Source organism: Dermacentor albipictus, chromosome 1 (assembly GCF_038994185.2).
Source record: "Dermacentor albipictus isolate Rhodes 1998 colony chromosome 1, USDA_Dalb.pri_finalv2, whole genome shotgun sequence".
Taxonomy (NCBI): domain Eukaryota; kingdom Metazoa; phylum Arthropoda; class Arachnida; order Ixodida; family Ixodidae; genus Dermacentor; species Dermacentor albipictus.
The window spans coordinates 417514595-418620060 of record NC_091821.1 but is presented as its reverse complement, the minus strand read 5'-3'; the positions used below and the strand labels follow the sequence as shown (position 1 = coordinate 418620060).

The 1105466-nt window shown below is 46.2% G+C and overlaps 17 protein-coding genes, 5 long non-coding RNA genes and 2 other non-coding genes across 29 annotated transcripts; 9 read left to right on the top strand and 15 right to left on the bottom strand.

Moving 5' to 3' along the window:
* Nucleotides 1-13908: 13908 nt before the first annotated feature.
* On the bottom strand, nt 13909-80953 carry LOC135900412 (activating signal cointegrator 1 complex subunit 2). Its single transcript, XM_065429907.2, has 19 exons — nt 80883-80953; nt 77236-77316; nt 76214-76416; nt 75082-75153; nt 60505-60619; nt 59198-59395; nt 52693-52925; nt 50082-50162; nt 49494-49601; nt 47973-48053; nt 45516-45590; nt 44086-44179; nt 42141-42347; nt 37300-37409; nt 23923-24021; nt 23556-23747; nt 17676-17760; nt 15832-15961; nt 13909-15381 (listed from the first exon to the last, which is right to left on the bottom strand). The coding sequence occupies exons 1-19, from the start codon at nt 80910-80912 to the stop codon at nt 15248-15250; spliced, it is 2328 nt and encodes a 775-aa protein (XP_065285979.1). The 5' UTR covers nt 80913-80953; the 3' UTR covers nt 13909-15247.
* A 9951-nt stretch (nt 80954-90904) lies between these two features.
* LOC135900445 (uncharacterized) lies at nt 90905-94782 on the top strand. 2 transcript variants are annotated; one of them, XR_010563865.2, is made up of 4 exons: nt 90905-90997; nt 91119-91299; nt 92971-93045; nt 93114-94782. It is a non-coding gene; the product is annotated as an uncharacterized lncRNA (long non-coding RNA). The 2 variants fall into 2 exon arrangements; XR_010563864.2 differs by having other exon boundaries at nt 91119-91363.
* Nucleotides 94783-101157: 6375 nt separating this feature from the next.
* Nucleotides 101158-104005, top strand: LOC135900413 (tudor domain-containing protein 15-like). The gene has a single exon (XM_065429909.2). It carries the CDS (start codon nt 101356-101358, stop codon nt 103822-103824), a length of 2469 nt encoding a protein of 822 aa, XP_065285981.2. The 5' UTR covers nt 101158-101355; the 3' UTR covers nt 103825-104005.
* A 92192-nt stretch (nt 104006-196197) lies between these two features.
* On the bottom strand, nt 196198-408701 carry Actbeta (inhibin subunit beta). The gene is made up of 3 exons (XM_070532237.1): nt 408305-408701; nt 201579-201961; nt 196198-200031 (listed from the first exon to the last, which is right to left on the bottom strand). The coding sequence occupies exons 1-3, from the start codon at nt 408693-408695 to the stop codon at nt 199600-199602; spliced, it is 1206 nt and encodes a 401-aa protein (XP_070388338.1). The 5' UTR covers nt 408696-408701; the 3' UTR covers nt 196198-199599.
* On the top strand, nt 285892-674223 carry mys (position-specific antigen beta subunit myospheroid). 5 transcript variants are annotated; one of them, XM_065429914.1, is made up of 21 exons: nt 631458-631623; nt 633124-633258; nt 637512-637606; nt 637840-637944; nt 638045-638129; nt 638733-638961; nt 639856-640027; nt 640760-640843; nt 641842-642102; nt 642296-642375; nt 643755-643806; nt 644611-644766; nt 648803-648945; nt 651317-651389; nt 654154-654235; nt 655425-655534; nt 658673-658771; nt 664999-665128; nt 666438-666554; nt 670027-670193; nt 671810-674223. In XM_065429914.1, exons 2-21 carry the CDS (start codon nt 633159-633161, stop codon nt 671876-671878), a joined length of 2409 nt encoding a protein of 802 aa, XP_065285986.1. In that variant the 5' UTR covers nt 631458-631623; nt 633124-633158; the 3' UTR covers nt 671879-674223. The 5 variants fall into 5 exon arrangements, with proteins under 5 accessions (XP_070388337.1, XP_065285986.1, XP_065285985.1 ...); XM_065429913.2 differs by lacking the exon at nt 631458-631623 and adding an exon at nt 631911-632179; XM_065429912.2 differs by lacking the exon at nt 631458-631623 and adding an exon at nt 632368-632549.
* On the bottom strand, nt 340175-340247 carry TRNAS-AGA (transfer RNA serine (anticodon AGA)). The gene has a single exon. It is a non-coding gene; the product is annotated as a tRNA-Ser (tRNA).
* Nucleotides 491504-498618, bottom strand: LOC139058709 (uncharacterized). Its single transcript, XR_011513701.1, has 3 exons — nt 498200-498618; nt 496999-497091; nt 491504-491697 (listed from the first exon to the last, which is right to left on the bottom strand). It is a non-coding gene; the product is annotated as an uncharacterized lncRNA (long non-coding RNA).
* Nucleotides 518951-544180, bottom strand: LOC135900415 (transmembrane protein 19). Its single transcript, XM_065429911.2, has 6 exons — nt 543884-544180; nt 543628-543738; nt 543403-543540; nt 542654-542908; nt 536512-536727; nt 518951-529810 (listed from the first exon to the last, which is right to left on the bottom strand). The coding sequence occupies exons 1-6, from the start codon at nt 543969-543971 to the stop codon at nt 529644-529646; spliced, it is 975 nt and encodes a 324-aa protein (XP_065285983.1). The 5' UTR covers nt 543972-544180; the 3' UTR covers nt 518951-529643.
* pea (ATP-dependent RNA helicase pea) lies at nt 544255-604458 on the top strand. The gene is made up of 25 exons (XM_065429910.1): nt 544255-544576; nt 544713-544798; nt 551740-551901; nt 551982-552055; nt 554394-554459; nt 556062-556284; nt 559443-559541; nt 559727-559837; nt 565477-565668; nt 568368-568452; nt 568544-568644; nt 572019-572166; nt 574103-574284; nt 581527-581721; nt 583663-583848; nt 584142-584228; nt 585731-585854; nt 587578-587759; nt 588637-588777; nt 590778-590990; nt 594801-594881; nt 594980-595108; nt 601016-601212; nt 601591-601770; nt 603109-604458. The coding sequence occupies exons 1-25, from the start codon at nt 544483-544485 to the stop codon at nt 603329-603331; spliced, it is 3561 nt and encodes a 1186-aa protein (XP_065285982.1). The 5' UTR covers nt 544255-544482; the 3' UTR covers nt 603332-604458.
* Nucleotides 613069-631290, bottom strand: LOC135900417 (uncharacterized). The gene is made up of 7 exons (XM_065429916.1): nt 630915-631290; nt 630254-630763; nt 626659-627000; nt 625393-625593; nt 621844-622167; nt 618289-618616; nt 613069-617751 (listed from the first exon to the last, which is right to left on the bottom strand). Exons 1-7 carry the CDS (start codon nt 630966-630968, stop codon nt 617564-617566), a joined length of 1947 nt encoding a protein of 648 aa, XP_065285988.1. The 5' UTR covers nt 630969-631290; the 3' UTR covers nt 613069-617563.
* Nucleotides 616678-616750, top strand: TRNAS-CGA (transfer RNA serine (anticodon CGA)). The gene has a single exon. It is a non-coding gene; the product is annotated as a tRNA-Ser (tRNA).
* LOC135900419 (uncharacterized) lies at nt 674030-676946 on the bottom strand. Its single transcript, XR_010563861.1, has 2 exons — nt 676761-676946; nt 674030-674886 (listed from the first exon to the last, which is right to left on the bottom strand). It is a non-coding gene; the product is annotated as an uncharacterized lncRNA (long non-coding RNA).
* A 16858-nt stretch (nt 676947-693804) lies between these two features.
* Nucleotides 693805-704595, bottom strand: LOC135900420 (uncharacterized). The gene is made up of 9 exons (XM_065429917.1): nt 704436-704595; nt 703523-704338; nt 702918-703030; nt 702251-702494; nt 699687-699842; nt 699531-699600; nt 699168-699214; nt 699021-699102; nt 693805-694263 (listed from the first exon to the last, which is right to left on the bottom strand). The coding sequence occupies exons 1-9, from the start codon at nt 704488-704490 to the stop codon at nt 694026-694028; spliced, it is 1821 nt and encodes a 606-aa protein (XP_065285989.1). The 5' UTR covers nt 704491-704595; the 3' UTR covers nt 693805-694025.
* LOC135900423 (uncharacterized) lies at nt 694681-698997 on the bottom strand. Its single transcript, XR_010563862.2, has 3 exons — nt 698369-698997; nt 695975-696044; nt 694681-694876 (listed from the first exon to the last, which is right to left on the bottom strand). It is a non-coding gene; the product is annotated as an uncharacterized lncRNA (long non-coding RNA).
* Nucleotides 704596-709877: 5282 nt separating the features above from the next.
* LOC135900448 (uncharacterized) lies at nt 709878-711528 on the bottom strand. Its single transcript, XM_065429947.2, has 2 exons — nt 711088-711528; nt 709878-710632 (listed from the first exon to the last, which is right to left on the bottom strand). Exons 1-2 carry the CDS (start codon nt 711412-711414, stop codon nt 710018-710020), a joined length of 942 nt encoding a protein of 313 aa, XP_065286019.1. The 5' UTR covers nt 711415-711528; the 3' UTR covers nt 709878-710017.
* Nucleotides 711529-717043: 5515 nt separating this feature from the next.
* LOC135900449 (uncharacterized) lies at nt 717044-720269 on the bottom strand. The gene is made up of 3 exons (XM_065429948.2): nt 719534-720269; nt 718921-719127; nt 717044-717446 (listed from the first exon to the last, which is right to left on the bottom strand). Exons 1-3 carry the CDS (start codon nt 720152-720154, stop codon nt 717141-717143), a joined length of 1134 nt encoding a protein of 377 aa, XP_065286020.1. The 5' UTR covers nt 720155-720269; the 3' UTR covers nt 717044-717140.
* A 4479-nt stretch (nt 720270-724748) lies between these two features.
* LOC135900421 (uncharacterized) lies at nt 724749-732920 on the top strand. The gene is made up of 2 exons (XM_065429918.1): nt 724749-725274; nt 731941-732920. The coding sequence occupies exons 1-2, from the start codon at nt 724761-724763 to the stop codon at nt 732396-732398; spliced, it is 972 nt and encodes a 323-aa protein (XP_065285990.1). The 5' UTR covers nt 724749-724760; the 3' UTR covers nt 732399-732920.
* A 2075-nt stretch (nt 732921-734995) lies between these two features.
* On the bottom strand, nt 734996-737909 carry LOC135900450 (uncharacterized). Its single transcript, XM_065429949.1, has 3 exons — nt 737753-737909; nt 736475-737138; nt 734996-735586 (listed from the first exon to the last, which is right to left on the bottom strand). The coding sequence occupies exons 2-3, from the start codon at nt 736919-736921 to the stop codon at nt 735416-735418; spliced, it is 618 nt and encodes a 205-aa protein (XP_065286021.1). The 5' UTR covers nt 736922-737138; nt 737753-737909; the 3' UTR covers nt 734996-735415.
* A 1011-nt stretch (nt 737910-738920) lies between these two features.
* LOC135900422 (uncharacterized) lies at nt 738921-776480 on the top strand. The gene is made up of 5 exons (XM_065429922.2): nt 738921-739022; nt 745894-746334; nt 770145-770262; nt 772022-772165; nt 773163-776480. Exons 2-5 carry the CDS (start codon nt 746269-746271, stop codon nt 773507-773509), a joined length of 675 nt encoding a protein of 224 aa, XP_065285994.1. The 5' UTR covers nt 738921-739022; nt 745894-746268; the 3' UTR covers nt 773510-776480.
* A 5431-nt stretch (nt 776481-781911) lies between these two features.
* Nucleotides 781912-782622, bottom strand: LOC139054252 (cysteine-rich venom protein-like). The gene has a single exon (XM_070530976.1). The coding sequence runs from the start codon at nt 782620-782622 to the stop codon at nt 781912-781914; it is 711 nt and encodes a 236-aa protein (XP_070387077.1).
* A 25765-nt stretch (nt 782623-808387) lies between these two features.
* Nucleotides 808388-814722, top strand: LOC135900451 (small ribosomal subunit protein mS26-like). The gene is made up of 4 exons (XM_065429950.1): nt 808388-808781; nt 809184-809321; nt 810846-810969; nt 814461-814722. Exons 1-4 carry the CDS (start codon nt 808513-808515, stop codon nt 814650-814652), a joined length of 723 nt encoding a protein of 240 aa, XP_065286022.1. The 5' UTR covers nt 808388-808512; the 3' UTR covers nt 814653-814722.
* A 9882-nt stretch (nt 814723-824604) lies between these two features.
* On the bottom strand, nt 824605-866193 carry Cog3 (conserved oligomeric Golgi complex subunit 3). The gene is made up of 20 exons (XM_065429923.2): nt 865988-866193; nt 865322-865453; nt 865179-865240; nt 864270-864435; nt 864110-864184; nt 863907-863999; nt 862848-863095; nt 861296-861514; nt 859557-859662; nt 859409-859442; nt 858731-858891; nt 855619-855880; nt 853171-853256; nt 844261-844350; nt 841264-841384; nt 838795-838877; nt 836615-836749; nt 832293-832499; nt 827946-828044; nt 824605-824973 (listed from the first exon to the last, which is right to left on the bottom strand). Exons 1-20 carry the CDS (start codon nt 866171-866173, stop codon nt 824938-824940), a joined length of 2601 nt encoding a protein of 866 aa, XP_065285995.1. The 5' UTR covers nt 866174-866193; the 3' UTR covers nt 824605-824937.
* A 48274-nt stretch (nt 866194-914467) lies between these two features.
* LOC135900366 (lysosomal cholesterol signaling protein-like) lies at nt 914468-1102390 on the top strand. The gene is made up of 17 exons (XM_070532233.1): nt 914468-914639; nt 964705-964831; nt 969168-969478; nt 981230-981450; nt 1006601-1006702; nt 1026461-1026585; nt 1027905-1028073; nt 1031857-1032018; nt 1044629-1044712; nt 1071445-1071650; nt 1074305-1074413; nt 1088350-1088534; nt 1091143-1091332; nt 1095150-1095245; nt 1100535-1100605; nt 1101182-1101325; nt 1102125-1102390. Exons 2-17 carry the CDS (start codon nt 964707-964709, stop codon nt 1102321-1102323), a joined length of 2499 nt encoding a protein of 832 aa, XP_070388334.1. The 5' UTR covers nt 914468-914639; nt 964705-964706; the 3' UTR covers nt 1102324-1102390.
* LOC135900425 (uncharacterized) lies at nt 936370-1078692 on the bottom strand. Its single transcript, XR_011511458.1, has 4 exons — nt 1078544-1078692; nt 1078344-1078455; nt 1077567-1077750; nt 936370-936932 (listed from the first exon to the last, which is right to left on the bottom strand). It is a non-coding gene; the product is annotated as an uncharacterized lncRNA (long non-coding RNA).
* Nucleotides 1102391-1105466: the final 3076 nt, after the last annotated feature.

The following is a 1105466-nucleotide window of genomic DNA, read 5'->3' as shown; positions in this document are numbered from 1 at the left end:
CTTCTTATGATAAGATTTGAGACAATGTCATTTACAGAAAAGCAAATATTTCTTTGCTCGCAGCTCAATTATGTACAATTATGCCAGCAAAACGTCCAGTACTCAGCAAGAGAAGCTTGGAACGGGACCTTCCAGACGCGCTTCCGTGTTTTGGCCCGCAGTTTGGCTTTATTGTCCCATAACCTACATGTCGATCACACGACTAGGATGGTGCAACACGTTTGTGCAATTATCGGCACCAAAAGCGGAAAGTTTTAATTCTTTACGGGGGGGGGGGGGGGCTATTAGCTTCCCGAACCTCATATATATATATATATATATATATATATATATATATATATATATATATATATATATATATATATATATATATATATATATATATATATTATACAGGGCGTCCCACGTAACTTGAATCAAACATTAATAATATAAAAATGCCACGTAGCTGGACAGAACCAAGGTAATGTTGTTTGCCGTCGCTTTAAGGTACTCTTATTATTTCTTCATTTCGACTAATTAGAAAATTAGTCTTGATTAATGAATCAACTGCTCAAATATCATAATTAGATGAAAAGTGTCAATGAGAAAATTGTAGAGCAACGTGAAAAACTCCCGACACAGCTTTCTGTTGCTCGATACGTGCTACATAAGTGTTTTTCCGAGCGTGAAAGATGACCGCGAATGCACGCTTTACAATTTTCTCATTGGTGCTTTTCATCTAATTATAATATTTGAGAGGTTGATTAAGACTAATGATCTAATAAGGCGTAATTAAAAAAATAATCTGAGTATCTCCAAGCGACGGCCAACATTGCCTTGGTTCTATCAAACTACGTGGTATATGTATATTTTTTAATGTTTGGCTCAAATTACATGCAACACCCTTTAGTGACCGTTGCACTTGAAAAAAAAAAAACTGCGTGGCGTAGAAGAATAGTTCACTAAAGTGACGGCATTATATGAGTATATACAAGACCCCATAGTAGGAGAGTTCAATTTCACAGCCTGAGTCCTCTCGTACTGTCAAGAACCTGGCGCCTCTCGAATCTTCCTTCGTGAAATTGTTCTATGTTTTGCTATCACTAATACCGCTTCGGCTTTCCTGAGAAACTGCAGCATCTTTCTTTCTCTCTCTCTCTCTCTTTGTGAGTCCTAGTATAACCGCTGCTGCGCATGAATGCTGTTGATTCTGATTTCGAGTGAATCCGGCTTGGCCTCATTTCGGTGACTGAGTGAACTATACAGGGTATCCCAAATATCATGCCCCAATACTTAAAAAAAAATAGCAATCGCGTTACTCGAAGAAAACCTAGTGCATATTGTTTCCAATACAGTGGAGTAGCCGCCAGTAAATTTTCGTTACTGAGATTTTTGATTAGGTAATTGCGATTAATTATAAACTCGAGAAGTACTTTCCTTATTATGAAAGTGTCAATGAGGCATTTGTAGGCACTGCCAAATGACATCTAAATGCGGTGTTTTCAGCGACGTACTAATTGCGTACAATTTTTTCCGACTGGCAAAGAAACCTCACGAAATATGAAAAATACCACGTGACTGCGCTCCCACACGCATTATAATGTAGCGCCCTCAAATAGCTGACTGAAAGCAACTGCTTTGTCTATTGCAAACCGGAAGGGACAGCGCATCGCCTTAATAATGGTACCGAAGGAGCAGCAACCGCCAACAGCAGGTTTCGCAGTTTCGCAGCTATTCGGTCCTCTCACCTCTACGTTGCACTTATTATCCGTCTCTGGAGGCAGGCTTATCACATTGATAACAAAATACTTTTGATAATGCGTCCGAAGCGCCGCTGTGACCACGTACGAAACGCGAAAAGCAATGGAATGGGCACATAATGCTTCAAAATCCTGGCTCTGCTCGAACCACGTCGAAAGAGTGCGCGCGCAGCTATTTTTCACGCATGAAACTCGCTTCGCACAAAAGCCAAATTAAAGTGACGGCATTAGTTTTCATGAGACTGCATACGTGCTGCAAAAACAGGTTCATGGCAAAAAAATGGCTGTGGCTTAACTAAGGTTAAGCGCAGGATGCGAAGTATACTAGCCTTTATTTTAGTTGTTGAACCATTGTTTAGCCTGGTGAACTGCTGTTGCTTGGCTATATTTGGTTCGGCTAGACGAAGAAACAACTCATGTGTTACTCTGCTTCGCCTTCAAGAGTGGAACGCGACAGCGTTCCCGTCGACCCGCCAAGGGGTGTAAGACAATGGGCTACGGCGCAGCGACGACGCGCCCCGCATTGGACGCGGTGAGCGTCGAGCAACGCAGCGTTCGGCGCGGCAACGAAATGTGCGCCTGAGCAAGCGACGCACGCCTGAGCCTTAGAAACAGCTCGTTTCTAAGGCAACACCGCATTCACTAGAGGCGCTTTTGTACCGCTTTGAAGCATCGTACTCGTGGCTCAGTGGTAGCGTCTCCATCTCACACTCCGGAGACCCTGGTTCGATTCCCACCCAGCCCATCTTGCAAGAGTTGAGCCAAAGCCACCTAGAAACAAGCGCAGCTGCTTATGTACCGCCGCGACGCCGCGAGCGACGGCGCGAGTTAGAGCCCCGTTTCTCCTCTGTCGTGACGTCACGGTGTCACGTGGTATGGCATGGGGTCAAAGGTCATTGAAGGCGACACCGCCGCGCCTGAGGAGATGGGTTGAGCTCTAGTAATATGCTTCGCATAAAAATAAAATCGAAATAAACAGACCGGGAGGCGACTCACGTGCAGAGAAAAGCAAAACCGATGCGTTGAAGAAAGTAAATGTACCGCTTCGAAATGAGCCGAATTGGCAATCGGGAAGTCTGCACAGTTAAGAACGGCCCGCTGACGTGCAAGTTTTGCCAACCAGTTGTGACCGCGGGCGGCAACTTATCCTGGAGCGTCGCCGCAAACCTCTAGCCACGGCGTGACTAAGTCGACTGTGTGTCGAGAACAATGCGCGCGTCCTCAACCCTCCGTCGCTGGAGCCGAGTTCGACGACGCAGGCTTTGTGCCTGCACTCGCCACCGCCGCCCTGGTCTGCCGCGAGCGGGGAAGTGTGCCGCGAGCGCTGTGTGTGTGTGTAAGTCGTCCCGCGGAGAGGCGGCTTGTTTACGATGACTGGGCGAACGTTTCCGTCACCTTGGAATCGAGGGGGGGACTGAGTGTTTATAAACCGCTGTTGTGCGGATGCTCGGGACACTCTCTCAAGCAGTCATGTTAGACTGATGTACTTTTCTCTCGCAGTCATGCTAGACTGATGAACTGCATGCAGACTGTTAATAAACCCATATTCCTCGTTCTCGATGAGAAGCAGTCCTTCCCTTCATCAACGTCCTCAGCGTGAATAAATTGGACCTTGACCTTGACAACGGGTTACGAGCGATGGGATTGAGCCCCCAATCCTAACACACACACACACACACACACACACACACACACAAAAGAAAAAAAAGAAAAATAATTAAGCAGAATCTTTTCTGGGGTTTATCTGAATGACGCGTAAGCATTTCGTAGTACTGACGTGGTGTTTCGTGGTAGGATGCTTGGTGTGTTTCGTATAATTGCGGGAACGACCGAAAAAGAACCGTGAAACGGAGAAGCACGGTTGCAACACCGAATTTTAAAGTGAGACCTGCACGAGGCGACGTGGAAGAGGCGAGTAGAAGCAATGTTCACCGTTGTAATACATAGATAGCCTGCAGCGATGTGGACGTGGGATGAAATGACCAGGGAGATGTAGCAAATGAAGGAAACGTACGCAACATTTATGAGATACACTGAACCATTATGAACCGCGAGCAACCATGCTCCGGCGGTGGCTGTCTGGCACGGCGGCGCGGCCCTTATCTTGAAAGAGATCTGCGAAAGCAGCAGAGGGCGGAATGTGCTGAGAGCTCGTGGAGCGCTGTGTTCTGGCCGCTTCGCTCGCGTTGAAGTGAGAGGCAGCACGCAGGCGAATTCGCTCGCTGCTGCAGGCGCTGTGTTGAAAGCGGTCGTCTTACGAGACCGACGGAGCGACGGTTTTTCCGTTCGATAAGGACAGAAATGCTCAAGCATTTAAAACCACCAGGTTTCAGTGTGCCCTGGTTATCTATGAATTCGTAAGCACCGTTGAGCGCCAGCTGCTACCTAGCGGACGTGTTCGAATAGGTCTCCTTCTGCAGCTATGCAGTACCGAGTCCGCTGTGTCACAGCTTCTGTGGCTTTCTTAATGACCGACGCTGAAATTCTACGGCAGACAACCATTATCCTTACCATGATCTCATCTGACGTCCGTCTCGATCACGTGAACACAATCTTTCACATAACCCCAAAGAAAGAAATCCAGTGGAGAGAGGTCAGGTGACCTAGCCGGCCAATTCGCAGGCCCGTGGCTCCCAACCTACTGCAGATGAAAAGTCGCATCCAGCCAGTTCCGTGCTCGGCTGCTGCTGTATGCTGGCGTCCCGTCTTGCTGATACTACATAAGTGGAAGATGTGACAGCGGGACTTCGCTGAGAAACTCGTTCACCACTCCTTCAAGGATTTTGTCCACGTAACGCTGTCCAGTCAGTGTGCGATGGATGAAGATGGAACCGATTATAGCACCGGCGTAAATTCCGAGCCCCACATTGAACGACCACTGGTACTGGTGCCGACTGTGCTTTACCAATTTTGGATTGGAATCACTCCACTAGTGTGCATTATGCAAATTTACCTGGCCGTTTCTGCAAAAATTGGCTTCATCTGCGCACATGATGTTGCTCAAAAAGTCCGGTGAGTCGTCGACTTTTGTGAGGACCTAATTCGAGAAATCTAGGCGATTCTACAGGTCCCTATCTTCCAAGCATTTGTGCAGGTTAAGATGGGACGGGTGCAAGGCCGAGTGATTTAAAATCCTTCAAACTGATGACTTGGAAACTGATACCTGGGCAGCCCCGTCCCGCACGCTAGCATGAGGGTTTGATGCCATAAATGCTAGAACATCCACGCGTAGGCTATAGGACTCTCAAGATCGAGTCTTCCACCGCTTCCTCTGGAAGCTGCCCGTTTGTCTCAGGTTTTCATTTCTGATGATGGTCGACGCGTTTGGTCTACCGCCTCACTTCCGTGAACGATATATAATTGCGGTCTTGCTTTTGTTGCCATTTGCAGGTCCCAAGGCAAGGATCATGTTTCCCTTCTCATTAGAGAAAGACATGGCGACTGGGACGAAACGAAACGCACCTTTAAACCTTTGCACTGACGTTGTCAATTCACTTTTGTGGCGATGGGTATTGTGGAAAAAAAAAGACATCCGTGCACTTTAATTACGCTAAGACAACAGCTATCACATTTGTTTCCAACTAATACCAAACGCGATGCGTTATTTTAGCCGGGGCGCGGCAGATTTATTTCCTTTATTTCCTGCTGGCTAACTCAGAGGGAGCTTGTTTGAGGGCGCTGCTTTATGATGCGGGTTAGAGCAACTGTATATGCTACCTTTGGTAGCATATACGGTAACTCTATACAGTAACAGCAATAGAAGTCGTTGGTAACTCCGTTAGACAGGAAGCCAGTAAGCTATCGCAGGAGACGAAAGATCTGATCAAGAAACGCCAATGTATGAAAGCCTCTAACCCTACAGCTAGAATAGAACTGGCGGAACTTTCGAAGTTAATCAACAAGCGTAAGACAGCTGACATAAGGAGGTATAATATGGATAGAATTGAACATGCTCTCAGGAACGGAGGAAGCCTGAAAGCAGTGAAGAAGAAACTAGGAATAGGCAAGAATCAGATGTATGCGTTAAGAGAAAAAGCCGGCAATATCATTACTAATATGGATGAGATCGTTCACGTGGCTGAGGAGTTCTATAGAGATTTATGCAGTACCAGTGGCACCCACGACAATAATGGAAAAGAGAATAGTCTAGAGGAATTTGAAATCCCACAAGTAACGCCGGAAGAAGTAAATAAAGCCTTGGGAGCTATGCAAAGGGGGAAGGCAGCTGGCGAGGATCAGGTAACAGCAGATTTGTTGAAGGATGGTGGGCACATTGTTCTAGAAAAACTGGCCACCCTGTATACGCAATGCCTCATAACATCGAGTGTACCGGAACCTTGGAAGAACGCTAACATAATCCTAATCCATAAGAAAGGGGACGCCAAAGACTTGAAAAATCATAGACCGATCAGCTTACTGTCCGTTGCCTAAAAGTATTTATTTACTAAGGTAATTGCAAATAGAATCAGGAACACCTTAGACTTCCGTCAACCAAAGGACCAGGCAGGATTCCGTAAAGGCTACTCAACAGTAGACCATATTCACACTATCAATCAGGTGATAGATAAATGTGCGGAATATAACCAACCCTTAGATATAGCTTTCATTGATTACGAGAACGCGTTTGATTCAGTCGAAACCTCAGCAGTCATGGAAGCATTACGGAATCATGGTGTAGACGAGCCGTATGTAAATATACTGAAATATATCTATAGCGGCTCCACAGCCACCGCAGCCCTCCACAAAGAAAGCAACAAAATCCCAATAAAGAAAGGCGTCAGACAGGGAGATACGATCTCTCCAATGCTATTCACAGCATGTTTACAGGAGGTATTCAGAGACCTGGAGTGGGAAGAAGTGGGGATAAGAGTTAATGGAGAATACCTTAGTAACTTGCGATTCACTAATGATATCGCCTTGCTTAGTAACCCCCCCCCTTTGGAAAACTTTGGAGGGAACCCGGGTCCCGCAGCCCCCCCCCTCCCCCCCCCCACCGTAGTCGGCGCCTATGATAGGCAAATTGAATCGTCAACGTGCCGTCAAAATTGGCAGGATACCCTTTGGTGGCGCCATTGGAAGCTTTCGCAGGCACGATTGCCATATATATATTGCCGATAGCACTGTGTATGCTTATAAGCAATATCGGATGTAATTAAAGTATTTTTGTCTTGGATGCGACATTGTTGTAACGAGATTTCACTGGTGCCATCCTTTCATGCAGCAAAAGCTAACGATCACTAAGATGGAACGAAAAACAAAGGGCAACAATATTGTATAAAGGAGATCATTTCATGTAAGAATGAATAGAGAATAATGTCATACTTTACTAGTAGGCTTCCATTAATTCAACTCTGTTTAAGTCGATCCCAACAGAAAGTTCTGGCTGCTCCCGCACATTTCTACGGGACCGAACTTTCGTCATTTTGATCTTGGAAGTGGCTTTTACCAGATAATCCGAACTTGACTGGTCATCATGCACACGCCCAACTCCAATGGCGAGTCCACTACTGGAAGCCTTGGCGGCTCTTAGGGTACAGTTATAGTGAACTAGAATACTACCAGTATTCTAGTTTACAGGTACAGTGAATTCATTGAACATATATCATCTCCCGTGGAAAAAAAAAACGGACATTTTTGGCTTGTCCCAAGAAGATCTCGAGCGAAAAAAATGGCATCTCAAAATGGATTATAACAGCACTTGCCCGACCCTAACGCACTTTTTTTTTAATGAAAATTCGTCTGAAAATTGCTTGGGCACCATAAACTGACATAAATCTCAAAACTGTGTTAACAGTCTACTGTCAGAGCCAGTCTAGCCGTTGTTCTTTATTCTATGGTCTAGCCAGCGCATTGCCATAAGATACCGACTATGGATGGCCAAAGAACAAGTTTTTCTCGCATAGCATGACAACGACGGCGCGCCGCTTTTAGTCTTATTACAACAGCAGATTCATACGATAAGTTATACTAGGTTATCACTTTTAAGTTTTACAGAATTTTTAAAAATCGCCTGTTGCAGATAACATAATAAAAATTCAATTAAAATATGGGGTTTTATGTACCATAATCCCAATTTGACTGAGGCGTGCGTGCCATAGAGGGGGACTCCTGAAATTCGAATCACCTGAGGTTCTTTAATGTGCACCTCAATCTAAGTACGCTGGTGTTTTCGCATTTCGCCCTCATCGAAATGCGGCCGTCGTGGCCGGGATTCAATCCCACGACTTTGTGCTTAGCAGCCCAACACCATAGCGACTAAGCAACCGAGGCGGGTTAACATTATTCTAGTCCTTGAGCTGGATCATTCGGAGAGGCAGGCATTACATGCTCGAGAAACAGAAACACATACTCAATGAATTAACAAAAGCTCACTAATTATTTCCTGAATTGATTACCTCATGGCACATATTGCAATTTACGAATTGTAGCCAGTAAACTTGCAAGGCTTAGGGTGAATTCCAGGGTGAACTTACCTGCTTAGGGTGAATTTCCAGAATGACGCCAGTTTGGAGACGTGCGACCTCAAAGTCGCTGTAAAAATACAGTTGCTCAACTTACTTTTTAAAGAAAATGCTCTTATATGCATTGAAGCTCACAAGTAACTGGAACACCCATGTATTTTGTCCCACACTTCGGTAAATAATGTCTCGAAGCTTGCGTCATTCTGCAAATTCATTTAGTAGATAAGTCTTACAAGCTCTTTGGCTTGTAAATTGCAATATGTGCCATAGAATAAATTATCATGAAGTTAATTAGTGAGTGTGTTAATTATTTGATTATGTGCTTCGATTTCTCATGCTAGTAATGTCTGCCTCTGAATAATTCAGCTGAAGGACAAGAATTATGTTACCTGCAACAGGCAATTTTTAAAAAAATTCAATAAAACTTAAATATGATCACCCTGCATAACATGCAAAGCTAGCGGCTACTCATTTCCCGTATTCTTGGCATTCCAGAGAATTGTATTCTGCACAGAACGAGCTAGCAAGGCGGTTATTGTAAGCTTGGGCCACCATCCGGTTTCCAACTTTTGTGAAGTCGTTTGATAAATGCAGAATATCAAACATGCCATGAACCGTACAAAGGACAATGTGTTGCGGTTATTCGTAGACAGCGATAGAGAGCTGTTCAATAGTAATGACGATGGACATTAAGTAAGCATAATTCAATTCTGTAAAGGTATGTGTGAAGTTTGCTGGTTTCATCTTTTCCTTATTGCCATAATTGGATGCATGCTATCTTTTATTTGCTAAAATAGTGAGTGTATGTTCGATTTCAACTTTGTTTAGGAGCTCTAATGTCATTTCTGTGTTAGTTCTCCACTTTGAACACACAAAAAGTGGGCACCTGTTCAAGAGATGTGTCAGAATCTGGGCAAATGCTGTTTAATGAGCAGTGTGTTTTTATGTTTTTTCTGCCTCTTGTTTCATTCGACAGGCCAAATGATTTGACCAATTTTGTCGGTCCTTTAAGGGTCGAATTAACTTAAGATGACCATTATACTTTCTTAATGCACCCACAAACCAATGGCTCTCGTAAGTTTGCACACATAGCCATTGGAAAAAAAAAAGCTTGTACACTTGCACTGAGAGCAAATTGTTTCATTGTAAAACATGTCTTCTTCCATACACATTTTGTCAGGTGTGACACTATATCACAGAATCCCATGCATATTATGCATAAAACTACTTGTGCACAAAAAACAAGTTGCCCGAGCGCGGGCCTCAGAGTATTGGCCAACATTTCTTGCTAAAATAATAGCCATGACAAGCACTACGCTTATGCTTGAAAGTGCACATCTGAAATGTCTTTGTAGTTATTTCTTTTCAAAGACTAAGTGCTGACTCCAACCTTATACCATTCCCCTGCAGTCACACAAACCCATTAAACAGTATTCTTCTGCTTGCTACCAAGATGCATATGCCATGTCACACACATTCGAGAAGTAAATAAGGAACACAATTTTTTTCATATTGAGAACAGGACAGAAAGATGTCACGAGTTGCTATTTGACAACACAAACTGTTACTGAAAAAAATTTTATGCTTTTATATAATTTATTTATCACAAGAGAACAGGTACTTAACCAACACTCACAAACTGAATTCGTGTACTGCTGCCGACCTATTTTTCAGATGCGATATGGGCTGTGAAAACTTAAATAATGAAGCGAGGAAAAAAAAGATTGTAAAATTGTTTTTATAACCTTTTATCTGCTGTTGCATTTCGGAGTGATAATACTTATAGAGACTGCACTTTTGCTCAGAATTAAACCTGTAGCAAAGCATAATGTATAATTGTGTGTTATCACAACACAGACAATTTAGGCCCTGCTGCGCAAATTTTACTGCCTACACACAAGCTATCAACGTTTTGTCTTTCCAGCAATGCACAAACTGTGGCAAGCATTTGCAGTAGTTGTCAAAGCCTACTGCTCAGAGACCCCAAATGCAACTTCCATTGCTTAGCGAGACCTGCCAGTACAGTTTGCACACATTAACTTTAGCCTAATCACTGATAATGACAACTGGTATTAATGTATTAATGGCAAATTTTCCAAGAACATTTGCCACCTGCTGGCATGCCAGCCAGTGACAACTTTCTTCACATCACAACCACGCTGACCAGGTAGCTAGGCGATGCCCTGGCTGTTTCATTGGCGAGTTTCCGACTGATGATAACGCTTTGGTGCGGAAAATATGTTGATCTCTTCTCAGAGGCTGAACAGCACACGAAAGGCAAGAAATCCTCTCACCACTAAAAGCAGCCTGAATAATGGCAGGTTTGTTAACAATCATCATACCTACAATATTGTACATGCAGTCCGCACCTGAAAAATCCAACAACACCACACAGGTGTTTGAAATTTTAGCCGATGTTATATACGAGTTGCAGCCATGGGTTGCCGTGCCACAGGAAAGTAACAATGATTGCGCAGGTCGAAAAATTGGTTGGCAGCTGTATTTAATAAAACAAAAAAACAAGATGCAGTATCAAATTATGTCATTACAGTGCTCCTGTGTGTGCTACATATAAACAAATGGTTACATTCACTGTCGGCCATTAAAATATTGCGAGGCATGTGAATGCATGGCTGCGCTATGCACTCTACCAGTGCAGCTGCTGTGGCTGCACATCGAATCAAATCTGTACAAGCGCAGTGAGTCCTTGTGGCAGCCTTCTAAGCCTGCATCTTGCGAGGTGGAGGGAATTTTGCTTTCAGTAGCATACTGTAATATTTCGAGAGCCCAGCTGAAATTTAGAGTGTATTGCATGAAAAAAGGGAGCGGGCTAACTTTCGATGTACAGTCCAGAAAAGTTGGGGAAAGAAAAAAAAGAGAAACATCGTAGCCAAAGGTGGTGAGGGTTTGTCTATATGGCCTTGGTCAGTTTTCTGCAAAGCTTATAATAGAACAGGCGCTATCACTGTCGAGCAAAATATGGATGTCCTCGTCACGCACGTGCTACGGCATGGTGAGCAGAGAAGCGGAAGGGGGAACTGCTGATGCCAGTCACCTGGGGAGCTCACTGTCTTTGGACCTATCAGGGGTGGTAGATAATTAGCGTGCTTGTTTTGGGTAAAACCCCATAATTACTAATTTTCTCAACTGAACAAATTTAAGAAAATTGGGTTAAACCAGAGTTTTCCACGTTTGCTCTTTAGTAAATATTAAATGCAGCTGTTACAAAACAAATGCATGCTGCCCACCTTTTATGAGCAAGTGGTCAAGATATATTATTAATAAATTAATGTGGCATATATAAACAGTTAATCAGTACCAGCCAGCACTGAGTGAACAAGAGCTCGTTGCTTTTTTTTTTGGTAGCAGCATTTACAAAAATACGACAACAGGACATTGTACTCCCTGCACGTTGCATACATGTGAATTGTAGTTATGTACTAGGAAGCGAATTAACAAAGAATTGATGTTGTTCTGGCATAGTGAACAGAAGCTGGGAGGTAGTGACATTCTCATCAGTTTCATCAGTGTTGGCATACTAATTTGGTGTCCCCTTTGATAAGAGTAGAGCCTACTATGTATCTCGATTTATAGGTACCCAAGTTACTGATAGCTAGCAACATTATTGTTAAACAATGTGATTAGCCTCGCGAGCATGTGCAGGGCTGTGTTTTTTGCATGAAATTTGGAAGCCTAATAGTTTGTGTTAAATTTTCGGACACAGGATATTTAGTATTCAGCTTTTCTTGTAATTAAATTCGATATTCAATTTGAAATCTACTATTTGGTATTTGCATGTACCTAGAGACAACTGCTTCTTTTTAAATGGGCCCTGAACTACTACTTATTGAAGTGGAGAAAGGCATTTGAAGTGAAGATGGGCTATTTCAGAAATACTTTGCAAGAAGTACTTCAATGCGTCCAGCAGAAGCGGAGTTTTTGGCAATCAAGCACAGCCTCCGCTGTGCTCCCGTTCCTTCTTGAATGCCTTGCACTGTGAAGGCTACAGCGCAGTGAAACCTGGCCACACTGCTCTGCCTTCTAAATATCGCCATGGCGCGCAGTTCAAATTTCATTTTGGATGTTAATGTACAAGCCACGACTTCCGCCTGTGGTGCCCACAATGCTCCGCCTTCTAAACGTCAAGGTGGCGCGCAGTTCAAATTTCATTTTGGATGCTAACGTAGATGCCACGACTTCTTTCTTTGGTGCCTACAACATGCTAAACATAAGCCAAATGCAGCTGTCCTCAGCGAGTCGCAGTGCACTTGGTCAGTGGACTCATGGCGGCACCCCACGGCAACCGTGGTATCTACGCGATGTAGCCAACCGCAGCCTATTGTCGGCTATCGGCCGATAGCAGCCGTCTTAGGGAATGATGAAATAGTGTGTCTAGAAGAGAATGAAGACAGCGCCTTCTGTAGAAAGAGAGCGTTTGAGAGAAAGGCGACTTTGCGATCCTCCTGCAAGCTCCACGCACCGCATACGACAGAAAAACTTGGCTAAGATGTTCACAGCAGTGTATGCTATCCGCTGACTATGTTACTTGACCAAGCCCGAAGGGTGATTCAGAGCCCCTTTAATGAATTGAATGAATGAATTTTATTGCTATTATTTTGCTAATATTTTGTAAAGCTTACCAGAGGAATCTCGAACTTTGGGCCACCAGACTGGAAAACACCCGATTTATTCCAGGTTTTCATCTTTAAAAGTAATATATGACTTTTAACACGCTGAATTTAAATAAATATAAAGCCAGAGAACAAAGGACGCTATGGATATTACCAAGCGCTTGAACGATTGGGCCACAACTTCCTCAGACACGGACGCCCAGGACTTCGACACAACATTCACGACGTTCTGCCGTGACGAAAACAGGGATGGTGTTTCTGTCGGGGATGGGGCTTCTCTCGGGATATAACAGTACTGCCTTTGCAGCAAGCCGACTTGAGTCTGTGTGCTGCACACGAACAGACGGCGGTTTCACCACCTCAGGCTCAGTGCACTGCTTCGACTCCAGTAAGCCTTTCCATTGGCATGCCCAGACATTGTTGCAGACAACGCAAGAACGTAAATCTAGGCGTCACCGTGCCTGTGCAGATCTGCTTCGATACATGGCTTGCGCAGTTGCACTGGTGCTCTACAGAGCGCCAGTGTGTTTGTGGGGAAATTGTATTTAACCTATCCTTCCACATGTGGTACTACTACTACTGAGGCAAACTCTTAGCCTGCTTTTGTCTTACAGTGGGACAAAAATTTGAAATTTTATATGTATAAATTTTATATGTATTTGAATTTTATATAAGAAAAAGAGGTAATAGAAAATTTTTATGAAACTCTAAGTGGGGCTGTCTGAAAATAAAACACTAAACATGGGCTTCTCTGCTGCAACTGCGACAACTGCCTTCTAACTGCGCAGGTAAGCTGCAAAAAAACTAAATTTTTTTCTTGGGACCCCTCATGGTGAAAGAACTTTCTCTCCCCTCAAAGAAAGCCTCTCACAGGAATAAAATTAATTTAATGCAGGAAAGAGAACTAACAGATGCAAATAAGATGCTGTTAAGTGGATTTTAACTGATTCGCTAGAAGGCAGCAGTGCAAATGAATTGAACAAAAAAAGGAAAGAAAGAAAAGGAAGAACCAGAAATCTGAGCACTTTGCTTACAATGGGAAACAGGCTGATTATTAAAGGTACTACTTCTAACTTAGCAGTCGCAGCACAAACATTTATTTTGCATATGAACAAGGCTTCACATATAGACGAGTTGCCTTCAACAATGGCTAAAATGCGACTTCTGCTGCTGATGTAGCATGATGCAGTAGTAAAGCTGTTTAGCTAATCAACAAAAAAGGCATCTCTGCTTACAAAACAGTTGCTTCTGTACACAAAATAAGACAGTTAATAAAACACAGAAACGCCCGACCGCATCAAAGGGACACACAGTAAGAAATGCTCCCAGAGTGACAAATATTCGCTCCATAAGGCACATCCAGCAGTCATCACTTGACAAGCACCCACGAAAAGTACATACATGTTGGCTCTTACAGTTTCAAGGCATTCACTGCCATTTGAACTAATCAAGAGTACATGCATCATGGTCAGGTCAAACTATTTGCACATAAATTAGAATGCCTGCACCAGGCAAATAAAGAATCACAAAAAATAAAACAATCTGCATTTTACAGTGTAGTCAACTGTTCCTATGTCTGTACAACTTTGCTGATCGTGAAGAGCCCCAAATGTTGGCACCAACACTCGAATGCGTGGCTTTGAGTGCCACAGAAGGTTGTGTTGATAAAGGAGCCTTATATACCTTTCTTCCATCTGAATCAGTGGCTTGCTTGCAATCACATTTCGTGCAGAAATCGAACTTGAAGGTGGGCTTTGTTTATTACCATGCATGAACACATTTTTGTTTCAGCAAGAAAAGATCAGAAGTACAGATTGTCTATGATGATGCCAGACAAAATAAACAATGCATATTTAAAGAAAAAGGGGGGGGGGGAGGGGGCTCGGTGGAGCCATCTGTCACCTGGAGAGCGAAACTGCTTTGTTTCCTGTCACTTAAGTGGTACACACTGCGCCTCCTTAGTACAGACCATGCCACCTTTCCTCGCGCTGCAAAAACGACTTTTCGCATCCAGCATCACTGCACACGATGTATCCTTTATATTTTTTTCTAGATGAATGTGGAAAGTAGTACATCCGAGTGCGGCATTTTATAAAGCCCACCACAGAGTCCAGCTTCTGTGCAAAATTTCTGTGCAAGCAAACAAGCCAGTGGTGTTTAGTTGGAAGAGCCACTTATATTGGCTGCCTTTACCAACTCAACAAACGGGCACTAGCAGTGCCACCTTGTTATAACCACCAACATCATCTGCTGGGCCGTGCACGTATGCTGTGTCTGGCAGTTGTGTGCGTGCACAAACATCACCAACATGACTCTGGAAGTGGTCGCGATGTGGCGCTGCAGGTATCGGTGCCACACGCTTGCGCATTGTTGCCAGTGGCTGTGAGGTCTGCGTACAGCTCGCCGGTGGGTGCTAGGAGTACATGCCCCGGCTGCGCTTGTAGTCAGCTTGAGACCTCTGGTTGTGCGTAAAGGATGACTTGTGCCTCTCCTTGAACTGTCTGTCCTGGACCACATCTCGGGACTGGCCCTGGCCCTTTGGTCCACCTGTCGTACAAGATGTGCATGAAAATGATGAGAGCAACCATCGTCCAAGATGTCCCGTGTCTATCACACCACTGTGCTTCGCAGAACTTTAGGTTTTATTTAGATTTTTTTTATATCTTCTAGAAGTAATGCACATTTTTAATGATGGTCAGGGTGCAAGCTAAACTACTGACAGACAGAATTTGCCGGATCTTGAATTAGATATAAACCAAAACTCCAGTAACAATGACAAACATCTAGAAAAAAAAAAGGAAAAATAATTGCACTTTTACACGTACCACAAATAGCTGCATAAGACTATGTTCAAATCTCAGCATTAACAGTTATCAAATTTTTGGCACAGGTAATACGTGTGGAAACATGGTATACTCGTGGAAAACATGACTAGAAGTAACAGCAGGAAGAATATTGCTGCTGCGGCAAGAGCAAAGCACACGAACACAAACACACCTTTTACATCCCTTCTGCGAGGCGCATGACCTGAGCGCTCCATCTTCTCTTGATACCGCCTCTCCCTCTGAGCCCGAATTTCCGCTGGGTTCGCAACAAACTGGTCACGTGGTGCAGCCTCCTCTTTCTCCTGAATTAAAATTGAAGAAGACGTTTGGAAATGACATTAAGATGAACTTGATGAGCAATTCCAGTGAGATTTCACCGTCCACACTATAGATTCCCCTGAAACAAGTAAAAGGGCTCGTATACTTTAGGCCTGATTTAAAGTGAAACATCTCTTCTAACCACTGATCTGATGACATCACTGAAGTGAACCAGTCGCTGACAGGTAAGCACAAACCAGCACTGATGACTATGCACGCTAGTGCGAGCTAGCTCACTTGAGAGTCAAGACTGAAAAATGCAGCAGACCCAATTGGTATCTACATACAGTGAAGCTTTGTGTGAGCGCATAAAGAGTCGAAACTTGCGTTTGTGTTTATTGAATGTCCGCACAAAGTGACGTGGAAGGCTTTATTCAGGCATTGTGGAGAGGCTAATGCAATGCAGCCACCGCTGCCGCCGATCCACAAAGGCGAGCTTTCCGTTTCCTCTCTTCCCCTCACACGGCTAAGCGCAACTGCTGCCGTGGATGTGGGCACCATCTGGTGGTGGTGCGAGAAACCCAGTGGTGTACATACCCCACTGTGACTGGTTAGCCCATGTGGCAAGAGAACAGCCAGGCCGTAGCACCCACAATCATGAAACTCGGCGAGGTTTGCAAAGAGTAGCTTTGCATATAAAAGATGTGTTTTCTAACCTATTATATTGCTTCTGGGAGCACTCCCTGAAGAGCACTGTGCTGGCAGCCGTGACTGTCAAGCCTCTGCAGCATATTCTGGTTCTGGCCTTCCATAATGTAGTCAAAAATAGCTGGATGAGAAAGAGCCTTGGTAGCCCTGGCCTTGTCACTTGTAAAATAAACTTGGCAAAATTCACTCGAAAGATGCGTCACTTATCACAGTATTGCAGAACTAACCACCAGCGAGCAATCTTGCAGTCAGAATTATTTGTAGTGGAAACCAATAGTGCCCAAATTAACAGGTTGTTCCCTGCATAGAAACCTATGCATTCGGTATGGACAGTGGCAGTTGGCCCAAATTATCGGAGAATTTGAGTGAACGAGGTGTGCTTTATTGAACTTTCACCTTCCATATTGAGTGCTAAAGCTGCTGCACAGTGCAGCTGAGTTCAGAAAGAGATACTGTAACTATGATTTCAGCATTAAAAAAATGTCTATATGAAGTGGCACAAGTGCTAAGCAGTTTAACGAGGGCCACAGTATGTGTTTGCATAGGTGAAAGGTTAGGCTTGACAACAGCACAGTGTATCACATGTTATTAGCTTCGTGTTGTATCCCGGCTGTGGCCCGCTGAAGTGCACAAAGTACTCTAGGAAAATTTGGCATGCACTTGAGTAGTGGAGCGCACCATGCACAATCGTGACTATCACATGCCATAATTTGTTAGGCGTAATACTAGTTTTTACTCAATTACCCAAATACCTAACTAGCCCATAAAAAAAAATTTTTAAGGCAGACATTTCCTCATTGTATCTAATTGCAACAATAAACACACTACTATGCATAGTTCATTTTTTGCATCTGCTAATGCAGAAGTTGTTTTCTGGAGTGCCTGAATGTTATAACATATATTGTTACACAAGGTGTCTTCGTAATTCGATTGTGGCAAACTCTTAAATTCAAGACTACTTTCCTCAATGCCCCTTTTACTGTACCCTTCATATTTGAATGTCATGCATGATAAATGGAATTGACAATACTGTCTTCTGACAACACTTACGCTGTCTGGCTCTTTGTCTTCATATCGATTTTCTTTGTGCCTTCTGCCTGATTTTTGCTCCAATACTCTCGGAGTAGTGAACGCCCTTTGAAATAAAAGAAAAGGAGAGAGAGAAACAAAGATTACACACTGCAAACAGACTGTATGCCTAAATCCTTTATTACAAAGCTGAATCAACTTCAATGCTGCATACTCAGGGATTTTAATTTGTAAGACCCGCTAGCACCAATTAATGCCTGTGTTGTCATCTTGTTCAATATAACGATCGACTAGTCAGGTAAGTCATTTTTGAAATGACTTATTAACTCTGGTAATCTACATAGCAGAAGTCTACACAAGAGAACCAGCTGTGCTGATAGTCTCGAGATGTAAATTTTTCAGTGAGAACTGTGTCTGGACAATCTACATGGTACAACAGTGATGGCATTGCGTGAACTTGCCGCAGCAGGCATGTGATTCTATGGGGCCACTTGAATTTGCGACGTGCAGTAGCAGTGGCCTCTTTCACCTTCTTCAGCCGTACAGTGGGAGAGATGTAGAGGTCATTGTGATCTAGACATTCGTGTTACTACATGTTGGCGGCATCTTGCATTACACAACCGATTCTTCAGACCTGCTTGATTTTTTAGGACGATACCCATGCGTGAAGTCATAAATACAGTGGCGGCGAAGAAAAACGGCGCCATTCAGGCTGTCAAAATATACACAGAAGGGAAGTGGGGGCTCACTGTGCGCCGAGTACTGTCAGCGCCGAAGCACCGGCATTCTCAAAGGCAGGATCCACCAGTGGAGTGAAGGGGCAAGCATTAAATGGTTTGCATCTTTAACCATAACAAAACTTAAAGCAGATATTGTCTCACTGAGACACAACCCTCAGTGTATAGAAATAAACAAAAAACAAAAATCGTTTATTTTTTGGAAAGCCCAATTATTCACACATTCTTGTGGCCCCTTCGAGGTACAAAAATTTGCCAGTGGCACAGTCACAAATTTTGTTCGGGCGGCTCACGTAGCAGCTTGGCATCCTCCTCACAGAATTTGTTGAGGGATCAAATACACGAATAATAACTGCATTGCCACTGCCAAAAATTCTGCGAACTAATTCTTGCACACGATGCACTGTCAAGACAAGTAACATATGTATTGTATCATAAAAGAATGTATTCATATGTCCCAAAAATTGTGCCACAAATAACTAATGTCAATGCTTCCATGTTTCTTGTCTATTTAATAAGTAAAGAAAATATCACAGAAACATTAGAACTATATCAGTTCGAATCCAACAAAGCAGTGCATGCTGCTGATGTGAAAAATGTAAAGGCCATGAAGTGAACATGAGGACAAACATTTTAATGAAACTCATTGAAGAATCTTCTTTGCATATTTTTACACATGCAATGGCTAGGGAAAAACCTCAATGATGCTGTCCTTAGTTTGTGCAGGAGCAGCTGACACCGGTAGTGTATTGCAAGTAATTCTACGGGAATTATAGTCGCAACGGAGAGAACATATACAAAGCAGGACTTCTGCAAAATATACATTAGAAATGTGACGATAGAATGGAATATACAAATGCGAAGATACAGCTTGATAAAGGCAAAGAAGTGCCACTGGAAACCGAGTTCACTGCATGTACAGTGAAACCTTGTTAAACTGTAGTTGGCCGGAGCTCGGAAAAAGTATGTACTAAACGGTAGTAGTGCTTAACCGAAATAGCATGAGATCATCCATTCACTGTCATAAATGGAACTCAGAGAGAGTGCAATGAAATGGGGAAAAAAGAAACACTAAGTATTTATTCACTTCGCGCGACAGAAGTGTTATTTTCGTTTGATGCCGCGGCGGCCTAGCAGCAACGACAGCGGCCTCAAACTTACTGAAGCTGTGAGCCAGCTTTTCAGCCAGCCCACACTTCTCGGCAAACACTCGCATGGCAGATTCCTTGTTGGCGTTGCATGTTCTCCATGCACATGGGTGGTAGCGCTGCAGGAGTCGCGGGGCGCCTTTTCCATTGCGAGATGCTGTTCTCGTCACAACGATTTGATTCACGAGGCTGACGTAACACACAGCTTCTGCCACTGTCGGGCCTGAATCGCCTGTGCTGTCGGTTTCCGCGTCGTCCTCATCACTGTCGCTAGTCGACACTTCGGCAACAACAGAGGCAACAATGGCGAAAAGTCGAACCTCGTAGCTGACATGTCCTCGCGGTCGCAGCAGCGCTGCCGAGCAACTTCTTTGCATTCCAAATGTCACACACCGTAGTCAATAGCAGATCCCTGTCGCGTGCCAGCACTGACTTCTTCGTGCCACGTTGGCTAGCACGAACTATGTCTAATTTTTCTTCTATGCCGAGCAACCGGTGTCTTTTTTATCCGAACTACAGCAAGACACGAGTCCTTGTTTGCACGATGCTACAACGCTCTCTGACACAGCGCCGAAATGATGTTGATATTGATGTGGCTTCACGCACAAACGCACAGGGCACGTGGAGGCTGTTGTTCTGATCACTGAGGCTTGTTGTCCTGTCGGGCCGCCCAATGGAGACTACACACCGCCGTGTTCGTGCGATGAAATGTGTTAACCGATACGTATGCAATAAGCTGGTACGGTTTATGCGGCTACAAAACACATTATGTTCAATGGCCGCTGATTCGGAGATTTGAATTTACTACATTTAAAATGAAACTACTGTTTAAGCGGGTACAATGAAGTTTTACTGTATACATAGAACCTCGGAACAAGATATTTAGGTATACAGATGTCTTCAATAAATCTACATATCTAAGCAAAATTCAATGTATATAATGCATCAAACAAGGCAAATAAACATGTTGCGTAATCACAGGTTCACAGATCACAGAATGCTAAGGGCCTTGCCTCCTTCCACTCCTCCTTATGCATCGTGCACGATGGAAGGCAGTGCGCTTTCTCCCCGCTTTTCTCCCTTGTGCACACAAGACTGAGCTACCATTGTCAGCCCCTCCTCGTTCCTACGCTTTCACTTATACATACCGCATGTGGTGCGTGCTGTGTCTATGCTATCGCCCTTGGACCTTATACAGAACATGATGGCGATGGCAGGAATGCGCCTGGAGTGTCCATTTAATTGCTATCGCAATAACAAGAGTATGCGGCAACTTAAGAGTCCAATGGCCCATTACTTTCCGCAAAAGAAGAAGTAACAAAATCGAACTTTCACGATGCAACAATTTGCTGCGCTGCAACAATGTCATTCTTTTCTTTTTTTGTGTGTGTGGCGGGGACACCGAAATGAAAAATAAAAGAAATGCAAAGGAAAGCACGTTGGCCACAATCGAATGCCTACTTTGAGCACCTAATGTGGCTACTGAAGGAATAACGAAGCAAACGTGAGACGCTTGGTACACACACAACCATACACATATTGCTCAGTATCCTACACTGGCAAACAAGTCTTTCTGGCAAAGTTGCAATAATGTCGAAGTGAAGGCAATGCCTGCAAACGCGTTGCAATCCGTCGAGTCAACACCGTGTTGGCGGCAAGCAACCACTATTCCTTTTTCGCGTCTGCTAGCCAGAAAGCGTCCAAAACTCTGCCAGACCAAAATCTACTCGGCCAGAGAAAAACGAACACACACTGAAGTGTGCCGCGTGGTGGTCAGGGCAACACGAGAAAAACGCATGGGCTATGGCTGGCTCTGGCAGCCTGCGGGCGACGAGGACAAGAAAATTGAAGAGGCTCAATGTGTCCTCGCAAATAAAAGTCAAAGTAGAAAAAATATGCAGATCCCACGCACGGTGACAATCGATGTAAGCGAAGCTTTCCGTGCTGGACGCTTTGAGACGATAATTAGCGGGGATGTTGACGGCTAAAGCTTAATTTCTTCAACGTTTAGGCTAACACGAGAGTGGTGAGTTGATGTTAAACGTTACCTTGCATGCACCACTGCTGTTTGTCTGCGTAGTACACAGAACACACAGGGAGAGGTGTTTGCTTGAGGCGTTGTTGTGCGCCATATTTTATAACCTCTGAGAGGGTTGAGCATTGTCATTTCCTCACATGGCACATTGCATTCTGACAGAAGTATTAAACTGGAATAGGATTATGGGGCTGGACGTGCCAAAACCACACTCAGATTATGAGGCAAGCCGTAGTGGCGGACTCCGGATTAATTTTGACACCGTTATGTTCTTTAACGTGATCCAAAATCTAAGTGCACATGCGTTTTCTATTTCGCTTCCGTCGAAATGCGGCTGCCGCGATTGGGATCAAATCCGCGACCTCTAGCAATACTATAGTCGTAAAGCTAGAACGGCGGGTACAGAAGTGTCGATTCGACATGCGACCGCTTCTGTAGTGTCGCCTGGATCCTGCGGTGCGCTTTAATTAATGCAGCTCTGCTTCTGCACACCCTGCGTAAGTTGCCCGCTTGACATATGTGCATGGCGTTTATTTTTCAGAAATAGCAGACACATACTGTACCGTACCTTGAACTTAAGCTTGTCCAGTTTCCCCGCAACTGCTGTCATATAGTAGTGGGGTTTCCTTGCCTTCTCACATCATCTCCCCCCTCTCTTATATGGGAACTGCCTCTTCCCTCTATCCTTCTTCTCCACAGTTCATTCTGGGTCCGCTCTGGCCTCCCAGGTTAGTAGAAAGGGAAGCGCTGCAGTCTATGCAATGACACGGTGGAGTGAAAGCGAGTTTCTTTTGACGCCTTTCCTCTCTTACTTATGCTTGTCATCTGTATAGGCGCTCTGAACCACCCCCCGAGGCAATGCGTGTGATAGCAGCCCACAGCAGCAGCAGCAGTGGGAAAGTCGAAGGAAGAGGCAAAGAAAGCTTTGCTTTAAAAAATAAAAAGATAACGTAGTTATCTTTGCTGGCTTCAGTGTCTTTACATGGATGCTTTGGCACAGGTGAAAAAAATGTGGATATTCTTTCCTGTGACATAACAGCACAAATGAACAACCACAAAGCTTTGTCTCATCGGACCTCGCTGCGTGCTTGGTCAACTTGTTTGATAGAGTGCAGATTTGGTTTGTCTCATTGTACGGTCCGATGTACGACTTTAGAAAAGTCAATGCATTTTTGGCGTCAAATGTTTTAAGAACATTAAACCTACATATTTCCGGAATTGAAAATCTATAGCACGACTTTGGAAATGTCAACGCACCTTTCGCATCAAAAGTTTATGAGAACTTCATACCCACAAAGTTTCGGAATTGAAATCCATGCGCTTCGTAGATTTCGCGACCTAGGCGTGATGCTACCACGAGCCCGCTTGCCACCAAAATGCCCTTGAAACTTTGTGCTCAATGCCTGGGCACTGTCACGAAATCCAGCCCTAGTTCGGAATGTTCGTGCTGAAATGTTTTTTCGAGCGTGAACAAAATCCAGAATGATGTCTGGCGCTGGAGGTTGTTTTGGTCAGCGATGCATGACAGCGCGAAAAAGTTTTACGGGAGTGGGGGCTTAAGCCCCCCCCCACAGGCTACGCCCCTGGTAGCTGCCCAATAAAGGAAGTGCGCTTTTGTTTTGGTTGTGATACCAACACGCACCCACCTGCTCTGTACTGTCCTACTCTGTACTCTGCTCTGTCCTGCTCTGTACTGTACTGGCAGCTGGTTGAACATTTGAATACATGCCTTACAGTCTGTATATAGTATCTTGTATTGTATCCGTAGGACACTGTAGTGTATGTGCATATTTCTTTTGTATTTGGCTGTTTTGTATGAACGTATATGTAACATCCCTCCCTGTTATGACCCTCAACTGAGGGTTGACAGTATTTCTAAATAAAATAAAATAAATAAAATAAAATAGAACATGCCTATGCCCTCACTCAATGGCATACTCAATCAAGCCCTCAAAAAAGCATAATGAGAGGGACATGTCACCTGCGTGAGGACAGCTCGCCTTCGGGTGCTGGCTCCTCGAGACCCACGTCGTTGCTGTCGTAGGTGTCATCATATTCATCTTCGTAGACACCTTCGCCATCCACTACATCTTGAACTATGCTGTACTTCTCGTACACCTCCTTTAACACCTTGTCGTGGCCTTTATCATCTAATGACTTAGGTGTCTTGCTCCTGTACCAGAGAAAAATGCCACATCAAAATAAAGCGTGGCTCCTTCACGATCCACCTACTATGTTATAGTCACACAATAACACTGTGAGAATATGATGGGAAAACAGGCAACGAAGTGAATTTTGCATTGTTTACTCAAAACATGCAAGATGCCTTTGAGGAAAGCAATACTCACTTCTTCCCGATGTGAACTTTTGACATGTCCACGTCATTTCTTCTCAAGATGTCAAACTCATCATTGTCATAAATACTTCTAGGCTCAAGTTCCAGTGGCCTAGATGAAATGAAAGTAAAGAAGCATCAATCAGTTATACTTCTCAGTCAAAGCCATGACCATAACCAGCACATAATGACAACTTGTTGACGACCACTGTGACAGAGCTATGGTTATATAAATTAAACAATTTCCACATAAACCTCCCAATTATTTGACACATCGATACCTGATGCCATATGAAAGCAGCTCTTATTTACACACACCATAAAACCTCACCAAATGCACTGAAAGTTCACTTCAGCTAAATTTGTAACATATTGTTATGGGGAGAAAACATATGTATTTACAATATATACAGTTACAATGTTGTAGCTAAGTAGGGAGGGTAACACTATCTACCAATCGTCGAGGCACTTCAACCTCCTCTTTTTCTCTCAACGTCCTTTTGTCTACAGCAGCACAAACTCGTACGTGACATTAACCCCTGGCGGCAGAAGCATCGTTTTGATGCTTCCTAGGGTGTCGAATCAGTGTGCGAGTTACAGGGTTTCAGTCACGAAACATGCACGATATCAGATATTGGTGGGGTAGAAGGCGTCGAAGTCACAGATGATATCTCATATGTGAGGCTGGTGACTAGGCGAAGAACTCGGTATGGCCCAACGTATCGCAGCAGTAGTTTTTCGCAAAGGCCGATGCGACAGGAGGGTAACCAAAGCAGGACAAATGACCCAGGGCTGAAATGAATGTCTCGATGACGACTGTCGTATCAGTGCTTTTGGTTAGTCTGATATTCCAGTAGACGGCCACGGGCAATGCGACGTGCTGTGGCCGTGCGAAGAATGGCGTCATGAGCATAGAACGTGGTAGTGATGGCATCGGAAGGGAGCAGCGAGTCAAGAGGCAGGTGTGGATCACGGTCATATAGTAGATAGATCGGAGAATAACCAGTAATATCATGATGTGACGAATTGTATGCAAACGCCACGAAGGGTAAGGTGCAGTCCCAATCCCGGTGATCATCAGACACGTACATGGAGAGCACATCCATGAGTGTACGGTTGAGACGTTTGGTAAGTCCGTTTGTCTGTGGGTGATAAGCCGTCGTGAACTTGTGGGACGTGGAGCAAGAGCAAAGTAGTTCGTCAACAACCTTAGAAAGAAAACAGTGGCCTCTATCAGTGAGTAGCTGACATGGGACACCATGATGTAGGATCACTTCCTGAAGGAGAAAATCAGCCGCATCAGTAGTGCAACTCGTAGGGAGGGCCCACATTATGGCATAAGGCATGGTATAGTCCGTCGCAACGGCCACCCACTTGTTGCCTGAGGATGAAGTTGGAAATAGGCCAAGGAGGTTCAGGCCGACGCGGTAAAATGGCTCACTGGGGATATCTATAGGCTGAAGGTGCCGAACAGGAGACAATGGAGGCTTCTTGTGGCATTGGCAGAGTTTGCAGGCAGTGACGTAACTTCGAACAGAGCGATATAGCTCAGGCCAGAAAAATCGCCTGCGCACACGGTAGTGCATACAGGAGACACCCAAATGACCAGCAGTGGGCACATCATGTAACTGCGAGAGAATTGTTGAGCACAGATGCTGGGGAACGACGAGAAGCAGTTCAGCACCATGTGGATTCATATTGCATCGGTATAAGGTCCTGTCCTGGAGAACAAATATACAGAGGGAAACGACTTGCTGCTCCGAGGTAAGGCGTTCGATGATGGATTGCGAATATGGGTCATGACGCTGCTCGTTGGCGATGCGTGAGAAGTCGGAGATCGACAAAACGCAGGTATCTGTACCGGTTTTGGTGCCATCGGGAGGGTCGACAGGATAGCGGGAGAGGCAGTCAGCGTCCTTATGTAGCTGCCCAGATTTGTAGGACACCGAAAAGGTGTACTCTTGCAGGCGTAAAGCCCAGCGGCCAAGAAGGCCAGTCGGGTCTCTGAGTGAGGATAGCCAACATAAGGCACGATGATAAGGCATCTGTCACGACGGTGAAATGCCGACTGAACAGGTAAGGGTGGAACTTAGCAATGGACCAAACAAGGGCCAAGCATTCATGTTCTATTGTGGAGTAGTTGCACTCTGGTGCTGAAAGAAGACGGCTAGCATACGCATTCACGCAATTGTTGTGCCACTGTCGTTGGGACAAGATAGTGCCAATGCCATGGCCACTGGCATCAGTGCGAACTTCTGTGTAGGCATGAAGATCAAAATGACCCAACACGGGTGGATTGATAAGGCGACTGATAAGCGTTGAAAATGCCGCAGCCTGGTCAGGTCCCCAATGAAAAGTGGTGTCCTTTTTGAGGAGGTCCGTGCAAGGACGAGGGATTTCAGCAAAGTTCTGGATAAATCCCTGAAAATAGGAACACAGGCCTAGGAAACCTCAGACATTAGTAGAAGAATGCGGAAGTCGAAACTCACCAACGGCACAAACTTTATCAGGATCAGGCTAAACGCCAGCAGCGTCAAAATGACCAAGTACTCGTATTTGGCGGTGGCCAAAATGGCATTTTGCAGAATTGAGTAGTAGGCCAGCTCATCGAAAAACAGCAAAGAGCTGAGAGTTGGTGGAGGTGGCTCTCAAACGTTGGTGAAAAAACCAATGACATCATCAAGGTAGCAAAGTCATCTGGTCCATTTGAATCCGTGCAGAAGAGAGTCAGTCATGCGCTCGAAGGTAGCAGGGGCATTGCACAGTCGGAAAGGCATCACTTTAAATTGGTAGAGACCATCTGGGGTGATGAAGGTGGTCTTTTCGCGATCTCTTTCATCCCCTGCGATTTGCTCGTAGCCAGAGCGCAAATAAATCGACGAAAAATAACTGGCACCATGTAAGCAGTCCAGCACCTCATCAATACGCGGAAGCGGATAGACATCCTTTTTTGGTAATCTTATTGAGGTGATAGTAATGGATACAAAATCTCCAGGTACTGTCCTTTTTGACCAAAATGACAGGTGACGCCCACGGACTGCAGGAAGGCTCGATAATATCTTTGGAGAGCATTTTGTCCACCTCTGTTTGGATCACCTGGCGTTCAGTTGCGGACACACGGTAGGGCCACCGGTGTATAGGAGGAGCTTCACCAGTGTGGATTGGATGGGTGATGACATGAGTTCGATGTAGTGGGCAATTGCCAAAATCAAAGATGTCTTCGCAGGACATCAGAATGCGGCAAAGGGTGTCGGCGTAAGCAGGTCGTAAATCAGTAGCTATCATTGGCGTAAACTTGTCGTTGTGTGAAGTAGGAGGGAGAGAAGCTGCAGCAGTGTTGAATTGTGGTTCGGCTGTAAGAGCAGCTATCTTACAGTCTTCCAAAGGGGACAGCACAGCGAGAGATACACCCTGAGGAAGCACTTGCAGACACGAACAAAAGTTTAGAAGAGGAAGTCACGCTTGATTGTTGACAAGAGTTACAATTGAGCTAGGTAAGAGAGAGAAATAAACTTTATTTTGAGACCAGGCTTCTTGAGCCCAAAGGTGGGTGGCCTCCTCAGTCCAGGTAGCCATGGCTCGCTGCCGCCGCCCGAGCCCTGTTCACCAACCGCAGCTGGCTGTCAAGGTCTTGCGTCACCAGCAGAGCCTCCCACTGGTCTTTCGATTCTTCCTCCATATCCGCTTCTTCCTGGTTGTTATCGCTTGGTGGCGATGATGACGGTGGTACTTCGCGGTTATTTCTGCACTCCAGCACCATATGGCGCAAGGTGTTCGGCGTGTCCGGCGGGCAGAACTTGCAGTCTCGCCCGTAGATGCCCGGGTACATGGCGTGCAGCAGTGTTCCGTGTGGGTACGTTCCAGCCTGTAGTCTTCTCCAGGTTACCGCTTGGTCCCTACTCATCGTCTTATGCGCGGGCGGGTAGCGACGCCTCTGCTTCCTGTAGTGCGCCAAGATATCCGAGTACTTATTATTTGAGCTAGGTAAAGAAAAAAAAGAAAAAGAAATTGCATTTTATGTGCCATAACCACTTTCTGATTATGAGGCACATGTAGTGGAGGACTTCGGAAATTTCGTGCACCTAAATCTAAGTACATGGGTGTTTTCGCATTTCACCCCCATCGAAATGCAGCCGAATCCCGTGACCTCGTGCTCAGCAGCCCAACACCATAGCCACTGAGCAACCATGGCAGGTAATCGAGTTTGGTAGTGCTATTTGACGGGCCAGGAGGACGTCGCAAAGTGGGGACACCATGTAAGGACCATCTCGAAGTGGTGGAGAAGGAGACATGAGGACATAAGTCGCAGCATCAGGTTGCAGTCGAACAAATTCAGTAGACCGAAGTCGGGTCGGCAAAGTAATGGGGCAATTCAAGGAAAAGGGTGCCAGTTGCACAGTCAATAAGTGCTGAATGGGCAGTCAGAAAGTTGATTCCAAGAATCACTTCATGGGGACACTCGGCCATTAAGGTGAACAGGACTAGCACTGGACGACCGGCAGTGGTAGCACGGGCGGTGCACATTCCCATCACGGCTGTTGTACTGCTACTAGCTACTCGGACGGCAGGCAACTCGGCAGGTGTCAGGACTTTATGGAGACGGCTACGAAGATCTGATTGCATAACCGACACCTGAGCGCCAGTATCGATGAGGGTTTGAACGAGCACATTAGCAACAAAAATTTCAACGAGGCTCGGTTGAGCAGCAGGGGTCAGCAGAGGTTTTGCAGTCCTGAGTCGTCAATGCAGCCTCACCTCCGACGGCTGCATTGCTTAGTTTCTGAAGAGGTGGCCCGTGTAGGATGGGGACGAGGCGCTAGTGGTGTGTCCCCGAGAGGGAAGGCTGGCATGATATGGTTCAGAGAGGGGCGACAAAGGCCAAAGGTCTTGGTCGTGGCGATCAGCATATCGTTGAGGCGAGGAGTACCTGTGGCTACTATGGCACTGGCGGGAAATGTGACCGACCCAGGAGCAAGCAAAGCAAATTGGCCTGTCATCCGGTGTTTGCCACTCAGAGGGGTTCCGATATCGATTCGGGAACGACTGTCAAGGTGCAGCAGAGGCAATGACACGAGCCGTAGGGCTGGGATGTGGACGGACAGCAGACTGGTTGTCCATGTTTGCAATTTCTTGCCGGACAACACCTCGAATGAGCGAAATGGTCATGTCATGCATATAGGGGCAGTGAGAACTTCGAGCCATAGCCTCAAGTTCATGACGGATGACCAGTGTCAAGCTTGGCGCTGTAGAAGGATGTGATGTCGGAGGGTTGTTGCAGGAGGAAGTGGCAGCCGTTTTCCGAAGTCGGTCGAAGCGTTGTATGATGCGTTTGCTCTTCCTTTGCTCAAAATTCCAGCATTCCTTAATGATGGACTCAAGCGTTGAGCAGTTCCTGCAAAGCAGGAGGTTGAACGCATTGTCCGTCATGCCCTTCAATATGCGTCCAACCTTATCGGCCTCCAGCATGTCTGCGTCCGCTTTACAGCAGAGAGCCAGAACTTCTTGAATATATGCGATGTACAATTCGGTTGATGTCTGGGCACGAGACGCTAACTCTTGCTTGGCCTCTATTTGACGTCCCACAGGTCTTCCGAAAAGATTGCGTAGCTTTTCCTTACAGGAGTCCCAGCTTCTAATGTCGGCTTCGTGCGTCTCGAACCATACCTTCGCAGTTCCTCCCAAGTAAAAGATCACGTTGGCCAGCAAAAGTGTGGCATCCCACTTGTGCTTACCGACGTGTTCATACGACGTCAGCCAGTCTTCGACGTCGACCTTGCCAGTGCCAATGAAGATTCCTGGGTGGCATAGATGGGTTAGCACTACTTCCGTTGGTGTCTGTGATGCAGAGGCAGCGTCAGTAGCCATATTAGCGGAACCGATGTGACGCCCGTTGCGAAGATCCAGGGCCGGCTTGTGACGAGAGTACCTCACATGTCCACCAAAATGTTACGGAGAGGAAATATATGTATTTACAATACATACAGTTACAATGTTATAGCTCAGTAGTGAGGGTAACAACATCTACCGATAATCGAGGCACTTCAACCTCCTCTTGTCCTCCCAACGTCCTTTTGTCTACAGTGGCACAAACTCGTACGCGACAATATGTGCAGTACACGTCACATAAGAAATTGCGGCAGAACATTAGAGCTGGTCATGTAGTTGTTCAATTTGGAGCATTTAAATATCCCTTTAGCTTGTATCTCTTCAGCAGACAATTCAAGCACATGTTCATATGTTCAGTGCAGTGCAAATATGAAATGAATCCCTGAGAGCTACTCACACATGTGAAAAAGCTGCATTTTACCGCTAAAGAAGCAATGAGCTAAAGCTTCAGCACACTGATCATGTAACTGAAAGCATCAACGAAATGCCTTCACAACTTAACCTTTTGAGGGTCAGAAAGGTAACTAATAGGGCACCCCGAACAAGACCGAAATGGTTGAGGGTGTATATTTACAAAGCCATCTGTATGTTTGATAAACACGCCAATTTTTCAACTATTGTTGCCCAAGCAAATGCTGCCACCCTGTGTCAATGCAAGCAATGTTTTTTTCTTTTCGCTCAATAGACTCTCGGATATAATTCACAGGTTTGTTTATGCCGACACGTCGAGGACTGCTCGCGTATCTGCATGTGCATGGGCACACAATGGTTAGTTTTGGTTTTGTCTCGCCGGCCGTTTCTGTTTGTTGCGCTCGCAAAAACTGATGCCTACCTGGTTTCTCATTTCTGAAAGGTTCACCACTAGATGCTTGGTCGATTATTTCTCACAGTACATCTGTTCACAAGCAGCCACTGGTATCACAAATGATGAGGCCATATACGAACGATGCTGCAATGCCTGCGTTTCTTTTCTTGAGACTCAAGAAAACCGATTGCCCTCTGTTGGGTTTGCGACAAAGGATTAGTGCAAGTTTCTGAGTTGTTTGGTTTTTCTGACAAGCGCACTACCATTGAGTTTTATGGCGCTCTTTGGCCATACCTGGCCCTTGCGCCATAAAACACCACACATCATCATTGAGTTTTATTGCATGCGCTTATATAAACAGCTTGATTATGCTATGAACGTGAGTGCCGGTTTCTCTTCAGCAACCGAGTCGAGCAGAGATTCCTTCGATGCGGACTACTCACACATGTGAAAAAGCTGCATTTTACCGCTAAAGAAGAAATCAGCTAAAGCTTCAGCACTGATCATGTAACTGAAAGCATTAACGAAATGCCTTCACAACTTCACAACTAATAGGGCACCCCGAACAAAACAGAAATGGTTGAGGTTGTATATTTACGAAGCCATCTGTATGTTTGATAAACACGCCAATTTTTCAACTCTCTGTTGCCCAATGCCCAAGTGCCAAATCGGAATATATCTATTTTAGTGTATCTAGTTTTTTATTCTTATTGTATTTATTTATGCAGGCCCATCTGTATTTATGAACAAACAACATGTTTAGCTACAGAAAATAATTTTTTGTCACATTATAGTCATACCGAAAAAAAAAATTCGGTAATATCTTTTTCGAAATAGGTCCCTTTGAAGGTCTTGCTGCTATAGATGTATCCTTCAAGAATGAGCGCTCTGTGAAAAGGAAGGTATGTTGATAATACAGCAGAACTTAATGTAATAGGTGGACACTCCTTGTCTACTTTTCTTAATGTAATTTTCAAGTCTACATTTTTTATTTTTGCAATGTTCTTGCAATGGCATTATCTCCAGATTATACAATTCCTCTAAAGTTAAAGTAAAGGTAATCTTGATGAAACTAGTGCTATCTTTGCAAATAATTGCTTACACAGGTAGTTTATTTGCTTTGACAGACAAAGTTCTTGTGAACAAGTAGACCCAGCATATATTTTTTTTTTATTTCATGATTTATGGTATTATTTTTATATTAAAAACTTGAGTGATCAATTCAAAGATAACTTTATTTTGTTTGATTCTTCAAGAATGGTTCTGTTCCAGCTATTCATAGTTCAATTTGACACTCCAAATGATAATTTCGCATTAAAGGCAGGAATCTCCTGCATCCCATCCAGATTAGGATGCGATGCAGGAACTGAGTTTGAAGCTTTCTGCCTATACGCGAGCTTTCACCATTCCGTCCAATAAGCGCAAAAACAAACTTTGCAAAAGTGTTCGGGGGCAGTTGCTGGCATGTTGCCCATGGAACCAATCTTGGCTTTCAGCGACTAGTCTAACGCATGATTACATACCCAAACACCAAGGTGGTTTACTGGTTCGAACATACTGGAGGCCACCTTGTTACAATGACCTGCTTGCTGCCCACCACCACAACGGCTCGCACCTAATTTTTGTGATGACCGTACGATGCAGCCAAGCCTAACCAAAGGCAATTTCTCAGCATCCAGCGGCGAAAGTTGCTGTTAAGCGCAGAGTTACCGAAATCTAACTAGCGGTCGTATATAATTTTTAAAGCTGTGAAATCACCTCACCAGCCAGAGTGGGGGATAGGTGACAAATTGAATAGCGAAAAAATTGTTCATGGCCACCGTATCAACGAAATTGTGCGCGTTACGTTAAAAAAATCAAGCAAGACACTATACAGCATCTGAACCTTTGGTCACTGTTTCAAATTGGTCACACAGGAGTGGAGCGCAGGGTCTGGCTCGACACAAGCATGGCCACTCGCTGCTGCTTGAAAAGTGATGCTATTCCGTTGCCTAAGCAACGTACCCGCGGTGGGATGGAAGGTATTGAAAATAAACGAAAGCTCACAGAAGAAACAGACATAATTGTAGAGGCTCGATTAGGTGCACCGTGGAGCTAACGCAGCCGCTGGTTCTAGTTTCGACTAGTTCCATTTCCGAAAGCACGAGAAACCCCTTCGGTGCATGGTGGGCCCACATTTCTCACATTTTGCTGAAATATAGCAGGACGTAGGAAGGTTCACCTCTCGGCACAGTACGGCGCAATTGGTGCAACGGAAACAACAACGTATATATACTTTTCATTTATTTAACTCAAAACTACTAAGTATGTATTAACCCTTTCAGGGTCAATGACGTAAATATACAGTGCTGCGAACGTCCAAAATGGCCAATGTCATATATTTATGGTGCCACCCGTACGTTTAAAAAGCGCGCCAATTTCCTACTTTTTTCTTTCCTGTCATGTGCTGCCATTCACAATGTGGGAATACAGGGAACTTTTTTTTTCTCATACCTTCCTCTCTTGGTTTTCGTTGCATGGTTTGTTTTAGAGCTAGTTTGTTCCGGTGCACCTCAATACTACCGCTTGCGCATTGGCACGCGGGTGGGCGGGCGGTGGGGTTTGGGTTTTGTTTCGCGAGCGGTTTCGGCTTCTTGCACTCGCAAAACTTATGGTTATCTCGTTACTAATCGCTGAAAGGGCACCTGCCTGTTTCTAGCTCGTTTAGTGCTCACAGGGGTGCGCATAGGAAGGATGCCGCAGTGCATGTGTTTTCTTTTCTTTTTTTCTTGGAAACTCGCGAAATCTAATTGCCTTTGGTTGGCGATAAGATGAAGATTAGCAGAAGTTTGTCACATGTATCGCTTTTTTGACGGGCACACAACCACACAGTTTCTTTGACTATGCTCACTTGCATAGTTCGATTAAGCTATGGATGTAAATATTAGTGTAAGAGCAGGAACATTTGAGACTTGTGAAATATTCTCATGTGCACATTTTCTAAGCCTTGAACTATGTGTATAACAATGCATCAAATTTTAATTCTTATAAGTTTATTTCCTTTTTCTTTATTTCCTTTTCATGAATAAACAGTACATATATACCAACACAAAATATTTTTTTCTCACTTTACGGTCACTAGAAAAATTACTGTAAATTTTTTTTGAAATATGTCCGTCAGAAGAATTGGAATCTGCAATAAAAAAATATCGACCCTGGGCAGTTGCATACGGCAAAGAAAAGCAACCCTGAAAGCGTTAATGAGAATGCTTTTGCAATCATGAAATCGGCCAACAAGGTTGGCGGGTCCAGCTGCTTTCGATGGCATTACAAGATGGCATTGCAGAAGTGAGAGCAAGGGATTTCTCGCTTATTGCAATGCGTTGGTGGTAGGGTTATCAACCGTTCCAAATTTAGCATAATAGTCCTGACTTTTGACGTAATAGTTCTGCGGAAACCCACAAGATGATGAGAAGTAAATAATAAAGCGAAAATCAGACATCCACCCGTTCGTAGGAATTGCTACAAAGGAAACCTTCATATGTTTCCTTTGTAGCAATTGCTACAAACGAGTGGATGTCTGAATTTCCCTTTATTAGTCCAGAGTGTTGAGTAAATGTCCAGTGCCCATGGCCTAATGTTTGGATTTTTGCTTTGTTTGCAACTGGATTACAATAAATAAAACAGATTTTCACTTTATAATGCCTGGCAGCTCATTCGCACATTCTTTCTTTTTTGTGCGTCCTGTTGCACTGTCATATTTAAACATGCAGTCAATGACAGATTATTCGGACACCGATAATTCGGACAGGCTTATATTATTTGGACAGTCTCGCGGGACTGCCACCAGCGTGACAGACTTAATGTATAAGGCTGACTAAAATTGCGGACACCTTACAGCGCGTCTTGTGAAAACTTGCACTACAACTGCACGACCGGCACTAATATGGCCACTGAATCGAGCAGAAACAGCGATGTTTTCGTTATGAGACCTTGTCGGCCAAGTCGCCAGCACTCTGTTGAACCTAAGCTAGTGAAGCCTAGTCAATCTAGCAGTCGCCGATGAGAATTTGGCTGCATGCATTGACTGTACTTTTGTCTATCCGAGTGACAGCATGACAATGGTCGAGATACAAGCCGCAGTCTTGTAGCAACACTTTCAGCTCGATTCCATGCCACTAATTTACTGTTCATGGCCAAGTGATCTCGTTGATAATGTGGGTGTGTGTCGCTATGACCAGCGACAAAGCGCGAGAAACCTGAAAAGAAATAGGATAAAAGGCATTGCTAGGAAATGATGGCCCCAGAACGTTAGGCTAAGGGCAAGCATACGTGGGGCAAGATGCAGCAACCTTGGGCCATATTCACGAACAATCACTTTCAAAGGAGACTTCTATTTTTGCAATATTTTGCGTGTCAACCATTGGCAGGTAGCTGCATTTATGCACAGCCTTAAGATAATGTGCCAAGAATGATGTCGCTTGCAGATGCCAACGCGTGTTGCACTACTCACACGAAAGTCAACGTGCTTGGCACTGTGCTAAGAATGTCTTCATTCCTAGATGCTGATGCATATTAAGCTACAGTCACGTAAAATTTAAAGCTGAAAATATGGCAGACCTTTCTTAGGCCTATTTTTGGGTGAATCTGGTATTTTGGATTCTTGATTATTTGGACGTTTAGGCCTTCCTGGCTGAATTAAATTGCTGGTCGAGTTAAATTGCTGGTCGGTGACTGTAAAGGCGGTTTCATTTTTGTGATGGCCCTAGTTCTGTTGCAGTCCCTAACCTTTCACAGTGCCTCTATCCGTACTGGTAGTTGTGTTAGTCTGGCAGCCAAATTACACCTTGCTGTAAACAGTGACTAAAAATATTTGGCTAGAAAAAATTTGTTCAACTTTGCTACACTTTCAGACTGGCATCACCATGCACTGATGGGTTCCGTTACTGCCAGCCCTCGTTCTGCTGCCTTGTCCTACACCCCCCCCCCCCCCGTCCCAACTTTGTCCACTCGACAGTTGGTAACCCTACATGGTGGTGATAGCTGTGAATGACGACGTTCGACAACCTGCGAGAAAATTAGCCGATACCAGAATAGAAAACCAAGTGCATGGCGGCATTTTCATGCGACACAGGCGGACAAGCACTGTGGGGAAGCTGCTGTTGCGGGTACCAGTGCTCGCAACTGCGTGTGCCTCGCACCTTTTCTTGTTTACATAGTATCCAGCGACCGGAAAACATATCATTATTGCATTTTAGTGATATAATGGACACTGGTGCCGAAAGACCATGTTTTCTGGATACATATTAACTGGTAAAGAAGAAGCATAACTGTATTAGGTAATTTTTCGCATTCTCAATTGTGAACGATGGCACCGGAAAATCATACAAAATGAGATCGTATCAATGAGGTTATACTGCATATAATGCAATCACAGGCACAGCTTCAGTTAAAAATTGTGATTGCATCCAATGCTTTCAAAACAAACCACTTACAGTAAAAGCTCATTAATTCATAACTCGTTAATTCGAAATTTTGGATAATTCGAAGTAGCTACCATGGGCCGTTTCAAATGTATTGAAAGCAATATGTAACACATCCTGCTAATTCACACTGAAATCCAAACCGTCATCAATAATTTGAACTCCGCGCCATCGTGGATGGGGAGAGTGCTAGTGCGGGGGAGCATGTTAGTGTGGCCACGCGGGCTGCGCCTGGCCAGGCATGGTCAATGCCTCTTCTGCTAGTCGCTTCTCTCCCGTGAGGTTTCGTACAAAGCTCAAGGGCAATAAAATCGTCGCCGTGCGCCGTATGCTGCATATGCGAGTGACAGCGCAACAGGGTGAGCCGGCACACGCGGCTCAATCTCGTGTGCGTGAGGCGAGTGAGGAAGGCGGGCCGGATGCACACCCTCTTCTGTCGCATGCAAGGCACGTGGGTGAGGTCTAAGGGAGGGAGGGGGGGAGGGAGGGAGGATGTTTTTCTCCAGCGGCTGCTGCTTATGGCGCAGCCATGCGGGCGCCGTATCTTGAAAGCGATTTGCGACGTGGCCAAAGTGCGCGCCTGCGTGGGCCTCATCTTCAAAGCAATCTGAAATGTTCGCATAGTACGCATAGTGCCGGTAGCTATGTATGCGATGAGCTTTCTACATTTTGTTTGCGTTGAAGCGATAGCTGTACGAAGGTCAATTGGCTTGCTGCTACTGACACGATTCCTCACTTTAGCGTTTTTCAGCGAGTTTCTGTGGTCATTGAGCAAGATGTGTTCATGCTTACCTATGCATGCGTGACATCGTACTTGTTAAGTTAGTAAGCGATTGTTTACAAGTTTATACAGCCAAAAAAAAACTACTATCCTTATTTCGCATAGCTATCTACTAATTTGCTATTGTAATCAATGCTTCGCTTTTCAGGCGAAACTGTGACACATTTTTTTCTCCGCGCCACTCGGCGTGCCGAATGCACCGACGATAATTCGGAGCACTGGCAAATGCTTAGAACTATGGACGTTGCTGTTCATGCCAACGTGACGCAGCGTGCGCACATGCTCACGCTACTTCGGGCTATGTACACACCTTATCTGAGCAATTTTTTTCTCAGACTTTCATTTGTTCGAATTTTGTATAATTTGAATTTTTGTAGCATCCCCGCGGAATTCGAATTAACAAGCTTTTACTGTATACAGCCAGCAATCAAGATTACCAAAAGCAGTATGACTTACGCAGGTGCAGATGTGGAAGCAGTAGGTAGACTAAGACTAGGTGGCAGGTTATTGTCCAGCAGTGCCATCACCACTTCATCATGGTTGTTGCTGTAGTACTTCAGGCATTCCTTCAAAGTGCAGGGAAAACAAGAGTGAATGGACATTATATTGAAGTTAAAGTGCTGACTCCAGAATGCACAGATCATTTAATTAATTATTTATAAGACTGATAGCACCCACAGGTTCAAATATCTGGGATGTTAATGTGCGCATTATTGTCTGCGACAGAATCAAACAGGATAGCTCAGTACACAAATGATTACACAAGCGAAGTACACAGGAGTTTTTGCACGCAGTCGCCAAAGCCGGCATTCAACCCGCAACCTCAAGCTCTGCAGCCCAATGCCATAGCCGCTAATCTACCACAGCGGGATAAAGGCTTGGGCAACATTCAAGACAACTAGGTCAGCGCACGGTTTCATCTCCTGGTCGCCTGGCAGCTGATAACCTCGAATAAGCGAGCTGGATAGGTGATAGAGGTGTTGCTGAACAAGTTAACCCTTTATTGACGAGTGTTGCTTACAGGCAACATACAAAAAAAGAAAAATTCTTTCTTGGCGAGTTTCAGTACTGAGTACAACGTTTTTGGTTAAACGTCTTCTGCCAACACCAACTTACAGGCATCAAGCGTCATTTGTCAGTTTGGAGCAGAAATACGGGACGAAGAAGAAGTCTGGCATGTGACTCGCTTTCTTCTGAAAGCACTCTTACAGGAGACAGACCAATGTCAGATCTCCGGCTGCAGTGGTGTCGCACACGTGATGTAAACCAAATGAAATGCGCACCTATGGTTCACATATGATGAGAGCTGCCTATACAAATTCCAAATGAAGCCTTACATGGCTTGCAGTGAATACCACTTCCCAGTTTCCTGCCTGCGGTTTTCCCCCTATTGCTGAAAAAAATTCCTGCAAAATATATATACAGTAATCTCTATTCCCCCAATAACGAAATCACTTTACTCGAAATATTCTATTCAGAATTTCTTCTGGACTCGACCCGAATGTATGCATTTTAAGCCACATTACTCGAAGCGCACGAAGAGCTTGACCCGCTTAGAGCAAAGTGACAAGCGAAGGCATTGCTGCCGCTTGGCGGCAGTGACCCTCTTGCGCATGCAGTCTCAAATTAATACCGCTGACGACTTAAGTCTCATGCGGGCACAGAACAGGCCACAAAAGTACTGAAACCAGGACCGATGATCGCCTAGTAATGGGTACCAAACGAGTGCCGAGCGCTCCCAGCTGTTTACTGCAGTGCAAACGGAAGCTGCCAAACTCCATGGTGTAGCGTGCCTGAATCGTTAATCTCGGTCTCAATCACATCACTGGTGTCACCCGTGATAAAATCCACATGAAAATAAAGTTTTCCCGATGCTTTGCGATGCCAGAAAACCAGTATCTTGGATGCCGAGAAGTGACCAAAAGACTGCGGGCAGACTTGCCTCGTAGCATTCCATGGGGTGTGCTCGATGAGCAGTTTTACCGCTCAAAGAGCAGTTCAGGTACTGAAACGTGCCGAAAAGCACAAAAGAAGTGTCCCTCTGATTATAAGTGCCATGTTCGACATGAAGAGCTACATTAACTGGGAAGACGACTTTGGGGAAGCTGGTCTAGAAATTTGCTCACTGCTTGCCATAATCGGTTGCATCGTAATAAAACACCGCCCTTAGCTTCGTTGCACTTTGGGCAGTGCAAATCGACCGATAACTTGCCAAAAACATGAAAAATACGAGCGTCGCCAGCGGCGAATGAGGCTGTCAACATGGCAGGCCAACGTAAGTTGGTGTTTCCCCAGCGATTTTTTCGAGCTGGTCAAGCTCGATTCGCTCCACCTGACTTTAGACAAACGGTCTAAATGCGTGGTAGCGTCACTGAATTTTGTTCCTAGACATTTGTCAATGGCGCAGACGTGACAGTGCGCGAACACCAACACTCAAACCGTAGAATTAGCACAGTGTCGTCGACAACGGTCCGTCAAAAAACTCCTGTTTTGCAAACTTCATGGCTTCACACCTCGGGAAAAAATTGCTGTGACCATGCAAAGCCCCTACTGCAAAATTGTTCAGTGTTCAAGATTGTGCTGCATACCCCAAATGAGGGACTAATCGTTTTTTGAGCACAACAAACACAGCCTCAGCCATGGCATTTTCAGTGCTTTCCAGTAGACTTCCGTGACCTCCGCATCCCCCCTATAATAGCAGCCACTGCCTTCCTGTGCTCATTCACTATCCAGTCTGCAAGCCATTTGGACGCCAGTCACTCCTCTCACTTGCCTTCATGACAAATCCTTGCCTCTTCACTACCAGTTTCGACGTCACTGCTCCTCCACAGCTGCCCTTTTGGCCTTCCCTCCCAAGCACAATCTTCCACCAACGGGTGCCCTTCCACGGTTCCTGTTTCTTGGTCTCCATAACTCCGATTGCCTTCCTTCTCCTACACGTGAAGCCAAGCCCACCATTGCAAGAACGCACTGACGAGGAAAGTGAGATGCCCTGACAACATCTTGAAGCTTTTGCCTTCTGCGTCACACACCGCATTCAGTCACTTTGGCACCGACGGCGCGTGCGTTTGGATCCGTGCTGCGGGCCATATGATTGTGTGTTATTTGGAGTGCTTTGTTAGGCGTGACTCGCATGTGCTTTTGTGGTCTACAGTGATAAATGGCTCCATCAGTCTCTGGGCGAAACTGTCTTGACATTGGAGCAGAAATTTCTGCTGATAAAAGAAGTGGAAGAAGGCAGCCGGCAGAAAACTGACATTGCGAAGGAATTCGGCATACCACCATCTACTTTATCAATTGTATTGAAAAACAAGGAATCTGTGCTGGATGGCTGTGAAAAGAGCTTTTTGGCGAAGAGAAAGAGGAATCGCGATTCGAAATACCCTGAGGTGGGAGGTGCACTTCTACAGTGGCTGAAGAATGCCAGGAATGCAAATTTCCCCGTACATGTACCAGCACTTACTGTAAAAGCTGAAGCCCTCACCCTCCAAATGGGCCATAAGGACTTCAAGTGCAGCAGCGGCTGGCTTGAGCAGTGCAAGAAACGACTTGGTGTGACCTCAAAGTAGATCGTTGGCGAAAGCGCAGCCATGAACCGTGACACTGTAGACGTATGGTGCCAACATCGGCTCCAAGCTCTACTTAGTATGAAGACAAAGACACCTAAAACCTAGATGAGGCTGCATTTTTCTACAAGATGCTACCAAATTGCACATTCACTACTGGCGGATCCTGATCCGGAGGAAAACATAGCAAGGAGCGTGTCACGGTGCTGTTTAAAGCCAATGCAACAGGCAAGGACAAGTTTCACTTGTTGATACCGGGGAAGGCAGAAAAGCTGCGGTGCTTCTGAAATGCAACTATTCCCAAGGAATGCATCTACAGAAGTAACAAGCGAGCATGGATGACTGCTTCTATTTTTGAAGACTATACACACCTTCTGGATAGACGATTCGACACAAAGAATTGGCAAGTGCTTTTCATAATTGACAATTGTCCGCACGACAGGAAGATCGACAAACTCAAGGCAATTGCTGTGGAATTTTTGCCTGCAAACACAACCGCGGTACTGCAACTAATGGATCAGAGCATCGCTGAGACCACCTGGAAGCTGTATCGCAAAGCTCTTTTGCAGCGCATAGTCACAGCGTATGACGCCAGTAAGAGGCAGAACATTGACTAGCTTGGTGCGATCCATTTGCTGAACTTTTCACAGAGAGAACGCAATTGCACCTTTGAAAGTCGCCAACTGCTTTGAGCACGCCAGCTTTTACCGCACTGTTGTCAGTTACCCTGACAATGACCAGCCTGACGATGACCGGACTTGCTGCAATCTGTACGAGGCTGTTGATAAAATTGCTGGCCAAGAGGTTTAAAACGACTTCGAGGCATTCACATTAGCGCAAGCTTTTGGGCCAGTTGGTGCATGATGAACTTGAAAAAGGGAGTACCAGCGAAACACAAAGGATGCGCACGCAAGGAAGAGGTGTTAGACACGGACGGACGCTGGACATTCGCATTGGCTGATGCTGCTGCTCCCGTCGTCACCCCCACGAAGGATTCGGAAAAAATTGACACTGTTGGTGGCCCCAACGAGGATGAAGAGATGGCAGATGACAAGCCACATAAAGGGCCAACTATGGTGCAAATGCGGGAGTACCTACGCCTGCTGCAAAATAAAGTTGAATACCAGGGTGGCGACCCCCACCTTGTGCAATGCTTGACAAATTAGAGCAAGGGTTGCTTGCGCTCTGTAAAAACTTGAAACAGCCAAAGCTCACTGCCTTTTTTACACCTGAATAAAGTGTCGTTTCAGTGAATACGTTGTATTTTGACTTCCTTGCAGTTGTGGCACAATTAAAGCTCGACTGCTTTAGCTTTTCTCGAGTGGTCGCCTATAATGAATTACCCGCTGATAATGAATTTTTTTTTTGCTGTCCTGCTGACTTCGTCAAAATGAAGGATTACCGTATTTTTTGTTGATTATGCTTATTCTCAATGAGTTTTGCACATTTAGATAGAAAATAAGCAGTTTTTTTCTCTGTATTTATATGTCGCGTCCTTAAAGATTTAAGCTCTTAGACAGATAAAATGGCTATGTTATTGTCTATTGCAATTGGAAGCTGGATTCTCCGATGTCTTACACACCCAGCATATGAATATAGCAGGAAAAATTCACATTGTTTGGACTAACTTCTGGTGTATTCATTCGTAACAGAACAGAATAGTTGAGACAAACATGCTGTCAGAGGCAAGAGAAAAAAAAAGCAACAAGAAATATGTGGTGTCTCTCAAACCTTTAGGAATGCCGGTGAGAGATCTGGGAAGAGTTCTGTCAGGTTTAGCATTTCCGATGATAGTACTGCTGGTGGTTCCCCACCACAAGCCCCTAGCTCTTCTTCTGCTGGACCAGCCTTGCTGGGCTCAGCAGCTGCTGCCATGGCCCCATTAGTGGTTTGGAATGCAGGAACTTTGGCTGTTTGCCTTGGGTTGGTCGCCGCATCCTGCTCGTGGCACAATGGAAAAGAAAACAATGCCCAAATGTTGGTAGAATGCGAGACAATTCAACCAAAATGAAGATGTAACGTGTCTGTGCACTGAATGCACAACAAGCAGTAGGCAAGGAGCTCAAGTCAGTTCCAAGCCTAGGGCTGGTAAGTCATCCATATAACAGAGCTGATGTGAGTAGCAAATGAGGTACAAAATGAAGGCTAGAGAAGGATGCCACTGACCCTTCAAGTGGTCAGTTGAACTGATGTCAAAGGGCAAAAGGACGACAAGACAAAGACACAGATGGGTGTTCAGCTGTCTATTTGATAGTCAGTTCATAGTTAAGCTGTGTCCTTGTGATCTTTTTTTATCACTTTTCTGCAGTTCAGCTGTTAAACTCACTTTAGCTGTGTACCAAGGAGCTCAACTGACTCCAATCAAGCCAATAAATGTACTGGCAGAAAACACAGAATAATGAGAATGAAAGCATGACATAAAACACCTACTAATAACAGGTAGCTAGGTGGGATGCAAGGACCTAATGACTATTTTATGCAGATGCTAGCAGGACAAATCAGTTGCAGAAGAGCGACTGCTTTTCCCCGCTCTTGCCACCTTCCATTTGCCAAGCAGCTCAAATGCCTTTGCTAATGAGTCTAATCCTTGCAAGAAATGCCTTGCAACCAAATCCATGCAACCTAACACATGTAGTGATCAAGAGTAGTTGAACAAGTGGCGTGTCAGATTGGATCCATGCCTTGTTGATCCCTTCAACTTAGCAGGGTGACCATAGAGCGTGAATCGCGATCACTTTCTGTCTCCACCTTCCCGTGAACCTCTGTCCAGTTCAAAACACATGCAATGAATTTCTATTTCCGCTAGCTTTAGGGAATGAGTAAAAGGCACTTTTCTTCCAAGTGAATCACTTTTCATGCGCCACATAGTAGAAACAGGGTGTGTCTTGGTGGCTACCATTTCCATGTTCGTTCAAGAGGCCACTGCCAGAACATAATCTGGCCTTACACTGTTACCACCACTAAAACACATAAAAACAAAAGAAAGAATGGCAGCGCTGTGTGTACATGCCATTGTTTCTTTTGTGTCTCATTGTTGTGCACAGTGCATGTAGAATATATGAAATGGGCCTGCTAAAGACAAAAGCTATGGCATGGATTACGTCTGCAAAGCTTTCTTATCACTACAGAGCAAAACAAAGCAGCTCCCCACCAAACAGAACAGCAGGTCGTCACATTATGATGTTGATTATGGCGGGACGTACTTAGTGCATTTATTGCCTTAGGTGTCAAGCTCAGTCCTAAAGTGTGTGCCACGTTCAGCAAGCTTCCTTCAAAGAAAACCGAAAAACAAAGTGTACTATACAATTACTCTGCAGATACAAATGTGTTTCCTCCAAAAGCGATACCCACTGCACATGTTTGTTGCTTGCAGCTAGCACAGCTAGTGCTGAACTACTATAGCGCCAAACAGACGACACAAGAAGAAGAGACACGGACGAGCGCTCGTCCGTGTCTCTTCTTCTTGTGTCGTCTGTTTGGCGCTATAGTACTTCAGTAATGCACCAACTAGCCCAACAAAAAGTTCAGCTAGTGCTGTTTGCAACACCCAGCCCAAACCCAGTGAGGGAGACATCTAGAACAAGGAACAACTAGAGAGCAAATGGGGTGCTGTCGGACATGCTGAAAGCACAAAACAATGTAAGCCGCTCCCACCACGCAATTGAGACAACCATACCTGGGCATTCAAAAGGTTGCTGGGCGGAGCACTGCCCAGCTCAGTGTAGATGGCGCTGATGCTCTGAAGGACGTAGAGGGTTCGCGTGTTGTCTCTGAGCAGCAAATAGCAGTCAAGGAATGACCCTCACATGCGAGTCAGTTGCACAATGTGCCTCTGTTGTTATGCCAGAATGAAACGAAAACACAAGAAAACAAACCAGAAGATTCATTTCCCTCTCTGCATTCGCCAGTGCGCGTAACACAGCCCAATTCATGCACAGACACTTAGTTCTACACCCGCTACACATTTTGGTGTGTGGTTACGGCAAAACCTAACATATCAATTTCAAATCAAAATTAAATCAAAGGGTCTCTAAAGCAAAGCAGTAAATAAGTTCAGAGTGATGTCTTTTAAAACTCTATACACAAAGTGAAAGCAAAAGCTGCATTGACATGAACACTGACATCAACTTATTTTTGTCGCACCAGTGTCTAATCCTGAAATACCACCCCTCCGTATTTTTTCCTTGAAATGTGGCTAAACATTTTTTCAGAACTTTGCAGCATAAGGGATGTGGGGTCTGAGGTGGGATATCTCACACCGTACTCTTGGGACAAAGGAACGACAACACAGTAGTGCAAACAATCACAAGGGCATTTATTGCACCTTTCATACATCAATGCCTGCTAGCCGAGTTGCTATCCACAAAACATGCCGATGGGCGCGCGACAAATCTAGAAGTCCGACTCACCGCGTCCTCGCGAGCGAATATGTTCGCCCCATGCTGGATCCCAATGCCTGGTCGTTCGCGTGTATAGTCACACGAATCGTGGCGTGTTCGAAGGCGGCCACGCGAGGCGGTCTCGCAGAAGCCTGGGTCGCCGCGCACTCGCGGGAGACGTCCCCGCGGCGCGCCGACCCGCCGGGAAAGAGGGGCGCTGCACGCGCGGCACGTCCGTGATGCTCGCTGTCTCCAACCCAAGAGAGCAAGCGCCTTCCTTTCGGCGCCCAAGTAACCTCGCGGCGTTAGCCGCGCAACACTCGCGCCATCTCTCGGACTGCGCCTGTACCATTCCGACCGCCGCATGTGCGGCGAAGCCGCACTACAGGAGACGCGCTATGCGGGAAAAACATCAGGGGAGGCGCGAGGGTCGCGCATCCCCACAGGGAGCATAAACATAGTAGCACACACTGTTTGACTAAGGCCTTGCATAATACAGGTAGCTGGTGAGAGTGCTAACGGAGGTGTTGAAAAAAAATTTTTTGCAAACAGCACACTTTACACACTAGTGATTGTGCAGAGGTGAAACAAATAGTTTTCCAGTGATAAAAAAAAAAACCTGCTGAATATTTTTCGTTTCTATTGCTACACTGAAACAACAAATTCATTCGATCACTAGACTATCGCGGAGGCAAGAACACAAAACTGCAAGTCTGTAAAAGGATACACATAGAAGTTGTACTGCTCAAACATTCCAATATCTTCTTCGACTGGGTATCGCTGCTGGTAGGAAACTATAAAACTGTAAGGAAGCAAGCAGAATAATGTAAACAACAGTAAAGAGCTTTGTGTAATAAAACTGTTAAAAAACTTCTAGTTAATTTCCTGTTGTTGCCTAACCTACTGATTTTGAAAATTTGCATGGGCAACACCCTGCTTATCGGTGTCGTAACCATCGGGTTGTGCTAATTCCAACTAGTTTTGAGCGCTCGACCAGCCTCGAACCACACAAAGCTTAAGGTCAGAACACACGCAGGTTTGCTAGTGCACGCTCACTTCTGGCCGCTCCTGATTAGACGCCTTGGCAGACCATTGATAGTGGTAGCGCTTCAAAATGCGTGATTTGGATGTGGCTACTATCCATCGGTCAAGCTAGCGAAGGATAAAGCCAGTCTGCACCACGCAGCATTGTCAGAGTGGAGTATACGAGCGCGAGCGCGAGCAGGAGCTCAAGTAATGTCATGCACAAAGCAAACGCTGCATATATGCACTACAGTTGTATGTAGCTGGGGTCTGCTGTGTAGCGTAGGTACCACGGCTGCCGCAGGGTGCCGCGACGAGTCCACTGGCTGAGCGCACTGCGGCTCGCTGAGAACAACTGCACTTGTGTTACATTTGGCACATCATAGGCAGCAAAATCGGATGTAACGGCATCTAAGTTAACATCCAAAATCAAGTTTGAACTGTGTGCCATGGTGACATTCAGTAGGCAGAGCATGGTGGGCCCGCCTCGCCCCACCGTAGCCTTCGCAATGCAAGGCATTGAAGGAGGAGAGGAAGCACTGTGATGGGAATGTTTGACTGCTGATAACTCCACTTCTGCTGAATGCATTGAAGTACTTTGGAGCAACGTATTTCTGAAATAGCCTATTTTAACTTCAAATGCATTTCTCCACTTTGATAAGAAGTGGTTCAGGGCCCCTTTAAACAATATGGAGAAAAAAAAAAGAACACACACACGTCGTTGCTATATTTGGCAGTATTTTGCCCAAATATAGCATGCCTCGAACAAGCATGCACCCAATTTCTATGAGTTCAAAGTAGAAAACTAATCTAGAAACAATATTAGAGCTTCTGAACAAAGTAGAAATCTAATGCGCACGCAATTCTTTGACAAGAAAAATCTAGCATGCCTCCGATACTGGCAATCAAAAAAGGATGGTACCAGCGAAATAAGTATACCTCCACAGAATCTAAATTTGTTTACATCTCATGTCCATTGTCATCATTCTTAGACAGCCGTTTATTGCTGTCTGTGAACTACAACATATCACTTTCCATATGGTCTGCATTAATTATTGACTCTGCAACACTTGCAAATGAGATAGTGGCCCGCCCTTACACTGACCACTTGGCTAGTTCATCCTCTGAAGCATACAATACTCAGGAACACTGAAAACAGTAAACTTGACTTTGCTGCAGCTGGCTTAGCATGCAAAACAATTTATCTTTTGTAATCAAAGAGTGAAGGTGGAATATTGGCCTTGCCATCCTAAACAAGAACCTGCTCTGTCACCATATCGTGATGGCAAGGGCGATGAATAGGGTTGACAACTGTCCCGAATTTTGATGGACAGTACTGACTCTTGAGTAAATGTTCTCACTTGACCCAGGTGCGATGCCCAAATGTGCCAATTTTTGCTTTTTCTCTACTGAATAACAATAAATAAATTGGGGCCCATATGCACAAAAAAGTTCTTGCGCCAGAACTATTCTTAAGAACAGATGCTAGCCAATAGTAATGCTAAACATATCATTAGCGAAAGCACACAACCAATGACAAACAGCACTTGCGAATGAAAAGCTTTGTGCATTTGATTGCAAATTACTTTTTTATAATGCCTGGCATCTCGGTTGCATAGTCCTCTCTTTTGTCTTCTATTGCACTGTAATAAGCATAAAGGTAGTTTTGTTTTTTGTCATGGTTCTAGTTATGTTGTAGACCCTAACCAATCACAGTACCTCAACTATAATGGTAACAAAGGCTAACATAGCCTTTAACCAGGCTACTACTGCACGTTTCTTGACGTAAATTGTGACATGACAGGACTAAAAAAATTTGTGCCACACTGTTGCATTTATGGACCGATGGCTCCTGGCAGTGACAGAGTCAGTCAGTAATCACCAGCAAATTAACCAAAAAATTCAGTCAAATTAAAGTCAAATTAATGAAAATCCACTGCATTTACAATACCCTTCAGAAATTTGAGCCTTCTCTTTTCCTCGTTTTAAAGCTAAAGCTAAAGTTTCCAGCTAGCTTCTAAGAAAGCTTATAGGGCTGATCACATGCTCTGAAGATGATAAAATGGCAAATAAGTACAGTGTGGGTTTGGGTTAGTCGGTAGCTTATAAGCAATAGCAAAAAAATAAAGAAAACTTTGTGGCAGCTATAGCGAGCACTCACTGTTTCTCCGTCAAGCAGTCACAGATGACTTCAAAGAAAGACTCGATGTAGGGAATCTCTTTTCCAGACTGCTTCTCTTGTCTATAAAGCAAAAGAAAATGTGCAAGAACAAACATCACAACAAGTAATAGACTGAGCCTTGTGACCAAGGTATTCTCACTGCAGCTAACACAAAAAATATTTTCTAAGGCTGCTACAGTGGCATTTGTTTAATTGCCTATGCCTGACCAATGAAGAAAGTTTGTGGTCAAGCTGGAGGCATCACATCCACAGGGTCCAATCACCTTAACCACAACCAAGTTGTCTTCTCTTCCACTTTACTCTGTTTCACATTGAGTGATCTTCACTGAGTGACTTGGCTATTTTTGCTACTCCCCGACCTACGCACGGAACATTTCATTAATAGCAGCTGCCAACTAAGCTGTGCAATGTGAGCAGCAGCAAAATTTTTACTGCTACAGTCACTGCATGTGAAACAGCCTCTCAGTTCACTTTCCCCAAAAGCGATGATAAACAGATTTGGCCTACCTCTATGAACAAGCTAACTGTCCAACTGGGTAGGTCACACCTGGCTGCGCCAGCCAGCATAGTGCTTCACAGTGAAAATGCGAAGTGGAGGCACTAGTGTTTTGCATGCCACGCGCAAGCAGCACATAAGTATAAGCACAGCCAAGCATGACACTTCCGAGATTGCAATCTCAGAGGGTGTGCCAGCACAGTTAGCTTTGCCAGTTACACACCACAGCAAAGGAGAGGTGTGATAAGACAAGACAGAAGTGCTGTTTGTGCTTGGCCACCATGTGCATGATTATGCGTGGTGGTGAGAAAGGCCAGCGTTGCTTTACACCATATTTGACGCAGGAATTTAACTGCTCAGCCTAATGAGTGCCGTACCTGGCAGAAAGCAATATGTGTGGTGCACAACAGTCAATATTTTTCACTGTTGAAGACAAATCTAGATTGTTATATCCATTGCCTGGAAAATTTTACTTTGTTACAATGAGGTTTTAAATACATTGATCTCTACGGCATTTCAAGAGGAATTGCATTTAGTTCGACATATCCCGTTTTGTTCCCGTTTTAGGGAGAAGGAGTTATAAAAGGCAGCATACTTCGTTATATAGAGAATTTCGCTATATTGAGGTTTAACTGTACTTCCAATTTAAAACAGAGGTGTCAGACTCGTATTCAGAACGTTTAATATTTACACACCCATAACAAAGCTCCAACTATTTTCAATGCAACATTTTTTGTGTGGTGCCGCCCAAGTGTGCGTGTCTTGCCCTAATGCTACAAGGCTCTTATTGTCAGAGAAACATATAAATGAGGTACTTGTAGTTAGGTGACAAACATGCAGAATACATCTTAAACATGACTATATGGCCAGCATTATAGAACATAAAGTCAATGCACCAACAGAGCCCACGTCATGTCAAAAATATATAAAATACATGGGAGGTATGTTGAAAACTGCCTGTGTAAAGACACGCAAAAGTGCCTGCACGGTACATCCCGACTTACCCAATCTCAATGAGTGGCTGCAGGCAGGATTGCTGAAGCAAGGAGCGGAAGACTTTCAGCACACACAACTTGGCATATGACAGCCGCTTCTTGATCATTGAGAACACCCTGCACGCACACGCACACAGACAAAACAGTGAATTGTCGCTCAAAGACAAACTATTCAATTTTATTTTATTTTTGCATAAGGATAACTGCGCTGAAGAAGAATTCATTGGTAGAACAGCCTACGATAAGGCACAAGAATTTTTGCAGCACGGCGTGTTGTCAGCCCAACTGCAAATGGCGGTGCAGTTGGCCTCATCAGGACAAAAAGTGACCATGGTACGCACTAACCAGGAGGCATAAGTTCATATACTATGGCTTAAATGGCCAGCCAATACATTAGGCTTTATGAAGACTTGGTCAGGAATTTTCTCTAATGTTTCAACCGATAATGTGTTTGAAGTGAGGACATATTCATGAGGTTTGACTGTAAAAGCACAAACACACATGCGAGAAAGTTCCAGCTGGGCACTTTCACTACCACCAGAGCTCAAAGTTTAGTTGCAAACATAATGCTGATAAAGTATCAAAAGAACTGCTTACGGTTCAAAAGACTTCAACCCGTTCCGACGTACAAGCTCCTCTTTCAGTACAGGAAAGGTGGCATCAAAAAACCTTGCTAACCTGCAAACAAAGTGAACCAGCTCAGTTACACAATGCAGTGGTAATGCATGCTAATCCAAATTCTAAGGCAAGTTAAAAGACAACAATTCAAACAAGGAAAACACCTTTCTCTATTCAGTATTTGCAGCAATATACTAAGCAAGGAACTCTGCCAAATCAATCAGCTAGCATCCATCCTCAAAATTTCCACACTGCTCTGCAACCACAGTTAATGCAATGAAACCACTGGCATGCTCTTAAAGGGGCCCTGCAACACCTTTGCTTCAAGACTGAGAATGCACTGGAGTTGGTGCAATGGCCTTCAATGAATACATCGCAACAAATTTTTGCAAAGGACCTAATGGTAATGGAGATATAGAGAGTGCAATGTTTACTTTCCTCATCCATTCTCAATACAATGTTTCTGTCCAGCTGGGGCAACATCGACAGCAACGCCCTGTCTACCGCTCTTATCTTTCCATGGTGAACTTAAGCTAACTTTTCAAGATTGGCATCTGATAAAGGTGCCAGAGAGCAACAAAGGAGTGGTGACATGTGCCATTTTCCCGCTCGCTGGAAAATTGGAGGAGTGTGCATTCGTGTTCTTGTTTGATTTGATTTGATTTGTGCTCAAAAATAACTCATGGTGATGAACAATAGTGTGTACGGGTTGTCGTGCCAGCATCATAGTATAGGAAGCCTCGAAAGAAGCAGGAGAGAGCAAGGAATCTGCTGTGCGAGATTGTGGGCTCCCTGCTGCATGCAGCAGAACAAGATTTGGTTCTGGAAAATCTGTTCTGCAGAAACTCATACGCATTGCCTTTGTAGCTTCGTGCTAAGGCAAGTGGATGACCGACTTTCTTAATATATTGAACTCGGATATTCACGGCACCATTGTCTGCAGACCACCAATGTTTCTTTACCATGTTAAAAAGTGTTTCAGTGCCTTTTTAAAATGCATGCTGGCTTCATGCTGCCTCCTTTGTGAATGAAGCCACTTTCCAGAGGCACGGAACAAAGTGGAAGACTGCTGCTTGTCTCAGATGTTTATAGAATACAGTCACAACAGCTACTAAAACCCTGATAAAAGGGCATTCTCAGTTAGTAAAACTGCTATCCCATAACTAAGAAGTGTCACATGAAGTCTCTGAAGCTCCACCCACTTACAACGTCCCAGTCATCGAGCCAGTGTGGTTATAACAAACAGAATTACGTGTGATACTGTGACAAGACAGCCAGCTGGCATGTAGATTGAGGCACACAAGAAGTATTTCTAGCGCACACGTACGAAGTTTGCAAGAGAGAATGTTAGGCGCAGCAAGTGCTACCTGCGCTCTTCAGGAATGTCAAATTTCATGATTGTTCACACCTTGAACTCTGCATGAGTGCTTGATGTTTCAACATCAAGTGGTGTTCATCAGGTGTTCAACACCAAGGCGAAGCAGGGGATACACACCTTTATGTGTGAACTGTGTAGGCCAAATAAAATCTCGAGGCTCTGTGTCAAGTCAGAAAGATAATTTCTTCTCTGTCTCAAAAAGCTAATGTAAGTGCCTGTATCACTATAAATCTAAATGCAAAACAGAAGAAACTACAATGGCACATTAAAGAACCCCAGGTGGTCGAAATTTTCTTACTACAGCGTGCCTCATAATCATATAGTCATTTTGGCACGTACATTCCCAGAATTTAATTTTCTTTTAAACTAGAAACCACCTACAGATTGTTATTCATAAGTACAAAGTGGTAGCATGATGTAACCAGCATTAGTAGTGTGTTGGATTAGAGGGGCCCTGAACCACTTTTTATCGAAGTGGAGAAAGGTATATGAAGTCAAAATAACATATTTCAGAAATACTTTGCCGCAAGAAAGTACTTCAACGTGTTCAGCAGAAGCAGAGTTATTGGCACTCAAACATGGCCTCCGCTGTGCTCCTGTTCCTTCTGCAATGCCTCATACTGCGAAGGCTATGGCGCAGTGGGGCATACCCAAAGCGATCCGCCTTCTAAATGTCACCGCAGCACGCAGTTCAAATTTCATTTTGGAATTTCATTTTGGAAAGGCGCGCACAGAAAACGTCGCCATCCTGTCGGCGCTTCACACAACAAATTGTGCAGAAATCCTTTTATAAATAAAGAAAGGGTGCAAAAAAGTGCTGCCCTTTTCTGAGCACAGCGCAAAGTGCACTTAGAAAAAAGTTTTCGAAACCTAAGCAACCAACCCAAATAACTGGCAAACACAAGGACACATGCTGCCTGACATCTGACCATAACGAATATTTTTCATATTTTGGGCAAGGTCCAACACATGACCGCTAAGGTTTGAAGGTATCTGTCAACACTTTGTCGTCTTGTGCTGTTGGCGTCCCGTGCTGTCAACGTCCGATGCTATGTTGCCCATGCAAGCATCTGCATTCACAGGCCGGACAGCCTTAGTCATGCAGCACAGGACTACTAGGAAAAAGTATCTCTGCTCAATGTTGTGCAGATATGGCAAATTTTTGGCTTTACTGCATTTAAGTTTTATGGTGAGAGTACAACTGCTCCTCACCTTGGCCCCACATTTTCGAGGGTGAAGATCTTGGCGGCTGTCGGGTAGACGTTGAGAAATGTTGCCAAGGCAGCAGCAATGTCCACTGTATATGTGATACGTTCAAGCAGCTTCCAGAAAGGCATAAGGCACAGCTCTGAAAACTCTGCCTTGCCCTCGTCCAGGCGCCGTGGCATGGCCTCAAAGTCACTGTCATCCTGGGACTGAATGGACTGCTCTGCCCTCTCAAAAGCCTGCAATGTTTGCATGATAAGTACACGAAATGCGGCAGCAGATGCCTTTCATTATCCAAACTGATATTAATGCTGTAATAATGCATGCTTGTTTAATTAAATACATAGATATAATAGACTGACTCCACCATAATGAATGTGAAAGAACCATGGAAAACTATTTGTCTAACAAGGGGCTGCATTCTTAGGAGATCACTTTTGAGGCAGGGGTCAGATGGAGGGTAGCAAAACAGGGTTGTTAACAAAGTGGAGCAAGGGGGGTGGGGGGGGGGGGCAGGTTCTTCTCGATGGATTCACCAGTGCTCTGGCATTAGGGACTTTTAGCGGTGCTACGGAAAGTACGGTACACGGTACGGTAAGTACGTAATACCGTACCGGTCGAGGACTGCGCATGCGCGAACTTTACCGTACGGAATGACTTTCCGTACGGCATACTAGACGGTAAGGAGTCGGTAAGGCTCGGCTAGCACCGTGTGTCGCTAGCCGAGCTGCACCAAGCCAAAACAGTGAGAAGCTGATGTCGGCCACAAAGTCCACGTCTCGCGTGTTTTTTTTTTACCATGATAATACCAAGGCAAGAGGTTACTTTTAAACAACCTTCTGCGGAGCGACGAAGTGACAACAAGTAAACAGTGGCATAAAAAAAACCAGGTAGGTGGCGCCATCTAGTGATGTAGAGTTTACTTAGAGGGGACGCAAAGTTTTTATTGCAGTAACTAACTATATTCTACTTATCTGCTGGTGCAAATTGTCAGCAGCGGTGCAATTTACAAGAAAAAAACCCTTTTTTATGTATTGATTAGATAAGAACACTTATGTAACAAAAGGTTTCACGTGTTGCAGGACGAAGTCTCACAAGATGTCGCTACCGGCCCTGTGACTGACGTCTAAGTTTGCCGTAGCCGGGCCGTTCTGTAAATAAAGACAAGCTAAAGCGTTCTAGTATTCGTCGAATTGAATATTTCGCGCTCAGCGCATAATTATTGTATTCTGCAAAGCCCCAATGTTAGCCGCTATCATCATTATCACATTGCCGTATGCATCGAGCGGCACACGCAGCTAAAACGTATTCGCTTATCGCGGTAAGTTAGTACGGAACGGTAATACCGTACCGTATACCGCACTTACCGTACCGTGATACGGCACTGCTAAAAGTCTCTATTATCGCCTTCATTATATGTACGTAAAGTGAAGCTGACCCCAAATGTGGTCAATAAAGAATGCAGCTCCTGATGTGTACGATGATACAAGTACATTGGATTTATGGTGAAATACTACACATAGGTCTCCGAATCACTAAACTTGCCAGACAGTTTGACTAAGCAGAGTTGGTTTTAAGAAGGGGTTTAGCTGAATCATTCAGCTTTTAAAGACATTAAATAAATTTCTCTTAACCCAGATTGCTTATAATTGGGTACAGTAAAACCTCATTAATTTGGATTTTATGGGACCAAAATAAATGTCCGAACGTCGAATGACCGAGAGTATCAGAAATACAATAAACAAATGCTTACCATGTCAACATTTTTTTATTTACTGAATGAATCAGCAAATACCATTTCTGTTTTGTACAAAAGCAGCGTGAAAGTTGCAATTCTTGCCATTTTTTGACTGATAAGTGCTCACAGCGGCAAAGGCCTTCTGACTTCCTTTGCAGCATGCATTTTTATCCGAGACACACTTTCCAATCATGTGCACATCCCGATTACTTTTTCGTCAGTGAGCTGGTCGCCAACAGATCATTGATCTATGACAATGTAAGGCCCTCCATACACATTTTCGACGACCAGGTTAAATACCGCCAACCTACCCTCCTCCTCCACACTCCTCCCTCGCTCACCGCCTCAGCTTGTGGTGTCAAGTGGAATTTATGTAGTCCCAACCTCTGGTTTTAAGCGGTACCAATGTCATTGCTGTGTAGACGTGCGTGCGCGCAACAAGCGAGAATCCAGGAACCACAAATCCCGGAAGCGGAAACTGCAGAAGCGGAGCTGGTTCGAGTGACGAATCAGGAATTAGTGGCGCACATCAAAAGTTGGCACTCCTCATCCTCAATAGTTTCTGCCGTGTTTGTGACTGAGTAAAAATGAAACTAGCGTTTGCTGCAACTGCTGCAGACAAAACTGCAATCGCTATCGACGTGATCATGGATGGCAACCATGCATTTCAGAAGGCACGCGGCCAGCGCATGCACCAAGTAAATGTGAAACTACTGCTTGCCGCAGCTGCTTCCGAGGAAACTGTAGTTGCCATTTGCGGCGAGATTGAACTGCATGTGACAGCCCCATCATTTAGACAAGCACACGGCGGCGTTCTGCTGTGAGCTACTTGACCCAATATTCTGGCAACGAAACGCATCAACTTCACTAAGCTGATCTTATATTGCTCTCCAGTACCACATTTTTGCACAAAATGCACAGAGCATTTCTATTTACTTGAAAGAAGTGCAAACTGTCATTCAACGGGGGGGACTTGCACTCAGCCACTCAGCCTCTGTTTCAGCGCTTTCTTGGGGCTTCTTGCATAAATTTCACTTGCATTCCTTCTACTCTTAATATTTTTGCACAAGTTGATAATTACTGCATTCTCTGCAAATCTTGCACTGGTTTAAAATGACTGCTTTCCTGTATACAGACAAATAAGCAAGGTAATGCGCACTACATAACCAACTGCATGCATACATCTTTTTTTCTTCTTTTTTATGTGCTGTGAAATCAAAACAGCTAATGAGTTCAACTAAGCAAGCTGGGCCACTATGAGTGTCAGTACTTTAGTAGGATCACCAGGCTGCTTCAGACGAGAATACCTTTTTTTTGGCAACTCCAGAATCGGTTACTTGTGCTTGGCTACATTGCCCAAGTAAACAAAGATGTATATGACATCCAGGTTCACGTCAGCTCTTTTGCTTGGTGCTGCCCCAACGTCTCTATTTGTGGCGTTGTGGCAAGGTGTTTCATAGAAGTTGAAAGGGTGCTTGCTGCCGATCACCTTACTTAGATTGGTCTCAAGAATTTCAGTGACAAAATTATGGAAATGGTTGCACTGTGCGTGCAAACATCTGGCCTACCTAGCGAGCCACATCAGATTTCTTTTAAAGACAAAAAGCCTTGTAAGCGAGCCAGAGGTTAAAAAAAAGGAAGTGTTTGTACTTAGAAAATGTGTCCAAAAGGTGCAAGCACTTGTTTGCGGCGTTGATACACTGCTACTGGTATGATACTTGACTGTTTTTAACCTTCTCGGGCAACTCTGCAATGCGACTCGTGTTGCAGTATATCGCGTATAGCACCTCTTAATATATAGGTAGTAACGTCTGTTGTGCTTTCAGAAGCTACATACGGGTATTCTGCACTGACAGGACGAGGCTAAAAACTGTAATGTTACCTGGTCAGTGTGTCTTGGGATAAAAAACAAATGAGAGTTCCGGCTCATGCTCTATGTACTCAGTGTTCGAGGTATGGCCTGAGCGTGGGAATACAGCAGACACGTGCCCCTCATAGAAATTCTCAAACTCAGCGAAATGTGAGAAGTGAATAACAAGCAATCAGACCAAGTTAAGTTTGTTCCAACAGGCTTCCAAAATTTAGCAAGGGTTTTCTTTTGACAAAGTCAGTTGTATTAGTCTAAATACATGACCTGGAAATGAATTGAACCCATTTTAATGGAATTTAGCTGTTTGCAGTGTTGGAAAGCAAACTGGCGGCACTGTGCATAGATCAAATGCTCCAAAGCTGTAACGAGCGCTGCTTGTGATTGCTTTTAAATTTCTGGCAAGCAAATAAACTGACAACTTACTGCGTTGAATGAGAAAACAGCATCTTCTCTTTGCAACGCTAAACTAAAGCATGCTATGGAAACAATATGTCACCTCGCAGGATAACATGCGACATAATCAACTTCAGACATTACAAGGTATTGTTCCAGCTACTGTGTCTGCAGACAAAAGTACATTAGCGATAATGTTCCTGCTACTTAAAGCCTAAGTAAAATTAATGCGGAGGCAGAAAACTATAAACGAACAAAACCAAATGAAGCTTAAGCATGCATCGCTATTAATTTTTTTAAGTGACTGACTAAACAAAGTACACAATGCAATTTGAAACGCCAGCAAGGTATTTAAAATAAATCAAAAGACAGCAATACCCCACTTGCCGGGAAGAAAGAAGTTGTCCAGATTGAGGTGTTTCGAACAAACTAGTATAGTATCAGTCATCTTTTTCCAACACGGAAGTTTCTTATCTAAGTCACTCTCTGATGCGCGTCGTCTGTTTCTTAGTGGGAATGATGAAATCATACATTGCTGTCTTTCTATCGCAATGACACGCACACACAACACACAACACACACACAACACAACAAAACAGTTTCAATATCCGTCCGTTTTTCATTTTAAGTCTTGTGTGTGGCGGCATCACAACGATTTCAGAACCACGAGGTATTCACCGCATGCTGTGATATGACACACTCTTTCACTTCAAGCATGAACCTGGATTGTCCGTTTCTCGGCACCGCCGCTAGGTGGCAAGCATTTACTTGGAATCGTGAATAGCCATTGCACGGTTAGTACATGCTTGCCACAACCACTGCTGATGAAACCGTGGTTGCTATCGATGCAATTATGGACAACGACCAAGCAGTTCTGCAGGCATGTGGCCAGCATGAGCACCGAGCCAAACAAAACTACTTTTTGAAGCAACTGCTGTGGACGAAAGTGCAATTGCTATTGACACAATCTCGTATAGTGAGCACGCATTTCGCAAGACGCGTGGCTGGTGCCTGCACCAAGTCAATATGAAACTATTGTTGGCTGCAACCGATGTGGATGAAACCTTGGTCGCTATAGACACAATCATGGATGCTGATTACACAGTTATGAAGGCGTGCAGCCAAAGTGCTGTTAAGTATGGCGGTAAACGCAAGTATAAAGGCTATAAAGGCACAAACAGGCACGAAGTGCTCTGGCATTCCTATTGTTAACATATTATTTCTGCTGATGAGTACAGTGAAGTGGACTTCGCTACTTCATTGCAGTTCAACGCTAGCATTGTTTTAGCTCTTCTGCATCACACATTTGCAACCCTCCACACTTGCGAAGCGCCAAGAGTTGTCCCAATCAACCGATGTGGGGCCAAATACAGTAAACTCTCAGTTGTACGAACGTCGGTTTCGCAAATACAGTAAACTCTCAGTTGCACAAACGTTGGTTTAACGAATATTTCAGAATAACAAACTTCTAGAAAATCCCCGGCAGTTTTCCTATGCATACAATGCAAAAATCCTTCAGTTAGACGAATTTATGAATAGCAAATATTTCAGTTAAACAAAGTACTCTGCTTTGCAGTGCTGGCATAGCCGACGCCCGCTGCCTCCAAATCACCCCTCCAGTGGCGGCTATGTACAGAGTGACAGTGAGCTGGTTACCTGTGCTGAACTATCAGAACTGGAAATTGTTTCAAGTGTTTGTCCCGAACAAGAAGAGTGGGACGAGGAAGATGCAATGGCAGAGGCAAATTCAAATCTTGTAATTCAAGCCGAGGCTGTAGGACGCCTTGGAAAGTTGCAAGGCTTCGCGTGTCAGCTGAAAGCTGTGCCAGAGGAAGTGCACAAAAACATAGGCTCTCTGGACAGCTTTTGTTACTTCTTGCGCTTGAAGAGCAGCAGTGCAAATGAAAATTATATATTTTTTTCATAATGAGATAGGCAGCAATGTAACTGTTTTGCACTTCGTATATATTTATGTACACAAATACATAAACTGTACACTTTTGACTTGATGTCTGCTGTGCCCTATGCTGTTCCATAGTCTAGTGAATATTCAGTTTAGTGAACTTTCAGTTAAGTGATGTATTCCCTTGGGTCTGTTGAAGTTCACTCAACTAAGAGCACTGTGCATCCAAACTTTGATTGCATTGCATAATGCTTATGCCTGCCAGGACCAAAGGAGAAGTCTAAATTATCCAATTTTCAGGATTAATGAAGGTCAAGTTGACAAGGTTTTACTGTACTACCAGGTGCTTCAGTGAAGACTCTAGGTAATGTGTGTGAATAGGCTTTTCGAGATAAAAGTATGGTTTCTTCAGAGCCGTGCTGTAAGTGTTGGTGGACGTCGGAGTATCGATAGGTCAGACTTGGTAATTAATCTGCAGTCACCTAATTAGCTTTCTCTTCCCAGCCAGCAACCACAAAGTACAACACCCTCACCCTTGACTAACATGTCCAGCTTTGCCACCACCCTGTATTGTCCCTTCGCTTGCTCATTCTGCTGCAGCACTCACCATGAGCATGGTGTCCTCGATGTCCTTCAGGTCTGAGCTGTACTTTGGCTGGCAGTTCATGATGTGTTCCACCATGCGGCAAACCAAGTCGTGGTTTGCTCTCTCAAACATTACACAGATGTCGAAGATCTTAGGAATGTCAAAGATGAAGTTTTCGTAGATTAGCTCTGCAAACTTTTCCTTGTCAATGAAGTTGACCTGCAAGTGCAAAAAATTGTTTATGTACTGGGCCAAGGAGTCTTGGTTTTTTTGAAGTTAATCATTCCAACTATCTGACACTGTAACTCGTTCCCTGAAAGATTTTTTTCTTTGAGGCACACAGTTCTGATTACTGTGTTCTAGAACTTGTCCGTGGGCCATGCGCCGTGCGCCTCAGTTTCACCAACAACTTTTTTTCCAACTGCACTAATTTTTCACAAAATTAAGTGCTTATCACAATCACTTTCATTTGCATTTTAACAAGCATGCGTGTATTTTTTGTGGTTGGTGCTTAATAACTGCCAACACTATGGCAAATGTACAGTACTTTTGTACAGTGGGACCACATTATTTACATAATTCATGAGCATGAATGCCTGCATGCCTTTTCTCCGCATGTCATACCAGCCTTGAAATCGAATCTATTTTGTTTATTAAAAGCTAATTTAGGAAAATACAATTCCTGAATTTTTATTAGTGCTCTTACTCCTTTTTTTCTTTGTTTAAAGTGGAAAATGTGAAACTAAGTTAGATGTTAGATTTGGTATTTTACTACATTTCTCTTTCCAAACACTGCCCACTTTCAATTACTTTGATAATGTGCGCTTTTCTTACATATTAAGCAGACCTTCGCCTCAACCACAAGTAAAGGAATTTTCACTGCACCAAAGCAGCCCAAATACATGAAAATACTTCGAAATCTGTAATGTCGCACTGCTGTCGGGGCACTGGGATTTCAGCGGGAAATTCAAAAAGTGGACGTTTGTCCTTCTGTTTCTTTTTAGTAATCAAACCTTTACCACAGAATTAATGGAAATGGTGTTCTGAAAAAGTATTATAGCACTCCCCTCCAGCAGGCTGAGGAGACCTTCAGATTAGCCACCAAAAGAGGATGAAGAAAATAATGATGCACAGTTCCTGGTGTGTGCAGGAGCATGACATGGCTGGCGGATTGGTTCCGGAGAATGAACGAGTAGACGGCTTGTCCTGGTGTGCCTTTCCTGATATTCTTTTATTATTCTAAACTAACTTACTGTTTCCTTTTTGTGTCCTCTTAAAGCAAACAAGTTTGAAGCATTAAGTTTTCTGCATCAGCTAGCAGTGCTCACCTTGGACTCTTTATTCGTGGAAAGACGAAGGTAGGCTCGGAACACCAACTTATGCACTCGTTCGTCGGCCTCCTGCATCTGCTTGGTGATGGTGTACCGGTGCAGCCCTGTGTACCTGGGTTACAAAAAAAAAAAGAGGTTAAACTTAGTGATTGCAGCAAACTAAGTGTTAAAATAACGCTCTTTCACTGCGGTCTCATTTATGCTTACTGCATGTTGCCCTATTGTGGAGTAAACTTTGCAACATGCAAGCATTGTGGGTTGAGACGCTGTTACAGACACACCCCATCTTTTACTTTCTTTCAATTCATATGCCAATAAATGTCCTTCTACCAATAATACTGCCTGTTATGTTGTTTTGATGTCTAGTTGCTGCAGCATACATTGCAGTCACAGTCTTCACAATAGCTGGTGACCAACACTTAGTCAAAACAATCTCCACTGCACACCTTCATCTCACTTCTAAAGTTTGAGAGCATTATACAACCTTCTTGAAATATGCATTATGCACACATGCATGCATGTGTGCGCACAAGTTTTTACCTGGAGGAATCAAATATGGCCTCACAGGCATGTGGGGACAGAACTTGATGTTTCACGTGGTTTGAAGAATAAAAATTTTAAGTAGCACAGCTACAACAAGCTAATTTGTTTACTCTAGTTGTAACCTCTCATGCATGGCTCTTATGTGCTTCAAACTGTGCACATACTATATACATATGAATGAGTGCTGCTAACATGGCAAACAAATTCACAGTCACAAATTCTGATGGACTGTTGATAAATGTTTAGAACCCGCATAATTTTATTTGAAGGCACTGCAGATTCCAGTCAAGTAAAAGAAAGTCAAGGTTGTAGAATGATCCATCGTACATTTTCTAGTGAGTCCTTGTAATTAGGATAATTAAATCTTGGTTTTGTGTGCCAGTAGTTATGTTGCGTTTTTTTGTAGAGTGATTTGAGTTACCAGGGTGGGTATTCTGTAAGAGTCCACCTAGTGGACTGTCCATTTCGGCCACTGCTGAATGGCTCGGGCCGCTCGTCTCCTCCTCGCTCGTACAGCAGCATCCAATGACCAGCGGCCGAAATGCACAGTCCACTAGGTGGACTCTTACAGAATACCCCTCGAGCTAAGAGCACACGCACAAACGAATTTTCAGCTGCAGGCACTACGAGGAATGAAAAGCTATTCCTTTTCTATTGCTGGTGGTACGCAGCATGTCAGATAGCCCGTCAAACATGGTAATGCCTTCAGTAAAGTAGCCATAAGCAACAAAACGCTACAGGTTACAGGACAAGGAAGTCATATTGCTGGAGCAGAGGGTTCAATCGACTCAAGGCTCAATGTCCATGATCTCTTTCCTTGCCATCACTGAACAGAACTACTACACTCCATTTGATACTTAGCAAGCAACACTGCAAAAAGCTATACAAGTAATGCAGTCATAGAAGTTTCATTCCATGTATTTTGCAATGCCGCTGTTTTTGGTCCATGACAATTTCTACTGAACTGCTGCATTCACTTGTATAAAGAATGCGTGCCAACCTCCTCCACCTAATGGTCACTAAAATATTGTCATTTTTTTCCCCCGCATAATGATCACACTTGCAACTCGGCACCCCAAGTAGTAGCCTGGCTTCGATTTTGACAATGACGGCCGACCACGGATGCCGGACGTTTTCTAGCGCGACCTATAGATTTAGCAGTTCCTCTCAGCAATGTGGAAGCTACAGGTGTCCTCGACCAATTGGGAGAGCAAACGCACCTGAAGGGTGCCTTTCATGCCTTGTCTGCTAGCAGCGACTACTGCGGCACAAGCAGCGGCGGCATCCACAAATACTGTGGGAATTTATAAGCTATTCTTTGTCATCTGTACACGATCATCATCATATAGGGTTCATATGGGGTTCTTCATCATCGCTTGTGGGGCTGGCTCTCGAGTGTGCTCCGTGCTGTGGGCGTGGTCGGTTCACCTAACCTTTTGACGCGGAATAAAAGCCGTGATTACTGCTGCGTCACAAGTGGTGGAGTGGGCTCTTCGGTCCCCCGTCCTCTGACTCCCCGCTCAACCTCCTGGAGCTTCGATCGGGTCGCCGATTGTGCCAGCTGTCCGCCAACATGTCGCAGGACGAGCCAACAGGCACTTCTACTTCCACCATCTCGGCCTCGACTACCCCAGCCTCTCCGTATTGGGTTGTCAGTGGGCACCAGCGTGATCCCCATCTGTTTGCTGGACTTCGCGGTGAAGACGTCGAGGATTGGCTGGACGACTATGACCGAGTGAGTTTGGCTAACCGTTGGGACGATGCGTCCAAGCTACGTCACGTCGCCTTTTATCTGACAGGTGTAGCGAAGACTTGGTTTTTCAACCATGAGGTTGATTTCACGAACTGGGGCGCTTTCAAACAGCAGCTCCGCCAAATCTTCGGCACACCGGTTGTTCATTCTGCCCTCGCAAAAAAGACGCTCGACACTCGCAAGCAACAACCCGGTGAATCTTATACGTCGTACATCGAGGATGTGCTTACTCTTTGTCGACGCGTGAACACGGCCATGACCGAATCAGACAGGGTTCGCCACATCCTCAAAGGCATCGGAGCTATTGCTTTCAATGCTTTAGCCATCCAGAACCCCGCTACCGTCGCTGATATCGTCGCTACTTGCCAGCGCCTTGACGAACTCGAATCAGTACGGTTGCAGCCGGACACCACTGCAAACACTAGCGCCGACGACCCTACGTTACGAGCAATGATACGCGCAATAATTCGAGAAGAGCTCCAGTATCTTGGCTTAGCAGCAGGACCTATGCCTTCTCATGCCTCCGATACAAATCTGCGAGATGTCATCAAGGAGGAATTGGCATCCATGGCTGGTGCAGCGTACACGGACCCTCTAACACCTAGGGCCCCATCGACGTACGCACAAGTAGCCGCAGCTACTCCAGTCATCGTCCCACCGATGCCTCCAAAACCAACACCGGCTCACATCGCTTCCATGACTACCAGCGCACCTACCCAAACCAGCTATCTGCAGTGGCGTCCTCCTCGTCCCATCTGCTACTACTGCGGCTATCGTGGCCACATAGCGCGTTTGTGCCGCAAGCGCCAGCAAGACGAGCGTCGCGGATATGACGTATACGAACGGGATGACTTTTCGCCCGGAGCTACTTTCCGACGTCTAGGGAGCTTCCATGACCAACGCCGTCCTTATGGTCCACCGCGCGGACGCTCTCCATCGCCTACTGTAGCATCCGAGACGGCTTACCGTCCTGCGAGACGCCGCTCGCCGTCACCCCTTCGCCGCTCTACGTCCCCACTGAGACCTGCTTCTCAATTCGCCGAGCGTTGTCCGGAAAACTAAATTATGCAGCTTTTGGAGGAAAAGCTGCATCGAACGACAGGACAGAAATTCCTCCATCGCGTCCGTACAATGTGATATTGGTTGTAGTAGAAGGTGTACAAGTAGAAGCTTTAATAGACACTGGTCATTCAGTCATTCACCGTGATTTGTGTTCGCGACTTCGGAAAGTTACGACTCCCTATGATGGACCTACACTACTCGCTGCTCAAGGGGCCCCCATTCGACCTATCGCCATGTGCACAGCTCGTATTTCCATCGATGGACTTCTACACCACGTACAATTTACAGTGCTCAGTTCATGTGCCCAGCAGCTCATATTGGGATGGGATTTTCTTTCTACGGCCTCCGCCTCCATCTGCTGTGGACAACGCATTCTCCACATGACCGACACGACCTATTCACTTCATGCAGATGACACACCCCTTCACTTCCTTGCTGAAGACGATACCGCGTTACCTCCTCGCCATCAAAGCATCGTTACTATCACGTCTGATGTGATTGACTGCGGCGACGTGCTCGTCTTACCATCTGCACGCTGTCTTGCAAGAGGGATAGCCATTGCATCAGGGCTCGTTAGGTTTGATCATGGCTCTGCACTTCTCTACGCTACCAACACGACATCCGAAAAGATTCTCATCCCTAAAGGCACTACATTGGCTTGCACCACTGCATCAGAGTCTATATCTGTTATTTCCTTTAAACCAGCTTCCTCTGCAGGTCCTTGTACCGGACGGGCCACATCTCCTTCAGCTCTTGCAGCTGCCATCAGTTCCGACCTGACACCTTCGCAGTCAGAACAATTGCTTGCTTTGCTCCAAAAACATGAAGCTTCCTTTGACGCGCATTCATCTTCGTTGGGAAAGACTTCGATTACGACGCATCGGATAGAGACAGATGGTACATCCATCGTGCGCCGTAGACCATACCGCGTATCGCTAGCCGAGAGGAAAGTCATTGACGAGAACGTCACCGACATGCTCCAACGAAACATAATACGCCCCTCTGCTAGCCCTTGGTCTTCCCCCGTTGTTTTGGTTCGCAAAAAAGACGGCTCTGTTCGATTTGGTGTCGACTACCGAGCCCTTAACAAGATCACACGCAAGGATGTATACCCTATGCCGCGAATAGACGATGCCTTGGATTCCCTGCAGGGTGCCGAGTACTTCTCCAGCATCGATCTGCGTTCCGGCTACTGGCAGATACCTATGCATGAGGACGATAAGGATAAAACAGCGTTTTCAACACCAGATGGGCTCTGCGAGTTTAATGTCATGCCATTCGGCCTTTGCAATGCGCCCGCAACGTTCGAGCGCATGATTGACACCGTTCTTCGTGGCCTAAAGTGGAAGACTTGCCTGTGCTATCTCGACGATATTGTTGCTTTCTCGTCAACCTTCTCAGCACCTGCAACGTCTGGATGAAGTTCTCACGTGCCTTGCCGACGCTGGACTTCAGCTAAACACCAAGAAATGCCATTTTGGGAGCAAGACGATCAAAGTTCTAGGTCACATTGTGAGCAAAGATGGCATTCGTCCTGATCCTGACAAGGTTTCCGCAGTTCAGCACTTCCCTCGTCCCGAAAAGACCAAAGATTTGCATAGTTTCTTAGGCCTCGCTTCTTATTTTCGGCGATTCATATGGGGCTTTGCCTCAATAGCGTCACCTCTGCACAAATTACTGGGTTTTAATGTTCCCTTTGTGTGGTCTCCCGAATGTGAATCTGCGTTCACCCATCTGAAGCAAGCTCTCACATCTGAACCAGTACTACGCCATTTTGATGAAGCTGCTCCTACCCTCCTGCATACGGATGCTAGTGGTCACGGAATTGGTGGCATTCTCCTACAGCGAGACGACACTTTAGGTGAGAGGGTCATCGCATACGCAAGTCGCGTTCTGACAAACGCCGAAAAGAATTACACCATCACGGAGCAGGAATGTCTAGCTATCATTTGGTCTGTGCAGAAGTTTCGACCTTATCTTCACGGCTGCCACTTTACGATCGTTACAGACCATCATGCATTATGCTGGCTTTCGACGCTGAAGAACTTGTCTGGACGACTTGGTCGGTGGATTCTTCGTTTGCAAGAATACGACTTTACCATTACCTACCAGTGCGGGAAAAAACACCAAGATGCAGACGCGCTTTCTCGCTGTCTGCTTCCTACGACACCGTGCAATGGAGCTCCAACTACCATCCGTGACAAGCTTTCGCTCGATCCCTCCTCAGATGCTTTCTTGTTAGCCACTGTCGACGAGATGCCTCCACACGACAACAAATCCTTCCAATTTCATCAACTTGCCGACTCTTACTGTCGGCGCATCATCGACCACCTTCAAGGAGCTTCGCGCCCGCCTAACGCCCGCCTTCGTCGGCAGCTGACGCAATTTAAGATTGACAACCGCGTCCTATACCGTCATGTCTATCACCCTGACGGTCAACGCTGGGTTCCTGTTCTGTCACGCTCTCTACGTGCTCATGTCCTGCGGTCTTCTCACGACGACATGACTGCTGGTCACCTTGGTTTCCAGAAAACCTATGACCGCATCAAAGGGCGCTTCTACTGGCCTGGATGGTCCGCCAGTGTAGCGAGGTATGTCGCTTCCTGCGCTCTATGTCAGCGTCGAAAGCTCCCTACATCAGCTCCAAGCGGACAACTGCAACCGGTTCCTTGTCCGTCGCAACCATTTGAGGTCGTTGGAGTTGACCTATATGGCCCACTTCCTGTGACTCTCACCGGTAAACGATGGATTGTGACAGCCGTTGATCACTTGACACGCTACGCCGAAACAACTTGTGTGAGTTCTGCCTCAGCCTCTGAAGTTGCTGCATTTGTACTTCAATCCTTAATACTGCGTCATGGTGCTCCTCGCGTCCTCCTGAGCGACCGTGGAAAAGCATTCCTCTCGCAACTACTAGACGAAGTACTCAGAGCCTCCGGAACCACCCACAAGACTACCTGCAGTTACGATCCGCAAAGCAACGGCCTCACAGAGCGATTTCATTGCACGCTGTCAGACATGTTAGCCATGTACATTGACCCGGATCACAGAAACTGGGACGCAATTTTACCATTCGTGACCTTTGCATATAATACCGCCGTTCAACGCACGACCGGTTACTCGCCATTCTACCTTGTCTATGGTCGATCGCCCTCTTCCTGTCTTGACGTCTCTTTCTTCGCGCCAACTGTCCATCAATGTCCTTCCTCCTGCGAAGAATATGTGTCCCGCATTCTGCGTTGTCGCCAGCTCGCCCGCATCAACACCGAAGCACGGCAACAGGACCGCAAGCAGCATTACGACGCCTCTCATCGCGTCGTGTGCTTCCGCCCTGGCGAGGAAGTGCTACTCCGGACACCAGTTCGTACTCCTGGCTTGCGTGAAAAGTTTCAGCTTCGGTTCATCGGCCCTACAAAGTCTTGGAGCAGACTTCTCCAGTGAACTATCGCGTGGAACCAGTTATTGTTCCAAATGACCGCCGCTGCCGCGCCGCTGAGATTGTCCATGTTTCCCGTATGAAACCTTTCACGAGACGTTCACCGCCCCTTTGAATTGCGGCCAGGATGGCCGCTCTCGCGCGAGGGGACATTAGTGTGGGAATTTATAAGCTATTCTTTGTCATCTGTACACGATCATCATCATATAGGGTTCATATGGGGTTCTTCATCATCGCTTGTGGGGCTGGCTCTCGAGTGTGCTCCGTGCTGTGGGCGTGGTCGGTTCGCCTAACCTTTTGACGCGGAATAAAAGCCGTGATTACTGCTGCGTCACAATACTCTGCAATTGAGCAGCGAGATCAGTTGTTGCAATAGCAGCAGTGAATTTCACTCCAACACCAATAATGTATTCAAGATACAGAAGAGGAGGAGGGTTGTGGAGATGGAAGATTCAAAAGACGCTCGGCTAGCATGTAGTATTGCCCTCATAGCACGAGATAGAATCGCCATCTTTCGATCCCTGTTGCAACATTCACTTGCACAGAATGCGCTTGCTGATTTGCAAGTGCAGCCATTTTCTTATAGTTACAGAGTAAATGCTTGCCCCTTTACTGCATTCTTTCCACACTGTTCCAAGCAAGTTCAATGCCAGCTGTTTCGTTCCTTTTGCATAAAAGAGCAACCCAGAACGATACTGCACAGGGTGAGTCTGTGGACAATTTTCGCGAAGGATGGAGCACGACCCAGGAGGGAGCCCTTCGCGGTAGTGTGACTGAGCTGAATACACATATGAATGTAGCCAGTGTCAAAGCAACTGTTTGTATTTTTTAAATGCAAATTAATGTGTCTATGGCAATGTTGCATTCATTTTTTTTTCATTTCACATTTTCACTTGAACAACTGGATAACTATATTTTCAGTATCATGAAGCTTTATTAGATATCGAATTGTACAAAGCAATGCAAAATCACACAAAGAGCTGCAGCTGCAACCTGCAGAGGCATTTCCAAGTAAATACCTTCCAATGAGACCACTTGTTAAGGCTTTAGCCAAGCAAGGGGTTCTGAACTATGGCCCTAAATTTTGCTGTGCAGGAATCTGCACTAGCACGCAGGCCTCGTAGCTTTGGCGCTGCTGTGAGGAACTACTGAAACAGAGTATAGTGCTGTGTGCAGAAAGCTGGTATTCCTCCGTTTTCTCCGTATTCCTCCATTTGCACGGAATGATCAGACTGCCGGTGTGTGTTACAATGGAGCTTGAAGCTACATCAGCAGCTTCAAAGTGAAATCTGTTAAGTATAGTTTGGAGAATGGCAACTGCACCCTGGGAAGGTACTTTACTGTCAATCAAGTATCAGGTGTGTTGATAGTTCTTGCACAGCGCCATTTTTTGCACATATCTTCAAAAAATACCCCCCCCCACTCTCTCTCTCTCCCTTTCTCAGATAATTTTTTTTCTCTGGTTTCTTTATAATATGCTATTTCTTTTTGTACAGTAAGCGAGATTTACGGTGTTTCGTTTCTAAAAAAAAAAATGCTGACGCTGTATACCGCAGCAATTCTGGATCTTGCCAAAACTGGCGTCGCCGCTTCTGTGATCCGGAAAGGCTTCATATGCAGAGGTAAATACTGTATTACTACTAAAGCAACATTGTCAAGATGGGTGGTGGCATTCCAGCCACTGAACCGATTTTCTCGTTGGTAGCTGAGCGATCCATCCAAGCCATCCCTGGCTTTTCTGGCGAAGGTTCGAGGCTCAATGTAGGGCTGCCATGGGGCACTGAAAGAAGGGGGCGGGTTGTTGCCCTCGGAAGCCATCTCTAGTGGCAGACCGGCAATTCGGTGACTTCAGCAACGCTCCACGGATTGCGCCTCTGCAGTCAGTTCGTCTCCATTCTTCGGGGCAATTGTTTTACCTGGCACCTCCACCAGAACTGTTATGGTGGGGTGCGTTTATTTAAAGATTAATTGATGAAAAGGGGAAATGGGTTGCTGCATTGACAGTGAGCTGCTCCAAAGACATGCACACTTTGTTGTCCTCTTCTTCCATCCTTGCTGTCACTCTAGCATAACAATACCATCAATCGCTTCCTTGTACTCGGGCATGCTGCCCTTAGCCTGATAAGCATGATTAGCCCATAAGCGTGATGGCATGCCTGATCGCTAATTGTCCATAGATACAAACATATGGAGCATGAGCATCTCGCAACAGGATGCTGCTGAACCTCCCATTGGCTAGGCCTACAGCGCTGCCTAGTCGGTAGTCGGCAACCGAAGGCTTGGTGCCAAGTCAACAAAAGCCTTCAGAGTGGCTTTTTATGGACAGCACTTGAAAAGCAGAGGAACTACGTTGGCAATGATGAGGGCACGGGTGGCATGTGCCCCTCTTGAATGACAGAAACTCTGTTTGCTGTCGCGATGTTTTCAAGATTGCACATGCGGATCGGTAAAAAAATCAAACACGGCACCGAATTGTGTACAGAATTTCAGTCGCCATTCTACATTGGTTCTGTAAAGTTGGCTGAGGTGCCAAGGGGAAGTCTGAATAATTGAGCAGGTCAGAAAAAAGATTAGGCTTCAGAAAAATTTGTTGACGACTTGCTTTTCTTTAGTGTTTCCTTACCCTTTTTTTTTTCTGCATTAATTTGCCTGCTTTATGTGAAGTGTGCAAGTCCTCAGACTTTAACCTTTTAAAGTCTGTAAATTTAAACGAATGCAAGCTGACGCAAGCACTTGAGACACACGCAAGCATTCCAGACACATACTTCACTTGTCAGATACATGCGATTGTATGGTCAAAATGCGTTGCAGGTGTACAGCCTTTAAAAAATGTTATTTCCATTAGACAGTTGAACCCTGTTATAAGAGGCACGGATATAATGGACACTATTCGCTCACATGGTTGGCCGCCCTATCTCCCCATTAACTGGACCTCTTTCGTAAGAGACACCGGATATAGAAGAGAATCAGTTGTAAAGAACAAGCCTGTGAATTTTGGTGAATAACCTCCCTTGTAACAGACATTCTAACCTTACATGCGGTGCTGTCAGCTACTGACTGCAGTTACATGCGTTACGGAAGCAAAGGGACGCGACAGACATGCACATAATGGATCAATCAGCAAAAAAGCAACAATTAAAGGCCACTACAATGGGAATGCTTCACAGAGAAGCACTTCAAGCTTACTGCTAAGGGCACGAGCGCGATCAAGCATGCACGCACTTGAATGGGCTAAGAATCAGCAGAAAGTGAGACAACATCTGAGTCAAAACCAAAACAAGCCGGTCGTGGTTATGGATGACAACAGTCCTAGCTACAACTCTCTAAGGCTATGCTTTTAGAAATAATCTATTTTACCCATAATTCTCACCATTTATACATCCCTGTATATTTTTTTATTTAGTTTTGTTATAATGTCTTAGTTTTGCTTAGGCTTTGCCGTGCAAGCCTGCAGATGACCCGACCAATCGTGTCCACTGTGTAGTCAAATCGCCATTGACATCACCCTACTGTTCCAATTTTCTTTCTCCGTGAGCTGCTGTCTATTCACTGTCGTTGCCAGGCTGTCTCACCACCCCAGTATGGCGGACAGCTCCGTCAAGCGCCGTACTTTCCCGAGTGTCACCAAAAAGTTCATTGCAGACATAAAGTGTGGAATGAAGCAAGCAGACGCCACCAGAAAATGTGGGTTGTCTAGAAAGACAATCAGCGGGATTTGGACGCAACGAGAGAAGCTGTTAAAAGAAGCGCCAATGGGAGCAAGCAGATTGAAAGTACGTAAGTCATCCCATTCTGCCTTTAAATGAGTGCTTCTTCCGTGGATACAGGATGTGCGGAGCAAGAACATACCGCTCAGTAGACCCTTGGTTCAAGCCAAAGCCAGGCAGCTTGCGTTTGGCCTTGGCATTGAGTTTGAGGCCAGTCAAGGATAGTTCAATAGCTTCAAGCGTAGGCATGGAATCAGCTACAAAGCTATTTGCGGCAAAAGCAAAGCTGCCGTCAAAAATGCCGTATGGCTGTGGAAAGACGAGATATTGCCAACATTGCCCAGAGGAAGAAAGGCTTGCAATGTCTCCAACCTGGATGAGTGCGCAATATTTTTCAAAATGCTCCCTGGAAAAACGTTTGCTATTGTTAACCAAGAAGCAGTGAAGGCAAAAAGTCCAAAGATCGTATTACAGCTATGTTCTGTACTAATATGGACGAAACTGAAAAAGAAAAAGTTCTGGTTATTGGCAAGTCCAAAAACCCATGCTGCCTAAAGAACACCTCTATGAATGTAGAGTACACTGCAAACAAGGCCGCATGGATGACAGCTGAGATTTTTAACAACTGGCTGATCAGTTCTGATCAGAAGATGGCACTAAAAAACGGAAAAATTATGTTTCTAGACAGCTATTCGGTACACACGAAAACCCCGCCATTGAAAGCTGTTGAACCGAGCTATTTCCCACCTGGCTGCCAGCCTTTGCTACAGTCTCTGGATCAAGGGGTCATAAAAGCTGTTAAAGCAAAGTACAAAGGACAGCTTATTGAACGGCTACTGTTTGATGTGCTGCATAAGCGGGAAACAACAATCAACCTGAGGACAGCAGTTGAAATGCTAACTGGCTCCTGGAACAATATTACGAAGAGCACTGTGAGAGGGTGCTTCCATAAAGCGGGTTTTAATCTGCAGCAGGTAAACACAGATGAGGACACTGAAGATGAAGGCTTCGATTATGTGGATGAGGAGCTAGAATCTTGGCCAATCATTCAGAGGAACTTCAATGAGTCAGGCACATCTCAGGGCTTTGTTGAAGTGGATGACAATCCTGCTGTTACAAAAGATCTCTGTGATGAGAACATAATCAGGACGTTGCAGGAAAATGAGAAAAGTGATGACAGTGCCACAGATGTGCCTGACAATGAAAGTGATTGTGGAGCACCAATGAGTTCTGGGAAGGCCATGACAGTACTTGGCCGAGTTCGTCACCACATACAGCTTTGCACCATTGACCATGAAGGAACTCTTGATCTTGTGACCAAGCTGGAAAAAGCTGTGCTGAAGAACACTGTCAATGCAGCCATGAAGCAAACCAAGCTTGAGAACTATTTCACCAGTAACGTAATGCAACGACAAATGTGACATAATAAACCTCTTTCAACAGGTCTTTTGTGCTTGTTTTAATCGTATGGCGGCAATGTCGAAATAAGGGCTGGTTAGAAAATGAGAACTTGGTATTCTGCTTATAAGAGACCTCTCATATCAGAGATCTAAACTGCTCCCTGGTATGTGTCTCTTATAAAGGAGTTCAACTGCACAGTAAAGCCTCATTAATACGTACTAGCTTAATAAGTAATTTCTGTTTAAACATAGTTCTGATGAATCCCCCGCCCAGCTGCCATTGAACCCAACGCATTATTGGATGACCACTTAAGCACTAGCCGCTTAACGCACACCAAACGGTTGGCACCTAGTATTTTCTTGATTTTTTGGCACATATAAGTGTGGAATCAGCAAAATGTCATGTGCACAGACCATACATTGCAAAATTGCAATGTATGGACCTTTCATGGACTGCAGTCGCCACCTATAGTGACGCTAAAGCTTGGTAGGCATGATGTATATCCTGCTCCCATAATTTCTAGTGTTTCCATGTTGCTATCATGGGTGACAACATGGATTATTGGCCTTCCATAGGCAACACGCCTAGTACGTTGACCGTCATGAGAGCATTCGCTGAGTTTGAGGATGCTATTGTCCCTACAAGGCCACCATGGCGGTAAGTGAAAATCGCAGTTTTGCTGCCTGCTCGCAAATAAAACTTGTCTGCTTGTGTGTATGAGTGAGAACACACTTTTTTGGCCGGTAAGTCTTTAATCGCTCATCTGCCATTGTCAGTTAATTAGTACATCGCTTAGTGCATATCTGATCCACGTTCCCCGCCAACTATGTATTAACGAGGTTTCATTGTAGTGTAGTACTGTTTAGTTTTGTGCAGTGCAGATCCGGCAACTTATGTTATACGCAAGCTACACTGTACACCTGCCCTGACTTGTGCATACAAACCTACAAGTCACAACAGACTGCATGTAGGTGAGCTGAGTAAAGAAAGCAGGCTGTTTTGTTTAGCCTAGTGCATTTTTTTACCAAGCATCACTCAAATGAGACTGAAATGTTTAATTCCAAACAGGTAGCTCCCCCTTTCTTTTTCTGGTCCAGATAGGGTTTAGTAGCAGACACATTTCAGAAATATTGGTTCAATTTGAGTTTTGAGGAAAATTTTGGTCCACGTATAATTTGTTCTCTGGGTTCAGTTCAACACCATCTCTTTAAACAGTCGCTGGCCGATAATTTGGACTTTATGGGGACCAAAATAACGCCAAAAATATTTGGGAACTTGAAATACATACTGGATTCACACAAAAATAAGTGACTTTATTCCACAAGTGGCCAAAAAAAGTGTGGCATATGTTTTGATCATTACATTCAGAGATACCGTCAATTTCGCATGACTATAGCCCAAGATGCATTGCCGTCTAAGAGCGACGGCATTCTCAGCACAATGCCAAGCACGCCATTTTTCACGTGACTAGTGCAAGACGTGTCAGCACTTACGAGCAACATCATCCTTGGCCCATTGTCAAGCACGCTACCTTATCACTGTGCAGAACACTGTTGCCCATCCAGTACTAGTCATGCGAAATATCGTTAAAATGAAACTCTTTCAGTGCCGCAACATTGGTGTATATAGGTGTATATATAGGTGTGTATATAGGTGTATATATAGGCCCCTGCACATCAGTCTGTGTGCAATATTAACTGGGGCCAGGGCAACATTCTAATGTAATCACTTTTAGAGGTACATGAATAGTTGCATGACATGTCACACGACTCAGGCCAGATGTACTGGCATCTTTGGCTAACAGTGTTCAAGGCCACGTACCAAGCACATTATCTTCACAGAATGCCAGAAACGCTTGCACTCGTTTGGTGCCGAGTAAAGTAATATGTGTGTGTCACTGAGTGTGCGGCCAAGCAAGGGAACAATTCTCAGTTCTCGCAGGCACCGGCACACCATGCCCCTCTTTCTTGGAGGCCACGTGTGTACTCAGCAGTGCTACTAAATGGCGCAGCGTGTCAAAAAAATTTAAAAAGAGAAAAAAGAAAGAAAAAAAGGGCGCAAGAAGAGCCCAGTTACTACATGATGCATTCCTCAGCATTCACCAAGTACTTGCGTAACATGCATTTTAGAGGCCATGCGCAGGTTTCGTGGCAGCGGCGCTAGATGGCGCCAAATGTTATTAAGGAAGTATGAAAGAAAAGTCCTGCTGCAGTACATGACTCGTACATAACTCTGTTCTATGATGGCAATACGTTGTGTCGCTATAGTGATTCAATGCAAATGCATTAACGTCAACAGGCTCCATGAGATGAGTACTGTCTCAATTTTTTTATTACTTGATACTTCTTTTACCTAGTGAATTTGAAAAAAACTTTATACGAAAATTCACTTGTTCAAGCTTCTAGTGGTTTGAGTTGTTGGTTAGCTTAATGTTGCATTGACATCTGCTAGCCTCATAGTAGCTCAGATGGTAGAGCGGTTGCTACAGAAAAGTATAGGCATATCAAGCTTTGATTCCTAGACCAGTACAAGGTTACCTTTAACTGCAAAGTTTGCTTTTCAAGGACCCAAAACCGGGTTCCTTTGCTTCTACTGCAGTTAGGTGGACAGAAACTTTCACTCACAACAAAGCAGACCTAGCTTTACGAGACAACAAATATGAAAAGACCTACCTTGGCGCCAGCCGCAGGTACGACTCAAGCAGCTGATGAAAACCGTCATCATACATGGCATGAGACCAGAACCTGCAGGCATAGCACATTATGTATGGGTGCTGCAGAATACATAGCATGACAGCCAGTGCACAAATTCAATACATGCTAACCGTTACTCTGCTGCGAGGACTGAAAGTACAGTGAAAGATACTTGCTGCTAGAAAAAAAAATGTATATATTAAAACAAATAACAACATGGACAAAACACCACTTGTGCCATCACTTACACTCCTTAATGGTCATTTGCCTTTATAGTGGCAAGTATGTTCTTTGGTAAACATCATCTAGGCCAAGAACAAATTCTTTTCAAGCTTAGTGAGATTTTACCACTTCAAACTGAACTTGACGGTGCCAGAATGTGGACAGGATGAGCACTGAATTTAAACTGAGATTTTTTACAGTTGAAATAAAAATGTATACAATATAAAAAAATACAAGATAAAGGCACAAAATGTGTGTATGCTCCAGCACTGGTATCAGAACGATTAAAAAAAAAAAAGCTATTTGTCAAGCGAGGTCACTTTGTCATGCCTGAAAACCTGTGAACTGTAATAGTTATAAAAATCCTGTGGACTTGATCCTGGAAGAGGGGAGGAGAGTGGGATGGCATGCATTTTTCATAAACACTGTACTGAGCACACACCTTTTGAGGGATACACAGTGATTTTACTAGCAGTGACTTTAGACGAAGCACAAAAGTAGCAGAAAACTTATAATAGCACAAACTGACAATTAAAATATTGCATTCAGATCACAGTGACTTCACTGTCGTCAATTTCATCTGTTTTGATAACTTGTCTGAATAAACTTGCTTGAAGCAGGTAAACCTCTGGTGTCCTTAAATAATCAGACTTCTAGGTGGTATGGTCAGAGACAGATGGACGGCAAAGCTTTTTCGTGAGGACAATATATTTTCATAAAAATTGACAAAACATTTGGAAAATTGTAAAACAAGCCTGAACTCGTGTGAAAATTTCAGTTGAGCTGGCAAGCACACTTTACTGATGCGGAAAGATGACTAACGTTTTTTGACAAATATGGCACTAGCATTTCCCCCCCTTGTTCTTGCAGTTCCATGCTGTGCACTCACCGATTATGAGGTATCCGCAGCATCTTCGTCAAGTCTTCTTCAATGTACGCCATGCGTTCCAACCACTCCTCGATTGCTGCACTGTGCTTTTCAGCCAGGTCTTGGACTTCGTTGGCACAGATGGACATCAGCTCGTCAAAGCTGAAGATTACTCGTGGAGGTCTGTACTTGAGCCAGTAGACTGGTTCCACAAAACCTTTACTCTGTGGGCAATGCAGCATGTGAAATAAATTACAATTATCAAGAGGCAGCACAAGGGCTGGTAAATGTTACTGCTTCCATGCAAATTAAGTGCACTAGCTTAACAGGCAAATAATATGTGCACGGCGGGGCTTGATGAAGACACTGCTAGTCTCATTAAACATCTTGCTAGCCTCAGTCTAAACGGTTTTCCCAACTTTTACTGTTGTGGCAATACCGCAACCTGAGCTGTTAAAAAGTAATGGCATGCTTGTACAAGTGTCCCTTTGAAGGCTAGCCCTAGTTAAAGGAATTTACATGCCCCATACCTTTCCTAGCCAATAAACAAATACAGTCAATCCTCTATATAATGAAAACAGACAGAACAAAGTAAATCTAAAATGTTTCTTACCGATATTAGCATGCAACAAATGTATACTTATAACAAATATAACAAAGGTATTTTCACAATGGATGAAAATTTGTTATAATGCAGTTCGAATGTACTGTCATATCTGATTGTGCATAAGACCATCTAAGACTGTATAATCGCATGGCATTATTGCATCTCACTGCAAAGATTTTTGCCTAGCTTCTGCGAGCCCATAACACGTGTGCCCAATGAGCCCATGGGATCAAACATAAAAGCACATACGATTTCATGGGACAATATGGTATTTCTACAACTAAAGATGCTGAGGTTATGGTGCACACTCTTTTCTGCACATTTACAGCTACTAAATCCACACAGCCCAGCCAGTTTTCCTTTTATGCAGTTCACAGTGCATGACCAAGTTCAAGTGCCACAGGGTAGAAACGTGTGAAACAGAAGAAAGACGTACCAAAGCTGGAACTTGAATTTGCTGACCTTGCTTATCTACAACTTGCATCACCCTGTCATGCAGAGGTAGCACTGTGGAGACCTAAAATAAAATGATTATTACAAAAGATATAACCTGTACAAGACTTGGTGTTAGTTTTACATAAAAAGCTAGCCTCACAAAAGCAGCTTAACCCCAAATCTCCGAACACCATTTCACATCAACGACAATTATAATGACTTGTTCAACTTTATATCTGGGTACAAATACCACTATGCAAAAACAATGAGATGTGAATTTAGTAAACAATTTGTACAGGAAGTAATTTAAATTAGTCACTGGTTTCGTAGACTATCCAAAAACTGAAGACTCATTCTGGGGTATTAAAAAAGATATGCTAGCTACGGGTTTGTGTCAAGTTTCCGATGCCTAAATTAGAATTTTGAGGTATCAAAATTAGCATATCAAAAATTATATGTTGGGCACTATGAGGTCAAACAATGTCAGTTATGCAGCATATTACAGCCAGAGAGAGAACCCTCACTTCCCAAAAAGCTAAAAATAAAAATAAAGCACCAATTTTTATTTTGTGATTGCGTGCACGCATCAGATTAGGAAAAAATACTTCACGTCACCTGAACGTCCTCTAGTCCTTCACTGACACGTTGGTGTTATTCTTAAAACTTACTAAGGTATTCACAGAGCAAAATTTTATAATATCAAAGTGACTGGTGTCATTCACGCACTTTCAATGCCTACATGGTTTGGACATTACACTTTTGAAGGCCCATGTGTGCTGATAATGGAACAATGCTACATTACATTGCATAAATGTACCACACGCACACTAAATCACAATAATAATTAATGTGAAGCAACAACTGTGATTTATATTACTACAAGATAAGTCGCTAATGGTTCTGTGGTGAGCAGCTTGAATACTGAAGCCACATAGGCACAATTCAATGGTGTAAGATATTGTTACGGGGATAACATGTAGTTAGAAATTATCGCTATGTATAAGGTTACAGCAGCTACAATTAGCAGCGACAGATGCAAGGCTCTCGTGTGCCTCTGGCTACTTCACCACTGCTGTCTTCGTCCAACTTACAATAGCAGCCCATTCACTGTCTTGTGGCACTACCTCCTCTCCACCCACCCCCACCCACCCTGGGCAAGCGCATCTACCCAGTGCTCGTTATGACGGACCAGAAGGGGCCCATCATGTATGGCTTAAGTCCAGAGAACAGAGAATCTTTCAACTTAATTTAGAGGAGCAACTGTCAACATGCCTCAAATGTACAAAGATCAAATTATTCCTAATATAAGTTAAAACACAAAGCTCTATGAACTTTTGCAAACACATGGAGAAAGCTCACTTTAATAAAGATAAGCTCTACACAAGGAGTCTAAGCTCTGAATAAGGACAAGGTACTCATTAGAAATAGGGGCACTGAATGATATCTTTAATTTAAATAACATTACAAATTCTATTGTAGTGACATTGCATGAAAATTGCAAGCCTTAATTATAGTTCACCATATGCTTGGAAACCAAGAAAAAGAACCTAGCTTTTATTGTTGCAGCAGCGTACGTAAGCAAATAAGAATTTCATGTAATCTGTAACTCCACTATTTTGACCACTTTAAACACTGGCAAGTGCATTGGGATCAATGCAGCCATCATCTAGGAGAATTGATAACAGGCCAACACCCTGCTCCGTGATTCGGCTTCCTTACCTCTAAAATCATTGTAAAAGCTGTGGCATTGTTCAAATCAGTCATTCATGCATCATGTACAGTGCTCGGCGAGGAAAACGCGAGTTGACCGCATTGCAGCTGGCGCAGCGCTTTTTGAGTTACCATTGAGCGCTGGGTGATCGCCGAAGGGCTGAGTGCATGCCACAATGCACCACAAACATTCTCGCCTTCATGTGATACAAAAATGTATTGGCTCAGTGTCCTTAGTGTCCAGCGGTGGCACAAGAAAGCCAGGTGATTCAAGTATCACGTTTCAATCGCTGAGCACTGCACAATCGACAATATGTTTTTGTTGCAGGGTTGTAAACGTGGCACTACGATTATTAGACATAATAAAAACCAGCCTGGTAACACTAGTCAATTTATTCTACGTAACATAAAAAATTATGCAGATCCCACGCACTGTGAGAATCTATGTAAGCAAAGCTTTCTGTGCTCGTTGCTTTGCCTGACGATAATTAGCAATGATGTTGATGGCGAAATCTTACTTTCTTCAATGTTTAGTCGAAAACGAGAGTGGCGAGTTGATGTTAAACGTTACCTTGCATGCACCATTGCTGTTTGTCTGCACAGTACAAAGAACACACAGGTAGAGGTGTTTGCTTGAGGCGGTGTTGTACGCCATATTTCATAACCTCTGAGAGGGTTGAGTATTGTCATTTCCTCACATGGCACATCGCATTGTGGCAGAAGTATTAAACAGGAATAGGATTATGGGGCTGTACATGCCAAAACCACACTCAGATTGTGAGGCAAGCCGTAGTGCCGGACTCCGGATTAATTTTGACACCGTGATGTTCGTTAACGTGTCCCAAAATCGAAGTGCACGTGCGTTTTCTATTTCGCCCCCGTCGAAATGCGGCTGCCGCGATTGGGATCAAATCCGCGACCTATAGCAATACTATAGCCGTAAAGCTAAAACGGCGGGCACATAAGTGTCGATTTGACATGCGACCACTTCTGTAGTGTCGCCTGGATCCTGCGGTGCGCTTTAACGCAGCTCTGCTTCTGCACGCCCTGCGTAAGTTGTCCGCTTGACATATGTGCATGGTGTTTATTTTTCAGAAATAGCAGACACGTACTGTACCGTACCTTGAACTTAGGTTTATGCAGTTTCACCACAAGTGCAAGCGCTGTCGTGTTATAGCATTTCCTTGCCTCCCCCAAATTACGTTTTTTTTTTTTTTTTTTTTGTATCCTAGCTCCCCAACTAGTTGGTTTTTCGCGCTTGTCCTCGTCCTTTCCGTGTCCCTCTGTCCTGCTTCGCGCTGCACCGCATCTCAATCTGTTTTGTTTACACAAAAACTTTTTTGTTTGTTTAAGCGAATGCCTAACTTGATGCTGGAAATATTCACCGTTTGAGCCAAACGGAGGGAAGGTAGGGTCATTCACTGACTAGATGTTTCGATACACCGTCTCTCGACAAAACAACGTCGACAGTTTGACAGTACCACGTTAACATATTCCACGGCGTGCTAATATGCTGCTATAATATGTTGAGCCAACTTTCCATTAGCGGGACCGCAAAAAAACCTGCGCACAACTGGCAGAACCGAAACAATGCCAGATGTGTCGCGTTAACGAAGCAGTGGAGGCTGGTTATGAATAGAATAAGAATTCAGTCCATGTCAGATTCAAACTTCAAACCAACCAAGTGCATACAGCTAATTCTTGCCGACAAATGACTGCGATATGAGCTTGTAGGAAACCGGAATGTAACATTACATGTGACAGTTCAGTGACTGAACTGAACGAACGCCGGTGATTAGCGTTACGCAGACAAAAAGTAACGAGGGTTAAATACATTGAGGCAAAGAAGCATATCGGATATAGAAGATACAGATGGTAACACGTCACGTAAATCAGTAAATCGCTTAAACAAGCGTAGAAACTTGATTCATAACGTACCTGCGCGTCTTTTTTGCTGTCGGCCGCCATATTTGCTTCTGCTTTCTTAATGATGATAGTAGCGCAAAGAACGACCTAAAATTTTAGTAAAGCATTAATCAAAGTCGGCAACAAATTTAAGCAATTATATAAATTCGCACTATAGTGAAACCAACGAGTAAAAAAGAAGAGCAGAGGATAACAAGTAAAGAAAATTTTATTAATTTATAGTTAACTCAATTTTTATAATTCGGGATGGCAAATAGCAATTTATGATCTCATTTACGAGCTTAATTAAATATTTTCTTACTTTGCGAGTACAAACGACATCAATTGTGCAAATCATTATTTGCCGGTTATGTAATTAGACAAACTTCATGTGTCAATTCGCAACACTGGGAAGACAAAAAAAAGAAAGAGAAAGTGCGAGGGAAAATTGAATGGTTTAGAATGTCACGCTGCATAAGTTGGCTATTGTCCAATTAGTTTAAGCGTCTCTATACTCGTCTTATCGTTGAACGCAATGTACGAGCCGGTTGTTCCCGAGCACGCAAGCATTCCGCTCAACGTGCCTCTTTCCGTCAGTATGGTCAACTTCGAAAGCCCGACCAGATTCTGGTTGCGGCTTGCCTGCAGCAAGGCTCCGTTCATAAAGCACTTCGTGCGGGGCTGCGAGAGGCACCTGTACAGCGCTGAGATAGGGCAGTACTGCGTCGCCGACACAAGGCATACGGTCGTCGACCTTGCCCGCGCCTTCGTTACCGACGTGTTCCGCAATACGGCGGGGGTGCACGTCTCGGCCGAAGTGCAGTGCGTCGACTACGGCCTGACGCTCGTCCTGGGTCTCGACAGGCTCTTCCCGCTCTTTGTCGAAGACGCAAGGACACCATGTGTCGCCATCCTGTGCCGCCTTCACCGTGTAGCGACGTGCACTCGACAACCGCCGCAATGGCGCCTGCCAGCAAACACCGAGCTGGAGGCCGTCTTCGTCGGGGTCTCGGACGCAGGTGTGTACCAGACGAGGCTGTTTGCTCTACGCGAAGATAGCGACGGCACGCTGGCGAAAGTTGACGTGGCCGCCGACTTCATTTGTGCGGCCAAGGCAACGGAGATAGAATACCTCCGAGCGAAATCGAATTTTGATACACTAGTGGTCCAGGCGTAGGATTTATATAATTTGCAGTCTGTGGCCCCTAGATGTATATACGTATACTTCCACGAAAGGGCGCACGAGGGACGGATCTACGCTGTCCTCCAGGTAGTCATCAAAACATGCAGAGGCGTTGGGAGGGGCCGGGCCAGAACCACCTAGAGTATAGGTGGTTCTGCTATGGTAGAGTGGGGTGACCTCAGAGGATAAGTGCGGGCGAGTGCGGATGCCTTCTCCTAGTCTACGTGGTTCTGGCCGGGCCCACTGCATGCATGCTCAATAATGTTATTCGGCATGTTCTGAAAAGAAAAGGGGAAGGGGGTGGGCTCCCTCTTGGATCCGCCAGTGCGTCGGAAAATGTCAAATACCGTGCTTGACCTTTTTCTCAATTTTCTAAGTTGTAATATGTAATTATTTCGTTCTATAATCCCACATATTGTATTGTACATATGTTGTGATGTGGTTTCCTAGTTCCTATAAGTGGTTATTTATTTATTCAGTTTTATTCCCACCATCCACGCCACGTATGTACGTTAATGTATTTTCGTGGTGTAATACTCTACACCAGTGTAAGGCGACTGGCTTTGTTATAATACACAATAAAAAAGTTTTTTTTTTAGTTGTGACAAAATGCGGTAGTCAATCACTATGATAGTGGCTAATGGTAGGCACATATTAAACAGAATCGAACTGGTCTAAATATTTCGAAAACATTTAACATTTCATTTATGAACGTGACAAATCCTAGAAGCCACTGAAAACGTTGTTGGAAACGTATACTTCAGCATGCTGGCTGACCTCTCGGCCTCACTTCAAATCCTCTGTTGCATTATGTAAGACAAGATGGGTTAAGTGCCTTTGCATATTCAGAAAGATATGCGAACACTGATTATTACGTGGCCAATGTTATGTGCAATATGGATGTTATAAGAGCGAGACATTAGCCAATTTGTGGAATAAGCGTGGGCATCCTGTGTCATTCTGAATATGGAAATGGCAACAACCACATAGTGTATTATGTGTTATTTGAATGGCTGTCTACATTGCAGTACACTCTGAAATGAAACATCTTGTTAATACTTCGTGTTGGAATAAGTGTAGACATCCTGTGTAATTCTGAAGATGCAAATGACAGCAATTGTATATTATATCACCTGTTACATGACTGGTTGTGTGCAGGTAGTCCACTCTGAAATGGAACACTGTGTTAGTAGTCCACCGTTTATTGCAGCCAAACTACGGCACATCAAGGCTTGCACACTGCATGCATAGATGCATGGTTGCCTTATGCTTTATATCAAACCATTTCTTTGTTGCTGTTACATCCATATTACTGTGATTTTATTGATTGTTTATTGTTTTGTTATATTTTTGTTCATTGTTTATTTTTCTTAGTACACTTCAATAAATTTTACTGCAGAGCAACAACGTCTATTTGTGTGTATTCCAGTTCCTGCAGTCCTAGTCAAATACGTGCATGTGTGATATTTTACATACTTTACGAGAAGAAAGGGAGTTAACCGAGGGGCCCGAATAAAAATCTGGCCCCTCGGGCCTCCAAGGTTAGCTCTAGTAGTAACACATAAATACTCAAGAAGGTGGATGGGGAAACGGCGCCGCGCTAGCTCAATTGGTCAGAGCATCGCACGCGTAGTGTGAAGACGTGGGATAATTCCCCACCTGCGGCAAGTTGTTTTTTCATCCGCTTCAATTGCCATTAATTTATCATTTCTTTAATTCAATTAGTAAGTACAAGTAACTTCCCCTATATTGTCCTTGGTGTCTTTATTGGCTTCTCATGATATAGTTTTAGATACTTTAGAATGACATGTAGAGAGGAATATATTAAGTTACGCTTTAATATGTTGACAGGCTAACAAGTGAGTTGCAAACATGAGCAGAGGCTTAGCTTGGCAGAAGGAACACAAAAACCAAACGTGCCTGGTGACACCATCTGAAATTTCCCACACCAGCTCTTCACGACGTCACAAATTTTGGCAGCATCTGCCTGTGTCAAGTTAGACATTTATTTCTGAAAGAAACAATTATTTGCAGTTTAAAATAAACTCAGACTGGCAGTAGTACAGGCAAGGTGGCTAATTATACTGTAATAAATATTCCTGTTGTAACATTATGCATCCTCATTTGACATTTTGATATTCAATACTTGATATTTGTATTTGTATATATCATCATCATCAGCCTGTTTGATGTCCACTGCAGGACGAAGGCCTCTCCTTGTGATATCCAATTACCCCTGTCCTGCGCCAACCGATTCCAAATACCGCCCATGAATTTCCTAATTTCTTCGCTCCACCTAGTCTTCTGTCGTCCTCGATTGCTTTTCCCTTCTCTTGGTACCTATTCTGTAATCCTAATGGTCCAACGGTTATCTAACTGGCGCATTACATGACCTGCCCAGCTCGGGCTATATATACTGCTTTGCGTGGTCTATGCATATATTTATACAAAAATAATTAATAAAGTAAAAAATAAGTTGTCACAACATGTGGCAAGCACCGTACGTGGTGATAACCCTTGGCCCATGCCCCAAGTTTAAGCTGTCAGATCACAACCACACATGTTACTGAAAGGAAAATTTTGGGATCGCCACCTCATCTTTGGAGATTCTGTACGGAGATTCAAGGCTCCAGAAAATTGGTTTCCTGCTTGCCGCCCATTAGGTGTCACTCCATGCTCAATCTCATACATTAGGACTCATTCCCACCGGCGACTAAGTTGATCGCTTTGGGGCTTTGGTCGAAAAGCGCCTGCTTTAAGCTGGCCTCATAGCTGTTGAACCAATCAGCGGCGCAGGAGCAGCTAGGATGTCCGTATGCTGTGATGGACGCCATATGATGCCTATATTATGCGGCAGTGCGAGCAGATGCGAACGGCATCAATTGCGAGACATAGGGGACCGTAATTTCGGGGTGGCGACCACGGCCTACTTAATCCAGACTTGCACAGATAAGCAGCTTCTATGGGAGCTGCCTCTGCCAACTCCCGCTCAGCTGTTGTTCAGTTTTTATGACCTGTTCGTTTGCTAGTCTGTGGGCAGCTGGAGTGGTGTTGGAATGAGAATGTTTGCCTGTTCTGCTGTAGGGAACTGCTCTCGTATTTGATCACTTTTGCAAACACACTGGCTGTGGTGACATAAGGTCACTTGGCTCCCCAAGCTGACTGGCCGAAGCAAGAAATATTGGCGCATGCAGTTTGCTGCTCTCTGAAATAGTGATCTAACCACTCGTTTTGCCTGGATGCAGCAACAAATCGGACAGTTTCCACACATGAAGTCGCAGTGTTTACAGAGCTTTTAAAGATCACAATTTCCTTTTGGAATTTGAAAGTCTGCTGCTCGGTCCGCATTTTAGAACTAGAAACCACTGTAACTAAGACTCAAGGATGAAACAAATGACCACTCATTCTAACCCTTTAAAGGTGCCCTTGACTTTAAGGAGAAAACTTGGCATACACCTTTACTGTGATCATATCTTTTGCACCACTGCTATGTAACCCCCGTGCCAGGTGGGAAAGCTGCCATGGCAGTCTAATATGAAACTTGAGTTCTGTCACCTGTATTATAGATCACTTATATGGCACAAGGCAGTGCAGCATTTTAAAGCCCTGAGGCTGCAAGCTTTCAACTCTCCCCAGGCATGAAATGATACTGGCAAAACACTGCTCATGCACCATTCCTTGAGGCAGCCACACACTATATTTCTCACACACATCCGGCGCAGGAATTACTAGTGAAACTGGTCAAAATGTGAAAATTTATTCCAAATCCCTTGCCTTCCTCAGGCTTCTGTTACGGCACACATCTGTAAAACATAATAGGATCTCTGACAATAGCTTATCTGTAGTCAACTAAAGAAACACAGCAAGTAGCCAAGAATGAAGGTACCTACTGTATGCAAATTTTCAGTGTGTATATGTATGTCGTCAGCACAATTAGTTTTCCTCGTTCGAAGTAAATATATCAGATTATCAAATATATCTCATCATTATTCCATTGCATCATATCCATCGGGGCCGCGACGCGGCGGAGGGACATGGCCTCTCTGTCCAGACGTGGGAGCGGCCCGCTGCACGCTAATTGCGCACACCGAAGGCCCTCAAGAAAGTTATCCATCCATCCATCCATCTCTTATCCTATGAATATTTCAAATAAATTTTTCCCTTCTATGGAGGTAAGGAAAGAAAAAAAATTGGCCAACGATTACGCTGCTTGGTAATGCGATCTTTGAGCGCAGCTGCTGCCTTATTTCAACAACAGGCAGCCACACACAGAACATGCAGTGCCGAACGGAGGCGGTTCTGCGTTTCGGAACGGGCAGCACACCCCACGATCCGCCGCTATCGAGCCGGCGCTCCAACGACAAAACATATTACAGTGGGTCACCGCCGCGGAGATGGGGGGAGGTTAGCACTTATTATTTAATGTTTCTCTTGAGGTGGGATGAGGAAATGGGTGGAAAACAGGAGTATCGAGTATGTGTTACACACTCATTCACTCGCAGACAGGCCTCAATGTGGCCGCACAAGGCTGGGTTGGGAAGTAGAAGTAAGGGGACGAAACTCTATAACTGTCTTTCGAGTCGCCGCAACGGCAATGCGCCAGGTAAGGGGAGATACAGGACAAGAGTGGAGGCAGGAGAAGGACAACCAGAGACGACAAATGCTACTGAGGAATGCGCCCCGCAAACGGGGAAGCGAGAGACACGGCTGAGAGCCGTACAGCCACGCGACGCGGAGAGTCGTGGATCACGCGCGAGGCGGCAAGGAGCACCCGCCGCCAGCATAGCGGCAGTGCCGCGACAGCTGGAGAAGGGACGGTGAGGGCGGAGTAGGCGGTAGCGGCGAGAGTCACCGCATTGGCGCACAGGAATGGGGTAGTGTGTTGTCTGTACAGCAAAACAATGGGAGAACCCAGGATGCTTCCGGGATGACGCCACCAGTAAAGTGCTGCGATCGACCGGCGTGACTAGCGCGCGAAATTTAAAAACGTTTTGCAAAACTTTCTGCATTCCTAACTAAAACGCTTTCAAAACAATTGAAATTAATATAATTCACTAAAAATAAACACTAGAAACTGTTAGGATACATCAATACCGACGTCTAAGCTTGCACGTTTCCAACCACAGATCATGCAGTGTTCCTGATCGTCTGTTCAGCGTTTCGGTTGCAGAAGACAAACAAACACTCGTCTACTCATTCCGTTCGGTAAGCTCGCATGTTTTTAGTATTTCGAAACATACGACGACAAGAAGCCCGGAAGGAGCACTTGCACTGTGCCTGGTAGGTTGCACGAGATTCCTTTCATGTTGCATCTGCCAGAAAGGCGGTCACACTGGAAGCATAGCGTGGGAAGGGCAAAGACTAGACAGGACAAGCGCTTGTCCTGTCTAGTCTGTCGATCGTCCTTCCCGCGCTATGCTTCCAGTGTAACTATGTATTACCAACCAGCCCAAGCCTATACTCTTCCGAAGAAAGGTGTTCGTCAGGTTTCACTGAAGAAAACAAACACGCACCGACGCGCGCGCGCACTAAGATATCTACAAATACAGCGCTTCCCGTGCACATAAAGAATGTGCGAACGCGGCAGGAAAAACCACAGCAAACAATCAGCGAGCTCCGTTTCGTACGTACTACATGCATGAGCTCTGCGACAATCATAACGGCGAATCTCGGAGGCCCTGTGCTGCACCATTATTTTTCCTCTTGCCAGCAATGACTCGAAGCTGCAGCGACAGGTGGCGCTGCAGTAGACCGGCGTGCTCCAGCAACCCCGGCCGTCATCGCAAAAAGAGGCACGTTTTCGCCGCCGGACGACAGACTGCCTTATTTCAGTACACCATAACGGCGCTGCGTGGAGAAAGGGGACGAGAGGATAGGCGAGAACACGTGATCCAGCTTTGGAGGACAAGGGGACTCGCGCCGCGCGCGAGAGATGGCAGCAGGAGCGCGCGCAGCTAGAGCAGCGCGATGATGATGATCTTGGTTACGGCGAGGCCGACGGCGACGCGAAACGCGGGAACGGGCGCCAAAGAGCCAAGCTCTAAATGTTGCCGTCTACCAGCAGTACTCCTTTTCCTTTCTTGCACTGCTCCTCCTACTTTATCTCATGATTAAAATTCAGAACATTCGTTTGCAAATTTTGTTTTCTTTTATGCGAAGCATATTACGAGGGCTCAACCCAGCTCCTCAGGCGCGGCGGTGACCATGAAATCACGTGACACCGTGACGTCACGACAGAGGAGAAGTGGCTTTGGCTCAACTCTTGCAAGACGGGCTGGGTGGGAATCGAACCAGGGTCTCCGGAGTGTGGGACGGAGACGCTACCACTGAGCCACGAGTACAACGCTTCAAAGCGGTACAAAAGCGCCTCTAGTGAATGCGGTGTTGCCTTAGAAACGCGCTGTTTCTAAGGCGTGCGTCTCTTGCTCAGGCGCACATTTCGTTGCCGCGCCGAACGCTGCTTTGCTCGACGCTCACCGCGTCCAATGCGGGGCGCGTAGTCGCTGCCCTGTAGCCCATTGTCTTACACCCCTTGGCGGGTCGACGGGAACGCTGTCGCGTTCCACTCTTGAAGGCGAAGAAGTAATGCATGAGTTGTTTCTTCGTCTAGCCGAACCAAATATAGCCAAGCAACAGCAGTTCACCAGGCTAAACAGTGGTTCAACAACTAAAATAAAGGCTAGTATGCTTCGCATCCTGGGCTTAACCTTACCTAAGCCACAGCCATTTTTTATTTTCATGAATTGATGGATTCACAAACAATATAAGCGTTTTATGACAGCCAAAAAGCGGCACCTGCACTGGAACAGGTAGCAGAAGCAGATACGAGTATATAACAGCGAACAGGTTCTGACTAGCGCCACTCTGCTCGTACGCTCTGTCTCTGCATCAAAACGGCAAGTTTGGCCAGTTGGTTGGGATTCATAGTAAGGTTCGTTACAACGCACTACAAGACAAGGACACAAGAAGGTATAAAACGACGACACGGCTCTGTCTCTAGCGGCAAATGGGATGAACTTGAATAGGCACGACATTATTCTGTGACGACATGGCATCTGAGATTGAGCACGCTAGCAGGCTTTGTCTCAGGTCCTCTACCCATGACACATATCACGATTTAATCGCACACATGTATTGATTAGGTGGACAAACGCAAGCAGGGCATACCTAATCCTGCGAGTTATGTTTGTTCTTTTGCTGATACCGGTGTCGCACGGCCACTTTTGATCGTGATCATGCCTGTTCCGGATCGAAATTATCGACCGCGAGTGGCTCCCTCGCGCAGCTTGCGCAATGAAACCAGTCGCGACCAAGAAATTTGAAATGGGCTTGATCGCGATTGAAAGTGCGACGTGTGACACCCGTATAACAAAGACAAAGCCGGCACTAGATATGTACACAAGCATAAAGTATTTCTGTAATCTTTCATCATAATTTTGAATGCTTTCGCCTGTGACGAGCTGATGCATGTCGATACGCGCAAAACTGGTGATCCTGTCAGTAAGCAAGGCTTCAAGATTAAAACCTTCGTCACAGTTCGTTACTGAGCACGACGAAGCGTTACCTTCTCTGGGGCGGAATGTTTTAACACTTCGAAAGGCAAACGGCTCGCTCGGCCTCACGTGCGTGATTGGTCAAAATTTTGCATGCGCCAGAGGCCGTCAGAGACAGCGGAGCGGTACCGCAAATTATGAATGCGTGACGCATCTGTCTTTTCAAAGCGAACCCGTCGTTGGCTAAGAGCGGAACCGGCGAAGAGGTAGTCTGCTTGGGCTCCGTTGATGTGGCTTGGCGCATGCATTTTGCTGCTCTCTAAAACAGTACGTGTTACAACCACGCGTTTTGCCTGGACGCAACAAGAAAGCGGTTTCCACACATGAAGTGTACTGGAAGACCATTGTCTAGTACACTCTACGAAGTATTCATCGGGATGGGCTCATGCTGCCGACCCTGTCCTCGAAGTTGCTCTCGCAATTAATGTGTTCGCCGGTAGAAGGGCTGGGTCAGCTTTCCAGTGACCTCCGCTGTCAAAGCCAACGCCAAGGATATATTTGCATGGTGAGATCTAATTTCCCGTGCTATCGCCAGCGTGACTAGCTCGCAGATCGCCATTCAACAGTCGGGGTGCTCAACCTAGGCTGCTCCAGCTCTTCCCTCATTCGACTGATAAAACTGCAGACAGGACGGGAAGGAATGTATTGTGGAGACCTGATATTTGGCTGCCCGTTTTGCCCGTTCAGAAATGCCGCACTTTCGTCCTCAGTTTCACGGTACAGGGCGCACAGTCAGCACCACGCTCTTCGACCTTACTTCGCGCAGGCAATGCACTAGGGCCCGTATATCGTTATCTTCGATTTCATATACCATTGCTTCTATCACGCGACGCACCGTGGTGCATATCGCAACGATAGCGGCAGCGCGGCGGCGAGCGAGGCATGCCCGAGCCGATGACGAAGGGCTAAAAAAGAAGGAAAATTGATATACTCCGCCAGAAAGTTGTTGCGCTCGCTACTTAGGAAGTGCTGGCCACCGTTGCTGGCAGTCATAGAGTTAGTAGAACAACTCTAGAGGAAAAGCTGGGCCGGAAAAGTGGGAACCTCTAGGGCGCCGCCCTGTTGCTACTGGTCAATGTGGCCAGCGCAATTACTATTGAAAGAGCTGAAAACAAGTACAGGTCACCTCATGCTTTGTCATCTAAAACGCATATTTGATGGCTTTATGAAGGTGGTGCGTTAATACTAAGTTTACAGAAAGCGATCGCTAAGTCCGTGACTTGTGTAAATCACGATGTACGCATTCATGCAATAAAGGATGACGCGAATTTCGGTTTCGAATCTGTTTTTTGGATGCGTAGTAGTTTCGTACAGTTTAGGTTTGACATGCGATCGCGCGTCGACATCGGATGGCACACTCGTGCCTTATGTGCCACCGAAGCCCCGAAGTGCTCTGGCATATACCTCCACATGTAAGTAAACGAATGTATCTCCTTGTTGAGAATATCACGCGAGTAGGGAGCTCTTGTGGTGCATCACAATCGTTTGAGAAGCGTCACTTTTCTACATGCGGAGCGGTGATTTTATTTGCAGGTTTCCCTTCAGTAGGAAATTGCTGCAGGCGGACCAGCGCACTGGAATTGTACTGGCGAAGCCACAAGCAACTCAAAGAATCTGTTTAATTGTTGCACTTTGAACAGTCATGCTTCTACAAAGGCCACAGCAGAAAAACAGCCTGATGCCGAGTATTTCTGTGCCACGAAGTAATCAAGAGGCGAGTGCCTACGAAATCGAGCTCTTTCATCGAGACTTAGAACGACAGAAAGCTGAGCTAGTTGGTAAGGATTCATTATGCAAAACAGATGTGAGGCGTGCAGACAGGACACAAGAGTAGAGAAGTGGGCGGCGCTCGTGTTGTTTACTAAATACTCTACTCTTGTGTCCTGTCTGCACGCCTCACCTCCGTTTTGCATAACAAGTGCATCAACCCACATATTAATAGCGTAGGCATTTTGTTAACTGTGCAATATTTTCAACACTTCCTTGCATGCCATTTCATGTGGATTATCTTTTCTGGTCACAAATTTGTGCAGCGAATCTATTTGCATGATCGACTCCGGGCCTGTGGGACCGTTCACTTGCACTTGATGCTGAGTCTTTTACATGTATCCATAAACTGCAGATGTGCACATCAGATCCCTGCGAGCATTTTCAAAATTCACTTATTATAGACAACAGGCACATATACAATACTGACATAATCTCAAATACCACTAAGCAGTTGGGACACATTTTTGTTGATCATACTCGCAGGTAAAATAAGTAGATCATGTGGACAGCTCCAGCTCATTTTCCATAAATCAATGTGTACAAGGGGTATGCAAAAATAATTTTTTTCTCGCACACCGATTATTTTGCTGTATAAGCAAGAGAACCCACCACGTTAGTGTAACGTATCTTGTACATCACGCTAATATGTGCTTTAATTTACCAAGTGAGATGAGTTACTTTTATGGCTCATTCAGTCATATCACACTGCAAGCTGCATTCATCAATCTTCAATTGGATTTTGCAAATGTTTAATGAAACATGTTTCCCAAATTTTATGCAGACATGCAATGGCAAGCCCTTCCGTGTGTTCCAAAGGTAAAATTTGAGCTCTGAATTAAAGAAGACATTTCAAGTCAGAAACAAGCAAAAATAGTGAATGCAGAGTATCAGAAGCCCAAGGTACAGAAATTATGAGAAGTGTCGAATGATTTTAAGGAAAGAGTCGTATTTGAAAATGCAAGACTGTTCAGTGGAGGTCAAGCAAGTCAATATAGGTAGAATACTCTGCAAAATTATGCGAGAGAGGGGATGTCAAACTATGGGTCAGGAAATGCGTTGTTTTTCTGCAAAACAAAAGCTGATTGCCATTACATAAGTCACTTTAGCGTCATGAGGCTGCTGCTTGATAAATTCAGAAATAGACCAAAAAACAAGACACGCAAAAATAAAAAACAAATTTAATGATGCTCTCTCCACACTGGGATAAATACAAACAAACACATCACATCTAATGTGGACATATCAGACGCCTTTAACACAAAAGGAAAAATTCAGTTTCGAGCTATGGCACTTGCCGCATAGATGTGGGTGGCCTTGCACTAATAGTGATAGTTACCACTGCATTTAGAAATTGAAAGCATTCATGCAGACAAGGATGATTCTTTATATTTTTGGCTACCACTTCAAATGCCTCCACTAAGTGTTACAATGCTGCACGCAGCCATACTAAGGATCTCGCAGCAACACCTGCAGGTAAAAGCAAAAAGCAGTCAAAGTGCTGGTGTGTACTGGACACTATGTTTGAAAACATTTAGGCAAGAGGAGTGCAAGAAGCAGACATAACTGCATTTATTTCCATAATTCCCCATTTGAATGGCCTTTTCTTTATGCTTAGACAATGCCTACGCCTAGCCACAGCAGCTCCCTCATACAGACTCCGCAAGCCAAGAGGCCGTGGAGGCAAAGGCAGGTAAGAGGCAAGAAGCAATAGCACTGGTTTCGACATTCATCTAATTTCTTTCTTTTTCTTTCGTTTAGGCAGCCAGCACACCCCGAACAGCCACCTTGACTGTGGGTGTGTCACCCTAGTCACCAAGGAAACATTTGAGGGAAAGCAACAGGCAATGTGAACAGCCACTTCTCCATCTAAACAATACTCTTTCTCTCGGATGACTCCTACGCCTCGCCACGCCAGCACACTTGTGCACAAAGATGCCGCGGAGGCACGTGCAGGTCAGAGGCAAGAAGCAGTGACACTGGTGTCGACATTCACCCAATTTTTTTTACTTACACTGAGGCAGCCAGCACACCTCGAACAGCCACCTTGACTGCAGGTGTGTCAGTAGATTCCTGTCGTACATATGCTCATAATAAACTTGAAGGCAAATGGGACAATGATGCATTGTTTTTTTGAACATTTATTGTACACATACAATATATGTTATACTTTGCAGCGCTACAGAGCATATTTTGAAGCTTCCCCCTATATTTTGCACATTTACTTACGTATGTGTTGTGTGGCCCTCAATGCAGTTCATGTTGTAGCAGCTGCTTTGTCTGTGTATTGCACATTGGCTAAAGCTCATGATATCCACATACTTCTCTCACATATGCACAATAAAGTTCTATGTAGTCCTCAGTGTCACAACAAAAAATGAAAGTAAGCAATCCGATTGTGGAATTGTGTTTATTACAGTGATTCCTATGACAGTTACTGACAAGTTGACAACTTGAACTGGTCAATCCGTCCATAGCCTCCTCTATTTTTCAAAAATAAAGGAGGCTATGATCCGTCATGGCAAGGAATTGTATGTATACATAAAAAAAAGGGGGATATGTGTGTGTTTGTAGTGGGGGTATAGGATTAGGGCGGTACGAAAAAAATGTACCAACTCCGTCTAGACCCATTCTGTTAAGGTACCGAAACAAAGCGTATTATGCATAAAGTTCATACAACCAACTCTGATACTACTACACACGCCAGGCGACGCGAGCTACATGCCATGACGCATTCGCGACTGCACCGGATGCCCTCCATATTATTCTCGTTAATCGTGTTCACTGCACCGAGGCAAAAGAAAGATCATGGGCGCAGGTGCCTTTAAAGTACCTCGACCTTGCGAGGCACTGCTGCGCGTGCCAGGGGAGCTGTCCGTGCGAACACTCCCTGGCACACACCTGACTCGGCGGCCCCAACCTACGTACCGTTCTGCTTCGAGCTTTGATCCCCCCACTTCTCCCTTGGGTGCCCTCGAGTTCCTGCGCCGCCTGCTTTATTATAATCTCAGGTGCTCTCCTGAGACTTCCGTTTGTCGGTTACATGCGCCTTACAGCTGGATCAGTACTTATAATAATAAAAAAAAACGCGATCTATCGTCGCGACGATAGATCGCGAAAGCGGATTTTGAAGCATACCGCGTCCGTGCGAACAGAATTACGGAACGCCAACGAGGAATCTGACCACAGCTTCAAGGTAACCTCATAGAGAATGGTAACCTCGTCGAGTGACACTCCTGCAACAGGCGTGACCGCTGAAAACCGCATACGGCCGGAAACTTCAACAGGATCATCCCTCGGTTGCATAACTGCCACCTGTACGGCCAACATGGATCGCACCCACACCGTCCCGCAACATAGATTAAAGAACCAACTTATAAAGCCCAAACACACGGCTGCACGCACACATCAAAAGAAACTACAAGCGAGACGTCATTCCTCCGTGCGAGACGCCATGCTGCTACGCTGCTACGGTTGCCGGATTAAAACTGACTACTGTCGCCAAGTCTAGCAAGCGTCTCAGGGGCTGGCAACCGCGGCGCGTAGCAACATGGCTGCGCTCTTGAGGTTCCCGATTTTAATGCATGGGCCCTATGGGTAGCTTGTCCTCTAGAGTCAGTATAGTAACTCTATGCTGGCAGTAGTTGTTCTACGAACTCCATATAATCTAACTCTATGCTGGGTCGCGTGCGTTTCTCGAGAAACGCGCGCCGCGGTGAATCTCGGAGGCCATGGCGCATCACTACTACTTTCTGCAGCTGCAGGTAGACAGCGAGACAAGTTTATGCTAATGATGTTTCGGCAGCAGTTTGCTCTTCCACGACGAAGACATATTTACATTTTTGTCTGAAAAACCAGGTAATTAAATATGCCGAGTGTTACACTGAACGACGTAGATTCCAAAGTGAGAGCTCTCAGAGAAAATTGAGCAAGAGCAGTGCAGGAGTAAGCGCAAGATCATCATTCAAAACAAAATATCCACTCACCACTTCCCAAGCCAATAGCCAAGCCAAGTCTTTCTGCGTTGCTTTTAATCGGCGTCTCGACGTGCAGCGTGCAGTCCAAGCCAGGCCCCGTACACTCTCAAGTTCAACTAATGGCCACAGAGGGCGAAAAAATCGACCGCGCGCCGCTGCTAACAAAGCCGACCTAGTAGGATCACCTCGGGATTCGTTCGTTAGTTCCAACATTTCCCGGTAGAGGCGTCGTAATAAGCGCAATTTTATCTTACAAACTTTCTCTTACAATTACCGAAGCATTTTCTTTTACATAAAAACAGGGCAAAATTATCATTGCTAATTAGATATTGTACTCTTTGTTAGTAAGTTTATTGTTTCTTCGCCATTATGAACGCAAATAGCGTTCAGCATCATCGATCTTTCACGTGACCTCTGGCCTGGATTTAAAATTTTTACCGGTATTTCCGAGTGCACGGCGGCACGGATTCATTCGTTCGTACACTCAAGACTGGTTGCTTCTTTGTTTCTAAAACTAGTTTCTTGCGCTTCTATGTAACTTGGGGTGAAGTTACGTGTTTGCAAGCGGACATGTAAGCCCGGCAGTTGGGTTTCGGTCGTGAGCCATTCGGAACAGGTCTGCATCGAAACGGGAGCTGGATTTTGCTGCGGCTGACAACGGCAATAACGGTGAGTCGTTTAACACCGCTGCTTCAATCGTTATATAATATCTGTCTCATTACCTTCCAGGCGGGCACAAGTTAACGAACTAGATCTTGCATTACATATGGGCAGTGAGGATCTCAGTTGCTGTTTCCTAAATAAACCTTTACTTGCGAGGCTGTCGTTTGGTTTACACACACAACCAGGAAAGAAAGAGCGATATCGGAACGCGCGTCTCATTTTTCATGTTATTGTAGCCGTGGTTGTAGGTGACTGAGTAGCCTTATCAATATACAGATTAAACTTTTTTTCGAGTCGGCCGGCAACGTCTGTCGTCCACAAAACCGAATAATCCTTTGGTAAAATGAAGTGAAAGTACAGAATTTAATGTATTAAACAGTTGCAAGCATGATACCCATATTTCGTACTTGTTGGTTCCAAATGTTCTTGCTGTTCAGATTGGTTTACCGTAGGGCATTTATTTTTGCAGTAGTGAAGCGGTGCGTCACGTTCGTGGAGAAAAATAATGCATCAGTTCTAATAGCTTCATGACTTTCATGCATTTGCTTGAGTAACTAGCAGTGTGATCACTTCTAGAGCATAAATGAACCCACAAATGTTCTCATTTGTGATCTTAATAGTACTTGCGCTGTTGACATGCATTGTAGTTAGGCAGACATCAATTTTATGGGCAATAGCAATATTTATTTAACATGCTGCTTAAGCACCCTAGAATAGACAGTGTACATTTGCATGTGTTCTGTAGTCGCAAATCATTACAACATATATGTCACACCTTTTTGCATTTCATATTGCAAAACTTTGCTTTTTCAATTTCTGATTCAGTCAAAATTTCTGTTCCAGACATGCAGTAATGAGGACGGCACCAGTATAAAGCAACACACTCCACGCACTAAACAGAAGCTGCTGCCTGCTACGACAAGGTCATTGTGTGGACATTGGCTACTACTACAAGGTAAACAACATATGGTTCAGAAATAAATATGTTTGATCTATGCTGTATTGGCTTGCCGTTTGCAGCAGATATGAATGTTTGTTCATATATATGGTTCAGTATAATTGGTTCGAACATATAAAACCCACATAAATTTGGCTAATCTGTGCTATATCTCACGTGTCACCGTTTTGCCCCAACAGAGTCTATGCCAAGCACATCTTGGTCATCACAGGAGCTCCTATCTGCACCAACAGGAAGGGGCTGGAGCCGAATTTGCAAGGCTTTTACACCAAGAACAAAGAAGCACATGCACAAGAATATGGATGAGATATCAAGTCTGCAAAGGACTGTGTTAAGACTGCAAAGAGCTTCAGCCACCATTCCACCAGCACGGACATTTGGCTGAGTCATCCAAGTAACTCAAAAAGGACTTTCTAGAAATTCTTCGTCTTCAGATGCACCTGCAACATCTGACCAAGCACGGACGACGCTGGCCAAAAGATTGAGTTTCATCAGTTCGTCCTTAATCAGCTTCCAAGCCATGTTAATTCCGTTTGTGCGAAGTGTAATTTTTCTTCTATAAATGCAAGCTTTCTCATTGCCCATTTTTGTTAGAGGTTATTCATCCTCATCCAAATATAAAGGTCAACCTTTATATTTGGATATTTCGCTGATACTTAATACCAGTCACTGTCTAGCAGCCTAACATATCTGTAGCAGTATCTTCTAGTGTATGTTGTCATGCGCAATTACTCTCCTGAAATAGCTGATGCAGCATCGGCATGCGTCTTGCATTAACCTATGCACATGTGCTATGCACCATTTTACTTTTCTTGGTGTTTTTAGCCTTCAATGCTTGCAGAGCAGAGTGGCTTCTCTCTTGAATGCAAGCTTTCTCATTTTCCATATTCCTAGTCTCGTTGATGATTGCTCCTCTTCCTTGATAGCCTGGGTCTTTGTGCAAGCTACAGTGAAGTGATTGATTGCAGAATCTGGTTTTGCTGCCACACTTGGTTGTGGTAACTGTGTTACAGATGTGGGGGCCTGGTCAGTTGCATTGGTAAGCAGTCCCTCGAGGTAAGCATTTGCTCCTGCAGTCCGCAAAGCGACATAGACTCCCAGTATACACACACCGTAACTGGTGCGCCCCGTTCGTTCTGGCCTGCTGCAGCCATGGGCAAATTGTGCTTGTGGCCTACCTCGGCCATGATTTGCTCAAAACGGAGACCAGCATATGTGCTTACATGGTTCGAAGTGTATGAAGTTGATAGCCGTATGGGTGGAAAGGCCCGCAAGAATGGCTGCCGAAGGTGATGCCCACAAAAGCGACTTGTCCACATTGCGACAAAGTGGGACACAAAGTGTGAGCCACACATAGCGGCCCCCGAAAGAAAATAAATGTGCAGGTTGGAAAGGAGTTAACGCTAAAATGCCGGGTAGTCCATGTTGCTGTGTTGGTTGCGGCAGCAGATGCCTGCGTCACCTGATTGCTTCGCAATGGAAGTTGCTCATCTTCAACGGCAACTGTTGGTTCAAACAGGTGCAAGGCTCTGTCCAATCTGTTTGTACCGCAGGTTGTCGCTCGTTACCAGACCACCACATGTGACAAAGGCAAGCATTATGCCTGTAAGATGGTACGTAGCCAATGTATAATGTATTGTCAACCTCAAGCGGTGACTGATTGCCGTTTAATTTTGCTGTTATGTCACTTGGTTACGGTCGCAGTTTTATGTTTTTCGAATATTGCTGCCTGGTCGGTTGCACTGGGAAGCAGCCTCTCGAAGTAAGAATTTGATCCTGCAGTCTGCACAGCGACATAGACTCCCAATTTACGCACACCGTGATTCGTGCTCCCCGTTCACCCTTTCCTGCTGCAGCCATGGGCAAATTGTGCCTCTGGCCTTTCTCGGCCGCGATTAGGCATGAACGGAGACCAGCATAAGTGCTTACATGGTCGGACGTGTATGAAGTTGGGTGGAAAGGCCCGCAAAAGTGGCCGATGAAGGTGATGCCCACGAAAGCGACTTGTCCATATTGAGACAATGTGGGACACCAAGTGTGAGCCACACATTAGCGGCCTCCAAAAGAAAAGAAACATGCAGGCTGGAAAGGAGTCAATGCTAAAATGATGGGTAGTCCATGTCGCTGTGTAGGCTGCGGCAGCAGATGCCTGCGTCACCCGACTGCTTTGCACTGCAAGTTGCTCATCTTTAACAGCGACTGTCGCCGCAAACAGGTGGGACACTCTGTCCAATCTGTTTCTGCTGCTGGTTGTTGCTCGTTAGTAGACCACCACGTGCGACGAAGTCGGGCACTACGCCTGTAGGTAGGCAGCTCAATGTACCCTAAGAGACCCGTGTATGTGAATGCTCACTGTTGCCATATGGTTCGTCGCCAATGTATGATGTATTGTCTGAACCTCATGCGGTGACTGATTGCTGTTTAATTTTGCTGTTATGTCACTTGATTATGGTCGCAGTGTTATGTTTTTCGAATATTGCGGCCTGGTCGGTTGAACTGGGAAGCAGCCTCTCGAAGTAAGAATTTGATCCTGCAGTCTGCACAGCGACATAGACTCCCAATTTACGCATACCGTGATTCGTGCTCCCCATTCACCCTTTCCTGCTGCAGCCATGGGCAAATTGTGCCTCTGGCCTTTCTCGGCCGCGATGAGGCATGAACAGAGACCAGCATAAGTGCTTACATGGTCGGACCTGTATGAAGTTGGGTGGAAAGGCCCGCAAAAGTGGCTGATGAAGGTGATGCCCACGAAAGCGACTTGTCCATATTGAGACAATGTGGGACACCAAGTGTGAGCCACACATTAGCGGCCTCCAAAAGAAAGAAACATGCAGGCTGGAAAGGTGTCAATGCTAAAATGATGGGTAGTCCATGTCACTGTGTAGGCTGCGGCAGCAGATGCCTGCGTCACCCGACTGCTTTGCACTGCAAATTGCTCATCTTTAACAGCGACTGTCGCCGCAAACAGGTGGGACACTCTGTCCAATCTGTTTCTGCTGCTGGTTGTTGCTCGTTAGTAGACCACCACGTGCGACGAAGTCGGGCACTACGCCTGTAGGTAGGCAGCTCAATGTACCCTAAGAGACCCGTGTATGTGAATGCTCACTGTTGCCATATAGTTCGTCGCCAATGTATAACATATTGTCTGAACCTCATGCGGTGACTGATTGCTGTTTAATTTTGCTGTTATGTCACTTGGTTATGGTCGCAGTGTTATGTTTTTAGAATATTGCGGCCTGGTCGGTTGCACTGGGAAGCAGTCTCTCGAAGTAAGCATTCGCTCCTGCAGCCTGCACAGCGACATAGACTCCCAATTTTCATGCACCGTGATTCGTGCTCCCCGTTCGCGCTTTCTTGCTGCAGCAATGGGCATATTGTGCCTCTGGCCTTTCTCGGCCGCGATTAGGCATGAACGGAGACCAGCATACGTGCTTACATAGTCCGATGCGTATGAAGTTGATAGCTACATGGGTGGAAAGGCCCGCAAAAGTAGCTGATGGAGGCGATGCCCACGAAAGCGACTTGTCCATAGCGAGACAATGTGAGACACCAAGTGTGAGCCACACATTAGCGGCCCCCGAAAGAAAAGAAACGTGCAGGTTGGAAAGGAGTGAACGGCTAAAATCTGGGGTAGCCCATGTCGCTGTGTAGGCTGCGGCAGCAGATGCCTGCGTCTCCCGATTGCTTCGCAATGCAATTTGGGCATTTTTAACGGCGACTGTCGCTGCAAATAAGTGGCACACTCTGTCCAATATGTTTCCGCTGCTGGTTCTTGCTCGTTAACCTGACCACCACGTGCGACGACGACGGTGAGCCGTTTACGAGCTCGCGTCAATGATTCCAGCGTATCTCGACATGCAAATTTTATTTCTGCTATTGCACGAGGATGTACACTGCTTGTCTTCTGCCAATAAAGTCGCGCGTTCTGTTCACTCACTTGTGGCTTGTTTGTATGGGCGTCAGTAGAGGCTCTTGGCAATTAGAACGCACCAGCTAAGCGGCAGCGAAGGCATTGAGGCATGCCGCATAGCCTGCAGGGCAAGCACGGCACGTACCAGCGTACGCGACCGGCAAAAAACGGCCATATTGAATTTTGCGCTAAAAAAAAAAAGTTTGCACTTCCGCTTCCGGATTGAGCAACGTCATCTGGCGTCCCCGAAAGTTAGTTCCATGCGCTGCCGCTGCTTATTTTCGAACCACTGCCAAAGGTACAGTTCCCCTTCTCTAAAGTTGTTCTTTATTCTATGTCCAAGCGTCCAGGCCACGTTTTCCCAGCCGGTGTCTGCGGTTCGGCGTTCTCAGAGAACTGAAGGATTCCATACGCCATCAAGGATATGTGCTTTGTGCAGCTTCTCGTTTCCGATGCCCTGAATGATGATGACATTGTGGTATTGTTCCGCTTTAAATGACTGCCTGTGCGCGCTGCAAAATACAGCATAGCGCGTCCGTTGAACTCCGGATGGATCCCGAAGTAAGTAACGCGGCGGTAGCGTCAGTGAAGTGTCCTGTAATACCGCAGCCATCGGACCCGCCGTTTCGAGCACGCGTTCCAGTTGACTTGACGCACTACGAGCGGCCAAGCAAACTTTTTCTGCGTTACGGCCTGTCCGACTCGAGCGAATCCGTCGACCAGGGTTACTGCTACATCGAGCTAAACAGGCACCATGTGTGCGAAGCGTTCGTCGGCATGTGCTGCATGGTGTGCCCCGAAAACTGCAACAGGCAGGCACTGCGAGCGCTGGTGACGGACGTTCGCAGAGATTTCGACGGCCGTCAGATACTGGTCCATGTCCTGTACGTCGACAAAGGCCGTACCGACGTTGTCGGACTCGAGCGTGTTTACCCCATCAGCGAGAACGAAGCGCTTGACCCTTGCCAAGCGGTGGCCTGCTGCATACGCAGGATAAGGCCAACATTGGTAAGCTCGTGCTACGACTTGCACGGGCTTATCGACGACGTGCTCTACTACTATGAAGCCATTTTCTACGGCCGCTCTGACAGAGGTATTTATGAGATAGACCTATTTATCAACTGTCCCGAAACCCCCACTGGGCCGAAGCGGCTGAATGTTGCTGAACTACTTGTCTTTAACGGTTACGCCGAATTCCTGGATTGTCTCGGCGATTCCCCTCTTGGGGCTGTACAACTGGCATCCGATGCGAGCTGTCATTTGCAGCCTGACGGCGAGGGCGCAAGCGAACATTCACAGCCCGAGAGTAGAATCATCCGCGCCGACGTACCTGACCGATCTCCTTCTACTCTTTCGGCCTGTACCGATTCACTGAGCGACACTTCTTCTCACTGCTCAGAATTGCCAGCACCAGTTGTACCAAACGAAAACACCGTTGACATTAAGGTTACATTTATCTTGACACCAGACCACTGGTATGGACGACCAACCTCCACTGCGAAAGAACTGTCAGAAATGCACCGCATCATTGAATCGTGTGGCCAAGTCTTGTGCGCAAAACGGGACATCAAGAAGGGGTCATACTACATCTATCGTGATTTGCCGCATGAAACTGGAACTAGAGTCCGTGTTGAGGAACTGCTGAGGGCTGGAAAATGCCGGATATTTCTGATTGACTATGGCAACAGAAAGGCTGTGAAATCTTCCTGCTTGTTCAGAATGGACCCAAGACTTTGTTCCGTTGGTCCACTTGCATTAAGGTTCCAGCTAGTTGACATTCAGCCATGGGCAGAATGGACAGAAGCGGCTGTCATCCGGTTTGAAGAACTGACATGCAGTGACAGTTCACTTACAGCAGTCATTGTGGAAACAAGAACTTCCGATGATGAATTTAATGACAAAATTTACTTGGCAAAGCTGCTCAGTGAGACCTATGGAGACGTGGCCGAGTGTATGAGCAGGGAAGGTTATGCAAGGATGCCGACTGTGAAACACAAAAAGCAGACCGTTGCTCCGAATGCAAATCTTGAACTTTCTTCTTTCAATCCCATGCAGGATGACTACAACAACCCTCTCAACAGTTACAATGTGAACACTGATGATCCGGGAGTGGCTGCTTCAAACTTTGTTGCCAAAACAGAGCGCGTCTGCAAGTTCTTTAGCTCACAAGGCTATTGCAGACAAGGTGCACTGTGTGTTTTCAAGCACATTGCTGCAGAAGCCAACTCAGCAATCTTGCATGTAAAAGAGCCTGTCAATGAGTGCATTAGACATCTGACACCACCCGAACCAGGAAGTCGGCTGTTGGGCCAGATGTCAGCGTTTGGCAGCCCAAAACATTTCTCTTTAGTTTTTCCTTATGGAAGAAAGCCTGTTGATAGGCTTTTCTCAGAGAGTACGAATTTCAGCTCAGAGGAGACATTGGAAACCCTTATGAAAGACCTCCAAGTCTTTTGCCGTCGTAGCCGCTTCCTGGAAAACAGGCTTTTTGTGAAGTCTGTCGGCGAGTTTGTTGCTGCTAGGTCCAGTGAGGACAGTCTGTGGTACCGAGCACAGGTTGCCTCCCTTGGCGAGGGTGAGCGGCTCAAGGTGTCATATGTAGACTTCGGGTTTTCTGAGCGGTTGTCGTTGAATGAGGTCAGAGCGTTGGACCCACGCTTTACGCACCTGCCCATTCAGTCACAACAGGCTTCCCTTGTAGACAGTGAATTGTGCTCCCTGAGCGACGAGACTGACTGGGATGCAGAAATGTTCAGAAGCTTCCTGCAATGTGTCGCTGATAAAATTCTTCTTGTTGAAACTGTGTGCTACACGGAAGGTGTTTTGCATGTCAAGCTCTATTTCTACAGGGATAATGCGGTTTACAATGTGACTGATTACATAAAGGATCTGCAAGTGCACCCAAGCCAAGAAAAATATTATGCACGCTCTGTCTTTACAAGAAGTAATGCTCATTATACTTAACTATGCATTGTTTTGTGAGCTCTGAAGTTCACTGGACTTGTGTGCACATACTTTTCTGCATATTTATTTTGAACATTCGTGCGATTTTGTCATGGTATGTCAGTGATAATAGTGTCGACATGCAATTCTTTGGAAGTTGATTGCAGTGTGTATGGGGAAAATAAATATTTTTCTTGGGGGATTTGTGACACTTCTCTTTCCAGGACAAAATGTGCAACAAGGGGAGACAAAGGAAACTATGTTGTGTTAGCTGGCAGCTAAATTAAGATTTGCCAAGTAATCATAAATGTGACTCAACCATTTCCAATTGGATGCTAATACGTAATGGGGAACTCGTAACAAATAAACTTTGAAAACTAATGATGCGCCCTTATTTAAAGCCTGCATGCACACAATAACTGGGGTTATGGAAAGCTCTGTTAAGCTATTTTAAACTTCCTTACAAGAACTGTACAAGAAATCAGATGCTTTGTTACACTTGTAGAAGGTGCTATTATAAATTGGGAGCAATGTTACATGTATCTGAAGGTTGTCCCTGATACTTTGCTTGTTTGAGCAGCTCTGAAGAAATGCAAAACATAACACTAGGAGCACTGATTTGATTATTTTGTGATGTAAAAAGGGAGTGCATGTGTGGTTAAATGTTACTGTTCTAATGCTTCACTTTCAATAATGAATACCTGCTTTTAGTTATATTTGCATTGCTGACCAGGCTTTTACAGATCTCAATGGGAAGGAGAGTTGTGTATCAACTGTGGAAATTCCTGTACAGTACCCTTCCACACATTCCTGCCATTGTCTATGGATACCAATGCTTTGCCAACTAGCTTGGCAAACGGGCAGAATTTCCTTAGCCATCCTATGCTTGCCGAAGCCACAAAGAAAATCGGATGGTGAGGACTATTGAGGCCACCAATTAAGGTCACTGAGCAGAAGTATGGCAGCTGTGCACTATAGTAGCACCAAGATGTTCTTGTTAACCAACCTGAAAGATGTCTACAGGGCACATGAAAAGAGAAATGACAGGAGAATGCGGAGCTGAAGTGGTGAGTGTTTGGTTCTTCCATTGTATGGTCACTTGCATTTGTTAGATGCTGAAAGTCAATGAAGGTCAATGGTCAAATATTTTGCGACTGTTAAGTGCAACAAATATGGCATGTGATGACATAGTGACAAAAACTGTTCCTTCTACCTATGCTGTTTTTTTCTATTCTAGAGTCCTTTGTTTAACTAGTGCGGATTAAAGGAGTTAATCCGTTGCGCTGTAGAAATGTGCAACAGCCTTGAGACGAAAGTGCACAGCGTGCTTCAAGGGGGCTGTGAACCACTTTTTATCAAAATTGAGAAACTTATTTGAAGTTAAGACTATTTCAGAAATATTTTGCCGCAATAAGCACTTCAATGCGTTTGGCAGAAGCGGAGTCATTGATAACCAAAGATCGCCTATGATCCCCTTTGTGGTGCTCCCGCGTTACAAGTACTTTGCTTGTATTCACGGGTTTCTTTCACACTGAAAGCTTGTCCCTGTCGCCTTTTTAGTGTCCCGTGTCCACTCTTGCGCTAGTCACTTCAGCATGAAATACCCATTAGCCCGGTCTCTCACCGTTTCTTTCACACTCTGAAAAACACTTTTATTAGCGCGTATTGACCAACAGAAAGCTGCATCGGGAGTTTTTCAAGTTGCTATACAATTTTCTCGTTGACACTTTTCGTCTAATTATTATATTTGAGAAGTTATTCAATAAGACTAATTATGTAATTAGGCGGAATGCAAAAAATCATCTGAGTATCTGCAAGCGACGGCAAACAACATTACCATGGTTTGGCCCAGCTACTTGGCATCTGGACATTTTTAAATCTTGGTGCATCATAGTTGAGGCACCCTACAAATGCTAGCGTCCAAGAAGAAGGCACTGCTATAGCCGTGGTGGAGGAAACTGTTCGGATGATACACAGTGAATTAATTTCAAACGTTGATACGACCACAGCGGAACTACAAGAGGTAGCAGCGATACATCTCCCTGAAATGCTAATCACTACACCCATCATATTTACTGATTTAATGTCGGCATGTGGGAAACTCGTACATGACGACTTACCTAGGCATATTACAGAACTGTTACAAGAATGTCTCCATCGACAGGTAGAGATTGTGTGGATTCCTGGTCCTGAGGGTATGTTGGGGAATAAACGAGGTAATCAGCTTGCCTGCGATATGATACTCCAGGCTCCCAACATACTCCCACAAAATAATCGTCTCGCCAGTGCCTTCATCACAATTACACCCATTTAGGGACGAGCGCAAGGTATATGCTATGCTATCCTATACCCTAACCTACACCAAGACATTACTATAGGCAACAGGACAGACTCATCCGACAAGCTCAGACGAACACCCTGCTCAATCCAACACGGAAGCTCCTCCTCCAAGGCCTATACTTATTCAAGATCTCCCTCGATGTAGCCAGTGTGTTGTCTATCTTCCCACCACATCGCAGATGCTATGGCAATGCCATCCGAAACTTACCCCCTTACCCAAACTCCTACCTACCTAGCGTCTCTCCTACCTATCGCTTCTGCCGAGTGGCTGACAGCGGCAGGCACCCTTCACAACCAACGATTCCTCGCGGACTTTATTGGCTTAGCGCTGAAGCCCGCCGCAAGTGACACCCTAGACTGAAGGCATCGATGCATTTTTCTTTTTTTAATCGCAGAATTAAGTGTTTTCTCTCTGTCTCTCTCTCAAATGCGTCGCTTCCAACTCTGCATCCGATTTGTGACTCTTATGCAATAAAGCCGCTGCGGCGTTGCATCTGAATGAGCCCCTGGCTAGCAAAATTGTCAGTGGCGATGGCTCAACCCTACCGGCATCGTCTTCATCATAAAACAGTTTCAGCCTCGGAATTGCCCATAGCGTTAGGCTCTCGTGAAGCCTGAATGGATCCGACATAGAAATGGTCCCACGAGAAGAAAAGCATGCCCACACGTCAGCCTCTGGCTTGGACGGCACCTCAGATCGCCGTACCGGCTTACAGCGATCGAAGAAACGTCGGCCTTATTTCGGAGGGTCAAAGTGGGCCTTGTGATGTGTTTAGTGCATGTACTCAGGACATCTTGTTTACCGCCGACTTGAGCAACACGACCACGTGAATTTGGCGACGCTTTTGATATTGCTGACACCCTGAATATTATTAAACTAAACTAACAGGAGCTCCACAATCATATAAATCAATCAGAAATTATAACTGTGGCCCGCACTGAAAATTTCGTAATTTGATGTTACCAAAAAAATGTTTCGACCATTGGATATGCTCTTGCTTTCAAACGCGCGTTCTACCTATACATTGTTTTTTTTTTCTCTCTTCCGTGACATCACGTTCTGATGGGATCAGTGTCATTATTTTTAATTGAACTCTCTTGCAATGTCATCATGTTCTTTCCGATGGGAGAGGGAAGATATTGTTGACTGTGTGTTGTCTTCATTTATGTTACACCTCTTTGCGCGTGTGCAGACCAGCGAAAGTCATTAAGTCTAATGATTTTCTTCGTGACCCGGACGTATATTCCCTTGACGGTCGTCACGTGGTGCTTGTTGAGGATTTTAATTGTTTTAAGACACACAAGCTTATGTGCAAGGCATGGGCTGGGGTCGATCTGACTGGAATGCACGGGAGTTGCGTCATCTAGAACAGCTTTTTCGTTGCTGGATGCATATCGACTCTTATACATGGATGTTCGTTTTTCTGGGCGAGGTGATGCCTAGCAAGTTGGATCGTGCCTAATGTGCCATGCATTTAAGCTCCGTATGTCTCGCATTATGATGTTATAGCTTTACTTTCATCTCCTGTTTATATTTCCGATAATGGACCAGTTATGCTTGAAGTTTGCTTTCCTCCTTTCTCATAAGTAAATCCTTGGCGCCTCGACATCCGCATTCTACATGAAGCGCGCTCATGCTCTAGTTTGTCTAAAGTCTTGCGCGCATCTCTTTCTGGATCTGACCCAGAGTCCGACGCACTCAAGGTACAGTGGTGCCTGCACATTGGTTAGTTGAAGGACGTGCGCTCAGACGTCGCATGTCACAAGAAATAGCGGATAGTGCCACGAGGCTCCGCGTTGCCCTTCGGGTCACTTGACTGACTCTGCTGATTCGGGCATGGCATCGTGAGCTATGGAGACGTTTCCAACGCCTCATGGTCTTTGACAACTGCTGCTTGGTGATGCAGTAGTAATCCGCATGCGTACCCTGAAGTTCTGCGCTTTGCAAGAAACTCGCTTCTTAGACAGCCAGATCCATTGCATTCTGCGGCCACAAGAGCGCTTCCTGTTATGTCGCCACCCGCGTGTGATTCCTTGCTCTGTGTAATATGTTTTAAAAGCATGGCCCGTACGATTATTCAAACGGATCATGATGTACTCAAGGGTACATACTGTGGGGTTCTCCCCCTTGCTCTTGGGACAAAGGAACGACAACACAGTAGTGGAAACAATCAAAAGGGCATTTATTGCACCTTTCATAGATCAATGCCTGCCAGCCGAGTTGCTATCCACAAAACATGTCGATGGGCGCGTGAAAAATCTAGGGACCGGATAACGAGCGAATATGTTCGCCCCATGCTGGACCCCAACGCCTGGTCGTTCGCGCATACGGTCACGCGGACGGTGGCGCGTTCGAACGAGGCCTTGCGAGACGGTCTCGCAGAAGCATGGATCGGCGCAAGCGCGGGACGTCCGCGCCGCATTCCGAACCCGAGCCAAAGAGGAAGAGCCTTCCCCTTTCCGCGGCCAAGTAACCTCGCTGTTAGTGGCGTTAGCAGAGCCACACTCGCGCCATCTCTCGCGATGCGCTTCAGCCACACCGACTGCCGCGGGCATCAAGCCACGCGGCAAAGCCGGATTAGAGGAGACGGGAGCTATGCGGGAAAACAACATTTCAGGGGACGCGTGAGAGTCGCGCATCCCCACATCCGCCCCAACATTATATCGCTACATATTCCGGCGAAGCATGTCACACGGTCTAACATCAACGCGTGCTTCGCAAACAAGGTAGTACATGCAACAGTGGCCGCGCCGAGGAAATGTCCACACGCTGTCCATAACATGCGAGCCGACATTGTCCTTAGGTATACCGCTGGCGTCCGCTGGTAACAGCAGCAGCTTTGCAGACTCGACGGCACGATTCCAGGCCAGGACTCCGGAAACGGCGACGCAGCAGGTACGAGCAAGCGTCGCCCGCGCCGACGCGCCCTGCTGGCGAGAGCCGCGGTAGCTGTCGGTGACCGCCGCCGAGGGTTGCGAGTTGGATACAGGCGGCCGCCGAAGTCGCTGCGCCGAACTGGCTACAGCATCATCATTGCCTAAAATGGCTCGATCGTAGTCAGAGGCAGCAGCGCAGTCGATGTGCAGGTGACAGCAAACCATGGGTGATTCCTCTCACGTTGCGTACACTCAACACACTCGGCAAACACTAAAGTAGTGCAAGGGGGAGGAATTCTGCATGGGCATCGCCCACGTGGTACGATGTTCAACTAGGCCGGCAAAAGATCGGGCGGCGCTACTCAGATGCTAAGTTCACGTGAACGAAACTCGCTTCCTTGAGTCGAACGAGTAATTTCAATTCGTGCGAGGCTAACTAGAATGAGGGAAGCAAAGTGCAACACGTCAACGCCACGGTCCACCAGGTTGCGTCTCTCCACGTGGGACCGGCAGCTTCGTAAAGCCTTAGGCCTAAAGCGTTGCTACCCTGACAACAACCTGCATCAAAAAAAAAAAAAACCCAACAACACCCAAAATATTCGCAAAACAGGCAGCCGCGAGGAGACGTCAGCTCTGTTAGGTGGTCCTACCCTACTCGGTGCACACAGCATCCGAGTTGACGGCGCCCACCGTCCCAGACTAGAGTTACTGTATATGCTACCACAGGTAGCAGAGTTGCGCGTAGGTCCGCCATCTTGCCTGGGAAGCAACCAAATGTATGCGGCGAAGCCGCACTCCGTTTTTGCAGGCGACTTGCCTACCATATTGTCGATCGACCATGGGCGCTTTTGCATCGCTTGTGGACTGCTTTTCCGCCTAATCGCAAACAAAGTGCATCGAAACAGCTGACTGAATAAGATCGTCAAGAAAAGGCGCCGAGATCGGTCCCCACCGAAGCTTATGCCAAGCGTATCCGCTGAGTCCATCTGCACGCTCTCGGAGCGTTTAGGCTCAGGAATCAAGAAGTCCAACAAGGATAAATCACCATATTTCAGCTTTCGCATCAGTGTCCTTAAATAAATACAAGTAGCATGAGCGCACAAACAGCACAAGTAGCGATGAGCGCCGATGTGACGCGTCATGAACACAGGTATATATGTGCTGTCGCCGAAGGATCACAGTCCTAGCCTGCGCTTCTCTGACGAAGATATATGAATAGACAGACGTGTCGACTGAAAGGCATCACTGAACTAAGAAAACGTTGCATATCCTTCGCATGAATAACAACAAACGGCTATCCAAATCGGTAGTAACAGCCCATACAGCGTCCCGGGTCGGTGGTTCATTTAGGACTTTTTTCAAAGTTAAAATGCAAATCGGAAGTGAAAACCGGTGTTCTGGCACTTCCGAGCAAGCTACTGAATATGGACAGCAAAATTTTCTTTGTGGTACAGGCGTGAGCTTTCGTTGCTGGGCGATAGCGCATCTACTATGACTGAGCGAGGCTTCTCTCTGTGAAACTAAAGCTGCTTCTTGGTCCTTGACGTAGAAAATTATGCGCTGATGTCCGGCTTCTGGCGTAGCGTAGTATGTATGATGTATTTCGCACATGCACGATGGATGTTATCTTTTTACTTGGACTGCACGCAGTATGGCGTAGTCTGTTGGCATATAGACATTGCGATGTTAAAGGCCGAACTGTGTATGAATATTTTGTGGAAATGGTTGTGAAGGTACGTGACGTGTACAAGATGAATGACTGTGATGAAGCTGTGGTGTCAATGCTTGATACTTTGACACATAAAACGAGTGTGATCTATGATCACAAATACTTTTGAGGCTTGTAGTCAAGCTGGAAACAAAGAAAAAAAAAATCTGGCGTGGCGTAGTGGTAAAGTACCGGTCTTAGGATTTGCAGGTCCGGCGTTCAAATCCTGGTCGGAGCTTTTTTTTTTATTGCACCAAAATGCTCTCTGTTTCTTTCTATTCTCAATATATATATATATATATATATATATATATATATATATATACGGTGTCCAGGCACCGCGTATTTAACGCGCTAGAGCGGTTTTTCGCACCAGTACCCCGTGCCTCCCGGTACGCCGCGCCTGCCCAGCACCCCAGCATCCAGCGCGCGGCACTGGGCCCATAATCCGGCGCTGCACTGGATACTGGGTTTTGCAATAGGCATACCTGCTAATGTGCCAAAGCTCTCAACGTGCAGGCAGTCTTAAATATTACTGGTGAATAAATGACCAACCATTAGTATTTAGACTCTGGTACCCCATTAAATTTGCTGTAGAAACGTACCCACCTACTAGCAGGCACTGGATATCAGCCACACCTTCAAGTGCTACTTCATTATGTGCCTTTTCACTGCAGGGATTCGAAAAGTAACCTTCTGTGGGAGTGTAGTGAAAGTTTTTCTCTCACTGGATTGACATAGCTACAAATATGGGTAATAATGCAAAACACAGTAAAGGCCCTTACCGTATGGTAAATAACGACATTAATTCCTCTTGCATCCTGCTTCACATAAGCAGTAGTAGATGAAATATCTTTACTTAGTTGTGTAACCTCTTTTATGTTCAGAAACAGCAACCAAAGCAGTGCATTATCCTGAAAATGTGAGCTGGCTTTTTTATGACAGTTCTGTGAAAGCAGTGTGGTGCATGGGTTTGAATGGGATCGAATAAAAAGCTTTTCCGCTTTCAGAGCGATTCGTGCAGACCGGAGCAGAGCACCCGGTCATTATATCATTCCGATGGCACTGCGTGGACACTGCGATGAACCAACTGTGAGATGCGCTGCGCACGTTGTGTTGTTGTTCCGCAGCTAGCGCGTACGCGAACAGCGAACGCCAAGATCGGCCGGATTCGCTTTGAATTTGACTGGCGATAACTTGTTTCAATCCAGTTCGCTGCAGCGGCGGCGTCGGGAAGTACAAAATTGGCCCGGGCATCTGCTTCTCCGCAATGCATGGTTGCTTGACTACCACGTGATCACGCTCTGCCAATAAGTGCGCTAGCGGCGTGATAAAACAGACGCGCAACTCTGCTACCTGCGGTAGCATATACAGTAACTCTATCCCAGACGGTGTCGGAGCGCCGCCCGGTGCCAGGCCGCAATACCAGACAGCCCGTAGCGGCACCCGTGGCGCGCGGCCATCCGGCTACCAGAGCCGCGACTTCATCAGAGTAAGAGAGAAAGAAGAAGCTATTTACATAAGAAATTCGGACCACTCACGAGGCTTCCGTACTCACTCGCTTCAGGCTTCATTTCATTTTATTGCTACTCTTGCCATACAAATTATCAAAACACTGACTGAACCCATAGCCAGAGGCTAGTGTGGGGTTCAGAAACAAAAATACACAATGGCAATGACACAGCACTTGTGTAAAATGAAAAGCCAAGTACAGCATACAATGAGGAGAAAATAAAATAATGTGCATTTTACAGCAGAATGAATAAAGATCTGGTATGAACAACACGGTACAACAAACACGAACCGAAAACGACTGTCACATAGATCAAATAAGGCCCATAAAGTATGTTCTTAATGTTTTATTTGTTTCGTGGGACTGTTTTATTTCTGGGGGTAAAGCATTCCAAACCTTAGCTCCTGAAAACTGCACCAATCTTTCACTGTAGATGTTATTATTCGGTGGCAGATTAAAGTTACAATGTGTGAGGTTTCTCGTGAGTCGAGAAGGAGAGTGAGACAGGGAGGCATTGAAAGGTCGGTTATATTTTACTACGTTGTTTACACACACCGCTATCTTTAAAGACCGCAAAAGGTCAAAAGGAAGGATATTTAATAACTGCAAAATTGGTTTACTTGGTTCAGTATACTTGCTGTGTGTTATAATTCGGATAGCCCGTTTTTGTAATCGCCGGATTGGATCAAGGTAAGTGTTGTATGTCAAACCCCATTATTCTACACAGTATGTTAAATGACTGTTTATAAGGAAAAAATGAAGGGTACGCGGTGTATGTGTGTTAAAACAATCGCAGGCCTGTAATAAGGCATAACAGCCAGAAGCCAACTTCGAACAGACGGCGCTGATCTGATTTTTCCAGTGAAGATGTTCATCTAGAATGACACCAAGATACTTAAATGAGTGTGTTCGTTCGAGTGAGTGGTCGTTAATGAAAATGTTATTTTGGAAGCTGTCAATGACTTTTGCTCGTGAGCTGAATACTATATATTTGGTTTTGCTTGAATTAATCGTTAGCTTGTTGGTGAAAAAACAGCTTGTAATTTTTTTTCAATTCAGCGTTTGTCTTTGCTTCTAGATCCTCATGGTTGTCAGCTGTTACTATGATCGCAGTGTCATCTGCATACATTAAAATATCAGAGCAACTTAGAACCTTCGGCAAATCATTCAAGTATAACGAAAATAACATGGGCCCTAAAACGTATCCTTGAGGAACCCCGGTCTGTAAATATTGAAGTGATGATATGATGTTATTGATAACTACAGCTTGTTGACGGTTTTCGATGTATCTGGAAAGTAAGCTGTAGACTTCACCGCGAAATCCATAGTGGTTTAATTTGTTGAGCGTAATAGCGTGATCCATGGTATCAAACGCTTTCTTTAAATCAACAAATACAACGGTGGCCAGATTGTTTTCACTTAATCCTGTTTTAATTAATTGAGTCAGGCTTAGGACTGCAGATGCCGTTGAATTATGTTTTCGAAATCCATGTTGCTGTTGACAGAGCAAGGTATATTTTTCTAAGAATTTGCAAATATTATTGGATAGAATCTTTTCGTAAATATTATTAATAACACTTAGGACAGAAATTGGTCTGTAGCTTGACGGGTTGGATCGGTCTCCATCTTTGTATACCAGGACAACTTTGGCAATCTTTAGTGCAGAGGGGTACTTTGCACATTTTAATGAATGATTAAAAAGTTTGCATAAGATTGTCAATGCTCCGCGGGCGCGAAGCCTCGTTCTCCCAGGATGCAGACCACGTGGCTCTCGTACCGACGAATGTCATTAAAAAACACTTGCGAAAAGGCTTGGCATGTTTTTTAAAAAGTTCAAACACACTACGGCCTCCGCCGCCTCGCTCAAGAAAGCACGCCGCCGACGCTAGCGATCAAAATCCGCGTTAGCCCTACGCTTCGGTTCAAACAAAGGTCTCGAACGAAGCAGAACTTAAAACTGTCGTCCGATGCCCCAAGAGGTCCACATTGGCCAGTCAGATGTGGGGTTCTCACCCGTGGTCTTGGGACAAAGGAACGACAACGCAGTAGGGCAAACAATCACAAGGGCATATATTGCACCTTTCGTAGACTAATGCCTGCTAGCCAAGTTGCTAACCACAAACATGCCGATGGGCGCGCGACAAATCGCGGAAGTCCGACTCACCGCGACCGGATAACGAGCGATTATGTTCGCCCCATGCTGGACACCAACGCCTGGTCGTTCGCGCGTACGGTCACGCGAGCGGTGGCGCGTTCGAATGAGGCCTCGCGAGACGGTCTCGCCGAAGCATGGATCGGCGCAAGCGCGGAACGCCCGCGCCGCTCGCCGAACCCGCCTTTCCTTCTCCTTTCCGCGCCCAAGTAACACCGCTGTTAGATGGCGTTAGCAGAGCCACACTCGCGCCATCTCTCGCGATGCGCTTCAACCACACCGACTGCCGCGGGCATCAAGCCGGGCGAAGCCGGATTACAGTAGAAGGGAGCTATGCAGGAAAACAACATATCAGGGGACGCGTGAGAGTCACGCATCCCCACAATACGTACAATGCTTAGTGGGTTGCCCCAGGTTGTACCTGAGCTGGCAAACCGTCTTTGTGCACGGGATCAGCTGAAAAGGGGAAGGCGATATTATCTTATGGGCGACATTATATTCTAAAGGTGGCTTGGCCACACTTCATAGAACGGTTGCCCATTGAGTTTTATTTATCCTTCTGGTGAGATATTTGGGGGAGGAGGGTGGGCGTGCTATTATCATGTCTGTTATTTGCCGCTGCTTTGAGGATGTTGTTTTTGTGACGGCCGCATTGTGCTAATACCCAATTACGATACATTATCAGTTCGTGCAGAGGAATGGAGGCCAATCACGCTTCTCAATGTTGACTACAACGCATTTAGACTTGTTGCCACTCGATGCTTAGGAAGCCTGACGTTTTCCTTAAATCCATCAAAAGGCGTGCTCGGTACCTGGCAGAGAGATACATAGTCTCTCGTTCGTTACGCTTGACATAAGGACGTACACGCTGACCAGACCAGTACGTGTTTTCTTGATTTCACTAGATCAAGAAAAGGCATTCGATCGTCTTGAACATAGCTACATACCGTATTTTCGCGATTCTAAGCACCCCCTCTACTTTCGCGAAACAATTTGGAAAAAAAAGTTTGCATGCGAATCTAAGCACCCCCCTATTGGTTAGGAAGAGCGCGTATCCAAGACCGCCAAGCGCGCTTGCTCGCTCTGTCAACGAGCCGGAGCCGTCGGAGTCCCGAGGTGGAACGGCGTCCGCGGCGCGATCTTGCCGCACAGCCGGACTGCAGAGACGCGCGGACTCGTGAGTGGCAGTGATAGTGACTAAGCATCCGACTCAAGCGGTGGGCTCACTGTCTGCACCATTTTTTCTTTTGGATGTTTCCAAAATAAAATGTTATTTCTCGCACCCGTCTCGTCGTGATGTCGAAGCGAAAAGGGGGACGGGGGGGTCATTCCAGATTTTTCGAATCTAAGCACCCCCTCTCACTTTGGGCATTGCGATCATGAAAAAAGGGGGTGCTTAGAATCGAGTAAATACGGTACTTAGCGTTCTGACATCGTTTGGCTTTTCGAAAATTTTTGTTGTGATTCTTAGGAATGCTTATTCAAATATTCGTAGCACAATGTTTCTTGATGGGAGTGAAAGTGCACAGCTTCCAGTTACTTGTGGTGCTCGTCAAAGGTATCCCCAGTACTCTTCGTGCTCAGCCTTGAGCCATTTCAGCGCTCAGCACGGGCAGACCATTATGTGCGTTGCCTCCCACTGCCTGGTAGCAGTGTTGTGAAGCCGAAAGCCTTCGCCGGTGACATCGAAATGTACCTCGGGAACGAAGACAGCTGATCGCGCGTCCTTCGAATTTTCAATGACTAAGGAAATCTTTCAGGCGCTGCGCTGCATTTTTCGAAATGTCGTTATTTGTTCATTACTTCTCCAAAACGCCGAAGACGCGTTGTTCCGTTTTCACAAGAGTGATTCTATTGGTATTTTAGGATTTGATTTTGATTGCACGTATATATATATATATATATATATATATATATATATATATATATATATACCCTAAAGGCCCACTATGGTTATTACATAGGAGGGGAGGAGGGGAACCACAATTTATATGCAAAAAAAAAGCGTAAGTGAACATACATGTGAGTCGAGTATTCTATATGAATTCCTACATGCCATGTGCAACCTATATACTTCTCATCTGGCCACATCAAACAAGAATAATTCTTACGTCATGCAAGTTACGCCCGCTGACATCAGAACAGTAACTTTTTAGAAATATAAAAAGAAATATGAAAGAAATATCAACGTTCCGTGTTTCTAATTTGCGAACGTTTCATTAAGCGTTTTTTAAATATAATATGGTCAGTTATCCCCGCTATATTACTCGGAAGATGATTCCATTTCTAAATGGCTAAGTGCAGGCATGAAACCTGCAATAGGTTGGTACATGCAATTGGTTGTTCGACCTTAAATTCGTGATTAATTCGTCGGAATTTCCTTTTGGCGGTTTATATGTGTGCGTGAGAGAAGATATTTGGGTGGTGAAAAAGCTGATGGAAGAAAGTTAACTGAGATATGTTTCTTTTAGTCTGCACTGGGATGAATCTTAGGTCATGTTTTATTTTGGTGGTGCTTGAACGTTGGGAACTGTTGCCTATCATAAATCGCGCTCCCTTAGTCTGCAAAGATTCTAATTTGTTAATGAGATGCGTCTGGTGTGGATTCCATATAAATTAGGCGTAGTTAGGCGTAGGCGTAATTAGGCGTAAACTGGGCGATCTCCATATACTCTCACTTATAGTTTAAGTATATCGTGCAGACGTTAGCTCGTCTGTAAATCCATTTTTCATCTGTATGTGTCGGATACTATGTATTTTAGTCTTTTTGGAAGATTTAGAACTGCATGCCAGATGGTGTACTAGCCAGATGATGCTTTAGGCTCAAATAGAACTCAGTTGAGAGTATTAGAGGTGTGCGCGAATAGCGATTTTTGAGACTGAACCGAATGCCAATCGAATAGTGGCAGAAGCCAGTTGAATTTGATCGAATATCGAATAGTTTTTTTTTCGAATAATGAACACTAGTTATACCACAGTTGATATAAAACGATGTTCATATTCTCGTATTCTTAAAGTTAGCAAGTTCCTATCATTACGTAGTGCGCTACGAAGCGTTGTTTATAAAAAACACAAATGGTGCATTGGGAGCAAATGAGTAGTTTCTTCGCGTGCACATATTCAGAGAGAGAGCTCGAATTATCGCTGTACAGCCTGTAATGTATAGCTACCTAAGCGAGGTATAATAGCGTACTTCGCTACGCAATTTCTAACGTTTTTTTTAATCTAGCGTAATCCCTCGTGGGTGAAAACTTACCACACTTTTGCTCTAAATATATGTTTAACCGGGTGCAGTTCACGTTTCGAAATATTGGCAAAGTATTCGAAAAACATTCGCGTTTACGAATAGTGGCTGTTCAATCCGAAGGTCGAATCGAATAGGACACTATCAGGTTCGTTATTCGCAAGTTTCGAATATTCGCACTCCCCTAGATAGAAGCACCCAGTCTGCGTTGTTGTGGTCTTTATCTTACAAACGATAAGTTCGCATATGCCGAACAAAATAACCATAAGTGCTGCTGGCATCAACGCAGGTAAATGTTTGCTGTTGCTGCTAACTACGAAGTTTCTTTTAACATTACTGGTAAAGCAGTAAAGCCATACGGCGTTCGCTGAAAGACTGTTACATAGAGGTATCTGCTGTGCCACTAGTTTTTGGTCTGCGTTTCATCACTCAACTTTCTTTAACAGTCTTATATATTGGTGTTATTCATTTTTGAAGAAGCTATATTTTAGACTATCTGTTTTTGCCACTGATGACAGATTGCTATCTTTTATGTACTAGCCCTGACAAAGTACATTGAAAAGTGTATCGAAAAGCTTTCTCTTTTTATTAATAAAGCTTTCAGGTGTTGGTGTGAAAATGTGGAAGCATTTTTTTTTACTTGGTTGTAGTTTACCACGCCGCATTACAATATGTTTCTGCTATTATTATTATTTTGAGGGGCTGTGTTCATTTGTACATTATCGGCAATAAGTATTATACCACGGTATAATACTTATTATACGGGGGGGGGGGGGGAGGGCTCACTTTGCAGATCGGCCTCCTCATTATAGAATTTGTCGAGAGGTCAAACAGATTACTAATAATTGCATTGCTATTGGCAAAGATGCTGCAAACGAATCCTTGAACGCTACGCATTGTGAAGACAAGTAAAATATGTATTTTTTAAATGAAAGAATACACTAGTATGTCTCAAAAACTGTGCCCGAAATAACTGATATCAATGCTTCCATGTTTTTTGTCTATTAAGTAAAGAAGGTATCACACGAACTTTAGGACTACATCAGTTTGAAACCAGCAAAGCAGTGCATGCCGCTGATAATGAACAAGTTGAGGACAAATATATTAATGAAACTTTGTCAACTTCCCTGCATTTCTCTCATTTGCATCTCTCTCTCTCTCTTTGTCATTCAAGAACCTTGCTTACATTTTTGTACGTATGGAACGACCAGAGAAAAATCTCAATGACGTTGTCTTTTGTTACAATGTACTGCGCAGGAGCAGCTGTCACCTATCGTGTATTGTAATTGCACCAAAATTATAGTCGCAACAGAGAGCACACATAAAAAGCAGGAGTTCTGCAAAATATGCGAGCCAAATAAAAGTGAGCCAATGCGAATATATGACAAATGGGGTACTTTACTTAAAAGTACTATCCATGAGCATTTAGAAATTTGTCCCACTGACTAACGAGTCGCGTCATTCCCATCTGATAAAACTCCTTAGGTTGCCGCTTCAAAAAGTCTGTAACTCACTCTTTAACGTCACCGTCCGACGCGAATCTGGTTCCCTTGAGCTGTTTTTTCAAATGCTCCGAAATGTGGAAGTCGCAAGGCGACAAATATGGGCTGTATGGCGGATGTTGCAGCGTTTGCCACTCGAACTTTGCCCGTTTTGTGTCAACCACATCAGCGACGTGGGGACGGGCATTGTCGTGGAGCAAGATGACTCAATTCGTCAATTTTCCACGTCGTTTGTTTTTGATTTACGATACGCAGCCTATCAGGTGTTTCACAATATCGGAAACGATCGGTAGTCTCACCAGGTTTAGCAAATTCGATCAATGATGGCCCCTGGCGATTGAAAAAAAAAGTCAACAACACCTTTCCGGCAGAAATGACGGCCTTTCCTTTCCTTGTAGTGGTAAATTCAAATGTTTCCACTGTAACCTTTGCCGTCGTGTTTCAGGCTCGTAATAGCGGCAGCATGATTCGTCCCCGGTCACAATTGCAGACAAAAAGTCGTCACCCTCATTGTGATACCGGATTGGATGAGTCAAGGCAGCACCGAACCTCTCCGTCTTCTGGCGGTGGTTCAAAACCTTGGGCATCCATTGCGCACAGGAGCCGATAACTGAAATGTTCATGAATTGTGGTGTGACCCGAACCATGACTGATGTTCACACGCCCTGCTAATTCACCGATGCTTCTCCTCCGTTCTTGTATAATCAGCTCATCAACCTTTGCAATTGTGTTGGGGGTGATTTCGCGGTGCCTTTGGCCCGGTCTTAGATCGTCTTTGCAACTTTCACGTCCTTCTTTGAACCCTTTTCTCCAACGCTTCACAGTGACCAATGAAATGCAATGGTAAACGTAAAAGGCAGACATACGGCGACTAATTTCTTTTTGGGAAACATCTTCATCTGTAGAAAACATCACGACACCATGCTGTTCAACTTTCGGAGTGTCCATTAATGCCAGGCAACCATGTTCAATCCAGTGTACGAGAGCATTAAACAACCTTTATCCTCACACCTGCGTGTCATTTTTGTAAATGAGAGATGCCTCTGTGCTACGCGCATGCTTCGCACATAATGAACCTAACCATTATTGCGCGGGGTGGGTTGGCTCACTTTCATTTGACTCGCCCTCGTACATTTGAAATGCGAAGATACAACAGAATGTACAAATGCCAAGATACAGCTTGATAAAGGGCAGAAAACTGTCACTGGAAACAAAGTTCACTTGCCTGCTAGCTAGAAATCGTAGTAAACTCTGCCAGGCTAAAATCCACTGGGCGAGAGAAAAACTAACGCGCATTAGTGCGCCGCGCGGTGGTCGGGGCAACACGAGAAAAGCGCTTGCGCTCTGGGATGGTTCCGGCAGCCCACGGGTAGCGAGAAAAAAAATTGAAGAGGCTGAATGTGTCCTCGCGAATAAAAGTCAATGTAGAATAATAAATAAAAACGTAGTTACCTTTCCTGGCTTTAGTGTCTTGACATAGATGCTTTGGCGCAGGTGAAAAAAAAAATATTGATATTCTTTTCTGTGACATGACGGCACAAATGAACCACGACCACAACGCTTCGTTTCATCGGACCTCGATGCGTGCTTTGTGAACATGTCCGATAGTGTGTTGATTTGACTTGTCTCGTACTATGGTCCGATGTACGACATTAGAGAAGTCAATGCACCTTTGGCGTTAAATGTTTATAACTAAATTACACCCACAAAGTTCCGGAATTGAAAATGTAAAGCACGACTTTGGAAATGTCAACGCACCTTTCGTATGAAAAGTCTGAGAACGTTACACCCATAAAGTTTCAGAATTGAAATCCATGCGCTCTGTAGATTCCGCGGCCTCCACGAGATGTCGCGATGAGCCAGCTCGCCATCAAAACGCCCTTGAAACTGTGCTCGGATGGGGCATCCGAGCACAGTTTATCCAGGGGCTCCTTGCGTTACGATATGCCACTCCCGGTGCATCGGCGTTGCCGCATAATCTAGCCCGATTTCGCAATGTTCGCGCTGAAATGTCTTTTGGAGCATGAAAATAACATTCTAGTCAAAATCCAGCATGATTTCCGGCACCGGGGGTTGTGTTCGTCGGCGGCGCATGACAGCGCAAAAAAAAAAAAAAAATTAAGCCCCTCCCTCTGGCTGCTTCCCTGAATCTTGAATATTTGTTTGGGCATCTCTTGTTACGGTGCAAGAGCTTCCTTTTGCACGTGCTGTGGCAATGGGAAGGAGAGTGACTGCCGATCGGGGCAGCGAAATGAAAAAGAAATTATGGGATTTTACGCGTGAAAACCACGATCTGATTATGAGGCACGCCGTACTGGGGCACTCCGGAATAAGTTGGACCACTTGGGATTCTTAACGTGCACCTAAGACATGTACAGTCAGTCAAGTACACGAGTGCTTTCGCATTTCGCCCTAATCGAAATGCGGCCGCCATGACCGGGATTTGATCCATCGACCCCGCGCTCAGCAGCCCAACATGCAGCGAAATTGCGATGATATGTGACAGTGACAGGCAAATGCAGATAGCGATAGGGCTGGGCTCTTGTGGGCTCTTTCTCGTGAGGAACTTAGCATTTATCTGCAACGGCGGCCGCGCCATCATGGATCATTTTCATGATCTGTTCAGCTCTGGTTCGTACGTTAACCAGCCGTGAAACCGAATGATTACTTCAAAACCACAACTTGTAGATCAAACTAACCTCGAGTGGGAAAGGCCCAGTACTCTCGTTTGTTAACTGCAGCGCCAACTGTCGTAATTCAGGAAGGCAGGGATGTTAACCAGTCAATAGTCTGGTTGGCTACCCTACACTGGGGGATGGGAGAAGGGGAAGAGAAAGAAGGGAGAGAGAAGGTGTAGATACGTGTACGGACAGCACTTCAGTTAAAGTCGCTCGAGCAAACCAGAGGTTCTGAGAAAACACAAAAGTGCCTTCACTGCCTTCTGAACCGATGATCGGTCGGGACGGTGCTCTAATATGGTCTGTTCACTCAGAGGACGAGCACCTAGTTAGATGTCCTAACGTCTTACTGCGCGTGGCTACTGCGTCAAAGGTGTGCATTTTGCTGGACGCATTCCACGATCCTGCCCGCAGAATGCTGGTACCGATGTAGTTTCCTGCTTATCGTTAGCCTACCGGGGACATATCTTGAACTTCATCGGGTTGACAATTCGCTCGAGCAAAGTCGCGAAGCTGCTTGCGCACGAACTGCATTCGAGGTGAAAATTCTTCATCTGTACAAACATTTAAGGATCTCAAATATTTTAGCTTGTGGGAATTAGCTAGAATACTGCATTTTGTCTCGTAATTTAGAAACTGCGCTAATAATGAGCGGTGGTGCCCTTGCTTGCGAGACGCAAAGCGATGTGCACGTTCAGTATCCGTTACGTCGAGGCCACGGTGATCTTTGCAAAAGTTTGCAATAACGGCTCCGAAATCCTCGTAGTGCCCTTTCTCTGCTTCGGGCAAGCCTTTGAACATCAAATTTTTTATACGCATGCGATTGTTTATATCATCACCGAGTGCAACTATGTTAGACTAAGAGCTCCGCCTATCAGACAAGGATGAAAGATCACTTTTGATGTCACCGACACATTTTTTGACTTCGGATAACGCTGGATAACGCAAGCAAAGGCGAAACCGTCGCACGTGTAAGCTACGTCGATTCAGCATCTGTGGCGAGCAACCAAAAGCACTGTCAAACGCTGCCGGACTACTTAGCGCGGTGACACATGTGCAGCAGCCACGCGCCCATAGCGTTCCCTTCATAGCCACAGAACGTTGCCATAGAGTATATAAACATGCATTTCATCTTACTGATGATTTCCTTTTGAAATTTCACAGCCGCAACTTCGGAATCCTTTAGGGGATCAAGGACCTTGTCTAATTTGTCAGGGCCGGGATTGACTTCAGTGCCAGCGCAGCAGATAGGAGATGAGCCACACAAAACACAAGAACAACCCTCTCGGGCACCCCTTAGCAAAGAAATCAGCAGCTGCATGCATGAAAACGAAGCTTTTCACTATTAGTACGAAGCAGTCGTTGGCTGTGACTACCTATGCGCGCTCGATATGCGACAACTGGATATACTGTACACATTTAATCATAGGCACTGGTTTTGGTATGGGCGGCATGCCCTGAGGTACCTGCATTCACCTGTAGAAGGCAGAAGAGCGATGCTTAGCGTTTTTCATAAACGCCGTAAATCCCGACGACGCACAGTGCACGGGGCCTTCTGCAGCTGATCGCCGTCACTCGGTCCCGAATCAGGAATCACGGGATCCAGAAGTCGACGCAAGCGCCGTCTGTATAAGCGAGCACAGTAGACAGCTGCGTCGGCGCACCGTGGTTTACGATGCGCTGATAACAGCCGCGGTACGAAGCTCGTGCCACGAGGTTCCATCAGGTTCAGCAGCGACGTCTACAGTAACGCTATAAAAGGCAGAAGAGCGATATTTAGCGCCTTTCACAAGAACTGAAAATCCTTTGACTCTGCGTTGTTTTCAAGCCTTGAGAGGATGCAAGGTGGAATATTCAGAAACCTCAATGATTTACCCCTATTAGAAAAGAAGGTATTTAGCACAGTCTGTATTTTGCTGCCGTGTGTGGTACGTCTGTCAGGTTGTATAGCTAACATTACGGTTTACTAGGTCACTGCAATTCCTTCCTTCTTGGTTCCTTCGTCTGGTCGGGTAGTACAGAGCTGGCGCTTGGGCAACCACGCTCTCGTAGTGGGCTCGCGTTTTCATCCGTGTTCGTTCGCTGCCGACTGCTTGCTCCGCGATTTCTGCTCCACACGGTAATCAGTACCCAGCGCTTGAACTCGCCTGCTATTTACAATTGGCACAAAGGTTCGCTACCCGTTACCGGGCGAACACTTAATTTGCGGCCGGCAACTATTAAAAGCGCCTGTATTTTACTCTACGACAGTGACATTTCATTGCTACGTTAAAAAATGCCTGCCCTGTTCTAGACGTCCTCGAAAACCGCGTTGTGAACACACTGGCAGCCTTACCACTTCCTCTGGTTCCTCCAGCGCGCCGCGCACGTACCAAAAAGTTGACAGACATTTTAGCACGCTCTAAAGAGGATGAAGGCGAAAGCCTGCGAGCTCACGAGACATTCAATAAATTACTTTGACATTCTCATTCGAATGCGTCGTTACTACGTACCTATTACTTGTTTTCTCTTTACCTTTATTTTTTCTCTCTTTCGGTCGCTTAGGTATCGCCACTCGTTCTGCGTAGTTAATGGTACGTTATTATGGTCGTGGAAAGCCTATGAAGACCATTAACACACGCATACACAGATTCACTGAATGATTTTTGTATTTTATCACTTTAGGGGACGAGGGTAGCGGCACGGGCTTGTATATGGCGTGCCTTCTAGTTTTTTGCAGCGCAGGCAGAATGAGGGGGACATGGAAAGGCAATTTATACAAACACAGCGCTAACTTTCAACTACAGATTTATTTCCAGTTTTCGCGTGCGTACTTACACTCCTCAAAATGTCATAAGACACGTGTACATTTATCGGCTAAGAAGAAAACCAGGAAAACCACATGCGGACACTTTCATGGCGACACTGATTATTTAGAAGGGTATCCGTTCAACGCCAACAGAGATAATCGAGCTCTTTTATTGATAAAGAAATACTGGAGAATGCGCTTGAATTTCGGTACCATGGAAAAATTAAATTATGGGTTTTTACGTGCCAAAACCACTTTCTGATTATGAGGCACGCCGTAGTGGAGGACTCCGGAAATTTCGACCACATCGGGTTCTTTAACGTGCACCTAAATCTAAGCACACGGGTGTTTTCGCATTTCGCCCCCACCGAAATGCGGCCGCCGTCGCCAGGATTCGATCCCACGACCTGTATGCTCAGCAGCCCAACACCATAGCCACTGAGCAACCACGGCGGGTTCGGCACCATGAAGCCAGACGATCATTTTTTTTCGATCCATGAGCAGCCATCCAAGGCTCTCGCCTTAACATGTGTCGCTGGGTGCGGTAACGGCATAATTTCTGCCTGGCCATCTACGCCACTTGTGGCGTCTTGCATGGGTGACAAGTGCTCCCAACGCGAGACAGACTATAGAGCGGTGAGGCACGGTCCCATGTGTTCGCTTCGTCCCCAGTCGCCCCCTTCAAGATTCCAAGAACACATATGCTGCAGCAATGCGCCGTTGCTAAGGTATATTGGAGGGCCGTGAATGCTGGTTTCCGTGGCTTGGGAGTTAACCGCTTTATCACATCTGGTCGCATGTTCACATGACCGCTACGCGCGACTTTTAGTCGCTATGGGGGCCTTTTGTCTTTGGCGTAACTGGTGCGAGGCAGTTTCTGCGAGACATCGTCGCCACGATCTGTTTACACTTCCAGAGAAGAAGTACTCTGAGCTACTGTCGGTTTCTGTCAGAGTAGTTGTTCTTCCTCGGGAAAGGGGAGTCATGCCGCTTCCTGTCGGTGGCTAACGGATATGGCTTGGTTTTCGACCAGCCTGGTTGTCGTAGCCAGACCATGAAAAATATTAACTGAATGAACATAGTACGTACGTGCCCATGACTTCATTGTGTGCGTGCTTTCGTATACATGATAATTTTTGTGTATACAGATCATAGTACCTCTATGTAATTATGTATAGTGCCTCTGCCACATCATCATTGTACATAACCTTCATGTGCTGCATACATTCAACACCATTGTGTACAATGTGACAATTCGTATATATGCAACAGTGTGTTTCTTTTGGTCTAAATGGTAATACGTTCGTGAGGTCATGTGGACTCGGACATTTCTGTGAAAACGTGCCGTATATACAATGCTCAATGCATTATGCACGCTAGCATTCAAGTGTTATCGTGCTGTCATTGTTACTCAAGATGTTCGAATCAAATTTGGGAACACTAGCTTTACTAAATGAATTAACAAGCATGGTGTTAGCGCGCACAGGCAAACACGAACGCGTCACATTCGATGAAAGCGGACACTCGCTGTCATAATGCTGGTATGAGCAGGCGCGGCAGCAGCAGCAGCGAGCGAAGTGACCTTCGTGCGGTCGATCGCTTTAACGCAAGAGCGGCGAAAACACCGAGCGCACATACGCGCGCAAAGGTATGCGCCGTGTGCAGACCCCTTTCGAGATACGGCGCGCGCGACCGTGCAAAGTATGCACTTGTTGGCGGAGTCGAATCACGCCCCCCGTCTCCCTCCTGCGCTGTCTTCCCCTTGCCTCCATATCTGTACGTACTCCTTTACAGTGAAAGCTAAAGGCGATAATCTAAAATTAAATTATGGGGTTTTACGTGCCAAAACCACTTTCTGATTATGAGGCACGCCGTAGTGGAGGGCTAAGGAAATTTCGACCACCTGCGGTTCTTTAACGTGCGCCTAAATCTAAGCACATGGGTGCTTTCGCATTTCGCCCCCATCGAAATGCAGCCGAATCCCGTGACCTCATGCTCAGCAGCCTAACACCAATGCCACAGACAACCGCGGCGGGTGGCGATAATCTAGCTTGCTAGAAATAATAAAGCTGATTCACTGCCACATCAATGATTCACTGAAAGCCAATCAAATTAAGTACCACCGTACAATTATCTTGCAAAATTCATTAATGATATTCGGTTGCATTTCTACAGACTGTTTATTGAACACAACGAAATGTCAGCAGAAATACGACAGATTTTCAACAAAAGCTTCTGTAAGTGAAATTGCGCTTCGCATTAGACACGCGGCCGAAGCTTTGGAATTGAGAACACGAGCGTCGCCTTTGGCGGCGTGTACATTAAAAAACAAAGCCGCGAAGGATCGCGTTGTAAATGCCATACAACATAAATGAATAGGACGTAAATCTAGCGTCGACAGGAAGTGCACGGTAGACTTGTGCTAACCCCAGCGTGGTTTGACGATTTTCGCGGGTTAAATAAAGAAATGCGAGGACACCTGCGCACTTATGAGTTGTGAATGCGAAAGAATTAATGTCCAATTGAACGCTGCTGAGCGGTCCTTCGAATTTTACGCTGCGAGTAATGCACCATAGCGGTACATGCTGCCCGAGCCAGCAAGCAGCAGCAGCCTGCGGTGCCAACACCGTATGCCAGCGCGGGGAAGCCCTCACCCATCACGCAACACTTGGGACGCTAGGGCAGCAGGTGTTCCCTTTTCATGCTGAAGTGACTAGCGCAAGAGTGGACACGGGACTGTAACAAGGCGACAAGGACAAGCGCTAACTTCCAACTGGTGTTTATTACAAAAAGGTATGTCTATATATGCTCTCGCGCACTTGATCATAATCAGTTCCAATCGTGCAAGTCGACGTGGTCATCACAAATAAACAAGAAAGCACCAAGGCCGCGCCATGATCTAAGGCGGCCTCCCACAGGCAGACCCCAAGTATGCGAATTCTTTAACGGTCAACGCTAGGGATGGTTTGCTAACGCAGTTGCCTTCTGCGATAGCCGCTGCCTCAATGATGAGTCAAGCGTTTTCTTGCGCGTGGCTTGCTATTATTTCTGTTTTTTCAAAGATTGGATGACATTTTCATGGGGAGCAATCAATTCCTACGACACCCACTCTCCCTTTTTGTAATTTCTGATTGTGTTCCTGTATAGTCTCGCGTATAGGCCCCTTCCCGTCTGTCCCGCGTTCCCTTTCTCCCGTTCTGCTCCGTCTAGGCGCGCTCGCGACGTGAAAACGTCATGTCAACAAAACTGCCTCAAGGGTCGTCCGTGTTTGAAATACACACCATGGCTTGACCGCGGTTTGGTAAGGGCTGGCCAAATTTAATGCAGACAACTCCCAACGACAACGAACGATATACACGGAGCATGCAGGTCGTGTAGGGTTCATTGAACGGACCATTCCGCAGATTGAGTTATTTCCAGTCTCGTAGTTTTTCGTCCCCCTGCGCCCCCCTTTCGTTTTTGTTTACCCGTCTCGGTATCTTCTTTGCGTCTCTGCACGTAATGCATGTAACGCGCATCACTTTATACGAGCAACCAGCTACGCCGCTCAAAGTACATGAATGGACGCACAAATTTCTTTCCGTTGTGCGTATAGATTCAATTTCGCGAGAGACAAAGCGCTGAATGCGTCGGCCTAACGTGAACAAAGTAAGAGTAAAAAGCGAGGAAAAGCGCAAAAGAGGATTCGCTTCTCCTGGTTAAGAAGCGCCGCTGCGCACTGTTCATAACTATTCCAACTATATAGTTCTTAACCGGCGGGCACTTTATGTAGTACCCGCCGGTTAAGAGCTATATCGTTGGAATAGTTATGAACAGCGCGCTCGGCCCTCCAAACAGCTCTCCTCCTTCCCCGAATTTTCCTTCAGATTCCCCCCCCCCCCCCCCTTTCTAACGCTTCTCAGAAATCCTCGCCTTCTTTCTCCCTTGCTTAAGCTGTTCCATTTTGTAAGAAGGCCTTCGCCCGAAACACCCGCAACTGCCGTCCGGACAGACTACAGACCAGACGGCCCTGGCTGTAGGCAGACTAGCCGTGCTGACCGCGTCAGTCATCGCCCTGCTTCCCAGCTCCCCTCTCTTCCTTCCCCCTGCTTTTACATCGGTGCATCCCTTGCTTTCGCTACTTGCGAAATGGACAGACGCCGGCGTCTGCCACTGTTTTCGTGCAGATCGACAGTTAGCCGGGGCGCGTGTCAGTCGGTTTCCTCTCGCAAAACTGACGCAACTGAACCACTCGCACTTGGCCGCCATACGCGCGACCCGGCGAAGCGAGCTTCTGGAAGTCGTCTATCAAGCGTGCAAGCACATCCAGGAGTGGCCGGCGGCTTATAGGCGAGACCTCAAACACGAGCACGCATTTGTACCGCGCCAGCGCCGCGCATTAGCAAAAGCTGGCGACTAAAGAGAAGTTCACGGTAGCATTGGCCCCACAGCCGCCGCCGCCGATTTGCGACACATCGTCTGACCTTGCAGACGACGCGCCGACGGTTTCGGACAGGCCGTCTGTTGTTCAAGTCTCGTCGGGATCAGCGTCGGTGCCGAACGTGACCTTCTCTGTGCTTTTTTTCTTTTTTTTATTCCCGTAGCTCAAGTCGTCGATGCGCCAGACTGCGCTGCGTTGTTATGTGGCACTAAACTTGCGTGGCCGTTTATGAAGTTGTTTAAGTTGACCGACTCACAGTTGGGATTCATTGTGACAGTTTTATCGCCGGTTGGCTGCAGTGTACGGTCGTCGTTGTGCGAGAAAAAGGGAGAGAGACAGTGAACACTCATATTTATAGCTCCGTGAAACAAGGCTGTCATTTGAAACTTCTTTTCCGATACTTTGAAGTGACGGCCGGGTGAATTCGGAGAAAATGTAGAAGGAAAACATCGGGAGACCCGAGCGATGTCTTGGATCTCAACGCTTGGAAGTCTTGATTGCGTATGGTCAGAAGGGGGGCCCGCTTGCATCGGTCACGTAGTATGTGTACACACAGGCCGACGACGATGATGATGATTATGATTATTATTATTATTAACCTCTGCCATGGTTCGCACACACCAAGGCCAAGAATCGGGCGGCAGGAGGTAGCTAAAGGAAATTCTTATTTGAAGACGAGAAACGCAAAGTGAAAGAGATAAAAAAAAAGGAGATGATGCAATAACTAGACTACTATGCGATCGAGCAGTCAGACTAACTAGCGATGAATGTTAAAGGATGCTACAATCGAGGAGAAATTAATGGTACTAAAGAATTTAGCTAAACCAATTTAGGTGAAATGAATGCAGATTTGATATATCTAGAATAAATATACAATAATTAGCAGGGCGATCGTTTTGTTTCAGTTAAATAATCATATACTGCGTAACAAACGTCTCGGTGACCATAGCCCAGGGTCGAGGCCCCAATTGATAATAATACTGGTATACTTGACCCTAATCCAGTTTTGCGAGTAATTTCTTTCCCTGGTGGGAATATCGTCTATATGATGAAAAGTAGTGGTCTATCAATTCAATTTGTTACAATTGTGGCAGAGAGGGGACATCGTCACACCAGCTCTATGTAAATAAACATTCAATTGCGGGATGCGACAGCGTAGTCCGGTGTATTTAACTTCCAAATGCCGAGAAGGACACCACTGTTTATTCCAGCAACAACCGAATTGCTGAAAGTCTGGAGATGGTATCAGCGATAATTTACATAAATCATTTTGCAAACAAAATTTTCTGTTTCTAGATGCAGTGATGTAAGCCGTATCCAGTAAAACAGGAATCAAAGGTCCACTTATAGACGTTCTGGCTAATACATCTGCCATTTCATTTAAGTATAAACCGCGGTGGCCAGGAACCCACAGCAAATTAATTGTTTGTGAAGTTGTAGGGACTAAATTTTCAAACATACTTAAGATAGCTGTATTCGTTGCCGTGGAAAGCGACATACATACAGATATAGGATCTGTAACTATACGACAGTTGACGATTGATTAGCGGGAAGTTTGCGCAGTGCTAGAACAATAGCCAATAATTATTCTATGTAAAAAGGCGCGTAATCTGGAAGGCGCATAGAAAAGGACCAACAGAGAGAAGGAGAGAAAATGCCTACGCCAGCCTTCTCTTCAGAGCGTGAAACATCAGTGGCTATTATATTGCTTGTTTCCAGGCGAGAAACGTAATCTAGTAATTGGTAATTTAAATATTGGTAGGGCATTAGTCGAGCGGATTTGAGGGGAAAATATCGTCAAAGTCTATCTGGAGACTTATCTTGGATTGACCTCTTGGCTGAAGATGTTGAATTTGCATATTCAGTGGTTTTAGCTGTGCTTGTACAAATACAATCTGAGGTGTGCGTAGTCGCGGCCAATGATTATTAAAAAAATGAACTTGGTTCATTAACAAAACCGTACAGTGATTTTCTTTGAGGAGAATCGTAAATATTAAGGTATGTTTGGACTGTGAGGATCCTGAATCTACTTATTAAACATGGCATTTGCGCTTCCATATACAGAACGGTATTTGCAACAAACTTAAGGAGTCCAACGCTTAATCGCAGAGTTTCCCTTTCTAATAAATCAGAGGCTGCATTTTATAAGCTGGGCTGCCGAAAAACAAGACATACCCAAATTCCATGATGGGTCGGACATACATTTTATATATCATAATCAATGTATGTATTCGCAACTCATATTGTAGGTTATTAATCTTACGCAACCATCCTACGGCACAAGTTGCCTTAGACGCGACTTTTTCAATGTGGCTGTCCCAGTTTAGTCTCCCACCAGACGTGATTCCCAGGTATTTAAGATAATTTACCGGGGGATTGAACTCTTGACGATACATGAGTGAAATGTGAACGGGAGCATCTAAAGGAAAGAGAAGAAGCGCACTTTTAGTGACGTTCAGAGAGATATGTATGTTCACTATCGAAATGTCAAGAGTACATAAGTAACTTTGTAGCGATTGATAAAGTAAACAGAGATCATCATTTGATGAAGAAAAAAAGAAAAGCGATGTCATCGGCATAAACGTATACCTGAATGTCCTGGAGCAAAGAGATGGAGGTTAAAATATATTAAATAAAACAGGAGATAACACTGACCCTTGTGGAACCCGCGTTTCTGCTTATACCTAGACGATGAACATCCGCTATGAAAACAGTAGAATTCTCTTTTCCTTAACAATTTTGAAACCCATGCCGTAATATATTTCAGAAGCTTGCAATTCTCTAGTTGCTTTATCAGTATGCCACGTTCTCTGCCTTTCTCTTCTTTGCATCTCACTCTCTCTCTCTCATGCTCCACAGAATCATAAGCTTTAGCTAGATCTAGGGTCACTAATGCTGAATTATCTTCCGCGAGGAGCAAGTAGTATGCGACTCTCTAGTCTACGTGCGCACACCATATCGACCACCCGGATCTAAAGCCAATTTTACTGGGGCTAAGTATTTCGTTTTCCGAAATGTAGGTTGTCCTTCAGCCATTAAACATTCTTTCTATTAGTTTAACCAAATTACATGTGAGGGAAATTGGCCTAACATTATCTAAATTATATCCACCTCCCTGTTTTTAAGTATCGAAATTACTTTACTAATTTTCCATTCTGAAGGTATCCAGGTATTTTTTAGAGAGTAATTTACCATATTCAAAATTTCTTGCAGGGATAATTCATGCAGAATTTTTATCACGGCTATGGTAACTCCACCTGGACCTGGCGCTGAAGAAGGCAGAGAGTGAACGATATCCGCAAGTTCTTGTAATGTGACTTCCCTAAATTCCTCCAGTGGTAATGGTTTCAATAGGTACGGTGGAACTATCAAAGTGAATCTGTTTTCTAGTCCCTTCCCAATATTTTCCAATAATTGCGACAATTCACGTGGCGACCCGCCGTGGTCCATGGGGGCGAAATGCGAAAACAACCGTGGTACTCAGATTTAGGTGCACGTCAAAGAACCCCAGGTGGTCGAAATTTCCGGATTCCTCCACTACGGCGTGCCTCATAATCATAAAGTGGTTTTGGCACGTAAAAAGTTTAATTTTTAATTCACGTGGTGAAAGGACAAAAGAGGTCATATTTGCTGGAATCGGAATCATCTTTCGAGAGCGTAAAAATCTAAATGAGGGCTTTTTCTGTTTTTAGGATTAGACATATAAGTAAATTTATTCATATTACATTCATCTTTGGCTTTAGTTATTGTGCGCGCTTGAAAGATGCAGCAATGAATTGATAATCACTCCAATTGTTTGGACCTTGATTACAAAGAAGTTTTTTCCAGGCAGCTTTTCGTTTTCGGTGAGCGCGCGTGCATTCTAAATTACACCACGGACTGAAAGATTCACCTGTGTTAAATTAAAAGCTGTATTCCTCAAGCAACGTTTTAAAGCTGCACAGACGCTCATATCCCTAATATTTTCTTGCATGTCCGTATGGGAAAGCATCGTAGACTTCAAGTCCTTTTGAAATTTGCCATAGTTTACAAATGTGATATTTTTTTTAATCTCAAAGAAATCACAGGAAAATTAATCTCAAAGATAATAGTAAGGTGACTGCTGTTTGTAGCGCAGTCTACAGTATTCCATGAGGGTATAGTTAGAGACAAGCTGCAAAAAGTGAGATCTATGGCCGATTGAGACTGGCCGCGAACAAACGTAGCAACTTTTCAATTTAAACAGGATATATTACTGTTATCAAGAGTCGAGTACCACAGGCGTTTTTAACCTAAGTCAGTTTTAAAACCGCAAGGCACATGGTGAGAATTAAAGTCACCAGTGAGTAGGCTTTTCTGCAGGAAGTTAATGCGCTGTCTAGAGATCGGGTATCTTGTACTCCTGCTAGGAAATATAAATTAACTAAGATAAAAGAGGAACAGCCTGGGAGTATTATGCCTAATGCTAAAATTTCGCATTCAGTAGACATACAATGATATGAAATTATGGCCTTGGGACTAAATTTAGTTGAAATCAAGAATGCAACGCTACCACCTCTGACAGGTCGATCCAAACGAAATAATTGGTAATTTTTAAGGAAAAACCCTTTGACCATTACGAAGCCATGTTTCTTGTAAGACAATCACATCTGGGGAAAACTGAGAAGAAATATGTGATAAATCTGTAGTAGCGGAAACAATCGAACGGCAATTCCATTGTAATATATTTACAGAGCCTATGTTGAAGATAAAACGGCAGCGGAAACTGCCTTATCCAAAGTACTCTCTTTCAAACAGTCCTTCTTGGTGAGGTTCTCTTTTACATATTCTTTAGCTTTTGTCTTAGGGGAAATCATATGGGGAGGAGATCTGATGCGTTTCGAACTTTTACGTTCCATGTCTACATCCTGGAAATCTTCAGAATCATCCGTTAGTGTCTTTTGTTCCGTCTGCTCTACATGATTAGAAAGGTCTTGCACAAGGAGAGTCAGCTAACGGATTGGGTGACGATGTTTGCTTTTGAGCTAGATTTAGAACGTTACATACTTGGGATGCATGAACCTAGGTAGAGGCAGCACTAATGAGCTGTGCCACCTGACTAGACAGCATTTGTGCTAAGGACTCAAAAATAGTTGCCGCCCCGCAGGGGCGTCTGCGTAAGCAGGCGTTTGGTGTGTTGCGACACCACGTACCCGAGCACACGAGGGTTGGACCCTCCCGCGTGTAGCCGTGCGCGGCTTAGCCGTGTCCGGGGAAAAGGGGATCCTGGGGGTTGAGCCAATGCCGGGTGTTTGTACCTTTACGGCCCCTCGGCGGCGGCAACACACCCCTTCGGCCTCGGCTTCACGTAGACGGCACCCCCGGACTGACCCACCCGTGGGAAATCGGCAGTCGCCTTTTCCTGTCCTCCTCTCCAATCTTCGTCTTTCTCTCTCACCTTTTTCATCTTTCCTGTCTTCTCATCACTTCTCCTCACTTCCTAGTTTCCCGGCGGCAAGGGTTAACCTTGTGTAGCTAGCCAGCCTTGGTTATGCTGTATTTGGTTATAGCAGCGATGTACGGCTGGCGTTGGCAGGGTTTCTCTAGCAGGAACTTCTGTCACGTCCCCCTGTTGGGCTCCATGGTGGGTGGTCGGCATCGCGGCCGAAAACCCAACATTACTTATGGAACATGCTTTTCCTAAACTACCTGATCGCCCTCAGAAACGAGGGCGCACCGAAGAAGTTTTTCAGTTTTTCGGACGCCAAGTCCACAATTTTCCCCGTTTTCATGTGATCCACGCAGAAAAACCAGCTAAGCAAGTGCGAACAATCTCCCCGTTCCTTGTATCTAAGTCTCTTACCGAAGTTTTTGGCCCAGGATATAAGGTGTCAAGGATGGCTAGCGGTGACCTCCTCTTGGAGCTCCGCGACCTAAAACAATTTGAGAAACTGCCTAAACTTGTATCATTTGGGGAGACGCAAGTAGTAGTAACCCCGCACCGCACGATGAATACCTCCCGTGGCGTTGTCTTTAATGATGATTTGCTAGAGCTCACTGAGGCTGAACTGTTGGAGGGCTTCAGTGAACAAAATGTCATAAACGTCAAAAGAATCAAGATGAGGCGAGACGGTAAAGAAATTGCGACCAAACACATAATACTCACCTTCAATTCAAGTGTCCTGCCCGAGTCAATCGAGGCCGGGTATATCAAGCTTCGTGTAAGACCGTACGTGCCAAATCCCTTGAGATGTTTCAAATGCCAGCGTTTCGGCCACAGCTCGCAGAGCTGCCGAGGCCGCCAGACATGTGCGAAATGTAGTGCCCTTGAACACGCCGCTGAAGCATGTAATAACTCTCTCCACTGTGTGAACTGTGACGGGGATCACGCCGCGTACTCGCGGTCGTGCCCCTCCTGGAAGAAGGAAAAAGAAATAGTAACTATAAAAGTAAAAGAGAATATATCATTCAAGGAGGCACGCAGGCGGGTTGCATACCTGCCAAAGAAAAGCTTTGCCGAAGTGGCGCGTCAGGGGGCAGCGTCACAACGGCTTCCGGCGACTGTCCGACCCACACGCAGTGAGTCGGCAGTTACGCCATCTGCCCCCACGGTGGTTGCAGCTAGCGCTGCTCCGCCAACCGAGGAAAAGGGGCCATCGACCCCGAAGGTGGGCGCAGCCGAGGCTGCCTCAACCTCCCAGGTCCCTTCCAGTGCTGGCAATGGCCAGCGCAGCCAAATCCCCCAGGGAACCTCATCGACCTCCGGGCTGGTGGGCGCAGGGGTCTTGCCCTCCAAGGCGGGACCTTCCCTGGTAACTTCTCTCTCGCAAGAGCATGTGTCCGGCGCCTCACAAGAGGCAATGGACACTACAACTATCCTCAAGGCGCCCCAGGCGCCTAAGGAGCGGCGAGGTTCCCTCGAACGCTTCAAAAAGAGCAAAACCCCGGTTACAGGGCCTCGAAAGGGCTCTGTAATCTAAGACATCCCTTCCGTTTCCGTAAACACAGCACCAATTAAATTTAAAATATGGATACACAAATCATTCAATGGAATGTCAGAGGTCTACTTAGGAATCTTGATGATGTTCAAGAACTTATCCATAAACACAATCCAAAAGTGCTGTGTTTACAGGAGACACACTTAAAATCCACACACACAAACTTTCTCCGAAAGCACGTTACGTTTCGCAAAGACCGCGAGGATGCTGTCGCAGCATCTGGCGGTGTAGCTATTATTGCTGACAAAAGTGTAGCGTGTCAGCATCTAAAGCTACAAACGGCCCTTGAGGCCGTGGCCGTTCGAGCCGTACTTTTAAATAAACTCATTACAATCTGTTCTCTGTATATACCACCACATCATCACCTTCACAGACGCGACTTAGAGTCATTAATAGATGAGCTCCCGGACCCCTATTTTATTCTTGGTGATTTTAATGCACACAGTACTTTGTGGGGCGATTCACGCTGTGATGCGCGAGGTCGCGTCATTGAACAGGTGCTTTTTTCCTCTGGAACATGTCTCTTGAACACGAAGGAGCCCACATATTTTAACCGGTCCAACAAGTCATACTCTGCCATAGATCTTAGCATTTTATCGCCGACGCTTTTACCCTATTTTAAATGGAATGTGCTTAACAACCCGTATGGGAGTGACCACTTCCCAATAATCCTAACAACCCCGAAAGAAGATCAACTTCCCCCGCAGGTTCCTCGGTGGAAGGTTGACTCAGCCGATTGGGAACAATACCGAACTATTACACATATGACTTGGACTGAGATGTCCGGTATAACCATAGATGACGCTGTTAGATATTTTACAGCTTTTATACTTGATGCCGCATGCAAATGTATCACTCAAGTGAGCGGCATGAGTTCCAAACGGCGTGTTCCCTGGTGGAACGATGCATGCAGGCAAGCACGGAGGAACCAGAACAAAGCGTGGGCGATATTTCGCGATTCTCCAACTGCTGAAAACCTGGAAAATTTTAAACATGTCAAATCCCAGGCAAGGAGAACGCGCCGACAAGCAAGACGAGAGAGTTGGACGAAGTTCATATCAAGCATCAACTCGTACACAGATGAGACAAAAGTCTGGAATAGAGTGAAGAAAGTTAATGGGCAACAAACGTATTCCTTACCTCTAGTAAATAGCCACGGAGAAAGCCTTGAAGACCAAGCCAACTTTCTCGGGGCACATTTTGAATACATATCGAGCTCTTCACACTACTCAGAAACCTTCCTAAAATACAAAACACAAATAGAACAGCAAACATTAGAAAGAAAATCTGCTAAAAGTGCTGCGTACAACGATCCATTCCGTATAGCAGAACTGCAGGCAGCACTAAACTGTTGTAATACATCCGCCCCAGGTTCAGACCGCGTAATATATGAGATGTTAAAACAACTACCATCCGAAACACAGAAAACCCTCCTTTACCTATACAACGTTATTTGGTCTTCCGGCGAGATCCCCTCTGTTTGGAAGGAGGCTATTGTTATTCCAATCCTAAAACACGGAAAGGATCCTTCCTCTGTATCGAGTTACAGGCCTATAGCATTAACAAGTTGCCTATGTAAAGTATTCGAAAAAATGATTAACTGTCGCCTACTACACTTCCTAGAATCAAACAAATTGCTGGACCCATACCAGTGCGGGTTTCGGGAGGGTCGATCCACCACTGACCATCTCATACGTATCGAGGCACGTATCCGTGAAGCTTTTGTCCATAAGCAGTTTTTCTTATCAGTATTCTTAGATATGGAGAAAGCCTATGATACAACGTGGCGGTTTGGGATTTTGAGAGACCTCTCACAGTTAGGTATACACGGAAATATGTTCAATGTTATCGAAAGTTATCTGTCGAATCGGACATTCCGCGTTCGAGTGGGCACTGTTCTGTCACAGAAATTTGTACAGGAAACTGGAGTGCCGCAGGGCGGGGTGCTCAGCTGCACACTCTTTATAGTAAAAATGAATTCTCTTCGTCTACACATACCACATAACATCTTCTATTCGACGTATGTTGACGATGTGCAGATAGGTTTTCAATCAAGTTCTCTTGCAGTCTGTGAGCGACAGATCCAGCCTTGTCTTAACAGGGTCTCCAAATGGGCTGATGTGAACGGGTTCAGACTGAACCCACAAAAAAGCACCTGTGTCACTTTCTCTAGAAAAAGAGGCCTGCACCCTGATCCTGAAATTGTGTTGCATGGTGAGCGTCTGCCCGTAAACAGGGAACATAAATTCTTAGGCATAATTTTAGACGCGAAACTAACCTTTGTACAGCACATAAAATATCTTAAAGACAAGTGCATGAAAACAATGAATATCTTAAAGGTGCTCTCACGCACAACCTGGGGCAGTGATAGAAAGTGCCTCTTGTACTTGTACAAAAGCCTCATACGCACACGACTAGACTATGGAGCCATAGTTTACCAGTCGGCTACTCCAACTGCTCTAAAGATGCTTGACCCCGTCCACCACTTAGGAATTCGCCTGTCCACAGGCGCCTTTAGAACAAGCCCAGTAGAAAGCCTGTACGTTGAATCGGATGAGTGGTCACTGCATCTGCAGAGAACATATTCGTCTTTCATGTATTTTCTTAGAGTGAACGGAAACAGTCAGCATCCCGCGTATCACACCGTAAACGATTTGTCCAGTTGCCAACTTTTCCGCAACCGGCCCAGAGTGGCACAGCCTTTCTCCATGCGTGTTAGAGACATGGCTGAAGAAACAAGGGTTCCACTGCTTCAATACCACCTTATGTCCCCTGCTATACGGCCCCCGCCGTGGCAGTGGCAACCAATAGATTGTGATACATCTTTCGTAGCTGTCACAAAGCATGCGCCTGTCGCGCATATACGAATGTACTTCCTCGAATTACAGCACAAATACTCCTCTCCTGAATTCTTTACAGACGCATCGAAGTGTAAATTTGGCGTATCTTACGCAGCGGTCGGTCCATCCTTTTCAGATGCCGGTGTTCTGCACCCTAACACAAGTATTTTCACAGCAGAGGCCTACGCGATATTGGCTGCCGTTAAACACATTAATGAATTTCATATCCCAAAGGCAGTTATATACACAGACTCTTTGAGTGTTGTAAATGCTTTGAAAACTGTCCGCAAATATAAAAACCCTGTAATTCTATCTCTTTACTCAGCATTATGCACAACCTATCAGTCCAAACAGCATATCGTCGTATGCTGGGTGCCGGGGCACCGAGAGATACAGGGAAACGTGTTGGCTGACGAGCTAGCCACATCCGTCAACGCGAACGCTTCCAACACTTCCACGACTGAGAGAGAGAAAGAAGTTTAATGACACGAAATGCCGAGAGGTCGGCCTGAGGTATATTCCTCTAGCCAGCTACTCGGCATTGGGGGAAGGGGAAGTGGGAAAGAAAGAGGGAAGAAAGAGGTGCATGATGGGTGACGATGACGATAGAAGGAATATGTAGAAAATATGGCAAGCAATTGGGCATGCTCAAAGTCTGCAGTCCAGGCCTGTAATTTTTAAAAAGTTCAGTAATGCCTTGATGGCCTTAAAACTCGACTGAGCGTCTGGCCAAGAGCCTAAAATAATATCCTCCGACAACGGTGCACTGTCGAGACGCGTAAGGTCCTTGACCAACCTATCAGGCTCTTCCACGAACTTAGGGCAGTCACAAAGCACATGACCTATAGTTTCAGTCACATTGCACACCTCACAGTGTGGAGACTCGGTGCGTCGCATGAGGTGCACGTATCCGCGCGTAAACGCTACCCCCAGCCTTAGTCTGTGCAGAAGACTGGCATCGCTTCGTTGAATTTTCGGTGGTAGCCTAAAATTCATGGTGGGGTCCAATCTCTGGAGTCGTCTGTGGCGATTATCTGGATTGTCCCAGTGCTTTGCTGTCAATTTGCGGATGACACTGGAGAGGAGACAGTTGGCGTCCGCTCTTGAAAAGGGAATTGAAAGCAGGGACTCTCGTTCTTCGAGTGCTTTCTTCGCTTCGGCGTCGGCCAGTTCGTTGCCCTGTATACCACAGTGACTAGGGATCCACTGAAATGTGATGTGGTGGCCGTTTTCTTGCGCTAAAGTGTAGAGCTCGGCAGTTTGAAGAGCCAACACTCTATAAGCGCTTTCTTTCAACGCCACTCTAAGTAGTTGAAGAGCCGATTTTGCGTCACTGAAAACTGTCCATATTTGAGGAGGCTGTCGCACAATATATTTAACGGCCTCTCTTATTGCCACTAATTCCGTAGATGTTGAAGTCGTCTTGTTATGCAGACGAAACCGTCGAATGACTTGATGCGCAGGCACGACGAAAGCCGCACCAGACGCATACGACGAGACCGAGCCGTCTGTATACACGCTCACCGCGGAGTCATATTCTTTCGACATATATTCAAGTGAGAAATGTCTGAGGCCGACGGTAGGTATTCGCGATTTTTTAGAGATTCCGGGAATAGATAGACGTACCGGTATTTTGGACATTACCCATGGGGGCATATGTGGAAGGTCAGCCGGTGCAAAGTATGCTGGTATGGCAGATGCTTGGCATTTAACGGCTCTTGAAAAAGTGGAGTCCGGCCGTGTATCGGGTAGTTTCGATAAGGGATGACGTCCGTGACGGCAAAGCAGTCGCAGGAATACTCGAAGAGGTTCGCATCGTAGATAGACAGGTAAAGGGGTGACGCGAGCCTCCTCAATTGTTCCGTAGGTTGAGGTGCAACGTGGAACACCGAGACATGTTTTCAGCATCTGCGCCTGGGCACTTTCCAGCGTACGCAAACATGACGGGCTCATACTTGATAAAACTGGCAGGCTATACCGAATGTATCCGACGTAGAGAGCCTGGTACAGCCGGAGTAGCGAATGCTCAGATGGACCCCATTTCATACCGGCCAGAAAGCGAAAAACTTGAGCAAGCCCAGTTAATTTTTTCTTCAACATTGCCACATGTTTCGACCATGAAACACCGCGGTCAATGACAACGCCGAGGTATTTGTGGTGGGTGACATATGGGATGGCATTTCCATTGATCATAATTGGATACGAACACATAAGCTTCCGTGTGAACGCTATCGCAGCGCACTTGTCTGGGGCCAGTTGCAGTCCTTGGCACTGCAGGTACTGAGACGTTAAAGAAACAGCTCGCTGCAATCTGGCACGAATTTGTGGTCGCGTGACTGCGGATGCCCATATGCATATGTCGTCTGCGTAGGTACTGATGCGTACTGTATCAGGAATTATTTCCGCAAGGCCAATAAGGGCAACATTGAAAAGGGTCGGGCTGAGAACTCCTCCTTGAGGCACTCCACAGACCACAGCGTGTCTTGTCGTTTCGCCAGCATTCGTGGACATGAAGACTGTACGACCATCTAGGTAATTTGCAATCCACATGTAGAGACGGCCGCCGATGCCTAGATTACTGAGGGCGTCAAGAATGGCTTCGTGCAGTACATTGTCATAAGCTCCTTTTATGTCTAAGAAAACTGCTCCTACAAGTCGGTGGCGCTTTTTTTCCTGTTCGATCGTGGACACGAGATCAATGACCCCATCTATTGCAGACCGGCCACGTCTAAATCCGGTCATCATTTCAGGATAAAGCTCATTCTTTTCCATGAACCATTCTAGTCTAGTGAGTACCATCCGTTCCATCACCTTACCGACACAGCTAGCTAAAGCTACTGGCCGGTAAGATGACATTTCGTAAGGCGATTTTCCTGGCTTTAGGAGGGCCACCAAACGGCTGGTTTTCCACTGCTTCGGGACTGTACTGGTTGACCACGTGGCGTTATAGTATGACAGCACGACTTTCCGACCTTCCATCCCAAGGTGGCACAGAGCAGTATACGAAATACCGTCAGGTCCAGGGGCAGAAGATCGTCTAGACGCAGCTAGTGCAGCTTCCAATTCCGGCATCGTGAAAGGAAGGTCAAGACGGTCATCTTTAGGAGGTAGCACGGGTCGATCCAATGTTGGACATGCTGTAACATCAGTACGGGTGACTCTCTTACAGAAGTCTTCGGCAACCTGCACTTCCGTCAGACATTGGTGAAGTGCTAGAGCACGGAAAGGATGTTTTTGCTGAGGAGGGGCACGAAGGCTTCGTACTACCTGCCAGATCCTAGAAAGTGGCTTTCGAGGATCCAGAGACGAACAGAAGGTCCTCCACCGTTGTTTTCCCATTTTTGAAGCTGACGCCGTATTTTTCGTTGAGCTCGTCGACATAAGACAAGGTCTAATGACGATTGAGTTCGCCTAACCTTCCTTTCCGCTCTACGACGGATCGCTCGGAGTCGTTCATATTCAATATCAATCGCCGTTCTGGATGTAGGTGCACAGATGAGCTTAGTTGTCTTCTGCATTGATGATACAATAATGTCTTCTATATCAGATGGTGAAGTGATGTCTCCGCAGTACTCTTCGACAGATGTAGAGAATGTGGACCAATCAGTGCAGCGTACAGCAGGTGGAGTTGATTGCACAAACCACTTCATCTGTACATATGTTGGTATATGATCGCTCCCATGCGTTTCTATGTCCAAGCACCAGTTGACTAAGGGCAGGAGGCTCCGAGATACAATAGTGAGGTCTAAGCAACTTCCGTAGGTAGTGCCGCGGATGTAAGTTGGAGATCCATCGTTGATGACAGCCAGACCTTCACTGTCTATGAAGTCCATCAAGTTCCTACCCCGACAGTTCATTGCGGCACTTCCCCAGTAAGGATGATGAGCATTGAAGTCTCCAATAACAACATGAGGGCCTGGGGAGCTTTGTAATACAGTGGATAGATAAGATAGTTCAAGTCCTTGTCTAGGAGGTATGTAGGCGCCGATGATCGAAAACACATGTAGTTTATGTTTTAGTGTCACACACACATATTCATTGCTGTCATGTAGAGTGATCGCGTTCCGCACAAACGTCATGTCGCTGCGTATACACATTAACACTTTGCTCTTGGGTCCATCTTCACGTGACCAGAGCTTAACGTATCCGGAAAGGCGAAATTCCGACGTGAGATTTGGCTCGCATATCACGATCACTGGGAAGCGGTATTTGAATACTCGTTGCCTAAAGTCAGACATGCGGCCGCATAGACCTCGAGCATTCCATTGCATTATAACAGAATGATGCATCTTCTGTTCCAATGTCCAGTGTTTTATCGTGAGAGCCATGATTAATACCCTTATTTTAGAGCCGCTAATAGCGGCTCCATAGCATCTAACGCCTTCACGACCGACAGTGCAGTTGGCGTTGCCAATCCGGAGAGTAATATACGCATAGTGTTTACTAGCTGTTTAAGCATGTCTATCACCTTTTCATTTCCAAGCCTTTCAGTACTCTCCCGGCACTTGGGGAGCGCCGAAGGAGTATCTCCTCCGGAAGCCCTCAGTGGTAGCGAAGGCCACTCAATAGCCGAAGAGGTTGGACGCACGTTGGATGACGCCTCATTCCTTGACGGGCGCGGAGATACTGGGGGAGGCGCATCTTGTGTGTGCCGGCCTTGCTCTCTCTGTGGCACGGTTTGCATCCAAGTACTCAAAGGAAGTGCCTCTTTACCCCGAGGCTTGCTCTGGGAGCGGCGACGCCTTTGCCGCAACCGGCGCCTTTTCTTGCGGACGGAATCGGCAGCCTCCTTGTGCGTGGAGTTCTCTCTCACCATTTTTCTCAGAATTTGCCTCTCCTCTACCATTTTGGGGCAGTCCTTGGATGTCGCTTCATGGTCTCCGGAGCAATTTGCACATTTCATGGCGTCAGTCTCACAGGAGTCTACCTGATGAGCACCACCACATCTTCGGCACGACGTAGGATTCTTACACACAGCACTCACGTGGCCCAGTTTGAAACACTTGTGACACTGTAACGGTCGTGGTACATATGGACGCACTGAGTGCCTCACATAACCTACTTTGACCGATGCTGGCAAAGAGTCTGACTCGAACACCAACTTGATGCACCGGGAGCGGCCGAATCGGTGGATGTCGAGGATTCGCACTGTCGACGATAATAGAGATCGCAGGTCGTCATCCTTTATGTCAATGTCCACATCCGATATCACACCAGTGCAGGTATCTTTGCCGTACGCTAGGAATGAGCGAACTGGGATGTTGCCAACCACTTGAATGCCTTTCAAAGCCTCCAATACTGCCTGAGAATTCACGTCCACCGTCAGAATGTTCTTCCGAGCATTAATGCGGATCTCTCTCACATGTCCTGAGGCTATTCGATCGAAGTATTTGGTCAGTGATTGTCTATTCAACGAATTCATATTCGTACCTTCCGTAGTTGGGGTGTAGCCCACGGAGAAGACCCGTTCGTCACATCTGCTGTTATGAGTAGAATCACTGCCTGCTGACGTCCGGCGAAGCTTGCGCTTCAAGTGGCGCGATTGGACTAGCGTGTAATCACTGTCCGAGTCCATGTCTGCCGCTGTTGAGCTGTCAGATGAATCGGGAAGCCTACAGTCGGTGATGTCGCGGTTTCCCACGGACAGGGCTACCGCCGCGGGACTCGCCTTGCCATGAGGGCGCGGAGGTCCTCCGTCCTCCATTCTGGAGGACGACGTCTTCGGGGAAGCTCCTGATATGTAGAAGGCGCACAACTTTGAAGAACCACAGAACAAGATCGACCGTTCCGCACTTCCACGACTGTCCCTGTAATGGACCTCAAGCCCTCAATAAGAAAAAAGCTAAGGGCTTTCTGGCAGTGCTTGTGGGACAAACAAACAGAAAATAAACATGTTATCAAGCCGTATCTTGGCAACTGGCCGCCGGTATCAAAGAACCGCCACACAGAAGTAACACTTTGCAGACTCAGGATAGGACACACATACAGCACACACGCATACCTCTTGTCCGGTGGCGATCCACCCATGTGCGATAAATGTGGTGAGCCACTTACCGTGATTCACATCCTGCTGCAATGCAGTGAATTAGACGCTAATAGGAAAAAGCATTTTCCATTACCACACCGTCAACAAATTCCCCTTCATCCTCTTATGATCATAGGTATGGAACCGCTCTTTAAATATCAATCCGTGTTCGCACTTTTAAAAGATGCACATAGTTTTCATGTCATATCACCAGGAAATACGTAGCACGGCCTCTTAACTGAGGTTTCTGCTGCGATAACTGCACTAAAACAAAGCACCTGCCTCCCAGCCTTTGGGCTCAAAGGCCTCCCGGAGGCTTAGGTGATATTTCCACATTCTTGCATTTTAGCTCCACGATCACTTATCACGCGTACTAGATCCATAGACAACTATATGTATCACTATCATAATTTTATATTATATATTTTTACGCTTTTATGATACGGAATGATTTTAGGCCACTTTACAGCCATGTCACATCCCACCATCGTAACTCACCAATCAGCGTTTAACACATCATTATCAGTCATGGCGCTCTTTGGCCACACCTGGCCCTTGCGCCACTAAACAATACACATCCATCCATCCAAAAATAGTTGCCGCAAGACGTTCCACAGCCTTTTCTGTAGCTTTCTCTACTGCGTCTGCTATGACTTAGGATGCAGAAACATCTACGCCAGCAGTGTGACGAGCTGCTGCGCCTGCATAGCCCTGGGCTCTTTCTTGAATCTCAGTCACTACTTCCCAACGTGAGCATCGCCTACGTTTCACCGCTTCGAGTATTATTAATTATCGTTCTTTCGCAGAACACTTCGAAATGTCTCCAGCCTGAGCTTCATTACACAGAAAATATTTCTCTTCCTGAAATTTACAGTCCGTGCTGTCATGGTTTTCTCCGCACAGTCGGCACCGAGCATCTGGCCTGCAGCCTTTGATGCTGTGCCCGTAACGTCAACATTTCAAGCACTCTAGGGGTCGTAGAGAAAGTGTCTCTACCCTATATATCAGGGGCCATGCCTTGATTTCACATGGACGGACTGTTCCCGTGAATATAACAATCACTTATTCCGTAAATGACTTCTTGTTCTCAATAATTCGGCTACATCGGTATACAGAAACAGCACCCGCGGATGAAAACAAGTCTAATACTTCTGAGGGGTCCAGCAGGCTCACGTCTACCTCGCGAACTAAGCCTTTCGAGCAAGCAAGGTGCGCTGGAACAAACGGGCTAACAGAATTCGATGCAAACTCGGAGCAGTTGAGGAGGTCTTGAACGCACTACTGACAGGAAGCACTACTACGCCGCAGTGACAGGAATCTTATCTCGTTGCCGACATCTTCTTCCAACACAGGCTAAAATCCAAATTTATCATGCACTGTTTGCTTCATATATTAACTACTGTGGTCTTGTATGGGCTACAACGACAAAGGGAAACGTTGCAAAGATAGGTGCACTGCAAAAGAGGATCGTGCGACATATTGCAAACCTTGATCACCAGTCTCCCACGCGAAGTGCTTTTATAAACTACAATATAATCAGGGCGGAATATATGTATCCGTATCGCTTGCTCCGCTCCTTTTACTTTTCCACTGTAGCTTCCAAAGATTTTCTAATAAATCTAGCATCGCTAAGAAAAAGACATATTACATTATCCACACGTAATGATGACGTTTGGTTCCGACCGAAATTTCGAAATAATTATAAATTTCAGTCATTACAGCATAATCTTCCATTTATTCTAAATGAGCATAAATGTGTGATCAGTTACGGCGTAAAAGGACTGAGAATGTATTTTGTATCTAAAGAATGAATGGCTATGTATGTTTGCATTTTGTTTTGCAAGTACTGTTTCACATGAACATGTATGTATTCTATTTTCTTTATACTCTGGTGTTTTAAACTTCTTTTTGTTTGTATTGTCATATGTTCACAACTATAAAGTTATTACACACATTTTGAAATCATATGCTGTAGATTTGTTATTTAATTATCCTTATGCTACTGTATAATACATTGTTCTTCGCATTTCTTGATGTCATGGACACTACCTGTTGCTGTACATCAATACTGCCTTGTAGAGGGGGTCATGGACCTAGTCAAGCTGTCGAGACAGCTTTTAGCTCTTGACCCTTTCCAGGACCTATTATTTCTGGAAAAATAAAAATTGAATTGAATTGAATTGAATATCTGCACAGAATACCACCGCGACCAAATTTACAGACCTCGGTGATCCGCTGGAATGAGGAAGTGGCCTTCCGAAGCGCCACCTGAATGGTTTTTGGGTTCCTCATCTGTATGGATCCCCCATTAGCAGGCACTAGGGCCGCAGGGACATTATTGATGCCACTGCGTAAAAATGTATCTATCGGCCACTCTGGGGCAGGGATAGAACCTAGCCCTTGACTGGGAGAAAAAAGAGACATCAGGTTAGTCTGACTGCCCTAAACTCGCGACACACTATATGGAAAAGTAAAAAAAAAAAAGAAACGATATACAAGTCAAAAGGACAATGAAAATGCGAAACGAACAGTATACTACTGCCGTCCGATACTTGATCACACCGCCGACGGGATTCTCTTCAGCTGTTCTGGGGTCGAACGGAAAGGCAGGAGAATCAATGAGCGACCAGCACGGAACGCACCCCTGAAAACCACGAGCGCAGCGTGGAACTAGTGCATTCATGCTTCCTCTCCTTCTCACTACTTTTCAATATGTTTTTTAATCCTAAAGATTTTTATTCGAGTCATCCCTGTTTGTGTCATTTACCTTGTCGCTTTCATGGGCCCATACCGAAAGTAACGCAGTATAAAAAAAAAAGGCAGCCACAAAAGAAAAGCGTTTTGTATGGTCTTCGTTAATGACTTCTGCCCAGATCAAATTAACATCGACGACCCGTCGATCGTCTTTCTGTCTGACAGGGGCAACGAGTCCTGGAAGAACGGCGTTGTTTCTGCGAAATGGAAATGCAGCTTGCACGGCGCTCATTCCCAAGCCTGGCAAGGCCCCGAACATCGATAACCTCCGGCCGATTTCTCTAACGGCCTGCGTCGGCAAGGTCATGGAGCGCGTCGTCCTCCGTAGGCTCAACGGTAACTGGAAGACAACGAGGTTTACACGTACAAGATGATTGGCCTCCACGCCGTAGTTTGGACGAACGATGCCATGAAACTAATCAAGCATCAGATCGTGCACAGCCGTTCCAGAGACGTCAAGGCTCTCTGCTCGGTCTGGACCTCGAACCTCGAGAAGGCTTCGGGCAACGTGCTCCACACCTTCATCGTCACGACCATTCCGGACCTGGGGTTCCGTTCCAAATTCCGCAGCTACGTTAGCCCTTTTCTAACGGACAGAAAGGCCAAGCTTCGCATTGCAGACTTCCGCTCCGAAGATGTGCCCCTCGGGGGGCGGGGCGCCGTCATCTCCCCCACACTGTTTAACATCTGTATGATTGGGCTTTCTGAGAAGTTGGCAGACGTCGAGGACGCCAAGTACACCATCTACGCCGGCGACATCACCATCTGGTGCTCCGGCGGTTACGAGGACAGAGTCTAAGAAGCCATGCAGGGTAGGCGATCGACGTGATCGAAGAGTGCCTTCGCCCCAGCGGAATCCGATGCTCCCCCCGCCAAGTCGCAGCTTCTACTTTACAAAAAAGAGAAGGGAGGCGGACCCAAAGATTGGAAGCCAGTCTCCGAAAGCAGCATCAGTCTTCGCCAGTTGCGACGGAGGGGGAGATACCCAGGGTCGACGTCATTCGGGTCCTGGGCATATTTGTCGAATCCAACGGCGGGAACGGAACGACTCTCCACAAGATCATCGCAAAGACGGGCAATGCTTTCCGCCTCGTTCGCAGAATCGCAAACCGACGCCGAGGCATAAAGGAAAACAATATCATCAGGCTGATCAATGCATTCGTACTATGCCACTTTACGTGCACAATTTCTATGCACAACTGGTGCAGAGCGGAGCGAGAAGCGGAACGAGACAAGCTAAACGCTCTTATACGCAGAGTAGTCAAAAGGGCTCCTGGGCTACCCATCAGGATCCATACCGAGGATCTCCTCAAGTTGGGGGTTCATGACACCGCCGAGGAGATCACCGAAGCCCAAGAACGCGCGCAACTCGCTCTTCTGACCATTTAAACGCATCTTCGAAGCGCTGGGTTACCACGCTGCAGGATTCTCGATCATCAGTGCCCTGATCCCATTCGAGACAAGTTTGAAGTGACCCCAGTGCCTCGAAACGTCCATCCCGTCTGCAACGAGGGCAGACGCAAGGCCAGAGCAGCAGCGATCCTCGAGGTCTAAGTACCTCGAGCGGCGAGTCGCGCGGCAATTTTGCGTGCATTTTCGGGCTTCTTTCACGCTCGGAAAAACACTTTTATGTAGCACGTTTTGAGTATTGAACTGCATCGGGAGTTTTTCACGTCGCTCTACAATTTTTTTCATTTACACTTTTCATCGAATTATTATTTTTGAGAAGTTGAACAATTAATTAAGACTATTTATCTGATTAGGCGGAATGAAAAATATGATCTGAGTATCTCCAAGCGACGGCCAGCAACATTACCTTTGTTCTGTCCAGCTACGTTGCATTTGCATATTTTTAAATTCTGGCTAAAGTTAGCTGGGACACCCTGGTACAATTAATTCGTAACAGCCACTTCCTACTTAACCAAGCATGCTTCGCATTACGTACGGATGTCAACTGGACTTGAGTGTGCTTCATTCTTTTCTTCGTGAATGATCGCTGTCGCATCTTGTGTGTCTCAGGTCCACGCCTTGTCGGCCGCACTATAGAGCGTGGTGCTCATTTACATCGGTGCGTCATCGGCTACACCGAGTACTAAAGAAACTGCAAAATGGTCGCTAACATTTAAACGAATCTGCACTTGGTGTGTCGCCGTTATTGCGTGCCTTCACGTATGCAGGCGTTTGGCCTAAGTTGTCTCGCTAGATATTTCGGGGGAGTAAAAAAAAAAGCCCTCCGTCGACGTTCTTCTTTTTCTTTCTTGCTAAGAATGATGCAGCATTTATTCCGTTCCCTTCGGTTTACCTCGCTCTAGTAAGTGCCCGCAACACGACGCTTGCGTCATTGTGTCGCAACAGGTGGGTACGACGCCCTTCATTTGTCAAGTGCTTTTTCGTCTCTGCACTTGACTCGAGCGCAAACTGCTTCGCCCTCTACATTATAAGCGTGCACGAGAGCGCTCACGTGCGTGACCGAAGGCAATCCCGATCGTCAACAGAGAGATTCGTAACCGTTTTGTTGCCGCAAGTTGGCGTCAATGAAGGCCCGGGTCGCGACCTGCGCGGCGCACGTTATTGAACGACCAGCGCCTCACTTGGCTTCGCTAAACCAATTGACACAGGCACACACACACGCATGCACACACACACACAATGACCCCCGTAGGTTTCGGCAACGTCCGCGTTCTGTGCGGTCAACATGCGTGGCAATAACCTCGTTCGGACGCTGCCACACCACCGAAAGTCGCGATAAACGCTTGCTCAAGCGCTTGTCGCGGTGTTTGCACCGCAGTATTAAGTGCCACCCCGTGACGACACCGTGGCGGTATATTCTCGCAGATACGAACGCGTTTATAGAGACGTATACGAAAACTCTCGTTCCTGGAAGTGGGGAAAGACCCCATAGAATGTTTAGGGAATGTTGCGTCTTGACTGGAACTCCGAGCAGGAAACCGAGGGCGTTTAGCATCGTTGGCTTAATACAGTGCGATCTGCAAGCACAGAATACTCAACGGAGCAAAAAAAGAGGAAAAAAAAGAAAGGGAGAGGTGTTAAAGGGATACTAAAAGAAATGATAAGTCGATTGAAATTGAAAGACTAGGCTTCTGTAATATCGAATTCGTTATTCGCATCGAGAACGGAGCTTCTATAAGCGAGAAATGACGAAAATAGAAAATTGAAGTGGCACCGCACCTGTTGTAGAATGTGCTACCTCTTCTGTGATGTCACCACTGGCTTATTTACAGTTAAGTATCACCATGAAAGGAGGTCACGGGGAGATCACGTCAACTCGTCCATTAGGCGCGGCCGATTCAAATTAAGGAGCAGCAGCGGGACGTACGGTGGCAATTTTCTATGCGACAAAGTGACACATTGTCACATAGAAAGCGACGTTGCACTTCTAGACAGACAATCTATCCATATGGGTCGACCTAATATTTTTTTTAGTGTTACTTTAAAGAGAAACTAGCGACAAAAAGAGAGAGAAACAAGACCAAAGTCGAGCTGCTTCAGTAAGTTACGCCTGCACAATGCTAAATCCGTGCACGTAATCATAATGTGAAAGGAGCGCGGTAAGCCGCAGAAAACTCAATTGCGGAAGACGGATGGCGACACCACATTGGAGCTTCTGCACAAGTTTTCTTATTTTGTTGTAGCGCAAGCTGAGCAAGGACAACAGAGCTACAACAATATAAGCTATGCCATACCAACAATCCCATAGCTGTCCGCATCGACTTCTGCACTAGGTTGCCCTAGCGTAGTTAATTTTCGCGCTGTGTAATCGGGCCTGGTTGTGGTCGGGCCTGGTTGAATGGCTGGCCTCTCCCGCATGCCTGACCTGGCTAATTAAGCACTTTTGTCCTGCCAGGTCGGAGCGGGCGAGCTGTGCCTCCCACTGCTCCATTGTCGTACTGGTATTTGGCCTATGATGGTGCTTAGTGCACTCCCAGGCTATATGTATTAGGGTAGGTATGAAACCGCACCAAGGACAGTTGGCCCTATAACGAGTGGGATACATGGCGTTTAGCAATTTTAAATGGGGGAATACCCCGGTCTGTCTTTTACGCCAATCGGCGGCCTCTTCCTCGCTAAGTTGTCGGTGAGGCGGCGGGCATTTTCTGCGGTCTCCGCGCTGATGAACAAGGATGTCTTTGGCAATTAAATTGATTGAATTTTGTGAGGAACTTTCGAACCGGCCCACGGCCAGATGACAGCCCGCTGACGGCTGGCCCGCAGGCAGGCTGTTTTCCCCCCGCAAAGCCTCCACAGCGTCTCCGTGGGAGAGCGGTGCTTCTCCGTAAAACCTCCCGCCATTGCGCACTCTCCTTGGAGCTGGCTTCATGGTAGCTACAAGGTAACGCCGCATCGTCTGAGGCCGCGCCAGAAAATCAGGTTCATCATGCTAGAGTGCGCTCGCCACGGAGTCTTGACGGCAAAAGCAAATTTATAATCCTAAAATAGCTATTTCGCTCGTTTTGGGAATGTTATGCCGGAAGAAAAAATATAAGAAAGGGAGCAATGCGTGGTGTATTGCTTCGGCGCCGCCCCAGCGGCAAGGAAGCTAAGTTTAGGGAGAATGGGGAATGTAAACACTGCGATGACTCCTTTATCAGAGTAGGTCCTCCTCAAGGTAAAAGATTTCTTCGGGAATGTATTAATTGAAGGTGAGTCTCACTCAATACGGCGTGTTCTCAGATTTCAAGAAAAGGCGTTGCAGGGGCCCCTTTAATATAAACTGGAGCATTGGCATCACCCGTTTGTCAACTGTTCTATATGGTGCACTATTCCCATCCAGTAACTTTACACCTCCCTCCTGAGACAAGTTCAAGTATAAGTTAGGGCGAAGTTCACTATGGGTTTACAACAAACGAACGAACGAACAAACAAACAAACAAACAAACAAACAAACAAACAAACAAACAAACAAACAAACAAACAAACAAACAAACAAACAAACAAACAAACAAACAAACGGACAGCTATATAAAAATTTGGGTATATATCTTCCATGCAGGGGTCAAATGTCACTGGAGATATACTTCTCTCAGTGTCTGACGGCCTTCTTAATCGGTATGTCAGTTAATGACCAGAGAGCACTTGTACGTCGTGCATGTAAGTATTGAATGTTCTTCCATATTTTGTATTGTTATACGATAGTGGAGATTACTATAAAAAGAAAAAAAAACTGTAAAGACAGAAGAGAGAGAGAAAAAATTATCCTCCTACCTATAGCTGGGGTTTTTCGCTAATACACGTTGGGCGGGTGACGTATTGGTATGTAAAAGCAGAAATACTTTGCGAGCGACCGTGTGCTTTCGCAATAAACAAAGGCAATTTAGCGCAAAAGTACCGCTTACGGCCGCCTTAAGCGGATTCGCATAATGGGCGAACAGTGGCGCTGATGGTGCTCCCGTGGGCTTTTACGGAGGCGGACTATCTCTCGACCTATCCCGTGAAATTGATTGAGAAAGAAAGAAAGAAAGAAAGAAAAAAGAAAGAAATGAACGAGAAGGGCGGGGGTGGCGATGCCCCAGAATAGCCAAGAAGACCTTTGGAATAGCAAGTGACTCAGTCGGATTGCGCTAGGCTATATATAGGCACGACAATAATCCAACGCATTTAAAACAGCGAAAGCAAATGTCATCTTAAGTTTTCTGAGAAAATTGGCGGTGTTTGAGGTCGTAAAATTACTGCTGCGAAATTTTGCTGCTCACTGAAGCGCTAAAACACGTGGCATACTTGGCGATCAGTGTGCGCCTACACACGAGAAGAAAGGTTGCGGGACTATGGGTTTCTGCGAAATAAAAAAAAAGAGAAATAAAAGAATTCCGCTCACGATTGCTGAGTAGTATGGTACCGGCTGCTCGCTGTTGCAGAACAGCGATCAGCCTATATACGAGTCCAGACGCTTCACTGCTTTTTTACCACCGAAACGGTTTTTGCCTGTATGTCTCCCCGCAGACTTCGGTCGTCATAGTGGTACCGAAAGTACGCTATCGTTCGACATGGCGGTGCTCAGCGTGCTCGCTTCAGGCCGGACGGGTACCAGTTTCTAACCCCTTTTGCCCCCCTTCACGGGAAGTGAATAGTAATGTACAGTCGACCAAAAAAGTTTACGGACCACAGGATCTTAGAAAATCCTAAATATACGAGCAGCCTTTAAAATCAGCCAGTAAAACCATGCACCACAATGTTGTTCGCACCTACCACTAAAGACTGGAAATGGGAATAACAAGCTGCGTTTTCAGGGTGAGGAGATATTCAGCTTTTCGTCAGATCTCTTGGTCCGTAAACTTTTTGGGTCGACTGTACACTTTCGCTACGCTTTGTCTCACGTTGGCAGCAAATTTGAGGCGTTAACTTGGTGTTCTTTTTGGTTCTGTTTCTCTTTTACATAGGCAAGTATGGTTACACACAGGTAGTTCGCCAGAATCACATAACTCTAATTTTGCTCACCACGGAAGCGCTTCTTGTCGAGGACTTCTGCAGACTGCCGTTTCACGGAAACTACGTCATCACCCGACATGACTCGACGCAGGACAGCACGCATCAGCGTTGCCAGGTCTTCGGGAGAAAATTAGTCGAATAAGTCATAAAAGTAGCCAAGAAAGTCGCCACATTTGGCAAAAGCTTCATTTGGTATAGCCAAAAAGTTGCCGCGGTGCTACAAATCAACCAATGTCGATTTCTGACGATCGAAGAAAGAAGAAAAAGCAAAAAAAGAAGACCTGTAGTTTTCTGCTGCACTGATGGCAAGCGAGGATGAAAGAACAAAACAAACCTTGCCACATATCATTGCATCATAATTTACCATAATGCCTAGCTGGCGTTCTTTGACAAATTACGACGCACGCTTGCATGTTTTCTCATAGCCGAAGTGGTGTCGCCAGTTTCAGTGCAATAAACTCGCTGCGCGCCATCCTTGCACCACCTTAACATGCCTCCAAACGTTCCCATGCGAACTGTGCGACGTCACATACGTTCTACTCTTCCTGACCATGCAGCCACGAGCGTCTTTAAATAACTTGCATTGACGCTGGCACCTGTGATGTCACAGCCTCCAAGAGGCCCTCTCGGTTGTTGCAGTCGCTTCTGGCGCCAGAAGCATGGTCATCGAGATTCGCTATCGATGTAGCCGCTGCTGGGTGTGAGATTAGGACACCACCTATCGCTTCGGTCCAAAATTATTGCCTTTAATATTAATTAATCTCTGTTACTCAGAGAGAGCTGTTTCAATTATCCGCCCTTGACAGTTCCTGACAGCCCGAGGTGGTGAGTTTACCCAATGAGCCTTGCGTACGACGGGTCTCGGACATTCCTGGACTTTCCGGGACAAGTCGAAAAGGCCCATCAGACACACAGTGGATATGATATGTTTTCGGTTTGTGGATCTGGGTTTTGGGGCTGTTGCTTCAAGAGAGCGGTCAGAGGGAGTGTGATTTGGACGCTTTCTATACTACCCACCCTCCCTATTAGCCCCGAGAATTAGGAGTGGCGCCCTCTCGCGAGTGACGTCACGGCCAGGACGCCGCTCGCTCCGTCTCGCTCGGCTGCCGCGCGCGCTCGTTCCCTTCGTGTATGCTTGCGGTATGGGTGGCTCGAGCCGTACGTATTGAAGAATACGTCGGCTTCTTTCAGCTGCCATACCTTATAACCACAGTTTCTTCTTCAAAAGCGTGTGAGTCGAGAAACTTTGCGGCTTGGATATCGCAAGCTAAGTAGCGTTAAAGGGGTCTGCTAGGTTTTGCAATGCATATATGCGCCGTGTCTATCGGTAAATGTTGACTAAAAAAGAATATCTGCAAATTCAACGCGCGAAGTTGTGTATGATGCTTCGCTAAACATTTAACATTCCTTTAGTATTTAGCTATGAGAGGCATTGCATTTTACGTGGAAGAAAAATTTGGTAATTTGCGTCAACATGTTATCTGATTTTAGAAAGACACTGCCCAGCGAAGCTCTCATCATGATTCCTATTACTGTGGTGTGTTGTTCTATTCAAATATGGCCATTCATTAATGCGTAAAAAAATAGTTAGGCGCGCATTTCTTATGAAAAAGTTTGCTGCTACTTTCATCCCCCTCTGAAACAGGCCTCCAAAAAACGAATTGCTCATGGCTGCTAACACGACGGCGCGTCATGCAGAGTATTTACATAGTTAATTTACAAACAGCATAGTAGCAATCACCTGAGAGAAAAGTTTCGTTGTTAAGATCGAGAGCCACTCAATTGAAAGTGATGAAATGTTTCATAGTGGCCCTCAGTAGTCTTTATCGACAATATGGCACACCCCTGATCACGTAACGGTAGCAATCGACTGTCCGTATGGCGAGGCACGCTATGTTCGCGAAACCCATCAGTTCACTACAACTTCGAATTAAAACCATAAAGCATGTTTTTTTACAGCGCCAACTGGAATGGCTAAAGTATTCTCGAGCTACTACACCGCAGCTTAGATTTCCTGTATACAAAAGGAAAATTCAAGCACATTCTGTCTCACCATGTCTCAATCCAGCGTTATTCAATTATACAAACGGATAACTATTCGCTTCGTCGGTACATAAAAGAGAACCTTGCAGGCAAATTAAGTTTGCTCCAATCCAATCGCAAACATTCATAAAGAAAGCTCCACAAGCCTTGCATATACTTTCACTTGATTTCTGACCCTCCACCGGGGGAATTTCGATATCTTCAATATGTCCCATACTACTAATCATTGACGCTTCGACTTCTTTCTGGCTGCAGCTATGCGGTCCAGCAGGCATACTTCACTAAAAAAATTGGGCCGAGCAGCCTGTGTCAGTTCGCCAAACAGATTCGTCATGTATATTCCTCAAGCAGCAAGCACCAGTAAATTTCTCAAGTGAGTTTGATTTAGTTTATTAATTTCCATTTACACACACACATGTACAGAGGAGTGGTAAGTGGAGGTGGATGAGGGAAAAAAGTCGCACAGACGAGGCTTGAGGTAACCTCACCCTCTTAGGTACAATATGGCTGCATGGGGTAACACATCAAGCGCCATATAAATTACATTTATATAGTGGCCATAAAACATGGCAGTTATACAATATATGAAAGAACAGTGAAATATTTCCACAATAACAATGCAAAACACACTGCGGCATTGAAATAAATAAATGATATACACTTGGTAATATAGACAAAAAAAGAGGAACATAACTTACATTATTAATCATTAACAAACGCGCCCTAAAGAGGTGAGTTGAACGTGTAACACGGAAAAGGAAATATATATTGTAAATAGCTGTAAGCCTTCATTAACTTTACTTCAAATTTCCGCCGCTTAAAAAAAATGAACACGTGAAGAACCGCCTAATGTTGACAGGCAGTTAAAGAAGCAAATGAGGCGTGTAGAATCTAAGCTCCAGTATTAGTTAAGTCCCCGTGCTACTGCCGAGCGTTTCTGTGAGGAAATGCAAAAATTCGATATTATACCATGAACTGCTCGTCGTGAGCAAACCTATTTTAGCGGAATAAAATCAACGTAACTGCTGTAGAAGTCATATATAGCCAGCTTTGTGACATACTTGTTGCACCGCGGCAGGTATGGTATCATAACTGGATTCCTGTAGGCTATGCTTTTGCGATTGTCTATCCGCGCATGAAAAACCCGCAATGGGCTGGTCTGCGTCGCTTCGGCTGGCACTGTAGCGTTGCCTTCGAGAGCTGCATTGTTGTCTAAGAAATTAGCTCTTTGAATAAATGTTCGCAAAGGAAGACGTCGTAAAAATATATTTGAGACGACCACCATAAGTATACAAGCAGAGAGAACGAGGGCGAACAAACGAAAACACCGCAGAAAGCGCCCGGACAACGCCCGAACTGTAGCAGACGACAGGCGCGATTCCGTGCCCTGACGTCACGCGAGCGGCGCTCGCAGCGCCCCTCGTGTTCGTTCTCGGGGCTAATACTGATTACCACCGCCAAAAGTAGCCAGGAAGTAGTCAAGTTGCCAATCAGTACTTTCTATCGCCAGAAGCCTGTAAAAGAGATCGGGAGAGACATTTAAGACTGCTTACGTATGGGCATGCGAAAGCATTATACAATTTGTAGACCTCGGAGCATCATGAAGGCGCTCCTTTTACACACTCAAGGCGTCGCGTCTCCTCATCCCCATTGGCTGCGCCCTCACGTGTACAATGACGCACACTCTAGGCCACACTTTAGTCAGCCAGATGGCTGCGATGTGACGTGTGCAATGACGCAAGCACTAGACGTACCTTTAGCTAGCCAGAGCCGTGGAGCCGTACTGGCGTCGAGTAAATGTGCTCGTCTCGAACTCCGGAGGGCCGGGCTCGATTCCCGCCTAGACCGATATTCACCGAACTTTCTTTTCAGAGCCGTTATAATGTACTTTGTCTACAGGAACCTCCTTGAGAAATTTGTCGTAAATCCGAGCATTTTTGACGTGTTTTTACGCTTTGCGCCGTCGGCCATTTTCGCTCAGTGGGGCATATAATGCAGGGTGTCTACCAACCGGGAAAACCGGGAATTCTCAGGGATTTTGAGTAGTCTGGAAAAAGTCAGGGAAAACTCAGGGAATTTGGGCCTCTATCAGGGAAAATTAGCGGCAATTTTATTGGAAGGGTCGAAAGTCGCGGTAATGCTGGCTCGAGCAACAGACAGGAATCGCACTGAATCGTCTTTGACGCCCTGTCTTCGGCTGGATGAGTTGCCTGTGTGCAGTCAACGACCGATTTTCCGGATTCCTGATAATTTGGACGGCTTCGCGGCACCGCCACGTACCCCATAGAGTCAACGTATCAGAGCGTGTGAAATTTCGGACGCAAGAACCCTTCGCCGTCCGATTTTCCGGACGTTTTGCCGTGACCGCAGGTTCGAAACGGCAATAATCAAAGGCACCACCGCTGCCGTTTTGATTACTTCGCCACCTCGAAGCGGCACTCTCGCACGCAGATCCGCTGGCAGCCGTTGCCACCACTGCGGCAACGCTAGGCCTAGCTGCTTCGACGTTCGCTATGAAGCTTCTTACCGTTGGGTGCCGAGTTTTTTATTGAAAGAATTAGCTGCTGTCAGCAATGGCACGGACTCCGCTTTTGTGGTCCTCGCGATTGGCTTAGAAACTTAGAAAACACGGTGCGTTGCATAATGCCGGGTCCCGAAAATCAGCTTCGCCTTTGTACAGAAATGTTACATGGTGAAGCATACGCAAAAGTATTGCAGTGAAGCATAACAAGCGTGGTAAGGGGCTATTGCCACGGAAAACAGTATGTATTCCTTATTTATACACGCGTGCACATGGTATTTCCTGTCACAGTACGAGCGCCGATATGCCTAATATGTGTACCGACAGTTCTTCAAAGTGCTTTCGAACGTACCTGTGGCGGTTTGAGCACCTAAGGGCAGTAAATGACACGCATTTATTTTTTTCCAACTGGCCGATTTTTCGAACGTTTTCGCGACCCCTAGGGAGTTCTAAAAATCGGCCGTGGACTGTGAAACTGACCAAGATGCTTCATATGATCACTGGGGCGAACGAGTGGCAGAAGGAGGACAAGAACAGAAATGATGTACGCATTGAGGAATAAACAGGAAAGGATGCATGCTGCCGCCGTTTTGAAGGAGCTTGAGCTCAAATTACTATTTACTAAGGTAATCGCAAATAGAATCAGGAATACCTTAGACTTCTGTCAACCAAAGGACCAGGCAGGATTCCGTAAAGGCTACTCAACAATAGACCATATTCACATTATCAACCAGGTGATAGAGAAATGTGCGGAATATAACCAACCCTTATATATAGCCTTCATTGATTACGAAAAAGCATTTGATTCAGTCGAAACCTCAGCAGTCATGAAGGCGCTACGGAATCAGGGTGTAGATGAGCCATATGTAAAGATACTGGAAGGTATCTATAGCGGTTCCACAGCCACCGTAATCCTCCACAAAGAAAGCAACAAAATCCCAATAAAGAAAGGCGTCAGACAGGGAGATACGATCTCTCCAATGCTATTCACAGCATGTTTACAGGAGGTATTCAGAGACCTGGAGTGGGAAGAATTGGGAATAAAAGTTGATGGAGAATACCTTAGCAACTTGCGATTCGCTGATAATATCGCCTTGCTTAGTAACTCAGGAGACCAATTGCAATGCATGCTCACTGACCTGGAGAGGCAAAGCAGAAGGGTGGGTCTGAAAATTAATCTACAGAAAACTAAAGTAATGTTTAACAGTCTCGGAAGAGAACAGCAGTTTGCGATAGGTAGCGAGGCACTGGAAGTGGTAAGGGAATACATCTACTTAGGGCAGGTAGTGACGGCGGATCCGGATCATGAGACTGAAATAACCAGAAGAATAAGAATGGGCTGGGGTGCATTTGGCAGGCATTCTCAAATCATGAACAGCAGGTTGCCACTATCCCTCAAGAGGAAAGTGTATAACAGCTGTGTCTTACCAGTACTCACCTACGGGGCAGAAACCTGGAGGCTTACGAAAAGGGTTGTGCTGAAATTGAGGACGACGCAACGAGCTATGGAAAGAAGTATTATAGGTGTAACATTAAGGGATAAGAAAAGATCAGATTGGGTGAGGGAACAAACACGGGTAAATGACATCTTAGTTGAAATCAAGAAAAAGAAATGGGCATGGGCCGGACATGTAATGAGGAGGGAAGATAACCGATGGTCATTAAGGGTTACGGACTGGATTCCAAGGGAAGGGAAGCGTAGTAGGGGGCAGCAGAAAGTTAGGTGGGCGGATGACATTGAGACGTTTGCAGGGACAACATGGCCACAAGTACATGACCGGGGTAGTTGGAGAAGTATTGGAGAGGCCTTTGCCCTGCAGTGGGCGTAACTAGGCTGATGATGATGATGAGCTCAAAAAACAGAGCTTTGGCTGATGCCGAGATGCAGGTGTCCCGCATCCAAACCAAAATAAACTTTTTAAAGCAGTGAAACACAACACTCAGGCGTCATGCGCGGGCTGAGAGTATGTCAGGACAGTTGAGGTTGACTTACGAGCGGTTGAGAGAGAATCTCAATTGTGACAGAGTTCGGGCCTCATACCACTGAGCTTGCTATCAGTTGATAGAAATAGCTCATATTCTAATATATTTGCTTCTATGTGCGTCTCCTTTTTATTCGTATTTGTGAATGTCCGACTTGTTCGCAATTTTTTTCGAGGACACTTATTTGCTGTGAATTTTACTAACCCCTGCCTTCTATTATCTTTTTGAATAACATAAACACTACTCCTTAGTATTCAAATTGGATTAAGTCGCTTTTTAATTTTTTTCATGTGCTTACTCGAGAGTGACATCATCAGACGATATGGTTTCAGCCCGTCTTGACGTAAAACATAGTTCTGCATCCCTCAGGGAAATGGACAAAGGCACTCAGGGAAAACCTGGAAAACTCAGGGAAATTGGAAATGTCAACTTCGTAGACACCCTGTAATGGTTTCGCATTAAATGTGGCCAATTTGGCGAGAATTCGCAAAACCTGGCAACCCTGTTACTACTGCGCATATAACGAGTCGACGTATACGTTGGCCCATCTGTTACTACGTACGCCTACAGATGTGATGGTTAACGGCTGCTCTCTATGGCGTTACGCAACTAAACAACAAACGCTATCTAAACAGCCTCACTGCGACAGATATACGCCGCGAAGAGCACCTTATTCATTTGATAAAGCGAATTGAATTATCTGACTCTTTCGCCCGTAATCGGCACTCGGACTTTCTTCGCTAAGGGCCCTTGCTCTCACGCAACCGACTTGCTGGGCACATTCTTCGCCGTACGCCAACTAGCTTTCAGAGGCGCGCTGTTGAGCGATAACTGTGTGGCGTCTGAAGGATATTTAGATGCTGCGATCAGTGAAGGCGCTGTGTCGCGCCTTTCTCCACCACCTGTTGCGCGGCGCGCTTTTTGTTGAGTCCACCGCATGTCTCTTGTCGAGCGGTGCCGAAATGCAGTCTTCTTTCATGGGCAGTACGCGCTTTAAGACGATATATACACACTTCCAAACCTATTTCTGATTACTTTCACTGTTCATACATATGGAACTCGGCTGCCGCAGGTTCTGCGCTAACCTAGTTTGGTTCAGAAATCAAACAGTGCTGTTTCCTTTTGATTGAGATGGCAATTATGTACACGCACCAAGCGAATTCTTTCCGCCGTCTTCTCCGTCTTCGGCATCGCTGTGAGGTTCCCTATATATTTGTATGTGAATGCTGTATGCCATGCCATGCTAAATGACATGCGGTATATGCTGAGCACATTGCCACGCCATTCTATCGCTAAAGTCGCTCATATCAGGTCTCACATTCCTAACAAAATTATTCGTCAGTATTTTGAAAATGGCAGCCCACAAACAAATTACATGAAACAAAATACAGACACTACATGCTTGTTATCTGAGGTCTTCTCAGACGTAAACATTAAAGCTGCGAAACAATAACGATGCTCAAGCCTGAAAATGCTTTAATTTTATTGACGCGGCTGTTCACTACCTCCGTGATCGGCGCAGGATAGAGGTTTTAAACATACCCGGTGCGGAAAAGTGGTGGCAAAGTCCCGAAGAAATACGTTCTCTTTAACTAATAAGCATAGATGGAATTGTCCGATGGCAGGATTCAAACAGTTCAACAGCCCGTTTTTACTTAGTCAGCTTACGATTACTTCAATTCATACGGTCACTACAGCTACGAGTATTACACTTCGTGTAATATTCTAACATGTTGCTATCGCTTTCATTGGTTCTCCCTTATGACGAAACTGTGATATATTTTGTTACTTTCCGAACGGCTGTGCATCTTATCAGAATTGTAGCACGATGTGATTGATGATATGATTATACGTGTTCGATAAAGCGATCTATAAATTATTATTTATTATTATAGTGCTGCATGTAAGACTACCAGGTACGCAGCTTCCTGTACCTGGTACATTTTCTCCACATCTTGATGCCGTAGTACTCGGCCGAAAGGACCTGCGGAGGTGAGAACGCGTGGACTTTAGGAATTTACCGCTGCATTTCGCGCCTGGAGATGTATCGGGATGCCGCGAAAAAGTGAAGCCGCATGGTCCGCAAGGTGTATTATCAGTAAACTCGCTATTCAACAGGACGAGGTGGTGTCATGGTAGTGTTTTGAACCTTACCATGCCTGTACCGTATCTTTACCAGCTACAGGGGCAGGTTTAGCCTGGCGATCAAGGCCACGAATTGCTTCATCCGAGCGCCTCTTTCACTGCCACTGAAGCACGCCACCAGATATTCAACCGACCAGTGTCATCAAGGAACACAAGGAGGAGGCGTGAAACTTCATCTCGAATTGTGATCAAACCTCCTGAATATACCATGTATTGTTAACAAGCATGTGAGAGGTGTCTCTCCCGAAGGTCCTCAAGAAGGGTTTTTCTTTCAGTTCTGTAGAATCAGCGTCAAAAAAAAAAAAAAATTATTTGATCTCGCCTAGCTCCCGGCACGACGAAAAGTGTTACGCTGGCGTACATGCAGGCGCAGTATTCTTAATTTATGCAATACTTAGGCTTCAACTCGGCGTAAGTGCTTTTATCATGAGTGGCTCAACTGGTGGAACCCTAATTGCGGTAATAACGCAGGTAATAACGACGCTGATGATCTGGCGTACAAGCACCCCCACATCACCCCAAAAGTCAAATGCTAAAAAAATGATATTGTCAAAGGTAGACGCCTTTACACATGTTGCACAGGTATCCTTGCACCGATGACGATCACGCAAGGTAATTCACGCGGATGTCGACAGATAAATAATCCAGTGTTAGTATCTAATAATGCTATCGCATTGCAGTCACTTAGGTGAAGGATGATGACCTGTGAGTTTACACAGCAAGCGGAGTTAAAAGAAGAAAAAAAAACAATGCAATGTGACTCTTGAACGAAAGCTTTAAGCTTCTTTTATTACTGCAAATGACGGCCTTGCGTGTGGTAACAAAATATACGGATTCACTTCACCTCACAGCAGCCTTTCACACATTGTGCAATATAACGTTGTGGAGAATACGGATAGACATTTGTTGCCAATATTTTTCAATGCCACAATCAATCAATCAATCAATCAATCAATCAATCAATCAATCAATCAATCAATCAATCAATCAATCAATCAATCAATCAATCAATCAATCAATCAATCAATCAATCAATCAATCAATCAATCCATAAAACAGTCAGTTTCCAGGCTGTTTTAGTGATTGATTGATTTATTGTGACATTGGAAAAATTTCTACTCAGCATTCTGCACATCCCCTTCTCTCCCTAATAGAGAGCCGTCCGGGTTCACAGATACACGCCTTGTCTCAAGAGCATAAATCACGACTCCCGCGATCACTTTTTTGGCACTCAGACCTCGGCTACCCACCATGGCTTCTGCAAGCGCCGAAAATAGAAACGTCCATCGAAGGGCTCAAAAATAAGAGTGAGGTTTCCACATTAGCAGCAAAATAATTAGCGTTACATCACCTATTTGACATGTACCAGCAATCTTTTCACGTCTACACGGACAGTTCTCTAATCAAAGAAAGTGCGACTGCAGCTTATGTCATACCATCCTTAGAGGTAGAGTACGCTTGTCGACTAGGACACACGTCGTCACCAACAATAGCGGAATTAGTGGCAATTCTCCAAGCCACTCATATTATCAAAAGATATGAAACACCCACAAAGTGGGTAATTTGTATGGACTCCTTATCGGCTTTAGCATGTCTTGAAAATATTAATGACAGCCAACCACACGCACGAATAACTTACGCAGTACTGAACAGTTTAACTCAGGCTAATGAAAGCAAACACGAAGTGATATTACAGTGGGTCCCGGTCCATGCTGGTATAGCAGGCAATGAACCAGCGGACTCATTGGTAAAATCGGCCCATAACGATGCAGAACTTCAACTCATTCCTTTATCACCAATGGACACAAAACGAACACTGAGAGTACTAAAGAAAGACTTGTGTATGTCAAAATGGTTTAATGAAAATACTAAGGAATCAATCCTTTACGAAGTAGACCCTGAACCCAAATACCAGCTGGATGTACAACTTTATAAAAGTACCGAGACACTAATTCATTGACTGCGCCTTCGGACAGCATGCACCAAACTTTTCCTACACCGCATCAAACGGGCTCCTTCCCCGGCTTGCTCCTGTGGCCACGACGATGAGGATGTTCGCCATCTACTCCTCGAATGCCTCATATACGAGATACAAAGACAGCAGCTAGAACAAGTGCTACACTCCATCGATCCTCACCGGCCTTTCTCACTCGCAAAATTGCTGGGCCCATGACCATGGAAAATAGCACAGCGAAAAGCATTGAACGCACTTGAACATTGTTTGTTCAAGCGCGTTTCAAGTGCTCAAGTTTCAAGTGTTCAAGTGCGTTTGTTCAAGTGCGTTCAAGTGCGTTAAAGTGCATTTGTTCGGTGAGAAGCTGCCGAGCACACTTTAATCTCACCGAACAAACGTTCGTTCAGCGCTTGTCTGTGTTATTTGTTCCCTTGTGTCCTCGTCTTTTTCGCGCTGTTTCACCTCAGTTCTAAGTAGGAACCTTAGGACGTCGACTACGTATTTGCGGTTGTTTTCACAGCAGAGGGAAGCGAAAAGAGAAAAAAAAAATAGTTCCGCATGGCCTCTCGAAGGAAACCTACAAGTGTCACCAACACAGCTGTCAAGTGACCGCGGACGAAGACGACGTGGATGACATCACAACGATGGCACAATGGCTGAAGCATTGCGGACCCGCGATCGAGTGTGTGGTCGACTTCTTCCAAGAAAACACTATGATGTGATGACAAACTCGACGATGACGCACGAGACAGACGCAATGAAATCTAAACCAGAAGCTACCGCTGCGAAAAAAACAACCAGTGGTGCGCTAAACCAGCGGAACGTCAAGAAGCACTCACTCAACTAAAGTGGCCCATCTTATCAAGAAGACCAAGGCAGGGCGTGTTCTCGGAAGGAAGCGTTATATATATGTATACGTATGCCAGAGTGAATCAGGTGTTGGAACAGTGCTTACGCTTTCTTCTTCCGCGCCTCCGCACTCGTGAAACTGTCATCGAACAACACAGCGCGTCTTAACGTGCTCCGGCGTACACGGGGCCACTCGGTACGTAAATGTCGAACGCATCACGCAACAACACGGTCTGCCATCCGTGCTCAACGAGCAGATTCTTCGGCTTTCTTGCACTGCCGCAATCGGCCCGGATCGTGGGTGCACTGATAGCGCGCTTTATGTAGAAGCACCGAGTAGTCTTGGTGGCCGAGGCCATTTCCCCACTTTTCCGTTTAATATACTGAACTTTCTATCTTCAGAAATCGTCTTTGTTTTTGTATCTCTCTCTTTATTTATTTAATTTCATATCCTCATGGCTCGTTCTTTCTCGAACGGCCTCACTTAAGAAGGCTGCTTAAGTAACACTTTAGGAAAGGAGAGCTAGCTCAGTGTAGGCGTCGCTGCAAACGAATATCTGTGTTTATGGGCCAAGGTCTCTTATGTCGTAGCATTTTATTTGCGCTTCTTATTGCGCTCACGGGTAGATGAAGTGTTGCTGATAATAGTGCGGTATGTCCGGTGTAGGTTACAATTATTTACTTTTGCCTTGGTATTGATGCTGTCAAGACAATTGTTTATCATTGTTTTAAAAAATGCAGAAAAAGAAAACAGACAAAGAATAAGCAAGCAAGCTAACAAACAAACGAGCGTTTGCTTCTGTCGCATCCGTCAGAATTCACGAGTAAATTTGCTTTCCCTCATTTGGCAACCAAGCTAGTGATTTTAATGAAGTTTGTTGCGCTTCCAGAATAAGCACTTGTGAGTTAGGCTCGCGAAACAGCTTTTAGGTATCACTACCAAACCCTAAGGCGTCAAAAAAAAAAAAAGAAACGCGACATTTAAAAATACACGATCACCACTTCTGACTTCATAGCGAAAGTATATCCATCGAATGTTCAGGAAGCAAAGAAATTTGTTAGGGCGTTTCAAGCAAAATTAGACGCTGTGTCTAAGATGACAGTGCTTGAAACGCAGTCAAGTGCGTTGGTAAATTCACGACGTGACCTTTCGCAAACAGTACAATTTGTAAGGAAATTGCTGTCTTCTCGGCACTTATGACACGGAGGAAAGGTCGAGTTCGAGCGACTGCTGCGCCCAGTTTATTCCGCGATGCTTGCTGTGGGCGACTGTCACAGCTGTACCTGCGAAGGAGCACATGGTCTATTCGGACCCGCCGTGGTTGCTCAGTGGCTACGGTGCTGGGCTGCTGAGCACGAGGTCGCGGGATCGAGTCCCGGACACGGCGACCGAATTTCGATGGGGGCGAAATGCGAAAACACCCGTGTGCTTAGATTTAGGTGCACGTTATAGAACCCCAGGTGGTCGAAATTTCCGGAGTCCTCCACTACGGTGTGCCTCATAATCAGAAAGTGGTTTCGGCATGTAAAACCCCTTAATGTTTATGCTCTATTCGGCCGAAGCCAAGGAATAGGTGATATCCTTGGTGATATCTACAGCGTGTTTTTTATAAAATGGAGCTCCATGTCGGCTAAATGACTATCATGTTCCTCTGCTGAACACTAGGTTCGCCTGTTTAATGCCTTGCCAGAGCCGCGTCTCATTCTCGTGGGGAAACGAACCCGCGACCGTCTTGGTGGTCATATTTATATCAAAGGTAAAGCATCCTTTAGAAGGCAGAAGTTCATTCATGAGCAATACGCCACAGTGTTCCCCGCCGTGCATTCAAATAACCTGGCTGAAGAAAGAAAGAAAGAAAGAAAGAAAGAAAGAAAGAAAGAAAGAAAGAAAGAAAGAAAGAAAGAAAGAAAGAAAGAAAGGAAAACAAGTAAACAATTTCTTCTTGTGAGATTCCTGCGTTGTACGAGAGTACAAGCAAAGTCGGTGCACGCACGTAGAACCAGAATGTAACAAGAATGTGACAACGACAAGAACACGCCAACTGAGCGAGCACCGTCGAAAGCATAGGCGCACGTACTGTGCTCTGCGTGCGAGTGTGCACTTTTGTTTTTCATAGTATAACACACGTGTCCTTGACGCGTCCTGTCAATGATCGTCAACGCGTCCTTGACCACGTGACAATAGAATCGCTGAATACCAACTCAGCCACGAGATTCATACCTTTAGGGTTTCTGATCGCGTTTTCCGCACGCGCTATGTAGCTAGCTTAACTTGTTTTTCGAATTGTGTTTTGCGTTATGTGCAGAGGCACGTGCGTGCACAGCGCTCATAATCGCGCGTGACTTACCATTGTTCTCAAACATTTACGTAATGGGGGGGGGGGGGGAGGGGGGAGGGTGAATCTGAGAAAAACGAAAAGCATAGTGTTTGCGCAGCCCGAACACGCAGTGACGCAGTCCGGTAGTTTATTAATCCGGGCTGTCTGTGTAATATGCGAACAACATAGCGTTGAACGGCTTTACTGGTTCGAGGCACTAAACGTATAGAATAGCAACTTTTTTCGCGGAACCCAGACCCTGTATACAATTACAGCGCAAGCTATTTGTGGGAATTCGCGCGCTTTTGAAGCGATGCTTTCTGTTTTAAAAAAAGATTCGTTGATTAATCTGTCAATTAGTCGCGTCAGGGCGCATGTTCCAATTTTCGACATCGAAGCCGATCAGTAGCGAAGCGTTGTCTGAATAGCGAAAATTGAAAGAATATCGCGATTTTCCCGACATCCGTCTCCAAAACCTGCTAATGAACTTCATTGGCTTTGCAGGTAAGATAATCTTGGACTGCTTTGCGCACGCTTTTAGGAAAGTATCATATCGCAAACCGGAGAGAGAGCGTAAACTTTTATTTGAAATCAGCAAGATTTGAGTCCGGCGTCTTTTAGTGGGTCTGGGCACCCGCCGCGGACGCGGTTCCGAGACCTTGTCTCGAAGCGGCTTCCTCGGCTCGCTGGACGGCCCAGAGTTGTGCTGTCAGGTCAGAGCTGAGCAGTGCGGTCATACAGCGTGACTGGAGGCTGGCGGTGGAAGAGACGGAGGGGTCGGCACTGCCCGACCGGAACACAAACCGGAACACTCATGTGTTTTGCAGCACACCTTTGGGCCGGATATTTTGAAAGTGGCGCTTTAGTCTTGGGATTTGTTCCGAACGGACTTCACATCCCTATTGATCGGCTTCAATTTCGCAATTGCGACATGTGCTCTTAAGTGAATAATTGAAAGTCGATTAATGAATATCTGCAATCACCCACTTGGGCATTGCGGTCTACCATGGTGATGGTACGCATGAACTTTTAATTCCGTCAAATCCGTGACAGGGGAAAGGGTTAGAGGGTTCCGACTAGCTAGCCCCGCAATTTTCGCTGCGGCGTTATACTGTTTAGCACAACTTGCATATGTTTAATTATATGGATGTGCAAAACTATATAAAAGGTTTACGCCATTGTATGTTAGCGATGTGCTTGATTCGCGTGCGAGAATAGGTGACTATTTCTCAGTGGTTTCTGCCGTCTCCGCTACTCCCCACTCCCCCTCCCGAAAATGATACCTGGGTACGGCCGCGCTTTCCGTTACGCAGTCATCATCAAGTTGCCATCGCCAGGTATACCCTCCTCATCTTTACCTTTGTCATTTGGTGAAGGAGAACAAAGCTTCGTCCACCGCAGCAATGCAGATCGAACCGAAACCCTTGCGGCAACGTACAGCTCCGAGCCGGACGCGCTAAGCAATGCGCTGTCACGAAGCTGCGTGGAAATTTTGTACGGGATATTCGGTGACGCGCAGACTCTGAGGGGACCTGCCACGGTAGGTCAGTGGTTATGGCTTCGCCCTATTGAGCACGAGCTCGCGGGTTCGATTCCGACAGCGGCGGCTGCACCCCGATGGGGGCGGGATGCAAAGCCGCACGTGTATCGTGCGTCGGGTGCAAGTGAATGAGCGCCAGGTGATAAAAAGTAATCCGGAGTTCCCCGCTGTACAGCACCCTTCGTAATAAGATCGTGACACGAAAAGCCTCAGGATTTCGATCATTAACTACTTCACGAAAACTTCGATTCACATAGGTTCGGACGTGTGCGTTGGATCTGCATTTTCTTTTTTTTTTTTGACTCGGGGAGTGGGGGGTGTTGGTGCACGGAGGCCAAAGCAGGAAATGTTGCGTACTGCTGTAGACGACGCTATGTGCACAATAAAGATGTTTCGCTTTAGATTTCGGTAATTATTTTGCAAACTCATCCGATTCTTGACCAATCCCTCATAGCGGACGTAAGGAGCGCCACTAATAAGCAACCAATCAACCGACCGACCTACCGATCTCGGTGACTGGTCGGCGAGTTTCAGGCGTTATTTCCCACGGCATCCAAGGTCTTCATCTCGGCTGGGTGAATCGGCCAAGCTAGGTCAGGGTATGTGCGCGTTTTGCTTGAGCGCGCTGAAAGCACTCACTCACAGGCCATATATGATATATTAGGAAAACCATGACCAAGCGTCGCATCAAGGCATGCCGTCGTGACCTGCACGTGTCAGTGCTTTGTCACGTTGTGCTGTCTGTGTCGACCGACCGTGCATCCTGTGCGGCTGCCGCAAGAGGTGGTGCGCCGATTTGGTAGGTATCGACGGGTTGACATGGAATTTGGCAGTCGGCACATCGTTAGCCGATTGCTGTCTTTCGCGTAAGCGTGCGCAACGCCGGCTGCCTGCCGACCACTCGCGCCGCTGTAGTGCGAACGCTGACGTCACGAAAACGCAGCCTTGGCAGACGATAGCAACAGGCTACCATAGCGTTCAAGCCACCGCGACGAGAAACGGTTGCTCGCACGCCGTGACAGCACCTTTCCAGTTCGTTTTCATGTATGACCTTGCCACTACACGAAATGCGCTTCGGTCACGATTTCAGCCCATAGACGTTGCGCAGCCTATATAAGATACACTTTATCGGCTGTGTGAGGCCAAGAATGCGGCAAAAATACGCTGCAAATGTGCCTGAACTTGAGCTTGCTGATATTGCAGCTCTGTGCCGGAAAAAATATTGCGAAAAACCGCTCTTTCATCACCCGTTTCTTTTTTTTTCTAGTTTTTGTTTTTTCATCATATAGGCGGGAATACGTTTTATGTAAAGACTGCAGCTTAACTCTGCAGAGAAAAGCGCGTGTGGCGAAGATATTTATATGCGCTTGGGGATTAGCTGCATCATTTCGCGTAGTGCCTCTTTGCGTTTCCGTAAAACTTGCTCGTGGAATTTCGAATATTCCTTGATTTCTCAAGTTCGTGACTGATTTGAAGCGAATCTACACGTGTGTGCGTCTGGACACGGAGAGTGGCCGCTCATCTGCGCTCTCTTCGATTCGGAACACTTCTAGATCCCCGCTGTCCCCGTCGCCAATACTTAGGCGTAAAGACAATAGCAGACTTCGACGGCTGCAAACCCAACTCTCTGTTATCTTCACTGCTCTTCGATTATGTTCGAAGCGTCTCCGACAAGCCAGGGCACTCCATTGCAAGGAATAGTTCCTTTTAGAAAACTGTATCTGGGTAAACTTACCCGGGCAACGCACGCGGAAGGTGACGGACAAAGAGAGTGACATAGCTCGTCCTGTAGTCTTTTGCTGGCGCCTGTCAATCGTTCACCATGATTTACCGGTAACTCGCCCAAACCCACGATTCGCCGTATCCGGGCTCTAGGGCATGTGAAGCCAGCTAGGGAGAAATTGGTGTCTCGTGCAACCCTTTCAATCGGCTTGCATTCGCGATTAGACATGACTGACTCTACAAACACTCGGCGTTAAAAAAACTTAGATCATGGAGTTTTACGCGCCAAAACCACGATCTGATTATGAGGCACGCCGTAGTGAGGAATTCCGGAAATTTGGTCAAGCTGGGAGTTTTTTTAACGCGCACACAAATCTAAGTACGCGGGTGTTTTCGCCCCCATCGAAATGCGGCCGCCGTGGCCGCGGGATTCGACCCCGCAACCTCGTGCTTACCAGCCCAACACCACAGCCACTAAGCAACCACGGCGAGTACACCCAACGTCCTGAGCCCTCTGATGACACTGATACAGCAAACCCAGGACGTGTTGGTTGAGGACTACTCATCGAGATCGGCGAATTTGCGTGTTTGTCTCCCAGTCTCGTAAGACGTGACATCGTAGTCCCGCGTATCACATGCTGCTGAAGGCCGCAAAGGTGGTTCTGCTATTCACGGAAGGCAACCGAACCGTCGCCATCACTGCGCTTTCGTCAATACTGATGATGATGACCTTAAAGTCTTTGGCACATATCCACGCACTGGGACTAGGCAGACCTGACATACGTGCTAAGCGAATAAACTTAGAAATCCATAATTGTGCTGGATAAGTTGAAGCGAGTAAAATCCAAGACGACTCCGCAAACACTCATTCTAATAGAACAATTACGTCGGTGACTCCAGCGCCGCATCGACACTCGTCTTTCTCTTCTTCTCCTAACCTTTGGACCTCCTTTCCCCTTCCTCTAGTGCAGGGTAGCCAACCAGGCTAAGTCCTGGTTAACTTACCTGCCTTTAATTCTGGCCTTTAATTTAATTTAACCTGCCTTTTCTCTCTGGCAAAAGTCAGGCGTAACAAGCTTTAAAACCTGCCTCTGCAAACGTTCGGCAGTCAATAAACTCGACAGTTGTATCAGCAAATGCTTTCATTTGTCAGATGTAGTCCAGCATACATTGCAAAGTTATTTTTCTGGCGAACACCAGGCAAGCGTAAAAGTTGCTTATTAACGCTGAAATAAAAATAAAAATATAATATGCTAATAATCTCGTAATTAACCAACAGTGGGCAGATGAAAGGTGGCTCAGGCTGAAGCCAACGTTTCGACGAGTGAACTTGCCTTGGCCAGGTACATAACGTAGGCTCCCCGGCTGAGGCCTCTTTTGTCACCACCTCTATCGAGAACTTTATTTATGTTCGTCTGAAGCCTTTTGGACCTGCATGCATATAATCGAATTACTTACTTTTAGAAGCGTGTTGAAATTGACGACTTGAAGCCGGTCTGCGCTCAAAGCTTGTCCGTTTGGTGGTAATCATCGAGTTGCTTATAGTTACTCAGACGTAAAAAAAAAAGAACGTAGAAAAATAGAAGACGTGTTGTCATGCTGTCGTGTGCGTGGGAACGCCGGTAAATGGCGGCTTCGGACTTGAACCTTCGTCGGAGTGCCGACCTGCTCGCCTTGAAGGGAACACCGTGTCGTCCGTTACGAAATAATAGAAGTTGTACCAAAACAGGTAATAAAATGTTTTCTTTCCTGTATTGTTATGTAATGGAACCTTTTTCATTAAAGCACAAGAACTTGTGTTTTGCTGCGCAATAATGTCAAGCGTGAACCTTATATGGTGGGCCGATGAAGTTGGAATAAAGTGAGACGTTCTTCGCTCGTCCGTCAGCTTTAACTGTACGTTTTTTCCCCCGCTTACTTTCTGTACTATGTACTCGAGAGTAAACTTTGTTTAACGAGGCAGTGTTGGTTGAACCAATACTTTTAAAAGAAAATTTCGTTTATTTGTGCATCGATGAGCAATTTTTTTGGCCGAGCCATGTTCGACACAAGCCTCCGATACCCATATATCCCGGCATTCCCATTAAGGCTCAGCGCCAGCATAGACAAATCGCATAGATGGTGGCGCCAGATTTTCCTCTAGGTGATGGCGTCTGAAGCTCTGCGGTGGGAGTCCTCAGGGTATACCACCAGTTTCGACATACCCGTCCGCAAACAAGCAGCAAAACGCATTGGCGTTCCGCGCATCATTTTTCCAGAAACCATTTCATGATGCACTGCTAAAGTCGAAATTATGAGATACACCAATGAATTTCGTGGCTGATTTTGGGGAACTAATATTTTTAAACTGGTCGTAGCCTCGGCACACTTACTATGTAGGAATGTTTAGAGCTCTGAAAGGCTTTCCTTTCGAAGTTCTGACACGTGCCCTAAATTATTTAAGTGGTAAAGTTAGTGCAGCTAATGAACAAGTTATTATATGTGTTATGTTTACTGTCATTCCACACTTCCATGTTAAGTGCACTGTCGCATCGAGAGTTTCTTAGTAATTCTATGTTCCTATACTAGCTGTTATGTACAAGGTAGCATGTTATGCACATATTATACGTCATATACGCACACTATGCGTGTGTATGTCATATCTGCGTATATGTCACATGTACAAGGATGCAGGAGTGTGTAGTACCATATGAATAAAGAAACAGAAAAAAAACGCACTAACTCTTCATGAGATAACGAACAGCTACCACCACGTTCATCAGCCAGCATCTCCTTTTTATAATGTTAACAAAAAGAAGTTATTCGCGGATCCTTTACCACAGTCGCTGATGTTCGCCGGTGTGATGGAAAGGGTCACAGAAACAAAGAACAAAATTTCTCTATCGCTTCTGAACTGTTCTTAATACTTACTAAACATCCGATTTTGTTTCATTTCAGTTTCCTTCACCGATAGTGCGTGCAGTCTCTGCGGGGGTGGGAATGGGTGAGTGGAGTACCGGCCATCTTCTTCCTCTGTTCAACAAACCATGAACAGATAGTCGCTGCAAATTTAGTTTAGAGAGAAGTAAAGAAAGAAAAGCAGGCATTCTGGGTTTTTTCGGTGTATTTTTTTCACGTTTTTATTTCGCCGTTCGCACAAAACAGCATATGGCACTGAAACATATCTTAAATAACCTCCTTCGCACAATGGTCTCAAAACAGCGTTCGTCATCCTCTCAAATGTCAGTATGTATAGCACCAACTCTCTTTCACTCCGTCCCCACTCACATGTCCGCAACTGTCCTAGCTTAATTATTTTATGCTTACGTTGTGCCCCTTTGTACTTCCACGGTCATTCTGATCCTCAGGTCGACTGAAGTGACAACCTATTATATGCACCTGGCCTGCGCAGTCATCTAAACAACTTCGAGAACGTGTTCTTCATTTACCGCTGCCTCCCTAGCGTCTAGACTCCACGTCTAGTTGACGTGTTAGTCGAGCGCATCCCAAAAATGATATATTTGCTTCGCGCAACCAAAGAGAGAAAAAGGAAGCCGCCGCCGCTTGCACATTCGACATCTGGCAAAGATTTGCATAAATAAATACCTTCGAGAGAGAAAGGGACTGGTGTCTCCGTGTGCGCGGGTGTCAGCAGTGGCGGCACGTTGCGGCAGAGCACGGCCCCGCCACCAGGTGACGCCACTATGGCCAACTTGCCCGGTAAAGCGATAAATTTCCCTTTCCGATGGCCGAATTCGGGCACGACTGTCTTCCTTTCTCTTTCCTTTTTTTTGCAATGTAGGTGTTTTGGTGCCAAAATTGATCGCCACCAAAAGTGAGGTGAACCTAAACCAGTTTCTAAAAAGTTGTTTAGATAAACACGCAGGTCGCTGCATTTTCATCGAAAGGCGATGAGCGCGGCAGTAGAAATAAAGGAGCTTTCAGCAAACAGTGGCAGTATACACCCGGCTCCCGGGACGGACCCGCGAGTTTCCGGAAACGATAAATGTTACTTAATTTCGTTGGGCGCTATATTTGAAACATTCCCTAATGTTCGCGAAAAAAAAAATATGTCAGTGATGTCACAGACACAAGTCGTGACATCACTTTTTGAGCCTGTACGCTTCCCCACCTTTCACCGTTATTTTTTCTTCTTTTTTTTTGCTTTTTGGAGAGAGGAGGGGTGGGAGGTCAGCACGAAAGCTTTGTTGCTCGATTCCAGGCAACCGTAATTTGACCACAGATAATGCGATTCTGTGTAATGATTCAACGGCCCAACTCCCCTTGAGGGAAAACGAAGGCTGCTAAGTTTATTTTTGGTCCGGAACGTCTTAAAATCTTAGCGAACACTCACGTGTAGTACACATCGGCAGTGTCTAGTTGTATTTATTTGTTAATAATACTGTTCTTTCTTTCTGGCAGTCGTCTGTGGCATCCATGTTCAGCGCAGGAGTGAATGTATTCACGCTTCTGCGCAGTTCATTCGTTTTGCTGGGGCGTTTAAATGGCAAGAGAAAATGTTAATGTCGTCTACGCTGACTTTACGGTGGCTGCAGCCTATGAACACACAATTTACGCGGCTAGTTTGCTTTCACAAAGACATACGAAGCGAGACAAAATTTTGTGACCCAATTTTGTAATCGCAGTTCAGAACAAGACGCCTTGTGCACTTTTACCACGGCAGGCAACTTTGGACGTGTTCAGGTTTCGTCTTCAGTGCGTGTTTTGCAAAGCCAATTAGGAATAATCACGCTGTTGAAAAAAATAATGAAATCTAAGATATGGAAAATAGGTAAACGGCACTACCGAGCACAGAAGCGAGGAGATGTAAACAGTGAGCTACTACCGAACCTGCTGCTTTCGCGCCTCTGCAAGTATTTGGAGGAGCTTTGCTTGTTGCCTGGACAGATCATCACATTTTGGTTTTGCCGTTGGCTTCAGTGCATCTTCAGTGTCTTCTGTACCTGTAACGTGCTTTATGCGCACTATACGCTTTTCGGGCACTCATTGAAGGAATGCTACTTTGCTTGACGCATGAAGCCACAGTCGCTTGCTAGGTGAGAAGGGCGTTGCTCTCAGCTAAAGACAGAGCGTGCCCTCCCCTCAGTATTCATAATGACTTCGCCTGGTTTTCATGACCGTGAGCATGGGAAAGACCTTGCACGCAGTGCTTGCGCCGCTTGAAAATTGTGATAAAGCTCCGCTTTCGGCTCCGAAGAGCCGACCAGACAGAAAAACGAGACACTCTCAGATCACCCCCCGTCTCCTTTCGCCGGACTATACTATAAACTTTCTTTTTCGTTTTATACTTTCGTAATTATGTTTCTGTCCTTAAACACTGCTGCCGAATTCTTCTTTCGCCAGACCGATATCACGAAACACATGCGGATTCACACACGCGCACGCGCGAGCACACGCAGGCACACACACACACACACGTACACATTGCCACGCACGCACACCGACGATCGTTATTGAGGTCCGTTGAATCACAGCTATGCCACGCGGTAAACTTGACTTATTGTCTTTTGAGATTCGATTCAGCTTCTTTATTTTTGTTTCTTCATATCTCTTCTCTTGTTTGTCGTGTCATGCTCGTCTTTTTTTTTTTTTCGTCGCTGCGTAGCCTTTCACCTGGGTTGGTGGCACAAACACGAAGACGTCACTTCTCCTTCACGGCGCGGTGCTGTCGGAAATAGCACGCCGTGCGTGTTCTTAGCTCGCCGAGAAGCGAGCGAGAGAGTGGAAAGGAGAGTCCTTCTCGTTTCATCACAGCTATGTCGATTTCTCGGGGGGTGGGGGGGGGGAGGGGTCAGGAGGTCACCGATCATCACAGTTATAGGGCCGGCACAGCAGTCGGCGGCGACGGCCGCCGCACTGCACGCAACCCCGGTCGTCTGTCACCGACACAGATCGTCGCCCGGGGCACACAGCACTGTACCACGCGTCCACACGCGCACACTCGCCAAGTACCGTCTCGACCGTTTAGGTGAGTCCCAGCGCACAACACCACTCCCGGAGCACGCTGGTAGCTGCGCAGAAGTCGGGACAACCGCCGAGTGTCTCGAGTCGTCATCGCACGGCGGCTATGCGCAACAAACGAGCGAGAACACAGCGCGCGGGCCCTTCGTCCAACACGGAGAGCAGCAGACGACCCTGGGGCGAGCCTTCTGCACGCATCCTCGGCTTCGTGAAACCCCTTCCTACGTGTCACGACTCCGGCACCTCCCCCCGCCGCAGACGGGTTGTTCTCACTCGGCTCAATCGCACGCACGCACGCGCGCACACACACGCACACACACGTATACGCACACATAACGCGAGAGAGCATCTCGGAGAGCGCTAAGGGCAAACCGGAGCCAGCGCGAGACGATAAGACACGTGTACACACAACGAGGAGACAGAAAAAGGACGAGGTGACGCGGCGTGGTCAGCCTCGCTCGCGTAAGATGCGGGCTGGAACGAACGCGCGAAGCACGAACATGCTACGCCAGAGAGGAGCATTGCTATTATTACTATTGTTATTTTAGAAACACGCGACACATTTATCGGAGCACTGCACACACGTGATGTTGGGACGCGCGCTCGGCGCAGAAGGAGGCGAAAAGGCGGACGCGTGCAGAAGAAGGGTTAGCGTGTCAGCTGTAGAAGATCTGTGCGAGATGGTTCGTGCGAGTACGACCAAGCCTTGGAGATAGAAAGGGTCAGTGACGACACGCTTGGTGCGGCGCACTGCTTGCGAGCAGCGGGATGAACAAGAATGTCGCACGAAGCCACGCCGAGTACCCGTCGTCACCATGTGCTAACCATTCCATACTGCTCCTTTTCGCGGCATGCCTTCAATCGGCACACTCTCGCCACTGTACTGAGAGACTAACGCAATCCCGCGGGTACCAACATCAATCCTGCCTTTGTTACTGTACTACGAGAGTTGCGGTCGCCCCCCCCTTTTTTTTTAATTTGTGCCGATGAGCTATAAAATGGTTCCGTGTTTGGGAATTGGGCGGTTATCGCGGCTCGTGTGACTCAGACGAACGCGATCAGGCAAATCTTGGCAGCCTCCACGCCGGCGACGAAGCCCTTGAACATAAATATCCCGGAAACAGTGGCGTGAGCTTCCAATACTCTCAAAGCGAACAGGTAGGCGAAGCACGAGAATGCGCTGACTATCCGTTGTTCGTACGTACTTAGGCTCGTCGTTACATGCTCGTATTGAAGAAATCATGAAAGTAGATGCTGAGGCGAGAAGCACTCGTGTCTTAATTAAGTTGTGAAAATGAACTGGCTGAGTGTCAATTTAAAGTTTGCACTGGCGTTTACAAGCAATAATGTTCCGCCTAGCACTGCGTAAGCTAGCCCTGTAGCGTTTTAAACAGAATGCTTGGGTAAAAAAATGGTCCTTCAGGCATATTTACCTTGCATTTTAACATGTGTAATTACGAAATGAACACGAAAAAAAAAGGCGCCCTACTTCAACACCTTAATTTCAGCAGTCCACTACGTGAATGCCAGATGTAGTTCGTATGATCAGACAGGCGATGTTAAATTTATGCCTCTGTTAGTATTTAGAGTGAGCGAAACCAACCCATATATATATATATATATATATATATATATATATATATATATATATATATATATATATATATATATATATATATATATATATATATAAACATATACATACAACCCACACACACACATATATATATATATATATATATATATATATATATATATATATATATATATATATATATAGAGAGAGAGAGAGAGAGAGAGAGAGAGAGAGTTTCAGACGCTGCGAAAAAAAAAACGAAAAGTGGAATGTTCCTGTCGTCGACAGCCAGCGCATATAAAAGATTTCAAGCCCATGCTCAGCAGAGTAAACAGAGGAAAAAGCGTCACTTCTGTCATCGTCATATAATAATATCACAGCAGCAAGGGAGGCATCAAAGTTTACACGCAAGCTAGTTGTGCCGCAAACGCCTAGCATAAATTGTTCCCGATCCTCTAGAGCAAAGACGTACAAGTAGTCTTAAAAAGAAGGAAAGAAAGAAAGAAAGAAAGAAAGAAAGAAAGAAAGAAAGAAAGAAAGAAAGAAAGAAAGAAAGAAAGAAAGAAAGAAAGAAAGAAAGAAAGAAAGAAAGCGAATATTTACCATCAGGCGACACTGTTCAATGCTATGCAGACCGATAATGTAGTCACGGAAAGAGCTGAGCGTATACCCGATGGCGAGCCGTGGTATGGCTTCTTCAAGTGATATTATTATTATTATTATTATTATTATTATTATTATTATTATTATTATTATTATTATTATTATTATTATCCTTTGTTTCACTTCATAACGCTATGAATCGTCGAGCTGGTTAGACAAAAACCAATATCGCGGCTGCATGCAAACAGTGCCCAAACCTAGGCCACAACAAGGAGCTTCGGGAAAGTTCCGCTGGCTTGGATCTCTCGCACAGGAGGAGAACGGGTCTTGTTTGGCGACGGCGCGGCCGTATCGGTTTCACGTGTACGCGGAGCGCAGCCTTTCACGTCTATCAGCAACACGCTCGCACACAGCCGGTCACAAAAGAAGCAGCGAAGGTTGTGGCGATAAACCGGGTGGGGAGACGTAAAAGGGGGGAACATTTCGCTTGAAAGCTGGGTCAACCAATCCTAAGAATACGCAACTGCGCACGGCTCCACGGTGCACTTCCGCGTCCGTTAGTATTTGTCAACGTGGTCTTGCGCTTGTCCTTTGAATCGTGTATATTTCTTGTCTCTCTCTCTTTTCTTTGCGGCTTCCTAGCGGATATTTTTTTTTCGTGTTTCTTCATTCATCGTCGTCTGCCTGAATTTCTAATGCAACGCGCATTAACGCGAATGCTCGCGCGCTTTCTCGAGGATATCGAGATTTGCGAAATTCGCAGCGCACCACGACAGCGTGAGACACAAGTGAGGACGACAACCCGAAAGTACTTAAAACGACAGAGAACACGACAGGTTGGCAGAAGTTAACAACGGAGTCAAAGTTGAAGGATTGTAGAGATAAGCGGGACGAGAAGAAGATGGGCGATCGCAGTTACACTATAGAAAAGTATGCTAGAGTCTAGCCCGCGTGCGACTTCTCAGTTGACATAGTCGGCATTTGGGTTGTCTTACTCAATCTCTTCTTTTTCCGTGTCCGCGTTTTTACAGGCCTGCCTTCGCTATACCATGAACACAGAAGCGTGCGTTGTTTTATCCGTTGTCGTCACGCGTGCTCCCTTGTTTTTCGCGTTTGGGCGCAGCAAGTTTTTTTTTTATGCCACACCAACGGCCCAAATGTTTACAACTTCTGGAGAGGTCTACTTGAGTGATGAGTGTCGGGCACCCCGACTGCGATATATTCAGGCATATTGCTGCAAATAATTGGAGTAATACCGACGCCAGACCTTCGCATTTGGATAAAATATTATTACTAAATCGCACAAAGCCTCTACTGAACCTAGGGTACGGTAGAAATCTCGCTGCTAGCCATGAAGCACACGCTGCGAAATCGTGGGGCAGACTCTCAATGTAGTTTCACTCGACGGCAGTGCGGGACTACGGGAAGACATGCGGACGAGCATGTGTAGACTACCTTTGGTACGCTACCCGTGCGTACAAAACGTGAGTTTGACACAAAACACTGAGAAGGCAAAAAAAAAAAATAAAAGAGAGAGAGAGAGAGAGAGAGAGAGAGAGAGAGAGAGAGAGAGAGAGAGAGAGAGAGAGAGAACGTGGCGCGTTTGGTACGTGGACTCGATCTTTCGTGGCTTTTGAGGTGAGTGTTTTAAGCACTGCGTCCCGTGCGGCAGTAAGACTATTCCACGGTATAGACCTTAGGTCTTTATATTACGTATTCCGAAACAGTTGGGCTGTGCCAAACGAGGTTTGTGGTAAGCGCACGCGGACGCAATTATTACGTCAGTCAACAACACACGAAAAAAGAAGAGTGCTAACCGATCGTATTTTCCGAGCGACGACTTATAGTATGCAAAAAGAGTAGCGGCGTTTTCAATAAAAAGAAGAAGAATGAAAGACCACATTCTCACAATGTTTCCAATGTACAGGTGGAGATAATATTAAATGAATTTTAATAAATATTAATTAAAGGGATAGTCGACTTGCATTGAGGGTGGTTAACTTTCCTCACTTCAGCCTCAGAATAACGAAATTGTGACGGCAAAAGTTACATACTGTGACAACTATTTAGCAAAAATCGGCAAGTTAAACTCGAACCAACAATGTTCGGTAGCAAATGTTTATCGAAATTGTCTTTCTTATCGGTATACCCGCTAGTCATTGCGGAAATCCAGGTCGTCTTAAGACCACTAAGAATTAAAAGGCATAGTTGATGAGAAAGAAACAGAGAGGAGAATACTTTTAAATGAAGTCGAATAGCGACTTAGTGCAGTGAAAGTGCTGCATCTTGAAAGGCATATATATATATATATATATATATATATATATATATATATATATATATATATATATATATATATATATATATATATATATATTTCAGCTGTATTGGTGAATTACGCTTTTAGGGGACACGCACAAAAGAAGAAAGGAAAACGAAAAACTCTTATCGCGAAAAGAGGCCCGATTAGGTCAGTAAAGACTCAACAAACGACAGACAGGTGACGACGCTAACCTTGAACTTCTGGCGCCGACTAACAGTGACGTCATGAATTTTGACGACGTCTTCTCGGGCTTAGTTACGTCTTCTTTAATAAAGGTCGACTCTAATTTATAAATAGCTTGCACCTGACGTCACGGACGCAGCTTATGACCTTGATGGTTCTCCAATATGGAACCTAGGATTACGTCAGTGTAAGGCTTCTATTGTTAAAGAGCCACAGATTGGCAGATTTCGAGAACTTCAACTGAGCCATAACGGCACAAACCTCAGAAAAAACAACAACTTTGAAATCCGTGACGTCACACTGATGTCCGGGTGCTGAGGCCTTAGCGCGAAACCCAAAAGACGCAACTTCGACATTTATTTTCTCTTCTAGTAGTCATTTTCTGCTCCGCACGATTAGTCACAATAAAGTTTTGAAAGAATGCTTTTTTTAGGTATAAATTGATTTAGTGTATCTGCCTAGTTGCCATTTAAAATGATTTTTGTAAACATGAATCTAACAGTGAGCGATTACAGTTTTTCAAAGCTGGTGGCCACGTCGAAACGACGTCACGTACTGTCGCGCTATTGGGGCATGTCTGAGCCTTGAGGTCACGTGGCAGTGTGCGCGGCATTCCGTGCCACCCCACGCAAGAGGTCGCGGCAAATTTTGCGAACTCGTTCTACGACGATACTTTGCTTTCTTCTCCGCGTCTGACACTCCGAAGGAGCCGAACTACGTTTTAAAAAAAGACGCTGTTTTTAACTAAGCTAATGCCTGGCGCCCGATTCCGCGTCGCCATTATTGTTTACGGGCACGATGTAAACACGAAGAAAGAGCTGACAAATTTTTGACGTGTGTACTTTCTTTTTCTTTTAAGAAAGAAGACAAGGACACGACGACAGTGAACGGGAAGGAGGAAAAACAAAAACAAAGATAAAAAGGTAAGAGGCAGGGGAGCGCGCAAGGAGCAATTCTGGTCAAGGATAAAGCATCGCCAAAGAAAAAAAAAAACGCCCTCGGGAAAGCCTACTTGTATTGACCGGCCGGGAAACACAGCGACGTTCCAGGTTTTTTTGTTTTCTCTCCCCCTCGAATGTCCCACTCCCCGCACGCCCCGATCGAATGTGACCCGAATGCGGCGCGATGTCAGGGGCGCTCGAAACCCCTCCTTGTGCGAAACAGTTGCCGCCCATTAGCTGGCCGTTTGAGCCATGTGCGGTAACAGCGACATAAACCGTTGCCCTAGAGAAAAAAAAAACAACTAAGCGCACATGCGAGGTGTTTTACTCGTTATTCGCTTTCTTCAAGCATTACGGGACACACACGCACTCTCTCTCGGCGGTTGCGCTTAAAATTACGCCGTCTCGTGTTTCGTTTGTATGACCATGGCGCCAGAGAAGCCCGCAATTTTGGCGCAATGAGGACAATTAGCATTCTGCGTGAATGCAACAAAGCGAGGCTTCGTTTTTCTACGTCTGGGCGTCGACAGTGCGTGGGCCCCGGATGCGAGTAATCGCGGTGGTTATGAACGTCCGCGTTGACCCCCCGTCACTTCGTTTAAGCTTGTCAACACCGTAGTGCGACCTTGCTTTCGATGCCCCCCTTTCCGTGGATTTACGCTGTGTTGCGGAAGCTGCCTTGGAGTCGTGATTCAGAAACTTTGTTTCAAACCAGCGCAAAAAATAAATAAAATAAAATAAAAGAAACGTACAGGCCATTATGACATAAAAATTATAATATCTCTTTGTTTCTTTTTAATTACCAACAAATAGATAAATTGCTGCATAAATTACGCAAATAATTATTATAATGTGGGAAAGCTTGTACGATTACTTTCGATCAGCATGAAAGTGGCTGAAATTCAAGTTACCTTGAGTTCAATGGCTAAGTAAGAGCACGCAAATGGTCACCTGCGTGAGACGCCTGCTTCAACAATTGACCGCATTCGTTACCTCAGTTAACTCTTCGCTAATCGGAGACGTTCACGTCCACATTTTCGGAACCACTCTCTTAGCTGCATGATGTGGCGCTTGTGTCGGTTGCATATGCGTCATGTGGTTGCATATGGCGGAAACGACGTAACCCATCGTCTGCGCGTGTCTTTTTTTTCCCCCGCCGACTACAGCCATGCACTCACTACTGAAACAAATAAGTTCAGTTACATAACGTGTTATGTTGACTAACATTTGTATGCGTTATTGTAAAAAAATAAATAAGCCAGAATTTCGGACACTGTTGCTGGCTATGTCGGCCTACGGCCTGCCGGGCATTAGCTAGAGTTGGCGAGCTGAACATTAGTGCCTGTGCACGTTCACAAGCACTTGAAGCCAAGGGGTGCGACGTAACATCGCTAAAAAAGATAAAGCTGTGTTGTTTATGAGAACTAAATACTAGTAAAAAAACGAATATATGGTGAGTTTATGATGCTCATATAATAGTCGCTTACCAAAACACAGCAAAAGGTTTCGTTTTAAGAAAATAAATAAGGAAACGCACTGATCTTCCAGAATTTTCAAGAATATACAATGGGAAAGGCGTGATAATATTGGATCATAAAAACAAGAAAGAAACCTAGCGCACCCCTGTATATAAGGAGGTCCTTGTGCCTTCGTAGCAGCCGATGATCTTTCTATGCCGGGTTTCGTGTACTTTCATCACGGCGGGCACATCAGCTAACAGCTCCGCGAGAAGTGCCACGGGTGCCCAGTCAGCGTTTAATGTGTCGCCTTCGCGACAGAACGAGAATGGCCGGCCGCCTGAGCATCTCAGGCGCAGATGTCAGTGATAGCATTGGCCACAAGATGGCGCCAACAACGATGGAAAGAGCACATAAAACGACGAAAAATAAAATCAGAAGTGAAATCCTGTGCGATAATTCGCAAGACTCCGCACTACTGTCCGAAGGCAGATCCGGATGTCCGAGGACGCGGGGTTTTAGAAAATTTGCCACTGACGACTGTACGTTCGTGGCGTTTGGAAATAGCGCAGCAGCCAGAAGTAATCTTTAGTTAGTATATCGCGGTATTTGTACAGAGATTAATGAGGACGCAGTTACATTGCCTCGGGCTTAGCGGACAATATTAAAAATGTTAATGAACCTGTGGTGAAGAATAGTAAAACGTGGCTGGCGTACATGTGGCGCGCAAGCACGGAACATTAAGAGTAGATTTTAGAGTAACAGATTTGTACCGGGTCGGATCGTTTGTCAATACGAAGCATCGGTCTTAAGGACCGATGATAACAGCAGGAGAATGGTAAACATAAAGAACTTGATGTCATCCGCCACCGCGCTGTTTCAAAGGGGACGCTCGTAGTATCCATCCATCTGTTCATCCTATTTGCGTCTCCGCTGCGCCGATATCTGGATTCTATTGATAGGGCTTAACGTTTCTAAACAACACACCGGCGATTAGGAGCGCTGCGGTGGGGGCTCTGGATTATTTGACCACCTGGAGCTGTTTTAACGAGTAGCCGAAACACATCCTACACGAGCACTTTTCTTTCAGCCTCCATTTAAGTTTGGCCGCAGTTGTAGGGAGTCGAACCCGCGATCTCTGGCTCAACTGAACGTTGTGGCTACTGTGCCCCAGCTGTGGTTACCGGCATTTCGAAAATGGCAGTGCGCATATGCTGAGGAAGGAAAACCGTATTCTGCCTTTTCTGCAAAGATACTGCACCGCAACAAGACTCATGTTGTGGTGAAGCGACATTCGAAGGCAAAAGAAAGGCGAGGTTAGCAAAGGCGAACAGAAAGAAACCCTTTCTTTCAACGCATACATTATACCGTAGGGTTCCAAATATTACGTCTTCATCTGCACTGACTACTTGTTTCCATGCGCGTTCGTCACTTAAATACACAGTGCTGGTTTAAAAGCCCGCTTAACCATTCGCAAAACCTATTTGCAAAAGCGCATTCGCGTCATAGCTCGTGTTTCGTCACCGCATTGGAAACTTGAAAATGCAATTTGCAGAGAGAATATGTGGTGGTATTCATAACTGCACAGGGATGGTGCTAACAGACACCCCAATCTTCTTTTTGAGTTGCCAAAAAATAATTATAATAAGGCTGGACTAGGAGAATGGACGTGAAGAAGGAAGAGCAGGAGGTTTACTCTCTATATATTTTTTTGTTCCTTGCGATTATTTTTGAGAAATGTTGATGTCATTTGGTCACACCGTTGTTCTTACGAGTTCGCTAAAGCTTTGTTCCGAACGTACGCGCTCGTACATTTACTTCAGTCAACGACCAATCTGAGCTGCGAACGCGACTGTCCCACCCACTCGAATACAAGACAAAAATGAATATAAATAAATAAATAATGATATATGTAATATTATATTATAAAAACAAGAAAGCAACTTAGCTCCCCCCTATATATAAGCTGGTCCTTGTGGCTCTAAGCATTAGGTCACGTAGCGATGCTTTCCGACTGCGTGGAAGCCTGTAGAGCCTCTCGTGTTTTCGGAATGTCATAGCAGACCAGTGCCGGTGTGTTCCTCGCTGCCGCAGGTTCGCATTCGAGCTTTTGTTGGGGGCGTAGACAGTACGTATTGAGTACTGAGTACCGATGCGCGCGCAGTAATGAGTAACAGTAATGAGCGCAGTAATGAGTAACCGATGCGCGCGGAGCCCAGACACTGCACCGACGCACGTTCACATTTAATTTTCTCGCACGGATAGGCTACTGTGCTGTGATGAAAGTTCGAGCATTAAATGTGCCATACATGGGCTCCTACCTCGCGAATAAAGTTTGGCTAAGCAGGAACGCTAGATTGCGGTCTAAGCAATTGTTTCTTAGGAATAGTTACAAGACCAACTCGTTTAGCTCGTTTGTCGAGATTCAGCTCTTCTGTCGTCGAGATTCGCCACGCACTAGATGGACTCGGAAGAACTATACTTCCAGTGAAAGCGACCGCAGTTTGATGCACGTATGCGAGCCCTGAAAAACGCACACACACGACTGCCGCCTCACCCTGCCATGTTGTAGAACACTCTCTGGCGCCTATCTGTTTGACTGTATTAACTGGCAATGCAGCGTCCGTCGAGAAAGGTGCAGATGCATTTGCAGTCTGAACGTGAGCGTCTTTAACGAGTAGAAAGTAGTAGCGCCGCAGGTAGAAAAAAAGAAAAAAAGAAAAAGGAGCTGCTCGCGTGATTATTACTTTGCTCTTCTGTCCACGTCAGTCGTGTAAATTACGTCAAAGCCAGAACTAAGAAGAAAGCTGCTCCAACATTTCCGCGAGGTCGTTGGAATGCGTGAAATTAGACGGACGGCGAATCATGGCCACAACATCAGCTATTTTCGCTCCGCGTAGCAGTTTACGTTGACTTGCGCCGTGAGCCACGATTTCGCGACTCGAGACAGTGAGATGGCTGCACTTGAAGCGCCGATTAAAAAAAAAAATTGTCTATAGAGCGCTGAAGACGTGCTTTCGTTCTTCACGCATGGTTGGACCGGCAAAGGGAAACTAGCTTCTCGCGAGTGATCAACTCTTGGAGCCATTTTCATATCTGATTGTGCGCCTGTCTGCCGGTCCTATATGAATTGTATTTGTTTAAAATTAAATGATGGGGTTTTACGCGCCAAAACCAGTTTCTGATTATGAGGCATGCCGTAGTGGGGGACTCCGAAAATTTCGACCGCCTGGGGTTCTTTAACGTGCACCTAAATCTAAGTACACGGGTGTTTTCGCATTTCGCCCCCATCGAAATGCGGCCGCCGTGGCCGGGATTCGATCCCGCGACCTCGTGCGCAGTAGCCCATTGTTTTTTTTTATCTGTCAGTATTTGTAATTTGTTTCTTTTTCAGCAGCGAACCAAATTTGTTTTTTTCTTGAGTTGTTCCGGTGCCCCTGAGTTTTCACCGTTTACAAACACAGGCTCAAGGAGACTGTTGGTTTCGCCCCTTGGGGGAAAAGTGCGTCAGATTTAGCGGGATAGAAAGAGAAATGCAACCTGCAGTAGAGAGAGACATGTAAATGAGAGAAAGGCAGGGAGGTTAACCAGAGTTAAAACCTCCGGTTTGCTGCCCTGCACAAGGGGAAGGCAAAGGGGAAGTAAAGACGGAAAGAAGAGCAGTAGTCAGCTGGTGCAGGATGCTAAACGTATATTTTTTACTCATGCGCTTTCACGTAAAACGAGCAAGGAAGAGTATGCGTTTGTTAAGTTCGAGATAGGAAAGCCGTCACTTTATGTCTGGAGACATTAACAAAGAAAAAAAAGCATGAAACCTCCAAACTCAAGTTTGGAGGTTTCAAACTCAAAACCCAGGCTGTTCGTTCCCGGCAACGGTGACTACAAATGCATTTTATAGTTTTGGGAATTTTGACCCACCACTGCTGCGAGCACGTGAGAAGGCGCTTTATACCGTACAAAACCTTACGTTTGAATTCTTTGCACTTGCCGTTTGTACCTCCACCCCTTTTTCCCGCCGCTACATAACGCTCTCGCATAAGCGCTGAACAAATAAATAAATTAATAGACGGTGCCTTAAAGGCAAGAAAAGAGATAAAGAAACAATGACAGAAGTTACCGTCGCTCCGCTGCGTCTTCTATTATTCCATCTGCCTTCCTCTAGTGATCGTCCTCTGCCCCTCCCCCTCCCTCTTCTTTTTAAACCCTTCTTACGCCCAGGAGAGCTTGTTCTGGGCGCATCGTCCTGTCCCTACAGCGCACACGCTCCGTTACCCACATCCATTAATCTCTGCACACCTTGGCGCTCTCTCGACGCAATACGACAGCTCCTCGCACGGGCGCCGGCAGAAAGCTGTCGCGGCCTCTCCTCGCCCCCCCGTAGCGGCTGTCCCCAAGTGCTGACAACCCTTTCGCTGCTGGAACGCGAGAAAGCCGCATCCGCGCGGGCGACTGCGGGGCCAACCGAGCGGCCAGGCGCGACCGTCTCGCGATCGGGGCGAACTCGGCAGCGTCGCGGGGACGTTTGTCACGGCGCCGGCGCCGCGACAACGATTCGACGGGCCGCCCGCCTCTGGAGAGAGAAAGCGGAGGCACCGAGAACGGAGGCAAGGTGGAGAGAGGGGTGGGAGAGGAGCGTTCCCGCCGTTTTTTCTTTGTTTTTGTTTTGTTTTCTCTCGGCGGCCGCATCACAGCGCGGCACGGAAACGGCCCGCGAGGAACGCGTATGCGCGCGCGTCCGTCGCGACGACCAGACCAGTGCCGCCGGACAAGCGTCTCGGCTCTGCTTGTTAGTATTTCGTGTTGCTCTCTCTCTCTCTATTTTTTTTCTTTCCGACTGCGCTGCTTTTCTGGGTGTCGACCGAGTGCACAAACGGCGGCGGCTTCTCCTTTGTACGTTTCTGTTTGACTGGAAAGGCCACGCGCCGGGGCGCATCAAATCGCGCGGGAAAATTAAGTGAAATAATTTAGGGACGTCGAGATGTGCGCTGGGTGGAGACGGCCTCGGGAAATGAAGACGCGCCAGCGATTACGAGAGTCTTGTGCACTGACTGCTCGCGCACGTAGTGCGAAGTCCCATGTCGATTGCACGAGGCGGAGGAGGTGACGAGAGAGAGAGAGAGAGAAAAGGACGTCACAAAAGACGTCACAGCAATAACCAAAAGCGGGCGGTGCGAGTTGCGTCATACTAGAGGTCGTGAGATATGCGAGGCGAGTCAACCTCCTTGCACTTGTAACGGCTACGGAGCAAAATGTCGTTCTCTTTCGTTTTTCTCTTTACATTTTTTTTCTTACTGCTATTTACTGGCGCCGGAGTGCGATCACTGGTCGGTCATAGCCACGTCGAGCGAGTCAAAAGAAGCACAAATCGAACTCTCCGAGAGCGCCATTGACTCGACGATTTGACAAAGGACGCTCTCGCTAAAGTTAGCGTACGTCGCTTCAAACCCTCAACAGCGCGCCTCTCTTTGCTCTATTGACGAGGTGTTATCTTTTTCGTCGTTTCCCAGCCCTTTATTTTTTGTCCGTGATCGACCGTATCCCGGAAGGACATACGAGTGCGCTTGGCGATTGATCTGAATCTCTTTACCGTTTTTTTTTTGCCAAGCTCTTTTTCTTTACGTACCCTTCATTCTTATTATATTTATTCTCACAGCGCATTTGTTATCGCGTTTGTTTAGAACCACTATTGCTCTTGTTGCCGAACGTGTAGGGCAGAGAGGGGCGGGTGGCTGATAGTAAGAGCAAATCATGTGATGAGGGAGGGTAGGAGCGAGAGGAGATGGAGTAGAGAAAAGCCTGGGTTGTGAGAGCAGCGTGGGGAAGGGGGATGGGGGGGGGCGAGTTGAGACGGAGGGTACCGCAGTGCAAGGGAGCAGCGTAAGCAGAAGGCGCATGGATCGGCCCGAAAGTGCTGGTTCTATCGGCCGTGCACCGGAAACAATCCTTCTTCCTTTGTGCATGTCGCCCGTGCCCGGCCAGTGTCCGCCGCAGCGCGTCAGAGGTTTCGAGACTATGGCCGGTGCTTGCCCGCGAGCTGGCGAGAGGGCAAGCGCGCGAAGTTCGCCGCCTGCTCGAGGCGTCGTTGGCCCGCGGAAGCGAATCGAGGATCTCTTAACTCCTCGATCGGAGAATCACCGGCGGAGACGACCGACGCGACGTCTTTGAGATTTTTTGTTTCTGCTAGCCCTTGCAACGTGGCAATTTGAAGGCCCGAGCGGCAAAGATGGCTCTTATACAGTGATGAGTAGACGAGGGGATGGAAAAGCAAGAAAAAAAAACCTACAAAGTTGTCTCCCCGCACCGACTCCACATTGTCGAAGCCGATGCACATAAGCGTACTATGATTTGTCCCTACAGCGCAGGAGGACATCTCCTCTACAGTGATGAGTAGACGAGGGGATGAAAAAGCAACAAAAAAAGAACAAACTTACAACGTTGTCTCCCCGCAGCGACTCGACATTGTCGAAGCCGATGCGCATAAGCGTACTGTAATTTGCTCCTACAGCGCAGGAGGGCAGCCTTTGAAAACGCCGCCTAATGCCGCCGTATTTTGTACCCCGGGCTTTGCGTCGTTTGTGCTCCTGTCTTTCTCTCTCGTTATCCTCTCCCAGTTTCCAGGGTAAAGCTCCAAGTCTTTCTACTTATCTTTTCACACTTCTGCATCTCTCTATCTGAAGATTACTATAGCAGCATTTTACGCTTACCCGCAGTGCCGAAAAACGCTTCAGTCTAATTTGTTCTCCCTCCTTCGATTTTGTTCTCCATTCCGTCTTGCGGAAATCGCGCAGCATTTTGCGATTATTAAGAGCCAGCCGCGGGAAGAATTTGCGAAGCCGCGCGAACGCACACGAACTGTGCATGGCCGGCCACAGGACGTTTGCGGGGCAATCGAGATGGCCAGAAGGCCAGGTAGTCGCGAACGGTTGATTCATGGGCGCAGCGTTGTGAGCACTACCCTGAACTAATCAATACGAAATTGTACCTGTACACGGATTGCCTCAAACTGGCAGAACGCCTCCGTGGAGTAAAGTGTTGGAATTTATGCCGGAAGTATGGGGCAATACACTGCTTGCTTCGCTACGAGGAACAAGAAGCGGTCCGCGTCGCATGCACGCGTGATTTTGCGTGCATGTGTGCGTGGTTTGTAAGCACGCATGGGCGCGAGAAGCGAGCGCAGAAGTGCTAGACGCACGTCCTGACGTCATCTCGTCTGCAACCAGCGCCGGTGGTGCGCAATGAACCCGCTAGAACAGCACTCGGTCACCGAACCCAGGGTCTGCGCAAAAGTAGCTGCGGCGCTCCACGTCTCGCTACTCTGTGGCTGCTGCCCCGAGGAATCACTCGTGAAGTACCTCCGGTGCAAAACAAAACCAAAAAAAGTGCGGGCGAGGGATTTAAGTCGCGTTTCGCGGGTTGCACAGTCTACCAGAAAGTGTCGCGCGTCACCAGATCGCGGAACGCGCACTCCGCATTGTAACGGAGAGTTCTCGGGCCGTGTTAGCGAGCCAACTTCCGGGTGTTCGCATGCCGTCTGCTAGCTGACGTCTGCTCCGCAGCTTCCGAAACGCTTTCTCCTTTTTATTTGCGCAGGCTGTGTAGCGTGCGCTAACTTGCGCCTCAGCGAAACGACAAGCTCAAAGCGAGTATCGTCGGCGCCTTCGGAAAAAGCGCGTCGAGCTTCAGCAAGAGCACACAAACTGGCTACCACGTAAACTCAGCGGAGAATTGCTTGAATACCGCTTGACTAAAGAAAGGAGATTAAAGACGGCGCACTCGAAACGATAATAGTCGTCCGCATTTTCTTTCGGCGCATGCAAAGGCCACTCCAACTCGGCGTGTGATAGTTGTCGACGACCGTGGTGCAACTCAAGCGTATCTCGCTCGCGACGCGCTCGAGGGAGGTCCTTTTTTTCTTTCTTTCTTGCTTATAAATTTTTTTTTGCCGTCGGCCAGAGTACATTATTCATATCTTGTTCACTCAGTGGCGCGCTCACAGACGCAAGAATGCCCTGGAAGAAAAATGGTTTCTTCACTCGGATCACCACGCGACGGCGGCGGCAGCGACGAGTAACGATGACAAAATAAAACAACCTGGTAGATGCGGGAAGGCTATAAAAAAAAAAAAATGAGGACATCAGCTTGCGCATAGCGCGAGAAGGAGAGAGAGAGAGAGAGAGAGAGAGAGAGAGAAAGAAAACACACAACTGATTCAAATCAAATCGCGAGAAGCGAAGTATACGCGCGTGTAAGCGTTAACAGCTTCCCTACATAGCTCTCACCCCTCGCTGCTCAGACCCAGCCGTTTCGTATTTTCGGTTTTAATTTAGGAGCGTGAGGGAAGTGCGGCAGCGTCAGTCTGCGCCTTGCACACACAATGCAAATCGCCGCGTATAGTGTAAACCGACGTCTTTCACTCGTGAGACGACGAACGCGCGCAATCCACTTTGTCTCCTCGGGCTACAGCGTCTCGGACTGGCAGTGCGCCGAAAGATGCAGGGGAAAAAAAAAACGGGACAGAAAGGATGAAACAAGCAACAAACACAACAACGAAAATTGAAAGAAGGCCAGGATTGGAAGTCTAGAAAAGATATGTATTGTGGAGAGAGATAAATGAGGGTAATCTCGCGGTCATGCGGCGAGACGCGCGAAGGAAAAAAAGCACAGACCGAAATTCGCATAGTCGGGATGCAGGCGCGAAGTCGGCTTGTCCCTGTGTCTCGAGGATGCGTGATTGGATGACAACTCTCGCAGCTATGGGGGCCTGGAGGTTTCTGTTCTCTGCACTGTTCTCGTCCTCTTACGCGTGGCCTCCAATACCGCGACCGGCGGGCACCGAAAAGCTCGGACTGTCCGTCAAAACAAACTCTCTTCTCTTCGCTCCTCATAAGACGCGCGCTTCGAACGAGAAAAAAAAAAAGCTGTAGGAAGAGAAGAAGAAAGCAGGCGACCCAGCAGGACGAGGTCCTCGACCACAACGGTCACTCGCCCCGTCGACGAGACGAGACCGCGAGGTACGTATATTTCAAAAGGGGTGGGCACGCATGCTTTGTTATGACCATAGCTTTTTTTTTTTTAGGTCGCTGTCTCGCGTCTACTGTCTCACTCTCTCGCCCTCTGCCTCTCCCCGGCTCGCTCTTTTCGTTTCCTTTTACGGTTTTAATGAGCGTGATAGTGCGAATAATCGGTGCAAACGATTGTAGGATGTACGTTTTAGTGCCCTGGGCGAGGCGTCATCGACGCTAACACAGGAGATAAATATGTCATTTATCTGCTTGTGCGTCCTCGAAAGAAAGAAAAGGAGGTGGGTGGTACTCGACTTTGTTGGGAGCCTTTCACTTTCACAAAAACAGCTACATCTTGAGCATAGCCATGCAGAGCTTGTCGTTCGGTAGAAATATGTTCAGAATTACGGCCGGTTCCTATGAAAGAATGAAAGGCAATTATCTATGGAACGCGCTCCTCGTAATTTCCACTTCTGTCATCGACAACCTTATAAGTGATGCTTCAACATCGTCATTTCGAAAAAAAAAAGAAAGTCAAAAGTTTGTCGATGTGCCAACGGAATGATAGAAGCATCAGATGTCGTGTCTGGTATCTGACTACGACTGCGTCAACTCTTCAACGTGCGACGAGCACAACTTGGTGGTCATTTACATAGGAACGGACCTCACGCAGTTTCCCCGTGCGAAGAGAGATGATCCTGATGGCATAAAGGTAATGAATGAAACTGTAACGAGGCTGGCTTCAGAGGCAGCAATTGAAGTGGGAGGCAAGGCACCAAGGCAATAAGTAGGCAAGCTCTCCCAAGTAACAAAGGACCTAATAAAAAAAAAACGACAAAAAATGAAAGTGTCCAACTCAAAAGATAAGATAGAATTCGCGGAACTGTCAAAACTGGTCCACAAAGCGAAAATAAGTGATATTAGAATTTATAACGTGAGAAAGACTGAAGAAGCCGTAAAAATGGACGCAGACTAACATCAGTGAGAAGGAAACTTGGCGTAGGACAAACCAAGGTGTATGCACTGAAAAAGAAGCAGGGTAATATCATCAGCAATCTCGAAGGTATAATAACAGCAGAGGAAGAATTCTACACTGAGCTGTACAGTACCCAGAGGATTCAGGAGTACTCTATTCGAAACAATACTGACCATTAATGAACACTATGCAGAAACTCCTCCTATAACTAGAGAGGTCAGAAGGGCCTTGCAAGGCATGAAACGGGAAAAAGCGGCAAGAGAGGATGGAATAACAGTCGATTTAATAACGCTAGGAAAAGTGGCGGCTCTCTATACGAAGTGTCTATCGACTGCAACGGTCCCAGAAAACTGGAAGAATGCAAAAATTATACTAATCCACAAAAAGCGCGACGTTAAAGAACGGAAACATTATAGGCCCATTAGCTTACGCCCAGTATTATATAAAATATTTACCAAAATAATCTCCAATAGAATAAGGGTAACATTGGACTTGAGTAAACCAAGGGAACAGGCTGGCTTCAGGAAAGGATACCCTACAATGGATCACATCCATGTCATTTATCACGTTATCGAGAAATCCGCAGAATGCAATAAGCCTCTCTATATGGCTTTCATAGATTACAAAAAAAAGCATTTGATTCAGTAGAGATACCAGCAGTCATAGAGGCATTGCGTAATCAAGGAGTACAGATCGCTTACTTAAATACGCTGAAATACACCACAGCCGCCTTAATTCTACACTAGAAAAGTAGGAAGATACCTATAAAGAAAGAGGTCAGACAAGGAGACACAATCCCTCCAATGCTATTCACTGCGTGCTTGGAAGAAGTATTCAAGCTATTAAACTGGGAAGGTTTACGAGTAAGGATCGACGGCGAATGCCTCAGCAACCTTCGGTTTGCCGATGATATTGTTCTATTCAGCAACACTGCGGACGAGTTACAACAAATGATTGAGGACCTTAACAGGGAGAGTGTAAGAGTGGGGTTGGTGATTAATATGCAGAAGACAAAGATCATGATAAATAACCGGGCAAGGGAACACGAGTTCAAGATCGCAAGTCAGCCTCTACAGTCGGTGAAGGAGTACGGTTAACTAGGTCAATAATTCACAGGGAACCCTGATTATGAGAAGGAAATTCATAGAAGAATAAAAATGGGTTGGATCGCATACGGCAGACATCGTGAGCTCCTGACTGGGAGCTTACCGTTATCATTCAATAGGAAAGTATACAATCAGTGCATTTTAGCGGTGCTGACATATGGCGCAGACTTGGAGACTGACAAAAAGCTTGAGAACAAGTTAAGGACCGCACAAAGAGGGATGGAACGAAGAATGCTAGGCATAACTTCAAGAGAAAGAGAGCGGTTTGGATCAGAGAGCAAACGGGTATAGACGATATTTTAATAGACAGTAAGAGAAAAAATGGCGCTGCGCAGGTCATGTAATGCGCAGATTACATAACCGTTGAACCATTAGGGTGACAGAATTTGTACCAAGAGAAGGGAAGCGCAGTAGAGGACGGCAGAAGACTAGGTAGTGCGATTAAATTGGGAAATTTGCGGGTGCTGGTTGGAATCAGTTGGCGCAGGACAGGGGCAATCGGAGATGGCAGGGAGAGGCCTTCGTCCTGCAGTGGCCATAAAATAGGTCGATGATGATGATGAGAAAAACGACACGCGAATCGGTCCGGTTTACGAAGCCTACAGATCTCGGTGGCAAGCTGCGACATCGACGTGCACTACTGGACGAAGCGGCGTTCTCACTCTTGTCTCTTCCTTCTTTCCATCCTTCGACCGCCCTTTCCCTGTGCAACCAGACGCGCGTCTCTTTGACAGCCGCTCATTTTGTATCTCTCCTCTCTCTCTCAGTATCACGTGTGTGGTGCGTCGCGTTCTTAAGTGCGGATAGTGGACTGGTGAAACTATGGCGAGTCATGAAACAGTGGCGCTATGCATGGCGTAAAGCTAAAAAGAAAGAAAAAGAAAGAAAAAGAAAGGAAGCTTCGCAACATCAGGTACGCATGTTTCCGAGGGCGACTAAAAAGCTCAACATTATATGTAAGTTGCGAAGAGGTGGTGTTCTTATGAATGACAGTAGTAAAGTACGACAGCACCTTGGTGGATATAGATGAATAAAAGAAAAAAAAAGAAAAAGGAAAATGAGCTTATTTCGAGCGCAAGTAATAAGGTGCTGTGAGATGAAACGTAAATAACGATGAAAGACATAACCTAGCTTGCGGGACGACTTGGACATCCTGCACAACCGTTTACAGCATATCTAAAAAAAATCATTTATTTACAGTTCATTACCAGAATCCTTATTCCTATCAGCGCCTAAGACAAATTGTCGCTAGCATTAAAACATCCGCAGCGTCAGAATTCTTGGCGAATTGAAAGGCGTAGACGAAAAGGCTATCTTTTTTTTTTTTGTTCTCGTGCGAACGCTCTTTGTCGTGGTATGGTTGAACAAGAGGCGTTCAACGATAGCTATCAGCAAGAATCACTCACCGCTTTAAAACGTGCCCCCTGACGACAGCGTCTCCTACGAATAGCGCGCGTTACAAAAGAAGAATCTCAAGTGCGCGAGCTCTGGTAAGCTTTTCCAAGGATCACTAGGTCTGTGCACATGTTCTCAGCAGCGCCATCGCGTGCTTTAATTGCGCACGAAGTGCCACCGCTGACCCTTCTGTACGCTGCTGCTAAAGGTGAATTTAAGCCACGCATTGTCAGCCTGGAAAGCGTAATTTTATCGAGATCACTTCTTTCCTGAGAATTAAGCCCCTGTTTGGCTGATCAACAGCCGACTGTTGTTTGCTTTTCGCTATTAATCTCCACTTCATCATATAATTGTTGTGTCCTCCATGCTGCGAGGTTCTTGAGACATACCAAAAATAGCTCTTAGTTTCTTTTTTTTTGTGTGTGTGTGTGCGGATTTTTTTTTTTCTGGTTGGTGTCCGACTTCTTTCTGGCTGCAATGTCCGCGAGCACTGCTTCAGTATTTAATCGCGCCTGGCGGGCAACAAAATGACACCTTGAATTCGCGCGATAATTAAATGGGCTACCACCTTCTTCTCTCGTAGTAGTGTCCCTCGCTCCGTCACTCAGCTCATTAACTACGATATGGCACTTGTTTTTTCACCCTCAACATAAATTTCAGGCACACGACATTAAAGAACGGAAACGAGCTGTGCACCGCAGCGAGCAGCCCACGAGACCTTCCCTTACACACCGTTACTTTGAACACTTAATCGACAAACTTTCACCGGTATAAATTAATCGCTCAACGACAACCTCCGTTGCATGTTCCGCATCCGGAGAGAGAAACCCTGCTCCACGCAGTGCGCTGTCAGCGAGAGCCCAAACGCGGATGCAACGAACGGACCGAACTCTGCGAGGGAGGAAAGGCTCTGCTAGTGAAAGGCACGTCGCACACTGGCATCTGTGCTGAAGAGGCTGCAGCACGGCCACTTTTAACGATACGCGTAGGTACCACGGGCTATTTGATCTCTCGAGGTGTGACGTACGTCGCTGGATTGGACCGACAGCTCTCACGGGCAAAGTGAGTGGATTTGCATGCGTTGCAGCGTCGGTCATCGGGTTCGCGCTTCGATCGCGCCGAGCCTGGAAGTTGGAGGCATTGCGACTCCAGGTTGGGCATTTGGGGTTGTTGGTATGGCGCATCGTAAAGGTATTCTACAGTCTCTAGCGAGGACACAGATACGAGACATAAATGCGTGCACACGGCGCTTGTTTTCGTAACCGTGATTTTGCTTGCCCACACCGGCAACACTCGCCAATTCAAACGTTATTCCGAGGTCAAAATAAAGAAGAAGAAGGAGAAGAAGAAGAAAAAGAAGAAGGAGAAGGAGAAGAAGAAGAAGAAGGAGAAGAAAGCGCGCACGCAATCAGATGCTATGGTTATCATGCAGCCTTGTGACGCTCCTTTCACTGACAAAGTCATCCCCTCGCAGATCGGCAGCGGTGGTGAAACGCCGCTTATACTGCTGGCGCATGATAGAAACAGGCTATGTATAGGGCGAGTAGACATATAATAATAGTAGCGCGCACAAGTTGAGGGAGCAGTATCGACATGGGTGCCTACATAGCGTGTACGTCCTCCTCCGCGGTGCATTGTGATCGACTCGTCGTCGACCCGCGGGGACAACGTGTTCGAGCAGCGGTCGGCAATGAATGAACTTGCGCGTATAACAACGCGGCGCAGCAACCTCGGTATACATGTAGGACGACGAGATTCCTTCACCATTGCTACTGCAAGTTGTTGGGCGCACGCGGGACCAAACCAACACGCGTTGTTAACGATGGAAATGAGAGAGGCAATCTCAGCTGCCTCGGCTAGAAGGGACCGTTAGTAGGTGCGGCTTCGCAGAGTGCTGTAACATCATTTCGCATTATGTTATGGAGAAAGTGACTGTGTACCGGATATCGCACTTCGCCGAGTTCTAAACAAAAGCAGGCGGACAATCCCGGCGGAAAAATAATGCAAAATAAGTTATCATATATCCTGCAGGGCGCAAACACTGGGAATGAGGCCTGGTGCCCGAAAGATAGCTTAGGGAGGAATAGTAATGCGCTAGCGGTGCGTCACGAAAACCGATTAGCTACTGGAATAACTGACCCTTACAGGTCTGACGCGCCGTTTACGTCGACTCAAATAACCTCCGAAAACAGCAGAAACCCGTTTTGATATTGGTCCTTCGTGTTCCAACATTTGCGAGCAATTGGTCAAAAAAGAAGACTAAGAGCAAGAGAGAGAGAGAGAGAGGAAAAAAGAACAACAACAACAACGCGAACATACGTAACAGTCCTCTAAAACATGTTTTGGGCAACCCGCGCAAATACGCACGCGGGGTCACGTAATGCGGCGGCCCGTCTGGACCTCGTCGCGAGCACAACCTTTGGGGGACCAGGAGGGAGGGCCCCGAACACACACAGCGGGCCGCACGGCGACGAGCCTGCGCGCCCTCACAACACTCACTCACAATACGGACAACAACCACCACCGCGACGGCGCGGCGAACTGTCTCGCCGCCGAGTCGTCGGCGCCCAGCGGGAGACGGCGGCATCGTCCGCCCGGACGCGACGGTAGCCACTCCACGTCGAGAGCACAGGTATGCATGAGCACCGCACCGAGGACAACGTATTTGCGTGTTCCGGCGGCGCACTTGAAGTGGGTGGGAGGAGAGCGCAACCTGGCGGCGGAGACGACTGACTAGAAGAACGCACCGTAGCGAGCGCACCTCTCCGCCTTCTCCTGCAGAGGAAGGAGGGCGAGGAGGAGGCGACATCCGCAGCGTATCACAGAATCCGGGACACAGGGGTTCGGGGGGGGGGAGGGGGGAGCGAGCCGTCCACACCGAGGTTGACGGGGGGAAGGGGGTCGTCGCGGTGGGAGGAGACGTGAAAGAATTTCTTGGAGTCCTACGCAGGCGAGCGCTACGTGCAGCCGCAGTCGTCGACGATCATCTTGGGCAGGTCCGACTTGATGATGTTGTGGTCTCGGTCGAAGTAGATGAGCGACATGGGCGACAGCTTGGTGGGCGCGCAGCAGGGCGACACGGAGGCGTACGGGTTGCGCAGCCGGTACTCCTCGAGCACGTGTGCGTGGAAGTAGCGGAACATGTCGGGCGTCCGGGGCCTGCCCGCGCACTCGCCCATGCAGTAGTTGGCGAAGTAGCCCTTGGGGGCGATGATCCAATCGTCCCAGCCGAGGTCCTCGAAGCTCACGTACAGCGACTGCTTGCAGCACTGCGTCACCCCTTCGCCGCACGTGATGGTGAACCGCCGGCCGCGCCGCCGCGACACCAGTGCCTCGGTGGCCACGGCCAGGAAGGGGCGCCGCCGCTGCCGCCGCTCGAACTGCGCCACCTGCGAGAGGCGGCGCCGTTTCAGGAGTCCGTGCGCGTGGCGCGGCACCACAGCCGCCACTTCAGTTCGTATTCATCATCATTCATCATCATCATCATCATCCGGTTTCTATATCCACTGCAGGACGAAAGCCACACGGTCTCTCTACAAGGTCTCCCAGCGATATCCAATTACCCTTGCCTCAATTGCGCCAGCTGATCCCAGTTAGCACCTGAAAACTTCGCAATTTCATCATCCCACTTAATTTCATCCCGTCCTCGACTGCGCTTCCCTTTCCGTGGCATCCATTCTGTAACTCTAATGGTGCACCGGTCTCCTACCCTACGCATTACATGGCCTGCCCAGCTCCATTCTTTTTGCTCGTAATATCGAACTAGAATATCGGCTATCCCAGTTTGCTCGCTGATCCACATCGCTCTCTTTTTGTCCCATAACGTTACGCCTAACATTTTCCGTTCCACCACTCTTTGCGCTGTCCATAACTTGCTCTCGAGCTTCTTTGTTAACCTCCGAGTTTCTGCCCCATATATTAGCACCGGTAGAATACATTGATTGTACACCATTGTTGTCAACGATTGTGGTAATCTCCGAGCCAGGATTTGATAATGCCTGCTGAATGCACTACAACCCATTTTTATTCTTCTGCAAATTTTCTTGTCATGATCAGAGTCCCCTCTAAGTAATTGACCTGTATAAACGTACACCTGCATAGACTCTATAGAGGCTGACTGGCATCCATGAATTCTTTTTCCCTTGCCCAGCTATTGATAGCTTATCTATTCGCTTAAACCACTACATTGGCGCCACCTGAAATTTCCAGATGAGCGACTCTGTGACCTAGCTCACAAATCTGGCCCAAGATAAGCTCTTGTTGCGCGTTCCTATACGGATTGCGTCATTGAGGCAGCCACATGGTTGAAGAACTTGGTAGCGCCGCAGCATAATCCGCTCCTTCGTCAGTTGTTAGCTATAAAGTTTGTTCCGGTATAGCGTCTGTGACATCCAAAACCTAGTTACGTGCGACTGAACAGGGGCCGTATTCTTGCTGGAAGTGCCAGCGGACAGGATGTGCCATCGTGCTGGACTGCACCTCGCTCTACGGTGACAGTATTCACGATATCGGTCGATGGAGATCGTTCCTTCGTGTCCTCACCGCCACTTTTGTAGGTTGCCTGTCTAGGGTGTCCCCACTCCCCGCCTGAATTGATGTAACCCACTGTTGACCCCCAATCTCTACACCACGTGAAGAGCAACACTACCCCTCGACCGACGCAGTCAAAACGCGTCCGAAACTCTGGCGATCGCTGAACTATTATTTCGCAATTAAGCACTTTCGGCACACACACCCTAAATAAGTAACACGGAGAGGCGTCTCTCAAGAAACCAGTCATCGCAGTAATAGCGCGACGGAACTTTATGAAAGCGTTGCGACGGCTTCGGTCGGGGTGTGGCTCAGCGTGCATTTCACTCGGTTGGAGTCCCCGGGGAAAATCGCCAAGGCCCGTTCGCTGACGGCGACGCCAGCGTCGACACCTTCGTCCGCTCACCTGTATGCCAGCTGGTCCGCAGCCCACGCAGTCGACGAGCAGCGTGAGCTTCTTGCGCGCGTCGTGTCCGTGGTGGCCCGCCGCGGGGGCGAACCAGTGCTGGACGGCCGCGCGCAGGTCCACGCGCCTCCAGCCGTGCGAGGAGGCGCTGGCGTCCACCTCGACCGCGGCCAGCAGGTCCATGCCTCCGCTGAGCGGGGCGCTGCTGCTGTTGGACTCGGCCACCCGGAACACGTACAGGGTGGCCGTCCGGTTGCCGGCCGAGGAGGAGCCGCGGCTGCGCACGTAGAGCCACAGCGAGGCCGACACCACGCGAAGCCGGTGCGTGGGCCGGTCGGGGTTCTGGTGGAAGTCCAGCAGCACGTGGCCGTTCACCGTCAGCCCTGCGTCGCACCAGAAGCTCGCTCTCGCAAGGTCGCTCTACGACAAGAACGGGCAACTTGACAATCCACACACCCGCCGTGGTTGCTCAGTGGCCATGGTGTTAGGCTGCTGAGCACGAAGTCGCGGGATCGAATCCCGGCCACGGCGGCCGCATTTCGATGGGGGCGAAATGCGAAAACACCCATGTACTTAGATTTAGGTGCACGTTAAACAACCCCAGGTGGTCGAAATTTCCGGAGTCCTCCACTACGGCGTGCCTCATATTCAGAAAGTGGTTTTGGCACGTAAAACTCCATAATTTAATTTTTTTGGCAATCCACACTCAGGCGACTATGTATAAAGCGCACGAGACGGACGAAGGAAGAACGGACGCAAGCGATGACTTCGAACCACAGGTTTACTTTCAGGGTCGCCGATTCACATGCACTACATACGTGAACGCATGGCCAACAATCGCAAAACACGTGGGGCACAAAGGAACAACACATGATCCCGTATTTAAACGCCATATTATATCTGTGAAATTGTTCTTCGTTATAATTTTTTAATTATTTTTTTCTTGTCTCATTTTTGACAAGTGTCACTTGTAGCCACCAGCTAACCGTCTCATATCTGTGTGTGCGCTACTTGTGTTGCCAAATGCTTTCTTGTTTGAACTGCTCACCATCGACTGCGAGTGATTTATACCTTTTGTCTGCCTCGCACTAGTTTGTACCGACCTTCCTGTTACTCTGCACTTCTCGTAAGTTTCGAATATTATTTGCTGTTTTGCCTGATTAGGCTTCGACCACCCCCCTCTCCCCTTTCTTATGTAACGCCCGGAAAGGGTCTTTAGTGTAAATAAAAAGAATTCAAGAGAAACAAAGGAACAGTCACAAACCAATGCAGCGTAAAATAAAAAAGGAAGTTTTGAAGCTATCTGCAGACGTTGGAAGCGTTCTGTATTTTTTTTTTTTTAGATCTACACAACAGGACTGGAAAAGATCGCTTTCAGGAGGAATATCAATGTGAGGAACATGAATGAGGAATGAGAGGACGTAACGTACTTTCGTGTATGCAAAGAGCTTCCCAGACGACGCGTATCCCTCCGAAACATTTTTTTAAAATGTAGAAGTGTTTGCCAGCGTCTCAACATAGCCGCGCTCGCTGCAAGACGTGATTCACAAACGACGACGACGCGTACACCATTTAGGACCAATCACGTGAACACGCTGGTGTCCTGGCTTGAGCCGTTCCATGCCACTTGTTTCAGACACGGTACTGCACCACTTATTCGCAAAGAAAGAGGTCCCCCAGTTACGCTCACTGACCGAGAATCTATAGATGCGTGCTGCTTCAACGAGACTGTCGCAGCTCACTGAAGAGTCCGCGTCGCTTTCCACAGGTGACCAGTCGAGTTCATGACATGCAGATACGTTCTGTTATTTAGTAATAGCTAGGTACGGTAAATAGGCGCTGTCTTGGTTATCCTATCTGCTGCACCGGACAGGACTTATCTGTCTTCATATTCTGTGCACGGCTTCTTAGCAGAACGGGGAATTGGCTTCGTTGATATTGACTGGACCCGCTGTACACTGTACCGGCGACAGGCGTGACACAAGGCGATGTGTTACCTTCGTCTCGTGCCACGTGTATCACGCTACACTACATCACGTTCAGTCGATACCAGTTATATCGAGTTGCGCTTTGGTTGTCTAGCTGTTACTTTCGTTTCGCGTCGCGTCCATCGCGCCGCGCATTGAGTCATGCCCATTCTAGTGTCCGCCCGCGCACAGCTTAAGCGCAGAGTCCAACTTCCTGCCGATGAAGTACGGTTCGGTCGCCGAACGCCACGCGTAGTTACTTCGAAGCCCGCCTCCTCCCGCTGCGTTCCCCTTCCTCCAGGCCGCACCATCGAGAGCCTTAAACTCCCAAGTCGCGTCCCTCAGTAACCGACTGCAACTTTCCTTTCCACCTGCAGGCAGACAGGTGCAGCCTTCGGCCTCAACAATGACCGTGGCTCGGCCGAGCCCTCGTCGGCCAACGTTGCTCTGCCCGGGGCCAACACCCTTTCCCTCTTCTCCCGCGGCGCGCCGCTTTGCATTCACAGACGAGCGACGGGCATCCCAGCGTCTCGTTATATGCGGCCTCAAAACAGCGCCAAGAGCGCGGGCCCGTCTCTTGTAGAAGTAAAAAAAAAAGGTCCGAATAAATACGAGAGAGACTCTTGCAGCCCGCCAGCCAGTGCATTCAATCTCCTAATGGACTAAACATTTTCGCGGAGAAAGTAGCAAGAAGAAGAAGAAGAAGAAGCGCAACAACAACGAGAGGACCGAGCGAGAAACGGCGACCGATATGCCGACGCGCGGTGTCCATTTGTCTGACTCGCGAGTCCCCGTTTTTTTCTCCGCTTGCTCCCGTTTTCGGCCGCGTTCTGTCGGCTTTGCCGCCGTCTCAGACCCAGCGAAGCGAGCGGCTCGTCTATTTTTGCCTCTTCTCATGTTCTTTGCCCCTTTCGTTCTTTTCTTCCCTTCGTTACTTTCTTTGCTCTTGGGCCTGTACTGACGCAACGCTACTCCTTCCCCCGCTTCCTTCCTTTTTTTTTTAGTACATATATACTCTACGCCGGCGATATTGAAAACATATCCCTCGGATTCATTCCTCCTTCCCTTTCAACGCACCGATATTCCATGAGCGCCGAAAAAAATCCGGCCTTTCCTACATCGCGAATACTACTCCCCGTACGACAGGTTGCGTCCTGCTTTCAAGTCGCCGTATCTCTCGCTCGAAATACGGTCGCGGCCAAGTATAGGCCTCCGAAGGAGCTCCTTTTTGAAACGCATTGTGCTCCAGCGATCTCAAGGTCTCGCTGACAAACGTGTTTCCGTTCGGCAAAGTGACTTTCTCAGAGAGTAGGGCTCCCGCTTTACCCGCCTACCCATTTTCCCGTAGTCTTCTTCTATCTGTGCGTTCATTCTCTTTCTTTATTTTTTAGTTGACTTATGTATCGCAGGAGTTGCGAAATGTGTAGGCTCATCAAGCTGCTTCCCGCGTGTACAAGTTACCGGTTAACGTTGCAGTCTCAATTCTGTAATCGCCATCACTGACGAAGATCAGACTTTCCCAGAACGCCAACGGTATAGCAGCAGAATAGCAGAAGCTAAGGCTGCGGCTGGGCACCAGGCGAGGGCGATGTAACCAACACCGACCTAGACCACCGCGCGTCGATGGAGTTCTACGCCTGCAAAGATGTAGACGGCTAGTTTTGACGAAGGCTAATAAAAAGAAGAGAGAAAGAGGTAGGGATAGATAGATAGATAGATAGATAGATAGATAGATAGATAGATAGATAGATAGATAGATAGATAGATAGATAGATAGATAGATAGATAGATAGATAGATAGATAGATAGATAGATAGATAGATAGATAGATAGATAGATAGATAGATAGATAGATAGATAGATAGATAGATAGATAGATAGATAGATAGATAGATAGATAGATAGATAGATAGATAGATAGATAGATAGATGAAAGGCAGACATATTAATAGAACTAGTACCTCTCCGGTTGGCTACTCTGCATTGAGGCACTGGAGGAGGGAAATAGCAGAGAAATACCAGAAGAGGAGATTTGAAAGTACGCGCAAATTCGCTGAAGTCCCGATACATATAAACACACCAATGCTTAACTCCGGCTGAAGTCGGCTGCGACCAAGGCGCATGAATTCTATTTTTCGTAAAGGTGCCCTCACACTACGCCTACCCGACACCGATTTCCGTCTGCCGACAGTCGGCAGACCGAAATCAATGTGGGGTAGGCCTAGTGTAAGTGAGCCTCAAGAAGACGATTGTCGTGTTTGCCGAGCGTGGCGCAGAGCGCCTGTCCTTCGCGCACCAAACCAAGAACATTTAGAAAGAATACGCGTAATCGTCCCCTTCGCGCCCACAAACTTCATGTTCGGGACTTCTGGCAATTCCGGTCATAATAAAAGAACGTCACACGAAGAAACAAGCGATCGAGACTTGGACTTGGAATGGGACTCGCCATTCTTTTTTTTTTTTTTGCTGTTTGGTGTTCTATTGCACATGTGTGCCTGTCAGGGCTTGTTCTTCGTGCACGTGGCGTTGCCCGTGAGAGATGCCTTTCCCGCAGATACCTCGATATCTGGCGGGTGGACGCGCGTGGGTTGCATGAGTCAGCAATGACGACGAAAGCGTTTTTCGAATAGGTCAGTGTTATTCGACCTGTACCGCTCAGTCACCCACAAGAAATAGATGCCCCCTTGACCTGGTTCCCCACCACCCACGCTCCTCCGCAAATGCATGGGCGCTGACTAAAGGGGGGGGGGGAGTTCCCGGGCCCCAGGGACTTTCTCCCCTCCCCCAACTTTCCCGAGCTCCGATGTGTCCTAAGAGTAAAATAAAATGAAACATATTACACAGGCAAATAAAGAAATGAATTCGCAATGAAGGCTTGGCCATTCCGGACCTGCAGGGGCACCGGGCCATATCGAAATAGCCGTGATCAAAGTTTGAGGGTGAAATCAAAAGCGTTCTTTCATCTATCAGCCGAGAGTTAGATAGCTTGCCTGCGCTAAAGGATACAGTTGAAAGCATGGAACAGGCCTTACAGTACACATATGGCACGAAAGTTTGATGAGTTTGAAAATACCACTAACCGACAAGACGGTGAAATCAGAGGCGTCAAGAAGGAAGGTTGTGAACTGGGCGCGGAAGGATGACGCTAACGACGAGACGCGTTCACAAGACTGTGTTGGTCTCATATTATCGCAAAAACGCGTAGAAGACATGGCAGAGCACGGGAAGCGTGGGTCGCACCAGAACTGTGCGGTTGAAATGAAAACAAAAGAGTAACTGCGCAGAAAATTTCTTAATACACGTTCTTCCGATGACTGGGTTGTCTTTACGCAGTATCGCAATAAGTTGATCGAAAAACTACTGTGACCGAGAACAGAGTATCGTTTTTCTTTTTTCTTGTCTAGATGTGCCGCACAGTCGCCACGACCTATTGTTGTCCTGGCTTGACAAGTTATTACATCGCGATAATTTTCACTCAGCTACTAAACGTGCTGGTTGCGGGCAAGGAGCTATCGGGGATTGAATTGGCTGAAGCATTGAACGACTATTATACCTGTAAACCAGCGACTAGTGGCTTTCATGACGCAATTGATTATGTTCTCGATCACGCTGATAGCTTTATATTTCTAGGAACAACTGCATCACAATAAGTTGAATGTGTTATCCAAAATTTGAAAATGAACCTTAGCAGGGACAGTTAGGGACGCCAGATAACACCTTTTAAATATCCAGCTAAAATTATGGCTCCAGTTCTCGCAGATATTTTTAACACTTCTATAACGAATTGAATTTTTCATAGGAAAAGAAACTAGCACGAATATCCGTTGTTTACAAAAAGGAAGGTTGAAATGACATGTGAAATTGTAGAGCAGCGTCCATTCCACCAACCTTTTCAAAGATTTCTGGACAAAAAAAAAAAAATTTCGCACAGTTGCTTTTCCAAATTTATTGATAGGCACAAATACTTACTGCTGACAAGTATTGGTTTACTAAAAATAAATCAGCGGAGTAAACGTTGCTGGAGCAAAAAGAATATATTCTTCAGCAGTTTGAAAATAAGTTCTTTGTAATAGGTACTTTCGCTGCCTTTCCACACGCCTTCGATCTGGTCGACTGTGATATCTTGCGTCAGAAAATTCAATTATATGGCATTCGAGGTCAGGTTTTAGATTTATTAAAACCTTAGCTAACTAACGGAAAAGAAATTGTTCAAATAGCTAACTCAATTTACAGAGTTGAACCAGTTTCTTGTGGGGTGCTTCAATGTAGCGTTTTGGGGCCTCTATTATTTACCTTATAACTTCGCAATATATACACCTACATTAATTCCAAAGCAAAATTAGTTATCTGTGCAGATGATACCATAATATCTTTTTCTGGAACAGATGTCGAGGACTTAGTAACGCTGTGTGATGAAACTATGTGGTTACTAAAAGGCTGATCGGACTCGAACTGCACGCAAATTAAATAAAGGAAAGCTAAAATAGCAATATCCAGAAAAAAAAAAACTAATTAGTCCCTGCACACCAAGAAATCGCTCTCACCTCTCCTAATACTGAAATTGCTCACAGCTTTATATTCTCTTGGAGTATATTTTCGTCTAATATGACCAATGAGGCCAATACGGCCAATGAGCACTCGAAGGTAAATGCATGTCGTTAAGTTACAGCCGTTGTAAATATTGCTTCAGCAAGTGCTTGAAAGTGTGTGTTGTCCTATACTCGCTGTTTTCCAGTATGTTAGGATAATTGTGCGTGACTCCAAGTTGACATTTATCGGAAATGGGGGCCATTTTAGGAGGGGAAAAAAATGGAATGCTTTAACGTTTCTGGCTCAGTTGCGATCGTTGCAATCTATTACTGAATACACGTTTTCTTTCTTGTTTTACGCGTTCCTACGGGCCACGATAGGTTTGCCAGATGGCCTCGGCGAACTAAACGAGGAACTTGATTTACATATGGTGAAAATCATGGGGGAGGGAGGGGGATGTGTGTAGTCAAAGTTCAGAATGTACATTACGTACATTACGCATGGAAGCGGACTGGAAAGTTATGAGGGAGTTTTACGAACGGCGCCGGATTATAAGCGCTGAATTCTAGTAGAACTGTCTCTGTCATTGAGACGAAATTACAGCCAACGCTGATTTAAATGTGTGTGCGTTATTTACAGGTTCAAAAATTAAGTTTGTTAATTGCTCGAATGCGTTATAGGGCTGTTAGCCGCTAAGTTTCCGAATGTCCAGAGAGAACCATACGACACACCGCGTTTGCACGTGATAAAAATTGGGGCCGTGTGCAGCGTGGATCGAAACGTTAACGTTTCCGGATCAATAAGGCGATTTGCAAGTAATTACTGAATCGTCGTTTTCTCCATATTTTCACGCGTTACCTCACACGCCTGCGGTGTCCTTGATGAACGAAATGAGTCACTTTGTTCATATTACATCGGCATAAGGGGAAAATTATGGGTGATGTGCAGGAAAAAGTTGTGTGTCGTTTAGTTACAGTGTAGAATTTAGCCCGCCTGCCTGGGAAATCTATAAGCTCTGGAAATCAAATTCGGCGGTTGGGGAACATTATGGCTGATGTGCGTGCGAAGTTAGAAGTGCGTGGGTCTTGGTACAACTCTGGCTAAAAGTATTTTAAGCAAGCGTAAGAACAGCCGTGTGGGTTGGCTGCGGCAACATAACGAAACAGCTACAAAGACGAACGCAAAAAGAAGGAACAAGAGGTAAGCGAGTGCTGGAAAGCGTTATGTATGTGGGCAACAAAGAAAACGTGAGATTCGCATGCGGGCAACGCTTTGAAGTGTGCGGCTTATTTACGATTACCTGAAGATCGTAATGCAACTTCTCGAAAGAAACAGCTTGGGTGGTGATCAGGCAGTGATCCCGTAAAGTGGAACGGGTCTGCTGTCTTTTTCTGACTTGTGGAAAAACCTGCGGACTTCCACGATTCTCACGGTGGAGTCGCTTTCAGCGACGTGCGAAGCGGACGTGAATGGTACGTGCCTCGACGTCATTGCTTCTATTTCGAGTAGGCAACGCTAACGGCTCTCGAGGTAACTGCTTAAATATTTATATTTAAGCAGTTACTGTAGCCAACAAACAAAGACACCAAGGACAACATAATGGAAACTACTTGCACCTAATAATTGAATTGAGGAAACGAGAAGTTAATGATAATTAAAGTGGATGAGAAAACTACCTGCGGCTGTTGGGGAACAATCCCGCGCCTTCGCAATACGCGTGCGCTGCTCCACCAATTGAGCTACCATATATATATATATATATATATATATATATATATATATATATATATATATATATATATATACGTACATACATACAAAACTTTAGGGCAAAAACCCGCAATCGAGACTCGCTCGTCAGGGGAGACGTATGGCGATCGCGAGGGAAAAAAAAAAAAGGTGGCCTCGCGCTAGCCGTCGTCTCACACTAGAGGTTCATACGAGAGAGCGTTTTTAGGGACCGTCATGACCGGCGCGTCTTCGCCGTAAGGGCGATCGAACGCTGCTTCTTAAGCACCCCGCAGGCAAAAACGTAGTACGTGCGCTGCCGGCGACTTCGAAATGACGCGCTCGGCGAGACCTCGGTTCACACAGGGGCGGTAATCGCTCGCGAGCAGCCATGCGTCAACGACGTGAGCACGAGCACGCGGTCTCTACACTCTCATGAACCCGTCCCTCCCTGCGTTTTCTGTTGAAAAAAAAAAGAAAAGAAAAGAAAATTTTCTCTTTATTTTCGTCCAGCGCCGAGCGACTCGCTGTATTACTAAACTTTGTCCGCGCAATCTCGTCGCATCAAAAGCAAACATGAAAAGCATTTTTTCTTGTATTTCTTTTTTGTTGTTGTTGTTTGAAAGCCGGAAATGAAGACGCTACGAGGCGCGCCGTCGAGGGATATATCACAGTGCAACGCCACCGTCCTAGAACGTATATGCGCAAAATATGCGAGAAAAACTTCTTGTATGACGGATGCTGCATCTGGGAGACGAGGGCTTCCTTTTCCACTTCATGTTTTCTTCTGGTATCTTCTTCTTCTCCCGCTTTCCGAAGAGCACAATACTGGAAGTCTCGGCGCCGCTTCTTTATTTATTTTCTTTCTTTCAAAAAGAAAAAAAGAAAGAAGGGGTGGGAAGACAGAGCCGCAGAGGGAGGGGGGGGGGCGTATTCTTTGCCCAAATCTGAAGATGTGGGATGGTCGCGTATTGAAATGGCAAGGTTTAATAGCGGCGACAACGCAGCAAGTAGAATAGAAGAAAACGAGAGAACGTTGGCGGCTTAGATGCGCAAGATGCCCGCATCAGTTGTTGCCCGTGCGGTTGGGGTACATCCGCCTATTTGCGCCTTCCGGTCTGGCTCACGCATCACGGCTTACGTTTCTTTCTTTTCTGTCGTCAATTTTATTTTAGCGCAACCGTCATAATACTTTCTTATATGTAAACGTGGAACCAAAGTGAACAGAGACACTAATGATGTTCCGCAATGCAGACAGAAAAAAAGAAAGAAAACTCCCTTCGCACGCGCCTGCAAGACCCTGAATAGATTCCGCAGACTCCCTCCAGACGGAATAATTTTACTTCTCTTCTTGCTACGTCTGGACCAAAGTTTACTAGCAAGGATCGTTTGTATGGGTTCTCCCCAGGCAAGCCGGTTTTGGGGATAATGAGCCAAGGGAAGCAACGACCAAATGGGAAGGAAAAGGCACGAAGGGAAGGGTGGTCAACGTCTGCTCCCCTCGTCTCCCGTGGCGCGTCACGTGATCGAGGGGAAGTACCCAATCACGAAGTTTTAGGAAAACTAAGGAAGAAAATGCTCATTCAGCCTACACTCCGGCAAGTTAGTTCTTCAGAAACTCCATTCGCATTTCTTTTGAGGGAAAGTTGTTTTTTTTTAGCAGATGTTACGAAGGGCAAGCTTCCCATCTTGAAATTCGCGCCAGAACAGCGGCACCATTGACGCAGGGGCTAGCTGGAAGTGGGTCAATGGGAAGCCGCGGAAGAATGGGGGGGGGAGAGGAGGATAGAGGTAATGGTAGTTAAGTGTAGAAAGACGTCACAAAATGTTGTACTTCTTGTGAGATCAGCTAGAAAGTGCTTACGGGGAAGAAGAACATGCACAAGACCGAAAACGGCCGCGGAAACCGCCGCTGTTACGGCGTCAGCATGGCGTTAGCGCGACGCCACTTACTTCGCGGCGTTCTTGCCTGTTCTGGCCCTTTTAGGTACACGAGTGTTATCACCTCAATGATGTTGTCGGCATGGTGTGAAACGAAAACATCCCGCACAAAATTTCCCTATAGTCGCCAGGGCGACTTCGGTCATTAGTGCGAGAGCATTTGAATCATCATCATCATCATTTATTGGACCCTTAAGGACCCTTTACAGGGTATTACATAAGGGGGGGGGGGGGGAGTCATAGATATACATAAGTCAAAGATGTTACATAAAGAATGAATTGAAATAGCGCAGGTTAAGAAATGCAGAATGCATAATCACTAGTCTGATGACTCGTTATTATTATCATCATCACATACAACACAGCCTCATGAACACGTCATTGTAATCAGGCTCATCATCATTGTGATCACTGTCATCATTACCATGGCACATAAGACTATCATCACGGGCATTATAGCGGAAAGTCACCGCAGTTGTTCTGACGTATGCAGCAGGTGCACGTCATAATGATGGTGATGATGACGATAATGCTGCTGCAGATGGTGACCGCTAATGGCGTCCTTTTTGAAGCGGCGGGGTCCCGTCCTCATTTCTTCCCTAATTTTTTTCCAGCGATAATACTCCTATCGTCGCTTCCTAATCATCACTTATAGCAAGTTAACGCACCCAGCAGCTTTGAACCCCAGCGCTTAGATGGACATTCCCTAGGGCTGTTTTACAGCGTTGTGGCGCCACCTAGGGAGTCTCCTGTCATCGTACAGAGGTCACAAACCCATATTCAATAGAGTACGTGAGGGTAGGAAAATCGATGCTCTCGCATTAAAATGCGAGAGCATTAAAATTAAAGACCTCCGAGAGCAAAAACTAAAGACCTCCGTCTACGGACACCCGAACTATTAAGTGACACGAGGTAAGCTATCACCGTTCCCTGTTCCCTATCCTGCGTTCGTCCGAAGGATACTGTGCGCGCCGAAGCATACTTCGGCGCGCACAATTCAACCGGAACTGCCTCTGGTTAACCTCCCTGCCTTTCTATGCATCCTTTTTTCTCTCTCTCTCTGAAAAAAAAAAAAAACGTGTTATCAGCTGCTGTTTTGTCGTATGTGTACCAGTGTGCAGCAGTGGCTGCTTTCAAAAGTCGGGTGCGGGAAAAATGTTCTGCTCTGCCCCTCCTCCCTTCTCCACCGGTCGATACAGCTATGCAAGCTACACATCCACCGCGCTATAGCACGGTGATCTTCGCGTGGAGGTTTAGCATTAGCACGTAATGTGCGTGTCTGACTGCGGTTAATCGCGAACGTGTGGCTGTCGACGCACTGGGCAGGGATTCTGGGAAGGAACTCGCAAGATATGGCATTCTTTGTGTTCTTCAGAAGAACTGAAGCAATAATTCAAAAAAGTCACGATGTAGATTAGAATCCATCCTCCGTGAAAGATCAAGGTAGTGTATAACCAACACCAGAAACAATAATAAATAACAATATAAATCGCAAAACGAAATGATATCGCCAGTTGTGGTAGCGTCCTAAAATGCCCGGCTCGCCCCCTCCCCCCCATCCCGCAATAAATAAATGAATACATAAATAAATAAACAAATGAAACAAAACAGAAAATAAAAGAAAGAAAGAAAGAAAGAAAGAAAGAAAGAAAGAAAGAAAGAAAGAAAGAAAGAAAGAAAGGAAAGAAAGAAAGAAAGGAACGCAGACGGGCTGAAAAATGGCGAATTCAAACAGTGAAGATGCTTTACAGGATTAAGCGCCAAGCGAGGTACATCACCCAATCGACTCTACTACGTACACCCGGCCGTGCTTGGCTTCCCGGTTCGCTGAAGCCCAAAAGCGGAAGCTCATACATCCCTATTTACACCATCGTCTCATGGCTGAAATTGAATCAAAGGCGCAGACCGCTTTCACACTACGCCGTTGAACTCTACGCTCCCCAACCGCGCTACGCCGTCTTTGCTTTCTTTCCTTTTTCGTCCGTCTGGCCGGCATTCCTACCCCCCCCCCCCCCCCCTCCCTTTGCCAGCACTGGTTCTGGGAGTCGCTAATAAGCGGAAGGACCTTGAAGGGGACCGCCAGTCGACCGCCAGAGTCACGAATTCTCCTTCGCCGCCGACGCCATTTGTCCCGCTGCCACGCACCCGAGTCTGGCAAGGCAGCAGGGCTCCCGCTCGACGCTGCTCCTCTCTTCTGCTGCCGACGTCCGGCAAAGCCAGCCGTCGAGACAAGCGGGCCAGATCGAACGACACTCGCGCGGCAGCGTTTAGTCGTAAAAGTGCGCTGGCCTGACCGTCGCGTTGTGACAGTGCGCGGAGAGGGAGGGCATGCCCCCCTACCCCCCCCCCCCCCCTACACGGCGCGTTGCACCGCGCTTTCTCCCCACTCGCTCTCTCTCATCCGCCAGACATCTCTGCGCTGCAAGAAATATGCGCGCCAGCGCGCGATGTCTTCACTGCCGGCGGGAGAGAGAAGTGTGGTGGAGGCCCCCTCCCCACCCCCAACAAAAAGGAGAGAATGAACAAACGTAGCGCAAAGAAAAGAAGGAAGGAAAGAAGAAAGCTTGTCCGCCGTCCGCGGACCAGACGAGACGCGGGCGTGCGCTGCTGCAGGCATTAAGTAAATGCACCGCTTCCCCCCCCTCCCCCCCCCCCCCCGACGCGCGCGTCCATGAGATCTTCGTACAAGGCCTGGGGCGGCTGGCCAGCCAGCCAGCCCCCGACGCTCCGATCGTTTTATAGAAGGGGGGGGGGGAGGGGGAGGGGGCGAGTCGTCATCATTGGGAAAGAATTTTATTTTACGGTGTCACCCTCTAGCTTCCGGCGCGACGCGAGACGAAGAGAAGTCGAAAGGAAGGGGGGGTTCCTCTGTTCGGTTTCGGTGCCGTCTCATCTTCCGTTGCGCGCCCTTCGTTCTTCTCCAACGTGCGCACAACAATTGACCAAGTTGTCCCCCCTCAAGTCCTTCAGACACGGAGGAGTAGTACATGTCCCGTCGCGGGTTGACAGCTTATGACTGCGCCGCCTCCCAGCTCAGCTCCTTGCGATGGCGTCACACGGCCCCACTCTGCGACATGCTATACGTGAGTTAGTGGAAATGAACGCGAGAAACGGGACAATGCTGTCCCGCTTCCAATGTTTTCTTCTTCTGTGAGCCGCGCCTAGTGGGCACGTTCCTCTAATTTTATCGCTTTTTTATTATTTTCAACGGTTGCATTGTTGCGAAACACGGTTTTTTTCGTGACGCATCTATACGAACCCCCCAAAAAAGAAAGGCGAATTGCTGCAAAAGCGATACGATGAGCTGGAGGCATTCTCGGTTCAAAACGATCGTAACTCGTTCTTCCACGACTGCCGCGAGGTTTTATTTGGCAATGGCCAAAGGCCGCATGTGTGCTATATTGGACGCCTTAAAAATTGTGGAGCTCATTATTTTTGCGCACTCCATCGCGCTAGTGTTTCTGTTCTCCTGTGTTCACGAAAGAGAACGAATAATTTGCGTTAACTTTGTTTGTATCCGAGCAAATATAGTTAGATGCAGTGCTGTCTCCTCAAGTAAAGGGCGGAATCGTTTCGAAGTACCTCGTCTAGCGACCAGAGGAAATGAAGGACTCTATCTCAGTAATAATATGCATATATTATGTAACCTAACAAAGCCTGTTGTTGGGCTAGTCGGTACTTAGGTGGCTGTGTACTATATAGCGAACGTCATAGCGGTTTCAGCTAGCTGTTGTATACAAGACTACGCTGAAAGAAAAAAGCGAGGATTTCGAAATGTTCGCGTTGCTTCGGGCAAGAAACTCTCACGTTGGGTCACCTATAGCCCGATAACCAGTTCATCTTGTAATGCACTCAGCATTGGTGACAAACCAGTAAAGAACAGAAGGATGCGCTCCAAGCAAGAATTTTCCTTGATGTGGAACTGCGTTTGTGTTAACAGAATTGGCCCCTGTAGGGTAAAATGAAAGTTTTGTCGCGATTAGTGCGAGTTCATTGAGTCTTGTTCGCTTGTTTACTATCCTTAATTAACATTTGTGAGCAGCGTCACTACTTACGTAAGTGCAAGCAGACAGACCACCATTGCTCGAGCCAGCTATTCTTAATTTCTGAGAAAAATAAAGATTAATCTGCTCACCTGACGGGACATGGCTATAGCATACACTGGTATACATTTCTGCTTGGTTCTGTCACGTGGTGCCTGGTGTCGTGCCGCTTCTCGTGTGTTCTGTGCGTCTCTATGTGACGTGATTATTTGTAGCTTTATGATAGTTTACAACCGCATCACAGCATTTCAACTCTAAGACACTCCCTGAAACTACAACACGGGAGCAAAAAATGCTCCCATAAGGGAGTAAACTATTCAACAACTTTTTTTTTTGTTTCTGGCGCTTTTCTCAGCGCACTGCTGCGTATTCGGCTGCGACAGTGTATGCTTCGAAAGCCGGCAAGCACCCGAGCATCGAAGAGGAGCGCAGTATAGTCTAAACCAGAACGCTTAGGTGACAGATCGCTCTCGAAAGAAGGGATCTTGCAACATTGGCCGAAATACTCTGGCATGCAAAGCGCCACAAAAGCCTCATGAAACACCGTTTGAACGCGACTGGACTGTGTGGCTGCCTGCTCCTGTCAGTGGAAAATTCCTCTGCGACTGTGTTCACGATGACTTACTGTATTTTCTTTCTTTTCTTGTCTGGTTTTTTTCCTCCTTACGAAAGTGTAAGATAGTAAACTGGGCACGTACTTGGTTAACCTTCCTGCTTTTCCTTCTTCGTCTCTCTCTCTCTTGAAAGCCGTAAGGGTCCTTTCACAGCTTAAAGCATCAATGTTCCAAGGACTTAGGCCACGGGAACACTTCGCCCAACGATGGTCTGAAACCACCGGCATTCCGTGCCATTTGTCCTTGTCCAGCCATGTTGCACACTGTACATAACGGCCGACTTTTCGCCTTGAACGACATCTTCACTGCCAACGCTATGTTGAAATACTGCGTATATTCATGTACGCTACCCGCTGCCCACATTGGCGCCGTAAAGTCGCCTTCTCCGACAGACTCTGTGCAGAGTCTGCTATTGCCTGCACGCACTCAAGCGGAGATTGTGAAACTTCTTTACTTTCTTTTTGCAATACTGATTCCCTAACAGCGCATAAACCGCAGTTGAAATATGAAGAGCCGCTACCGATGATGAATGTAAGCTTGCCCCTTAAGCACCGTTAGTCGGTAATATATGTTTTATACATATCTTGCGTCATACAAGCTCTTGGTTGTTCTCAAATTTGCACCGGCCCCTTTACAATCTCCCTTTAGGTTTTCCTTTTCTTTTATTGATAAAAAAATTCATTCTGATAATCTGTCACTGCCTTTTCGACGCAGTTATATTGCAAAAGTAGGCATACGTTACGTTTTCCAGTCCTCTTTTGTAGCCTAAATACTATTGGTCGCAAGCAAGAAAAGTTTCTTAATGTTCACCGAGACATGCCTGCGCATGTAGCGGAAAGACATAGAGAACGATTTATGCTTAACACTGTACATACGTCATCACGAGATGTTGCGCGCAATCGCAGCACACATCTTTTTTGGGGGGGCGAGTGTCTGCCTCTATTTAACTTTTTGCTTCACAGAACAGGAAGGCAATGGAGACAATGGGAACAATGAAACGAGTAACAAATATAGCGTGTCTGCTTTATTTATGTGCAGTAAAGGTCTCGCTTTTTAAGATGTGCGACGCGTGTGGTTTTGATAAAACTCATTCATCTAGAGTTCATGCATGATGCGTCTGCTAGCAACGCGAACATTTGAAAGCCGCGTGGACGATCTTGATTTGCATGTATGTATAACGTGTGTTATACAGGCAAAATTATTTTAACAGCTTAACTCTTAAGTACGGCAATCTTTTCTTTTTATTTTCGCGTTTTGTACGCAACTAGCAAAGTGCAGTGGCAGCTCTGAGAAGAGATACACAGAAAACAAAAAGAAATGGCTACGAAACGCAGTTGGACCAGTTACGTTCACCTAAAAGCGCAGCAGATGGGGGATAGGCACGTACAAGGAAGTTCCAGAGCGCGCGCATTTATCTAATCTATGTCTGGATTGCGCTACAAGCACACTGCGCATGCGCCGATGAATCGCGTAGTATAGGTGATGTCTCGCGAGCCAAGGCATTGAACCCGACTCTTAATGGTATCTGAGCCCCGCGTCTCCCGTCATTTCCTCTCACCGTGCGACTACTTCAATGTGGCCACGACTTCTCACAAAACCGGTTAAGAAAAGAAGAAAAAGAAGCATTAGATTCATGACTTGAGTATCAAAGTACCGGTGGGCGACGCAATCGTCAGAACCAACTCGCCTAGCGTACATCCTGCAGCATTGTTGTTTAAAGCTCGACGCCACCTTGTTTTTTTCCCTTTTCGAACCTGTCGGGTGATGTAACACTTCGTCGGGCTGCGTCCGCGTTGTGATGCAACGGTAAAGATTAAGCTTAAAAGCTCGCGCAAAATCGGGCAGGCTTCCGCGATGTTATTTTGGCTCGAAACCCATTTGACGCGACAGCAGCAGTCCCTCGCAAGTGTATAAATGCTGATTCTTGGCGCGTAGTGGCACATGTCCACCCCAGGGTGTCGGCCGAGCATCGGGTAGCTCAACATAACATAGCAAATATAAAGTAAGTAAGACGAAAGGTGTGAACTGGTACGTGATAATCCAAAGAAACAGGCTGAAACGTAGTCGAAAATGAAGGAATAGATAAAATTGCAAAATAAAAATAAAAAGCACAACTAAACTGGGCAGAATAAAGAAAGATAAATAATAAGGTCATTGTTTAACAAACAAATCGCACTGAACCCAAAGAAACAGTCTTGGATGGCAAAGAAAACCTTCCGGCCGCTGTGCCAAGGAACCCAAGGATAGCATAATTAATAGGAATCAAATCTAATCCATGAAGATGTGGTGTTTCTAAGGTCAATTTTTTGTAAGATAAGAAATCGTTAACGAAAAATAATATTTCTTTCTAAGATCTAATTTTCTTAGCAAAAAGAAGAAATTGATGAGGGTACCAGAGTAGCGCTGCGTAAATAAATACTTAAATGTGGTATGCGACAACGTATTAATGGCAGCTACACATGGACATGCACATTTCGCTTAGAGTCTTCGAAAAAAAAAAAGATTGTTTTCGCTGTTATTGCTCGAATTTCGCAGAAAGGTCGCATTTTATAATCTACGTCATTCAATGTAACAATTGGTTGAGTTAATTGCGCGGTTTTAAGAAACAAATACAAAGTTGCTTTCGCTTATGGTGACGCAAGCTTCTGGCGAGACGACGCTGGCATACATTTCAGAAAGTAGATGATCAAAACGAGAGCAAGGTAAAAGCGGGAGCCAACATTTCGACAAGTGGACTTGTCTTTCTCAAGGCGACATATGCTTTCCTCGGAACGCTGTATATAGGTAGAGTTCTAAAGGGAAGAGTGGGTAAGGTGGGTGGGGCGACAACGACCGAAGGTGTGCTAGCGGCGAGGGTGTAGCATTCAGGATAAAGGAGTACTATGCACAAGGCAGGTGACACGGCCATGTGCACAATATCCCTCTATTACCTGCTTCGCTGGTGGTCGTGGGCCATCGTGTCTTTGAAAGAGATAATAAAATGAGTGGCAGAAAACGGGGCTCTTTTGCCCCGTTTTCTGCTTTTGCCTACAAAAGCAGCTTTGATGCAGCCAGAGGGCTCACATTTAAGCGCTTTGGTATGTATTTAAAAGTAGCGGCCTAACGGAGGAGCTGATATTCCCGGTGGGATATCGGCCCAAGAACTCGCTAAACTTAGCGATTTGATTGTTGCTAAGCTACCAACAGCGGGGCTAGGCAGTAAGGCTAGACTGAAGAGCGGCTACAGCATAATCGGCGCCGGGAGGGCAGAGGTGAGTAACAAGACGCCGTGGGCGGCAAACGCGAAATGAAGCCGTGGCTGGCGGACCCGTAGCGGCACGCGGCAACAAAATTCTTTCGAAAAAAGCCACATTTGGCGAAGGATCGATCGAAAGAACGAGCCAGCACCACATCCCATAAAGCGAGGGTTAAGCGGCTGCTAAGTTGGCGCTTGTCGAAACCGCGCGACAGGTCAACCTACATCGATTGAAAGTGAGTCAACGAAGCCGAGAGGAGCAACCCTCGAGCACTTTTCTATCGGATGTCCTTTTTTTTACCAACGCTGCGTGTACTGATGCAATGGAAGCACTTATGCCTATTTCTTTAATTTTTTAATATTTCTTCTTTAAAAGCGAAGCCTTCTTTGTCTACTTTTCCGGGTTTGGCGCGGTTGCCTGGCTGATGGGTCGGTCGCTATACCGCCGGATATATTTGCAAACATAAATACAAAGGTTATGTGAAAGTACCCGCGAAGAGGCTTATCTAAGCGTTGCATGCTGACCAAGTATGGCCATCTTTGTCCTGCCAAGCTAAAGAAAAACCTACATAAAAATTGGTCACGTAAGGCCGGCCCACAGGTATCTCTAAAGAACACCGATCTGTATAGTGTAATGGTGAATTATGTTTAACGTATTCTTTGATTTGCATTATTTCACTTTGTGAACCGCTCAGTATTCGGCATTGGGTTTGCGCCTGTTCTGGGCGAGTCATCCGGATTGGGAATGTGCTCCGACGATTCCTGCACGAAACTTCTCAAACAAGACAAGAGCAAACCAAATCGGTCTTTTTTATAGCCTCAAATGGCCATCACCAATCATCAAAGCTTCCCTTTACATAGATTCCAACATGTGTGTCCAATCTGCATGTTTCTTTTCTTTCTTTTTTTCTTTCTAGGAATTGTGGTTCTTATATTCAAATTGTGCATATAATTATATACGCGAGGTCTCTGCCGAGAACATTACAATCCTTCAGCTCAGACCTTGTCGGTAGGACATTAACGCTTTTGTGCCTGCTGTCTGTTGTTCTTGAAGTTGTTGCGCCGAACAACAGAAAAGTTGTATCTACCGAAAAATAACGTGAAGTTAAGCTATCCTATATACTGATATTGCTTAAACTACAAAAGACGGACGTAAACATGAGCAGAATATGATCTAGGACAAGCGCCGGAAAGCAGGGAACAAGGCAATAAGTGTTGTACTGTACAGAGAGAGAGAGAGAGAGAGAGAGAGACCTTTAATGAAAGGCAGATAGCCGGCGTACAGATATCGCTGACATGGTACTCTGCGTGGGGAAGGGAATTAGGGAAAGAGAGAAGGAGAGAGGCACAAAAAAATGAAAAAGGTAAAAAGAAAAAGAGTGGGCACTGAGTTTTCTGACTAATGGGCAACGGCGTGCTGCTGTCCACAACTTGTCCTGTGTCCAGTATTCTGCTTGTGCTTACATCCGTCTTGCGCTGTAAGCAACACGAATGTTGGACAACTCTCTCAGCCAGGAACCTGTGTACTCTTGCAGGCAGAGACCAATAATGCAGAAGCGTCTATTTTGTTGATGGGCTTAACGCTTGAATGTAACGCTTAGGTTATGAAGGGGGACGCGTGCAGGTGTGGCGCGCTGTGTTGGTCGCACGAAGAAAAAAAAAAAGAAGCCAGGGAAGCATAAATAGCTTGTTCAAGAGGCACGATAAAGAAGCCAGCGACGAAACTATACCTATATGAAAGAGCTAATAAATTGAAGACAGAAAATATTTACGATATTTCAAAGAGCAATGCGCTACTGATAAGCCAGATCAGGATGTCTGAGAACACGATTTTGCAGGAGAAAATTTGCCTATGACGAGTGTACATGCGTAGCGCGTGAAAATAACGCATAAGCCGTAGAGCGTGATTTTGTCAGCTTGTCGCTGTTGTCCGTACAGAAGTATAAGTGGTGACGTGTAGCAGCCCTGTCAGCAATTTTTGGGCATTTAGAATTATACGTCGAGGAAAAATTGATGAATCTGCCGCGGAGAATAAAATGAGATAGAGCTTTTTTTTTGTGTGGACGTTGGTGCCCTTTAGTGGCAGGGCAAGCTCTTCGCAGGGCAGAAAAAACTAAAAGCCCGAAACACAATGAATAACAGTAAATAACACTGAAGGCTGTATAGTGAACAACTGCGAAGTTTGGTGGTATTGGTGGCATAAAACCAAAAAGTGAGAGAGAGAGAGAGAGAGAGAGAGAGAGAGAGAGAGAGAGAGAGAGAGAGAGAGAGAGCAGGCCGTAACGTTAACGACGGACGTCGAGCGTTTCCTAACACCGCGATCGTATGGTGTTGTAATATCGAGAGATTGCGTGGGTGAAAGCCGGCGTGACCGCCGCGAGCGTGGGGAGTGGCGTGACGTTCTTCCTGTTCGTCACTTCCTTTCTTTCTTTTTTCTTTTTGAAACTCGCGTCAAAATATTTTTTTATACTGTTCCTTTTATACCAGGGCGTCGGGGTAAGTGCCGAGACTGGGTGGCAGACGCTAATGCAAAAGTGTTCCGCGTAGCAACAGACACGGCTTCCGCCTTTTACTTCCCGAAGCTGCTTGACCTTGGCGGAAGCGGGCCACCCTCTACGTGGCCCCCAACATTTCCTCGTATATGGAAACACTCGAGGACAGAAAAAGAAAGATAGAAAAAAAAGATACGTATGGACTGCTCGGCTGATAGGTTGCGCAATAGCGGGAAGGGCGCGTCGACGATTGCGTTTTCTTGGGACTCTGCGGCAGCGTGGGTCGACAGCCGTACGAGCAATCAGAAGGAAGAGCAGCCGAAGTGACACACAGTGCTACGCGCAAATTGTGCCGCAAACGAAGTTATGCATGAAGTGGGCGCGGGACGTTACTAATAACCATACCCCCCCACCCCACCGACACACTGTTCGGGTGTTCGCTTGCTCAGTACAAGTCCGCCGCCCAACGCAAATCCCCGCTGCGTAGGCGATGCGTTTGCGTCAGAGGCGAAACCAGCTGCCCAATCTTATCAGAGCGTATTCGGTGCGGTTTTGCTGCAACTCTCTTCCGCATAGCCACGTTCATTTCGCCGTGTCCAACAGCGTGGTTTGTTGGTTTGCTTTGCGTTCGGTGCGCGCGGAGCTCTTTACCCGCGTCTGCGCATAGCTAATGTCGGGATGCGCAGCTGCGAGCAAATATTTCACTGCTTTTCCAGAAACGTGGGACCCCGAGTGAACAACCTCTTCGCCAAGCACATGGTGAGGACGCTGTGCTTCGTCCTCGAATTTATTATTCGTTTGCAGTGCACAGAAATACTTTAAAGTGTGAACACTCGTACACAGCGCAGCGCAACTCCAGTATGTAGTCGTTATCATAAATTACGTAACCCTGAAACGCCCTATAAATATTACTGCCATGAGAGGGAGCAAAAAGCATTATTGAACAATAGTGTAGTCATAGGGGTATCAAAAACAAAATACAGGGGGAAAAATGTCAGAACAGGAAAAAATGAATGAAAACGTATTGCAGAGTAAAATTCTAGTACACTAGTTAACATTTAAAATTGTTATTAACCAATTTATATATATCTGCGAGGTTGCGCTCCAGAGCAGCGTTATTAGTATGTTTTAATCGCCTGTGGCAGCAGGTAGAAATGACTGATTAAAATAACTCGTTTCACAACCGAGACGCTCTATACTGAGGAAAATATAAAAAGCCATCGGGATGTCTGCCTCGGACGCGTGTGAGGTTTCGAACGTATAACTCGGATAATTAAGAATTAAAAAGGAAGAGTGCCTCAGAAATTTCCTTCAAGCATTTGTGGCGAGTTTGTCGCTTAGAATTGCGTGGTCGCAGATGTGGTAAGTGCGCCTGTCGCGAATACCGTTAGTGCATACGCTGCTTGTCGATGACTCGTTGACGTGTTGAAAAAAGAAAAGAAAAAAAACGAGAGGAGGAGATAGATAGATAGATAGATAGATAGATAGATAGATAGATAGATAGATAGATAGATAGATAGATAGATAGATAGATAGATAGATAGATAGATAGATAGATAGATAGATAGATAGATAGATAGATAGATAGATAGATAGATAGATAGATAGATAGATAGATAGATAGATACGATTCCGCAATGTTTCGTATGGATGCCCAATATGCACCTCCGAAATATTGTTAATCCACGTTTTCGGGAGCGTTAACCTTTTGCTGTAAGATTGCGAAATATACGCGCCACATGGCCGCATGACCTGCGTCATGCCTGACACTACCGGGTGCCCGGGAAGCCATCGCTGCTAATCTGTACTCGAAAATAGCGTAAAGGGACGCAAATAAACATCCGTTCAGCTCCGCACCTAGGTCGTTCTTCTACGAGCAGTGGCAAACGCCTCGCGCTTAGACAGTTAATTTCACCTTACGAACGTAGCAAGAGCCCTGGAAGAGTTTAATCCTCGAGAAATCCTGCCAAACGAACAGTGGAACCCGAAAGTCGACTGCAAGTAGAAGGTCACGTTTAGCAGAGAGGTCTCAACAAAGGCGATAGCGAAAAAACTCGCCTAAAGCACCCCACGAACAGCTGACATTTAAATTTCAGCTTCATTTATTCATCTTCTTAGGCCACGCTACCGAAATACCACCCGCTAGGTACGTTTCAGGGTGTTAAGAATGGCGAGCTACAAGACAAAATTGCCACCCAATTACGACACAGGGGCAAGACGCGCATTCCGCACTCCCCGTCGCTACAGCTAGGAGGCGTTCGAAGAAGCGGCCTTTGCGCTGTTAAGAATGGCGAGCTGCAAAACAAGATTGCCACACAGTTACGACAGGGCGACACGACGCGCATCTCCCCCTCACCGTCGCTGCAGCTAGGAGGCGTTCGAAGAAGCGGCCTTTGTGCTGAAAACTGCCTCCTTCCTCCAGCCCCATCGACATTGTGACGGAACTAGTTCGGTGTGTGAACAATGATTCCGGAGTTCCCCAACGCGGAGCTGATTTGACACGCATGGACAAGCTGCCGTGGGGAAGGCGTATTTTGGGGCTTCTCACGCTTCGGCATGACGCAAAACAACGAGCGACCCTCGATCGGCACCGATAGTTCCCGGAACGGCACCCCTCCAACGCCGTCGTTTGGGCTTCAGAATGTGTGTGTCTTTGTGTCGGTAAACTGATCTGCAGAGCAGCGGCGAGTTGGTGATGAGTAAACGAACAGTCGCCGCCTCGTATGGCCGGCGGATCGAGTGTATAAAAACTGTGGTTGTGCGAATGCTGAGGACACTTCTCTTGAGCAGTCATGTTAGACTGAGTCACTTCTCTCATGCAGTCATGTTGGACTGATACTCTTTTTCTCAAGCAGTCATGTTAGACTGAGTTAATTTCTGTAAATAAACCCATTTTCCTCGTTCTCGATGAGAAATAGTTCTTCACTTCATCAACGATCTCAGCGTAAATAAGTTGGACGACGGCATGGGCCAGCTACCTTCGAATTCATGCCGTACTCCAATCTTGGCAAAGGACCACGGACGATGGGATTGAGCCCCAATCCTGACAAGGGGATATCCTTGCAATTCAGGTGAGCGTTCTGTCATGCGGTGTACATAAATAGACAACGCCTTGTCAGTCTTCAAATGGTGGTGCCGTTGAAGTCGTTTGGACGTTGGTAACGTTGCTACAACGACGGCCTTATTCGCCCACAGCCGTCGACATATAGGCACCCGTGCTCGTCTACGCTGCCAAATTCGCCTGTGTCACCGTTAATGTCTCCATGAACATCGACACTAGTGAAACCGCAGTAGCAAGCGGCGTACTTCCGGTCCACACCCGAGCAAACGAGCACCTTACTTTGGAGAGGAGCTGTTGACTTCGACAACCGTCCAGGTACGATTTCCGCATCCATTTAGACCTAACTTACCTAATGTCAGTTAGAGAACAGCCAGCAACGCATTCTGAGTTGGAGTTGGAGCATTGTACGCGCCAAATTTTTCGGCCCGGGCCAGCCGTTTAAAGCCCGCGCCCGTGACTCTAAGCCCAAGCCCAGCCCGATTCCGTGGCTTCGTGACCAGGCTCGTCCGGGCCCGCCGGAAAAACTCTGCGCGAATGCCTAAAAAAATGTTAATTAAGTGATGTCTCCCAAAGACATTACATTGGAATTGCAGTAACAAAAAAGCATTGCTAAAAACTTATACATACATACATATATATATATATATATATATATATATATATATATATATATATATATATATATATATATATATATATATATATCCTTTCTAACCCTGCACGCGTGGGTCACGAATGCGCGTCGATGCCGTGACAGCACGACGACGACGACGGCGACGGCGGCGCGAACCCGTCTCGAGAGTGCGGATTGCTATCGCAATAAAGATGGCTCTATTAAATATAATTTACAGCAAGAAAAAAGATTAAGAGAGAGAGAGAGATAGCAAGGCAGGCCAACCAGACGAGCGCTCGGTTTGCTACCCTACGCTGGGGGTAAGGGAAAGGGGAATCGAAAGAGGAAAAGAGGGAGAGAGTGAGTACCGAGGTGAAAAGCAGCGGAAAGTCCAAACGCGAGTTTTCTAACTCAGGCGCGAAAATCATTTCCCGAAATTGACAATTGGCGCGAAATTCGGGGCGCGCCAAGAACATTGCGAATGGAATAGAATGGAATGGAATGGAATGAAAATGGAATATTGCGAATGCGGTTGAGGCGGAAGCCATACAGAGCTGGGATAGTTCGCGCACTTTCAGCGCTTAAGGGGAAACCGGAGAACCGGAAGTAAGAAAAGACAACTGGACAGGGACCAGCACGGGGGCCGGCGTCCTGCCCGTAATCGCTAGGAATGCGTGAAATACCGTATATATGCCGGTACTGCAGTGACCATATAAAGCAATTGTGATTGTGGTGTAATAAATAAAGGACGGCGAAATGATGCAACTAAAACGAAATCATCGCATCTAGAGCGATAAAATCGTGCAATCACGAAAGCGTAACAAAAAGATGTATAATGTTTTCTTTTTCTTTCGTGAGAAACAAAGTTTGTTTTCGTAGAAACAAAAATAACTGAAAGAAAGATGGATGAGAACACTTTTTATTTTGTTTGATAAGGTGATCAGGAGAATAGAATACGAAATTCTATTTGAAACACAGTTTCACATCAAGGAAAATGAGAAAGACTTGTTCATATTTATTTCGGGCCATGGACAGTGCATTCATAAATTTAAAAAAATAATAAAATGTTATATGAGTTAAGTGTTCGCTACTATAGTAATTACTAATTATTAATTGGCTTGGTGAACTATCCGCAACTATAGAGTTGCTCAAACATATTACAAAAGATATATGCTCTATAAATAGGTTACTATGCGTTAACACTCCCGTGTTTAAATCAGAATGTTGAGGTGTGAAAATTATCGTAACATAATTTTGACATTGCATGGCTGACATCTACGCAAATGGGACTTTTCTCCGGCCAGTTTCGGTTTCTTATTTTCTGTGCATCGACGTGTTTTTTTTTGTGTAGGCTTAGGACGTACGTGTGTCCGTGGCCTATGCCTTGACGTAGCCTATGCCTTAACGTTATCAAACAGATGAATAACAAGGTCGTTCCTCACTCGAATAAATTACTAACTATAGCTGCCGATGGCCGATATCCTAATGGTCACTGTCGTTATTTTACCGCAAAGTTGACCTTTAAGGACGCGACACGTACACAAATAACACGTTTCCCACATCCCGCGACGGGCAAGATGTCTTTAGGGTGCACAGATTTTTTTTATACGCATTTATCGATGGAAGACGAGTCAAACAAGAGACAATTGCGAGTGGTACGCATGCTACAAGGATCGGCCTCTGAAGCTTTCACGCGCAAGCATAGCGATCGTAAAACGAAAACTAGGTCAGCGGAAACGCAGCTGAATCAGCTGCAGGGAACAGGAGAGGAATAGCTGCTTTCTTAGTAAACTTAAACACGTTCTACGGAAGGAGGGTGAAAAAAAAAAGAAACTGCGGAAAAGACAGCCGAGTCGGTGCCGTTCTCACGATGAATATTAAGGTGCTGCTCTTGGCCCACGTATAGACTTCGTCTGCAAGCTGTTGAAACGCCGTCTGTCCTTTCGAATACAAAATGTTACAGCTCTTCGTCGGAGGCAGAGTCTTACAGCTGTGTGACGAGGAAACAACCGTTGTTTCATCGCATTCGTTCAGGTTTGCTTCCAAAATGCCATTGAGAAGCGTAAACCTACTATTCGGCGTGTGGCGTGTTTATTGCTTACACGCAACAATTAGTTCTACACAATCATGTAAACCGAGCCTGAGAAGGAAGCTTTAGCTCGGGGCCAACTGTGATTTCCCTGTTCCTGTACACGTAAAACGAAGAGATGCTTTTTGTGAAACAACCACTAGACCGATTTTTAATGATGTTTGTTGCACTCGAGATGGGGAGAATATTAATTTATGACTTGGAATAGCATTTTTGCAAGTTTCGCAATAGCAAGTTTTGAACATACTGAAGCACGAAGTTTATAAATCCGTAACATTCCACAAGAAATAGATAACGCTGTACTGTAAACTGCGTAAGAACTGCACTGCAAAAGCGGACAAATTTGATGTAGGAAATTATAACTTACGCAAAATTGTTACTACGTTTACGGAGGTTTTGAAAAAATCCTACTCACAAAATAGTGATAACTTTCTGAGCAGTGTGTAATACACCGATTTTCCCCGATTTAGATGCACTATTAGACACAATTTGCAGAATTGTGATATCGCGTGTTATTGTGGAGTTACAGCGTTGGAAAACTGATGAGCCTTGTATTTTGAAATTTTCGAAAAGTTTTCTAAACCACACGATGATCTAAATTAAAAGTCTGCTGGCTGAAGTCAGACGACGTTAATATATGTATATATATATATATATATATATATATAAACGATCCTCATTGAGATCGGTGCATTGGTTGCCGAAAGACAACGATTTCTCCATTCTCGTGTGCTTACATAGGAGCTCCAGGGCCAAAGCTTCCTTCCCACATTGGTATCTCAGGAAACGAAAAAGCTGATGCGCTTGCATACGCAGCGATCTATCATCCTCCCAAAATCAAGGCCCCAAAGAATAATCAAGTGCAAAAATCTGACATTCGAAATCACTTTGCGTCGCTTTGGGTTCCACCGCATATGCCCTGCGTAATGGTACGTCCACACTAGCGACAAAAACGCGCGCGACACAACGCGCGCGGCGAGCGGTGCTGTCGCGCGCGGCAAGATTCACGAAAAGCGGCAGCAACGCGCGGCAAACGCGCGAATGGGTGCGAGACCCATTTTTCGCGGCAGACGCGAAACGTCCACCAATCAGAAGCGAGCCGCTTTACGAGCCGCGCTGTTGTGGCGCCACCTGTCGCATAAGCAAAGAATCATAATCTATGGGCTCTGAGACTGAACAGTGACACGCGCGCCGTAAAATCTCAGAGGCCATTTCCAGTCAAGGGGGCTGTTTTCGTTAAGCCTTACCACACCGCCACTGAGGCGTCGACGAAGAATTCGCCTCGCAATGGAGGCGTTTTTGGAAACCGTTCGCGGATATGCGTACCTCTATGATAAATCGAGCGTCGGACAAGGAGCTGCGCGCCAACCGCTGGCACATTATGGACAGCAGTTTGGCATGACAGGTGAGTAATTGGTGAAGGTGGGGAAGCAGAGTGTGCGCCTGGCCCTCAGTGTCCCTGTACCGCACTCAAAACTTTCTCGTCCGCTGTCTGGCACGTCGGCGTCGCACGAGTAAAGAACAAACAAGTATTATAGTGTTCACAGTCACCAGTAGCTCCTCGTCCGTATCCGACATGCCTGAGCGTGGCCGGCAGTGGCGCAAAAAAACACAGACACTTCCGATGGAAGACGAAATGGGCAGAACGGAGAGCGCGTTGTCGCGAGAAGTATCGAATGGAACGAGACAACGCGGGACTCCACGGGCCGCTGCCGCGTCATAGAATAAAGAACAACTTTAGAGAAGGGGAACTGTACCTTTGGCAGTGGTTCGAAAATAAGCAGCGGCAGCGCATGGAACTAACTTTCGGGGACGCCAGATGACGTTGCTCAATCCGGAAGCGGAAGTGCAAACTTTTTTTTTTTAGCGCAAAATTCAATATGGCCGTTTTTTGCCGGTCGCGTACGCTGGTACGTGCCGTGCTTGCCCTGCAGGCTATGCGGCATGCCTCAATGCCTTCGCTGCCGCTTAGCTGGTGCGTTCTAATTGCCAAGAGCCTCTACTGACGCCCATACAAACAAGCCACAAGTGAGTGAACAGAACGCGCGACTTTATTGGCAGAAGACAAGCAGTGTACATCCTCGTGCAATAGCAGAAATAAAATTTGCATGTCGAGATACGCTGGAATCATTGACGCGAGCTCGTAAACGGCTCACCGTCGTCGTCGCACGTGGTGGTCAGGTTAACGAGCAAGAACCAGCAGCGGAAACATATTGGACAGAGTGTGCCACTTATTTGCAGCGACAGTCGCCGTTAAAAATGCCCAAATTGCATTGCGAAGCAATCGGGAGACGCAGGCATCTGCTGCCGCAGCCTACACAGCGACATGGGCTACCCCAGATTTTAGCCGTTCACTCCTTTCCAACCTGCACGTTTCTTTTCTTTCGGGGGCCGCTAATGTGTGGCTCACACTTGGTGTCTCACATTGTCTCGCTATGGACAAGTCGCTTTCGTGGGCATCGCCTCCATCAGCTACTTTTGCGGGCCTTTCCACCCATGTAGCTATCAACTTCATACGCATCGGACTATGTAAGCACGTATGCTGGTCTCCGTTCATGCCTAATCGCGGCCGAGAAAGGCCAGAGGCACAATATGCCCATTGCTGCAGCAAGAAAGCGCGAACGGGGAGCACGAATCACGGTGCATGAAAATTGGGAGTCTATGTCGCTGTGCAGGCTGCAGGAGCGAATGCTTACTTCGAGAGACTGCTTCCCAGTGCAACCGACCAGGCCGCAATATTCTAAAAACATAACACTGCGACCATAACCAAGTGACATAACAGCAAAATTAAACAGCAATCAGTCACCGCATGAGGTTCAGACAATATGTTATACATTGGCGACGAACTATATGGCAACAGTGAGCATTCACATACACGGGTCTCTTAGGGTACATTGAGCTGCCTACCTACAGGCGTAGTGCCCGACTTCGTCGCACGTGGTGGTCTACTAACGAGCAACAACCAGCAGCAGAAACAGATTGGACAGAGTGTCCCACCTGTTTGCGGCGACAGTCGCTGTTAAAGATGAGCAATTTGCAGTGCAAAGCAGTCGGGTGACGCAGGCATCTGCTGCCGCAGCCTACACAGTGACATGGACTACCCATCATTTTAGCATTGACACCTTTCCAGCCTGCATGTTTCTTTCTTTTGGAGGCCGCTAATGTGTGGCTCACACTTGGTGTCCCACATTGTCTCAATATGGACAAGTCGCTTTCGTGGGCATCACCTTCATCAGCCACTTTTGCGGGCCTTTCCACCCAACTTCATACAGGTCCGACCATGTAAGCACTTATGCTGGTCTCTGTTCATGCCTCATCGCGGCCGAGAAAGGCCAGAGGCACAATTTGCCCATGGCTGCAGCAGGAAAGGGTGAATGGGGAGCACGAATCACGGTATGCGTAAATTGGGAGTCTATGTCGCTGTGCAGACTGCAGGATCAAATTCTTACTTCGAGAGGCTGCTTCCCAGTTCAACCGACCAGGCCGCAATATTCGAAAAACATAACACTGCGACCATAATCAAGTGACATAACAGCAAAATTAAACAGCAATCAGTCACCGCATGAGGTTCAGACAATACATCATACATTGGCGACGAACCATATGGCAACAGTGAGCATTCACATACACGGGTCTCTTAGGGTACATTGAGCTGCCTACCTACAGGCGTAGTGCCCGACTTCGTCGCACGTGGTGGTCTACTAACGAGCAACAACCAGCAGCAGAAACAGATTGGACAGAGTGTCCCACCTGTTTGCGGCGACAGTCGCTGTTAAAGATGAGCAACTTGCAGTGCAAAGCAGTCGGGTGACGCAGGCATCTGCTGCCGCAGCCTACACAGCGACATGGACTACCCATCATTTTAGCATTGACTCCTTTCCAGCCTGCATGTTTCTTTTCTTTTGGAGGCCGCTAATGTGTGGCTCACACTTGGTGTCCCACATTGTCTCAATATGGACAAGTCGCTTTCGTGGGCATCACCTTCATCGGCCACTTTTGCGGGCCTTTCCACCCAACTTCATACACGTCCGACCATGTAAGCACTTATGCTGGTCTCCGTTCATGCCTAATCGCGGCCGAGAAAGGCCAGAGGCACAATTTGCCCATGGCTGCAGCAGGAAAGGGTGAACGGGGAGCACGAATCACGGTGTGCGTAAATTGGGAGTCTATGTCGCTGTGCAGACTGCAGGATCAAATTCTTACTTCGAGAGGCTGCTTCCCAGTGCAACCGACCAGGCAGCAATATTCGAAAAACATAAAACTGCGACCGTAACCAAGTGACATAACAGCAAAATTAAACGGCAATCAGTCACCGCTTGAGGTTGACAATACATTATACATTGGCTACGTACCATCTTACAGGCATAATGCTTGCCTTTGTCACATGTGGTGGTCTGGTAACGAGCGACAACCTGCGGTACAAACAGATTGGACAGAGCCTTGCACCTGTTTGAACCAACAGTTGCCGTTGAAGATGAGCAACTTCCATTGCGAAGCAATCAGGTGACGCAGGCATCTGCTGCCGCAACCAACACAGCAACATGGACTACCCGGCATTTTAGCGTTAACTCCTTTCCAACCTGCACATTTATTTTCTTTCGGGGGCCGCTATGTGTGGCTCACACTTTGTGTCCCACTTTGTCGCAATGTGGACAAGTCGCTTTTGTGGGCATCACCTTCGGCAGCCATTCTTGCGGGCCTTTCCACCCATACGGCTATCAACTTCATACACTTCGAACCATGTAAGCACATATGCTGGTCTCCGTTTTGAGCAAATCATGGCCGAGGTAGGCCACAAGCACAATTTGCCCATGGCTGCAGCAGGCCAGAACGAACGGGGCGCACCAGTTACGGTGTGTGTATACTGGGAGTCTATGTCGCTTTGCGGACTGCAGGAGCAAATGCTTACCTCGAGGGACTGCTTACCAATGCAACTGACCAGGCCCCCACATCTGTAACACAGTTACCACAACCAAGTGTGGCAGCAAAACCAGATTCTGCAATCAATCACTTCACTGTAGCTTGCACAAAGACCCAGGCTATCAAGGAAGAGGAGCAATCATCAACGAGACTAGGAATATGGAAAATGAGAAAGCTTGCATTCAAGAGAGAAGCCACTCTGCTCTGCAAGCATTGAAGGCTAAAAACACCAAGAAAAGTAAAATGGTGCATAGCACATGTGCATAGGTTAATGCAAGACGCATGCCGATGCTGCATCAGCTATTTCAGGAGAGTAATTGCGCATGACAACATACACTAGAAGATACTGCTACAGATATGTTAGGCTGCTAGACAGTGACTGGTATTAAGTATCAGCGAAATATCCAAATATAAAGGTTGACCTTTATATTTGGATGAGGATGAATAACCTCTAACAAAAATGGGCAATGAGAAAGCTTGCATTTATAGAAGAAAAATTACACTTCGCACAAACGGAATTAACATGGCTTGGAAGCTGATTAAGGACGAACTGATGAAACTCAATCTTTTGGCCAGCGTCGTCCGTGCTTGGTCAGATGTTGCAGGTGCATCTGAAGACGAAGAATTTCTAGAAAGTCCTTTTTGAGTTACTTGGATGACTCAGCCAAATGTCCGTGCTGGTGGAATGGTGGCTGAAGCTCTTTGCAGTCTTAACACAGTCCTTTGCAGACTTGATATCTCATCCATATTCTTGTGCATGTGCTTCTTTGTTCTTGGTGTAAAAGCCTTGCAAATTCGGCTCCAGCCCCTTCCTGTTGGTGCAGATAGGAGCTCCTGTGATGACCAAGATGTGCTTGGCATAGACTCTGTTGGGGCAAAACGGTGACACGTGAGATATAGCACAGATTAGCCAAATTTATGTGGGTTTTATATGTTCGAACCAATTATACTGAACCATATATATGAACAAACATTCATATCTGCTGCAAACGGCAAGCCAATACAGCATAGATCAAACATATTTATTTCTGAACCATATGTTGTTTACCTTGTAGTAGTAGCCAATGTCCACACAATGACCTTGTCGTAGCAGGCAGCAGCTTCTGTTTAGTGCGTGGAGTGTGTTGCTTTATACTGGTGCCGTCCTCATTACTGCATGTCTGGAACAGAAATTTTGACTGAATCAGAAATTGAAAAAGCAAAGTTTTGCAATATGAAATGCAAAAAGGTGTGACATATATGTTGTAATGATTTGCGACTACAGAACACATGCAAATGTACACTGTCTATTCTAGGGTGCTTAAGCAGCATGTTAAATAAATATTGCTATTGCCCATAAAATTGATGTCTGCCTAACTACAATGCATGTCAACAGCGCAAGTACTATTAAGATCACAAATGAGAACATTTGTGGGTTCATTTATGCTCTAGAAGTGATCACACTGCTAGTTACTCAAGCAAATGCATGAAAGTCATGAAGCTATTAGAACTGATGCATTATTTTTCTCCACGAACGTGACGCACCGCTTCACTACTGCAAAAATAAATGCCCTACGGTAAACCAATCTGAACAGCAAGAACATTTGGAACCAACAAGTACGAAATATGGGTATCATGCTTGCAACTGTTTAATACATTAAATTCTGTACTTTCACTTCATTTTACCAAAGGATTATTCGGTTTTGTGGACGACAGACGTTGCCGGCCGACTCGAAAAAAAGTTTAATCTGTATATTGATAAGGCTACTCAGTCACCTACAACCACGGCTACAATAACATGAAAAATGAGACGCGCGTTCCGATATCGCTCTTTCTTTCCTGGTTGTGTGTGTAAACCAAACGACAGCCTCGCAAGTAAAGGTTTATTTAGGAAACAGCAACTGAGATCCTCACTGCCCATATGTAATGCAAGATCTAGTTCGTTAACTTGTGCCCGCCTGGAAGGTAATGAGACAGATATTATATAACGATTGAAGCAGCGGTGTTAAACGACTCACCGTTATTGCCGTTGTCAGCCGCAGCAAAATCCAGCTCCCGTTTCGATGCAGACCTGTTCCGAATGGCTCACGACCGAAACCCAACTGCCGGGCTTACATGTCCGCTTGCAAACACGTAACTTCACCCCAAGTTACATAGAAGCGCAAGAAACTAGTTTTAGAAACAAAGAAGCAACCAGTCTTGAGTGTACGAACGAATGAATCCGTGCCGCCGTGCACTCGGAAATACCGGTAAAAATTTTAAATCCAGGCCAGAGGTCACGTGAAAGATCGATGATGCTGAACGCTATTTGCGTTCATAATGGCGAAGAAACAATAAACTTACTAACAAAGAGTACAATATCTAATTAGCAATGATAATTTTGCCCTGTTTTTATGTAAAAGAAAATGCTTCGGTAATTGTAAGAGAAAGTTTGTAAGATAAAATTGCGCTTATTACGACGCCTCTACCGGGAAATGTTGGAACTAACGAACGAATCCCGAGGTGATCCTACTAGGTCGGCTTTGTTAGCAGCGGCGCGCGGTCGATTTTTTCGCCCTCTGTGGCCATTAGTTGAACTTGAGAGTGTACGGGGCCTGGCCGCGTGCCGCAAAACGCGACTGTGGACTTGCCCGCACGCGTCTGCCGCGCGGGCGCTTGCCGCGTGCGGCGTGTCGCGCGCGTTTTTGTCGCTAGTGTGGGCGTACCATAACCAAGCGATTGCACCGAGAGGAAGCCACACTTCTATATCGAATAAGGACAGGATCTGCTAATACACCGGCCTGGTTATTTAAAACGGGGCGGATCAATTCTCCGAACTGTTCGGCATGCAACGAGACAGGAGACATTGAGCACTTTTTGTGGTCCTGCCAGCAATTCCAAGATGAAAGAGACACTCTCCTGAAGAATCTGCAAAGCAAGAACCTTCCGCATGCGCGCCTGCAACACCTTATATTTCCCGCGGGATCAGTTCTAGCCCGAAAAGAAACTTCACGTCTCCTCATCGAGTTCTTAAGAGAGACTGGTTTGATGGACACATGGTGAAACCCTTCAGCGGTATTGTGCGAGACGCTCGGGCGGAGCAATTGCCGGCCTTGTTCGCCAGGCTAAACCCGCCTGTTGCTACAATTCACCACCACCACCACCACCATCTCAAGTGTACTGAATGCGCTGACATTGCATATTTCGTGTCTTTATATGCCTAGCTCGTGGAGACAGTCTTCTTTCTAAATCTTTACACATGCATCGAGCCTTTTGTAGTCTTATTTTTACGCTTCACTTTAACGATCACAAGCCCGTTTGCTATGGTCTAGAAACGAGAATGACACTATTGAAGATAATAAAATTGCTTTGTACGGGTATGCTCTTACATACTCGGGAGCATGTCGTTTATAGCATACAAGCCTAGCGAACCCTGACCATTGCATCGATGAAGCTGCTATACGATAACTATTAAGCCACCTGAACTGGATATGCTTATCCTTGTTTTCGTTCCTTTCCGATACACCGTGTAAAACATATAGCAAGCAGTTAGGTCTACTCAAAGCCTGCCGTCCAGACCCGTACTTTTGTAAAAACTCTACCAAGGCCTGGATGGTCTGAAAACTAGATTTACCAGAATCAGGCACACAGGTTTATAGGACAAAGCGTGACTAACGACTGTCCTGTAGACCTGCAGGTCTGTTTCTGCGATTCGTGTTTCACCTTTCAAGACAGCGCATTTCTTAACGTTGACACAAACCATCCAAACCCATGTATTGCTCCACGAGTGACACAACTGAGCGCCGTGCGTCCTTTTTTTTTTTTCTGCGATCGTCTCTTGTGTTAATGCGCTGCCATTGACCGAATATGCAAGACTAACGAGTCCGAATTCCCACTTCTGTGAAGTATATTCCCACGATGGGAGACGAACGCAGCGTCTGCCGACCGACGCGCAGCGCCACGACAAAGTCATGTACCCTAAAGATGGCAAGAGTGAAAGACGGAGAGAAAGAAGAAAGAAGAGTAGAACGGGACAACACGCAAGAAGGAGAAAGAAGGAAGAGGGGGTTTAAAAACGGAAGGCGCACAGCAGTCGATGCAAAGCGACGGCAGCGGTGCCTAAAGAAACCTCGGTTCCCGGAAGGATCGACACACAAAAGAATGATAAACAAAGAAGAAAGAGGGCCGCATCACCAAGTTTGCAGTCGGGCATACATTGATGGAAGAGATTTCTGGGCCAGCCACGCTAACCCTTCCCTTAGCCCGCCCGAGAGGAACTGCGCGGAGACGGAGTGACGAGGGAAGGCGGGCGAGGGGCCGCGACGGGCCACGTGGGAAAGCATCGTTGTGTACGGCTGGTCTCGCGTTCTGGCGCATCGGCGACGGCCGACTTCCGCCAGTCGGCCGCTCCGCGCCGCGAGCCGGACGGCTTCTTAGCGTTGTAGCGAAGCACTGCAGAAAAGCCGAACTGTTCGAGCGCCAGCAAGAAGCGAAACCGAGGCGACGGATCAGGGGCTGTCACACCGATTTCTCCCTGTCGACCGTCCGATGCTCGGCACACACAGCGCGCCCATGTTGTGGGTGTAGATGTAGAAGTCTAATGGTCGCAGTGGCTGATACCCACTCTGTAAGGGGCTGGCCAAGGATGGGCTAGCCCAGAATGACAAACGAGAAAGCAATAAGATGCAAAAGAAATCAATCACCACTTTAGAATAGGCAAATGAGAATCAAACGAAACGCTAGTTGCGTAGTATATACTGGTGAAAAAGGAAGGAACGACTCACGACATAAACAAACTGTCCATTCGGTCTTCTTGTTTTTCGTCTTCGAGTTGTTGTGGCCGCGTGGCTTCACTACCGAGCCGAAAACAAAAGCACAAATAAAATAATATTAAGAGAGAGACAAGAAATATTTACGCTCTAAGAGGACTTGATGCGGGGCGTACGTTACGACGACATGATTTCTCTTTGAGGCCTCGTTGTCCTTTTTGTTTCGCTTGTATTGAGGTTGTCCCGTGTCATGCAGCCATATACGCATGTGATTATTTCTTGCAATGCCTCCTTTACTAGATGCCTGCCGCGTGACCCGAGAAGCTGGTTCCTGCCCCTCTCCTCTTTACTCTTCCCCACGCGGGTTAACCCGGGTCGGCTGCGAGCGCTAGCTGCGGTGGCCGCTGAAAACCTAAATCATGTAGCCTAGCCTCCGAGATTTTAGCGGCGTCTGTTGCAATCCCGGAGGCAGGACCCACAATCTCTCGTCAAGCGATTGGTCGAGCGCGCGCCATCCTAGTAATCGTCATTTCCTCCGCAACAGGATGTGGGTCGGCTGCGAGCACCGTCTCTCTGCGACTACCCTGAACTACGGGAACCTCCGCTCCAATGGGAAGACTAGCGACGCGGCAGGCATCTAGTAAAGGAGGCATTGATTTGTTGTTACAATACACGAGAATGCATTACCTTCGAGAGAAAAAAAAGAAAGGGACAGCTGAGGGTAGCGTTCGTTTCTTGTATTTTGCTCTGTAATGTCACTATCGCGGTTTACACAGATTCAGAAGTGAAGTCATAAGGACTTCTTGCTACGGTGAGGTTCGGTGCAACGCCATGTCATGGCGATGATGTACGACAGCGCAGAGAAGAATGCGTTTGTCGAACTTCCGGCACGCGTAAGCTATCAACAGCTACATAATGAAAGAAAAGGAACACTGAAAAGTGCCCGTGATAAGGGCGTGAAAAGAGCTAGACGTGGGGAGTGAACTATTCTTAACGCGAAATGGTCATGTTAGCCCGAGGCTTGCAGTTTATTTGGCTCGCTGCTCCAAATGATTGCAAGGCATACGGAAACATTTGAAATAAACTTGCGCTCTCAACTAGCTGTAGCACTGTCACTCTCAATGTCTAGCGTAGAGGATGCCGTTCACGATACATGTGTTGGATGGAATTACAATAAGGAAATAGCTTGTGACATCATCATCATAACGCAATTTTTTCGCTTCTTCTTCTTCTCAGACACGCATTATTATTATTATTATTATTATTATTATTATTATTATTATTATTATTATTATTATTATTATTATTATTATTATTATTATTAATCTATTTATTTGTACATACTGCAGCCCGATCGGGCAGGTGTGGGTGTGAAAGGCAGAGCAATGACACATAATAAATAATACGGGCAATACGAACAATACAAACCAATACGAACCAAAACCATTCAATGGCTGCTAAGAACAAGTTTAAAGGAAGAGAACTAGAAGGGATCAGGCAAAGAATTCCAGTATTCGATTACCCAGAGAAATAAACCATATTTAAAAGGGTCCGTACGGGCAAAATAAGGTGCGATGTTTAGGGGATGGTGACTTCTAGTATTAGACGGTTTTGCAGGAGTTAGGTAATTATCCGAAGATATACGGCAAGAGGAGTTAATAGTGCAGTGCAAAAACTTCAGTGATTCCGTGCGTCGGCGATCTGAGAGCGGTTGTAAGCCTAGGGATGAAAGCGCTGCATAAGGTGAAATTTCCCTATAGTACCTACGGCATATGAAGCGGAGCGCTTTCTTCTGGATGGCCTCAATCTGATTGATGTCGCACTGTCTGTGCGGATTCCAGCCGGGAGAAACATATACTAGTACAGGCCGGATTAGCGATTTATACATCAGTAGTTTAGTATCCCTTGGGGCTGGGGTCAATGTGCGGCGCAGATAGCCTAACGTTTTCAATGCATTTGAGGTTATCATATACATTTGCTTCGACCAAGATATACTGGGTGTGCAAACGAGACCAAGGTATTTATATTCACTAACGCTCTGAATTCGAGCATTATGAACTTTGTAAGTAAAAGCAGAAGGCGTCGTTTTATTAGTGAAAGTCATAACATCTGTTTTACCGATGTTAATTGTCATTTACCAGGTAGCGCACCAAGAGCTAAAAATAGAAAACGATTTTTGAAGCTGTAAATGGTCATGAAAGCAGGAAATCTTATTATATAATACACAGTCATCAGCATACAAACGTATATTTGAGGTTATTTGAGGAGGCCAATCATTTATAAAGCTCAAGAAAAGCAACGGACCAAGCACGAAACCTTGTGGCACTCCTGAGGGCACCTCTGTCACCCTGGAATTAGCTCTGTTAAAGGACACAAATTGAGATTGGTTGCAAAGAAAACTAGAAATCCAGCTGAGAAGGCGGGAATTATTAAGGATGGCGTCAAGTTTCTGCATCAGTTTCGTATGAATCACTGTATCAAATGCCTTTGAAAAGTCAACGAAGATTGCGTCAATTTGGTTGCCCGTGTCGAGGTTAATACAAATGTCATGAGTAAATTCACTTAGCTGTGTTAACATGCTAAACCCGCGTCTGAAGCCGTGCTGGACATTAGTTAGTAATTTCTGTGACTCAAGGTATTCCATAATGTGCTCTAACATTTTACACGAATCAGAGGTTATAGAAATTGGTCTGTAATTAGATAAAATGTGTTTTTCACCGGTCTTGAATAAAGGAAGAACTTTAGCCATTTTCCAGGATGGGGTATACTGTAGAGGATGCCAGAGACTTGCGAAATATGACAGTGAGGTAGCGACAGGTCCATAATGAGTACCATACCAAAAACAAGTTGGGAATGCCATATGGCCCAGCAGACTTCTTAATATCGATTTCCAATATTAAGTTCAACACACCTTCTTCGGTAATGTTAATGTCATTGACGGATACGTCTCTACGAGCAATGGTGTCTGGTTGGATGATGTTGTTGTCACGAGTGAAAACGGACTGGAAATTCTTTAAAACTGACAGAGCGCACCAAGTTTTATTGGACTGGAAATACTCATTAAATGCGTTTGATGTATGAAATGGATCATTGGTAGAATCATTGTTAATCACCATAGAAGTAGCCGTCGTATCACGTGACAAAACAGACGACAAAAATTTACATGGGTTGGTTTTTCGTAGGCCCTGTAGCTGCACAACCAAGAAGAAATCCTTAGCTCAGGTAATTTTCAGTCTAGGCTCCTCTTTTGCTTTAATGAAACTCATCATGGCTGCCTGATTATTTTAGCGCCTCTTACACCTTAGTCTATTTACACGACGTGTCAGATGTAATATATCTCGCGTCATCCAGGGAATTTTCACATTTTTCTTCTTTATTTTGAAAGGAATCAAACACTGAATACTTTTTTAACCAAGCATACAAGATAAGTTACCAATGCGTTAACATCACAAGTAGAACTTGGTGCTACAAAGTCTTCAAAGCAACCATACAGAGTGTCTATTACTGAAACACCATCAGCGCGATTAAAATCAGGAAATGTAGAGAAAACAAAATTCTGCTTATTCACCGAGAAAATTAAAGAGACAAGAATGGTCTGATGATCAGAAATTCCTTCAATGACATCACTTCTGTAACACTTTGCAACAATGTTAGAACTAACGAAAACCAAATCGAGCAGAGCATCGCATCGTGTAGGTTTATTAGTAATCTGGACAAGGTCGAATAAAAGAGAGACAATACCCAGACACGAGCTGCAAGCTCTGCAAGCACGAACACGCAGACATGGCACACATCTTATGGCAGTGCACAAAGATAAGATCAGTAAATGTAGAGGACAAGATAGAACCGGACCTTCTCGAGCAGCGATGGCTAAGCGCTCTGACTAGCTCGGAACTGCACGACCAACTATGGGATATCCAGCGGGCCCGCGCAGTGGTGGGAAGGCTATGCGTCCCCGCACATAATGCCCGGGTGGCCTGAGCCCGGGCTGGCAACCTCGCAGGTTCTTTTCTCATTAAATTTTTTCCCGACCGTCCGAGAAAAGGCTACTAGTTCTATATTTATGGAAGTCTCTTTCACAAGTGTTAGAGTAGGCCAATGAACTCCGGGGGCATTAAAATCGATCATGCAAATGAGGTTACCCGTATTTAGCTGCTGCTCTTTAATATAGCGACTAAGAGTTAGAACGTGGTCTACAGAGAAACCTGGTGGACGGTAAACGACGCCTATCCCGACATCTGCTTTGTATAGATAAAGATTACACCAGACTGATTCTATGACACCTGGTGGTGACAATCGTGGATACTTGAGATCCAAGCGAAAAAGCAACGCAACGCCGCCACCTTTAAAGTGACGCCGATCTGCGCGAACCGCACCGTAGCCAGGAGGAGTGAACTCAGAGTCTAGTATATCATCATGCAGTCAAGTCTCTGTGATACCAACCACATGAGGCGAGTGTGCAGAAGACAAAAAGTCTTCGGACTTGTTAGTTATGCTCTTGGCATTGAGGTTTAAAATTGAAAGGTTACAATTGGAATTACGAGGCAGTCAGTCAGAAGAAGTGGAACGTAGTGATTCAGAAGGTTTAGCTGCAGCCGATGAATCGGGCGGTGTTAACCAAGATGAGCTGTTAACGAAGGATTTCAGGTCTCTGTTTAGGGCATTGGACACACCAACCCAACTGTAGCGCACTTTGTCGATAAAAACGTAATCATAGCGTAGCTTGACAACAGAGCCCTGCCTTCGAATAGGTGCTGAGGCGTCCCAAATTTCTTTCCGGACTGCATGAACGCTGGCTGAAAATTATTATTATTATTATTATTATTATTATTATTATTATTATTATTATTATTATTATTATTATTATTATTATTATTAGTAGTAGTAGTAGTAGTAGTAGTAGTAGTAGTAGTAGTAGTAGTAGTAGTGGTAGTAGTAGTAGTAGTAGTAGTAGTAGCAGCAGCAACAGCAGCAGAAGTAGTACGAATGTTTATGAAAATAATGCAAATGTAAAACAAAACTTAGAGAAATATAAGCAGGCTAGCAGCTGTTCTTCCTGAAAGGGACAACAAATACAAAGACAAAAATCAAGAAGACATAAACACCTACATAAAAGAAGTTATGAAAAAAAAAAAGAAACAGACTGCAGAGCACAATACATAGCAAGTTTTCAACAAACCCTTTTATGAGGTCATTCGAACGCCAGAGCAACTCCTTTTATAAAAGCTTATGGCGGCGGGCAGAGGCACCTAATACACCTGCTGCACGCAACTGCGGAACCCACTCGGAGGTGCCTCTTTGTAGTCGACAGCGGGAACCTCCGAGCGCTCTGTCTTCTGTGCAATGAAGCTTGGCCGACGGCTGGTCAAGAAAGAAGTGGGCAGGGAGGTCGGCGAGAGAAAGCACGAAGGAAGGAAGGAAAGAGTAAAGACTGAAAGGGAGAGAAAGAATAGCGGAAGGGATGCGCGTCCCAGTGCGCCACTGGAGCGGAAAGCAGACGGCCTCGATCGGTTTCGTTGTGCTTGTGTGATGTGCCTGTCGCCTGGGCTGACGGGGGCTCGATCGTCGCGAAAGAGGCCGTCAGCGTGACTGCGACGCGCTCTGTGTAACGGCCTGAAGATGAGGCGCCGGTATAACACGAGACACTCACGTCGTTTACCAACAAAGGTCCCGCGCCGAAGAGTTCCGCGCGCTTGTCCGCAGGAATTGTGGCCGAGAAAAACATTCTCCTGAGACGACCTGCCCGAAGAAGGCCGTACCGCTAAGCCGTCTGTCGTCAGTTTAGTGATGCAAATCTGGTGGCGTTTTAGGTGAAATCTGAAGCAATGTGCAGCTTTGATGAAAGGTGACAATATTCGCTTCAAAACGAAGAGAAACAGGTGCGATACAGGTTCGCAGTAAAGTGGAACCGGAAGTCTTCTGCGAACGCGCATTGTTTGTTGTTAAGTAAATGTTCAAATGTGTATTAATTAATAGCGTTTTACTTTAAAATGATATTTCTTTTGTTGCTTTCTGATTTGATTAGAGTGCAACGTGAGAATAACATAGAGTATGATAGGTGGTCTACGCTCATGTGGTCCCTGCAGCGTGCAGCGGATCGCAGAACATCTCGCGCAGTAGTCAGAAGCCTGGTCAGGTGCCATTATGACCTTTTGTCCCGTACCCTTTGGTGGATACCAGAAGACCAAGAACTGTCTTAATAATAGAAAAATAATAGCGATATGATTCGTGGAAAACAACGAATGCGTACGCACTGCGTCGATAAACAAAAATTGAATGTAAACGCAAACACGCGAGGGAAAGACAAGTTACAAAGAGGCAGGGATCTGGGGATTAATGTTACGTGCGGTCGGCTACCATACGGCGGTTACAGGGAAAGGAGACACTTAACGTTGAGGGAGGAGAAGAAAGGACGACGCACGACTCTCGCTCACACACGCGCAAGTGAGCGTTCGTCATACACCTTGAAGGACGTTGCGCAGTTCCGCGCTGTTGTGAATGTGGTCAAATGCGAGGCTCGAAGATTCGCGCACCTTTGGTGCCGTGGGCCGAGTCGCGAGTGGCGTTATTTTTGCCGATTTCACGAAGTGGCTGAGAATTCCGTCGTAATATGTTCTCGCCGAAGAGAAAACCACAGTTATAGTTCGCAGATTTGGCACACCTGACGCATGCGTACACAGTATCGAGGGGGTAGTTTGTACGCGAGCTTGGTTATAAGATCAGTAGGCTATACAGCACGAGTGTACGAATGCACGGAGTGAATTCCATGGAGTTAAGTGCATGGAGCTGGTTCGGTTATGGCATTATAGCATGAATAGCTCGAAATACAGGACAATACGCACTGAAGGCATTTCTTTAAGTTCCTTTTGATCTCTTAGCCAAACGCGTTTCACGTATCTCTGTCATTTCTCGCATTAATAGTGATAAAACGCATGAAAAAAAATGTTACTCGCTATGTATTTTAGCCTGTTCGAAGGAACTGTAGTATATAGCTCAGTGCATTTGTCATGCGCCTTGCTCTGCCTCGTATCTTGTGCCGTTTGTATAAAACGTGAGATTGCAAATAGAGACAATATTTTAAGCGCATTTACTCTGCGACCGAGGCATATTGTCAAGAGGTACAGCAGAAATTCATTAAGGCGTAAATTATAGAGGAACTTCCTTTATGCATACTAAGTGCAAGTTTATCAGCTGCTGGTGCGAGAAGCCGATAGGTAGGGGTATACAAATTTTCGTTTTACTAAACATTGCTTCAATGCTATCGCTGGAACAAAATATAGACAAATGTTTCTGCTCTAAAGTACTGACAACATAGGGTGAAACTCTTAATTTGACGCCCTAATTGATCGCTTAAATTTGTAACCAAGGTCCCTGTCTGAACAGACGATCTAGTCGCAATCGCCGCGAACCATTTCGCGGTTACAGCAACCGAAGTTGCGATATTCATGGAGACATTTCTGAAGTCCTCAATTCTTCAGGATTTAACGACGCCTGAACATGTAAGGATCCAGATGACACGGCTCGGTAAGCAGAGCCGACGACGTTTACGTACTGTGCATGCGACGTTCTTGACTGAGAATTAAAAGTTGTTATTTGTGTCACCGCGGAAGCTTCACTTCAGGTTATCTACCACTATAGCTGGAAAGAAGAGCCAAGCCACTTTGAGTTCCATGGTTATTAGAGAATGTCTGCGCTCTCTGCGTCCGATAGCAGGGCAACACGACACATCTCGCAACAGTATTTCGAATTGGCTAGTCTCCTCTTCCTGCATCTGGGCTTGGTCAGATTTCCCCCGCTGCTAAACAAAGCTCTCTCGACACTAACGCAATGCCGTGCTCAAAAAAAAAAAAAGAAAAGGAGCGAGAGAAACCACACCGCAAAACACTTATTTAATAATGTCCCAGGGTATACGTAAAGGTGATCACAACGTTTGTCGTACTCCAACAAAATTGAGCAAGCGTATTACATACACGCGGGATCTTCATTCTCCGCATTCTTGATGCGTAGAGCTATTACGTCGCGGCTTCCGCTTTGTTGCGTCGCACAGCCTCAATGATTTGTGCGCTGACCGACACTTCCGAAGTCGCGCTGTGCTTTGGCTCATGATGAAAGTGCTGTGTGTCCCCCCCCCCCCCCCCCTCCCCTTCTCGTCTCCCGGCAGTGGAACGGTGTCTGTTTGTCACCAATCGTGATGCAAGACACCGCGCTGCCGTCTGTTAGCCGTCGTGTATCCCCATTCTTCGAACCCTTTGCGCGCGATATTTCGAAAGAAATCATTCTTGACCAACTTGGTGCTAAGTTACTGAGCGAGGGTGTTGTTGACAAGGGTTAGTTGTTGCGTATCGGAGTCGAAACAGCGCGAAAGCACAGCACAGGGAAAGTGCATGGTGTTCGTGGTTTGTCTTCCTTCCTTTCTCCGTGCGCTTGCGCAATTTAGTTCCCGCTTGATGCTGAGGTTTGCTGTACGCTATTCTACCTGACTCAGGAGGAAATACAACAAATGATTGAGGACCTTAACCGAGAAAGTGTAAGAGCGGAGTTGAAGATTAATATGAAGAAGACGAAGAAAGATAACGTTCAGTAGCACAACAAGGGAACAAGAATTCAGGATCGCCAGTCATCCTCTGAAGTCTGTACAGGGGTTTGTTTATCTAGGTCAATTACTCACAGGGAACCCTAATCACGAGATGGAAATTTACAGAAGTCGGAGTGCATACGGCAGGTATTCCCAAATCCTGACTGGGAGCTTACCACTGTCGTTGAAAAGAAAAGTGCACAATCATTCCATTCTACCGGTGCATACGGGGCAACAACTTGGAGGTTAACAAAAAAGCTCGAGAACAAGTTAAGGGCTACGCAAATAGCGATGGAACAAAAAAGATATTAAGCGTAACGTTAAGAGAGAGAAAGAGAGCGGTGTGGATGAGAGATCAAACGTGGATGGCCGATATTCTGGTTGACTTTAATAGAAAAAAAAAAGATGCAGCTGGGCAGTCCATGTGGTGCATAGGGTAGGTAACTCGCGGACCATTATAGTTACAGAATGGGTGCCAAGGAAAGGGAAGCGCAGTCGACGAGGGCAGACGACTATGTGGGGTGATCAAACTAGGAAATCTTGCAGGCGCAAGTTAGAATCAGCTAGCGCAAGACAGGGGTAATCGGAGGTCGCAGGGAGAGGCCTCCGTCCTGCAGTGGACGTAAAAATAGGCTGACGATGACGCTTGTTATTCTACTTGACGCAACGTAAGCAACGCGAACCCGTGAAAGAGCCGAGACGATGCTTGTGTGGTTCTCTGTTTAGAGTTGCATACTTGATTGCGTCGAGTGGAATAGTGTATAGGCAGACGTTTTCGTGTGAAGCATGTTTCATATGTGATATGTTTCAGTGGATGTGGTGCATTGTGCCGCCAGAACTCGAGGTAGCGGGCTCGATACCCGGCCTCGGCAACCGCATTCCTATGCAGGCGGTGTGCGCAAGAATGCTCAGGTGGTGCGCACGAAACAACCCTATAGGTGGGTGAATTTGATCCGGAGCCTCCTGATAACACTGTACGCCGTCTCTCGCAGCCCGCGAGTTCTTTGGGGCGCTGGAACTCGTAATTCAATTAAACTTCTCGATCACGTGATCGCAGGCTGCGTTTTTCGCCGGCCGTTGGCTTGCTACTGTCAGAGGCGCCGGCTTTCCGAACTCGGACCAGTGCATCGAGGGGGAGGGGGGAAAGGTCACGGCAGCCATTAATGCCGCCCTGCCCCAGATTGAGCGGTGCGGTGCGCGCCCAAGCGCTTAGTGGCGCCAGCCTCTCTTCCCCGTTGTCCCCGCTCTTCCCGATCGGGAGTTTCGGGTCGTTTCTGCGCCCCTTCTTCGATCTCTCTGGCCCTCGCTTTCGGCGGCACGTGGTGTGAAGTGACAGGCGACCTGCGTCTGCAGACAATTTTGCGCTGTCTTGCCAGCAGTGTGGTGCCTTATGTTGTCTCGTTTTCTTTGCAGCTTGTTCTCTCGTACGCGGAGGTAATCAGCTATTTGCGGTGCACCGCGGATCGTAGGAGGGCAACACTGGACATCACAGAAGCCTTGAGAGGCGAGGGTGGTATGTGACAGGACGTCTCGTCGAAGCAACTACGACGGCTTTTGAACGTGCTGAGCGGGGAGAGGCCCCGAGTTGCCCATATCGCATTGCGCCAGAAGCCATGCAGGTGTGCAGTGAAGGAGAGGTGAAGTGAACGGTGTGAGGGGGCTATAGTAAAGGACTAGTGGCGTAAAGACAGGAAAATAGAATGAAAAAAAAAAACTTTACTTTGGAGGAGTTAAATACCGTGAGATCTAATTGCTTGTTAATACGAACCGCAGACTTGCTTCCTATACTGCGCAGAGAATAGATGCCGTAGAAATGTAAGAACGAGCTTTATGATATCAGCCTCCACCATGGGATGCTCGTAAAATTCATTCATCCGATCCATATACGTGGTGCTACACTCACATATGACACACGTGTAGCCTACAATTTTCTGTCCCGCGTCGTTGCCCCGAGGCAAAGACAGGACGCACGACACTTCGGAGAAGAAAAAGTGCGCTGCGATTACGAGTACTGTACTTCTGTGGCACAGAACGACGTAGTGCTTCTTTAATGCTGTGTATAGCACTGACGTTAACGTCTCGCCTCGAACGCCGCAGTCGCACAACGTTACGGCCAAATACGTGGCACAGAATCAGCGCTTCCTCGTGGGTCGCCGGAAAAGTGCATTCGCGCGGCGTGCACGTTGCAAGCACGCCTGCAATGCTCGGGATTTATTTCAAGCTGCCCGTGCGGTGACGTCATCGACAGCGCCAGCGCGCACTCGTCTTTCGCGTTCGGGGAGCGGCGCCGTCGTTAAAGGCATTTTTTTATTAGCGCCAACACATTGTGCCGAATACTTTTGAGGCTACTCACACTTCGGAGAGGTCGAAGGCCTCGTAACATGAGACCGAGGAGCGCACGTATCCCTGTATGGGGCAGGACGCGAGGCTCGGTTCACGCGACGTTTAACCGTTCTTGCATGCTGGGCGTATACGTATCGTACGCGTGTAGCTTGTGTGACGTCAACGCCTGGAGCTGGTTAGCGCGGCAATGTCCTTCCTACGGCTGCAGGTGGGACCTCTCTTACCTGCGCGTAGTCTGGGCTACGTGCGTGTCTCATTGGCTGCAGTGAGAAGTTAAACAACAACAATCATAAGTGATTGTGCTAGGGCTTCTCCAAGCCTGGTCCAAGAGAGACGGAAGAAAGGAAGTGCGGGGAGGTTAACTAAACTTTGTCCGAACCCTACACGCGGGGAGGGGAAATTGAAAGAGAGAGAGAGAATAAAAGATCTCGGATCAAACACGCGTACACAACCGACAAGGCGCGGTGTGTCGCCTTCAGATGCAGTAGAAAAACTCAGGCCACTTTCTAGGCTAACGAACGGCGAAGCCAGTATCGAAATTCAGTGTCATAATACATGATGTAAATGACATTTTTATCATGCGAAAAACAGGAAGCACTTCTATTCTGACGCTTTGGCTTGAAGAATAAACACTCTAAGTGAATATAAGACCGCTTCTGTCACCTCATTCCTCGGTTTAAAAATTTTCACAGTGAAAAAAAAAAGTGTTACGGTTGCATTAAACATTTACTGTGGCGTCTAGCCGGACTGCACAATTGTGTGCGATATCAATCACAACAATCGTGAGTGAAGGGAAACGGCAATCAAACGTTGTGGAAAAGCCAGCGACGAAAGTTGCCAATATTTACGACATTATCAAATAAATCAGATCAAGTCAAATTTAAGGGTAAAGAAAACAGACTGGTCGGTGGTAATAAGCATTTATCGAGTACAAATGCTGCAGGCGAAACATTTTTCTAACGATGATTTTATTCCGTTTCTGTTTCAACTCGAGACGACATTTATTTTTAACGAATGGTAGTCGTCACACTGTTGCTATAGAGTCATGCCTAGACTCAAAGTAGAGCACACGCATTTTAAGCAACTGTTCAAGGCATTCAACAGTTCGGGAGAGCATCTTAAGAACAGAGCGAATATTACTCTTGACACGGAAGAAGTTCTGCATCCACAACTTCTGATGTAGCGTATTTCAGCAAAATAAAGCTGCAGGTGATGCGGTGCAGCTCGCCAATGTGAGTTTTTTTAAGTCCTTGAGCGCGCAAATACGTATAACTGACTCACGCGGTATTTTGGAGTTTTTGACCAACCCTTTTCAGTGTAAAATAGAATAACATTGGCCAAGGACCTAAAAAAAAAAACAAATCAGAGATCTGGTTTATTCGAGTATAATAATGAATCGTACTAAGTGCCGGCCTGGTGGTGGGTAATTTTCAGCCAACGGATATTCAAACCGCTTTGGCAATCCTGGATTTTTGTTGCTCACTTTTTTTTTCGGGAACCCTAGATTACCGTCCGAAAACGTCATTTATTTTTCTTTTGGCCTGGTTAGAAATTGTTACAATGTCAACTGCCTAAGAAACACTTGTGATCGCTGCCGCCTTTACACATTAGCCGACTTACGGATCAACTTATGGGGCTCGACGTTCCGGAACTGCAAAATTACGTTATCAGGCACGCCGTATAGTTGCAAGGGCCTGCGCCCAAAGCGCAGTAGGTGAGCCTTCATCGGAACGCGGGAGCTGCAGTCGGGATTCGAACCTGCAACCTCGTGCTCGGCAGTAGAATAACATTGCCACTAAGCTACGTTAGAAATGGTCATACATGTACATGCACTCCGTGACATGCACAATAACGAAAAAAAGAAAGGAACTCTCAACGCTTGCAGTTTATCTCGCAATATTTGTTTCTTTTTTTTTTGCTTCTTTTTTTGCGTTTCGTAGATCTAATGGGGTGGTGCACTCAATGACTTAAGTTCAAACAAATGCGCATACGGAAAAGAGCTAGTATTGGCTCAGGTCTGATCTAAACCTCCGGATTAAAAGCAAAAACGAATCATCGGACTCGCATTACGTTGTTCTCAATGCGCTCGACAATTGGGACCCGCACGTTCTCGCCTCCCAAAAAAACCAACCACAGCGTCGCTCCTCAATTGCGACGCTGACCCACAAACGAGCGCCCTTACAGTGACGTTAAGTAATCGAAAGGACGTGGCCACTGTTGAAGTGCGAAGAAAGAAAGAAAGAAAGAAAGAAAGAAAGAAAGAAAGAAAGAAAGAAAGAAAGAAAGAAAGAAAGAAAGAAAGAAAGAAAGAAAGACCGCAACATATAGTGCGGCGTGCAAAAAAAGCTCGATATGGCGCGGAGACAATCTCGCTCTGCCGTTTCACCATTACACAGTGTGCGGTGCTGAAAGAGTTCGTTTGTGCGCAGAAATAGGACGTTGAAAAAAAGATGAAGAGAGAAAAAAAGAGAAAGAGAACAAGAGAAGGAAAACAGAAGTGGACAGAAGCGACCAAAGAAGCGAACGAATGTCGAAACAACTGCGCGTGAGAACGAGGTGCTTCTGAGACGACGACGACGACTGGGACGACCTTGGTCTCGCAAAGGGAAGCCGCCGTTGGAACATTGCGTCACCGCGTGAACCACCGGGAGCGGCTGCGGACGCGAAAGTGCTCGTACACGAGCGCGTTTTAGTAGTATACGGGGCAAAGTACAGACGGTATACGCGGAAAGCGCGCCTCTCACAAAGCGTGAGATGCGCGGAAATCGCAACCAACCACACACACACGTGCGCAATGCCTCTCTTCCTGTAGCAACTATTGCGCCTTCATCAACTAAACACTCGTATTTATAAAAAAAAGTTCGAGCTTCTCGCTTCAAGGCGAGATCAGCGTCGATGTTACCTGAAAACCTGCAGGAGCAGTGAACTGCAGACAGCAGACGGTCAACAACAGGGGCAGACGTGGGTAAACAACGCTCTGTCTGCAGAGGCACATGCTAACGTGAAGGTGACGCAAGCGTAATTACTCGACCTTTCCCTCAACTGTCAACTTCCTTAAATAAAAAAAAGAAAAGAAAAAGCTTGTTGTACACGTCTCTGAACTAGATTTACCGCACCTAGCATATCCTAAGCACAGCGGTCCTCTTCCGTCTGTTTTCTGCTTGTGATGTCGTGGCCTCACACACTTCAGCGGCGTTTTAGAAGTTTCTGCGCCTTGTTTAATCGCTTTTTCCTTTACTTCTTCTCGAGAAGAGACTCTTCTTGCGAAGAAAACCGAAAGACTTCTGGCAAACGGAGATTATCGGTAGCAGTTCTCCTCTCTGACTGCCATAGATCAGCTTACGTACCATAACAGATTTAATTTATGAGCCCTATCACGGGTTCGTACGTACTAATGTTCGGGCACAAATTTTGCGGGCATGAATATCAGCGACAATCACATAAATAGTCTTCCAACATGCATGATTTTCTCATCTATCTTACAAAACCACTATTACTCGCGGTGTATAGGGATTGCTCGGCGGTTGAGGTTGCTGTGAGAAGAAAGAGAAGGAGTTGTCACACTTGCCCTCTACTGAGCTGTCTGGCCGATTGTTTGCAGTGGCAGTTATGTCGTGGTGTGGAAAGGAGAGGCGAAGGCCAGAGGACGAGAGAGGGTGACAGATGGCTGCCCCTGAAGCCCTAACTTTCGAAAAGACAATGGCGTAACGTGCGGAACACCGGACCTATTTTGCTGTTCTTTTACCGCTGCAGTGGCATTACAGTTCCAAAAGACAGAGATAGCAGACGATCTTAAGAAATCTAACGCAGGAGCTTCTTTCTTGCCCCTCTTGCTCATGATTTTCCAAAAATAACGGAAACAAGAAGCAAGAAAAAAAAACAGTAGAGGAAGACGGATGACAATGGGGGAACCCTGCATACAGGAAGCCCACGCGTAAAGGATGTGCTGTGGTGGCGCAATTCGCGTGAACCCTGCTGTGGGCTACCTCCTACCGGAAACAAAAGTCTGCCATCAGATAGCTCCATCGAATACCTCCGTCTGCAATGCTTCCTTTTTAGCTTCTTGTTCTTCGTTCGTCACATCAGCACCCATTTTCACCCTCGATAACCTTACATTATATCTCTTCAATTTCTTTCTCTCGGTTTTTCTTTTTCCAGAACTTCCAGGTTAATTGAACTGAAGACTTCAGCTAACTGCGTGTCGTACAGACCGCCTCGAATCGACTCGTGTCCACCTTGCTACTCACGGTGTTAGCGGCGATAGCGGTAGTGCTTTAAGATACAAGCAGTACCTGCTCTGCTTGCCAAGCTTCCACAAAGTTAGGAGGCTAACCTCCCTGTCTTTCCCGACCTTTATTACCCGACCTTTCACGTCACGGTTTCTCCTCTCTCACCTTAAGCTGCGCTGCCAGAGATACCGAATTCGACGACAAGCGTCACCCATATCTCCATTGATAGGTTGTGTTGTCCTGAAATCGCCGCGAAGTCGATCCCGCATGCTCGCCTGTGTGACCAGGCTTCACAGAATTGGCACGATGCAAATTGAGCGGAAGCCGCAGTCCATACGGAAAGAAATTCCGCAGCGGCGAATCTATTGATCGCGTGTCTTCCGCACTGAGGCCCAACTTCCAGCGTAGTGACGATCGCTTCATTTCACTTCGCGGTACCACTCGGTCGTGAAGCGATGTTATACGGAGAGGCCGCGTCGTAGTACCAGATTCCTGGAGGCCAGTAAATCGCTTGCGATAACTCGCTCTATGTATAACACGACGACAAGCCTGTCAGCGTGGGAGCTTCCCGAAATGGCAGGAGACGGTAAGCTTTCACCGCCTCGAAAACTCGACGAGGCAGTTGCTTTGCGCGCCGACGACCCATCTTTCATGGCAAACTCGCAGAAGCATGAATGAAAATAAGACATGCGGGAGGGGAAGGGAGTGCCACGCTTATAGAAAGGCACTCGGAAATCGAGGGGAGCTCGGTGTTTCCCGCGCGCGGATCTCTCGTAACACCAAGATGTGGAGCGATGTTAAGTCGTTCCATGTGCAGGCGGGTCGGTACGCGTGGAACTCGACTGGCCGCACTTGACTATGTCAAAAGTGGCTAGTGGTCCACCATTGCTGATCGCACGTTACACGCAATTTCGCGAAAAGGCACACCGATCATAACTAAAAAGAAAAAAAAAATGTGCCAGCCAAAGTCGACGCGAGAAAAGACAAGGTCGGCGTACGTGGCACATTTATTTAGATGTTCAGAAGTTGGGGGCATCAAAGATAATAAAATTCTGCGTGATTGCGTATTGTTGCAGCATTTGCATTCTTTTTATTCGTTCCGTTGTCAGCCCTTACATTTTTCTCTTGGACTCTCTTTTTCTTTTATTCATGCAAACTTCTTCTATTCCGTTTTGTTTCTTTTTTTTACGCGAATTTAATTCGGCGTTGTCTGTTAAGTCACCGATCCCGGAGAAAGTGCAATCGTGTAATGTTGTTAACATCCGACTACATTAGTGCTACTTACGCCCGCGCCGTTAATTTTACCCATTCTGCGACTAATTTTCATTTCTTGTCTCGGTGAGACACCTACATGACTGTAAATACCTTGTATTCGAGGTCTTTTAAAAGCTGTAGGGATTAATTATGGGGTATAACGTGCCAAAACCACTTTCTGATTATGAGGCACGCCGTAGTGGAGGACTCCGGAAATTTTGACCAGCTGGGGTTCTTTAACGTGCGCATGAATCTAAGCACACGGGTGTTTTCGCATTTCGCCCCCATCGAAATGCGGCCACCGTGGCCGGGATTCGATCCCGTGACCTCGTGCTCAGCAGCCCAATACCATAGCCACTGAGCAACCACGGCGGGTAGCTCTAGGGATTGTCGACTGAATTTGTTTGACGACAAAGCGCGCGACAGCTGAAACAGTGCGCCCTTTACGATACATTATAAACACTGCAAAGACAAAAGGGCTTGCACTTGTCTTCTGAAAGGGACACCGCGCCCACTTTATTAAAAAGGTGGGGGGAAAATGAAAACGCGAAAGGACAGAGATTAAGAAAAAAAAATCCGCCTCCATTCCGACCTGTGAAAGTGCATGTACAGCGGAGCTGTTGCCGACGTTACACAAGCAGCACCACCACAAGCGACGTATACATCACGCGCGCAACCACGTATGCGGAAGTGCTGCAGCATGCATGCTTATTCCTATAGGTCCTCCGCCAAGTGCAATTGCCTTATTAAAGTAATGCAATTTTTCAAAGTAAATTGCGTCAGAGAAATCGTAAAGTACGACTCACACACAAGCTGCAGAGACGATAGCTTTGAATTGCAATTCGAATATGCGAGAAAACGTGCTTCTGTCACACGGAAGCTCAAAGACAAAGCCCTTTCCCAGCTGCCGTTTGAGGTCTGTCTGAGTGGCCGCGGCCCTTATAGGTGTAAGTACAGTTCTTGAACAGTGTTTGCTATTGTGTCGATTACGGTCGCAGCACGCTCTGTGCAGCAGATGTAACGGGCCAGAGCACCCACTCATCAAGGACAGATATGACGTGTGCACACATACGTCACGCGCGCACGCACGTGTGCGGAAGTGCAACGTATATCCTCATTCTCCTATAGGCGCTCCACGAAGTGCAAGCACGTTATTAAACTAGTTGAATTTCTCAAAGTAAACTGCGTCAGAAAAGTCGTACGGTATACGACTCACGCACAAGCTGCAGACATGGTAGCTTCGGACTGTAATTCGAGTGTACGAGAATAACGGCATCGTCGCGTGCCGATATCACGTGACGACGTAATCTGATGACGTCACCACATCAAACGTGACGTCACGCGACGACGTTTTGGTTAAGTGATGACGTAACCTGACGGTGTCATGTGACGCCTCTTGGAGAGCAGCTCACTGTGAGCTTCCCGCTTCTTCGGGACTCTCTCCAGGATCAGGTCGCCATTTTGTGTGAGCAGCGGGCACGCGGACACAAACGAACCCGGCCAGCTAGCGGCTAACAGCTTCGCTCTAAGTGGGGGGGGGGGGGGGAGGGGGGGAGTTACGAGTAGGAAGAGGCACCGCAACTTGTGATATCACACGCAGCGTGTGAGCACTGCGAACGTGAGTCTAGTGCCGCAGTTCGTGAAAATATTTACAGTACAGCTTCGTGAAGCCTCGCGTAGAAAGCTGCTGCACGTACTGTCGGAAATAATAAGAAATAATCGAACCCAGTTCGATAAAGATCGAGTGGACGGAACCTGTTCAGCAGCACAGAGAGATAGCTGCACAAGTGTAACATTTCCCACAGACGAAGCCCTCGAGGTGCGCTACGCTGTCCTCAGATTTTATTGCGCTATCTTAAACGACTTTCGCAAAGACATTTTCGTCCTTACCCTGCGGGACGTCCTTCATGGGACGTTCTCCACTACGTCTATTGCACACCAATAACAGCTTCGTCGTGAAACTGCGCCCAGCGAGGGCCGCAGAAAGCTTATAGAGCTCGAAGTGGGGAACCTCATCGCGGCCTAAATCAGGACAACACGGCCGATGCTATTCTCTACAAAGGCTTTCAAAACAGAGAGAGAGAGAGAGAGAGAGAGATTATATAGGGGGAGGGGCGCTCGCGTGTCATCTGAAAAGCAACGGTATAAGACTCAGCTGTTGAAAACACGTCGTCTCGCAACTTCTAGGCTTTACGTCTTCGGGAACCAATAAACCTAACGTTCTTCCGATGACAGCTCGTGCAAGTACAGAAACGTGCTCAGTCCAGGTCGTCAACACCAGTGGCAGTTACTATACGTCTCGTACGTGGTGCCTCGACTGATCAGGTCGAGATCGGCTCTTTGAGAAAACCCAGTGACGAGACAGGCGTAGCGGAGGAGCTCTGTATCCTTCCTTCTGCGCATCGCACAGCTATCGCCACGGCCTGCACAGAAAGCCATATATACGGACGCCACCCGCTGCTACAGCGTGACTTCCGTATCACGCGTCATTATGGAGGGCACGCGTCAGCGAACTCCTAGGATGCCTCTGCGAGAGCATCGTAGAGTTAAGGATGCTTACGTGTCGGACGATCGTCTCGACGCTCACTTGTAAAAGGTTCACGGGTCGGAAGCGCCTTTCTTGCTGCTCATATAGCACAAGGCGCTTGCGAAAGAAGTTGGCCGCGCTCGAAATAAAATCAATGGGGAAGAGGAGGAGAGCAAGTATCCCGCGATATGTCGCCACTATTACACCAGACACTGCACGCCTTCCTCGGTGCACTGCTCCAAGCAGCGTTATCGGAAGTTCGCCCCTACAGAACTCCTCTATAATATTTCGAAAGGCAAACCAGCGCTGATGCATTGCAGGGAGTCAATGGCACTAGCGGTACACTCGTCTCGTCTCCGTTTGTACGTCAACCGCATTATACGGAACCCCGCTTTCATTAAACCGAGCATACTTCTCCTAGTACCGGGGACGTGAAGAAGCGCGGGAAGGGGAGTACGGCGGGTGAGGCGGATAAAAAAAAGAAGATTCCGCGCGGGGAACGGCAAACAGCATTCGTCGGGAAGACGGACGGAATTTATCGGCGGGCGGCTCAATTTGCCAACGAGAGACCGGATCGAGCGACTGCACGCAATACTCGGCGCGCGAAGTAATAATTACGCAGCGCCGCAGAAGAAAGAAGCCCAGGCCGGCCGAGGGCTGGACGCAGTAAGGTATATAATGGGAGAAGGAACTCCACCAGGGGTGTGGTGTTGCGTTTGGGGGCGTCTGCGCGTGCGTGCGTGTGTGTGTGTGTCTGGAAGTGAGACGGCTCGTCCCTTCCGAATGTCGTCCTCAGAATTTGCCCGCGTCTTCTCTCTCTCTCTTCCCTCGCCTTGAAGCCAGCACTCTTTCCTCGTCTCGTCGTCGAGATGCGTTCATCTCTCTCTCTGTTTCTCTACTGCTCTTTTATGTATTACCCACAGCTTCGAGATTTGTATTAACGACGGCTCGCCCTCCATCGTTTCCCATCGCCCGCCGCTCTGCTCGCTCCGACTGCTCTTCTCAGACCCCCTCCCTCCCCCCCCTTCGATCTTCTGTAAATGTCCCAATTGCTACGCGGAGGCCGTCGCGCCTGCTCTTTCGAAACTTGGCGCGAAACATAAATCTCTGCCGCGGGCCCGCAGCGGCCTTAGGAGGGCCTTCGGACGCTTGTCATCTGAGGCGCACTCGTCTACGGAGCATGAAAAGGAGCTCTCGCACGTACGCGAGAACTCTAGCACTGTCAAATCTGCGTGACAAAACGTGCCGCCTCACCCCCTTTCCTCTCCCAAACCTCTACCTCCCTCCCCGGCCAGCTTGGCTGCCCGTGACCGTGTTTGGGTGACTTTGAAAGGAACGGGGCGGTGCGCTAGAGGGTCAGTCTCGCCCCGTCTGTGTGCGTATCCGTGTACATGCTGTCTGTGCGCGCGCGTTCGGAGGCCTCTCCGTGAAGACACAGTTTCGTTGTGAGCTGTAGGGCGGGTGCGCGAGCGCGCGCGTAGACGCATAAATCTCGGTTACCCAAGAATGGAGACGCGTCTCCTCTGCTGACCGTGCCAATTTCTATTGCGTTACGCGTGCTAGCAGTTTGGGGTTCCAAGGCGAGCCATTTCTCCTCCGAGACGTTTTTCGGAACCATGCATAATCAGCTTCGGAAGCGTGCCGCGTCTACTGGGATTCCAGCAGAGAATACTTCTTCCCCCTCTGTCTTCCTTACACCTCTCTCTCCCCCCCCACTCTCTCTCTCTATCTCGTAGACGAAGAACTCATAGTTCAAGAAACAGGCCTACAGCTCTGCCCCCGCTCCTTTCCTCCGTAAAAAAGAAAGCAAGAAAAGCAAATGCAGACAGCGTGTCACATGCCTCAAAGAAGGGAAGAAGGCAAGCCTCCCTACACAATTTAACATGCTCAGAAAGTGAGTCACAGACTTGCAGGCACAGTAAAAATTCCGGTGCCTTCCCTTTGTCGGCCAGTGGTCCACTTCTTGACCCACTCTTGTGTACAAGATTTTTTTTTTTTCAGAAGGATGGTGGCGTATTTCCTTTTTCTTCATGCGCAATCGCCGAAGAAAGTGTCCTAGACGTTCTTTATCATTATTATTATTTTGTTTTTCACGCCTCAGCAGACGGGCTGTAGACAGAGTGAGGCCCGTCCCCCTCCTCAATTTTTCTCGTTTTCGTTGTCTTGCATGACCAACGACGTTTGCTGCAGCGGCGCCACATTAAATGAAGCGTACTGTTGCCGGATCCTCGTAGCACTGCTTCGACGCCGGTTAACTTCCCATACAGAAGCTACACTCAAAGCGCCATATTGGAAGACGCCCATAGCAAGCTGCCGCAGCGCCTACCCCCCCCCCCCCCCCTATTTTCTTTTGAACTTTCCTCCAACGTCGATTTTCGCGCTTTTGCTTCGACCTACAGTGGTGGACATACTTCCACTACGGTGATTATCTCTCGAAGTCTTCGTGAATAAGACCAGTTAAATGTCGACCCTTTCACAAAGCACAGCCCCCCCCCCCTCCCTTTCGAGATGACGATGCATAGATGCTCTGTTTAATTATAACAGAAACTGGATGGACTGGCTATACCCTAGACCAACCTGAATAACTTTTCTGTAGCTTTGCGTTATGTGGTACCCTACGAGAACAAGAACGATGAAGAAGAAGAGAAGACCATTATATTGCTTACTACAAGGATGTTTATTCAGTTTATATATATATATATATATATATATATATATATATATATATATATATATATATATATATATATATATATATATATACATATATATCCTGATTGAGGATGACCAATCCAGAGCAGGATCGAAAATGTCACTTCCTGATTTTTTTCCACACATATATATATATATATATATATATATATATATATATATATATAGGCGGTCGTTGCAACAGATGCCTCACAGTGTGGAAAAAAATCAGGAAGTGGCATTTTCGATCCTGCTCTAGATTGGTCATCCTCAATCAGGATTCCGGACTACTTATCCTTATCTCTGGCTGGATTTGTAGCTGCGGTGTTAGCCTTACGTAAACTAAATTCATCAATATCGCCGGTAGTCATAATAACGGATTCTTTATATACATCGCTCACAACAAATAGTGGTACTAACCTTTTACGTAGACTTCATTTTCTAGTGCTTGCCCACATAAACTTAATTACATTACTTTGGGTGTGAGGTCATAATGGATTATACGTGAAGGAAATGGCTGACAGTCTTACGAAAGCGGCCCTCAATGGTCCTGTACTATTATTACTTCCTACATCAGCATACCTAACTACTGCTAGATTCAGAAGATATGCGATCACTCAAGACTTTATGAACCCAGCGATAGCGCATTTTTCAGATTATCGACACCTCCTATTCCCTTCGCACAAAAAATTCCTTTCGCACCAGAAAAGCTGCAGCAATTTTTACCCGATTACGCTGTCAAATACCGGTATTAAACTTTTATCGTCACAGGGCTGGTCTGGCACCCTCCCCACTAAGGAAAAACATTATAGAACCAACGTTCAGGCAACTTGGTATAAATTTTTCCATTCTAAATATTCTTTCTCTAGGAGCATGCTCTCTTGGCAGGATGTTTGCTCAGCCGTGGAGAAATGCATAGTTGTTTCAAGGCGATTCTCTTAAACTCTTCAAACATTATTTTTATCCATTTCCACTTAACATTTTTACCAATTTTTTGTATTAACAGAACCTTCCTAATGCCATCCAAATCTTGGCCGATTCCCTGCAGTGGCTAAGCGCCCTCGTAGAAGGATACCTTGTCCTATCCTATCCTCCACAGACCTGTGCGGCTTTGCAGAATCGTAACTCAATAACAAGCGAACCTCTTTGTGCAACTAGCCCGCTCATCCATCCTCGCCGCCACCCCCGTCTGCCATCAACTACCGTCCCCCGCAAGTTTCCCTAACTATAAATTTCTATATTTTTTCGTAGTGCACATAACTAACTTACAAAATCTTACCTTCGGAACATGCGATGTCCACGGTGCTCGATAGTCAAGCGCAGGCGTATATAATTCGGTGTTTTGACCTTTGTTCTGCCGTTAAGCAGGCTGTTAACTGTTGACAGACAATTTCGGCAGGCGGTGGCAGTATATACAACGCTCATAAAGATTCAGTGCATGGTGCTACATAAACCTACGGTTACAGTCAAATATCGTTCATAGCGCACGTTTGTTTAACCATACATATAGGCGAACTAAAGCAACAAATATTCAGGTATGCAGAGTCGTCTATATCAGATGCCCATACCATAAGCAATGTATCCGTACGTTTTTTTTTATTTTAAAGGCTGAAATCTTCAGTTCTCTTACTCAAGTATGCATTTCTCTTTCTTCGCTAAGTTAGGTGTAGGATGTCTATAGTGCATGTGAAAGTGCGGTATAGACTCTCTCTCTCTCTCTCAATTACCCTCCCCACGTGTAGGGTAGCAAACTGGACTGTCTGTTTAACCTCCCTGCCTTTCCTTCTTCCCTCTCTCTCTCTGTCATCGCCCAAAGCAACGGCGGTTCGACGTAGTACACACTGAACTCTCCGGAGTTCCGCATAGCGATAGCCGTGACTGTTATTTGTCATCGCGGGCCAGACGCTTTTAATTCGCGCTAACAAGCTGCGCTCATTAACATTAGGCGATCCGTGCTTCACGCCGCTGGGTGGCGCCTGGCACGCACGGCCTCCCGAAACGGTCAGACGAACGGCCTCCGCGAACGGCCGACCACGTGTAACAATTACCACGTGACGCCGCTGGGAGGAAACGTAGAAACGCCGCTCCCCGCTCGGCGACTAATAAATCAGCAGTGGCGCGCCTGTTTTTTTTTGGCGACGACCGCGCGCGCGTTTCGGGCAGTCACGTGGACGGAACGAGGAGCGCAATATCTGCGCGAGAGGCCAGACCGCAGGTGCCTCCAGGGGGCGATTTCGCAACGACCTTGTCTTTCGGCGCTTCGAACGCGCTTCATTGGTAATGTATTCGCTGTGCATGCGCCGAGGATCCTCTCGTGCTCGTCGCCGAAGCTAAAGCGTACGTCATTTGACATCGGTCAGCTCCCTGCAGGTGGGAGGCCAGCTGGTAGGCACCGAGCGCCTCGGAACTGCTCGGGTCTCGAGCGATACGGCGACGCCTCACTTTCCTTCCTTCAACGTTGCGCGCTGCAGCCGCTTTCGAGCGCTCCATAAAGCTCTCGCCGTCGTCCACCCTGTACATTCGGCCTGTCGAAGTCGAGCGCGACCGATGTCCGGGATAACGTTTAACGGATAACGATGTCCGGGATAACGAGCGGCTTCTCTCGCCGGCGTGCGCGGGGTCGGCCGCGGCGGCACACGTATACACCCGTGAGCAAAAGTATGCGGACCAGAGATTGCGCGATAAAGCCAATTATTTCCGCAGCCTGTGAATGCAAATTGAAACTGAGGACTGCAGTCCAAACTTAGCATTAGGAACTTTCCACTCTACTCGTCAATTTCAGTTTACGCATGCTAATGGCAAAGAAATATAGTTTTTTTTTCGGATACCCTGTGGTTGTTCGTATACTTTTGCTCACGCGTGTAAGTGTCCGGGCTTTGCATGGAGTGGTGCACAAAAAGCAAACGGGCATCTTGTATCTCGCGCCATGCGTGTTGGCAATAGAGGCAACGCTATATGCTATAGCAGAGCTAACGTGTTTCCCCTTCGGGCTTTCGATTGTTCTGACGAGCGGCTGAGCGTTCGGCTCGGGCCGGCTTTTTTTTTGCACCTATCTGGATCACCGGGAATTATCCACATGACCGCGACCGTGTAGTAAGGACTAGTGCACTGTATCATGTTAAACACCTGCGCATATATATATATATATATATATCCGGCGCCAATCCGGCGTGATCAAGTCATGGCTGGAAAAATATGGCCGACGGCGCAAGGAGTAGACATAAATTTTAAAAGAACGTTCGTGTTGACGCAAATTTCTCAGGGAGGTTCTTGTAAACAAAGTAAATTAACGGCTTTCAAACGAAAATTTGGCGCATTTGGGTCTGGGTGGGAAACGAAACCGGGCCTCCGGGATGCGAGTTGAGCACGCTTTCCCGACGCCGCGGCTAGTCCTCGGTTCTGGCTGAATAAAGGTGCGCCTAGTGCGTGCGTCATTGCACACGTGACCTCGCAGCCATCTGGCGGCGACGTTAGAGTAAGGTCACTTAAGATGGAGTAAAGTGAATGAAGGTGAATTAAAGTGAATTAAGGTTGGTTAGATCAGGTTAAGGTTGGTACAAATTAGAGCAAGGTGAACTAAGGTGGATTAAAATGGATTAAGGTTTGTGCAAATTAGGTCAAGGTGGATTAAGGTGGAGTTGTGAAGGACACGTGACTATGTATGAGGTCACGTATTGTGAATGTAACCAAGAAATCAGAGAAGTCAGAAAGCTTTCGCATTCAAGTCGCGTAAGGGTACTTAAGCGACGGTCAATTTTAGTATTGTTTTTAACCTGGAGCTATTCGTAGGTTTTAGAACTCTAGTCATTTAAGTGTGCCTTTTTGCACGCGCTCTTTCGGCCCCATACACGCCGGCATACGATGTCAAAACCGCAGCCGTGAGTAGCAGGCTAGAGGATATTTCCCGCCATATAACTTTGGAATGATTTACCAGTTTACATTAAGACTGTCGGATTCATGACTAGTTTGGAACGACTGTTAAAGTTACATATCTCGTTATTTGATATAATTTGTACTCTGGTCCTTCTGCCATGTTTCGCTTTTGGTAACGCTTTTTCTATTCTAACTTAGCCTTTCCTGCTGAAAAAGATAATTCTGTAAATTCACTACTCTGTTTAACAGCTATTCCCCCTGCCATGCTTCACTCTGGGACATCTCTCTGTATACTGGCTACTACACGCTGTACTGTATTTGAAATCAGTAAGCTGAATGCCTTGATCTTCACTGCAGAACTTGCAGTGACCTGGTTATAGCTTTCAGACGTGCTCGCACCAAGCACGTGCAACCGGACATAGCTCCGCTACACTGACGTCACGCCGGCCGCCCCGAAGCCAGACAAACAGGCGGCGGCGGCGGCGGCCGGCATTGCCCGTTAACATCAAAACGAGCGGCACTTGATCAGCGGTCGTCCCCGCCCCGCCCGACCGGTCGCGTCCATGCGGCGGCTTGTCTCGTCTTCGAGCGGCTCTCCTAATTCCCGCCGACAGCGTGGAACGACGACGACGACGCGTACGTGCCAGTGCACCCTCTGCGAACGCTCTCCCAGCGGCGCTTGCTTTTATTTCTACGGGTGCAGCGCGAACGCACGCCACGACGACGGCTCCCCGCGGGCAACGGAAATTAATCTCGAAGGCCATGCTCCCAGCGACTGTAGAAAAAACATGCTGAAATACATCATTTACGCCATGTTGTGATTGTGAACATTACCCCATTGCAACGACTGTTAAAAAAAAAAGGAAACTCGAAGCTTGGCCCCACACGGCGTTGCGCATGTGGGGGGTATGGGGGGGGGGGGGAGGGCTAGCTGCACGCGCTAATCACTCAGCCATCGCCCAACACTCCAGCTCGATAGTTTGTGCAGGTTTTCTCACAGCTTGCACATCGTAGCGAGGGCAGGTACACAATAGGTACACAATAGGTACACAATAGTACTCTCTCTCACAGCTTGTGTGCCACGCAGACTGCCAAGAGATGAGAGGACACCGCACGCCTATAGTTAGGAATTCACAGCTGGGGCTACGCTGCCCGGACAAGACGACATCGCGTGCATCGCGGAGACGTTGAGGCAGAAGTAAGCTGGGCCACTTGGTTGTTGGGTAGCTTGACAAATTTGCAGCTACGCGGAAACAGAAACGCATAACGGCCAGAAGACAGGTCAGTCGTAACAACATCGACTGGTTTTGCTTATACGTGGGCAGTACCCGTCAACAACAGCACCAGGGGAGGGGGGGGGGGGATAACCAAAGAAAATTCGAAAGCAGAAACATTGGCGGCGGTCCGCAGACAAGCCAGCGGGCCTGACGCATTGGCCCGGCTTGTTTTATAACTTTCGGCAGACGAAATGATGGGTCGGGCCGACGACCCTGTGATACCTTTTGCTCGCCTCGAGTGGGGTCAACGGCCTGGTCCGTCGAAAAGCACAGACTGTTGTGGTTTCGCACGCTTATGCAAGACGAGTCGACGTATATGGGACGCCATCCTATTGCACACCCCACCCCATGTGTGTAAAAAAAAGAAAAAAAAAGAAGAAGGAAAGGTTCAAGAAACGAAGAAAGAACGACCGCTCGCTAAGAAAAAAAAAACCTATACGGTCAAACTTACGAAGCTTTTTCGTTAGTAAAACCTATTCATCGGTGTCATGCAGTCTTCGCAAATAAAACGGCCTCTATCACGATTGCCTGGGCCCTCGCCTGTCACGAGCCGCACCAGCATGCACACTATTTAATGGGTTGTCAGTGAATACTGGGCCCGTATTCGTAAAACAGTCCCGCGACTTTGTGTTTAGCAGCGAAGGCGCCATCCGTCGCTGACTCAGCAGCGCTAGTTTCGTCCCGGAGAAAATGAAAGCTGTGCCGTTCATGACGGAAGCATTTTCAGAACTCTTCGGATGAATGGAAAAGGCCAATATACAAGACGTTCAGAAACGACCGCCCATCATGATTATAAACGAACTTAACACTATAATAATCAGCGCAGCCTTTGAAAAAAGAAAACACTGCTATTGGAAAGACGCTTCTCCCCAACGGAACTTCGTTTCTGCATGAACATGCGACCTGCGTCAACTGAGTTCACCCTTTATACCTGCAGCGTTCCCAGTTTTGCTGCTCCACCTTATTCTGGGCAGTTGCTAAAATGACATAGAGAACACCATTACCAAGCCTGGGTTATATGTATCAATTACCACTGCCGCAGGCAATACTGCGTTTTGCATTCGGACGCTATATTTACGTACCTGCCTCAGAATAGAGCAGGGGTTTCCAAGCTTTTTGGCCAGAGGGCCGGATTCGTTGAGACCAGCGGTGGTGTCGCGGGCGGGACAATAAAAAATTGAATAAAAAATTTTTGAATATAAATCAGTGAAGATTACTAATATAATTACTAATTAGTAAAGCAACGGTACTGGGCGCAGACTGAACATTGTAATCCTGTTAATCGATTGATGAATTCAATTAATTAACTCACGGACGTTGATTAGTGGTTTTGCCGTTGCGCTGCTAAGTGGTGTAATTACCCCTGTCCTGCGCCAACCGATTCCAACTGGCGCCAGCGAATTTCCTAATTTCATCGCTCCACCTAGTCTTCTGTCTTCCTCGATTGCGTTTTCCTTCTCTTGGTACCCATTCTGTAACACTAATGGCCGAACGGTTACCTAACCAGCACATTACATGACCTGCCCAGCTCCACTTTTTTCTCTTGATGTCAATTAGAGTACCGTCTATACCCGTTTGCTCTCTGATCCAAACCGCTCTCTTTCTGTATCCTAATGTTATGCCTAGCAATCTTTGTTCCATCGCTCTTTGCACGGCCCTTGCTCTCAAACTTCTTTGTCAATCTCCAAGTCCCTGCCCCATATGTCAGCGCTGGCAAAATGCACTGATTGCACACCTTACTTTTCAATGCTAATGGTAAGCTTCCAGTCAGGAGCTGGCAGTGTCTGCCGTATGCGATCCAACCCATTTTTATTATTCTGTGAATTTCCTTCTCATGATCAGGGTTCCCTGTGATTAACTGACCTAGGTAAACGTACTCCTTCACAGTCTCTAGAGGCCGACTGGCGATCCAGATCTCTTGTTCTTTTGCCCGGCTATTTATCATTATCTTTATCTTCTGCATATTAATATTCAACCCCACTCTTACACTCTCTCTGTTAAGGTCTCCAATTATTTGTTGTAACTCGTCTGCATTGTTGTTGAACAGAACAATGTCATCGGCAAACTGACGGTTGCTGAGGTATTCGTCGTCGATCTTTACTCCTAAGCCTTCCCAGTTTAATAGCTTGAATTCTTCCAAGCACGCAGTGAATAGCTTCAGAGAAATTGTGTCTCCCTGTCTGACCCCTTTCTTTATAGCTATCTCCCTGCTTTTCTTGTCTAGAGTTAAGGTAGCTGTAGAACCTCTGTAGACATTCTTACGCGAAGGACGAGTCACTAAGACGAGAAACTATTTACAGGTTATATTTACAACAGGTTGCAGCGCTGACCGGTTAGATTCACAGCGCGAGCCCAGTTCGTTTTTCCTCCTCTTTTCTGGAGTGATGGCGCCCACGCGCCTCGTTCAAACAAACAAATACCACACGCATGTAGCAATATCTTCCAAGCATTTTACGTAAGCGTTCTGTACTCCTTGATTACGTAGTGCCTCTATGACTGCTGGTATCTCTACTGAATCAAATGCCTTTTCGTAATCTACGTAAGCCATATAGAGAGGCTTATTGTACTCTGCGGATTTCTCGGTAACCTGATAAATGACATGGATGTGATCCACTGTAAGGTATCCCTTCCTGAAACCAGCCTGTTCCCTTGGTTGACAAAATCCAGTGTTGCCCTTATTCTATTGGAGGTTATTTTGGTAAATATTTTATATAATACTGGGAGCAAGCTAATGGTCCTACAATTTTTCAATTCTTTAACGTCTCCTTTTTTGTGGATTAGTATAATATCTGCATTCTTCCAGTTTTCTGGGACCCTTGCAGTCGATAGACACTTCGTATAAAGAGCCGCCAGTTTTCCAAGCATTATGTCTCCTCCATCTTTGATTAAATCGACTGTTATTCCATCTTCTCCTCCCGCTCTTCATCGTTTCATGTTTTGCAGAGTCCTTCTGACTTCATCGGTAGCTATAGGAGGAGTTTCTGTATCCTATTCATTACTGTTTCTAAGTGAGGTATCCTGACTCCTCTGGGCACATGTATACAGGTCAGCTTAGATTTTTTCCGCTGCTTTTACTATATCTTCGAGATTGCTGATGATATTATCCTGCTTATCTTTTAGTGCATACATCTTGGTTTGTCCTATGCCAGGTTTCTTTCTCACTGATTTCAGGCTGCATTCATTTTTTACGGCTTCTTCAGTCTTTCTCATGTTATAGTTTTGATTATTACATATTTTCGCCTCGTTGATCAATTTTGACAATTCAGCGAATTCTATCATATCTCTTGAGTTGGACACTTTCATTTTTTTTCGTTTCTTTATTACGTCCTTTGTTACTTGGGAGAGCTTGCCTACTGGTTGCCGTGGTGCCTTGCCTCCCACTTCAATTGCTGCCTCTGAAAGCAACCTAGTTACGGTTTCATTCATTAGCTGTATGTCATCATCTCTTTGATCTAAGGCTGCATATTTGTTGGTAAGTACCAGCCTGAATTTGTCTGTTTTTACGCTTATTGGCTCAACGTTGACCTGTTTCTTCTTGACCAATTTTGCTTTTTTCTCTCTTCAAATTCAGGTGAATCCTAGCCTTACTAACCTATGATCACTGCACTTTACCCTACTTATCACTTCTACATCCTGTACTATGCTGGGATAAGCAGAAAGTGTGGAATCAATTTCGTTTCTTGTATCACCATTAATGTTTTTACAGGTCCACTTTCTGTTGCTACGCTTCTTGGAAAAGGTGTTCATTATTCGAAGCTTATTCCTTTCTCGAATTCTACCAGCCTCTCTCCTCTAGCGTTGCTAGAGTCGACGCCGTAGTTGCCAATTGCTCGTTCCCCAGCCTGCTTTTCACCCCTGTTGTATTGAAGTTGCCCATTACTATAGTACACTGAGTTTGCACTTTTCTCATCGCTAATTCAACATCCTCATAAAACTGATCTACTTCCACATCATCGTGACTGGATGTCAGAGCGTGTGCTTGTACTACCTATAATAGATACCTCTTATTAAGCTTGATTACTAATACAGCAACCCTCTAAATAATGCTGTAGAATTCGTCAATGTTGCCAGCTATGTCCTTATGGATTAGGAATCCTACCCCGTATTGCTTCTTATCTAGAAGACCTCTATAGCAGAGGACATGTCCGTTATTCAGCAATGTATAAGCCTCACGAGTTCTTATTATCTCACTAAGGCCGATAATATCCCAAACAATGTCTGATAATTCCTCAAAGAGTCCTGCTAAGCTAGCCTCACTCGAGAGGGTTTGGGTGGTAAACGTTGCAAGGGTCAGTTTCCATTGGCGGCCTGTCCGGGTTCAGAGATTCTTAGCACCCCCTGCTGCGTTACAGGCATGACCGCCACCTTAGTCAGTTGCTCTGCAGCTGCTGGGGACTGAGGGCCATTGGATAATTGAATGAACCATGTGGCAAAGGGTGGCCGAATAAATACTGCACCAGTGAGGCCAATTCCTGTTCTGGTGAGGGAGTGTCTTGTTGAAGCTTAGTGGGTCTTCCTAATTTGGTAGTACCTGGATTAGTATAGCCCCACTCGCTCTAGTCATTTTTGCCGGTGACAGGCTTCACTCCAAGCATGCAGATGTTGTGAACTAGAGGGGGGGAGGGGCAACCCAAGGTAACTTTCTATGCAAATGAGGGGGGCACTTTAATAGTACAAATATGAATAACTCCCACCATTCGTCACAAAGACGCGTAAACCGGCAAAAGAGACATGAAATAAGGCATATCTCACAGGTACGCTTGTGAGATACACCTCTCTTTTACTTGGCAAACAAGAAACGACATCAAATGGACTCACGCAGGAAAGAAGCGCAGAACAAGTAAACAAGCGAAAGTGTAAAATAAAGATTTCTACAGAAGAACACAACTAAAAAAAAACAGCATTTAACAACCAAGGCAAACGGACCGTGCTAGGTTGTGTTGCTCCGCCAGTTAATCACAGAAGCAAACAAAGTCATCGTCATTCGGCCTGTTCAACATGGCGTCGTGCTTGATAACTCCAGATCGTCCGCTGTTCTTGAAGAGTCTTTCCATCGGCGGAAGCAGTGAGATGTGCAACAGACGTGGACAAAGTGTATGGAGCCTGAGTATATTTCACTCTTCTGCGGTACAGTCTGCGGTAGAGTTCACAGTCTGCGGTAGAGGTCTGCGGTAAAGTCTGCGGTACAGTTCATTTCCCTGCTGAGCCCGTTTTACTCACGAAACTTCACTGCCATCTGAAGTGAAACTTGACAATAAGTAGTTACATCGAAGCAAGCATTTTATTTCAGTTCAATAAAGAATTAGGCTTTCGTCATTCCACTGTAATAGGCGAGGGAACACGTGTAAAATTAAGCGCTAATAATTTTACTTTTTTGGTTACCGCCTTATTTGGGTATCAGGAAAAGTTTTAAGTATGGATTATTTGCAACCTCGTGGAGGAACAGTGGCTGGTCGTAATGAGGGCGTGGGCGAGGCTTCACTGCAGACTTAAGGTGTATCCGACTATAGTAGCGTTTTTTTGTATTAGCTCTGGAAGAATTATAGCGAAATATATATTTGCGGAACAATCACAGTCCTTTTGGATTCCTCGTTTACTGCTCTACCAAGTGTGAAAACCGACTCGTATTGTTATTTGGGAAGTTGCGCAACGCTGTGTGGCCGCCAGTTCCATACAACCACGTAGAGCGCAGGACACTGCGATTCTAGACGTACTGCGCCCACCGCGAAAGGTTAGAAAAACACCCACATAAGCACAGCAGAGAAGTGGCTACGTGAGGCGGTTCAACCGATAACTGTAGAAGCGTCATTCAAAACACGTAATTGTTCTCCACTTCCGGCGGCGTTTCCTCTACTTCCTTCTTAAATAAAAATATGTTGATCCATAAATATTTTCATAAACAACGGTTAAATTTGTTAAATTTGTTATTAAATTCGCTTTTCCTTGCAGTTTGGTTGTTGCCTTGGATCTCTCCCTTAGTAGATCGCTTAATTTCTCAACTCCTTGCGATTTTTGTTTCCCGTTGCCAATTTTGCACGGAAAGTGCTATACAATTAGGGAAAAACCAGACGAGGTAACGGGGGACAGTCATCTTGCTTATGGGTTTAAGGGTTATTGCAGGGTTTCATGAAGGACGCTGTTTCACATCATTTGATTTCCCACCTTATCTAACTCATATCACGTGCTATTGGTGCCGGGCATCTGCCAGCGTCGCGGTGAGCCGTCATTCAAGGAAACAATGAAGCAAAATGGAAAGTTAAGCGCAATTGGCGTTTTCTCCGGCCGCAACTCGTTCCACGAGAGTACAGACCAGCTGACTAACAGCCGCATCCCTTTCCTGGTCACAGGATCAGCCTAAACAAAGAAGGTTGAACTAACAAAAGCAACAGCTATGCGCGTGACAGTTAAATAGATGGTGACAAATGAACGCATCTCGAGTAAATCGCGCGGGCGCCGAATCTATGAGAAAACTGGCCTTCACATCCCAAGAGATGCCGATAACTACCGCCATGCAAAAGGAGTGAAAAAGGCAGCATAATGGTGACCGATGTATAGCTGCCAAGTCTCAACATTCATCTGGCGGCGCTTTAGGAATGTGTGAGTGGTGGCGTAGGTGGGGAGGGGGGGGGGGTTATGCCACTTGATTTCGGGGGGGGGGGGGGGGGCCTCATGGTTACGCGCCTGGTCCCAGAACTGGTTGTCGGATCGCATTATCCTTGCGTCTGTAAAAATCACGGCATGGTTCCACTACTCGGCACCGAGTTAACACCATACAGACAATGAGCAAAACGAACCAGGTAAAAGCGGGAGTCAACGTTTCGACAAGTGGTCTTGTCTTCTTCAAGGCCATACAGACAGTCACTCAGGTCCTGAAGACTTCGGAAACTGTGGGAACTCTCTAATTGCTTTCTGCACCATACACGCATGTAGACACGGTCTTAAGGTGTTAGCCTCCGAAAACGTCCCAGACGGTTCAACCGTAAATTCTTTGAGGCGTTTCAAAGTCCATCTGAGTCCGGGCACAGCAGACGCCCAACATTTTGCCCCTCCTTCTGCCTGACCCCTTGTTCTTGCTTTGCAGCAATTATAATGGCTATCGCTAGGGTCATTACGCTTGCTCCAGACTAAAGCTAATTGCCTACACGCACCTGGAAGAAGCGCGAGTGGTTATAGCTCACCGCATGGCTACGCGCTAACTATTCTCCCCATAAAGGCGTCGGCCACTTACTGTACGTTGGTTAGCTACCGGAACTGATAGTAACTTCAGGTGCAAGAAAGAGAAAAGGCAGACAGAACGCAGCGTCTGGGCCCTTCCAGCTGATGTAGTGGTTCGGTGACCCTTTCTGTTTTTGTTGACGCCGTTGTCGACATCTATGCGAGCCAGACGGGAGCACCCAGTAAACCGGTCTTCTTCGCAGTAACCAGGAATTAACTAATAAATAACAGCATCGGACGCATCTTGTCAAACGGCGATGTTAAGACCCAGGCGTAGCTGGACGCCGTAGGTCTACCTGTAGCAGCACTAAGGTAGCAAAAGTGGTAAAGGCCGGCCCAATTGCTAGTTAGGTTGCGTGTGGCACAAGCCGGCTGGCGCTTCCTTCCACAGTACCGAGGAAGTCCGCGGGTTGGCGCTGTTTCTGTCTGTAGGAAGCATTAAACTGTCCGAGCGTTTCCACCCTACAGTAATTTATCCCCACCAACCACTTTTCTTTTTCTTCTTTAGAAAAGTATAAGAAATGTATATATAGCTTAACATCAGCGATTATAGCTGCCCCGATGACAAGGACGTCCTAAAAGGAGGTACGGTAACGCTGCGACTGCGACGGAATGGATACGATAATAACGGTTCATACGACGCAGACTCGGGATGTATACATTGTGGGCTGGGCATGTCGCAACGAGAATCTTATTTATCAGCGTCTTCTGCCCAGGAAACATCAGGACTGTGATAAAGATCATGCTTGTAACTGCAACACGCGCCACAAAAAACAGGCTTTGCCTTCGACAGCTATCGCTCCAAAACGAACTTACTCGAGGTTCCCATTTAACCGAGTTCCAAAAAAAAAATTAATACAGAGATAAACCGGATACAAGAAATGCCCTACGGAATTGCGGATCCTCTGGATCCGCTAGATGATTCTTCGCGCCAGACGCAAAGCGATCGCAGCCACTCGCATGCAGTCGAAGGAACGTCGCAGTCTCCATGTAACCAGGCAACCTGAATAAGAGCTCGCAAATCTTCGCAAGCAGTTCAATCCAGAACGCTGCGTATAACCGCTAAGCCTAAACGGCCAGCAGCGTTTGACAGGTGCGAAACAGGCAAATCTGCGGGAAGCCAATAAGATTTATAAGCTGTCTAGTTTAGCTGAAATGGCATTCTGGGAACCGGCCAAATATATTACGCAAGGTCGGTAAAGCATCACAGTGTGCAGGTCATTGGCGCGGCCTCTTGAGGAACAAATATGGCTCAAGGGCTCACGGGTCCAGGCCTATTGTGCTGGTAGGTCGCTATACGAGTGAGCCCAATTAGTCCGGTGGCGCCATCTCGAGATTCTCTATACTAAGCACCTAAAGCGCCTATTGCATCCTCACTCTCTTTCTTTGTCTCTAGAAATGGGGACGAATATAGGCAAGAGGAAGCGATCTTTGTCGCCTACATTAGGCCTACGACGCAACTGGACTATAGCTGTAGCAATTAGCCTGATGACTGCGGTGGCGCAGAATTTTGTACAGAAACACGAATGCATTTATTTCGCGAAAAAAAGGCACGAAGTTTCTTTCGCTAAGGATTTCTGAATAAAACTTCTACATTGTTGAACCTCAGGTGTGACTTAGCGGGTCATGCTTTTTTCCTTCTGAGCGTGAAGTTTCTGCGGTAAAGCAACTTTCGTATCCATGGATGCAAAATGAAAATGCATCCTGGTATTTGGGCTTGGGCACGCGCTAAAGCTTCGTAGGTTGTCAAAATTATGTCGGGACCCACCACTGGAGTGCGCGTCTCCAAAAGCACCGATTTTCGCCTGTTGATCTTCACAAATTGAGACTATACGGTACAGAGTCGTATAAGGTGACGTGAATATCATCGTCAATATGCCTGGGGCATCTTATTTTATGCAGCTCCACTAGCTGTTAAAAAACAGATGAAAATAAGCGATGTGATTTTACTTGATCACAAAACGGCCCCGTCGCACGACAATAGTTGCGGATAGACACAGCCAAGTTGGTATGTTTTGTTTTCTTTTCAGGAAAATAGCAGTTTTCTGATGCCGTTTTCCGCAACGCGGCTCGTCATAGCGGCAAATTTTAGACATCACTGGGGATCACTTGCTGAAGAGTGTGGGTGCAGCTTTTATAGGGCAGTTGTCGTTGCAAGAGTTTTATATATATATACAGTAATTGCTACCGCTAATACCTCCCTCCCTCTCCCATTTTATTGTGTTCTCTGCCTGCAAGTTACGTGTTCATTCTGTACAATAATCTACGTTCTTTCGTGGAAGCTAGAGACTCCGTTCTTTCAGGGATGTTTCTTTTTTCTTCGCTTCAGTGTTCCGTCCGCACGTGGTGCAGGACGTTATAGCTGCAGGTGGGCCCGAACTTGCAAAGGCATGCCGGGCGATATCTTCCCTTCAATTTCCTTGAATGTGTGACTCAATAGCGTTCCAGTTGCGTTATCAACTATAAAGCTTTGTTATCAGTCATTGCTTGAAGGTGTCAACGTAGACGTGTCACCAGGAGGAAAAAAAAAAAAGAAGAATGCGTGCCTTATACAGCGCTTATAACGCACAGTAATAAAGAAGAATAGTAAAATGCAAAGGATACACCACTGGTATCGACGGAAGCAGACGAAGAAGAGAAAGTGCTTCGCCTGCGATATTACGCAACAGGAAACGAATTTCCTCATCGTCGCAGTGAAAGCGCGCCGAACGCCGAACTGGCGTCGACGCACCCGGCAACCAGCCTCGGTGTCGAAACGGCGATCCGCCGTGCGCGTGTAAGCTCTCTTATCATCTGACGGTGCTGCAACGGTACACGACTGCGGAAAGGAACTCAACAAGCGAGACACGTGGTTTCTCGCTCACGAGAGAGAGAGAGAGAGAGAGAGATGGGCGGGGGAGGGGGGCTTTCCCGTCGCAAGCTAGTAACTCCAGTCTCACCCTGCAGCTTCAACGCGTCTGCGTGCCACCAGACAACATGCGACCAAGGTCGAACCCTTGCCTCCTCTTCGACCGATCCCCCTCCCCCATCTCCTTTTCTTCCCTACCAGGTGAGTCGTCCAATCCTCGCTTCTAACGTGGCGAGCGTCGCTAGGGGGCTTTTTTCCGAGTGCGTCGGACGGCCGTTTCCGCAACATTGTATCTAACTGCACGTTTTATCCGCGCTGTCCCCATCCGCGCGCTTACTTTCCGTTCACGCAACAGTTTCGCATTCGTGACACGTACGCATCGCTGCTTGCCGGTCCGCGCAGTCGCCGAGCTCCAACGCAACGCCAACGGCAACCTAGTGGACTGTCCTGCTTCGAACGACTTGTTGCCAGGGGAGCGGACACGGGACGCGGGTGGCCCGTGCGCTCAAGTTCACGCAGGCAGGATCGGAGGCGGAGGAACGTCTGTGCAAGAAAGTCGACGTCGCGTCTGGAATGGTATTACACCGGTGCGAAAGGGGAGGCATGAGCGGGGACTGACGAGCATTTCTGTGAGTACGTCATGTTGAAAGAGGCGTCCGTGAAAATCGAAGGCGCTGCAAGGAAAACGTACATGCCGCACGCGTAATCTTTTTTTTTTATTGTCAAAACTTTCGAAGCCACTACAAACGTGGCATATGGCGGGACATTCAACCGCGCAACTGGCGCTCTTGAAAAAGTCGCCTTGCTTTGAAGCGTCGGCAGTGCCAAGGTTTGGTCGAGAGCCCTAACACATCCTCCACCGGAAGCTCACGTCGCTCGGATATCCCCTTTGAGACTTTTGATTAAAAGTTGTATACGTTCACCCAAAAGAAAGTTCCCTTTCGTGTTAACCGTCGGCGAATAGCGATTACACGTATGTGCAGATTACCAAACGTCATAGATACAAGAACTTCTGTGTCTTAAATAGTTCCCTGCTCTCTTATGAAATCTGTAATGGATTTTCCATTACAATGGTCAGAAACCTTCCGTGTGGGGGCGCGCGCGTGTTTGTGCGTGTGCGTTTTGCATCCACGTGCTCGTCTTACTTATTATTAACGTTGAGGGCACCGTCTTTATTAGAATCCGGCTACGGGCGTCGTTTCAAGGAAAAGATTTTCGAACCATCCATACCCTGGTCCTCCACGTGGCGTAAGGAAGCTACTGACTAATTGAATTTCTCAAGCTCAAATACGTAGAAAAATCGCAAAGTACGACTTACACACAACCTACAGATATGATAGCTCTCGGATTGTAATTTGACTATACGAGAACATATAATTCTGTCACGCGACAGCTCAAAGAAACCATTTTTCCAGCGTTTCTACCATACATAGACCGGACACAGCGTCTGCCATTTGCTCGCACCGGCGCACGAGTATCTCGGGGGTCACGGAACGGCGCGCCCGGTTCCTTGCAATTCCTCCAGATGGTGCTCGCCTCCCCCGCATTGCGACCCACGCAAGAGGGTCTGTTTCTACAAGAAAGCCCGCCTCCGTGCATAGCGTTCGCGGCCAGCGTTTCCCGGTAAACAAGGTTACATACGCTCCAGTTGCCGGGAAGTGTGAGAAGCAGTCAGGTATTTGTGAATGCTATCGCGTTCCACTTTTAAAGGCGTAACTTAAGCGTCCTCCATCTTCTTTCCACTAGAATATCAACTGCGAGCGTATTTTGCGCTTATTTCGCATCGCCGTCTCCCGGTCTCTCGGCGTTTCGCCTATCATTTTCCGTTCCCTCTCTCGTAGCGCGGTCTATAGCTTCCGATTGTCGCGCACCATATTCGTCATCGCTTTGGTGCAGCAAAGATGGGGCTATATTGAGTAATTTTTGTCCCTCATAGTGCCTTAGCTGACACAGAAAGCTTTCAAGCTCTCCACCTGATCACTGAGCTGATTACATCTGTCTATGTGGAAAGTGCACGGGGACGCAGCTGTAGCGGCAGCGCAGTTGGTACAACATCGACACGCGTATTTAAATGCGGAAGATGGGGGTGTGCCTCCCACCGGTGACAAGTTGTCTTTTCGACCCCTTTCATTTCTCATTTCCTTATTATTTCTACACCTCAATCAAAATAACGTTTCATTTTCTCTATGCTTTCTACGACTTCATTCTGTGTTTGCTCCGTATGATTGCAACCAAAATATTAAACAAATTGAGATCCTCAGTTCCAGTGGTACTTTCTTCGGCTCACCGAGAACGGGTGGCTTTAGTCAAAGAAGTTCACGCTTAGCCACTTCGCTTCATGCACAGAACTAATGCTACATTCTCTCCTATAATAACATGCGCAGTTTTGACCGGAGGCCATCATAAATATTTTGCGCAATGTGTGTGTCCGCATTGCCGTGGGCGTCTATAAAGATAGGCACTGCCAATCGAACTCGATACATTGCACATTTTCGTCTTCTGGGTTGTGCTTCTGACTGTAAAGTGAAACGGAGCAGCTACTGACTGTGTCCGGATTCGCGACTGACATCTTCCACATTGTTCAAAATGGTCAGTTTCATCGGAAAACATCGGCGTTTATTATTCTGTTTCTGCGCGCTTTGCCTTCAAGCACATATATCCGTGCGGCCGAGGCATCTTGCACTTTGCACCCGTCCTGGTTGCTTAGAGGTTACGGTGTTGCGCTGATAAGCACTAGGTCGCGGGATCGAATCGTGACCGTGGCGGGGATTTCCATGGGGCCGAAATGCAAAAACGTCTGTGTCCCGTGCATAAGGTGCACGTTAAAGATCCCCATGTGGGCAAAATAAACCCGTAGTTCCCCAGTACGGCGTGCCGCATAATCAGATCGAGGTTTTGGCACGTACAAAAAGAAAAGAAAAAAGAACTTCACAATTTCCGCTTCGCTTTACGCAATGCTCACAACAAAATGCTGGCAGCAAATTCATGGTGACATTGCGTAGATGAAAAAAAAAAAACGTATTTTTCTGTATAACGTCCCAGCCCTCTAGGGATACACATAAAAACGAAAAAAAATAAAAGAAATGGGAGGGGGTTGGGCTCGAACAGTTCATCACAGTCCATTCGCGGCGTTGGGAACGGCACATACAATTGTTGCGACACCACGAGAAGATAGGAAGCAACTCTTTCCTTTTCCTCTGCTGTAACATTGCAGCAACCTCTACCCCAGCCCCCCAAGCACTCGACTCGGTATGCCTCAATGCAATGCCCCGCAATTGAAGAGCGGTGACGTCACTACCGCGAACGGTACGTGCCCGGAATCCCGTTCGGGAGCCACTGGCGGCGTGACTTTCCGTCCCGTGGCATCCGGCTCTTTGTTTACTTGTTTACCATGATTTTATTTGCTTGCCCGCCCTTATCTTCGCGGACGGCGCGCTTTGAGCGGCTGGCAGTCGAAGCGCCCGGGAAGCTGGCGCAGCGGCGATGAGCGCGTCGCCCGCGCGCGTATTACGAAGTCCGCACCGGTGCTCGGCGAGCCGCGGGCGCGAAACCGAGTTCACGGCCAGTGCTCTCGGTGTGGTTGGACGTGAGCGGAGTCCGTCAGCAGGGCTGTCAGTCTACCCAAGGGGGCTACGATGTACCTCTCTGCGTTGCTCGGATGGGAGGATAAGAACGCGCAGGAGTTCAGTACCCCTTAGCGCTCGGTGTTCTTTTCGCATCAGCGCGGGACCATCCTTGCACGTCCTGCGCGCGGGAATAGGCGCGTCCGCTGCGTCAGACAGGACAGACCCCTACCGCGGTCGCTGGCCTTCGTCGAGGGCGCCTCTCCGGGAACCGGGAAACGCTGTCGGTGTGTTGGTAAGGGTAGGGAGAAACACTCGTCGAGTTTAATGTCCCGAAATTGAAAGAACAGAGGACGGAGGCGGTCTAAAAGGAGAAACGCTTGGCGATAGACGAGGACTGAGCCCTGGTAGGTACCCCGCACGGTGTCAGGATTGGGGGCTCAATCCCTTCGTCCGTGGTCCTTTGCCAAGATTGGTGTACGGCATGAATTCGAAGGTAGCTGGCCCATGCCGTCGTCCAACTTATTTACGCTGAGATCGTTGATGAAGTGAAGAACTGCTTCTCATCGAGAACGAGGAAAAAGGGGTTTATTTACAGAAATTAACTCAGTCTAACATGACTGTTTGAGAAAAAGAGTAACAGTCCAACATGACTGCATGAGAGAAGTGACTCAGTCTAACATGACTGCTCAAGAGAAGTGTGTCCAACATTCGCACAACCACAGTTTTTATACACTCGATCCACCGGTCCTACGACGCGGCGGCTGTTCGTTTACACATCACCAACTCGCAGCTGCTCTGAAGACCAGTTTACAGACACAAAGGCACACACATTCCGAAGCCCAAGCGACGGCGTTGAAGGTGGTGCCGTTCCGGAAAATCGACGCCGCTCGAGGGTCGCTCGTTGTTTTGCAACATGCAGAACCGTGAGAGCGCAAAAATAAGACGTTCCCGCGGTAACTTCTTCAGGCGTGTCAGATCAGCTCCGCGTTGAGGAACTCTGGAATCATTGTCCCCACACCAAACTCGTCCCGTCACAATGTCGAAGGGGCTGGAGGAAGGCGGCGGATTCCAGCGCAAAGGTCGCTTCTTTGAACGCCTCGCAGCTGCAGCGGCGGAGAGCGGGAGGTGCGCGTCTTGCACCCCTTGTCGTAATCGGGTGGCAAGGTGGCAATTTTGTTGCGCAACTCGCCGTTCTTTACAGCGCCTCCATGGCCCGAAAAGTCTCGACTGTCTAGCGCTGACAACCGCTAGGCAGGAAGAGAACGGCTGCTGGTCAGGGGGGGATTGATGTCTTGGCTCGCAGCGACCACTTGTGCATTGATGTCACCGCCCCAAAACATCCAACAAGGACAGGCAACTGCAAAATGAACCCCACAACACGGCTCTGCGCCGAGATGACGTGCATTGGCTCTCACTTTAGACTCGCTAGGCTTCAAAAAAAACAACAACAACATAAGTGCAGAAACAAAAAAAAATGCTGCATTTCACTATGCCAATTTCTGAAGCAAATTCCTGCTGACAAATTCAGCAATCATGGAGGGAATCCTGCTAAATGAGAGGGGATCTTCTTCGCTTAATAAAATTAACACTAGTAACCCTAAAATTTAGGCGGGACCCCCAAACGCAGAATTCAAATTAGCCTGCTCAAACCATCCGCATTGCTATGCAACTTTCCCTTCTTATATCTAACGGAGAAGTTGTACTCTTGGAGAGTGAGGCTCCATCGGAGCAAGCGGCCGTTTTTGTGTGACATTTGATTGAGCCACGTCAGAGGACAGTGGTCGGTCTCGAAGATGAACTTCGCTCCGTACAAATAACACGACAACTTCTGGGCGGCCCAAACCAAACAAGCGCATTCCTTCTCTGAAGCGCTGTAGGCTTCCTCTCTTACATTTAGTTTACGGCTGGCGTAGAGGATAGGATGCTCCTCGTTATCGTCGCCGACTTGACTAAGTACCACGCCCATACCTCTGTCGCTTGCGTCGCATTGAACTATGAATTCCTTAGTGTAGTCTGGCGCGCGAAGCACAGGGCGAGAAACCAATAGCGTTTTCAAACTTTGGAAAGCGTTCTCTTTGTCCTTATCCCAGTGTACGTTACTCGGAGCTCCCTTTCGGAGGGCGTCTGTTAATGGACTTGCCAATTGCGAGTAATTCGGAATGTACCGTTGATAGTACCCCACAAGTCCCAAAAATGAACGAACGTCCGTTTTCGTGCGCGGCTGAGAAAAATCTCCAATCGTAGCTATTTTCAGCTCAGCCGGCCGTCTCATGCCCTGACCAACAACATGGCCCAGATAAGTAACCTGCGAACATCCAAACCTACACTTTTCCGCTTTCATCGTTAAGCCGGCTTCCCTCAACCGTGAGAACACCTGTTTGAGGTGCGATACGTGTTGTTCCCAGCTGTCCGAAAAAATGGCTACATCATCAAGATAAGGTAAGGCGAACTCCTGCAAGTCTTTTAGGACAATATCCATTAACTTAGAGAAGCTAAACGGCGCGTTCTTCAGCCCGAAGCTGAGTGCGAGAGGGCGAAAAGTGCCTACAGGCGAGATGAATGCGGCATAGCGGCTGGCACTTTCTGAAAGGGGAACTTGCCAGTACCCCCGCACGAGATCTATAGTTGAAATGTATTTAGCAGCGCTAACTCTTTCAATTCGTTCCTCAATGTTGGGTATCGGGTACAGCTGATCCCTAGTGATCGCATTTAACTTCCTGTAGTCAACACATGGACGAGGGTCCTTGTTAGGGGTTTCTACGAGTATTAGCGGTGACGTGTAGTCACTCTCAGCGGGCTCAATAACTCCCAACTCTAGCATGCGCTGTATCTCTGCCTCCATAATCTCTCTCTGTCTTGGAGACACCCTGTAAGGTTTTGATCTTACTGGTTCGGTAGAGGTCAGCTCAATTTCATGCGTTATCAGTTCGGTTCTACCCGGCCGATCGCTGAATCTGTCGAGATATTCCCCTAACACCCCTTTTAGCTCATCTAGCTGCTCGGGACTTAGAGCATGAGAGCTTACCGAGTGTTCCACTACTTCTTCTAGGCCGATTTCAGAGTTGGAGGTTGCCCTATACTCCTTAAACTTGGTACCAATGCCATCCGGCTCTTTGACAGTATAGTTAACGACTCCGCTCCGCTCTACATACGGCTTCATCAAATTACAGTGATATATCCTCACTTCCTTCCTGCGACCGGGCATTCTCAAAGCATAGTTAGTTTCTGAAAGTTTGTGCAACACTTTAACGGGCCCGTCCCAGTGAACTTCAAGCTTGTTCTTTCTTGAAGGTTTGAGGATCATTACCTGGTCTCCGGCGTTAAACGTACGAAGCCTCGCATTCCTGTCGTAATAGAATTTGGCGTTCTTTTGAGCTAGTGCCATGTTCTTTCCGACTAGTTCTTGGGTTGCGCTTAGCCGTTCCAGTAAATTTAGCACGTATTCAACCACGGTTGGACTCTCCCCTCTTTCCTCCCACATCTCTCTTAACATTCTCAGTGGAGACCGGAGTGTCCTCCCATACACTAGTTCTGCTGGTGAGAACCCTGTTGCCTCATGTGGAACCGTTCGCAAAGCAAACAAAGTTGCCGGCAGACAGTTCTCCCAGTCCTCCTTGTGCTCGTAACAGAGCGCACGCAAAACTCGCTTAAGCACCGAATGCCACCTCTCTACACTGTTTGACTGAGGGTGATAGACAGAACTGTGTATTAACTTTACCCCGCACTTTTGCAAGAATGTGGAAGTCAGTGCGCTCGTGAATACTGACCCTTGATCTGCCTGAATTTCGGCTGGAAACCCAACTCGTGCAAACACTGTCAAAAGCGCGTCTACTACTTCGGTGGAGCTGAGCTCTTTCAAAGGGATTGCTTCTGGAAACTTGGTGGCCGGACACAGCATGGTAAACAAGTACCTGTAGCCTGATTTTGTTTTTGAAAGAGGCCCTACCGTGTCTATTACAAGTCGTCTGAAAGGCTCTGTTATTAAGGGCACTACCTTCAGTGGGGCTTTCCAAGTCTCTCCTGGTTTACCAGAACGCTGGCAGGCGTCGCATGATCTTACAAAGTTTTCTACATCTTTGAAACAGCCAGGCCAGTAGTATTCCATAAGCAATCTTTCCTTTGATTTGTTTATGCCTAGGTGGCCGGACCACCCATTTCCATGACAAAGACTCAAAAGGTCCTCCCTATACTTAGTAGGTATGACTAACTGATCTAAAATCTTACCCTTTCGATCTCTGTAATGCCGATACAACAATCCTCCTCTCTCATGTATCGTTACGTTGCGCCTAGCAATGCCTTCTTTAGCTGTGTCACGTAATTTAGCTAAGCTCTCATCATTCTTTTGCTCAGCTGCCAGTGACTCTCTATCCACGCGTAAGAGTTGATCGAAGTTCTTTGAGGCCGGTGATAATAACGACCCTGTCTCGCTTGTGAGCGCGTCTGCTTGACCTTCCTGCAGGCTAGAACTCTGACACTCTAGTGCTACGCTCTCATTGAGCTGGTCAGCTGGCAGGCTCTCCTCAACTGTTCTTTTGTCCCTCGGGCCTAGCTCGGATTCGGGTACTGAAGTTATTCCCTTTTTTGCTTCCGCTGGAGGAGCTTGAGCATTTTCAGCCGAAAGCGCCGCGATCTTACGAGCTTGGCCTCGGGTCAATGCCTGTACTATGCCCTCTCCCAGTTTGAGCCCTCTGTCACGCAGTAACTGATTCGAGCGATTCGAAAAGATGTAGGGATACTGCAGTGACAAAAATTTGGAAACTGCAGCCTCAGTCTCTAGCTCCCCGAATGGTCCACTGATTTTGACTTTGGCCATGGGCAGACACACGCTGTGTTCTTCTACAACCTGTTTTATCCATGCTACTTCTCCGGTGAAGTCATCTACCATCACGTAGGACGGATGGACAATGTCCAGCGTGGCGGCACTGTCTCTTAGCACTCGGCATGGTTTTCCATTAACTTGCAGGTCGTGGAGATATGGACTTAAAAGTTCCATATTCTCATCTTTTTCCTCCACGTAGGAAAAAACTACGCTAGACTTCTCGCAGTTTACAGCTATATGTCCCAATTTGTGGCATTTGTAACAGCGAATTGGTCTAACAGATTCGAATTTTCTTTTCTGTTCTTTTTGTGCGGTTTCTCCGTTAAGTTTCTCCTCGCTCTTTTCTGCGGGCTTTTCCGCCATGTCTACAGGCTCGGATCGTCTAGTTTGCGCACCCTTTTTGAACGGAAATGGTTTCCGCGGTCCATTTCGACCGTCCCAGTTTCCCTCCTCGGCGTTCAATTTTCTACGGGTTGCGTACTCTTCGGCTAATTCAGCCGCCCTTTCCACAGTGTTTACATTACCTCTGTCTTGCACCCACAGTTTCACAGCTTGGGGGATGGTTTTGTAAAACTGCTCTAGACACATGCATTCAATGATCATGTCTCTGCTGTCGTACGCTTCCGCGCTTTTAAGCCACTCGACTAGGTTGGCCTTTAAGCTATACGCAAACTCCGGATAGCCCTCGCTATCTTTCTTGCCTGTGCTCCTAAACCTTTGCCGAAAAGCTTCGGCTGAAAGGCGGTATTTCTTCAGGAGACTAGCCTTAACTTTCGCATAATCATATGCATCCTGCACACTTAGTCTGGCGATTACTTCCGCCGCCTCACACGGCAACATAGACAGCAACCGCTGTGGCCATGTACTCGGGCCGAAGTTCATCTTCTCGCAAGTCCTTTCAAAATTGCATAGGAACAAGCCTATGTCGGTCCCGACCTCAAATGGCTTTAATAGCCTGTCGATGCGGTATGATTCTGCCTCACTTGATCGACCCAGAGCGCCTTCACTTCCTTGAGGCAACTCCAAACGTTTGCTTTCAAGTTCAAGTTGCATTTTCCTTAACTGAAACTCGCGGTTTTCTCTGTCCCGTTCTTCTCTTTCTTTTTCCCGTTTCTCTCTCTTTTTGAGAAGTTCCAATCCCATTTCAATATCTTGCTCACTGGCCTGATTGGAAATTAGCTCCAATAATTCCGATTTGAGCATTTCCTTGCGTACATCTAGGCCCAGTTCCTCACCAACAATCAACAACTCGTCTCTCAGCAGTGTCCTTAACTCCATGACTGCTGCTTTACTGCCTTGATTCTGCTCTCTAAATCTAGCTAGGAAAACACAACCTAGCTAACACACAACAATCTAGCTTCCCTACTGTTCTAAACAGAACAACCACAAAATGAAGCCTAGAGAGTCAAAGCAAAAACCAAGCACTCACCGCAGATACAGCACCATGTCGCAAAGTCCATCTCACCGCTGTCAGCCAGTTGTCAGGATTGGGGGCTCAATCCCTTCGTCCGTGGTCCTTTGCCAAGATTGGTGTACGGCATGAATTCGAAGGTAGCTGGCCCATGCCGTCGTCCAACTTATTTACGCTGAGATCGTTGATGAAGTGAAGAACTGCTTCTCATCGAGAACGAGGAAAAAGGGGTTTATTTACAGAAATTAACTCAGTCTAACATGACTGTTTGAGAAAAAGAGTAACAGTCCAACATGACTGCATGAGAGAAGTGACTCAGTCTAACATGACTGCTCAAGAGAAGTGTGTCCAACATTCGCACAACCACAGTTTTTATACACTCGATCCACCGGTCCTACGACGCGGCGGCTGTTCGTTTACACATCACCAACTCGCAGCTGCTCTGAAGACCAGTTTACAGACACAAAGGCACACACATTCCGAAGCCCAAGCGACGGCGTTGAAGGTGGTGCCGTTCCGGAAAATCGACGCCGCTCGAGGGTCGCTCGTTGTTTTGCAACATGCAGAACCGTGAGAGCGCAAAAATAAGACGTTCCCGCGGTAACTTCTTCAGGCGTGTCAGATCAGCTCCGCGTTGAGGAACTCTGGAATCATTGTCCCCACACCAAACTCGTCCCGTCACAATGTCGAAGGGGCTGGAGGAAGGCGGCGGATTCCAGCGCAAAGGTCGCTTCTTTGAACGCCTCGCAGCTGCAGCGGCGGAGAGCGGGAGGTGCGCGTCTTGCACCCCTTGTCGTAATCGGGTGGCAAGGTGGCAATTTTGTTGCGCAACTCGCCGTTCTTTACAACGGGAGAAGGGAAACTCAGAGATAGTGATTTCTTCCGCCATGAAAAGTCATCGCGTTGACTGGCTGTTTATCGTTTTTCTCCTTGCGAAAAGCACACCGAACGGCTTCCGCAATGCGGGTGGGGCGTATGATGCATCGGTCATGACTGAGGCTAAGTGAGAGTGACATTAGACGAGATGCCTCTGCAGTGTGAAACCCGACAGATCGTTTGTACTTCCCGAATAGGCTTAAACTTCAACGTAATGCTCAAAGCAGCGAACTTAAGGCAACAACTTGTCTGTATATGAGCCTAATTTTCGAAGTTATACAGCATGCTACTGTGAGACACAATAGAAATTGTTTCTTCGATTCCAACAGGCACACTGCACAGCAGCCTTTCGCATGCGCAGACCGGAACTCACGGAGAAAGCAGCCGCACGTACAACTCTCTATTTGCACACACATTCTATTTGAACCAGAGTGAAGGTCGTAGTCGAAAGGGGCTGTATTTTTTCTCAAGGTGTGCACAGAGGCTCGCTGCCCGTGTTGCCGCAACTCGATCAGAGGCATACAATTTCAGAAGCGACCTATTATATTCCGTTCATCACCAGTTCACTGTCACCTTTAACTGCGCTGGGAGGTGGGGTCCCACTTACAGGGAAAACATGATCTTGCCAAGGTGGCTATGTCTGAATAATGGCGCCACGTATGAGAACACGAAACGGAAAGGGAGCTACGGTGAATAGAAAAAGAATGAGAGGTAAACAACATGATTAACTCAAGTAGCCGGACTCGTATTGCAATTAAGGAAATGGCGCGAATAAAACACGCGCCCAGGAAGGACATCACATCGTGTGCTTACTCAGTCCGCGTTTTATTTGCGTTATTCCCTCGAAACTTGTATTGTCATGTGCCAAAGGGTCCAAGTCTCTCCCATTCTCAACCCTCGTACGTTCCCGATTACGTAACGCTCACAGCGCGAAACATGGGCGTCTCTGTGCAGTCGACTTTGCCTTAACGAGACACGCACAATCCCCGCTTTCAACGCGTCTCTATACACCGTTCAGCGAACGCTGACCAGCAGGGCGAAAGCTCAAAGTGCTCCACGCTGATAAACGGCCACCACAACAAAAATGCCCGGGGACAGCGGGTTTTTTCCGCTGTCCTCCGAGGTACGAGGCCACACGCTTTGCAAAAGGTCGCCGCCTGGTGTTCCCGCAGGAGGTGAGCAGCTCCCGCCCAATACATCGGCTCATTACGCGCTTTCGTGTGAGCCGATGCGCCTCGCCGCGCCCTTCATGTCGGCCGCGAGCGCGGGCCGCGTCACTTGCAGGGGACGCATTTGCCGCCCGTTGGTGACGCTAGCGGCACTCAGCCGCATAGTGCGCGGACGCAGACGGTCGACGTAGACGTCGTCTCACGGCTGGCATTCGTACGCGCCACGTCATTGCGCGCGCCGCGAGCGGGCACAAAACGATGCGTCCAAAACCCCTTGGCCCGACCACGAGTCTCGTCTGATGCCGTAAAATGAAAACGCAAGATATCTGCATCCCAAACTTCTCCTGCGAGCGGGCCAGATCGGCCGGGAGGGGCGTAGCCGTGTCCCGCAGGGCCGACTCGATCGTCCCTCTCTGGCCTCCCCACATCCCTTCCGTGTACTAACCCTTTTGCCGGCGGATCCTCCCTATTTCCCCAGCATTTCGGTTTTTTTATTCCCCCTTCCATAACTGTTCTCTTATCTCTTGTTCTTTCCCGCGCTGGTCTCGTTTCGTTCGACTTTGGCAGTCCGAGTGAGTAGCGGCAGCAGAGGTTGGATGCCGGTCCGCGTTGTGCTCCCGTTTCGGCGCGACGGGATGGGTTGGGTAGCAGTGCCGAGTGCATATACAACGGCTCTGACCGCTCCCTCTTTTCCAGCCCACGGTGCTGCTTCCTCCTAGCCCCGCCGCCGCTCTCCCGGCCTGCCACCACTTGGAAGGAGGCCAAGCCCTCCCCGAGAGACGCTGCCCGGACGGCGAAGTAGTTTTATTTACGAGACGGCGTCTGTGTCCCGCTCGCCCCGAGCGGGGGCTTCCTCCTTCCCATTCTCCCCAGTCTCGGGTCCCGGTTTCCCGGCGCTTCCCCGATGCGCCCCTATCGGGATATTTCTGTTTTTCGCCGCTCCCCGACCGGTCCCCGTGCCGACTTTCCCCGACTCGCCGTCTCTTTCGTCCGCTCCGTGTTTTCCCGTCGGGCGCAGTGGCGTCGTCGCTCAACTTGCGCCACTACACAGCGTGGCGCGCTAGCGGGGCCGTGTGCATTACAGGTGCACTGCGCGGGACAGTGCGCCCAACCGCATTCGGGACATCTCTCTTAAGCGGCAACTGTTACGGGATCACCCGGCTAATTGCTTTTAAGTCCGCCGGTGACCATCGCAGTGATGCAGGAGTACTTTGCGACAAGTCGATAAATAAATAAAGGGAAAAACTGAACATTATACGCAGCGAGGAATCAAACTCCCGGCTAAGGTTTTATTATTCAGCCACTCTTTCTTTTCTTTCGCGCTACTTATGCGGGGCACGAATTACTCTTGCGGGCAACAGACAGACAACCGAGCCTTCTCGTTCACTCGCACGGCGATCCGGACCCATACAACGAGCCCCGTGAAATTGCTGTTCGTCCTCGAGAACCCTGCAGTCATAGCACCGACGCTACAGCAGAGACGAATGCTGCGCCTGGGCAGTGTGGTCGCGCCGCCAGCTGCTGTGATTGGCTGGCGCGCTGTGGCTGGCGCGCTGTGACGCCACGTTCTGAAAGCTTGTCCGTAAACGAGCACCTATAGCTGAATGAATTCCAACGGAGCCATTGTTAAGAAGCGGAAAGCACGCTAGCTGAGAGAACCAAGAAACTTCACCTCCATCGGGAAGCGCCACTTCCACAAACGAAAACTGGAGTCGGTTGGTTAGTTGGTTTTGCTCTAAGCATGGGCACATACGCACTAGGCAGGAATTACCAAGAATCAGATTGAATTTGAATCATCACCGAATGAACATTTTCTTATTACCATTCCGGAAAAGAAATTGTCGCACGTTTATTTTAACTCATGCGACATGAAACAGTGCAAGACTTACTGCGCATAATATTGTGCCAGATATCGCGTCACTGATTTTCGTAAATTATGGCCGAAACTTCACCTTTTTTCTTCTCTTGCAATGGAGGAACTGTTTTTGATGCATAGCCTTTGCCAGCAAAGTCCGCTGGATGTCCTCTCACACTATAGCATGGCTGGGATGCATTTCAGCGGGCACCCGTGGCTGCGAGGCAATGATTAAGATCCCCCGATAGGTTCCAATGGTCGGCCCACAAACGAAACAAAGCAGTCCGACTTTCTAGTACGCAGGCAGCTTCGGTCTCTGCCAGTTAGAGTGAACGGCTGAGTTCTTATTATTTTTTGTTGCGGCGTGGATGGGAGGCTGGACTGTAGGCTTGATTAACGCGCCCTTTCCTTTTCGCCGTTTTAGTTCTTCCGTGTAGCTCTATACAAGAACAAAGGAGGTGTCTTCTTATAGGCGCTCTTCTCGTCATCTCTAGTGAGATGACGAGAAGAGAGTTGTTCGATGTACATACGCGATTTTGGAAATGCTGTCCAGCTGTGCTTCGCCAGCGCTCGGCTACACCTGTTCTTCACACTCGGATGCCTCTTTTCATCATTAATTTGTGTTCCTTTTCTGTGCACTTCCTAAACCCTCTGCTTTCAGGCAGGTGGGCGCTGCGCCTCTTGATTAGGCGGTTTCCAGCCAGTGTCTGACTCTTGTTATGGTTGAATAATAATAATAATAATAATAATAATAATAATAATAATAATAATAATAATAATAATAATAATAATAATAATAATAATAATAATAATAATAATAATAATAATAATAATATATTGTTTATTTATTTATTTATTTATTTATTTATTTATTTATTTATTTATTTAAATACTTCAGGGCCGAGGGCATTACAGAACGGAGTGGAATGCATGAAAAGCAAATATATAACACAGAAATGCGGCAATACAGAAAACAAAAAACAGAAACAACAGCTATGTTACAGCAAAATGCAGATTACTGAAAATAAACAAGATCTCCAATAGCAGATTTAAACAAGCCAGTGTCGGTAATTGCGGAAATCGAGGTGGGTAGCCTTGTTCCGATCATTACTTGTCTTAGGAATTAATGAGCAAAAATGTCAGTTAGATCGAGAAAACGGGACGCCTGCTTTATGGAGGTGATGTCTACGGGATGAAATCTACCCTGGCTCAGATAGAAGGACTTCTTTAAGATGGCGGTGAAGTTAAATTTTGGGAATGAGTGATAACCGAGACACAGTCCTTCGTAAAGAAAGAAGAGGAAGGTTCAATGTAGCTCTCGTGGTGGACACACTAGATAGACGAGAGCAGTTGTGAAGCATGAATCTCGCGCTGCGATTTTGCACCGATTCCAAAGTTTGAATGAGACACTCAAGACCGGGATCTCACATCGAGCACGCATATTCCAGTTTTGGGCGTACGAGCGATTCATAGAGTAACAGTTTCAATGAGTTTTTAAAGCTTTAATTAAAAGCGAGTCAACGTTACAGCTATGATTAAAATAAGTAAGTTTATTTGGTGTGTTCACGTAATGCGGAGAAGAAATCGCCGGTGGTCTATACCGTGGTTCCATAGGTGCCATGGAAAGTAAAACGCAGTCTAGAGAGGCACATAGTTACGGGTAGGGGTTAAAACATGAGCAAATTTCGGGGAATGGGGGGTAAGTTCGGTCGACAGCGGTGATTGGCGATCCGTGGAAGAGAGAATTTGTTTTGCGTTAGACCTAGGCTTACGAGCTCTGAAGAAGTTTCAGTCTGCACGAGCCTGTCCCGCTTATTCGAGTCCGCCCGCGTGCCCCCTCTGAATGCACGTTAGCCTTAAGCCACGTAGGCCTTGGTACCGAGTGAACCAGCATCTATATGTGGGTCTGCTTGAGCCATTGTGAATCTCCCTAATATGCAGAGACGGTGCCGCACAGTGGCAGGACAGACGCTGATAAGTATTTCAGATTTAAAAAAAAGCAAGCGTACAGTACATTGCGCGTACAGTACGTTGTCGGAACAGTATACGTGCCAGGCTGTTGGAACATGCACTGTACAAGATATTATAGCACTGTTCCGGCTATTAAATGCAAACTGGTCGTCTGGTATGTTGCGTGGCGCGATTATATTCGCATGCTTGTCCGTGCTGTGACCTTTTTTTTCCCCACCCCTTGTTATGTTGAAAGAAACTACGGTAAGCAGACAAATTTCGACGCTCCATGTGTCACCACAGGCGAAAGGGAGCGCACACTAGCCAAGGCTAGAGAAACTACACGCGCGTGACTTTCTGCACTAAGAAGGCATAAGTAATTCTCACCCCATCGCTACTCGCCACAATAACAGGGCTGCTCATCCGCGTCGACTAACAACTACATTAAAAAAAAAACATTTTTTAAACGGTGACCGCGCTTCTGTGCGCAGTGTCTTTTAGCCGTCTCTGGTTCAAGTCAGACGTGTCGCCGCCGATTCAAGAATTTATATTGATGCAGGACCTTACTAGAATATAGCGACGGCAAAACAGTGCGCCGCTCCACGACATCAGTGCAAAAGATGTTTCATAAAAAATTTTCTCGCTTTCCACGCACTGACGCAGCACCACCAATCTTAGGCAGTTACACGTCATTTGCAGCGAAGCACTGCATCCTCCCGCGCCTTGCTTCTTCCCACGTGAAAAGCAGCCGGCAGTAATCTCGTCCAGTCAATGTCCGCGCTTTTGCCTAATTACCACGTGCGTTTATTTCACGCTTTGATCTCGCGCTATGGCAGTAGCGCTTTGTTATCGCCTTTCTGTTTGTTTTTTCACGCAATCACGCGACGCGAGGTAACGCCTGTGGACTGAGCGCTCTCGCTCTTTCTCAAATAGCTGGACCCAGTCATATCGGTTCACCTGCATGCTCCGAGACGATTAAAATGTAGGGTTTTACGTGCCAAAACCGCTTTCTGATTATGAGGCACGCCGTTGTGGAGGACTCCGGAAATTTAGACCACCTGGGGGTCTTTAGCGTGCACCTAAATCCGAGACGATTGTAGCACTTTCTAGAAAACGCTTGGTATGCAACGCTGCGCCGAAAAGAGAGAGCGAAAAAAACATGATGCATAGAAAGGCAGGGAGTTTAACAATACGTAGTTCTGGTTGGCTACCCTGCATGGGGGGGGAAGGGTTAAGGGGGACAAAAAGAGAAAGAGTGGAAGGGGGAGATAGAGAAGAAGAGAGACGAGCACGAACAAACCGCGTACACAATATAGCGGTAGGGGGCGCCGTTCTTAAAGTCTATCGTGAAGCCCCGCAGCCCGCTGGAACCTTAATAACGCGAGTAAGGCCTTCAGCGCGGATGTTCTTTGGGAGCACTAACCTAAAGCTTTGAGCTCTGTCCCCTGCACCGAGCAAGTTTACCGACGGAGAGTCGGGTGGCATTCAATCGACGGACATCGACTGCGGTTGCTCTCGTCGCCGCTGCCGAATCATTGTACACTTTGCTTTTGGGAACAACTTCGCCAAACAAACTGCTACGGTTTATCGCCGAGCTTGGCCTCGCCTGACAACCGTCACCACTACGAGACATCTTCTGGAACTCTTTTTTGGAACTTCCTGCTTCCTCCGCACCAATGGAAACAAGAAGCGCTTCATAATCATGCAATATGTTTCCAGAAATTCCACAATCAGTAAATATTTCGGCGGTCAACTGCTCCTGTAACTGGAACACGACGTCTTTCCAGAGATTGGACAGGTTGTCTTTGAATACAATGTGCGCGAGTGGTAATGTAGAAAAAAGAAAGAGAAAATAATTATGAGACAGTCGGCCCTGTATCTAGAGCCACATTCATTTGAGGACTGGCCCAAGTCCTGGAGACAACCTGTACATTCTTGCGCCACGAGGAGCTCGGTGAATTGGCATATCACAATTTATTGACATGTCATGTTGTAATTATTCGTACCATTCCTGACACAGTGGCCGACGGCGTCAATATCTGATATCGAAGATGTTTGACGGCGTTTGTACCTCAGCAAGGCAACAATCTCCACAAGTTCATCTTATTTTTATATTTTTTTTTACCGCAAACTTACGCCTTCGCATAACAAGCGCCCTAAGATAAATCACGGCTAAAACTTCTCCCCTCAATGTCACAGTCGTCGTCATAAAAGAAGTCTGAAGAGAAATGCAAGGTTACTATCAAATTGGTCACTGTGTTCGTATGTAGAGGCTTGGTTGACTACAGAAGTACGCAAAAACGAAATACGTGTTGCGAAAGCAATTTCAACTTCCTGCAGCACTTTACTGTTAGGCAGTCAATTTTGACGGAGTCTGATCTTGACATGTTTGTAGATTTTTCTTTCAGTAAAGTAAATGCACATTGCATTAGAAAGATAACAAGAGCTCGACATAAAAGCTACGACAGCTTCGACAGAACCTTCGACATCGCATAAATATTGTCGATGACGCTGCTTGGATGGCAAATTAAAAACAAAATGTAGCGTTTGGCTTTCCTTTTCATGTGAAACAAGTGGGCTTTTTGGCAGAACAAACTAAATCGAATGCTAAAACAATGCTGCACCAGTATGTGCTGTTTTGATTCCCTACAGTTCTCTTGAAGCTATCTTATCCGTACAGCAAAGTTAGGGCCGAGTGCTAGTACTCGCTCGTACAAGATTCACAGATCGCCTCCACTTTCATCTGCTCTGATCATCTAAAAGTGCAGTTTTCGATTAGAGCAAGGAGGAGGAAAGAGAAAAGAAGAAGGCAGGGAGGTTAACCAGAATAACGTCCGGTTGGCTACCCTACACCGGGGGAATGGGAAAGGGGAAAGCAAAGATCACAGGGAGAGAGAGGAGGGAAGGAAAGAAGGAAATTACGATTAGAGCAAAGTTTTCGGTTTTTCCTTGCGGAAACACGTGCCAGCTACTTGGTTGTGGCGCAGCTTTATTTGAACTGTGATACCACACGAATTATTTCAACAGCACGAATTCCAGTGGTCGCTGTCTGTTAACTGCTGTTAAAGAAGACAGCAGGAAGACGTTTTCTAAAAAAAAGAATCAGCCTCCTGTTTCAGACCTATCACGTAATGCGAGAGTGTGTGCCCGTAGTTACTTTTCGTAATACATTGATTCAATATGCGTACAGTTGCTTTGTTAAATAAATTAACGCGTCATTGCAGACTAGCCGTGAACATAGGGCTCTTCATGAGCCCTATGAAAGCTAGAAGCGAGGGCATTCTTTCCTTTCTACACATGTCCTCTCGAATAGGCAACGCAGTGGTGTGAATTAACTGGCTTTGTCGCACTTATTTTCATGCAGCTACATATTCTGGCAGGGGCGCAGAGGAAGTGACGGTGTCATTAATTTTGTCCAGAAAAAAAAAATGAAGAAAAGGGACATTCGCGACGAGTCGTTAACGACCGTCTCAGTCGGAATGAGACGCATGGGAAAACGAGAGGCTTCCTCAGCTGTTGTTTTTTGGCAAAGCAACCTTTAATACAAATGATGGAAAAAGAAGAGATAGAGAGGAGAGAGAGAGAGAGAGAAAAAGGAAGGCAGCGTCATAAACTCGTTGTCTTTTTTTTTTCTTCCCTTTTTGCTTGGTTTTACTCCACTTAACACGGACACATATACACTTCGAGATATTTCCCTTCTGCTCGTGCTTGCTGTTTACAGATTCATATGCGTTCTGAGCTTAATGCATACGACCCTGTAAAGCTCACGACGCTGTTTACGTTCCGGGCTGTCATGGCGCCCAAGCTTCAGGCGCGTACCGAAGCATCGTAATCAAGCGTCGCACTATGCGTTAGGCGCGTTACTGGTTGCCTTGATGCTTGGTTAGCGCGAGAACCGAGTTTATTGTTATGGTCACAATGGGGTAGGAAGAGATTACGGAAAGTTTACGGCTCGACAACGCGACTAGTTATGGTTTCGCTTCGCGCGTGAAGCACGCGGAAGAATCACTGTAACTGCGCTGGTGTTTTGCAGTGCTTCCAAAAGCTCTTGCCTCGAACGACGGTTATGCCATTTTAAGAAAACACATTAGTTTGTGGTTGTTCGCTCACTGCAAATTTTCAGTTTTTCTTTCCTCATTATTATTATCTTCTTTTTTTTTGAGCGGACTACTGGATAAGTGATAATTCATACTTGTTTGCAATCATACACCAGGTTGTATCACCGTAAATCTGCCAGAATAATGCGCCCTTTTCGTTGCTTCTTCTTCCTTTTTTAAAAAATTTTCTCCGGTAACAGCAGCGCAGCCAAAGTGCACCGTCCTTGGAGAAGAGAATTCCTCTGAAACCAAGCACGGACGCCCTCATATGCGTAATTCCGTCCAATATGAAACATTCGATCAATTTTCCGTTTGACGATTGCGGTAAACGACAGCCTTATTTCATGCACAGCTCACTGTAGGCTGAGCTTAAGAACCTTACTTTCAAGTTTTTAGGCAAGAAAAAAAGCGTCAAGGAATGATAAAGTGCTAGATATACTACCGAAGACCCTGGCGTATTCGCGCACACACGCACACGCACACGTGCGCGCGCGTGTGCTAGCACACACGCGACAAGTGCTAGCACACATCACTGGTGAGTCCACCCAAAAAGGAACCTGCCGCGATGGAATAGTGGCTATGGCTTCCTTCTGTTGACTCACACGCGCGCGCGCACGTGTCAAGGTCATTGATTCGATTCTTGATCTCGGCGGTGGAATTTCAGCGGCGGTGGCATAACACAACAAGTCTCCTCTACTGAGCCTTGCGTGCGTGTTAAAAAAAGACCAGATTGTCCAAACTAGACAGTAACGCTCGACTACGGTGTCTTTCATAGCCCCTGTATTTCATTGGGACGTGCTAAACCAATTGATTGATTGATTGATTGATTGATTGAGAGAGAGAGACGGAATAGTGCCACGGGCCATTAAAAAAATTCCCGAAACAATGCGTGCGCCAAAGAAAGTCCCAAGAACTAGCACTGGCCAATCGTGATGCTGATCTAGGTGCAACGTGCGTTTATCATGAGAACCTTACATGTTGTGAGAAACGTGTGACGTTAGCAGTGCTCTCCCCAGGACCAAGGCAAAGAACCGATCAGATCGTTCGTCTCCTCGCTCTAAGTACCATAGCGCATGCATACATTTCTTCGTCGATTAAGAAGGTCCTTTACTATGTTAACACTTATCAGCGCGGGCAGTCGACCAATCATGAAGAGGTCTTACGAACGAAGACCTTCTGCAGTCGGACACTGCATAGCCTCCTTGGGAGGTAGCTTTTTCACAATGTTACCGTCGGTGAGGCGAAGCCACAGCTTTTGTGAAGCCCAATGTGCAGGAGCAGAGCATGTTTTGCAAAAGAAGGAAACGAAAGAAAGGAAGAAACTAAAGCAAGAGAGGAAGTGGATAAGTTAACTACGAGTAAATTAACTATACATTGTTACACGCAGAACAAAAAAGTGACCTGGCCAATTCATTCTCTACACCAGCATGATTGCGCAAAAAATAAAAAGAGAAAATGAAGAAAGAGAGAACACTTTGTTCTCCTTTTTTAAAATATACATATCCTTTTCTCGGGGCTGCATTTCACCCACTAACAACTTAAGGTTACCCGCCGTGGTTGCTCAGTGGCTATGGTGTTGGGCTGCTGAGCACGAGGTCGCGGGGTCGAATCCCGGCCACGGCGGCCGCATTTCGATGGGGGCGAAATGCGAAAACACCCGTGTACTTAGATTTAGGTGCACGTTAAAGAACCCCAGGTGGTCGAAATTTCCGGAGTCCTCCACTACGGCGTGCCTCATAATCAGGAAGGGGTTTTGGCACGTAAAACCCCATAATTAATTAACAACTTAAGGTTATCGCTCAGTGCAAGTCGCGCCTGCATGGTTCGGAACTTACTCGAAGGTTATCGTTGATTTTATCTGTTGTGTCTGTTGTTACCGCATCATGTGTAATCTAATTCTATGCGCGATGCGAATTGTTCAGCATTTTCTAGAAGGCACACGGGCACCAGCAATTACGCTGGAGCCTTCGACGAAATCATGTATAAAAGCCGATGCGCTTGACCCGCACATCAAATTTTCGGCGATCGACTTCGCTCGCCGCTATCGTTGGGCTATAGTGTTACTTGTTTTGATGGGCACAAGTTCGTCCGATAAGGAAGTGTAACTCAGTTTTGACACTGCGTCGTTCTCCACTGTCACTACAGTGATCAGTACTCTACCCTAACGCTTCTTCCTTCGAAGATGGGAGGTGGCGGGTTCAAACACCTTATAGTGTATATCGTGAACCGACTAACGGTGAAACGGTGATTACGGGCAGCTTTATTTGGCGTCTCATCGTGGAGAACACAATTAGCCGCATAGCGAACTAGCCATGGATGTGGTTGATAATTATGGAGGCTGTTCGACGCGGCGTCACTTTAATTCCGGATGCTGAGTTCTACTTTAGTCTTTAGATTTGTCCTGTTGCAGTGTCCTGTTGCTCTTCTTTCCACTTTCCTTTTTCCTCCCCTCCTTCCTATCTTCTATTTCTGTGTTGCTGTCACCTCCCTTCAGAAGATTAGGCAGGCGTTGTGCCCCTTCCGGTGGCAGTTGCCAGCTTGCCCCTCGCTTTCCCTTTCCTAATACCTGTGTATATGTGTATATGTGTTCAAAACAAATAATAATAATGTCACTACAACGTGACATCTCGCGGAGGTGCTGGGTATCGATCCCAGATAGGTTTCGGTGGTGTCGTGATGCACCTTCCGTTGGGGCGTTCCTTCACCGACCAAAATCGCACCGACCTCTGAGGGCTCATGCGCTTCGCGTCGCCCCACACAGAGATAACCAGTTTAGAACGAAAGAAAGCTGAGCTAGTTGGTAAGGATTCATTATGCAAAAAAGAGGTGAGGCGTGCAGGCAGGACACAAGAGTAGAGAAGTGGACAATACGAGTTCGTGTTGTCCACTTCTCTACCCTTGCTTCCTGTCTGCACGCCTCACCTCTTTTTTTTTTGCATAGAGATAACCAGTCAATGAGTTCATAAGGATGGTAAGGAGTGATGAGGGGTTATATGGGTCTCATCATGGTTGATAATGGTTCGACGTAGATGGATAAGGTACAAAAAAGCGATAAAGGTTTATAATGGCCGGAACAATTCTGATAAGGTTGATAAGGAGCGATAAGAGTTGATAAGGGTCGGATCATGTCCGATAAGGTTGACGAGGGTAGATAAGAGTTCATAAAGTTAGGATCAATTGCGCTAAGTTTGATACCAACCGATAGGGGTTGATAGACGCGAATCGAGTCCGACAAGGTTGATACCAACTGATCAGGATTGATAAGTGTAGGATGTAGTCCGATAACGTTGATAACGACCGATGAGGGTTGATAAGGGCTCACAAGAATCGGATCGATTGGCTTAAGTTTGATACCGAGCGATAAATGTTGATAAGCCGCGGATCAAGTCCGATAAGGTTGATAACAACCGATAAATATTGATAACGGTAAGATCTAGTCCGATAGCGTTGATAACGACCCATGAGGGCTGTTAGGGGTTTATACTGGTAAGATCAAGTTTCATAACGTTAATCATGACACCGGGCTGCGTGGAGATGAGCAAGTGGCACAATGCTTATGAACTTACAATTGCCAGAGGAGCTCCTGCGTGATTTTTTTGTGTCTTTTTCTTCCGTAAGTACACTGAGAAAGCAAGTTTCTTGAAAAAAATGGTGGGGGAGAATAAAGGAAGTAATCGAGACCGGATTGAAGAAGTATCGGTTTTCTTTTTTTTTTTTGAGACATAAACTAACGGTAAGTTGAGACGCGCAACACGTGGAGTGAACACTTTATTATGTGGAAATCGCCGACTTCGGCTGGAAACGAGGCACCATTAACGGTTGGCACAAGCCGGTTTCAAAACTTTCGCAACTATTTGTTTACGCGCTTCAGTGAAGCATTTCCGTGACCATACCAAATATGATGTTGAATTGCCAAATCCTACAACTCCTAATGTCTTGGCTCACTGAACCAGATTCTTTTGCGTCACCCTGCATTTGCGTGTTTCTTTAAAACTAACAAAACAACGCAAAAAATAAGAAAAATGCCGGTGGCGAGACCCATTTTAAGATATTTGGTACCATTTCGAGAAACGCTGCCTGGAAAGAAAAAGAAAGAGAAAAATATTCACTGAGGATTACGTTACTCCCTAATCGGAAATTTGAGCGCAGCTCTATACGTGTTTTCATTTCGCAATACATTCAGACATCGCACCGATCACCGCACCGAATGATGGAGTCTCAACGCGCGGCGCTATGTATAGACCTGCCACAACGTTGCCGCCTCTCGGCAACTGCAGCTTACGCAACCGTAGTAATTACCGGGAAACGCTTGTGGCGAACGCTGCGCGCGAAGGCGAGATTTCTGGTTCTTTTTTTTTCTTTCCCCCGGACGGCCGGCGCCGGCGCTGTCGCTGATACGCAAACGTGATCATTGTCCGGCGGTGCTTCAAGCTGCCTTCCTCCGCTTCCCTCCCCGCGCTCTCTTCGCTATCGCAGTCCTGTGCTTTTCTCCTCACCCTTTTATTATCCTCCTCCACTTTCCTTCTCATGCTTTCGCGATAGCGATAGCTTGAGAAGCTTTCGCGATAGCTTTCGAGGAGCGCGATTCTCATGCTCCTCGCGCTCTCTTCGCTACCGCCTTCTTTCATTCCCCGCTGGGCTCTGCGTTCACTCGGTTACGCCGACGCTCTACGCAGAAACGAGCGCCTAGGAGCGGCGCTGTAAATGGGTCTGGGAGTTCGAGACCGCCCTTGTCTTTCCTTAATATTCGGGTGGCTCAGGGCCACCTGCATCGACTCTGAAAATAATTTTTTGAGCTATACAAGGAACAGCCCGAAACGGCGTTCGATGGCCTGGTTTTGATACCGTCCGGCGTTTTGGCTACATGTTGCTGCCGTTGCACACGCAGTGCAAAACAGGATGCACCGAGTGAAATCAGTTGATTGCGCACGACACCCTTACAAAAAATTGTGTATGACATTCAACTGCATCTTATTAGATAGTTTACTGAGAGTCACAAAACTCGAGAAAAACGCAACAGAATTTCTATAGCGACTTTTACAAGGGCAGCAAAGCCAGGCGACGACGAAGAGTGGGCGTGCGACTTGCATGGGAAAATGCGCGCTGACAAACCGATGATAACTGACGTCCCTTATAGATGGAACAATCGGCAGCGCTTGCTCTGGTGACGTCACGCACACAATTCTGCTGACGTCATGTTGTGCGAGATGATAGACCACAACGAATTCAGAGATGAGGCCACGGTTTTTTTCGTTCTTTCTCTTTTATTGTATTTCTGGCTTCCCCACTGCGCGTAGTCCTGCCATGTTCGCGAAAATTGAACGTCACGACATTCTGTATACACGTCGCGCGCGCGTGTATACTTCAAAACGTGTTTACGCCGCCAAAGGAGGATTACGGTCCCATAAGATACGTTGTGGTTGGTAACATAGAGCGCAAAAAAAAAGAACGAAGCAGTGCATAAGAGCCGTGGTTAGCACTGTGTATACTGTCGGTTAAGTTTCGTAGTTGATATAGTGCCGACACACGCCGACTAGGAAAGGGGCGAGAGTGATTCACACTTTACGACTCTGGAAACTACAGGCGTCCCGCGTGCTGCGCTAAACTGCACCACTAGCTCATGCGTTGGTTCAATAAAGCACTGCTACGCATGAAAGTATTGCATTTCTGAACGCGACAGTCCAGTGGCTGTCAACATCGTTTACAACGTCAAGTACCCTGTTAAAGTGTGTTGGAAAAAAAAAGAGGATATAAAACAGCACGCGACCAGGGACGGAAATCGGGGTGTGGAGCATGTATAGAGAGGAGACTGTGGGGCTGAAAGCGAGCGATTTGCAGTAATGCCACGTTCGTCGCAAACAGCAGCGAACGTGTACTATCATCTAGTGTACGAGCGTTGAGACAGGGTTCTGCAAAACGCAACGCGACTCGATTTTTAACGTCTCAATCGCTGCATGGCGTCTGTTGAGTTCGTTGGCCCTATGCATTTGCCGAATGAGTCGTCAAATATAGCCTCGTGTACGGGTCTTGACTGCTGGACGAGCAGCAGGAGGTACTGCTGCTCTCAGGGTGCCAGAGTTCTCGTTGTGGAAGTTAGATTTCGTATGACCATGGCTAATCATGCCGCTGAAAGGCGGCAGTAACACATTACCCGGTAGCATCGCGTTATGCGGGTCACTGGGATAACCGCTCTATTGTTTACCACGCGTGTCACAGCCTTACGACTCTGGTCAAACATGTTCCTTTAGTTGAATATGCGAAGCGCGTAAAATGTTTTCTTCCAACTTCTTCGCACTGCTTGAAGAAGTCCGTACAGTTCTATTGAGAGTCTTAGTTTTTCTGTAGATGGTTGCGCTTCATTTAACGGTCTCTCTCTGTGTGTGTGCGTGCGTACGTGCGTGCGTGCGATCATCAACATGTTGTTTGGACATGTTGGAAATAATAAAATGCCAGCAAACAATAAAGTAGGAGGAGTTACTTAGCCGATATTGAATCCGCGACCTGCCGTTCTTACAGGCTAACGCTTCAAGCCACACCACCGTGATGGCATCGGCAAGGTGCCGGCTCGAAGAGGGTGCAGAGGTTGCGAAGCGGCCGTCCCTGTATGCACTCCCGTTGCCCAAGCTGGATGCCCACGAAGGCGGTCTCACCAGAGCCAAGTCAATAATAAGAACACTGATGTGGTTGATGACTCCCCCGAAGCGGACCCTGAGCTTCAAGGGACGCCGTGACGAAGCGCTCTCATACTATTTTGACCGCCGGCAATTTGTTAAGAAAACACGAACAATTTGAGCACCTGGAAACATTTTGCACTTAGCCCATATTGAAGTTGAAGCTCCTATCGGGACCGGCGAGCTCGCGCGAAGCGGCACAAACGGCACAACCTATATATGAGCGACCGTGCATGGTCGGTGTCGAAAGCGTGGAACCGAATTATCCGCCGAGACGAGAATAAAGGTTACTGAGGGATTCCGGTGAGTTTTGTGCGTATGGCGAGTCTCTTCTAAGCTTGCGGAAAAATACGTCACGGATTACAGTATACCACCATTTCGCTTGTCGCAGTTGAAGCGGTGGATAAGCCGATAAGTGTATAAGGCGTCCCGACCTTAGGCCGGAAAACTTCCGGGCCTCACGCATTCCAATCGGGAGAGTTCCGTAAAATTTCATTGGACCTTGCGAAATCGCTGAAATCTGGAGTCTTAATTTATTCTGCTTCGTCTTGTTCTCATCATCGCCGCCGTCATAATCGTCGCGGATTACTTCAGAAGCTAAAATCCCATCCCTGAAAGCGGGGTATTAGACTTAACTCTGGTCAAACAACTGTTCACACATACAAATGAACAAACAAACAAATATATAAGACCACACAAAGCTGGAAACTACGGTATAGCATGGTTCCAGGTATTGAACTCATCGATAACTCGCGCGGTTGTAAACTTCGCGTGCCGCACGCCTGTTTCCTCGGTGATGGAGAAGGGGCAACGTACTCTCACGTAGCCGGCAGCAAGCCTTTACAGGTGGTTAACATTACCAGCGAGAAAAAAGAAAAGAACAATACGTTCGAAACCACGTGACGGTCGATAACGAACGCTGTCCGCAGCGTATAAGCACGCCTGCGCGGCGCGCAGCTGCATGAAATACCGACATAAATCAATAACAACTGCAACCGCGCAACAAACCGCCGAGTGCGATACAGGCGGTGCTTCGTACTCGGTTTACCGTGCAGATTGTCAAGACAGAGAGCAAGAAAAAAAATAAACGATGAAGGTAAGAGCACCTGGTGGAACAGCTTTTCCTCTTGCTTCTTTTCTTTTTTCTGGGCGGGGGTTTGAACCCGGTAGAGCAAGCCCGATCCCGTGCGGCTCAATCTCCGGCGATTGAGGGATGCTAATGATTAACCGCGTCTGACGTGATTAATCCGCGCAAACGCTCGCTAGTGTGCGCGCGGTAAACACGATACCGCGGGCGATCAACAGCGATGCGGCTGCAAGGGAGCCCGTTAAACGAACCGGAATAACCTCTCTCTGATGTTCACTGACTCCCGAGAATGCTGCAGCGTGTGTGCGCCGTGGAACTTCCAACGCTACGCCACAACAGGTGCGCGCGCGGTTTAAACTTTCCACGCCAAACAAGGCACCGTAGCTCACTTTATTTATTCAATTTTCTCTTTGTTTTCATTCGTCGCTCCCCTTCTTAACTACTCACCGTTCACCAACGTTTGCTATAGCGGTTGAAAGGCGCTGACTATGTTTTAGTAGTGTTAAGTAAAGCACTGAAAAAATAAAAGAAAGGCATTTCGAGCTCAGCGTGCGTAATGCTCGTTCAAAAACTTTTCTACCGGAAGCAATAGGCGTGTCGTCCGCGAGCGCATCTCCCGTGATGAAGCGCGTCCCTTAACCAGAGAAAACTGCCTGCTCGGCATTGCTGCGCGAACCTAGTGCGGCGTAGTTACGCCGCGTTTCCTTACCGGGAAAACTGATTTTGACGTTGTGTACATCACGTTTCAAACCAAATTGTAATCTCGGCAGCCTCGCGTGCCGTTACGGGCCTGCAGTTTCAGGAAGCACTCGCGCGTGCGCTCAAGGGTATGGTGCTATACTATGGCGAAACCACCACAGCGTAGACGTATGACGGGTAATAACCTCTCCTAACGATCAAGGAATGAACTGGGAAAGTGTGCGCTTTCCGGCGGAAATAAGCAACGTCATGCTGATATATATATATATAAGGAAATTACGGCAGAACGAAACGTGAAACATTGCATCGCTTCGTTAGGCGTCTGCCAAGCGCAACATTATAACTGGTACCAATATTATTAGGCGTCACATGAAAGTAGCCGGGATGAAGACCTAGTCTATGGTATTCCCTTACTTTTGTGTCAATAATGACTGCCATGTGTTACAAATTTGCCCAAGCTGCGTGGCCTTTCTGTGTACGAAGATAAGTGAGTGTGGGCTTCGGAAGGAGCCGGTCAAATAATTACTGCAGGCATCGGCTTCCGCCGAAAATGAGGTGGGGGTGGGGTTGGAGTGATCGGGAAAGGGGGAGCAGGCTAAAATCCCAGGCGCCGCCCCATCCCCTCTCTGGAATTCTTGGGCCGTGATGCCGAACAGCATTGAACGATTTTCAAGCTTCGAATCGTGAAAGCAGCGCCATATTTTGTACAATAGAGCGTCCAAACGTCGCAAAACTTTTGTGTGGTAAATGTATGTATGTATGTATGTATGTATGTATGTATGTATGTATGTATGTATGTATGTATGTATGTATGTATGTATGTATGTATGTATGTATGTATGTATGTATGTATGTATGTATGTATGTATGTATGTATGTATGTATGTATGTATGTATGTATGTATGTATGTATGTATGTATGTATGTATGTATGTATGTATGTATGTATGTATGTATGTATGTATGTATGTTGGTACATTGTTCTCCTGAGAGAAAGAAGACAGATCTTCTCAATTCCTGGAGTAGATCGCAAATGTGATATGCCCGTAGTTGCGATAAAGCAATTAGCTTTATCATATCTTTGCACTAAGTACGTATATCGCATTCACGTGTATACCGATGGCTCATGCTGGAAATAAAGCTCTACATCTGCGTTTTATATACCTGCATACCAAGAGAAAAGAGCTTATAAGCTTTGCCACATTAAAACGTCGACAACTGCAGAACGTTACCCAACACTTTCTGCTCTACGTTACATAGATTGAAAACTTCTTGTCCAATAGAACACAATTTATCTCTCTTAACTATTTTGACTCTTCGCCTTTTCCTGTCAGTTACGGGGTTCCCCAAGGTTCTGTTCTCGGACCCTTGCTTTTTATCGTTTATGTTAATGATTTGCCTAACTGTGTAGCGTCCTTCATATGGTTATTTGCAGACGATCGTGTCATTTACAATGTAATATCATCAAATTCTGACACTCTAAAATTACAATCTGATCTAGACAAGGTTTCTAACTGGTGCGACACTTGGAAAATGCGACTTAACAGCCAAAAGTGCAAACTAATGAGTATTTCGCACAATACTGCTTCGTCTAACCTCCCCACTTATCACTTGATGAACTCTATACTCGAGAAAGTCACTTCCGATAAATACTTAGGCGTCCACATAACATCTAATTTTTCCTGGAAAACACACATAAACTACATCACTAACAATGCTAACCACACGCTTAGTTACCTCTGTCGCAATTTCTCCATGGCCCCCGCTAACTTAAAGCTACTACTGTACAAAACACTAATACGTCCTATGCTTGAATATGCCTCTTCTGTGTGGGACCCTGGCTTAGATCACTTTACAAATGCAATATAATCTATACAAAATCGTAGCGCGCGTTTCATTCTTACTAACTATTCTCGGACATCAAGCGTAACATCTATGAAGGCTACTTGAACCTCCGTCTTCTCTCAGCCCGTAGGAAGTTAGCACGCTTATCACTGCTGCAAAAAATTTATTACTACAATCCGAAATTAAAAAGTGAGCTTTTCTCCGAACCTGCATACATATCGTCTCGTACTGACCATCACCATAAATTGAGCGCTCCACATTGTCACACGAGCCTATTATTTTATTCATTCATTCCTAATACTACCAACGAACGGAATAATCTGCCGGCCTCAATTGTTAACATAACCGATACATCTGCTTTTACAACTACTATTGAAGAATACTTTTGTTAATCTGCATTTTTTTATTATTATAACCTGTCATCTGTACATGCTCTGTACTTCCCTCCACTCCATTCTGTAACGCTTTAGGGCCTTGAAGGTACAATAAATAAATAAAACATATGTCAGCAGTCAGAACCCCTTCGTTGGGTAATTCTGAGTGGCTCACAATCCTAATTGCTGTGCTTAAAAGAAATCAGCTTAAGAAAAGCAAACAGCACATTGACATAAGAAATACAGAAGACATACGCCATAGCGAAAGATCTGCGACACGACATAACTTTCCAGTGGATTCCAAGTCACTGTGAAATCTTGGGAAACGTAACAGCTGATCACATGGCACGTGCAGCACATCAAGAGAATGAATCATCACTACTTCCTCTAGCGGCGAGTGATGCGCGATATCTATTGAACAAGCTATGCGGTAGATTGTCCAAGGAAACTAGGTTCATAAACGATGTGCAGAACTCTCAATTATACAATATAGATCCTGGAATAGAATTCAATATTCCATTTAAAATTAGTCGATCTGTTGAAACAACAGTTCATAGGCTTCGAATAGGCACTGCCTATACTAAAGGCTTCCTGTACAGGGTAAGAAAAACTGTCTTCACATGCTCATGTGAAGAAGCTGAAGAAGATACAGAACACCTTCTTCTACACTCTAAAAATCACGATTCTCCCCGCAAGAATCTATTGAAAAAGCTACACGGCTTGGATAGACGGCCACTATCCTTATGAAAGATTTTAGGTCCATGGCCAACAAAAAACCTTCAAACCATCGTTGCGCGCACTTTAGTACAATTTTTGGAGGAATGAAAAATATCACAAAAATACTAAGTCATACAGTAGCTCGCATTGTTATTATTGACATGCACCTTTAATTACATGATCATTATGTTTATACGCGTTCATGTAGCATTTGTATTTGTCGCATTTATAGTGCGGTATTCAAATGCCCAACGTCTTCTGTGTGAATATGCTGGTTTCGTGAACATTTATGCTGTGTGAACTCATGTGTTGCCTGTGAACATATCGGTTTTGTGAGTGTTTGTGCTACGTGGACTCTTCTGTTGCGCGGACATTTACTTATATTGCAGTACTGAGACTTAGTACGTGAATGTTCGTTCATTTGTTTATTTGTCCAGTTTGGCGATTGTTGACAGGTTTCCAACGACAACTATCACGCAAGAAAAGAGGAGTAGGCGGCGCCACACGTAGGCACCTACCTCTCCTTGAGTACACTTAAGTAAAAACAAAATAAAGAAGACAGATCAGGACAGTCAGGCAGATTAGCCAGTGGAAATTTGGTTCGCTGCACTGCACCGGGAGACTATGGTGCAACAACTGAAAGATGAAAACAGAAAGAAATTAAAGAGAAAGAAACCCCGCAGTACTCACACCCCAAGCCGGCAGGCAGCCGTTGCTGTCCACTGCACTTGTGCTATCTTGAATAGGTGTTGAAGTTTGTTGAGTGTTGCGGTCTGTTTTGTGTATGCTGTCCACCGATGTCATTCAATGTGCATATCATCTTATTTTTCATCCTGCTCATATGAAAGTGTGTATGTTTGTATGTGTGGTTAGTGCGCTTCTGCTACTGTGCACAAGGTCACAGGTCTGATTCCCGCCGGCGGCTGCCACATTCTCATGAGAGCGAAGTGTAAAGTCGCTCATGCGGCTAAGCCTAGCCACGAGTACAGCCTTGGAAGGTAAAACCCCATGAATGTCATGAACCACAAGTCGTATATTTAGTCGTCACTACAATGAACAGAAGAACAGCCGCGTACAGAAAGAAAAGAGGAATGACAAAACAAATTTGTCATAAGTAAAATGAAACACATTAGACAAAGACGGAAAGTTAATAGATAGAAAAACAAGAAATTGAAAGAAAATGGAAAATAAAAACGTGCACCGGCGAAAAAAAAAAATCCATAGTAATATACGAGCTAACCGGTTACAAACAACCGATCTCGGAAACAACTTACTGATAAGTAAGCAGTCATTAAGAAAAAGCGGGAAGAAAGAAAGAAAGAAATCACGGCTTGGGACAAAACCGACGTTGATGCTTGTGTACGGACGGTTAGAGGAGGCCAGACGACGCGGCGCGACGATAGTTTTCGTCTGCCCTTTTTTTTTCTTTTCTTTGCGTGTGTCTACCTGCTTTTCATATTCCTTTTCCCCCCTTTTCCTTTGCCTTCACTCATATTTTCTTCATTCTTTTTGGTACTTCTTTTTTCCGGCGATCTTTTTCAAGAGTGACCTGATGGGTCGGCCACTATCGGTTATTTATTGACCCTATGGAATGTTCGTGCCGCCGTAAAACTGCTAGAGCAAGCTTGCGCGTTGTCAGTACGCATCGCAACGGAGTCACTCTTCTTTTGCCTTCACTATCTATTGGATTTCACAGCGTGTTTAGAGGACATGTCGTATACCACGCAACCCCTGCCTCCCTGCCTTCCTTCCCCCACTCCCAGATTTTTTTTTTCTTCTTGCCGTCGGTCGTAATGTTCGGGAGCAGTGTTGTCTGAAGCTGCCAGACAACGAAATCGCCATCACGCGCGGACATTTATAGAGGCGTGCGGACGTGATACACTCATGTTTCGGTACTTGTCGTCGGGGTCGGTGTCGAGCTGTTTGTTGTACAACGTCCAGCGCGATGTAGCTGTCGTCAGGTGACGTCGTGGCCTTCCAATGTTATTAAGTGCCCGCATTAAAATGATACATTGGCTACTGTATAGGAGGCGCCCGCTGCTCGAATCCACAACTTGCAACGAAAGCGAACGTCAAACCAATTACAGCCGGTGGGAGAAGCGTAAAGTAGCGGGGAGTCCAAATCATGAGGTTTGACGAATCGGGAGTACCATGTCCGATTATAACAAAAAAAAACGAAAAAGAACCCAGTTCCTCTGTGGGTCTCGTAGCGCTAAAGCAGCAGCTCTTTTACGCATCTTAGTGCGAGAGTAACGGGGTAGAGTAGAGCAGATTAATTCTCGTTGTGGTACAATGTGCTATACCCGACCGGCAAAGACCGCAAGAGCGAACAGGCATGCCCTCCGCCAATGACCTCGAGGAAACCGAGCCAGTCCCCAGAGAATACTCGGCTATCCTAAACCACTATAAGGGCAGCAGGAAGTGGTACCCCTCGCCGCATAGCTCTCTCACTAGAGAGGACTCCGTAGCTTGGAGGCTGCTACAGAAGGGTGAATATCCGAACTTAAACACCCTCAGCAAAATACAACCCACACAGTACACTGACAAATGCCCATGGTGCCAGGAAACACCCACGCTCTACCATATAACGTGGGCCTGCCAGAAAACAAATGCGGCGCCAATAATACCAAACCCGAGTGCGGAGCAATGGGAAGGAATGCTCTCTAGCGACCGTCAGGAAGTCCAACTAGGGCTCATCCGACGGGCCCAGCTGGCATCGGCATCCAGCGGAGCCCTGGACTAGGGGCAGACGGCCATTGCCAAGAAGATGGAAGACACCATCTGACTCCGGGAAATTCATAAAACTTTCTAGAGCTCAATAAACGTTTTCCCTCCCCTCCCTCCCTCCTCCACGCAGTCAAGCACACGCGCAATGAGTGAGGCAGAAACAAGGAATTATAGTAAACTAAATAAAGACGTTGGTGTGCCAGGAGGCGCTACGACTGGCTACCCTTCCGGCTAGTGTAGGGGTAAGACAGGACTGCGTGAAAACAAAAAAAAAAATGGAGGAGGTTAGCGATAGTTTGTCTGGTTAGCTACCCTGCACGCGTAGAGGCAAAGTGAAAGAGGCAGAGAAAAGTCAAAGTTTGAGACCAGTCACGCACCCTAGACAAGGCGCAGTATGCCTACAAGTGGGCACTCGAGTCATTTTGCCTGCAGCTGTACTGGAGGAGAGCACGCGGAGCTCGCTAGATTGACGAGCGGTGGTGCCAGGCTCGCAGGCAAAGGTAGAGAAAAAAAAAGGAGAAGAGCCGGGAATAGATTAATACAACCAGAAACGTTGCAGTTATAGGTAGCGGGGCAAGGTAGATTGAGAAGCTTTGAAAAAGACAAAAGATTAAGGAGGTGTATACAAGAATGAAAAGCATGTAAAGCGTAGCTGATTAATTCAAGCAGGCTAGGTAACTGTATGCCACCACCCCGTTTCAGTGGGGATGACAATAAATAAATTAATCATCATCATCAAGATTACTTATGCAGTATGCATCGCCGGATATTGCGTCACTATATGTGCGTACGAACGAGTGACAGCGCAGCACAACAGCCCGGATGAGTCGTTACAGTCATTGACACCAAAACGCTTCCAAGAATAGACTCGGTATTCATGGGCCAAATAGGCCCTTCGGTGACATGAACTCGACGAGAGCGGGTCGAGCAGAAGTCGGGTTGACTCAGATCGACCCGATCGAGTTTAGACTGTCGATTCAAAATTTGGGTTGACTGATTCAGCCGGACTGACTTATGAGGGCGTCTAGACAGGGGTGAGGCTGACTCCAATCGATCCGGCCGAGTTTAGACTGTCGATTCAGAATTGGCGCTGAGATCGACCCAACAAAGTTTATATGCACTTTGCCAAACGGATCGAGCGAGCTACCCCTTACAATCGGGCTGACCGAACCTGCCCCGATGTCCTATCGGCGGTAGCACTTACATTAGCCAGACGACCGGATTTCGACTTGGCAAGCCGACTCGCCACGACTTTGCCGAGTTAACGTCGTCCCACGAAAGAGGCTAGAAGCAGGTTAGAAACAGGTTAGAAGCTGGTTAGAAACAGGTTAGAAACAGGTTAGAAGCGGACATACTCGATACGGAAAAGTGGTAGTTGCTCGCCAAGGACGACAGTGTCTTTATTTTCAATGCCTAACATTTACAGGAGACATGTTGATGGCGTGGCGGAACGCACGTGATTGCTGTGTTCCAACCAGACTAGGCCGCGGATACTTGACGTCACGATTCACGTGTATTTGGTAATATATTACGCTGCCCTTCCACCAATAAAAGTTGAAATTTCGACTTTTCGCCCTATTAAACACGTGATCTGCGAATAAATCCCTCTATTTTTTTTTTACGCCTGCTACGTTCTTTGTGGAGAGAAGCAGACTGTACAGGGCAGAGAGAGAGAGAGACAAAGAGGAGGAAAGACAGGGAGGTTAGCCAGTGTAAGTACCGGCTGGCTACCCTGTGCTGGGGAAAGGGGTAAAGGGAATAAAAGGAGAAAGAAGAAGAAGAGGAGAAAAAAAAATTAAGGAAATTCACGCTGTACCGCGATACTACGCTATACAACACTGTACAGGGCAGATAAGACATCGACATGGATAAGCAGCGTGGGTATTAGGGGGCCGTGCCTGCGTTTATTGGATGTATACGCGTAGGACGTGTGTCGCATTCCATAGAAGGGCTCTGAAGTTCAGATGGGTGTGCGCAAGCACAGATGTAAGTATATTGCTACATTTAGGTTAGCATAACTTTTTTTCTCTCTCTTTAATTGTCTATCAGTAGGAAGGACAGGAAGCAATAGTCGTAAAACGACGGGGATACGACTGCAGAGGTCTTGAACAACGTCCATTTCTAAAACACCAAAAGGGAGAGGAAGGATGAAAATGGGAATTCATTGCGAGATGTTTTCAATTTAACGGGTGCGTTCTGTCTAATCCCGTAGCTAATGTCTCGCCATGAGACCTCGATTGAGGTTTCGGTGTCCGAAGAGTGTATGACGAGAGGTCAGTGTATAATGCGCTTGGAACCTCGTTCTGCTGGCGAACAGGCCGTTGTAGAGACACCGGCAAGAGCGGGAGACTGGGTCATCTCCCGGTGACGCGAATCCGAGCACAGGTTCCGAATGCATCGCCGCCGTACGTGAACGATACGCCCAGTATTCCCGTGGAGATGCGGGAACGCTACTTTCTCGTTTCGCGTTCGCGTCGTGCTGAACTTTGCCACTCGTCGTCGCCGGTGACTCTAATGTATGCTTAAGTGTAGAACGCGGAAAGTTCAATGACTTTTCTGACACAGAGCTTTGTGGACTGCGTCTGCTCTGCGACCGTCCGCAAGCACCGACTGGCAACCGCTCCCATATCGAGACATTTCTTGGGCAAGAAAACCCGCGTTAGCAGGCAGGTCAGCTGACTTGTAAAGCGAAGCTTTCAAGCGCGGTTAGTGCGCTCATTGTTGCCATTTTCCTCACGTCGCCTACTATTTCAAAAATATTCCAAAGAGACGAAGAAGTGACCTGACAATTCTGAGTCTCCTTATCAATCACCCTTTCATCTCAATTTCTTTTTTTCGCCCAGTACGCCCAAGTTATCATTACATATCCGGTGCCACGTACATATACTTCTTATCCATCTACTGAATGAAGGTGTCATCACCCTTATTTAGCATATAGTGTCTCGCACACCACCTATGCATGTAGCCGGCCAAGAAACGGCACTTACGAGACAGCGCGGGAGAGATTGCCCCGTTCAACGAGAGCAGCCGTCCGCATCACATGGACCAGTCGAAGCCTGTATACTACAAGCAGTTCAAATGAGCCGGCGGGACTACTCTCAGTCAGACATTTCCTTATCTATCGATCAAATCTCTTGGCTGGGAACGCCCAACTGAGCGATAAACGGATTATCTCACTTGCATTTCACCCGACGGCATATATGTCGTCTAAAACAGTACAGCCACTCTATTCCACGCGAAACGGCGTGCCAGACTTTGTCGACACTTGAGACTGCCAAAAAGCTCGTGCGATGCGGAAGGCGACTGCCCACGCTTACGCTAGACAGCACCATCAAGGGCCCTAGCTATTCCGTCTATAGACGGAATAGCTCGTGGGTGGTTAGTACACTAACCACCCACGAGACGATCGCGTCAGCTGACAGATCACTGAGGCAACGCCGGCCTCGGGCTAAATGCGCCAGGACAATCGATACGGGTCTCGCTGCTTAAGCCATCCATCTCTCTCTCTCTCTCTCTCTCGGGCGTTTTGTCGCACCTCGCGCATCTCGGCCCGCGTTTGCAGCTGCGGATGGTGCGAAACGCGATTTGATTGATTCCGGCCGGGGGGCCAGACAGGCCTGGTGGCGCTATACTGCAGAAATGCTGATGTTGGTTAGAACGATCGACTGGGCCGAGCGCGTTAGGTGTAGTTTGAATAAGTGTATCCACTGGTAGATCGCCGGTTGTCACTTTGTCTCCAAAGTGCGGGGCGTCGTTCTTTGTGGAAGTGTCCCGAACGTCGAACCGGGCATTTCTTTCTCCCCGCCCACGCTCCATCACGGCCCGCGGCCACCACTTCGCGTTTCCGGCACCAAGCTCCGCCGTAGCCTAGGTTACGAAATGCTGACGCCATTTGGAAAGAAAGGCGTCGCGGCCGTTGCGCGTCCTCTTGTAAAACGGAGGGCGTTTCCCGGAGACTGTTCGAGAAACCCGAAGGACGAAAATCTATGAGCCGTCGTTTCGTATTGTGCAAAAGCAACGGCGAAGTGCTGGGTCGTATTCTTTCCTTTTTCTTATTTTTCGGTTTCCTTTGCGCTACAGCATGTACGGTACACATGCGACCAATACATTCGGCGCATAGAGCGTTGCGCGCTCTGCCACGCATGCGCTGTTCGCGGCGCTTATTTACTTTTCTCCTCTCCCTCTCTTTTCAAGCAGCATGCGTCCCTGTTTGATACGTAGCAGCTGCGCGACATTCGGAGGTATACGTTCACGGTATATCGCTTCTCGGTCTATCGGCCTATCGGCTACGATCAAAGTCTAGATCCAGTCATGGTATGGAGGACAGACATGCGATTAAGCGTAAGCAGCCATAATTGTAGCGATTACTTCTGAAAATTGGCTATGTAAACGTAAGTAGAGTACGTAGCAGTTTGCATTTGCTCTGTAGGACTGGAGTTGGCGCTGTGACGTTAGTTAGGAGTTACGAAGGGGTACAGGACGAGCATGGTCGCATAATAGTGCGCAAACTTTGTCGCGTCTTTAGGCGAGGTAAATTGTCAGACGACAATTTCCGCCAAATATCGCACGCACCTACCCGCAAAACCGGAAACGAGGCCAGTTGCACGGCACCCCGTGCCGTTACAGGCATTTAAATTAATTTAACTTGCACGTAAAAATAAAGAGTCCACGGATGTCTATTGATAACATCTACACAGTGCGTATAGAAATTAGCAGCAAGGTTGTGTGAAATATTCCAGAATTATTCGAGAAATGTTCGCACTTACGAATAGCGACTGTTCGATTCGTTATTCGCAAGTGCCGAATATTCGCACTTACGAATAGCCACAATTCGATTCGTTATTCGCAAGTGCCGAATATTCGCACTTACGAATAGCGACTATTCGATTCGTTATTCGAAAGTGCCGAATATTCGCATTTACGAATAGCGACTATCCGATTCGTTATACGCAAGTGCCGAATAGTCGCACTTACGAATAGCGACTATTCGATTCGTTATTCGAAAGTGCCGAATATTCGCATTTACGAATAGCGACTATCCGATTCGTTATACGCAAGTGCCGAATATTCGCACTTACGAATAGCGACTATTCGATTCGTTATTCGAAAGTGCCGAATATTCGCATTTACGAATAGCGACTATCCGATTCGTTATACGCAAGTGCCGAATATTCGCACTTACGAATAGCGACTATTCGATTCGTTATTCGAAAGTGCCGAATATTCGCATTTACGAATAGCGACTATCCGATTCGTTATACGCAAGTGCCGAATAGTCGCACTTACGAATAGCGACTATTCGATTCGTTATTCGAAAGTGCCGAATATTCGCATTTACGAATAGCGACTATTCGATTCGTTATACGCAAGTGCCGAATAGTCGCACTTACGAATAGCGACTATTCGATTCGTTATTCGAAAGTGCCGAGTATCTGCACTTACGAATAGCGACTATTCGATTCGTTATTCGAATGTGCCGAATATTCGCGCACCCCCATTTAGCCAGCTTCGGGTGGCGCTACCCTTGGCACCGTGCTTTGGCTGCACGCGGGGGCCAACCGGTACTTCGAACGCCACTTCCTTAAGAACCAGTGCCACGCGGTGATACCAATGGTATCGTACCACAATGCGGTTCTTTTACCGTCGTGTTAGACGACACTACCTTCACGATCGGCCTACGTGAACGGTTTGACACGAAGAAATCGCTGCTAGTTCCCAACGAAAGTTAGAACGATGCCAAAAAATTGGCAGTTTCGCCGGAAGGATGAGCACGGGAAGCGATAGCAAGGTACTGCGCTGCGCAGAAGGCGTCTGAGATTGCGGAAGCGTCGTGACTAAGGACCGATTTACGCTCAAACCACCCATCGCCGCAAGCCGCACCGCACACGTGCGGTCGTGCGAAAGATTGCACGTATCAAACACATGTGCATAAATTTCAGTTTACACTGTGTAAGGTATACGCTGTGTACACATTGCAAGCGGTAATTTGCGCACAAGTGCTCGATACGTGTAATTTTTCGCGCAACCGTAAGCGTGCGGTGTGGCTTGCGGCGATGGGCGGCTCGAGCGTAAACAGGCCCTAAGAGCACCGTCAGCGGCGTTGCAGGCGCCGAGCCTCGGAGTAGGCTTAAGACTTCGCCTTCAGGAGTGGAACGTGGTAACATTCAACGATCCCCGACTACTTCTCACGCTTCCCGGCAACTGCAGCTTATGTAGCCGTAATGCTTACCGGGGAACGCTGGCGGGGAACGCCATGCCCGAAGGTGAGCTTTATAACAGAAACGCGGCCTCTTGCGTGGGCCGATCCCGGAGGCTGTGCACAGCGGTGCCAAAAATACTTAAATCATTTTCAGGTTTCTGCTATTATTTCGCACTTATAATATTTAAGTCTGAGAAGATTTAACGTAAACGGCACACGCTGTGGGTGCTTTGTTTCGTGACAATTGCTTGTGGGCTGTCGTTCTCAAAACTCCGAGGAATATAACTTTGTCGAGAATGTAAGACAAGGCACGAGCAACTTTAATGATAGAATGGTGTGGAAATATAACCCGCATATACACCGCATGTCATATAGCAAGGCGTATAGGGCAATATATATATATATATATATATATATATATATATATATATATATATATATATATTCGCCTATGGCAAGGAAACCACTGTTTGAATTTTCTTCTCGCCATTCCAAACCTGTTAAGCAGGGGATAGCATACTCAGCTCTTAGGTCTGTCATTGCTAAGTCCTGTCCTCACAGTATACAACAAAGTTTTTCTCAACAGATAGATAGGCTCGAGAAGGCTGGTTATCCTGTTCATTTGTTACCACTGTTAGATATGGAGCTGGTTCCTGCGAATACTTCGAGTTCCCCAGACCACATCGGATTGCAGCACAGCTAATTGAGGAATGCAGAAGCAGGAAAGCGCATTCCAGAGACGACACGTGCAAACAAGTTTGCGACCCCCAGGTCGTGTCCCGCCGGGATTAGAAGGGGCCCTGGGACAATGGAGCTAAATCGTCCCCCTTCGCCTTTGAAGAAGGCATTCGCCACCGCTGCGGATCCGAGTCACGGGATTAGCAGGTGGGCATCCGACAATGAAGCAGGTGCACGAGCGCCCCCCCGCTCCTTCTCCAGCCTACAAGTGGTTTGCCAGTCTGCGTGGCAAGACCGCAGAGAGCCCCGACAGGTGTGCCCCACGACACGGGCGCCTACCATTGGCTGCAAGTGGCGTCATCGGAGTGGACTCTCCCATTGGTCAAAGATGACGTGACTTGCAGTGCTCGGAGGGTTTATAAGAAGCCTTCCAGAGAGACCTGGAGATGCTGGGACATGCCCTGATTCCCTGATTCACCTCTCTCGAACTTCTTGCCGCGGGCCGCAGCGTCCGAGTTGCTGCGGGCCCGTAATGACTGTACGAATGTTACTTGTCGCTCACCTCCCTGTAAATAGAATGTAGAATAAATCCTCCCAAGTTTGTGGGTTCTTCATCCGCGAAGTCCGTCCTCCAACCCCTACATCTGGTGGCAGCGGTGGGATCGCCTCCGAATGCATCAACTGGTGGCAGCGCTACGAATCAACCTTGGTCGAGAGAGATCGTAAGGAACCGGGAAGAGCGAAGAAGAGAGAGCCTTCGTCGAAAGAGGTCCGAAGAGACTGGGAGTATCGAAGAAGGAGCGAGCCTTCGACCCAGGGAGTCCGGAGGAGCCGGGAACAGCGGACAAATGAACCGGATGGCGGGGTGCTGCAACCGTAAGTGAGCGCGTGGTTTTTTTCCTTATGATTCGCCAGACTCAAAGGTTGTGTGTTCAATTTTGATAGTTCTGGGAATCGGGAGTTTGTTGCATTGTGTGTTAGCACAAATTAATTAAGGAAAACAGTTTTAACCACCTGTCGGGGCAGCTGCCATGGATCTTAGAAGGTTGACGAGGTTAGACTTGTTGTTGGTGTGCGACGATTTGGGAGTTGAGGCGGACGAACGGATGAAAACGCCAGCTATCATAAAGGCGATTAATGATAGTGGCAATGATGGCAAAAGCATTGAGCTTGCTTGGGAGGTGATACAGGAGCCACGGGAGCGTGTGCGTCGTGTACGTTTGCGGGAGCGTCGTGAGCTTAGGAGTGAGCGTCAGCGTGAAGAACGCGAGAATGAACGGAAGCATGAGCTTCAAGAACTTACTCTTAGGTGTGAGCGTCACGGACGTGAGAATGAACGCGAACGCGAGCGTGAGGAAAAGTATGAGAGAGAGAAGGCAGCACTGATCAAAGAGATACAGCATTGTGATCAGTTATTGGCACAGAGACAACGGCTGTCTGAGAATTCTGTAGGAAGTACAGAGCGAAAGAATGAGGAAGTGTCTAGCGGACTTTCGCCAGAAGCCGACGAGAAGAGTAGTGCCTGTGAGATTGACTGCCGATTAATAAGTGTAGGGAAAAGGCTAGCTGCTAACGATGCCTTAGTGGCAACAGAGGCCGTTAAAGGCCGCAAGGAGAGCGACGAGGTGCTGTGCCAACAGATGACTGTGGAGACAGCTAGGCCAGCTGCGAACAAATTGGCACAGTTACCGCGTGTGTGCGTCGCTGGTAAGGTTAGCGAGGTTGCTAGCGAAGGAAAGGGTACTGTTGACGCGACAGAAGCGAGCACCCATGTAGAGCCAGATGTGCGTGCAGAAATTAAGTGCGAGCTGGACGATGCAGTTGAGAATAGTTCTCGGGGTGGCGAGCTCCGTAGCTCACGAGAGAACAACTGCATTGTTCAGGGATCGGTGCGGCTCTCCGCCAGTCTAGATAGCCTAGAGAGGGATGATTCAGTCGTTAATCATTCGGACTGTGCGCTTGAGACAGCGATCGATACCGACGGGCTGTGTGCCGATTCACAGCGTGCGCTGGGCAATGTAGTAGAGGGCAGTTCGCAAGAGTGCGAGTTGTCTTACTCGAGTAAAGCCTGCTGCATTGTGCCAGAGTTGGTTGAGCTGTCCGCCAGTCGAGGCAAAGTGAGAGTAGATTTAAATGTAAATCACTCAGACTGTGCGGGTAAGAGGCCGATCCGGGCCGACGAAATGTGTACCGGCCAGCACGAGGCACGAGGCGACATGAAAACGAGTGCAAAGAGAAAGCGCCGTAAAAAGAAGCGCGGTAAAGACCGAGAGACGGTAATTAATGTAGCGCCGCCAAAGATGGCGAGAAACCCAAATGGGCAGGGCGCGAGGAGAAGAAAGGTGCGGTCGTCACTGACGATGTTGACGCATCCTAAACGTTCGAGCCACAGGTCAAAGGGGGACCGCGAAGAATGTCCTGCACGGACGCGGACAAAGGGCACGGGGCAGTTAATCTCCTCGTCGTTCCGTAGTTCTTTTCAAAGCTCAGCGTGCAGTTCGAAGAAACGCAAGGTGGCAGGACGAGACCAGGTGGGGAGAAGCGACGCGGTCAATCGGGTTTGTGTTGAAAGCAGGGCGCGAGGACGCAAATTGGCAGGAGACCGTAACGTCTTGGGGGAGCTGATAGTTAGTCAGCCCTTTTGTTGTCTCTCGGCAGCCAGAGTAGCTTTGAAACTTCGCCCACCGCGGGTCAGGCTGAAAGTATGAGTCAGTCGTAAGCGTTCGGAAAAGGAGGCCAGGAGAGCTTCCGTAGAAATGAAGCGAGTTGTTTTGTTTTTTATTTTTGAGCATCGGAAAGTTTTCGCGATTTGAGACTAGGTTTTCTTTCAATATGTAAAGATATGAGCTTTGTTCGTGTTTTCATTTGAGAAGCTCGAGATTTGAAAGATGCGTTTTAAGTAAACGTGTAGTCTCGCGAGATGCTCATTAATAAGTGGATAGGCTTTTTTTTGTGTGTTTGAGTAACCTGAGGGTCAAGGTTCTTGTTGCGAGGCCTATCGTAACGCGCGTGTGTGTTATTTAACCTTCTTTCTTTTTAAGCGTTTTTGAATTTTGTAAGGTTAAGCGCGTAGATTTGAGTGAGTGCATGATTTGCACGGAGAAGCGTTCTTAGTTCCATTAGCGCGTGTCCTGTGTGGACGGAAGGAAGCAGACTTTATGACTGGGTTGCTAGTGTGTGTGTGAGGGCAGCCGTGTATTCTGACTTCTTTAGTGAACGTGCGTGGAAAGAGTTAGTAGAAGACGCATCATTTTAAGAGTTCTGCGGAGTGTGTAAGTCCCGCGAGTTTAATTGTTCGTTTATGTCACGTGTCCTGTAGGACCTTCAGGGAAAGAAACGTGAGTAAGCGTGAATGAAAAGTTTGCCTACAACGCAAGTACGCGTTTTGTTTAGTGACCACAAGGCTAGTGGGCTTGTGATTACGTACTTGTGAGGTTGACCAGATTGTTCAGTGGCACCATTACGTGTGATAAGTACGCCACTGCGATAGATTGGAAACATGCTGTTCGTGTAGTTAGGCCACTTATGTTATGTTCGGCTGTTTTCATTTGTTGTTTGCATCGTCAACGACCCTTTTGTTTTGCAACAACAATAGTAGTCTGGTCTTGTGGGCAATCGAGGAGAAATGGATAGCTGTTTGGAGGGGTGGTTGGAACTGTTTTGTCAAAATTGGGGAAATAAAAGATCAGGGTTCATTTTGACTCAGTAATAGCCTGGCGAGTCAGGGGTGAAGAGCCTGCGCTTACACGTGGGGCAGCGCTGTGTTGTTTTGTTTGTTTGACGTCTGTTCTCCAGGGCCAAGGATCCCGAAGTTCGTCAAACGTGGCTCAACCCCAGTACCCTGCAGCTTCTATCAGCGTTCCTCATGGCCAGCGAATTGAGTTCACCGGCCATTCAGAACTACCGGGGCGAGGACGAGCTGTTAGATATGGAGCTGGTTCCTGCGAATACTTCGAGTTCCCCAGACCACATCGGATTGCAGCACAGCTAATTGAGGAATGCAGAAGCAGGAAAGCGCATTCCAGAGACGACACGTGCAAACAAGTTTGCGACCCCCAGGTCGTGTCCCGCCGGGATTAGAAGGGGCCCTGGGACAATGGAGCTAAATCGTCCCCCTTCGCCTTTGAAGAAGGCATTCGCCACCGCTGCGGATCCGAGTCACGGGATTAGCAGGTGGGCATCCGACAATGAAGCAGGTGCACGAGCGCCCCCCCGCTCCTTCTCCAGCCTACAAGTGGTTTGCCAGTCTGCGTGGCAAGACCGCAGAGAGCCCCGACAGGTGTGCCCCACGACACGGGCGCCTACCATTGGCTGCAAGTGGCGTCATCGGAGTGGACTCTCCCATTGGTCAAAGATGACGTGACTTGCAGTGCTCGGAGGGTTTATAAGAAGCCTTCCAGAGAGACCTGGAGATGCTGGGACATGCCCTGATTCCCTGATTCACCTCTCTCGAACTTCTTGCCGCGGGCCGCAGCGTCCGAGTTGCTGCGGGCCCGTAATGACTGTACGAATGTTACTTGTCGCTCACCTCCCTGTAAATAGAATGTAGAATAAATCCTCCCAAGTTTGTGGGTTCTTCATCCGCGAAGTCCGTCCTCCAACCCCTACACCACTAACCTGCGAAAAGCTTTTGAAATGGGTGATAAGTGATGCTAAGAAACAAGAAAAACAAAAAGTAAGAAAGGTTCGCTGTGGTGCTCTATTTACATAGGTTGTCACACGGTCTACGGCACGTGGCCACTAGATATGACGTCAATACAGTTTTCTCGCCCCCCCCCCCTCCCTCATTATAAATGTGCCCCATGATAAATAGGAAACTTGAACAGGGTGGTAAAAGAAGAAAAAATATTGCGGCGTTGGGCATGTGTCCCCTTTAGTGCCTTGTAACACTGTTATAATTTATCAGATTCTACTCTGTATAGTGGGGGAACATTTACATTGGACAGAGCGACAGGTGTATCAATATCAGACTAAAATAACACAAACAATCACTTAACAACCCTAATGCTTCACATCTAGCGTTGCATTGTTTCAATTGCGGTTGTAAACCTTTGTTTGAAGACACAAAAATCCTTTCAAGACACAAATGCAAAACCATGCGGGAAATAATTGAGGCATTTCACATTAAAAGATTAGGAGAGACTTGCGGTAACCACGCATCATTGTCTCTGTTAGAATGCGATTTCAGTATCTTCACAGCACGTGTGTTAATCTGAAGTAGTGTCCTTTGTTGTTTGGTGTTTGACTTCCCTACCTCTTGATATGTTTAACTGATGTCTTTAGACCTCGTCATGTTCATATGCTGCGGTATTTGCCATCACTTATATATATATATATATATATATATATATATATATATATATATATATATATATATATATATATATATATATATATATATATATATATATATATATATTGATAGTTTGAATACGGATTTAGTTGAGAGTTAGCGCTCGTCCTGTCTGCTCCTAGTCTCTGTCTGTGTCACTTCGCGCTACAACCCAAGAATATGTTTCCCATTCTAAAGAGCAAAAAAAAATGTTTCACCAACATTATTTATCAGACTTGTGGATCGTACTGTAACCTCTTCTGCCCTTTTCCAGATAATCGGGGCTCCTATGTCGGTTGTAGGTGCCGCTGACGTAGTGCTTCTTTGCCATCTAAGCCATGAACCCAAACATTTTCCTCATTTTCACTACAGGCCAAATAGTCGTCCCTTACATTATGAAATATTTTCTCTATAAATGAATAGATTGCGTGTCCGTTATTATTTACTACTTAGACATAATACTGTCTCGGGAACGACATACAACAGGAACGGACGCGGGAATAAGAAAAATATAAATAATAAATCATGTAGTTATAATCCTCAGAGGAATTATCTCTTGCGGGAACACACAGAGACAAGGTAAGCAGAAACGCAGGATATAAACTAACATGGTAATCGGTTTAACGACTTCTGGTGCGAGAGTCTTGAACAACAAATATATAAGCGAGCCATCTTGTTGGCTCTACAGTTCAACATTTTCAACGGTAAAGAGGGTGCTTAATGAATCGACATGCGGCATAAACGAGACAATGTTTAATAAGTGAGTACGACCTGTTGAGCCTGCGGGAGGACCTGTCAATGAAAGTGGTGCTTCTACAGAAGAGGATGAATGAATAGCTCTGTACAGCATGACGTGAAGTTCCGATGAAGCGCCCCAGAACTAGCGGCTGTACGGATATATATTATCAGCCTGTGATCGTGGCGATAAGCGGCGATAACGTCGGCTGAAGATAAGTTTTCTTGATTTCTTCTGAATGGACTCACAATGTCGTACCGTCACGGTATAATTCCAGTTAACTGTCTGAATATTTCTTGCCAGGGAAGCTGCCTCGAGTAAATAGGAAATGAGCCACCTACGTGCGACTGTACTTTAGCGTGTCACTTCGGTTCTCGTATTTCACTCGTAAGTCACTACGCTTTCACAAATCGGTTTTCAATCTAACCTATCAACTTCCATTTGGCCGTTCGACTACGTATCCATCAACTCTTCTATCCATCAGCCCCACGACGAGAACCAATATCTTAAGGTCGGAAGGCGGCATGTGAATTGCCGCAGTTCCCGAAGTTCTTGTAGTCTCTGTTCCTTCTCCTTTATTTTTTTTCCTTTTCATTCACTAAGGCCCGTCCTTCAGTACAGGGCAGCAAACCGGACACGCATCTGATTGACCTTCCCGCTTTTTCTGTGTCTCTCCTTTCTCCCTGTCCAGCTATGTTCCTGTCAGCTATGTTCGTATTACTACTGCACTTATCGCACTGGGCTTTCCGAAAACGCCTCTGTGACAAACGGGCCCCCCCATTTGCCCTACCGTCCTACGCGAGTCTCGGGTCTGTAACCCCGTTAGCTCCTACATCATAATCCAGCGCTTGAAAGAGGAGACACGCCCGCATGGCGATTCGAATCTACAACGGCAAAGATAGAGAGAGAGAGAGAGAGAGAGTGAGAGAGCGCGCTATAGTGCACAAAGCGTTATCCGGCGGCTGTTGACACGGCCTTGCCTTGCGAGTGCGACCGCACGGCCCCGCACTCGGACCGCGGGACGGTTTCCGTACTGGGACGGCCCGAACGCAGCGGTGGGGCGAGCGAGCAAGGGGGGGGGGGGGGGGTGCGTGCTCGCGCTCTCGCTCGAGGATCGATAACGTTCGGGATGCGCGGGCTGACGGCGGCGCGCTTGCGTAACGGCGGCGCGAGCGGCGTCGCTCGCTCGGCCGCGCGCGCCTGCGGGGGGTTCGATCATTTTGAGGAAAGCGCGCATCCCACGCGCTGACAGCGGCGGCGCGCAAGATCGCGGAGGGCTCCGAAGGGGACGCAGAGCAAAGGGGCAAGCGCCGCGGCTGTTGCGATTGACGGAGATGCAGGCCCGGTTCGGTTGATCATGTTGAAAACGAAACGAGAGAGAGAGAGAGAGAGGATTTATAAAGGAAAGGCAGGGAGGTTAACCAAGCTGAGCCCGGTAGGCTACCCTGCACTGAGGAAGGGGGAAAGGGGATAGAAAGAGGAGAAGGAAGCCACAGCTTGCACTGTTCCACACATGAGAATTAAATTATGGGGTTTTACGTGCCAAAACCACTTTCTGATCATGAGGCACGCTGTAGTGGAGGACTCCGGAAATTTGGACCACCTGAGGTTCTTTAACGTGCACCTAGGTCTAAGTACACGGGTGTTTTCGCATTTCGCCCCCATCGAAATGCGGCCGCCGCGGCCGGGATTCGATCCCGCGACCTCGTGCTCAGCAGCCTAACACCATAGCCACTGAGCAACCGCGGCGGGTCCACACATGAGAATTAACCGCCGAGTCACTCACAGGGGATGAACAAAACGAGTAAACATAAGCTGCGTCCTTACGAAGTGATTACGTTTAAATTGTGAGGGTTTAACGCAGCGACACCGCACAGTGGGCCCACGAGGGGCGCCGTAGCGTGGGGCTTCGGTTGGATTGCGGCCACCTGGCGTTTTTTTTAAGCTTAGCACACGAGCGTTGCTACGAGCGTTGCTTTTCTTTTCTTTTTTTTGCATGTCGCCCGCGTCGAGACGCGGCTGGTGCGGACCGTAACCGAACCCGCCACCCCGCGCTCGAAAGCTGAACGCCATGGCCACCGAGTAATGGGGGGGGGGGGGTGAAATATACGCGTCCCTCCTTCATTCGTCTCGAAAAAGTGATGCAGAAGAATAGCGTCCCCAGCGCCTGCACGCCTTCTCGTTGCATGACGCAGCGAGATGCTTTTTTCATGGGCGCAATACTCACGAGAAATGAGGGTCTCAGTACGGTCCGTTCACCTTGTGACCATTTTCCGCACATTCTATTCCGATAATCGTATTGCGACAAACACAGATAAACTCGAACTTGACAACCAAAGAAACTAGTACCTGCAAGGAATCAGTATACCACCGACAGTACCAGTGAGGAAACCGCTGTCTGAAACGGAGTTGTATTGGAGATGTGGGCTCACGAACCCTTCCCCTTTTCTCTTCCCTTTTGCTCTTCCCCTTTTCATTCAACATTTTCCCACTTCTCCCGAAGAAGTTAAAGATGTCGGATCACAAGTTTGGAATTAAAGAAAGAAGAGGAAAAGAATATATATTTTTAAATTTTTAATGCTCATTTAGTCGTTGCTGAAAACTAGGGCAGTTAGCTTGGTTGTACTAGCACTATTAAGCGTAATTACAGCGCTACGGATGCCCAAAAGCCAACACAAAATTTAGCAGCGCCCGTTTCGTGCATTTCATGTTTGTGTTCCATCTTCTTTAGCGGTGTAACCGTGTTTTATCATCTCACTTGCTCCATCAACAGCTGATTCCACGAATAGAAGGCTTTCGCAAAACCAAACAAAAAAATAAAGAAAACGACAATATAGCCAGAATCACACGCAGCTCCTCTTTGACCCCGTATTCACTAATCTTACACGTGAAATAATTACGTGCTGGGACATAATTTGGCGGTATTTAGTATTTATCGCTGTGAATTCCAATTTTCACATTAGGTATAAGGTGTAATGGTTTAAATTGTATTTTTCTTCGTTTCCTGTTGTTTTCTTTCTTTTCTTTTTTTGCGAAGAGATCACAGATATCACGTGTGATAGGCCTCGCTTCACATGGATTCTAATGTATACGTTACATCTGCGTGTTTTCTCAGCTCTTCTCACTCTATCTCTTTTCTTTTTCAGCTGCTGCAAAAGTGAAACAACTAAAGTTGCGGAATAGTACTTCTGAGGCGCCCGAGCGGCTTGCATACTATATATGCGATGGGGTAAGATGAATAAAAGATTGGCCGCCGCGCGGTTTTTCTTTATATTTTTCTTTCTTTTGAAGCTACTCAATATTTTTATATATGAAAAAGAAAGAAGATAGGTATTGCTAAGTGCGTTCATAGAGCGCAGTCGTCCCGACGAAGAAGGAGACGAACTCATCCCTTGGCCAATCCCCCATAGTACAGTTATGAGCAATTCACTACTCGAGAGATACAAAAAATTTCTGCGAGTCATTAGGCAAATTGGTCAGTGTTTCATTCGTGCACCAACATCATGCACAGATGCCCGGTTCCACGCAGCTGAAGGATATTTTACTGATTGATTGGCACGAAAGTAAAATCGCCTTGATGAAGACAAATCGAATATGGACATCTTTCTCTGCAGGGAAGACTTAAAGGAGCTAAGGGCCAAGCATGCGTTGTAGCTGCTGAATGGCCTCTGAAAGGCAAGGCGCAATTTGTCGTGTCCTTCGATAGGACGCACAGCCTAGCTGTCCACGATGGTCAGATTCGTAGAAGAATAGCGGACATAGGCGCCAACTGGGGGAGGGGGGGGGGGTGCCCCCCGGAAATGCTGCAAATGACAACAAGAGGAGCACCGCAGTTATACATCAGTCATGGAAGTGTGGCGGTAGACCAAACGCGCCGACTATCATCAGAAATGAGGAAAACCTGAGACGAACCGGCAGCTTCAAGAAGCAGTAGCGCAGGACTGCAGCTTCAAGAAGCAGTAGCGCAGGACTCCACCTTTGAGTCCTGGCCTACGCACGGATGTTCTGGCATTTATGGCCTCAACCCCTCATGCTAGCGTGTGGTACCTGACCGCCCAGGTACTAATCTCCAAGTCATCAGTTTGCAGGTTTTTAAACGACGGCCTTTCACCCGTACCACTTTAACCAGCACCAATGCTTGGAAGATAGGGGCCTGTAGAATCGTCTAGATTTCTCGAATTGGGTCCTCACAAAAGCCGATGAGTCACCTGACTTTTTGAGCGACATCATGTGCACAAATGGAGCCATTTTTTGTAGAAATGGCCTGGTAAACTTGCGCAATGCACGCTATAGGAACGACTACAATGCACACTGGGTAAAGCGCAATCGGCAGCAGGACCAGTGGTCGTTCAATGTGGGGTGCCGAATTTACGCCGGTGCTATAATCAGTCCCATCTTCTTCGGTCACACACTGACTGGACAGAGTTACATGGATGAAATCCGGTGGATGCGTTTCCCACCGAAGTCCCGCTGTCACGTCTTCCACTTGTGTGGTATCATCAAGATGGAGCACCAGCACACAGCAGTAGCCGAGCACAAAACTGGCTGGATGCGACTTTTCATGCGCAATAAACTGGAAGGCACGGGCCTGTAAATTGGCCGACTATGTCACCTAACCTCTTTCCAATCGATTTCTTTATTTGGGGTTATGTGAAAGATTGTGCTTACATGAGCTAGACGGGCGTCAGATTAGCTCAAGACAAGAATAATGGATGTCTGCCGTAGAATTCGAGCATCGGTACGTCATCAAATAAGCCACTGAAGATGTGATAAAGCGGACGCAGTACTGCATAGCTGCAGAAGGAGACCTATTCGAACACGTCCTTTAGGCAGAAGCGGGTGTCCAACGGTGCTTCCGAATTCATAGATAATAAGGGCACGCTGAAATGTGATGGTTTTTTTTTTGGGGGGGGGGGGGAGGGGGATTACCAATTCGGCTCATTTAGAAGTGGGTATGTATATACCCACTTGAACGCATCGGTTTTGCCTTTTCTCAACATGTGGGTCGCTTCCCGGTCTGTTTATATCGCTTTTATTTGATGACATGAACTTGTTCTTGCAGCACACGTACAGACTTTCAGGAAAAATAAAACGGTCAATTTTATTTGGGTTTGGTCCGAAGGAAGTTTCTGGCGCGAAATATGCTGCGCGCGCACTTTGTCGACGCGGTGCGAGCAAAGCCGGGATTTTGAAACATGCTATGTGTATTATATTGCTTTTTGCATTTCGAGCGTGATCAGAGCAGCGCTTCGGCCGCGTTATCAAGGGGCTTTTGTTATCAATGTGACCAGTCGGCCTATATATATATATACATATATATATATATATATATATATATATATATATATATATATATATATATATATATATATATATATATATATATATATATATCGGATTCAGAAGGCTGCTCGGCCCCCAGCGACCCCCCCCCCCCGCCCCTTCCCGGACAAATGAAAACGTTCCGCCTATGGCAGCAGTAGTAGTAACAGAGTAGCTAGGGTCAGAAAACAACAAACACCCCCGCTCTGTGAAAGCTGGAAATGAAGCGAGAAACGCCGCGGCTAGTGCATATAGATCTGCGACAATATAGCTAAGACTACAGAGAGGTTTAAGGGAGGAGACTCGACAATAAAAAATGTTCGCTATATAAGCCCTCCTTCCTTCAGCAAAGGCAGCTCCAACGCGTTTTACGCCAGTCATGTCTGTCTAATAAGAAATATTGCTTCTCGCGGCCATAAACCGCACCATCTTTCCCTCCGTTGTGCGTGTGAGTCACCGTTCTCCCCATTGATTGGCTTCGTGCCGCGAATGTGCTCATATAACGACGGAGTAGTGTTCGGGCACTCCGACATCACATGCACCAGGTTAACGGCGAAGCAGCGTCCTTGTTGAGGTGGGGGAAGGGGGAGGAGGGCTTTCCACACACGGTACCGGTGCTTCTTGCACGCTAGCCGAGTCTACAGGCATTCTTTTTCATACTTATATCAAGTGTCATGACGTTATCAAACCGAATAGGTTCATTTGGCTCTTTCTACCGTTTCCGAGGTGGTCAATAGTTGGTGGCCGGACTTTCAACGGCCGATACAAAGGCACCGAAGCAAAGCGCGCATGTACTCGCGATGCTAAGTTGCGGAGGGCGCGCAACGTTGATGAGGTAAAAAAAAAGAAGAAAAAAGAAACTCTGCGTAGAACGAGGGGCAATAGGCGAAGGCAAGAACACGTGCGGCAACCCACAACTGAGCGTTTAGTCACAAACAGAAGGTACAACAGAAACATGCAGACTGTGCACATGTGCCCACCACAACATCAGTCCCTAATCTCTCTACTTTTCAAGATAGATGAACATTGCGAAGACATAGCTCAGACTCGCTGAATGTCCTCTCGGTGGCCAACAGCTTAAATTCACTTTCACGGACAATTATACGACGGCTCGGCTGAGATACAAGTTACGCGCTCGTTGGATGTAGAAGGCCTTAACAATTACCCTCTGCCACCGCTGCCCACTGGTAGCCGTTACGCCACGTTGCTAGCTTCTCCGAAAACTTTGGGGCACGCTTGGATTTTCTTACAATGAAAGGCGAGGTTGGAGCCGGAGAAAGATTTCAAACTGTAACTGTGCTCGCGCAGCCTATGCTGTTTATGCAAGCTACTTGTTCACTACGATTGTCAACTTTATGTTCACTGCTTGGGACCATGGCACCACATTCTTTTTCACAACGAAGCTGTACATGGCTAGCGCATTTCCGTCGCCAGTCGTGTACGAACAACCCGCGAACTAGCTCATTGGCGCCCGCATCGTCGTCGTCTCAACGCGCAGCTGGCTCCGTTGACGCTCATCATTCCAGCGCAGAATGGAATGGCCACGACTGCTTCGTACGCACGAAGAACAGCGACGTATAGGACTTTATGAACGGCCACTTCGAATGGCTGCTCGATCCGGCTGATGACGGTCAGACTCCAGTCCTCGTCGTTGGCGACGTCAGCGTGGACACGTCGCGGCAAGATGACAGTTGGCTGCCCTCATTTATACTCGAGCCGTTCGGGCTATACAGCGCCGCACCGATTGTGAGGTGCCAGTGACCACGAGGAACTCGTGTTTAGACTTTACTTCGCCAAGAACCTGTCCATCGTCGTCACCGAACCCTTGGGCGTCTACCATAGCGACCACAAAGCTACAGTACCCTGCGTGAAACAATAATAAACAGCCCCAAAATATTTACGTAAATCTGTGTTGTAGATTACATTATCTATGCAGCTTCGCTAGTCACCCACCTTCGCAGAATGGACTGGCTGCCGAATGTGTTTTTTGTTGCATGTGCCTTTCTCTGTTAGCCTACTCGGCTTTTTTTCTTCGGGCGTATAGAAACCCACTAGGTTTCCATCTGGATGACTTCCATGCTAATTGCTTGTTTAGAGTGCTCTAAATCCCTAACGTGGGTCTTTGGCTTACACTACCGGGGAAAAGGAAAATCGAACGGGCCAGTTAACACTCGTAGGTAAACCTCACTGCATCCAATTTAATTTCATATTCACGTAGTCACTATACGTTCTTGTCAAGAGGAAATGTCTAAATGTAGCACCGTATATAACACGTAATTAGAAGGAACCATGTTTAATGACCGTGCCTATTCGTGTAAGGCAAGTAAGCACATGTAGAAACAATCATCTCGCGTATTATCCCTACGCCATGTGTTGAGCTTACCTAACGCTTGAGGGAAGACACGGTTGTTCTCGATCGCTTTTTGGGAAATACTTTCCGTGAAGAGGCTGAGCGATCTTCGTAGTGAATTCGCATCGAAATTCACATCGTCAGGACGCCACACTTCCTGCTTACACCATAAAGCCTTTCTGCGTGGTTGCTGCCTTTCGCGAAGGGAACACAATATACATAGCTCAACGTTTACACACTTGTCCTTCCACTGCAGACATGTAGCCTCAGAGCTTGATCATACCCCGAACTTAATACGGCCGATGAACGGCGACAATGTTAACACAGACTTCCGTTTAGACCCAGCTTGATTGCAGAACCTAAACAGAGGGGAAATGAAGAACAAAAAGAAAATGACCGTAATGTATGACTATGTACGAAAATATCGCGTATATGATATTATCGCTTTTTTTTCATCTTTCTTTCCGCCACTGCGCTTGCTTCTTCCTCGGCCTTCACTCCCGAGGGAGTTATGTTACTGCTCTCCTCTCGGGCGCTCAATTCCCTAACTGCTTCGATAATCTTTTCTTCTTCTGTTAAACGTCCGAAACGCGTTTCCGATCACACCGACAACAATACTAAAGCTCGCGCTGTGCCCGCGCCTATGCCCAAAACCCGAAAGGGTGAAGGAGAGTGCGGATGGAACGGGTTGAGGAGAAAAGGAGCACGGTAACGGGAAACGAGATGGAAAGGCCGTGTATGTTTGTTCTCTTCCTTACTTCTGTCACCGGCTCCATCTCCCTTCGCCCAGCGCTCCTTCTTCCCGAGTCTCCTCCCGCTGCTCCTGTGCTCCGGAACAGACTTCTTCCCGGGTCGAGAAAGGGGGCTTGCATGGCCAGTCGCGTCGAGATGGAGGTGCCGCTTCACTATGCACGCGGCCTGTACGAGCGACTCGCAAGCTTTGGTGCAAAGGAAGGGGAGAAAAAAAGGGGGGAAACCAAGGCAGAAGCGAAATGGCCGACGTCTAGACAGATCAACCCCGGAAAGAGACGGATAAGAAAACGAAAAGAGAGGGCTGGGGTGAGAATCGGGAGAAGGGGAGTACAAGAGAGAGAAGTAAAAAGGGAAGCGCCCCAAACCCGGTTTTCTCACCCCTTTCTGACCAATATTTCTTTTTTACTTTCCCTCCTCTTTCGCGCTGCCGTCCGCCGCCGACGCCACGGCACCCTCTAGCGTCGACGCCGGCGGCGGCGGCGAAGCCTGCGCGCCCCTACGCGAGAGCTCTCCTTACCTCCTTTCTCTTCTCCCTCCTTCCTCCCTCTCTCTCTCTCCTTCCAGTACTGGGCCGTTTCGCGGGGTCACGGGAAGGGTGTGCGAAATCTCGCTTCCCTCTCCAGCGCACGCGTTTCGTCGCCGTCGCAAAGTTATGCCCGGGCCTTATTCATGGCCGCGACCGGGGTCCTATACCACGGCGACGGCCCGACGAGGCCTGCGAAACACGCCGCTTCGACGCCGCCGCCGCCGCCGCGCATCATCCCCATATCTCGTCACTTTTCTAGGCGTGAGTTTCGGAGGGCCGTCGTCCCGCGTGCGACCCTCGTTCTCTTCCTTTAGCCTACCACTTCCTACTTTGCCGAGAATTCGTGGCCGCATTAATGCTTCTTTCCACGTCGGTATGGGGTAGACGATGATATAGATCTTTGAACTTAGTGGCGCTTGCCAATGATTAAGGGGTGTCAGTCGTCCCCCTTCTTCGGTTCCTCCCCTCTATTTTTCTTTTTCAGCTTACAAGAGCAGCGTGGTCGCAGTCGTTCTTTCGTCGGGGTGGTGACAGTTGTGCGTGTGCCCCGACGTTTTTTGCACGCGCCTTGGCAGGAATGAGCCATGCCGCCCCCCAAAGAACTCCCGGCATCCTATATGTATAATCAGAGAGAGCCAATAAAAACATCGGTTTATTATACCGGAGAAAACGTGTGTTTTAATGTTAGCTCGACGTAGGAGACGGCCATTTATATTGACACGTGTATTTATATTTATCGGGCGACCAGGTTTCACCGCCTAACAAATCTTATCGCGCAGCGCGGGACGCGCTTGCATGTATCCGAAGTTTCTGGAAAGTTATCGATGCTTCTATCCGCGTGTCTGTTGTCGCCGAACCTTGTGTTATCAGATTTCATCGCGTGACATGAATGGTGTAGAACTTTGTGGAAGACACGCGGGTCCCCTTAGGTAATCTGGAACATTCGACGACTGATCTATAAAAGCCGACGCGCTTGACCCGCTGATCAGTTTTTCCGACAATCGCCGACCGTGTTCGCCGCTATCGTTGTGCTATAAGTGTAGCCTGTTTTTGTGGGCACAGGTTCGCCCAATAAAAGTTAGTTTTCTCGTTCACAGTATTGCTACTGTGTTATTGCTTCTTTCTTCACCGTCACTACCACGTGACATCTGGTGGAGGTGCTTTTCGTCCATGTACAGGACGCCCCCGACAAGCCGTGATCCCAGCCCAGACCGCGAACAGAACACCAACGTAATCCCGGACCACCGAGCAAGCCGCCGTCTTCAACAGCTGCCCCCGGAGCACGGACTTCTACCTGAGAAGACCAAGAAGATTGTGGCCAAGGCAACCGCAATGGCAGCCCCAGCGTCCCCCATCGTCCTGCAGCAGCCCAGGGAACCACCGACGTTCCGCGGTTCCACATTTGAGGACCCGGAAACCTGGCTGGAAACGTATGAGAGGGTCGCTACGTTTAACAACTGGGCAAGCGACGACAAGCTACGACATGTCTATTTCGCATTGGAGGACGCCGCCAAGACGTGGTTCGAGAATCGAGAAGCCACCTTGACGACGTGGGACCTCTTCCGAAGCGGCTTCCTGAAAACATTTCAAAGCGTCGTGCGAAAAGAACGAGCCCAAGCTCTACTGGAGACAAGAGCGCAGCTGCCGAATGAGACGATCGCGATTTTCACTGAGGAAATGAGCCGTCTGTTCCGCCACGCCGACCCAGAAATGTCCGAGGAGAAGAAAGTACGTCTACTGATGCGTGGCGTAAAGGAGGAACTTTTCGCCGGTATGGTAAGAAGTCCACCGAAGACCGTCGACGAGTTTCTTCGTGAGGCGACGAGCATCGAGAAGACACTGGAATTGCGGAACCGGCAATTTGACCGACGCACCAAGCCAACAAGCTACTCCGGAATTCAATCACTGGCCACGGACGATTTATGCGAGACCATCAGGGCCATCGTGCGCGAAGAACTGCGCAAGGTCTTGCCATCGTCGCAGCCTCAAGTGGCCTCGATCGCCAACGTCGTGAAAGAAGAGGTGCACCGATCGCTAGGAGTTCCTGAGGTGCAACCACAATTACCGCAGCCCCAGCCAGAAGCGATGACTTACGCCGCCATCGCACGCCGTCAAGCTCCCCCTCCGCGACAACGCCAGGTCCCTGTAACGCCGCAATTCCGTCGTCCACCGCCGCCGCCACCAGCACGCCCACCCGTCGCCCAGCGCACCTACGCGAGGAAGACGGACATTTGGCGCGCCCCCGACCACCGCCCGCTCTGCTACCACTGCGGCGAAGCCGGGCACGTGTACCGCCGATGCCCATACCGCGACCTGGGATTGCGAGGCTTCGCCGTGAACGCACAGCGCCCGAGGGAAGGTGAACGCCCTCGTGACATCGCCGATTACCTCGCCGCTACTCAGTGGAGCCCTCGACGACCGTCCCGTTCGCCGTCACCAGGCCGCTATCTGTCGCCGCAGCGCCGTTCATACACTGGCCCAGCCCGGGGCCGCTCTGCGAGCCCATACCCGGAAAACTAAAAGCAGCAACCGATGGAGGTGCGGTTGCTGTTCGTCGAACTGACGAAGATCCTCCGCCGCCGACGAAGACGACGAAGAGACCATCTCGACGACATAATGACACGCCGCCGTCCCGACGAAGTCTGGAAGCCAAGACTACACCGACGAAAGACGACTTGACGAAGCGACGTTCCAGCTTCAGTTCAACACGACGCAGCCGTGATCCGACGCCACGACCTAACTGCAACGCCAGACAAAGAACCACCGACCTTGACGTGCTTCTCGACGGCCACGCAGTCACTGCCTTAGTCGACACAGGGGCCGATTACTCCGTAATGAGTGGACGCATCGCCGCCCAGTTGAAGAAGGTTAAGACTGCATGGGAGGGCCCCCAAATTCGGACCGCTGGAGGGCACCTCATTACGCCGACTGGAATCTGCACGGCAAGAATTACCATTCATGACCGGACTTACCCTGCCACCTTCGTTATCCTGCAACAGTGTTCACGAGACGTCATTCTCGGCATGGACTTCCTGAACCAACACGGCGCCATCATCGACCTGAAGTCGCAGTCAATAACGCTGTCGGAAGATCAAGCGATACCATCGGAGCGCCCTTGTAGCCACCACGCCTTGAGTGTGCTCGAAGATCAAGTGAGCATCCCGCCTCGCTCCAGCATCGTTATTTCGGTCGGCACCGAAACACCCGCTGACGTAGAAGGCGTCATCGAAGGCGACCAACGTCTACTACTCGACCGTGAAATTTGCGTCGCAAGAGGGATCGCTCGACTGCACGGAGGAAACACGAGAGTGTTGCTGACAAACTTCAGCCAGGAGTTCAAGCACATCAACAAGGGCACGACGATCGCATTCATCGAGGAAATACAGGAAACCAGCGATGCCTTCGTCCTCTCGGATTCTGTTGCATCTACCCCGACGACCGTAGTTCCCGAGCCAGACTTCAACATAAATCCAAGTCTCCCCGTGATTAAGCAGCAACAGCTCAGAAGTCTGCTTCGACGATACAAAGACTGCTTTTCGACGTCATCAAGGATTCGACAAACACCAGTCGCAAAGCATCGCATAATCACCGAAGAGAGCGCTCGACCACTACGCCAGAGCCCTCACCGAGTTTCGACGCGAGAACGCGAAGCTATAAGACAACAAGTCGACGAAATGCTGCGCGACGACATCATCCAGCCGTCGAAAAGCCCGTGGGCGTCTCCAGTTGTTTTAGTGAAGAAAAAGGACGGAACCCTACGTTTCTGCGTCGATTATCGTCGACTGAACAAAATCACGAAGAAAGACGTATACCCCCTCCCACGGATAGACGACGCATTAGATCGGCTCTGCAATGCTAAATACTTCTCATCGATGGACCTCAAGTCTGGCTACTGGCAAATAGAAGTCGACGAAAGGGATCGCGAAAAGACCGCCTTCATCACGCCAGACGGCCTCTATGAATTCAAGGTTATGCCGTTTGGACTGTGCTCGGCGCCTGCAACGTTCCAGCGCGTGATGGACACGGTTTTAGCAGGATTGAAGTGGCAGACCTGTCTTGTTTACTTGGATGACGTCGTCGTCTTCGCCGGAAATTTCGACGATCACCTTAAGCGGCTTGCGACAGTATTAGAGGCCATCAAGTCATCAGGGCTCACCCTGAAGCCGGAAAAGTGTCACTTCGCTTACGATGAGCTTCTATTCCTAGGCCATGTCATCAGCAAATCTGGAGTACGCCCCGACCCGCAGAAGACAGCTGCCATCGCAAAGTTCCCGCAGCCAATCGACAAGAAGGCAGTGCGCAGATTCCTTGGCATGTGTGCCTACTATAGGCGCTTTGTCAAGGACTTTTCACGCATCGCTGAGCCGCTGACGCAGCTAACTAAATGCGACGTCGAGTTCAAGTGGGAAACGCCGCAGGCCGAGGCATTTCAAGAACTCAAACGACGCATGCAGTCGCCGCCCGTACTTGCGCACTTCGACGAACACGCCGATACCGAAATCCACACTGACGCCAGTAGCCTAGGCCTCGGCGCCGTCCTGGTCCAGAGAAAAGATGGACATGAACACGTGATAGCTTACGCTAGCCGGTCGTTGTCAAAAGCGGAAGGCAATTATTCTACAACCGAAAAGGAATGCCTCGCCATCGTTTGGGCTACAGCGAAATTTCGCCCTTACCTATATGGCAGGCCATTCAAAGTCGTCAGCGACCATCACGCCTTGTGTTGGCTAGCGAATTTAAAGGATCCCTCAGGACGGCTGGCACGGTGGAGCCTCAGACTACAAGAATACGACATCACCGTAACATACAAGTCCGGACGAAAACACTCAGACGCCGATTGCCTATCCCGCGCCCCCATTGACCCGCCGCCGCAAGATGACGAGGATGACGACGCCTTCCTTGGAATAATAAGCGCGGAAGACTTCGCCGAACAACAACGAGCGGACCCGGAACTTAAAGGCCTCGTCGATTATTTGGAAGGGCACACCGACGTTGTCCCCAGGGCATTTAAGCGCGGATTATCTTCCTTCACGCTTCAAGACAGTCTACTCGTGAAGAAGAACTTCTCGCCAGTCCGCGCCAATTACCTTCTTGTTGTCCCGTCAGGACTTCGTCCAGAAGTATTGCATGCCCTACATGACGATCCGACCGCTGGACACCTCGGATTTTCCCGGACACTATCAAGGATACAAGAAAAGTATTATTGGCCGCGCCTGACCGCCGACGTCGCCCGTTATGTCAGAACATGCCGAGACTGTCAGCGACGCAAGACACCGCCGACAAGGCCAGCCGGATTACTACAGCCAATCGAGCCTCCTTGCCGACCATTCCAGCAGATCGGGATGGACTTGCTGGGACCCTTTCCGACGTCAATAACCGGAAATAAGTGGATCGTCGTGGCGACGGACTACCTCACCCGCTTCGCTGAAACAAAAGCACTGCCGAAAGGTAGCGCAGCCGAAGTGGCGAAATTCTTTATCGAAAACATCCTGCTGCGACATGGCGCCCCAGAAGTCCTCATCACCGACCGAGGAACGGCCTTTACAGCGGAGCTCACCCAAGCCATTCTGAAATACAGTCAGACAAGGCACAGGAGGACAACGGCTTACCACCCGCAGACGAATGGTCTTACGGAGCGGCTGAATAAGACCCTCGCCGACATGCTAGCGATGTACGTCGACGTCGAACACAAGACCTGGGATGCCGTCCTGCCGTACGTAACATTCGCTTATAACACGGCGGTGCAAGAAACAACACAGATCACGCCGTTCAAGTTGGTTTACGGCAGGAACCCGACGACGACGCTCGACGCCATGCTGCCGCACGTAACGGACGAAGAGAATCTTGACGTCGCTACCTATCTCCAGCGCGCCGAAGAAGCCCGACAGCTCGCCCGCCTGCGAATCAAGAACCAGCAGAGGACCGACAGCCGACACTACAATCTCCGACGACGCTTCGTCGAGTACCAGCCCGGCGACCGTGTTTGGGTATGGACCCCTATACGCCGACGAGGACTGAGCGAGAAGCTTTTGCGTCGCTATTTTGGACCGTACAAGATCATCCGACGTATTGGTGCACTGGACTACGAGGTCGTGCCAGACGGCATTTCGCTGTCACAGCGGCGCCGCTCACGACCTGAAATTGTCCACGTTGTGCGGCTCAAGCCGTACCACCAGCGTTGACGAACTTTGGGACTTCGCGTAACTGACCTTTGGACTTTATTTCTTTTCGTTGTTTTGTTACTTATGTTTAATAAGTGTCCCTTTGTGTTTCGCTCTCTTTGTAGCATCGGGACGATGCTTTTTAAGAGGGGGGTATTGACACGTGTATTTATATTTATCGGGCGACCAGGTTTCACCGCCTAACAAATCTTATCGCGCAGCGCGGGACGCGCTTGCATGTATCCGAAGTTTCTGGAAAGTTATCGATGCTTCTATCCGCGTGTCTGTTGTCGCCGAACCTTGTGTTATCAGATTTCATCGCGTGACATGAATGGTGTAGAACTTTGTGGAAGACACGCGGGTCCCATTAGGTAATCTGGAACATTCGACGACTGATCTATAAAAGCCGACGCGCTTGACCCGCTGATCAGTTTTTCCGACGATCGCCGACCGTGTTCGCCGCTATCGTTGTGCTATAAGTGTAGCCTGTTTTTGTGGGCACAGGTTCGCCCAATAAAAGTTAGTTTTCTCGTTCACAGTATTGCTACTGTGTTATTGCTTCTTTCTTCACCGTCACTACCACGTGACAATATGTTTTCAAATGAAAGAAACGCTTATCGTGCTTCAAGTATAGATAATTTTATAATTTTAATTTTCCAAGTAATACGCGGCAACATTGATTTGTATATATAATTACCTGCAGACGAAAATTGTTGAAAATCTGCGGGGTTCTGTTTTGCCGCACAATTGCGGTTCGCCAGTCTGTCTTTCTTTCCCGCTCAGTTTCTGTGGTGAAAACCGGTAGCCTGCCATTGTTCTGTTTGCAAACACTACAATGGTCTCACGATTCCTCTTCTCGAATGATCCTCTAAAAACGCCCAGTGCGTTGTGCCGCTAAAGGTGCATTTGCGGACGCCAATTGTCTGCGGAGCTCAGAGCAGAAGCACCGCTATACAGTGCATTTATTTCAAAAGGAACATTACGCGAACGAGCTGGACGGAGTCCTATACTCGCAAAGAGGCACCACGTTGGCCGCTGGGTGCGGTGTTCCCATCGAATATGGCGACATCTAGAGACATCTTTGCGATACTGTGAAGTGCCCGTCTCACCTTCTAAACTTACACTTAAATCAGTTTTTGCGATTGTTAACCAAGGCATGTGGTTGAGGCAGACGTGAACGAGGCTAGCGTAGTTTAGAACGCTTAGTACCTACCAGCGCCTTACAATCAATAGAATGAAAAGAAGCTGAGACCTCACAAGTACGGTAAGACTCCGGTAATGGACCGGACGGGAAGTTAGCGTTGTCCGCTCTTAACCAAGTCAAAAAAGAAAGGAAGAGATAGAGAAGAAGAAATAAATAACCTGTGCTTAAAGGGAAAGAGAAAGATCAGAGTGGCTTTATTATAATTTTTTTCTTTATAATAATTGCTCGCCTGTTCAGCGCCATTGTTCTGTTTACGTTCAGTACGAAGATTAAGCTGTCCTCACACTCAACATTAATCTTGAGCGTGCCCACCTTTTTTTAAAAAAAAATAGGGAACGACAAATAAAAACTAAAAACGGAGGGAGTGGGAGCGCAGTGCTACCAGGAGACTTCCTCGATGTCGCTTCACTTTTCGAGCGTTTAACTCGCACGCAAGAAGCAGAATTTCAAAGAGAGATAAATAGGTACGGACATCTGCATAATACGGAAGCGCGGCGGGCCGCCTCAAGACGGCGGCGGTTTCTCAACTCACGAGGCGCCATTAGCTCGAACTACTACTTCCGAGAGCTTCATTGACCGAGAGCACAAGGGAGGCCGGCCAACAACAGCTCTGTAGCGTCGGTTGCGCAAGCCTCGCCCAGCTTCCTTCGCCCGCGTCAGTTTTCGTTTCCTAGGCGAAGCAGCGCGCCTTTACTGTTGCGCGCTCGCTTTCACGAGTCTGTCTGTGAGGCGCGCATGAAAGATTAATGGTCGCTAATGCGCGCTTCCGGCCGCCGACCTAATCCGGTGGGATAAACAAACACGTCCACGTCCGGCACGCGCGCACGGTGAGCGGCTGGCGGAGAGGAGCGAGCGATAGCCTCGATAGCTTTGTGTCGCGTGACAAATTGGCTGATGGATGATGTCCGTGAAGCGTTCAAGGCCTCAATTACAAGTGGGATCTTTCTCAAGAGTCTGGAAGAGAGTCTAGAAGCAAAAAAAAAAAAGCGAGCAGAGAAGCGACGCGGAGCGCTTAGTATAATTGTGCCGTTTCTCTCTGTTTTTCTAGGCGACACGGGGGGGGGGGGGGGGGACCTCGATTCGCGAAAAGCGACCTTATGTATACGAGTGGCGTAAATATTTTGGCGCAGGCTGTCAGGGAGGCGCAGAACGCGTGTGAACGTGCACCCTGCAGGAATGCGGAACAAAATCGAGCAGGACGGATCGTAGACTGCACGTATACCGAACGCCGCGTTTCGTTTACAACGCGGAAAGGCAGCATCGCGTCGACAGGTTCGCTTTGTGAGCCGCGGTGCCGTATAGGGCATTTCAGTTCCGGTCGTCGGGGCTATAGACGATTTCGCGAACTGTGATGGGCAGCCCCACGTGTTCGCGGTGCTAAGTGCCTCTCTCCCTTAAATTTCTTTCATTTTATCGCCTTAATCCCTTTTTCCCATCTGCGTAGGGTATGGTACCAGACAACGCACCTCGTCACAATCACAAACGCAGCACGAGGTGATATCCATCCTGAAAGACAGAAGAAGAAGAAGTATTTTAATGATTGGAAAATGTAGAGAGGTCGGCCGGATATTGGAGCATCTGGCCTGCTACTCTACGTAAGGGAAGGGGAAGAGTGGAAGAAAAAGGGTCACAATGGGGGATGATAATGGGAGGAACGAAGTGAAGGACACATTACACAACTGGTATCACAGGCGTGAGTCCAGGCCCGTGTCACCTAGGAAACGTGAAAATGCACGCATTGTCTCTGTCGTCTGCCAACTCTGTGGCCATGCGCCTAGCAAGAGTTCCTCCGACAGTGGTCCATTTTGTAAATGTCTCAATGTATTTGCCATTGTCAGTCTTTCGCGCGCATACTCAGGGCACACCACGAGCACATGTTTTATAGTCTCTACAGTACCATACACTGAACAGTCCGGGCAGTCTGTCCGTCCACTGAAAGACAGACATCGCGTGTGACTTTCAGCAGTCTGGACAAAAGAGCGTTCAGAGAAGCAAATGATACTGGGACCATGGGGTCCACCGTCGTCAGCGCAGCGGTACGCCGGAGCACAGCTGTACTTTTTGTAGACGTCTAAGCTCTGCGACGGCCTTTAACTCGTGTGCGGTGAACGCTGTTGTGTGTGCGCGGGCACCACTTGCTCTTCATTTCCTTTTTCTCCCCATTTTTCTGTGCACTTCTCCCTATCTTTCTGCGTGGCAGCAAGCCAGGTGCAGCGTGGTTAACCTCCCTCACTTTCATTTTCTTCCTCTCTCTCTCTTGGAATCGCTTTTGCTTGAGCTCTCCAACTTCCCGTATATCGCTCGCTGACCTCGTCCTCAGTTTCGGTAAGTGAGTTCCAGCTTCTGAATGCTCTGACCAATTAATACAACGATTTTACAGCAAAAGCATTTAAAGAAAGAAAGAAAAAGAAAGGAAGGCGTGTCAGCAAAAAAACGAAATTCATGGCGCTAAGCGGACGAAGTGCGACGTATACGCGCCCATAAATATATATATATATATATATATATATATATATATATATATATATATATATATATATATATATATATGTCATATCATAAGAAGCCAAAAAATACTGCACTGACACCAAGGACCACATAGTGGAAATTACTTCTGCTTAATAAATGAATTAGAGAAACGATAGATTAATGGAAATTAAAGTGGATGAAAAAAACAACTTGCCGCAGATGGGGAACGATCCCACAACCCTCGCATTTCTCGTGCGATGCTCTACCAATTGAGCTACCGCGGCGCCGTTTCCCCGTCCATTTTCTTGGGCATTCATTTTTTTCCTAGTAGAAACCTGGGAGTGTCAGCCAGCGCCACAACTCACAGACCTTGGCGCCGCCAAGGTCTGTGAGTGGTGGCTCTAGAACCGCGTGAAATGGCCAAAGAAGACCTTGTCTTCAAAAGAATCCTAACCAAAGGCGTCTTAATAAATATTGTGACTGGGTCAGTTGTGGCATAGATGTTATAGAAGATGATAGCGGGTAGCTTATAGAAAACACAATCACAAGTAAAAAAAAACAACAACTAGGGAACGCGCATTGACGAATCGCTCCTCCAAACTGTACTGGCCGGACATAAAAAAGGCGCCTCACAAGCAGCGCGTACGTGTCAAGAAGGTGTCACCAAGACGATTCTTGCAAAAAAAAAAAAGAAGGAACCTTCTAATCTCTCGTGCGCCCCGTCAATAATTTCTCTCTCGATGGTTTCGTGCTATTTTCTTCCAACGTCTAAGCAACGGCTTTTTTCTAATTCACTTGCAAATTTTGTGCCGTTTCTTCAGAAGCAGCCAAGCGAAATTTTGAAGACTGATGGCTTTCGTTTCCAGAACTCAAAGCTCTCGTGCGCCATGATGACTTCAATTTTGGCGCTTTTCTATGCAGCGTGTTCTTTTCAAGGCACAAGCATTTCTTTGCTGTTTCTCGTCAAATTTTGACGATGGTGTACCGAAGAGTACAGCGCACAGTACGTGCTCAATGTACGATGTTCAAAAATTGAAAAGCGAGCAGCAACGAATGCCTTTTACACATTGTTACACGGAAGTGCGACGTGTAATTATTCGATAGCCGGTTTCTAAGCGGGGAGTACTCCAAAGCGTACGTTTTGGAGTCTGAATTAGGTCACTGTTGCAAATGCAGGTGAAACTGTTAATGAAATAAAACATTGGAGTATAGCTTCCGAATTGTTCACGTTTGAATTTATGAGCACTGTACGCAAAGTAGTATACGGAGGATTAGCTTCATAATCATCACTATCATCATCATTATTTTGTCATTAAAGCTAGTGCCATCCTGTGGTCGATGGTTTCAGCTCGTCAGCTATTATCGTGTCTCCTCTTCCTTCGTGGAGAAGGAGAGATAGACCTTTATATTGCTCCAGGTCCGGGGTGTAGATATCGATGGATTCACCCAGATTACGAATCTTACTTAATTGCGAACATTACCCGAAGTCTCCGCCACGTTCATTGTAACCTTTCAGGGGGAGTGTTGGAGGGACTTCTGATTAACAAGGCAGAAAGCATGTCCTGTAGTGTATGCTGAATATCGGAGCAAACCCAAAGCCGATGTTCTGCGTTAGGATATGCCTGATGATAGAACAGCGGGCACTTCCGGGAAGGTTTTTAATGCGATCAGCATTCTTTGAGAACTTCGCCCACTTTGCGATACGCATGTCCATCTGTATGTCCCTACGAGTTTAACCTTAGAACTGAGGTGAAACAGCGCGAAAAAGACGAGGACACAAGGAAACAAAAGCTGTTTTTTTTTTGTTTCCTTGTGCCCTCGTCTTTTTCGCGCTGTTTCACCTCAGTTCTATGTAGGAACCAACTAGCCCTCATCAAGATCTTACTAGAGTTTAAGCTCTTTCACGCCAGCTTGGATCGGCAGTCCATGCTCTGACGGGAGGGGGGCATCGGGCTGCCGTGCTGAGGGAATCCTATACGCACCTGCAAGCCCCGTTATCTCCTTCTTCGGCCTAATCACTCAGATTACGATCCGCAGGACGCCGGCAGGCTCGTCGTCGTCGCGTGGCGACGAGGCGATCGCGAGCGCCGCTCGCACAGCGGCCCGCCAGATGACATCTACGCGGCTAATGTCGATTCACTTCGGTCACGCCGCCACAGGGGCGAGCGACAAGGGGCGCATTGCGATGCACGTCGGGAGCCTGCGTCGGACCATCGCTCGCGCCGGCGACCACAGCACGCTACCTTGGGCGTATGGGAAGGGCTCTGCCGCAAGAGAAGGAGGAAAAGAGAGCCGCGCAGAAGATGCGCGAGCGTACGAGCCTCTGTTGTGACGCCGAGGACGCGGCCACGTCGAGAAGGGCAGGAAATCACTCTTCCCGCGCTCACGTCAACGCGCGGGCGAACCGGCGCTGACCGCCCGTGAACCTACATCATTAGCGGCACGCGCGTGGCCGCTACGCGTCGCGCAGCGAGAAAAAAACAAGGGGAGCCGCCGCACAGTCGGCGAGATCCAGAAAACAAGAGCCGCACCCCCTCCTCACGACAAGCGAGAGGCGCCGAAGCCGCGGGGAAGGACGGAAGCGTGCAGCCCCGACCCGAAACCGCAAGACCGGACGGCGGCAGCTGAGCGTCGGGACGCGGTGATTTATAGGCGGACCCCCAGCCCGGGGCGGCGATTATCGATCAGCAAGGTAGTCATTTGTGCCCTCGCCACAAAGCTCAATTAGCGCTACGTGTCCGCCGATAATGGTATCACGGATGGACTGCCGGCGCTCCTGATGGCCGCGTCACGATGACCGGGATTCGCCGGGCGTCCTCCAGCGACGACCACGACGTGGATATAGTAGTATTGTCTGCGCCGGGGCCTCGCCCCCCCCTTCTCCCGCCGTACGCGGGCCCCTCCTACTCTCAATCCCGCGCTACGCCCAGTGACATCCTGGGAGCTGGCCGCACTAATCTGAGAGCCCTCTCGCGCTCTGTTTCGCTTCCTCTCTGCTGAACGCTGCTTCGCTCCACTGTTTGCGCGCGCGCGCGCACACACACACACACACACACACACACACACACACACACACACACACACACACACACACATATATATATATATATATATATATATATATATATATATATATATATATATATATATATATATATATATATATATATATATATATATATATATATATATATATATATATATATGCACACTCGTGGGGTTTCGCATCCCGAAGCGCCACCGGTATACCGTACGTGCTCTCGGCAGGGACGAGGGCGACTTATGCGGCAGCACGCGGTATTAATTTGGATCCCGCCAGTTCAGCGCATACGTGCTTGCATCCTTGCGAACCGCTTTCGACTCGCTCGACAAAACGAGCTTCGCGCGGGACTGGAGGCGAACCGTTCCGGGCCTGTCGCGACCGGTCGTTAGGGAAGCCTCACTGGACGCGAGGTCTTGTCCGCGTCGTCGTTTCTGCTGCTGCCCTGAATGGAAATCGTGATTTTGGGGGGGATGACTGTACACACTATGCTGCTCAGCTGATTGCTTCGCGGGAGTGAGCTCCTAGGAACAATACGAAGCGACAAGGGGTACTGCTAACAACGACGTCCTTGGGGAGTGGAACCAACGGCTGCAGCTTCGGCCCCGAAACCGCGGAGCACGACGGAGCGCGCACAGATTTGGAAAGTGACATATAGTCGGTGACAACCTAAGAATGACAAAGGAGCTCCACCCACAAAAACGCAGTACACCTGTTCTTCACCTCTGAAAGAGAGTCGAACCAGCTCGAGTCCGCCCGCAGCTCAACGAATGACTTTGATCGGCTAATATAAGCACTAGGCTAATGAGAAAACTTCGGGCTAGCTGCTTCAAGCTAAAATATTACGTTTGGCTTAGCAGTGACACGAGGATGACCTATAAAATGTAGCTAGACTTTCATGTTTCGTACTGAAACCAATGACACAATGACTAATCTGTACGGGGAAAACTGTTTCTTAAAACCCACGAAACCGCTTGGCGTCAGCCAAATAAGTGAATCTAATTGTCTGGCATGTCTATGCAAGTTTTGCTTTAGTTGGATAGTGGACATACGACCTTGTAATAATTAAGCCGTCCCGGCTCAGCTCAGCGAAACGAACCTGCGGTGTGCATAGTCTAGTTATTCGGCTCTGAAAAAAAAATTATGTTTGCGTTATTAGAATAAGCGTGTTATAGGCATTTTGACGATGCTCGGAGACTATTTAATAATTTCTTATTCTGAAAGCATCAAGTTTACATATTAACGAACCTTCCTATTCTGATATTGGCGATAAAATGCTTCTTGTACTGTAACTGACGCGTCGCCGAGTAGGCGTCGTTCCCTCCTACCTCGCCATGCTGACGATCGCTTACGAAACTGCTGTGCTGGCGAAACACCAGCGCGCAAGCGAACGTTCGGAGAGGGAGATGCTTACGGCTATGTCGCCCCCTGTGAGCCATGAGCCAACGAGCTGGGCGGAGCTGCTCGCTACGGAGACGCGCTGTGTGAGAGTGACGGCAGAGTGCAAAAGCAGTACGGCAGCCGAGTCCGAGCCGGGCTGACTGGAACTCGAACGAACCGTGTGGAGCGTTTGGAGCGCGGAGAAAGATCGAGAACTGCCGAAGTCGCGCCCAGAGGAGCCGGCATCAGACAGAACGGGTCCGAACCGCTTCTTTTTGAAAAGAACCGCAGCTCATGTTTACTGATCCATATGGCTCACTCGATCTTTAAAAGGAGCGGGTCTAAAGATCCGGCTCAGACGCAGCGCAAGGCACGAGCCAATCACACCCTTTCCGTCCTCCTCCGGAGGGAGGGCACGCGTGTGATTGGCTCGCGCCTTGCTTCTTCTGAAGTCATCCTTCTCAGTGCATATGAAACCCCGCTTTAAAGGGCTAATATAATGAACCAACAGTGGCTGAATGGGTCAGCGTGGTGGTCTTGCAACCCGGAGGTCGGTCGTTCGAATCCGCAGCCTCACAAGCAATTTTTATTTTCGTGCGGCTAGACCTCTTTCGTACGGCGACACCGACGCCGATACGAGTGAGGCAATACAAGCTTCGCTTGAAAACGCTAATTAACCAAACTTTCTTAATTAGTTTCTCGAGAGTGAGCTAAGCAACGGCAAAGCACGTTCGCCGTAGAGCTCGTATGCGAAGACGACAGTAGTCCCACGGTCATAGCCCCCCTTACAGTGAATCTGCATACCTATACCCCCCCAGGCATTTGCAGTGTCCGTGGGCAAAAAATAAGGGCCGATCCCGGAGGTAGTGCAATGCCGGGCCGACCCGCGGCAGCTTTCAAGCACTCCGCCTATAATAATAATAATAATAATAATAATAATAATAATAATAATAATAATAATAATAATAATAATAATAATAATAATAATAATAATAATAATAATAGTAATAATAATAATAATAATAATAAAGGAAATACACCAATCAAGATATATGGCTTCAAGTCAATGGGTAATCACAAAGCTATCGTCACTGCCATTACCAAATGATGAAAATAAATACGTGCACCCTTTTCTAAGCTTGCATGATGTGCTACAGCTTCGCTGGTCATCCACCTTCACAGATTGGAACCACTGCTCAATTCCTTAAATGCAATAAAAATCTGTATTATCTAAAAAAAAAACACGGTATAGAGCACGAGCACGAAGTAATAGGTTTGCTCAATGTTGGCTGCTACTCCAGCCACGCTACATATGTGGCAGCACCAGCGCATGGCATTTTTTTTAATGGCAGCTTGCCGTGACAGCTGATCACAGCTGTGCGTGTAAACGGAGCTCCTCGTCTTTTGCTGTTGCGATCGAATGTTTGTGCGAAAGAGTTCAGTAAAAAAAAAAAAAACAACGCTGGAGTGGTGAGACCGCGCAACACCACCGCGGTCTTACACAACCACGAGCAGTTTTCAAAGATATTCCACATATTAAATTGATTGGGCAATCATAAAAAAAAGAACTGTTGTTTCACTCAAATTCGACGTATTGAGTGATGGAAAGCTTTAGCATTGCGCTTGAACTTCTCAGACGGTATTCGGTACTACACACCGGTGTGACATGTGGACACGACGCAGCACGCGAGGCAACTGCTGCTATGCAAGAGGAACATCGCCCAGGCCGATTGCCAGGCGTCTCACAATGCCGTCGAGGTGAGGAGAGTCAATCGCCGTTGCAGGCCTCGACGGTGCACAAGACGAGGTCGACGGCCAACCGTCGGCGCGCAGTCAGCGCCCATGCGAAGTAATGTTAACTCGACTTTGACGGTCCGCTCAGCTCCCACGCTCGTGCATAAACACATGTCAGCTCAGCGGAGACGCTGTAGTGTTCTCACTGCACGCACACCGGTCACGGCAGCGGCGGACATTACTAGAATGCTGCTGTTTTGGCTCCGCCGACGAGCTGGTAGAGCGCAGCGTTGACCGTGCGTGCACTCTGATTCGTCGTTTTTGCACCTAACGCGCTGCGCCGTCGATAGTGGGACAACACGACGGACGGCGGGAACGCCCCTCGAGCGTCTGTATAAATTGCTAAATCAACCTAAGTTAAGTTATGGGCTTTTACGTGCCAAAACCACTTTCTGATTATGAGGCACGCCGTAATGGGGGACTCCGGAAATTTCGACCACCTGGGGTTCTTTAACGTGCACCTAAATCTAAGTACACGGGTGTTTTCGCATTTCGCTCCCATGGTAATGCGGCCGCCATGGCCGGGATTCGATTCCGCGACCTCGTGCTCAGCAGCCAAACACCATAGCCACTGAGCAACCACGGCGGGTAAATTGCTAAATCAACTCACTTTTCGCTCCGCGCATAGAGTGAGCCAACGAACATTCTGCGTCGTGCCGCTGCTTCCACTTTCTGGGCCGTGAAGTTCGTCGCGAAAGTTCTCTGCGTATGAAAACTTTCGTAAATGTGCCGCCGAAGCGCAAGTTCCCGCGGTTAAAAATGTAAACATCTCCGCCCGTCGGCTCCGCTTCCTCTATACCTGCAGCTTAACGAGAAAATCATCCTTGCATATATACAGAGAATGGTATTTATTTCTCGCTTCGCTCGCATGTTCTTTTTATATGCACTACTGGTTGTACTTATATACTTGTTAGCGGTTAAGAAAAAAAGAACGCGCGCAATTTGCAAGTCAATTTCCTAAAATCTGGTTAGTCGCATATCGTCTGGTTAATTTAGATGCAATGCAAACGCGCTGTCTTACTTACGAGGCTATGCTGTTGAATCGTGAGCGCAGCATTTCATACATTATAAATGGAGCACGGAAGACATGCTTCAGTGCGCGCCGTTCTCAGCAAACATTGGCTGCTATAGAGGAAAATATTGGTGTTTTAAAGATCACATAGGCTGGAACTACGGCATAGCGCTGTTGCCGAAAAAAATTACGCTCTGACTTCACCAGAAAAAAAAAAGAAGAAAAGAAAATTAAGCGCTTTGCTTGAAAGGGCGAAGCAAGGATTGATATTTGTAGAGAAATTTTGGATAAGCAAGTCAGCGTTCGATCTTGGTTTTGGTTTGTTGTTGCGACATCAAAACACTGCTCATACACACGAAGGCATGCAGTTTCCCACAAGAGTTAAGAAGGAGTAATTCTGGATCAGCGATCGTTCAGAATGTCATGGGAACAGTGGGTATGTTCTACATGAATTTGTCTAATCTTCCTAATTTAGGCTTGAAACGATATAATGTATTTAGTTATTACGCTTTATTTTTCTCAATTTCATAGCGGTCATAGTCTTCCTAACACAGCAAAGCGATTAGTATCTGCCCACATGCGTAATGATCGTGAGTCGTTGCCGTTATAGCGTGATACAGTCCGTCGAAAACGATAAACTTAGGAAGTGCATAAGGCTGTTTGAAGCCAGAATGACGAAGCCTGGGCAAGTCCGTCAATTACGTACCCACCATTCTCGTGTTGGCTGAACAACAATATTTGACACTCCCGCGGACACCAGCGCCAGAGTTCGCCCTAGTGATCTTTGTAGGAGACTCTGCGCACAAAAGGGGATTGGTTTTTCAACGACTATAGTCATCTGTTTATTCTTCGTTGTCTGGAAACGTTGTCTTCGTTGTCTATTCTTCGTTTTCTAGATTCCCAGTAAACTCTTTGTTTCTTCAATGAAAAAATAAAAGGGGGGGGGGGGGGGGAATGACCACATCTCATGAGGCTTTGCCGCGAATTTCGTTACACGAAACAAAGGCCTAGGATTATTCGCTGTGCGAATCAGCTCAATGGCGTGAGGCAGTTGGCGATAAGGACATTCTCACTGTCTGTTTTTCCGTTTGCGCGGATTCATATACCACTGAATTTATCAATGCGTACTTTCTCCCCAAACATTTCACCCGCGTCTTAACAAACCGTTGATACACCACCTTATACTGCTTATGCGCTCAGACCATCGACATCCGCCGCTTGCTTCGCTAGCATTTGTCTGAGAGCCTGTGCGTACGTCGTGCCTGTTATCAGATGCAGGCGAACATATAGCCTCGAATGCGCTGCCGGAAATTACTCCGCCGAAGCGTGCTGTTTATTTAGGATTCCACTGCTGTATCAACTGATGATAGAGCATCAGCATTCAAGAGATCGACCAACGAAACAGAGGCAGAGATGGCCGGTCAAAAGTACGCGTTCTGAGTGTGCGCACCGTCAAGGGGTTATGGAATGACGTCGTCGAGGCTGCCATGTTGATGTATGTGACGCCACCTCGAAAACTTCTGTAGGGAGATGACGTCACGGCGGCCACCAAAGTGTACCGTCGCCCCTGCATTTATTCGGGAAGGCGAAGGCGAGAATGGAGCGGTGCTGTGGCGATCAGGCTGGTCCAGAATTAAAACGCGCTCTCCTGCACGTGCGCGGTGCTGGTGACGATGGCACGTGATGAAGACGCGCGTGGAGAACATGGCGCTACAACTTCCTATATAACGCAGCGACACCTAGTGCGAACATTTTTTTAACGGAAATGAAGAGGGAAGGGGAAGCGGTAGACAATGCGTGTCAGCAAAAGCGACAACGCCAACTCTACCAACTCTTTCCATTAGTTCGGACTAACAGACCGCATGGTCGCGAAAAAAATCTGGTTCTCCTCTCTACCGGCGGTCCGAGATTTCTTCGATTCATCACGTGACAGATCGAAACGGACTCTTGTTTAGAATCTGAACAGTATCTCCGAAAGAAGCGTTGGTTAGGTGAACGACGAGCGCCCGAGAACTATGCATATGGTGACCAACCACGTGAATAAATAGGTGCTTATAACCCTATGCAAGATCCCTAACGCTGAAGAATGTGATTAAGATGCCAAATTCCTCCACGTCGTTCGGGAAGACGCAGTGCGCGCTGACCACCTTGCATGCAGAGCTGCTTTCGCGCTGTCAAGCCTGAGTCGGCATGCCGTTTTGTGGCATGGTACTTGACAGTGCAGCGGGGCTATTTCTGGGGCGCTTAAAAGACTGACCTTTCGCAATCTGTCTGCTTTTCCGCTGCTAAATGATTAGCATAAATTTTCCGACTCCTTATCCGATGTGGCTCATATTTTGACAAGTTTTGACAACAAGCGCAGAATTATGTCAAACTTAAGCGAGAACGAAGATTCAAGGTGAAATTCGAGAATATATGCCAATCACACATTCGTGAATGAAGCCACAGCAAACGCTAGGCGCAGCCGATATGAGCACAGCACACTACAAGCACGATGCGAGCACAGCACATGGCAAACGCCACCAGGATCCGACCAACTCAGAGTCCGTGGTCGATAGTCGTTTCTCATCGATGTGCTCCTCATTAGGGGAGACATGAGCACCCAAGGGACTCTTCTCGCCAAGGCCACTTTCCTTCACCGGCTGCGGATGGCGATTGCTCGCACCCATGCGTGGTTACGCACACGGACGTACCCCCCCCCCCCTCTCTCAAAAACGAAAAAAAAAAGAAGAGACGCGAGCTCGTTCAGTGATTGGGAAAATTCCTAGATCGTGCGTACGAACTTTGTGGTTGCTACTGTACCTGAGCTTTTTAGTACCGTAAAGCTTTCCGTAAGGCTTCGCAGGTATTTTTCACGCTGCCGGAGTCTTACAACTATAAACACAACTGATTATGCAAGAGAGGTCGTACACCCGCGAATTTCTCGGCGTAGAACACTGTCGAAATCACGACACGCTGCGAAACATGTGCACGTAGCTCGCACTTGGCACACAGCGGAAGCACGCGGGAAGCCAACAATCAGTGCGTAGGTGAACAGGGATATGAGCGGACAGTGTAGATGCGGAGCGAGGTCATTTCTGCAAGGTCTTTTTTTCCCTATAACGATGCTAACCCTTCTTCTTTTCCTTCCTTTCAAGCTCTACTTTACCCTAGCTCAGGACCTTCTTACATCGGCGCAGGTGCGCATCCTTTCATCTCCTGTCAATACCTGCAGCTGCACGAAGCTTTAAAGACGCACTAAATCGTAATCAAGATTTAAGCAAAGACGCGCAGAACATTCACAAATTACAGTTGCACTGTAGTCAGCTGTGGTCGTTGCAATAGTACATTTCGCTCATTCGATACTGTTACCAGCTTCGAATACTGGTTCACAAGAATGGCCCCTCAATTCGGCGTTGTAGATGTTGCTCATGCGAAGATGCTCCTCTCAGTGTTTCCCATTGTTCGTGTCACGACCAGTATCCCTAGCTCCCTCTAGTAGGAGCCGGGGGATAGCGCACATGCGATTGGTACGCTAACGCAATTCAGCCTGTTCTTCGATGCAACGGACCAAGAAGGGTCTTTGCGCGCAACAAGACTGCCTTCGGACACCAATGTCAAATCAAACTGTGGAGCCACGCATGGGCCGGGATACCGTATTTCGCCAAAAAAACGCGCGCTTCCGTGTCGAGACAATGGCGCGCGCACTGCTGCATTTGCGAGGAATAAACTGATCGAGATTGATCGCCACCGACTCGAGGACCGAAGGACGGCGTACTTGAAACGGCCGTGCACCTCGAAGCATTTGTCATCTGCGCAGTACCTCCCGCTTAAGAGGCGACCACTTCGCGACGCTACAAGAAAGACGGCGGAGATGTATATCGAATTGACCCAGTTACTCACGTGGCTCCATTTTATTATTATCATTATTCTGGCGCACCGTGCGACGTAAGCATTTTATTCAGACGGCCGGGGACGCGCTAATTTAAATTTAAGAGCCACTTAACTTTCATGGCACTACTTTTAAGAAAGTGTCAGTTGACCTTTCTTTCGTTTACCGGATTCGAATTCGCGGACTGTCGGCAAGGTCGTAGCAGCATGCAGCAGAAATAAAAATAAAAGGAAGTACCCGTTGCAGTATCAGCCGTCTTACTAAAACAACTATTGGTTAACGTCTATCTATAGCCATGCAAAGATCCAGCAAAGCAATGGCTGCAAAAGGAAGTGAGTACTCAGAAGAAGCTTTTGTATGCTTTAGCGATGGCTGCATGGCCTCGACTAGCGAGAGAGTCTACCTATTTACATTTGGCAGGAGATAGGGTTCTTAGCTCTCTTCAGTGTATTGATGTCGCTAGCTCCTTTGACCCTGAGAAGATTGCCTTGGGAACCGCCTGTGAGTGCTACCGCAAATTCGGAACGCGTAAAAAAAAAGAAGAATCTGAACTCGTCCACTGACTTTCGATAATAGTTTTAAATTCCAAATCATTTCGCGTATCTCATTTTATAGCAGAGCCTGAATGAGTGAGTGAGTGAGTGAGTGAGTGAGTGAGTGAGTGAGTGAGTGAGTGAGTGAGTGAGTGAGTGAGTGAGTGAGTGAGTGAGTGAGTGAGTGAGTGAGTGAGTGAGTGAGTGAGTGAGTGAGTGAGTGAGTGAGTGAGTGAGTGAGTGAGTGAGTGAGTGAGTGAGTGAGTGAGTGAGTGAGTGAGTGCGAAGCAGCGTTAGCCCCCGTCTACTTGACGCCAGTATTCTCTTGTTCTTCTAGGTCATTAATTCGTAACTGGTCAATGAAAAGAATGGTACTGTTATAGTATGTCATAGCTTCGTCCAGGGACTTTAGCGTAACGAACTCTGCCACTATAAAAGGCAAGCAAAGAAAATCGGGTGCAGAATATCAGCTTCTAGTATATAGGATTCATAGAGAGCAGACGAGCGCTCAATGATGCTGAGCACTGAGAACAGAGGGACAACGAAGATTGCGCGAAGACAAACCATTAGCGCAGAATTGGCTCGCTGAAGCTTTATCAGTACTAGCAATTTGTAACAACTGTACAAGATAGCCCGGTTAGATTCATTCGCTCATTGTAACTACAATCGTAAAGCGAGTGTAACGCTCGTGAAATCCTCCCTTGACCTCCCGTTGCTCATAAACCACCGCAAGATACCATCCATTAATCTGTTCAACAAGATATACTGCCACAACCAATCACTTCGCTCTATTTCTGTAGTCTCACCGTCCATATCACGTTGCCACGGCAATGCTGATAAATATTTTTCTTCCTCACTGCAGCCATATCGAATGATTTCCTCCTAAAGCGTACTATCCGTTGAACCAGCACCCACAGATAGTATTGTAACAGGCATCGTGCCACTTTAAGCACGCTATAGTTAATCTCATGTATCTGAAGAACTTAACATGAGAAATTTGTCTGCAATTCCATTTGCCTTTTCTTACCTAACGTTATTTAGACCTTCTTGTAGCATTTCCCTTATATTATTGTTTTGTTTACTTTCTCATGTCTTACACTCTGGTTTTTAAAAGAAAATGTGCACCAAATTTATGTACTCTTAAGTTGTGCGGCTAACATGCGCCCCCTCCCTCTATAATGCGGAGATGATCTATCTATCTGTCTATCTATCTATCTGTCTATCTATCTATCTATCTATCTATCTATCTATCTATCTATCTATCTATCTATCTATCTATCTATCTATCTATCTATCTATCTGTCTGTCTGTCTGTCTGTCTGTCTGTCTGTCTGTCTGTCTGTCTGTCTGTCTGTCTGTCTGTCTGTCTGTCTGTCTGTCTGTCTGTCTGTCTGTCTGTCTGTCTGTCTGTCTGTCTGTCTGTCTGTCTGTCTGTCTGTCTGTCTGTCTGTCTGTCTGTCTGTCTGTCTGTCTGTCTGTCTGTCTGTCTGTCTGTCTGTCTGTCTGTCTGTCTGTCTGTCTGTCTGTCTGTCTGTCTGTCTGTCTGTCTGTCTGTCTGTCTGTCTGTCTGTCTGTCTGTCTGTCTGTCTGTCTGTCTGTCTGTCTGTCTGTCTGTCTGTCTGTCTGTCTGTCTGTCTGTCTGTCTGTCTGTCTGTCTGTCTGTCTGTCTGTCTGTCTGTCTGTCTGTCTGTCTGTCTGTCTGTCTGTCTGTCTGTCTGTCTGTCTGTCTGTCTGTCTGTCTGTCTGTCTGTCTGTCTGTCTGTCTGTCTGTCTGTCTGTCTGTCTGTCTGTCTGTCTGTCTGTCTGTCTGTCTGTCTGTCTGTCTGTCTGTCTGTCTGTCTGTCTGTCTGTCTGTCTGTCTGTCTGTCTGTCTGTCTGTCTGTCTGTCTGTCTGTCTGTCTGTCTGTCTGTCTGTCTGTCTGTCTGTCTGTCTGTCTGTCTGTCTGTCTGTCTGTCTGTCTGTCTGTCTGTCTGTCTGTCTGTCTGTCTGTCTGTCTGTCTGTCTGTCTGTCTGTCTGTCTGTCTGTCTGTCTGTCTGTCTGTCTGTCTGTCTGTCTGTCTGTCTGTCTGTCTGTCTGTCTGTCTGTCTGTCTGTCTGTCTGTCTGTCTGTCTGTCTGTCTGTCTGTCTGTCTGTCTGTCTGTCTGTCTGTCTGTCTGTCTGTCTGTCTGTCTGTCTGTCTGTCTGTCTGTCTGTCTGTCTGTCTGTCTGTCTGTCTGTCTGTCTGTCTGTCTGTCTGTCTGTCTGTCTGTCTGTCTGTCTGTCTGTCTGTCTGTCTGTCTGTCTGTCTGTCTGTCTGTCTGTCTGTCTGTCTGTCTGTCTGTCTGTCTGTCTGTCTGTCTGTCTGTCTGTCTGTCTGTCTGTCTGTCTGTCTGTCTGTCTGTCTGTCTGTCTGTCTGTCTGTCTGTCTGTCTGTCTGTCTGTCTGTCTGTCTGTCTGTCTGTCTGTCTGTCTGTCTGTCTGTCTGTCTGTCTGTCTGTCTGTCTGTCTGTCTGTCTGTCTGTCTGTCTGTCTGTCTGTCTGTCTGTCTGTCTGTCTGTCTGTCTGTCTGTCTGTCTGTCTGTCTGTCTGTCTGTCTGTCTGTCTGTCTGTCTGTCTGTCTGTCTGTCTGTCTGTCTGTCTGTCTGTCTGTCTGTCTGTCTGTCTGTCTGTCTGTCTGTCTGTCTGTCTGTCTGTCTGTCTGTCTGTCTGTCTGTCTGTCTGTCTGTCTGTCTGTCTGTCTGTCTGTCTGTCTGTCTGTCTGTCTGTCTGTCTGTCTGTCTGTCTGTCTGTCTGTCTGTCTGTCTGTCTGTCTGTCTGTCTGTCTGTCTGTCTGTCTGTCTGTCTGTCTGTCTGTCTGTCTGTCTGTCTGTCTGTCTGTCTGTCTGTCTGTCTGTCTGTCTGTCTGTCTGTCTGTCTGTCTGTCTGTCTGTCTGTCTGTCTGTCTGTCTGTCTGTCTGTCTGTCTGTCTGTCTGTCTGTCTGTCTGTCTGTCTGTCTGTCTGTCTGTCTGTCTGTCTGTCTGTCTGTCTGTCTGTCTGTCTGTCTGTCTGTCTGTCTGTCTGTCTGTCTGTCTGTCTGTCTGTCTGTCTGTCTGTCTGTCTGTCTGTCTGTCTGTCTGTCTGTCTGTCTGTCTGTCTGTCTGTCTGTCTGTCTGTCTGTCTGTCTGTCTGTCTGTCTGTCTGTCTGTCTGTCTGTCTGTCTGTCTGTCTGTCTGTCTGTCTGTCTGTCTGTCTGTCTGTCTGTCTGTCTGTCTGTCTGTCTGTCTGTCTATCTATCTATCTATCTATCTATCTATCTATGTACGCGGGAGTGGCGGCACGCGCGAGACGTGACCTCTCGTGACGTCTCTGTCACACACACTATCTGCGTATGCGGTGAAAACGCGTGATCCATTCGCATTTTCGCTCGCGAGCGGAGTGGGCACACGAAAGACGCGCTGCCGGGCGGCTCATCTGCCTCCAAGCCGGTCCGCTTTTACGTTACACTTGATTCCAGCGGGGCCGCTTGCCTCCAGGCGTCGCCAGCTTTCCGCGTCGGAACCCTACGTGCCGACATGCCAATAGAGAATCTCGCAATAACGTTACACACAAAGAAAGAAACTGCGGCGGCAGTGGCGGCGGCCTCGGTGCGTCTGAAAGGTAACCATCTGAAACGGTCTCGGCTACTGACACGATTGACGGCTCAAAGACGGTTCCCCCACTCGCCCTTCTCTTCGTGTAGCTAATAAGACGCGGTGGGCGGTGCGCCGGGTGGTCCAAACCAGCCGACTGGGCTCCCACCCCCACCTCCACCCCTCTTTCTCGGCGTTGGCGGCGGCACTGTTTAAAACCTTGCTGCCTCTGCAGAGAGAAATGAACAGGCTGCTGAGCGCACAAGGAGCCCCGACTTCCGGTTGCCTTTCGAGACAAGTCAAACGTCTCAACCGCCACCGCCACGCAGTGGACAGGGCCGCCGCGGAGTGATTTGTAGCTCTCGGCACGTGAGTTCATTTACATCTGGGGTGGCGCGCCGGCATCCAGATGCGAGGGTGCCCCGCGTGTGCGTAGTACACAAGCGAGGATTCGTGCGGCTGAGCACATGCGCTGCCATGGGATGCCTCGATGTTACGAGTGGCTTCGGGGCGCCCTGTCTAAATTCAGGCTTCGACGTCGCCAGCTGTGGCTGCGTTGAGACGCAACTAAGGGAAAGTCTCCGTTAGCAGGGAGAGAGCGTCGTCGTACGCAGCTCGACTGGTTGTGCATCACACGCGTAACGTGAGGGATGTGGATACGACTCCCACCGGCGCCGATTTGTCTTTTGTGAACATTCATTTCCCATTTCCTTATCATTTCCTCATTTCCACTAAAATAAGACAACGGCTTTCCCTTATACTTTGCTCGTCTTCGTTCTTGGCTCCATATGATTGTCACTAATAAAAAGTCAGGACCCTCGGTTCCGCTTACGCTTCTTGTTCCTTTACCCCACGTGGCATCGAAGCTCTCTGGCAACGACTGAGCATTCGCTTTTGGACATCTTTAACGTGTGCACAAGGCGTGGAAGAAAATATTGGCCGGTGAGGCCTATGTCGAAACTGTTCTCGGAGCTTTCTCTCCCAGCAGATATACTTCAGGGAAATGGTGCCTCAAATATTAACTGAACCTACGTATACTCGACGGAACACGTCACTAAATAGTACCAATGCAAAGCAGCAGGGTAATTGCGAGCGCCCCAGAAACAAGACCTCGCGCGTGAGAAGTGGTAGTGCTCATCTGAGAAAGCGCCAGCGCTGCAAGCGTGATGAGGGAAAGCGCGCCTCACAGGCCGTCTTCGGTGCCGCACAACGTTCGATGCCAACGGATCGACGTCAACCTTGGCACGCACACACCATTACTTGTATGTTGGGGCTGCGCGAGTACATTTGAGCTCTTACATAATGACAGTAACTTGAAATATCCGGTTTGACAGAAACAGTTTCGAATGCGCAAACGCAAGACCAACGTTACCGTACTTCTTCCCACTTAAAAGCCAGTGATTGGAGACGGTTGGGGCGTCGCGTCGCGTAACAACAATTTGCTTATAAAAGCGAGAGAGGACCAGGTTTGCCCCACCTTCCCCTGGTGAAAGCAAGCACTCCGAGAAGCTATGTGACGTCGCACCACATTCGGGATCAGTCCGGTTCATTCATTGCCCTACCTTCGGGATTCGTGCAGGTCGTAACGGTAGAGGTTGTCGCATATTTTTTTTCACCGGAAAAATAAGTCGCTCGCCATATTGTCGCCGGTCCCGAAACCTCGCCAGATTCGCAAACAAAAGCTTCCCTTTTAAAAAGGCTTTCTTGCTATTTCAGCGCTGCAAACACATTCGAGCTGCGATAGCCGCTAACACGAAAAGCTCAAGTAAGCGACGAAAGACATCAAACTATATATCACGGTTAATTAACAAGTTGCCGCAGTGCTACTAGTTAACGAGAAAACTCAGCCTCACCAAGGACATCGCGTTATAGGATACGTTAGGACGGCATCACGTTGGTCAGCTTCGCCGGACGTTAAGACGGTCTCACCAGCGTTGAAATGGCGTCCAGTGTTTACCCGCGTGCATGATAATGAAGACGGCTGGTCTGTTCCCAGCGCTTGCAGCAAATTCTCAGCAGCGTCGCCAGACCTTCCTTTCTTCTTTCGTAATTTCTTTCCTGTTTTTTTTTTCTTTTCTTGATTCTCTTATTGTCGGGAAGAGTAAGAGGAGTCCAGAACACACAGACGTGCGTAGTCACACAGAGTGCGAAAAGTGTAGTTTCGCAAGATGTGGAAACAAATGCAAGTTTGATATTGGCCGGTCTTTTCTTTCTTATTGGATAAGGTTGATCGAAGGCTGACGAAGGCAGCGGGATTCCTCGGTGGGGAAGTTACAATACAGCTAGAATATAGTTACAGCATGGTTGAACCGCGGCAGCGCCGAATCCTGGAAGCACTTAGCGAGCGTTTTTCTCTTCCGCCGCGAGATTTATTCTTCCGTGTTTGCTCAACAAAGGATAGTTTGTAAAACTACTCCAAAACGCTTTGTTCGGTGCTTCCTCGGCGATGTGCTTTTCTTCTGACTAACAATAGTACATGAATCAAACGTGCAAGGTCCTTTTCCCTTTTCTCTTTAGTGTTACTTTCTTTGAGGAATTGCGTTCTATTGCTTCTCTCCATTTTCCTAGCTTTAGTCGACTATTATGCAAAAATATATATATATATATTCTTTAGAATCACGAGTGCGAATGCAGCTGTAATTCCCGTCGACCGCTTTTATATCAAGGCTTCCAACTTGAAACAAGAACTGTGGCGCCACAGTAAGCAGCCTTCTTTTAGGGTGGCAGAATCTCACCTAAGTCTCGCAGAATAATGAAGAATAGTAAGTTAGGATATGCCTCTTTGCCTCGGCTTCTCCAACCTATTTCTACCTCGTCGTAATAGCCACAGCTATACGGCTGCATAGACAAGCTAGTTTCTTTGAACTAACGTTCTTTTTTATTGTTATTATGATTTCTAACTTAAAGGACGTTGTTAGTGAAAGACGAAGGAAGGAACATAAGACGTGCATGCGGCCATGGCAAAGGTGCCCGTAATCTGCCTAAAGGACCTAGTTTAAAGAATGACTCGCCGCTGCTAGATTTTGGAGACATGCCCATCGTTTCGACTACAGACACTGGGGCCACATTTTTTAATGCCATTATCATTCTCCTAGTCCCAAGTCTCATTATCAGTCCTAGTCCCAAGTTAGATGAAGACTTCAGTGAGGCGGAAATCAGAACGGCACTCCAAGGACTCAACAGCAAGTCAGCCCCAGGACCGGACAGGGTTAACAACAAAACGCTCAAAAACCTGGACAACAAATCTGTTACCAAACTCACGGGCTATATGAACAAGTGCTGGAGAGAAGGCCGCATCCCGGAGCAGTGGAAGAGGTCCAAGGCTATCCTCATACCCAAGCACGGAAAGCCGTTGAGTTTGGAGAACCTACGCCCAATCTCTCTCACGTCGTGCGTGGGTAAGGTCTTGGAACACGCCTTCCTGAACCGTATCAACAGCCATCTAGAAGAGACGGAAGCCTACCCCCACACCATGATAGGCTTCCGATCCCGCCTGTCCACGCAGGACGTCATGTTACAACTAAAGAACCAGATCCTTGACGACAAGACAAGAAACACCAGAGCCATCCTAGGACTAGACCTGGAGAAAGCATTCGACAACGTCGCTCACGAGTCAATCCTTAAACAAGTGTCTAATCTGAACCTGGGGGAAAGGTCCTACAACTACGTGAGGGACTTTCTGAACGATCGCAACGCCACCCTTACGGTTGGCGACCTCGAGTCCGAAGAACGTGCCCAGAGAAGTGCAGGTACCCCCCACGGCTCAGGTATATCTCCGCTCCTTTTCAACTTAGTCATGCTGGGTCTCCCCAGCAAACTACGCGAAATCGAAGGAATCCACCACGCTATATATGCAGACGATATAACGATATGGGCAGACCGCGGCAGTGATGGGCAAATTGAACACGCACTACAAACGGCCATTAACAAAGTGAAAGAGTACCTCCAAGGAACGGGCCTCAAATGCTCCCCGAGCAAGTCCGAACTACTCCTTTACCGGCCCACGCGCAGAGGCATGCCACCAAAGAGCTACACAGGACCCCGGGAGTACGAGGAAATCCACCTGTACACCCAAGACGAAAACGCAATCCCCAAAGTGAACAAGATCAAAATCCTCGGAATGATCATTGAGGCCAACGGAGCTAACGGTGAAACCGTGAGGAAGATCGAAGGCAAAGTCATCAGCGCCACGAGACTCATAAAGAGAATAACCAATAGACACGCGGGCATGAAGGAAGACAACGTCATTCGACTGATCCACTCATTCGTTGTCAGCCACATCGCCTATGTAGCCGCCTACCACAACTGGTACGTCGCGGAAAAGAACAAGATTAACACGCTCATAAGGAAAACGTACAAGATAGCCCTGGGCCTACCGGAATCGACGAGCACCGAGCTCCTGACTCAGCTGGGCATATATAACACCATAGAAGAAATAGCCGAAGCACAACGCATCTCGCAGCTCGAACGCCTGTCGACCACCACGACGGGAAGACACATTATGAACACGCTCGGCATAACGTACCACAACCAGCACGGCCAGAAAATGCAAATCCCCAACAAAATCAGAGAGACCATTACGGTGGCAACCATCCCAAGAAACGTGCACCCCGATTACAACCGAGGTAGACGAAAGGCAAGAGCCGAGGCTCTGCTCCGTTCATTCGGCAGGGACAGAAACGCGCGCTTTGTCGACGCAGCCGAATATGCGAACGGCCAAACATACGCCGCCGTAGTCATAGACGCAGAATCAAAAATCAGAACCACATGTAGTGTATACACCAAACACTCAGAAATAGCGGAGGAAGTAGCGATTGCGCTAGCCCTCACAGAACAGGAATGCGAAGTCGTACTAAGTGACTCGCAAACGGCAGTAAAGAATTATGCCAAAGGTCGAATTTCCAAGGAAGCCATGTCCATTCTGGCCAAAGCGGGCAGATCCAAAACCGCGAGCTCGAGGATCATATGGTTCCCCGCGCACGTCACCACGGAAGGCGACGCGCTCCCGAACCTAAACGAGACGGCGCACCGGACGGCGCGAGACATGACCCGCCGCGCCGAACAGGGAAACGCCTCTCGCACGATAGCGAACGCTTCTCGAGCAGAACGGGACAGGCTCACAAGATACAACGACATCACCAGTGCATATTTGAACGCCAGAAGGATATACCCCCCGCCGAGTCCCAAATTGAACACGAGGCAGGCCGTCGCCTGGCGACAACTCCAGAGAAACACGTTCCCTAATCCATTCCGTCTCAAACGCATCTTCTCAGATAAGCATCAGGACGACACGTGTAAATTGTGCCAGGAAGGACCAGCAACACTCAAACACATGCTGTGGGAGTGCAATGTAGTTATAGGAGGGATGGCAGTTACTCCGGAGACCCTGTCGTCGAGGTGGGCCGCCGCTCTGCGCAGCTCAGACCTCGGAATCCAGACGTGGGCAGTCCAGCAAGCCCGTGAGGCGGCGTTGAGGCAGGGCCTTGACGTTCCTCCATGGGAGACCTGAGCCCGGGTCGCGTTAAACCTTGCCGGACGTACAAGAAAGTTGTATCCATCCATCCATTATCATTCTCTGTCTGTCTGTCTGTCTGTCTGCCTGTCTGTCTGTCTGTCTGTCTGTCTGTCTGTCTGTCTGTCTGTCTGTCTGTCTGTCTGTCTGTCTGTCTGTCTGTCTGTCTGTCTGTCTGTCTGTCACCCCTTTCATGCCAACTTGGGTCACATGGTTAGTCCATGGTCTAATGGGACTGCTGTACTGCTGTACCGAGTAAACCGGGTTAGAAACCAATCGCCAGGCCAACTTGGGTACCTGGGTGTCTGGCACTGGGCATGTGCTGCTTCTTTGGTGACAAAAAAAAAACGTTTTAAAATGTCTTCAGCGCTGGGCGGAAGTGAATCCGCGTCATACACATTCACACACGCGCCACGCGCGGACTTCGCGGTGGCGTCGCTAGATGGCGCAGCGTGTCGAGAGAGATGCGCGAGACAGGAGCCCGTCTGCCGCACACACCTCGTGCATGGCGCGTTTCTGCGGTGGCCAGCCCGGTGTGTTGCTGCGTGTTGCTTCACTGCTCATCGCATTAACGTCAACAATCATCGTGATATCGGTGGTGCCGGAATTTTTAGTTTTCTTAGTAGAGTGCGTGCGTGTGTATCCGCTTAATTACTGTTATGCTTGCCTACTTATGGTGCTTATACTCAGTAAACAGGTCGCGTTAATAAATAATAATAATAATAATAATAATGCTTTAATAATAATAATAATGCTTTATTTGTCGTAAAAGCACCAGACACAAAACGGGCCAGCCCAAGCCAATGAGGCTTGTCGGGTTGTACCCGGCAGTCAGTTTCAGGGACGCAATAAACTACAGGAGTGAGAAAAAAAAGAAAAGAGAAAAGGAAAAAGAAAGAAAGAACGAAAAAAGGAATGAAGTACACAGGGACGCGGCGAATAAACGTTCATCGTGGAATATGACTGCTACTAATTGTAACCGTTATTTTATTTATTTTAAATTTTTTTTCCAGAGCCGACAGAGTCAAGAAAATGTTGTCACGCGTGAGTGCTTCCACGACGAAAGTGGTGGCGATGCCAACAGCGCGTTGAGTTCAAACTCTCACTCTCTGTGTGCATGTGCGCGCTGCCAGAACAAACAAGTAGCGATGTGACGCAATAAAGCTCGCGGCGACCGTAAAGATATAAACGTGGGGCTTCACCTGAAGACTCCCGTCCAGTCGTGGGAGCTGGCGATTTTCTTGTCGGTAGCAGTGAACCGCCAAGCAGCAGCTCAGCTGCGGGCTCTACGGGACACAAAGTTAAGTGTGTTTTTGGTACTCTCGCATCACGAAAAATGCTGACGTCCATTACATATTTTTCTTTTCTTGGCTCCGATGGGATGAGTTTTCCCAATACCTCTAGGCTGACGAAGCGAAAGCCGCCCGTTTGTTGCTGGCCGTCGTAAAAAGACATCCTTCTCATCAAATCATTCCTGAACGAAGGAAACTCTCAGTCATAATGCGGACGCATGTTTCGGTAGCACGCTTTCAAGCATGTACGAGAACTTCGGAGGCCTCCTTTTTATTATAAATTATTTGTTTCGTTTTGTTTCGTTTCCGCGCACTTTAGCTTTCGTGCCTTTACGTTGGCATAAAGACACTTATATCGTGAATGTGCTGCGCCTATAATAAAATTATTGAAGATGGCAGTATCGGTGCGTAGTCATTCGAGTGGCAATCATAGAAAAACACGATGATAAAAAAAATAAAGAATAAAACACGGAGTGGGAGTCCAATTCAATATTGATTTTCTTTGTAGGAAAATTTAAAAAGGCTGACTCGTTGTTACATTAATGCAGGCGCTTAATGCAATTTGTCAGGTGGCTTCTTCTACGGCTGGTCTCATTCGCTCTGCTTAACGCAATGGTGAAGCGATGACCGCTTCATCATCACAACGTACGGCCACGCTAAGCGCCGCCTCTAAAAAGCGGCAGGAATGATGGAGCCCCGTGCCGTCTTTGAAAGTCAGGGCACGTGTGATTAGCGTTTATTCGGTCGTGTTATTTCGATTGCCTTTTTTTTTAACTGAACACTCAAGTGCACATTTTTTCATATCTCTGGTCCTGCCCACATTGTAAATCGACTCAAACGCATTGACATGAGTACGCGCGCCATTGCATGTGGGCGTGTGTTTGTTGTTGTTGCTGTCGTTGTTGTCGTCGTCGTTGTTGTTGTTGTTGTTGAGAGGGAAGTGTGCCCAAGGTTAGCAGCAAAATAAATCTCGCTACCAAGGTAAAAAAAAATTATGTTTCTGGAAGTGGAACGTGCTAAGAAACGTGAGACTGAGGAAATTATAGAAAGGCCGAAGAAAAAAACTGGCTGTGGCTTAGCTAAGGTTAAGCCCAGGATGCGAAGCATACTAGCCTTTATTTTAACGCGACAGCGTTAAGGAGCTCGTGTCGCAGAAAAGCCGGTGTCGTCGGCGTCGGCTCAGGCGTGCGGCGCTTGCTCAGGCGCACATTTCGTTGTCGCGCCGAACGCTGCGTTGCTCGACGCTCACCGCGTCCGATGCGGGGCGCGTAGTCGCTGCGCCGTAGCAAAGCCACCTAGAAACAGTCTCTGTAGCACGCCGCAACCTTCGCTTTTCATTCCAACGAGCAGCTCTGTGTCCAGGAGGCATCTCACCTCGTGAGTGTCTAGCAGAGGCAAGCGCAGCTGCTTATATACCGCCGCGACGCCGCGAGCGACGGCGCGAGTTGGAGCCCCGTTTCTCCTCTGTCGTGACGTCACGGTGTCACGTGGTATTGAAGGCGACACCGCCGCGCCTGAGGAGCTGGGTTGAGCTCTAGTAATATGCTTCGCATAAAATTTTGCGGGGGAGCCTTCCGGTGGCAACCGAACCGTCGTGTACGGAGACGCGTACTTCTTCGTGAGCGTCACCGCTCGCGCCGAATTAGAGGATGTCCGAAAAAAAAAAGAAGATGGAGGCCCAGGCGACAAGCGAAGGGTGATTTATAAGTAGGTCCTTCTTTTGGGCTACAAACAGCCGGCAGAAGTGGGCAAACTAGTCAAAGGATTCTGCGACATCGCATGAACCAGCACGGAGGCTCCACAATGGCCATACGCAGCCGCATAACGACAGACTTAAATTCGAAATCCAGCTCCGTAATATCATCGCTGACGCTTTGCAATTGTGGAAACTCAGGCAGCGCATTTGTTACCATCACTTTGGATATCGTAATTTAGAAAAAGAAAAGACACGATTGAAAGGGATCGGCGCATACAGAAATATTATTTGGACTTTCTAGCGATTACATGTGAGGCGGACTATATGGAGTTGTATAATGAAGGAGACGATTAGGAAAACTTGTAACTTGAAATTTCTGCGGGACTTCCAGCTTAGTTGGTAAACCACCGCACACCGAATGCGAGAGATACGGGTTTGTCTCCCACCGCTCGAAAATTGTCTTTTCATCTACTGTCATTTCCTGTGGCCTTATTGCACTTCTTCATTTTGCTCAAAAATGAAGATTAATGCCCTCTAATGCTTCCTCTGGCTTCGTTGCCTGTTCCTTTCATATGGTCGTAAATAAAAAATAAAAAAATCGAGCACCTAGGTTGTTTCCCTTATAATTTTTATCGCCTCAGGAACAGTTGAAAGATTCGCGTACAGCAGAGGCAGGCGTCATCGCATCCCTTCCATAAAGCTCGCGGTGGTGATTTGGCTGGCCTCGAGTTCTTCGCTATACCGTTCAACCCAGAGGTGTCTGGTTTCGGATGTCCCTTCTTTGTGTGTGTGTTCTTTGTTGTTGTTGTCGCTGCTGTTGCTGTTGTTGTTTTGTCACCACCATTAAATGTGCACTGCTATGCTGTACATACGCTTTCTTCCTTTTTTCACCTCCTCTTAACACTCTCGTCGTATCCCTCTGTGGCCTCTGCTGTGTTGTGTGTCCCCCCCCCCCCCCCCACCCTTTCTTTCTCTGAAGATAGGCTATGCAATGCCTGTCGACGTCGTAGGTCAGTTCAGGGACGAAACGGGTCGATATAACACGGTGTGATCGGCGACGACCATGAATGCGAGGAGTCCTGCGTTAGCCGCCTTTCGCGACCTGTGGAGACCATTAAGACGCCACTGCGCGTTCGTTCGCGCATAGCGCACATTTTTTTTTCTTGCGCGGTGAAATTTCGGGCCTCAACTGTGGCTTTTCGAGCATCCTGTGCAGCGTTCCACGTATCCGCCCGTGAAATATTATGCTCTCGTCTAAGCGGCGAGTAGGTGTTATGCCCCGCACTGCATTAAAAAAAAAAATTCGATTCCTCGTCACATTGCACCCCAGCTGCGGCGACTTCAGCTAGGACTGCGCAAAGTCGGTTCTTGAATAATGGGACGAGACAGTAAAATGAGCGCTCCAGTTCCCGGAAGAAGAACCCCGCTATATTGTTGAGGTTGACTGAGAATAAAGAAAAGCTTCACAGAAATCACGAATTATTAGAAGACTAACGTTTGGTGGGAAGCTGCAACGTGTAACTAAAGAAAAAAAGAAAGAAAGAAAAAAAAAGATGTTCGCGAAAACATTTAGTCACACAGAGTTTTAAGAAAGCAACAGCAAATTTGAGGAAGAGCAAGCAGATTGAAACGCGTGACCCTTACCGCTAGAAATAGTCACAGCACGCGGGACTACAGTCATTGCATGTCTTATTAAGTCTAGATTACGCCGGCTTTCCATTCTCGGAAGACGATGCGCTGTCGCGTGCGCGGGCAGATTTTGGACTTCAAGAGGAAAGTCTCGTCTAGAAAAGAAAGAAAGAATAAAAAAAAAGACGGAGTTTGGGGGGGGGGGGCGTATGCCAATGCCATAGATGTTCGTCGTGCACGGTTTCGCTCCACTTAGTTAACTCGGCTTCCTTGCACTGACACGTGGGGTGGACGCGAAAACCAGTTTACATGCGTACAGACAGCCTCTGCAGCGTTAATTATCAGCTCCACGTTTGATCTTGACGTTAGCCAGTCCAAGCACGATGCTTAGTAATACTAGTTCAAGTTGTGGCATCGGTACCAACGTCGGCATTGGCACGTGTCCTCGCAGCGTGAGAGCTAGTCGTCCTTCAGGTTGATCAATGGTGAATACGCTTATTACGACATCACGTGAGGGGTTACTTGCCACTAGGGGAAATAAGAAGAAAAAATAAAATAAGGCTGGCGAGCCGCGATTGCCGAACGACGCTCCCCGCATTATATGGCTGCTCGCGTATGAGGCGGGAATCGCGTTGGCTAATCCCGCACAATCTCGTAATCTATGAGCAGCTTATAGGCATACTTTGTAGGGCGGCCAGATCTGTCGCGTCTGCTTGCTTAAACTGCCGTGCCTTCAACGAATGCGTGCACGGAGAGTTTTCTTTTAATATTTTTTTATTCTAGGTGTGGCGTGCGAGGAAGCGTTACAATAACCGAGATCTCGGGAACCGCAGATGCCAAGTGTATTCACGCGCGCTAGACAAGAAGGGAAAGAAAGGCACGATTGAGACAGCGCAGAGGCACGGGGTTTTACGTGCACCTCCTCGTGGCAGCACCTGCTGAAGGCGCAGGGACGTGTGTTTGTCTCCGGGCCTTCCTTTATACGCGGCATCGTTGGCTGCCACTTCTACAACGGATGACTGTCCTGTGTACGACCGTTTCCTGCCACCTGCAATGTGCGTTCAAATAAAGTTCGGAATGCGGCGGGCTTCTTCAAATGCAATGCGTAGTGCTTCTAAATTTCAAGTATTAAGCCTATCAAGTATGATGTCCTCCTGGTTACATACAACGGAAGTAGACGGAACGAAAGTGCTTGGGTGCAAATTCTGAATGACTCGCGGTAATTAAGACGCCCCAAATCAACACTGTGGATGTGTAGTCGAAGTACCTGAATCCATTGTGACCCCCCTACGATGCTTTCGCTTGAATTAACTCGGCACCCGCGTTCACAAGCCTCCTTGCGTCCCGTCGCCACCGATATACGATGCAATACTGTGCAACATGGGACGAACCATCATTTAGGCATTAAGAAAGTTAGTTTGCGTTATTTTATAATAAAACAAATGAAATACACACAATTAAGAAGCAAGTTCTAAAACAACAACAAAAGACAACCAATAATACTGGTAATAATAATTGTTGTTTAACTTCCGATGGCGATGGTGACAGCAACGCCGTCTCAGGCTCTATTAGCGTGGAATTAATGGTACGGGTGAATGGAAAAGTCACGGGGCAGGCAGCCGGTCCTCCTGATGGCCGCTTTTCGCAACACCGAGTGTGCTACCCCTTGTCTGTCAGTTCGCAGTTGACTTCTGGAGGCAACACCACTGCTATTGGTTTTGCAAGTGCTATAGTGTCATCCAATCCTAGTGCTGTTGGATGCACCGCAGCAGAGTTGGTGGCGCTCCTCATCGACGCCCTGCAAGCGAGGCCCTGGACTGAAGAACCCGACAACGTACGCACCTCCCCTGCCAATAAAGTGCTATCCCTCTCTCTTTTTTTTCTCGAAGTGCTTAAAGAATTATGGGAGTTTACAATCGAGTTCACGCATTAAACATGCCCGCAATCCGCGTGCCCGGCATTTTCTGCGTACCTGAGGACCGCGTGAGTTGTGCAGAAGCGGCGTAGTAATTCAACCTTGAAACGCAAGTGATGCGTATCGATGCTTCTATTTTTAGGTTCCTGGCTTGAGCAGCTAATAAAATGTTGGCACCAGTTCTCGAACGATCACTTTCGGTGGTACTATCGCCTTCGCGCGACGTAGGTGCTCGACCAGCCAGTCAGCTCATCCGATTTTTGCTCGACCAGCCAATCAGCGTGCGGCCGAGGCGATGGTATCGCCGAAAGTGATCGTTCGAGAATACGTACCCTGATGAGTGATTGCGAAAACGAAACGCACGTTTTGCGATGAAGCGTTCTCGAGGCCAGGGAGCTTTCTTCCCACCACACGTTTTTTTTTCTTTCTTCCATGTTTTTTTTTTATGCAGTGCATGTTTAACTCCAAGATGAAACGTGACAACTGCTGCAGAATATAAGTTCGCAATTCGCTCGGCGTTACGCAAATAAAAATTTTCCGTGGCATTTCGCTTTCGCTACTTCGTTATGGGCAGAAAGGAACAGAAATGATTGAAGGGAAATCGTTTAAATTAAATTAAATTTGCTTCCCTTAAATTATTGAAATAATTTAAGGGAAGCAAAGGCACATTAAAAATCAAGTAGGCTTGCAGCGATTTATTATAGTTTTTCGCCCCATGCAAACGAAAATTAGAGTTTAACAGGCCCGAAGCCACCGAAGGTCGCTTTAATTTATAACAAAAAACGAGCAGCAGCGTCTGTGGGAAATGCCACGGGTCGGTTAACGGGCACTCATGACGAACACAATCGTGACGTCATCGTAGGTATCAGCGAGGTGCGTGCTTCGAATAGTGCACTCACGTGGCTCCTGTGTTGACGTCATTTTGGCCTCCGGTTTTTTCGCCGTTACACACTAAGCGCGCGAGGGTCGCGGAGCTTCGAAGAAAATTTGCATCGCTGCACCCCCCCCCCCCTTCCTGTCTTTCAAATTAGCATAAATCTTCCTATTATAAAACCTCGTCAGTGGCCCTTTAAATAGCATATACTTGTCAGCGCGCATTAAAATAGCGACTGATATAAGTGCACAAGAGGAAAAGCGATAAAGCATCCCAATGGGCAACTCGTCCAGGCTGCTTAGTGGTTTTGGCGTTGCGCTGCTAAGCACGAGGTGGTCGCGGGATCGAATTCCGGCCGCGGCCACTGCATTTCAATGGGGGCGAAATGCTAGCGCACCGGTGCATTGGATGCACGTTAAAGATCCCCGCGTGGTCAAAGTTAATTGTGCCTCGTAATCGTTGTTCTGGCACGCAAAAGTGAGAATTTAGTTTTGTTTAATTCCAATGGCCCGTTCGGAAATCAGTTGGCTTACGCAACAGACCGTTCTGGTCTGTAAGCGCGCGCGTGCGCTGATATAGGCATCTGATATAGATTTGGGTTAAGTGCATTCCTGTGTTTTTGCCTCCTCTCGGGTGCTGTTAAGTGCTACAAGCCGAAGGATTGAAGAAAAAAAAACGGTTGTTGAGAGTGTGAAGGAAATACTCTCCCCTGCACCCCGTGGCAAAGGGGACACCTTAGGCTAGACGAGATTTCATTTAGCTGAAGGAATCAGGTGCAGAGGTTGGAACTACGTGCTTTGTGCTATACTAGAATATACTTGTCAGACACGGGACTGCGACTATGGGGTTTGTGGCGTTCATGCTCTCCGTGTGTCATTTCCCTGTGTCGTGTGATGTGTTGTTATGTGCCTCCTTCTTCTTTTCTCTTTTCTCTTCTTTTTCTTTCCTTTTAATTATTTTAGGAGACAATCGCCGATGTGCTTCTCTTTCTCTCTCTGTGCATGTGTGGTTCTTGTATAGTTATGTTTCCATAAATAATAATCAATCGATGATTTCTTTAATCTGCCCAGAAATAACCCTAAGGCTTAAGTATTATTATTATTATTATTATTATTATTATTATTATTATTAGTAGTAGTAGTAGTAGTAGTAGTAGTAGTAGTAGTATTTCTGTCACTTCAATAAGGCGTTATAGGTGATACTTGAAAAGAATATATATATATATATATATATAAATATATATATATATATATATATATATATATATATATATATATATATATATATATATATATATATATGTGTGTGTGTGTGTGTGTGTGTGTGTGTGTGTGTGTGTGTGTGTGTGTGTGTGTAAGAAAGTAACGACCGGACACACAGTCGCAAGAAACACAGACTCCGCGGTCGTACAGCAAGCCGTGAACTTTTCAACAACAAAAAAAAATCGTGCTCAAACATCGCGTGCCGTAGCGAACGAGCCTAACTACTTCCGCGTAGGGACGAGCGTTCAAACCGCGCCTTTCTCAGCACTCATCGATTGGCACGGTGACTATCACCGTGCCACGCTAACCGCAGTGTCATACCGTGGTTTCCCGGACCCTCAGGCATCGTCAGCGAGTCAATCGATAATAATGATCAAAGTTAGCGGCAGGCCGGCCGACACTATTGTTGGCTGCAATGCACGGCCGCTCACACGCGAACGGGGCGCCAGAAACATTGCACGATCTTATCGCACACCGTGCTGAACAGCTGCGTGGACACGTGTTCCGAAGCAGCTTCCAAGAAGGTAGCGTGGCGTCCAGAACCTTCCCGTATGTACAGGCCGTTTTTTCTTCTTCTTCTTTCTTTTTCAGATTTAACGGAACCCTTAAAGTTTACCTTCGGTAGATGGCACTAATCTATACTCCTTGTGGTCGTTGGCGGAGATTATTATTTGCACGAGAACTTGAAATGCATATTCGACTAATTAACGAAGTTTCCCCAATAGCATTTCAACTAATTACTTTACTGCAGGTATTGAATTCTATATATATATATATATATATATATATATATATATATATATATATATATATATATATATATATATATATATATATATATATATATATATATATATATATAGTAATATAATGAGAAGCCAACAAACAATTATAAACAACAAACAATTCTCATTATATTACTAATAAATATCGGGTCCCTCGGTTAACCCCCTTTCTTCTCGTTTATTACATAACGAGGGTCTCGAATCCGGATACATTGATGCCTTCAGGTAGCATATGTGGTTTTATTGACCAGTTGCCTTCACCCGAAAAGATCACGTTCTCGTGACGCCTGCGGCAAAAAAGACGTTCCACGTCCGCCGCCAAGGTCTGTGAGTGGGGGCGCTGGCTAACACTCCCAGGGTTCTACTAGTACACATAAATACCCAAGAAAGTGGATGGGGAAACGCCGCCGCGGTAGCTCAATTGGTAGAGCATCGCACGCGACATGCGAAGGTTGTGGGTTCGGTTCCCACCTGCGGCAAGTTGTTTTTTCATCCACTTTAATTTCCATTAATTTATCATTACTTTATTTCATTTATTAAGCACATGCAATTTCCCCTATGTTGTACTTGGTGTCAGTGTTTGTTGGCTTCTCATTATATTACTAATAAATATCGGGTCCCTCGGTTAAACCCCTTTCTTCTCGTTTATATATATATATATATATATATAAAGTTTTTTTAATAAGTTTAACTGAAACAACAAACTTCCAGTTTACCGCTACTTTGGCGACGCTTATAGACTATAGACTTATAGACTATAGCGCTTGCTTCAATATGCCTCTCAAGTGGGTGTGCCTTGAGAACTAACGGGCTTCAATTCGTAAACTACAATACCTATTTTGTCAATCACGCGTTTAGACTTCTAGTGCAAGTAATATCCAGCTCTTTGAGCAACCAAAGGCAAGGATTACAATTATAGCACTATCTGCCACAGGAGGCTTTCCTTAGAAATTTTGGTAACAAAGAAAAAAAAAATATTACCAGGACACCTGGCATTGCTTCTGAATCATACGTGCTTTTTACAATGTAATATAAGAAAAAATATATAAAAACCGCTAACTTCAACAGAGGAGAGCCCTTGTAAGATAGACGCAGTTACATCTCTTCTTTGTTCTTTTTCAAAATTCAACTCGATCGCGTTTCATCAGCCAGTGTGTTTCGTGGCTGACGAAAGGTGCTTGGGGATCGATTTGCACCCGCGGTGTTGGCGTAGTGCCCATGGCGTTGAGCTGCTGAGCACGAGGTCGTGGGTTCGGTTCATGGCCGCGGTCGCCGCATATGGATGGCGGCGACATAATAAATCATTAATTACTAACGGATTAATTAACATATCGCGTGTACCGAGCGTTGCCCGCCACTGTACGGCGTGCCTCATAATTATATGGTAATTCTGAATCGTAACATCCTCGAATTTTTTTTTTTTTTTACCGATTGTAGGGCGAGGTGGGCAGCCCTCGTGTTCGTGCTGATACAACGCTCCCCTCTCCGTCCTCATTTCTTTCTTTCCATCTCTCGACCTTCCTTTCCCCTGAGTAGGGTAGCAAACCGGTCGCGCGCCTGGTTGAAATACCTGTTTCCTTTTTCTTTCACTCGACCGTCCTCCTTATCTCACAGCAATCGTGGCAAGAAGCAAAAAAAAAAAATGTCACCGATGGAAGTTTTGCGTGGCAGTTTTACACAGTTCGAGGTCCCGTCATTGGAAGGGAGAAGAATCACTGTGTGCGACTTCAGCGTCGGCAGTTGTCGGCATTCCATCGTATAGACCATTCGGCATAGTATAATGAGGCGGTGCTTTAAATGCTCGCGATCGGACGGAAAGAGATTAGCAAAACAAGAAAACCACAGCGCATCTCTGGATAAAAAAAGTGACGGCGGTGCGCGCTTCTTTCGCGGCCGCTTAAGTCGTATTTCGTTGTGGCGGCTCACAGCGAGCTAAAAGCGGTTCCTTGTCGTCGTCTCGTAACACAGAAGTTGAGGGTCACACGGTTTGTGACCTGAGCAGCTGTCGCAGTGAGGCACACATGGCCCTATAGCGGCGATGTTGCTATATAACTGTTTCTTGCTGTGTTCCATTCTTTTTCTCCAATTTTTTAATGAAAAATTATAGACTCTTAGCGGCTAGTTTCCGTTATGGCGATCCGAGCTTTTATGATCGAAGGTTCCATCGGCGACTGTATAATTTCGCGCTCGTAGCAGTGGAGCATCGGGACATGTTTACTAGCAAATGCCTGTAGTAGCGACAAACAAATTCTCCGACTATTGCAGGTTATGCCACGTTGAAGTTTGGCCAGACCGAGATGTGGTCCCAGCTTCAGAGGGCGCGAAAACCGCGAAGTGTCTTAACTCTCCGAATTCCGCAAAAGCCACTTACCGAGCCTTCCTGGGGATAGACATCGCTGATAATGCTACGAACTACGCCGGCGCACCACGGTTCATGAAACTGGCGGTGCTGAGACTGTGTCGCTGATATTGCTGACGAAGTTACGGAACGAGGTCGAAGAGCCGAGCACAATCAGACCACGACCCGTCGTACCTGGCAGTGGTTCAGCAATCCCCTCCTGTGATGAACGGCAGCTAAAGTACTTACTCCCCTGGCTTAAGAGAGGACCTTGTCCTTCCTGGCCAACGTGAGCGAGAAGTCTATGCGACGCCGCAAAGCAGGTTGCATTAATGATGTACTTTACACAACGCACTCTCACCACTGAGTCGGCATACACTAGTAAATTTGTTCGCTGCGGAGTATTGTCTTGTAAAATACTAGTAAAAATATATTGTGCTGATAACGCGTGATAGTTAGACCAGTACTGATTTTCTGCTCACTTGTACTGCACTTGTGCTTTATGACTTTTATTTAGTCTGTCGTATCGTGCTCAACACTTCTTGTGTCCGTCCTGCAAAAGTCCCGCATGGGATTGGCAGGACGGTCTCGGTCAGCGTCGCAGGACTCTTTGCTCCGACAAAGGGCGTGTGTCAAGACTACCTAGTACTTTTTAAAGTTCTCTTCTGGGTGCACTGAAGCGGTGACACTCACAGACAAGGCGGGTGACCGTTTCCCCGCACCCACGGTTATCGCACGTAGGGCTGTTGGTCCTTCAGATCCGAAATGAGTAAGCATTCGTGAAGGCTATGCCAAGCCACAAGCGGCAAAGAAGCGTCTCCTCAGCTCTAGATAGTCCTGACAGAAGACGCGGCCGTAGATTTGGATCCAAGTTGTGGAGATGAGCGTTGGCAAATTCCGTCGAGTTCCACTGTGAAAGTGTCAGCTCACATGCGAGCGATCGAAGCCCTGTAGCGGCGTCTGTTCTGGAAAACGGTACAGCTACACAGGCTTGAATTACTTCGTATGTTGTATGCTGTGATGTGGCTTGGGTGCGTTGCGCGCCTGAGCGTGTGCATTGTGGACGTGCACTGAGCGTGTGATTTCATCTCTCATCATTCCCATCTAAAGTAGCATGCTCGCTGTTTCGCCAGGGATTCATTAAGGAACCCCTTTCTCCCTCTCTGTGTAAGTAAGACCAAATGAGGTTGAGTCTATCTTTTTTTTTAGGCATGGGCGGAAGGAGTCATCACGTATAGTAATAATACAAATACAAGACCGGTTTCAAGGTCCTTGCTGGGTCGCTAAATATCCGTCAGCCTTTCAGTTCTTGTAGCTGGGCTAATTTTAACCGGATACAACAATGATCGCCGTGGTAGTAGTACCCAGGTAACCAATGGCAACTTGCTGTTACGCAGAAAACCAATCAATACAGTTATCGAAAAGTGAATCGTGTACAAATTATTTATGCTACCATCAAAAGAGCAGTAATACGTTATGGTTATGTCCGACTAAACTGGAGCCCATCGATAAACGAACACGGGTGGACAAAGAAGGCTTCCCAAGAGGTAACACTGCCGAAGACTGGGAAACAAAATCAAAATGGGGACACGTTGTCTTCCCCTACACAAAAGTACTCGAAAACGTACACAGGACGGGACCCTTTTGGGACTCACACGGCTGCTTCTTCGGCAGTAGTCGTTTGCCTGCCATTTTTCGACTCTCTGGTAGGCGCTTTTTGCAAGCACTGAATAGCGTTTTTTTTTTAACTAAGCATTAGTGCACAGCGTACAGAGATGACTTACAACGCCATTGAGTGATTTTTCGGACATTCTAAAATTCCGCATTTTGTGAAATTCTATTTGTAGGCGTTGTGAGCCAATCAGGTAGTCCGCCGCAGCCACTCTGGGGCTATCAAAGCTGACAAGGTGAACAATTCGACAGTACGGAGGAATCGGAGGCAGTTATCTAGAGTACCACCCCTGGTCCCTAAGGGTGGTACGTAATAGCCACCTTCAGGGACACTGTGGAGTGTCCGCGTGACAAAAGGAATGGCACGCACCTATGATCAGCGTTATTTTCACGTCGCATGGTTCACCGAGCGCGGTAACAGGATGACTTTCCCTCCGGCACGGTATTGCGCTGCACGTTACACCATGCAAAAATAAAATTATTCCAGAACTGAGTGTAGTCAATCTCTCGATTGATCACCCCCGATCGACGCGGACCCGCCTCAACAAATTTCAGTGTATATCCATCTTAGCAAGATTGTCTAGCGACCCAAAGGTCCCAGTTACATATAGCGTCACCGCATTGCTGTCACAGTATATGCATCGATGGTCGTCGCTGGGGAAAATATGCTGCGTTTTATATCAGCCTCACTATTGGTGATTCCAAATACGAGCTCAATTTTGCCACGCAGCATTCGCTGCACCGCCACGCTATATATATCACAAACTTCCTGCTCCTCAGATGCGTGCGGTAGACGCTTTCGAACAAAACTGCTCTTTCGATTGGCATTGTGAAAAATCTCATACAGGCTGTCCATAAACCTCAGCAAGGATAAACACAGCATGACTGATTGTTCCCGTTGGGCACATAAGCACCTGAACTGGGTCTGTCACACGATGATCCGGCGCCAGCACACAACAAACACGGTCTGAGGGGCATAATCTTGTGCAACGACACAACAATGACGAAAAATAATAAGGTAAAATAGACTGGTATCAGGGATGCAGCAGCAGTGGGGTACGTGAGACATCTTGCGCATGCTGCAGAGGGTGTATGTATGGTCCCTAGGGGGTGCAGAAATTGGGCATAACCAAATACGCAGGTTACCATTATTCACGCATTAGAATGATTACATGCTTAACTTACATGCTTAACTTACATGCTTAACTTTTAACACTGTGTACGACGATGAGGCGCCCTGGCAGACTGTGTGACAGCGCCCACACAGACAGCTCTTTATTGTTTGTTTATTTGTTTGTTGTTTGTTATCCATCACAGGTTCCAAGTGGCCAACCGAGATACCCTCTGGTTAACTCACCCGCCTTTCTTCTGCCTTTCTCTCTCTCTCTCTTTCTCTCTCGCTATTGGTGGTCTTACGGTCTAATTTTGCGATCGTGATCGCTCCCTATTCGTAGTGGGCCCGTTCCCGCATGTCTTGCAGAGGGCGTTTGGGTCATAGCGTCACATCGATAGCATTCGAGAAACTTCCGATACATGCGGGCGTGTCCTACGCTGTGCGATAACATTTGTTAGGCCATGAAAAGCGGTTACCCGGAAAAGATAAAGAACTACATGTGTCAATACGATCGAGTGATGGGTTCCGTTCTGTAGAAAAACGACGCCAAAATAAGGGGCGTGTGTAGTACGGTCGCAGATATAAGCAATAATCGCATAACTTGTTTTCGTTACATGCGGTTGTAGCAAGTGACCCCGTAGGCCGAAGTGAAAAACGTTTCACACCACACACACACACACGCACGCACGCGCGCGCACACACACACACACACACACACACACACACACACACACACACACGCACGCACGCACGCACGCACACACACACACACACACACGCGCGCACACGCGCGCGCGCCCAAAAAACAAAAAGAAACGAAAAAAAAGAGGAAGAAGGGAAACGTACACGCATTTCTTTTCGTTCTGGTTACGCTATAATGTTTAGCAAGCGCAAGCTAGCCAAACAACGTGTTCCCCTGAAGCACGGTCTTTATATCCTCTAAATCGCTCCGCCGTACCCAACGCATTGCATCGGCGATAACACCCGCGCTGTGCGTTTCCGTTTCACTCACGCCGGCAACGCTCCCACCAAGTCGCGCACCGTGTGTACCACCCTTCCGCGAATCATAAACCGCAGCGGCCGGTCGCGGCGTTGACACAGTATCGGCGAGCGAACTGCGTCAACGGCGGTGCCGGCGTGCCGGCACTTATTGCGAGCCTCCCTCGCCGCGTTTTGCGCCCGGCGGGCACACGGGCAGGAGCGAATGTCGCGCGACTGAACGGCGACTTCTCACGGTTCGGAGAAGCGCCCACCTCGATGGCGCCACGGCGCAGCAGCCACCGATTGTAGCTGGCCGGGACGAGCACGGTATATACGCGACAAGTTGTAACGTGACAACGCTTCCCGCATAGAGATTCTATGGGCGGCGTAATCCGATTAGGCATTCGCCGCTCGTATACGCGCTGGGCAGCGCGACGCCTGGATCACGCGCGTCGCCGTCGGGAGCCCGCGCGACCGCGACCGTATACGCCAGCCGCACGAGCTCGCTTGTTGTGGCCGCCGCGGACGTTGCGTCTCCCGTGCTTTATTCGCGACGCAACGTCGATCCTTCTCGTCCTTCCAGCTTCGTGTATCGTGCCGAAATCGATTGATTATTGGGGCTATGCACCCCGACAGCTGCGTTTGTGCCAGGCGAAATGCCGTAGTGCGAGACCACGTGTTTAAAACGGGCACTCGGATTTCAGCCCGCCGGAACATTTTTTTTTAATGCGAAAGCATTATATGCCCCATTGCGCGAAATTCCGTCGGCGTCGGCGTGACCGATATATGGTACCAAAAATGGCCGACGGCGCAATAGAAAAGTAACAACACGTTAAAGAAATGTTAAATCAACCACAAGTTTCTCAGGGACACCCATGTAAGCAATGTAAATTAATGGCTTCGAGAATAAAATTTCGTACATTCGGGTCTGGATGGGAATCGAACCCGGGCCTTCAGGGTGCAAGACGAGCACGCTTCCCCGATGCATGGCAGCTCTTCATTAATTTTCTTTAATTTTTTTCTTTTCTACATGGGAGAAAAACCTTCAGCAAAATAAGAAAGACAAAACGCTACAGAAATTTAAGCTGACTGAGAACACATTCAAAAGTCAGGCAAGCACGTGCAAGCGCCCAATAAAGGCATCCAGTCCAGCGCTGTTTCTTGTGCAGCGTGCACACTATACGAACATAAGCAACAGATTCCCGAAAAAACAACCGAGTGCTTCGCGGTGGTTCAGCGTGCCTGTCGCCAATTCTACAGCGCCAAAGGCTATATGTAGCCCAGTAAGATGAATATGTTGTATTGTGGGTCACAAGGATCTTTAAAAGGTAGGAAACGAATTGTGTATGGTGGGATATCTAAATCTTTTTTGTATGTTCTTGGAAGAACGTCCTAGAAGAACACGGTGTCCCTAAAATCTACACAACAGTGACCAATTGTTTCAGGATCTGGACACAAACGGCAGTTTGCCGACCACGGCACGAAAGAGCCCCTTTTTTCCAACTCGGTTTTGACAGGAACAGTTGTTGAATGTAACTTAAAGATAAACGTTTTCATCCCTGGAGGAATGATCATTCGGCGGACACGCATCGAGGTAATAACATTCCATATAAGGCGTACGATACTGGGGAACAGGAAACAATGTGCCTATGAGTGCAGCAGAAATTTCTTTGCTGGAGGCACTGAAAATACAATCAATACTAGAGCGAGCCTTTAGAAAGTGGATGCCTTCAACAACCTTCTTCAAGAAGCCCCAAGGAGCCGTCGGCGCATCGCTGACAGATGACGACACAAATTTCTGGAAGGTAACTGACTAATTGAAGTTCTAACGTCTTTCTTAGAAATGGACTGTTTGCATCACGAAAGAATAATAACTGAGAGACGAGTTGCCTTACAAAAAAGGTGAACTAGGCCACTTTCAAGAAGGAAAATAAAGATTATCACGCTGCATGGCCTCAACACGTGATTTCCATACATAGGTAGCGAACATTCTAATAAAGCATGTTCCATCGTTTCCATAACTTTACCGCAACCATCGAATCTTTCTTATTCGTTGGTTTACCTGGATTTATAACTACGTGTTCTAAGGAATCCTGACCTCGCTTCGAAGGGTAATGAAGATCCGCTTGAGTTATCATAAATTGCTTCTTTCCTGATATCGTTTTTTTTCCCTCTTAGCTAGTTATACTCATAGCAGGTTTCTTTTCCATTGCCGCTACCAAAGAAATTGTCTCTGCCTCTCCGACTTTGCGTTTGACGTTCTTTTTTGCCATGTTGCTTACCATACCAGTCGCGTACTTGCTCGTAAGCTTCCTAGTTATTTTCCTCTATTGTAAATCTATGTTCCTTCTGTACAAACGCCTGAACGCTCTCGCAACCCATTTACTTTCTATCATATTCCTCAGTCGTTCTTCGATATCAATTTCACTCTGAGCTTTCCTCACTTGAAGACGTCCACTACGATAGCATGTACCCTGGCGTGAACAGCTGTCAACAATCGCGAGAAGCGAGCGAGGATCTAAAAAAAAAAAAATCTCGGTCGAGGCATCGCCTTATATACTCGCCGCTAAGCAAACAACTGTCGAACGCTGCCAAACTCGTCATTCGTTAAAAGCGCGATTCTCTTGCCTCTGCGTCTCGCGACCATCTAATTACCAGCTGCCCTCCTCTTCCGCTCAATTTGACGTACCGATGCACGTCACAGAACTCTCCCTGTTTGCCATGCCGTCTGACCGAGCGACAGCAGTTGCCTAACCCTTACAGAAAAGCGGTCATCCCAAAGCGCCCGGCTAGAACTTTAACATCCCTGCCCTCTCTCTTTCTTTCGTCCTCCTCCTCCTCCTCCTCACAGCAGCAGCTCGTCTCAGTGAGAGCGGTAAAGCCTAACACGTGTGAGCGCCAGTCGGGTGTCCCAGCCACATAAGTGTAAAGCATGCGCGGGCGAAGAGTGCGGAGAGCGCATTATACAGTGGCGGGGCATACGCGCTGCATGCGGAACGATCTGTCAGCGTGTTACGCAAAGAGGAAGTATGTAAAGCAAGAACAAACAAGAAGATTAGCACCACCGCTTCCAGAAGCTTCAATAGGGGAGGGACCGACTCGAACCCGTAATGAAGTGCGAGCAACTGAGCGTAGCGGAGAGAAAGAAAGCTTCTCTAAACCGAGGTAACGTATGGAGCCGCCATAAATTTCGCGTTTAAGTGGATTACGGTTGCCAACACAGAGCGTTTCACATGTCGAGGAATGAGGGCTGTTAGGATCCTCCTGGAGATGATATACAGCAAATCGAGAAGGAAAGAGGGGGGTGTAAAAAAAAAAGAAAGGAAGACACTAGGACGGAACGCGAGAGCCTGACGCCGCATGCCGCGGCTTCATCAACATGCATCCGCAGATGCGTGCGGGCAATTGAATTTTGAGAGCGCCCGATCGCACCTGCGGTCCGCCAATTTATACTTGTCTAGTCAACAGGCCTTTGCTACGACTCGACGCTCTCCCCCCTTCTTTTTTTTTGTACATTTTAGGTGATTTGGGGACGCAAAAGAAGGACGAGGTGAGGGACGGGGGCGAGAAGATGTGGATCGGAACTGGACAAGGTCCAAGGCTATTACGGTTCCCTGCACTCGCGACGAAAAAGCGGCCCGTTCCGTGCTCGAGGTCTTGTCGCAACCGCTCGATTCATTCGCGGCGCATCTCTCTCTTTTTTTTTCCAACACCCTCCGGGTATGTGTGCGTGCTCGCGAGAGACGGGGTCTGCCCTGCGGTGAACGCCGAGGGCGTCCGCGCCGATCTCCTTGGCATCGTGCCTGCTAATGCGGTCTTTAGGGGTCGTCACTGATAGCGTCGCTGTCTCAGCGATCGGCGGAACTCTCTCTCGCCGCAGTCGGAAAGGACAGGCCCGATTTGTGGTATACGTACAAGCTCCTTGCCTGTCCACCGTGAGGCCGATTGCGCGCCCCTGACATGCCCATCAAGTAGACGTGAGACTTCAGGGAGGAAAGAGAAGCCAGGTCGGTATAATTAAAAAAAAAAGACATACATCGGGGGAGCGAACAGGTTAGCGGGTCAACCGGGACGGGCGCTCACGGACATGAATGGCAACACGCACGGCCCGTGTGACGTATCCGAGATGGCGCGGCAAGTGACGGCGCCTCGCTTCGTGAGCGTGCCCACGCATCTGTATCGCGCTTGGTGCGCGGCACACAGCCACGTGGACCACGACGAGCATGCGCTTCGTGTACAGGTTGCGAAACAAGCGTTTTCGCAACCTGTACACCCGAGATGGAGCAGTTGAAGGAGTTCACAAGCGCGTCCTGAAATGACGCATTACGTTACACTCCACAATGGGGGCTATAGCAGGACGGCGGCGACGAGACTCTTTCAGGCGATACGACGCGATGGAAAGTAGCGCGCCGTTTCCCAACGGAACTGTGCGTGACATCAGGTCTCTCGTTTTTTTTTTTTTTTCGTAATTTTTTTTCTTTCCCTGAGAGTGGCTGGGGATGTGTGTTCGCCTCCGATAGTCAGGCATGTCAAAGTCGGCACGCGTTAACTAACTCCAGGAAACCCGCCGTGGTGGCGTAGCGCATACGGCGTTGCGCTGCTTAGCACGAGGTCGCGGGATCAAATCCCGGTCGCAGAAGCCGCATTGAGATGGGTGGGCGAAATGCGAAAGCGCCAGTGTCCCGTGCATTGGGGGCACGCTAAAGATCACGTGGTGGTCAAAATTAATCCGGAGCTCCTCCCACCAGGGCGCGCCTCATAATCCAATCGTGATTTTGGCACGTAAAAGCCCAGGAATTCAACGTCAGGAAATGATGGTTGCGCATCGTTTTGACCGAGGAGGTTGAGACTGTACGCGACACCATCGTCACCAGCTTGAACACTTGCATTGCCTTTGGTTTGTTGATACACGTGACTAATCCTCGGGAGGAACGTGGCAAGAATGGACAGGCTAGTTGGTACGATATAAAAGAAAACAACAACAGGACAGTACTTCCAAAAAAGATCACCACGATGAACCTTCCGGGGATCACTCGGAGCTACATTAAGCCAGCTGAAGAAAACAGAGAACGCGTGTTAGCTCTATTCGAAGAAAAAGAGCTAAAAAAAAACAACGACGTCACATTTTCTTTATTTTATTTTTCTCCACACAGCTCTTCTTTCTTTTTTTTTTCTCGTTATTAGCCGCGAACTATCGACGTGCACGATGATGTTACACGCTTGAACATTTCCGGCAAGCAGAGCACATTTCGACTGAAATGAGTTCGCATTTCAGTAACACGGACACTGAAAGGTGTAACTTAAATGTGTTAATATTCCAGTAACACATTTCGACTGAACGTTGCAATTTGGATTCTTTTCATTGAAAGAGCGAAAACGCTCCTTCGCGTCGTAGTCATAGGTCCAAACTCCTAACATCCTAACTTGACGTACTTTTTCTTAAACCTACATTTTTTTTTTTAGGTCCTAACATCCTAACTTGACGTACTTTTTCTTACACCGACATTTTTCAGTTTTTAGCTTTTAGCTAGAAAAGCTTTTGGCTCCAGTTGTCGGCGACCTTCAAGTGACCTTGAGCCAAAAGCCAGAGCCGTTAACCGGGCGCTCAAACGAGGATGCCCAGGCAAGTTGACAAGAAAATTTATTCACCCGTAGACACGCTTACAACTATGGTATGAACATAAAGTACAATATAAGGTACAGCACATGTAATACATCATACTTGATGTAGACAAAACAGATTAGCAAATGAAATAATAAACGGTGTCTGCTTGACAGTGACAAGTTTGCGAGAACAAAACGAAATCATTCGGGCAACCAGTTAAAACTTTAAAAATGCAATCTCTGCCCCCCAACCCTTTGTACAGGACCGCGTACACACGCTAGTTATTGCCCAAACAAGTTGCAAAAAATAAGATTGCTTCCGAGTTCTTCCTAATGTTTGTTCGCAATATCACTCAAGCTATAACTCCTAGTACGCTGAACTTTTTGTTTTCGTGTCCGATGGCGACGTTCAGAAGGCAGACACAGGGCAACGTGCACTTCATTGTCATCTTTTGGCACTGAGGGCTGAAAGCCAGGGGCCCGCAAGTTCCGCGGCGCGGGTTTTTGCGTCGCCTCGAGATATGGTGCCATGCTGAATGGCGGCTCCTGCGCTGCTGAGCACGAGGTCGCGGGATCAAATCCCGGCCGCGGCGGCCGCATTTCGTTGGGGGTGAAATGCAAAAAAACGCTCGTGTCATGTGCATTGGGGGCACGTTCAAGATCTCCTGATGGTCAAAATTAATCCTGAGTCCCCCATCACGGCGTGACTCGTAATCCAATCGTGCTTTTGGCTCGTCAAAACTCCGGAATTCAATTCATTCTTCTTCTAGCTAGGCAGTGCGCTCTGTCTCCCTAGCGTCGCTCGCTGTCCGTCGTGTGGACTCCAGCCAGTTTTCTTCTTCTATAGCTGGACAGCGTTCATATGGACCAACGCACAGTATGTCATGGTGGTGAGGTGTGGTGCGGTGTCACGTGGTGCGGTGTGCCGTTGCGAACATGCACTACACCCATCTTAAGATTGTGGCTGGTATCACCACGAACCAATCTGTTTTGCTGGTTGGCATTTCACGCTTACATCGATTCTCTATTACGGGAGATCCAGAAGTTCTGTAGTAATTTATATAGTATCTCTTAATGGACCAGGGAACAAAGTTCAAATGACGTCAGGCTGTGGTACTAGGTAGTTGTGAATACCGCGATCTGGTTCACGATAATAGCCCTTGCAGGAGTCTCAACTGAACAGCGCTTCCTGTATGTAGTAAGTATACAGTAGATATGGTGTTAATACGTAGCGCATGGTCGCACGGGTGCGTAAACTATGCAGAAAGGATTCTAGCTTCACCAACATGCCGTAGACGCAGGAAACAACAAGAACCAAAAAATAAAACTAATGAGGCAATGTGGCGGTACGGAAAAAAAGTACTTTTTTAAACACTGACAGCTATTTATGTTCTATCTTAAGTGGGCTTAATATCGTCCCATAGCGTCACCTCACTAATATGCGCTAAAGTACTTAGTCCGAGCATACGTTTGCTCGTTATAGTAAACAAATTATACAGGGTGGCCGTTTTTAAGCTTTATCGAATTTTTAAAAATAGCTTGTTGCAGATAACATAATTCTAGTCCTTGAGCTGGATTATTCAGAGAGGCGGACATTACTTGCACCAGAAGTCAAAATACACATTCAACTAATTACCAAATACGCACAAATGATTATTAATTAGTTAGCTTACGGGACATATTGCAATTTACGTATTGTAGCCGATGAGCTTGCAAGGAGTATCCACTTGGAATAAATTTCCAGAATGACGCCAGTTTGGATATACGCGGCATTAAACTTGCCGTAAGAAAATGAACTTTGGTTCCAATTACTTTTTTAACAAAACGTTCTTTCAAGCACTGAAGCACGAAAGTAACTGGAACTCCCATGCATCTCGTTCCACATTTTGAGAAACAATACCTCGCAACTGGTTTTATCCTGGAAATTCATTTTCAAGTGAATACGTCTTGCAAACTCGTCGCCTACAATAATAAATTGTAATATGTGTGGTAAAATAATTAATTAGGAGGTTAATTAGTGACTTTTTCTTAATTAGATGAATGTGTGTGCCGAATTCTCGTGCTGGCAATGTCCGCCTCTTCGAATAATCCAGCTTAAGGACAAGAATTATGTTATCTGCCACAGGCGATTTCTTTTTCAATTTTTCATAAAACTTAAAAAATGATCACCCTGTATCAAGAAGACGATCGGCCAATGAAAAACTGCTTTAACGAACACAAGGCTGCATGCATTCAGCTGTCGAACTCAAATATTCACCTCTACTATCTGATTCATCCAATGTGGAGGTAAGGCACATACACAGTGACAGATACAGAGTTTCTTCACGTGTCTCTACGACCTGTTTCGAAAAACTCACAGCTGCCATACCGAGTGTCCCGCTCCATTGTGCACAAGTACCGGAGAAGAATTGACGGAAACCTAGTTGGTCACGATGTCATTAGGTTGTGAGAACGCCGAGCCACTCTGCACAACCACTCCGACCCCTGTAATAATATTAAATGAAACTGAGAGAACAGCCTGCTCCCGCTAAAGCGCATTGCTGCGTGTATCCAACTGAGTATATATGAATAAGGGTTGGTAAACCAAGCCGAAGTGCGAAATCTCGTGAAATAAAAAAAAGCAGGGGGGGAGGTGATTAAGTACATGCATGGTAAGCTCGGCCTTCCTGTGGTTTGACCAGCGGAGGCAGTATACCAGCTATGACCGCTGGATACATGACACCAGATTCCACAAAACGCTGCTTCAATTCATACACAACACAGGCCTCACAGCACACATATAATGCACATATACGCACCAAGAATTATGCCTTAAGGACAAGTCTTTATCGCAATAAAAAAAGAAAGTATACATAGGCCCCTGCGTAGAGCGTTTATTGCGACTATGCAACGAATCATGTCGCGATTATGCCCCGAAATCTCTCCGCTGAACGTTTGATTCCGCGATTGCGTATTCTTCCCGTCTCGTCTGTTAGGCGCTGTCTGCGAATTAGGGTTACCGTGAGGTGCGGCGACGCGTTCGTCGTCTATACCTAAACCAAAGCGAACATCGCCACAGAAGCGGGCATCTGGACCGAGGTCTCTCGCCGCTTGCCATGGCTCAGTGTGGGCGCATAGGCACACGCGACAGCCCATACATGCATACGCGTGACCGGCGCCGCCGCCGGGTATATGAGGCGCGCTTCCCCGCCACTCCGGGGACGAGACAGCGGGCCGGTCGCTCCTCCGTGTTGTTCCTCGGGGGCCGTGGGCTCTCTCGCGCCCCGGGCGCACGCACATAATACAGACCCGTCGTCGGACGGCAGCCGCTGCATCGAGGGAGAAACTAAGTTCTCGGGGGAGAGCGAGGGAGAGCGGCGCGTCTCCTCCCGCCGGGAATCGATAGGGCCCGGGCCCGCGAGCATTCCGCTTGCCTCTCTCCCAACCGGTCGCTCTCCTTCTTGTCCCTCCTTCCTTCCCTCTCTCTCTCTCACAGGTCCAGGAAGAGACAGGCGAGACGGTTGGAGATGAAGGGATGCTGGGGACGCTCGATAGAGGACGCGAGGGTTGGGGAGCAAGGGGAGAAGAGGGAGGGGGAGGGGGGCAGTTTCCAGACCCGGGCCGGGGCCGGCCCGCCGGCGAGCCGGGAAAAAGTTTTGCCCCCCGCCGTCGCCGCCCGCCGCCGTCGTGGCATCGCAGTGCACTGGCGGCAGGGGGGCACTGGGACATCCGAGTCCCGCACTGCACCCGCCGCATGGGACGCGGCCCGAGGTCCCGAGGAATGTACGGGAGTGACCTATGTGCCGGCGTTGCGCGTCGTTCTCCCCTCCTCCCCTCACTTATTTCCTTCTTCTTCTTTTCCACCTTTTCTATTTCATTCTTTGTTCCTTTCTTTCATTTCTATACATGTCGTCTGTGCGGCCGCTGCGCTTCGGAATTTCTCTTATTTCTCCTCCGAGCGCGCCCCGATAAGTGATTCAATTAAGAGGAAGCTTTAGCTCGGGTGCTCCTATCTAAATACATGTAAAAGGAGAATTCGTTTTTCTCGGCAACCACTGCACCGAAGTTGACGAGGTTTGTTGCATTTAAAAGAAGAACTTAAAATCTAGTGACTGTTGGTTTCTAATTTTTGAGTTAGGTCGTCAATGTTTTATTAAAAATTGGCAAAAATCGCAAATTTTGAAAAAACGAAACTATCAAGTTTACAACTCTGTAAGTCAACAACAAAGAAAGGTAATACAATTCTGTGAAATGCGTCTAATAGTACATCTAAAGCGGACAAAATTGATATGTTACACATGAATATAAAAAAAATTTAGTGATATGGAAATACAGCTTTTGCAGAACCCTTGTACCCAACGTAACAAATTCACGTAAGATGTAAAATGACATATCAAATTTGTCCGCTTTGAATTATCTCATGGATGTCGTTTACAGAACCGCGATATCTGTTCTTGATGCAGAGCTATGAATTTGTAAACTTCGTGCTTCTATTTTTTTCACACGGTCGAATATTTCAAAACCGTTTTAACAAAATTCAGGCCCTAAATTGAAATTCCGCTTCCAACAGTCACTAGAACTTAGCTTTCTCTCTCAAATTCAACAAATTTCATCAAAATCTGTCAAGTGGTTATCTCATAAAAGCGTTTTTGCGTTTTACATGTATTTGAATAGGCCGCGCCGGAGTTGGGCCCGAGCTAAAGCTTCCTCTTAAGGCCCGCGCTTGCTTGTTTGTGTGTGTGCGTGCGTTGTACACGTTGTGGGGAAGCGAGAGTGAGTCTCGTGGTTTCCAGTCGGATCGCGTAGCGGTCACGCTGGCCTTGCTGCCCGTTAGTCGGGCAAGTCAAGTGTGTAAGTAATAATAATAATAATAATAATAATAATAAGACGTCTATGAGCATAAATAATGGTGGGGAACTGGAAACTGAGGAGAGAAGAACGAGTACGGGTGAACCGCACGATCGTCGGGCGGAAGAGACCACGGAAGTAGGGCTTGCGTGCCATAGCAGCAAAACCGACGTTTCTCCAGAAGCCGGCACAACACGAAGGCGAGGGCGTGCGACCAAGTTTACAGGCGGTGCAACTGTTTTAAGAGCGTGCAGGAACGATTCCTATAGCGACGGACCGAGGCAATTCAAGAGGTCGCCGCGCTTTTGCAAAAGTGAACGCGTCGGGCCATGTTCGCTGCCCACACTTGGCGCCAGCCGCAAGCCATATCTATAACGCGCGGAGCTAGCAATCTCGAGCAGTTCGCAATTCACGAATACGCGAACAGCTGCGCCGTCCAACCGATGAAGATAAATTCGCACACCGTGTTCCCCAAACTGGTGTGTTTCATGGAGGTGTACATCACGGCCAGCCCTCTATATGACCGATATGGCTTTATGTGTATATTGCGGCTATAATCAACATGGGTATAGAAAAGTTTAAATTTATTCACCCAATCGCCCTACTAAGGCATGCGATTTGCGGATACACATTATTCAGATCTGGTGTTTTATTTCTCAAAGATAATAGTCTAAAATTGACCCCATCATCATCATTCTATTTAAGTCTAACCCAGGAATAGCCTTTCTGCTAGCCATCTCCAGTTTCTCGACCGAATCTGTAGAATTTTATCCAGATAATATCATCAAGCGATTCTCCTGAAATGATGCTTGCTGGGCCAGTCGGTTCTTACTAAACCTTGAGGAAACCAGCGAAAAAAAAAATAAGACGAAACACGACGGAAAGCAGAGACACCACAACGCCAGCATTGTCCTGTCTCTTCTTTCCATCGTCTTTTGCCTCCATTTGTTTAGCTGGTTTTTCTCAAACTCCTGAAATGAACTTTGCATGCCTGATAGGTCTCCTTGTTTTGTGTTACCTCTTCTGTTTGTTTAAATACTGATTTGCTTCAATAGACCGGTATGGACAAGAGATAAAAAAGAAAGGGAACACGGGTGCGCACTCCATGTACATTTAACAGTCTCGGCGATTTACCGTAAGTGATGCAACCGTTATAGCTGGCGCTTATCGCCGAAGAACCTCGTAAAACCAAATAATACTCTTGAAATACAGAGAAAGCTCGGCAAGCGGAGATTTCTTTACCTGCTTTGGTACCGTGATCTTCTTGTCAATCGCGCCCGTTACGTGCAAAACTTGGCAACTATGTATACAAATACTCGGCATCGTCATTCGCACATTTTACATCTGTATTCGCATACGCAGATCACTACAGTTAGTCCCCAGAACAATACCAAATATTAAATAATTTACCGCCTGACATACACATATCACAACATGTACTGAGAATATATATATACCATTTGCAGTTCACGTGACTGCTGACTAAATGCGCGTTTTTTTATTGCCTGTATTAGTTACACGTTCCACTCTCACAATTTTTTCCTTGAGTGTCATTATGTATACCCTGGCACCCTGACGAAGACAAGCCCACTTGTCGGAGCGTCGGCTCCAGCGACATCCTTGTTCGACCACTGTTGCTGAAATCGTGTGTTGTAGTATTGCCACGCTGTATGTAGTTGCAGGTGAAGCAGCAGGCAGTAGCAGAGCTGCGCGTCACAAGTCCAACGCTTTACCGGGCGAACTAGTGTCCAGCAAACAGCAAGCGACGCTCGAAGCACAACGACAGAGCGGCGAGCACCGTCACCGGCGGTTGTCGGAGTCTGATGGTATACGGGTATACAGCGCGTTCGGCTGTTTATACACGCACGACTCATCGTACATTCCGGTGTAACCACTGGCTCTCGCGAGTACGATCTAGAGTGTGCGCCACTATTCGCCTGTCGCGTGCAGTGTGATCCCAGAAATGAATTGCCCCCCCCCCCTCCCCCCCCCCCCCCCGACAACATTCAATAAAATTCCGATACGTGAAGGCGCATCTCGAGCCGAGCGATAAGCTTGCGTAACAGTTGTTGGTCGCTGATAAACGCTCGTGGGGAAAACGCCGAACAAGTACGCGCGCCAGTATCGTGCAAGCACATCGCATCGGGTTTTGTTTATGCGCTAATTCTGTTCTTTGTTTTTTTTTCTTTTTGTACATTGTTTCCCACTAACTACTTGGGCCGCGAAATAGGTAAATAAATGCCTAAATAAATCTATAAAAATTAAATAAACAGGTATACTACGGAACAGGCGTGTCGTCGTATCCACATTACCGAGCACCATGTGTGTACATTTGGTCAGAATTTGCAAAGTAACTTCTTGGGCGTGAATAAAATCAGCGCGGGTTTTCCGAGTGTGTGGAACACGCACGCAATAGAAAAGAAAAAAAAAGAAGATAAGGGAAAAAGGAGTGAACCATACAGAGTGGTGTCCTGAAAAAAAAAAAGAGAAAAAAAGACCAGTGATGCACGCTCGGTTTGCCGGCTATCCCTGAGCGACGGCAGTGAAAACGCTGTGCGACAAGGCGTGAAAAAACGAACGTTAGTTCATCCGTTAGAAGTTGCTGGGCGGCCCGGTTGAGAGTGCGAAGAGGCGCTTGGTCGCTTTCAATTCTAGCTCTGGTGCTAGAATAGGGCCGTCCGCCTGCACGCTATATTCTATGGTCCCTGCAGGTAATTCGCTCCGTTCGACATGAAGTTGCAGGCAAGTTTTTAATGCGAAAGCATTATGTGCCCCATTACGCGAACACGCGGCGTCGTGCGGCGTCAATGAGCTATGGTACCAAAAAAAAAAAAAAGGCCGAAGGCGTAAAGAAAAAAAAAATGCACTGCCGCTGCACTTGTGAGAGAGTCATATCAATGGCTGGATCTTTGGCACACCTCGATAACCGATCGCTTTCTGGGTGTCTTCTTTTGAGTTCATGGCCAAAACACCTTGAGTGCCCATCCATGAAGGGCATGGTGGCATTTTCTAAATGAAAGTGAACTGGATATGCGACTATTGTAGGTGTTCCTATTTTCCCTCTTTTCTTTTATTCACGCAAATTTACTTTTTCTCTTTATTATAATCATCTCCACTTTGGCAGCGCGTTTTTTCATCTTTTCATAGCCGCTCTTCTCTCGCCACCCCCTTATCTTGCAATGCTGAGTAGCTTGCTAGAACGTAATAGTTGAGACCGAGCTCCGAGCTTTTTTTTTTTTATAGCTACTTCAGTAACAGATTACGAAGGACTACCGATAAATGTACCAAATTTGTTTCAACGCGCGCTGCGGTCGGACTACGCTGAAGTCAAGAGAGCGTAGTATGATGCTTCTTTACAAAGCTTCTAATCAGTACGTATACGTACAGAGTAAATAAATATCGATTTAGTGCACAATCACTCATGTCCAGCTTTTTCAATAACAAGAGCTAACCGACAGGTTCAAAGCACACGAACAAGTTAGTGACTGGCTGCAAGCATTACGAGAAAGTTAAAAAAGAAAGCTATTCATTTTCCATGCCAACCAACAAGGTATAGTGCCTTCAATAAAGCGATCGTGCGTGGCAGTAATCACCGCCGTGAAGTGAAACGAAGCCACATTGAGTATAAGGGGGGTACAATTTACCCCACAGAAAAGTCAAAAGAAGAGTCTGGCAAGGAGGCTGCCACTGGACAGAAGTGGCAAAAAAAAAAGCATTCGTGTGCGCAAGTGTGCACCGTGACTGAACGGGTTACAATCAATCAGTCAATCAATCAATCAAAGAATCAATCAATCATTAAATCTATCTGGGATCTGCAATATAGAGGCGGTGCCCGCCGAAGAGAACTGATAGGCTGCCCTTCGTCCGGCAATGAGGCCGGGACAGCAGCGCTCGAAGGCCGACAAGAGTTGGCGTTTTGGATTGGATATGAAATGCACGCGCTCGTGCTTCGCTGGCTCAAGGACGGTCGATCACGCAAATGTGTTACGCACGCGAGCTGGTATAACACGTCGCGGGTTGCTCCAGAGCCGCATCTGTGACCCGCGAGGTCGTCAAGGAAACGACGGCCGCTTTGAAATCATCCTCTCTCTCTCTCATTCTACTACCCCTGAATTCGGCAACATTCTAGTTTAAAGGGAAACGAAAATTCACACTAGCCCGAGTCGCGATATGGTTTTGCATTCTAAATAGGCCGCATACTGAAACACGCACGCCCGTGATGACACGTGACAGTATATATATATATATATATATATATATATATATATATATATATATATATATATATATATATATATATATATATATATATATATATATATATATATATATATATATATATATATATATATATATATATATATAGTGGCGTTCCTTATACAAGAAAGGGAAGTGATTGGAATCACGTTGCTGGAAGGCAGCAACGTGATTGAGAGTGAGGCCATGAATGAGAGTGAGGCCGGGCCGTCTTTGAGCGTTGCGTGGGAGCGGGAGGCTTTGAGCCGTCGTCGCCAAGCGGCGTCTGACCACCCCGCGGATTTAGCCCGGCAAGCTGCTTCACTGGGGAGGGTCCCGAATGCAGCAGGAGTCGCACTGTCGAGGTCAATGCAGCGACCGCGTTCGCGCCCTGTCGCTTTGAGCTTCGACGCTGCCCATGTTTTGCGGCGTCTCTTTGCATGCCTAGCACTTGCGCTTTCTCTGTGGCACAGCAGGCGTCGCACCGCCGAGCGATGCGTGTCTACCCAAGCCTAATCACAGTCACGTCTAGCCATCGACCTAGGCACAGCCGTCATACCTGGCTTGACGGTGGCTGTATACCTAAGTATAACAATTACAGCTAAATGAAAGGTTAACCAAGTTAAACCAAGACTTAACCAGGCTAAACCAAGCTTTCGCTTTGCACATTCAGGGTTAGCTGAGCTAAGCCGCAGCCAATTTTTTCTATCCTCTCTCCCTGTTCATTGCTCCCCTTCCCCATATGTCGGACTTTGCGGAATGTCATAAACCGGGTGTTTCAGCGAACACTTTCATTTTTTTTTAATTGCCTGTGGCAGATAGCACAATTCTAGCCCACATGCTGGTCTGCTCGAAGAGGCAGACATTACTTGCGCAAAAAACTGAAACGCATAATTGATTAGGTAAGAAATATACACTAATTGAGTTTTTAACTAATTATATTATGGTACATATTGCAATTTACAAATCCTAGCCGGGCAGTTCTCGAGGCGTATCCATTTGGAACGAATTCACAGGTTGACCCCAGTTTCACGATATTATTTCCAGAACATTGCGGAGAGAGAGGGAGAGAAATAAAAGAGATGAGAAAGGCAGGGAGGTTAACCGGAAGATAGATATCCAGTTTGCTACCCTGCACTACAGTATGGGTAAGGGGAGACAGAAAGATCTTTAAAAAATGCAGGCACATGAAAAGAGTGGGAGAGGGAAAAGAAAAAAGAATGAAACACACACAAAGGAGCGCAGGAGCGTCACAGTCGTTCAAGGAGGTCGCTTGACCGGAGAAATTTCAGTATCGCGTTCACCGCCTTCTGGTATGAATGTCGCATCAGCCGGCACTTTGCGAAGAAAAGCATTGGCGTTCCAGTTACCTTTGTCCTTCGATGCATAAAACGCCATTTTGTTAAGACAGTAGTTTGTAGACAGTAGTAGTAGCCTTGTAGCTTCAGCCCCTACTATTTGTAAATTACAATATGTGCCGTAAGGACATTAGTTAAAATCGTAATTAGCGAATTATTGTTAATTAGTCAATTAAGCATTTAAGTTTTTTGGGCAAGTAATGTACGCTTATTAGAGTAGACCAGCTTATGGGCTAGAATTGTGGTAACTGCCACAGGCATTATTTAGAAATTTCTGAAAGTGTTCGCTGAAACACCCTGTATATTACCACCTCCCTCCCGCTTTCCTCCTCATCTCAGATTTTTAAATTGCAAAGTTGACTGGCACGTGTTTGGCTGCGAACTGTGAAATAGACGGAATGTTTCACTTCGCCGGTCATCATCCTTGACTCATTTAACAATTCGGGGTTGTGAAGAAGCCGGTGATATATGGTGCTTGTTGGCAACATTTCTTACTCGTGTTATTCATAAAGGGCAGGTGAGTTAACACGTAGGACACAAACAGGAACTGAAGAAAACGAAGTTGTAATGTGAAAACCATATGGGTTTTCTTTGTAGCTCCTATAGTTAGCTCATGTTGTAGAGCGTTTGACCCGGAAAGACGTTGATCCCGGGTTCGATTCCGCCTGGACAACACAGATTTTCTCTTCAAATGCGAAGCTTGTTCTCTGAGAAACCCGTACGGGTTTCTTTTGTATGGCTTCGTGTTGTTTCTATACATTATGTGCACTCAACTTTTTTTTTGTCCTGAGCATAAGGACAAGTTGGTTGATTGCAAGGCATTTGTGATTTATCGTATTGCGCTCTCTCCTGTGGGAGGCAATACGTCGGCCAAACCAGTAGGTGCTTAAATGAGTGGTTGAGAGAGCACAATAATAATAAACAAAAGAAACCTGCCACCTGATGAGTTTTTCACCCCCCGTACCCAAGCATGTCCTTGCCGACCTTCGTTTGATAAAACCGTCATTGTTGGTCGATATGAAGAAGAGATCACCCGATTAGTTGTTGAGGCAGAGCATATCGGCCCACTTGGAGGTCTGTACATTAGCAGACCGTCCATAGCGTTGTCTCCTAGGGAGCTAGATTTCCTGTGTCGACACATTATTTCGGCAGGTTATTGCGGGTCAGAGATGGGGTTCGGATAGAGTGACTTTCATCGCGCATGTTTCTTCGTGCTTCCACGTGATTTGTGTCTGGTGTGGCGCACGTGGTAAATAAGCGGTCCGGTTTTGAGAACAAACATTGTTGTTGCTAGTAGCGCTGTGTACTGTCTCTTTTTATATGTTTCTTCTTGTGTCCGTGTCACGTTTCGCGCTGCATCAAAGGTGTTCCATTTAAATATTCCGGAGGAGACTAGAAAGGAGTGGGGAATATGTGCGAGCAAATGGCGCCACGATATTTATAAGTGAGACGACGGCGAAAAACTCGGGCTTTTCTCGTACCGCGAACTAAACCTACCAAAGCTAAATCCTTCCGATAAGGCCACCGATTTCCGAAAGGCACGTGAAAAGTGAATCCGAGACCCGCCGCTGTTTCGAAGAAGGGCAGGGCATCGGACGTAACGTCAGTGGGAGCCTGAGAAATCGTGTCCGTCTGGCGCTCGAGACCGAATCACTCGCCGAGTTAAGCGAGGCATCCGAGTAACAAGTGCTCCACCGTTTCTAGACTACACCAACATATACGGGCGGGCGTTGTATCATCTTTGTAACGACTCGTCTCGCAGCCGGTGCGGGCGATCTCTGTTCTAACCGCACGCCTATCCTTTCGCCTCAACTCCGACCGATCAAATCCGCGTGAGGTGGGGCGGCCGCACCCTGCGGCTGTAAGCCCCGCATTGCTTCTTCAACCTTCTTGTTATTTTTTTCCCGTCCTCCTTTCCTTCTCTCCCTTATCTTTCTCTCCCCTTTCCCTGTGCAGTGCTGTTGAGGTGTCCTACTCTGAGAGACAGTTACGGCACTGCACTTCTCTCTTCCTCTCCTTCAAAAATCACTACGCACGCACATGGCCGCGCCCTGCGTCGCCGACCGTTCGCCGCCTTTGGCGCAGCGGGAGGCCGTTGGCTTAAGTCGCCTTCTTGCACGCCTATACGTCGCGTCCCGACGAACGGAAGGCAGGGAGGCTCGCGCACCGCCACCGGGTTCGGCATTCCAGTACCGCACCTATAGACTGAGTATAGTACCGCGTTCACCCGATCCCAAGGCTCATCCCGCTGCTGCAGTCGAGAGGAAGGAGCGGACGCAGCGTTAGATCAGCGTTTGTGATGAGTAGCGGTCCTGCGCAGTCGTGCATTGGTTGAGGTACTTGCGATCTGAAAATGCGGACGCAGCTCGAACTGAACTGCGCGTTTGGTCCTACCGTCTGCTTTGTATACGTGAAGGACCCTCGAGCCGGTAGATGAGAACTACAAACAGAACTGTGAAGTGACAAGTGCATAATTAGTTTAGTGGCATGGACGCACGCAAGGTGAACTCTCCGTTCTGGCGCTGTTATGCTTATTAGTTTCATCGTCTTCGTTCCCCCTTTCAGTTGTTTATTTATTTTATTGGCATGTATTTCTGTATATTTTGCTGTACAATCCAGCGAAACAGAGTAGCCGAGGCACTCTCTATCTCAATTTCTCCATAGCACCTAATAACGGAAGACAAGATCCTTATAAACCGGCCTACGCGATCATCACTGCGAGCCGCTATGAAGGCACTGCTGCTTTGTTTAAAAGACACCGGACTTTGTGACAAATTGTGACTGCACACTTTGTGACGTAGGGTGGCACGGTGCCACTGTGTAACACTATGAACGCGTTCGCAGACTGCGTGACAGTGCCCAGTACCTCTTCTAAATTCTTTTTTTTTTTACAATAAAAGTTCATTGTCTGTCTGTCTCTCTCACACCTATCGCATCCCTTTTCCCTCTGCCGGCACACGGCAGCCAACCGGGGATAATCTCTGGTTAACCTCCCTGTCTTTCCTTCGCCCTCTCTCTCTCTCTCTCCACAGCGAACCAGGTATACATAATAGAACAGAACGGGAAACCATTTTCCGCTCACGACATCGTACCAAGTGCAGTTGACCGTGGCTACCACGTTGCCATTTACGGAGAGTCAATTCGTCGGTCTTTCCGAGCTGCCCACGTGGCTTCTTGAGAGCTGAGAACTTGGTCAACGAAGAGCGAAATTAAAAGCGAAAAAAGATAAGGAGAATACATCTCTTCTCTATTATATTTTATTCCCCTTACCCCCTTTCCCTAGCACAAAATAGCCAGCCGGTCTGAGAACTTGCTAACCTCCCTGTCTTTCCATCTACTCCTCCTCCTCCTCTTCCTCCTCCTAGTCAATGAAAGTTTGTCTGTTGCATGAAGAAAGGTAGACCATCTTGGTATATGCATTTATATAAATATTGTGCGATCAATCCACTCATCGCACATGACACGCTTCGTCGCACGTGGTAACGTCGCCATTTTTGCTGCTTCGTACAGCATTGCGGCCCCTTATCCCCCCGATGTAAAGCAGGCACAGCACGATTCGGCTCAAACGTCAATTCATATACAGCCCACTGCGGCCGCGTCCCACCGCTCGCAGCGGCCCGCGCTCATGCGAGTGCAATAAAGGTTCTTAAAGAACGTCGCAATCGATCCCGCGCGGGTCAGCCATAGTACTGGCGAGTCCTTCGATTGGCCGAAATTGTCATCCGCTATTCTTTATCCTTGAACGGGACGAGAGGAAGGCAGAGACGCAACAAACACTTTAGCTGTTGTCTATATCTGTTACACGTCTCTTAAACGCCTGTTAAATCTGCAAGTAAGAGCTCAACTAGCTAGGCAACACGTTCTATTGCAATGAGAACAGCTGGTGGGTGTAGACGTTTGTCATCCCTGATGTACACCGTCCAGGAGGTGCTAAGCAGAACAACGACCTTGCGGCCATTTGGGATTTCCAATGCACGGCAGCTGAATCGGTCAACGGGGCCTGTGAGCGGCAGCAAAGTTGTCGCATCCAGACGGAGTGCTCCGTGTGCTATAGGTGCCAAAGCACAACAATGTCGCATAATTTTAGTTTTCTCTTCACTCACAATGTCCGCGCGCCGTTCCTGTATACCTCGTTCTCGTTCGACACAACAAATGTACCCCTTACAACGAAGCAAATGCGGTAAGGCTCGTCAGTGGAGTCTGCCTAATTACCGCGTTGATAAAGACATCATGTTTAGCGCAGGCGCGCGCCCTTGGTCTCCATTGCGAAAGTCACAGAGAAAACATGAAGTAAAGCTGTCGTTATGTTTCTCCTTCTTTTCTTTTAAAATGTCGATAAGTCGCATATAAAAAGCAGCCATGCTATTAATACTCTGCGAGTATGTGCGCATAAATTTCCGCAAAGCACTTGACCCGATAACTATGCTGGCGCGGCGACACTGCTGGCCTTGCAAGAGCGGCCGAAAGTCGCTCAGCGTCTTTTCGCTGGCAACTTCGCCGCGCCATACGCGTGGCCTCGCTATAGTTCCGTGCAACGTCTGCCGCGACCGAACCCGGACGCGCGGCAGGCCCAAGATAGACAAGTACCGACGAGCTTCGCACGCCACCTCACATTCAGGCTTTATGCGGACATCGTTTGCATTCATCGTGTTCTTTTTCTCTCTCCCCCTCTCGTCTCAAGGACGCTCACTCTATGCAGATGCACCAGTCATAGCCTTCGCACTGCCACAGCGGCACATCTGACGCCGTCTCGTCGCTGGACCGGTGCGGAGTCACGCCCTGCGTGACGAGCAGACGGGCCCTACTGACACACTCGCGGCTTCGGCCGCGCTGCACGTAATTGGGCGAGACGAGAGCTGGCGGCGGGAATCGTTCGTCTTCACGGCGCAGGCAATAAAGCGTGCACTATACTACGCGCGCCGTCGCGTTTCCTTCCGCCGGGTCAGTGTCCCGCGCGCCGTAAGCGCGGCGGCGGCTGCTTCTGCTGCTCACGATCAGACAGAAATAATGCACGCTATGCGTTGCCAGCATGAGAGCTGACATCGGCATTTTTGTTACGTTGCAAGAAGGCGGAATGGGGAGAGCAGGTAGCACACCGGCAAAAGAAGCATCCAACACCAAAATCAAAGGCAGAATGAGTAGATAGATAGATAGATAGATAGATAGATAGATAGATAGACAGATAGATAGATAGATAGATAGATAGATAGATAGATAGATAGATAGATAGATAGATAGATAGATAGATAGATAGATAGATAGATAGATAGATAGATAGATAGATAGATAGATAGATAGATAGATAGATAGATAGATAGATAGATAGATAGATAGATAGATAGATAGAAGAAAGAAAGAAAGAAAGAAAGAAAGAAAGGTAGTAGCGTTTTACGTGAACAAGAAAAATGAACTGAGAACGCCATAGAGCGTACATAAAGCTTTGTACAACTAACACACATTTGTTAACAGTGAGCTGCATTAAGAATAGCGCAAGATAAGCTCGAGACGAAGTCTATATTCGTGTAGCGTTCGGCAACTTACCCCGTAACGCATCAAAGAAACCACGATCAATACGCGCTAAATACGCTGACAAGCTCCACTATATACGTTTTTTTTTTCTTTTTTTTTCTCTCTCTCTCTTATCGCAGGAGCGGCACTTTTCCTATGTGCCACGCGACGAATAAGCGACCGGCTTTTTTGAAAGCCGTGCCAAGGTTAAGGAACCGCATTCTGTTGAATTTCTCTTTCGCCGCTACGTATATCGAGCTAATAAAATGAACCAAATTGAAAGACACGCCCACGCCGTGAGCGAGAATGACCCCCAATGTTGTGGCCATGCATTTCGACACGCCCTCACCCCCCCCCCCTCCCTCCCCCTGCTCCCCCTCGATGAACCTTGCCTTCCGTTTCGAGTGCGATGCAGTTCTCGCAGCGATGTCTCGCTATTGCGAAAGAGGGAAATGTATCGGTAAGCGGTGCACCGTAACTTTTCTACCTTCATGCATAGCGTAACAGGCAATTTTATCAGGCCAGTTGGTATGAATCCATGTAGTGGCAGGCAGCGCCGAGTTGGCGGGAAAACGGCAACAAGTAAACACGAAACGCAAGTGCTTACTTCTACAGAGTTTAATGCAAAAAGGGCTTACATGTATTTAATCAAGTTAAAAGAAAGAAAGAAATAAAGAAATTTTATAGCGCCATGTGTCATGCCCTAAGACCCATTAAGCAATACTATGCAGCGCTCCGTCTAAAGTTCGTGCCCGTGATTAGAAACATGGTCATGCGATGTAATTATTGATAGTATAATGGAACATGAAAATGGTATTCATTTAATGCTCGTCGGCAAAACCTTCCGTTTTAAGGTTACTGTTTACTTATTGTTATTACCGTTTCTTTCTTTTCTCATTTGTTTTTCAGGAAGTGATTTGGTTAGACTTGTTGCGTCCGTACCTTATTCGTAAGTACAGCGAATACATATGCACTCGGTTAGTATAGACGGGTTCTTGTGTACCGCAGTGAAAAGAAAACAAAAATTCTGTTAGTGAGCCTGGGCTTGTATGTTCGATCGATAATATTCGAGCATACTTTCGATCTTGCGCGACGTAAGTGCGACGCGTCATTGGAGCGACGGGCGTTCCGCAAGCTGGCTTAGCCAATCAAAACGAGAGACACGTGACAAAAAGTGACGGCGATCCATCCCGACAGAGCAGTGTCTTTTCTATCCCAATATCATATTTGAAGCACAAAATCTATGCACGGGAGAGATAAAAATAAAACGAAGTAAATTATGTCGCATCGGCTATACTTTATTTAATCGGCACACGTTAACGAATTCTCCGGTTCCGAACTCATATATATATATATATATATATATATATATATATATATATATATATATATATATATATAGCATGTAGTTTTGCTTGCTACGCGCTTCCGAACCGAAATACGAGCACAGGTGTCGCCATTTTCGCAGTCTGCGTGGTTACGCTGCCAAACCCAGCGAAAATTGGGAACACCAACGCTGATTAGCAAACGTCAAGGCAGCACGATGGCTTCAGTGGTTATCACGTCCAGTTCCCAACTACTTAGCGTTTTTGTAGAGCGTATGCAGTTTGTTTCGTTCACTCTAACGTGGTTGCGAACGCTCTTTTCTTCTTATTATTTATTTTTTATTGTTATTTATATTGCTCTCCTGCATATATTCTTTTTTTGGAGCTGCGTCAAAATACTTCCAAACTTCCCATATATACTGTTTCAGGTTAATAAGCAAGCTTACAAACAAAAAACGGCTCACTGCCGCGTTCGATCCCCAGTGACGGCGGTGAGGAAAGTGATGCTGTTTTTTTTTATGCGAAGCATATTACGAGAGCTCAACCCAGCTCCTCAGGCGCGGCGGTTTTGCCTTCAATACCACGTGACACCGTGACGTCACGACAGCGGAGAAACGGCGCTCCAACTCGCGCCGTCGCTCGCGGCGTCGCCCCCCGCATCGGACGCGGTGAGCGTCGAGCAACGCAGCGTTCGGCGCGACAACGAAATGTGCGCCTGAGCAAGCGCCGCACGCCTGAGCCGACGCCGACGACACCGGCTTTTCTGCGACACGAGCTACTTAACGCTGTCGCGTTAAAATAAAGGCTTGTATGCTTCGCATCCTGGGCTTAACCTTAGCTAAGCCACAGCCATTTTTTTTCGCCTTATTCGCAAATTATCTCACATAAACCCCACATCAGCAACAACAACATGGCGACGAGAAAACTGAAAATGAGGAAGTTGCCCGATGAAGGCGTAACGGAAAGGACAGAACGACTTGGCAAACCTATACTCCGTTCCATACAATAGCAGCCGACGCTGTGGAAGCTACGCAAGAAGTTCGGTCAAGAAAAAGCTATCACGCCGCCGTCAATGCTTCGCTGCGCACCAACAGCGTTCGCCCGCGCGAGCACGCACGTGAGGCTCCTGGCCGCTGGTTGCAAATAAAAAACCCCACCCGCAAAGAACAAAAAAAGCAATAAAATGACATAAAACAACGCGTCAGCAGCCGTATGCCACACTGTGTTCGTTTTAAAGGTTAAAACTTGTTTCGTTCAATACCGAGCCTATATAAAGAACAGCTGTGCGCAACTGCAGTCAGAAAACGTTAAACTATTAAAATTAAATTATGGGGTTTTACGTGCCAAAACCACTTTCCGAATATGAGGCACGTCGTACTGGAGGACTCCGGAAATTTCGACCACCTAGGGTTCTTTAACGTGCACCTAAATCTAAGTACACGGGCGTTTTCGCATTTCGCTCCCATCGAAATGCGGCCGCCGTGGCAGGGATTCGATCCCGCGACCTCGTGCTCAGCAGCCCAACACCACAGCCACTGAGCAACCGCGGCGGGTAAACGTCGAACTATATCCAATAGCGAACGAATCCAGTGTAAGAAGTCTCTCTAGCCTCCACGGCGTTGACTGCTACGTATGGAACGAAATACAGTTTCGATCTTCCAGCGGCTGTCGCAGCAAGAAGAATGAAAGCGCGCACTACGCCGAGCGATTAATCGGCCTTCGTTAAAAGGGGTACACGAACAACGACGACTCGTGAAAACGAGAGGAGGGACTCGGCGCGCAAACCCCGCCACAACGGCGTCAAACGCAGCGCGCGAAAAAAAAAAAGCGCGGGAGAAACGGCGTCACGCTCTGCCCTTGAGCTTGGTCGTTCTCCGCTTTCCTCGCCGAGTGGCCGAACGGGACACGGCGCGTGCCGACGAGCCGCTCCAGCACGCGATCGCGCATATATAGCGTGGGCACGCCCCAGGCACCCGGGAGGGAGTGCGCGTGCTTGCAACTCAACGCCTTTTGTGATACCGTAGAAGGGACGGACGAAACAGCGCGCTTCGAATCGCCCTGACGTCCACTATTTCTTTTGTTTCCTTTTACCTGGCTTCTTTCTTTTTTTTTTTCTTACCCCTCTTTCCGTTTTATTTTCCTTCATTTCCATTTGCCTTTCTTTCTTTCTTTTTTTGCTATCTTTTTCTTTTCTCTTTTTTCTCTCTCCGCGTAACGCTATATAGCTGCGAGAGGCTCGTATGCTCGGCCCGCACGGACGTCGCCTGATGCGCGCTTCTTTCTCCCTCGTGCGGATAAGTCGCGGTTACAGTCGCTTGCAGGCCGGCAGCGTAAAAGCGCGGCAAGTGCCGCCAGAGTGTGTTCACACAAACACACACGCACACACACACAAAAAAAAAACGCGGGTGAACTATTTCTACTTCCTGCAAGGCGGGGAAGGGACACGAGGCTTGTTTTTCATGGTTTAAGCTTACCGTAATCTGCGAAAGAAAACAAGGTCGACCCCCTACCACACCCACCTCCGCTCCCCCCCCCCCCCTTCTCTCATAATACACCTCACTAACTTCTATTCCTAGAGGTAACTTTGCTCTTTCTTTCTTCCTTTCTTTCTTTCTTTCTTTCTTTCTTTCTTTCTTTCGTTCTTTCTTTCTTTCTTTTTTTCTTTCGTACTTTCCATCGCTTTCTTCCTCCCTCCCTTTCTCTCTTCCCTCCTTTATTTCTTCTGAGCATGTCGACGACTGGTGAATTCTTGAATCAATTTTTTTTTTTTCTATTCCCGTCCCGCTTCGCGTTGGTCGGCGACGGTGCGACCACATTGCCCGACAAAGCCGAAATCACTGACTTTACAACAAGCGGCGAACGAGGAGCTCGCAGGGAACGACACTTTCGCGACGTCTCCTTTTGCTACGGTGCGCGCAACCGCGTCAGTGAATGGGGTCATACGAGATGCCGGGAACACCGCCGGCCGATTGGCGGCATGTAGACGGGCGTCTATATTGCGTGTTTGGGGACTGACTCACGATACACTTGCCTCGGCGTCGTACTGTCACACAGCACTCAAAGAACCCCCCTGGGACTTCCGTTATCTTTCATCCTTTCCTTTTCTTTCGTTTTCTGCATTTCTTTTTTTTTTCCTCCTCGACCGCAAGGTTGAGCTGCTCAAGTTTACAGCCTTTTGCCTTCAGCCCTCACCAGGAAGGAGTCGCAAGCTTTATTGGTGGTTTGCTCACTCGGTTGTTGTTCTTTTTGGTTTTATTTATTATGCTAAGATTGCAGGAAAAAAAAGGGAGATAGGGCTTTTTACAGGCGCTTACTTAAGTACGCTAGCCACGCCAGCACTTTGTTTTCTTTTTCTTGCTTGCTTGTTACTTTGTTGCAGTGTCTGTACCTCTCTATTTTTCTTAAAGGGCCCCTGAAACGGTTCGGACAAATTTTGTAGACGCGTAGGGTACAGCTTAAGTAGAACATTCGCACCACAATTTAAGTGAAGCGTTACGTATTAATGGAGCTACAAGCGATTAGAAGTTACCCTCCTCCCCAGCCATGGTTTTCCTCCTCAACTCGTTCGCCGAGCGAGCGGGGCTAAGCTCCGCCTTCACTGGTCTTGCGTCACGATGCGACGTCACATCGTCCACTTCCGGTTGTTGGAGCACGCCTCTTCCCGCGCGAGACCTCTCCGCTGGCCGCTTGGCTGTCCACCCCAAGCGAGAGCCATCGAAGCAGCGTGCGTTGCGAGCATTCTGTCGTAGCGCCGAAGGTGGCCGGTATTCCGGTAACCATAGGCAAGCTGGTCATTTCGGCAAATGGCTGGAGGCATAAACTCAAGCTGATGAAGGAACTTCAGAGTAGACGTGCGTGAGCAGCCTGATCGGTCTGCACGGTCCAGACACTTGTTGGCGCAGCGCTTAACCAGTCAAACGAAACGCTAATATTGCTCTAACGAAGTGTAAAACATTTCAAACATTTATACAAACAACGTGTTGATAATTACACTCCTGCGAAAAATACACACCAGCAGCAAAAAAGAATACGCTTCGTTGCTGCTACTGTGTATGGTTGAGCTCTATGCCACCAGGTGGCTGCACCGTGCAGACCATTCACCTTTGCCCTTCTGCTCATCTCGGCTCATCCCGTTACGGCACAGTCAAGTTGCCAGACCCTGTCCCCTTGCGCTTACGTTTGCCCTAATACGGGACTCGCGAAACGCTAGTGCGTTAGTAATCTTCCGGTGTAAAGTGACGGCCACAAACGTGCAAATCCTGGCGCCGATCGGATAGCGGCAGTCCGATGCACAGCAGCCAGTTCGCTCGTACGCTGCCCTGCAGAGGGACACGATGTCGCAGCTTGACATATTGCCAGTCGCTACGTTTGCAGTCCACAAGGCAACAAAGTCGAATCATAGTGCTCGCGAAAAGACTGAGACCAACTCTGACCGCGGAGCTCTCGTCAAAATGGAGTACGTTGTAACACAAGCACACGACACTTGCTGTGTGCCGGAAGTGCTTAAGTGTACTGAAAAATTGTTCTTGTGCATTCTCTTTCTGCTACTTTCTCTTTATAAAAACAAATTAACTAACATACCAACTATTACGAAAATCATTTGTTTACCATAAAGTTGGAAAAATTATCGATCACGCGCCCTGGTCAGCCAATCGGATAGCTCGCCCCACTGACGTCATATGGGTAGGGGCGGCTTAAAATTCCGCCGAGCAGTGCGCTGCGATCGGCAGTGATGTGCATTTTTAAAACCTTATAATAAATTACACGCTTTACGCAGAGCACTTAGATGTGTCAATTAATGATCAGAAGGACGTACTCTAACGACTCAGTACGTTTGTAGAAAATCGTCAAAAGCGTTTCAGGGTCCCTTTAACATCGAGCAGAACATTGTCTGTTAAGGACAATTTCGCTAGTGTGTATTCCAGAGTACTGGTGTAACAGTTCCGTTCAGTATATGACAGCTTACGTACACACTGTCGACAACAAGCGTTCGGCGAATGACCTAAATTTCTACGAAGACAACGACCATTCTGCTAGACGCTACCAAGTAATCGCCAATCGCTACGAAAAGGTGCCGACAGTTTTCTTTGGCTTTCGTCATCGCACACTTCCCTCTATCGACTTTGTATGTGAATATTCGAGAAGGGGCAAATTTAGAATTTACAAAGTAATTATAGCATTCTTCTCAAGAACAGCTTAAGGCACGGCTACATTGCTGTTCTTTTTGTTTTTTCAACTGTTATTTGTACTTTCCTCAACAAAACCACATTGAGACATTTCATGCGAAAAAGACTGTAGTTCACAAATAACGCCTTCCAGCACTATGCTGTTCATTGCTTTTAGAGTGAGCAGTACATGGTGTCTGCAGTGAATCGGCCACAGTTGATTATCGCTTCTGCAATAAAAAATAAACAGATGGGTTGTATGTATGTATGTATGTATGTATGTATGTATGTATGTATGTATGTATGTATGTATGTATGTATGTATGTATGTATGTATGTATGTATGTATGTATGTATGTATGTATGTATGTATGTATGTATGTATGTATGTATGTATGTATGTATGTATGTATGTATGTATGTATGTATGTATGTATGTATGTATGCACGTACGTCAATTTGATATGCATCATCTAGAAAGTGGGACAAGCGCAGACATATAAACTTCAATGACCTAAACGCTGCAACTTCTGTTCTCACATTTCCGCCAAGCCGTCGAATGAAGCCGCATCTGAGATCTCCGTTGACGTACCTCCTTGCTATGTTTAAGCTGTTAAGCCGTTATCTAAGGCAATCCCGTGTTCTCTCCCCTTGACACGGGGTGCGTCGAAGCATCGGCTCCAGCTGCGCGCGTAGAGCGATAAGAAGCACTTTCCAATTTTTTATACAAACGCTAAGCGTAATTTACACAATTAAATAAAGATTAATAGCCATATTCTGACAGATTACCCGTAATTTTACCCGCGCTTTGAAATATATCCGGCACGTCACATGCCGTCCTGGACCGGCCGCTACGGCGTCCGACAGCTAAGTGCAAAGATGGTGTGCCGTTCCGGCGGCCGCATTCCGATGGTGCCGAAATGCCTCACGCCCGTGCACATTCAGGTTCACATTGAACGGCCCCCTGGTGAAGAAAATCGATCCTTCCTGAGCCCTTTACAATGCAATGCCTCACAAGGCTTTCCTTTAGCGAAAGGGGGGAACGAGGAGGGGAGGTAGGTTTTGAACGCCCATTAATTAGATACGCCTTCCGTCGAACGTCATAATTTGCGGTCAAACGAGCGCAAACATTACCCTCGCATGCTCCGGTGTAGGCGTGACGTAGCCGAACGGTCAGTAAGCCACAGGGTCCTCTATAATGATCCGCTGGTGGCGGTCCGCAAGACGGCTGAAAGGAGTTGCCCACGCTCCCTGAACGTGTCCATTAATCAAGGAGGGGAAGTTATTTGGGCCTACTACTCGCTTTTGACTGCATAATGAGGGCAAACTGAGCACCAACCTTGACACGGGATGCTTCGAAGGATCGGCTCCGGTTGCTCGCATAGAGCGATAATGAGCACTTTCCAATTTTTTATACAAATGCTAAGCGTAATTTACGCAATTAAAAAAAAAGTTAATAGCCATATTTTGATAGATTAACTGTAATTTTGTCCATTCGCATTCTTTTCTCTGGAATGGCACTGATACCGTTTGTTGTGCATGTGTGTTTTATGTAATTTTGTTACTTTTCTTTTTCGCGTAACTGTGAAATTTTAGCCGTTGAAGATTGGGTATAAAAAACGTCTGAATATATTTCACAAGTGTAAAGGCAATGATAAAAAGAATACAGAATGTAAGACAGGACAAGCAAGGAATGCAGATGGAATACCAATTCGTTTTCTTTTTTCGTTTTCTTTGTTTGGTATCTATGTTTTGTAGCTATAAATTCCCTCTCCCCTCGTATACATACAAATAAACACATATATTGGTCCAAACGTTCCACTTTACCCAAAAAGCTGCGAACGTTCGAACTAAAGCCCGAACCATTTAAAAAATATATGCCCAGCAGTAGGCAAAAAAAAGAAAAGAATGTAATCATACCTATCATACTCCGTCACCTCAATTTGCGGTATTAATCCATTTCAACCTCATGCATTTACTACGGAATAATTTTATACTTAAGAAAATCGTAATTGTGGGGGTGGTGACGTTGCTACGGGTGGGGGTAATCCTGATGGAAATCCAAGTGCAATGTATTTACTTCTGGATCAAAGGCTTACTTCTGGATCACGTCCAAGGAAAACTTGCGGGCATGCATTGGCTCAGTTTTGTAAGCTCACAAGTGTCGCGAGACATTTCACAGTGGTATTCGGGACAAGAAGATAGAACCAAAAACAATGCCTGCCGAAATTCTACGAAGGCTTGCAAGTATTGCTCCTACCTTAGCGTGGCAAATATCATTGACGTCATCAAGGAGTTGCTAATCGTAATGCATTAAGTGACGACGGAAGTACGTCACCGATTAACTGGCCTTCCAGCACTGAGATACAAGATTTCAAGCCTAGCTGCCACTTTCTTTTTTCTTTCTCATATGATTGGTGGCGAAAGAATACTTCCACAGCATGTACTAAACTAAACTGGTCGCTCCCAATTACACGCAGGTGGCTAACTGCAATGCCAGTCTTTTATTTCAGTATATTTTCATAATGATCATTGCCACTACAATACGAAAGGCAGTAACTGTCGCCATTCCATGTGAATTACATCTCTTTGATTTATTTTCGTTTAAATAATTATAATAACACGGTCACTGTTATCGAATTTGGTAAATTACGCCGAGATTCACGAACGCTCTAGAAGCTGCGTTCACTGCAATTTGGTGCCGCCGAACTGATTATCTCGCTCATGCAGCCGCGTACGCTTAACATTTTACGCAACATATCGGGCCCGCAAGTTATCGCGATTTCTCGAGCCAACGCAATCCGTCTAAGACGTCGGCGAGAGTTACCGTCCGAGCTTGAAGCAAACGTCCGAAACGGGGATCGCTAAACGGGACACACGTAGCCTGAGCAGCCACAACGCCGAGAGCGGCGCCAACTCGGTTTAACGGCACTCACCCTGCAGCCATTTGAACAAGCCCGTATACCCAGAAATTTGCGGAAGTGCCTAAACTGCGCAAGATAAAAAAAAAAGTTGCGTGATAAGAGAAGAAAAGGAAATGCGTTATATCCGAAGGATTGCATGGAGAAGAAGAAAACGTCGCTGGAACTTTTTTTGAGCTTACTCCTTTGCTATTGATCCTACATCGTACATTTGCCGTTTCGCTGGGAAACGTGCGCGATATTATACCGAACTCGCTTTCCCACGCCCGTATTTTCATGGAACTAATAATTTCTTTCATTCTTTCCATGTGCTGTATTCGATTTGAATAACCTAAATGGATCTCGTGATGCAGTGCACGAAGAGATCGTGACAATTTCTGTTGCGTGTTTTCTTTTTTTTTCATGCTACCAGCTTTGTTTGTTTGTTTATGATGCACATATTTTTGTTATCTGCCCAGCTTGAAACAGTCTGGTGGGCGGCGTGCAAAGAAAATAAATAAATAAATAAATAAATTCGCGCTTTAGATTTCGAAGCGAGGGCACGCTGCTCTTTATCGGTGTTGTGTCTTGCTAAGCTTCGAGACATTTGACAGATGGCCGAGTGTAAGCACGCCGAAAAAGCAATGTTCTGAAGGGAGCAAATTAAAATATATTTGGAATGAATTGCGCCGCGTTGCGCGAGAGTGGCGTCCAGTTGCTTCCGCAACACGCCGAAGGTGATTTCCAGCGCGGCAAACGCACGGCCCGCGAAAATTGCGGGAGGAGCACGTGTTCAACCACCGGCGAGCCGTCGGCGCGGCGCGCCAAATAAAACGAGAACGCAGTTACGCAGACTGCGCAAGTCCTTCCCCTCGCCTACTCGCTATCATACACAGGGCCACTCTTCAGTAGCGAGGCAGATGCGGTCCGCACACCTTTCGCATACGAGCGACAGGGACAATTCGAGAAGTGGCGGGAGAAGAGCGAGCCGAAAGGAGAACGCCTGGTAAGAAAGTTCTTTCTCCTTCTTCTCCTTTTTTTTTCTTTCCGGAAGGAAACGGCGTCCCGGAAGAGGAACAAACGATGCGGAGACGGTGGACGCGGGAGGGTGACAGCGAAAAACGCTCACCGGGTTCGGCGAAGGCGATGATCTCGGCCGTGCGTCCGTAGTAGTCGTCCTCCTGCCTCGGGTCCGGCGCCCCTTGGTCCTCGAGCGCGCGCGGTTCGGGCAGCAGGTGCACCCTGCGCAGTGCCTCCAGGGCCAGTTCGCGGGCCAGCGGCGGCGCGGACTCCCGGTGCTGGGGCGGCCGCTCGCGCAGGCTCAGCTTGGAGAGGATCTGGTGGCGCACGGCGTCCAGCTTCAGCTGCCGCTGGTCGTCCCCGTCCAGCGCGGCGGAGGAGGGCGGGGGCGCGCCGCCGGCGCCGCGGTCGTGGACGCCGACGCCCGCGGTGCAGCGTCCTCCGCAGCCGGCGAGCAGTAGCGCGGCGGCGAGGGCCGCCTGGAGAGCGCCACCGGCCATGCTCGAGCTCCGATGACGACTGGACCGACCGCCGGGTCCTGTGCCGAGGGCAGCACTTGTTGAAAGCACGACGCCGCCGCGCGCCGCCGCTGCCGCCACCCGTCGCTCCTGCGGCGAGTGAAGGAGGGGGGGCGAGGGCGGCGTTGCTCTTCTCTGCTGCTGCTGCTGCTCCCCGTCCCGTCAGACGGCCGGTGTCCGTGCGCTCTGCTCGTGGCTCTCTCTTTCGGACGGCGTCAGGCTCTCTCTCGGTCGACGCCGGTAGCTCTGCGCTGGCTAGCCGCAGCAGGGTGTTGTAGCGTATCCTGCTCGCTGGGATGTCGCACTTACCAAATCGCGCGGGAGCTGAAGCTTCGCTTTCTCTCTTTTCGAGGGCCGAAAATTCTTTCTGCAGTGAATCGGAGAATCTGTAGAGAAATCCTGCCTTATGCGAATGTCCGTTATTGGTTGTGCAGAAATTAAAGCACCGAATAACTAAGGTTTGGGAGTTTGTATAAGAAAGTTCTGTTGACTACCCTGTCACGTCTATGCTGAAACACATCGCGAGACTGGTAGAGAGAGAGAGAGGGAGAGATACGCAAGAGGAAAAGTCATCAAGCTCACCAGTGAAGCTTGTTTACTATCCAACGCGTGGAAATGGAATAGTTATAAACAACATATAAGGAAAAAAAGGAAAACGAGGTGCTACGTCTGAATGCGGTGACAGGCTGCCACATAGAGCCTCGAGTCCTTAAACGGTCCGGTGCTTTCACAGGCTGCTGTGTAGACATATGTAGAGGACAGGAGCCTGAACCTCTACACTCAGACAGCGGACACCTCTCGGGTTTATAGAAAACAGATAACCGTCTGTTCTAATGAGGGGGCCCGACACAGATGAAAAGTTTGATAACATCATGGTCGTCCACATAGCAAGGCTCAACATGACAATGCGCATTGCGCAGAGCATTTGTGAACGCAACTGCGGGCAAGTGATAGCAAAGTAGCGTTGCTTCCCTTCGTATATGCAGGCAAGGTCCGAGGGAAAGGTGTCGCGAATTAGTTTAGTCAGTTATCCCCCACGAATCAGTTTGCGCAAACCACATTTGCAGTGTCTGTTCGTGAGAATGAAAGTGAGATATGCATCGGGCGCCATCAGAAACATAACAGGCGAGTGTGGCTGCATAGTCCTAACTGGGGGATGCAGGGACCTGGTATGTACTGAAGAAAGTACGCAGGTACCATCGACGATGATTGCCAATGTTGGCGAATTGCCGAACACTTCTAGAAACCTATTTGCTTTAATAAAGGAATAATGCACTTGACGTACATATTTGCTGCAGTGAGGGTATTTCGGCATAGCTTTTGTTGTTTCATCGTGTAATTCTATAGAAAACAGAGCATTTAACCAGCACATCTATAGCGTGAGTACACGTAACTTTATACATTGACACGTGGACTTGTTTATATTATTCGGGTGAGCGTTTTTCACCGTCTAACAAATGTTATCCCTCAGCGCGGGACGCGCCTGCATTGTAAAGGTTGGGGTCGGGCATGGAATAGATGGTAGCTGGCCCGTGGCGTCGTCCAACTCATCCACACTGAGGACGTTGATGAAAGCAGGTACTTGTTTATTTATAGTATCTAGATGAGAACGTTACAGTTCATCAGTATAGCATGACTGAGAGAGAATGCACCCTGAACAGCCGACGACGGCTGCTTAAATGCACTCTGTCCTCTCTAGATCCCTAGGTGAGGGAAAAGGGCCGTTCAACTTTCGACCGATGGGAGCGACCAAAGTCATCGTCGCCGACCCGCCTTTGAGGAGGAGGGTTTACACATTCACTTTCTCACAGGTTTCACTGACCACACCGAGGTGAGAGGGTTCTCGCAGACACGGCTCCTGCCCCGAGCAGGCGCCTCTTTATCCCAGAGTTGATTCCGCAGACAGTGGCCACCGCATCTGTCCATTGACTTCTAATACCCGTGAGACGGCACCGCAAAACATCTTCCAGGAGCTCCCCTGCTCCAAACAGACCGTGACGGTGACGGCGAACACACTAACAATACTTGCTCCGCCGACCGCCCCTAGACACGGTGGCGCCGACTGGCTGGGGACTGTTGTATTGTCGTCCTTAGAAAGCGAGTCGCCGCAGTAGACATGGTGGCGCCGCTCAGTTGGGGAGAGTCGCTTCCCAAAAGATCGCCAGCCTCCGCAGGTCAAACGTAACAGCATGTATCAGAAGTTTCTGTAATGTTGTCGGTGATTATATCCGGTGTCTGTCGTGACCGAACCTTGTGTATTCTGATTGCATGTATGCGGGACGCGAATGGTGTAGAACTTTCTGGAAGACGTGTGGGCACCAGAGATTACTCTGGAACGTTCGATGACTCGTGTATAAAAACCGACGCGTTTGACCGGCAGATCAGATTTTCGATGGTGGCCGACCGTGTTCACCACTACTTCAGTTTGGTTAACCTGTGTAGGTTAACCTGGTTAACCTACTCAGTCTGCTTAACCTACCTGCCTTTCCTTCTTCGCTTCTCTCTCTCTCTCCCTTTCTCCCGCCGCAGGAGCCTGCCTCAGAAGCCGCCACGGCAAGAGAGGATGGTTGTAGAAGAGGAGGGCGGTCCTTCCCGAAGCACTCCACCTCAGCATGTCAACCTTCAGTCGCCCCAATGCTCTCGGGCGACAGCACGTGCGTTTGAAATATTGCTATAACAGTTGCCGTTCTGCGGCGAACGTGCCCCGCAACTCGGTCGCGTGAGCGCATGCGCCCTTAGCATCGGTGCCTTTGTATCAGAGCAATGAAAATCCAAGCACTGCAACGAGTACGGGCAAAAGGGCCGATGAAAGTAATTCGCTTTTGCAGATACTGTCCACGATCTCCGAGGTTCACAGAAGGTCTGAAGACATGTTGCTCGGTTCTCTGTACACTACGATGCCCTCCCTGCCCCGACATCTGGGTCACGTAGAATATTTTGCCACATTCTTTCTGTGTACAAAATTTATTTGCCTACAAACATCCAGAGTAGAGTAGCCAACCAGACGCATTTCTGGTTAACATTCCTGCCTTCTCTCTTTATTTCCTCCTCCTCCTCCCCCCTCAAGAAGCACGTTGCAAGATCACCTTGCCCATTCAGAAGACTACATGCATTGGATGCGCATGTTGTTCCCGTTCCCAGCAACAAGTAAAACAGAAAAAAAAAACGTGGCGAACTGTCTTCTTATACAGCGAATTTGTTTCTTCACGAGAGCTTTCACTGTTGGTTGCTCCGAAAGCGCTTCATCGGCAACAGCATCTGCTCTTTCGTTACTAGTGGCAAGCTGTGACGGTCCTTCCTCAGGCATACAGTGTGTCTTCAGCGCACTGGCTGCCTTGAACGCGCTTCATTGAATAGAGTGCTCCTCCATTACCAGTGATAATTTCAGACAGTCTTTTCTTATGTATACAGTGGGTGCAGCGGTATGTACATTGCTAGATGCCTACGAATCACTTCCCGAAGTACAAGACGGTAGCGTCAACTGTGTGTGCCGTGAAGAAAATATAGGTTAGCCGCGGCCTCATGCTTCTGCACTCGTGGCAAATATTTCTGTATTGCCATCAGTCATTCGAAGCTTGTTCACGAAATCCTGGCAAGCAAACGTTGGTGAATATTCAGCAGCCACGGGCCAGCTGGAACCAAGTGGCTGAATATGTGGCGCTATAAAGTTCATCTATTCCAAACTTTCCTATTCTAATTCTGCAATCAGCCCTCCGCGATTGGTCAAAAACTTTTTTGAACCACCCCCACTTCACCTCTTTGTCACGCGACGTCACGAAAACGGCGATAGCTCCCCATTAGATATGACGTGTACACACTGATTATGCATGATTTGATCGAACGAAAGAAAAATAGTTATTTCTGATTCGATGCCTTTTCGCCATTAGCCCTCGGCTATTGGTCAAAAGCTTTCGGGCTGCACCCACTGTCACCTGCCTGTCACATGACGTCACAAAACCACAAAAACTCACCGCGTCAAAGTGACGCGTCAGCGTTAAAAATGCATTAATATGCCGAACAAAACTGAATTGTCTTCTGAATAGCCGCAGGCTACCCCGTTCCGAAAGAACTAAATGATGGCTGCCACTGATCGCTCAGGCACTGGTTACTCGCACCTGCCGGAGAGCATGGGTTTATTTGCATATAATAAAACATTTTGCGTGGCCGTGTAACGCTTTCGAGCACTTTCGGCATGTTTACGACCTCGTTCTGCCAACTCTTCTTTGCTGAGGATCCGTTTTAGCGTCATTATTAAGTTTCCGTTGCATGCCGCCGCAATTTTCGATTAGCCACTGCAAGCTAAGTAAGGGAAAGTGGGCCAATCGAAGACGCCAGCACCACCCTCTTCATCCGGTCATCGATTTTCAGTGCGGTGGCTCGGCCCCATCGAATCCCTCTCCCCTTGAGCGTGCTCCTCGCCTCTTGTCAGCCAATTAGATAAGACAAGCTGCTCAGTGTAGGCAATGTTATTCATTTTTCAAGCAGACAAAAGTGACCTCCTATGAACGAGGAGTGCATTTGATTGGTCTGTTCAGCCAACTGTGCGGGTGGCCGCCGGAGGCTTGCGTCGGCGGTTACACAAATTTGACATCAGGAGATTAGAATAAAAATATATTGGCATAGTTTCATGTTATAGACCCCGTGGTTAACTTTCGATGTTGCGCGTTTCTTTTTCTCGAATTCTTACCGCAATTCAAACAGCAACACTAGCGTGGAACCCAGTGCGCCCTTTGTATTGGTTGCGCGCTGTGTAGCAAGACGAAATACGAACGTCTTGAAAGGTGCACACTTATTGTTTTTTTTTTAAATTTCAATGAACGCTTCTGCTGCTAGTGTTCTATACAATAACATGTATGATTATAACTGCTGCTCTGGCACGCTTCTTCGACATCTTTATCGTCCGACGCTGAGGAAAGTGCTAACGGGGTCAGCAAAAAGAAAGCGATCATACAAGTCAAATACTCGGTACTTAGCAAAGCTGGCAGCTACTTCGCACAACCAGCTATAAACTAGAATAAGGTAACACGCTGTATGATATCCCCGTTGGAAATCATTGCTAGAATATGGCTTTAGAATAAGCATAGGGACAAAATAGGACATCCAACATTGTGGAGGACCGAAAGGGTTTCCGAGAAGGATTCCGACACACTCAGCAGTTCCAAGATGCTGTAGTGAAGGCACCGAAGTATACAGATGGTGGAGAAAAACAGGAGATGAGAATCAGTTAGGAACGACGGCATTCGAACTTCTCGATCTCGCCAGCTGCATCGCCGAAATGAGGTTCCTCCTTTTTTTCACGAATAAATGAAGTGGCTAAATATGTGCCGCCTACCGCGGATGGTCAACACGTAGCGGACGCGACAGCGATGACAGAAATCGGGAGAACGAAGTGGACCGTCCACGCGGTGAGATGAACTGACTCGTCAAGAACGCAATCATATTTGCAGTTTGAAGGGAAAGGAAGCTATATAAGTGGGGGGGACACATTCCATTACGGCGTTCCTCAAAGCATCATCTTCATTAGCGATTATCATCACGCGCCGTGACCGCCCATTTCCGTCTCGCCCGGTTCGTATCGCGGGTCGAAAGACCAAGCAATGAATGCGTCGATGCGGCCAGGCGCCTCAGCCACCGCTTCGCACCGCCTCTGACAGTAATGTAGTGACGGCGTCGTACCGTGCCGGTAGCCACACGTCCTGCATCCGCTGTACAGTACAGCTACGGGACGCGCGAACACCCTTCAGGTAATTGCCCAGTTAATAAACCCTTTGTGCATGCTAGAGCACCCAGCTGCATGCCACTATCGCTTGCTCCCCCCAGGGCGTCTTCCTCACGGCGCTGCTGAGTGCGTACGATCGTTTACTTCTTCCTGGCGAAGAAACAAAATGGGCGAATTCAGGTTGCGGACAGCAAAAGGCCACCCGCTCGAAAAAAATGGCCTAGCCATTATCTGAACTCAGTCAATAGAAAATCGTTCAACGTGAACCCCCCCCCCCCCCCTCTCCAAGAAAAAAACAACATAGGTGAAATGGCGTAGGTTTGACATTGTGGCTATAACGCGGAATACTGTCTTCCTTCTCTCTTTCTCTGTTTTCCTTTTCTTTCTTTTTTGGCTACTGGCCAAAAACGGGGGTCGTAAGTGGTGGGCGGGGCGCGCAGGAGTGAGGCTGGTTCAGTGAAACTTCTCGAAGTGCTTCCCGTCGCCGTAGAGCTGCTGTGTGTGTGTGTGTGCGTGTGCGTGTGCGTGCGCGTGTGCGTGTGCGTGCGCGTGCGCGTGCGCGTGCGCGTGCGCGTGCGCGTGCGTGTGTGTGTGTGTGTGTGTGTGTGTGTGTGTGTGTGTGTGTGTGTGTGTGTGTGTGTGTGTGTGTGTTTGCATTTTGCGGCTTCCAGCAGAGCGACCCTGGGGACTGGTGATAGGTTTTGACTTACCGTTAAGACGTTTGTCAAGTTCGACCCTGCTAACACGGAAAAAGGTGGTCCAGTCGGAGTGCCGGGAGAAAACCTGACCCCGTTTTCGCTGGAATTGCTTCGCAATCGACGTCCGCCTCAGTATTTCCAGGTTTTCCCCCTCATTAATTGTCGTCTTGTTCATCGCTTCGACATTGTCTCTCTTGTGCATTTGTATACGACGGACTTTCGCTAGAGTTCTCCTCTTAACGAGTCTCTCCTTGTCGTTGCGATGAAGGTGCCATACGAATGGCGTTTATACGACTCTCTGTGTAAGTATTTCGCTCCAAGGTGGCTAACTGTCACTGCATTTGCACTAAATCTTCAATCCAAATAACTAGCTTTATTTATTTATTTATTTATTTATTTATTTATTTATTTATTTATTTATTTATTTATTTATTTATTTATTTGAAATTGGGGCTACGAGTGCCTAACGTACATAATCCAGTTACTCGGTTACTAACTTAGGCCTAAGACGGAAATACTGCCAGGAAGTACGCAAACAACCTGAAAATGTTTCTTAAATTGCTGCCGGACTGATGAGATAATGTCCCGCGTAGCTAACTGGGCTCAGTCTGTTTAATGTTGGGGCATTTTGTAAGTTACCATCGTTCTTGGCTACATGGCGTCCTTTACCGCCATCCTTCTTCGAGACGCAAAATATGCTTCATTCTTGAAATTATGTAAAGCCAGTCACTACGTTTGATGGTAAGCTCTCCTTCGTCGCAGCACTACCCGCAACAAAAATATCGCGCCCTAAATACCTTCACTCTGTGCTTCAGGGTTTTGGGAGAAGCCAACCAGCGGGCTGTCGTCTTCGATGCAGGAAAGTAAACTTACACTGAGGCCGAGAAGAAGCAATTGATTATCTTTCTCTCTATCCCTCCCCTCATTCCTATCTCACGAGAACGTGTTACTATCTGACACCTGCCGTTTCAAGGATTATCCGCGTCTGCCACCATGATTAGCACGCCCACCTTAGTCGCACCATACTATGTAGATTACATTCACCTACAGATAACGCGGAACCTACCCTTAGTATGCGCACACTCTGCTTCCCAATGGCTAAGAGGAGCGCTCCAAAAAGTATGGTGACCACCTCTGGTGCAGCACGTCAAGGATATTGGAGGCAAATACTTACGGAGTCGCCATCTGTCGGTAGAGGTTTGGCTCTCGGCACTCAATAAAAGCACCACGTGGGTGGCCTCCTGGACGTTTCCGTAAGTACTCTCGAAACGAGAGAATTTTTTTATTGTCAAAATAATCTTGGGCTAACAGAAACCACAGAATGGTTTACACACACTATCTCTTTACCGAATACATACATTGGACGCCCACTGCGCGAGGTCGCCGCGATGGAGTCCCCACGAACCGGTTTCTCACGTGAAAGGTAGGCAATTGCAGAGAGCAAACTATGTGAAATATGTTCTTATAGTGGGCTCTCTGTATAACCAAATGGAGCATAACAGAATGAAGCCTCAGTGCAGTAATCGCACGGATTCGCAATGACCGAGTGCGCGTCTGCATGCATGTCCGCGCACAATGTTTCGCTTTCGCTGCGAGCGTGTTTTCGCACCGAGCCGTCAGCTTTAATCCGTAGCAAAACTTTTTGTTGGGCTAGTTGGTGCATTACTGAAGTACTATAGCGCCAAACAGACGACACGGGAAGAAGAGACACAGACGAGCGCTTCGTCTGTGTCTCTTCTTCCCGTGTCGTCTGTTTGGCGCTATAGTACTTCGTTAATCCGTAGCATATGAGCATTTGATAGCGCAAAAGCAGAAATCGTTGCGTGGACGCTATCACAATTGTTCAAAGATAATTTCGTTATAACTGGGAACTTCGACGCCTACGGTGACTTGTGATATGTGCCATCGCGACGATTCAGCATTTTTTCTTCTTCTAAATTCTTGGACGCTGCAATATCATTATTTCTCAAGTTGCATCGCACTGTATGTTTATCAGTCTTCTTAACGAGCATTTTCTCGCTGCTTAGTTCTTTTTTAATCCAGTACATTGTTCGGGGCTAAATGAAACATGAGCATATTCCATGCCCTTTTTAATGTGGTTCTACCGTTTGCTTTCCATTCCACTGAAATTGCCAGTATCTATCATCAACACGTTCATATACCAAAGCTTCGTAGCATTAGCCGGGCAACGCGCGGGCGAGCGTCTTAGTGTGCGCCTTAATTCTGCTACTTAGCGAACATCGCAGCCCCAACGCCGTATCAGAAATGCTCCTCGGGAAAGTGCTTGCTGTACACACGAGTTGTAGCCGATGGCTGCTTACCGGTTCTAATTTTCGCGATCCAAGCTTCACGCAGCCTCTTGTCCTGCGGGCACGTGTGAAGGCTGACACCGGGCTCCGTTGCGTACGTCCGGCACTGCGGCACCGAGCAGCAGCTTACCATATTATACGCCTTCGAAGGCAGCCAATGGCTGTTATAGTGCTTTCAAGTGTTGTCAAGCAGACACCCGTAGCGGGAAAACTTCCCCACTTAATCAGAACCGCAGCTCATGTGGGCCTTTAAACTTTCGTTTTCAACTTGCTCCGCCGCTTCCAAAGCAGCCGACGCGGACGCTGTGTCCACGTAATCCCTCATACCACGTCACGCTGACGGCGGCACCAGCTTTTAGAGTGGTGGAGCTCGCCCCCAATACTGGACCAATGTCCTGAGTCTGCCAAAGTGACCTACTTTCACTGGAACTAAAAAAATTTAGTTCTCTCCCCCTCCCCCCCCCCCCGCCTTGTCCTGACTTCAAGGGCTAGGTTAAGTACACATGCCCAAACACCCAATTGCACTAAAGGACAGCCGCGCCGTAACTCAATTGACAGAGCATGGCATGGGCCGTGCGGAGGTCGAAAGGTCGGCTACCACTGGTTGAAAGTTGTTTTTCTTGCTGTAGCGAGTAAAACTGGATGAGATGGTTGACGTACTGACAAGTTCAGCGCTTGTCCTGTGGGTTTCTTTTCGCCGTGTCGGCGTCCCGTTTGCGCTGTCGTTGTAATGAACATCAACTCGCAGTGTTTGACACCCTACTGCAATTCATTTCCTGTTAAGCGGGATTTTTTGTTTGTCAAAACCTCGATCTCTCCAGTCCTGCTGTGTTGTATATTTCATTGCATAAGCCGTGCTCACACTGCGTCCTGGTACGCCAAGGTTTCTGCCGGCTCCCCTGACGTTCAAGTTCTCTGTGGCTTTCTGCAGCCCTCTCGAAGCCACGATCGACGCCTTTGGAGGCTACTTCGTTCAGAGTGGTGGCGGAAGGCGAGCTTCTTCGGTGACTGCCTGCTCTTCCGCTGCCCATCCTTCCTCCACCAGCCGCGGTGGCATAGCGGCTATAATCTTGCGCTGCAGCTAAGCACGAGGTCGCGGGATCAAATCCCGGCCGCGGCGGACGCATTTCGATGGGGGCGAAATGCAAAAACGTCCATGGTCCCGTGCACTGGCGGCACGTTAAAGACACCTGGTGGTCGAAATTAATCCGAAGTCCCCCACTAGGGCGTGCCTCATAATCAAATCGTGGTTTTGCCACGTAAAACCCCAGAATTCAATTCAAGTATCCTGCCCCAACCCGGGTGTGTGCGGCAGCGTTTACGCAATGTGGTGCAGGACGATCTATCAGCTTGCGGAATTCCCGTGAAACTGTGTCGGCCCGACTTCATGACCCAAAAAGAAGATTGCTGCTCGAAAGAACGAAGTAAGGATCCTTGGCGACCACAGCCTACCGGACAAGCAACGCCGTGTTCTCGAACTGGGTCCCAAATTCTGTGTCGAGGCACTCCAGATTTCTGTGCTTGATAAGCTCGCCTTGTCCTGCAGCATCTCTCACCGAGTACCCCCCCCCCCCCCCTGAATAAAGCAGCAGTAATACTATATATACATGGGCTAGCGCACCGACTTACGTATATTGCCACTCATCACGGTGGATTAACGGTTTTGGTCTTGGGCTGTTAAGGACGAGGTCGCGGGATCAAATCGCGGCCGTGGCGGCCGCATTTCGATGGGGACGAAATGCAAAAACACCCGGGTCCCGTGCAATGGGGCCCGTTAAACGTTTTGGCGTGTAAAACCCAAGAATTCAATAAAAGATTGTCAATGGTTTCGATGTGAATGGTTGTTTCTTCAGCTTGGGACAAAGTCAGGAGGGCTTCCGCCACTGTAGGAGAAAAGAGGGCAGGTCAGTCTGTGAAAAGCCTGTGCTCTGAAAATGTGCTCTGAAAAGTAAATATGTGCGCAACAGAGATTAGTAAGAGTCGATCGGAAATTTGGTGAAAGAAAAGTAGGGAGACGACAAACAACGGAGGTGTGAAATAACAAAGTTCCCAATAGGGGTTCAGAAAGTTTGGTGCTGGGAATTCGTGTTCTTTTTTTGGATAGGTAGAAAATTTGGCAAAATAATAAAAAAAAGCTTGGTGGCGCAACGCCCCCCTCCCCCTTTCTTATGGGGACACTCATAGCATCCATACATCCATCCATCCATCCATCCATCCGCGGCAGCGACGGTGACATTGCATTAGGCTCTCTGCAATGCCTGAATAAATCCTTCAGTGCCACTTTGTGCGGACATTCAATAAACACAATCTTGTGTTTCGACTATTTATGCACTCACACGAAGCTTCGCTCTATATAGATTCCAAATCGTGGGATCTGCTGCATTTTTGTAGGGCGCAGGCACCCGTTCCTGTGGCGAGTGTTGGCGTCGGCGAAACCGAGCTAACGAGCACAGCGACAGATGAAAAAAACAAACGCGGAGGGCAGTGGCAGATGAAAGACGCGAGGAGCAAAGCAGAAGAAGAGGGTATGGCGAAAGGGGGAGAAGGAAAGCGTAGGGCGGCGACGATGTCTACGAGATGGCGCCAGAGTATCGCGCGTTGTCGGGGAGGTCTGTCGGCGGCAGCGGCGGCTGTGAAACGAAACTCACGCGTCACCCACGTACTGGATCTCGCGATCTCCAGATTAGCGAAGCAGTTCTGTCACACTTAGGTGCGTTTGCAACGTGCAGCACGAGACAGACTGCCTGCGCCAGACGATATATCGCGAAACGAAAACATATATAGAGCTGTGCTAATATACATATATATATATATATATATATATATATATATATATATATATATATATATATATATATATATATATATATATTTTATTTATTTATTTATTTATTTATTTAGTACATACTGCAGACCCTTTTCAGGGTCCAAGCAGGACAGGCATATATTCTTAAAACTCAAAAGATACAGAACACAATGAAAAGAAATATACATAAAAATAAGGAGACAAATATTGCAAACTATTAAGATGTCATAACATGGTTCCAATCGGATATTGTCCGCGGAAAAAAGGAATATTTAAAACAGTCAGTTTTCGCAAAATACGGTGTCAATGAGTGAATGTGATGATGTCGGGTATAACGTGTGGTTAGAGGGGATATGTACTGTGAAGGATCCAAAGCAAACTTATGGTTAAGTAAAGAATAAAGAAATTCAAGGCGATATTTTCCTCTTCGCGTTTCAAGTGTTTCAATATTGTTAGCCGCCATGAGGTCAGTGGGGGAGTCGGTGATTTTAAATTTGGAATAGATAAACCTAACAGCTTTTCTTTGAACCCTTTCTAATTTATCTATGTTAAGTTTAGTGAATGGGTCCCAAACAACCGAAGCATACTCGAGCTTTGGCCTGATGTAAGTGTTATACGTTAGAAGTTTTATGTGAGAAGGTGAATTTCTTAGTTTATGCCTCAGAAAACACAGCTTTTTAAATGCAGAGGAGCATATGTTATCTATATGTGAGTTCCAGGAAGGACGGCTTGTGATTGTTACACCTAGATATTTGTAGCTATTAACCTGCTTTAGTGTTGATGATCCGAGTGTATACACGTGGTTAATTGGGTTCTTTTTATGTGTTATTTGCATCGAAACTGTTTTTTCAGTGTTAAGAACCATGGAAAACTCGCTGCACCAATCAAGAACATTTCGAAGACACTGGTCAAGTTCGTTTTGATCGTTAGTACACGTAATTTGACGGAAAACGACACAATCATCAGCAAACAAGCGAATATGAGTTCCTGGAGTAACCACATTAACAATATCATTTATGTAAATCTGAAAAAGCAAAGGCCCCAAGACGCTTCCTTGGGGCACCCCAGAGGTGACTGGGAGACAACTGGAGCTGCACCCATCGACTGAAACAAATTGCACTCTATTCGTGAGGTAATCTTGAATCCACGATATTAAAATGTCTGGAAGATTAATGTTTTTTAGTTTTTGAATCAGTTTTTCGTGGTGAACTTTATCAAATGCTTTGCTGAAATCCATAAATATGGTGTCTATTTGACCATTCATATCCAGTGTTTTAGCAAAGGTGTGTACTATTGTAACTAATTGTGTTATTGTAGAATAGCCCTTTCTAAACCCATGCTGAAAGTCGCTTAATATGGAGTGTTCTTCAAGAAATTTGTTAATATGTTTAGCAATAATATGTTCGAGCATTTTACAGCATGCGGAAGTTAAAGAAATAGGACGGTAATTTTGTAGTAATGTGCAGTCACCTTTTTTAAAGATGGGAACAACTCGAGCAGTCTTCCATTCAACCGGAAGTTTTGATGACAGCAGAGATTTTTTAAACAACACAAAAAGAAACTTCGCAATTATTTCGGCATACCGTCGCAAAAATACATTGGGTAAATTATCAGGACCAGAAGAAGTTTTAGGTTTCAGTTCTAAAAGCAAAGCAAATACACCAGGGAGGCTAACAAAGTCAACCTCCGATACAGGAAAATTTGATGCGCTTTGTACAGTTTGTACACCTTTTTCAGAGAATACGCTGTGAAAAAAATAATTAAAATGGCGTGCAATGTCAATCGGATCAGTCAAAGTATCTCCCTCCGCTGTTATTTTTGAGATATGTTTCTTGCTGTCACTCAGGAAGTTCCAAAATTTACTTGGGTCATTTTTAACAAAACTGGGTAATGTTGTGTTAAAGTAGAAGTCTTTTGACTCACGAACCGCACGTTCAAGATTATTTTTAAGCGTTTCAATCTGACTTAACTGGTGGTTTTTTTTCTTAGATCTTTTTAGTTTTCGCTTCAGTTGAATAATCTTCCGCGTCATCCAAGGTGTGCGTTTGTGAACTTTTTTGCGTTTATTCGGAACAAAGGCATTTAGACAATATTGACACATTTCGACGAATCGCTCCCACAGCTTGCAGACATCGTCATTATCATCGAAGCTCGATAAACAAGTTTCCATATGATCAATCACTGCGGCATCATCAGCCCTAGAATAATCCTTGAAACAACGTACGTGACTGGCTTTTTTGTTGTGGTAAGGGGACTTAACTAAATCTATCGATACGCTTACGAGGTGATGGTCTGAAATGCCTGTTTCGACCGATACAGTATGCATAGAATATTGACGGCTAGCAAAAACTAAGTCTAGTATAGAGGAAGATGAACCTTGTACACGAGTAGGTTGATTTACAATTTGAGCTAAATCATGAGTAAGCATGACATCAAACAGAACGTCTGCATTGCTCCCAGACTTAGCACCGCCTTGTAAGCGGTACCAGCACACATCTGGCAGATTGAAGTCACCTATTAACAGTATTTTCTTATTTTGGAAATGAGACAGGTGATGTTGTAGTTTAATAAGATAGTCGGGTGCGGCATCTGGTGGCCTATAGCAACCATACAGGATGAAAGAATGACCCCAGCAAGAAATTTTTATGCAAAGGCATTCAAGGTCAGGAACATCATATACAAGGTCGCATTCTACAGAGTCTTTTAAGAGAATGGCTACGCCACCACCCCTTGAGGTCCTGTCCTTGCGAACAACTTTATAATGAGGAGGAAATACCAGGTCATCTGCTAAGTCCTCATGTAACCAAGTTTCCGTCAGGACTGATATGTGTGGGTCGAACTCCAGCAGTTTAAGTTCAAGCGAGTCTTTCTTGTTTGCAACGCTGCGTGCGTTAATGTTAACTATTCTCAAGCTTTTTATACTAGATTGGCCCGTGTTACTATGGCAAGACAAGCTATCTGTCTTAGTGAAGAAAGAAGCTGGGGTAAATGAACCACTCACTTTATCGGTGAGCGGTTTCGCAACTGCGTACAACTTCGCGTCACGGGCCGACTTGCGCCGATCCCGTCGTTTTTTTGAACCCTCACTTTATCATTTTTTTCGCAGTCCCAAACGTAAGGAATATTATTGATATATAACTTATCAAACACCAAGGAAACCCTTTCTTTTTTATCTCGGTTCGGCTTCGCGCTATCCCATAGTTTCTTTCTTAGTTCACGAACGTTCTTTGAAAAGTCTTCGCCAATTGAATAATCTTTTCCCTTTAGTTTCTTTCCGTTCTTGAGTATCACAGTTTTATGCCTACTGTCTAAAAGCTTTAGGATTACAGGACGTGTTTTGTCAATTGCCGGTTTACCTAACCTATGTATCCGCTCAATAGGGATAGGGTCGAGTCCTAAAATATCATGAAAAATATCTTTGTTTACGGTTTCTTCAAGCGATTCATTTGTTTCCTCTTCAGTTTCTGGGATGCCATATATGATCAGATTTGACCTCCTACTATAATTTTCAAGATGCTCAAGCCTTGCTTCAAGCCTTTCAATCGTTGTACTCATACAACTAACCTGTTCTTGGCAGGACGTTACTCGGCTCTCAAGCCTGGACAGGGCATCTAATTTGTTCTCTATGTTCAGTAATCTGTTCTCTTTCATATCTTTTATGTCGACTGCAATATCATTAAGTTGTTGTAAAATTCGGGTCATGTCAGGGCCTGGGTTCGATTCAATGTCTCCGGCTAACAATAATAATTTCCTCAGACACAATGTGAAAACCTGTAGCAAGCAACAAAGCCGAGGGCACGGCAGCACCAACAGGAATAGGTCATTAGAACGAAAACATTTTCCATACTTTTTGCTCACCTGCACAAGGAAGACAAACGGATTAGTGCTCCGCATTCTGTCGATGCTGCCATGCCCAGTGGTTGCAAAACGAGCATGAATCCCATTTATAGCTTGAGTGCACTGTGATGCCCCCTGCAGTCCAGGTTCCTGGCAATCAGAACGTGTTGCCGAAGAATGATGATACGGATGCCAAGATTCCAATGCTGGTGGGCGTATTTCTTGATCGATGTCTTGATGCGTTGAAAGATGGACATGCGCAGAGAGGTTCAGCACGCTGATGTCCGGACAGCCAACGTTGAAACACCCAAGAAGGCCACACAGCTGCACAAGGAAGACAAACGGATTAGTGCTCCGCATTCTGTCGATGCTGCCATGCCCATGCCCAGTATATATATATATATATATATATATATATATATATATATATATATATATATATATATATATATATATATATATATATATATATATATATATATATATATATATATATATATATCAGAAAAAAAGCAGTTCTGGGTCCGGGTAAATATTCACAGTGAAGTAGACGCGCGTATGAAGCGGTTTATTGACGTTTCGGCCGGGGTCCGGCCTTCATCAGAATCATGATCATGAATCATGAAGGCCGGACCCCGGCCGAAACGTCAATAAACCGCTTCATACGCGCGTCTACTTCACTGTGTGTATATATATATATATATATAGTGTTTGTTGGCTTCTCATTATATGACTATATATATATATATATATATATATATATATATATATATATATATATATATATATATATATATATATATATATATATATATATATATATATATATATATATATATATATATATCCTTTGCTCCACTGTCTGTTAGTGGAGTAACATTATTGTTATTAAACAAAAAAAGCTCCTAAATATTGCACATAAAAAAATTCCATTGCTTCACTTGACTTTTCTAGTCTAGGCTTAGCTTCCTCCTGCTCTCTTCTTTGCGCACATTTCAGCAGGTCTCTCAGATACTTCGTGGAAAGGAACACTACAACTTTTGCTGCGTTTCATAGGCGAGCTCGATGCCATGTGTACCGCTTATACAGTATGCTTGGGCCCGCCAATGTTTATGTCATTCCTGTAGCGTTCACGTTAATTCTCCGCAACATATCGCGCTCCCGCTTGCGCCAGACTGGGAGCTATTGCATCGTTTGAAGACGGGTAACACGACTGGCAGGTCTTCATGAATGGGGACCAAAGCACCACTCCCAAGCTCCCTAACATAAAAATGGATAGAAAGAAACTCTTTCAGTTCCTTCGCAATTCGCACTGTATTCACTGCGATTAATGCCGCATCAATGGCTTCGACTTAACCGCGTTTAGTTGCTGGGAGGGACCGGAAGCAATTGGCTAGGAAGGGGCAGATTCTGGTGTCGTTAGTGCTAGGAACACGCCGCCTAATTCTTTGTTTTTTCTGTTTTTCGTTCGTCTGAGCGCACCGACGGCGTTTCCTCTTCTCCTTTATAAGGAGTCGCTGAACGAGGCCTTCTGTGATAATTTACAGCTTTGGCTGCTACATAGACACCCCGAAGAAACATTTATGGTGTCGCAGTCTTCCGTGGGCCTATCGACGCAGACATTTCGCGATGTTTTCTATGGATATGATTGCACGAGTACGGAAGGTCGTTCCCAGGTAGTTTTCATTCCTTTAATTGCATTACTAAGACTAACGTAATTCTTGAAAAGGAAATGTTTTGTTCACGCCACAGCACTGTGCTCTTATTGCATTCTCCAAAGAGATATTTCTGACAAGATCGAATTACATCTAAGCTGCAGCGTTTACCGGTTTCTCTCGAAATGAAGAAGAGTTACTGCGTCGCCTGTGAGTAGACGTTTCTTTTACGAATGCCTGCTCATTACTAATTGGAATTGTTGGAAATGTCAACTATAACACACGTGCAGGGGCGTAGCCGGGGGGGAGGGGGGGGGGCTTATGGGGCTCAGCCACCCCTCCCCCTGAAAATTTTTTTTGGGCTGTCATGCACCTCCGACAAAAACAACCCCCGGCGCAGAAAATCGTTCTAGATTTCGTCTAGAATGTCTTTTTCACGCTCGAAATGACATTTCAGCGCGAACACTGCGAACTCGCGCTGGATTTCGCTCCCAACGCCCATGCACCACGAGTCGCATAACGCAAGGAGCTCCATCCAAGCAGAAAGCTGGAAGTGAGTTTTAATGGTCAGCAGGCTGGTCGCGGCATCTCGCGAAGGCCACAGCATCTACAGAGAGCAAGGATTTCAATTCTGAAACTTTATGGGTATAAAATTCTCATAAACTTTTGATGCGAAAGGTGCATTGACATTTCCAAAGTCGTGCTTTAGATTCTCGATTCCGGTACTTTGTGGGTGTAATGTGGTTATAAACATTGGGCGCCAAAAGTGCACTGACTTTTCTAAAGTCGCGCCACGGACCATACGAGACAAGCCAAATGAACACACAATCACACAAGTTGACAAAGCGCCCAGCGAGGTCCGATGAGGCGAAGTGTTATGTTGGTTCATTTGTACCATCATGTCACAGAAAAGAATATCAACAGTTTTTTAACCTGCGCCGAAGCATCTATGTCAAGACACTAAAGCCAGCAAAGGTAACTACGTTTAATTTATTTTTTCTACTTTGACTTTTACTCGCGACAACACATTGAGCCTCTTCAATTTTCTTGTTCTTGCTACCCGTGGGCTGCCAGTGGGCTGCTACCACTCGGGGCAACACGAGGAAAAAATCCACTCTGGCCGAGTGGATTTTTTCCTGGCAGCGTTTTAGTCGCTTTCCGGCTAGCAGACGAGAGAAATAAACAATGGTCGCTCGCCGCCACCACTGTGGGGACTATAGACAGATTGCAACGCATTCGCTTGAGAGCAACCTCTCCGGAAAGTCTTGTCTCGCCGGCGTAGGATACCGAGCAGTATGCGTGTGGTTCTCTGTGGACCAAGCGTCTCACGTTTTCTTCGATATTCCTTCGGTAGCCCCATTAGGTGCCCAAAGTAGGCATTCGATTGGGGGCAACGTGCCTTTTCTTCGGGTTTTATCATTTCGGTGTCCCCACCCAACAAAAGAAAAAAAAAGGCATTCTTGCGGGCCAGCGAGTTGTCGCACGGTGAAAGTTCAATTTTGTCACTTCTTCTTCTTTTGCAGAAAGTAATGGGCCACGGGTTTCTTCATTTGCCGGATACTCTTATTATATTACTGCGATATCAATTATACGGACACTCCAGGCGTATACCTGCCGTCGGCGTCACCGCCATTAAAGTCCGAACAAAGTCCAAAGGCGATAATATGACGGCGCGCCGCATGCTGTATGTGCGTGTGAAAGCGTAAGGGGGGTGTGGCATGGCTGAGCCGACGATGGTGGTACAGTCTTGTGTGCGCAAAGGAGAAAAGCGGCGAAGACGTGCGCCGCCTTCCCTGGCATGCGAAAAGTCAGGGGGAGTGGAGGAAGGAGGGGCAGGCCTTATGATTCTGTGATCTGTGAATCTGTGATTACGCATCATGTTTATTTGCCTTGTTTGACGCACTGTATACAGTGACTTTTTCTTAGCTACGTAGATTTATAGGAGACATACGTATATTTATATATCTTGTTGCGAGGGTTTTTGCATACGTGCAGTGAACTTTGTTTCCAGTGACACTTTTTTGCCATTTATCAAGCTGTATCTTCGCATTTGTATATTTTATTGTATTTTCGCATTTCTAACGTACGCGGGCGAGTCAAATGAAAGTGAGCCAACCCATCCCGCGCAATAATGGTTCAGTTCATTATCTGCGAAGCATGCACGTAGCACACAGGCATCTATAATTTCCAAAAGTGACAAGCAGGTGTGAGGATAAAGGTTCTTTAATGCTCTCATACACTGGGTTGTACATGGTTACCTGACATAATGGACACTGCAAAAGTTGAACAGCGCGGTGTCGCGATGTTTTTTGACAGCTGAAGGTGTTTCCGAAAAAGAAATTGGTCGCCGTATGGCTGTAGTGTATACGTTGAACATTGAATTTCATTGACCACTGTGGAGCATTGGAGCAAACTGTTCAAAGAAGGACGAGGAAGAGGCAAATATGATCCAAGACCGGCCCAAATCCGCCATGCAATCAACCCCAACACAATTGCAAAGGTTGATGAGCTGATTAGACAAAAACGCACGATAAGCATCGATGAACTGGCAGAGTGTGAACATCAGCTACGGTTCGGTTCACGCCATAATTCATGAGCACCTCGGTTATCGGCTCTTGTGTGCGCAATCGATGCCAAAGATTTTGAACCACCGCCAGAAGACTGAGATGTTCGGCGCTTCTTTGACTCATTTGATCCGGTATCGCAAAGGGGGGGACAATTTCTTGTCTGCAATTGCGACCGGGGACGAATCATGCTGCCGCTACTACGAGCCTGAAACACAACGGCAAAGCTTGCAGTAGAAATATTCGAATTCAAAACCCCAAAGAAAACAAAGGCCGTCATTTCCGCCGGAAACGTATTGTTGACTTGTTTTTTCAATCGCCTGGGGCAATTGCTGATCAAATTCGGCAAACCTGGAGAGACTATCAATTGTTTCGAATATTGTAAAACGCCGGATCGTCTGCATGTCCCTATCAAGAACAAATGACGTGGAAAGTTGACGAATGGAGTAATCTTGATCCACGACAATCCCGGTTTTCACGTCGTTGATGCGGTTAATACAAAACCGGCGAAGTCCAAGCGGGAACCGCTGCAACATCGGCCATACAGCCCAGACCCATCGCGTTGCGACTTCTACATTTTGGGGCAATTAAATAAACAGCTCAAGGAAACCGGATTCGTGTCGGATGATGTCGTGAAAGAGTCTCCTACAGACATTTTGAAGCAGCAACCTATGGAATTTTATGAAACGGGAATCACGCGACTAGTTAGTCAGTGGGACAAATGTCTAAATGGTCATGGAGACCACTTTTGAATAAACTACGCCGTTTCGCATATATTCGCATCGGCTCACATTCATTTCACTCGCCCTCGTATATGTTGCAGAACTCCTGCTTTTTATACGTGCTCTCTATTGCGTGTATAATTTCGGTGCAATTACTCATAATACACGACCGGTGATAGCTGCTCCCGGCAATACATTGGAACGAAGGAAAGCGTCATTGAGCTTTTTCCTGACCGTTGCATTTGTACAATAATGTAAACAAGATTCTTGAATGACAAAGTTTCATTTAAATATTTGTCCTCAACTTGTTCATTTCATGGCCTTTACATTTTTCATATCAGCGACATGCACTGCTTTGCTGGTATCGAACTGATATGGTTCTAAAGTTCGTGTGATATTTTCTTTAGTTATTAAATCGATAAAAAATACATGGAAGCATTGATATGCATGAGTTATCTCGGGTACAGTCTTTGGGACATGCGGGTGTATTCTTTCGCGAAGACATACATATTTTACTTGCCTTCACAGTGTGTAGCGTTCAAGATGCAGCTATTGTTCATGTATTCGATCCCTCGACAAATTCATAACGAGGAGGCCGAGCTACAACGTGAGACCCCCACCATGAACAAAATTTCTGGCTACGCCACTGCACACGTGACATAGAAAGAAAAAGCTTAAAACACCTCCTTTCTGATTGCACATCATACGGAAATGAGGAGCTTGCCCTTCGGACAGTTTTGGTGCAATTAGATGACAGACGTCTTACAGAAACTATGGTTATGGGACTGAGCCCTCATACGCCCGCGATGTGCAAAGCCAAAAAATTGCCGCTGCCTCTCTAGAAATGCATAGTCTGTGTGACCACTCATGGCGAAATGAGCGATGAACACTTCATTGCATGTGTGTGAATGCGCACCGCGAACATTTCTCAGCTTTTTCCTCTTTCAATACCCTTTACCCTTCGCTGGAGCAGGGTAGCCAACGGGGCTCAGCATAAACTAATTGCCTTTCCTTTCCCTATACACTGCTCTCTCTCTCTCTCTTTCCTGACGAAAAAAGAAATCGCAGCGAAAGCTCGCGCAGTAACTACGTTCATGCGAGATAGCATGTAGGCCACTGGCTACCAGATGGTGTAGTTCTAGTGTAGCTCAAATAAGACAGATACATTTGAAAGTAGCACGAACAGACAGACAAGGCTCAGTTCCGTGCCTGTGCGTTTAGGTGCCTTCCTTGTGCACCCTCACATTTTTAAAGAAGAAAAGAACGGCGACTTCAGACAGGACGTAACACGAAGGAGTGGACAGGAGGAGCGGTACGTTAGCGCTCGTCCTGTCTGAGGTCGCGGTTCTTTTCCTCTTTAAACATGTCGGACCAACTGGCCCGAAGTTCTCCCCTCTTGAACCCTCAGCTTTATTTGCGCTACACTATCCAAGACGGCATAGCAACGAGCGCGCACCACAAGCCTCGCCGTATTGCAGTTTGTTGTCCGCGGCTCAACTCATGCGGTCAAGAGGGGCGAAGGACTCGAAGCATCGAACACGTGATCTGACTTGCAGCTGGGCTTCGATGACCCGACTCTTCACCTCTTCTTCCTCTTCTTCCTCTCGGTCTCTACCTGGCACAGGTACCATGGGCATAAATTGAAACGCGAATAGACAACAGGTCAGAACTAGTGATCATCATCATCAGCAGCAGCATCAGCATCATCATGGTTACGCCCACCGCAGGGCAAAGGCCTCTCCCATACTTCTCCAACTACCCCAGTTACGTACTAATTGTGGCCATGTTGTCCCTGCAAACTTCTTAATCTCATCCGCCCATGTAACTTTCTGCGGCCCTCTGCTACGCTTCCCTTCCCTTAGAATCCAGTCCGTAACCCTTAATGACCATCGGTTATCTTCCCTCCTCATTACATGTCCTGCCCATGCCCATTTCTTTTTCTTGATTTCAACTAAGATGTCATTAACTCGCGTTTGTTCCTTCACCCAATCTGCCCTTTTCTTATCCCTTAACGTTACACCCATCATTCTTCTTTCCATAGCTCGTTGCATCGTCCTCAGTTTAAGTAGAACCCTTTTCCTAAGCCTCCACGTTTCTGCCTCGTAGGTGAGTACTGGTAAGACACATCTGTTAAACACTTTTCTTTTCGGGAATAATGGCAACCTGCTGTTCATGATCTGAGAATGCTCATTACATGTCCTGCCCATGTCCATTTATTTTTCTTGATTTCAACTAAGATGCCATTAACTCGCGTTTGTTCCCTCACCCAATCTGCTCTTTTCTTATCCCTTAACGTTACACCTATCATTCTTCTTTGCATAGCTCGTTGCGTCGTCCTCAATTTAAGCAGAACCCTTTTCGTAAGCCTCCAGGTTTCTGCCCCGTACGTGAGTGCTGGTAAGACACAGCTGTTATAAACTTTTCTCTTGAGGGATAATGGCAACCTGCTGTTCATCATCTGAGAATGCCTGCCAAACGCACCCCAGCCCATTCTTATTCTTCTGATTATTTCAGTCTCATGATCCGGAACTAGTGTTATGCGTAATTATATGGCACCATCGCTCTGTAGCCAGTTTCTGAGAACGAATAGTCGCAAATGTATAGAGAGAAAGAGAGAGAGAGGGATAGAAAAGAGAGGGAAGCCAGGGAGGTCAACCAGATGAGCGTCCGGTTCGCTACCCTACACTGGAAGTGAGGGAAAGGGGGAATAGAAAGAAGAAAAGGGGAAGGAAGTGACGATTGTGTGCAGTGAAGCACCGTGACACCAAAGTGGAGTTCCATAGGTGGTGATCTGCGCTGATCACATCTGGGACGACCAAAGGGCCAGTGGTCGTTGCGCGAATAGGAGGCTGCGGGTGAGCTATGGGGCTTACTCGAGAGTTGCAAGCACTGGACTAAAAGCATCCAGTACTTGCACTGCACTTCGCGCTGACGGAGTATGCGACTTGCTGAAAAGTACACGAAGGGTATTCATGAGGGACCGAAGCATCACAGTCACTTGCTTGTCTTCTTCGGACAATTTATCGGGAGTCGGCGCTGTGGACTCTACCGCAGTGCGCTGTATCCTTTGATGAGACTGTGGCTCCGGCTGTGGCACTGGCTGTGGCATTGGCTGTGGCATCGGTTGTGGCTTCGGCTGTGGCATCGGCAGTGGCTGCTGTCGTGGCTTCGGCTCTGGCTCCAGCTCTGGCTCCGGCTTTGGCTTCGACTGTGGCTTTAGCTGTGCCATCGGCTGTGGCCCCGGCGGTTGTTTCGGCTGTAGCTTCAGTTGAGGCTGGGGCTGCCGCTTTGGTAGCGCGGGCCTAGCTTCAGTATTGGTATTGTGTGGCACGACCTTAGAATCGAGTCAAAAATGTAAGTTTTTGCAGTTTGATTAAGCTCTCTTCTACAAAGACAGGCGAACTTGGCAACGCAACAACACGTTTTAGTCAATTTAGACGCGCGCGTTTGAATTTACGTTGATAGGTACGCAACGTTGTAACCTCCGACCGGCTTTAGACCTTTTTCTCACAATGCTTTAGACAAGTTCATCCATATCTCGAATTGGGACTAGAAACATAACGTGCGATTTGCATTCGATAGCTCAGGCGTCGCAGATTTCTTTTTTCAAAAACAATAAAATACTTCGATATTTATAGCGAAGTTTTCTTTCGCTGTTCGTCTCACTTCGCGTGAACGGCTTTCTGTCCGTGTAAACTGGGTTGATCACAGAGACAGCGCATTGGGACAATCGTGTAATTTGGTGGCCGATACTGATACGAGTGCTCGATCGTTGCAATGGCCTTAATGACGTTTGTAACGCGGGCCAATGCTGGAGCCATTGCATTATCGCAGCACCCACACGCCTCACAGCATTAACCAATAGAACTAGCCATTAGGTCCTCCCAGCAGCCATATCTGTGCTGGCCTACCAAAAAGCTATCGCGACAGTCATCTTCAGATGTTTTCTGCTCTGTAGATGGTGCTACATTGACTACTGAGCTACAACCTTGTAACTGTATATATTGTAAATACATATATTTTCTGCCCGTAACATCTTGGTGGAGGTGCGGGGTACTCTCGCCACAAGCCGGCCGTGGATCTTCGCAGCGGCCGTCACATTGTTTCCGCTGTTATGGATACTGACGCCGCTTCCGCCGCTGACGCCGCCTCCGCCACTCAGACACCAGCGGAAGTAGTGCTAGCCCAGCTACGTCACCCGGGAATCTTCATCGGCACTGGCAAGGTCGACGTCGAAGACTGGCCGACGTCGTATGAACGCATCGGTAAGCCTAACAAGTGGGATTCCGCATTTTTGCTGGCCAACGTGATCTTTTACATGGGAGGTATCACGAAGGTATGGTTCGAGACGCATGAAGCCGACATTGGAAGCTGGGACTCCTGCAAGGAAAAGCTACGCGATCTTTTCGGAGGACCTGTGGGACGTGAAATGGAGGCCAAGCAACAGCGTCTCGATCGCAGACATCAACCGAATCGTACGTCGCGTATATGCAAGACGTTCTGGCTCTCGATCTGCCGTAAAGCGGACGTGGGCATGCTGGAAACAGATAAGGTTGGACACATATTGAAGGGAATTCTGACGATGCGTTCAACCTCCTGCTTTGCAGGAACTGCTCAACGGTTGAGTTCATCATTAAAGAATGCCGGAATTTTTAGCAAGCGAAGAGCAAACGCATCGTACAAAGCTTCAACCGACTTCCGAATACGGCTGCCACTTCCTCCTGCAATGACCCTCCGGCGTCACATAACGACCCTCCGGCCTCACATCCGCCTGCAACGTCAAGCTTGACACAGGTCATCCGTCGTGAACTTGAAGCTATGGCTACAAATTCTCACTGCCCCCATACGCATGCCAACATGACCATCGGGCTCATTCAAGCCGTTGTCCGCTAAGAAATCGCAAACATGGACATCCAGTCGGCCGTCCGCCCACGTCCCAGCCCTACCGATCCTGTCCTTGCCTCTGCTTCACCTCGACAGTCGTTCCAAAATCAATATCGGAACCCCTCTGAGGGGCGAACACCGGATGACAGGCCAATTTGCTTTGCTTGCTACCGGGTCGGTCACATTTCGCGCCACTCCCGTAGTAGCCACATGTACTCCTCGCCTCGACCATATGCTGATCGCCGCTTCGACCGAGACCCTCGGCCTCCCTCGCATCTCTCTGAACCATACCATGCCGGCCTTCCCTCTCGGGGAAACACCAAGTGTCTGGACGATCGGTAGATGGTGTTACCCTGACTACTGAGCTACAACCTTGTAACTGCATACATTGTAAATACATATATTTCCTCCCCGTAACAATATTATACTGCAACTATATGATACTATGGCACACCTTCCTTATCCTCCTCCAATTTTCCGCATCTAATTTTTTCTTCGAACCATAGACGCTGCTTCACTAGAAAGAGATAGAGAGAGAGAGAGAAAGATAATGAAAGGGGAAAAATTCCTCCCCTTCCTCTTGCACTTAGGAAGGAGAGGAAAAGATTAAGAGAAAGCTAAAACAATATAAAGTATCGCTTAAGATACTACGCATTGCCGAGTCCCCCACTGAACATTTATACATTCACATGTCTGGTCTGACCCTATCACTTTTATGCATTTTCTTCAATTAGAGTTTCTCTTTGCAAAAGATTTCATATCAGCGTGTCGCCGTTTTGCTGTTCAAAGTAGAATGTTTTTGAAAGATTCCTTCTCAAAGCTTTGTTTGAACCACTACGCCCTAAAGTAGAGGTCAGTGGCTTGAACTTGACTCTTCCGGTAGTCCCTTTCTTTGGTGCGGCCTGTAGCGGTGCCACCTGCAATATATCGTGCCTCGGACAGGAATCAGTAAGCAGGCACGAGCAATAGAACGTGCTCTCGCTCGGAGCCAGGCTGATCACCCTGACTTCCGCTTTCAATGCGTAAGCATTTCTATGCCTATCGAACGAAGAAACCCGTTCGACCATCACGTAATACGATCGGTTTCAAGATAGGCCCTGCAGCAGCGAGCGAATTCACATTCGTACTGCCTCTCCCTTCAACGCGAAATAAGAGGCGAGAACACAGCGCACACGAAGCTATCAGCACTCAGCGCATTGTGTCCGCATCAAAGATCACTTTCAAGCATAGGGCCCGCGCGGCCGCGCTATTAGCAGCCGCTGCCGTAGTATGGTTGATATAGGTTCGACGCGGATGCAAAAGGCACCAAAGAGCGAGAATGGCTTATATTGATCAGAACGCCATCAGCTCACCTGGAGCCGCCACCTGCAGTAGTTTGCTTGCGTCATCAATTCACCTTGCGCCGCCGTCCGCAGCAGTTTGTGCTGTTGCAGCGCTGTCGTTTAGACTGCTCCGATCGAGTTTCATAACATCGATAATGAAACTGGGCTGCGTGGAGATGAGAAAGTGACACAATGCTTACGCATACTTTGACAACTCTCAGAGGAACTTCCGCGTGAATTTTTTTCCTTTTTTAGTTTTCTCTCTCTCTCTTCTCTTTAATCTTTCACCGTCTGCTTCTTCGACAATCTCCCGTAGTGGGTAAGCACTAGTAGATAAGGAACAAGCAAGTAAGCAAGATGTTCATACTAGAAGTTACTTATTTAATTTCATTTTATTTTCTTCAGAAAAAATGCTAACAGTTATTTCACAGTCCAATTCATGGCCGATCCTCCAGAGTGAAACTTTCCCATCACCTTTCTAGCCCCCATCGACGCCCTAAGACCGTGGTTACACCGCAGGCCCAAGGACGGCTCCTGTGCGGCACGCCATCGTGTCTGCCTGGAACTTCAACTCATCTGCCACTCGACCACCGACCGACACCCCACCCGATCCGTCCACGCCGTCCGGTGAGCCAGTCACAGAGTCGGCACACGAACCCCGTTTCCTGTCGACTCCACTAGCGGCGTCCGTGCCAGCCGTCAACACTGCCGCAGTCCCGGCTATGTTGCCTCCCGTTCCAGTCGGTGACACTGAGCGACCATATAGTGCTGCGACCACCAGCACCGCTCAGCATGGCGAGCCCTTACGCCACTCACCATCCACCGCGGCGCCGGATCGTATTCGCCTCGTGACAGGGCGACCCAAGTTCCCCTGCAAGGCAGGCTTCGTGATGCGGCCGGCGCGCTTCCGTCTGTGCCTCAGACGCCGTCCAGCGCAGCGGCCAGCGCTGCTTCGTCAACGACGTCCTCGCCAGCGACTTCGACGCACTACTCATATCACGCCCTTAGCGGTCGGAGCTCACAGTACCGTTTCGTCCACAAGGTGCATTGGACGAAGTACACAGCATAGCTCGTTGTCCGCCCACCACTCACGTCGTTGTTACACGGCGCCACGCTCCGTACATAGCAGCATTGGACTCTTCGCGTCGCTCCAAGCTGTCTATATGAGATAGGCTGCAACAACCTCTATGTGCCTGTTAGGTCGCGGTGCTAACTGGTGTGCCTGGCTTTATCCCCACCAGTACCTCCTGAACCACGCTCGCTCCTGTCCAAACTGCCCATGCGTGACGCTTATCGATACGCGGCATTTTCGCAGCACCGACCACCTGAACTTTTGTGACGTATATATATATGCACACGTGGGGTTTCGCATCCCGAAGCGCCACCGGTATACCGTACGTGCTCTCGGCAGGGACGAGGGCGACTTATGCGGCAGCACGCGGTATTAATTTGGATCCCGTCAGTCAGCGCATACGTGCGCGCATCCTTGCGAACCGTTCTCGACTCGCTCGACAATACGAGCTTCGCGCGGAATTGGAGGCGAACATTTCCGGGCCTGTCGCGACCGGTCGTTAGGGAAGCTTCACTGGACACGAGGTCTTGTCCGCGTCGTTGCTGATGCTGCCCTGAATGGAAATCGTGATTTTGGGGGGAGGACTTAACACACTATGCTGCTCAGGAAACTGAACTTGACAATGTTCTACACGCGAACCCTCTCGAATGAGGCCAACTTAACAGGGCTCCGAGGAACTATCCGGCATTGCCTGGGATATTATGGGCCTTAGTGAAATTAGAAGAACTGGCGAGGCTTATACAGTGCTGACTAGTGGCCACGTCTTCTGTTACAGAAGTCTTCCGGATAAGAGACAATACGGGGTAGGATTTCTCATCCATAAGGACATAGCGGGCAACATTGATGAATACCACAGCATTAACGAGAGGGTAGCAGTAGTCGTAATGAAGATGAATAGGAGGTACAGAATAAAGTTAGCACAAGCGCTCGCTCCAACCTCCAGTCACGATTCTGAAAAAATAAAAGATGTATGAAGATGTTGAATTAGTCAAGAGAAAGGTGCAAACTCAGTAGGCTGTAATCATGGCCGACTTCAATGCAAATGTAGGGGGGAAACGCAGGCATGGGAACAAGCAATTGGCCACTACGGAATCGATTCTAGGAACGCTAGAGGAGAGATGTTGGTACAATTTGGGGCGAGAAATAGGCTTCGAATAATGAATACCTTCCTCAGGAAGCGCAGTAACAGGAAGTGGACTTGTAAATGCCCTAATGGAGAAACAAGAAGTGCCGATGCCAGCATCGCGCAGGATGCGGAAGTGTTAGGTAGGGTAAAGTGCAGTGACCGTAGGTTAGTGAGGTCTAGGATTTCTCTCAATTTGTAGAGAGAAAGAGTAAAATTAGTCAACAAGAAACAGGCTAACCTAGACGCAGTAATATTAAAAGCAGACGAAACAAGGCTGGTGTTCGCCAACAAATATGCAGCTTTAGAACAGGAAGATGAAGATGACGTAAAGGTAATGACTGAAACACTGAAAAAAAAAATGCCATGATTATACTATTCCACAAAAATGGGGGGTTAAAGAATTGAAAATTTCTAGGCCCATTAGCTCATTTCCAATATTATATAACATATTCACCAAGATAACTTCCAATAGAATCAGCGCAACAACTGACTTCAATTAGCCAAGAGAACAGGCCAGCTTCAGGCAGAGATATCGTACAATGGATCATATCCATTTCATCAATAAGGTAATCGAAAAATCCGCGGAGTACGATGTGCCTCTCTGTATTACTTTCATGGACTATAACAAGGCATTTCATTGGGTTGAGATACCAGCAGTCACAGAGGCATTGCGTAATCAAGAAGTACAAGAGGCACATGCGAATATATTGGGAAATAGCTACAAAGATTCCACAGCTTCGTTGGTTCTCCACAAGAAAAGCAGAAAGTTATCTATCAAGAAAGTGGTCAGGCAAGGAGACAAAATCTCCCCAATGCTATTCGCTGCATGCTTAGAAGAAGTATTCAAGCTGTTAGACAGGGAAGGCTTAGAAGTGAGAATAAGCGGCGATTATTTGAGCAACCTTCGGTTTGCAGATGACATTGTCCTATTCCGTAACACTGAGGACGAATTAAAGCAAATGATTGAGGAATTTAACCGAGTAAGCGTAAGTGTGGAGTTGAAGATTAATATGCAGAAGACAAAGATGGTGATGAATAACCGGGCAAGGTAATAAGAGTTCAGGATTGCCAATTAGCCTATGGAATCTGAAGGAATATGTTTACCTGGATCAGTTACTCACGGGGGACTCTGATCATGAGAAGGAAATTTACAGAATAAAAATGGGTTGCAGCACACATGGCACACATTATCAGATCATGACTTGAAGCTTACCATTATCATTAAAACGAAAAGTGTACAATCAGTGCATTCTACCGGTGCTAACATGAGGGGCAGAAACTGGGAGACTGACAAAGAAACACAAGAACTAGTTAAGGACCGCACAAAAAGCAATGGAACGAAGAATGTTAGGCGTAACGTTAAAAAAGCAGGAATAGAGCGGTGTAAAGAGAAAATGGGGATTGCCGATATTCCAGTTGCGACATTAAGAGAAAAAAATGAAGCTGGGCAGGCCATGCAATGCCTAGTCTAGGTAAGCGCTGAACCATTAGAATTACCGAATGGGTGCCAAGGGAAGGGAAGCACAATCGAGGAGGTGTTAGGATCGGCCTGCAAAGGTACTGTTCTGCAAAGCTATTTCAGCCCGCTGCATGTGCTTCGATCGACCCGCGGTGGTGGCGCCCTTCAGAAAACCGGCGAGGACGAGAGCGCTAACCAACCATGAACTTCCTTGGGAGAACTGGAGATTACGGCAGCGTTAATCCACCATGCGCCTCGTTCGGAGAATCGGCAACGGCAGCAGGGCTGGCCACGTTTGGCACCCCGTGTATTGTTGGTTGATTTGCCAGGTCTTAATGGTCTCTCTGCAGCAAGAAGAGTTTCCCTTACAAAAGGGTGCTTTGCGGTACGTTTTCCTTGGGCCCCAGGATTCGTCGCAGTCTGCTGACACTCGTGGCGACTACAGGAGAAAGGCAGCTCTGGAATTTAGAGCCGCCTCCTTTGGTCAAGATGTAAGCCCCGAGTTCTGCGAAGCCCATCTGGCCTCGGGGGGGGGGGGGGGGGGAGGGGGGGCAGTGAAAGCTGTGCGTACATGTGTTGTGTAAGCCCTCCCGCTCAAAGGCGGCTCGGCTTCGAGGACTGGTCGAACAGTTCCCTTACCTAGGGATCTAAGGAGCACGGAGTGTTTATAAGCAGCTGTTTGTCGGCTGTTAGGGTGTGCTCGTCAGTGTGCTCGGGAGCTGTGTGCTCGTGCTCGAGAAGTAATGTGTTTGGAGCTTCGTGCTCGCTTGCTGTATGCTTCGTCTTGCGTGCTGTATTTGGGAGCCACGCTAGACTGTCGTATGTATCCCTTGCTCTAATGTAAATATCTGTAAATAAATCCTGCTTGCCTGGTCTTCTCCCCCCAAGTTTTTCCCTACGACCTACAACCCTTGCGACTGGTGGCAGCGGCGAGATCGTCTTACAACCGCGACAGAGGGCAGAAAACTAGATGGGGGGTGAAATGAGAAAATTCGCAGGCGCAAGTTGGAATTGGCTAGCGTAAGACAGGAGTATTTCGAGATCGCAGGGAGAGACATTTGTCCTGCAGTGGACATAAAAATGGGATGATGATGATGATGATGATGATGATGATGATGATGATGATTTATATAGAGCCTCTAATGCGCACTGTAAATACGTATGTAAATAGCCTCGACGCAAACTTTGCTCACCTGTGTGCCGCAAAAACGCGGTCCTAACTTCTAAATAACTATTCCCGCGTGATTTCCCATCGCGCAACGCGCTGGGGGAAGGGTGGGGGCGGGCGCCACCTGCAATTTGCTGTGCCTCGGACAAGAACGACGAAGCAGGCACGAGCAATAGAAAGTGCTCTCGTTTTGAACCGGGATTAATTTGGAATAATCCACCCGTTTCTATGCCAATCCCCCATCGTGGGTAGGAGCCACACCTGTGACAGGCTACACGAACTGAACCGGTCTGGCCGTCGCAGCCGCCACTCTGCTCTCCCAAATAAATGTAGTGGCGACGGCACGCCTCATAGGCTGCCTTCGCGTCGTCTTCCTGCCCTACAGATCTGGTTTGCAGCCACCGGAACCTTTGTGGCGCCCTCTGCAACATTCTGTGCGGTGCAAAAATTGCATGCTAAAGTTTTCTTCTCTGTCATTTTCGGAACTTCAATATTTTTGTTCTCATTAGTCTATTATTCTCATTTAATTATTATTGACTTCGTATGTGGGAAAGTTGACACAAATTTTCACAATGCTCAGCTACTAATTCGTTTTGCAGCTTATTTTCTTCCATATTTTTACTTTCTTCGACCCTCGTAGGCCCGATTGATTGCTGAACCTCCAGAGTGGGTTGCGCCATTTCACTGAAGAAGAACAACCAACGAACAAAACATTCAGCTTTAATTTTAACCACGAAAGAGGTATTTTATATTTTCAGATTTTTCCAATATTGTGACTCGTTATTACCATTTTGTGAACTCGCAATAATCCTATTACGTAACTTTCCCAGCAAATGCAGCGATTTTAAGAAATAGGTGGCCATTCGCCGCGCAAAACAACCCCGACCATCACAATGCCTCCGGTGTATATTTTTCGTTTGTATGTGTGCTTCTTGGGAGGTGTTGTTCCTGACTGATTCATCTGACGGACCGGAGAACTACACATTTTGCCACGTACCCTATAATCCGAGCCGCCACACAGGAACCATTTTCCCACTCACATGGGCACTGTAAATGTCAAGACGTACTAGGCAGTGCACAGTAGCGTTCAATTAAAGACACACCTTGAGCATTGCTTATGTAAGCATTGGTTCGCTTATATGACTGGGTTGGCTGGTGTGCGCCGAATTTCGAAAGAAAATGAAACCGCGCCAATTAATCCCACTTTCTCTTCTAATTCTAGGTCATGTGAAGCCCTGAAGGAGTTCAGTGCAGTGGCGCTGCTTATAGAACAGTAATGGAGTCTTTGTGTTTCCTTACTTATTTGTGTAAGGAAACATTGTCACCTGTTCGACTAACAAAATGCTACGTAAGGACTGCAACTTCTGCTTTCTTGAACGGCAAAATCTTCGTAGTTCATAAAAATTTATCCTGGTCCAAGAATCGAACTCGAAACCATCGCCTTTCCCTGGCAATCGCTCTACCATCTAAACGCATCAGAATTATACAGAATGGCAGCGCGTCGCCGTATTAGTCAATAACTGAGAGCACTAAAAGAAAGAGAGAAAGAAAGGAGAGGAAAGGCAGGGAGGTCAACCAGACGAGCATCCAGTTTGCTACCCTACACTTGGGGTAACGGAAATGAGTACCAAATATCCTATACAGTGATTTAAACAAGTTCTGTGGGCGGCTGTAATTTAATTATACCGGTCGCTCGTTAGTGCGTTCGCTCATGTGCTCGCTCACTCGCTTGCTCCTCCTTCGTTCGTTCGTCTTCTCATTACTTAACATATTTATTTTCAATATTGCTGCTCTCAAACGAGAGCATAGCAGGAGGAGAAAGAAAAAGGCATAGCATGGTTAGCTTTGGTTAATCTTGATTGCAAGTCCAGGTTAGTCTGTTTGTCTAGCTATGTTGCGGCATTTAGCAAGTCGTTCGGCGCGCTGTTCGTCTGTTTCCTGTGCGATTCGTTTCCTCTTCATCTCGTTCCGATGTCGATTCCAGGCCTCCACCTGCTTATCAGAATTGTCACCGTCCATACTGCCGCCTCAATTGTGGTTGCGGCGCACGCGAGCTCTCCTTTTGAATCCTCCGACATGTTATCAGGCATGCGACGCAGCTGGCGAAGCGAGCGGATGTGAGCGCAACGACGAGGAACGCGCTGTGACGTCATACCAAACGGCGGCGGCGGAACACCTGTGGCTCGGTGCTACTAGTGGCGCATGCGCAGTAGTGACTAGGGAGTGAGAGAGAGAGAGAGAAATATTCGCGACGAGGCGCGCGTTGTAACGTCATGTGCCTCCTCGGAGCACCGCCACGGCGACATCGCAAGTTCGCGGCCAGTAAAGCTTTAGCTTTAAAGGTCAATACAAAAATAGTAAAGTGCTACAAAAAGGCAAATATCCAATTAATACAAGTGTTCGTTCCTGTGCTCACTCGTTTGTTCGCTCACTCGCTCGCTCGTTTGTTCGTTTCGTCGACAGTGCGTTCATTAGTTTGCTCAGTAATTGGTTCGGTTGCTCATTAGTTCGTTCATTTCCTTGTCACTGCGTTCGTTCGTTTGCTCGCTCACACGTTCGCTCATTATTGCGTTCGCTTTTTTCTCCCTCGTGTGCTCGTTTACTCGCTGGATAATTAGTTTGTTTGCTTACTCGTCCGTTCGCTCACTCAATAGCTTGCTTACTCGCTCGCTCGTTTCTTTGCCCTTTAGTGCGTGCGTGCGTGCGTGCGTGCGTTCGTTCGTTCGTTCGTTCGTTCGTTCGTTCGTTCGTTCGTTCGTTCGTTCGTTCGTTCGTTCGTTCGTTCGTTCGTTCGTTCGTTCGTTCGTTCGTTCGTTTGTTTGTTTGTTTGTTTCCTAACTAATCACTCATTCGCTTGCTGGTTAGTGCGCTTGTTCGTCTGCTCTTTCCTTCGTTCATGTGCTCACTCACTCACTCGCTCATTGGTGCGTTTGTTCACTTGGCCGTTCGTTGGCTCGCTCGTTAGCATGCGTGTTTGTTTTCTCGCTCCTCGTTCATTTGTTTTCTAGCTCATCACTCGTTCACTCAGTCATTAGTGCGTTTCATTCGTTCGCTTGTTCACTCTTTGGTTCATGCGCTCAAAAAAGCGTCGATATAAGGAAAGTCTAAGAGGTCTAATACAAGATGTGAAAGCGCGTCAGAGTAACAACAGAGCATGAAACCAAATGAGTGACCATGCACCAGCAGCGCCACTTGGTACGTTGGTGTTCTTCTGAACAATGGTTACAAAGACGCCATGCAGCTTCGCTCAAAGCATTCTTTTATAAACGCCGAAGCATTCGAAAGACTAAAAGGAACGTAAAATTAAATTTCTTGAAAAGGAAGCAGGAGTAGCAAATGGGCTTCGAAACGAAGTTACAAAGTGGGCGAACATGCGATGTCTCTTAAACAATATTTTCTAGCAACACCTCTTTGTAGATAAGCTTAATGTGGTCCCGGTTTAGCTCCCAATATGGACAACTGCCGGCCCGCATTTCAATATCCGAGAACTTCATTTGCGGAGTTCATTATGCTTCCGGCATTTTGACGAAAAGAAATACAATTCCGCGCTGCTGCATCACCCGAGGAGTCATTCTGAAAATGGAAGAATCAATACAAATTAAGAGGACCTAACTGTTCAGGCTGTTCAAAATAAAACTATCATGCTAACTACTCTGCTATTTGCAGAGTAGTTAGCCCAGGGACATATATCTGGTTTAGCTCTCACGTCGAAACCAAACTGCATGAAGCCGCCATGTAAATGATGACAATAGAGAGCTGATGCACAATAGAAATGACGCTTGACGTTACATCCACATTATTTTCGAATAGAAGACATTATTGCCGTGCGTGGATAACAGGCCCTAGCAACAGCGTCGAACGTCTGCATAGCTGCTGCTTCAATGTCAGCCCTGTTCCGTGAGAGGAGTTTCTTCGTGAAGCAAGTTTCTAACTCTGACAGTTTGCGAATGACAGCACGTACAGTAAAACAACGCCTTCACGAGTCAGACAATCATTAAAAAAAAGAAAGAACGAAATCCTTGTATATGAGAGGAGAAGCCAAACAATAGGCCGGCTGGATTGGAAACGTTTTTTTTTTGTCTACTATACATATCAATCTCGCTCGATGAAATCCGAAATCCGTTGGCCTAGTCTGCACGTAAGTAAACTGTATCAAACGCTGTAATAGTTCACTAAGGAAGAGCAAGACGACAAAGCCTGTTAGCAACAGAACTAACTTAGTCATATTTCTTGATAGAGGTCCTACCCGCAGTTGCTGAGAATACCTCTACTATTTGCACGTTTTGCGGAAATGAGATTACTGAATGTTAGAAGCGAGAACGACAGCAACAGTTCCCTCGCCTTCGATTCAACTACGTAATTCCGTCAGAGTCTATAGCTTTAGAGAAACGGGTAGAAGGAAGATTCGTGCGCGTGGGCCTATTTGATACAATGTATCCGGACGGAACAAGGGCAACAGAAACGTTCCATAATATCTGCCGACAAAGGTTCGACGACAATTCAGCGCGCGGAAAGCAAAGAATGAAGATTCGATACGCTTTGTCTGAAGTCGGATCTCAAAGTAACGCGAGAAAAGAAACTGGGGACGGGCAGTCCTTTAACACACGAAAAACACAGCACACAGGAAGGCAGAGAGGAAAAGCATTGCACAACCTATAGTTAGCATAGATATATACGCGACGACGAAGAATATGCATATAGGCCGGCTTGAAAGCCCTCAGGCGGCGCTTACAGCAACTACGTCATTGTGTGGCGTGTCTTAAAGCCTGTTTCATGCAAGTCACCAGTCACGGCACCAAGGCATCAACTGGCTGCCTGTAATATTATAAGACAGACACGGCAGTGCTGCTTACGTACGCGTAAGCGTCTGTATCTCACGATCGTCGACACAACGCAAAGCTCAGCGCTACTAGACGTAAAGTCCTCGAAAGAAGCCTGATCGGGACCACAGTAAGGAGGTCCACGTTGTTTTGTGTCTTGAAATGTAATATTCGACTTGATAATGGTGCACACGATTGGAACGGACACTGCTTTAATCCGCCATCGTTGTGCTTACAGGGTTGCCAACTGCGTATATAGAATCCGTTAGATAGTACCAGTATGTAACAGCATTCCCGCTGCATAATTGTCAACTATCTTGGGATACTTGGACAGATATGGCTGCTATAAAGCACTACATTTACCACCCCCGTTTCCCCGAAAAACACATTAACACAAGGAGAGTTCATCGTTCCAACAACAAAATCTGGAAGCAGACTTGTTGGTCTGCGGTCTTTTAAAGGGTACCACCGGTTAGTTCAGATTTGCACAAACGAACTGGGGCCACTTGTAGGCATAGCTCTAGGCGTGAAGAGGGGGGGGGGGGGGGAGGGTTCGACTGTCTGGACAAGGTGATGGCTACGGCACGACACCCAGTTCACACTGTTCTGGAGGAATCCTTTGGATATTTGACGCGTCTTTCAAAAACTGGAGTCACGCACCATCTCTCTTTCTTTTTTTTGAGGTAAATGTTAGGAGAGGTTGGCGCCTTTATGGTGGCACCGGCTACTCCTTGTCACTTGGCAAACGAAACAAACTTACGTAAAAAGGGAGAATAGTGACAAAGTATAACACTCAGTAGAACACCAGATCAATAAAAAATATACAGTCCAACAGTACATGAGTCGCAAAGTTTTGTGTATTAGTTCAGTACCCGTACGCATATATAAAGACAGATGTTTTGAACAGCCAAACACACAACACATGTAATACACTGAAAGTACAGGACATAATTATACATATTGCGTAAAAGTTGTGATCACCACATAAACCAATTATGAACCACGAACAACGTTTATGTAACTCATTTAGCGTATTCGTATCAACCGATACTCAATATTTTCCCAAAATGTTGGTGTCCTTTAAAGACTTTTTCAGAGCAAGAAGTGCTCTTTTTTGAAGGCCAGCAGTTGGCCATGGGCCAAGTATCTTTTTTAGAGTGAATGGTCTTCTGTCTAATATAAACAAATTAGCTTGCAGTGTGATTCTTTGTGTATCGTATTTCGTGCACTCGAGAAGAAGATGATGCACATCTTCGTCTGGATGGCCGCAAGAACAATGAGGACTAGAGACACATTTTATCCTGTACAAGAAGTGTTTCGTAAATGCAGCACCAAAACGCAGCCGGTGTACGAATGTTTCAAATTTTCTTTTGTCTCTTACAGTTTCCGGCATTGATAAGTTTATACATGGTTCTATAGAGTATAACTCCGAGTTTTTAGTTTGCTGGTCAAATCAGGTAGTTTTGCTGAGGCGACAAAAAATCTGTCTCAGGATCAGACGGACTTCACTACGCAATACGGGAAGATTGGTTGTCTCTGCGTTATTGTGCGCTCGATTCGCATCTGCGTCCGCTGCAGTATTACCGGGAGTATTGCAGTGCCCACGTATCCACTGAAATGCAATTGCGTGGTTCATTGCGCTTGCTTTTGTAAGTTCTTTGAGAGCCTCATACAATAGCGAAGTGTTCAAAGAATTTTTCTTATTGCTCTGTAGTAATGTGAGAGGGGCTTGCGAATCGCTGAAGATAACCCATTATTGCGAAGGTTTTTCTGATGTTATGAAACGCAAAGCACACAGGATTGCAAATAGTTCTGCCATGGGGGAAGATGTCTCCCGGGATAATTTAAATGTTTGCTCTAGCGCTAAATGTGGAATGACGAATGCTGAAGTCGAGGAATTTTTATGAGACGAACCATCTGTATAAACGTGGATGTACTGGGGATATAATGAGTAAATTCGGAAGAGTGCCAGCTGCTGTGTGGCTACTATGAACATGTCGCTCTTAGATATAATCCCGTCAAACGATAATTCTATTTTAGGGCATGCTAACATCCAGGGAGGGTAACTAACATCCACTTTGCATAATTCAAATCTTGGTAATAATGCTTTATGTTCTCGAACAACATCGTGAATTTTGCTTTTGTTCCTTTCGGTGAGCTCGAGGTTTCATGGATGCTTCTCGTGTTGGGTTAAGATCCGCTAAATATGCCGGCGTGTTTCAACCGTTCGTATGACTGGAAATGGTGGGTGACGAGCTTCAGCAATTACTAAAGAACTCGAGGTAGCCTGCGGAACCCCAAGGCACACTCGTAGCCCCCTTGCTAGTAAACATTGAAGACGTTCCTCAGAAGTTTGCGATAAACCATGGTGAATAGGTGCCGAGTAAGCAATTTTTTGTTTTGTGAGTGCGTTATCAACTTGTAGTAGCGAAGAGACTGATTCCTACCCCCCCTCCCCGGGCCCAAGTTGTGCCTGCGAGTCACCCAAGTATGTTTATTACTGCATTGGTCTACTTTTCAATTGCGCGAATGTGTGAAGCCCATGTTAGCTGGTGGTCAAGAATAACTCCAAGAAATTTGTGCTCTTTCACAAACATGAAAGTTTGCCCGTTAAGCCTAAGGTGGAAATTAATCAACTGTCGTCTAGTGAAAGGAAGTACGGCTGTCTTTGCGTATGAAAGACTCATGCCTCTTTCTTTTAAAAAGGTGTCGATACTATCAAGACCCTGTTGCAGCGTTGTTTGAATGTCGTGAATATGAGATCCAGAGGCCCATATGCAGATGTCATCTGCGTAAAGAGAATGCTGTAGGCCTGGCGGGAGTTTTTGTGGCAAGGCTGCAATGACACAGTTGAATAAAAACGGACTGAGAACACTGCCCTGCGGAACGCCCTGCGTGATACTATGATAATTACTTGCTCTTTCAATACTTTCCTTCAATATCTTTGTTAGGCTTGGTGGCTTTTATTTGTGATTCGTGTATACCTATGACAATGTAGGGTATTGGATCGTAGTGTAGTGAACTTGGGGCGTTGCTAGTTGTTGGGGTAATACCCGGTTAGTTCGGATCCCACGTCTGACACCATTGTTTTGTCTTGAAATGTAACGAGCGACAGGATAATGATGGACTCAAATAAAACAGACACTTCTTTAATCCGCCAGTACTGTGCTTAAGGGGTTGCCATCTGCGTATATAGAGTCGGTTAATATAGCGGGCATGTAACATCATTTACGCTACTTAGTTGCCAACTGACCTTGGCTACTTGGCCAGATTTGACAATAGAGACATTGCACCCTTGTGTGTTTCCATTCTTCAGAAAAAATTATGCAGATCTCACTCCCACAGCTGTTCTTGTTCAGCGACCATTTTCAAGTATAAAGCACAAACCGAAGTTAGACACCCCACTCAGCATAGACGTCGTGGCCGGGATTCGATCCCGTGACCTCGTGCTTAGCAGCCCAACACCATAGCCACTAAGCAAGCACGGCAGATTTTTCGCGATATCTAAAGCTAGTTTGTTCGTAAGAATACGCAATGTCGGGATCAAGAGTCCAGCGATCACGGTAATATACTTACGCCATTACGTTGACAGTCAGCCATTTCATTACTGCCATGTTAATTACGCACACTCAAGGCCAGTTACGACCAATACATCAACTTCATTGCACTTACGCACACTGAAGACCAGTTGCACTCATTACAATACCTTCATTGTATTTAAGCAGGCTTAAAACCAGTTACGACCATTACTTTCCATCTTTCGTTTCCCCTTACCGATCCCGAGCAGGGTAGCAAACCAGAATCTCTTCCGATTAACGTCCCTGTCTTTGCCACCCCATTATTCTCTCTCTCTCTCTCTCTCTCTCTCTCTCTCTATATATATATATATATATATATATATATATATATATATATATATATATATATATATATATATATGTGTGTGTGTGTGTGTGTGTGTGTGTGTGTGTGTGTGTGTGTGTGTGTGTGTGTGTGTGTGTGTGTGTGTGTGTGTGTGTGTGTGTGTGTGTGTGTGTGTGTTACATTTCTTGTACTTATGCACACTGACGACCAATTACGACAAATTCTTTCCGCCTTTCTTTGCCTTTTACCCATCCCCCAATGCAGGGTAGGAAACCAAAAGCTTTTCGTGTTAACCTCCCTTCCCTCTCCCACCCCATTTCTTTTTCTCTCCTGCTTTGCTTTAACCTGATTGTTCTTACGTACACTGGAGGCAAGTGATGACCACTACATCAACTTGTACTTACGCAAGTTAATGGGGTGAAGACCACACTGAAGACCAGTTACGATAATTATTTCACGTCTTTAAGTTCAAATCAAATCAAATTTATTTATACGTACAACTGATGCTGAGGACCATGGAGAAAAAGCCAGCAAGGCTTGACGTTCCCCTTACCCATCCCCAGTTAACCTTCCTGTCTTTCCCACCCTATTTCTCTCTCTCTCTCTACATAACCTTAATTGTATTTACGCATATTGCACACCGGTTACGACCATTACATTAGCTTTATTGTACTTACGCATACTATAAGCCAGTTTCCGTCATTACATTATTACCTTCGCTGTACTTACACACACTTATAAACAGTTACAATTACTTTCTGTCTGTAATTTCCTCTTACCCAGTGAAGGGTAGTAAACCAGAATCTCGTCCTGTTAACGTACCTGCTTTTCCCACCCCATTTCTATTTCTCTCTCTCTCTCTCTCCCTACATAAACTTCATTATACTTACGGGTATAGAAGGCCAGTTACGACCATTATCTTCCTTGTACTTACGCACACTGAAGGCCAGTTACGACTATTAAAATACCCTCCTTGTACTTGCGCACACTGAAGACCAGTTCTCATCATTACATGAACTTCATGGTATTCACGTGCACTGAAGACCAGCTACGACTATTAAAATACCCTCATTGTACTTACGCACCCTGAAGGCCAGTTACAATCACTACATTAACTTTATTGTAGTGACGCGCACTGAAGACCAGCTTAGCCATTAAAATACCCTCATTGTACTTACACACCCGAAGACCAGTTACAAGCACAACATTAACTTTGTTGTATTCACGCACACTGAAGATCAGTTACGACCATTACATTACCGTAACTGTACTTACGCGCACTGAAGACTAGTTACGACCATATAACGTCAACTTCATTGTACTTACGTGCACTGGAGACCAATTACGACCATTGCACTAGTCTAATTGTACTTACGCACACTGAAAACCAGTGACGACCCTTACGATACGTTCATTGTACTTTGGCACGCTAAATATCACTTACGACCATATGACACCCGCGGTGGTGGCGTAGTGGCTTCGGTGTTGCGCTGCTAAGCCCGAAGTCACGAATCAAATCCAGGCTGCGGCGGCCGTGTTTCGATGGGTGCGAAATGCAAAAACACTCGTGTACCGTGCATTGGGAGCACGGTAAATAACCCCAGGTGGTCAAAATTAACCCGGTCTCCCGCTACGGCGTGCCACATAATGAGATCATGGTTTCACAGAATAAAATCCAAGCATATCATTTAATTGTTTAACTACCATATAACATTAAGTTCATTGTACTTACGCACACTGAGGGACCAGTTACGACCATTACATCAAATTCATTGTATTTACGCGTTCTGAAGACCAGGTACGACCATTAGAATACCCTCATTGCACTTACGTGGACAGAACACCAGTTACGACCATATAGCAGTAACTTCATTGTACTTAAGTGCACTGGCAACCAGATACGACCATTACATTAACCTAATTGTGCTTACGCACACTGAAGACCAGTTACGACCATTTAAGATTACATTCATAGTACTTACGCGCACTGAAGACGAGTTACAACCATTGCATTAACCTAATTGTACTTACACACACTGAAGAATAGATACGATCATTGCATTACTTTTGTTGTACTTACGCATACTGAAGACCAGTTACGTTCATATAACATTACCTTAGTTGTACTTAAGCGCGCTGAAGACCAGATACGACCATTACATTAACCTAATTGTACTTACGCACACTGAAGACCAGTTACGACCATTTAAAATTACATTCATAGTACTTACGCGCACTAAAGACCAGTTACAACCATTACAATAACTTCATTGTATTTACGCGCACTGAAGATCAGTTACGACAATTACATTACTGCATTTATTATTGAAATAAGAATAAAAGAAAGAGGTGTAGTCAACCTGTAATAGTGACGACTGCTCTTTTTTGCACAGGAGAAACAACAATGTAAAGATATATATGTAGTAAGAAAAGGAAAATAAAGGACGTCATAGGGCCAAGAATCAACACTACACGGTCTTATAACATACGAGCATATAGATATAAAAGGAAACGGCAAGTCGCACCCCAATGAGTTGGTAAGAAGAGTCCCAAATACACACAAGCAGCCGCGATGCAGTCTGCGATGAGCAAGTAAACAAATGACGAATGCACAATGATAAAATAACCCACGCACAGAGACATGAAAGTCATGCGTGATCGAGCTTCAGCACAGGATACAAAAGAGTGCAATGCGTCATATGCAAGAGATAATAATTAGAAATAATGGAAGCAAGTTGCACTTATATTGTATTACTATTCAGGGCGACATCTAGAACTTGTTAAGGATGTCCGTGTCTTCGAAAAGATTTTCAAGTGCGTTCAATGCTTTCCGCTGAGCTGTTTTCGATGACCACGGACCTAGCAATATTGCGACCTAGCAATATTAATGGAGCGTAGCTCTTGTTGCAGCTGCCATTTTTGCGCCGCGTGTCTGGGGCATTCGAGGAGCAGGTAGCGAACATACTCATCATCGTTGCCACAGCCCGTTTTATGCGATGTTTTGTTTTGTGTATGCTTCCCAAGGCGCTCTCAATTAATCAGTGTTTCGATCGGTACTTATCGAAAGTTTCGCATCTCTGGTATTTGAGTTGGGGGTCCATGCACTTCGTAAAGATTCGATTCCTTAGCATTTCCCCTAAACCAGGTTGGCATACACAATTTCTTCTTTAGGGCTTTCAATATGCGTTGCGTGTCCAGTGATAAAGGGATGAGTTGAAGTTCTGCATCTTTATGGCCTGATTTTGCCAACGAGCTCGCCCATACGTTTCCTGCTATACGAGCATGTCCCGGGACCCACTGTAATATCACTTCATGTTTTCTTTCGAGTTAAACTGTTCAGTACTGCGTACGTTATTCGTGTATGTGGCCATGGTTGGCCATCAATATTTTCATTGTACTTGTAGTACACTGAAGGCCAGTTACGAGCACTACAATAACTCAATTGTAGTTACAAGACATTACATTAACGTCATCGTACTTACTCACAGACCATGCCAGTCACGACCATCGCTGTAATTTAGGTTATGGATTTTAATTACCCGAAATTGCACAGTCGTATATCAGGGAGGCTGCAGCGGAGGGCTCTGGATTAATTTTGGTCACCTAGGTTCCTTTAACGTGGCCCAGTGCACATTACAGAGACACAATCTTGTAGCGATGCCTTCTGCTTTAATCTATGTCACTGTTATTAACCACCGTCCACAGCCGGCTGGCTCCATTGAGATAGCATGGACGCAGCGTGGCTCTGACCACTCACAAAGCACGCAAAGGAATAGCACCTGAAAAGTAATCGCTAAAAGAAGTTGCGGCCCAGGAGTGCTTACTGCATTCCGCCCTGCATAGAAAAGGACCGCCGAGGTCGGGGATCGAACCTGCTACCTCGCGCGCAGCAGCACAACGACATAGCCACTGAGTCACTGCAGGTGAAGGACCGATACACCTCTACACTCTCGCACACTATTGCACGCTGCGTTCGAGTGCAAGGCACTGAATGCCATGTTAGATCAAACGTTTGAAGACGGTAACACAAATCGGCACAGCCTCATCCTTATTATAAGCCGCCGCTCAACACACGGGGCCGAATGCGCACAAAGATTTTTCATTCGTAAGTGAACTTTGCCACTGGCTGGCAGCCTCCACTAATAATATGGCCATCATTAGGATTCGCTGAAATTTGATCTTGCGAACAATTCTAGCTTACAAGCTTTTTGTGAATATGGGCCACGGTGTTTTCCAGAGCGCCATTTTTTTTTTTGTGCCACGTGCCCGCATGACCGTCGGTTTTGTTTGCGGCCTATTTTTTCTTACTCTTATTGCAGGCATCTCGCGCACACTTCGCCTCGTGCACTCTAAACATAGCTCGCGTAAATGTTGAACGGACTGTATACGTTGTGCGCATGCGCAAATTCGTGTGCCGTCTTTCCTATCCCCATTTTTTTTTCACAACGGCGACCAAGCAATGTGACCGGGTCGAATTATCAATTTTTGTTTCTTTCGTAAGTGAGTAATAATGTTTGCTGTTAGCCAATATCAGCAACGAATGATACCTATGCCGGATGTTACTATCGGCTTGCACGTGCGCTTACGAACAGTTCTTGCGTAAAAACGTTTCTTTTTTACTCGTAAATACAGGCCCAGTGGTGATATGTATGGATTCTCTTCGTTCTATCCTATTAGTTTTCTACGGTATGTCCCACTGAGTGGCCGATCTCGGTGATAGTTTTGGCGAGGCATCTTGAGAACTAGTGACGAAGGGCAGAAGGAACGAAAAACAAAAATATTCATACCACAACAAAGGTCCTGATTCCGAATTACAACGCAGGATCCCCGCGACCCTTTGACTTGTCGTATTCGCAAAAAAAAAAAAAGATATTTTGCCTTCGAATTGTTCGTAAGAGCAGATGGTAGCCAAACGTGATACAGCACTATCGAAGCCGGTCAACCATTTGTAAACAACACTTATGAACGTGAAGCTTTGTGAATTCAGCCTCTGCGAAGCAGAATTCACAAAGCGTTTCTTTCGTAAGTGATCTTTGCGATTGCTTGGCCGCCTTCGGTAATAGTGTATCCAGCATCAGGATCGACTAGAATTTTCTCTGTAGGAAAATTCAGACGTAACAGCTTTTTGGGAATACGGGCCCTGGTTTTCCTCTTGTCGCAAATGAATTCGAGATAAAACGCCGACTGAGCTCCTTTCCTGGTCCACCGACTGCAACATTTACCCGCTCATTTATCGCCGGTACGAAGCCGCAGTATTTCTACCACCATTCACTTTTAGGTTGTGTTCGGACGTCCACGAAGCACAGTCCAACGGAGTAAACGCAAGAGAGTGACACACATCACGAACGACAATGCACGAGCGAAGGGACGGATTAAAAAAAAAAGGCGAGGAATGCGAGGGGAGAGGAAAGAAAGGAGGGATTTTCCGAAGCTGTGTCATCGGAAGTCGGGAGCGAGTCAAATATAGGCTCCACGCTGATCTCACGAACCGGCGGCAGAAACCCGCGGGCATCGGCGGCGTTCGAGCCCTCTTCTCTAGCTTGTCTCCGTTCTGAGTGGATCCGTGCCGTCGCCGGGAACCTGGTCGAGCGGCTCTTTGAGGCGCGCGTGGTCGGGAACGCGAAGCGTGCTACGTATACGGCCGCTCCCGGTGTTTATTTGGCGGGGCAGCAGCGAACTGACCGCGGCGCCGCGGGAATTCGGACGCGCGTGGGCGGCCCGACCGGAAGTGACGCCGATTTCCGTAGCTAAGTACAACGCATCCCACAGACCGCGCAAGGTCTGCCCGCACCCATTGCGGTTGGTAACGGCGTTTCTGCAGTCGTAGCACGAGGTCACCAGTTTCGTTTTCAGTTCAGCGGTCCCTTAAGTTTTGACCAGAGCTGGAATGAAAGAATGCCAGGTCACATAACTTTCTCTGCAGGTTAAAGTACCCCGCCGTAGCTGACATGAAAAGAAAGAAGTCGCATGCCCAGGAACTTTGGACATTTTCCTTTCTGCAATTAGTTGAACTTCGCGGCAACACACCAGCATAAAGGGTAACTCAATGGGCAACCCTTTCGAAAATTATGTTTCAAAAAAGGCTAGCTAGTTTCAAGAAGCTTTTGTTAGCAAGGTCGAAAGGGTACTTACTTCTAATAAAATGCGCATTTAGGGCACTTATACCCCTGTCAAGCGGGCAAGTTAAGCGCACTTACTGGGAGTGCACTTCGGGACATGAGTCACACTTTAGGCAACGCGCTTCTTAACGGAAAAACAGAGTGCACTCCCAGTAAAAAAAAAAAAAAAGAAAATGGCGACAGACTAAGAGCACGTTTTTAAAGATGTAAATTAACAAGAGAAAGCTGCTAGAAAGCGATTGTTTATGTAGAATTATATATAAAAACAAACTTCATCTATTTGTCTCAACAAAAAACGAAGACGTTTTTATTATAAATCTGTTGCAAGTCAATGCTGGCCAAGACGAATGCCTAGCAAATCCAAAACAACATGGCGGCGTGCGGCGGGGCGGCAGTTGATCCTGCTAGAACAGAATATGAGCGAGTATGTATGAGCAAAGACGGCGAGTTCGATATTTAGCTACACTGCAAAATGCCACGCACACGGCTAAAAGCACGACCGGCATGGTCAGCACGCTTTCACACCAAAATAAACCCGGACTGAATGAACATGGCAGCACCGTTAGTTCCGTACATGATAAATTCGTTTCTTTATTGTGCTGTTTCGCTTCTCGCTAAACACAAATTATATTGTTAAAAGCTGTTCACTAAGTGAAATGAACTTCTGTGTCCTTTTTCTATGCATTACATTTTGCGTCGTTGAAAGTGTTGGCGGCGAGGCTAGGCACTCATTCAAACCGTTGGCGGCGAGGCTACGTACTCGGCCAGCAAAGTGCGTTCCGTGAACGTACTCCGACTTGAGTGCACTCATCTGAGAGTACACTCCGCTGCGACGTTAAGATTTGGGAAAGTGCACTTAAAAACCGAGTACACTCGCCGTAAGTGCACTTAACTTGCCCGCTTGACAGGGGTATTAGTGAGCACTTAGTGCTGCTTTAAGCAGTGTTATAGCAGCCACAAAGTTAGGACTAAGTGCCGCAAATGGGTATGTCATTAGTAGAAAGTATCCTCTCGGCGTTGGTTAGTAGGACTTGTTGAAACACGGCAATCTTTTGAAATATATATATAGATATTTCAATATAATGCCCATTTATTTACGCTGGTGTATTGCGGTGAAGCTCAACAAATTTTTGAAGGGGCAATGTCCAAAATTTCTGGACGTGGGCGAAGTTGAGCAGGCTATACAACACGTTGGGTACATGACCGATTATCTATTCGAGTAAAAGAACAGGTACTGAGGAGGAAGGTATACACAGTCAACCACGGGAGAAGACTTGTGATAAGATTAGAAAAATGTTGCAGGTATAATCTGTAGTCGGCTGAAACAGAACGAAGGTGATCGAAGATTGCTATGACACGCCTTCGTCCTGCAGTGTACATAAAATGAACCAATGATCATAAGCTGCTATGGGCGCTTGGCTAGCTCAAGCTGACCCATGGCATAGACTGAAAGCGACACCACGCGCAGACTGAAAAAAGAAAGCCAACACGTGCACCTAACGAACGATGCGAGCTAGGCTCTTCGCATGCCATCCGATCAGGTTATCCACTGGACAACGCGCCCTCTCCCCTACATTTACTTACCATTAAATTACGATTCTTAGGGTACCTCACCCACTTTTCGCGGGCTGACTGGCTGGCTGGCTGGCTGGCTGGCTACCTGGCATGCCTCGTTGCTCGTCTTATATTTTTTCTTTATTTTCATTTTCGTTTCTCTTTCTGCTCGTGCTAGTCTGCTCTGAATTTCCTGTTTATTTTGTCTTTTTTGCTTGATAGTTTCGCTCGTTGAATTTAAGTCTGCGACAATCCAAGTTTTATTTCCAGACGCCGCAACTCGATTTTAAGCAGAAACACCACACTCAGTATGCACCTCTGTTCCAATGGTGATCATGACCGCAGCCTTCTTCTCCACTCGTCGAACGCACGGAGAGAAACCGATGAGATTAAAAGAGGAAGGACCAGACGCGATTTGTGCCCAGGGTTCGCACTGTAGCTATCACTTTTAACACTTCCGAATTTGCACAACACTGCTTACAGTCTTTTTGCCATCCTTGTTATCACCACGCGACTCGAGTCTCCTGAACCGACTCCAAGTGGACTTTTTTTAACGTGCACTCTTATCTCATCAGAACTGGCCGACAGCTCACTCTGTGGCTTCTGCGGGTGTAGCGAAACGATCACTCACCTTCATTGTGAATGCGCTCCTATAAACCAGCAAAAAGCGCAGCCCTCCTCCGAATTATACAGAACGAAGTGGATACGAAAACCAAAATTCTTAGACACCGACACACTCGGGCATAAGTTCTGCTATATAAAAGCACTGCTTCATCATCTAAAAGAGGTGTAATCGTGCGACAAGCTGTGACTTTGTGACATCGTACACTGTGCGACGTTGAGCGTGTGACCCTGGCCAAGCGTGTGACTATGTGGCGCCTTCGTAGACTTCGTAACTATGACGGCGCCAACACAAACATTCTCATATTGTTCATTCTGCCCCTTCCTTCTTTCTTTTGTCTCATCTTTCGCGCCCCTCTTGCTCTTTCCCAGCACAGGGTTGCCAACCGGAGATATTCTCTGACTAATCTACATGTATTTAAAAAACTCAATCAAAACGCATTGCTGGGCTGGTTCATAATTCTTAGAAACAGACAAACAAACAGACCCTTTCTTTCTTGCCTGCATTGAGCATTATCTGCTCATATACATATACATATATATATATATATATATATATATATATATATATATATATATATACGGCGAACGGAAACTATAAGTATTAGCGGGGTAAATACGGACGGGAGGAGATGAAGGACTTAAAGGCGAGTGGGAACTCTTCACGACTGCAGCAGGCTGTCAATACAGGCGTACTTGAGTGTATACGCGGTCGCGAAACCGTAATATATACAAGGTGCCCCAGATAACTTTAGCCCAGCTGCTCAGCGAAAAACAAAAGAAAGAAAAGATAGAAAAAATCACGGTGCAAGACACGATTTAAGGACCTATGGTGATCTGGTCATCGGTCATCAGCGGTCTCACGACCAAGCACTTGTAGTCTTATAATCGGATCTTCCGGCCTGTTCCGCCTCTCTCTGCTGGAAACTTTACACCGACTAGACTTACGACCTTTCACCGAGTCAAAGATACTCGGACCGTGGCCACACCCGTCACTGGCACGAAAAGCGAATCGTGCATTACCGCAATACTTGAGGTACACCGGTTTAAGAGACCGTTTATAGTGTCCCTCCCACACGTACTCTGTGCTTACTCTCTCCCTTTCTTCTTCTTTCTATTCCCCTTTCCCCCACCCCCAGTGTAGGGTAGCAAACCGGATACTCTTCTGGTTGACCTCCCTGCCTTTCCTGTCCTTGCTTTCTCTCTCTCTCTCTCTTTTTCGTCGAACAGCTTGGCTAAAGTTAGGTGGGACACCGTGTACACACGGTGTTCCAGAGAACGCTTTAAAAGAAAAAGAAGTCTTCAAGATTGCCTGTTTCATAGTGACTAGAATTGGGCTATCTGCCTGTATTAGATAGCACAATTCTAGTCCGTGGGCTGGTCTACTCGAAGAGGCGAACATGCACAAAAAAAAAAGAATGAAATGCATGATCGACTTATTAAAAAAATCACTAATCAAATTTTTAATTTATTACCTTATGGCACATAATACATTTATAAATTGTAGGGGGGGGGGGGAGAGTACAAGGCATATCCACTTGGAAAATAATTCTGTGGATGACACCGTTTACGAAATACGCGCCGTCAAACTTGGGGTCAAAATGCACTGTCGTTCCACTTACTTTCTTAACAAAACGTCGTTTTACGCATTGGAGAAGAGAAGTAACTGGAAGGCCAATACATTTCCCCACAAAGTTCGGCAACCAGTATCTCGAAACTGGCGTCATCCTGAGATTTCGTTCCAAGTGGATCTGCCTTGCGAACTTCCCGGCTAGAATTGGTATGTTGCAGTATGCGGCGTTACCTATTTAGTTAAAAACTTAATCGGTGAATTTTTGTTAACTGTCCCTCTCTGCTGGCCCGTGTTTATTTGCGCGCTGGAACGATGTTTCACAATGCTGTTCACAACCAACTAGCCCAGGTGTCCACGCCTAGCACAAACCTCGTATTCGTGCATATCGTACGCCGCCAGCGTTTCCCGGAAAACATTACGATTACATAAGCTTCAGTTGCCAGGAAGCCTTAGAAGCACTCAGTGATAACTGAATGCTGTCGCATTCCACTCTCAACGGCGATGCTTAAGCGTCCTCCAAGTTTTTTTGTTTTTCCCATGCGTATTCCCTACATTGCGACTACATAAATATTTAACTTGCTGACGTTTGCGGAATGAGTGAATATCGTCTTGCAATGAGGCTGGTGGGCCTCTACGATGCCAAACGTTTACACGTATGAAAACATTTGTCTTATGACGGCAACTTCGACCAAAGTCTGTGTCAACAACGGCCACCTCAGTGCTCCTTAATACTTACACGGGTTGCGGGGGATATGTTCACGATAGCAAACCTGTACTGGTGCAGCTCATACGAGTTCACAAGTTTGTTCGTTATGGCGATCGTACGTTATTGTTACAGAGAACGTACTTCTGCAACCCCTACACCCTGCTCATTCATGCTTTCGAGCACGAATCTACGTCCCCTTGCGCGACGTTCCGACGTTTCTACTTGTTCCTTGTTCCATCGCGCAGGTTTTCGTTTTCCTCTCTCGCGGGTCGTAACGTGATGTAAAAGGAAGCTGAATATGCGCGCGCTCGCGTCCGTTGCGGGCGTTCGAGGCAACGCAGGAAGCTGCGCGCGCGTATAGTGCGGCACGCGTGTTTCGCGTCCGCACTACCCTCGACGTGTACCTCTCGCACGTCAGCGCGTGGCAGTTGAACTCGGGCAAATATTTGCGCTTCGCGGAAACTGCGTGTTGCGCAAGTAACGCGAACGCTGTGACGTGGCGGACCGCGCCACTTTCGCCTGAAAACTAACGGCTCTAAAAGAAAACAAAAATACACGCTACAAGAGAGAGAAAGAAAGAGTGAGAAAACTCGGACGTGTTGTTTTTTTTTTTTCTCCGCATACGCTGTACCCATGATGTAAGTGCAACTCACTCCGACCGAGTGGGTATACTGCTGTAGTAGACGGTTCGCCAACAAAGACGCATAACACTGACTCCTCCTCTTCATGGACAAACTCATCTCTCTCTCTCTCTCTCTCTCTTTCTCTCTCTAAGATGACTGCCTGTCTTTCCATCACGGTGTTTCCAAAAACTCGCGTTCAAGCTGCAAGGCGTGGATGGAGGACTTAGCAGACAAAAAAAAAGAAGATAGCTTGCAAGCGATAGGAAACCGTGCAACGGAGCTTGACCTTTCTTTTCTTTTTTTTTCATCTATCGGGTGTAACCTTCGGAGAATGCTAATTCCAAGAAGTGAAACGGAGGGCTCGAGAAATTCCTGCAACATGCGTGGGCTTATTTAACTGTCATGCGGCTGACGTTCCGGCGGTGCGCGTGACAGGAGGCGGAGTTAATTATATGCAAATTAACTCCGCCTTGAGGAACTCGTTTCCGCGACCATGTACAATTTGATGCAGATGGTCATTCAATTTATTTATTTATTTATTTATTTATTTATTTATTTATTTATTTATTTATTTATTTATTTTTGATAGCACCCTGCCTCTTAGCGCGCCCGTATGTGTTCATTCAAATTGTCTCTATTTTTGAGGTACTTGCTTCCACGCTCGTGTACAAGTTCATTGATTGATTGATTGATTGATTGATTGATTGATTGATTGATTGATTGATTGATTGATTGATTGATTGATTCGTAAGTTTGAGTGTTGTGAGCAATCTTGCCGCCGCCTTCTCCACAGGCAGTAACGCATGATCAATATAGTTTACTCTTCAGCGTCGACTGACTTTAAGTTGATCGAATTTTGATAAGTGATACTGCCCTCGAATACGGGAGTCACTCGTACGGCCTCCATGGACAGGATTGTCTGTAATGCACCTGATGATCTTTCCTTAACAGCACGCTCATAATTAACCCCAATGGAGCCGATCTGTACTGAACTCAACGTCCAGATCTAAAAGCTGTAAAAAAAAAAATATTACCGTCGGGCAGTTCGCTCGTAAAATCCAAGTCTTTTGCATGTGGTCTAAATAAGGATATAACATTGCCCAGAACTTTTGTGAAGTTCAAACTTCCGTCCTTGGTTAACATTATCAAAAAAATTGTTCACCTATCTATAAAAAACTATAAGGACCTTCCTAGTTGATGAAACGTGGTGCAAATTTTGGTCCATTTATGAAAGGAAAATATTACATAACACTGGTGCAACACGGGACCCAATGCAGGTGCCAACTTTCTGCAGGATAAAAAAAAAAGCGCTTGTCAAATGTTATAAACATGGACTCTGAATAAAACTTTAGAAGGGTTAATAGATCGTCAGTAGAAATACTGGCAGAGTTCTGCAATGAAACAGGGTTATTTCTTTCAGTACATTCGGAAGAAGAAGAAGACCACGGAGTGCAGGCGTGCTTCGTGTCGGCTCCTCTATTTTCCTATGTTTTTGGCGGATTATCGAGCTTCTCGTGGTAATTCTTCTTACCAGCGATCGGCGGACTCTTCAGGACTCCCCCGACACCAAGTTTCGCCAGGTGGGCCCATCTTCTGGCCGATAAGCAACGCCTTTTGTCCCGCCACGCAGGCGGGGCGAGCTAAGCCTATCTCCACGTAGGCTACTATTGCCCGGCCGCCGCGGCGGCGGGGCGTGCCAAGCCTACCGTGCCGCCGGACCTCATTGGAGCTCCCAGACTCCGACGGCAAGGTGCCAGGCCTTTCCTGACGTTCAATGGAAGTTGTACAGGTCGAAGGAACAGATATTAGGCCGGAAGATTTCGGCAAGGGAGCGGGGTGGTGCGATGTCAAGAGGAAGAAACAGGCCGACGGTGCGACCGAGTCGGCGCATAACCAGCATGTGCACATGCAGCCACGGACGGTAGCCACATCGACTACGGGAGTCACCACAGCGCAGTACAAAAGGAAGTACGCCCGTCAAGTGCAGCAGGTTGCCATGGCAAGCCGAATGCCAGAGTTACCGCCGGACGATTACAAAATCGTCGTACGCCCTCGAGGCGGCTTCAACGTGCGCGATTACGGCACGGATCGCATTTACTGCTGCCTACGTAACGCGGCGGGTGTAGGCAGAGAAGCGGCCGGCGAAGATAGCATCTGCCTCAACGTTAAACAGAACGTGGTGGTGCTCAGCACGCCGTCTGAAGACAGAGCCAAACGCTACGGAGCCATTAGCAAGCTGTGCATCGGAGACCGAGAGTTCGAGGCGAATAGCTATCAAGCCGCCCCGGAGAACACTTCCAAGGGCCTCATTAGGAACATTTCCAAGAGCGAGAGCCCGGCAGACATCATCGCTAATCTAGTAACGCAGCGCAACCCCGGAGTGCTGCACGCGAAACGCATGAGCAACACCGACAACATAATCGTTTTGTTCGACGGATTCCACGTACCGAGATACGTATATTACGGACCTATGCTCGTCAGATGCTCCCTCTACAGGAAGCAGATTGACGTGTGCTACGAGTGCGGCAGGCTGGGACACCGCGCCGACGTGTGCCCCAATCCCAACGACAAGATTTGCCGTGGATGCGGACGCAACAATCCGTCGCCTGACCATCAATGCGAGCCGCGGTGTCGACTGTGCGGCAAGGGACACTTCACGGGAGACCGCAGGTGCAAGGCGAGGTACAAGACCCCATACGTAGTCAAGCGTCGCCAACTAGAGCGAAAAAGACAAGAAGAGGAAGAAGCAGCCACAGCGTGCGGCAGCGGTTACAACAGCAGCAGCGACTGTAATGGCAACGACAGCTACTACCTCAATTTTCCAAAGATAGACCGCCATTCAGTCACCGACAACCGAAGAGGACGCTCGACTAGCCGCGGCGGGAAGGGCCGTGCGGGAACATCCCGATCTCGATCCCGCTCTCGCAACCGAGCACAGAGGCCGGGAAGTACGTCGATGACGCGCGGTGGCGGCGGTCTGGGCACCGCAGCTGTGGGCCACATCAACCAACAAAGTCAGCAGCAGCAGCCATGGCAGCAGCAAGTTCACAAGAGCACTGGGCAACAGGTGAGCTGGGCGGCTGTCGCCGCTTCTCCCGGCGGCGGAGGCGCTTCGGCGGGCCGCTCTGGCGGGCCCGCTGTTGGCGGCGGCGGTGGGAACGAGCTCGAGCGAGCGATAGAGCGAGTCCTAAAACAACGTCTAGAGCCATTAGAATTGATAATTGCAGAGCTTAAACGCGAAAATGCGCTCCTTAGAGAGGAGAATATCAAATTGAAAGGCGAGGCTCCACAACCGCAGCAACCATCGCAACGTCAAACGATGATGCCGCCGACCTCAGCGCCTCGATCACCGACTCCATCACGGCCTGAGCCGGCCGGGATGGACACGGACAACGAGGGCAGCTCGAGGGAGACGGCGGATGAACGCGATGATCGACCAGTTACCGCGAAAAGGATCGCACTAGATCCCGCAAGACCCGACAGCAAACAGGGATGCGGCCGTTATGAGAAACTACAGAAACGTGTGGACAATATTGAGAAGAGCCTCGAGGAACGTTTTACAACACAGACGGCTCTTATGAACGAAATGTTCAATACCGCGCTAGCTAAGCTCTCTGACCAAATAACACAAATGTTCGCCGCGCACTTGGTGCGCATAGACGACATAGAAACGAGGCTGTCGCCAGCTGCAGGCAGACCAATCAGAACAATGAGCAAGCCATACGCTAGACAGCAACAACACAATCAGCAGCAGCAAAACACGCTCACAGACGTAGAGACGCAACCGCAGCTGCAACCGCAGCAGCAACCAAGTCGCCTCGATAGTGACGGGTTAAATTAAATACAGGCATCACCATGGCTACACACGCAACGAAGCACACTAACACTGGGAAACAACAATACACAATCTGGCAGTGGAACTGCCGGGGCTACAGGAGGAAGCGGGGGAATCTCCAGCAATTCATACGCAGCCGCGAGACAAAACCAGACGTGATCCTTTTACAGGAGACAAACCATCCGGTTAAACTAGCTGGCTACAAAGCCATAGACGCGACCGCGACGGAGAGCAGGCAAAGAAGGAAACGGGCTACACTCCGCGTGGCGGGCGGCGCTGGGCCGGGGGCGATGGTGCCGCGCCGGCCGTCTCCCCCGCCACGCCCGTTGCCGGTCGCCGCCGTGCTCGTTCGGCGTAATGTCACTGTGGCGCAGCGAGAACTTGCCTGCGTAAATATCCCTCACGTGTTCGTAGAATTAATCCCTAAGAGCGGCCGAGGACTATTCGTCCTTAACGTGTATAGTAAACCCACACTGCAGCTCAGATTCGGGGACCTACTGCGGGCCGCGCGCGCGGCTTCCGGCGGCGAGCCTCTACTTGTTGCGGGCGACTTTAACGCGCCCCACGGAGCCTGGGGCTACACCCGAGAAACACCCAAGGGCAAACACCTTTGGGAAGAGTCGCAAGACCAAAGGCTTGCACTGATCGCGAATCCCGCCGATCCTACACGCAGAGGGAACAGCGTGAGTGCCGATACGTTACCAGACCTTGCGTTTGTTTCAAATGTAACAACAGCGCACTGGCAAAACACGCAGGAAGATTTGGGAAGCGACCATGCGCTGATCGAGATAACGATAGGCACGGGCCCGAGCGGTCGTGGTACTTACCCTGAGGGCAAAGGTCGTAAGCTCAAGCTCGTGAAGTGGGACACGTTCCGCAAGAAACGAAAAGAAGCGGGGCGAGGCGATAAGCCGATTACGGACATAGACGAGTGGACCGAGACGCTCAGAAGGGACGTAGGTGCAGCAACGAGCGAGGTTCCGCCCGAGGCGAACCTCGAAATAATTGACAGCAGGCTCCTACACATGTGGGAAGCAAAGCGAGCCCTCCTAAAGAGATGGAAATGCCAAAGACATAATAAGGCGTTGCGCAAACGCATAGCGCAGTTAGACAGAGACATCGAAGAACACGCACTTCAGGTATGCAGGGCACAATGGGAAGACACGTGCAACGGCCTCGAGAGGCAGATGACCGGGGCGAGCGCTTGGCGCCTTTTTAGACACCTATTAGATCCGGAGGAGACTCGGGCCGCTCAAGGCCACAAGACTCGTAGACTCCTAAGAGATTATAAAGGCGATAACTTCCTTGACGCCATACGTGACCGTTACTTTAAGAAAGCCGAAAGCATCCAGTACGCTGAGTACGACGGCGTCACAAACAAGAAACTGGACGCGGAATTTAGCGAATCGGAAATTCGGTTAGTCCTGGTCGAACTCAACACTCGATCGGCGCCCGGCCCAGACCGGGTTACCAACAAGACTCTCCGAAACCTAGACGACGAGTCAATCTCCCGACTCGCGGCCTACGTCAATGAGTGCTGGCGAGAGGGTTCCCTTCCCGAAGCGTGGAAACGGGCCCGCGTTATCATGATTCCTAAACCTGGCAAGCAAGTTACGCTCGATAATCTAAGACCGATTTCGCTTACGTCTTGCGTCGGCAAAGTCATGGAACACGCAGTTCTCACCCGCGTGACCGACTTTCTCGAAGATCATGACGCGTTCCCGCACACCATGCTAGGATTCCGCCGCAACCTCTCCGCACAGGACGTATTGCTTCAACTTAAACACCAGATCGTAGACGACACTATCAGCTCCACTAAGGCAATTCTAGGCTTAGATATTAAAAAGGCCTTTGACAGTGTTAAGCACGAAGCGATCTTAAAAACAATTAGAACATTAGGACTAGGCCAAAGAATGTATAATTACGTTAGAGACTTCCTCACGGGCAGGCGCGCATGCGTCGTCGTCGGTGACGAGGAATCACCGGAATTTCAGACGGGTCCGTGCGGCACGCCGCAAGGATCCGTCATATCACCATTACTCTTTAATTTAGTTCTACTTGGTCTACCCGAGAAATTAACAGAAATAGAAGGATTACATCACAGTCTCTACGCGGATGACATCACCCTCTGGGTTCCCGGAGGGGGATGTGACGGTCACGTCGAGCGAACGCTACAGGCAGGAGTAGATGCGGTTCAGAATTACTTGCGTGGAACGGGCCTCGAGTGCTCGGCTACCAAGTCCGAACTCTTACTCTACAAACCCACAAGGAGAGGTCGTAAAACCCTGCGCGAACAGGAACGGGAATATTCCAAAATACGCATTACATTGGCAGATGGTACTCCCGTACCGCACGTAGCGAAAATTAGAATCCTAGGGTTACACCTGCAGGCAAACGGCCATAACGGAGAGACGGTGCGAATACTTCGTCGTTCGGTAGATGACACCATCCGACTCTTGCGTCGCATCACGAACAGACGCAATGGTATGCGTGAAGAGTGCGCGATCCGTCTCGTGCAGGCGTACGCGATAAGCCGCATAACGTATGTTGCCCCCTACCTGAGGTGGATCGGGTCCGAAAAAAACAAAGTCGAATGCATGATCCGAAAGGCTTTCAAGAGGGCGGTCGGCGTTCCACTCAACGCGAGCACCGACAAGTTTCTAGAGCTCGGAGTTCACAACTCTCTCAACGAGTTAATCGAGGCGCACGACATTGCGCAATACGAACGATTATCCAGGTCAAAGGCAGGTCGATGCATCCTCGAGTCGCTCAGCATCGCGTACCACACTCAGCATGGAGAAAAGATGGCGGTTCCCGCCTCTGTTCGCGACCGCCTGATCATCCCGCCGCTTCCCAAGAACATGCACCCGACGCACCACGCCGGGAGACGCAACAAACGAGCAAGCGACCTTGAGAAGAAGTTTGGTAACAGCAACGAGGCGGTGTACGTAGACGCGGCGCGATATGGAGGAGGGAGAAGCGCGCACGCGATAGCGGTTGTAGACCGCTCGGGTAGGTGCCTCGCGAGCGCCACGGTGACCACGGGACACACGGAAGCGGCCGAAGAAGCCGCGATAGCCCTAGCGCTCGTCGCGGTGCCGAACGCTGCGATCGTGATCAGCGACTCGCAGGCGGCAATCCGCGGCTTCGCGCGCGGTCGTGTCTCGCGGGAAGCGGCCCGCATACTCCGAATTTCTGACGACGGGGACTCGTCTTCGCCCTCGCAACCCCAAAATTCTACGGTCTTCCTCCTCTGGACCCCGGCACACACCGATGTTCCGCTAGCGGGAAACGAGGCGGCCCACGCCACGGCTCGAGGTCTCACACGCCGAGCCGCCGCTGATTATGTGGCCGCCTCCGCCCCCGAAAGCGGGGCATCGGATCTGCCGGATCGGGACACTACAACAGAAACACAGCAACAAGAAACACACTGGGCGTGGGGCGATCGCCTAACCACGTTCAGAGACCTCACCCAACACTACAGACTCGAAAGACGCAAATTCCCGCCACCACACGATAAACTGAACAGGAACGAGGCCGTGACGTTACGCTTGCTCCAGACACACACCTACCCTAGCCCCGCTATCTTACACCACTGCTATCCGCGTTTGTACCCAACAGACGCGTGTAAAACATGCGGACGCAGAGCAACGCTGCGACACATGCTCTGGGAGTGTACCGGCAACAACGGTAATCAAAGCAGCTCCGTTGGCGACGCGTCCATAATCGCGGCTGTTGCCAGAGTAGAAGGCTCGAGCTCCGTTCTTCCCGACGCCGCCCCGGATGCGGGAGCCGCCGGGGACCTTCTCCGTAGGCGTCGCCGCCGCTGGGAGGCGGCTATCAGAAGTTCAGAGCTGGCAGACCAGCTCTGGGCCGTCCGGCAAGCCGAAGATGCCGCTCGAGTCCAAGAACTTCGAGCCGTCACCTGAGGCCACCACATCAAGAACTGCCGGACTATTCTTTACTAAAATTTCTTCTTCTTCTTCTTCTTCTTCAGTACATTCCCCGCCTGCAGTAACTAAGGCCTCATGGGGAACGATTTGCTTTTGTTCACTCCTTAGCAAAAAAGAAAAAGAAAAGAATAACGCGCTCAACGCGTTCTATTCGGTGAAAACGCATATAAAGAAGGCTTGCCTTCCAGAACAATGGTTACGGAAAAGTGGTCGTGGCAGAAGCAGCTTAGCCTTTACACGTTCAAAACATTTCAGTAACCTCGATATAGAAGATCCATGTTTAAAGCAAAGGTCCGATGAAGTGTGCGAATCGGCTGGTCGAAATGCAGCCGGGCTTCTCTCCTGCTGCACTGCTGCTGCTCCACGCTGTTGCCCACTGAACACGCTGCGCCCTCTGGTGGCGCCGCCGTAAAGTCCGCGCACGGCGCGTGCTGGATTCCGCCCAGGATCGCAGACATTCCAACAGTCATTTTTGTCGTTGTAGAGAGGCACTTTCCTAGTGGCAATCACCTATAGCTACGGAAGTTGGCGTCAACGACGTTCATTGAACAGCGACACACATATACTAGCACATACCGAATGACTCAAGTTGGTATTAAGCAGGTTCATCGAAGTGCAAGCAACCCAGACCGCGTGGCACATGCACAGTGATCCAAGTCAGCGCGAAAGAGAGAGAGAGACTCACTGAAGTACGGTACATGCCCATGCCACATGTCCAGTGCCGCATTCCCTGTGACCCATGCCGACGTCAAAGAGTGACCCAATTTGGTCCGATGGTTGGTTTTGAACCGGGTTCCCTCTGCACTACAGCCCAACGCGCTACCTGTTTGACATTCGGCTACCCAGCGACCCAGGTTTATTGGAAAACGGTCAGATAGATAGATAGATAGATAGATAGATAGATAGATAGATAGATAGATAGATAGATAGATAGATAGATAGATAGATAGATAGATAGATAGATAGATAGATAGATAGATAGATAGATAGATAGATAGATAGATAGATAGATAGATAGATAGATAGATAGATAGATAAACTTCGCATCCTCGGTGCGAACGTAAACAATTCGAGCCTTCGTTTACCTTCCTTGCTTTGTTGCCTCACTCTGAATTTGCACCAGGAAAGGAACGGGTCCTAACTACAGCCCATACAGATGGCTAAATCATGATCTAGTGTAACTGGTTATTCAGGAAAATCAAATTTATTCACTTTGACCATACAACGGGTATGACCATCGTGGTGGTGATGATAATAATTACGGCGATAATTACGATGATCGTAAAGACTGACGCCAACAGCGAGAAATTGCGGTGGCAGCCGCGGACGCGATCATGGTGAACGAGTCGCCAGTAAACGCCACTATATGTAGTGACGTTTACTGGCAACTGACACCATTTTCTTTATTCATGTATTTATTGATGCGAAAGCATCAAATGACCCATTGAGCGAAAAAGCCAGCGTCTGCAGCAGCGAAACGGCACCTAAACACCCATTGGCTGCGACGCCACCTCACGTGCGTGCCTCGACGGAGCAGAGCGGGCGAGAGGGATCGTCTGCTGCCGCGCCAGGTGTTGCGCGAGGGGAGAGGGCATCGCCGCGACGCCACGTCACCATCTCTCTCTCTCTCTCTCTCTCTGAAGCCTATGTTATCCGCGCCTTCCTTGTCCGTGTGAGCTCTCACCTGCGTCCTAAATTCGCCTCGGTAATCGCTATAAAGAAATTAATGTGTAAAAATAACAATAAATTCGAAAGGAAAAAAAATATTGGCGGTAGCGAGGCGTTTGTAACTCGAAGGACCGCACAGCGGTGTTTAATTGGACATTAACGCTTTCGCATTCACAACTCATAACAAGTGTTCAGGTGTCCTGGTATTTATTTATTTATTTATTTATTTATTTATTTATTTATTTATTTATTGCGATCGTAATAAATAACACTAAAGTGTTACGGTTGGCTGAGTTGTCGGGCAGTCGCTGCGGCCGCAATAATTTCAATCACCCGTCGGTTTAAACGAGCAAATGCAGTCGGATAACCATTATATAATTGGGAGAGGTTTCGGCGAAAGAGAATTCGTGATTCCGAAACAAGTCTAGACCACAGCTACACCGTGCTCTTTCATTTATTCTTTCTTTTATTTTTATTTTCACTTTCTCGCAATAATTTCAATCACCCGTCGGTTTAACAGAGCAAATGCAGTCGTATAACCATTATGTAATTGGGAGAGGTTTTGGAGAAAAGAGAATTCGCGATTCTGAAACAAGACTAGACCACACCTACACCGTGCTCATTCATTGCTTTTTCTTTCTTTTTTCGCTTCATTGTCTCCACAAGAGCGAGTGAACGGCTTTGAAAAGAAAGTGCGTGTGCCTCCGACAACCAACGCTTTGATTTATTTGTCCACATCTCACGTCAATAAAGAAGAAGAAAAAACATATACGCCCTCGTCTGGATCTTCATTATCCAGAAAGTGCAAGTCAAAGCAGTTCTGTCGAGGTTTTTGTCCACATAAAGATAAACAGCCGAATGGCTTCATCGGTGTTATTCTATGTCCTTATTAGCGTTGCCGCCTCTTTTCTGCTTTTGATTTTTTTCATCCCCAAAGACACTTTAAGTAGCCCGCGCACGAGCGACGGCAAATGGAGATAATTGTGAAATCCTCAAAATCACTGCCCCTCGAAGTCGAAGTCTGCTCACTTGCTTGCTTGCCTAAGTGGCCGGTCTCATAAAGCCGGGGTCTCGGCCCCATGCAGCCGTGCGAAGTATTGCGCTGTCCGCGGCCCAAAAACGAGGCAAGGATAAGTTTCTTCACCATCGAATCGCGCAACACGGCAGCGGCGCTAACTCCGCACCCAATGTATGTACGCCCTTCTGTCGCGAGTCCCCCTCCCCCCCCCCCTTCCCCCGTTGCCTTTTAAGAGCGCTCCAGACGACCCTTTCGAACGTTTCCTGCGCAAGCGATGTCCCTTGTTTTGTCTTCCTCGATGTTCGCCTGCCCCCTTCCGCGGAACGATAAAGCAGAGTGGGCCGGTTTGCGTCATGTTACTTTACGACCGCACGTATATAATGTGTGTTGTTACTTCATTGGGTGTCGGCTATCGAATCGCTAAATAAATAACGCGCCGAAGTTCCGCAGACAAAAAAAAATGAGAATCGAGTAGGAAAAGAAAGTCACTTCGTGCGCGCGTGCGTGCGCGTACGTGTGCGCGCTTCCTTGCGACCATAGACCTCCAAGACACCATCAAGTATCGTCGAGGTCATCAGGTACCAATCAAGTATCGTGAAAATCCGAAAATCTTTTCACGCGAAAAGCGGCACTGCGATCACAGGTCACACATAGCGGGCCGTGTGCTGTTCTGTAGTGGCGTTGTCCCTGAAAAAAAAAAAAATACCGGCACAAGTTTAATGAAACGTTTAAAGCAAAGATTAATGCAAACTTCGTTGTGCTTCAGCGTCTTGAACAGTTTTCCATTGTGTTTGGAAAAGCAGATGACGTATCACCGTCTGAACTACCGTGAAAGCTGGGCACTGTACAGAATTATAAGTACAATTACCGCCGAGATTCAAGAAACAACATACTCGCCGAAGATGTAGTCCATGTGGGAGCGTGCTTACTGAGTGCGGTGAGGCAATGTACAAATGTTCAAGAAACAGGAACGTCACAAGAAAACTTAAAATGCGTGCGAGGCTCTTTCTTGTCAACTATGGTACCTGGACTTTTCCGGAAGCAATACTTGTATAGCACGCATGTGGAAGGCCTCTCCTATTAATCTTTTGGCGCCGTATCGCAGTCACCACGCAAGAGACTCTCTGTCGGGCTGATTGCTGGCCCAGAGTTTTGAGCTAATCCAACTTAATGTCCACCACCACTACTCATAAAGAATAGTTGCCACTTTCTTGGGAATTAAGTTGGCCTCGAGTCAGGTAAATCGGTCAGCATAGTGTCCGGCGTGTGTTGCCCGCGTAATGAGTGCAGCGGTGAGCCGGAATGGATCCACATTGATACAGGGACGAGAAAGGTGGACACTATGCGATAAAATACAATGACGCAGCATTGTCACTCTACAGAATATTTATTTTGGCTCTACTACAACGTTTATAGACAAACGACGTACGAACGCACGAGAAAAGCATACATGACACATGTAGATATATATCTCGCATCAGCACACAAAAAAATAATTGTCCCTGGTACAACTCAATCATGCCTAAATCAACCCCACAGTGATGAACACCTTAAACACGGCATCTCTTTTTTCTGTAAACGCAATCGTGGGTTGGCTCAAACACTGTTCACTAGGCTAATGAATATGAATTGACTCCATAATTTCGCGATCCCTTAAATTTGTGTTTTTTTTTTATAAGCTCAAGCTTCTCTCTACGCATTTTGCGTTCGTTTACCCCTTTTGCGTTCTTTTGCACACCTGGCTGATAACGTCTTTTAAACTGGGATACCGAATTGCGACTCCTCCCCCGCTCCCCCCCCCCTTTTTTTTTTCTTCTTTGAAAAACACCGGGTGCACTTAGAAGTCAAACAGTGTTATTCTGAGTAAGCATTCTACTTTGCTGACGACACGTATTCTTTCGAATATACATGAATGCATCGAATACCCGCCGTGGTGGCTCACTGGCTATGGCTTTGCAGCGCTAAGAGCGAAGGCGCAAGATAGAATCCCGGGCAGCGGCGACCGCATTTCGACGAGAGCCAAGTGCGAAAACGCCCGTGTACCGTGCGTGCCTGGTGTGCACCTTAAGTAACCCCAGGTGGCCAAAACTATTTCGGGGATAGATGCAAAGTGTGCGGCACCAGATCCACGCTAGAGCACATGCTATGGTAATTCCAGGGACGAATACAGGACAATGAGAGCGAGACCTCCATCGACAGCCTCCGCGCGCGATGGCAGACCGCGCTGCTCAGCTCGAACATGGATGACCAACTCTGGGGAGTCCAGCGAGTCAAGGAAGCTTCCGGGAGACAAGAACTCTTGGCCGTAACCTCGGCGGGTGCCCCAGCCCACTAAGTCGCTGGACGCGAATCGTTCTGAATCGAAATAAAGCTCTCTCACTCGCTCACTTCCCCACTACAGTGTTCCTCATAATCGTATCGTGTTTTTGACGTGTAAAAAAACCCATATATTAATTAATTATCTTGTTGCCATACAACCAGTTTGCCCAAATATAAATTTCGCGGCAGATGTACTTGAAGCATTTTTCCTCCGCAACAGTTAGGTAGGATTCCGCCGTCCAAATCAAGTCGGAGGATTTTTAATGAAAGGTGGCTACCTATAAAACACACAAAATGATTCCGTGCGAGGCGTTACGTCTGTTGTAAACTTCGTCCAAGGTTTGTGTCGGAGAGTGACATGGTTAAGTGACAATGGTAAGAATTTGTGTTCATTCCCATCGTGTAGCCAGGAACACTGGCATGACATGTCGTCCCGTCACGACGGTCCTGCAGTCTTTATTTCGCGAAATACAGAGTACCAACGTAGACTTGACCTAAATTTGAGCATGCCTGATTGAGAAACAGCATGGATTGTAGTTAGTGATTAGTCTTTCAATAGCGGTGAAACTTACACTGTATTTGGCTGCATCTACCGATCACCCAGCTCTGCTGTGAGCACATTTTGCTGCGCTGTAGATAGAATATTGCAGGCTATCTTGAATGAAAAAAAAAACATAGTTATATCGGGAGACATGAGCATCAATCTGCTGGACGAGAACTCGGCTTACAACAAAAATTACACTAATATCTGTCATAGGTGGGGTGTTGATTCAGTGTTATAACTTCCGATTAGGTGCGCCACTAACAACTCTGGTATAGTCTCATCGATCACGTATTAAAAATTGAAGTATAATAACTTAGCGCGATAACAACCACAAAGACAGGAAAGGCGGAAAAAGACAAGGCTTTTATCGCGCCAAGTTACTACTTCAATTATAGAAAACCAACTAGCCCAACAATCAACTCTTCTAGAATACGTATCAACAAATCTGCTTGATCCTTCTTAGGCTTTTATTGTAGTAAACAACATCACAGATTACTTTCCAATTGTCCTCTGTTTTAGCTATCGCTGAAATTGTGTAAACCAAAGCCACGTTTGAGATATTCGATGATATAATGAAATATTAGATGTATATTATATGATGCTGACGCTTCTTATATAGAGCTTTTTCTTGTATAATTGAAGCTTGCATAACGTCAGCGACGACACTAGTTAAGTGGCGTAAACATTTGCCATCCCTCTTCCAGGATTGTTGGAGAGCATGCGTAAGAAATGAAACCTCTATTGTACATGTAAGAATCAGCTGTATAACTACCCAAACGATTCCCGAAAACAATTGCATTTTATGAAATGTACTAAATATGTTTCTGAACAAGAATCCTACTAGGAGCACAATAGCAAAAATTCGACAAAAAGTCTGCGTGCTCACAGACCCTGAAGATATATATAGCACGCGCGTTTAGCAACTTTATTGCTACTGTACCTGAAAATCCCGGTCCGGATTACAATCACGCATCGCGCTAGGCATCACCAATCGTGTATCTTTTCCCCACTACACCCAATGAAGTTCACACCACGATTATGAATATTTGAAACACTAGTCATAGTTAGGACACCATACGCTCTCATCACATCAAGGAAAACTTTGACAGCGTATGTGAAGCAAATGGTCACGTTGTCAATTTAATCTTAAATACGGCCATTTTCCCAAGTGACCTGGAAAAAAGCTAAAATAATCCCTATGTTTAAAAAATGGAGGCGTTACTTTAATAGTAAACTAAAGGCCTGTATCTATCGTAGCGTACTTTAGTAAAGTGGCAGAAAAACTAATTGAACAGCGCCTCTCTAACTATTTGAACAAGTTTGAATTATTAACGCAAGGACAGTTTTGTCTGAGTCCAGGGTATTCTACTAACCTACATTTAATGACACTCACTGACAAGATCAAAGCAGAAATTGATAAGGCCTAAATTCCTATAGGATCTGTCTTCATCGATTACATGAAAGCATTTGACTCGCCCCATTAATCTCAACATTCTCTTTACTAAACTAAGCACATATGACATAAATGGACCGTCTTTAGAAGTACTACGCAGTTATTTACACGGCAGATCACAGCAGCTTTGAATTTCATGAGTCCTGTCTGACGCAAAATAATTAACACTGGCGTTCCACAGGGTTTCATAATGGGTCCCCTCTTGTTCCTCTATACTAATCAATAATTTTCCAAGCTGTCTAACATCTACAGAATGTATTTTACCCACAGACGACACCACTATTTACAATTCTCATAATGACATCTGCACACTAACTCAGCACTTAAATGACGAACTAAATGATATCAGCAGTTGGCGTCAAATAGAAATAGCTTATTAATTAGCACTAAGAAAATAAATTTTATTGCTTTCAGTTCACACAAGTCTCGGTCTACCGTTCTACCAGTGTACATAGTGACCCGCTCAATATTGCCGTCTAATGGGTGTTCATTTTAGGAGTTCGGAGAGATTCTTTTCTAAAATTTAAGGTGCATGCCAACTTCTTAGATAAATTCGGCAGAGACACTTAAGACTGCTTACGTGTGGCAATGCGAAAACATTATGGTCGCCTTGGCGAAATGCTTTTTTTTTTCTTTTTTCCGGGCGTTCCTTGTGCGCGCAAGCTCTCACCTGCATTCTAACTGCGCCTCGGTGAAGACCGCAAGGGGGGCCAACCGAGCGGACTTTTGCAACACGTGCTCCCGTTCCAACGTGAAATTCCCGCTGATTGCCCCCTTGAAACACCAGAACGTTTGCATCAATCAATGCAGCTTGAGAAGCGGCATCGAGAGAGACCACCAGCAGCTCTGCGAGTCAATTTCTGACGCATACACTTTGCCTGAAAGGATCAAAGCTGTGCCCACCGAGCTAGGCCTACTGAGGTTCACCAAGCTTCGTTTCTCGAGGCCACGCGCCTCGCACCTTGCTCCTCGGTCGCGGGCCCGATCTCCGGGACGGAGCTTCGTACCTCGTGACCCAATGCACGTCCTCGCCGCCCTAGGATGGCTGAGCAAACGCTTGCAACAACCGAAACAACTGCACAGGGAAGAAATGAATGTGGAAACAGTGTTCGATGCAAATAGTTGATGAATGATTGGGACTCAGAACATCGCGCACCAAGGAGAGAGGAGGAAACAACCGGCAAAGGAGGAAAGCGCTGGAGCGCGGGTCAAGGCAGACAGGCAGTGAACAACCTGGAAGCCGAGCAGAAAAGAGCAACGCGCACAACTTAAGGAAACACGCTACCGACGCAGACAACAACAACAAAACAAAAAACGTACAGACCACCACCGCTGCCGGAAGACGACAGAAAAGTAATCATGCCTCAGCCAGGGCAAGCACGATGATCCCGAAGCATTCCGAACAAAAGTTACAACACAAGTGCAATGGAGCCAAAATATCATCATGGCGAAGACTCTGGACAATGACGTCGCTTTCGAAGTCCTACCAAACATTAAAACCATCGAGTTGGGCGGAACCAACTGCAGCCTGACCCCATACGTCAAAACCCTGGCAGAAGCACCAAGGGGAGTCATACACGGCCTAATTCCAGAAATGACAGCGGAAGAACCACTGGAAATTCAGCGAGCAGACAGATACGAAATCCTCAGTGCCAGAATGTTGGGAAGATCGACGTCAGCGATTAATTTACTTTCACGGCCCGCATGTCCCACTCTACGTAAAAGTAGATGAAGCCCAAATCAGATGCCCACTAATGCCGACCATACAGGAAGACAGTACAGCACTGCAAAACATGCGGATACCTGGGACACAGGCAGGACGTCTGCTCACAACCAAAACACTATTTGTGTTACTAGTACTGTGAAGCCAACCGGCCAGCTGGACATCAGTGCAATCCCATGCAAGATCTGCAACCTCCCTCACGCAACTGCGGGAAAAGACGGCAAGAAAAAGCTAAAACAGACGCCCCCTCACCTATATGTGAAGAATCAACGACTAAAAGAACAACAGCAGAAATCATCGCTGACCTCAGCCATCGACTGGGACTTGGACTTCCCACACAGACTCTCGAGCACTACGGATAACACAATCTCCCACAGAGCGAGAGGAAGTCCACGCCGAGGGGAAGATCACGCTCCCGATCTAGGTCAAGGTGGAGATCAAAGAAGACAGTTATTTCTACAGAAGTGGCAATTCCAGCTCCTCTTCTCGGGGACCCACAACACAAACGCCAGAGGAGCACGAAGTTGAGAAGCTTCGCAAGGAAATTGAAAACCTAAAACAAGTGAACCATGAGTTCGCCAGAAGATGCGAGGACCGCAAACGTTCACCAAGCAACTTGAAAACATGGAAAAAAGTAAAACAGGAATCCAAGCTCCAAGCTGTCCTCGAACCTATCCTGCAATCAGCTTTCTGTTGGTCGATACGTGCTCCACAAAAGTGCTTTTCCTAGCACGAAAGGAGCCCGCAGATACACGCAAAGTTCCTCGATCGGCCAGTCGCGCGGAAATTTTGCGTGTATATGCAGGCTTCTCTCAAACTCGGAAAAACTTTTTGATGTAGCACGTATTGAGCAACAGAAAGCTGTAGAGGGAATGTTTAATGTTGCTCTAGAATTTTCTCATGGACACTTTTCGTCTAAATATAATATTTGAGTTGAATCATTTATTAAGACTAATTATTTAATTAGGCGGAATGAAAAAGAAAGACTCTAAGTATCTCCAAGCGATGGCCAATAACATTACCTTGGTTCTATTCTGCTACGTGGCATTTGCATATTTTTAATGTTTGGCTCAAGTTACGTTGACATTCTGTATATAACCTTTATAACAGTTGCACATGAAGAAACTTCGTGTGACCTCGAAGAATTGTTCATTGAAGTGACGGCCTTATGTGAGTATATACAAGACCTCATAGTAGGAGAAAGTTCAATTTCACAGCCTGAGTCCTCTCGCACCACCAAGAATCTGGCGTCTCTCGGTGGTGTAATCTTCCTTCGTGAAATTGTTTTATACTTTGCTATCACTAATACTGCTTCGCCTTCCCAGAGAAACTGCAGCATCTCTCTCTCTCTTTTCTGTGAGTCCGAGTATAAGCGCTGCTGCGCATGGCTGCTGTTGATTCTGATTTCGAGTGAATTCGACTTGGTCTATTTTCGGTTACTGAGTGAGTTACACAAGGTGTCCCAACTATCATGTCCCAAGACTTAAAACAAGAGCAATTGCGTTACTCCAGGAAAACCTAATGCATATTGTTGCCAGTACAGCGGAGTGGCCGCCAATAATGCTTTCGTTAGTGAGGTTTAGTTAGGTAATTATAATTCATTATCTAACTCGAGGTGTACTGTCGTAATTATCAAACTGTCAATGAGGCATCTATAGGCACCCCAAACTGACATCTAACTGCGGTCTTTTCAGCGACGTACTAACTGCGTACAATTTTTTCCGACTGGCAAAGAAACCCATTGAAAAATGAAAAATACCGTATGACTGCGTTCCTACCCGTATCATACAGCAGCGCCCTCAAATAAGCTGATTGAAAGCAACTGCTTTGCCGGTGGCAAACCCGATGAGACAGCGCGTTACCTTGAATATCGTACGGAAGGACCACCAACAGCAGGTTTCGCGGCTTCGCAGATATTCCTTCCTCTCATTTCTACGACACACTTATCCGTATCTTAAGGCAGACTGATCACATTGATAACAAAAGCCCCTTGATAATGCGGCCGAAGCGCCGCTCTGACTATGTACGAAACGCGAAAAACAATGTAATAGGCACAGCAAATGTTTCGAATCCCGGCTTTGCTGCCACCACATGGAAAGAGTGCACGCGAAGCTATATTTCACGCCATAAACTTACTTCGGACCAAAGCCAAATTAAAGCGACCGTTTTATTTTTCATGAAAGTGTATGCGTGCTGCAAAGACTCGTTCGTGTCAAAAAATAAAAGCAAAATAAACAGACCGGAAAGCAACTAAAGTGTAGAGACAAGACAAAGTCGGTGCATTCAAGAAAGTAAATATACCACTTATGAAAAAATTAAATTCTGGGGTTTTACATGTCAAGACCACGATGTGATCATGAGGCACGCCTTAGTGGGGGACTCCAGAAATTTGGACCACCTGGAGTTCTTTACGTCCACCTAAATATAATACCACGGGTGTTTTCGCATTTCGCCCGTACCGAAATGCGGCCGCCTTGGCCGGGATTCGATCCCGTGACCTCAGAAGCCCAATACCACAGCCACTAAGCAACAACGGCGGTTCATAACCACTCCTAAACGAGCCAAATTGGAAATCGGTACGCCTGCACAAAAAAATACATCACATTTTAGTGTGCCCTTATTTATGAATTCGTAAGTGGCGTTGAACACCAGCTACTGCCTAGAGGACGTGTTCGAATAGGTCTCCTTTTGCAGCTACGCAGTACTTAGTCCGCTTTATCATACCTTCAGTGGCTTTCTTGATGACCGACGCTCGAATTCTATGGCAGGCATCCGTTATCCTTGTCTTGAAGTAATCTGACGTCCGTTTCGACCACGTAAACACGATCTTTCGCATAACCCCAACTAAAGGAATCGAGTGGGGAAAGGTCAGGAGACCTAGCCGGCCAACTTACAGGCCCGTGCCTTCCAATCTATTGCGCATGAAAGTCGCATTCAGCCAGTTTCGTGCTCGGCTACTGCTGTGTGCTGGTGCTCCATCTTGATGATGCCACAGAAGTGGAAGACGTGACAGCGGGACTTCGCTGAGAAACTCATCCACCAATCTTTGAAGGATTTCATCCACGTAACTCTGTCCAGTCAGTGCGTGATCGAAGAAGATGGGACTGATTATAGTACCGGCGTAAATCCTGCACCCCACATTGGATGACCACTGGTACTGGTGCCGAGTGCACTTTACCCAGTTTGGATTGAAGTTATTCCACTAGTGTGCATTACGCTAATTAATCTCTCCGTTTCTGCAAAAATTGGCTTCATCTGTGCACATGATGTTGCTCAAAAAGCCCAGTGACTCATTTGCTTTCGTAAGGACCCAGTTCAAGAAATATAGACGATTCTACAGGTCCATATCTTCCAAGCATTGGTGCAGGTTAAGGTGGTACAGATGATAGGGCGAATCATTTAGAATCCTCTAAACTGATGACTTGGAAATTGGTACTTTGGTGTCCACATCTCGCACGCTAGCGTGAGGGGTTGAGACTATATATGCTAGAAAGAACATTCGTGCGCAGGCTATAGGACTCAAAGATGGAGTCCTCCGCCGCTGTCCCTGGAAGCTGGCGGGTTGTTTCAGGTTTTCATAATTTCTGCTGATAGTCGATGCGTTTGGTCTACCGCCGCACTTCCATGACTGATATACATTTGCGGCCGTCCTCTTCTTGCCATTTGCAGCTCCCAAGGCAAGTATCATGTTTTCCTTCTGCTCCTTAGAGAAACACATGGTGACTGGGACGAAACAAAATGCACCTTTAAAGCTTTGCACTGACGTTGTCAATTCACTTTTGTGGTGATAGGTTTGGTGGCAATAAGAAAAAAGAAAAAAACACGTCCGTGTTCTTTACCTACGCCAAGACAACAGATATCGCAGCTTGTTTCCAACTAACACCAAACGCGACGCGTTACTTCAGCCGGGGCGCGGCAGATAAGGAACTAGCTCGATCACGAAGTTATTTATTTCTCTATTTCGTTCTGGATAACTCAGAGGGAGCTTGTTCGAGGGCGCTGCTTTATGATGCAGATGGGAGCGCAGCCACATGGTATTTTTCATATTTCGCTGGGGTTATTTATCAGTCGGAAAAACTTAGAACGTAATTAGTACGTCTCTGAAAATATCGCACTTGGATGTCCCTTGAATGTGCCTACAAATGCCTCATTGACACTTTGATCATTTGGATAGTACGTCTCGAGTTAGATAATCATTTACGATTACCCAAATAAATCTCAGTAATGAAACAATTACTGGCAGCTACTCCACTGCATCGGAGGAAACTAGGTTTTCTTCGAGTAACGCAATCGCTCATTCCTTAAATCTGAGTTAATGATAGTTAATTTGGAAACCCTGTATATATTTGTGACCTTTTCGCGCAAGTGACGATGTTTCCATCCCTAATAAATATTGTTAATTATTAGAACTGTCCCTTCTTTTTTCTTGAGTCGTTAGCATTTTACTGGAAAAGGAAGCAATACTGAGACGCATATAATTCCAGCGCGCCTCACACGCCGTTAATCAAAGACTCTGCCGAAGGGGTCACTGAAGTCTGCAGGTTTTTTTTTTTCAGGTCAAAAAAGCACGCAAAGCAATTTAAAGCGAAGTGAACATACAGCAAAATATTAATTCTCTAGGCATAGACCATGCATACCTCTAGAAGTACGTTTTAATTGGCTAGTTCCTTCTCCTTCAAAAATATAATAAACTTTGTCCTGTGTGTATATTTAAATATATTGTGTATGTGCATGATGTTTATAGTGGAAATTTCAAACAATGTTTAAGTGATAAAATACGGATGGGGCAGCCGCCGCTAGTGCTTCTAATGCGCGTGTACTACTATTGTCAGGATTTGCAGAAATAAAGCGAAAGCATGATTTAGAAGCCGTGCACGTCCGCGTCGGCATTGATGCAGTAAGCTATTAGCCACAATAACATTTTAAGTGAAAAGGTCGAGGCAAGTAAAAAAAAAAAACTTCGAATGATGCAGGTGACAAAACTCTGGTAATTACATTTTAGGTGCGTGTGTTGGGGGGGGGGGGGGGTGAGGTGTAGGCTTCGTCATCGCCTGCCCCCTCCGGAAAACTCCGGAGGGGGCTGACCCCGGAGTCACCCTTAGTCGGCGCCTGTGCCTGCAGCGGCAACACCAATAGGCCATTGCATGACACCCTCATGGCTTGCCTTGAGTTGGCTGACTGTTGCAGTCAGCCAACTCAAGGCAAGCCTTGAGCCGTTCGTCGCTCATGTCAACAAGACTTTCGCCGAAGCGAGGGAACGCGCGGCAGCTTTGGAGAAAACTTCTGAGCAAAGCCGAAAGAAGCCAAAGTACCCAGCCAGATAAGCACGCATGAGCGAAACCATGGAAGGCCAAGATGGAAATAACAGCCCAGGATAATAAAGAACAAAAGCAAACAAGAATCAACATATAGCAATGGAACTGTAAATCCATTCGAACCAAAAGACGGAACCTGTTACAACTAACCACTCAAGAGAATCTTGACAGCACATCCGTGCAAGAAATCCAAACAGACAAAATCAAGATCAGGAGATACGAAACTCGCATAGCAGAAGGGACATCTCAAACTTACTGAAACAGGAAGGGCAACACTCAGAGGATTAGGATATGCTGATGTTATGCAACCGGGCGCGACGAGAAAAGGATAATCCCAGAAACAATTCGACAGTACATCTCTGTAGCCCCCATTTCAAGAAATATGCATCCAACCAACCGTGAAGGAAGAAGAAAAGCCAGAATAGAGACTCTCCGAAATACCTATGGCCGAAATCCGGACACACGACACAATGATGCAGCGAAGTGTACAGGAACTCCGGCCCGTGCGATCAGCGTCGTCGACAACAAGAGTAAAGAGAAAACGGCAGCTACAAGAGAAACAGGTGCGGCAGAAGAAACTGCAATGGCCTTGGCCATCTCAATGTGTGGGGAGGGAGCAATAGTACTCACACATTCACAAGTGACTTGCCGGAATTTTCAGAAAGAGATCATCTCCGGGCAAGCCCTACAAACCCTCACGGAAACGGCAAAGAAGAACCTACCAGAAATATACAATGTTTGGACTCCGGGCACAAGTCCCTGCTGGGGAATGAGGCAGCCGACGCCTCCGCCCGAGGTCACGTTCACCGTGCTTTCCCACAGGTCGCTCCCAGGAGAACGGATGAAGTCCCGAAAAGGGGTACAGCGATATTCCGCAACACTACAGGCTACACAGAAGAACTGACCCGCCACCTCACCCTAGCCTAACAATGGAAGAGGCAGTAACCCTCAGGGAAATTACAAACCAACAGCTACGTTCACGGTATCCTATTGCACCGAATCTCACCTGCTCAGCATCCATGCTTCTACACGTACTGTAACGTCCCAGACATCCTATGCCATATGGTATGAGGGTGTGTCGGAAACAATGGCACCGTAGACACCCAAACACTAACCGAAGAGCAATGGGAGTTCAAGCTACCAGACCCGGGCCCGAAGAGACAGCGCAGCCTCGTCGAACGGGCATGGGAGATGGCCATGGCCCGCGGCTATCCGGAATAAGGAGGACGCCCAGCTAGGGCGCAAACTGCGCTTGCTCAGCATAAAAGTTCATCTCTCTCGGTGAGGCCAAATGAAAACGCGCCAAGTGTCTCAACGTGCTGGCTAGCCCGCGAGCAATTCATAACTCGAAGGACCGCTCAGCGGCATTCAATTCAACATCAATGCCTTTTTTTTATTTTATACATTCATTTTATACACTCGTGACGTGGCGCCATGCACCTCCTATCCATTGGCTATGACGTCACCTGCCCAACGACGCAAGCACTAGGCCACACGATTAGTCACGATTACACTAAATGTGACGTGCGCAATGACCCACGCACTATGCCCACATTTAGTCAACCAGAACCGTGAAGCCGCCGTGGCGTCGGTGAAGTGCGCGTGTCTCGCACCCGGTTCGATTTCCCCACAGGCTAAAATTTACCCAATTTTGTTTTCAAATGCATTAATTTTCTTTGCTTACAGGAACCTCCCTGAGAAATTTCACGACAATTCGAGTATGTTTTGATGCGGTTTTTTTGCCATCGGTCATTTTTGGTACCATCATTCGGTCACGCCGCCGACTACAACGCCAAATTTTCGCGTAATAGGGCATATAATTCTTTTGCATTAGAAGAAGGCCGCCTGCGACATCAGAGTGTTTTTAAAGTCTAGACGTTACTTTCATGACACAGCATACTATCATGACATTGTATTATGTCTTCATTTATAGTCACTTAATTGCTGCATCAGCTAATGGAGTCTGACACGCCGCTGCCATATAGCTATATTGCAGCACATCCAAAGTAAAGTTGTTGGTATCATTACATCTCCTTATAACGCTCATGCTACCCCAACCTTCAGTGATTTAAAATCCTCCTCTCACTAAGCACAATTATCTGGTGGAATCATAACATCGCTGTATACCACATACTTTAAAATCCATATTTAAATTATGTCATCGCAGCACTACTATATTTTCTTTACATAATAATCTTTTACGCTCAATATCACGCGGAAACAATGGCAAACGAACAGTTGGTTTTGTTGGTGGGAAAATTTGGAATAGTTTGTCGGCTCAAATAAAATATTCACACACGTTATCATCATTCTGGCGTTTTCTTAGAACTTATATTTCAACTTTGTAAACTGTATAGGCTTTCTTTTCGCATATTACTCCTTATATATAGCTTTTGTGTTACGATGTGCTTAAGTCTTACTGCTTCAGCAATGCAGAACTTGTCTAAATGTTTCTTTTTTATTTCTAATTAACATTGACGCCTTTTTATTAATTTATTCCTATGCCACTGCGAACACGATGTACCACTGCAGTTTTCAACTGTGGAACCCGCCCGTTCTGTATAACCTCTCCTGTATACCGCGTGTCCCAGCTAGTTTTTAAAGAAAAAAAGAATATTAAAAAATCCCCGTGAAACGTACGTTTATAAGTCCTACGGCGTTGGGTCGCCAGAGGTCTGACGACCGAACATCGTCAGTCTTAATATCTTATCTCGCACCGAGTTGTTTAAACCTTTCTCCCTTTTTTTTTTTGGCTTTGAACACCTTGGCTAACGTTGGCTTGGACACACTATATATGCACCACTAAAGAAACAATACAACTGAATCTCAATTATCCTGCAGAGATTACGTGGCGTCCTACCCTCTGCAATGCCTTCAGTGCAACAGCCGGCGCCGAGGGGCCAAAGTAGCGCGGCGCCAGTCTGCCGGATGCCCCAACCACCGGCACATGCGGATTGTGCCCTGCGAAGGCTGTCATGTTCCCTCTCCTTCCTCCTCCCCCAGGCATACATACTATGGGTCTGCCCGTCATGATCGAGTGAGGCTGGTGAGCAAAGTTAACTGGGGTCCGACTTGGAGGGAGCGAGGTTAAAAGCAACGTGCTTCCGGTCAGTCAACAGTTTTCCCGGTCTTGCTCGAATGTCAAAAAGTATAACATGAAAGAGAAAAAAAAAAAGACACTATCCTATAGCATACAGACAAGCGTATCCTATTGCACCCGGCATTTTTCTTTCCCGGCAGAAACCCGCTCTTTGACGCGAAATCAGTCTTAGATTTTTTTTTTTAATGAAGTTTGTGTTAGATGTTACACACTCGGTCGATTCGTAGCACGGTTTCCCAATAAAGGCGTATGTTGCGGCAGTAGTATTTATAGCACACGTCTCCAGGCCATTGCGTTATAGGGCCCTCGTGAGGCTGTAGTGGTGCTGTAAAATTATTGTAACAGAAATATTTAAGTTTATATGTAATCTATATATTTATCACACTTCGCAGTAGTCATTACCACAGTTTTATTGCAAGCGTATGTTTTACGCACTTATACAGCGATCAATTTTAGGCCTCTATACCCCCCCCCCCCCCCAACCCCCAGTCACGTTACATCTACTTACCTCTATTCACCAATCTATCGATCGCTCAATACCATTTCTTGGCACTTTTAGACCATATCCGATCCCTGTCCCACTAGACACCTTACGTTATCATTAGGTAGCCAGCCTATTTCAATACTGTATTACAGTAACTTTAGTTGTCTTTGTCGGTCAGTGGCCCAAAAACCTCAACACTCTCGTTAGAACTGACAGGATCCCCAAAACAGGCATCGCCCAGGGCACAGCGAAACTCGCCATGGTCGCTGCAGGGCAGATTGCTGCCATAACCGTCGTTGCCTAGTGAAGCAGTAGCGTCGTTCACTGAATTTCATTTGTTGCGAGAGGGGATGCCGGTTGTGGTCGAATTAACCATAACTACATGCTTTCGCGTTCGAATTAAGCGAATAGTCGAAATAACCGAGGACGAATTAAAGGCAGTCAATTGTAATAACAGTAATAATGTAAAAATATATAAATGACACTTTAGCATGAGCAAACATTAGGGCGTATAGTTGCAATAAAGGGAGGGAACTAAAAGTACAAAACACCACCAGTGAACCCGAGTCTCTGTAGGTAAAAATTTCTTCAGAAGCCATGTCATGACGAATGTCGACGTTAACCCGATTAACATTTGAATCGATGTAGCTGCACACCGCATTGCCAAATTCTTTACTTATGTGTGGCCGAATTCTTGAATTTCTGTTAGCGGCTTCTTGTTGACTTATCTGCGGCTCAACGCTCCTAGCTCGATGAACGCTCTGGTCCCGGTATGTTCACGTCACTTCTTCCTCCAAACTCGGCCGCTTTCGTAACCGGCTTTTACAGCGAAGCTGTATTTGACTGGGACCCCGGGATTTCTTCATCTCCGTCGCCAAAAAACTCGACCAATCTCAACGGAAGGCGCGCGCCGCGTGCGCCACGCTGGGCTCTATTTCCACATTTCTCTGTAGCTGACTTCTTCAATGTCCTGTTGCCGACGCCTTCACTTCTTGCTTCTTGTTCTGCTTGCCCGTCTGGGCACCTAACCAGTGTCACACACCCGTTCCGGAGGACTGGCCGATTGGATTGGATTGGAGCCAACTTTATTTGTGCCTGCAGTTGGGCGCTTGCGCGCCCCGACTAGGGCCTACTGGCCGAGAATGGGCACATACCTATAGTGTCACGTGCCCAGTTGCACAAAACCAATGGCGCAACTTGTCAACGCCGGCAAATCAAGGGCTGTGCAAAGATACTTTGAAATTGCATCATGATTGCGATACGACATTCTGAGGCGATAGGCATGCCAGATACAAATACAGGATACTAAATGCTTAATTTTATTTGATACAATAATCGTAATCTGTGTCTCGAGATACTTTCATACGTCAGTTAATTACTCATTGTAGCTCCACTTTAGGGGCCGCTGCATTGCCCCAGTTGGCTTGTAAAATTTCGTCGCTCCAGCCACCCGATCGCGCCCCTTTTGAATTTCCTCTGTTATAAGGTAACATTTTTGTCTGCAGTCTAACAGAATACTATACTGCCATTAAGAGGAAGCGTTACCTAGGGGAAAGCTTCGAAATGCATGTAAAACGTAAAAATGCTGTCATCGGACAACCGCTGAACTGATCCGAATCAAATTTGTTACATTCAGGACAAAAATCTAAATTCTAGCAACCGCAGTTAGCCGACTTATGGTTCATAGCTTCATAGCTCTTACGAAAGTTTCCAAAAATTGGTTTAAAATATTAAAGCACGATGTGATTGAAGCACGATACCGACATTGCAGTTCTGTAAAAGGCATCTTTTAGAATACCTCAAGCGAACATGTGTGGTATATGATATTAAAGTCAGCGTACCTGAAATCATTACGATGTGTACGATCGTTGTGCAAAAGACCTACTGAAACATTAACGGTATAGTTGAAAAGCGGTTTATAATATATCCTTTTTGTCCATTTTAGATGTCCCGATTTGTGCAGTTTACAGAATTGTGATACCATATTGCTTTATTGACGAGCTACAGAAGCGTAAACGTCATGCTTCAATTTCCTTGGATATTGCGAATTGCAGTAACTTTTGGAAAGAATTGATGACTTAAAGAAAAAAAATATACGACACAACCAATCTCACGATGACTGTGGACGGTTATGCGTTAGCATTGAATCAATATAGCGGCACATCGTATTGTCACCGCCGAAACAAGTTTCCCCTGAGGCGTGTACTGCAGCGGGATCCCTCTCATGCACTTCCCGAGAACACTCGGCGCCACCTAGCGCCGCCACCGCGAAGGTTGCGCGTGGCATCCCAGATGCACGGCGCGCCGGTGTGTGCGAACGACGCGTAATGCGGCAACCAGGCTCCTCTCTCGCGCTTCTTTCTGGACACGCCGCGCCACCTAGTGGCGCTACCGAGAAGTCCGCGAGTGGCCTCCGAGACGAGCAGCGTGGTGCGCCGGCGCCCACGAACGCAGAACTAAGCCGCGAAAACGCAACGCAGGCGCGGACTCTGTATACGCGAAAGACAGGATCGCGGCGTTGTCCGTCACCGATATGGAGCGAGTCGGAGATGCACGCAATGCAGATGTCCGAGTCAGCATCCGCGGCGTCCGCTGCGTCCACAGGGCGGCGGGACAGTTCTCTCACTTGTCGCGCCCTCATTGGCGCATACTCAGCGACAGAAATTGCGAGACGTTTGTTGAAGAGCGGCACACACTTACGGGCAGATACCCAGTCACACAAGTCGGCACAGAAGAGGCTCTCAGAACAGCGGTGCCTACGCAGTCCCGCATCTACAGCGACCCATGACGGCGAGAAAGAGTTTCGTCGAAGAGGAGTAGCACCAGGATCTTTCGTAGCATGCATGCACCCATTGGAACATTCTCAGTGGCCCAAGTTAGACTGATGGCTGGTCTCAAACCCTGTTACCTCAGCACAGCAATCCGATGCGCTACTCATTCGACCACGGACTACCCAGTGACCCAGTGAGGGAGGCGGGAAAACGGTTAGATGCAAACATAGATTCATAGCCCCTGGAAAGTGCGTGAAGTACCCTAGGAACGGTAACGCATCTAATAAGAACTCGTACATATCCAACGCACATGTTTGAATGTATTCGAAGCGAAGTTTAAGTAGAGCAATTAATTAAGTTCTTTGCAGCTAACGGCTGCGCATACAACTGGGTGATGGCAGGTGCACGCACAGAAAAGTACGACACGTATCAAGCAGCATTTAGGGATTCCGTACATCTTGTGTCACAATGAGACGCATCCATTCTGGAGCATTGGCCAAGAACGGGAGCACCGCCAGTGGCACATACTGAATGGCTAAATCAAAAAAAAGTAAAGTAAATTAAAGAATTTGTGAAATATAATATTACCACGTGCCTTTCGGGCATTGCACCTGAGCCGGTGACTTTCAGATGACGGCTGTTATCGCGTGTAAGCACTCGCGCAAGCCTACCGCGATACCAGCTTCGTACCTACGAAGGACCCATTGTATCAGGCAGGGCCACTCGAGCTATCCCTCGCGATAGTTCTACGCGTGTTCCTTCACAGCCTTTAAATACTGCCCGCACATAGGTGATGTTCTGTGTTTTATTCTTGAACCAGGTCAGTACGCGTCGACGGTACGAAAGCGCTGTTGACATACCTCAAGTCGACAGGTCTTGGCAACCGTGTGTAGACTCGGTGCGAACCTTCAAATGTGCCCGAAACTGTGCTCTCTCTCTCTCGCTCTCTTTCTTCATTCCGATAGCCCTTCCCCTAGTCTCTCTCTCTCTCTTTCTCTCGATCACCGTCCGCGCTCGTACATGTTCCTGTTTCTGGGCTAGTGGCTTTTTGGCTATGCGGGGCACAAGCTCACCTCAATAAATGTTCGTCTTGCCGCACGCTTCTCTTCTCTAATTACCGGTGTCTAGCACCGCTCGTGACAATATTACCCATTCTATTAACAGATCAGTTTGCTTTACAGATATATGTGAGCCGACATTATATCTTTATTATTTATGCGGGAATTGTGCGGTAGTGAGACATGCCCATTCTGTTGCAGTGGTCGAGAATCCAGTATAGTAGCACATACCGAACTGTTAAAGCAAATAAAGTAACCTATGAATCCGTTACACATTGTGAGCCGAAATTAAATGTGCACGTTTTACAAGCGATCTTTTCTTTTACGCAGACGAGCGATGGACATACGTGGTCAGCATACAAGGATTTCATTAGCCGAATCGTGGGTACCTTTGTATAACTTTTGTATATGAATCCACAAATATATTCGCGAAGACAGCGTTACCCAGCCAGCAGCCACGGTCAGGAACCTCAAGGAGGGTTCGCAGAGAAACCTTCGCTTTAAATATAGCTCCCTCCAGTCGATTGATTTTAGCCTTTTATTTTTTAATGCAAGAAACCTCATCAAACTTGTACACCGGAAGCCGAGGCAAAACGTTTTCTCCGTTGCCTGTGTTAAGATAAGAGCTCCGGCGTTAAAGGATCCCAACAGTCTAAGTAATTAGTAGGACTTGCATCAGATCGACGCAGGCACTCTGCATAATCGACTATTTTTTTTCCCTTGCCGCTTTTGGAATAGGCACGCGTAGAAGGCGTTGGTCTGCGGGCCAATGTTGAAGCGGGTGAGCGAGTTAGATTGCCATAGGCGTCTGTACGTGGTTTTGTAATCGTCCCCCCCCCCCCCCCCCACAAACTTTCAGATGACTCCCCGAGCAGGTTGGCACGGGTTCGACCGAAGTAAAAAAAAAATTTTATAAGCAAAGGGTCACCCGTCGCGGTAGCCCACGGTGGCTTATGTGGTTTTGCTGCGAAGCTCGGCCTCCTCCATGTAAAATTTGTCGAGGGATCAAACACATGAACAATAACTGCATTGCCATTGCCAAAGAGGCTGCAAACGAATTCTTGAACGCTAAGCACTGTCAAGACAAGTAAAATATGTATTTTTTCATAAAACAATACATTCGTATGTCCCAAAAATTGTGCCAGAAATAACTGATATCAATGCTTCCATGTTTTTTTGTCTATTTAATAAGTAAAGAAAATATCACACGATCTTTAGAACTATATCAGTTCGAAACCAGCAAAGCATTGCATTCCGCTGATATGAAAAAAGTGTCGGCGCAGGGCAGGGACGTTGTAGGGAGAGGCCTTCGTCCTGCAGTGGACATAAAATAGGCTGACGACTACGACGACGACGACGACGACGATGTTGTTGGTGATGATGATGATGATGATGATGATAATTATGATGAAAGGCCATGAAATGGGCAAGTTGAGGACAAATATTTTAGTGAAATTTTTTCGTTCAAGAACCTTGTTTACATTTTTGTACATATGCAACGGCCAGGGAAAAAATCTCAATGACGCTGTCCTTCGTTCCAATGTATTGCGCAGGAGCAGCTGTCACCGGTCGTGTATTGTGAATCATTGCACCAAAATTATAGTCGCAACAGAGAGCGCATGTAAAAAGCAGGAGTTCTGCAAAATATGCATTAGAAATGCGAAGACACAATGGAATGTACAAATGCGAAGATCATTATCATCATCATCACCATCGTCGTCGTCGTCATCATCATCCTGTCTCATGCACACTGCAGGACGAAAACCTCTCCCTGCGATCTCCAATTACACCTGTCCTTCGCCAACCGATTCCAACTACACTGTAAAATAATTTACACCCCTAAGGGTTTTTTTCGGTGTCTATAACTAACCCCCTAGCACCCTTGAAAAAGGTGGGTTTTATAGGGAATTACACCCTTATGATGGTTATTCTATATTCCAATAACACCCTATCCCTTGAGGGTGTTTTGAACAACATATTACCCTTTGACCCACGGGGTGCAAGGGTGTGATCAGGAATATATTACCCCTTCACCTATCGGGTGTAATGAGCAATATAATAACCCTTGAAGTATGACATGTGGAAGCGGGTACATATGCACTTCATTGTTTGTTTCGTAAGTCTACAGTCAGGCTAGCACACAGAAATGTTATGTATGGTGTGCATACAATAGGTAATGTGTTTGCAAACGCACGGCAAAGCAACTTTGAGAGAAAACACATAATCATGTGTGAGTGTTCTGCGTGAAATGGTCACATTTACCACAGACACAGAGTGACTGCATGGAGGGTCATTTATTTTAGCCTCCTGTACAATATTTAGAGTTTGCACTATGCCTTGTATGTGGTGACAAGTCTTGTGGCCGTTCTACGTTGAAGAACAGTCTCATTCAAACCAAAGTTCCAGGGCACAGGCGCGGATGATGATGCCTTTGTGTAGCTCCATTCCAATGTCCTAAGGCGAGCCATCATAGATGAAGCCATTTCTTCATTGATTGCTGTAGCCATCTGCTTCTTTTCTACCTGCAAAATGATTTGTTGCAATTTAATGTCAGGAAAAGTACACGAAACATGACAAGCTGCGCTTCCCTGTATCATTCACTTTATTATTTCAAGATCACATGAAGAGCAGGTTAAAGAAAACAAGCACAGATAGTGCTTACTTCCAAGAAATCGTTATTTCGAAAGAATAAGGCATTTAATCTGCCACATCATGAATGTAGGAGAGACAGGCTACACAATTATATCAGGGCAATTCAGAAATTATTGCCTCCAAGCCCACTACTTTGCCAATATTACAGAAAACATTTTGAACTCTTTATCATTGATGCACTTATGTTTAAGCTATCGAATGTCACTTGCCTCGCCTTCCTATTTCTTCTCGTTCCAGAGTAATCGAGCAATTCCTGGCATCCAGTGGTGACGTCCAGTTGAAACAACAGGCTGTAATTGAATTTCTGACTGTGGAAAGTTGTGTGCATATCAACATTCATGGCCATCTGACTGCAGTTTACAGGAATGCCTGTGTTGACGTCAGCACTGTGCGGAGGTGGGCAAGGACTGTGAAAGACCAAAATCCTGCCTCATCAAATCTCCCGGATCAGCACCGAAATGGACGGCCCACAATGGCTTCTGATGAGGGTCATGAACATCAGGCAGATGAGTTGACTCGGGGCAATCGCAGGATCAAGCAGCACCAGATTGCAACAACACTCGCCATTTCCATTGGCTCAGTGAACCACATCATTAAAGACCTGCGTTACAAGAAGACTTGCGCTTGTTGGGTGTCACTGTAACTGACGACTGACATGAAAAAGTCGAAGCATAGCCAACAAGTTCAATTCTTCTTGTAACCCAGGAGGTTCTTAATTATGTGGTTCACTAAACCAATGGAAATAGCGAGTGTTGTAGCAATCTGGTGTTGCTTGATCCTGCGATTGACCCGATTCAAGTCGTCTGCCTGATGTTGATGATCCTCATAAGAAGCGGTTGTGGGCCGTCCAGTTCGGTGCTGATCCTGGACATTTGATGCAGCTGGATTTTGATGTTTCTCAGTACATGCCCACCTACGCACAATGCTGACATCAACACAGGCATCCCCATAAACTGCTTTCAGATGGCAATAAATGCTGAAGTGCGCAGAACCTTCCGCAGTGAGAAATTCAATTACAGCCCACTGTTTCAACCAGACATCACCACTGGATGCCATGCATTGCTTGATTACTTTGGAACGCAAAGAGATAGGAAGATGGGGCAAGTGACATTCTATGGCTTAAACATCAGTGCATTAATGATTAAGAGCCAAAATGTTTGCAGTACTACTGGTAAAGTAGTGGGTTTGGAAGCATTACTTTCTTAACCGCCCTCATATTACAGCAATAACGCTGGGCAGTATGTTTTTGTGTGTGACATCTGACCCAAAACTAGAATTTAGTGATCTTAGGCTTCTAAATTCGCCTCACTGGTGTGCTCTTGATCCCTTAATTGTCATGGTGGTTGCTCTGCAAATGTTTATCTAGCATGGTTCCTCTAAAATATTTGACACAATTATTTGTAACATATTCAACGAAAATTTTAAAATGTTAGTTGAGAGCATTACTTGTTTCGTTTTCCTGTTTTTTTTATACTAAGCATCACTAAGCTGACCTTTATTTTTTTCTTAATCTCTGACTTACACAGTGGCTGGTAACAACCCATCTGTCAGAACTATTTGGCATCTCTACTACAAAGAAGCCCTACCTACACCTTCTGACATCATCTTAGCCATCTCCACTAAACAAGCACATAATCCTGCTGGTATTTTTATTACAGAGGTTTTCACTGAAGATCTTCCAAGCAAGAACACTTTAGCATTTGATCATTTAGATACTTTTAACTGAAACAACACAGTGAATCCATCATGCTTAACAGAAGTTTAGCTATTTTAATCAAAGCACAGTTAAAGCCTTTCATGCATGAAGTTTGTGATCTGCTTTCACTTGATCTTGCTGGTTATAAGATTGTGAGTTACACTGAGATCAAACATTCTAATGGCCAACATCTTTCATCTGTGAAGCACAGAAAACTTTAGTGCACTTGTCAGTGTTGTTACGGCATTCTTATATGTGATGATTAGGCTGCTGGCTGTTTAGCACTGTAGTAGGTACTGTAGTAGGTACAGGGTGATCACTTGTAAGTTTTATGGAATTTTAAAGAATGTCCTGCGGCAGATGGCATAATTCTTGTCCTTGAGCTAGATTATTTGGAGAAGTGGACATTACTAGCATGAGAAATCATAACACATGCTCAACTAAATAAAAAAAATCACTAATTAACTTCATAACTAATTATATTACTGCACATATTGCAATTTATGAATTGTAGCCAGTGAGCTTGGAAGACGTATGCATTTGAACTTCCAGGATGACACCAGTTTTAGGAATATTTCCCTGATAAAGACCAATACAAAAGGGTGTTCCCGTTACTTTTGTGCATCAGTGCATAAAAGCACATTTTGTTAAAAAAGTAGGTGGAACAACGGTGCATTTTTACAGCAAGTTTAATGGTGCACATCTCCAAACTGACGCTATTCTGGAAATAAATTCCAAGTAGATACACCTTGTAATCTCACTGGCTATGATTCGTAAATTACAATATGTGCCCAAGATATGTGGTGGCGCTGGCAAACACTCCCAGGGTTCTACTAGGAAGCATAAATACCCAAGAAAGTGATGGGGAAATGGCGCCCGCAGTAGCTCATTTGGTAATGCATCTAACGCGTAATGCGAAGACATGGTTTCGTTCCCCATTTGCGGCAAGTTGTTTTTTCATGCACTTTCATTTCCATTAATTTATCATTTCTTTATTTCATTTGTTAATCACAAGTAATTTACCCTAACTTGTTTTTGGTGTCAGTGTATGCTGGCTTCTTAGGATATGATTAATAAACATCGGGTTCCTCAGCTAAGCCGCTTTCTTTTCGTTTATATTAGCTATAATGTAATTCATTCGAAAGATAATAAAATTTTCTAATTAGTTTGATATGTTTCGATTTCTCGTGCAAGATATATCTGCCTGTTTGAATATTCCTGCTCAAGAACTAGAATTATGCTATATGCAACAGGGCTATATTTAAAAATTCCACGAAACCGAAAATCATCACCCTGTATAAAAACGGTGTAACTTTAAAAAGAAGCTTCAGTGAACCTTATTGAATCAGCAAATGGCCAGTGTAACTAGTCTGATGATCCTGGAAATTTTTTGTAGCTTATAAGCATAGTGCATTTCAATTCCACATTTAGGAGTGCAAATTTTTCTTGAAGTCAGCTTTTTCTTTTTAGCACCCAGCATCCCTGCCAGTTTGCTTAAACATAATGTTGCATGACTTCAACAGTACTGCACAATCAGACTTTTTTCTGCTCACAGTGTCTAGTGATGTGTCTTTAGCAGCTGAGATAATTAATGTTCATGCAGATAAACATCGGAAAACATTGCAATAACTGCCAAGAAAATACAATCATGTGTTTTGTTTACAAAAGAGCATGTGCTCTACCTTCTGCCAGGTCTGTTCTCCATGTCAGGTTAGCACGGAACTTGCACAAGAGGTAACTTTTGCATCCATGAAGATATTTTATGAGGTTATGGTGGTGTCGAAACACGATATCAACCATAACACTTTAAACTATTTTATGAAACAGTTATTTGTACAAAGATAGAAAAGGCACCAATTTTGAATTTATCACATTTGGCTTGGAGTACCATAGTATAAATGGCTCAACTAGTACAGGTACGCAAACGGGCTAGTTGGTATTGGTCGAGGATGTTCGACAATGGGAACTCAGCAGAGGATGGAGAAAGAGGCGATAGCATTTGTCTCCATTTCTCGCCCCTTTCGACGTCCTTTGTACAAGTCCGCACTGTTTAACATCATGGGTCAACTAGTACAGCCTGAAAAAAATGTCATGAAAGAAAACTTGGCTTTCAACCTCGACAATTCTGCCTGTTAGGTATTATGGTTTCTTTAGAACTTATTTCTTTATACAAAGTCAGACTCATCAAGTAAAGCTTGCTGAGAAAGAAATGAACAGCATCAACACCTCTCAAGGCACATGCTTCAAAGGAGTCAGAGCATCATACACATTACCTTTAAGTGCAAGAGTATTCTCTTTCTTAGGCAAACTGCATTTCTAGTTTCTTAAAGCCTATATATTTATTTGCCGCAGCTATGGGAAGATCACAAGGTGGAAAAGATGTGTTGGTGCAATTTCAACTATTATGTACAACAACAAAAGGTAAAGCACAGGAAGTCTCACTGCTCCTCTGTCTAAATGACATTCAGTTTCATTTGTCATGTCCACTCCTATCCTGATGGCAGCAGAAAAAGGAAGACAGCAGCGTGGTTCAGAAAGCAGACGAAGGAGTTGATATCCTAGCTGACATAAAGAGTAAAGAAGGGAGCTGGTCAGGCCATGTAGTGCAGACTTGAGACATCATTAACTAGCACGAAAAAGACAACGGACGACAGCTAGAAGCACACAGGACAGAACTCTAGGCTTCAACTGAAATTTTGGCTACCCAGAAACATAGGATTCAGCAATGATTGGCCAGATGGCCACCAGCCATGACAGCTGCCCTATCTTTGTTCCCCCAAGCGGTCGTTTAAACACCGACCTGTTTGGCTTGAGGAAACATAGGGCAGCTTTGAGTGCCTTGGTGGCTGGTGGCCACATGGTCAATCATCGCCATGCATGCTCATGCACCGAGCAGTTTCAAAGCAATAGTGTGCTCAGGTAGCTCCAGAAGCAGGTACATAGGGAAATATACGAACCACTTTGCATCAAAAAAGCGGGGAATAGGTGTGTAAGCACCCGTCTCTGGCTCTTACCAGTATGTTCGTAAGTGAAATTAACCTGTTCATAAATTTGTTCCGATAGCTCCTGTGTTGTTTCTGTCTGTCGACATTCTGTGCATTCCATGTTTCTGTGTAGCAAAAATTTCAGTTGAAGTCTAGAGTTCTTCCTTATGTCCTTCTTGATGTTGTCTTTTTCATGCTAGTTATTGATGTCTCAAGTCTGCAATGAGCACCAACTAGCCCAAGTGCCTTCTTCAACCATGTAATGCATAGGGCGGATAACCGGTGGCACATTCGAGTTACAGAATGGATGCCAAGAGAAGAGAAGGGTAGTCAAGGACGGTAGAGAAGTAGACTATGATGAAGTCAAAACATTTTGCAGGCTTCCCTTCGAACCAGTTAGCGCAAGACAGGGGTAATTGGAGCTCACTGGGGGAGGTCTTCATCCTCCGGTGAAAAAAATATGTAGGCCAATTGTGATGAAAAAAGTATACCTGTTGGCTCAGACGTCTTCACTGTCTTTTCAGCAATGTGTAGGCCCAAGACAGCCACTCGGTTCCCATGCAATTGCTTCATGCTGACTGTGACTGCATGGGCACAAGAAAACAATCCACCATTAATACCACCCGAGATTGACCACTCAATAAAAGAACCTCTCAAAACTGCTAATACAATTAAGCATTTACCAGCTTAATAAATACATATATAAATGCCAAGAATAGTTACAATAACCATACACCTTATAACTAGACATTAGAATAAGGTAGTGAAACGTACTATAACCGTAGGACGCTCAGTGCAATTCATTTCAGAAATACTGTTGACAACTGACAGGACGCCTTAGGCAGGGTTCAGTCACACAACAAGAAAACAAGTAGTAGTAGTAATAAGCACGCCTGCGTGAAACCAAGAAAAGAGTTCAAGGACGAGAAAAAAATTGATTAGGCTCGGTCTGCTTATTTATACAAAAAGATAAACTTACAAACAAATAGCGCAACCATGCGTTCATCCGCAACAGCACAAGAGCTTCTAGAACAAACGAGCACAACTTAAAGCGAAGGATAAGTACATAGCCGGGACGGTCGTGGTTCTTTTGTTTTGCATTAGTTTAGTCATGAAAGTACAAGCATTGCAAGCTGCCTGCGCCATTACCTACCACAGAACCTCCGTCAAAAAAAAAAAAACAATTGAGCGAAAGTACACAAGCGACATTTAATACGGTTGTCACACTGCATACTTTTGGCCGCGATCGATCTTGACTGGAATCGAATTTCTGGACGCGTTTGGCCTCGTTGCACAATCGGCGGACGGGACCCAATCGCGGTCGAAAATTTCGATCCAGAACGCGCTCAATCGTGCTCGAAAGTGGCCGTGTGACACCGGTATAAGTCTGCGCCCATCTTTGGTAACAGAAAGAACCAATTAGTCAAACCAAAGTATTATTTACCTGCCTGCGCCGGATACTGACGCGTAGCAGTACTTAATTCTCTACAACTCTAGTTGAGGACACGTGAACAATGAAACATTCATTTTTTTTTTCTTTTTCACATTCGGTGCCCATAGGCTACGCCTGGAGTACATATACTACGCTCGCGTCCAACATACCTTGTGCTGTCCTTTAAATAAATTACGCGAAGATTACTACCACAATGACGCACCATAAAAACGCGACGCTGAACGTGGCTAGGTACGTACCTTTTATATGAGCAGTTCATGCGCCTTGCAAAAGGCCCTCGGTTTGAAGGCGGAGTTTGAAGGCTGTCACGATGTGTACTGTGGGCACGCCGTTTCGTTTACGTAGTGGATGGACGATGTTGACGATGGATTCCGCCGAAAAACAAAACGTCCACTTCATCACTGTTCAGGCCCAATGGAAGATGTTTTCTCCTTCGCCACGAATGACGGCCGTCGTAGGCGTAGTAAACACACTGTCACAAAGAAACACCGATGCCGTAGGCCGCTGCTGCCCTTCTTTCTCACGCATAATCGCGTCGCCTTCAGTCCGGACGCTCACTTCGCGTCGATGAGCACAAACGTACGCGAGAACAACGAGGTGGTACAATCTAAACGCAGCAAAAAACGATCTAATTACTCACAACTTCAAGAATGTCACGGAGAACACACATGCACCCGCCGTCCCGCCGCGAGACGTAGGAAATGACGTAGCGGCGATAGCGGCGACACCCGTCGGGGGAAGTTATTTCAATTTCGGTTTCGTTTTCAAGGCATAAAAACAAATATTCTTTTAAACTACGTGTGTGTATTACTTTCAAAGCTATTTATTTTACGCTACCTCTAAGCCATTTTCTGTGTTTACGGGTAGTTTCACTGGAACTTTATTTCCAGAAACATGGGCTGATATCAAATCAAATGGGGCAATGGTGGGCTGGTAACTGCGTGTAAGTGAATTTATTTCTCGATGCTTTTTTTTGTTTGTTTGCTTGGACGTTCATTTGTAAAGAGACGTGACCCTTCCTGATTTTATAAGATACAGAGGTACTTGCGAGTCTGTCTTTTCTTTTATGCGCAGAGAAGGAGAGAGAGAGAGAAAAAAGCTTTAATTGGCATTTTCAAGAAGTTCACAATGCTCATATGTCTGAACTGGTGTGCTCACGCAAATTTTAAATAGCTTGGACGAACGGCAGATATAAAAGTACTTGCATAATAGCTTTCTAAACATATAGGCGGCACCACGAAATTTCACATGTGCAGAATTACACGAAAACCTTAAGTTTCCACGTACGAAAAGTCTTTCTTTGCGTGGTGTCGTGAAAGTGCAACCGAAGTGAATCCAGATCTCGGGGTTTTTTTTTCTTTCTTTTATTTTAAGAGCGGGTGAGCGAGTACGGCCGATGACCGCTCAAAAGAAAGAACAAATATAACAATGACTCCCCTTTGGTGGACAGCACCGTGTGTTGTTATAATCTGATGTCGGTCTTTGTCTTACTGCAGTTGCTTATAATAGCAGTTTGACGGGTAATGAGAAAGATATATTCACAATCGAGGTATTTTATGCATGCGGTAAACAAATCATTTTCAACCCAACTACTCTCGCCCTCAAATTACCACGAGCAGAGCAATTTAGTATTGTTCCTATTCAATAGCTGTGCCTATATCATCACCGAACTCCTTTGCTCGGCGAGGGTGCAGCTGTGGTAAAGGCTATCGAATGACAACAACAATTTCTTGGTAAAGTGTGGGAACTGTGATGACATTTCGTCTGGATGTTGGCTTTAAGCATTCTCTTGTCTCCCCTTAATATCATACTGTCTCTCCTCTGCGCTGTTGCATGTGAGTACAAAAAGTAAGTGCTGCACCTTTTGCACTACTTTTGCGGAGGGGGGAGGGGGAGGAGGTGGCTAACGCTTAGTTAGTCTTCCAGAGGGCATTGTGTCGATGGCCAGGGTGTTTCAGTGAGCACTGTGACGGCCAAAGAGGTCCAAAGAGTGTTGTAGCGATGCCCACGAAGTTCTCGCTAAAACGACTCGCACACGCCTTCCCCGCGTCCCTCTCGTGTTCATTATGCACGCTCTCAAACCACCCGCCGACGCGGCTGGCAAGGCAGTGACAGCAAGCAGAATTGGAAAGGGTGAGGGAGGAGGCATAGAAAGTTTCGCTTTAAAATCAGGCAGGACGCCCCTGTGCACACTATAATCTGCAATCCAGAGCTCTGGTGTTAGGACAAAATTCAATTTCATTCTACAGGGTAATTCTTTCCCGTATTCAGCATGTGCACCTGTCTCACCCATCTCGCGATGGGAGACGGGCGAGTCTCGCGCAGGTCTGCATATGCCAAAATATCTCGAACGTACTTGGCAGGTGGGCGCACACTTGAAAAATGCCTCGCCACTGTTCCGTGAACAAAGATGGGTGTGCAAATGCCCCGCCAATTTCTGGAATCTCGTTATATCTACAATGATTGGCTTAATGTCCTATTCATGCATGCAATAATACCGTCTCCAATTTGGGAGGGGAAATATTTGAGTAAAAATCGCTGTTAGTCGGTGTTGTAAATACTGTATGCATCGAAAGTTGTACGTTGGTTCTCTATACTTTCTCATATTATTCTCCCTTTCTTTTTGAGCACTCCGTTCTGGCAGCTGTTTGTAAGCCAGTAGTACTTTCCTTTACTATACAACTACAAACTTAATAGTTCCTTTTTGTACAGCCAGCTTCGTAAATTGACGCGGACGCGAAGCCATGAGCGTTTTGCACGGCTCTTTCTGCGGATGCTGCTTGAGCAAAGCATTGTGGTGGGTGAGAAGGCTCAAGTTTGCCAACGAACCTACCTTGTTTATAAACTTGAGAGAAGCAGAACGAATTGGGGTTATTGATTCGGCGAAAGAAGGTCAGGTGGGGTCAAAGCTTCTCGAATCGGCGTATCTTTTGTCCGCGTATGGTTCGTCGCACCCTTTTCTGCCTGTTTTGTCATGCTTGAAAGAAACCTAGACGACCGCACTGCTTTAGAGCAATTGTGGCGCGTCGAGCTGCATGCTGTCACGTGGCCTTTTCATTTTGCTAGATTCCTGGCGTACCAAAAGCAAGAGCTGCACTAGTTCTGCCTTGCTGAAAACATTTTGAACATTTTTCTTTTGGTTAAATATTCAATACTAGAAAATTAGGTGCGCGCTTTTGGATTCCGCGGAATTTGTGCGTGACGACATTTAAGAACTGTGTGCCACCTAGAACACTGTGACATAATAGATAGTAGTGCTTCAGCAACTGGTTTTTCACAGGACATATTTAAAAAGGGCTTATCAAAACAGACAGTGAAACGGAGGGGGACTCTCTTCAGGAATTTTGTCGGCACTGAAAGCCCGACATGTCTCGGGGGGAAGGGGTTGGGGTAGGGGAGGGCCCATTTCTGGATCCGCCACTGGTTTTTAGTGCCGTGGGACACGCCGTCTCTTCGTGCAACAGTATGTTTGTGAACGTGATAAAAACAAACAAAAACACCCTTGCACCCACCCCCAATATTCTTAGTCCGTGCACCCTTTCGGTGGGTAAAAGGGTGTTATGGCATCTAGAACTGCCCTATGCTTCGCAAAAAGTCAAGATGATGGGATGTTTCTTGAATGAAAACACCCTTCAAGGGTGTTATGATTCGCAATTCTCACCATCAAGGGTGTAAATTATTTTACTGTGTAGCGCCCGCGAATTTCCTAATTTCATCGCTTCACCTAGTCTTTTGTCGTCCTCGATTGCGTTTTCCTTCTCTTGGTACCCATTCTGTAACCCTAATGGTCCAACGGTTTTCTAACCGGCGCTTTAAATGACCTGCCCAGCTCCATTTTTTCCTCTTGATGTCAATTAGAATATCGTCTATACCCGTTTGCTCTCTGATCCAAACCGCTCTCTTTCTGTCTATCAACGTATGCCTAGCAATCTTCGTTCCATCGTTCTTTGCGCGGTCCTTAACTTGTTCTCAAGCTTCTTTGTCGGTCTCCAAGTCTCTGCCCCTGTATGCGAAGACACAGCTTGATAAAGGGAAAGGAAGTGTCACTGGAAACAAAGTTCACTGCACCTATACACAAAACCTCGCAACAAGATGTTTAGATATACGCATAAGTATTCAATAAATCTTCGTACCTAAGCAAAAGTCGCCTTATATAATGCGTCAGAGAAGGCAATTAAACATGTTGCGCAATCACAGATCCATAGATCACAGACACGTGCATGATGACAGACACGGTGTAACAGTGCAAAGACCTGACACAGACGCGAATGTCTGTGCCTCTTTTCTGCATTGCTATGACAGACGCGATGACAGACATGATGTGTAGCAGTGCAAAGAGACAAACATATAACTGTCTGTGTCTCTTCGTTACGCAGAACTACATTACGAAAGTAATCCAACTCACCCAGATTCGTATTCTTATGTTTTGCACGCGGCGTGAGCTAGCAAAGCAAAGAGTCATTCCTCCCCCTCCTCACCTCCCGCTCTTATCGTCCAATCGAAGGACTTCACCGACACTCCGGCATTGTCAGCGCCTAGTACACATGTCAGCCGCTTGTCTCTCCATTGCTCACGCGTGAAGGGATACGCGTACTTCGTTTAAGTTTATCTTAGCTATTGCCACGATACACGCCTTGTGCGCTCGTTTACTGAAGCATCGGCAAGCGCGACACATTTTCTGTTCGCATTGCATAGACACCGAACGAAGTAAAATCTGCCCGCCCCCCCTTTTTTTACGCTACTCTATAACTTCAAAAAAATACGCTCGCCGCCGTTACCTATGTAGATCGCGGTTCAACTACGCAGCCGCCAAGCGCCATTTTGTAAATCGCTGTATTTTTAATATCTTCACGCATTCAATAATATTCCTGCACATAGACGCGCAGCGTCGTTTCCTATCCTAAACAGCATTACGGCGTGGTACTTCAAATCTAGGCAATGTGAAATGAAGAAATTCCGTTACTCGCGCTGTATCTTCCAACGTAATAGGTTGCTCAGACAAAACTGATGTCATTTACTTATACTGCGTGCCTGACAGATACACATACTTCTGACGGTTGTTGCGGAAACTGCCGTACCACGCCTTGCTGCAAAGCGATTTCGTGGTTAGGCGCAACGTAATTCGTCGCCCGTCAGTTTACTTACTATAGTTCGCGTTAAAATAACGCCAGTGCTCCCATCACTGCCAGAGTATACTGGAAAATCCCTGTATATGTAGGCTGGCCGTGGGAAGAGGAAAAGCAAAGCCTTCGCGGTACGAATGTAGATGTCGGGTATTGCGACGCAATTTACTTTTTTTTTTTTGTAGCGGCGTAGTGAATTATGCGGGCATGTCAGTTACACTGCTAAAGCTTGCTTTTTAAATAATAAAGGGAAGGAGGGTGAAGGGACTCACTATGAAGCAGTATGCGCTACTGACGCACGTCTTGTAACGCGACGACGCCAAGGATATTCCGCACAATAGACTCTAAGCGATACAATGTGATAACTGTGCTGCATCTCTAGCAATTGCAGTCTGAACAGGACGAGATTGTGCCGCGATTTCATGCACCGGTGCTGCATCTGAGGTTTTGTGGTTTCAATGCGAACACGAACGTCACTTCGTCACTTGCTTTTTTTTTTGAGATTCGCGAAAGGGGTAGTTGTAGTATAGGTACAAGTGAATTCGTTTATGCGTTAAGACTTTCCTCACAGCGATTCTGAGGGACGAAAGTCGTATAGTAAGCGAACTCGTTTACACAGAAACACACACACACTTTCGCCTTTTCACTTCTTTGCGCGTATAACACGATGCGCTTTCTTGCGAGACGCGCTGGCGTCTGGAGAGCAAAGAAAGCCGGTCGTTACATACAAAAGCGAGGGACACCAAGACGCATAAGCGGAGGTGATGGACTTTCTTCATCAATTTCGCGCTGCTTTGGTTCGCCCTTCGTGTTGGCACCCGTCGAACTGAGCGAAGACTTATTCCGCCCACGCCGATACGAAAAGTTTAAGTTCGCAGATCAAAATCGCTTGCGTGCGTCCCCCTCGGCTAATCGGAAAGTGTCTTTGTGTTCAGATTTATCAGAGCAGACTATATCGCCCGGCTTCGAACTACGAGGAGCGGAGACGAAAGACGCGTGCTTTTAGTCATCTTGTGTTACTTTTGGATCCGTTCGCTTATTTCGCGCCGTTGCCAGGAGCAGCAAATGAGTGAGAGAGAGAGAGAGAGAGAGAGAGAGAGAGAGAGAGAGTAAAGATTATGTGGATTCTTGTTTAGCTCCATTACTTTTGTTTTTTTTTGTTGTTGTTGTTGCTTTTTTTTCTCGAAGTTGTTATTAAACGCGTAAAAGAAGTGATTTTACTCTCCAGACAGCCATCGATTGTCGAATTGCGACGAGTAACACAGCAGCATAGAGCGGCCGGACGGCGCAGTTTTTTTTCGAAGAGGCACGTCTGCTTGTTTCAGCCGGTTCGAAAGCGTAAAAGATGAAATTGGGGTAATGGAAAGTAAAGAAGCGTGCGTACATAACGAAGAAGTTCAACCGATTTGAAGGGAGCAACCGGGGAGGAGACACGATGTAAAGAAGAGAAAACGCTACATGAACGACGACACCAACGTCATCAGCAGGAAGGGGAAAAAAATGAGGGAAAAGTGAGGGAGTGAGCGAGAGACGAGAGTGACGCCGCAAGAATAGCAACGAAGAAAACGAGAACCATAAAATTCGCTTTTCGTGCGAAAGGGAGGAAAGTGCGTCCTGTGGTGCGGAGAAGTACAACCGAGGACGTATTTTGCAGCGTTCTCTTCGCGTCTGGCTTGTCGGAAGTCGGTGGCATTTGTTAATGCACGCTTCGTTGAAGAGCCAAGAATGCATTGTGGCTCTTCACTACGGAGGAGCTTAGATCAGAAAAAAGAAATCTGATAAATACAATCGAAAGGGCGAAACAGAATGATGAAGTCAGTGTGAGAAGGAAAAGCGTCTTTGAGTGGCAAAAAAATATTCAATAAGAAGGAGTCGTATCTTTGGTCAAGAAGAGCGCAGAGAGAGAGAGAGAGAGAGAGAAATATAGACACGGGTGAAAAAGAAAGAAGACCACCCAGGCCATCGCCTATAGGCCTAATAATAAATGGGCTCTCCGCGAGAGTACGCGAGTCATCTCGCGTCGCCGCACAAATCTAACACTTTGCCGTTTTGCGATTTCCAGCCTCCCGTGGTTGGCGTACAGACGGCCGTATTGGCCCAGTTCTGCGGGGAAGCCACGTGCAGTGGGCCAGTCAGTGAACCGGTGACCGCATGAGACGCGCTCCCCATGTATACTAGTGTGTCGCGCGATTTTCGGCGAAACATTGAGAACCGGCCGTGGAGAAAAGCGTAAGTAAATGCATACGGCCACGGAGAACGGCTCGGCTATTACACATCTCTCGTCGTTTCGTGGCGCGCTTCGTTGGAAGAGTAGGCAGGCGTGGTGCCCCTTCCTGTGGGTAGCTGTCGGAAGGCTCCGTCCCGGTTTTTTTTCCCCTTGTCGGCATTTTGAGTTGGCGCACACGTTCACTCCGAGTAGATGCAGTAGCAGTACTAGTAGCAGAAGCAGTAGCAATAGAAGTTGCGGTAGAAGGAATGGGAAGAGGAGCAGCAGCAGTATTAGGGCGTAGTAGTGGTAGTACTAGCACTAGATAGTAGTAATAGTAATAGCGAGAGAGAGAAATGAGATGGGAAGGCAGGGAGGAAAGAAAGGCAAGCCAGGGATGCTAACCAGGATAAAAGTCCAGTTCGCTGCCGTACGCTTGGATGTGGGGGAGGGGGACATATAGAAAGATAAGACGGAAACAGAAAGAGGGAGAGAGATGAAAACAGAACATGCGCAGTCACTTCTGTTTCGCGGCACACCATAACGGTTAACGTTTCTCAAAGTTAGTTTCTCGTGAGTTCTTAGTTGTAGGAGCAGCAGCAGTAGTAGTACAGTAGTAAGCAACGTCGCTAGACGCTCGTAACGCTTTAGGTGCGCTGGAACTCGCTGCTGCTAATATTCGCCATAAATGATTATGGAATCTACTCCCCGTGCCGAGGCTTCGCATGGTTCTGCGGTTTGCTGAGACACCCTGCCTCAAACCGCATGAATAATATTGTTGTTGTTGTTGTTTTTGTTGTTGTTGTTGAGTGCAATGCGTGAAAAAATGTAAAGAGAGAGAAGCAGACGAAACACTGTTGAATGTTGAAGCACGAAATGGAACTAAGGAAAAAAATGAAAGAATCAGGCGGTCAGCGATGGGAACCTTGACCAAAACCCCCTCGTGGTTACGTTCCACATTTAGGAGGCGACAAAATCAGGAAGTCAAATATCCGGTGTTGCACAAACTATATGGTCATAGGCTTTGCTACCACTGCTTCAAATTTTGGGTGAAAGTGCGAATTTTTGGATGCGCCGATAAAAAATCCAGATGCCCACAGCCGCCTTTTTTGTTCAGCGTACTTCAGCGATTTATTCGAATGAAGGGCAGCGTTGCCTGGGCAACGGGCTAACGTTTGTGTCGCTCGTAATAAACACTCATAACGCTTCAGAGCGCCTTGCATACGAAATTTACTGGCAAGGCCCTCAATGCACTCACACACTTCGAACGTCGCCCGCACATCGCCGATTATCAAACGCCCATTGCCCATCACATGCTAAATAAACCTCTTATCACGCACAAAAATAGGAGAAGAAAAAAACTAGGATTCATCAATAATTTGCAATGTTTCTAAATAAGTAAGAAACGTGAAACTGTTATCAAACATTGCAGTAACCATGATCCCCCTGCTTTTCCACGAAATATAAACTTGGTGTAAGCCTACAGTAATTGCGGGAAAGCATGGCTGATAAGGCCGTATGACACTTTCTAGCACTTGAGAAACAATTCTTTTTTTTTTTGCTAAGGTTGTTTCTATTGTAACCGCATTTAACTTCGCACAAAGATATTCCGCACCATTGCCCCCATGTTCGCTAAGTTCGATCTCAGTGGCAGTTGTTACGCCAGAGCAGCGGGCTAAATTTTACGCCGCTTGTACGCTCCGGAGCATTATTGCATGCGCAATATATTGCAAAGACCGTAATTGACCTCCACACTTTGAACTTTGCCTACACATTAACCCATAAATTTCCCCTTATTTTCACCAAATATAAGCGAGGTGGATTGTCTAGTTCCCTGACGATACCGGCGAAGCCAACTAAAAGCCTCGTATGACACCTGAAATTATGGAGAAATAAAACAAGGGTTCAGTAATTTGCTGAAACGCCTCTATTCAAGCCAGCAACGGGAAAGCTTCGACGCACATCCCACTCAAAGGTCCCTCTATTTTCAGTGAACTTAAAGTCGGTATCTAATGCTGTAATCTTAAGAGCATCGGAAACATTGTGAGTAACGGCAGAATTGCCAGTTGGGAATCGTTTGAATAAGTAACTTTCGACAAAGGCTGTGATTAAGCTAGACAAATTAAACATTTATCGCTCAGGTCACTCGCAACACGTTTTCTACATTAACGAAATATAAAGACTACGGATCGCATATTCACCACGCATCGCATAATTCATTGAGGAGACCTGGGAAAAGTAACTACGTACATGTCTTGTATATCGCATAAAAATTAGGAGAAAGCGAGAATTCAGTAAATATTTTGCCGAATACTGGCCGCGTGCGTGCGCGCAATGTGCGGACTACACTGCGGGAGCCGCGTGTATTTCGGCTCAGTCCTGGCCCGCCGTATAAACCCCGGCCCCGGTCCCGGGCCCGTGCCAGCATGACCAGGCCCGGGCCCGAGACAGCAAGAACGGGCCCGGCCAGGGCCCACCGCAGAAACTTAGTCTACATGCCTTAAAATTGCCATTGCATAGGTGGTGTAGTCAAAGACATTACAATAATACTGCAGGCTGTGACAATAACAAAATACTGCGGGAAAAAATTGTTTTCCTCAACAAAGCATGTGCAACAACTAATATGAGATGAATGAGAGGAAAGGGAGTTATCCGAGGGGCCCAAGTTTTATTAATCATATCGTAAGAAGCCAACAAACAAAGACACCAAGGTCAACATAGGGGAAATTACTTTTACTTACTAATTGAATTAAAGAAAGGATAAATTAATGGAAATGAAAGTGGATGAAAAAACAACTTGCCGCAGGTGGAGACGATCCCACGTCTTCGCATTACGCATTTCATTCACTTTCACTTCCATTAATTTACCATTTCTTTAAATATATTACTAATTAAGTACAAGCAATTTCCCCTATGTTGTCCTTGGTGTCTGTGTTTGTTGGCTTTTTATGATATGACTAATAAAAATCGGGCCTCTCGGATAACCCCCTTTCGTCTCCTTCACTACATAATGAAGGTCTCGAATCCGGCAACATTGATGCCTTCAGGTAGCATGTGTGGATTTATTGACCAGTTGCCTTCACCCAAAAAGATCACGCACTCGTGACGCCTGCGGCAGGAAGGATGTGCCACATCCGCCGCCAAGATTTGTGAGTGGTGGCGCTGGCTAACACTCCCAAGATTAATTCTAGTAGTAGAAACATAAATACCCAAGAAAGTGGATGGGGAAATGGCGCCGCGGCATAGCTCAATTGGGTAGAGCATCGCACGCGTAATGCGACGACGTAGGACCGCTTTCCACCTGCGGCAAGTTATTTTTTCATCCTCTTTCATTGCCATTAATTTATCATTTCTTTAATTCAATTACTAAGTACAAGTAATTTCTCCTACGTTGTCCTTGGTGTCTTTGTTAACTAATATGAGAAGGCGGACAGAAGCAATACATGGCTGGGCTAAACATTTCTGGCAAGGCATCTTATTTTAAATCTCTTGTGCACACTTTGCGTCGTAAACCCCGAGGATTGTGCACAGTCATAAAAAAATGAAAGGAAAAGAAAATTTTGGCCCGAAGGCGAAGCATTGACAGCGATAACGAGGCTTAGCGTCGGGCTCCAGCTCCACGCACGGTGTTCTAACAAATAAACGGAGGCGACATAGCGCGACGCAGCACGCGAGCGTACTTCTGTCGGCATAAAACTGTCGGCATTTGGCAGCGCTATGAATTTAGCCTAACGTTCACACTGAGACCTTTCCGCTGAGGCAAGTGTAAAGGCCAGGGTATGGTATAAGCGCGCAGCTGTTCGTGGCGCCCTTGCCGCCAGTGGAAGCCAGAATCATGTACTACCCCGGTTCCGTGAAGGTCGCGATGAGGTGGAGCGGGCTGGCCATCCATCTTTTCACAAAGAGCGGAACAGGACGGAACAACAGCTGTAGCCTGCCGGTCTCATATCCAGCGTGGGGGTAACTTGGAACGACTTGGCTTCGACGCCTTCAGCAGCTAGAGGCACTCCGCATGTACCCTCTGCATGTATACACCTTGTAACCCTCCATACCGTGACAGCACAACGGCGGCGGCTTGCGCCACCGCCAGTGTCCTATAATTGCTATCGCAATCAATTGGCTCTTGCAAATTCGTTCTTGCAGCAAGAAAAATAAAAACTGAGGGTCCTTCCACTCTGTGAAGACGGATGACCTGCGAAGCTGTGTATGTGGGCCCCTTAATGGCGAACTGCACCTCCGCCGCGGGTCGGCCCGGTGTTGCACCGTCTTCGGGATCGTCCCACGTGTGGGGAGTGCTTAACGCCTGCTTCACCTCCGCGGCGGGTCGGCCCGGCATTTCACTATCTTCGGGACTTTGTGCCTGCACACGGACACGATCCTGGGTGAACTAACACTAAACAGCTTCGCTCCAAAAAGCTTCAATTTATGTCATGTGCAAAAGAAGCTAAAATTTCAAATGCGGATAGTCTGACCCGCGATATCGAAAATAACGAATGTGAGAAATTCCCGGCCACACAAACCCTGTCGAGCCCACGACGATGCCCTTCCCATGTATGAATTTAAGGCCCACAAAGATCATTGCGAATGATGTTGATGTGGAAGCCATCTGTGTGTACTGCAGTGACCACAAAGCAATCGGAAATGTGGTGCAATAAATAAAAATCGGTAATGTAAGACAGTCGTACCGAGAGCGATGAAAAGAGAGAGAGAGTAATATAGGAAGGCAGGGATGTTAACCAGTCAATAGTCTGGTTGGCTACCCTACGCTAGGGGAAGGGAGAAGGCGAAGCGAGAGGAGGGAGAGACAAGGTGTAGATACGTGTGCGGACAACACTTGAGTTAAAGCCGCTCGCGCAAACCAGAAGTTCTGAGAAAGCACAAAAGTGTTTTCACTACCTTCTGAGCCGATGATCGATTGGGACAGTGCTCTATAGTAACGTCTGTTTACTCAAAGGACGATAATCTAATTTCCTCAATATGTTGGACAATGATTGTCTTTGTGCTTGAAATTGTCCTCAATTTCAAGCACAAAGAGAGCGATGAAAAAGTACAAGTTACAAAAGCGGTAACATTCAAACTGTATCAAGAGCGGGTTGCAGTAGGTATATACATTCTTTTTTCGCGAGAACAGAGCTTGTTTTTGTAGCCACAAACATAATTAATTGTCTTTTTTAAAAACATCCGAAAATAAATTAAAGCTTTTTTTTAATTTCTTTGTTAAGATAATTTAGAGCCAGTTTTTCAAACTTGACACTCGAGCTCCGCACAGAATGCTTTGAATCTACGCAGAGCGCCCGCGTGTTCTCGACTGTCCGGTCTACGCTCATCAGTGAAATGGCCCGTGTTCAGCCCGAGCCCGCCGAAAATGACTTTATCCGGCCCGACCCACGGGCATCTACTTCGAACATCGAGACCGGTACACGCGCCTCGACAACGAAGTACGATAGGACGCACTGCCATGAGCTCAGATTGAAAGAACGATCGCACTATGCTTACCAAATTGGCACTAGTAGCAGCTGTCACGAACATTGGGCGCCTTTCTTTTTCCGCTGCGACGAAAAAGAATTCCTGCAGAAATTCCCCTGATAGTTGTCTAAGTATGCGTAAGCACTGTCGGTGTCATTACCAATGTTATGAAACTTGATTCGACTAGTATCAGCGACAGCGCTGCGGCGACACGAGCTGCTGCTGACGGCGGCACTAGGTGAATTGATGACGTAAGCGAACTACTGCAGGTGGCGAAGCCAGGCGCGCAGTCACCTTATGATGACGTTTTGATCATTGTAAGCCGTTATCGCTATTTAGCGTCTTATAAGTCCGCGTCGAACCAATATCAACCGCGATCAACCATACTCCGGCGGCGGCTGCGTATGGCACAGCCGTGCGGGTCCTATCTTGAAAGCCATCTGCGATGGGGACAGAGTGCGCCGAGTGCTGATAGCTTCGTGTGCGCTGCGTTCTCGCCGCTTACTACGCGTTGAAGCGAGAGGCAGCACGAAGGCCAATTCGCCCACTGCTGCGGTACCTATCTTGAAAACGATCGTCTTAGGCGACAGATGGACGCACGGACGAGTTTCTTCGTTGGGTAGGCCTAGAAATGCTTACGCATTTAAGAAATGTGCTGGAATTCCTGCAGCATGATACTTCACCACAACGTTAATCATAATGAGGAAAAGCTTGCTTTCAGTGGACTTAGAAAGCGACACGGAGCACGGGACGCCGACGACACAGGTCAAGTAGAAAAAAAGGTTCCCAAAAACCGGATGCTTTCATCCCACTCCATATAGTTGAGGGGTGTAGGGCAGCGCGATTAAAAGACGGGACAAAAGAAGACGCGCAGGGACACACACAGCGTTGTGTGTGTCCCTGTTTGTCTTTTTTTTTTTGTCCCGTCTTTTAATCGCGCTACCGTACACCCCTTGATGATGCATTACCAATAAGCCCACATTGCAACCCTCGAGAACCAACTAGTTAATCGCGCACTACCAAATATCCAATTTTCGTTCGTTTTACAGTACGGCGTCACAAATGTAGCGGTTGGAGCAGCCTTAGGGAAACGTGAAAGCTACTGTTCTCCGCAGCGTCATTGAGATGTGTAATTTTTTGAGTAACTTCGCAAAGCGGCTTTAAAACACCACAACACCCAGCTGTGCACAAACGTTGTAGGCACTGCCTCTGTATAAAAAGAAAATTCTGAGGTTTTACTTGCCAAAGCCACGATCTGATTATGAGGCACGCCATAGCGAGGGACTTCGGATTAATTTGGACCACCTGGGGTTCTTTCACGTGCACACACAATGCACGGTACACAGGCCCTCATCGGAACCATTTTCACCCCCTTCGAAATGCGGCCGCCGTGGCCGGGGTTCGATCGCGCGATCTCGTGCTTAGCAGTGCAACACCATAACTGCTAGGTCAGGACGATGGGTTCTGCCTGTGGATCACTTTTTATGCGAAGCATACTAGCCGCACAACCACGCTCTTCCTTGCTGCGCCGCGCGCGGCCGCGTAGCTACCATATGACGTCATAACAGCTGCAAAAGCGGAGGCTCAACTCGTGCGCTCGCTTGCGACCGCGTTGCTACATAGCCGGGTCTCAGCTCGTGCGCTCGCCTGCATGAGTTGTTTCTTCGTCTAGCCGAACCAAATATAGCCAAGCAACAGCGGTTCACCAGGCTAAACAGTGGTTCAACAACTAAAATAAAGGCTAGTATGCTTCGCATCCTGGACTTAACCTTAGCTAAGCCACAGCCATTTTTTCCATTACGAGACGCTTCTTCCGTCGGGCGTGCAGCAAATCCGCAGCTACGAAGGCTTCCGGCGTAACTTCACACTACATTCGCCCGCGACTTCGTAGTTACGACGTTCTGCTGCTGAGCACGAGGTTGCGCGTTCGTCTCCCGCCCGCGTTCATATGGGAGCTAGCCGTATGCGGAAGCATCCGGTTAGCTTAGAGACACACTTTAGACGCATTATAGACGCACTTTTAAGAACTCCAGATGGGAACGATTGATTTAGATCCCCTCTAATACGTCACCAACCTAGCTCAGAATTAGTTCCAAGTGGATATGCCTTTTCTCACGGGCTACAATGCGTAAATTGCAATATGCGCCGTAAAGTAATTACCTAAAACTTTGTTAGTAAGCTTTCGCTAATTAATCAGTTATGCATTTCGATTTCTCGTGCAAGTAATGTCTGTCTTTTCGGGTACTACAGTTAAAGAAACAGAATCGTGCTATCTGCAACAATTTTTCGCAGTCATCGCAAAAAAAAAAAAAGCCAGCATATAGTATTCCACACCGCATAACTCTGGGCTTGGTAAAGCTGAGAAAGTGTTCCGATTTTCTAAAAGGCGATTCAGTTGCAAGCCAGCTCCCTTATTGCGTCTTCTTTTCTCGGTCGCTTGTGGTTTGGCGCTGTTCGCTTTATCTAAGCCTGTACCATCTTAGTAAAGCCATTTTGTTGGGTAGCAACGCCACGCCTCAGCGGGAAGTACAGAAGCGATAAAACGTAGCAAAAATAGTGTCTTAAATAATGACGATGAAGAGTAAACGAAGACGTCAAGGTGGCAGATACAGGCTCTGCGCATCTGGTATTTCTTCTGCGAACCGACTCGAGTGATACCGAGTTTCAGACTGACAAGTCGGCCTAGTAGGAGCAAGCGTAAAAACAAGCGCGTTTTAATTAAACGTCGAGAGCTGCCTCAAGTAAGGACACCGCTCGGAGCTGTGTGCCGAGTATGCTTATACACTGAACGCGGGAACATGTCTCGTGGTTACATTGTGGCAGACCGGGATACGGGTGAGCACCGTACAAGAAAATAAAATAATAAAAGAGAGGGAGAAAGAGATACGAGCAGCAAACAAGAGTCTCGATTCTGTCAGAAGCTGCCTCGTTCCAACTCTCTCTCAAGGCCACGGATGTCGTGACTCTTGGTTTTCTGCACATATGAGGTCTGTCCGCCGAGTGGCACAGAACTGCGCAGTTGTCCAGTATTGCACCTAAGCAGCAACCACGTAGGTGCGTGTCTTCTTAAGAGATAAAGGTTCTGTGCTTCAGCGAGTCACACACGCTCTCTCTCTCGCTCTCTCTCTTTCATACACACACTCTAGCATTTTGTACATTCTCCACGCATACTCCGTGATTCAACGTGATAGATTTAACACATATAAGCGCCAGTGTCTCAGCAACGTATCGAGACTGCAGGACATTAAATCTCGGCGATCGGAAGCCTGAAATATGTAGATGCACGCTTGCTGTCCGTCATCAATTCGGACGTTGGAAACGAGCACAAATTGATGAGGCCAGAGGAAGGACGCAGGACAGGCAAGCACCCGACGTGCGTGCATTTTATTTTTACTATTATTTTCTTTTTGCTTCCCAAAGCACATATATACCAATGTGACCAACTGAAGATATTCCATACAACGTCAACAATTAAACGTGCCCAGGCATGTCATAAACTTATTGACGTGTGGTGTTGACGGACACCACCAACCCCCCGAACCCACGGGTCACGTATACGACCGTGACGTATATACCCATTCGTGTAATTTTTATAGACGAATATATATTCGAATGTGAACACACATGTGTATCTGTGTTACACAATATGTCACGTTATTCAATATCAAATAAATTGAACAGTTAAAACAAAGTGTGGGCCTGCATTCCCAATAAAGCTCTTGCGCCAGAATTGTTCGTAAGAGCAAAATTCCAGCCAATCCTAATGCTGAACGTATTACAGTCGGACGCCTTTATAAGTTCTTGGGGCCTCCAAAATAATTCGTTATACAGGTAACTTCGTTGTAAAGGTCGCGCACCGCATAGCGTAAAACAGAACTAGGACAGAACTATTCCTTCTTTATACTGGTAATTTCGTTGTATGGCGTTTGTTGTCGAGGCGCTCAACAACATTAGCGAAGGAGGCCGGATCGCCCATGGCAAAAGAGCCCTTAAGAACTAGAAGCGTCGCGAATTCGGCCCGCATTCGCAAATAGAAGTATGAACAAACGTAAGTCCATTCCTGCATGCGCGCGTGCCTCTCTGACTATGTGTGTGCATACGTGCTTGAATGACCTTGTGAGAGTTTGTGCATTGGCGCTGTGTGTGCACGCATGTACGTGTGTGCACTATCGTGCTCGCCATATCATTAAAGCTTGTATCTCTCTCGCGCTCTCTCTCTCGATCGTGCTTGCCAGATTGCTCTGCGATGTGTTTGTGCATCGGCGCTCGCCCCGAATATTTGTTTGAGGGCTGTTGCGAATGTGCGTGTTCGCGCGCTCTCGTGCTGTGCTTGTTTGATTGTTAGATTAAAATTAAATTCTGGGGTTATATACTCCGTTTCATACATCAGGTGCAACGCTGTGGAGGCTAGAGATACTTTTTGCAGTGGCTGCGTTCGCACTTAGAAACAGTTCGGTGTCCTTGGCGGATTTTTTGAAAATGTTCTTTATATAAGGTCAGTTTTGAATGAAAATAAGAATTCACCCTTAGAAGCAATCAAACCATGCGTTCATTCGGCTGCTAACACATTGTTTTACATGAATTTTCTTTTCATTGTTTTTATTTGCCTCCCGTCGCGGCAGCGTCACGTGCATGCTCGCGCGACCAAACGGCCCCGAGCAAACGCTCGGCGAAGCAAAGACGGAACGCGCGGAGTGATAAAATTTGGAGACCGCACTACTTGCGTAGCTTCCACAGCGTTGCACCTGATGTATGAAACGGAGTATACGTGCCGAAGGCGGAGTTGCTCTTTAAGGGACACGAGTTTAACGAAATTAATGCCGAGCTGGTGGCGGTCACACACCGCCATACACTAGGGGTGTGCGAATATTGAAATTTTCGAATACGAATAAGGCGAAAAACTGTCTTCGAATATCGAATCGAATATCGAATATATGTGTAGTATTAAAAAATTGCGAAACGAGGTAACAATAGCTTTATTACCCTTTTTAAAATAATATTGCAGTTTACGAGGCTGCTTCAGGTTAAAGAGGCACTCATTATAGGTAATGCACTCAGGTAATGTCAGGTAATGCTCTGTCAGGTAAACGCTTGTTGCACATTATCGCGAAGGAAAATTGACTGCTCAACATGTTCAGAAAGTAAGGGCTCTCTATGCACTGTGACAACATTTGTCCAGGTAACATTTTCTAGGTGCATATTTTATTGCGCATTCTTACAAAGCCTGAAAGTACATCATACATTGTTATGAAAGAGCCCTGGAATAAAGCTTGGTAAATAAAAAATTTAAACTGATCATGTCTCACGGGCCTGACGCAGATAGACTGGAACAGAGCGTACACATTCATAGTAAGGTTTGTTACAGCACTTAAGATCACAGTGCTGTAACGCCGTGTCGTCGTTTGGTACCTTCATTTGTCCCTGTTTTGTGTTGCGCTGTAACGAACCTTACTATGAATCCCAACAAACTAGCCCAACTTGCCATCTTGATGCAGAGCATACAGATAATGAGCGGATCATGTGAAGCTCTCAGTGAATAAACATGTTTTTAGGAGAATGTGGAGCAAGCATATAATTCGTTAATTGCTAAATTATTCACAGTCTGTCCGAATATTCGCCGTTTCGACCATTATTCGGCCGTCCTCGAATATTCGGGAATTTACGAATATGCATTTCTCGAATCGAATACGCTTCGAATAAGGAAAATATTCGATTCGTATTCGAAATTTCGAATATTCGCACACCCCTACCATACACTCTAGATTACGCGACCTCCAACACTAGGCGCACACCTTAAGTGGCTCATACGCCCGGTGGTCTGGAAAAGGCGGCGTGCGGTACAGAAAGTCATGCGAGCTCGCCTCGCGCAGACACGCGCACGTGCCGCTGCTCGCGCGTTCGTCGTCGTCGTCTTCTTCCACAGCTGGCTCCGCTACCGCTCGTCAGGCAAAAAAAAAGGAAAAAATTAAGATAGATTTAATTCAGGCGTGCGAACCCGCGACCTTCAGTGGTAGTCGAACCCTCGAGCTTATGTGGAAGTCGAGCCCACGACGTTAGGTATTAGGGCGAAGGCACTGTTATTTATATAGTTAATTATATTAATTATAATTATGTTAATGTTATGTTAATTATAACCCACGACCTTCGGCGTTAATTAGGGCGAAGTTAAAAAAGGCAAAGTTAGTTAAGGCACTCGAGCCCACGACCTCCGGCGTTAATTAGGGCGAAGTTAAATAAGGCAAAGTTAATTAAGGTAGCGTCAAATAAGGCATCCGAACCCTCGACCTTTGGTGGGAGAAAACAAGCAGTAACAACGCATACGAATGAGAATGCCAAGCAGGTTAATAAATGTCTCTTGAGTGCGCAAGCTTTCGCCTTCACCCCCTTTAGCGTATTCTAAAGTGACTGTCAATTTTTTTAGGGGCTTTAGCGCACATGCACCTACAAGCCATTTCGCCCCCCCCCCTCTCCCCTCGCTTTGGCCCCTCTGGAGATTACCTTCAAGTACGGCGGCGCACGACGGGCTAAAGGAGGAGATGCCCACTCACCTGCCCCAATTCTCCCTTCTCCCCTTTAGAGCGCGCTCAGCGCCCCCCCCCCCTTCGTCCCCTGAGCACGGGAGAAGAGGGGGCGCATCAAGCCACCATTCTTCTTAGCTCCCACTCCCATGTTTCCCCTTGACCCCATAGCATACAGCATGTGGGGGCGCAATATGTCAACTTGGCACACTTCAACTTTGTATGGAACATCATGGCGATGAGAAAAGTTCGCCTGGTGTGTCATTATAATTGCTACAGCAATAACATGCACTAGCCCGTATAGCTACCTGAAACAGCGATAGCCGTAGCATGGGGCTACTCTCGGCACTTACCATGGCACTATTGCTACATTTCTATTTCTGTTCTCGCTCAGGTCATACGAGATCCCCTGTATATTAAATTATGGGGTTTTACGTGCCAAAACCACTTTCTGATTATGAGGCACGCCTAAATGGGGGACTCCGGAAATTTTGACCACCTGGGGTTCTTTAACATGCACCTAAATCTAAGTACACGGGTGTTTCCGCATTTCGCAGATCCCCTGTATATTCACCTTCCAACTGCAGAAAATGCACCAAAGTACATGGGAAACAGAAAGCTCCCTCTACGTGTCATGTAACCTTTTTTGAGAATGATCAAAATGACTTCTCGAGAAGTACATTCCTAGCATGTACTGGAGCAGCGCAATGCAGAGCACACGGGTATGATAGAAAATAATGCAAGCCGCACAGTACTGTTCACTGCACCACACCACCATCTTTGTTGACAAGTCAGACACAAAAGTAACACAGAGACATACATTTATTTATTTCCATCACAAGATTATTTTTCAACATGAGTAAAGGTTTAGCACTGCAGGACAAATTGGCTGGCTCTGTGAGCATGTGTTTACAAGCATATCCTCGGTGTTTTAAGGGTCCTCCAGTAGAGGAAAACATCTGATATTGATTGTGTGTAACAAACGTTTCACAAGGCTACATGCAAGCCAGCATGCAGAGTGCAAGAGAAAGTTGGCTCCGCATCAGCTAATGACACTAACAACTCTCAGGCACTCGTCTCAACCTAAATTTGTTCGATTCTTTCAATTTGCATGGGGGCACGGGGGAAAAATGCAGTTCCACCTGTGACAAGTTCTTTTTTCATCCACTTTCATTTCCCTTCACTTTATCACTTGCACATGTCAATGAAAACAAGTAATTTACGCTATGATTTCCCTGGTTTCATTGCCTGTTGGTTTCATACGATCTTAACTAACAAAAATCGGGCCCCTTGGTTCCCCTTCTCATTCACCGAATACAAAGGGTTTCTTGGGTGCTTTTCCTCAAAGATATGCAATCAAGAATTTATTATGTTAACAGGAAATTTACAAGGTCACCAATCCCCCTTGGGCACCATAAAAATAGTACTCTGCTTTCTGAAGTGCGAGTGTGCCAGTGCCAGTAACTACTGCTAGAACCAGACATGCCCTTGCTGATGCTACTCTAGTCAACAACACTAAGCCACAATGTGTAGACATATGCGTACAGAGGCATCTGCACAAATATGGCCATATCAAAATATTTGCACTGCATCGAGTACAAATACATCAGTGATTGTCATGGCTCGTAGAAATTCGATGGGTTCATTTTCGTTTCCAACATGCACTGCTTCTAGAGCTGGCAAACGCTGACAGTAACATGCAAGCATGTTAACAGTAAAAGGACATGAATGAGCAAAAGGTGAACACCTCAGTGCCAAGTGTTGCACCAGTTCACATCAAGTGCACCGATGCCAGCTGATTTAGCAATGTATACCTTCTGCAAAATGTGAAACACACTGCTTTGCGTCTGCCAGCAACAAGCCACCGGAGAATGTTCTGTGCCTGACGGACATACGCACATACACACAAGAGGAAGCTCCACAGAGCCTGGGATAACATTCCAAAACGAATTTCTGATAATTTTTTTTTTCATCAGTGCTTCACTCATGAATGGCACAACCTAACAACTATGCTGGGAAAATACGCCTGCAACGAATATCCTTGATATATGCATTTTTGCTTGCTCGGTCAACCAGCCTAATGCAGTCATTGGGGTCTCAACAAGCTTCCCTAACAGAGCCAGATCAGCAAGAAGTGTACAGTCGCAAGCAAAAGTTTAGAAACCGCAGGATGTAGCAAGAGAGAGAGAGAGAGAAATAACTTTTCTTTATGTAGCTGGCAGATTGGTGGGGAGAGGGGGGGCCAACCCCGCCTAGATGAAGCAAAAGAAATTTTTTTTTTTAATTCACAGCCTAGGTACGCAGGCTGAAAATTAAGTGGTACATCCTACGTGCACATATTCGGCCAATTAAATACATTAAGACAATTTCCCAATGCACGGCCAGGCAAGAAGGAATTAAATTTTTTTTTTGAGGCAGTGGTTCTCTACACTTTTGCTCATGCAGTCATGTACATAATTGTCTTGACCACTACGCACATGACTAATAAATAATTACCAACAGACCCAGGTTTCCAACCCCAGCCTGACGCCATCAAACGCATGGTTTAAAGCTTTTTGCATTCAGCCCGTTACCTTTGAGTGCTTCATAAACTATTGTGCTTATTGCCAAGCTGACAAACAGGAAACAGTACGCTACTGTGACTTGCTTATATCATCACTATTATTCTGCAAGGTATTTAAACATTCTATGCTGAACAATTAAAGCTAATGCTTACACACAAATTCACACAAGAGACTGGTACTTTGCGGCTTCAGCTAACACAGAGGTACAGAGGTTTTCTACGAATAATGCACAGCTAGATAGGGAGCATTAACAGGGGTATAATGGGAGACCAGTTTACGAGGGGCTGCCCACATATTGGACGTGAATCAACGAGGTCATGTTAATGTGTCATAGACAGGGCACCATTGAAGCATGTCCATATGTTTTAAGGTGCAGAAACATAAAACCAAAGGTTTTCACCTACAGGGTTGTGTTAGGGTGATTACCTGTTTAGCTGGTAGGAATGTCAAACTCGAGTGCAGGTAAGAAAAAGAAGCTCCTGTATTTGGCCACAGATAGTCAATGATCGTACCAACGAAATAGTAGCCAGGCAAAACAGGTATTACCGAAATGAATGTACTAAAAATTATGCAACCACAGAGGGGGAAAATGTGAGGAAATCTGCACAACTTTCAGCAGCTTTACCATAGACAGCAAACAGGTGCCGCACCTGATTCTTTCACCTGACTGCAAGTTTATGACTGCCGTGTGTGCAGATAGGTATGACATGGTGAGGGATAAAAGAGGTCAAAGAGCAGGTTCATTGAAGGCAGAGATAGAAAGCTGACAGGATTGGTGCCAAGTCGGGCAAAGACAGATTGCTTCCACTGTTTAAAAAAGGCACGTGGCAGTACACCTCATGCGCCTCTCGATGTTCTGTGCAGTTTCAGCATTTCACTGAAGAAGAACAGATGCACCTGGTAAACTGGTCTCCTTGGCTCCACATCAATTTTATGCTTCCAATGCGACAGTCAGTTTTGGCGTCTCACTCTTTGTTCATGTACGTGAGCACAAGTGCAGCCCAAGAAACATTAAATTTCCAGTTGCACTTGTTATTCAATAAAGAGAAGCAAGTTACTAGTCGATTGTCTCAGTATGCTGTTGTACATGTAAAAGGCCAAGAATCTTTTTCAGTGAATGCCCTCCTTTTCTTTTTTTTCCATGCACTGGTGCTGGAAGGCATCTACACTGGGAGAAGTATTGCACTATCATATATATATATTGCTAAAAGCACCACTCAAGTGACACGAAGCCGACGCGTGCAACAAGTACATGGGACAAGTCTGTAAATTCAAGGCAAGAAATGTAGAGCACGAAGCTTTCATGTGGCTCGTCAACAACATGGATTAAAGTCATCCGCATTTCAAGGACAATACATTATACACATTCTACACCACCATTGGTAACCACGAAACACTTCAAACAATGTACAGAGAGACAATGGGAATACAGTATTCTCCGTCAATGGCAGGTCATGCAGCCTCAAACTAGAAACCATAACAGCGACAAAACATCGAAATAATAAAATTGCCTGTAACCAAGAGCACGAAATCTGTTAACAAGAGTCTGGCGGCAATGCCACCAAATCTGTTATTAAAGTCACTAAATTCTGTTTGAAATTGATACTGTTATAGATTCACAACTCAACAACGGCCACACATAACAAGCCTGACCGCTACACTGGTACTCCGACAAAGACAAGCAGTGTCATAATAGGCATCAGTATTCCAACAATGTTAACAGAAATGTGAAGACTGACGACGAATGACAAATGGTCACACATCTATGCCTAAACATGCAGTAGATAAACAACCTTTTCCATAATATCGTTGTCATTTGTGATTGTCATTAAAGCAAACAACGCCACTGGAAGCAACGCATGTTCAGCTTCTTGTTCATGAAGAAATGAGTGATTGAGCTGCAAGTGTGAATATTGTGAGTCATCAATGTTTTTCATACTTGACTGTTCTGCAGTTGATTGTGCCATGTAAAAGTATGTGACAGGCTCATCACACAGCAAGTTAATCACTACTGTGATGAGGAGTATGTAGCCTTTTCTCATAGTTGCAGTTGATTTTGTAAGTGCACTAGTAGACACTGAAGACCTTTCTGGGCAAGCCAGCACTGAAGCAAGGAAACATCTGAAATCCACATGGGGAAAGAAGGAAAATAATCTTAGCTAATCATTACTGTCTTCATATTCGTTTTTTGATAATTATGACTGTACAACTGCCTGTTTGAAATTTACAGGATCACAACTGAAAAACGGCCACAGATAAATTCAAGATTGATGCTACACTGGAACTACAATAAAGATAAGCACTGGCATAACAGGTGTCAGTCTTCCCACAATGTTAGATAAGACAGGCAAAATATGATCCTCAAAATGAATGTGTTTGAACAACAAAAAAGTTGCAGTTTCGACCGCAAGGCAGAGCATCGATTGCGATAGCAAATTAGCAGACAACTATATGAAGTATGGATAGTAGTTTTATCGGCCGTGTAAGTTTGTGAACATAGCCTCATTAACTAAATTAACAAGCATGGCGTCACGCGTGTACAAGCAAACATGAACACATCTGACTCGATGACCGTGGAAGCTGCCCGTCAAAACGCTGGCGTGAAGAAACACGGCAGCAGCGGTGAGCAAAGTGACATTCGTGCTGTCTATCACTTCAACGCAAAGTGAGCACCAAGAACACACAGCATGCACAAAGCTACAAGCCACCGACGCACCTAGACTCTTCCTCCAACGCATATCGCTCTCAAGATATGGCCGCGCGACCGTGCGCAGCTGTCACATGCGCAGTTGCAGCTGGAGTAGAATGCCGCCTCCTCTCTCTCCCTTCCCCCCCAGTGCCTCGCAACATTGGGTGCCTTGTGCACAACAGAAGACGGCGTGCCTCCTCCCCGCTTTCATCTCTTTCACACCGGGGAAATTGAGCCGCAATCATCACCTACCCTTGCACGCCTTCACTCGCACATACAGGGTACTTGGACTTCTTACGGAACCTCATAGCGACGACAACGCCAACTGCGAAAATGCACTTGGAGTGTCCATATAATTGCTACTGCAATAAAACAAAGGATCTGAACTGCTTTTTTGTTCTCCACAAGTTAACATGCAGCAGTAAGGACGCTGTGCAGGCAGGATGTCTATGTTCATGCGTGTGTATAAGCTATGCACTTGAGACTGGCAGCATAACTAAAGGCAGTGAATGCTTCATGCCAATAATAGTGTGGAAGTGGCAAAGCACTTTTTCTTCTACAAAACAACAACAAGGTATGGCTACAGCCTCAAGAAAAGCTTATATTATAGTAGTCCAAGCAGTTTTTTTTCCAGCTTCTGTGGCAGCTATTTCAAGCAGTACGAGCAGTAAAACAACGCTAAACAACAAGACAAGGAGAGGGACACAGACAACAGCGCTGTCCCTTTCCTCGTCCTGTTGTTTAGCACTGCTTTACTACTCGTAATCACAAACCAATCAGCCTAAATACGTACTCTTCTGCAGCTATTTCAAGGTGACACATGCACTGTGAGTGAACCATGAGGAACGACTGAGAAAAATATTCATGGCACAAGACTTATGCTTTTTTTCAGAACATGCAACAATGTTAGACTGAGATGACATCTCAAATATAGGCACCTGTTGGCCCAAGAAAGAACATTTTCAACTGTGCTTGCTTGCCAACTGACAGCATTATAGTCATTTTGCTGCTCATTGTACAGAGGTGCTCCTTAGCAAATTGAAGAGGCCAGTTTTGCAGTGCTGAGCTACCCAGTTAAAAGCCAGAGCCAAAGTGAGAAATGAACACGTCAAGCACTGTGCAATCAGGCAAACATGCCAGGCTCAATGATTTCACCTCGCTACACTGCACAGTCGATGTGCCGAGCTTGCCGGGACTTGTGTCTCTAACAAGCGTAAATTTCGACAACGAAGAGCTCATTTTCATGGGACAGAAAGCACACAACACACTCAAGTGGTCTAATGTGTCATTTGCTTTTCGTACCATACATCGAGAAGTACCATTTTCTTTAAGATTGTAGCTCAATTTGATTAGGATTTCTCTCCTCAGCTGCCAACAGCTGGCCTTAGCATTTCATGCTTGAATTCCCAAATTCACATGCTTCCCTCTTCCTCACTGAGACTCCTATTGCTACCTCATTTCCTAATGCCCTTTCTATACACACATGAAGAGGAGAAAGTAGGGCAGACTGCCAACTGCACTTGCTTGCACAAGTTATTCACGCTTAGCTATTCCAGGCACCACTCAGCAAAAGAGAAAGAAATACACATTCTTAAGTGAAAGTATACTGACTGGGGACACAGATAAACAAAAATATAAGCTTCTCTTTATCTTGCTGTGTGTATTCTAATGGCTGCAAGTTAACTTCTGGTGAGCAAGGAGGCAGTTCTGATCCTTTGTTCTTGTTCTCTTATTTAGGCAAGAAGTGAGACAACAGTTACTACACCTGACCTGTGTGGCACAGCTGTGTAAAAAAAAAAAATTAAGTAGCTCACTTGTCCCAAGCATTTAATTAGCTGCAGTGGCTTGTTTTAACTGTGGTGTTGTATTGTAAAATGCAAAAGACAGCATTAAAATGGGTAGAGGCCGTCGTGCTATTGTCGAGCGGCAAGCCCAAAGTTGGGAACTTCACAAATGTGGTTCTTATTTGTGTACAGGTAACCAAACAAGTAATGTGCACAATGTTGTAAATCAATAACAAAAAAAATGAAGCCCTTTCAATAAACCCTCTACCTTTTGCCCCATCAACCTATTCCCATTTACTACTGCCACCACAATGATGCCAGCTACTATCAATGCACATGCTATCAACAGCAATCGCTGTCACTTCGCTTAAGCGCTCGTACACTGTAAAAGAACTTTACAGAAAAATGAAAAGGCCCAGTAAAATATGTAACAATATACCTCATTCAAATAACTGATTAAAGTTATTTGAATGAATATACCTGAGGCAGGGCACACACATAAACCTCATTATAATGAACAGAGCAAAATATGCAACACAGCTCGGTATAAGAGAAAACAGACCTGAAATTCTACTTTAATGAATGCTGAGGCACTGTGGGATTGGCGGCAACAATAGCGCAGATGAAGCTGCACGCTCAGCTCGTCAACAAGATCTGTGTGTGCCTATACCACTTTCGAGAACAAATGCTGTGTGCAGCAACTTAAGGGGGTATAGTAGGGCAAATCGACCAAAAAACTGATTTTTTGATTTCATCAATAAAAAATAGTACACACTGTGGGGAGCAAAACAGTGCAGCGGTGAGCGCGTAGGAGCGCTCTAAGCCATTTAAAAATGGCGCCAAAAAGCGCGCCGCCTGGTATTTAAACGTGACAGACGCGAGGGTTTGTTTACATGTTGTTTTCCATCATTTTTTCAGTGTTTACGTAATTATGTTTACTTCATGTTTACGTTTACGTAAACATGAAGAAAGGCTTTGGGGAACACGCCAAAATAGCCAGAAAATTTCTGTACTCTGCTGGTGCATGTTGAACGGTTGTAGTGAAAGTGCAAACATAAAAATGCGTTTTTCTCAAAATCACTTTTTTCAAAATTTGCGGAACTTGATGTACCTTTTCTGGAAAACTACTCAGCCCATTACGCTGAAATTTTCCCAGAATATACTCGCATCCCTTGCAAGTAATCTGAACCTAAATGTGTGAAAAAAATCACTCAGTTATAACTAAAAAAAAAAGAAAAGATTATTAGAAAGACCCTCCACAGTACGAGACGTGTGACGGCAATATTTTTTTTTCTTGTGACGTTAATGTAGCAAAGCATTTTTTAAAGGTTCCAGTTAAACCCACTATTATACAGAATTATTGTGCGAAATTTCACGGTCATGCTGTTTTTTGTTTCTGAGAAAAGGTACATTTTATTTTCCATCATAGCTTAAAGTTTGGTTCTCAACTACACAAAAAATAAAAAAGGCCTGCAGTAAAAAATTGCACCAATTAAGGCCAACGCTATTGCTATTGAGCGTGCAGAATTTCACGCTAATATATAGAACAGTTGTTGAGATATAAAGCTGAAACCAAGATAGTTCATGCACCCTACCATACCCCCTTAAATCACCTGCCCACCACACATCACATTTTAACAATGGAATTCACAGTGTTTCACCAACCCCCCCTTGTACTCACTCGATCGACCCTTACTTGAGACTTTGCCTACCAACCGGACTCTCCCATCCCGAAACGACTATTGTGTCACATGTGGTTGGGCATCGCACTTGCGAATGCTTATTCATTCCTCATCTGAATGGCCGACAGTGCTGCATTAAATTTTCGTCCGTGCAACAAGACAACAGAGCACCTTTGGTGAGAATGTCTGTTCTTCGACGCTCAACAATGTACTCTAAGAGCTAGTCCCAGGCATCTGAATGACAAACCACTCTTGGAGGAAAAGATCCTGGAACCACAGCCTAAGCATAAGCACTCTTCCATGCACAATGCCGCAAAATCCCTGTTGCACCTTTTGAAGGCAACTGGACAGTGTGAATCTCCGTGACTGTCAGCAAATGTTCCTCTGAGAGTGCTCATATTGACTGCCACTTTATTATCTCTATCTTTCTATTTTTTCTTTATCTTTTCCCCTTTCACCTTCCTCAAGTGCAGGGTGGCCAACTAGGCACAGCTTGAGTAATCTATCCTCCTTCACCTTTCTTTTGTTATAGTATAAAATTAGGCAGGAAAATAATTTAAGACTAGTGCGACTGCCCCATATACGTCGGAGCTCTCTGCATTTTAGTGCTTTCTGTTGTGCCGAATGCTGACCCATGTGCACTGATGCACTCCTTGCATCGTGGAACCAGGAACACTTACAGGCGTGACCTCGAATTAGGGCAAGTGCGCACACAGCCTCCGACATATTCAGCCCACCAGTGCATGCCACCAGATCTCGGAGGTCATGCTACGACGTTGACCAAGCCATCAAGTACTTATAGCTGAGCAGCGCTCTCAGTACGTTAGACATGAAATTTTTGTAGATGCTTGAGAAAAAGTCATTCGTGCCTGTAGGGCCAGTGACAACTATCGGTATGCAGTGGCTAAGCCTGCCTGATGTACCCATCTTCAACAAGTTCTAGCACTGTATAGTTTGGTATATTTCAAAAGTTGCACACACCATTTCTTTACAAGGAGTTTTAAATGCACATGAATCTTGTACAATTTCAACAAGAGTGGTGCAATCATGAATTCGTTATTATCCACGTTTTCTGCAACTTGGTTCGACTGCATTAGCAAGCCTAATTAAAATTTTGACAGGCGCTATACTATTCCGTGTATGGGCAAATTGTCAAATAACAATTTTCGTTACAACAATGCTATAATTTCATTACATAAATGAAATCGTAGCCTTTTTGTGTTTAAATTGCCCCATGCACGTTTCATTTGTCTACGATGGTACAGGCTGTTAACACCTGTAAAATGGTAGCAACAATAATGTTACTGGATGGAGAATAAGAGGAGCTTAAAATATCAATACGAGTTCTTTACTTTTGCATTTGTAAGCACAAATAGGTTTGTCTAGAACATGTAACTGAAGTCAGTACACAACCATCTATATGAGCACAAGAAAAAGCAACCTTTCAAGTTGAAACAAACACTGAAAAAAAAAGCATTACACAGAAAATTACTCAAGATAACTTGCTTGATCTGATATCATTGCTTGTCAGTTTTGCCAAATCTCTTAGTTTAACTCGCTTGACAAATTGAGTCTTCCTGATCAACTGGAAATATTGAACATCACAATACAGTTGCCGACTGATGATTCAGACATTAATAATTTGGTTGTCCTTGATTATTCAGATAGCTTCACAGCAATGCCCCCCTTAGACTTAATGCCTAACGACAACCGAGATTTCGGACACCTTACATTCCGTTCAATAATTCGTACTTGGCCTGTACAACCACATGCTAATCTGGCCAAGAGCTCCATTTCTACTTTGCTATACATTGCCGATATAATGTTGGCCGGCATGGGTCTTGGCCTTGTTGTCGGTGCCTTCTCGAAACCAAAACTAGCAAAGCTTAGTCGTACCAGTATTCACCGGCCAGGGCCAAAGCTTGGAACAAGCCAAGCCATGCTGCTAGGTTCTAAGGCTGCATTTGCAGCTTGTCATGCAACTTCAGCAATTTTTTATTTTATTCAGCAATTCTGCCATGCAATTTTTTATTTACTTATGTTTTAAATAGCGACAAGGTCCTGGGTGACTTCTTCAATAGCTAATGGCAAATTTTTGACGGTCAATATCATCAATCTTCAAGTGGCATGAACTCCACCCACAATGTCCACGCAGATGAGGGTGGCAATTAAGTGAGGAAAGTGAATGTTGCAAATAAACCCGTGGTTATCGGCTATCACAGCATCGTCGACTAGTAACATTACCAGAGAATGGAGATTTGTTGCATGCATTTACTGTACTGTCATCTATCTGCAGCAACAGCATGACAATGGTCGAGATACAGGTTCACTATACCACAGTCAGGTTCATGTGCATGCTGCAACATGTTCACAGGCTTTCTAGGCCACTTGCAAAATGAAGTCAATTTCAATGCATTACAGTTAGGAGTGTCAAAGTGGACAAAATGTGTGAAGCCAGTCGTATGGTAGAGAGGGGATTCGGAAAGCTTACTAGAGTGCACATGTGTGTGTGTGTGTGTGTGTGTGTGTGTGTGTGTGTGTGTGTGTGTGTGTGTGTGTGTGTGTGTGTGTGTGTGTGAGAGAGTGTGTGTGTGTGTGAGTGTGTGTGTGTGTGTGAGAGAGAGAGAGAGCACATGCATGTGTGTGTGTATGTATGTGTTTGTATATATCGCTCCACAAAGAGATAGGACATATGTCGAGTGAGCTCCTGAACAACACTTTGCAATGTGGTGCAATGTGGCACCTCGAAGAGGTGCAACATAGTGCCCAATACATGTCCTCGCATTTACTGCTAAATCAACACAGAATTTTCTTCTGGCAAATCCGATATTTCAAACTTCCTATTATTTCAACTTTTCATCTGCTCCCATCCAGTCCGAATTATCGGTTGGCAGCTGCACTGCTTTAACAGCAATTAGATTTCTTTACTACTGGAGCTATGCAACTCAACCTTTTGAGTACTTAGAATTCCCGAAGCTATAGCTTCTCAGTCAGATAATTCACTACAACCATGCCTTCTGCATTTAGATTAGCCTGGCACAACAACACAACCAAAATATGGCAAGAGGTCTGCAGCAAAAAGCGGGCATGCCGCTCAAAAGTTTGTTAAATTGCACTAAACTTGCTAGTAGGTGGCGCCTACTTGTTTCTTTGATTTTTTTTTTGAAGAAAAAAAAACCTTTTAAAGCATTGAGGTGAGTAGAATGAAACAATACACTCCATGATTACACAAACAAATGACTGCTATAACACTTCAGTACTTTTCACATTTGTTTCATATTCATAACGTTCCAAAACTTCTAGAACAACAGGTTGTCGCAGTTTATCAGTGGGTTGTCTGAGAGCAGGAATTCGTCAACTTGATTCTTCATTTCCCCAAAACAATTCAAACGACGTTAAGAAGAGAGTGTGCTTAGGACTGGGCTCATACTATGAGGAATCATATCCTACTGCCTCTGCCTTTTTTTTTTGCACGACACCACAGTACACCATGTGGCAACAGCAGACAAAACAAAAATAAATATGAAAACAAAGTATGTTACACATGCAAAACAAGCAATCTCTATCACCATTAATAAAACAACACCCAACAGATTTTGCTTGGCTCATTATTCAGCAGAGCAGCATCAAAAGGAGTCTGAGAAATGCAGATCAGCGAAGGAGTGAAAACAACTTCACTGAAATCAATGGTACTGTGAAAGCCGTGGCCAGATTGGACAAAAGGTTGACCGAGTGATTGTCAAGTATGTTGGCACCACAGATGTGCTTCACGTTGTGTCCAGGACGTTCGACTATCCGGCCTGTCTTGGTGTGCACACCTGCAAAAATATGTGAATGTGCGACGTGAGCTACAAGTCACTACATCCAGCATATTGTGCAGAATCAAGGAACATAGATTGGGAATCTGCACGTGTCCCAATCGTATGAGTCTTCTTTCAAAGTGAACATCTGTTTTGTGCAATTTGACACAACTTCAGCTTTAACCTGTGAAGCAGCTCAATAGCTTGTAGATAAGCAAAACAGGTATAACACACAAGATCACTGTGGTCATAATAAAGTCACTCCTACTAGAATTCTTTCTTCTTTTGCGCCGATTTCTAGCTGGCCTAGCTTTACTGCTCCAACAGCACCCACATCTGTATATCAGTGTCATTCATGCTTTCTCCTTCATGTAATATGCATATTTTCTTGTAAACAATTAAGTGATCAAACAAATTGACTGAGTGGTTGGTTCGTTGATTGGGTTTAAGATTTGAAAGTAACACAGGGACAATGCAAAATGCCATAGTGGGGGCCCCAAAATAATTTTGTCCACCTGGGGTAAAGCTTCTAGTGAAAAAAATTCACCAACAATTACTGTACTACCTAATGCTAAATTTGAGTGCAGCTCTATATGTGTTATCATTTCACGGTATACTGGCTGGCACAAACAATCTGTCTCGTGTGGCATGTTGCAAATAGAGCAAAGTGTGATGCGACTGCCTCGTTAATCGGGAGATCACGAGAGGCAGTGAGTGGGTGACACGTGGCGCGATTCACAGCAGCCACTGCAGACAGACACCCACTCATGCAGCACTTTGTTTCCATACAGACTATGTGTGCTACTCTCGCGCCATCTCAGCGATCGCTGCCACAAAGCCAGTCTTGCACGGCACTATGCTTTTCTTCTCACCCTTTTGCCACACCTTCCTCCTCCGCTCTCCACCAGATGGTTTCTGCTGCACCATTCTCCTCTGCTTTCACCCTCGCACTGTCTTCGCTATCACCAGCTTTGATCTCCCACTGTGCTTCTCGTTTGCTTCATCCTTCACTGTGTTCATTTGCTCGGTTACGAGGGACAAAACCGACACCGAGGCCTGCCGCAGGAATGGCCGCCTAAGGGCTGCATTCTGAAAACTGAAGTACCACTAACTCCACCGCTTCACCTTTTCCTCCTCACTGAACAGCAGCAGCACTGTCTAGGGTGTCCACAGGGAAATTTTGGCTACAGGTACTGGGTGCATTGCCCTATACCATCCTTGCCATTGCCTTGGCAAGAGCACAGTCACTTTATTACTATGATTGAGCAGCTGTGGCACGGGTGCAGCTCATGTATGTTGTGTTGCCAGTGCAAAGTCGTCTAGCCACAAGTTTCGCACTTAACTTCGTGATTGTACTTTCACACTGAACCTCTGTGGGGGAGTCATACAACAGTTTTCATGCGACAGTGGCACCATGTAGCAACGTGGTCAGTATTGAAGGTCAGCTAGAAAATGGCCATATTGGTCAGCTAGAAAAATGGCCAGCTAGAAACGGTCATATGGCCAGGGCATCAATGATAACATGCACCTGGACTCCACCATCAATGATGAACCATCACTAAGGACAGCCAGCAGTGCAGCGTAAGTTTTCTTGGGAAAAAAATTATGTATATGCCTGTATATGCAAATGTAATTATGCATGGACTATACAAGAAAAACATTTTGCATGTACAGTCCACACCCATTAAACGGTACGTGCCCACAACATACCGCAAAAGCTGGAATATAGGTTGATGCGGCATACAGGACGACCCCTGGCTTTGAAGTGAATACTATTGAAAAAATTCTCCAATGCTGTTAACTACAGAACATAATTTATACGATCAATACGTTCATTCGTTGTCACAGGTGAAAACCGCACGCAAACTATCAGGACTCATCTGGGGATGGCCACTAGTTATGCATGACATCCTACAGCACATCATTGGCGATGTCCAAAGCATTTGTAATGCAGGACTAGAAACACGCAACGCTGTCATCGAGCAATGAGCAACATGCACTGGGCACTCGAGGTGCACCTTGGCGTTCATTGCAGCCGAGTGTAGGTGTACCTCGCGCAACAGCCCGCTATTCGCTCATTTTGATGGTCTAGCTCCTGTCAATAACAGCTTCAGGTGTTGTGCACTGTGTGCGGTGGCCTACGAGACATCTCCTTTGTGCCGCTGATTTGTCCCAGCGGATAGTCATTCTCACGCACGATGCTCACAAATAAATTCCACCACAGTGTCATTAAGAGGAGGCTTTAGCTTGGGGCCAACTCCTATTCAAACCGAAATCAAGAATTGGATGGCAAGCCGTCTGGTTGGGAGTATACATGACAACAGTGAAAAGCAGACACCAACGACAAAAGTTTATCAAAAGGAAAGACATTTCGGCTCCCGCAGGGGAGCAGAAACATCTTTCCTTTTTATAAACTTTCGTGGTCAGTGTCCGCTTTTAACTCTTGTCCTATTCTGCCTATTCGAATACACGTAAAATGCAGAAATGCTTTTCTGAGATAACCCCAGAGCGGATTTTAATGGTATCTGTCACATTTGTGAGAGAAAGTTAAATTCTAGCGACTGCTGGAATCGAAATTTTGATTTAGCACCTGAATTATTTTATGGAAATTGCCAAAAATCAGTTTGAAAGAAAAATGAAGCCACTAAGTTTACAAAAACTCTGCTCCATAAACAGATATCACGGTTCTGTAAATTGCATGTGTCAGAACATCCAAAGTGGACAAGTTGGATATATTAATTGATATCACGTGAATTTGTTATACTGTTTACAAAAGTATTGCAGCAGTCCTACTCACATATCAGTGGTGTACTTAAGAGTCCACATATACGTCAATTTTGTCTGCTTTAGATATACTATTCGATGCAATTTATAGAACTGCAATATAATTTTGCATTGTTGAGTTAGGGTTGTAAACCTGAAAGTCTACTTTTTTTCTTTCTTTTAGAAAACTCTTAATTTTCGAGAATGTTTGTTAAGAATCAATGACCTGAATATAGAATACACTTCCAACAGTCACTCGATCAATCAAAACCTTTTCTTTTAAATGTAACAAACCTCATAAAATTCGGTGCAGCGGTTGCAGGGAAAAATTTTCTCTTCTCCCATGTATTTATATAGGAACCCCCAAGCTAAAGCTTCCTGTAAGTTAAGTATGAACAGCGTAGCGGTCACAGAACAAAGTTTTCAGAGAAAGTCAACAGTTTCACCCACCGTGGTGACATCATTTCACTTCCTGCTCATGGTAACGAACAGTGTAGTGCCCCTATGCTCCCATGCGTTTCTGCATACTGTATCACAGCACTAAAATCAAGCACAGATCTGCTAATTTTGCACCTTGAAACAGTAGTAAGCCACATTTCCACATCGTTTGTGAAGTTTGCAACACCAAAACCAACTAAAATGACGCCATCTTCGTTTTTCTTTTTTTTTTCATTGTCCCATAATGGCCAGATGACATGTGAAATTGTGCCAATGACGAGGGGGCACTTTTCCAGAAATTGTATGCGAAAAAAAAAATTATACCCACATTCCAGCTTTTACGGTACTTTCTGATACAACAGACAATTCTTCGTTTGGTTTGCCTATATTATTCCAGCAACGAATTCCACTTTTAACAAACCTGGCCATAATGAACTATCAGCTACAATAGACAATATTTTGGGCAACTTTTGTCTAGATGCTGCATTACAACATACTTTGCAGAGGCGATGTGTGCATGCAGCAGTGCGCACAGCTTTCTTCCGGCCACTTGCGGGATGTGCAAAAATGTGCTTTTTTCATTGCATGTCATTTTGTTACCTTAAATGGACACTAAAGGCAAATACTAAGCTGGCATGGACTCTCTAAATACCATTCCAGAAATCTCGCAGCGCTTGTTTTGCGCCAAGAAGACTTAGTTTACGAGAAAATTGCATCTGAAGGGTCCGAATGTCTTTTTCGAAATTCAAATCACCCGCCACCCAACCAGGGAAGTGGCAACGTTGCATATGCTATCAGCACCCTTTGCTGCTGTCGGTGAGTAAAACTAGAGTGTAAAATGGTGTCTGACAGACATCGGCACTGAGCCAAAACAGAGCGGTGGATTCGCCGCTACAGCTGCTTTTTGCTGAAGTGGTGTAGACTGTTCGGGCATCCCCCGACATCACATGGAAGTTGAATTCTCTGCTACTTGCAGTTTGTGCGAGTTTTGCGAGCAAGCAAAACCAGCACAGCAATACGCGATAACGAAACTGCTGAAATGCGAAAGCGTGGGCGGTGCGGAGTCGAGCGAAAACGAAACATTTCTACCACCCGCGTCATTGCCAAGGGTAATTTCAATGAGTCTTTTCCAAATATAGAATAGAACTAGACAAGTAGCATTTTATTTCCTCTTATAATACAATACAAGGACGTTTTTTGCAACGATTGGTTGAGTACTAGCGACAGCATTTAACTGAGGAGTGCTGTCATCATCAGGCAAGTACTTGAATGTCCCGGGGGAGTCTCTAACCATGTCCTGCATTTACCTCAACTTCTCGATTATTAGGGCCCTGTTCGTGATAATATTGACGCCTTAGAGAGTCTCAAGCACTTCAGCTCGACCTAATACTTGCCTTTCGTGTCCCTTTAAAGACCCATAAAGGGTGTTACATAAGGGTATATAAAATAAAAATACATAAAGTATTTTAAATTTTTTTTTAAGAGGAAAGAAACAGTGGCAATCTAACTGCAATGGTGTGTTGCACAAGGTCACGTCAGCTAACCACGTGAGCGATGAACCACCGCCCGCCAATGTTGACTGGGTGCTGAGCAAGTGCCGAGGGTGCCGCTAAACGTAATCCGCTTCACTTAGTAGGCATAGCATACAGTGCTTCAAAAACGCATGCAGTGTAGTGGTGGCAAGACGTAGGCTCTCAGTTGAGCTTGCCTCGTGTCCAAGCTCCCTTTCCTGCTACAGGTATGACAGTGGTCGCTGCTTATCACGAAAGATAAAATTAAGACATCCATTTATTCTAACTATTTTTTCTGTGCTGTGGGGTCTGTTAGGGGATTCTCCCACCATACTCTTGGGACAAAGGAACGACAACACAGTAGTGCAAACAATCACAAGGGCATTTATTGCACCTTTCATACATCAATGCCTGCTAGCCGAGTTGCTATCCACAAAACATGCCGATGGGCGCGCGACAAATCTAGAAGTCCGACTCACCGCGACCGGAAGCGAGCGAATATGTTCGCCCCATGCTGGATCCCAACGCCTGGTCGTTCGCGTGTATAGTCACGCGAATCGTGGCGCGTTCGAAGGCGGCCACGCGAGACGGTCTCGCCGAAGCATCGGTCGGCGCGCGGCACGGCACGTCCGTCCCGCTCGCTTCCCGAACCCAAAGAGAGCAAGAGCCTTCCTTTCGGCACCCAAGTAACCTCGCGGCGTTAGCAGCGCAACACTCGCGCCATCTCTCGCACTGCGCTTCAACCACATCAACCGCGCGGGCGTCACGCAGGTCACGCGGCTAAGCGCGAGTACAGGAGACGCGCTATGCAGGAAAAACATCAGGGGAGGCGCGAGGGTCGCGCATCCCCACAGTGCGAAGAACGTAACTGCAGCCAAGGTTCATGTCATTGGCGGGAGTGCGCTTGAACGTGGCAGCTCGCACAGCAGCTCGCCACTGTTGGGCTGGCATTGTGCAGGGAAACTGCCATTTGTCAGCAACAAGGACTCGAAAAACGTTGCACAGCAAGACATTGTGCTGCTAGTGCAGTTCTACAATAAATCCACAGAAATCCATTTATGTAACTACAAATTTATTTTAATTCTATTGTTTTCAACCTTTTTGTGATTGCCTTTGGATTAGACCAAGGCATATGTGAAGTTCCACCGTTTAACAACATACAGCGGCCCTAATTTTGGATGGAACAGACGTCAGATATAACGGACCTTTCTCGCTGGATAATTGCACTCTGTTGTGACAAACAGACTGTAGCTGGCGACCCAGCATTGTTTCAGTTTTTGCAAAGCGTTAGCAAATAGAAAAACATGTTTGTGCAAGATGAGCAAGCGTCTGTGTGACACAAGCATGTGTGTGACGACAGCAGCAATGGCATGATGACTAACTCATTGTTCTCGTCCGAAGATATGTGATGATTTTGTGCCACACAGGTCACAACATTATTCTGGTGCAGTGTTTGTGTTTATGCAGCATACCATTCACAAGCTACGCGAAAATGCAAACAGCAAGGCAGGCAGATACCCAGTGAGAGATGCCAATACAGCAATGTCACAAACATGAGTCCGATACAGGATGCTTGTCGAGTGCCGATTGGCCATAAGTGATGCACACAAAGGAAGTATGACCGATATATCTAAACATATTTAAGCTTCCTATACCCCCTTTATCATGGTGGCACATACCCATTCTGGAGAAGTGGCCAAGAATGGGCCCATCATTTTTGGCATCAGCCCATTTACGTTTACTGTAGATAACGGTATCTCCCAGCCATCTCTATTTACCTCTGTGTAGCAAGCAGTCATGCACTTGACGGCCTGGCAGGACACTCAAAAGCCTACAGATGTTGCATGTTTCTGTTGGACTCTTGAGCTAACAAAAGCAATGACCACAACAACAAAAGAAGCATCTGATTGATGGTTTGTACCTGAAGCAACAGCTGAAAACATTTGTAGAACAGCTCTTTTGAATGGCAACAATTCACACCTACAATAGGCTGATGTTCAGTCCCACCTGAGAACTGCAGAGTGGCTCCAAGGAAAGAGTCCAGCAGGGATCCGAGGAAGCCCGCCAGGGTGCCAACCAGAATGACTAGGCATTGGGCCGAGGCTGCCTGTAAGCTGCTTGGACCCACAAACAGAGCCATAGCAATGTAGTAAACAAGGCCTATGAAGGCCCCGCCCAGGCCGCTGAAGAACAGGCCTTCCAGGGAAACGGCGCCGTTAGTTCCTGCACGGTCAATATGATACTAAATAAGGTTTAAGTACCAGAGAGACAAAGGAAAAGAAAATGGAAAGTGCAGAGGTTCTTATGACCTGCCTGCTATACAGTTACTAGGGTAGTGTGGAAACTAAGGAACAAGGAAAAGGAAGGTAAAGAAGGATAAAGAGTGATTATTGTATAGCACCATAAACTAAAAACACCCAATGTTTTATGCAGGATACGCACGGTCCCCAGCAAGTTCAACTGCTGGAAATCAGTCTTGTACCCATTATAGAAAAAGAATCTGCAAACTTCAGCAATTATTCTGGCACTGAACTCCTTTATTGCAACAGCAGGGTGTCTCAGTGCATGCTGCCATTTTCTGAAGAAAAATTTCTTTGCAATGAACATCCTTGCAATATATTAACCAGAATACGCAACCACCAAGCACGTGGCACGTCTGTGCCTTATAACGGCAAGATCGATGATAGTATACACAAGTGCGCAAAGTAATCTCCCATTTGAATGCAGCCTACTATGCTGTTCTCTTCAGAAGTGCATATGCCATGCCTTTTTTATCCACAAGGCCCCATCATACACTGCCACAAAGAGCTAGGCAACGTGGCTATAAGTATTTGCAATCATCGCTCCTGCTTTTTTTTTTTGCGACAATATTTCACACATGCTCATCCATTTCCTGTATTTTCTTTTTATCTCTATGCCCTGGCACATGCGCAGTTTTCAGTAATATGAAGAAAAAATGGAGAGCGCATCGCAAATGAAACATCTTAACATCTATTCTCACGGAGGCTTCTCGCACAAAAGGACTGCACAGATAACCATGGCAGGGCATGTGTCCTCCTGGTGCAAACAGCACAGATGATGCTAGCACTAGAGGGCGCCTTTACAGTCGCTGTTTCTCGTTGTTATAAAGTGACTCGCAGGCCGCGACGTCTATGCTAGCGCATTCTGGTTCAAAAATTGCAAGTGTGTACACACGGACAGAAACCACTGCTTTCAGTGTCTGTGGCCTCCGATAACTTGCACAGATTACCAAACGTGAATAACGTGCGATATCGGAGTGCTTAGCATGCCCAGCTCCCATGTGCACATTGCTGTTTTGAATCTCAGGTGTTTTTTGCGAGCTGTATTGCTTTAAGCGGGCAAGTGCTAATTTGGCTTTCCTGTGTGTTTTTCCAATATTTGTGTCTGACACCTGATACATTGCAATACCCTAGATTTACTGCTGAGGGTCATGCATCACAGAAAGCCTGCATGCAGCCCAGAACGAAACATGGGTCTTTCAATGAAATAGATTAGATGTTCGCGAAACCGAATAGCAGATATTCGATTTATGAATTGAATTATTTGAAATGTTACGACCATATCTGCTCAAATCGTAACGTGTATTTTGTCTCGGGAAAATTCAGCCAAATATTACATACTTGTTTGAATCAACTGTGAAACTAGAAGTGCAAGAAGTGGTGTCCTAATTTCACCCCTCAATCTTGGATTTAGCAAGAAATCCAAAAAGCCGTTCTTTTACGCAATGCGGGTGGTGGAAGCTCCTGAGAGCCCTGGAACATCATCATTGGACACCACCTATAGCTGGTGTTCAAATCGCGCTTCCAGTGGCCTCAGAGTTCAAAGCTTTCTCTTTCGAGTGACAATAAATCTATAATTAAAGGAAAATCCAGTGACAGGACAAACAAGGGTATTCAATTTTTCAGTTTCTCACATATAATTACCGGGATGCATGTTACCATCGAGGTGGCATTACAATTGAGTAAATACAATATTTGTTTCAAATATGCAGACATTAGCGTGTCCTTAGCATTTACCATTGCTTAAAGTCTCCCTTTGATCGAGAAGGGTTTCCAATGCACACATGCATAGCCTGTATGTGTATGTCGGGGGAAGGGGGTGTATGTGTGCATGTATTGCTAATAACCAGGTAGTTAAGGGACCGAGCCGTCCATTAAATATTGGTGGGGGATCTCCCCCCCTCACGACTTCCCCGAGTCGCCAATGACGCGACTAAGCTCTGGAGTTCACTGGTTTAACCAATCTCCACATGCACCGAGTGTGCATACGTGCCTAAATGTGAATGATGGAAAAAATGACAACAGTACGTACTTAAAAAGCTCAAGCTTTCAACCAACTCTGGTTTCAATATTCATATACATGTAGAGTACACAAACAACTGCTGAACAGATTTCAGTGAAGAGACAGAGCTAAATTCCATGAAGGGTCCCAAGCAGAATTTCAATCCAGGGTTTCCAGAAATCAGCGAATAAAAAAAAAAACATGTCAGAAACAATGTTATCAGCTCCATAACTATGCATAAAAATATATCACAAATTTGTAAACCATACCTGTTCAATCAATTAAACTAAAGACTGCACACAAGTATGAAGTGCTGTTAGCTTACAGCTGATGTGAAATCATCCCATTATTTATGTGAGGTCTGCAGAAGTCCTACAAAATTATTGGTATAACTTAGAGTGCTGTATAATACTCAACAATTCTTTTTTTTACTCTTTTGACAATTTAAGAAAAACATAACTTAATGGTCTAAACAAACAACCTGCTGCCAACAGTTACAAGATTTCATTTTTTACTTTGAAATGCAACAAGCCTCATCAAAATTGGGTCAATGGATGAAGAGCAAAACAATTTCACTATTCCCATGTACTTAGGCAAGCGTTCCTGGCACAAATGCCCACTAAAAAATATATCTGTGGAAGATTTACGTGTATTATTTCTTTATAACAATTTTTTTTTAGAAACTACTGAGCATGACAGGACATAGATGCAGTCACATTGACATCACATTCCATGCAGGCAAAAAAATTATTTGGGAAATTCTACTGGTGTAAACTTTCCTAGCTGACAAAGTCACAGGCCTGACAAGTTTCCAAGAGTTATCTTGTAAAAAAGTTTTCTTCAGTGTGCTGAACAAAAAAAGTTGAGTGTTAATGTAGTTGTTCAATTATTCTGCCTGCACTGTACATGTTTGTTTACAAGCATGCTGCTTGTCTAAACATCTCCCCTGCAATAATGTTAATCCAGGTGTAGTAATCATGTATATAAACAACAAAAATATGCCCAGCGCCCTTTTATAACATATCTGAGTAATAAAGTAAGTAACCAAAGGATGCTTACTGCTACTGCAGAAAAAGAAAGAGCAAGGAAGGAAAGGAGCAGGCCATTCAACATTTCCTTGAGTGTCAGAGGAAGCGTTACTTTTCCTTGTTTTATGACATCTAAGGCTAGGCTTTCACCGTTCCCTTAAGCAAAACAAAAGTTAACATGCCTGCAAATGATAACAGTAGCTTGCTAATACGCAAGCTTGCCAAGACTGAATGAAATTGCTGCACAGAGACTGCAAAGAGCCAGACAACCTTTTAAGAAAAGCCTCAACATCCTTGACTGACACAGCAAAGTGCCAACAACAGTCTCAGAATAGCATCAGTCTTCTAGACACACTTGAGAGCACACGCAAACAGCCAGAAATATGCACATTCTACGAACTTGACCTAGGCGAAAGCCTGTACAAGTGGCATTATAGCAACCTTCTTATCTAAGCGATCCGCTATCTTTGGCTACAATTATCTCGAGTTGCCGCCAACAAAGGTGCCGATTACAAAATCAGTCATTTACCTGTGCACAAAGTTCCCACCAGAGGATTTCATTTGCAGCAAGATGAACGGCTCCTGTGCTATAAATACGTTTTAACTGACAATGCAATCCTTAGTTCCAAAGTTTCTGATAGTGGGTACATCTCTGCACTATACCCAATTACACTGAAATGTCCTAGTAATTAATGCCAAGGCAATAAAATTACACAGATATGGCAGTACACATGCCGATTATGAATGACAGCATTTAATGGTGCAAGGGTCAAGAATGCCTGGAGATAAAAGCGCGTCGAAAATAAGGATAGCATACTTGTAGAGTTCTGGTCCAACTGCGAAACACACCCTTTTTGTGTAAACAAGAACATTGCTGTAATAGGGTTGTGTTCATTACTAATCTTTATGCAGTCACAACTATCTACTGCCACTTAAAAAAGCATCTTTCTTAAAATTCCTGCTTTATAGTTTACTCCATTGTTGTTATAGCATAAAACATATGAAAAGCTTCAAGCTACCATGTGCGTGTTGCCTTGTATGGGCACCTTCAAAGACAAGGAGGGCAAGACCAAAATCAAAGGCACACCGATATGGCATGCAACTGCAAGAGTCCAACAGTCCATTCTTTGACTTGATAGTTTTCAACAGACAACATTTTTCTAGAAATAATTTGTTCCAGACTATTCAAAAGCTCAAATGCATGACACACACCTTGTATGGTATTCAAAATAAAAGAGGTTCACAGGAAGATGAAGGCTTGAAGTGATCAACTGTGGTCAAGCAAGGAATGTTATGGCACCCAACGTTTCAACAAGGGAACTTATCATGATCAGGGCAGCAATTAGACAACAGTTACTAGTACATTATTTAGATGTAATAGTTATGCAGAAACCCGCAAAGTGGAGAGAAGTAATTAATGTGTCATTTTCCCTTAATTAAGTACATTATTTAATGTGATAGTATGTCATGCTATGCAGCAAACATCCATTGCTGGAACTTTGCTATGAAATCATCACTTTTAGCAATACTACCATGCAAAGAACCCTCCCTGAATCAAAGCATGACAACAGGGAAAATTTTTGTCATCATGAGACATGTGTCCCCCTGCGCTGCCAGTGAACTCAAAAACAACCACAAGACACGAAAATAATACTGACCGTAGGTATGCTTGCTCACATCTGTCGGAACATCTATTCCAACTGGTTTAGGTGGATCAGCATGTGATATGCATGAAAATTAGCATCCCAGAATATGACCTTGGATTGCAACATGAACTCAGTGGCTTGCCTTGTGAAAAAAATTCACCAATGATTACGATACTCGCTAATGCGAAATTTGAGCTCAGCTGTATACGTGTTTTATGCGTATGCATAAAACAAGTACACAGCTGCATACAGCATACGCAGCTGTATGCGTGGGCAATCTGTCTCAAGCGGCACATTGCAAATGGAGTGAAGTGTGGCGCAACTGCCTCACTAACCTGGAGATTGTGAGAGCCAGCGCGTGGGCACAATTCACAGCATCCGCAGCTGACAAATCTATCAGACAATGAGCACTACTTTGGTGCCATCTTGTAGCCATCATCGCTGCACCCTCCTCTCGATCCTCTTTCCTCCTCGCATGATTCATCCCCCGCTGCAATCTGCATTCACTTTCGCCTTTCGCTGTTCTCACTCACTCAGTTACACCACCGACGCTTGGTGCAGGAATGGGCACCTGTGAGCTGTGCTCTAAAACAAGGTAAACCTCTCGACATAGCAGTACAAACTGGCTTGCCACAATGGGACACTGTGTCTATGTTTCCGATGCATCTTTTGTGTCCTCGTGATATTCTTGTGCTTAACTTTGCTTTTAGCACAATAAACCTGGAGCTAGCTGACCAATCAGCCTGTTATAGAAATACGGAAGGCTGTACCTTCAGAAAAGAAAAGGGGGTGGGGGAGGAGTAAAGCATGAAACTGATGAAATGTACAAGACATACAAGGAAACAACTGAGGCAACATCAGTCCCTCAGAACAATTTGCAAAGGGCAGATAAATTAGCCAAAGTATCACCAGGGGCATAGAGTAGCAGTTGGAACACACAGAGCAGTTTCCAAAGCCTTTTGCTTGAGATTCCTCTACATACGTTTTTAAAGCATGATTTTTTTCCAGCACTACACACACAGTATACAACCAGAAGGATAGCTGAATAAATGTTGGGAAAAGGGGGTAACGCGCCTTCTTTGGCTCAACAGCGTTCAGTGGTCCACTCAACCAACCAATGATAAAGCTCCCAGCACATGAAAACATTCACTAAAAGCTTTGTTTTGGGCTCACCTCTGGGCACTCTCCGGAATGACGTGATGAGGAAAGGATCTCCCCTGGAGAGCACACTGCCAAATTCTGAGGCCCACGTGTCTCCACAGCTCTCAGCCAAGGCGCTGAGTACGGCCAGCGAGAGGATGGTGCACTGCCAGGCATTGCTTGGATCGGCCAGCCTCTCGCCCATCCCACACTCCAGCACGTACAGCAGCGCAAACTCTGTCGCGATGCCACCATTGCAAAGCACCTGGACCCAGTTGCGCTGCCCTCCTGTCAGGGACGCGCAATATTAACCCATACAGTTGAACAAATACAGTGTTACTTCTTAGAATGAGGAATGGCATATGCCACGATATATTTAATATGCAGTAAGGCAGGAGCGAGATTTTGGTGTAGACATATTGACCGCGTGGAAACAAATTGCCTATAGGGTCAAAGCTGAGTCTGCATGATGAAGTTCAAGTTTTATTTTTCTCGAGTAAACCAATGCAATAACTTCTGTGCTGACAATTTTACACACAGCTCCAAATTTATTGCGAGAAATTGGTTGCGCCTATAGAGACATTCCACAATACCCAAATTAACATATGTTGCACAGCATTAATCATGCATGGACAGCAGCGAGTAAATTCACAGAAAAGGCTGATCCACTGAAACCAAAAGATGATGCGAATAGAAATTAGTAACAGCAAATAATCCTCTTGGCAGTGTACAAAACCTAAGTGATACATACACGCAGAAGCAACTTGCAAGACTTTGCTCACCTTCTCTGTGATCCGGTTCAAACTTTTTTTTCAGCTCGGACCTAAACTTCGTTGCTCGAGAGGATGATATAAAGAAAGCGAAGAGGCTCGCTAGGAACAGGTAGCTGCTTAACGTCAAAATGAAACCGACCACCACACCTGAAATCGAAAGGAAAACAAGCCGCTAATAAGCGACAACCTGCAATGCGAACAAAACGAAATTCTGAGCAGCAAATCTATACTAACCACACAGAGCTCCTGAAAGGTCGAGACTTTTCCTCTTGTAACCCCAAGCCGATATTAAAATCGGGATGAACGCGGAAAAAAAGAACCGGAGAGGCGTGGGCGGCGCTACACCTGAAACCATAACACACATAAATCAGCGCACGCCACAATGCAACGCAAACTATATGGGATCAATTAACTTAAAATTGATGGCAGTAAATGCGCAAGGCCCACACTACGCATAGAATAATTTTCAGGAGCGAGCAACACCACTTACTTTCTGTGTACCAAGATGAAACTACTGACAAGGACCAAATGGCCAGTGACAGCGGTAATGTCACAGCGAGCAGGATAACTAAAAGCATGTTACGGAAGAAAATAAAAGGCTCAGATGTTACACGACTTTTCGTAAAATTGTCGTTAATTTCATCGCAGTGCTCCGAACACGACTGCTAGCGCTGACAGTCGTGAAACCAAACACAAGTCGCTGCTCGGTGCCACAGATCCGACGTGCGTTCGCAGACACACACCGCACACACATACACGCTGCACGAAAACACGTCAAACAAACAAACAAAAAAAGAAAAAAAGCGGCGGCTGCTGGCAGGGTTATAAAGCGGAACCGGAAACAGTCTCGGTGCGCCCCGGCCACCCCAGCGCCACCTATTCAGCTCAAACAAGATGGACGCGCTCACTGGTTCATGTTGTTTTGTGCGTCAGTAATCTAACCTTGTCAAGCTTGTGTAAATGGTGAGGTCGAGCCAAAAACCATCGACTCAGGGCCGTTGCGCTTGTTAGAAGCACCTAAGGGTCAACCAGTCCATCTCATCATTAGGCCAGAGTCACCGAGTCAGTACGTCGTGCCTTCTAGCCAAGATGAACGAACTTGCCAAGCTCGAGTATTTGTCTCTCGTGTCAAAAATCTGTACAGAACTAGACAACCATTTAGGAATCAACGATAAGGACATGGGTGAGTGACTACGGTGCACCTGCCAAATTTGTGTGCATTTGCCCATCGTAATAAGAGCAGAGTTTCTTTTTGCTCGCGATCGCTTTTCTCAGTGCAGTGAACGATCCTGAAATTCAGGGCCGTTATTTTCGTGCAGCCGAGTTCATCATCGACCTGGCAGACAAAAACAACACGTTCGAGTCGTTCAAGAAGGCTCTGCAAGAAAATGAAGCGGAATTTTCAGTGAGTGCTCACTTTCTGAATACAGCTGTTTACATCGTTTTCTAAGTGCGCCGTCTGCTTCGGGAGCGGTGTGTGAAGTACTTTTTGTAGACTGAATTATCGTGACGTGATACATTGTAAATGTCTGCCACACACTGAAGAACGACTAAATTATGTACCCGCTATGACTGCGTGTTGCCTCAGTCATTTCCAGTGGCTTTCTATAGGCTACCTTCATTAACCAGACGGCGCAGCGATCGTCTCAGCCGTCAGCGCCGCTGTGTTAGTTCCGCGAAACACCGAGGCGGCCACTGCTACGGAGGCATGCTTTGGGGCGCTTGTTTGAAGCGTTGGTTTTAAAGCAATTGAAAAAATCGAGGCCCATTTTGGACGACGGACGCTTGAGAAAGGACGTCAACTTTACGACTACAACCATGTATATCGTGTTAAAGAAGTGAACAGCATGGACATTGCAGCGAAGTGCTGAAATTTGGGGTTTGATGTGCCAGAACCATGATCTGATTATGCGGCACGCCATAGTGGGGGACTCTGTAATAATTTGGACCGCCTGGGGTTCTTTATTGTGTGCCTAAATATAGGTTTTTATCGTTTGCCTAAATAGAGGATGTTTTCGCATTCTGCCCCCCTGAAATGCGGCCGTCATGGCCAGGATTTGATCCTGCAACCTCGTGCTTAGCAACTCAACACCATTGCCCCTAAGCAACCACTGCATGTCGTGAAGTGTTTGTCACAACAAAGCAAATGTGCTTACGACATCGAACTCAAAGTAATTTAACAAATCATTATTTCATGCCACTTAAGTGATAAATACGGCCGTAGACATTTTTCAACTGTCATTTGTCGCCTCATAACTTGGAGCATGCCTTGCACCCCACAATTGTATAGGTTTTTGTGAATTGGCTGGTGAGTGCTTCTTTCTCCGTTGACAAAGTGCCTCGAGCATATCGTGGTATTGTCGTTCGAGCTCGAATGTGAGAGGTCATCACCGCTGAAACATAATAGAGAGCAATCAGCTGAGACTAAAGAACGTGAAGACTGAACAAATATTCGCTAGTGTACGCGAGAGAAATGCTCATTTCCAGATACTCAACGTGTACTGCCGTGCACTCCAATCTTAGTTTTGTTATTCGAAGTGCAAGAAAACATCAGCATGGATGAGCCTGGTTCCAGCAGTCGCACCTTGACCTTGGCACAGAAAGAAGCTGCATGTTGTCTTATTAATGCACAACAAAAAGCACAGTGTGTACAAAGCTACAGCACGGAGCGCTTACGAAGCTAGATTTGACACGTAACATCCACTGCGCATTTGTTCTGGAGCAAGACCAGCTGAAAAACTATTTAAACCAATTTACAACAGTGGGAGTCAGGTCACATGTTTTTATGCAGTTCTCGCTTTATTGTGTGTCTTTATAGATGCTGCTGCTGCTGGGTATTTTTTTTCGTCTTCTTTTTGCATTTACGTCTCAGCTTGTTTAACAGAAATTCGCAAGAGCGGCACAAACTGCAACGATCCACTTCGGCTACCGGGTTGCTTCCCACGGTTTTAAAGGGAAGCAGTACAGTTTGATGTTGACATCCCCTTTGCGGTTGTGACATTCCTTAACACAGCAGTATGTGTGCTTGTTCTTTTTGTTCACACTTCTCACGGAGGAGCTGCCGAGAGGCCCCAGTGAATCCATTGCAAAACTGGAAAAGGAGGCTTTCAGGCAGGCCTGAATGTAGTACAGACAATGATGAAATGACGGTGAGGGCCTACTTATGGGTGCTCACCGCCGCTGCTAGGTGGCGTGACAGTACAGCCAAACTTCATTGCAGGGTGCCTATTCATGCGTGTAGAGGGAACAATTTGTTTTTATACATTGTTGCATTAGGACGAGAACAAACAGTGCTTGTGAGAGAACGACAGAGAGTTGTTTGTTGTTGTTAGGATTGGGGGCTCAATCCCGTCGCTCGTGATCCGTTGTCAAGATTGGAGTCCGGCATGAATTAGAAGGCAGCTGGCCCATGCCGTCGTCCAACTTATCCACGCTGAGGACGTTGATGAAGGGAAGGACTGCTTCTCATCGAGAACGAGGAATATGGGTTTATTTACAATATTTATATCAGTCTAACATGACTGTTTGAGAAAGAGTGTCAGTCCAACATGACTGCTCAAGAGAAGTGTCAGTCCAACGTGACTGCTCAAGAGAAGTGTCTCGAGCATCCGCACAACAGCAGTTTTTAAACACTCGGTCCTCCGGCAACACAAGGCGGCGAACGTTCGTTTCGTCAACACAAACTAGCCGCCTCCCGCAGGACGGCCTACCCACACAAAGGCACACACGTTCAAATGTCCGGAGCCGACGTCAGAGGGGCCCCGTAGAACTCGAAGCCGTTCCGGGTAGCGCGTTGGGGAGTTTGGGAACAATAGTTGGCCCGCCGAACTCATTCCATCACAAAGTCGATTTAGCCACGCTGTGGCTAGAAGTTGGCGACGAAGCTCCCGGTATGTTGCCGTCATATTAGTAAGCGGGTGGCAATCTTGCACTGCAGCTGGCCATTCTTAACATTGTGCTCTCACCATCCCGCCTTAAGCGACATTTGTTCCCATCCTAATTATGTAACAGCCAGCCCAGTTTAGCACACTTCTACGTTATCGCGTGTGTGCAGGCGGTCACATGCAGTATGCTTGGTTTGCGGTAGTGAGCAGAATTATATAAGTGGAGTTGTATTTTTTTTTGTAAACAGTCAAATGGCTGGTCATAGCTTGTAAGTACGTGGTGTAGCTGACTTGACTTAAAGAGCTGTAAATGAGCTTGCTGTGCGGAATGTTACGCTGTTTTAGTTGTTGCTGCTTCTGCTGCTGTTACTAGGTCCTATGGCATCAAGTCGTCAAGCTGAATTCTGAAGACTAGCTATGAAAGAGCAAAAAGACAGGGTAGATCAGTGTATTGGTATGTAACTTGACACAGAATGAAAGACAAAACTCGTGATATCGCATGCAACTCCAAAGAGCTAAATCATCTGGTGTTGCTGCCATTTACATGCGATAGCAGACTTGAACCTGGGCCTTGCCAAGCTACAGACGTGCACTTGTATTCCACTCTGTTCAGGTAGCCGGCCACTATTGTCATAATCGCCCCCACAGAACTTTAGCCCTTGTAGGGGTTCTTGCTTATACTTGGTCCTTATTCTTGGTCAATCAGTCTGAGCAATACTTGCACATCATCTGAGATGCATTGCAGTGCCTCACTCCAGTAGTAAACGAGAAGAAAGGGCCCAATTTTTATTAGTCATATCATAAGAAGCCAACAAACACTGACACCAAGGACAACATAGGGGAAATTACTCGTGTTAATAAATTAAATAGAGAAATAATAAGTTAATCGAAATGAAAGTGGATGAAAAAGCAACTTGCCGCAGGTGGGGAACGATCCCATGACCTTCGCATTACGCGTGCGATGCTCTACCAATCGAGCTAACGCGGTGCCGTTTCCCCATCCACTTTCTTGGATATTTATGTTTCCTTGTAGAACCCTGGGAGTGTTAGCCAGCGCCACCACTCACAAACCTTGGCAGCGAATGTGGAACATCCTTTATGCTGCAGGCGTCACGAGAATGTGATCTTTCTTTTTTTGTATGAAGGCACCCAGTCAATAAATCCACACATGCTACCTGAAAGCATCAATGTGGCCAGATTCGAGACCCTCGTTATGTAATAAATGAGAAGAAAGGGGGTTAACCGAGGGGCCAGATTTTTATTATTCATACCATAAGAAGCCAACACTGACACCAAGAACAATATAGGGGAAATTGCTTGGGCTTAATAAATGAAATAAAGAAACGATAAATTAATGGAAATGAAAGTGGATGAAAAGATTACTTGCCACGGCTGGGGAATGATTTTACAACCTTCGCATTACGCGTGTGATGCTCTACCAATTGAGCTACCGCGGCACCGTTTCCCCATCCACTTTCTTGGATATTTATGTTTCCTTGTAGAACCCCAGGAGTGTTAGCCAGCGCCACCACTCACAAACCTTGGCAGCGAATGTGGAACATCCTTTATGCTGCAGGCGTCACGAGAATGTGATCTTTCTTTTTTTGTATGAAGGCACCCAGTCAATAAATCCACACATGCTACCTGAAAGCATCAATGTGGCCAGATTCGAGACCCTCGTTATGTAATAAATGAGAAGAAAGGGGGTTAACCGAGGGGCCAGATTTTTATTATTCATACCATAAGAAGCCAACACTGACACCAAGAACAATATAGGGGAAATTGCTTGGGCTTAATAAATGAAATAAAGAAACGATAAATTAATGGAAATGAAAGTGGATGAAAAGATTACTTGCCACGGCTGGGGAATGATTTTACAACCTTCGCATTACGCGTGCGATGCTCTACCAATTGAGCTACCGCGGCGCCGTTTCCCCATCCACTTTCTTGGATATTTATGTTTCCTTGTAGAACCCCAGGAGTGTTAGCCAGCGCCACCACTCACAAACCTTGGCAGCGAATGTGGAACATCCTTTATGCTGCAGGTGTCACGAGAATGTGATCTTTCTTTTCTTGTATGAAGGCACCCGGTCAATAAATCCACACATGCTACCTGAAAGCATCAATGTGGCCAGATTTGATACCCTCGTTATGTAATAAATGAGAAGAAAGGGGGTTAACCGAGGGGCCAGATTTTTATTATTCATACCATAAGAAGCCAACACTGACACCAAGGACAATATAGGGGAAATTGCTTGGGCTTAATAAATGAAATAAAGAAACGATAAATTAATGGAAATGAAAGTGGATGAAAAGATTACTTGCCACGGCTGGGGAATGATTTTACAACCTTCGCATTACGCGTGCGATGCTCTACCAATTGAGCTACCGCGGCGCCGTTTCCCCATCCACTTTCTTGGATATTTATGTTTCCTTGTAGAACCCCAGGAGTGTTAGCCAGCGCCACCACTCACAAACCTTGGCAGCGAATGTGGAACATCCTTTATGCTGCAGGTGTCACGAGAATGTGATCTTTCTTTTTTTGTATGAAGGCACCCGGTCAATAAATCCACACATGCTACCTGAAAGCATCAATGTGGCCAGATTTGATACCCTCGTTATGTAATAAATGAGAAGAAAGGGGGTTAACCGAGGGGCCAGATTTTTATTATTCATACCATAAGAAGCCAACACTGACACCAAGGACAATATAGGGGAAATTGCTTGGGCTTAATAAATGAAATAAAGAAACGATAAATTAATGGAAATGAAAGTGGATGAAAAGATTACTTGCCACGGCTGGGGAATGATTTTACAATCTTCGCATTACGCGTGCGATGCTCTACCAATTGAGCTACCGTGGCGCCATTTCCCCATCCACTTTCTTGGGTGTTTATGTTTCCTAGTGGAACCCCGGGAGTGTTAGCCAGCTCATAAAGCAGTTACTCACAAACCTTGGCAGCAGATGTGGAACAACCTTTCTGCCGCAGGCGTCACGGCAACGTGGCATCGTTCCCCACCTGCTGCAAGTTGTTTTTTTTTTCATCCACTTTCATTTCCATTAATTTATTGATTCTTTATTTCATTTATTAAGCACAAGTAATTACCCCTATGTTGTCCTAGGTGTCAGTGTTTGTTGGCTTCTTATGATAGGACTAATAAAAATCTGGTTCCTCGATTAACCACCTTTCTTCTCGTTTATTACATAATGAGGGTCTTGAATCTGGCAACATTGATGCCTTCAGGTAGCATCTGTGGGTTTATTGACCGGTTGCCTTCACCTAAAGAAAGATCATGTTCTCGTGACACCTGCGGCCAGAAGGATGTTCCACATCTGCCGCCAAGGTTTGTGAGTGGTGGCGCTGGCTAACACTCCCAGGGTTCTACTAGGAAACATAAATATCCAAGAAAGTGGATGGGGAAACGGCGCCGTGATAGCACAATTGGTAGAGCATCGCATGCGTAATGCGAAGGTTGTGGGATCGTTCCCCACCTGCGGCAAGTTGCTTTTTCATCCACTTTCATTTTGATTAATTTATTGTTTCTTTATTTCATTTATTAACACAAGTAATTTCCCCTATGTTGTCCTTGGTGTCAGTGATATCACTCCATTAGTAGGGACTCATTGACATAGCACCATTTTAGCTGTGCACACTGTCATTGTAATCAACTTCACAGTGTTAAGTTCATGCTGACATATACGTGGGAACTTTATTTCTTCATTTCTGCTTCAATTGGAACATCCAATCAGTGTACTAAGTGTGATGTCACTTAAGGTAGCTAATCAAGAATATGGTCCTGCTACTTTTACAACACCAAGCACCTTGTAGTTGAGCAGCAACAAGGCCTAAAAAGGAAGGTGGACACAAGTGAGGAACAAAGTGGTGGAGTATTTGCCATAAAAAAAGTGGCTCAAATAATTGTTTTCTTTCTTTCTGTCAATTTATTTTTGTATGAGGCATTGAAAGCTGGAGTAAACTTTATTACGTGCCCTGCTGTTCAAAATATTTGAAGAGCTTGTATACATTTTATAAGTCATTATCTGCAAGGATGCTCTATATGACAGAGACTGTGAGCAAGGTACATGTAAAGATGTGTTCCAAGGTATGTTCATTTTCAAGATAACATACTTCCGCATTATGTGTTTCTTATCCACAGGTCATGTCTTTTAGCGCATCCCTGCGTAGTAAGGAGTATCAGCTCACCTGAGAAGCAGCACTCGCATAGTCTTAATAAGCCATGGGGGGGGGGGGGGGGGGGGTGAGAAGGGGGGTGGCACCTGACCACAACAGAAAGGTCTAAATGCCATGTCACTGTCTCAGTTATTGGGGATGGTGGCAGTGGAAATAACGCTGATTTTGATGGCCTATGTTATTTGCATGGCCTATTGTGCTGTACATAGTAGTCATTACATCGTATTATCCAGTGTTGCTGCCAGTGAAATTGTGTGTTTTTTTTATAGGATTCATTCATAGCGAACCTCCTACGAATCATCCAGCACATGAGGCCTAAAAAGGCGGCGACCACATCTAAAGACGGTTTTGAGGAAAAGCCGAAGACAGAATTGGACATGAAACGTGAACGATTTCCATTTTTAGCCCTCCCAAATGACCCCAATGTCCGGGTAAGTTCAGCTCTCTCTTTAACGTAGCTCTCTGAAGTGCCCACCACGATATGTGATGCATTAAATTTTGCCTCTTTCAGAAATTGCTTGATGAAGATGTCAAAGTGGCATCAGATGCATTTGCACAGCTTGAGGCATTGGCTCCCACTGCCAGGTATGCCTGTCATATAATGCAGAATTCTTAACACACCACGTTTGTTGTGTGTTGCGAGAGGCCTTCAATATTTCTTTCACTGGTCGCAGAGCTTTAGCTAAAGCTCAGTATCATACTGCTCTTCATTGAGGGGTAGTGCTCATTGATGGGGATTCATCAAGCCAGTTGTAAGACAATTTTCCAAGGTAACCATCTTTGTTGTATAACTCGTCCTCTTTTTTTCAAATAAAAAGAATTATGTTTGTTGGCTGTATGTGTGAGTCTGCTAATGTCATGAATTGTAAAAAAAAATTTAAATCTGGGATTTTGTGTGGCAAAGCCACGATATGATTATGAGATACGCCTGTCATCAATTGTATGTGCAACTCTTGATGTTGCATTGAGTTATAAACTGCAGGTAAGAATCGGCCAGCTCCAGGAGAGTACTTTAATAGATGAAGTTTTTAATTGGCATAAAGAATAGGCATTTGTGCGAAAATCATGCAGTGGATGTTCTGAATAGTGCTCATTTGGAACATCCATGGTCAATGTGTTTTTAGCCGTTTTGGAGGTGAAGGAATTGTGCTGTTCGAGTTCATTGGCTAAATGTGCCATTTGTTGTGCTGTCTTCTACAATTCTATACATATTGGGGGAACCTTACTGAGCTGTGTGGTAACTTGGCCACAAGTTTGCCTCCCCAGGCTGATAACAAGCAAGGTATTGAATTGAAAAAAAAAAAAAATCATCGGTACAGCACGGATTCAATGTGCTTTGATTTCATTCTGGTTAGGAGAAATAATATGTTATACTGGTTCACGAACCATTTTGCAACACTGAATCAATTCACAAACCACTTCGGCATGTTAAATTTTATTTAGCCCTATGGTGGCCACGCGCTGCGCAGGGCTATTGACTTGTCCACTTTGTGCATGTGAGGGCTTTGTCGGGAAGTGGAAGGAATGGGCACAGTAGAAATCTATAGGGTTGTTTTAATAGTGAAATTTTCTAATCGAATTGAATGCCAATATTCGAGAAAAACGACCATGGACTATCAAATAGAATATCGAATACTCACAAAAAGAAAAGTGAGATGAAAAGTTTCAAGAAAGTCCAGTCAGTAATGTTTGTTTTGCTTCAAGTAATTGCCACACGACTGGTGGTGAGCAAACTGTGGTGTAGGATCTGTGGAGTTGGAGAGCACATAACATTATATTACACTAGCATGTACTTATCGGCCAAAATTCGCTCTTTATTACACAAATTACAGCTCCAAGCTTCTAGTCTGTTGCAAAGAAAGAAGCTAGCAATTGACATCTAGCTCAGTTTTCTGGTTTCATTAAAGATAAAGACAGGTGAGGATATTGATTTTTATGTACAATAAACAGACTGTTTGTGCTAAATACCATGATGTTATTTCTTACTCAACTGCACATGGTGCTGAGCCTTAAGCTAAGTATGGACCCCTCCTCAAAAAAACGTCTAAATCACGTACATTGTGCCCCAAGAAAGATTTGAAAAGCGCATTGTAACCTGCTTGGAGGCACCAAATGTATAGTGAACCATGGCAAGCAACAAAAGCAGATTTCTTGTGCCGTTAAGCATCGTTGTTACCACGCACTGACATGGTGACGGCATTCATATTAACGACCGCAGTGTTAGTGTTACAAGGAGCCTTAGGGACGAACTCACTCATTTTCATATTTTGCTTTCTTGAGAACATTTATCATTTTTGCTCTTCGTGAATCCTGGCATGCATTTTATGGTTTATCTACTAATAATAACAAGCTGACCTATAACGGCCGAATCGGGAGCTTCAACATAAACAGCGATTCAGTAGAGCCCCAGAAACAAAGTTTCAGCCTTGGGACAGAACTGGCATGGCGAAGTTCCGAAGTGCAACCATCTCTACCTAGGTCTATATCCCCATTCTCACACACAAAACTCGTGCATCTGCCAGTGAGATGCGCCGACTGAAGAAGTAAATCTCTTGAAGAATCGTCTATCTATTAAATGTCCATATATACTATTGAGCATCCTATGTGCTTGAACCATTTCGCGTCCAGCAGTTAAACATTATTATTATATTTTTGGTTCAGGCTCAGGTCGGGTTCAGGCACATTCTAAGAATAATATTGGTTAAGGTTTCGTTCCAGCTGAAATTATGGTTTGAGTTCGGTTCAACACCCTATTAGCGACTTTCTTTTAAGGGACATTTCGCTAGTTAGTGTCCTGCATTAGTGATATGTTTAGCTAATATGAAGCTTTCATGACTAGAAAAAAGAAAAAAGCTATCAAATGACTATGGTGTTATTAAAAAAATAAGATTGTAGAATTTTTCTCATGTTGCATACGTTTCAGGAAAATTGATGCTGACAGTGAAAAATCCAGCAGAGAGGCTAAGCGAACCAGTGAAAAGCCAAGCAGGTAAGCCAGTCTCAGCTGTTGCAGGCTTATTAAGACACACTTGTGGTTATGGAAACTCTGGGTGTCTCGAGCTTCTTGTCAATTCAAACAATTATCAAACTTTGACTGGTGCAATGTATGTGTATGTTTACTCGAATCAGTTCTATACAAATCACATTTTGATGTATTTTACACTTTGTGCCTTCTCTGGTCAGAAAGTGGTTGACGAAACCGTGAGTGGACAGACTCTTAAAAAGAGCAAAATGCATCTAGTGTAACTGGTTAATACAATGCACACAAATTTCTATTTCTTAATTGCAGCCCGCTTCAGCTTGTACAGTCTCCAAATGTAGCGTTAGGCGACATCGTGTCGACATCTGCAAGGCAACACGCAAGCAGAGTGGCTGTAGTGCATCGGGCTGTCAGTATCCGGTCTGTGCCAGGATCTACACATTTGCTGCCGCTGCTTCACGCCGGAGCATTACTACTACAACAGGAAGATGTAGCTTGTCCGGTATTATGGTAAATGGAGATGGACGACATTTTTCCATATGGGCAGAGCCGCAAACATGAACAGCCTGCAGGGTGCAGTAACCTGGTGGCACAGAGCTCAACGAGACAAACACGGAGCTAATATAGCAGTAACCAAGCATATTCTATTTTGCTGCTGATGTAAATTTTTGGCAGCAGAGTAATCATGAACATATTGTCTTTTTAATTAATTAAAATGTTTTACACTTGGTTACAGCAATATTAGCTCTGTGTTTGGCTGGTTAAGCTCTGCGCTCTGCACTCTGCAGGTTGCTCAGGCCGCTTACATTTACTCTAAAGCCCCTTCATCACAGTGGTAGTAGTATGGAGGGTCTTTAGTTTACGCCTCTACCCATTAATCGAAATACGCAGCTCACCTGCACTTATCGGAATGCCAGGCATGCTTGGCGCTGCGTTAGAACGCTCACAACGCGTGCTGCTTGGATAGTTCTCGCTAGGGATCGAAGGCCTAGCGGCTAGCAGAGAGCTCGGAGAAGCTTCACGTGCTGGCTCCAAAGCACCAGAAGTAGACGTCACGACATCACATCAGGATGCAGAGCCATTGAAGGTGGAGCTTGGCTAGGGAGAAAGAGAAAACATGGCTAGGTAGGAGGGTAACTTGTAACCGCCCATAGCTCTCTTAATATAAGATGCTTCACCTAAATTGTGGCGCGAATGTTTTACTGTAGCTGTACCCTACACGTCTACAAAATTTGTCCAAAGTATTTCAGGGACCCTCAAAGGGGTGCCTTTTGACGGTTCTTATAGTGTAATAAGCAGCACAAGCATAAAGAACAACTTAGGGTTGAATGACCAAAGAGACGGCAATGCAAGCGCCTCCACCGCAAACCACCGCAAGTGGGGCGTCACCGCTGGCAACCTTCACGAGTGAAAAGGGAAAGGCATAGGAACAAGAGAACAGGTGGATGCCCCCGCAAAGGCACCGCAGCATGCCTCAACCTCCACACACTAGCCTTTTTAATTTTGGTCAATTGGTGTTTGGCACATTTTTATTTGAACAGCTGTGGTGGCATACAACACCCAAATCATTATAATCATTATGTAATAGTTCTTCGATAAACTGTCATGCAGGTCGCGAAGACACAAGTCACGGTCTCGAAGTCCAGTTGCACGGTCATCAAGACACCGGTCTCGATCCCGCTCCAAGAGCCCCTACTCGAAACGATTTTCAAAGCACAGGTCACGCAGTCGCAGCCGGGAACGCAGGAGGTCTCGGTCGAGAGATCAGCACCACGGGTCTAGTCGCAAGGAGAAGAGCACGGTGCCTGTGTCTCCTGATCCCGTTGTGGGACAGGTTCGTCATGCTCACTTTTCATTTTATACCCCAGTCACACAAGGCATTTTCGATTGTGACTAAGCCCAATGTGGATCAAATTGCTCAATCTTCATTGCCTCCTTTGCTTAACCTGCATAAAGGAGCCAATTGCACTTGATAAATTTTATCCTGATCGAGCCCGATTGCGAACGAATGTGCCTGTGTGACTGGCTTGTTAAGTAAAGAAGTTGCAGTTTCACACAAAAGGTGAAGCATTCACAACAATAGCAAATTATTAGACAACTACACGAAGCAAGGTTGGTTTTATTGGCAGTATAAATTGCTGTATACGTTCAATTACTGATTAGGTTAACAAGCATGGGATCATGTCCACATGGGCAAACATGAACAGATCTCACTCGATGACTACAAACACTCGCTGTCACAACGCTGGCATGATGAAGAGCTGCAGCAGCAGGGAGCAAATTCCCTTTCTTGCTGCCTCTTACTTCAACGTCAACTAAGTGCACAAGAATACAGTGCACACGAACCCATCAGCCACTCATCTTGCCTAGCCTTCGTATCCACCACAGATTACCTCCAAGATAAGGTGCCTGCTACTGCGCGTCATACTATGAGAGGAGACACATGCTAACCTGCCCCCCCTCCCTTGTATGCGAGAGAACATCGCATGCATCGAGCCACCATCCTTCTTGGCTCACCCTTGCATGCTTTCCCTCGGACCTGTAGCACACAGCACGTGGCTACAGTCTTATCGTGCATGGAGATTATACGAAACCTCAAGGCAACAACGATGGCAGAAATTTGCATGGAATGCTGCAACAAAAAGCACATAGAACAAACGAAACGGTAAAAGAGTAATACTGGGCTCATGCGCGGTGTCATCCGTCTTTGCCTTGTCTCTCATTCTACATGCCTTTTCTAAAGTGAACTTATATAAGGTCACCCAGTTCGCTACTATTCTCATCTTTATTGGTCACTGCCCCCTGGTTTGTTAAACATGAACATGCAGGCGGGGGGATGAAGTACCACAGATTGGCCTCGTAGTACCTGGTCTCCGTGCACAGAATGTTGCATTAGTAAAGAAGTTTGATATAATCAAACTCCTCTTCTGGCCAATCTACTGTGTTATTGATGTTTGAAATTGAAACAGAGGTGGAACATTGTAGTTTTCTTTCAAGTGTAAATTTTCACAGTAGAGAGAGCACTTGTGCCACGTGGAGGTGGTGCAATTGTTCCCTCTTCTTTGTTGATACAGAAGTTTTGAGGGAGAGAAGAAAGAGATGTACAGGAAAATGCTAGAATGAAAAGCATGTAAGCATACCTGATTAAGTCAAGCAGGCCAAGTGTCTATTTGTCCCCACCCTGTTTCAAAGGAATGCCAATAAATCATCAACTCGGGGGTCTAACTGCTTTGTGTTTCGTTATCTCTGTGGTAGCCATTTCACCTTCCATGGCAGATGATGCAATTATTCATTCACTGAGAAATGCCCTCTCATTCTTGTCTTTTTGTGCAGAATTGCTAAGACATTTAGTTCTGCACTGTTCCTTAAGGCAACAGGCAGATCCTTAAGGCAACAGGTCCTGGATCACTTGGTATTAAATAAAATACATCACAAAATGCCACTTCTACATTGAATTTTACTACAAATGAACCAGTGGTTTGACTGAAGGAGTTATTTGTGGTGGGTTTCATTATTGGTCCATGATACAGCACCAAAAAAAGAACAAATGGTGATTAGGAAAAACAGATTTTTTTTTTTTTTGGTCGGAGCTAAGTGTGCTCATCAATTTAACTGTAGGCACCACATGGTGTACTCATGCACTTAATTCCTACATTTCTAGTCAAGTACTTTAGAAGGTTGTGTGCTGTCTACTAGTAGCTGTACCAGGCTTTTCCAGCTAGCTGTTTATGGACATTTCCAACGAAGGCTTCTTAGGTGCATCCATAATCCACACTAAACAGTTGTGGCCCCATCTGAGCACTTGCTTCAGAGCACTATGAGAGTGGAAGCGTGTGCTTTGTGCAGCTGTTGTCACCAGTCTTAAAGACGCACATTCTGACTCCACAGTATGAACAGTGAGAAGGTGTGTACTGCTAAGATTTGGGGAATAAGGCATGTGAAGCCATAGAAACTGCTGAGAGTTGTGGCCTCCCCTGATGAATCACCAACACGTGCCAGTGTGTATCTTTTGTAAACCTGTAGAATTTCAGCATTCCACGGTGACAGTGAGACAAGTAGGACACTGAAGACTTACTTAAGTGAAGGCTTATGACATAATAAGTAAAAGCTATTCACAAAGCAGAGAGGAAATGAAGGGCAGTTGACTCTCAGTGGGCTTTCATGTGAACATTTGTCTGCACACTTTCTTAGGAATTTGCCAGCCATTTCATTCTCTTGCATTACAGCCTCTAATAATGCAATTCTGCCACAACAGAGTTGTTAGAAACCTTAGTTTTACAGGATTCTTCACTCTTCTGCTACATGTTTCATTAGTTTTGTTAGTGGTATCATTATGATGTCATATACTGTCACTTTGTGGGTTTGTCAATGAGAGCAGCTAGTCCATTTATCAGAAGGAATGGAGCCACCAAGAGCTTGTGCATTGCTGAGTCATGACTGTGTCATGTAGTACACGTGGAATTGGCACAAGCCATCTTTGCAGGATTTACAGGATTCTTCACTCTTCTGCTGCATGTTTCATTAGTTTCGTTAGTGGTATAATTACCATGTCATATACTGTCACTTGTGGGTTTGTCAATGAGAGCAGGTAGTCGATTTATCAGAAGGAATGCATGACATATGGAACTGGCACAAGCCACCTTTGTAGTGCAATGGTGAAATCGTGCCTCACTGTCCAAAGCTCTTGAGCACTGTGAAATCGACAGAATGTTAGCTGGACATCTCAAGGTTGGCTTGGAAAATACTGTACATTACTGTACTGTACTGTACTGTACATTACTGTACCTTCTTACCATGGTAAAAACTTTCCAGTGAGATGTCCCTATTGTATGTCTGCAATTAATGAAAATGACTTCCTTGTTCTATCTAATTGTTTACATTGCTTTCAACAGAAACTCTTCATTTTTCAAGACTCCTTATTCATCATATAGTTTCAAAGTTGTTACGAATTACTCAGTACTTGTAGTACAAGTGCTATTTCTTATTTTTCAGATCTACAATGGGAAAGTGACCAACATCATGCAGTTTGGATGCTTTGTTCAGCTAGAAGGGCTGCCTAAGCGATGGGAAGGTCTTGTTCACATATCTCAGGTATGTTATTTATTATTATACCAGTAGTAATCTGTACTAGTGATTGTGCTGATTGGTATAATGTAAGCATCTGTTTTCTACAAGCCTTCTTATGAAGCGTTGAGCTTGTGGGGATGATAGCGCATAGAGCTGGTTACACAATTCTACTAACAATGCATCTCTTATCTGTGTGTGTTCTTGTGCAGCTGAGGAGAGAAGGTCGCATCACCAATGTCGGGGATGTGGTCACCAGAGGGCAGCGGGTCAAAGTCAAGGTGTTGTCTTTTACCGGGCAGAAAACCAGTCTTTCCATGAAGGTAAATATCTGCCCTTTTAATGGTTCGAATTTATAGCTTATGGAATTCATAATAATATTGAACTGGAACCATCTGGTAGAAGAGGTTGCCACCAGTGGCCTTTGCAGTCATGTTGGGTCAATATGATCAACTGTTCTACCATAATGTTGACATTTTTTATTTCTCATTGTTAAACATGCAAGCTTAGTTTTGCATTCAAAGACTTGGTAGTATTGAAATTCTCTATCTTACTTACTTAGGGTGGAAATTCATTCTGCAGTTGCCATAGAAGACATGCCTTAAAGGGGCCCTGAACCAGCCCTATGGCTTGGTAAAAAACACATTTCGTGGATAGCATACACTGCTGTGAACGTAGCCATATTTTGCACTCTTGCTTGATGCATGGGGCTCGCAAGTGGAACCTGAAGTCACCTTTTTGTCAAACACTCTTGTGAGGAGAGAGTGTCAGTGTAAGTGGACTGAGAGCTCCAGGTGAGGCAAGGCACAGTTCTCAGAATCCCTGCGTGCAGTTTACTGTAGTTGCCAGGGGAAGGACCAGAAGGTGCAACTGCAGCGGCCAGAGAGGAAGGAAGATGCAGCTGGCGCGAAGCGTGGTTTGGTATGTGGTGTGCGTGTATGGACGGTGTGGTGGTAGAGTCACAAAGTGCAGTAATAAAGTGAATGTTTGCGACAAACGGGTCGGCCTGTTGTCGTTCGTAACAAGTGGGGGCTTGTCCGGAATCAGCGTAGACATAGAGGCGGTGAACATGCCTGAAGAGTTGCTGCAGCATCTGCTGGGGCAGATCAGCGGCTCCGTCATGCAACATGAGCAAGTTGCGGCAGTAGTTCGAAAAGGACTGATGGCACCTGAGGCAGTGCCGGCAGGTTCTGTGACAGCAGTGGTCGTGGTTCAACTGTCAGGCGACGCAGCTCTGCACTTTGATGGAATTCAGCTCCCTAAATACGGCAGATTTAATGACATCCAGTCCCTCGAGGAGTTTTTGGACTGGCTGGAGACGTTTTGTTTGGTCAATGGTGTCATCACCGACAAAGGCTTACCTACATTGTACCCACTGCTCTGGAGTGCAGCACGAAGCTGTAGGGGCACTTCCTGCCTTGTAGGGCAAACAGTTTGCCAATCTCGCACAGTTGGCTAAGGCTGCTGACGGCCTCATGGGACGTGCTTGAAGGCAGTTGCAGTACAAGCCGCTGCCGCCTCCAACTGAACAAGTTGCGAGGCATCTTGCCTTCCAGTCAGCTGTGGACATGACTGGCCTGCCCGGAATGAAGCCCAGAGTGTTGACAGCTGCAGCTGTCATGCCTTTTCAGTCTCCGGCGGCGTCATCCTACTGATCTTTGCATCCTGCGTCGATGCAGTCATCCTACCATTGAGACCACCTGCACGGACTGACCGCTTGTGTGACCGCCACCTCATGCAGCACTGTCACAGGGATACCAACTACACAACTTTGAGGGATTTACCTGCTGTCGCTGTGGAGGTGTGGGTCACCTAGCTTGCGATTGTCCTATGGGTCAGCATACTAGCCCGCCCGGCTGCTACGAATGCTACGGAATTGGGCATTTCCGATCACAGTGTCCAGGAAACAGGAGGCAGTAGGTCCCATCCCAATGGGCACCTGCATGACTGCACTGCAGGTACTGGTTTCAGCCGGCAGGAAGGAGCCCTTACTGGAGTTGCGGATCAGGCAGACTACATTCTAAGCCCTCCTGGATACAGGCTCAAGCTTGAGCTTACTTGGAATGTCGGGGGCAAAGGTAGCAGAGGAGACAGGTGCCAAGCTCAGGACGCAGGTTCATGCAGTTTGCCTGGCAACAGCTTGGTTCCAGTCTACCAGATCCTTAATGCGCAATATCCAGTGGGCTACAAACAGCCACAACCAGCGCTTCCTGTGTGTGCCAGACCTTTGTGTGCGAGACCTATACATGTAGCACTAGGTGAATGTTGTAGCACGGTGAACTATTGGCACCGACCCGCAACGCATTGTGCCGTTAGCTAAGCATGAAGAGGGTCCAGTCACAGTGCTCACAATAGAGGAAGATGTAGAGTCTTACTTACCACTTGCACACCTTCTTCGAAGAGGTTCTTCCAGCTCCTGACATAGGGAGTAGCATTCCACCTGAAGAGGGCAAGCCCACGCTGAAGCAGCAAAACTACAACCAAGCATGAAGGAACTGCTTGATGACTTAAGCCCTTTGTTCACTACAGTCCCCGGATGTACTACCCTTGCTCAACACCACATAGACACAGGGGATAGTGCACCTGCGAGACGCAAGCTCTCTCCAGTGAATGCTAAGAAGCAGAAAATGATTGAAGGTTGCATACATAACCTTCTAGAGCAGAGTCTTATAAGGAGAAGCAGCAGCCCTTGGACTAGCACCCCAGTGCTGCATACATAACCTTCTAGAGCAGAGTCTTATAAGGAGAAGCAGCAGCCCTTGGACTAGCACCCCAGTGCTCGTCGTGAAGTCGGGAGGCTACCGGCTTGCTAGAGGCTATCGGCTTGCTGTAGATTACCAACTGTTGTATGCACGAACCAAGGTACTTGCGTACCCAGTGCCTTAAACGGATTGGTTGCTAGCACAACTTGTCTGAGCTTAGTGGTTCTCGAACTTCAATCTCTCCCAAGAATTTTTTTCACATTTCTGTTTTCGATGCTGACATTATGAAAATGGCCTTCACCTGTCATCAGGGTGCATTAGAATTCATCAGGATGCCCTTCAGGGTGGCAGGTGGCCCGGCAACTTTCCAAACCTTGATGAACTGTGTGCTACAGGGAATCAATCACTACTTCACTATGGCATTTTTAGATGATGTTCTCGTCTACTCGGAGACGCTTGAGAGTCACATTCAGCTGGTGAGGGAAGTACTGCAATGAATTGAAGGTGCTGGCCTTGCAGTCAACCCGGACGAAAAACAGGTGTGCCATCAGTCCCTTAAGTTCTTGGGCCACACCACTTCCCCTGGGCAGTTCAGACCAGATGAAGACAAGGTGCGTGCAGTGCTAGATTACCCAACACCCAACACAGTTAAGCAGTTGCAAGCCTTCCTGAGGCTTGCTGGCTATTATAGGTACCTCATCTCACGCTTCTCACTGACAGCATGTCCACTCACGGACCTTTTGAAGAAGAATAAGCCATGACAGTGGGCAGAGAGTCAAGAGCAGGCTTTCACTACACTCAAGCAATCCTTAGCTCCGGATGCAGCTGTGGGCCTTCCACATCTAAACCTCCCTTTTGTGGTTGAAACTGATGCTAGCGGTGTCAGCATTACAGCTTTGCTACTGCAGGCTGGCCCTGATGGACTGCAACATGTTTCCTTCATTAGTCGTTTTCTTATAGAGACTGAAAGCCATTATACTGTCCAGGAGTGGGTGTGCCTTGCTGTAGTATGGACAGTGGACAAGTGCAGGGCCTATCTTGAATTTGTCGAGTTTGAGATCCACTGTGACCACTTGTCCTTGTTATGGATGTTAGCACTGACCAAGCTTTGCCCAGGGTCAAGCGTTGGGTCCTACAGCTGTAGGGCTTGAATTGCTGAATTAAGCACAGACAGGGACTGGCAAATATACCCATAGATGCCTTGAGCAGAGCCCCTCTCCAATGTGAAAACCACCCAAGTGACAGTCTGCATGAGACACATTTCCCCATTGCTGCTGCAGAACCTGAAGTGAAAATTACATTTGAGCAAGTAGCAGTAGCCTTGGGGGATGATGCCACGCTCTTAGGTGACACAGCACAGCTCATCCAATAACAGGCTCTTGGCAACTGTCTCTCAAGACTGAAGACTGTGGTTTAAGGGACTAGACTGTCAAGCTTGGACCCTGATCACTGCCTTATTAATGATTTGGCAGAGGCAGCAGAACTGGAGCCAAGCTGGCTGCTGATTCAATGGCAACAATAAGGCACCAAGGCAACGATAAGGTGCCATGGCTACCTGATCACCTCTGACACCTGGCACTGAAGATGGCACACGACCACCCCACAGCAGGCCATGCTGTATTTTTCAAAACCATGAGACGTGTCTCAGCATGTTTCGTCTGGCTGAGCATGAGGGCTGACATATCAAAGTATCAAAGTATGTGCAGTGCTGTACTGTCTGTCAGTGCACAAAAATTCGGCACCAGAAGCCTGAGGGCCTCATGAACAGTCAGTGGGCCACAGCTCGCATGGAAGAGCTCAGTGTCGGACTCTTGATGTTATCGGGCCCTTGATATTATCAGGCCCTTGCCATCTACACCTCAGGACCACAAATACTTGCTGCTGGTTGTACCTGAGATCGCCCTCGCCATGCATACTGCAGAGAGCGTAGTCACTGGATATGCTTAAGCCTTGCTGTGCTGCAGCTATGAGCTCCACACCCCATGGGAACCCATAGGTGACAAGGAAGATAAAGAGCCTTTGTGAGTGGCACACTGTGCCTTTGCTGCAGAACCCCAGCAATGCCTTGAAGAAGCCTTAAAGTATGCTCAGAAACATCAATCAGCTGCTTGGAAAGAGCAGAAATTGAGTTCCAACCGTTATCAGCAGCCAAGAACCATTAAAGACGGTGACCTCGTGCTCTTAGATAGTCACACTTTGAGTGATGCTGCCAAGGGTGTCTCAGCCAAGTTGACCCCATGGCAACATGGACCTTATCGCAGGGTCAAGCGGTTAGGCGAAAATGACTTTGTTTTGTGTGACCCTACTATGAGATATCATCGAACTATCGCCCACGCCGATCAGTTGGTGCTCTACCATGAACCACAGCTCTCTTCACATACTGCTTCACATTTTGAAGGGCGGGCGGGGGAGTTAGGAGGAAAGAGTGGTGCTGAAGAAGCACCGAGCTCCAGGTAACATGAGGAAAGGCATAATTCTCGGAGGCCAGGTGCACGGTTGTTAGGGGAAGGAACAGGTTGTGCAAGTGTGGCGGCGAGAGAGGAAGGAAGATGCAGGTGGCGCGAAGTGTGGTGCAGTGTGCACAGATGGACAGCATTGTGGAAGAGTCATGGAGTGTGGTAATAAAGTGACCCAGTGCAGGTAGCTTTGTATGTGCTGTGCTTTCGACATTAAGTTCACGTTGAAGTGGGAGAGAGTCCGAAGGTCAATTCGCTCGCTGCTGCCGCCACACTTGCTTAATTTGCTATCACAATCCATGCTTCGTCTTTCGGGTGAAACCGCGACTTTTTTGTTTGTTGATTATTTTGGACGTTCGTCACTCACTCTTTGCCATGAAGTTGTTAGACATCGCGACGAATGTTTCAGAAGTGAGGCGTCTCGGATATTATGGACTTCGGATAAAATGGACATTTTTGTCGGATTATCATGTTTTGTATTAACGAGAGTCAACTGTAGCTGTCTCTGCTTTGCAGCCACAAGTTTTCCCAGCAAGGAGGTTCGATATTTGAACTTAATTGCCACACACCATCCTGCGTACTTGCTTTCCTGTGTCTGTGACTTCCATGACATCAGTTCCCCACTAGTGCTAGTAAAATTGATAGCATCATCTTACTGAGATTTTCATGCATGCTCAGAAAAAGTCAAACTGGCATAGCTAAGAAGCGGTATAGCCTATCGGATTGTCGAGTACTCAGGTTGCTGCAAACTTGCCGAGTAATGTTTGGTAGGAAATAGGGATGACTGCCTTTCACTCTATGCAGGACGTAGACCAGGACACTGGGGAGGATCTCAATCCAGTGCGGCGAGCAGGTGACACAGATGGCACCGAGTCGGCCCGCAACCCAGATCGGCCCTGCTCATTGCCACTTCTTACACGCCCTGATGATGACGACGTTGACAACCGCCGGCGTGTTCAAAGGATCTCCTCACCTGAGAAGTGGGAGATTAAACAGGTTGGTACAAAGACTGCTTGATTATGTCCGTTTTGTACTTGCAATTAAAAGGTGCCTCACCAGGCCCCATCAGAAGTTTTGGATATGGGCTAGAACTTGCAAAGCATTGCCCAGGGAGCATTCGGCTGCAAGAATTTTTTGTGAAGGACCGGCATAACATTTTTAGCTTTGAGGTTCTGGACCTCAACATTCCAGAGAAAATACTGGCAAGCCTCAGAAGGCCCTAAATAATTTCTTATAAGAGCTTTCCCAAAAACCAGTATCTGTTTCATTTCCCAGGAGGCGTATGTGTCATGACGTCACGATGGCAGAAGGTGGTCACCAGGGAGCAGGCCATCGTGATGTTTTGGTATTCCCTGCAGCTTGCTTGGTTGTATGCGCCGCTGCTACTTGTTGCACACCCTGTCATGTCGCTTACAGTTGGCTTGTTCGTTTTAGATGCATTAAGCTAAACAGGAGGAAGCATTGCCATTTTTTTGTATATTATTGGAGTAGCACTTTGTGGTGTTGGCAGGTGGCAGCAGAAGCACATTGTATTGCAGTCTAAAACTTGTTGTTGTGCAGCACTTAACGAAAACGTTTCAATCACCCTGAATAGTTGATTGCCCTTGCTTAAAGCCTGCAACATCTGTTTTGCACTGAGAGATGACTTAGTAGCAGGACAAAATTGCAGCTGAGGGGCTGTAGAACTGAGATCGCCCATGATGAAAGGGGTCCTTACATAGCTTGACTGGGGATTTTGGAAGTCATGTTTTTGCCAATAGCACCAACAGAGCAGTGGGATGAAACAGCATCAGTGAGTACAGTCGAACACTCTTATAACAATATTTAATTAAGTGCCTAGAAAATGCCATTGTTGTTACTGATAATTATTATAATTGGGTTGTATGAAAAAAGCAGAGGGGACAAACATCCAGACATACTATTTAGAAAGATGTGCAGTTGAACCCTCTTAGAGCATTACTGGTCTTACCAATACTCAAATGTAACAATGACAGGGTGCGCACAGGGATATGAAACCCTTGAAAAACCTTTGAAATGGAAAAAAGTATGCTTTCAAGGCCTTTGAAAGTCCAGGAATTTTTTTCCCCTTGAAACCCTTGAATTTCTTGAGGAACAGTCTATGTGAATCGTTTTCTATGGCAAATCAGCATGGAACTAGTAAACCTCTCATTTTAGAACGATGGTACAGTAGAATCCACTTAAGCAGTACCAGTTCTTACAATGTGTTGTACTATAATATAACAATAACACCAAACTTCTGTGTGCGTTCTGTGGCAAAATAAAGCGCTTATCACGATGCTCCTCTGCAGTGTGTTATCAACTATAACAGTGATAAATGTGGCCATTGTGTGTGTGCTGAAGGAAAAAAGAACACAAAATTCGGGGAAAGAAAAAAGGAATGCGAAGTGCCTCACCACGCTCACCTTTGTTCCATGCACCATGGGCCTACCCACCTTTGCTTGTACCACGTACGGTATGCCTTGGTCGCCCCTCCCCGGTCTCTCTTCCACAACTCGCCATCGGTGAGATGGGGAAAAGTAGATGGGATATGGAGGGGCGAGAGCGGCAATGCAATATGACAAAGGCGTGCTGTGCGGGGAGGTGCATGTGGTACAAAGGCAAGTGTTACAAAGGGATTCGCCTTTATTTTTCACCTCCCCCGCTCCCCCCTCCCCCCCCCCGCCAGGTTTCATTGTAGTTTTTTAGAAAATACAATAAAATTGACCCAATTGTATCTTCTTTGTTGTAAAAATTCAACATAATTAACCTTTTTTAATGTTATAAGCAATAAGCAGTTGAATATGATTCACCAGTTATAAATTAGATACTTTGAACCATGAGCTTCCACTGTATTTTCACAATACCTGTACCAAATAATTAAATTCTGCGGTTTCATATGCCATTAGCACGATCTGATTACAATGCACGCCGTAGCGGGGGACTCTGAAATAATTTTAACCACCTAAGGTATTTTAATGTGCACTTCATTCTAAGTACACAAGCATTTTTGCATTTCACCCACATCAAAATGTTGCTGTCACAGCTGAGATAGGACCCGTGACCTTGAGCTCAGCATTGCAGTCCCATAGCTGCTAAGCTACCACGGTGGGTGCACCTATCATGTCCTGCATTTATGTATTGTTTCCACTCAAGAAGTCGGTGGTCAGTAAAAGTGATGCTTCGGAGACCTAATCCGTGCTAAAGGCTGACTTAATAAATACTTGTCTTTAGTGTCCCTTTAAAATTTCTTTTATGTATAGTCAAATCTGTTTGTAATAATTTATGGCAAGGTTCTTAAGGGGATAGGGCACACTGAGTCTATCACACCAGAACATGAACACCTTCCTGTTGGCACAGAGGTACTATGTACTTCAAAGAGGTTCCTGCATTGTATCAAAGAAGGGTGGCAACACTTTTTCAATTCAGTGCCAACAATTATAAGTGGCAAATAAAATGTTTGACACTGGTGAAGAACAAAGGAAAAGCATGGAAATTCTAGTGGGATTAGGGAATTGAACATCAATTTTTTAGAAATTACATAATAGTCACCGAAAAGGAAACACGGCTGATCAGCAGTATGCTGTCACTGGACAAAGAAAAGCTTTTTCTCATTTAATTATCCATGTGTAATGCAGATTCTAAGAAAATCCCTGTCCTAAAGCAGCCGCTTAACTTCTTGCCTTTTGCCTTTTCAGATGCTGTCCGCAAATTGTATTGACAAATCTGAGCTCCCCGACTTTGACGAGACGACTGGCTTGTTGCCCAAGGAAGACGATGATGGTATGTCATGGAATGCCACTCCTTACTGTAACTCGGAGCTTCTGTCAATGCATGAACTTTAATGCAATATTTTGATGGTTTGATCGTGCAGAGGAAGACTTGGAGATTGAATTGGTTGAAGAGGAACCACCTTTTCTGAGAGGCCATGGTAGATCGAACCTGCAAGATCTGAGCCCTGTTAGGATTGTAAAGGTCAGTACTGTCTTTCCTTCTTTTGAATAATGTTTTGCTGTCACATGACCCATTGGCTGCCATAGTTGGTGAGGATGGGGACCATATTGCTTAAGCCAGCAATTCGTCAGGCAGGACGTATTGTTGGTGTAAAGAACTATTCACAGATGGCACAACAGCTGTACATTTGCTGGACAAGTTTATAAATGTTGTCGATAGATGGCACTAGGGGGCATCCATTTCACGGTTGTTCGGATATTTAAAATTTGTGGTTGGTAGTATTTGAAAAATGTCTGAGTGCACATTGCACTTTTTCTTTCGGGAGGATTAGCTGCAAGGCATGTTGAATAACAGAAAGTTAAGTAAAAGCTTCCAACTCTGCATCATTGAAGAACTACAACTGTCTTTGCAAACTTGTTGTCCATCACCCAGCGGTCATAGTCTTCAGGTAGGTCTGACTTCAGTTCAGCCTTTCTTAAATCGGTCTTTCTGATCGCCTGTGTTCCAGGACACATTAAAAGCAGTTGTCGAGCATCTGATGTTGTCATGGGAGCCAAGTGCTTGGGGAAGGTTGCTTGGTCGTCTTTTGTTGATACCCAAGCACAGGGCACCGATGGTGTAAGGGCCACCTTAGCCCAAGGCCTCCAATGAGGTACCTTCTGCACCCAGGTACCTTTTAGAAAGAAGCAAGCAGACACACGTGGGGAATCAAAATGAATGTATCCTGTCAGAGACTCGATTTCAGTGCTTGGTAGAGAGTGGGGATTTCCAACGGAAGAGTTACAAATGTCTCAGATGAAGCTTCGCACCTGCACGCACCTATGTGCCTTTAAGCAGTGCTGCGGGTTCGTTTCCCACATCAGATTCTGCAGAACCCTGGCAGGAAAAAAAACCAAAAAAATTGATCACGACAGTGCAAAGTTTACAGTGCAGAAAAGAACAAAAGAGACGGCAGGTGAGAGTGTGAAGATTGTAGTATTGCTCTCCACATGTATGAGTGTTTAAATAGTTCCACTCAGCGATTAAGATTTGACTGACAGTATGGTTCTGAACTGACAAGTGCTGCTTTGTATTGTAAATAAAAACTTATTTATTCATATGTTCTTCAGTTTTTATTCCTGAAGAGCATTATATAATGAACACAACAGTGAAAGATTGCATAGCATACATGCAGGGCAAGAATAATCGAAACAAAGGGCCATGCACCACATATAATATTTTGTAGTCAATAGGTTAATGCACTGTTGTTTACTTGTGTAATTTATTAGGAAACAAATTAAGCAACTTGTGTCTATAGCCTAGAATACTGGCTGTGCAATGTATTTGAGGACACAGCTTTGAATTGCTATAAACATTGGCGCTCTCGTTCCCTCTGTCTAGATATTTATCTTGGTCTTCACCAATTCCTCTGTCACCTGTTGTGGGGTCTCATACGTGCTCTTGGGACAAAGTAACGACAACACAGTAGTGCAAACAATCACAAGGGCATTTATTGCACCTTTCATACACTAATGCCTGCTAGCCGAATTACCTACTATCCTCTGAACATCCTGATGGGCATGCGAGAAATTGAGGAAGTTCGACTCACCATGACCGGATAGCGAGCGAATATGTTCGCTCCCATGCTAGACATCGACAGGTAATCGTTTGCATGTACAGTCATGCAAATGGCGGCGTGTTCGAACGATCGCGTTCATCCATTCCTTTGCCATTCCTAAGTCTTTTTCGGGATGGCTCCGCAAAGCGTGGATTGGCGCAAGCGCGGAGTGTCCCCCTCACTCACCGACTCCAAACCAAAGAGGACGAGCCTACTTCCTGTAGCACCCGACTAAGCCCACCATTGGGCGGCGTAAGCAGCGCAAAACTCGTGCGATCTCGTAGTATGCTGCAACCACACCGACCGCCACCAGCTTATAGCTACGGGGAGAAGCCAAATTACAGGAGATATGAGAGCCATGCAGGGAAAACATCAGGGGATACGTGAGAGTCTACCATCCCAACACTGTTTAACAGTTATATTCCAAGGTATCTCTTCTAGTCTGGTGTGATGGAGGCATGCCTCATAGCCTTTGTGTAGGCGTTCCCTTATTCTGCCATCTTTGTGTCTCTACCCCTTTTACACTCTCCCCCCCTGCAGTGACATGCTAGTGAGGCTGTCTTTTTGCCCATAGACATGGGAGCTCCTTTGCTTACCGCATCACCCTGGGAACATGCATTTGTGTAGTGTTTGGCACTGCATGAGCCAAAGAAGCCCGTCTTTGTTATTTTTGGGCAATATTGTGTTTATTGCAGTGCAGTGCTTGGTGCCCATTGCAGGCTGAGTGCATTTGCATAGCTGCGTGCTAAGTTATGTGAGACAACAGCTGACGCAGCCCTGGGGCTTGCTAAGCCTGAACCCACTGTCGTCGGTACTCCTATGAGTATACGAGACACTACAGTGGCACACAGTGTAGGTTCATAGGCTTTCAGGGCCACTGTCATACTGGCACGTTTCCGCGTTTCTGTCCCACCATGTCACCGAAGTAGCCGTTTGTTTTCCACTCTCTAACCTTGGATACCAAGAGTGCATTTTTCGATAACCATGTCGTTTTCTTCCCTTCTGCATGACCAAAAATAAACTGTTGGGTTGATTTTTTAATATTAGAAGAAGAAAAAAATAACACTGGGAGCGCATTAACTCTGGAAAAAAAAAAACATTTAGTGGGGTCAGTATGCCTTTACAAATTGTGCTCGCTGCAGTATGTGTTTTGCTAAACACAGTCACCTTTTTTTCTTGTTAGCGCTAGCCGAGACCATGTTGCTCGAGTATGGGATCTTTGCCTCCCTTAAGCAGCAACATACTGCGCTATCACCTGTCACAGTCTCCTGTGGAGACAACACTAGGTGTTATGTTCCAGCTCCCAGTCGAGAAGTGTCATTATTCGGGAACGGGGAACGGCGTTATGCAAAGGTCTCGCTGTTATGGCTGCAGTGTCAGCCATACGTGCACCGAGAGGCACAAACTTACGTGTTTTCTCTGTTGCTCGAAAAAGTCATCATCATCATCATCCATGCTTCAAAACTTCACATGCTCTCTCCTTTCACTTCAGTTGATTTTGAAGTGTTCGTTGTAATAGTACAGCACTGTTGAAAGCATTCATTATATGTAGGCACACTTTCATTAGGCAGGGTTGAAAAATCGTAAATGCAGTGAAATGTGGTCATTATAACCGTTAAATCATTATATCAGGGATGCATATAAGTGGGTTCGACTGTAGTACAAGCTGATGGACACGAAATGAAAGCAAACAGATAGGAAAACTTAGAGTGCCGTGTCTTCTGCAGCTGTTCACTTTATTGGCCCATTTTACATCAGTAAGATGATCTTCATAATTGCCTTCTTTCTCTTTCCGCAGAACCCAGATGGTTCACTGGCTCAAGCAGCCATGATGCAGTCTGCACTTGCCAAGGAGCGCCGAGAGCAAAAACAGCAACAGAGAGAAGCAGAAATGGACTCTATTCCTGCAGGCCTAAACAAACACTGGATTGACCCCATGCCTGATGGTAAGTGTCACCTTGCCTGGGAAAACAATTTTGTGTCACTTAAAGCAGTCTAATGAGAGGAAGGAACGTCACAGCATTTGTGCAGCATGTGTGATATTTAGGCAAACATTTAATGTTTCTGGGCGAGCATGTGAGCGAGAACCAGCCTTATTCCACGTTCTTTGGGTTCATCGAGCAGGTCTGAACATTTTTTAATGAACAAGCGCAGCAAGTAGAACTCATGGCTGGGACAATGTCTGTTGGACACGGCGCTGTGCGCGGCAAGGACATCTCCCCCCTTAAGTACCATACTTAAATAATGAACGCACTTTCTTTCCCCAAAAATTTGTGCGAAGTTGTGGGGGGTGTTCATTATGCAGAGTAAAATTTTGAGCGATTTCTGTTCTGCGGCAACTTCTAAAGAGTATTAGACACATGGTACAATTCGGCATTCGATATGGCTTTTGACGCGCCAGATCCGAAGTGTTTTGTGGTGCCATAGCACTACATCAGACACCTGGCATGCAAGAAAAATAGGAGACACACTGTACGATTCGGTGTCCGATGCACCGGAACGGTAGCCGTATCGGAGGCATTTTGCCGTGCCGTAGCAATGGATCGGACACCTGGTGCGTGACAAAAGTAGGAGACACACGGTACCATTCAGTGTCTGATATGGCATCGAAACCACTGGAATGGAAGCTAGAATGAGAGCCAGATCCAGGATGTTTTGGCATGTATGCTTGCCATCCAATTCAGCACTATGGCACGAGAAAGAGCTTTGGATCCGGCTCCCGTACCGACACCTCGGGCACCGCATGAGATGCCAAATCATGCAGTCTGTCTCCTGCTTCATGGCACCAAGTTCAAGATGCAATCGTTATGCAAGGAAAACAAAAAACATGCTTTCTAAATGGAAAAGGGGGGTGGTTACATTCATTATGAAAGCAAATACAATAATAAAAACCATGCCCGCTCTCTGATGTTGTCTTCTTGTGCAAGCCATTCATGCTGCTCCAGAAGAAGTTGACATTCTTGCCACATCATTGGACAGTCGTTAATTAAGTGCAGCTGTGGTAAGCTGCTGTAGGGGGCTGAGTGAGCGAGTCACACCATGTGTCTGCCTATTGCTAGATGCAGCTAGCATTGCGCCAAATTTTCTGCGCTAGTCTCTCCTTGAACTGTAATGACGGTGTGAATGAATTTTCACTGTGCAGACAAGCATTACATGACACCAATCGTGGGAAATAATTGCCACCTGCAATGGCGAATGAATGTCTTTGGCAGCCAACAGTATAACTGCAGGCAGAAAAGAGTTGTGAAGAAAGTTGCGCCAGTAAACTGTGTGGTTTCATACCGTGTATGTCTAGCAACATTATTGCCTTCTGTGCCGTGAACGAGCCGAGCTCATCTGCACGTTTCTTGTACAAATGGCCCCTGATAAGCTTGGCTCGGTGAAAGCACTTTTTATTCTCTTTTCACCTTTTATTTTCTTGTCAGCAATGGATTTTATTTTCTTGTATACTTCTGTTAAAATTCAATTATCAATCGGTTATAGTAAACGTAAAATATTATCTATATTGTTTTTCATAAAGGATTCTACGTTAAGTTATTTGACCATTTTTTGTCAGAGTTCAGGATAATAAATAGCGTGGCATGGAAGGTGCTATGTTTCCGAAGTTATAGTGTTGACATTTGCGTCCCGTCCCACTTTAATACTAAAGACCAACTCTATGCAAAGATTTATCTGTCCACCAGACCCTACGTCAGTGACACATGATATGTGCGATTTGTGCAGTGGTGTAATTGCTCTGCTGTCTGTTTTTGTTTTTCTTTTAATATAAAACAAGAAAAACCTACACCCTACAGTTAGGAAAGAAAAGGCATCTTGCTTTTTCTCAGCTGTGACGTGTGGAGACTTACTGAGGTTGTTTTGGCTTACTATTCCTCTTCACAGCGGATGGACGGACACTGGCTGCCAATATGCGGGGCATTGGTCTGGTGACCCAGGAGCTGCCAGAGTGGAAGAAGCATGTGACCGGTGGTGCCAAGGCCTCCTATGGCAAGAAGACACAGCTTACCATCCTGGAGCAGAGGCAGTCGCTGCCCATCTACAAGCTCAAGGACGAACTTGTCAAGGTCAGCCTTCAGTCACCATTGACTGACCTTTTGGGACAGAATAATTTCGCAGCAACAGGTATCTTCACAGGAGAAAGAGAGAGAATTAGCTACTTAAAACAAAAAAGTCAGTACAGGGAGCCGGTGCTCCTGCACCGGGGAGGAGACCTCAGTCCAGGGCCCCTCCAGCCTTGGCCGTCTTCTGGACCCGCCACGCCAGCTCTTGCCGGTCACACGGGTCCGAGCTGGACAGCGCGGCTTTCCACTTTAACGTGCACAGTGTACTTGATAGGCTTAAATGGTAAGATTGCCTTAATAGGGGGACCTGGGCCTCGAGCGAAATTTTTATTGCTATTGCTATAGAGGAATGAAATTTCCAGGTATTAGGTAAATTAATGTGCTAGTTGTAAATATGCAGCTAGTTTTTCTCTACATAATAGAAACATTTTGTACAATTCTTTCCATTTCAAATTTTGAGGATGACTGGCAAAAATGGCCAGGAAGAGACATTTTAGAAAAGTTGGAAAAGCTAATGACCATGTGAGAATTTTATTCTCCTTGGTGCAAAGCATCTGGCAGGAAAGCAAGCCAGAAAAGCTGTTTCGAATGAGACCAGTATGGCGTGGCTCTGATAAACGATTTTGGAGTAGTGAACGGCAAAAGTGGGCCATTTTCAGCACTTTTATGGGCCAAATTAAGCTTTTCTTAGGGATTAAGACAGCTTTTTTTTCTTCCTCTAGGACACATCAGCTTAAGCTATATGTTTTTTTAGCAAATGTGTTATGTGTAGATAGAAAAATGACAGAAATTAAAAATTTATTTTTTTGTGATACAGTTAAACCTCGATATAATGAACTTCAATATAACGAAATTCTCGATATAACGAAGTATAACCTCTTATTCATAGAACACCGTGTATTTAGAACACCAATATAACAAAGTGTGTTTGTATGCGATTTCAATATAACGAAATTTCACTGCCACCGCAAAGGAATGCCGAGACAATAGATACTTCAGCGGATGCGGATAGCCAAATTATTGAATTACAAGCGGCTGCTTGCAAATGCACCTCTCAAATTGCACGCAGCCACGCCACAAGAGCGACCGCCGAAGTGGAGCCCATCATGTTTTGTGTAAAGCCCAAGTGTGATAAGATCCTTTCACGCCCCGCACACTTTGTGCTTTAGAGGCGAGTGAAAGTGTGCAAGGGCGAGAAAGATGGTCGCTTCACACGCGAATGCCACCTCCCCGCACTAGCGAAGGGAAAGAGGGGGAGGGGAATGAGCTTGCGGTAACACGATCAAGCGCGTGTAAAGGGGGGGGGGGTAAGTGGGGAGGTTAAGTTGGCGCGCGTCTTGATTTATGGTGCGCGTCTTGGCCATGGCTACACATGTCTGTAAGCGCACCTGAGCGCATACACTACCGTGCACCCTGCTTTAGATGTAATCTGCTGTGTGTGCAAAGAGTAGGCATGTGCAGATGGCGTGGCACCATGTAAGCTCTCTTCCTGCGAGTTTAGTATCCGAGGTTGCGTAATCTCGAATTTCAGTGACCCGTTGGAGCGAGAGGCAAACGTCATTCGCTCCCCGCTGCCAGCGCTCTTCCTGATAGTGTTGTCCCAGTGCAGGCGACGCTATCAGCCGCGGGGGAGGAGTGCATGCAAAAGCGTGGCTGGCTTCGCTTAATTCGTACCATCAAAAAGATATTGTCGATGTACGTGGCATGAAACCGTATCATTCGTTGCCGAATCCCAAATTTATCAAAATGAATTGTTTTCTCATTAAAATGTGCTTTTTTCAATTGCCCGATAATTTGGAAAACTCTGTGGCCCTTTCGCGTGTAAGAAAAATCGATCGGCGGCTGATAAAAGGTCGAATTTCAATAGAGCGCAATTTTAATATAATGAAGCAAATTGCCGATTTTACTGACTTTGTTATATAGAGGTTTAACTGTATTTTTGTCTGCAAAAGCCAGGTCTCCCTAAGGAGTACCGACGGAAAAATTTTGTATCTCCCTTTTTATTAGAGACGGGCTAATTCCAGCTTTACCGAATACGAATAGCAAGTATAGAATACTGAATAGAACTTCAAGTAGTCAAGCACAGATGCATAATTATTTGCTGCAGGAACTCTTTATTTCAGTATAATTAGTAGCACGTTTGTACTGACTAGTGTAAAAAAAGTGTCAGCTAACTATAATGGACAAAGGATCACTTTTAAACCAATATCGCTTTAGAGGTTGTTGGAAAGGAGCTTTAGATAAAAATGGCTGCTGTGTGACCAAGTTTTGAAAAAATGAAGTTATTTATGAAGAAAGATTATTTGCTATGCAAAAAAAATAATAATAAACTGGTAAAAGACTTGTGCATAGATGCACAATATTTGACTGTTCCGAAATATTTGAGTGTTATAAAATATTCGAAAATACCGAACAGTGCTTGTTGAATTATGAATATGAATACAGTTGAATATCATTAATTCAAACGTGCTTAATTTGAACTTCCGGTTTACTCAAACTGGCACTGTGGTCCCGTCAGAGTTATGTGTATTTCAATGGGCAAGAACACCCGGTAATTCGAACGTGCAAGCATTTCCAATGGTTAATTCGAACATACCACGCTTTGACAGTGCTCTCAGCAGCACGCCAAATCATGCGCAGCACCTCCGACCAGCATTGCTCTGGCCAGCTGGAGCGTTGGCCAGCTTGGGCAGTTTCATGGTCCTCTTTTGCTGTGTGCTTGCTCGCCATGATTTGCATCATTCGTGCATCGTGCTAGGGTGCACAAATACAGTCGCCAACCGTTTATTTGGACCTCACGGGGACTGTGGAAATGTCCAAATAAACAGGTGTCCGAAAAATCAGATTAAGAAAAAAGAAGAAATCCTTTATTTCCACGCACTTATTCGGGCTCGGCAGTAGGCTTGAAGAAAGCATGAATGCGCCGCTGCACGCTGTTCCATTTACGTACAATTGGATAAGCCTGAATCTCGGAGAGGGTCGTACGGTCACTATAGGTGGCTGAAAGCACAGTTACTGCTTGTGCACGCTCCGCATGCGACAGCAGCGTAGCACATGGTGCGTCATCTTCCAAGTCGGAGTCATCGTCCGGCGGTGCTGCAGAAACCTGATGAATGATCTCGCCGTCGTCAAGTTCTGTGGATCTCACTACAGCAGTGTAAGCACCTGTGAAACTGTCAAATGAGACGGTGTCCGGAATTGCAATGCAACCACTTAGCTGGCCTTGGCAGAACAATTTCGGCGTCAGTAGGGAGCACATCAGAAGGCGACAAATTTTAGGCCTCCCGGCACCCGCTTGTCGGCATTCCCCAGCGCAGTCTGCGCGTGCACTGTCGGTGCGATTAGACACTTGACGCGATGTTTCCGTATGCCGCGTTGCATCACCACAACCTCGACACAGCACACAAAGCAAACATCACCACGCCGTCACGCCAATACAAGTCGCACAAACGAAAAACGTGGCCTACTCACAGCGTCGTGCACGAAGAAACAAACAAATCAGCTGCTGGATTGTCTTGACACGTCTTACTAAGCTGAGACCGGAACTGCTGTAGCCACGAACCAGGCAGAAGCGATGATGATGAGCGGGGATTTGCAGTAGCGCCACTTTGTGGGGCAGCAAGGAGGCTCCGCTCAAAACGAAAATGGTGTTCAGCAAGTCAAACCATGCACCAGTCAGAGTCGGTGCACGGTGCTCTCGATCGAGTTGGCTTAAGGAGTGTCAGAAAAATTGGATGAGAGGTTGCAAAGTGTCCGAACTTTCGGCAGTTGTTATACATTAGGGTCTATGGGGAGAACGACGGTGCCGCGAAGCAGACCGAATAATCGAGCATGTCCGAATTTTTGAAGTCCGAAAAATCATTCGGCCACTGCATTTCAAAAACAAGTCCTTCTTTTAATGAGAACAAATTTTCGGGCCCATTCGAGTTCGAATTATTCAGATTCAACTGTAGTTAATGTGTAGTATTCGTTTCATATTCGAAACTTTAAATATTCACCCACCATTATTATTTATGCTTTATTAGATAGCTGCCAACTTCGTAACAACGGTATGGTGCCAGAATTTCTCAAGTGTACTAAAAATCATTAATGATATCGTATTTTAATGCAACAAGTTGAGCAGAGCTTCATTGTAGTGCAATGAATTGCATTGACCAGGGCGTCTCGTTACATCACGAAAATTGGAGGTAGGGTTCACAAAGTATTAAAACAGTAGACGCATGCACCGTCATCGTGGTGCGACAGCACCACCTCCTCCACTAGTTGCAAGCCATACCGTGGCCCTGTTGCCAAAAGCCGGGCATGTGCCTTATCAACCATTTTTTCTCTGTACACTTCACATCTGACACGAGGTATTAGGCTTGACTTTCTTCTGTTGCTTCCGTCAGAACACACCGTGCCCTTTCACCTCCTCTCACTTTATTATCCGGCCTTTCTGCAGGACAGTCATAGTGCTATGGCAACCAGTACAGCACCCACATGTCAGTGACATCACATTACCACAACCCCTGATATGTGTGACTCTTTGAGGACCTTAGATGAGTCACTAGTTAAAAACTCAGTTACTGAATTTTTGTTCATTAGTCAATTGTGCATTCCAGTTTTTTTTGCAAGTAATGTCTGCCTCTTCGAGTAGACCAGCTCAAAGACTAGAATTGTCTATCTGCCACAGGCAATTTTCAAAAATTTTTGAATGTGTTCGCTGAAACACCCAGTATATGGTGCCTGTTTTGAATTTCTCACATTAGAAGATAATACAATTCATGGTTTGTTGCAAAGTACATGTAGAGGAATTGATGCTTCATACTACTGTTATGCAGTTGGCAGCTATCTGATAATGCAAAAAAGAAAGATATGAAAATGTTGTGTCAGTACTTCTCATGTAGCTGGCTGTCTTAAAAAAGAAGTGTTTGAATGCAGAATGCATGTAGGGAAGATGTATACATTAGAGAGCTTTAGTGTGTCTGGTACTCTAGTAAATGCGAGTGGATTGGGCGCTTTACCAGATAAGCATTGGTGCAAATGTGAACGGCCTGCACAGCATATCCGCCTGGTGGTGCAGAGCTCAATAAGACAAACACAGCTAATATTGCAGTAACCAAGTCTATTTTACTTAACTGCTGGTGTAAATTTTAGGCAGCATCACAATTAAGCCACTGTCGAAAATTTACACCAGTAGCAAAGTACTTGGTTACTGCAATATTAGCTCTGTGTTTGTCCAGTTGAGCTCTGCAGCCACCAGGTAGCTGCGCTGTGCAGGCCTTCACGTTGTGCCTCCGCTCATTCTTTAAAACGCCCGGCACACTTGGGTTTACTCAAATGCGGGACACACTAAACCTCTCTATATTAATACAGGTTTCGTGTTTACTGCAGCTGACTTCTGTTGATCCGATGTGATTTAATTTGATTTTTCAGTTAATTCGATCCCGGCCAAAGGTCCCGGCCGGTGCCTGTACATTCATATGTGCCCAAACCTCCGTTATATCGATTTCAAAATTGGCCTTCGCTAAATAATCCGAACTTGACTGATTAGCTTTGCCGCAACACAGCTGTGCTGTGCATCTAAACGCCTAATCAGCATACTGGTAGCTGTTCAGAGCTGTTTGTGACGTCGCTGTGGCGATTTTAGCCCTTACGTCGTCTGCCATGCGTGTCTCATATGCGAGACCATTAACGGGGCGTAGTACCGATAAGCAGAGAAAAACCATATGTGTTTTGGGAAAGCTAGTGAAAAAAAAAAATAAGTGGTAAGCTGTCTTCTGCTGGTACAGCTGCTTAAAAGCCTTCAAGGTGGTCATGCGTGGTAAAACTTTCTTTTACTGTGTAATTCCTTGCCTTATTCTTGGCACTTTGCAGTAGATAAGTTCCTGTGTTACCTCGATTTAAGAAAGATAAAATAAGTTGTGGGAATCGAACGACCTCTGCCGTTGATTACAGTAGCCAGGTGCTGTAACCACTCAGCCTCGATCACACGCATGCTTCTCTCGTTCCAAAGCTAGCCAGCTTCTTGAAACACTTCGTGCGGGCACCTCACGCCACTGTGTCCTCTTCTTTCCTTGTGCGCAAGCTGTCTTGAGCTTGTGCTTTGACTGTTAGGCTGCGCTATTTCTAGGACTGGCCCACTTTGCCCGGTACTTTCATCCTGGCAGCTTTCACTACACGCTATACAGACTTCATGGTCACCCAAGTTAATCAGGCTTTAACATTTCATTGCCGAAGTGCAAATGCCATCATTGTTTTAACATACACCACATGAAATAGCCATATGTACGTACAGTTGTATAACATGTATTCGCCAATGAGGTCACAATATGTGTTTCCTTCATTTGTGCTCATCCACTACCTATGTAGAACCTAGCAATCGCCATGTTGTAGGCTTGCGCTGAACAGCCGACATAGAAATCATGCCATTGCCGTCATATGATCGTCTACAATGTGGTTGTTGTCGTGCTGCTTTCATCACACACATACGCTTGCCACCTACACACACACAGTAACTCAATTTATGGGGACACGTTGGTCCACCTGGCGTCATTTTGCAGGAGCCCGAACACTGCTGGATAGCCAAGTGCCTGTAAAATACTTTGCATAATACAGATTGCCACAGTGCATGGAATCTGCACAAACTTTTTCAGCCTCTTGAATCTTTGTCTGCTTAGAGCAGATTTTTATTATGTTTATGGATCACTTTATTATTTATGGTCATTGCTGAGGCCACATGTTTTTTTTTGTACTTATTTTGCTGCATAGCCCTTGCTATTATTAATGATAATGGATCCATTTTGTTTAGTTAGCCAGCCATCACACTAGCCCACTGTCACATTCTGCTGCTCGGCAAAAAATAACAGGTCTTGTAGCTGAATGCTAACAAGAGTGGAATGTAGAAGTGCCCATTTATATAAATGGCAGTGCACATTGTAGAACATCAGATGATTGAAAATATTCCATAGCTCTCCAATGTGGTATCTATCATGACCCATGTGTAGCTGTGTATTGTATAAGCCACACTGATTATATTTATGAATTAATTCAACTGTTGGTACTGTTTCAGCATGAAAGAATGCACTTCTTTTTAATTATTAATCATATGCTTATAGGCCCTGACTTGCTACACATTTAATTGTTTTATGCTTTTAAAAAAATCCAAGATTCATGGGACAGCAGGCAAACTAAATTTTGTTGTACCACGGATAAGGTGCCATGTCTGCATGCTGATTCATGTTTGTGCTCTGTTGCCACTCGCAGGCTGTGATGGATAACCAGATCCTGATCGTCATTGGTGAAACTGGCTCGGGGAAGACCACACAGATCACTCAGTACTTGGCAGAAGCAGGCTTCACAACGAGGGGAAAGATTGGCTGCACACAGCCAAGGCGTGTAGCTGCCATGTCGGTGGCCAAGAGAGTGGCCGAAGAATTTGGCTGCCGGCTGGGACAGGAGGTGAGCTGTGGTTCCCTTATCTTGAGCATGAGAAAGCAAGGGCAACCAAGAATCTGAGATTTGTTTGCACTAGCCATAATTTTCAATTATCCATGTAGGACTTATTACAAGTTGGCTGTACCTTTACTGTACACTTTCTAGTCTTTTTCCATCCTGTGGGCCAGGCATGTACGTAGACAAGTGTCTCACCGCAAGCTTTACATGGCAGTGCTGTTAGAAATCACTGTCTGCTGTCATATCAAGTGCAGTACATACAAGTAGATAGCAATGACAGTTTTGCACATAATACGAGTTGATCTCTGGCCTACAATGCCCTGTTTTCAGCCACATGTTATTTTCAGCGAATGGGGACTGGGCCGATGGTTTCAGAGTTGCTATTCTTCTTGCCTGTTCATGGAGAGGCATCACGCCAGCGACGCATTGTATATTGGTGTGCACTGTGTTCCTTCAGGCCTTAAATACAGTATAACCTCATTTATAGGATCTCATTCAGTGAGCTGCACTATGAACGAGATCCTCTCAATGTCTGGGCAAAGGGGAAGTGTGTTTGTTGACTGCAACATGTGTTGACTAGCTTGAATGAAGACAATGCAAGCCTCATGAATACGGCCCAAGCTTTCGAAAGATGCTAAAATTTCAGGATGCGAGACTAGCCCCAAACATGTCGACGGGCGGCAGCATTTCCGCACAGTTATGAAGCATGCTTGACACTGTGCCAAGAATGCTGTCGCTCGCAGACACCGATGCATATTGCGCCAATCATGCAAAATTGAAGGTATTGCCGAAATTGATGATCTGAGAATATGGCACACCCTTCTTGGCCACTTGTGCAGTAAAGTCACTTATTTTCGTGTGAATCTAGAATTTCAGACTCCCTATAATTCGGATGTTTTGGCGGTCCCCATCAACTCCCGAATTATCAGTCAGCGACCGTACTCGGTAATAGGCGATAATGAGAAATGTGCTGATGTTCCCTGCTGCAGGCGGTGTGAAATGAGTGTCATGTTTCGCTCTGACGGTATCAAGGCATCGTAATTCTGGCGTTGCCCACCAGCTCAATTTCGTTTCGGTTTCCCATCGCAGAATTAAAATGACAAAACACGTCCCAGACCATCGGGGTTCCGCTAGCTTGAAGTGCATTAGTGTCTCGCGTCACAATGATTCTCACTGAGTCCCACTGAGGGATGTCAAAATTTCACATCAAAAATGCTCCGCCTGAAGAAGCTGCTCACACAGGCCGAATTTGAGGAGTGCAAATGTAACTTTGCCACGGCTGCAAACGAGACCACGCGCATCTCAGAATTGCTCATGCCCCCACCAGATTGGCATGCGTTGGTATCTCGTACTGCAATGATTCACGCAACACTTCACATTACGTAGATGAAAACTACACTTTTTTTTTACCTTGGATTGTATGTTTTTCTGGTTAGTGTGCTTTTTCCTGTGTTTCTTTTTCCTTACAGTAGTAGTTATACTGTACATGCCGAATGACCTGGTATTATAATTTCCTTGCACGTCATTACACTTGAAATCACACAATGGCATGGTGCAGTCATCTTTTACCAAGATGAAACTTGCAGGGTGAGCCCTATATGCATGGAACACTTCGATGCAGGCATGATTTGTAAAAGACAGATTGCTCATTTATGTTGGGAATTACACGAAAGGCGTTTGTTCATTCAGATGCATTACATCAGAGATTTGTGACTGTTTCACTGGATCAGGGCGCCACCTGGTTGCAAACAGGAAAAAATAAAGGCAGTGCATCAGTATGGTGTTACATTATTCATAAGGACATTTGTAGATCATTGCTATTCGTGTCGGTGCTTATCTTGTATACGTCTTGCATGTCGATTCTCTTTTTTCTTTATTGCCCTCAATATGTACTGACTAACCAACGAGAGACCATGTTCTTATCTGGTTGCTCGTTACCTATTTCAGGTTGGCTACACAATTCGGTTTGAAGACTGTACCAGCCCAGAGACACAAATCAAGTACATGACAGACGGTATGCTGCTGCGAGAATGCCTGATCGACCTGGATTTACTTTCCTACTCCATCATCATGTTGGACGAGGCCCACGAGAGGACTATACACACCGACGTCTTGTTCGGCCTCCTAAAGAATGTACGTCCTAATTGTCTGTTTCTTCGATGTGTCGTCACCTCTCTGCTCCAGAAAGATGTGCTTGTCCTTTTGGAAGCTGCTGTTAGGTTCAAGAATCATGCGTTAGTTGATATTGCTAGCCCGTCTTTGCAGGACACTAGCAATGTAACAAAGGCACTTAGTGAGAGTAAATGAAACTCGCACGGCAGAACCCATCATTATTTAGGAAGTGCAGCTGCTTAAAATGTTTTCTTGCATATTTTCTATGCCTTGCACTCATCTTTCTCATTTTCATTTTTATTTGCTCATTGCAGGCAGTCAAGAAAAGGCCGCAGTTGAAGCTGATTGTTACATCAGCAACTCTGGATGCCGTGAAGTTCTCACAATATTTTTTTGAAGCGGTACGTGACACTTCTACATTTTTCTCAGTTGCATTGTTAGATATGATTTGTTGAATGCCGAGTTGTTGCTTGCCTGTTTGCAGTAGGCTTGAAGAAACATGAGTTTTAGCTTTGATTTTGTTTTGTACAGCATGCGTCATTTTTACTTGACATGACTTCTGAAAGTGGGGCATGTGTGTGGTGATCTGCTTTAATGGTGCAACAACCTCTGTCAGTAATCTGCAGGCTTGCTTCCATCTTGAAATAAGCTGTCTATGCTCTGTGCTGAATAGCGTGTACTGGCCATAATGATCATACAGTGGTGTGCAAGACAGTTGCTAAAAAGAATGAAAATTTGAGCGGAACACTCATGCTTTCTTGTCTCATGCTGGCATCTGAAAAACGTATTTTTTAAAAGTTTTATATAATCAGTTGTCATTGGTTCTTGTTTGAATCAACATTCATTGTAGAGGAGCACAATGAAACATACACTCTTAGGTCAGCATGCATCCCCATGCTTGAATGTACAGACAGAGCTTTGCTCAAGGCTATTTGCCTAGCTTTTGTAGATTAAGACTTGGCAGATAATTTGAACTGTTCTGTTAGTTCAGGCATAGAGAGAAACTCCTGCATATTCAAACTCCAAAACTAAGCAACGGTTATTTCGAACAATATTTTTCACTCCCATGGACCGCCGTTTGGACAAACCTGAGCCAGAGGTAAAGGTTAGATTTGTTGCTAGGAAAGATGGTCAAGGAGCCGAGACCGAACTGAAGCAAGTACATAGTGGCATGCACCCTTCTTTTCCATCCAGAAGCAGGAAAGAGCCCCTAGCGTGCACTTGATGACGTTACCACGCTGATCGATTTCTTTAGGCACGGTAATGAAAGAGTGCCCTCCTTAGTTCGAACTTTGTTTGGCCAAAATGAATTTCCAGTCCCCTTGAAGGTCGAATTACCAAGATTATGCTGTAGGAACCATAGGCATACATTTGATTTGCTTTACATCATGTGCGTGACACCACTGCAGCCACAGATGTTGCATTGGTCTGCCTCCTCTGACCGCACCTTTAAAAAAATGTGAAGCGTGTTCTTAACTTCTTCCTTATCCTTTGTTCTTGCCCTAAACCAAAAAATGGCGCATGCTGCCTGTTGTTCAGTGTTGGCCGAAGACACTTAGCAGGAAACTGTGCTCAATACCGGAATTCAGCAAATGTTGCCTGTAGGCAGCGCTTTTCTATGAAGGGTATAAAGTGAATTGACTTACTTATGTGAGTTCACTTTATGTGATTTATGAGCTGATTTTAAGGTAATTTTTTTTTTTATGTCAGTAGCCTTTCATATTTTTGCATGTCTAAGTGAAAAGGACCAGCCGACACCAACTAAAGGTGCCAGTATCTCCTAAGCATTATATATTTAAAAAAAAGAAAGGTAAAAGAAAAATAAGCCCTATGAAGGACAACATATGACAGAAGAATAACGAGTTCTTCATATCATAACTTGATCCACGTCTTTTTGGAACAGCCCATTTTCACCATTCCTGGAAGGACCTTTCCTGTCGAAATCCTGTACACAAAGGAGCCAGAGACGGACTACCTGGATGCCTCACTCATCACAGTGATGCAGATCCATCTGACAGAACCTCCCGGTTAGTGTCTAAAATTTCCATGCTTAGCATACCTGTCACATTCAGAATTAAAGCTTAAATCTCTCAGTAGGATTATTTGGTTACAGATGCAGGCTAGCACCTCTCAGTATGCTTAAAGCTTGTAAAAGTAAAAGCTGCTTTCTAATCTAGTATGATAGCTTGTGGTCATCGCCATAATTTGAAATTACAGGGATGCATGAATCAGCCTACGACAGTGCACTTGTATCGTTGGTTATCAAAAGCAAGGACATGCATAACTGAAATAGGGATATAACTGGCAATTGTTACATTTAAGGGTAGACGTTGGTTGTATATATACTATACGTATTGCATGGACTTCCACATATTAGGTAGAAACCAATATGCTGCAGAAGGTTAGAATAAGTTAGTGAGTACAATGCCATTATTTCCCATGCATACATTAACGTGTATATTGCCCACATCAGCCAGTTTGGGACTGATATTGCAGGTGCTCCGATTTGTTACGTTTCAATCAGCCTACTGAAGTACAGTAAAGCCTCGTTGAACCACACCCGCTTAAAGAGTAGTTTTATTTTAATGTAGTAAAGTCAAATCCCTGACTCAGCGGCCATTGAACATAATGTGCTTTGTATTTGCATAAACCGTACCAGCTTATGCATACATATCAGTTAGCACATAGTGTTTCCACTTTTCACCGCGCATACACGGAAATGCGTAGTCTCCATCAGGCGGCCTGGCAGAGCAAAAAGCCTCAAAGATAAGAACAACGGCGTCCAAGCACCCTGTGCATTTGCGCATGAAGCCGCATAAACATCAATGTAATGTCGGCGCCGTGCCAGAGAGCGTTGTGCCGCCGTGCCAGAGAGAACTCGCGTCATGCCAAAGCTCTGATAAAAAAGACGCCGGGTGCTCAGCATAGAAGAAAAATTAGACATTGTTTGTGCTATCAAACGTGACACGAAGAAGTTGGCGCTGGCACGCAACATGAGTCTACAGTTGATTACGGTATGTGGCATTTGGAAAGCGAAGAAGTTGCTCGGCAGCGCAGCTGCAACCGCGAAGAGATGTCGGCTACGAGGTTTGACTTTTTGCCATTGTTGCCTCTGTTGTTGCCAAAGTGTCACCTAGCAACAATGATAAGGATGACATGGAAAGCAACAGCACGGGTGATTCAGGCCCGACAGTGGCAGAAGCTGCGCATTACGTCAGCCTCACAAATGCATTCCTCGCAACGAGAACAGCACCCTGCAATGAAAAGGTGCCCCGTAACTTCTGCAATGCTACCGCGCCTGTGCACGGATAATATGTGACGTCAACGAGTAATCTGCCATGCGAGTGTTTGCCGAGAAGAGTGGGCTGGCTAAAAAAGCTGGCTCGCAGCTTCAGTAGGTTCATCGCTGCTAGGCCGCAGCGGCATCAAACGAAAATAACACTTTTGTTGCGCAAAGTAAATAAATACTCTACGTTTTTTCCCCTTTTATTGCACTCTCTCCGAGTTCCATTTTTGACAGGTAAGTGGGCGTTCTCACGCTATTTTGGTTAAGTAGTACTACCATTTAGTACATACTTTCTCCGAGCTCTGGCCAACTACAGTTTAACGAGGTTTCACTGTACATTGGTGAGTGTTTGTACTACCCAAGAACAAGTAAGTGTAAAAGAACTAAAGCAGTGGTTTCAGATGTGAATGTTTTTCCTGGAATTTTACTCCCTGATCCCTCATTTCCTCATTTCCTTTCCACAGGTGACATTTTGCTCTTTCTCACGGGTCAAGAAGAAATCGACACGGCCTGTGAGATTCTGTATGAGCGGATGAAGTCTCTTGGACCTGACGTCCCTGAACTTATTATTCTACCTGTGTACTCCGCACTTCCGAGTGAAATGCAGACCAGGATATTTGAACCTGCAACTCCAGGCTCCAGAAAGGTGATCCTCCTTCATTTGAAAGTTTTGTTTGGCCCAGTTTAAACTTTGTACTGGGAACCTTATTTCTTGTCTATGTTGTTTTAATATGAAAAGAGTTGATAACTTCTGTGAAAGCCACTGCTGTGGTAAGTAACGTGACTTTGTCAGGCTTTTGCTTACTACAGTCTGCTCATATATGTTGTAGAATGTTGCTCATTTTGTTATCTGATTGTGATTGTGTCAACTTTTGCACCGTGAATGAGACCTACTCGTATTGGTGCATCGTAGCAACATAGGGTACTTTTCCTGTTTGAACGCACACCAAAAATATATAAATTTCCATTTGTAAGCACAGCAAACTCTGCCGCGTGATGCGTCTTCATGGCAGTCATCGGCACTTTGCCACGAAGCTGCGCTACATTCTATGGCGAGCAGTGATGAGCGAAGCAATGAATCGAACATATAAAACGGAATTATTTTTGGAGCTTATATTGTTAGAGTTGTGGGTTATGTGCACAGGGGGAGCTATAGTATACATGAAAATATGGCATCCACTTGTAACTATATTGTGCTCTAGCTGAATCTGTATTTCCAGTGGTGAAATGTATCAACATCGAATTGCCCGTGACAAGCTGGGCTCATTGGTCACAGGTCAAAGGGGCACTAAAGGTAAACATGAAGTCATGGTTTTCCTGAGGCAGATACAGTGCCTGACTTCATCTAGAGAGATGTGTGCATATTTTCAGTGCATTGCTTCGAATATTTCATGCAGCCGATGCTGTGCCAAACACTGCAAGTCTTGCTGCACATAATATTGGCTAGGCTTCCCTACCACTGCGTTGCACTTTGGTGCAGAATTGTGACTTCCTTGGTTTGCATTCATTTCTTTCATTTGCAGGTCGTTATTGCTACCAACATTGCCGAGACATCACTGACTATCGATGGAATCTATTATGTCGTGGACCCAGGCTTTGTCAAGCAAAATGTCTACAACCCAAAAACTGGCATGGATTCTCTGGTTGTCACACCGATCTCACAGGTATGAAGGTCTCATATACACTTCAGTAAATCCTTGTTTCGATTGTCAATTATCGAGGAAGGTATTTACTCAGGCTTGCATGAGGTCTCAACTTATGTATATATCATTGTGTGGCATCAAAGCACTCGTTGAAGGTATCTGGTCATTTCAGAGTGGGTTTGCAGCAGTAAACACGGAGTAATGTGAATACATTTAGGCCACCACAGCAGTAGCCATCATAAAATCATTGCAGTCAGGAGCCGAAAGGCAGCAGCAGGAAAAAAAAAAAAAAGAAATCTGAACTTTATGAAACATAGCAGCATTTTCAGGTCAATGCAAGGTTATATGTACTACTTTCCAAAAACGCTATTACTTCAAATGTGCAATCACCACCATATGTGTACTGAGTCTTGTTTCCACTTTCATACATGCAGTCAATACTCATTATAACAGACTGTGATAATCCAGCGAGAAGTCTGAAGTCCATTCTATCCAAAATAAGGGTTGTTGTATGTTGTGAAATGGCAAAACTTCGCATATGTTGCTGTCTAAAAGATAAACAATTGCAAAAAAAGATTTTAAAAAATCGAAATTACAATAAATAACTATTGATAGATGTGTTTTTGTGATAATTACACAACCACGGAGCACAACATCTTCCTGTTCGCCATTTTCTGGATGCTGGTTGCTGACAAATGGCAGTTTTCCTGTACTATAGCATATTTGCATCTGCACAACGGCAAGATTAACAGCCAGCATAACGGTGGGAAGCCAGCCGGCCAGTGCTGCCATGCCGGCCACCTAGCCCGAGCGCATCACCACTGGCAACGACACAAACGTTGGCTGCAGTTTGTTCTCCATGCACATCAGTGGCCGATAGTAAAACCGATGTCTAAATTTTATTTTTCGGAACATGCGATGACCACTGTGAAATCTGTGGCATAAACAAGAGCCGTGCTATGAGGCAAGTTCAACTTGGAGTCCGTATCTGGTCTTAGCTGGTAAAGCATGCCGAGATGGCTTGACCACATCACACGCCTCACCGTCTGGAAGCTGCAAATAGCAGCAGGTCTTTTTTGTGCAAAACGATGTGATGAGAAACAAAGTGTTCTCGAAACGGTAAATTTTTCTATCCTTGGCTTTTTTTTTTTTTTTTAAGCACGGTATGCTACAACTTTGCTTTGATGATGTTAGTCCCTGTTAGGCGCATGCCCAACAGTGCCGATGGCAGTGGGCAGCAGTGGTCCACTTGTGTGGTTGACACGAAAACTCTCCGCCGGTGGGGCGTTGCGCGGCACGCCGTTGCCCGAAGCTTGCTGCTAGTGCATTTTTGTAAGTTCCACAAGCGGCCGGAAATAGTTGCGTGCAGTGCACTGCAACACGCACACATCATAGCAACAAAATACATTGTATTTATACCATTTGGGGAAAACTTGTGTAAACATTTGTGTGTTGTAGCCGGATTCATTAAAAGTGGAATTGGTTGTATTGATAATATAGGCAGACATTAAGCGAGAAGAATAGTCTGTTTTATACAAAAGTATGTTGTGTGTGGATCCATTGTACCGTGCGTGGACTGTATACAGCAGTGACCATAGGAGGGTTAAGCCAGTTGATCACATTCATTTACTTTGAAATTACATTGTCTCCATGCTTTTTGATAGAGCCAAGGAATCAATCTGGCCATTGCTTCATAGCCGCAGCCATCTTGCACCTACATGAAACAAGACGGGGATGGCTATTAGTTTTCTAGCTGCTGTCTGTTCCTATGTTAACCCAGCAATAGTGTGCCAGTATGGGTACAAAACCTCAAGCTCCAGATTTACTATTTTTGGGACTCTTTAATTATTCATGCCTAATTGAGGCAACTAGATTGCGACAATTATCATTCTTTTCACAATAATTAGGAACCAGACACATGTCTGAATGTTTTAGGCAACTGCTTTAAGTGCCAATATGAATAAAAATGTTATTTCTTTCTTTTTCTGTCAATGCATTCTCTTTCTGTCAATGCCCCACAGGCCCAGGCGAAGCAGCGGGCTGGTCGGGCTGGCCGCACAGGGCCAGGCAAGACGTACCGTCTGTACACAGAGCGAGCCTACCGAGACGAGATGCTAACGACACCCGTGCCAGAGATACAGCGAACAAACCTGGCCTCCACTGTGCTCCAGCTAAAGGCTATGGGCATCAATGATCTCCTCTCGTTTGACTTCATGGACGCTCCTCCCACTGAGGTAGGCCTGCACTTTGGCTAGACTGCTGCTTATGAGCAAACAAAAATGTTGTGGCCCTTTCTGCAATCCTGATGTGGCAAGGACATGTAGCATAGCAAAGTTGACTGTTCCGCTAGTTGGTACTGATGCATTGTTAATGTTGTACTGTGCAGAAGAATTTAAAAACAAGGGGAGAGACATGGCAAACACCGCTGACACTTTGAGCATCTGTCCTGTCTACCTCGCCTCTCTACTTGCAATTTTTCCGCTCAGCTCAACACAAACCACAGATGATGACACAGACCCGCCGTGGTTGCTCAGTGGCTATGGTGTTGGGCTGCTGAGCACGAGGTCGCGGGATCGAATCCCAGTCACGGCGGCCGCATTTCGATGGGGGCGAAATGCGAAAGCACCCATGTGCTTAGATTTAGGTGCACGTTAAAGAACCCCAGGTAGTCAAAATTTCTGGAGTCCTCCACTACGGCGTGCCTCATAATCGGAAAGGGGTTTTGGCACGTAAAACCCCACAATTTAATTTTTTTTTAGATGATGACACAGGCTTACTCCACCACTCTTAGAAAGGGTCTTATGCTGGCTGTTGCCTGTAGGGCATCATGGCATTTAGTGGTCATGATTGCTATAACTTGTGTTCTTGTGCACACTGTATGGTTGACTTACTTTGGCACAGTGTCTTTAAAGCTGCTCTGTAACAGTTTAGTGTACAGTCGAACCTTGATCGTATAACAAGATAAATCTAAAATATTTTTTGCCGATATCAACATGTAACAAATATGTGCTTATAAGGAATATTGTTTATAACAAAGGTATTTTAATGTTGGATGTGACTTTTATTATGAGGTTTAGCTGTAATAACTATGCAACTAGTTTTTTGGCATGTAAGGTTTCTGGAACGGTTAATTATTCGGACCTTGTCACAGCACTGCCACATGCTAAGTAGAACTCAGCTGATATGTTCCTCATTCATATGTTTTCCCGGGTACAATCACCAACCAATTATAGTCAAACCTTGATATAACGAACCTCGATTTTAACGAAATTGACAATATGACAAACTATTTCCATCTCCCGATTTTAGTCCGATGTTAGTTTCATTGAAGACCTTGTTTATCTTTGTTTTTTTTGTGATTTAAAGTAATTTCGTGACACTGTTTCAATTTAACAATATTTGCGGCCGTTTCAAACCTTTTGGAGTCTGTATGACTGGTAAATCCAGTTAAAAACTAAAAATGGTAGTCAAGACAAAGGTTATTTATCAAGCACATGCTAGACCAGAGGGGAGGGTTGAGGAGGAGGCAGGATGCTTGTGCCTGTTTGCCCTCTCCCCCTAGCACATGCACTTCATCCGCCACCCTTGCCATGCCTGCACATGGGTGTCCATACTTCAGCCACGCACAGACCTGCGATGTGCAAAGGCTGAGCCGAGGTGTTTGGTGCCTTGATGCACATTGTGTTCCCGCACTTCTAGTTTCGGTGATCGCGTAATCTCAAGTTTCCGAGACACGGTGCAAAGCGTTCGCTCACATTGTGACAGTGAGTGTTCGTGGTCAATGAGTGAGATCTGTTTAAGTTTGCCTGAGCATGTGTGACACTGATAAAATGATGAACCTTACTTCGTGTAGTTGTCTCTTTGCGATCATCATCAGTGCATCATTTCTGGCGAAACTGCAACCTCTTTTTTCTCAGGACGAATATCCTTATCTTATGACACTTTTGTTTTCAATTTGGTGTCGTCATCTGGTGATGGCTGCAGGCACTAAGCACAGTCAGCCATGGCATCCAACATATGTGGCGCCACGTGACACCACACACACAAATCGCGAATGTTGTTTAACTCCGCGAACAAACGAACCACAAAGACAGAGAGGGACAAGGACGGGCGCAGTCTCTCTGTCTTTGTGGTTCGTTTGTTCGCGCAGTGAAACAATGTTCGCTACTATCTACCAACTCGCCCAACAACAAGTTCTACTAAATCGCGAATGGCATGAGCCACACTGATGCATTGCTGCCGGCGCAATCTGCGCCACACGCTGGTGCTCATAACCATGCTATTATAGCCCAACCTTCTTGCGATTTGTTGATAAGTACTTACTGACAAGATATTATCCACCAGGAATGTTCTGGGAATTTGTGGAATCATTTTTACTGCAGAAACTTTAGAACCTTGAGTTAATGAATTTGCAATTTAACAAACTTTTCCTCTGCAAGTACAACTTCGTTGTATCAAGGTTTCACTTGTGGAGATGGGTTTTCGCAAGGCTCACCGTACAAGCGACAGTCAGGAAAGGGCACGACGCTCCTCCGCTCCGTGACGCACAAAGGCACTACGGCAGGGTTTGCCAACTCTCCAACATGGCGCAGAGAAGGCTCCAGAGTCAGATCGCCAACAAACGTGGGTTTATTCACTCAAGCGCAGTGCAACAGTCACGGCGCTTCACTAGGGCTAACCAGGAAGTGGCCCACCAAGCACGAGAATGAGGAGTCATGGGACCAAAGATCCCATATAACCAACTTGCTGTGGGCCTTTGAGCATCTGCTGCGGCGATAAAGTGCTCAGAGGAAGAGAGCTCAGGTGGAGAGGGCGCCCGGGGGCCGCCACTCAAGAGGCCAATCAGGGCGCATGTCGGTGATGCTTGCTTGCGTGGCAATTTTCGACTCCGGGACAGAGAAGCACAGTTTGTGCGGGAAATTGGCTCCAGCGCGCTAGCCGTGTGCACCATGTTGCCGTTACAGTGGCCCTTCCCGGAGACCGAGCTAAGCACAACGCATGAGCTGGGGGCGGAGGCGCGAGAAGGCACCTCGATCCCCACAGACTGTATTTGGACAGTGATAATTTGGACGTGCTTGATTATTTGAACATCACCGCAGAACTACCACTAGCCCCATAGACTTAATGTATAAGATCGGCCAGAATTTCGGATACCTTGCAGTGCGCTTTGCGATAATTTAGACTTTGACTACATGACCGTGTGCTAATTTGGCCGCCGAGTCTTGCAAAAATAGCAATATTTTTGTTGTGATACGTCGCCAGAATGGTCATCGGCCATGCTGCCAATGCCTCCTTGAAACTGTACGCAATGAAGCTTACTCAATCTAGTAGGCACCGATAAAGATTCGGTGCATGCTTTGGCTGCACTTTCGTCTATCCGTAGCAACAGCATGACAATGATCGAGATGCAGGCCACAGTTTTGTAGCGATACCTTCTGCTCGATTCTGTGCCACTCTAATCGTCTCCTGTTCATGACCGGCTGATCCTGTTGGTATTGCTGTGGCGCATCACTCTGAGACCGCTGACAAAGCGCAAAAAGCGGGAACTAGGAATAGCATAAGAGGCATCGCTAGAAAATCTGTTCATTGCTAGAAATGTGCTCTCAACGTTTCATTGGAACATGCAACTGGCACCGTCACTCCGTCATTAGAGCACAGTTGCTCCAGAAAGACCATAAGAACCATTGCAGTTCACCATTGGAGTTCACCACTTGAAAAATTGTGGCAATGGGTTTTTCAGCTTATAGCGGAGTAAAGTGTGGAGACACTGCTTCATTTTTTAAAGAGACTTTTCGTGTGTCTTTAGGGCCCAAAAATTCTATCAGTGACTATAATTCAATACAAACTGCTGAACAACCTAAAGTACATATTGTGGGATGATTGTAGATGCTACATGGGCCCAGACAATAAATATTTGATGTGTGTCTTTTTGCACAGGCTTCCATTTTGTGCTTGTGTATTCTGTTCAACCAATTCAAGAAACCTGCTGTTTCTTTATTTAATGGTATACAATGGTTACATCTTTCCATGTTCGCTTTTTCTAGACTCTCATCATGGCGTTGGAGCAGCTGCATTCCCTGAGTGCATTGGACAACGAGGGACTCCTCACACGTCTGGGGCGAAGGGTATGCAGCGCTTAGATTCTGTGTTTTTTTTTTCAACAATTTAGTAATGTGGGCATCTTGCCCCCTAATCTCCCTGTGTAAAATTTCTGTTTACCTAGATGGCTGAATTCCCCTTGAGTCCCAACTTGGCCAAGATGTTGATCATGTCTGTTCACCTGGGCTGCAGTGAGGAGATCCTCACAGTGGTCTCCATGCTTTCAGTGCAAAATGTGTTCTACAGGCCAAAGGTATGTGAGAAGTTGAACTTCTGCCATGTTTGTTACATCAATTATATTGTTGGCTTTTGTTGTAAAATAGCTTTGACTGCTCTGCTGTATCACTGTGCAGTTTATATATAATTTTTTTTATAACTGTACGGCAGGCAAGAAGGGATGGCTTGGAGATGGCATGCACATTTATGCAGTGACACTGCAGGAGAGTCAGGAGCGGCAGTCAAGTTCAAAGTTCTCCATCTTGGAAGCTGCTAAGCTGAAAGTTGGAAGTCTGCACCACTCCTCCTGATTTGTGTTGCTTATTTCTGTGCCCTTGTTCACGTTGCACAGTTTGCATATTAATGCGTAAGCATTCTTTGGCGAGTACCCAAGCAAAATCTCCCCGTCACACGAAAAATGTAATGCCTTGTATCTGTACAGAAATGTGTAAATTGTGAAGTTAAGACATTTAATCATTATAATAATGTAAATGTAGATGATTGGTAGCTTTGTAAGTGATAAGGGACAATTGAAACAAAAGTAATTGATCAGAAAGAATACCAATATGATCAGACTTATGCATAGTCATAGGGGTACATAGGGCTCCATAGAATATGCATGGAGAAGACTAGTAGGGGCGAGCCAACTAAAATTTGGGGGTGAACCAAATGAAATTTGGGTGGGCCAACTTAAAATTCTAGGTGGGCTGACTTAAATTTGGGGGTGGGCCAACTTTAAATTCGGCCGTGGGCCCACTTGAAGTATGAGGATGGGCCAACCAAAATTTGGGTGGGCCAATTTGAAATTTGACATGCCATGGTTGCTGAGTGGCTGTAGTGTTATGCTGCTAAGCATGCGGTTGCAGGATTGAGTCCAGGCCACGGTGGCTGCATTTCGACGAGGGCGAAATGAAAAAACACCCATTTTTTTAATGTACTGCAGATAGCTCAAGGACATAGAAGAGAAAACAGACAGACACAGGCGTGCACCCATGTACTTAGATTTAGGTGCACATTAAAGAACCCCAGGTGGTCCAAATTATTTTGGAGCCCCCGACTACGGCGTGCCCCATTATGAAATCATGGTTTTGGCCTGTAAAACCCCATAATTTTAACTTGAAATTTGGGGTTGGGCCAACATGAAATTTGGGTGTGGACCAACATGGAATTTGGGGATGAGCCAACTTGAAATTTTGGGGTGGGCCAACTTGCAATTTGGGGGTGGGCCAAGTTGTAATTAGGGGGTTAGCCAACTTTAAATTTGGGGTTGAGCCAAATTGAAATATGGGGGTGGGCCAACTTAAAGTTTGAGGGTGGGCCAAGTTAAATTTCGGGGTATGCTCACTCATACTTTGACAGCTCCAGTGGAGTTACTGCATAATTTATTCTTGTTGTAATGGACCTACTGGCCTAAATCAATATCCTATTCCGCAAAAATGATAAACATAGCAGCATTTGGACATTAGGTAACTAGAGAGCAGTTGCAATGTCTTATCAAAAACGCATCGATGTAGACATTTATCGGTATTTTTTTTTTCACAACAATGGAAGAAACCTAGTTTGTAGAACATCTTCACGAACATCAGTAATCGCTATTTTACCTCCATGGATTCAGTGAGTGAATTAAGTGCAGACACGTGCAAGTTGCTCGAAAAATGTTGTAAGTGATGCTACTGACAAGGATGGAACAGCTGCGACAAGTGCAATAAATTGCATCAAGAGCTATCCTTTGTGTCATCCTGCTCCAAAAGAGCATTTTAGTGGAAAATCGCACTAAGCCTGCGTCAAAAAATGCACCAGAGCTGCTTTGATAGCAAATCTTCAAAACCTAAAGTGCACTGTCATCATCGTGTAGGCGTGAACCGAGCAGCCCTAGCCACGGATATAGCTGATGCCATTGGCCCTATTTCTGCTATTTTCGTTCTTTTGTTGCATTTTTCTCTGGTGGAGGTTCTACTGTTCTGCCGCTGTGCAGTCTCGTTTGTGCCGAGACCAAGCTGCAGCAAGCAGAGCAGCATGCACCCTCCTATCCTATCCTGCTTAAGAAGGACAGGAAGGAGCCTCTAGTGCCCACTTCATCCAATTACCATGCTCACCTATGCCCCCCCCTCCTAGCGCATACTTGGTCAGATTAACACACACGTTCACCTGGCCTCCTCCCCTCTAGCACGTGCTGTATCACATAATCTAAAGCATTGGGCACGCAGAAGCATGGCACGCATCAAAACACCATCCTTCTCGGCACATCCTCACACATTTTTCCTTGCACTCACAGCAAATGACGAGGCACTCTCTTATCACACTTGGACTTTGTACACAACCTAGGCTTCTTCCGGCACATGTTGTGTACTAATGGAGGTCACATGAAAATGTATCATTGAGAGGCCAGTGACGGTTTTGGTTTTGTGCACTCTACTGCACAATTGATCAAGCACTATATTAAAGGGGCCCTCCTTACTTCAAACTATGTTTTGTTCGAATAAATTTCCAGTCCCCCTTGGAGTTCGAATTAATTAATTAATTTCTATTGCACCTTGTAATATGCATAATCGGAGGAATAATAGAGAGGGAAAGAGAGGGAGGTTAGCAACCGCTGGCCAGTAATTTGCTATTAGTGGGGACCTTCCTTTCAACTATTCACATTCGAAAAAGCAGATCCTGTGGTTGTAATCTAAACGGCTTTCACATGAACTATCGCACAGTTATCAGTTATGCAGGAGAGACTGAATGTTAGACGCAAAGAAACCTTAATTTGGAAATGTTCACTGCAACATTTTTTATTTTTTTGGTCGTGAATGTCCTATAGCTCTTCCTACGCATCTTCCTTACACAACCTTGCTCCACAATCTTTTTCTTTTCTTATTCTTCTCTTTCTTCCTTGAGCACGGTGAACATGAGAATGCCTGTTGGAAGTAGAAGCACCTTTATACCACAAAATGCACACAGGAAAATACATTTTATCAAAAATTAATGAAACTAGCCTTCCAATTTTTATGTCAAGTGCCACATAGATACATTTAAATGTGGGACTGATATATTTGTTGACTATTCTAGTTAATATTGAGGCCATATGGTGTATGGATGTACTTTTGATACTGAATCAAAAGTGTTTGTCGCTGCACCGAGTCAGCTTTCTGCCTGCGCCATGATCTGCACCAGAAGATCAAATGGCTATTCCACCACCTTACCAAGTGCCAGGCTAAAAAACTAAGTAGATTAGTATTTATTCCAATTTGAAAAGTACTTGAGCAGTGTACTAATTGCTGCATAAAGTAACTAATTACTTGCAATTTACTTACAAATGAAGAGTTACATATTCCTAGAGAATGGTCGTAAATCCAAAATACCATTTTGAAAAGTACTTGAGCAGTGTACTAATTGCTGCATAAAGTAACTCATTACTTGCAAATTACTTTCAAGTGAAGAGTCACATATTCCAAGCGAACGGTCGTTAATCCAGAATTACCAAAATCCAGGGAGAGAAGCCTACAGGAAAATGGAGGCTTGAACTGATTAACTTTGGTCAAACAAAAAAAAATTATCTGGAGCTAACATTTCAATTTTGTCTTAGTCCTGATGTAGACAAGTCCTCTTGTTGAAATGGCTATGCCGACGTTTGGTTTTTGACCACAGTTAAGCATTACCAAAATGTCATGTTTGCCTGTGAAACGAATTGTCTTTGTAAATTCAAATAGCATAGCTAACTCCTTTTTTTTTTCGTGGAGAAACACTCACTGAAAAACTAGCAGAAAAGGAGATTAGAGTTAGTTTTTGCAAATGGTCAAAATCAAGGTTTAAAATTTATTGCTGTAGTGGTGTAGCTGTTATAAAGGGAAGAAAATAACATTTGTTCTGATACTTTGACTGCATCACTGTACTACATACAGTAACAGCTCATAATGAAGAAACCAGCAATGAGGTGTATGGCATGGTCTCTCGAATGTAGGGGGCGTAGTACCATATTTTTCCAGGTATAACCTGCCATCGCTTATAATGCGCACCCCCAATTACAAAATTCCGGGAAGAAAAAAAAAATATATCTGCATACAGCCTGCTGAAATAGCTGCATACAACTGCTCAAGTCTTTGCAAAACAGGCTCTATTTGTAAATGTTTGACTTGTCCATCTTCAAGCAGCAGCTCTGTTCTCCTCTGTGGCGTTGCCGATTGCTGTATTCATGCAACAGACTTGATCGCAGACAAATCAGTCATGTGTCATGTGATGGGAATCAAACCACTTCTTAGCTAGCATTCACACGACAGTGTATGACAGCATGGACAGAGCAGCCCTCACATGGGTAATGGCAGTGGAGCAAAGGCAACCAAGCTGGAAATCCCAGCGGTTATTTCGCTGATGACCATATCGCAAAATGCTTCGTGCGGACCAAGGGAGCGCTGCAGGAATGGGCAACATGTGATCACTTGATACGCAATCCGCTAGCTCAAATTACGATTTGCTTCGCCATATGAATATAGCGTTATCATCAGCTTCTGCTGCTAAAGGCAGCCGTTGAGTGCAGCCCGTCGTAATCAGAGTTCTAGTTTGCCGGCGCCGCATGCACTATTCGCTAACTACTAAATGCAAAATGACGGCCCGTAAAGAGGAGGTGAATGGATGACCATGAAGGACGGTAGAAGGGAGCTTCAACATGTAGGGGTGGAGAGAGGATGGGATTCCTTAGGATTTAATGAAATTTTGAAGGGCAGAGAACTTTGGCTTAAGGTGTGGCTTCACGGCAGCACATCCCATGCTGCTACGAAGCCACATTTGAAGCCGAAATTTGAATATAACCTGCACCCCACTTTACTGCTATGTTTTTCAACGTTTTTGGTGTAGATTATATGTGCCAAAATATGGTATTATGCTGACAAATTTTTTAAAGGCTACTTTCAAAGCCAGTGCACAGGCCAGCACTCTGGCTTTGAAAGTAAGGTTTCAAAAATGTTGCAGCAGCTAATGCATCTTCTATTAAATATATTTGGGTAAACTTCAGAGAGGTACATTCTGAAATTTTCTGAAAAACTTTTGAAATATGGACATTACAAATTTGCCTGCATAGTTGGACCATAATGGTGCCTTCTCATCCCTCCTTCTACATTCTCACACTTTAGAACTGATATTCATGTCATGCTCAAACTAGAAAGTTTTGATGTGGTCAGCAGGATTTTGCTTTTGTGTCAGACAGATCTTTCTCTGTCCTTTCTTATACAAAGTCGAAGGGACTGGTCCTCAGACTTGTATCAGTTTTGTACCATGTCATTTACAAAAGGTTCGGAAAAAAACCAGGCATCAACATAAGTAGCCATTCAGTGTAGTAGTAACTTGTGCAGCACCACGAAATATGGTTTTGGTGCAAGCAATACAGCGAATCGTGCAGTACTGCACCTTGCGCTGTGCCAGAGCTCTTGCAGAACTCTCAGGAAAATGGCTCAAACAAAGTGCCTGGTTGACGCCTATGTCGATCAGGGTTAATCGAGGGGTAGTGTCATGGAGGATGGTATCACCGTACAGCTGCACAATGGACAAACTTGTGTGTTGAGGCCCATATATATGATGCCATATGTTTTGAGGTATACACTGCTTGTATAACTTCTACGTAATCTATTGGATTGGAATAATAGTTGCCTCTGACACTTTGTAATAGTAGTATATTCTGCCCTCATTGTTTATTAATAAGTTATTCGTACTGTGTGAAATTCATCCCTGAATTTTATGTGTGTTTACCTGAATAAGTACTATGGTTACAAAATGTAGTGCATATGTGTAACTGCTATAACTGTGACGATGTTTTGTAAAGGCTAATTTGGAGCAGCTTGTGCAGCGCTCCTACAGGGCTACTTGATATAGCTAGTGGATGGATTAAAGGGAAAAACTCAGTTACGTCATAGTCTACCATATTTAATAAGTGACTAAGATATAATGACACAGCACTGTTTATGTGCAGGACAAGCAAGCACTGGCTGACCAGAAGAAGGCAAAGTTCAACCAAGCAGAGGGTGACCACCTGACACTGCTAGCTGTTTACAACTCCTGGAAGAACAACAAGTTCTCCAACGCGTGGTGCTATGAAAACTTCGTCCAAATTCGGACTCTCAAGCGGGCGCAGGACGTGCGCAAACAGCTGCTTGGAATCATGGACAGGTAGGTGTCGCCCTTTTGTGCACCTCCTTGTCTTGCTACCTTTGTTTCTAACTTTGCTATTGTGCTATTTTAATGTTTAATTTGACTGTTTGATTACGGTCCCCACTTTTCTAACCACGCATTTATATTTAATTGATTGATTATGCATATTCTGGTGGTTCTAAATATCATACAGAACCTGTGTTCCACTACATGATTGGGTTAGGGTGGAGCAGTTAATCATTTTCGCTCTTATTGGTGCTTCTGCGTGGCATCAAACTTTGGCATTAATGCAGTACTTTTCTAGGTTGTACTGTTGCATCATGCTAAGCATCACAGCTTCAAACAGTAAGAAGGTATGAACTACTATTCACATCACTGCCTTTGTTTGCACTTCAGGCACAAGCTAGACGTCGTTTCCTGTGGCAAGAACACGGCACGCGTGCAAAAGGCAGTGTGCAGTGGATTCTTCCGGAATGCAGCCAAGAAAGATCCCCAGGAGGGATACCGGACACTTGTGGACGGCCAAGTTGTCTACATCCATCCGTCCAGCGCTCTCTTCAACCGCCAGCCAGAGTGGTGAGATGCGTCATTTTTGTCTACCTTTGATCAGAGTGGAGGTCGTTGGTAAATTCTTTTCTCTTCAATGTTTGAGGGTTTTTTACTGAAACGGCAATTAAAAGCTTGAAACGGAATTTGCTGTATCCATCCATCTCACACCGTCGTTGTTATCATGTTGTTATCAGGCCAACAGCAGTTGGCCTCTTGGAACACTTTCATGCTTCACATATATGCTCCAGAGCGTGCGCATATGAGTTTTGTGTCTTCTTTCTTTTTTCACCTCGGTGCTTCCTTCAGCTGATAGTAGCCGTTCGTGTTGTCCACTTCTTTTGTGTCCGTGTCTGCACACCTTGCCACTTCTTTGCATTAAGAATCTGGTATTTTTTGGTTTCACAGATAAATCTAGTTCATTATATCCATTGGCACAACAACTTTGCTTCTTGAAAGTGAGGATTTAAGTACATTGAACTCTATGGGGGATAGCAAGGGGAATTTCACTTACTTCATTATTATATCCATTATTTCGTTATATCGTGTGTCGTTACTATGAGTGAGGTACGCTCTTTCAAGTTAGTATGAGGTTTGACTATTATATTATTCTAGTGTTGGAGTAGGTGGCGGTGCCACGGTGAAGTCCGAATAATCACATGAGTTAGAAAAATTGGGCATCTGAGAATTCGGTCACAGTCTGCATTTGACGTTTTTCTTACCAGAACATATATTTGAGGCATCTGCAAAGAAAAATTTGCTGTGATATAACTGATGGCGAGTTGAATATCACATTTTTTATTTTGTTGTTGGGGTAGAACGCTCCATTGAAATAAAGCACTTCGAAACAAACTTTATATTTAGTTCGTTATATCTGATAATTCATTATATTGAGGTTCAACTGTCATTGGAGCAATATAGCACTTGCCAATAAGCATCATTAAAGGGAACACTGTATTACTTTTCAAACACTAATCACTCCTCATTTGTGAGTTTGAACCTGAAATGCGAATATGTGTATCCATCAGATTTCACTGTAAACAGCCTCATAAAAAACCTTTATGTTTAACATACAGCAAGTGGAGCCACTGTGGTCTTTCAAATGCAATTTGAGTGTTCCCTCTGATATTGTATGTCATTATAGTCCATAGGGAGCATGTTTTCAGAAGGAAAGTTTCATTCACTCTTGCATCATTGTCTAACTTATTGGAGCTCTGTATTTCGTAAAAGTGACAGAACTATTGTTTTAGAAAAGAGTTGATCAGCGATATTTACATCAACTTAGTGTTCCTTGAATGTGCCCACAAATGTTATTTTTCCTCTTGACAAAACTGACTCGGACATCTGTTTTTTGTTTCTGCTTGCCAGGGTTGTGTACTACGAGCTGGTGCTGACAACCAAGGAGTACATGCGAGAAGTGACCACCATTGATCCCAAGTGGCTAGTTGAGTTTGCATCTTCCTTTTTCAAGTTTGCCGACCCAACCAAGCTGAGCAAGCACAAGAAGCAGTTGCGCCTTGAGCCTCTCTACAACAAGTACGAGGAGCCAAACGCATGGAGAATATCCCGTGTACGCCGAAGACGTAACTGAACATTCGTCACTTGTCAGCAGACTTCGCACGTCTGCATGAAGAACAGCTTTGGCTTCGTGACCAGTACTATAGTGCCGTTCTCATTTGTGCTGTGTACTGAAACCACAGACCACGTGGCGTGTAAATATGGTGCGATCTTTGTTGTGTCATGCTTTTTGTTGGGAAGAAGGAACTCAAAGCAGTTTGATTGTATGTTCGCTGAGATGTGTTATAAGTAGCTGTATTTGTAACGCCTTGTCCATTCTCTTTTGGGAGTGTCTGTTTTTACTATGGTCGCATGTGTTCTTTGTGTAGCTTGACCCGTTTGACTCCCAAGAGCGTTCCAGAGAAAATGCCCTCAAGAATAGAACACACACATGAAACAAAATTCAAAATTTTTATTTTGCCTAGTTCTTACACCTAACGGACTGATCAACATAAATGCTGCCTGAACGTGCAGTGGTTGTATTTTGCAATGCTGATAGAAACGCAGGACGAGTACAACACATAGCACTAATTCTTCCCAAATGTTTGTTCACCCTGTAAAAAATCAATGTATATATTAGTCTGTGTCATAAGTGTTGTCTTTATGTTGCATAACGTAAAAATGTGTAAATATGACTTGAAAGGTGAAAACCTGACCCCATTTTTGGTACTGGTGACATTCACTCATGTCCTTGTATTAAGCATATTGAAATAAACATGAAGGTTCAAATAAACAAATTGCTAAAAAAATGTTTTTCCCCCTTTTTTTTGCATAAGCAGCAGCAAGGTGCAATATTCTACTACAAGCTGTTTCTTTTTTCCAGATTTCTATCTGTTTAAGCAAAGGCCCTTATCTGACTTACCAGTGCAAAAGGTATAATATTCTGTTCAAATAGACATAGGAAAGGGGGAAAAGGGAAGGAAAAGGAAAGAGAGAGTGCAGGTGACAGTGATAATGCGCAGTGAACTATGCGCACTTGTGATGTGTATATACATGCTTTGCGCACAGCATGTCGCAGTGCACAGGTGTCTGCTACCTATGTGGTGTTGGAGCAGGATGTGAGGTTGCTCCATCACCACGTGCACTTTGAGTGTTGTTTAACCATTTGAGGGTCGGTTTTTTTTCGAAATATGCGACCGCCCAGGGTCGATTTTTGTTATTGCAGATTTCAATTCTTCTTAGGGACTTGTTTCAAAAAGAATTTACCGCAATTTTTCTAGGGTGACCGTGAAAAGAGAAAAAAATATTTTGCGTTGGTATATATGTACTCTTCATTCATGAATAAGAACAATAAAAAAGGAAATAAACTTATAAGAATTAAAAATTTGATGCATTTTTATACGCATAGTTGAAGGCCTTGAAAATGCACACACGAGAATATTTCGCAAGACTCAAATGTTCCTGCTCTTACACTAATATCTAATATATACATCCATAGCATAATCGAACTGCGTAGGTGAGCACACTCAAGAAAACTGGTTGTGTGCCTGTCAAAAAAGCAAAACGTGTGACGAACTTCTGCTAATCTTCATCTTATCGCCAACCAGAGGCAATTAGTTTTCGCGAGTGTCAAAAAAAAAAAAGATAAAGCAACAGAAACGCATGCACGGTGCCATCATTCCTGTGCGCACCCCTGTGAGCACTAAACGAGCGAGAAACAAGCGGTCGCCCTTTGAGCGATTAGTAACGAGATAGCCATCAGTTTTGCCAGCGCAAGAAGCTGAAACCGCCCGCGTTACGAAACTCTATGCGTTGCTAGCGCGCCCGCTAGTGGTAGTATATAGATGTGCAGGAGCAAACTAGCGCTAAAACAAAGCATGCAACGAAAACCGAGAGAGGGAGGCACATGAAAAAAATTCCCTGTATTCCCACATAGTGGCAGCATATGAGAGAAAAGAAAAAGTTAGGAAATTGGCGCGCTTTTTAACGCACAGATGGCGCCGTAAATATACGGCATCGACCATTTTTGGACTTGTTCGCGGCGCCGTATATTTATGTCATTGACCCCCAAAGGACTAACACCCCTACAATCTTCTAACCATAGAACATTAAAGGTCCATGTGATTCACCCTGCAAATTGTGAACTAGTTCCTTGCAGTTCAGTGCCAGTTTGGAACTTTTACTGAACTGTCCTGGCACCTCCTACACGAGCCCCCGCTCTACCTTTCCCACAAGTTCAGGCAATGTTGTGAACTCGTTCTGGCATTAAGCTTGCACTCAGTGAAATGAAAGAGGATGTGCAGATGCTACCATGCTGCACTTGTGAAATGAAGACCAAGGTGCCGCACCTCCTGAACATAGTTGAGGAAATGCAAGTGCCTCAAACTAACCTGAAATGTCTGATGTTTTATGCCATAATCAGGGCAGTCGCAGAGGATGTGCAAGATCATCTCTGGAGCTGGACGTGCCTTCTAGTTGGGGTTGTCTTCATGACCTGTATTATGCAGTGATGCAATGATGGGTAAACATCACCCTGACTGCCATTCTGTGTACTAAAGTTGCGTGACTTTTCTTTGCTATCTGTGGAGTCCTGAACCGTGAGAAGGCAATTTCAGCTATAGTTGGTACCATCCAAAGAAGGGGCAAGGCTTTTAGGCTGCGCTCACATAGTCTTGCAGCTAGAGACGTGTTACATGTGCATTATTACTGCATATAAGCCATCACCAACCTATGTTATGTCTGCTGTAGTATAAGGGCCTCTTCTAGCCATCTCCAACTGCCCCTGTCTTGCGGAAACTAACTCCACCTGATGCTTGCAAATTACCTAATCTCATCACCACATTTTAGCCTTTGAAAAGCATTTAGCTATCTTTGAGAACTGTGATCTCTGGTGTCTAACCATTTTCGTGGGCCAATCCCAGAGGTAGTACAGTCTAACAAAGTGGTAAAAACTGCATGGTGGTAAGGGGAGCGTTCTTCCCTCGTGACAGCTACCGTTGTGAGATGCAGTTGTTCACATGCTGCTCCTCTGATCGAAGACGCAGACACTGTCATTTGAAACGCTGCCCCTCTGGTTGCAAATGCTGCACAGGCTTCCGAACTGGTCCTTGAAGACGTGGCACTCAAAGTGACGGTTGACTTTCACGTACGGGTAAAGCACAGTGGTGAGGGGAGTGCCACCCATAATACATAGCGCAACATAGTACCACAAATAACTGTGTCCCAAAGCATGCTAAACGTATTCTTGGAGTGCAATTGCGGGTTGGCTCTTCTTAAATTTATTTTTTTGGCACTTGCTTTGTTAGACTACTGGCATGACCGGTGCATTGCATGACCTGTCCAACTCTATTTCTTTGTCTTGACTATATCAGCTGCAACCGTCTGCTCTCTAATCAGCAGAGCAGTCTTCCTGCCTCTTAATTTTATCACAGTCATTTTCCAGCCATAGACGCAATAGAGTCATCGTATTAAGCAGTTTCATATTGTCTCTCGTGTTTGCACAAAAAATCTACTGTTCAGGATTATTGGTACTGTGCAATGACACACAAAATGCAATCTTATTGGTCCTTACACTGCTGTAAAATGAAGGCAGATGTGTCACATAGAGGCTATAGTACTAAGATTTGCTACTAAGGAAAAGCTTTACTGTGAAATCTAACTTTAACAAAGCCATACTTCCAATTAAAAACTTGAATTGGTTGTTTGTTTATGGTAAAACAAATAAGAGTGCAAAAAACACACCCACATACACCCATATGCAATCACTCCAAAAAGACTCCCCAGTTGGACTGATTGTTAGAGTGGGTGTGTACATGTATGTGGGTGTGTTTCTTGCACTCTAATTTGTTTTAGCATTATGAGTTACTAACTAGCCCAACAGCAAGTTCTATTACGGTTTCTTGTTTTAGCTGTGCAAGTATGTTTCTCAAGTGCACTGGCAGTTAGTGTACTGTGAGGTGGTATATCTGATAGGGGGTTCCTGTAGAAATTATGGCAATGACTGCACAATTTAACTGCTTGAATTCAGTTAATGCTGCCATATGCATGAGCTTAAGAAACATAACGACAGCAAATTTCTTCTCTCATTGCATGTGGAAAGGTGCAGGCAGATGCTGCTAAAACAAAGCAAGTGGAATGTACAAAATAAATACATTTTTTTTTAGCAGCTTTACGTGCGAAGGGTGTGGTGGCTAAGTATGTCTGACTAACCATGCAAGTCAGTGCAGTCACCACTTACCTTTACCACCAACCTGAGAAAAGCATTAACAGTTCCAAGCCCAGTGCCCAGTTCCTGTGGTACTCGCATGAAACAAGCTGCGACAGCAGTACACGACTCCCTCTCTCAGCTTGTCCATTACATTAATCTAATCATCCACAACTTGTATATATCCACAACTTTGTAGAGAACTACAAGGGTCACTGAATCGCAGTTTCAAGAAACACTAAAATAGACATTGAATTATTGAAATAGAGAAACTTTGTTGCCATGTGGTAGTGACAGCTACACATTTTCACAATGTTATTAGGAATATATATATATATATATATATATATATATATATATATATATATATATATATATATATATATATATATATATATATATATACATATATATGTATATATATATATATATATATACTTCGTTTCATGAATGTGCAACCCAAAGGCAGATGTTTCTCATAACTAACAATCAAAATATACGAGGCACAGTGAAAAAGTAACCGTAATATTGCAACAAAATCCACACTCCTGCCAAAGGATGTGCTTCATACATTATTTGGCCCTTAACTAGACAGAGCTGCATAAACTGGCTAAAGCTGCCTGATGGGATGTGTCACGTGACCATAACAAGCAGCTGCACCCTTGGAGACATCCACCAGGCAGGTACAGAAGTCCAAAATCTGATATTCTGGTGCAGAGAGCAAAATTCAGTCCATTATCCATTGCAGAACATTTAAGTTGGATGAAGGACCCTCTCCATTCCTTCTGCAGATGTACTAGCGTCGCCACCAATTCCATAGTGACAAGCCCACGTGACGCACTTCACTCCAGGTGGTCTTACCCTTGAATTCTAGTATGTCCCTCCACTCAATGCTCCACCTTGACTCAAGAATGTGGACGGCAGCGCCATCACTTGACAGAAGCGGTTCCTGCACTTCATTGACACTCTATGGTAATTCTTGAGAAGCGTAGCATCGTCTGTAGTCAAGGGGTGGCATTGTGGTGTGGAGGAAGAGCTTCAAGCCAAGGATTGTCTGAAAACATGCTGTTCTATGTATTCAACAACATCGAACATAACATCGGAGGTGGAATGCCCTGCGCATGAGAACTGTTTGCATCACAATAGATGAGGTGGCTGAGGAATGGAGGATTAGTTATGGTGCAACACATACCATCATCCATCCTGTTCTGCAGCACAGCAAGGTGTCCACCAGGTGGTTACCAGAACTGCTTGATGCAAACATGAATGAGCAGTGGGTGGGCGCCTGTGAATCTTTGCTGTGGCATCATGAAGCATAAGGCGATGATTTTCTCTAGCACATTGCAATGGAAAGGAATACTGACATAAATGTTTTTACTTTTCTTCCTTTCTCCCCCCGCCCCCGTTAGTTGAAGGTCCAAGCTCTCCAAACATTAGAAACAATACTTGCAAGCGATAGAGTGGCCTATACAATTTATTATGATGTGTTTCTATGAACTAGTTACGGTTTCAGTGACATGAAATAGTGACTCACTCTGTTGCCACAATTTACATGGTTGCCACATGCGAACACAACTAGAAGTAATGTGCACTGCAGATTTGTTCGATTTATGAACAATGTCATCATACCTTGCCATTGATGTAAACACTCCTGCTTGGGCCCGAATAGGGCCTGCAGTATTTGTAAATAAATAAATAAGAAGATACCTAGCCTTTTTGTTACATGATGCCGACATGTTTGCTTTGTGTCATGAAGCCTTCGTAAATGCTGGTGACGCCACGTCTGGCATATTGAAGCCGATTGTAGTATCAAATTGAATATCTTGCAAGTGTTTCCCAATCTTCGCGCTAGCTGTGTGTCATCATTTTACGTAAAAAAAACATGTGGTAGAGTTTCTCCAACTTTAAAATTTGTGTCACAACCCCTTTTATGCTGGGTCCAACACACCCAACCAGAAACCAAGCCGGTTAGCAGAGAATCGAGGCCTCATGCCTGCAAACCTAAAAATGTTCCAGGTAGTTCCAGCACAGCACAAGCTAATGCTCACGGTCTCCTGGCATGATAACAGACCAAGAGCCATGCATTACATGACAAGAGAATGCAGAGCCAACAGCTAGTTGGATCGTAGCTTTCTGGTGAACAACTTGAAACCTGCAATCAGGTCAAAGTACTGTGAGTTGCTCAGCTCTAGTGTGCTGCTACACCACAACATTTTCCCCCTCGCAGCCTTCATGACTACTAACAAAAATCAAATATTTGTGTTTGGAGTGCACCCCGCATCTGCTGTGTTCATCAGGTCCTTTATTTTCAGGCTTTATATATTTTAGAACTTGGTGGTAGTTATCGGTTGAAAATGAGGGAGAAATCGGGGTTCTTGCCGTCTGACAGCCCAAAATTTGGGAATTTTCTGGTAGCTTTCAGAAACGATTAGCAGAGGCAATGGTCTCTTTCTGGAGACAAATGCCCAAAAAGAGACCAAGTTCAAATTAAGATGGAAACACGAAATGAGCATTCCAACAAGGAGCATTGCTTTAAACCAAAGTTTCGACAAGGGGACGAAGACAAGTCTTCTTGTCGAAATGGCTTAAAAAGTGACGTTCCTTTTTTTACTACTACTTATCATCACAGTGACATATAATCGCAAAGAGAAATTCCCGTAAGTAAACCCATCTATAGAAATCCTCGTTGGCGGGCCATTATCTTGCTTTTAAAAGAAACCACATGAACAAAAACAAGTAGAGACGCTGTTGGCAATCCCTTATTTACTTTGTCCTCTGCACTTTGTGTAACAAAAAGGAATAAAGATTATGTAGATGCAATGAATTTCTTGGACTCTAAGTGAAGCAAAGCTTCCGTGAAGCGGTCAATAAAGTGCTATAAATTTGCCTTTTTCATTCCTGCGTCTTCAATGTAAAGGAAACTGGCACGCGCGCATGTGCTCTCGCGCACTTGGTGCTACGCAATGTGACATGTCGCAATCATCTCAAAGAGCTAGCTGGCGTTGGTATGATAGAAATACCGTATATGTGGTTGTGGCTTAATTATTAGAGCATCGGCCTGCTGTGCTGGGGGACCAAGACTCAATCTCACCATCGGGCACGAATTCAATTTTCTTTCTAAGTGTGACATATTTGGCAAGACAGCAGTACCCAGCAGCTATGGTCAGGAAAGTCTGGAAGGGCTTGCAAAAGAAAGCTTAGCTTTAAATGTATGGTAGTGCACATGGGCCTGCATCACAAGAGGCGAGATGCTTTTACTTTGCTAAGCCATTGTTGAAGCACGTTGTCTTATGCGTTTTGAGCAAAGCTCAATTTCTGGTTGCATGTATCTTCAATTTTGCACGCATTGAGACATATTGGTATTATTTCCAGGCTAACAAGAAAATTTCATCGACATGAGTGTCTGTGCACTCTTTACTGTCTTGAGAACTTGTTGTACGCGTACTGTATGATAGCTATATTGGTCGCTGTCATTTTTATAACTATGATTCCTTCCTAGCAGACCTTAGTATGTCTACTCTTCATGACAGGCGACTTGTGCGCGACATGCAGTTCCTTCATAAAATTGTGCATGGCTCCATTGGTTGTGACCAGTTATTGACTGACGTCACTGTCATTTCGTGTGCCTCATGCAAAAGCCACCAAATGTTATGATACATTTTATCCTGAGATGCGTGCCAGTTGTCTCATGACTCGTTTGCAAATCACTTATAATTCATCTTTTTATAGCACAGGCATATTTGCCTAAACTGCTGTTATGCATTGCTCTTTTTAGATCATTGTTTGATTGTCTATACCTCTTTGCGACTTTTTTTTTCTGTAATGTGTCTGGTTTATGTCATGGTGTTTGTGTCTGACCTAGTGTACGCTCATTTAGGCCAATGGCTGTTGAGGCACACTCAAAATAAAATATCTATCTATATATTTATCTATCCCAGGCCTGTCAGGCTTTGTCTGTTGTTCTTGTTTTATTGCTTCATGCCACACACTCTGGTAACAAAATTAATGAAATACCAACTAGCCTCACCTTCCACCCTTCTTTGAACACAGCACAGTTGAGTAAATGATCTCTCAACACCACAGCTACCATTCGTCATGTAGAGCAAGCCTTTGCTCCCTAGCATACGACTGCCATTTACATGTATGCGACATGCTGGAAATGTAATGCGATGGACCCCTGTCAACAAGGCTTCATTCACTCAAGGCTGGCCGGTGCTGAACATATACAGTAGACTTCATCAATTCAACTCTGGTTAAATTGATTTTTCAGTTAATTCGATCCAGACTGAGGTCCCGACCAGTGTCCATGCATTTTATGGGCCCAAACTTTCATAATTTTGATCCTAAAATAATTTGAACCTAAACTGTCCTTTTAGTGGCAACAACTATCCCTGTGGAGCTTAGGGGACAGTGAATGCATTGAACACACATCATCTCTTGTCGAAAACTGCTATTTCCAGCCTGCCCTAGGAAGATCTTCAAGCAATAACTGTAACTCATGATGTCTGATTATGGCATTAGCTTGATTCTAATGTGTACCTTCTTTTTCTTTAAAAAAATTGGGCCAAAAATTGTCTGCACGGTACAATTGGACACGAAACCAAAACCTGTCGCAATTGTACAAACAAGGTTTCTTGCTAGAAAATCGGGTTCGCGTTAGATTTTTAATTTGTTTATCAGCTTTAATGTCATTCCTATGTTAGTTTTATACTTTGGACACACATAAAGTGAGTGCATGTTTGATTTAGAAGTGCGTTAGAGGAAGTACTGCCAAATGAATCAACGGTGTGTTTTGGCAATTTTTCTACATCTTATTTAATCTGACCCGTAGAATAATCAGATCAATTTTGCCAGTCCCGTTGGGGTCAAATTAACATGAGTCGACTGCATTATATATGCCAGCTTTTTTAGGGGTAATTGGAGATCGCAGGGAGAGGCCTTCGTCCTGCAGTAGACATAATATAGGCTGCTGCTGCTGATGATGATCTTGTTTAAGTGTTTCGCAAGAAAGAACCATATACATATTTATATGTAAATAATATTACTATAATATGACGTCTCTTGACCACTTACTCACACAAGGTGGGCAGCGTTCATTAGATTTGTAACATCTGCATACGTTATTATTCTTTATGAAAGGGAAAACCGGTAAAAATTAGGTTTATCACAATTTTGAAAAAAAAAAAAAACTTCTTCAAGGTGTGAAAATCGGGAATTATCAGGTTTCGTCCGAGAACGAAGGACCCTTCTAGTTTGGTATTCATCAGACCTTTCATCAAGTAATTTTCATTTGTTCGGGCCCCTTAAAGCAGTTCTCTATTGAAGTTCCATTGTATAAAGGATGGGTTGTAAGGAGTTTTCTTTTCCTCGCATGGCATCCACAGCTGGTAACTGATCTACGATCCCACTACACATTGCTCCATTAAAAATGGAATTGGGGAGGAGGGTGATGATTTTAAAAAGCGACATAATAGTACTTATTTTCCAGTCTCTTATATTATGGCGACAAGGAATAATTTATTGTTACTTTTTAACTGTGCCAAGTAGACGGTCAAATTATTCTTCTATAAATCTTGCAATGCCTAGATCATGCCACAAATAAATTTAGTTGCACAGAAAATCATGACTGATAGGGCCAAACTTTCTTATTCAAATCACAAGCATTGAACATCTCGTGGACAACAAAGTCACAAGTGCACTTTGCGATAGCATATTATATACATATATATATATACACAATGGCTGAATTTATACATATCTGTGGCATGGTGAACAAGCAAATGATGCAGAAAACTTACAACTTTGGTAAAGCTTTATACTGAGCGATGACTCCAATTACAGAAACCTTAAACAGAACAAATGGCCAACGCTTTACATGTCAAGCACATCAAATGAAATTTTTACAAAAGGCAGCAATTCAAGCAACTTTGAAATTTAGAAGATGACACTAACATATTGGCGTAGTCAGGAGTCTGGGGGGTCGCTCCCCCCCCCCCCCAATTTTCTGACAATATACCCTTCCTCCCCCCTTTCTCATGGAACAGACAGAAAGTTTCAGGAGGTGAGCTCCGAAAGAGCGAAATGGATGAAAGGAAAGCTTGAATGTGAAAGCAAAGTGAGGGCTAGTGGCGGTATGAAGACAGGGAGGGGGGAGAGGGGACATCATGGGGGTGATCGACTCTCTCGTGCACAGAACATTGTGGCCCCACTCACGGCGTGCCTCTACCTCATTCTGGATCGTACTAACCGTAAGTGCTGAGGGGGAATCAGCACTAAAAATTCCACACACAGATAAAGATGGGCCATAAAAGGCACCAAGAACAAAGCTGGCACATAATTATGGACATAGGGAGAATGTCTCATCACTACCCAATTGCTCAACACCAGATTGCCGTGGCCAGTCGCCTAGCTAAGGCTCACCTACCCCATCGTAACATGTGCTGCTTGCTGAGGAGAGCCCATCCTAACTAAACGTCTCGGCAATTTTCAGTATAGACGGGCTTCAGGAGACACAGCACTTCCAAATCGCTTGGAGCTACTGGCCTTTATTTTACTGTGAACTAAGGATGCTGTAGTTTCCACAAAAGCATCTAAACAGGAAGCTACCCTGCTGCAGACTGTCTGCCTCATCAATTTCTGAGTGTGATCAAATAACAATATGCGTCGTGTGATGACTACAATACCATGATCGCAAGTTACTTCTGAACATCTCTTCAAAGAAGCTAGACAGCAGGTCACCAAAAGTGAGTGAAACTTGCGTTATATGATACTGACACATGTAGTTATTTATCCTTTTCTCGGGGATTGCATTTCACCGACAAACAACTCAAAGTTATTGCTCAGCGCAAGACGTGCCTGCATGATTGAAACTTACTGGAATGTTATTGATAATTCTATGTGTTGTCTCCTGTCACCGAAGCTTGTGTAATCTGCTTGCATGCGTGATGCGAATTGTGTAGTACTTTCTGGAAAGTTCGATGACTCATGTATAAAAGCCAACGTGCTTGACCAGCAGATCATATTTTCAACAATCGCCGACTGTGTTCGCTGCTATCATTGTGCTTTGAGTGTAGCCTGTTTTTCTGGGCACAGGTTCACCCAATAAAGATTTAGTTTCACCATTTAGTTTTACTACTGTGTTCCTGATCGTCACTACCACATGACAATACTACCAAAGTTCTAGCTTTGTTCCTGTATTTTTAAATCTAGAATAATATAGCATGCCCACAACACTAATAGCAGGATTGAGTGATACGAGACTTGCAAAATAGTGTCTGCCCTTTTCTATACGTAGCCGTGGCTATACCATACATTAGATCTTCCTGGAAAACAATGGTTATCTCCGCTGTTACCTGGGCTGCAGCAAGCCTGGCCTGCAAACAAGAAGACACATGATAGTGCGCTGTCTTGCTTTTGTTGGCCTCATTTTTAGCGCTGTTCGTTTTTTCAAGTCATGTACCAGCTAAGTCATCAACATACATTATATAAATGCATCAGTTCGTAACGAAAATTTTATTTCTTTTTTAATATCATTTTTAAAAATAGCATAAGGATGATAGCACAATTTGATGCAAAGTGGCTGCACACCTTAGCAATGAAAAACATTTACCAGAAGTTAAGCAAAATGACAACACAAAAATGTGCATCCTCGTTGTTAGCATTCTTGTCTAGGGAGTGCTAGCAGTATCTTTGAGTAGTGTGCAGCCTCCACACACATATATATATATACACACACACTCACAGTCAAATCTCGTTAATTGGAACATACTTAATTAGAACTTCCGGTTTGTTCGAACTGACATCAAAGTTTTGTGCATTCCAATGGGCGAAAACACCTGGTAATTCGAACGCATAAGCATTTGTGACGGTTAATTCGAACATAGCAGCAGTGTGCCAAATCGTGCGGCGGCACCTCCGAACAGCATTGCTCTGACCCCGCTATAGAGGAAAAGCTTGGGAGAAACCTCTCAACGCCGTGCGCGGAGAAAAAAATAATAATGTGGCAGAAACTTTACCCTCTCTCAAATGGCAAGGTCGCTGTTTTTGCATCGTGCCGTAGTGCCCCAGCCACACGTTTTGCACGCCACAATATCATCCTGGGCCGATTTTTCGTGACTTGCCAGGGCAGCAAGCAAGCCACGAGCAGAGGAGACCAATAAGTGTGGTCCCTACAGTGACGTACGCGCAGGAGGCTGGTATCATGCTGACCTGCCCGACCGCTCTGTTCGTACTTGTGTCTGGTTCATCCGGACCACTTGTTCCGCACTATCTTCCTCTCGCGTCAGCTTTTGCTCACACTTGTTTTGGTTGGTTTGGTTGGTCTTATTCGTGCTTGTTTTTTTTACAATGACGTGTCTAAACCGAGACGTCCTGATGAAAAGGTTGTTGGAGACAGTGCGCCATATATGATTCTGTACAACAAGACAGACCCTGAATACAGGGACTGAATACAGGGACGAACGCGATACCCAGTACCTCATTCTCCTAGTCTTTTTTAACACAACGACACCGCAACAAAAGGTAGCACACCAACATTATTATGATCAGCGGCAACAGCTTCGTGATCTTGATAAGACGTGAGTCACGTTAAGAATGTAGTATGAAGAAGGTAAACACAGGGCCAATCTGTCTGCAGACAAAGGGAAAAAACACGAGAGCACACAGAGGGAAGCAGCAGCGGAGGCTCAGTCCTGGCCTTAGCAACTCCGCTGCTTTGGTGGCAGTAGGTGACAGAGGTAATTAGTGTCATCCAGCAAGCTGGCGGCAAAGCAAATCCGCTTCCGTCCCACCCTTCCTCGCCACTATGCTCCCCTTGCTCTCCCTCTCAACTCCCTCATTTTCGATGGTCTCCACGCACGCACACCTCCGCACCGACGCTGCCAGACCCGCCAGCCCGGTACCAGCTTAGCCCGCTCCTTGAAGTTTCGTTTTCTGCCGTTATCAGGAAGTGAGCGTTGGCCAGAGTGGGCAGTTTAGTGGTCCACGCTCAATGTGTGCTTTCGCACTACGATATTTTACGACTCGCACCGTTCGCGCATGGTGCTATGGTGCACAAATACTTAAAAAAACAAGTCTTTCTTATAATTCAAACAAATTTTCGGGCCCCTTTGAGTTAGAATTATCGAGATTCGACTATATATATATATATATATATATATATATATATATATATATATAACACTCCCAGAGTTCTACTAGTACACATAAATACCCAAGAAAGTGGATGGGGAAACAGCGCCGCGGTAGCTCAATTGGTAGAGCATCGCACGCGAAATGCGAAGGTTGTGGGTTCGGTTCCCACCTGCGGCAAGTTGTTTTTCTTCATCCACTTTAATTTCCATTAATTTATCGTTTCTTTATTTTATTTATTAAGCACGAGTAATTTCCCCTATGTTGTCGTTGGTGTCAGTGTTTGTTGTCTTCATTCGAAATGAGAGAGAGAGAGAGAGGTGAAGGAGGTGGAGGAATGGTAGTTGTTGGCAGAGAACCCCCCCGCCCCCTGAAATCAATTTCTGGCTACGCCACTGCACCCACAGTCATTTTTTTTTTTACAACAAACAACCGTATAATGCTACACTACATGATGCCAAAGCTATCCAGCTGTGTCCTTTTTGCAACAAGAAATAACCGTCATCATATTGCAATGAGAGTAAAATACAAGAGCTCAAAGAAAAGAAGGCACTGCAACAGATATCAAACCTGAGACCTCCTATGATAACTGACCATGACAACATCATTGAAGATAAAGTGCTAGAAGCAGCAATGGCTCGTAGGGCACCCATCGTGGTTCATGCTAGAGTACACAAGACAGTTATACAAGAGATGGCGATAAAGAAGACCTCCCTTTCAATGAGGAGGGTATCCACATGAACACCGTAAGGCAGAATTCCTCCGCCTTACCGACTGAGTTTTTTTTATGTACACTAAATACATTGTCACTCCAAACCCATGCATAAATCACAACATGTATGCCAAGTTCAATCACCAATGAATCATCATTACAGCCTGTGGCGTAGCAACCGCTCGCTGTCCATTACACATAGCTGCTTCAAGATTCACGAAGCACACCGAATTTTGTTTTGTAACAATCATTCCATTCGGGAACCTCTCTCTTCTTTGTGCTCAGAATGGTGGCAGAGGGTTAGTCAGGTACAGCAAGGTTGCTGTCTCTGCAGGCTGCAGCATGGCTGTTGAGATCTGTCCAATCACGTCGCACGTGTCTTGAATGGGCACAGCCGTTATGACATGCTCCAGGCCAGGCACCTCGGCCACTGGTCCAGACATGGCAGGAGCCGTGCTTCCAAGAACGTCTGGCATGTGAAAGAGGAAGAAAAAGAAAAGACGGGAATCAATGGCAATAATAGCCCTGTTTTATTAAACACGGTGTTACATTTCTTTAACCTGTTTATTTGTAACTTGTAAACTGCTCTAACAATGCTGCCACTGCTGAGCTTCACCATACAAGCCTCCCAGTGGCTTTGGTGATCCTACACTCTGTTTTACATGCATTGCAATAAAATTATTATTATTATTATTATTATTATTATTCAATACAAAAGGAATAAAGTAGAAGGTCTCAAATCAGTGAAACTGCCCATGAAAAGATAAGAAAGCTATGAAATGTACTAAAGTCAATTCCGGATTTATCATAATTGAAGGAGATCGCAAAATAGTTCAATACATTGATAATTCAAATGAAATACGTCTATCTGAAGTTTATCTGAAACCTCTGCACATCTTGGGACAGTTTCTCGGGGTCATAATTAAAGTGGGAGTTTATAAATTGCTTCTCCAAGGCTTTGTCGAATGCAAAAGTTATAAATCAGGCGATGTAGCAACGCATTTACCCTGAAGTGTTGTTGGAGCGTGAATCTGCTCCTCTGGTGGTGGCAGTGGTGGGGGTGCGAGCAGATGTGGCTGTGCCGGCTGTTGGTGCCGCTGTGGCTGCTGGGACGGCTGGTGAAGCTTCTGGTGCCGTTTCAGTGCATACTGAGTGTTGAACTTCTTGGTGCAGCAGCTGCAGCAGAATGCCCGTGGATTGTTGTGAACCGACTGAACGTGCTTGCGTTGCACCGACCGTGTCTTGAAAGCCGAGCCACATATCTCGCACAAAAATGGCCGTGCCGTCGAGTGGATCGCCTGGTGCTCCGAGAGGTGCGAGTGAGTCCGGAACACCTGGGAAATGGTAGTTTCATCACACAATCAACCAGTGCAACCATGAAAGCTATGAAATGTTGGATATGCCAATTTCATTTCTGGGCATATAGATGACGGTGATTAGGAAAGGGGCGCTTCTGAGCTAATACATAAGGAGGTGATGACAGTAGAGTATCGGACTGTCAGTCCAATACAATCAGAGTTCACTGTTGTTACCCAAATTGTAACACAAGAAGAATATACACTGCAGACAGTCATCACTTCTGTTTATCTTGTTCCATGTACTGTACTCACGCAGCAGTGAGGCGACAGAAGGAGGATGTCAGGGACAGCAGACAAATCACATAGCTATAAGGTTCAACAGTAAAAACAATAAAATTCGGCATAAATTGATGTTAGGCTGTGAAAGCAGTGGCATTGGAAAGAAAAGACGATGAAGTCCTTTTAAGGGAAAGAATCACAAGAATTTTGTAAAGGTTGATGCCAATGTGGCCCAATGCGGCAAAATAAAACAGTCAAGGATGATATGATGCTACTGTCGCCACTTTCACTATGCAGAAAAAGCTTTGTCGGTGTTGCAGGATGCGATAGCATAACATAAAATGCACAAACCCCCTCCACTGAACATGAAACGAAGACTGAGAGTAATTCTCATTAATGCCCTTCCTCTTATGACCTCATTCTTTCAGTAATCTTTCTGTTCGCACAACACCCACCTCTGCCACATGGCAAAGCAGCCTGGGATATACAGTTAAACCTCGATGCAATGGGCTTTAATACTACAAAATTCTCGAAATAACAAAGTACTAAACTTTCAACTTTTTGAAAAAATGTTCCAAAAGAACTCATACTTCAACGTGTTGTCATCACTGGCTTTACTCAACTTGCCATTTGCATACTGACGATGCCACCTGCACAGGTGGCGAAAGGTCTATTTTTTTGTTATATTTTATTGTTGAGTAAAGCCAGTGGTAACAACACATTGAAGTCTAACTTCTTGTCCATAGGACATCATGTATTTAGAACCTCAATAGAACGAAGTATGTTTACACACTATTTCGATATAATGAAATTTCACTGCCACTGCGAGGGAATATCGAGACAATAAACTCAAACTTCCGTGGACGCACATAGTCAAATGGTTGAACTGCAAGTGGCGTCTTGCAAACGCATCTCTCAAATCGCGCAGCGCGTGACCAAGAGTGACCACTGAAGAGCAGTGTCATGTTCCATACACAGCCCAAGTGCAGCAAGATCCTACAGAACTTGGACATACCAGTTTGGAACGCGTCTCTTTTTTAGTGTGCTCATGACTGCGCAAGGCTGTCAGCAAGGCAGAGTGCGTATGCAGTCTGCATGCTGTTTTTGACGGAGTGGGCGTGCCAAAGTGGCATGGCATCATGTGCACTGTCTTCCCTTGCATTTAGTACTGGAGGTTGCATAACCTCCAAGCTTTGGAGACGCGCTGAAGTGAGAAACATTCATTGCTGGCACTTTTCACGATAGTGTCGTCCCACTGGGGGCGGCACTTCAGCCGCGGATGCGGAGTGGACGTGACAGCGTAGCTGACTTCACTTAATTCGTAATGCCAATGTGGAGGTTTTGTCAACACGGCATGAAATCGTATCTTTTGTCGCCAGCTCTTAAATTAAACATTTAAATTAAATTAAATTTGCATTTTCGATTGCCCGATCATCAGGAAAATCTTGTGGCCCCTTCCATGCGAGAAAGTCGATCGGCAAGTGTATTTTCTTGCATGAAAGGTGAAACTTCAATATAAAATTTCGATATAATGAAGCAATTATTGGTTTTTACAGATTGCATTATATAGAAGTTTAACTGTGTTGCTTTTTTTCATGTACCTGCCTATTTCCTTTTTTTTTTATTGTTCCCAACCCCATGATGACTATACAAAGTCCAGCCTTTTCCCTTATCCACATCAGTCACATTCAGTAGCAAGATCCTGCAGATCTTCTTACAATGACAACTATTATGGGCTCTTTCTAAGCTTAAACAGTATAGAGTCGACTTCAGTATATATGACTCTGGTTAATTCGATTTTTTGGCTATTTTGATTCCGGGTGAAGATCCCAGCCAGTGCCTATGCATTTCTATATATGGGCCAAATCTTTCGTTATTTTGACCCTAAAGTTGGCCTTCGACGGATAATTCAAATCTGACTGCTCAGCACGGGCCTCATTTCATGTGGTGACCTCAATTCGAACAATTTAGTGGCAGCATCTGTCTTGCCAGTGCTTAGAGAACAGTGAATGCGTTCAACACTCGTTACCTCCTGTTGAAAATGCCTATTTTCGGCTGCCCCAGAAAAGTTTTCAAGCAATGACCGTAACTCCCAATGTGTGAATACAGCGTTTACCCTGTTCTAATGTGCACCTCTTTTTTCAAGAAAATTAGGCTCAAGATTGCTTGCATGGTGCAATTAAATATGAAATCAAAAGTGCCTTCACAGTGTTTGTATGTTTTACCGCACAATACAAATGTACTGCGGTGAAGCGCCATTGTGCAAGAGATACTAGACCTGTGCTCCATTTTTCTTGCTGCTGTATTCTTATTTCTATGTTAGTTGACAATTTTCGACACAGAAAGCAGGGAAGCATTTTATTCAGGGGGTTTTGGGATCAGGCAAATACTGTGAATGAATCAGCAGAGTGTATTGGCACTTTTTTCTGTATTTTGATTAATCTGTCCAATTTCATCTGTCCCGTCAGGGTCAAATCAATGGAAGTCTACGTAGTAGGCACAAATGGAAATGAGACAATGGCCTGGTTGGTGTACAGGTACAGTGTTGCCATAAGATTTGTACAGGCTAATTAATAATAAGGTCACCACAGCTCTGCTAATACACACATAATGCCACATAAAATTCTGGCAAGAAAAACAATGCGATGGACAGGACATGAGATAGCAGCAGACAACTTCCTCATGCCCCACTCTTTGCAATGCTTTTCTGCTTGAAGTCATGAACCAACCATCCAAGTATGTACACTACTGCGTTATTAGCTTGACAACGTGCTGCAGGCCTTGTATGTTTTATTGCACAACACAAATGCATTGCGGTGAAGCCCAATTGTGCGAGAGATACTAGACTCGTGCCCCATTTTTCTTGCTGCTGTAATGTAATTATATCAATGACTTACATAGCTGAGGAGTTCTGATTTAATAAACTCCACTTCCAGCAACACAGTTGCATTTGGCATCCATCACCAGATGTGGACAGCACCCACCTTGTGGCATTGTGGGCACGGAAAAGAGGCTGGAGGGGCACCCTCATTGGGGCCAGCGTGTGTAAGGTGGTGCTGACGCAAGGCATCAGCCCGCTTGAAGGCTTTGCCACAGCGGTGGCACAGGAACGGGCGCGCTCCTCCATGAACATTGGCTCGATGTCGCACCAGGTGCTCCTTGCGGTGTGTCTGATAGCCACACTGGGTGCACTGGTGCAGGGGTGCACTGCTCTGGAGTGTTCCACTGTCGCCTGCATGGCGCTGACGGTGCCTGGCAAGTAGCAGTGGCCGCGTGGTACGGTAGTTGCAATGGGGGCATTCCATGGGCTGCAATGCGACACAGAGGGCACATTGCAACGTCAAAAATGTATCTTTTTCTCCTAAATGCCTAGGACCACTCACTTTGAAATTCAGTGCAGCAGCACAGGAAGGGTGAGCTAGCAAGATGATGTAAGTGGCAAGCAAGCATGTACTGAGTGTTGCATAAATAGTAGAGCCAAGTGTACATGACTCTTCTAGCTAAACCGCCGGCTGGTTTCTGCCCATATATTGCACAGAGGTAGCATTTTGTGGAGGGTTCAGTTTAATAGCATGAATGCAAGCATTACTTGCCCGTTTCATTCGCAATAAAGCCAAAGTGCATGTCGTCTGCTGAGACACCACTCAAGAAATACTGATTTTGCTGCAACAGCACAGTGGTGCCATTTGTCATTACAATAAAAGGTAAGTTTCACGATAGCAGCGCCGCCATTCTCTTGAAGTTAAACTGACGCTTTTTTTTAGTGGCTAGCTAGGCTAGCAGGCGATGAGCTTTGTTGTCGACAAAACAGGCAAGTAATGCTCACAAACATGGTATTAAACTAAACCCACAACAAAATGCTATTTCTGTGCAAAATTTGATTGGAAACTGGCCAGAGATAGAAGAGTCATGTACACTTGGCTCTACTATTTATGCAATGCTCGGTACATGCTTGTTAGCCACTTACCTGCCTCTCTAATTGAAAACTTTGACTGCACCATGTGTTACAAGAAGTATCGTGACATGATGCCACCATCTCGTGTGCTGGTGAGTGCTTCCTCTGAATCCTGCATCTGGGCAACCATCCTTCTCCTGCGTGTGAACTTGAATAAATGAAATATCAAGTTGAGCCTGGCCCTCCGGCTCCTTGACACCCTCTTGCCTACACACTCTACATTCCTACCACTATGTAGGCACAACTATTATTGTACGCCAGTGCTTAATAAACCCAGTTAAACCCCGTTAACAAAAGTTCAGTGTTCTACCACCCACAAAACAAGAGATAACAGCATGTGTGGCTAACTAAATACAAGACAAAGCTGGCACCATGGCTGAGGTGTTTATAAATAGTCCGTCTAATGCTAACGCTACTGTACACCTAATCTGCAGGGCATTCCCATAAATAATGCAGTTTTCTCTTTTGGTGCTGCATGTCTCCCTTGAAGGTGGCCTCAACCATTTCCGTCTAATTTTGGCAAAAAAATTTGCCCGACAATTGCGCTTCTTGGTAATGCGATCTTTGAGTGCAGCTGCTGCCTTATTTCAACAACAGGCAACCGCATACAGAACACGCAGTGCTGAACAGAGGTGGTTCTGCATTTCAGATTAAGCAGCACACACCACGATTCGCCGCTATCGAGCCAGCGCTCTGGGGACGCGTCATTTTAAAGTGGGTCACCGCCACGAAGAGGGTGGGGGGAGGTGGGGGGGGTATTAGCAATTATTATTTAATGTTTCTTCTGAGGTGGGATGAGGAAATGGGTATTGAGGTACAGGGGTATTGAGTAGAGGTCACACACTCATTCACTCACAGACAGGCCTCAATGCGGCTGCACAAGGGTGGGGTGGGAAGTAGAAGTAAGGGGACGAAACGCTATAACTGTCTTTCGAGTCAAAGCAACGGCACTGCGCCAGGTAAGGGGAAGTATAGGGCAAGGGTGGAGGTGGGAAAAGGACAGCCAGGTGCAAGCACAGCCAGAGGTGACAAATGCCACTGCGGCCCGCAAACGGGAAAGTGAGAGACATTGCTGAGAGCCATGTCTCTCAGCCATGTCTTAGCCACGCGACATGGAGGCAGAGAAGCAGAGAGCTGTGGATCGCGTGCGAGGCGGCAAGGAGCGCCTGCCGCCGGCACCACGGCAGTGCCGCAACAGCGGGAGAATGGTCGGCGAGGGCAGAATGGACAGTAGCGGTGAGAGTCACCGCAACGGCGCTGCACAGAGGAAGGAGGCAAGAGAATAGGCGAGAGCACGTGATTTGGCTTTGGAGGACAAGGAAAGAACAAGACTCGCGTCGCACATGAGAAATGGCAGCAGGAGGGCGCACAGCTAGAGCAGCGCGCGGATGATGATCTTGGTTACGGCGAAGCTGACGGCAATGCAAAATGCAGGAACGGGCGCCAGAGAGCTGTGCTCTAATTACAGTGTGTGCACATGTGCACACAGAGGGAGGGAGAAAGCAACACTGCAGATGTGATAAGTGGAGAAGACACCAGCTGCGATATGCTACCATATGAATAAACAGCCATCTGGTACAACTCACTTAGCAAGTAAAACCCTGTGACATGCATGAGCATTTCATGGAGTAGCACACCTTCTGTGAAAACAATGGGTTCAGGAGTATCTGCACTGGACAATTTGCCATACGAAACCTGACATACAAGGTCCAGAAAGTGATGTGTATTTGTAAGGTTGATGACACCTGAAAAATGTAGCATAGGGCTCAACTGTGTTTTGATAAATAATTTCATACCGGCCTGCCTTCTTGTCCATGACTTAAAGGGGCCCTGAACCACTTTTTATCGAAGTGGAGAAAGACATTTGAAGAGATGATAGGCTATTTCAGAACCACTTTGCTGCAAAAAGTACTTCAATGTGTCTAGCAGAAGCGGAGTTATCAGCAATCAAACATGGCCTCAGCTGTGCTCCCCTTCCTCCTCCAATGCCTTATAATGCGAAGGCTACGGCGGAGACGTCACCGTGGCGTGCAATTCAAATTTCCGATTTGGTGCCTATGCCGCGCTAAATGTAAGCCAAACGTGGCTGTCCTCAGAGAGCCACAATGCGCTTAGCCGCTGGACTCATGGCGGCACCTCGTGGCAGCCACTGTGTAGCCGAGCGCAACGACCAATAGCAGCCGCGTATCGGAGTGTGCTTTATGACAAAATAGAGCACACAGAAAAGAGCGAGGGTCATGGAGTTTTTGAAACAAGAGTGTTTGAGAAAAAGGTGACTTCGCGCTCCACTTGTGAGCTCCACCGACCGCGTACGACAGCAGAACTTGGCTGAGATGTTCACAACAGCGTATGCTTCCCGCGGACTATGTTATTTTACCACGCCCCAGGGGTGGTTCAGAGTCCCTTTAACAGGGTTATTTTTTGAATAGGAAACCCTCTATATATTCTCCGGAATAGTACTACAGCACTACATTGCTGTCTTAAATGTTCTCTTTAACTATGACAAGACCTAGATCACACATGCTTCTGAGGCTGAAACTAAGCAGAAAGTAGAGAGAATGCAACTGTTGTCCCATACCTTGGCTGGCACCCCTCGGGAGCGCTTTGTCCGGTAATGGCGCATGCGGTTATGCCGCAGAAGCAGCTTTTGGTCATCAGTTGTGTAGCTGCAATGGGTGCAGCGATGAAGGTGGTTGCTGTGCGTGGATGCATGTCTCCTCAAGTGGCCCAGGCGCATTGTAGTGAAGGAACACTTGTCACAGCTATGCAATGTGGTCACCTGCCATCAAGATAAGACCATGCATCAATAATACCACTTAGCACAGCCTCCAGACACAAAAAAGGAGCTGCTCAGCAAAGGTCAATTGACACTAATCCTGCAAAAATAAGCCAAGTACGAACTTCGCATGTCTGGGTCAGCGAATTCAGCTGTTCTAAAGCTTTCTTAATCAAATTAATAGTCCCAACATTACTAGGTAGACCATTGTCTTTAGGAAGACATAAGCAGAGTCCGTAATGAGAATGTATTAGAGGACTACGGTATAAGTCGACTGCAGAGGCATGCCAATATTAGAAATTTTTTATATGAATTAAATAGTATATTCAATTCAATTCAAGAATCTATTTATTCGTTTAATTTTTAATACAAGGAATAACAACATTTATTGGAGTCTATAAAGAAAAAGACTGGAGCAAGTAGTAGCATTTCTGAATGATTTCACTGCATGAGAGCTATGGTAGCTAAAAAGCAAATATCCTGAGTAAATGTATAGATCAACTAGATTTTGCATAATAATTTCCAATAATTTAATAAGAACTCTTCACCTTTAGGCAGCCAATGAAGATATCTGGATTTAAGCAAACACATTTTTATTTGGCTGATCTCGCCTCTTTTGCATCCCTTTAAACCAATGTGCAGTGCTGAGTATTATGCTTAGCAGCTTCAAGAAACACAACACTATATGCATCTGGTGATATAGTGCTCTATTTTTTGTTTCATTTCACTACTGTCATCGTTACAGAGAAGCAGATAAGATAACCTTTCAGTTATTCTTCATTTACAGGCTGGTCAGTCAACTGAACATCCAGTTGTTAGTGCCATTAGATTTATCAAATACTGTAAATAATGCCTTTTTTACCAAACTGGACTCCTCACAACTTCTGTACACACACAGTTGGAAACAACAAAATATTTGGTATTTCATCTTATATTTAAAGGCCATTTTTCTAGAATATGTATATTCAGTTCAATTAGAATTTTGCTATTTAAACACTCCCAGTCAATTGCAACGATTTGCTGAGCTTGCTTACAATACAAAGAATAAAGTCATATTCAGCACAACACCTTTTCGTGTATCTTGATATGTTTCAGGTAGTGGCTGTTGCGCTTTGTCTTGAAAGAGCACAGCTCACAGAAGTACTTGAACGGTGTGACTTCTTCATAGTTTCGCTTTTGTTTCTGAACCTCTGTCACTTGCTCAGGGGGCACATTTTCTCCGTTATCCTCTGCAGTCTGCCCTGTCCCACAAGTGTCGGTCACTCCTGCCGGGTCTTCCATGAACTGCTCCACCACATTTTCTTGGGACGGGGGAAGATCCAGAGGCAGATTCAGCATGGCATCCTCCAGTTTTGAGCAGTGGATCTCAATGACAACTGGATTCGGCACTGCATTTGGGTCACAGCTAGCCTGCCATGTAAAAGGGGTCAGAAGGTGCAGAAAAACAACGAGGTTGTTGATGTGAACTGAACTGCTCTACTCTTTGAGATGACCAGTCCAATCAGAGAAAAACATCGACACAAGAAAGCATGTCATAATGACCACATGTCTACAAGTTATGCATGACCTATAACAAAGGTTACAGTAGAGAGCTTGAGAATAATTTTGGCTAAGTATGATCCCTTTTAGTGCAGTCACGCCCTAGTACTATATCATTTCTTGTACTTCATTGTTGCCGAAATGTCCAGAGTCAGATATCAGGCCCACAATTTTATGCTCAGGAGCAGAACGTTTAAAAAGTGAAATTAGATTCTGGGATTTTGCATGCCAAAACCACATTATGATTATGAGGTGCATCATTGTGGGAGACTTTGGGTTAGTTTTGACCACTTGGAAATCTTTAACATGCGCCTAAATCTAAATTCACAAGCTTTCTTGCATTCCATCCTCATCGAAATGCGGCCACCACAGCCAGGATCGAACCTACAGCTTTGAGCTTAGCACTCCTGTGCCATTGCCAAGTTACCAGGGCAGGTGAACAGCACATCTCATAAAGTCTATCCATGCATAGAGAGCGTTTACAAAACAATAACTCAACCATGGTAAGGTCTTGCCATGCTAAGTTACAATAAAAGTTTTAGTTTATTTTCATGAACACTAAGGTGAGCACTGCTTGGTATAATAAAAGCAATAAAAGATGTTCCATGCAGTGGCAAAGGAAAGTAAAATTTGATTGTCCTCTTATGTTAAGCTCAGTGCACCAGAAATACTTTTTCAGTTAGCTACATCATTATCAATAACTAAGAGAGGAGTTAGAGCTTACTCTCCTTATTATATATATATAAGTGAGGCAACCACAACAGTGTATGCTTGGATGAGTTCACAGAGGTAGCGCATGTACATTATAGCCAACTCAGTCGGAGCAAGTCAAGGCCGCCTAATATGAACTTGACCACTATGCAAGATTCATTAGTTCTATCCAAGCATTTTCAATAAGTAGACATAAAAAAGATGTTTAATTATAAAATGCAAATCAGTGATACAAGCTTGTTCCTATAAACACAGACCTAGAAACTGTGACTTCCTTATTTTTTAAAGAAATAAAATATTAAATATACAGAATCAGTTGCAAAGCAACAGCTTTGGGGACATGATATAAGTAGGACATTTCATTTTTGGGTAAAACCAATTTCTGCCAGCTTTCTGTCAGCCGAGTAGGTTTTAAAGCATTTGGGTGTAATTCACAATTTCTCACTGTGAAACTGCCTTCCAGGAAACAGTCATCAAATGGGTGAACTGAACAAACAAAGTGCTTGAATAGGCAAATCGAGAGTACAGTAAAGAATGTGCGCACACTGGAATGACGCACATGCTACCGTGATCAAACTGCCAAAAAAGGAATTAAAGATAGGCTTCCCAACAACAAAGTGAATACTACAGTATAGTGAATGTCTTTATAAGATCTCTGTTTTATTCAAACACATGGTTCTCAATGGGACACTACAAAAACATGCAATGCCTGCTGTAACCAGGAAAGTAAGCTTACAATTTGCATACCAGCAACTGGAACCAAGTGACCAAGGTCAGGTCAAGAAATTGTTGAATGAATATAATTCTTACTGACTCCATGAGACCTGACATACATTTAGGTGATTGCAGAGTGCACTTATTTTAGGGGTGCTACTAAGACATGCCTAAATTTTTACGTGCGAGGCTGCACAATTCAGCACACTAGCAGACAAAGCTCTACCGTTGTTCGCTAAAAGCACAGCATCCCAGAAGAAGAAGAAAAGAGAACAAGTAAATTTGAATTGTGAAACAGCTTTTGAATAACATTTGGTTTGTGCTCAACTATGAGCTCATGCCTCGAATTATGTAAAATATAAAACCAACCCGAAAATGAATGAGGGTATGAAGCTGGGCTTATTGGTTTTCACTCAACATAGCAAACACTGCAGACAAGAGGTCTGGGTTGTATCCCATTTGTACCTCGTGTAGTCTGTGCTGTTTGCTATGTTTAACAAAAATGAACAGAAAACATAGCTATAGCTGGTGTGCCCATGCACTGTTAGTCACACAGCAGTTAAATTTATGCCTACAAACATTTTTTTTAATGCATTAGCAGCAGGAGTGTCAAAGCGGAAAAAAGTGTTTGAAGTGTGGGAAGCCTGTCACGTGTTAGAGGTAGAAAGATGGGAGAGCTTAGGAGAGAGAGTGTGTGGTGCAGCTGATGGTGGTCTGCTCCGAACCATCATCAGTTGCACTTGCTCTTTGAAGAGGCAGAATGTGTTTCAAGTGTGCTCCTGAACAACACTTTGTGCTGTAATAAACACGATTTAAATCACGGGTCCGGTACCTTAAAGAGGTGCGAAGTAATGCTAACGCATTTGTCTCGCATGAATTGTTAAATTGCCACTGCTTTTTTTTTACTAGTATGAATCTTTTGCACCCACCATTTCGGAATTATGAAGTATGATGGCAACTTTCGTTAAGATCTCAGTTACATTGTTTTTTGCAGTCAGTGATGGACAGGCATGGCAGACGTTCTGCAGCCAAGAACTGTGGCACAAACATCAGACAAGAGTAACATATTTGACAATATTGAATATGAGAAAAAAGCTACAACTGGCAATTATATAGCTGCACAAGTTATATCAACTTGTCTTCATTACCGTCGTAATGTTGCTGAGCAAGAGCTTGTCACAGTGAGCGCTTGCTCTGAATGATTCAATAGTCTGCAAATGTGAACTTGGTAAGACTTTGTCTGGAGTATCTCTAATGCACCAATATTGAGTGCACTTCTGGGAGTCTCGAGCTCGAAACCACGATGACTGGTCCGTTATACAGGTCCATTCGATCTGCACAACACTTTGTGAACTAGTTCACAACTGCTCTGTACCAATTCTTGTTCATGAGTCCGGCACCTTCTGCATGTGCCTTGAACAACCTCTCCCAAAAGTGCAGGGAATGTTGTGAAGTTGTCATCCACGAAGCCTGCACTGTGAAATGAATAATGATGCATTAGATGCTCAACTGGCAAAATAAGGCGCAAAAGGCAGCACCTCACGGACCCCAGTTCACTAAGACAGAACGAATGGTCCTTACATCTGGGACACTTACTGCCTACACGCAAATTCCGTCAGTTGCACTGTCTTAATTCGTAATAACCGAGCATTCGTATGCTTAAGCGTATGAATCTGCTTGTGACACGTCAGAAAGTTACCTGTGGCTCCTTTTCCAAGGCGGCATCGCAAACATCACTCGCAACGGCCTCGATTTGGTCAAATGTGTGCTGAAGGTCGGACGAACAAAACTCACTACACGTGCCGCTTTCGGCAACAACATTGACAAGAAGTGTTGTTTCACTGGGTGAACAGAAGGCATCTTCCTCTGCGGCCAGTTCGGGGCAGTCTTCAATGACATTTGTGCCAATGACCTCGTGTGACGCCACATCAATGTAGTGATCCTGAAACGCTTCCGAGAGGACAACTTCATCGGCTTCGGCGACTTCCTGCAGGTCGACGGTGTCTTGCTGCAGCAAGTGCTTCTGAAGTATCTTGCGTGCCGCTAGGATGTCGACGAACGAACCGTGGATCATGTACCGCAAGCAGGCGTCGGAAACGTCTTCGCTAAGTTTTCCCGGGACTCCATTGTCCCGAAAAAACACATCGATGCTCTCCGGGATTGAGCGAACGACTTGATCGGATAGGAAAGCGTGCACATCGTCGAAGACCTGAATAAACAAGCAAAGAGGTGGGGGGCGGGGAATTCCTCAGTGATTTAACGTCTATGACTCGTGCGCCCAGGTCATGATGACCAACGGGCTTTTTCATCACGCTACGCGGTTAGTCACAACAGCGAAAACCCAGCATGCAGTACGTTACCTCCAACAGCCTGTTGCATTTTTCTTTTTCTTCTCGAACTTCGACCGCAGGCATGGTTCGTTTCTTGCATAGTAGTGGAACTTGGGACACTTTCTACACGAAATTCACTCCTGAGTATGGTATTTTTTAAAGATCTCACGGTGTGCATGCTTCAAATCGAAGCAATTTATCGCGATAACGGAAGACGAAATAATCCTCTGGAAATGTGCTTGTGTCATTTTCCTGCCTGCGGTGACAACACAAAGCATCAATCGTCGCTTACGAGAAATATGCACAAACAGCCCACAAATCTAGATCACATCACCCACGAAGCACGACACACTTTGTAGTCGGCAAGCGCTCACAATATTCGATGACTGCATCACAAATTCTCGATGCGATGCAAGCAACGTACGGAGCAACTGTACTGGATTGCGCGCGCGGTAGGTTGCAGCGCCTGCAGCAGCCTACCACCAACCACACGTGACCATTTTCCCATAGGTTCTTTATTCTATGACAAGATAGCATGGGCAGGTCAAAGCTAGCGGCCGACGCGTTATGTGCACGCTCGGTCACAGTTTCTCACGCAACATTCACGAATCTCTTGTATACAATTCGCGTGCACTGCCGTACGCTATGATTGGTAGAAACGTTGCGACCACGCAGAGTTGGCGCTAAGCTTGCCGGTTGTCGAAACAACGGGCTGCAGTTAGAAGTTTTAGCAAGTTGGGTAGGTGAGCTTATCGTGAAGCGTTGTGGCCTTGTATACGGAGTGCCCAACGGATACACTTATGAGTTATCGAGAGTCTTTCGAAGAGTTTACTTCTATGCTTTCTCTTCGATATCTACGCGTAGTTCCTTGTCGCTGTTACGGCTATGTAACGAGTTATGAGTGACTGACGCAGATATGCTTTATTATTACATGAAAACTAGGACATGATTGGTCGAAACGTTGCGACCACGTAGAGTTGGCGCTAAGCTTGCCGGTTGTCGAAACAACAGGCTGCAGTTTAGAAGTTTTAGCAAGTTGGGTCGTTTTCAAGCAAATAAGCTAGAAAACTTTCTAGCGACTTCCGCTTCCACTGAAACGACAACGCGCCTTCGAGGTTTTGCACAAAATTAAAAGAAGGCGGCGCGAACCCGTTTTTAGAACCGCGACGACAACCGCCTCGCCGCAAAGAAACGGGGCGCATCCGTGAGGAGGGCGAAACGTGGGCGTCTCAACATTGGGCGCGCGCGCGTGTCCCCCATTCTGAGCACCACTGCGGCTGCGACATCTGAATCTTGTGAGCGATTTTTCTCGTGATTTTTTCACGCACTTGGGTTCCCTCTGTCATTATAGCAGGTGGGCCAGAGTGAACTTTGGAATTGCAGATTTGTATGGGACAAGTGTCAGATTACTTCGGCAGATGCAACACATTCAGGCAAGCGCCAACGACGCTGCCGTCGCCGTGAGCAACACTTCCCGAGTGACGTCACCCTCCTCCCCTCATGAGTCTCCTTCCTTACATAGGCAACCGGGGCTGTTCGAGCGTTAGGAGGTTTGGTCGTTGTGGTGTGTCTCCTCTGTGATTCTAGTGGTGTAGTGCGGCTCTCCTTAATGACGTGATATACAGAAGAAGGATTACAAATCGTTAATTTACTCTTCGTTAAGTTGTAAGTACGCATTCTTTTCTCCGTTCTCCGGCGGTCCTGAAAGTTCGGTTTCTCGGCATTCTTTGGCGTGTGTTTCGAGAATATCGCTTGTATAGTACACCCAAACTATATGGTAAGAGTCTGTAACCACGTTGCCAGCGTATACTTAAGATTTAAAGCTGTAGTGCTCTCTATCACTTCGCTTTACGGCAAGTTCACGTAGTTCGTAACTTTGTTTAGTAACGCACGATAGCGTACACAAACAATGGGCAGGGCACATCTGCAGGCCATCTGGACTTAAGTAGCAGTTTGCTCGGACTCGTAATAAAGATTGATGAGCGTTTGGTTCGCGGGATTTGAGAGCGACCATGCAGGCTCATCTTGCGGGCTCGATCGGCACGGAAACTGCTATCTACCCTTCCACAGTTGTCTGAATCCGGTGAAGGGCGGGGGCATGCAAGCATGTAGCAGGAAACCCTTTTTGCGTCGTACTGGTGCTTTTTTTCTTTTTTCTTAGGGGGGAGGGGGGTGATCTATTTCGATAATGCCTGCGTTATCACAGCGTTTAAGTACTTGTATTTTCTTGACATTCCAGGTTCCCTTTTTTTGTTGCTAACAGCATTTGTGAACATGATCTCCTACCCCGCCGTCAAGCACCTATGCTACGTCCTGTTTTTCTTCGCTTCTGTTGCACACTGCCAAGTAAAGACTAAAGAAACTTTCAACAAAGGTAATCCCTATGGGCCATGTTTGACCTATGTACACTCACCGACAATGATTGCTCAGTTAACCCTTTGATGGACACAAGATCGCTTTATCTAAATCGTTACGAATGTGTTAAATCTACAATCTGACAAGCATTTCCTACGAAAGAAAGAAGTGGGACCTGTATGTTCCACCATCCACCTATGTCATTTTCATCAAAGAGGGCATTAATGGTTTTGTTATTGCCCACTTTTGCCTTCGCATGGGTGCCTGTAAAACGATAAGACAAGCAGCTAGTGTACACTAAACATAAACAAGCATCACGTACGTGTCTTGCATGTTTTCGTCGTTTTCAATGAGCGCCCTTTGTTCTAGCTCTGTCTTTCAGTGCTGCCAAGTATCAAAATAGTTCTCAGAGAGCGAATGTCTCATAAAATGCGACAAAGGCTGTGCATTTCATTTGTCACATTTATTCATGATCTGAGTGCCATGCTAATAAATGGACGATCTAGTATTGTACATAGGCATGCATATGAAATATTCAGATGCCTTAACTCACCAAGTCATACAGTTTGACACAATTTTGCACGGAGCCCTCGTGAATGCTTGCCTTGAAGTATATTAAGGCAAAGCTTTTTTGACCTACCTCCCTAGTGTTTTGTATGAGCACAAAACTGTCTTGCTGAGTAGACAAAACATGTGCAATGCTGAGTGCTGATCAACATAGTGCCTGTGATAATGTGATGATACTCTATGGGCCCCAAAGTGGGAAGGGGGGAGGGAGGGGGGGAAGTAGTAGGAAAGAGACCAATTATATGTCATACATTTTTATTTCAAGCACGCAAAAGCCGTTTTAATTTTCTTGAACCTACCCGTGCAAAATGTTCTTCTTTAATACTTCTGACTAGAATGTATTTTCTTTAGCAAATCTTCCTTTTTGCAATGATGCCCAAAGTATTGCTCGCACGTCATGCATACATTCACCTTCAGCACAAGCATGGCTTTTAGTGTGGCCACATTAAGGTGTGCCTTCTCTGCATTCCATATCTTGTTCATGAGAGAAAATACCCTCTCTGCCAGTGCATTTGTACCTGGAAGGCACATGCAATACTCCAGCACTGTTTTTAGGTTCTCACAAGGCACATCATTTTTCTCGAAATGCCTGAGAATCTCCACCCAGCGTTCCCTGACAGATATTTTCTGAACCTTCCATTCCTTTTTTTTTTTTCAGCGGTCACGTGATGTGAAACATTGATGATTTCATCAAACATGGCCTTCTCATAAACAGTGACATGACTTAACTCTGCAGTTATAAGTTCTACAGTTTTCTGCACATCACAGTGTGGTGATGACCCAAGCGAGACCCATAGAAGGCCTCTGACCTCATCAAACTGTTCGCACCATCGGTGGAGGTACAACGCGCACATTTCATAAAACTTCACCACTGTAGTCACTGCCTGTTATCTTCGAATTTGTCCCTGTTCTTCGAACACTGTTGCCCTTGAGCGCACACTCGATGGCAGAAACTATAGCCCAAATCGTTCTTGCACTTTGGTCTGCAGCTGGCTTAGGGCGTTGTAGGCTTTGACAGCTGTCTTCGTGTCTCCTTAAATTTGGAGCACAGTAGCTTCAAACATAGCAGCTTGACTATGCGGAAAATAGAGCCAGAGCTCTGCACATGAGTCTTCGAAAAATGACTTGATGAGAGAGGGACACTTGTCTATCTACAAAAAATATGCCTTTAAAGCAGGAAAGAGGTTTAGGACCCTCTCAATAGCTGGCATCAATGCCAACCACCTGGTCTTGCTATAGCCCAGAAGCTGCTGGTACTCCACTGATGCAAAATCACAAAACTCTTTGAAAGATTCCACCTTGACCGTGTAAATGTAAAAATTCGAGTAGATTTTCACAATCACAGCCTGCCTCAATATCCAATGGCAGGGAATCGGCAGCAGTCTGAATGGTGTTGTGTACTATGTGCACAGCGCAGCCAATTCCAAGGATGTGATCCACAGAATATTGCAACCTCGAGAAAACGCTGTTCTTGTCCTTTTGCGCAGCACCACCAAAGTTGCAAAGTCAGCACTGAAAGCAACCAGCTTTGATGTGACTTGGTTGGCTTCGAGTGCGTCCATGATATACTGGCTCACCATGGCTGAAGTTTCACCTGGCAAGGTGTCAGTCTCAAGGAGCTTTGTCTGCATTCCTGCAGCAACAATGAAGTAGTGCTCCATTATGGACAGCACCTTCAAATACTTGCGGTTGGGCGCATCACAGAAAACAGATAAATTTTGCCTCCTGCAGGTCAGTCTTCAATTATTCCTCTGCAGATGGGGCAAGCACATTCAAAGCAGTTGCTTCTGCCTTTGTGCGAGCACAGCAAAATTTTTCGTCTAACCATTTCTGCACAAGCTTTGAAGTACAGTCCATTGATCGGAAGCTTTGGTTGTGAGCTATCATGTGGAAGGCGAATACACCCTCTGATGCAGTGAATTGGAGCTCCTTTTCCCCAGCATGTCCCTGTCTGAAGAACCGGGTTACTGCACTGGAACTAGCAGCAGCTGACGTGCTCTGCTTGTGCTTGACAGAGCCAGTGTGTTTTGCTATGTCGGAGCATCTGCTGTGAGCGGCAGAAAAGTCTGTCCCACATGCATCACAGCGCACATCCCACTCTGACTTACTCTTCTTGATGAACGTATACTCTCTTCCCAGCTGCTCAGTAAAATTGCACTTGCGTTTCAGCATTGTGGCTGGCAACATGACGAAACTTCAAGCCTAAAACCCGAAAACAAAGCCACCATGAAGCGCCATCGATGAAGGTGGTCGAGACGTTTGACTCTGATTATGGCTGCAGCTCACTCGACAACGCAAGCCTTCGAGCCGTAAGCAGCACGAAAGCAAGCTTTGTCCGGCCTATCCATGCCTATCCACACAGCGGTGCAAGCAGACGCGAGTTTGGGGAGGCCACGGACAGGTAGCGCTGCTGCGCTAGGATGGATAGAGCTGCTGCCTTTAGTGATGGACACAAGATATCTTTTTGGGATGTTTCGAACATGTGCGATCTTGAAAGCGGAAAAAGGAAAAAAATAAACTTGCTCGTGTTGCTGGCATCGACCATGTTTCAAAGGAGATGATCCCGAGAACTGTTTATCAACCAAAGTTTCGTTCGGGAAAGTCAAAGCGGGACAAAACGCCGTCCCACAATCACCTTGGTAGGACACTGGGACTATGGCTGCAAAAGCGGAACTGTCCCGCCTAAATTTTGACGTCTGGTCACTTTAGCCAGTGAGCGCACCTGTGTTCCACATAATCAAACAGTTTATCACAACATGAACCCTACACATATGATGTTGGCTCGAAGGTATCTCTAAAACACACAGAGCTCTTAATAAAACAGCATGTGTTATTCAAACAGTTTCCTTGATTTTCTTAAATTTCTCATGTTTGGGCAACCCCATTCTTGGGCCACTGGGTATGTGCCGCTATGACACAAGGAGTATTTGGATATGGTGTCAGAATTCTATGTGCATACACCTCTCATCTGCCTCTTCCCTCAACAAGCATCACACATTGCCACAGAGAGAGCTAACAGCTACAGGCGATGAGACCATGCATGTACTGCTGCTACCTTGCCAACTCAAACAAGCTTAGTGCCATCTAGATTCCAACATTGTGCCAGATGGGCATGTTTTCAAGAAATGAATATGGGGGAAGATGCTCTTTTCTTTTCTTTTGTCTTTACTTTAGTGAAATAAATTTTGCTCAAAAGAGTTAATTTCTTAACGTGGGGGCCTGAAGAAAGTAATAAGCTTACTCAAATATAGGCCGATACTTCTTTTTTTAAAGAAATAATGCAAGAATGTTAGGGATCAATTTATATTTGAGGATGTGGTTTGGTCACATCTGCCATGCACTGTTCACCACAGGGTGGAAAGAATGCTGCTTATTTTATCAGAAGACAAAGATACGGGAATGTGCATAACAGTGAATATCGTACAGGTGAAGGTGAGGGAGGTTGCGAAAATTTCTTGATGTGTCTCGGAACAAGTGATGACTATGTAATAATAAAAAAAAGAAAAACAGATTGATGTTCTAACAAGATTTAGAAAACAACTGTACAGAAAAGTTGAATCATAGTTGCTATATTTCACCACTATGGCACAGTGAACTTGTCCTGAAAAGTGGGACTGTTTATGTCCAACTGTCCATCAAAAGGTTCATAAAACATGTCGGGGGAAAAAGAAGAATATTATCTATTATGTACCATTCTCTTTGTAGGCCCTGAGAAACTGCTCAGTAATCCATGCAGTGGAAGGGAAACATGCTCTGATTGCATCACATTTGACTCCGACTGTGGTTGGTGCACAAAAGAGGTGAGTGTTTTTCAGATATACAAATTTCTTTCAGTTGCTTTGTTTAAAGTAGGCCTGGTATGTTGGTTCAGCAGCAGAATATTGAGAATGCAATCCTTGAGTCCGAAAATTTTCATTGCACACGTGTGGTCACATCATGACATTTCCTACAGAACTTTGTACTTGCAACTTTATCTGCTTGAGCTGCGGCATAGCCTGCTTTACTTTGCTAACCTGTCACTGACGTTTTTCAGGGTTATACAAGTGATGGGAAGCCTAGGTGTGACACCCTCATCAACTTGGCTCAGTATTGCCCCAATGACTACTTTCATCCCAAGAACACTATGACAAAACTTGTGGCAAGTATATCTTTACAAAACTGCCCTGAATATGTACATGGAGATTATGTGACACTCATTTTAGTAACACACCTTTTCCTTCCATTTTTGCTGCAAATAGGACAATGAGCTGAGCAACAAGGGGGCAAGAGAAGGTGAAGCCATTCAAATCAAACCACAGGAAATTAGGCTCAGGTTAAAACCAAGTAAGTGCTGGTTCATTTAAATTTAAAATCTTATTCTACTAAGAGGCGCACTTAAGTGTTGTGCTGTTAAGCACTGGATTTATGATTGTTCACATGTCTTATGTTCTTCCTGAATGATGCTCCCTTATGCACCATTTCTTGCATAGTCCTGGTTTTTGTTGTCTTTGTGTTTCCTTTTTTTATACTAACTGGATGCATGTCATACATTATCTGTGTATAAAATTTAGCCCTTTTCGCTAATGAAGTTCAGTTGAAAGTTTGTGCTTGTGGTTGTCTCGTCCCCTGTCTCTGTCCCCTAGTTCTTGTGCAAAGGCCTCATCATCATAGTTTGCTAAGCAATACAGATTTCGATTCAGACTTCAGTTCCTGTCAGGTGTTGATGGAATTTAGCACAGATGTTGAAACGACTTTGCTATGGCAATCATAAGACGTCTATCTTGGGAACATTTTTGTGCATGTATACGTTTGTTTCAGAGCTCAGAATGTGTCAAGGCTGGCTCCACTGCAAAATAATTTGCAGTGGATCCCCAGATATTTGAGTACATTTGTGGTACTTTCAGTAGTTAATGTCCCCATTTAGTATTCTTAAAATTTAATTTGCAGAATCTCCGTTCCCACTGCATGTGGAGTTCAAGCAGGCAGAGGATTATCCTGTTGACCTTTACTACCTCATGGACCTGTCCAACTCTATGAAGGATGACAAGGAAAAACTAGCGCTACTGGGCGACCTGCTGGCCGAAGAGATGGGCAGGATAACTACAAACTTCCGTCTTGGCTTTGGCTCATTTGTCGACAAAGTGGTCATGCCCTACGTGAACACAGTTCCTGAAAAGTGAGTCAGCTTGGATTGTTTCGTTTCGCCCATTTATTGAACCAACTTTCATGCATACTGGCAGCACGATAGACTGGACAAGGAAAGCACACATAAACAGGATGATCACTAGACGTCAACTTATTATTTATTGTAAAAGAACACACTGGCGAGGGAGAGGGTCAAGAAAGGGGGTGGGGGAGAGAAAAACAAGAAATGGGGAAGAGAAGGAGGCAATTTATGTCGGCATGCGCAGTCACACGTACACATGCTAAGCCTCGATTGTGAGAAACTAATTCTTCCTTAGACAATGCCACTGAAGGTGCCCTCACACATGTTGCTTTCATTCTTCATTGCGAAGGCCTCAAAGATTTCCCTTTTGTTTTGGTCAGTAAAAGTGTGCAAAACGCATGTCTCGCTGAATGCTGGGACAGCATTGGCATTGGCGACAATGATCAGCCAAATGTCCCCCTGCAGTCTGTACATCAACTGCTGCTCAGTACTCTTGCAATCTTTCTTTAATGCACTTTCCTGTCTGAAGATTGAGCGATCACTACGTGGCAGTTGATGCGCAGACTGCAGGGAGACAGCTGGCCACCAAACCACCACCACGCTGCCACCAAAATAATGTCTTCTGCAGTTCGAAGTGTGATGAGGAGCAGTTATCATGTGCCAAAATAAGGAAAACAAGGCTCTCACTGAACATTTTGTCTTGAGAAATATGTGACGAAGTCTAAGGGACAAACCTCATTTGTAAAGATTTTATGGGATTGTGTAGTAGAAAATGGGAAAATACACTTTGTGTACTTGTTTGTTAATTTTCACATAGTTTGCACTTCTGATAATTCAAACAAGAAGCCACGCATACTTGAGGATTTTGTGTGGTCGCGCATTTACTATGCCCACTTCTCACAGACTGCAGATGCCTTGTGACGGATGTGTTGCTCCCTATGGCTTCAAGAACCACATGCCACTGGACATCAAGACTGGCCTCTTCAAGACGCAGGTGGCCGAAGCCAAGGTCTCTGGGAATCTCGATGCTCCTGAAGGCGGGTTCGATGCCATAATGCAAGCCGTCGTCTGCCATGTGAGCTTTCTGACATGGTTTCGTCATGTGTGCTTTTGTCAGGGTACGCATAGAGGTTCGTACAAAAAATTACTGGAGGGAACTCTTGGCTCTTTGTCTACGGTTGTTGTATGGCGGTCAGTTCAGCAAGCAAGGGAATGACGGTTAGGGGATAGATTTGGCCAAATTGCGTTGTTTTGGACTCAGTTCGCTTTGTGACTTCGCAAGCCTATCATTTTCAACAAAATACTGCATTACGAATGCAACCATTTGCAGCACCTATGCATGTGTGCTGAGGCTAATTGCCTCACTGTGTTTGAAACATACTATAAGTGCTTGGAAATTTATATAAAGTGTAATAAATAATGGCGCAAGAATGTTTGATGCCACAGGAAGATTATACTGAAGATTAGACAAATTCATGGTACTAACTACCATTTCCCATGCTGGCTGAACGATAGCAGCGCCAGAGTTCTCTCTAATTTATAGGAAACTCTGTGATGGTGTGCACCTGCGACAATGTGCCTGAAGAAGTGGGCGCAAATGCTATTAACTCACAACAATTCATGCTTGGATAATTCTGCAGATGTGGTCTCCTTTCTGGCCTTTCTTAAGAACTAATTTTTCACAAATATTTCTGGAAAAGTTACTTGAGGGTGCAGTGAGAATGTTGAGTCTGGTTAACTGTTTTAGTTGTGTATGATTTTTGTCGTCCAAAGTCGCATATGCTTCTCGTTTTTGTTTGCTTTGCAGAGGGAAATTGGCTGGAGGGAAAAAGCTCGCAGGCTTCTTCTCTTCTCCACAGACAGCGGCTTCCATTACGCGGGTGACGGCAAGGTGAGTCATGGTACTTCTTGCCTGTACTCGTTTATGTGCGAAGGAAACCGTCAAGCGAGAAGTGTTTTTTCCGGGTTGATTGCTAGGTGTTCACTTAGTACAGCTATAACAGCTATTTCATACTTACTGCTGGACCATCTAAGAAAGGAAAGAAAAATAAATAAGGCAGTACAACTTGACTTCTTTGGTACCATTTCTGCATTAAGTTCATAGAAAAGCTGGAAGCTGGGCGAGTATGTCGGTTCCATGTATGCCAGGTTATTCTGTGCCGAAATTTGCTGTCTGCTGCTACTTTGTTCTTGTGCACTCCTTGTAGCACCATAAGAACAGTATGTACCAAAATTTTACATATTGTTGCATTTATCAATGAGAAAAGCTGAGCTTTGCATTGCACATAATTTACCAGTTGCTTGGGGATCGTTTGCATGTGACTCTTTGTTAAAATAACAAAAATATACAGAACAGTGTTCTCGTGTGGACAGTTATGTGAGAATAATTTTCTTGGTTTACTTATCTTCATCTCTAGTCATGTCAGATCATGCGATCCTACTAAGCCAGAAGTGCTTTTTTTTAGCTCATTTAGGTGGCTGAACGGTGTACTGTACTGCCATACTGGGTTGAAAGGCAAAGAATTAATATGAACTAGAACATGCAATCTCTTATAGTTCATTGTTCTCATACACCAGAAACTGGCTTTTGGAAACAGGTTTGCACATCCATATAATTTGTCGTCTTATGCACGCTAGGGCTTCGTTTAATTTATTTCAGTTTCACTCCACCTCAACAGTATTAGATCAGTCAGGCTTTTGAAGGCTGTACACCTTGCTCTATCCATTTACATAAGAAGCCAAATGCAAATTTGGTTTCCCATGAGGCAGCCATTTGGTGCCTAAGATGTGTAGCTGCTGAAGATTTGCAGATGTACCCGACTTTTTTAATATTCTTCTGACTATCTAGGCCCTTCACGTCCACCATTTCAGTCATGTCTTTTTTTTTAGCTCGGGGGCATCGTGAAGCCCAACGATGGTCAGTGCCACCTGGAGAAGGGCGAGTACACCCAAAGTGTGCACCAGGATTACCCATCGCTCAGCCAGATCAATGCCAAGATACAGGAGCACAAGGTGAACATCATTTTCGCTGTCACGGCTGACCAGATCAGCGTCTACGAGAAACTGGGCAACCAGCTGGAGGGATGCAGCAGCGGCCGCCTGGAGAACGACTCCTCCAACGTGGTCCAACTGGTGCGCGAGCAGTACGATGTGAGTCAGAACTTTCTTGCCGTCTCGTCATGCAGCTGAGTTTTTTGACAGAGCTATTCTATGAGTAGGCATTCTCTGTATTCTGAATTAATGAAATTTAGCTGTAACAATGATGCTGACTATAAGTAACGATATTGTACTTTTTATGCAAAGGAAATTGCTGAAGTACTTTGTACCACTCTCTCTTCTACAGAAAATCTCCTCCAAAGTGGAAATCAAAGACAATGTCACTAGCAGCCATATCCAGATCAGCTACATGTCCAGCTGTCTCGGGTAATTCTTTTTATTTGACTGTTTTGTGTGGCATTCAACAAACCTTCTGTGCGAACCTTCTGTGCCCGCATCCAGACCTTGGATGTGGGCACAGAAGTATGAAAATGGCAGCAATGATGCAGGTAAATGTATCTGTGTCCCTTGTGTTGTATAGGTGCTTGTCATCACCTACCTAGTGAACAAAGCAAGTGGTTAAAGCCTTGAGGGGAATTTTTTTAGTGAGAAAACATAAATGCACAGTCAATTTTATACTGCTGTGATCACATGTAATTCCAGATATACTATAGTCACACTTTCCATGCTGCCAGCAATGTGTTATCCATCTGCAAGGTGTCCAGTAGTCCTTTATCCTTTTTCTCTTGATTCTTTTGAACGGCTCTCGGGCTCTCCAATTGCCCTAGTAAGTGGTGATGACTGCTGGTGTGGCGTAAAGTAATGATTCAGTTCAGTGCTAATCCTTCTTGCACTTTGCTGGGGTCCGAGCAGCACTCCACCTAAATTATTGCAAGGATTAGACGGTTGTGAGCATTGAAGGATGAGAAATTAATGCGATCAAGTGAAAGGAATCTTTACGATATTCTGGCCCTGGCTTCATTTGTGTTAAACCAGAGCAGATTGGTTTTATTGTAGCATGCATTTATAGTCACTGACTGATTTTTCAGATGTGAATGGGTATGCAAAGATGGCCAAATAATCAGGCAGTCTAAAAAAAAGAATATCAACAGTAAAATAAAATTGTTTTCTTTAACAGTGCTGAAAATTTCTTCATAGAATCACACTCTATGTTCTCCATTAAAATAATATCAGTTTGAAATTTTATGATTGTTTACTACGCACATGTGTTTGTCCGTTGTGCAGGTGTGAAGTGGGGATGCAGATAATCGCACATACAGTTCTATGAAATTAGGGGTGGCATCATGGGAGCATACAGATGATTAATCGAGTAGGTTTGAAAAATCGGTGAATGACTGTGCATGTAGAGATTTTCCTCCTTCAAGGCCTATAGATGGCAGAATGCTTAACATTCATGTTCAGCAACTGTGCGTGTGAAAGGGTTAAAATGAAAGCAGCACTCGCATCACAGCTTACCCGCCGTGGTTTCTCAGTGGCTGTGATGTTAGGCTACTGAGCACGAGATCGCGAGATCAAATCGTGGCGGCCGCATTTCGATGGGGGCGAAATGCGAAAACACCTGTGTACTTCAATTTAGGTGCACGTTAAAGAACCCCAGATGGTTGAAATTTCCGGAGTCCTCCACTATGGCGTGCCTCATAATCAGAAAGTGGTTTTGGCATGTTAAACCCGATAAGTCTTGTTTTTTAAATCGCAGCCTATAGCGTGTTTAAGGGCTTACACAATGTCTATTTGTGCTCCTTTAGAGACAAGAAGGAAAAGACCAACGTATGCAAAGGTCTCAAAGTGGGCGACAATGTGAGTACTAAATCGCTATGCATTTATTGATTTGTGTGTGTTGAAATAGGATTATGAAATGATGCAATGCATTGCTAGGTTATGTGTTAATAGTACATGTAATAAACATGTGTTCTGTAATTGCACATTTTCGCATTTAAGAGAGATACATTGCATAATTAATTGTATGGAAATGACAGAAGATGTTGGCTAAACTAAGCAGTCATTACTTTTACATACAGCAATCAGCCATTGCAGTGACCCAATGACTTTGGCATCTTGCTTCTGAGCGCAAGATTCCAAGTTAATTTCCTGGCTATCACTGCTACATCCTGATATAGGCGTTAATGAAGGAAAGGTTGTTTGCATATTTCAGTAGATATATGTGGACGTCAAAGAAGCCCAGGTGCTCAAGATTAATCTGGCGCTGTCCACTACAGCAATTGCATTGGGGCATCTTACCACATCGATCAGTAAATCAGTCAATCAGTTGTCGACCTTACCATGAATGTGTTGGATCAATAAAGAATCAAACTGTAATGAAGCAGATATGTAAAGGCCTCTAAACTAGTTAATTTGTTTGAGAATTCAGCATAATAGAGTTCATATTTAGGGGTTTCTTTTGCAATACATTTTTGTGTGCTCAACATGTAGCTTAGCAGCTGAAAGCTGAACAGTTCAAGGCACTTGTAAAAAACTGAACAACAACTGAATTGGAGAATAGGTGTGTCTGAGCTATTGCATAGCTTGTAACAGCTACGCAAACAATTAGTGAAATCATAAAATTTGCTTTTTCTTGACTTGCTCATTGTGTTGTCGTGCTAGGTGACTTTCGAGGCAACGATTGAAGTCAAGTCGTGCCCAAAGGACCGCAGCCAATGGAACCAAACGATACAGATCTACCCTGTTGGAATTAGCGAGTTGCTGGTCGTGCACTTGGAGATGATCTGCGAGTGTGACTGTGAGAAGCCTTGGAACGAGGTGAGGCCTGCGAAGCTTGCGGTGTGCACTGAGGGCAAGGCACCTGATGATGCTCAGCATGTGTTGTTTCACTGGCATCAGTATACCCCTGTGCAGTTAGCAGCAGAGTCTTAACCTGATACAGTTAAACCTGGATGTAACGAACCTATATGTAACGAATTCCTGGATTTAACGAAGTTTTTGAATTCCCCAACGCTGCCCCTATTGAAGCCCATGTATTTTCGACCTTGATGTAACGAACGCGTTGCGGCGGTTAGCCTTGATGTAACGAACTCCCAAAGCTGATCAGTCATTACTTTTTGCACTTTTAAGGAAAATTCGGCCGAAGAAATGCTCTAGATTATTGAATATTAATATTGTAAGGAGCCAGCAGCTACGCGAACGCCAGGGATTGCCGCGACCGAGCAAAGTTAGCGATGATGATGATGATGGCGGCAACTAGCGCCGCTCCGTGCCTAACGTAGCAGTCTTTTAAGGCTTTGCTTGTCTAGCGTGACGCCAGGTGGCATTGGTATCGGCAGCTGATTTCTCTTTCAGATTGATTTTGTTTCGTATAGATTTGAGGACAAGCATTCTTATTTAGTGATTTTTATTTGTTTCAATGGCTTAGACACACTTATGTGTAAGAATTCACTTGAAAAGCAACGCTGATAGCTGGTTCTTTCATTGCCAGGGCGCGGGAAGGGAGAGGGACGATGACGAACGACACTCCATGACGAACGACATGCGTCACTTTTTTTTCTTTCTCTATGGATGCGTTGCATTCGCCATTTTGAGTGTTGTCCTGCGTTCTGCACGTGTGCGTGTGTCAACTGTGCCCTGGTACTGGTTCGTCCGACTTGTTTTGGAGGTGCTAGGCCTGCCTGTCGGCGTGTAGTCGTGCGTCTCCGCTTCTAACTACGTCGTCGGTTGGTCGTGATGAGTTCTGCTGCCAGAAAACGAAAAGTTCTGTCTTTTGAAGACAAACTCGCAATTTTAAATGCTGTCTCCGCGGGCGAGAAGAAGAAGGACGTTGCCGCCCGTTTCAGCATTCCAGCGAGCACATTATCAACGATTTTTAGTGCGGAACACAGCATCAGAAACGCAGTGGAGTTGGGAACAAGCTCGAAGAAAAAAAGACTGAAGCTGTCCACATACACTGATGTGGACAAGGCAGTGTTCACATGGTTTTTGGACACGAGAGCTAGAAATGTACCCATAAGTGGTGCGATCTTGCAACAGAAGGCAAAGGATTTTGCGTGTATCTTGGGCCATGATGATTTCAAGGCAAGCAACGGGTGGCTGCAGGGATTTAAGAGCCGGCATGGTGTCGTCGGAAGAGTAATCAGCGGCGAATCTGCCTCCGCAGACAGCGATGCTGCTGCTTCGTGGGTGGCTGACGAGCTGCCTGGAATCCTGAGTCGCTTCGAGGCGGCTGATGTCTACAATGCCGACGAGACGGCTCTATTTTATCAGATGCTTCCGGGCCGCATGCTAGCGTTAAAAGGCGATGACTGCCGCGGTGGAAAGCAGAGCAAGCTCCGCATAACGATTCTGCTGTGTGCCAACCTCGACGGCACAGACAAGCGAGTCCCGCTAGTTGTCGGCAAAAGTGCCCGTCCCAGGTGTTTTAAGGGGACGAAGCGTATGCCCGTGAAGTATGTGGCGAATTCCAAAGCTTGGATGACTCGGCCAATATTTTCTGAGTGGTTGAAGGAATTTAACCAGGACGTCAAGCGGCAAGGCCGTCAAGTTTGCCTACTGCTGGACAATTGCTCGGCGCACCACGTCGAGGGCCTGCAGCTGTCGAACATCGAACTGCATTACTTCCCGGCCAACTGCACGTCTCTAATACAGCCCCTGGACAAAGGGGTCATTAACAGTTTTAAATGCTGTTACCGGCGCCGACTAATCCAGAAGATACTTCTCGACATCCGTCTGGAACGGGAGATGAAGATCGACATTTATCAAGCAGTCGAGATGCTTGCTGCCTCCTGGCAAGAGGTCAGGGCAGAAGTTATCGCGAATTGCTTTTTAAAGGCCGGAATAGCCAAAAACGCACGGGCTGGTGCCGACGAGGAAGAGGAGGAAGACCTTTCTACTCCGTCCGATGTGGCCGAAGCGTGGAACGAGCTATGCACTAACGGTGGTGTACCCGACGACGTTGAACTGACTGACTTTTTGTTTGCCGACAACGCCGCCGTGGCTACAGAAGAAATGTCCGATGCAGCAGTAGCTGAAAGCGTGCAAAATCCCGATGGCGGTGATGATGGTGCCTGTGAGGCAGATCCATGTGACGTGCCTTCTGCAAAGGAGGTGATGAACGCAATGGACGTTATGCGCCGTTTCGTCGGCTCGCTCGACGATGAAGGAGCTCTACACGATTTAGCTTCTTTGGAGCGGCGTGTTGTGCCGTCACTTGTGCCGAAGAAGCAAGCGCAAATTACGCAGTTTTTTGGTGTAAAATAAATGCTTGAAGGGTGAGTTCACCTTCGCGGATATATTGAGCTATTTGGTTTCGTTTCTGCATTATTCGTACGAGCCTTCACGCGAAACCTGCATGTAATGAAAACCTGCATGTAACGAAAAATTGCGAGCTTTTGTCAACTTCGTTATATCCAGGTTTAACTGTATATGAGGATCAATGCAGACTAGTGGTTTCACAGGGCTTCGGGAGAGAAGTGGGGACACAATCCGAGCCACGGAGGCCCTACTGTTACACCTACGCCAGTCTGGACTTGTAAATAGACATTGACCTTTTGTCATCTTGCCTTGATTTCTTGTTTTGTTTATTTCTGGTATTTTATTGTGATAGCAATTATATGGACACTCCAGGCGCATTTCTGCTGGCACCGTGGCGTTCCGTATAAAGTACAAGGGCGATATCATTGTCGCCGTGTGCTGTATGCTATGTGTGCAAGTGAAAGTGTGTGAGGGTGAGCTGAGAATAGTGGCTTTATCTCGCATGCACAAGAGAGGAAAGCGGGGAGGAAGTGTTCTCTCTGCTGCCACGTGCAAGATACTGGGGGGAGGGGCCGGGGGTGTTCTACTCCGGTGGCTGCTGCTGCATTGGCATGGCCGCACAGGCCCTATCTTGAAAGTGATCTGCAATAAGTACAGAGTCCAGGTGCACCGCGGGCTCATAACTTCATAGGTGCTATGTCCTGGCTGCTTAGTTCACATTGAAGCGAAAGGCAGCATGAAGTTCAGTTCGTTCGCTGCTGCTGCCACGCTTCCATACTCCAGCGTTTTGACAGCGACTTTACGTGCATATCGAGTGAGATGTGTTCACGTTTGCTTGTGCACAGTGCATGCTTGTTAATTTAGTTAGTAAGCGAATGTTTATGAGGTTATATGGCCGATGTGACTACTTTGTACAGCTGTCTATTAATTTGCTATTGCAATCGATGCTTCGCCATTCGGGCGAAACTGGAAGTTTTTTTTTTGTTTACTTGTTCTCTTTATGTCACTTCAAGCGACTCACCTGAAGTAGTAGTAAGCCCTACATATAGCATGACCTACATCTTCAGCTTTTCTTTTTTTTTCTTTCTCTCTCTTTTTTCTCCAGTTGAACCAAAAGCGGGAAGACGTTAGCAGCAGAGAAAGCAGCATAGTAGCCTAGCATTGCTGTGCAGAGCCTAATTTATCATGACTAAAATGTGCTTGCATTTTAGTCATGTTTCACTGAGACAGTTTCATTTCAGACAGTTTCATTGAGCTGCAGCAAAACAGTTTATATCATTTTCAGACGACAAGTGCCTTCTAATTGATAGCTTGTTGAAACAACCCCGAAGGGATCTAACGGTTGCACACAAATGCATCAATTTAGCAGGGGAGGTTCTTTTTAGCATTTGGGGCCAACTTCAAATTCTCTGTGTGAACCCTGTAACTTGGTAAACAGATTTTAATGGTCGCATGACCATATCTATCAAAGCTACACCTCTGTGCACACTTTCTGTAACTTTCTTTAGCCAAGGTTTTGCTTCATTTTTATGCAGTTTGGCCCGATGAGGATATTAGAAATGTTCACTAACAATATAAAGTTTATCTCACGCAGGAACCAAACAGTCCCAAGTGCTCGGATGGAAAGGGCACCTTTGAGTGTGGCATCTGCAACTGCTACAACAACCGTTATGGCCGGGAGTGTGAATGTGATGCCAAGGACACAGATCAAATCAGGGATGAGAAAGGTTGCTTCTTGTGAGTGCAGATCACTCTCTGTCTACAGTAAAATTCCGAACAAGTGCCCCTACCTGTGCAAGTGATCTTGTTCTTTATTTGTGTTTTGCGTGCACCGTCGTGTCCACCGTTGCTGCCAGTTTGCTGGGTCATCTTCGTCTGCTTTTGCTTGTGTTCACGCAGCTGACGAACTATCTTTTTGTCTTGTGGCTTGTCAGGAGACACTTGTATAAGGCAGACGTGTCAAGCTTACTGAAAAAAAAATAAAATGAACGCATCAATGGAATGAGAGGCTGTAGATCGCGGACAGTGGTGCACTGCCCAAATAGACGGCATGAACGAAACGGCTGGAACTGCCTGTTGCGTCTGAAGCGGCATTCTACCGACGCTGTTGATTCTGCAGGGCCTAGCTGCAGGTTGAGGTCATCGGATCGTCAGCCGGAGTGGCCAGTGGCATTCTGGACCGCCTTGATATGGCATACTACAGTCAATGTTTGGAACAGACCCGCCTACAACAGACTTTCGGATATAACGAACCACGCTGCAGTGACGAACAGACGAACAGTAGACGAACTTCGTGGCAATTTTTGTCAAAATCGGACGTATAGCGTATTTACTCGCATAATGATCGCACTCGCGTAATGATCGCACCCCTGAACTTTGTCGTCAAAATTCGATTTTTTAAAAATTTCCCGTGTAATGATTGCACCCCGAACTTGCCACAGCGATATGCCGTGCGCCAAGTTTAGCTAATATTGATCGCGCTTACCATCTGTCGAATCCTATGTGAACGACTCTTCAAGACAAACCAAGCGGTCTGCACGCACCAAGCATTCTTAAGTAGATGCCTCATTTCATTACTTTCCGCACTGCCATGTCTAAAAAAAAAAAGCTGCAACCAAACTTGCCTATATTATGTATAGGTTTTATGATGGTTGTGGTCAACAACAACAAAAAAGGCGCCTTTCGATTCTCTCATCTGCACTCATGGGCACGCAACAAATCGCGAGTGGCAACGATAGTATCCACGTCTACACTGATAAGTTAAAAGTGTACCCTATTCATACGCCGAAGCTTGTAACAGCTAAGATATTCACCCACCTTTAGCAGAAACGTGCCATATTAGGATAGCAGTGAAGACAGATGCTGCAGTTTCGCAGCATGTTGGCCATGTATTTCTATGTCACTGGCAGCTAAGTGCGCCCATCTGTTTCTGTCCCCTCAAAGTGGACATGGCTACGTTAGTGCCGCAAACTTGCCGATATTAACGATATTATTTATTACTGATAGGAAAAAACTCTTTCAATGCACATAATGTACTCGTGAGAAGAAAAAAAAATAACGTTCGGCGCATTCGGCTTGCTCCGCCGGCCGCCATTTTTGTTTTGGTGTCCTGCAGCAACCGCGGGACGAAAATTTTTTTTCTTTTCGTGAGAAATTTAACCTGCGTTATGATCGCACTCCTGATTTTGCGTCAATACTCTGACAAAAAATTGCGATCATTATGTGAGTAAATACGGTAAAATGCACTTTTGCCATGTCGATACGGGCTGGCAACTGACTTGCGAGGATCAACCGATGATCGCGGCTTAATATCGTGCGTGCGAGGTAGGGAGGAAAGCAAGGTGAAAGCGTGCTGGCTTTTGTGCACGGGGCACGGGGGGGGGTTCTACTCCGGTGGCTAAGCCTAAGCTTGGCAGTGAATGCATTGAACACACATCATCACTCTTCGAAAATGCCCACTTTCGACCGGCTCTAGGAAGATTTTCAAGCAACAGTCTTAGCTCACAATGTCTGATTATAGTATTTACCTGATTCCAAACCATATTCCTGTCTTTAAAAAAATGAAGAAAAAGAAAATTGGGCGTAAATTGCCTGCGCAGTGCAATTGGACGAAATCCAAAACCGCCTTGCAATGTTTGTATGCTTTGCCGCATAACATTAATGTAATGCGGCGAAGCTTTCTTTAATCCTGTGGTGAAGCTGACTTTAGAAAACCGGCTGGCATTGGGCAAGAGTATTTCTTGCTAAAGAATCGGGTTCGTGTTAGATTGCTGCTTTCTTTAGGAGCTTTAATGTAATTTGTACATTAGTTTTCTACTTCAGACACATAGAAAGTTGGCGCATGTTTGATTCAGGGCCGTGTTAGAATTGGTCAACTGCTGCCAATTGAATCGGCAGTGTGTTTTGAAATTTTTCTTCAGCATCTTGTTTAATTCAACGCACCGGATGATTCAATCCATTTCGTCGGTCCCTTCAGGGTCGAATTGATGGAAGTCGGCTGTAGTAGGCTACATTTTATAGCCAAAGATAAAGTAATTTCTGCCTTATTCTTGTTAGTTGAGAAGGTGGTCACTGTGAGCGGTCACATGTGAGACTCCCCTCTTTGCAGCCCTAATGACACCAAACCGTGTTCTGGAAGGGGAGATTGCCGATGTGGTGTTTGCGAGTGCCATCCAAGAGAGGTACGTTCACTTTGACTGTGTGTGGACTTTCCCGTGAAAACTTGTAAACAACCTTGTAACATATTGCCACATGCTTTTGTTTCATGTTTTGATTGTGCACTTTGGCAGTATCGCTCTGTCAATGCTTTTCTGTTTTCGCGCGCAACACAACACTATCAGATAATGCATGTGCCGAGGGGCAACAGCTGCACAAATTGCACCATTTTGATGCATTTGTGTGTTTCTGTGCCATGCTACACTAAAAACATGAAATTGTTGAAATTGCACCACACTGCACCAAAATTCCCTGACTAGCCACAAAAGTGCTCACTTGCACAGCCTGTAGTATAAACCGCGACAAGTGACGACCACTGTCAAGCCTGCATATTATAGCACGAATGAGAGCCACAGTATAAAGTAAGCTCAACTCATAGCCTGCGTCTGGCCACTGCTGCACTGCATGGGAGTCTGCTTGACCGCATCTCGCATCTCACAGTCTGGATGCCACTAGTAGCAGCATAACTTAATTTTTTTGTTTTGAATTGATGTGTTGAAAAATAAAGCACTCTCAAAACAATGCATTTTGCAATCATTGGCAGTTGTTTTTAAGTGCCATATACTACTGCTTTGCTTTCGAAACTGGTTAGGCCTAGTGTCACATTCAGTGCCTGCTCAGCACTAAGCCAAAAGTGGTGGGCGGTGGTGGTCTGTTTGCGTGGTTAATACGAAAACTCCACCGGCAGGGTGTTGCATAGCACACCGCTGCAGGAAGCTTGCCACTAGGGTATTAGTTCCTTAAGAAAAAGAGCATTTTTACATATTCTGCAAACGACTAGAAATAATTGCGTGCTATGTACTTCTGCAGGCACACATCGCTGCAGCAAAGTATGTTGTATTCACACCATCTAGACAAAGTTTGCCCTTCAATTTGTCTGTTATAACAGATAGTCTGTTAAAAGCAGAATCGGTTGCATTGATAATATAGGCAGACCAAACTAAGTGAGAAGTGAGAATAGTTGGTTGTATCCAAAAGTATATAGTATGTGGATACGTTGGTACGAGCATAGATCGTATCCCCTGCTTTCTAAGCTCATAAAAGCACTTCTTTCTCTACCTCATGGCAACGCTTACCTAAAACAGTGCTTCAGTGAAAGTAAACACCTTCTAGATGGATGAAGCTCACTGAGCATTGTTAGCAATAATGGAATGCACCATATTAAGTTTCCTTCAGTGCTATGATGGTGATGCAACTAAGTTGCCTCTCAACCTTGGCCATTTGGGGAGTGTGAAGCAGTCTTGGGCGAGATATACACAGAGGGTGAGTGCTGAAAAAAGCAATAATAAGCTAAAGGCAACAGAAGAGCCTGCCACAGAGCAGCCCACTCTGGAAGCAGAAAAAAGCTTTAGAGGAGCAAGTGCCAGCCAACAAGGCATTGCGCCCTAGTGCCGAGGAAATGATCAACTCAGGTGTGAAGCAAGAAGATATGAACAACATAGAAAGTAGTTATGGGTTCTTAATGAAAGAAAATGCAAGCCTGGAGCAGGCGCTTAAATAACTTGGGGAACTCGAAAAGAAAGTGTTTAAAGAATGAAGCATTGATGTCATGTCAATGATGTCTGCACTAGTCATGTGTAAGCTGCTAGTTAGCTTACAGTCATATCTAAGAGCTGATATTGCCTTATATGTATCTAGTGTAGTCAGATGCTCCTCGGTTGATATAGCTGTTTGGTATACAAATAAGTTAGGGCTAGTCACATTCACATGCTGCTTATGTTTAAGAGCACTTTGGAGTACAAATAAACAATTTGTTTGCAGTTTTTATACCAGCCTTTTTCTTCTATGCTTTATGTTTGTTTGCTTGGTCCTATAAATATTCCAGGTACTTGGGTCAACCTGCCTTGCAGGATTGTACGAATTCACAACTCTTGGGTTTCTGTAGAATTCATTGGTCACTTTTGCAGGACCTTGTCCACTGACGCTAAGCATGATTGTGCTGAAGTTTAACGGTTTGTAGCTGTGTGACATTACTGGGGTTAATTCTAAATAGTGGCTATAAAAGTTCACATTTTTTTGGTTTATGTTCCAAAAGTAAGCTTTATTCTCTGTTAAACTGCTCCAAATTTGCAATTTGGTACTCTAAAATAGAGTTTTCTCTTTCCCCCTCAACCTGCTCCAAATCCTATTTCAGCTGTTACACTCCTGCATGTGTCCTGTGCGCTGTCACCCTCTTTAAAACTGTGGGAGTCATCAGATCAGTTTGCATGCATATTCCGAGATTATTGTAGTACTTGATGCCAGCGCTGCGTCGAGAAAGTTCGCCGATGGCTGTACCAGTTACAAACTGGCGAGTACTGTGGCATTCGATCAATGGATGCCGCTTGCTCTTGCTTTCATCATTGCCTCTGAGATATTGTTGCTTTGTTTTTGGGCACAAGTTAGCCCAATAGTCTGTTACAGTTTATCATTCGAGTTTGCCTTGCTGCATTGCTGCCTGGGCAGTGTCACCACTACGTGACAATATTTGACTGTAGTGGTATTAAAGGAACACTAAGACAATTTGCCAATTGTGAACCCAGTAAAGAGAACCGACCTTCACACCTCAACTCTTCTGTGAATGCAACATACACAAGCAGAGGGCTTTCCACTTGGATCTGAGCTTGACACCTTTTGTGCGACACCCTGCTTGTTTTTACAAAAGCATTACTTCGCTTCTGATTTCTTTGATAGGTGACTATATGGAAAAGATTAAGCAGGGTTGTCGTTGCCTGTTTCTTTTCTTTGCAGAACCGAGACGAGACTGTGAGTGGAAAGTACTGTGAGTGTGACAACTTTTCATGCGACCGAGTCGACGGATTGCTTTGCGGAGGCAAGTTTATACTTTTTCTGTTGGTTTGCTCACGAAGATATGTGCAAATGATGGGACAGATTTAACAACATGAAACGTCAAGTAAAATGGTGAAAAGATTGTACGGTTATGTTCCGTGCCAGTGCACATGCTATGTGCCTTTGAGAGCTCAGCTGAATATTTGGTTGTCATAGATTGAATGCACACCCTTAGAGTTTTTTGTAGCTATGCACAAGCATTGACCATCGAGTCGATCAATGCTGTGTCCCACAGCACAGTGGTGGAATGTGCGAGAGTACCTGCATGCACTCAATGATCAGTCCCGTATTAGTACTGTCCTCTGCTAGGCTTTTCATGCAACGGTCGCAAAAGCAAGTAGGGTTGGGGTCCATTATTGCTTTCAGGTTCCCTTTTACTAATGCGGGAGAAGTTGCGGTACTGTGTGAAAAAAATGGAATGCAATACAGTTGACAATCATTATAATAGACTGTATTAAGCGAGAAAGGTGTGTTATACCCATAGTCCATTTTATCCAAAATTAGAGCCACGTTGCATGTTGCATTGAGAATGGTAGAACTTTGCTTATACCACCTTCTAGTGTTGAATTATTGTAACCTGGAGGGCGATCACAAAAACGGTGAAAAAGTCGAAAGTGAAATAAATAAATAAACAAACAAATCAACAAATTTACGCGGCTATTGTACAAACACGCTAGTGGCACGACGTCGTGTTGCCCGCTGTTTTTGGAAGCTAGCTTCTGAAAAATGTTTGTTTCTGCACACAATGGCAAGGTTTTCCTGTTGCTGAAAAAAATCAAGCGACAGTTCTGCCAAAGCAGCTAGCTTCCTGCCTTGCTGGCTGACTGCAAAAGCAACTTGGTTGGGCTTGTTACCCAGAACAGCCTGTTAGAAGACATTTGCACCAAACTGTTGATTCCGCACACATGTATACTCTCACAGACTTTGCTACCATGCTCCGTGATGTGGCACTGATCGATTTAGAGATCAACGCTTGATAATGGGCTCATATGTCCCATCTCCCTTCTTCACCTTGTCCGTTGTTCTAAGCACCTTTTCAAAGATGACTGAGAACTTCAACTTATATAGTGTAGTCCCTCTGTTTTTTGGCCATGCTATGATTCTTGGTTGCTGCAACAAGGAGCTGCAGCTGTTTTGGAGACGTTTTTAAGTGTGCGACTGTGTTTGTGCAGGTGAAGAACAGGGAAGCTGCATCTGTGGAAGTTGTGAGTGTCGGGACGGCTGGACTGGTCCTAACTGTAACTGCCGAGACACAAATGACACCTGCATTGGCCCCAATGGGGTTAGTACCTGACTCTGGAGAGTTCTCCAATTGTAGGAGAAGGGACGGCACAACTTGGACAGTTGCTTTCATTGTGTGTTACCTCGGAAAGCCCAAACATCACTGCGCACCAAAGAAAATTGTAATCGCTTGTTTGCCTCTATACTTGGCTATCAGATGTGCATTCATATAAGAACAATACAATTTTAATTGAGTAAATGGTTGATTAGTGCAGGGATTAATGGGTCATTGGTTTTCTGAACTACGCACAACGAAGGACTTGCTCTAGGACAAGCAGCTGTGGTTGCTTAGTGCCTATGGTGTTGGGCTGCTAAGCACGAGGTCATAGGATCAAATCCCGGCCACGGCAGTCGCACTTTGATGGGGGCGAAATGCAAAAACACCCATATACTTAGATTTAGGTGCACGTTAAGGAATTCCAGGGGGTCCAAATTTCCGGAGTCCTCCACTACAGCGTGCCTCATAATTAGAAAGTAGTTTCGGCTTGTAAAATCTCATAATTCAATTTTTTTGCTCTTGGACATTCAACATGATCAGAATTAGGAAGTGTCAAAATGTGCCGTTGTAAGGTTAAGCCTACAATTGGAAGCAGATTTAGCAAAGGAAAGTTGTAGGTGGCCACATCTATAAGCAGCATTATGTTGACATGTCACTGTTGTCTGCTGGATTTCAGAGTGGATATGCTCTCAAAGATATGCTTTAACCAGTGAGATGCACAAATGTTGTAGCACCAAGGGGTGCTGCTTCAAAGCAAGACAGTGTGCTAGATTCTCTTTGTCACTCGACCTGAAGGTGGTGGTTTCAAGATTTGCACCAGTATACTTGTTTGCATACTTCTTTGAGCAAACCTATGCAGACTTTATTCAAAAACTTGTGCATAGAAGCAATGTGCTTTGTTATTCGTGTGGTTCACTGTATATTGTCAAATCATTTCTGAGGAAATCCACAAGGTGGAGGAATTTTATAAAAGGGAGAAATAATAGTTCTGTGTGAATATATAAATTTTTGAGTATTGGTTTAGTGATTAGATGGTCACATGAAAAAAAATTGTATTTATCTTTTCAGTTTAATGATCGATTCCCTACATTCAGCTTTGCTGCAATACAATTGTACTGTGCGGTGAAACATTTAATCTAGCAGTGAAGCACACCAAAAGTAAAAAGGAGCACTGTAATACGGCCTAGCATTCGCTCTTTATACGCATGTGCAGGCATCATCTCCAGTTACAGTACGAACACTAAGACATCTATTAATTGTAACGAGGACGTCTTTGGTAATCCTCTATCTTCCGTTGACACTTCCTCTACACGTTGCAATAGTCTACATGTTTAATGTGCACATTGTTTTACTTTTGTGTTCTTTTCATTAACTTTCTGCGTGCACAAAGGCAGTTGCATCGTGCTCTTCTATTCATTACCCTAAATAATTATAAATAAAATAACATAATAAAGCTCTTTGTATCTTTGACATTTAGTTAATGAGTTCTACTGCACCAAATTTTGGTCTCATTAATTTTTGCAGCCACTTCTCTGCACAACAGCTGTTCGATATCTGATGAGAAAATATTCGTCCCAAATTACTATTTGCTTCAAGCTCAACATCCGCTGCTATATTGTACATGCCTAAAAAAATAATCAAACATTGTCAGTCGCTTTAGAGTAGAACGAAACTATACAAAGGAAACCTATACAGATATCTTGGAAAGCTTCGGAGTTACAGAAAGATTTCCCCAACCTGGACGAACTTTTCTTCAACTGCAAATCTTAGAAACCTGCGTGGGCTTCCTTTGTAGCTTCGAGTTACTTCCAGATGGATGACAATGTTTTTCTTTTCATAAAACCTCCTTGACGTTGCACATTTTGCATAATGGATTTGCCATATTAAATGTCCCTGCGCTTCGAGAGGTCGATTAATTTAGCTTCACTCTGTGATCTGCCAGCCTCCTGGTCAGCTCAGATAGTCCAAGTTTTGATCCCCGGACGAGGACAATGTTTTCAACTGCAAAGCTCTCTGCCGTACAGCTTTCGTTTGTAGGTTCGTGCTACTTCCAAGTGGATGACAGTTTTTCCCTTTTATTGTGGCATTGTATGCTGCAGTTCTTGAAATGTGCCTCAAATTTGCTTATTTTTAGACAGTTGCATAGTGCGATTCAGGTCTACAGTAGAACCTTCTTAGTACAATGGAACCCCATTGATATGTTCTTCTCTGTTGTGTTTTCCCTACAGCTGCACCATGTTTTCCTAGTCCCAACCTAAATCCAATCCACTCCCATGTATTACGTTCCCCTTTGATATGTTGCCATTTTGTAATGTTCCGGCATCTTACGTTGCATCTGAACGTGGCAGTCATGTAATTTTGGTCATGCAGCCAGCCGGTACGTTGGAACACATGACCGACACGTAGCAAGTGACAGGAATATTGCAGCAAGTGACCAGCATGTTGCAACAAGCAACAAAAGTTTGCAATGAGGGGCTGAAGTTGCAAAAGCCAGGTGCTGCTTCCATCTTCATGCAACTTCGCTTGTGGAAGCTATGTATGGGAAAGTAAGGAGTGTGTCTATGTTGGCAGTGATGCTTGCTTTCTGGAACCATAGGTTCATGGCACTTCAAATATTTCTCTCTATTCTATTATTGAACTAATTTGAAAAATTCTTGTAGTAGAACACTCCCTAGATAGGCATGTAACAACTTCCAGCATGTAACCAAAATTTTCTATGTGATCTGGTGAGGGGCCTTGAAAAGAGATGCTAAAGAGGAGCACTGAATCTGTCTAAATCGATAAAATATTTCTTGAAAACTCTATTTTCATTAATTTCATGGTAAGAGGACAATTACTTGAAGAGAAAATGAAGGTAGAAGATCCATTTCATGGTATTTTTGGCAACTACATTTTAAGCATTAGTACAATTTATGTGGGTACATATAAATGAGGTTTTTACTGTATTGTATTTGGCTTTAAGCTTTTAAAGCTTTCTGGTCTTCATGGGATGCATTTCTTGTCCTTACCTATTGCTTTCCAGCTGTATGAAAGCCTGCAACTGCAGTAGAACACTCAAACAAGTTTTCTCAAACGAGGTTTCTCAACAAGTTGGCAATGTTGGTAAATGTGCTTCAACACTCGCTTTTGTTTGCAATGCAGAAAATCTGCAGCGGCTACGGAGAGTGCATCTGCGGGCAATGCAAGTGCCTTGAATCGGACGAAGAGCGCTACAGCGGCGTCTACTGTGAAGATTGTCCAGTGAGTACCAGCCTTCTCGTGTTTTGCTCAGCATTAGGTTAATGCTTGGTTAATGCATTAGGTTAATGCTGGTTAATGCATCTTTCAGTGGGTGACAAAACTTGCACGGCAATCGCCTATGAAAGCACGGCTTTTAAGGCTGCAAGAACTAAGCTGTGAAGCCTAAGGCATCGCTGACTTGCAATTTTAGTCCACTCTATCGGAGTGAAAGGCTCTGCACATTCAACTTTGTTGTGTTTAAATATGGTAATTATGGTCTGCAAGTTCCTTCCAGGCATGTGCCGCTATTTTGAAGAACTCTGGAGTGATCTCTTAGCCTGCATGTTACATTCATTGTAAGAAAGCAGTCTCAGAAACGCTTCATAGATGGCTCAGTGCAGCACAGTGATAAGACAATGTTTAGTGTGGCTTCGGCGGTTTCGTTGCGTTGAGCAACCACTTAAATATGTGTGTAAGCTTGCATGCTCAAGTTTCCTAGTGTAGTTTGGGCTTGGTGGTACAAAACAACGAAGATATAGAGGAAGAACATTTGTGTGTCACACCTGCTCTGTCTGTGTCTCTTTTTTTCACTATTCCTGTGCCGAACTGCACCAAACACTGAACATTGACCGAAATTGTGCCATGCTGCACCAGAATGGCTTCAGCATTCCAGTAATCTCCGGCAGTGGCCGCAAACAGCAAGAGGATTCGTTCTCCTAAAAAAAGTATAACATTCCATACCCTGCGCAGCAGCGTCTCCCGCACAGTTTCTTGTAATTTTTGAGCTTATAACACTGGGCCTCATGGCGCCTCCAGCAAGTGGCTGTCAGTACGGCCAGGTTGGCTGTATTTACAATGTACTAGAATACGGTTGAGTTGTCTGAGCGGTGCAGTGCTACATAGCTGAGGCGTACAAGAAACGAACAGTAGACTAAGGGCACTGCAAGCAAACTAGAACCTTTTTTAACTGTTTTTCGCTCACCTCCAATGCTTCATTATCTTGTTGCCACTGTGGCCTCTGGTTTTGCTCTAGTACCATTGCCATGAATATAAGCGGGTGCCGTAATGGACACATTTGATGTGTAATTACAGTCAACAACCAATTTTTTGTACATGCCCGATAATTCAGACACCTTTGCGGAACTGCCACATACACTATAGAGTCTATGTTTAAGAACGTTTGGAATTTTGGACGCAAAACTTTTCACCATCTGATTTCTCTGACTTTTTCGCCTTGACTGCAGGTTCGAAACAGCAAAATATCAAAGCCGCTGCCATTTTGATTATATCGTAGCCTCGAACCGGCGCTCTCGCATGCCTGTTCACCGGCAGACACCTCCACGGAACACTAGGCCTAGCTGCTTCAGACGTTCGCCGCTGCCAAGCTTCTCGCTGTTCGATGCCGTGATATTCATTGAAAGAATTTGCCACTATCTGCAATGGAGCCGAATCCACCTTTGTAATCCTGGCTGATGGTTTCAAAGCGCAGAAAGCATGCCACATTGCATTATGTTGATTCGCGAAAGTCAGCTTCGCCTAAATATAAGTGTTGTGTGGTCAAGCATGTGTAATGTATTGCAGTGAAGCATACTAAAAGTATAAAGGAGCAACTTTCACAGGACATGGCACATGGTATTCCTTAATTATACACGCAGGCACCCGCCATCTCCTGCCGAAGTATGAGCTATGATACTCCTAAGAAGTATACTGACAGGCCTTCAGAGCTATTTCTGCTGTGCCTGTGATGATTTGAGCTTTTGGAGCAGTAAAACGCATGCATTCATTTTTTCAGATCTTTTTGCAGACACTAAGAAGTCCGAAAGATTGGACGTTGACTTATAGCTAGTTTCTAAGCATGGAATAGTGCTACGTGTATGTTTCAAAGTCTGAATTAAGCCACTGTTACAAATGTTCTCAGTTTCACCTAAACTGATTTTAAAATAACACATTGTAGTAGTCTCTCAATGGTTTGCGTTTGAATTTATGCTGGTAGTGCCTTCATGTGATTATTTCCTACATAAAATGAAACCACCTCATAAACGTATATAAACGCATAAAGGCAGGTAAATAAGTTCGGGGCTAATTGGAACACATTCTTCCCTATCTGTTTTCGCCAATATGTAATGTCGACATAATTTGGCTTCAAGCTTAGTGTGAGCCCTATGCCGCCTTTGTCAACTGGATAATTAGCATCCTGAGATCATGCTAGTGAGTTATTGCTTGAGAAAGGTGTTCTACTTTGTGATTTCTTATTCACATTTCATTTGTTCGTGATGGTACGTATGCTTACTACAAAGGTGTAGCAGTAATTGCATTGTGGAAATGAAGTGTAGGCCAAAGCTTTGATTTCATGGAATGCAAAATAATCCTGTATTAGGGAGGCGCGTGCTGCACCATGCTCAGTGGGCAGGCGTCTCTGTCCTCAGGACTGGTATAATGTAAAAACTATTCCAATCTCTTTTTGGGCCAATATTGAAGAAGCCTGAGCCATTTTAACCTATCACGAAGGGCTAATGGTGCATTTGAAATAAAAACAGATTGGAATAGTTTTACGTTATACCGGCCCAGGGTCGATTTCGGACTTCTGGGTCTGCGGTGACATATGGTGACCCAGATTGGACTGCATCATTTTAGAACATTTTCCACTATCATCATGAGGGTCGGACCCGCTGTGGTTGCTTAGTGGCTATGGTGTTGGGCTACTAAGCTCAAGTTCGCGGGATCGAATCCAGTGGCAAAATGCGAAAGCACCAGTGTACTTAGATTTAGGTGCACGGTTAAGAACGCCAGATGGTCCAAATTTCCGGAGTCCTCCACTATGGTGTGCCTCATGATCATATCATGGTTTTGGCACGTAAAGCCCCATAATCTAGTCTAATCACGAGGGTCGACGTGGGAATTATATACCATATTTACTCGAATCTTGGCCTGCCCCGATTCTAATCCGACCCCCAAATGTATGAAGCCAGAAAAATTACTTCGAAGAAACTTACTTCGAATGTAGGCCGAACAAAGAAAGTGAGGACAGTGTTCACAGAATGATAGCGGCATTTATTTAATATGAACATGCCGAGCTCACTCTACGTTGTCACTACCGTTAGCCTTGTCCCCATACCCCAGACCACATGTGAGCTTGCGGGCGCACGCAAGCTCGCGCCCTCAAGCGTGCGCAGACATTGTGGCATCACACATGTCGAAACGCGGTGTGATCTTGGTGAACAGCTTCTCTCTGTTATTGCACGCTTATCTTTCTTATCGCTGTCATCTCCTCATTGTGGCACACACAAAAGTGTCTCCCGTTGCCCCTTCCAACGATGGACGTTTTTCTCATTGATTCTGAAGTCCCGCCTGGCTAACTATGCCTCTGCGGCTAGCGCAACTTTTCATTTGAAAGCGGCACTATTGTGTGCCATTACGAAAACGCTATGCCGCACGTCGATACTATAGAACCAGCTCCGATGCGACGCAGGTCAAAGCGTTGACATCTCTCATGTACTGCTCGTGTACTACAAGTACAACTGCTCATGCAGTTGGCTACTGGCCCAGCTACTAGCGGCTGCAATACTGACTTTTCTAGATGGTGCTAACTATGGACCATACTTATCATCTTCAGTTCTCGAATCCTCGAGTCTAAGCTGACCCTAGAGTTTTGTATATGATTATTTGAAAAAAAATGTCGGCCTAGATTTGGATAAATGTAATATTCCTAATCTAGTCGATTCTAGTGCCACCAATTTTTTTGGCTTTACAGGAAAACATGCGCTGTGCTGCCGCTTGACACACTCTTCCATATTCTAGTACACCATAGCTACAAAGCACGCTACCACCACTCCGCGTTCTGATTGGCTTGCGGCAAGGCGAAACTATTTCTGTTATGTAGAAATGGCTTTCAGTAAACCGCAGTAGTTCATAACTTTGGCTTCTCCGTACGGTCTCTTGATGAAGCGCATTCCCAGGCACTTCACCCACACTGTTGAGCCATTAAAGAAAAAGGTATAGAAAAAAAGTATAGAAAAAGGTAAAGAAAAAAAGGAAAAAGGTAAAAAAATGTGTTGGGTTGCTTTTGAAAAAATTTTAAACTCACTATTTCAGAATGCATGTTTTTGTGGTTGCTACCACTAATTAAAAATCTGTAGTCACTATTACCAAAATTTTCATGCGCTAGACGGTTTCAGTATAAAAGTAATCTGCTTCAGAATTCAGCTTGAGACAGTTGCAGTACAGCGCTCATGTTCGTTTATTCTGTGTTCCATCATGGTTTCCAAGCAGGGTGTCTACCAACCGGGAAAACCGGGAATTCTCAGTTAATTTGAACAGTCTGGAAAAACTCGGGGAAAACTCAGGGAATTAGTGCTTCTATCAGGGAAAATTAGCTGTAACTTTATTGAAAGGGAACAAAAGTCGTGTTAATGCTGGCTCCAGTAACAGAGAAATAGCAACGAATCGTCATTGATGCCATGTCATCGGCACGATGTATTGCCAGAGTAGTTAACGACCGATTTTCTAGGCACCCGATTTTTCGGACATGCCCGATAATTTGCACGGTTTTGCGGCACCACCACGTACTCCATATAGTCAATGTATATTGCGCTGACTGCAGGTCTGAAATGGCATTAATCAAAGCCACCACCGCCGCTATTTTGATTATCTCGCCGCCTCGAACCGGCACTCTCGCAGGCAGATCCGCTGGCAGCCGTAACCATGACCCCGGCAACGTTAGGCCTAGCTGCTTCTATGGTTGCTATTAAGCTTCTTGCCATGCGGTGCCGTGTTTTTCATTGAAAGAATTCGCCGCTATCACCAATGGCACCGACTCCGCCTTTGTAATCCTCGCGATTGGCTTTGAAGCTCGCAGTAATGCCAGTCTCCGAAAGTTAGCTTTGCCTCAGTACACTAGTGTTAGGCGGTGAAGCATAACAAGCGTGGGAAGGGGGCAATTGTCACGGGACACAGTATGTATTCCTTAATTACACATGTGTGCACTCCGTCACCTGTCACAGTACAAGCCCTGGTATGCCTAATAAGCGTTCTGGCAGGCCTTCAGAGCTTTTTCAGACGTGCCTGTGGTAATTTTAGCCCTTAAAGGCAGTTAAAGACATGCATTAATTTTTTTCAGACTGCCCGTTTATTTTCAATGTTTTTTTGCGGCCCCTGGGAAGTCCGAAAAATCAAATGTTGACTGTACAACTGACCAAGGGGATGCTTCAGATAATCCATGTGGTGAAAGCGTGGTAGAAGGAGGATAAGAACAGAAAGGACCGACGCACTTAGGAATTAACGGGAAAGGAAGGGTGCCGCCGCCTTTTTGAAGGAGCTTGAGCTAAAAAAACTAAGTGTTGGCTGACGCTGAGACACAGGTGTCCCTCATCCAAACCAAAATAAATTGTTTAAGCAGTGAAACCCAACACTGAGATGTTGTGCACGGGCTGAGAGTATGTCAGGACAGTTGAGGTTGACTTTCCAGCTGCTGAGAGAGAACCTTAGTTGTGACAAAGTTCAGGACCTCATACAGATGAGCTTGCTATCAGTTGATAGAAATAGCTGATATTAAAAAATATTTACTTATGTATGCATCTCCTTTTCATTCGTATTTGAAAGTGTTCGACTCAATTCAAATTGGATTAAGTCATTTTTTTGTTTCAGCATGCTTACTAGAGAGTGACAGCATCGGGCAACATGGTGTCAGCCTGTCTTGACATAAAACAAAGTTCTGGCTCATTCAGGGAATTTCGCAAAGGTGCTCAGGGAAAACCTGGAAAACTCAGGGAATTTGGCAATGTCAACTTGGTAGACACCCTGCCAAGTGAGCTGCCATGTTCCATATTCAACTATTGCACCAAAATTCAGATTGGCCTGCTCTAAGTTGCTCCAAAATGAAATTTAGTCTGCTCCAAGCAGCTCGAAAATGTAAATTTGTTTGCTCCAAACTGCTCCATAAGGCAACTTGCCCCTAAAATTGCTCGAAAATAACTTTGGCAGTCCCACCCCTGTAATAGGGTGGGTATTTCAGCACAGCTTGCCATATTTCACGAAGTGTGGCAGATACATTCCAATGATGTTGGGACACAAGAAGTAATTCTTGTGCACATAAATTTTGATGTACATGACCCCATGGGGTCAAAATTATCTTGAGTGCTCCGCTGCTGTCTCCCTCATGGCCAAGATGTAGCCTTTTGGTTTAGAATTTTTATCCATTTATAGTTTCTGCGTTGAATAAGTAATTTACACACGTTTCTGTTAATTTATAGACCTGCCCTGGAAAATGTGAGGCGTTCAAGGACTGCGTGCTATGCCAAGTCTTCCAACTGGGCCCCTACACCGAGGAAGAGTGCAAGACTAAGTGCGAGTTCCTGGCCATTCAGGCTCCGCACATAGAAGGTACATTGTATAGACGCACAGTGCCACATACATGGCCTATCAGCAATCTTAAGTGCTAAGTAAGCCTGTTTATGGCAAGGTAGGATGTTGTGCGTAAAGCATTGCCAAACTAGCTGTCGCATGGAAGGGGAAGCGTTCTGCAAACAGAATGTGAAACTTGGCATATGTAGTGAAAGCACAGAATGACCAGGTTGCTAAAACGAATCTCCTCACAGTTATTAGGCAGGGCATGCCATAAGAAACGGCACAAGTGGCAGCAAATGTGATACAACCAACCATTGTTCTTTATCTAGGGACTTGTGTGTCGACACAAGGGGTTCCAGTGTGCTGCATGTCAATTTGATTGTAAAATTGGGCATGAGGTAGGTAGGTTCAGATGTTTCATGGACACTGTCATGAAGAACTGTAAGAGTGCAGCTGGCATTTTTAAACAGTAAAAATGTATCAACTAGGCCAGTTAATGCTACTCATATGATGTGTGGGACTTGGCAAGGAGCCTAAAATCTTGTTCAGTGCTGTCATTATTGCTTGGGGAATACCATGTCATGAGCATTGATAGGGCAAACGAACGTGGAGTCACTTTTCTCCTCACTTCTGTTTAGCATGTCGGCCAACTTGCATGACAGACGGTGCAAACTGAAACAGGATTAAGGGGGTAGTTCAATCATAGATCAAAAAAGAAGAAAAACATTATTCGTAAGTTATGTTGCTGAAAACTGAAAACTTCTGGATATATGTAATTTTATGTGATTGTTACGAATGTGAGGTGAATTTTTGTTTATCTCATTTGGTTCTAATTTTATGAAAGCTTCCTTTACCTGAAGCAATTTTTTAGACAATTTTTAGAGAAGTCGGTTCCTCAATTTTTTCTAAACAGGATATCAATGGCTTGTGTATGATCCCAAGAAATCCAGTAAGACTAACCTTTTTAATACAGTGCATACAATACTTACAATACACGGAGTAGAGAAAGTAAGAGAAAATGCCTGAGGTATTTTCGAGGAATGCAACTATAACATGCTCGGGAAGCTGTACAGATGGGTACCTAGACAGCGACCAAGATGCTTGGTGTAAAACGCCTCGGCAGTTTCCATGCATGCCTCGATAACATATGTGAGCTCATGCATTATGTATTTTTGTGAGCTGCTAGCTTCCTCACTGTGCTCCACAGTTCATCCACACGGTTTCCTCAGGCAGACTTTCAAGATGAAATCTTAATCAGTTCATGTTTCTTCATACCAGTATTTTCGCTGGCACATGATGCTTAAAATTGTAGGTTCATAAAACTCTCTTGGTGCGTTGTGTGCAGTCGTTGAAGAAGGTGAGAAGCTCTGCATCTTCCGCGACGAAGATGACTGCAAGTACACCTTCATCTACAAGTTGGAACCAACTAACGAGTACACTGTACGAGCAAAGAACGAGCGTGGTAAGTGGAAATGTCCTTGTTTAGAGCGTACTGTGACATCTGTGACTCTGCTTCACAATGGATCCTAAAAACGCAATCAACCTGTGTGTCAAGCAGTTGAAGAAAAAAAGTTAAAAAACACTTTTTGACCTCCAGTCTACATAGTTCCCGGGAGAAGAAAATTAATTACATTTCAAAATTGCCTGTGTAAAATTTTTTTCACCTTTAACATTCACTGAGAACTAGGGGTGTGCGAATAGTAGATTTCAAATCTGATATTGAATCAAATCAAGAAAAAAAAGATGAACATTGAATCGAGTATCAGAAAATTTTTCACAAAATTTAATGCTTACAAATTTTTGGGAAAAAGGTGTGTTGCACATGCTCGGGAGTCCCCTAGTATTGCATAACAAGAATATAGCAAGCTATTGGTAACATGGGCACATGGAAATCAAGTTAATACTGTTCGGTATACCCTTGCTAGAGGAACAGCAAATCACTATGCCAGCACTGATTACATCTCTGTTCCAATATATAATAGTCCGGAAATTTTTAATTTTTATGAGTACAGTTTTTTTTTTTTTAATAGAATCAAGGGCTCCTTTCCCTCTGAAACTGGTGAATTAGTGACATTCCGTTGTATTCAACACCAATGAGGTTCTCAGTTTCATAGTGGACCTGTGTTTTGCGGCAGTCTTTTATTTACTGCGTATAAAGTATTGCTTTCAAGTTTTTCTCCGAAATACAGTAGGGCTTTCTCAACTTTACGGCAGGCGGGCTATCGTAAGGCCGATCATGAAAGGACCATGCATACTCGATCACCGCTCCACAAATAGCCTTTGATGACAGTAAAGAGCAGGTGCCACCCACACCATTTCATTGTTAGGTTCGCCCTGATGAGGCACCTGAAATCTGCAGGGCCACGGCAAGTTCAAGCAGTTCTGCCCCCTTTCCCTTAATTCGCTGTCCACGCAAATGCGTACAACCAGCCATGACACTTTCGTGCTAGCAATGTAAACCCAAAGTTAGCCTTGTGGCAGTTTTCTCGAAGCCAAAAAAAAATAAAGAAAGATATGCTTAAAAGAAAGAAGAGAGAGATTGATGTGCGTCTACGAATGGCATTGGGAATGAAATGTCACTGTACAGTGTGTCGCAAAGCTGGCTGCCGCAGACAGCATTTTTGCCATCTTGTGCACTCACTTCCGTTTGAGAGGCAGTTTGCCGTCTTTCCAAGTGTCACGGGGCTGCTGTGCATAGATCTGGGTTGATTCGGCACCAAACCACAGCTTCAGTCCGTGACACCCGATGACGCCGATTAGGCCTAAAGGACAAGGCAATATGGCCTTGACAAAAATTCGCTGCAAGCTGTTGTGGAATGCTTGCCGCTGGTATTTTTTAGGTCGCGCATATTAGTTTGATTGAAATCTGTTGAAGCAGCGTGAGGTTCGTCGCTGTGTATCGAGCATGATCTGCATGCCTGTCGACATCTAATCAGCCCAATCTTTTACGCTTGCTTTGGTACTATTCGAAATCTGCGCTGCAGTTCTTGCTGTTCCCTCTGTCCACGTCACGTTATCATTTTGATTGGTCCTGCCGACGTGGACAAACCTTGTATTGACAGAAGTGGTCCTGGCGGATGTGGTGCCCTTTTACGAATTGCCGCATTTCGCCGCTCTGTGTGCGATACCTAGCTCGGGCTGACGTGTGAGCACTCGCCGTGATGAAGTCCACTACCGCATCAGCAGGGGCGGTGCGTCCACAGCGCCCCATCCGCAGCGCCTTGTCTGCAGCGCCCTCGGCGCTCCCTTTTCACCGAAAACGAAGTGAAATGCTTGCTTGGGTGGCATGGAGCGTAAGGGGCTCTGCTGAGCGCGCAACACATGGCACTGACACAAAATATATCAAATATCTGAAAAATAATATAGTAGATATTTGATATTTGCACGCCTGTACTGAGAACATTAAAGAATAATAAAGAAAGGATACTTGTTCATAAAATGCAGCATTTTTTTCAATACACATGTAAACTTTGGTAGTAGTTTTCTAAGCATGTTGCATGGTAAAAGAATATTGACTCCCCTAAAGATGTGTGAGAAACGAAAACGCACCAGCTGCATAATCGCTAAGGGCAGCATAAGTGCTTGCTAGCTAAGCTTGTATAAGCATTTGCCCTTTCACCTACAACATGGACAACTGCAACTGTATATTCTGGTACAGTGGAACCTGAATATATCAAACATTGGTATATTAAATTGTTGTCCGTATAGAACAGTTGTAACATCCTTTTGGAAATCCTACGCAAGAAAAATAGCACTGTTGATTTCACTGCCACATTTGATGTATCGAATGGTGCAACCTTGCAAGTGTGCTTCCTCTAACGTGACTGCAATCACTTCCTGCATCATCAGAAATATTCATGTTGACAATATGGCACTATTCTGACAGGTGCCGTCTTGTTATTGAATATTAAGGCCAGTACATGCCATGAAGGAAAAGTGAGCGAGAATAATGTCTTAAAATACTGTAGGCTCATGCAACAAGGATTTTACTTGCACTCCATAACACTGGATTTACATTAGTAATCTTCACCGCATCACAGTCGTGTAATGCGATGAAGTGGGAGGAAAGAACAGTCGTGCAGTGAAGCATACTACATGCAGCCGTTCTTTACTGGAAAGAGGATGACCATTCTGCTTCAAGAACACGAAAGGCCTCCTGGTATGATACACATGCTGCACAATAAATGGATGGCTCTCAAATTTTCTCACTGAATGGCTTTAGGCATGGGATCAGTAAATTACCACTTTTCGCATTCTTAAGGACTGTCAGAGACGTGTGGATTTTTCAGATAAGCTTCAAATAGGCATATTTTACATTTTGAATTATCGATATACCAAACTATTTCCCATTCCCCTTAGAATTCATTATACCTCAGTTCAAATGTATATATATTCCGCAGACTTACATGTCTGAAGTTGATTTTCGACCAATGCAGACGGTCCGGATTTTCCAGTCATGCACGAGTAAATCTTTGTCTGAAGGTGGAAGTTTTGGACAGTGCAGACTGCGTAGAAGCCTAATTGAAAGTGACAAACTTTGTTGCTTATGATTTAACTGTGTCTCGGCTGTTAAAGATTGCTAAACCATTGTGTGGTAGAGATAAGTTTAATAAAAGACAGATTGTTGTGTTGCTTTGAAGCTACTTGCATCATAATATGGAACCAACAGCCTCTCTGCAGTACACACATAATTTATGCTTCATGTAGTTTTGCATGGACTTCTATACTCAGTCGATTAATTTTGAGGATTCTGACTTCTGTGTGGTGTCTAATTGGAGCAACGAGCAAAGTTCCAGTTGCTGAGCCACTCGTTGCTCAGCAAAAGTGATCAGTCAGGAATATGGTCTTTGTTTGCATTCAAGTGGACTGGAATTTTGGCTTTTGCGTGCTGTGCACTTGTTATATGAATGCAATGTTCTGCGGTTGCATCACAGAGTGCCCTGAACCAGTGAACATCTGGGCCATCATCTTGGGTGTGATTCTTGGCATCGTCCTCATCGGCCTGGCATTGCTCCTCATCTGGAAGCTGTTCACCACCATCCACGACCGCAGGGAGTTTGCCAAGTTTGAGAAGGAACGGCAAATGGCCAAATGGGACACCGTGAGTGCCCATTTCTGCCCTGTTCAGGGGCCTTTGTTTTTGCCCTTTGAACAATAGTGGGCAGTGCCTTCAGCTTATGATCTCGCACTCAATGAGATGCTGCTTATGATAGCAAGCCAGCTTACGTGTTGTCTGTTGCGCTTAGGTGTATAAAGAATGAACCCTTCATTAACAGTGATTAGGTTGTCTCTTGTGCATCAGATGCTACGATCAAATCCTAACTTTTGAAAACCAGTTCTCTGTAAAATGCATGTGCCAAGTAAAATGCATGTGCCTAGTAAAATGAAAATAAGTTGGGACTTCAATATATTGAACACAGATGTAACAAATTATTGGGTATCATGAAGTCAATCTAAAATTTGGTTATCCATTCTTCAACGAGTGTTCTGCTGCCATAATGAAACCAAAAATGAAGGCTATGAGACACTATTGGTTGTTGCAAACTGAATACTTTGCTCACAGCTCAAGGTATGTATTTTAGTATAAAAAATGTCAAACTCTTAGAAAGAGCAACTTGAAGTGGCACATTCTGGACTTGCGTTCACGTCTTGGCCAGCAGATGCTTAGTTTGGCAGGCCTGCAGTTGGCAAAGCCAACATGTTGATCTCATGTGATCGCACTGATTGCACATTTGCATGGTAATGACAGTGCAATGCTTGTGTTTTCAGTTTGTACAAGGCTTGTGTTTTCAATTTAGCGTTGCTCACGTGCAACGTGTTGGCACAGCAAGCCACCAAAAGTCCGTCAGAATAGTCAGGCAGTCCTGTGCAGACCAGTTGGAGGCATGAAGCTTGTGCTCTCGCATAGACCCAATTGCAAATTTCTTTCTAACAATATCAACTTGTGCACTTATAAACAATATGGAGTTATAGACAGTGGAACCTTGTTGATACGTTCCTGGTACATACATTTTCCCGGCGTTAAGGTTCGCAATCGAGAGCGCGAAAAATGACTCGGTAGAGCTATGCTCATTTTTACCAGTTCATACATTCCCATAAAGCACAAATTTTCGGCGCCAACGTTCAGTACGTCGCCAAACTGCGATTGTGTGATACGTTTCCCGGCCGCTAGAGCCCATGTAAGCAAGAAAATGCGTAAGGCGCACGCGATCGAGAACAGTATATAGCTTCCTGCCACAGCAGCTTCACCGCATTACTCGCTCGTCCGACACACGTGAAAATGCTGGCATGCACTTGGTTTCACAGAGCATGGTGACATCGGAAGACTAGCGCATGCATACTAGCGCATAGACTAGCGCATGCAGGCAATAACTTAAATTTGTCGCCATTCCCTGCTGCAGACTGTGCTCATATGCCAAGGTTGCCAAGTGCCAAGGTTGAGGTAAACGAGTGTTGCCTTCACAGGAATTTATGAATATATTGAGGGATTACATTGAATTGTTAAGGTTAAGTAGTTTATTTAGGTTTTTGCAAGACCTGTCCCACTTTTGATATTTTTTTGGAGTCACTATAGTGTGGAATGAAGCAAAACATTCCTTACTAGGTTAATTTCCATTCGTATTTCCCTGCCATCTTGTTCGCCGATTGAAGTGAAACCAAACTAAAATTGTAAGGCTTTATCCAGCTGATATTTATATGAAATTCTTTTTTTTCCAGGGAGAAAACCCAATCTACAAGGGTGCCGTTTCAACGTTCAAGAACCCCACCTATGGTGGGAAGCAGTAAGAGGCCAGCGCACTCTAGAAAAGTGTGACACAACCTCACTTCGTTGCCTGCGTCTCCAGGCAAAAAATCACAACTAGTGGACACCTATTTTTCTTTGCTGAACGTTCTGTCTTGCGGTTAAGGAGATCATCGTCATTCTTGTAATTTTGTCCTCGTCGTGTTGTGTTGGTTGTGTCAACCTCTCCTTTAATTTATGTTCATGAAATGTGTACTAGGATGCTAGGTTCAAACCATATTTTACTGTGGGAGAGAGTCAGTGGATGATACTGTTGTTTTCCCATCATTATGCCGTGACCCCAAGTTGCTGCTTATAGGTAGTGCTTTGCAAGCCATACTTGTGTATCCAATGTTGAATCGTACAATTTGTCCTGAGTCGTCGTATTCATAAGTAATCACAGCTTTCCTCATCAAAGAAGTATAATTAATTGACGTGAAGTTTACGGTATCTCTCCTCGGAGGTTGGCACAATGTACTTGTTGACTCTATGCTGTTGAAGGCATTTCCTTTTTTGTACAGTTGGTGGTACCTGCTTGGGAAAACTAAAGCTGGCAGAGTTACACAAGAGTGTGCGGATGATCATTGACTTTCTGATGCAAAGCCAGACAAAGTATGGTCGGCACTGTAGAGGCAGGAAAGGCTGTTGGCATGTGGCCTCTTGTTGCTTGTTTTGCAGGTGCCATGTGACATTTAAAGTCAACTCTGCCTTTGCGGGCTCACAATATAATTATAGTTCTTTTTCTGGCACAACTTGTTGCCATATTAATCAATGACGTCTGTAGAAGTCTTATCATTTATCTAGGCAACGTGTCCTGCTAAAGAGCATTTGCCTGAAGGAAAAAGAAGCCTGGCTTCTCTCTCTCTCTCTATCTCTTCGGTCCATTAGGATGTCACTGTGGCACACACATGCTGTCATGTCCTGTTTTGCGTCACATGATGCGAGTGGCACATTGTTGTCATGTGCCACTCTGATCCAGGATACAAAACAATGCAATTGAACAGCAATCTAATCCTTAAGAAATATGGACGCATAACTTACGTTTTCATTTTCATTTTTTCTTTGGCCAGCAGATGTTGCTTCAGGTGCTCGCTTATCAATAGTTTTGTCTTACAACGGTCGCAGGAATGCTCATTTCTCATTGTGTCATGTTCAGCTATAGTAGTGCTTTAATCACTGAGTGGCCTTAAATGAGTATGCCCTTTACACTTTTGCTGCCGATGCTGCTTGCAAGTACAAACTGATGTTATACACAAGTTTAAAACTGCTTTTAGTCTTTCCGTCAAACTCATTTGTGTTAACCTTTCCTGTCTTTTGAGTGACCTTAAGAAAGCTCTAGCTTGCTATGTAACACATTTGTTGCAATATACTTATAGTTTGCGTGTGAACAAGTTTAATGTATAGTCACATTTTTTTCAGTTTAGGGGTACTGTTCTTAGAAGCTTCCGGTTCTCCGCATGTCCCCCTGCCCCTTTCTTCTGTTCTTGTCATAAACAATTTAGTTGTTTGTATTTATTTATGAGTACAGCGTATGCATTTTGAAACTTCTTGTAATGTTCAGTTTGCAACTGTTTGCAGTTTGCAAAAGTACTGAGTATGGTCAGTACTTCCGCTGAGCTTAATAATAGCATAGATAATTTTAGCACCTCATTCTGGGAGGAGGAAACCTGCATTTCCTTACGCAGAATATACTATTACATGTGTACACTTACTGCCACTTGCAAGATGCGGAAGCATTGCGACTGAGGAACAACAAGCCCAAAGTTGTACATAGTAGTGCTGTTTCGTTTTATTGAAAGGCTGACGTTCTCCCGCACATGGCGCAGGAGTTTGCATGTGTACAGGGGAGGTCAGTGTGAAGAGGAACATCCAATGTGCATTTGAGACCATCTATTGTCGCAGCTTTTCGCAGGAGAAAAAGAAGGTTTGTTGAGACATCCTTTGTAAAACAGCAACTACTTTGACAAGCGTATCGGCAAACAGTGTTCAAATTTGCAGGTCTTGCTGATTTTCTTGCTTGAGTACTGATTAGGTGTTCCCTTTCACATTGGACTACACTGTACTTGTGAGCTGTGACCAGTGTACCACTACATCTACACGAGTGATGTTGCAGGCACTTTGCCAAGCGAATGTGCAATATACCATTAAAGAGAAGGGCTATGTTGCATGTAGTGCTGTGTGTAAGAATGCACACCTGCTGATGAAGCGCCTTTTAGCACCGTGCCGTAATGATACTGAGGCGAGCAAGTACTTCTGGCTTTCGATGAATAACGTGTTCATTTATATACACATGTAAACCATCTTTGTTCTGAATGAAGTTTTCTCGTAGTAAAGATTGATTTTAGTGGAACCGGCATTCCTTGTCTTTGTTCCCTGGAAATGCACCAACATTGACATACAAAGCTATGTGTGAGAGTGGATGCACTGAGCAATAGTGCGAAAGGGAGTGCTAAACAGAATCAAGTAACAAGAGGGGCTACATTCAGTGGAGAGGAGGCATTTGCAGTACATCTGATGACAAAGCGCAACTGTGGCCAGTAGGGTTGATCGAAAGATTGTTGAATGCTTACAGTAACCATAAGGAGTGTTGCACATAATAAATGGAAGATGAGCAGTGAAGATGGTGCGAGTATGGACAGCCCAGAGAAAACCAATTAGAACAATAGTAAAATTATTTTTGTTTTAATTTGAGGAGACCTATAAATATAAATGCATGCAACCCCACATTGCGCTGTAAGTCAGTAAGGCTTTGCAATGACAATCATCTTGAATGCAGCCGCTGAAGTTGGCATGTGGTCACTGCAGAGGCCAGGTCGTCTGAGCAATGACTCCTGGTTACGTCTTGTGCGTCGTGCATCTTGAGCAAGTCCACAGCAGATGGTAAACCTTGGTTTCTCTTGTGCCAGGGTTGTGCAGTTTGGGCTGGCGGCACTTCCCTTGATGGAGCCCTTCTACTTGCAGGTGACAGCACGGGGTGAGGGCCCAGCTCTTTCTCTGGAAAAATTCCTGCATCCTTGTGAGGTTGCAGAGGAGGGAGCATACGCACCAGGGAATAAGAGCTTGTGCATCACGTTGGAGGGAATTTTCAGGGGCAAGGAGAAGAGAAAGCACGTCTAGTAGAAGAGGTGTTATTGGATGCCTGTTTTTCATGTTTGCTTTGTTATCTGCCATGGCATTGAAAGAGTCAGAACTGTGTAGGTGAACATTGAAAGGTGAATCATAATTAGGCTTATGTACTTTTTAACAGAGTAATGGAGCTTTACTGACGTGCTTTGGCTAATTAATTAGACTCGAAGCACCAGGGTATATGTGTACTTAAGTGAGGTCACCTCTCCAAAGTGTTTCATGCGATTCCTAAGTTCCAGAGATAGCATTTGGCGAGCGGTCATTCCCAAAAGCTAGTCAAGAATGAGAGGCAGAAAGGCTCTTTGCGTTTGTACTTTCCTGGGAATGTTTTCGTCCAGGAGAGGGAACAAACTGTATCGGCCTCAGCATGCGTGTTAGGTGCTTCATTGTCATGTCCAGGCTTGTTGGCGCCTTCCTGTGTGTGGTGGCTCGCTCTCCCACACGCAGCGCCTAGTAGAGAGAAAGTACGCACCTGCCGACATGCTTGGACACACGTGTATGTTTGCCGCAGAAAGTGCTAGGTTTTCGTCGCTTTGAAGCATCCAAAATACCTTCATGGCCTGAGCGATGCGACATGGATATGGATTTCATGGGACCCCTTCATGCCCACATCACGTTGTTTCTGACCCCTTAAAAGTCATGTTAGAAGTGTTAAAGGGACTTTTAAGGACCCAGTTTTATATGGTGCAATAGAAAAATCCTTGGAAGTGTTTATACTTGTAGAGGTTGCTTACAAAAACGCGTAGGATATTGTAAACAGAAGTATTTGATCTGAGCAATCACTAAATAAATGTGAGTCTCGCGATGCCAGCAACATTGTGTATGGATGTCACTCATTCAAGGGAAATCTCACAATAACTTGAGTTTATTTTTGATAAAGGCAGCCGTATCACTCTGCCTGAGCTTTTTTGCTGTACTTTTCAGCTGCGCCGTCCGCACGCCTTGCTACACCTTGAGCTCCGTGTAGATACATAAATGACAGTCTTGAATATGATAATTCACACCCTGCATAAATATAAACAACTACCGTGTATATCCAGCAGGGCGCGCATGCTTTGCGCACAGTGCACGGGCGTTTGCATTTCGCCTCTACCGAAATGCGATCACCATGGCCGGGACTGAGAAAATGATATTAATTGCTTCTTTTGCTCTACTAAGGTGTGGTATGCATAGTTCTTTAAGCACAGTAGATTAGAACGTTGAAAACCCGTCATAAAACTACTGCTCTAAGAAGTATAGACAAGAAAAATCCTTCAAAACACAGTCCCGAGCATGTACACAAGCAAGCACCGTGCATAGCCTGTCAAGCAGTTGCCTCGGGTCTACAAAAAAAAAAAAAAAGCAGTTTAGGTCGAAAGGGTGTGCATCGATTGCGATAGCAAATTAGTAGACAGCTATACGAAATAAGGATAGTAGTTTTATAGGCCGTATAAACACATTCGTATAAACATTTCCATTACGAGGTTAACAAGCATGGTGTTGCGCGCAAGCAGACACGAACACATCTCACTCGACGACCGCGGAAACTCGCTGTCAAAACGCTGGAGTGACGAAGCACTGCAGCAGCAGCAGCGAGCGAAGTGACCTTCATGCTGCCTCTTGTTTCAATGCGAACTAAGTGGCGAAAACAGCGCTCATGAAGCTATCAGAACTTAGCGTGCACTATGTCCCCGTCGCAGATCGCTTTCGAGATAGGGCCTTCGCGGCCCCTCCATATGCAGCAGCCGCTAGAGTAGAATGGCAGAATGCCCCATCCCTCACCTGCCCCCATGTGCCTCGCCTGCGACAGTAGACGGGGCACTTCCCGCTTTCCTCCTTTGCACGGTCGATATTGAGCCGCCACTGTTGGCTCACCCTCACGCTTTCACTTGCATATACAGCATACTTCGCCCAGCGGCGATGTTATCGCCCTTGCACTTTATATGTAACATCACGGCGAAGGCAGGATTGCAGCTAGCTGGAGTGTTGCTATAATAGACAGTTTTAGTTTACCGTACGCTATACCATTGCGTATGCTATAATACAGCGGGTTGTTACTGTGCATGCGCAGAACGATAAACGACCCATAGCATATAGCATACGCACACTATTTCGCAGATTTAGCGTTAGCGTCTTTGCGGGGTTTGCGCAGTTTGTGGGAAACATGGCGGCAGTCCCTGCTGTATGCTTCGAATTGGATTTGGCACTGCTTTTGTGAAATTCACTCTGTTGGTAGCAAATGACTGTGTAAACGGCTTTCGCTTAGTCTCGGGCCGCTTAAACGGCAGAGTATTGTGGATAACCTTGCACAGTTTTCGAGATCGCTTCTCGTTTCGAACGAGTCGAAGCCTATGAAAGAAACATTCGAGATGTCAGCGCCACCTATTGCTCCAGTCGGGAGATAGCCTTTCAACGTCTCCTGTGGCGTTGACAAATGCCTGTCCCGAGTCAAAAGGGATCAGGACCGCTTCCTTCCTTACTTACTTACTTACCTACTTACTTACTTACTTACTTACTTACTTACTTACTTACTTACTTACTTACTTACTTACTTACTTACTTACTTACTTACTAGATAGCCGCAATGACGGCATATGGCCGCAGAGATTCGAACATCTCGCAGGGCAACTAAATCTAGCAAACGTGCTGCTTAGCGTATGCTATACTATATATAGTGTACGCTATAAGTTGCTTGTGCTGAACTAAAACTGCCTAATAAACTGCTGCGGTAGCATTTCTAGTTTTATAATGTTGCAGGGCATATAGACTTAACTCGTTAGCTTGTCTGCCGCGTTAAGCGCCTGGTTCACATAAACTACTGCCACATCGTCCCAAAAGTTTAATGTTTATGCTTTCGTAACTAATGACGACGATTAGCATTTTGCTTAAAGGGGCCCTGGACCACCTCTCGGGCTTGGCGAAATAATGTAGTCCGCGGTTAGCATACGCTGCTGTGAACAGCTTAGCCAAGTTTTGTTGTTGTACGCGGTGCGTGGATCTCTCAAGCGGATCTCGGTAACCTTTCTCTCAAACACTCTCTTTTCAATAGAAGCCTGCCTACTTACTCTCTTAAAAAAGGCAGACTTACGCTTTATTTCGTAATAAATCGGATTCTCATACTATTCACCCTTTTCGCAGAGCACTTTGTTCTAGAGTAACGAGATGGCGCTTTCAGCGGTGTGTCGCACGTAGCCTCGGTGACAGTGCACGAATACGAAACCACTACCGCTTCCACTTTGCTTCTGTGGGATCAGCTTTCTGAAACGCAGCTGAGTTTTCGCTAACGCACTGTGCTTCAATCATGCTGGATTGAATCATGTGAATTGAAGACGTGTGCAGTAGTTGGTTGCAAAAATAGTGACTGGCATACAAAGGAATGGAATCTGTGTGGCCAAGTTCGCGGACCACTGATGCAACCATCCATACGTGTTACTGGCACTTCGGGATGTACGGCTTTCATCGAGAATAGAAATTTGCTCATTCGCCAGCCTTGTATCGCTAACCTTCGAAAGGAGGGCTTCAGCCCTGGAACGTTGGCAAGAGTGAGTACCACTCGTTAGACAATGACAAAGTGAGTAGCGCAGGGTCCTGTCACAGGAAGTTTCGCGCACAGTATCAACACGCATCTATCCCAACTGGCAGGAAAACTTATGCCCACTCTATCACCAATGTGTCAATGAGTTAATGGGCACACACTTGAATATATGCGCACCATATAAAAACACGCCCCCGACCATCCGGCAATCCGCCCAAACCACCCCCGTTTGCCGGAATAGCGGACACTAGCTCGCTTGACGCTCGAGCCGCCCATCGCCGCCAGCCGCACCGCACGCGTGCGGTCGTGCGAAAGATTGCACGTATCAAACACTTGTGCACAAATTTCGGTTTACAGTGTGTAAGGTATACACTGTGTACACAATGTAGACGGTAATTTGTGCACAGGTGCTGGGTACGTGCAATTTTTCGCGCAAGCGTGCGGTGCGGCTTGCGGCGATGGGCGGCTCGAGCGTAAATCGGCCACACGGAGGGCGCATGCGCATTCGCACTTTCGCTCCGCTTAGCTGCTGAGCGGAGCGTAAAAACGCCAAACTCAATTACTCTGTGCGCCAAACTAAAACGCGGGCGGACGGGGCGTTGGGGTGGAGGCGTAAACGTGCGCGGTCTGCGTGGTGCAGCCATCTGGTGGTGCAGTGCTCAGACAGACAGAAACGGCTAATACTGCATTGCACCAGGAGCGGAGAAGCTCCTGGTGTAAATTTTTGGCAGCAACACGATTACGCCAGTGCCGAAAATTTACGCCAGCAGCGAAGAAGAATACGCTCGGCCAACGCTCAATGGGCCCAACGCCTCGTCCGCCTGCGTTTTACCGGAATACCGGACAAGCAGTCTAGTAACGTTGGGACAGGCTAAACCTCCCTATTGATGCGCGTTCGCTAGTTCACCCTCGCACGCTTTCACTCGCACATGCAGCATACGGCGCGCGGCGACGATTCCCTTGGACCTTATCCGGAACCTCACGCCGACGCCGACGGCAGAAATGCGCCTGGAGTGCCCGTGTATTTGCTATCGCAACAAAATCCATTCAAGTGCTCCGGAGCGTTGCGCACATGAGTCGGCGCAAAATGCGGCGCAATTTCATGAGTGGAGGTGTTTCAATATCCTAGCCTCTATCACTGCGGCAATAAGCTACAGCTTCGGAGGTGTTAAATCTTTTGTAGGCGCTACTCGATATTTGACAATTAGTTATGCACCTGCATTCCCGCCAACATCAACTGCTATCAGGCAGGCCCCATCGCCAGTCACGACGCAGCGAACCTTGTTCACCGAACGCACGCTTGAGAGCAGCACGATACCACTGCACAAGCGCTCCGTCACGCGTATTTTTCAATCAGGAAAAAAAAGAGATGATTGAGAGCCGAGAAAGCAACCCTCGCGAAAGTCTACCTGTGCATAAGCTTACCCATGCCTGAGCTCCGTAGCCCGTGAACAAAGAAAAAAAGCTTTGTTCGTACACTTTTGCACCTTCAGTGCAAAAGCAATCTCTAACATAAAGCAAAGCAAAAACCGAGTTCTTCAATGACGCGGGTAGTCGCGAAACTTAGCCAAAACATATCAAATCTCTTACGAATGCCTCGCCGCAGCAATTCAACGGCCAACTGTCATGGTGGCGTGTGCGTGGAGACGTGGAAAAGAAGAAAAAGTAGAGAGAAAGGCGCGACAAATACCACGTGACGGTGCTAATTCAATTGGGTGACGTAGACCTTCTCTCCTGCCTCTCCTCACGCTTTTCGCAGCAGCTGCGACGGTACAACAAAATAATGTCGGCACCCTTAGTTTTATTCATGGGGCTTAGCCTACACTAGCCTGTCTCAGAAAAGCGTGTCTAGTACGTGCGAACTTTGAAACAGCTGTGCTGTCAGCTCCATCACGCTAGCTAGTGTTCAGCCGCAGAAGCTGCGAACGACGCACCGATCCACGGGTAAAGAAACACACGAGGTGTGAAAGGGCTATGAGCGCAAGCCTGAGCGCATGCAGGATACGATATATGAGTTCTCCCCGAGGCTGCTAGTGGGCCGTGGGACGCCGTACGGCCACAGCTCCCTTAATTGTTCCAATTACTTTTGTCCGCACCTGTAGCGGGTAAGGATGAATGAACCGATTGTTTCTCTGACCTATCACACACACACCTGGCGGCGCACAAGAGCTCCCTCAACAGGGCGAATGATTTCGCAGCGTAGAAGCGTACCCGGAAGCGAAGATGGGAACATGGATTCAAAGGATAAAAGGGAGAGGGAACTATACAGACGGCGTGATTCGTTTGTTCATGCCTTTTGAAGGACACGTGTTGCTACGCTCTTGACCTGTCACTTACTATAGTCTTTTATTTATTACGATAGCAACGTTAGGGTCACTCAGGGCAAATTTTTGCCGTCGCCGTGATGTTCCGTATAAGATCCAAGTGCGATAAAATCTTATCGTGCTCCGCGTGCCGTATGCTGTGGGTGCGAGTGTAAGCCTGCAAGGGTGAGCCGAGAAGGATAATCGCTTGATGCCCGCCATCTTCGTGCGTGCCCGACGTAGAGGTCGCGTGATCAAGTGCGCTCTAGGGGGGGCAGGTGAGCGACTCCTCTAGTACGGCCTTGCGTGTGCAGGGGAGCTCGCGCGGCTGAGCGCATGCGCAGCCCTCGCACCCTATTTTGGAGGTAATATCTGGCGGGCGCAAATCCTGGCCGAGCCGAGATGGCTGGTCGATTCGTGTGTGCCGCCTTGCCGCGCGCATAGCGCTGGAGGTCGCGTAATTTCAAGTTTCGGAGGCGCCTTGAAGCGCGAGGAAGCACGAAGCGTTCGCTTCCCTGTATTTGTGCTCTTCATCACACCAGCGTTGTGACAGCGAGTGTTCAAGTGAGATTTCATCAATCAATCAATCAATCAATCAATCAATCAATCAATCAATCAATCAATCAATCAATCAATCAATCAATCAATCAATCAATCAATCAATCAATCTCGTTTTTATTCAATGCGAAGAGAAGGGACAGGACAGAAAGCTAAAACAGCTTCTTTCAGAGTCAACAGCATGTGAGCAAGCAGCATCTTTCCCAAAACAACGTAATCGACGTTCTAACAATATTCACGGCAAAGAAAAATCACACATAAAATATCAATAGCATAATTGCCATAACATAAATCAAAGCACAAGTTAAGAAAAACACATATTAATACATATGAATGAGCGTGGCACCGTGCTTTCTCATTTATTAGTAAGAGAATGTTTGCTCCAATTTACACAGCCGTTAAATCTACGAGCATTACTTCTTGTAGTTGTCTGATATTTTCCTATCGCTAGCAATGCTTGGCCTTTCGGGCGAAACTGCGAATTTTTTTTTCGGAGAACAGTCTCTGACTTTGGGACCTTGTCTGTATACCATTTCCTGTAACCAATTGTTATGAATGAATAATAAAGTGAAACACCGAGTTTCGAATATATATATATATATATATATATATATATATATATATATATATATATATATATATATATATATATATATATATATATATATATATATATATATGGACAGAAAGCTAAAACAGCTTCTTTCAGAGTCAACAGCATGTGAGCAAGCAGTATCTTTCCCAAAACAACCTAATCAACGTTCTAACAATATTCACGGCAAAGAAAAATCACACATGAAGTTACCGAGGCTAAACGCAATGTTGTCCCCGGCGTACGTCAGCCGGCAGCAGCGGCCGTCGGCCGGCCTCCCAGCGGAACGTCTCGCAGCAGAGACGTGAGGGACGCCCTGAAAGCCGTGCCCAACACCACCGCGAGCAGTGCCCAGAGGCCCAAGACCAGCCTCGCGGTCGTGGGCTTGCTCACGGCATCCGGAAGCCTGCAGGCCTGCTGCAGCAGTAAGGATACGAAGATGAACGCCACGTCGCCGCCGCTGTCAACGTTGGGCCGCCCGCTCCACCTTAGATACGCCCACGAGATGAGCTTCAGAGCGATGGCGCAGAGCGCCATGCCGGTTGCCAGGTGCGCCCAGACACGCCACGTGAACGGCAGGAAAAGCACGACCTGCTTATGCAGTGGATGGCGTCGTCTGACGAATATCGAGTAGGCGAACGAGTCGTAGTAGACGGGCACCACTACTTCCGGCACGCGAACCTCATTCCTTATCTCGGGTTCTTCGAACCAGCGCGCTGGCGCTGTGCACGAAGAACGCCTCAGCCAGGTGGCGCTTGTTTTCGCTGGCCGCGTCTATCGGGACCGTGGTCACGTTTGTTTCCTTGTGGCCGAGCGCGTCAAGCAGAAGCGCGAACGTCGGATGCTCGCAGATGTATGGGCGCAGGCAGTATACTCTAAGCTCGCGCCCCCGGAGCGGAACTTGTCTGGTGATCATAAGCGGTTCGCCAGCACGCATGGCGCTGATTTCACAAGACAGGCACTCCGTCTCGAGTCCCGTGGTGAGAATAGTGTGGTTGTCTTTGCTGAAGCTAACGTTGTAGTAGGCGCCACCTTCGAAACCCATGAATATCGTTGTCTGGTGGCGGTACCTGGACGCACTCGCGTAGAATTGGTCCGAGAAGATTACCACGTGATGGCTGTACCGGCGCACGAAGGTGTTGGCCACATCCGTCCAACGCTGGCCGCAGAAAATGACCACCGCCTTTTGAGCAAATATGTAGGGCTCGAAGCAGTACCGTCCGGTTTTACAAAAACCGTTTCTAATGGTGAATAAACGAGATGTAGAATCAAGCCGCTTCACGAAATCTCTGACGCCCCGGAGTATTCCGTCGTGCTCCATGGCGCACGAAGGGGAGACGCCTACGTCCACCGGCGCAGCGTTGTACGAGAGCTGGCCGACGAACCGGTTAAACGCGGGGTCTTTCAATATGTTCCTCCATGGCGGCTGTATTTTCGCGATATTTCCTACAGCTGCCGTAAAAACAAGCGCTAGAACAAGATCGCAAACGTAAGCCATCTACTGTTTAGATCTACACTTTGCAGCACAACCGTTCCAAGCTTTAGTATACTGCTTTACACGTTAGGCATAAACATGGTGCGAGTGCCAGCTTTCCATGGACTGCTGCCCAAGGCGTGCGGGGTACACATACATATACTTAAGCAAACGCCCGTTATCGATTTCGCGGGACTGTTTGTCCAAGGAACAAACCAAGGAAAGACACTACTCTCGCGGAGCCGTAGCTCGATACCTTATTGTTTGTTGTCGCACTGTTCTTATCAGTCGCGGCATTTCACATTGTGTTGCAGACGAAACTTATTTTCTCGGACTCGCGTGAGTAAAAGGGGACGGACGCACGCTACTCTTGGTGCACGGCTCGTCTTTAGAGAGCGAAACGCATTACGAAGACTGCGCCCATCACGCCGGGAAAGAAAACTCAGAACGTTGCGCCTCGAATCGACCTGCGAGGCTTGCTTTCTCGCAGTCACAACGAAGACTTCGCCTTGGGTCAGGTCAAATGTGAGAACTTTTGTAAGGCAGGCCTTTACACCTTAGCTACAGTTGCATGAATATGGCGAGCACGAATCTAAACTATTCAGAATTTATTGCTTTGAAGTACCAATGGCATATACGTGAGAAGCTGCGCTTAATTATTGCAGCCTTCGCAATCGGTTCGTTACAGCGAATGCGTCCGTTCCGATCACACGGAGAAGAAAAAAAAAAGACTGGAAGTTTAAAGGTATCGTTGTGTTGCGGAAACAACGGCGGCAAATTTAACAACATCGGGACTTGGCAGGAGCATTTGATTATAGCATAGCGTGCCCAATAACGTGTGCCACCTTTACCTTTCTTTTAACGCGAAAAATTATTCTCCAACGGTGCGCTACAAGAATTGCTTCACCGCTACATTGATGTGCTTGCGGTGGTGCACCCTTTACAGAAAAAATAAATAAAAACTGTAATGCGCGAGAAATTTGTGGCATGCGCTTTCGATCCTGTTTGCATGTTTGCCAATTAAAGACGCTATCATAAAGCTGATCTTAAAGAAGTACTATAGCCTTGTTTACTCTCTCAAAATAGTCGTTTACTTCACAATAACAGCGTTAACTTTTTCTTTTTCGTTTTATTGGCCGCACAGCGTTAAAAACCACTATATGTATTTATTCCTTTTGTATTGCTCAACGGATATTGCAAATATTAATAGCAGAGGTGGGCTAAAATGGTAAATTGCGACTACAGATCGAATAGTCCGCGCTGTTCGATTCGTATTCAAATCGAGAACTCACTATTTGAAGTTGTAGAATATTAGTTTCTTTCGAGTATACAAGGGGATAGAAACGCTTATTGTAGTCTCGAGGGAGACAGCGAGAGACGGGAGGGCTGTTCAGACTGAGTCCGCAGCAGGGCAGCGGCGGTTGTAGCGCAGGGGCACCAGTTGCTAATCGAGTTCACGGGTCAGATAAGGCCTGTAAGGTCGCTCTGATTGTTCGTGTTCTTAAGTGTCACGAATCGGCCACGTGCTGTGTGTATAGAGAGGGGGTTCGCTCCCCCCCCCCCCCCATGTCAGCGGGGCAACCATTTCTGTGTTATGTGGGGTCACGGACCGCGCGGTGTTGGGTGACGCGTCGCGGCAGGCGCCAGGCGGGGAGTGCCGATTCCGGGTAATCGGTATTGTGCGCATGGTGTTGGCAGTCCGCCGACGGTCACACAGACCAGCCTTGAAACGGACCGCTGTACAAGGTATTGTGGGTCTGGCGCCCGAGTGCCTGACTAATTGGAGGCGCCGCCAAGGTTAAGAAGGACTTAGCAACTCTGACCCCGTGCCGCATGCAGTGAGCATGGACCTGATCTTCTGCGCGTCCGGAACGCAATCGCCAGCCTTGTTGTTGGGTGCGACTGCCTGTGTGGTGTCGAGGGCCAGCTTACCGTGCACGCTGTAGGAATGCGGTGCACACGTAAAAAGTGCATTCAGACGACGGCGTCTTGGAAACACGCACTCGGAGAACTTTGTCTTGTAGACAATAAGTTTGAAGGACAAGGAGGGCCATCCGTCTCCCACACGGCCAAACTTTGAGTACAGCGGCACTACGTGGTGTCGATGACCCTGCTTCCGAGACATTTGCGGCCTAGACGCCGTTGGGATTTGAAACGGTCTAGCGATAACTTGTTCGGGCCTGGCGTATTTTGCTGAGCCCGTCACTAACTACGGAGAAATGAGAGGGCAACCGAGTTTTGGCGAAGAAGGAAAAGAGCTTTGTTTTCCAATATGTTTATTTTTGAGAGTAAGCCCATCCCTGTGGGTTGTGGCTTAACAAACGGTTGATTCTGATTGGCAACTGAACCTGTGGGACGGGCCAACGGCCCTACCGCCTTTTTTTCTTTGTATATTTGGGCTATAAAAATCGGGACGACATGCTGTCCCTCAGACTTGGCTGAAATCAGGATTGCTGATAGATCAGTGAGCCTCCGTACTATGTACGTTAAAACGAGTCTGGGTTCTAACAGTCATTGAGACAGTAGAAGAGTGAGACTTTGTTTCTCAATTGTTCAACTTTGTAATGTATTTGTTTTACCTGCCATGTATATAGAAAAGTTACTTATAAATATTTCTTGTACATCTGACCTCATCGTTTCCTGCCTGCGTTTGATCAACAACTGCCGATCATCATCCGAGAAGCTTCAAGGTCCAACGGTGAAGCGAGGACGGAGAACGAACGAAACCTTACTAGGCCTGCTCAATAATTTCCAGTGATTCAAAAAGAGTGACTGGCTTTTACACGGCCTATATAGGATTTTGTTCCGATTTATGTTAGTCCAGTCTCAACATATTCGCCATCCCATTCTGCGGTGCTGTAGTATCACACCTCCATACTTCAGCGAACACAACCCTTTGCTTGCATCTCGTAACATGCAGTCCTCTTCTTTCATCACTGTTATTGCCATGGCGTTCCAGATAATTTAAATCAGCTGTTTATCATTTGCAAGCTCCTCAGTTGCCCGGACTTCAAAATTGTTATTCATACATGTGCCAGTGTATGTAAACCCGATTACTGTCGAGCGGACTCTAGGAAAGCTTAGTATGTGACGTCGCTTCAGAAATGAGAAAATATTCGATATTCTATTCTATACTCAGGGCAAATTTTTCTCTAATATTGGTATTCGATTCGATTTGGAAATTTTGTGATTCACCCACCCGTAATATATATTTGTAACGTGCCCAAATTGAATCTTGATGCAAGCTTGCACTAGGAAACAGCAAACAGAAGCGTGCAGAAGAAAGTGTGCAAGGGCAATACAGTACAGCACGAGATAAATAAAAAAATAAATTACTTCATTTTATTGCAGGAAAGCTGAAGTAACGTAGTAGATAATTACTGCGACACCTCTTAAAGGTTCCAAACTGGGTTTGCTGTGTCTGTCATTTCCGTTATGTCTTCGTCTTCATCAGGCCACCTACTTCGTCTCATTATCCTCGGCATCGACGAATGACGAGCCCATCATCGTCACTAGGGATCGAGCTCATACCGCCGCGGAAATTTGTGCACGGTATTACGCGTCACGCAGCCTCCGAGAGTGGCGGCGCCTGGGCGCGTATTTCGGAGGCCGCAGCACTGCAATACCAGTAGCGCAGGGGACAACATATACCAGTGTGCATCGCAAAGTAGTAGCCTATAGTCCTTGAGGAGATGGCGGTGTTCATTGCGAGAGCCCACTGCTGTCACAATAAACGGATTCGGAATCGGAGGTATCGTTGAAGTCTGCAGGCTTCTCTAAAATTGTAAGTTTTCGATTTAGAAACGCCTAACTTTTGTGCTTACGAGGGTTTCGACAGGAATTCAGGGCGCAGGCTGCTTTTCCAAGTGCATCGCCCCTGAAGGAAGCCGAACGCCAGGCCGGGGTACACTTGTGCCCATTTGAACCAATGGGGGCCCGGCGGCAGTGGGAACTGAACCCACAACCTCGCGCAGGCGAAGCGGGTGCTCTACAACTAAGAGATTTAAAAACGCCCAAGTGTCGCCGCGTGGACGCTTGGGTGCAGAATACGAACAGTTACGCGAGTTACCGTGATTCTAAACGACATAAAACTGCTGCGATGAGAGAAGGTGAACAGTTCCCTGCGTGCTTTTCGCGTACTTGCAACAAAACCAATATTATAGGCGTCGTGTGTCCTGCTGCATTGCATTTGGCTGAAATGTTTCAACAAAGCTTCGCGTAACGTGTATTCCTCCAAATGCGTTAGATATGCAGTCTTTCTTTTTCAGGGCACGAAACTCGAAAACTAAATATAGTATAGCAAGCGAGTTTTTGATCTCTACGTGACTTATCATGATGACCGATGCCATTGCGTCAAAAAGCGGGAGAGCTCAAACATGACAAAATTGGAGGTTTTCCGAGCAACCAGTCATTTCTTAAATATACCGGGCAAACGCGTCCAGTTCAGGTTAGTTTATTACCTTAATCACCCAGTATTACATAAGGAGTGGTTACCAATACAAAATTGCAGTGCAAGCTATCGATATGCACTGTTTAATAATAAACGTGGTAAAGATAACAATGAAACATCTTCGCTAACACAAATTTAAAAACGAAGAAGAAAGAAAATACCGTTATTTGTACAATACAGTTGACTATACACTGATAGGTTCAAGGTGTTCCGTCAAACGTTGCGAAAGCGTTGACAGTCACCTCCGCATACTCCAAAGAGGATGAAGGCGAAAGCCTACGCGCTCACGAGACATTCATTAAATTACTTGACATTCTCATTAGAATGCGTTGTTACTTCCTGTTGCTTGTTTTCTCCCACCGAAGGTCGTGGGTTCGAGTGCTTTAATTAACTCCACCTTAACTCTGCCCTAATTACCTTCGCCTTAACACCACAGGTCGTGGGTTCGATTTCCTTATTTAATTATGTTTCAATTAACTTTGCATTAATTAACCTCTGTTACGATCGGCCTGCAGAGGTACTGCTCTGCGAAGGTATTTAAGCCCGCTGCACGTGCTTCGATCGATCCGCGGTGGTGGCGCCCTTCAGAGAACCGGCGAGGACAACAGCGCTGCCCGACCATGAACTACCTTCGAAGAAATGGAGACTACGGCAGCGTTAATCCACCATTCGTCTCGTTCGGAGGATCGGCGATGGCAGCAGGGCTGGTCACGTTTGGCGCCCCCTTTATTGTTGGTTGATTTGCCTCGTCTTCATGGTCTCTCTGCAGCAAGAAGCGCTTCCCTAACAAAAGGGTGCGTTGCGGTGCGTTTTCCTCGGGCCCCAGGATTCGTCGCAGTCTGCTGACACTCGTGGCAACTACAGGAGAAAGGCAGCTCTGGAATTTAGAGGCGCCGGCTGGAGTCAGGCGTGACAACCTGGCTACGAGGACGCGCTCAACTCGGGTTCTGGGAATCCAAAGTGCGTACGTGTGTGTGTGAGCCCTCCTCCTCCAAAAAGGTGGGTCAAGTTCGATGACGTTGGACGCTACGAATTGGCGGTGAACCGCCGTTTCCCTCACCTAGAAATCTAGGGAGAACGGAGTGTTTATAAGCAGCTGATTGTCGGCTGCTAGAGGGCGCTCATGATCGCACTCGTGAGCAGTGTGCTCGTGAGCTGCGTGCTCGTCAGTGTGCTTTGTGATCGTGCTCGTGAGCTGTGTGCTCGTGCTCGACAAGCAGTGTGTTTGGAGCTTCGGGCTCGCATGCTGTATGCTTCGTCTTGCGTGCTCCATTTGGGAGTCACGCTAGACTTTCGAAATGTTTCTCATGTTTTAATGTAAAATATCTGTAAATAAACCCTGCTCGCCTAGTCCTGTCCCTCCAAAGTTCCTCCCTACGACCTACAACCCTTACAAACGGTGGCAGCGACGAGATCATCCGACAACTCCTACACCTCGTACTAATTAACACCAAAGGTCGCGAGTTCGAGTGTCTTAATTAACTTGCTTTTAATTAACTTCGCCTTAATTAACACCAAAGGTCGTGGGCTTGAATCCCACCAATGGTCAGTGTTTTGGTCCCACACAATTTTCGTGCCATAACGCTGCACTTCGTCTTTCGCCTTAATAAAGACGGGCAACTGATGGCAACAATCTCTTCTGGAAGGCCGTTCCAGTCTGCGGCAGTTCGAAACTAGAAGGAAGTTGAAAAAGTAGTGGTTAGCGCACGTGGACGCGAGACTTGCTGAGAATGTCCTGTGCGGCGGGACATGCGCCCTGCCGGTGCGATATAGGGTGGGTGACGGAGGGCGCAGAAAATAGAACTTGTGGTAGAGCGACAGGCAAGCCAGGTGGCGACAGTAGGCGAGGGGGTGAAAGACCGGATTGCAATTTTAGTGATGTCGCGCTGATGGGCTACGAATAGGGGGAATGCATTAATGACAAATGAGATAATTGTGCTTCAATATGCGCCCATCACCATCCTTTGTGGAGTTATCCTCACTGAATTCTTGACATAGCAAATGGCCACCCTTCCTATATATCAGTGGCGAGTAACGCTTTGTTCCGTCTCAGCAGCATAAATCGGTAACACCGGCAACGAAGATAAAGGGGTAATTAAATGTGGGTGTCAATTTTTTTCTCGGTAATCTTGACAGAGGAGGTTTGAAGCTTCGGTGAGCGAGCAAGGGATGTCGCTGCAGCCCTGATAGCAGTTGCTGTCATGATGAAGGCAAGTCTCTTTGCCGAAACTTGGCTCCAGCTACATTTTCAAGGCGAAAGCTTAAGGTGTCTGGGCCGGCGGTGCCCTTGACGAAACTGCACCGTGACGAAAAATGGCCGATGCCGCAAACACGTAAAAAATGCTGGAATTGACGTCACATTTCTTAGGGAGGTCCCTGTAAACAAAGCAAATTAGTGGCTTTGATAAGAAAATTTGGTACATTTTGGCCTGGGTGCGATACGAGCACGCTTCCCTGAAGCCACGGCTGCTGCACGGTTGTGGCTTACTAGAGGTGTCTCTAGTGAGTGCCTTATTGCACACGTCACGTCGCACCCACCTCGCCGTCTAGTCCGTGCGTCATTATGCGGCTCACGTGACGGTGCGAACGAGGTGGCGCTACGTCACGAGCATGCAAAATGAGCGCGTTGCAATGATACGTTCCGAGGTCTACAAACGGTATGCTTTCGCATACCCGCACGTAAGCAGTCGTAAGTGCCTGCCGAATCTTAAGTTTAGCCATTGCTGTCGCGCCAGGCATTGTTGCGCAGAAAAGCGGGCGCGCGCGCTCTGCGCATTGACGTCACAGTCGGAGCGGCGCCGGCGGCGGTTGTCGGCGGCGACCGATGGAGGATCGTTCACGCACTTGCGGCTCGCGAGGACGGCCGCGCAAGTACGCCGCTGCGGAAGAAGCGCGTAGTGAGGAGGTCGCCTTAGTGTCACACGTGTACTTTCCACTGCGGCTCGTTATGTCTTGCAAGAAGTCTAGGCCCGATTGTACAAATTAATGCATTACCAATATGTCTCACAAAGAAGTCTAGCCCCAATTGCATTATTCCATGTATTACGAAATGTGCAGGAGGCTTTCGCCTTCGTGTGTTACAAGCATGCAACACTTGCCGAACTTTCTTTCTGTTCGATGATAGACCCGTGTATGTTCTACGAGGAAGGGCTAGACCTGTTACCGACACGCGTTATTTAACGCGCGCTGAAACGTGTCTGTATGTTGTGGCATTCCACAATATGGATCAGAATGTCGTGGTGGGAAATTAACCCGCGATTTCCCGCTGTTACCCGCCGCGGTGGCTTAGTGGATAAAGCGTTGCGCTGTTAAGTATGAGGTCACGGGGTCGAATCCCGGCCGCGGCGGTCTCATTTCGGTGGAGGCGAATGCAAAAAAAAAAAAGAACCGCCAGCGTCTCGTGCATTGGGGGCACTTTAAGGAACCCCAGCTGGTCAAAATTAATTCGGCGTCCCCCACTACGACATGCCTCACAATGAGATCGTGGTTTTGGCACGTAAAAACAGTTTTTTTTCCCCCGCTATCATCATAGCGTAAGCGATCAGGGAGGTCCCTGCAAACGAAGTAATACTGCGTACAGTATTACAGTATTACAAAAAGGAGCATATGCACATCGTTGTCATAGCTGTAGCAGCAAGCGCATACCTCCGGGGACGTACTGCTCGTTAAACTCGCATCCAAAGTTTGGCACGGATAGTACGGTGTCCATAAAACGATCGCGCTATTCCAATGCCTTGCTAGAGTACGAGCAGTGAGCCCTAAACTTATTTCCGCAACAACCAATCGGCCTTGAGAACACTGGCTATTCGAAAGCGAAGTGTTTTTTCTCCTCTTCAATTTCCTCCGTGATATCGCTTGTCGTGATCGCTGGACTCTCGATGGTTGATGACCGATGCTATCACTGTAGAAACGCCGCTTCATGACCAGCCTACGAGCATGCGCATGAGCATGGACGGTATGTCACGCGACAAAATGTACGTGCAAATGAAGCCTTCGTGGTCAACGCTTCGCAAGGAAGCAAAGGATCGACTGCTACGAGGGATTGCTGCGGACTACCATGGGAAATGCGTGCGGCGAGCGCCCGCAGTGGCCAGGGATAGTTTACCTGCGCCTGTAGTCGGCTAGGCAGTTTGTTAACATATTCATGCGATAGCGTTAAGTGCCCAGTGGGGCAGAAAATCTGGTGTCCGCGTCGTTGTCCGTCAGAACACATCCCGAACCACGTAGGCCCTCCGCGTGGCGCAGACGCGTTACTGAACTGCTGTTGAGGTGTCCTCCTGTGAGAGACAGTTACGGCACTGCACTTATCTCTTCCATTTCTCTTTAAAAATCACTTCACACACACACTGAACTAATTGAATTTCTCAATGTAAAAGGAGTCAGAAAACTCGCAGAGGGTGAATTACACGCAACCTACGGATATAACGCCGGATCGCGATTTGAATATACGAGAAAACAATTCTGTTATGCGGAAACTCGAACCTCTTTTTCCTTGCTTATGAAAATATGAGCCATTGCTCTGCCCTGCACCGACGCCGGGATCGGCCCACCATCGGTGGGCCGATCCCAGCGTCAGTGCAGGGCAGAGGCGGGGTCGGCGTCAACAGGGCCTGATAACGCTATTGCGTACCACTTTTAGAGGCGAAGCTTAATCGTCATCCTAGTTTTTCTGCAGTTCGTTTTATACCCCTGCCACACGGGCACTCGAAAGTCTCGAGTAAAAAGGCTCTCCCGAAAGAGTTTCGCCCGCAGGCACACGACAATCAGCGATCTCTTTCAGAAGCTGTCTTTTCTGGAAGCGGAATTTGTCGATCTCATGGAGGAAGGAAACTGAGGGGAGATCATGCTAACGTGCTAGCGATTGCTTAGTATTGCTGCGGAGCGCGCGGGTCCGAGCAGCACTGTTGCGCGCAGCGTGGTGTGGTTTCGCGAGAAATGTAAACAAGAGTGGAGAGCTGGCCCGATAGGCGGAGCAACGCCATGAGCAACGGCAACTTCCGGCTTCACTTTAGCTTCACAAAGAGTGACGTCAGGGCCTCTCCTTAGTTTCCTTCCTCCGTGGTTGATCTCTTTTACAGCCGAAAACTAGTAGCCTCGAAACCAGTGGGCGCCAGTAGTTATCAAACGAAAGGAAGAACATGCGCATTTTTGTGTCGCCTAGGCTCATCATGAAAAATAGTTGTATGTCTTGCAGGTGTAGTAAACGCAGTTATGCACATTTCCTTCTGTACTCTCGTAAGCAGGTCGAACGTAATGTCACGTGATTACGCTTACAGACGCGAGCCGCACGGACGAGACATTAACGGTACTTAATCCGGCGTTGTTAAATGTGAAAATGTGCAACACAAGAATTTTTCGGTTTATTCCAGATACATCCCTTTATGTTGGCCGATTTTGTTTCAAACGCTAGCGCCTCACCTTCGGTAGCGTATCCGGAAGGAAACACTAAAACGAGATCGTTGGTGACGTGTTTGCTGCGCGAAACCTCTTCATTAAAAGCTATTTCAGCTTGGTAAAAGACCACTCGCGTAAAAGTTCTTGCGTGCTCGTGTGACAGAGGTATCAGGCTTATTAAATCTTTAATAGTGCGCCGATTGTTCTTTCTCGTGAAGGGCTGCTCGTGGCAACCCGTTTCAAGCTGGAGAGGGAATGGTGGACCGTGCGGGTTACATAGAAGGGCGACATGAAATCGATGTTGCGCCAGCCTTTTGAGCGCAGGCTCGAATCAGTCCACGCCATTTGTATTCCATTGCGCCATCGGATACCTTTATGCTACCATATGTGACGGACTTCAGACCCTACAGTACCTAAGCTGTGCGCGGGCGGAGCAATTGCCGGTAGCTTTTTTCGCATGGCTGAGTCCACCTGCAGCAAGCAATCCTCCACCGCAATAAGGTGTCATTCAAACACTGCGTTCAACGTGTACGATCTGCATACTTTATTTCGCTGCGCAATGGCAGGCGCAGAACCAAAGAGGAGACCTTGTGCAAAGTCGGAGTGCCCGACGCAGGTCGAATTACATTAGTGCCTTAAAACCGCGGAGCGTGCTTTAAAAGAAATGTGAGGAAAAGTTGGAAATCTAAAAAGAAGTGTCCACATGTACACTCCTGGAAGTGCGCGCACATGGTCTCGTGTTCACTTGGAGATGACCGAAATCTCCACCGGCGACAGGGCACCCTCGAGACTCTTGGAGAAGGCAGAGTGCAGGCTAGCGCTACCGGGCGAGAGGCAGGTAGACGTGCGCTGGTGAGGGCCGTCGGTAAGTGGTTGCCGAGCAGACAGCTTGGTGTCGAAGTGCCTCTTGGCCGAGCTCCTCTTGGCAGGCTCCATGATCAACATGCGGCACACCTGGTTGTTGCAACTCTGGAGGCGCCTGGACGATGGGAAGCATCGGCAAAGTCAAACAATTTGAGCAGATTTGTACGCAAACTTAGTACATAGTCTTACAGCATGTGAGAACAACTGTTTCCGCTGCTCAACAAACCCCCTAAAGGCCCGTAGGAATTTCCGAGCGCAATCGAAAGTTTCTTGCATCTGCCTTGTTTACGATTTCTAGGTTTACATTATACATTACCTTATTCAACACGTGAGTGCGATTTAAGCATTTCATGTTTGTTTAATTCTGAGCAAGAATGCTTTTCCACGAGACTACCAGGCCTCGCTCACAAGCGTTAAGCTTATATGTATACGTGCGAGCCGGCCGTTACGCTACCTTTAGTTTATTTATTTATTTATTTATTTATTATACCTCAAAGGCCCCAGAGATGGGGTATTACATGAGGGATGGGCTTTAACAAACAGTGATTCTAGAGCAGCCTTGAAGTGATGAGTGTCGGAGTGGTGCGTGATGTCGGCAGACAGACCGTTCCAGTCCCTGGCGGTTTTCACAAAAAATGATCGTAGATGAGAGGTAGTCTGCGCCGGGGGAGGATACACGGCTTTGCTGTGGCTAATGCGGCTGGACTGACGATGAGCTGGTAGTATAGCTGAAATGTGGAGTGGTGAATGATAGAATTTGTGAAAAAGACACAGTCTAGAAATAAGACGTCGCGATTCTAGATTAGTAAGACCGGCACGGGATTTTAGTTCAGACACGCTTGCATGATAAGAATATTCAGAGTAGATAAACCGGGCTGCACGGTTTTGAATTGATTCTAGTGTATTAGATAGGTTATGTTGATGAGGATCCCAGACAGAGCATGCATATTCTAACTTAGGGCGGACATATGTAACATAAGCTAACAATTTTACTGATGGGGGAGCAAGTCTTAGATTCCGGCGGAGAAAACCGAGGGTTCGATTCGCGGCATTGGCTAAGTTAATGACATGTTGTGACCAATTTAGGGTAGTTGAAAATGTTACGCCGAGGTATTTATACGAGTCTACGGATGAGATTTCGGCACCGTATATGGTGTATTTCCCTGATTGGTGATGCTGTCTGCGATGGAAAGAAACTAGTGAGGTTTTTTTAGTATTTAAAGACATCAACCATTTGTTACACCATAATTCAATGCGTTTTAGGTCATCTTGGAGCAAATGCATGTCTGAAGTGTTAGTTATGCGTCGATAAACTACACAATCGTCTGCGAACAATCGAATGTTAGAAGTGATATTAGTAGGAAGATCATTAATGTAAATTAGAAAGAGTAGTGGTCCGAGAACTGTGCCTTGTGGTACGCCCGAAAGGACAGAAGATCTTTTAGATGACTGTGTGTTAGCAAATACAAACTGTTGTCGCTTAGTAAGGAAGCTACGTATCCAGTCTAGTACAAATGGATTAATCTTGAGACGGGAAAGTTTTAGGAGTAGCCGTTGGTGTGGAACTTTGTCAAATGCCTTTTCAAAGTCTAAGAAAATAGCATCTACAGGTACGTTCAAGTCAAGGTTAGAGCTTAGATCGTGAGAAAATAAAGCTAGTTGGGTGTCACATGAAAGACCTTTACGGAAGCCATGTTGAGCTGGGTGAAAGACGTTATTGGATACTAAAAAGTTTACGATCTGAGAGTAAATAACATGCTCCATTAGTTTGCAACAAACACTGGTGAGTGAAATGGGGCGATAACTAGAGCACAACGATGGAGGACCTTTTTTGGGGACTGGAACAATCTTGCCTACTCTCCAGTCTTCCGGCACCACTCCTGATGACAATGATTGCTGAAAAATAGCACATAACATCGCGCTCACATTTGTTTTAGTGTTTTTCAGCATTTTAACATTTATTTCATCGACGCCAGACGATGATGTAAGTTTTAATGAATCAATTAGTTTCTCAATACCATAAGGACAAAATGTAATATCAGGCATGACTGCATGATCCGAAAGAGGGAAGCGAGGTAATATGTTGACAGGTTCAGTTGTGAAGACGGAAGAAAAAGTACGGTTAAGTTGTTCAGCAATTTCGCAATCGGGAATACGACGGTTTTGATCGTCAAACAGAGCTAATGGCTGGGAGTTATTAGGGTTAATAACTTTCCAGAATTTTTGGGGGTTATTTCTTAACATAGACGGCAGCGTTCGGGAAAAAAAAGTGCGTTTTTCTTTATTTGCTAGAGCTTCGAATTCTTTTTCTGCAAGGTAATACTTATTCCATGCGCCTGCGTTGTTAAATCGTTTAGCCGAGCGAAAAAGCCTTTTCTTTTTATTGTTAAGACGCTTTAGTGTGATATTAAACCATGGGGATGACTGTTTTTCGGTTAGGGTGATAACAGGTACGTATCTCGCGAACACATCGAGCATTTTGTTTTTAAAAAGCAGCCAGTTAGTTTCGACAGAACGTGTCAAAAAACTGGTGTGGAATGAAGTAGCAAAATGTGCGAGTTCCGAGTTAATTGCCGAGTAATTCCCTTTGTCATACAGTTTGATCACTTTGGTTATCTTTGTAGGTTGTGTAAGCTGACAGGAGTACGATGCATGGATTATAGAATGATCACTAAGACCAGGCAAATGCGTCATTGCATAAACTTTGTCAGGATCAGAAGCAAAAATGAGGTCGAGTATGTTAGAAGAATTACAACCTTGACGTGTAGGTTCAGTGACAAGTTGCGTTAATCCAAAGGTTAGGCAGGAGTTAACAAAATCGCTTTCGGTACTTTGTTGCGAAGTTGCTGATGTTAGGTTAGTCCAGTTTATGGCGGGGAAGTTAAAATCACCGAACAGTAATATCGGAGAGTGGTGATGCAATTCAGTTACCGAACGCAATGTTTCGTGGAATTCTGCAACAAAGTTAGGATCATTACCAGGGGGGCGATAGCAGACTGCGATTATTGTGGGTGGGTAAGAGGCATTACACAGGACGAACAGAATTTCTAGGGAGGACGATGTGTTAATTTCAGTACATTGAAGGTCCTTATGAGCGCCAATGAATACGCCGCCACCACGTCTGGTAGTTCGATCATGCCTGAAGATATTGAAGTTAGGGAAAAATGGCAATATTTCAGAGTTTTCTATTGTAGAATTAAGCCAAGTTTCAGTAATAACAATTAGGTCAGACTCTGTTGTGTCGGCAAGATTACCGAGAGCGTCAAGCTTCGGAAAAATGCTTCTAATGTTAGTAAAAACGAACGAAAAACAATTTTTCTTGGAGTTAGCATTGCTGGGGCCTAGGCATTTAAAGCACGAGGGACAACCTTTTGGGCGTTGCGGTCAAACGTGTAAGTTTTGTTTCCAATAGTTAGCTTGTCATGTCGGAGCTTGAATGGTTTCTGTTGTGTCTTGGCGAATTCGACTAAACGCCTTCTAGCTGTTAGAGTGTTAGGAGAGTAATCTTCTGAAATTCTATATTCAGTGCCCTTGAGTTTCCTACCCTGTGAAAGAATTTGTTCTTTTACTTTGAAATGTGAAAGTTTTACAATAATTGGCCTGTTGCTGTTTACTTTGAATTTGCCCAAACGGTGGGCACGTTCGATGTCCACCGACTGAACAGTTATATTTAATTCTTTACAGCATAGATCTATTATTAATGATTCTGACTCGGCCCACGTTTCACGTTCGCGATCTGTTAATCCAAAGAATACTAGGTTTGAGCGTCGCGCGCGGTCTTCCGAGTCGTCCAGCCTGGCCTTAATCAACGATATATCTTTTGCATTTTGATCGGCAAGCGTCCGGATATCGTGAACTTGTTCTTTTATTACTACCAGGGATGCGCAGTCTTCTTCAATTTTGACAAGGCGGTCTTTAATCTCCTTTATAGCGCTGTCGCTCTGGGACAGCTTACGTTGCAGGGATTTCATTTCTTTTAGTAGTGAAGCTTGGCCAGATTGAATTTCAGTCAGTGCGGTCATTATGTCACTGGATGTTTGCGTTTCGCTTGCACGGGTGCTTGGACCTGGGTTTAACTCGACGTCTCCGGACAGTATTAGTAGTTGATGAAGGACACGTGCACAATCGAAAGCAATATAAATACAACACTGTGGGCTCGGCAGCACAACAAGGGCCATATAACGAGTACGTCGGCCATACAATGAATACTGATAATTTACCTGCAGAACGAAAAGGCGTCGCAGGTAAGCGGCTGTTGTCATGGCTGTCGTGCCACCGAGCCCATAGAATGCCGCGCTGCACGGTGTCACACTTATATAGTCCTGGGTTCAAGTTCAAGGAAGATTGAAGTAAATTATTTGAGGTTCCGTGAGGTTTTTTGCTACGCTAGATTTACTCAAGTCTTAGTTCAATAGCTCGCCTCGTACTGCAAACTTGAATCAGTAGAGTTTTGATATTAGGGGACGCAAGCGGCTTGCTTACCAAAGAACCCAAGGACTGCTTGTGTTTTCGGTGGGACTGAAGCGATCTGCGTACGAGGCACCTGCATCCGCTAATCTAAAACTGTCAAGCCTTGCCTGCGAGTCTAACCTGGCAAAGCAAAGGTGTGTCTATGCAAGGCACACCTTTGTGCTTTATGTGACCTATCTGCGTCACAATTTGTAGTCGCAGCCTCCAATGGTTTGGAGCAATATCTGGCAATATTCGCGAGTCTTACGAACATTCCAGACGACGGGGCGAAGCAACGAAGATATGCACAAGCGCTGCTCGTTTGCATCTTCTAATTGGATGGCCACTTAAAATGCCGCGCCAGATGCATTGGAATACGTCAGAGAATAGCGCCTGGTTTTTCGTGTAGCTCTTGTGACGTACCCTTTTCTCCAGTACTTGTGAAATGTAACTCCGACCACCGTGAGAAGCACCGCTGCCACAACCACCACGATGATTATGATTTCTGCGAGAGAACAGGCATCGTCACTAAAAGCGAGTTGCGAAGCCTCATAAGCACGAATGACTTACGCTTCATTTGGAATTGGCATCGATTTCCAATATACCAGTCTCGGCATCTATGTATAGAAAAAAAAAACAACCTCCAGTATTAAGACACTGTCAGCAAATGAATTAAAATAAGAGATAAGTAATCAGGCATAATTTATCTGGAGGAGCATCTATTATCTATGTCTCCATTTTTGGTTACAATTCTGGATAACAGCGCGATACGGAAAGGGGCGCGTTATAGGAATTCGCAGTTGCATGTTCCAATTAAAGCTACAGACAGATCGCTTTGCAAATTGCTGAACGCTGAGCTCCACCCCTCACTTCGTAAACGGGTTTCCACCGACCCAAGACGTCGTTGCAGGAACAATCATGTGCTTAACTCACTCGCATTCTATTCCAAAGGAGAGGCTTTTGCACGTTCCGTTGTTCTGGCAGTGGCCAGGCTCGCATATGGCTGCGTGATGAGTAAGATGACGTGTAAGGCATTTGCCACACGCCGCTCAGGCACTCACAAGTAAGAAATTGTCGTGCGTCACTTACAGAAGCAGAGTTCTCCGGGATGGTGCCCCGTGTCGGGAGACACGTCCGCGTATCCAGGGAGACAGCGACAGCTCATGCCATAGTCATGCTTCCGGTACGTGCAGATGGCGTAAGAGCTGCAGTAGTTCGAATCGCGATCCTCACATGGGTTAACAGCTGCAACGCAAGACGCCGGTCACTTGGGTACACCACAAGTCTGTTGAACACGAACCAGACACGTACACTGCATGATCAGCGATTCAAACGCTATAACGGTATTGCATGGCGGCCGGTGCTGAAGGCTGGGTAATCACCAAGCGTAGGGGGAATGTCAAATGCAGTCGCAATGCGTCACGAGCGCCTTCGTCGTATACCATAATGCATAAGCTCGGCGCCTCCAATGCCCGCAAGTGGCGCGAAAAGCACCGGCAGCCATGCGCCCAGAGTATCACGTTTGGATCGTTGAGCACTGTGCAGTGCACGATTACGAAGGCGGCGCCGAATAAAACAACACACGAAGAAGGGGGACACGAGACAGCACGTTAAAGAGGAATGATCAGTTGCAACGAAATGTTTTATAGAATGAAGAACGTAACGATGTAGATACCAGTCATTAATTTTTTTTCTTTACGGACGCTCACGACTATAAATACGTTTTTGATCTGACTTTTGTCAATGATCATGACGGTTTCGCCAACACTTGCCAACAGGCACTTTCTTTAGCTAACCGTGCCAAGAATGGCGATGCACGGAGCCCGGGACACGTTGTAAACGAAGTACACCACTATTCTTGGCATTCATCCTTCCATGCTCCTAATCCAGTGGGCTCAACATAGGCCTTTCATGTTCGAGAGACTTAAGTTTGCGTGCCAGAAAAGGTTACCATGTGTCTAATGCGAAAATACATGCGGTCTATAAGAGAGGTACGTTGTCGCTGTGTGGCTAGTCACCTTGATAAAGACTCACAAGGTCCGACCTGCACAGAAACAACCAATCACGAATAATTAGCTGCAGACTACCATATTTGCTGCAACTTTAGGTTAACCAAATGACCGTCCCGGTATTGTTTCTGTACGTCTAGCTGAAAACGCGGGAGAGTACTTTCACCGTGGCGACCACCTAACCATACGCCATACTTCAGGGACGCATCCCCCATCTCTTCGTAATGCCCAGTTCTAAGTGGCTAACTACGGCCACTGCAGTTCAGTAACAGGAATATTCTCACCATCCGTCACATTCGCTGGGAAGTACGCTGAACTGAGGCCATCTGCTCATGAACTATATGCTCAGAAGCAGTTTTAGATTTTCTCGCCTAGTTCTGCATTCTCGTTTTCATTAACAATATTGCAATAAAGAGTAGCGCAGCAATGAGATTTCCACGAACTTTGTTAGCCAGGACAAGCACCAGTTCTGGAAGCTCCTAAAGCGATCCCGATGCTTTGCCAGTGACTTAAGGGACACTGGAGGGCGATCTTAACCTTAGTCTGGTGAAGCAGTTTTGTGAAGGAATTACTTGCATTTGTTTGGTGCAGAAAGGCTCGTTACCAGCGAAAAAAAAGTAAAGGGCGAAATCGCCCCGTTTTGAATTTTGCACTCAAACCGCAGGCCCGGTAGGTAAACAGCGTCATGGATTTACGCTGATTACGACATGTTTGGGCCGTTTATGAGGCTGGTTCCTTTAGTATACAATGAATAAATGTTCTTGATGTAGAAATTATTCCCGTTAAGACGCTGTCAATCTGACGCCAAGAGGAGAGAGCGTGGAAACTTAAAAACAGTCGTGTTGAAGAGTACACCTTTGGGCTGGTTGATTCATGGCTGCGAGCACAAAACGGCGCTATACGACAGGACGAAGAGAGGGACAAGGGGGCACAGCGCTGACTAACAACCAAGTGTCTTTCTTTCAGTCAGCATATACATACTATGCCACTATCGGGAAGAACAAAAAGAAAGCAACATAAATTCAGCGTGCGCAGGAGCAATAAATTGTAATCAATGAGTCTCCCCTCCATTTCACTCCTTCCAAAGGAGATTAGCCTTCCGATCTCATTGATTACAATTCAGGGCCCTTGCGCATACTGAATGTGTTGCTTTTTTATGATTCGCGATAGTGGCAGAGTATAAATATGCTGGCTGAAAGAAAGACGATTGTTAGCGCTGTTTTGTGCTCGGATCGAGTCTCGTTCTTGCTTATCTTCCGGCTTACCAAGACTCCGCTCACGGTAAGAGTTACGAATTCCAGCGAAGCTGTATATGGCTAGCCGATTCATCCGCCTGCCAGTGAAGTCCTTTTCCAATCAAAGGCAACTAGACTCAAAATTCATGATGTCATGGTGAACTGTTGGGGGAACTTTGGGACATTGTCGGCAACAGCCTTAGTCTTACCAAGCCTCCTCTCGAGGCAAGATCGGCAGTTTTGCCATTTACGAAGCCTAATTTAATGATGCAGCCTATCTGAACGTTCCCCCTTAGTAGTACTACGCAACACCAGGAGACGCGATTAGTCGCTCCCAAGAAAGTTCGAGGACCAAGACAAATTCAGCGGGTCGCACTATTCGAATTCGGCGCGACGAACGGAAACTTGCCTACGTCAGCAGCCACAGTCCTCATGTTTCCGGTATGTAGGAAGAGTCCGGTCGAGTTGTGACGTTCGATGGCCGTCTGAATCTCCCGGTGCACGGCTGCGGACACGTTGCCGGCGAGCTTGTGCACCAGGGATGACATGACCACGAGCCTACTGCGCACCATCAGCCCAGGACGGAAGCCCGTGACCTCGATGTCTATAACGGTGCCGGCGAGTAGTTTGGAACTCTTCACCAGACGCCAAATCTGCGAAGGAATAGCAAGCGTGTAGTAGGCTGAGAAGAGTCTTTCCGGAGGAACCTCCCATCCTAGAATTCAGTGTCAGCTTGCCAGGAAGAAAGGTGAGCTTAAGGTCGCCGTTGAAACAAAGGAGTTAAGGTAACATCAGCAAGAACTGCGCAACAAGCAACGAAACAAATAAGTGGAGAATAACCAGGTAGTTTATTTCGCTTGACAGTGGCAGCTCTAGGAACTTGCCACATGCGGCAAAAAAAAAAAAAAAAATCTGGACAGCGTTGTTTAGGAAGCCTGGCTAGATAACGCAAAAGCGGTCGTCACTTCCGTGGCGTTGGTAGCAGGCTCTGTCTCATAAAACTTCCGGAAGGCCTGGTCCTCGGGCTCGTAGCTGGCGAGAGGAGGGAAGGCCAAGGGCTCAGCCTCTTCCCTTACCAGGTGCTGCGCGGCCGACTCGTACGCCTTGAACTCGAGGGATTTCTTGTCTGCGACCTCCTGCACGTACGAGTGCTCGGGAAGTTCGAGAGAGACGAGCAGCGGCAGCTTCCCTGCGAGGTGAGGAAAAAAAAAAGACGTTGACGAATGGTAGCGACCGACGTGAACACGCGTCAGGTTTTAGAGGGCGTAAGCGAGAGAAGTGCGATAACGGGTACAGGAGAGACGTTAAGTTGGCTGAGCTGAGGGTTGACGCAAGTAGCGATGAGTGAGCTAGCTTCGAGACCGAGTGCAGTGGATGTACAACACCGACGCAAGCAGAGGACAGTGGAAGCGGCATGGCGGCTTTGTGCTTGAATTACACAGAAAATGAACACTATACTTGTGCGCCCAAGTTGGAGTACAGGTAATAGGAACAGCGTATTGTGATCGTATGCTTTTAGAACGAAGTTGTACTTTAACTAGACGAAATGTCGAAGCAGACATTGTAAAATCCAAAATCGATACTGTAGTGAAGAGCCGAGAGCAAAGGAGAGCCGAAGGCGAAAAACTGCCAGGCTGCATACGTGAAAGATTAAAGTGCGGTGGAAGTCAAAACAGCTTACGTTCGCAAACCAGCGTTTCGGGGTTCCTGTAGAAGGCTCGGCCGCACCCGCACACGCTCTTCATGTGCCGCATAACGCAGCGCTCGTTGAGATCCTTGTAGCAGTACCGGGCAGCGATGCAGTAACGCTCCCTGCTCATGTTGTATCCGCTCGGCTTTTGGATTGTCGGCGCGTCCGCGGCTGGGGTCGTCGTTGGCACCGAGGGGGGCGTTGAAGTGCTGCCGTATGGCGTGGGATCGTCCAAGAGGTCGAGATCCGGGAAGAGGCTCGCGAGGTACGCCATATCGTCCTGTTCAGGCTCGGTGCTGGAGGTCGAAGCGGCCGTAGCCATCGTTGCGGCAGAGTCTTGTTCCGTCACGTTCGTAAGAGAGTCTGCTGTTGACGTGGCGTACGGCTCCGATGTCGTACTCGGTTCGGACGTGGCATCGACGAAGGAGACTGCCGAGGCCAGCGCGGGTGTGCGAACAGCGACGTCTCCGGCAGGAGTGGCCCCGCTCTCCATTGACGAGCGAATTTCGCCCTTGACCAGGCCTTCCACTGATGGCATCACGAATGTTTCCACGGACGCTGCCTCTTGAGTCTCCCGAGTGGCAGTATGCGGCGTGGTTGTGACCACAAGTGGGGGCGCGGTACGTTTTGAGCCTTGGCTACTTTTTGAAGGGTACGTTGGAGTCACGGTCACGCCTGCACCAGTAGCAGTGGCCGGATAGGAGCGCGAAGGAGCCCTGAAGCTGGTGGTAAGTTTAGGGACTACAGTCTTCGTTGCGTTGTGAACAGGTGGGCTGGTTAGTGACGCATTCTTCCCGGACGCTATGGCTAGAAATAAAAAGAAACAAGAATAAAAGCAACATGATCACAGTGAAACGCTCGAAAAAGGTGGTAACACGCATGGTAACGTAGCGGATACGCCTACCTCCGAGGAAAGTCAGCAGCAGCCAGAGCGTCGCAGTGCATTGGTGAAGAGACATGTCCCAGCCGTTCGAGTAGTTGCTTACCGCTGGTGCATAAACGCGCGTGTCGTGCTTCTTGTCGGCCGCTTGCCACTCTGACGTGCGCGACTCTTTGTCGTTGGATTTTATAGCAGTGTGGTCGTGTCTCACAGTTTCGAACACGACGTCAGTGCGATCACATGGTTGATGTTTGTCGATAAACTTTATTGCGCCCTGCTACTCTATGTTCATCTTTATCTGCTACTTCTATCGCAGGTTTGCGCTTGTTTTCTTCGTAGCCGTGCTAATGATCGCGATTGGTGAGTTTCGCCTTATGCTAAAGAATAGTATTATAGCCCCCCCCCCCTCTCCTCACCAATTGAAAATAAAAAAAAGGAGGGGCATAAACTATCGACAATGATATCAGTGTAGCGAACAGCCGGACGCTTTTAAAAACTTTTCGCTTTAATAAAATAATAATGCACGTGAATGCGTATGTTTGTTGCAGTGAGGCCATTTAGGCAGCCTTTCTTGTCTCACTGCGTAATTCCATACAGAATAGAACCGTTAACCAGTACACCTGTAGCTGTGCCGGAGCCTTCTCCTGCAACCGCCACAGCTGGGCGAAGGGGAAGTTAACACTCCCTGAGCGCTCGGCCCAAAGCAGAGCACGTGCCGGTGAGCCTGGCTGTTCGCTCACACGCGCAAGGCTGGACGACGTTAGGAAGGAACGTGAGCACCAACCCTACATTTAAAATCACCACACCCGAGCAGTGGGAGGCTTTGCTGCTCAGCACATGCCCGGAGAAACAACTATGGTCTGGCTGGCCGACGACGTCAGCAAGACTCGAGGACTGGCCGCCGCCGCCGCTTGTGGATAGGGAGCTCTGGTGGGGTTAGTCTGCTGACCCCCCCCCCCCCCCCCCCTGACTACAGCAAGGACGTTTCATAAAGTTTTCTTCCTCTCTCTCCCTCTCTCTCTTTCCCTCTCTGTTCAACGGAGCAAAGTGATGTCTTCGCATTGTACCACCTCACCCCGCGCCCTCGCCACATTTCCTATGTTTACTATTTATTTTACCATTTATGTGCACGTTAAAGAACCCCAGGTGGTCGAAATTTCCGGAGTCCTCCACTACGGCGTGCCTCTTAATCAGACGGTGGTTTTGGCACGTAAAACGCCATTATTATTATTATTATTATTATTATTATTATTATTATTATTATTATTATTATTATTATTATTATTATTATTATTATTTTACCGTTGTAAATGCCATACCTAGAGCTCATAACGTTACGGGAACTACGTTCGCATCGAAGTTGTTTTTTTTTAATCTGATATATTTACTGTTGGCGACCGGCACACGCCCCGCAACTAGGTTGCGCAAGAGCGCGCGCCTTTCTCATCGGCAGTGTGAAAGTTCGACGGCCAACTAGCAATCACGAGAACGAATGAAAGAGCCAAAGAAAGCTACTCGCTTTGAAAACAGAAAGAAAAGAAAAAGACTTGCTGAGTAAGGATGCATACCCTCTTGTTTTTGCTTCCCCTAGAATTGCGGGTGCAGTTTTGTCACCCTTACGTATAGGCTGCTTTTTAGGGGTATGCACGTGATGACATCGATGGCACCATATTGTTGTACAGCCAGCACGATGAAAAGTTGCGGGTTATCTCGGTCAGCTTATCGCCCGCTGTGCAGCGGAAGCTGCGAATTGGGCAAAATTATGCCGTACGTGACGTCACGTGAATAGGCCTGTAGAGACGACTTGCACTGGCGACGTCATCGTAACCGCCATGCTGGTGCACCGGCACGGTGATCCTTGAGGTCACGTGAATCCTTGACGTCACGTGAATACACCTGCAGACTATGCCGCCGCCCTGCCTTTCTGCATCATCTTCGGTCACGTATTAAGGGGTAGCCGCTGCAGCCGTTATTGTTATTGCGTAATTCACTGCTTTCCAACTTGGTGCCGCGCCCGGAATCTGTGGCATGTGTAGTGTGCTACGCACAGCTGCGGTGCATCTTCCCATGCATGTTCGGGGTGGCATGCACGGTGGATGTGGTACACTGCTGAAGACAAGAAGGCGCATGTGATTTGAGGTAGCGGGTATAATTCCCGGTCGCTGCTGCCATATTTGGGTGGAGATGAAATGCAAAAAATGCTCGTGCAGCTAAATTTACAGGGGCGTTGACTCACGCCAACTGATAAAGATGCTACGATGTACACGAATCAGGTTACCGACATACAGCGCAGCCTACCGCTTGCCTCAGATGGCCATCTACAAGTGATTGTGTATGAAAACGTGAAATTTAATGGGCGTCTAGGCTTTAAAACAAAAATGCATTTGTAAGCTGTCAGTTGTTAAATAACCGAACCATATGTCTGTAGCAATAACGTGCTATTCGTTCTATGCATATTCAATTGTTCTTAGTTATTATTATCTCCAACTAAGTGACATGTATACAGATGGCGCATCGACAACTGAAAATGTATGGCACTAGTTCACAAACAGGAAAAATGCGTGTCCGCAGCAGAGAAGCGTATTTTTGATCATGACGAAAAATTGCGCTGCTGAAGAAAAAAAAAAGAAAGAGAGTGAAAAATAATTGTGTCAGCCTGGACTTTGACCTCGCCAGTGTGGGAAAGATTGAAGCGGGCATTCCCATCTCGAGATAATATGCCTCGTCCCAGTAAAGTCTATTAAGGTCAGCCTGGACTTCGACCTCGCCAGTGTGGGAAAGATTCAAGCGGGCATTCCCATCTCGAGATAATATGCCTCGTCCCAGTAAAGTCTATTAAGGTCAGCCTGGACTTCGACCTCGCCAGTGTGGGATAGATTCAAGCGGGTGTTCCCATGCCGAGGTAATTGCCCTCTTCCCCGAAAAAGCGTCCCCCCTCTACCCCCCGGGCAGACACAAAGGGGAAGAGCTCATCGACATCTCAACCTGACAAAGGCACTGTCACTTCCACAGGTTCCCCAAGATTTCCACGAAGACATCGACGACCACAAGACCGCGATATATATAAGGCCGTTCTGGCCCCTGTGTTAGGTAGAACAGGTCGAGACTCGGATAGAGTCACAACCATGTACCTATGAAGTGAATACATTCTTTTCTACTTCTTTTTCATCATCACGATGCCCACCTTCGTCGTTGTTTCCGGATTCTTCTGGTTAAAGACCCACCTCACCCGCTCGAGATCGTATCAGTGCCAAGGGAAGGGCAGTGAAGTCGAGAACTCCAGGAAGCTAGATGGGGTGATGAAACCTGCAGTGGACGTAAAAATGGACTGCTACGTAAAATGGAATGACTAAGTGGACTGCCGCTGTCGCCGTTGCCTCTGCCGCTTTCGCCGCGCTGCCGACGATGACGACGGTGACGGCTTAGATTTAGGTGTACGCTAGAGAACCGCAGGTGATCAAAATTAATCTGGGGTTCCCCGCTACGGCGTGTCACATAATCAGATCGTTGTTTTGGCATGTAAAACCCTAGAAATATTTTTGTAACACCCCTGGTTGCTATGCGAGAGTGCACCTTACGAACATTTGTGTTCTGTTGTTGACACTCTTCCGTGCGCCACATACGGGAACTGTTTGAACTGTTAAGATACGAAAAATGTGAGGTAACATTGGTGAACGCGCTTCTTAATTAACAAAGAACATTTTTTGCCTTAAGCATAGGAAGTACCTGGCTAAGAAGCAACGCTGCCAGAAAATGACGCATACCTAAATTTCAAGCTGGGAAACTCGTACATTAAAAACCTTCTTTACTTAGCTATCTTCCGCCTCTACAGGCATGTCTGCCTCCGAAAATTTGTAGCTTTGCACCATACAGAAAACGCCATTTCTATATCGTTAACCTCGTCTATGTCCCTTTCATCCATCACGTCCTAGTTAAGAGTATAGATCGTGCGCTCTCTGTGACACAAATGGGTAGGGCGACGCTCCCACTGTAAACGATGCTTTCGGAAAACGTGATCGTCCTGAAAGTCACCCGCCTTTGAAATTTTGGTTTGTAAGCTGCCGGCTTACGTGCGGTGCGTGACGTCATGGCTGAAAGGGCTTGAGGGCTTTGCCCTCTCTGTGAGGCTATAGGGTTTTTCGTCGCATACAGTTATCGTAATTCCACTTGCTCAGTGCCTTTCCTGTGCACGTCGTTGCCATTTATGGGGCCATTCTTTGTAGAGTTATCATATCTATAGCTTTAAATTCAAACGATATATTTGGATGTGCTTGCCTGCATGTCAAGGCAGCTTGCATGCGCCCTCTTCGTGTGACATCGCGCTCGCGTAGCTTTCTTCGGCAACGCTTCGAGGTTTCTGCGTTGGCGTGGCCACAGCATTTTTCGTTGTTTGCTTGTTTCGCCTGAACTTCTGTAGCAGCAATTCTCGCGCATGCTCCTCGCCGTCGTCTACCTGTTAAATATTTCTAGTTGTTATATAGCACTTCAGCAATCTCGTTTGAGCTGGTTAATAGTATCGTTTTGGCACTAATAAACGCCGATAAGCAGAGCGACAGTTTCAGTCGCTTTCTATAAAGTGCGCTGCAGCTAAGTACTGAATAAGGTTTTACCGATGAAAATATTGATTGGCGGGCTTTTAAGTGCCACTCGGGATTTGAAGTGTACGGTATATTGGAAGACAATGGAGAGCGACTACGTGCGCTTCCTCAATGTGCAAGATCATCTCGGTAGTACATACCTATTCACGTCCAGAACCTTTGGGAGCGTGATCACTGCGACTGGCAGTTTAAAGAATTCTGCGATTTTTCGTCACTAAACCACCATGTGATTACGAGGCAGGCATAGTGGAGGACTTTTTATTAGTTTTCACCACCTCAGGTTTATTGACGTGCACTCAATGCACGGTACACTAGCGCTTTTGCATTCCGCACCCAACGGAGTGCTGCCGCCGCGGCCGGCATTCAAGTGACGTTTTGACCTGCTCGTTAAGTGCAAATCATTAGGGCCGGTGAACTACGAAAACAGATGCTTTAGCAAAATAAAAGGGGGACCGAGTGTATAAAGCTGCCTTGATTAGCAACCGCTTCGAAGGCGCAGTTACCCGCCGTGGTTGCTCAGTGACTATGATGTTGGGCTCACGAGGTCGCGGAATCGAATCCCGGCCATGGCGGCCGCATTTCGATGGGGGCGAAATGCGAAAACACCCGTTTACTTAGATTTAGGTGCACGTTAAAGAACCCCAGGTGGTCAAAATTTCCGGAGTCCTCTACTACGACGTGCCTCATAATCAGAAAGGGATTTTGGCACGTAAAACCCCACAATTTAATTTTTTAAGGCGCAATTCCAAAATATATGAGCAGCGCACTCAGGTCATCGAAGTACCGGGGAGACGCCTATTGTCCATTCTTCTTGGGCGCCGTAATTTCAAGAATTAATGCATTGAAAGTAACAGACTGCGACAGAAGGGGTAGCGTAAAACTCTATTACTGCTATAATTTCACGAAACAGCAACGAAGCAGCAAAACTCGCGGCTGCTCTGCGGCTATACGCTGAACGAGAACTGCGAAGCGGAGGAATGTCTGGGAGGTGGGCGAGCGACGCCAGCGTCAGTATCGGGTGGCGGCGGCGGCCTCCTTGCGCTTGTTGAGCACGTAGCAGGCGGCCGTGACGCCGCTGAGCACGAGCAGCACGGCGACGGCCGACACGCCGATGATGGCGAGCTGGAACTCCTGCTCGCCGCTCTCCTCGCACCGGTGGCTGCCCGGGTTGAGCACGTGGCCCGCCTTGCAGACGCAGCGCCCGTCGACGCACTCGGCGTTGCCGTCCAGGCAGGCGCTCGTCGACTGGCACGTGGCCGCGTCCGTCCTGGCCACGCAGTGGTCGGACTCGGCGCTGAAGCCCGCGCGGCAGCGGCACACGTGCTCCTCGCACTGCGACCCGTTGTCGGCGCCCGCGCACTGGGCGCTGTCCACGCACGACTGCTCCAGCTTGGCCAGCTCCAGGCAGCGCATCTCCAGGCTCGAGTAGACCGGGTGCGCGTCGTCGCACTGGCAGACGCGCGCGCCGCCCCCGGCCGCGGGCGGCCGACACGCGCTGTGCTCGAGCGCGCACTCGCTGGTCGCGGCGCACGGCTCGCCGACGAGCTTCTTGCCGCCGTCCAGCCGCTGGGTGATCGTCATGGGCGTGCTCAGGTGGAAGACTCGGTCCCCGTCGAGTCGCACCTGCAGTCAATCAATCAATCAATCAATCAATCAATCAATCAATCAATCAATCAATCAATCAATCAATCAATCAATCAATCAATCAATCAATCAATCAATCAATCAATCAATCAATCAATCGCAACATAAGTTCATTGCGCAGCGTGGCCGTCTCCTCACTTAAGATAGGAGGAGGAGAAGGGGGAGGAGGTGATGGTGGTGGTGACGAACTATATTGGATATGGGAGACAAGAAGCCTAGAAGTGGAGTGTGTGTTCATGTGCTAGTTGCACTACACTGAAACCTTTCCTAATGACGTACCAACAAGCTCAAACCGCAGCTCTCAGCACCTCTGAAGACAGAGATGATGACTGTTGTGAGCGGACGATAGCAACGAAGGAACGAACACGTTCGATCCATTTCCTTCTTCAGAACTGTCATTCGCCACGATGAGAAAGAGAGGGCGGGAAACAAACCTTGCAGCGAACCATGCTCGTGTAGTTGAACTGGGCCTTCTTGATGGTCAGCGTGCTGATGTAGTAGGACTCGCCCTGCGACGTCTGAACGACGGCGAACGGCGCCCCGGTGACGTCCTGCTCGTACATGAACCAGCTGACGGCCGACTTGGAGGCGTCGCTGGCGCGCACGGTGCACACGAAACTCACGTCGTCGCCCACGTACACGACCTCCTCCTGCGCCGAGATGTGCACCTCGGTCTCCTGGCTGTTCTGTTCATCGCACAGGGTTCCAAGAACGGTGAGAACCAGAAGGCACACAGCGCGTGTTAGAACGGAAACATCCATTCTCTCTCTCTTTCTCTCTGCGTACGAACGAGAACCGCAGCCACTGCGGCAACAGCTTCTTCTTCCTCTGCCTCTACGCTGTGTCGCGTGTTTAGAATCTCATATGGCTCTCAGATAGAGAGAGCCTTCCCACCGTAGAGACGCTTGCTTGCTTGCTGTGTTTCTGGCCACTTCAATGAAAGATAAAATGCGTGACCAATGGTGGAATCGAATCTGTCTTCCAGCATGGAAACCGAATGCTCTAACAATATAAGGTCACATTTTTTTAAATGCGTAAGCACTTCTATGGCAACCCAACGAGGAAATCCGCCACGTTTGTTTCACGTTCACAAATTCTTTTCTTTATTTCTTCTTGCCTCTTTAATAAATGCCAGTTTCTAGTGGAGGTTTGTTTTCCCACGAAAAGTGACACATATCCAGCGAAAGAACTTGTGTTCGTCAGGAAACGACAAAGCGTGACGACTGGTCTGTTACACTGACGGAGAATATATATAGTCTCCTTGCTGAGACATTGCCTGTAGGTCGAGGCTTTCCGCTGTTCTCCTGATGCTGATCACTTCGTCTTCATTTTCCTCGAGCACTTTCTCTTGTATGCAGGCTTGTCGCATTGGGCTGATAGCTATCCATACGGACTAACGATCAATATATGCTGTAAATGAAATGATACTTAAAATAATAATACAGTTCACTTCGACTGGACGGTGAGGTGTCCAGGAAAGCCTTGCTGGCTCAGTTTTCCCGTGAATCTCATATCTTCCAAGCGCCGGACGCTGGCGTAAAAATAAAAGTTTTCTCTCTCTCTCTCTCTCATATCTTCCAGTGTATACTGTCATACTTAAAAACGTATAGAATACTGACAATTCAGTCAAGTCATAGTGCTGACATCCCCGGAACAAAGTTAAACAGTGTTTCACGTCATTTTTAGGCGGTGAAATGGCTAGCGGCCGCATTATATCACGCATACACTGCCAAGAAAAAATTTGAAGACCGATGGTCTCCGAACGAAAACCCAGCGCTAGGTCGGGAAGATGTCGCTAGGTCGGTCGGGAAGTATCCGCATGCACGTCTTCGTGCATGTGGACTTTTCTGCATCCTCATTGAGGCACACCGTCTCCTGCGGCGTCAATGTCTTGCACTTCGACATTCTGTCTTCCACAGATGAGCCGCCGTGGTTGCTCAGTGGCTATGGTGTTAGGCTGCTGAGCACGAAGTCGCGGGATCGAATCCCGGCCGCGGCGGCCGCATTTCGATGGGGGCGAAATGAGAAAACACCCGTGTACTTAGATTTAGCTACACGTTAAAGAACCCCAGCTGGTCGAAATTTCCGGAGTCCTCCACTACGGCGTGCCTCGTAATCAGAAAGTGGTTTTGGCACGTAAAACCACATAATTTAATTTTTTTTTTGGTAGATGAGCCGTGCCCGCGGCCGACCAGGTGCGCGTGCACCGCTGACCAGACCTTACAAAATTTTTATAGAAAGTCTATAGACTGTCTATAGACTTTCTATAAACCATTTTGTGAGGGAGCACTGCATATAACGAAGGACGATGCAAGTGCACATGCGACGGAGCATGGAAGAATGCCAAAAATGCGATGCGATGCAGCTCTGCACGCGGAAAACGGGGAACGCGATGTCGATGGTGACGCTGCACAGTGGCATAATTACCTAGAGCGCGAACAAATCAAGCACGGACAAATAAGCGACGTGACGCGAGTGCTGACTCAAGACTACAAGTTTATCGTTTACGAACAATCATATGAAAATGTCACGCAGTCCCACACCCGCGCACCATTCATTCCCCCAGCCACAGCGCGAGTGACGACTGGCGCACGCACCTGTCACCACATTGATTGATTAGGCAGGCCTCTGAAATTAGGCAGGCCTTTTCGTTTTTATTTGTGCAGGTTACGCGTGTGTGTTCAAAGATGGACTTGCAACTGCTAGTGGCCGGTAGCCTGTGAGCCGTCCTCACATGGCCTGCATGTAAGCCCTGTAAACTTCCGGCGCATGTTTGGAAACAGGTTGTTGTTTCGGAATCGCGTTGAAACTCCGGGAGTCACCGCTGCTTCTGTGTCGCACAAAGATGATGGACGCTGTCAATAATGAACCGCTAGTGGCCTGCGTTGAAGCTCTGCCTGCGCCTGAGTAGCATAAACGCCATAAAAATAAGCACGTCACTATGCGCTTGTTGGCCGAGATGGCGAGAAATGTGATGCCCAACGCTGCCACAACAGACAAGTGCTAAAATTTTATACGGCAGTCATACGCGGGGGGGGGGGGGGGTCGGCAGTTTCGATCGTGATCGGGCTTGACCGGTATAGATTTCTCAATCGCGATTGCCTCTGTTGCGCAAATTAATAATAAATTTCTTTCTTTAAACGCAAGAACAAAAGTCTCCCGCAAAGGTGATTCTAGTAGCATTTTGCTACGTGCAGTGAAGCGCTCACTTCTGCGCGTATCGGGTGGTTATAATCGCCCTTACCTTCTGCCCACACGTACGGAGTCGGAGAAGCGTGCGCTCACGTCAGCTAAATCGCATCCCGTGTTCCGTGTGAAAGGGCCTTACGAGTCGCACGTTGCTGCCGGCCGAAAACTACGAATTATCCGGATAGAGCCGTTCGGGCTATTCAAGTTATCCGGCAGAATTTGCATCGCAAATGACGGGACCGCTCAATTTCTTCGAATTAACCGAAATTTCAAATTAGCCGAGTTCGAATTATCGAGCTTTTACTGTATGCGAGTAGCCGAAACGCGTCATGCATGAAGCAGGCGTGCCGCGCGCCTCTGCGCTGCCTTCTGGACACGCTGCGCCTTCTGGCGTCGTCGTCGTGAAGTCCGCGCATACTGAGCGGCACCTAGACCGGAGACAAGTTAAACAATATTATGGGGTATTAAGTGTCAAAACTAGGCTATGATTATGAGACTCGCCGTAGTGGGGGACTCCAGATTAATTTTGACCATCTGGGGTACTTTAGAACGTGCAACCAATGCGCAATACATGGGTCGTGCAACGCAGCAGCCGCTGCAGCCAGCATTTGATCCCGCGCCCTCCGGCGTGCAATGCCAAAGCCACTATGCCACGGCGGGTGACCCCATTTGGGGTCAAAGAGGTCAATTGGAGAGCGGTACATACTCAGTGGCACATACCCACACGAACGGCCCATATTTTTAGACGACACTACCTTCGGGATCGGCCCACGTTTCTGGTGGAGTGGCTCGATAGCTAGATAAGATGATTTAAGGACTTTATGGCGCAAAGGCCAGGTATGGCCAAGGAGCGCCATGCAAAAGATAAGGAATGGATTGTCAATGGTATAACGTATAAAATGTCAGAGTTGTTAAATTGCGAATGGTAGATGCAACTTGGCTGTTGAGAGGCTTAAAAACTAGTCGCTGTAATGTGCGCAGTGTACAGGTATTAAACTAATGACAATGTCCAGTGATGTACACTATGAGCATAAAAGTTCTATTGCGAATGAATGATGTCGTAAACGTGTAACAGTAGCACTCGTCCTTCACCAGCGGGCCCTTGAACGCAAGGGCTGGGAGGGACGTGTTTTCGACAAATGCAATCGCAGCAGCAGCCTCTAGTGAGAAGATGCGCTACGTATACCTTGGGCTGATAACATGCAATGTACCAATATCTCGTAAAAACTTAAAAAATAACTTATAACCAAAAACTGGCTATATGCCGAGATGTATTGCCGGATGGAGGGAGGGATGCAGGAGCAAAGAAATGGAGGGATGCAGGGGCAAAGTACTTCTTCAAGAGAAGCTTGTATTGGCCGACAAGGTTCGGTGTCGTTGTGGTCACGCAAAAAACCAGTTGCTCCCAGAGCAAAGCAGCTGCGGGAATGGGCGGTTTGATGAGTTGACAGCTGCGCCGGCGTCGGAGCGGGAGTCACTAGCAAGGATTCCAGCTGAATCGGCATGCACTCACGGCACGCGCGCAACCAATCACAGCCGTTTCGCTTCCGCCGGAGTGGGAAAGGGCAGGAGAAGATCTCGCGCGCGCTGCGCCGGCTTCGTTCCCGTTCAATTCATTCTCGGAAAGCGGATGAACCGAGGAACTGCCAGCGTTCGACGAGCGGTGGTGAGAATTCGCCCGTGAAAGAGATCGCCGTCGGCGCACCGATCCAGCCGTTAGAGCCGCCCGAGCCCAGGCAATCCGGCACCGTTATCTGTGGGTTACGTAACCCGTGGCGAAGGTCAGGTGCACGCCGGACAAGCTTCGCTTACTCACATTTTCCAATAGGGGAAGGGTTCGTCATTTTTTCTTCGAGTGTCTACTTCCCCACACTCTAACAAGATGTGAATAACCGTTGGTGTCTCGTCACATTCATCGCAGACAAAAGGATCGTCACTGGTCAATAGGTAGGAGCGAGACCTAACACGGCAGAAAATAACCTAAGTTTATCGTATTTTTGTTATTGGGGGCCAGTTTGCTACGTGTGGCTTAGTAACGTGAGTTTTATTGATAAAGTGTTTCAGTGTGCCACGTACGTTGCCAATGGCTCCTCAGTTTCTTGCGCAAGAAGAGCAAGAAACTGAGGAGCAGCTATGGGACAGCTCTTGGATAGCTACAGGGACAGCTACGGAAGAATTTCTTGGCTTTGTAGTCACAACTGTGGCTATACGGTCGGCAAGCATATTACCTTCAATGCAGTGACCAGGTATCCTACATACTATGATGTGTTGATGAAAAGCGTACATAACGCAGAGGTTTGAATACGGTTCTGTAAAGACAAGATTTCTATTCTTTTCATAAAAAAATTATGCCTTTGACGACGCTAAATAACATGTAAATATAATTCCCTATTGTAGTTTTATTTCGTTGACGTGTCTTTCAGCCGACAATAGCGCGTAGTCCTCAGCCGTAATAGATAGCTAGATAGCCGGAGAGAAAACTGTTCTGACAATGCCAAGAATGTTATCCGCATTAAGAGGTCTTGAGAAACTGTCAGAGACGCGTATACACGCCGACATTTTCAACTATAGCAGATGTTCACGCGATACCACTGCTTTAGGCGCTCGCGGTTGTCGACGAAGCGCGCGCATGTGACCTGGATAAGGCCTCAAGTTGTGTACTGGTTACCGCATACTTCTATTTTTTTTATCCAAACTTTTATACTTTATTTAATCGTCGTCACCACGACATATATTTTGTTGCACGCGGTACATTTGACTAGACAGGTTCTGCATGGTATGTTGCTTCCCAGCTCGCGCTGGCGGCTAGGGGCCAGGAACTGCTGGACGCATATGTGACCTGAGAAGAACGTTCCACCCCATCTGGTGCCAGCGCGCACCAACCTTTACTAAGGGCTCAGTATAAAATTTGGTTCTCTCTCTCTCTCTAACACACCCGCCGCGGTAGCTGAGCGGCTATAGTGTTGCGCTGCTAAGCACGAGGTCGCGGGATCGAATCCCGGCCACGGCGGCCGCATTTCGGTGCAAAAAACACCCGTGCCTCGTGCATTGGGGGCGAGCTAAAGATCCCCCGGTGGTCAAAATTAATCCGGAGTGCCCCACTACGGCGTGCCTCGTAATCAAATCGTGGTTTTGGCACGTAGAACCTCAGAATTCATTCGTATGCCTTCAACAGCGATTCTTCCCGGAAAGAAAAAGAGACGGCGTATAGTCATATTTATTGCCAGCGCCCCCTGCAGGACATCCCGTCAGGTATACATGGGTGACTCAGGCGCGGGACGACGATGCCTGCCCGCCCTCAGAGCAGCCTGACGACGAGCCGGCGGTGCCTGCTGTCCCGTGCGCCGTGCCTGATCGGCAGCAGCTGGCACGCGGCTCGCGCGACCGCCGTGCCCACCAGGGCGGCCAGCGCGATGAGGCACAACGCGGCGACGAGCACGAAGAAGCCGGCGCGAAACCGCAGGCCCTCGCCGCGCACGTCGGCCACGCACTTGGAGCCGTCGTAACGCCGGCCCTGGTAACACTGGCACGTGAGGTTTGCGCTGCAGTGCGAATGCTCCGCGCTGCACATGGTCTCCGCGCTGCAGGCGCCCATGAGGCCCACCTGCGAACAGGTACGGTGGCGCCACGCATTCCGCTCAGACAGACAAGGCAGACAAGAGAGACAGAGAAACATACAGGCAAGGCAGACAGTCGGACAGACAGATAGGGCCAGGCAAGGCAGAGGCGTCAGGACCACAAACAAACCAGACCAACCACAAACCCACATACCGCACATAATATATAGCAAAGTGTACCTCCCGGTTCCTGCAAGGGAGCCTTGTTCACTGCACAGGAGCCCAGTTAAATAATCAAGACTCGCGCCAGGTGAACAAGGCTCCATATCGTAACTTCGCTAAATTTTGTGTGGTCGGCGTTTGTCCTTTTCATTTATCGCAAACAGTCTGCGCGCTTGCAAACAAGGGAGCCCTGCGACGCACTATGGCTAGGGTATATTTTAAGAGGAGGATCGCAGGGGGTTTGTCGGTTAGCGGGGAGGGATGACATATATAGCAGGTTTGTTAGGGCGTGAAAAAAATGGAACCGCGTTCAAAGGCTATTTCACTCCGAAACGGCTAGCCCTTGTTCTTCTCGTGAAGATGCCGATGGGAAGATGTTTTAAGGACTTGTATTCGTGCAAATGCAAAATATTGCATATATTGATTTCGACATCTAGTAAAGGCAGCGGTTCTATACGAATCCTAAATGGGTCTTTGGGGGGTTCCGTTCGTTGGTTGCAGACGCGTTTCCTACTGAACTCTCAAAGATTGTGGTACTGCAGCCTCTGGCTAGAATTGACTGCTCAATAATTCATTTGTAGAATAACACAGAAATAAGTGAGAGAGACGGCGGGAGTTGCAACTGTAACCTAACAAGTCCGTTGAAACGTTTAAGAAATAGCGGCAGAAATTAACCAAACAGCGGGCAAGAATGTGCGAAAAAGACTAACAAGCGGTAACTTGTGGAATTATTAAGCGCTACAATCTAGCGTTCTTGTTGTTCTCTAAAGAAGGGAACAATAATCCAACGGGTTAGTTTGTGCGAACACTAATTTTGCGTTGCCCTACAACGGTGGTGGCATACACGAGCCAGATTCAGGCTCGATTTAGGGCTTCTGCGCCGCCGCGATGAGCACTGCCATTTACTGATCACCTAAGCGCACCATTGCAAGAAATGTCAATTCCGCATGGGACCGTTATGTGTCATTAAAATGTGGTAACCACATGGAGCGTATTTCCGACGTATCTTCGGAGCCTTCTGCCGTCGACATCCGCAGTTTGCGGCGTGTGAAAAATGACCCTTCCACCTCACCGATACGATCTCGATAGGGGGGGGGGGGGGTATGAGGAGAAGGGGTGAGTACTCACTTTAATTTGCATTAACGAAGAACAAATTACGGCTGAGATAATTACAGTGCGGTCGCGACGCGGGACACGGGCGCGCCAACGCCAGAAAAAGCTGTGCGCTCCAAAAACGCAGGAGGTGCGTTCCATGTGGTTGGCGCGTTGACCATTGCTGGGACGCTTCTTCGCACGCACCTCGCGCACGCACTGTCCCAACTGGTACTCGCCGCTGTACGAAGGCGCGCAGACGCAGCGGCCGGCGGAGCCGCACACGGAGTTCGGCTCGTCCCTGCAGTCGAGGTTGTTGACGCAGTGCGAGCCCAGGCCCGTGTAGTGCTTGAGGCACGAGGCGCGCGGCGCCGAGTAGAACGGGTAGCCGCGCACGCACAGGCAGCGGCGAACCTGCGTCAGCGTGAGCGTAGCGCAGCCACACGGACACGTAAAGGCGTATTCGTGCGCCCTATACACACGGTGTATTGATATTTTCGAATAAGGTTGTTTGTTGCTCTAGAGTTTTGTTTTCCCCGTTTCCTGCATCAGGACCTGACCACCTCTATAACCCTCAAGCCTGATACAATGTTGGCCCAAGTTGACCTCTAAACTATACCGTCGCTTCCCCAGGCTGTTTATTTTCGAGGTACAGTTTGTTGTACTCGTCCGCTGAGAGGTTGAGCTTTGGTTTTTTATTCGCTTTTTCTCGTAACTGTGGAAACGCTACTTTTATACTCTATCATCTTGAACATTGCTATCGTATGATCGTTGAATTCGTCCCACTTTCGGTGCCCCGCCGCCTACTCTCGGCGCGTACCTGTGCGGCGAGATCGGCGTAGCAGCTGGAATTCCCGTCCACGCACCTTCGCGTGCGGCCGCAGGTGGCGTTGTGCGAATAGTGGAGCCGGCGACCGCCGTCCGAGCTTACGATGTACGGCGAAGACATCCTCATTCGCGGCCGCTTAACGCGAGTGTCGTTGGTGGCGACGAGGCAGCTGACGCGGCCCACTTTCGGCTGTTCGGCGCGCACCTCGAGCACGGTGTACGCGAGCTCCTCGGGCATCGACGCGCGGTCCTCGCCGCGGCGAAGGGCGACGCGGAACGGCCGCCCGGGAGCGAACTGGTCCGCCTCGACGAGCGCCTCGTTCGCGTACCACTGGAAGGAGGCCGCCCAGGACACGGGCGCCGCACAGGTGAACCGGGCGACCGAACCCAGCGTCGCCTGAGGACTGGACGTGGTGAGCCACGCTGCGCCGGACACGGTCGTCGGGGCATCATCGGCCCCATTGACGGCGGAGTAGCGAGGGTAGATCAGCGGTGCCACCGCTTGCACCAGCCACAGGCCGCGAACGGGGCATCGGAATTGCATCGGGCCGCGGTGTCGGCCAGCAGCGAGAAGCGGCGCCGTAGCGAAGCTCATCTTCATTTTCTTCTTCATATCCACCACAACTGTGCCGCGTAACACCCGCAGCGGGAGGCTGCACACTGTTGCTGCTGTTGCTCTCAGATTACGCCACAAACCCACTCGGGACGAACGGTGATGAAGGTGATAGAAAAAAAAATGACAGATAATAGAGGAGACATTTCAGAAGACAAGGCCCGCATCTACAAAGGAGTTCGTGCGCCAATGCTGCTCGTAAGAGTAGGCGTAGGCCAACCACCGTGGCATGCGTACTGTTTACGGATACGCTCAGCTCAATGCTTTGTAGAACAACAAACTTTACGAATTAGGCCCGAGAATGAGTTCGTAAGCCCCCGCTACGGTAGTTCCGTGCTTATGACGTAGCGCTGCTGAACTCGAGGTTGCGGGCTCGATCCCGGCCGCGGCGAACCCATTTCGATGAGGTTAAGCGAGAAAACGCTGGCTTGCTTAGATTTAGCTGCGCGTCAACGAATCCTAGGTGGTCAAAATTAATGCGGTGTCTCTCTACTACGGCGTACCTTATAATTAGATTGTAGTTTTGGCATGCATTATGTTTATTTCGATATAATTCTTAATTCGTAACGCGTATTCATCCTTGTAAGAGATGTTACTTAAATATATGAAAAGAGGGCGCTAGAAAAATGACCATGCGGGCGAGACTTTAGTTAGCATTGGTCCGATTTATTAGTGAGAAAAATGAAAAGTGAAGTTGTTCTTTCTTTTTAATATATGAATGTGATCCACAAAGCATAAAAAAGAAAGAGCAAATAAATTAATTCATCATGGGACTCTGGTAATACACCAAAACACTTACTTTATAATAATGAAGTAAGTGCCTCTAAAGGATTGCCCGATACTGACACTTCAAATTCGAGATCACAGATATACTGCATGCGATCAGTAACCAAGTTGAAGACCGTCAAACATGCCTGGTACGTACCAAACAGGGGGATCGGACAGGAATAGGGTTGTAAAAATAAACTACTAGTAGGATAAATATACGACAAAAAAAGTTTAACTATTGGATACTCCAAAATAACGGAATAATGCGTAATTGAGTTGCGAGACCAGATGAACGTAGAGTAGTTATATAGACTGGGTTGACACATGGCGAGAAGCCTTATTGCTTTTTCATTCTTCCTATTTCCGATTGCCGCTGGCGAACCGTGACAGTTCTGAGGTGTGACCGCATGCCACAAGATTCTTGACTAGCCGCCCCTATGCCCTTTTGCGAGTACATAGTTTTAAGTGATTTGCACACTCTCATACGTGCCAGATAGGGCCTTGAGAATTAGCTACAATGGCGTATCTTAAGTAGTGGGTACGTACCGTAGTCGATGACCGTCGTCATTATGATCATCTTCCGCTTATGTTGCCGTGATTTTAACAGTAACCCATTTATTCATTCATTATGATAAGATGTGCGCAAAGTTACATAATATTATTCCAAGGAGTGGCAGGCTCCACTGAAAGAAATTCAAGGTTACAGAGTCATCTTTTGCGTATTTTAAAGTTAGGCTTCGTTATCACAGAGCGGTTAAATATGGCTTTATTACCCAGGCAACCATGTGGCGTTTTTTCTTTCGTAAAAGGAATCGAATCACATGATCAAAGCAGACGCACAAATTAATTACTGGCTGCAGGCATTGCGAGGGACTAAAAACTAATCCTTTGCCATTGCTGATTGTACGCGGCATGTCGAAAGCCCCGTCTAACATGGTAGTGATATAGTAGTGCGTGGCACGCCTTGACGACAGGCCACTTTCAGAACAGACAGTCTTAGAATTCCGACATGAACTGCCGTCGCACCGAAAGTCGGTCACGGCTTTGTTGACCTTTTTACCTGGCAGTGTCCTATTAAAAACACTATAATGATCCCGTCTTTTTTTTTCTTTTCACGCCTTTCTTTTTGTCCCCGCTCTCATTTCCGTCTTCCCCTTTCCCTTGCGCTAGTGTAGGGTAGCAAACAGGAGGCTTTAACTCTGGTTAACCTCCCTGCCTTTCTCTCATTTGCTTCTTTCTCTCTCTCTACACAACAGACTGAAGGGAAATGGAATGACATTGGGAAAACCGAAGGTTCAATTTGCCCAAAGCTTAATGTCCCTCTGTGCGTGTGTGTGTGTGTGTTTTTTTTTCTTTGTCACTGCTATACAGAACTTGCAAACACAACTGGCCTGCACGAATGTGTACACCATGATTCAAAGGGTCAACACTTGCTCTTCAAGACAATCACATCTTATAAACAGAAAACCCCGGATGCGAAGATCAATGAACCAGGTATCACTTAGGATTGTCCTACGTATAGAGAAGCATGCATGAAACGAGCAGCCAACATTGATCATCGCATCGACATGCACACTTTGTTATTACCGTTGTTCTTTGGTTTTATGGAGGGACAGTGTTGAAGGGTGCCCATAAAACCAAAAATCTACAAGTGCGTAGGAAGTGAGCCTCCTGTTCAAAGATATTCCTCGATCATGTGGCGTAACAGAAATGAAATTAAATAATGGAAATAACATGCAAAGACGCGTATCAATGACGTGAGAAAATAAGGGAAGGATACGTTTACGATTATGAACATAGCCTCACATTACGTAAAATAAAAGCAAGTGACCATCTAAAGCAAGTTCGATCACAAATTATACTGATGAATTCCCTTCCTGGACACTTAATGCAGGCTGGGCCCCCTGTTCTCTGTGCCCGTTCCGTAATTAAGACTACGCCAACGATCACTTCACTTGCGGCGACATAAGTGATAAGCTGGGAGATGGGCTTGCTGTGTCTGTTTGTCCTATTGGTTATGCTTCCGTCGTCAAGCCGTCGTAGTTATTCTGTTGTCATGCCACCCCTTCCTGCTCAGCTTCTCTATCGTCGAAGGGCGAAAAAATAAACTAACAAGATGGCGAGTAGGGCTATTTTTTTTAGGTTCATAATGTACAGATCATTATGAATGCCAATTATGAAAAAAAAAAACGCTGTCACAGGCGCATGACAATCTGAGCAACTGATACATCAAAGACGACGAAGCTGTATATGGGATGGATGGATGTATATAGCACGAGAATGAGGTAGCAGACAGATTATATGCATGTTCCAGCACGCGCTTTAAGTACTTTAGCCCGCGGTTGTTGCTCAGTGGCTACGGTGTTGGGCTGCTGAGCACGAGGTCGCGGGATCGAATCCCGGCCTCGGCGGCCGGGGGCGTAATGCGAAAACACCCGTGTACTTAGATTTAGGTGCATATTAAAGATCCCCAGGTGGTCAAAATTTCCGGCGTCCTCCACCACGGCGTGCCTCATAATCAGAAAGTGGTTTTAGCACGTAAAATCCCATAATTTAATTGTTTAATTAAGTACTTTATTCCTGCTACATTTTCTGTATCAGACGCCAAGAACGCTCTACGAAATGGTATATGGTTCGACGAACACTCAACGTCTTCGGTCCCGTGCAGAATTGAACCATTCCCTTGGCTCTAGATGAACCAAAATGATTGACCGCGCATTCGAAACGCTCCTCCATCATCTACGCTTAGACTTGGCCTACGCAGCTCACCTTTCGTGCCACGTCGAAATGAGAACGTTGCCACACTGAGCGACAAAGCGTCGTTTGAGCCGAATGCGATGCAAACGCGCGCGATCACTCCGGTGGAGGTCACGCAGCATGCGAAAGTCGCAATTCGGGTCAGTATTGCGAAGAGACCCGTACTGGTGTTACTCATCACTCCGTAGAGAATTAACGTCGGAGTGTCACGCAACCGCTGGCAGAAGAGTAACAGCGTCATGTCGAATTATCTGTGCGAACATTGGCACGGTTGGAGCTACTGCGGGCAGTTCCAACACAACAATCGCCTCTTGCGTTGTCCTTTATGCCACCGTGGGCCGGCATTCCCTGCAACAAAACACTGTAATCAGCATACGGGACACTTTGTGTAGATAGTTGAGGTCAGCCGCTGCATGCATGTGTGGAACCATTTTGTTCATTTCTTTCTCCACTCGGCCGCTTCTGCTGCCCACTTCGTCACTTCTTGAATTTTCTGCTGCTGACTTCTTCACTTCTTGCCTCTCGTCCATTCGGGCACGCACCGTGGCGCATACCCATACTGGAGCATTGGCCAGTATATAGGTCACATCCCCAATGGCGCATACCCAGATTGCCCATACCCAGTGGCCGAAGTTGCGTATTCGGGCACATATTCGAGGGCGCATACCTGGGAAGGTTGTCGACGTTCGGGCACGTACCAAGTGCCACAAGGTCTTATCTCGGCAAGACAGCACCGATAAGTTCTTTAAGCCACTAATAAGGTTTACACTTGAGCATGGCATACGCGCTTTTATTTAAATAAACATCTATGCCGCAGAGCAATGAAAAGAAAAAGAAAAGGACAGCACCTGTGAAGTATAAGGGTAGAAGCAATGAAAACTTCACTTTAAGAAAGCAAAAGAAAGACTAAAGCGTGTTCAACGTACAAATTGGAATCTATGTGAAGTGGTTAATTAAACGCTACAAAACTGTTGATATTCTGCAACACGTTTTGCATCATAGCGAGTACGTGCCCGCGATTCAGCAAAGACGCGAACGAGACGCAAATTTTCTCTTCGTCGTCGCGGTTGTCATCATCGTCATGACGAACCTTCACTGGATCACTGTCGTAAACGCGACGTGGTTTTTGGCGACGGGAGGCGACGTTGCTGGGCCAGATCACCTTTCCACCGCCGTCGTCCCAGAGCGTCAGCCGCTTCGCACCCTGTCGCTGAAGGCGGGAGACGTACTGCGGTTGCGGTGCGATAGCACCGTTGCCTCGCCGCTCAACGCCACCTTTGCCTGGCTCTTCAACGGCCTCACTATACCCTCGGATCCCCGCCCAGGACTCTATCGGTACAAGGTCATTGACGGGCGACAAGCTGGCCGCCACCCGCACGCGGCACGTTACAGCACCTTGGACATGGGTCGTTGCGGTGCGGCACACGCGGGAATGTACTCTTGCCGAATAATTGTGGAAGGTGTGGTCGTGGACGAACTGCGGTTCGAAGTACGTGTGACTGCCGGCAGTCGCCGAGGAACCGACTCGACAGCGGCCTCTGGCCGCGACCCGCTGACGCGCCCAGAACTCGTGCCAGCGGCGCTGTCATTTGGAGGTGAGTGGTACGCATTAGCGTGAGGGAGGAGGAGGGGGGTGGGGTTGACACGCTGTGTTTTGATCACAGACGAGGCAGGATACATCTTGGCGAAACCAAGTTTGTGCCCAGTGCAGCGTGATGAAACTCGCAGTGTTACAGAATGCCCTGCCGAGTCCTGCGGCGCAAAAGTATAGACTCGTGGGCTGGGAAAATGTAACGATATGCTACTAGTGTTTTTCTTTCTTTTTTGCGCGTGGATAAGGCGGTGGATAAGAAAGGAGTACGATCGAGTGAAAAGGACCCTTATATTATAGCTGCCTCAGTCAAAAGCTCATGTTGGAGCTCGTGCTGCACTGTTGTCGCATTACGTACAGTGCAAGTTAATGTTTCCAGCCGCCTCCTAAGGGCTTCACATAATTGACATACTAGGTAAATTAAAGACATCAGGTGCTCCGAGCTGTGACGTCAGGAAAGGGTACCGCCTGCCCATACAATGAAATCAAGACGGCGAAAAGCGATAATGGAACAATGCGTATCGCTTCTTTGCTTAAACTTCATCGTGACATTGGAAGTCCAAGGGCGCACACCTCGTGTTGTCCGGTCGGTGTTTATAACATTTATATTCAACCATGGTCAATTGCGCGAACACACATACCGGAACACACATAAGTGTATTCACAGATCATTGGTTATGGCGTTCTGCTGCCGACCACAAGGTCGCAGGTGCAATTTCCGGCCGCGGTGGCCGCATTCCTATGGAAGTTGAATGCTAAAAAAAGAAAGAAGAGCAAAAAAGCAAAATGAGAACGCCCGTAGACCGAACTTTGTTGGCATGTTAATGAACCCCAAGTGGTCAAAATTCTTTTTTTGAGTTCCCCACTACGCCGTCGCTCATACCCCACTGTGCATTTTCGGGGCGTTATAAACCCCTTAATTTGATTAAATGAGTTAATGACATCTTAGTTGAAATCAAGAAAAAGAAATGGGCATGGGCAGGACATGTAATGAGGAGGGAAGATAACCGATGGTCATTAATGGTTACGGACTGGATTCCAAGGGAAGGGAAGCGTAGCAGGGGGCGCCAGAAAGTTAGGTGGGCGGATGAGATTAAGAAGTTTGCAGGGACGACATGGCTACAATTAATACATGACCGGGGTTGTTGGAGAAGTATGGGAGAGGCCTTTGCCATGCAGTGGGCGTAACCAGGCTGATGTTGTTGATGATGATGACGATGATGAATTTGATTTACTTTGCGTATGCAGAAGACAAGCTAACATAGTTAATGGTTGACGCGCGCGCATCAAAAGTTAGCAGGGCTGAAATCAGCTGCAGCGATAATCTTCCTTAGTGGAAGCAGTCATTGAACTCTTTGTGCACATTTACAAGGCGCGCGTTCTTTGATTACATGAAAACGTGTGAAGCGGGCTATTTAAAATGTGTTTTTCGTGTTTTCAAATGTTGTTCTCAATAGCAGTTCTTGTTTTCATCATCATCAAGCGTGTTCTCACGGCAGCCTAGCGTTCTCCACCGTTACACGCGGCCAATTCTTCTAAATACTCAAGCAGCATTCATCCGCATTGATTTGCTCTGATATGTGGCAGCATTTCAGCGTCGTACATCTTGACCATGTTCGACTTTGTTTGTCGGACACGTTTAGCTCCTCTATTGCAGAGTTTATATCAAAGCGGCAGACGAATTACAAAGAGCTGCAGAAGGACTGAAAATACGCACGAGTTGGAACCTATCCATTCGTGGGTGCATAAAAAAACGAAACACGAGAAAGAATACAGGACAAGCTCTTGTCCTTTGTGCTTTCTAGTGTTTTGTTTTTATGTGCGCTGCCCAATAATGAATTACAAACAAATGCTATCACATTTCGAAGGTAACTAACCTAAATTAGTGGTGCCTAACTTTTTTATCATTCATGGTCACGTGGCAAACTTTGAGCCTCGAGGCATTTCGTTCAACTTTCATCTACTTCTTATTTTCTCTGTACATGAAGCAAAGCATGAACTTGTGTTGGCTAAATCTCTATTATCACCCGCATCTGGTCGGCTTTGAAAGGACGGCAGTGCTTCTTGCCCATGTGTGACGTCAAGTTTCACACTGGCCATTTTTGTCTTTGTTTATCGTCTTTGTTCATCGTTGCAAAACGAGGAAATTTTACCCGAGTGGTAGCCACAGAAATGCCATCGCATTTAAAATGTCCTCATTACAGCAAACATATTGCGCAGCTGTATAAGTTGGCGCCCGGTCTTAAAGGTGCAGGCGCGCTGCTCGGGTCAGCATGTGATGTAGTTGAACCCCACATGGCGACTTGCGTCCGACGCTTTGGAGCAGCAGAAGCCAGACGACCTCCGTCAACTTGAGCGTGCTTATACGTCCAGCCTGCTACAATACCTTGTACATTGCTGCTCGAGTCCAGCACGTGCTATCCACTAGAAAATGCGCGCACCCTCGTATTTCACCATCACATCTGCGCTGCTTCTTCCCAACAACCATAGCGCACTCCCCTACTTGTTTTCCTCGACAATGGGGAGCGGGAGACGGCGTACAAAATTAGGATCGGAAGTCCCTTAAGGGGAATTATCGTGGTGCGAAGCGTTAAATCATCATCATCATCATCATCATCATCATCATCATCGTCGTCGTCGTCGTCGTCGTCGTCGTCGTCCTCGTCGTAATCGTCATCATCATAATCATAATCATAATCATAATTATAATCATGGTCGTCCTTTTTATGTTAACTGCAGGACGAAGGCCTCTTCCATCGATCCCCAAGTCCCCCTACATTGCGCTAGGTGATTCCAACTTGCACCCGCAGATTTCCTAATTTTATCACGCCACCTAATTTTCCGCAGTCCTCTACGGTGCTTTCCTTTTGGCACCCATTCTATAACTCTAATGGTCCACCGGTTATCAACCCTACACGTTACATGTCCTGCCTAGCTCCATATTTCCCTCTTATGTCAGCTAGAATATCGGGTATGGCCGTTTGTGCTCTGATCCCCACCGCTTTCTTCATGCATCAACTTTACGCCTAACATTTCTCGTTCCACCGCTCTTTGCGCGGTCCTCAACTTGTTCTCAAGTTTCTTTCGTAACCACCAAGTTTGTGCCCCGTATGTTAGCACCGGTAGAACGCAATGATTATACACTTTTCTTTCAGCGACAGTGTTAAGCTCGCAGTGAGGATTTGGTAACGCCTGTCGTATGCACTCCAACCCATTTTTATTCTGGTGTAAATTTCCTTTTCATGATCGGAGTCCCCTGTGAGTAATTGACCTAGATAAACGCGCTCCTGTACAGACTAGCTGACTGGCGATCCTGAATTTTTGTTCCTTTTCCAGGCTATTGAACATTATCTTCGTGCTATGGATATTAATCGTCAACCTCACTCTTACACTTTCTCGGTTAAGGTCCTATATCATTTGTTATAATTCAACCCCAGTGTTTCCGAGCAAGGCAACGCCATCTGCAAATCGAAGGTTTGATTTTCGCACCTAAGCCTTCCCATCCCAATAGCTGCAGTGGATAGGATCAGGGAGATTGTGTTTCCTTGTCCTGCCCCTTTCTTGGTAGGTAACTTTATACTTTTCTTATAGAGAACCAAGTTAGCTGTGGAATCTATGCAGACATTTCCCAAAATATTCGCGTATGCCTTCTGTACACCTTTCTTACGCAATGCCTCTATCACTGCTGGTATTTCTACTGAATCAAACACATTTTCATAATATATGGAAGCCATATGAAGATGTTGATTGTGCTCCGCAGATTTCTCTATTACCCGTTTGATGACATGGATGTGATCCATTGCAGAATATCTCTTCTTGAAGCCAGCCTGTTCTCTTAGTTGATTGAGGTCAAGTGTTGTGCTGATTCTATAGGAAATTATCTTGGTGAATATTTTATACAATACCGAAAGCAAGCGAATGGGCCTATAATTTTTCAATTATTTAACGTCTCCCTTCTTATGCATAATGTTGCAAATCATCCAGCTCTCTGGTGCACTTGAATTTGTGAGACTGTGCGTATAAAAGGCCACAATATTTTCAAGCACAATATCGCCTCAATTTTTGTTTAAGTCGACTGTTAGTCTATCCGTCCGCCTTTTCCCGGGTAATGTCTTACAAGTACTTTCTAACTTCACTGCTAGTTATAGAAGGAGCCTCTGCATCCTGTCTATCGCTATGAATTAAGGTAGCGGGGCTACTCTGAGTACTGTGCAAGGGCGGTATAGAATTGTTCTGCTGCTTTTACTATAACGTAGAAATTGTTGACGACATTATCCTGCTCATCTTTCAGTGCATACATCTTGCTATGTCCTATGCCAAGTTTTATTCTCACTGATTTCATGCTGCGGCCATTTTCTACTGCTTCTTCAATCTTTCCCACCTTATAGTTTCGAATATGCCTTACTTATAACAATTTTTATTCTGTAAATTTTCTTCTCATGATCAGGGTCCCCTGTAAGTAGCTGCATTTGCACGTTTTCCAGCTCAACTCTCTCGCTTCTGTTCCGTTCGACTAGAGTAGCGCGCTACCTGTCCGTAGCTGTTCTGGCGCATGACGTAGATGCGACGCTCACCTGCTTTGGTCGAGGCATGTTTGCAGTACTCGCGAGATCAGGAGCAGCTGCGGAGAGTGGCGCCTGGTGTTCAATCGTTGCACCAACGAGCGCACGTCTGTGCGATAGATGCACGCCAGTTGCGCGGCAGCTGCGCCTGTAGCGCGTGAAGGGAGCGGAGCTTTGGACGTTGTTGCAGGTGACATGGCCTTCGTGCCCAGACGACCCAGGAACCCCAAATTATTGTAAGATCACGTGGCTCACCTTAAATGAACCCTTACTACAAAAATTATACAGATGGCTATTTTCAAACCTCGAAGCTAGCTTATCACTTCACACGCCTCACAAAACGAAGAAAGGTAGTTTTACCTTATATTTTATTAACTACTGCATATAGCCTCATGATTTTTCGGTTTTATGTGCATTATTAGGTGTAGTTTGTCTGTTGCATTATTTTTCTGGATTTTTGATAGTAAAACAGATTCTTTAAAGGTGGAACGAAAAATTGAAAATAAAACTTGCGTGACCTTGCTGAGAGCTCCCTATACTTCGCATAAAGAAACTTCAGTCGTGATTTAGCGGTAAATGCGAGAGAAATGGGTTAACATTACGTCGCGCCTCTTTCAGGTCCCGGATCCAAGATTTAAACCGCGTTCACCACATTGCGAAGTGGGGTGAACGCTGAAAGCTGTATCGAAAGCCGAACACAAAGCTGTATATGAAACCTGGGCACAAAGCTGTATCGGGAGTTTTTCATGTTGCTCTACAATTTTCTCATTGACCTTGTTCATCTAATTATAATATTGAAGAAGCTTATTAATTAACTACAGCTAATTATGGTATTAGGCAGAAATAAAAAAAAATCTATCTCCAGTATCTCCAAGTGACGCTAAACAACGTTGGTTCTGCTTAGCTACGTGGCATTTACATATTTCTAAAGTTTGGCTCATGTTACGTGGGACACCCAGTATAGTACGAAGTGTGCAACTCACGGTGGTCTTCTCCGGACCACCGTCAGATGCACTTCGCTCCTCGAAGAGGCAGGACGCGTGTCGAGTGAGCTACTGCACAACACCTTACAATGTGGTGAACACAGTTTAAATGATGGATCCGTGACCACAAAGAGGTGCGACTTAACACTATCGCATTTCTCTCGAATTAACCGCTAAATTTTTTTCGACTTTGACACTCGTATTGCTAACGCATTAAAATAATCTGAAGGGCAAGCTCTCGCAGCTGCTTGTCATTAGAAGTGAGACCACCGTTTGTCCCTACTTCACTTCTGAAATAGAGCCTTGTCGGCTGGTGTCGGTTCACAGATCAGGTGATCTTGCTCTGTTATAGTAAATGCTAGGTCAATTATAAAATAAAGGCTAGTTGTTCCCGACAGAAGTATTACCTTCGGCTGAGCAGCGATGACGTGATCTGCAATAAAATTTCTCAACGCGTTGAGGTATCGCACTGAAGTCGGTAACACAACGATACACGTTGACCAGTGCTATCCGTACGGCAAAATCAGTCACCCTAAACTCGTAGGAAGTACATGAAAATGGTTTGTTTTTACCACATCATGTACAAGGAAATTTATTTACCCGTAGGCATGCTTACAACTGTGGTATGAACGAAAAGTACAATATAAGGTACAGCACATGTAATACATCATACTTGATGTAAACAAAACCGATTAGCAAACGAAATAATAAATGGTGTCTGCTTGACACTGGCTTTGCCACACACAACAACAACAACAAAACTCATTACAGCGTCCACGCAAAAGCATTATTGTCAGCCTCGAATTTATGAAAGGTACCCGGGGCACGTACAGATGCAGTCTGAACTCGGGCAACAGAATTCAGCCTTATTCTGGCTGTAGAAAGACTTTGCCTCGGGAGACGGTTATGTACCGCGTAGACCAGCGGCGAAGAAACGCGGCTTCACCGAGTTTGAACAACTGTTCATCGTACGCCCTCCCCCTTTCTTAAAGACGGCGGTGGTCCGGCATCGCTTTCGGGTCATGATCCATGGTGGGCGCGCACGCTCGGAATTCGCGATAGAGCTCGGAAGCTCCCGCTGTGAGATGCACGCCACCGCTACCGTTGCTGTTTTCGTTTGCGCAGGTCGGCCCCGCCCGGTGGGCCGCCCTTGGCGGAGCACGCCGAGCGGGCTGGTGCTCGGTCAGGCGTGCGCCAGCGACGAAGTGTGCGCCGCCACCGACCCGGTGTCCCTGTGCGAGGGCGGCGTCTGCATCTGCGCGCCCACGTTCACGCTGGAAAACGCGCAGTGCATCAAGCGCGTGGGCCGCTACCAGCGCTGCGGACCTCAGGTGGTGTGCCGCGGGAACAGCATGACCTGCAACGAGGGCGTCTGCGAGTGCAGCAGCGATATCGGCGAGCGGGACGACGACTGCGGCGACAAGCGCCCTCGAAGCACTTTAAACTTGATGATGATATACACGACGATCGCCGTCACGGTGTTCGCCATAGGCTTCGTTCTCTTTTACACGCTCTGTCAGAAGCGATACGACCTCAACGACGAACTCAAGGGAGCCTTCATCGTCACCTGCGTCATCCTTTAAATTGTGGCTTCTTCTTCTTGTCTCGCACGCTTCATATACATATATAGCTCGATGTATAGTTAAATCAAGAAATTTTACGTCTATCAGGAGCCCTTCACTATGGAGTCATTCCGTGGCCAGCGTACATTGCGAGGAGCCGGCCAGGTACCAATGTGTACTCGTTTAGCTGCTGAACGTCTCGTTGCGCTTTATGCGTCCTGGAGGTGACTTGGACCGTGACCAGGAAGTTGCTTTTGGTGGCTCGGTACTGTGATATACATCCTGTATTCCGTATCCAATGCTACTGCAGTCCCCCTGTGGTGACTACATATGTTGCTTTTTCGTTGCCTCCCTGTGTACTAAGCGTCGAATGCGTCGCACGCGTCATCTTGCTGGCTATTTTGTATGTGGGCTATTTTGTAACTAGCTTGTATGCGATTATCATAGAAAACAGAGCGAGAACGATGCGTCCGCGTCTGTCCGGTCATCGTGTTGTTGTTTTTTGTTTGTGTATGTGCGATTAAACCTTGGATAACGAAGCAAGCTTCGCTACTATACAGTGCACTACAGCTAAGCAGAATAGATTTTAGTTTCGACGAAAGCTTGGAGTAATGACACAAACGTACGCTCACGTTCAATATGAGCTGCAACGCGGTCCCCCTGGTCGAAAGAGCTCCACGATTGCATGGCGGTGCCCCAATACGGAAGTTTAATAAGTCCACTATTTGAAATGGCGTGTAGCTCTTCAATTTTTTCATATATCGGCGCTGCCGTGCGCTTTGGAGCCCCTTGTACTACGGGCATTGTCGCAACTCATATTGAACACGACTTTACAATAACCGGTGGTAGGGGGAGTGCGCTGGTAGCCGTAGAGTTGGCATTCCTATTCCAAGATGCAACTGGTAGCCTCTAAAAGCAGTGCTGCCATTAGAGGGTGGTGAGAAAGCCGGAATGCTGTGTTCTCATAGGGTGCATGTAGGCACAGGTCTAATAAAACTTAAAACTGGCAAATGGGCTGGAAACCACTGTCTGACAGCACCATTTGTCTTCGCACGGGCAAGGGAGACAAGGTTCCTAGGGTCGACGCAATAAGAATACTCGGCATGGTAGTCGAATCTACTGGCTCTAACGCGCAAACGATAATCAAGCTCACGACCAAGACGGACAACGCAGTACGTCTCATCCGAAGGGTGGTTAACCGCCACCATGGCCTTAAAGAAGACAATCTGTTACGGTTGATCAACGCCTTTGTGCTTTGCCACTTTGCCTACGTGGCGGCTATGCACAGATGGCAAAGAGCAGAGAGGAACAAACTCAACACGTTGCTCAGAAAAATAACTAAGCGAGCCCTGGGTATACCGACCTTCACCAACACCAATCGCCTCCTCCAGCTAGGTGTGCATAACACTCTGGAGGAGATTGCAGAGGCTCAGGAAAGAGCGCAACTTGCCAGACTCTCCACGACCGCCGCCGGTAGGAGGATATTACAAGAGCTCGGCTACCCACCATCTGCAGAAGCACCAAGAAAATGCCAGTTACCACGGGACATACGAGATTTGATCTCCATATCGCCGATACCAAGAAATGTACACCCTGAATATAACAAGGGTAGAAGGAAAGCAAGAGCTTCAGCCATACTCAAACAGATCCAGACAGAGGGGAGCCTGCTTTGTTGATGCGGCCGCATATCGGAAGGGGTGCTCCTTTTCTGCAGTAGTGGTGGATTCCAAACAGCGACTCACGAACTGTGCATCTGTACGAACCGGAGATCCGGCGATAGCCGAGCAGGTGGCCATTGCCTTGGCGATGCTTGATGACAGCAGCGACGTCATCTACAGTGACTCACGGTCGGCCATTAGGGCATTTCAGTGTGGAGTGATCTCAGAACAGGCTTTTGGGCTGCTTCGTAAGGCAGGTCCGGTTAGAATCAAGTATCACTTGCTTACTTGGTTCCCAGCCCACGTTTGGCACATGGCGGGTGTCCCCTCGAACCTCAATGAGACGGCCCACGCTGCCGCGCGCGCACTGACTGACCGCGCTGGCGCTGTAACGGCTTAAGAGAGAGTTACGCATGGTAGGGACGCGCCTGCCACTTATAATGAACTTCTTAAACACTTCTATCTCTCGCGGCGACAATACCCTCCTCCTCACTCCAAGCTCACCAGGCCTCAGGCACTGACATTCAGACTGCTGCAGACAGAAACCTATCCCAACCTGTTTACGTTACATGCGATATATACGGAGATTTACACTGATGACGCGTGCCCTGCTTGCGCGGATAGATCAACACTTTCGCACATGCTCTGGAGATGTATCTCTATAGCAAGCCCTGACCTCAGCTCAGCTAGGTGGGAGGCGGCCCTCCGCAACCCACTCCTGGCTGAGCAACGTTGGGCTGTCCAGCAGGCCCACGATGCGGCTGGCAGGCTAGGCCTGTCGGTCCCGACGTGGGAGCGGCCCGCGACGTGCTAATACGCGTTCTGCAGGACCGTAAAATAAAAGTTACTCAATCAATCAATCAATCAATCAATCAATCAATCAATCAATCAATCAATCAATCAATCAATCAATCAATCAATCAATCAATCAATCAATCAATCAATCAATCAATCAATCAATCAATCAATCAATGTAGCTTTCATTATAGAAGGCAGGAAGAGCAGGACTTGTCCAATCGAATACCGTAAACACGGGTGACTTGTGCGTAAAACATGTTTTTACAAGTCACACAAACGACACGAACATTTCACGCGACACATCAGAAGCAGTGCGCTTAATCAGAAGCATGACGCCAGTCAGTCCATCTCATCTGCACGGCTTCAAATGAAACAGGCAACGCTCGTCGTTCTAAAGTTGCGTTGCATTTTGATACGGCCTGCTATTAACAAGCATGCTCCACAGCGTCTAGCAGTCGTTTTGACCGACGGGCCGTCCATGTCTCAGATGGGCACTTCGGCGACGCTTGTTCGATGGCGACAGCGATCACGCCACGAGCCGCTGTGTGGGAAGGAACGTTCTCGTGAGACTGCAACAACAGTTCAGAGAATGGTGCACTGTGCGAGGAAGCAGTTGTCGCAGGCCTGGTCCTTGAAGTGGCGCTGCCTGACCTGTGAGTAGAGCATGGACGACATTCCGCCCACTACAAACAGCACAGTCGCGGCGCACACCACGTACAGCAGGATGCGGCTGGAGGCCCGCGATGGGTCCACCTGCGACGCGCGCGCGGAAGGTGGAACATCAGCGACGAGCGTGAATCCTTTTGTACCCTGGTATCTTCATGTGATATACTCGAGGAATGAATGAAACCACGTTTATTCCACGTTAGAATGCGCCGAGGGCGCTGTGGTGGAAAGGGAGGGGGTATTATTGAAAAAGGGGAAGGGTGAGGCTGCCTCCGTTTTATTAACGAACGTCTTGGAGGCAGCTAAGTGGGGGCCGCATGATTCATGTGGCTGTCGCGGAGCCGATCACCGACCGGTGATGCCTCCGGGTCCTGGAGGAACAACAACAGTGCTCGCCAGAGCTCGATGGCATGGTACGGAGGCGTGGGATACGCGCAGGCCCAATTCGAGGAAGGGAAATGCAGTTGAGGACGGAAGAAATCTAGGTGGGGTGATGAAGTTGGGAAATATGCAAGCGAAGGTTGGGATCAGCTGGCGCAAGATGGGGTAAATTGGAGATCGCTAAGCTAGGCTTTCCTCCGGCAGTGGACATTAAAAAAATAATAATAATATGATGATGACGACGATGACGACTTGAGGAACATTCGCGCCTTCGGTGCCACCATCGTGCTGTCACGGTATTGCCGCGCATGCGTGGACCGCACGTGGAGGTTTTCCAGAGGCGCGCAGTGCGTTTGGCTGCGAAAGCGACAGAGTCACGTGAATGCACTGTCACGGTCTACTCAATCGGCTCTGCCGGAGCCAGGGCAGCGATCTGTCCCTCCCCCGAGATTTCTGTGTACCAGTATACCTGGCATAAAACGACATGCGACAACAGCCACCTTCGCCGTGCCTCGAGTCAGTTAAATGTAAACCGAACCGCGACAGCGCTCCGAAACGTTCGAAAGCTACCCGTCGAATGCGTGCCCGAAGTACCTTGACGCAGGCGCCCTCGTCCTCGGCGAAGCCTCGTTCGCAGACGCATTTCTCGTCTGAGCACTGGACGGCGTCGCCGGAGCAGACCAGGTTCTCGGAGCAGACCTCGCCCAGCGGTACGAGTTTCTTGCAGCGGTCGCCGAACTGGTCCGTGAACCCGTGTTGGCACACGCAGAACTGTTCGAGGCAGCGGGAAGCCGGATCCCGCATGCTGCACGTCTGGTCCGAGCTGCACGGCTCGGACTTGAGCAGGCCGTAGTTGGTTCTGCGGCCGGGCTTGAATGGAGGCGGCTGCGAGTGCTGCTGCTGCGGCGGCTGCTGCTGCACTAGCTGTAGCTTTCCCCTTGCCAGCGGTTGCTCGGAGGTGCTGAGGTCGTAAGCCGTGGGCGAACATTCCGCGAGCGGCAGCAGAAGCAAAAGGCACGCGAAGCTACAGGTCGTCAGCATGCTGCCGCTGTCATTTGGCCGCTTGTACGAGGACCGTCTAAGGGATGTCGTGTCATGACACAGCGCGGAGTGTGTAGCGTTCACAGCCCGGCGACCACGTTACATTCCCTGATCGCAGGCGCCGTGGCGATCGCACGCTGGGGGAATGAGCTCTTGATGACCGGTCATCCGGGAGGACGCATACCATCGAGGAGGGTCTACCTCCCTCCGCTTTCCACTGCGCGACAAGAAGAGTTCTGTGAGGCACGACCTGACAGAAGCTAAGTTCAAGGAATACATGATGAACATCTGATTCTTCTGCCCAATGTATGTTTGCTCATCTCGTATCTGCTTCAAAGTCTTGAGAAGCCTTTGGAAGCGAAAATGTCACCGCTGATTTAGCGTTATTGGGGTTCATTTCGTGTTAACGAGCGGGAGCTATTGACAATAAATCTTGTCGGGAGAATATTGGGTGTGTCTCGTCACACTTAGACGGCCGAGCTATCTGACAGCTCACAAGAAGAGAAAATTTCCGTAAAACATGACAGTGGCGACTTCACTTCGAGTGCGATTAGCACCCGAACATACATAGCTGCGTCCAAGTGACGAGCTTAGGGTACATGTACTGCGTTTGGTTTTATATGGCTGTTTACTCACTAACCAGGTCGGCTCACTACCAACATGCGTCACTATGGCAATGACTTTGACACCACTGTGCCCAAACTGCCCTGTGGATAGACAGAAACCACCAAATTTGTTAACTAGCGCTGAAATTTTCAGCGCACCTAGGGACCTCGACATCAAAAACTGTTTTCCCGTAAATCACAACTCTGCCAAAGGATACTGTATCACCTGGGCGTGCTGTAATGTAGGTGGACGACTTCAACGCTGCGCAGGCCTGAAGCAGCATGTCCCACTGGCAGGAGGACGCGCTACAGCTAGCCCAGGTCAGGTGGTCACCACAGCCACCATGGCTGCCATTTCACTGACATCAGCTTCCGCAGTCGGTAATTTAAAAGTACGTTAATCCAGTTATATTGTTCTCAACACGGCATTCAGTATTCTAATTAAATAAAAGTGTGAAAGGTTCACGGTAACGTATTTATGTAAGCAGAAAAAAAATAAGAAGATCATTTCAAAATTGAACGTCGAAGTTAAAGAGAAGTATTTCTATACGTTGTTGTGGGGTGCTATGTAAGTATTTTAATTGAAGCACAGGTATTATATCACCCGCTTCCGAGTGCAAAATTACGCGTTTCGTTTTCTGTGCTTCTTCAATTCAGATTTTTTTTAGATTTAGAAGTATTTCGATTAATACATTTTTGCCTGCACCATTCGATTCTTGGTCAATCCTTCTTAGTGAATATGCGCCATAGTTCGAGTTCTTCATCATCATCATCACCACACCGTCATCGCAATGAGCACCATCATCATTATCATAGTTTTAATAGTTTCCCGTACTTGTCGACCAAGTGAGCAGTTCTCTAATAGTAGCAGGCGAGTCAACGTGAATAATAATTGCGCAATAATCATTATCTATATTGTTTTTTTTATTTCGGACACTTTATTTTTTAAAAGCCCACAGCAGTTACTCAAATAACGTCACTACAGATTAAATATCCGCCCAGGCGGATTTCATTTGCAAGAAAAGTCGAGGCAATCTATTCAATAAATAAACGAATTACATTGATCACCTTTCTAGTTACAAACCTTACGGCGCATATTTATGTTGGAAGGTTGAAGAGAATCGTCATAAAAGTACAGTTCTGCTCTTCAAGATTTAAAAGCGGCAGTGTGACCCGAAATAATTTGCTTCAAATTAGTCGTTGAATTTTCCCGATTTCGCAGACAGCAGTGCGGCTTACGGTGCAACCAGTGCGACCCTCCTGTGACGTAGCAGAGCGGCGTAAAGCGAAGCTAGGACCGCAGTGCCCTCTCCCCGCGATCTTATTTCGCTTGACGCCGGGCGTAACTGCCGATTGGATGCACAGTTGCTTCAGCAGCAAAGGATAGACAGCCCGCTTTATCGCACCGCATAGACAAGCTACGTTTAACGCCGCTCTACACGTTACGCAAGGGTTGCACCGGTATCCGCGCTTCGCATGGCTACGCGCGCAATCAGGTAAGTTCAACGACTAATTTAAAGCAAAGTTATTTTGGTTTACGTGGCCGTTTTTAAATGTTAAAAATCGGAACTTGCCATTTATGGCGATTCGCTTCAACTTTCCTATATAAATATATGGCGTAATGTTTGTAACTAGGAAGTCCATGTATTTTCTTTGCCTAGGCAGTGAATTTTTTTGGTTTTTGTTCTTCCGAATGATGCTCGCCTGGTCACATAAATAATCTGTAAGGGCGTGATTCAAGTAACCTTTCTGGGCTTTTTTTTTTAGTTTGTTCGAAGTAAAAAAAAAAAAGAAAGAACACTGCATAAGAGGGCCGGTCCGTTTGTATTGCTAAGGAATGCTCTTAGAGTGTAGGCAATCAAGGTAATTAATTAATGACCCCTGTGATGATGTATTGTATGATGTATGTAATACAACCTCATGGACGGCGGTATTGGAAAATGCATGTTTATTTTGCAAAAAATTTGCCTCAAACACATGCAAAGTTTCCGAGGAGTGACGCTGAAATGCCACTTATCTTCGTCGGCGAGGTGTTATTTCTAGTATTTGGTGTAAGCCATGCACAATACAACACTCAGAATATTGTTCTCGACTTTCGTTTATCGATAATTGGCTTAAGGTTGTGGCGGAACGCTGCGATAATCAGTTTTTAATCATAAAACTTGGAGGACGCTTAAGCTTCGCCTTTAAGAGTGGAGCGCGATAACATTCAAAGATCCCCGGCTGCTTCTCACGCTTCCCGGCAGCTGCAGCTTATGTTTACCGGGAAACGCTGACGGCGAACGCTATGCACGAAGGTGGGCTTTGTGGTTGAAACGCGGCCTCTTGTGTGGGCCAATCCCTGATGTATTGCACAGCCGTGGCAAAAATTACATAATTTTCAGGTTTCTGTTATTGTTTCACACTGTTAATATTTCAGTCTGAGAATATTTAACGTAAAAGGCACGCACTGTCAGTGTTTTGTTGCATGACATTTGTTTGTGGACTGTCATACTCAAAATTCCGAGGAATAGCTTTGTCAAGAATGTACGACAATGTGTGAGCAACTCTAGTGATAGAATAGTGTGGCAACATAACCCGCATATACCGCACGTCATATTGCAAGGCGTGGCACATATGCATATACCTAAATATATGTGGCAATTTTCGCTCACGGACAACTCCGCCGACACCGACACGCGATTTTCCTCGACACGGGGCCCTTAATTAGTAAACACGTTGAAGAGGCAGTTAGGAAGAAAGGAGTAAAAGGTAGAGAAGTTGTCTATAGAAAGAAGTCCCGTTGATATCCCTGCCTGGCGGAAAACGGGAAGTAAGTTTTCATTAAGGGTATGTAACGTTCTGAAGGGACATAGCCTACGAAGAACGCTCTAGTCGAGGGCTGCAAGCTTGTTCCGATCATCTACGTTTCTTCAACGTGCACCCAATTCTCAACGCACAAAGAGAGTTTGGATCCTAACATCATTAAAGACCCGCCGTGGTTGCTCAGTGGCTATGGTGTTAGGCTGCCGAGGACGAGGTCGCGGGATCGAATCCCGGCCACGGCGGCCGCATTTCGATGGGGGCGAAATGCGAAAACACCCGTGTACTTAGATTTAGGTGCACGTTAAAGAACCCCAGGTGGTCGAAATTTCCGGAGTCCTCCACTACGGCGTGCCTCATAATCAGAAAGTGGTTTTGGCACGTAAAACGCCATAATTTTTTTTTAGCATGATTAAAGTGTGGTCGCCGTGGCTGGTAGTCGAACCTGGTACCTCGCGCTCAGTAGCGCAACACCATAGCCACTTGCCTAACACGGCTTCTGCAGGGGACATAGGCATGTAAAGAGAGGGGAAGTGGGAAAGAGAAGGACCTCAATCACGCGCAAAAATTAACGTTGGCACGAGTCACTCGTACAGCTTATCTAGCAGACCAGTTGACCGAAAAAACGAAAAAAAGAAGAGAACGAACTATCCGCCCCTGGCAGATGCGTCCGTTCAGACGACTACCGTGTTATTATTGTGTGTGCTAAGAGTGGACGATTGTGCTGTCTCTAAAGCGCAATGCACCTCGTTGCCTCTCTTCAACGTAACGTGGACAGATACAAGACAGGTGCGCGAATGTCTGATAACTGCCGTAGCTGCCAGGAGCGTCCCTCCTATGGCACCTCTGCTACTTATGGCTAACTCTGGCTGGTCCTGAATTCATTAGCATTCCTGAATTCCTGAATTCACTGTAATATAGGAAAAGTATTGGGCCAAGGATGCTACCTTGGGGCACACCCGCTGTCAAAGGTTTCGTCTGCGACCTGTACTCATTAATTTCAACAAACTGATGTCGGCTTTCTAAATAAGACCGGATAAGTTCAAGTGCGATTCCTCGGAAGACATATTTTTCCAGCTTTATCAGCAGCAATTTGTGGTTGACCCTATCAAAGGCTTTGCTGAAGTCTAAGTATAACCCTAAAGTCAGAAATTTTTTTTCGATGTTCTCTAGAATTAGCTCCTTCTGTATGCTTAAAGCAGTTTCCGTAGACCGCTTTTTCTTAAACCCGTGCTGACAGTCGGTGAGCAGGCTATGTTTTCGCGAAAAACTATCAATACGAAAGTTGACAATTTTTTCGAGTCCCTTTGATAGCACAGGAAGTATAGATACAGGCCGATAATTGCCAATATTATTTTTGTCACCTCCTTTGTGAACAACGATTACTCTCGCTACCTGCATATTACGCGGGAAAACTCCGGTTGACAGCGAAATATTAAAAATGTGCGTTATTGCAGGTGCAAGTAAGTCCATGACGTACTTAATTGGCCCAATTTCTAAATCATCTACGTCTCGACTGTGGCTATTTTTCAGGGATGAAAATGTTGTAATCACCTCAGGGATGCTAGTGAATTCAGGAATACTACTGTATTATAACTAGTTTCTATGTAATAACACGAAGATGTCTATGTATTTCTGTGTAAAAATAGTCTTGTATCTACACTTCATGAGTGATTGTATTGCTACACGAGCCGCTACCGTGCCTATCTGGGAGACCGGAGCTTTGTCAAGCCGAAGAATTTTCGGCTTTTATTCCGGCTCTCCCTTTTTTCACCTTGTATCGAGTGGTGAAAATAAAAATGATGATGATGATGATGATGACTTCGTCAGGGCTTCCCCTCATGTCAGAGCCAGTTTAAGTGTCCATCATGCTGCTAACTTCCGTACTCTGAGGTGTGCCACGGGTGTCATTAGGGACGCGCATGTTCTTACGTATCATGAAGGAACTAAGATCAAGTGCAGTACCCCTTCGCTCTCGCCCCCTCCCCTCAATTCACGTACAGTAGCTGGTTTCTAATGGATATTTCAAATAAGCTTTATCTTTTTTGAGAACGTCCTCGCCTGTAAGCACATTCCGTTTCATTTTGCTCTGAATCATTCCTTCAAAGCTTCCTACGCACTGGTTTACGAACACGGGAAAAAAGGCAGCAAGCTAAGGAAACGCGAAGTCGTATATATAAAAAAAGGCGAAAGTTGAGCCGAATTCACAAAGCTCTTCGTTCGCAAGTGTTCTTTGCCATTTGGCTGGTAATCTTCGCTAATATTATGCCTGGAATCGGGATTGGCAGACATTTGATCTTACGAACAATTCTACTGTAGGAGAGCTTTCGTGAATACGAGCTGTTTTTATCAGGTATGCTGACAAAATTCGATCGCATAACCGATACCGCAGCGCTTCTTATTCGATGGCAGCTGAGAGTGACTACTGAAATGACACAGGGACAATAATTGGGCAGTGCGATATTACTGCAGCGCCATCTTCGTAGACGGTTGTCATCATTGTCTTCATAATCGTCACGTGTCATTATCACCGCCACTGATGTCTCATAACTACACTAAAGTAATCGACCAACGGAAGGCGATCATCTCGTCACCGTCTGTGCGCGCTGTTGCCGTCACTGAACTCGCCGTGTCATTGTTGGCATGACAGGGTGATATATATATATATATATATATATATATATATATATATATATATATATATATATATATATATATATCACCCTGTCATGCCAACAATGACACGGCGAGTTGAGTTATATATATATATATATATATATATATATATATATATATATATATATATATATATATATATATATATATATATATATATATATATATATATATATATCACCCTGTCATGCCAACAATGACACGGCGAGTTGAGTGACGGCAACAGCGCGCACAGACGGTGACGAGATGATCGCCTTCCGTTGGTCGATTATATATATATATATATATATATATATATATATATATATATATATATATATATATATATATATATATATATTTCTCGAAAGGCCAGGACGTGTCTGAACAACACTGAATGCGGTGAATGCGGTTTACACCATGGATCCAGAAGCCCAAAGAGGTGAGACGCAATGCTAACGAATTTCTGTCGCATTTACCTCTAAACATGCACTGATCTTTTTCTTCTAATGCTGAACCTTGCGTCGAGAGGAAAACGGCGGAAGACGACCAACTCTTGACGTAGTAGTTCTGCGGAAACCCGCAAGGTGGAGAGAAGTAATGAATAAAGGGAAAATCAGACATCCACCCGTGCGTAGCAATTGCTACAAAGGAAACCCATACGGGTTCCTCGAAAGAAACGCTTCACAGTTGAAGAAAAATTCGTTCTGGTCCGGGACTCGAACCCGGGACCACCGCCTTTCCGGGGCAGCCAGATCCACGTACCTTTATTCACGACCAAATCTTGCACAGAAATGCTGCGTTCGGAACCGCCCCGCGTTAGCATGCGCAAGTTTGCGCATGTGTGCTCTCTTTTAATGTGGCAACCGCAAGAAACGTATTTCTGGCATATATTTCCGGTGAATCGCCGGCCCGCGTTGGCGCGTTCACTCCACCCCACTACACGGAAACATTGCTGCTATTAAGTCAGAAAGACTCGGGGGTTTCTGCCGTAGTTGAGAACCTTATACGTAAAACGAATTTTGGCTGGCAGTATATACTGCACAATCACGGTGCAGCGGAAATTGGACGCACCCACCGGCTGCTTGCGCCACACCGTAATGCATCCGTAATGCGTTCGATGCGGTCGTCGCATATGAGAGACTGTCCCCGAGTGGCGAGAACGTGCTCGAAATTCATTCGAAGAGCCTCAAAAGCAGTCGAAGAACCGAATGTAAGCAAGTGCAAGCACGCCCCTGGTAAACGCCTAAACTTCCATTAGACTCAGAAGGAGGCAAGGAAACAGAAGGAGAATAACCAGGTTGTTCTATAAGTTTGCTACCTCACACTGTGTGAGTGAAGAGAAAGAAGGAGAAATGAAATGGATTAGCTCACCACAAAACGCGGTAAACGCCAATGCGAGTAAGCACACTGGCACCACTCTGCAAAGCGGTCATTTCATAAAGTGAAAAAAAAAAATGTATATATTATTTTCTGCTTTTTTTGTCCATATTTTATGCCTCCAAGAAATTAAAATGGGCAAAGATAAAGCGGGTCAGTGATGATTTACTAGTTTCAGAGAAGCGACAATGTTAAACGAGTGATAAAAGAAGTAGGAAAAAAATATACTGAAATATAGCGACGCGCTTGGTTACAAACAAGATGTCAGCCGCAAACGTCGCAGAGCTCCTGCAACAGAGTAATCATATTGCAAACTTCTTTTTTTCTGTCTCCTGCCTTTTCACTGCGTCCCGCATTTTGCCTTTTCATCGCGCAGCTGCAGCGCGCATTGAATTGTAAGCGCACTTGGTCTTGACCGTCACTCTTAGAGCTATTAAATTCCTAAGACAAAAGTCAGAAAAAAAAGTTACGACACAACCAGCTAATGGATGGATGGATGGATGCGAAACTTTAATAAGGTCCTGAGGTACGCGACTCAGCGCGCTGCGGGCCGCTCCCACGTTGGGACAGCCAGGCCTTGCCCGACCGCCGCATCGTGGGCCCTCTGGACAGCCCATAGTTGCACCCCAGCATCAGGGCTCTTGATAGCGGAGAGCCACTTTTCTTCATTGATTTCTTCTGTGCCTCGTAACGAGGGGCAACGCCAGAGCATATGATCTAGGCTAGCGATGTCATTGCAATGCCTGCAAGAACTAGTGGCATAGGTGTCGGGATAAATTTTGTGGAATAAAGCCGGGCTGGGATAAGAGCCTGTTTGCAGTAATCTGAGGGTCAATGCCTGCGCTCTATTTAACTTCTTGTGTGGAAGGGGAAACTCTCTCCTGCCGAGATAAAAGTGCTGCGCAATTTCGTTATATGTGGTCGGTTGATCTCTATTCTCCACCGCTGCGGGCCGGCGTTGGAGTTCTCCATGGTCGCGGAAAGTGAGACCTCGCGCCTTGGAGTGGGCCAGCTCGTTGAGGTTTCTGGGGCCTCCCGTGATGGATCCCATGTGAGCGGGGAACCACGTGAGAGTGTGGGTGGTGATGATTTTGCCGTCGAGGATGCGACAGGCTTCCTTACACACGGCGCCAACGCTGAAGGCGCGGATGGCTGCCCTGGAGTCGCTGAAGATGTTGGCATGTCCGTCATCCAGGAGGGCCAAGGCAATGGCCACTTGCTCCGCCGCAAAAGAAAAAAAATTTTAAGAAAAAAAAAAGAAAGACGGCGCCACCTAGAGACCCGCATATTCGCCACGCGACCGAGCACTCCGCCGTGCAAGCACGGCGTACTTCGAGACTCCGCGGCCGACGGAGCGCGTACATTGATCGGGGGGTCCACTTTTCGCCCGTCGTCGCCTCTCTTAAAGGGGGCCACCACACCCAATGAAAGCGCCATGTCGTTACGTCACGACCCCTTCAGCCAATGGCGCGATGGCCGTCTTTTGCAGTTACGGCGACTTTTCCATTCCTTTTTTTTTCCCCCGCTTAGGTACTCTCCCCGAGGACAACGTGGAGGAAAGGGAACAACGTGCGTTCGGGAAAGGGGTATCGAAACGAACGTACGTGGATCGGGGTGGTTCGAGGCCCTCGGCCAGAGCCCGGTTAGGACCACGGCTGAGGAGGTTGGCGTCGACGCAGCTGTTCGCCGTACATGCGTCCCCGTCGTCGTTCCTCTTGGGTGGCGCAGGAGAGGCGAGTGGGTTTCCCTGCCGCTGCGTGGTTGTTCCCGAGCGTGCGTAGCCGTGCATTTCTCGCGCGCTCGGTTCAAGAGTGCCGCTGCTGCTTCGACGGTGGCGCGAGCAGCGCGAGGAGGTCATGAGTGGCGGCGGACGGCGCAACGCTGCGAGAAGCACGGACGACGCCGATGAAGCATGCGCGACGCACCGCGGCCGACGACTCAGAGATCCGCGAGGATTTGACGACAACCATGGTGAGGGAGAACGAAGTTTACTTTTCCTTCGTTTTTAAGGCGAAACTTTTCCTTGCGCGTACCCTCGCGCACTTTCCTGACCGATGGCTTGCTGGCGTGCTGATGTCTTGTAGAATAGCTCATATACTTAAAAAAATACAAAAAGACAACAACATTGAATTACGTGACCGACGGCGAGGGGATCGAACCTCGGTGGTGTTGTAATGTACGGACATCTTGCGCACAAGAATTACCCGGCATCTGGTTCCTCTGTGACGCGCGCCGCGTCATTGATGTTGCGACTTGAAGACCATTTCCGGTTGGGCCAATTAAAAACTGTAAAAAAAATCGTCTTTAGGTGATTGTCCCGGCGTTAACGTTCCAAGTGTCCTTCGATATCGAGACATACAAGCACCGGTTCAATTCGTCGGCCGACAACTGGTGGAGCGCTTTACATGAGAAAACAAACGTTGAGCTCCCGGGTTGTATCCTGTCTCAACTAGCTGCCGCATGGCGCAATCAATCTCGGGCGTTCTACTGTAGTTTCCATCAAATTCACTTTCCCGAAATTGCGTCAACTATTACAGCGTGTCTGACTAGTAAAGTAAGTCATTACATATAATTGGTTACTCAAAAAAATGTTACCGAATTACAGTGAGCGTTACCTAGTGAGGAATGTAATCCTTACCTTAAAAAAAGATACCAAGAAGTGTAATAGATCACAAGTAATTAATTACATATAGTTCATTACGCACACGTCTGAGCCGTCCTTTTCTCTCGATGATGTCCGAACGAAGTGACTAAATCGAAATTCGATAATTTTTCGACACTCGCCTCTGTTTTGGGATCGAGCGATGCAGCGGCCTTCGTTCTTGACAAGCAAGGTTGAAAGCAAAACTGACAGACACGGCGCGAAAGTCACGAAACCGGAATCTCTATAATCAGCTGCAAATTAATTTTAATGGTAAGACGAATAGGCAAGCTGCCCATCTTCTGTATACTGCACGTTGGTTATATGTGTGTGACGGCCGAGTTGGACAGGCAAAATGCGCTACGGATTAAGCATAAACTCGGTTGGCCGAAGAGGCACTCTCTTCTTCGGTTACTCATGCTGTCAAACGAAAAACTGCTTCAAGTGTTGGTTGCGAGGGCTTGTATCACGGGGACTATATAACCGTGTGACTCGTGCTACCACCATCTATTTATTTGCATGCAAATGCAAATGCTGGAAGCTATTTCGTCACCTACTTTTGCACAAACTGTAAATTGTTGCTGGTAACACGAGGTGTTACGACGACATTCCGGAACTCCCCCTTCCCTAAAAAAAGCAAACGGTAATAGGAAAGAGATGTTATGAAAACAGCGTTCCGAAAACGTTGTGAAACATCGACAGCCCGCAAATAGGCTGGGAAACGGCCTAACCTGGTTTCACATTTGCTCGCATATATTCTAGAAACATTATCGTTGGTGAATGAAGAGAACCCTTCCCGTTGGTGGTGCTAAGAGAAGTTCTGTATAAGCGTCACCCAACAGGCAAGCGTAAGTATTTTGTATAAGAAAAACCTGGCTTCTGTTGTACCGTGTGGGACTGTAAGGCACGACTTTAAAATAATTTAAATTCACATATGGAAGGTCGACAGGTGTCAGAGAGATGACAAATTCGATTCCATGCATTACGCGCACAATAAACAGTGATAATTTATTTACAGAGAGACACTGGGGACGGAGAAGAAAATGAATAATGAGGCTGATTATAAAGATAAAACAACTTTATAGATAAAACAAGTTCGCACCGGGATAGTTTCTCAGTCGTTGAAAATTTTCTGCTTGTTTCAAAGCATTTTTTGTTAAATATCATTGCATTATGTCACTCCCCATTCCTTTGATTCTTCCACAAATATTCCCGTTGTTTTCTAGTCAGACCTAAACGACTTTTTTCTCATCCCACCTGACTGTCCCTATGGAGGGTATGCGCCATTCAGTGGAGAGAAACCCAACTAAACCAAACAAAACCAAGTACGTCAAGTCGAAGCGTTTCTAAAGCTGTGTTTGGTCTACTGTGTTCAAAAAAAGAAAAGCGAGAACTGTCATTATAATTATGACTGCACTGTTTGCATCATGCCGCGGACCGATAATGAACTGATCAGATAATGCTATCGACGTGTGCGATTGAAAAAGTTTTATGCCGTGCTCTTGCGTACGCAGTACATAAGCACAACGCGTGCGTAAGTGTTTCTGGCTCCTGATAATGTTCCCCAATTCAGACCAGCGTCACGGCAACCTTGTGAGGCGTCTATAACATCCGGTGAACGCGACACCAAGGTGAACCCGCGCATCCTGCTTGTATGACTTGCGTTTCAGCTTACGGGGCCCATGGAAGTACGTTTCTGAGTCCACCTTATGCAGACGCCTGTGACGCCAATTTGGTCGAGTCCAGTGCTCCAGCATACAGGGCTTCGCATGGTTCAACGAAGTAGCGCGTTTGTATCCGATTGTGAGGCCAAAAATTCTTACATCCTAGCAGTATTTCAAGGCTATCTCGGCTTCAGCGCCCGCCTGCTCATTGACGCAGTGTGTTCGGAGATGAGCACTGACAGGAGACAGCTGCCTACCGTGAATCACTATAACAATAGTAAAGTACCACCGGACATTTTCATGTTATATCATCTCTCTATCTCTCTTTTTTCGTTTGTGGGTAAAGGCTTTTAACGAAAGCACTCCGAATTCATGGTGTTATGTAAGAATGGTGCGGAATTTTTAATTAAGATGTTGGCGTAAGCCAGATTACAGTGTGGATCGCAATTTTTATAACGTTAACCATGTGCATAGATACACATTGAAACTTCTGTGGCCATTCTTCTCTTGCGCTCTTTCTCTAGAAAACCACTATTCGCTCTAAACAATATTACGCACCTGACACGTGGGAACGAAGCATCTAATCCCTTCAGCCACGAAATACGACGGACTGTCAATAAATGCCTTCAAGTATCATAATTTTATTCTGAGCTGCTCAAGACTCTGCAAAAGAAAAGAAAAGATGGCAGGAAGATCATTTCTGCACGTTCTAGTCAGTTTTATAGTAATTAACGAATAATTACATTGTGACTAAATGTACAGTAAATAATGTCGAATTTTTTATTTTTCACAAAGAAGATTTGAATCGCGGGTCCAAACGACCGCCCGCACAAGTTAATTATTGCCCGAGGAAACGAAAGAAAAAAAAAGTGCCGATCTGAACGCACATCTTCGAATCTCTCTCTCTCTCTCTATTTATATATATATATATATATATATATATATATATATATATATATATATATATATATATATATATATATATATATATATATATATGTGTGTGTGTGTGTGTGTGTGTGTGTGTGTGTGTGTGTGTGTGTGTGTGTGTGTGTGTGTGTGTGTGTGTGTGTGTGAATCGTTTAATGCAATGCTATAAATTTGCCCATTTCATTTCTACATGTTCGGTGTAAAAGCAACTGATCCGCGTGCACGTGCTCTAGCGCGCACGTGCCAAACGCGATGTGACACATGCGGCGATCATTTCAAAGTGCTAGTTGGCATTGGCTGTTGTGATACCCAGGTTTGATCCCACCATCGGGCACGTAATTCAAGTTTCAGTTTTTTTTTAAATGTATGAGCTATTTGGCAAGACAGCGCCAGCAGTCACGGTCAGGAAAGTGCTTGATGATTCGCGAATAAAGTTCTCGCTTTAGCACTACTGTTTTCACAATTGCTGACGAAACGTGGCAAGTGCAAGACGGCATAGCACCTATAGGGTCACGTGTAGCAATACTCTGAAGGGAATTGGAGCTACGCTGGGTGAGCAGAGAGGGATCAATCGGTTCGCGCAGCTCAGTTTCCCTGGCTTTCTTTTTTCTTTGTCTCTGACACAACTGTAAAACGGATTTTTGCACCCACTAAATGTGGGCACCGTGACTAAATGAGTCAAACTCTCGCCAGAAGAAGGGGGACCCAGGAGCGCAATCTTCGTTAGCCCCAAACCGCATGAAGCCAGCAGATAATGAAGCCGAGAAAAGCGTGCGGCAATTATTTGCATTAAAAAAATTGAGGTGGAGAGATAAACCAAAGGGGAAATGAAAGTGGACGAAAATAAACAACTTGCCGCCGCTGGTAGCAGAACCCACAACCGTCTAAGCGTATCAGTTCTACACTTCAATTAAAAGCTACAAATAACTACCTCTATGCTTTCCTTGGCTTCATTATCTCTCCGCTTCATGTGGTTGTGGTTACACACTCACCGGCTATTTACAGAACCGTAGCGCACATTTAGCCTTATAGAAGTGCTCCAGTCTCTCCGACCGATCACCTACAGTATGGAAAGAGGGTTACACCTTTCGTCTCTTTATCCACGCGGAAGAACAACACGTATGTTCCGATTTCACAAGATATGTAATCACAATCCGCATTCTAAAAGTGGATTACTTTTTGATCTTTCATCTACATCATCCCGAAAAGATCATGGTCACAAGGTATCCATTTCTCGTTGTCGTGCAAAGAAACACTTTATCTCATTCATTCATCAAACATGTAAAGATTGCAACCATTCCTTCACCTTATCGCCTCTACTACAGATCCAAACATCATTAGAAATTTGTTTGAATAGTATGTTGCTTCTTTGTCGTTGTAGGAGGGCGAAACAGAAACTCTTTGCCCCTATTTTTTTATTAGCCAAAATAAGCTACATACATGTAATTACAAATATACGTACTATTCCACCTACCTTACACTATATTTACATGTAGTCCCCACACCGATTCAGACATTTGTCCCATCGCAGCACTAAGTTTGAAATATTCCTGTGGTAGACTTCGTCACGTTGACTGTGAAACCACCGTCGCGTCGGACTACTGTCTTGGCTTCGTCCTTGCACGTGGATCGCTGTCCTGCCAGGACCTTCTTCAGCGGAACGATAACGTAGAAATCACTAAAGGCGAGGTATGGTGGGTGGTCCAGACTCTCCCAGTGAAATTACCGGAGCTGTCGTCAGTCAGCGACGCACGCATCAACGGCCTCTTGTGAACACGGCCTTTTGCAACACGGCCTTTTGCGAACTCAAAACACCACCACCTCACATTTCTCAGAGCGAGACACGTTTCCCCATACGTGGGCTGCATTTCCCTGTGAATGTCGATGGGTGTTCACCTCTTGCTCCATATAGAAAACGAATCACACTTCGTTACTCGGACGGCTTGGACGTGTGAAGCACAACCGCCATCTTCAACAACTGACGACAGCGCCGTGTCACGGAGATACCTGCAAATAAGGCCGGGCCGATCCAAGAAAGGTCCACGGCTGGGAATGGATATGTTGACTTCGCATCTACAGCCGTAATTTGGCTGAAATAAATAGGGGCAAATACTTTCTGATTCGCCCTCGTATTGGCAGTGTGATGTACAGCCCTTATGATGGTTTAATAAGTAAATGAGAACGAGAAGAAGGCAAACCGTGGGTTGCACGCACGCACGCACGCACGCACAAACACACACACACACACACACACACACACACACACACACACACACACACACACACACACATATATATATATATATATATATATATATATATATATATATATATATATTTCTTTTTTCAGAGGACCAAGCGTATTTAGAAAGGTGAGAAGGACAACTTGGCGGTTATGGTTGTCCAACAGTTCCGGTTGGTCCACCGACCGTAACTTGATCCTGCACTTCAAATGTTACGTAAAGATTTGGTTGCTTAAAAGAACAAGGCGTCACCAATACGGCGTGCCTCATAATCAGATGGTTATGGCAGGTGTAATCCCACACTTTAATTAATTTTACTATTTCAGCCGTTGTCGACTGACGTTAAAGGGCCCACGGCGACACCTCTACTTACTTTTTTCCGCGACGACTCGACGTGGATACGCGCAGTACGAAAGTTTTCGCCATTTTCCTTTTTGAGATGGTACGTGGCAAAAATAAAGCAACACAACAAAGTGCGGGGCGTGCGAACACGCTGTGATGACCATAGGCAGGCCGTGCTTCGGGGCAACTCCAGGCAACTCCGTACAGTAAGATATATCTCCTGTGATAAGTTCTCACATGGCGCAATGCAGAAGTAAATCTTGGACAGAAAGCACGACAACAAAATGAAGCGATATAGGCTATACCTGCGTTCTCAAGTGCCTTATCTTTTTTTTTTTGAAGCACTTGCTTTTCTTTCTTGAGCCAGACCCCTTGTCGTATTCTTTATCAGTACGCGAAGATGGGGGCTCTGCTGTGTACGACCGTAAAGCGTGCATAGAACCTCAGGGAAGCCTTGTAGAACACAAGCTCGTCGTGGTCCGTCGGGAACGTGAAAGAGTCAGCGACCGCTGGTTGTCAACTCAACGATGGCTGGCAAGTCCCGATGAACGCAATTTTCTGTGAATGTCGCGTGACATATATAGGTTTGTTCTGCTCTTCAAAAGGAAAAAAAAAACAAGAGATATGGTTCTGTTAGTCTATGCGGGCATCTAACCAGACGCGTTGCTTATAGTCTCGAGCCACAATCGGAAGATGTGTTACAAGGCAAGGGAAGCACATTCACCCTCGACTCAAAGAAGACAAATCTGCGTGTCCATGGAACCTCGGAGCTATACAGACGAACTCGACCGGCTCATCAACACGGACGATTAATTGTAACAATCAGCAAGATTTTTCATGCGAAAGAAAAAAAGAAAGAAGAAAGCAGTGGCGAATGTCGCGTGACTCGGGCGCGCGATCTCGCTCAGGTCAGGCGAAGACGAAACTGGTCGCGAGGAGCTCGAGCCGCTCGTGACGGACGGTGGCACCGGCGATTCGAACGGCTCCGCTTCTACTACGTGCACCACCACCGCCAGCAGCAGTAACAGCCGCGGCAGAAACCCACTCAGCACAGCCAAGGCCATTCCCCAGTCGCTTTCAGCCTTCTTGCTCCGGGTGACGACGACCGCGACCACGAGTGGACCGCTTACTCCCTGTCGCTCCATCGCCACCCAGGACCTGCGCTTCGATCGCTGTCGTCGGGCTCCCAATAGCGAGCCCGCCGCAAAGACCTCGGTAGGTCCCTCGAGCAGAGGACCCTCGGCGCCTTCAATATGGCGGACGATCACTACGTCGACGACGTCGGCGGCGGCAACGAAGGCCTCGCGCCCGACCAGAACGATCTCGGTGGCGACGTCACTGGCGGCGGCGCGAGCGGCGGCTTCGGCGTCAAAGGCGCCGACGACAGAGGGGCCGGTGGCCCCGGGCCCTCGGACGACACCCTGCTGCTGAGCGGCTCCAAGGAAGAACTCTCCTCCAGCGCCCTCGGCAGGTCGTCCGACGCGAGCCCCACGGTGGGCCGCTCCGAGACCGGCGACATGTTCGAGCGGTTGCGCCACGCGCAGCGAGAGCCCCACGGGCCCGCCGCCGCCGACGTCGCGTTCAGCGCGCAGCAGCAGAACGACCGCTGGATCGTCGTGTTCGTGGTGGGCGGCCTGTACGTGTTCTTCTACGCGATGGGCGGGCTCGCCTACTACCTGCTCGACGTTTACGGCTACACGGTCGACTACTCGGGGCGCGCCAACCACACCACCACCGGCAATCCGACAACCATGTAGCCCCGCGTCGCCGGCCGCCGGTGGTGGCGGCACGCGTGCAGACCCCGCGACCATGCGGTGCTCGTCAACGCGGAGTGCCCGACCGTGCGTGGCCCGGTGCAGTGCGGTCGGGCACGCGGGCGCCGCGTGGCGCATTTGTTGGTTTTATTAGTTTTCCCCGCCTTCGTGGGCGCTGAAACGCACTCATTTCTTCTTTAAGAGGCGAGCCAACAGTCACTGGACAAGGAGCAGTGGCGTAATGTTTTCGTCTTTTCGTATATTAAAGTACCTATTCAATGGTAATATTACTGACGTTAATTTATCTCACTGACGTCACCAGTTAGGCTCAGCCATTGTTTGTGAGCTGCTTCTTAAAACTTCTGCTTCTTAGAACTGCTTCTTAGTGTTTGCCTGTTTTCTTAGTTTTTTTTTCTCTCCCGCTTTATTCAATGTATGTTAGCACTCAATTGATCAACTGTGGCAAGTTTCTCGGATTATCAAAGTACCAGTGATTGCGATCACTGGTGTTTTAACATGTTGATACATGCATGCGGCACTGAGGGGGCAGAGAGAGGGAGAGAGAGAAAGATATCTGGGATAATTTTGACCATCGGGGTTTCTCTAACGTGCGCCTAAATCAAAGTATTCGAGCGTTTATGCGTTTCGTTTCAATCAAAATATGGCAACTGCGGTCGGAATCGAATCCACGACCGAATCAATGGTCGAGGATTGCACTGAGTTAACGCGGCGGATTTTTTTTTCCTTTTGGGGGGGGGGGGGGGAGGCGTCTCATTGCGCAAAAAGTTGTTGTGCAAGGCACGAAAACAAAAAAATAAGTTTGTAACATCCCACGTGCGCGAAATATCCGTATAATATATCTGCGCTCTCGCGTTGCCACCACGCGCGAGCGGGATATACTTCGTGCTAAATTCAGGTAAAATTGTAGCGTGACTTTTTTGCTAAGTTTATGATAAACAGTGGCGACGCACAGAAATGTAGCAGGTTTAAATTAACACATAGGTCCGCGGGATCATGAGAAAGAAACTTACGCAACAATTAATAATTGATTAGAGTGCCTACAGCAAGCATTACCAAATCTCGACTGGGAGCTTGCCAGTGTCGTTGAAAATAAAAGTGTACAATAATTGCATTCTACCGCTGCTAACATATGGGGCAGAAACTTGGAGGTTAACAAAGAACCCCGAGAATAAGTTAAGGAGCGCTGCAAAGAGCGATGCAACGAAAAAAACGTTAGGTGTAACGTTAAGAGACAGGAAGAGAGTGGCGGGGATGAGAGAGAAAACGGGGATAGTCAATATTGTGACATTAAGAGAAAAAAAATGAAGCTGGGCAGGCCATGCAATGCGTAGAGTAGATAACCGCTCGACCACTACAGGTAGAGAATGGGTGCGAACGGAAGGGAAGGGCAGTCGAGGAGTGATGAAATGAGGAAATTTGCAGGCGCAAGTTGGAATCACGTAGCGCAAGACAGGGGAATTAGAGATCGCTGGGGGAGGCCTTCATGCTGCAGTGGACATAAAAATAGGCTGCTGCTACTGCTGCTGCTGATGATGATGATAGGTCCGCGCAACAGGTTTCAACTAGCACACTTCTGCGTAAGAGGTGCAGCATCGCTTACCACGGCAAAACTATGCCGTAAACGCGACCTTCGTGGCTTTTCGTCGAGCAGAACGGCATGGGTAAGAACCCATGATGATTAGATAAAGAAGGTACGAGGAAGCAGTCGTTGGGAGAGGGGGGGGGGGGGGGCGGACGTGCGAGATTAGCGCCACTCTTCAAGAGGAAGGTTGCATCCACTTAAAGTGGGGCAGCGGCTTGTTTCTGCCGGTTCTCCTTTACAGCTCCTGCGGCGAACAATGCATTTTAGAATGCGTAAGCTTATTACCTTAACATTTATGTCGCAAAGAGTCAGTTGCACATGCACTTCTGTACGCAGCATTAAAAAAGAAATTATTATCCATATAGGTGGACAAACAGCATGCAACTCCCACGCACATGATGGAATCCATATAAAACGAAGCTTTGGCGAAGTGGAACTGCTTTACAAGTGAACGTGATACTTACCATAGTGTTTACTTTCATCCGATGAAACGTGTAATTTCATGCAGTGCTAATGTTTATACACAACACGTGTCACAGATTTAACCTTATGCAACGTTTATATTTATGCACTGCACCGTTGACAAGGAAGGAAGGAAGGAAGGAAGGAAGGAAGGAAGGAAGGAAGGAAGGAAGGAAGGAAGGAAGGAAGGAAGGAAGAAAAAAAGAAATTAGGCGAGCTACACAGAAAAAAAATAAATTATGTTGTTTTACGTGCCAAAAGCACGATCTGGTTATGATGCACGCCGCAGTGGGGGGTCTCCGGAATAATTTGGACCACCTGGGGTTCTTTACCGTGTCAGATACACAGAAATGCAAGCTCCAGCGCAGCTGGATACGCGCCGCGACACGACGCAGATACGCCACGAGGACGTAGGCAACGTGTGAGGCTTGTCGAGGGCAGAATGGCGACGAGAAGTGTACGTACAGAAAAGTACAACACACATATAAGTGCATGTAAGGATCTTGTACACGCTGTGTCACGCTGGCATGCGCTCATTCTGGAAGATTGGCCATGCATATGGGCACGTGTCCGGTGACCCACTAATGAGGTTTTCAAGTGTATGAAATCTGAGAAAATTAAAGAAGCCGTTGGATATCATGCGCTATCCTATCAAAAGTTCTGTATGCTTCATATAGATCCCTATGAGCCAAATAGGCCAAGAAAGTTTCGCTTTAAATAGCTACGTGTTTGTTGAGCGCTTTGTTGAGGAAGACTTTGTGAAAATTGTAGCTTGCCGATCCAAAGCAGTAGGACCATGCATTCGAATGCGTGCCAGCGCTGAGGCATATTCTGTTATAAATCATCAGACGAAATTGTTATACACCAAGGAAAAAATACCCAAATGTCATCGATATAAATTTATAAAATATATCTTAAACTGAGGTTCGTGCGTCGGTGGTGTCACGATATTAATTTTAGGGTCAGTATTCGCAAAATGCATCTTCAACAAGAGCGTTTTCTCATTGATTGGTGTTTGCAGCGTTGCGTCATTATCTGGCATTCGGCGGCATACTGATAATATGAACCGGTACGATAACGTAACGACACGCGCGGTGAAGCACAATCGGGAACGGCAGTTGCGTAAGAGTTTTACGAAAAAAAGGAATAATAACGTTAAATAAATGGGGCTATAACGTCCCGAAAATGCACAGTGGGCTACGACGGACGCCGTAGTTACGGGTGCCTCCGGATAGATTTTTTGACAACCGGCCGCTGTTGTCTATATAGTGCACCTAAATCGAAGTACACGAGCGTTTCATTGCGACAGCAATCACACGGACAGTCGAGGTGCGCTCGGGCCACCGGCGCCGTCGTGCTGTCACGGTATCGACGGCGCATGCGCTGCCCGCGAGTGGTGATTTCTCCGCCACGCACGTCTGTGGAGACGCGACGAGCGATTACTGGCGATTGGCTGGAAAATGAGGGGGAAGAGGCGAAGAAGCGTCGCTTTTAAGAATGGCATTATACGTAGATTGACGATAAAGAGACGGCGAAGTGAAAGATGCTCGCCGCAACGAAAAGAACGGACCGCAAAGAGTGAGTGGCTGTCAAGAGACAAGAGAGAGAGAGAGAGAGACAGAGAAAACATTTATTCGGACCATCGAGGTGGTTGCTCGTGAGGTCGAGTGGGTGGTGTCCTCATTCCAGGACTCCACTGGCCATGGCTGCTCGACGTACTTGCTGAACGAGAGCTTCTTGTCTCGCCAGGGTATCGCCGGTCAGCTGTACCTCCCACCGCTCAAAGAGACAAGATATTTTATTCACCAGAAAGCCAGAGAAGCCGACCTTAGCTCCGGCAGGTGCGCTAGCGTTACAATGCACTGGGGAAGAAGGAAATTGGAGCAAGGCCAATGAGAAGTGATGATCAAGAACTAGGATATACGGGATGCGTATTACACAATGGCCCTACTGAATCCGCACCTCGACTTTCCGTGTCATGCATGGGAACTGTCCGAGCCTGAGCTCGTTGGGCGGCACAGTACAAGAACGTTTTCCGTCAGGAAACAGTGATTTGAACAGTGGGGAAGAAGGCACAGGGTACACCAAAGGTGTCAACTCATGGCTGGTGTCAACACACCGCTGGTGAACCTGTGGTGTATCTTGTGCCTTTCTCCCAGCGGCTTTTGTCCGTCTCTTCTGGCGGAAAGATTTTTTTTTAACGGAATTGCTTTCTTCACCGTTTTAGTAACAGGCTGAGGACAGCGCCCTCCAACAGCGGTTGCCGGCCGACACTTCCTATAAAAAAATTTTCAGCGCCCTTCGCTTCAGAAAATATGCTGGGTCTTTACGGTGACGTGCAGGGCTCATTATGACTGAACAAGCACGTCCTTGATTCAGATGAAATATTCAGTCTACCCTCAAATGTTAGGCAAAGCCAGGCTGCTTCAGTGCACGGGATTCACCGTTGCTTTTCGCCCAGCGCTACGTTAATTTCATCAGCCTCTTCGGCGAGCACTACCAGATGATTGTGCGACTGCTTCACAGGGTGGACAAAATTTCGCTCAGCTCGATGGCGGTAAGGGCAGAGCAATTGGCGCGCGAATGTAATGGAGCCTTATCTAAACCTATTCTTTTTAATTATCCCTTTAAATGCGCTGAGAATTACGTGATGAAATGTAATAATTGTGACCCCTAAACACAAACCCTCAATAAAAAAAAATCCCGGAGATTACGCACACCGTGGAAATCGATGTAAACCAAGTTATATGATAAGCCGGAAAGACGAAACGAAGCACCTCGATAAGAGACACGTAGCAGACTTCCGCGATGAGCGGGGACCGCAACCATCAGCCAAGGTAGCGATAAAAAAGAAAGAAATGGCCAGGCTTAGCTTGGTTAAGCCAAGAATGCGTTGCATATTGCGCGACCGCGCAATATGCGGCCGCGCGCGACCGCGCCAGTTGGGGCCCAGCTTTTCCTCCGTGACGTCACGCGCCGGCGCAGCGCCCCTAGCGGGAGGAGCGGGAGTCAGGTGGTGGCTGCGGCCGCGCGCGACCGCGCGAGTTGGGGCCCAGCTTTTCCTCCGGCTGTCGTGACGTCACGTCACGTGGTTGTGCTCAAGGTCAATGGTGGCTGCCCGGCCTCGCCCAAGGGCTGAACTGAGTGATTGCAATATGCAACGCATAAAAGACGACACAGCGTTCAAACCGACCGCAGGAGCTAAGTATTCGTACGCTATACGAAGCTCTCACGCAAGAGCAGCTGCGTCTTATAAAAGCTGGCGCGTGCATTTCTGCGCGCTCGTGCTCTCCGCGCTCACCTTCCCGCTTGACCTGGAGCACGCGGCAATCGTCTCAAAGAGCTCACTTGCTGGCACGAGAGATGCATACGCGTCCGCTCGTGGTTTGGCACAGTGGTTGGAGCATCGGACTGTTGTTGGATACCCAGGTTTCATACCGCCATCAGACACGTATATTTCTTCTTTTTTTTTTGTCGTTGTGCGTGAGTGGTTCGGCTAGACCGCACTGTAACAGCAGCAGCAGGAGCAGCTACAGTCAGCAACGTCCGGGATAGTTTGTCAAGAAAGCTTCGCTTTAGGGAACGTTGAGAGGGTAACATGCCACGCAATAGAACTGAAGAAAAGGGGAGAGAGAAAGAAACAAAAATAGAAAGGAAAACCCACACAATGAGGAAAGCTGTGGCGTACTATATCGGTGGATCCATGCCAAATCGTAGATAAATACACGATTTTCGAGGTATCATAACGGCCGTGCGATCGCATTCCCAAAGTTTCCTGCCGCTTTTTTGCAGGAAAGTGCATTACTGGAAGCGCAGAGGTAAAAAATCGGCAGCATGTTAGACTCCTGTAACACGTGAAGGCGAAAGCCTGCTGGCACAGGTGGTAATGCCTTAGGTTATCCAATCGGAGGAGTCAGACTTCTTTCAAGACATAACGAGCTGCAGGGTGAAGTAAAGATATTGCGCTTGAGTCGACTTCCTTAACGATACATGCGAGTACCTAATGCCCTACACAGAGGTTCTTTAGTTCTTTCTTTCTGTCTGTCTTTTCTCTTTATTTCTTTTTTTTTTCTTTGTTCTATCGTCAGTTCTTTCTTTATTTATTTATTTCGTTCCTTCTTTCGTTCTTTTTTTCTCTTCGTTTATTCTTTCATATTCAACCATTGAATATCTGCTTGCTTACGGGAGTATGAGCCATTCCTGATGTTGACATTTCCTTTCTTTCTTTTCTTCGTTTTTTTTCTTTCGTGTATTCATTCATATTCAGCCATTGCATCTTTGCTTGCTTACTGAGGGGTGAGCCATTCCAGATTATGTCATTTTTTTCGGGTATGAGCCATTGCTGATGATGATATTTTTTGTACCACTCGCCAATTTTTTTTTATACCACTCGACTTGGTGATGAATTTTTTTTTTAACTTAGACGCCACTTTTTTCGGGTAGGAGCCATTGTGACGAGCCACATCGCCTTGAAAGAACACACACATACATATGCACACGCGCACACGACATAATGCACTTAACATATGCATATCCTCTGAAGCAAGGCGCATAATGTGTGACTTACTTCTTCGACAAACCAAATCTTTGATCCCGACTCAGGAACTACAAAAGTCCAGATTGCAATATTAGATGTGGCGCTGGTAAATACATGCAAACGCAGGATGGTCAACAAACAACTAATACGACGCTTCCATTTTTGCCAGCAAGCTCTTCTGTGCATTCCGCTCGGTGTGCATAATATATATGCTCTTTCCTCGGAACATGCTCTCGCAGATTAGCTCACCACATGTATACACCCGTGCACAAGAACGCCCGCTTGTATGTCACTGTACTGCTCGCGCTGGTACGTCTGGTCCGTGCACGTATGTGCGTTGACGCGGCATCAGACGTAGACAGGGTACAGCAACGGCGTTGCTGTAGTTTTGTCGACCCGGATTCATTCGTAAAGAAGCAGCCAGCGCCCATTAGTAATATGAGGGCATTAAATCTGTGCTTGTTCAGCCACGGTGTTCGCGGTTGTTAATAGGTTCCTGCTGCGCTCCACGTCTTTAACGCGGGATATATCAGCTGGGCGAAGTTGCGCTGACGAAATGCATGCAGGTGTTTGAACCTCTTCAGATATATGCCGACAGCAGCGAATAGCGATGCGAGTATAAAACAAAGAGACATTGTAATTAAATTGTAAGCAGTGCATAGAGAGAGACTCGAATGTTGAAGGCAGTACTGATTTTTGTGCCCTGCAAGAAGAAATGCTAAAGGTGATAACTTCGCTAGTCGCAATAGATAGATAGATAGATAGATAGATAGATAGATAGATAGATAGATAGATAGATAGATAGATAGATAGATAGATAGATAGATAGATAGATAGATAGATAGATAGATAGATAGATAAATAGATAGATAGATAGATAGATAGATAGATAGATAGATAGATAGATAGATAGATAGATAGATAGATAGATAGATAGATAGATAGATAGATAGATAGATAGATAGATAGATAGATAGATAGAAAGAATTATTACATCTGAACCAGTGAGTTCGGCCCTGGGCGTAAGAAACGTAAGCGTAGGATAAGGAATGTGAAGGGAAGAGCAAGTTGTGACGACGACGTTGATTTAGCGGCGTTAGCTAGGAAACTGGGAGAACAGCGACCCAATATCGTCCTCTCCTCGCTCTGTGATGTAGAGCTAGGAGATGGCGCTTTCCGTGCAACTATGTACAAAGAGTTGGACAAAAGACGGATGTCCTACGACACAGAACACGCGTAGCGATGTGTCGAAATAAGCGCGCTCAGAAAAAAAAAAAAGAAAGAACGAGCACTGCTGTCTCGCTCTCACTTTGCCTCAGCAAAGACCGGCCATAAGTCGGAATGATGTAAAAGCCTGGGATACTTAGAATGCAAGAAATCGAAGCAAAATCCGGTCGAAGCTTTCGCCGTTATCCGCGACCAGCCGCCAACGAGCGCCACGCCGCACGTGTATTGGGGCTTACATCTATCTTGCTGAGCGATACACGCCGACGACGCGCACGCCGCCCGACGTCTCTGCTCTGAGCTCGGCCTCGTGCTGGCAGCCGTAATGGGGAATGCCCATTCGTTTTCGAGTCCCGAGACCAGGTTGACAGGTCGCGCGGAAGGGGAGTATTAGGTGAAAAAAGAAAGAGAGAGAGACAAAAAGGACAGAATAGAGGAAGGAACGAGGATAATAATGATAAGAGTGAAGCGCCCACAACAGGCCAAGCGCTTCGGATTTGTGCGATGCGAGAACTCTCCTCATTTATAATGCAGCTGCGGCATTGGGGAGGGAGCGAGGCGGCGCCCGTACTTCGCTGCGGGAAATGAGGGGCCGCGACCTCCTTTCACTCTTCGCGTCGTGGTCTGCGCCCTTCTTTTTTTTTTTTCGCGCTGCGTTTTGTCCTCTCTCTGAAGAGCTAGCGGGGTTTCCCTGAAACAGGTCTCGCGTTCACCTAATTGCATGCTGTGTTCTTGTCTAGCCAATTATCACGTGTATTGGAAAACAGGACGCGGTGCCTTACATACCGGCCACTTGGCTGGCAGTAAAGGAAATTAACAAAAAAAGCCTTCTGACCCCTGGTTTCAACTTAAAGTTCGCAAATTGCTAGGGACATAAGAAAAAAGAGAGACAGCGACTGAAGTGTTCGCGGTCACTTGGCTCTCTCAATTTCCCATGATGCTGTATCGAAGATGTTGTCCGAGAACGGGACTTGTGCGAGCTTAACAAAGAAACAAGTCGGCGACGGTGACCCCGCCTGCAGGCTGTTACCGCTGACCGCTGCACATAAGGCTAGCTATGCCGTAGCTTGCACCTACAGACATTAGCTTACACCTAGGCCCGGCACCAAGGCAAATTTCGGATCAGCCATCGACTAAAGTGAGTGTTCTAGAACTTACCGCAAGCACCACCGACCCTTCCCCGACTGAGCTAAAGTGTACCGTGAAGTGAATGTCACGAATGCACCAAGAATGGCGGCGCGAGGAGAACGTGATATATCGTGTGCCCGAACGAGGCAAGCGGCGTATGATCTAGCAGTACTCGTAGCTCTGCGAAAATAAAATACCGAAAGCGCTACACACTGTATATGTTGTAAATTTAAAAAAAATGGCGTTCTCCGGACTACGTTTCTTGCCTGTACACGTAGTCGGGTGAAAGCGTTCGCGCCAGCTCCTAAGTAACCTGGACGGTGTACATTTTTAATCTCCCTCTCTACCGCTGCATAGTTGGCCGCCGAGGTGAACTGCCATAGCTTTAACCGCTGAACCTCGCAGCCCATCTGCTTCAGGTATCCGCGAGATCGATCGATGGCCTTGGCTGGTTGCGCGACCCCCCAAATAGAGAACGGGGAGGACCCAGGTAGCGGCCAGCTGCATGTGCTGACGTGCTCGTTGGCGCTTTCCGTAAGGTGTGGATAGTTTCGTTTGCGCTCAGTATAGAATAATTAACTGTAGCATTTAACACTAGATGTTTTTTTTTCGCTGCAAGTGTGGCGTGATTACAAGAAAAGAAAAGAAAAGGAAAAGAAAAAAACGAACACGCGTGGTCTGGACAGGGTCGGAAAGAAGCGCGAAAGAAAAAAAAAATACGTTGAGCACAACTTTTCGTCTCAACGCTTGCCGTTATGCGTTACGCTGGCGCTGTTTATTCTCTGAAGCCGAGTCGTGTATATACATAACGCACGTTTGGGCAGCAAACAGGACGTACGTCTGGTTATAACCTCCCTGCCTTTCCTCTCTTCTATTCCTCTCTCTCTCTCTCTCTCTCTCTACATAACGCTTAGGAGTTAAGTTATACATTTGTGTAAGGCTGCGCAATCAAATAGTCAGCCGTGCATTGAGTAAAGTTCTATGCATGCAAAGTGCCGTGCTCCGTAATCTTTATTCTTCTTATTACTTTGTTAGTGTTTGACTCCTGCACTATTGTAAAATGTCAAGAATTACTAGAAACAACAATTTTGGACCCCGTTTCGGCTATGCCCCCCTTCCTCTCCCGTCGTTCTGAATACAGCTTCACTGGAAGGTTCTTTCGTTTTTTTCTTTTTCTTGTCATGTCACCTTGTGTTGCCATCCTGAATAACTGGACAATTTATTATTTGTGGTGAAGCCGGTGGCGCAATAGCTGCCAACATTTCCAGTGTCAGCCAAGTAAATCACTCACACTCGTAAATCTCAGCTGCTGGGTGAAGCTGACAAGGTAGCTACGATTTAGAGCAATCCACCAGTGAGCCCGCTCGATTTATCGTATACCGTTTGTGTTGCGACTGACAAGTAGCCTATCTAATCGATCACTACTTCGTTTGTTCGCTCTGTTGCAGATTAGAGATAAGCCTCTCAGACTGCGGCGCTAAAGTACCCTACAGCCGTCTCCGTCTTGCAATCACACAGTAAACAGCAGCAACAACAGTCGCTGCTCGATAGCTCCTGGTTCATTGCCACTGCGAGTCAGCTGTGGTTTAGTGTGCCGTGTCCTTGAGCACGCGATTCCATGTTTTCCTGAAACGCCTAGTCCACAGCCGAGCCCTGGTGGTGGTTCTGGGAATTACAGCCATTGCGAGCGCGACGTAGTTTCGCGCAGGCAACGTGCCTTAACGGCGAAAGCGGGAGATTTAGTGGTTATCGACCTTTTTCTTTTTTTTCCCAGGAAGGGGCCGCTAATGGCGGAGAGTCCAAGTTGCACAGGCCTTTTTGAGAAGCGTTCTACGCTTTCGAAGTATCTGGTGCACCATTGGAACTTGAAACATCTGACATGGGCGATAAAAAAAAAAGTTTTCCCTAAGTCCTGCACCAGACATCTGACGTGGGCGTTAAACGTTAAACATCTGACGTGGGCGCTAAAAAAAAAAGTTTTCCCTAAGTTCTGCACCGGACATTAGTATTGTATCTAATAACTTACTAGATCAATTGGACACACCTGACAACGTTTTTGCGAACTACTAAAAGGTGTTTGAGCACTAAAAAACAGGACCAAATGCGATATATATATATATATATATATATATATATATATAGAGAGAGAGAGAGAGAGAGAGAGAGAGAGAGAGAGAGAGAGAGAGAGATGCGACAGAGGCACGGCAGGCAAGTGTCCAACGTCCTCGATTTGAGGGAAGTGCTCGAGCAGCTAGAGCTTCGTCAATATGTGCAGATATTTGCAACATGTGCAGCAATATCTAGTGACTAGCCACGAGCAACAAATAACAGAAACAAGCACTTTTGCACTTCAGTGGACACAGCTGTAGATATGTACTGTTTCAATTTCCGCGGGACCAGAGCCTTTTGTGTTTTCTTTTTGTAAATTAAGTGCAGTTGTTTTATTGAATTGACAGGTGCTCGTGGGTTGTCTGGAATATTCAATGACTTCAGAGCGTGTATTACATAATGGCCCATACTGCTTTATTATTTTTTTTGCTTGTTGACTTGGCATCACAGTTAGCGCGACACTTAGATCCGCCGAAGGCTAGTCTCCGAAAGTTGAGCGTCAAACTTGCATTGTAAGCTTTGCCTATTTTCATGAAAAACCAATCTAGCAAGCTGACATTTCCAGTAGGCCAGAAGCGGCATTCTTTGGAACATATTGACCAGGGACCGAATTTACAATAGTTTCCTTTCGTAAAAACTACTCTGTCTTTGCCAATAAGAAAACCACTGACTAATAAAATTTCCACCGACTCTAGCCTTTCCTACGTGTCTGTTCTTACGAACGACTTTAGCGACTGAATTGCGTTGTATCCATGATGTTTCGTATACGAAACATCAACACCTGGCGTCAGTGCTTAAGCGCAACCATAAACCATTTTCTTTGAAACAATTAATTTCTAACGGGCTGGCAGCCTCAAGGCTGCCACCCTATTACGAATTACTTGTTACAAATTCAAAAACAAGAAAGGGGCTGACAGATGGAATGGCACACTGTGATATAAAGTTTGTAAACAGGGATGAAGTACCTCAGACAGGCTGGCCAATCCAGCCTGTCTGAGGTACTTCATCCCTGTTTACAAACTTTATATCACAGTGTTACAAATTAGGTGTTACAAATAGTGGTGCAAATTGGTGTTACAATTAATATTATGACCTGTCGCAACATATTGGATAGGGCTTCAACGTCTCTGCCATGAGCTAACCTTGTCACCGATATTTCGTTCATTATCGCACTTGACTGGCACTCGCCCTCAGAATGTCATTTTACGTACCAATGACATCAGCACTCGTGGACCACAGTCACAAAGCAGTTCGTATGCGAGAACGGTTAGAAAGAACAGACACTGCTCAATCCCGACTTTGATGTATGTATTAGTATGTATGTATAATGTATTATTACAAAAGGCAGGTAGACCGACGGCAAACAAATCTTACGATTTAGCAGCTTCGCCAATTCAGCTCCCGGTTCAAGAATAGCGACATTACATCACGAGGGAGAGTACGGTCACTGAGCGTGCCCTTTCAAATTTCGAGTCCCCTGTTCTCGATTTCTTTTGTCTATCTGGTCCAGAAACAAAGGGAGAAGATCTCTAATATTTCTAACAGCGACAGGCTGGTCCTACGGCGCAATTTGACGAAGTCGAACGATACGATAATGGCGATCAATAGACGTACGTGCTGCAGCGTAATTTGTTTCGCTACCAATTTTTCTTTTTTTCTTTTTCTCTTCCAAACTCACCCACGGTCCCCATTTGGGACACATTAATCAACATGTACTAATATAATTGTCTCGTAGGACGACATTCGAGGGTGGCCCCCCACACCGAATGCCTCGACGACTGGCCCGTAAATTCTCCGCCCTCGTTAATCATGCACGCGCTTCCCATTATGTGGACGTCGGGAAAATTCCCGCGCGCATCTATCAGCGTTAGACGCGGCATCCACTCTATGCAGTGGCGCTGCACCGCACACGCAGTCTTCGTTCGTGTCTTCGCTGTATCGGCGTAAACGTGGGCGGGTCGCCTCGTCGAAGCTCGTTGGGAACCGTTCCCTTCTACGCGCGTACATGGATGCTTTCCGGCGAAGCGCGGTAGGAGGGCCCGTAATAGCCGACCGCATTGTAACAATCTGCCTTTATGCGCCCCTTACTTCCTCGCTCAGGCTGATTTGTCCGCTGCCGACGTAGATCGACCACACTGTGTTGCGTACTCCAGGGTAGCGTAGCGTACTGCTGCCGAGTTGTAGCGGCGCCTGCCTATCGAAGCTCGACCGACGTTACTTACTGGGTAGCGTGGCGTTGTCGGCGGGCTGCAGGCATCCAGTAGACCATGGTGACCAAGCAAGGGCGAGACGATTTCTAGTGCGAAACTTGCGAGGTTTATTCAATGGTTGGTGAAAATGAAGAGAAGAGAATGAAGTGTTCAAAAGAATATTTCGAAGCCCCTTAAATAGGCTGTCTACAATCGTTCCGTCGACGTCACGTGACCGGCACAGAAAGCCTGCTGCAAGGAGGAGGCCTTCTCGCCTCCTGGAATTGTAGACGCTTGTCCGTCTCTTTTGCGCATTGCGGGTTCGGGGAAGTTCTCCTGTAGACTTTGGCCGTTCGAGGAAAGGCTCCCTCTAAAGTCGCACGCACGCGCACGCACGCACGCACGCACGCACACGCACACACACACACACACACACACAGACAGACACACACACACGCACGCACGCACGCTCTCTCTCTCGAAATGTTTATGGTGAATTAGGAAGTCACGCTTCATTTCGACGAGGCAAGGTGTGTGAATGTCGGGGGAGAGAAATTTCTTTCTGCACGTGGTGCGTGACGCCAACCGTAGCAGGAGCAGTCACGCCTCATTTCGACGAGGCATGATGAGAGAAGGTCGGGTGAAATCCCTTTCTGCACGTGGTGCCAGACGCCAATCATAACAGCATCTCTGGCGGGGTAGGAAGATCCCGACGCGTAGGGGCCAGCAGCCGCTGGGCGAGGGATCGGCGTTTCAGTAGCAGAATTCCCCTTAGAGGTGACGAACCCTAAGCTCGTAGCTGGAAGATTCCTGGGAGTTGTCATCAGTCCCCGTGGTCGCTCTTGTGACTTTTCTCCCTGGTCCGGTCCGGTGAAATTGGTCTCGCAAGCAGGTCTCGCAACTTTTCATCTCCTGCATGGTCAAGCAATCACCCCAGAGCAGTGCCGGACCAGGGAAAATATACTTTTAAAAATTAAACCATCTGGCGAACCTTGCTATTATAGCATTAGCTTACCGGATGGCGAACCACCACTTCTTTCATATCCCTATAGAATTTCGTCTATTTACAACTTGGTTGTATACACGTAAGTGAAATTCCAGCTTCTTGTTCCCGCATTAATTTTAACGAGAAACAAGGAACCTCTGGCATGTTCTCTAGTAGTTTTACGCGTTCAGCCGTGAATTCCAAGCACCCGAACGTCAAGCCGCCGAGACCGTTGCCAATTACCCTTATCTCTTTCGCTGTCGTGCGTAGTTTCTTCGCTCTTATCGCGCTGCGCATGCCTGAAGTCTTCGCGCGCGTCCGTAGCACTCGCGCACACCGCGTCGGTGCCACGCCCTTCGAGCACGCAGTCGGCCCTGAAACTAGTCACACTGGAACAACGCAGCTGCTGTTGTTGTTGACCTTTGGTTTTCGCTCGGCGGCGCACGACACCACCGCAGGCCGTTGTCCCGTGCTTCATCCGGAAGAGCGGTTTGGCACATACAATAAGAATGAACGCGACTGCGTCCCGTCGAGCTGATCAAGGATAGAGGCAGCTACGTATAACGCACAACAAAATGGCCACGCTCAAGGGCCAACGCCCAGAGGCATCCTGCAGAGACTTGGCCTCGTTCGCTGTCAACCGGGCCACATCGTACCTTACGCATTTTGCTTCCGGTCGCACTTTGTCATTCTGTCGAAGCTTACTTTGGAACCAATTTACCGAGAGTCCTTTCTTTTTAACGTTAAGATTTATTTGCCTTGCTTTAACTTTTATTATTCCCAGGCCTGAGACGATTCACAAGGCATATAGTCCATATCAGACAGATTTGAAAGAGCTACATGAAACGACCCATGTTTCAAAAAGAACCTACAGATCTGCGAAGAGTACCTGCGTTGGCCTCAAAGCTATAGGTAAAAAAAAAAATTAAAAAATGCAAAGGAAGGTAACACAACCTTGTCGAAATATCTATTTTACGCGCTTGTGATTTTTATCTGTCCTTCCCAATAAAATCACAAGTCAGTATAAGAAGACAGACAGTGTCGAAAAACGCGCAGAAAGGACCTCGTCCGTACGGTTTCATGTTTGTTCACAGTGATTAAGTTCCCTTTCATCACGTTACAAATGGTCTTGTGATAACGACGCGACGTCAAACAAGTGCCACCGTTGCGACAAAATTTACTTTGTGCACAGGGCGGGATGCCACGTTGCTCTACACTGATGCCATCAAAATGATAAAATGTTTCACACATTCCAACGCATATAAAAATAGAAACAAAGAAACAAGCAATAAAGAAACCCGTCGCATCCGCCACCGTTTTGCCTTCAGACATTCAAAGTATTTGTCCCGTGTTTCCTCACCTATAACAATCGTTAAGTGCGCATGGCGGACCGGTTTTATCTTGGTCATAACAGCGGACCAAATTTGTGAGTTTAATAAGCCCGCTGTGCTGCCTCTGCTATTTTTTACGCACCTATAAAGAGACAGATAGAGAAGCAAGAAGAGGCAGAGGGGTCCACCAGACACACATCTGGATTTATAACCATCACTTAGGGTAGGGGATAAATCAAGGAAACGAGAGAAATAAGAGAGCCGCAAGCAAGACATACTGTCTCTGCGCAACGTTTCGCAGAAGAATCGCTTTTTGTCCCCAGTTCAGCACAAATTGTCTTTCGGTGCCTGTACTTCACGCTGGCATCGCGCCTTTGCAGGATCTGCTCAAGCTGGGCGAGGCATTTTTGTTTCTTCTTTTAAGTGTTATCGAACGAGGTTCTTTTCATTCGCCTGTGCTGCCACGCGAGATAATGTCGGATCGAAACTATATGTAAGCATGAATGCCCATTTCATGCAGATACAGCAAGAGCGACTTGCTGGATGCATTTACCGCGAGTCATCGTTCGCACTCGTCTTCTGTCTTTCGTGGCAGCTGTGGTGACTCAAACGTGTGCGATGGCCTTTCCGCTTTCGCAGGAGTGCGTCCCCTCTCTGCACGTGGAGGACACGGCAGACTGGCTGGAGCAAGACGTCATCGCCGGCTTCCGAGTATGGCAGCTCATGTTCCTCTCTCTCGCAGGCCTCATCGTCGTCAGTAAGACTCTTCTTGCGCTGTTTCTTTAAGTCCCTGCTGTGGGTAGCGAGACGGGAGACAAGGATACCGTGGCTGCCATTGCACGAAAGTAAAATAGAACGGCACTTAACGACTGTACGCGCGGGCTTAAATTTCAAGCTATCTTGGGGTCATCAGGCCACCCTGTGCGACCGAAGGAGATTTTTGTTCAACATTCCCACCGCGCCTAATTGGCAGTGACGTTCGCTTCCATATGTGGGAATTGTAGCTGTTGACTGCGTTTGAAGTACTGGTTACCAAGCTCTAAAGCGGCATCACATATTAACGAGTACCTTAAAGCGTGTTCAGTAGCCGCGGAGCGACCATTCGAAGCAGCGACAGTAGCTCAGAGCATCAGTGCACTTTTGCCTCAAGCAAGCAGAAATAAATTGTTACGATACACGAGCTCTGATTCTGATTTGAGGAAAACATGTAGCCAATAATGAAGATCAGTATAATTTCGCACTTTGTGAAACACTCTTTGAAATTTCGGATCTGTGGCACACTTATTTATTGTTGACAGAGCAGTGTCGCTTTTCTAGTTTCGAGCATTCATAACCTCTGCACGCGAACCTCTTTCCCCTGCGAGATATTATGCGGCTTCACCTGTTAAATGGTGTATCTGCAGTGAAACGCTCTTGCCGGTCACAAATTGAGTTCTTATATTTTTTGAAGAGAAAGGCCGACTGAATGAGAAAATATAAGCAATTACGCTGTTTTAACGTGTCGAAGTAACACATGTGTTGTGAGAGACGCCATAGTAAGGATGGGAAAGGAGGGAGGGAGAGGCTGCGAATCACTTTCGGCGCGTCGGAGTTCTTAATTGCGTACATAAATTTAAGTACGCGATGGTTTTTGCATTCCAGCCCTATCGGAATGAAGCCGTTGCGTTTGGGATTGAACTGGCTACTTCGTGTTCAGAAATTTACCCCTATAGTCACAAGTACACCGGGTCAGGTTCACTCGCAGTCGTCGTTCCCGTCATCTCCGTCGTGTTAGTCGTTTTACAAAGTCGACGAATTTTCCACAGAATCATTTGCAGGAGCTGTTCACAAAGCTCGATGTGATTGGGGAAGTCGAGGGCGTAGCTGCTGTTCACAGTAAACGTGTTCATAGATGAAGGACTCGGTCGAGTGTACTGACTTTTCATCAATGCCATACTTAAATACCCTTTGGTTTCTTGCATTTTTGTCAGTTTTATCATCAGCCCTACCCTCTTGCTAGGTATTCAAATTGCAGTTTGGTATAAAGAAAATAAAAAAACAACAAGATTATGAATATTACTTTTACGCAGAGGTAAGATTTCAGGGGTGTCTCACACGCTTCCATTAAGACTACATGGAATATACAGCGTCAATGTTTTCTGTGCCCTATGGTGCTCTGACTACGCTAGCATCGTGCGCGCTCATAGAGAGAGATTCTGCACTGGCGAATAGAAAAAGAGGTAGAAAAGGCGTTATCAAATGTACTGCTAGCATATGTTCATGCATCTTCCAAGGAAGAAGCCCTTTCGTTAATAGAAGATTTATGAGTACGGCCAAGTTTACTTCTTATGAAAATGTACACATGCTGTTACGGCTGGATGTATTTAAGTAATGAACTAGATGTCGCATATTTCTCACAGTTTTGTTTCTGCTACGTAAATAAAAAATCACTCTGCAAATGCTAGTAATCGAACCCAAGATTTCAACATAAACGTCAAGATCCTCATCTGACATCCATGCATGTTCTTTACTTTCAGTGGTGGTGATGTGCTGTTTCATGAAATGCCGTATTCCGAGAACGAAGCAAGAAATAGAGGCGGACTTCCATCGGAAGAAGCTCACCCAAGTCTTTAGGAAGCATCTGAACAAAGTTCCCGTCGAAGAAGTCGAATTTAAACTAGGTAAGCATAGCCTTCCTTTCGTAAACTTGATTAACATGTATTTTGGCATTTAGAAGCATGAAGTTTATGTATAGGGTTGCTGGACGCTTACTTTACATCCAACTTGAAGTAAATCCGTCCTACCCGTCTTTCTTGCGATGACATTAGAAAGTTTCTCATCCGTTCGTTTCTGGTATGACTTTAAGCCGATCAAGTGCTACTATTGTTTTATTCAGTTCAGTTCTTCGGGGAAACGAATGCAGGCGTCTTTTACACCGTACACCGGTCAAGTGTTAGTATCAGGGTAAAATTCTGACGTCGCGCTGCATACATAGAGTACATAAATAATTTCCAGTAACGCACGTTGCTTTTAGCTACACCATATATTTAAATTAAACGCTTGATAGCCTAAAACGATTGTGATGAGGTGAACACCACCTGAAGCAAAACTTAATGTGTTTCTAATTTCCCCGCCATTAGTATACTTGACCCTCGACTACATTCTTACTGTGGCGAATTGCAAAGGCGTGATAACTACTAAATGTTATACTTAGACACAGTAATTAAACCTTAGCTGTATTCTACAGTGTGTCCCTGATAAACCGATGTGCAAGTTTGGGGTGTCTTGAAGCACGCCGGCCTGAGTGACTGTCTGCAGTTCTGCTGTACTTACCGTTGTATGCGACAAGTGATAACTCCTTCCAGGTTTTCAAATTTCTATTGCCCATTTTCCTTACCTTCAGTGCACGGTATCAAACCAGACACGCGTCTCACTGACATTCCCATCTTTCCTCTTCTTGCTTTCTCTCTCTTCGTGTGATGTAGAAATCTATAAATTATTGACCTTAAGTTGAAGGTGTACTTTCTTCTTAACTCAAGGGCAATTTAATTCTTGTTATCTCTCTGCGCTAAGACTATATATTTGAAGAACAACTTCTTTTTCTTTGACTATATAGATACGATATCACACGGGCTCCAAATCCCTCCAAGCCTAACACGCCCCACTTCCACCCTGCAGCCTTAGATAAAGTGAAGGCCCTGTACGAGCACGAGCAGGACAAGCGGAGTCGTGGTTCCTGGGACTCCCTGGCCGAGAGCGAGGGCCTCACGCTGCGGCAGAGGCTGCGCAAGCTGATGCGCTCGTTCAAGCCCCGGCCGCCCGCAGCCGCTGCCGTTGTGCCGAGCTCCGGCGACGACGCCGGCTCGGAGAGCAACTCGGCTGCCGACTCGCGCGCCGACGCCGCCAGCCAATCGGGCGGCACCATCCCCAGCAGCGAGGAGAGCAGCCACGCGGGAGGCTGCCGCACCATACGCGAGGAGAAGATCTCCGTCGACGAGGAGCCCGACGATGAGGAGCAGGCGTAGCCCCGTTGTAAACCCGTCGAAAGTGTTTTCGGCCGTGTTTTTGCGCCGCGTCTACATTACGTCGCGCGGTAACCATCGTCACCTCACATACAGAAACAGCACGGTGTCTGTGCGCATCTTTCCGCCGTGTCCAGTGTTCTAGCGTTGTTATTTTTTTTGTGACCACCACCGTCGTCATCGTCTTCACTATCGTCATCGTCGTCGCCGTCCTCGTAGTTCACGGCCAACCACCACAACCATATTTATTATTCGCTGTTGGACGTTGGCCCGTATACCATGCAGCAACCCCCAATTTTCTCTGTCCTGCGCAGACTGGCTGCATCCTATGGCTGAACATTCCAAATCTCACGCTTCCATCCGATTCGTCGCACTCGAATGTGTTTTCATTTCCTCGGCACACATTTCATTTACTGTAATCGACCACCGGTTATCTGTTATGCACACTGCTCGACCTACCCAACCTCAATTCTTCGTCTTCGCCGCGTATTCGCGAACGGTGCTCGACTCTGAAGCTTTTTTTCGAACCTACCAAGTAGCATCTTACCGAGTGAAGCACAGCGTTACAGACTGCTAGAAGTATAGGCCGCCCATCGACTCAAGAAAACACTGCTCCTAAACGACGATACCTGGCAATTTCTAATGACGACGAGGAGCTACTTGATAGCGACGCTTTAAACCATGCCATGTTTTTTTCTAACAGGTGATAGGAGTGCATGGTTATAAAATTTTCACTCCGGAATTGCCATAGAATATTATAGAACCGGTTACCACTTCAGGTCACTACTCATAACTTTACTTTCTGTAGTAGAGGCAGAGTGTCGAGCGGTGGAAAGTTAATGTCATCAAAGATACCACATGATATCTTTTGTTATCTAATACACACTGTCGTGCCTTTCTATATATCAATGCTACGCCGGCTTCTCATTTTCCGTTCTATCGCTCGTTGCGCAGTACGCTTCCCTCGCCGGAATTACGACCAAGAGAGAGGGAGAGGTTATCGGGCAGAAAGTCGCTAGGGAAATCAAACTGATGGGTGTCAAGTTCCGGCTTTCTATTCGAGATTCATGCAGATATAAATGAAGGAAACGAGGCGATGGTTGCGCTTGAGGTGCTGATGATCACGCAGAGTATACTTCCTCGAGTTTATACAGCCGAAATGGGCCTCGTGTGATCGTACCTTAAAGCGAGAATTGCGTGCAATTAAATTCGACGACAGTGATTTCGGCGCGAGCGTAGTGCATCGCATAAGGAAGAAGCATCGCTGAAAAATGCGATCGAAACGTATACTCTTCATGTGGTTGCCGCTTTATCGACCGTAGCGTTTTCACTCGCCGAGACAGCGCTTACGATCGTATACCGAGGTGTCCGTATGTTTTGCGGCGGTGTATACATATATAATGGGAATATACGCCTGAAATCTGCAGCCATGAAGCCGGAGGTCCCCGATCTTCTGCAGCGAGCAGCAACGAACATCGGGATGAAGAAGAGACTCGACAGACTGCATGGTGTACGCCGTAGCATATCCCGAATTCGCGTATATGCGGTAGCGGTACTTATCAGTCAGCAGGTTAAAGTTGTTAGGCTACGATGAGAGCACGCAGTGGAAAAGCTTCGCGCGGTAGGTGACCCTTGTACACATATACGAATTATCAAACATGACTGGCGGGCCACCATGCGCACACACATACACGTACGTTTCTTATGTGTGAACACGCACAAAACATGACTGATGGGCCGTTGCGATCACGGAGCGGTTAAAAGCATGCGCAAAAGGTACCAATTAAAAACAAGAATGATCTTTTCTTGGTTGTATAGCGCGGTAACTGATACTGAGTCGCCGAATATTTTTGTCATCCCAAACGAGCGCTTAAGCAACTAAGAGCGCCAAGGAGGGGTCCTGCAGCACTCTCAACTCATGTTTTTCAATACATAGCAATGAAAATAGCCATTTCTTCCCCGCTCATGCTTTGTCAGGACGTTTACAAGTGCGTCACTCCTCTGAAACATGCCATCGACCGGTTTAATTGCACGGACAAAGCGCTTTCTCAACTCCATCAATAAAATTGAAGGTAAGAAAAACCTATGTAGCGTCTGTTATACTCCCAGCTGTATATGATTAAAAGGCGCTGGCCAGAAGGCGCTACGGCAGTTTGAGTGCGGAACTAAAATACGTCAGGAAAATGGTGCGACTCTTCGAACAATAAAAGTGTCGCTCCTGTATTAACGTTTACTTTAGCCCGATGCGTTAGACAAACCATGGAGGAATGAATGATATATAGGAGCGAGCGATGCGCAACACAATTGAAGCCAAGGAAGTCGGCCCAACACCTGCTCATGTCGCGATAAATTTTCGTGACTTTCACCGCCGCGCTGGAAAGAGACATCTACAGTACGTGCACCCTGGGCCCTCTCTGCCATCGCTAACAAATCGCGGCCGACACCACGCAAACAGCGGAAGCTAAACCACTGTGAACACGCATATCATTTGCCTCTTTGAATTCTCAAGTAAATATTAGTGTTTTGTATGCCTTAACATGACGCCTGACACGGAAGGTTCCTGCAAAGGGAGGAGAGTTACCCGGCGCACAGCGCTCTGTGGTGGAATAGGAGGGGAGGGGTCTAAGAAAATCGCAGGCTAATCGATAATGCCACGTTCTTTTATTTAATGGGTTATTTACAGGTTTATTTATTCTAACATATCCATTTGGAGATTATACTGAAGTTTTTGTTGATGACATACGCAGAGTGGGCCCATGTGGCATGTACTATAAAGATCGTTGGGCATTAAACCCCACCAAGAACCAAACACACTGGGCCGGGTCCGGTGAGGAGTGTCACATCTTGGGCCTACCTTTTGAAGAAGAAAATGCAAAGGGAACGGCTTCATGGTGAGTTGACTTGCGAGCGCTGGTTACTTGAAGTGATGCTCCTTCCTAAGGTGCTATTCTGGACATAGCCAAATTCTGCCATCTTGTCGAATTTGGTAATGGCAGCATTTTGAACCAATCAGAGAGGCCGTAGCAGCCCTCTTGGCTTCTCTGATTGGTTTAAAATGCCGCCATTACATAATTTGACAATAAGGCGGGATTTGACAGTGTCCTGATTATCCCTCCTATAGTTTATTTCATTCCTCCATGAGTCCAGGGTCACGCGAGCTGCAAGGAGCGCATACGCTCCTACGTCTTAGCACGACCGGTGCTTGTAGTCACGTCGGGACCTGGACACATGCGCCTCAAGACGAGCGGTAAATTTGCTGACTCGAAATCGCACCATGTACACCCATGAGAAAGAGTATACGGACCGGGGATTGCGGGATAAAGCCGATTTTTTCCCTCAGCCTGTGAATGCAACTTGATATTGAGGACTGCAGTCCAAGCTTGGCATGGTGAACTTTCCAGTCTACTGGTAAATTTCAGTTTATGCATGCAAATTGCAAAGAAATTTAGTTTTTGCGGAGACCCTGCGGTACGTATTCTTTTTCTCACGGGTGTACTATCAGAAAACTGCTTCCTCCACTCGCTAGGCTGCGTATTACGACGCTGATGTTGAGATGCGAAGTTTCAGCGCTGCAAGGTTTTGCAAGCGCTGCACGCGTTGATGCCAAGGCCGGCTCTAGGTAACAGAAGGCATTTGCGCTACGAGCCGTGATACCACACAAATGAGCAGCCTTTTCTTCTGCTAGCCACAGAACGACAAAAGCATGAACTTGGTAAGTTAAAGGCGCCGGTCCCTAAGTTGGCATGCTTGTTTAATTGTATGGGCTTCTAGTAAAGATCTGGAGCGTAACGCAGGGTCTGTGCACTCTGAACGTGACGTCGTTCTGTTATAAAGGGGGTGTTGCGGTGGCCCTCTCGTGTTGCTGCATGAATTAGACTTACACTGGGCGCCTCCAACAACAGGCAGCGGAAAGTCTCAGAGGCAGCGAAGCAGCAGCCTCGAGGAAATGAATGCAGGGGAGTGAGCCTTTTGTCGGGCGAATGAATTTTGCAAGTGAGAGTTAGCCTAGGCCCATTTCCAGCCCACCATAATGTAATGTGGTTTCTTTTGAAACGTCATGGGTGGCTCTGGGAGCAAAATGTGCTTTCGACTCATGTTTGCACGCTGTGTTGACTCAGCCAGTAAAATATTTGTTACTGTACTTGCCGGCTTCTGTCTCAATATTTTTCTCTTGTTACTGCAATCTGTATTTTTTTTTGTTGAATTCACAAAGGTTGTTTTTGGCAGCTGTTCATGTTGGCTAAGGAGTTGCTTCAGGCTCGACACTACATCACCTTTGAGCTATTTTGACTTTTTTCGTAAGGCGGGGGAGGGCCAGCTCTCTATCATTTGCACAGGGTCGTTCAATATGAAAGGGGACAATTAATTAGCCACGTGCGTGCTTGTAATGAGATAAGTTCCATGAGCAGCATTCTTCAACAGCAGAACACAACAAATAGCAATGGGTGAAGTTCTGGCTTGCGCATTAGAAAAAAATATTGGTACGAACATAGATGAGGTGTTCCCTTTCATATTCGGCGAGAGTACACCTACTTTTACATGCACCGCTTGATACGTCATCCGAACCTGCGAGAAGTGTCCGAAAATAAGCCCCAAAGTTTCCTGCCAGCGATGTCGTGACGTCACCACTCTTCAAATGGGAAAAGTCTTGACATTCTGAGCAGAGTACCAACGACTGCGAGAGTGTAGTGTGGCCCCAGCTACAGTAACCCGAAAATAAGTTCCAAAGTGTTCTTCCAACGATGCAGAATACTTTGACGTAACAGTACAGGCGTAAAAAACATCGTCGCGGTGGACCAGGCAGTATTCCGTAAAGGCTACTCAACAATAGACCATATTCACACTATCAGTCAGGTGATAGAGAAGTGTGCGGAATATAACCAACTCTTATATATAGCTTTCATTGATTACGAGAAAGCGTTTGATTCAGTCGAAACCTCAGCAGTCACGCAGGCATTACGCAATCAGGGTGCAGACGAGCCGCATTTAAAAATTCTCAAAGATATCTATAGCAGCTCCACAGCCACCGTAGTCCTCCATAAAGAAAGCAACAAAATCCCAATAAAAAAGGGAGTCAGGCAGGGACATACGATCTCTCCAATGATATTCACAGCGTGTTTACAGGAGGTGTTTAGAGACCTGGATTTGGAATAATTGGGGATAAGAGTTAATGAAGAATGCTTTAGTAACGTACCATTCGCTGATGATCTTGCCTTGATTAGTAACTCAGGGGACCAATTGTAATGCATGCTCACTGACCTGGATAGGCAAAGCAGAAGGGTGGGTCTAAAAATTAATCTGCAGAAAACTAAAGTAATGTTTAACAGTCTCGGAAGAGAGCAGCAGTTTACAATAGGTAGCGAGGCACTGGAAGCGGTAAGGGAATACACCTACTTAGGGCAGATAGTGACCGCGGATCCGGATGATGAGACTGAAATAATCAGAAGAATAAGAATGACCTGGGGTGCGTTTGGCTCAAGAGGAAAGTGTATAACAGCTTTGTCTTACCAGTGTTCACCTACGGGGCAGAAACATGGAGGCTTACGCAAAGGGTTCTACTTAACTTCAGGACGACGCAACGAGCTATGGAAAGAAGAACGATGGGTGGAACGTTAAGGGATAAGAAGAGAGCAGATTGGGTTAGGGAACAAACGCGAGTTAATGACATCGGAGCTGAAATCAAGAAAAAGAAATGGGCATGGGCAGGACATGTAATGAGGAGGGAAGACAACCGATGTTCATTAAGGGTTACATACTGGATTCCAAGAGAAGGGAACCGGAGCAGGGGGCGGCAGAAAGTTAGGTGGTCGGATGACATTAAGAAGTTTGCAGGGACAACATGGCCACAATTAGCACATGACCGGGGTAGTTGGGTAAGTATGGGAGAGGCATTTGCGCTGCAGTGGGAGCAGCCATGCTGATGATGATGCTGCTGCTGCTGCTGATGATGATGATGATGTTGCTGCTGCTGCTGCTGCTGATAATGATGATGATGATGATGATGGAGGAGACATGATAATTTAAAAACTAGCAGCCCTTTATACGAACTGTCTATCGACTTCAAGGGGCCCAGAGAACTGAAAGAATGCCAAAATTATACTAATCCAAGAAAAGGGAGGTGTTAAAGAATTATCAAATTATAGGTCCATTATCTTACTCCGAGTATTATATAACATATTCACCAAGATTATTTCCCGTAGAATAATGGCAACACTGCACTTAGTCAAATGAGGCAACAGGCTGGCTTCAGGAAGGGATACTCTACAATGGATCCCATTGATGTCACCAATATAGTAATCGAGAAATCCGCAGGGTAAATCAGCCTCTCTATATGGCTTTTATAGATTACGAAAAGGCATTCAATTCTGTAGAGATACCAGAAGTCATAGAGACATTACAATTAAGGAGTACAGAATGCTTACCTAAATATTTTAGAAAATATCTACAGAGATTCTGCAGCTACCTTAATTCTGCACAAATAGGAAGATGCGTATAAAGAAACTGATCAGACAAGGAGACATAATCTTTCCAATGCTATTCACTGCGTGCCTGGAAGCAGTATTCAAGCTAATCAACTATATAGGAAGACCTAGGAGTGAGGATTAAAGCGAATATCTCAGCAACCTTCGGTTTGCAGATGACACTGTCCTATTCAGCAACACTGGGGACGATTTATAACAACTGATTGAGGACTTCAACAGAGAGCATGGAAGAGTGGGCTTGAAGAATAACAAGCAGAAGACTAAGACAATGATAAGCAGTAGACTGACCAAGAAGCTTCAGGACAAGGAGCGCGCAAAGAGCGATGGAACGATAATTGTTAGGCGTAACGTTGAGAAACAGAAAGAGAGTGGTGTGGATCAGAGAGCAAAGGGGCATAGCCAGTATTCTAATTTACATTAAGAGAACAAAAGTGGAGCTGGGCAGGTCATGTAATTCGTAGGTTAGATGACCGGTGGACCATTAGGATTACAAAATGAGTGTTAAGAGAAGGAAAGCCAGTCGAGGACGGCAGAAGACTAGGCATCAGTTGGTGCAGGAATCAGTTGGCGCAGGACAGGGTAATTGCACATCGAAGGGAGAAGCTGTCGTCCTGAAGTGGATTTAAAATAAGCTGCTGCTGATGATGATTAAAATATCTTGTTCTGTAGCTTGCTGTTATGACATTTTCAGGGCAATTAGTGGACTCATACACAGACACAACAATGAAACGAAGACAGGCTTGTGACAGTGTGTGCGACCCCGCGTATTTTCCTTCAGAGTATAGTACAGCAGTTCGCCAGATGACTGTTGAAGAATAAAGAAAGCACACGAAAATATTTCCAAAGGTGGCATGGAACGTTTCTTTTATTGAAACAGAACAGACTTTCACGTCTCATAAATCCGGAATGAGAAAGAAACAGAACCCATGTAACTGCAGCACCACAATATAGTTCTTACTAATTATTGTAACAGGGCAAGACCAACCATTAAAAACTAAACATCTATACGAAACTCGAAGGGGAGGAGCTGATGCCCCTTCCTCCCCTCCCTATATCCGTCGTTGGTGTGACCGTCCTATGGCGGGAGCTTAGGCTCATGCTCACCACGAGGATATGTTGTAGCAGTCAGTCAATGCCAATATAGATGTATAATAAGCGCCTTTCTTGTGCTAATAAATAGTACTGAATGCCTTCTCGTTGCGCGGTGTTCTACGTCGCTCTCAGTAGGGACTGAACAATAGCATTCACTTCGTGCACATAAAACGCACGTGACTGAGTTCATTGTCCCCCTAAGGGCTCAGATCGTCAAACCCGCTTGGTTGGCTAAGTGGCTCTCGGTAGAGCTCCATGTGATTGGGACCAAAGGGTAATATTATTTCTCGTGTTATTCACCGTGCTGAGGTATCGTGGCGAGCTGCACAGTTCAGGGGCACAGAACACTTTGAAATTCGCTTTACTTAAAACAAGTCCACCAACCCTTTCAACCATTACACTTGCCATTAATTGCGCATTTCACTCGTAGTGATTCAATTGAACTCGTACTGATCCTTTTTTTAATTCATATTTCCTTGTTTGTGTGGCTTAAAAACAAAGTTTCGATGCATTCAGAAATAAAGGCGCTACATGTTGTTAGAAACCAAGATGTGCGTTTATTTTGCGAGAAAAAGAAATAACGGTGTGTGTAGTTACGCTGCCGGAGAGGTCTACACGAGCGGCAGGTTATAACTCGACGAGGACGTCCAAGAACGGGCACCCTGTTCAAAGGAGACTCATACCCGTACAACTATCGTGTCTACGCATATTTGGTAATATAACGGCGGCCAGAGCAAGTTATTCGCTCAAATTAACAGAAAGCAACAGCAGTGGTAGGGAGAAAAAGATGAAGGAAAGGCGTGTGTGATAATTACCGGTTTAGCACCCCATCTACACGAGAGACGCCCACCAGACCTTGAACACACCGTATACCGCAGCAATCACGTACACTGTGGCTGCATGTCTCAACGGCTGAACTATTGCCGGCGCAGTGCTTTTTCGAGTTGACATAGAACCTTGAACATGTCCGTCGCCACCGCGTTTACTCCTTTCCGGTGAGTTGGGGTCCGGTTGCCTGTAAGAATGTCCACGTGCTTCAGCAGAGGAGCACAGCCCGGTGTCTTTGACACATGCGGTGCCTTCTGGGCAGGCGGAGCACACATCACCGGGATTGTACACTGGCCGCAACAAAACGTTGCCTGCGCTGGCATAGTTGCATACGTAGAGTTGCATGTACGGCAACCTCGAGTAGCCTTCGACGATGTAGTCCACGTAGCCGCAGCCCACGTAGCGCGTCGTTGCCCACACAACCTGCGTGAAATGTCCGGTCGGCTCTCCTCTGGGAGGCGAGAAGTGATCGACGCTCTGCGGCGGATAGTGGGTGTACTCGTCGAACCACGCCTTGACCTGACCGGGCCAGTCAGTGGAACCGAAACGGGCGCTGCTGGCGTGGAAGGCTAAGTTTTGTCCCGTGGACTTGATCTTGGTGGTGAAACGATCTTCGGGTTTGTCGTGCATTAGTTTTCCGCTGTCGGGGGTGCATTGGTCGGCCTTGGCCTGTGCCACGGAAGCCAACTCTTCATCCCAGCGTAGCTGCAGCATATTCGTGGCTTCTGGAAAGTGCTTAATGATGTATCGCCAACTTCATCGTCATCTTCATCGTGCCTTCATCGGCACTGCCATGGTCATCATCACACGTCAGCATCGGAACACACGGACGCAGGCTACAATAAAGCTGCGATGCTTGCGGCGTTATGTCTGACTGATGTCAGTGTTTTAAGCCTATTGCGACATATCAGTGGCGACGAGGCCTAGCGTCGCTAGGTGAGAAGACCCGCGTCAGCATGAGTGCTGGACGGCCACCGGAATTTGCCGATGCAGAAGGTACGTGGCCTACGTATCGCGTTCGCCTGGAGCTAGGCGTACTTTGAGGCTCATAGCATCGTGGACCCAACGAAGAAGCGAGCGCTGCTCATCGCTTCGCTCACGGACAGTGCAGTGCGTGTGGTGCAGGGCCGGTGTCAACCAAAAAAGGTGAATGAACTGAGCTATGAGGAAGTCGTCGGGTATCTGGAAGATCACTATGCTCCGGAGGTCAACGAGATCGCTGCAAGTTATGCTTTCTTCATGCGTTCGCAACAAGACGGGGAAGCTGCTCAGGACTTCATTGCGGACATTCGACGCCTAGCTGAGAAGTGTAACTTCGGCACGTCATTGGAGCGCATGTTGAGGGATCGAATCGTTTGTGGAGTGCTGGATGAAGACGTTCGGCGCCATTTACTGACGCGACGGAAGCTCACCTTAGAAGAGGCTGAAGACTTTGCTGTCTCGGCACAGAGAGCTGTTGAAAATGCCAGGAGCATGAACTCGGCGCACTCAGAAGTACATTTTGCCCGACAAGAGAGCCATTCCTCGAAGCGACGTCCCAAGCCGGAACAACGCGACGTGTGTGGAAGGTGTGGAGAATCGCATGCTGAGGACGAGTGCAAACACCTTCGCGCGGTGTGCCACCGGTGTGGAAAACGAGGACATCTACGTCGGATGTGCCTGTCTAGCACAAATGGTGACCGTCGGCAGGGATCTTATCCAGCAAGACAACGGCGCCAGGGTTCGTACGCCATGGCAGCCGGAGAGGACACAAGCTCGGACGACAACGACGCCTTGCACACGATTACAGCGGTTCTCCATCACGCAGCCAGTATCCGCAAGGTTAGGCCTATATACAAGGACATCAGTTGGAATAACGTTCCGCTCACTATGTTGGTGGACACGGGGTCACCTGTAAGCGTCATTTCCGTAACGGTGTTCCGCAAGTACAAGCGGCTCTGGCCTCCGTTGGAGAGTTCACAGCTCAAGCTCTCTTGTCTCTTGGGAGAACTTCCAGTTGTCGGCCAGCTTAGCATGACCGCTACGTGCGACGGGAAAGATATTCCTGGTACTGTCATAGTGGTCGACCGCTCCGGACCATCTTTGTGCGGCAGAGACACCATCAAGGCATTTAATGAAGTTGGAGTGGCAATGTTGTCGAATGTGGTAGCGCATCTGCAACCGGCTGGAATACAGGCTGCCAGCTCAGGTCTGCAACAGCTGCTTGACGAATATGCCGACGTGTTTGCTCCGGGACTCGGCCTGTGCAAAGGACCACCGGTCACATTTCAATTGAAAGAAAACGCGTGTCCACGGTTCTTTAAGGCCCGTACTGTACCCTATGCTCTCAGAGATAAGATGTCTGAGTCATTGGATCAGCTGGTCGCGGAAGGCGTTTTGACGCCGGTAAAAACCGCTGAATGGGCAACCCCTGTGGTACCCGTTTTGAAGGGCGATGGGTCCCTCCGACTGTGTGGAGACTTCCGTATGACTGTGAATGCGGCCACTGTGGTAGAACAATACCCGTTGCCTCGAGTGGACGACATTTTTGCTAGGTTAAACGGTGGCGAAGTATTCACGACCTTGGATTTGCGTCAAGCCTACAACCAGTTGCCATTGGATGAGGAAGCAAAGAAGATAACAGTCCTCAACACCCAGAAGGGTCTCTTTTGTTTTAACAGATTACCGTTTGGCGTAAGTTCTGCTCCAGCCATATTCCAAAGGCGAATGGACGGACTGCTGGGGGATATTCCTGGAGTGCAGGTGTACCTGGATGACATTATCATCGCCGAGAAAAAACATGATTCCTCTAGGCTCAAAGCCGTGCTGCAGCGGCTGCGAGAGTATGGTCTCCGACTGAACAAGGGAAAGTGCAAGTTTCGGCAAGACGAAGTCACAGTTCTCGGTCATCGTATCGACGCGAAGGGTCTGCGACCGAAGGACGACAATATCAAAGCCGTTGTTGAAGCCCCAAAGCCCACCTCGGTGACTGAGCTGAAAGCTTTTCTCGGTCTCATAAATTACTATGGCAACTTCCTGCCCAATCTGGCCACCATGCTAGCTCCGCTACATGCTCTCTTATCCAAAGGAGTCAAGTGGCAATGGAGCCAGGAACAGGAGAAAGCATTTCAGCAAGTTAAGCAGGCAATTGTGGCTTCCAAGTTTTTGGCTCACTTCGACCCGGATAAGCCACTGCGGCTGGAGTGTGATGCATCACCAGTAGGCATTGGAGCCGTTTTGTCGCACCGCGTGAATGGTGTTGACTACCCCATCGGATTCCGGTCCAGGACACTTACCAAGAGCGAGCGCAATTACTCGCAGTTAGAAAAAGAAGCTTTGGCACTGGTATTCGGCGTCGCCCGGTTTAAAGACTACCTGTACGGACATCAGTTCGTCTTAGTAACAGACCACAAGCCTCTTACTGGTTTATTCAATCCAGGTAAAGCCATACCACCGATGGCGGCCGCAAGAATACAGCGTTGGGCCTTGTTTCTTGGCAAATACAACTACACATTGCAGTACCGGAAGGGCAGCGACCATTCCAATGCTGATGCCCTCAGTCGGTTGCCTTTGCCAGTAATGGAGGAGCCGCGGGACTGTGCTGCCGACGAGTACGTTTTGTATGCCCACTCTCTTGAGGAAACAGCGCTTTGCGCCCGCGAGGTTGAACATCTGACTAATCGAGACACCAGCCTTCTGCAGGTTAAAAAATGGATTTCCCAGGGATGGCCGGCATATCTTCCGCAGGGCCATGAGCATCTCCGGCCGTACTTCAACAGAAGGACAGAGCTTACAGTCAGCCATAATTTGGTGTACTGGGGACATCGCATTGTTCTACCCCTGGCGGCGGCAAGGCGTGTGTTGCGTCTTTTGCACGAGACACACCCCGGCATGACAGCCATGAAAACCACAGCGAGAACGTTGTTTTGGTATCCGGCACTGGATTCCGACATAGAGCGACTGGTGAACTCATGTTCCACATGTGCGCAGGCTTCAGTGATGCCACCAGCACAGATACCTTTGGCCTGGCCAGCTACCGGGGAAAGGTGGAGCCGGCTGCACGCAGATTTCGCAGGCCCGTTGGACGGACAAATGGTCTTAGTCGTCGTCGACTCGGAAACGAAATGGATGGAAGCCATTCCAAAGAAAACTGCGACTTCAGAAACCACGGCCAACGCGCTAAGATCAATATTTGCACGGTTCGGCCTTCCAAAAACATTTGTTTCTGATAACGGACCACAATTTGTGGGCAAAGTTTTTCGTGAGTTTCTGGCACGGAACAATGTGCAACAACTCACAACAGCCCCTTATCATCCACAGTCGAATGGGTTAGCCGAACGAGCTGTGCGTACGCTCAAGGAAGGACTAAAGAAGAACCCTGGAATAGACCTCAAAATACGCATAGCGCGGGTTTTATGTCGATATCGCCGAACGCCCGTCAAGGATGGAAAGTCGCCGGCGGAACTCTTATTGGGGTACCAAATAAGAACAAAGCTGGACTGTATCGCTCCCGATGAAAGGTCACCAGAAATCCAACCACGAGTTGGAGGGTCTCCAGTTCAGGCAGGTGACCCAGTCTGGATGCGCGATTTCCGAACAAGTCGTCGCAGGTGGATACCAGGAGTAGTGCGAGATCAACTGGGGTCCAGAATGGTCACTGTTGATTCCGGGAAAGGAATTCAGCGGCGACACTTGGACCAGGTGAGACGTCGAACTGTCTCAGACTCTTTCTCGACACAGAGGGTAGCCGTAAACCCTGCAGATAGCACTCCCATCACGTTGCGACATAGTCCGGAAGTGGCCCAGACTGATAGCCCGCCACCATTACGAAGATCGACCCGACAGCGACGGCCTCCTGAACGCTTGGACCTGTAAGAGGGGGAGAAGTGATGTATCGCCAACTTCATCGTCATCTTCATCGTGCCTTCATCGGCACTGCCATGGTCATCATCACACGTCAGCATCGGAACACACGGACGCAGGCTACAATAAAGCTGCGGTGCTTGCGGCGTTATGTCTGACTGATGTCAGTGTTTTAAGCCTATTGCGACATATCACTTAACTTTGCCCATGGCTACCATGCTCCTGTAGACGTTGTGCGTCTTGAGTATGAGTTCCCCCTCAGTCGCGTTGACTCCTCGAGCATTGATGGTGCACTCCCTGTTCGGCGGCAGGCACGCGGTGTGGGAGGGGCGCTGCTTCTTGTACTCCTCCCGGCACTCCTGGAGGCTCTTTCCCGTCGTCGACAAGAACCACACAGTTGCGAGAAGGAACGTCCGCATATCGGCTCGGTGTGCCCTACAGAGGCGATGATGATAATGACCTCGTAATTGTGGCACATACCCACTAGTGGGCTTGAGTGAAAAATTAAAATAATTATCTGAAAAGACACACGTTTGTTCTGAATAAATGAAGCGAAGAGCAGGAAATAATGATTGTAAGCGGTCAGATGTAGGTAACATAATTTATTTGTTTTAACTAAAAGAAATAAAGAAAGCGGTTGCTGTTGCTTTCTAAAATCCTAAGGAAGCAATGGATTCATAGCAGGTGATAGCACCATTTTCTTTCCATACTAAAAGGACTGACAACTTTCCAAAATATTGTTACGTAGGAAGACGCAGACGAAAAGCTATGTACAAATATATTTTTTTTTAATGCGGGGATAAATGCCTCAGGGCATACAAGGGTATTGGATGGGGGTGAACAAGGATGATTAAATGAATGAAAATAGATTTGCTGACCTAATGAAGTCCAAGAGGGATCGATAATGCGGTCCCTGCGTCCAAGCAGTGTAATGGCTTAGATTATGCGGCGAGAGTCCCGCTGCTGCGAGGTGCCGGAGCCTCGTCGGTTTCAGAGCAGGGCAAACCCACAGCAGGTGGTGGATGTCGGCTTCAACGTTTGGCGACTTGCATAGTGGGCACTCAGGACGAGGATATAGCGGGCGAAAGTGCGGCCACTTCCTAGTCACGGCAGGAGTGAGGGCAACCCCGACCCGGATCCTCCGAAGCGCAACCTCCTCTGCACGGGTAAGACCGCGGGGAAGGTTTACCGCACACGGAGGTATGAGAGCACGTGTGCGGCGCCGGAGGTGCTCCTTTCTTGTTAAAAGGAGGGTGGCATCATCTAGGTGAAAGAGTTGAGGCGGTGACGATGGAGAGGTCGTTAGACGGGTCGCAGAATCCGCACGGCTTTGGAAGCTTAGAAGATCGCGTGGGATCCACTCGACAGATATTGACTGCGGGATGCGTGCCGCCAGAAGATGGATCTGTTGGCATATGTCAGGGCTGCGACTGACGCGTCGCAGAAGCCGCGTCGCCTGGAGAGCATCAGTGCGGATGACGATGCGGGCCGTGGGGACCAAGGGAAAGGCGGCCACAGAGCACAACGCTTCTCGGACAGCAAGGAGCTCAGCACAAAAGGAGGAAGGAGGTTCTTGGACTTGAAACCGGGTCGTCTTATTAAGGGCAGGTGCGCATGGGCAATAAATTGCAGTGGTTGTTTCACAGCCCTTAATGCTTGCATCAACGTAAAGGACGATGGAGCCAAGCGGCAGGTGGGCATCTTGATCTACAATTCGGTCACGAAGCGATGCCGCCGCGTGAGTTGATGTCGGGCGATGTATATCAGTTGGCTTGTTGTCACTCAGCTGTACAAAACTCCAGGGAGGAAGAACTGGCGATGGTGGTGGTAGAAGCGAGTTCGAGAAAGCGTAAGCCCTGAGAGCACTCGTTGCGTGTGAAAGGCTGGCCTTAAGCCTGCGAGCATCACGCCGCTGCTGCACCAGCTCATCTAGTGTGTTGAGCTGCGCATTTTCTTGGAGAGCCACGATCGGGGTGATTCGGGGAAGGCAAGTGATGACCCTCATTGCCTCGCGATTAACAGCCTCAAGGCGATCCCATTGTGCCCTCGTCAAATGCTGGAATTGGGCTTGATAAATAAGGCGTGGTTGCACTACCGCCTTTACCAATTGTCGCGCAACATACGAGCTGGCGCCGCCCATTTTAGGAGCAATGCGCCTAATCAGACCCAACGTTTGAATTGCCTGCTTTTTAGCGCTGTAGAGCCAAGCAGTTCCGGTTCCCGACTCGTGTACCGTCAGACCCAGAATTTTTATAGTGGAACATTGTTGAAGAGGGGTTCCGGATAGATGAAGACGAATGGGTGTTGCAGAGAGTTTACGCCGGCCCCAGCGATTGGCGACTGACATGTAAGCAGATTTGCTGACGGAAAGCCTAAGGCCGACCGAAGAAGCGTAAGTCGCCGTGATATCTAAAGCTGATTGAAGGGCAGCGGCTTGAGTCAGCAGGTCGTGATGAGTGCTCCATACCGTGATGTCATCAGCGTACAACAAGAACTTTATGTCGGGTACATCGTGTAAGCGCCATGCAAGCGGGATGAAAGCAATATTGAATAATGTGGGTGATAATACAGATCCCTGGGGTACGCCACGAAGAGGGACAAATGAGCCGACGGCGTCACCACTGAGGCGAATTGCAAAATGTCGGTCTTCAAGGAAAGATTTGACAAAATTCCGTACTCTGGGGGGAAAATGCAGCATGTCAATTGAAGCCAAGATGGCAGCATGACTGATGTTATCATACGCCTTTTCGACGTCCATAGCGAGGACAGTACGGACACTGTGGCTACGAGTTGACGATAAAACCGAGGATGCCAAGACAGCCAGCCCATCTTCAGTACCTATGGATGGACGGAAGCCAATTTGAGCAGGGTGGTAGAAACCGTGGTGCTCTAGCCACCACGACATTCGTGTGGCAAGCATTTTCTCAGCAAGCTTGCACAACGTGGACGTTAGGGAAATGGGTCGGAAGTTGCCAAGGTCAGTCGGCGGCTTGCTTGGTTTCGGAATCGGGATCACAATAGCTGACTTCCAGCCTGGAGGGACAACGCCATCTAGCCATACCTTGTTAATGGTGTCGAGGAGTTGAGGCAGCACAGCGGAGCTCAGGTTCTTGTAGGCCTCATAAGTAATAGAGTCTGGACCTGGTGCTGTCTTGCGACTGGTACCATCGATCGCTGCAAGCAACTCAGGCATGGTGAAAGAACTTGCAATCCCCTCGGAGTCCGCCGTAGATGGTAACCTGTCGATATGTGTCGGAAGGCCTGCCAAGGAAGCACCATTGGCTGGTTGAGGCAACACGTCGTACTGCGGGAAGAACCTCCGGGCTGCTTCTCTGGCGAAATCATCCGGCGACAAGCCAGCAGCGAAGCAGGCTGTGGCTGCCGCGTCTGGACGGCTACCACCGTGTTCCATGGCGCGGAAGGTTCGCCAGAGAGAAGCATTCGATGTCTTGGATGAAAACCGTTCACACCACGTATGCCAGTGCCTCCGCGAGAGGTCGCGTTCATACCTGCGGGCTTTAGCAGTAAGGAAATTCAGTCTTGTACGTGCTTGTGCAGAAGTGGGGTCTCGGGATGCTGCCAGCTCAGCTTGTCTGCGAGCAGCCCACAAGTTGAGCAGGCCGATATCCGGTGCCGGTCGATTGACGTCTACCCAGCTGATGGTTGTGGCTTCATTGAGCGCGCTTTGTATGCGGTCAACAAGTAGTGATGACGAGTCCACAGAGGTGTCTTGGAGAACGGCGCGAAATTTGTCCCAATTGACCACAGAACACTTGCGGCGCAATCGGCGGGCCTGCGACGGATGAAGGCCGATGATGATAGGGTGGTGGTCACTACCCCAGCAGTCGGGCTCCAGGTGCCAAGTAGGAGTGCCGGGACCCGACCACCACGTAAGATCCGGTGCGTATGCTGTACGTCGAGCTTGAGGCACAGCTCGCGTTGCTGAATCGGGATGGTTCAGTAATACAAACAACGCATCCGCGAAGGCGTCCCGCACACGCCTACCTCGAGGGCTAGAAGTAGGGTACCCCCAATCTGGGTGAGGGGCGTTGAAATCACCACCAACTAAAATAGGACACGCTGGGTATTGGCGACGGACATTCACTAACCAGCCCAGATTAATTCTTGAAGCAGAGCCACCGGCTGGTCTTATGTAGTATGACACTACCACAACAGTTGTTTTGGGTAACTTCACAGCTACTGCCACTACCTCCTGATATGAGTTACACCAGTTTTCAAGAGAAAGGCAGACCTGAGGATAGCGCGTATCAACATACACTGCCGCCTTTCCTGGAGGGGCAGCTGTGTGCACGCGACGGTCACTCATCGAAGGAGACACGTATCCACTGAAGCCCGGAATGGCAGGCAAGGCGTTGGTCTCCTGTAGTAACAGGGCCCACACCTGGAGCTTGTTCATACGTAGACGGGATTTAAGCTCCCCCACTTTCGTGGAGAGCCCTCTACAGTTCCACTGAAGCACGCCACAAACACCTGTGCCCGCCATTTGATTACGAGTCCAGGCGTTGCAAAATCACAGATGTCAGGTTGGATAACTGGCTGACCATGAACCGCAAAAGGGATGTTGTAGAGTTATCCGGCAACGGAGCTGGAGATCTGGTAGACTCTGCGACCGATACAGCAGGGCGTGACAGAGACGATGATGCAGCGGAATCGATACTTGTATTCGTGTGAGAATCCACTGAACGTCGCCGACGCGCAAGTAGCTCACGGTGCTGTCGGAGCTTGGATACCTCCGCTAAAAGGCGGGCAATTTGATTGTCAACTGCTGCCATATCATCACGCGGATGTTCCGGCCCGCTCTGCTTCTGTATAACCAGCTGGCGACGGCGGTCTCTGCGAACTTTGTCACTGTAAGTCTGTTGGGAATTGGGTGCAGGCGGTTCGGGCTCGGAAAGCTCTGGCCAGTCGTCGTCATCCCACTGGAGCGCCGCAAACCTGTTTGATGTCGGCACTGGTTGTGTTGCAGCATGCTGAGGCCATTGCTTAGGGATCCCGCGACGAACCTTCTGAGTGGCCTTTTGCTTTGTGGGACAAGTCGGAGAAGTGATCTCGTGGTCGTCGGTCTTGCAGAGTCCACAGCGATAGGACACTGCGCCAGCTAATACAGCTTCATCTGGCGCTGTAAATGGACAGGATCGGCGCATGTGGCCCGGTCGGAAACAGTTGTAACAATAGACGACACTGGGTTTATATGGCCGAGGTCGTAGAATGCAGCCATAGTAGTACAGGCGAGCTGGAGGAGTTGGTGGGCCCTGCAAGGTGACGATGCAAGAGCGCCCCTTTCCCATGTAACGCGCCTGAATGACACGGTGAGTAGGACAGTAGAGCTCACGCTGGAGAGCAGTCTGGTCCTCGCCAACGTCAACGTTGTAAACGACACAGCGCTGTAGATCCGAGCCCTCTACCAGGTACACCTGGACCGGCACGGTGACCTCGCTCGTTATCGAGAGACGTTGAAGCGTTTGCAAACGCTCGACAGCAGCCAATGTCGGGAGCCACACAGCGATGGTATTTGATTTCTTCCGGGCCGCGAAGCCGCGGAAGCCTGTGGTGCCAAGACAAGCGTCTAGGTTCGCCTGAATAATCCTGTTCGGAATCTCCGTGAGGCTTGTTGGGGCCAGAGCCTTAATGGTTGCTTTATAGCAAGCCGAGCCCGGTGTCGACACAACTGGGTGGTCAGTCGTTAGACAGGAACGCCTGCCTTGGGAGCCGCTGTTGGCCGAACACGAATCTGGTGCAGATTGCTCCGAAGGACGCTTCTGAGAACCACGGGGTGCCGACGCCACAGATGGTAGCGCAGAAGACAAGTCCATAGGGGTACTCGGTTCGTCATGCACAACAACTGGAGCCCCATTCCCGATCGGTGTCTGGGAAGCCATCGCGGGGCTCCGCCCTGTGGGCAGATCACTCACGGTCTGATGTGCATTTTGGGAAGGCGATGGGTGGGCTGTAGCCGAAGGACTTGGAGCAGGAACCAGGAGCTGGGATCCAGGCTCAGGTGTCAATTGTGCGGCCGGTAACGCCGTCGTGACGAGCGCCGCCGGTGAATCTACCGCCGCCAGCGCGTCACCGGAGGCACTAGGCCTTGTCCCGGTGTACAATTCAGCTGCAGGGCCGATGGAGTGACATTCGCTGAATGTCAGAAAACCAGACTGCGCATGAGCGTCCGGGGCGTCCTCAGATGTCTTGGGGTCCAATCTCTTGATGTATGGAACGTATTTACGCGGAAGGCGAGATTTTTCACAGGAGCGGTGAGCAGCCACCTTAGCAGGGAGACTTCGTCGTCGTCCACAAATATATTTACGACGACAAATATATTTACAAGGAAAATACGCTGCGCGTGGCCAAGAGGCAACAGCCCGCACTAGCTTCTAATCATCGTCGTCGTCTTCACACTGCTGGCCTTTCGTGATCGCACATGTTGTGCCGTAGCACTACCCCCGGCTGCAAAAGCGCCGTCCCGGAGCGACTAAAGATCGGACTCGGAAGCAGTGTAGTAGGCCTTGAGCCTACTGACGTGTACGACATCACTAGATGCCACAGGAGAGGACGAGGTTGAGCCCACAGGAGCAATTTCGTAAGTCACAGGCGTCACCTGGCGCAGCACGCGGTAGGGCCCTGTGTATCGCGAAAGAAGCTTCTCTGAAAGTCCGACGTGACGAGAGGGCGACCACAGGAGCACGAGCGCACCAGGTGAAAACTGTACGTCACGATGGCGGGCGTTGTACTGACACTGCTGAGTGGTCTGTGAGGCCGTAAGTCGAGCACGGGCAAGCTGGCGTGCATGGTCGGCGAGGGCGATGGCGTCGCGCGCATACTCGCTTGTTGAGACCGCAGCAGGAGGAAGTGCCGTGTCTAGGGGCAAGGTAGGTTCGCGACCGTACAGTAGATAAAAGTGAGAAAATCCGGCGGTGTCGTGCCAGGAAGAATTGTACGCAAATGTTACGTAAGGAAGGGCAATGTCCCAGTCGTGGTGGTCCTTGGAAACGTACTTGGCCAGCATATCGGTAAGAGTACGGTTTAACCGCTCTGTCAGGCCATTGGTTTGAGGATGGTATGAAGTAGTCAGTTTGTGTTGAATGGAGCAGGAACGCACAATGTCAGCGATAACTTTCGAGAGGAAGTTTCGACCACGGTCAGTAAGCAGCTGTCGCGGGGCGCCATGAAGCAAGATAATGTCACGCAAGAGAAAGTCCGCGACGTCAGTGGCGCAGCTGGTAGGGAGAGCCCGAGTGATAGCGTATCGGGTGGCGTAATCAGTCGCGACGGCTACCCATTTGTTCCCAGAGGATGACGTGGGAAACGGACCGAGCAGGTCTAATCCAACACGAAAGAACGGCTCCACAGGGACGGTGATCGGCTGGAGATGACCGGCAGGTAGCACCTGAGGTGTCTTCCGACGCTGGCAGGGATCACAGGCAGCAACATAGCGTCGAACGGAGCGAGCGAGACCAGGCCAATAGAAGCGGCGGCGGACGCGGTCGTACGTGCGGGTTACCCCAAGATGTCCTGCAGTGGGTGCGTCATGCATCTCAAAGAGCACAGTCTGTCGTACATGTTTTGGCACGACAAGAAGAAGATCAGGGCCATCAGGGAGGAAGCTCCTTCGGTACAGAATGCCGCCCTGGAGGACATATCGGCGAACGGATGCGTCGGTAGGTGTAGAGCGCAAACGCTCGATGAGTACTCGCAGCGATAGGTCTCGGTACTGCTCATCGGCGATGTTAGCGAAGGCAGACACAGAGAAAATGCCGTCGGCGGTACTACTGTCGGCGTCGTCAGGCTCGTCTACCGGGTAGCGAGACAGGCAGTCAGCGTCCTTGTGTAGTCGGCCAGATTTGTAGGTGACAGAGAACGAATATTCTTGGAGGCGTAAGGCCCAGCGACCAAGTCTTCCTGAAGGGTCTTTCAATGAGCATAACCAACAAAGCGCGTGATGGTCTGTGACAACGGAAAAGGATCGGCCATATAAGTATGGGCGGAATTTCGCAACCGCCCAAACTAGGGCCAGACACTCACGCTCAGTGATGGAATAGTTGCGCTCCGCGGGTGAGAGGAGCCTGCTGGCGTAAGCGATAACAAGGTCGTGGCCACGCTGGCGTTGTGCCAGTACTGCTCCAATTCCGTGACCGCTGGCATCAGTACGGACTTCGGTAGGTGCAGAAGGATCGAAATGGGCCAGAACTGGAGGCGTTGTGAGAATGGCGATTAGATGAGAGAATGCAGAGGCCTCGTTATCGCCCCACTGGAAAGGAGCGTCTTTTTTCAAAAGGTCGGTTAGTGGTCGTGCTATGGCAGCGAAATTCCTCACGAAACGGCGGAAGTACGAACAAAGGCCGATGAAGCTGCGCACATCCTTGACACACTTCGGAACAGGGAAGTGCGTAACAGCATGGATCTTGCCTGGGTCCGGTTGCACTCCGTTCCCGTCAACGAGATGTCCAAGGACGGTAATCTGGCGACGGCCGATGGCACTTCGATGCGTTGAGTTGCAGACCGGCTCGCCGAAAAACGTCCAGGACTGCTGGGAGGCGCTCGAGGTGCGTAGCGAACGTTGGGGAGAATACGATAACGTCGTCCAAGTAGTACAAGCACGTGGACCATTTGAAACCGTGAAGAAGGGAGTCCATCATGCGTTCAAAAGTGGCAGGAGCGTTACATAGGCCGAACGGCATCACCTTGAATTGATAAAGACCGTCGGGTGTTACAAAGGCAGTCTTCTCGCGGTCGAGATCGTCCACGGCAATCTGCCAATAGCCGGAGCGAAGGTCAATAGAGGAGAAATAGCGAGCACCGTGGAGGCAGTCAAGGGCGTTATCAATCCGAGGTAGGGGATACACGTCCTTTTTGGTAACCCTGTTAATGTTCTTGGCAAGCATTTTGCGAACTTCTGCGTGAATAACTTGACGCTCAGCTGATGACACTCGATACGGGCGGCGATGAATAGGACGGGCATCGCCGGTATTAATGCGATGTTTGACAGCTGTAGTTTGGGCTAAAGGACGATCGTTAAAGTCAAAAATATCGTGGTAGGAAAACAGAACGCGGTAGAGTTCACGAGCGTGCTCGGAGGGCAAGTCGGAGGCAATCATTTTCCGTAAGTCAGCGATGGTACAATTTGTCGACTGCGATGGTAGAGGAGTATCGGATAAAGTGTCGTCTACTGCAATGGATGCTACTGAGTGATCCTCGAATGAACAAAGCTGGGCCAAAGACATCCCACGTGGCAGCACTTGTGTCGTCAAGCCAAAGTTGACCACTGGTAGGCAGACGCAATTCGCCGTAATAGATAAAACTGTATGGGGTACTGTGATCCCGTGTGTAAGGAGGACGTCTTGCATAGGAGCCGCGATGTAGTGACCGTCGGGGACTGGTGGGGATGACACTAGGTCAACTTAGGTCAGTGCCGAAGGTGGCAAGTGAACGAAGTCGGCGGAACTGAGGCGACTGGGGTGTGGTTCAGCAGGATCCAGAACAGGCAGGTCAAGGCGGAGAGTACTGGCGGAACAATCGATGAGAGCAGAATGTGCGGAGAGGAAGTCTAAGCCGAGGATGATGTCGTGGGGACAGTGGGCGATGACTGTGAATAGCACGATTGTTGAGCGATCGGCGAAGGAGACGCGGGCGGTACACATACCAATTACGGGGGCTGTTCCGCCATCGGCGACACGGACAACAGGCGTCGTGGCGGGCGTGATAATTTTCTTGAGCCGGTTACGAAGGTCAGCGCTCATTACGGACAAATGCGCCCCAGTGTCTATGAGAGCAGACACAGAAACACCGTCGACTTGCACGTCAAGAAGGTTGAGATGAGTGGACAAAGTCAGTAGAGGATTTGGCGGCGTAGGGAGCAATGCAGCGTCACCTCGAGGCGCTGCATCGTCTAGTTTTCCGGCTGGGAGCGGCGTCCGAAGGGAGTCGGCGAATAGGAGCGACGGGGCTGGGGAGAGCGAGATTGTCGTCGTTGGGGCGAAGGCGAACGAGAATAGGGGCGGTTCGTTGCAGGAGAATCAGTGGCGGCATTATCGGAGCGTGCGGCATAGGGACGAGAAGGGCCACCTGAGGGGCGAGAGTAGGCAGTATAAGTAGACCGGATCGGGGAACTCCAGCGACTACGACAGTGCCGAGAAATGTGCCCGATTCGATGGCAGTGGAAACAAATAGGCTTGTCGTCAGCAGTGCGCCATTCAGATGGGTTGCGGAAACGTGGTGGGTAAGAAGATGCGGGACGGGGCGAAATCGAAGAAGCCGGGCGGGGGCGATGGGCCGAGCAGATGGTGTGAAGACCCATGTTTTCAAACTCCTGGCGGACAACTGCCTGGATCAGTGAGACCGTGACTGCAGATGTGTTGGTGGGACTGGAGTCGAAGGCAGCCGGATAGGCGGCCTCGATCTCACGCCGGACGATCCTGGTAACATCGGCAGTGTTGTTGGGACGAGGAGCGTCGGCACAGGAAGATGTCGCTGGGGTGTTGGGCAGACGGGCAAACTGCTGGTCAATACGTCGGCTTTTGGCGAGTTCCAGGCGGCGGCACTCTTTTATAACAGCATCCACCGTGGCTACGTTGTTGCAAACGAGCAAGTTGAAGGCGTCATCGGCAATGCCTTTGAGGATGTGGGAAACCTTGTCTGACTCAGTCATGTGGGTGTCAACTGTGCGGCACAGAGCCAAGACGTCCTGAACGTATGTGACATAGGGCTCTGTTGACGTCTGCACACGGCCGGAAAGCGCCTTCTGCGCGGCAAGTTGTTGACCGTAGGGGTTGCCGAGCAAGTCGCGAAGCTGTGTCTTAAGTGAATCCCAACTGGTGAGCTCATCTTCGTGCGTGCGATACCAAACTCGAGGTGTGCCACCGAGGTAAAAGACTACGTTGGCGAGCATAATAGTAGGGTCCCACCGGTTGTTGCGGCTGACGTGTTCATACAGGCGGATCCAGTCATCGACGTCTTCCCCATCTTTTGCCGAGAATACGCCGGGATCACGGGGAGCGGAGAGGGTGATGTAGGTCGTCGAAGTGGCAGCAGGTGTCGGAGCCGGTGGAGTCGGGTTGGCGTCGCCGGGAGCCATGAAGGAAGGCTCGACGCACCGACCACTGCGAAGCTCCGTGACGAGGTACAGGGAACGTCCACCTCCACCAGATATGTTACGTAGGAAGACGCAGACGAAAAGCTATGTACAAATATATTTACAAGGAAAATACGCTGCGCTTGGCCAAGAGGCAACAGCCCGCGCTAGCTTCTAATCATCGTCGTCGTCTTCACACTGCTGGCCTTTCGTGATCGCACATATTGTGCCGTAGCAATATGTTGTGAAACGATGATGGAAATGAAGTGACCATGAACTGTAGTGATATACTCCAGCACGGTGTTCGCGATTTAAACAGGAATTATCATTTTAAACGGGCAAGGAAAGTCTCAAAAACCAGTAAGTGGCGAGGCCTGGCTGTGAAACCTTGATACTTCGGATGTAGTCTGTGAGATTACTCTACATAAGTCGGCTGTTATTAGGCACAACATAATTATTAATTAGAATTGCAGTTCCTTTAGTATTAGACATTTGTGCTTTATTACATGCTTCGGAAATCAAAAGTGCACTCATGGCTACGGCAACATGCTGATCTACGTGTCACGTGTAAAAGCGTCGTTTCGTTTTCAATCCGATGAGTTTCGTTTGGCTGGTTAAATACCAAAGCATCTGAACAGGACACCACGGAAACACGTAGCTATTTTTGCAGAAACGCTTCGGAAAACATGAATCGCAGGAACATCGACTTGATAAACAAAATTATACTTTCTCGCAGTTACGGCCGCACTTGTCATCTGCCTCCCACTAATGCCGACGTATAATCGCTATCGCACTTATCTATCACCGTTTTCAGCATCCTTCCAACGAACAACGACATCCCCACTGCAGATCAAAAAATTCTGATAAAGAATGTTCCATGGCGTTTTCCTCGTTGCCACTTCATGTTAGGTACTCTTATCAGTAAGCTTTCCATTGCATTAAAAAAATAGGTACCATGAAAATGTATTGTCAGTCCCTTTAAGGTGCCCCACAATGAGGAAATATGACACTACGTCTGCTGCACTGCGAAGAAGGAAACACCACATGAGTTCCGAAACGTCCATAATAATTTTGACTTTGTCCGTGATCGTAATTTTTCCCTTTTTGTTCAGCGACCAATAAACGTCGTCATTAAGACAATGACTACTCAAACGCGCCATCTCTAGATAGACGTGCTCATTTTGTCATTCTTGGTTAGAGACTATGTTGCGGTAAACGTGCGAGCACGTTAAAGGAATGAGTGAGCCTGCCATATAAAGACTGCGAGTAGGCTCGATATGTCCAGCTGTCTCACATACGCCACGCGCACAGCATGTTTTATATAAAGGTGCACTCAAAGGACTTTTCAACTAAGAGCGGTTTGTGTTGTGATGAAATCCAAACACAACGGAATTTTTTCTTGTTGCCCGGTGTTCCGAATACGACAGCTTCCATAAAGCACACGGTCCCTTTTGCGCACCGAACGAGATTGGTGAAGGAAAGAAGGAAGGAAAACTTTATTTGGTCCTGCAAGTAGTGATAATTAATCACTAAGCGGGCCACTCCCACGTAGGGACCGGAAGGCCAAGCCTCACGGCCACATCGTGAGCCTGCTGGACAGCCCAGAATTGTTCATCCAGGTCCGGGCTGCGAAGTGCAGCCTCTCACCTGGACGCATCCTTGATCGCCGAGTCTTCAATTCTTTCACAAGACCAGAGCATGTGTTCGAGCGTGGCTAAAGCACCACAATCTTGGCAATAAGGCTCTGTATACGTCTCTAGATAAAACATGTTCAGTCTCCGTGGGCAAGGATAAGTACCAGTCTGTGGTAAGCGTAATGTAAGTGCCTGAGCCCTGTTTAGTTTAGGATGCGGCAAAGTGTAAACCCTGCGATTAAGAAGGTAATACTTCGTGATTTCATTGTATGTGGAAGGGGAGTCTCTATTCTCGGAGAGTATCGCCACGCCGTTGCGCGGGGCAGAGCGGAGGGTAAGATCTCGCGCTGCCTCATGAGCGGACTCATTGAGATTCGGAGGGGCTCCCTCGATCATCCCAAGGTGAGCAGGGAACCAACATAAGTAGTGTTGAGAGATCTCACATGTCTGCATAATTTTAAAAGCAACCTTAGCCACCGAGCCCTTCTCAAAGGCCCTAACGGCCGACTTTGAATCGCTATATACAAAAGGCCTGCGCCTGTCAACCAAGGCGAGCGCAATAGCCGCTTGCTCCGCGACCTCTGGCCTATCAGTCCGAACGGTAGCAGCGTTAACGAGACTGCCCTCATTGTCCACGACAACCATGGTAAACACCTTTCTCTCTTCGTTAAAAGAAGCATCGACGAAGCTAACCTTCTGATTCTCATCACGAATGAGTCTCAGTAGGCAAGCTCCCCTAGCCTTTCTTCTACCAACATTTCGCTCCGCATGCATGTTCCATGTTCCTGGTAACAGGCTTGACGTGATACCGATTACGGACCTTCACGGGAATACCGACATGAAGCTGCGAGAGAGAGAGATAGCACTTTATTTACACCCGTCAGAGAGTATGGGTGATCGGGTGAGACGCAGCTCTCCCTATCACCGTCTACCTCCCCCCTAGACGTCGGCCGGAATCAGTTGACTTCCGGCGGCGGCCTGGGCTTGACGGATGATGAAGCTGCGAAATCTTCTCCTGAGGAACACCTAACTCTCTCAGAATATGCCGACCCGTGCTAGTCGTAGAGAGACGCACCATCTGCGTCCTCTCCTGAGCCTCAGCTATCTCATCCAAGGTATTATGAATTCCCAGCTGGAGAAGTCGGTCGGTGCTGGTGCACATTGGCACTCCCAACACTTTCTTCATGATATTCCTAATCTGCGTGTCAAGCTTCTCCTTCTCCGATGGTTTCCACTTGTGCATGGCCGCCACATAAGTAAAGTGACACAATACAAATGCGTGCATAAGTCTAATGAGACTGTCCTCCTTGAACCCCGTCTGCCTGTTGGCCACCCTCTTAACTAGGCGTACCGCATTTTCTGTCTTGGCAATGATCTTCTGGATCGTCAGCGTGTTGGCGCCGTTCGACTCAACAGTCATCCCCAGAACCCTAATCTTATCAACCCTAGGTATGAGATCGCCATTTCTTGTACGAAGCTGAATGCTCAGCTGGTCCACGGGGATCCATCCCCTTGGCTTGCGTCCCCTTCTAGTGGGACTGTTCAGCAACAGCTCCGACTTGGAGGGGGAGCACCTTAACCCCGTCGGGTCCAAATAATTCTCAATTACATCTACTGCCTCCTGCAGAACACAGATTGGTGAAGACACACCTAAATTCAATCGAATTTTGTTGTTAATGCCATTAGCATTCTTTGCCTACTTCAGACATTTTGAATCTATCTATCTATCTATCTATCTATCTATCTATCTATCTATCTATCTATCTATCTATCTATCTATCTATCTATCTATCTATCTATCTATCTATCTATCTATCTATCTATCTATCTATCTATCTATCTATCTGTCTGTCTGTCTGTCTGTCTGTCTGTCTGTCTGTCTGTCTGTCTGTCTGTCTGTCTGTCTGTCTGTCTGTCTGTCTATCTATCTATCTATCTATCTATCTATCTATCTATCTATCTATCTATCTATCTATCTATCTATCTATCTATCTATCTATCTATCTATCTATCTATCTGTCTGTCTGTCTGTCTGTCTATCTATCTATCTATCTATCTATCTATCTATCTATCTATCTATCTATCTATCTATCTATCTATCTATCTATCTATCTATCTATCTATCTATCTATCTATTGCGACACACGGAGTCACCACCTTTAGCATTTTTTCTGGCAGTGTACAAAAATCAGTACTGCCTTCAACATTCGAGTCTCTCGCTATGTACTATTTATAATGTAATTCCAATGTCTCCTTGTTTTATACTTGCATCGCTATCCGCTGCTGTCGGCACATATCTGAAGAGGTTCAAACACCTGCATGCATTTCGTCTGCGCAACTTCGCCCAGCTGATATATCCCGCGTTAAAGACGTGGAGCGTAGCAGGAACCTATTAGCACCCCCGAGCGCCGCGGCTGAACAAGCACAGATTTAATGCCCTCATATTACTAATGGGCGCTGGCTGCTTCTTTCCGAATGAATCCGGGTCGACAAAACTACAGCAACGCCGTTGCTGTACCCTGTCTACGTCTGATGCCGCGTCAACGCACATACGTGTACGGACCAGACGTACCAGCTCGAGCAGTACAGTGACATACTAGCGGGCGTTCTTGTGTACGGGTGTACGAATATACATGTGGTAAGCTAATCTGCGAGAGCATGTTCCGAGGACAATCAACAATCAACAAAGACAGTCTTTGCTAAAAAGCGTAACAATAATCCTTACCCAAATGCACGTGACTCAGAGTCTTGCGCTTACTAAGCGCAGACAAAAAAGCCCGAAATCACACATGTGGTGCCCCGAGATTGTTTTGCCGAAATCGAAGAACATTGTACTTCATTTGGAGGCGTAAAACGTGCGCTGAACCATGGCGCGCAAGAACACCAATTTTCTTTTCCGTTTACAGCCGTAGTTGCCAAACACTGAGATGATGACAGCATTCATCAGCAATCGCAGGCTTATTCTTACAAGAAACCGTGCTGACGAAGTAGTTGGGTTTGCCATTACTTTTAGTGAAACTGTTTATGTGGGCCCTGAGCCGTCGTTGTCGGACTTAGCTAAAAGGTGGCCACGTGACCTAGCGGCAGAGGAAAAGAAGAGATCAACAGGGGAAAGGGGTCGGTGTGACCCTTTCCCCTCGTGAGATTGCTATCTTATTCCGCGAATCTTGTACGTTTGTCACAAGGTGCATTCTCGGCGACTGATCCAGATCAGCATAGAATTTACCGACGATTGATTCCACCCTACCGCTAAAGAAACAAATGGTATGCTGGCGGTTTGCGGCCAACGAACAGTGCCCAGCGGTTCAAACGCGATAATAGGAGCACGTGGCTGCCGGCGCTTCTTGCGCGAGCAAGAAGTGCCGGCAGCCACGTCAATTGTCAAGCGAGTCCAACCAATCGCCAAAACGACTGCAGCGTCAGCATCTGCGCTGTTGGGCCTTTCCCCCCAACATACGAAGCTTTGGATTATTGGTTCCACACATTCCACCCCACCTACAACTATGGGAAGACCACGAGTATTGCGTGCTCCTGAAGACGAAGACAAGGCAGTGGGCGAATATGGCATAGGCACTGGAATAGCAGGGGAGAGTTATTAGTAGAGTTTGCGGAACAGAATAATATGAGGATAATGAATACCTTCTTCCGCAAGCGGGATAGCCGAAAGTGGACGTGGAGGAGCCCGAACGGCGAGACTAGAAATGAAATAGACCTCATACTCTGCGCCAACCCTGGCATCATACAAGATGTGGACGTGCTCGGCAAGGTGCGCTGCAGTGACCACAGGATGGTAAGAACTCGAATTAGCCTAGACCTGAGGAGGGAACGGAAGAAACTGGTACATAAGAAGCCGATTAATGAGTTAGCGGTAAGAGGGAAAATAGAGGAATTCCAGATCAAGCTACAGAACAGGTATTCAGCTTTAACTCAGGAAGAGGACCTTAGTGTTGAAGCAATGAACGACAATCTTGTGGGCATCATTAAGGAGTGTGCAATGGAAGTCGGTGGTAACTCCGTTAGGCAGGATACCAGCAAACTATCGCAGGAGACGAAAGATCTGATCAAGAAACGCCAATGTATGAAAGCATCTAACCCTACAGCTAGAATAGAACTGGCAGAACTTTCGAAGTTAATCAACAAGCGTAAGACAGCTGACATAAGGAAGTATAATATGGATAGAATTGAACATGCTCTCAGGAATGGAGGAAGCCTAAAAACAGTGAAGAAGAAACTAGGAATTGGCAAGAATCAGATGCATGCGTTAAGAGACAAGGCCGGCAATATCATTACGAATATGGATGAGATAGTTCAAGTGGCTGAGGAGTTCTATAGAGATTTATACAGTACCAGCGGCACCCACGACGATAATGGAAGAGAAAATAGTCTAGAGGAATTCGAAATACCGAAGGTAACGCCGGAAGAAGTAAAGAAAGCCTTAGGAGATATGCAAAGGGCGAAGGCAGCTGGGGAGGATCAGGTAACAGCAGATTTGTTGAAGGATGGTGGACAGGTTGTTCTAGAGAAACTGGCCACCCTGTATACGCAATGCCTCATGACCTCGAGCGTACCGGAATCATGGAAGAACGCTAACATAATCCTAATCCATAAGAAAGGGGACGCCAAAGACTTGAAAAATTATAGACCGATCAGCTTACTGTCCGTTGCCTACAAAGTATTTACTAAGGTAATTGCAAATAGAATCAGGAACACCTTAGACTTCTGTCAACCAAAGGACCAAGCAGGATTCCGTAAAGGCTACTCAACAATAGACCATATTCACACTATCAATCAAGTGATAGAGAAATGTGCAGAATATAACCAACCCTTATATATAGCTTTCATTGATTACGAGAAAGCGTTTGATTCAGTCGAAACCTCAGCTGTCATGGAGGCATTAAGGAATCAGGGTGTAGATGAGCCATATGTAAAAATACTGGAAGATATCTATAGCGGCTCCACAGCCACCGTAGTCCTCCATAAAGCAAGCAACAAAATCCCAATAAAGAAAGGCGTCAGGCAGGGAGATACGATATCTCCAATGCTATTCACAGCATGTTTACAGGAGGTATTCAGAGACCTGGATTGGGAAGAATTGGGGATAAAAGTTAATGGAGAATACCTTAGTAACTTGCGATTCGCTGATGATATTGCCTTGCTTAGTAACTCAGGGGACCAATTGCAATGCATGCTCACTGACCTGGAGAGGCAAAGCAGAAGAGTGGGTCTAAAAATTAATCTGCAGAAAACTAAAGTAATGCTTAACAGTCTCGGGAGAGAACAGCAATTTACAATAGGCAACGAGGCACTGGAAGTCGTAAGGGAATACATCTATAGTGACGGCGGATCCGGATCATGAGACGGAAATAATCAGAAGAATAGGAATGGGCTGGGGTGCGTTTGGCAGGCATTCCCAAATCATGAACAGCAGGTTGCCATTATCCCTCAAGAGAAAAGTATATAATAGCTGTGTCTTACCAGTACTCACCTACGGGGCAGAAACCTGGAGGCTTACGAAAAGGGTTCTACTCAAATTGAGGACGACACAACGAGCTATGGAAAGAAGAATGATAGGTGTAACGTTAAGGGATAAGAAAAGAGCAGATTGGGTGAGGGAACAAACGCGAGTTAATGACATCTTAGTTGAAATCAAGAAAAAGAAATGGGCATGGGCAGGACATGTAATGAGGAGGGAAGATAACCGATGGTCATTAAGGGTTACGGACTGGATCCCAAGGGAAGGGAAGCGTAGCAGGGGGCGGCAGAAAGTTAGGTGGGCGGATGAGATTAAGAAGTTTGCAGGCACGGCATGGCCACAATTAGTACATGACCGGGGTTGTTGGAGAAGCATGGGAGAGGCCTTTGCCCTGCAGTGGGCGCAACCAGGCTGATGATGATGATGATGATGATGATGATGATGATGATGAAGACGAAGCTGCCTACCGAGAGCGTCAGCGAGAGTTGGCTTGTGAATGGGCTCATTGTCGTAGCGCCGACCCCGAGTTGCGCGCCACATATGCCGAGTTTAAAGAGCAGCACCGGGAGGCCCATCCCGAAGTGCGCGCACGAGACACGGAAATACGTCGGCAGCGCCGGGGCGTGAAATAATGGTGAAACAAAATGTTTACAATATAGACTGCTTGCGACGTTTGACTTGCATGTTCTAACACGCGGTGTAACTAGCACAGCTTCGCCGTTCGACCCACAGACCTTAAAGGTCTGGTGACGCATTCGATGAGTTCGCTCGTAGTAATCCTTCGGTTCCTGTTTTCGCAAAAGGAGGCACGTGACAGAAAAATCCCATGGCAGATTTGTTGGCTCCCTTCGCAATCGTCTTTAGGTTCCTGCTTGCAAACGGGCTGGACGAGATATTACGTGATATGATGACGCGTTAGTCAACTCCGGCTGCTATATACCTTCGTCCGGTTCCATATCCCCTGCTTCCGCTTTCTTTGTTTTCCATCCAGTATATAGGGTGTTTCAGCAAACGCTTTCAAGTTATTATTATTATTTTTTTTTTGCCTGTGGCAGATATCACAATTCTAGTATATATGAGCTGGTCTACTCGAAGATGCGGATGTGGAGGCGAAAGAGGCGGAATTGAAATGCACAATCTTCTATGTAAAAAAAAATAATTAATCATGTTTTTAACTAATTGCCTTGTGGCACATATTGCAATTTACAAATTCCAGCGGGTGTGATTACAAGGCATGTCCACTTGAAAATAATTATGTGGAACACCATTTACGAAATGAGTGCCGTCAAACTTGCGGTAAAAACGCACTGTCGTCCCTCTAACTTTCTTAACGAAACGCCTTTTTATGCACTGAAGCGCGAAAGTAACTGGAATGCCATTGCATTTCTTTGAGAAGTTAGGGAATTATTATCTCGAAACTGGTGTCATCCTGAGCTTACCCGTGGCACTTGTTTACAGATCGAGAGAGAGAGAGAGAGATAACCGTTTGTGCACTTAAATGGCAAGGAAAGGCAGAGAGCTCAACTGAAGGCATGTTCGGTTCACTATACGCACGAGGAAGGGAAGTAATAGATGAAGAAAGAGAAAGGAGGGAAAACAATAGGCAAGCTGTCACTCCATATCCTAAGTAATCGCATCGAAACCATACAGTCGGTCATTGATGTCTGTCGACTTCAAGGAGTGCAGTGAAGCACGCATCGCCTTCTGGGATTCTGAGGCGCGTGGTCATGGTACACGTACCTTTGTCAATCGTAATGACCTTGAATTCATGTGAGCTAACTTGGTGTGGAGCAGAAGGCGCTGGTCGTCGTGACAGTCTGTTAGCTCTCACACCTGCAACTATACTGTATACCGTGCTAGAAAACACGAGAAGAAAGGGGGTTAACCGACGTGCTCCATTTTTGTTAATCATGTCATGAGAAGCCAACAAACCAAGACACCAAGGACAACGTAGGGGAAATGACGTGTACCTTTATTTTACTTGGGGGCACGGAGGAAGGAAACTCAGGAGAGGCCCTGACGTCACTCTTTGTGAAGCTAAAGTGAAGCCGGAAGTTGGCGTTGTTCATGGCGCTGCTCCGCCTATCGGGCCAGCTGTCCTCTCTTGTTTACATTTCTCGCGAAACCACGCCCCGCTGCGTGCAACCGTGGTGCTCGGACGCGCGCGCTCCGCAGCAATACTAAACAATCGTTAGCACGTTAGCATGATTCCGCCGAAGAGGGTAATATTTCCCGCGGATATTCCTTTGTCCGTTGCCGTTGCCGTGGTGTGGTACATTGCGTACAGCGTTGCATGCGCGTTCATTTCACAAACTCGCGAAATGAACCTCGTGTCCCTCGTGTCCCACCTGGCCACAGCAAAATCCGGGAGAGCACGGTCCAGCTAACGCAGCGCAACAAAACACGGATACCAACGCGAACCTGCCCGCATGGCGCCTTTTCCACGGTACGAACGAAACCTACGGAGCAACACGTGTGAGCGCACAGAACCAAAACAAAGCCGCCATTGTGGCCCGAAAGGCGTGGCCGCCAATGCAAAGAAATAAAAATTCAGCAAAAAAGAGGAGAACCTACTACGTCATTTCATCCACACTTTTCTCCTAGCGCGCGGAGACAACACCGCGGAGGTGGTAGGGCCTCTCCTCAGTTTCCTTCCTCCATGCTTAGGGGCATTGTGCACTGTATCCACAGCCGCGCCACCATAGGTGTGTGTAGGCTTTTCATTCGGGCAGTCGATCTTTATTTTAAAGTTTATTGTTGAGATCGCAGAAATAAAAGTATATACAGTCGGATGGGGGAGAAGGGGGCAGATAAAACCAGCTCTTTTCACAGATGAAATAACTGCGTAGGCTGCAATGTTCAAGAACAAGGAACATCTTCAAATATAGTGATATTAATTTATCTAGAAAGTTAATGCACGGCGCGCACTCACACATTTCCTTTCTCCTGCCCCGCGAATAAAAAAGGCTTCATGAATTTCAAGCGACCTTTAATCACTGTTTCTGGCCACAACGTTAAATTGCATAGTAATTGCTAAAGCTATGGGAGCCATGGGGGTGTACTTGCATTTGAAACAGGTGGCTACCTAGACTGCTTTCGACCAGATTCTGGTACAGTGGAACCATTGTACATTCGATTTCGAGCCCAACTCCATCCTAGGTATGCCACAATCGGTTAAAATTACTTATACACTCCCTTAACCAGCAAAAATTGTTCAAATTATTACCACAATGTTTCTGAAAATAGTGAGCACGTCCTTCCTTTCATTTCTTCCCTGGGTGGCAGGCTGGCTCGTGTAAAACTGCAGCCGAACAGAAAGCGGATTGTTCGACTCCAAAACAGCTCAGCATGTAAATTCAAACAGTGCTACTCGAGTTTTGTTCTCAGACTGTTTGCTAAACTTAAAGGGTGCTTTAAGGGCGCTGACGCCCGCAGATCAGCTGAGACCGGACGGGGCAAAATATTACTCTTCGGTTTACCGGCAGCCGCATTGCCAGCGATTGCGTCGCGCAGTCGGCTGCTGCGTGCATTCGGGATTTTGACGCTGTGAGCGACGAGAAAGTGACTCGATGTTGGCCTCGGTACTTCCAAAGGCGGCTTTGTTGCCTTTAAGAAGTACCGCTTACGATGCTGCTCTTCACCGTCCTGATGTTTCCCGGTTACTTGGTCTACAGCAAGTGAGATGGAACAAAAAGCCCAAGGGCTCTAAGCCACGCTGGATGCCGATGGCCCCTACCAAGCTCTTCAAAATCAACATGGGCCCCCCGAAGGACCCAGAAGAACTCGCAGTGCTTCGGCGCTTGCACGCTGCCTATAAAACCGAAATGAAAGCCATCAGGTGCGTGCCCTAATGCGCGCCGTAAAGCATGCGATAGAGTATGCTAGCTAGCTGAAAATTTGTTGTCAAGGTGCTGCATTGCCACAACGTATTTTGATCTAAAGGCCGCTCGTGTATGTATTTTGCACACTAAACCTGTAGCTACGTGACTTCGATCAACCGATGCCAGAAATCGGCAGATGTGAGCAGCCACGGAAACCATGCGCCATAAACTCATTCATTATTCGTCATCCAGTTATTTTACGGTTGCATGAAATAGCAGATGTTTCGAAATGTTCCGTAATAACTAAGTGTCGTTGTATGACGCTGCTTTAGCGCATGGTGCTTCCAGTCTTACTGTGACGAAAATTGCTGGTTGTATTGATTTGATCAAGAAATGCTTGCTTGCTATTTTGTCTAAAGGAACTTCTGGAGGGAGCAGCACCTGAAGGACCTCGAGCTGGCCGACAAGCACTCGGCCGTGTCCCAAGAGGAAGAGCGGGAGCATGAACGCCTCCTAGAAGAAAACGAAAAGGAAAACCAGAGGGTTGCTTTACTAAGGTACCGTATGACACACACACACACACACACACACACACACACACACACACACACACACACACACACACACACACACACCCACAGATATATATATATATATATATATATATATATATATATATATATATATATATATATATATATATATATATATATATATATATATATACACGCCTGACGATGTTTCTTAATTGATCTCGTGATACAAAAATCAGTTTGATTTTCTTGTGCTGTATTCAGTAACATCGTGCTTTTAGTGATTTGAGTAAAAAATGTGCCGTCTCCCTCCTTTGGTTTCATTTAACACTGAACCACACTTAATTATAAAGCACACACGAAAGACTTACTGTGTGCTTCTAAATCACTGCACATTACAAAAGAAAGAAATGCTTACATAGTTTTGAAAGAGAAATGTAAAGCCAAGGTTATGTGCCCAGCTACGAATCACAGCGATAAATGCCTTTGTGGTAATTTAATTTGCCTCTGTTCTTTTTGCCGTCATTATTTACTTATGCCATGGATATTTGTATATCGACTATAGTTAACACTTGTGCCAGATTAATGAGAAAGAAATATACAGTGCACCTGTGCTCTAGGAAAGCTAGAAAAAGTGCAGAAAGAGTTGTTCGAAGTAGTGCACAACATTTCTGATGGCTCCTTAAAGACTGCTTTCACTGTCTTCAGCAGCAGCTAATTGATGGGCGACTTTATAATTTCTTGTATTCTTTCACGAAATTTTCTATACCTTGTTATCTTTTTTAATCTATAACTCGGAATAGCTGACAGAGCCCACTTTTGGAACTGTAGTTGCTTTGTGGCATTGAGAGTGTGGTGTTAGGCCTTGCAGCTGCTGCACAAACTTAGACTGAGTGAGCAACTTCTGTAAAGATATTCATTTTGGGTTCATTTGTTTCTCATGGCACCCAAGCAAAGCCATTTGAGTGCTGCTATAACGTTTGAAGTGCTAAAACTCTCAGCTTAGTTGTATTAGTGTGGCTGACTTACGGCGTCGCAGCAGCATTGGTCATATGTCTGCAAAACGCCATTAGTTGTTCCCTACCGTCCTGGCAAACGATGCGCTCCTTTGGACACCCGTTTGAACGCCCAATTTATCTGAAAACCTTCAGTGTCAGTACACTGGACCCTACACAATCATAAAGCACTCTCTCCCATAGACTGCCGTGTTACATCTGTTTATGCGCTAACCAACTGGTGCTGCCACGATACAGATTGTGCATGTTTCCCGCCTTAAGCTTGGTCTTCTATGATGGCTTAACTTGTGGCCAGGCTGGATGCTTCTGTCCATGAGGGCAGTTAGTGTGAGCATTAATGTGGGCCACCTCTTAATGGCCCACATTAATGTGGGCCATCTGTGTACAGTAACCATTATTGTTGCTCTGTGTCATCATCTTCGGCACGTAGATTGTTTTCTGGAATAAAGTGCTGGCTCAATCGTTGATTCACATTACAACACAATTGCTGCCTTTTACCTGTGGTGTCTGATTTCTTTACAAATACTCTCAGGATGGAGAGAAACAAGTTGGAAGAAGCGAAGAGAGTGGAGGAACTCATACAGAGGGAAGCGGATGCAAAAGCCAAGCTTGTGCAACTGAAAGAGCAAGTGGACAAGATTGTGAGGCAAGAAAAGGTATGTGTGTGTGTGTGCTACAAAATGCCATTGCATCATGTTCTTAGCATTTTTCTCAGCACATGTATTGAAGCCTGCTCGCTCTCCCTGCACTTCTCTAGACTTGTTCTCAAAAGTTCGCGTATGATTTGCTGCGACCAGTGCATCAGTCATGTGGTGCCCAAGCTTGATACTCTGCTTTGTTCTAAATAGAAACACTAAAGTGGTTCAGAATAATGAAGCATTCTTTCAAAACACTATTTTCGTTAGTTTTGCAGTAAGATGTTGCTTTACTAGAAGAGAAAACAGAGGCCAAAATTTCAGTTCTTGCCTGTCACAGTAGCCCAGTTGCTATGGTGTTGCACTGCTGAGCTCAAGGTTGTGGGTTCAATCCTGGCTGCATCTTGATGGGAGCAAAATCCATAAACACATGTATATTTAGGTGCGCATTAAAGTGGTCAAATTTGATCCGGTGTCCCTCACTGTGGTGTGCCTCATAATGAGATCAGAGTTCTCGAAAGTAAAACGTCAGAATTAATTTCTTTCCATTTCTCGGATTTTTCAACTAAACCTCAGCGCTGGTATGTCAGTGTAATGCCATGGATATTATTTAATTTTTCTCATATTGAGGCTGTTGTGGTGCAGTAGAAGCTTCTGAAACCTGCCAAGCTCAGTCCTTGGCGCTATTACAATACCATGTACACTATTCTTTATCGATAAAAGAATTAACAAGGCTTAAAGAGGTGCTCTTGAAATCCATGACATCGAGGCAAGCCGATGCTTGAACTTCAAGGTGGTGTCGCAACTGGCCTTTTAACTTCTTTGCTGGCTTACCAAGCCTCCTCTCTCAATAAAGAGACCGGCAACGAATTTTTTCGGTACACAATTTCTTTAGTGCCACAGAAAGCATACCGGTCACAGTGCCCAAACCTGCAGTGGTGATGTGGAAAATTAAATGGATCATTTTTTGTCAGAATTTTTTTATTTGCTGTCGAGATCGTCATCATGAAGTTGTACATTGGAAACATTGATAGGTGAGCGTAACAGCAATTGCATGTGGGCATTGGTGAGAAGCAGTAGGATATGGCATTGGGGCTATGTAGTGCTGGCACCCATTTACGGCACAATTAGTTAATGATATTTTGTGTCTCACAGGGAGACCACAGAATTTTGGGTACTCACTCTCAGAGTCGTGCTCGTGTAAAAGCACTCATGTGCTCCGCAACAAGGGATGCCACAGCTCAGCACGGTTCTGCTGTTCCACTTGCCTTGAAGGCAGCACAGCTTGATTACATAGATTTTTTTTAAATTGCTAACTGTTTAACTGTTTGCACCTTTGTTAGTGTAAGAGTTACAGTACAGATAATTTAAAAACTATTTTACAGACTAGAATGTGCGTAGAATAAACCGCGAGCATCTGGTATCCAGGGAAAACACGGAGAAGGCAGGAGATGTAAATTCAAGAAGATTTGCAAAACGCGAAGTTGCCGAAGTTGCCACTATCATCGACCCATTGCATTCAAGCGACTCATCGAAAATATGCCTTTGTAATTTTAATTTGTAGTATCTTTCTTTGTCACTAACCCCCCCTCCCTCATGTAATGTCTCAACAAGAGACCTTTGAGGAAATAAATAAATAAATACACAAGGTAAAAGCGGGAGCCAACTTATCGACAAGTTTTTCAAGGCCTTGAAAAAGACAAGTCCACTTTCGAAACATTGGCTCCCGCTTTTGCCTTGTGTTTGTTTTGAGCACTGGTACGTAATATAAAAGACTACAATTTAAAACAGTAAATATGGTGCATTTAATAATGTTGACTTACATAACATGATTGCATACACCTCAATTACTAAGAAGTTCGGGCCAACCTAAAATTATAATTCCTACTTGAATCACAAGCAGCAGGCTTGATTCCATCACTGCAGATCATGGTCTTTTCGTTTCCACCAACATCTGATGCCATGTTCTGAGTCGTTGGTCTTTTGGTAAGAGTGGCCTTTTTGAGATTGTAGAAAGGTAATTTACTAATAAAACTGAACATATTTTTCTCATAAGTGTCCCTTTAATACGAGTGAGTTTGTAAAATTCATTCCTTGTATTTGTGAGAAGTGTAGCGTGGGCTCAGTTTCAAGCTGGCTCACCAACGATGTCACTTGTACACAAAACTGTGTTATTTGTTGGTGGTACACAGGGAGCCCCCGAAGGAGTTCCATGTTAAGTAAGCCGTCTTTAAAAAATGTAAAGTGATAGAAACTTTCGTGTTACTGCAAAATCATCATACTGGTCAGCTTTTCAGTTCTGGCTCAAAACTGTTTTGTCTACCATGCTAGCTAGTTTTTATGGCTCAACAGGTGGGGGGACGGTACACATTACTGTTTCGACTATACAGGGTCCTACATATTTCGCTGTGCCTGTTAGAAAAAATGTTTTGAACTCACCATTGCTCAAATTTTGCTGAACGATCGCATTTCGGAGTCTCATGTTGTTTAGTATAACACTTACTACATTTAATTGCCTGGTTTTTCACATGTGCACAGAACTTTTTTTTGAACAGGCACAGCAAGATATGCAGTACTTTGTATTTTATTTCATGAAAACAAACCACTCCGAAACAATATGCACTTGCAGATTTAGCTGTAAGGGCAACTGACAAAGGTGTCTTTACGTAAGTTTGTGTACATGAGACGTATATGGGTTGCCAGACACTTCTCAGCTATAGATTACTGTTGTGATTGAAATTCATGTGGGACGCTATTTATGAAGTGATGCCTTCTTAAACTCAGTGTTTGTTGTTCTGTTAAGTGGTGCCTTAGAGGCCCTTAAAGCACACAGCCAGCATATAAACATTGCCAACTTTGAAAGCTAGTGCTGCTGTTTAATAAGAACTACTGGAGCTTTGGATCGCATGATTATTCTGCACTGTATAGTACCAATGACCAATAAGTACATGGCAACAAAGTGCAGTTTATTCAATGTGGTTGAAGTTGAAAACTGCCATGGGTCACATCCTTGTCAGTCTTATGGCTAAATTAGAACCTGTCCAGATAGAACTTTTTTGCTAGGATTAGATTTCAATAAGTACTGCAAGCATAACTTGCTGTGGTTGTAGATGGGGCCCTCTGGCCTCAACAGGGCTCTAATCAGGTTTGAAAATTTTTGGCAAACAAGTGCGGGGTATAGAGCACACAGCTAGAATGATATCTGCCAAATATAGTATTGCAGAATTTTATGTTGTGGAGCCATGAAAACGCCGACAAGGAAATGTGGTGACGTCCTCCTGTGCCACATTTTTGCAATTCAGATTATTTTGATGGAACGCAGTGTCAGTGGCAGTGATGGAAAAAATATAAGGTAACATCTATGTATGAAACATCAAATAACAAAGTTGAGATAAATATAGTGAAAGTACTAGATTGAATAGGCAGCTTGAAAGTGTAATATTGTGAAGCTGCTTCTGTGAACGGCACTTTGTGACTGCAAGTACGCTTCCCACCATCCTCTTTTGTTGCAGGAGAGGAGTTCCACCTATGTCACCCTTGAGAACTTGGACGAAGTCATAGAGTTTGCCATCGAAAATCCCATCAGCTACAGCTATGCCATCGATCCACAAGGAAAGGAAATTTGGGAGGGAACGCCTCACTACGAACTGTACAAACAAGGACCTGCACATGCCTATGCAATGCCCAAAAGGAAACGATTTTAACTGGGAGACAAATAGAATTGATGAGGCTGTAGTGTTCAAAGAATGAGTATTAAACTATGCAGAAATTTCACTGCTGTTTGTTTGGCATGATTCTTTCTTGCAGCTTAAAAGTTTATTCTGATGCATTCTGTCGAATTAGTAAAAAACTGTACCACAAACTCCTGACACATAGAAAGATCACATTTAGCAAGTATGAAGGTTGGAAAAACGCAAGTTATTTTAATTTCATTATAAAGTAGCGCCCTCGCACAGGCTCACTGAGTTATCCAGAACGAAATAAAGGAAATAACGAAAAACATAGTGATCGAGCTGGTGCCTTACTTGCCGCGCCAGGCCGAAGTAACACGTCACATTTGGTGTTAGTTGGAAACAAGCTGTGATAGCTTTTGTCTTACTGTAGATAAAGTGCACGAATCTTTTTGCCATGATACCTATCACCACAAAAGGGGATTGACAATGTCAGTGCAAAGGTTTAAAGGTGCATTGTGTTTCAGTTCAGTTCAGTTTATTATTCTTTAAATACAATGAATTGGTAAGAGACAAAATACAGACGAGGGTCCCAAAGTCAAAGACTGCAACGGGACCCTCGCCCCAGTCTCCATGTGTTTCTCTATCTCATGGGTGCCAAGACTGGTTTGCAGAAACAAGTACGTATCAAGCACTATAGGAAATTATTCTGGGTCACTTTCCAGTACTTTTTCTATGGTCAATATGTTTGAACCAGTTTGGTTTGGGTTCAGCATGCTCCGATTTCATTGCGGAAGGAAGAAGAAGTGATTGTAGCAAGCAGCTTCAGCTTCGAGCTCTCTGCATTTTCTATCTTATTTCCTGTGATCTTTGAAATCAGTGACAAGTAAACTGGGGGATGTCGCCCTCTCCAATGGGGAACCAAACCCCGCCCAGAAATTGGGTCCTGAACGGCCAGTTCGTTATGCCACCGGCGTGACTGACCGATTCGACCCCAGCATGGTTCTGATTGAGTCATCTGATGGCTTCTCTACTGATGATATGGGCTCGGACAGTGATTTTACGTTGGTGTCAAGCCGACGTCTGAAGAGAAAGATACGAAGAACATAACTGACCATTCATCAGGCGATGAAAAAGGCAAGTGGCAAGCAGTCATACACTATTGCATACGTACCAACAACGACAACAGATAACCTCAACTCACTGAATAGGTAGAGCGTGTCAGAATATTTTGAATGAACTGCTCATGGTCAAGTAGAGCACCTCTGTTCAAGCATTCCCCACATATGGCAAAGAAGCAATGACGGGTGTCATCTACGACATGGACATTTATATTACAGTGACCTGGCGAAACTACTATCATTGTCAGCTCCTGTGCTCTGCTTTCACCGTTTTGGACGATCCCGTGTGAAATTAGTGTTCCAGTCAGAAACTTGGCCAACACACGTCAAGGTTGGACATGTGAGGCATTTGCTACGTCCTTACGTGCCGAGGCTTTTACAATGTCACAAGTATATGAAACTTGGGCATTTCAGTGCAGTTTGCAAGGGTGCAGTAACATGCAAACAATGGGGTGGACCGCACGCAGACAGCAATTGCATCGTTGCTGTTGTTCTGGTGCCCACGACGCAACGTCAAAAGAATGCCCAAAGATCAGGAAGGAAATGGGCATTCTGAAGAAGATGGGTAGAGATCATTCCACACACAAGGAAGCGGCAAGGGCTATCCAGCACCGCAGACGCCATTCACAACACCGACATCAACGGTACCGCAGCCTTCCTCGCGTAGACGGATTGACAGCTCAAGTACAGCTTCCACCCCTTCCTCGTCTGAGGAATGAAGAAGCAATGAAAAATGAGAAGCAATGAAAAAGCCTTTGTATTCTACGAAAGTACAAGGCGGCTCATCACCGGCCCCAAACACATCGGAGACTCAGTGGCTCTCGTTACCATCAAGGCGTGAGGGAATGCCCTTATGCACTGCTCCTACACGCACTGAAGAGAATGAAAAGATGGATGACATTGACGTCACAAGTATGTTGAAAAATTTGATGGGCTCCATGTGCAGGATTTTTTCGGTCCTACATACCCCGGCTGCCAAGGCTGCTGTGCAGCTACTTGAACTGTTGGAACCACTTTTAGTGGTTCTTCACTAAACAAGTATGGCGACGATGTTTGAAGAACGGCTGCGTCGATCACTTGTTATGCAATGGAATGCTCGAGGTCTACGTGGTTGTCTGTCGGATTTCCGACAGCGGGTATTTAAGAACCAATTTCCAGTTATCATTATCTGTGAACCTAATACGGATTCTTCTTTCCGTATTTCTGGATATGTCCACATGGTCTCGTAACGACCACACCTCAAGCAAATAGTTAATTTGCATACGTCACGATCTGGTGTATTTCAGACATGATGTTCTATCGCATACTACTAATGATTACGTAAGCCTTACTATAAAACACAGATGGCGCACGTTTACAGTGCGCCATCAGTGATTGGAGGATACATCCATCCAAAAGTGAGGATCGATTACTCGCACCTGATGTCCCTGCTGCAAGCATCTCAAGGTCCTCGTATTGTGATTGGTGACTTTAAGGCACACCATCCCCTGTGGGGACAGTTTGATGAATTCTTGTGGCATACATTTGGCAGACTTTATGTGTAATCAGGAACTAAATTTGCTCAATGACGGGTCTCCTACATTTATTCGTGGCACTTCCTACAGCAGTTGTCTTGACCTAACGTTTGTATCAAGGAGCCTTCTGTCTTCAGCAAGCTGGCCGATGGATCTAGAGACTCATGGTAGTGACCACCTTCCAACTTACGTCCACTTCAGCTGGTTTCGCCATTCAGCCTCACGTTGCATTCGTCAAACAGACTGGACTGACACCGCCTGTCAGAGTACGACATCTCCATCTGAAATAGAGGACATCATTGCCTGCACCCTGCAGGACAAAACCAGAGAAGTTAGCGTACCGAGGCAAAGATCATCGGTCGACATACAATATGAGGCCCTTCGTGCAATCCGTCGCCGTGCGGAATGGCGATGCAGAAGAACAAAGTCACCGTCAGATCTTTCGAACAGTCGCCGAGCTCAGTGACATGTTCTACGATATCTGGACAAGCTGGACAGACAGCGTTGGAGGACATTCTGTGGATCCTTAGGTCCAAGACAGCCTCTATCTAAGATCTGGCGGGTCATACGAAGTCTCCAGGCAACTCCACAACAAAGACCCATTCCGTGCAGTGGCTCTACATCAACGCCGGACCAAATTGGAGGTAGCAGAAGACTACTGTAAACTCATTGTGGATGCATCTAATGCAGTGACTTCATCCCTTGTCACCATCGCACCCCCGTCAACTGATGAGCGACTCCAAGTACCTTTTACGATGCAAGAGCTTGATGCTGCAATTTCGGTTTCTCGACGCTCATCAGCACTAGGACAAGACGGAATCATGTACGCTGCACTCTGCCATCTTGACACAGGATCACGACGTCTTCTATCTTTTTATAACACGACGTGGGAGACAGGAAATGTTCCAGATAGTTGGAAATGCAGTCGCGCTTAAACCGGGGGAGTGCCCTAACGAGCTTTCCTTCTACAGACCGATCGCCTTAGCCAGTTGCGTCAGCAAACTAATGGAAAAAATGGTCTTGTCAAGGCTGGAATAGTTTCCAGAGAGAAATAATTGCTTTTCTGATTTTATGCACGGATTTAGAAAAGGCCGCTCTTCCATTGACGGTGTTATCGGCTTGGTCTCCACCGTTGAACAGGAAAGTCGCTGTCGGTTAGTTTGAGCTGTTTTTCTGGACATTAAGGGTGCATACGACAATGTACTCCATTATGCAATCCTTGATGCACTGGAAGATTTGAACATCAGTGGGCGGCTATATGCATGAATTGTTAGCTACCTCAGTGGCTGCACGGTATATATGTCGACAAGTGATGGTGACACCGAACAGTACAATATCCATTGAGGTGTTCCACAAGGGGGAGTTCTCATTCCAACTCTTTTCAATGTTGCATCGATTGGCCTTGCATCTGAACATCCTAACACGGTGAAGATTAGCACATATGCGGACGACATATGCATATGGGCATCTGGAGCCACCCGTCCCCAAATGTGTGCTAGGCATCAATGTGCAGTGACAATCACAGCTAGGTATCTGCGGCAGCAAGGCCTCCAGCTCCCAACAGAAAAATTTTCTGTGATTGCATTCACACGAAAATGAATGACCAGGTATCCGATAATCATTAAAGGAGTAGGGATACCTATGGTACCACAGATTCCTTGGCTTAGTCATAGACCGGGGATTATCTTGGTGAAGACACGTCGCTGCACTAAAGTCAAAGCTGAAGAGTTTTTTTCACGTCCTTTGCATCGTTGCAGGAACAAGATGGGGCCCTTCTGAGTCATCATTACTCCAACTGTACCAAGCACTATTTGTAGGGTATATACGGTACAGCTTGCTGGCGCCCTCAAGCGTGGGACTTAGCTGTGTGCGCACATTGGAGAGCATTCAAGCTCAAGTGCTGTGCACATGTTTGGGCCTCCCACGATGCACGTCAATTAATGGAACAATAGCAGAAGCTCGTGCTTGTCTTATTGGGGTATACCTGCTTTGTGAGCCTCTTCGAATGTACCTTCACGTGTTGACCTGACACAGGCACCATCCTCTGTCATCGCTTTCTGCCACCCACCCAGGTTCCAGCTTTTCAAGGACTATGTCATGTCATCAGAGTGTTCTACTATCAAGATTTTCTCCCGCCTGTATTCCGAGAATATCCCCGTGGGTTCTGCCTAAACCTTTCGTTACACTGCAGATCCCTGGAATTACTAAAAAGTCATCCGTTACATCTATTGGCCTCAAGCAACTTACCCTGTTGCACATTTCTGCAGACTACGGAGATACTGTACATGTGTATACCGGTGGCTTTGTCACACCATATGCCTCCACTGCAGCGTTGGTCATTCCACATATGTTCATTGCTCGGCGGTTTAAACTGGACCATGGATCAACATCAACTGCCACAGAACTTGTAGCTATCCGGGAGGCACTTCGATTTCTCTGTGAGGAGCCTCCTCACACATGGACGATATTCTGCAATTGCAAGCCAGCTCTTTAAACGATTGACTGTGTCATTAGATGGGGCCCGTATTATTCCATGGCTATAGAAATTACAGAACATCTCAACCGCACAACTAGATATGGCCACAATGTCACCTTCAGTGGGTACCTTCACACTGTGGCATGATAGGAAATGAACAGGCAGACGCTGAAGCGAAAACTGCTTTAGATAATGCTTCTGAAGTATGCATTCCATTCTCACGAACAGACACAAACGCCCTACTTCGTCGAGTAATACGCAACCGTACGTTGGAACACTGGACCCAACCTGATCGACGACACCAGCGAGTACACAAATGGGACCAAGAAATGAAATTTCGTATGGCTCACAAGCTCAAAAGAAGCCAAACGAGCATGGTGCACTGGATTTGCCTTGGTGTCGCATTCAACAACCGTTATAGACAAATGATAGGTGGCAGTGACACTAGCCCAAACTGTGAATACTGTGAGGTGCCAGAAACGCTTTATCATATATTTTGCGTGTGTCCCGCATACACGCAAGAACGACAGCAACTGGTCGTTTCCGTTGCAAAGATCCATAAGAGGCCGCTATCAGAAGAGTTTCTTTTAGGTCCTTGGCCTAATGCAAACAGCGCAGCCCTGTTAACAAGTGCCACTATAGCTTTTCTCCAAGCCACTGGGCTGGACGCACGGCTTTAGAGATGCTTCAACTCTGTGAATTTATATATACGCATCTCTTCCTTATAACGTCATCATCATTCATCAGCCCTTTCCCTCCCGATCCATTTTCCCCAGTGTAGAGTAGCAGGCCAGAGCAAGTTATAGCTCAAGCCGAACTCTCTGCCTTTTTGTAAATAAATGTCTCTCTGTCTCTCTCATTGCAGTTTGAAGAAATGAATATTTATAATGGTTCACGAACCAGTTTGCAATACTGAACCAGTTAGTAAACCTGTTCAGTACAGTGAACTCTATCCTGCCCTATGGCAAAATAGTACTGCACAGTGCTAACGACTTGTCTGCGTGACGGATGCGCAGGCTTTGTCAAGAGGTGGAAATATTGGGCTTTCTAGTACATGGGGAATGGAAATGAATGTCTTTACGTAAGTATCAGTGAAGTGTACTGTTGTACAGCTACAGCAGCCCTATGCATAAAAAGCAGTTTGTGCTAAATACTGCAACAATCTTGTGCAATTGCACATGGCACTGTACCTTGCGCTGACTGCGCAACCAAATTGTCAGAATCATGCATATTGTGCCTTGGGATTGAGATGCAAGAACGTTGTGTTCCAATAGGCGTGGGCAAATGTGTATTAAACCACAAAACACAAGAAAAGCAGACTTGCTGTTCCATTTACCTTGTAGTGAGAAGGTGATGGCATTCATCAGCAACTTCATTACATGTTAGTGTTACAAGAAGCTGTGCTGATGAATTAGCTGGTTTTCCTTTCTCAAGGACGACATTTTCTCTGTGGATCCTGGTGTGTGTGTTTGACGATTTATCTAGTAATACAGTCAAACCTCGATTTAACGATATCTGTGACGTAACTATTTTTATTTCCCAATCTTAGCTCTATTGAAAACCGTCTATTCTTTTTTGGGACTTAAGTTATATTGTGACACGGTTTCGATTTAATGAAGTTTTCGGCCAGTTCAAGCATGTAATTGGAGCCTTTATGGCTGGTAAATTTAGCGAAATATAAAATGTCGGCTGAGGACGAAGTTATTTGCAAGTGTCCTTCTGCATGAAAAGTTTGAGTGGAAAAAAACGCCATTGAAGCGTGCGTGCCGCGATGCAGTATGCAGGAAACAGCGCTGCGCCATTTGTCACGTAACAACTTGCAGAGGCTGTGGGGCGCACGGCAGCTAGGGGGTTAGTGGAGGGGCGAGTGCCTGGTAACGTGATCCAGCACGCACTAGAGGAAGGAGAGGGACAAGGGTCGTGCGCCTATCCGCCCTCTTTCATTGCTTGTCTCCTCTACCTTTGCTCCGCATGGCTGTCCATATGCGGGCCATGTGCCTTATCATGAAGGTAATCTTCAGCAAGTGCAAAGGTCGAGCTGAGCTGGTTGGTGCCTTCATGCGCATTTTGTTCCCATGCGTGCTCGCAAACGTGTAATCTCAACTTTCCGAGTCATGGTGCAAAGCTTACGTTCGCACTGCCACAGCTAGTGTATTTGTTCGAGTGATCTTTGTCTGAGCGCCCAGTGACACCGATAAAACTACGAACACTGCTTTGTGCAGTTATCTCTTTGCTATCGCCATCAATGCTCCGCCTTTGTGGAGAAACGGCGACAATTCTTTTTTCTCAGGACGAATATGCATGTCTTTTTGCACTTTTGTTTTTAATTTGAGGGTGATGTCCGATGACGGCTGCAGGCACTAAGCGTGGTCAGCCTTGGCATCCAAGATTTACGGCAACACAAGCTAATCTCTGAAGCCGTGAGCCACGCTGATGCATTGCTCACGGGGTGATCTGCGCCACATGTGTTGGCGCTCATAACCATGTTACTATGGCCCGATCTCTTTGAGATTTGTTTACAAGTGATTACTGACAAGATACTATCCATGAGGAATGTTGTGAGAATTTTTGAAATTACTTTTATTTCTGAAACTTTAAAACATTGAATTAACAAAATTTGCAATTCAGCGAATTTTTTCGCTGCAAGTACAACTTCGTTATACCGAGGTTCAACTGTAGTGGTGAGCTGGCTTAATGGCTGAAGTGGTACTAGCTTCAACAGAAACAATGACATTGCAGTGCCCCTGAAACAATGTTTCGGCAGCGCAACACAAATGGCATGGCCAAGTTCAGAAGTGCAAACGTGTCCGCCGAGGTGGCCGTATACTTGCAGAACATACTTTTGTTTGGCCACATTCTGGCACATGATGTAGCTCATGAGTCATAACATTCTTGTTGGTTGCACTGAATGAAAAGTAATTATTTTGAAAAATCACTTGTCTATTGATCACTCTTTTGTATCCTATATGCTCAAGCAATTTTGTGCCAAACCAGTGACCATTTTAATTTCTTTTGTTTCAGGCATGTTCTACAGATATTGGTTTGGGTTAAGGTTCAGCTAGAATTTAAGTTTTGGTTTGGTTTGACACTTTGGTTTCAACCTTCATTTCCTGCAAGAAAATGACAAGTTAAAATTGTCATGGTGGTACTTCTTTAACAGCATGACGTGATAAGGACAGTGCTTGTCCTGTGTTTCTCCCTAGTCCCTGTTTATTTCATGCTGTTTTTTCACCCACTTCTCTCACTGCTTATACTTTCGACCAAAAAATTGCGTTTCACATGTTATTACTAAACGTATTCATTATGAAATTCAATGTTATGCCACAAAATATGATGTATTTACTGCATGGAAAGCACCACAGATCTAAACCTATTCGTCACCAAATGAGGAGAGTGACATGTTTCTCTCACCAGTGGCGATACCGCACCACTTATGATTGCGACCAAAGTTCAGTACATTGCTTATTGGATTCACAAAAGTGCTTCTGTTAATTTTCCGCAAGTTGTTGTAACTAGGACAGGGCATGATGCACCAAGGCAACTTAAAGTTGCGCAGGCAATGAGGCCTCTTAGGGGTACTCCAGAACACTGTACAGAAATTTCTACCTTTGTTGTGCATCCCCCATCGTGGTCTTGTCCATTCCTGGAAACATGTCACACCAATGGTCACGAGTCATCATCATCATCAGCCTATTTTTATGTCCACTCCAGGACGAAGGCCTCTCCCAGCCATCTCCAATTACCCATCTTGTGCTAGCTAATTCCAACTTGTGCTTGCAAATTTCCTAATCTTATCACCCAAACTAATTTTCTACCGTCTTCGAGTCCACTTCCCTTCCTTGGCACCACAGGTAGCCTGATTATAACCTTGCCTCAGTGTTAGGTGAAAACTGTGCACACCCACATGAGGTGGATTGTGCCCAACTGGACGGACGGACGGACAGACAGACAGACAGACAGACAGATAGATAGATAGATAGATAGATAGATAGATAGATAGATAGATAGATAAGATAGATAGATAGGTAGGTAGGTAGGTAGGTAGGTAAGTGGCAGCAGTGTGGTTTTGAACCCATGTCCTCCCACAGCCGAAGTAGACACACCTGAACTCCTGGAGTACTTGAGGGCACAAGAGGAAGAAGCATCAGCAACACTGCGCTACCATGCAGCTTTCCCTCCAAAGGCATTGCCAATCAGATGAGAACCAGTTTAGTATTCGGCATAACTCAGCCAAGTTAGGAGCAGCAAGTTCTTTGGTTCTGTAGTGACAATATAGAGTTTATTGAGACATTCAACCAGTTCCTATAAAAATTTTCTCTGCACCGAAACATATTGTGTCAATAACGAATACTATTGTAGTATGTTGAGAATTGGAAGAAAAAGAAACGCCCACAGTTTGTAGCAATTAGGGTCATTTCATGCCACGTTATGCAGCAATTTTTTCAACCATCATGGATCTGAGTGATGTAAAAAAGCTCGTATATAATGGCAGCTGTGTGAAAAAAAAGTTCCTGTGTTATTTAAGTTGCCAAAAGTTAATTAATGAGGCTTCCACTTTCTACGAGAACTGGTCCGTAGTATACCATGCATTAGCACCTCTCAGTAACAGTAAGTTAGCCGAGTGAGTTAAACTAACGTTGTTTTTTTTTCGTGTGTGAGTTTCTCCAATTGTTGAAATATATGTTTGAGAAAACATATGCATGTGTCATAAGTCCTCCCTGCTTTGTTTTGCTGTACAAGATAAAATACCGCACATGCGTGCACTTACAAAGCTAATGCAAAAGGCGCCCTTCCAGTTGGTCTCAGCGGCACCAAAGAATGGATAGTAACAGGTCAAGCAAATTACCACCCAAAGTAAAACAAGAAGACAGTCATAACAGGCTTCTTTACAACCCTTTAATACTTTCCTCAAAGAATAACAATCCTCTCTCACTATAAAATGTAGAAAAACAGCACACACTCTTTCATACCACTGCTTCTCCAAATAACTTAGCATTTTTACACATATGTACACATTCGAAGCATTCACACCGACACCTGAGGTGTACACAAAACACAATTGCTGGAAGAGAAGGCGCACGAGGGCATTCACAGAGTGCCCTGCTTCGATGACATCAGCTGGCCACTCTGAGTGGCACTGATACTTGCATCTTTCAATATAAAGCCATGCTTCTAGAGCTTCATGCCAGCTTCTTGCAAAAATCATTTCACTTTGTCTGGAATGCTGTTAACACAACGTTAATCTGAAATAAAGGCACAAAAAGAATCATTAATGAATATGCATTACACTTGAAATATTAAATAACAGCAGCTCATGCAGAGAGGTGCATGGTAATGGAGCTATACTTAGTGCAGTCATTAACTTGGGAGTCTGTGTAAGTGTAATTCAATTGTATTTGAAAAGGCATCCATGGTTCTTGAAGTATGGTCATTGTGTCTCAATTAAAACTGCCATTGATCACGGGTTTTTGCTTGAATAATACACATAATTTAGAACAGATTTATGGCTTACTACACAGGCATGCAACACACCCACTAATCCTAAAAGAGGTGCACAATCCGGAACAATTGTAGTACCAAATAATACACATGACTGTACTCAGTCAGAACACCATTTTATAGTAATGGATGTAGCTGCTAACAGTCGCCTTACCATAAAAAATTGGGCACATTCTGACTACTCTTGTCTCATAAAGCCATAGCCATCTGTCGCAAACTGTCTCATAGCCAGTTTTCACCATGCTCCTTTTCTCTGGCAAGCCAAAAAGTTCTAAGTGAACCGATATTCTTGCTTCACTTAAAGCGACTTCAAAATGCATTAACAAGCAGAGCAAGCTAGCTTTCCTGCAAGGAAGTTTGCTTAACTAATGATAGCATAGTCATTTTCACAAACAGTGTTTACAAGCACAGTTTAATCGTATTATGAGATGGGAAATGTAGTTGTGGCTCCTGTGACAAAACAACGCGCAAGAGACAAGCCACAGCGTAGGCAGCTAGCACCTAGCCTTCATTTGAATTATGACCTCGGCCGCCCTTAGTTGGTAAATGTGCGCTGCGCAGATGTGCAAATTAGGAAAACGGTCCATTTTGAATTGCATGCACCAAAATTTGAAATAGCATTATGTTTAACTTGAACATAGAATACGCAAACCAAATTCACATGTCCTGTTGAGGTCAAATTAATGGAAATCAACTGCAAAGCTCCAATGCTCACAAGCAACTTATAGACGGATTGAAGACAAGCATTCTGCACAAAGCATGGTGTTACGATAAATGTGCAGTCAGGACAAGATTTCTAGAAATGTCCTGAGCACTCCCTAAGGCAGTTATACTAATATCAGAATCCGGCCTAACAACCCTGGCTTGTCGGTGTCGTATTGCTACTATGTACTTATTCCATAGGTTCTTTTACAGCTCACTTCATCATCCACCCTACATCAGTCCTTGTGCACGCATTTCACTTTGCATTCGTCATCCCTTTGAAGTAGCCCGGCCACGTGCGCATGCTACCATTTTGCCTCATCATTCTTTCCACGCTCAGCCTCCGACTGGAACGGCCTTCCACACGACATCGCCGCAATCACCTGCCCAGCCACGTTTTTGAACTGTATAATTAACATATTTAACAGCGAGCAAACTTGTACCTAAACATCTTTTCCTTGTGTATTTTATTTCTTTTATTTGCTACCCACCCCTTATGTAATACCCCCAATCCTGGAGGCCTTTAAGGTAATTAAGTGAAGTGAAGTGAATGAAAACATGCTCAACAATTATCAAATGTTCATGCCAACAGCAATTGTTCAAACTGAACTTTGACTGCCCTAAGCAAGCACTGTGCATCCTGCATTCTAAGTGTGGAAGAGCTTTGGATGAACGGGTGCAATCTCTTATCTTCTTGTTTTTTTTTTAGGTTTTATATAGCCAGATGTCTTTATATAGCCAGATGTGAACTCATATTGACACCAGTCAATATGAGTTCACATTTGCCTGAGTGGACAGGAAGCAACACATTTACCACTAACACATTTGTAGGATATACATGTTCACTAAGGTGTCAGTAGCAAGAGCTTTCAAAATGAGTTTGACTATATTGGCTGGCGGATATTGGTTCCAGCACATAGCCTCCAAGACTTTTTTTCACCATGCCGCAGGAAGCTGTTGACAACAGCTAATATCAGAGGTTATGCCAAGGAGCCACGCATTCTTGATCATGCACCAGTGTCAGCGAGCAGCAATGGCAACATTTTTTTTGTTGTTGTTTTGTTTGAGTATCAGAAACATCTACATTTGCGAGCCTTTCGTGACACATCCACTTGCATTTGAAACGTAAAACCTTGCATGGGGGCTGCTCTACATGTGCATTGTCTGAAACTAGGCTTTTAACGTGGCCTAAATTTCATTGCAGTTTGCCTTTAATGATCATGCCACAGATGCACTGGACAAGGATGTTGAAAATACTGGCCTTCAGGTTGCTACAGTTCATCAGACTTGAATGCCAAATGCGCTAAATATGAACCAGTCCTCTCTTAAACGGAATACCTAACTGGCAATAATGCCAACATAACTGAGACACCCATATTTTTGCGAGAGAAACAAGAAATGCCTCACAGGATGCATTAGACTGACATATACATACTACAAAATAAATTGCATGCATTCATACTATAATTCAGCTGTAACTGCTATCTGAACAATAACTGTGTTTCCTTTCAAAGTGCACTGCAATGTACAGTCAGCCACAAAAGTTTACAGGACATTGGTTCCATGACAAATGTGAATTTATGCTCTGTCTGGGCATCAAACTTCCAAGTTCATGGATCGCTATGGAGGTTGTAAAAAGTACTAGAGACAGAAACTTTGAATTCGAGGCTATGCGGCCAGCCTTCACAGGAATTTGACATTTTTGCGAATCCCGTGTCCTGTAAATTTTTGTGGCTGGCTCTACAGAAACAGAGCTTAATAACTATATACTTTCATTAATTAATTTTTTTTTCTCACTAAAGGTTGAACTCTTTTGGGTGAGAACCAAAGCGTTTGTATTAATGAGGCACATCTGTATAACTCTGTATGCTAATGAAACTGCATGTTCTATTTTTATGTTGGGGTGCCCATCACCACCGAAACATGCCGCAACATGCAAGTGAAGGCCTGAAGTCAACCTCTTAATGCTGTGTTACAGGATAAAGGTTGTTCAACAATAAAGATGGCAACTGACTTGTTCAACAGATGGACAGGCGATGATTTGTTGGTCCTCTTCCGAGTAACTTGATTTCACTATCTGGTTGAAGTTCTCATAAGCTACCAGAACTCTTGTCTGAAAGGGAGAGCACAACCAAACATTGACTATTGCTGTGTGATATTGCCAGATAATTTTTTGAATTCTGAAACATTGCATGGAAACTGACAGTAAAATAAATACCGAAGTGAATACCTAAGTAATTACCTAAGTGCCCAGTCTAATGGCTTTCTTGGTACAGAAACTAGTTCATTTGGCGTCTTGTAATTGATTATGAATAAACATTGCAAAAACTACAGCAATCATTTTCTGTGCAAAAAGGGTAAGCACGTAACAAGCAGCTGCACATTTTCTCTTAATAATCATCCAATCGTTCTTGCGAAGTTAACAAGAAAAGTAGGGTTAATATATACCACATCAAGACATGCTCCCAACCAGAACAAGAATAATGACTTATAATTTCTTTTTTCAAAAAGTACTCTACTGCTGCCTTGTATGGGCAAACACAACATGTTGAAATATTGCTTACTAAGCTTTAAAATTAAATAATCCTTATCATTTCCTATTGTTCCCTGGACCATTTCAAGCAACTTGACCAAAGAAGCACCGTTTTAACAATTTGGAAAACCTGTATTATTATTGCTTATCTAAAGCGTTAATAAATAAACTAAGATATGGAATCGATAAATTCAATTGGTCAAAATATAGCTGCTTATTCCAGAATGTATTGTGAAATTGGAATATGCCACAAAGCAGAACATGGTGATGCAATGCTGCACATAGTATAATCCTTTGAATATTCAATAAACTGCACCATAGTGACTTGAATTTTATTTGTGTTTAACAAAATAATTTTTGAGCTTATTTCATAATGTTATTCTAAGAACCTAATGCTATGGCTTGCGCTTACTTGTGTTTCTGGCTCTTGCTCTGTGAATCTTGTTTGCCCTCTTTTATTTCCTACGCGATACTGTTAGCTATGCTAGATCTTGTGTAACGAGAAGATGCAGTTTATGTGATCCCCTTATTTATACTGTTGAGAACCAAGTGCTTCACTGGTGCTCATGCTAAAGGAGGTTTGAGCCCAGTCAAGGTGATCTTTAGTGACTTTTTCTCTCACCCTTCATGTTGTACCAAACAGCGAATACCGTATTTACTCGCATAATGATTGCACCCCTGAATTTTGTAGTCAAAATTTGATTTTTTTTCCCGTGTAATGATCCCACCCCGAACTTGTCGCAGCGATATGTCGTGTGCCAAGTCGAGCTAATGATGACTGCGCTTACCATCTGTCGAATGCTACGCGAATGACTCTTGAAGACATACCAAGCAGTCTTCACTCATCAAACATTCTTAAGCAGATGCCCCATTTCATTCCTTTTATCACTTTCCGCACTTTCATGAAAAAAGAAAAGAAAGCTACAACCAAACTTGCCTCGGCTTTATTATTTGTAGGCATCATAATGGTTTTGGTCAACAACAAAAAAGGCACCTTTCGATTCTTCTCGTCTGCACTCGTGGGCATGCCACAAATCGCGAGCGGCAACCATAGTGGCCACTGATATGTTAGAAGTGTACCCTATTCAAACGCCGACGCATGTAACACAGCTAAGATATTCACCTACCCTTAGCAGAAATGTGCCGTATTAGAATAGGAGCGAAGACAAATGCCGCAGTTTCCGCAGCATGCCAGCCATGTGCTTCTATGTCAACGGCAGCTAAGTGCGCCCATCTCTGTTTTAGCCCCTCAAAGTGGACATGGCAAGGTTACTGTTGCAAACTTGCCGATATTAATGATATTATTCATTACTGATACGGAAGAAACTGTTTCAATGCACGTAATGGACTCATGAGAAGAAAAAAAATGGCTGTGGCTTAGCTAAGGTTAAGCCTAGGATGCGAAGCATACTAGCCTTTATTTTAGTTGTTGAACCATTGTTTAGCCTGATGAACTGCTGTTGCTTGGCTATATTTGGTTCGGCCAGACGAAGAAACAACTCATGCGTTACTCTGCTTCGCCTTCAAGAGTGGAATGCGACAGCGTTCCCGTCGACCCGCCAAGGGGTGTAAGACAATGGGCTACGGTGCAGCGACTACGCGCCCCGCATTGGACGCGGTGAGCGTTGAGCAACGCAGCGTTCGGCGCGGCAACGAAATGTGCGCCTGAGCAAGCGACGCACGCCTGAGCCTTAGAAACAGCTCGTTTCTAAGACAACACCGCATTCACTAGAGGCGCTTTTGTACCGCTTTGAAGCATCGTACTCGTGGCTCAGTGGTAGCGTCTCCGTCTCACACTCCGGAGACCCTGGTTCGATTCCCACCCAGCCCATCTTGCAAGCGTTGAGCCAAAGCCACCTAGAAAATCAGTCTCTGTAGCACGCCGCAACCATCGCTTCTCATTCCAACGAGCAGCTCTGTCTCCAGGAGGCATCTCACCTCGTGAGTGTCTAGCAGAGGCAAGCGCAGCTGCTTATATACCGCCGCGACGCCGCGAGCGACGGCGCGAGTTGGAGCCCCGTTTCTCCTCTGTCATGACGTCACGGTGTCACGCGGTATTGAAGGCGACACCGCCGCGCCTGAGGAGGTGGGTTGAGCTCTCGTAATATGCTTCGCATAAAATACTACCACCCAAACCCGCCAAACGCGGGTTCGGGTGGTGGTGGTGGGTGGTGGCTGGCCGCCATTTTTGTTTTGGTGTCCCGCACTGACAGCAGTAGCCACCTGCTTGTTGACCCGTTGTCATCCCGCAGCAAACGTAGGATGAAAAAAAGAAAATTTTTTTTTCGCAGGAAATTTAACCGGCATAATGATCGCACCCCTGAATTTACGCCGACTTTTTTTAACAAAAAAGTGCGATAATTATGCAAGCAAATACGGTAGTAAACTTATACTGGGCTACATTTCCTTGCATATATAATTACTTGCTTTGTCAAACGTAACTCCTTACATTTATCAATGCAGTGGCACATTTTAAAAAGATGCACGGCCATAAAGCACGGCCAACCAAAGAATGTATTTATTTTGTTATATCCAATAATTTGTTATATCTGTGCTCACTATATAGAGATTCAACTGTATCATGGTATGGCTCCTCGATCTGCTTGCTCAGTATAATAGCATTCTGGCAGACCTGCAGTCCCGGGAATGGACATTTGTGAAACTGAACTTCATGATGATGATTTATTGGCATCCCCTTCGAAACAGGGTGGAGACAAATGGTCACCTAGCCTGTTTGAGTTAATAAGGTATGCTATACGTGCTTTTCATTCTAGCATTTTCCTATACATCTCTTTAATCTCTTTTCTCCTCTTCAAAACTTCTCTATCTACCTCGCACAGTTACCTATGCCTGTAATAGATCCAGTTGTATCAATCTCTTCTCTGCTTTTTCTTTTTTCCTCCAATACTCTAAACATCTCTTGCATAATTCAACTGCTGACTGGTTGATGCTTCGACCTACTTTAAACCTAAGTTGCGATACAATAGAAGTGCAACGTCATGATGAAAAATTTAGCTACTCTGGAAACTTTCTTATCAATTATATGTACACTGCAGGCATATTTCCGTTGTCGCCGTGATGTTCCATATAAAATCCAAGAGCAATAACATTGTGGCTGCACACTGTATCTGTGGGTGAAAGTGAAAACACGCGAGTGTGAGGCTGAGAAGGACGGTGGCTCAATCTTGCGTGCACAAGGGGGGGAAGGAAGAGCGCCATCTTCCATTGTGCGCAAGGCCGCAGGGGAGAGGGGAAGGAGCATTCTACTCCAGTGGCGGCTGCGCATGGTGCGGCAGAGCATGATGCAGGCTCTATCTTGATAACCATCTGCGGCGGGTACAGAGTCTAGGTGTGCCGAGGGCTGTTGGCATCGTGTGCGCCGTGTTCTCGCCGCTTAGTTTGCACTGAAGCGAGAGGCAGCACGAAAGGCAATTAGATCAGTGCTGCTGCCCCTCTTCCTCACGCCAGCGTTTTGACAGAGATTGTATGTGCTCGTTGAGTGAGATATGTTCATGTTTGCCTGTGCGTGTGTGATACCATGCTAGTTAACTTATTTAGTAAAAAAAATGCTTACAAGTTTACGCCGCTGATAAAAGTGCTATCCTTAGCAGTTTAATAACTTGCTATTGTAATCGATGTTTTACTTTTCGGGCAAAACTGCGGCACTTCTCTTATTAAATATATTCCCTGGTTTCCTAGGCTTTTCTCTGAAAACTGTATCTAGTTATGGTCTATACTTTCCAAATGATTAAATGTTCACTTTTTCTGTCACTTTCGAATCTCCCTGTATACACGTCTGCACAACGAGAGGGTGAAAGCAATTCTCACTTTGATGGGCTTGAACAGGATCTGCTCAGTGTCCTTGTTGGCAAGGTAGAGAGCCATGCTCCGGCCAAGTGCAGTTAGGCTGCTCTTCAGGTGACGGTACGCGCTGCTCGCCACCGCGCCAACTGAGTCAGGAGCTGCAAATGGCTGGTTTCGCAGAGACACAGTTCGTGTTGGCTCCTGTTGTTTCACCTGCAAAATCAGATTTGCCTGCGCAACAACGGTACAGAGCGTCCTTTTAAAAGCAGATTCTCAAATGAACACCTATAAAGAAATTTTCTCAGGATTACAAGGTTGCTGTCCTTAGTAACGAATTCTTCCTTTATGAATAAACAAAATACAGTTGAAACTCAATTTAACAAAGTGATGACCACGCTCAAATTATTTTGTAAAATCAGGAAGTTTGTAAAGTCGAGAAGGGAATTTTTTGGTCCTTCGAAATCTAATACTGTAACGTAGCAACACAATAAAGCTACCGTGGCATCATATTTGCAGCTAATCCAGTCATTTGTTGCACAAACCATGAAATAATGAAAGCAACCACCACCGCCCCTACCGAGGCGGTGTTGAGTCTGCAGTTCTGTGCATGGGTGCGACGTGCAGCCTCGACAAAATACAGCTAAGACAAGACTAGGGTGCCTTGATGGTTTAACACGATTGGTTTAACGTGATAGCTTTAGCGCGGACATTCGAAGAAAAGCTTGTCTGTGTCAAAACTAGAAAGAAATCATCGCTTTTTTTCCCTCAGTTATTTAAGGAAAAACTTCGCTAAATCTAGTTCAGTCAATTAAGTTTCGTCAATTGGGGTTGATGACAACATTGAACCCTATGGGTACCTGTCGGGAAATCGAAATTTCTTTGCTAGATTGGGAACTTCGTAAATTCAGGTTTCATTAGATCGAGCTTTAACTGTAACAGTGCTTTTACCATGCAGAATACATCCTAAATATGTCTCATTGTACCTACGCTCAAAAATTTACTAGCAGACATGGGCAAATACAAACTTTCCCGAATACGAATTGAATACAAGTACTAGCAAGTATCGGATATCATATGGTCAAATACAGATGCATGTATTTACAGCACCGTTCACTTGTGCCTTCATAGCCTTTATTCTTGCATTTACTGGCTTATTGGCACACATGACACCGCATCCGCCACGTTCCGTCAGAAATGCGTAGCGACCGTCAGCGATTGCATGAATACTGACCACGGTTTCGTTCGCAGCAGTTGTAGCTAACAGTAGTTTCCTTTTGACTCTGTGCGTGTTGGCCATATGCCTTCATAACTGTGTGGTCGCCATCCAAGGTTGCGCCAACAGAGACCACAGTTTCGTCTACAGCAGTTGCGGAGAGCAGAAGTTCCCTTTTATTGTGTTGGAATTTCAGCGCAGACTACTTATAACGTAACCGCTTATAGTACTTGTAGACATTCCGATGATACGCTTCAATTCCCAGACACGTGGCTGCTTGGTCTACATGTTTTGCACGTGCACAGCCTTTGAAAAATGTTGCTTTGGTTATTCACGACTCCGGCGATTTACGTCATAAGCAGCCTACATTGTAAGAGTGTCAAAGTGGAAAAAATTGTATGTGTGGGAAGCCGATTATATACATATACAGCTGAATCCACTTGTAACGATCTACTGGTTATAACAAGCACATTTCAGTGCATTTATGATTATGCGACCCCGCCTATTTGAAACTGCTTCTAAATATAGGGAATGTTTTTTAAATTACTGTACTGTTACAAAGAACATTTTGAACGCATTGACAACAAAAAAGAGGGTGCACGTGAAGTCCCAAAGCATGGAAGTGGGACCAAACTGGCCACACAGCAGCGCATGCCCTGCTCGAGTCCGATCGCGATGATAATACGGCCTTCGAGATAAGTGAGCAACCATCACACGCAGATTTTGGAAGTCGTAAAGAAGGTCACTCGCTTTCAAGGTGAGGTGTACAGCCTAAATGGCATGGCATGGGGCGTGCACCGGTGCGATATCGGATGCCATCACGGTGGCACTCTCATTCTTGCGCAATTGTCTGTGTGGCACCACACGCATTACGACTGTTTCAACGATTTGGAACGACTATCTATGTCCTTCCATCATGGAAACAATGGCCTCTCAAGCATTGTTATCGTTAGTGCCGATACTCACGTGGCCAGAATCATACCCCTGTCACACAAGCAAACTCAAGTGCACTTTGAGCAAGTGCACTTCGCTACTAGTGTCATTCGCAGGCTGCCACACGGGAATGCTTAGTGACACTTACTGCAGAGCCAACTTGCTGGCGAGTCTATTTGGTGAACACACTTTGCAGTGATGAAGTGTGTAGCCTTGTTAGCAATGAGTAAAAAGATAAGTAAAGTAATGTGATACTAAACTGAAAGCAGACTCAGGAGTAATATTTAATAATATTTAAAAAAAAATGCTAATATTACAAGGCAATAAAATGTGCCACAGTGCAAAAAAAAATTCCCTCATGATTACAATACTCTCTAATGCGAAATTTGAGCACAGCTTTATACGTGTTTTCATTTTGCGATATACTGGCTGGCGTGGACGATCTTTCTTGCGCGGCACATTGAAAACGGAGCGAAGTGCGACGCGATTGCCTCGTTAATCGGGAGATCGTGAGAAGCAATGCATGGATGACGCGTGAGCGCAATTCACAGCAGCCGTTGCAGACAGACTTCCCAGACGACGCATGCTACTCTGGCGCCATCTGGTAGATATTGCTACTGCAGTGTGTGTCTCGTGCGGCACTACACTTTTCTTCTCATGCTTTCGCCATGCCCTTCTCCTCTGCTTTCCCCCTCATGCTTTCACTGCACCCTCCTCCTCCACCATGCTTCTTGCACTCTCGCCACTTTTTAAATCCCCTGCCACGCTCCGCATTCAGTCTTTTTACATAGTGCTCGTTAGCTCGGTTACGCCGGGAACACCGACACTCGATGCAGGAATGGGCAACTAAGAGCTGCGCTTTAAGAAACAAAAAACAGCAAAAAAACTACTGTTGCTCTCGGGCTGTTTATGGCCCCGCCGGGTAATGGCCGCGCAGTTGTTTGGTGGAATGAGTCATTTGGAATGATACCGGTCAAGTCCTGTTGTCTTTCTTGTCTTAGCTCGCGATGATTAATCTTGCTAATGAGGTTGCAATGAATTACTTCACTTGCACTTATGTTGACTGAAAATCATGGATCTCGGACCTTGATGAGGTGCAACATAATGTCCTAACGCATTTAGCTTGCATTTACTGCTAAATCGCCACTAGAATTTTTTACTTAGTGTAATGCATGTGCATTGCCAAACAAGGCAGAAGCTGTTAAGGATTAAGAGCTATGCTACTGTGGCCTGCACGCTGGCATTAAACCTGCTCTCTATATCGCTATATATGAACGATTTGTTGGCATCCGGCTCACTTGCAAGAAGACAATCACCACGTGCGTGCAGTAGTCAAATGCATGTTTAGGATGAAGAAGTGGGTCTTGCGCTGCAGCCTTCCTGTGAAGGACGTCGCGAAGCCTTCACCACTGCAATCGCTAATCAGTCACGAAATGACAAACCGCAGCTTCCAAACTGCTTTCATGCAGTATAAGAACAACAGTAACTCAAGCATGATGATGGGAGTAAGTATTTGTTTATTGTTATCTTGATACCCTTGATAGCATTTGGTCCATTTGGACATTCATGTCGGTCCTGTGAAATCTGAATTAACGAGGATTTACTGTAGTTCCTTTCCAAATAGGAATACAAATACGTAGTTAGCGTGCAGCACTCTATTCATATTTGAAACTTTGAATATTTGCCAGCCCCTATTTTTAATATGTGCCAAGTGCGTTACTGAGAAGTTAAATGTATTCATATTTTTTCTAACGCCTTGTAGGAATATTCTCTTATTTGTCTTGACAGTAACGGTTTTCACTAGGCAAATCAATGAAGATTGCTGTTTTCTAAACACAATTCATATGAAATAGTCCGTGTGATTCCTAAAACTCAATTACCTTAGAGTTCAGGCATGAAGTACGTTATTATGGATGCAACAAAACTCACTGAATATGTTAAGGACTGCAAATCTGTTCTGCTATTACCGGTCTCCAATATTGATTACGAAATGAATGCATTCAATCTAAACAAACAGCAGAGAGAATTAAGTGGCGCCTGAAGGAGATACTTCACTTGTATATTAACCTAATCTCCTAATCTTATCTTCAGAGCTTTACAAGCACAATATTAGCAAAACACATTTGTGAACTTACATACATAGTTGTGAAAGCAGCTAAATCTTGGTGTGGTTTAAAATTTAATCTCAACGCTTTCATACCTTGTCCAAGAATTCTTGAAGTGGTCCAACAAGCATTCGAGCCGAGTTGGCAATAAACTCCTCACAAAGAGCTTTCAACTGGTTGTCAACTGCTTTCTTGGAATCAATCAGGTTCTCCTTCATAGACAACGTTCCCTAGAGAGAACCAAGGCAAGTTTCAGTTTCAGCAAGGATTTTTTATTTGGCAAAATGAATATCGTACATTCAAACCAGAGTACACACACGGGAGGAGGCCCCACAGCACAGATCTGTGTGATGACCTTCTTTCAGTAAAAGGATTGTGTAGTACAATTAAAAGGAACAATTAATTACTTAGATGAAATCTGCATGCAGACACTATCAAAAACAGAATTACCATATTTACTGTATTCTAATGCGCTCTCGATTGTAACACGCGCCCATTTGCCATGATCTAAAGAAAGAAAAGTCCTATACAGTACTGTGCACCTCATTCTATTATACAGAAATACAACTTTCTCTCATTAGGAAAAACAAAGATTTACACCCAATGCACTAAAGTTGCGATAGATAATAAAAAAGTCGCAGTTTCACACAAAAGGCAAAGCATCGATTACGATAGCAAATTAGTAGACAGCTATACAAAAAGTAAAAATAGTAGGTTTATCGGCTGTATAAACATTTAAACATTCACTTACTAACTAAACAAGCATGGTGTCTTGTGCACACAAGCATGAACACATCCCACTCAGTGACTGCGGAAACTCTTTAAACGCTGGAGTGAGGAAGTGGGTAGCAGGAGCGAGGGAATTGACCTTTGTGCAGCCTCTCGCTTCGATGCGAACTAAGCGACGAGAACACAGCGCGGTGTGCCTAGATGCATAGACTCTTGTCTCTGCTGCAGATCGCTTTCAAAATAGGGGACATCTTATGTAGCAGCTGCCGGAGTAGAACGCCTCTCTGGTTTGCACCAGTCACGCATTAAAGTTTCGGGAACTCCGAACGCCTGTGATGTGGCACGATTACGGTCCGTCTCCCCACACGTGATTGCTTCCCTTTTAATTTGCAGTTGGCACTTCCATACTGATAGAGCAAACGCGAAAAATGGGAAGACAGACAGTGCACTAACCTAAGTCAAAGGAAGAATTGCCTAAGGACATGTACTACAGCACACGAAGAAAGCTACAGCAGCTAGGCTCGAAGCACGTACAAGGCAGCCATTTTGAAATGCCGATGGCGATATGCTGACGCAGATTTAGGGTCGTACTCAATTGTAACGCACATGCAATTTTTGGACCCGTTTTATCCGAAAGAAAGTGTGCGCTAGATTCAAGTAAATACGGTAATTCAGGGGTTTTACGTGCCAAATTGAGCCCATTGTGGTCGATACTTTTGTTATTATTGTTCTTGTGTGACTGCTGCTGCCAAGGGTGGCGAGGCCCAGTCAGGCACGTTCAGTGCCTTTTGTCGCGTCCCCCAAGGCATTTCTGTAAGGAATGTCTTGAATAAATGAATAAAGAAAAAGAAAAGAAAAGAAAACCACGATATGATTATGAGGCACGTCGTAGGGGACATCGGATTAATTTTGACCACCTCAAAGTTTCTCAACGTGCATCGAATGCATAGTACAATGGGGATTTTCCCATTTCAGCCCCATCGAAATGCAGTCGTGGCGGCCGGGATTTGATCCTGTGCCCTCGGGCTTAGCAGCGTAATGCCGAAGCCACTACGCCACCGTGGCTTGTTGCATGCAGACACTTTTACTTTAGAAAGATCCTTTTGTGCTTTACACGTTTTCACCCTTAACAGTATCACGACAAGGATGCAATATACAACTGCACTCAAATTATAGTCACAACAATGACAACAAACACAGTCAATATTGCTGGGGAATGCTTCTCAGCAACTAAGTTTACCTAATGGGGTTCTGGTTTTTAAACTTTGGCCATGACTGACTAGTAAAACTCTGGCTACAACTCTACTATCAGAAAGGGCAAAATAAAGAAAGGAAGCATAGTGACTGAATCAAGCACAAAGCTGCTGTCTCAGGTACTTCATGTAACCTGGAGTAATAAACAGTGGTAGTAAACATTAATCTTTAGTTAACTCCACTATGGCCATTATGCAAAATAATGCAGGAGGTAAGGCGAGATCACTTTCTTTTCCTTTCTGCTTTTGGATGAGAGAACAAAACTGAAGGGATATGAAAAGATGTGTCTCACCTCAAGGACAAACTGTAACAAGGCATTATTTGTTCCCAGCGAAAAGAGCCTAGACTTTTTGCTGTACAGGCTAAGTGCAGCATCTGCAACAAAGCATTGTAGACAAGATTGAGCATGGACAAAAACTAAAAAAAGAAGGACACTACATAAAGTAAAAATAATATGTGCTATCGGCATCAAATTGTTATGAGACACAGGATCTGTGAAAAAGCTGAGTATTTCTGCAGCCTGACCACACAGCCAGTACTATTTGGATTTCCTAACCGTAGTAATTCAGAATGCATTTTTTTTTTACAGTTTACAGAATCTTAAAATATCACCTTTGGCATGCAGCATGATTCAACTTCTTGGGCTGGATTACCCTCATAGCCGGACATTATTTGCTTAAGAAATCAAAATAAATATATTGCTAATTATCAATGGCTCACTAATCAACTCTTAAACCCATCACTTTACAGCACCTATTGCAATTTACAAATTCTAGCTGGTGCGTTCAAAAGTTGTACTATCCACTTTCCACATTGAACGAATGCCGAGTATGACACCTGTCTCGAGATGAATGTTCCCAAAGTTTGTGACAATATGCATTGTCTTTCCAGTAATTTTTGAGCTTCAATACATACAAAGGCATTTGGCTCAAAAAGTAAGTGGAACAACACTGCATTTTCATCTCAAACTAGCACTAGTTTCCAATTTAATTTCGAGTGAATGTGCCTCATGAAATCACTGGCTACAATTTGTACATTGCAATAAGTGCACCGAGTTAGTTATAAAGTTGATTAGTAAAGTTATGTCAATTATTGAATTAGGCATTTTGATTTCCAGTGTAACGCCCGCCTCTGTGAGTAGTTCTAGGCTCGCTTCAGACACAGCAATTGAAGTGGGAGGTAAGGCATCAAGGCAACCAGTAGGTAAGCTCTGCCTAGTAACAAAGGTCGTAATAAAGAAACCACAAAGAACAAAAGTGGCCAACTCAAGAGATCAGATAGAATTCGCGGAACTGTCAAAACTGATCAACAAGGAGAAAATAAGGGATATTCGAAATTACAACATGAGAAAGACCAAGGAAACAGTAAAAAAATGGATGCAGCATGAAATCAGTGAGAAGGAAACTTGGCATAGGACAAACCAATATGTATGCACTGAAAGATAAGCAGGGTAGAATCATCACCAATCTCGAAGATATAGTAAAAGCAGCGGAAGAATTCTATGCTGACCTGTACAGTACCCAAAGCAGCCACGATACCTCCATTCGAAGTAGTAATGAACATGTTATACAGGCTCCTTCTATAACTAGGGATGACGTTAGACAGGCCTTGCAAGATATGAAACGAGGAAAAGCGGTAGGAGAAGATGGAATACCAGTTGATTTAATCAAAGATGGAGGCGACATAATGCTTGAAAAACTGGTGGCCCATTATACAAAATGTCTATCGACATCAAGGGTCCCAGAGAACTGGAAGAATGCCTATACTAATCCACAAAAAGGGGAGACATTAAAGAATTGATAAATAATATTCCCATTAGCTTACTTGCTGTATTATATAAAATATTCACCAAGGTAATCTCCAATTGAATAAGGGCAACACTGGACTTCAGTCAACCAAGGGTAAAGGCTGATTTCAGGAAGGGATACTCTACAATGGATCACATCCATGTCATCAACCAGGTGACCGAGAAATCTGCAGAGTACAATCAGCCTCTCTATATGGCTTTCATAGATTATAAAAAGGCATTTGATTCAGTAGAGATATATCAGCAGTCATAGAGGCATTACGTAATCAAGGAGAACAGGACGCTTACGTACATATCTGGGAAAGTATCTACAGAGATTCCACAGCTACCTTAATTCTCCACAAGTAGGAAGATACCTATAAAGGAAGGGGTCAGACAAAGGGACCCAATCTTTCCAATGCCATTCACTGTATGCTTGATATAAATATTCAAGCTATTAAACGGGGAAGGCTTAGGAGTAAGGATCAATGGTGAATATCTCAGCAACCTTCGATTCGCAGATGACATTGTCCTGTTCAGCAACACTGGGGACGAGTTACAACCAGTGACTGAGGACCTTAATAGAGAGAGTATAAGAATGGAGTTGAAGATTTATATGCAGAAGACAAAGATAAAGATCAACAGCCAGGCAAGGGAACAAGAGTTCAGGATCGCCAGTGAGCCTCTAGAGTCTGTGAAGGACTATGTTTACCTAGGCCAATTACTCACAGGGGACCTTAACCATGACAGGGAAACTTACAGAATAATAAAAATGGGTTGGAGTGCATTCGGCAGACATTGTCAGATCCTGACTTACTATTATCATTAAAAAGACAAGTACAACAGAGTTTTTGCATTTTGCCCCCATTGAAATGCAGCTGTGGTGGCCAGGATTCAATCCCGTACCCTTGTGCTTAGGAGAGAGACGCCGAAGCCACCACACCACTACAGCGGGTTATATCTAATGATACATACCTCGAATCCTTGTGAAGTCCAGGGACGTTTCCTTGATGGCAAAGTCTATTTGAAAAGGTGCAATTTGTTCTCGAAGGATGAGCAAGTGCTTTATTTGGAACAGTTCTCCATCTAAAGTGGCCTGTAAAATTAAGACAACAACATAGCAGGGGATTATGATCACAGATTGAAAAATCTTTGCAATGTTTCAAGCATACACTTTATTTCTGACAACACAGGGAAAAAGAAAAACGGCCCCCAAATACAAAACAAGAAATCCTTCACTGATGTGTCCCAATCTAAGCAATGGTTACATCAAAAACAGTGAAGCTGTATAAGCGAGTTCTAAGTACAGTTAAACCTCAATGTATAACGAAGTCGGTAACATCAGCAATTTGCTTCATCACAGTGGAATCTCAATAAATTGAACTCACTTAAAAGGAGCTGCTCCTTAATTGGAACACGATCCTCATGGTTGGTTGGTTTCGTATTTGTGCAATTTTATTCAACTTTGTCTATCAGCAAATGGAACTCCCGATAAATGGAACCCATTTCCTTGGTCCCTTGAGGTTCCGTTTAAAGGGAGTCCACTGTATATCGAAATTCTATGCTTTGTGCAAATAAACAATGGATTTTTCTTAAACGGAAGGAGCTGCAAAATCTTTTGAATCATTCGGCAGTCAGAAAGAAAGCAAACTAAAAAAAAATATAATTTTGTTGAATTTGAGAGTCGGCGACAAAATATATGGTTTCATGCCAAGTCGACGATATGTTCACATCAGCAGCACAGCACAAAGGAAGCCACACTTGCTTGGCACACGTTGCGATTTCTGCCGTGCATCTTGGCCGTGGTTGCGCTTGGCTGTAAGTGTGGCTGAGCGCATATGCATCCGTGCACGTTGCTTTAGAGGTAATCTGCCTCGTGTGCAAAGAGCAGATGTGCCGAGATGGTGTGGCATCATGTAAGCTGTCTTACTGCGCCTTTAAGATTGGAGGTTGCGTAATTTCGAGTTTTGGCGACCCGTTGAAGTAAGAGGCAGACGAAGCATCCACTCCCCGCTACCGGCGCTTTTCATGATATCGTCGTCTCAGTGCGGGCGACGCTATCAGCCGTGGGGGGCGGAGTGCAAGCGAAAGCGTGGCTCGCTTTACCTAATTCGTACTGCCGATGTGAAGGTATCGTTGACATGTCATGAAACCGTATCATTCGTCACCGACTCCCAAATTCATTGCAATGAATTGCTTTCTCATTCAAATTTGCTTTTTTCGACTGCCCAATAATTCGGAAATTTCAGCGGCCCCTTCCTGTGTAAGAAAAATCGATAGGTGGCTGTGCTTATTTGCATAAAAGGTTGAATTTAAATACAACGAAACTTCAATATAATGAAGCAAATTGCCGATTTTACCTATTTCTTTATATCGAAGTTTAACTGTATAGAAATCATGTATAGAAAACATGTATAGAAATCATGTACAGACACACTTCGTTATATTGAGGCTTTAAATATGGTGTTCGATGAACAAGTTATACAGTGAAACTCCGTTAAACTGTGGTTGGCTGGAGCTCGGACAAAGTATGTACTAAACAGTAGTACTGCTTGACCGAAATAGTGTGAAATCAGCGAGAGAGTGGGACAAAAGGGTAAAAAAACATGCAGCATTTATTCATGCAACAATAGTCTGTTATTTTTGTTTGATGCCACGGCGGCCTAGCAGCGATGACAGCAGTCCCAAACTCCCTTAAGCTGCAAGCCCGCTTTTCTGCCAGTCCCCTGTTTTCAGCAAACACGTGCATAAGGCTGACGTAAGGCGCAGCTTCTGTCACTGTCGGCCTGAATCGCCCGTGCTGTCACTTTTCGTGTCGCCCTCATCACTGTCGTTAGGCGACACTTCGGCAATAACAGAGGCAACGATGGTGAAAAGTTGAACCACGTAGCTGACACTTTTTCGTGGCCCCAGCAGCACTGCCGGGCATCTTCTCCTTCGCATTTCAAGTGCCACACACTGTAGTTAATGGTAGATCCCTCTTGCGTGCCAGTGCCAACTTTGTGACATGTTTGATAGTACAAATGAGGTCTAATTTTTCTTTTATACTGAGCACCAGGTTTTTGTTCCAAGCTTTGGTATGACACGAGTCCTAGTTGGCATGATGCCATAACACAGGCCACCACTAGTTAGTCACAAAACTCTCTGGCTCGATGCTGAAAGGATGTTGATGTTAATGCAGCTTCCCCTTTCCAAATGCCCTTTGCGTTTGCACTTGGAGGCAGTTCTGACCCCTGAGGCTTGTTCTTCTGCCTGACCGACCTACAGCTGTGATTGCGCTAAGAAAAGTGCAAACACTGTGTTAACTGATACGTACACAATAAGCTGGTATGGTTTATGCGGATACAAAACACATTATGCTCAATAGCCGCTGAGGTGGGGATTCGACTTTACTACCTTTAAAACGAAAGTGCTGTTTAAGCGGGTACGGTGTAATGAGGTTTTAATGTAGTTAAAAGCTTCATTATATTGGGAATTTCATTACACTGAAGTCATATTGAAGTTATACTGAGGTTTGACTGTCTTAGGGGTCTGTTTGCTGTCTTAGTGACAATTCTTCAACGATGCTGCCAGTACATTCTCACCAATGTCCTGGTCATACGGCTGCTATGGGGCTTCCACGCAAGCTACACTACAGGACGGCACTGTCGACTCTCATTACTACCGCTGCACAAACTCCTAGCTCACCTCGAACTTGGAGCTGGCAAAATGTGACATGAGAAAATAATAATGAATTACTGGCTAAAAAAAAAAGCGCTACAAATTTGTTCATTTGAATGAGGTGTACACAAGGTAACTTTCATTTTGTAATCTGATAATTATGTCTCAAAGCAAATGCTTGCGACTTCGACATAGGTGGTGTTCCTAGCTGTTTCATACCGAGCAAGCGACTGCATGGTGGCTTTCACTGCGTAAAAATGACTGCGAAATAACCCAATCAACTGCAATCTAAAATGCAGCACTGTCACAAACCTTGTTCTTTGAGATTTCTTTCCCAGCAGTGGACAAGGAATGGATGCATGCTGCAAGCACTTCCTGGCTGAGCCCTTGGAATATGGTTTTCTGGAAAATCAAAAATCATGAAATAAAGGAAATAAGAAAGGTGCACCTGAATGCAACATGCCCCCATTTATAAAAGAAAAATACAGCATGCTCCCCTTGTTCTTGATCTGAAAAATTGAGACATGCAGAATTTAGCTTCACTGAAGGGAAAATTTTGTTAGAAATTAGCTTTTATAATGATAGCGGAGCATCGCCATTTGCACTTCACTGGCCACGGGTATTCTTGACACTGCGTTCAGATAGCGAGGTTGGTACAGCAGCAGGAATGTGGCCGCACATATATGCCAACGTATCTGGTGCAGAGTAATGCGAAATCTCATGAAAGTGATAGAGAATACTGTTCCAGACTGTAGTCAAGCACAAAACAAACCCACGGCAACCTTCACGAAACGTGTTCTGTCGTCATCTTGCAATGGTGATGACGCTGCGTTTGATAGCTCTGACGGTAGGCTGTTGCCAACAGCATGAATGCGGTTTTGGTTTGGCATCTGATTGTAATGTGCAGGCAATTTTCGGACGCAGTTTCAGAAGAAAAGCATGAGTCATATTCAGGTAAATACAGTACAGTGGCTGACAGCAGAAGAAGGCGTTATAATATTGAAAATGAGGTAAGCAATGGAGCCACCAACTTAAAGGGACACTAAAGGCAAATATTAAGCTAAGCTAAAGTGATAGAGTAGTGCTCGAGAATCTCAATATTATCGTGAACAGAGCCTTAATAATAGAGAAATTGAGGTAGAGGCAGTACGTGATAGTAGAGATCACCGGGACATTCAAGCACTTGCCTGATGACGAGACCACTCCTCAGTTAAAATCTGTCACTAGCACTCAACCACTCATTGCAAAAGACAACCTTGTATTGTATTATAAGATGAAAATAAAATGCTACTTGTCTAGTTCCATTTCATTCTTAGAAAAAAAAAAAACTAATTGAAATTACCCTTGACAATGATGCAGGCGGTTGAAACATTTCATTTGATTCTGTGCCACCTACGCTTTCGCATTTCAATAGTTTCGTTATAGCATAGCACTGCGCTGGTTTCACTGGCTTGCGTAACTCGCACAAAGTACAAGTAGTAGGGAATTCACCTTCCATGTGATGTCGCGGGATGCCCGAACAGTCTACGCCACTTGACCAGAAAACAGCTGCAGCAGTGAAACGATTGCTCTGTGTTGGCTTGGTACTGCCGTCTGTCGGGCGCTGTTTTACTCACTGAGGCAGCGAAGGGTGGCGATGGCGTATGCAACATCACTACTCCCCCGGTTGTGCGGCAGAAGATTTGCATTTCGAAAACGGTGTACGGATCCTTCAGATGTAATTTTCTCGTAAGCTAAGTCTTTTCTTGGCATGAAACAAGCGTTGCGAGGTTTCTGGAATGGTATTTAAACAGTCCACGCCAACTTAGTATTTCCCTTTAGTGTCCTTTTAAAGGGATGCTAGTGAACAACGTTAAATAAGTTAGGCTAGTAAAATATTCCATGAAAACTACTCTTTTCATTCATTTGGTAAAAAAAGTTTACCGTAAAAACCGGACTATAGGTCGGACCGGATTATAGGTCGATCCCCCAACTAACGAATTCTAAAAATGAAAAAAAATCGTTTTCAGTGCCAAAAGTACCGAAAGACATGACACCCTTACCTATAAACAAATGCGACTCAGTGGGTTGCACAATGGTGACAGTATTTATCTAAATCCTGCTCGCATGTGCACCTGGCCATGTTTTTAGCGGTATTGCACGACCATCGATCCGCGTACTTGTCAACACCGTATTAATGGCGCTGAGCAGCGAAACAAACGAGATACGCGCATGTGTACACAGGCCTTACTTTCACTATTTCGCCGCTCCGTGCCGTGATGATAAAAGGTGCCGACAAACACGCGGGTCGACGCTCGCGCGATACTGTTAAAAATTCGTCGGGTGTACAGTACACAGAAGGGCACGAAGTCCGCAAGCGCTACTCCGAATCAGAGCAACACGTTTGAACAGAGTCGGATGACGAGTGCTTCTCGTTGTCCAGTCCACAGGCGCGTGCGATCTCTACCGCTTTCAAACAAATGCATTTGACAACAGGCAGCGATCTTACACGCAGCTCTCGGACGGACTCCGCAACCTTGCCTTCCAGTTCTGCAGTCCGCTGCGATCCGGCCACGAAATGACGTTTTCTTTTGGTTGCTGCAAGTTGTAATACGTTGCTTTTACCTCCGCCACTACTGAATGCTATTTTCGCATACTCCAAGTTCGCGCTGTGCCGCCAGGTTGCCGTGGGCTTCCGCGTACTCAATCGCCTTTTTCTTGAAGGCGACGGTGAATTGACGTCGGCTTCCGCTCATTTTGAAACAAAATGAAAATGCAGCTTTTAATCAATATAACTTTGCGACAGTGGAAACGCAAAATGCTGGTGCCACAATGTCGCCACGCCATTAGCCCCGAGAACGAACACGAGCGGCGCTGCGAGCGCCGCTCGCGTGACATCAGGGCACGGACTCGCGCCTGTCGTCTGCTACAGTTCGGGCGTTGTCCGGGCGCTTTCTGCGGTGTTTTCGTTTGTTCGCCCTCGTTCTCTCTGCTTGTATACTTATGGTGGTCGTCTCAAATATATTTTTACGACGTCTTCCTTTGCGAACATTTATTCAAAGAGCTAATTTCTTAGACAACAATGTAGCTCTCGAAGGCAACACTACAGTGCCAGCCGAAGCGACGCAGACCAGCCCATTGCAGGTTTTTCATACGCGGATAGACAATCGCAAAAGCATAGCCTATAGGAATCCAGTTATGATACCATACCTGCCGCGGTGCAACAAGTATGTCACAAAGCTGGCTATATATGACTTCTACAGCAGTCACGTTGATTTTATTCCGCTAAAACAGGTTTGCTCACGACGAGTAGTTCATGGTATATTATCGAATTTTTGCATTTCCTCACAGAAACGCTCGGCAGTAGCACGGGGACTTAACTAATACTGGAGCTTAGATTCTACACGCCTCACTTGCTTCTTTACCTGCTTATCAACATTAGGCGGTTCTTCACGTGTTTATTTTTTGTAAGCGGCGGAAACTTGAAGTAAAGTTAATGAAGGCTTACAGGTATTTACAGAGTACAAATAGGAATGTACCAATATATATTCCCTTTCCTGTGCTACACGTTCAACTCACCTCTTTAGAGCGCGTTTGTTAATGATTAATAATGTGTGTTATGTTCCTCTCTTTTTGTCTATGTTACCTAGTGTATATCATTTATTTATTTCAATGCTGCAGTGTGTTTTGCATTGTTATTGTGGAAATATTTCACTGTTCTTTCATATATTGTATAACTGCAATGTTTTATGGCCACTATATAAATGTAACTTATATGGCACTTGATGTGTTACCCCATGCAGCTATATTGTACCTAAGGGGGTGAGGTTACCTCAAGCCGCGTCTGTGCGGCTTTTTTCCCTCATCCACCTCAATTTACCACTCCTCTGTACATGTGTGTGTGTAAATGGAAATTAATAAATCAAATCAAATCAAACTCACTTGAGAAATTTACTGGTGCTTGTTGCTTGAGGAATATACATGACGAATCTGTTTGGCGAACTGACACAGGCTACTCGGCCCAATTTTTTTAGTGAAGCATGCCTGCTGGACTGCATAGCTGCAGCCAGAAAGAAGTCGAAGCGTCAAAGACTAGTAGAATGGGACATATTCAAGATATCGAAATTTCCCCGTTGGAGGGTCAGAAATCAAGTGAAAGTATATGCAAGGCTTGTGGTGCTTTCTTTATGAATGTTTGCGATTGGATTGGAGCAAACTTAATTTAGCCTGCAAGGTTCTCTTTTATGTACTGACGAAGCGAATTGTTATCCGTTTGTATAATTAAATAACGCTGGATCGAGACATCGTGAGACAGAAGGTGCTTGAATTTTCCTTTTGTAGGCAATCTAAGCTGCGGTGTAGTAGCTCGAGAATACTTTAGCCATTCCAGTTGGTGCTGTAAAAAATGCTTTATGGTTTTAATTCGAAGTTGTAGTGAAATGATGAGTTTCGTGAACATAGCGTGCCTCGCCATACGGACAGTCGATTGCTGCCGTTACGTGATCAGGGGTGTGCCATATTGTCGATAAAGGCTACTGAGAGCCACTATGAAACATTTCATCACTTTCAATTGAGTGGCTCTCGATCTTAACAACGAAACTTTTCTCTCAGGTGATTGCTACTATGGTGTTTGTGAATTAACTATGTAAATACTCTACATGACGCGCCGTCGTGTTAGTAGCCATGAGCAATTCGTTTTTTGGAGGCCTGTTTCAGAGGGGGATGAAAGTAGCAGCAAACGTTTTAATAAGAAATGCGCGCCTAACTATTTTTTTACGCATTAATGAATGGCCATATTTGAATAGAACAACACACCAGAGTAATACGAATCGTGATGACAGCTTCGCTGGGCAGTGTCTTTCTAACATCGGATAACATACTGACGCCAATTACCAAATTTTTCTTCCACGTAAAATGCAATGCCTCTCATAGCTAAATACTAAAGGAATGTTAAGTGTTTAGCGAAGTATCACACACAACTTCGCGCGTTGAATTTGCAGATATTCTTTCTTTAGTCAAAATTTACCTATAGACGCGGCGCATATATGCATTGCAAAACCTAGTAGACCCCTTTAACGCTACTTAGCTTGCGATATCCAAGCCGTAAAGTTTCTCGACTCACACGCTTTTGAAAAAGAAACTGTGGTTAAGGTATGGCAGCTGAAAGAAGCCGACGTATTCTTCAATACGTACGGCTCGAGCCACCCATACCCCAAGCATACACGAAGGGAACGAGCGCGCGCGGCAGCCGAGCAAGACGGAGCGAGCGGCGTCCTGGCCGTGACGTCACTCGCGAGAGGGCGCCACTCCTAATTCTCGCCGCTAATAGAATAAAGAACCAACGCCGCGCTACTGATGATGGCGATGGCGAAGGCGGCTGTTTACTTCATTCGCCCATTGTTGCAAGACTTCCGTAGTTTTTCCGCCAATGTCCGGTATATAGGTCGAGGGTCGACTTTTCGCCATGGCTTTTTGAAAAAAGTTCGACCTATATTCCGGTTTTTACGGTATTATTGTTACAAAAAGAAAGGCCGAACTTCCTTTTTCTTCAATTTTGTACTGAATGTGAATGTGGTGTGCACTGAATGTGATGTACGAAAAGTTTATTATTTTCTTATATTTGTGCTGTCATGGCACAGTAAAAATTTTTGAAACTTGCTACCCTGAGCTTCTTGTTTCTTTAGAATGCAATTTTAGTTCTCGTTTACCAACAAGTAATTAATTAGACCCATATAGTAATTTGTCAAAAGTCTTGGCGAACTGGTGCGGAAAGTTCAAGGTGACATTGCCACCCATCTTTTGTTGTTGCATTCTTTCTCGCTCATAAGGTATGTTCTCATGGTAAGAGAACAGACGCTTTGCCATTGCAGAAAGGCAATTGGTTAATACAGCTCAAATCTGGTGTCCTTCAAAGGACTGATAGCTGGCGATGGTGGCACTACCAAGCTCACCTAAGGGTGAATAAGAGCCAACATCCATTAATTCGGTACCGGTTACTTTGACATTCTGCATGCACTGGTACATGCACGTGAAGCAATGAGTTTGTTAATTCAACCTTGAAGCACCGAGTGTTGCCATCAACGTGAGCTCTGCATAGGGAGAAGCCAATGTTCGGGCTTCAACAAGCTCTTGGTATACCATGTTTTTCTGTATATAATCTGCAACCATGTATAACTTACACCCCCAATTACAACAGCCCGGAAAAAAAATAATAATTTGCACTGAAATCCGTGAAAATAACTGAATACAACAATGCTCAAATTTTTTGCAAGAACAGTCTCCATTTGCAGATGCATGACTCGTACAAGTCGCATCTTCTGCCAGCAGCTCTCTTCCCTCATTCTTTGACGATGCTGATAAAGCTGGATCCACACGACGAACATTATCGTGCACAAATCAGTCACATGATACGCGACACGAAATGGATCACTTCGCAGCTTGCATTCACACACAAGAAGATGACAGCGCAGATGGAGCAGCCGTTGCATTGGCAACGGTGATGGAGCAAATGCAATTGAGCCGACAATCCCAACAGAGTTTTGGCTCATCACCTTATCGTGACTGTGGGAACGCCATGGGAATGGGTGATGTATGAGTTTGCCGGCGCCGTCTGCACTATGATAACCCGTAATGAGGAGGAGAATGGACGACCATAAAGGAGGGCAAAGGGAGCTTCAACACGCAAGGGTGGGAAGAGGGTGGGGTTCCCTAGGAGATAACGAAACTGAATGGTAGAGAACATTGCCTTGAGGTGCGGCTCCACGGCAGTGCACGCTGAGCTGCCATGAAGCCACACTTCAAGGCAAGCTCATAATGGCAAAGCCTTCAGCGTAATTAAAAAAGACAGGGACGTGACAGAGACGCAGGAAAGCGCGTGTCTCTGTCACATCTCTGTCTTTTTGAATTGCGCTAAAGGCTTTGCCATTATGAGTAAACCGTACCAGCTATCCCAAGAAACAGCCTTGTTGAACTTCAAAGCAAAATTCGCATATACAGTAAAACCTCATTAATTCGGCCCCCGTAATTCGGAAATTTGGTTAATTCGTACGCACCGACTGGTCCCGTGAAACATGTACGTAACCCTATGGCATGAAACTCCAGTTAATTCGGACATATTTGGTCGTACTTCGGTTAATTCAGAGAGTTCGCAGAACTCGGAGGCACATGAGGCATATAGGATAGGGTGGCTCTAGGGTGTGTTCAAATCGCACCGCCAGCGATGGTGTCTCGGATTAGTCTGCAGTGATCTCAAAGGCCGTGCTTGCATGTGCAGGGAGTGCCGAAAGGCTGGAAATATGTCAATGCCATCATGTTTATTTTATTGCTACATTGCAGACAAACCTACGTCTCAAAAACATGGCGGCAATGATGTACTTTTGGCTTTGCAGTCGCTTCTGGCGCTTGGCACTAAGCCGTGAAGGCAGGGTGCCTTGGCAGGTCATAATGAATAAATTCAATGTGAAAAGAAGCACGCTCAGCATGTACGTGAAAAATGAAGTGGAGATTCTTCAGGCGTACGACAGGGACAAGTTCGCTGACAACAGGAAGAGACTGTGAACGACAGCGCACTCGAAGAAGCATTGTTAAGATGGATTGCCGATTCGCGCGACGCACAGCTGCCTTTGAGTGGCCCCTTTATCTGTGCTCAAGCCAAAAAGTACACGCTGAAGCTCAGCATCGAAGACTTCAAGGCATCGGAAGGCTGGATCTACCGATTCAAGAAAAGACAGGGCCTGGTCTTCCGAAGCATGTATGGTGAGAAAGGAGCTGTGAATGAAGGCGTTGTAGAAGATTGGAGGGCCAGATTACCCACACGCCTAGGTGATTATGATGCCTGCAACATTTTTAACGCAGATGAGACGGCTCTCTTCTACAAAGCCTTGCCGGATAAAACCATCACATTTAAGGGAGACCCTTGCGTTGGCGGTAAACGAAGCAAGGACAGAATAAAAGTTTTGCTGGCTGCCAACATGACGGGCACGGAGCGGCTACCGCTATTGATAATCGGCAAAGCAGAAAAGCAGAGATGCTTCAAAAGCATAAAGAAACTTCCTGTGGAATATCGCTTGAATCGAAAGGCGTGGATGACCTCAGCGATATTCCAAACCTGGCTGCACGAACTGGACCGCCGCTTTTGTGCAAAATCGCGCAAAGCGCTTATTGTTCTAGATAACTGTAGTGTGCACAATAATGTGTTGGGGCTGACAAACACACAGCTGCTTTCTTTGCCACCTAACACAACGGCTTTCCTGCAGCCTCTCGATCAGGGAATCATTCATTATGTGAAAGGCCAATACAGAAGTCAAGTGCTTGAGCGCATGTTGCTCTGTATGGAGGCAAAGAAAAAATATGATGTAACTCTGCTCAGTGCAGTGCACATGGTGGCGCATGTGTGGAGTAACACGCCGCCTGCAGTAATTGCGAACTGCTCCCGACACAGCGGCTTTGTCCGTGACGGTGATTCTTTGGAAGCCGGGGATGTGGATGTTAAACAAAACGCCGAGCAAGATGACAGTCGCTTCAACAGACTTCTGCCTCCGGACGTCCCACTGGACGAATACGTCTACATTGATAGTAATGTTACCGTTGCCGGTCGCCTCAACGACGACGAAGTATTGGATGTACTAGGCGATGAAGAGCCCGACTCTGATAGCAAAAATGCACCCTTCATGGATGCATGTGAAGTGCCGCGCTGCACTGCAAACGAGGCCGATGACACCCTTAAAGTTTTGGAGGACATCTGTGGCGGACTGCACCACCTACAAGAACTCCAAAAAATTGTGCTTTCGGGGCAAATTTCTTGCGCGTAACAAGCAACAATGACCAGTTATTTTATGAAGTAAAGGTATGTTGATGTTTTAGACACTTTTTGAGTTATATTGTTGAAACCTCGTTAATTCGACATTCGGTTAATTCAGACATTTTCCCCGGTCCCGTGAAATCCGAATTAACAGGGTTTTACAGTAACTCTCACCTTGACCTCACTGTTAACTTTACTGAATTTTTGGTGCGGACTATACGCGCAATAATACAGTATGCAAAAATGCTTTGCAGACTTCTTCATTCCCAATCTCAGTGAGATCATGGCTTTTTCCACATGGAACACTGATAATACAGATTACATCATGTTAATTTATGTCACTCACGCATCCAGTTTATGTCACTCTCCAAGCAATGTTTCGTACCTGAATTAAAGAGAGGTTGCACTACAGTGGAGAAATGAAAAGAACGCAATGCACTCACATCAACACAGCGGTAGAGCTTCGAAAGGCACACCAGCGTCCTTCGAACAGTAGGGTACCACATTCCATGCAGGTCAGCAGGGGAATCTATAAAATACACGTGACCCCACATTATTACAGCTTTGACAATCCTGTGATAAAACTGCTCCTTTTCGCACTCACATGCTCAAGCATTCCTCACTGAATTTCGCATAACTGTTGTTTCGTTAGCGACGTTGACCTAATTGCATGCATGCTGCCTGAAATGATATATAATACAGTGGAACTGTGCTAACCTGAACTCCGAGAACTTCAATTAAACTGAATAAGTAAGGCAGAGTTTAAGCTAACAAAAGCTTTGATACAAAGCTTTTGTAGTAATCACTGCACAACTATGCTGAGTGCATTTGGCTACATGACAGTAAAGGTACTGCATGAAGTTGTTGGCCATATGAAGCCCCAACTTTATTGCATGAAATTCGCCCTAAAAGTGTTTGGAAAAGAAACCGAAACAGGAAGTTTTGAAGATTATTCTCAATTAAACGCTTTCTTGGGATAGTGTCCCTTTGAGAGTGCACTGATTAGTAAAGCCACCATAAAGCCATTTCTTTCCACCCTTTCTCTGCTCGACGACACATCGCCGTAAATGAACATGATAAAAAGGTATAGCACGATTCCTCTCAGATGTATATTTATGTAACATAGTTCTAAAGAGCCATGAACAAAGAAAGTACCGTAAGATCGCGTATGTAATGAGATGTTTTATGTTGGAATTTAGCATGGGAAATATGATTCTCAAATGCTTTCTTTGTTTGAGCATATCTGCCGGTCAGTGTCTATGTTCAGGCGATGCCTATGCTCGAACAAAAATTTAGGGCTATTTGATTTCTGGATGAAACTAGGTGACCAGGGAAGGTTGGCCTGTTTCTTCTTGACTAATTTTGCTCTTACTGTCTTGAATTATTGTATGTTGCATACATGCATACTAAAGTAAACCTAAAATGTTTCCTGCTTATATCAGCTTGCAATGAATGCTGTATTTAGTCGATCATAAGGTGGTGACCATTATAAGGCGAGGGTACCAGTTGGGGGACCTGAGAAAAAGAACTTAAGTAAGCAGCATAATATAAAGCGATACAGAGTAGCTGATGGATTATTCAGACTTGGCAGGGTTGCCCAAAACACTGAATAATCAGGAGCCTTTGAAATAATTTTAATAATCAGTGCCAGTTATATACTGAATTTTGCCTTGAGGTGCAATTTCACGGCAGTGCAAATTTTGCCTTCTGGTGTGGCTTTACGGCAGCATTCACCAGGCTACTGTGAAGTGCCTTTAGGGTTAAAATTTTTGAATTCTCGGTGCAGGTTATACGCTCAAGGACATTTAAAATTATGGGGTTTTACTTTCTGACTATGAGGCATGCATGCCGTAGTGGGAGACACCAGAAATTTCGACCACCTGGGGTTCTTTAACGTGCACCTAAATCTAAGTGCACGCAGTGTTTACGCATTTTGCCCCCATCGAAATGCGGCAGCCGTGGCCGGGATTCAATCCCGCGACCTCACGCTCAGCAGCCCAACACCATAGCCACTGAGCAACCACGGCGGATGTCAAGAAGGGAAAAAAGAGAAAATGATACATCCAACCAACCATAGCAAATTGCTGCAAAGGAAACCCATACGGGTTCCTTGAAAGAAAAGCCTCACAGTTCAAGAAAAATTCGTCCTGGTCCGGGACTCGAACCAGGGACTACCGCCTTTCCGGGGCAGCCGCTCTACCATCTGAGCTAACAAAGCGGCTAGCAGATGGCAAGGCGAAGTCAAACTTGTCAACAACAGACTGGATAGTGGGATAGATAGACTGAACTGTCTAACCTGCCGTGGCTTATTAGTTGCTACAGCTTGCACAGCTGCCAAAAATCTGGATCGCTGGAAATGTAGCACAATAGTAACTGAATCTATCACCCTCACCTATAGTGTGGAGGGTGAATTTGAGGCTAAGGATTATGGAAAAAGAAAAAAACCTCACCTTATATTTAAATAAATACAGTATATGGTCATTATCAATACTGGCTATAACAAAAGTATTTTCATGTTGGATACGACTTCGTTACGCAGTTTGACTGTAGTATAATTTTCTAACACATACTGCATGGCACGCCAAAGTCCATTTCTTTCTCTTTTTTATTTTATTTTTTATTTGTCGAAACCAGAAAGTCTATCTGCATCTGAAGCCAAATCTGCACTGTTATCTTTCAATTTGTTAATGTTATGAACATTGTTTTCCTTTCCTTTGCGCTTTGTGCTCTCCTCAACTTCCTTCCTTGTGCATTCGTTATCTTCCAGGTTAGTATACTAGCCGAAACAGGCATGAATATGCAATAATACATTTTTAAGAATGGTCAAGCGATATGGCTCCACAATGTTCGGGCACCGTGCAACGTTGAGAGTACTTTGAACATCAGCTCACATCCTTTGTGCCTCGTGGAAGGCACAGCATCCGAGTTCTGCGCTGAAATGGTTGTGTGCATTGTGGTGCTGCAACCACTGGTTTCGGTGATGTGTTGGGCTGACGACACTTGGAGCACGGCCACCTCGTTTGGCCTTTCGCCAGAGTTGGTGCTGCTTTGCAGATGGGGCAAGCTTCCAGAGGCGGATGAACCGATGGACACCAGGGAGCCCCGAGAACTCGACCGGCTCAAAGAGTTCTGCGTAAGACTCTCTGCAATGCTCTGCACAGAAGTGAAAGATAGGGATCAATGTTGGTACGTATACATATTAACCTCTACAGAAGCTGTTGCCCACATCAATGGACAACAGTCTTGACCATTTTCAAAGTTAAACCAGGAATGATAAGCTAAAGAAATCTGGTGTAACATAAGACTAGATGCAGGCTACACTACGTGTCAAGCGTGTAATAATTTTGTTGCTATTGCTTTTCAAAGAAAATTGATATACAATCTGAGAGACGTACTGCTGCATTGTCCCCAACGATGAGAAATGAATGTGTCGTACATTTAGAGTGCCACCAGATGACACGGCAATCCATCACGGAAAATAAAGCCAAGGAACCGTCATGGGATGTTAATTCTGTATAAATAGGCTTAGGAAAACAAAATACGCTTTTACCTGCACAAGGTGGAGAAATGACCTCTCTATCCGCATTTATGGAAGTACTGAAGCAAGCACGTGCACGTGCAATTTGATCAAGCAAGTACTTTTTCAGAAATGTACCAGACCAGCTGACAATAAGAAGCGACTTGAAAAGGTATCGTGCGACTAGGATTTTGTTGAGTCTGAGGAGGCTAAGTACATATGTATAAAGCATGAGGCCTAACCAAGATAATGTGGCGGCAAAGTAAAGGGGTTTCTCATCAAGGCTAAATTGTTCCATGTAATATCACACTCTATGCTGAGAAAGTAACTTGATGGGTGTCAGAAGGCATGAATATATTAATAATGTGGACAGGTGGGCGAGTTGGTAGGGTTGAATTCTTGAAAACTCCTTAAAATGTTTCAATGAGGATAGGCATGTTACCTGTATTGGCCAAGTAGAAACCCTCAAACGACATCATTGGTGGTGATGTTGCTAGATCCCAATAACCTTGTCTGACGCTTAGTACCATTGCGTCACAATCCGCGCAAATATTTTTCAAGATTGAAAAGAAAGACAAGCACAACCTATAAATATATCGTCTTGCAGGGGCTACCACCTGCTATCATTAAATCGATACATGCTTGGTAAGCACATCTTCGATTCAAGTATAAACACTGCGCCAATAATGCGAACTTGGGGTTGGTAACTAAAGTATCTGCTACTAACATAAAATTGTATGCTGCCAGATTTTTTTTTTATGTGCCTGATGCCATTGATTCACGTTGTGTGTCATGTTTGGTGACAAAATTGTTGTTTTCGCATCATAGCACCGTGCAATGACTGTAGCACGAGCACACAACAGAAGCTGGCCACAGCAGCTGCTAAAAATTCGACGGAAGGTCACATGTGGCCCGCGAGCCACGTGTTGTGCAGCCTTTTCTCATTATCACCAGTACAGGAAGCGAGAAACATCGAGAGCACACCTTGAACCTACAGTACGAAGGCAGCTAACGAGCAAAGGAAAAGATGGACAAAAAACAGTGCCAAAAATATGAATGCCTGCCGTTTCATATTTTCCACTTACTATAAAAGGAGGCTGCCTTCTGTATCATTCTGTATCCTTACATTGTGTAATTCTCTGATGAAAGTGATGGGACACATATACAAATGAAAGCTTTTTAAACACTATGCAAATAATGGCCAGCCGGTCAGCACAGCTAGGACTGTATAAATGAGAGCGGCACCACAATGAACAACAGTTCATGCATGTGTGTTAAGTTGCTCATCTATTTTCTGTGCTGCTTTCCAAGACCTGATGGAATCCCTGCTAACTCCCAGCTTGCAGCGATACCTGCCAGAAAAGGCATGCATGCTACCTCTTACAACTGGCATTAACTGCGCAGCAACCCGCCGCACAGTGCAATTTGTGGTTATCTTTCATTGCATCCCCCGCCCCGTTTTTTTCTTTTACGTAAGCGCTGCTCCTGGCTGCCCTCCGCTATCTGTTGGGCAATAGCATTGCGACCTGATAAGCGAGGGGGATTACAGCGGGGCAGCCTAGAGAAGAATGCAGCAGACGACGTCAAGACATTCTGTGCAGCGCATTCATGGCCACTTTGTGTTCACGCTCAGCCATTTTGCACTAACTACATGGCCACCAAAGACTACCAATGCAATATTAGCGAAAAACCAGCTTGTCTGTCACAACTCTCACTTGTTGAAATGTGCTTGGGACTTCCCACTCGGGAGAACAAGCCACACATTACAGTTTACAGCACAAAACTGACATCTAGTTTTCAATTCAATGCTAATATTTTCTGTCATAATAGACCAAAAATTAAAATAACGTTAATCTTTTGGGGGGTGGCCAGGTCACAGCCCAAAATGCTCGCTCCTTTTAGAAAAATGTCACTAAGTGATAAGCATGATAATGAGTTGACTTGCCGAAACACTTATCTTTTCAATGTTTTGATTGTTCTTTATTTTTCTTCTAAATCTTTCTTATTATTTTATTGAATATAGCTTTAAACTGCCTCCTGTGGTGGCCAGTCAATGGTCAGAATGCGAAAGGCAAGATAACTTCTAATTTATGAAAAGGGCATCAGATTTCAAGGTTTTACTTTACTTATAGAAGCAGCTTTAAGGCACCCAGATGGATCACAATATTGTTTTCTGTACGTTTTTTTTTAAAATGTGATGCCGATTTTGAAGTGACTGCAGAAACAATGTAAGTTAAAAGCAAAGATGGACGTCTCCACCAGTGCAGTGTAAGCTCGCTGAAAATCCAGTAGTTAGCTGTATTTACATTTGACTTCTTCAATGAACTGAGCAGATTACTGGGACAATGCTGCCAAAAACACTAACAGATCAGGAAAATGTCACTAAAGAAGTCGCTGCGACTCCAAAGAGGTTAAGTTGTTAAAAAGACAAAAAACAAGTAAAGTTAACAACACTGCATTAAAAAATGATTTGAGCTTTCACATGCCTCCATCATCTCAAGCTTTTCCGGGTATGCCAAATCGCCGGGAGCGGGGTTGTAGCCCAAGATATCCGTGCGAATGTAGACTAATGTCCGGTAGACCAACCGTTCCTGTACATCTTCAAGCATTTGCTGGGCGATCTTGCAAAACGCCCGCAGCTCGTTCGCTGTGACAGTCAAAGAGAGAATCGGGGAAAGAAAGGGAACAAGTGAGTATAGAATACAAAGCAATCATATGTCTACTGGACAAGTTTCGTCACCCTGAACACATGTGTACATACAGTCAATATGTTTCATCACAGTTGAATTTGACCATTTCACTGAAGCTACTAAGCACAGTGCACAGTTGAGACCATTTATAATGACTACAAACACCAATGGACCCTTCTTGTAATTGTAAAGATAGCTTTCCTATGCAACAGTTAGTCAAACTAAAGGGGGCACAGTCATTTTTGCAAACAATGCGCATGCAAACAGCGCCCTTGTCTCATGACATGGGAAATGTCAACGTGGCTTTCTTTGCCAAACCATGAGCAAGAGACAATCCCCAGCATGCTCAGCTAGCACTTTGTTTTTATTTGAATCACGAGTGTTAGAGCTGTTAGTCAGGCAAAAGTGCAATGCAGAGAAGGCGCACTTGCGAATTAGAAAAGTGGTCTATTGTGTGAAATCGGGAGCACTTACGGTTTGCAGCGACGTGTTGCTCCATCATTTCAACCTGGAAACAAAAGTCATTCTAATAAATTTCCTACCAGTAGCAAGACAACAACAGAATTGCTTATCGTTCAAGGGGAACAATGCATGGAATATGTAGATGCACAATATATCGTACCTTCAATATACTGCAGAGCTCTGCAAGTGTTTCCAGGTGATTTATGTGGATGATGATTGGACGAAAAACATCATACAATCTCTCGCAGAGGTGACTCAGAAAGTCACTAAAGAAAAAAATGAAAAAGAAACAATGACAAGTATATTTATATTATAAAACATGACACCTTTTTTGCAGTTATAGAAATAAGTGATATCTCAGTACCGTTTGTATGATAATGACTACATATTGCAGTTGAGCTTGCTCAGCATGACATGCTTCATGCCGTCCTCAAGTTTTTAAGTGTTTACTACAGGATATACTTGTTATAATTGTACATGCTTTGAGAACAGTCATTGACTAAGTTCACATTAAACAAGCTGCAGAATCAATGCCTCACATGCAATAACGCCACACACACATATTTTTTCTCAAAAACTTGTTAGTGAGGTCTACCTGGCTGCAGCATTTACCCAATGATTACAATCTAACAATTCACCAGGACAACCATCCCTCAATCGATGCGATCTAGTGGCATGAACATGCAGAGGCATGGCATGAAATCCAACGTGAAGTTTTTGTCATACGAAGCTCATTGCAAAACTTTGCTTTATTTCAAGCTTAACTCATTTCTTTTTACAAAGCCGCAGCTGGCTTTCACAGGGCAGGATAGGTAGCGACATGATTACAGAGAGTTTTCTATTTTTGCCAGAACATTCAGCATGAAAGGTAAGTGACCTTCAAATTTGGTGAGGTCATGTTTAGCAGCTATCTGTGCATCAAAGTACTTCTCTACTACCTTTCTGGTTTGTAAGTATGTCTTGATTTTCATGAAGGGTGGTTGCAGTGCTGCTGTGCTCTGGTCTGTTCCAAACATTCTAAGTGAACTGGTGTGGAAACCAGTTTGTTGTCAGTGGGTAATGCGTCAGAGGTCTTTTGAAAATATTTTATACAATGAGTAGCCGTTCAGACTCTGCAAGAGTTCCCACCAAGTGCGGTCACTTAAATGGGCTTGACTGCATTAGAAATATATCATCGATACATTCATTTTTTAATTTGAACAACAAAGCCAGCTATGGAAAAAAAAAATTATCAAAAATTTAGAAACTTGTAATGCACGGACAGCACCCCAGCAAAAGAGACAGGGCCAAATGCAAACATGTAACTAACTTCATTTCGTGATTGCAGGAATGTTAGGCTGGGAGTGCAACGTGCAGAAACAACAGAAAATACAGCACAACCCACACAAGAAGAATAAAACAAAGGATTGCTACAAATGTTTAATCAAGCAAATTCAATTCGAGAACACTGTTCAAAACAGCAGCTCAAGTTCAAAGAGGTAACATGTGCCACCATGGAAAGAATGCCCACGTTTACACACTGGTCACTTTGCAGAGTAGGAACAGCATTTTTTAAAAACACATTCTTTGAACTTCCGTAACTTGGTAAATTTAGCAGTGATCCTTGCCTTTATTTTCCTAAACATTTTCTGCTCTCTCTGTGAACTACACTTCCCCCAGCTGAATAGCCATAAAATACGATTACCAACCTGCAAGTTGACACCACACTTGTCCTGCCTCTGTCAAAGTTTGCGCATTATGAGTTTTGACTAAGAAGTGAAGAACCAAGTAGTGTGTGCTGCAGCTCAGAAAACAGCCTACACGAGATGGAGTGTGAAGCATTTCCACTCCTCTGGACTTTTTCAAGCAAAATCTGAGACGCTTTGCGAGCTGCCTGCGAAGTTGTGCCCACTGACTTACTCCAAGAGAGAAGAGGCCTTGGTGAAGAACTGCATGTACAACTGGTGCTCGTCCTCACAAAGGTGCACCAAGAAGGCACACCCGCTTCTCACTAGAGCACAGTGGTCGCGCTGGTGAGCAGCTGCAAGCTCTTTCATGGCTGTCGACACGCTAGGCCCGAGCAAGGTCTCTCGCTGCCCAAAATAGCAGGTATGGCAAGCATCCAGCAGCTCTCGATACCTGGATGCATAAAGACATATGCTGGATATATTTGTGCAAGGGCCTAACTTCTTTATTTTCATGATCTCAAAAAGGTGCAGCCCTTAGATGGGGTCAAGCCACATCGACACAATACCTGTGTACCAAAAGAGCAAGTGCTAATGTTTGCATTGCGAATATGAGCGTTTATTTATGCATGCATGTCATTTACCTGGTGCCCACCTATTATAGTTCTCACCGTTGATGCTATCACTGCAGCTCAGGCATGCGGAAGTGTACTTGTGAATTATAGTCGTCCTCGTGCCATCTATAGCATTACACATGCCTCTGACTTTCAAGCTTTTTACCAATGATGCCTGAAGCCACAACACACCCTGCAATCAGAATTCAAGAGCAGACAAACTTTCTTTCGTTATTTTTTATTTTTTTTCAAATGTGGAGCAGCCAAGTTGGGCGTGCAGGTCTTTCATGAGTATAGGCCTTAATGAAGTCTATACGGTACCTATTTGATGAAAGTGACAATACAAAGGTACTCAGATTTGCCTTATATGTTGCCTGCTCTGATGGCTCAGTAGCTACAGCATTTACTTGCTGAACACGAGGTCACAGGCTTGATTTCCAGTCATGACAGTTGCATTCTAACGGGATCATAATGCAAAAACACTTGTGAATTTATGTTTACGTGCACGTTAAATGACCATAATTAACTAAAATTTAACTGGGGCCTCTCTCGCTGCAGGGTCTCTTACAGCCCAGATGTGTTGTAAGCATGGATTAGAAGGGCTTAGAGAAGCTACACCAAAAAATTACAATTTTGAAATGGTGAACTTGACAGCCCTTTTATCAGAGCAGAGGCTAGGTGTGTAAGAAAGGGTGCAAAGCCAAAACACAGATCGCACTGCCATATTGCTTCAACTTCACTACTCTGTGATGATCTACGTTATTACCTCATGTGAGAGTGGCTGGCTAAGAGATCATTAATAATAAGAAAAATAGAATCACAGAGCACCTATGGGCTGACAAAAACTCAATCTCACAACTGATGGGAACTTTCCCTGTAGAACAAATACTCCAATGTGTGAAATTTAACAATTCATGGCAAGCTAACGATGTTGGTGACACTGCGGGTTTGTACATGAAATTCAAAGAAGGGACGATCGACCTTCATTTCCTTCGCTAGTGGTCAACCTCTTTGAGCCAAATACTACGTACACCTCTTTGAAAAAATGATACACCAGTCTAAATTGACAATTTTTTTTTATGTAGTAAGTGAGCTGATTAAAACTAGCTACCACTGGGAGCATTACATTTTTCAAGAGCAGGTGATAAAAAAATAAGGAAGTTGGTCACTCACTCAGCATTTCGTTCCACGCGTTCTTCAATCTGGCCTACCAGAGAGTGAATTCTTGGTGCGTGAGTCCTAAACTTGCCATACAGGAGAGCAAAAGAATTGTCGGTAGAGCACAGCGGGTCCTTGCGGGACAAGACTTGATGTGTCGTGTGCTCCAGAGTGCTTGTCACATACGAACGAATCATCTCCAGTGCTTGCCACTGCATGTGCTTGAACTTGACCAAGTAGGTTCCTGCCTCTTTGTATTGTGGCTGAAAGAGCAGAAGCCAGCAGCAGTTTTTAAGAGCCTGCTTTAAATCAAGGTCTCTTCAAGTGTTCAATTGCAGGCCAAACAGAGTGAAAAGCACATGTTTCCGAAATAAGGCAAGAACAAAATGCTTCTAATGAGCGGTGTGGGATGGGTTCTAATGGGTAGGTCGGTAGTTACGCCGTCGTCATACTATAGAGCATGAGGCTACTTGTTCAATTATGGGCTCCATCAAACACATTCTGCTCAACTGTACTCCGAAACTGTCCCACACTGAAGAACGCTGTATAATCAAACTTGATCCACGGCACCCCAATAGAGCATCCCTCATACCCAGGTTGAACTTCTGGACACTAAGACAACTAATCAGTCATGAAAGGCATGTTATTCAATTAGTGCACTGCTTGTATTGCCTAGGTGAATTCTACTAAAGGGGCCAGCCATAATTGAAAACATGGAAGGCATGGAAGTACTACTGCAGAGTTTTGAGATAAGCAAGCAGCGTGATTGTATTTTTCTCAAGTTTACACTGCAAAGAAGGGTAGAATAAAAGACAACCTGCCAGTAGTGGGGAACAAAACCATGACTTCTCTGTGTTTCAAGTGTAGCTTTGTGAAAGGAGCAACAGAAACAGATGTCCCAACAACAGAAGGAGAGTAACCCTTGACTATTATAGCGAACCCTGATGAATGCCTCAAGGGCTACAGACATAAATACACTAAATTTTATGTTCATAACTACCATCGTCATCCACATAGGAACATAGCTGTATAACACATAAAGCATGTAAATGACAAGAGACATGGCACACTTACATTTGATTCGAGATAGCCGATACACTCATCCAGTCTCGTCAACATAGGTATGAAAGTTTCACTCAGGACGGAAATATCCGGGGATGCCATTTTCTGAATCAAGAAGAAATGGAAAACAGAGAAGACACAGTCACAGTAAGGCAATGGTTATTCACTCTAAAAAAAAAAAAAAAAGAAAAAAAAAGGGAACCTTTGGGTCTTACTTGAGATAATGAGTCCAATTCGGTAAAGTACCGCAGTTTTTCGGCAATGGTTTCAACAGCGTTCATCAGTTTTGACTGAAAAACAAATTGACAAGATGTCATTAATAATGGACAAGACAGTGTAGACAAAATAGGAGATAATAGAATTATCTTAAGGTACCTGTTCATCCAGTAGGTGCTCGCAGGCTTCATGAAGTGCATTTGTCTTGTTGGACACAAACTCATACTCCTCTTGCAGCAACCTTAGTTGCGCCATCGACGCATCAATCTCACGTAGCAGTTCGCAACATTTTTCCTGGTACGATGCCACCACGTCGATGTAGTTCCTGTTCAAAACCACAAGGAAACACAAATTCATGCCTGGACAATGTAAAAGCTAACTATGAATTTCACTAGTCGATTTGGAGTAATGTTTCCTTGCTGCATGATATTTCCTATAAAAACTACTAGAGGAACTGTGGTGCTAGTGTCTTTGGGAGCCACAATTATGGCAGTTAAGGCAGCATAGTGATGATGGTCGGTAAATAAATTTGCTCAAATTACATCCTATTGGCCTCAAATAGATTTGTGAATTTTCATATTGTTGTTGTTCAACAAGGTATTATGTTATGAATGCCACTATTTGCCATGACTATGCATGTTTGCAGAGACTAGTTGCCTTCCTGTGTTTAGAAAACTGTGAGTGCTGGAAATTTAAAAATATAAGGAGCAATAAATAACTTCACAAAAATGATTGAAGCCACAGCACAAGGATTACATAGAGACAAACCTATTTACTCACCACCAGTAATTTCCATGGTAGCAGAAGGTTGGCAACGCCAGTTCCCTCTAATAATCGTTGTAGGAAGCTCTATGCCTTGGTGCACATCTCTTTTGGTCGATTAGACGTGACGTCAGATATATTCTACTCAACAAACATGTGACCTTGTGCATAATTAACTAAACGACCATGTATCCCATCCATAGAACGGGACATAGTGTAGCCTCTAATCGACCAGCAATATTCGCCGTAAAATATGCCATCCGAGAAAAAAAAAGAATGCAAGAGCAGAAATGAGCGAATCCGTACGTGTATTCCCAGTCACTCTCCTCCATCATTTTTTCTTCCACCTCCGAGAACCACGTCAGGAACTAGAAGAAAAGATTTAATGTGACACATAATGTGGATTGCAGTCACGAGGCGTGACAACATTGAAGCGGTTATCTGCGTACCTGTTGTGCATTTGTGATCACTACGTCTCCTTTCAGAACATTTTGCAAGCATTCCGGAAGCTCAGACAGCTCTGGAACAAGTGGCATTGCTTTGCGTTTGTGGTCTGGCGTCACTGACAACTTCGGTGGCATCTGTAATTTTTTTTGTTATATGAAATTAGGAACAGAAACGTAATGATGCAAAAGCAATAAGTTGAACGATCTGTGAAGGTACTGGGCAACGATCGACCAACTATATTGACGTCAACTATATTGACGTAGTGGCAGCAGCCCAAGTGACAAGGAATCGGTGTAGTAAACATAACTCAGAATGCCGACGTTATTTATTTACGCGATCGACACATCCTTCCTTTAAGGAGTTGTAAAGTGACTTTATAATAGGAGAGATAAAACGCATAAGCGAAAGAAGGGTCTGAAAACATTTGATCGCGCTTCTTGGAGTGCGTAGCTATTTGTAGCGAGCTCTGAAATGCCAGCTGCGTATGTTGACAAAATTCTTTTTTTTTTTCAATACAAGGATTCTTTAGCTACACGTGACGCATTGATTATCGCGATTTTGTGGACGTCTAATGTTGTCAAAAAGCGTAGAAACAACTCTGCACCAGCAGAGTAACATCGTACGACATCGTTTCATCGCATAATTAGACCCGGAAAAAATTTACTTACACCAACGGGCATAGGACGCTCTGTAACATGGGCCATAAGCTGAGATATGCCTTCAGCTTGTTTTTCGGTGATGGGTGCCAGAGGTTCAGACGGGTGTTCCCAGTTTTCTAAGTTATCCTTGATTTCCTTCATGTTTACATGCATCGCGGATGCCATGTTGCCACATGTATGCATCACGGCAACCATGGTTCCGGTTAGAGATGGGGGCGTGGCGATGGGTTCTAAATGTAAAATACAGATCTTGTTACTACAAAAAACATTTTTCTAAAAAGTTATAAGCTCAAATAGGCATTGACGTGAGCAAACTGTAAACAATTTGTCTAAAAACTAAAGTGCTCCAGTGAATATGTTTTATATGTCGTGAGATGGCAGCACCACTGCCACCACGTTTAAAGCGCGAGATTTAAAGCTGCTACTTGTGCCAATGAACGAGAAGAAAAATAAAATTGCGGGGTTTTACGTGCCAAAACCACAATCTGATTATGAGGCACGCCGTAGTGGGGGACTCGGGAAATTTGGAATAACTGGGGTTCTTTAACGTGCACCTAAATCTAAGCACACGGGTGTTTTTGCATTTCGCCCCCATAGGAATGCGGCTGCCGTGGTCGGGATTCGATTCCGCGACATCGCGCTTAGCAGCCCAATACCACAGCCACTAAGCAACCACGGTGGGTAGGGGTTAACCGAGGGGCCCGATTTTTATTAATCGTATCATAAGAAACCAACAAACAAAGACATCAAGGACAACACAGGGGAAATTACTTGTACTGACTAATTGAAATAGAGAAATTATAAATTAATGGAATTGAAAATGGATTAAAAAACAACTGGCCGCAGGTGGGGAACGATCCGACGTCTTCGCATTGCGTTAATTAAATTAGTAAGTATAAGCAATTACCCTACGTTGTCCTTGGCGTCTTTGTTTGTTCGTTTCTCATAATATAATAAATAAAAATCGGGACCCTCGGTTAAGCCCCTTTCTTCTCGTTCATTAAATAACGAGGGTCTCGAATCTGGCAACATTGATGTTTCAGATAGCATGTGTGGGCTTATTGACTAGTTGCCTTCACCCAGAAAGATCACGCACTCGTGACGCCTGTGGCAGAAAGGATGTTCCACATCCGCCGCTAACGTTTGTGAGTGGTAGCGCTGGCTAACACTCCCAAGGTTAGTTCTAGTAGTAACACATAAATACCCAAGAAAGTTGATGGGAAAACGGTGCCGCGGTAGTTCAGTTGGTTAGAGCAACGCACACGTAATGCGAAGACGTAGGATCGTTCCCCACCTGCGGCAAGTTGTTTTTTCATCCACTTTCAATTCCATTAATTTATAATTTCTATATTTCAATTAGTCAGTACAGGTAATTCCCCTGTGTTGTCCTTGGTGTCTTTGTTTGTTGGCTTCTTATGAAATACTTGTGCCAATGTATTCCAGGCCTCATTATTGTAAAACAGAAAAAAAAGTGAGTTTGTAGTGCCCTATATAAGTGAAATATCGTAAGTTAATCATTAAGATAAAATAATTAACAATTATATAGAAGTTACTGCACTGTTATTATACCATTACTGCGATGTTAGTGTAGTGAACAGCCACTGACCTTCACTAAAACTAAACTAAACTGACCTCCTCTTGTGGAGATCAGTGTGAGCAGCATGGCAACAAAGTGTTAACGCGCGTGTAATTTTTCTAGCACATATGCGGGAATATATACCACTCGAACTTACACAAAGACCAATACTAAGGCTCCGTACGTTCAACATCGTTTATTTTGTAAGAGTGCTCATGAGGAACTGCTTCCCACGATATAAGGTTTATTGCTAAAGTTCACAGCATGTCAGCTTTCTCACCGAATACGCGCGACATTTCCGTGACAAACGAAAACGACGAGGCAGGACAAGACGCATGTACAGAGGGAGGGAGGCTTTCGAGTCTTTTTTGTCACCCGCCTTTCTTCATTTGTACCACGATTATATGACTTCACAGCTCAGAAGGAAATGTTTGTTAAGCCTGCTGTATGAAGAAAACAAAAAAAAAAAGGGAAACCTCCGAAGGTGGTGGTAGCTACAGGCGGTCTAGCCTGGCGATCGGGGACGGCTATTTCTCTCCGTATCTTGCAGTGTCCCTGAATCATGTCAACAAACTTTTAACGGACAATGGTACGAACAAGGGACGTCGCTGGAGCCAAGGATAGTGCGAGCGACATCTGTCGCTCAGCTATATACTGTTAATCACTTCAACTCACTATCTTCTTTGATCACTTGTCTTGTTTGGCCTGCCACAAACCAGTATCCCCAAGGAATGCAAGTAGGAAGCGTAAAACTTCCTTGCTATCTACGACGGATCATTCTGGGCGCAACAGGCGCATGTGAAACAGTTTTCTTTTGTAGACTCTCAAGAAGCGTATCCCCACTTCAGCCCAGTATCATGGGCACAACCAAAGGAAGCGTTAAATGTTTACTGCATTCTGCATGACATTAATAACACACAACAGAAAGGGGAGAAAGCGAGACAGGAGAACTTACTGAGAAAACGCAGAGATGTTGACCTGAGGTAATATACCCCGTAATGTATATCTGCGCTGTCGTGTATGCAGATCCTGTCCTTATACGATGTAGCACTCGGGCTTCCTCTCGCCGAAACCGCTTCGTCACATCACCGAGTTCATGCGACGGGATGCAAAGCGACGGAAAGTGGCCACAGATGTTGGCCTTGGTGACTTGATCGCTCTTTCGAACCTTAGCTTTTACGGGGTGAGAGTGTCAGAATGCTGCAAGTGCATCATATTCACCAGTGCCTGATGTGACATGGAACCCACTGAAACTTGAGCGTGAAACCTACGATAGTTCCTTGCTTTTCCACTTCAGTTAGTGTTTCTTCTTGGATGAACATTAAGAGTTGATACCTTTATACCTTTCTAAACTGAACTCGTTTTTTTTTTTCTGTAGGTAGAAGAAGGCCAAAACCAGACAAAATAGCTCTAGGATTTTTAACACAGCCTAAACATCACGCACGAAAAATGAAGAACGCGACAGATTGTCTAACTGGCAACTAAATCTTTAATTGCGAATTTCAGATTTATATGGGAAGACATTAAAAAATTTGAAAAAAAAAATGCGGATAGCCGTATTCATAGGCATTCTTTGTACAGTTCGGTTGCGTAGACAAAATTTTCTTTGTCAGGCTGATCTACGGCGCAATTGCACGATTACACCCTTTGTACAATTTTTTTCATTAGCAAAGGCTTCTCTTAAGCTGTTTCCCCCCGCTTCTTATCGAGCACACATGCTGCATGCATCTGCGGGTGGAAGTGACGCTGTTTACAAGCCTCAGGGGGCCACGCGCTCATGCGTCATGTGAAGAGCAAGTGCATGCGTACATGGCACCCTGCAAGCCCGATTCGCGACAGCGGACTGTGCGCATTACGCTGGGATTAAACACGTTATTGAATGTTAATGGCAGCGTGCAGCAAGTTCTCTGGCACACAACAAAAGAAGGGTCTGCATAAATAAAATAAGAGATTTGTCTGCGCGTTGCATAACACATCCTATAAACATGGAAAATGTTACCTCTATAAGAATTCTATGGACACTCCAAGCAAACCTTCACCATCAGCGACGTTGTGGGGATCCGCATATATTTTGGTACTATATGTATGCTGTTCGCTTATCTATACCGCACGCGGGTGATATTAGGCTTGTTCGATTTAGAAAAAGGTGCACGCCACCTCAAACAAAAAAGTGCAGGGGGTGCCGCGCTGCACCCACTTGCTGCAAGGTTCAAGGGTGCAGTGCACCGCGGCGGCACCTTGCATTGCACCCCATTCATTCGAGCACGGGGGTGCAGGGTGCACTGCTGCACCTCGGGGAATCGAGGGTCTAGGTGCAGTGCACCGTGAATAGGTGCAGAGGGTGCAGAGAAACTTGGCTGAATCAAATAGACCTATTGGTACGTGTGCTATTCATTCACTGCAGTTGCTCATATATCAGGTCTTACGTTATTGACTAAATTATTCCTCAGAATCTTAAGAACGGCAGCACACCAACAAATGTCATGAAACATAACATTCACAGCAATTGGTTTTTTTTTGATCATCGATCTTCTCTGACTATGAAATATCGAAAGTGCAAGACAATGCCACTGCTCAAATCTGAAAGTGATGCAGTTTTACTGGCGCGGCTCTTCACGGGCAGCGTAGTGGCGACTGTGCGACGTCATTACAGGCCCTACACGGGGCGTTAAAGCTTTTAAGGGTGCCAGAAATTTTGCCGCGCCCACCCATGTCGGGTCCGCGTTAGTCGGACCCGCGTACATTTGGAGAAGTTCAAGCACTACGCTTAACGTTGCTATCGCGGTCAGTACTTTGCCCTTGGGTGAAACTGTCAATTTTTATCCTTCAATTGAACGCTGCTGATACCAATAAGTGGCACCAAAAGGTTTTCTATCTGTTCGCATTTGTTTTCACCCATACGTCACACAACAGTGGTTGATTAGAATGACCTGAAAACTTGAGATGAGTTTAGGTGAAATATTGCCGTGCACTCGTATGCTCTATGCACTGTACTAATGTCTCTGGTTAATTTCAATGCGGCGCATACTTTCCGAATTCGTGGGCTCATCGCTAATGACGTCACACTCGCGGCAATGCCGGCTTAAGCAAAGGAAAAAAAAGAAAAAGAAAAAAAAAATTCAGATCCGGCGCATATGTTCGAGTGCATGGGAAAGGAAGCTTCAGTAAAGATGCGTGCATAAAATATGCGGAAAATGAAAACACCAAATCAGGCGGATGCATAGCGTGAGAAATACCCAACGATGTCACTAGGACGTAAGGCGTACGACGCAGGTCGAGAAAAAAAAAAAAAGATGGCAGTGGCAGGTGTGTGCACAGAGAAGTGCGACGCCAATATTGTTATACACAAAACCGAAAAAGTGAACATACAAAAATACACAAAGGTCACGAAAGATAATAAGATGGCCAACCAAGAATGCGTTCAAACAACTGGTGGCAACAAATAAACATTTTTGGGGGACAATGCGTTGCATTCAGCGATAGTTTTCGTAAAAGAAGATAGCTATTGGAAGACGTTGGTCTGTGCAAATATTGGTTTTACGTAAAGGCTGTGTTTATGTAGGGCGAACTCTATAAAAATAATAAAAAATGAGATTTGAAGCTAAACATTTCGACAGAATTGCCTGTCTGGTTGGGAAATTGATTAGGACTTGATAATAATAATAATAATATTTGGGGTTTTACGTGCCAAAACCACTTTCTGATTATGATGCACGCCGTAGTGGAGGACTCCGGAAATTTTGACCACCTGGGGTTCTTTAACGTGCACCTAAATCTAAGTACACGGGTGTTTTCGCATTTCGCCCGATTAGGACTTGAGACTAACTACTTGAGACTAAATAAGATTTACACTTAACGTAGTCGCGCGATTGTACTTCAAGTGTCCCGAAGTAAAGTTGGCGAAAGAAACTTAATCTAACGGTTCTTCTTTTGCCGGGCAGCGATTCCAAGTGAATGCAGGTGAAGGTGAAGTGATAACAGGTAAAGAATCGCGCTATTGAAAGCGTTTGTAAACGAAGCGAGTAATGTTGCACAATATATATATATATATATATATATATATATATATATATATATATATATATATTGTTTGTTGGGTTCCTATGATATAAGAAATAAAAATTGGGCCCTTCGCTTCCCTTTATTCACGTTCATTACATAAAGAGGGTCTCGAATGCGGCAACATTGATGCCTTCAGGTAGCATATGTGCGGGTTTATTGACCAGCTGCCTTCACTCATATAGATCACGTACTCGTGACGCCTGCGGCAGAAAGGATAAATAGTAAAGTAGTAAAGCAAAGCAAAGTAAAAGTGAAGGAAAGTAGTCAAGCATAAATCCCCAGAAAATGGATTTAAAAACCCGCCACGGGAACTCGTTTTGCAAGAGCATCGCACGCTGCGAAGACGTGGGATCGTATCCCACCTGCGGCAAGTTGTTTTTTCGTCCACTTTCATTGCAATTAATTTATCCTTCCTTTAATACAGATAAGAACTGCAGTTCATTTACCCTATGCTGTCCTTGGTGTCATTGTTTGTTGGTTTCTTAGGATATAACTAATAAAAACTGGGCCACTTGGTTTTCTTTCTTCGCGTTTATACATACATACATACATACATACATACATACATACATACATACATACATACATACATACATACATACATACATACATACATACATACATACATACATACATACATACATACATACATACGTACATACGTACATACGTACATACATACATACATACATACATACATACATACATACATACATACATACATACATGGTGTCCCAACTATCATGCACCAAGATTTAAAAATAAGCAAAGGCCACGTAGCTGGACAGAACCCAAGTAATGTTATTTTGCGTCGTTTGGAGCCAATCAGACTATTGTTTGTACTTGACCTGATCGCGTAATTACTTATTATTAATTAAGTTCTCGAATATTTTAATCAGAGCAATAGTGCCAATCAGCCAATTGTTGGTCATTACGAAAAATTCACGATCCGTCTTATTGTTGCTCTATACGTGCTGCATAATTTTTTTTCAAAGCCTTAATTCTTAATTAGCCAAATATTTATTTTCATTTCTCGTGTATATAATGCCTGCCTCTGAGAATAATCTACTTCAAAAAGTTGGATTGTGCTACATGCCACAGGCTATTAAAAAGATGTTAGAGATAAAAAAAAAGGATATCTTATATGCAACAATTCGCCTGAACACATAAACCGATTGGTTTGCTGTGCTTAGAATCTAAGGCCATGATCGCTTGAATATTGAGAAAAGTAAAGCGTGGTACAGAATGTCACAACAATATCCGAAGCAACAAGCATGTAGATTGCTCACAGCCATATGTGCTACACCCAATATTCCAGTGGCAGATCGCAGAACCAGAGTTTGCCCTAGTAGTTTTTGTCAATTCTACAAGATTACAGGATGTCGCACGCCACCAGCGCTGCTGTTCATGGAAACTTTCATGTAGTTCGCTGAAACCATACGGGCAGAAAGTATACGCAACTGTCTATAAAAAATGACCCGCAGAAATTTTGGAGTCACATTCGAAACTCCCATAGGCCTAGATCAGGTTTTTGTAAACGGAAATGTTGTGACATGTCATCTATTGCTAAACATTTTATACAGTTACTTTCGTTCCGTGTTTTCTAAAGATGATTATCCTGAGATCCAATGCGATCCATCGGTTGATGATGGAGTCTTTGTATCCTATGAAGATGCGATTGAAATGCGGCTTAAGTTAGGCCTCAAATGTTCTGTTGGTCCTAACAATGTCCCAAATGCATTCTTGCGCCGCTGTGCACAGTCTCCTGTACATTTTTTAACTATAACTTTTCGTGCCTCATTATCATCTTTTTCGTTGCCTTCTGACTGGCTTACAGGGAAAGTTAGTTGTTTCTATTTATAGGAAAGGAGACCGGTTGTGTGTGCGAAATTATCGTCCCATTTTCCTTAAATCCGCTTGTTGTATGACAATGCGCTTGAGCGCATTGTCACCGGACACATTATTAAGACGTAAGCTTTTAGTGGCTCATGAGTGTCCGTGCACAGCCCGTGGTAGACGCAGGAAAGCGGTGATCAATCACAGCCGGTGACAGCTGTAACAGCGCTTGATGGATGACCCTAGGGGAACAAAGGGTGATCATCATGATAAATAAAAAATAAATAAAAAGAAAAAGAAATAAAAAAGAAATAAACAATAAAAAAAAGTGTAGCCGAGTCAGTCGGATGTCTCCGAAGAGCGCTCACACTGCGCTTGCATCCCATGCTCGCGGCCTCGGCGGCGTCCGTTCGCAGAACTGTTCAGACAACAGCAACAGAGGCAGTCATAGATAGGATTTCGCCGGTCGCAGTTTAGCTCAGCAAAGTGCCCATAGATTTTGCAGATATCAAACACAAACGCAGCTTTGAGCCCCTACCAGCACGGTTGCAGAAGAAGGTTATCTACCCTCACACAATTGGTTACGGCCATTCATAATTTCAGCTCTACTTTAGGTAACCAAGGAAAGGTAGACACAATTTCTCTTGATTTTAGTAAGGCGTTTAACAAGGTTCCGCACAATGAATTGATTCTCAAGCTTAAGACAATTGGTGTCCCCGTAGCCCTCATTAACTGGATTTCCGCCTATTTGAAACATCGTAAGCAATTTGTAGAAGTTAATGGCGCTTGTTCCTCAGCTGTTCCTGTCTCCTCAGGTGTTCTTCATGGAAGTGTACTTGGCCCCATACTTTTTTTTGGGTAGATGAATGTGAACGATACGGTTCCTGTTATTGATACCATTGTTGCTATTAATCGGTTTGCTGATGATTGCATGCTTTATAAACCGATCCACTCACGTTCTGGTCAAGCCTTACTTAATACTGCGCTGAACGATGTTATGAACTAGTGCGACATATGGGGAATGGTGCTTAATACAGAAAAAATTGTATCCATGCGCACAAAAAGAAAAGCCACTGAAGCTTGACTACTCCCTTAATAACAGACCTACTTCTGATGTTACATGTTACGAGTACTTAGGTGTTATGATGATTAATTCCCAGCTTAGTTGGACTGACCAAATCAACTATATCACGTCATCTGCAAAATTAAACCTATACTTCGTGAGGCACAAACTTCAAGGCACACCAAGGAGCGTCAAGAAATTGGCGTATATATCTCTCATCAGGCCGAAACTCATATATGCAGAAATAGCCTGGGACCCACACGCCATTCCAGAACTGGAATAAGTGCAGAGGCCTGCGGTGCGTTTCATTTACAACCAATGTCGAAATGTCTAACTCTCCGTATGCTCTAATGGTTGCTGACCAAATTCAGCCCCTCCACGTAAGCGAAAATTTTCTCGATTAAACTTTCTTCATTCACTGCTTAATAGGGAATCTGGAATCTCTCCGGGCCCTTACGTCACACACTCAGTTACACGGAAAATCCACCGCAAGCATAAATCCACGTTAGCCCCATACTTTTCGCTAACAAACGAATATAAATATTCCTATTTCCCGCGAACAATCACGGAATGGAATTCATTAGAAGGAGAAGTGTTCGAAAATTAAAATTTTGGAAATGCCGTTGCCAACGTTGTATAGTTGTGTCCTATTGATGCTCTCCATACTATGCCGCTCTGATGTTAGTGATCATCCCTCTATTTTATCGACTTGCGCTGCTGTTTCTTGGCGTTCCGAATATTGCATGTTTTAGGTTTTCCCACCCTGCTCGGACCACATGTGGTCCGCAGTATCATATATATATATATATATATATATATATATATATATATATATATATATATATATATATATATATATATATATATATATATATATATATATATATATATATATATATATATATATATATATATATATATATATATATGTGTGTGAACTGCGCGTTATGAATTCCTTGTACTGAGGAGTCTGCACGGGGACGCAAAGAGTGCCTTTGAAGTTGGGATTTATATGGATAGCAAGGTAGGTGGGAGTGAAGCAATAGCGGTGAAGGCTGCGTAGGTTACTCTGGCTACAGCCGTGGAATTGAACTATACTTCGCCTTAGATGCCACGTCTATGCGTAACTTTTCGACGAAAAACTCCTCCAGCCCTATTGAACAGCTGCGTAGACAGCCTATACGCACTTCAATGCTGGTGTAACGCGTCCATGTCAAACTCTGCAGCCGACCTGCCGTAATATGTATAGAGTAAGCGTCAGCGAGCAAGATGCCAAACTTTGCGTCGGCGAGCTGTACAAGCTTAGCAACAGCTTCGCACGCGTACTGCCCCTATACTGCTTGTAGTATAAATAACGTCCCCTTTACGGGCCTTACTTGAGCTCTGCACCACCTCGCCGTTTCTTCGGATTTGCGTTCATCCCATTTGAACCAACTTTTTCGCTTTCTTATTGGCTGTATACACCTTCCTATATACGCGCCGCGTCGTTGTGTCGTGAATTACCAAACAATGCAAACGCGCTCGCTTCTATAAGTTAATTATTCGCTCGCGCAAACTTCTTCGCCTACTTCGGGCATTTCGCCCCCTAAATATTCCACTTCCGGGCCTCCGAAGTCATCGATTATTCAGGCCTCGCACGCCGCTATCGACCATGCAGAGGCTCACGTCGACGGCGCGCGCTCTGCGAAGTCCGGCCGGGGGTGGGCTATGACCGCAGAGGTCCCGGCGCTCGAGCCGTTGAGCTCGGGCGCGCGCAAATTTTCTCTCACGTGTGAAAGCTCATAGTTCCTAAACATCCCTCCCTCCCAGCCCCGATCTGAAGCATGGGACGGCCGAATGCTAATTAATGCATAGGATAGACCGACAAGCAGCGAGTCCGCTTGGGGCTGGACAAACAGTTGAGCATTTGCATTTTCGCTGCCTGCGACCACTTCCGGAGTCGGCAGGCGGGCACCTTCGATCGACCCCGGAGTACACGACGGTAAAGCACAGTCCATTCACTACAGAGTCACGGTGCATGGGAGGAGTACGTGGCCCGATATACGTGTATACATAACATCGATGCGCAAGGCTACACATGCCTTCGAACCTTTCCGAGCAAGGAAGGTGTACGTGTGGCACGTGGGGGGGTGGGAGAAAAGCGCGGCACTCGGCTAACTATTTACGACTGTTATTCTGTTTAGAAACAGCGCGATCAGTGAGAGCCATAGCCGGTTCGGTAAAATGGCCACTACTAAATTAAATCAAATCATGGGGCTTTACGTTCAAAAACCACGCTCCAGTTACGAGGCACGCCGTTTCACATGATGTGCTTTGCCGTGTCTGTGAAACCTGTGAGCGAAGGTATAAGAAGCCGTGTTTCTTTCAAATAAACGTTGTTGAAAGTCGGCGCTACCCGCCGTGGTTGCTCAGTGGCTATGGTGTTAGGCTGCTGAGCACAAGGTCGCGGAATCGAATCCCGGCCACGGCGGCCGCATTTCGATGGGGGCGAGATGCGAAAACACCCGTGTACTTAGATTTAGGTGCACGTTAAAGAACCCCAGGTGGTCGAAATTTCCGGAGTCCTCCACTACGGCGTGCCTCATAATCAGAAAGTGGTTTTGGCACGTAAAACCCCACAATTTAATTTTTTTTTCAAAGTCGACATTGGTGGTGCCGTCTTCTAGTCTCGTGTGCAGTCTACGTTTTGCGCTCTTAACACCACGTCGTATTCTTGCAGTCTGAGGCTCCACCACGCCAGGCATCCTGAAGGGTCCTTTAAGTTCTCTAGCCAACAAAACGCGTGATGGTTCCTGACGACTTTGAACGGCCTGCCATATAGGCAAGGGTGGAATTTCGCTGTAGCCCAAATGATGGTGAGGCATTCCTTTTCGGTCGTAGAATAATTGCCCTCCGCTTTTGACAGCGATCGGCTAGCGTAAGCTATCACCCGTTCAAGCCCGTCTTTCCTCTGGACTAGGGCGGCACCGAGGCTTAGGCTACTGGCGTTAGTGTGAATTTCTGTATGGGCGTACTCGTCGAAGTGCGCAAGTTCCGGCGGCGACTGCATGCATCGTTTGAGTTCATGAAATCCGTCGGCTTGTGGCGTTTGCCACTTGAACTCGACATCAGATTTGGTTAGATGCGTTAGCGGCTCAGCGATGCGTGAAAAGTCCTTTACAAAGCGCCTGTAGTAGGCACACATGCCAAGGAATCTACGCACTGCTTTCTTGTCGATAGGCTGCGGGAACTTTGCGATGGCAGCTGTTTTTTGCGGGTCGGGGCGTACTTCGGATTTGCTGATGACGTGGCCTAGGAAGAGAAGCTCATCGTAAGCGAAGTGGCATTTTTCTGGCTTCAGAGTGAGCCCTGATGATTTGATGGCCTCTAGTACTGTCGCAAGCCGCCTAAGGTGATCGTCGAAATTTCCGGTGAAGACGACGACGTCTTCCAAGTAAACAAGACAGGTCTGCCACTTCAGTCCTGCTAACACCGCGTCCATAACGCACTAGAACGTTGCAGGCGCCGAGCACAGTCCGAATGGCATGACCTTGAACTCGTAGAGCCGTCTGGCGTGATGAAGGCGGTCTTTTCGCGGTCCCTCTCGTCGACTTATATTTGCCAGTATAGCCAGTCTTGAGATCCATCGACGAGAAGTATTTAGCGTAGCAGAGTCGATCCAATGCGTCGTCTATCCATGGGAGGGGGCATACGTCCTTCTTCGCGATCTTGAACATGAACATAAACACACGTGGACATACATGCACTAGCACCTCTACCAGATGTCACGTAGTAGTGGCGGTGAATAATACAGCGGCAGAACTATGAATGACAAAACTAACTTTTTATTGGGCGAACTTGTGCCCACAAAAGAAAGTTATACTCAAAGCACGGCAATAGTGGCGAACACGGTCGGCGATCGTCGAAATCTGATCTGCCGGTAAAGCGCGCCGGCTTTTATACACGAGTCATCGAAGGTTCCACAGTAATCGGTGGTGCCCGCGTGTCTATGGCGTCTCTTCCAGAATGTTCTACACAATTCGCGTCGCACATGCAATCAGATTACACAAGCTTTGGTGACAACAGAACCATCGATAACATTCGAGAAACTTCCGATACATGCGGGCGTGTCCCGCGCTGAGCGATAACATTTGTAAGACGGTGAAAAGCGGTCACCCGAAAAATATATATAAGTATACGTGTCAATATGTTCGAGTTTCTTGTCTCAGCGTTTACCACTTCATTTCGCGCTCTCACTTTTTTCCCGAAAATTATGGGGTTTTAAGTGCCGAAACCACTTTCTGATTATGAGGCGCGCCGTATAGTGGGGGACTCCGGAAATTTGGACCATTTGGGGTTCTTTAACGTGCACCTAAACCTAAGTACACGGGTGTTTTCGCGTTTCGCGTTCGATGGTGGCGAAATGCGAAAACACCCGTGCGCTTAGATTTAGGTGCACGTTAAAGAACCCCAGGTGGTCGAAATTTCCGGAGTCCTCAACTACGGCGTGCCTCATAATCAGAAAGTGGTTTTGGCAAGTAAAACCCCATAATTAATTAAAACTTAATCAGCCTGGTTACGCCCACGGCAGGGCAAAGGCCCCTCCCATACTTCTCCAACTACCCCGGTCATGTACTAATTGTGGCCATGTGGTCCCTGCAAACTTCCTAATCTCATCCGCCCACCTAACTTTCTGCCGACCCCTGCTACGCTTCCCTTTGGAATCCAGTCCGTAACCTTTAATGACCATCGGTTATCTTCCCTCCTAATTACATGTCCGGCCCATACCCATTTCTTTTTCTTGATTTCAACTAAGATGTCATCAACTCGCGTTTGTTCCCTCACGAAATCTGCTCTTATTACTTAACGTTACACCTATCATTTTTGTCTCCTTAGCTCGTTGCGTCGTCCTCAATTTAAGTAGAACCCTTTTCGTAAGCCTCCAGGTTTCTGCCCCGTACGTGAGTACTGGTAAGACACTGCTGTTATACACTTTTCTCTTGAGGGATAATGACAACCTGCTGTTCATGATCTGAGAATACCTGCCAAATGCACCCCAGCCCATTCTTATTCTTCTGATTATTTCAGTCTCATGATCCGGATTCGCGGTCACTACCTGTCCTAAGTAGATGTATTCCCTTACCACTTCCAGTGCCTCGCTACCTATCGTTAACTGCTGTTCTCTTCCGAGACTATTAAACATTACTTTAGTTTTCTGCAGATTAATTTTTAGACCCATCCTTCTCCTTTGCCTCTCCATGGCCAGTGAGCATGCATTGCAGTTGGTCCCCTGAGTTACTAAGCAAGGCAATATCATCAGCGAATCGCAAGTTACTAAGGTATTCTTTAACTCTTATCCCAAATTCTTCCCAATCAAGGTCTCGGAATACCTCCTGTGCGTACGTTGTGAATAGCATTGGAGAGATCGTATCTCCCTGCCTGACGCCTTTTTTTATTGGCATTTTGTTGCTTTTTTTATGGAGGACTACGGTGGCTGTGGATCCGCTAGAGATATATTTTAGTATTTTTACATACGGCTCGTGTACGCTCTGATTCCGTAATGCCTCCATGGCTGCTGAGGTTTCGACAGAATCAAACGCTTTCTCGTAATCAATGAAAGCGATATATAAGGGTTCGTTATATTCCGCACATTTCTCTATCACCTGATTGATAGTGTAAATATGCTCTATTGTTGAGTAGCCTTTACGGAATCCTGCCTGGTCCTTTGGTTGACAGGTGTATAAGGTGTTCCTGATTGTATTTGCAATTACCTTAGTAAATACTTTGTAGACAACGGACAGTAAGCTGATCGGTCTATAATTTTTCAAGTCTTTGGCGTCCCCTTTCTTATGGATTAGGATTATGTTAGCGTTCTTCCAAGATTCCGGTACATTCGAAGTCATGAGGCATTGCGTATACAGGGTGGCCAGTTTTTCTAGAACAATCTGCCCACCATCCTTCAACAAATCTGCTGTTACCTGATCCTCCCCAGCTGCCTTCCCCCTTTGCATAGCTTCTAAGACTTTCTTTACTTCTTCCGGCGTTACTTGTGGGATTTCAAATTCCTCTAGACTATTCTCTCTTCCATTATCGTCGTGGGTGCCACTGGTTCTGTATAAACCTCTATAGAACTCCTCAGCTACTTGAATGATCTCATCCATATTAGTAATGATATTGCCGGCTTTGTCTTTGAAGAGACAAAGCTGGGAAAACTTGGGGCCGCTCTGACACATTCCCTTATAGTAGCCGGCCGCACCAGTATACAGCACTATTGTCAAGGGCCAGTCAAGCCGCTCCACGGTGTTTGTGTCACTGTAGACCTATGAACTTCCGGAGGTGCATGCCCTACATGAACACCTCGAATGTCTGAACAACAAGGAAGGTGCAAAGAAACAGGAACATCTAAAACATTTTTCTAGCAGCGGGCCAATTTCTCTACGCTTGAAGTCGACCAGCTTAGTGAAATTATGCCAACCAAGAGCCGCCTGTGTTCTTCGTTTCTCTAAATTTCCTGTTCCCCACTTCTCCCTGGTGACTGCGAGGTGCTTCTCCTTCTTCGTCTATCTTAATTTGTGGCTGGTGTCACACTGACCCTATTGTTAACGCACATGCGTTTTTTGCGAAAAGAGATGAAAGGCAAGGACCAGCGTCGCCACTTGGTCAGCTGCACTGCAGAAAGAGAAACGCACAAATGCAGAGAATATCCAGATAATCTGTGCGCACAAGCGCAAGGAAGGCGACTGAAGACTACTGCCATCTTTCATGCAGCCGCGGTGCTTTTGAAACACGCATACTACAGTGCACGGATCTCCTATGACAATCACTCTGGCGGAACTTCCGTCAGCGCTGGCACACAGTCAAATCATTTTGTTCATTCCCCTTAGCAAGCTGTAATCGCCTATTGGCGTCCTGAATGTGTTTATCAAGTGCTTAGCTCGTATGTTTAGGTGTAGTTTGGTTTAGAAATTAATACCCTGCCTTACGTGCTGAGTAGACTTTTACGCGAGTTCTCATAAAAATTTGCTGCTCACAAGACTGCTAGCATTGAGCAAATTGTAAAAGGTAACTTGGATTTGCACGGACCTCCTACTTCAGCTGCCCCTCCCCTCGCCACCCCTCCCTCCTCTATATATAAAAGTAAGATACACTGAATATAATTTATTTGTTCGAACGCCTTATCACATAAGCACGTAAATGATAAAAAAAGTGTATTTAAATGACTACACGACAGCGCCGCGTCAGAACAAATACAGAACTGCACTTCCGCATTGCAGTGGCCCAACCCTCGAAAAAACTCGCCCTCCCTCCGAATTTCTCATTAAAGAAGGGATGTCTTTCGGAGCCTTTTTTCAGTCGAGACGAAGGCGACCCCCTAAAAGCCATTCATGGTTGTCGCAGTGATCCGGTCCCGTCCAATTAGAGTTTTAAGCCACCGCTTTTGACTCCAAAGTAAATGCTAAGGAACAGGCCTTTCCCGCGCACCAAACTGAGCTGGACGTGACCTGACGAACTTAAGTGGCGCGGGTTAACGTCGGCACTCCGAAAGCTGGCCGTCCGTTTTGATAATTCGGGAAGCACGCGTGCACGTCGCTTGCGTAAAGAGGACGTCGCCGAGCCAGAGCGGTATTTCGAAGGGCTCACGCCAGGACGATAATGGCGTCAGCGTGCCTGCTTGTAACAAATTTTTTTTTTGGACGCTGTTCTCGCGCGGACGCGTACGTAGCGACTTAGTGACGCTATAAAGTACTTGTAATTGTAGCTCTGCAGCAGTTTCGTGTCACTTCGAAGACTTTTTTTTTGTGCAAGCACCAAATTGAAGCGAAATCAGCTACCATTTTCGCTGTATGCGAACACTAGTTACATCATTCGACTGCATTATCGAAGTGGGATTACCAGTAATACAACTTCCAACACGTTAGGTGCACCACAATCAGTGCAGTCCCCTAATGGGTACGTTTTCTCCGTAACCGTTCGAAAAACTGTTCACCTAAAAAGAAGTCTCACACGTGATCAATCACTGTAACAAAATAAAAAAAAAGTGCAGATCCCACACACTGGCGGAATAAATGTTGCGTGAAGTAGTTTGCACCTAACTGCATGGATATGCGGCATTGTGTAGTAGACTTGCATAAGGCAGAAAATCTTGCGGCTGCAGTCCAGTCGACGATGGTCGCGATTGTGTGAGGTATATACACGGGTCGGCACTATAGTAGCCACGGTCGTTTGCCCCACCACGTGCTTACATATCTTGTGTGGTTTTTTCCGGCGGCCCTTCACTGAAGTTCGACCTGTCCTACGTGCAGCTGCGTGCTGCTAAGTGGTGCGTGCAGTGCCGGCTGTATGGTGCACAAGTGCGCAAAATTCAGTACGTCGTTCACTGCACCGACTTCTTGTCGAACCCGGCAGCACGCGGGACCGTGACGACCCTTTGCTCGTATTTCACACAAATTTTTCACACAAACTAAATGCATCGACCTTAATTCACCAGTCATTTAGTACATATTAAGAAAAAAAACATAGATAGCACACACATGGCTCATGATTGGTTATTCAGAATCGTGAGTACTGATTGTTACGTCTCAATTACCACGAGGCAACGCCCACCCCCCCCTCCCCACTCCCCTTCCCTGCTCGCGATTCATCAGTACCTATCCAGAAGTCGACGCAGCGTTGACGCCGACTGCTGACGGGTCAACAAAAGGTTCCTCTACATGAACCTGACAACCTGAACTAATTATGAAAAGGGCCAACGTGGAATGCTACCGTGGGGACGGCTTCGACCTCAGTTTCTTGGCTGGATGGATGGATACTATGAACGTCGCCTTTGGAACGGGGTGGTGGGTTGCGCCATCAAGCTCTTGTCATTATATTGCCTAATGTGCCACCTATACTGAAGAAGAAAAGCGGGAACGAAAAAAGAAATACGATGAATTCCCATAACCAAACTTTCTGAACCCCTATTGTGAAATTTGTTTTTGTGCGCTTCCAATGTTCGTCGTTTTCCTACTTCAACTGATTTTACAATCGCCTGTTCTTGATTGCTATGCGCTTGCGCCATATGCGGGGGCGAAGGTGCAACATAGGAAGCGGAGTTCGGAAGAACGGTGCGATATCATGGACGGGAATTCGCAACCCATTGGACGATTGTGATTGGCCGCGACATAGTCATCAGATTCCGTAGTCTAGTCTCCTAGGGAAGACGACGGTATTAAAGGCGGATACCTTTCATGCAGTGAGAGGTGGTGTCGACGTGTCCTGATTTGAACTCAGACGTTTAGTATGCTCCTGCATGGAGTGGGGCTGCCGTATCTGAAGCCAGCGCAGGTAATGTAAAATAAACCCTTTTCTCTTTATTCCAACTATCAGACGTACTCGTCGATGGGCTTGGTGGATTCCTGGCCTAAACGCCACCTGGAGCCGTAACAGACTGGTTGACTGCGGTGAAATTAAGAAGGCAGTCCTCACGATCTGGGATCGGATGACCTAGGAACCTTCGCAAGGTCGAAGTAAACTGCGGACGTAAGAGCGACTTCTGTGGGTCCGGGATCGGCAGAGCTCCTCATCGTGGCACAGGGAGTCACAACCGTCACACTAACGGCGGGGAGTCTTGGACGACTCGAGGTAACTTGAAGGAAGAGCAGCAGAAGGCCGTCCTTATGATCTGGGATCGGTGGACCTGGGAACGTGGCCCAGGGAGACACGACCTTGGCAAGCTCAACGTTGGATGAGTGCTAGAGCAAATACGTTTTGCCGGACGATAAGGACATGGTTCTATCGGGGCAATTAGCTCTGATTGATCGCCACCGGGTGTGCGATCAATATAAGGGAAGTTGTAGTCTGCTCTCGGAAAAGCATGGATATCACAGTGGCAAAAAAAAAAGGAGCTGCTGCTGTTGGCAGCAGAGCTCGGTATGGAGGTTCGCCATAAGCTGAGGAAGTACGAAATTTGTGCTGCGATTGATGAAGTGAGTTTCGATGAGGACACGTACTCACGTATGCCTGGGAAAAGATAAATCGCGAGAGAAAAGAAAGAGCGGAAGAGAAGGAGCGCGAGAAGGAAGAGAAGGAGAGGCAGGAAAAGAGGGAACAGAGGGAGGCAGAAATTGAGCACGCGAAAATAAAACTAGAGGAAGCGAGATAAGCGCGCGGTGCGGATGCGGCGCCGCCACAAATGGAAAGTGTGAAAATGAGTTTGCTTCAGCCGTACAAAACAGGTGGTGACATCAGTCTCTACCTAACTAATTTTGAAGGGATTTGTGAGAAGCAATTATTTCACCAAGACACATGGCTAAAGCGGTTGCTCGCGTTGCTGTTGGGAGAAGCCTCGAAAGTCGTGACCCGACCGAGCGCAGCCAAGGCAGGCGCGTATAGTTCAGTGAAGTCGGGTTTGCTCGAAAAACACAAACTTTCCACCGAAAAATTTCGTAGGAGATTTCGACAGAAATTGCATGTAGCCTGAAGGATAATTTTGCAGGGTGGGTGAGAGGAGCAGGGGTGGATAAAGTCAGTAAACTGTCATATTTATTCTGCTTAGAGCAGTTTTATGAGACCCTGACGGATAACGTGCGCCTTTGGGTTAATGACAGGCCGGAACGCGTGTCTGTAAAGAGCGCAGCACAGCTGGCCGATGTGTGTGGGGCAAGCCGTGGCTTCAGGCCACAGAGCAGTAGCGCACATCAATATCAAGAGCCTTCCCCATGGCGACAATCTTAATTAACCTCGAGGGCAGCCAACTATAAAAAAGGAACGAGTCGGCACTAGCCGCAGTCCGGCGTGTACCGAAGGCATAGCGAAAGCAGCTGTGAGGGGTAGAAAGGAACCCACAAATAATTCAGAAGAGCTCGAGTCGAGAGTTTAGTTGGCATGTTGTCACTGTAAGGAAACGGGTCATTCCGCCCGAAACTGCCCAAAGAAAAGGCCAGTTTTCGCTTGCATCAGCAATCATCCGAGTAATCTCGATCTCCTAAAGCAATACATGTATAGGGTGCTCAGGGACTCCGCGGCCACCATGGACATCGCCCATCCGGAGCATGCGAAAAGTGAAGACTACGTGTACGAATGTGCGTGGATAAGGTAGGCCGTCAGCGAAGATTCAGCGAAGACCCCATGGCAAAGGTACAGATTGAAGGACCTTTCGGAGACTTCGAGACTGTTGCAGCAGTCTCCAATGAGTTGCCGGAACGCTACGCTTACCTTTTCTCGAACAGCTAAGAGTCGCTACTGAATAAAAGGGGATGCACATTTGCTGAAGCCCAGGTCATGGATTTGACGAGGTCCAAAGCACGCGAACTAGCTCAGCAGCTTCGTTAAGGGAGGAATAAAGTGAAGAAGAAAATGACAGTTTCATCCAAGGGCGAAGTACTGACAGTGATAGCAAGGTTAAGTGTAGTGCTTGAACTTCTCAGACGATGTTCTAAATATACGCGTGTCCGACTAACACGGACGCCACATAGGCGGGCGCGGCGAAATTTCTGGCACCCTTAAAAGCATTAACGCCCCGTGTAGGGCCTGCAATGACATCACCCAGACACCACTACGCTGCCCGTGAATAGCCGTGCCAGTAAAATTGCATCACTTTCAGATTTGAGCAGGGACATTGTCTTGCACTTTCGGTATCTAATAGTCGGAGAAGATTGAAGATAAAAAAAATGCACTGTAAATGTTATGTTTCAGGACGTTTGTTTGTGGGCTGCCGTTCACAAAATTCTGAGGAATAGTTTAGTCGAAAACGTAAGATCTGCTATGAGCAACTGTAGTGATTTAATATTACACGTACCAATATAACCCGCGTACAGCATGGGTATAAGCATACAGCATACATGTACCAAAGTATATTGTACATAACCATTGCGTACACTATATATTCAACATCATTTTGTGTAATGTGACAATTAGTTTAGGCGTGACTGTGCCTTTCCGTGGGTCTATTTGGTTGTAGATGTTAGTGAGTGTGCACTCGGACACTTCTTTCAAAACGTTCCATGTATACTATGCTTCGTACTTTGTATATGTTATCGACGTGGTGGAATACTGCCGTGATTGTGACTCAATGTTCGTATCGTCTCCTGTTGAAACAAGCTTTTTCTAAACATGCGGAGCCCCACAACGTCGCTGAAGGTGAATGTTCGCTTGGGGTGTCCATAGAATTGTTATAGCAATGAAAGAAAGAAATTCGCAGTTTCGCCCGAGAGTCGAAGCACCGATTGCGATAGCAAATAAGTGGATGGCTACGCGAAGTAAAGATATATTTGTTTTAGCGGCCGTATAAACTTGTAAGCATTTGCTTACTAACTAAATTAACAATGACAGAATGTGTAAGCGTGATTGAACAAGGACTTAGAAAGAAACAGACACACAGAGACACCCCTAGACTGCTTCTTGCTGCGTCCTTGTTCAGTCGGGCTTGCACATTCTATCATATATTCAAGAGAGAGAGAGCGAATAAACATTTTTATTGGGTGAATGCAGCTTTGGAGAGGCGTCCTCATTCCAGAAGGCCTTGAGCTCGGGCCGCGTACTGGGCCTCCGCAAACAGCCGTTGCTGATCCTCGAGGACGGAGCTGGCCAAGGCTCTCTCCCAAAACTCGCTGGTGTGGTAAGGGTTCGGAGGATTTAATGGTGCCGCTGTGCAGCCCCCTACTATGTGCCTAAGGGAGCCTGGCTCTGCGCAGAAGCGGCATTGCGGAAAAAATTGTGTAGGGTCTAAGGTGATTTCTGGTTGGGTGGGGGAATGTATTAACCTGTAGAGCTCGGAGGAATCGCTCCTGCTCTCTAGGTAGTGACTTGTGTGGGGGTGCATATGTTCTGCGGGTTAGCTTGTAGTGTTGTGTGATGTCTTGGTACGAGACTAGATGGTGCATGCACTCGGGTTCAGATTCCTCGGCGTCGGCTCGGTGGGTCAGATCTCGAGCCACGTGGTTGGCGACCTCGTTGCTAGGAATTCCATGATGAGCTGGCGCCCAGATGATCATGAGTGATCTCGTTGGCCGCTTTTGATTGACGATCTATAGCGTAGTGGTATGAATTCTGCCGCTAGCAAGGTTGCGGCACGCCTGTTGGGAGTCGGTCACTATATGACTTCAACCTCTGTTTGGGAAAGCACGAGGGCTATGGCCGCTTTCTCGGCTTGAAGGAGATTGTTTCAGGTGAACGATATGCTGCTCCGATGTTCATTGTTGACGGCTGCTGTGGCTGCGCGTCTGAGGTAAGAGCCCGCATCCGTGTAGGCTGTAGAGGGTAAAGTCCCGTATTGCTAGTGTATGGCCAGGGCCCGGGCCTCCCTTCGCTCTGCGTGGTGCACTGGGTGCATGTTGCGAGGTAGAGGACGTACGGTGATGTTGCTCCTGATGGCATGGGGTAAGCTCACAGTCTGAGGCGGCAGATGGCTGAGAGGAGCAGAGAGCCCTAGGCGTAAGAGGATGGACCTCCCCGCTTCCACAACCACCAGCCTTATTCGTTGACCGGATAATTGTTTAGAACGACAGAAAGCTGAGTTACTTGGTAAGGATTCATTATGCAAAAAAGGTGAGGCGTGCAGACAGGACACAAGAGAAGAGAAGTGGACAACACGAACGCCGGCTATCAACTCAAGGGAGCACTGAGGCGAAAAAAGAAAGAAGACACAAAACTCATCTGCGAAAGCTCTGGAATGGTATCACCACGTGTCAGTCGGGTACATGTGCTGGTCTACGTGAGAGATAGCTGTTAAGGCACTTAATCTCTTCCTTATGTAAAGTAATCGAAGGCTGACTCACGCACGAACTTCCACCATTATAGATATACCATGCCTCTACCATAAGACGCGTATCTTCATTCTTGTGCCTGTACAATATCGCGCATTCATCTAACTCTGGCGTGCAGTTACAATCTTGGCAATGTAGGGAAAGATCAGAAGGCGATCCACCGGTTAACGACCTTTTGTTGTTTTGTTGTTGTTGCATAGTAGCTTGTAGGGATGTCTGAAGGCTCTAAATGGCCTTTGCTACTACCTCCTCTACCTTCTGGAGAGTGGCATATTGGACGGGTATGACTCCCTGCGGTGCAGTGGGCTGCGCGGTTGCTCGTTGCGGTGTCGAATTTGAAGTGACTGTAAGTACTGGCTGCTCTTCCCGTTTCCGCTTCTCCGGGGATGGGGCTGAAGTGTTTTGCGTAGGGGTAGTGCAATTTTTTCCTCTCGCTTCAACGCGAACGAAACGTCGAAACATACGAAGCTACTGGCACTACGCGCACTCTTAAAACATCGCAGATCGTTTTGAAGATGAGGCCTGCGCAGACGCGCACTTTGGCCACGTCGCAGATCGCTTTCAAGAGCGCGAGCGCCGGCAACGCGTCCCTATGGCGTCCGCCAAAGGCGTCTACTACGGCGTCCGCCAATCGCGTGCCCCACGTCGTAGTAGACGCCGCGGTTGTCTCCCCTCCGTACGGAGCGTTGGGCGAGGAGAACATCAAGGCACCCTAGAAGCCGCCGGAGAATAATGCCCCTCCCCCCTCCCCTGAACCACCTGCTTCGTGCGCGACAGAGAGGGCACGATTCCGGCTCGCGTTCCTAGCTCGCGCTCGCAGGACTGAACCGTGTTCGCCGGCTCACCCTCGCAAACTTTCATGCACACATACAGCATCTTACTACAATTCTTACCCACTTCACAACCACATGATTATATAAGATCAGCTTCTGTCCAACCTCCCGTCTCCCTCCCATGGTCGCACCCGAAATGAGGCGCGCTAAAGTGGGGTTCAGGATATGACAATGGAATTGTAGTACCTGCGAAAACGAAAAGTCAGTTTTGCAGCAGTATTTAAAAGGCAAGGATATACCAGACGTCATCATTCTGCAGGAAACACACGGGATTGCAAAGCTAGCAGGATACAGATCTTTTGGCTATGCCGAAGGGGAAACCAGGGCATTGACCACGCTGGTAAAAAGAAACATAACTTGCGTGCAACACAACACCGGCATAACGCACATTGACAATATTCTAAGGGAACTCATCCCACAAAGAAAGACAGGACATAGCTTATTTATTCTCAACATTTATAGCGACGCCACGCTACATTGACACAAATTCAAGAACCTATTCCAGAAAACACTCAGACTTGCTGGAGAAAATCCGGAATTTATAGGAGGAGACTTTAATGCCCCACACACCACGTGGGAATACTTATATACCAGATCAAAAGGAAGGGGCAACGACTCGCAGGAATTAGGCCTCACGCTCGGCACAGACCCCACCATTCCAACCAGAGTAGGCACGGCGCTAAATAGGGACACAACCCCAGACCTAACCTTTACGAAGAATATTGAAAGGGCGACGTGGCACAACAGACTGGAAAATTTAGGTAGCGACCACTGCATATCGGAGTTACATGTCAGAGAAAGGCCGAACAGACCCAAGGAACGACATATCAAATTAATAGGAGGAAAGAACTTTATTGTGTGCCCTGCGAGTTGGTGGGGAGGGCCAAAGGGCCCGCCTAGGTGACGGCCAGGAGTTCTTGGGTCCTGGCGGCATCCTCGGCCCGCTGGACGGCCCATAATTGATCTTCGAGGGCGGGGCTGAGCAGCGCGGCTTCCCAGCGCGTGCGAAGGCTGCTGCTAGAGACCGCGTTTTCTTTATTGCTATTTAGCCCTCGGCATTCCCATAATATATGCTCCAGAGTGGCTCTGGACTCACATGTTCTGCATTTGTCCGTAGGATATACATCCGGATATATGATGTGCGAGAGCGCAGGATTCGGGTACGTCCTAGTTTGTAACTGCCGCCATGCGACAGACTGCTTTTTTGTGAATTTTGCGTGAGGTCGCGGGAATATGCACCTCTGTAACCTATAATGTTTCGTAATGTCATTATATGTTGTCATTCTGTCCTCCCACTCCCACTCATTTACCGCACCGTCACGTCCGGAGGGTGTCGGGGCGTCACTTGCGACTGCGGCTCGGTCCGTAAGCCCTCGAGCCGCGTCATGTGCCGCCTCGTTGTTGCCGTCCTCCGCGAGGGTGTGAGCGGGTGTCCAGGTGATATATATCTTTCTTTTGTAATTTTGCCCTCCTGCAAGAAGAATTCGTAGTGCCTCCGGGGAGATTCGGCCGTTGGCAAAGTTTCGTATTGCCGTCTGAGAGTCGCTGACTATCACGGTTGCGTTAGTCTGAGCTGCTGCGAGCGCTATGGCTACTTCTTCAGCTATCTCGTTACTTGTGGTGCGTATCGTCGCGCATGTCTTGCACCGTTTATCCCTATCGATTACGGCTGCCGTAAATCCCCGTCTGCGACTGTATCGAGCCGCGTCTACGAACACTGCGTCCTTGTCGCTGCCGAATTTCTTCTGTATTTGCATCGCTCTGTTCTTTCTTCTGTCCTCATTGTGTTCTGGGTGCATGTTCTTTGGTAAGGGAGGTATTACCAATCTTTCCTGTGTATCTCTCGGGATGTCCACCTTGACACCATGCTGTGTGTGGTAACCTATGTCTAATCTCTCTAGGATGTGTCTGCCTGCTCTAGTCTTAGAGAGGCGTTCATATTGTGCCGTACATTGCGCTTCAATGAGCTCGTCTATAGTGTTGTGTAGGCCTAATTGCAGCAACTTGTCCGTGCTGGTGCTGATCGGTAGTCCTATGGCTAGTTTGTATATTTTCCGAATGAGGCATTCTAGTTTGATTTTTTCCGCGACCTGCCATTTTAAGTACGGCGCTACGTACACTATTCTACTTATTACGAAGGCCTGTATTAACCTGATCGTGTTTTCCTCTTTCATCCCGCTATGTTTATTTGCTATCCTTCTGATTAGCCTCATGATTTGCGCTACAGTTCCCTCCAGTCTTCTGAGGGTTTCTCCGTTGTTGCCCTTGGCTTCAATGAGGAGCCCCAATACCCTGATCCTATCGACCTTGGGTATGGGTTTCCCATCGGCCGTCTTTAACTGTATCTCCTCTCTGAGTGAGCTCTTCCCTGTAGTTGCCTGGTTTGCGACCTCTGCGAGTCGGTCTGTACAGTAACAGCTCCGATTTCTCTGCCGAGCATGTTAGCCCTGTCCCCTCTAGATATTTTTCGATTGTTTCGACCGCTGTTTGAAGCGTTTGTTCTATCTGCCCGTCACTTCCGTTTCTCACCCATAGGGTAATATCGTCTGCGTATAAGGTATGATTTAGACCCTAGATTTCTTGTAGCTTGGCTGGCAGCCCGATAAGCGCCAGATTGAATAGCATCGGTGATAAGACCGAGCCCTGTGGCGTACCTGCGCTGCCTATCTCGATATCCTCCGAAACTAGGTCCGCTATCGTGATCTTTGCCTTTCTGCCCGTTAGAAAATTGCGTACATAATCGTACGTGCGTTTTCCCAGTCCTAGTTCGCCTACTCTATCCAGTATCGTTGCATGTGTTACGTTATCGAAGGCCTTTTTTAGGTCCAACCCGAGAATTGCCTTTGTCGATCTGCCCGAATCGTCTATGATCTGATGTTTTAGTTGTAACAGAGCGTCCTGCGCTGAGAGGTTTCTCCTGAATCCTATCATCGTGGGCGGGAGCGCGTCGCAGTCTTCGAGGTAGGTGGTCATCCTAGCTAGGACCACGTGCTCCATGAGTTTCCCCACGCAAGAAGTGAGAGATATGGGTCTCAAGTTCTCAATTTGCAGTCGCTTGCCCGGTTTAGGTATTAACACGATTTGTGCCGTCTTCCATTGCTGCGGAATCTGCCCTGCCTCCCAGCATTCGTTAATATATTCGGTTAACTTAGCTATAGACTCATCGTCCAAGTTCCTTAGCGTTTTATTCGTTACACCGTCTAGTCCGGGTGCCGACTTGGTATTGAGTTTCTGCAGGGCTGCCCTGACCTCTGACTCGCCGATTTTGCTGTCTAATTCGTCATTTACCTGCCCTGTGTAGTCAGGGTGTACGACGGGCAGCACTTGCGAGATGTATCTTTTCTCGATTTCCTTGAGGAAGTCCTGCTCTGTCCCTCGGTACGTTTGTATTAGCCGATTTATGTTTTGCCTATGTGCCGACTTTGTCCCGTCCGGGTCTAACAAATATCGAAGGATGTTCCACGTTTTTGCCATTCCTATCTGAGTGTCCATGTTGTTGCATTTTTCCTCCCACTGTTGTTTGCATAGCTGCTGGGCGTACTTTTCTATGTCCCTGTTCAATTTGGCTATCTTTCTACGAAGCGTCCGGTTGTGTTTTTGTTTTTTCCATCTCCGTTGCAACCCTGCCTTAGCTTCCCACATGTGTAGAAGCTTACTGTCTACGTTCTCTAGATGCGCCTCCGGCGGGACCATTTTCGTAGCTGCCGCCACATCTCCCTTTAGTTTTTCGGTCCATTCCTCAATACCTTGTGTCGTGTCGTCGGCCTCCTCCCTTATTTTCCTGAATTTGTCCCAGTCGACAATCTTAAGTGGTCTACCCTTTGTCTTGCGCGGTCCTGCCCTTACCGTTATTTCTAGTATATTGTGATCGCTCCCAAAGTCGTGTTGCGTATTTGTCCACTGCGCGTCCCGTATGTTCTTGGTGAATGTTAGATCTGGCGTAGTATCCGCGCAAACGCTGGTACCTATTCTCGTGGGAACAGATGGGTCGGTCACGAGGGTCAGACCTTCCTGCTGCGCGTCTAGCCATAGGTTCCTGCCTTTTTGAGTTTCGATTTTGTAACCCCACGCCGCGTGTTGGGCGTTAAAATCGCCTCCGATCACTACCGCTCGGTTGTCCGCTATGGCTAGGGTTTTTTTAAAGAGCGATCGAAATTTATGGTGTCTGCACTTTGGACTGCTATAAATATTTAATACAAAGAGGCTGTCCTTCGTTTTCCGCATGGGTATGAGTTCTAATAGAATGTGATCGATTGACTTAACTTCCGTGTCGTGTTGAACGACCGAGTGATTTCGCTTTACCAACGTCGTTAGCGCCTTCGTCTCCCCTTCGGCTCTACCAAAGGACTTGTAACCAGACAATTTTGCCAGCCCATTTGTTTCCTGCATCATTATAATATCCGGGTTTTCTTTGCCTTTAAGGTGTTGTTGCAAAATGTATCGTTTTCGATCGTATCCTCTACAATTCCATTGCCAAATCGTGTATCTAGTTCGTCTGTCCATGGCGGCGTTACAGGTTCTCCAATCCCTCGGCGGGTACGGGGGGCCTAGTGTACGGCTTAATGGCCGTCTTAACCGGTCCCCCCCTACTTGTTTGCGGTCCCCATATTGCTAGTTTGGCTTCGAAGTCAGCCATCATTTGTTGCACTTGCTGTAGTATCGCCTTTCCTAGCGCCTCCATCTTTGCCTCTATCTTCGCCTCAAGCCTCACATCCAGTTGTTCTAGTTTAGTTTCAAATTTTGTTTCGTTCTGTTTGATGCTGGTTTCGATTTTCTGTTCAAATTCCTCCTGTCTTCCTTGGAGCGTCGTGGCTGGCTTGGGTTTCTTTACTCCGGTTTCAATCGGAGCGTTCTCGGTCTTACGTTTAATGGCGGTGAGGGCTACGTCCTCCTCCATTGCTGTCTCTTTTTCCTCCCTTATAACTCGCGAGCTTTCCTCGTTGCGTGGCACTTTCCTGCTCCTCAAACGGTCGTTCTCTTGCCTGAGTTTTTTAATTTCATCCATGAACGCAACATTGCTCTGCCTGATTTGCGCCAATTCTTTCTCTAGCGTCTTAACTCTATTTTGAAAAGCAGCCTGTGCCTCCGCACGCGCCCCGGAAGCCGCGTCCGCCCAGCTCACCTGTAAGGGTCCCGCGGCGCCATTGACGTTGCTCTTTCCTTTTGGGCTCTGCGATCTTCCTCCCCCCTGTGCTCTGGTAGATTCGGTATTACTGGTCTTGGGTCTGGATCTAGATCTGGACCGCGATCTCGATCTGGTTCTGTTCGACGTCGAGCGGCCCCTTTCCCTTGCCTGGAGCTTGGGGAAATCTTCTAGTCCAGATCCGTCCTTTGTCCGATATTCCGACCGCTGTCTCCAGTCTTCCCGTCCTGGCCTGTACAGTCTTTCAGCTTCCCTTTCGTGGTACATCGTTTCTTCTTCCTCTCGTCTGACTCGCTCCCAGCGGCGCCTCTTTACCAAATACGGTAACTTGTATCTGGCATTACATCGGCGATCCGCCGTAGGATGGTCTTTGCCGCAGAGCTGGCACTTCGCTTTGCACTCGTGGTCCTGTGGCGGGTTCTCCAAGCCGCAGCCTCTGCATATCCTGCTGTTCGGGTTCGGGCAGACATCGGCTCTGTGACCAAGGCGTCCGCACTGGTAGCATATGTCTATTTGCTTCCGGTATAGTGAACACTTGACCAGTGCTCTTCCGTATCTCACGTAGTTTGGGACGTGATGCCCGTCGAAAAGGATGATGACATTCGTGGTGTTTCCCATCCTTTTGACCATGAGGACCGTCGGATTCTTTGGTGTTACAAGCATCTCCACTATTTCTCTAGGAGACACCTCGTGCGTTACTCCTCTTATCACTCCCTTAGATGTATCCTCCGGAGCCGACTCGTACGCGTTGGCTTCGAACTCCTTGTCTCCCATCCTCAGTCGAGTGATAGTCCTGTATCTTTCGGCGTGCTCCTCCGATGGCGTGCTGATCACTAGAATGTTCTGTTTGTAGTTGGCACACACCGTGTCATCTTCCGATTCCTCTCTGGGGATTCCCGCGGCGTTGGCGACGCAGCATTCTAGGCGATTGATCCCATAGTCGGTGACGTTGAAGCTGTCACGTGGGCGCACTATTATCTTGTACTCCGCCTTCGGCAAACTGGGCATCCTGCTTGCCGCCATGATTTGTCTTGCTTTTTGTCCCTTGTTCCACCTATTACTGAATGCGTTCTCGCTGGAGAAGCGCGCTGCCTGATCCTGGGTTCCGTGAGATTTTGTCCGCTCACTGGCACATCCTCCTCTCTTCACAACACGCCAACCTGCTTCGTCCTCATACTCTTCTCTCGGTATATCATGCCCTTCGACGCTCACCGTTGCCATCTTGCAGCTCTAACCCGAAAAGAGGCGGGGCTCCAGCCACCGGGGCTCCACCCACCAGCTTCGTTGGGTCAGGCTTAGCGGCCGTGTCGGCGTGGCGCTATATAAAGTGGTCGATGTGCCGAAAATAAACGGTCCACCTACTTGAGAATGATATCAGGGTGGTCCGTGGAACTTGCACTTCCTTCTCGATAATAAGGCGTCGGTGAATTCTTCGAATGTACGCCGAGAATCATTCAAAATCTGCGGAGCCGACGCGACACAGATCCGCACTTTGCGTCTTCTTCCATCAAATTAATAGACTAGGAACTATTTCGTAGAACGCGAGAGCCGACACAGCAATGATCAATCGCAGACATAGAACAATGGACTAAGGAGCTCAGCGATGACGTCAAAGCTGCCACAAAAATAGCACCACCTGAATCTAATTTGGAGAAATGCGACAGCAGACTTCTCCACATGTGGGAAGCTAAGCAGTCGCTTCAGAATAGACTTAGTGGTCAGAAGCTTAGCAGAAAGTTAAGAAAGCGCATAGCACTCCTCATCAAAAAAATAGGAGAACATGCTAAGCAATTGAGCAAACAACAATGGGACGAGATATGTAATTCTATGGGCGGAAAATTAAGCACCGGCAAAACCTGGCACATGCTCAGGTTCCTGCTTGACCATGAGAATAACAAGAAAAATCACATGCAAGCCATTAATAAGTTAATACACGCATTTGAGGGCACAGAAGCGGAATTTCTCAATGAATTAGAGCAGAAATACTTAACACAGGCACCCACTCACAGCTATCCTAGCTACAATGGGAATACAAATGCAAAATTAAACGAGGAACTCATGAAAGCAGAAATCTGTGTGGCCCTACAAAAGTTAAACGCCAAATCAGCCCCACTCCCGGACGATATAACCAACAAGACTCTCAGGAACCTCGATAATGAATCGGTCGCCAAACTAACAGAATACGTAAACGAGTGTTGGGTAAAGGGAGAAGTGTCAGCTCAATGGAAGAAAGCGAGGATAACGCTCATTCCAAAACCTGGTAAGAAGCTTGAGATCGACAACCTCAGACCAATCTCCCTAACACCCTGCGTAGGAAAGTTAAAGAACATGTAATTTTAAACAGAGTAGATAACTTTTTAGAGGATAATAACATATACCCAGATACAACGATAGGATTTCGCAAAAACCTTTCGACACGAGATGTGATGCTTCAACTTAAGCATCAGATAATCGATCCCTACTCAATTCCCGCTAGATTAGATATAGGTTGAGTTCGCAGTTCCTCAAGGCAACGGCATAAATTCTTTGTTCGCAAAACAAATTAATAATGTTCCAGATCGCTTGCATGCGTAATGTGCTGCAAATGTCAGAATTAGTTGAATTGAAGTTTACGAACTGAAGCTGAAGCTTACGAATTGAAGTTTACGAACATATCGCTCATAACGCGCCCTTTGTTTTCGCCAAATATATACGAAATGTCTTGCTTAGTTCACCCAGGACATCGCTGAAACTAAGTCGGAACGTGACATGACGCCTGAATATAGGGAAAGAAAAACGACTACTCAGTAATTATTTGTAACCCTTCTAACTGGACCAGGAATGTAACAATTTTGTCGGACATAGCACTTACCATGACTCCTTTCCCCTTTCCACAAAATATAACACTGTTGTAACCTACAGTTTTGTCGGCACACATGAGAAGCATAGTTGACTGCGGCCATATCACATGCTCTGACACTTGAATTAGAAATTTTTTTAAAAGGCTGTGTTTCATCCAACCGTATTTAGCTTCGCACAGAGAGTTTCCATAGCGTACCACCAACCTTCACTAAATCTGGTCTTGGTTGTTTTTCCAGTTTATAGTTCTTTTATAGTTCTGCCAGGGCAGCCGGCTCAATTCCTCCCCGTTCGTTAGACACGCGCTCATAACACTCTATGTTATACATACATACATACATACATACATACATACATACATACATACATACATACATACATACATACATACATGTATACATGCATACACATACATACATACACACAGACACACACACAAATAATTATAATATATATATATATATATATATATATATATATATATATATATATATATATATATATATATATATATATATATATTATAGAGAACTTTCTTGCGTAATGTATTGCGAAAGCCCTACTGGCATATCTATTTTGAATTTCACCTACACATCACCCCTTAACTTGTCCTTACACTCACCAAACATAACGAAGCGGCTTCCTTTAGTTCAGTGAGGGCACCACACGAAACTAATGCATCACGCATGAAAAAGTAAAAAGAAGGAAAGAAGGTTCAATAGTTATTCTCATCGCTTCTAAATGAGCCAGAAACATTAAACCTAGGTGACACATTGCACTTAAAATTCTGGCTATTCCTTCGAAGTATAACTATCTGTAACGCAGAGTTCTCTTGGGAGATTGGGAAACCAAGCTAAGAGCAGCAGCGTGATACTTTCGAACACTTGCTTGCAAATTTTTTAACCTTGTAGTTGGTCAACACTCATTTACCATCGCACATAAACTTTGTATATTGTTCCCCTTATGTTCGCAGAATTTGACCTCAGTTGTAATTATGCCAGCGCAGTCGTCGAAGTTTCACAACTTTCGTAAAACAGACTAATAACGCTCTGGGCCACTGGCATACGTATTCCATTAGAAAATGCGGATTTAACCCACCGATTTGGAACATTGCCCACACGTTGGCCATACCATGCCCCTCGTTTGCTCGAGATATAAACAAGATGCATTGTTAACTCACCGAGTACACTGAAGAACCAAACTACGAATTTCGTATTATGCAGGAAAACAGATGGAAAAACGGGGTTTAGTAATTACCTGCAACACTTGCTTTTAAATCAAGAAGGTGAAAGTTTCTTTGTAACTTCAAAAGTTTCTGAAAATTCTTTCTATTTTCACTGGAGTTCCACTGTCTCACGTGCTGTTGTTTTAGGAGCCTGGGAAACATTTCGATTAGCGGCAGTATGACACCCTGGAACGCTTCAATGAGTAACTTTCTACAAAGGCTGTAATGAACCTACACAGAATAAATATATTTCGCAAGTGACTCAGAACATCGTTTCGTACTTCGAATAAATATATACACCGTGTCTCGCATACTTTACCAAGGATACCGGGGAAGAAAACTAAATGGCATCTAAAACGCATGAGAAATGATAGAAAGTGACTATTCAGTAACTGCTTTCAGAGCACATAAGCAACCTGCATAGTGCACATTTTTAGTACACGTCACCAAAAACTGGCCTTTATTTTTTCAAAATACGAAATACCGGCTGTTTTTCCTCCTGCCTAGAAACACGTAATTGTGTAGCTCGTATTGAGAAACAGCCTGGTAATGAAATCGTCAAAGTCAGAAGTGATACATGCTTTGAGAAAAATTTCAAGTCAAGGCTCTATTGGTATTGAAATGGCTCTGCACGTTAGATCAAAGTCATTTTCATGAGCATATCTACGATAAGTCATGATAACACAGCGAAATTCGACAGTTATACCTGAAAGAGGTTGAGGTAGATTTTAAAAAATGATAACATACTGAGACCGCAACGCTATGTAGGCTACCTCTGGTCAGAGATAAATACTTTCAGCATTTGATAATCCAATGACTTCGTGCCGTAATGGCCACAATCGTTGGGCGCGGCCGATCATAATGCTTTATCTGAACCTACCACTCACCCGAAGGTTAAATGTAGCAAGCTTATTCGAACACGTTTAGAGCGGTTCCAATAAACTGGGCATGATGCAAGTTGCGCAAGTTGACATTTGTTAGGGCGGGAACTGCCCAGTGCCAGGCGTTCTTCGTAACGCGAGTGTGTGAGGCCAATCCTGCGCGTCGTCCAATACAGGGAGCCCCGACAAGTCACAAAAGACAATCCTCGCTGTCCAAGCAGAGGATGCGTAGTAAAGAAAAAAAACTTTACTTATGTGATGACTCTGCCTTTTTCTTATGATTTCTCTCTCTCTCTCTCTCTCCTTCTACTAAGAAAGGAAATTTAGCTTCAGCTGTACTTTGGTTGTACTTTCTTTCCAGCATGCAGCCGAAAGTGTCTACTTTCAAAAGAGGGGGGAGGGACAATGACATACTTTGCCCCTCCCCCCACCTTTAACAGCGGGAATGGGGGGGGGGAGGCGAGTGCCTCCCTTGAAAGTGCCTCCCCCGGTCGATACGCCTATGTGCGAATACCATTCCGCACATCAGCCGACCACTTCCGAGAGCATCGTTCGCCGAGAGATAGAGGCCGCGTCTCCTGTTAGCTCTGTCCCTAATGATTTTCGCACAACGGTTTTCCTCATCCAGTCCGTGGTTCGCGAAAAGCTGGCGAACCTCGGAGTTCCCTCCGTTTGTTCCGTCAACCGATCCGACGCCTTTACTACTGTCGAGGCTCCACGGAATCAATACTCTTCACGGCCCTTTCGTACCCCAATAGAATGGCGAATGCCAGATGACAGGCCTATTTATTTCAACTGCCAACACGTTGGCCCCATTTCCCGTCTCTGCAGCAGCACCTGGACCGCCTTATTTCGATCGGCGTTCCAACCTTACCGTCGCTCACCAGGTTGTCGCCCGGCGCCGGCGGGAGAACTCACAGAGCCATATCACCATACTGATGCCTCGCAGCCTGCACGGCAAAGTCGTTCGCCTTCACCACGACGCCTCCTGTCTCGCCCACCTTCTGTTCGCCGTTCTCCGTCGCCCATGAACCGGCGCTCCTCGGAAGACTGACTGGGGCAGATGCGAGGGGTGACGCTGCTACAACGACCCGGACTGAAATTTCTTTGTTTACCCTGTAGACGGTTAAAATTTCACTTGAGGTGTATGTCAATGGTGTCTGTGTAACGGTTTTGACTTGATACCGGCGCGCGCATCTCTGTCATGAGAGACAATCTTCGCAGACGCCTGACTAAACTTCTCACCCTTGCTGCGTCCTGTATTCTGCTGGTCGCTGACGGAATAACACCGGGCGTCACAGGAATGTGCGCTGCCCGTGTCAGTGTCACCGGCCTTCAGAACTCTGCTCTTTTCACTGTTCTTGAAGAATGTGCCCACGACGTCATCTTGGGTCTCGATTTTCGATGAGCTCATTCAGCATTGATTGGCTCCTCCTCTGGACTTCTTCAGCTTGATTTGCCCTGCACTTCTCATCCTTTTCGAGGAAGTTCCGAGCAAATTTATTTATTACTATTATTTATTTATTTATACAATACTGCAGGCTTTGCCGTGGCCCAAGCTGGAGCGGCATACAAACGGTAATAAAAGATAATAACATGAGCAGACGCAAATTAACAGTGCGCAGAATACCAATCCAATCCATCGGCTGTGAGTACAAAGCAGGGAAAGAACACTTGATCATGTAATGAAAGAATTTCCCAAACTAATAAAGCCAGCAACATTTGTAGAAATGAATCCTCAATACAGTTTAAGGGAACTAAAAACAATAACACAAAATCAATTTGGTTAATCAATTCACAAGAGCGCAATGATGTCAATAATTCAGATGGTCAATGGAATCAATACTGGTTAATAACGACTGAGGTAACTTGTTCCAATCCGTAATGGTGTGTGGGAGAAAAGAATATTTAAAGACGTTAGTTCTGGCATTATAGGGAGTTAAAGCGTCAGCGTGACGATGCCGTGTTTGGAGTGCCACCATTGGCGCTATATATAGCTCTGGAGTGAGGGAAAGGCGGTTATTTTTAGGAAAAAAAAATTTTTAACTGCTGGATCTTTCTCCTCATTTCCAGTGTCTGGATAACATGTTGTTTTATCAGTGCTGTCGGGGAATCAGTCATGCGGTACTTTGAAAAAATAAATCTGATTGCTTTACGCTGAGTTCTTGCTAGTGCATCAATGTTAGTTTTGGTGTAAGGGTCCCATACTCTACATGCATACTCAAGTTTTGGTTTTATTAGTGATGTGTAGGCTAAATGTTTAGTTTCAGCGTGAGCTTGTTTTAGTTTATGACGCAGAAGACAAAGTTTACGAAAGGCTGAGTCACATGTGTTAGTAATGTGTGTGTGTTCCAATTTAGCCTACTTGCTATTGTGACCCCAAGGTATTTGTATTCCCTTACCTCGGTTAGCGGTTCAGATTCTAGGGCATAAGGAAAAGATAGACTGCTTAATTTTTTAGTTATTTTCATGTACACTGACTTGTTAGCATTTAGTTCCAGATTTCAGGGACTGCACCAAGAAAGAATATTTTGAAGGTTATTGTTCAGGGTTATCTGATCGCCGTGGCCGGTTACTTCACCAAACAGCGCACGATCATCAGCGAATAACTTTATTTGAACGGGTTCAGTGATTACGCTGGTAATGTCGTTCATATATATTAAAACAATAAAGGCCATAGAACGCTACCCTAAGGTACACCTGACGTAACTGGGAGTTCACGGATATGGTAAGTGTCAATACTTACAAACTGTTTTCGGTTCGTGAGATACGCTGAAGCCCAATTAATTATGAAACAACGAAGGTTAATTATTCGAAGCTTCTCAATCAATTTCGAGTGCGCAACAAGGTCAAATGCTTTCATGAAGTCTAAAAATATTGAATCTACCTGGCCGGATTTGTCTAAAATATTCGCAAAGAATGGATAACCAATGTTAATTAGGTGATAGTGGAAAAGCCTTCTCGAAAACCATGTTGCGAAGGTGAAAGACCATTTTTATCGTTTAAGAATTTAGTAATGAAGTCAGCTATGGTGTGTTTTAGCATCTTACAGCACAATGACGTTAGCACTATTGGGCGATCGTTACCTATTAGTGTTAGGTCACCCTTCTTCGGCACTGCCACTACCCGCGCAGTTCGCCAGTCAGTAGGAAGGGTTGCTGTGGATAATGATGCACGAAAAATATTTAACAAGAAACATGGGCATAATTTCTGCGTATCGACGTAGAAAAACGTTCGGTGTGTTGTCCGGACCAGGGGTAGATTTGGTTTTCAAGTTAAGGAGCATGGAAACTACGCCTGGTACATATAAAAGTTCCGAGTTTGCACCAGTCAATGGAGAAGTAGGAAGCGCAGGGTCATTTGTGTTGGTAAAGACAATGTGGAAGTATGCGTTGAAATGTTCCGTAATACTTTGCTTTTCGACGATAAGAATGCCACCATCCACTAGTTGTTCCACTTTTGTTTTTTACTGAGGAATGTCCAAAATTTTTGTGGCACTGTGCGAATAACATTGGACAAGATATGATTAAAGTGCCGCCGTTTAGCATGCCCAATAGACAAGCTCAACGTAGCTTGCGCGTTTTGGATTTTTCTTCTAGGGGCGTTTATTCGTCTCCAGCGTTTTATTTTTCTTTTCAAGTGAATGACTTCTCGAGTGACCAAAGCATTACCTTCCCCGTTTTTTTTTGTTTTGCTTGGTGCGAAATTTCGAATACAGCATGTGCAATGTTCCTTAAACCGGTCCAAAAGTTCTGTAACATTGCTTCCTTGAACGCTGCTGAGGTGAACATCTAGATAATCTAAAATAGTTTTGTCCTTGGCACGCGAAGAGTGCTTCACTAAAACACTTTTCGTTCTACTCGGACTGCATTTTTCCAAAACGTGAAAAACACACCATTTCATGAATGGTGCGTCAGATTGCGTCCCACCGATCAAATTCGTCTTATAGCCCAAGCTAAGACATGCGTCCTTTTATCGCCCACCTCACTTGTGCCTGACAGTGATTACATCGTCTCTCCTATTCAGGACGTCCTCCTGGCCGCTTACGCTTCCTCACACTGTCGTCAATGCTACGAACGAACCTATGTGCCTTCCTCTTCTGAACTTCGGACCATGTAGCCACTTCCTAGCACGAGACAAAGCCTTAGGCGCGCTGTCATCTTGCCAGGACTACCACTTACCGGCCTTGACTGCAGGAACAACGTCTTCAGCCCCAAAATCACGCTCTCCTGCTTCTAATTTGCGTTCAGATTTGTAGCAATACGACGAGGGACGAAATGTGGTCACAATTCATAGAGTAAAATGTCACGAAGGAGGTCAATGTGCTGCGCAGTGCAACAATAGGAGAATAGGGGTATACACAATTTCACTTGAACTTGGGACTGCACGTACAACGACAAACTTCGGATAAGTGTCACATACAGGTAATGCTATCCGTTAGTGCCGCGACAAATGATGACAGTGACTGGGATTGGTGCAAATGCAAATTAAACGTGTTCCTTCTCAGGCAATTGAATGTGTAAGTTTGCAATGCGACCTCCACGTACACGAACAGCACTGAGCGCTAACTATTGCACTATGAAATGCGGCGTGAACGAATTCAAGCCACTTTTGCCACATTTGACCACGGGTGAATGCGTGAAGGTCAATATTATCAACGTGAATGCGCCTAATCCAATTGCGACGTTGGATCTGTTCTGCATGCTTCTGCTTTAAGGCATCTTATGAGCCAGCATATAATCTGTTTACAGATTGATGCCGGGATCTCACGACGTGTCAACAGCGCGAACCTGTCCCGAGGCCACGCAATGCTGCAACTGCAAGCAGAGTTATAACATCACGGTAAACAAAAACAGCAACGGAAGGATTAAGGTTCTGCAAAAGCTCGAGGAGAAAATAATCCGATTCTCCATCGAACAAACACTATCAGCTATACGTTCCATATTTTGCCCTGATCTCGGCAGGCTGCCCGGTTTAATTAATTTATTGTCGCTCCCGCATTACGGCCTGCACGTGTAGCAGTGCCGTGTTACGAAATACGCGGCGCTATATTACCTTGCCTGCCGCAAACCTCTTGCAGCCGAGAAACTCCGTTAGACAGAAGCACTCACCAAGAAGATACCGTCTTGATGGAGTGAAAAAAAAAAAACGATGCCGTGTCTGACGAGCAAATACGCGCGGTTGCCCTTAAAGATCACACTCCCGCCCCCCTCACCCCCTTCTAACTGGATTCGCGTATTCCCATCCCGCGGGTCACTGAGGGCCCCTAGCATAGCAGCACGCGTGGAGGGAAACCGCGTTGCAGGACGCGGTTCGCGAGATTGCGAAGACGTATACACGCCTCGCCGAACCTGAGCGGACACTGACCTCCTCAGGAAAAAAAAAATACTAAAAAAGATGTGTGGGATCCTCGTAGCGGTGCGATGCCCATGGGAGCTCATCGCACGAGTCATGCAGGCCAGCATATATATATATATCTGTATCTGTATATATCGAATCGCGTTTCCCCCATTCGCCGGGCGCATCATTTGATGCTTGGCCCCGTGTCCATCAATAGGGCCGAGAGTCCCTCTTGACGACACGAGCGGGCACCTCTTTGTGGTGCATGGACTGCGGCCCTGGCGACTGTGCAGATTCGTGTCCCGCTGCTGCCATCAATTCCCGAGGGGATGCGGTGCGTGCGTGCGTTGCCGTATGCACGCGTATGACTGCCTGTGTGCGTGTGTGTGTGTCTGTAGGTGGCGGGGGATTCAATGCCACGTGCCCTCTTTGTGGATTAGAAAATGCCGAACCCGAGGGCTATAATGCACCTCTCTGACAGAGATGGCGGGGTATGTTGACAGCGGAGTGGTAGAACTAGCCAGCGATGCTTCCAAGAACAGTGAAAATAATGAGAGAGGGGGAGAGAGAAGGAGAGAGACCTGTTGGAGGGAGGGAGGGAAATAGAGAGTAAGGGCAACATTTACACGCAAGGACCGGTGCTATTTGTTAAGCTCCAAGCGTTTCTTGACGAAATCTCTTCGCGGTTGCGTAAGAACCTCTTGTAAGTTGTTAGGCAAGTGAGCTCTCACAGGATTTAGGATGGTAAGTTAGGGGAAGATTGATTGTCTTGTCCTTTTTTTGCGCAGTTTTTCTTTGTTCTCATAATGAAGATTCAAAGGCCTGTGTCTAGTGGACATAAATAAGTCGGTAAGTTGTGTTGATGCGGTTCTATTAGCCAAACGATGGGAAACACCCAACGGCCTTGCCGACCGTTGGGTGTTTGATGAAGACTGTGATAGAGAAAAAAAGGAGGACGGATTTCATGTCATAAAAGCATCGTAACTATCGGGTGGTATGGCGGATGACACTCTGATTTGTGTAGGTGAACTTGCCTCCCCAACCAAGAAAAAGAAAAAAGAAGACAAACAAACAAACAAACAAACAAACAAACAAACAAACAAACAAACAAACAAACAAACAAACAAACAAACAAACAAACAAACAAACAAACAAACAAACAAACAAACAAACAAACAAACAAACAAACAAACAAACAAACAAACAAACAAACAAACAAACAAACAAGCGAACAAACAAACAACAAACCGAAAAAAAACAACGAGAAAAGCTACATTCACGCAACAAGACACAATTCCTGCCAAGAATGTTAGTAGTCTTGGATGCTGCACGTTTAAAAGCTTTTCTCCCGCAGTGTCCAGAATTGCGCAGATTGTACATATATATATATATATATATATATATATATATATATATATATATATATATATATATATATATATATATATATACAGGGTTTCCCAGCTAACTTTATTCAGGGTTTAAAAATATTCGAATGCCACGTAGCTGGACAGAACCAATGTAATGTTGTTGCCATCGCTTGGAGATATTCAAATCATTTTTTCATTCCGCCTAAATACACAATTAGTTTCAATAATTAATCAGCTTCTCAAATAATATAGTTATATGAAAAGTGTCAATGAGAACATAGTAGAGCGGCACGAAAAACTTCTGATACAGCTTTCTGTTACGTGCTACAAAATAGTGTTTTTCCTAGCGTGATAGAAGCCCACAAATACACGCAAAATGCAGCGCGACTGGCCGCTCGAGGCTGGTTGAGTTAAACCTAATCGAGGTTTACCTAACGAGATCTTTTCATGAGGGAGGAGCAGACACCGAGGAGCCTTCGTTTAAATTAAGTAGCACGCGAATTTAATACTTTGCCCAAAGACGCTTTCGTAACTCGAAAAGTCTTTGTACAGGCTAAGCCAGAGTTCTTTGTTGGCTAGATTCCAGTGTACAGTTAGGCTCTGTAATGCTCTGTAACACTGTAATGCAAAGAAACAACATAAAAAGAGCAGTGCCTTCCTAGTTCAATAAGCTAACTTAATCTCCCCGGCATCGTCTTGTCCGAGCTCAAATATTTTCTTCCCGCAAGTACTCTATACAAGCCACCTTCCTTGAATAAGCGCCTTTTTATCTCCTTCGCCGCCTGGAAGTTATCCGCGCGGCAAAATGTGCGAAACATAACGTCACCACAGAGCATTAAGCTCGCGATAAAGGGAACACGAGCCGACAGTCGTCGCTAATAACGGCCAGAACGCGCGGCGTGACTATACGCCTTTTCGCCCGGCGAATGCTTTCACCAGTGTGAGTCCCTGCAGGACACCACGGAAAGTCGGGTGGTTTGATCAAACGAAAATCGCCTATACTTGCTCCCGGCGATGGCGTCGAAACTTACGGCTCTACATGCCGCTTCAGGAGCTCGCCCTTCTGTAGTAAATCATCGAGGAGAACGTAATCGAGAAGCGAAGAGCAGGGGCCACGTTGGCTAAACAAAGCCTTGTATATGGCTGGTTGGTTGCATATATATCCGTACAAAAATGACTGTTGATTAACCATTGATATATTGTTGGGGAATTGTTGAAACGACGGACTTCAACAAATTTTCAAAAGTCATTGAGTTCGCTCAACACTTGCACAACAATATTACCGTTGAGTGTTCTCAATAAACAATTTATTGGGTAATTTGTGTTGATTTTTGTAGTTGTTTTATTGTTGTCTAGCAGTTGAGTCCAGGATCAATAATTAGGACTCGCATATGAAGACATTCCAAAAATTTAATGCGAAGCGTTCCAACCTCATTGCTGTCGCTTTGCGGCAGGTAGGTTCTCCTTTCGCTTCGTTTTCATAAAAAGAAAATAATGTGTCACCGATGGGTTGGCTTTGAACGTCGGCCGTTGAGCCCGGTGCTCTAACGATTGAACCATGAACGCGCGCATGCTCGATTACTTGACGAACGTAATCATTGTTTACAGGGGGCAGTTAAACTCCCAGTTAAGACACTATAGCATAACGGTGGCGACACGCGGTGCGGCGTCAGTATTGGAATGACATCGGGGGGTATACAAACAAAATGCTCGGAAACGAAGTGCTCGAAAAAAGGAGGGGGGAAAGGTGACAGAATGCGCGACATCACAAACCTCAAATGAAATTAGCGCTGCCGGGCAAGAATCCAACAAATGTAGTTTTGGCACAGCCCGACTGTAAGGTCATCACTACGTGACCGCAACATCAGAGGTGCTCGCCAACCCATCCGCTTTCGCATGTTTTGGTCGCGCAGCCACCGGAAGCTTTCGTAGTTTTCTGTGGCAAGTGCTGCTTTTAGTCATAAATTTGGGCCGCGATAATGTAACGATTCTATTTTAAGGTTATTCCCCTATTCGCTTGGTTAGCGATTAACGATCTAAGCGGAACTCCGCCCGCGTTATCATTGGGGTCGGCGGGCCGTGAAATGCGAGTGATAAAAGAGAAATCGTATCCAGCGAAAGAAGTCCTCACATTATAACGGCCTCTATAAAGTTGCTTCCATCTATACTATGAAGTTGTCTCCATTATACCGGCCTTGAAAGACCCGCGAGAATAAAATAGGTAATTATACAAGACTAACCTGTACCAAGCCTGACTAATGTTGTGAAGTTACGCGCGGGGTGGGGGGCAACTCATCATGGCGGCCAAGGCGTTGCGGTGCAGAGTCCGAGGTCGCGGATTCAATTTCGATGAGGGCGAAATTGATGAGCATGAGGTCATTTCGATGAGAACTAGGTTTCGGGTTAAGCTCGCGTTTCAATGGGGGCGAAATGTAGAAAGGAAGAAAACTCTCCTGTATACGGGGCATTCAATGGGTGCACGTTAAAGAACGTCAAGTGATTAAAATTATTCTGGAGTCCAACGCTATGGCATGTAATTAGACTGTCGTTTTGGCCCTTAAAACACCGCAACATAATTAATATTTTTCGCGTGGGGGGCTCGACGTATACTGATCTCCAGCGCAACACAATGTAAAACCTCCATTGCCGCATTCCTTTCCGACGTGCATTTATAGAAGATATGCTTCTTGAGTAGATTATAAGCATGATAGAGGAAGGAATTATGTCGTAAATAACTTATGAAAAGTTTAATAAGTAGGTTATTATCTCCCATTGCATAGACTCCCGCCAGTAGTGTACTGGGCGGATACCGAATGCAGTGGCTATGCACGCATAGAAAAGTCGGAAATGTTTTAACGAACGACTAACAGTTATTCAATGTGCGAGGTATGGTTGTGCGGGTGGAATAACGGACGGCAAGCGACGCAGAGGGCTAGTTTCTAAGTGATGTTGTAGTTTATTGTTTATTTCAGTACCTGCCAACAGCTGTAAAGCCTTGGCGGCAGGTCAAGTTACCTGCTGTCGTGACCTCCTGAACTGGTTGCCAATTAAGTGACTTGCATCGCTTCGCCTTTGTTGTTTCTTGCCCTCTGTACCAACGCTTATTTATACGCTTTTAAGTGGCCTATAAAAATAATTCATAACTACCGACACGTGCATCTTGCCCACTTCGTGCCAAACGACGATAGTCCAAACGGTTGTGAAGTGACCGAAAGATGAGGTGGCTAAAATATAGGACAACTATGCGCAGGACAAAATTTACAGGACTGCAACAAGCGCGCATGTAAAGTCATATCTACAGGAGCACGTGATCGTGCCTTTTATTCGATTGAACGTCACACTTTAGTGCAAAATCTGGGGCCAGAATCACCAAGCTTTTCCTCCGCGAGAGGACCAGTAATGGCGTACACTAGTAGAAGGTCACGTGGTGGACCTGTTATGCAGCTTCATGTTTTTGCCGCGAGGGGCGCCAGAGGTCAATTTTAGGTTACAAATAACAACTGTAGTAACTAGAATCGAGGGAGAACTTGGAAAATGGCCAAGTAAAGAGTGGGAACTTAGTGAGCTTCTAAGTGTAACAACAACAGAAATACGGAAAGAGCAACAACGTGTTCATTCGAAAGGAAAAAAGGAAAGCGAAAAGCTGGTGGAACAGGCAGATACGAAAAGCGATCGCCGAACGACAGAAAGCATCCCGAGAGCACAGGCAGGCAAAGAAGGCGCAGTTGCCGCAGGATGAAGTAACCAGTAAATGGGAAATAAACCGGGAGAAAAAGTCTGTGGTTCAAATACTGGTGCGAGCAAAATTAAAAAGTGAAAGTGAACGTTGGTTGTCAGAAATGCGTGAGAAAAAGAAGGCGGCACCTAAAATATTTTGGAACCACATAAAATTATTAGGCAGAGAGTCAACAACAATACAACAACACATCCTAGACGAAGATGGAAAGAAACTAGAAGGACAAGGGGCATTAAAAACATCCGAAAACAAACAGCCGGACCTTTCCAAAGCAATGACGCCGTTGTATTTGAAGAAAAAAAGAGCATGAAAGAGAACTAGATGGAAAAGAAGCTGGTGCTGACAAATTTCGACTGGAAGAAAGCCGAACAGAAAATTCTTAAGCGCACAGCCACAGGGCTAGACGAGGTACCCATTAGGCTGAATAATGAACTAGGACCAAAAAGTAAGGAAGCTCTCGTAAAAGCTGTGGAAAAAACTTTAAAAGATAAACGAATACCAGACAGTTGGCGACAAAGTAGAATAAATTTAATTTATGAAGGTAAGTGGAAGAAAGACAGAATTCACTCGTATAGACCGTTGACCATTACATCGATAATATACAGGCTAGTAATGCAGGCAATCAAATTAAAGCTTCAAGCATGGGCAGAGAATAATGGCATTTTGGGAGAACTTCAGAATGGATTTAGAATAGGTAGGCGTTTGGATGATAACTTATTTGTTCTTACTCAGCGTGCTGAAATATAAAGAGTAGAAAGCAGACCGTTATAGGTGGCCTTTTTAGACATTACAGCAGCGTATGACAACGTAGACCACGACATTCCGTGGGATATTCTAGAAGGAATGCTTAGGTTACGATTGTCTACAGCGTTTGAGAGAGATTTTCCTAGAAAATACCGTTTGCGTTGAATGGAAAGGTATGAGGTGCGAGGAGAACAAGGGACTGAGGCAGAGGTGCCCTTTATCCCCACTGCTGTTCATGATGTGCATGATGAGGATGGAGAGCGCACTAAAAGGAAGCAATATCGGGTTTACTCTCTCATACAAACAGGCGGGTACAGTAGTAGAGCAGCAGCTTCCAGGTTTTTTTTATGCGGACGACACTGTGTTGACAGCTAACAAGCGAAGTGATTTGCAACGTCTGACCAATATCTGTGGACAGGAAGGCGAGAATAAAGGTTTGAAATTTAGTGTTAGAAAATCAGTGGTGTTATGGTATCAGGTGTTATGGTATTCAATGAAAGCAGTGAACAGACAGTGGCAATACAGGGCCAGGAAATACTCCGGGTACAAGAATATAAATACCTTGGTATATAGATAAAGGAAGCCAATAGATACATGAAACACAGGAAAAAACAATAACTGTAAAGGGGAAGAGAAATGCAGACATAATGAAGGCACAGAGCTATGGGGCTATAAAGGTACGAGGTGCTCTGGGGTACGTGGAAAGGTGTAATGGTTCTAGGACTTACTTTTGGAGATGCGGTTGTTTGCTTGAAATCAGGGGTACAATCAGGACTCGATGGGAATCAAAGGTCAGTGGGACGTCTCACATTGGGAGCTCGTGGGAAGACTAAAAATGAAGCTGTGCGGGGTGATATGCGCTGGGCTAATTCTGAAGTGAGGGAAGCTCACAGTGAAATTGATTATGAATAACGACTGAGGAACATAAAAGAAAGTAAATGGGCTGGGAGAGTGTAGAGGTATCTGTAAAGGAAGAATATTGATTCACAGTGAAGGAAAAGAACTAGAAAGCTTACCAGCAAGTAGACGACCTGTAGGGTGAGCAACACAGCAACAAAGAACGTCAAGCGGAAAGTCAGAGAGGCTGAAATAATCTCATTGGTGGCGGTAATGCAAAAGAAGCCTGCTTTGAGTAACTGCTTAAGAAAAAAAAACAACGAAATGAGGAAGGAAACAATTTAAGACAACTCAAAGGGAAGCTCATTACTTTTCGAAGCGAGATGAGGATGCCTTAGAACACGCACTTATAAAGCGGGGTATGAGAAGGTAGAAGAAACATGTGATTGCTGCGGTAAAGCTAGGGAAACGATGAAGCATGTTTTATTAGAATGTGAGGACATCGGCCCAGCGGTCTATTTGGGCATCACAGGCCTCCTTGGAGCCCTTGGGTTCAGCGAGAGCAGGGGAAAAGTAAACGTGTCAGCAGCAGAGATTAGTAAGAGGCGATTGGAAGATTGGTGGAAGGAAAGTAGGGAAGCGACAAAAAACGGAGGCGTACGAAAGCACAGTTGGCAGAAGGGGGATCAGAAAATTTGCTTGTGGGAGTTCATCATGGTTTTTTCCTTTCTTTTCTTTAAAATCCAGGTAAAACAATAGGCAGTATAATAGCAAGAGCTTGGTTGCGCAACCCATTACCCCGTTCCGAAGGGGACGCTCATGACATACATACATACATACATACATACATACATACATACATACATACATACATACATACATACATACATACATACATACACATACATACATACATACATACATACATACATACATACATACATACAGCGACCTTTGGCGACTAATGAAAAACAAATCCACGTTTAATGGGAAAAAACACGGCTCGTTTTAGCCACTACGATTTGGAATCATTCCATCAGCGGGGTTATCTCGATTCATACTCTAAGTGGTTGTCTGTGCCATTAAGCTTCGCCTTTAAGAATGGAACGCGATAGCATTAAAAAAGCCCTGACTGCTTTTCATGCTTCCCGGGAACTGCAGCTTATGTAACTGTTAACGTCTACCGGGAAACGACGCTGGCGGCGAACGCTATGCACGAAGGCGAGCTTTGTGGTAGAAACGCGACCTCTTGCGTGGGTCAGTCTCCTGTTATTGTTTCGCACTTCTAATATTTTTGTTTGAGAAGAGCTAACATAAAAGATTGCGCTGTGGGTGTTTTTTTTCATTACATGTATTTGGGGGCTGCCATTCTCAATATTTCTAGGAATAAATAATAAAGAATGAAAGACAAGGTATGAGCAACTTTGGTCGTAGAAGAGTGGTTGGGCATGCGTGATTCGTAATTTGGTGTGAAATTTGTGGTCGTGGCGACGTTCGACGCCGGACGCGGGACGCTGACGCCACAGAGAGAGAGAGAGAGAGAGAGAGAGAGAGACTGTATTGATTAGTTAATTGGAGATTTTCTGCGACACGGGGCCCTTAACGCTGTCGCGTTAAAACTTGTCCTGCATTGAGATCGGCTGAACTTTGCTTTTATGATCAACTGTATATAACGTAAGAGCTTCTTGTGAATGCAGGCCAAAATGTTTTCATGACTGCTGTAAAGGAAATCTACGCTATCGCCGAACATCCCAGATTACGCCACGACGTTGCCTTTGTTACTTCGACTTGCACGTGACCCATACTAAACTCACTTGTGGGCGCCTGCAATTTCTCGTTTCATTTGTGCAGCTTGTTTGCGGTTTGAAGCACTTGCCATAAATTAACGAGCGACCCCCGAATTGTTGGCGTCAAACTACTGCTAACAATACTTCAGTGGTCGACGTTGACCCACCCTGGTTGCTTAGTGGCTTTGGTGTGGCCCTGCTAAGTGCAAGGTCGCGGGATCAAATCCGCGCCACGGCGGCCGCATTTAGATGAGGGCGAAATGCAAAAGAAAGAAAAAAAAAACATCCGTGTACTTATATTTGGGAGTACGCTCAGGAAACCCAGGTCGTCGAAATTCCGGAGTCTCTCACTACGGTGTGCCTCATAATCGGATCGTGGTTTTGGCACGTAAAACTCCTTATTTCAACGGTCGATGCTGGCGACATTTTCTCTCACCCGCCGTGGTTGCTCAGTGGCTATGGTGTTGGGCTGCCGAGCACGAGGTCGCGGGATCGAATCCCGGCCTCGGCGACCGTATTTCGATGGGGGCAAAATGCGAAAACACCCGTGTACTTAGATTTAGGTGCACGTTAAAGAACCCCAGGTGGTCGAAATTTCCGGAGTCCTCCACTACGGCGTGCTTCATAATCAGAAAGTGGTTTTGGCACGTTAAACCCCATTATTTAATTTTCACATTTTCTCTCGAAGATGCGCCTTACGACGCCATTTACGCGCGCCGAACGAAACGCGCATGGACCGGAATCTTGCTTCACTGCAAGCGCACAGCGCTTAGCAGCAATGCAAGCTTTCCAAAGCCAGCCAGCTCCGCTCCGCTGTCAAGTTATCTCGTTTCGCCCCTTCGCCGCCGGTGCGGGCGGAATTTCACTGCGCACAGGCTCGCGTAGTGATCGCGACTTCAATTAGAAGATTCCTGGGATGCCTGGGGCCCTCTAGACCTGGCAGATCTCGATGGAGAGACCGGAGGAGCCACTCCACTCCCTTGGCACTTCGGCCTCTTTCGAAGGAAGATGACAAGAAAGGCGTAGGACACTCACGCAGAATGCAAAAAAGAAAAAAAAAGAAAAGAGAAAAAAAATCAGATGAGAATGAAATACCTTTTCTGTATAAGAGAAAAATCATATGAGGCCCAGCGTGAACCATGGCGCTAACAACGTCTCGCATAAAAACCGAAGCGTTGATCGCCATATATGGAGGACGTAAACAGGGCAAGCTTATAATGATGCAGCGGTACGAGGCCAGCCAAACCCTACTTTCTTTGTCCTCCTCCGGTTCGCAGCTAAATGAGGGAAAGGAGGAGCCCTTTTTTTTTTCATCACATCTCCTTACACGCGGTGCGTTATGAACGGCCCAGCGTTCTCGTGGGCGGATGGAAGGGTGCACTTCGGGGTCGACCGTGGAACAGTGGGAAGACCGGCAGCGGAAGTCCGGTGGGAATGTTCCATTCTTCACATCCGGAGTGGGGGAAGGATGAGCTTTGCGTTGCTTAGTGCTTCGTTGTCCCTCCTTCTTGCTTTTCAGATGACCCTGCTGGAGACTCCCGTGTCGTGCCTGCGTGATGCCTTCTGAAGTCGTCCCAGGCTTACCGTGAGGACTTCATATATTGTGCGAACCTAAAAGGAATTTATGGTGACGTCCAAGCGCGCTGACTGATTAATTGTTGGGAACAAGGTAAGTGGTTTTTGTCGTTGCTAATGTCGCGCATCTGTGGGAGTTAGAAGACGCCCGGCCTTTTAAGTTAAAAGACGCTTCAACACAAATTTAGTTGATTTGGTTTTATGCAGTGGACAGGATGAGGAGAAGGAACAGGCAATATGAGAGCTGTTTTGTCAGTTTCTGCTTAGAAATTCGCATGTAATTTCCGCTGTAAAAAAGAAAAGTAAAAATATTCTGATTGTTACTTCAAAAAAAAAAAAAGCACACCCTGATGCTTTATAACCAACTGAAAGTTGACTCGGCCGGCATATGTCTACCGTATGAATAGCTAACTGAATTGAAGGCGTCACCATCATTACTGGTCCTAATCGACCATTGCATTAGAAAAACACTTAACAAAAGAAGGTCGCAGCAAATATCAGAGAGGCAAAGACGCCAAAAAAGTTTATCGTGAAATGCGATTCTTTGGCAGATACTACTTTTACTGAATGTGCCACTCCGGGACAAACCGACACACATGTGAATTACGCTCTCCTGGAAGAACTCACTCCAGCAGCAGAGTTAAACCAACATGCGGTATCTCAGTCACTAAAAATCAAAGCAAATGAAACAGTAGATAGGTTCGCTGAGGCGGCTCATGACGGTTTGGAATCCATTCTCATTCCCCTGTCCTTGTCTGGTGCATGACACATCTTCCAAGACAGAGAGAGAGAGGATTGTGCCTGTAGAACTGGTTCACAAAAGGCGACGAAGAAATCAACCGTATTCACAGCTTATCCGGCGCTGTCATGAGAACCAATTAGATTCTAAACTTCGACGGCACATCGACAGCCTCTTGCATGGTCAACTCTTCACAGATATTTATCACGAACCTTCCGGTTTCGAATTATGCTCGCGTGCTCTACAACAAGTTCGCGCGGCTCGTCGTACGCTCCTGGACGAGGACGTGTTCCACGTTCTCCTCGAGTGACCAAAGGCGGCGCAGAATGAGTGCTACAACGGATGATAAGAAATCGGTATAACCGGAGCAAAATATTTCGTACAAAATAGGGCACCATCATTTCACAAATACAGGCGCACACGGAAACTACAAAACTAACTAAAGAAAAGGAATGTACGCACGCACGATATAATATACGAGCAGATACATAAGACTTAAAAGGACGGTAGACTGGTTTCATACGTCTTTTGTGTGTACCGCTTTCCTAAAGAAGGTGGCAGTTTCGCCTGAAGAGCGTAGCATCGATTGATAGAGGAATTTATTAGAGAGGTATACGAAGTAATTAGAGTAGATTTATCGGCCATATAAACGTGTAAGAATTCGCTTACTAAATAAATTAACGCGTATTGTGTCACGCGCACACAGCAAACATGAACACATCTTACCCGATGACCGCGGACTCTCGCTGTCAGAACGCTGGCGCGAGGAAGCACGGCAGCAGCAGCGAGCGAATTGACCTTCGAGCTGCCTCTCGCTTCAGCGCAAACTAAGCGACGAGAACACAATGCACACGAAACTGTAATCTCTCGGCGCACTCTGTACCTATTGCAGATCGCCTTCAACATATGGCCCACGAGGCCGGACTTCCTTCCCGCCTTTCTGCCTTGCGCGCGGAAATGCGCCTGGAGGATCTACATAATTGCTATCGCAATAAAATGTAAACTAGAAGCGGAAAATAGTTTGGCGTCAGTCACACCGGTCTGTGCCTATACTGGTGAATGCCAGATCTTGTGCGCAGGCTACAGTGAAATTCGGCCTCTTAGTAGATACTGCATCCTGGATAATTTCGCCCTCATAATGTATTGGCAGAGTTGCGAGCTGGTTGCGTTGTTTCTTGCGTTTCCGTGCGCCTTATACTCCATTGCGTGGGTCGGAGGCGAGGCATGACGCTGCATCTCGCGGTCACTCGACCAATTCTTAGTCACGTCTACATTGCATACACAAGCTGATCGTTTTAAATGCCGGTTCACAGTCTGCGGCTCGGTAATGCACTCACAAAACACTTTCTAAAAAAAAAAAACAATTGGCGAGCTCATAGTCGGCAATCCACTACTGGCCACGGGCCACGTGAATATACATCTTTTTATAGAATGTCCATGACACGTTGCACGACGACTACGTGTAATACGTGATTTACTGGCATTGCACTGCAAGTTCTTCAGCATCAAAAAATCTAGGTCCGTGATCAACATACACAATGAAAATGTAAACGTTGATTGCGCTCCACAAATTTCCGGAAACGAGCGATTATCAGAGAGTATTGAGTAGAGAATTTATCATCTATTCTTAACTGGCTGAATGTGTTTTGCTCGGCCTAACTTTTTCCATTCTGTGCCCGGATTCACGAACCTTCGTGTGAGCTTTCTTCACTGTCCTGACATCAGTTGAACTCTATGGTTAGAAATGCAGCCACTATTCATATCCTTCGGCAACCACCAAGGCAATGGGCCATCTTCACGGACTCAAAAGCGGCCCTGCTAAGCATTAGCAATATAGATAGGGCTTGTAACCGACATCCAGCGACCCGATACATTCGTTACATCCATCATCCGGCTACTCTCGCTGACAACACTATCACATACCATTGGATTCCTGGACACTGTGGCATATGTGGAAACGGAAAAGCGGATCTAATTGCCCACAGAAATATACATCTACGAAATTTTCTGCTAATATGTTTGACAAAATTTGACACATCAACAACGGCAAATGAATGCAGCCATGAGGTGAGAAATCATCTGTGCAGACTGTCGCTTCAACATCACTTTCTCCATACAGTTGACCCGGTCCTAAAATTGAGACTTCCACATCAGCTTCCTTGTAACACATACGACTATGTACAACTGAGTTCGTCAGAAAGCCGTATTCACTTTTGCTGTCTTGGACTGACCACCAACATTTATTCTGATAGCAGTGGTGCGTCAAAAATCGTGGAACGCATTATATTGGGAATGTCTAGTTTAGAAGACTGCTATTACAGTAAAATGGGCTCTCAAGAGCCACAAGATCCAGAAAGAATATTCTTCGCCAAAGGGAACGCGAGGCGCTAAATTTCTTTTCATATTCCTTCAAGACATAAACTTAATGGATAAGCACAAGCCAGTTTACCCACTATCAACATCACATTTGTCTCACCTGAACATTCCATGATCATATAAATGAAATGCGAGTAGCATTCTTGGGATCGTATTACCAGTTTTCTTTCCGGCTATCCAACTGTCTAGCTATCTCACCAGAAACGTGGTCCGTTCGCGGAGATAGTGAAGTCTAAAAAATAGGGGCCGATCCTGAAGGCAGTGCCGTCTAAAATGTTGGCCACTCACGCGGGCATGTGCCACTTAGTATGTGCCACTCTTCAACATGCCATTAGGTACGTACTGTACATGCCATTACGTATGCGCGCACTTCACCATGGCGCCACTGGAAGGCGCAACGTGTCCAGAGGGAAGCGCAAGTGAGGAGCACACGCCTCATATACGACGCATTTCCGCTATTTGCATACTTGGATAATCATGCTGATGAGTTTGTCTGATTTTTTTTCTTGCTTCTTTTCTATTTTCCCGCCAGCCCTCCTCCTCCTAGGGCCTTGCTGTCCCCGTGCCCCTTCCCTATGCAGAGTAGCATGCAGGCGCCTACATATACGCGGGTAGAATTTTCTGAATTTCAATACAGAGCTTGATCTCTTTCTTTTTCTCTGGAAGAGCCACATCAGTCTAATGAAGAAGCGCTGTTGATTTATACCACATGTAAAGGCATCGTTAATGCATCCATAACCTTGCACTTCCTTCGAAGGAAAGCTGGATGGCTGGACCATGCTCGCACGCACGAACTGTGCGGGCACGATGCTGTTAACACTGAGAAGGGTTGCCGCACAAAACGAACGCAAGTTCTGCCATTGTGCAAAACCTGCAGTTCAGTCCTCGCCTTGCATTTTTCATTTTGCGCAATGGAAAGTTCTGGTTGTTCAGCGCTTTCATAAGTACAGATTTGATGGACCATGCAAACCAGCAACGTTTGTTTTGTTGAAGAAACTTAGCAAATAATACTAGAAGGGCGTACCAGTTTCAGCGGATGGAAACTGTTGAGTTGAACAGGCTTGTTTTCAGGATGACGGAATAGACGCAGACTAAAAACGTGGGCTTGATATGAAAGCAGCAGCTTAATATCAAGCACAGAAATGGATGGCTGTCCTTAAAGAGAATGTGATTATCTGAGGGTTGCATTGAGGAACAAAGCACAGCTAGGTACAGGCATAGAAAGTAATGCGCGTAAGATGGAACTGTTTTCTTGTGCTTCGCCAGCTGCCTAGTAGAAATGGCCAAAGCAATACCAAGACAATGAACGATCTGAAGATCTGTTATTACCTAACACTAACAAAACCATATAAGTAGTCAGGCTCAGGATGTAGTGCAACGAACCGGAAGTATGGGTATATGTTAAGAAAAGAAACAAGATTAAGAAAGAAACAAACTCTCAATTTAAGAAAGGTAACGTGGCATCATTATTGTTCCGCTGCCAACATCTCATTCGTTATTACTACAGCAAAGCGTTTAGTGCGACTAGAAGCATTCGAATTTTTTTTTTATGCGGGCTTTCATGCTGTTCTGAAAAAAGAAAAGAAAACTAGGTACTCACCGATTTTATATTTGGAAGAAGCGGAGACATGTCATGGGTGATTTGAATAATGAATTGTGAGTGTGTGGGTTATAGAGGAGAGGGGGGGGGGGGCTAAAAGAAAATTGATAAACTCTTGTTTTCTGCCTGTTTAGAGCCGCTTTATGAAAAACTTGCAAACATTTACAGCTAATCTGGGGGAACTAAAATGACAGTTATCTTACATTTGGAGAGAATAGTCTGAAAGTTTGAACTGTTTGAGTTAATTACAGCCTTTGCAGCAGATCACCCGCATACCTGTTCCAGAGCATTGCAGACGTTTTAAGAGCAATAGAGGAAGTTTTCCCACTGTTCTGGAACAACTCAATGCACCGTGAAATAAGCATTTTGAGCGGATAGAGAGCATCTTATGCAAGATACGTCTGCAAAGTTTAAAGAGGGCCAGTAAATTATAGGTTCTTTAATAATTTTTTTTTAAAGCAAGTGCTCGAAATTAGGGGGTCGTTATCAGCTACATTTTCTTGTGCCCCAAAGGAACTCTTCCTCTCGCCCAATTTACATTTTGTGACTATTAGGGCAATGTTAGGTGTGACGTGTGGATAAGGTTTCACGTTGCTGGCTTAATTATGAGTGTTCGAAATAATCACCAAATGCTCGTTTCTTTTCAAGTGAAAACTTGGCGATTTGGCATGCGTTTCACATGTGAACAGCTCCGACAACAAAAAAATGTAGGAATAGGAAAAAACCGGACAAAGGCTGGCCGAGACCGCCGGATGAAACTTCTCCCATGCAGCCGTCACTATCATCGCCAACGCCTCCACCAATGCATATCGTACTCCAAAGATCTTTCAGCATTAGAAAGGAAAACGCGGCACGGAAGAGTCTTTGTAGTGACGGGGACAAGCAGTGAACGTATATTTTAATTCTTAATTTTTATTTAAGCCTTCTGGTACATACATAGCAGACATTTACAGACTAAAAGCCACAAAAGGCTTCTAGTGTCTATACCCCATAATTGCTGTTTGACAGAGGCAAAAGGAAATATTCACATGTGACAACCATACAATGACAAAACAATGGCATGCCAAATATACTAGTAAAGTCTAGAAACTAAAGCTAAAAAGAAAATACACTACTCTTCGCAGGGAATAAAATTTAATCAACACTTGGAGAGAGGAAAAAGTATTAGCAGCACTACAGAAACCAATGCTGGTGGTTTATAAGAGTAGACAATGGGTATGCGATCATTTGTCGGCCCTAATTAGTACGAGTCCGTGGGAAAAACCAAAAACTGATTCCGCGCGTGTCACACACATTACTTTTTTCTGTCAAATCGGCAGGTTTCTTCAAGTACAGGCTATATTTTAATCCCTTGTTTGTAATGTTTCATTAATAAAGGATCATGCAGGTAAACAACAGGTATTACGAGTAGGTTTTTACAGATAGACCCTGTGTGCGCACTGTATGAGACATTGACAATGAAATGGAGTCATTTTTTTGTAATATAGAAAGCCTCAGAATGTTGGAATTCGTTGTGGTTCCCCAGACGAAGTAGCAAAGCACGGTTTTGAGAAGACAGGAGAAGAATACAACAGATTTACATTCTCAGGCAAAATAAAACGAGTGTGCGAAAGCATATTAACCATGCGAGAAAGGCTGGAGCAAACAGAATCAGACTGTGAATGTTTTCATTAAAAAGTATACGAAGACATTTCACAGATGGAGCCGCCTCAGTATTCGACGTACCAAGAAAAAGCGTCAATTCAAGGTTTACTTCCTTGTCGACTTCCGCTCTAAATACACGAAAACCGCTTTTATTTGAGAGCTATTTATAGATAGCGAGTTGGTAAAAATACAGGCATACAATCTTGCGAGTATGTTATCTGTTCTGGTTTGATTTTCGAATAAATCTGACACTAAAAATAAAAAAGGAACAAACTAGTATCGTCAGCATAAGCTACAAATTGGGTATTTTCATATATTTTCACTACGTCATAAATATATACATTATAAAGTAAATGCCCTAGGATGCTTCCCTGCGGTACTCGGTTGTTTAGGGAAAGAAATCTTGATTTGCAGTCATTGAATCTTACCTGCTGCTAGCGTTGATTCAAGTAACCTTGCATAAGTAAAAAAAAAAAAAAAGCGCTCCACGGGATCCGTACTGCTCCAGCTTCTTAAAAAGTGTGGTATGATTGATCCGATCAGACACTCTTGAACGGTTGATAAATATTCCAATCACGTAAAGTTCATGCAAGTGTAGTTGTTGTAGTTTGACTTATATGTGAATAGTGATCCAGGCAGTTCTGGTTCATGAACTTAGTGGAAACGCTCGATGGGCAGGAACCCGGAGCGATTACCTCCGAGTGTAGAGAACGGGCGCGATGCCATAGCTGCCTATTTATGCGAGAACGTTTCTGCAAAACTGGATTCACAGGTGAAGTAAACGCAGTACACCTGTTGCTGTTGTCGTGGCTGTCGTTGTTCAGCTTATTTAAGACAATATGTGCACACTGTCTTGGGGGACATGGCTAAAGGCACAAGTGCCTGAGGGGTCAAGCCATCCTAGCTTAGCAACAGCATCAGGGTTCAACACAACAATGCCATAGCAGCCAGAGAATGCACGAAACAAAAGCGTTTCTCAACATAAAATTCAGTACCACAACACTTAACAAACTTCAGGGACATTTCATACCTCCCATGCACAATAGGGAAACCGCAGACCGCTACAACAGAACTTAGCGCGCATCCGCGAGAAAACGCCCTTTCACAGACTTGAATTTTTATGTGAGCTTGGTTCATTTAAATGGTCTGAGATGGCAGGACACTGGTTTAAGGTGTCTGGAAATAAATAACTTAAGTTTTGATCACGATAGTTCGTACGTGAGAGAAGTTTACATATTATTTGTTTTCTGAGCATATACCGAAATAATTTAATACGCTATTTAGTGCCAAACAATCCCTCGTTTACCTTATGTTTACGGAAAGTTTCCAGTGCTAGCTTATATATATATATATATATATATATATATATATATATATATATATATATATATATATATATATATATGTATATATATGTATATATATATATATATATATATATATATATATATATATATATATATATATATATATATATATATGTATATATATGTATATATATATATATATATATATATATATATATATATATATATATATATATATATATATATATATATATATATAACCACAATGGCCGACAGCCCTAATTGTGAAACCTGTGGCTGGGAGGAGACGATTGAGCACCTCCTTTGTGACTGTCCCCGTTACAAAGTGCCAAGAAAAGTGCTCCTGACCGTGCTCGAAAAACTGGACAATCGCCCCTCTACAGAGGAAAAACTCTAGGACACTGGTCCAGACGGGCTTCGGCACTCAAGGCCTTAAGGGCTTTGCTGAAGTTTTTAAGGACATGGGAATTGTGCGACCGCCTTTGAGTGTTGCAGCGCGTAGTATCGCGTTACTGTGTGAATTTCCTAGTTGCCATTTTTTCGCCTTCTTCTTCTTTCTCCTCTTATTCCCTTTACCCCTTTCCCCAGCACAGGGTAGCCAGCCGGTACTTACACTGGCTAACCTCCCAGTCCTTCCTCCCCTTTGTCTCCTCCTCCTCCTTCCTTTAGCTTTGAATAGCAAGTACTTTCTTTTGCTGATATTCAACTGGATTTTATTTTACTCTAACCAGACGCCTAGTTTTGCCGTCCCCATGTTCGCTTGTTTATGAAGTTTATATATATCAGTTCCCGCAAAGAAAATGTTTCTGTGCCCGCATATAGAGAAATACTTTAGCAATCATCAGTATTCACTATGTCGTTTATATAAGCAAAAACAACGTTGGTCCGAGGATAGATACTTGGGGAACTCCATATTTTATGCAATTGGTTTGGGATCTCGTATTATTTATGACCATATATTGCATTCTTGAAGTCAAATTATCTTTCCTCAATGTCAGTGCAGTACCATCAATTCCTTAAGTGTGGAGCTTTCTTAAGAGGATGTTATGCTGAACGCAATAAAATGTTGTTGTTTTAGAATCTAGGAACACTCGTAGTGTTCGTGTTTTTTTGTAGCATCTGTTATTTTATTCCAAGAACAAAGGCAACTTCTGCTGAGTTGTGTTTACAAAAACCGAACTTTTCTGCAGCTACCAGATTATGAGTTGTAAGAAAAAACTGAGTTTTTTTGTATAATATGTGTTCAGCTATATTTGAGAAAAGGGAAAGTACGGAAATTGGTCTGTAGTTGTTTACATCGTTGTGTTGTTCCCCTTCACGTATAACGACAACGCGCGCAATCTTCATTTGGTTTGGAAATATGCCTGTTGAAAGCATTCAGTTGCAAATATGTGTCGCCAGCAGTATATGTATTGTCGTGAGAAATGAGATGTTGTTGAGCGAGGATTACCTGTGACGTGTGAAATCTAATCTGACACTATATTATGTAGCACGTAGTATGACACTATGTAGCAAGTAGCTTTCGCATGGAACGGTTATTCGCATCGAGCATGTTTGGCCCAGGCTTATGGGTTTAGCCACTAACTACTGAGCCTCCCGAAAGCAATTTGAGAGGTCGTATCCAGTATTATCGGATTGGGCTGAATGCGGAAGTACTTTCATATTGCTCTAGGAGGGTATACTTGTAAGACAAGATGGATGTAGTTTTTCTTCATAGATAAACAGATAAGTACGTAAAGACTAACAAGATAACAAATGGTGGTTTTTCAATCAAGCATCACCTATCCTTCCCTCGTCAGCCTCTCTTCGTTTAGGGATGCTGATTACCAATTTTCTAAGCTAACAAGATCAGCCACTGGCGACTCAGGTAAGTCGATACGAGCACTGTAGTTTAGTCTTTCAAGCGTAGTCGCGTTACACGCCCACATACATGTATCTTATCTAGAGATTGTATCGCGCTTATGTCATTCACACGCAAACATTTCATGATGCAAGCATCATTGAGGGATGGGGTATGCTTGGCGGTTTAGGGCTACAAATTACTTGGAGTAGCTACAGACGGAGACGTGCCTTGGGGTAGTAGAGACTTGACGTATTCATTAGGAAAGGCAAAAAAGAAGTAATAGCCGTGGGCTTTGCAACTGGTACTTCTTTTGGTGGACAATTGAACTGCTCTGCTACATTGGAGAAGATAAAAATAACAGAAAGAATGTAAGGAGAGGGCAGGAAGTTACAATAAAGGGGGACAAGTAGAAAGAAAATAAGATGACACAGTCAAACATCATAAGTACATAACAGCAAGCACATGGCGACGCGCTGGAAGGAGTTAAGTTCACTCACGTCTTGCGTTTCCTTACAGCAAAGAGATTGGTGCGCCTGAAGGATATAACCACTCACTTCCCAATGATTATGTATCTTACAATGATCTATCCCTACTGAAAAATTTATATCCCATACCTCCGTAATCTCTCATAACTCTCATATCCAATTTTCCAAAACCAATATCCAAATCCAATTTCCTATATCCAAAAGATTTAGGATCCCATGCAAAAACCCTTTTTCCTGCATGTCATATGATATTATTGGATATAGGAATTATGGGGAATACGGGTTTCTTTCAGTAGAGATAATCCTTAAATTTGCGGAATTCGGCCCTCTGCGATACAAGTGCCTGAAAGCATTCAAGCCCTAATAAATAATTTATTAGTCCATTCTATAAAGGGACATGTTAAAGATTTGAATAAATATAGGCCGATTTGATTGCTTTTAGTGCAAAATATTCACCAAATTCAGAGAGAATCAAGGCAACTCTTGACTTCAATCCATTCTGAGAACAGGCTGGATATGGGAAGAAATGTTCAACAACAGATCACATTCATGTTATCAATCAGGTAATTGAGAAATATACGGAGGATTACCAACCTCTCAATATGGCTTTTCTAAATAATGAAAAGGCGTGCAATTAAGTAGAAATACCAGCATTCATGGAGGCATACCGAAGTCAAGGAGTACCGGAGCATACGTGAATGTCTTAGAATATATCTATAAGGACTCCACAGTTACCTTAATTATTCACGATGAAAGCGGAAAAGATACCGCCTCAGAATGGCATCAGGCAAGCAGACACAATCCCTGCAATGCTGTTCCCAGCCTGCTTAGAAGTATTCAAGTTGTCAGGCTAAGGAGGACTCGGTGGGGATTATTTCAGCATCTAGAGGTTCAGATAATATTGTTCTGTTAAACAACGCTGAAGATGAAGGTCATAATATTAATATGTAGGAGACTGAAGTAATAATAATAAAAAAGATAATTCGTAATCAAGTGTCAGTCTACAAAATATGTACAAGAATGCATTTACCTAGGCCTATTCGCCACAGGGCTCCCGGATCATGAGAATGAAATGTACGGAAGAATAAAAGTGGGTTGGTTATGACAGACAGCTTAGTGCTATCATAGAAATGAAAAGCGCCGTCATCGCCTTCTACCGGTACATAAATGTGGGTAACAAAATTAGAAACTATATGACAAGGAAGTTTGAGAAGAAGCTAAGAACTGTGCGATGAGGGATGGAACGAAAAATGGCAGGCACAGCGTTAAAAAGCAGAAGGACCATGGTGCAGATTAGAGAGCAAATGCAAGCAGCCGATAGTCTGGTTTTTTACATTAGGAGGAAAAAATGGGGCTGGTCTGGCCATGTGATACGTTTGTCCTGCAATGTGCATAAGCAGACTGATGATAATGACTCAGGACCAGCCACGTCATTGTTACTGTGCTCCTACCATGGAAGCTAGTTCAGGCGCCCGGGCATGCCCTTTTAAGGTCTTCTGCGCCAAATAAATTTTCCACGCTTGTACCTCAGTGTGACGCCACAGACTTCAAGGCATTTTAAATCTTTTTGGTTGTATTTGGACCTCAGTGAGGCTCAGTAAAAGCTCTCCATACTTGTTAACTTTTTTTTGATTATTTAGAATACCCTGTAGTTCATCATTGCCGATGCAAAATTAACTAGGCCCTAGCAGCCATCGTCAGAATTCATTGCGTCATGACGCGGTGCGGAAACATCGAAAAGGCGTCGCCACTTGCCTTTCGTTTTTGCCCCTCTTTTCGCTTATCAAGGCTCTTGTCACGGCAAGTGCGGCCTTCTTGCTATTGTGCTAGGGTAATTTACCAACCAAGCTTAAATAATTTTTCTCCCTCCGGGATCTATATCTCACATTCCCCTCGCCTATGACGATTATAAAATAGAATGCCACAAAATTAAAAAAAGGTTTCTTTCTAGTTTGGACGATCACATTCTTTCGGAGACGATTCTGGGAGCCTGGAGTGGCGTCACTGCGATAACGCGTCAAACAGGCGTGCTAGTGACCGCCTTAAGCGGCAGCGGTCTCGACGCCATGCTGTGAGTGCAGCTTGCCTGGCGTCTATATGTGTGACACCACACATACAATACGCTAGACACACGTGTCCATAATACCTAAGTATAGGTCACTACCTACGTATAGGTCACTGCCCATCTTGCTACAACGTTCCTCCAGCCGTTAATTCCTCTTACAACGTTCCTCCCATTATCACACACTCTCTCTGTTTTTGGTCACGACTAGGCCTTAAATTCCTTGGTCATTTACCCAGTACGGAGGGTTGCGAGCGCGCATGTGCGCACGGCACTCGTCGCAGAGCGCTCTCGTTGCTTGTTCGGGATAAATCAGCAACAGCGACAGAGGGGCGACGCTCAACGAATGCACACGATATTGAGGAACGGTGCTGCTACCCGCCAGGCGTTACGTTCCAAGTATTGTCCGAAAAGTTTACTGAAATCTGACGAACGAACAACTGAACTTGAGAGATAAAGGAGAGAAAGAAATATACAGAACAAACCCGAGGAAAATGGTGATGTTCAAGACAAAACAGACGTCCTTCGAAAGTGCGAAATTTCCGCGGCCGACGTTATTGCGTCTAAAAACAACAACAACGACAGCAACAACAAAAGGGGGGGGGGGATCTGATACTTTATTTAACTTCGTTTTCTCGTGCGACTATGCGGCTATGAAACTCTCTTCGTTCGAAATGTAACACCGCGGCTTTGAGCGAGCACGGAAACAGAAGAACCGACAAGCGCTGCTCCATTCTTCGGCTTGCGTACTCGTTCAAATTTGCGCTGCTACATTCTTATTCTTGCAGAATCAAGGCCCAATCTTTGGCATCTCGTTCGAGCTAATCAGAGCAGCTTTCACGCGCCCGCTACCGCGCTCAGCTTTCTACTTGTCCTTCTATCGAACGCCCGGGGTGACAGCTTCTCGTATTGTGAACTTGATGGCGACTTTTGATTGGATGCCGGGGGGGGGGGGGGTAACACATACTGAGCTGCGCGGGCTCCTGCTGCTACTGGGTCACGGCACGACGGCTCAGGAGCAGCGCCGAAGTGCTCGCGGCCTCATATATCCTCGAGCCTCCAAATGAGCCGCTCCCGACCCCCGGTGCCGACTATTTATTGCGGGCGAGCGCACCAGCTGGCGAGCGGGGCGTCGGGTCGCTATACTTCGGCGCCACTTTCCTTGCTGTGACGAGCTGTCGCTGTAAAAGTCAGAGCGGGTCGCCCGAGCTTAAAGGCCGCGGAGGCCCCACGCTCTTGGCTAACGGATCGGCTGTGACATGCTTTGCACATTTATCCGTCGCACGTATTAGGGGCCGCAGACTGCGCCAACTTAACCATTCGCTTGACTTATACAGCACAACCATGGCTCACCGACAACAGCATCGATTGTTCCGGGAGGATGTCAGAAGCGCCTCCATATTCCAATTGAATGCGAGATGCATTTCGGATTTCCGGTAGTTCGTGTTCGAAAACCGCTTTCATACACTGGTCATCTGTGAGCCGATCTTATCAGCCACCATAAGACTATCAGAATATGGACTTTTCGTTTCAACTACGTGTACTCGAAGTATTAAGGTTCTGGTTTATATTCGTAAAGAAATTACGTATTTTGCCAAACCGCGACGGTGACCAATACGTATGTGCTACTGTGGTAAAGAAGAGGTTGCCTTTTAAACTTATTGGCGTCTGTACCTTTTGCCAACAAGTCAGTTTGATTGCAAGAGACTAAAAGAGATTATGACTGCGACTCCCGGTCCTTGAATAATAACAGGGGGCACTTCAACACTCACCACCAGATACCGGGAAACTCCAGGATAAATTCCAGGTGCTTCAGCTCACAACCTGTGTCTTCTAAGTGACGGAAGCTCGACATTTCTGCGAGGAACAACGCACAGCAGCTGCCTTGATGTGACACTGGTGTCACGGTGTACGATTTCGACCATGCAGTGGTTTACTAATGTTGAAAAGTGATCATATTCCGACCTATGTGAGAATCGATGGACTAGAAGCCTCATTACCGGTTGTATCTCGCCAAATTGACTGCTCAGTCTTCGAGGATCTTGTACAAGACACATGCAGGAAACATATCACACGCAGGTTAGAAAACATAATTGCAGACGCAATGCAAGATTACAAGCGTACAGAGTATTTTTTAAAAATTTTATTTACATAATACTGCAGACCTCATGTGGTCCAAGCAGGAAGGGCAGCTAACAAGGCATATTTACAAACGCCATGAAGTTATTGCATAGACAAAGGTTGGATACATGATACAAATGAGCGAAACAAGTCAAAGGAAATACATTGCACATCAATCAGCACATCAAAATTAATTTCTAAGATTTCTTTCAAAACTGTCACTTGAGACAATCTGTTCAGGCAGTGCATTCCAATCGTTTATTGTGCGCGGAAAGTACGAGTATTTAAACAAGTTTGTTTTCGCAAAATATGCTGTTAGGGCATGGGTATGTTGGTGACGGGTTTTTCGTGTAGTGGAAGGTGTAACATGAGGTGAAGAAGAAATTCCAAACTTTCCCTGGATGAGTGAATGAAGAAACGTTAATCGAGCAATTTTCTGTCTTATATGAAAAGGTTTAATTTCGTTGGAGGCCATTAAAGCAGATGGGGAATCAGTTCTCTTGAATTTATTGTAAATGAAGCGCACAGCCCGTCTTTGCACGTTTTCTAATTTTGCTATATCTTTTTCGGTGTACGGGTCCCACACTATAGCCGCATACTCAAGTTTGGGCCGAATAAGAGAGTTATAGGCTAATAGCTTAACGTGACTGGGTGCTCCTTTGAGCTTGTGTTTTAAAAATCGAAGTTTTTTTAACGCAGATGAACAGATGTAATCAACATGGTCGCTCCAGTTAAGCTGTGAATTTATTAAAATGCCTAAATATTTGTATTTTCCGACTTCCGAGATAGTAGTGCCGTAAGCAGAGTAACTAAAGAGGATAGGACGTTTCTTTCTTGTCATGCGCAAAAGCACAGTCTTATCAGAATTGAAGAGCATTCCTGATCTGTCACACCAGGCCACAATTTCGCAGAAAGCATCATTCAGTAATATTTGGTCAGCCACAGAACTTATTGGGGTGTACAGCATGCAGTCATCGGCAAATAAACCAATTTTAACATTTCTATCAATGGAACACACAATGTCGTTTATATAAACCAAAAACAACAGTGGGCCTAGTACACTTCCTCGGGGAACGCCAGATGTCACTGGGAGTAACGTGGAAGAGATGCCACCAATATCCACAAACTGTGTTCGATTTTGTGGGTAGGAAGCAATCCAGTTTACTAAAGTCAAGGGCACGCCTATTAATTTCAGTTTTTCAATAAGCTTATTATGGGGAACTTTATCAAACGCTTTGCTGAAGTCTAAAAAAAAATTGGAAGACGCTTAAGCTTCGCCTTCAAGAGTGGAACGCGACAGCGTTCCCGTCGACCCGCCAAGGGGTGTAAGACAATGGGCTACAGGGCAGCCATCATTTACGAGGCGCCCCGCATCGGACGCGGTGAGCGTCGAGCCATATGGTCGAGCAACGCGGCGTTCGGCGCAGCAACGAAACGTGCGCCTGAGCAAGCGGAGCGAACCAAAGAACTCGGTATCCCGGAGGGGGAAATGATGCACGCCAGCCAAACGTCGTGATTGGCACGGGCAGAGAGATAGACAGATAGTGATCTAAAGAAAGGAAGGACGCTTGATTCTGCAGAAGGAGCAAGGCGAAGCGTTGTCAGGGGAGAGAGTCCGAGCCGCGACAGCTCCAATGCGCGCGTGGCGCTATCTGTCGGGGCAGCGCCGTACATGGAGAGGAGAGGGTCTTCTGTGTTTGCCGCAAGATGGCTCTGCGTGTGCGGAAAGCGCAGAAGAAATGCAGCGAAACGCACTTCGCTACTCGTGTAATTGCGACTTCTGTAAGTTACATGGTCATAATTACCGATATACACCGCAGTATAACATTCCACGGCTCGTTTCGAAGGCAACACCGCATTCACTAGAGGCGCGTTTGTACCTCTTGGAAGCATCGAACTCGTGGCTGAGTGGTAGCGTCTCCGTCTCACACTCCGGAGACCCTGGTTCGATTCCCACCCAGCCCATCTTGGAAGTTGCTTTTTATTTATAGAGTGCCTGCCGTGATTTATCGCTCACGGTCAACGCCGCAAACGCCGACACCGACGCCGACGACACCGGCTTTTCTGCGACACGAGCTCCTTAACGCTATCGCGTTAAAATTATGTCCAGTTGTCCAGATTTATCTAATACGGAACTAAAGTTATGGATAGCAGTAACCAACTGCGTGACACTTGAAAAACCTTTCCTGAAGCCGTGTTGAAATGGAGACAAGCATCCTTTAGAGTTTAATATTTCAAGTATGTGGCTAGCGATAATGTGTTCGATTAGTTTGCAGCAGGTACTCGTCAAAGAAATCGGACGGTAATTGCTTAAACACGCGCGGTCCCCTTTTTTATGCACAGGCACAACTCTGGCTGTTAGCCAATCTGGGGGCAATGAAAAAGACGATAAGGATAAACGGAAAATTTTTGTTAAGAAATGAGCTAATGATTCAGCATAACGGCGTAAGAAGGCGTTTGGTATGTCATCTGGACCATGCGAACTTTTGGTATCTAGCCGGAGTAGGGATTCAACAACGCCTTCGTAGGATACAGTGACTGATTCTTCAGGTGGAAGGTCAAATACATGGTCATTGGCACTTTCTTCAGAAAATACAGAATGAAAGTAGGCATTGAAATGCGTAGCAATTGATTGAGGACACGTAATCACGTTGTTATGCGCAGTGATTTGATTTATTTGCTTGTGGGAAGTTCGAAGGTGGTCCCAAAATTTATGGGGATCATTTCGTATAAATTGTGGAAGACTCACTGTAAAGTAATGTTTTTTTGCTGAATTAATGTTAGAAGAAAGCTCTTCTGCTAAAATAGCTAACTGACTAGAACTGGGGTTCTTAGCTTTTTTTCAGCCGTTTAAGCCTTCGTTTTAGGTGAATAATGTGCCGATTTATCCAGGGATTTGCTGAGTATCACATTGACTTGGAAAGAGTTCGTGCACTACGTCACCGAGCTTAAAGGAGGTACAGGCGCACGAAGTAAATTATTGACCTCAGACTAGCTCGGCGCATGCAAAGGAAGATACAGCGCCGAATGGATAAGCTAGCGGACCAAAGTTGGAAATGCTTTCGCGAGTCACCGGACCCGGCAAGCCAACGCGTCCCGTGTGTGGCGTACACTACGAGGCCTTTGCTCATGTCCCCAGCAACAACGCCCTTTTAACAACCTTTCTCTCTATCAAAATCGCCGTAAGATAGACGTTGTAGAGGAATATTGTGCGAAAGTCACGAGCGGGACAGTTTTAGTCTATGGCATGTCTTTAGGCGACATTCCCGGCCCACGAGATACAAGTATGGACACGCCATTCTCTATGGAAGAGTTAGAAGCTGCTGTGGTGGTCTGTAGGGGTTCGTCTTCACCAGGGCCCGATCGAATGACATATACTGCTTTGCGCCACCTAGGTAGAAAGGCGTCATAAGAACTTTTTAGCCTTTTTAGTACTTCATGGCACCACATGAATGGGAACCCAGCCGCTTGGTACTGCTGCTAAAAGCAGGAAAGTCACCGCTGGAACTGGCATCATATCGGCCTATAACACTCGCCAGCTGCGTCGGGAAGCTCATGGAACGTATGATCCTCATTTGTCTCGAATGGTACCTTGAACACCAAAAAATTTACCCAGACTCTGTGACACGATTACGACGAGGCCATTAATCGATTGACAATGTCATCGATATAGTGCCATCTGTAGAGCAGCAAAAATCTAGGAAGCGATTATCAGTAGCACTCTTTCTTGATGTCAAAGGCATGTACAACAACGTTTCCCATCAAGCCATCGTAGACGCACTTTTCGCAGTTGAACTAGGAGGGCGAGTATTTCGAAGGATCCGAAACTACTTGACACAAACGTCTTTGTTTGTACGTACGAAAAATGGCCCGACTACCGACCACTACACATGCCGAGGCGTTCCCCAAGGCGGTGTTCTAAGACCTATCCTTTTCAACCTCGCGCTTCTTGGGCTGGCTGAATCCCTACCGAAAACAGTGAATGTCTCAATCTACGCCAACGACATCTGCATTTAGGTATCAGCGGTCGCTCGCCTGCAGGTTCGCGCAAGGCTACGGAAAGCACGACATAAAATTGTGCGTTAGTCGCTCTTAAGAGACACGCGATGCCTGGTTATTCAGTATGCATCAATGGCCAGCCTATCTCCTACAAAAAAACATCGGCTTTTGAGTGTCATAGTTGACCGAGACTTCTCTTGGAGCCCTCAGGTTGCCCACTTGAAGAAGCTCACATCTATCGTTCACGTCTTCAATTTCATCGCCGGCAAAATATGGGGATCATCATTGGGCTCCATGCTATAATTGTACCGAGCACTTTTTATTGAATTCATACGCTATAGCTCTCACGTGCTGGCTAAAACATGCAAATTAAATCTTCGGGAACTTCAGAGCGTGCAAGCACAGGCACTACGCGTGTGTCTCGGTCTTCCGTGGAGTGCCTCAACAGAAGGAGTAGTTATAATGGCTCAAGACTATCCGATCACGACTTACTATACTTACCATCGACACACCTAGGGCCATTATTCGCCACGTTTCACGGATGCAGTTAAGCTCTCTAGCCTGCCTGGCAGAACGACGACCTCAGGCGTTATTCTCTCACGTGGTCAGCATCCATCGTGAATCCCTACCATCGGGCTTCACACCCTCGGAACGTTCATCCGCAGCTATGTCGTGTTCAAATCAACTTCAAGTGCGCCTTTACGTTTCAGGAATGAGAAAGAAGACTGACCTGCCTACCTTGGCCTTGAAGCAAGCAGCTCTGGATTGTTTGCACATTTTCTGTTTGATCGAGTTCAGATATATACGGATGGATCTTCCACTCAGACCAGCTCCACCAGTGCAGTGGTTATACCATTACGATCAATAAGCATCCGATACAAGCTTTCTCACGTCACAGCATCCTCCGGTTCGGAGCTTGTTACCCTTCGAGGTGCCGTTGATTATATTAAAAGCCAACCGGCTAATCGGTGGGCAATATTCTGTGACTCGAAGGCAGCCTTACAATGTCTGTTGTCAGCTCTTCGTCGCGGGTCCTGTGAACAACTCGTGCCGAAGATACGAGAAACACACCATCATATGATCGCTAAAGTACACGACATCGTGTTTCAGTGGCTACCGGACCATTGCGGTATCTCCGATAGCAACCTCACCGACGAAGTCGCCAGGAAAACATACGAAGGAGTAAACCTTGTTTCTTTACCTTTATGGAGGACTGACACAACCCAACACTTAAGGAAGCTAAGCGCACCGTATGAAACTGGAGCACTGGCACACGCGTGAATTCACCCAGCATCGATTGCATTCCCTCTAGCCATCTATGCAACTGCGGCTGTTACCTGGGCTTCCACGAAATGAGGAAACAATGCTGTGCCGCTTACGCTTGGGCGTCGCATTCACCAATGCATATACGTGTTTGATTAGAATGGCTGATAGCGCCGATTGCATTACCTGCGGTGTCGAGGAGGCTATAGAACATTTACTGTGCTCCTGCCCATCTTCTGAAAATGAAAGTCATAACCTCTGCACAGATGTAAATCAGTTAGACATAAAACCGCTGAGCTTGAACAAGATCTTGGGACCATGGCCACGCATTTCGCAGCTACAAAAGCGCTGCTGTGATACTTGAAAACTACCGGATTGAGCGACCGCCTGTGATCCGGAATGAGTGGCGGTCAATGGATATAGAGCAGAAAAGTGTGACCATGTTGGCGATGTGCACAGTGGACTTTCATTCTTCTATTAATTTTTCCCTCCCCCTTTTCCTTCCCCCAGTGTAGGGTAGCCAACCGGGCTGAGTCCTAGTTAACCTCCCTGCCTTTCATTTATCATTTTTTTCTTTCAAACCATTCGCTGCAACTTCTACCTTCACCCGGACTGCACTAACGCAAGGCATCCCTTCTGTGTCGATTGTGGTTGAGAGTTTTCTTCAACAGAGCTTATTCAACACTGCATGAAGTGGCTGACAGCACTGTATGTTATTAAAGCCCCTCTATCCACGCGCCACCGCCGCTTTCTTAAGTAGCGACAACCTCTGTTGTGCGCCGCCTTTTCCCCCTCACACCAAATCCGGTTCCGGCATTTCCGGTTCCGGCCTTTCCGGTTTCAAAACTTCCGGTTCCGGCGTTTCCGCTTCCTGCGGGAATTTCCGCTTTGACTGCTGTTAGACGATGGTGAGACGCCCGCGCGTGCTTAGCAGAGCTGTGGCAGTCACCATCAGAAGAATGCAAAGGGGACAAGCTGTTGTATTCAACTGAAGTAGTAGTTCGTGGTCGCTGTTTTCCAAATGCACGAAAAACGGCAGTGGTCTCCAAGCGCCCAGGCACGACGTTCCACTGCACGTTGTCTGTGGTGGCACAACCTGTCGCAGGTTGACGCGAAGCAGCGAACACGATCAGATCGCTGATCACAATAGGCGGTGGTTCTTGGATGGAATCGCATTCACAGTTTAAACCGCAGCTGGTGCATTTAGGCCTCGTGATCGACGCGAAAGTAAACAACACTAAAAAAAACATAACGTCACTTCCACTGGGAACAGGAAGCTTGCAGTGACTTCCGCTTGACGCCGGAAGCTAGGAGGGTGAGTGGGAGAGGAGCGTGGAGGGGGAGGGTAGGTTGGCTGCAGCTGAGAGGAGAGCATAGACCACCTACTGTGTCATTGTCCTCGGTTTGACATAATAGTAAAAATTAAATTGTGGGGTTTTACGTGCCGAAACCACGATCTCATTATGAGGCACGCCATAGTGAGGGGACCAAGATTAATTTTGAATCAAAGTACACGGGCGTTTTTGCATTTCGCCCCATTGGGTGCGGTGGTGGCATTCGTGGGCAATTCTTACTTAGCGAATACGTAGGCGGCGCAGGCGGCCTACGGTGGCACTACAGCGGGCTTTTTAGGGGGAGACACGAGATACGCCTTTGGAAAATGTTTATTACAGGCCTTGGCTGCTGCTATGGCGGGTTGAGAATGTGAAAAGATTCCTGGTAGACAACAGCGCTTACGCACATTGAAGGCTACGAATCAGCAAGTAGCAAAAAAAATGGATGTGGCTTAGCTAAGGTTAAGCCCAGGATTCGAAGCATACTAGCCTTTATTTTAGCCGAACTTCTCGTTCTTCGGCCGTTTCCGTGGCTCTTTGTAACTTGCGCTTTGTGGTCTGACGAGCGGCCCCTTCCTTTCCCGCCATCGCGCTATACAACTGGCCTCGACGAGAGCGCGCCGCTCTTTTATACAGCTGTTATGACGCCAGTGCCATAGCGGGAGGAACGGGAGTTAGGCCGCAGCACCGGCTGTGCGACCGCAGGCGAACGCAAGAGTTGAGCCCGGCTTGCAGCTGTTGTGACGTCAGTGCCCTAGCGGGAGGAGCGGGGGTTAGGCCGCAGTACCATCTGTGCGACCGCAGGCGAGCGCACGAGCTGAGACTCGGCTATGTAGCTACGCGGGCGCAAGCGAGCGCACGAGTTGAGCCTCCACTTTTGCAGCTGTTATGACGTCATATGGTAGCTACGCGGCCGCGCGCGGCGCAGCAAGAAAGAGCGTGGTTGTGCGGCTAGTATGCTTCGCATAATATACGCGTAGGAGCGTATTTTGTTACACAAGGCGAGTTAGCCAGAGGCGGCCCCGTGATACAGTGTACGAAATCCTGTCGCTCACAATAAGAATATAGTGGTTACTAATATAGCTACGCGTCAGTGCCATCGTTAGAAGACCGTTTGCGGGGAGCCTACCTTGTCGTTATAGTTACGAAAACGCTGAACGACGAGACCATGTACATTTTCGTTGTCGAAGTGGAGCGATGGACGATTACCCTGGAAAAATAAACGCGCAGATGAATTAACGTTGTGTGCTCCAGAAAATTCTGTAAATGCGTGACTAGGCAAAGCTACACGGAAGAAAGTTTTCTTTAATATGCAGTGACCTTGATGGCTTCCATCAAACTCAGGCTGTGGACCAGACCCTTTTACACTCGTACCCGCGTTTAGAGCAAGGGCACTTAATACCCGCCCAGTGAACATCTGTCGGTGTGGCCCACGCAGGGAGTGCGGGTTCGATTACGTGGCAGCTGATGAATGAATGAATTTCGCACCATGTTGAAAGGAAGTATAGGATGGGGTTCCTGGTAATTGTTGCTCGCAGGCATCTTCACTGGCCCTAGAGCCCATCTAAGGCAACAGCAGGCAGAGGGTGCGCACTTGAAAGAAATAGAAAAAAGAAGGAAAAAGAAGATGGACATCAGTTTGCAAAGATGTAAGTATACAGATCAGAGAGAACTAGTGCACTTGGTTAAAAAGAAAACATGTAATCGATATGCACAAGGACATATAACAACATTTGTGCGGAAGCACTATTGATTAGTTATACTTGTCTTATGGTACAACAGGCTGCAAAAAGAAAGACCTGCAACTTGGATGTCATAAGCAGCACAAACTCGCTGAGCGTTCCTTTATCCGGAAGTATAGACATACATAAAAGCATGAAGAGAGATGAAAGGAAATTATTTTGGCTGGAGGTAGCTTTGTAAGTTAAATAAGGACAGAATATATACTTTTTGCAAGGCGAGGTTATTGAGTAAAGTCAAAAGCGTATGTCGAAGCCTTTTCTTCAGCATACGGCATGCAGCAAAAACTGGCGACAAGGATGCGATAAGAACAGACTGAGCGCTATCGCGGCCGTTGGTAGCACTTTTCCTGCCATCCACAGAAAAGGATGGCTGCCACCTAGACAAAGGGAAAATTCAGCTCTATATGTGTACTATCGGGAGCAAAAGTTCGGAGGCTATGACAACAAGGAAAAATAACTTTTTTTTTACATGTGCCCGTGCAACAAAAGAACTGGAACATGAATGAACGGTACTGTTCAAACACATAAACGTGCGTTGTACCCTTGATTCTCGGCAGCCATGTCTAATTTTCGCTTAAGAATATTGTTTTGTGGCCTCTATTTTGCAAACTTACTTTTGCTCTAGATTGTGCTCGGCCGTTGAAATATTCTACTGCACCTTTCCCTTTCTTTCCCTGTTGTTCTTATTGCATCGAAGATCTTCTCTTGTCGCATTCGACGTCGATTATGCATTCTTTTTCTGCGTGCCTCGACCTCGTTTTCTTCGCGCAAGACCCGCGCACCTCCTTCTTTATTGAAGGCAAAATAAAGAAGCCTAGTGCAGCTCTCGTTGCGTCGTGTCACGTGGTGCACGAGACAGTTGTCCAACTGCAGCTAGGTGTCGCTACGTATGACGTGTAGACGTTAGATGCTAGACGTTAGCTTTTAGGACCACAAATGTTTATTGGCTTCCAAAAGCTTGTTAACGCAGAATATTGGTCGTAAGGGCCAATAATAAGCTCAGAATAAAGGTGAACACAACGCGCTTGGGGGCATATCATCCGTCAACTCGCTTTCTCAATGGCTGTCTCACAACCGCCATTGATACAACTGAAGGTTGCGCTTATGCTCACTTCCACTTTCATGTGCGCTTTACCTGCCGCATCCTTAAAGCTATATCATGCAGAAGCGTTTGAGTACTGCCATCTTGGTCTGTTAGTGTCGACGTTTCCTATCTGCAGCAACCAAATGCACGGTACCGTACTTTTGACTAGCATGCGTGAACATGGTTGTATGGTTAGGTCGTATTTTCTTTAGTATCATGTTAATATCACGTCACTTCGCTCGGGACTGAGTACTTGGTCGCGCAACAGGTCAAGAGGGCGGCGTCCGAGAATGAAGAAATTAAATCGTCTGTACGCAATCTCGGAGCAGGCAAGTGCGGCCGACTACATCTAGGACATCTCGATGGAACGCAGTAGGACGGAGAGAATCAAAGAGAGAGAGAGAGAGATAGAGAAAGAAGGAAGAGAAAGAGTGAGCCGATGGAAAGGAATCGCTCAAGAAATATATGTATACCGTGCGAAGTTCGCGCTTGCCCTGTCATAACTGTCAAGAATGCAGAGCTGGGAAAACAAAGGGGCAGCGTCGTCGTAGATAGGAATCTGACACGGAGGAACGAGGGGAACGTCAATGGTGTTTCCTTCTTCATTCTCTGCCTTTGCAATACCTTCGCTTGTGTCGGGAAAACTCAGCGCAACTTGTTGACGCGAACTGCCAAGACGTGACGTCTTCGCCCTTGTAACGGGGCTTGATGCGCAGCAAGGTATGGAAGAAAGTATACGGAACTATTACCCGGCGTTGCTTTCTGGCGAAAACGTCATAGCATAACTCAGTTCGAGAACTTGCCAATCTGAAGACAGCTTTCTTGATGTTATCGTTAGAAGTTAGAGGCTTGTTGCGAAGCCAAGACAAGAGTAACGTTATATCTGCTATAGCTTAATGTGAACGGACGCAGTAAACAAGTAAAATCACAGAAAAAAGAGAGCCAACTAACGACGCACAGGAGCTCAGGCATTGGTTGCAAGGGCTAGCACTTTATAAGCGTGGACGAAGTAGAAAGAGAGAAGGTTAGAAGCCTGATAGGCGAGCGAGATGGCCCATGCATGCGTCTTGTGCGGTTCGGAGCGCTTGTAAGGCCCATCCGAGATAAGCGATCCGAGGAAAAGAAGCCGAGGTGACGAGCGCGCCAGAGAACAGCGACGTCCCCGGTCACAACGCCACTCGCTACAGAAGCGCAAAAGGAGTAGATCAGACAAAGAAGTCAGTCAAAGCACTTTTTTGTTGTTGTTGCTTCAGTGACTACTTTGACGTCTTAGGATTTACGTTTCAGCCAGTGTCGTTTCTAGGATCATCAGGATTATCGCCCTTTCAATAAAGGTCCGAGTGGCTCGGGAACAGTGCACTTTCGTTCTGCGCCTCGGTGGGCCGTCTCGACATAATGCAGAAAAGCCTTTACTTCACGTCTAACTAGAGGCAACATTATCGGAATCGCGAGAAGCTCATAAACCGACGTTTTCATGTCAATGTGTGTGTAAACTGCCTGATATATATCAACCCTTAATTGGCAGCTCGACAATTTTGTTGCGTGTCATCGTGCACCGCCTACAGGGTATCTGACAGCGAAGCACTTTGACAAGGTCATTGTGCGTGTTCTTGAGATGCAGCTTTATGTACATAAAAAAAAAACAAGAGCTTGCTTAAGCAAAGGAGGCAATTTTCATAGCGGCGAGAGTGTGACCCCCACGTTCGATAACAAGGGAACGACGAAGCCTATACAACCGTTTTGTCACGAAAACAACTGCTGGTGTTAATCTTTTCTTTCTTTTTTTGTGATAAGGGAACTGGTCAACAAGAAATTAATGAAAGGTAAATTTAAAGTAACAGACTAATATTTGCATTTGTCTTGTTTTCGAAGAAGTTCTTGTTATGCCAACAATAGTCTTGATCTGCCACTTAAAGGGCTAATTAGATATACTCCGACCTCAGAAAACGTGGCTGCATAGTCAATCTTAAGCTGCCTGTATGCGCCCGACCTTTGTTCTTTCTTTTTTTTTGTCGCACATACACAAAATGACAGCCCACTGAACAACGCGCCGCGTTGTCGCCTTCGCACATTCATGGGAAAAGAAAGAAAGAAAGAAAGAAGGAGGCGCGGTGCCTTTCCTTTGTACACGTTTTCCTTATTTTTGCTTCTCCCTGCTTCATCTACTAAACCCTGTCGTTTCTAGCAACGAACTACGCCCAGAACGCTCCTTTGTCTTTCTCGCAGCGGCCCCGCGTCGCGGCTAATACGAGGCAGAAACATGGCCCGAGCGATAAATACGGCTCGCCCAAAGACGCGGCGTGCAAGCTGTCTCCGCTCTTGGCGCACCCACTGAGCACTGTGGCAGCGGTGGCATTGCAGGTGGCTCCGTTGTATACGACACTGACGCGTCTCCCGAGGGAGCAGTTTTGGGCCCGGTCGACGACCGCGGGCAACGTGGCGGCGACGCCAGCATCCCCGCCTCCTTTCTTTTCCCGGCGTACGCCGCGAGAGGGAAGCCTTTTGTTGCGCAGAGCCCTGAATGGCGATTGAGACGCGTGACGTCGGAGTTGAATTGATGTTTGCGGCCGAGGCGATTAATAAGGTGCACGTCGACTTCTTCGCCGCGAGTCTACATTCAGCAATGCCCGGTTACAACCCCCCTTCCCCAATCTCCCCCCTTCCCCAATCTCCTCCGCCCCCGCTTTTATTTTTTCTTTGCGTCCTCCTTGAAATTGCTTTCGTCTCGGTGGAGCAAGTGTTTTACGGCGATACGTTGCGCCACGCGTGGAATGTGGACGGCTTGTTTCTTCGTACGCTTGCGCGGAAGGCCTTCTCGGAAGTCGCGGTTCAGCCCGGCAACAAATTCACTTGTCTTCGAGGCCCAGCAGCCCCTTTATTGCTATAATAGATGTCTGTGCAAGTCTTTCTACATCCGAAGACCGTTGCACGCACGTGGCCAGTATATAAGTGTTGAAGGGCACCGCGTATTGCAGGCGAATGCATGCGCATTCGTGATCTTAAATCGTGGGAAAAAAAAACGGCATTTAAAGGCGCGCCTCTGACGCGCCCCTACACCGTGGCACAGCTGTGGATTGCTTTGAAAGGAGCAGTGAATGGATTTCCTTTTCACCCACTGAACAGCAGCCGCTAACTGTGGTTCTCAGCAACATTAGGTGCGGTGCCCAGCCACGCTTTGTCTTATGTCTTTCCTGCATAGCGCTCCGCGATGCAGCGAAGACGCACTTACAAAGCGATGCTGTGGAGTCGGCGGTATTGCTCGAGTTTGACGACTCTTGGCGCGGAGACACCTGCACATTGTTCGCACATCCACGTTCAGCCCATTTAGCAGCTGATAACGACTGCCCACGGTAAAGCCGGTGCTTTATTATACGCCGGGAGGGACGATGCTACCGGCGCCACGACGCCTTCTTCAGGGAGAACGCCCTGCCATTGGTTTGAAAGAAGCAACATGGTAATTGTATGCGTATTAGCGCAATAAGCACAACACAGGAAGAAGATGGCGGGAAATACGCTAGCTTCAACTGGCTTATTTGCAGGAGAAAAGTCTGAAAGATATGCAAATATATGCGCAGGCGCTCAGCACTCGAGCACCGATCACATCAACGCGCCAAAGGACTGTGATTGATTGCTGAAACTATAAACAGATTTATCACTAATTCAATCCGTGCCTCTTATCTAAAAAAACAAAATAGGTTGCTGCAGGGGACGCTAATCTAGAAGAATAGCGCTGAACTGTCATGGTCGACCATGGACGCTCGGTGCGTGGAAAAAGGAACAACAACGCGTGAAAACATTTAAACAACCACGCTTAAGGAGATATTATGCGACATTATTCAACGTTGCTTGCCGGTGGATGCATCAGAACGGAGCTGGCAATGTTTGAAATACAAAGCCTTCTTTTTGTCATGTTGTTAGGGCCACTTGTGAAGTTTTTTTCCTTGTTGGGTGAAGGAAAACGGTCAGGTATAGGCCCTCTTTATGGATGAATACTCCGAAGTCCGAAATGCTACTCAGAGTAGAAAGAACGAAGGAAAAAAAAAGGTCATTAATGACAAAAAAAAAAGACATTGTGTACGCTATAGCAAAAGTCACAAGCGCAAAAGTAAAGCGATCACGGGCATGATGATCGGAATCACGGTTTAGTTATTTCGGTACAGTCACGACATCCCTTTGAGGGAATGCCACTTGACTTTCAGCGGATATAACACTGAGACCAAAAGTTGCAAGTCAGCTCAATAAGTTGAGTGAGTAACACTGAAATGGTTGCGCTCTAACTTGCGTAAGACTGCGCGTGGTGATGCAGTGACCTATAAATTACACCTGCAAGTTTCGCGGCTATTCATGTGGCCCTTATGACTGACGAAATATAACTAACTATACGGTGTCAAATCTAGTGAGGCTGTCATACCATTGTTTTACGTTGCAACACTCCTGTTTCCTTTGAATTGCGAATATGAGCCACTCTATTCGCCGCGAGATGGAAATATAGGCGGCAGCACCGTCGTCGCGTTAGTGTGGATGGGCGATCGGTGGCGCGCATTGAAATGCACGCGTCAGCATTTTGATGTGAATAATTTGGCCCGATTTTCCGGTAGTGAAACCCGGTGGCTGCAGTGAGATGATATTATATGGCCCTCTGATGATACATTCTTGCACGAAATGCGGAGAACGGTTTGATTTACTTGAAAGAAGCGCAAATTGTCCTTCAAATGGGGGACTCACCCACACAGTCTCCGTTTCGGCACTTTCTCTGGCCTTCTTGTGTGTGTTTCGCTTGCGTTGCGCCTACTCTGTTAACATTGTTGCGCGATTTGCACCGCATTCTCTGCGAATCTTTCACTGGGCCGCTATCTTGCACGCTGTTACGTTTGACCGGCGGGAGCTGGAGATCTTCAGGGGAAGCGACCGTCGGAATGGCACCGGCAGGTCTGCTGCGGCGACTCTGAAAACACGTCACTCCCCAGCCCGTTGGCGCCACCACGTCTGCTGCGACGACAAGCTTTGTAAGGACCACAATACGCCGCGTCCCCAACCGAAAGACGCCGAGATGTCCACGCGCAGTCGGCGAACCATGTATTGTTAGTGGATTCGCCGTCACCGTTAAGGCTTGGTTGAAGCGGTGGAACTCCTGGAATAAGAAGTTTTGTGGCGCCGTCTCACGGTTCTTAGAAGTCGTCAGTCAATGGACAGACGCGGCGGCCACTGACTGCAGGGTCAACTCTAGGATGAAGAGCCGCCTGCTCGGGCCAAGACCATGTCTGCGAAAACCCTCTCACCATGGTGTGGTCAGTGCAACCTGGGCGGAAGCGAGTGCGTAAACCCTCCCCCTCAAGGGCGGGTTAGCTACGATGACTTTGGACGCTCCGTTTGGTCGAACGGCCGTTTTCCCTCACCTAGGAATCCAGGGAGGACAGAGTGTTTATAAGCAGGCGTGGCGCGGCGGCTGAGTGTGCATTCCTCTTTCAGTCATGCTAGACTGATGAACTGTAACGTCCTCATGTAGATACTGCAAAAAATCCCATATTCCTCGTTCTCGATGAGAACAAGTCTCTCCCTTCAACAACGTCCTCAGCGTGGATAAGTTGGACGACGGCATGGGCCATCTACCATCTATTTCATGCCCGACTCCAACCATCACAACGCGTTCGAAAAGCCCGCGTTCGGTTTCGCCTAACGCGATATTCAGAAAGTATGTATTCCTGTACAACGAAGGTAAAGCAGCAAGTTCATGCACACTCTACACCACCAATTGATGTGCATTCTGCAGCTCTTTTTCTTTTTTTTATTCGCTGCAAGAAGCAAGCGTTTAATGAGTTCAATTACGCAGGCTAGGCCACTGTGACATTACGTTAGTAGGATCAATAGGATGCTATTTTTATCATCCTTGCACAGCCACGCGCACGGCAGCGATGTGACAAAGTTGCAATTATTTGAGAATCTCAAATAATTAGGTAGTTGTATTTCAGCTAATAATGGACGCTCTCTTGCATCAAGCTGACAGCACCACAATGAAGAGCGAAAGGAAATTGTAATGGCCGTTTTCAACTCATTGTTATGACACTGCCATGTCACAGATGATATTCGCATACATTTAGCTTTCCTGTTCTAGCAGCTAATCAAAGTACAAAAGCGCACCACGCAATTGTGAGGCAAAATTAATTTGCCGTAGTGGCATCAGAACACCCCATATTAAATGAACATCTCTGGTTGGGTAACGACTGAGTGAGAGTCATGCGATTATACCAATTATCACAATGCAGTTAGCGTAACTTAAAGTGCTTGACGCGACATGATATGACTGGACGCTAACGACTCTTTCTTTTTTACTGCTAAGTGATGTTCACCCGCCCCCCCCCTTCCCTCCCCCCCGCCCATGTTTCCTGGTATCAAAGTTTTCGGAGTGATCAACGCACCGTGACGAGTCATTAACGCGTATTCACGTTTCGCTTCTACCTCTTCATTTATTTTAAACGAGGTATTTATTTAAAACGACGATTTGGCCACGTCGACAAGCTCAATCGCTGCAATGAGTAGAGATTGTGCGTGTTCGCAGCATCTTCTGCAATTTGAAGGGTATTCCTGTGAAATTTACGACAACGAAGGCACATAAAACGTAATAACGACAACGAAGGCACATAAACGTAAGAAAAAGAAATGGGCATGGGTAGGACATGTAATGAGGAGGGAAGATAACCGATGGTCATTAAGGGTTACGGACTGGATCCCAAGGGAAGGGAAGCGTAGCAGGGGGCGGCAGAAAGTTAGGTGGGCGGATGAGATTAAGAAGTTTGCAGGCACGGCATGGCCACAATTAGTACATGACCGGGGTTGTTGGAGAAGTATGGGAGAGGCCTTTGCCCTGCAGTGGGCGTAACCAGGCTGATGATGATGATGACAAAGCCACAAGAACGTCTTAATCCACAAGCACGAAGATCAGACAAATCCATGGCATCTCCTCTGACCTTGCTGAAGTGACCCCTGGAATACCCAAAGGCTCTGTCTGGGAGCCCCTCTTATATTTATTATATATAAATGATATCACTAGTCGTATTGCGTCATATTTCAGGATGTTTGCAGACGACTGCGTACTATATAGGGTTATTGATAGTGATTGTGATTTTTATGTACTTCAGAATGATTTAGATAAACTTTCAACTTGGTGCGCGAAATGGGAAATGTCGCTTAAAGTTTCAAAATGTTTAAACATCACCTTTACAAGGAAACGTTCATACAAGACATACGAGTACAAATTAAATAGCGTTACGCTAAGCAGGGTTAGGGAATGTAAATACTTGGGAGTTTGGTTTACCTGGGATTTAAGGTGGAACAGGCATGTCCAGAAGGTAAGAGGCATGAAAGTTGGACTTCCTCCGTCGGAGTTTTGGCCAATTACCTAGTAAATTGAAAGAACGGCTGTATTTTACTCACGTACGTTCGGCACTTGAGTACGCTCGTATCTGCTGGGATCCTTATACGTGCCGGTTAGTCGATTTACATGAAAAAAATTCAGAATAGGGCGGTTCGATTCGTTCTGGGGAATTACGACAAAAACCTCAGTATTACCGAAGACAACCGCAGACTTCATTGGCAAGATCTAAAGGGACAGAAGAAAGGGCCTCAGACTCAATTTCTTTCACAGTGTTTACTATTCTAAAACAGGCATTGACAGGAACAAATATATTACATTACCGTCGTGCATCTCGCGTAGAAGAGACCATGCTTTGAAACTCCATGAATTTCCTTTTAAAGGTGACACCTTGCGTTATGAATCTTTTTATAGGACCACGAGGGAGTGGAACGCTCTGCCGTCAAATATTGTTGGTATACAATGTAATGAAAAAGCTTCGCCGCACTTTGTGTGCTGAAATGAGTGTCAAGTGATGTAGATATGTATTCAGCCCCCTGCTGTAATGGCTTCCAAGGCATAAATAAATAAATAAATAAATAAATAAATAAATAAATAAATAAATAAATAAATAAATTGTACTTCCCATCATTGCCACGGTGGGTGTATGACTGCAGCGCCACAGTCCCCTCCAGTGTGTTCCAGGAAACTCTGTGCGTTACAGCGCGGGTTGCATCGAGGCACAGAAGAGCGCGCGCATGAAAGTAGTTTCATCGTCATGAAAGATATTTGGAATGTCTGCCGTGGTATTTATCTTCTATCTACGATTATCAGCGGGCGTCATTCGAGCGAATGCCTCTCGGAATCGTTCATTGTTTCTAGATGTGGGCCCCGCGCGCTATGTGCCCTCTCTCTATCTCTTTCCTTAAAGAAAGCCCGTCTTCGCGGGCTTTCTTTCACGTCGATTCGGAAAACTCCATATATGCAAACGACGGCGCTCCTTGACATTTCGAAATTCGCAGGCTTCAATGATAGGCGCTATATCTCCCGAAGAACGAGGTTTGAAAATGTCAGCAGACTTTTACGGCCTACAAACAAGTCGAGCCATATGAAACTGCCGGTGCAAACAAGAGAGAGCGTCGCCTGTATCGCCTGGCTGGGAAAGAGAAGAAAGTGCTAAATAATGACAAAACAATAACTTCCGTTACTTCAACGATGAAAGAAGGAGAGCAACAAAAAAAAAAAGAAGAGAAGCAGTACGAAAGGCGTGTGTAAAAGCAAGAGGATGGAACAATAGCACACGTGGGAGCGAAAAAAAAAAACGAAGCAAGAAAGGCCGGGCATAGCCTCGTTTTGTTCCCGTGCCACGTATGGGAAACGGGAGTTTCTTTCTCATCCAATAACGGCGGCAACTGGTTATATACGAAGGTAGGCGCACTTGCACACTGGAAGGCTCGCACCTGTGACCGGAGACCTCTGGCTTTCCGCTGCGGCCCCAGGCTGTTTTCCCTTCTAATCTCATTCCTGTATAGGGTCTCCCGTTTTGGAAAGGACCGAACCGGAAAAAGGCGTCGGGCGCTCACTTGCGAGCTCACCGCGCTGCTCCGCTTCCACGACGCGCGCACGTGTGCGCTTCTCCTATTACTCGCTTTCACTCTTTATTCGTTCTTTTCATTTCTTTTGTCCCGTTCGCTTATTACATAAGGGAACGTCACTCGGCTGCAGACATGCAGGTCTGCGTGCTTAAACTGAAGCGGCATTCCGAAAGCCAAAGGTGTTGTAGCCCAAGCAGAGGTCGAATCTATACAAATGCATTCATGAGGGGCGCGCCTACCCACAGCAGGGGATCCTGAAAACAGCTGGGGATCTTGACTACAGCTGCCCTCAGACTTGAGTCTAACAAGTACCCGGAACCAAGGAATCGCCAGCACATTCTGCGGCGTGTTCGGGTTAACTGTGACCAACGCTGCATGGCGACCGCCCACCGCATGACCGGTCAGTGTCTGTCGAAGGCTAATTGCTCGTTAGCGGCCAGCAGCCGTCCACTGTTGACTGCGTTGCAGCGGGAAAAAAGATGTGGTCGAGGAAACGAGATGGCATTTATGAGAGGGCCGTCTTTCAGCAAGACGGTATACGTAAACACGGGACCATAGCATATGATGCGAAACACACAGACGCACACGCGCACTCGCCACCCGCCCGTCCACACGAGCACACACAAACTAACAAGAACAAACAACGAAGCATGACAGGCAACAAATGTCGAATAACCCACATTGAGCGAAAAAACGGAACATTATACATATATATGCATATAATGTTCCGTTTTTTCGCTAAAAGGCGCGCTTGTGACCCGGGCTTGCGTTTGCTGGCTCGGGCAACGCCTATCCGCTATGGGGCGCCTGTGTCATCTACAGCGTCAAAGGCGGCAACCTCGGCAGTAGCGAAATGTATCCGTCCATGCCAGTACACCGCAGACGGAGTAAGGGAGCGGAAGAACGCAGCAAAACGAGCGAAGAGGCAAGCAGCGAAATCCACCGTCGTCGTCAACCGGCATTAACGCAAACATTACTCGCAGCGCAAAAATAACAGGACCGCTCAGCTGCGTTCAATTGGACATTAATTCTGTTGCATTCACAACTCATATGAAGTGCTTAGGTGTCATCGGAATTTTTGTGCCTGTGCATGTGCTTCGAAGTGTGTAAGATCGCCATGTGATTTTGGGAGGACGTCGAATCGCCCCGCCAGAAAGAAGACGGACAATAAAAAAAAAAATAATAATACCAGTTTTGTTCTGATGCGGGTTTGACACACTCTTATTTTATTGCGGTTCGATTTCGGTTCTGGTTAATAAAAATTTATAGTAGCTCGCGAACCGGTTCGGCGCAGTCCATTTAAACTGTCCCATCGCGATATTCCGCATTGTCCTACCGACTTGTCCGCGAGGCGCATGCGCAAGTTTAATCACGAGGGGGCAGCAATGGGCTCCTTGGCACGCAGGAGGCAGTAATAGATGTTCCCTACATAAATATCCAACAATGGAGTTTAATGTTATACAGGTAGTGGCATCACTAGAATATGGCGCACGCCATGCGGTGCCTCCACGCGTTCGTCGCTACATATCTCCACTCCCACGTTGCTTTTATCGTCATCCACATTGAGTATGCGCATAAGCCGTAAAAAAAAAAAAAAAAGAAACCACTCACGTATAAGCCGGCAGACTGTGGTAATTTCAAACGCGGTCACCAAGGAATCATCATAAAAGCAATTCTTCGTCAATAACACATTACGATTTAGAGGTATAAGATTGCAGACATAAATAGAGATGGGAAAAGCTTTGCCGTGAATATATGGAAAAACTAAGACGTTATAAGTTTAACCCTATATAGCACATGTACAGGAATGATAAGTTACCATCTTAAAGTAGTATGACGTAAACGAGGCTCGAACATAAATTTCTATGCATCACACACAATCTTTTCAAATAGACAATAAAATGAGGTGATGGTGAGTACGCAACGCGATCAGAGAGCGCAGATTGGAGTACCTCACAGAAGAAGAAGAATTATCTGAAACGATCCAAGAAGCAAAAAAGAACAAAGAAAGAAAAGAAACGCCATACAAATAGTAAAACTCTGTCCAGACAATTTTACTATTTCTTTGCAGACGCTGAGTGCCGTGCTGGTCAAGACTGCTTTGTAAGCGAGATAGGATGCCACGTGAATTCTATATAAAGAAACCTAACCCCCCCCTCCCCCCTTTATGGTGCCCCCTAAACTAACTACGACAGAAAAAACTTCTCCTGAAAGTCCGGCTCACCTCATCGTCCACGCTGGTAGCGCCGGTCACTGAGCATTTCGAAGGAACCGATGCTTCACAGATGCAACAGAACTGTCACTCATGATACAGATTGTCACAACCGCAGATACGCAGCAGGGCCAAATCTCGGCGGCGAGACTATGAAGTAGGAAAGCAACAGCGCCGGCACTCAGTCCAGGCAGCGCGTACGTTACAGAGAAACAAGGGAAGGAACTTCGCGCCTACAAACTAAGAATATGTTACCCTACCAACTCGCCCAGCTGTACATTCTTTTGCATTATACCGTTTGTAGACCTCGGTACATCATCAACGCGCTAATTTTGCACCCTCATGACGTAGCGTCACCGCCTCCGGCACCGTCACGTGCGCCGCCCTGTGACGCACGCACGAGTCAACGAGATGCCTGCGACGTGGTGTGGGCATACAGGCACGCGCTAGGCACACCTTTAGTAAGCCATAACCGTGGAGCAGCCGTGGCTTTAGGGAAGCGTGACCCTGGAGGCGTCGGTTCGATTCCCACCCAGACCAAAATCTGCCAAATTTTCTTTTCAGAGTCACCAATTTACTTTGTTTACTGGAACCTCCTTGAGAAATGTGACGTCAATGCGAGCCTCTTTTGACGTGTTTCTTTCTCTTCGAGGCGTCGGCTATATTTCGTCACGGCGCAGTTTCGCCAAAGGCACTACCAATGTAGACGCCTAAGGTTTTCGCCTTAATAAATAAATAAATTCGAGGACCCCTAAGCCCTCCTAATGAGTTGCAAATGCGGAAGCATTAATGTCCAATTGAACGGTGCTGAGCGGTTTTGCGTATTTTGCGCTGCCAGTGATGTACCACAGCGGTACGTGCCTCCTGAGCCAGCAAGCAGCAGCAGTCTGCGGCGCCAACGCTGCATGCCACGGAGGCGGCGGTTCAATCCTACGCTACACCTGGCGCGCTGACGGGGAAGCACGTGTTCCCTTTCGCCCGCTATGTCAAAGCCTACTAGATAGCACAAGGCCTGTGCACTTCCATCCATGACATCATGCTACCTTGCCCGACCGCCAAAGAATCTAATGGGGATGCTCCAGAGTAAGCTGCGGTGATTTTGGCGTCACCGGTTTCGTCACGCCGGGCTTGACAGTGGAAATTTCGGTCCAAGTAGCATGACGACACAAATCGGAGTGCACAGGCCTGATATCGCTATGCTCTGCTGAGGGTGAGAGCGAGGGTGACGTGGCGTCGAAGCCATGCCCTCGCCCCTCACGCAACACCTGGCGCGCCGTCGTTACCGCAGGTGTTTCGCCCGCTCTGCCCCGTCGAGGCGTAGCTCGTGACGTGGCGTCACAGCCAATGGCAATGCGAAGCTAGGTGCCGTTTCGCTGCTACAGACCACAGACGCCATCTTTCTCCCTCAGTGGGCTATTGGACGTTTTCGCATCGATAAATAAATAAATAAATAAATAAATAAATAAATAAATAAATAAATAAATAAATAAAAAACCGTCCGATATTGCGACCTTGGGTAAGTCGCTTCTCTAACATGTCGTGACGCTGAAAATTTTCTGCGGCCATCGCAGTCCCACTAGAATGCGCGTGAATACGGCTGCGTACACCATATTGATAGAATCCTTACGATCTTGATAATTTGGACATCGAAGCATGTAGAAATGCGGGCCACTTCTCTGGGCATGTTGACTGCGCGAGCTTTCGTAGTCCTGCTCATGAATTGCACTAGTTAAAGTATTCTCCTCTTCCGTGTTGACTTTGTAGCATTCAAATGGAGGCGATAACTTTCGTGCGCTGAACTTTGTGGATTTTCGCACAAGCAAGTTATCGTAATAATGCAAACTTGTAGAACAGCCTTTTCTTTCATTGTCCATAGGACCTGCCGCACTGCACCCCCTCCTCCTCTTTTCCATATTGAGGGGGCAAAAATTAAATACAAGCATGCTCTTCAATATAACGCATGTCTAGAAACAATGACTTTCCTAAGTTATTGTTGGTTTGGATTTTCCCAGCCTCAGCAGGGGATGAGCATAAGCCGCAGGCTCAGGCGCAGACGCCGAGCGCTTAGGACGCGTTCCTGTTTCTTCGGTGTTCTATCCCCAGGTCCAGGTGATAAATGCTGTCACGGATGACCCCGGCCCGAAACTTCCGAGGACAAATTTCCTTCACCTGGAAATGATTGCGGATAAGGAAGCAGGGACGTACGTGGCGGTAAAAATGCATGTGTGTTTCGTCGGAGCACGTAATAGTTGGTAGGAAAACTTGAGCGTCAAACGGGAACCATGCTGGTGGAGCCTCAAATAAGGACTTTACAGGCGAGCCATTTGATCAGCCAAGTAGTTCGATTGACTTCGACCGCGCCTTTGAATGTAGTGGATGGTAACGCTTAGGTGTGCCGGCTTTTATAACCTATACGTAAGTTCGTGACATGTAGAATAAAGGAGAAGTTTATTTTATGAAATGGCAAAAAGGTCGGCTTGAGCTTGTCTCCTCCAGAGCCAACTGCACCGGGGTAAAGGGAACGGGAAGAGATGGGTGGTTATGAGCGATGATGATTTGGAAAGACGGCGTGAGTAAACAGCCTTTCAAGCATAGCTTTCACGAGCATTTACAGAATTAATTCTTTATTTAATTTTAGTTCCTTCATTGTACGAAGTGAGTCGATGTATGCGGGGATATCATAACGCGTGGCAATAGGCTGATGGACTTGACAGCGTCATGTATGCCTCGTTGTTATGTGAAATGAGAATACGGTATTTCAGTGGTATAAGTGCATGTTCCGGAATGACTTGCACTTGCGGGAGAGGCCCATAGTCCTCGCAGGCCACGTGCACCACCCAATGGCGCTGAGTGACAGCACTATCAGGTGTACATACGCTGGCTGGTCTTATCGGCGAAGATCGGTTGCGCGTTGTGCGGGGTTAAAACACTTGTGACACCACGGCAGGAAGTTAGACTCTGCAGTGAAACAATATGTGGAAGTCATGGCTGCCGTAATGCGATGTAAGCGGCAAGTATTTACTAGTTGTCGCTTTCTTTCACTGAGTGAAACCCTCTAATAGAGTGTCGAGCTGAGCGCGACCTTGAAAAGTAAATAATAATAATAATAATATATTATTCTAGAATATCTTAACACGTTGTATTATGAGAAAATCTGACGAAAAGAAGAACTGAAATCTCATGAATAACAAATATGTTGCAGGCACAGTCCTGTGAAAAAGAAAGAAAATCGATGTCGCTCTGTAGTGTTTTTGTGGAATTGGGCTATCTATTATGGTGGGTAGTAAGTATAGGTTTGGCGGTGGTTTAAGCAAGATAGAAAGAGATAGACAGAAAGACAGAGACAAAAAAATCTAATATAATATTTATACTATATATCAATGCGCATCTGCCGCATTTGTCGATATGCAATTACAGGGATTCTGAAAAATAAAAAAAGAACGAGTTTATTACTTACCACACATTTTGGGGATGGCTTGGCTAATGAAGGCGCGCCCAGTGAAGAGTGACGAAATTCGAAGGGAAATAATCTTCGAATATCGACATTTTGCCATTCGAGACGCTTTAGAGGAAAACACGATATGTAGTGGCTCCTGTTTCCCGTTAAATAGAATAATTCTCGAGAGACAGTAGATTAATGGCAAACGTATGTTGTCTTTTATATCCTAGATCTGCGTAATATGTGACTTTCTCTGGGGCTTACACCGACCACTTGAAGCAGCAGTCATGTTCTCTTTTCGAGTGGTAGTTTAAAATAATACATGTTGTATTGTTGTTCAGGCTTGTTGTTGCAGCTAGTTTTACGAAGTCTTGACATAGCAGGAAGTAGTGGGATATCGTTGTGTGTTTGTGTCTTGAAATGGAAAAATGGGCATCCACCAAAATTGTAGTACGAAGCTAACCCATACAAGTTTCTCAGAAAGAAAGCCTCGCCGTTGGAGAACAATTCGTCCTGGTCCGGGACTCAAACCCGAGACCAGCGCCTTGCCGGGGCCGTCGCTCTGCCATCAGAGCTAATCAGGAGGTTATAGCTGATCGCAGAGCTAGGGCTAATTAATCGACAACTCGACGCATTAATACACTGTTTCTTAGTGGGTCGGCGTGACAGGCAATAGGGCAGTACCAGCGGTCAGATCAGACGTTGCCTTTTCTCACCAGAACCCGGATGATCCTAATGACACGCAGACAGCGCTCTGTCAAGAGTGGGAGTACGACGAATAGAGGGCGAATTGGACGGTGGTGAGCAACTCGAACCTGGTTTGCCATAAAAGTGTCCTCATCGCCATCATGTACGAAATTAAAAGCGCCGGCGTCGCTGTATTTTTTTCCGGTAGAGGGATACATGGTGGGCAGAATGGGTCGACAGCCTGCCACTTTGGACGCAGTTGCGGTGCTCTTTATCATCAACAGCTGGGATGTGCTTGTTCCAGGATTACGGAATACAAGCGGCACTTAAGTTCTTCAGCTTGGACAGCGCCACCTTGCCCATGACATTCTCTGCCGTCTCGCTTTTCGAGGTTACGACCCACAACAACAGGACGCTCCACGCAACTGTCGGTGTCACCACCTATATATTGGGTGCCGATCTCTGGTATTTGAGGCCGGCCTGGCCGGCAGGGTATGACCATGTAGTGTTTTGTTTGTTTTTTGTTGTTGATATTTTACCTTTCTTCCTATTTTCTTTCTTTGTGTGATGTTCCCCACCATTGACCCGCACTCCTGCTTAGATCACTGAGCCATCCTTTTCATTAAAGTTCATTCTCTCTACCTGCTGTCTAGAAATATCCAATGGGAGTGTAACCTGTCCGTTTTGCGTGGGCCAAGTCTTCTGCTGCTTAGCTTTACTCACCGTCTACTGATCGCCTCGTTGGATAATCGCTAACGGATTGTAAGGCAAAGCAGAGCGCGTTTCAATTGGAGCAGCTGAAAAGGACCGCTTTCTTCTAGCGAATTCGGCGTGCCTGTTAAACAAACAGAAGGCGGACGTGGTCAAACCGACTGAAAAGGGCGCACGCCGCAAGTCTGTATTTGCCGAGCAACTGCTCGGCGGCTTTATCATGCGACGGTGCGCTTTCATCATGCGCGGCTGTTTTTTTCCCAACTTGTTCGCACTGTACGACATAGTATTATCCAAAGGGCAGCTTTACACGCCTTTGTAGACCAGCTTCGCCTTCAGCTCCATCGGCTACGCGGTGGCTCATTTGCTCTTGAGAAAGTTCACGGCGCTTACTGTGATCACCCTGCCATTCGTGGCGCTGTCTGTTGAGCAATGGCCTCTGACCGTCTTCGATGAATATGACGTCTCCACGGAGGCACTATTGAAGGCCGATGTAGCACTGTGCTATTCTGGCGCCATCGTGTGCTTCGGCTACGTCTTGGAACTCTTTCCGGCTACCTTGCACGCAACGGCCGAGCATCGCAGCGTTGGGTGGGGTCGCCTCGGAGTCGGGTGCGCCCTGCTCTCTCCGCTGCCCAAGAGCAACGACCTCGAACGCCTGGCGCCCACTGTGGCCGGTGTCCTGCTTTTTGCGTCGTTGCCTGACGCTGTGCATTCTGCCGCCCGCCACAGCGATTGAGTGCACCGGGGTGGCGACGCGGAGAATGCCGGAGCAGACCCAGGAGTACATTGAGTACACGAAGGCCGCACACGAAACGCTTGTTTGTGAGCGCAGGCAGAGTAACCTAATGAGTCAAGTTGAGGTCTAAGTCACTCGCTCGCGATTGCCGCTCCGTGTGCATAGATTTAAGCGAACGACGTGAACAATGCGCCTGTGTGTGCGTTTAATTTGTCACCTGTATCTGGCCTGCTCAGCTCCATTCTCTTACCAAAATGTCAACTAGAACATTGGCTACCACGTTTGCTCCCTGATAAACACCGCTCTCTTCCTGTCTGTAACGGGCACTAATAATATTTTTGGTTCCGTCGTTCTTTGAGCTGCCGTTAACTTGTTCTTGAGCTTTTTTGTTAATCTCCAAGTTTCTGCCTCGTACGCTAGCGCCGGTAGAGAGCAATGATTGCACACTTTTCTTTTCAATGACAGTGGTAAGCTCCCAGTCAGGCTTTGGCAATGCCTGCCGTATTCACCCCAAGCCATTCTTCTTCTGAAAATTGATTTCTCATGATCAGGGTTCCTTGTGAGTAATAGACCTAGATAAACGTACTCCTGCACAGATTCTAGAGGCTAACTGGCAATCACTTGCGAGGCTATTGAACATTACCTTTGTCTTCTCCACAGTAATATTAAACCCTACTCTTACCCCTTCTGGGGTAAAGCCTCAATAATTTGTTGCAATTCCTCCCCAGTGCTGCTGAGCAGGACAATGCAATCTGCAAACAGAAGGTTGTTAAGATATTCGCCATTGATTCTGACTCCTAAGCCTTCTCAGCCTAATAGACTGAATACTTCTAAGGATGCAGTGAATAGCATTGGTGAGGCTGTGCCTGACCCCGTTCTTGATAAGTAACTTCCAACTTTTCTTGTGAAGAGACAAGGTAGTTGTGGAAGGAATTGTGGAAGTAGTTGTGGAAGTTGTGTCCCGTTGAAGTGACAATATTTACAAATATCTCAGTTATCCTTTCCTCGGGAACTGCATTTCACCCACTAACAGCTGAATGCTTTTCGTTCAGCGCAAGGCGCGCCTGCATGATTTGGAACCTACTCGAAGGTTATCGTTGATTCTATTTGTTGTGTCAGTGGTCACCGAACCTTGTGTGATCCGACTGTGTGCGCGACGCTAATTGGGCGGTATTTCCTGGAAGGCACGCGCGCAAGAAACAACGCAGACCACGCCTTTCAAGCTGGTTTACGAAAGGAACCCGACGACGACTCTCGACGTCATGCTGCCACACGTCACCGAGGAAGAGAATCTCGATACCGTCGCCTCCCTCCAGCGCCGAAGAATCCCGACAGCTCGTCCGCCTACGCTTCAAGAACCAGCAGGGAACCGACAGCCAACACTACAACCTTCAACGACCCTACGTGGAGTATACCAACCCGGCCACCGTGTTTGGGTTTGGCCCCCAATACGCCGACGAGGACTTAGCGAGAAACTTCTGCGACGATATTTCGGTCCGTAGAAGGTCATCCGACGTATTGGCGCACCGGCCTATGAGGTCGTGCCAGACAGCATTTCGCAATCGCAGCGGTGCCACTCAAGGCCTGAAATAGTCCATGTTGTGCGCCTACGCTCTTCTGCCAACGCTAACGAACTCTGGGACTTCGTTTCTTTGTTATTTTTCTTTACTTCATGTGCTTTAGTTTCTTGCTGTTTGTAGCATCGGGACGATGCTCTTTGAGAGGGGGGCATTGACACGTGTACTTATTTACCCTTTTCTCGGGGAGTGCATTTCATCTCAATAACTTACGGTTTTCGCTAAGCTCAAGACGTGCCTACATGATTTGGAACTTGCTCGAAGGTTATCGTTGATTCTATATGTTTTGTGAGTTTTCACCGAACCTTGTGCAATCTGATAGTGTACGCGACGCGAATTGTGCAGTATTTTCTGGAAGGCACACGCAAACTAGCGATTACACTGGAACCCCCAACGAGACATATATAAAAGCCGACGCGCTTGACCCGCAGATCAGATTTTCAGTGATCGCCGACTTTACTCGTAGCTCGTAGCTATCGTTGTGTTTGAGTGTTGTTTGTTTTGCTGGCTGCAAGTTCACCCAATAAAGAGTTAAATTTGTGACTCGTACTTTTGAGGCTTCGTCACTTTTCACCGTCACTACAACGTGACAATTATTTCCAACCTAGCATATATATATATATATATATATATATATAGTCCCGTGTCTTCAAAGAGGACTCGCGACGTTTAATGAGGACAGCTGGCTCCCGAAAAACACGGCGGTGAGACCTGGCTATCGAGCGGGCGGGGTTAGCACACGCGCTTCGTCCTTGTCCTTCCTGCCTCTTCTCTTGCACTGTCCCACTAGTGCAGGTGGCATTTGACATTTTCTCCCTTCCTCGAAAAGAGAATCGCCTCGGCGGTAAAGAAGTGGAGTAAGAAAAAGATGATGGGGGGAGGAAAGAAACATGGTAAAGACAGATGCTCGTGCACATAACACAGTCACAGCGACTGGAAAGATACCAGTGCAGCATTGGTGAAGTCTAACGTGCAGAGTCTCAAGAAACAGAGAGGTAACCGCATTGACTGCAAATATGAGCACAAATATAAAAGTATGAATAAATGAAGGAAAAAATAATCACGAACGCGCAACATATTTCATGCGTACGACGTGAACGATGTCAGCGCTAGGTTGTTTTCTACGCCGTGTTTGAGCCGCACTGTCAGAAACGACTTCGTTGTTTACGTCACTAATGCGGCGCAGCACTTTGGGCCAAAATATCGGCTCAGTAACTTTTCACTAAGGCCACGGCGGCGAAAGGGAGTCCGCACCCACACTTGGTCGCCGGGTTCGTAGCATACTTGTCTGTGGCGGATGTTATAACGCCGCGCATCTGCGTGCTGCTGCTGACCGATGTGCGGCCGCGCAAGCTGGCGAGCTTCCTCAGCGCGTCGAGCTAATTCTTCGGCGTCAGTTGTTAGACGCTCGTCATCTTGACACAGAAGCATAGCTTCCAGTAGCGTCTGAACTTCGCGGCCGTAATGGACACTAAGTAGGCGTAAAGCGCGTTGTTTCTTGTACGGCGCTAATGTACGCGAAGGTCACGCAAGGCAAGACGTGATCCCATGTTTTGTGCTGGACGTCAGTATACATAGAGATTATGTCCGTGATGACCTTGTTTAGTCGCTCCGTACGTCCGTTGGACTGCGGATGGTAAGTAGTCGTCTTTCAATGCCTGGTGCTGCTGAATTGAAAAAAAAAATGCCCATAAGCTGTGCTGTGAACGCCGTCCTTCTGTCTGGAATCACAGTGGACGGGGCACCGTGGCGCAATAGAAGTTGTCACGTGAAGAATTGCGCTACCTCAGAAGCCGTGGCTCGTGGGTGCGCCTCTGTTTCGGCATAGTGGGTTAACTAGTCAGTCGCGACTCTAACCCACTTGTTGCCGTCGGTTGACAGAGGAAGAGGCCCGAGAATGTCCAAGCCAACTTGATCGATTGGCTTATGTGGTGGTTCTATGGGTTCCAATAACACGGCGGACTTCATGGGCGGTGACTTTCGCCGCTCACATTCACTGCAGCCTTTTTTTTTGCTTACCTGTATCATCTAGTCATTTTACATTGCTTTGTAGTTTGGTGATTTGTATTGATTTGATTTGTTAGAGTATTGTATTTGTATTGGTACATTATATAACTCCATGTATAAGTGTACATTTTCACAGAAATGTTTTTTTGCCACTCCCCTCTGCAATGCTGCGGCCGTGAGGGTACAATAAATAAATAAATAAATAAATAAATAAATAAATAAATAAATAAATAAATAAATACACATACTGTTTGACGCTTGCCGAAAGCCCGGGCCAGTAATACATCTCGCACAACCTGACAAGCGTTCGTGAGGAGCCTAACTGGCCAGATGTGGGCTCGTCATGACAAGCGAAAGGAATATCGTCCCGCTAGTCTTTTGGAACCACCAGGAGGTAGGCTCGGTCATTCGAACGGGTGTTTTTCTTGTAAAGCATGTTGTCGCGTAGACAGAAAGACGCCAATACGCGACGTAGATGGCGTGGAATGGCTGTTGGCCAGCCCTCTAAGTGGTCGATGATAGGTCGAATTTCAGCGTCGTCACGCTGTGGTCGGATCACTCCTGATGCAGTAATGGCGCCCAGGAAGCCATCATCATTCTTTGACTCGACTGACAGATTGGGCGGGCGCTGACAATGTGTCAGCGTCTTCGTGCTTGTAGTCAGACTTGTAAGCCATGGTAACGTCAAATTCCTGTAGCCGCAAGCTCTACCGTGCCAGTAATCCTGAAGGATCACGTATGTTTGCAAACCAACATAGGTCATGGTGTTCTGTCACCACTTTGAAGGGACGGCCGTAGTGATAAGAGCAAAACTTCGTGATCGCCCACACAACCGCGAGACACTCTTTTTCTATGGTAGATTAGTTCGCCTCGGCACGCGACAGCGAGTGGCTAGCATATCAATGCCGTCTTGACGTTGGACGAGTACTGCGACAAGACCGATGTTACTGGCGTCAGTATGCAGCTCGGTGTCAGCGTCATCGTCAAAATGGGCTGGGATGGGGGCTGACTGTACGCGTTGTCGTAGTTAAGCGAAGGCAGTTTGTAGCTCATTCGTCAGGCAGACGGCGTGTCATCCCTCGTAAGGCGAGTCAGTGGTTCCGCTGCCTTAGAAAAGCTTTAAATGAAACGGCGATAATACGCACACAAGCCTATAGGAAACACCGCACGGCCTTTTTGTCGGCCGGAGGAGGAATCGCTGCTACCGCGGCAAGCTTGTCGGGATCGGGTCGAACTCCTATGGCGCTTACGACGTGTCCGAGGAACTCGAGCTCTTCTTAACTAAAGTGGCACTTTTCTGCTTTAAGCACGAGATAAGCTGGTCGGATCCCTTCTAGCACATTCCGCAGGCGATGAAGATGTTGCTCAAAGGTTGCAGAAATGAATACTACGACATCAAGACACACGAGACATGTCTGCCGCTTCAGTCCAGAGAGGACGGTATCCATCATTCGCTGGAAAGTAGCTGGAGCTTAACAGAAGCTGAAAGGGAGGACTCGAAACTCGTAGAGGCCGTCAGGAGTCACGAAGGCAGTTTTCTCGTGGTCTCGCTCGTCTACCTCCATCTGCCAGTATCCGCTTTTCAAATCGAGTGACGAAAGATGCTGGGTGCGCCGCAGTCTGTCTAACGAGTCGTCAATACGTGGCCGTCGGTACACGTCATCTTTAGTTACGTTGTTGAGCTTCCGGTGCAGAAGCGTAGCGTTCCGTCTTTCTTTTTGATAAGAACGACCGGAGAGGACCATGAGCTCTTGGAAGGTTGGATAACGCCGTCTTCAAGCATTTCATTTATTTGCGTGCGAATCGATTCTCGTTCTTTCGCCGACACGCGGTGGGGCTGCTGGCGCACCGGACGTGCGTCGTCGCGTGTGATGATCCGGTGCCTTGTGATCGAAGTCTGTCGTACCTTGGACGAACTTGCGAAACATGCCCTGTATTCAAACAAGTGTTCGCGCAGTGCTGCCTGGTTGCCTTTCGATAGCTCGATATATACATGAACTTTCCATATACATGGCTCTCGATATATACTTGCACGATAAGAAAGGAAACTGAGGGGCCTTATTTTTATTAGTCAAATCATAGACAGCCAACAAACATGTCAACGAACAACAGCACAGAGGATATTGGTATCAGTTCCTAATTGAAGTAAACAGTGACAAATAAATAAAAATGAAAGTGGATGAAAAAGAGAATTCGCCGGGACACTTAAGACTGCTTACGTGAGAGAATGCGGAAGCATTATGCCGTTTGTAGACCTGGGAACGTCATGAGCACGCTCATGAACACAAGCACTCGGTAGACCTTTAAGTATAAACACCATGCAAGCGATTTTGAGCGCGACAGCGACAAACGACGCGTTGGAGATGGCTGTCGCGTTCGCTCGCCGCCTACTATTCGAACTCCATGCGAGCGGTGACTTTGAGCGACGTTTCCCCTGCGTTGCCGGTGCATATGAGGGCAGAAAATACACGCCGAAACTGGCGTGACGTGTGCTTTATTAATTTAAGTTTATGTGTTTAGCAGTAAAGAGCAGCATAAGATATTTCTGATGGTCTTGCAGTAGGTTCTTAGTTTTGCACGTTTCCAAATTTGGTCGTCTGCTTGTTCCGAATGACAATCGGTAGTACTTGACTGATGTACATCCAGTTCCGGCTTCGCGCTATTTACTACTCGCTCATAGCACTTCCTGGAGACGAGCGACGAATTATAGATTTCCAGAACCGAGCGATTGAGCGACAAGAACGAGCGATCTGTTCACGCGATGGCCCGTTTCGTCGCTCAAAGCAGTCGCTCGTCGCCGTCACGAACAAAATCGCTCTCACTGGGTGTGGGCTCGAGCCAGCAGCAACTGCGGATCTGCCGTGGCGTGGGGGAATAGCGCTAGCCTCGCGCCCCGTATTCCCGGCGGGTTCTATTCCCGCCCAGATCGAAATGTACCATATATTATTTTCAAAGCCATTAATTTACTTCGTTTGCAGGAAGCAGCCTGACAAATTTGACGTCAATCAGAGCATTCTTTGACCTGTTTTTACTCTTTGCGTCGTCGTCGTCCATCTTTAGTACCATCTTTCGGTCACGCCGATACCGATGGATTTTCGCGTAATTGGACATATAATGCTTTCGCATTACTATGCAGATCCCCCGCACTGTGGATTGAATAGATGTCAGTGAAGCTTTCTGTGCTGTTTGTGTTCATTGACGGCATTTGGTGGTGATTTCGACGGCATACGACAGTGACGATATGCTGTTACATTTTACCTTGAGGGCACCACTTGCGTTTGTCTAAGTAGTACACAGAGCGCACAGCGAGACGTGTTTGCTCGAGACGTTGTGCGCCACTGTCCGCAGCCTGCGAGAACGTTAGCACCGTCATTTCTTCACACGGCGCACCGCGTTGTGGGGGAGATAAATTCTTTTATTGAAGTCTTAGGAGAACTCGCTGGTGCCACGTCCCGAGCCCGACGACGGACCAACGCTCACGGGCCACCCGGGCTTCCATCCCAGTGTTGGAGGGTAGGGACATCGAGGCTGAAGGGTTGGTTACGCTGGACCACCACCTGCGTATTATCGTTTTGACGCCGCGGTGCTTTAATGAGGCGTCGCGCCTGCATGCACTACGTCAGTTGTCGGCATGGACAAACTTGCATGATGTTTATTTTTCAGAAATAGCAGAAACGTGCCGTAGCATACCATGAATTATTATTATTATTATTATATTTTTACAGTTTTCCCTAAAGTGTCGCCATGTATAGCAGTAGCGTTTCTTTTATTGAAGAGACCCTAAATGAAGCACGCTTTCTTATGGCGTCTTTCCTGGATGTAGGAGACGTATGATTCTGTGGACGTTTAGACGCGGGTCGCTACTTTTTTCTTATCGGCTCTCTTCCGCCAGGCGGGACCGCTAAACAAGTCTCTCAGCTTCTGCTTGCACGTGTTCTGGTGGTTAGGTTCTTGCTCATGGCTATCATGCCACAGATTCGCCGTGCCTTGTAAGTAGAGCACCAAGCCAGGCTACATAATCGTCGGATGCCATTTGTTGTGGGCATTTTCACGCTCATAAGCGGCGATGAAGTATTCAACGTGAAGGGGATCGGTGACGCATATCGTTCCTGTATGCCGCGGCTGAGCGAAGACAATTGTCGAGGTGGTAGGCATTGATGTGGGCCGTGCCATTTCGGGTCCTGTTTCGTCCGTCATGATGTTCAGTCCGAGGGGACGACCACTGCGAAGCTCTGTTGTTGTTTCTAGTGGGTACCCCTCTACTCAGCCATTTGTCACGGTGCGGAAATCACATGTAAACACGTATTTTCAATATTTACAAGAACGGCAACGATACACAAACAAGATTGCTGCCGAGACCGATGTCACCTCGCCACGTCAATTCGTCTTCTGTCTTTGGCGACACTCTTAGTAGCGCTGTAACAATATATTAGAAGCAAAAGTCATGACGGAAGTAGTGGCCATAATGTAGCATCCTGGAGACAAATTCCCGTTTAGGCAAAAAAGTGTGTTTTAGAAGCTCAGTGGGCCTCTCTATTTGGTTGCACCTAGACTAGCACAGCCCCACTTGTTCTCAGCTATTTTTTCTGATTTCAGGTACCACCTTAGGGCATGAAATGTGGTGACCAGGTTGTGGATTCAAACTTGCGACCTTGATCATAGAAACCCAATGATTTAGCTCTAAGTCGCCACCGTACAGTGCATTACACAGAGCGGCCACTTCAACTCGATCAGTAGTAGCGAAAGACAGGACACACAGATTCCATGTTTAAACAGTGATGAGGTTAGATTGGCTTTGAGAAGTATATTCAGGGGAAAAGTGGCAGGAGAAGATAGAATAACCGTCGATTTGGTGAAACACGGAGGGGATATTCTACTTGAAAAGCTTTGGGTCCTTTATACGCTATGTCTCAAAACATCAGTGTACCAGAGACTTGGAAGAATCCCAACATTAAGATGACAGTGAACAATGTACCATTGGTGTCGTTAGGCTAATGTGTATCATTCTATCATTAAAGTTTGGTTCTAGGCATGCGAACAAGAAAAATTGTCGAAACAGCACGTTCTGCAGTTAAACAAAAGTAAATAAATCTTCAATTGAATAAAAATGTGAATCTAATACAAAATAAGAAAATACAAGTACGTTAGTGTTATTACATATATATTATCACTTTCGTTAATGAAGCTTTTTAAAAGCAAGCTTTAGCTCGGGTGCTCCTATCTAAACACATGTAATAGGAGAACTCGCTTTTCTCGGTAACCACTGCACCAAATTTGGCGAGCGTTGTTGCATAAAGTAAAACTTAATATCTAGTGACTGTTTCGAATTCTTTATTTACGTCTTCAATTTTTTATTAATAATTGGCGAAAGTCAGAAATTTCCAGAAAACAAAACTATAAAGTTTACAACTCTGTAACTCAGCAAAGAAAAATGATATCACAATTCTGTTAATTGCATATGATAGTACATCTACAGAGGACAAAATCGATGTGTTACACATGAATCTACAGAAATGTAATATTATGGAAATACAGCTTTTGCAGAATCCTTGAAAACAGCGTAACAAATTCACATAATATATAAGTTGACACAACGAATTTGTCCACTTTGAATGATCTAATGAATGCCGTTTACAAAAACGCGAAATCTGTTTTTGATCCAGAGCTATCAAGTTGTAAACTTCGTACTTCTATTTTTCTCAAATTTCTGAATTTTTGAAATTAAAAAAAATTGAGGCCCTAAATCGAAATTCCGCTTCCAACAGTAACTATAATTTAGCTTTCTCTCTCTAATGCAACAAGTTTGATTAAAATTAGTTCAATGGTTATCTCAGAAAAACGGCTTTGCGTTTTGGATGTATTTGAATAGGCCGCGGCGGAGTGGGCCCAAGCTAAAGCTTCCCCTTAAGGTTATTTTAAGTCGATCACTGCAATTGCGCGTTACCCTATAGCTTTAGTAACTCCTTTTGGTTTTCAGTGAGGTCAAAGAACCACGCGCTAAACCTTTTGCCGCCATGCTTGCGTGCTTGTCGCCCAGCTTGAAACGAACATGGACATATTCAAGGCCCACCCACGTTTTCAAAAAGTATGTTAAATATAGTAAGAAATACTTCCAAAATACGCCGGAAATTCGGTACAGTTTGGTAGCTACTCACAAGATCCTTTGAAAACTCCGTGTACGGAGTTGTGAACACTGTTTTTACAGACTAGACGAATCTTTACAGCTATGTGGGATGCATCCGAGGTCGTCGCCCCTACCGCAACACAAGGCCCGGTTCCCTGCCTTCCTAGGGTCGACAACGTGGCTTTCTCATGGACGTTGGTGAAATGCTTCACCATCGTTCTCCTGGGGTAAGTCTCTTCCAGGTGTGATGTCCCTTTTAGTTACCGAGTGCAAGACTGGCGGAATCAATGAGACAGTTCCCATGCGATTGAATCTCTTCTAGCACAACAATGGCAGAAAGTTCATGCATCATAGCAAAATTATGCAGTCTTTACTTTTAACTAACAAATTTGCTTTTGATACTTCGTCTTACTTGTCTCCGTTAAGAGCCAGACTCAACCGACGCCATCAAAGTCACTGATTAACTCCTTAATTCTCAAAACTGACACATCCAAGTTTTCATTTCACTTTTGCTTTCACTCGTACAGAACCTCACGACGATGCTGACGGCGACGGCAAAAATGCGTCTGGAGTGTCCATATATATGCTATCGCAATAAAACGCATTGGAATGAAAATGTCAAGTAATGTAACGAATATGTCTCGTCAGGGTGCATGCTTTCGCCTTCATCCTCTTTAGCGTATGCTAAAGTGACTGTCCACTTTTGTCATTTTCTTTGGAGCTGTGCTTGCCATCTTCGCAGATAGATAGATGCACAGTTCGCCCCCCAAAAGTGCGTGAAGTACCCTAGGAATGCTAATCGCATTAGAAATTTCCCGCAAATGCAGTCAGCGTGCCAGTGATTGCGAGTGACTCCTAACGATGCAAGCGGACAAAATAAGGGTCGCAAGGCCCTCGGCATTTAATGCGGTTAGCATTCTTAAGGCACTTAACGCAATATTCGCTATCTATCTATCTATCTATCTATCTATCTATCTATCTATCTATCTATCTATCTATCTATCTATCTATCTATCTATCTATCTATCTATCTATCTATCTATCTATCTATCTATCTATCTATCTATCTATCTATCTATCTATCTATCTATCTATCTATCTATCTATCTATCTATCTATCTATCTATCTATCTATCTATCTATCTATCTATCTATCTATCTATCTATCTATCTATCTATCTATCTATCTATCTATCTATCTATCTATCTATCTATCTATCTATCTATCTATCTATCTATCTATCTATCTATCTATCTATCTATCTATCTATCTATCTATCTATCTATCTATCTATCTATCTATCTATCTATCTATCTATCTATCTATCTATCTATCTATCTATCTATCTATCTATCTATCTATCTATCTATCTATCTATCTATCTATCTATCTATCTATCTATCTATCTATCTATCTATCTTCTGTAACCACTTTCCGGTCAATCTGAGCAAGGGGCAATCCCTGGTCGAATGGGTAGCGCATCGATCGGGCTGCTGCACTGAGGGATCAGGGCTCGAAACCAACCGTCGGACCAAGTCGGTTCATTCGGTTTGTGGCACTGTGTACCCGTATACTGACTTTCAGCGAACATCTTTTACGCTGACTTCGACTGCTGAGTCATATGTCACTCGGTCTGGGCTCCTTTTCAACGAAACGTTTTGATAAATCTTGGGTGACTAGGTACGTGCCAGTCGGTGTGTGTCGCTCTTCAATGAACTTCTTCGTCAGCAACGTGCTTACCTAGGTGTGTGCCACTGGATATGTACTGCTGCACAGTGATAAAAACGGTTCTTTAAATTTCTCCGACGCTCGGTGGAATCGAACCGTGGGCCACGCGGGAACATTACGGCGCTGTCGCTAGATGGCGCAGCGTTTTCAGCAAGGAGCGGGAGAGAGGCGCCCGGTTGCAGACACGTTTAGGCCTTGTCAATGCGATGTGCCGCTGCAGTGCTTTAATGCTAATTGCATTAACGTCGATATTCATCGTGAGATGGGTTGTGCCGAATTTTTTATGCTAAAGATATTCCTGAAGTTTTTAGAGACTGTAAGTTAATGTATACATTCGGTATGACACTGATGCGCGCGTACATGAAGTTCGCATGCACTCCTGGGCTGTACGACCTTTTCTGCGTATTGTGTTGTGTATATGCCCTGAAAAAGAAAACATTAATACATTTGTAATTCTGAATAACAATCCGCGAAAGTAAGGCTCGTTTTTACGTTTAACTGTGTACATTCGCTTGAGTTGCATACAGTGCCAGAAAAAAAAAAAATCCTAAACCACAACGATCTTCGACCAAGACAGGAAATAATTTTTTGTGTTTGGTTTGCCATGGAGCCGTTCAACAAGAACCACAAGAAAAAGGTCTGTAACCTAATTAGGCTGAGCACGTCGCCACAGGCGCGGGTCTACCTAGCCACATACAGGTATGCGCAAAGGGAAGTGTAGAGTTGAGCAGCCGAGTACGCTATTAAAATGAGCTAAGTCACTCACTCAAAGCCTGCGGGACATTGGAGGCGTTAGTGGGAAAAAGCAAACTAAATGTGACAAAGATGTGTCTCGTTCCGTCTGTCAGGATTCCGATTTCTATTGAACAGTTTCTGGAACTCTTCGTTTTACTGATATTCGTTTCTGAAATTCACTTCGACAATAAATAGAGGCAACCTTGACACCGAGTGACAAGTGTTGCACGATGTGCTTGAACCGTCTTACTCGAAGCTGATGGAAAGGTGCAAGGGCTAGTGAATTGCGGAACGTTCACGCAATTATGTATTTCCATCGCGCGACGCGCACGCGGCGGAACAATGCGATGCATAACAAAAGCGAGCACACTCGAAGGGCTCCTCCGTGTTTTTCTCGTGTTTGCCTTAACCGTATGTCCACGTAGAGCAAATTCGACAGCCTAACGCATTGCGAAACACGGGGCTCGAAGACCAGGGACCCGGGGGAAAGCTGCCGCGCCTACTTCAGCGTCTCGTACCCCGCTTACGCATTTCGTTACACGACTTCGAGTGCGTGCGTGTCTATAGAGCCACGATACTTGGGACCCTTACGAAGTGCATACACTGGCAGGACGTTAGTACCAGGAGGAACGAGGCCAAGTCATCCAATATTCATTGTCAGCGGCAGCTTCTCTGGCACCCACACACTCGAGCATGGAACGCCGGACGGCCAGCACGTGTCTGATGAAGTTTCTCTGTTTCGCAACCCTTCGCCCGAGTGGCTCGGCGGTGGTGGGCGTCCTGCCGCCGAGCCCGAAGTCGCGGCTTGCGTTGTCGTACAGACACAGGACTTCCATGCGCTAGAACGCCCATGGGCTGCTATTTCAGTGTGGGTTTGTGAACCAAAAGCTGGCTCACATTATTCCCGCACCCACATTGCCGCACACTCATCGCTAAGGTTGATAAGAACTTGCGTTGCTCAATTGCTCAATTTGTATTTGCAGACGCTTTACAACCTCGAGGGTTGTGTTGAAGAAGGCTCTAAACAGGCGACATTGTATGCGACTTGAGTGGCAGGACCTTCTTAGACTGTGGCAGTGTCTTGGCTCTGAACTGAGGTCCATTGAAGCACCTGTATAGTCCTCATGTAGGAGGAATATGTCTCAATGAGGCTATGTAAGTGCGTTTCGCGCCCTTGTATGTGTTAGTGTGTGTGTGTTTATCGTTTGTTTTTCCTCACTCCTTTTCTTTAATGCCCAACTGTCTCACCCGGCGTAGAGCATGCTAAGCCTTTTGCGAGGCTAGCCTCTCCAGATAGAATTCAGCTTTCTCTTTAACCCTCTAGCTCTCTCATTGCTCAGTAGGTACCTTTTGGACGATCGGTATTGTTGTGTTATTGGTCGCAGCTAACGCTAGCCAAGCTGTTAAAAAAAGAATTTAAAAAAGATGATGCAAGAGGCGATTTTAAGGTGCACGGTGTTCAGTTGTCAGACCTCTGACAATCGAACACCGCAAGTCTTATAATCGTATCTTGCTGGGAGATTTTGAAATATTTTTGTTTCTTTTACCAGCATGGCTAACGTTAGCTCGGACACTTGGTATACTGCCGTGAAGAAGCATTGGGTTACACCTTAGCCGATCCGTGAAGCAGTCGCCTAGTGTAGTAGAAGCATTTAAACATGACTGGTTCCCGCGAGCGTTTAAAACTGCTTGAGGGACAGCTGCTGGCCACAACCAGGACTCTCAGGTATAACTTCGTTGACGGTGCCTCGACCATTTGCTGTCACTTCGAATTGCGTGGTTCGTAACTGCTAGCTCTCGTTGCTACAACAACCGCTCTTGGCACACTATATCGCTCATCCACGGCTAATAATAACGATGCACTCAAAACGAAGACGAAGGCATGGGCACATGTGCGCTTCGTTTTCGGTACGCTGTTATTATCAGCCACGAATCAACACTAAGCCGCCCGGTGTTCTATCATCTAGAGTGCTTGTCGGCATTCTAAATCTGTTATGGGGATGCGGGTGTTTGCCCGGGTGTGGTTCAACCGCATCGCGCCAATCGTATCGCAGTTTCAGCACGTCTCTGATCTATATTCCCCGTCTACTCCGAGGCAGGTTCGCTTCGGGCAAGGCTCGCTTGGTAAAAGGCCGCGAGGTGCGCGCCCTGGACCTGCTGGCCTCGCACGTGTGCCTCTCGGCGCTTCTCTTCGTCAACCTGAGTCAGCTGCGGCTGCACACGTTCGAGTGGCGCCTGGTGGCAGCGGTGCTTCTGGGCAAGGCTGCACTGTTCGCCCTGGTTGCGGCGGCCAGCGCAGCGCTCCCCCGCTCTTCCTCGAGCCGCCGCGGAGGAGGCCAACTGGCCACCGCGGGCCTGCACGCCATCTTCGTGACCCAAGTGAACGACTTCGGCATCGCATACCCCTTAGGTGCGTGTTCGCGGCGAACCTTGTCGTGGCAGCCAGCGACCGTCGGTTTACTTGAACTCCGTGCTACTGGACGAGCGGACGACCCCTAGAGGATTTATATGGCATGTGGTCACGGACGTGTCCGACCGGTTGTCTCAGAAATCCCGCAAGGTATCTCGTTTGGTTTTCCGACAGATGCTGCTCATCAGTGCTGCTTCTGGCAATACAGGGCCAGGAAATACCTCGGGTAAGAGAATATAAATACCTTGGTATATGGATAAACGAAGGCAATAGATATATGGAAACACAGGAAAAAACAATAACAGTAAAGGGGAAGAGAAATGCAGCCATAGTGAAGCACAGAGCGCTATGGGGATACGATAGGTAAGAGGTTCTCCGGGGTATGTGGAAAGGTGTAACGGTTCCAGGAGTTACTTTTGGAAATGCGGTTGTTTGCTTGAAATCAGCGGTACAGTCAGGACTCGATGGGAACCGAAGGTCAGTGGGTCGCCTCGCATTGGGCTCTCACGGGAAGACTACAGATGAAGCTGTGCAGGCTGATATGGGCTGGACTAGTTTTGAAGCGAGGGAAGCTCACAATAAAATTGAGTATGAAGGGCGACTGAGGAATGTGGAAGAAAGTAAATGGGCTGGGATAGCGTTCAGGTATCTGTACCGAAACAACATTGATTCACAGTGGAGGTTAAGAACTAGGACGCTTACCAGCAAGTATTCGGCCTGTAGGGTGGGCACCACAGCAACGAAGAACATCAAGCGGATAGTCAGAGAGGCTGAAGTAATCTCATGGGTGGCGGCAATGGAAAAGAAACCTGCCATGAGTAACTATTTAAGAGGAAAAAACGCAATCAGGAAAGAAACCATTCATGATAACTCAAAGGGAAGCTCATTACTTTACGAAGCGAGATCAGGATGCCTTAGAACACGCACCTGGAAAGCGAGATATAAGAAGGAAGAAGAAACATGTGCTTGCTTCGGTAAAGCTAGGGAAACGATGGAGCATGTTTCATTAGAATGTGAACACACCTGCCCAGTGGTCAATTTAGGCACCACTGGCCTCCTTGAAGCCCTTGGGTTCAGCGAGAGCAGGGGAAACGTAAACATGTCAGCAGTAGAGATTAGTAAGAGGCGATTGGAAGATTGGTGGATGAAAAGTAGGGAAACGACTAAAAAAAAACGGAGACGCATAAAAGCAAAGTTCGCATAGGGGGTCAGAAAATGTGGTTGTAAGAATTCATAGTTTTTTTCTTTAATTTTCTTTTTTGACTTAGGTAGGACATTAGGCAGCATAGTAGCAAGAGCTTGGTGGCGCAACCCACTGCCCCGTTCCAAAGGGGACGCTCATAACAGCCATTCATCCATCCATCTATAAAGGCGCGTCTCGAGAGACTCACTTGAGCTGTTTCAAAGACTCCTTTGGCTCGATGGCGACAGTTTGGGAAGGATTTTCTTTGTTTGTGTTTCCCTTACATTCTAGCTTCATTTTGCGTGTTAGTTTGAAAGTTTGTTCGTGTTTGTTATATTTATTCTGCACTTTATTCGTACTTCTTGTGAAATGAATCCATTTCCTAATTTGCCACTGCGCTTTTCTGTACTGCACATTAGCCCGACTAACGGCTTGATTAGATAAAGATAGTCACAATTTGGATAAAAGTGAAGTGGCCTAGCTGCACATGCTAGGGCATGCAAGCTTAATGTATACGGCACCAAATTATGCTGTCGGATTCCCTCTCTAAGTATTCACCTACAGAGGTCTTGTCTGGTGCATTGCTTCCCCTCCAAATTCAGCAATGAGGAGACAGAGCTTCGAACCTCCGAATCCAGTTTTCGCCAACGGACAGAAATAAAATTCCCTTGTTTTCCCTATGCGTTTGCAAGACGCGGTTGTTCAGTGCAGTTCAGATAAATTATTCTGCTATGTAAACAGGCTGAATATTTTACATTTTAATTTATTTCTCAGGCATTCGAAATACTTAAATAAGACGTTGCTGGATTCAACCCGAAATGATGCGGCAGCGCAAGTTATGTTTATAAATCTTGTTAGATCAGTTTCTTGAATTTGCATACGCAATATGGGGTCCTCCCGCAGCGCGTGACACGGAGAAGCTTGAGAGAATGGAGAATTTAGCTGCTCGGTATGTTTCAAGAAAACACGGCGTCGCGAGCTCAGCGCGACAAACGTCAGTGGGAGAGGCTATAGAGTCGACAAAGAAGACTGTGTCTGAAACATTTCCACCACATCTTTCACGCCACAGTCGGTACACAAATGGAGAGATATATAATGCATCCGCATTACCAGTCACAACGCGTGGACCACTCCCTAAATGTCTGCAAACCTGCCTGCAAGTCACATTTGCTGAAGATGTCTTCTCTTCTAAACACTATTCGGAGCTGAACTAGATTGCCTTCAGATGCAGTGAGTGTTCTGTGATGTGAATGCTAAAGTGAGTGTGCGTGCTTGCTTTGATTTGGACTACCATAAAGGCCACGTTTCGGCCAGTGCTGTTCTTGTAGCCCATGTTAATTCATTTCTGCTTTTGAACATTGTTTACATGTATTTTTACAGACGAGCTACATAGATTATCATTATTGATTTACGCATTGTAATCCCCCCTCGCCCTCCCGTAATGCCGTTTTAGCACTGTGGGTAAATAAATAAATAAATAAATAAATAAATAAATAAATAAATAAATAAATAAATAACACAGCCTGCTTTGAAACCCCATATACACATTAACACGTGAGCGAATTTACACTTCTTTCGACATGCCGAACAAGATTTACACGGAAAGTGGGCTCCCGACCTCTCTTACACAATGTAACAGTGTGAAAGCCGTGACGCCATCTCAAGAAAACCAATGTAAGAGAAGTGGAATAAATTTTTCTTGTGAGCCGCGTACTAGCACAGAACCACCATGCTTACGCGCTTACACGTCACTTGCAGTGATGCACGTCCGTACGCGGAAAATTTTGTTTCTTTCATTCGTGGCAAAACTTGCCCGAACACGTCACCACTAGGACTCTGTCAAGGTTTCTCAGCATATCGGCGGCTCCTGGTAAACATTTATATGCGCATGCGTAGTCAGCTGCTCAGCGCCACGGTATGTATGTAACTTCGGTAGGTATGTATTTGCGGTAGGCATGTATCAGTGCGCTTACACCGAGATTTAATTTACTGCATTGTTTGATGCTGCTGCATACGTTTGTTTCGCAGCTAGACGTCAAAATTCTGCTGAAAGTGCGCAGACATCTAGAGCACGACGGCAATACGGCAATGCCTGGACTTCGTCAACCAGCCCAGACAACCACACCTTGTCGTCTGCTTGGCGCGATGCGTTCACTGCGCTGCTGTACGATGATAAGTCTCACTTCGCATTGTAAGGCGAAGATAATTTGAGGTTACTGAAATCAAAATGCGCCTTTTTGGCAGCAGTTCTGCGTATAAGGAAGTCCCATAGCCTTTGACTATGGGACCTGCTTATGTATACTACGCACATATAATTTTCGGTATTTTTACAAATAAGTAAATTATGAAATTATGAAATTATCGGTCGTTGTGGCGTCGCAGCACTGCCTTTTCCCTAGATTTCCCTAGATTTCGACAGAATTTGCTATTTCATTAAACTTTCCCTAAAATACCTAGATATAGAACAATTTTCCTAGAGTTAGCAGCACTGTGAGGAGAAAACAACAGATGACTTCTTTTTATCGCGCCGCCGGTTTAGTTCATTGAAAAAAATAATCTTTGAAGTTTCCTTCCGCAAAAGTGGCCTGGATCTGACAAGTCCTCGTTATTTATTCTTCTTGAGCTTGGACTCTCGGGTACAGGATGTTCGCACCACCGTTAAGTGATTTATTATTGATTCCAAGCGATTGCCCACATAAATGAGCTTCCTTTATTATGGGAGGCAAGACAGAGCCTGACCAAAAGGTGGAGGAGACAGAAGTTTAATAGGAAGCTAAAGCTGAAGATTGCGGAAATTACGCAAAAGACACAAGAGTATGCGGAACAATTGGCGAGAGCAAATTGGCAGCAATTTAGCAATTCCTTAAGCGGAACCCTGAGTACCACCCGAACGTGGAGCATACTCAAAGCACTCCTGGACCCGACTAAAACCAAGTCGGAGAACAACAAGGCCATACAGAGGCTGGTTCACCAGTTTCAGGGCTCAGAGTATGAGCTCATAGAAAGCGTAAGGCACAAGTGCTTCGGGGATGGTGACCCAGCAGCCTACACGGAGTTCTACAAGGGGAAAGAAAATTCTGATCTGGACAGGCCTATAACCAAAGAAGAAGTAGACGCAGCAATAAGAAATACCACTAAGAATACGGTTCAGGCGCAGACAAGATAAAAAACGCGCTGATTGGCAACCTCAGTGATGAGCTGGTAGTCGAACTTACTGACTATCTCAACAAGCACTGGGCGGAGGAGACAGTACCCGAGGAGTGGAAGCATTCGGAGGTAGTGATGATTCCAAAACCTGGCAAAAAACTGCAAGCAGAAAATCTTAGACCAATCTCTCTCACGTCATGCTTAGGCAAGCTGTACGAGCGGGTGGCTACAATGAGGCTACAAAATTATATGGAGGACAACGAGCTGCACCCCCCCCCCCCCCCAGCATGTTTGGATTCCGCGCTAAATTGTCGGCGCAAGACGAGCTCCTCCAGCTCAAGGAGGAGGTGCTCAGCAACGTCCCACGAAACAGCGAATACGTCATCATGGCACTAGACATTAAAGGAGCCTTCGACAATGTCAGCCACGAAGCCATACTCACAGGACTGGATAGCCTGAGCTGTGGCAGAAGCATTTATGGCTACGTCAAGGTCTTCCTCTCTAACCGGACAGCAACAATCGGCCTGGGAGCAGTCAGATCAGAGAAGTATCGCACCCCTAACAAGGGAACTCCACAAGGGTCGGTCATCTCCCCCATACTCTTCAACGTCGCAATGATCGGGCTAGGAAGACAACTCGAACAACTTGAAAGCCTTCGGCACGCCATTTACGCTGACGACATCACGGTATGGGTGAACCGGGGATCGCTCAGCGAAAAAGAAGAGTGCCTCCAAAAAGCGGCCACCTGCATAGAAACCTACGTTAGGGCCAGGGGCCTCACCTGCTCGACGGAGAAGTCCGAGCTCCTAAGGGTGTGGTGAGGCAAACAAAATCGAACGGTCCCTACAAGTGATGAGCTCAGCCTCAACGTATACCTCGCGGGACAACGCATTCCGGAGAAGACCACCATTCGGATCCTCGGGATGTGGCTTCAGTCCAATCAACGGTGCAATCATACTCTGGCACTGCTGAAGACTGCCACCATGCAGGTAGCCCGTATGATCAACAGAGTATCTAGCAAGAGACAGGGTATGAAGGAGAGCGACACACTTAGGCTAGTCACGAGCCTCGTGGTTAGCAGAGTGGTGTATAGCCTTCCCTACCACAAATGCATCAAGCATGAAGAAGAACAAGCGGACGCCATACTGCGAAAGGCGTACAAAACTGCGCTTCACCTGCGGCAGCGCACATCGACCAAGAAACTGCTGGCCCTGGGACTGCACAATACCTTCAGTGAACTAAGAGAAGCACTACTATGCGCTCAGGCACGTAGGTTGATGCAGACCTCCACGGGAAGGGTGCTCCTGCGAAGATATGGCGGCGGCAACATGATCCAAGAGATCAAGCGTACCGAGGCCTATACGGACAAGTATCGCAGTACACTGCGAGTCGCACCGATACCCAAGAATATGGACCGGAACCTGCACAAGGCGCGTAGAGAGGCAAGAGCAGAGTACGTGAAGAGAACCTTGGCGAACAAGGACAACACAAGGTATCTGGACGCGGCAACGTTCGTCAAAGACGGAAGACACAACAGCAGAGCAGTGGCGTCGGTGGTTAATTCGGACCTCAAGGAGATCACCAGCGCATCACTACAGGACTGCACGGTAGTCGAGGCCGAAGAGGCAGCTGTGGCTCTGGCAGCACTGGAGGACTATCGATCTGGCAGGTTCTAACAATAATAACAGACTCTCAAGCAGCACGCCATAATTATACAAACGGCAGAATTGGGCGCAGAGCACGCCACATACTTTGCTCATGCGACCCGGGAAACAAAGTTCAGCATACCATAATCTGGGTACCAGGGCACACTGGCATAACAGGGAACCAAGAGGCGGATAGGATAGCTCGAGGGCATACCAATCGGGCGTCCGACACATCCAGCCTTGTGGAACCTGAGTCAGTACCCATGGGCTACTCAGATATCCCAAATTATTATAAAGGGGCCAGACTGAAGTACAAACCCGCGGATAAGGATCTGAGCAGAGAGCATGCTGTTGCATGGCGACAACTGCAGACGGGTATTTTCCCGAATCTAAACCTTCTGAATAAAATTTTCCCTACACAATATGAAGCTAAGTGCCCATGGTGCGGAGCGAAACCAGATCTGTACCACATATCATGGGCCTGTCAAAATATTGAGTCCCCAACTATCTATAAAATTAAAAACCCGAGTGCGGAACAGTGGGAGAGTGTGCTTTCCAGCGTAAGCTTGAACGGCCAAAAGCGCCTAGTAGAGCGAGCTCGCGGGTTGGCCATACTCAGTGGAGCCTTGGACTAGGGCACCAACCCTGTGATTGCAGACAGAAGAATCCATCAGAAGACGGAAGAGGCCGTCTGGAGCCGCAAAGATCTCTTTTCTAGAGCCCAATAAATGTTTTCCGATCCGATCCTTTATTATGTTCATCTTTAATACATTTCAATTAAAACTACGCCATTCATTTGACCTGCATCTGCTACATTCAATTTATCACTGTATGTAAATTTTCGAGTGGAATTTAAATTCTACATTTATTACTTTAGCCACGTTAGTATTGTACAATTCCTCATAGTGGGTATGAGCCATGAGTGCAAACAATAACGGCCACAACTTATGTCGCGAGCACACATTTCACCCCGAGAGACACGCCTGCGTTTTCCATGTCTTAAGGCAAGCAAACTGGGCTCGTACGCACCGAATACAGAAAAGGACGATGCCGCCATTAGCCCCGCAAAAAAGCCTCGTGGGATAACTCGTTCCTTTTTTTTTGCTGTAGAAGCACTGCGAGGTAGGCTACGTCAGATCTGGCTATGCCAAAATTCCAGATTCGTTAGGCAAAAAAAGGAAAAAGGAAGAAAATTTAATGACACACGAAACACACACGAACACAAGCGCACAAAGATTGTCTCGCCTATGGGCACCAGTATCAAAAGCACAGCTCAGTAACTAACTGTAGAATGGTCACATGAGTGAAGGAATCCGACAAGCGTCTCTTTCAATTTACACATAAGAACACCACCGCAAGATCAGCTCGTTAAAAAAGAATCATAATGTAGAAGACGAAATGGTAATGTCACTTATATAGGCAGTCCATAAGATTAGTTACCACTAAAAATCGCGAAGGGTACTTACAGCTCGCCTTTTCTTGTCCAAGCCTTCCGTAGAATGTGATCTGTTCCTTAGTTTTCCATTTCTATCATTGTCTCTGTGGTATAAAGTTTGTAAACAGGGATAAAGTGCCTGAGACAGGCTGTCTGAGGCACTTTATCCTTGTTTACAAACTTTATACCACAGTGTGCGATTCCATCTGTCAGCCCCTTTCTTGTTTTTGGACTTCATTGTCTCTTGTTACTTGTTAAAAATTCAATGAGATTCTGGGGTTTTACGTCCCAAAACCACTATATTATGATGAGCCACGCCGTAGTGGCGGATTCCGCAATAATTCTGACTACCTCGGGTTCTTTAACGTGCACCCAATGCACGGTACGCGTACGTCGTCAAAATGCGGCCACCGGGGCCGGGAACCGATCCCGCGCCCTCGGGCTTAGCAGCCCAACGCCGAAGCCACTACACTACAACGGCGGGTGCTTGTTTTTCATCGGTGGTACATTTAAGTGCACATTTTACCAACTGTATTAACACACACTCACGTTTGTGCGTGTGCGTGTGTGTGTGTTTTATTATGTCAAGTCATCTTGCTTTACTTGAGAACCGTTATTTTAGCAAAGCTTGATGAAGAGCTTCTGACATTCTCAATATCATCAAACAAATAACTCAACACTTAGCTAGTCAGGCAGATAACGCTTCAGAAATTGGTAATTGACCATTCTCACCGGCCGCGGAGGCTAGCTAGCAGAAGGCGATGTAAAACATTGAAAACTAGTGGCGACATCACCTCACAATTTGATTAGCAATCACCTGTGGCGTTACAAAGTATCGTCAAAGGCCGAGCTTAGTTAGCAGTCTGGTCACATGACTATGGCGCATTCCAATATAGAAACGTTTACTACACAACCTCCCTAGACTTTCACTGCATAACCCACGAAACATATGACGTCGCACAATGATGTCATCAGCAACATTTCTTTTGGGCATTACATTTTGGACTGGAATTTCGACTTTAATTTTCCCGGCTGATTTTTATAGGGCGGCAAAGCGCATATCAAATCGAGAGGCAGGTAGACTGGCCAACAAAATTCTCTCTCAGGAAAAAAAGGTCAGTGTGTGATCCTACTTTCCTGCCTGGATATACATCATTTATTGAGATATATGCCTTATCACGAACAAACTATGATACGGTTTGGCAGAAACACATTAAGTCGTCGCTTAACGCTAATTATGTTGGCGCAAATTTGTTATGTTAGTGAAGATACCACACCGCATAGACATTGCTTTCGACCAAAACTGACACATACGAAAAACTTACATTTTAAAATTTGCCGTGCAAGTGCTGCACAGCAACTCTGCGTTCACGTCAAAAGCAGCTGGCGCTTATCGAGTTCTCCTTGAATGCGTAAGGTATGCGGTTGAGGGAGCTAGTGCAGAGCTGAATTCGTCAATTATGACCAGCTCTCCTTGATTTTAAACGAGATAAATAGGGTAATGGCCATTGTGAACTGTGACCCACCGACGCTTAGCCGTGTGATGTTAAAGGATATCTGAAAGATAACACGGTGTAATCAGTGGCGTAGCTAGGTCGTGTGGCACCCGGGGCCCATAGGTCTTCTGTCACCCCCCCCCCCCCCCCCGCCCCCCGGCTGTAGTCTAGGAAGGCGAGGATATCAAGTTCCGGGTGTCTTCAGACGTATATGACACCCCCCCCCCCCCCACTGGCCCCTTGCACTTGGGGCCCACGGCCCCCCCCGCCCCCCCTGTTGGTACGCCACTGGGTGTAATGCAACGTTGTAAGTTTTCGCCTCAGATGGCAATGCTCTTGGAACTTAGATGGCTCGGTGTTCCTGTTGCAGCATGTTGACTAACTCAGTAACTTCTTAACCTTTGGTTTTCGGGCCGTACGATTTTTGAATGACAGCCTGCCTGCAATCAAAGTCGGCCTGTGTTCAAGTGAACGCGCTCCGTTGTATGTGAGAGAGTGGATCATTCTGCTTCCACTTACGTTATGTAATAGGACTTTGACAGCTGGACGATAAATGGAGAGTATTCGGCTTAAATGGAATACCAATAGATCGCTATCCGCAACGACATTTGCTCCGAGTTTGTGCTCGTCTTGCTATCCTGCATGCCATCGCAATCCTATAGAAGGGCTTGGATATAGGTTTTGGCTTCCCACGAACTAGGCGACATCTGTAAGACGGACGTTCAAGGCGCAGTGCTGCGCCTGATGGATGCACGATTAGTGTGGTAACGTGGTATTTCTTTTTATTTTATTACCTTAAAGACCCCATTCGGGGTATTACATACGGGGTGGTTAACATGTGGACACAAGAAAAGGCCGGTGTTACGGTGAAATACAAGTTTGAATAGTTTCTAGGAATTGTGAATGACATGTGATGGCAGCGACATTGAAGGGTAGGTCGTTCCAGTCTTCGGCAGCTCGAGGAAAAAATGAAGCTTGAAAAGAGACAGTTCGTGCTCGAGGACGAGAAACTTGGAGTTGATGGCTGGTGCGCTGTGACATGCGTGAAGATGATGGCGTGATGTAAGGCGGGTGGCTTAGCGAACTGTAAAAAAATTTGCGATGAAGAGAGAGCGTGGCTATACGACGACGACAAGGAAGCGATTCCAAGCTATATTCTGCCTTTAAGAGTGAAAGGCTGATGTTATATAAACATGAAGAATGGATGAATCTAATCGCACGATTCTGAACTGACTCGAGTGCATTGATGATATATGTTTGATGAGTGTTCCAGATGGCGGCGGCATATTCCAGTTGTGGTCTGACAAATGATTTGTATGCGAGTAGTTTCACGTGCTGTGGAGCACGGCGAAGGGGACACCTCATGAACCCAAGGGTCTTATTCGCTGACGAAATTACGTTTGTCGCATGCGCATTGCAGGAAAGGTCGTGGGACAGGGTTACGCCTAAGTACTTAGAGGCTAGAACTGATTCTACTGGGACGTTTGCAATTGTGTAAGTAGAGAGAGAAGGAATACGACGGCGGGAAATCGAAATAAATTTGCGCTTAATTGTTAGGGTTCAAGGCCATTTGCCAACGGTTGCGCTACTTCTGCACGTTATTAAGGTCATTCTGGAGAGATGCTTGGTCAGAGATGTTAGTCACAGTACGATAAATCACACAGTCGTTAGCGAACATGCAAATAGGACAAGATACATGCAACAGAAGATCGTTAATGTATATTAGGAAAAGAAACGGTCTTAAGACTGAGCCTTGAGGGACGCCTGAAGTGACAGGGAGGGGTTCGGAGGAGAAGTTATTGACAAGGAAGAACTGGGAACGATTAGCAAGGGATTCTTTTATCCATCGTACTATGTTCATCCAATGACGTGTTTGATGTGTACTGAAGGCCTCGGTTTCATGGAGCCACGCGTACTGCATGAAAGAGATGTATACATAGTTGCATACATTTGCTCATCCATGGGCCTTTTGCTCCCTTTAACAATTTGTCATTTGACAATTTTGACAATTTGAATCAATTACCAATGTTATTGAGCTAGCGATGGTAAGGGATACAACTCGTACAAGGACGAACATCGAGAAATGAGACTTAACAGGCGAAGCGCAAGCTATCAACTGGCGTTTATAAAAAAATGGCGGAACAAAAGATGAAAGAAAAAGCGGAATATTAAACGCTCCCTATGGGACTTTGTCTTGAGTTTGCCTCTCAGAAAAACTGTTTGTAGGTGAAACTGAATGACTTCTTGGTCAAGCTGATAAAAAAAGTGCTCGTGCACTCACCTGTACTTCCAGGTAACGGGGCATATGCTTCAAAAATTTCTCTGATTTTTGTTATCCTTGACAAGGCAAGAAGCGGATTTTCTAAGCGAGAACTCACGACAAAGTCAAATGGTTAACGTTTATGACTGCTTTTTCATCTGTTCTCATTTATTCCGCCATGTACTTTCAATGAAAATCCAGTTGAGAGTTTTCGCTTCACCTGAGGCCGAATTCAAAATGCTTCTCGCGCGTAAGTGCTGTTTGGTATTGGATGGTCACCTTCGCTGATAGTTTATCGAGCATCAGTATTGGCTGGAATTTTCTCTTACGAACAATTCTAGCTTAATACCTCTCTGTAGGTATGGGTTCTGTTCAGTCTCGTTGCTCTGCATTCGCCTTTATCCGAGTTGTTTCCTTACGCTTGCCCAATAAGGTGAAACGTTACAAACTAGTGCAATCGCAAGCATCGCAATAATGAGCCAATGACTTTCTCAAAGATGAATTATTAGCGCAAGCTCCTGTATCCTACCCACAACCTTGGGGTTTTGCTGTGAGATGTCCTTCGCGTACTCTGTTTCTTTCAGTGGAGTCGGTGTTTGGCCGGAGCCATCCGGAATTCGCTGGTTACCTGTACCTGGTGGCACCACTTTCTCTGGTGTTGTTCAACCCTATCGGATTCTTCCTGGCCGAGCTGCAAGGCCTTCGATCGCAGCGGCGCTACACTGACGATGCTATTGAGACAACACCCCAGAAGCAGTCGGTGGCGAGAAGACTGTTCAAAGCGGCGGCCTGGGCGGTTTTTAAGGTAATGCGCATGAATTTATGTACACGTAAGCACATAGGCGTGTCTGGAAAGCACTCCTCGCCGCCAAAGTAGGCGCTAAAGCGCTAGATGACCACAAGGGCGAGGATAGACATCTCGTAAGAGTAGCTGGTCACATCCTGCCGGTTTCATACCGAGTGTTATTACTAGGTGTTACCAGCCCTGTACGGAACACGCCCCTCGGGCGCTCTAGACAAGCGCCTTGAGCTCCGTAATATCGCCAACTTAATTGTAGTTTTTTATATGTAAGCACGCTGTAATAGAACTGCAAGTAATAGAACAGAAATAGAACAACAAGAAATAAAGAAGAGCCATTTTTCACCTGATTAACTTGGAACAGCTCTCTTCATTCTGACTTTTGCGATTGCAGTAATGCTATTTCGTATATTGCTTCCATTATTATTGTACTGTTAACTGCTATGCTTCTTTATTACAAAGAAAGTTTTCTTTGTTATTTTTTACTATACAGCTTCATATAATCTTGTTTCTTTTTTGCACTGCTTTCTACTTTTTTTTGACTTGTCAGTTTAGTTTACGCAAACACTGCTTCATGTGATTTCGCTCTTTCTTTTTTGATTTTGTTAATGTATGGGAGTCTCCCTGACAGTTCCTAACTTTGGGGCTCATTGTGTATTAACAATATTGTATTCACATTTATGTAAATCTGATACCGTTCATGAACAAACTTAAACGTTCAGCTTGATCCTCGAGGTCCACCGCGGTGACTCAGGGATGTGAAATGCGCAATCAAGGCCCGGCCGGGAATTGAGGACGCTGTCTGTCGGGAATTGAGGACGCATGTCTAAAGCGAAATACACGTGGCCGCTAGTAAGCATTTTAACCATTGTGTTCTTATAGCTTGGCAGGCATACTGGAATATCCTCGAGATGTCCGGAAAGTATATACCCGCAGCGTATTTTTTATGTGAAATACTTTTTTATAAAAAGAGCCGACCAAATTTACTCACATTACGTCACTTCAAGTGCGTTACCTGCCCAGGATGACATCATTTGCAAGAAATAAACCAAATCAATTCAATCATATTGTTATGTGTAGGCAGGCACAACAGGGGAACATATTTACAATATAATTTACAAGGAGAGCAAGCACTGAACCATGTGGTCGAATGCGCATGCCAGATCAAAAGCGTCTCCTTCATCGACTCTCCTCTTGAGGATTATGACCGTAACATGACCCCCGGCTGCTGAAGCACCGTCACGGTGCTTGCTAGAGTGTAGGGGAGCGGTAAAGTTTAAGGCGGGATGCGTGAACAACGTCTGTAGGCGGCGAAATGGAGGGAGAGGAAGACTCGAGCGGGCCAATCTCGTAAGTGACATCTGTTACATATCTTTAGACACGGTAGGGTCTGGAGTACCGGGAAAGCAATTTTTCAGAGAGCCCAACACGCCGAGTCGGGGTACACAGAAACACAAGGCCACCCGGGGCATTGATAACGTCACGATGACGGGAGTCATAGCGGTGCCTCTGGTGGTCTTGCGACATCGTAAAGCGATGGCGAGCAATCTGGCGTGCCTCGTCAGCTTTGGAAATGGCATCGCGGGCGTACTCAGTGCGCAAATGGTCGGCAGCAGGGAGGATAGTGTCAAAAGGTAACGTTGTGTCGCGGTCAAACAGCAGATAAAAGCATAGAGATAAATACCGCTCCGAAGCATCGAACTCGTGGCTGAGTGGTAGCGCCTCCGTCTCACACTCCGGAGACCCTGGTTCGATTCCCACCCAGCCCATCTTGCAAGTTGTTTTTTATTCATGAAGTGCGTGCTGGGATTTATCGCTCACGGCCAACGCCGCCGATGCGGACACCGACACCGCCGCCGACGCCGACGACACCGGCTTTTCTGCGACACGAGCTCCTTAACGCTGTCGCGTTAAAAAGTGGAAAACCAGCGGTATCGGGACGGGAGGAATTGTAGGCAGATGTAACGAAGGGCAACGCAGCGTCCCAGTCTTGATGGTCAGAGGAGACATGCTTAGAAAGCACGCCAGTTAACATGCGGTTGAATCGTTCTGTCGTTGGTTTCGTTGGTTTGCGGGTGGTAAGCCGTCGTAAACTTGTGTTTTGTCGCGAAGAAGATCATCGATAACGCTGAAGAGAAAGTGCAGCCACGGTAGGTGAGGATTTCACAAAGGTTTCCATGATGTAAGATGACATCATGTAGCATGAAATCAGGGACGTCCATAGCACAACTGGTAGGGAGAGCGCGTGGTGTGGTCCGTAGCAAAGGTAATCCATTTGTTGCCAGCAGTAGAGGCAGGGAAAGAACCAAGGAGGTCAAGACCGATTCGGAAGAAGCGGTCAGATAGGACGTCAAGGGGCTGAAGGAGGCCAGCAGGAGGCATATGTGGTTTTTTTTTGTGCGTTGGCATGGTTCACATGCAGCGACGTATCGACGAACGGAGCGGTAAAGATCGGGACAAAAGAAGCGACGTTGAACGCGATTGCTTATTACCGTAATTATTACCGGATTATTACCATAACAATATAATTAAATACATTCTTACTTCCTAATGCCAAACTTTGTGGGACATTTTTGTAACGGAAAGTTGAAGGGAATTTTCATAAAGGTCAGTAGAGATTTTCACGTTTAAAAACAGCTGTGCGGAGCGAAATAAATGGCGAGGAATCTTTTTGTTCAATTTACCTGATTACGCATGCGGCACAGTGAAGTGCGGCTCTGTGCCGCACTTTTGTGTGACGTAAAAGCACGACGTAAAATAAATCTGCCATAGCACTTTCTTCTTGCCAAGAGCTAATTCCGAATGGAGCTTTGCGCAACTCTCAATGGACGCATAGAAATTTTGGCACCTATACAGCCCTTATTTCTCTCTCCCTCTATTTCTTTCTCTCTTGGCAGCAACGCTGAGCCAGACAACTTTATTGCATGGTATGACGAAGACTTATTTTACACCGCCCTACTACGTCACAGGCGATTTGCATCGCAAGCTGCGCTTCGCGGTAGTGCATTTGTAATCAGGTAAATTGAAGGAATAATATGACGCCAGTTATTTCGATGCAAAAAGCGAGACTATTTACGAGTCACGGGCAAGATCGAGACATCAGGACGAACAGGACTCCCATTACTGTATCTAACCAACTATCCCAAACAACGGTACTTCCAAACCCTGTATAAAGTTTTCGTTTTTTTTTTCAATTACCCCAGTTGTCGCGTGTTCTCGCGAAGTTTGTATCAATGAATCTCTGTTCGCTTGTGATGGTGCGCGTATCGCACGTTTTTGTATTCTTTTCGTTCTTTTCCTTTTTTTGTTTTGCCCTTAGTACCGAATTTGGCGGTACTTTTTCTTTCTTTTTTTTTAGCTGCACCAACCTTTGAAATGTCGCATGTGGCAGATAGCGAAATTCTAACCCTTGAACGGAATTGCCCGTTGAGCTGGACATTCCTTGTACGAGAAATCAAGTGCGTCCTACAGTCCTGAAATCTAATATTCTAGATGTGTAATATCTAATCCTTCGGTTGGGCGCTGACAAACGCTGACGGTTTTCATCGGTCTCGCCCAACGCCACCTAGAAATTTTCCAGGTGGCTTTGTCTCACCTCGTGCACCATCGACTTGCGACGCCGGTTTTTCAACGCGCCAGAGTTGTGAGACGCTGGTATCTGCCAGGGCACTGCTCCTGCTGCACACCTGCAGTCGTCTCGCGCGTTCCGTTGCGCCACGTCGCCTCCGCATAATAGCGACGTTTAGTACTGCGTACGTTGCGGACGTAAAGAGCGCTGCGTTTAAAGCATTAAATGCTTTTACTCCCGTTGTCGGTGACCTTCAAGTGACCTTGAGCTAGAAGCCAGAGCCGTTATCCGGGTACTCAAACGAGAACACCCGGGCAACCAGTCAAAGCTTAAATAAAATGCGGTCTTGGGCCCCGAACCCTTTGTACGGAATCGCATTACACACGCTAGTTACTGCCCAAACAAGTTGCAAAAATGTTGCTTTCGAGGTCTTTTTAATGTTTGTTCACAAGATCACTCAAGCTGTAACTTGTAGTGCGTTGTCATTTCCGACAGAGACGGTGAAAAGGCAGATATACCGGGCACTATACACAGCCTTGTCATGTTTTGGCGCTGAGCCGTGGTGGCCAGCGGCCCGCGACTTTTGCGGCGTGGGTTTTGCGTCGCTTCGAGAGATGGCGCCACGCTGCGTGACGCCTCCATCATGCTCTTCTGCCCGCCACGGTGGCGTAATGGTTATGGCGGTGTGCTAAGCACGAGGTCGCGGGATCAAATCCCGGCCGCGGCGTCCGCATTTCGATGAAGGCGAAATGCAAAAACGCCCGTGTCCCGTGCATTGGGGGCATGTTAAATATACCCTGGGGGTCAAAATCAATCCGGAGTCTCCAACTACGGCATGCCTCATAATCAAATTGTCGGTTTGGTGCGTAAAATCCCACAATTCAATTTATTCTTCTTCTAGCTGGGCAGTGCGCTTTGTCTCCCTGGCGCTTTTTGCTGCCTGTCGTGCGCCCTTCAGCCGGTTTTCTTGTTCTAGCTGGGCAGCGTCCTTATGGATCAGTGCGCAGTATGGCGTGGTGCAGTGTGGTATGGTAGGGTGCGCCGTTGCGAACATGCACTACACCCATTTTAGGATTATGACTGGTATCATCTCCAGCCAATCTGCTTTGCGCTTTGCCATTTCATGCTTACATCTATTCTCGACTACGGCAGAGCTAGCAAACAATACGTGATTCGTACGCAGCGGCCGCGTACGCATCGGGTATCGTGTGCGTAGCGTTCTCTAAGCGTATAAGCTATACATACCATTAGAAATAATTGTTAGTGGGCTAGCTCCTTCTATTTAAAAATATAATAAACATTGTCCTGTTTCTATAGTTAAATATATTGTATCTTTGCGTGAGGTTTACAGTGGAAATAAAAAAAAATGTTTAAGTAAGAGAATACGGATGAGGTAGCCGCCGCTAGTCCTTGTAACCCACTTGTCCTCCTATTGTCAGGATTTCTAGAAATAAAGCGAAAGTATGAATTAAAAGCCGTGGACGTCCGCACCAACAATAATGTAATACGCTTTTAGCCCCAATAAATTTTAAGTGACAAGGTAGATACAACTCAAAAGAAACCTCTAACGATGTGAGTTACAGAACTCTGGTAATGACGCTTCTGGGTGGGAAGGGTGTAGGCTTCGGCATCGCCTGGTAAAAGGGCACTGCCCCCCCCCCTCCCCCAGGAAACTCCGGATGGAGCTCGGGACCCGGAACACTCCCCCCCCACCCCTCCTTTCGTAGTAAGCGCCTGTGGCCTCGGCACAGCCAATCAGAGAATCAACATGGCGGATAATGCCAGCAGTGCAACCGCCCCGCGTGTCGAGAATAGAACCCATGGCCAGGAACGCGGTTAACACCTTTGGATTGGCTTGGCTTGACTGTACACAACAAGCGCTCTTGTTTTTATCTTCCAGATGGCGCAACAGGTTTACGCAAGTTTAAGTATACGTGGACATTCCCATATACAGAAAGCGCGGTCGTGACGCGCGCTGCCACTTGCCGCAAAGCGCTCGCGTGCTGCATACATATCGTCATGGCGCAGCACTAATGCTCTCTATTGTCAGAACACCATGGCTTTAAGGAATAATAAGTGGACGAAGATTTACAGCGACTCTAAGATGGCTATTAGACACTTTACCAATGGATTTGTAACCAAAAGGGCTGCCCAGCTGATCGGTGAGTTGGACAGCCAAGAGATCGAAATCCGCTGGTTTCCTGCGCACATGGGGTCTGTCGATCCATCTCGGAAGAATTTAAACGAGATGGCTAACGCAGCTGCACGAGGGCTTACTATCCGTGCACTACGCGACCAGGACCTCAATAATATACAGGTGGAGAACAGGGACCAATTACTTACATATAATGAAATCACAAGGCATTACTACATGAACAGAAGGGAATTCCCAGTGCCACACGCTAAGCTCAATAGAGCTCAAGCGGTGACTCTGAGATTGTTGCAAACAAGAACTTATCCAAGTCCAAACTTTATTAACAAGATATATCCTGAAAGAGAGATACCAATCAATTGCGAGAAGTGTAATGGCATCATTACTCTGGATCACATGCTTTGGCAGTGTCCTGTGACTTTCACAGACTGTGACAAGGAGAGAGACTGGTGGCAGCGAGTCCTACACAGTGGAGTTCTTTCCGATCAAGTACAGGCCGTCCAGAAGGCCCATGATACGGCGGTAAGGTTAAAACTTACTGTCCCGACGTGGGAGCCGCCTGCGTCAACCTAAGGGTTGATCTTCAGGACATTAAATAAAGTTCATCATACCATACCATACCATACCATGCGAAGAGCTCGGGCGTCACGCCCAACCTTGCTATCGTTTTCAGTGCTTCATCTGCGAAACTGTCTATTCTTCAACAACAACAACAACAACAACAACAACAACAACAACAACAACAACAACAACAACAACAACAACAACAACAACAACAACAACAACAACAACAACAACAACAACAACAACAACAACAACAACAACAACAACAACAACAACAACGATCACGACGACAACGACGACGACGACGAGGACGACTCGCAGCCAGGTGTATTTTCAGTACAGCCATAGAGGTATAATGGCGGCACTTTTCGCACCTTCATTTATCCTCACACATACTGCAGCGAATCTGGGGTGACCTTACGGTTACCTTGTGGTGTCATTGGGATTAATTGGCGTTAGTCTTGTGCTTCACCTGCACCTCAGCTCCAAAATTCTAGGTTAATTTTCATTACCGTCTACATTGTTTCCATTCAGAGAAACGCCAATAAAAGCCAAGAGTGCTGGAGAAAGAAAATGAAGAGACAGAATACAAAGACTAGATGTCCGGGCAAAACTCTTTGGAAACGGTAATCCTTCATTGTGCAGTGCTTCTGAAGACGTCAGCACGTGTTACGAAGGTGACGTCAGTGGTGAAAGTGAGATGACCCCACGCGCCTTTCTTTTTTTGTTTCTTCCACGAGGTTTGGTCCACGTCCGCGGAACTTCTAAATGTCATAGAAGAACAACGACAGTAGAACAGTTGTGACGTCAGTGCGAGACGTGATGGCAGAAAAGTTGATTAGTCATAGCCTGTGGAAACCTTACGCTACTCGATCTTTTTCTGACAGTGGTGGGTTTGTTGGATCGTCTAATCTTCTGTTTACTCTTGGTATCGTATTCAGTAGCTACTATATTGTCTTGACCTTTCTTATTGCTCTCTCCTTTTTGCCACCAAAACTCGAGCCTTCCTGCGTCAGAGTGCGTCTCACGTGACGTCACTGACATTGATGGAGGGATTGAGAAAATCGAAGATACAATTTTTTGACATATCAGAATACGACACAAGTAAAGAAACAAGAAAAAACAATATGGTACCAATATCTCACAGCGCTTTACGCTAAATATATTCTGCTGTCTGTAAAATTAAGATGCTACGCCTTTTCTGCGATATTTCACCAGTGACATATGTTTCAGGTCTGTTCCCTTAGAAGTTGTATCGTCTTTTGAAACATTAGGTGTTATGTTCAAGGAAAAGATCAACTGGGATGATCACGTCGATCATCTTATAACAAAACTGTCACAAGTTATCAGTATCGTCTAATGTAATCGTCCCGTGTTATCGACCAATGTGAAAATTACAACATATCTATGTCTATTCCATTCTTGCCTAAATTACGGCTTCTTAAGCTGGGGCTCGACTACACAGGATAACTTGCGAAAACTACATGTACTACAAAATAGCTTTTTACGCACAGTTGAACGTGCACAACTGCTACATCACACCAGTAATTTTTTTCTTGAAATATAATATCATCCTAGTAATAAATCGGCCTGACTGCACACTATGTTGCGCTTATAAACGAGGTCATTGGGAGCTTAGCACATAGTGAACCCCATACAGTCTGCACGCATTAGAACATGTATTACCTTATTTAATTAATGATTTGTCCCAAGTAATTATTTGTCTTTCAGAAGCATCATTTAAAGAACTACTTTCACACTGTCCTAAAACCTGGTCCACCTTAAGGTCGTTTTATAAAAAGAAAAAAAAAGGTGTTCATACCACCAATTTCTGTCTCCTCTCACATGATTTAGTTTTTGTAATTATCTATTGTATACATTAGCATTGTGTGCTTTCATTTGTGACCGGTAATTGCTTATAACTATATTGTATAATTGATTCCATTGATTGATCGAAACGCTGTTAACAGTGGTATTGTGACCGCTGGTATACCCTCGCCAATGTAGGGGGCTTGAAGCTGTTAGCAGTTGTATTGGAACCACTGGTATTCCATGGTCAATGTAGGGGGATTGAGGCTGTTAGCAGTGGTATTGTGACCGCTGGTATACCATCGCCAATATGGGGGCCTTGAGGCTGTTAACAGTTGTATTGAGACCGCTGGTATAGATACCACCGCCAATGTAGGGGTTTTGAGGCTGTTAACAGTTGTATTGTGACTGCTGGTATACCATCTCCAATATAGGAGGCTTGAGGCGGTTAGCAGTTGTATTGTGACCGCTGGTATACCATCGCCAATGTCGGGGACTTGAGGCTATGTCAAGCTGCCTTGGGGCAGCTCTTACTCCAGGTTCCCGTCGTCATGTACACTTTGATTCTAAAATGAAACAATCCAATCCAATATACGTGTTAATTAATCTTGCATTGTTAGCGTTATAGAAAATATTATAATGTAAATGCCGTAACTCAAGGCTACATTATAGTAATAAAACTTGCGAATGCAACGGAACGTACTACGGTTGAACCGCCATTACGTCCAGAAGTGACGTTTCAAATCTGACTCTCGCACCGAAAATTACTGGCGTGGGGCGATATCAGCGGTGTCGCATTAGAAATGTATTGCATTTTGAAGGCGGGTTTCTCGCATTACACGTGCTGCATATGAGTGGCTGTGCGGCCATTTCGGAACTATACTGCACCGGCCTAGTCGATATTGCCATAGCCGGCGTTTTCATGCATGAAGCCCACATTTCATGCTTGAAGTCCGCATTTGGTAGCTCTACAAAACTCACTGAAGAACTGAAAATTATTATCAGCCGTGCTGCAGTAAACTTGAAATAATGGTGAAAAAACCAGAAAAAGGAAAGAAAGAAAGAAAAATGTGCTGGAACTAAAATTTGAGTGGGCGGGATGAATTGGCGACCGAAGCCGCGTGACGCAAAAGAGGCCCACATAGAAGTTCCGTGCAGCGTGCTACGAAACTATGAGCGGCGCACCTGTGATGAAAATGAGACGTGGAAGACCGAGTGGGCGACGATGGCGATAACAATTCGATTAGTTCTGGGGACCCTGCCGCTTCTTGGATAACTTCGGGGTTAGGAAAGTCCTGGCATGCTGCGACACGCTTGCGAGGGCACTTTTTTTTCCGGACGTGGACCATGCACGTAGCCTCTGCGCTTGTGCTGCAATTGCTGTTGTGTGTCTGGCAAGCCTTGTCAGGATTGGGGGCTCAATCCCATCGTCCGTGGTCCTTTGCCAAGATTGGAGTACGGCATGAATTCGGAGGTAGCTGGCCCATGCCGTCGTCCAACTTATTTACGCTGAGATCGTTGATGAAGTGAAGAACTGCTTCTCATCGAGAACGAGGAAAAGGGGTTTATTTACAGAAATTAAATCAGTCTAACATGACTGCTAGAGAAAAAGAGTATTAGTCCAACAGGACTGCATGAGAGAAGTCACTCAGTCTAACATGACTGCTCAAGAGAAGTGTCCTCAGCATTCGCACCACCACAGTTTTTATACACTCGATGCGCCGGTCCTACGACGCGGCGACTGTTCGTTTACTCATCACCAACTCGCCGCTGCTCTGCAGACCAGTTTACGTACACAAAGGCAACCGCGCTCTGTACACAGAGGCAACCGCGCGGGGTGCCGTTCCGGGAAACTATCGGCGCCGATCGAGGGTCGCTCGTTGTTCCGTGCTAGGCCGAAGCGTGAGACGCTCCAAAATACGTCGTCCCCACGGCAGCTTGTCCATGCGCGTCAAATCAGCTCCGCGTTGGGGAACTCCGGAATCATTGTTCACACACCGAACTAGTTCCGTCACAATGTCGAAGGGGCTGGAGTAAGGCGGCGGATTCCAGCGCAAAGGCCGCTTCTTTGAACGCCTCCCAGCTGCAGCGACGGAGAGGTGCGCGTCGTGTCGCCCTGTCGTAACTGTGTGGCAATCTTCTTTCACAGCTCGCCATTCTTGACAGCGCCTCCAGGGCCCGGAAAGTCTCGACTGTCTAGCGCTGACAACCGCTAGGCAGGAAGAGAACGGCTGCTGGTCAGGGGGGGATTGATGTCTTGGCTCGCAGCGACCACTTGTGCATTGATGTCACCGCCCCAAAACATCCAACAAGGACAGGCAACTGCAAAATGAATCCCACAACACGGCTCTGCGCCGAGATGACGCGCATTGGCTCTCACTTTAGACTCGCTAGGCTTCAAAAAAAAAAAACAACAACATAAGTGCAGAAACAAAAAAAATGCTACATTTCACTATGCCAATTTCTGAAGCAAATTCCTGCTGACAAATTCAGCAATTAATGGAGGGAATTCTGCTGAATGAGAGGGGATTTTCTTCGCCTAAAGAAAAGCTAACACTAGTAACCCCAAAATTTAGGCGGGACCCTCAAACGCAGAATTCAAATTAGCCTGCTCAAACCATCCGCATTGCTATGCAACTTTCTCTTCTTATATCTAACGGAGAAGTTGTACTCTTGGAGAGTGAGGCTCCATCGGAGCAAGCGGCCGTTTTTGTGTGACATTTGATTGAGCCACGTCAGAGGACAGTGGTCGGTCTCGAAGATGAACTTCGCTCCGTACAAGTAACACGACAACTTCTGGGCGGCCCAAACCAAACAAGCGCATTCCTTCTCTGAAGCGCTGTAGGCTTCCTCTCTTACATTTAGTTTACGGCTGGCGTAGAGTATAGGATGCTCCTCTTTATCGTCGCCGACCTGACTAAGTACCACGCCCATACCTCTGTCGCTTGCGTCGCATTGAACTATGAATTCCTTTGTGTAGTCTGGCGCGCGAAGCACAGGGCGAGAAACCAATAGCGTTTTCAAACTTTGGAAAGCGTTCTCTTTGTCCTTATCCCAGTGTACGTTACTCGGTGCTCCCTTTCGGAGGGCGTCTGTTAATGAACTTGCCAATTGCGAGTAACTCGGAATGTACCGTTGAGAGTACCCTACAAGTCCCAAAAATGAACGAAGGTTCGTTTTTGGTCGCGGCTGAGAAAATTCTCCTATCGTAGCTATTTTCAGCTCAGCCGGCCGTCTCATGTCCTGACCGACAACATGGCCCAGATAAGTAACCTGCGAACAACCAAACCTACACTTTTCTGCTTTCATCGTTAAGCCGGCTTCAAACGTACGAAGCCTCGCATTCTTGTCGTAATAGACTTTGGCGTTCTTTTGAGCTATTGCCATGTTCTTTCCGACTAGTTATTGGGTTGCGCTTAGCCGTTCCAGTAAATTTAGCACGTATTCAACCACGGTTGGACTCTCCCCTCTTTCCTCCCACATCTCTCTTAACATTCTCAGTGGAGACCGGAGTGTCCTCCCATACACTAGTTCTGCTGGTGAGAACCCTGTCGCCTCATGTGGAACCGTTCGCAAAGCAAACAAAGTTGCCGGCAGACAGTTCTCCCAGTCCTCCTTGTGCTCGTAACAGAGCGCACGCAAAACTCGCTTAAGCACCGAATGCCACCTCTCTACACTGTTTGACTGAGGGTGATAGACAGAACTGTGTATTAACTTTACCCCGCACTTTTGCAAGAATGTGGAAGTCAGTGCGCTCGTGAATACTGACCCTTGATCTGCCTGAATTTCGGCTGGAAACCCAACTCGTGCAAACACTGTCAAAAGCGCGTCTACTACTTCGGTGGAGCTGAGCTCTTTCAAAGGGATTGCTTCTGGAAACTTGGTAGCCGGACACAGCATGGTAAACAAGTACCTGTAGCCTGATTTTGTTTTTGGAAGAGGCCCTACCGTGTCTATTACGAGTCGTCTGAAAGGCTCTGTTATTAAGGGCACTACCTTCAGTGGAGCTCTCCAAGTCTCTCCTGGTTTACCAGAACGCTGGCAGGCGTCGCATGATCTTGCAAAGTTTTCTACATCTTTGAAACAGCCAGGCCAGTAGTATTCCATAAGCAATCTTTCCTTTGATTTGTTTATGCCTAGGTGGCCGGACCACCCATTTCCATGACAAAGACTCAAAAGGTCCTCCCGATACTTAGTAGGTATGACTAACTGATCTAAAATCCTACCCTTTCGATCTCTGTAATGCCGATACAACAATCCTCCTCTCTCATGTATTGTTACGTTGCGCCTAGCAATGCCTTCTTTAGCGGTGTCATGTAATTTTGCTAAGCTCTCATCATTCTTTTGGTCAGCTGCCAGTGACTCTCTATCCACGCGTAAGAGTTGATCAAAGTTCTTTGAGGCCGGTGATAATAACGACCCTGTCTCGCTTGTGAGCGCGTCTGCTTGCTCTTCCTGCAGGCTAGAACTCTGACACTCTAGTGCTACGCTCTCATTGAGCTGGTCAACTGGCAGGCTCTCCTCAACTGTTCTTTTGTCCCTCGGGCCTAGCTCGGATTCGGGTATTGAAGCTATCCCCTTTTCTGCTTCAGCTGGAGGAGCTTGGGCATTTTCAGCCGAAAGCGCCGCGATCTTACGAGCTTGGCCTCGGGTCAATGCCTGTACTATGCCCTCTCCCAGTTTGAGCCCTCTGTCACGCAGTAACTGATTCGAGCGATTCGAAAAGATGTAGGGATACTGCAGTGACAAAAATTTGGAAACTGCAGCCTCAGTCTCTAGTTCCCCGAATGGTCCACTGATTTTGACTTTGGCCATGGGCAGACACACGCTGTGTTCTTCTACAACCTGTTTTATCCATGCTACTTCTCCGGTGAAGTCATCTACCATCACGTAAGACGGATGGACAATGTCCAGCGTGGCGGCACTGTCCCTTAGCACTCGGCATGGTTTTCCATTAACTTGCAGGTCGTGGAGATATGGACTTAAAAGTTCCATATTCTCATCTTTTTCCTCCACGTAGGAAAAAACTACGCTAGACTTCTCGCAGTTTACAGCTATATGTCCCAGTTTGTGGCATTTGTAACAGCGAATTGGTCTAAAAGATTTGAATTTTCTTTTCTGTTCTTTTTGTGCGGTTTCTCCGTTAAGTTTCTCCTCGCTCTTTTCTGCGGGCTTTTCCGCCATGTCTACAGGCTCGGATCGTCTAGTTTGCGCACCCTTTTTGAACGGAAATGGTTTCCGCGGTCCATTTCGACCGTCCCAGTTTCCCTCCTCGGCGTTCAACTTTCTACGGGTTGCGTACTCTTCGGCTAATTCAGCCGCCCTTTCCACAGTGTTTACATTACCTCTGTCTTGCACCCACAGTTTCACAGCTTGGGGGATGGTTTTGTAAAATTGCTCTAGACACATGCATTCAATGATCATGTCTCTGCTGTCGTACGCTTCCGCGCTTTTAAGCCACTCGACTAGGTTGGCCTTTAAGCTATATGCAAACTCCGGATAGCCCTCGCTATCTTTCTTGCCTGTGCTCCTAAACCTTTGCCGAAAAGCTTCGGCTGAAAGGCGGTATTTCTTCAGGAGACTAGCCTTAACTTTTGCATAATCATATGCATCCTGCACACTCAATCTGGCGATTACTTCCGCCGCCTCACACGGCAACATAGACAGCAACCGCTGTGGCCATGTACTCGGGCCGAAGTTCATCTTCTCGCAAGTCCTTTCAAAATTGCTTAGGAACAAGCCTATGTCGGTCCCGACCTCAAATGGCTTTAATAGCCTGTCCATGCGGTACGATTCTGCCTCACTTGATCGACCCAGAGCGCCTTCACTTCCTTGAGGCACTCCAAACGTTTGCTTTCAAGTTCAAGTTGCATTTTCCTTAACTGAAACTCGCGATCTTTATCGCGTTCCTCCCTCGCTCGGTTTTCTCTGTCCCGTTCTTCTCTTTCTTTTTCCCGTTTCTCTCTCTTTTTGAGAAGTTACAATCCCATTTCAATATCTTGCTCACTGGCCTGATTGGAAATTAGCTCCAATAATTCTGATTTGAGCATTTCCTTGCGTACATCTAGGCCCAGTTCCTCACCAACAATCAACAACTCGTCTCTCAGCAGTGTCCTTAACTCCATGACTGCTGCTTTACTGCCTTGATTCTGCTCTCTAAATCTAGCTAGTAAAACACAACCTAGCTAACACACAACAATCTAGCTTCCCTACTGTTCTAAACAGAACAACCACAAAATGAAGCCTAGAGAGTCAAAGCAAAAACCAAGCACTCACCGCAGATACAGCACCATGTCGCAAAGTCCATCCCACCGCTGCCACCAGTTGTCAGGATTGGGGGCTCAATCCCATCGTCCGTGGTCCTTTGCCAAGATTGGAGTACGGCATGAATTCGGAGGTAGCTGGCCCATGCCGTCGTCCAACTTATTTACGCTGAGATCGTTGATGAAGTGAAGAACTGCTTCTCATCGAGAACGAGGAAAAGGGGTTTATTTACAGAAATTAAATCAGTCTAACATGACTGCTTGAGAAAAAGAGTATTAGTCCAACAGGACTGCATGAGAGAAGTCACTCAGTCTAACATGACTGCTCAAGAGAAGTGTCCTCAGCATTCGCACCACCACAGTTTTTATACACTCGATGCGCCGGTCCTACGACGCGGCGACTGTTCGTTTACTCATCACCAACTCGTCGCTGTTCTGCAGACCAGTTTACGTACACAAAGGCAACCGCGCTCTGTACACAGAGGCAACCGTGCGGGGTGCCGTTCCGGGAAACTATCGGCGCCGATCGAGGGTCGCTCGTTGTTCCGTGCTAGGCCGAAGCGTGAGACGCTCCAAAATACGTCGTCCCCACGGCAGCTTGTCCATGCGCGTCAAATCAGCTCCGCGTTGGGGAACTCCGGAATCATTGTTCACACACCGAACTAGTTCCGTCACAATGTCGAAGGGGCTGGAGTAAGGCGGCGGATTCCAGCGCAAAGGCCGCTTCTTTGAACGCCTCCCAGCTGCAGCGACGGAGAGGTGCGCGTCGTGTCGCCCTGTCGTAACTGTGTGGCAATCTTCTTTCACAGCTCGCCATTCTTGACAGCCTTCATCGCCGCGAAATGTGGATTACGTCCGTGCCAGGATATGCCTAATAAGTGCTGCGTGCCCAATTGCTGGAGCAATTACAAATCGGGGCCGAAAAATCATGCGTTCATTTTTCCGCAAGATCAATGACAGGTTATTGGGAGCCAATGCTAAGGTAGAGGAGAGGAAAGCTGGAATTCTGCGGAATACGGCAGCTGTTTTTTCGTAAATAGTTGCACGAATTTTTTGTATCTCCATTGCTAAACTCATTTGAGGTGTTGTAAATATGTGGACTGCGGTACCGTATGTAATAATGCCTCGAAAGTGAAATTATTCGTTTAGATTTTAATCTAGACTGGAATAAATACATGTGTTCCGAATGTAAAGAAGGGCACACCAGGGAAGTTGTCATGAGATATGTGTTATGGCGCAGTGCTAACATTTTGTTGAAGAACATTTGTGGTCGCATGAACGGCCAACTCTGACGCCGACGATAAATCAAGGCAAAGAAGCTACTCCGAAGAATAGGGCAGCGCCGTGGCTTTTCAATAGAAGCCATGCTCCCTCCCTGTCATCATGTACCCGAAATTTGTTCTCAGTCCTAAAGTTGAACCATTTCATTTTTTTATGGACGGCCATTTTTAATAATGCAGCGCGTAAATAGTTTTGCATAAATAAGATAATCTTGGAACACCTCCGTTCTCTTAGGGCAATCTGCTCAACTATGCCTAAAGAAAAAACTGCGCTCTGGTTAACGTCACCCATAAGGGCGCGATTCCTTCATTCAACCCGTATCTCCGAGCATGCCGCCGGCCTCTTCTCCGTGACGTCACTCTCCGAGCGTTCAGACCTTCTGTTGTCTACGTGGTGTTGGCTGGTGACGGCGTGGCGGCGATGCCCTCTCCCCTCACGCAACACCTGGCGCGCTATGGCGAAAGCAGGCGTTCCGTGTCGCCCACTCTGCTCCGTCCAGGCGCGCACGTGACTTGGTGTCGCAGCCAATGGGAATTTAGGAGCCGTTTCGCTGCTACAGACACCGGCTTTTTTCGCTCAATGGGCCGTTTGATGCTTTCGCATACACATAAAACAACGTTGGGAACCAACTTAACATATTCACTCTAACCGGCTTCGCTTGAACCAGCTTCATTAGTTTGCACGGGGGAAACTTCTTCAGTGGTTTTGAGTTTTTGCATTCTTCCCGAATGACTCTCATTCTTAATTTTCTGCCTCTGCATCTCCCTCCTTCTTCCTTTTCTTCGTATCATCTGCTGCTCGCGATGTTCTGTCCCTTGGTAATTAATGCAAAAGGATGTCGCACGTGTTTACACAGCCGAAGTTTTCATCTCTCGTTGATATTTTATACGAAAGAAATATATGCTAATTTTGCGCGCGAGAACAGAGGGAAGACACCACCGAACAAGCACGACTGACCTTTCATTCCATGAAACACTCTTTGAGAAACGAATCTTAGAAGCTCTGGTGCACTCAGCCGCAAAATGTCGCCCTAATTCTCCGTTCTTGTTCAGAAGCGTATACTGTGCAGGTGTACATGCCTGTGCGAGATTGCGAACATTATACTTAGCCTAACTCCACGGAACCTAACACACACACACACACACACACACACACACACACACACACACACACACACACACACACACACGCACACACACACACGCACAGACACGCACAGACACGCGCACACAAACACACACACACACACACACACAAACACACACACACACACACACACACACACACACACACACACACACACACACACACACACAAAAGCGTCCGTGTGGAAAGCTTTTAAGATTGTGCTTTCTTTATCCGATATTTTCTTGGGGGCGGATGCAGGCGAAAGGGAATGGGGGAGAGGGTGTTAAAGCAAAGCATCCTTTGGCCATAGTCAAGGATGGTATAGCGTTGGTCGGTCGGTCTGTTGGTCGGTCGGTCGGTCTTCCAGTATGTGCCCGGATTTGTTTGCCGATACACATATTAGGACCGATGTTTACATAACCGTGGTATGTACACCGACAAAGTACTGCGAGTAGGCCCACCATTGTTCCGCGTAGCAATATTTAAACCTCTACATATAATGCAGCCTTATAGGTACCTCTAAAGCGCACATACCTCTTAATGAAATAGCGCGTGATATTGAATGGCCGATTTGCTTTTTCGTAATGTGGGCTACCCCATTATTAAAAGAACTGCCCGTGTGCCAGCAGCTTGGTATGTAGAGCAACATTTAGGGCCGCAAAGTAGCACAAGTGAGTTCACCTACGTTTTCGCCTAAAGATGACACCAAAGAAGTTCGCTCGATATACCACAACTTTTATTTACTACAAAGGCTACATTTTCTCGTTCGACCACTGCTTACGTCGTAAAAGGCTTTATTTTGTAATTCTGCTGGTCCGATTGCACTCATTGCTTACATTCTGCTCCGAGAAATGGCCGATCGAAATACGGCCTAAGATAGGACTTTCGTCATGTTGTTCCTCATGGTCATGTTCTGCCGTCTCGAGTGAAAGCTTTCTGCCTGCGCCGTAAGAATTCACCGTGTATTGCGTTCAGTTCTTGCGGAATTCATGCCCATTCTGCGGTGATTCCATAAATTCTGTACTATATTTTCGTAAGAAAGATACGAAAATCACTGCGTATTCATACGACTGTGTGCACACAGAACGCTTCTTCAGAGACATGTTGCAGCCCCTTGTCAATACACTTACATGCAGCCCTGTATAGATAAGCGAAGTCTGTATTATACGATCGCTTTCGAGCGAGTGTTCCATGTCAAACGACGCCACCGTATCGCATCTTCTCGTCTCGCGTGTCTGATTCTCTACAACCTATTCCGGCTTCACAGGAATTGTACAATCACGACATCGTACTTTTCTTTCCTTCTTCGTTCCCCTCTGCTGTTCACATCATGTTCCCTCAACGTAAACACTCTTGTCCATATAAAGTTACACCGCTTTGCGGCCGTATTACTTTCCACATTGTTTGCCGAAGTTCGCCGACGCACCCAGTGTCTTCTAACCGTTTCTTCGGTTTGCTCAGTGCTTGCTTTCCCATTCTTTACTTTCTTTTTCCTCTCTTGACCCGGATGCACGTTTCTCCTTCCTGTGTGCCCACTCTGTGATCCCACTACGTTGTTTTGTCCTGGGAGAAACACGATAGTTCTTCGTCCATCGTCCGCCGAGGGACACGCAATAAAAGAGACTACGTTTGCAGCTCCAAGAAAAAGTTGGCTCTTCCAGGGAAAGTGTGAGCCGGCATATAAAAACAAAAACAAAGGAACGCGATGGAAACAAATACGTTTAAAAGAACGCTGTGCAAACGCGTGAACTGCTTTTGTCTCTCTCGCATGGACGGGCCTCGCGATAAACTAGAGGGGACAAGGTGAAGAAAGGGTCGGAAGTTCGGATGTACGAATGTGGTATGGGGAATGGATACTGAAGAGAGCCGGTGCCGACTCATCGTCAAGTCATGGTCTGCCTGTAGCGGGGCCACGCGCGTGAAGGGAAGAACCTGCGACTGATGTTACGCGTATCGGCACTGGTCACGGGATTGGTATGGACATGTCATGGACATCAAGCGTCCGCCGAGTAGGAAGAGACGAGATTCGTTGCGCGAGTCAACTGAGGGCTGCCTTTCCGATATGAGACTCGTCCACACTGGCCAGAGCGTGTCGATATAAGTTATCAGCCAGTGAAGCACGCACGGCCGCTGTGGCGTACGATCACTTCCATAGCAACTGTGATTGCTCAAGTACGCAAATGAGTCACGGGCAAGGAAAGGAGCGAACACTACGAGCACCGACTTTGTTCGTGTTTTGCTTGCATTGTTAATCAATAAGTCATGATTTACTGACAAAAGACGGTCTGGCCTTTTAGAAGAGTTTGTAGGATGTCTTTACGGTTAACTCTGCTGCAAGAGGTTTGACCGACGCACAAAAGCGCGCAAATATCTGTTTGCATGTACCTCTCCGATATGAACGAGCCGTTATTATTGAAGGGCCGAGAATTTAATTTCCTTTGTCTTCTGGCGAATGCACATCACGCCTACTAGCACTGCACGCCTCTACCGGTAGGCTGAGGAAACGCAAGATAGGCCAGTGGCCTGTCTTATCACACTCGGGCAGACTTAAACAATCGGGCTGGCTCTTAAGTAATGAGTGAGCTGAAGATCGATGTGACCGCAGGTGTGCGCTGCGACGTGGGGCTTATTTCACTACACTGGGTTCAGAAGATATGGCGGTTAAGCCAAATTCGAAAAGAGGTCATCAGCTCTCAATGAGACGCGCAATGAGCGCTGTTCTCGCTGATCTGTAGGCATAGTGTACGCAAAGGGGTTTGGGGCCAGCTGGTATCTAAGTTCATTCCGTGGGAGGTTTCGCGCCTACTTGTAGTCTTGCTTGATGGCGCGCTGGTTTGGCATTAGCCTTCGCTAAGGAAATGTCCAGCGTCAGGCTTAGTTTGCATTTGTCCTTAAAAACAATTCTAGCCTGAGATACTTTTCTGAATGTAGCCCTTGATACGCCTGTGGTGCAACAGTGCCCACATAACTCGAAGAGGCCTCGTTATCACATAGCAATAAACCAGCGCTGAATTCGCCGAGAACGATTAGTCAGGAAATGAGCACTTTAATAATTACAAACACAAACACCTGCTTAGCCTTTTGATTAGGATCAAGTGGACGCAGTTAGGAAAGCAGTAGCGCCGCTCTATAAACATATGAAATGGTTCTATTGTGGATGCACTCGTATTGTTCTGTCGGCAGCTACTAGAGCTGCCCTTCAGATAAGATCACGCTTTTCCTGTGCCATGCAGCTATGGGAATACAGCTCTCTTTTACTAGACGCCAGTTATTTCTTTGTACTGTCGGAAGGAGTTATCCCGAACTACAAAAGGCGACGTTTCAGGCCTATGTACATGCTGCTTCCATGGACACCATGGACTTCCGCGTTCGTACGCTCTTTTATTCCAGTGTATCAATGCGTGCATGGTAGGAGTGCTCAAAGGAAGGATTCAACGCCTCCCTTTCTGAGGAATTTTTCTGATATATAGCTAGGAAAAGAGCCACAAAATTTCACTGTGCTAAAAAGAAAGTTACCTCATGAGAACTAATGTCTGCTGGGGGATCCTTTCGAGGTTTCTTGAAAGGAGTCGTAGTATACAAAAGGTTCGAGGCGTTCCCTTTAGGACACAGCATGAAAAAAAATGTTATAAATTGCATTTTGCAAACTACTTTAATTAGGGAGTCCGCAATACTCGTAATTAGTACCATGCTTTATTTTGCAGGAGCTCGAGCTGCAATTTATACGCATTATAGAGATATGCTTCTTACCTGAAAAAGTTCTTTATCCTAATAAATTTAAAATGTTGCTCTCGTACAAACTAATTAAACGTGCAAACATTGCCGTCAATATGCAGATGGGATAGAGTAATTTTCTTGATCGTAGTTTTGCTCTTGCGAGGCATAAGAATTTGAAAGTCAAGGGAATTTGTCGTGAAATCCACTACAGCGAGTGAAAATGGTATTACTTATGCAACCAAATTATCATTAAACAAACAATATTTTTTATGCGTTAGCATTTTTAGGCTACTTCACGCACTTTCCATTTGTTTGCCATCGCTGCGCCAGACGACAGAATTTTTGGAGCGATACAAGAGGGCGCCGTTTCTGATGAAAAAGGCCCCGGTCAACCGTTCTACAAAAACGCTTGAAAAAGACAGAGGTCGCATCCCAATACAATTAAAGGCAAGAGGCCCGTCCAGCCGTTATGGCGAATATAATATTCGCGAAAGCAAGTGATCCCTGACAAACATACTTAAAGAAGGGAATTGCGCTAAAAAAGACACGGACGAGTAAGGACGTGGACGGGAGCAAACTCGCGACTGATTTTATTCAGAAAGCACATACATATATATACCTAAATTTTTATTCAATAAAGGTGACTTCAGGTGATATCACCTGAAGTCAGGTGATAAATGCGTAAGCGATTCTAGTATCAATTTGTATAAGAAAGAGAAAACGTTCTTGGCATGTGCGCTTAGGCAATGATTGAATAAAAATTTAGGTATATATATGTATGTGCTTTCTGAATAAAATCAGTCACGAGTTTGCGCCCGTCCATGTCCTTACTCGTCCGTGTCTTTTTTAGCGCAATTCCCTTTAAGTATGTACGACCGACTCGTCCAACAACGTGCTCTCCTGACAAAAAATTTTTAAGAACGGAAACTTCGCGAATGCGAACGCCGACCTTAGAGCGTTTCACACAAGTTGTTCGCAGCGCCCTGGAGGCTCACTTCGTCTTAACCCAACTTTAGCACAGCATGGGCCAGATTTCTGGGAAGAAACGATCACGTAAGCTAGCACTTGAGGCCGCTTTTAAGGTTGTTTGTGTTTGTTTAAGGTTGTTTGTTTGTGTATTCAGTGAGCTCAATCAGCGGATTGCGAAATCCGGACAGATTTCTTCGCAGCGAGAATGCGGCTTAAGATTGCAGGGTCTTCGACAGGGCCTACTTTAATCTTGACGTGTTTCATGTCGTTTCATACTACAGGAAGGCAGGGTACTGGTTTCCGAAACCATTTTTTCCTGCCCAACAACGTTCGTCTTTTGCTTGTCCATAAACTGTACCATTACTCATACCTTCACCGGAGTTTTGGGTCACCGATAACCTTCTTTTCAGACCGCTTTTTTTTTTTCAAGGTAATGCGTATAGCTTGTCCCTGAACACTTTATGCTAATTCCTTCATCCCCCGAACAACAGCTCGATGGAATAACCTGCATCATTCATTGGTTCTCAAACCAACTTCACAACTCGCAAAACAACTCTTACGCGCAGAATATGTTTAAATGTTTAGTACATGCTCTTTTTACGCTTGTTCACATTTTTTTCTCAGTATATATATTACTTGTTTCATTGCTCTGTTCAATCCTCTAAACGTTTATACTACTTTTCCGAGTATATCTTTATGTGAGCGTTTTTATGCCTTTATTATATATATATTGTGGTGGCTGATTTTGCGTATCTATGGCCACTATGTTTTGCTACTTTTGTAATCAATATTTCATTTAATTTGTTTTTAATGTGTCGCACTTTTGTCCATTTGCACTTCTCATCACTTACCTTTACTTATCGATGTGTTTGTTTGTACTCTGTTTATAGCGAAATTTTTGGTTCCCCATAGAGCTCCCCTCGCTTTTCCTGTATCACCCTTCCCCCTCCCCCAATCTCTCGCACCCTAAGTGATATCCCTTCGAGGGACCCTAAATGCGATGCAAAAAGAAGAAAGAAAAACAAACAGCAAGGTATTAACATGGACAATCTCGCCGCATCACAATGGGCTGCGTTTGTGGCGTCAGACCAGCTATGTTACATCCTTTATCATGCTGTACATTTGCGCACTTGTCCTCTTTATAATCTTCACAATTTTTATCTACTTATAACTTTCTTACTTTCAGGCCTAGCCCCGAGGGCGATGCCATATGTATAACGAAATTGACGCAAGTATGAACGTAAATTTATATCGGGTAACACATGTCCTTCTACTTATACACGAGGCTGAAGGCACCGCTTTGGCATGTTTGCTTAGAATATTAGTTTTCCTACAAGAAGGACCGATTATAGGCATCCCGGAAGAAGCTAAATGATATCATTGAAGTATTCACGAACGGAGATCAAGGAAGGTTGCGATGCCGTTGAAATCTAGAGAAGGCCAGAGTGTATTTATGAAGATATCACTGATTTGGGCTACGCTCAGTGATTGAACGAAGACGTTAAGAAAAAATTACCCCATTTTTCGCACAATTTTCGTAAATGAAGAAGAATGGTGAAGAAAATCGCACAGTGGACAACATGTTTGGAGAAAAACAGCAGCGGCACCAACTTGAAAACGTTTGGCAAGACACGAGAATTTCTTGTTCAGCGTGTTCATTTATGACAAGCCCGAGTGCACCGCGTGCTTACCTTCCGCGCATTAGGTGAGTCGGTGCAACTGCGTGAGTTTAATTACTCTTAACCATAGTGTGTTTCCGCAGGGCTACCGCGTTTACATGCGTTGTCTTGCGGAAATACGCTGCCATGCGGCGTACTCGTTGAACGACGCACGCTGTGGCATTCCTCGACGGCTGGCTCCCGAATGCCGGGCACTGGAGCGATCACGATTGCCATATATGGACACCTCTCACGAATCATTCCTCCTTCGAGAGGAGGAGGAGGACAGAGAAAAGTAGAAGGCAGGGAGGTTAACCAGAATAACGTCCGGTTGGCTACCCTACAGCGGGGGAATGGGAAAGGGGAAAACAAAGCTCACAGGGAGAGAGAGGAGGGAAGGAAAGAAGGAAATTGGTCTCCTTCGAGACGCATCACACATCGCCTCCGCGCTCGTGGCAGCACAAAGAGCACAACAACTACAGGCGACCAGGCCACGAGCATGTTATCCTCTACTGCTGCAACACTGATAAAGTCAAACGAGCTTTGTGCCATTTAGATTCCAACATTTAAACGACTTTGTGCGCGTGTTTTTGTCACTGATCGATGGCCACCATCGCGAGGCTGAATAATTCCTGTAATTCGGTCCCAATTAAGATGGCTAGGGGCTTTTCAGTGCAATAAGAAGTGAGACCGGGCTAGAAGCCGCGCAAAAGGAAACCATTATTAGTGAGTGGTACATTGATGGTCACGGAAATGATCAACATGGTACGCGCGTGCGGAGCATTGAGTAATCGTCAGTTTAAAGCTTTCTGCCCAATAGAGAAGAAGCCTACACTATAAAAAAAGTGCAGAAATACATAAAATAGTAACGCCAGGTTTTGATAAGAGAAGGATGAACGCCTGCTCTAAACTGTCGGGACGGCCTGAGGCAAATGTTACTGGACCGTTGTTCCTCGTTAACCGTATACTGCGCGGTCGAGGCGTCGAACGAATGCCACTGCATTGATCCTACGAGGAGAATACTTGCAATCGTAGTAATAGACTGGGATGACGAGGCGAAACTAATATCATAAAGTACAAGGTGCGACAGCTCAAAGCACAACATTGCCTGAAAAAAAAAGGAGGAGAAAGAAAAAGATACGATGGCGTAAATGCATGAGCGACGCGACAGTCTGTTGAGCAACTTCTATGCTTGTCGTTTTAGTAAAGTTTGCTTTTCTGCACGTGTTAATTTATAACCCCCTCCGAAAAACCTACATGCAGGCTATCTAATAATCCCACATGAATATTGCAGGGAGTCCATATAAAAACACCGTTGATTAGTGGTTTTATGTTCCCCCTCCGTTATTTCGTATCCGGGGCTTTCTTTTTAGCATGCGCAAGGTCTCTTTATAAGAGTACCTAGTTGGGCTAGTTGGCGAATAGATTAATAAGGATGTATGGCGCAAGGTGAAAATTACCGGAATAAGAAGAGAAAGAAAGAGCCTTGAGGATGTTGGCCAGCGGTGCCGGAAGCTGTGCTGTGGAACGACCAGTATTGATACCTATGCCAATGTTGGCGCTCTTTCTGTCTTCTGTAATTTCTTCGGGGAATTTTAATCTTGCGCCACACATCCTTCTCAAGGTCTGTTGCTTGGAAGTGCTTATCTGTGGTAATTGAATAAAGTATTTCAGTTGCGAGTGGCGACGTTAGCACTCCCCTGTTCTGGCGTGTTCTGTTTGGTGCCTGAGGCAACTCCATGAATATGTACCACCAAGCCAGCTCAAACTATCTTTACCTAAACGGAAATAAAGGCGACAACGTTGTTCAGCATTGCCATACCTTTTACTCAGCCAATTGTATGACTTGCTTTTCACAACCCGTCTTTCAAAACAAGGTAGCAGAAGATTGCGTATCCGGAACAAAAAGTCACATTCTATAGCAAACATTTGCGCAGAACCACGAGTAGCTATCGCATACAAGTAGGTTTCGGCATGTCATTAATGAGAGCCTCCTGCCACTTCTCCCTATACCTCCCCCCCCCTTTTTTTTTGCTCCCCCACGAAGGTGCTCTACCATCCCCACGTCCTGTCCTCTCTGCTCGCCATCGCCGTCAACATCGGCCGTTCCGGAGAGCAGCTTCCGGCACCACTGGCCGCCATCCTCAAGGCGAGTCACTTCCGCCTTTACCGAGGTGCTGCATAATTATCAAGCAGTCAGGAAAAGCGTCGAACTGACTTTTGCAGTGCACCGAAGTCAATTTTATCAAGATCTTTACACGCGAGAGAAAGACAGAGATAACACACACACACACACACACACACACGCACACACACACACACACACACGTATATATATATATATATATATATATATATATATATATATATATATATATATAGAGAGAGAGAGAGAGAGAGAGAGAGAGAGAGAGACAGAGACAGAAAGAGAGAGAGAGAGAGATGGTGGCTCGTTTCGTTCATTTAGACTGACCAAAACCGAGAAAGTTTGACAAGGACAGACCTGAGTTGTCAGAGAGATACTGCAGATCATGACATGATGGCCGATAAGGTATTGGACATCCCTTAATTGTTGCACCAAGTTCGTTATAACATGCAGCATTGCCAAAGCGCTCAATTGTCAGTAGGAGGATAAATGTTGTGCCTCTCGTTGTGGCGATAGGGAATGTGTTTCAAGTGCGGGAAAAAAAAATATCGAGATGTTTGAATAAAAATGAACGGCGCAGGACAGACCCAGACGGAGGAACACATACAACTGCAGGACGGGTGCGTCGTATGTGTTGCTCCGTGCACGCCTGTATTGCGCCGTTTATTTTCTATTCATGCATGACGCACCAACTATTATAGTTCAAACTGACATTCTGCTTGATCAAAATTTTTTTTGTCTAGGCGGCAGCGGTAAACTCGTACCTCGCATGCCTGATGCCTATGTCAAATGAGTGTTATTCTACTATAGTGTAACAATAACGGAGCCTTAAAACATGTAAACGCAGCTATTAGTAATTTAAAGCTATCAATAATTTAAAATGTCTCGTGCCAACAATTCCTGGTGCGATTGCTTGACGCGTTTGCCATTGCAGGAATGGCATTGCTCAATGCCCCCCATTCGTTAACTCAAGGATACAAATATCGGGGCTTACCGAGACTTAGTAATATTCTTCCAGCTTAAGCACCATTAAAGTTCTTGTGGGCAGGTGTGCGCTACATAGGGGGGCACAGTTAATAAATGAGTTTCTAGGAGAAATATGTTTTGCTTGCGAAACTTCGAATTAATTTTCCAAGCAGCGTCATTGTTACACAGACAAAAAAAGTAAATACTGCCTGATTAATAAGCTCCTTGCTTAAACTATTTAAAAAGGGGGGAACGCTCAAGATTAATATGAAGTAAAACATCGCGAAAGTAAGCTTGTCGAAAATATTGACGACCCTCTAAGTTACCTAGTTTCACTTAATGAAGTCGAGTAACTTTGCTAGTCACACACACAAGATTCAAGTAATTACCCGAGAAAGAAATTCTTGCTAAGAAGTCCTTACCACACTTGTATGCCTTGGGGGTACTCAGAGGGAGCCAAAAACAGAAATACATTATTTGATGGTCGTGGGACTCGTGTAGCGTTCTTTACAAAAATAGAAAAAATGTGCACAAGCCATCGTCGATGATGGTCAATGTAAGTGGATGGCCGAAAGTCTCTAGAGAGGTGTCCCCTTTATCGAAAGAATTGAGCGCTTGAAGGCGTGTAGCTGCGGCGATGAGGATATTTAACTAGGTGTCGTCGTTTCATTGCGCAGCTTCGTAAAGAACACGGCCGTTGACCAGTAAATCTGTGGCGGTAATATTATGGGTGGCTTATTTGCCGATTATTTGCACGTGTGTTGTCTTCGGCGGCGCGAGCGCTGGCGTGGAAGGCGACTGCCATCCTCCTCTCCCACAACCACTACCGTGGGAGAGGGTGGCAGCTGAAGCGGACCGCTGTACTTCCCGGTTGCTCTACCACAGCAAACTCCTAAAACTTCGGGCGCACAAAAGCTCTTGCACGACACCACGGGTATTGTGGTCCTCGGTATTAACCGGTCACTGCGCGCGCACGCACGCACGCACGCACGCACGCACGCACGCACGCACGCACACGCACACGCACGCACGCGCACACGCACACACACACACACACACACACACGCGCGCGCGCGCGCACGCACGCACGCACGCACACACACGCACACACGCACACACACGCACACACACACAAACACACACACGCACGCACGCACGCACGCACGCACGCGCACACACACACACACGCGCACAGACACACACACGTGCGCGCGCGCAGCAATTTATTTAAAAGAAGCGAAATGCACGCGAACAACACGAAACGAAGCTGCACAACAATGCAGCCCTGGTTCCGTTACGTGGAGTGAGTAAATTTCTAAATTTAGTGAAAGTATTGTGTTTTGTAGACTTTACATGCCAGTGCGTCTTTAAGAAGTCTTTCTTTTTTCGGCTGTTTTCGGCTGCGTGTATGCCCACTGCAACCGGTCAGGCAATCAGATCAGGTCAGGTCAGGTCACGGCAATCAGGCGTACGGCAGGGCGAAACGCGCGACATTGGGGCACACCGGACGCTTTTGTATAATACATCATCATCGAAGGCCCGCAATTTCACAAACATCGGGACACGCGTGATCACCTTGAACTATGAGATATGTCCTCCTTATCTGTTATAACATCGCGCGAATCCTAGGTCTGTCCGTACAAAGAGCCTCGCGCGATTTTCTTGTGGACAGCAGTAACTTCAGTAGTTACTTGTATATAGAGCGTAATGTCGGACCAAATTTTAGAGCTCAGCTTTTAAACGCCCGTTCCTGCGGCGAGCGTCGGCGTCGGCGTAACCGAGCTAACGAGCACAGCGAAGGAGGAAAGAGCAAACGCGGAGCGCAGCTGGGGATGAAATAAGCGAGGAGGAAAGCGAAGAACAGTGCAGCAGAACCATTAGGCGAAAAGCGGAGGGGGAGGGTATGGCGAAAGGGCCAGAGGAAAAGCGTGGTGTGGCGAAGATGGCTGCGAGATGGCGCCAGGGTAGCGCGTGTCGTGTGAAAGGTCTGTCGGCTATGACTGCTGTGAATCGTGCCCACGTGCCACCCACACACTGGCTCTCACGATATCCAGAGGAGGTATTCTGCGACGATCACTTTCGGCGATACTACCGCCTTGGCCATGCCTTCGTCATCAGTGCACGCCGATTGGCTGTTTTAGCACGACCGTAAAATAAATAGCGCCTTCCAGTAGTTTCGGCCTACGTCAATTTTACGCCGTGGTGTTATCGGGTGCTCCCGACATATATTGAATATACGAACGCGTCTTTTCGGGGTCGGTTGGCGGTAAATGTAGTAGGCAGAAGAGAGGTGGTAGGTTATAGTATTTTTTGATGGCGGTTTGCACGCAGTATTGCTCAGCGATATTTGTGGACTTTTGATCGGCTAGATCATTGTGTTGCCTTGTGTAAGTGACAATTTTCGGATACTTTGTTGTAGGCGGCGACAGCGACACTCTGAACAGCGCGTTGCTCACGTGCTTACCCGCGCGCCGGCGAGAACGACATGCCCACCGGCGGGCAGAAGGACAGCAGACGACTTTACGACGACGTCTAGCGCGTCTTGTTTGAGGGCTCCGCTGTAGTTTTGTCATGATTACCCATTAGCTAGCTGAACGTGCGTCAAAACGTAGGCATTTATTTCTCAAAGAATATACGGACAATAAACTCGCACAAGCACTGCGGCGCTTGCCTTTTTCTGTGCTCAGGCTCAACCCATTTCAACAGGGAGAAGCCTTGTGTACACGTTGCCCGCGTATGCTGACCCTCCCGTTGTGCAGGATGACCGACATACAGACGCAGAAACAAAGCACATCATTTTATAAGGTCATCTAGATTATACTTCACAACCACGTGAGTTGTAGCACAATTTATTCATTAAAAAGACATTTCACACTCCCTTCCTCAATTTATTTTACCTAAGACGGCCGTGCCCAGCCGCAGTCAGTGCGCAGAACCCGTCGTGCGGCCATTACACTCGAAAACAACACACCTGAGCCGCTATGCACTCCCAGGGTGCGCTCCCTTGTTTGTTGTGAAGAGTTCGACAGCGCGCGTTGCTAGTGCATGCAGCTGACGTCACGGGCTGGCAGCCAGTTGACTTATGTTTAAGAAAGGCGTGGCATAGCACACGCGGCTTATTTAAACATAAGTCAACTGGCTGCCAGCCCGTGACGTCAGCTGCATGCACTAGCAACGCGCGCTGTCGAACTCTTCACAACAAACAAGGGAGCGCACCCTGGGAGTCAGGTCAGAGGTGAGTCAGAGGTCAGAGTCAGGTCAGAGGAGAGGAGGAAACTCGACTCGCTCATTCGACGGTGCATAAAGAGGGCCTTAGGCTTACCAATTACCACCTCCACAGAAAAACTCCTCTCTATGGGAGTGCACAATACCTGGGACGAAATAGCGGAGGCTGTCAGAATTTCGCAGCTTGAAAGATTAAGCCGAACGACCACGGGCAGAGCTATTCTCGATATGGTAGGCCTGCAAACAGACAGGGGACTACGAGGCAAGACAAACATCCCGCTGGACTGCCGAGAAAATATAATCATTCCTCCCCTCCCTCGTAACATGCATCCCATATTCCACACGGAGAGGAGGGAAAAAAGAGCAGAAGCACTAATCAAACGCTTTGATTCAATGAACAGCAAGTCAGTTGCGTACGTGGACGCGGCAAGTGGCAAGTCGGGTGCGGCGGTCGCCTCGGTGGTCGACGGCCGAGGTGCCCCCGTATCGGCCGCCACCATTAGAAGCCGCAACTCGGAAACGGCTGAAGAAGTTGCGATAGCGTTCGCTTGCGTGGGAACGGAAGCAAATTTCATAATTAGCGATAGCAAAACGGCCATCTGGAATTTTGGAAAGGGCAGGATTTCGCCCGAAGCGGCAAGGGTTCTGGCCAGTAGACGGCTGAACAGAAAAATTAGCCTAATTTGGACCCCTGCACACACGTCCGTTCCTGGCAACGAGGCGGCCCACGAGTTAGCCCGAGCTCTCTACTTCCGGGTGGCTGTGGAACCGCCCGACTGCCGGAACATGGACGAGCGTGTGCAAAATTATACGGAGATTGTCGAAAATTATCGGCTACGCAGGAGACTGGTGCCACCACCGGATAAAAGTCTAAACAATAGAGAGGCAGTCGCATGGCGGCGCCTGCAAGCTGGGAACTTCGTAAACCCGGTCTGGGCATACCATGTTATGCATGACAGAGAAACCGATAAGTGCAAACACTGTGGGGCGAGAGGGACCCTCGATCACATAATCTGGGAATGCGCTAGCTCACCAGGGGCTAAACCAAACATAAATTGTAGAGAGGCCTGGGAAGCCCTGCTGCGGAGCGAGGACCCTACTCCACAGCAACACGCCATCCGCCTGGCGGAAGAAGCCGCGAAGAGTCAAGACCTCTTTGCTTGCTTCTAATCGCGGAGGTTCCGGCCCCCGTCCCCAAGGCCTGTGTGCCGGGGACGGGGAGTAGGGGCCTCCTTATCCGGCGGTACAATAAAGTTGCTATCATCATCATCATCCAGTTGACTTATTGAACGTGACTATTGCCGAGGCAGGCACGTACCCAGGGGGGGGCCCGGGGGGGCCCGGGCCCCCCCCGAAATCAAGTGGCATACTCCCCCCCCCCTCCCCACCCATGCCACCACTCCTCACACATTCCTAAAGCGCCGCCAGATCAATGTTGAGGCTTCGCAGCTGTTCATCGGTCAGCATTATGCTGCCTTTTTCATTCCTTTTAGATGGCGGTAGTTATCGGCATCTCTTGTAATGTGAAGGACAGTTTTCTCGTAGATTCCGCACCCGCGCGATTAACTCGAGATGCGTTCAGTTGTCACCATCTATTCAACCGTCACGCGCATAGCTGTTGCTTTTGTTAGTTCAACCTTCTTTGTTTAGGCTGATCCTGGGACCATGAGAGGGATGCGGATGTTACTCAGCTGGTCTGTACTCTCATGGAATGAGTTGCGGCTGGAGAAAACGTCAATTGCATTTAACTTATCCCTTTGCTTCATTGTTTCCTTGAGTTACGGCTCACCCCGACGCTGGCAGATGCCCGGAACCATATACACGTGATATGGGTTAGATAAGGTGGGAAATAAAATAATGTGAAAGAGCGTGCATCATGAAACCCTGCAATAACTCTTAAACCCATATGCAAGATGACTGTCGCCCGTTACCTCGTCTGTTTTTCCCTAACTGTATAGCACCTTTCGTGCAAAATTGGCTACTGGAAACAAAAATCGCAAGGAGTTGAGAAATTAAGCGATCTACTAAGGGAGAGCCAAGGCAACAACCAAACTGCAAGCAAAAGCGAATAATAAAAAAGTTAACCGTTGTTTATGAGAATATTTATGGATCAACATCTTTTTATTTAAAAAGGAAGTAGAGAAAAGGCCGCCGGAAGTGGAGAACGATTACTTGTTTTGAATACGCTTTCTACAGTTATCGGTCGAACCACCTCACGTAGCCACTTCTCTGCTGTGCTTATGTGGGTGTTTTTCTAACCTTTCGCAGTGAGCGCAGTACGTCTAGAATCGCAGAGTCTTGCGCTCTACGCGGTAGTATGGGACTGGTGGCCGCACAGCGTTACGCAATTCGCGGAACTGTCAAAACTGATCAACAAGGCGAAAATAACTGATATTCGAAACTATAACATGAGAAAGACTGAAGAAGCCGTAAAAAATGAACGCAGCCTGAAATTAGTAAAAAAGAAACCTGGAATAGGACAAACCATGATGTTTGCACTAAAAGATAAGAAGGATAATATCATCAGCAATCTCGAAGATATAGTAAAAGTGGCGGAAAAATTCTAAGCTGACCTGTATACAGTACCCAGAGGAGTCACGATAGTTCACTTAGAAAGAGTAATGAACAGGATACAGAAACTCTCCTATAACTAGCGATGAGGTCAGAAGGGCCCTGCAAGACATGAAACGATGAAGAGCGGCAGGATAAGGTGGAAGGAAGGAAGGAAGGAAAACGTTATTTGGTCCTGCAAGTAGTGATAATTAATCACTAAGCGCGCCGCTGCCACGGCGGGACCGGAAGGCCAAGCCTCACGGCCACATCGTGAGCCTGCTGGACAGCCCAGAATTGTTCATCCATGTCCGGGCTGCGAAGTGCAGCCTCAATAACAGTCGATTTAGTCAAAGATGGAGGAGACATAATGCTTGGAAAACTGGCGGCTCTTTATACGAAGTGTCTATCGACTGCAAGGGTCCCAGAAAAGTGGAAGAATGCAGACATTATGCTAATCCACAAAAAAAGGAGACGTTAAAGAATTGAACAATTATGGGACCATTCCCTTGCTCCCAGTATTATATAAAATATTTACCAAAATAATCTCCAATAGAATAAGGTTAACACTGGATTTTGTCAACCAAGGGAACAGGCTGGCTTCAGGAAGAGATACTTTACAATGGATCACATCCATGTCATCAACCAGGTTATCGCGAAATCTGCAGAGTACAATAAGCATCTCTATGTGGCTTATATAGATTACGAAAAGGCATTTGATTCAGTAGAGATACCAGCAATCGTAGAGGGACTACGTAATCAATTAGTACAGAACGCTTAAGTAAAAAGCTAGGAAAATATTGCTACATGCGTGAGGTATCTGTTTGTTTGAACGAGGCGCGTAGGCGCCATCACTCCAGAAAAGAGTAGGAAGAACGAACTGGGCTCGCGCTGTGAATCTAACCGGTCAGCGCTGCAACCGTTGTTGTAAATATAATCTGTAAATAGTTTCTCGTCTTACTGACTCGTCTTTCACGTTAGAATATCTACGAGGTTCTACAGCTACCTTAATTCTACACAAGAAAAGCAGGGAGATACCTATAGAGAAAGGGGTCAGACAGGGAGACACAATTTTTCCAAAGCTATTTTCTGCGTGCTTAGAAGAATTCAAGCTATTAAACTAGGAAGGCTTAGGAGTAAGGATCGACAGCAAATATCTGAGCAACCTTCGGTTTGCCGATGACATTGTTCTATTCAACAACAATGCAGACGAGTTACAACAAATGATTGGAGACCTTAACAGAGAGAGTGTAAAAGTGGGGTTGAATATTATTATGCAGAAGATGAAGATAATGAGAAATAGCCGGGCAAAGGAACAAGAGATCAGGATGGCCAGCCGGCCACTAGAGACTGTGAAGGAGTACGTTTACCTAGGTCAATTAATCACAGGGAACCCTGATCATGAGAAGGAAATTCACAGAAGAATAAAAATAGGTTGGATAGCATACGACATACATTTCCAGCTCCTGACTGGAAGCTTACCATTATTATTGAAAAGTAAGGTGTGCAATCAGTGCATTTTGCCAGTTCAATATGTCCAGTGCCAATGCATTTGCCAGTGCATTTCCCAGTGCATTTTGCCAGTGCATATGGGGCAGAGACTTGAGAGCAACTTAAGGACCACGCAAAGAGCGATCGAACGAAGATTGCTAGGCATAACGTTAAGAGAGAAAGAGAGTAGTTTGGATCAGAGATCGAACGGCTATAGACGATATTCTAATTGACATCAAGAGGAAAAAATGTAGCTGGGCAGGTCATGTAATGCGCCGGTTAGATAAAGGTAGGACCATTAGGGTTACAGAATGGGTACCAAGAGAAGAGAAACGCAATCGAGGACGACAAAACACAAGGTGGAGCGATGAAATTAGGAAATTCGCGGGCGCTAGTTGGAATCGGTTGACGCAGGACAGGGGTAATTGGAGATTGCAGGGAGAGGTCTTCGTCCTGCAGTGGACATAAAACAGGCTGATGATGATGATGATGACGACGATGATGATGATGATGGAGGTGGTGGGCCCCCCCCGAAAAAAAATCCTGGGTACGTGCCTGTGCCGAGGGATAGTATAGATAGCATCGCCGAAAGTGATCGTCGCAGAATACGTACCCAGATCAGTGAAGCAATCGGGCCACACGTTTGTAACGTGCCGCACGACTCAGAGTTTCCGCGTCAGCCAATATATCGCGAAATGAAAACAAGTATAAAGCTGCGCTCAACTTTCACATTAGGGAGTATCATAATGGTTCGTGAAGTTTTTTTCTATCAGAAGGTAACGTGCGTTATAATGAGCGTCTCGTGTCATCAACTTTCCCAACATTTTGTGGACTTTGGTGTCATTTTTCTGCATAGCAGAAGTAAGTGAGGTGCATTTGCACCTTAATGGCGAGAGAGAAACAGAATGATCGGAGGAAGGAGCGGGAAACTGAACAGAAAAAACCGGTTTGCTATACCTATACTGGGGAACGAGGGAATAAGTGGCAGAAGGATAAAAAGAAAGTGGTGAGAGGGACAAAGATCTCATGCACCCGCCCACAGCTGCAAAAAATGGTAAAAGCCATTTTTTTGCAGGCTTGCGCTCCCTAAGACTGTTTTCATCGCGCTCTGCTGCGATGACTTATGAGGCCAGCATTAAAAAAACACACACATGAACAAAAAAGAAACATGGCGTGTATAGGTCTAGACTCTATATCAAGTCATTATTATGAAGTGTAAACCTATTTTCAAATGAAATTGAACAAATTCTGGAGTTTTACGTGCCAGAACCAGGGTCTGATTATGAGGAGGCCTCAATGGGGCGCCCCGGAATAATTTTGGCCAGCTGCGGATATTTAACGTGAATCAAATACATGGTAGACGAGTGTTTTGCATTCCGCTGCCATCGGAATGCGGTTGGCACGGCCTGGGTCTCATGCCATAAACAGTGGGTATACCGCAGCTGGTGAGCCTAATTTTGCGCCATTTCATTGTGAAATGTTTTGATGGTTTCTATCTAAACTGCTTCCTCATTTAGAGTTCTTTTGTTTCTCTTTAGCTATGATTCTGGGATTGCCCCCTCTTAAGTAGCCAAACTTTCCATACCGTCACAGTTAACAAACAAACAAACAAACAAACAAACAAACAAACAAACAAACAAACAAACAAACAAACAAACAAACAAACAAACAAACAAACAAACAAACAAACAAACAAACAAACAAACAAACAAACAAACAAACAAACAGACAGACAAACAAACAAACAAACAAACAAACAAACAAACAAACAAACAAACAAACAAACAAACAAACAAACAAACAAACAAACAAACAAACAAACAAACAAACAAACAAACAAACAAACAAACAAACAAACAAACAAACAAGCGAACAAACAAAAAACAAACAAACAAGCAAACGAACGAACAAACAAACAAACAAACAAACAAACAAACAAACAAACAAACAACGACGACGATAACAGCAACAAAAAAAAGAACGACAGCAAACACAATGTCGGCAGTTTCATTCGAAGGGCGATGCATCGACCTGCTGGCTCTACGCCGAACGCTAGGTATTTCCTGCTATGCAGCAGGAACAGCGCACTTCCAGCTACCAGGCGCCTCACAACGTTGCCGCGATGAACACCGCCAGTGGCGTTGCGGGCGTCGCCCCTCGTTCGTGCACGAGATGAGACCGACGGGGACCGGAGGCGTTAGTCGGCAGCCAGTTTTACTGTGCGTTATGCTCAGACCAGTGCATACACAAAGCAGCTCAGCTGAAACGCTAGTTTGCTTATAGTATACAGTGTGCGTGCATACAATGGTGATGCTGGCTGCAGAAGGCAAAAGCTGCTCTTGTTCCGCCGCAGAAGCGACTGATCGTATCGTCGACGGTACGTCCACTCCGCTTTGTCGTTTTTGCAGCCAAACGGGGCACTCCACGTCTCTGGAGGGATTCTAACCCCCTTCGTGCGAGCCGCGCATGCGCTGTTAGCGAGGACAACGCGACGATGGTGGCGCAGACGGCGTGAAACACCGCTCCGCCTTCTCGGATTATAGACCTAACTGTTATGAATTTGCTTTCCTTGGGCGCCTGGACTCTCGGGCACAACGGCGGGAAGGCCTGCTTTGAGCTACCATCCAATATTTTCTGGCGCAGTCAACGCACAGACGTTTTAAGTTTGCTTTTATTTCCACCGAAATGGAATTTGTTTTGCATTTATTTTTTCACTTAATGCTTTATTTTCGTAAAATCAATACCTTTCCCCTTTCTCGTTATTCTAAGGTGCCTACTCGTCAATATTGTTTCAGTTATTTTACATATCTTTTTAGCTATTTTGTTTCAAATTAACTGGTTCTTGAGGCAATCTTCCAGAGTGAGCATATGCCACTAACTTCAGGGTTCTCTCTATTTATAAGATGGGCAGTGTTTGTTACAAGAGCCTGCTGCTGTACCACTCCTCATGGTTGAGCTGGGCTATTTTTAAACACGTCATCACACCTATCACATTTACCAACATCATCGTCGCAGTAAAATGCCTCCAGAACTGGAGGACAGCAGACATAAGCCAGACAATGCAGCAGACAATGCCAGCAGACATAAGTATGTCTGCTGGCATTTTTCGAATTTTGACGTCTCAGCCAATTTTCACTCAGCAGTTGGCAGGTCTAAAAAAAATGAAATACGTTGAAAAAACACGCAATAACGGTAACTTTCTATTTAAGAGCAAGAAAGAAGAAAATAATAAAAAAATATTGTACATTTCGGTACAACGATTGCTTGATAATAACATCTGCGCTTCAAGCGGGTTTGACTAAAAATAAAAAAAGAAAGAAAGGTGAACTCGATCTAGGGCTTCTTTCTGAATCCCAGGACAATAAGCTGCGTCCGCATAAAGTTCTTTTTTCGCAAAGTATCCCACAAGGAATCTAAGCTCGCGTTGAAAACATATAAAACATTAAGAGAAGTTTAAAACTCGAATGAATAGATCTGGCTTGCTTGCCACCACCGCACACATTCGCCATAGCCATTCCCAAGTCCGTTTGATGCGGACAGAGCGCTGCAGCCTTTCGCCGACACAGCTCGTCACTGAAGTGGAATGGGTCCCAGCTGGCCCGACCGACTAAAGTTCATTACTTCTGCGTCGATCCGAAACTGGCCGCCTCAGCTGCCCGAATTTGTTGCTCCTACACTCGGGAAAGTATCGCGGTAGTTGGGTTTCCATACGTGAACGACGGAGGCTTTAGCGTCGAACGGGTAACCTAGTACGTCTAAGGCGAATGCCCACGAGGCTGTGACTTGGTAACGTCGCCGGAAGGAGTGCGGCTGACCTGGGCAATGTTATTATGAATGCCGTCTGCTGGCGGCGGTTCATGTCGTCTGGAGCACATTGATGCAAGAAAAAAAAAAAAAACGAAGACGAAGAGAAAGCGGGCCGTAATGGGGGGGGGGGGGGGGGGGGAATGATCGGTGCCAGGGTACTGTAGCGATTATATTGCAATTCTTTCCCTTTTCGCAGTTCGACGGTGGTCCCTAACGGCACTTCGTCTACGTTCTCACGAAAGTCGGCCGACCATGAGAGGTGGATGATAAGAAAGCAACGTAATCGAGAGAAAGGAATCGCTACATTATACTGACCCAGGGTGCAATCATCAGTACGCAATACACGAGCACGCATTGTTTAACGAAGCACGAAGCGGCTATCGTAATCGAAGGATCACAGGGGAAATCATAGGAAACGTAGCCAAAGCGAATTGGAAAGCATTGAAGTATATTCTACCAGTGTCTGCCTTGGGGCTTTCTCGAGAAGAAGTTTGTCAGTACAAAGGGATGAAGCTTGAACTCGTTATTGTAATGTACATATTCTCGTAGTTACCACAAAGAACTTGGGCAGCAGTAACCAATAAACAATTGCTAACTGTAATCTGTAATCTCATCGACACTTCCACTGGAATCCATTAATGCCGAGATGTCTAGAGGAACTTGAAATCCCACAAGTAACGCCAGAAGAAGTAAAGAACGCCTTGGGAGCTATGCAAAGGGGGAAGGCAGCTGGGGAGGATCAAGTAACCGCAGATTTGTTGAAGGATGGTGGGAACATTGTCCTAAAAAGACTGGCCACCCTATATACACAATGCCTCATGACCTTGAGCGTACCGGAATCTTGGAAGTACGCTAACATAATCCTAATCGATAAGAAAGGGGACGCCGAAGACTTGAAAAATTATAGACCAATCAGCTTACTGCCCGTTGCCTACAAAGTATTTACTAAGGTATTTACTAAGGTATTTACTAAGGTAAAGAACTTGGGCAGCAGTAACCAATAAACAATTGCTAACTGTAATCTGTGATTTTTATTCTCATCGACACTTCCACTGGAATCCATTAATGCCGAGATGTCTAGAGGAACTTGAAATCCCACAAGTAACGCCAGAAGAAGTAAAGAACGCCTTGGGAGCTATGCAAAGGGGGAAGGCAGCTGGGGAGGATCAAGTAACCGCAGATTTGTTGAAGGATGGTGGGAACATTGTCCTAAAAAGACTGGCCACCCTATATACACAATGCCTCATGACCTTGAGCGTACCGGAATCTTGGAAGAACGCTAACATAATCCTAATCGATAAGAAAGGGGACGCCAAAGACTTGAAAAATTATAGACCAATCAGCTTACTGTCCGTTGCCTACAAAGTATTTACTAAGGTAATCGCAAATAGAATCAGGAACACCTTAGACTTCTGTCAACCAAAGGACCAGGCAGGATTCCGTAAAGGCTACTCAACAATAGACCATATTCACACTATCAATCACGTGATAGAGAAATGTGCGGAATATAACCAACCCTTATATATAGCTTTCATTGATTACGAAAAAGCGTTTGATTCAGTCGAAACCGCAGCAGTTATGGAGGCATTACGGAATCAGGGTGTAGATGAGCCGTAAGTAAAAATACTGAAAGACATCTATAGCGGCTCCACAGCCACCGTAGTCCTCCATAAAGAAAGCAACAAAATCCAAATAAAGAAAGGTGTCAGACAGGAAGATACGATCTCGCCAATGCTTTTCACAGCGTGTTTACAGGAGGTATTCAGAGACCTGGCGTGGGAAGAATTGGGAATCAAAGTTGATGGAGAATACCTTAGCAACTTGCGATTCACTCATGATATTGCCTTGCTTAGTAACTCAGGAGACCAATTGCAATGCATGCTCACTGACCTGGAGGGGCAAAGCAGAAGGATGGGTCTGAAAATTAATCTGCAGAAAACTAAAGTAATGTTTAACAGTCTCGGAAGAAAACAGCAGTTTACGATAGGTAGCGAGGCACTGGAAGTGGTAAGGGAATACATCTACTTAGGGCAGGTAGTGACCGCGGATCCAGATCATGAGACGGAAATAAACAGAAGAATAAGAATGGGCTGGGGTACGTTTGGCAGGCATTCTGAGATCATGAACAGCAGTTTGCCATTATCCCTCAAGAGAAAAGTGTATAATAGCTGTGTCTTACCAGTACTCACCTACGGGGCAGAAACCTGGAGGCTTACGAAAAGAGTTCTACTTAAATTGAGGACGACGCAACGAGCTATGGAAAGAAGAATGATGGGTGTAACGTTAAGGGATAACAAAAGAGCAGATTAGGTGAGGGAACAAACGCGAGTTAATGACATCTTAGTTGAAATAAAAAAAGAAAAGAAATGGGCATGGGCAGGACATGCAATGAGGAGGGAAGATAACCGATGGTCATTAAGGGTTACGGAATGGATTCCAAGGGAAGAGAAGCGTAGCAGGGGGCGGCAGAAAGTTAGGTGGGTGGATGAGAAGTTTATAGGTGGGTGAGAAGGTGGGTGGAGAAGTTCGCAGGGACAACATGGCTACAATTTGTACATGACCGGGGTTGTTGGAGAAGTATGGGAGAGGCCTTTGCCCTGCAGTGGGCGTAACCAGGCTGATGATGATGATGATTATGCAATTGTAGGAAATTATGTTGCTAATTTAATTCAGAATAAATGGGTGATTGGATGCCTAGCATGGCCAAGTGGTAGATAAATAAGCTCGTATGCACCTATACCGACGACCTAGGGTTTGGCTAAGGCACAATAGCGAGAATAATGAGATTAGATAGATAGATAGATAGATAGATAGATAGATAGATAGATAGATAGATAGATAGATAGATAGATAGATAGATAGATAGATAGATAGATAGATAGATAGATAGATAGATAGATAGATAGATAGATAGATAGATAGATAGATAGATAGAAAAATAGCGATGACGATGGCGAAAGCAATATTAGGAAAGGGAATTAGGTCGACAAGACGAGCGTCCTGTTTACTACCCTATACTGGGGGATAAGAGAAAGGGGGAATAGAAAGATGAAAAGAGGCAAAGAGTGGAGCTCAGCGGGTGCGGCTGAAGATGCACACAAGGAGTGCAATGCGCACTGTAAATGGTCCCTCAGGCCGGTGCATTTCAAGAAGTGCACCTGTGCGCCAATAGCTCTTTTTTTCCACGGTTGTGGCCACGGTGTCAATATTTTCGGCTCGGACTGTCCTGAAGTCCAGTCGGGTCAACATTCGTACCGTTGGACGTCGTACCGAGGACACGTGGTACACAACATGTGTTCGACAGTTTTGTCCCGCCTACTGAAACAAAAAGGAGAATGCGGAAACATGCGGGCGCCAATTCTCAGCACGTCATGAGGTACGAATAAACCAGTTGCGAGTTCGCGCACCATCCTTTGTCACCGACTCTGTTTCCGTCCCCGCCATCAAGTACATAGCTCAGGAAGAACTACGAACATTCACCAACTAGCCAAATTCATTGCTCTTTTAAAGGTCATATGAGGCATGGACGTGGCAGAACATTTCACTGCACTGAGACACAAAGCCGGATAGAGTATATAGGCTTAGTGAATTCGTCGTCAATGTTTTAATAATTCATAGATGCCTTAAGCATGTAGTTGGGAACTTAAACGCGCAACGGGAGCCTTAACATTGTTGTACTCGGGCGCATAGAGCATGATAATCAATGTACTTCCAAGGCATATGAAAGTGAGGGATAGAGATGGAGAGCTTAGAGAGAGGCAAGAACGTTAACCAGGCTGAGCCAGGCTGCCTACCCTGCACTGAAGAAGGGGAAGAGGGGGGTATAACATAAGGAGGACAGAAAGTTCACAGTATGAGATAGAGAGAGCAAATGATAAATGAAAGGTAGGGAGGTTAACCAGGACTGAGCCCGGTTGCCTACCCTACACTGGGGAAAGGGAAACGGGGACGGAAAGATTAAAGAAAGAAGAGAAAGCCCACCGGGGATATCGTTCAGTCACTCAGTCCTGATTACAGACGCTGACTCAATCCTGTATCTTTCAAATATCGCAGCAGCGCTTTTGTGGCCTTTTGTAGCTGCGATATGCGAGGCCATGGTCCCAAGATCTTGTTCAAGGTGAACGGTTTTCTATCTAACTAGTTGAGAGCTGTGCAGAGATCTTGTCTTTCATTTTCAAATGATGGGCAGTAGCACAGTAGATGGTCTATAGTTTCTTCGACACCGCAGGCATTGCACTCGGCGCTATCAGCCATTCCAATCAAAAACGTATATGCATTCGTGAATAAGACGCCCAAGCGTACTGTGCTGTGCCGCACAGTATGAACGCACACATGTGCAAAAGCGCCTAAACGCGCCGATAATATCACAAAGGTTAGACATGTATTTTCTGCTGCCTGTACACCTTTTACAGAGTCGCTCCACGGGCGCTGCCATAGTTGAACACGTGACCACGCCGCCATTCAGCGCCTTCTGACTTCCCCTTCCCGATAGTGGACGACGTGCTGAGTAAATACAGAAAAGCGCTGTTTTCGCTTTTTTATTATTCGCCAGTGACGAGTGACGCTTTCAACCGAAAGTGCAAAGTGAAACTTCGTGCTTCTGACAATTTGCACAAGGTGTTATTCTACCCTGATGTCGTTTAGTTAAGTCGGCGCGTAGGCATCCTCCGATGAAGCGATTTACCCGATCGGAGGTACTTCTATTTGCTTTATTTTCTTGTAACAACGGATAGCTCTTATCATCTCGGTGTTGCGTCACTTGTCGTGACAGTCGCTATGTGCGAGCTGTTTTTCGATAACATTATTTTCAGCACATCAAAAATGTATCTTTTGTTTCTGCTGCTTCTTGCAACCATCGGCAGAAACACTCGTGTACCATGCGTTGGTTGCACATGAAAGAATCCCAAGTGGTCAAAATTAATTCGGTGTTCCCCACTATGGCGTGCCTCATAATTAGATCATGGTTTTGGCACGTAAAATCCCATAATTTAGTGTCATATCTTTGTTAAGGTGCAAGACAGTATGGTGACATCAGACGTGTTCGAAAGCACACTCAAATGTTCATGTAGCTCACTGACTTTCGTAGCTGTTGATATAGCATTCAGATCAAAGCTAAACACATGTCATTTTTCCAAGTTCAATAGTCTTATCCATCTTATTCATCGATGACCTACAACCATTTATTTGCCAAAATGCGCTGTCCGCACACCTCAAGTCGCGTTTACCTTTATTGGTAATGCATGATACGTTGATATCGCATAATGTTCGGACGCATGCATAACTCGGACGCATGCATGCTGCGAAAAATTCGTGCCAGATGACCGCTTTCTGACCATATTTAACACTGCCATGATGTATGATCGACGAATACACAATGCGAGCCCAGAAAAGGGAAATTGTATATAGCTCCCACCGCGATTGGAAAATAAGCAGCGCGAGCGCGTGGGAGTACGCTAAGCTACCCTAGGCGCATGATGCTGAACATTATTTGGCGTTCCCAGCAGCTAAAAAACAGAGTTAGTAGTTAATGATATTGTATATCAGGTACGTCCCCAGAACTTTCTTTCGGGGTGGGGGCAACCCAAGGTACCTTGCCTATGCGAATGGAAGGGGGGGGGGGAGGTGACCTTTAATTACTAGTCTAAATGTGAATAATGGCCACCGTTCGCCATAAAGACGCGTAAACGCGCAAGAGAGAAATGAAATAAGGTGTATCTCACAGATACTCCTGTGAGATGCACCTCTCCTTTCCTTGGCAAACAAAACACCCCATCAAATGAACTTACGCAAATACAAGCGCAGGAAAAACACTGCCAAGAACAAGTGATCAAACGAAAGTGCGAAATAAAGATTTATAGTAACGTTTTTTGAGATAGCTCTGGAAAAAGTATAGAGAAATATATATTAGCGGAACGATCATATTTGTGTACGTGCCTGTTGTACATAACTAAAAATGATAATTGAGTACTATCTGTCATATAACAAGAACACTGTGATAGCTAGGCTTGAGAGAAAGTTTAGTGGTGGTTAAATTTGTCCTTGCCATGGGGCCTTTAGCGGGGAATTGTACGCTCATGACGACAGACCTGCGGAGTGGGGGTAGTTGCTTTCTCGGCGTGGTCGATTTTTTTCGCCCATTGCAGTGATTCGCTGGAACTTGAGAGTTTCCGAGACCAACCAGAAAGCGTTCTGTATGCAACATAGAGTTTCTAAATAGTATGCAAGCATCATAGATGAATCATAGAGTTTCGTGGCAAGCATCACGTAGCTGTTGTTGACGTCAAGGGTCGACCATCACGGCGTCAAGGACATTTTGATACTACGTGTTGTGCGAAAAACGATTGCCGTAGCCGAATGCGAAACTGCATATGCAAATAAAACGACAAATATAAATGGGTATATTTGGCTACAATGCGGGCGCCCATTCTTAACACGTCACGAGATTACACATTTTTCTTGCAGTTTCTTTTTGTGTTTGGCTATATTGGCGCTACAATTTCTCTAGCTTTGGGCCGCGCCACCTCGTCGGACCTGGGAACACTGCGTTGGGTTCCTTGTTCATTCGAGCCACCGATGTAGTAATATGCGCGGCTGTCATAAATGTTCCTCGTCTAGAAGGAAAACGAAAAGTAAGGGAGAGAGGGCACGATTACGTAGCCACTGCAGAGTTGCACGAGGTATGGGCCTTACCGAACCAAAGCAACACAGGACTATGAAAAGCACCGCAGTGAAGCGCTCTCGAATACTTCTGACGAGTTTGCCGGCGACGCGACGGGAACGCGTGGTTTTGCACTACGCCCTCATTGTGCACGTACACTAGTTCGTACGATACAGCTGTTTGTAAACGCAGTTTCAGGGATAATTTCAGGGAAACCACAAAAAAAACTTCTTTAACGGAGGTGGCCCAGTGAGATAGTACCAGACAACGCTTACGAAAGAAAAATTGGCAGTGGCTTAGCTCGGCTATGCCAGGATATACGTAGCGAAAGCTAATGCATAGCATGGTTGGCCTTGGTTAATCTTGATTGCAAGTCCAGGTTAGTCTGGTTGTCTAGCTATGTTGCGGCGTTTAGCCAGTCGTTTGGCGCGCTGTTCGTCTGTTTTCTGGGCGATTCGTTTCCTCTTCATCTCGTTCCGATGTCGATTCCAGGCCTCCTGCTACTTATCAGAATTGTCGCCGTCCATACTGCCGCTTCAACTATGGTTGCGGCGCACGCGAGCTCTCCTTTTCAATCCTCCGACATATTGTCAGGCATGCGACGCAGCTGGCGAAGTGAGTGGAGGCGAGCGCAACGACGAGGAATGTGGTGTGACGTCATACCAAACGGCGGCGCGGGAAAGGCGCGGCACTGCGCCGAGGCGGAACATCTGTGGCTCGGTGCTACTAGTGGCGCATGCGCAGGAGTGACAAGGAAGCGAGTGAGAGAGGGAAATATCCGCGGCGAAGCGCGCGTTGTGACGTCATGTACCTGCTCGGAGCACCGCCATGGCGAAATCGCAAGTTCGCGGCCAGTAAAGCTTTCGCTTTAACGATCATTCGCGAATTTGATCACTGATGGCTAATGCACGTCTACCACGAGACAAAAAAAAACATTCATAGGGCAGGGAGAGGAAGGACTCGAGAACACCGACAGCACGTCGAAACCGAAAGCTGCTATATAAAAAATGTAACAGGCATTACACGTAAGGGATGGGCTCATGTGGCGATCTCTTTTTTTTCAGCTGCTTGGAGACGCGTTCGCAGCACCCGTGCTGTTTCTGCTGGGCTACCACATCGAGAAAGCTTTCCAGGAACCCGACGTCAGGGAGCACCTGCTTCCTGCCTTCATCCTGAGCGCGGTGAAGTCGTAAGGCAGTTTATTATAATTTTTTTCGTGCGTCTGGACCACAAGGAGGGAAAAGTAGAAGGCAGGGGGGTTAATTAGAATAACGTCCGGTTGGCTACCCTACACCGGGGGAATGGTGAAAGGGAAAACAAAGATATCAGGGAGGAAGAGGAGGGAAGGAAAGCAGGAAATTGCGGCAAGTTCGCTGACGCGTGTGGTTCTACAGAAATTGCAATAACAGTCACAGATGTTCGCACAAACCCGTCGTCCTTAAGAAACACAAAAGCACCTTCACCGCCTTATGGGCCGACGGGCGATGGGGGCGGTGTTCCAGCAGCACTTGCACAGAAAGGGGCCGATTGTCCATTTTTTGGAAAGCTTTCACAAGTTGTTGTCTCTCTGGGGCATATCTTGGACAGTGGCACAGCAGGTGGTCGATGTTTTCTTCGGTGTCACAGACCTCGCATGCTGCGCTGTCAGTCACTCCAATTAATGTAGAGTATGCCTTTGTGAAGGCCACTCCTAGCCACAATAGTGCAACACTACCAATCGCAGTCATGTTTGAACATAACTGTGTAGCGAAAGCGTTCACGACGTTCGTGTTACCGCATTACGAGGTAACAGCAAGGAAACATCCCGCGCCGCTGTTTCAACTTTGTACGCTCACGGACGCAGTCAGTTTTTCACACTTCATGATGTGCAACTCTTACACATTCGAATTATTCTATATGTAAATAGCATCCAATGAGGGGAATCTATCAATGTTACCGCGAGAGTCATTCTGAACCTTTGCATCTTGCAGCGTATGATGACTCGGGAAGGTATTGACACTGTTTGTTGACCCAGCCAATAAAAAAAAAAAATGTGCCCAGCGTAACATTGCTCACCAGCTGACAAGCCTGTCAGTTTAGGTAATACATTGAGAAAGAGAGAGTGGATATGAAGACAAAAGCTTTACGAGGGTAACCAGGAGAAGCATTAATTGGATTGGCTACCGCACACAGTGATAGAATGAGGAGGGAATAGAAAGAGGAGAAAAAGAGAGAAAGTTGCTGAACTGAAATGCACGCAAAATAAACTCAATAACACCTTCAAAGGAGATGAAGCAAACATGTTCTCCTCTAACATCACGACCATATTCTTCAAGAGAGATGCTACACAGCAATAACATCATCTCCCATTGAATATGTGAGCCCTGCACGAAACATTTCGGCGTTGCCACAAATCAGAGTTCCGTTTCCTCATTTTTTCCTCCTGGCGGTTCAGAGAAGGGACTGCCTGCTGCTGGCGTTACTTTAATTCCGTTTCTTTTCTTTCTTTTCTTTTTTAACGCCCTGCAGGTTCGCCCTACCGATGTTCCTCAAGGTGTCCGTAGAGCTTGTGCTTTACTGGAGCGGAGCGCAGGCCGGTGTCAAGGACCGGGCCAATTTCGCTTTCCTGTACGGCTCCGCCCCGACGGCGCCCATTGTGATCCTGTACGCCTCTCAAAGAGCTCTGCCCGCGGGAACGGTGGGTCTCTCCCTTCTGTTTGCTCCCTTCTGCTTTTCGATCGCGGCGCCCGCGCGCGCGTGTAACCGTGGACAAAGGGGAGAACGGTACTACATAGGAAGCATGCTATTGATACGACGGTCCATATATACGTTGCGCACTGTTCACGTGCACGTACAGTTACTTTTTTTTTCGTGCTTTGCTTCTATGCGAGGAGTATTGGGAAGCGCGAGATCCTGAGCTGGCATATTGTGCTCGGCATGCTTCTGGAGTGTGAGCTCGCAGTTCCCATTTGGATGCAGTTTCCGTTTGCACTCGACGCATCGAACGGTGATGGAGTTAGTCCGTGGTGCGTGGTTTTCTTGCCATTAGCAAAACTGCGAACTACTAGGATTTCGAGTAGTGATCTGTAAACAACTCGACCTCTGTTCTTTGCAGCGTTCCGAGCTGTGCGAGGTTTTGTCTGTATGTCTGAAAATAGGTATACACTCGTATAAACTGTGAGTACGCCGTCAGTTCAAGGCCGTGGGGCTATGGATTGGGTGTGGCAATCGTACACGGTGTTATCTGTGCACAGCGAACAACGCAGCTGCTATTTTTCCCACGCTCACAAGTGGCACCGTAGATTTCAGGAGTATTGCTTCGGATATTCTGATATAAGGGGGACCTTGAAGTTTATAAATAGAAATAACGGGATATATAAATGAAAGGGGAGGTGTAGTAATGCCCTCGTAAGGAACTAGCAAGAAATGGAACTAAATAAAGCATGTCCCCCCCCCCCCCCCCTCCACACAAACACAAGCACACACACTTTCTTTTTAGAAGCCAGCCACCATAGACGATGCTGTAGCGGGCAAAAGCTCACATTGCGTCTATCGCAAACAAATGGTTGTAGAAGACAGTAGCGTCCGCTGTTTCGAACCTACCTATATCACATTAATTGAGTTAGCAGTCAGAGGAATTGCTGACGTATACTGATTTCGTTTTTTGTCATCACTGCGTGCTCAACCTATTAGGAATTTGTGCGATGTTGTATATCGTGGGATGCTTTGGCAAGACGAATAAATCTAACGGGACCGTTAGGAAGAAAACGACCAGATCGCTTCGGACAGAGAGCACTGTACACCCATTGTGCAAGATATATTACACTATCACCCCGAAACGCGCCCAAGTCGGAACCATGGTGTCCCTTGATAAGAAGAAGGTGCTTAGTCTCCTCAGATGTGAGTTGCTGTAGAGGCTACAAAGCGGCATTGCCTTGGGAGGCGCACCTAGCTCTACACATCACCTTTCCTGACTGAGAGTAAATGCTCAATATTGATCGGAAGCTCTCTTTCTAAAGCGAACATCACCAACAGAAGAGTCCCACAACAGTTGCTTATCTCACCGGCCTTGTTAAACTTGACATTCATACAGCCGGTATGGCGGTTTGCAAATTTCTGAGAGGCGCGTTTTCCACATGCGCAGATAACGTTTCACTTTGGATAAACGATGATACCCGCGTGTAAAAACGAAAAACTCTTCGGCATGTGGGCTGTAGCCATTGTGGAGGCATATCCACAAAGTATAAGCTAAACACCACAACACGACAAGACTGGCGATACCACGGTGACCAAAAAAGGTGCAAGAAATGTGCTTGGCAGGAGTCATTTCGTATTGCACTGAGTAGGACGCATAATTCAGCACACTCAAGACCTTAATATTCTCGAACTCATTAACATTAACACAGAATGGCTATGCAGAAAAAAGAGATGGCAACCATGGCGCATAGTCAATATCAAAGTAGATAATACTACGTAGTATCAGGCTTATCGCACAAAAGGTATGGGGATCAGGTGAATGTTTAGTATGCAGTCTTGTGAGGCAGTATCACAACCTAGCTTGTTTTTAACAGTGTTTCCACCTATTGACTCCCCAAAGCAGAATACGAAAAAAGTTGTAATTGAGAATAGAAAAGTGTGAGTACAATTACTAGCCTCCCTAAAATGGGACAAACCAATCTGCTAGTTCAGTGCGCCGAAGTTAACATAATCGTTTTCCTACCAGAGCAGCTTGCGCATGTGCTTCATATCTGTAAGGTCCGAAACACGTTTCGTGGTTCGTGCTTACCTTCATGGAAGGTAGAAGAGCTGGTGTCCCGGAAGCCAACGCCGAAAAAGGAATGCCTTACAACCCTGCCAAACGAAAACAACTGGCATCCCCGCAGAAGCAACATTTCAGCGCTTTCCTACGGTGTTCAATTGACAGAGGCCCGACGACCGAACACCGTTGCTGTTAAAATAGTATTTTGTACCGTGCTTTCTAAATCGTTTTTTCTACACATGAGTAGATTGGCGAACGTTAACTGGGACACACGGTATATTAATGAGCAGAAGTTGAACTAAGATTGTTGCTGAGGCAAGCGGTTCCACAAGGGGGACTAGCCTTTGTAAGTGCAGCAACTGCTTTCCTTAGCAGGCGTTGTTATGTAAGCGTAGCTCACCTTCTTCCGCTCTCAGTAGTGGAGGAGGAGAAGGAGGAGAATAAGCCGGAGAGTGGCATGCGGTAGCTGCTGCCAAATTACAAAGGAAAAAAAAGAGAAGAAAATAATGTCACATCTCCAAACTCTGCTTTGTTCCTACGTCTTTCGATTCCGGTGCACTCTTCTTTTTCCTCCACGTTCTTTTTTTTTTTACGTTGACATCAGCTACCGCGCACCATGCACCGGCTTATTCTCCTCATCTTCCCTCTCTGAGGGTAGGGGCAAGAGTGAGCTAGGTGTAGACCTGTGGTGGAGTCACTCTACTTGTGGAACCATTTGCTTCAGCGACATTCCTTGTTGAACTGCTGCTCATCGAAGAAGATGGAGAACTTTGCGAGTGGGTATCGATTCAATAAGCCAAATTCAAATAAGCCAAAACGCACTGAAAACGAACACGAAGGAAGCGGGGAACACAAGAGAAGCGCTGTATCACTTCGCTGTACTGCTGCTCGTCACTTCAAGCCTCCATCTTCCCTGAAACTTCTTTCTTGTTCAGACACGTATGTTAAGACACTCATGTATCTGGCAATAACGCCACAGTAACACATACGTCACAATAAACTTCAACTGCTCGACATTATGCTTATGACTGTGGTTAGCTTACGATTTTTAATACTTCTTTCTTAAACGTAGGGAGCTTTTCCCGTTGCTTCTTCCGCCATGATCGGTTATTTGCGCACCGCGTGGACGCACCAGTACTCTTCAGTCATGTTTCCGTAACTTGTGCATGCAATAAACTTCTCATCTGCCGTGAGCCAGTGAGAGATTTCGTCAGTTATGCGCACGGCGCTTAGTGTCCTCAGTTGCGAGTACGTCTAGCGGAAAGATCTCTACACTGTAGTCGCTTTTTTTTTATCGATCATCGTGTTACCATACATGTCTTTTTTCTCTATTTGTACCGCCCTTTATTCTAATTTGTCTTTTGTACGAGATAGCCTCTATGAGCTCCCTTCGCGCACCTAAGGACTCTGCTACGGGTATGGCGATGACGACATCGCAAAACGCTGCCCGGAAGCGTCAAAAAGATTGTAGCGTTATCATTTTTTTTGGTCGTTTCGAAAAAAAAAACCCATTGCTACGTCGAGGATTTTGCTTTTTTCTCGCCCGAAGGAAAGAAAAGAAAATTGCGCAAAAGGCGAATAGCTGCGATAGAGTAACTGGTACTCCGTAATGATCATTCGACTCCAGGTGTAGCCTACAGTATACACTGAGCATCGTTTGTGTGCATTTCATTTGACTTCGCTTTCCAAGAGGCGCTTGTCTTCCCTCGCCGTGTCTCGCAGTTGGCAACGGGAGTCGGCGTGTGCACCTTGCTCTCGCTCCCGGTGATGTTCGCAACGGCCGCCGTTATCAGCGACGAAGGACTGCCTGCTGCGGGGGTCTCGCCGCATTTGCAAATGAGAACTGCCCTGGCCTGCCTCGGCGGACTCAGCCTCCTGGCGAGCGTAAGTGTGTGCGAGACCGAGATGTGTGTGACTAACCCTCGCTGGGTTACGTGGACTCAAATTGAGGCCCGCGCCGCAGTGTCTGTACTGCGCGCGCAGGCGGTGGGGTCCGGCAGCGGAAGTGAAAGGGAAACGCAATTTAAGTAATCGCTCGCTGCCGTGTAGATAGCAGGCAACTCCAGTTTCATTGCGTGACGTCTGCAACTTATTCGTCGGCGCGAGGGCCGAGAGAAAACGGCAGGAGAGCCTGATTTTATTGGAAACTGAAAAAAAAAGAAATGTCAGGCTTCCTTTCTACTGCGACTCATAGCGATAAGATGGGACCACACATACACAAAAAAGAATACAAAGTACGTTAATGAAGACGAGCAAAGAGTCTAAAAAATAAGACGTCAAATTAACAATCATTTACATTTTGCTTAACACTCCCAGCTGCCAGCACTGTCTCAAAAAAAAAAAAGGGGGTGGGGCGACATTGCCATGCGTGCCGCAGGAGCCACGAAATGGTCAAGCGGCACGGTTGCAGTGATGAAAGAAAGTTCCGATTCTGTTGCCTATATTCGTTACAAGCGAAGAGAGATATGTTTGCTGGGCTGAGTCTGGTAATACGACGGGGCACACTAGGACACTTTTATTGCTCTGGACTGGAAGTCATTTGGAATCAGCGCTGTCTTTGGAGCGGCGTGGGTTGTTCGAAACTTTTTTTTTTGCCTTCGTTAGAGTAGGCACCTGATGTCATCATTTTGCCACTTTTTTCCATGGTCTGCAAGAAACAGGAGGATATGCTCGTAAGAGCCTAAATATTACGCCTTCCTTATAAGCATTGGGAGGGGCGAGAAAGGTTTGTTTACAACAACAACAACAACAACAACAACAACAACAACAACAACAACAACAACAACAACAACAACAACAACAACAACAACAACAACAACAACAACAACAACAACAACAACAACAACAACAACAACAACAACAACAACAACAACAACAACAACAACAACAACAGCAACAACAACAACGATCAATAAAATATTCAATATAGTGCCCAGAAACAGCTACGGAGCCTTCGTACTGGTGCTCTTAAAAAGTAATATGTGAAACAACATGTGCAGAGGGAGACAAATGCGGCAACGAAAACAACGAGAGACCGAGAAACAAATAGAGCAAACGGAAAACGACGAGGCATGGACGTAAAAAGGCGGTAATCACACAACATAATTATATAATATACACAAAACACAGGAAATGAACTCCGAAATATGTGAATATTGGCAGAATATCTATTAAATGTTTTTTAGAGTCGAGCCATAGGACAGTGTTTAATCTAACAAAGTCGGAAAGAAAACACGGAATGTTGCCTGGTGTACTTCTGCAGCACGGAAAATTGCACATGATCAAGAAGCCTTAGACAATGTATAACGTCATGGTCCCCATTATAGAGGAACAAAAGGTCAGATTTAATACATCTTGAGTTTAGGGGTACGGGTTGCGGTACGTTTGAGAGGGCTGAATTGTGGTCGCCAGAATAGAAAAACCTGTGCTTGAAAATCGATGTCAATTTATTCTGGGCTCGTTCAGTAAGATCAGAATTGCATTTGCATTTTACAATTTACTATTAATTTGTACGAATTATATTTTCAACTACAGAAGCTTATTCTAGTAGTGGAAGGCACAAAATAGAATGCAATTTCAGAAGGACAACAAGAGAGGGGAACTCAAGCTATATACGGCATACAATATCAAGAGCGCGTAAGGCACGTGTTTTTGCGTATTTAGCTTGTGAAGAGAAGCTTAGCGTTTTCTCGAAGCATGCATCAAGATCTTTCATTTCGTCGACCCTGGGCACCAGTGGAGCATCCTGAAGGGTGTTTGTAAATTGCACATGGTGTATATTTTCCGTATGACTTAATGCAATAGTGTTGGGAGCATATAAGGGTAGCTTATTGTCCTGCACCAGTCCGAGAGTGAAAAAATGTCTTTTTGCAGGTCACTGCAATCGGGAACACTGTTGACAGTCTTAAATAGGTTTATTTCATCGGCACATGGACGGAATGAAGAATGTTAAATTGCTGACTAGATGCCATTTATGAACACTAGGAAGAGGGCCAAAAACGGATCCTTGAGTAACTCCGCTAGAGACCCCATCGTTAAAAGAGCTCTGTCCATTAATGTCAACGGAGCACTTGGGTAATGAGGTACCAGGGCAGTGATAGAAAAAGGTATGCCAATTTGTGGGAGCTTTGTAATGAGGAGTTCATGACAAACTCTATCAAATCATTTACTTATGTCAAAGTAAAGATCGTCTAATTGGCCCCTATTTGCACCACACTTTAGGCATGGGTCATAAGTGCGACCAAGTTTGTTGTTCTGGAGCACCCTCACACAAAACCACATTGCTCATCTATTAAGTGTTCTTAGCACTAAGAGAAAGCGGGGAATGCAATACAAATTCGAACATTTTTGACGCAGTGCAGACCATAGATATAGCCCGGTATTTAGCAACTGCAATTCTAGCCCATGGTGTGGAGACAAACCAACCCTCTACCATACCACATGGGCTTGCCAGAAAACAGAAGGGCTAGCCATAATAAAAAACCCGAGTGCGGAAAAGTGGGAGAGGATGCTATCCAGCGACAACCTGAAAGTCCAACAAGGACTAGTAAGGCGTGCACGCAGGGCAGCTACCTTCAGTGGAGCCCTGGACTAGGGGAACCGACCCTGGAGAGAAGATGGAAGACTCCATCTGATGCCGCAAAAATCACTGCAAAATAGAGCAAATAAACGTTTTTCATCATCATCATCATCATCTAGCACCCGATCCCGTGTACGGGCACTACCCGGGCTATAGCTTTCCAAGCTCTTGTAAAGGTACTAGCCTTTAGGGAGCTGTTAAAGATGCTTGTGAGAACAGGGACAAGTGTGCTTGCACGCGTCTTAAGCAGTGCGGGAGGGATGCTATCAGCTCCACAAGGAAGGGAAGAGGCGCTTTACACACTCCAAACTAAGCTCTTCATTGACTGATAGCGCACACACCGTAACAGACTGAGAATAAATCTTACTAGTGGTGGAAGGATCTTTTACACCAAATACAGAACACAAATGTTCCGGAAAGGCACCAGTAGTGTTAGGGACATCGCCATTTTCGTCAACGAGGCATACATCTTCAGCACTCTTTTTTGGAAGAGTGAGAGCGCACGTAGTTCCAGAAAAAATTTCAATTACCTTTCGTGCTGGCTTCGACACCTCGATGGTGGTCGTAGTGATCATTGCCATAAAATATTTGAAAATAAAGCGACAGCGCCTAAATTAAACTTTTCTTTTATCTAGGCGTGTTTGCCCCACTTTTCTGTGCACGGTCTTTCGCGTTTATTGCCGTCTTTAGCTCTTCGAAAACCAATGAGGAACTTCGACTTATTGAGCGTTTTTGTAGGCAGGAATATGCGCATGCCAGTTTCAAAAATATTCCTACACAAATTAACCCGTTCATCAACACCAACCTGTTCATCGTCATCAAACTGGGATATCCGAAATTCTAATTGACTTTAAGAGAGAGGGGAAAAAAAGAAAATGAGTTACATAAATGTTGTTAGTAATTCATAAGTGGTTTACGTGGTGATCGCAACTTTTACGCAATATGTATACTTCTGTTTTGGGCTTGCAGTGTATTACATGTGTGTTTTGGCTGTTCAAAACATCTGTCTTTATATATGTGTACGTGGACTGAACTAATGCACGGAACTTTGCAACTCATGTACTGTTGGACCGTATATTTTTTATTTATCCAGTGTTCTACTGAGTGTTATTTTTTGTGTCGCTATGCTCCCTTTTTACGCAAATTTGTTTCGCTTGCCAAGTGACAAGGAGTAGCCGGTGCCACCATAAAGGCGCCAACCTCTCCTAACATTCACTTCAATAATAATAAAAAAAAGGAGCTGGGCAGGCCATGTAATGCGTAGGGCAGGTAACCGGTGGACCATTAGATTTACACAATGCGGGCGAAGGGGAGGTAAGCGCAGCCGAGGACGGCGAAAAATTATGCAGAGTGATGAAATTACGACATTGACAGCGGCAAGTTAGAATCAGCTAGCTCAAGACATGTAGAGGCAATTGATCGCTGCGAGAGGTATTCATCCGGTAGTGGAACTAAATATAGGAGGCTGCTGCTGCTGTTGCTGATGATGATGATGTTACCCTGGCTCTTGAAAAACTCGGGATCGGGTAGAGCACGTGCGTTTACTTTGTATGGGTTCCAGTGACGGCATGCGCTGCAGATAAAGAAAAAAAAAGATGACTCCAGATGGTTAAGCCAAACCTGAATAGAGCAAGGACCGAATGTCAGTCGTTGGACGTGCGCTATACTGAAGCCCTGAGTCGGCAAGAAAGGCCGTACACACCTCGTGTTATTGCTGCCGAAGTATAAGATATAATGTGGGCTGGCTACTCAGCAGATTTATGGGGAAGAACGCGGAAGCCGTGACCACCGCTTCGCACTGTCAGCAAGACCACCTGATAAGCGCGGAAGGACGAGACCAGCATTAAGCGTGGGATCGCGATTCACGATCACTGCCTGTCAGTCAGAAACGACGGGTTAAGACCTCGAGTGACAAGTTGACTCAGCGGAACGGCTAATCTCCGCCTTGCTCACATTGGACGGCCCAAGAGTTGACAGCGAAAGTGCCGATCGAGATATATAAAAGAGAAAGAGAACGATACTGTGTTTAATGATAACTAGAGAGTGGGTCCTTGGCCAACAACGTCCTTTCAGAACAGCGCTTTAAAAGCTCTAAAGACTTTTCTTGAAGACAACGGCATTGTTGGTCGTTATTAACGCTTTTATTATTCCTTTCATTTCAATGTCGCTGTATATAAGTGTGTGTTTGTGGATTATGTTACGTTGACTGTTCTGTTGTTACTATATGTGATAATGCATTTACACGATGTATGTACTACCCGCTGACTAGAGACTCTTATTAGGTGAGAGCATCATTTGTATTTTTGAGGCTTTTTTCTACAGAACTGTACAGTCATTTAACTTGTATATTGTAGGTACCATGTTTTCTTACGTAATAGTCCAAAAACAAGAAAGGGGCTGGCAGATGGAATGGCACACTGTGGTATAAACTTTTTAGTGTTACTGTGAAAACGTTGCTTGACAAGTCCTGGTGCATGTATGAAAAGTTAATTTGATATATAATTCGGTACCCTGTATGTTGTAAGCTAGACCCTTTGAAGAGCTAAGGAGTAGCCGGCGCCTTAAATTGTGCGCCAACATCTCCTTATATCATATCAATAAAAAAAAACGTATAGATTGCGGCTTGACATGCTAATGGGCATGATGAGTCACAGAAGCAAAAGCGATACAGAGCTTTAGGGCAAGGGTGGCTCCAGTCACAGAAGCAAAAGCGATACAGAGCTTTAGGGCAAGGGTGGCTCCACATTAAAAAAGTTAGCTTGGAATAGAATTAATCTTGGTTCATGGGTTTTAGGGCTGTTACGAGTGTTTAAAAAAAGAAGAAACATCAACTAGACAACCTTTACACGAGTGCGCGAATCACGAAGCCTTTGAGTCTGAGCGCAAGAGCGAAAATAATTTGTTACTCGAAAACGCAAACCATTGTTGCCGTTTGGAAATTGTTGTTGGCGTTTGAAACCATTGTTGGCGACGGAAATTGGCATATTGAATCAGGATACGCACAATACAGATAGAATGCAATATCGCACAGCGCATAATGGACGCATGTTGAAAGAACTCCGAATTCGCGAATCCGCAGACGAAGGTGTAAATTTCTGACACATGACCAGTAATTACAATTGATTCTTCTTTCTGTTGGTTACGTTTTCTTCATTTTGCGCGCACACGCGCACACACACACACGTACACACACACACACACACACACACACACACACACACACACACACACACACAAACACACACACACACACACAGACACACACACACACACACGCACGCACACAAGTGCGCGCGCGCGCGAATGTATTCATTATCAACATTCATTATCAATGATCAGTATCATATAAACGTGAACTCGGAGGCCGCTAACAAGCACCGAAATTTTACTGTGGGACCGTTAAGTGGCATACCAGAGGACATGTTAATGAGAAAGCTTTTCTCCGCAACCTTTACGACACAGCCGAAGATTCGTCAGTAATTTCGCAGTGCGGGTATGGATAGTCATTCCTTGCGAAACATTCTTGCTCGTTAGTGGCGGGGCGCTTCGTTTCAAAAGAAAGAAATAGTGACAGAAAGAAGGAAGGAATGAAGGAAGGAAGGGAGGAAAGGAAGGAAACTGCGTAATGAGATGTCTGAGTGTGCCTTTGAGATCCTCAAAGCTGCAAAAGCGCGGAACGATTTTAAGATTTCTTCCAAGTAATGCCAGGGTGGCGCCAGATTTGAATCCGATTTTTTTAAGTTGTTTGTAGGGGCAAAGCAGCGCCGCTCGATTTCCATGTCACGGTAATTGTGTTAATCCGCGGCGTCTCCTGCGAGACTGCTCAGTACTGAAGTATTTCACCGAACTTGGCAACGAACCATCGATCGCAATTAGCATGCGCGAAATTCCTAATCGCAGAAGGTCAGCGGACGGGTTTTCTCTTGAGTAATAAACTGAAGCCTGGTCATTATGAGTGCGACCGAATACCAGCTGGAGTTTTGACAGGAAAGCAATTGATTGAAGGTAATCAGACGAGAAATCGAGCGCTTGAGGCTACAAGAATCGATGCAGAATGCCAGAAACATTCGCCTTAGTGTAAAAAGGCCTTTCTCTTTCCTCTCATCGTCCCTTGCAGAGTGACAGGTAGGCAAACACTTCTACGATGGCAAGACTCTCGGCATCTTTGGCTAGCAGCGCGACGACAGCGACATCTCACTGCTAACCAAAGAGGCAACATTACCAACATGCCCGTTCAGCCACCCTTGCGAAACCTCTCTGCTTTTAGAAAAAGAATATTCTCTCTCTCTCTCTCACTCTCTTCAGAGTACAACGGAGTAGAATAGTTAAAAACAAAGAAATGTTGTCTGTCTTCATTCGAAAAATTGTAACCAGGAGTAAGAAGGCAACCTAATTAAGAGGCAGCTTTGTTCGAAAATTAGGCGGCCTGTTAGCACGCATGATGTTTTAAGTATTCCCGAAACTTGCAGACTCGATGACGAGTGACTCGTGATTTCCTACCGCAAATAATATGCCTAATAGTAGCAGAGGGTTAAATTTGTGTTAGTGTTCATGTTCGGCAGAAAGTTGAAGCAAATAAAAGGGGAACAAAAGACAACTTGCCGCCGGCGGCAGCCGCGTGCCCACAGGCTTCGCATGTCGCGTTCCATGCAGCAGCGAAGGTGTCGGTATAACACTTATTGCACTGACTACTCAGTATATGTCTCCCAAAGACGATCACGCGCATCACCTGTGACTTCCCTGATTATCTCTCACTGCAGGCCAGACACTCAGCGCCATATTATCGCGCTTTAATGACGGACCTCCTTCGGAGCGGAAGATTATGGTGGGTGGGCAACGATGTTCAAACTGCGATGCGGCCGACGAGACCACTTTTGGTGTACTTAGTAGAGACCGCCCTCGCCTCCAGGTTTCATCTTGAATGGCGGGCGCCTAGGCATTGTGAAGCGCTGTGCGCAGAAGACGTGGGCATGTCGCACGTTCACTGCGCATACTGATCGTTGACCCCAACGCTCTTTCTCTCTCTCTTTTCTATTCATTCACCCTTTCTCTTACGTAGCGGAGAAGGCCATGATACACAGCTAGCTTCTCCGGCCGCGCGCTCTGCTTTTCTCGCAATAAATATTTAGTTCCTCGCTCTCTGTACATTTGCCTCGTGTCTGTCGGTGCGAGCTTGCAACAAAACGCCCGTCCACAGTGCGCGTTAAGGAAGCCCAGGTGGTCAAAATTTAATTCGGAGTCCCCACTACAGCGTGCCTCATAATCATGTCATGATTTTGGTACGCAAAATCCAGAATTAAATTAAATTTCAAATAATACTCGGGCTCATCGGCTAGATTGTCGCCGAGCGCGATTGATAATCATGATGATAATCACGAGAATACGTGCTACATGTAATGATCTTGTAGATGAGAACGGCCGACACTGCGTGAGAGCAAAAAGAGTTAATGAGAAACAATCGTGATTTTGTAGAATGGGCCTGCAGAAGACGGTTCCGATAGTGACACCTACCGTTGTGCATGTACCACTTGGCAAATGCAGAAAAAAGAAGTAATGAGAAAGAATGTATTGAAACGCAGGAAAATTAGCCAGAGGTAGTTCTGGTTGGCTATCTCGCAAAGGGGGAAATGAGACAGAAAAAGAAAGGAGCACGAACGAAGTGAACTACGTGCACAATCAAACAGCAGTGAGGGTAGCAGACAGCACTCTCGAGGTATATCACGAAGGCCTGTAGAACTCACGAACTTCGGCAACGCAGATATATCTGTACGCACGGAATTTCATAGGCAGCACCGGCCTCGTCTTTTCTATTCTTGCACTCAGGTGACGTGCGTTGTTTCGTCGTTCTGCTGTAATGTGCTCAAGTGTCGCGTGCCTTCGTTGTTTTGAGCAACAGTGTTATAGTATGTCGAACCAACTAGCCCACTGCGGAATTTTCCCGAATTCTATTGTTATAGTAGACGATTGTCCAGTTGATTAGGAGCTGACCACATCCCTTGTCTTTCACTGCTATGGCGCTGGCCGACGCACAGGGTCACTATAACGTAAAGCTATTCCAAAATTTTCTATTCCAATTCCACAATCAGCCCTCCAAGATTGGTCAAAAACTTTTTTCGGACTACCCGCACTTCGCCTGTCCGTCATGCGTCGTCACGAAAACCGCGATATCTCCCAATCTGACATGACATGTACACAATGATTATGCATGATTTGGCCTAACAAAATAAAAATAATTATTTCTAATTCAACGCCGTTTCGTCATTAACCCTCTGCTATTGGTCAAAAGGTTTCAGGCTACACCCACTTCACAAACCCGCCAAAACTCAATGCGTCAAAGTGAGGTGTACGCGTTACAGATGCATTAATATGCCGAGTAAAACTGGATTTTTTTCTGAATAGCCGGAGACTGCTCCGTTCCGAAAGGAATAGAAGATGGCTGCCACCGATTGGTCAGGCACTGGCCACTCGCATCTGCTGGAGAGCGTGGGTTTATTTGAGTGTAACAAAACTATTTGCGGGGCCGTATAACGTTATCGAGCCCTTTAGTCACGTTTACGACATCACGTTGCCAACTGTTCTTTGGTGAGGATCCGTTTTAGCGGCATTTGTAACTGTCCGTTGCACGCCGCCGCGATTTTAGACAAGCCACCGCAAGGTATGTAAAGGAAAGCGGACCAATTGCAGACGCCGGCACCTTCCTCTTCATCCGGTTATCTATTTTCAGTGGGCTCGCTCGGCCCCATCGAAACCCTCTCCACTTGAGCGTGCTCGTCGCCTCTTATCAGCCAATTAGACAAGAAAAACCGCTTGGTGTAGACGATGTAATTCGTTTTGAAAGCAAACAAAAGTGACCACCTGTAAACAAGGAGGGCGTTTGATTGAGCTGTTAAGGCAACGCTGCGGGTCACCGCCCGATTCTGCGTCGGTGTTTACGCAAGTTTCACGTCGGGAGATTGGAATATAAACATATTGTAATAGTTTTACGTTATATGTCCCTAGTTTACATGTGTGTTAATGTCGCTCCATGGCTGCATGTGTAGCTTGTGTAGGGCTGGCGTTCCTTTGAATTAGGAAGGCATGTACAGGAGTAATTCCGATGTCGAACCACAAACGAGACAACATGGTCTGTTCGCGTCGTTACAACACGGGTGGTAGAGTAGTTAAAGGTCAGGGAACAAAGGACGTAAGCGCGAGAGAAAGGGAGAGAGAAATAACTTTATTAGAAGAAGGAGGAGAAAAACTGACGCGTATTTTATGTGGTTTCCTCAAAAATGGCCTTAACCTTCAAATCCCACAGGGTCAGTGGACGTTCATGGGACACCGAAGCGTAGCCCAGTTGAAGTTATACTGACGTTGCAGTTACAGGTAAGTTTGCATAAGCGCATTGACGTATAACTGCAACGTCAGTACAACTGACGGTCATTTTTAGTTTATGACTGACGTCAGCGAAAGTGGCATTGCATGTGTCTCAGGAGTTATACGTCAGTTGGCTTACGCGAGCTGGCGTATATAACTCATAGCACATTCAATGCCTCCCGTGGGCGGCGAGTTTACTTTTCTTTCACTTTTTATTTCGTTTGACTTTGTGTGATGTATAAAGCTGAAATATCGAAAGTTAGCGAGTTAGCTACGCGAGGCCACAATCGCAGAGAGAATAAACAGGTGTGCTAAAGCATGCTCTCGCGTAGCACGGAACCTGAATTCGTAAGCACGCACCTTGCGGCACTTTTGATGCGCTCGTTTCGGTGGCCTCGAAAAACACCAACTCGGTAAGGGAGGGACGCAGAAACGGGCCAAGTACGGATCGAGCCTGCTCTGACAGGCTCTGTTGGCACTTAGTGTTCCGAGAGCACTCTGAATGGAGAGCGCACGCTCGCCGTCGTGGCCCTAATAGTGCTTGCCGGTATAGGAAGGTGTGCCCGTGCTCGGAATAGGAAGCGTTTGAGGGGAACATGAGTGAAAGCTACGAAAAAGTTTGTCAGTGCGCTTTGAAAGAGGGAAATGCATCGGATACTAAATTACGAACGAAGCACGAACTGCTCGCATGAAACCTTGAACTCTACCTTCAGTGTTGTTTGTATGTGGTCACATATGGCTTCGCTGAGCATTTCTGCGGTTTAGTATTCGTACTCCTTGTTTCTTTAAGCACACGTGGGCGCCGATGAGCAGCCGGCGCGAACATGTTCTTACAAACATTTAATGAGAAAAATGTACGCGTTATTATTATTTTGCTTTGTTATTCATAAGGCCTTTTAGAACGCGTCGCGGCAGGGATAGTAGACATTTGGAAGTGTCGTCAGGTGCATATAACGTCCTCCACAAGGTCACCATCGGACGATTTGCATGACATGCGCATTGTTCTGATATACTGTTAAAATATGCAAGCGTGACACAAATAAAAGTAGTGACAGACGCTTAGCGTGCTGCACTGTTGGAAGGCAGCGGCACTACAAGCAGCAAAAGATGCCATATGGACGCAGTTGTTTCGTGTCGCTGTCTGTGACAGGAAACAATTGCGTTCATCAGGACCAGTGCACAGTACGATGCCGCGCGGTGTAGCGCGGTGTAGTGTGTGTGTGTGTGGGGGGGGGGGGGTTCCATTGCGAATATAATTATACCCATTTTAACATTGTGGCTAGTATCATCTCCAACCAATCTGCTTTGGCGTAGCCATGTCGTGCTTACATGTACACTCGATTACGGGAGAGCAAGTATTTTAAAGCGAAAGCTTTACTGGCCGCGAACTTGCGATTTCGCCGTGGCCGTGCTCCGAGGAGGCACATGACGTCACACCGCGTTCCTCGTAGTTGCGTTCGCCTCCACTCGCTTCGCCAGCTGCGTCGCATGCCCGATAAGATGTCGGACGATTGAAAAGGAGAGCTCGCGTGTGCCGCAACCACAGTTGAGGTGGCAGTATGGACGGCGACAATTCTGATAAGCAGGAGGAGGCCTGGAATCGACATCGGAACGAGATGAAGAGAAAACGAATCGCCCAGGAAACAGATGAACAGCGCGCCGAACGACTGGCTAAACGCGGCAATATAGCTAGACAATCAGACTAACCTGGACTTGCAATCAAGATTAACGAAGGCTAACCATGCCTTAGCTTTCGCTACGTATATCCCGGCACAGCCGAGCTAAGCCACTGCCAATTTTTTTGTTCTCTTACGGTAGCTCTTCTATGCCCTTCACACATACAATAGCAAACCGCGGCTAGACACCTAACGCCCCCGGAACACAATGAACCGAGACGGCCACCAGCAGCTGCTGCTGTCACGAAGAGCGCACCGTGGTACATGGACCCATAAAAAATGCAATACAGACCTCCAGCGTTAATTTTCATCGCTCAAATGCGATGCGTAGTAATCTCATATAGTGCTCTTGATGTGTATAAGCCGCTTTGTGATTCTTTAGAGCGCGTTTTGAATATTTACGGTATAGTTCTCTATGCATCGGGGTTAAAATAGCCTCTCTATTGTAAGATAGACTGGCTGTTCCCGCAGTCAGTGCAAAACCGCGGCATGAGCCCGTCACTAAGTTCGATTCGTATTACATACCGACTTACATCATGGCCCTCGCGCAAACATCGCCTACGTTGGCTCCACCATTAGAAAAATATTGATCAAGAGGCGCCGAGTTTATAGAAGTAACATCCGAAAATCCGAACCTTGGTGACGAGCCAAACCTTGGGTCTTTCGCATGTCAAGGTCTCGCAAAGGAAAGACATACGTTTTGTGCGCACTTAAACGGTCGAAAGCGAGAAGATAAAGACACCAAGTTAAGGTGGAGCGCAAATTAAGCCTACAGCTGCCATGTTATCGAAGGAGATTTCTTCAATAACATACATGCCAATTTTATACATTGGTAAGGTTTAGCGTAATGCATTTCACAAGGTCGTGCCACTTCGTTTTGCAGGTGTTCGTCATCGGCCTGTTTATGTTGACCAGAAGGACGAAGGGCCTGATCTGCAATGTGTTGCTGTGTCTGCTTATCTGCGAGGTGGGTGACATATTTCCCCCAATATTGCTGATGGCTTCTTGGAATATCTCTTTTAAAAGTTCTTTCGTCACTTCTCCAACGTGTTTTCCCAATATAAACATAATAATGTGGGATTTAAATGGGTTTTCTGTATTAATGTGTTCGGCCGTTTGACATATAAATATACTAGAGCACGCAGAGGACAAGGAGAATTGTGTTCTGTGCAGTGTGCGTGGACCTAGTTGACAATAGCAGGGCAAATGAGAGAGTTGGTACTGATTTATTTTTTGAAAAGACACGTAGAATGCTGCAGCACTTTAAAGTGTTGTACTCTTTTCTTTCTTCCTTTTCTCCCCTTGTCCTTCGCTCTACGTGTTTTTTAGAGATGGATTTAAAGAATTCAGATATGCCGGCATTCGCCCCGCTCTTAAGGATAACTCAAGATAAAATCTGGTGTGGCGTCGTTCAGCTCAAAATTATTTCAAAAAGACAGATAGAGAATTGGAAAGAGAGAGAGAGAGAAGGGAGGAAGAAAAGGCATGGATGTTAACCAGCCTGAGTCCAGCTTGCTACCCTACACGCGGAGTGGGGGATGAGGGAGTGAAATAAAGAGAAAGAGAATACATGAGTCTATATCGCACTTTCACATACACTAAGCTAGATGGAGCATGTCTAAAGCCGGGCAGTGAAGTCTGGTGACCTCAGGTATGAAGAAGCGCTCGAATGGCTTTCTGGGCTTATGGACTGTGAGGCCAGGCTCCCAAGATACGTATTGGATTGTGGCCTTTTGCCTGGGGCATTGGATGCTGGGGGCGACGCTTAGGGGCGAAAGTTGAATCAGATAAGGGCGATTAAGAGCAGAGCGTTGAACATGTGATGATTCGCGTTTACGACCAGACCGATAAACCGATCGCATGAATGTTTAAGGTTAAAAGGGACGCAATACAGCCAATAAATGGGGACGTGTTAAAACGACGTTCAGTTTCTGTCTGCATGTTATTGTTCTTTTGTCTCTATAGTATACGGCTCTGCAAAGGTAGTGCACACTGGAACACCAACTTGAGGAAACAACACGAACCCGGACCGCGTTAGTGTTCCTGTAGGTAACACATATGCAGAGTTCGTAGACAGGACATACCAACTAGCCCCTGTTGGAGCACTTCTAAATGTTCTTTTGTCTTATTATTTCGTAGGTTGTCGTCTTTCTCTAGCACTGCTGATTATATTGTGCTACGTAGTGCTTATCCATGGAGTGGTGCAACATAATAATTCATTTTGCTTGATTTGTTGCTGCTTTTTCATCCGCCGTGCGCCATCGGCAGATCTTAATGATAATTTGGCGGAGTAGCCTTTGTACCACTGATGAAAAGCTAAAAAAAAAGAATAGACTAGGGATTTAGCGGAAAATGCGAGAGAAATGCGTTAGCATCCCGTTGTACCTCTCTGAGCTCTTGGATCCATGATTTAATCCATCCGCATTCACCCCATTGCAAAGTTTTGTTGAGGGGCTCACTCGACTATACTCGTCACTCGACTAATATATATATATATATATATATATATATATATATATATATATATATATATATATATATATATATATATATATATATATATATATATATATATATATACACGTACATATATATTAGTGCTAACACATTAAAAAGAGTTCGGATAAAATCGTTGCGTACAAGCGCCAAATTCGGAGAGGTCTTGCGCTTTGTTGTCCTCATAAAATTCGGTCTTTCAGAAGCGTGTATATCTCGGACTCCCTTGTGAGTTTCCGAAACGAGGTGTTTTTACAGTTGGTCACGTCGACGTTAAAGTATCCGGTTTAAGTGATTTTTCCATGGTGTCATGTGACATAGGAATCTGCAGGTTAACTACTGAACGTCGCGTCTTTAAGTTGAGGCTGGACTGTAGGTAGAAAAATCGCGGCAGAATCTCCACTGGAATTGTCTAAGTATGCGTAAGCATTATGCCAATTGCTCATCTCTACGTAGCCCGCTGTCATGATCAATCTTATCAAACTTGATTCGATAGTATGAACCTCTATCAACTCTTATCAGTCAATGTGAACCTTATCGAACTACATCCGACCCTTATCAGTCCTTATCAACCTTATCGAACATGATCAGACCCTTATAAACTTTAATCGGCCCTTATCAAATTGTTCCGACCATTATAAGCCGTTATCACTCGTTAGCACCTTATCCATTCACGTCAAACCATTATCAACAATGATGAGACCCATCTAACTCCTCTGACCCCTCATAACTCCCTATCATCCTTATCAACTCATTGAATGCTTATCTTTTCCTCGCTTCCTTGTTTCCTTGTTTGGTAGGCACAGGAATCCTTACGCATTTAAAACATAGCATTTTCTTACGCAGTGAAAGCGTCGCTTATCTTGCCCCATGCGACAAACAGACATATGATTTCTTCTGGGTTAGTCGATATAGAAATGCTTACGCACTTAATGAAATGACGTGAGATTGTTACGGCTGCACAAGTGCCTGCAAATGATTTACTTCGGGTGCGGTTTTGGATATGGTCAGTTGCGGCTGCCAGATCCAAGGTCTCGAAGGCCACGACACCTTCAGCGCGGTTAGCAGCAGTTTTCTTGCACTAGTAGAGCGCGGCACGACGTGCGCGTCAGTCCACATTAGGGACATACAGAGCCTTCCCATTTTTTCACAGCTAATAAAGAAGGAACACAGAGGAAGGGACACAGCTGAGCGTTAACGACATCTTTTTGTGCGCATGACGGCAAGGCCCACACTGAACGCCGCTAGGAGGACCGAGGCGTCGACTCGTTTTGAGGTATCGATTAAGCGCTGAAATGCGGTAGCGTAAGCATGTGGAGTCCGTGAAACTCGAGCCTTCACGAATAGTGGTGAAGCTTCTTATAGCTGTTGCCATTGGCACAGTGCTTTTCAAAGTCGTCGTAAATGTTTTCCGGTAGAGGCTCTGCCTACACGTCAATCGGCTGAGTTCCGCTTAAACAAATATCTGCTTGTGCGATCGATGGTTTTCTTACTGCACGATTTGGTTAAAGGTCACTGAACCCTGTTATTTGTGTATTGTTATGACTGCCATAGACAACAGGCTGTTGGTCACGCACGAGAGTACAGTGCGAAAGCCGCGCTGGGAAGATAGTCGGAGGGCAGTTCCCACGCGATGCTGGGTGCTGCTAATTTTCCCGTAACGAGCTCGCTTCGTCAGAGAAGAGGCGGAACGAAAGGAAGAAACAGTTGTCACTCCAGCGTAGGCCGATACAACGCGAAGGACTCGAGGACGTTTCCCGGAAGACAGCCGCCACGAACTGCTGCCTGCCCTCTACTGAGTAGCAGCAAAGACAATTTGGGCGTGAAATATCGCCTCTCCCATTCCGACGGCCAGACCCTCTCTCCGCCTTAGCGCACGCTGGAACTTGGGGGCGGGAAATGAGGGGAGGGAGGAGGGGGGGGGCGCCGCCGGTCCCATATTCTGTCTTTGACAGTGTTGTATGTGCTTCTTCGTTTGCGGTCCTGGCTGGTGGCGACTTGTGTGTGATTGGCTACCACCAGGAGAGAGTGTTCGAACAGAGGTGTTAAATGACGGTGCGGAGAGAAAACAAGGCGCTCTTGGCCATGGATACGAGGCTCAGCCAGACGTTTGTCACTAAACACTTTTTTTTCCTGCTTTTCCCATTTAAGGAAGTAAATAAATTTTGTTGAAGTGATAGTAAACCTCTTATCGTTTTCCCAAGTTCCAAACTTCTCATTTCTTCTACCCAAAGTCTCCGCCACGCTATCATGTGGAGCCGGGTTCGAGACGTAACCTAGCACCGCAGCAGTATCGCCATGTCACACCTTACCGCTGATAGGTACGCCTTGAGGCAAAAAAAAAGCATTGGTGCAGACGGGGAAACTTATTGTGTTATTGTTCTACACCTTTGAAAAAGTTTGCACCCTTTTGGGCTTATCTTCTCTCAAAAGAACAATCGTCATCTGCCTTGCATGCTTGCGTTTTCGTTCATGAAAAATCTGCGTCGAGAATGCAATGTGACGCTCATAAGGCGCATGGCGTTCGTGACCTGGAAGTACCGGGCTCTCAGCGTTAAAGAAAACGCAAGCGAGGCACATGTCGATTATTGCTGTGGGACAAGATACGCCCCAAAGGGCGAAAACTTTTTTAGAGTGTAGGCAGTAGGAAAAAAAAAAGAACGTCTTGTAGAATCTCAACTCTATTTCCTTGTCTCTTTTGAGTAGTTGTGTTAGCATTTTTTTTGCAGCCGGTAATTAAAAACAAACTTTAAACTTCGTGCACACATCAATCAGCCTTAACGTTCTGAAGATTTAGTTCTCCCAGGTCACCGGACGAATGTTTCATGCATTTGAAATTTAACGCCTCTAAAGAGGAAAAAACCAACACTTTAGCAATCTCCATTTAACTCCTATCTTCGGTGTCTTCGGGCTTCTGCCCGCGAAGACGCGTCCAATACCTTTGACGAGGTCGGGCGCTGGGAGGGAACTTCACCTACTTGCACGCAAGAAGTAGCAAGATTTCTGTGGTTCAAGTACCTTCAATTGCCGAATGCATAAACTAGACCCCATGCTATGGCTACAACTGTCATCTAGCCTTTCCCGCGGCGAAACAACCTTGCTGTGCCGCTTGTGGCTGGGAGTGACGTTCACGAACACCTACTCCTAACGTATCGGAATGGCCGAGAGCGCGATGTGCGACTTCTGCAGGTGGGAGGAAACCATCGAGCACGTATTGTGTACCTGCCCTCGCTATGACGTACATCACATTTGAACAACATTAAACAGGTTGGACTCAAGACCGTTCTCCGAGTCAAAGATACTCGGACTGTGCCCACACCCGTCACTGGCACGACAAGCGATTCGTGCGCTAGTACAACACTTGAAGTGCACCGGCTTAAGAGACCGTTTATAGTATCCCTGTGCATCCTCCCACACGCACTCAGTGATCCCTCTTTCTGTTTTTCTCTTTCTATTCCCACTTACCCCACCCCAGTGTAGGATAGAAAACCGGGTGCTCGTCTGGGTGACCTCCCTGCCTTTCCTGTTCTTTCTCTCTCTCTCTCTCGATATATTCCTGCATAGCCTTCCTAGCACTCATGATTTAAACTTTGTGCATTATTTATTCTGACATGACACGAAAAACATGTCTTCGAAAGGTTCCACTACAACAATAGCTTTCCCGTAAAAGAAGTCCCTAGTGCGCGCTAACATAACAGAAAGCTGGAAGTAGCGACGGCTGTTGGCTCTGGACGTTGAGGACTGGATATGGGGCAAAATATATGCCATAAAATCATGATTGCAGGTATGAAGCAGAAATTCCGCCCCGCCTTCTTTCCTAGAACGATTACTTTTGTCGGTTGGCTACGAAAGCAATATAATTTAAACCGGAGCGAAGTGTAACTCGTTTAATAAAATAACTTTCCTGCATGTGACATAAACGCCCCAGTGTCTGACGTTTCGCGAACACTAATGCATGAAAGATTAAAAAAATTTATTATGGAGTTTTACGTGCCAAGACCACGATACGATTATGAGGCACGTCGTAGAGGGGGACTCCAGAACTTGGGACCACCTGGGGTTCTTTAACTTGCGCCTAAATATAAGCACACAGGTGTTGTCGCATTTCGCCCCCATCTATATGAGGTCGCCGTGGCCGGGATTCGATCCCGCGACCTCGTGCTTAGCAGCCCAACACCATAGCTACTAAGCAACCACGGCGGGTGGCACCAAAGATGACTTGCGCATCTCGTACAACTAATGTCATGGATTAAACCCACGTTCCACTATTACAAAACCCCTAAACATGTCGTGGAGTACCTGAGAATCATGGTGAAGCGCGGGTGAGCATTAAGAAAAGTGAACTGTGTGTGTGTGTGTGTATATATATATATAGATAGATATATATATATGCTATTTTGGAAACTATTGTCCCGTTGTAGTGAAGGTGAAGAATGACGAAGCTTTAAACCTGCGATTCAGAAATATTACTTTTTGTTGGGTGAACTTGCACTCAGAAAAACAACTAACACTCAAACACAACGATAGCGACGAGCAAAGTCGTGATGTTCAATCTAAAGAACCTTAACGTTATATCTACACGCTAGACATAACTTCAAGGTCTCGTACAATGCCAAACTATTGAGGGCGTCAAAATTAGCCATTAGTGTTGCGACAGCTCCATCACAAAGTGACTTTTTACCTTACCTGACGAACCTCAGCTCAATTTCCGTGATTGGAAAACTTCACTAATTTAGTGCAGTTGTGATTTTTATATTTTTTAAAATTTTATATCAACGGAACAAAAAAACACATGCTCATGCACTTACATTAGCTCACGCACCGGGACTTAGCAATGGTGTTCTCGATTCGTGGCATCCGTCAATAGAAAAAAAAAGATAAAAGGCACGCTTTCTTTCGAGAAGAGTGACGTACAACTTTTACCTTTAGCGGCAATAACCTCACTTGCTTTAATTGAAGTTGCGAAACAAGACACTTACTCAGTTTCGCCGCGACCCTCATCTCTGCTATTGTTTAAGGAACAAAAAGGATCCGGCAATAGCGTGTTGACTAGATATTTGAGAAGAAGCGGTTTTCGACAAAAAAAAAAAAAGGTGGAGGGGGATCGATAGATTAGTTTTAGTAGGACTAGTTTGCGAAAGAACGTCACCCATGCAGAGGTAGTAAGCTTGGAAGAGTCTCCCATATTTTATGTGCCTTACAACTGGATACGGCTATAAAGCGCTTTTAGCCGAAATGCATTTTATGTTTGTGCCTAGTTGGCTAACGTGACCTATTTTCGCTGCAGTAAAATTTGCCCATGGGGCGCTTCAACGAATACATTTGTATGCAGCAGCCTTTCTATATTCCAGTAATTGTACGACGACTTCCACTAACTAGCTCCACGGTTAATATCTGACCACAGATTAGTACCTTAGAGTGAAATAATGTTTTCTGATTTTCTTTAGCGTAGTCTGGATGGAATGTATGACGCTTACTCGCTCATAAAGGCGCGTATATACCTTAGTCATCTTGTTCGTTTATCGCCAAAGATATTGTTTTTTTTCCAACTAAATTGGGTTCACAGAAATACTGATATACAGGATGTTTCAACGAATACTTTCAAATTTTTTGAAGGTTGCCTGTGGCATATAGCACCGTTCTACTTCATGAGGTGGTCTACTCGAAGTGGCAAAAAACACTACTTGCAAAAAAAAAATTGAAGTGCAAGGTGGTCTATTTCACAAACATTTACTAATTAACTTTGCAAGTGATTACCTCAAGACCCATATTGCAATTTACAAATGTTAGCCGTGACGTTCGCATGGTGGATTCAATTAGAACGAATTATTACGTCGACACCAGTGTCGGCATAATAATTCCCAAGCTTTGCGGAGAAATGCATAGGCGCTCTAATTACTTGCGTGCTTCAATGCATAAAACGGCGTTTTGTTAACAAATTAACTGGAAAGCTAATGCATTTCTCCGCAAAGTTCGGGAATTACCTCGAAACTGGCGTCATCCTGAGAATTCGTTCCTAATGGACCCACCTTGTGAACTCAACGGCTAAAATTTGTAAATTGAAATATGGGTCATGATGTAATTAGTTAAAAAATTAATTAGTGATTTCTTTTTTTAAAATCTATTTTGCATTTCACTTTCTTGCGCAAATAATGTCCCCCTCATCGAGTAGATCAGCTCATGAACTAAAATTGGGATACCTGCCACAGGCAACCTTTAAAGATTTTTGAAAGTGCTCCATCAAAATTTTAGGACTTCTAATCAACGCCAAAGGCTGTAATGCAGAAGCTCTAAACAAGCTGAGCGCGCAGGCGAAAAACATACTAAGACTCATAACTAGAATCGCAAGCAAAAGGGGGGGACTCAAGGAGGACAACCTACTCAGGGTCTTCCAAGCTTTCTTTGTCAGCCACATTACTTACACGGCACCGTACCTCAAGTGGAGCAAAATTGAAAAGAACAAACTCGACACACTCATCAGGTCCGGCGTCAAAAGAATACTCGGTATTCCACAATCCGCTAGCCCATTAAAACTACTTGAACTCGGAATTCACAATACCACAGACGAATTAATTGAAGCACAGTTTATTGCACAGATCTCCAGGCTTTCGTCAACTAAGCCGGGTATCAAAATTCTTGATGAAGCTGGTCAACTCCCTATACAGGCACCGCTCAACCGACACCCCCTGTCTAAATTAGCCCGTGAAGGTATAAAGGTCGAGCCCGTGCCGAGGAACATCCACCCAATATATAACGAAGGTCGCAGAAGAGCGCGGGCTAGAGCCATCCTTCGACGAATTGATCCTTACGGGGCAGATGCATTCTTCGTTGACGCCGCCAAATATGGCAGCGAAGACAAGTTTGCAATCACGGTCGTTGACGCGCGCGGAACGCTTATCAGTGCCGCATCAATCTACGCCAAACACGCGAACGAGGCGGAGGAAACCGCGATAGCCTTGGCTCTTCAAGCCGCAATAGGCCCGGCGTCCATTTTCTCTGACTCGTGCACGGCGGCCAGGGCTTTCTCGTCCGCTCTAGTTTGTAAACACGCAGCCAACATCGTTAACAGATGCTTTCGTATTAATACGCGAGAAGAAACTGCAGGTCATATCAACATAGCATGGTTCCCGGCACACATGGACGATGCAACTAACCGAGCGGGTTGCAACCCTAACGAGCGGGCCAACTGCCTGGCACGTGAATTCACGAACCGCGCCAGAGCTAGCAGTCCGGCTCTCCCGCAGGATTGCCCCTTCAAAGATAAACTTACAACCTTTCACGAAATTACGTCACATTACAGACACAGCAGGAGAAAATTCCCTCCCCCCAGTCCGAAACTGAACAGGGCTCAGGCTGTTACTTTCAGGCTTTTACAGACGAGATCGTACCTCACCCCGAGAGCGCTTAGTAGGATAGACCCGAACTTTCCGCAATCGTGCTCCAAATGCGGTCACGCGTGCTGCTCCTTCGACCACATGCTCTGGCTGTGCCCGTACAACGCGGGCTTCGACTTTCATAACGAGTCCAAGTGGGACGCCTTGCTGAAGAGCTCGGATTTCACAAGCCAACTACAGGCTGTCCAGAGGGCCCGCGACGTCGCGGAGAGTCACCATCTCCCTGTTCCGTCGTGGGTGGAGCCACCAACTTGATCGGGGAGCCTTCGGTTGCCCCCTAATCAAGTTCCTCAGGACACTCCAATAAAGTTCTTGTCACTGTCACTGCTCGCTAAAAGACCCACATAAATGGGTTAATAACCTTGTTGCCACCGGTTTTGGAGGAAACTTACGCCACCTCGTAGAACGTCATGAAAAATGCCTCTTAAGCACGCTTCCGATATATTACTATGCGCTGCTTTCCACTAAGGGAAATGAACATCCAACTGATCGCAACGCGACACTAAACCGTTTTATATTCAAGAAGGGGTCCGACAGACGGAATAGCACACTGTGGTATAGAAGTTTTACAAACAGAGATAAAGCGTCTCATAAAGGCTGGATTGCTAGCCTTTCTAGCCTTCATGGGGTACCTTATTCCTGTTTACATAACTTATATACCTGAACGTACCTTTGTATATGGGTTCAGGCTAGCAAGATGGATTCTTACTTAGACAAATTTGAGGGAGGTTAATTTTTGTACATGCATTAGGTGATGTTTACTCGTCATGATCCGTTAGTGGCCACGATGTTCTACTGCCCGCACACGTGGTCTGGGGTTCGATTCAGGCCCGCGGAGTTGTACACTTAAGTGTGGGCGAAATGCAAGAAATGCTCATGTGTCGAGCTTTGGTTGGACGTTAGGGAACCGCACGGAGTCGGTGGAACGCGATTAAACCGTATAGCCTCCCATTACAGCATCTTGCGGTATACATTGGGAGGCTAAACCTTCTAACAGTTATTAGATGCTTGCATAAAACCTGTCATCAAATGACGGGCTTTCGAGATCCATAAGAGACTATTGGTAGGCTATAAAAAAGCTTCTATTAAAGCTATTGTCCAGTTCTGCCTTTCTCCGGTCTGAGAAGGACATTGTTACCAGTATGGCTGTGTTTCCAATGGCGCCAGACTGGCACGTGTCAGCTAAAGCTCAAGCTCTCATCTTTTTTCGCTTTCCTTTAATAGCGTATATCGGACAAGCGTTCAAAGCCTGCCGTGATAGGCTCGCTTATTCGTTTGTTTTTTGCAGGCAACCGACCGCGGTTGCTTAGCGGCTACGGTGTTGGGCTGCAAAGCACGAGGTCGTGGGATTGAATTCCGGCCACGGCGGCCGCATTTCGATGGGCTAAATGCGAAAACACCCGCGTACTTAGATTTAGGTGCACGTTAAAGAACCCCAGGTGGTACAAGTTTCCGGAGTATACTCCACTACAGCGTGCCTCATAATCAGGTCGTGGTTCTTGCACTTAAAACCCCATATTTTTTATGTTTACTTTTGCCCTGTCAGACTTAGCTCGCAGTTCTCATTGTGCAGTTAGCATACCCAGACTCGGTCATATAAAGCGAACAAATCAGATGCAATTTCGCCACCCATGACAGGGGAACCCGTTAAGAAGCAGCAAACGACGTTCATTAATCACAGTGTCGGCAAAGAACAGGGATGAAAGGCCCGAAGAGCAAGGGAATACATTAGCGTGCTTGTGCGCCTTTCTCGCTTTCCTTTTTGCTTACTGTTTTATGGAAAAGAATATAAAGAAAAAAAAACAAGCATGAAACTCATGGTTCCCTGCTCTGACGGATGGTCAGTGAGTTCCGTTCGTTGCCCAGCCTTCGGCATGAATGACGTTCACAGTCAAGGCAAGCGAGCTAAAGCCTCATGCATTTTCGCGCATGCTTGACTCAAAACATAAATACTTGATTACGAGGAACAGATTCCTTTGCCGATAATGAAATTTTCAGGAGAATGAGAGAGAAGAAAAGTCGGAAACCATGTCGGATATTTGTCATCTGTTAAGAAGCCCCATGTAATTGTCCCCGTCTCCTCTTCTGGTCCTTCGTGTTCTCTGGCACCGCTCGCCGCTATAATGAACCAGCAAGCGCAACAACACATTTTGTTAAAGAAGCGTAATGACTGCGGCGTTCATGTACTTGCGGCGCTGTTGATGACAAGCCGCGATAAAGTTTGCTGTGATGGCAGCTGCACGCCATGTTGAGAACTGTAGTTGTTTTCTTTTGCTTTCGTACAATAAATAACTTATTTTATTATACATTTAAAGATGTTTTGAAGAGCGCAGGAAGGCACATACAAAGAAATAGGGAAGACAGACCGTACGAGCGCTGGACTATCAGCTGAAGTTTACTGAAGCAACACGTAATAAAGATTCAAGAAAAGGGGGAAGTGGTTTACTTTTCGAAGATCGCGATTCCTAAAGTTGACGTCAAAAGCTACATATTATATATACCTATAGAAACAAGGCCATACAAATGCAACGTACACTGAAGCCAAGGAAAGCAGTGGGAAATTAGCTGTCGTTGAAATTGGAGTGTAGAAAACAGTGAAGGGGGGAAAACGATAATGAAAGTGGACGAAAAGACAACTTGCCGCTGTTGAAAGCTGATCCGCCAACCTCGGTATTACGCTTGCGTTGCACTACCAATTGTTCTATGGTGACGGCTAGCAATCCATCCGTTAACTTGAGTATTTAGGTTTACCAGATATGACCCTGGGTGTGTTATCTAGCGCCACTCAGAGTTATGGTGGGCGGATGTGGAACATCCGTTTTTTGCCCACCATGGCTCTGAGTGGCGCTGGCTATCTTTTCGTCTAAGTTCATTTCTCCTTTCTTCATTATTTGCTACATCCCAATTTCAACGACAACTAATTTTCCCGATGCTTTTCTTAGCTTCTTGTACGTTGGCTTTATATGGTGACATTTAACAAAAGAGCTCCTTGGTTGCCATTATTCTCTCTCTCTCTCTCTCTCTCTCTCTATATATATATATATATATATATATATATATATATATATATATATATATATATATATATAAAACCAATAAAAATCCAACAGAGAATGACACCAAGGACAGCATGGGTGACAATATTTGCAGCTCTTACTTTAAGTAAAGCAATGGTAAAGAAATGGAACTCAAAGTAAGCGAAAAAACAAACAAACAGACCGTGGGTGGGACAGGAACCCAGGTCTTCGCACTACGAGAGCAATGCTCTTATGACGGCAACACTATGGTGGTGTGACAACGTACGCATGACGACTTTTCTGACCACGATAGTGTTGCCGTCACAGAGTTGTCGTTGTGGTCGTTCAATCGTCGTCATTCCAGCTTCTTGATATGACTCGCCACGCCGCAGTCGTCATGCCTTCCACTCCGACCCAGTTTGTGCCACTAGGTATGTGTTCGGGGTAGTGATGCCGTCGTTGCCATTCCATCCTTGTCATTTCAGCTTTGTCATCCGACTCTTGTCATGCCCTCCTCATCACTCCAGCGTCGTCGCACAGTCATTGTCATGTCATCGTCCTCACGCTGTCGTTCTATCATTGTCATGCCTTCAGTAATGTTGTCCCATCGTTTTCACGCCGTCGTTCCAACGACTTCAATGTTTCTTCGTCATTGTATTCTTATCGTACTGTCGTCATTCAGTCACTGTTATGCTCTTGTCAGGCAGACATCATCAGTTGCAGCCACACCTCCATTGTGAGAGCGTCATCGCGATACCGTCGTTATCGTGCTATCACTGACTCTCAGGCTACATCATCCGACCCTGTCGTCGTTAAGCCATCGTTGTCATACAGGTTTCGTGACAGAGTGATCGGCACTCCGTTGTCAACATACACTTGTCGTCATTCTATTGACTTCATTCAGTTGTCTTGCATTCAGTATCATAATCCCGTTGTCATCATGCCGTCGTCATCACACTATCTTCGTTGAGCCATCGACGTAATACCTTGTTCGTCGTTCTATCAAAATCATGCTGTGATTCAACCGTCGTCATTACGTTGCCGTCACGGCGTCTTGGTCGTGCGATCGACGTCACTCTCACTTCTTCATCCGGCTGTGGTCATACAGTCCATCACATCATTGTCGTCATCTAACGGTGCTCGTGTCGTCGTCGTCATGCTGTTGTCCTTTCGGGATAGTCATAAATCAAGAATCGACATCTCATTATCGTCCTGCTGTCGTCGGTTTACGAGTCACTGCGTCAGCGCCATACAGTCATCATACCTCCATGCTTATGGGCGACTTCGGCAACCAAGTGCCAAAATCGCCATGCTGTCCTTGGTGTCATTGTTTGTTGGTTTTTAATGATATGACTAATCAAAATCTCTACGTTACAGTCTACCAGTGTTGCCAATACATGCAAGACGAACTTTCCCGCTTTGGAGAGCATACAAGGTCAAGCCCTACGCACGTGTTTAGGGCTGCCTCCGTGAACCTCAACAGCAGCAACAATTGCCATCGCGGGAGACCTTATAATCCAGGCACATGTAGCTGCCGACTCCCTCAGAGCGCACATTCGCCATCTCTCAAGGATCCCCGACCATCATTTGGCCTCCCTATCAGCCGAGAGACCCCAAGTGACCTTTTCACAAGTGATTAGCGCTCATCAAGAGAGCATACCGACATCTTTTACACCGGCGGCGAAGCCTTCATCTCCCCTGTGGTGCCTACGACAGCGTCAAGTGAATTTTGCTATCCCTGGAATTACAAATAAGCCCAATCATCCATCGCCGGCTCTGAAGCAACTTACGCTCCTATTACTACACCAGACGTACCATGACCACGTTCATATATATACCGATGGCTCAGCCTTACCTACCAGCTCAACTGCCGCATTAGTCGTTCCAGCTAGGCAGGTTACAGTTAGATTCGAATTGTCACACATGATTACCTCTACGTTGGCAGAACTTGCAGCTCTCCATGCCGCTATGACGTACATCAACGAAGAGCCAAAAGAGAAGTCGGTCGAATTTTTTTATTCTAAGGCAGCTCTTCACAGTATCAAGTCTGCATTACATCTCAGAACTTACGAGCAGTTGATATCTGACAACAGGGAAGTGCACCACCATGCTCTGGACGGAGGGCACCACAATATATTTCAATGGATTCCTGCTCACTGTGGCATCGTCGGCAGCAACCTAGCTGACAAAGCTGCCCGCTCTTCCCACGAAGATACCCGGACGCGTCCAACACCTTTGGCGAGGTCGCACTCTTCCAGGGAACTTCACCTACTTGCAAGCAAGAAGTCAAAGCTCTCTGGAGATCAAGTGCTTTCGATTGCCGATTACATAAACTCGACCCCACGCTACGGCTACAACTGCCATCTAGTCTTTCCCGCGGCGAAGCAACCTTGCTGTGCCGCTTGTGGCTGGGAGTGGCGTTCACGAACGCGTACTCCTATAGTTTGAGAATGGCCGAGAGCCCGATGTGCGACTCCTGTGGGTGCGAGGAGTCCATCGAGCACGTATTGTGTACCTGCCCTCGCTACGACGTCCAACGCCTCTTTCTGTGTGCAACTTTACACATACTGGACTCGAGACCGTTCACCGAGTCAAAGCTACTCGGACCGTGGCCACACCCGTCACTGGCTCGAAAAGCGATTCGTGCACTAGGGCAATACTTGAAGTGCACCGGCTTAAAAGACCGTTTATAGTGTCCCTGTGTATAGTGTCCCTCCCATACGCACTCAGTGCTCACTCTCTCCCCTTTTGATTTCCTCTTTCTATTCTCCTTTCCCCCACCCCCAGTGTAGGGTAGCAAACCGGATGCTCTTCTGGTAGACCTCCCTTCCTGAGCGAGAGGACGTATCCTATAGTGTAAGGTTTGAACCCCCCGTCCCTCACGAGAGAAATAGCTGGTACGCCATTGTACCCAGTGACCTCATATATATATATATAGGTGTCAAACAGGTTCATTGAAGAGTGGCACATACTCACAGGCCCATACCCGATGACCGAAGTTGGCAGGAAAGAGTTTACGCGTGTACATACGTAGATCCACATATATATTGACTTACCTCAAACTTGGTGAAGTTCCAAAAGAGTGCAAACAGCATTAATACAAATCGTTTAAGTTACTATAAGGTGATGTAAAATTATGTCGCCAAAACAGCACATCCGGGATCAGTGGTTCCAGAACCCAATGAAGAGCTAGTCTGGTAAGAGTATCGGTAAACAATCACTGCAAACGTATATGGTGATTATTGAGCATGTGGAAGTTCTGTGAAGGAGTTTCGAGCCTTGGCAAGGCGAAGGTGGACATAGCGTTTTTTCACAGATCGCACGGGTCCAAAATAAAAGAAAAGAAATACCTGTGGCAGATAGCACAAATCTAACCACTGATCTAAATTACTCGATGAGGCTGCCAATACTTCTACGAGAAATCAAATTGTCAAGTAAATAATTAGCATAATTGCCCTAACCTTCATTTAATTTTTATGGAACATACTTAAATCAACGAATTATAGCCGGTCCATTCGCAAGGCGTATCCACTTGGAACAAATTTTCTGCACTACACCGGTTTCGAGATATTAATTTTCAAGGTGTTCGACGAAATGCATTGGTGTTCCAGTTTCGTTCGTGCTTCAGTACATGAAAGAGACTACTAAAAGAAGTAACTGAAACGCCATTGGATTCCATCGTACACATTCAAAATGAATATCAACAAACTGAGAACTCGTTCCAAGTGGATACGCCTTGCGACCTTACCTGCTTTATTTGCAGATTTAAATATGTGTCGTAAAGTAATTAATTAGAATGTAATTATCATAATTGTGTTATTTATTTAATAAGGTATTTTAATTTCTCGTAGAACTTATGGCAGCTTCATCGAGTAATACAGATCGAGGTTTAGAATTGTGATATCTGCCACACGTAACTTTTAAAAATTGTGTGACCTTCCAAAAGTAACACCCGGCATGTGCTCATTTACTTAGGCCGTCAAGTTGTACAAAAAATTCTCTTGAATATTTCAAAATTTAAGAAAATTTAACTATCACGTTTGCAATGCCTAATATAGCAATAAAGATGGCAGCACAATTCTGTAAATTGCACCTAATAACACGCAAAAAATGAACAAGATGGATGTGTTATATACGCGAAGCAGTCTTTGGGGCGTCCTTTTTCTTGCAAGAAGGTTTCATAAATGCCAGTGCCCGTTGTTGTGGCTTAGTGGCTGTGCAATTGGGTTGCTTAAGCCCGAGCTCGCGGGCTTATATCCGGGCTGCCACGGCCACATATTGATGGGGACGAAATGGAAGATATGCCCATGTACAAGTTCACTGGGCGTATTTGTTGCATTGGAACTGTTCATTGGGGGCACGCTAAAGAACCCCAGGTGGTCAGATTAATCCGGAGTGCCCACTACGGTGCGCCTCATAAACAGATCGTGGCATTGGCGCAACATAATTTAAATAATAAAGAATTAATTAAAAGCTGGTATTTTTCATGGTGTAATGGAGGAGCTTGCGCGGTGTTCTTGTTGCCAATATTGTCACCTTAACTTCGTGGTGGGTCCCCTTTCAGCCAGCTGCCGTATGGTCTCCTGGATCTCAAACAGCAGTTGTTCATATGAGGAGTTTTTTTTCGAAATGGGTCAAATCCACGTAAACAGAAGTTGAGAAAAAAGCAAAAATTTGTTACCGGACCTAAATGCAACGCTATCAAAGCTATTATATGATATGCTTTACATGTCAGCTAGGGCAAGTTTACGACCACAAGTAATGAAAAATTATGCGCCAAATATGCCCAATATTAGGGTGAGAACTTTGGATTTGGCTCGTATTGAATTGAAACGCTGGATTTTAGGCGGTATTGCTATGAAAACTTTATTAAAATTGGCTTTCGAGAATGGCATCATGTAATCTTGACAGAAAAGCTATAATAACATTGGCAGCAGGGCACTGCATTTTGCATTTGATGATTATGATGATGATGATGATGTCCTTGATGAGTGTGGCGCTTACCCACTCGCGGGGATTGGCCAAGAGTCGGGCAGACTTTGCTTATGTATTCAGAAAATGGAGGTAAAAATCTAAAATTTTGTTACATGAATTTAGGCGAGGGAAAATCGAAACGGTTCAGTAGATTGTCATGCTACGTAGAGGAAAAAAAATAATTGTCTATAATATATCAATGAGGCAATAGAGGAGGAATGAATAGAATAATACGGTCATCAATGAAATCGGTTTGATTCAATAATAAATGTTTCTAAGGCGAAGCACACATTCCTGTGTGAGTGCCCAAGCTCAGACGCTCCGAAAGACAGTAGTACCGGAGTGTTCAATGGCAGGCCAAGATGTCGCATTGTAATTTCTAAACTCATTTTCCTCATGGTGGAGAAACGCCGGCATTCCAGTAGGTAGTGCTCAATCGTCTCTAATTGGCAACGGCGCATTCTTGCTTTTACGGTGGTGATGCGGCTTCTTTTCACTTCGTCGTCGACGTCTAGGGATAGATTTTCGCCGATCTCTTCATTGCCATCAGAATCCATGAACAACGATATCAGAAAAGCGAACAACTCGCGAAAACACGAACGAAACACTCTGAGCTGTCAGGCGGGAACCAACTCCTTGGCGGGAACTGACAAGGAGGCTGCCATGGCTACATGACGTCACGCCAAAAGTGCTCTCCTATTGGGCAAATGGATTTGGCTCATTTTGATCCGTGCAACAGCTGGATCTGGCTCAATTTCGATACGAAATACGATCTGCGAACACGTTCGCCTGGCGTTATTTGACCCATTTCGTTGCAACGGGTTTTCTATGAGAAAGTTGCCTAATTTTTCTTGTCATTACCGTTTTATCTGACCTAGTTTCGGTTTATGGATTTGGCTCATTTCGAAAAAAAACTCCTCATATAGTCTACACCGGTATACACTGCAACGCTTACAGCGAACATTGCAGTGACTCCTTTGAGTCTCACAAGAGAAAAACTTGGGGGCTTTGCAATCGGTTATAAAACGAGTTCCTAAATGATGAGACAGAAAGATAGAGAGAGAGAGAGAGAGAGAGAGAGAGAAAGGCAAAGGAAAGACAGGGAGGTTAACCAGAGATTATCTCCGGTTGGCTACCCTGTTCTGGGGGAAGGGAAAGGGGATGCAATAGGTGAGAAAGAAAGAAGGATTAAAAAAAAGGAAAAAAAAACCTAAGCACACACACGCACGTACACACGAACTATTTCTGTGGGCACTGTCACGCAACCCGCAAAGGCATTCCTAGTCTTACGCAGTGTCACCGTACAGTCCTGCGCCACACAGTGTACTGTCACAATTTGTCAGAAAGTCCCGTGTCTTTCAAGTATCGCAGCAGCGCCTTCATAGCGGATCGTGCTGATGTTCGCGTAGGCCAGGTTCCAAGGATCTTGTCTTCTGTCATTGGGCGCTTGTCCAGTTTGTCTAAGGTGGCTGAGAGGACAGTTCTTTGTAGGTTAAAACGAGAGCACTGACAAAGAAGATGCTCGATCGTTTCGTTGCACCCGCAGAAGTCACACAGTGGGCTGTTGGCTATTCCGATAAGGAAAGAGTAGGCATTTGAAAATGCTACTCCAAGCCATAGACGGATAAGAAGGGTGCAGTCACGTTGTGGAAGCTCGGACGGAATATGGAGCCGTAAATTAGGGTCCAGAGTATGGAGGCGTGCACTTGTGAAATCGGATGAATTCCACTGGGCTAATGTCAGTTCACGCGCAAGTGTGGCACGTTTTTTCGCTGCGTCGGCTCTCGAAAGAGGAATGGCAACGCAGTTGACGCCGTCATGGGCAGATCGGGCAGCTGCGTCTGCTCGATCATTGCCATGTATGCCACAGTGACTAGGCAACCACTGATATATTATATCGTGTCCTTCGTCAACTAGTCGATGGTGGACTTCTCTGATCTCTGCGGCGAGCTGCTCATGTGATCCATGGCGCAGTGCTGAGAGTACACTCTGTAGGGCTGCCTTGGAATCACAGAAGATTGACCATGCCTGGGATGGTTCCTCCTTAATAAAATGAAGAGCCGCACGCAGGGCTACGAGTTCAGCAGCTGTCGTTGATGATACATGTGACGTCTTTAGCTGTATCTTGACGGATCTTCTTGGTATCAGCACAGCGGCAGCTGCGCTTGCAGATGTAACTGAACCGTCGATGTAAACGTGTACGCGGCCACTGTGCACCTCATGTAAATGTTCTAACGTGGCCTGCTTAAGGGCAAACGAGGACATGTTGGCTTTCTTCATGATTCCTGGGATGGTGAGGCGTATGTCAGGTCTGTGCAGGCACCATAAAGGTAAGGATGGTCTTGCTGCAGGCATGTAGTTCGATGGCAATGAGAGGCGATTGGCATCAATTAAACGACTGAAAGTTGTGTGTGGCCTTTCTGTGGGTAGAGCGGCAAGATGGTGAGAAGGTAATCGGGCAACGTGCCGAATATGCGCCCTGAGAGCGTCGGTTGCCAAGTACGTTGATATTGGGTGATCTCGAGCTATGACGATCGTTGCCGCTGTAGACGCACACCTCGGAAGACCGAGACACGTCCTTAGGGCCTGAGCTTGTAGTCCCTGGAGTACACGCAGGTTTGTTTTGCAGGTGTTGCCAATCACAGGGAGGCTGTATCTTGCGAAGCCGAGGAACAAGGCGTTATACAGCTGCAGCATTGACCGCACCGAAGTGCCCCATCACTTTCCGCCGAGAAATTTGAGGAGATGTATTATTGTCAATAATCTCTTCTTCAGGTATGAAACATGCGGGCTCCATGATAGGTCTCGGTCAATAATTACCCCTAAAAAGCGGTGTTTTCGTGCATTTGCTACTGCTTGCCCATTGACCTTTACACTGTAACGCTTCATTTCCTTTCGAGTGAATGTAACAAGGCAGCATTTCTCTGAAGACAGCTCTAAGTTCTGTTTTCGCAAGTACAGAGATGTTATCGTAGCTGCCTTTTGCAGCCGTGCTCGTACCTTGCCCAACACAGTTCAGGTGTCAATATATGCCGACGATATCTGCACTTGGGCGTCTGCCGTAACACGGCTGCAGAAAGATAGAGAATCAAGGAAAAGCAATGACGTTAAGCAGACGCACGTCCCGTTTGCAACCCTGCACAGGAGTCGTGGTGTCATCATCTTCATCCTCCTTTTCACCTTATTTTTATATCTACTGCCGGATGAAGGCCTCTCCTATCAGTCTCCAGTTACCTCGGTATTGCGCTAGCTGATTACAAGTTTTGCCGGTAAATTTCCTTATTTCATCATACCACCTAATTTCCTGCCGTCCTCGACTGCGCTACTCTTTCCTTGGCGCCCATTCAGTAACTCTAACACCCCACCGGTAATGTGCCGTACGTATTACATGGCCTGCCAAGTTCAATTTTCTTTCCTAATGCGCGCCTCCGTCTTCCGGTCTATTAATGCTACGCCCAAACGCTTTCGTTCCATCGCTCCTTGCCCCTTTTTTAACTTGTTCTCAATGTCCTCTGTTAACGCCCAAGTTTGTGGCACATATGTTAGCACCGGTCGAATACAATGATTGTACACTTTTCTTTATGGATAGCGGTAGCTGTTGGTCGTGATTTGATTAGGCCTGCCGTATGTACTCCTACTCATTTTTATTTAAATTTTCTTCTCCCGATCAGTCTCCTCTGTGAGAAATTGACCTCCAGAGGCTGACTATCAATTAATAATTCTTGTTCTCTTCTTATCAGGATATTGAACAGTACTTTTGTTTTCTGCATATTGTTCTTCAACGTTACTCTTGCGCTTTCTCAGCTAAAGTCATCAATCGTTCGTTGAAACTGATCCCCATAATTGCTGAACAGGAAAATGTCATTTGCAAACTGTAGGTTGCCAAGATCTTCGCCATTGATACCCACTCCTAATATCGCGCAGCTTAAGGGCTTGAATACTTCTTCTAAGTATGCAGTGAATTGCAATGGTCACATTACGTCTCCTTGTGTGACCCTCTTTTTTGATCGGTGTTTTTCCGCTTTCGTTGTGGAGAATTAAGGTAGTGTGGATTCTTTATAAATAAATGCTAAGATCTTCACGTTCACCGCACTCCTAAACTGCGCAATACCTCGATAACGGCTGGGGTAAGGCGGAAAGATCTGAAAAGAGAGAAAGAAGAGAGGAGAGGAAGAAAGGAAAAGAGAGAGCATCAGTCACGCGCAGGCTAGAAGCAGTAGACCAAGTCTGCAAACTGTTGCAGAGACCTGTCGACTTCAAATAGTGCAAAAACCCCTTCATTGATTTCTGGGTCAGCAACGCGCATGGTTGTGGTCCAAGAATATTGGCTTCTGAAAATGATCATGAGGCCAGCTGGTTTAATACGTTCCAGAGAGGGCGGCGCAGGATGTAGTAACGAGAACAAAAGCACAGGTGCTCTACAAACAGGAGGTATCACCGATTTTGGGCATTCTGACCATTTTCTTGGCATTTTTGTAGATGTGCGTACACTTTATGTGGGTAAATAACTTATGCGAAGTGGCATATCGTTGGCCTCCTCGCTGCCTGTGTATATATATACGCCTAGTGCTATGGCACGCGATAAAGCCAGAGAGAGAGAGAGAGAGAGAGAGAGAGAGAAGATAATGCAGAGAAAGGCAGGGAGGTTAACCAGAGGTAGTTCCGGTTGGCTACCCTGCGCAGGGGAAAGGGTTAAGGGGGATCAAGCAAGACATGCAGTGATGAAACGTGACATTTGCCCTAAGAAGTACACATCACGCCCTGTTAGCGTCATGCGTTTTTGTGCGTACTGATACTGTTTTATCACTTATTCACTTTAGGCCACAGGTGCAGCAGTTTCAGGTCAAGGAGGAGCTTGTTAAGCGTTGCCGAAGCGCTTCTTCCAGCCGCTCGTCACGCTGAAGAAACCATCGGATACAAAGCATTCACCAGCGGGCTTCATGGCTAGCTGACGATGACAAAATGTGACGGCGCGTACACATGGTTTCGGTCTTGCCTCACACGGTGCTTGTTGGTCAGGAGTCTCGAGTGGGGCGGCTGTCGCGGCGCGCAGCGGCGCCTGCGAAACTGTTTCTCCTGGCCACCGCACGATGGCGCCACAATGCATCGCAAAAGGCGGATTGCAGTCGCATGCCGACGTTCTAATGATTTGACGCAAAAATGCTGCACCGATTGTTGATGCGAGCAGCCTTCACTGATCAATGTCGCCTATTGCATTAGAATGGCTCACCAAACAGAGTTGACCACCATGCTATAGACATGCTGCATCTCGCCTAGTGTACGTTGTCTATCGGAACGCCTGTCTATTTTCTCTATCTTTCTTTCCCTTCCCAATCCGTCTCACAACATGTAGGATGATCACGTGCGGGGTCGCTCGTCCATTTTTGATACTCCTCCCCCCCCCCCCCTCTCTCCCTCCTTGTCACCAGCATTCACATCTTTCTGTTTACGGAATGGCAAAGACTTCTTCAGAAGTGATAGCAATATATCGAAAGCATATTTGACATAGCGTTTTTGCTTTCCATAAACACCAATAATTTTACAATCCATTCCGAACCCTACGCTCTCACGTGTGGCAGGTATTTTTTGTCAAGCCGGCGCAGTCGTAATTCTTGTCGAGAAAACCGCTGCGCTGGTAAGATCGAGCTCGCATCGCTAAGAACACATCACATTTATGGTTAACATCCCTGCCTTCTCTCTCTATTTTCTCCTCCTCCTCTTGCCGCAGCTGTCCAGTGGCTATGACGTTGCGCTGCTGAGCTCGAAGTCGCGGGTTCGATTTCGGCAGCGGTGGTTACATTTTGTTGAGGTCGAAATGCAATAACGAACGCGTACTTAGATTTGGGTGCACGTTAAAGAACCTCACGTGGTCAAAATTAATCTGGAGCCCCTCACTATGGCGTGCCTCGTAATACGGCGTGACTCACTACGATGGTACGTAAAACCCAAGAATCTTTCATGCTTTTTAAGACTGACCGTTTGAGATTTACGTGAACCGTTTATTCGTTGTGGTTCGTTAAACATGAACAGAAAGCTTCGGCTCTAAACAAGGTTGCAGTCGAGCATCTTATTTAGGCGTGATATCAAATTTATAGCAACCCGCCGTGGTTGCTCCGTGGCTATGGTGTTGGGCTGCTGAGCACGAGATCGCGGGATCGAATCCCGGCCACGGCGGCCGCATTTCGATGGGGGCGAAATGCGAAAACACCCGTGTGCTTAGATTTAGGTGCACGTTAAAGAACCCCAGGTGGTCAAAATTTCCGGAGTCCTCCACTACGGCGTGCCTCATAATCAGAAAGTGGTTTTGGCACGTAAAACCCCAAATATTATTATTATTATTAAATTTATAGCTTCATGGGTGACATTATCATAAAGCCGTCGGACTTGGTGGTAAGATCTATATGTGGGTGTGCAGCTACTTACAGAGGAGACCATTCTATGTAGACACAGAAAATGGCCCGACATCCGAGCATTACGGTAGCCGAGGAGTCCCTCAAGGCGGAGTGCTTAGCCCGACTCTTTTCAATCTCACCCTCTGTGGATTAGTTGAGAACCTGCCAAGCACCGTACGACTTTCCATCTATGCGGACGACATCTGCATTTGGACATCAAGCGTGACACGACTTCAGCTTCGCGCTCGGCTTCAGAAGGCTGCCACAATGACATCTTGCTACCTTCGTGAACAAGGACTTGAAATTTCATGCGGAAAGTGCGCAATGGTGGCATTCACGAGGAAGGCAATGTCTGGTTACGGCGTATCTATTAACGGACAACTTATACCATACAGCAGAAGTCATAGATTCTTGGGAGTCGTAATTGACAGAGACCTGTCTTGGACTCCGCACGTCAATTACGTGAAAAAGCGACTGACTGTTATCTGTCACCTGTTCAGGTTCCTTCCAGGAAAAAAGTTGGGGAGCATCTGTACACGCTATGTTACAGCTGTACATGGCGTTGTTCGTTGGATTCCTGCGATACAGCCTGCCTGCAATATCCAACACCTGCAAGTCTAACCTGCGTACGATACAGAGTATTCAAGCTCAAGCCCTTAAGATATGTCTTGGGTTACCACGCAGTGCATCGACTGCTGAAACCATTGCCCTTGCGCAGGATTACCCAATCGCTACGCACATTACCGTTGAGACAATGTGTATGAATCTCAGGCATTATGCTAGGACCCCTTCCCACCACTTGGCGAGCCTCACTGCTGCAAGGCCCTGCTCGGCATTTAGCGGCATTCTCAGCGCGCATCGTGCGTCATTTAATTCAGGGTACGCACCTGCGGCCAAGCCAGCCTTTCCTCCGTGGGGTTTGAGCCATCCACAAGTACATCTAATCATTACAGGACTACAGAAGAAGACAGATCTACCGGCCTCTGCTCTAAAACAGTTGACCTTACTTCTTTTGCATGAAAAGTACAGCAACCACGTGCACATCTATACCGATGGATCAACTACGTCGTGCAGTTCCGGTGGTGCCGTGGTGGTACCAACGCGAGGAATGACACTGCGCTTCAAGACATCGCATGTCACGACCTCAACGGCGGCAGAACTAACGGCCCTGCGTCGAGCACTGGAATTCATTGAATCTGAAAGAGCTACAAAATCGGCTGTGTTCTGTGATTCAAAACCGGCATTACAGTGCACGCAGTCAGTTCTCCGACACGGATGCCATGACCAATTGACATACGAAATTGCGAAACTTTACCATCATGTCCAACAAAAAGGTCACGAGGTCGTTTTTCAATGGGTACCTGGCCATTGTGGAATCAGTGGCAATGATTCCGCCGATAACGCTGCTCGTACAGCACATCATGAAGAGCAGAGCGTTCCAATTCCGCTTTCGAGGACAGACGCCGCTAGGCAGCTTCGACACCTGGCACGCAGTCTCACACTAATCGAGTGGAATTCGCCAAACTTACGACTTACACGACTGCATCGACTAAACCCCTCCCTGCAACTCCGGCCTCCACTCGGACTTCCTCGACGTGAAGCTACGCTTCTCTGTCGCCTTTGGTTAGGAGTTGCCTTCACAAAGGCATACTCTACATTAATTGGAGTGACTGACAGTGGAGCATGCGAGGTCTGTGGCACGGAAGAAAACATCGACCACCTGCTGTGCCACTGTCCACGATACACCCCTGAGAGACAAGAACTTGCCAAAGCTTTTAAAAAACTGGACAATCGGCCGCTTTCTGTGCAGGTGCTGCTGGAACACCGCCCCCATCGCCCGTCGGCCCATAAAGCGGTGAAGGCACTTTTGTGCTTCTTAAGGACGACGGGCTTGTGCGAACATTTGTGACTATTAATGCAATTTCTGTAAGGCCACACACGTCATCGAACTCACTGCAATTTCCTTCCCTCCTCTCTCTCCCTGTTATCTTTGTTTTCCCCCTTTCCCATTTCCCCGGTGTAGGGTAGCCAACGGGACGTGATTCTGGTTAACCTCCCTGCCTTCTTCTTATCTCTTTCCCTCCTCCCATATCAAATTTATTGGTCGTCTTGTTCTCGGATGACGCACGATCATTTCACATGAGTGATTTACGTAGAGTGAGATGAGCGAGAGAGAAAGAGAAAACGTTTATTGAATTCCGGCTCCCTTTTCTTTCGGTTTTACTGGATATTGGGAGGATGGTACGGCGTGACAGGAACCGGGGGGTGGGGGAGGGATGGGGGCGAAGGTACGACGTCGCTAGTGTCGTTTCTTGATTGGGGTTGGCCTGCTTACTCTGGTATGATCGCTAAACGTATAGATTTCCAATACGCCACGTCTCCTTTGGCATACCAGAGGGGACACCAAAGGTCGGAAATCTATATGCTTAGCGAACATCTTTTGCCGCCCAGCTACCGAATACGCATAACAAATGTAACGCACTGATCAACTTGGTCTCTTTGCAAAAAAGCAATGCCACACGAATCTGTATGATCTCCAAATATTTCGGAATAAATTAGGGCATAAAATGGACTTCAGTGAAAGCTCGTGCAGCATGTTGAGAAATATTGGAATTACCTCAAGTGACTTACACCGTCATTGTGCTGGTAGTAAACAGATTGCCAAGCTCATTCTATTATTATTTTCCCTTCACTTCGATTGCACATTAAACGAAAAGTTTGATTGTTGTTGAGGTTGAGCTGGGTGACTCAGGAAATGAGAAATTTAAGGCCGTACCCTTCTCCGCATATGAGGCTCGCCGTAAGATAACGGTGTGGGAGACTCGATCGAGACGTGCTCGCAGTGCACTGGTGACAGCTTAGAAGTCTGTATTACACCATGGACAGACAGACAGACAATGAACTTTTATCGAGGTCCTGAGAGACTAGCCGGTGGAGACCCGTTGGGGCCCCCGGCTCGCCGCTGGCTGCTCCCATGTCGGAATCGGGAGGCCAAGCCTCTCCGCTCTTTCACGGGCCCTCTGGACGGCCATGGACTGGAACTTGAGTTGCGTACTAGATATGGCCTCGTCCTAGTCCCGTTCGCTGGTGAGGGACGTATCCCGTAATGCAGGACACTGCCAGAGCATATGAGGTAGAGTGCTTACCTCCCCACAATCCGGGCACTGTGGGTCGATTTCTGGATAAATCCTGCTTAAGAAACTTCGCGAGGGATATGACCTCGTCTGAAGCATCCTAAGCGTGATCGATTGTGATCTGCATAGATTTGGATGTGGAGGCGGGAGGCGCCTGCGTTCCTCTTTATAATGGGAGACGATCTCGTGAAATGTTAATAACGGGTCGCTGTGGCCGAGCTCCTCCAGATCCAATGTAGCCCCACCGCCGTCGCGGCGCGTTACACCATGGAACTTCATTTTTTTCCCCCAGGCCTTCAAGTCAGCAGGCGTGTTGTTGTGGCTGCTGCACAGGCCGCACAGCCAGTGGGGTTACGTGGCCGTCTTCTTGGTGACGTGCAGCCAGTACGCATCAAGAGCGTGGACTGCAAGCTTGGCCCTGAGTGTGTTCCTGCTCAAATACTACAACTCTCCTGAACTGACCACGCACGTACGGATTATGTTCTTCGTGGCGTACGGGTATGCAAACTGAGGTGGACGCTCGGCGTGCATCCGAAGCGGGTGCACACCGGCCCACAATCATATTATTTTTTAAATTTGTACACCCATTAACTTTCCAAATTGTCGACAGTAGATGGCGCTGTAATGCAAGCATGATGGCGCAACCAACCACACCATTCCAAAGGGGACGCTCATAACAGCCATCCATCTATCCCTACATCCGATGGGGAAGAGGAAGCGGAATGCATCTGTAATGAAAGATTGATCCCTTTGGGGCTAGAGTAAGCATGAGGTTGTGCGAGGAAATCGGCAAGAACTAATAGCGCTAGCTCTAACATTCGTAAAAGGCTATTCTGTGTCCTCAGTCATGGCCTTGTTGGGGGAAGGACGTTAACCAAATGACGGTGGACTGAATGGCACTTGGGAGCCCAGGGTAAAACTACAAATGAGGCAGTGTAGGATGACGTGGCTTGGGTTTTCTTTACTTTCCCGAGCACGGACTTCACAAACAGAACTGTCATGCACTGCTGCACCTCTGTATTCTTGTTTCGGTGAAACAAAAAATGGTGTGACCCAACGTACCACATTTGGTGCTAGCAAAACGAGAAACCGCACGCGAACGAAAAGACGCAATGCACCGGGGTAGCAGCTACGGCAGTCCGCTGCTAAACACGAGGTCCCTGGCACGATTCCCTGGCCTGGCGGAATGCGGAAACGCTCATGCATACCGTGCATTGGGTTCACGTTAAAGAAGCTCAGGTGGCCTAAATTATTCCGGATAGCTCCACTATGGCGTGCCTCATAATATGGTACCTAAAACCCCACGAATTATTTTAAAGTATTTTTGTCTGATATCCTTCAGAAACAGAGAGAGAGAGAGAGAGAGAGAGAGAAGTCAAATAAATAAAACATGCCAGACTAAGGAATTAGGTCTAATTCGATCATATGCAGCATTGCAGGCGGCACAATTTCATTATGATGTGATCGCTCAGCCGCTGCCGTTTGACGTGGCTCATACCACGCGCGCCGAATGTTGGTGCAGTTCACATTGCACGCATGACAGAATCTGCATAGTCTACAGCACGCAGATTCACTGCCGCGACCTTCTGACTCGGCACGCGAATTTAGGCGCATTTTAGTATGTAAATTAGGTGCCGGCGTCAGTCGCTTATTGCCCTTTCTGAATCTCAAGGGAGGAGTGCCCAGAAGCCTTAACGAGCCAATATATTTCTGATCCAGTCGGGCGAACGCGATAGACGAAATAAGGCGTGCTTTGTTCACGAAAGGAGCGCGGAAGCGAGTCGCTGGATATCAGACTTCTTTCTTCTCTTCAGACAACAGCTGCCAACAAAAGGAGGAGCGATTCTCGTTCAATATTATGCCGCGACCCGTAAATTGCCTTCTCGAGTTCGAAGCTTCGAGAGTTGGACCGACAATACAATCGGTACGGCGCTCGACACGGAAGCTTTCTGACACCATACCGCGAATTCTCCCCAGGGTCTCGAATACAACAGCCGAGAATGCCAAGCGCCGCTATAACGCGTTTGCGGCATGTGAAATGGAGGAAACATCTGTGTCGTATAAGTTTCATAGCTTGGCCTCGGGTGGCGGGTAGCCAACGACGTGGGAGCAACTTGAGATTTGCCAAAATGATTTCCGGTCCATTCCTCGCGCGCCCGAAAAGGCACAAGAATTCGGGGCGTTTGGTGCAGCTTCAAGCTGAACACATGTCAGTGATTTGAGAAATAACTTAGCGCCTTACACACACACACACACACACACACACACACACACACACATATATATATATATATATATATATATACATACATACATACATACATACATACATACATACATACATACATACATACATACATACATACATACATACATACATACATACATACATACATTGAGCTGGAGTAGTAAATATATCCGGCCACAATAAAGCGGCCCCCTTGTACAACGAACAACCGTTAACAAACGTATACGGACCAGGGATTCTGAAATAAAGCTGATTTTCTCCTCTACCTGAGAATGTAGCTTGGAAAGACGGCAGACCAAGCTAGATATTGTGAACTTTTCAATGTACTCCTCAATTTTAGTTTGTGGATGTTAATTACGAAGAAAGTCCATTTCTTCGGTGACCCTGTGGTCCGTATAGTTTTGCTCCCGGCTGTAAGTATTTCGGATACACTTTGCATGTAGTGTATAGGTGCATATGCGGTAGAGTATATATCGTCGAATCATGTGCTGTGACTTTGACCTAACGGCGTTGTTTCAACTCAAAGCGCTTAAAGCGGCAACCTCGTGGAATATGTTTCGTTCGTCGTATCGCTATTAATACTAAGCAGCATTATGCAGATGCGGCGAGGCCACACAAAAAAGTACGCGTGTCGGAAACAAGTTCCGCGTGGAGGCTGCTTGATGCATTTGTTGGTACACTTTGTTAAAAATTTTGCCCCGCTGGCGGCTGGGTGAATTTATTACGATGAGGAAATCTGAAGAGAATCGTAGTTTCGTATCACGTGTTGCACAAAACTTAAACGGAGTGCAACAAAAGCAGCCTTTCAAAGTGCAGGCTCATATGCGGCCACCTCACTGAGAACACTGACCGTTTCTTCTGTATTTTGCACTGCCATGCTGTCGCATACCCGTTGGCGATCAAGAGTGCCGGTCATCCTGACAGCGGCGGTTATGATCGGCGGCCGCTTTTTGTGCCGGCGCCAAATCAGTGCCGAAGTGGAAGTTCCTCTATTCTTCAACGGTGAATGCGAGGTAAGAGATAGGCGAGCACTGTATTGCAGTAAGAATATGGAGGTACTGCAGTTTCTTTGAATTCTGAGCGATGTTACGTCGGTTATCGTGGGGTTCTGTACGCGTATAGCACATGCATGCGTTGGTCGGCGATCGGTATGGAAGTTTTCGAGCTTTTGGGGCTTCCGCTTTGCAGCGGGTTTTCCGTCACCCTGTTTTTTGTGATCGATATTGATGCCATTTATGTGCAGCATAAGCCACGGATAGCAGAACTACTGCAACCGGTCCATGCAACACTTAATAAAGCAAAAGATTTCTTATGGTACACTACTGTTTAGCTTATCTTTCAGAGCAATGGACACACCGCACAACTGCGCGACCAAACTAACGTGCTCCAGAAAATATTTCTCCATGACCTTCCCTTCCTCTTGCTATAATGCAGCGTCACCGGGCATTGCAAGAGCTGGTATGACTCTGGGCTCACATGACACATCAACTTCTCTACTGATTCCGTCATGGTAATTTTCGGCAGCTCTTTAACTTCGCTGACTCGCGATACCTTTGTGTATCATCTTTCAGTCGGTTGATGACGCCTGCGGTGTCTGGTGAGTATATTTCCCCCATTTGGTCTCGCTGCGGCACTGTAGAACCTGTATTTATTTATTATTTATTTACTAGTTACCTGCATCGCGCCCCGTAGGGCATTACAGCAGGGAGGTTACAAACTTGAATCAATACATCAACAAATTAGTTCAATGCGTGGTAAAAAGCATCATTTTCTGTAATATATACAATGGTCGATGGCAAACTGTTCCAATCTCGAACAGTTCTAACAAAAAAAGAATAACGGAAGACGTCACCCCTACAAGAAAATTCCCTGACCTTCAAACAGTGGTCAAGTCGCCTAGATATATAGTGTGGTGCCTGGATATATTTATCGCGGATTATGCCTGTTTTAGAATAATAAATATCGTGGAAAAATTTTAATCTAATATGCCTTCTACGATCCTTCAGCTCTTGCCATTTAAGTTTAAGTTTGCTTTCTGTCATGCTAAGCTGCCGGCTATAATTACCAAGAACAAATCTAACTGCCCTATTCTGGATTTTTTCTAATTTGTTTATAAGCTCAGATGTGTGTGGGTCCCAACAAACACATCCATATTCAAGTATTGAACGTACATGACTAAAGTACAACTGCGTCTTCAAGTTACTCGGTAAATGACTAAAATTGCGCCGCAAGAATCCCAAAACTGATGCTGCCTTATTTCCAATATAGTTAACATGCTTGTTCCATCGTAAATCAGAAGTAAAAAACACACCTAGATATTTAAATTCCTTGCTTACTTTTAGAGTTGAATCATGAATTCTATACCTATAGGGATGATTAGCTCGTTTTCTTGTAAAGGTGACGTGAACAGTCTTATTTATATTTAACGACATATCCCAACGCACACACCAGTCTGCGATAGTGTTTAGGTAAACTTGCAGGATTTGTGAATCGGAAATGGCATCTATGACTCTGTAAACAACACAATCATCGGCAAACATCCTGAATGAAGACTGTATACCAACTGAAATATCATTAATATACAACAAAAACAATAGTGGCCCCAACACTGAGCCTTGGGGAACTCCCGACGTAACTGACGCATATTGCGAAGATATACCGTTCAGAACCACAGCCTGTTTCCGCAATGACAAATATTCGGCAATCCACGCTATTATTTTACCATCCAAGTTATAAGCTTTTCATTTGGAGAGTAGGAGACTGTGTGCGACTACATCAAACGCTTTACTGAAATCCAAAAAAACGCAGTCCACAACTTGTTGCTTATCAACTGCCGAGGCTAAATCTTGAATAAACTCTACCAACTGTGTATTGCACGATAAACCACGCCTGAAACCATGTTGGCAGGGACTTAGGAGATTATGCTTAGTTAAGTGGGCCATAACACAACTTTATATTACATGCTCCATAATTTTGCAGCTTATACTAGTTAAGGAAACGGGCCTGTAGTTCTGAACGGAGCTACGCACCCCACTCTTATGTATGGGCACGACTCGCGCTAACTTCCAATCATCTGGCATATCAGTTTCATTGAGTTTCATACAGACAAATATATCATCAGGACATGAAGTCATGCTAGTCGGCAAGTTTTCGCCAGCGTGGCACGTTGTCTCAAGGAACACTACACACAGGCACACAGGACAAGCGCAGTGCCCTGTTTATGCTTGAGTGTCATGTCCCTCTGCAAAGAGAATTCCTCTGACAATACATACGTACCATATGGCCTCGCTTCCCGTTTATGAAAAGACACGAAAAGCCCGTTCATTATCAAATTTCTAGTCCACATGAGAGGAAAAAGGAACTGGTTTCGTAAAGTAGTACTTTGAATCCATGCAGATTAGTTGTGATTATGTTTGCTTGCAGCATTTCAAGCAGAAACACGCCCCCAAAATTTATTAAGCAACGTTCCAAGCTTCAGTGCTGCTATCTATTCATGTAACATGCTAAGCATTGCTGGTTTCGCAATAGCTGGTTGAGAATACACAGCATCAGTTTTTAGAACTTGCTTTGCTGACCGATGAAAATTTTGATTTATCTTGTTAAGGATGAGGTAATTTAGCGTTTTATTTACTTTGGCTTCATTTTTCTGCAGAATACCCATAAGAGCAAAACTAACTTCCAATAGTTTTCAATAGCCACTATAGCCAATTTCCAAAAGCTTCCAAATGAGCATTAGAATTTTCGCTTCAGAAGAATTTCTACTAGAAAACGGCAAGCCATGCTTAGGCACAAGACGGCGGCGCGCGGCAATAAGTGGTTTCGCCGTGTCGTATGCTGCAGCGCCAAGCGAGGCGAGACAGTTTACTAACGTGAATTCGCTTATTGTCAGGGAAAACTGTTCGGCCTTTAGTTTAGCCTATTATCGGGAACATCGCGCACCTCAGGCGAGCGAGCGATAACGATATACTGACAAGCACGCGGTTTCTTGGCGCACGCGAAGCAAATTTCGCTGCTTAACGTCGCAGGGCACCCGGTGCTGTAGTAAACGACGAGGAAAGGATAGCGCTCGCCGCGCTCATGCCACTTGCGCCAACCCCTGTTTTTGAACGAAAATAATGAACTATAGAAGCACAGATTCGCAACCACTAGTAACTTGTTTTCCTTACCTTCATCTATCAGGGACTGCTTTTCCACTGCAACAGTCGGCAGAGCCGACTACGGCAGGCTCGGCGTAGTCCCTTCGTCTGAAGTGGCTCGAGCAGATGCCGTAGCCGTTATACATCTGCTCCCTTGCCAGCCCTGCCAGGACTCACCATTTAGCGTCATTTCACCATGTGTCACATCTGAAAACTGGTCAAAATACCGCGTGGCCATGATTAAAGAACACTTAAAAGCGAAACCATAGTTGAGAGTACGAAGAAGCGGCTAAAGAATTCTGCCCTTCTAGGCACAGGCTGAAGAGGGAAGCGAACCTATGTCGTCATATAGGTAACTCGAACTTCTTGCAATTCAAATCGCAAATAGTGAATGCTACGTAATTGATTTTTTCTTTTTACTTCAGCCGTGTTCATGATCATTCAAAGCTGGTAATGTTACAACAAAATCAGGCCACCAGAATGGTCTAAAGCGTAATCAGTTTGTGCAGCAAGCATTGAAATACGTTCGGAACATATAAATTGCAAGTTTGTTTACTCATGGAGAAAAAAATGAAAAGCATACACTAACATATACTTAAGCGAAATTTCTGTCTGCGCGTCAGCTAGCACCAGTCGGCCAAGTAACTTCAGTTTCTTACAACACCGCAGAAAAATGCGCCGCGCCAAACTAAAAAAAAGGATATTCACTTGAAAACAAGCACGGAAGTTCTTTCGTTTCATCCTGTAGCTGTTTTGATAACTACAGCACTTGTTTCTTCATAACGACTGCAGAAAACGTGTGCTTACCTCTCGTTCACTGGAAAACGGAAAAATTTCGCCCTTATGTTGCTCCCCGAGTTGCCACATCACACAGCGGCGCAGCACGCCTGGTGTCCTTTCCTCAGTCTTTCCGACGTTGCTAAAACATTCGCAGGAACAGAAAGAAAGTTTAAATTGCAGAGCATATGAAGGAATTTTGCAGGACTACAAATAAAGTTGTTACCAACCAACCAAGTGAAGAAACGTGCACGCACCAAACGTCTGCAAAAGTGGCAGAAAGAAACGTCTGCACGGAAAGTGGCAGGAGCAGACGAAGAGAATGGCAGCCGAGGCGATAAAAGCGAAAGCGCCGCCCGTTGGTGCAACAAATGAAGCCACAAAATAAAGATGTAGGACGCCGAAGAAGAACATAGCCAAAAGCGCATTTTATTTCTACACATAATTGCATCATTTCACTTTATTGTTATGCAGTTTGAAAAGATAGAGCCAGATATGCGAAAGTTATTGAATTTTCTTTGGCTACCAGTGTCATGGCGACGCTTTATTGCGAATACCGAAACTCGCCCCACTGTCTATAATCTAATAGTGCTGCATGATAAGCTGACCGGTGACCATGGTCTTGACGGGCAAAGGGTGGTCGCTACAGGCACTTTTGGAATGCTGCGCGAACATTGTATAAAGGCACATGCTTTTCTATGGCTGATAGAACTGAGTTTTTGAATGCTGCTTAGTTATGATGGACAGATCTATACGCGAAATTATTTAAATATATATTAGCAAACGCATCTAGTTCGACGTTAATCAGGGCGAAAGCGCCTCTTGCGTAGTCCCGAATGACATTTTACAGCGAAGCTGCAATTGGCTAGCTGATTCGCCCATCCATCCGCCCGTATGTCGGTCGCCTGTACGCCGAAAACTCCTCCAGTGCTACGCCACGCGCATGCGCGAAAGAGAGAGATGAAATTTCCATTAACAAGGCTCGCGTGATGAAAGCGGCGACGTTGAAATCACTGTTGCCTACTTGGGAGCATTCTTATTAGATTCTATGGCAGCAGGGTGAGGTAACATGACGTTGTGGATCGGTGTGAAAAGGCCTTGTGCTTTCTAGATGGTGTTGGATTAGCTGCGCCAGTATTGGTGCCGGTGCTCTCTGTCGCAGCAAGAGCGCACGCAGTAGTTTATCTTCGGCTCCGAAATGGGTAGGCCACGCGTGATACGTACTCCTTAGGAGCAGGCAGCTTTCGATCAGCAATGCCGCGAGTAGAATCGGGAACGCTCTCGTCTAAGCCCTGCCGATGCTGCAGCCCGGATACAAGAACAGGCTCATGCAGCCGAGCGTAAGCAGCGACTGCGTACCGAGGATCCGGCAGCCTACCAAGCCGTCGTTTAATGAACCGTCGAGATTAACCCAGTGATAAACACCAGGGCCGCACGTTTCAGCTTCACTAGTTAACCATTTATGGGGAGTGCTTGGGTGGTGGTTTTTAGCGTTAGCCTGTCGCAGGCTGCAGACATCACACGCCAAATGAAGAATGCAATGACCGCTTAGCCCAAGCCAGTGAGTTGGCGAAGAAATAGTGACAGGTGATGTGGCACGATCCTTGTTTTTCCGCAAAAGCAGGAAACCTGGTTGACTGCAGTTGGTGCATGGCTTATAGGGCGGGATTGTTACGTGGAAGGTCCGCGTTCATCAGCTGAGTCATTAAAAGAGGTAGCGATGGGTCAGCCATTGTTTGTTACTTGAAGTACACTGGAAACCTGGTTTGTTTCCTTTGCTGAGTGTCAAAAGCAGCAGGTGCCACCATAAAGGTGCCAACCTCTCCTAATATTCATTTCATCAAAAAAAAGAGGGGAGGACACAAAGCACTGTTTATTTATAAACAGCTTCTCATACCACAAAGTGAATTCGCTACCGCTAGCTTTCCCAAAGTCAAGAAGCTTGTTTAATCAGTAACTTTCTTTAGTTGCTTAACCCATTATGGACTGTTGGTGTCTCTCGCTATGTGTACTGAGAGGGTAACGTATTGCATGAGGGTGAGAGAAGGAAACTACAGGGAAGTGCAGCCGTGAATGGGGAGGAACCAAAAACCGCAATGGAGGTTCGCTTGTGATGACGTCACCTAAATAAGGTAGGGACGAAGAAAGAAATGCGCGCGCCCAAAGCAGAAGCGCGCCACAACGTCATCGTCAACATGTGCGCGAGGCGTGAGCCAGGTCACGCTTCAAGTACATACGCGGTTTAGCTACTCTAGCTTGGCGTCGCACAACACCGCCATCGCCAAGACGTGCGCAGGTCTTGTCCTTCGCGTGGGTTTCAAATGCTCGCATATCAACGACCCTGCGTCTTGAAGTGAACAGACATCGCATTGCCGCTTACTGCGTTGGCTGATGAACCTAAAGCCCCTTGATGCTGCTGTCGTCCTCCGCCTCGGTTAAGTTGCATCAAATGGCTCTCCTGTTGTGCTTTTCCGTCTTTTTCTACGTCTTACGGAAACGGAAGTGCCGCCATGACGCCCCTGCCGATCTTTCCGCCGCTGTCCATGGCCGCGCGCCGCGTTCTCAGCGACCGTACAGCCGGTCGTACGCGCATAAGCTGAATAGTGATTGTGATTTTGCTTTGACGAAGCTCTGTCGTACTCCTAAACAACCCGAGAGCACTCTGGAAACACGGATCAATCAGGGTATTGTTTTAGCGTGCGTGTTCTTGGCGAGTGCACAAGCAGCTTGGAAGTCTGTGACGAAAGGAAGCAGCTCGGAAACTTCCTTCTGGTAGCAGCGGAACCGGAACTACGCAGCGCGTTTCGTCAAAGGGTGGTGCTCTATAAAGGAGTGGCAGGACAGACACGATGGCAGGTGTACTTCCCCATAGCAGGTGTACTTGTTTACTCCTTTTCCTGGGACCGCCTCTCACCCGCTAACGACTTGAGGCTGTCGCTCAGCGCAAGACGCGCCTGCACCATTTCGAACTTTGAATGCCACCGTCGATTCTATCTGTTCTCCATGTTCTCTCCTAAGCTCGTGTACTCAGATTATACATCCACCGCGCGAATAGTGTTGTAGATGGTTGTATACTTACTCGAAGGGACGCGGAAAGCAGCGATTACGCTGGCAGCTTCGACGTGCCGTGCAGAAAAGCCGACGTGCTTGACACCCCCGATCAGATCTTTTCAGCTCAATTTATTATTTCTTTTTGCATCACCGAAAATATACACAAAAAAAACTGTCTGGACTCACAGCCAGAAGCTAGTAAGGGGTGTAGTAAAAAAAAGTTGTGTTAGTGCCAGTAAGAAAAACTGTTTTACAAAGGTAGATTGCCATGTTAAGGAAACGCAATTACAAATGGATACATAGCATCGTAGCTTTAACACGTGATTTGGTAATATACGAAAGCGAGCAAAGTAACAACACCCGTAAGGAAAATTCACTGCACAAAAGTTATGCAAATATAGAATTATCATATCAGGCTGATGTTTCCGACGAACACGGGTCCTCCTTGTTTGTCACATTGATAGTGTACATACTATTAGAAAAACATCAATCTATTGAACTATTACGCGAAAAACACTTCCTAATGACAGACGGAAAATGAGAAGCCTCTTGTATATGAAGCGGAAGTTAATTAAAAACTTCGGCGCCGAAAAGCTGTATTAGCCGTTCTCCATATACATTCTTTCCTTTGGGGTAAGTTAAATATCTAGATATACCGCTTCTTGTGATGCAAGCTGAGGAGAGAAATATTGGCACATGAAATTGAAGTTTATAATCTTTAATAGAGACTACAGCAGAAACTGTTTTTAATCGTCGTAAGGAGTCAAATGTCAGTATCTTTAAGTCATCAAATAGTGGCTTACTGGGATGGTCATGTCCAGATTTAGTAATTGGTGTGAGCGCTCGTTTTTGCAATTTTATTCCGGGACAGAGACATGTCTTGTACGTACAAAACCAAGGATTCGACGCAGTAGGGCAGAACATTGCACATGATTGCAAAATACAAGGTGCGCAATACAACGACATGAAAGTAATTTCGAGCTTGTAAATGAATAAAACATCCAGATGCCAGTTTCGCACGTACGTAATTAATCTGGTCCTGCCAATGTAAATACCAGTCCAACGACACTCCAAGATACCTAAAGACCGGTGCGCACTCAAGTGAACAGAAATAATTTGAATACAAAATTCATAATATAAATTTAATCTGCGTGAGTGCAATATTGTGTACCTTGTTTTATTTGCATTTAAAGTTGATTTGTTAGCTGATCACCATTCTGATAAGAGTTTTAGTTATGAATTAGTCTTGTTTTCAAGTTAAACGGGCTTATCAGCCATTATACTATTGCTGTGTCATCTGCGTGAGTACCTCAGATGACACGAAAGTATTGGGAAAGTCACTTACGCAAAGAGAAACTAGAATCAGACCGACAACTGAACTTTGAGATACACGTATGCATCGAGATTGCATAGAAGACGATACGTCAAAAAAAAGGGTTCCCGCTTTCCCACGGAAACCATACTGCTGCAGACTCAATAAAATAATACGCCTTTGTTGAGTAATTTGTATCTTCCATATTGTGGCAATCGAATTGAAGCAAGCATTGAGAAAACAGAATACGCATGCTATTGCGCGATATCTTTGTCTTTGATAAATTTCACCTAACTGTTTGGCATTTGTAAATTAGTTGGTTTCCATACCTATTCAGAATGTATTCATGACATGTATATTCATTTCATTTCTTGTACGTTGCACGTGCACATTCTTGTTTGAAATTGTTTGACTGTTTGAACTTTGTTAATTAGTTGGTTTCCATATCTGTTCAGAATGTACTCATCACATTTATATTCATTTCATTCCTTGTAAGTTGCACGTGCACATTCTTTACAGTTGCTTAACTTCCTTTTTATTATTGCTTTTAATAATGTTCATGTTTTAAAGTGTAACAGTACATATTCCCCTGGCGCTAATGTTATTCACCCGAATTTCAGTGCGCTCGTACTGATTATGCATGTATGAAGATCTATTCGTGCCCAGGGAAGTGGATTTATACCACGTGTTGTATTAATGAAGCTACTTACGAAAGCTTACTGTTTGTACTGCGGATGTGTGTGATGCCGATGTTGCCTGGTGGTGACCCCCTGGCCTCGTCAAGCTGTATGTTTACAGCTTTCTTGCTAGGGTGACCTTCAACATGTACTTTGTACATGTTGTAAATAAACTTGACTTGACTTGAAAATAAAAAACCTCAGTGGTAAAGGCTTTTAGATATGTCGATGATTATCTTGTTATGCATGGTGTTAGAGAGGACACGAAAAGCTTTAAGGTTAGACATGTGCTGGACAAGTTTAAAGCCAGTTGCGGCGGGTTGAAGCTAACGCAGGAACTTCCATTGAACGGGGAGTTGCAGTTTCTGGACTTGTGCTTGGTCCTTGGAAAGGATGTTGTGTGCTAGAAATATCAGCCAAGATCAAAAAAGGATTTGTTCTATTATGATTAGGTCCACTCAAAACTTGTTATATCCGCATTATATCCGATTGTTATATCCGATTGTTATATCCGATTGCATTATATCCGCCCTCGCACAGTCATGGGAGCACCAACCATCTCTGAGCGTGAAGAGTCAAGTTTTTCGGCCCCATCAAGCGGGTTTTCCTAGTGAAACCATCGCTTCTGCTGTTGAATGCCTTATTTGTGAAGTAAGGTTGGGTGCACGGAGCAGGGCACCTGAGAAAGAACGGCCAGGTCAGCTTTTGGTGGTTCCTTATTGCACAACCTCTCCCATCGCTTGAAGAAAGTGGCTGGAAAGTGCGGCGTTCCCACAGACTTCCCCGCCCCTGAGAAACTGGCGCGTATGTGCGGCGCAGTGGACTGTGCACGCACCTCACAAAAGTGCGCAAAAAACCATGTTGCACCTCTTGCAAGCTGGCAGAAAGAGGTGGTATACCGCATACTACTCTCTTGTGGCAAATGTTACGTCGCCCAGACTGGTCAGCGTGTTAATGACCACTTGAGGGAGCATCGAGCAAATGTGCATGCTTTCGTAGCGGGGGGTCAATTGGCTGACCATTGCAAAAGGTGCCCGTGTACTACAGTGTACAGAGACACTTGCATACAAGAAAGTTTCAAGGCTCAAAAGGTGAGGGAATTGTTTAAGGAATTTCGTGTGAAGAAACGAGGAGACGGTTGCATTTGCACCACGTCGCTTAATTTATCGCGAAAAGAAGAGATATATTTGCAGAATAAGTATCGAAGTCCGCGGATATGAAGAGTGTAGAAAGGATTATAGCGTCGTTAGAAATGTGTCTTTAATCTTGCGCAGATCAGGACTCACAGTAGTGAAGTGAGACATGATGATCTTCTTTGGGCTGAAAAAGTGCGCGGTGGCAATATCATTTCTAACGTCGGTGCGCAGAAACTGCTGCTCGTGTAATTTTTACGCCGTAAAGCACAGTTGAAGTTCGGCGACTCACCTGTGTACATTCTTTTTGCGTCCTGTCCTCAAAACGCGCCGTTATAACCATGTTCCATCAAGCCCGCAACCAGCTAGACCATCTAAGTCTGTTAAACACTTTATAATTCTCAGTTTCTCACATGAGGATCTTGCTATCCGAAACCCAGGTAAATTTTTATTGTTTCTCACGCCTCAAGTGAATGGCGTTGTGAAGTAGTACTTTGTTTTCCAGGCAAAGGTGTTCATTTATATATATTGGGTCATGTCCTTCAAGTCCAATCATTGAGGTACTGAATGCCTGCAGAAGCTTATCCCATGTGCTTCTGGAGACAAACCTTACAACAATGCTAGGAGTTCCTGTACTTTTTGTTGCCACTCTGTGTATAGTACCGGTCTCATCAGATGTGAAGCCCACGTTGACGCAAGTCACAACCTTGGCGATTACCTGGTCCAGGTTTTCTACTTCTGTTTTGGGCACCCCTTTTATCTGAACAGTTTTTTCTATGATTTAGTTCTTTAAGTTGCATGTTAGTCTCCTTGAGCTGCTTTGCAAGCCTCTGGCTCTCTCGTTGGTGTTCAACATTCTGACTTTTGATTACTGTCAGCTCTGTCCTTAATTGAAGTTGGGGCTTTATCACTCAAAGCTCTCACTAGCTCTGTCATAGCCTCAGATTTGTCGGCCGCCATTGTTCAAACTTGACGAAAGACAGAAATCCACAAAGAGATACAACAGCAAAAATAACAGCCAATGCAGGGTGCTAGAAATAAAATTCCCAATTCAGATCGGACCGGCGGCCAGAAATAGGACGATTATTCCTACTAAAATAAATTTGCAAAAACCCACCTGCAATATGCAGAAGTGGCTGTTAGCAGGCGCAGGATCACGGCTTCCAGATCCACTCTGATGAATGAAAACCAATGCTTCTTGATTATATAAGCGATGTGGGTGCCCCCAAGTGCTCTTGCGCTGATGAAACCATCACGTGGTGTCTCGTTCTACAGGTGTTGATGCAGCCGATGATTGTTGTTCACAGTGCTATCTCCAGCAGTGCCCGCAGCAGACGTTTACCGTGGAGCGTCCAATAATCGCAGTTTGGGGTTGTACTTTCAGTATGCAGAAGTGGCGGTTAGCAGGCGATGAATCACGGCTGCCAGATCCGCTGAGATCTGGCAGCTGATGATCGACGGCAGTACTCGGCGCATTCGTTGTGCTTGATGGTCACTTGTTTTTCTGGGCACAAGTTGGCCCAACACAGAGCTAGCTAACACCACACGCAGTTGGCGAAATGCCCTTCTTTTCCCTTCACTTCAACATGACAATATGGGCCCATAAGGTGCGCCGTGGAACATGGCATCACATGGGGATATGTAGCATGGTGACACAAGGAATACTCTAGTCAACTTTTACCACTATCTACGATAGTTCCTCCTACATTTTTTAAGTGCCTCAAAGTACTTCGTTCACCAGCGCATTCAGCTCTTCTCAGAGACCGTGTTTATGGCCATGACCATGTATTTGCTTCCTTCTTACTTGCGGCGTCAGTGCTTGTATATGTAACCTGGGCAGGATTCAGCGCCGAGCAACCCTCTCTTGGAGTCTCGTTGCTCTTGACGACATCGCAAATACGCTGGCGTACAGCAAGAGGCGCCTACGTCTAAAAGCTGTCAGAAACCTGTTCCTCGGGGCTCGAGATTAAAGCATTAAAGATAGTGGTATCAAGTCGCTGCCGCTGTGGCTCCTGTAGGAGTGCAATATTGCACGCGTTGTGAGGCTTAAGTGCCGCTGAAGCGCGACAGGCAGGTGAAAATTATTGCCGAGCACATTGTGATTGCGTTTTTAGCGCAGGTTCGGGACGTTCAAATCTCGACAGCGATAATTCACTTGAGTATACCGTTCCCGTGGCGACATACACGAGACAATCCACAATGCTAATGAATAAAGGAAAAGAGAAATATGGAAGAAATTAGCAATCGTGATTGTAAAATACAATTATATTCCTTCAAGTCCACCAATATTCCGCTGATCGGCAAAGGACGAAGCAAGCTAGGACAAGCGAACCACAAATCCGGGGACAGAATGGCATGATACTCAGTAGCTACACCTCATAACCTTATTATGACCCACGCGACCGCGGAATACTCTGTCTTGGGTACCAGGTCAGCTTTCATTACTCCGCCTCCTGTACTGGCTTACTATACAATGCCTTCGGGATCGGCCCATTTTACTCGAGGAGAAATCGCCTCAGCCGACGGAGACAAAGGCAAAACAAACTTCGTTTTCATAAAGAAATTGCGCACTTTATGGTGCACGTTTTTTACTGTGCGAAAATTTAGGCACAGTATCCTGTTTCGTTGCAAAATTACGTAAAGAACACACTCAGACACCGGCACAAAAGTAACGCTAGTGCAAACGGCTCTATATAAGCTCATTAGTTATATACATCGCAGGTCTCATCTCAACTTTTGTGGTCAGAGACCAAACAATTTATTGCAGGATTGGAGTGGCGAACAATAGGGAACGCTTAAAAAGTACCCCTGGAAACTTCTTCGCACCTTCTTCGTTTGTCCGAAAGACAAACACAGTCTATCGCATTGCGACGCCTGGACGATCGGCCGTTGTCCGTGCAGGCGATACTTGAAGAACGTCCGCCCCGCCGTCCCCCCCACTCATCCGCCTACAAAGCTCGGCCCACAAGCATCGGCCCAAAAGGGTGACTGGTCTGTGTAAACGCCTTCGAATTGATGAGGCCCTCCGCGCGCGTGAGCGAACTCACCGCGGCTAGCCCCCTCCCCCCCCCCCCCCACTTCTCTCTCTATATCATCTTTCTATTCCCCCTTGCACTAGTGTAGGGTAGGAAACCAGACGCATTTCCGGTTTGAATCCCTCCCTTCTCTTTTTCTTTCTTCTTCCCCCTCCCCCTCCTCTTTCTTCATTTGTCTTCCCCAAGCTGGCCTTAATACCGTTCATTCGCTGCTTACGTGCTCGATTGCGTGAGGAGTCGGCTCACTTCGTTGATTGCGCGACTGTACTGCTCGTTTCACTGTGTTATCACTCTTGCAAAGTCGTCGTTTTGTTTACGTCTCCTTCCTGCCATAAGCGTTCCTTCAACGCTGCAATTACTCAGCCACGCGCCTGTACTTTTCATGTGATCGCATTTCCCTTGCGCGAAGGCGATATCGCGCGTATACACGCACCCACGCCATAAAACAATTCGATGCATTTCCAACCGACGGCCACGCCTCGCACCAACTGTGGGATTCCGCAGATCTCCGCGTTACGGCAATTCGAACGACAAAGAATTGCGAATCTGGAATATTTAATCACTCTTGCGTGCAATAGGTACACTGCACGTGCCTCTGAAGAAAAGTAATGACATGTAAAAGACGAGAAACAAAAACAAAAAAATAACATCGCGATAAAAACGGGGTGGCTTCAAGGATTTGCGGGCTTCATGACTCAAGAACAAGATGTAAGCGAAATATTTAAATAAAATACTGACGAGGATATAGTAGCGCGGTCTCTTGTTCGTCACGTGGGCTCCCAGATCGAAACTCATTAGCGTCTGTCATTGCTGATCTTCTCGTCACAGGCCGTCGCATCTGTCGTCCTGCTAAGTGTCTGCGCAGCACTGATAGCACTCTGTCTCTTGCAACACGCCCACGAGCGAACGCTGAAGACGTCCTTCTTTGAGTGCTGCTGCTGCTGCCGTTCGAGAAAGGGCTTTGGGGCTGGACTTGAGAACCAGTGCTATGAAAAGGCACCGCCTGCTCGCAAGTGAGTATTGAGGGAGAGTGGGTCTGGCATAAATTAGTAGTCGGCGAAAATAGACTGAGCGATTTGGAGACTTTGAGAGACAGAGAGGGAGAGAGAGAGAGGGGGGGCGAGAGAGAGAGAGATAGGAAAAGAGATTACAACTAATTTGTGGTTTACATAGATTTTTGGAAAGAAGCTGCAGCTAATGGGCTTCTCCGGGACCTCTGGTCGATTACGTCCAACGAAAGCACAATATGGTGGCGATCAGTTACACCGATTGTTTCACACGATGTATCTTTTGCACGGTGCATCTTTCTTTTTTTTTTTTCGGGCGCGCACATGCGTGGAAAGAATGTATAGTTGTGTATAGTGCGATCACCTCATCGTGGTAGCTGAAATACTAGAAAGCGTGGGAAACAGCTAGAAAACCTGAACAGAGACTAGAAGAACACGACACTGTGTCGCGTATATGCACTCTCTTCTTGCCTTTCTCGAGCCGCTTTTCACGTTTTCTATACGATGCAGCCAACCAGCCCGAATTCGAACCCTTTTGCTGAAGCATTATAGTAGACGTCTAATGAATACTCAGCTATTGCCGTAACCTCGTCGCGACCTCGTAATAGTCTACTAATTGTTTAGTTATCGCAATTAGGTCATGGTCATCGCCCAGTAAGCTAACTTTGTGCGCGAGCTCACGAGAACTGAGAGATACACCATGTGGAATAGTCGGCGCAACTGACCACCACCTCACTCGGCTTTAGCTGCATAGAAATTCTTCTTGACATACTATAGACGTCATACTAGGCTTATCTGGCCTTTAATAATCTTTCTTTAAAATCTACTGAATTTCCATTAGTACATTTGCAAATAAGTGTTAGCACATACCATTTATTTATTGTCACTCTCCATGTATTTCTGTTTGCGCAATGTCCTCGACATTCTGTATCCGCATATTTAATAAATAGGCTATGCTTGCGATGTAACTGCTGTGGGCACAGGTCGGTTATGAATATTGATAGGCATCAGTTTCGCGAACAACTAGTGTAGGTAATATGTTAATTAACAAAATATTGTTTGCAATTTCTTAAATTCTACAGTTATGATGAATATCTATATTAGAAACTTGAGGGCTTACATCACAGAACATGCGAGAAGATGACATCCGACATCAGGGCTGAACACCCCCATGCACTGGAAACAGGGCACAACATAATGTTTCAGTGGATTCCTGCTCCCTGTGGCATCGCTCACTTTCGCATCCCTTTTCGCATCACATCGCATCACTTTGCTGACAGGGCTGCCTGGTCTGCCCATGAAGAAACGCAGACGCGCGCAATGCCTTTGGCGAGGACGGATGCTTTCAGGGAACTTCGTCTGCTTGCACGTAAAAGTCACAAGCTTTCTGGAGAGACTGGCTTCCACTCATGAATTCTTGTTCCCTTGCCAGGCTGCTCAATAATCTTCAACCCTACTCCTACACTTTTTTCGTTTAAAGTCCTCTGTCATTTGTTGCAATTCATAGGCAGTGTCGCTGAACAGGACAGTGTTAAATGAAAACCGTAGTTGAACCTCACATTTAAGCCTTCCCAATCTAATAGTTTGAATACCTTCAAGATTGCAGGGAATGGCATCGGAGAGATTGTGCGCCCTGTTCTGACTTCTTTTTGGATCACTATATCCCTGCTTTCCTTGTGGAGAATTTGAATTGAGGCACAATAAGGAATGAATAACAAACTTTTTGTTAAATACTTGCCGGCTTGATTGTGAAAATATTTTTCCGCCAAGGCGCCCAAATCACTTGTGCAAGCAGCCCTTGCGTAGATAGCACTGCACATTTCATTGATATTTGTGATAGTTTAACTTTGCTGGCCTTGTATACCGTATGTTACGGTGCATACAGCAAGATGGCTCACCACTGCAAGAGCCCTTGGACCATGCAATGCCGTAGCTTCAACCTGCCCACCGGGCACAACTTGCAGCAGCTGTGGGTGGGGCACTTTATTGTTAACTTGTCCGCATGGTTCGTGATAGCTGATCGCAACGGCGTCCTGCGGTAACATGCTCGCCGCTAGCGAACGTCTATGTTGAAGAAAACGAGTAACAGCGCTGAACAAGGGCACGTGACTAAGACAGACAAAGCGCTCAGTCACAGGCCTGTTGCTCGTTTTCTTAAGGCATGTACCAACAGTTATTCAAGTCTATGTTGAGTGGTTGACCACCATATTCGCTCTATGCATGCCAATTTTTAGCGCCTCCTCACCCGGAAATTCTACACCTCCTCGGTCGGGTGTGACTCGGTATATTAGGGTATATGCACACAACTCACGACGTGCCCTCACACGTGTTCAACTGCGACGAACGAGAAGGATTAATTGAGAAACGCGCGGTACAAAAGACATGAGCTTCATTATTTTTTTTTAAATAATACACGATGCGAACTTCGTGGTAGAAAGTTTTCTCTCATAATATATTGCGCTAATTGCTGCTCGTAATACTGATCATAACCACCCAAAGTACGCCTTCCTGACACTGCAGGCGTCTCGAGTGAATGAATCCGATAAAGTACGTGAATATGAATGACTTAGTAAAGTTGAACGCGCCTCACTTGTCTTGTTTCCTCCTTGCGCAGGTACGACGAAACACTCGACGAGAGAAGCCTACTCGGAACTACAACACGGGTTCGCTTCAACTTGCCGCCTTCTGGACACGAGTCTTGGCCCGGAAAAGACGACGGCGCTTCTGCGAAGGCGTTCGAACCTGAAGACGACGTGCGGGGACTCACGCTCCTGATAGCAGTGCTCTTCATTTCAATATTTATCGTAAGTTCTGTTAACTTCCTCCGTATAGGCAATAAGCGAGCTCATTTAGCGAAGCAACCAATTCACAAAACGCACTGTGCAGTTAACTATTACGAATCATTGTGCAGTATTCGTTCCCTTCACTGTAATGACTTGACATGCGTTAGCGGGAAGCGCTAACATCGCACTGGGAAATGTATTGTTCAAACTGAATCAAGCGAAATGCACGGAATCGTTTCGGTAATGACAGCTTTGCAGTTTTTTTTCCTGCGATTTGTCTCTGTCGGGTATGGACTGCACGGAGGGAGAATAGTTCTACCGCAATTAAAGGCATGTCTCGCCTCCTTTTTTTTTTTTTGTGTGCCCTACGTGGTTAAAATGAAGCGTTTCAGAAAGACTGAAGCTCATTACTGACGAAATTGTTTCGGTAATGGCTGACGTGGGGCGGACATTGTTTCCACAGGCTCCATTTCTCACAGTAGCATTAGTCCGATGGCGCTTAAGTCAGTTTCATATGCGTGACATGCTTTTATTCGGATAGTAAATGACCTTTCATTAAGGGGGTAGTTGGGTGGAAGGAAGGGATTTGAGACTGCTAAATGAGGCGCCCGCTGTTTCGTGCCTGTTGTTTCTTTACTTAATGGGCATGCTTATTGTTCAAGAGAAGGTGAGCGATTTGCGCAAATTTTTCTTGAAGTTCAATATTTAGGCCCAGAATCCAACAATTCGGAATCGCAGTCGAACCCGGATGTAACGGGCCCACGTAAAGCGATGGATTCTCTATATCGAACACGCGAAACTTGCCGATCGATACTGCTCAAGCCATGTACGCGCCTCATAACGAACTGGACAGCGCACACATCGAAGTCGGGGTGTCTGCTGCGCTGCTGACAGACCCATATTGCAGCTTGCATGCCGCGAAATCAGCGTTTGGGGTCATTTTCTTTTACTGTGTTTTTTATTTTCGTAATTTTTGTTTTCTGAGCTTCCTGCGGTGGACACACAGCAGCTGTACTGTGCCGAAATTCAGGCACATGAACTGGAGCAGATGAACACAACCTGGCGTACCGACAACGCCAGTCTCAATGACGTTGAGCAACTGTTCAAGGCACAGCCGAAAAATTTCTGCCTATTAGATATGTGGGATTTACTTTTCTGTAAATGTAATCCTTCGTTGCTTCTTCACCGTCGATAGGAAATCTGTATATAATGAACGCATCACAAAAGCTTTATGTTTAGGTTCGTTATCGACGAGTTTCGGTTTAACGAACTGCATAATATGGGGAGCTTTTTTTTCTTTTTAGCGCGTAAAGCTGGTCCTCATCTGGTGCGCGCGAAAGAACATCAGCTACGCAAACTCGTCTCCACCCTAGCGTCCTCTGTTCAGCTACCGCGCAACTGCCTGAAAAAGTTAGTCGCAGCACGCACTTATGGGACATACTTATTCAGCAGAACCTGCCTCACATTATCGTGTTCGTCTTCTCTCTGTTGCACCGGCGACAAGGCCAATTGAGTAATCTTTGTGCAAATGACTCTGTGTTTAGGAAAAACGCGGGTTCAAAACGTGTGTCTGCGAGTTGTTTCAGCGTTAAGCTGCGCTGCTTTTTACTAAATAAACTGCCTCTACGACACTACCAACACTCTCTCTACGGGGTCTTGCTTTTGAACGGTGGACAAAGCGTGCCACGCCTACAGCGTGCAGCTGTGCTTTCGTCTATCGGCTTGCGAACCGATGGTAACCAGCTCAATCGGGTTTTCGTTGCATAATTCGACAGAGTTCCTATACGGAAAGTGACCAGTAGGCAGTCAATCAAAGAATAAATTATAATTCAGCGTGATTCCACTCGTACGCGCGTGTTATTGTCTGTGCAGTAAAAGGAACAAAAAAAAAACTGCCTCTACAGCTGATGCTGCAAAAACGATTGCAAGGATCGGTTGCCCGCAGAGGATCCGCAGACGAGATGCCACAGCAGCCGCGGCTCACGTCAGAACGGTGGCGTTGATGCGATCTCGTTTATTTGCGGCCGCGATATGTGCCGGACAATGCTGCGCAGTACTGTGTCCGCGTCTTCCCTTTCCTCCCCTCTTTCTCCTGTCCGTCGCTTTTGGAGGGAGAATTCTGACAGCCCCTGTCCGCTGCTTATTCCTCTGCGAAAGCGGGGATCAACAGTTTGGCAGCGGCTTACCGGCTGCTCGTTAACGGTAAATATCGAGCACGTTGATCAGGATCGCGAACTGACCTTGCTGTGACCTGAGGGCGAGAAAAAAAGGATGGAAAGTTAGGAAGATCAACCAGATAGGCGTCCGGTTTGCTGCCCTTCATCAGCCGAAGAGGTTGAAGAATAGGTAAAAAAAGTGAAGGAACACGACAAGAAGGAGGTAGGCATTAGCAGAGTGCACAAGTGGGGTACCCGTAAAGATTAAAATCGACTCCTGAGAGACCCCCTTTCGACCACATTTCAGAAATAGCAAAAATACCCGCGGTAATTTGTGAACCTCCGAAGCATGGTGCCATTGGTTCATGGTGCAGCTACGATCTCTGCCGCAAGTCATAGCTGGACGCAGATGTTAAGTGCGGTCAACCAATGTTTGCAAGGACGGGACGGTCATTTAAGTCTCTGTGCTATCGTCGACCGAAATGGCTGTGTCGTGGTAGATGTCGTTAAAGTAGTACTGGGAGTTGCAGTCTAAGAATCTGCAAGGAGACGATAAGCAAAGAAGGACAATTATGATCAAGCTTGATCGAAGCTCAACTATTTGCTGGAAAAAATAAAGTTTAGACTGGCCTAATAGACCACGGCCGACTACTTCCCCGCTTATTCCCGAAAGCAAAGGCAAAAATAAATGGTGGGGAAAAACCTGTACCTGCAGAAATGCCTAACAGACCCCGTAACAACGCAGGTACCAAGAAAAAGACAAGTAGCCCACTGTGAGCATGGGAAATGCGCAGTTAAAGAGGAGCGGCAGAGGTGTTTCGTGAAGCGTCCCCGTCTTGAGCTGGAAGTAGAGCGACATCTAGAGACTATATACTTTCTTCTGGAACAGACGGCGACCTTTGCCAGGCGCCCGCCCCAGGGCCTCAGTCCCGCTGGGGTCGCAACCACCATGAGCGACAGATATCTTTGAGTGGACTGTGCATGAGTGGGTTCTTTTCGCGTGAAATATTGTTTGTCTTTTTATAGGCACTTTGCGGTAAGAGGTAGGCTCCTGTCTCGCCTCTTTTCTGGATTTCTGATAATAAACAAGATGCTTCCGCGGGGAAGAGTTTAAAACTAAGGTAACACTGCTAAATCACAAACGAAGCGAGGTAGTCAGCTACCTGCAGAATGCCTCGAATAACACGGGCTATTTCAGTGCGAATATAAAAGGTCCTCCCTCCGTGCCGCTCTAAAAACAGCTGTACGGGAGACCTTTCTAGCTAAACAACATCCTGGGATCATCGTCTCACACAACACTGCTGCAGAAGGCCACAAAAGCGCTGCTACAAGTCCTGAAGGAAACCGGAAAGAGGGAACGTCACTGCATGAACCTCCTTCTTTTCGCGCTTTTCATGCCCAGAGAGAATCGAGACGAATGTTCTTTTTTTTTAATTTGTGCAAAACAACAGTTTGGTAATTTAATATTTAGAACTTTTCTTAATTTTCTTCATGGTATACGTGCGCACGTTCGGCTTTAAAATGAGATGCAGGTGTACCAGCAAATGACGCGACGTAATTCAGTAAGTGTACGCTATGTTCAAATATCCATGGATGTAACGCTCCAGAGATTCAAGGAAACCTTTTCAAATTGCGCACAATCGTCTTTGAATGCTTTCCACTGATATTTTTTTTTCTTGCAGGGGATATTTGTGAGCTACGGGAGGCTCTTTCTTGGAGTCCCGTACGGTATTTTCAGAGTTCTCCAACTCGTTGATGCAACGCTTAGCCTCGGCCAGGTAAGTAGCACGTCGACATTCGGGGACTATATAGCTTAGTTGAAAAATTGCAGTCCCATATTAGTCCACGTATATCTTAACGCTTACAACGCAACCGGAGCAGGTTGAATATTGTAAAAACTAGCACTAAGCTATATGTCGCCTCGTGCCTCTCCATGGTATTCAAATGTCATAGGTCATTAGGTTGATATAAACAATTCCATCCTCGCTTAGGAAGTTTCTTGGGAGTCAGACTAGCTAGATTCTATCAAATAAAAGGAAATTGAGAAATTGCAACTCTTCATAAAAATAAATAAATAAATAAATAAATAAATAAATAAATAAATAAATAAATAAATAAATAAATAAATAAATAAATAAATGTACGAAAATAAAACCCATTTTTGTCATTTCGTCATTTATGGCTGTCAGTCGGTTAGTTCGCTTGAAATATCTGCATTCAGCTTCAACGAAAACAGAAGGTCATGCAAAAAAAAGCCCAGCATTTATCTGCGTTATCCAAGTAGTCCAAAAAGAATTCATTAATGAACTCCTTAAATATTCAGGTTAGGGCACACGTTGCAATAGCGAAATTGAAGCTCAAAAGCAGTGAAGTCATCTGTGCATCTGAAAAGTCCTCAAATGAGCACTAATTTTGAAACGTATGACATAACTTTCAAAAGAAGAAAATGCACTGGCATTCCACTTAAATGTTTCCCGGAAAAAATGAAAAAAAAAGAAACGACACAGGATTGAATATATTTCGCGTGCAGAAAAAAAAAAACACGAGAACGGTTGGTGTACACGCCTGGTATTGAAGAACGCCACCTAGACTGAGACCAAGTGAAAGATACAGACACAGAAAGGCCCATATTTTTACAGAAAACCAACTATGAACTTATAGTTAGCGCGGGCAGGACAGAGATAAGCCAAACGAACGTTGATGCTAGGGCGATTTGTTTCTATTATGCGCCCGTAACGACTACGAAGCTTTAAGGACACTGTACGAACCGGTTTCACTCTCGCTGAGTTCGCCTTAGTAGAGACATAAACGATATTGCTTGCGCAATTTGTGGTTAGAGCACGAGACACGTAAGGACTACGTATCCATACGAAGTGTAATGGGGGGGGGGGGGGGAGGAACAGACAGACAGACAAAGAACTTTATTAATGGTCCTGAGGAACCGGCGTTAGGGTACCTCCCTTTTCAGGGAGTCCCCGTAGCCGTCGCGGGCCGCACCCACGTCGAGGTCGGAAGATCGTGGTCCTCCGCCCTGTCGCAGGCCCTCTGGACAGCCCGTAGTTGCTCTGAGAGGTCGCCGCTCTTAAGGACTGCCTCCCAGTCGGTTAGAGTGGGGGGAGGAATTCGCCGAATTCCATGCAATGGTATGGTGAAGTGTCTTTATAGTGGAGCTGATTCTGGTTTCAGTAACCGATAATCCGTCTAATGTAAGTTACGACGCAGTCAGTATGTTTCCACCGGTAGCCTAGAACATGGCGTCCCAGCACGCCAACCTATCTCGGAGGCAATGCATAGATTCTAAAGTGGCGCTGATGGGAAATCACATGTAGGACCCCCCTCCTCTTCCCCTCTTGCATAGCCACATGCACGTGTGAAGCCACGTGCACAAAAATTAGACGAATAGATGTATGCTGTACTATCGCAGCGCTATATATGCTTCCTTATCGCAACTTCCGTAGGGAAACTCTGTGATGTAGATGCGAGCACGCAGATTTAAAGATGTTCGCGCTCTCCATCATCCAATGGTAAGATAATCTGCCCACGCATGCGCAGTGGGGTGCCGTGATGCTTGGCGTAGCTGAACGCAGACGCGACACATGCGTCGTACCCTATATCCTACAGCAGTGGGTGACACCCACACTCGTTTGACAATGTAAGCACGAGAAATGAACTTCTCGCAAATACACAGTCAACTGCAACATTCACACGCCAACGTAGTCGCGTAGCTGGGCACGTATGTGCGGCAGGAAAAACGTTATATCTTCGAAAGTTAATTAATGCAAGGCGTGCAGCAGCTTGGGGACAAGGGTTCGCAACGAAAGATTAGAAGTCCAGCAAATTGAACCTTTCGAACGCGCTAAAGCTTGCGGAGCCAATCCCCCCAACGCGCCTTGAAAAACCTTCTGAATCGAGACTGTAATTGGAAATAAAGCGACTATGTAAACGTAATGAAGAAACGGGACTGGAAGAAAAGCTTGCTTTCCGTTGGTACCAAAAAAAGAATAAGTGATAGACATTGTAAAATATAATAAATCTTTTTTCTTTTGTGTGTGGCTGTACCACTGGTGGAAGTATATCTTGCCGTGCTTCACGCAATGTATCGCTTTGCAATAGCGGGACTTCGCCTAATTGTATTTATCTCCGGGAGCTTCTAGCGGCCGGTCTTGATGCATGTGCTGCAACAGCTACCTTATTTGTCTTAGACATCATGTGCACTGGAACTATCTCCTAAGATAAAATGCTCAAATAGTATGAAATATAAATACCGCACAGCCAATTATTCCATTAAACAGGCCTTATGGGAGCGCTCCGCCACCTGCTATACAAAAAAAGAACCAAAACAAAAAACATTATATGTTCAAAGTTAGCACCGAGCAAATGTCCTTGCAGCGTAGTTAATTGGCGCACTCCCTCCCCCCCCCCCCCCCCCCCCGAACGTTTTAAAACGAAGTATAGCCATTTCTGGTGCAGCACGTTAAAAATGTACTGCTGAGCCCACCAATTAGACTCAAATTGGGGTCGTTAGTTCCTTTGAAACGAATGAATGACACTGGTTTTTCGTCTTCCTTCGCGAATGTTATGGGGATCGCAGGTGCCCCTACACTCAACTCTCTGAACTGTATGCACTGTATATACTGGAGTTCTCACTCAACTTATCCACCGGCATGCCGATGAAGTAACGGGAAGCAGGGTATGAACTGACGATTACGACCGCAGATGGCTTTTTCACATTAAAGTGTGCAGGGGGAAATTGCGTGCTGGCGAGATATGAACAACCAGTACGTGCTAAAAAATCAGATTTGTTGTGTCACCAAAAAGAAGCTGAAAGAGAAGGTTATTTGCTGTGTAAGGCTAAAAGAAGAAACCGCTAGATTTAGAGAAAATACTATCGGGCCGGCTTCTCAGATTTGAAGAACGGATGTAGAGAGAGGGCTACTGGTATGTTTGGAGCCTAAATGAAGCACAAGCACCACAAATGTAGGAGGGCCCAAGCGAAAAAAAAAGCAATGCGACGCAACAAGAACAAAGAAAAAAGAAAATTATATTTTCAAATTATTTTGCAGTGCTATAGTATTTAATTAAAATTGATGTCCAATCCGTTCCAGCTGCCTTTTGTTTTCATAGTGTTCAGTTGCTATTTTCGCTTCAATTTCTTTTCCTCGAAATATTTATTACCTTTAGCCCTCGTACCACCCAGCTAATGGCCGATCCCTCGCAGCGCGGTGCGCCAATTCGTACAGGGACTACGAACGAACCATCCGGTCGGGCGTGCTGGCAGACAGAGCCTTCGTAAGAACAATGACAAAGTTTTCACTAGCTTTGATGTAGAGGATCTTGTCAGTCGCGACGATGTGTTCTTGGGACGTTAAATGCGCAAGCTATCAGATTTCATTTCGCAACAATACCATTCACGAAAAAACAACAAGAAGAAAACGAGAAAAAGAAAGACGTCGAGGGAGGCTGGTCAGTTGTAATCTCGCTGCGCACAAATCCTTGTAAGAACCAGCGATGAGCAGGCGGACGCGCTCTCATTACGCCATGTCGCTCACTACCACTAGCAGCTGCAAAAGCAACGCGTAACTTTCTGAGCCAAAATAGCGCGTATAATTCGCCATGTCCCTCCCGACGTGGCAGTTACGACATGAAGTACGGAGAGAGCCAGATTAAGTGTTCAAAACTTCGCTGGGGGCAAACTAAAACCAGTCACCGAGACGAAGGGAAGGAAGCATGAGCTGCTTTCAGGAGCGCAGATTTGATTTCGGCTGGTAAACCTGAAACTGACGACCAGTGTGGGCATCCGTTGCTTCTATTAGAAACTCTAAAATTAACTACAGCTGGCATGTGTGTCATGGCAAGAAATTTGCGCCGCCACGGATAAGACGAGAAGGCTTGCTAGTACATTCTGCTGGAAGATGGAAGACGGCACGTAAAATTGAGAGAACGAAACTGAAATGATTGCGTTTTGAATTTCTGTTCGTACTTAAGGCAGTCGCCAGCGACGTCGCCCTGCCTCGTTCCATCTTCTTCAGAACGAAATCACAATTTGCCATTGGTACTCGGCCAGCGCATTTTCAGCATGCGTGGGAGGATGTGAGGCGCTTTTTTCTTGCTGCTTTACAGATTATGGGCAAATAACCATGTACAAGCGCACTGAAGAGAGAATTCGGCGCGAGTTGAGTGCCGAGGAAGGATGAGGAGGAGGGGGAAGGGGGGGGGGGGAGGTTCGGCGAGGTTCTTACGCGCTTGACTCGTTTGTCCGTGAAATTTCTGCGTTGCTGTTGCTTCTGGTTGCACTGCAGAAGCGAGGGGCAGTTTCATAGCCGCAAGACCATGACGAACCGAGCCCCGTGGCGCACAGCTGTCGTTACTGTTGCTTCTTATATAGCGCACACTGTACTGCGAAACAGCCGCGTGCTCGAGTGACCGTCAAAAATTGGGCGGCCCGGACTCGTTCGCTTCGTTCGGAACCTGGAAAAGCGCAACTCATTTCGGCAGCGGTGGCTAGCCTGGGCGGCTGCTTTGAGTCTGCGCCTCTCTTGGTACGCTTTATTTCTTTTCGCTTCTGTTCATTCACGTGTGCTGAGCGGCCTTTCTTCTTTTCGTCTTCTTTTTCTTTCACCCGACAAGAGGAGCGACACTGCATTTCGATCCACGCATGGTCGGATCCTCAATTGCGAAGAACGAGGGATCCCAGCAGCGCTAATCCGCGCGGAGCGGCATCAGCAGCAGCAACAGCAGCAGCAGCAGCAACAATAAATCCTGGCGCGTTCTGTTTCTACAGCACGGGTTCCTCCCTTCCTCAACCCCTCTTTACCCTCTCTTCGCCCCTTGCTTTAGCGTTCTCAAAGAACAGTTCGTTCGAGTACTTCGATGTTTCTTGCGCCGTTTCCCCCAGTGTTTTGCGTGCGTACTGCGCAATGTATTTGGCGCACGTACACCACTGTCTGTCGCATTTCTCTTCTCTGTGTGTTTTTCACTTCCCTGCGAAACAGTTCGATCGTCTTTCATGCTGCTGCTGCTCCCACTACTGCTGCTGGATGTAACACACTAATCGCTACACGTTTCAGGGGATGCTTGTCTTACTGACGTGCGGACTGGAAGGAAAGCTGCTTAGTGAGGCGAAAGCACGGGCCCTGCTGTAAGCTAACACCGCTTTTCTTCGCTTTTCTTCCGTCTCATATCGTACTTTCGGAAATTATTATTTGCACGGCTTGGGCTGTTGTTTTTTTCTCTTCTCGATTTCAATTCGGATTGCTTTTCCGTCTGTCTTTTTGTGTGTGTGTTTTATCGTGCCCATCGGGCTGACAGCCGCCATATTAGGCGGCGCTGTGTGTCGTAAGACAAACGCTAAGCCAAAAAAGATAGGAAAAAAACTGGAACGAGATGAAAAGAAGGATCAGCGAGTGCAGGTTTTTTTCCAGGTGCAACACAAACAGCCTGGCTCTCAGCTTCGGATTTCGTTTCGATTCTCGAAGCGAATCATGCAGGCCTCTGGCAAGAAGATGTTAGCTCTTGCGAAGGCCCTTCGCTGCCTTCATCGTAGCTCCTTATTCTAGGGACCGGCTTCTTCATGCTCGTGAAGTTAGAAAGCCGCATTCCTGTGTCCCCCTTTTCTTCTCGATGTCTTCGTGCAACTGTCTTTTTCTCCTTTTATTGTTTTCTTTCCTTTTTGCGAGACCATGACTTGATCTACAGACTTACGACGACGTTTCAGTTTACTGCGAATCGCGGGTAAACGGAGGCACCCCAAGGAGCGGACCGTCCCTGCCGGATTAAGGAACGCGAACGAAATAGCCTGCCGCCAGTTCAACGTCTACCATCGACGTGCCTTCGAGGAGTTCTTGGATGAGACCGAAGCGTGAGTTGCTGGCCTCCTGTACGGTGCTCGCGTTACGAACAGAGCAGTGGGGGCAGAACACACTTTCAAGTCGTCCCGACACCCACTTCAAGAGAGCATCAACGTTAACGGGTGACGCAATGAAAGCAACCGCGGTGAATGTGCATATATATATATATATATATATATATATATATATATATATATATATATATATATATATATATATATATATATATATGTATATATATATATATGTGTGTGTGTGTGTGTGTGTGTGTGTGTGTGTGTGTGTGTGTGTCGGAATAACTTACTTCAACTATTTGCAAACGCAACTGCTCTTAGTACTGGCCAAAAGACGCCATGATGACGATTACTGCGCGTTTAAATTGCCTGTCACGGTGCAACTTACGTCACAAATCAAGCGGTTGAACTGGGAAGACATGTTGCGCACAACCTTTAGTCAAATGATACAGTCAACCAGGGCTGATTAAGTATTCATGAAAGTGAAGAGTGCGGAAAGGGTGCGCGATGTGTCGTCTAAATTTGTCTCTATATCAGCAGATAATAGATCACGTGACACCAGTGTGCATCTGCGCAGTAAATAGAAATTTGAAGAAGAGGACACCAAAGCGAAGAAGTAGGGTTAAGAAGGCATGGATATAAAAACCGTGCTTGTTAATTCATCTTCGATACCGTGGTCCACCTTACTGGCTGTTATAGGGCGATGCGACGCGTTTATTTCTTCGGGCTGCCGTTGCGCAAGTTCCTTTTCTGTGCGAAAAATTAAGCAGCGCAATACGTCTCTTCTATTACGCAGTGGTGTTCCAATGTCTCTGGCTCGATCCGGCTTCCATGGACACCGGCTTGTGGACTGGCTATTGGATGCGGGCCTGGTTAGGAGCCGCGATGAAGGCGTGGTCTACGGAAGGCGCTTGCTGGAAGGAGGCCTTCTAGTACACACGGAGCGTGGCATGCACTTCTACGACGGGCCGTACGACTACATCTTCGTGTTTTAAAGTTTCGGCGTATATCGAAGGACGCTGCGCAAGAGTGTTTCCCAATAAAGAATTCCCCTTTTCTTTATTCTAGCAGAAGTGAATTTAGTAGGTGTCTTGCTGTGAAAAGCACTGCAAGGAGCTGTGCGGAGGCTAAACAATTTGTTTGAAAGGCACTGGGGGAGGGCGGAGGGAGGAACCCTGTGGGCTCTTTGTACGCTGTTTTTTTTTGTTGGTCTAAGTTCGATTAAGTAAGAAAACTAGAAACTAGATTGCACTGTTGGTTACTAGAGTGAGCGAAGACCAATGAGACTGTGAATGATGAGTTCCAAAGAAAGACTAAATTTTGCTTCAGTCACGAGACGAGGGGGGGGGGGGGGCAGTGCGCCCACAGACTTGTCTGTCACGTGCATAACATGATGCCACAGATTGGCGCTATTAACTAGCCATTTAAACGCCCGCCAGCTTTAGTGACATGCGGATGGCTTTCATTACAGCACTATATTACAGCATAAATAGAAGCCAGCGCAGGTAAGGCTGACATTCGTATAAAAACTGAATTTAGTTCTAGACTTGAATACATCATGGCAAAGTGTGGAAGATGTTGCACTGAACCAAAATATCAGGAGTCGAACTTACTAATACATTGAACGACTACTTAGTGAATGTTACAGATGACGTGATGTCTGGTGGGCTTATTCAGTTTTTTTTTCCTGATCGAAATTCACGATCTATGTTTTAGGGGGCAGCTCCTAGGTGCGCCCGTTCCTACGTTGAGCGTCGGCATGCCTGGTCGACGGAACCGAGCAAATGCGAAGCGCAGATGGGAATGAAAGAAGGTGATAGGGAAGAGAGAGCAAGGAAGAAAGCGGAAGAGGAGGCTACAATGAAAACATGAGGCGGAAAGGAGGAGCCTATGGCAAAAGGGTGAAGGGAAAAACAGAAAACGAAAAAAAAGAAAGAAAATTAGAAAGCACCCAGAAGGAACACAACAGCATTTGAACCCGCCCAAGGTCGTGGGTTCGAGTCCCTGAATGAACTCTACCTAATTAACTTTGCCTTCTTCGGCGTGATGAGCGGCATCGACGCCAGCTGTGGAAGAAGACGACTACACGCGTCGGCCATGTCTACGTTCGCAGCGCCTTCTCTTTGTCGGCGTTCCAAGCGCTTGCGTAACTCCTCTCCTTTCGCTCTCCCATGGTGGCGGTGTCCTCGAAACGTCACGCGTGTCCAGTTTCCTCCGGCTCCCCGGGGCGACAGTCTCGTAGCCCACACGAATGTAAATAAAGAAACTAAAAAGGACAAGTTGCCCTTGTCCTTTTTGAATGTCACTTCTCTTCTGTCGTCGTAATGGGGAGGACATGTGTATTGCGCACGCCCGAGCAGCAACGCGCCTATAATGAGCGACGTCCCGCATGCGCTTGGCGTTTTGTGCACGATCTTCATCGGTGGTGTTTGCCGCCCACCGCCGAAGTATGCATTCACGCCTCTGTTCCTGCCGTCGCTCTTGGTGGTGGTAAACTTTATCGAAACGGGGAAGGGTAAAGAGGGACGTGGCTGAGGGTTAGGGCTCAAGTAAGGCCCTGGGCCTGCTTGGCCTTTTCCGCCCAGTCCACCAGTTCAAGTTGTCGGTCGACGTCCCCGGAACTGAGTCAGGCTGTCCAGTCAGTCTCGCTGCTGACGGGGTGATGAGAGAACGGGAGTGAGGTGCATTCCCACATTATGTGTGTGAGTGTTCCTTCGTAGGTGCGTTGTTCCTCTGGAATCCGGACTATACGCGATTATGATAGAATTAATAAAATGATAACAGAGGTAATGTGGAAACATATGTGCATACCTACCGTCATGATGACAACCGAACAAGACAAAAATTGACCGTGATTTTAACATACGCCTAAGATGGTGAAGGCGAAAGCCTTCGCCATCAAGAGACATTCATTAAATTACTTGTCATTCTCATTCAAATGCAATCTTACTTATTATTACTTTTACCTGGTTATAACAGCTGGGAAGAAACATTACTGTTCCACGTCCGAGTAACAGTTTTTTTTACAGACGTCTACTCATTCCTTATAAGAATGGCGGACGGACCCAATGCAGCACATGTGATGTCGAAGAAACGACCAAACGTCTCCTGTGTGACTGTCCCACATACAAAGATGAGAGGGGCGCTCTTCGGACATCTTTGGGGCACTTAACGACAGGCCCTTCACAGAGGAGACCTTGAGCCCGTGGCCTAGTGCATGTGCTATGTGCAAGGCCGCAAAGGCGCTGGTGCGTTTCTTGAAGTGCGCAAGCCTGTATGACTACACGTGAGTGACTTGGCGATGAATGCTTGTGTGTATAGCAGTGCGAACTTTGAGCTTTCTTCCTTCTCCTTTTTTACTCCCCTTTCCCCCTTCCCTAGTGCAGGGTAGCCTACAGGACTCAGCTTGGTTAACCTCCCTGCCTTTGCCTTATGATTTCTCTCTCGCTTATTAATTGCTTTGTCCCACCAAACGTCGTGGGTTCGAGTGCCCTAATTAACTTTATATTGACTGCGTCTTAACTTCGCCTTAACACCACAGGTCGGGCGTTCGACTTCCACATAAGCTCGAGGCTTCGCCTCCCACTGAAGTTCATGGATTCGAGTGCTTGAATTAGCTCTATCTTAATTAACCTCGCCTTTTTAGCATTATAAGCCGCATCAGAGACAGCTGTAGAAGAAGACGAATGCGTGAGCAGTGGCACGAGCGCGTGTCTGTGTGTGGCGAGCTGACATGACTTTCTGTACCGCACGCGACGTTTTCCAGACCGTCGGGGGTATGAGCCACTTATGGTTTTGGCCTTGATAAATATGTTCGCACCCTCGTTCAAAATTCTGTGACACCTCTGTGCCCTGTGCTAAACAGCTTCTCTGGCCATCCACCTCCACAGAGTGGAATGAGTCGTTATTTTTGCAACTTTCATATGGCACTAGTGAAACAGAGCTGGTAAATCATACAAAAGTTCTGGGAGGAGGAGGAAGAAAAGCTTCATCTTCGTCAGATGTTGGAGTTCTTTAAATTAGCGGGTTCTTTCTTCTGCATGGCGGTGTGAGGTGGCCGTAAGCCTTTGACTTCCGGTGATCTCCAAAGCCTAGTTGACGGTTCGCAGCTAGACCGCGGGATCCGAGCGGGACACCG

What these genes read in the sequence shown, in the direction of transcription:
- LOC135900451 (XM_065429950.1), top strand. Translation starts at nt 808,513, where the DNA reads ATGTTGGCCTCGGTACTTCCAAAGGCGGCTTTGTTGCCTTTAAGAAGT. An exon ending in ACCGAAATGAAAGCCATCAG is followed by an intron (nt 808,782 to 809,183) that starts GTGCGTGCCCTA and finishes TTTTGTCTAAAG; the next exon opens with GAACTTCTGGAGGGAGCAGC. An exon ending in AGATTGTGAGGCAAGAAAAG is followed by an intron (nt 810,970 to 814,460) that starts GTATGTGTGTGT and finishes CTTTTGTTGCAG; the next exon opens with GAGAGGAGTTCCACCTATGT.
- LOC135900413 (XM_065429909.2), top strand. Translation starts at nt 101,356, where the DNA reads ATGACTGCCTGTGCGCGCTGCAAAATACAGCATAGCGCGTCCGTTGAA.
- LOC135900415 (XM_065429911.2), bottom strand. Translation starts at nt 543,971, where the DNA reads ATGCTTTTAGTTATCCTGCTCGCTGTGACATTACCGCTGTCACTGGCC. An exon ending in TGAACCGGATCACAGAGAAG is followed by an intron (nt 542,909 to 543,402) that starts GTGAGCAAAGTC and finishes CGTCCCTGACAG; the next exon opens with GAGGGCAGCGCAACTGGGTC. An exon ending in ATTCCGGAGAGTGCCCAGAG is followed by an intron (nt 536,728 to 542,653) that starts GTGAGCCCAAAA and finishes TTGACCGTGCAG; the next exon opens with GAACTAACGGCGCCGTTTCC.
- LOC135900417 (XM_065429916.1), bottom strand. Translation starts at nt 630,968, where the DNA reads ATGCCTGCGGTCGAAGTTCGAGAAGAAAAAGAAAAATGCAACAGGCTG. An exon ending in AATGCAACAGGCTGTTGGAG is followed by an intron (nt 630,764 to 630,914) that starts GTAACGTACTGC and finishes TTGTTTATTCAG; the next exon opens with GTCTTCGACGATGTGCACGC. An exon ending in CCTTGGAAAAGGAGCCACAG is followed by an intron (nt 627,001 to 630,253) that starts GTAACTTTCTGA and finishes TTTACATGGCAG; the next exon opens with GCTAGCTGTGACCCAAATGC.
- LOC135900448 (XM_065429947.2), bottom strand. Translation starts at nt 711,414, where the DNA reads ATGGATGTTTCCGTTCTAACACGCGCTGTGTGCCTTCTGGTTCTCACC. An exon ending in CGAGCATGGTTCGCTGCAAG is followed by an intron (nt 710,633 to 711,087) that starts GTTTGTTTCCCG and finishes GATTGACTGCAG; the next exon opens with GTGCGACTCGACGGGGACCG.
- LOC139054252 (XM_070530976.1), bottom strand. Translation starts at nt 782,622, where the DNA reads ATGCTGCAGCTACGCTGGGATGAAGAGTTGGCTTCCGTGGCACAGGCC.
- LOC135900422 (XM_065429922.2), top strand. Translation starts at nt 746,269, where the DNA reads ATGAAGCATGCGCGACGCACCGCGGCCGACGACTCAGAGATCCGCGAG. An exon ending in CGCAGGCCTCATCGTCGTCA is followed by an intron (nt 770,263 to 772,021) that starts GTAAGACTCTTC and finishes CTTTACTTTCAG; the next exon opens with TGGTGGTGATGTGCTGTTTC. An exon ending in AGAAGTCGAATTTAAACTAG is followed by an intron (nt 772,166 to 773,162) that starts GTAAGCATAGCC and finishes TCCACCCTGCAG; the next exon opens with CCTTAGATAAAGTGAAGGCC.
- LOC135900412 (XM_065429907.2), bottom strand. Translation starts at nt 80,912, where the DNA reads ATGGCGGCCGACAGCAAAAAAGACGCGCAG. An exon ending in ACAGCAAAAAAGACGCGCAG is followed by an intron (nt 77,317 to 80,882) that starts GTACGTTATGAA and finishes ATTTTATTTTAG; the next exon opens with GTCTCCACAGTGCTACCTCT. An exon ending in AAATTCAAGTTCCAGCTTTG is followed by an intron (nt 76,417 to 77,235) that starts GTACGTCTTTCT and finishes CATTGCCCACAG; the next exon opens with AGTAAAGGTTTTGTGGAACC.
- LOC135900420 (XM_065429917.1), bottom strand. Translation starts at nt 704,490, where the DNA reads ATGTCTCTTCACCAATGCACTGCGACGCTCTGGCTGCTGCTGACTTTC. An exon ending in CGAAACGCTGGTTTGCGAAC is followed by an intron (nt 703,031 to 703,522) that starts GTAAGCTGTTTT and finishes CTCACCTCGCAG; the next exon opens with GGAAGCTGCCGCTGCTCGTC. An exon ending in ATGCCAATTCCAAATGAAGC is followed by an intron (nt 699,103 to 699,167) that starts GTAAGTCATTCG and finishes GTTCTCTCGCAG; the next exon opens with AAATCATAATCATCGTGGTG.
- mys (XM_065429914.1), top strand. Translation starts at nt 633,159, where the DNA reads ATGATCTCCTACCCCGCCGTCAAGCACCTATGCTACGTCCTGTTTTTC. An exon ending in GCGAGTGCCATCCAAGAGAG is followed by an intron (nt 651,390 to 654,153) that starts GTACGTTCACTT and finishes TTTTCTTTGCAG; the next exon opens with AACCGAGACGAGACTGTGAG. An exon ending in ACGAGCAAAGAACGAGCGTG is followed by an intron (nt 666,555 to 670,026) that starts GTAAGTGGAAAT and finishes GTTGCATCACAG; the next exon opens with AGTGCCCTGAACCAGTGAAC.
- Cog3 (XM_065429923.2), bottom strand. Translation starts at nt 866,173, where the DNA reads ATGGTTGCCGTGATGCATACATGTGGCAACATGGCATCCGCGATGCAT. An exon ending in AGCGTCCTATGCCCGTTGGT is followed by an intron (nt 865,454 to 865,987) that starts GTAAGTAAATTT and finishes AAAAAATTACAG; the next exon opens with ATGCCACCGAAGTTGTCAGT. An exon ending in AAGGCCTCTTCTCTCTTGGA is followed by an intron (nt 859,663 to 861,295) that starts GTAAGTCAGTGG and finishes TTTTTTCTTTAG; the next exon opens with TGACTTTCTGAGTCACCTCT.
- Actbeta (XM_070532237.1), bottom strand. Translation starts at nt 408,695, where the DNA reads ATGGCCGGTGGCGCTCTCCAGGCGGCCCTCGCCGCCGCGCTACTGCTC. An exon ending in CATCGCCTTCGCCGAACCCG is followed by an intron (nt 201,962 to 408,304) that starts GTGAGCGTTTTT and finishes GGTGCGACGCAG; the next exon opens with GGCTGACGGTGAACGGCCAC. An exon ending in GCGGACCAGCTGGCATACAG is followed by an intron (nt 200,032 to 201,578) that starts GTGAGCGGACGA and finishes CGCCTCTCGCAG; the next exon opens with GTGGCGCAGTTCGAGCGGCG.
- LOC135900366 (XM_070532233.1), top strand. Translation starts at nt 964,707, where the DNA reads ATGTGGGATGCATCCGAGGTCGTCGCCCCTACCGCAACACAAGGCCCG. An exon ending in ATCCTGAGCGCGGTGAAGTC is followed by an intron (nt 1,026,586 to 1,027,904) that starts GTAAGGCAGTTT and finishes AACGCCCTGCAG; the next exon opens with GTTCGCCCTACCGATGTTCC. An exon ending in GACTCAGCCTCCTGGCGAGC is followed by an intron (nt 1,032,019 to 1,044,628) that starts GTAAGTGTGTGC and finishes TTCGTTTTGCAG; the next exon opens with GTGTTCGTCATCGGCCTGTT.
- LOC135900449 (XM_065429948.2), bottom strand. Translation starts at nt 720,154, where the DNA reads ATGAAGAAGAAAATGAAGATGAGCTTCGCTACGGCGCCGCTTCTCGCT. An exon ending in ACGCCGATCTCGCCGCACAG is followed by an intron (nt 719,128 to 719,533) that starts GTACGCGCCGAG and finishes ACGCTGACGCAG; the next exon opens with GTTCGCCGCTGCCTGTGCGT. An exon ending in TGGGACAGTGCGTGCGCGAG is followed by an intron (nt 717,447 to 718,920) that starts GTGCGTGCGAAG and finishes ACCTGTTCGCAG; the next exon opens with GTGGGCCTCATGGGCGCCTG.
- pea (XM_065429910.1), top strand. Translation starts at nt 544,483, where the DNA reads ATGAACGAACTTGCCAAGCTCGAGTATTTGTCTCTCGTGTCAAAAATC. An exon ending in CTGATCCCGTTGTGGGACAG is followed by an intron (nt 556,285 to 559,442) that starts GTTCGTCATGCT and finishes CTTATTTTTCAG; the next exon opens with ATCTACAATGGGAAAGTGAC. An exon ending in GCCCAAGGAAGACGATGATG is followed by an intron (nt 568,453 to 568,543) that starts GTATGTCATGGA and finishes TTGATCGTGCAG; the next exon opens with AGGAAGACTTGGAGATTGAA.
- LOC135900450 (XM_065429949.1), bottom strand. Translation starts at nt 736,921, where the DNA reads ATGCTGACGACCTGTAGCTTCGCGTGCCTTTTGCTTCTGCTGCCGCTC. An exon ending in ACGAGGGCGCCTGCGTCAAG is followed by an intron (nt 735,587 to 736,474) that starts GTACTTCGGGCA and finishes CGCGCGTCGCAG; the next exon opens with GTGGACCCATCGCGGGCCTC.
- LOC135900421 (XM_065429918.1), top strand. Translation starts at nt 724,761, where the DNA reads ATGACGAACCTTCACTGGATCACTGTCGTAAACGCGACGTGGTTTTTG. An exon ending in AGCGGCGCTGTCATTTGGAG is followed by an intron (nt 725,275 to 731,940) that starts GTGAGTGGTACG and finishes TCGTTTGCGCAG; the next exon opens with GTCGGCCCCGCCCGGTGGGC.